The sequence below is a fragment of the Acomys minous genome (assembly GCF_964271855.1).
Source record: "Acomys minous genome assembly, chromosome: 2".
In the NCBI taxonomy this organism is placed as follows: Eukaryota; Metazoa; Chordata; class Mammalia; order Rodentia; family Muridae; genus Acomys; species Acomys minous.
In genome coordinates this window covers 58,642,547-59,653,260 of record NC_140484.1, presented here as the reverse complement: position 1 = coordinate 59,653,260, position 1,010,714 = coordinate 58,642,547, and the positions used below count along the sequence as shown (strand labels likewise).

Sequence of the window (1,010,714 nt, the reverse complement as noted above, 5' to 3'; positions counted from 1 at the left end):
TTTTTGGGTTTTTGTTGTTGTTGTTGTTGTTGTTTTTGTTTGTTTTTTGAGACAGGGTTTCTCTGTGTAGCCTTGGCTGTCCTGGACTCAATTCATAGACCAGGCTGGCCTCAAACTCACAGAAATTCGTGTGCCTCTGCCTCTAAATGTAGATTTTAATATGTAATACACAGGGTTGTTTTGTAATCAGTTGCCAAGATCACTTTATCTATCAACAAGAAAAAAAAAAGTGTAAGCTGTAAATGTTATTCCTAGATGTTTTGGCTTCTGCCTAGAAGGGCAGGTGAACACCGAACTCTGGAAGAGGGCCCTGCCCAATGGACAGCCACATGGGAGTCTGTTCTTCCTTCTACTTAGTTATTTCCATCCTTATTTATTTATTTACTATCTATCTATCTATCTATCTATCTATCTATCTATCTATCTATAGACAGGGTCTTACTCTGTAGCCTTGGCTGGTCTGGAGCTTGTTGTGTAGACCAGGCTGGCCTCAAACCCAGAGCCCCGTCTTCTTCTGCCTCCCAGTGCTGGGATTAAAGGTGTGACACCACACCTGGTTTATTTCCAGCTTTTCCACAAAGAAGTGACATTACTTTTGAAGCAGAAGCCTTGGTATTTTTAAAACTTGGTAGTACACAGAAGGAAGTCCCTCCAAGGCAGAGAGGGGTGTTGTGTCCCATCTGGCTGTCTCTAGCAATGGTGGGTGTCTGGGGCCTGTGTGTAGAGCTGGGTTTAAGCTGGGCAGAAGTTTTTTTGTTTTTTGTTTTGTTTTGTTTTTTCAGAAGGAAAGCCCAGCATCCCAGGGCAAGAAGGCTGGGGAGCCACAGAGAGGTACCTGGCTGTGTTAGGCGGGGACCCTAAGGCCAAATACCTAAGGATGTCTTCCTCCAGCAGCAGCTGGCTGTGGACACAACCTGATGACCCTGCACATCTGATGGAAAAGCTCACAATGATGTTAAGAGTATTTCAAGGAGTAAACAGAGATTAATGAATGACTGCAGGTCCCGGCTGAGGCACCTGCTCACAGTGACTCATTAGTTTCCTTCCAGGCCAGGCCAGAAAGGCAGGGACAGCTGGGCAGCATTGGGGCCTCTAATGAGCTGGTTAGATCTACCATGGGCCAGTTAGGCAGGAGCAGCATTAGTGGCACAGCTTGCCTAGATCTCTCAGGAATCTTAGGTGCACAGATGGCCCTTACCCTCTCCTGGAACTTCTATCAGGTGCCAGCACACCTGAGAGTAGTGGAAAGGGGGTCACTAGCAGGTGCCGGCACAACCGAGGGAGGGGGAGGGGGGCCAGTAGCCCCAGCTACCCTGTGTTCCTGGTTACTTTGGGTTACTTCATATTGGAATCCCTGCCGTGGGAAGGGTCCTATGTAGGGTGCTGGGGCTTAAGAGCATCCCAAGATGCATCTCCAGTGTGTCCTGGCATGGCAGGAGGAAAAATGGGGACTCGGGCTGACAGCAGTTTGCCCTCCTTCCATGCTACTATGGCACCTCAGAAGCAACAGCAACAGGACTCAAGGCTCCCATCGGCAGTTTCATGGGCCCCCAGGGGTCCTGGCAGCATGTTGGTGTGGGACAGGAGCTCACGAACAGTCTACTTCTAGAAGCTAAGATCAAGGGAGCAGTGGTATAGAAGGCTGGCTGGCTGGCTATTTCCATCCTTATATAAAGTATAGCATTGTCTCTGCCTCACCGAGGAGGGAGCTACGTAGACAAGTTGGCATTCTGCACTAGAGATAGGCATTTCCATGGCTCATTTCCGTTCTCACGGACTCCTGGATACAGACACTAGTCTGCTGGACTCTCTTGGAGACTGCTGTTGCCAGACACCTTCAGCAAAGTCTGTGTTCGGCTGCCATGCCACGTAATCTTTGAGTCTAGACAGTGCCATTCTGCATGGAGACCCCCTCCAGCCCCCACTGTGTCACCTCTGCCCACTTTCTAAGGAGCCTTGTAAGATAGGATATAGCATACCAGAGGTAAGATGGTTTATATCATGCGACACTTTGCTCTCTCGCCTGCCACTCATCTTCAGGTCCCTCCTGTAGCCCCGGGCATCCCGGGCTTCATTTCTTCCAGAGTAAGGTGGCCCTCTGGGCGACTGGCCACTGCTTTCACCCTGCAGAGGCCTGGCTGTGCAGGAACAACAACAGGACTCCAGGGGAGGATAACAATAACTCCGGGGGGCGGGGGCAGAAGGGAGCTGGCTCCTGCGGATCAGAGCCTCGCGGCTTTCTCTCCTTGTCACCCAGAAAGGACCTTATCCAGGATCTACACTCAAGCTTGGAAGGCTATCATCTCAGGGGCCTCCCCCGGTACCCAGGTGGGCCTTTCTGGGGGTGGACATCTGTGTCAGCTGTGTTGGTGTCTGCAGAGACCCAGGAGTGGGGCGAGGGGTGCACTGTTCAGAACAGCATGCCCTTTCCTTTAGAAAGCAGTATGTCTTGGCCAGAACTGGGTCCGTCCTACCTTCCAGATAGGCTGGGAACAGCGAGCTCACCACTTCACTCAGCTGTAACCTCAGCGGCCAGGACTCCAGGCCTCAGATCTAATCCTGTCTGTAAAAATCGGAGCTCTCCTTCCATGAAATGGGCTCCTTGCTACGGCCACTGACTCTACTTGACGGGTATAACACTAGGCCCATTAGGGAAGGCTCTGCCTCACAGAGGAGGGGGTACAGTGGAACCCCAAAGTAGCCTCCCTGGGTAGGGTCTCTTGTGATGGGGGAATGTAAAGTTACAGTGGGGTCCCAGGGCTTGGACACAGGAAGGTGATGGGCAGACACTTCCAGCTTTTGCCTCTTCCTTCTCCCATAATCCCCCACCTTGGAAATGAGCATTGTCACATTGGAAAACGTTCACTCTGGACCAACTGTGTGAATGATAGAGCTGAGACGAGGAGTAAGTGTGGACTGTGCTCTCGGTCCCTGTCTTCACTCAATTTGCCTTAAATGTTTTGGTCCCAGAGTAGTTTGTGGGGAGACTTCCCACTTTTCTCTCCAGAAGTGTTTGCTAAAGACTGGAATATTCTGTTCCTTGCAAACTTGGTTTAACACATCTATGCACCCTGTGTGAGACAAATAACCCCTCCTACAGGTTCTCAGCTAGAAGGGACCCTGTTACAGAAGACCGATGAACTGGGGGGAAAAAAAGTGCATGGGAGCCTAGTGACGTGCACACAGACACGCTAGGGAATAAACGGCTTGTGTAGCTTCTTCAGGAAAGAACAGCGAGCTTGGGAGAAGTGACAAGGCAAGAAACACACTCAGGGTCTCTGGAGTTGGTATGGTGGGGTATCATTGCCCAGGAACAGATGAAAATGCGTGCCCGCTTAGCCCCCCTGAAGCTAGTTGGCCTGGCCTCCTCCAGGTCTCCTTCAGGGCTTCAGGGAATATTTTGTTAGCTTTCACCTCCAGGGACATGGATGCTGGTGGGTCCTTTGATCTGTAAACCTGCTTTTTGGTGAGCTGAGGGAGGCAAAGCCCTTGCACCTGATACTTCTTAACCTTTGCATTTGCTGTGTGCTCTATAACTGTCAGCTAGAGTTTCTTATGAGGAGATAATGGCCATAGAATTACAGGTCATCTCTCTCCCCTTGAATCAATATTTAAGTAATAATTTCCCACGAATTGATTTGCTTTACATAATTGAATATCTCATTAATTTTGAAGGAGATTTAATATTGATCGGTTCGTGGTATTTTTACCTTTTAAAACTTCTGTACACAGATGGGCCATGGTGGTGCATGCCTTTCATCCCAGTATTCAGGAGGTGGAGGCAGGCAGATCTCTGAGTTTGAGGCCAGCCTGGTCTGTCTCATGATAGCCAAGGCTACACAGAGAAACTGTCTCAAAAAGAAAAAAAGAAAAAAAAAAAGGAAGAAAGAAAGAAAAGAAAAAGGAAAAAAAGAATAAGAAAGAAAGAAAAAGAAGAAAAAGAAATCAGACCAAACCCAACCAAACAACCAAAATCCATATGCATCAGTCGACTCTCTCATTTCCATCCTAACAGCCACTAGCTTTCCTCTCCTGAGTTCTGTGGACAACACGTTCCAGTCAACTGTCCTGAGTCCTTCAGGTTGAGCCTTACTTGATGGTTGATATCTGTTCATGCCTTTATCATCTTTTCTCCCATCGTCACTGCCCTTAGCCTTCCCTTCTTCTTCCCACTGAGGTTGGATATTTAGCTGATTAGTTTTCATTCTTTGCTTCTCCTAAGGTTACAGTTTTGAGGTACCACTACTTTACTCTGTGAAATTATAACAGAACACCCCAGGCTGGGTAATTTATAAAGGAAAAAAAAATCTTCAGTCTTGATACTGGAAAGTTCAGAAAAGTGCTTGTTGGCATGTGGCAAGAGCCTGCAGGTGTGTCCTGAAATAGCGGAGAGGCAAGAAACACACGAGGGTTGGACCTACCCTCCTATCAGGAGCCCACTACAGGGAAAACAAACCTGGTACCTCATTAATTACTCTTGAAAACAGGCCCCTGCCTCATTCCTGAACACTGAGGTTATTATTATTATTACTTTTTAAAAGATTTACTTATTTTATTTTGTATGTATGAGTGTTTTGCCTACAGATATGTGTGTGCACCAAATGCATATTAGTCTCAAACCAGAGACAAATGGCTAACTGGGGTGCCTACTTAACATATCAAAGCTGACCTGGCTTCCAGGTTCTCCCAGCATCCCTCAGTTCCTACCTGTTGCACAGTATGGTTGTAAGGGACCCTAAGCTTCTCCAGCTGAGCTGCCTTTCTCCAATTAACCCAGCCATTCTGGTTACCTGGCCCCTTTTCATTTTGAGACCTAACACATGCCTGTTGTCTAAGGAAATTAGAAGAGGGTGTCAGGTCCCCTGGAACTGGAGTTACAGATGGTTGTGAGCCACACAGCGTGTGATAAAAAGCAAGTCCAGGACCCCTGCAAGACTGAGCCATTGCTCTAGTGCCCATGATGGCTGTTAAAGGTCTCACCTTTCAGCCCTTGGGATTGCATTGGCAATTGAATTTCAGCTTGGTTGCTTTGCCCTTGTTTGTTTGGTCGGTTGGTTGGTTCTTTGTTTGCTTGCTTGCTTGCTTGCTTACTGGTTGAGACAAGGTCCCACCACATGTCCCAAGATGGCTTCATATGCATAATAATCATCCCTCCTGAGTGCTGGGATAGCAGGTGCCAGCCACAACCCCCGATTTGTAATACATTCTCTAAGTATCCCTAATGTTGATTTCGCATTATTCCTTAATTTGTGTGACATTTAGAACCGTCTGTTTTATTTTCCAAATAAATGGTGACTTACAAAGCCTACTTTCATTAGAATTATCTGTAAAATCTTGTGTTTACTTCAAACTTAATTACATTACTGCTGAAAAGATAGTTCGTGTGGAACTGAGTCATTGAAATGTACTGTGTTGAAATTCATAGTCATCTTAAAATCCCACTTAACTTATTTACTGTGTGTGCTTGTGTGTACGCACGTGTTTGCCAACAATACACGCAGCTCGTGGGAGTTGGTTCTCTCCTTCTACCATGCGGATTCCAGGAATCAAATACAGCTTGCCAGGCTTGCTGCCCTACCAGCAGAGCTATCTCACCATGCCCATTTGTGCGTGTGAGAACAGGAAGGTGCTTCACAGAGCCACAGGCACCAAAACTTAGGAGAAGCATCCATTCTTATTTGTAACCACAAACTCCTACCTAAAGCCCTTTCCACTCCTAACAGCTTGGATACATACCAACTCTGTGCCCCTTCCAAGCCCAGTAAGGAAGGCGGCTCTGGCTTTGGGGAGGTCTAGGTGCACTTACAAGTCTTACCCAAGCTCTCAATTTTTCCCACATCTCAAGTGGGACACATCCTTCTGTGTATAGGGTCTCTCTGTCCCTTGTAGGAGGTGCTTGGCCTCACACCTGCACTTGACAGGGACAGTTGCTTAAGAGTCAATGTCCTGAAGCCTTTGAAAATGGCTCTTTCCAGGAACCTCCCAGATGCGCCAGGTAGGCTTGGCTTCTCTTTCTACAGCTAACGATGGGTGGTACATGTACTGGTCCTTATTTGCTTGTGGGGTGAGGTGGTGTAGGCTGCATGACTGCTTCGTGTTTAGCTACAGATGACTTTCCTCTGAGTACACGAAGGGCATCCACCCTTTCTTTCTAGCCTTTGGCCTCCACCTTGTAGAGAGGGCTGGGTTCTGATTGTCTGGCCTATGGACTTATCATCAGCGCTGGCCAGCAAAGGAATCAGAGGAGAAAGGATCAGTACACATTAAGTTCTAGGGTCAGACAGGTCCAGACTCCAAGGAAGGGAAAAATACTTTCATCCTTAACTTCTGAGAGAGGGATGGGGCCACCAGCAGATCCAATCCAGAGGTGTGGTGGGGATGTTGTGAAGGTAGAGACCTGCCCAGGAATGCTCTAAGAGGTTTGGGAGACATTCAGGGATATTCTCTGCAAGATGGGCTGATGAAAGTTGTATGACAAAGAGCCCTGGCCCTCCGTGGGGCAAGCAGCAGATCTCTTAGTGCATAGCCCTCCAATCTGAACCTAAACTGCATTATCTCAGGCAGAGGATGCAGGCCAGGGCCTCCCACTCCATAGGCCGAAGTTCTGATTTCACCACACAGTGAGTCACCCCCTTCTCTCTGTATGTCCGTGAGCAAATGCACCCACACACATCTGTCTACACATTGGTGACACTTCAGCACGAACCTCCAGAGAGCAGAGCACCTCCCACATGGTGTGTCACTTTCTCTTGGGAATCTGTTTCTATTCACTCCAGAGAAAAGAGCAACAGAAGCCAGACAAATGACAGCCTCACAGTCCATTTTGTGGATCAGTGGGTTAACTGGGGGTTTATTTGCAGGGTAAAAGGTTATTTGCAGAAGCAGGAACAACTTGCTCACAACTACCTCATCAAAGAGTCTCCTTTTCCCAGACATTCTTAACTGCTCATGTGTCCTTGGGGATGGCCTGGTGAGTCTTTCCTTCCTTTCGTGAGGGGATATTACTGAATCCACTCTCGTGAGTGGTCACAATTGTTCTGACTCAAAATGGCTATGATGACATTACATTCAACCTTGAGAAAACAGCTGTGTAACACACTACTTCTTCTACCAGCTCTTAAACTCTTTCGATCTCCTTTTTCACAACGTTCCCTGAGCCTTAGAAGGGATTATAAAATGTGTGACTATTTCATCCTATTTACTGCTGAGCATTGAGCTGCCATGACATGGCAATGAACATTTATCCTTGGTAGTTTCAACGACTCAGAGTCTCCTTAGTAACCCTTGGCCACTGCCAAAAAGAAACTTCCCTGACCAAGGCTGACAGCAATAATCTATGGGTATAAACTCAGTTGTGTAGAAGACAAATTGATAGGTACATCACATCATTTAGTAAGACGACAGCAGTAGCTTCCTCATTAAGCCGCATGACATCCCCAGCTATAGGTTCTTGTCCTCTTTTACAGTATCAAACGCGAGTTTCCTCCTGTGGAGTCACCTTGACATCGAATTGGAAAGCGTTTGGTTACACTCACACCAGTCACGCCACTATTGCACCAGAAGACATATCTTGTCTAGCATCCTGAAAGTATAACTGAGGGTTCAGATGAAGATGGGGTGCCCATAGCCAAGAAGGACCACTGATAGCACTCCTTACTCAGAAGCCTGCGTAGCACCCTCCAGAACTGTGTACAGCAGCAAGAAGAAAAAGGCCTTCAAGATCAGCCTCAGCCTGATTTCTACAACTTCTACGACCAAAGCTTGCAGTATCCTCAGGAAGATGGACTTGTCATCTAGTTCTGATCTGTAACCAACATCAGCGACAATAGCCTATATTATACGAAGAGTCTCAGGGACCTCCATGAGGTAGGTCTCCTCCAGTGCTGGGATTTTTCCACTCAGTAACCTCGTGGTTTCTAAGAGGGTCTTTCCCCCACTAATACAAGGTGCCTTCACTAAAATTCCAGAATAACTATTTCATCAACTCATTATTCCCTTCAATTGACTTAGACCTTTCAAAGTTGAAGAATAGGTGAAGTGCCACTGGACTTGGTTGCATCAAGCCCAGATCTGCTCAGTGTTTATGAACTGTGTACCCCTGCCATTGTTAATTCTTCAAGAACACCCATACATAACACTGACTTGGCTGAGGACCTTAACAGTAGTCTTAAATGCTGCTTGCTTGCATGGGAATGCTTAGTAGAGGCCTGTGCCAGTGGCCACTCAGATGAGAACTTATTTGCATCCATCGTTGACAGGCAGAACTGTCAGTCAACCTGGCAATCACAGCAGGAAAGGCAGATTTATGTGCTTGCCCAGTCAGTCATAGCATCCATCTATCATGAGAGGCCTCACATGTTTGGGTAGCATTCAAAATATCACAATATTTCATGAGACTGTGACACTATAGCTATTTCCAGCCTATCCTGGCTCCTGATGGCTGACCCAACACTGGCCAGTCCTCCTTTCTTATAGGACTATCCATAAAATCAAGCCTCTAATTAGAGTTCAATTGTCAGTACAGACTATCACAGGTCAAATGTTATAAATCTCTGCCAGTATACTGTTTTAATTCATATACTAGCTACTCCTCTCCTTGAACCAAGGGCATAGTATCTGTGTTCATTTGTATTTCTACAGTTACTCATTCCTGTCTGGTTCTGTTACTTGTGTCATCAGGCATTGCATGGGAGAGCCCTAGTATTTGCTTTGTTTTCATCTGTTGTAGAATGTTATTGATTACCTTGTCAGGTGTCACCAAGTCTTACTCAACCATAAGACTTCTCCAAATTTCACAGCTGTGCCTGGCTCTTGCACCTTGTACGAACTCACTTCTATTTTCATTCCTTCAAGTCTATTTGTACATCTTCCAGATGGCTTTCTGATTTGTAAGACACTCAGACATTAGCATTATATCATCTATTCAATGAATAGGTTGTTTGTTTGATTGGTTTTCCTAGACGGGGTTTCTCTTGTAGTCCTGCCTGTCCTGGACTCTCTTTGTAGACCAGGATGGCCTCAAATTCATAGAGATCCACCTGCCTCTGCATCCTGAATGCTGGGATTAAAAGCATGTGCCACCATGCCTAGCTGTTTGTTGTTGTTGTTGTTTTAAATAGAAGGTGAGCAAGATAGCAAAACAAAGTATTGGACTATCATCCCATGACAAATAATGGGACTGTGAAAAGAACCTTGGAAAAGTACTCTAAGGTGAACCATTGCCTATGTCAAGTGAACAGGAATTGATCCCAGAACTCAGCAGCTAAGGGGATAATAAAGAAAGCATTGGTAAGGCACAGTAGGGAAAGAGTCCACTAAATATCAATTGTTACATTAAAAAAAGAGCAATGTCATGGATAGAGACACTACTTTATTTAGCTCTCAAGAATCCAGTCTTCTCTTTCCCCATTTGTGTTTTGATAGCCACACCTATCCATAGAAAGGGCTTTAGCCTGGGAAAATAATCACCACCTTTTCTAATTCCTAGAAGGTTTCTGTAATTTTTTTCATATCCTCCAGGCTGACTAAACTGTTTGGTATTTACTACCCTACAGTGACAAGGCAACTCTATAAGTTCCCATTTCATCCAAACCAAGCATGACTTCTTCATAGTTCACACCCTCCGGTGAAACTCTAACAATGGTTTGCAGGGTGACTCTCAGCAAACATGCACCCCAGGGTAATTTCTGGCAGGGGAGAAATGTACATAGTATTCTCTTGGGAGTTGCCCACCTCTGTGACACATGAAAACACACACACACACACACACAAACAAAAACAAAGCTTGCCCCAGGGGTGAGTAATTATGGCTTTGTTGTGTCCCTGTTTTGCTGCCAAATGTTGCGTGACGATTCCTGAGTGATATATTCCTATTGTTCCCAGAAAGAAAGAGAAACCAGAGGAAGAAAGAGGTGATTCCACCCAAATCCAATTTGTGAACTAATGAGCTTATTGGAGTTACTTAGGAGCATGGGGTGACAAATGAACAGTCTCTTTCCCAAGCACTGTTAACTGCCTAAACATCTGTGAGGATGCAAGGAACCTTACTGGTCTAGTGAGCCCGCCCGTTCTCTGTGAGGGAACGCTAATGCAGTCAATCTTTTGAAGGTCTAACGCAATGCAAGTGACTACAGCTCCTATTTACTCAGAACGGCAATGCTCAATTCCATGCAGGAGGAAAGCACCACAGCAGGCCTGCAGGAAGGTGAGTCACGGCTGCTGTGAGGTGGATCCCCAAAGCAACCCCTCTTCAGCTCCCGATCCCAGCTCTGGGAGACTCACAGTCTAAAGAGGCCAAAGTAAACAAGTGAGGCCAAGAGGAAAGAAATTCATGCTGCTTCAGAGGCAGCAAAACTGGGTAACTCCAGTGAGTGCAAAGGCTATGGGCCAATCAGAGAAGGCCTCCCCAAGGGGCACTGAATGGCAAGGGTATGGCAGAGTTAAAGGTGCTGAGGCTGGGTCGAATTCCAGATTCTGGGTGTCCATGCCGGAGGAGAGGGGGAGGCAAGTGGTCTGAGTGGTCGGTAGTATCTGAAGAATAACTTTATCCTGCACCAGCGACTTCAGCATATAGGTGAGGCTCTTTTGTCCCCAGAGCTGACAGTGACAAACGTCAGCCCTATAACCCACAGGTCCTGGCAGCTGGAGCTTGCTGCCTTCTGACTTCCTGTTGCTCATTCACTGGAAGAGCTGGGAGAGGCTGAGGTAAGGGCTTCCATTTAGGACAAAAGCTGGAGCCGCTGTCAGGAATGCAAAGCATGGTACTGGGAAGGGATCCCGGTTTGCCTTGTGTCTTCTTTTTAAACTTTTACTTTTGGATTATGTTGTTTTATGTGTATGAGTGTTTTGCTCACATATATGTCTGCTTTCGTCATGGTTCCTTAGAGTAACAGAACTTATAAATGACTATATGTATCAAAAAGGGATTTGGGTCGGGAAGTGGTGGTGCACATCTCTAATCCCAGCACTAGGGAGGCAGAGGCAGGCAGATATCTGTGAGTTCGAGGCCAGCCTGGTCTACAAAGTGAGTCCAGGACAGCCAGGGCTACACAGAGAAACCCTGTCTCAAAATAACAAAACAAAAAAAGGGTGGGGTGGGTTTTCTTAGATTGACTTACAGGCTGAGGCACAGATAATCCAACAAAGGCTGGCCATGAACAGAAAGTCTAGGAATCTAGTAGTTTTTCAGTCCATGAGTCTGGATGTCTTAGCTGGTCCTTCAGTAGATGCTGGAATCCCAAAGAAGTAGACTTTAATGTTAGTTAAAGAGTGGCCTTGCCGGCAAGTTGAGAGCAAGTAAGTACCGAATAAAAGCTTCCTTCTTCTATGTCTTTGTATAGTCATCCAGCAGAGGGTATGGCCCAGATTAGAGTGGGGTTTCCCAGATTAAATGCTCTAGATTAAAGTTGTGTCTTCCCAACTCAAGATCTGGATTAAAAGCTGGGCGTGGTGGCTCACACCTTTAATCCCAGCACTCAGAGGCAGAGGCAGGTAGATCTCTGTGAGTTTGAGGCCAGCCTAGTCTACAAAGATAGTCCAGGACAGCCAGGACTACAAGAGAAACTCTGCCTCAAAAACCAGAGGGGGGAGGGGAGAGATCTGGATTAAAGGCATATATCTTCCTAGCTCAGATGATCCATACTAAAGGTGTGCCTTCCTATCTCAAAGATCCAGATTAAAAGTGAAGCTTACTACTTCATATGAAGCAAAAATCCCTCATAGGTGTGCCCTCCATTTTTATGTTTTAATTAATTCCAGATGTAGTCAAGTTCAGAGCCAAGGACGACCATTATAATATCTGTGCACCAAGCACATACCTTGTGCCTGAGAAGGCATCAGATCCCTTGGAACTAGAGTTACGAATTGTTATGAGCTTCAACTGGGGGCTAGGAATTGAACCTGGGTCCTCAGCAAGAACAATGAATGTCTTAACTGCTGAGTCCCCTCTCCTCTCCAGGCCCCCAGCTGGTTTCTTGATGCAGAGGTGGCTAGGAATGAGAGCTTCTGGCCCAGAACAGGGAGCCTGGATGTGCTAAGTGCCCAATGCTAAAAGATTCCTGACAGGCAAGTGGGGCATGAAAAACGTCTGTGCTGTCCCCAGGGTGAATGAGACCAAGGCTGGAGTTTACCACACAGGGACTGTCTATCCTCAGGGACGCCTCTTTCTTGTCAGGACACCACCACACCCTACTCTCTGGCCCCATCAAGCCAGGCACCCTGACATCTGTTCCTGGACCTTGCACCCAGTCATTGAGGCACACCCTCTTGTGTGGGCTATGACTGTAGCAATTCTGTCTCGATGTCCCTGCCCTCCATCCCTGTTTCCTGCCCCGCTCTTCTTTCTCTCCACCTTAGGTTCCTCCCTCTCCTTGAACAGCGCCCTTGCCTCTGACTGGTGCCAGCTATTTTGTTCCTATCTAGTCTAGGGTCAGAGCCAGGACACCATCGCTCTACCTGCTGGTCTCCAGCCTCGCTTGTAGGAGTGGTTTGCAGCTGCAGAGGTGACACTAGTCACAGAGAAGACTAGAGGCATCTTTACTTCTGCCTCTGAAGCCAGGCCAGCCTCATGATGTCCAGTACCTGGACTGACTCCCCTAACCCCCACCAGCCCAACAGTGGCTCAATATCTGCTGGTCTGGCCAACATAACCAGAAAGCTGCCATCTTATAGGATCCTGCGCTGGCTAGTTTTATGTCAACTTGACACAAGCTAGAGTCACTGGAAAGGAGGGAACCTCAACTGAGGAGATACCTCCATAAGATTAGATTGTAGGTCATTTTCTTAATTAGTGATTGATGGGGGAGGGTCCAGACCATTACAGATGGTACCTTGTGGTACCTAGGTTCTGTAAGAAAACAGGCTGGACAAGTTATAAGGAACAAAACTGTAAGCTGCATCCCTCCATAGCCTCTGCATCAGTTCCTGCCTCCAGGTTCCAGCCTTGGTTGACTTTCTGTCCTGACTTCTTTCAGTGATAGACTATGATGTGGAAGTGTGAGCCAAATAAACCTTCTCCTTCCCAGCAATAGCAGCCCTAACTAAGACAGACCTTTCCATGGCCTTTCTCCCAGCAGCCACTCAGACCACAGCAGCAGAGAGGAAGGAGCAGGCTAGGAGGAAGCCGCTGGCTCTGTGGCCCTGTTTGCCCTATGTGCTGTAGGAGAAATTGCTTCTGAATCTGAGAAATTCCCCAGAGCAATCAGGAGCTTCAAGCCTAGAGAAGGCAAAGGAAGCAGCCTGGAGCTCTGTAGCTGACAAGCGGCCCCCCCGGGGATTCCATGCAGGTCTTTCGGGAAGCAGGGAGTGTCAGCTAGACTTGGTCTCCAAAGGGGGCCCGGGGGAGATGATGATGCTCACCATGCCCAGTTCTGGCCCAGTGCCCCCAGCCTTCCTACATCCCAAGTCATCAGACTGGACCCTGTGTCAGCCCTTTCTATTTTCACACTCAGCTGCCTCACCTCCAGAACTAGTGAGGACAGTCTTAGCAAGGCTTTACTATAGTCTACGGCAGACTGTGAGCAAAGACAAAGATACTGCAAACAAATGAGCAAAGCCAAAACAGAGCTAAACTAAACACCGCTCCCCAAAACCTAAAGCAAGCAAACAAATAAACTATAGGCCATGACATTTCATAGGCACAGAAAGTGTTTGGCTAAAGTCTAGGTAAATTGGACTCGGGCTTACGGAAGAATGATACTGCCTCACAAGTAAGTACAATTTTTCTTGGGACTACAAGGTTGAGTCCTTGTTTAAAAATCAATGTGGGGGCTGCAGAGATGGTTTGTTCAGTAAAGAGCTTGCAGGGCAAGGATGAGATGGTGCTTGACTTCCCAGAATCTGTGTAAAAAAAAAAAAAAAAAAAAGACATGTGTGGTGGTATACTGTTGTCGTCCTTATACTGAGGATGGGCAGATCCCTGAGGCTGGCTGGCTGGCCAGCATAGGCAAATCAGTGAATTTCAGGCTAGTGAGAGATTCTACCTTAAAGAAATAAGATGGATGGTACCTGGGGAACTATAGTTGATTTGGGCTTACACACACACAAACACACACACACACACACACACACACACACACACACACACACACCACACCACACACACACACCCCAATGTGATCTACCACATCTGTGATCATCTTGACGAAATGCAACATACATGCATGAAACCCTCAGCAAAAGAAACCTTTCTTCATGGGACAGAAGGCCTAGGCAGAGCTTTATAGCTGTCATCCTTTTCAGCAGCCAGCTCAAATGCTCCCTCTAACTTTGGGAACAAGGCAGGAAAAGCCACTCCCCTCTCCACCTCCCATAGCCCCCCCCCCCCCACTGCCCCTAGCTACATTACAGGAATCCTAGTGCAACAAGGCAAGGAAAAGACTCTGAGATAAGAGAGGAAGCGGAGATAAGAGTAGACCAAACAGACTTTCTTGTGAAGGACACAATCATCTGGAAATTCACAGTCCGCAGAAAATCCCGAGGTGGGCTGGGGTGAAGCTCAGCCACAGGGTGTGTGCCTAGTACACTGGAGGGATCAGCTCTGGTCACAGCATTGCAAATCCCAAGGATCAAATGAGTGACTACTCAAAAACTCCACACATTTGCACAGTGTGTTTTGATCCTATTCACCCATCATTAACTGCTCCCCCCCACCCAGTCTCTATCCCAATGTTATATCCTAGTCAAAATTCTAACACTGAATAGGGGAGGGTTCCCGTGTCTGAGGTCCCGCCCCTGGGGGACTATGGGTGAGTCACTGTCCTTCAGAGACGAGGCTGCTAATGTGTTGTCCACGCTTCAGCGGACAGCCCCACACCCGTGACCACATGGGCGGCCCTTAATGGACTCCGGGTTATCACTAAAAACAAAACGGTGACTTTTATAGAGTCGAGAGGGATGCAGGAAAGCCAAGTGCGTCTCTGCACCCATCCCTCCCTGCCATCAGGTTTTTGCATCAGCAGATTCAACCAACTGCAGACGGAATATGGTTAACATTTATGTCTGTTCCAAATGCGTACAGACCTTTCCTCAAATACTGTGTGTAGGACTGGTGAGATGCCTCAGGGAATGGAAGTCCTTGCTGTGTAAGCCAGTTTGACCCCTGGAACTCATAGTGAAAGGAGAGAACAAATTCTTATGGCCTCCTCATGCACTTTGTAACACATGCCTGCTCTTTTACACACCCATGTGCACATGCTCACGCACACACACACACACACCATGAAATAAAACCTTTTTTTAAACAACAGCAACAACAAAACCCAGAAGATCTCCCTGCACAGCCTTGGCTAACATAGAACTTACTATGTAGATCAGGCTGGCCTAGAAGTCACAGCCAACCTCCTGCCTCTGCCTCTCAATACTGGGATCAAAGCTGTGTGCCATCATTCCTACCCTACTAAAACTCTTTCAAAGGAACACTGGGTGTAAATTAGAATGCCATCAAAAATCTCTCCTTGGCATTTATTGAGATGAGTTTTTTCTTCTTTGATGTTCAGTTTGTGAACTGCTTGGAATTTAACTGCTTATGAACTGTGGCTTCTAACATCCCAGGACATGGTTTTCCTTTCTCGAATCCCCTTGGCTAATAGCCCATCTTAGCATGTCAATACTCCATAAGTTTCTTTTTTGAATCAGTTTTGATCTTTTGTCCAAGGTTATTCTACCTCATAAAATGCATCAGGCAATATCTAGTCTTTTCCTTATCAGCAAAGTTTCTATTGCTCAATAATTGCTGTAACTCTGAAAAGTTTACCCAAGAGGCCCTGATGCAGAGGTGATTCCTAGACATCTCCAAATATTTCCGAGTGATTATCTGCTTAGTTTTTTCTCATTCTTTTTTTTTTTTTTTTTTTTTTTGGTTTTTCAAGGCAGGGTTTCTCTGTGTAGCCTTGGCTGTCCTGGACTCACTTTACAGACCAGGCTGTTCTTGAACTCACAGAGATCCACCTGCCTCTGCCTCCCGAGTGCTGGGATTAAAGGCCTGCGCCACCATGCCCGGCTTTTTTCCTTATTCTTGAAGCTTTTTTAAAAAATAAAATTAAGTGTGTGAGCCGGGCGTGGTGGTGCACACCTGTGATCCCCAGCACTTGGGGAGGCAGAGGCAGGCAGATCTTTGTGAGTTCGAGGCAAGCCTGGTCTACAAAGCAAGTCCAGGACAACCAAGGCTACACAGAGAAACCCTGTCTCAGGGAGAGAGGGAGACAGACAGACAGACAGACAGACAGACAGACAGACAGACAGAGACAGACAGACACGGAGGCGCTGAGGACAGAACCAGGGAGGGCCTAGACAAGGCCTCTATGACTAAGCTACACCCCCAGCACTCTGTGTTTTCTACTTTTTATTTCGCGGCAGATCTCACTAACTTGCCAAGGCTGCCTTTAACTCACTGGGTAGCCCGAGCAAGCCTTGAACTTCTGGTATTTTTGCTTCAGTCCTGTAACCATTTTGTTGATTTCTACTTTTATAAAATGATTTGGGATTTCATGTTTTAGCTGCCTGTGTGTTGTGATTATAATTTCCCTTCATAAAGGGCAGTAGTTTTTGGGAGCTGGAGAGATGGCTCAGTGGTTAATATCAGATATTCTTCTAGAGGACCTGGGTTCGATCCCAGGCTCACAAAGTGTAACTCCAGTTTCAGGGACCCAACATGCTTCCCTGGCCTGCTCAGGCAGCATACATGCAGGTAAAACACTTAGTACATTAGAAAAAAAAAAAGACCAGCAGTGGTATCTATGTTTGGATATATGGTCAGTTATGACTATTTTTTCCATTTTCACTTTTAAGATGATCAGTTCTTTCTTCGTGAGGTTTGGTGCTATGCTTTTTAGCTACTGTGTTTGAATCCTTCACAAATTATCAGTTGCTTCTAGGAAGAGTTCTTCATAGATCCCAGAATACTAGCAAGTAGTATTTTAATTTTTATTATGCCTTGAATGCCTGTGGTTTCTAATTTTTATTTATTCATTCAGTGTGTGTGTGTGTGTGTGTGTGTGTGTGTGTGTGTGTGAGAGAGAGAGAGAGACATGGAGTTACAGGCAGCGTGCCAGACATGGGTGCTGGGAACCAAACTCTGGTTTTCTGGAAAAGCAGAAAATGTTCTTAACCACTGAGCCATCTCTCCAGCCCTCAACTGTGGCTTTTGAGAATTTATTTTTAATTCTTGGTGGTTGGGGAATATCTGTGTGAGCCATGGGAACAGCCCAGAACAGCACTGAGAAGAGACTTCAGCTGCCGCTGGCCTTGCTGTTTCTGACATGACACTATCCTAGGTTGTCACTGGGAAGAGGAGTTGCATGTGTCTGTAGCCCTGGTACCAGCCAAATGTTTAAGGATGGCTGGCAAACTGTTATTCACATCTAGCATATTTATTGCATGGGGGAAAAAAAGGTCTCAACAAAATCATATTTCTTTGTGGGGGGCATTGTAGAGGTCTCATGAGGCCTAGAATCTGGATATTTTAAAATAAACTTTTACTACATGTTTACAAAATAATTTTGTATTTATTTTCTTTATTATTTATATGGCATGTATCATTTTTTAAAAACAACTTGGTTAACCTGTACTTGAAAAATGTATCTCCTTCATCTATCAAAAGCTGGCATGACCAATGTATATCCTGCAGTGAGTTGCTGATTTTTGTCTCAATATGCAGTATTGCTATAGTTATTTCTCTCACAGCTTACTCCCCAGGTTTCTTCTCATCTCACCTTGCCTGGTTCCTTCTCTGTGTCCCCTGCTCAGAATTCAGCACAGATTTCTAGATTGTCTTCAGGAATACTTGCCTGTGAAGAACTGTCCCTCTAATGCAGCCAGCAGAGAGGAGGCATTTTCTGTATCTTATGAAGAATGTTTTATGAGCTTTGCCTGTGGTGGTGAGTGCTGTGGGACATAGGACTTGTATGGTGTGTGTGTGTGTGTGTGTGTGTGTGTGTGTGTGTGCGCACATGTATACATCTATGTAGTATATATGTGCATGGCCCTGTGTGTGCACATATGTGTGCATATGTATGGGAAGTTTGTATACATGTATGTGTGTATATGTGTGTTCTACGTGTGCAAGCACATGCCTATGTGTACATACATGTGGGGTATGTATGTGTGCATATACCTGTGAAGAGTGGGGAATTACTCTCAGGCCCAATTGTGTAGGTTTGAGTGGGACATATCAGGAGGCTTCCTCCTTTTGGGTCCAGACCCAGGCTTGCATGGTTGCCCTGGGGAAGCCCATTCTTAGGCACATGACTATATCGAACACAGCCTCTCTGTCCTCTGAATGCCTTTGTTGTAGTCCTCACTCATGTGAGACCAGGTCAATCTGTGCACATCTCCTAGGGGTTACTCTCCTGGACTGCAGTGCCCTCCTGGGTGGGTGGGGGGGCCTAAGCCCAATGACACATTGTGTTGCTTCCCACCTGTTGCATCTGATGAAATATGCATGTTGGGGGACTCATCCCAGCTGCCCCCAAAGCAGTTGTTATCCCCCAGCCTGCCAGGAGCAGAGGAGTCCCCAGTCACATTTGCCATAGAAATCTGTTGGTCTCCTTATTGGCCCCAATTCCTGACAGATTTGTTTTGTTTTGTTGCTGTTTTTAGAGGCAGGGTTTCTCTATGTAGCCTTGGCTGTCCTGGACTCGCTTTATAGACCAGGCTAGCCTCAAACTCACAGGGATCCGCCTGCCTCTGCCTCTGAGTGCTGGGATTAATGGTGTGCGCCACCACGCCCAGCTGCGCTGCAAGCCCGGGTTTTAACAGGTGTGGCCAGATCAGTATTACTCTGTCTTCAGGGGGCACCTGAGTGGGAAGTTCCAAGGGGAAGCCAGCAGCAGGGACCGGCTAGCCAGGTGTTTCAACTGCTAAGTGACTGAAGTTAATGAAAAACAGCACACCCCCTTCATTCTCTAAAGTGGCTTTTTAAATAAATCTTCCTGTTTTCTTTGCTTCATTAAAGACAGGTTTAGGAGATAGCAAACCGGGTGCAGGATTAACGGGGTAGAACTGGCTTAGGAATTATTTTTCTCCCCTACACGTGAAAGTTCCCCAACGCTGAAGCACAGACACAAAAGGCAGACACAAAAGGCTGAAGCCAAATGACTCCAGCGTGGACACCAGCAAGCTGGATTTCTGTAACCTCCTCTTTTAAGGGCATAAGCACCACAGTGAAGACTTACTCACATATCCACACATGCTTCATAGGAAAGACAGAAAGGCAGCTGGGGGTGCCAGTCTCCCTACAGAGGCGGGGAGGCCGACCAAACTCCACCTTAGCCTATGTCAGTCTCCAGTCTCCAACACTCAAACACCATGTGGGGCTGCCAGGGAGGCACAGAGCCACGGCTTCTAAGACCGCATAAGGACTGGAACTTGGAAGGTTTGAGGCAGGCCTGCCCATGCCCACTCCAGGTCCTGGACAGATGCAGCTCTGTCTATTGCCAAAGCCTTCTCATTCTGTAGGAGCCCCCCCACCCCCCCCCCACTCCTGCTGGGGTGGTACTTCCTACTTAACTTGGAGCATACATGCGTAGTTTATATCATAGGAGGGCCCCCAGTGTCCACTCCTGCTGGGGTGGTACTTCCTACTCAATGTGATGCATACATGTGTACTTTATATCACATGCATAGATGCACACGTATGTAAACAGCACTCGACCTACCCCCAGCTGTCTTCTGATTCTGCTACCTCCCCTACCCTATCCTGGAGGCCCTTTCCAGGACTACATAGATGGGGTTTCTACACTGCCCTGGTTTGGGGAGCCGGGCTAGTATAGGAACCGGCACTGCTCCACACTCACCCCCATGACCCACTTCAGAAGCTGTTTTTCTGAGCAGCTGTAACTAACTGAGTTGCTGGGGTGAGGCCAGCATAGTGACATGCTGCCTGGCACCTTTGGGTGCTCAGCAATAGGGCAAGATGCAGAAACCAGTAGAAGGCCGCCCCGGGCTGGGGCTGGGGGTGGGGGTGGGGCAGGATGTGGTGCGGAGGGTGGGTATTTCTCTTTAAGTGGAGTGGGCCTCAGGTCTCCCAGAGATGCCTGGTGGGGACATGCCCACCCCCTTGAGCCTCAAGCAAGATGGCTCCCTGGGAGGTGAAGGTCAGGCCACATTCCTTGCTGAAGCTGGAATTCTGACATCAGATTTTCCATGCTCGCCTGTGGGGGAGGAGCCGGCTTTGAGCCAGAAGTGCAGGAGTGGTGGATGGGGGAAGGGCAGAGCAGCCGAAGCTGTCTTAGGCTCCGTAGGCCCAGTGTCCAAGGAGGGGAAGGCTCTATGGCCCACCCGCCACCTCCAGAGTCCTCGGTGCCTGCTTCTTTTCCCCTGGAGCATCCCTGGCAGCAGCAAACTTTCTCATCGCGGCCGGACCTTGCTGAGTCACAAGGGGGCTGGGTTAGAGAACGCTAAAAATAGCTGGCGGCTAGCTGGGCCAGCACTGGAAGTTATAATTAGGAGTGGATAGAGCCATCCTCCTGGGCTGGTCTCACTGATCGGAGGAGCTGGATTCAGCCAGGGGCTGTGGGGGCTCCAGTATTCCACCTTGGTTGCTCAGGGTGGTGGCTCCAGTGGGACTTAGACCCTGGTTCCTTGACCTGACCTCCCTTTTTTGCGGTGAGGCTGCTCCTGACTAACCTCTCTGGTCAGAGAGAGCCTTCAGATCTTCCTTGCCTCTGACCCCAGGAATTTACCAACATCTGTGGGGTCTTTTTCTGGACACAAGGAACCACTCATTTCTAGGGTTCTCTCGTTTGGCAGGAGGAAGCTAGGCAAAACAGAATACGGGGTCCTTATTAAAAAATGACTAAGAATTTGAAAGCCAGCCTGGAACCTGAGGGCAGTGCTCATGCCCAGGTCACATGCCAGGAAGTCAGCTTACATCCTTCCCCTGAGGTCATCTGGTACAGTGAAGGAACACCTGAATCTATAACCTGTTTCCATGGGGGGAAACAGCACGGGTGGCACCAATCACTGTACACAACAACTTCAGACAAAGGCTCACCCTGAAGCCTTACACCAGACCAGGCCTTGAACCCTCAGCCAATCCTTAAGTTAGTTTCTGAGGTCCTAGACAGTGTGCTGGCCCCAGACTGACCCATCCCAGGCCACTTTGCTATCCCTAAACAGTGGCACTTTTGTAACCAAAGGCTAGGGAACCAGACAAGCCCAATCTCAGCTGAGCCTTCACAGTCTCCCAGCTCCAGCCAGATACCAGTACCCTCTGAGTCAGACCCCTGCAGGCAAGCCTAGCCCCCAAAAAGGCAGTGTAGGGGTGAGCAGTTCACTTAAAAAACAGCTTTCCGCTATAAAAAGATACTGTTCTCTGTACACAATACAAACCATTTAAAAAAAAAAAAAAGGAAATATCCTCTACCACAGCCCCCCAAAACAAGCTGAGGCCCCATCTGCATGTCATTATAGGAAGAGTATTTCCTGTGCCCTTCTGTTTGAATAAACTTTGCCTGTGTTAATGGCCATATCTGCTACCTGGGCCAATGGACTTGACTCACATCTGTCAGTAGACATTTATGTGGGTCTGCATTTTTGTTTCTGTTTTCTCTTTCTCAGTGTTGGGCCTTAAACCCCGGGGCCTTGCCCATAGTAGGCAAACACTCCTCCTCTGAGTTTTATCTGCAGCCTGGTTCCATCTTAACCAATTTTTGACTTTTTTGTAAAATTTTTTTGGTTTTTTTGAGACAGGGTTTCTCTGTGTGAGCCTTTGCCTGTCCTGGAGTAGCTTTGTAGACCAGGCTGGCCTCCAACTCACAGCAATCTGCCTGCCTCTGCCTCCCGAGTGCTGGGATTAAAGGCATGCGCCGCCATGGCCGGCTCCCCAAATTTTTTATTTGTTCTTAGATAAACTTCCCAAGAATACATAGGTCAGGGAACAGTCTGTGATAAGACGTGTGTGTGTGTGTGTGTGTGTGTGTGTGTGTGTGTGTGTGTGTGTGTGTTTCCAAGATAGGGTTTCTCTATGTTGTTTTGGATGTGTCTGGAACTCACTCTATAGACCAGGCTGGCCTTGAACTCAGAGATCCACCTGCCTCTGCCTCCCAAGTGCTGGCATTAAAGGCGTGTGCCATCTTGCCCAGCCTCCTGCTAAGACTTTTCAAATTTTATTTTATTATTTTATTTTCAAGACAGGGTTTCTCTGTACAGTCCTGGCTGTCCTGCAACTTGTACTGTAGACAAGGCTGGCCTAGAACTCAGGGATTCACCTATCTCTGCCTCCTGAATGCTGGGATTAAAGGCGTACACCACCTGCCCAACCTCCTGCTAAGACTTTGCCACTATTGGGGGTCTAGAGTTGCCTCACTGGTAGGAGACAGTGATGGGCAGAGGCACCACTGACATCGACCAACTCCCCTGGTGCCTGCCTCCTGCTCTATTTAAACCTCTCTTGTAAACTGGGTGTGGTCACCCACACCTTTAATCCCAGCACTGGAGGAGAGAGAGGCAGGTTGATCTCTGTTTGAGGCCAGCCCTCAACAGAGCAAGCCCGGGACAGCCAAGGCTACACAGAAAAGCCCTCTCTTGAAAAAAAAAAAAAAAAACAAAAGAAACCAAAAAAACAAAAACCCAAAGCAAAATCAAAACAAAACAAAACAAAACCCCAAATCTCCTGTAAAATGAAAGAGTTTTGTTTTTGTTTTACTTTTTCTTTCCCTAGGGTTGTGGGGTGTACTTGGAAGGTAAGTGCATCCCATTGACATAGGGCTTTCGGCCAGCTGCCTGGAGAGTAGGTCCTTCTCACTCCGGATAACCATCTCACCTCCGGCCTCTGCACTCTGTGGTTCAGACATAGCCTCCAGGCCGATCCACGAGAGACTATCTTGATGAAGGGCCTTATCGCCGAGCATCTTCCCTCTGTTTAGGGCAGAGGTCAGGCAGAGCGTCTAACCCTCATGCGCGTCTGCAGTCTTCAAATACTCTCCAGGATTTGGGAAGTAGCCCTTCCCTGATGGTTAATGTCAGATCTTCTCTGATGCTAAATATTGGTCACAGGACAGTGTGAAAAAACCCTGAAGCACAGAGCTGGGACTATGAGGACATTCTGGGAAGAGATGGCTACAGATTGAAGAACTTGATGTCTCTGACATCTTAGTGGGATCAGTTTCATAACAGACATCTACTAAGGCCACCTGAATTCCTGTGCCTGGGCCATGGTCACTCAGACTCTTACTCCTTTTGGCACTAGCATGGTAGTTTGCATCAACACTGCCCTGCGTGGCCTCAGCACCCTGGTTCCTCAGGAAGCTCCCAAGGGAAACAGGAACTCCTCCCAGCCTGAGATATGTTCTCAGAATTCCATTGAGTGGGTAGGTGAGCTGGGGGATTGCAGTGCCCTAATGAATACTAACAAGGATATCCCTTGAGAAGGATTGCCAGGAAACTTCTGCCTATGATAAACACTACCCGGAGAGACTCCAGCTTGAGGGATGCAAAAGATATGGTCATCTGTGATTGCCCCTGGAAAGTGCGGCCCTACACACATGGCCCTACACACTAAGACGATGCTGAGAGTCTGGTAGCTGGGGTTGGGAGTCTTTGTGTATCTCTGTGTTTAAGGGGGCACCTTTTATACACCTCCCCCACCCAATGCCCACAGTATGGGCCTGTCCTCCACCTGAGCCAGACATGGGGTCACATGGTTTCTCTGCGTATATTCATTAAAACATACTAGATGCCTTTCTTGAATTCTGTCACTTCTAAAAATGAAGAAACCAGATTTACACGTGTCCACTTCATTATAAACAGCCAGTGTGGGTCAAAGGGGACTGACTGCAAGCTGTCCTGTCCCCTTTGCTATTTGCCTTGGGGATGCTGGGCGCCCCAAATGTCTTCATGTCATCTGTAAACTCGGTATCCACATCATGCAGCCATTTACATGGAGATTGATTGTAAAACTTTCCTGTTAAGTGGAGTCACCTGGAAGAAAAGAGCATCTGCTGGGTGACAGACAGCCTAGAGCGAGAACATCTGTGGTCTACGTGGTGACTGACAGGCTAATCCCTGATGGTAGGGTGAGCTTGCAAGTACACCTTTTGCCAGCATCTGAGCTGCCTATAAATCCTTCAGCCCCAAGAACAGGTCCATCAAGGGCCCAACTGCCACCATGGAGTTTATCACTGAAAGTGATCAGTTTCTTTCAAGATCGAGGGGGGAAACCAGGCCAGCTGTGGGACACAAAGTCATTTGGCAGTGACTCAAGTGTCTCTCACCAGGACAAGCTGGGATTTCCTGAGGCAGACAGCACCTGTAACATGACCTGACACATTCAGGCCCCTAGGCGTGGAGACAGAGAGCTGCCTGAGAAAGCAAGCCATGGAGACACAAGAGGCAGCAAAGTGGCCAGAGCAGAAACACTGCAGGGCTCGGGCACTGTGCTGCTCATCAGGTAGAGGAAGATCTGTGGAGTAAGTGGCCACAGGGGAACAAGAGCTGCCATGGATCCCAAGCCAGGGTGTGTCGGCCTCCCCAGCATCTGCTTACAGAAAGCCCCATCAGACATCTGGTCCATTCACATCTTCATGGGTCCTTGGAAACCGTGAGGTGGGACCCCTCAGAAGCAGCCACATCTCTGGCCATGAGCAAAACCAGTGTGCCATAATATCCACAGGGTCCCCACCAAGTTTTACTGTGGACACTATGGACCTGTGCCCATCTCGGTGTCCAGCAGCATTGGGGCCAGATAAGGAACCACACAGCTAAAGACGGAAGAGGGTAGAGAAGGACAGGAGGTTGACTCCTAGACTGAGACCTCTCAAGTGGATACTTTGCCTTGGTGGCTAGTGAGCCTCCCAGCTTGTGGGGGGTGCAAGCTCAAGAGCAGGCCCATCTTGGAGCAGCTGCAGGCCTGAGTGGTGGGCAGGGCGGGTACCTGTGTGCGGCTGGGTCCTGTAAGGCCTGCCCCTGCTGGAGCCCCAGTGAGCTGCAGTACCCATGCCCAGCTCTGGTAGCTAGGGCAGTCAGGGCCTGGGCTCCACCCAGTCCTTGTCACCAGGATGACACTCTGATCCTCCGCTTATCCTTCAGTGTAGCATCCAGTGTGTCCAGGAGGTAGGGAGGGATCTGGGAGCTTGGGCAGGGGACCCTAGCATAGGAGACAGTCTGCCTTGAAGAGGGCAGCTTTGGAATCTTCCTCTTCTTTTTTTTGCCCCCCTTGGTTTTTCAAAACACGGTTTCTCTGTGTAGTCTTGGCTGCCCTGTACTCACTTTGTAGACCAGGCTGTCTTCAAATTCATAGCGATCTGCCTGCCTCTGCCTCCAGAGTGCTGAGATTACAGGCGAGTGCCAGGGCGCCCAGATTCAGTTTCATAATCTTAAAGTCTGCTGTCTTCCATCTAGTCCAAGGTCCTCAAGTAGGGCTCAGCACAGGAGGCAAAGAAATACTAGAGAGGCACCCATGAGTCCTGGGATTCCGGTAAAACTGTTCTGGGCTACAGGTAGTGAAGGAAAGCCGGCAGGAAGGAGCCTTGCCGCAGCAGCTGGGCCCTGGAGGCTCTGAGCCCCAGCATGCAGCAGGGCAGCCCCTGCCAGACACGCCCCCACCATGGCCTTTGCTGCCTCCCTGCCCAATGAATTATGGAAACTTGGCACTGATGTTGGCCAGGATCTTTGTTCCAAAGCTGGGCCTTGCCCCGTGCCAGGTGGAGCTGGTTGAGGCCTGGAGACCCGACTCCGGCCAAGCGCTGATCCAGCTGCGGGGCCTGTTGGCAAAGCTCTTTGTCCCATCGCTCCAGGAAATGGAAATGTGCCTGCAGCTTTTCATTTTACAGCTGCTTTTACTTTATAAGTCTCTGCTTAAAATAGCATTGAGTGGGGCCTCTGGTTTACCTTTCCTGAGGTTAAAAGCAGTTGGCTCTGTGGCTCTGCACTGTCAGGAGCTCGAGGGAGAGGCGGGGAGGAGGAAAGGCTGGCCGGAAAGTGTTTCTTCTTTTTATATAACTCTGGGCTCTGATGCTTATATTTTGAAAGTTAAGTAAATGCTGTATTCATCCTCGAAACTTATTTTATTCTATGCAGGCTAGAGGGGTCACACATGAGTTAAGTGGGGCATAAAGCCTGACATCTCAGCACCCACATAACGCCATGGGGCCTGGATCCAAAAACTGGCTGAGAGGAGGATGTTTTCCATTCAAGCCTGAATCTTATATTAATCTCAAGGCATGCCATGACTGTGGTCCATCACCATACAAACGAGAAAACTGAGGCTGGGAGATTCAGTGGTTGATCCAAAGCCATGTCCCCATCAAGGGTGAATATCAAGGGGACAATAGCTAAAGGGCCTGCCCAAGTCAGCCTGGCCAGGATAGTCCATTGTGGAGACAGTAGAAGCTCTTGCTTGCTTAGAGGCTACTGCCAACCTTTCAAATATCCCTTCAGGACTGTGGCCTGAATTATTTCCTGGCCATATTCTGGGAGCTCCGGCTTCCTGGTTCACAGAATTCAGGGGATAAGACAGAACATATAGGGGTGGGAGGAGCTCATGAGTGCTGTGGTGCCCCACAGCAGGCTGCATCCTGACCTGTGTTGGGCAGGGGCTGATGGGGGCCCGCCAGACAGATCCTGTGGTCCAAGTTATCAAACCACTGACCTCAACACAAGCCCTGAACGTCACACTCCTGTGCTAATATTTTGGCCACACTGTTTGCCTTCCACATAGAAGAATCTGTAGAGAAATGAGTATGAGCCGATCCTTGGAGCTGCCCATTAGCGATCTTGTGAAGGGCTAATGTGATTCTTCCTTGAGAGAAAGGCCGTCAAGAGAAGCCCTCACTTTGGGTGGCTGCACCTGAGTCACTTGGCTGTGGGAAGGGAGGGCTTCCAGGCACAGAGCCATCTTCGCCACCCTATGGCTCATCCACCCAGTCTTAAGCTGTCTCCAGGTTGAACAACTGCCCCCACTTTGGTGAGAGCCCCTTTGGTAAGCACCCTGCTCTATCGGCTGGCTGATGCACTATATCCATACTCTGTCTCTGACTCAAAATCTATGCTTCTGAAGGTTTTTATTTGGTTGGTTGGTTTTTTGTTTTTTTGAGACAGGGTCTTTCTGTGTTAGCCTTGGCTGTCCTGGACTCACTTTGTAGACCAGGCTGGCCTCGAACTCACAGTGATCTGCCTGCCTCTGCCTCCCGAGTGCTGGGATTAAAGGCATGCGCCTCCATGCTCGGCTTCTTCTGAAGGTGTTTTTCTCCCTGCTCTTATGTATATGTTACATCAGAGTGCAGCAGCAGCAGCAGTAGCAGCCTTTGCTTCTGGCCTCAAAGAATTATGTTCCTCCTCAGATGACAGTTGCTCGTCCCTGGTCCCACCGTCTGTCCATCACAAAGGAAGCATTCCAGGGACATAGCATCACTCTGATGTGGGGTGGAAGCCTGTCTTCTGTCTCCAGCTTGCATGGCTGAAACTCCCGCCCATGCCACTGAGAGCGTTGCCCTGTGGGCTGGCACTATGCAGACTTGGAGAAGCAGGGCATAAGAGCACCTGGCCTGACAGCGAATCTCAGTCTGTGTGCTGATTTTCAGGTAAAACCATTGACTCTGAGGTTACTGAGCTGGGCCCAGTCTGACCAGTCCAGGAAACCATGGCCTTCTAGAGCAAGCCAGCTTTGGAGTGGAGACACCCAGCTCTCCTTGTCTCTGTATCTGAGACCCCTTGCATTAGTTAATTTTCTTTCTTTCCTTTTTAACTTAATTACTTTTTTTTTTTAAACTTTTTTTTTTTCAAGACAGGGTTTTTTCTCTGAGTAGTCCTGGCTGTTTTGAAACTTGCTCTGTAGACCAGGATGGCCTTCAACTCACCGAGATCCACCTGCCTCTGCCTCCCAAGTCCTGGGATTAGTTATTTTTCTTGTTGCTATGGCAAACTACCAGCCAAAATAAACTTAAAGAAGGAAGATTTGCTTTGGCTTCCAGTGTGAGGACATGTCCATCATGGTAGGAAAGGCAGGAGGGCATCACGAGCCTGAGGAGCTGCCCCTTAAGGAGCTTAAGGAGGCAATTGGTCACATTGCATCTGCAGCCAGGAAGAGGGGTGGGAGGTGGGGGGGGGGAAATGCTGGTGTTCAGCTTGCTTTCTCCTTTTTATTTAATATGGGACCCCAGACCACAGCATTGTGCCCCACTGCAGTCAAGGCTGGATTTCCCATTTGAGTAGCTTAATCTAGAGACTCCTTCAGAGACACACCCAGAGGTTCGTTTCCATGGTGATTCTACATCCTGTCAAGTTGAAATCAGCTTTAACCATCAGAGCCCTGCCTGTCGGTGTGTCTCTCTGTGTGTTGTGTCTCCTGGGTCATCCAGGCCTTTCTGCTCTTTCTCTGAGTGTAGGGCTCTTCGCCTCTCTTCAGACAGTGCCCTCCTGGTTGTGAAAAGTGGGCTGCATCATCTATGGAAGACTATCCTCCCTTTGGAGGTAGTCCCCTGCAGGATGTAGAGCCTGCAGTCCATCTCACCCAGGGTGAAACCAGCAAAGGGAGGGAGAAGGCGCCCAGGAGGGAGAGCCCATCAGGCAAGCATTCTGAGTCTGGAAGGGTTTAAAAAGCTTGAGTGTGCTGAGCAAGGGGTGACTAGAATTCCTTCCCTCCCACAAAGAAGTGATAGAAAGCCATGTCCTGCCGCCCTCGTGTGTGTGTGTGTGTGTGTGTGTGTGTGTGTGTGTGTGTGTGTGTGTGTGTGAAAGAGAGGGGTGGGGAGGGGTCTAGGATCAGCAGAACTGAACCCTGTGTGCATTTGCAATGCCCAAATAAGCCTTTCTCCCTGCCAAGGAGGATTTGGATTCCAAAGCTTTAGAGGTCTGGGAATAGGCATCTGGACTTTTCTTTGTGCTCCGTAGCTCAGGTAAGGAACTGGCCCTGGAGAGCGTTGCTAGAGGAACCCTAGCTTAGCACCACACCTGGTTCTCTAAACTCATGTGTGTGTTTAGAAGCAGAGCAGACCCTGCAATCCTGCAGGCTCAGGATCTGAGCTCTGATCAGGCTCTGGGCTGCCTGCGTCCAACGATGACTCTTCTGATCTGCCTACCTTTATCCGGAGCTGTCTACAGTGGCTTCTTTCTGCTGTCCATGACAAGGTGCAGCTGGCATAAGATGTTCAAATGGAGAGAGGTCTAGGATCCCTGGGACTTATAAGACCAGGTGCAGAGAGAGCAAATGGAGAATTTCAAGGCCGAAAGACCCCAGAGAAGCCTCCTATTGTGAAGGGGGACCTCAGAGGAAGGAGGCCTCAAAGAATCCTCTTATTGCCCAGTAAGAAGCCAGTAGAATGGCTCTTTATTTTTTCTTTAAATTTCAGGGTCTGAGGTCTAGATTGTTCTGGGCTTTGTCTAGAAAAGGTGCCCTGGGCTCCCCATGGCTCTTCTAATTAACACAACTACATCAGTTCTACTACTTGATTCTATCCTCATTTGAGTGTTGGAAGGTGAAGGCACCAGCTGCTTGTGGGCACCTGTGCCATCTGTAGTTCTGCTCTTGGGCAGAAGGAAACAGGTTGATGGGGAAAAGGCAAAAGAAAAGGCACAGTGCAGCCAGGATATTGAGACAAGAAGTCTGTATCCTTTTCTCAGTGGGCACAGTGCCACTGGCCAGACTAAGTGAGATCTTTATTTTTATTTTTAAATTTTATTTGTACTTGTTTTATTTTTTTGAGACAGGGTTTCTCTGCATAGCTCTAGCTGTCCTGGGACTCACTTTGTAGACCAGGCTAGCCTTGAACTCAGAGATCTGCCTACCTCTGCCTCCTGAGTGCTGGGATTAAAAGCATGTGCCATTATGCCTGACAAGATTTTCACTTTCATTTATTTATTTATTTTTGGTTTTTTGAGACAGGGTTTCTTTGTGTAGCCTTGGCTGTCCTGGACTTGCATTGTAGACCAGGCTGGCCTCGAACTCACAGCGATCCACCTGCCTCTGCCTCCCAAGTGCTGGGATTAAAGGCATGCACCACCACGCCTAACTAAGATTTTTATTTTTAAAGAAGTACTTTATCAGCTGGGTAGTGGTGGTACATGCTTTTAATCCTAGCACTCGGGAGGTAGAGGCAGGTGGATCTCTGTGAGTTCAAAGCCATCCTGGTCCACAGAGATAGTTTGAGGACAGCCAGGGCTATTACATAGAGAAACTCTGTCTTGAAAAACCAATAAATAAAATAAAGAGGGAAAAATCAGAAGTGATGGTTTTCAAATGTTAAACATTCTTCTACTTATAATCTTCAGCCAATTTGAACATACGGCGGAAGATAATCCTAGGGTCAGTGAAAAACACATAAATGCCCAGGAAGAAATCTAAGATATATGGCATTAAAAAGATTAGACATGAACAAAAAGATGACACCAGTCAACATGCTAACATAGATGGGGAAAGTTCATGAGACCTCAACCCTGCACCATGAACTACTGACAACCAAGGACTGCTCAGAATAGGAGAAATGGTCCTCCCCAGGTAGAAGCACACTGGTTGGTTGTCTAATTCTAACTGATGAGCTCTGAAGATATTTACATGTAAGTAACATTATACAGACTGATACATGTATATATTTATACATACACATACATTCATGTGTGTGTAACAATGTGAAAAAGAGGTCATGATTTTGAAAGAGAGGAAAGAAGGTTATATGGGAGATTTGGAGGGAGGAATAGAAAGGGGGAAACAATTGTGTGTGTGTGTGTGTGTGTGTGTGTGTGAGAGAGAGAGAGAGAGAGAGAGAGAGAGAGAGAGAGAGAGAGAGAGAGAGAGATGATGGTGCATGCCTTTAATATCAGGCAGAAGCAGGCTAATCTCTGACTTTGAAGCCAACCTGGTCAATAGGAGAATTCGAGGATAACAGGGGCAACACAGAGACCCTCCTTATGTCAAACAACATAAAACAAATAAGCCATGTGATACTCCATTAATGTGCATAGCATTTATGTTTAAGTTTCAATCAAAATAAATATAGGTACAAGAATTGCCCTAAAGAGATAAAGGCATGCTCTCTATTAGTTTTAATTTTAGAATTTAAAGAATAAGCAAAATTGTAGTGGTGTAGTGGTGCACGCCTGTTATCTCAGCACTCTGGGAAGCAGAGACAAGTGGATCTCTGTGAGTTCAAGACCAGCCTGGTCTACAAAGTGAGTCCAAAATACCAGAGCTACATGGGGAAACCCTGTTTTGAAAAACCAAACCAAACCAAACCAAAACCAAAACAACAACAACAACAAAAATGTACTGGAGAGATGGCTCAGTGATTAAGAGCACTGGCTGCTCTTCTAAAATACCCAGGTTTGATTCTCAGCACCCACATGGCAGTTCACAACCTTCTGTAACTCCAGTTGCAGGGGGAGGGGGGCTATCCGTCCAATATCTTCTTATGACCTCTATGGGTATACACACACACTAAACAAACAAATAAAAGACTGAGGAAAAGCTTTCTATCAAGGGGGAAATGCTTTGTATCATAGACTACTTCTGGGGCTTTATTGTTCTTTCAAGATTAATTTATTTTATTTTATGTGAATGACTATTTTGCCTGCATATATGTCTGCTAACCACATGTGTGCCTGGTGTCCAAAGAAGAAGAAGAAGAAGAAGAAGAAGAAGAAGAAGAAGAAGAAGAAGAAGAAGAAGAAGAAAGAATTTTGGATCTCCTGGGAATGGAGTTACAGATGGTTCTGAGTCATTGTGTGGGGGCTGAGAATTGAACCCGTGTCCTCTGCAAGAACAGCAAATGCTCTTAATCGCTGAGCTGTTTCTCCAGCCACTGATAATGGTTTTTGAGCTAATGTTTCTCTGTACAGACCAGGCTGGCCTCAAACTTTCTGGGCTCTCACCTTTGCTCTCTGAGTGCTGTGATGACAGGTGTACATCCACTAGAATACTCTTGATTTTCTGATTTCTGCTTCCTTCACAAGATAGAAAAAGCATAAACACAAATAATAATAAAATATTTTATTTTTATCAAGTTTTTTTTTTAACTACTCTAGCTATTCTTAGACTTGAACTAATGGTGAATTAAAGTCGTTAGTCTAAGTCAGAGAGGAAGTGCTGTGACTGTCTTCATTGTAGCTCTTACAAGATGTTCTCATTTTTAGAAGCAAACCTGTTTTCGTAACTCCTACTTGCCTAAGCTAAGTAGGGGATTTGGAAATATTCCCATTGTGAATGACAGGGACCACACTGGAGTTGTGCTCAACCAGAAGCAAATGGACACAAGTTCAAATGATCTCAGAAATGAAAGTGACCAACGTTTTCCTTTTTTTTTTTTTTTTTTAGTTTTTCAAGACAGGGTTTCTCTGTGTAGCCCTGGTTGTCCTGGAACTCACTCTGTAGACCAGGCTGGCTTCTAACTCAGAGATCTGCCTGCCTCTGCCTCCTGAGTGCTTGCATTAAACTTTGCATAAACCACAGTGTGGTGATAGTAGCCTGTACACAGAGCAAGTCTTTCTGGACGTATCTGTGCAGGTCCCCCCTTGCCTCTCTTGAGTCCTGATACAGCCCTTCTGCTTTGACACAGAACTCTGGGTGTGTCTGAGGACACCACACTTCCTCTTCCTCCTACTTGCAGCTCACGTTCCTAGGAAGAGGACCAGGGAGACATCAGAGTGACAGGACAGCCTTTCCTTCTTGCCACTTAGTTGCAGAACTGCTCTCAGCAGAAAGGAAGAATGGTCTACCCTCAAAACCAGGCCTGCACTCCCAACTTCTCTCTGGATGACATTGGACACAGACTGCTAAGAGTACCTATTCGTTCTCCGTTAGAAGGCATTCTATGGCCCATAGTGAGCAACTTACCAAGATCCACCAAAGCAAAAGTAAATCCAGCTAACAAGAAAAATTCAGGATAGAGTTTTAAAATTAAATCAAATAACCTTTTCTTTCTTCCTCTTGGGACAGAGTTTTTCTGTGTAGCCCTGGTGGTCCTAGAACTTGCTCTGGAGACCAGGCTGGTCTTGTACTCACAGAGAGATCTTCCTGTCTCTGCCTCCTGAGTGCTGGGATTAAAGGTGTGTGCCACTACCATCTGGCTAATAATCCAGCAGTAATTAACATTTTAAAAAGACCAGCTGTGTGGAACTCACTATGTAGCTGAACTCCTGCCTTCCAAGGGTTGCCATTACAGACCTGGCCTGTGGAAATTCCTTCAGGGAAGAAGGTTACTTTTTTTGTTTGTTTGTTTTTGTTTTTTGTTTTGTTTTTCAAGATAGGGTTTTTCTGTGTAACTCTGGCTGTCCTGGATTCGCTTTGTACATCAGGCTAGCCTCAAACTCCCAGCAATCTGCCTGCCTCTGTCTCTGGACTTCTGGGATTAAAGGCCTGCCCCACCACGCCATGCAAGAAAGTTACGTTGTTGTTGTTGTTGTTGTTGTTGTTGTTGTTGTTGTTTTGAGACAGTTTCTCTGTGTTAAGTTGGATGTCCTGGACTCCCTTTGTAGATCAGGCTGGCCTCAAACTCACAGTAATCCGTCTGCCTCTGCCTCCCAAGTGCTAGGATTAAAGGCGTGCACCACCATAATGTGTATATTCAGTGAGATTTATTTTTGAATGGATTCCCTCCACACACACTCAAAATAATATAACAAGGTAACCAATAACATCTTCTCACTAGAATAGCCCCTCAGGGAATCTCTGTCTACTAGTTTATCCATCTTCTAGGGCTTAAACCTCCTCGGTTTGTACCACGGGCATTTCACATATACCAACAATTGAAACTGGCACCACCGGACTGTGCAATTTAGAGGATGCGAGAAACAAAGTTTCCACTGTGGTACAACAAGGGCCTGCTCCTGCTCAGTTTGTTTGGTTTTCAGCAAAGTATTACTTTGTAGCCACAGATTGTATCTTGTGACCTGGAACTCTGCTTTGTGGTCCCTGAATTCACAGAGATCTATCTGCCTCTGTTTCCTAAATGCTGGGATTAAAGATATGTGCCACCACACCCAGAGTTTCAGCTTTTAAAAACTTTTTTATTTTTAGTTCTTTCCTTTTATAACAGCTTGAGCATTTTTCTGAAGTCTCTTGTAGGTTCAACAATGGACAACGAGAAACCAATCTATATAGAGATCATTTATTGAAATACACAGTTGCAGAATGGACATTATGGCTGATCAGAGAGTCCTTGGGCATGGATTGTCAATGTTAGCCCTGCTGATTATTATAGTAAGAATGTGGCCAGCACTTGGGGGGCAGAGGCAGGTGGATCACTGTGAGTTTGAGGGCAACCTGGTCTACAAAGAGAGTCTAGGACAGCCAAGGCTATACAAAGAAATCCTGTCTGGAAAACAAAAACAAACAAACAAACAAACAAAAAACAAAAAAAAAAGAAGAAGAAGAAGAATGTGAGATATCTTTAAAACCATTCCTACTTTAAGCCTTAAAAAAAAAATTGGTATCATTATAGAACATTGTCAGCATAGAGGCAAATGTCCTTTATACGCTTTTCCTAGCTTCTGTTTAGTTATTATTTTGGGGGATGGAGTGGGGAAGGAGAGTGTTAGTTGCTTAGGGACCTGTGTGCCTTTTTGGCAACAGAGTTAGCCCCTCCCAGGAAATGCATCTTTCCACGGGGGTCCTGTTTCTGTCAGGTCTGCTGCAAAGAGCTCTGATGACTCTTAGTGTGTCTGACTCACATTTCGGGCCAATGCGTTCTGCCTGCTAATCTCATGTAGATAATTTGGCCCTGGCCACGGTCTGTCTAAGACAAAGGAGAGGGATTGATTTCCTGACTCAGAATAGCAGCCACCGGAACTCACATCCGTCCTTCTGAGAACATCCTGAGGCGGTCAGAAAGGATCAAACTGACCATGTAACTCATTAGTCATTGCCTTGCCGCACTATGAGACAGCTCTGGATCTGAGAGGCTGGGGAGGAGGCCCAGGCTGCAAGGCGTGCCTGAACAGGTTGCCTTCCTCCTATGAGGAGCTCTTATCAGCAACCGTGATTTGTATGGAGCTGGTTAAGTGTGAAGTAGAAAGGCTCGGGTCTGGGGATCGCTGGTGGGGCACTTGGCTTGGGGGGGGGGGGGGGGAGACTGACAGCCATCCAACAGAAGGGGCCCCTGAGGGCAGAGTGGAAACTTTGCAGAACTGAGTGCCTGGTTATCGGTGAGGGCTCTGCCTGTGCTGCAAGCTCCCATGTGGCTAAGGTGGGAAGGTCTGTAAATCTACAGTGAGTGGCTTTACAGCCCAACCCTTCACAGGGCAGAGTCTGTTTCCTTTGGCAGGGCTGGGAGCAAAAGTCTGGCCTATGACTGACCGGCAGCCGTCAGAGCCAGGCCTTTTCGAGAGCCTCTCCTGGAGCACAAACCCTCAAGTGCCTGCTTGCGTCCTCCTCCCAGGTGATGTCAGAGGTGAGCTGCTGAGGGACAGATATTTTCCAAGCCGCTCTTATCCAGACACCCCAGGGTTAGGGTAAAGACAAGCAGCAGTCTCTTGTCTATTTGTTTTCCCATGCTCCACTTGTGGAGTGTTTTTCTGAAGAACAAAATGCGGCCTGGAAGCTGTTCTCTAAGACACTGCTGCAATGGAAGTGCCACAGCACCTTTGCATCTATGTGTTTCATTGTCTGAGAAACAACACTCTATCGTTTCCTTCCTATTCTTTCTTTACTTTAACTCAGGCGAACAAATTAACTTCCAACTTCCGATGGAGAAAAGATTATTATTTGTTTTTGTTTGTTTTGAGACAAGGTTTCTCTGTTTAGCCTTGGCTGTCCTGGACTCACTGTGTAGACCAGGCTGGCCTCGAACTCACAGCAATCCACCTGCCTCTGCCTCCCAAGTGCTGAGATTAAAGGCCCTGTACCACCAAGCCGGACTAAGATTTGTTATTTGTATTATTGCTCATAAAAATTATCAGCATACCTATACACCATTGTGGATTCACTTCCTAAAAGTTTCATGGTGTTAGCTTGGTGTGGTAGCCTTTGATACAGTGTGTGGTAGAGTCCAGAAGTCCAGATTTATTCTGCTCCATGCAGGGAGCCAACTGATCCCAGCAGCACTGGCCGAGTAGACTTTCTTTCCCCATGGTATTGGCACCTTTGGCTTCCCATCCTTATGTCCCCCAAAAGGACTTCACAGTTTTATGACAAGTCATGAAACCAGGCAGTGTGAGTAACAGACTGTTCGTTTTCAAAACTCTCTTGGCTGTTGTAGGTCCTTTGCCTCTGTCTATGTTTTAAGAACAAAGTGTCCATTTCTGTAAAGGAGGAAAAAAAAAAAGAGAAAGAGGAGGAAATGGGTGAGGAAAATGTGGAAGAGGAAGAAAAAGGGAGGAGGAAGAGGAAAAGAGCAAAATAGAATTTGGGATTACACTGCAGGTAAAGGTAGTAGAGAAACAGTCATGTTTTGCCACCCTTGAGTCTTCCATGCATAAACACGGTGCTCTCCTCTATTTGGAGTTAGAGCAAAGAGGCTGCTTTGTGGAGGGGAATTACTCACCTCTTATGTCCTATTTATTACCTTCCTTATGCTGGTAAACTCCTAGAATGTTCTCTACATCTATGGCTGATGGCCAATGAGACCAGAAGTTTTCTTAAACTGCAGAGCTATTTCTTCAGGTCCTAAAAGTTGAAAATGTTTCACATTTATTTTAACACCTGTTTTCTGGGTTTTTTTGTTTTTTGTTTTTTTTTTAAATAAATGTCCTTCCTTTTTCTTTTTGAATTAGGTATATGTAATCTAGATGACCTGGAATTCTTGATCCGCTTGCCTCCATTTCCCAAGTACCGGCGTTATAGACCTGAGCAGCCACACCTAAGTTATAACACCATTTTTCTAATTATGCAGATGGGAGACAATCTAACAACAAGAGGGTGTAACCAGCTCAGTGAATTGTTTGTTTGTTTGTCTGGTTGGTTTTCTTTTTGAGACAGGGTTTCTCTGTGTAGCCTTGGCTCTCCTGGACTCATTTAGTAGACCAGGGTGGCCTCAAACTCATAGAGATGTGCCTGCCTCTGCCTCCCAAGTCCTGGGACTACTGACCTGTGCCACCACACTCAGTTCAGGTGACCTTTATTTATACAACTATTAAGCTTAGTTGTTTAGGGGTTAAGATGTATTTAGGTCTAGATAGATGTGTTAAGTTGATAGAGATGAGATATGATAGATATTGGTTTACATTCAGAATTTTGGACTCACCAAGATAGGAAAATGTTTTCTCCAAGGTTGCCAAATACAAATAGCCAAAACACTATGAATGAAAGCTTTATATAATTCCTAATTGTTTCATGTTTCTTCTTGCTCTATGTAGTTTATTTTATATATGTATAATAATACAAATATATATGTAAAATTTTTTTAAATATTAAGAAAAATAAGGGAGGGAGGGAGGGAAGAGAGAGAGAAAGAGAGAGAGAGAGAGAGAGAGAGAGAGAGAGAGAGAGAGAGAGAGATCCGGAAGGGAGTTTTTGGTTTATCAAAAAGCACCCACAGTACAATATTGCCCTAAAATAAGGAGCCAAAACCAAAACTGTGTGCATGGTATGGTCAGAGTGCTGACTGTAGGCCTAAGTAAAAATAAGAAGTTCTATCAAAATAATGTTACAAGAAGATGCTTTCCTTGTTGTTCTCTGTACATGTTGTAGGTTTTGTTTTGTTTTGTTTTTTCGAGACAGTGTTTCTCTTATAGCTTTGGCTGTCCTGGACTCACTTTGTAGACGAGGCTGGCCTCAAACTCACATCAATCTGTCTGCCTCTGCCTCCTGAGTGCTGGGATTAAAGGTGTTGCCCACCACACCCAGCCAATGTTGTAGATTTTTGATGTTCTTAGATCAGCATTTGGCTGTGTACACAGATGCATGTGTGTATGTTCATATGTGTGTACATGCACATGCATGTGTAGGTACATGTGTGTGGTAGAGTTCAGTCCCAGGTGCCATTCTTCAGGAGCTTTCCACCTTTAAAAATGTGTTTATTTTATGTACGCTGGTGTTTTCTCTACATGTATGTCTACATGAACCACATGTGTGCCTGGTGCCCATGTGCTCTAGAGGAGCATCTTGGGTCTCTTGAGACTAGAGTTACAGAGGGTTGTAAGGCACCAGGTGAGCACTGGGAATCAAAGCCAGGGTCCTTTGGACGGGAAGCCAGAGCTCTTAACTTTTATTATTATTATTATTATTATTATTATTATTATTATTATTATTATTGACAGGCAGAGTCTCTTATTTAGAAGTGGAGCTAGTCAATTAGGCTATGTTGCATGGTCATCAAGCACCAAGAATCCATCTGTCTCATCTCTTCAGCAATGGGAGTACAAACATGCATCCCCATCCCTGGCTTTTTATGTGGGGGCTTGGGATCAAACCTAGGTATTCATGTTTGCAGAGCAAGTATTTTACCACCTGAATCATCTCCCCAGCCCCCAGCATTTGTTTTTTATGTGGAAAAGTTCAGAAAGCTACCATACACATAACATCTGACACACAGCACATGCATTCCTCACCTACGTACACTAGGAATTCCAGCTTCTTGAAGATGAGGACTTTAGTCTTTATCATTTTAAGAATGCACAAGGGCTGGAGAGATGGCTCAAAGGTTAAGAGCACTGTCTGCTCTTCCAAAGGTCCTGAGTTCAATTCCCAGCAACCACATAGTAGCTCACGATCATCTTCAATAAGATCCAGTGCCTTCTTGTGGCAGGCAGGCACACATGTGGGCAGAATACTGCATAAATAATAAATAAATCTTAAAAACAGAATTCACAACAGCATATGACTTTTTAAAAGTTTTTTTCAATTTATTTATTTTTATTTTATGTGCCTTGATGTGAGGGTGTCAGATCACCTGGAACAGGAGTTACAGACAGTTGTGAGCTGCCATGTGGGTGCTGGGAATTGAACCTGGGTCCTTTGGAAGAATAGACAGTGCTCTTAACCACTGAGCCATCTCTCCAGCCTGAGGAGATTATTTGTATTCACTCCAGGTAGAGAAGCCAGTGAGAGACTGAAGAAAACAAATGATTCCATCCAAGTCCAGCTCGATGAATCGGTGAGTTTATTGGGTGACTTGGAGAGTTGCGTTGCTGAAAAGACTACCCCATTATGTGCGATGAGCCACAAAAGCTGCAGGGTTTCCTGCACAATTTGCAACACTGGCACCAACTGCTTACATAATCGCGGGTGAGGCCTCACAAACGTTTTAAAATTTGATGAACCCACGAGTCTTTTAAACTTCTGTGAGTTTCAAAAGCCTCTTGGCCGTGGTGAGTCCCCACCCAGCCCCAAGGGAATATTATCGTCATGATGATATACGTGCAGCTATACAACAGTACCCGATAAATATTTGTCCAGTGAATGATAAGTTACGTGCGGGCATGCTTGCAGGTTAAGGCTGCACAGTGCTGCTTAGAGTAGGCACTGCTCTGGAGTCCTGTTTGAGGCCTGCCCTCGCCTATGCTCCTTAGTTTGGAACTCTCATTTTAAAACTATTTATTTATATTATTTTAACTGGGTATATATATATGTGTGTGTGTGTGTGGGTATATGCACATGAATACAAGTGCCCACAGAAGTCACATTCCCTTGGAGCTAGCCTTATAGGCAGTTGAAAGCTGCCTGATGTGGGTGCTGGGAATAGAACTCAGGTCCTTAGGAAGGCATTGTAACCACTCTTAAGCACTGAGCCATCTCTCCAGCCTTTATTTTCTCAGGTATGGAACAGACACAGTCCTGAGGAGCAGCAGTGCACATTGTGACCCACTCTCATATACCTGGCGCCTGCAGGCGGTAACTGCTACCAGTCCTATCAGTGAGGAGAGGACCCTTGAGACGCAGAGCTTCCCTCCTTTCCTGCAGGGCTCTCAGGTGATGGGACACGTGTCCCATCAGCAAACTCTAGGCTCAACTGGGCATGTTGGCCCACACCCGCGATTTAGAATTTTGAGGCAGGCGGATCACCATGAGTTCAAGGCCAGCCTTGGCAACAAAGTGGGACCTTTCCTCAAAACAAGTAAACAAGTATGTCTAACTAGAAGTTAAAAGTGGGTGAAGATGCATGTTGCCTCGTCTGAAAGGCTCAGTTTAATGCCCAGGATCTACATATTGGAAGGAAAGAACTGACTTTCACAGCTCTCACAGGTTGTATACGGTTGTATACACATACACACACACACACACACACACACACACACACACACACACACACACACACCACACACTCACTCATACACACAAATTAAAAACATATCCCATCTTAAGGGACTCCCTAGTCCTCTTCCCCTACCAAAAGAGGATGGGACCTTGGATTCTCTCCACTCGGTACCCAGATAGGCCCTCTGTGTACACAAAATTATCCATTAAGTCACTTAACCTCAGTGTTCGGGTAGGTAGTAGCAGGGATATTAAAGCCTGGATTTTTTTAAGTATAGTCTTGTTTTTATTTTTGTTGTTTTTGAGACAGGGTTTCTCTGTGTAGCCTTAGCTGTCCTGGACTCACTTTGTAGACTAGGCTGGCCTTGAAATCACCTAGAGATCTGCCTGCCTTTGCCTCCTGAGTGCTGTGTTGTAAGGCTTCAACCTTCGGCTGGCTCTGGATCTGCAGACACTGGTGTTCTCTTAGACTCAGTAATGATGTGGCCAGTGTGTGGCTCTTTCTAGGAAGGGTTACAACATAGAGTTTAGCAAATGGCTCAGGCCTAGTTTCCTTCCTGGGAGCCTCAAGCCCTCTGGTCCAAAAAGAACGGGTGTCACCATATCAGGGAGGAATCACACCATCTCTGTAACCACCTCCAACTTCTGCCCTTCACTGACCAGATGGGCTCACATCTGTCCTGCACAGGACACAGGGCTTTGGAGCCCTTCTCATTTTATCTTGGTCCTGGGAACACAGAGACCCTGGACCGCATCCGGGAGGTGAGGAAAGCACAGGAAAAAGAGCCCCTTTCCTGCTTTTAGAAATGTGGGCTTGAGTTTGGGTGACACGAGCACCATTTCTTCCTGAAGATTGGATGGCTCTGGATCCAGCTTTGTGCTGGGCCTGACGTCTCACTGATTCATATAATAAATATTTGATGAGAACTTTTTTATGTGGCCAGCTCCATAACACTGTGATAGTGTACAGGGGCAAGCGAATGGGAGGTCACATGGAGGAAAAGGCCTGTGTGGGGCCCGAGGTAAGAGGAGACAAGTGAGGCTAATGAGACAGGTGGTTGCCATGCCATGGTCCTGAGGTCAGAGCTAGAGTGTCACTACGGGGATGCTTTAGATACAGATTGGAGAAGGAAAGGGACTTATAGATTTGTGAAAGCTTTCTCTGAGTCACAAACAGTTTGTGAAGGCCCCAAGGCAGGGTGTGGGACCCATGAGGTCAGCCAGGAGGAAGTATGTCCCCCAGGAAGTGCACAATCAGGACCCCAGGACTTGGGTGGGGCACATAAGGAGCCTAGCAAAGGAGATGAAGGGGATGGGTAGGAGAGATGTACTCCACAGTGTAGGAAGGTACTAGCAGGTGTGCCATGACCATTAGCACAAACATCCAGGAGTGAAAAGAGGCATCAGGCACATTGGGAGGGTGGCTGAGATCCAGCCTGGGAACTGGCCACTGACCTAGAAAGCCAGTAGGAATCTTGTATCACGCCTTGGTACAGTATGTGGGCATGAGGAGCTAAGCTGAAGCTCTGGAAGAGACTCCAGGACACATTTAGGACCAGGTTGCAGTAAAGGCAGAAAGTTGCAGTGATACATCAAGGTACAGGATAAAGGAGGGTTTTAGTAAAAGCAGAGGCATAGGCCAGCCTGTGAGCTGATGTTACAACTCAGGGCTGGGGGAATGTTCTGGATGTGAGATTGGTGCCTCATCTCCCTGAAGAGCTGGGGAGTCACAGAGTAGCTACCAGATACCAGCAGCCTGCTGCTGCTGCAGGACGAGCAGACTGCAAGTATTTCCACAGCAAAGTGTAAGAACAACTGCTAGGGTGGCTGGTGGTTCAGGGGGGGGGGGCAGGATTTTTGTTGACATCTTTAGTGATGAGGACACTTGTGAGAATCCAGGAGATCCTGTGGTCTGTGGATGTGTCCCCTGAGTATGAGGGTACCTTGGCGGTGGGAGTACCTGTTCTTGTTTAGTTTAGTTTTGTTTTCTAGTTGAGTTTTTTCTACCTTGGGAGCAGAATCAGAGCTCATGTAATCATCCTTGGGAGTCAGAAAAAAAAAAAAGTAAGGAATAGGGAGAGGTGAGGGAGGGGTGCATGAGAGGGCCTGCACCCTGGAGAAGCAGACGAAGGCTGGAAGCTGAGGCATGTGCATACGTGCCTGTGTGGGTGTCTTTGTGTGTGTGTGTGTGTGTGTGTGTGTTGTGGAAGAGAAGTTGAAGGTCAGAGGGAGGGCAAGGTGCTTGGACTTGGAGGTATTGTAGTCATGGATGATGGGAGGGATGAGGCTATGATAAGGTAGGGGTGTTAGAATGGGGCTAGGATTACCCACCAGGGTACCGGAGGAGTCCACAATGGCTGTGGGATAACAGGTATAAGAGAGGGCTAAGCCTGTGTGGGTGAGCCATACTTGGAAGGGGAAAGGAAGGAGAGAATGCGATGTTTATGAAGAAAGGAGGCTAGGACAACGCTCACCTTGGCCAGGGAGTTGCTGGGATACGAGGGAGAAGATGGCCTGAGGGGAGGCAAGGAAGCGATGTCACCACTTTCAAAACAGAATCCAGGGAACAGCGTGCCCTATATTTGGTTTCTATTAAGGGTATGCTTGGCAGGTACAGTGGTGTACTCTTATTCAGCCTTTCGGAGGTGGACCTGAGAGGATTAGGCGTTTAGGGCCAGCCCTAGCTATGTGAGACCTTGTCCCCACCCTCAGAACAACGAGAAACAAAACCACAACAAAACAAACAAACAACAGACAAGATAATGTTCCGCATGTGTTTGCTTTGTTACAAAAATATGAATAAAGACTGTATTATGCAGCTTGGCTGGGATGGCAAAGTGATACAGATCCTTAGGGGATCTGACTGTAGGAGTTTATTTCTTACGGCTCCAGAGGCTGGAATTTCAAGTTCCAGCTCATATGACCTTTTGTGTGCAGCTAGGGATGGGGGGGCGGGGGGCTGATAGTGGAGTGGTGCTCTCTGGTCCTACTTTTTATAAGGACACTGATCCCAGTAGATCAGAATCCTCCCTTACACCCCATATAACTTTAAAGGCTCCAAGATAGGCCTTATTTCTTAATAACCACATGTAGAGTTAGGGCATAAGTTTATGGATTCAGGATAGGGTACATAATTAAGTTCACAGCAGACACTTGGTACTGAATGGAGTGGCCATCGGCTGATGGATGGATTTTTGTGGAGTAAAAGGGCTGTGAGGTAGACTAGGGAGAGAGAAAAAGAGAGGCAAACTGCATCATAGCAGCTTGAGTCTGATGGTACTGCAGAGCTTCTGCAGCAGTAGCAGGACATCACTTTGCATGACTGTGCAAAGTGTAGACAAAACTACCCAAAACACTGGGAGGAGTACGGCCGCCAGCTAGTCTTCGCTTCTTTATAGCAGCGGTTCCATGTCATCAGCAGTGCAAGTTTGCCTGTTCCCATCATGCATCTGGCACCATGACATACCCAACCCCATGAGGACAGAAAAGAATAAAATAAACCCAATTTTGGGAAAGTGCCAACCCACTCTTGGAATTTCTTTTTCCCACTTTAACTCTTGAATAGTTGTCTCTTTTTCTAAAGCTTGCCTGTGAGACAGTGTATCCAAGATCATGGGCATGGCATGCTGCTTCCTTGAGTGTGCACTTTCCTTCTGTAACACTACATTCTCTTAACTCTTTACTTTGTCCCATCTCTGAATTCTTTTTTGGATGGTGCCAAGAGTTAGAAAACACTTGGCGGAGAGCATGTGCATACTGGGCACTGCGCGGCCAGCATCAGACACTCACTTCAAAGCCTTGCTGTGGAAGCTCAAACATTGCTAAAAGAGCCGGGTGGTGGCGCACGCCTTTAATCCCAGCACTCGGGAGCCAGAGGCAGGTGGATCCCTGTGAGTTTGAGGCCAGCCTGGTCTACACTGAGAGTCTAGGAAAGCCAAGGCTACACAGAGAAACCCTGTCTTGAAAAACAAAACAAAACAACAACAACAACATTGCTAGATGCTCGTTACACATTGGATGGTGTTCACATCTATTGGGTTAAGTAAACGCACAGCTAAAATGAATTCTGGCTGTTACTTGTTACCTTTGAAAAGTCCATCTACGGCAGGCAAGATGGTTCAGTGAGTAAGAGCACTTGCCACCAAGCCTGATGACATGAGTTCAGATCCCAGAATCCATGAGGTAAGGAGCAAACTGGTAACTGGAACTTGTCCTCTGATCTCTGTAGCGCGTGTGCCTGAACCAATACACATCATGCATGCAAACGAAATAAAAATGTAAAGAACGAACCTGCTAGAAGAACTCTCAGTGCAAAAGGGTTCTGGTATGTCTGTGGCACTGGTTTCTTTCCGGCAGCAGTGCCACTGGGCAGGGCTTTCTGGTGGCCTAGACTAGCAAAGGTGGCCCAGCTCACTCTATGTTTGCTACCAGCTCTGTTCCACCTCCAGGAGCAGCTGACTCTACCTTAGAGAAATTTCTTGATACATTCTACATCTAGGACTGACTCTAATTTTCTAACTAGCATTAACCGCTCCCCCCCCATAACCCACCTTCCCCTCCTCACCACCAACCTGCCGCCTGAGCTCTCTAAGGTGGCTAAAATCTACTCCCCCCTCAACTGACCACATCCCCAACTCTGGGAACTGTTCCTGGGTGTGGCACGTGGCCACAGCTGACTGTCCAAGCACCTACTCTGAACTTTTTCTTTTGGGGGTGGGGTCGGGGAGAAGGGGAAATGGTCTCAAGTTGTAGCCCCTGCTGGCCTCGAACTCACAGTAATCACACAGCTTCCGCGAATACTAGGATTACAGGAGTACACCAATACGCTTGTTTCTAAAGGATTTTTTTTTATTTTTCTGCTTCTGGATACCAATAGCTTTCTGACTCGTAAGCAAAGTTCTACAGAAGGAACTGGGTGGACGTGTTAGGAAATTGCAAAATCTCATATACTTGGTAGACCAAGTTTATGAGAGACCCAGAGCCCTGGCGGGAGGAGACTCCTCCCCAATTCTCCGTGACCTCGCTCCCTCCCACGATATGTCAACGTCAGACTCCCGGTACCCGCGAGGGCCGGGACCCCATCTGGAGGCGCGTTCAGCATCGGGGAAGAGGTCCAGGGCTCCCAACAAGAGCAGATAAAAGAGCACCGGCTGCAGCCGTCCGAGGGCGCGTCTCCTTTAAGAGGCGCTTTGGTAGCGGGTCGTGACGTCATAAGAGTGGAGAGTGGAATATGCGCGTAACCGCGGCAGGGCGGGCACAAAACCAGGGGAGGACCCCGGGACCTGACTGACAGGAATGCCCCACGGGCCCCCGCCTCTCCCCGCTCCAGTGTGGGCTCCGCCCCATCTTAGGCCCAGTTCCCGCGAGCGGGCCCCGCCCCTGCACAGACCCCACCCCTCAGCCTAGCTTGTGCTTGAGACCCCGCCCTTCCAGCCCACTGAGCCGAGGAGCCCAAGACCCAGGTCTGTAGGCTGCGCGCAGACCCCGCCCCATAAAGAAGCCCCGCCCCCGGGGTGCCGACAGCCCCGCCTCCTAGCGTCCCACCCCCTGTGGGGCGGGACTTGCCCCAGCCGGAGTCGGCGGCGGCGGCTGCGGGAACTTTCCCGGCGGGTCTAATGGCTGCGCGCGGGCCGCTGTGAGGCGCGGCGGCGAGCGGGCGCGGGGCCGCGGAGCAGCGAAGAGCCAGCGACCGCGAGGCTGGAGCCCTGGTCAGGCCCGGTCCGACCCGCCGAGCCCGCGATGCGCCCCGGTGCTGTCCCTCGGCGCAGCTGACGCCCCGCGGCCCCGCGAGACCCCAGCCCGCCCGGCCCCGCAGGAAGCGGCCGCCGCCACCCAGTCCAGCGCCCGCTCCGCCCGGGTACCATGGCGGGGAAGGCGGCCGCCCCCGGCACCGCGGTCCTGCTGGTCACGGCCAACGTGGGCTCGCTCTTCGACGACGTAAGTGCCGCGCCGTCGGTTAGGGAGGGGCGGCTGCCGGGCAGGAGTCTCCAAGCCCGGGACCCTGACATCCTCATTTCCAGCTGGAGACCCTAAATTCCGGCCCCTACAGCGCCGTCTGTAGCCGAGGACCCTGGGCTAATTGTGTTTTGGACGTGTGACTCTGATGCCCCCTGCCCACAGCTGGGGACCCTGACCAGGAATCCCCCAGGCCCCAGACCCTGACCCCGTAGCCATGGACCCTAGGCCAGGAAACTTCCAGCTACACACACCCCGGATCTTGACACCGCTTTTCTAGTCTAGTCCCTGAGACCAAACTCGGAAGACCCAGCTTTTAAACCCCCGTCCTGACCCAGCCTACGGGGAACCCAACCTAAGTCCGGATCCTTGAATCCTGATGCTAGTACCTTGCTGTGATCCCAAAAGAGCAAATCCCCATCCCTTTCCTGCTCCCGAACTCCAGAGCCACAAGTTCTGTCCTGGAATTTTGACGCAGAATCCTGGTACTTGGATGCCCTGGCTTCTAAACCTAACCGCATGCTGACCCCAGGTCTCCCGACTCAATCCTGGCCCCTCAGTCTCTGACTCTGATTGATTCTCAAAGTCTGAATTCTGACCCCAGAGACACAGCTTTCAGAATTTGGTCCCTTGTCCTTCAACCCAGCGCACACTGACCCAAAACCTCAGATCCTGCACCTACCCTCGCCTCCCGCCTCCCAAGCAGGAACCCTGGTCTCCAATTCTTCTCCTGCACCCTGTCCCTGAGCCTTCTTCACGAAGTCCCAGCAGACCTCAAACCCAAACCTTGAGAGCCATAGCCTGAGACCTGGCCTCTAGACCTCATCCCTCTGTCCTGTCCCCCGGGAGTCCCTCAAGTGTGAGGAGGCACCCCTCATTTTGCCATGTAACTTGTAATCGTGCTAGTTCTCAAATGAGGCAGCCTCTATCCAAGCCCTGGAGGACTTTATATTCCTTGTTTACTAAATGAAAAGGTGCCGAAAAGCTCTTCAAGGCCAAAGAAAAATGATGCCAAAGGCGTTTATCTTGCAGGACCACTTCTCTTGTCCCTAGTCCCACCCCGGGAACCCTGGCCTTTCTCCTCTGGGAGGCAGAAGGGAGCTGAGGCCTGAGGCACTGGGAGCTCCCTGGAGCAGGCTGAGGCTGACCTACTTCAGCATTGCAGCCACGGTGCCACCCCGCTGTTGGTACTTAAACTGCCAACCCAAATAAAGCAGAATGCGGCTCCAAGTGGCATGCTTGGTTAAGAAGAAAGGGTAACGCCACAGATGGGAACTATGGAGCCGCGTACTCCCCTTTCTCCCTTTCTCTCCCCTTGCCTAGGTGAAGAGCTGGGACAATGCCAGGGCTTGGACACAGGCCCGATGTAGATTTCAGGGGAGGGTCCTGTTTCCTTTCTGGCAGCATGCATGAGAGAAGAGTTTCATTGAGCTGAGTTCACAGACAGCGTATGCTTGTTTTGTTTGTTTGTTTTTTATTAGTAGAAGGCAGGCGTTATCGCTGTATTTTGTTATTTTCGCTTTTAGACATGAAGTGCGTTGTAGCTCCCTGCTAGAGAGGCACTGTCTGCCCTCTCAAGTTATGGCCAACTCGAAGTAGTTTCACGTGTGATAGTTTTCCCTGTATGGGTGTGTGGCCATATATTTAGCGTTCTATTCTAGGCCCTTCCAGTAAGATGTCACTGTAGCGTGGTTTTGTTCAGATGATTCAGATCCGTTAGCTGTGGCTTCAAAGCCTCAGAAATGTCAGGAAAATTAGGCATGGTGGGGCACTTTCATCTCCAGGGGAAAAAGAATTTTGCTGTGAAGAACATTCTTTCTAGTAATTCTCAGTTCTAGAGTTTTTTTTTGTTGTTGTTGTTGTGTTTCAATCATATACACACATATTTTCTCTCTCTCTCTGATATTAAAGGGGGTGATTTAATTCACCTTGTTTTGGGAATCAAGGGACTTATTATGCGGCCCTGGCTGGCCTAGAACTCACTGTGTAGACCAGGCAGACGAAGATCCACCTGCCTCTTCTGGGATTAAACACGGTACACCTCCATGCCCGGCTCACCTCATTTTTGTTTAGCAACATGTTCTTTGAGTTTTTACTTTTTTCTTAAGGTTCTCTGGAGTTTTGCACTGCATTTCTATCTAAAAGGAGTATTTATCTTGGTGACTTATACCTAAGTTAATTCTGAACCAGTCCCCAGGGCCAGGCATACCCTCATTGGAATGGCCAGGAAGGGCACACTCGTACTCTGGGGTCTGCTTCCATGGTGGGTGCTGTGGGAAAGAAACTGAGTAGAGAAAGTGGTGAGTTCTCAAGTGAGCTAGAATTTAATTCCTCGGCTGTACCAGACTCAGAAAATGTGCTTGTGATTGACTGTGCATCTTGGTGTGCCATGTGCCCCTGGTGACACTGCCTCTCCAGCGGTTTTCAGGACTATAAAAGAGTTCTTGCTGTGGGAAACAAGCTCTACCCTGCCCAGCGCCTTAGCTGCTGCCTAAAGGAGTCAGTTCCCAGGAGGAAAGTGTCCGATTTGAAATAGTCATGCTGGCTCTGAAGGACATTTTTTCCTTTTATGCACAAGCAGTAGGTGGTTTGTTTCTGCATTTGTAGTTTTGAACGTCTTCCCTCCTCTTCCTAATCCAGATGTGACCCCTCTTAAAACACCATGTAAATTTTTTAAAAATGGGCATTGAACCCCAGCCTTCCCTGCTTAGCTATAGGCCCCAGCCCGTGTATGTAAATTTTAATCATAGCTTTGTCGTCACTACCCGGGGATCTCCAGAACATCTTGTTCAGCCTGCTCTTGTCTCACCAGCAATCCTGGCTGGCATCCTTGCCTGGCAGGGTGGCCCATTACAGTTACTGAGCTGTGCTGCTGAGGGCCTTCAGCTTGCTTCTACCCCTTTGACCTCACAGTGTTGTCCAAATGCATCGCTGTAGGCAGATTTGTTTCATGTTCTTAAAAGAACTGTGGAAGACCTGAGAGAGAGAGAGAGAGAGAGAGAGAGAGAGAGAGAGAGAGAGAGAGAGAGAAAGAGAAGAAGAAGGAGGAGGAGGAGGAGGAGGAGTAGGGGGGAGGGAGGGAGAGGGAGGGAGAGAGGGGGGGGACTCTCAATAGTTATTATGTTAAATGTCAAGACTGAAAATGTTCAGCACAGAACACTCAAGCGGACACTCTGTTTGCTGGCAGGGGCATTGGTCACGTCACCTAGCACCGAGGCAGGGAAGCTCCAGGGTTTCTTGGGTGGGAGTGAGGCAGTTAAAGTCATTTGCACAGTGTTAGGAAAAACCAGTCTTGGCTCAGTCACCCTTTGGAGGAAGAATCTTCAGCCCGTTTGTTCTCTGAGGGCCGTTGCCTCAGCTGGTGACCCCTCAGAAGCCTCTTTCCAGGTAGCCAGGGGCATCTGTGACTTTCTAGTTGATTCCTAGTTTGATTGGTTGTCCCTTGGGGAGAGGGAATGGATGAGCCAGGCCGTGGCGGTGATCGCTCTGCTGATCTGGCTGGTGCTTTGACCAATAGTACATTTGTAGCTCTAGGCTCCTCACTTGGTGACTAGTAGTGAGCTGAGAAGGTGGATGCTTGCAGGCGTGCTTCAGGGTTCTCCCACCCTTACATGGTCAGGCCGTGCTGGCCTTTGGTCCTGCTATGTATTTAGAGTAAGATGTCATTTGGAGCTGGTTTCCTGCTTTGCTTAGTTAACTCCCAAGTGACCCTTTCCAGGCAGATGTGGTCTTGCAGAACTGGCAGTGTTAGTGGGGACCAAATGTCCCTAGTCAGTAGGTGTTCTTGAGCCATGGGGATGGTGAGAGGCAAGTCAGAACTGTGTGGGTGGACTCCCGGCAGACACCTTGACCCACTTCCCTCTCCCTCCTACCTCTTTGGATTTATCGTCTTTGCCAGGGTTTCCTCATCAGTGTGGAAGGGGCTATGGCTGTGGCTCCCACAGGCCTGTTATGTCCTCCGTAGCAGCCTTCATGAGGGCAGCCTCCACCTCACTCCTCTTCCCAGCTTCTGCCCCACACTTCTTCACTCGAGGACTCTGGGTGTCAGGACTAGGGTCATTTCCTTGCAGTCGGCTCTAGAACACTGACGTCATCTCAAAGAGAAGCCCTATACATTGGCTGCCACCTTCCATTGCTACTGCCCACCACTAGTATGTCTGCTGTCTCTGTGCATTTGTCTGTTATGGAGGTTCCTGGATCCTGGATGTAGACCCGTGGAGCATGGGGCTTTTGTGTCTGGCTTTTTTTTTTTTAAACCTAGCAAGCAGCCATCGGAATTCTTTCTGTGGCAGCATACATCAATGCTTCCTTTCTTTCTATGGACGGACAGGTGTCCCTGTGTGTTTGTGTTTGTCCAGTCATGAGTTAGTGGGCATTTGGATTGGTTTTGCATCTTGGTTGTGAAAACCATTGGGAACTCTTGTGTATATGTACTATGGATGGGTGTTTTCAGTTCTCAGGGTGTGTGTGTGTGCCTTGCAGAGAGGACTTAGTGAATCCTGAAGAAACTGCCCTTCTCTGGAGGAGTTATCATGCTATACATGGCAATCTCACTTATTTTCTTTTAAAAAACTACACACACACACACACACACACACACACACACACACACACTCTCATTTATTCTAGGTGTGTGGGTGTTTTGTCTACGTGTATGTCTGTGTAGCACACATGTACCTGGTGCCCATAGAGGTTAGAAGAGGCCTTCACATCTTCTGGAGTGGAGTTATAGACAGTGCTGAAATCAAACTTGGGTCCTCCTCAAGAGCAACAAGTACTCTTAGCCGCTGAGCCACCTCGCCAGTCCCCTGGCCCTCATCCATTTCATGCCTTCCCCAGTGGTTTCTCTCCCTCAACTTGGTGGCTTCTTCTTCTTCTTCTCCTCCTTCTTCTCCTTCTCTTAAGATTTACTTATTTATGTATACAGAACTCTGCCTGCATCTACACCTGCAGGCCAGAAGAGGGCACCAGATCTCATTATAGATGGTTGTGAGCCATCATGTGGTTGCTGGGAATTGAACTCAGGACCTTTGAAAGAGCAGTCAGTGCTCTAAATCTCTGAGCCATCTCTCCAGCCCAAGACTTGGCTTCTTGGAAACGCTGTACTTGCTCTCCTTTCTCACTTCTCAGGGTGGTATACCCAGGTAAAGCCAGACCTTCCCTGGACATGCTCCTTTCTTGGTCCTCACATAGGTGCCATTTCTCTTTGTGATGCTCAAAACTGCAGCAGAGAGGCTGAAGCTGAGGCCAAGATGGCCTTGTAAAGCGCAGCACAGAGGGCCCAGCCAGGCCCACTGCAATTAGCCTTCACAGAAGACCAGCACTGTCGTTTTAAAAAGTTATTTTTATGTGCAGGCACGAGTGTGTGCATGCGTGCGTGTGTGCCTGTCGAGTCCAGAAGAGGGCACCTATTACCTGGAACTGGCTGCTAGGAACTTGGGTCCTAGCAGTGACTTGGGTCCTCTGCAGGAGCAGTACATGCTGTCTCAATGAATAAGCCATCCCTACTAGCACTTTCTTGAAGTGGGATCGGCCGTCTTGTCTCTTTACTCTTTGGCAGAGCATGTGGCTGCCAGTGGCCTGGCTTCTCCTCCTGGAAAAGGCTGCATTCAACGTTTAGAATTTTGAGATAAACCTGGTAGTCATCTGTTTCCGTGCTGTGAATGCTCCCTCCTTAGCTCTTTCCCACTGTGAAGAAACTGGGACCATGTGTCTCTCTGTCTATCCCTAGTTGGTCTCAGGATAGGTAGGTGGCTGAGGAGTCTCAGCGTTCTTTCTTCTGGCACTGTTATTTGTGAACAGAAAGTTCAGCAGGCAGTCTGAATTTCAGATTTCAGTCTGTTTTTTTTTTTTTTTTTTTTGACTCTGTAAGACAAGACTGGCACTTGTCTCCCCGGGTGGTGGGCTCAAGTGAAACACCATCACAACATTTATTGCTACTGTTACCGGTGCTGACCACTGTATGAAACCATTTCTGATTTGTAAACACAGGTGATTTTCCACAGACATCACTTCCTGGCTGCTCTCAGTGTTTAGAATTTTAAGATACAATGTTTAAAATTTTTGAGATACATATGTTGGTCCTCTGCTTTTTCCCACCCTGACTCTGTCCCGGTGTGAAGGAACTAGGACCATGTGACTCTCCATCATTGACGAGCCATTGAGGTGCAGTATCCCTCTGCAGGACTGCCATCCTCTATTGGCCTGCTGTCATTGCTCCAGAGGAGATGAGGGGCATGAGAGCATGGGGCGATTGCAGATATTAAGTACTTTTCCATCTTTGAAGGAGGCACTGAGGGTAGCGCTGTTGGATGTCCCAGCGACATTTGGGGGACATTTGTGCTCATACAGTCTACACAGACACCTGAGCAGTCTCATCACACAGAGGTCCTCCTCAAAGTAGCAGGGCTGGGTTGGGGTGAGGGGACTTTGCTTGGTGCTGGGATTTATGTTGAGTGTTCTCATGGACTTGGTGATCTGATTGGGAAGTCATAGAACCCCAACCCACCTGCCTCTGCTAAGGGCCTCAGGAGTCCCTGTCCCAGGGCTCGTGAGACTGCACTTGAGAGGCTCAGACTTGGGAAGAGAAGCCAGGGATTCCTTAAGTTATAGTTAGGAGAGTGTGGGCTTCCCCTTCAAATGGCCCACAGGCCTTCTGTCCTGTGCTGTTCAAGGACAGCCATGCTCTGACTGGGTGTCTGGCCGGGTGTGAGTTCACTGAATGACCAGTGTGCCTGAGACAGAAGGTAGGCTTGCTTGTTCCTCTCCGGGGGCACTGAGTGAGGTCTTTGGAGTTGGATACCTGGCAATCTCCCACACTGACAGACTCTCCCAAAGGCCTGAGGAGGTGCCTGTGCTGGCCAGGCTCTTGGGTATGCTAGGCAGCCAGGTAAGGCAATGGCTAGCTAGGTCTGCCTTGTAAGCGTCGCCCTTGGAGTTGCAGGGAGGGAATTTGGAAGCTCTTGTGGCCATTTTGGGCTCTCTCTCGCTCTCTCTCTTTTTTTCCTGGAGAGTAGATTAGGGTTTGGCCTTCAGGCGTGGTGAAACCTAGAACCAGAACTAATTCTCAGGGTAGGCAGCCTGATCTTGAGCCCCTCAAAGACTAGGGACCCTGGTGTAAACCTCTGACCTGATATAGCGGCGAGAAAGCTTTCTGAGCTTTCCTTAACGAGAATGGAGCATCCAAAATATAAAACAAATGAGAGGCCATTGCCTGTCTTCATGCAAGGAGAATTTGGATCCAGACGTGGAAATCCTACTCTGATAATAAATATTCTAGTATTGGCAGATTGGGGGTGTGGTCCATCAACTTAAGTTAGCATCGCTGTGGGCTCTGTGGGAGGCTCTTCATCATTGGTCCTTAGCCTGCAGCTTCTTTCAACTGTTCTGTTTTGTGAGCATGTCTTTGGGCTTCATCGTTGAGACATTTGAGTCACTGTTGTGCCTCTGCTTGGCATTAGTGACGAGCACACCCGTGGTGCCTGCATAGCTCCTCCAACATTTACACTGTGAAAGGTTGCTTTGAGAGGTGGTATGCCACCAGAGCAATGATTACTGGATGCCCCTTTGCCATAGGGAGGAGCTGTGCCAGCTGGTCCTCTATAAGATGCCTGGGTCTTGTATGATCTTGTATGATCAACCCTGATGATGCAAAGGGTCCCCGGCTCTGGCAGGGGCTCTGGGTGAGCTGGGCTTGATATTTAATATAAGGGGATTCCTGGTGGGAGATAAGCCCTGAGTGTGGTACCAGGACACAAGTGTTCTGCAAGTCTGGAACACTGCCTCTGGGTTTGTTTGTTTGTTTTCCCTTTTGCAAATGGAATGTTTTCAACTCACTTCTAGGAGAGTCACCATGGTCTAGTTACTGCAGAGCCCTGGCACACTTGTTGACCATTGTGACCTTGGGCTGATTGTCTTCTTGGTTTATCTCTCTGATGAGGGTAGGGGACCTTTCCTTGGAGTTTGCTGAGGCCCTGGGTTATTTTCCCTGCCCTCTGTCCCGGGGTATGCATGTAGAACAGTGCTGCTTCCCCCCACCACCACCTTGGAGCTATTGGACCAGTCTCTGCCCTCTCTCCTCTGGCCAGTCTCTGCCCTCTCTCCTCTGGCCCTACTCCACCTTTGAACTGGCTACACCCCAGAGCACAGTCTCCATGATGAATCTGGCCCTCACCATCTGCATCCTGAACTCCAAGTCTGTTACATCCCATAGTTGGACCTTCCAGCTGATGTCCTTGCCACTTTTCCCACTCAAATTGCTCCCAGGCCTGTCTCTCCCCTTGGAGCCTCAGATAGGCCACACTCTGCGTCAGCATGGACCATGGAACCTGTTACCTTTCTATAAAAAATATATTTATATTTATTTCCATGTACATGTATTTGTAGTATGTATGTGTAGGTGCCCATGGAGGACAGAAGAGGGCATTGGATCTCCCGGAGCTGGAGTTACAGGTGGTTGTGAGCTACGCAGCATGGGTGCTGGGAACCAAACTTCTGGAAGAGCCATACCTTCTTAACTGCTGAGCCATCTCTTCAGAGAGCCCCTTGCCCCTTCTTATCAGACATGTGAGCCTGGTTCATTTTCTGTTCCTGCCTGTTTCTGCTTCAGCAAGCAGGAATCCTACCTGGAGATCTGGTTAAGGATGCTAAAGCAGAGGGTGTGGGACACCTGCCTCTGTCAATGCTGCTGGCAAGCACTGCTCTCCCAGTCCGATGTGGAGAACTTTCTATGGGTCCCTTGGGCCAACAGCCTTGTCTTCACTATATCTCTGGGTGCTAAGCTACTGCCAGATGGCTGGGCAGCCACTCACTGAGCCTGAACACATGTGGCTAACGGTTACAGCCTCCTGTATGACCTGGCACTGCTCCCAGGGGAACCTCATCTGCTGCAGCTTTGCTGTCCTGCTGCCTTGGCCTGCTGGAACACTTGGGACTCCCTGGAAACTTCCTTCTACACCGGTGCGGTCTCCCCTAACATGTTCTCGTACCCTCTTCCCCCCTCATAGTGCTTGTTGCTCAAGTACGACACATTTCTACATCTGTGGCTTCCGAACCACTGGCCTTTCCCAGGGTTTCCTCCAGATCCCTGCAGAGGCTGGTGGCTCTCATGGATCTTTCCGGGACCAGCTTACATTCTGGCTTTGGGTAGTGTGTTTAGAGTTTGCCTTCCCTGCCTCCTCTTCTCCAACCTGAAGTGATTCCAGGTCTTGCTTTGTCTTGCCATTGTCCCCTGTTGACAGCTTTCAAGATACAGGTGTCTGGCCACTTACAGCGACATTGTATGACTTGGGGATCTACACAAATGACTGGAGGGCAGGAGTGGAGAGCTGGCAGGTGTCCTTGAGATGCCTGATACCCATCCCATGTCAGGATGAAGGTGGAGTCTGGGTGGGAGGTGTTTTAGTCAGCTGACACCAAAGGTGGTGTGCTGCCCTGGCACACTGACGTTAGCAGTGGCTCTGCTTGCACCTCATGTGCCACGGGGATAAGTATGGTCCGACGCACTCTTGTGGTTAGTGGAAAAGTCTGGTTCTTGGACTGTAGCTTTTTTCCCTTTTCCCTTTAAACACTTTTATTGAGGAATAATTTGCATGCCACACAATTTACCTAGGAGGCTGTACTGGTCAATGGCTTTTGGAAAATGCCTGAATTTACGCAGCTGTTGCCATGAAGCAGTTTTGCAACACTTCCTCCCCTGGCCCTCTGCAGTAGAAAGCCTCAGCTCTTGGTCCCACCCACCTCAGCTCTGCTGTCCCGTAGGATCCTGTCTGTCTTTTCTTTTCTTTTCTTTCCTTTCCTTTCCTTTTATTTTATTTTATTTTTGGTTTTTCAAGACAGAGTTTCTCTGTGTAGCCTTGGCTGTCCTGGACTCACTTTGTAGACCAGGCTGGCCTTGAACTCACAGCAATCCACCTGCCTCTGCCTCCTGAGTGCTGGGATTAAAGGCATGCATCACCACGTCTGGCTGGATCCTGTCTTTCTTGAAGTTAACATGTCATGAAATTATATGATGTTCAGTCTGATGTCTGGTTTCTCTCACTGAGCACAGTGTGATGATTTTGAGGTTTCTTGGTTTCGTGTGTCAACAGTTGACCTGGTTGGTGGCTGAGTTGTATTGTACTGTGTGGTCACATGGTTCATTCATTCTTAGTAGGCAGGCCTTTGGGGTACAGTGAGTGAGTAAACATTGTTTCTATGGACATAAATGCTTGTCTTCCTGGGGCTTACAGTTCTGTATGGGAGTGAGTGTGGGTGCTTGCTTTCCTGAGACTGGTTGAGCAGTCAAAGTATGTGTGTGTGTTTCTGGGTGTGTGCCATTTCATACTCTTCTGGCACTGTGTGGGGCTCAGCCCTTTGCTGTGCAAGCACCTGATGGTGCCTTCCTGACGATGACAGGGCATGGAGTGCCCTGTGGATTTCATTTGCATTTCCAGCTTTTTCTTTTAAATAGTAAGCACCCTACAAGTTGGTTCCTTTGCCATGTTGGCAACGGCTTTTGGTAATGACTGTTGTGGGCAGCACCATGGCTCCTGTCCTCCTCCTTACCTCTCTAGGTGGGGTATAAGGTGCTGGGACTGCCCCTGGAGGCCCCGTTTACTTGACAGGTGGGAGTCATAATGCTCTCCCTCATTGAGCATAGTTACTTCAGGTGAAGCAGGAGTGTGCCATCCTCCCAGGAGAACTCAGTAGATGAGCCTCTTCTGTTGCCTACAGGTGCAGGGAACATGCCACTGTTCATGGGGAAAGATCCTGCAGTCCAACCTAATCTCCATGGGGGTGTAGTGGGGCTTTTCTAGGGATCCTCAATGGCCTGATGGTTTTGTCCTTTTTCTTGGGGCTCCGGATTTGTGTTCGTACATCCATATGCAAGTCCGAGAGGCACTCTGTGACTGTAGCTTTGTGGACCTATCACTCAGGCTCTGTGTAGGCTTGTGGCCATGCTGGGGATAAGTGATGGCATGCTGGGTGCGGGCATTGCTGCCAGGCTGGGTGTTTCTGTGGCCTTAGCAGTTGCATTCCTTGAGATTGCATGGGAAACATCTGTCTGTAGTGGGATAGTCTGGCCTTCTTGGCAGCAGGTGGCTATCTTGGCTTAGGCCCATCAGCACAGCCACTGTAGGACAGAAGGGGTGTTAATTGCTGCTGGGAGGCATCTGGCTGCCTCAGTGGTAGGAGAACAAGAGGAAGGGAGAATTTGGTCTTGTTTCTGCGTGTGGGAGGACCCTTGACCTTGTCTAAAGGCTGTGGGGTGCTGGGATGTCAGGCTTGCTGGCCCATCTCACCTTCTCTTGTTTCTGTGGGGCTCTTACATTGGAGGGCCATTTCCCCAGGCCTGGTATTTGCCTCTCTGGGAGTTGGCCATTGGGATGGCTTGGGTGTGTGGTCCTGGACCCATCTGGGCTTGAGGTTCCATTATACTGGGCCCTATCTGGGGTCCCAAGAAGGAGCCAGAGAGGCCTGCCCTTCAGCCCTGCACAGCTTCCCTTGTCAACCTTTCAGGTTACATGAGGAGTTAGGGTAAGAAGTGAGAGGAGGGACATCTTTGGGCGCTGGCTCTGACCACCAGGGCGACACACATGTGGAGGCTGAGATTCGGCCATATGGCTTCCTTCTGTGGAGGTTTGGGGTTGTGTACCGGCTCCAGGCTACAGAGCTTTGTCAGGGGCTTCGGTGAACACTTGCTTTGTCCAGTTCGGTAAGTGTCAAGTGTTCTTAGCACCGTGGAGGTGAGGCCCACCCATGCTGTGTATGATCTGGGGTCGTTTAGAGTCACTCTCCTAGGGCTTGTTCGCCTTCGACGGCATCTGTGTGAGGAGCAGGCCAATTTCTGGGGACTTGTTTTGCTGCTTTTCTCCTTCATCACGGTTTGGGTTTTTCAGATCTGTCATAACTTCCTGTTTTCTTGTAACGACCCGGGGGCCCTCACTGTTGCAGTCAGGTGGTGTACTCCGTGCACTGTCCAGGTTGGGAGGAGAGGGCCGGGTCACATGTGGGGAACATGAGGCATGGAGACTGACCAGTGAGGTAGACAAACAGTACCCTGGCGACAAACATGAGGCTGTCTGAGACCCTCACTGGGTCATGTGGAGTCTCACTTCTCCCCATCTGCTCCAATTCGTGCAGGAGCTTTGGGGTCCCCCCAGACCAGCGTGGTGTTACCTTTACAGAGCTCCAGTTTCATATGGTTGTGCTGTGTCTTATAGGAAAGCCAGGGCCTGGGAGGGCATGCTGGGTAGTGGCCTCTGGTAGAGGGCTTTGGTTGACTGGATGTGGCCCAAGGTACTTTGCATGCCAGGCCTGTCACCCTCATAGTTCTGGGGGGTTCTGCCTCCCCTGCAAAGACACTTGGTGACCCACCTTTCGCACTGGGACCTGGGGGCCTGGGACCCCCATTCTCCCAGCCGTGGAGCATAATTCTGAATGAGAAGGTCTTCACGGAGCCAGACTCAAGAGTGGCCTAGAACAGAGATGCTCTGATGTGGAGATCACACAGCCGCTGGCGCATGTGGCAAGAGCTGAGTCCTGAAGACTTTGGTTTGGACGATCTGGTGATCTAAGCTAGCTGGGGAAGCAAGGGAGGAGTGGCTTTGGGGGTACTGTGACACAAGAGCCGAGTCAGGAAATGGGGAGCAAGGCGGCTGATAATGGCTGACAGCAATAGCAACAGGCACTGTGGGCCAAGAGTTGCTGTGTGCTGATGGCCCTCAGGCCTCTGCTTCTTTACAGTGGACAGGGTCATAGGCCTGGGTCTGTGTCTAGTGGGAGGGTGCTGAGTTGTGGAGGGGCATGTCTGCTGGATTGCTACTGTTGTCCCTCTGAGTGGGGGCTTGAGTCCAGTTGAGCCCCTGAGCTGACTGTAAATTGTTTCCTCATCTACTGATAAGCAGCTGCTCACATGGAAGAAGAGAGGTTGCATTGGGGCGGGGCTAGGGGAGTCTAGGAGCTTCAAGTGATTTAGGACTTCTGGGCTGTTGGGGGTGTCCCTATGATTGAACAGCATGACCCTGACATAGGGACATTGTGGTGTACCTAAGAACTGTGGATAACTGACTCAGCGACATTAACACACAGTCTTTCCACCATTAAAAAAAATACTATTGTACTTGGGAGAGATCAGATATACCATAGCGTTGATGGGAAACCAACATCTAGGGTTTGATGATGCCAATGACTGTATTCTCTCTCCTATAGTGGTGTGTAAAATAGATGCGTAGCACTGACCTCCCTGTTCTCATTCTGGAGGGACTAGATGCTCTGATCTATGTGGCCTACACAGATGCGCAGTGGAGGGATCTGACAGTCTTTCAGTGGTGTTTGCATTAGGGTCCGTCTTACTGATAAGATACTGACTTGCAGCATCCTCGTAGGAGAGTGCTCAGCACTCGCCTGCTGGAGTCAGCTTACCTCCAGTGGCTGTCTGCTGTTCATAGAGCAAATCCAGTTACTATAGGTTCAGATCTGAGTCCACAGGCACTTGCCAGAATGTCCCTTGGGTACCTGTTGAAATATCCAGGATCTTGTGTTTGAGGGAAATGAACTGGATCAGGGACACATGGTTAGAAAAAGAAGTAGATAGTTTATTAGGAAGAAGGCGCTCCTGGGAATGGAGTAGGCTAGTGAGCTGCGGGTGAAACCCCAAAGATGGAGGTCACCAGGAGAATGACCCTTTAAAGGACATTAACACAGTAACACCCACACCCACCTCGTCTACTTTAGCTCAGGATTTTTTTTTTTTTTGAGACAGGGTTTCTCTGTGTAGCCTTGGCTATTCTAGAACTCGCTCTGTAGATCAGACTGGTCTTGAACTCAGAGAGATGCACCTGCCTCTGCCTTGTGAGTGCTGCGATCACAGGTGTGCACCACCACATCCGGCTCTGCTCAGGCTTTTCTTGCTCTAACTCTGTTCATTATGTGAAGCCCAGGCAGGGAAGGCTTTCTCTGCCAGTTGGCTGCTTTTATGTTAGCCCTGGGAAAAAAAAAAAAGATTTACTTGCTGACATGCTGGCACATACTTTAATCCCAGCACTTGGGAGACAGAGGCATTTGGATCTTTGTGAGTTCAAGGCCAGCTTGGTCTACATAATGAGTTCCAGGCTAGCCAGAGCTACATAGGAAGACCCTGTCTCCAAAACAAAACAAATAGCTCATGCAGAAGATTTATTTATTTATTTGTGTGTGTATATGTGTCTGATTGTCCATATGTGCCACTACATATCCTGGTGCCCTTGGAGACAATAAGGAAACATCAGATCCCCTGGCACTGGAGTTAGAAGCAGTTGTGAGCTGCCTGCAGGGGTTCTGGGAACTGAACTCTGGTCCTCTGGAAGAGCAGTCAGTTCTCTTAACTGTTGAGTCATCTCTTTGCCCCCTTATGTTGCTCTTAGTGTGGCTTTCTTTCAGTCTCTATTCTGTCACACTGTTCCACTAAGGTTGCAAAGGATCCCAGATGATCTGTGTTTGATGAGGCCTGCCCAGCATTTTGCTGTGGTTCTCTGCTAGTTGCAGGGTTACTGCCCAGAGTGTGCCTTTTTCACTCTGAGTGCTGTGCAAGTGGCTGCTCCATGGCTGCCTTGTGCTTTAGAGAGTGTTAGTCTCTGTCTTCTGACAAGCTGGGAAGCTGACCCAGTGCTATTGTTGTTGCTGAAAGTGTTCAGATTCTCACCATTCGTACCTTATAGAAAAAGCAACATGGCTTCCAGGCTTGGCATTCAGGTAGTGTAGGCAGGAGAATGTGGCGGTACCTGACAAGGAAGGGGTACTCTTTGTCTCTGGGTTGCCTTCCCACAGGACCATATGTGACTGGGGTTGCTAGGAGCCATGGAAGAGCCAGTGCCTTCCTGAGTCTGACCTGAGAATGTTTGGGCACATGCACCTAGCAAACATAGACACACTGACATGAGGCTCTTGTGGAGACTGCTCACGCTGGGGCCAATCATAGCTAATCCTTCTAGGTCCCTTCTCAGACTGTGGTGGCTTGGATGATACCTGCCTCTTGTACAGTGTCCCCATCTGGGCTTTCTGGTGGATGTTTGGTGCTACTTGGTCCTTTGCTGTCAATTCTCTGGATTAGAAGAGGCAGGACATGGTGGCAGGAGTGTTGACTCATGTGTGTGTGTGTGTGTGTGTGTGTGTGTGTGTGTGTTTAATAAAGGGAACCTGGTTGTATTTCTGCAGAGCTGGAGCAAGCTCTGAGCCTGGAAGGAGAGTGATATATGTAACATTATGGAGGTGTGCCTAGAACCTGTGCGTTTCCACAGGACTTTGCTGGCTGGTGCTTCCTGTGCAGCTGCTAACTTCCCAGAGTCCCAAAGATCCATGATCCTGGGGCTTCTGGAAGTTGTAGTCACATCCACATCTGTGCCTGTTGTGTCTGGCCCAGAGTGAATTGAGCAAATTAAGTGTCCTTCCCAAATTTGTTGTGTGTTGCCTCCTCTAGAGCCCTAAGCCCTGGGCCTTGTCATTTATCTTGGCTGGCCAAGAGCTGCAGGCCGGTCGCTCATACTCAGTTTGCAATGTGCATCTTGTGGCCCTTGCCTTTGAGTTGTCTTACCAGGCTGGGAGGAGCCTCCAGGGAAGGGTTCTACTGTTGTGTACATGGAGTGGGTGGGCCTAAGCCAGCTGCTTCCTTAGGAAGAGGGTTTTCCTCATCTCAGCCTCACTGACTGAGCACATGGGTAAGTGAGGCCCTACTTCTGGAGTATTTTTATTTCGTGTGTGTGTGTGTGTGTGTGTGTGTATGAAGCATGTCTCTATCTGTAGAACATTACTCATTTTCATTTTGAAGAGTCTATACTGGTTTCTTTTATTATTATCTATTACTTCTAAAATTCAGATAACATATGAATCCTGTTCTAATGTATACGGCTCAGCATTTCCATGTATTCACCAGCTTGTGCAACCACCGCCACTCTCAGTTCCAGGGTCCCTTAGCATCCTGCAAAGAAACCCAATGCTGATTTGTAGTCATCCCCCATCCCATTTCCCTGAAGCCCAGGCAACCAGGAATCTACTTTTTGTCTCAGGGTCACTGGTTCTGGATGTTTCCTATGAGTGGGATCCAGCAGTCTGAGTCCTGTCACATGCTTTGACTCAGCACAATATTTTCTGAAATTTCCCATGGTGCAGCACTGGAGATACTCCATTCATTTTTGTGACCCAGTGCTATTCCATTGTGTAGATACACGCTGCATTTTGTGTGGTTTTGATGGCCAGTTGGCTGTTACAGATAGGACTGCTGTGAACATCCATGCACGAGCTTTTGTTTGAACATTGGTTTCTGTTTTCTTGGGTGTAAACTCAGCTGTGGAGGTGCTGGCCAAGGGAGCTTAGCTTTTGAGGAACTGCTGCTGGGTGCTTTCCATGGCCAGACCGTTTCACGTCCCACTAGCAGTGAGTGACGGTTCCAATGTTTCCATATCCCCAAACAGCACTTGTTATTGTTCATCTTTGATCACAACTGCCCTGGTAGGTGTAAAGTGACATCTCCCTGTGGTTTGATGTGCAGTTCCCTGATGCCAAGTTTCTTCATGAGCTTATTGGGTATTTCTATGTCAACTTTGAAGATTCAACTGTGCAGCACATTTTAACTTTAAAAACTTGTTGAATTGTTAGAATTCTTTATATATTTGGATACTAGATCCGTAGTAACTGCGTGTTTCACAATTTGTTTTCCCATTTGGTGTTTTCATTTCTTGAATATTATTTGAGGCAGGAATGGTATTAATTTAGGTGGAATACGCCTTCTGTTTTCTTTTGTTGTTTGCATCTAGTCTGAGGTTCCAAAGACATCTGTTTTCTTCTAAGACCTACAGTCATGCAACGTGGGGTTGGCTTCTTTTGGATGTGGCTGTCTGGTCATTCCAGCAGCATTTATTGAAAAGGCTCTCATTCCTCACGGGATGTTGGCACTCATGTTGGAATTTAAATTGGCCATGAACATCCACGTTTATGTCTGGAGTCTCATTTCTAGCTCATTGCTTGACATGTCCACCCTTTCGCCGGCATCACACTCTGTTGATTACTGCAGCTTTGAGTAAGTTTTGAGATCAGAAGCGTGAGTCTGCCATGGTTTTGTTCTGTGTCTTGGCTTGACCATTTCCTTCCATTTATATATGAACTTCAGGCTTAGCTTGTCAGTTTTCCACAAAAAGCCAGCTTGAACTTAAGACAGAGGTTATCACAAGTCTGTAAGGTTTCTCAGGGGAGTGTTACCACTGCAATGGTGTTTTCAATCAGATTGAATTCATCTTAATTTCTTCTTATTTTATTGATTAAAAAAAGTTAATATATAAAATAAAATCCCCCTCTCACACACACTGCATTGTACCTTGCTTATCACCGCTCTCCTCCTATCGTTCCCATCTTTTCAACTAATTTCACTGCTGTTTTAAAAGTTATTTTATGGGTCTTGAACTTAGGTTCAATTTATTCTACTTATGTTTGTGGGTGATCTTTGGAGAGTTTTCCTTTTTCATGAGTCAGCTTTACTGGTCTGTGTCTTGCTAGGTGTTCTTTGGGCACCTGGCTGCCCTCTCACTTTCCTCGTGGTCCTTTCACTTCTGTAAGGCTGGAGATAATGTCTGTCCTTCATCCCTGACTTCAGTAACTGACTCCCTTTTCACCAGTCTACTGCAGGTGGGCCAGTTTTGCTGATCTTTTGGATTCCCAGGTTTCTCCTGTTTCTTGGTGCTGGCTGCATTCAGAGTTAAATCAAATGGAAGCCTTTCTTGAGTGTTCTATCTCATCCCTCTGCCTTCACTAAGCTGATGACCTGAGAACAGCTGAGCAGACTCTCCTGTACAGACGGATGGGGCCCACCTGAGTGTCCTGGGTCATGGCTGTAGTTCTAGGTTTGAAGCTGTGCTTCTGTTTGCATAAGTCTTGGGAGAGCCTCCTCAGGGGGCACCTTTGTTGACTTAATATGTTGGTGGAATAAGCACACACCAGGTGAGGGTCAGCTTCTGACAGAGAGATGAATGCCCCAGTGGCCTCGGAGCCAGCTCTCCTTCAGCACTTAGCTCCAAGCATGTGTGAGAACACAGCACCCCTGCACCTGGAGCCCAGGTACCTGCAGTGCTGCCATGTTCTAGTGAGTTCTCTATTTTAACAAGGCTTCTATTGTGATAACAACATGAACAAAAGCAATGTGGGGAAGGAAGGACTTATATCATCTTAACAGGTTATAGTCTATCATGAAGGAGGAATCATGGGAGGAGCGCAAGGGAAGAACTCAGACCTGAAGCAGGGACCATGGATGGGATGCTGCTTACTGCAGTGATCCCCATGGCTTGCTCAGCTTTCTCTCCAGACAATCCAGGCCCACCTGTCCAGGTGTGGTCCACCCACAGTGGGATGAGCCCTCCCACGTGAACAATTAATCAAGAAGATGCTCCCTAGGCTAGTATAAAGACCAGTCTGATGGGAGGCATTTTCTCAGTTGAGATTCCCTCCTCCCAGATGACCTTAGCTTGTGTCCCGTTGACAAAGAAAACCTCCACACACACTCTCTCTGTTGACCACTGCCACTGCCACTATGAAGAAAGCAGCACTTCAGGACAGCTCTTGAAGAAATGCCCTCTGCAGTGAGCTCCCAGGAATGTCTGTCTTGTGTGTATTCCCTGTGAGCTTAGAGAAGTCGGTGACCAGGCTAACCGGCCTTACGTGGGTTGTGACTCATCTGCTTGTCTTATTCTTTTTTTGGGGGGGGGTGTGTGTTTCAAGACAGGGTTTTTCTGTGTAGCCTTGGCTGTCCTGGCCTCTCTTTGGAGACCAGGCTGGCCTCAAACTCACTGTCATCTGCCTGCCTCTGCCTCCCTGAGTGCTGGGATTAAAGGCGTGCGCCACCACGGCCAGTGCTTGTCTTATACTTAAGATGACCCTGTTGGAAGTCCCATCCTTAGGGAACGTGGACATTTACTGGCCTGGGGCTGCTCACTAAAAGTCTTACTGGGACCAGAGGCAGCTGTTGGCCTGTCTGCTTTCTCCCTGTGTGTGTGACCTGTGCTTGTGCTGCCTCCCGCCTCTTGCAGTGAGACATGTCTTCTTGTACATGATTAATTGACTTTCTTCAAGAAAGATTGGTTTGAGCTGAGTTAAAGTGAAGTTTTCTGTGGGAAACTGATCCAGTGCTGCCTCCAACTTTTTTTTTTACTGCTTCATATTGATGCAGGCCTGCAGGTGTCTCCCCTGTGGCTGTAATTATGTTGCTAAGAGACCCTGAAGGTCAAGACCTAAGCTCCTGAAGTATGGAGTTCCTTTTTGGCGTGGCATAAGACAGCCTTCTCACAGAGTCTTAAGATGTGACCACATTTGAGTCTCTCTGCTTCTGGGTTAGCTCACTAGCCCAAGGGGCAGGTCCCATGAAAGTCTTCACTTACCAGGAAAGTGGGACAGAGGGGAGGACATCCTATTGAGACTCTAGGTGAGAAAAATAGAGGGGATAGGGAAATAGATGGATCCAGAGGGTCCTAGAAACCTGCAAGAGGAACACTATGATGGGCGGATCTGGGCCCAGGGGTTCTGCTTGATCTAAGGCACCAACCAAGGACAAAACGTGCAGTCATTATCAAACCCCTACCCAGATCTAGCCAAGGGACAGAACATTCTCCACAGTTAAGTGGAGACTGGGGACTGACTTTCACACAATCTCTGGTGCCCATATTTGGCCATGTCCCCTTGTTGGGGAGGCTCAGTGGCACTTGGAGGAAGGATAGCAGACTACCAAGAAGAGACTTGATACCCTAGCACCATACTCATGGGGAGGACGTCACAGTCATGGGGAAGGGGGATTGGGGTGAAAGTGGGAGGGAGGAAGGAATGGGAGGATGCATGAGATGAGATAGAAAATGAGATGTAATATGAGTTATTTTATTTTTCAACAAAAATGTGTTTAAAAAAAGATGTGACAACAGTCTGGCCGTGTGTGTGTGTGTGTGTGTGTGTGTGTGTGTGTGTGTGTGTGTGTATGTCTGGTTCAGATGCTCAGACTGTCACCTGAGGCAGTTGGGAGAGCTGATCCTAGGATCATGAGAGTGGGTGAGCTGTCTCTGCCACTCATCTGATATGAGGTGGCATGGATGTACTCTGCAGTGGCCAGGCGAGCTGGCCCTAGGGTCTTGAGAGCCGAAGAGCTAGCCCTGCCCCCTTACTGGGTTGTAGCACTCAGGAGAGTGACCCTGCACCCCATCTGGGCAACACAGTGGAGCTGGCCCTGATGACAAAGGTGTGAGTGAGTCAGCTCCAAGGATGGTAGAGGAGGAGAGCAGGCCTCGCTCCTCACAGGCATGTGGGAGAGTGGGCTTCACACCTTGACTGGGCAGCACAGTGGAGCTGGCTTTGGAGGTGTGGGTGTGAGGCAATGAGAGATAGAGAGCTGACCCTGCCTCAGGCTTATGGTGGCATTGGGTAGCCAGCCAGAGCAGTGCTGGAGAGCTCGCCCTGGTGGTGCAGATAAGGGAGAGCCAGTGGGCTGACCAGCTTAGTTACCACCCAGGCCCATAGCCAGGGCTCTGAACAGACTCACTCCCAAATGTATATCATCTGTGAATCGTTGGGATGTGTGAAAGGGTCCTCCATGACACAGGGCAGCAACAGGATAACCAGGAGTTCCTGATGAGGATCCAGTATTGGTGGTGTCACAGAAGTCAGAGATCTTGAACCAGACCAGTGACTCAGGGCAACGAACATTTGTAAGTGAAGATGTATGGATAGAGGGTATACTGTGGGACACATTGTGATATAGGATAGCTTCTACAAGATGTTTTCTGTGTGTGTGTGTGTGTGTGTGCGCACACGTGCGCATGTGTGCACATGTGTGTGTTTATCTATATGTTTTGTTTTGGAAGGGACTTTGCAAGGGTGAGTATGAAGGTACGGGGTGATGAATGGGACTGGGGTACATGACATGAAACTAACAAAGAATCAATAATGTTAACAAAAATAATAATATGTGACAGCTGTCACAGAGGCCTTGCTTAGAGTCATGATTTTGTTTTCTGTTGGCTGTAACCTTGGTCACTGTGGCTTGAGCCCTTCTAGGTTGTTTGACTGGCCTCACACTTGTCACCTGGAAGAATGTATAGAGAATACGTCTAGCTCTGGCATGTGTTGTGTCTTCCTTTAGGTAGTGAGCATGGTTACTGATGTCACAAGGGCTTCTTGCTCTCTGCAGATGTGAGCCTGTCCGGCTTTAGGTGTGAGCTGCAGGTGCTGCTCCACTTCCTCGTGAGAACAGCTGGCCTTCTTCAGACCCTGGGGTGTATTTGAAAGGATTACATATTACAGCATCCCTTAGCTACCTGTCAGCCCCCGGGGGTAGTCTAGGCAGAAGAGGAGGCTTATAGAAGCAAGCCATTGGATAGCTCCTAAGAAGAGCCTGAGAGCAAGGCTTGTTTCACTAATACCCTATGCCTCTCTTGAGGAAGTGTCTATGTCCATTTTCTCCTGTCCTTTGCTGTGTCTACTGGCCTTTCTGAGAAGTGGCAGGTGCCTCTGCATGCCACTGTGCCCAGAGTTTGGCTCTGTGGGTAGGTAGGCTAGAGACTCAGGTCTCTGGTCAATTCCCTCATATCCGTGGATGGCAGCACCCTGACAGCTCCTCCAAGGAGGATGGCATACATCCTGTATCCAAAAGCTCAGCGCTGGCAGCAGGGAACAGTGGTTGCTTCCTTCTGGGCTCCACTCCTAGTTTCTGTTTCTCTGCTTGTCCCTGGTGCTGCTACAGTGCGTGTGGCCCTTGGCAATACCCTGTCTCTACCCCTGCTCCTGTGTTGTTTTGCCAGGCAGCCGCTAGGGTTCTTCTTGAGTTCATCACTACCAGGCATTGGCCTGTATGCCAAGGGAGCATCTGCTATTGCGTGGGGATCCTGATCTCATTCTAGAACTGACCAGGGAGGATGGCTGACCTGGTGGATATTGTGCCCATCCTCACCTTAACAGGGAAGATCAGGGGCAAAGCCCCAAGGGAAAACGTGGCTCACTTTGGCATCTCAGCCCTTTTACCTTGATGCTATGCCCAAAGGCATCCCTGGACTGACTTCTTCATGATATCCCATGAGGATAGAAAATACTATAAAGATTTACAGTCTGGGTGAGCTCCACAGAGATTCTAAAGGAAGTTCTGCCTAGTGTTTTGAGGTTGAGAGCTTTGCTGACTAGATGTGAAATGTGATGTCAGAAAAACCTTATGCAAAATCTTATGCTCAAACATCCATGGTAAGCTCTTAGGCCCATGGTCAGCTCTCATATCCATGATCAACTCTCCACTTTATAATCAGCATTCAAGTCTGTGGTCAGCTTTCAGGTCCATGGTCAGCTCTCAAGTCTGTGGTCAACCCTTAGATCTATGGCTGGCTTTTATGTCTGTGGTCAGGCCTCAGGTCCATGATCAGCCCTTAAGTCTATAGTCAGTTCTCAGGTCTATGATCAGCTCTTAGATCTATGCCACCTTGCATGTCCATGGGGGTAGCCTTCAGGTGTATAGCCTGGCTTCCTGGTCTGTAGCAGCCGGGTATGTAGAGCTCCAGGATGTGGTGCACCTGGGAATGTAAAGCCCAGGGCGGTCTCTTTTTTAGAACACTAAGCTACAGGGCCACTCAACTGTCAAAATGAAGTGTTGTTCCTGCTCCTCACATCTGTTCTGAAGTTGAGTCGGAAACACTATTGGCAGGTAGAGCAGATTGTGGGAGGCCCTTTTGATAGGGGCTTCCACCAGGACACTGCATCTGGCCAGTGAGTGGAGGTCCCGGTGAGATATGCAGACCCAGCCTCCGGAGTGGCCAGCATGCACGCTTCTGTGCCTGCAGAGACCACTTTGGGATATTGTGGTGACTGGTTCAGCTCCCTGCTGAGAGGTGCCATGGCATGAGCTGAGGACTAGCTAAGCGGGAGTTGGGTCTCAGGTGTCCTCTGAACAGTGGCCAAGGGCTTCCTTAGCCCCAACTCGCTGACCAAAGTGCCTGCAGGGTTGGGAGGCTGGAGAGGAAGAAGCAAGGCCATCTGGGATGGCAGGTTGCTGCTGCTCCTGAGACTGGTTGGAGCCCAGAGAAGTTCTGGGTTACCTTTCCTTCTCTTTCTGGTCTGCCATCTCTGTAACCCTGGGCCCATCGTTCGACTCATCTGGTACCCTACTTGGGTATACTCAGCCCTGAGGACAAGCCAGCATCTAGGCTTGCTGTGTTCTGGCTAGACCATGGCAGAGGAGTAAGACCTTTTACTCCACATCCTTTCCCAGCTCCCTCTGACCGCTCCTGCCTTTCTTTGCTTTCTTGGCTCCTGCTGTCTGCTGCCCCGTGTCTTTTCTGTTCCTCAGTAACTGCACTCATTCTAAAGGCTTGCCAGTCGCTTCTGTGTGTCTTTTTCTGACCTTCCCAAAACCAGCTTCGCTGTGAGCCTCCCTGGGAAGCAGTGTGCCGTCTGTGTAGCGCTGAGCGTTTGCACTTAGCCCTGCAGCCCCGGGCCCTGCTTCCTTTTCCTCCTAACCAGCTGCACTAGAGGTCTCAGGTCACTGCCTGCCTCAGCCGCTTTCCACTTTTCTTTACTCTTCAGCATGCACTGCATTCCTTTGCGACTTTAGATTCAGTTGGTGTCCCTATGAAGACCTTTTCCTACAACCGCCAGGACGTCCCCTCTCCTTCCTCCCCAAGAGTCTCACTCAGCAAGTTCACATTGGGCTTTTGGTTCAGTCATTCCTCTCTAGGAGCCAGAGGCACCATTTGGTGTGCGCAAATTTGTCGTTGTCATGTCGATCCAGGTCCCTTGCACAGGTTTCAGTCTCCTTACTCTTACCTCTCCCCTTTCTTCCTCCCCCTCTTGCTTTCCTCCTCTTCACTTTTCTCCTCCTCTTCCAACTGGGTCGTTCTCTCTCCCCCCCCCCCACCCCCTTCCTCCTGCCTCACCTTGCCTTTTCCTTCTAGGCCTATGACCTCACCGCCCTGGGCTGTAGGCTGTAGGCTGTGGCTGCTCTAGGTTCCTACCATAAAGAATGGGTGGGTGCATGGAATCTCCGCCTTTTGCCTGTTTCGATCATGATCTATCCAGATCCTTTGTCAGATTCCAGCTCTATAGTCAAAGTAGATCAGCAATGATCTACTTTGGGATTTGGCCAGACTGAGGCTGATCCCTTGTTCACAGTCAGAATAGTGGGACCAGCCCAACCAGCAGCTGCATGGGGTGCCTGTCTAGCACCTTGCACCCTCTGCTTTCACCACAGCTTGGGTTTTGGTGCTGTGCAGTCTGAGGGGAGCCTTGTGCGGTAAGGGGCTCTGCCTTCTTCTGTAATGATCCAATGTTTCAGCTAGCATGCTTAAGTGAGGAAACTAAATACCAGCACATCCCCTTTTGGAAAATTTGTTTTACGTGGTGGCAAGCAGACACATGAAAAGTAACAAAATATCTTAATATTTGAAAAGGTCATTATCACTGCTGCTAAATTGCTAAGTTATTCCAAAGTCAAGTGCAGTTCTTTTCTCAGGATAACTGTGGGTGGTGAAGTGTGAACCAGTGTGAAAACTGAAGCCAGAGAGGAAAGGAGGGAAGGGAGGGAGGGAAAATGGCCTTGTGGTTGGATCTCTTGCTTTCACTGTGACCATTGGATGTTCCTTGAGGGACTAGTTAGTAACAAGTGTGCATCTCTTTTCCCTGGGTGTACGTGCTACAGTTCACCCACTTGCCAGGAATGTATTAGCATCCCCAGGATGTCTCCATGTCCACTCTGCACAGCTGCTTTCATTGGGTGGTCAAGGCGAGCCTTGGGTTGTCATTGGCTCAGGAGGCTGGATGGAGGCTAGGTTTGCAATCTCCCTTCTGCTTTGTTAGCCCAGTGAGGAGGCTGGTGCAGCTCTCCTGGCAACACTACCCTTGTCTCCTCCCATCACTGCTTCAGGACTCCCATTTGTTGTCACCCTGTCAGCATGTTTGGGGAGACAAGGTGAGAGGCTCCTGTGTTAGACTGATGGCTATTTTTAGTGTGAGTCTACAGCCAGCTGTTGGGTGGCCCGCCACTGGGGAGATGGTAATTTGCATAGGATCCTTTACTGATCTCTGGGGTCTTGTAGAGTTGATGCTTGCTCCCCTCTGGGTTCAGTATTGTGCATCTTGAGTTTCTTTTGCCAGGTGCTGTGGTCAGCACATGTGGACGTGTGACTTGAGGCTTCCATGGTGGCCAGTGACATTCTCAGTTTCTTGGCACACCCACTCCCTGCTGCATGTGGCTTGGTTCTGAGCTCAGCACTCCCAGTCATGAGTCTCAGCTGGGAAACAGCTCATGGAATCCAGCATTGGTTCCAAGTTTCCCTGTGGTTTGGAAGTGTACATCTAGAGTCATGTTAAGTGGCCAAACACTTGACTAAAACCAAATGGAGAGCCAAGGATAGGAGAGAAAAGAGACCTCAGTGTGAGTCTTGTGTATACCAGGTCCTGCCAGAGGCTGCTGCTCCCAGGCCTGCCTGGAGCCCTGGAAATGGGTGTGTTATGCCACTTTGTATGTCAGGGCGGCGGTTAGAATTCATTGAATATGTGCTGTGGTTCAAAGCCCAGTCTGGCTGTCAGGTGCACCCTTGCCTCTGAGCAGAGCTTAGGGCACATGGGACCTCTTGTTGGCCACCTAGCTGTGCCCTGTGGAAGAGTACTCACACTGGCAAGCCACATTTATAGTACCCTTCACAACTATGCCAATTCCAGGATTTGAAATGGATTTGAGCAGTACATATCTGATTTTTTTTTTTTTAAATTGAAACCTAAAATGCTCAAGGTATAGGCCATAGACAAGGTGAGGTACCTCTCCTGTTACTGCCCAAGCTCTACCATGGCTCTCAGAGACACATTCTCTGCTGTGGATGACACAGAGATGATTTGGAATTTGCAAGTTATTCTGAAGACAATCTATCCTGAAAACTCAGGACTCAAGTGCTTAGTCTGGGCATCAGACCATGCCATCATGGCAGGAGCATGGGCAACTCCCCCCTAAGGTACTCTGATGTCATTGGGTATTCCATTGGCTGTAGCTGGGAGTTGGGGTGTTTAGGGCAGTGGTGCTGCAAGTAGCTTTAAAGTTCATGTGTTTGAGAGACTTGTAAGTTCCGGTGGGCTTGCATTGTTTGTTCTTTGCATGTATCTGGCTCATGCAAAATGGCGTTGATATTGCTTGTTACCCATCTGGCATGCTTGTTTTATCTTCTCTTTGTAGCTTTTCCTAAGACCTAGGACAATATGCAGAGAAGCTTGGGCTGAGCAGAAAGCTACAACTTTCAGCCTGTGGCTTGTGTATGTTGCCTTTCTGTTTGCAGGCAGTTTCCGAGTGTTTCCTCCACTCTGCTGCTGCCTGACACCGTGGGACCGGGTTCTCTCCAGAACGGAGACAAAGTGCTGACATGGAACTCACTGTGTAGCCCATGCTGGCCTTGGCCTCTCTGTCTTTCTGCCTCAACCTCCACAGTGCTGGGATTACAGGCATGTGCCATAACACTTGGCAGAAAGCGCCTCTCTGAAGACTTCCTGGCTGAGTTTATTTCATGTGTGCTTCTTGCCACATGCTGAAATTTTACTGAAATGTGTATGTGTCCTGTGAGCGTCTAGTGGCTGAGTCTTTTTGTATACATGTATACCTCTCACTGGGGCTGGGGTGGAGTGAATGAAAGTCTTAGGGACAGTATTTCCAGTCCTTCCTGAAGGGCATCAGGTGACCAGGAGGCTGGCCGGCCACAGCTGGCTGGCTGGAACCCTTGCACCTCGATGGTGGCTGAGGCTGTGAAGCACCTCTGTACGCGCTGCCTACGGTGGCTCCCTAGTGGTTCAGGTGTCAGGTGCCTTGGCAAACAGGTGGTGCTGACTCTGCAGTGTGACAGCAAAGCATTTCTGGCACATGCACCTGCTGAGATACTGTCTCCTGGAATCTGTAGCACGTTAGGTGGTTTTGAACATTAATTTTCAGGCCAAAACAGTGGTGACTAAAATCATGGCAGAGTTAAGACCCCAAGCTTATTGTCCTGCGTTGGGATCTTGCGCACCATATGAAGGTCTGCTCTCTTTCTCAGCGGCCTGGGGACCTGTATGCACCTGAAAAGTGACCCCAAGAAGAGGCCTGTGCATGTGGGTGACGTGTGTTTTCTGTTTCAGTGGGTTGATTTTTTTTTCCTGATACAAGCCCTATCTAGAAAAAGCTGGCTACCTTTTGTCATCTTGTTTGGGTAGTTAGGTGCCATGGACTTTAGCCAGTTCCCATGAGCCAAAAAGTGGGTTGGAGGGGAGGACAGGTGTGGTGCTGGTAGAGCCCATCCAGCACGCTCAGTCTGGTTAGAAACCATCAAAGTAGTAACCAATCTCATATAGCCAGCGAAGGGGAGAAAAGCCAGTGTACCCATCTCTTCCAGTGGCTGGGGCCAGTCGGGAATGTTTACTCTCAGCCTTTCCTGCAGAAATCTGTTTATTTGAAGTTCTGTGTGTGATGTTTATGTTAGTGAGGAGGAGTCAAGCATGGACTCTGTGTGTGTGTGTGTGTGTGTGTGTGTGTGTGTGTGTGTGTGTGTGTGTGTATGTGTGTGTGTAAAAGAATGCTTCGGGTGGGCTCCAAATGGCCTTTCTGCTGGTGTCACCCTTCCTGTGCTGGCTCTGGTTCCAGTGGCCAGGGGGCCTGCCGAGTGTCCAGAAGTACTGCCCATGCTGGCTTTTTCTTTCTGGTCTAATTGTCTGTCTCTTGTTTTCTGCCAAAGTGTCTGATGTCATTGACATTGTGGCTCGTGTGCACTTTAGAGTCCGTGGCTCCTGTCCATGCCTGGGCTACAAGCGGTGTTTGGGGAAGTGGTTTCACTACACATTTCTCTGCCCACAGATGCCACCAGTCCACCACAGCTTTTTGCGCTACTGTTGTGGGCCTCCTCGTAGCCCACATTTGTCCTTCTCTGCTTAGTGTGTGTGGTTGAACTTTGAAAGCCAGGTCTCAGGCCCCAGCCTTGAAGTGACATAGTCATGGCTCCTGGTAGCCATGGTTGGGCAGGCTTTTCCTGGCTTCTCACCAGAAGTCAAGAGAACCCATTGGGACTGGAGCCCCTAGTCTGCTTCTCCCCAGATCCGAGCATAGCCTGTCTGGTGCGATATGGTTTTGTCTGCACAGAGAAGGGGTTTAGAAGACCCACCAGGTGGTGGGCAGCGTCACATGTTACTTTTCCTGTCAAGTGTGGGGATGTGAAATCTAGAGGGTTCTTTAATTGGTCCTGGGGTGGGGGTGGGGGTCATTTCTGGTCCTGGATGCTGAAAGAGGGAGAAAAGATCACAGTGACCCCCAGGTTATGGCATTTTGGAGGTTTCATGGCTGGAGGTCTTCTACCAACTGCAGCCCTTGCTCTTTCAGCTTTTCCCTTTGCTAACTGAATGAGGCTGGGAATCTCCTGAGTGGTCACAGACATGGCTGGTGTTCGCCAGTATATACCCCTACACATAGTTGGGCATTTGCATTTCCAAATAGGCACCCTCTCACTAACTGAAACCAAAGGATGCCCCTGGGTACCCGTGTCCCTTCCTAGGCCTGGGAGGCCCTAGGCTGTGTCCTGAGACTTGATAAGGGACAAAGAGCTGGCTGTGACACAGTTGCTGGTTCTGCCACACCCTTACCTTGGAACTCTAGTTTCAGAATGAATTACATAGACCTCTGCATTACTCCACGGTGTCACTTGCTTCCTCCCTCTTCCTCAAAAGGCTGGTCACTACCTGCACCCACATCTAGAGGAATCCCTGTCCAGAGCACCTTGGATCTTGAAAAGAAGATGCCATGTTAGGTTCCCAGAAACTGAGTGGAGTAGACCTTAGAAAGGTAGCTGGGTGTGGAAGGCCTTTTGGCAGGGGCCCAATGGAAAAGAGAACAGGGCAGGTGGAAAGTACAGGGACACTCCCTGGCAGGGCCAGTGCACTCGGAGCAAAGCTCAGATGGCAAAGCCAGAGGCACAGACCATGCTGGAGTCACCCTGGCCATGGTCCTTTCCAGGGCCTTACTTTGACATGTCTGTTGTCTTCTGTGTTTCCCGTCAAGATGCTTACCGGATTCTGGTTGGCTCTAGAGGCTATGTTGCTGAGATGGATGTCCAGGAGGTGGTGTGATCCCGAGTCTCCTGCATCCGCTGAGCTGAAGAACAAGCTGTGGCCATGACAGACACACTGGCCTCTGTTCTGCGAGGTCTGGTTTTAGTAGGGGTAGAGTAAGGGGGTGCAGGAGAAGGGCATGCAGCTGTGGGCTGATCTTTTAGGGCAGATGGGAGTTGAAATCTTTAGAAAGCGCCCTTTGCTCTGAGAAAGACAGGGCAGGAGATGCCTGGAGGGGGGCCTGTGGCAGGGAAGAAGAGTGGGTAGTCAGAATAAGGCTACGATGTAGGCTTTACTCACACAGGTACACAGCCCCCTGTCTTCTGTAGGGACAACTGGGTGTGGCTGCTGGTACCCCCTAAGTGAGAGTATGCACCAGTAAGTTTGGTCCTCTGTTTTATGGTTTTAATAAGAAATTAGTTAATTAATTAATTACAGTGCTGGGCCTTGAACCCAAGACTTTTGCATGACGGGCAAGTGCTTTCCTAGGGAGCCATATGCTGACCCTTGTTTTTACTCTTGTATCATCAGAATATTATGGGGGGCCATGGAGGAGAATGGGGAGCCAGGAAGAAGCAGACCAAGGAGCAGGTGAAAGTATGGCCACTGCCTTCAGTTTCTCAGACTCCAGCATGTTCAAGGAGAGCGGTCACTGGGAACCCCAGCTTAAGAGGCGTCTTCCTGCAGTGGGTCATTCAAGCAGGGAGTTTGGGCAGAGCCTGTGAGTGGGCATGGCAGCCTCAGGACGTCTAGGTTAGCTTGCTTCATTGTGATTTTTCTATGAGGTGTGGAGAGTAGTAGGGGCTAGTACTGGCGGCTTTCGTCCTATTTTTAAACCATCTGCCCTCAGTGCTTTCCTTTACTCTTGAGAGGGTTTCCAACAGTGTGTACATTGGTGGGCCAAAGCTCGACATGATCTGTTTGCAGCCTCTAAGGGCTGTGAAACACCTTCCCAGGGCTACCACTGTTGCCTCTCTGGCTTCTTTCTGGAGATTGTCACTTTAAAAAAAAAATGTGAAGGTCAAAGGGACCCCTTTTGGGTGACTAAGAAAGCCATTCTGGTTTGTAGGGAGAAGCTGGAGCCATATTGGGAGAGGCAGGTTGGCACTGAATGGTTCTGGAGAACTTTGGGAACAGGTTGTGACCCAGGCACAGAGAGGACAGATATGGCTGTGATGGACAGTTGTCACTGGAGGCACCATAGTAGAAGTGGAGAGGGAGGCAGGAAGGAGCAGTGACTCATCTGGGCCCATGCTCAAGGAGTGTGTGAAGTGACAAGTTCTAGGAGAGCTGAGGAGAGGGCAGGAGTGGCGGCCTAGCTGTGAGTCAAGTCCCACAGCAGGGGCTTCTAATAGTCCTGGAACGTACAAGGCAGAGATGAAGGGCCCAGCACAACTACTTTCTGCCTGGGTTGCTGCTGCCTGGCTTCCCATTGTGTTCCCACCTGGCCTCACTGCATGCGTAGAGAGAGCTCTCTGCTGGCTCCTCTTCCATAGAAGGACAGCTGCCCATGCACTCTAAGGACCTCTTTGATTAGCTTCCCCTTGGCCTTGTCCCCATATGTAGCCACACTGTGGGCCACAGTGTCAGCATGGATTGTGTAGGCTGTGACTCAGTCCATAGCCAGGGACTTGTATGAAGATGGTGCTGTGGTTTTAGGGAGAAGCTGCTAAAGGGGGAGACTTGCCACTGGCTGAGTCTAAGATGCTTGGGACATGTGGAGCAGACTGGTTTGATTTCCCAGTATCTTAACCATCCAGGGGTGCTCTCGGGCAGCGGGTATGGCTGCAAGATGGTGGTGCAGGGAGGGCACAGTCTCGCAGTGCAGTGTTGGTTGCAGGTGGCACTCTGGACACAGAGGAGGCACAGATGGCTCCTTCTCCTGGTATCTGTCTGGCTTTGGCTCGTAGCCTTTCTTTGGGCTCCCCATATTTGTTATCATCCATATTTATTTTATGGATGACAGTGGCCTGGTTCTTCCGCCTCCCCAATAGCAGGCACCTGCCTCTGGGCTGTACCGAGCCAGACAGACAGGACGGTAGGTGTCTTTCGGGGCTCCTGAAGAGATGGGTGAGTGCAAGGGGGAGGGGGCTTGCTTCTGTACTGGGTTACAAAGATTGCAGTACTGACCTTGATGCCCAGTGGCCTTGGAAATGTGCATGTCTGTGCAGCATTCCTCAAGGCAGGGTGGAAAACTGTCCTCACTTCAAAACAGGATGTCTGTGAATAGCACAAATCGGAGAGTAAAGGATATTTATTGGGAGTGTTTCTGGCCTCTCAGAGGAGCCAAGCTGGAGAACCTTTCCTCCTTTCTTTATGAATTCTGAGGTCTGCTGGCTGCAGGTTCCAGGGTGGGTTCCTGGTTGTATGTGTCATTGGAAGGATGATTTCATCCTGGGTTCATGTGGGATGACTGTGATGGTTAAGACCTTACTAGTACCTTCTCGGGGATATGTATCTGCATGTGTGCATGCCCACCTGCACATGTGCACACACTTACAGAAGCAACATAGGCAGTGGTGGGAGGCCAGTGGGCTGGAGGCCTCTAGTAGCCCGACAGCAGGTGGCACTGGGTTGTTCTCTGTTTACAGATGGTATGGCTCTGCCAGCATGCATAGGTTTTGGTCTGGCAGCTCTCCTTGGCCCTGGGCTTGGTTTCTGTGAGGTGAGACTGGCATAGCTTCAGCTTCATAAAAAGCTTGTGCTAATGGGCTGGTCAGAGACCTGTGGAATTCAGCGTTTCTCTTGGTGATCCTGAGAGATGCTGCTGGCTGTTCTTCCAGCAAGCAGCCTGGTAGCATTTGTTACTGAGTGGTGCAGCCTGCTTGGTGTTGAGCTCTTCAAATGGGCTAGTTCCTCTCTAGGCACATTCCATGAAGCCCTCCACTGCTCCTGACTCACATACAGCCGACTCTATTGGACAGGTGGCCTGTGCCCACCCTGTGATCCACAAGCACCAGTGACACCATGTCCTTCATGTCCCTCAAGCTCCTTAGCCTGTGGGCTCTAGCTGCGTTGTACATCGTACATTGCTCAGGAACTCTGGAGGAGGGAGATGCATAGAGAGGCCATGTCCCTGGTGCTTGCAGGCAGGGACTTCTCATTTGATGGCTTGAACTGGTTTGCACAAACCAGCAGCAGGCTTTGGGGTAGATGCTTTGCCCCATCTTGGTGAGAGAGATGCTGTGGCCCTACTACCGGGTCAGAAGTGCAGCTTGTGCATTGTGAACTTCTCTGCTCTCAGCCCACACTTGGGGGGCAGTTGCAGGCCTTCATGGATATGTATTATAGAGTCAAGGCTGCTCTCCCTTGGGTGCCTGTGGCTCAGCCTGCTTTTATGGCTTTGATACAGACAGGCTCCACACTGTGTCTGTCTATCATACATCTCCTGGTGGAATGGTTGCCTTCTCTGTACCCTGCTGTTCCCAGCTGGGGCCTGGTGGGATCTGATTTTGGATGCAATGTGGGTTAGTAGTCCAGCCATGGGGCTGAAAGCTGGGTCTGGGCCTTGCCCCAGGGTTCTCAACTGAGCCTAGCATTCACTGGCTGTGTGGAACTTCACTAGAAAAGGTAGCCACACTCAGCTCCCCAGTAGGAATACTGCACACAGCTGACTGTTGCTTTGGGATAGGACTCTCAAAAGCTCAGGTTCCCTCTTTTACTTGAGGGTGCACTCACATTCTCCATTTACTTGTGTGTGCATCATTGGTTACAAAAACAAGATCTAGAGCAAAAGAGACAGGACAGTGGGTATTTAGCACCAAGGCAAGGTCAGGCCTCCTGCCACCCTCTGCCTCTTTCAGAGGTTGTTATGTTAGGCTTCTTTTGCCTTGCCTGTTCCTTCTCCTGCCTGGACCTGTGTTATTTCTGGGTAGCTGGCTCTTGGGAAGAAGTACCCAAGTACTCACTACCTGAGCTGGGTGATTTTTTGGACTCTTGTTACAGTTGGGTTGAGTGAGTGCAGGAAGGATGGGCCCTCACATGCCATTTGGTCTTGGGGAGAAGGAGGCTGGCCTTCTGTGGGAAGAGGCTTCCTGTGGGAAGAGGAGGGTTGCCCCTTCTCCCCATTCAGGGTGCACCTGGGGGATCTGTGTTCCTTGGATGGATTTCAGTGTGGGAACAGTCTCTGAGCATCCTGACTTACCAGGGAGGGAGTAGGAGACAGGGTTGCAGTATGCTGGAGACCTGAGGGTTAAAGTTTATTCTCAGAGGTGCTGGCTGTATCTGGCCTTGCCATGTATCTGCGGACATAGCCCCCAGCTGCCCTGCCCCTCCTTTGTATGGTCGGGCCCACACGGCATAGAGATGTGGATGGAGCACTTCACTAGTGGCCAGCAGTGCGGGGAAGAGAACAAGGGAGATTAGGAAGTGTTTATGTTTCAGGGCTATCCTTTCTCTCATCTTTTCTTAGGCAGGACTTGTTATGAAGCCCAGTCTGGCCTCGCGTTCATGATCCACCTGCCTCTTGAATGATGGGCCGAGGAATATATTTTTAGACTTATTTGAACTCGACTTCTTAAATCATTGCGCTCTCTGTCTCATCTTTGCTTCTAGAAGGCATGCCACACACAACCTTGCCTTTAGAAGCTTTTTTGAGCTGGCTAGCTACATGAGCTGAAATGGTGCGCTCTGGGTTTGGAGACCCTGCACTAATATGTAAGATGGAGAGTGATTGAGAAAGCCACCAATGTCAACCTTGGGTCTCCATACATGTGCACATATGGACACATGCACCTGCACATATGTGAACACACAAATACATGTGAGTGAACACCACACACACGTCAGGTTTGCACTCCCCAGTTGAGCTTTGGCCTTCACTGTGGTATGTTTTATATATGCTGTGGGTAGTGGCGGATGTTGCTTCCCCGTCCTGTGCATACAGCCTGGGACCACCTCTGCTGACCAGGCTTTGTTTTCTGTTGATTGCAGTAGCCCCTTTGTTGACCGGCAGAGTGTAGGTGCCGGTCTGTGGTTTCAGGCTTGGCTGTGCACCACTGCTCTGTCGAGTCTTAGACCAGGACTCCATGTGGATGCAGCGGTTTCATAGTAAGTCCAGAGGCTTCACTGTTTTTCCTCTAAGATTGCGTTGCAAGTAGCTGGCATCTTTTCATTTCACAAATATTTTACAGCACTTTGCCAGTTTCTGTTGGAGCCTGCTAGGATTGTGTCTTATGCTGCCCTGAATTTGTGGATCAGCATGGAGCTGTCTTCTGGCTGATATTAGAGGTGGATGGCTTTGTTGAGGCAGCTTTGATTTTCTCCCAATAGTCTGTAGTCTTGTTAAGTACTGTCCTGTGGAATGCACGCTGTCAGCTGCTGTGGTCAGCAGGGTTTTGACTTCATTTCTCACTTGTGTTCAGTTAGTATAAGGAAAAGGAGCTTTAGGGCATTACTTTTGTGTCCCTGCCTTGTGCATTCATAGCTGTTGTGGAGGTCTTGCAGTTTCTTATGTGAGCAGTGTCCACACGTGACATCCCTGCATGTCTTTCTCCAGTCCTCAGTGTGCCCTCAGGACCCTGGACACACATGAAGTGGTTCTGTGGTTAGTAGCTTACCAATAAGGAGGCAGCATCTGTGGGGTTTTCGATGTCCCTTATCAAACAAGGTATTTCTTCGTTTCCCATGTCTCTGAAAGACTTTACTGCGAAGCATTGTTGAATGCTGTCACATGCTTTTCTGTGTTCATCAAGAGGGGCCTGTAGCTTTCCTCCATCCTGACTCAGGGTGGATCACAGTGATAGTGAAGGGTGGATACTCTAGTCTCCCAGGCCTTCGTGGTCACAGTGCCCCTTTCCCTGTAGGACCTGCATGGCTGAGACCTCTGCCTGCGGCTTGCTTCTCTGCACGCCTCAGTAGCAGTGTCATCTGGCTCAGGTGTCTCTCCTACTGCCTCACAGAGCACACTGGGCTTTTCTCTCCTCTCAACTTGGAAAGAGCTGTATGAGACTGGTGGCATTTCTTCCTTCAGTATTTATGGTATTCGGCAGTGAAGCCATCTGTGCCATTTTTTGTGGCATTTTTTTCCCTTTTTTTTTCTCTGAGATCCCCCACCCCTGCAAGACAGGATTTCTCTGTGTAGCCCTGACTGTCCTGGAACTTGCTCTGTAGACCAGGCTGGCCTTGAACTCACAGAGATTCACCTGCCTCTGCCTCCTGAGTGCTGGGATTTAACCAGTAATTTTTTTAAATATGAAAGTTTTCTATCTTATTATATGCTAAGCTTTATGCATTGAAAAATTATGTGTATGTATGTATCAGTGTGTGGGTATATGCACTTGAATGTAGTCCCTGTGGGGCCAGAAGTTTGTGTCAGATCCACTGGAGCTCCAGTTCCAGGCAGTTATGAGTATGAGTGGGCGCTGGAACTGAATCAGGTCCTCCAGAAGAAAGATGTACGGTCTTAAATGCCGAGCCATCCTATCTCTCCAGCCCCTAGATTGTGTGTGTGTGTGTGTGTGTGTGTGTGTGTGTGTGTGTTTGTTTTGTTTTGTTTTTGTTTTCTGAGATAGGTTATCTTTCTTTATAAAGCAAGTTTACTAATTTTTTTCCCCCTTAAAATAGAAAATTTAGCTGGGTAGTGGTGATGCACACCTTTAATTCCAACACTTGGGAGGCAGAGGCAGGCAGATCTCTGTAAGTTCAAGGCCAGCCTGGTCAAGGCCAGAGTAAGTTCCAGGACAGCCAGAGCTATACAGAGGATCCTCCCATTCGTATTTTAGAGGAGCAATTTGTGCATTTCTTCTTAACTGTTTGATGGATGGTACAGTATTTTCATGCGTTGTCCTTTCGGCCATGTCTGTTATATTCTTTGTGTTCCTGAGCTCGTCATTATCTCCTCGTCTGTGTTGTCTTCTCTGAGGCCTCAGCTTCTCTACCCAGGTGCCAGCCTTTGCCACTGCTCACTGCTCTCTTGTCTCTTTCCTTCATGGGTATGGAAAGATGGTCACTCTCTGTCTGGGTTCCTTGCCTGGGGCTGCTTGCCAAGTGAAGGATCTGAAGGAAGCCCACGGTACCTTCTGTGGGTGGCAGAATAGAGGTTCTGTTTGCATTGAACTGTTGTTAGTATCAAACTGATTATTTTTTAATTTAAAAAAAATACATTTATTTGCCAGGTATAGCTGGATTGGGTTGCATTCAGTTGAGCCAAGGGGGTCCCATGGAAATCCCCAAACAACCCAGGCTGACACTAAGACAAAGGGTTGCTCTCCTCAAGCTGACAGCAGCATTGCCAAGGCCAGTACCCACACAACTCACTGAAAACAGAGAAGTCACGCTGGTGCCTACACGGAGCCTTCACCCCTACGTTCCAGTCTCTTTGGTGTGGGAAGGTACTGTGCAGGTCACTGAAAGAGAAATGTGAGCACCAACCCAGCCACAAATCTTTACCTACAATCTGCCCTGGCTGCATAATATGCTAGGGCAGTGGTGGCACGGAACTTGGGGAGTAGCTAACAATGTCTGGTTTGACTTAACGCCCACTCCACAAGAAGGAGTCCAGACTTGGTACTGCTTGAGTTATCAAGAACCAGAGACTAGCTAGCCCAGAGACCTAGGGTAAAACTGAACATGACTGGTATAAACAAACAAACAAACAAACAAAATCAAAAAATGATTCCTAATGATGTTCTGCTATGCTCATAGGTCAGTGCCTTATCCAGTCATCATCAGAGAGGCTTCCTCTGGCAGCAGATTGTATCAGATGCAGAGACCCACAGCCAGACGTTATGCAGAGAGAGAGAGAGTCTAAGCTGGAGGTCTCCATCAAATTCCTCCCCTCTGAGCTCATGGAGTCCTACAGCTGAGGAGGTGGGAAGATTTTTAAGAGTCAAAGGGGGTAGAGGACACCAGTAGAACATGGCCCTCTGAGTCAACTAAGCAAGGCGCATAGGAGCTCACAGCCTGAAACAGCAAGCATAGGACCTGCATGGGTCTATACAGGGTCCTCTGAATATGTATCATAGATGTTAGCTTAATGTTTTTATGGGACTCCTGACTATGAGAACAAGTGGGTCTCTGACTCTTTTGTCTGTTCTTAAGTATGATGTTTTTGCTTCATTGTATTACATTTTATTTTGTCATTTTTGGTCGTTATCTCATAAAAGCCTGTTCTTCTCTAATGAGAGACAGAAAGGGAGTGGATCTGGAGGGGAGGGGAGGGGAGAGGGGGGAGGAACTGGGAGGAGTAGAAGGAAGGGAAACTATAATCAGGAAGTATGAGAAAATAATTTATTTTCAATAAAAAAGCCACTCTATTATACAAAACCCAACCCACAACCACATTTATTTACTATGCATAGTGGCACACGCTTTAATCCCAGCAGCCAGCAGCCGGGAGGCAGAAGCAGGCAGATCTCTCTGAGTTGGAGTTCAGCCTGATCTACATAGTAGTGAGTTCTAGGACAACCAGAGCTACTTAGTGAGACCCTGTTTTGAAGAAAAAACAAATGAACAAAGAAACCCCACAATTTGTTTGTTTGTTTGTTTGTTTGTTTATTGTGTGTGTATTTAACAGTGTGCACCTGCCTCTGACCTTTGTGTTGAGATGGCAGCAAGGTGGCCCCATGCTCACAGGTCCTTACTCAGATGTGGCTGTAACCTGTCCAGGGCTACTTGCCTCCTCTGTTACTTTTGTGACTGCTGCAGTAGACATAATGAACATCCCTGGCTCAGAAACCCTAAATTGAACATCCATTGAGTAAGTGCCAAATGATATCACCAGTGGAAAATTTCACACCCAGTTGGGAAATCATGTGATAGGTCACAGACAAAATGCAGGGACTCTAAATGTTTGGACTATAGCTGGGTGTGATGGTGCTTACTTTAAATCCTAGTACACTCTGGAGGCAGAGGCAGTCAGATCTCTGTGAGTTTGAGGCTAGCCTGGTCTAGATAGTGAGTTCCAGGCCTGCCAGGGCTATATAGGAAGAGCCTGTCTCAAATAGGTTTTACTAGACCACACAGCATGCCTTCTGACCCTGTGAATGAGGTGAATTAGAAGTGTAGGTAAATTCTGTGCCTAGATTTGGATCCTATCCCAAGATAGCTCATGATGTGCGTGCAGGTATCTTCCCACCCTGTGGAGTCAGAACCATTTTTGGGCCAAGCATTTTGTATAAGAGGTATTCAGCCCCACAGTTGGTCTTTCTTGTTGTTGTTTTCCCTTTTTTCTCTCTTTTTGGTTTTTCAAGACAGAGTTTCTCTGTACAGCCCTGGCTGTCTAGAATTCTCTGTAGTCCAGGCTGGCCTCGAACTCACAGAGATCCTCCTGCCTTTGCCTCCTGAGTGCTGGGATTACAGGCGTGCACCACCACGCCCATCTTACCCACACTGGTCTTTAGCCCTAGGAACAAGCTTCACCTTTGCTAATTCTCCACAGACATTGTTTCCTAGCTCATGGGGTAGAAGTGCCTGCCAGCTGAGGTGCCCACCGGTCAGTGTGACCCTGGCTGAGATGCCTACTCACAGCCTGCTATGCCAGGTCTTGTGTTTGGGCCACAGGAGAGCAGGCCCACCTGCAAAGCTTGGGATGACTGCTGGGATTTTCCAGACACATTTAGGGTAGAAGCCAACTTCACCTGGGCAGGAACAGGCAGAGGCTAGTCCTCCATCAGAGGACTCAGGATTTCTTGCTTTCTTCTCAGTCACTATGTGTGACCACAGCTGGCCTGTCACCAGCAGAACAAAGCAGGTGTCTTCCTTAGGTGGAGGTTGGGCTCCAACCTGGCTTCTCATCAGGCAAGTGGGCTTCGAGGGTTGCTGGCAGGGTTGTTGCCCCAGGCACATGGTGTAGGTTTGGCCCCATTGGGTTGGGTTGGAGGCTGCTATGGATGTGGGAGGATTCTGGAAGGCCTGCACATTGCTGTTGGCTAGTTTCCTGATGTGTGGGTTTAGGTGAACCCCAGAGCTTCATGAGAACCCAGAATAGTGGTATCACCATTACCACAGTTGTGACTTTCTTGTGTTCCTTTTTGGTGACTTTTGTTGTAGTTGTTGACATTTTTGAAGTCAGCACAGTTCATGTTAGGAAGCAGTCTATTTTATGTTGGAACTAGAGGTGTCTGTACTCATGTTGTGGCAGAGCATGCACGCTGTGGAGAAGTGGCTCCTCTGGGCCACCCCTCCTCTGGGCCACCTCCTCTGGACCACCTCCTCTGGACCACCCCTTACACGTCCCTAGTTGTTCTGTTTCTCAAATGTATGTTTGTAAATGATGAACTGGCAACTCGAGTTTCTGGCTAATTTCTCACCATTTTTTAACTAATAGACTACCATGCCTTTACTGGTCCCTGCTCCTTGTAGGTGCCCTTTCCCCGTCCTCACTCCATCCTTGGTTACAGCAAGAGGCCTGCGAGCGTATTGTTGGCTACAGAGCCACATGATGTGCTGTCGCTTGTTTGCTATGATTTGTTTTCAATATTTTTTTAAAAAGAGATGAACATATTTAGAAAATAAAGAGCCAGAAATGCCACCTCTTCTGTGCCTGCAGCACTATGCAGAGCTGACAGGAGCTGGAGACAGAGGTGGCATGTGTGAGGGAAGCGCTTGTCTGCAGGACATTGGGCCTGTGACTGGGGCTACACTGATTATCAGAGGAGTGGCTAAAACTTTGATGTTTCTAGGTAAACCTGCTGGGCCGCCTCTATTTATTTGTTTGTGTTTGTTTGTTTATTGCCTCCATTGGATTGGCCTGTAAGCCAGATCTTGGGGCTTTTATTTATTTATTTTTAAGTAATGATTGATGTGAGAGGGCTTAGCCTACTCTGAATGGTGCCACCCCTGGGCAGATGGGCCTGGGGTGTATAAGAAAGCGATGGGGGGGGGGGGCAAGCTATGCAGGGTAAGCCAGTAGGTAGTGTCCTTCCATGACCTCTGGTTCAGTTCCTGATTCCAGGCTCCTGCCTTGAGTTTCTGTCCTGACTTCCCTTTGTGAGCTGTAAGATGAAATAGACCCTTTCCTTTCCAGGTTGGCCCATCCCTGTCACCTGCTCCCCCCAACCTCCACTCTCCCACTCCCTGGTGTTTATTACAGCTCTAGAAAGCAAACTAGGACACCTGCCTTTTATTCCAATCTTTTTTTTTTTTTTTTGGTTTTTCGAGGCAAGGTCTCTCTGTGTTAGCCTTGGCTGTCCTGGACTCACTTTGTAGACCAGGCTGGCCTCGAACTCACAGTGATCCGCCCGCCTCTGCCTCCCGAGTGCTGGGATTAAAGGCGTGCGCCACCACGCCCGGCTTATTCCAATCTTTTACCTTGTCTTCTTTTGTGTTCGGTGCTTGGACTCTAACTAGATAGGGATGGTAAGAAATGGGGCCTAGCCCTTGTTCCCAGCTGCAGCCAGTGGCCTGGATTATGCCTACAAGATGGATTACTTCATTAATTAAAAAAAATTATTTGCTCACGCGTGCATGCGTGCACGTGTGTGTGTGTGTTGGATGTGGTACCTGCAGAGGTCAGAAGAGGGTGCCAGAGACCCTAGAGCTAGGGTTATAGGTAGTTGTGAGCTGCCAGACATGGGTGCTGGGCATGGACCTACACTTTTAACTGCTGGGCCATCTTGCAGCCCTAGAGTACTTAATTTTTATAAGCTGTTATTTCAAAGTTTGACTTTATTTTATAGGATCTGACCTTCTCTAATGAAAAATAATCACTTAAAATTCTGGTCCAGGGCACCTTTTTTCGGGGGGTGGGGGGTGGGGCGGAGGGGTTAAAGTCTTTATTTGGTTTAAAATTTACCCAGTGTATTAAAGCTCTTGGCCTGTGTGTCCTCTGGAGAAGCTCAGCACACTTCACAGGCAGATGGACTGCTTTAATCTCTCATTTAATGAAAGAAGAGAGATTTCCTAGTTGTCCTGCAGAGGATGGTGTCTGCTCCATGCTTTCTTTCCAGTCCTGCTGCCAGGCCTCTATGCTAAGAACCACTGCCTGAGAGGAAGCTGGGTCCAGGAGGGCTCTGGGGCCCAGCACTCTTTCTTCTTCTCTGGTGCTCCTTGTCCTGGCTCCTCCCCAGTCATCAGGAGCTTCTGCCCTCATCCATGGGGACACAGCTTGCACTTGTCATTGGAGTGGGGAGGCCCAATCAGCACTTCCTTTATAAAACTATTTTTAGCTTCAGTGTTTTCATTACTGCATAGACAAGATTGCGTTCCTCATGAGAGGAAATGGTTTTCCGCAGGGATAAGGGTGTCACGGGGCAGGATTTCCTGAAGAATCCAATAGCTCCACCCTGGGTCCCTGCGTTGCCATGGGGCCCACTCCGGTCCTTGGGAAGCCTCAGTGTGTGACATCTACAGGGCTTGGGAGCCCATGGCACTAGTTTATGGCTTGTGTATCGGAGTTCTGAGGAAGTGTTTGAGGAGCCGTGAGTTCATGCTGCAGTCGGTTGTCCTCCGCTGTTAATTGGCCTATGGGATGTGGTCTCACCTGGCTGGCAGTGTGATTGCCCCGTGTGCTGGGTGCCACATGGGTGCAAGGGCTTCTGTAGTTTGCACCCAGGTCTGCCCCAAGCTTGGAGATCAATCTCCAATGTAAGAGGTGGTGTAGAGGTTCCTCTGAAAGATACTGCAAATGTTGAGTGGCCACAAGGGTGGCTGCTGGTGCCTTCCTGAGTGTGCTGGTCCTTGAGATGAAGGCATCATGGAAGTGCAGAAGGTACCAGACGGTAGGGTCCATGTGTGCATGGCCCTCAGTCCTGAGAGTCCCAGGGAAAAAATGAGGCCCCTGGGGATTTTTGTGCCATCTGTTCTGGATGTGGTGCTGGACTTCCCTCAGCGGGACCCATGTGCCCAGCCACCCTTTCTGAGAGTCCTCCCTCTCTTGCAGGCTTTGCCAACCCTGGATGCTTGCTGGGGCTGCACAGGGCTTAAATTGGGGAATCTTTCTCAGGCCTCTTAGAGTCCTAAACCCCACATTTCTGCAAATCTGGATAAAGTCACACTGCTCTGGGCTGTTTGCTTCCTCAGAAGTTATGGGTTGGTGGAACTGCACACTCAGTCAGTCAGGTGTGAACGTATCCCTGTCTTCTGGGTCTTGGCGGTAAGGGTGACTTGGCTCACTGTGTTGACCCAAGCTTTGGGATAGCCAATGCAGCCTGACTCGGGTCTTTGGGGGGCCATCTAATGTGGATGCCTGATGCCAGCACCATGGGGCGTCATAGAACAGGGCTCTGGTACTGGAATGAGCTGGCAGATATAGATATTAGTACCACCTGGTGTGTGCTAAGGAGACTTAGAATGTTCTAGATTCTAAAATGTGTGTGGCTGTCTTTGTTAATTAGTATTTTCAAGAAGGGAAAGAGTCTTAACAGTTGTGAGTTCACAAGGTAGCTGCGAAGGATGACAGGGTCAGAGGACGAGATTGTTGGGTGGTGTTCTGTGTCCCAGGAAGGGGGCACTCATGGGAAGGGGTCTGACAGCAGGCTACAGAAGGCAGCATTGAAACCTTCCTTCATCTCAGATGAGACTCAGGTCTGATGGCCAGCACCTTTCCTAGTACCTGGTGGGGAGAACTTTGATGTTGGTCCAAGCTCGATTACTGGGCAGTTCTCAGGATTTTCCTCTGCCCCAATTCTTGAACATAAACAAGGCCTTGCCTGCGTCTAAGGCCGCAGGGTGATGAGTGCCTGCCTGCAGGAGCAGGGCTCTGTGGGGTTGATGGGCATGCTCACAGCCCCAGTGAGAGGCTTTCAGCAGGTAGTATGTGGAACATGGATGATGCTTGATGCCTGAGGGACCACGGGTAGGAAGTATTCCCGGGCCTAGAGATAAGTGAGTGGATGGAGAGGCTACTGAGGCTCCACTGAGAAGCATGGCTGCTGCCCAGGAATCCCTACCAGGGAGCAGGGTGGGAGATGCTCTGTGTCCTGTCTCAGCAGGAAAGAAGGTCAGCTGCACATGCCACCTTCCAGGGTGCAAAACCTGGCTCGGCTGCTGAGGTCACCAGTGGAAGGTGCACTGAGTGTGTTCCTGCCCTGACTTGGAAGAGCTAGGCCTTGACAGGCTACAGTCTTGAATGATAGCATAAGCCATCCTGTAGACTGTTATTTTTCCTTCCTCTTGCAGGAATAGCTTTTTAAAAGCTTCTTTTCTTTGTCATGCAAAAATTTTACATTAACAAACTTGTTACTCTACAAAAAGGTTTTCTTTCCCAAAGTGTTTTCAGCTGGTTTTTGTTTTTGTTTTGTTTGGTATGTATGGTGGCTGCTGATTTTGTGTGATGCTTTTATAAACTGCTGTCTTCCTTGATTTTTTTTTTTAAACTATAGGATGTCTGGGCTTCCAGCGTGTTGCGCCCTGCCTGTTTGCAGGTGCTGTGTCTGCCACCCCAATCCTCTGCCTCTAGGTTGCCTGACCTCACTGTTGTTCTGCAAGAACAGGCCTCAGCCTCACGCCGACCTGCCCGCTTTGCTGAGGAGGGGCTGACTGTAAGCTACAGACAAACTTATACCGCATGCACCATTTATAATATACATTGCACAATATTCAAAGTTGCTGCTATAAAGTATATGTAATAAACAGCCTCAAGCTAGATTAGAGAGCTATGTGGTAGCTGAAGGAGTGTGCAGAGGGAGACAAATGCAAGTGTTCCTGAGCGAAAAGACAGACGAACCGCAAGTTAAGGAAATGTTTGTTTGAAAACATGGACAGCAAGCGCTTGGCAAGCTGAAGAGAAGGCAGATGGGGGTGCTAGCAGCTGCCCTTTAATAGCCATGCTGGGTAACACTTTAAATTAAATCCTGACCATCGACATTATGCCAAAACCTATCTGGTTGGGACAGGTACTTGAAATATTCCTTGTGTTCTGCCACACACACTTGCATACTTGTGACAGTTTTCTGTGCTTTGTGACAAGTACTAATTTACCTTATTGCATTTCCATGGGTGAGAGTCTGCCTTCACCCAGCTGGGTCCTGTGCCAGAGTCTCTTGTGGCAATTAGCTTGTGGGCAGGGCTTGTTCTCACCAGGGTGGGGTCTGCGCTCCGCTTCGCCCTGCCTGTGGAGTTCTTGGCCTGTGTCTGCTGCGGTGCTTGCTTCCAGGGTCTCATCTTCAGACTTAGAAATGGCCATCTGATGAGGCCTAGACTGCCTGGGAAATCCCCCCATATCTGTCAACTTAAGACCCTCCCAGGCGGGGCTTACTTACATCAGTAGAGCCCTTGGTGCTTACTTACATCAGTAGAGCCCGTTGTGGGAGTGCTTCTTCCCTTGTTCACAGGTCCCATCATGGTTGTAGGTGAGAGTTACCTGGAGTGAACACCCATTATGAAAGGTTGAACAGCTGCTGGCTTCCTGCCAGCCCAGAAAGTGTCTCCAGACTCTGGTTCTCACAGCCTTATCACTCCTGGTTGTTGGCGTAGGTATTTGCCAACATGCATGCAGTGCTCACAGAGGCCAGAAGAGGGCGTCAGGTCCTCTGGGACTGGAGTTACAGATGGTTTTGAGCCACCATGTAGATACTGAGAATTAAGTCCAGGTCCTCTGGAAAAGCAGTCCGTGTTCTTAAGCACCAAGCCACCTCTCCAGCCCTGCTGGCTATTATTGGAGAACTTTGCACTCATTAAAAAAAAAAAAAGATTTATTTATTTATTATGTGCACCATGTTTTGCCTGCAGGCCAGAAGAGGGCACTAAATCTCATTATAGATGGATATGACTCACTATTGTCGTTGCTGGGAATTGAACTCAGGACCTCTAGAAAAGCAGCAACCAGTGCTCTTAACCTCTAAAACCATCTCTCCAGCCCTCTTTTTTAAAATTAAATTTCTTCATACAGTTTGATCATGTTTCCTCTTCCCAACTCCTACAAGATCCTCCCCACCTCCTACCCACTCAACCTCCTGTGTTGTTCTCTCTCTCCCCACAAAAACAAAACAAAAATTAAAACAAACATCAATAAGAGAAAATGGTTTAAAAAAGAGAGAGAGAGAGAGAGAGAGAGAGAGAGAGAGAGAAAGAAAAGAAAAAGAAAAAGAAGAAATGGTAAAATGTAACAAAAAGCCCATCAAAAACAAAACCAACAAAAAACCCATCGGTTTTGTTTTGTGCTGGCCAACTACTCCTAGGCATGGACACTCAATTTTTATTTATTTATTTTTAGATTTATTTATTTATTTCATGTATATAAGTGCTCTGTTTCCATGCACATCAAAAGGGGGAATTAGATTCTATTACAGATGGTTGTTAGCCACAATATGGTTGCTGGGATTTGAACTCAGGACCCGTGAAAGCATAACCAGTGCTCTTAACTGCTGAGCCAAATCTCCAGCCCCAACACCCATTACGCTCAAAATTACCCTCTTTTAGTCCGTCTGGTTGCTACATGGGTCTTGTCTGAGAAGGCTTTTTCTTTCTTTTTTTTTTTTTTCACGTTTGAAGGGCAGTTTCTCTGTACACACAGTTCTAGATGATTTCTTGTCTTTAGGGTTTTGCTGAGATGGTGACTGCAGTGCGTGTCACAGTTCCTCCATAGTTAAGATGGTTTTTCTCTTGCCTCCTTCAAGACTTTCCCGTTAATAGTGTCCTGAGATTTGAACGAGGCACCCTCAAGCTTGGATGTTTTCATATTTATTCTGTATGGTGTTTGCTGGGTTTACTGCCTCTGATGTTTGTTGTGTTTGTCATTAATTCCAGAAAATTCTCAGTCGTGACTGCTTTGTGCTTCTGCCATCCTTTCTTCCTGGTCCTCTTGGCACATTGTGTACTCACAGCCTTTGAAATGGACCCTCGGTCTCAGATAGCCCGTTCTCTTTCTCCCTCTCCACAGAGATCAGTATGAGGTGTTATTCATCATGAGCCAGACATCTTTTATTTTTACTTTATTAGTGTTTAATTTTTTTTGCTCATTAATATTTTGTCTGCATGCATATGTACCTAGTGTCCAGGGAGACCGGAAGAGGGTGTGAGATCTTTGAGAACTGGAGTTGCAGTTGTGAGCAGCCATCTGGGTGCTGGAAACCGAACCTGGTCCTCTGGAAGAACCGCCAGTGCTCTTTACTGCTGAGCCATCTCTCCAACCCCTTACCTTTTCTTCCCCACCAGAGGGTCTCTCACTGCCTGGGGCTCTGGGATTAGGCTGGCTGGCTTGTGAGTCCTAGGGATCTGCTGTCTCAATGACCCCAGCACTAGGATTTACAAATTGGCACACTTAGCTGTTGTGTGAGTTCTGAGTCTTGAACTCAGGTCCTTGTGCTTTCATGGAAGTAACCTACAGCTCAGCTACTATCCCAGCTCCGGCTTATTGCTATTATCTGCTTATCTGAAGGTCTTTGTTTTCTGTGTGGTGCAGTCTGGGATGCTCCTGTTGACCTTTCTCTGTGCTTATTGGTGCTCCTCGCTGTGGCTGCGTCCCAGTGGGCCTGGCAGAGGCCATTATTTTCTCTGCTGTGGTGTCTGCATTTCTGCTTTCATCATTCTGTCCTGCAAACACTAGTCTGTTCTTACTCATTGTCCACTCTCCCTTTAGAGTCCTGTGTGTGTGTGTGTGTATGTGTGTGTGTGTGTATGTGTGTGTGTGTGTGTGTGTGCGCATGCACGTGTGTGTGTCCATTGTTCCACATGTCTGTCAGAGCTGATGTTGGTTCTGATCTGTGTTTTGTGTCTTTGGGCTTTTCTTGCCTTTCACAAACCATGTGAGCTTTGCTGGAATGCAGCAGACACGGTGTGTGAGGGGGAGGGAGCTGAAGTGGGCTGGCCTCTGCAGCTGGTTGTTAGTGATGTTTGTTGGGGCCACAGCAGAGGGTTTGCATCTCTCCAATGCCTTTGGTTTGTCTGAGTCTCTTGGAGTCTCTGAGGCTGTTGCTGTAGCACCTTTCCTTGTCATGGCTTGCTGTGTTGGAGCCCAGGGGTGGGGGTAACACCCTCGTGGCCCAGTGTCCGGGATGCCCTCCACATCTTGCCTTGCTTTTCCCAGGCCAGGCTTTGTGAGGGGCGAGCCCTTGCAGGTGGGCTACATGTTATTAAAATCCTGACCCCTGGGAAAGGCTTTGGCTCTGGGAGTGTATCAGGGTGTGTCTCACCACATTGCTTCTGTCTCCCTCTCAGGGCCTGCAAGGGTCTTTCTCTCAGGATCTTTCCTGAGAACCTGGAGGGTTACCTGAGGTGAAGCTGCAGTGTGTGGAATGCCCTGTTGTGCTTTAAATGTGAAGTGTGTCTCACAGGCTGTGCGCTAAAGCCTATTTCTAGCGGGGTAATACTATTCGGGGAGGTTCTGGAAACTTCTGGTGATAGGATCTAGCTGGAGGAAGTGGTTCACTGGGGCAGGTCTTTGGGGAGTATCCTGCTCCCGGCCCCTTTCTCGATCCCTCCCTCCCTCGGTCCTGGGCTCTGAGCTGAACTGCACACTCCTTCTGCCACGATGTGCTGTCCAAGTGCATGGAGCCAAGCACCTGGGAGCCGAGTGCTGCACAACCACGGGCCAAAACAAACAACTCTCCTTAGGTCGCTTGTCAGATATTTGGTCACAGCAATGGAAAAGTAACCAACACACCCGTAACATGGTGGCGTGGACTTCCCCTTTCTCACACTAGTGTGCACCCAGACTCCAGTGGCTTGTACAGATTACTATCTGTCCCCTTCTGCCACCGCCGTTGCTAGGGCTGTTCAGGCTAGCTGGTTGTAGCTGTGACTCTTGTGTGTGTGCTTGTCTTCAGTCTCTGTGCTGGCTCCGCAGGCACTGGAGGCTTCTGCTGGGCTGTTGATGCTTGTTTGGTTGTCTCCTTCCTCCGAGGACAGGAGCAGGACTTTGAGCTCCTTCTGTGTAGAGCTGTGGTTGGAGGGAACTGTGAAGATGATTGCCTGATTGCCTTTGATCGTGTGGTCAGTTATGTTTCCCCAGTAGGAAACTGCGTGTATTCTTGATTTTCCACTGAGTGTGGCATGTGAAGCTGTAAATGCTGCTGGGTGTGTTGGGCATGTGTGTTACGGCTGTACGCGTGGTTGGTTGGAATTGGCCTTGTTTGAGTGTGCTGTGCTTGTCCTGTTTATACGTCAGTGTCGTATTTATTGCATTGTAGGAACTCAGTTTCCTTTTTCCGTAATCAAGAGCTCTCCTGTCTAATAATATAGCCACCAGCCCCCTATTGCTTAAACAATAAAAATTGCAGAAAATACTCAGCCACACAAGCACATTTCCAGCACAGATCTGGCCACTGAAGATGGCCTCCTGTCCTCACAGGAAGATGAACACTGTGCTGACTTGCAGTGGGAGAGACTCCTGGCCCCAGGCATACTCTGCAGTGTCCTGTATCTGTGTAGCAGGCCTTTAAGTTGCTGTGTGCCCCTGTACCTGTGGCCATGCATCTCATGGGTGTGGGGTAATATGGCTTTGTGCGTAGCCTCTCCCCCCACACCCCCTTCTGTGTGTGTTTGAACTAATGATCTTTTTCTAGCTTATCATAGCAGCTTTTTATATAGCCAGGAAATTGGCCCACCAGCTTTCATAGAAGCTGCAAATATTTTCCCTCACTGGCGCTCGTCTTTTATTGCTACTTTCAGCCACTAGTAGTTATTCATAGGTTGGCTAAAGCATTCTGAATGCTTTGGTTGTTTTCTTCCTGAGACCTTGAAAAGACTTAAAAATATGAAAGCAGTGCATGGTAATTATAAAAATAAAAGAAGGAAAAAGAAGTAACCACTGCCAAAAGGACAATTATTCTAAAATTTGGTGTTTTCTCCTTTTCTTATTTAGAATGCTGTGGAGAGGACCAAGGGACGGGGGAGGGGGAGGGGCTGTGCTGGCTGGGTCTTGCTGCTGGGGACTTGTCTGAAGCCTGGTATATTTTGCCCACCCTCCCCCTCTTCCTCCCTCCTTCCCTTTCTCTGGCTGTGTGGCTCAGGCTGGCCTCAAACTTGTACGTCTCTCGCCTCCAACTCCCAAGTGCTGGGATTACGTTGGCTTCTTTAGGGACTTCCATGTCACAAGCCATCATTTTCTATTCCTGAGGGCCTAAGAGAAGTGCGGGTGAGGGAGGACTCAGGGTGCCTGCCCCACTCCACAGGTGACGGACATGTCTGCGGAAGAGGATTAGAGGCCAGTATTAGGATGTCAAGCTGTAATTTCTGTGGCGACCTTCTAGAGATCATGTTTTCCCACATATCTATAAGAACATGGGAGAAATATTAATAGGGTTGTGGGGCTATCTTTATATGCAGAGTTTTTAAATTTATTTATCGTTAGCTAGAGAAGGAGAGAGTGTGTTGTACATATGCTAGGGTACATAGGTACACAGGTGTGAGAGTTTGTGGAATTGATCTTCTCTGTCCACCTTTACATGGATTCTAGGGATTGAACTTGTGTGGCAAGTGTCTTTACCCAGAGAACCTAGCCCTTTATGCAAGATTGTATTTTATTTTGTATTTTACTTTTCAGAGACAGGGTCTCTCTCACTCCTGGCTGCCTTAGAACTTGCTATGTAGACCAGGCTGGGCTTGAACTCCAGAGATCTGCCTGCCTCTGCCTACCCCGCCACCCCAGCGCTGGGATTAAAGGGTGTATGGTACCACCCCCAGCCCCCTAAGCAGGGTTTAAGACTGCAGTCAGGTCTCTTACTGTGGGATTGTGGTACTCTCCAGTGTTTATTTCCAGCCTGTCCTGCTTTTACTGTGCTGTAAAGTTGCTGTAAATTTGCTGCTGCTCTAGTCCAGGGTGCCCCCCTGCCCCCCGCTTCTCTCCCTGTCTCCCTCTCTGAGGTAGGCTCTTGCTGGGTAGCAATACCTGGCCAGGGACTTAATCCTTTAGCTTCAGCCTCCTGAGTGCCAGGGTTACAGACGCACTAGTGTGTCTGTCTCGGTCTCACAATTCTCTTCACCTTAATTGGGCTGAATTTATGGGACCTCTTTTTATTGCTGGCCCTGAGCATCCTCCCCCTAGTTCTGTAAAACAGTGTAGCTGACCTGGACCTGTACAGTGCAGGGGGAGCTGCTTGGTGACATTGCTGCTTTTAGTGTTCCCCTACCTGCTTTACTGTTTAAAGAATGGGCATGGAGTGACTGACCGCGCTTCCTGATTGCCCGCAGAGTGGCTTTGGTACCCCTGGTCCCCTCACAGGACAGGGTCAGTCAGGACTCATTCCTAGGCTCTCTGGCTTGCCCTGTCAGTTGTGGTCTTCCTTTGTGCCAGTCCATGCTGACTTGTTTTCTGCAGAACTAAAGGTGGTTGACACTACGTAGTGAGACCTTCAACCTCTCTCCATCCTCCACCTTCTTTTCTTTCTCCTCCCGTCTTCCTCTTCCTCTTTCTTCTTCACTTCCTTCTTTCTCCCCATCCTCCCTTTTGATACCCCACCCTTTTCCTCCTCCCTTTCCCCTCTTTTTTCTTTTCCTTCTCTTCTTTCCCTCAGCCTTCCCTCCCTTTTTTCTCCCTCCACTTTTCTTCCTTAGTTCCTCTTCTCTCTTTTCTTTTTTTTTCTTTTTTTTCTTTTTCTTTTTTCTCTCTTTTCTTATCCCTTTCTACCTCCTCATCCTCTGTCTCCTTTCTCCTGCCTCAGACTCCCTAGTGCCGGCATTATAGATTATAGGTGTATGCTTCCATGCCTGGCACAATTATTATTATTATTATTATTATTATTATTATTATTATTATTATTATTATTATTATTATTTCTTCATCTTTTCTTCCTCTTCCTCTTCTTCTTCTTCCTCTCTTCTTTTTCTTCTCCTCCTCTCCCTCATCCCCCTGCCCCTCCCTTTCCCTCTCCCTGTCCATCTCTTCTCCCGCCTCCTCCTCTTTCTTCAAGATTATTTTGGATATCTGAGGATCCCTGAGAGTTCCATGTGGCTGTTATAATGGAGTTTTCTGTTTCTGTGAAAAACATTACAAGGATTTTGCTGTGGCTGTGGATCTCTTTGGGCTACACCAGCTTCTCCACTATTCTCCAAGTCAATGCAGCTATTGCTAGCGTCTTTGCAGCTGTTGATGTTTTATTTGGGTTCTTTTGGTGGCATTTTCCACTGTGGAGTGTACAGTGTTTCGTTTCTTTATTTAATTCCTGTTTGTTCCTTATGATGTTATCCTAAGTGAGATGGCCCTTTTAATTTGGTTTTTGGATTATTTATCATGGGTGTAAGAAATACTACTCTGTGTGTATGTGTGTGTGTGTGTGTGTGTGTGTGTGTGTGTGTGTGTGATAATTCTTTATCTTGCTGTTTTGCTAACTGTACTGGTGGTTCTACGAGTTTTCTCTGTGTATAATTTTTGAGTTTTGTATATCTAAGAATATGTTGTCTCTGAGAAAAGATAATTTCCCTTTTCCCTTTCAGTTTGGCTCCTTTCTTTTTTTCTTGCTTGCTTTTTCTCACTGGGGCATGCATTGCTGTGTCGCACAGAAGGGTGTTCGTTCATGCCTTTGCCTTGTTCTTGCTTGGCCTCAGCGGAAAGGCCTTTTCTGTAGTGGGTGAGCAATGTTGTGGGCCTTCTGGGTGTAGCATGTTAAAATTATGGACATTTCCTCAGGCTCCTCTCTTTACTTTTTATTTTATTTTATTTTTTTAGATTTAATTTTATTTTTTATGTGGATGAATGTTTTGCATGCATGTATGTATATGTACCTGTGTGTACATTGCCCACAGAGGTCAGAAAATGTCATCCAATCCCCTAGAACTGGAGTTAGGATGGTTGTGAGCCACCACGTGGGTGCTGGGAACTGAGCCTGGATCCTCTGCAAGAGCAACAAGTGCTGTTAACTACCGAGCCAACAGTCCACCTCCAGCTTTTTTTTTTTAATTAAAATTTTCTTAGATTTTATTTATCTTTATGTGTATGAGTGTTTTTCCTGACATATATATGTTTGTGCACAATATTGTGTAGTGCCTGTTGAGGACAGAAGAAGATGTCAGATCTCCTGGGATTTCAGCTTTCATATGGGTATTGGGAATTGAACCTGTGTCCTATGGAAAAGCAGCCAGTACTCTTAACTGCTGAGCCATCTCTCTAGTCCTTTCTTTGCTTTTTATAGCCAAAAAGACCTGTCCCTCTATTTTAAAATTTTAAGTTAAATTATTGTTATTATTGTTATTGTAGTCCTTGAAATTGAGCCCAAGATTTGAACACCACTGAGCCTTACCCAAGCACCAGCATGAATATTTTTAGCTCTCAGCTTCTTCCCCTCTTAATTCTTTTGAGGTTTTGAGTTTACTGTTTACCTCTAGAATTCCCTTGGAATTTGTTTGTAGAGTAAAGAAAGGCTGTGTGTGTATATATATATATAATTTCTTGTCTGTTGTCTAACCTCACCAGTGAGAAGTGCCTGGATGCTCCTGCCAGCTTTCCAACTTTGCTTCCTAGATTTTCTGGGGACAGTGTCATTAGGCTGCCTTGGCATCTGTGCTTGTTCTCTGTTAGGGATGTGTGACAAACATGCTAAGAGGCCAGTCTCAACATTTAATTTAATGTTCCCCCATTAAAATGAAATTGCTTTATGAAGGTCTTTTTTTTTTTTTTTTTTTTTTTTAAGCATTATTGAAATCATAGTCAGCTACAGATCCTACCTCTCAGATTCTCCAGCCTTGGGATGGCTGACATCACAGGTGGGCAGCAGCTTACCTGACAGTGTCTGCTGTCCTCAGCTTAAAGGGTTAGGTCCTGTTCTTTGGGATCCTGGGGAGGAGCCCAGAACTAAGGCAGAGGGACTGCTGGGTTGGAGATGAACCGTTATTAGCACAGGAGGGTCACGTACAGTTCTGCTCACGGCCGGAAGCAGAGTTCTGAGCTGCATTTTCATGTTAGGCCATGCTTGTGAGTGCCCGCTCTGCCTTGAGCACTGATGACTCGAAGCCAGCCAGCCTCCCTCCAAGTTTCTCCCCAGTTCGCTTGCTGTCGCTAGTGCTTACACTAGCTCATGCCCTTGTGCCCCTCAGTGGGGCACAAGCCACAGCCACCCTGGTAGTTTTGCCACATCTTGGAACGTCTTTGCTGACGTCTGTGGTCTCTTCCTGCGCCAGTATTTCGGGGTTACTGTCTTCTCTCTGGCCTGGTTGGTTTTCCTTCCCCTCCAGGAAGTCCTGGTCTGGTTTTTGCTCTGCAGTGTTCTGCCTCATGCATTTGTCCTAGTGTCTTCATCCTGCCCTTGGCTGTCCTGATTGTCAAAGACCTTCCCCAGTAGTATCTTCCCCCTATCCCTTGACCAGACTCTCCCAGGTGAGGTGAGAGGTTGCTGCTCTGTTGTTTCAGGTGCAATTATCTCTCACCTAGCTCTCTCTGTCTCAGAACCTGATGACGCTTGAAGTTACTGTCATGCTGAGTCTTACAGTTCACGTGGGGCTAGGAAGAAATGTGCAAGCACTAGGAGGTGATAGTCTCCAAGGGAAGGCAGGGTGGTAATATAGCTTGCTTGTTGGGATGGAAAAATATGAGCTTATTTAACTGTTGGTTGGGGAGCCTCGATGACCCAGGGGTGGCACGCTGGGGAGGAGGTGGCCTGTGGTCATGCAGGGTAGTATAGCAGAGCTTCTGAGAGCGAGGACAAAATGTAGAGGCCCTGGCACCAGAGAGGAAGGGTCCACACTGTATGATGTGGGAAGAGGGTCAGGTGCTGACGCCAGGCCGCTCTGAAGATCTGGAGCTTGCTGTCTTCTGCTGAGGGATGAAGGGCATTGTCTCCAGAGGTCTGGCGGCCGTGTCTTCTGGAGACTGCTCTGGCTGCAGCAGGAACAAGGCCTGAGATGGGAAGAGCAGCAAGGAGATACTTTGCAGCAGCTTGGGGTGGGGGTAGGGTGGCCAGTGTGGTGCTCAGCCTGCTTTATTGGTGAAAGCACAGGACATGGGCTGAGCTAATGATGAACTGAGGAATGGGGACACCACTGCAGTATGAGAGAGCGAGTATTTGAGACAGCGTTGAGTGTGGGAACGGGTGAGTGTGGAGCTGAGAGTGAACATGTGTGTGTGCTTGAGTATGGGTATGAGTGTGTGTGGGTACAAGTAAATGTAGAGCCCATAGGACTGAGCATATAGGCTGGGTGGGGTGGCGCACGCCTTTAACCCCAGCACTCAGGAGGCAGAGGCAGGCAGATCTCTGAGTTCGAGGCCAGCCTGATCTACTGAGTGAGTTTCAGGACAGCTAGGGCTACACAGAGAAACCCTGTCTTGGAAGAAAAAAAAAAAAAAGTGAGCGGGTGTGAGAGTGAATGCTGTCCTATGTCGATGCAAACACTTTTCAACTTCCATGGGAACCAGCTGAGCACCTCCTCAGGCTTAAAAGTGTACCACTGTAGGGCCTAGCTGTGCCTAGTCCATGCCTAGCCAGCTGAGTGGTCATGAGACACAGGCACACACATGTCACAATTCTAAAGTCCCCGGCAGCCCAGGAATGTGGAGGGATCTGATATCATCACAACTTATGTTCCTAGGCAGGTGTCCCTCAGTGCTGTGGCTATAGTACAAAGCTCATGTGTGGAAGTGACAGGAGAGGCCAGTCCTGTATGCCTCAGGCTGGGAAGGTGCCCCCTAGCCAGCGCCTCATTAGCTTCTTCTGTGGTGCAGAAATGACAGTGTGCCCAGGTGCTATTGGAAGAAGAAGCACTGAGTCTGGATCCCGGGCTTCCCTCATCCTTGCTCAGTTCCTGTTGGCCTGTCCGGAAGTATGCCTCTTCCTCTTGTTCTCTCATAGGGTCCCATTCTCTGCTTCTGAGACCTCACGACGTGTGTGTCCATTGGTGTGAGAGGCGGAAGTACTGGAAGATGGGGGCTACGTGGGTTGTGTCCCCCATGGCAGGCAGCTGGGAGAGGATTGTACTGGGTTGCCTTGTGCCAGTGTCCCCTGCTGAGAGACTTTCTGCAAGCACAGCGGAAGCCCAAGTTTAACAGAGCAAGGCACTGCAACATGGAGCCCTTTGCAGAACTTGTTTGGGTGGGGGCTCCTGGACCAGGTGGCAGAAGCTGGGAGATCCTAGTTGGCCTTTGCCTGTGACCAGACTGGGGACTTAGGTAGTGGGCTTGACATTTGTTTCACGAGGTAAGGCCAACTTCTAATTCTGAAGGACACTTGGAGTGTTGATAGGGAGCCTGGGCCCCCTGGATGAGAGTGAGAAGGGGCTGCAGGTGGGGACGCTGGCTGTGTTAGCACGCCACTCGCTGGACACTGGTGGCTCCTCGGGAAAGGAGCAGCAGGGTTGCTGTCCTGGAGACTGGCTGCCATGAAGTCCATGCAATGGGCTCTTGTACTGAGAAGTGCACAGCCCTCGCCTTCTGCAGATCCACTGGGACTGTGCTCAGAGCCCCGGGCAGGACTTATCTTCAGTGACTCAGCTTCTGCTCAGAGGATCAGTGAGGCCTGCAGACCAGACCTGCTGAGGCGTTCCTCTGTGTGCATATGCCCATTTCCTGTGCTCTTTCATTGTGGGCATTCAGCTGTGCCTGCCTTTGGGCTGTTGTCAGCATAAGGTTCCCTGTGAAATGCATTTTCACTTATCTGGAGATTATACGGAGGAGTGGGCGGCCTGGTTAAATTAAATGGTGGTCCAGGCTTAGCATTTCAAGGACCAGCCCGACTGCTGGCTCCATCAGTGGAGCCGGCTCCTGTTTACTACCCTTTCCGCTATTGTTCTAGCATCCTCACCATGGTATGTATAATCTGCCTTGATGGGTTGATTATATATATATATATTAAAGACTGGTTCTACCTATGTAGCCCCGGCAGGCCTAGAAGTCACTTTCTAGACCAGGCTGCTGTCAGACTTGCAGCATCCCCCCCACCTCTGCTTTTCAGTGCTAGGATTACAGGACCTATACCGGGCCTCTGTGGTTCTGGATTGGCATTTTCTCCGTGACACATGATGCTGAGCCTCTCTGCCTGTGCTTGGCTATTCTGTTCATGTCCTTGTCCCAGTCTGGCTTGTATTTGTAGTGCCCTATTGTCACCTTCAGTGAGGACAGGGCAGGGAGGCAGTGTCATGTGTGTGTGTATGTATGTGTGTGTGTGTGTGTGTGTGTGTGTGTGTGTGTGTGTGTGTGTGTGTGTGTGTGTAAACCACGTGAGAGTCCTGCTAAAGGACCATCTGAGATGTGATGGAGTCTCCTTGTAATCCTCTGTGCTCCCGTATACTTTGTGATGCTTCTGTACCTTGTCAGCTTTTCCACATCAGGAATTTTTTTCTGCAGTTCTGTTTTCATGATTTTTAGAACTCTCAGCGGGCAAAGTGCTGGGAGTGGCTTAGGGTCTAGCTATGGCTGGGCAGCCTGGGCTTTGCTCCCCAAGCCTTGCTTGTGGGTGTTCAAGTTCTGTCTATCTGGCATGAGCTGAGCGGGCAGGGAGGTCAGTTTCAGTGGCAGAGGAAGGCCTGTGAAAAACCGATCAACCAACCAACAGACAGACAAACATATATAACGTTATGTTTACAGTCTTTGCAGTTTTTAAAGTGTGTACTTCAGAGTGTAAAGTACATTTGCGTTATTGAATGGTTTTGGCACTCCTAGGGCAGCACTGGTCTGCTCATGGCTTTCTTTCCCCAAGCCAAGTTTTGACCAAGGCCCACTCAGGGCATCTCATGCTTGCTCACACCAGACTCTGCCTGAGCCCCACGCTTGGGCTTGGTTGGGCTACTCTGCCCTGGGCCTAACTGACACAAAGCATAGGGGAGTACTTTCAGGGTTCAGGGCCTTTAAGTGTGGCCACACTCCTTCCCGCTTCCCTGAGCAGGGCTTGTCATGGCCGGCACTTGGCTCATCTGGTCCTGCTTCCTGTTTGAGAACACATGGCATGGGGGTTTCCATCTGCACTCTTCCTGAAAGTTATGAGCGTTGTGACCTATCCCCCATATCCCTCCCCTCACCACCCTCCTCCCACCCCAGCTCACAGAAGGGTCCATGATGTCTGATGGTGGCTGCTCATATAGTACCGTGGAGTGGCGTGTTGACCTTTGGAAGCAGATACATGGTGCTGTTCCTGTCTCCTTCCCTGCAGCCCCAGCTGGGGACAGAACAAGGATGTGGGTCAGTGGGACACAGGTGCTGTGCCCTGCCTCTGGCTAAGTGGGGACTGCTCAGCTTTGCACCACGGGGGCAGCCCACAGAGCCCAGCCTGAGTGTGGACAGGGTCCCCCTGGGAAGTACAGACCCTATGTGGGTAGGGGGTGCATGCACATCCCCACAGTCAGTCCTGAGGCTTCCTCACTGGATCCTCTGCTCCCTGTTTGGAGTTGTGCTCTAATTTTCCCCTTTCCTCTTAATTTACAGCCGGAAAACCTGCAGAAGAACTGGCTTCGGGAATTCTACCAGGTAAGAGCCTCTGAGCAAGCACTTTCCCAGTAGCCACTTGGGTGGTGAGTATCCTTCTTGTTGTGGTGTTTTATGTGAAGGTTACATTGTCCGTGTGGAGCGCAGAAATGGTTGTCACCGGGTCAAGTGCAGGAATGGCTGTCACTGGGTCAGCCCCAGGAAGCATCTGTTACCATTTCCTAATGATTGACATTTTGCTCTCTGCTGTCCTCCTGGGAGGGAGGGAAACAGAACACAGAGGATCTTAGTGGGGCTGCTTCTTTGAGGTTGGGTGTCTATACCAGGATGAATAGTGTTTTTCGGGAAGGTCCTCCAGCTGCAGCATGAAGTTTGGACGACCCATACAGGTGGCGTGACCACACAGGGCCTACTGCAGGCCTGGCTGGAAAGTCAGTGGGAGTGTCACTTTGAACAGATAGGCAGCGGGCTCCTAGTGCATCCCAGGAGGTGGGTGACTTAGCACAGCAAGCAGCCACCTGGTTCTACAGTTGGCTCTGCATGGGTGACAGATCTCTGAGCAGTTGATGTGTAGACCTGGAGAATGAGAAGGGCTGAGCAGCCTAGATGGGTAAACCAAGGTAACCAAGTGAGTGACCACAGCTCAGAGGACAGAAAGGCATGCTGTATATGTACACAAAAGTTCCCACATGAGTCTCACGAGGTTAGGCTAGGACTGTGGTATTTAATTCTCTCAGCTTTGTTTATTTGTTGGGTGGAGGAGGAGAAGGGTAGGGCCCAAGCCATGTGGGAGGTAAAGAGGCAGGGAATTACCGATATCCCTGGGCTCATGGTGCACACCTGCCTGTGGCTCTGCAGCTTGCTGGATGCAGGCTGGGTAGGGTCAGGGTCAGAGGATGCTGCTAGTTATCCTGGGTACAGTGATGTGGATCTTGTGGGGGCAAGTCTTTTCATCCCAAACAATGCTGGGCAGCTCTCCTGTCCTGCTGGTCACCATATATGTGTCTGCTAGATATTTGAAGGTGAGGTCAGTCTCAGAATCTAGCATTTATGAACCTCATACTATCCAGGTTTTTACACTTGATTCTGGTTAGGGATATAAGTCAGATTCTTGGTATGTATTTAAGGCCAAGGAAGCAAAGGCTTTGAACATACTTGGGGCAGGCTCAAATGAGAAGTTGACAGCCAGGGAAGGGGCTGGGCAGTGAGGGACAGCGCAGGGCAGGGCAGGGCAGGGCAGGGCCTTGCCATTGAAGGATCTGAGGTAGTAAGGGGGATGAGCTGTCATGGGATGGCCTGATTTAGTGATGGGCTGGTCAGGACCCTGCTATGGAACAGTCTGAGGTAGTGAGGAGCAGGGTAGAGTCCTGACTAGAAGGCCAGAGGTAGCAAGAGGCAGGGAAGAGACCTGCCACAGAAGAGTCTGTGGCAGCAAGTGAATGTGGAGGCCTCTGTCAGAAGACAGTCTCAGTTATAAACAGAGGAGACCCTTGTCAGAGGATGTTCTGAGATGGTTGGGGGCCAGTTGGGTTCAGGGCCTGGGAGCCATGAACCTTATCTCCTGAGCTGCCAGGCCTGGGTCCTGTGGAGATGGTGTGGTGTGGCCGTGAGGTTGATTTATGAGCTCATGTGATTGTGTGGGTACCCACAAGGTGGTGGGCATGTGTCCCTCTTGTGCTTATAGTCCCTGGATGGTGTGTTGATGCTCTTAGGTAAGCTGCGGGGCTGATGGACCTTGGTGTGGGCCATGGCCACAGTAGAGATGACATCACTCTCTTGGTTGTAAACCAGTTCTAAGAGTGATTGATGCAGGAAGAGTCATATCTGGGATGGCCAGAGGTACAAGGGAACAGAGTTCCCAGCATGCTTTAGTGTCAGCCTGGATGGGTTGATGGAGGGATATAGTTTGGGGTTGGGGAGAGACATGGGGGACAGCATGGAGACAGGGCCCTCTAGGAACTCTGATCCCAGATTTGCTGGCCCCTATGTGGCTGGCATTATGTGTGGTGAAAAAGGATCCTGCCTGAGCCTGCCTCCCTGCCAGAAGGGTCTTGTCCTTGCTATCTGGGAATAGGGATTGGCTTGTGGAAAATAGCTGTCTATGCCGGTCCCCATGCGTTTAGTTGGGTGGGCGATGCAGCCCTTACACTGGGGTTCCAGCTGCCTCACCTGGCACTCTGAGTCCCCTTGGTGACAGACGGAGGCACGAAGTGGTGAAGTGACAGGGTCCTGCCAGGACATTCCTGTGTGAGCACAGAAGCTCTGAGTGAAAGTCCTCAACAGTGACAAGAGCAGGTGGGAGCTAGGCCTGGGTGCATGAGGATAGCACTGTTTGGCAATGTTACAGCGTGCCCATCAAACAAAGCCATAACTTTGAATCTGGAGCCTGAGAGTACAGAGATGGTGCCTGTGGGCCTGGTTTTGGGGGTGCTCAGCAGAGAAAGCTAGTACAGGAGCTGTGTGATTGGAGCTAGGACTGGCTTGCACGTTGCCTATCTGATTAATTTCCTCTGGGTACCTGCCTTCCAAGGCAGTGCTGATCTGAGGGGACGTGCTGGTGTTGCGTACTTTCCCTTACTCTGCACTGGCTGTTCAGCCAGGTCTTTATGTTCAGGCCAGGCCTTGTCCCTCACCCTCAGTGAGAGGAAAGCGTGACTGAGCTTGCTGCTTGTGCTCTGAATGGATGGTGAGAATGCAGGAGCCATGCTGTGAAAACTGGGGAGAATGAGAAGTAAAGCCTCATGTGTAGTTACAGCGCTTCCTGCATTCCCTGCAGTAAATTTTAAGGCTCTTGCTTCAGCCCACTCATTCATTTGTTTGCCTGTTCATTAATCATTCATTCGTATGAACTTCATTCATCCGGGAGGCACCAGCACGGAGAGGACACAGTTCTCGCTCGAGTACCCATGCATCCTAGTGGGGATGAGGAGCCTTTTTCTTGGTGTAGTCGTGGACAGTCTCCAAAAGAGACTGAGACTTGAGGGCTGAGGAGGAGGAGGAGGCCTTGCTGGTCTTGTGTTGCTTTTGATTCTTTTAATCCTGCAGATGGGGTAGCTAGAAAATCAGCTTCAACTTTATTGCACTTCAGTTTTGCACTCTCAGGGACAGGGACCTCGTGCCTTGGGTGTTGGTGTGCCTAAGCATCTGCCTGCCTGGCATGGGGGTGGGTGGTGAGGGGAGGGGCAGTTGTTAGTTGCATATCCTTCTCTGGAAACTGAACAAAGAAAAAAGAAAGCCTAAAAGAATAGTTCCTCTGCTACCTTCTGCTTCTAGCTTGATAGGCCACATACTTTAATATGTGCGTGTCTGTCTGTGTGAGGCTGCAGGGCGATGCATTAGATCTTCCACAAGTGGTTCACAGACATGCACCCCTTTCCATAAATTAATGTTCAGAACTGTTTCCATATTTCCTTATATGCTACTCCTTGAGCTTTTGACGTCACTTTTTTATTAATACGACTCTTAGGTTGTTTGAATTTTGTAGTAGTAAGGATAATTAAAAGCAAAACATGATATAATGTTATTTGTACAAATATCAAACAAGAGGGCTGTCTTAGTTACTTTTCTATTGCTGTGATAAAATGCCACAACCAAGGCAACTTATAAAAGAAAGCATTTAGTTTGGGGCTTACAATTTCAAAGTGGAGCAAAGACACGGAGACTCAGACACACACGCGCGCGCGCACACACACACACACACGGAAAGATGGCGGCGGGAGAGAGAATGGTACAAATCCTATGAACCCTCAAAGCCTGCTCCCAGTGACAAACTTCCTCCAACAAGGCCTCAGGTCTTCCTAAATAGTTTCACCAACTTGGCCCTAAGTATCCAAACATATGAGCTTCTAGTAACTCACTTAGGCAGTTCTGATACATGTGAAAGTGGCCAGTCTCTACAGCAGGGCACTCATCCTGAACATCCATCCTTCCTGCGTACTTAACAGCATCATGAGCATCCATCCTTTCTGCATCCTTAACAGCAGGCCTGTCTGTGACCGTGGGCCATGTGCACTGTTCTGTTACTGAGCTCAGCAAGATGTGGAGCCCTTTGCCCCTTGAAAGTCTTCCATGGTCTTTCCTTACAGGAGTTTAAAGACCCATGTGATGAGTCATATATGTATCCAGCTAACATGAAAGAATAGTTAGTTGGCAGCTTATCTTTCTGCCTCAAGGAAACCAGAAGCAGGCAAGTGTACACACCCGTGTTTCAGGCACTAGACAGCACACAGCAGTCCTTGTGGGAGGGAGCTGGTGAGGGAAGCATTTTGCTCACTCAGCTTGTAGGAGAGAGAATTTCCACAGGAGCATCCAGTCACAAACTACTCAGCAGGTGAAGAGGCAGCAAAGTATGGCCTGAAATCAGAAAAACCAACTGTTAGTGTGGTCCGGGTTGCTGTTTCTGTCAACTCTGAAGAGGTTGCCTACTCATTGCCCATTGCCCACTCCCTTTTTTCATTGATCCTTTTGCCCTTTCTTTTATTACTTGATGTCCAGTTTGCTCTTTTATATTTAGCTTCTGAAGGTGGAAGACAAAACAAACAAACAAAAAATCAGAATGCAGCATGGAATATTATACTCAGCATCCTATAGGAAGTAGGATAATACAGGGAACAGCACTGGCACCTTCATGCCAACAGACTGGAAATTTCATATGAAGTGAGCAAATTCTTGGAAAAATATAATGTCAGTGTTTACTCAAGAGGCAGTAAATAAACATGGCCCTAAAGTAAATGAGCTTGGCCCCGCACTCATTAGATTAAAATTTTGCTCATATATTTCCCCCAAACCCTCCAGGTCCAGATGGCTTTACTGGTGAGTTCTGTCCAACATTTCAGCAAGAGGCAGTAACAGTTTTACAGGAACTTTCCAAGAAAACTGAGTCACAGTTGATGCTTCTTAACTCAGCCTGTGACATGAACACTAATTATCCTGGCACCCAAAGCAGACAGAGACATTACATGATAAGAAAGACACATTCCAGTATCCACCCTGAAGACAAGCACAGCAGTCCTTAGAGGTCCAGTAGACCGAAAGGACGTGTCGTCAAGATGTCTTCTAAACCGCGGTCCCCAGCGGTAGCCCGAGAAGCTTCTCTGCGGTGGTCAGCAGTTGACGCAGAGGGCTGTAACTTCAGAGTGCTGAGACTCTGTGTCTAGTGAATGCTCAGCCCTAAGTGGGGCATCATATCAATTCTCAGCCCCAGTGATCAGTGAACATCACAGAAGGGGGGAGGGGCAGAAAGAATATAAGAGCCAGGGAATAGAGAGGAATGCAATGAAACACTATCTTAAGGACATGACGTGGCCAAATGCCCATGAACTCATTGCAGCTGTGATTGATTGCACAAGATCAGCTCAACGAGATCCCTCAACACTCCAACAGACACTAATTAGACTCTGTGGATTAGTAGCCAAAAAAAAAGAGAGGACATAAAACAGGGAGGGGTACATTTTGGGGATGCCTGGAGTCAGTGTGAGGGAGAGTTGGGTCAAGATGCATTGCTGACATGTATGGAATTGTCATATAATAAGTAGAAGGTATTCTGTTTAAAAAGATAGAGCAAATCAAAGCTATAAACATGAAAATACTCACAAACGCTTAGGGATGATATAGCTTTTCCTCGGTGTCTGCAAGGAATGGGTTCCAGTGCATCCCACAAATACCCAAATCAGTGTATTCTCAGATCCCATCTACAAAATGGCCCAATAACGTATAGAATTTGTCTATGTCTTCCCACACAGTATCTAGCACAATGTAGATACTACATAAATAATTATTACTGTCTTGTTTAGAGAATAACAACAAGAAAAATGTTTGTATATGCTCAGTACAAAGGCAGTTTTTCTCCAGATACTTTCAGTCTGTGGTTGGTTGAATCCATGTGTGCGGAACCATGGATGTGGAAAGTCATTGTATATATAGTGGTTAATGTATAATGACTTAGGAATTCAAGGCTGGCTTAATGTTTGAACATTAATGACTATAGCTTACTATGTTGATTGAGGAAGAAAAACCATATTTGTTTCAACAGATGCATAAAAAGCATTTAAAAAGAATCCTATAGTGTATTCAGTTAAAAATCTTCAGCAAAGGAGAAAATAGCTGGGTGTGGTGGTACATGCCTTTAATCCCAGCACCCAAGAGACAGAGGCAGGCGGATCTCTTGTGAGTTGAGGTTAGCCTGATCTACATAGTGAGTTCAGGCTAGCCAAAGGCTACATAGTGAGACTTTGTCTCAAAACAAATGGCAAATAAATAGGAAGCATAGAAAACAACTTCCTCAGAACCGTGGGAGCATGTGCAGCCCCAGCTCATTTATATCTAGTAGCGGCAAGTATAATGACTTCTTACCCGAGGACTGGAGCAGGGTAGCACTGTCTCATTATGGTGTTGAAGGGCCATGTCTCTGCAGCGCAGCAAGGGATGAAAACAAAAAGAAGACACAAAGCCCTCTACTGGCAGAAGACATTACCGACCACCTAGAGAGTTGTGATGATGCACTCAGACTGGCTGCTGTACTGCTAACTGGATATTCAGTTTTCAACACACAAGGCCAGTGTGAAAGCTGTTTTTTATCAGCTACAAACAACTGTAAACCTAGCATCAGGAAAAGCATTAGCATTCTAAAATGAAGTACCTGGATAAAATCTAATTAATGTCCCTCTATATAGAAAAGCTATGAGATGCTAATGTAAGAGCAAAGAATATGAAGAACAGGAGATGCTGCATTAATGGATTAGAAAATGTGAGTTGTGTCAGTGTTAATTCTTCATCATCTGGTAGACTACTAATCTAATGTGGTTGTGATAAAAATCCCAGCAACAGTACAATGTCCAGCAACTGTATAGCACTAGTAATAAAAACAGTATGGAACTGGCATAGAAATAGGCTGGTTAATCAATGGAGTCGAATTGAAGACCCAGAAGTAAACCCACACAACCTATGGACATTTGATTTTTGACAAAGAAGCCAAAACCATACAATGGAAATAAGACAGCATCTTCAACAAATGGTGCTGGTCTAATTGGTTGTCTACATATACAAAAATGCAAATAGATCCATATTCATCACCATGCACAAAACTAAAGTCCAAGTGAATTAAAGACCTCTACGTAAAACCAGACACACTAAATCTGTTAAAAGAAAAAGTGGGGAAGAGCCTTGAACTCATTGGCACAGGAGACAACTTCCTGAACAGAACACTAACAGCTCAAGGCCTAAGACCAACAATTAATAAAACGGGGCCTCGTGAAACTGAAAAGCTTCTGTAAGGCAAAGGACATTCTCAACAGAACAAAACGACAGCCTAAAGACTGGGAAAAGATCTTCACCAAGCCTACATCTGACAGAGGGCTAATATCCAAAATACATAAAGAACTCAAGAAATCAAACACCACCAAACCAATAAACCAATTATAATCTGGGGTACAGATCTGAACAGAGAATTCTCAACAGAGGAATATCGAATGGCTGAGAAACACCTAAAAGAAATGCTCAAGGTCCTTAGTCATCAGGGAAATGTAAATCAAAATGACCCTGAGATTCCATCTTACACAGGTCAGAATGGCTTAGATCAAAAACTCAAGTGACAGCACATGTTGGCACGGATGTGGAGCAAGGGGAACACTCCTCCATTTCTAGTGGAAGTACAAAGTAGTATAACCACTTTGGAAATCAATCTGGCACTTTCTCAGAAAATTGAGCATAGTACTACCTTAAGACCCAGTTATACAACTCCTGGGCATATACCCAAAGGATGCTCCACCATACAACAAAGACATTTGCTCAACCATGCTCGTAGCAGCTTTATTTATAATAGCCAGGATATGGAAACAACCTAGATGTCCCTAAACTGAAAACTGGATAAAGAAACTGTGGTACATTTACACAATGGAATACTACTCAGCTATTAAAAACAAGGCAATCTTGAAATTTGCAGAAAAATGGATGGAACTAGAAATGACCATCCTGAGTGAGATAACACAGACCTAAAAAGACATACATGTTATATACTCACTTATAAGCAGATAGTATCCAAATAATACACAATAAGCACACTACAATACACAGGCCTAAAGAAGCTAACTAACAAGGAGGACCCTAGGGAGGATGCTTAATTCTCACTCAGAAGGGTAAACAGTATAGACAGCAGAAGTGGTTGTAGAGAGAACAGGATGGGAGCCTGCCATAGATGTCCTCTGAAAGACTCCATCCAGCAGGGCGTTGAAGCAGATGCTTCCAACTCCGGCCTGTAGTGCAGGGAGGGAGTCTTATGAAAGGGTTGGAGGATAGAAGAACATGGAGGGGACAGGAACTCCACAAGGAGACCAGTGGAGCCAACGAATCCGGGCAAGGGTGGGTGGGGGTCAGGGAATAGGGAGGAAGAAGAAGGGAGGGCGGGAATGGGAAGATACAAGTGAGATGATAATAATTGGGATGTAATCTGTATAAATTATAATAAATTAAAATTTTTTAAAAGGCAGGCAAATCTCTGTGAGTTCGAGACCAGCTTGGTCTACAAAGAGAGTTCCAGGATAGCCAAGGCTACCCAGAGAAATTCTGGCTTGAAAACCCAAAAACAAACAAACAAACCAAAACAACAACAACAAAACCTGGTACCAAGAACTAATGAGATTCCTTAAAAAAAAAAAAAAATCCCAGCAGAAGACAGATAGGTGGTATATGACTGTAACATCTGTGCTCGGGCAGCTGAGGCAGGAGGATTATGAATCTGAGAACAGCCTGGGTTGCATAATGAGACCCTGTCTCAAAAAAATTTTCAGCAGAAGTTTGTGCTCCAAATATGCTTCAAAAATGTAATTCCAAAAATATATAGGCAAGGAAAAGAACTAGAAGGGCCAAACAGTTTGAAGCAAAACAGGATTTGAGGATGCAAAGTTTTGGTTTCAGGAAGTGTCATAAAGCTGCAGTAGTCAAAACATGCGTTGACAACAGTGTGGAGGGGTGTGATGGCAGAAATGGAGAAGAGACCCAGGGATATGGCCAAGTGACCAGCAGCAGTGCAGAGTTCAGGTTCTTAGAGGAGTGGCCTGGCCAGTATGCACTGGGACGGCGGCTCAGCCAGGTGCAAATGCACCTGTGAAATCCACACTTTGTACTGTGACTCAACGTGAGTCATAGAGCTAAATGTCAGTCCACTTTCTACTGCACTGTTCAGACACTGACTCAACACAGGCCCGAGAGTAAATGTGAAACTTAAGGAAGTTTTTAAAGAATGTCTTTGCCGAAGGTTTTATGGGTGAGTTGGTGTCCCCCTCCCTCCACCTCCCCCATGGGAAAGAACCAACCCCTGGCACTATTAATGACTCTCTGCTATGCTTATGGACAGGAGCCTAGCATAACTGTCTTCTAAGAGGCTTCATCCAGCAGCTGATGGAAGCAGAGGCTTAGAGCCACAGCCAAACAATAGGCCGAGTTCTGGGAGTTTTGTGGCAGAGTGGAAGGAAGGATTGAGAGAGCCAGAGAGGTCAAGGATTCCACAAGAGTAAACTAACCTGGGCCAATGGAGCTCACAGAGACTAAACCATCAACCAAAGAGCTTGTATGGACAGAACCTAGACTCCTTATAAATATATAACAGATGTGCAGTGCGGTTATCATGTGTACCCCCTAGCAACAGGAGTAAGGGCTGCCTGTCTCTACTGCTGCCTGCATTTGGATCCCTTTCCCCTAGCGGGGCTGCCTTGTCTGGCTTCAATGGGAAAAGAGGTGCTTAGTACTGCTATGACTTTGAGATGTCAAAGTGAATTGGTACTCCTGATGCCCCAGCCCTTTCTCTGAGAAGATGGAGAGAGAAGAATGGGAGGAGGAGGGGGTGTGAGGGCAGGACTGGGAGGATGGAGGATCAGGCTGTAAAGTGATTAAATTAAAAATATATAAATAAATAAAATACAAACCAGGAAAAAAAAGATCTTTGTTATCCTAGGATAGGTAAAGATTTCTTATACACACACACACACACACACACACACACACTAAAAGCCTATCTCAAGAAAGAAAACCCAGGAAGTTAGGCCTCATCATAATTAGAACAGTTCCTTATGAAAATAGTGTTAGAGAAGGAGAAGCAACCCTAGGCGGGGAGGTGTGGGTTAGGGACGGTTTCTCCTCAGACGCTCCTGTGTTGTTGCAGTGTGGTCACCAGCCTATGGGAAGCCACTGAATCCCAAAGGCTAATAATCTGATGGCATTAGTTCTTAGTGCGATGTCATCATTGGGACGTAGGGCCTGCTGCTGTCTGTTTACCTAGCTGACACAAGGGCATGTGTATGCTGAGGCTCGATGCAAATATGTACAGTTGTTTTATTTGTAACCACTGCCTTTGAGAGAAGCCAGGCTCAGAACATGTCACACAACTCATTCGTGTGGCGAGGAGTGACAGGACTGTGGAGCAGAAATGCCACCTTACCTGTGTTCCTTTAGGAGTTGATGGGGGGGTGTGAGTTCCAAATAGACGTCTAGAGTGATGTCAGCTGCATCCTGTGTGCTCCATCCTTCCCCTGGCAGCTCCTCTGTCCCTCAGGTGCAGCTCCTCTGTCCCTCAGGTGTCCTTCCCGTTGCCAGCATGTCACAGTGCCCAGGAGGCAGGCTGCCTTTTTATATTTTGCTGTCCTCACTCCTTTTGAAATTCTCTGCAGATGCTTGGGGCCCCCTGAGTTATTCTCCATTAGCATCTCTCCTTTTCTTCCCGACCCTGCTTCCAGCTTCTGGAGTGACTTGGTGCCCCGTGGGTCTCTTGGCCAGATTTTCCTGCTGTGCCTCACACACCCTTGCTGACTGGCTCTGCAGCCTTGCTGTTCATCCTCACTTTCAGACTTGAGTTGTGTATCTGTCCTTCCCATCCCCAGCCACCCTTGGGGTACTTCCATCATCTGCTTTCTGTTCCACAACCTTGCCATTCCATTCCTGTCCTGGTTGGAGGAAGTGGCCTTCTGTCTTCTGCCTCTGCCTCACTTTCTTTGAGGTCTTCACAGAGCAGCCTGGGAAGAAACTGGCACCTCAGCTCATCTCTGGGTCCCACAGAAGCTCCTTCTCTGTGCTCAGCTCCTTGCTCTGTCTGTGTTCCACCCCTCATGGTGTTTGTGGTACTGGGGATTAAATCTCAAGCTTCACACATGAGAGGTATGGTATGCACTCTACCACTGAGCTATAGAGCCCATTTCCAATCTTCCTTTACTCTTTAAAAAATTGCCGCCGCTGCCATTACCACCACCACACCAAAGTTTGAGATGTGTCTTACTAAGTTACCATGCTGTGTAGCTAGGCAGGCTTTAGCCTACCCAGTGGCTGGGATTGTAGGCCTGTGCCACCAGGCATGGCTTCACCAGTCTTTCAAATATACCAATATAATGTAACCTCATTCCATAGAGGCAAAGATCACCCTCAACTTCTAGGTCAGAGGCTGGCCTAGAGTAGGAGGCAATAAAATTTCACAGTGGAGCGTACCCAGAGGTGAGGAAGCCAGCGTTGTGGCCTTTTACTGGGCAGGGGGAGGGGAGGATATAGAGAGGGAAAGCCCTAGGGACAATCCAGTCACTGGGGTCTGATCTGGCTGCAGCTGGCCCACGGTACCCTGTGCAGGCTGTGGAGCATCCTGAGCCTAAGTGCATGATGCTTCTGATGAAACCAGGCTCCTTTGCTCTTAGGTTGTCCCTTTGCCTGAGGTTAGGGAAATGCCTTGGCGAGAACCATACAGACATGAGGCAAGTTTGGTCCCTGGTTTGGAGCAGGGGTCCTGGAGTTGGTGATACCACTCTTGAAGGTAGTCCAGGAGCCCCTTGGATCCTCCTACTGCCAGTGTGACTCTCTGAGGACCGAGGAGGCCTGCTGTATATTAGACCTTGTTGGGCGCAGGTGCTTTAGCTTGAAGTGCCCATTGCTATGGCTTTGCCCATCTACCTCCTGTCTCTAGATCTAGGGTGTGGCTGTCCTGTCTGCTTTAAGGGGCAGCCTGAGGTTCTGCCAATCTGAGTGGCCTATTCCAGAATGCCCATTGCTGGACTCTTAATCTGTTCTCCTTCTTTTACCTCTCAAGACTTGGAGGCATTGCATACCCCTTTATAGGTACTACTGCATTCTTTTGCAACTGTACATGTGACATGATTTGCCTATTGGTGTCATTTGGGGTCTCTATGGACACCCATTCCTCTCAGTCCACTCCAGGTGCCATGCCATCCCGTCGCAGGAGAATCCACAGGTGGTGGTGTGGCTGGTCCTATGGCTGGTCCTTCTTGCTCCCTGACTCTGGGAAAGCATTGTGGCAGCACCCACTCAGGAGAGTAGCACACAGACCAGCACAGCTGAAGAGCAGCATCTGAGTCTGCCAGGCTCACCAGCCGCTCCTGTTCTGAGGGAGCTTTTGTTGACCTGTTTTAGATCCTTTATATGGTCATACTTGCTGTAGGATTCAGACATTCGTGGTCTTCACTGTGATTCCGCCTCCTTGCAGTCCAACCCTCTGTGATGGTGCTAGTGGTGGGGTCTATGGAGTGCTGGGGTTTAGACAAGGCCTTGGGATTAGTGCCCATGTTAGCAAGAAACAGCAAGGATCGTCTGCTTCTCACACATGAAGACATGGCAATGGTAGAGGCTTGGGCCGAGGCAGCGACCTCACCAACCCCAAATGGGCTGCTGTCTTCACCTCATGCTTCTGTCTTCAGAACCGTGAATGTGTTGAGGTCACCTCTCTTACAGCACTTTGTCCAACTGACTATGCTGACCAAGGCAGGGTGGTGAGGGTGCTGCCTATGCTGCTGGAGGCTCCTGGGGGAGCTGAGACTGGGATTTGGTGATAGCTTTATACCTGTCCTGAGAGGGTCAATCTTGGGCATTGTGGGAGGAGCTGGGGTTAGCATAATTGCGGTGTTGGGTGTCCTCTGTCGGCTGACTTGAGAAGCAATGTGTCCCCTATAGAAGTAGTGGCCTATTATGCTCTTGTTTGCTATGTCCCACTTTGTCTGAAAGATCCTGGTCCTTCTCTTTGCATAAGTGTGGGAGGGAGGGATGGGTGAATGAAAGAATAAATTACTAAGGCTGAAAGAGAAGCATCTTCCAGCATGAATGGTGCTGAAAGCTGACCATGAGGCAGTTTAGAGAGATGGGGAAGAAGGTTGCAGCGGAGGCCCCAGGCACCTTGCAGAGCTTGGCCCTTCCTCTCAGGGCAATCCTGGGCCCAATCCTGATGGCTCACAGTGGAGATGCGGGGGTCAGCTGTGACAGCTGTGGGTTGGGATGGAAATCGTGTTCAAGGAAGTTGGCAGCATGGGAGGTACTCTTAGGGCAAGTGTTGACCTATCCAAGCGTGGAGACAAGTTGGAGGTAATGGATGGGTCTGTCTGATTTGAAGTCTTTATTGATAAGAGATTTAATTCAGTTTCCATTGTTGACAAGTATGCACATAGTATAAGGTTCTGATTAGCAGTCCTTTTTTATTTGGCACCTTGCTACATCGCATAGGTTGGTTTTGAACTTGTGAACTCAAGCAGTTTCTTGCTTCAGCCTCCTGAGTAGCTGGGCCTACAGGTGCCACCATCTTGCTTGGTTCTGATCACCAATTGTAAATATTCTCTTTGTGAAGCCCAAGTTTGGATAAATACTTTTCTGGAAATTTATCTCTAGCAGAAACTCCTGAAAGCAGATCTGCCAATCTTGTCTTCTGTGAAAGGAATGATCCTGCATGCCAAGGCTGTGTTTCTGGCTAAGTGGCCTGCTGGCACAGAGTAGGGCTCAGGCCCTTCCATGCCCACCAGGAAGAGGCTTTGGAGCATGGCTGCAAAGCTCAATGCAGGCCCAGGAATCTGACAGGAAGGGTTCCATTCTCACCACAGCACCCTCCCCCCTTGCTTTGTGACTCCAAGCAAGCTTTGTAACCTATGCGTGCCTCCTGTGCTGGGGTGATGGCACCCACCCTATTCGGGTGAGGATTAATGGAGCCATGGCAAAGAAAGTACCTGTGAGTCCTCCTGGCTCAGGTGCTGCCGGGACACAGACAAGGTGCTTTCTGCAGCACGGGGTGGGGCAGCCCTGACCATTCTTCTCAGTGACTCACTTGCTTCGGGGAATCTGGGGGCTGTGGAGTCAACTGTAGCTTTGTGATCTGTGTGGAGCAGGCTGTCCTCAGCTTCTGGGAGTTGGAGGGCTCACAGAGGCAAGGCTCCCATGGAGGGGTGCTGCTTACTGGCTTGTGGCTCTGCTTTGCTCAGCTTACTTCTGTATAGAACCCAGGACCACCAGCCCGGGGGTGGCACCACCCATAATAGACTGGGCCCTCCTTCATATATCACAAATTAAGAAAATGCCCTAGAGGCTTGCCGATAGCTCAGTCATGGAGGCATTTCCTTAATTGAGGCTCCCTCCTCTCAGACAACTTCCGCTGCTGTCAAGTTAACATAAAACTAGCCAGCCAGTCTCTTTGGGAAGGAACATGATGGGTTTGCAGCAGGGTAATTCCCTGTGTCCTCTATTCAGCAGATCTTCAGATGTTTAGGGACACCTTGCTGATCTGGAGCAGAGGTCCAGCAGCTCAGCCCCAGGCCAACCCAGGTGTCTGCCATCAAGGGCTGCGGCTACCACTCGGTCAGATAATCTTAACCTGTAAAGTTACTTACTTGTCTAGGAGAAGAGCTTCTGAGGAAATATCCTAAACAAACAAACAAACAAAAAACAAAAAACAAAAAAGCCCCCAGCTCCAGTGGTGTCACCTTTTTATGTGTTGTAAAGGCCGGTAGTGTGGTGAGAGGTCTCTGTCTCATAGTCTCTTATGTCTTTGTCCTTCCTTATGTCTTCTATTTCCTGAGTCAGTAATGGTGTCCCTAGGCTGTGGCATGTGGGTGGCCTTGGGCTACAGTGCTCTGCTTGTTCTAGGCACCTCTGGCCTGTAATGCTCTGGATGTCCTGAGCTACGTCATCCTGAGTGCCCCTGGTGTTCAAGGCTGAGCTCAGCTTCCTCAGAAGTCTCGGGATTGACTCACTCTTCAGACCCAGGTTTACAGATAAGAAAACTGAGGCATAAAGAGGCTATGAGATGTGCCTGCAGCCACATGACTAAACATTGTCAGGAGAGGAGCTTTGTCCCCACCATCCCAAAGTCATGCTTGCCGGTGACAGGAACTGGGAGAAGAGGCAGGCAAGCCTTTGTGGAGGGAGGAGCTGCAGGACTGAGGTTCTGTGGTGCTGTGGGAGGCCTGGCGGACATTCTCAGTGCTGGGCCAGGGTATGGGAAGCAGGGCCTGAAGAGGAGTGACACCCTTTAGCAGAGTGCAACAAAGGGAGAAGGGAAACTCAGTAACGCTGCTCACCTTCCTCTCCAGCACAGGCTGCGTGTCATTTGTTGCACCAGAGGAAAATGGGTAGAGTGGGACACTTAAAAAGAAAGTTGGTGGACCCATGAAGACTGTGCTGGCTGGTTTTGTGTCAGGTTGACACTGACTAGAGTTATCTGAAGGGAGTGGACCTCAGTTGAGAAAATGCCTCCATTTGCTACAGCTCAAGCAGCTGACAGGGGCCTTGGGAGTCGTGGCGGCTCCTGGACTTGACAAAGCACCAGTGAGCTAGAAGTGGCCAGAGTGAAGAGGGCCACTGCTTATGAGATCCTGTGTGCTGGGCAGCTTCCTGAGAGAGGTGTCCAGCGGTGCCACGGCTTTTCTGGCTGTTCTCACAAGGCCATGGCTGCCTGCTAGAAAGCCAGGAAAACACACAAAGGCCTTGTGGTACTGTGTGGTCTTCAGCTTGATTTTTCTCTGAGCTGAGTTTGAGCCACATGGATCAGCCCATATAGCTGAGAATTTCTTAGCATAGGGTCCAAGGTTGGTACATCGTTCCACAGCTGCCTTGTCTGTCACTCTTCACAGGCTTAAGGCTTCTCTCGTGTCCCCAGAACTACTAGTGGTTTTTGCCCACAAGGGCAGAACACATAAAGACCCATTGACCTCGCCAAGAAACTCTGGACTGTGCTCTCAGGCGAGCCATAGTGCCTGCCACAAGGTCAGGAAATTCAGTGTCCTGGGCACAGTGAGACCCTAGGCCCACCCCCACCAGCTGGCCCTCTGTGCTAGGCATGGACTTGAGAGAGGCTATTTGATGGGGTCTACCAGGAGCCACATCTAATGGATCCCAAACTAGAGAGCCATAGACCCAAGTATGGGGGTGCTTCTGTTGCCCAGCCCACAGTGATGTAGTAGGGGCGACACCTGAGCCCAAGGGCAGTGGGTGTTTAGAGCCTGGCATGGTCACCGGGCTCGTGAGTGTTTTTGTCCCTCTGCACTTATCCTGGTGGCCAGGCTCTATGATACAGCCTGCAGGATGTAATTCCTTTTTAGGTCACCAATACTCCTCTTTGGAGGAAACCTACCTAACAAGGCCTGGCTGTTGCTATTTTTAAACTCTGTTCTTGGCAGTGTACAGGGTCGGTGACCACAGGCTCACAGTGCCGGCCGGCTTCCTGGGACTGAGTATGGCCCTGTGCTCAGGCATCTGCTCAGCATCCCAGAGAAGGAACTTCTTGCTGGAAGTCTATGTACCGACCTGCACGGGTGTATTTAATTCCCTGTGCTCTTTCTGGCCAGAATGTCTAGTTCACTCTATTCCAAAGTATTTTTAATATTTTAAATAGTATTTAGTATACAATTTTACCTTTCCTTGAGGGATATAGTTCAAGGAAATGGCACTAGAAACCCCTGCACCAGCTGTGCTATCTTTAAGTGGCTCCTTTTGGCCTGGAGAAGACCTGTCAGGCAAGGGCAGTGTTGAATGGAGTTCCACGCAGGCCACAGCCACTCCCTGTGGAGGGCTGGAGTTGGTTTTGCAGTGTGCTTCCCACCAGTGGTACCATGATGTGACTGACATCCTATACCAGCTGACTTTTTACTCCATCCTGCTGCCAGGTCACCCACGAGGTCCACTGGGCTTCACCAAGAAAGCCGACATGAAGAGCCGTGATGGCCTGCCCAGGCTCTTCAAGGGCACAAAGCTCCTTCCAGTGGCCAGATAAGAGCAGCGCAGGAGCCAGTTGGTTGTCTTGTAGCTGCTGTGAGGACTTTACATGAGGTCGCTACCTCTCTGGTCATGAGTGGGACAGCTCTGTGCCCATTGTGGTGATTTCTCCCTAGCCCCCGATGCAGCCTTTGGCATGAATGCTGATGTCAAGCCAATGCCACTTGACTTCCTGGGTGGGTGCTTGGTGCCCACGTTCTCATTACCTTACAACCATTGTCTAAGGAGGGCAGTCACACCACGAATCCTCAGCTGAGGCCCGGGACTTCTGAAGCAGGTGGCGCTGTAGCAAGAACTGTGGTCCTGTGTGGCTCCTGGACAGGCTTTGCTCTTCTTGTGATGACCCCACCCTTTGCTAAATGCACAGGTCCAGCTGGCTGGTTTCCTCACTGGAGCCTACAGAAGTGCTCAGGAACCTGTGGGCCAGACACTTGATACTGCTATTATTAAGAATCAAATTATATGAAGTAAGTGACATAATGAAGTAAGTGGCAGTAAAACTGAAGGTCGTGATTGCCCCGGGCTTATCTCTTCTTAATGACTTTGTGGTGCTGTCTCTGCCAGTGGCCCTGGTTGACCTGTGTGGTGAGTCTGGGGTTGCTGCATGGCAGTGAGCTGCTGGTGTCTCTACCCACAGGGTGTTGGTGTTCCAGGGAAGTGGGTAGGTGCAGTACACAACCCTTTCCCAGGCTGCCATTGTCTGCATAGGGAGGTAAGCAAGCACTTGCATTTGACCACTGAGGAGACTTAAGTCCCCTAGGGCAGTGATTCCTGGGGTGTTTTAGAATCCAGCAGAAGACTGTGAGCCTGCATTGTCACATGACATTGCAGCCAGAGCATTACTTGTTCAAGCTGCCTCAGAACCCCTGGCACTGGCCCTCTCCCCATCTTCCCACAGAGAGTGGCAGTATCCTATTTCTGTGCCCCGGGGACTTTCTGCTTCCTCAGTGTAGTGTTTACATGTACCTTACAAATTACTGCATGGATTCACTCCTTTGTAAAAGAAATACTTTTAAAAAATGTTATTAAAAAATTTCCAACAGCATGTCACTAAAAAGTACCATCTTCTGATGTGCTCCTTTGCATTCCTCGTCATGTACAGTGAATGTGCTCTCATTGGAGTGTGCGGTCTGGCTCTTGTGGCAGCCTTGCAGACAGATGAGTATAGCACAGATTCACATGGTCTGAGGATAGCTCCTCACTGCCATGGGAGCAGGACACAGGTTCCAAGCTGAGCTCAGCAACAGGATACTGGTAAGGAACCTGCCTTCTCCTCAGCAAACCAGGATGAACAGAGACCTTTAAGGGAGGTCAGAATTGCCCACCATCCAGGCATGATCACTGGGATGCTTCAAGATGGGTTTTAATACCATTCCAGGGTTCCAGCGGGGACTGTGGCAGTGGTTCTTAACCTTCCTAATGCTGCAACTCTTTAAGACAGTTCCTCATGTTATGGTGATCCCCCAATTATAAGATATTTTTGCTGCTACTTCATAACTGTACTTTGCTGTGGTAATGAATTGTAAATGTTTGTGTTTTCTGCTATTCCTAGGCGACCCCCGTGAAAGGGTCTTTTGACTTCTGAAGGGGTTGAGACCCACTGCTCTATCGTCCTGGCCAAAAGCTTTGGGTCTCTCTGGCTTTGTTCTTACCCATGAGTGCATTCAACACATTTACCTGGTCAGTTCTGAGCCTGTGGAAGTAAAGCAAAGAGGCCTGAAAAACAGGCCAGTCCCCCACACACCCCCAGCTGCCATGTTTTTCAGACTTACTTTGCAGGCAGGACTGTTTTGCCTACATGCATGTATGTGTACCTCTTGCATGCCCTGTGCCCTCAGAGGTCATAAGAATGTTCTGGATTCCCTAGAACTGGAGCTATGGATAGTTGTGACCCTCCAAAGAGGTGCTGGGAACTAAACTCAGGTCTTCTGGAAGAGCAGCCAGTGCTCTTAACCACAAAGCCATCTCTCTAGCATAGCTGACTTGTAATTTTCTCACCAGCCCCACCAGCTTCTTCCACTTCCATTATCTTCAGGCAAAACCGAACAAGTTATTCACAACTGTTCTTGTGGTTACCTGAAAAGGAACAAGAAGGAAGTGTCCTGCCCTTTTGTCATTGCACTTGAAGGACAGCAGCCATGACAGAGGCTCGGGACATCAGTGCTGCTTACTGGTCATGGCTAGAGTGAATTGCTCTGCTGGTAGAAATGAAATATAGTGTGACTTCCTTGGGACACGCTTGACATATGCTCACTTCACATAGCTGAAATACTTAGCGGGGGTTCTGATACAGGGATACCATGAAACACTCAGCATGACCAAGACCTGATTGGGCCTTGCACGTGAAAGATCTGGGGCCTTTGTCATCCCTTCCCATTCTCTGCTGCCGCTAGGCAGCTGGCTTGCTTTATGATAATGTATGTTCATTTTCTTATGACTCTTGTTTCTGTGATCAGAGGACAACTTTGTGATTTCCATCCTTTAAGATTCACTGAGACTTGACTTACGGGCAGAAGAAAGCTTTTCTTGGAGAACACATCCTGACAAGAGCTTGCATCTTGCAGGCACCACGCCTGTGGTTCTGTGGTGTCATAGGTTTTGGCTCACAGTTATGCTATCCTATGTCCTGATTGGGTTTGTATGCATGAGAGTCTGTACTGTGTGAGTATGTGCATGTGTACATGTGTGTACCATGCCTGTGAGTCTGTGCATGTGTGTATGCGTTGTCACTTGCTGAGGGTGGATGGTAAGCTTCTTCAGTGATTGTGGTTCTGTTTCTCTTTTTCCATCTTTTTCCCCCCAGTGTGCTTTGTGTTATTGCCCCTTCCCCAAAGTCATTTTTCTGTCTTTCTCTGATGACTTTGCAGTGTTTATCTTCTGAGGCCTTTTTTGTCACCATACTGCCCCCACCCCCACTGTGAAGTGGGTCTTTCTCTGTATAACTGCTTCATGCCTGTACCTTCCTGATGTGGCTGGCACACACCCGAGGCCTCCGTGCCCTCCCTGCACTTACTGTTCACTGGCTGTCCTGGCTGGGCACTGCAGTGGGAGGTATGTCTTACTCCAGGGCCATCCGGTACCTTGCCACAGGCCCTGTGAGGCTGGTACCTGCCTCAGTGGGTTTGGTTCTGGGGAGGATCTTGAACTGTTTCCCTTTACACAGCACATCAGACAGAGCAGGTCCAGACTGGCCATTGTGAGCACTGTGGCTGGGTTGGGTCTGCCCTTCATGCTTGCTGTGTGCACGTTCTGCTTTTTGTTCTTTGTTTCCTGTTCCTGCTCTGATTTGGGTTTTGCATTCTGTTCTGATTATTGTTTTAGATGTTTGCCTTTTTACCAGTGTTTTGAGTGGTTGTAATACACAGTCATGTGTTAATTACTAGCAGGGACTCATTCTGAGAAGCATGTCATAAGATGCTCTGGTCAGGCAAGCCTCCAAGAGTGTACTCATACATTTTGGTGGCCAAGGCAGCCATTCATTGTGGCCCTTGGATGTGGTAAAGAGATACAGCGATTAGATGCGGAAGGCTGCTGCTGCACTATAGGCAGACCATTTTAGAGAAGCCTTTCTTAGTACAGAGGAGCAGGACACTGTATCTCTGAAGATACAACACACAAAATAATTACCTAGGAACAGTCATGTGTGGCTAGCTGTTCTGTGTCACTTGTGCAATAGTGGCTGCACAGGATTGGTTGTGTGCCGGCATCACCACAGACTCGAGTACCAAGCATCATGATATGGTGAGGTCTCCATGCCCATTATAATCTTGGAGACCACTGTCATATACATACATGGCTTGTCATTGATGTAAACATCGGTTTGGGTACATGGCAGTAGAGGTAAGAAATGCTCCCCTGTCTGTGAGGTCTTGTGTGCTGTGTGGAAATCTTGAGATTATATAGAGTTACATGTGTTGTATGGCTGCATCTTTGGGTGCTGAAGGAGCCAACAGGCACTATCGTTGCTTCAAACTGGGGGTCTGCACCCCTACTAGCCAGATTTGGTTTTGGAAATGAGGTACAGCCTGTGGCTGGTTTTCTGTTTTCCCTGAAAAGCTCAGCTGTTACCCAGACGACAACCCGTGCCTATATTGCCTAGGTTCCCCAGAGCCCGCTTGGGCACATGTTACATTTTCTCATGAGGACTGGGTTGTTAGCACCCTCAGTCTGCACTTTATCCCCTTGAGATGTTCCTGAAGGTAATTCTGTGGTCACCTTCCTTGGACATTGCTTTTACAGAGTCTAGCCCCTGCCTGGGTCTTTGCTGTTACTGTTTGTAGGTCTTTTGTCCCAGAGGCCTGTGAATCTTCGAGCTGATGCTTCGGAGTTCCTGTTTCCCATGCTCGAGGAGCCTGGATGATGGCGTTCAGTGTTGCTCCGCTGTGGTCTGCTTCAGCTCTGCATCATTCCTCCCATGCTCTCACTCTTTCCCGCCTGCTGTCTGCTGGGTACTTCTCACACATTGCTGATGAGTTGACTTTTTATGTGCTCTTTTCTGGTGCCCTTTGTGGTGCGTTCTTTCTGCCGTTACTTTGTTCCTTGAAGGTACTGAAGGTACTGTGGTCCTCGGCTTCTCATACTCTTTACGTTTGGTTGTTCTGATTGCAGTGGCTCTGGCATTGTGGGCACAGTGGACATAGCTGCCTTTGCCTTGTGGATACTGTGTAGGACTTTTATCCCTCAGATGCATACCAGGGACTCCTAGCCCTTCCTGCTCTCTGCTGCCGCCACTGGTGGCTATGATGGTAGTTTGTGAGATTCTTGGTGTGCTGGCGCCCTCTGCTGTCAGCTGTTGAGTCAGGTACCCTGGCTGGTTGTGGCTTATTTACTGATCGCTACTTTTTGAACATCATGGTTCTTGTCTGGTCAAACTACTTTGGGTGCTTTTCTTTCCTGCATGTACTCGCCAGTTATCTGGGGCGGCTTCTCGCTGTTTTGGTTTTGGTTATTTTTTCTCTTCTCAGGAATCTGTCTCAGATGTTTCTCTTTTGTGCCTATCTGCTTTAAGTTGCATTCCTCTGAGATCTCCCTGGAGCCCATACACTGATGTCCTGGAATCTTCCCCAGAGTCTCAGGGACATCTTCATTTCCTGACCTAACTTTACTTTTCTGGAAGCCCTGATCCAGGGTGAGCTAGGGTTGCTGTTGCATCATCTTCGGTTACCCTGTGGTTGAGGTGTAGGCTATTCTACTTGTGTATAAATACACACATCATAGTTTCTGTGTTGTGTGCATGTGTGCACATGTGTGTGTAGCTCAATATATGTAAATATATGTATCTATGAAATTTGGAGGGACAAATTTTGGGGATTAGATTCAGCCACGCTGGAAGCTATGTATCTAAAGCATCAAGAAGCCATCTTTTTTGCTTGCCTAGACTTTCCCTCCAGGGTCCTCAGAGGCCTCTTGCAAACATCTGCTCCCAGTGCTACTTAGGGCAGAGCCAGTCTATGGCTGAGATTTTTCTGAATTTTCTTCGTTTTTGAAAATATATTTATTTTGTCTTCTTTCCTGATGGATGTGTCCTATATTCCTGTCCACATGTGAGTCTGTTCCATGCAGGACATCAGAGGGACTGGGGTGTCTCCCCTGAGTCTGCGTTTCTTTGCTTTTCTCTAGGTAGACATAGGGCTCCTCCCATCCTTGGTCTTCATAGCTTTGGTGATATTTGCATTTCTCTGGTTCAGCTTGCCAGGAACCCATCAAGTTTCTAGAGTCTGTGGATCTCAGCAAACTAGGAAAACTTTTAGCTGGAGTTGTTTAAAATGGCTTCCTGCTCCATTCTCCACCTCCTCCTTTGTATTCCAGTTACAGTCCTAAGCCACGCAACGTTTCCATCATCTGTGTTTTCACCCAAGAGGGACTCATGCGTCACAGGGTGGGTAGGTGGCCATGCAGCTAAAATGCCCTCCAACCTAAGAGAAGAAGCAATAGAAGAGGGAGGAGGACCCTGAGGACATGTGCCATGGAGGCTGAGCAGAAGTGGATTTCAGCTTACTTCACAGACCTGGAAGGTCCTTCTTTTGTTTTTTTTTTTTAAATTAATTTATTCTTGTTACATCTCAATGGTTATCCCATCCCTTGTATCCTCCCATTCTTCCCTCCCTCCCATTTGCCCCTTATTCCCCTCCCCTATGACTGTTCCTGAGGGGGATTACCTCCCCCTGTATATGTTCATAGGGTATCAAGTCTCTTCTTGGTAACCTGCTGTCCTTCCTCTGAGTGCCACCAGGTCTCCCCCTCCAGGGGACATGGTCAAAGGTGAGGCACCAGAGTACGTGAGAAAGTAATATCCCACTCTCCACTCTACTGTGGAGAATGTTCTCACCATTGGCTAGATCTGGGTAGGGGTTTAAGGTTTACCGCCTGTATTGTCCTTGTCTGGTGCCTTAGTTGGAAGGTCCTTTTTAACAATGAAAAGTTCTTGGTGTGATATTGGCCAGCAGATCAATCTATGATGAGAGTAAGCATACCGCTAAACCTCTCAAAACATGCTCCATGCTCCATGAGGGTGCACACCAGCAAAGCCCCCGGATATCAGTCCACGAGGAGAGGATGCACACCAGCAAAGCACCTGGATATCAGTCCATGAGGAGAGAGTGCACACCAGCCAAGCCCCCGGATGTCAGTCCACGAGGAAAGAGTGCACACCAGCAAAGCCCCCGGATATCAGTCCATGAGGAGAGAGTGCACACCAGCAAAGCCCCTGGATGTCAGTCCATGGAGAGTGCACACCAGCAAAGCCCCTGGATATCAGTCCATGAGGAGAGCGTGCACACCAGTAAAGCCCCCAATATCAGTCAATGAGGAGAGGGTGCACACCAGCAAAGCCCCCAATATCAGGACATGAGGAGAGAGTGCACACCAGCAAAGCCCCCAATATCAGTCCATGAGGAGAGGGTGCACACCAGCAAAGCCCCCGGATATCAGTCCATGAGGAGAGGGTGCACACCAGCAAAGCCCCCAATATCAGTCCATGAGGAGAGGGTGCACACCAGCAAAGCCCCCAATATCAGTCCATGAGGAGAGGGTGCATACCAGCAAAGCCCCCGGATATCAGTCCATGAGGAGAGTGTGCACACCAGCAAAGCCCCCAGATATCAGTCCATGAGGAGAGTGTGCACACCAGCAAAGCCCCCTGGCATAATCCGTGAGGAGAATGGGCGCTCCAGCAGAGCACCTGGATATAAGCCAGTGAGGAGAATGGGTACAGCGGAAGAGCACCTGCGTGTAATTCTGAATGGGATTCCCATTTGAGTGCCAACTAGACAGGTCCTAGGTGTGAGTTCTCCTGAGAGAAGCTTGCACTGTTAGCAGAGTGGCCCAACTCTGCCCAGTGGGTGGAGCCTACAAGGAGTGGCCACCCAGGGCATGCCTCTGGTGCTGCTGCCATGCCAGCTAGGATCCTGGCCTGTGCCTTTGAGGTGACCACCCCTCATCTATACCCCAGTCACACAGGCTGTTGGGATCTCAGGAGACAACAGCATCCATTGCTTCTTTGGCCATGGTGGATGTGTTGTAATTGTCATCGTCATTGCGGACTCCTTATCCCCAAGTATGACCTACATCAAATGTGTCCAGGCATGAATAAAACAAAGGAGCCCTGCCAGGTGGCAGTGACCCATGCCTTTCCTCACACCAGCTCATGGCTTCTTCCTACCACCTGTGGGGCAAGCCTCATCTTTAATTTATAGGAGCAGCTTAGGCAGGTCAAGAACTGGCCCACGGTACACAGTAGTAGCCATGAAGTAATTTCCAGATCACCAGTCCAGGGTGGGGATTAATCTCAGGGATGAAGAATAGAATCCAGGGAAAGATGGAGTCATTGATGTGCAGGGCCTTAGGCTAAGCTCTTGCTGTCCTTGCACATGCCATCACTCATCAGGCTGATGTTCCTGAAGTGGCAGAGCATCCTGGTTTTCAGGAAAAGTCCCAGCTCATGCAACACACACCACTGCTGGCAGAGGCAGGGCTTGTGAGTGTATAGTAAGGTTAGAAAGGATGCTTCCTGCCCAACCTGGCCAGGTCAGAGGCTGTCAGTTCTGGCTCTCCTCTGTCAGTTCCTATACAGATCTTCTCATCACTTTCTCTGTTCCTTTAAAAAGTTTGCACAAAGCCGGGCATGGTGGCTCACGCCTAAGTTTGAGGCCATCCTAGTCTACAAAGTGAGTCCAGGACAATTGCACAGAGAAACCCTGTCTTGAAATAAAAAAAAAAAAAAAAACAAAAAACAAAAAACAAAAACAAACGAAAAACATTTTTAAAAATATAACTGAAAAGGCTAAAGCACCCTTTGATCCCCAGCTGCCAGTCAGCTATGCTTCTAGAACTGTGCTTGTCGTCCGTGTGAGACTTTGAGTTCTGTATCTTGTGCCCCAAAGTCTCAGGACCCCGAGACTTCCAGAGTTCTTTAGGATTTGCTTTTCTGAGGTAGTCAGGGCGATGCTAAGGTCCTTTCTGGGTGAATCTGGTCAGCTCTTTGCTATGCCTGCACTTTCAGATACCCACAGTGCACTCAAGCCCTAAGTGTGTGCACGATGGATGGACGTGGGCTGTGCTCTCTCTGGCCCTGGGCTGGTTGATCCTCAGCTGGGCTCACTACTGCTACCTGTAGCCATGCTGGCACATGCTGTGTGTGATTTTCATCTCCTCTTTGCTGCCTTTCAGTTTGTAGCTATCTGTCAGATACTGCTCCTTTCAACCAAGGACCTTCATTGGAGCAGCCTGGCCTGCTGGGTAGGTGTGGCCCTTCAGAGTACCCACCTACCCATCCTTGTCCTTCTCCTGGACCTTCTCCTCTGAGCCTAGGTGTTGCTGTAGGTCGCATGTCTCTATCACATGGGAAACGAGAGCCAGCCCTCTTCCAGGTGATACCTACTCCTAAAAGGTTACCTTGCGACCATAGCATGTCCTGATTTACCCCCCTCTATATCCTGGTGAGTGGCTGGCAGGGTCTGTGCTCCTTGTGAGTAGTACCCACGGTGTCTGGGGAGGGACCACTTTGCCTGGTACCATGGCAGCCTATTAGGCTGGTGTTTTTGTTTGTTTGCTTGCTTGTTTGTGTTTGCCAGCATGGAGCTTCTTCCTCCACAGCTCACATTTGGGTCCTCATGTAGCTGCTGATCTTAGCTCCTTCTCTTTAGAAGGTGTGTAGGGTCATAGTTGAACCTTGAGTTCCAGTCATTCAAATATCCACCTTTGTGCTACTGAAGGCTGTTTGCTTAAACAACAACAGAAACTCACTTAGAAAGGGATTGCATGAAGACGGCCAGGTTTGAGACCTGCAGAGAGTGGTTATGTAGCTCTGTTCACAAAGTGAAAGTTGGGACTTTTGAGGACTCTCCCCTCCGCTGGGCCTGGGACAGTCAAAGGAAGATGCAGAGAAGCCAGTAGGTGCCTGCACACAAGGGACGCAGGGTGTCCGGGCCTTTGAACAGGAGGCTGTTAAAGTGGCTTCCATCATCTGTCTGGGGACTGAGTTGGAGCCTTTCAGCTTTAGTGTTACTTCCTGTTTAATAGAAAGGTGGTGCTAGCATCCGTGCCTCAGTGCGCCATACTCCTTCACTCCCCACCCCCTTCCAGTTTAGTAGACACAAGCAGGGACATTCTGAGGACTTCCAGGAGTGGACTCAACTGAAGTCACAAGTCTATGAAAACCACTGTACCAGCTCCTCAATGGCTGACGGGGCCTAGCTCCCCATCAGTGACCTGCCTTTTCGGTGCTCCAGGAGGATAAATCCCTCACCACCTTCCTACCCAGGAGATGCCTGGGCTTCCTGTGCTGTACTGCCCATGCCGAACAAGGTTTATTACTAGTGGGATGTAGGCCTTTGCTGCTGTCTCGGCTCACTGAGGGATTTACTGTGTGCTCTTTGGAGTGGGCTTAGGACTCAGTGTGTGTGTGGTGGAGGAGGGAGGTCAGTTGAATCAGAATCCTTGCTGATAGCTTCAGCAGTGTGTTGGAAAACTAGGAATAGTTTTGGATAGTTTTGGATAGAAGTAGGGTTGTGAGCTCTCGACAAGTTTAGGCAGTGCTACTCAAAGGCCCATGTGATCATGGGTGTGTTCCTGCCATACTCCAGAGGACAATAGGGCAACATCTTGTAGGGCTACGGAGATCACAAGCTGTGCCTGTCTGGTGCTGTCTGTGAGCTGGGTGCAGGAGTGGGCTTAGAAGCCGGCTCTGGTGCTTCCTGAATAAGAACGAGCCTGAGCCTGTGTGTACCGAGCACATACATGTGTGCATACCTGCCAGCACACAGGCAGTACTCTCACTCTGACTTCAGCTGACATCCGCTCAGGCATGTCCAGGAGCACATGCTGTCACACACATGGTTGCCTGGATTCAGTCTCTCAACAGGTGTGCACGGCAGGGTTAATGATGTCCTGAGGCTGTGACTTGTGTTGAGAACTTCACAGAGGTTCTTTGGTCCACAAGTACTACTTTTTTTTTGTAATTAGAGAAAAATGCTTCTAGATTATTGAAAAGGGTTCTCAGAAATTCTGAATTTTTGCTACGGAGGCACAGAAGAGGCTGGAAAGAAACAGTTGTAAGCATAAAAGTGGAAATTCAGAGACTCTGTTAAGAACTTGTGGGCACAGCTGTGCAGCCTTTGCCCTGCTGTCGGTGGTAGCGCCCTGGCTGTGGAAGCTGTGGGTGAGGCACATGCCTCATGGCAGGGGTCTATGGTCTAACTCTGTGCTTTCTCCCCAGGTCCTGCATGCACACAAGCCTCACTTCATGGCCTTGCACTGCCAAGAATTCGGAGGGAAAAACTACGAGGCCTCCATGTCTCATGTGGACAAGTTTGTCAAGTAAGTCTCATCTGGAACCTGTGGACTGTGGGGTAGGTCTTTGGAAGGGATGTAGTCTTGAAAACCACCTTTCGAAACACATCTGCCCATCATGTTGAGGGAGTTGCAGTTTTCCCCATTGAGGTGTGGCTTAGTGATCAGGCAGCTTCTTGCCTTCAAAGAGTAAGCATCTGGGCTGCTGGACTGGGGTGGGGCAGACCTTGGGGTCCCCCCCATCAGAGTACCTGAGGTGGATGGATGCTGGCCAACCTGCTGCATCGGACAATGATGATGGGCTGGATGGGGCTCTACAGTGGCTTCTGCTTCAAAACGTGGGAACTAACATTGTGTTTTCCAGGAGAGAGGCAGTGAAAATCGTGCTCTGTGGCTCCTTAGAGGACAGGCGCATCTGCACTCAGCCCAGGAAAAAGGGGGATAGGGTTTCTTGAGACATCTCTGTGAATAGACACAGAGGGGAGCAGAAGCAAGCAGCCCCACCCCTGAGCTCCAGGCCTGGGATTGGGGCCCTTCCTCTTCTGCAGCTTCAGCTTAATGGAACCAGCTCAGAAGCCCCTGTTTGCCCCAGACACCACTGTACCCATCCTGCCTTTTTTGGTCTTCTAGAAACATCCTAACAGTGACCAGAAAGGTGACTAGGGATGAAGAGGAGGAGTCAAAATTTAGGGAATCCTAGATGTAGTTTTCAGTGGAGAAATGGTCTGAAGTTCTGAAAGGATGGCAGGACCACAGCAAGGTTGCATTGGAGTCATATGCTGTTCCTGGAGAATGGCTTTGAAAGAAGCCATCTAGGCCACAGCTTTGATCATGAGGAATGTTGCAGAAGAGCATCCATGGCGTGTTCCTGGGACCTGCCCTCTACTGGAACAGCTTGGCGTTGACACAGCTGAGTCCAGAGGTTGTGGCTTTGCCTCAGTTCTTTGAGAACTCTGAAGGTGCTACCCCACCCCATGGGTCTCCGGTGTTCCCTCCATCCTTAGTTCTGCTACTGCTACTGCCTCCGTGTGTGTGTGTGTGTGTGTGTGTGTGTGTGTGTGTGTGTGTGTGTGTGTGTGTGTGTGAATTTTCTCCATGGATCAAATTCAGCTTGCCAGGCTTGTACAAATGCTGTTACCCACTGAGCCATTTTCTGGCCTTTGTTGCCACTTTTTCTTGTGCCTTTACTCCTGTTTGCATCTGGCTTGACAAGAGAAGGAGGAAGTATTCAAATGCCCCTGCCAGTGACAACCGTGGTCCTCAGTGTCCTGCATATAAAGAGATCCTGCAAAGCAACCTGCTCACAGCTGAGTTTTTCCCAAGCAATGTGGCTGCATTCCCACCACTCAAGGTCTGAGAGCTCGATCAGGTGTCAACCCCTGCACATTTCTCCAAAATAGTCCATAACTTCAAAGCAGTTTTAATGAAAGTGCTAAAAGCATTTTCCCAACACTCTATAAGCAAATACCGGTCACACAGAGAAGCATAGTGTGGAGCACAGCTAAAGCGATCCTGAAGGGAAATTGAGGAGCCAGAGCACCAGCTCCCACTGCAGCATTGGAACAGCAAGGGTAGGCAGAGACGTGCTGGGCGGAATGCCTTCCTCAGTGCATGGCGTTGGTGCTGCAGGCTCAGAGATGCTGCACTCTGCATTGGGAAGATCCTGCGTCACAATGTCCCACGTGGTCACTCTGCTCTGCCTCAGAATGAATTCCAGCTGTATTAAAGAAAAATTTGCAGATGGAGATAAAGAAGAGTGTCTTTGCAGCTTTGAGGTAGGGAGGATTTCTTTTAGAATGTGCAGCATGTGCAGCTCAAAAAGATCAGACTGACATACTTGTCGTGTTAAAGAAAGCCATACTGTCACAGAAAGATACCTGAACAAAGGAAGAGCTAAGCCACCTTAGGAAAAACATCTGCAGCATACGTCACTGACAGAAATTAGTGTTTATGCCAAGAACTGCATGTTGATGTGGGAAAGAGAGGCTTGTGGGCCAGAGCAGTAGAACAGCTGAAGGAAAAACGTGCAGTGGGCACTGGGCCGTGGCACCTGCAGGCCAGTGGCCTCTAGGAAGGAATCCCACCACTACTGTCCCTTCCATGTGCTGTGGTGCGTGCCTTGCTGCCCTGGCTTTGAAGAGCAGCTGTCCTTGAGAAGTCTGGGATTGTCAGACACCTTCCTGGGCATTTCCTGCACAGTGTTCCTTGCTCTTGGCTGGATTCAGCTTCTACCTGGACCATTTTCCTCAGCTAAAGAGCTTTCTGTACTGTTTATTTCAGTACAAGTCAGCTGCTGCTGATTCTCTCAGCCTTTGTTCATCTGAACAAGGGCGCTGTTCTTAGTTTTGAAAGCTGCGTTCATTGGGAATGAATGGGAGCTTGTCAGTTCCCTCACTGCTTCAAGGACGCCGTGTCATTGTCTTCTGTGTTTCATTGTTTCCGACCAGAGCCCAGCCCTTGTGTCCATCTTCATCTTCTTGTGTATAATGTGCTTTCCCGGCTCGCTTTCGTCTACGTGTGGTTTGTTTGGAGCAGCTCGGTTTGCTGGGCTCTGGTTTAATATTGCTTGTTCTGAGCTGGGCACCTACAGGTTTGACCAAGTTTGGAGATCATTAATCCTCCCTGTCTGCAGATGCTGCTCTTCTCCCCGCCCCGCCCCGCTCCCTTGCCCTTAGACTCAGTGTTGCCAGAGGGGCCCTGCCATCCCAAGTGGAGGGGGAGCCCCTGCTGCATTGCCTTGTGGGGGTGCCCGCTCCCAGTCCATTCTGTGAGTCCCCAGTTCTCGTTCGTCATCACCAGAAACCCCTTTCTTCTGGATGTTCCCATTTTCCTATGGGCCTCCGGTCATATTTATATTAGCCATTTTAAGATTCTTTTAACGAATCCTATTACTTTTGTCCTTTCTGGGCCTGGATCTGTTGGCAGCTTGTTTTGAAAATATTATAGCACCAATTTCTTGCTCCTTCCCATGCCAGGTAAATTATAGTCACGTTTGTCTGGGGTCAGGGACACGAGAGTGCCAGTGGCATGTGTGTAGAGGTCAGGCAGCAACTTGCAGGAGCCGGTTATCTCCTTCTGCCTCATGTGTCTTGGGGATCGAAGTCAAGCCATCATCCCATGTCGGGCAGCTTTGATGCGTCTGGTGCCCAGGCATCTCTGTCTCCATTTCCCACACCCTTGAGCACGTTGAGGTCTGTGGCTGCCAGCAGCAATACCCTGAGGGTCCACTGAGGTCTCACCTGCTGCCTCCCTTGGACTGTATGCTGTGCCTGCTTCTCACCTGCAGCAGGGCAGGAACAGCCTTTTGTCCCACATTCTGGGCCAGCCAATCTAGAGCCAGTGATAAATCAACTGTTTTGGGCTTCACTGTAAAATGGGATGGTGGGAGGGCCAGTGAGGTTTTGCTGTATTGACTGGTAAGCACCGGCTGCTGTTTGCTTTAAGGACATGCTAGTCACTATCACTGTCCATAGTGTGGGGCTGCCTGGGCTCTTGGGCGGCTGTAGGTGATGGCTTATCACCTCTGTAGAGTCCATTTCTGCCGGCTTCAAAATGAGCGGCAGTCTCTGGAAGTGACCTATATATAGTGTGTGGCCTAAGTGAGTCCCAAGTATTCCCATTAGTGTCTTCATCCCTGGGAGGCCTCACAGTGTAAGCATCTCACCGGGCTCAGTGGAGACCAGAGACTGCTCTGCGGGCTGCTCTCTGTGTGCCAGGGACACACTGTGACTCTGGTCACTGATTCGCTGCCCCCTCTTCCTTCCCATCCTCCTGCCTTGCCCGTTAGGGGCTGTGTGGGTCTCTGGGTGCTAAGCAAAACAGTTTTAACCATAGCCTTGTGACTGGGAGCACACCTGTGGGAGGCATGGCTTTGGGCCTTTGCTTACTGTGCTCGCTCTTTCACCCCCAGGGAACTACTGTCAAGTGATGCAATGAAGGAGTACAACAGGGCTCGTGTCTACCTGGATGAAAACTACAAGTCACAGGAACACTTCACGGTGAGTCATCTTTAAGCTGAGGCATGAGTCCCCTGCCAAGGGAACCTGAGTCTGGGCTGTCTCCAAAGAGTAGTCGCAGCACAGTGTGACTGTCCTGAATGAAAGGCTTCTCACATTACGCTGACTGTTGAGTGGTCTGAGTCCCCCTGCCCGCACCTGGAAGAGCTGGTGGCCAAGGCCTAAGATTGCATCCTCAGTACTGGTGCAGACAAAAAGCATGGGAGGGAGCTGGCCTTGGGGTGTGTGAGGTAAGAGGAGGAGTCTAGGGTCTCCAGGCTGGCTTAGATGACAGATTGAACTGGAGCCTGGGCTACTCAGTATCCCTGCTCCCGGGCTTGCCAATTACTCTGTGAGCCCTGCGCAGGCCTTTAGGGTTAGACCTGCTTCAGAATGGGTGTACCTTACAGAGGTATGGAATAAAGCCTGCACCAGTCTGACAAGAATTGTCCCTCTAATATAAGGGTCCTGGACCCAGGGCAGGATAGCTGCTTTAGGAGGAGGAGGAGGGGGCGCTGGGAGATGTTTGGGAGCTTTCAGAACTGCTGGTTTGGAGAACAGCATCTCAAGCTTGGTGTGCCCAAGCCTTCAGGGATCGAGTCAACTTTCCATCCTTTCTGCTCCAATGCTTTGTACTTTATCCTTATCACTTTGTCACATTCATAGGCGCTGCTTCTCTTCTCCATGAGGGGAGATCTGACAGACCCTCATCTGTCAGCTTATCTTCTTCCTTGGGCTACGATGAGCAGCTGCCCGGCCTCTTATGGAGCTATATGGAGAGAGAGAACAAAGGGAGAGTGTCATGGTGGGCAGAAGAGGGTCTGACTCCTGCCCTGCATGGTGTGTGTGTGTGGGGGGGGGCTTCGGGGTTGTCACTGGACTAGAGAACCCTGTCAGGGTTTCAGTCTTTAGGTTTGGGGCATCCAGTGCCAGGTGTGTTCTATCTTCTCAAAGACATTTTCTTCACACCCACCTTCCACCCACCCACCCTCAGGGATGTCCTTGCCTCCAGCTCTGTCCCGCTCAGAATATAGACCTTCCCCACGGCCCTCTTCTTCCCTTTGCCATTTCTGCGACTGCTGCTTCTTCCCAGCTGCACTCGTTTCCTTTTGGTGAGGGCCCCTCCCCTTATAGCCTTCTGGGTTTCCTCTGCCAGGACCGAACTTCTTGTCTTCTCAAGTCAGGCTTACACACAACATGTTAAAAAGACAAGACCTCCCAGTGAGGATGGGCACCAGACTAGCACAACAGAAGGAAAGGGGGTAAACTGAAGAAAGCGATGGGAACTGCTAGACACTAAACGGAGAAAACAACCAATAAAGTGTCACTCTGAGCTGATGTCACATGGACTGACATCGTGTCCCTGGGGCCTTTCAGAGGGCAGAGAAGCAGAGATGCTTGGAAAAACAGTGGCTGAGGGTTTCCACAATTTAACAAAACCTACAAGCTCATACATAGATCAGGATTTCCAGCAGAGCCTCCAGACAGAATCTCAATACGGTATGTCACCATCCCACCATGGGGCACCTATCAAGGCCTTACTCCTCTGCAGGCATCCTCTGCAGGAAAGTTCTTTTCCCCATAACCCCCTCTAAATATACAGGCAATGATTTAAATGTACAGGGAAAGGGAGGATAAATCCCACATGCACAGACAGGGCTGGCTTGGCACTGCAAGAGCCTTCAATGGACTGACGGGGGAAGAGCACAGTGTGTGGGATAGATGTGCTTTGTTTAGCCCTCCTTTGCTTGTCAAGCAGTGACCATGCCTTGGCATTCCTGTCCTGGTACCAGTCTCCCTGTCAGCCCCAGTGTGGTGTGACGTGCTTTCATGTCTTATTGAATGGTGATGATCAAGGGCGCTCCTTGTCTGTCTGGAGTCATTGTAGGTAGCACAGAGTAGAGGTCACTTATCCCAGATCATAGCTACAGTGGCCCTGGGTCTTTGAGCACCACCCACTTGACACTCCTCCACTGTGTTCCCTTCCTGTGTTATGTATGGTCTTTAGTGAGTGCCCTAGGATGTCCTGGTAGGAAGGACCTACACCCTTAGGGTTCTGAACATAGCTGGCAGCATCCGGCAGCTAGGTAGCCATCTCCTGTCCAGCCTGGTGCCCTGTAGCTTCAGACAGAGAAATTTAATCTTTGTAAGATTGATGGTATCAGCTGAGTGTTTTTAGCTGAGTCTGGTTCAAATAATAGGCCATTAATTGAAAAAGGAAATTGAGATGAATTTATCTTGTACATAAACGCTGTCATAGGCATTAATAGGAATCAGAAAATAGTGGCCTGTTTCCAGCAAGCTGCTGAACTCAATGGACTGCACCTGCTCTACAAGCTGGATGTGAGGGTGGGGCGGGGGCGGAGTGGGAGCTCCTGGTGGTGGGGTGGCCTCTTAGGATAAGATCTGCTGCTTCTGTGGCTGGGGATGCCAGAGGCTTAGAGTAAGATTTGCAAATGGCCCTTGCTGCCAGGAGGTGGCGCCAGTGCAGCATGTGCAGCCACAGTGCTCCTAGAAGGGATTATTTCTAAGAGGATTTTTTTTAAAAATATTTCTTTTTTTACATATACATTTATATTATTACATATAACTAAACTATACACAACAAGAAGAACCACAAAATAATCATGTATTATATAAATGTTACATTCATAGCCTTTTGGTTATTTGTATTTGGCAATCTTGAAGAAAACATCTTTCTTATCTTGGTGCATCTAAAATTCTGAATGTAAATCAATTTCTATCATATCTCATCTTTGTCAATTTAAAATATCTATCTAGACCTAAAAATATCTTACCCCCTAAACAACTAAGCTTAATTGTAAGATTAAACTATCTGGTCTTCAACCCCATCAGAAACTTGAGAAGGAAGGAATAAAGCTTAATTACCTGAGTAAACCGGAAGTACAGGTTAGCAGCTTCCAAAATGAGAGAATGACAGAGACAGTTAGCTGCCTGAATAGTCACCAAAAACTCTCTATAACATTGGAGCATCATCTTCGGCCTTCTGGCCCAGTGTACCTCACAGGCATATTTGTGAGGCAGGAACTATTGAGGACTTGCTTTCTCTGTCTTGGCAGAGTTTGGCTGTCAATTCTGCCTGCATCCAAGATTGCCCATTTTTTAGGCAGAATTCTGTCTGTGGCCAAAATGAGGACATTTTGCCCAGTGTCTGGTTTGCTCTATTTGAAGCCATCTCCATAAGGAGGTTCTTTGATGCTCATCATCTTCTTTGAGGAAGGCTGGGTGTCGCCAGGATTTAACCTGTCTTGTTGTCAAGGAATCTTTAAAATAATAAAAATGACTTTAAATGCCATATTCTGTAGGTCTCTGAGGCTTTTAAAGGCCTATTTTATCTTACCTGTCTATAGAATCATATATATCTGTTAAACCTAGGATGTATATTCTTGTGATAAAATAGATTAGTAATTGACATGACCTGGATTTGATCAACTAACAATTAGCTTATATTACTTAATTATCCTAAACAGCCTGCAGTAGCACTGGGGACATTAAATTCTGTGTGCTTGCTGTGGCTGACATGTGTCTGCTGATGTGAGGTGGATGTCTGCTGTCTATGGTGTACAGAGATCATGAACATGACCCCTCAATGCTGGACCCCCGGTTTTGTCACTGGCTAGCTCCTTGTTAGGTTTTCATGGGAAGTTGTATGTCAGAAGTCTGCGTCTTCAGAGGTTCTGCCAGACTGACATGTTCCGCTGTTACCACTGGAAAGTCTGGGTCCCCATCCTGTTCCCTGTCTTTGAATACTTCCACCTTGGGCGGACACAATGGTTGATTGTGACTCACAGGAGAGAGACAGGAGTGCCTGGAGCTTACCTCAGTTGCCTTAGCTTGTTTTGATTTGCTGCTTCCTTCTGGTATTGCCCATATAGGTGCCCATCACATGTTTAGTCACTGAAGGAACTGGTCTCCTGGCAGAGCACTGAAGGATTAGGAGTGTGGAGTAAATGTGAATACCCACAACCCTTCTGGGTGGAGTGGGAGAAGGCAGTGGTACCTTGGAGAGAGGGTGACAGTCACTGGCTGTTGAGAATTGGAGAGTGCTGAAGGGTGTGTTTAATATCAGGGGCTGGTAAGGGCCCCTGGCTCTGTTGCAAGGAACTTGGATGCAAAGAAATACATTCAGGGAGGCATGAGGGAACCATAGGGAATGGAGGGCCAGAAGCCAAAGTGCAGCTGAGAAAGAGTTCCCCAGGAGGATTTGCAGGAACACAGAAGCTACAGCACTCTCCACGCTGCTCTTCCAGGCCTGCCCTGAAAACAGTGAGGTACAGCATGCAGGTAGGAGAACCCTGGGGTCTTTGCAGTGTGTGGAAGCTGGCATTGCTCAGACTGCAGCAGACGGGGCTCTGAGGCCTATGCCATGCAGAGAATGATATGTGCACTCCATGTTTGGCTATGTTAGTGACCTGGTCATGGAATTAACCCCAAAGAACAAGGTGCCACCAGTTTAAACATCAGGAAGGTAAGTGAAACACATAACTCTTCTGTTGAAGGGGGTTGTAAGTGGCTCTGTAGCTGCCTGCAGAGGAACTAAAGGAGCGAAAGATGTGCTCCCCAAGTGGGAGAGACCACCACACTGTGCTGCCCTTCCTGCTCTGGGGCCCGGGAGTCCCCTTTAGCATCTCCTGATAACTCCTTTTCCATATCTCCTGGGGTAGGAGTGAGAGATACAGTAACACGAAACTCATCCTCCTGGACACCAAGTGAGTGCTGTTGGGTGCTAGAGTGTCAGATGCCCACGGCATGCTCCAGAAGAGACATCTGCGTCCTTCTGTGGGCTGGGGCTGTCATTGCCACTCTCTGGCCCTCTGTCATCTTAGCTACCTGTGACTTCCTGTTACCTGACCTTTGCACTGGCTTGTCCGCCTGCTTCTACCCACCTTCTTGGATACTTGTGCTCTGTCCTTTTCCCAAGGGACTCCTGGCTTCTAGAGTGCCTGTTTTACTGGCGGTGGGTGCACCTTAGCCAGGGCCACTCCTTACTTCCAGAGACTGGCTCAGTGAAGACAGGGGCTCTGCCTTTTGAGGAGGGGCTCTGCCACTTGGTGTGGAGGTGCAGCATGTGCTGGGAGGGTGTTGGTGTGAACAGCCCCTGTGAGCCATTCACATTGGTGGAAGAGTCACGGGTGAAATCCATGTTAACAGTTTGGCATGTAATAACACGAAGCTGTACCCTCACAAGAAAAGTGATTTGAATAAAATGAAGGAAAAAAACAACCCGACCTTTACAGGGTTGGGTCCACAGTGCACTTTGGGTTTTTCTTGGATGGTGCCAGATAGGAGCTCTGGGATGCGTATTCATAGAGTGGTCCTCTTGCGCCTGCAAGCTGAGATGGGCCCAAGAAGGAGGGTCCTTTAGGAAGGGCCCCAGTGGGAAGCTGAGCTCTGTGCTGTGTGGACAGAGGATAGAAACATCACCTTGAGCTGGTGTGAATGATACCCAGAGTTCAGAGGACCCAGAAGAAAGAGAGGAGGAAGGAGAGAGAGAGGGAGGGGGAGGGGGCAGGAAGGGAGGGTGGGAGGGAGGGAGGGAGGGAGGGAGGGAGGGAGGGAGAAAGCAAGCTCATCTGGTAGTACTTGAACTACCTTCCTGGGTTTATGCCTCTTGCCTCCAATGTTGGGGATGAACTTTGAAGGGCGCTCCCCAGGGCTCCCGGCATGACAACGTGGCACAGTTGCGTTTCACAGTAAGCCCGCCATGCAGATCGGACACTGAGGAACTACCTGGGTGAAGTTTTCCAAGTCCGCGCTAGTGTCTATTGATCAGACACTCCAGCAGCATGGAAATCATGTGTCTGATTTAGCCAGCCACTTGGAGGAGCATAGAAAACACATTGCTTACCTTCCGACAAGCTAGCGCATCAATAAGAGTACGCGAGGCTACGGCTTCCTTGTACTCTGGCTTCAGAATGGCAAAGTGAGGAAGAGGTTGAAAATTTATTTTCATATAATTCCACCGCTGTCTTGTTTTGCTGCTGAAGGAAAGCATTGTGGCATGGAGCTTCATCAATGCTTTGCTGCTTGCTCATCTGGCCTGGGAAACCAGAGGCTGTGTTCACTGTGGTGGACTTCACACCTGGCCTGGGCATAGCCACATCATCCCATCCCATTCTGGTGACATGATATCCAAAGGTCTGGTGCCTAGTAGAGGATCCAAAGCCCAGGTGTGGGCTCTTGTCCTTGGCTGGCTGTAGAGCCAACCGTGAGTGGCCCCTTGAAGCAGCAGCTGATTCAGTAGCATCCCTGTTGGAAACTGGCAAGGTAGTGGCAGTCTCAGCTTTGCTTTTGTCTTCACCCAGAGGAGAGGACTGGGTGGAACCTTGGGGGCTGATGTGACCTGGACAAACCTCTTGTTTCTAAAATTAAAGGGGCAGGGTACAGGAGGGAATACTCCCTTTCTGTGTGGGCATTCTTAACCAGCTGGGGGAGTTGGGAGGAGCCGTACCTTGCTAAGGCTTAACGCTGAACAGAAAGATTTGTCTCTCTTGGTGTGGGTGGCACAGCTCTGAGAGGTCTGAGAAGACTTAGCTTGCTGTCATAGGTCCCCATCAATGGAGTCGTGCCAATGGGGCAGTTGACAAGAAGTAGCATCTGTAGGTTTCTCAGAACTATCTCCTGCCAGGGCCTGGCCTTGCCCACACCCTGCCTCAGGCCAGGCCAGGAGGTGGTATAGCTGGAGGTAGAACATTCCTGGAGGTTGACATGCTTCTTGAGGTGCAGGAGCCTGGAAAAAATCTTGGATGCTGGGCTACTGGTGATGGGCATGATGGTCTGGATGGGTACCACCAGTGCTGTTGGCGGTGTTTGAGGGTCCTCTGGCCTCATTTGTTCCTCTAGGAATCTTACTCATGGGCAGCCTATGTGGGCTGTGGGTGATGGTAGTTGAGTGGAGTCCTGGGTAGGCCAGAGACTGCAGATTCTAGTAACCTGTGTGATTCAGGGACAATAGCAGGCCAAGGATGGCTCCAGTGGACAAGGACTATCTCTTAGGTTCAGGGACAGTTCTGTCAATGCAAAAGCCCTGCTGTCTGCTTACTTGAGGCTCTTGCCTCAGGCCTGATTGCCTGGATATCTGGGTGCTGCTCGCATGGAAGCCGGTAGATCCTTTTCTGCCCTCGAACCAGGTCAAGGTCTCTTTCTTTACTTTCTCCTCTTGTAGCTGCCAGCACTGTTGGAAATCGCTGTTTCCTGAAGGTAGAAGCCGGAGCACTTGGACATAAGACTCCGTGTGACTCTGCTTTGGCCTGGCTGTCCTGGGCTCTGGGATTTATTTGCAGAGTGTGGGGTGGAGTAGGGCGATGGTGGTAGTTAACTTAGGGTGAGGGAGAACATGAGTGCTGAAGGCTGACAGGGGACTGACTGTCACATATTTTCCCTGCCCAGTGTGATGTACACATTCACCCCCACATCCCAAGTGTACTCAGGAGGCTCCTGTCCTATGTGGCCTGACTGCCCCAACAAAAGCCCAGGTGCTGGTGCTCAGGGTGAGACTGAGGAGTGGAAGCTGCCCCTTCCCAGAAGACCCCTTCCCACCACTCTAGGAGTGGCCCTTCCCCCACTCTCCCCTAAGTAAGAGGTTAGGGGAAATTTGTGGGAAATTAATCCAGTTTGCTGATGTTCTTTGATCTGAGGAAGAGGAAGGAAAGGCAAATGCGTTTATGATGAGGGACTAATCTTTGCCAGTGGCGGACCCTCTGCACTGGGCCCTGCCCTCCTCCTCCTCACCTGAGGCCTGATGAAGTGAGAGGAGCAAGATTGGTTTTCTGAGGGCACTGGGCGCCCTGTGCTCAGTTAAATCATGGCTGTCTGCACCCCTGGCGGGTGATGACCTGCCCTCCTGCCTCGGCACCACGGCCCTTCGGGATGCGATGATGTGCGGCCCCAGCAGCCGGGCTGCAGTGAAGGTGAAACTGTCGTATCGATCTTTTTAGCACTAAAATATGAGCCACTTTACGCTGCTCCCCGCTGCTGTGATGTGAAAAATAATAACTCGGATCCAAATTAAAAATATTGATCCCTGGAAGGTGTTGAAAGTAAATAAACACCTTCCGAAGTTTTCGGGTCAGCCGAGGAATGGTATTCAGCAATAAATGTGTCGGCACGTCAGAGTCAGGGTTCTTGATCTGTTTTTCCTCTGAATTGATTTTTCATTATTTACTTCCTAAAAGTGTTGGAATTTGGTCCTCCACCGTTAAATCCCAGTGTTTGGGCAAATGATTTCTTTGGGGCTTATGAGGTGCTCCTAACCCACTCCCTCATTGATTGATTGATTTTTGACTCAATGAGCTTGCAGTCTACGCTTTATTTAGGACTTCCATCATAATTTTTTATACATTTAGGCTTGACTTTTTTATTTCGCTGTAACAGATGAGCTGACATTGGGCTATCAAACCGGGGGAAACAATTGCCACGAGGTTAATTTTGTTGCAGGCTCCATGCATCCTGAAGAGATGTGAGGCTTTTCCTGGCTGTAGCCCAGGTCCTGGAGGGAGTCTGCCTAGCCCAGGACATATGTTTAGAACAGGCTAAGCTTCATGTCTTCAGGAGGGGTGATGCCTGTAGGGACCCCAGAATTTGCAAGTGGCTGACACTGGTTCTCATGAGCTCAAGGACAAGCTGAGACATGACTCTTAGGAAGTTTCCCTTTCAGAAGGCAACTGAGACCCACCGCTAGCCACGTCTCCACCTGGCCTGGCAGAAAGGTTAGAGGGACAGGTGCTAGGCACCACAGGGGAACAATGAGAGCCTATGCTGGACCATCCTCACTGAGTTTTCCTGGGTGGAAGACGTGACCATGTGCCTTCTCTGCTGTCTTCAGGGGTCAGGGATCGGGCTTTCTAATGTTGTGCAGGTTGGATGCTAGAGAGCTGCCTGTAGAGAGAGGGGACCTTGGTCTCCAGCGGTAAAGGCACAGCACGTTCTGCTCTGCCAGCAACCTCTCAGGGTTCTTGGCGCTGGGCAGGCCCAGCTGTGTGCCTGTGGGCACTGGTCAGATCCAGATGTGCCTCTGAAGATATTAGGCACAGTCAGATGTGCCTCCCTGGACACGAGACAGACCCATTTGTGCTCACTGGACATCAGATAGACTTAGATATGCCCAGGTGAGTGTCCACCAGATTCAGATATGGTCTTATGGGCATCTGGTAGATTCAGATGTGCCCAGGTGAGCCTGGGGCAGACCCAGATGTGCTCCTATGGGAACTGGGTAGATGTAGATGTGCCCCTGTGGGTGTTGAAGACCTCCAGATGTGCCTTTGTTGGTGTTGAGGCCCTCCAAATGTGCCTCTGTGGTGTTAAGGACCTCAGAGATACTTTTGTGGATATTGAGGACCCCCAGATGTGGCCTTGTTTGGGTCAGCAGACCTCAGTATGTTCCTATGTATGTTAGGAGAACCTAATGTGCCCTAGGAGTATTAAGCAGGCCAAAATGGGGCCCTATGGGCACTGCGAGACTCAGCTGTGGGCCTGTTCATAGGAAAGGCTCCTTATCAGCCATGAAAAGCAGTTGCCTGTGTTCCTCATATGCTGTCCACTTTCTGATGGAGGAATTTGGGGCAGGGAGCTATAGCATCATGGCAGTCAGGCTACAGCTTTTGTTTGCTTAGCCACAAGTGTCTGATAGTGCCTGTGTGGCCCCTGGCTACCCCACTTCTCCATTGTCACTCATTTGGACCGAAGGGGGTCAGGAACAAGAGGCTGAGATATCTGTTGATTTGCCCCAGGGAGGGAATGCTGTAGCATTTTGGGAAGGCTCAGAGCTAGAAGGAGGGATGGGGCCACCAGCTTGGGACTGGGTCTCCTTGATTGAGCTTATAGCATCTCACAAGGGTGGGGTAGCCGTGACCGGCCGTGTTGCCTGCTTGCTTTAGATGAGTGGTCTTAATGAAAGAACACTTACTTCATCCTGGTTTAGGGAGCATTAATTGAGGTAGCAATGGCTACCTGGTGTGCAAGATATGTGCTCCCAACACCTTCTCTCCCCAATATCATTCAGGAGTTACCCTCCTCCAGGTGTGGTATTGTGGAGATGCCACCAATCCACCAATACTAGGTTTGGAATTGGAGGTGACCAGAGGCCAGGTCATCTTTGCACACATGGTTGGCTCCCTGGGCTGATGTGGTGACTTCTAGGTGGCACTCATCTCCCTAATGCCAGATGCCAGTCGAGATGGGAATGTTGCATTTTCTTATGGAACTGCCCTTTGCTGGGCAGTGGTGCCCAACACACCTCTGGCGGCGGTGGTCAGACAAGAGTCTCAGAGGGAGGCACACATGCCCTGTGCCACCTGGGGGCTCACCAGGTGACCTCCCAGAGGAGTTCTGGGACACTACCACCCCTCTCCTTGTAGGGCATGGGTTTGCTTCTCAGCAATCAAAGTCTGCCAGGCCCAGCCAAGAGCTTGGGCCCACTTTTCTATCCTGAGGGTGAGGTATAGCCTGGTTGTTGGCTCTGGAAAACCAGAGTGTGCTCCAGTGTGTTTAGAGTGCTGCCGGCCTGAGACACAAGGATAGCTACCATGGCCCCTGCCCTCAGGACCTGCGTTCCGGGCTGTTGAATGTAGAGGGTGTGGCTGAGACATTGGCTGAGGCTTTGGGAATGCATTAGGATAGTGCTGAAGACGCATCTTACAACGACGGACAGAGAGAAAGCAGTGTGCAGTGTTCTTTACACAGCTCACCTGGCTAACCAACCCTGCACAAAGGGGTTTTGTGTCAGGCAGCTCAGTACGGCTGTGTGGAGCACAGTAGAAGGGCCAAAGTCTCCACTGAACTTGAAGCCCCAACACTTGGCTGCTGCTAGCTACAGCTGTCAGTCCTACTGGCCAGTCACTCCATCAGAGCTTGCTGGGTTCCTACAGTCATTTTTGTGTGCTTTGCTCGGTACAGTAGCTGACGTCCAAGGTTGATATCACTGTGCAGGCATGGGAGAGCCAGGCCACATTGAAAGATACCAGGCAGGCAGTACTCACACTCTGGCTGTCACCAAGGAGCCCTTAGTGGCCAGCACTGCCTGAGCTAGGTCCTCACAGCCACCAAGCACTAGCCTGTCCTTAGCAGAAGTGGAGCCAAGAGAAGCCTGGTTACACTGAGCATAGCAGCACAGTTGGAAGCCTATGCTTTCATCAACCGGGTTCTATGTAGTCATATGTACCACGTTATACACCGAATATGAGGGAACAAACAGACACTTAAGCCAACACACATGAGAACATACAGGAAGCAACTGGCATGATGGTGTAGGGACCTGGCGCCCGGGGAACAGATGCTGCATCCAGCAGCATAGGGAGGGGCTCCCCTCACTGGCACATAGAACATCTGAACATGATTGGCAGAGAGAAAGGAAATCAGAGTTCTGCCATGCTTACAGCATGAATAGAGGAGTTGGGGTATGGTGAGGTGGTGAGTGGGGACTGCTGCGGGATGCGGGGTGTTGGGGGTCGGGGAGGCAGTCATCTGGAGACAGGTTGGTTCTTACTAATTTAGAGACCTGTCCAACTAAATTCAGAGTAGACCAGAAACAGTGATCCAGCCCTGTTTATTTTTATTTTTTTACTTCAGTCCTCTGCCTTTCAAAAAAAAAGATGCAAGGTCGGACGTAGGTGACTGGAGACCAGGGGGGAACTCCTGTATCCTCATGGGATATGGAAACCAGAGAGAGTGTGGCTCATCCTATAAATGAAGCCGTGTGTTAGTCCCTTTCCACATACCTCTGCTCTTCCATCCAGTGCACTTTGTGCCCCTGTGGACACACTTTCACCTTTTGTGGTGTGGTTTTAGGATTCAACCCAGAGACATAAACTGTTTGAGGTATAGGATCAACTTCGTGAACTGACTGCATTGGAATAAGGAGAGCAAGGTTCCTTCAGTGAGCCACCAGGGTGCAGTGTGGCCAGCACTGGGTTCCTGGACCTGGAAGTACTTTGCTTAGGTTTTGACATCTTGTCCTGTGTCTAGCAGCTTGCAAGCTATCAACTTGTAAAAGCTTCTCTTGGAAGCTGAAACTTAGATAACGCCACCCTTCGTAAAAGCACTGGAGTATGAGCTCTTCAGGACTGTATTAGGTCAGTGCTATCCAAGTCCCATACATATCATGTGAACCAGGCTCGGGGAAGGCGCAATGGTATTGATGTGTCTAGTCGACCAAGGTTGGCTTGAGGCTTCAGTGTGATTCTAATCAAAGTTGGGGCAGAGTTTTTGTAGAAATCAGAAATTTGGATTTATGTTTTATAGGGAAGAGTTGGAGGACTCATCTTACCTGATCAAGACTTGCTGCAAATCTGCAGCAGGCAAGACAGTGACATGCTAGCATAAACCCACAAAAACAGGCTGCGGGATAGAAAGGAAATCAGCTGGCTTAGGCTGGCTTAGGCTGGCTTAGGCTGGCCGCAGCTTCCGATCCTCTCGCCTGCACCTGAGGGCTGGGACCCCAGGGGCAAACCGCCTTTGAGTTTTGACAAAGGTGCCCAGGCTTTTCAGCCTCATAAGGGTAGAATGACCCTTAGATTGCCACGTGCCATGAGAAAACTCCAGCTTTCACCAGAAACAGTGGGAATTAATGACCGTGAGGTTACAAACCCGAGGGAGAAGCGCCGGCAGAAGTGATAGCAAACTTGAAGCGTTAGAAGGCAGTCATCATTTGTTGTGTTGCCAAAGTAGAGGCATTTCACGGCCCATGAGACGGCATTAGCAAAACGTAGCTAAGAATTTTCGCTTGAAGTTCTTCATGTAAATAACTGTTACTAATCAATAAAAGTAGGACAGGGGACCTGATTTTTAACATGGGGTGGGGAGACCTGAACAGACTAATCAGTAAGGCACAGATATGGCAGGAGATGGAAGACACTCACCGCTGGCCACAAGGGCAGTGTTCTTGTCCCTGAGTGTCCCTGGCTTCCAGTACCAAGCACCTTCCCTGCTGCGTGCTGGCAGTGTCCAGGTTACAAGTGAGGAGACCTCCTCACATCTGGACCCTGGACTGCTTCTGGGGCCAGACTCCAATTTCAGGTGAAGCCATCTGTCACACAAGGTGTAAAGCAGAAAGCCTTGGGCTTCACAGTTGCACCTATGCCTGATGGTTCTCCACCTTCCTAATGCTGCGATCCTTTAATACAGTTCTTCACCTTATGGTGACCCCCCCAACCATGGAATTATTTTTGTTGCTACTTCATAACTGTAATTTTACTAGTGTTATGAATTATGATGTAAAATATTTGTGTTTTCTGATGGCCTTAGGCAACTCCTGTGAAAGGGTGGTTTGGCCTCCCAAAGGGGTTTCGATCCACAGCATGAGAACTGCTTAACTAGATGGTCTGTTGTGGGAGAGCACATGGAATGCGGACCAGGGAGAAGCCGCACCTGAGGGCAACCAGCAGCATGGGCCCTGCTGACCTCCAGCCACCGCCATGTCGGAATTGTGACACCTGATCCCATGACCTTGCTTATGCCCCCAGGTGCCCTCCACTTCCAAAACTGTGGATGCTGTGTCTGCAGTAAAGGCAGGTTCTGTGACCATTGAGTCCAAAGCCTGCAGGAGTCTGTGTTTGCAATCATGGCTTCCAATCTTACCTGGCCTTCCCTCCTAATCCCATAGGTCACCTGCTGGTGGCGGCTGTGTCAGTCAGCTGTGAGTCTGGGGCCCTGTTCTGTGGGCAGGAGGGCAGTGGAGAGTGGGGAGCTTGTGGCTGCCATGGTCACAAGGGCAGTACCGGGCAGGGTGATGCAGGTTTGACACTCGCAGCTTGCTGAGCCAGGCCAGTGTGACCACTTTCCACTTAGGGCCTCAGTTACTATATATCTACCTTTGTCCTGTGCTCTCTGGTGAGAAATCCCTTAACAGGTCTTTGGTGAAGCTGAGCCAGGTGGCGGCAGATCCATCAGGCTGCAGACAGGCATGATGGAGGGCCATGTCACATGAGCCTAGGAAACAAATACACTGCAGGAAATGTATTGGTGAACAAACTGAAAGATTGTAAAGCTCTTAAGGACTTTGACGCTTGTTAGCATTTTTTGACAGAAAATCACTGAAGCAGTGGACATAAAAAAAAAATAGTCCTGGTGCTCACAGTGTAGCTGCTCATTCTATTTATTTGGCCTCAAGTGACGTTTCACTTTAGAGTCCCCCGTGAGCCTTGCCCTGCTCACCTATACTCTGTTTTTCCGGGGAGTTGTAGCAAGCCCTGCCTTCTGCCGCCTGTGTGCCCTGGTCATCTTGAGATGTGTTTACACTGCTGATGGAGACCGAGCCATCTCACATAGCAGTGCATCCCCTGACCCGTGAGAAGCTTGACCTCAGGTGCAGGAGCCTGCATCCTGGGTCCTTGCCTCTAGGAGCCCAGTTTGCAGAGCCTGTAGGACTCTAGTGTGTGTGTGTGTGTGGTGGTGGTGGTGGGGGTGCTCTAGTAACCTTTCTCCTGTGACCTCAAGCTGGGTCTCCTGCAGGGGCCCAGGGTCACAGTCTCTGCATGTATGCCAGGTATATGCGGCTTCAGTGGCAAGGTTTATGCACTCATCATCAAGTCCTCAACCACTTTCTTGTCTGTAGCTCAGTGCTCAGAACAAAGGTTTGAGTGCTCTGCGGAAAAGAGCTAGGGTCACTTCACCATCTGGCCTGGCACCAGTCTGTGTAACATGCTTTAGATTCAGCCCTAGCCGGAGAGGGAGATGCATGTGTCTATGAGCCAGGTGGCCACTTTTAAGATGCAGGGGTGGGGACAGCTGATTGACCGGTGTGTACTCCAGCCATATTTGTAGAGTTATACCCTGCTGACCCTTTCTTTAGTCATGAGATTGTGGCCAGGGTCAGGTAAGCTGTGCAGTCTCTGGTTCCTGGTTAACCTCCAGTGCCCAGGTGTGTACACGCTCGGGTGTGGGAGTGTGTGATATCTGTAGGAATGTCGTGGTCAAGAGTGGGTTTTCACTGTACCTCTGCTGGGTGGTTAGGGTTGTGGCCTCATCTGTTTTGGGTCCATGCCCTTTTGACTGGCTACTTGTTGCTTTACTCTGCTTTAAGCAGAGTCCTGTTTCCATGAAGAGGATGACCTAGGACATAAGTCATGGCTTCTGTGCCTGGGTTCTCATTCTCCAGTTGGTGCTGCCAAGGGACCTCCTCATCTTGTCCATTGGGGGAACTTCTCCGTTTCCTTGAAGGGAGGAGCTGCATGGTCAGAGGTTGTCCCTCCTTTTCAGAACTGCGGTGAATGGGCGTCTGGGCAGGTGTTCTAGCCCTTGCTGTGAGCTATAGGCTGTCTCGCACACGCTCCCATTTTGGAACCCCACATGGCCAAGGCCCCACCTCCTCGGGTGCTCCTTGTTCTCACAAAGGCTGAGGAGGAATGCCAGGCCACCATCACCAGAAAGCATTGTCCCAAATGTCTTGGGGTCACTGCAGTGTACCACAAAGCCACTGGGACATGGGGAGCCACTCCTGACAGCCATGAAAAAAACCCTTCCCTAAGGAAAGCCAGCTTCCCCACGTTCTTGTCTGTTGCATTTTGTAAGACGAACTTAGTTTTTCTTTTAAAGAAAATGTGTGTGTGTGTGTGTGTGTGTGTCCGTCCGTCTCTCCGTCCGTCTGTCTGTGTACAGGGGACTGTGTGCATGTGAAGCTTAGAAGACAGCTCTCAGGAGCTGATTCTCTCCTGCCACCTTGTGGGACCCAGACTATCAGTCCTGATACCCATTGAGCCATCTCAATAGCCCAGTTTTTCATTTTACACAAGGCAAAGTGGTGGCAAAACTTGAAGGAGTTTTCTGTGTAGCTTTTTTCCTTAGTTAAAAATAAAGGATGCCCTAACGGTGTCGTTCCTGTATAACAGTTTTCCAAAACCAAATATCTCAAGGTCTCCACAGCATGAGAACATTTCATGGGTGGCAACTTTCATTCCAGCTCATTGCCTGTGAACTCTAGGAAGTTGTTCTGTGCCGTAGAAAAGGAGACCCATCTGAGCACAGTCTGTGTTTGTACACATCTTGTGGCTGTTGGAGCAGGGCACGAGGAGCATGTGGGACCCAGGGTTTTATATGTGGGGACAAGAATTGATGGGCTATGTGAGAGCTCACTGCGCATCCCTCGTTGCAGAATTCTTGAAATTTAGATAGCCTCAGCGTGTATCCTTCCCATCCAACTGCTGTAGCTGATCAGGGCCTGCAATTATCTGAGACGGTCTGAAAGATTGGCCGTTCCCTGTGCAAACATCTCTCAAACGGAAATTGTTACACTTTGCTCTTCATCTTGAAATGAATGTTTGGTTGTCAATTTTTATTGCTGATGTAATGAATAAAGCCCACAGATGGCCACTGTCCCTGGGGCAGCCCCAACACTGGGGCAGAAGTACAGGCGCGGGGAGCAGTGGGCATCCCAGTCCCACTGTGCACTTGGCTCCTGAGAAGCAGAGCAGAATGGTGATCCCCCCTCCCCGCCCTTTAATTTTCTTTGAATTAATGTCCCCACTGCCTACCCAGAGAGAAGACGCCTGGCTGCTGTGCTGGAGCTGGGCAGCAGGACTGCACAGGCGGTTCTGGTCAGCGGCGGGCGAGTTTTATGTATCTCTTTATGAGTCGAGCAATGTAATGATAACATGGAGCTTGTCTCATAAATGCTGCTGTACAGCTTGGGACAGCAAGCACTTGCATGTGACCCAGATTGTCTAAGCCGCAGTCCCTTTGGGTTGGAGCAAGTCCCTTTAATAAATGTTGGCTGTCCTTCCAACCGTCATAATTATTTAAAGGGTTTTCAAAAGAGAGGGGACAAATCAAATCAGGCCATTGCTGCCGCATCCCATTGTGGAGGTAAGTGTATTTGTAAAACGTAGGCCTTGTTAGAGTCTCCTCCCAGTTTTCATCTATTATCACAATAATTGAGTTTGTAGCTGGAATTAAATTCATCAAATTGTGTTATCCTCTTTAGAAATTGGATAGGCACCCTGGCAGGGCGAGGCAGAAGTTAATCCGCTTTGCTAAAGCCTCCAGTGGCACCACGCAGCAGGGTGAGGAGGCTCAAGCGCCTTCCCGTCACCTCAGACACGCTGTGATTTCTCCTCGATCCCCAGTGCAAATAATGACATTTGAATCGAGCATTAACAGGCTTAATTACTTTAAAATTGTCATTTTAATTTACACTGATATAGTATTGATCATACAAGAGAGATTAAGCTGTTCAGCGGAGCGGATGATGGGGAATTAAACATTAAAGGGTCCTCGAGGGGCTGTGCACACTGCCTGGCGTGCGCCGGAAGAGGGATGATAGTTCTTGGTAATGAACTGGCGGCATGCGAGGACATGAATCTTGGGCTCCTGGAAAAGGGGAAATAATGGGGTTTGGGACGCACTTGCAGGTTATTCATTCGCTGCCATGCGCCAGTTCTCCAGTGATTCATCCACCTCACTGGCGTTTATTTATCCAGCAGATTCCGGAGCTCTGACCTTTTGCTAAGTACACTGAGCATAAGTTAGAGTGGAGATTTTTCAGGTGCAACTTTTTTTTTTAATCAGTGTTTGTTATTCTTTCCTTATTTCCAGTCGGCATCCAACAGAGTGGCTCCTGGTTTCCGCGTGTTCTCATGTCCGCAGGCCCTTGCCGAGGGGCCAGACGTGAGAGTGAGGTGGGGGGGAAGGTGGAGGAAACAGTGTCTCATGTGCTACTGTTGACATTTCAATGGCAGCCCCGACTTTAGTCCCACATCCCTGTGTTTGGATGGATAGCATCAGATGTCACACTGTTCTCCAGCATGGTAGCCCTTTGCCCCACGTCCCAGTTTTTAAGTTTTCTTGGACAGACTCATTGCTGTAACTATTTAGATGCTGCTGGGTAGAGCGCATGAGAAGGAAGAAGGCATGTCCATCTCGGAAGCAGGTGCGCCTGATTGGCTCCTTTTGGCTAAAATGAGAACCCATCAAATCTTTTAACCTCAGAAAGGTCTACTTTTCTTAGGTTACATCATAAAAATTTAAGTGATTGATTTTTATGCTCACCAGAGTGATGAAATTCTTGGTCACTATCCATAATGGCTTTATTTTAAACCGTGGGCTGGAGATTTAATTAAAGTATAATCAGGGAACTGAAGGAGTGCTGATGCTCCTCTCAAGGTGGGCATGAGTGTGCATGGGATGTTAGGACTCACTACTGCAAGAGTTCACTGCATGCTCACAGGGCCCATCACTGTGAGTGTGCACAGCTGCTAGGTCACACTGTTGCAAGTGTACAGAAGGTGCCAGAAGGCCTCCTTATTGTCGGTGTACACGGGTCTAGAAGGTCTCATTGTTGCACGTGTGCTGGGGATGCCAGAGGGCTCCTCGTCCCTGTAGACCTTTCCGCTTTAGAAGTGAAGAGCTTGTTGTACAGCTTAGTGGTTGCAGCCCTTTTGACGGCACTTGTGGTTTGTTGAGTTCTGAGGCCTTTCATGCACCTCTGTGATCCCACATGACTCCTGGCAGCCACTGTGTACCAAGCACAGCCCACCTGCTGGGTGTTTTTTCATCCCTTGGCTATTGTCACTGACGGAGGGCAAAGCTGGGATGCTGAGCATAGAGTAATGTGTGGCACTGGCTAGCAGATTTCAGGCAGGTGGTCCATGGATGGTGCCAGCACACTAGACCCTACTGTGTCGTTCTCTGCTGTATAGCTTTGGAATTATTAGCAGTAACAGGGAGCCAGGGAGTTCCAAGTCCCATTTTATAAACCAGAAATAATGGACTCAGAGACCCTGGTGATTGGCAGCTGTGTGTAAATGGGCTAGCCTTTTCTCAGTTTCTCTGCCCCTTCAGTTGATAGGTTGTGACCAGGGTCCCACACTGTAGACCACTGTCCGCCGTTACTGAGAGCAGACTGGGAAGGCTACCTAGGCATGGAGCCATGCAGAGCTCCTCTCCCCTCTTGCTACATGACTGCCTCCATGCTGGAGCCCATCGTGGTTCATATAATGTATAAGTGCTTGCGATCCCAGTCTTAATTTCTGGAAGAGCTGGTTCTCCATGGTCCCTCCCACTCCCTTGTCGTCTTTGTGCTTGTACACTGACTTTGCATTATATTGTAGAGACCCCATGTTGTCATGGGGACAGCTATGCACTTCTGTTCCTACCCTGTCCACTCCACCTGGGAGGGTTCCATTCTTTTCTGTGCTCAGCCACATTCTGGTCTTTATGTGGTGGTTCCAGCTGGATAACTAGAGCTTGTTTCTCCCTCACCTATGGTGCTGTTTCCGCTGGCTCCGTCTATGCTGGCTACTGCAGGGAGCCCCACTCTCAACCCTGCAATCCCTCCAGATTCCGTGGCCCTGCCGTTCCTATGCCTTTCTCCTCTCCAACTTCTTCTTCCTCTTCCACTGGCCACAACTCTCTTCCAGAAAAATCCCTTTGTCTTTGGACCTAGATGCCCAACCTTCTGAAATAAATTCTCCTCTGCAGCCTGAGCACCCTGTGTCATCAGAATCCTGTATGTCACCTGCCATCCTTCCCTTCCCCCAGCCTTGTTATCATGCACCTGTAAGACTGACCAGTATGGGTCTGACTTTCACACTAACTCTAGTGCCCCATATTTGACCTCGTCCCCTGGATGGGGAGACCTAGTGGCACTCAGAGGAAGAATAGCAAGCTACCAAGAAGAGACTTGATACCCTATGAGCATATACAGGGGGAAGAGGTCCCCCTCAGTCACAGTCATAGGGGAGGGGAGTAGGGGGAAAATGGGAGGGAAGGAGGAATGGGAGGATACAAGGGATGGGATAACAATTTAGATGTAATATGAATAAATTAATAAACTATATTTTAAAAAAAGACTGACCAGTATGAAAAGACTCATTGCCTCCCACCCTGAGACAGACTGGCAGCTGCAGCCAGTGCCTGCCTTAGTGGCCTTCCAGGAGGCCCTGCAGCTGAGCATCCCTGGGGTTGCTGGCATACCCTTCTTCCTTGACCTGAATTCCCCTGCATTTGTCCTGATATTCTGGCACTGCTTCTTCCTTTAAATGAGAATGACAGACACGTGTGAGGGCAGGGTAGTGGTGCTGAGTCTGAAAAGTGCAAACAGCAGGTCCGCTTGATGGGTGTCACTTTTCCTTGGTCTTTGTCAGGAAGGTCTAATTTATAACAAGGCCATTAGTGAGAGATAGTTGTTTTGGACATCTTTCCCGTAAGAGTTCTCCGTGATTTGCCTCAGAAAAGAGGTGAAGGTCTCCTTGTGGATGGTTAAAGCACCAAGCCCTGCTGCTGCCTACAATACCAGGCAGGGACACAGTGTTCTGGAGCTACTTTTTTTTCTGGGGGTGACCTTGGTTCTTTCCTTCTGGTTGGGGCAGAGATCATGTTTTAGGCCTGGGGAAGGTTGTCCAGGTGTGGAACTGGAAGGACTGAGATTGCTTCTCTGCTGGAGAGCTGGAGAGCTGCAGAGCCTGCTAGGCTACAGCTTTCCATCTAGGCCTTTGTATTATGTCACCATCCAAGGTCTCACTCTTGCATGTCAAAGGAATAGGCTCAGGAGAGGTGACACCTCTGACAGGAGCGTTGGGTTCTATTGGCTCGTGACACCACAGCCCATAGTGCCTGGTAAGCCCAGGAGTCTGAGGAATCCCGTGTGCTGTGCTGTTCTCATCCTCCCTGTGTTGGAGAAAAGAAACATCCAGCAGGTTTCAGTAGCTTGATGACAATCCCGAGCCCAGAAGAGGCAGGCAGGTGATCACACAAGGAGTCCCTTACTCTGGATCTGTGCTGTATGCTCAGAAACAGGGTAGGATGGAGTGATTCCAGCCATTGAAACTGTTGGCTAGGAGGTGACGTGTCACATGTTTAAGGGCCTTCATCAGAGCTTGAGGACAGGCTCCTGACAGCAACCTTCTTTGGGGTGCGGGAACCAGGAGGGGAGCCTGGTATCCTGACTTCGCTCACCGCATGGCCTGCCATGCTGCTTCTGTTACTGTTATCACTTCCACGGTGGGGAGAGGCAGGCTCACTGCGGGGAGCAGATCCAAATTGATAAAGTAGAACAAGTCTCACTTGTGCTTTGCATCTACTGGGAGCGGCCGAGCTGAAAACATCCTCAGTGAAGTACAAACAGGGCAGAAGGAAATACCATGTGGGGTGTGCCGCATTCAGGGGGAACGCATTGTGGAGTACACATGGCTCAGAGTTGGCAGTGGAAGAAGAGCCTAGGAAACCAGCAGAGAGGGAGAGGGTGCAGGAGGGAGATCATTTCTAAATGATTCGTTTATTTTTATTTTATGTGGATGTGTGTTCTGCCTGTGTGTATGTATGTGTGTACCATGTGTGTGCCTGGTGCCTGAAGAACCAGAACAAGGTGCTGGAACTGGAATTAAAGGTGGTGTGAGCTGCCATGTGGATGCTGGGAACCAAACCGCAGTCCTCTGCAAAAATAGGAGGTGCTCTCAATAGCCAAGGCATCTCTTTAGCCCCAGAAATCATTTTGGAAGGAATGCTAAGTCACAAGTTTCCAGAGTTATGGACGATCTCTATACAGATCTGGTAATCCCAGTAGATTATTATCAGAATTGAGGAAAGGATTAACCATTAACTGATTGCTCATGTTCCAGCACAACTCACAGAACAGGGGATGGGGGGTGTGCCCCCCAATACCATCCCACCCCCACCCCCCCCTCGGTGTGGCAGAAGGAGCCTTCCACGTGGAGCTCTATCTAGTAAGACCAGCTATATGGATGGAGGAGATGCTGGGACAGTAATTGTACTGCTTAGTTTAGGTCAACTTGGCACAAGCTCAAGTCACTTGGGAAGAGGGAACCCCATTGAGAAGATGTTCTTACCAGAATGGCCTGTGGTACCAGAAAGCTTGTGGTACATTTTCTTAATTAGTGGTTGATGTGAAAAGGCCTAGCCCTGTGCCACTTGTGGTTTTGAGTGCTATAAGAAAGCAGGCTGAGCAAGCCATAAGAAGCAAACAGTAAGCAGCGTTCCTTCATGGCCTCTGCATCAGCTCCTGCCTCCAGAGTCACACCCTGCTTCCTATCCTGACTTCCTTCAGTGATGGACTGTGATGTGAAAGTGGAAATGAAATTAAACCCTTTCCTCTCCAAGTTGCTTATGGTCGTGATGTTTTATCACAGCAATAGAAACCCTAACTAAGACTGTAGTGCAGGCTCGTAAGCCAGGCCAGCCTGGGCTACATAGCAAGATTCTGTTCCCCCTAAAAGAAAAATCAAAAGGAAGAGTCAATAAAGGTGAGAAAGACATTTTTACTCACATGAAATCAGAAAGGATTCATGACCAGCCGACCCACAGAAAAGACGATAAACACTAAAGGATGCTCTTCAGACAGCGACCCAAGTGAAGAAGGGAGGAAGGGAAGAAGGATGAGATGGGAAGAATGGGGCTGTGTAAGTGGGTGTCAGGCATGTAAGATAGATCATCTGTGAGAGAGAAGGTCCATCACACAGGACAGGAGCAAGTGGCGTTCTCGCTTCAAGGCCTTACAGCCCGAAAGGAGTGACAGTTAAGAAATGTCATACCTGGAGTGTGGCCATCAGGACTCAGAGCTCACTCACATACAGCCTTAGAAGAATCGCACCACAGTAGCATTTCTTTGAAACTAAGTTAAATGATTTGAAGCAGAAGTAGAAGGCAGCTTTTCAATATAATTGAAATTAAAAAATCAATTAAAGCCTTCCTGCAGTGTTTTCTGTGTTCCGTGCTTCGCTAATGGCAGGAGGTATTTTGTAAACAACTCTCGCTTGATGCTGGCCTCTCTTACTGTGCATTGTGCTTTAATTATCCTATATCCATAATGCACATAACTGGGATTGTAATCGAAAAGCTAATGATTTTTAGAAGCCAGAAGAGAAGTCAGGGCTGTTACAGTGATGTAAATGTGTTACATAATTTAATTGCCATAAAAGTCTATTGATTGACTTCTGAGGCCATTCAGATATGGAAAAAGTATAACTCAATAAATGTAATAATTAAAGCTAGATGTTATTTTAAGTTGATTTTTATATGATCATTATCAAAACTCAGTCTGCAAACTATATGTTAGCAAAAAGCATCTAGGTTGCATAGGTTCTGAGAGGAAGGTACCTCAGGGGTGCCAGTGAAGGTGCCTGTACAGGAAGCCCCATCCTCACCCAGCTCTGCCTTCATTAACTATGCAGAAAGCCTCAGGGTTGGCATCCTTTCTCATCATGGCAGAGGCGTGTAACAAGTACAGCATGCTGTATGAAGGCTACACTGTCCTGTCCACACACTCCTTTCTGCAGTGAGACAAATTGCAGGACTTGCTATTCCCGTCTGTGGTCACCAGCCACCCAGGAAATAGATGAGATTGGGCCAAGCAGGTGACTACATGGCTCTAAGGAGACACCTGCTGGCCTGTGCCATGTCTCTGTTCTGCTGTGGTACTTTGTTCGTTTTTTAGTGCTCACCTGATGTTTTCAGTCAAGCTTGAAATGGTCCATCCTCGGGACCATTGTTCATGTTAAACTGCAGGACATGGTGGAGGACCCATCATCCCTGCCCTCCACCTACTGTTCATTTTTCTGACTTCTGCTGTCCAGCCCCTCTGACCTCCCGAAGGGAATGTGAAGACAGTTAAGCCATACCTGGGTCAAAATGATTCAGAATTCAAGCTGTGTGGCTGCTCACGTCACTACCGACTTCCATACAGTCTGGCCTTAGGCTGTGCCTCCAGTGCTTTTAGAATAGCAGTCACATTGTACACCTGTGGTCATCCTCCTGGCTCACCCCTAGGTCGTTACCTATCCTTCGCTTCTCCTCTGCGGCCACTCCTTGTCTCCACTGATCTTATCCCTTACCCAGCCTTTGTTCCTTTGTCTAGGAGTTCTCCTTCCTGCCTTCCCCTCCCTGGGTCTAGACCTTCATCCCTTTTCTCTTCTCTATCCCTAGTTCCTGTTGGTGGGTTCATAATTTTATGACAGAACAGTTCACATGCTCACACTCAGTTATTAGAGGCCTGTGATTTGGCCACTGTGCTGGATAGTTTTATGTCAACTTGACACAAGCTAGAGTTATCTCAAAGGAAGGAACCTCAATTGAGAAAATGCCTCCTTAAGATATGGCTGTAGGGCATTTTCTTAGTTAGTGATCAGTTGTGGGGAGACCCCCAACTCACTGCGGGTCTTACCATCCTTGGGCTGGTGGGCCTAGGTTATAAGAAAACAGGCCGACCAAACCAGTGAGCTGCACTCCTCCATGGCTTCTGCATCAGCTCCTGCCTCCGGATCGCTGCCCTACTTGAGTTCCTATCCTCACTTTGTTGATGATGAACAGTAATGTAGAAGCGTAAGCCGAATAAAGCCTCTCCTCCCCAAGTTGCTTTGGTCATAGTGTTTCATCACAGCAATAGTGTCCCTAACTAAGATAGCCACCTTGACCACTTTTCCCTGTTCCAGACCTGGTGGTTCCCACTTCTGGCTGCCGGGTTTTCTAACTTGCCTATTCATCTTCCTTTCATATATAGCTTAGGACCACCTATGTGGAGATGCCACTGCCATAGTGGGCTTGGCCCTCCCTCCTGCATCAATTAACAGTCATGACAATGTCTCCACAGACATGCCTACAGGCCAACCTGATTGAGACATTTATTCAATTAAGGTTCCCTCTTCCTAGTTGACTAGTTGTGTCTAGTTGATAATAAAAACAAACCAGTACCCCGACACAGCCCAGGTGTCTCATCCTACTAGGAGCCTAGTCTTACTTACCCCTTCACTATCCACACCCTCAGGGTGTGTACCCCTCCCACACCCTCGTCAAGACTCTCTTGTTCTGTCCCATCTGCTCTACACTATGGTAATGTGAAATGTTAACAGGCGTACTAATCTCGTGGAATTTATTGTAGTCCAGCATAAGATATTAAGTGGCTGTTGTGTGTAGTGTTTACCCTCACTGTCAAGATGACTTGTGCTTTGCCCCCCGACAGACAGGGCCCTGCCCTTCCCAGGCTGCCTAATTGGAGATGCAACAACCAGGAGCTGTGACAGGGTTCAGCACCCCATGTACCACATGCCAGCTTCCATGGTGCACGCTTTATAAAATGCTCCTTAATTCAGGGACAGGATATCATTAACTTTGTAAGTGGATGAATACAGTGGACAACCAATTTAATTAACTTCTAATGCCGGCTGTTGGATGGGAGATGGAATGAGATTATGTGTGCATCTCACGGGCCAATGGCCAGCCTGGATGGGGTTTGGTGCCGAAGGTCAGGGGGTGGGGAGGGAGCAGCTTTCTACTATCGTCTCCTGTCCAGCCCTAGGAGCCAAAATGCGTCAGCTCTCAGTTTGTACTGTTTACAAAGGAGTACACCCTGTGACAGTGACATGCTAAATGCAGCCTTTCCCACGTGTCCCCCACTACACACACACAAGTAATGCTAGGGAGACAGGCAGTAATGCTGCCTCATCCAATTAGATTGGCTGCCCATGAGTTTATTATACAGGGAAGGATCAATAGCGCTCTACATTGATTGAAACGAAAGCTTTGTTTCATTTATTATTGTTTATAATCTAATGAATGTTAAAATAACTTTGCTTTGATTTATTGCTCAATCTGTTAAATTGTTTTAAAGCCAGTACTCTCAGGGCTTGCTTACCTTTGGGGTATGGTCAGAAAAGCTTTTTGTGTGTGTGTGTGTGTGTGTGTGTGTGTGTGTGTGTGTGTGTGTGTGTGTGTGTGTGTGAGCACACCCAGCTTCTGAGAAGCTGTGCTTCAGGTCATTTTTGAGGCATAAGTAGATAGTTGAGTATACCAGGTAGAGCTGCTCGGCCAACTGGACCCTAAGGGCATTGTGCTGAGGGAATTCCTCCAGGAACTAATCTTTCCTGGGGCACTCTTGTCACATTCCTGCCCTCAGTAAGCTTCTCTTGGAAGGAGAAAAGTATGAAGATCAGCCAGGCAGCTGGGGTATGCAGCATTTCCAAGGAATAATAGGGTGCTGGGCTGGGCCTATGCTTCTTGGAGGAGGTGGTGTTTCCACGGAGACTTGGACTAGCAGGGGGTTCCTGTGAGAATCACCTGGAAGAGGAGAAACAAGGCATACCATGACCCCAGTGGCAGAGACCTTGATTTGCCTGAGCACACAGCCCAGAAGTTGTGTATTTGTAGAAAGCTGGTGCACTACTGGGTGGAGAGGAAATTGAGGAGGCAATAGCGGTGGCAGAAGCAACACTCACTTAGAGCTGACGGCTTAGTGTAGTCAGAGGAGAGAATGGGAATTAGAGGCAGACAGTGGGTGTATGGTCTATCCGGTTTGCTGAGGAAGTGGAGGTGGGTGTTGAGGATACATGCGGGGATGGGAAGATGCTGGAGGACTCAGGGAGACCATACTTTCCAGGGAGCAAGAGGAGAGGAGGGGTAGCCTACATCCTGAGCTGAGAGATTCAGCTTCTGAGAGACCTGGCGGGGGGGTGGTGGTGTTTGTGCAGCCACCAGAGGATCTTTGAGGAAGGGCCAGCACAATGTATGTGACCTTATCAACTGCAGATGGGTGGAGGCCACCCTAGAAGGCCGAGAAGAAAGACAGAAAGGCTTCGCCGGGCAGGGGGGAGGGGGCAGAGACTTCAGAGAAGAGAGTGTGATATTCTGGAACGTCACAATGAAAGTACAAACCTATCATTTCATCACTCAGGAGGCTGAGGCAGAAGGCAAGCCTGGACTCTGAAAAGAGGAAGGGAAGGAGGGCGGGGCAGGTGTCCTGTGTTGCTGAGAAGTGCCTGTCTGATTTGCAGCGTGAACACCATTGAAGAGTTGGAATAGAGTAATATTGTGGTGGCGAGAGCAGAAACAAGCTTGGAAGCCAATATTTTTTTAAGCAAAAGTACTAAACACAGTATACAAAGCAGAATTCCATGTGATATAAAAAACATGCTAAGGCCAAGTTGGGTTTGTGCCCAGTATGCAAGGCAGGCATATTCACACAGGTGCTTTAATGTCACCGTGTGGAAATGGTAAGGCCTCAGCCCCATCAGTGGTTAATCCTGAGAGAGTGTCTGCCCATGATGACGGCAACATAGTGGGGCAAGGCTACGTCCTTCACCGTGGGATGAGAGCATCTGGCAGGCATAGGGGACGTCTGGGGGAGGAGTAGGGAAGTGTGAATGGTTCAGCCTCCTCAGGGTTTATTACGCTGTCAATTCTAGTTTGGAACACCTAGGATCTCTGATTTCAGGCCTAAAGATCACTTATTATATCTTACAATGCCCTTTCCTGCTCATAGATTGATCTCACTTAAAAAAGCAAAAAGCTTGGATCTAGAGACACTTTGTCTGTAGAAACAACATGATACGGTCTTATGTGACATATCACTTGCCCGGTTCTATATGATCTTTAATGAACACAGCTGGCCTCTGAAGAGGCCGTTAGTCTTCTTGCGATCGCCTCATTGTCCTGTCATCATCTGTCCCAGCAGTCACAGCAGTGGCACCTGAGAAGCCTCCCAAGAGGCATGCTGGGTGCTTTTAGTGTGGAGCCCTTGGTGTTGTGGAAGCTGCTCAGCATTTTCACAGGGCATCTGGCCACAGATAAAGTAGGCTGTTCCCACCTGAGGGTCAGTCACATGTAGGAGATGCTTATGTGACACCCCCCTCTCATTCATAGAATCTGTGAGGCAGATGGCACTGTTGTGTATCTCTATTGATGAGTTCATTTGGCTTGAGTTTAGCATTAAGCCATTTCCCGGAAGAGTGAGCCAGCCCCACACAGGAGCCTAGGTTAATGGTGTGCTCTTCGCTGCCGACATCGCAGCAGAAATGATAGATTACCCAAACCAATTTGTTTGAGAATACACAGTGATAGAGGTGTTTCTAAGTAATAGCTTCATGTCTCTTCGGTGTGGGCTCCTGCTGTAGACCAGGAAACTCCCAGGCTTGTGGGTGGCTCAATCAGGGGCACACCAAAGCACATTGCTTCTTGACCCTGCATCAAACCTGTAAACAGTAGTTGGCCTCAGTTGTTCTGACGCTCCTGTGGGTGCAAGCTGAGCCTTCCGCTGTTAACTTCAAGCAATGGAGATATGTGATTGGCTGTATTCTCCCTGAGATTGTGTTGTATCATTTCTAGCCAATGCCTCATTTCTAGCCAGTGTGGCTGATGGGGGCTGGCAAGTAGGTCCACCTGACCAGGCCAGATCTCCTCCGCACAATCCCTATCATGTCCCCACTTAGCTGGGAGTCTGGACCCAGAGTGCATTGCACAACCAACCCTGATAGCAGTGGCAGAAACACAGTAGAGGCTGGCTGCTCATTAGCAGAAAATTAATAGTCACTGGTGATAGGTTTATAAATATGTAAAATGTATTTTAATTGTTTATAATGGAAAAGACAGTGAGTCAATACTCCAAAATGTGAAAGATATGCTATCAACATGTTCTGTGTTTGGGAGCCTTCTGGTGGCAACCCCCAGTACCCAACCATACAGACTCTGTGCCCTGTGATGACAGATAGATGGATGATACAGTGGTGAAAACCCTGCAAAGTTGGGTTGAACTTTGACACTGGGTAATCATTAGAGCTAATAGTGGAGTTTCTGATTCTAAGAACGGCAGTTTTGATGTCTTGATTGCAGCTTATTTCCATTTGTTTATCATAAACCTCAGTATTATGTCAGCCTTCTCATGTAGGAGGCAAGGTTTAGTGTCCAAAGTGGCCTTCATTACACTGGAGTCCCCCTTCACCTGAGGCAGGTAGAGAGGTATCCTGCCCAAGGCTGAGTGTCATGTGGGCCTGGAGCAAGTGTTAGGTCCATGCTGCGCTCAGCCCTGCAGTTTTCTCCTCTGGCCCATAGAGGAGGCTCAGTCCCTGCATCTGCATGAACTGTGGTCTCTCTGTTGATGCAGTCTCAAGAAGGCAAGCTAAAAGGTGGCTGCTTCCACGTTCTATGAAAGTGCCTCACTTACACGTGTGACTTAGTGGGTCTAGCTCGACTACCCTGAGAGCAGAGGCACCTTCCTGCCACAGTGTAAACAGGGACAGAGGACATACCCAGCAGAGCCCTGGGATCTTCTAGAGGTAAGATCAATGTGATAAGCACAGAGCACCTTGTGAAGGGATGTCTGGCAGGATGCAGCTGGGCAGGAGGAGAAGTGAGGGAAAAAACCCACAGGATTTCAGGAGGCCCTGGATCCTGGGACTGAAAGCATGGAGGTGAGCTATGTGGGAAGTAGAAGGCTGAAGGATGATCTAGACATTTCTGGGGCCTGATGGGGATATAAAATGGCATAAAGAAGGAGTAGGGTGAGCCCTTTTCCACCCCATTGTGGAGTGGCCAGCACAGTTTAGGGAAACAGATAGAATTCCACATAGTCATGTACCAGATGGGGTCCAGTTTAAGGGAATGTGTGCAAACCCATAGTCCAGGTACCTCAAATGCAAGACTTGGGTGGAGTTTCCTGCATTGGTAATCAGAGTTTTATAGGATGTGATAGCCAGAGATAAATATTAAAACCAAGCAGTATTACAAAAGAATTTGAGCTTTACCTTTGAAAGCCCAAAAAGGTCATCTCTGCTGCCAGCAGGCATGACCTTGGCCTTCCATTTCGCTGTCCTTGGGGTTGATGGCAGGTATAGACCAGGCTATTCCTATGTGGATGCTGAGGAAGAAGGACCAAACCCATCCTTATGTGGACATTGAGCTGGGTAACCCGACCTGTTCCTTTGTAGACACTGAGCTGGGGAACACCTTAGACTTTGTAGGCATTCTGGCTGGGGGAAGAAACTGTTTCTATGTGAACACTGAGTTGCAGGGGGGTCAGACCAACTCTCTGTGGACACTGAGTTGGGGACCAGATTCATCCTTCTGTGGACACTGAGCTGGGGGGCCAATCTTTGCTGTGAGAGCACTCTAGCTGGGGTCCCAGACTCTTCCTGTGTGGACGTTAGAGCTGGGAATTGACTAACTTGTATACTTTTGTCCATATTTATTGAAGTCATTTGTTTTCCAACTCCATGTCTCTTAGTGTAAGTCCCTTCTGGGCCTATGTGTGTTCATGGAGTAGATGGTGGTGGGCATTAAGCCGTGGAAGCAGATGAGTGAAGTCCGGGGAGATGAGCCCATATCTCCCGAGAAACCTCACGAAAATGTCTGCAGTCCAGAATGTGCAACTTGGGACAGCAACCCAGTAGCTGTCTGCTTGCTAGTTTGACGGTGCTGCTCCAAGCTGACTAGTTCACCCCTTTGCTGTGCCGGGTGGTGGGTGGTGGTGGGTGCTGGCCAGCCTGCAGCCACCGTTGCCTCTGTGCTGGGACTGAGTGATGGCTTATCTTCTCTGCTGTCCTTGCAGAAGCTTCTTTTGGGGCTGGGAACCTCACATGGTAGAGAACCACTACTGCCCTGACCTTGTCTTTCTCTTTGCTCCTACAGGCACTAGGAAGCTTTTATTTTCTTCATGAATCCTTAAAAAACATCTACCAGTTTGACTTTAAAGGTAAGACTCCATGGCAGCTCCCACGATCTGTTTTTGCAGCCCGTCCCTTGGTCTGGACTCTCCAGGTCTCTCTAGCTCTATTGCCATGAGAAGGACTGCATGGTCTGTGTTTCATGTCATTTGCACATCTTGAAAATCTGGCCCCTGGCCTCCCTGAGGAGAGATGCTGCTGGCCGGCCCTGCCTGTCCTGGGTCACATGCCAAAGCTCCAGCCCCTCTTCTGCCCATCTCAGTGGACTCTAGCTTTCTCACAGGAACTCGGAGGAGAGAGCTTTCTACCCAGGCTCTGTTGAAATGTGAGAGAATGAAATGGAATAGGAGGATTGCATATTTCAGAAACAGAAGTGGACATATTTGTGGTGGTGACAAATTCTGACTGTCACTTAGTGGCTAGTGTTGGGCTGGCGCTGTCTGCCTGAGTGTCACTACTGATATGGTCCTTTCCACAGTTCACCTAATGGAGTCTTTGGGGGCACCTGATGGGTGGAGCTGGAGGGATTTCCTCAGGGCCCTATCTGCCTGTTCCATGCTATCGCTTCTGCTGTACCTTCTTGAACCTTCTTGAACTCCATGCTAGTCTGGGGTCAGATCACGTCACTTGGAAAGTCACTGAGTTCATGACAATTGTGGAAGTAACTGCTACTACACATTTAAATGCTTGGTTCCCAGCCGGTGGCTCTGTTTGGGATTGGTGTTTGTGGAGGCTCAGGCTGTGGGGCCTAGCTGGAGGGTAATGGGTCCCAGGGGTCTAGCACCGAGCTAGAGCCTGATTCTGCCACCCCTACCTGCGAAGGCTTTCTGCCATGATGGATTGAACTCTTAAACCCTGAGCCAAAATCATGCTCTTCTAAGTTACTTCTTGCTGGGTATTCGTAACCGCTGTCCTCGGCTGGTTCAGGTTAACTGGTGGTGTGTTCACCCAGAGAAAGATTTCCTAGGAGTCGGGGCGGGGCTGTCTTTTCCTCACTGCTCCAGCAGCCTGTCCTGCCCTGTGCTGGGCAGAGTTCTGGGCAGCAGAGTGTTGTCATTGTGCTTCTGCGGCTTCTTCTCAGTACAGCACTTGTCTTTCTCACCAAGGAGGTGGCTGGGGCTGCTTTCCCATGGCTCCGTGGACATGAGATGCCAGTGCATGTCCCTAGCAGTGAGGTTCAGACATGGACTGTTCCCTTCAAAGCTAGGGTAAGACACCGCACTCAGGAGGCAGAAGCAGGTAGATCTTTGAGTTTAAGGCGAGCCTTGCCTTCAGGGTGAGTTTCAGGACAGCCAATACTACACAAAGAAACTCTATCTCGGGGCAGAAAAGAATATCAAACTCAAGAGGTTCTGAATACATAAAAAACCATTTGCATACATATTTTACTACTAAATGAAACCAGTCATACTGTGCCTTGTCAACACACAGTTCACTCTGCAAAACCTTACCCAGGAGCCTCCCATTGCCAGTAGGGACAGAAGCAGAGAAAGTGTGGGCACATGCTCAGCACACTTCTATCAGGGGTAAGACAGGACTGTGCAAACATACTGCCTGACCTGGTGACGGCTGACACTCATGGAGCCTGCAGGGTCATCTCAGTAAGAGAAGTAAGAACCTAGTTAGAAATTTAAGGAGTCTCTGAAAGAACAGCAGGGATAGAGGGGAGGGTTTACTTTCTGATTCGGTATACAATGTTTGGAAGACTTGGTGCCCGTTCTCACAGATGCAAGCACAGCAGTTCTTTTTGGATTCAACAGGAATAAGGTCACAGGGAAAAACCATGCCCCAGCAGACAGGTAGGTGCAGGGGCATGCATGTACATGCAGTGGGAATTGACTGGACCCAGGAGGCTGGTGTGGACGAGCATGGAGAGGAAGGTTCCCGGGATCCATGTGTTTGAGTTTTAATTCTAGGCGTCCCATAAAGATCTCACAGTCAAGATCAGGTACTCCCTTCTGCTTCTCGGGCCTTGCCTTCAAGGAGATCACATCCCCAGCCAACTAGGCTCTCACCAGAACCCATCTGGCCAGGAAAGTGAGGCTCTCAACCCCAGCTTCTAGCCTTCTTGTCTTATGGGGTGTGGGGCTCTTGAGCAATGGGACAATCACAGCCTGGTGCAGACTTAGTGCAAGATAGGTGCTGCTCTGACTCTTCGACGATGCCTCACTGGAAAGCCTCGGGCAGCAGAGATAAACACAAGGGCGGAGAGAGTGAATGCTTCACGCCATAGCTGCAGGGAACATGGCCCCAGCCCAGCCCATCTGTCTGCTTCTTTGACCCAGGGACTCATGTTCTGCCCTCAGCAATGTGCTAACAACTTAAAAATCAGGCTAAGGAGATGAACTGAGTCTCTGACACCGAATCAAATATGACAGAGATCTGGGATGATCGTACTGGAATTAAAAGCAAGCATGGTTAATTCACACAGGAATGGGGTACAGGAAAGTAGGAAACAAACTTCATTATAAATGGGGGGAGAAAAGAAAGACTGGAGGCAAAATGAATGGTATGGAGTACAGAAAATCAGAGAGAATTGGTTCTTAGAAGAGATCTATTAAATTGATAAACTGTTAGCCCTATGAATCAAGAACAAAAAAGAAGAAAGACACAAAGCATTGATAACAGAAATGAGTAGGAGACTACTCAGAAATAGGTAAGGGACCACCACTGACAGCAGGGTAATAACAGAATATTATAGCAAATCTGTGCCTGTAAGTTTAATAATATGATGGAGCAGTTGTAGGGACATCACAGTATATACCTGTACAAAGGCTTTGTGGCTGAAAATACCCACAACTGTGAATGAAGTTGATTGACTCAGTGGTAAACCTGAAAAAAAGTGCCAGGCCCAGGTGGGTTCACTGATGAAGCTACTGAGGAAACTTCAGCGTTCTGGACAAAGCTCCCAGGAACAAGCCAAGGAGCACCCATGACCTTCCCTGCAAGGCCAGCACTGCTTGAACCCCAAAGCCAGACAGAGACACTGGAAAGAGGTGAGACGGCAGACTGCTTCATGAGAGTAAAATGCAAAAGTTCTCAGGAAGATGTTTGCACCGTGTAGGAAGGAGCATATACTGCAAACAGTTGGGATTTACTGTAGACACGCAATGGACTTTACGTTCCAAAGTCAGCCAGTAAAGTTGCTCACACCATCTGTTAAAGAAAGGAAACCTTGTGACCAGGCCATGTGGCAGAATTCAGCAAATATTCCCAACAAACTAGGAATAGAGATGACCATCCTCCACTGGACAAGAAAACCAGCTACAAAACCCTCCAGCATGCATCAGAGTTAATAAGAAAACTAGAGAAATGAACAGTGTGTCATTATAGGCAGATGCCGGTCAGGCACCGAGAGAAGTGATCAGATGAAAGATGCAGGATCCCAGCTGTAACTGTCTGGAAGCGGCAGACCTCTAGAGACACACAGCATGGCTAGGTGGAGTGATGTGTCTGAGCACAGAGGGCCTTTTGAACAGAAAAACAAGTGCATGCAGTTCTGTAGCCCTGGGTACATGACATTCCCAAAACCCAGAGCACTGCAGCATGAAAAGCTAAGTATCAGTGTTGGGGGAGGGAGGTACATGTGCAGTCTCTACTGGATCTGAAAATAACCTCCCCCAAGCAGGGTTTCTCTGTGTAACCTTGACTGTCTTGGACTAGCTTTGTAGACCAGGCTGGCCTTGAACTCACCAAGTTCTTCCTGCTTCCTTGAATGCACAGAATTCCCTTTGCATCTGAGAGTGCTGGGATTATAGGCTTGTGACACCATACCCAGCTGAAAATGACCTTTTTAAGATGTGTCCTCCCACCCCAGTTTCTTCCTCATCCTCAGGCAACAAGATGGCTGCTGGATTCCTTCGAAACCCAGTGGCTTCTCACAGTCGCTGCCTTTCCTCCACCCATGTTTACACATAGACCTGCCTTCCCTAGGCACAGCCCTTTCCGTACTTGTGAGATCTTCCTCCTCGGTGTATGTCTTCAGCTGAGAGACACTGACATGTGGCATTCTCTAACTGACACTGTTCTGAATGATAGAAGTTTAGAAGACAGCAATTAGACCAGCCTTTCCATAGGAATAGACAAGTGACCGAGTGTCTGAGAGTACTGTATGTCTGTTCTTGTCCCTTGCCCAGCCTCTTTCCTGTCTGAGTGGGTCTCTGGGTTTTTTGTTTTGTTTTTTGTTTTTTTGTTTGCTTGTTTTTTTTGTTTTGTTTTGTTTGTTTGTTTGTTTTTTGCTGTTGTGTCATTTTTTCCATCTCAAGACCACAGGGCCCACTGAGGGGATGGGCATGATGACAAGAGGTAAGTATTGGACTCTAGCTTTGTGGGTCTGGTGGAGGGGCATTTTGCATCCCACTGACAACCTGTTGGGAAGGCTACCACCCTGGGTACCCCATGGATATCTATCTGTTCAGGTCGTCAGCCTCTGGTGGAAGCTTCTGCCAGATACTTGGCCACCCTAGCATGAGGGCTATGTATCAGATGCCCTCCTATGGGATTGTTGGGCATCAGCAGCAAGTGTTCCTGGGGCCAAGTGCACTTCTGCCCTAACATAGGCCTCAGTGAGACCTGTCTGACCCTGCTGCCTACCCTCCCCGGGTGCTGGCTTCTGCCTCTGCCGAGGCCTTTTTCCCTCTGAGTGAGAGAGACACAGTTGCCCTTCTGAAGTGAAGGTAGTGGATGTTGGCTTCAAAGCCAAGCGTACTCGTGTCCTCTAGTATGCGGGGAATATAATCAGAGGCCCATGATGCCATCAGCTCACAGCTGACCCAGTTCCAGGACAGGGTCTCATGGGCTTTCAGCACATGGGTCCGTCAGCACAACCCAAACCAAATCATAGGCCTGAGTGGGGGACCCCCTGGCTCTCACTGTCTCCTTAGAATCAAAACTTTGTTTTTTGTCTGGGTTCAACTTCTACTGTATGTATGTATGTATGTATGTATGTATGTATGTATGTATGTATCCTCAGCCAGCTCTTGCTGTCCCACTCTTTTCTGTAGTATGGAAAGCACCCGAGACAATGAAAGTCCTGATGTTCCTAGAATGTAAGATGTCCCTAAACTCCTGGCAGCCGCTGGTCCAAGGCTGGTCTCCAAGAACCTGATTGACAACCCAAGAGCTTCTGTTCTTAGCCTAGAAATCTTAAGATGCTGGGTCTGGTAGCCAGGGAACAAGACCGTCTGGACTATGTACTGGACGTGGGGGTCAAATGTTACCTGAACCTTCTGGCCCCATGCAGAGGTCAGCAGTTCCCTTGTCTCGCCTCTTAGGGCCGTGAGAAATACATTCTCACGTTTCTTGTGTGTCACTGAGACATGGGACACTTTTCTATAGACAGGACCTCTCTCAGCTGCCGGTGGAAAAACTCAGACCAGGACCTGCCACAGTGCTGTCAGCACAGGAGGGGTAGGGTAGCAGGCAGCAGGGCAGGTCTCTGTCTACATCTCACGTAAAAACTGTTCCCTGGAATATGAGTGATGTCGTCCGTGTGTGAAGAGGAAATCAATGTTGTTAAATAAATTCATGTGAAGGTCTGAGTGAATGGAAATTCCACAGCCCTCTTAAATATATTCACGGCTTTCAGAGAGGGTGCCAATTAGCCCCTGTAAATCTGCAGGCTGGGAGCTCTTAGGGGATAATGAAGTAAAGTGTGAGGTTCCAGGTCATGGAACAAGAATTTATGAGCCGCGGGCACCTCTGGAGCAGCGCTTGGCCCCTTGCCTGCTTGGAGGCATCCTTCTGACCCAGGGCCTGCTGCGGTAGGGCCTGCGCCCCCCCCCCCCCCCTGCCAGCCTGTGGCTAGTTGTTAGGGTGGAGCAATGGTGTTAATCTCTGTCATTCTTCCTGTCTTTTCCAGCTAAGAAGTATAAGAAAGTCACTGGCAAGGAGATCTACTCGGACACTTTGGAGAGCACGCCGATGCTGGAGAAGGAGAAGTTCCCACAGGACTACTTTCCTGAGGTGTGTGAGGACTGCTGCCTCCTCATCACCACACTGATTATCAGAATGAGTGAGTCAGAGGCGATGTAGGTTTGGACTGTCCTCCGCTGTCAGCAATCACAGTCAGCTGTAACCCTGTGGGGCTATTTTCCTTGGAGTTTGGGGTGATCTGAGCTGCCCTGGATAAGGGCACAGAGAACCAGGAGCTCAGGTTTTGTTGTCACTAAACTCAAAAGTGTCACTTCTAGTCAGGAGAGCTATTCTCAAAAAAGGAGGAAAATGTCTTCCTTCTCTCTTGGGCTGATACGGTGGCCGGGAGGCACCGTGTGCCCTGGTGTGCTGACTTACGTGCCATGCTGTGCAGGAGCTATGCACATGGTACACCTGCACCTTCCCTGGGGGTTGCTGGAGTGAGAGCTAACACTGAGGAGGAGCCCCCACCCCCACCCCCCGCCCCCGGTTGCCGCAGCCGGTAAAGACATGGCAGCTAACACAGAACTGGTGGCAGTTGCATCTGCTTGATAGAATTTAGAAATTAAAACGCCAAAAGCCACTTTCTGCCTCTGCTCAGCTGTGAGCAGCTTCCTTCAGGCTTCCTTTTGCCACATTGCCCTGAACCATCGCTTGAAGTACAGTAGGTATTGGAGGCCCCGGCTAGAAGTGTCTGAGGTGCTGAGGTGGGAAGAACTGAGAAGCGGCCCCTAATGGCTGCTGGCAGTTCATGTGTCCCACCTTTGCCATGGTGTTGGCTGCACTGTGTAGTAATATACTTCCTCAGAGCTTGTTTGTTTGTTTGTTTGTTTGTTTTTAAAGCAAGATCACAGCTATATTAACTTGCATTATAATTGTGCCTTGAATGAAGGGACTATGGATGCCTCTTGTCAGCTTATGTCTTGGCTTTCCCATCCATTGTCCCCTGGCAGAGGATGTCCCTGCTGCCTCAGGTCTACCCCAGCTCATTTTCTTGGCCCTTCTGCTTCAGGTGTCCTGATGGTGGAGGAGGGTGGCAGGGAAGGTTCTGGCCTTATGTGGTCCAAATTTAATAATAGCCGAGTCTGAATGTTGCTGATTTCCATGGAAGGGCCCCATGAGTGTTGTTTCCATGAAAAAGACATGAACCAACAAGCCAGCTTTAGAGTCTAGTTATGGCTGACTTTGCCTTTCCGCCTGCCCAGGTCAGATCCCAGTTACCTCAGAGGTCTCTGTGCAGTCTCACTGACTATGTCATTTCTCACTCAAAATAGCCTGGACATGAGAGGCCCAGGTAGAAATGACGGATGCTGGGCAGTGTAGGGGAGGCCTGGAAGCCAGGGCTGGCTGAGGTTGTACCGTGCATGCCCTGTGCTCTGGCTTTGAGATGTTCCCTTGCAGGGCAGGTGGAGTGCGCTGAAAGGTAGTTTTGGGCACAGGCATAAGCTGTGGTGCATGTGCCAGTTCCCTTACCCCCATTAAATATTTCTTTAAACTATCTTACACACTGAGAAGTGTGGTAAGTAGACAGCCATGTGGGCCCCATCCTGTTAGAGTCAAGTTGTTACTGTATGTACAGCCTGTGTCTCAGACGTGACTGGACCGATGCCCTCACCCTGTACTCTGCAGTAGGACGCTCCTGAGGACAGTGTCTGCCCTCTCTCTAAAAGCCTTAAGTGTGCCTGGTGCTCTGATGAGCCCTGCACTGTGCTCAGCGTTTTAGTTCCTGTGGGTACAGTTGCACTGTGCCTCTGCCACATCTCTACACATATCCACAGACGTGTGGTGTTCCGTGTAAGAACCCAGTGTGCAGCCTTCATCCCCGCCAGCTATGGGTAGTCTCCCTTTTACCTTATCCTCCCATCGCTCTTTGAATTCCAGAACTTGACTTCCATCAGCTGGTCCACAGGCCTGCAGGGAGCGTGAGTGCTGTCTTGGGCTTTCATGTGCTCAAACTTATGTTGTGGGCTATGCCACGACACCACAGTAGTTAATAGCAACAAAATCTCACTTTAAAGCCACAAACTCCAATCTCTGTCAGTTCTGTGGTGCTTCTTAAGGTATAGAACATCACAGCTCATGCTGTATTCCAACAGGGAAGGACCTGGGGCTCCAGTTCAGAAGTCACCAGCAACAGCTCTGTCCAGTGCCTCAATCTCCCCGCCCAGGCTTGCCCCTTCATGCCAAGCCAGGCCGTCATTGCACCCGGCACATTTAGGGGAGAGAATTAGTTGAAGACTGATCTCTCTTTCTTTTATTGCCATCACTTAAGGATAATCTAAATGTAATTACTGTGATGGAGGCATAATGCAATTCCAAATAATGACGGCCCTCTGCTTCTAAAACTAACAAAACTTTCTCTGCTGATTTATGGGTGCTTCTGGCTCAGTATGAATTTCAAATGGCGCCTCTGGGAGCAACACTCCAGATAACACGAGGCCATTTTTAAAAAGCAGATTTGTGTAGTCGATCGGACGGAGTCATTTTTTTCCTCTTGGCCGTGGTGAGAAATTGGTTGTTACCATAGATCACAGGCCCTGCTGCATGTGCCCATGAAAGATGAATTAATTCCACTAATGCTCCAAGCAGGCCTTCCTCAGTGGGGCTGCTTGGTGATAACCTCCCGCAGCCCCGCTTTTCTCTGCTGCGATTTATGCTCTCTCAGTAGATGAAGCTGCCTGGATTCGCAATCCATCTGCTGGCTCAAGGAACCCTATTAACAGGGGACTGAGCAGAGGCCGCATGAGGTGAGCACTGTGCTGTCCTCGGGGGGCCTGTGCGGGTTCCCTTTCTATGGCCATGGCCCCAGCTAAGAGAGGAGAAGCCATGTGACAGGCTGGGCACCACCACCCCAGGGATATGAAAATCTTGCCTTTCCCATCGGCTCAGAGGAGTTTATAAGTGAAAGTTTCAGAAAGTGGTCAGTGAGAGGAAAGTGCCAGAACATGGGACCCATCAGAGCCGAGCCCCACCTACCCTCTGTGCACTGCCCCCATCCGCAGTGGCCAGGTGACAGCTTTTGTAGCTGAGTGCTTCTAGGGCTTCCAAGACCTTTACTATGGCCTGGGCTCCTGCTTCCATGCCTGTGTGTGGGGGCCTTCCCTGCCCACAGTCATAAGTAGGTATATGTGAGTGTGTTTACATGTACATGTCTCACTTCCTTTGCATGTATTTATGTGTGCTGTACATCGAGGGTAATCAGAGAGGCCCCACTAAGGGATGTCCTTGTCAGAAAGGTACCCAATGGTCTGCTGATGGGTATTGGGGTGTGGTCCTGATGGCTAACCCCATGTAGAAACAAGCATGCAAGTGTTCATGCTTGACTGTAAATGAAAAATGAGTTGTCAGAAAGATGGAACCTTGGTCCAGGAGAAAGAAAGCTCACCCAGGTTCTGTTTCCTTGTTCGGGTTGCTGGCAGTCTGAGGAAGTTGAGGCTCTTTTCCTCCTGATTGAAGGGACAGCATTTAGTCCAGATTTCCTTTTAGGTCACTCAGGGAGTGTGGGGTGCTGAAGGAGGACTGTCTTTTGGAGTAACTCAGTGGCGCTCGCTGGCCCTTGGAAGGACAGAGATACGTCCTAACCCAGACCAGGGACATGGAAAAGCCTGAGGCCATACACTGTGAGAGTGCCCGAGTGCCCCAGGTTGTGGTTACCTCTTGCCAGTCTGTCACAATATTGGAAATGGTGTCTGAGTGGTCATATTTGTAGTGATAAAAGTGTGCCTCAGAGGCAGTATGTTTTCTGTAAATATTTTGCCAAGCCATTGGGTTATACAAATATTAATAACTATTATATCTCTTGAAATTCACCTACGACTCAAAGAAAGTCTCACATCTAGCTAGAATCCTAATTGCAGTTATTACCAACATCTGTTATTTAAAAATGCACGTTTTGTTGTGTATCCAGTTAGTAATTTACATTGAAGCCAGTGCTCTGCTGTGGAAATTTAATTTTTAAAACAATATGTGTATATATATTCAAGATGCACAATGTTTACATAAATTTGAAAACTGAGGAGAAAATCCCTGGTCCTAAATTCGCAAATGCCTTCTGTTTGCAATGGCAGCAGAGCTGTTGCCCACTGTGTAGTTCTAGGCAAAGTGACCGCAAGTGGGCCTGGCTTGCTGTTTCATTGGAAGAGCGTTTAGTTAGAGGGCAGGTAACTGCAGGATGGCTGCTCCTGCTGTAGGCACACTACTCAGTGCTGTAGACAACTCCACATGCTGTGCAAAGGCCTGTGTATACCGAGCCTTAAGACAGTGGGTCTGGTCTTAGCTTGAGCCATGCTTGGCTGAAGAGGGACCCATTCTGTGCTCCTAACATGAACTGTCAAAGTGCTTGGAATGTGGTGAGTACAGGATCACACGGGGTGGTACCTTTGGACCACCAGGACATCCAGTGTAGATTCCATATTAGATGTGATAGAAACTATGTTAGTCAGGGTTCTCTAGAGGAACAGAACTTAATGAATATCTATCTATCTATCTATCTATCTATCTATCTATCTATCTATCTATCATCTATCTATAAAGGGGCTTTATTAGAATGGCTTACAGGCTGTGGTCTATCTAGTCCAACAATGGCTGTCTACCAACAGCCATTGGTCCAAGAATCTATAGCCGTTCAGTCCACAAGTATGGATGTCTCAGCAGGTCTTCAGTATACACCAAAATCCCAGAGAAGTAAGCTTTACTGCCATTAAGGAATGGATTTACCAGAGAGAGTGAGCAAGCTGACAGAGAGCAAGCTTGCTTCTTCCATGTCCTTTATATAAGCTGCCAGCAGAAGGAGTGGCCTGGATTAAAGGTGGGTTTTCTCACCTCAGAAGATACAGATTAGAACACTGGGCTATTTCTGTTATGTAAAGGAATGAGATGCTGATCACAAGACTGCCCTTCTCATTTCAAATGATTTAAGGGGAAGAAAAAACCCTCACAGATGTCCCCAGCTACGTGGGTTTTAGATAATTCCAGATGTAGTCAAGTTGACAACTAAGAATGGCCACCCCAGTTCCGTTGGTAGATCCTGGGGTGCTGAGGGAGAGGAGGTGGGGAGAGCTGCTGCAGGGGGTGAGTGAGTGGAGAGGCACCTGGGGCACTCTGCAAATCGAGGGGCTGTGACTAGGATAACACGGGGATCTGAGCACCAGGGAGAAATGAGCTGCCTTGGAGAGCTCAGGTCCAAGGCAGTGAGGGTATTTATTAGGGCACGTGAAGAAAGGGCCATAGGTAAGAATGTCATGGAGTTAAAGGGAGAACACAGAGCTGTTTCTGTTACATAAAGGAGTAAGATGCTGGTCACAAGACTGCCCTACACTACTTCTCTGGATCCTCCTTTTATTTTCTTTTATATTTATTTTATTTTATGTATATGAATGTCTTACCTGCATGTATATATGTGCAGCCTGAATGTGCCACAGGAAGGTCAGAAGAGAAAGCTGGATTCTCTAGAACTCGAGTTAGAAATGGTTGTGAGCCACCACATGTGTGCTGGGAACCAAACGTGGGTCTTCTGCAAGAGCAAGTGCTCTTAGCCACTGAGCCATCTCGCCAGCTCCCTTTATATCCTTCCTAAGGCAGAGAATGTTTTGTTATAGATTAGCCAAGTTCCCTTGTGGTTACCTCCAGCGCTGCCTTCCTCCCTGCCCCCAGGCACTACAGAGGAGGTGCCCTCTTCCCAGTCCTCTGCCAACCACACAGCGGCTGAGCCTCTCAAGACTTATTTGTTCTCCGCTGCCCAGAGACAGAATACCAGGCACTGGAGAGGATCCCCACCCTGAGGGCTGCTCTCCTTAGGGAAATGAGACTCTTGCTCCTCCCTTGAGAGTGCATGAGGCACTCCTCTTTGCCCACAGGACCCCTGCTCCCATCACTGCAAGGCCATGAGGTGGCTTTCTTGTGTAGAGGTGTGTAAGTTAAAAGTAAAACAGAATTTAAAGTTCATGTCCTTCACTTGTACACACTGAGTGTAAGAAAGACCGTCGTCCACAGGCAGGTCTAATGTCAGCAAACTGCTCCATGTGCCTAGCCTCCTCGTGTGTGCGTGAGCAGTCTTGCTTAGCAGTGCTGCAGCAACATTGGGACCTGGAGCTCAGGAGGCTCAGCTGTCCATGCAGGATATTTGAAGCTGTGGTCAAGAGCAAGGTCTAGCTCCCTACCCACACACTCTTTTCCTCCCCTTCCCATTACTTTTCTCTGCTTTTTAGGGCCAAGTAGGGGCTTCCCAGACTCCGAATAGTGCTTGGTTGACTGTTTGGAGGGAAGGAGGAAGGGAAGGAGAGAATACAGGGTGGAAGTGACCATCCCCTTCAGGTTAGCAGTTCTAGCCTGAGGGCTTCCTGTGTCAATCACAGGAAGTCCTTTCCCACAGTTTTGGCTCCCCAGTCAGTGCAGGATCCAGGAGGTAGCGGAGCAATGAGTATGAGCTGCATCCTCTTCCAAGGTAGGGCATGGCTCCATACCTTCCACAAGCTCAAATACATGCTCCCATGTGACAGAAAGCAGACAAGGGATGAAAAGGCCCAGACTCCTTTCATCAAGTCCCTTTGCAAGGAAGTCCAGCTCTGGTCACAAGATCACCTTTCAGAGACTCCCCCACCTCCCAGCCCCATCACATTGGAGGTCCGATGTCAACATCAGGATTTAGGGGACATTCAGAGCACACGTGCTCTGCCTAGTAGCTTTCCTACATGTAGATAAACACTGCATGCTATGTCACTGCTGGGAATGGCATCTAGAGTTAGGAGGATCATGAGTTTGAGGCCAGCTTGGATTGTGTAGCAAAGCATTGTCCCACAAACAAACAAAAACAAACAAACAAAGGAAGGAATGCCTCTTAGCTGTGCCATGAGCACAGACAAACCCTGTGGCTTCCCGTTTCTCTGTGTTCTGACACTGTAACCTTTACTTTTCAGTGCAAATGGTCAAGAAAAGGCTTCATCAGGACGCGGTGGTGCATTGCTGACTGGTATGTTACACGGTATCTGACTGACTGTCTCCACTTCATAATTTTGAGTGTTGCAAACACAATATCAAAGACTACTCACTTTGAACAGGGACCTGGCTACTCAAGGTACCCCATCACTCCTCTTCTGGTTGATGGCTGATGTCACATGGCACAGTGTTGTTTCCTGTTCTCTGTAAGTTGAAGGTTCAGGCACTCAGCACCAATGAAAGTAGGAAGACCTCTTTTCCATCTTCAAGTGTGACCTATGTGTGCCAGAGCCCACTGCACAATTCTCATTAGGTCCCGGGCCACAAAGTTAAACTCTGCAAAGATACCCTGGCAAGTTGCAAGTTGGGGTTACTAGGCACAGGCAAAGTAAGTCCTAGCTCCATTCACCAGCCTATTCTTCCTTCGGGTGAGCATTCTCCATAGCAATGGCCACCTTGTCCTCCTGAGACCCGCAGGAATATGTGGCTCAGTTTCCAGCTCCTGAGATAGAGTTGACTAAGCCCTAGTCTCTGTAGTTTGTCTAAGGTACAGGCCTAGGCCCCTAGAGCTGCTCAGGACAGTGTCCAGAATGGGAGAGAACAGATGTTTCTTAAGATAGAGCCATGGTCTCTCATGACCTAATTCAGGAGATAGCTAGCCAACCATGCTGCCCTTTGACCTTGGTCTCAGGAACCAACTTCTCCCTATATAGTATGGGAGGGTCACATAGGGCGTGGAGCTAGTGGCTGCGTTATTGGGCTCTCCTTCACATTGCTGCTGAAAAGAAATGGCGAGGAGCAGTTCCAATGACCTGTAGAAGATGTGGCATGACAGCGTGTGCCTTTGGGATGGTATAAAGCCATCACTTGGTAAGGCAGTTGGCACATGCTAATTGGAGATGCCTAGGGACTTCACAGAGCATTGGGAAAGGCTCTGACCTCATCAAGTGCATATGCATGAGGCCCCTCAGGCTGCATACTCAAAGGTAGTGGAAGGACAGATTTTCTGCTTGTTTCCATACCTCTCTCTTCTAGGGTCCCCAACAGTGGTTCATTCCCTGTAGGGTGGGCTCTTGAGAACAGAAACTCAGAGAGAAGCCTCCTTCTCTTGAAGCTGGGCCAACAGCTTACAGGAAGCTCTGTAATACTACCTTTTTTTTTTTTCTTTAAAGAAAGACAGCTCTTAGCTGGGTGTGTGGCACATATTATAATCCTAGTACTCAGGGAGGCAGAGGCAGGCAGATCTCTGTGAATTCGAGGCAAGCCTTGTCTACAAAGTGAGTCCAGGACAGCCAAGGCTACACAGAGAAACCTTGTCTCAAAACACACACACACATACACACACACATACACACACACATACACACACACACACACACACACACACACACACACACACACGCACACACCAAAAAAAGAAAGAAAGAAAAGAAAAGGCCTCTCTTGTTCAGTTGACCAGAGTACCTCTTTGTGATGATTTATTAGTGGTATAACTGAAGGTCTATGCCTTCTGGCTTTGGGGAGGCAATGCTGTGGTTCACTTTGGAGTGACTAAGGATAGGTGCTCAGGACTTTGGTGCTGAACTGAGGAAGAGGGTGGGTTATGGAGAGGCATAGCTCTGTTCAGAGTAGCCTGGGCTTCTAGCTCATGGTCATCAGGTCCCTTTCTTTGTTCATTACAGTGCCTTCGACTTGGTGAACATCCATCTTTTTCATGATGCATCCAACTTAGTGGCCTGGGAGACAAGCCCGTCGGTGTACTCGGGTGTCAGGCACAAGGCCCTGGGCTATGTGCTCGACAGGTAGGTGTTGTGCCCTAGCCACTTCTGAGCATGACTGTGGCTGCTCTGAGAGGCCTCTTCATGGCTTATGGTTTCCTGTTTTGACAGTGGCCCTTGGGAATGTCAACCCATAAAGGATGTAGAATCCCTAACTCCAGCCACTGCATGAGCAGCCCCTGAGCAAATGAGCTTGGGTGCTATGTTTAGTTGTAAGCTAAATGGATACTCTGGTGCTCTGCTAGCCATGAGCAGCATCTTTCCCACAGCTCTGTCCCTGTCCAGAGGGTGTAGGGATGCTGGGCTTGGGTATACTCAAGGAAGCTCTGTTGCCCAGCCCAGCATGGTGTTGTCTCTTTCCTGTCCATCTGGCCTGGGTATGCTCCCTGGGTGCAGGATGATCCCTGCAGAAGGGATGATGACCTTAGTGCCTGTCAGGCCTAGGGACTGCCCGTCTTCTGCTGGACCTCCCACCTGCCCAAGCTACAGGCTTTCTGTATGTGATGTCCTGTGTGATCTTGGACAGGTCAGGACTGTCATCCAGAGAAGATGGTAGCCCTGACTGATAGGAGGAATCTAGACGTGGGTACCAGTATCCATCTGTCTTACAGATAGACATTCACTGAAACCCAATCTGGGAGACACAGCTGGATCTAGACTTTGCTCCTTCCTTATGGTCCTCAAGTTGATCCTCTTGCTAGTTGAAAGGAAAGAATCAAGTCTGCTTGGTTATAGCCTTTCCCATAGACTTAAGCAAATGGTCTTGGTTCCTCATGAGCCTCATGCTGTTTCCTAGAGGCTGACTCTGGCCTCACCCCAGAGCAAGAGTAACATATTGAGCTCAGAGGAGAGACAGTATATGGGGTCTCATCTGGCTTGCTTTTGGTCTCCTTTCCTCAGGCCATCCTGACCTCCACTCAGATCTCAGCCTCCCTCCAACCTGTACCTGGCCTCTCCTTATTCTCTCCCATCCCCCACACCTTCTGAAAGTACTTCCTGTCTGTTCTCCTGAAGAAATGGCCATCTGTGAGTCTAGGTTTGGGGCTGAGCAGAGGATTCTGAAATCCTCACATCACCACCTGTCCCTGGGACATTCATAATGTTGCTGCGTCACTGACAGAGGAGACACTGGTTGGGATGTGCCAAGCCCTAACCCAGTCAGGAAGAAAAGAATGGCTGCTGGGGAGGTGCTTACACAGGCCTTGAGCACAAGGCCTATCTCCTCCTGTGCCTTATGAGAATTGTGTGTGTTGTCTCTCTCTCTCTCTCTCTCTCTCTCTCTCTCTCTCTCTCTCTCTCTCTCTCTCTCGCTCTCTCGCTCTCTCTCTATGTGTGTGTGTGTGTGTTGGGGTGAGTGTGAGCATGTTTGTGTGTGTGAATGCATACATGTGTTGTGGGGCTTGTATGGGGAAATTCTGTACACGTTTGTCTATGCCATCAATCAGTGTGCCCCAAAAGTAAGCGGTAAAGCTGTGTCCTCTGAATCATGCTGTCACTCTATGGTAGGGCTGGAGCCACTGAGTACTCCACCAGCTGTTCCCACACACACAGTTAGTAAGCTTAGGCCATGAGTTCCTCCTTCAGCTTCCCCTGAAGCAGTGCTCTATACAAGGAGTCAGAAGATGAAGGCCCACCTTTGTGCCACAACTAGATAAGCGCCAGGCTGTTGACCTCTGGAGACCATGCCACCACACATGCGAGCTTAGCCTAGGGTCTCGCTGCTGGTTCCTTTTCTTTGTTGATTTCTCCCAGCCTCCAGCGTAAGAGGGGACCCTATTTGTATCATCTGGGTCCCTGCAGAAGATCCATAGATGTGGGAAATGGGTGTGATGCTTCTGCTATTGCTGCCCCTGTCTTTCAAATCTGTGTGTAGCCACCACACTTTCATCTGAGGCTGATGCCCAAGTAGGTGCTGTACCAAGCCTGAAGCCTCAACTCCGCATCCTCTGTGGGATACAGCTCAGGCAATTGGATATGCGTTCAGGTGCTTTGCCCCAACGAAGTATTAATACCCGTCTACACCTGTCTAACCCACAGGGTCTCTGAACCCAGATGCCCTCATCCTTTGGTGTCTTCAATTCATTCTTCCTGGCAATTTATCAGCCCTGCTTTCAAGTACCCTCTGCTATGTGCCTTGCCTAGCCATGTTTGTTTGGAGGCACCATGACAGTGTTGTCCTCTAGCTCCTGGAGTGGAAAGGTGACTGATGCATTCCTCTATGGGACTGCCTTTTTGGGCTAGTGAATCAGCAGCCAGGGGCCTTGTCTGTGTGGTTCTTCCTGCTATTTGCTCCATGGCCCCTTTTCTGGGACCTCCCAGGGAGCTGGGAGCTGAGAGAGAGACCAAATGTCCATCAGTCCTGGTGACCATGGTCAGCTTGTCACTGTGGCAAGACATTAGAATGTGTCATTGCCCTACACCACCATGCTTCCAGCCTCCAGAAAAGCAGCCTTGGGGTCCAGGGGCCACTTTTCTGCATCTTTGCATTCCAATGAATGGCTTCTGTGGCGAGCTCACCCAGCCGCAGATCCGGACCTCCGCAGTGTAGGGCTGGGCTGCTGGGCACAAAGGGGCACTCTGCAGGAGTGGTGAATAATGGCCCGCCCTTTCATGGGGAGGCTAACCTTTTGGCAGCCACCAGCAGACTGCATTCTACTGTGCTGATTGGGGAGGACAATGCTGTACTGGCCTTTGAATGGACACCGCCACCAACAGCGCTGCATTCACAGCAGCACTGGGAACCATGTGAGCATTGTCTGCAGGCCCCACTGAGCTGCAGGAGACGGGAGGAGGCTGGGATAGAGAGGCTGGCTTCTTGGTTTAATCTCCCTGTCCAGCCTGTAGGTCCCTGTCTTCATCTGAGCTGAGGGATAGACCCAGGGATAGACGGTTTTGCCTCCCTCTCCACAAAAGGGAAAGAAAGATGCTATTAAAGCCAAGAGGCACCAGTATGTCACAACTGCCCTCCAAATCTAAGATTACTTTAAAATAAAGGAATGAGTCCAAGAGTCAACTCTGACTCAACCCTCCAGGTGCCTCAGCTGTGAGTAGCCTGCCTTCCTGCACTAGATCATTGCATGCACAGACACCGTGTCCCTGGCACACCTGGGAGCCAGTGAGGGGCTGACCCCACACTCCAGCATGAGCAACTAGGATTGCCTCGCTTTGTAGTCTTTCTTTTTCTTCGCAGGTTTTGTTTTGTTTTTGTCCGTCCTTCCTCTCTCTCTCTCTCTTTCTTTCTTTTTTAGACAGGAACTTAACTCTGTAGCCTCGCTGGCCGGAATGCACAGCAGTTCTCCTGACTGAGGATTGGTAGGATAAGCCATCATGCCTGGCCAGCCAAGACTAATTGTGCCAGATAGTAATGTTTCTACTTTTATGTGATTTGTGAGTTTGGGGCCTTAAATATCTAGTTTCTAAATATTTTTTAAATTAGGTTTATTTACTTTATTATTTTTATGTGTATGAATGCTTTGCCTGCATGAATGTGTGTATACATGAATGTGTGGAATGTGTATACATACATGTGTGCCTGGTACCCAAAAGAGAACATTGGATCTCCTGGAACTGTGAGCCATCATGTGGATTCTGGGAATTAAACTCAGGTTCTCTGTAAGAGCATCATGTATTCTTAACTACTGAACCTGCTTTTTAGCCTAAAGTCGTGTGTGTGTGTGTGTGTGTGTGTGTGTGTGTGTGTGTGTGTGTGTGTATACATGTATGTGTCTTTTGTTCTGAGACAGTATCTTACAGTGTAGCCCTGGCTGCCTCAATTTGCTTTGTAGACCAGGCTGGCCTTGAACATTTGAGTCCTTGGATTAAAGGTATGTACTACCATACCCTGTTATGCAGATTTTAGAAGGAAACCCGGAGTGGTCAAGAGTGCCAGGCTGTAAGAAGTTCAGGCAGGTCCAAAGGCACAGGAAGTTGGAGGCATCTGTGCTAGGGCTTGGGGATGCTAGGAGGCCTGCATCTTCTGTGGTTCCAGGAGGTGCCTGCACTGCTCACTGCTGTGACACTCAGTGTGGTACTCTTCTTGACACAAGGTTAGCCCTTTGAGGGCATCTGGGGTGACTAAACCAGGACCTCGAGGCAGCAACCGTGAGCATGCCCTGAAACCTTCCCGAGTGCTCAGCCCATGAAATGAGATTTTTTTTTTTTCTGCCAAGTGACAGGAGCCTTCAGTGTCCCCTTTGAAATGTGGCCTGGCTAGTTCAACAGAGACATTTTTACATTACAACTGTGAAACCCTGGCATAAAGCACCCCTCTGTCCCCCCATTATTTTCTCACAAACACAGTCCATTGTCACAGTGCTGAAGTTAATTTGATCAACATTGGGACATTTAACTTTTATGTCCAGTGAAAAGAGTTGCTTCATGCTCATTTTGGGCATTGAAAGGAAATGATTGCCAGAAAAATAATGTTCCTTGGGACAATCCGGAGCAATTAGTTTCCCAGGGAGAGGCTGTGTGACGCCGGCTGCCACACAGCCCCTCTTTGTCGCTTTATGGATGGTCATCCGTCAGCTGTCAGGCTGCTCAAAGACCCCTCCAATCTAAATGTTTCTCTTTCGGCCGTTCCCAGAGCTCGCCTCGCTGCTCAGTGAGCAGAAGAAAAGCAGTGCGTCTCTAGGCAAAGGCGAGCTCCCTGCTAAGGATCTAGGTCATTCCCGAGTGCTCTGGTGTGTCCGGCACAGAGCTAAACATTTCTTGCACCTCATTTGCTGCCCACTGCCCTGGAGAAGGAGTGTGGGTGTCTCTGTGGGCTGTGCTTACAGCCTATGTTTTGGAGTCCTCAGGGCTCCCACTATCCAGAGCTCACCCTGCATAGCACAGAATTCCCACAGCGCGCTGAAGGACCTGGAGCCCACAGACTTGCTGTGTGACTCAGCAGACTGAAACCCCAAGGCCTGTGCCAGCATTGCCCTGGATTCCGCTGGGAACATGGAGGCTGGGACATGTCAAGTCCAGTTACAGTTGAGTAAGATGAGTCTGTGAGGCCAGTGTCTCAGGTGATTGATGAAATTTACATAGTATGTCCTTCATTTTACAAAAATGGATTCAGGTGTCCAAAAGCAATGTAGAGAGAAAGCTGTGATGAGGAAAATCAACCACCTCTGCTCCATGGTCGCCATGTGCATTTTGCCCTTCTCTTTTCTGAAGAAATAAAACGAAGTAGGATGCCATTGGTACCCTGTGTCTGTATCCCGAGCCACTGTGGCTGCACAGTGCCACCTGGGTTCAGTGTCTGGGGTTCTTTGCATGCTTCTGTGCTTTGTCTCGTAGAGTGCGTATGTCTTTGTTTTCCATGCCTCAGGTGTAGAGCATCACACGGGTGTAGTTTGGGTTTGTGTTCTGCTCATGTAAATGTCAGCATCAATGCTTAGAGAGTGCTGTGAACGGCCCCCTGCCACTCCATCTCCATCTGCAGCATGTTGCTGTGTCTGCAGCTGTGGCTTCTCCACAATTGCTCATTGGTGGAGCCTCATCATATTCTTGAGACTCTTTTAGAGGGTCTCTGTATTTTACCAAAATGCACCTTCCCCACCTGTCCACTTCTAGCCAGTCTTGGGGAGGCACCATGATTTTTATTTTCCTGCAACTGGTGAAGCGTCTGAAGACATCATGGGCATCTGAGGCTTGAGGGGAGTCAGTTTCTGGAGATCTCAGCTGTGGGTTTTCCTCCAGATGCCTAAGAAATGAAGCATTTACAGGAGGCTAAGGTTCTTCCATGTAGCCTGGTGGCTTCTTTGTAGCTGATGGAGGTGTCGTTTGTGTGTGTGTGGGGGGGGGGGGCAAGTACATTCAATATCCAGATCTTAGGCTTAGAAAACGAATGCAAATGGGATCAGCCTCCTAGCTACAAGGTGCAAAGAGGTATGTAATCCTCATGCTAGGTGTACACGGTGGGCACAGAGTTCTCCCAGCAGCTAAGATACTATCTCAGAGTGAGACATGCATCATCAGGGAACCTGGCTCTTGTAAGGTAGGGGAAGACCAATGTGGCTATGGCCCAGAATGCCCCTAGCACACCGTGAGTGCTCAGCACATTGTCATTGGGAAAGGAAACTAATTTCTGTGGAAGGAAAGAACCCAATCCCTCAAAATTCCATCAGTAATTTCAGTCTTTACTGGAGCACTGGGAAAGCAGGTGAAGTCCAAGCTACAAAGAGCCTTGATCAGTAGCTTACAGAGTCTAGGTGTGTTCCATGCCTTCCCTGCCTGTCCTGTTATCCTTTTGTCCATAGTAAGTGCCCTAGGGATGGACACTGCCCCGGGCAGCAAAAAGATCCATTTCATACGATTCTGGAGGCTGAAGTTCAAGCTTGGGCATAGGCCGGGGTCTAAAGATGGCTTATGCACACTGCGTCCTTGCATAGTAGAGAGCCAACAGGTCTAGGGCTTCTTCCTGTCATGTCAGGTCCCGTCTAACCTTCTTAACCTCCTTAGAGGCCCCTTCTCCAGTACAGTGACCCTGGGCCAGTCCCCAGCAGGAGCTCATGTGCCAACCTTGGACCATAAGCCAGCTAAGGCAGGGGCTGCCATTCAGGAGAGGATCAGCAGTTCCTATAGACCAGGGTGGGGAAAGTAGCCCATTCACCAGAACCACGTGGCCAGGATTGTCAGTGTCCTGCTGTATGAAGCAGTTCTGTATGGTGCTGTGGGGCAGGAGTCTCCGAGTGCCCTGGGCTTGGTGGCAGCTGCTGGGGGAATGGGATAGGGTGGCAAGATGGTAAGGTGTCCATGTTGTGAGGGCACTGCACCTGGGCACTAGTCAGTGAGGAATGTTGCGGTTGCTAGGACTAGACCTGAGGTCCTGCAAGCTACCCCAAGCCATGTTGGATGTTCTGAGGACCTGCTGCTGCTAGGTTTTGCCTCTTTGCCTCTGAAACATTGCTCTCTCATATCTCAGTCAGATCCTCTGAGCTGAAGGCTCCAGGCCTCGTGGAGATAGATCTTGTCTCCAGCAGCCCCTCTCCATGGCCTGGGTGAGGAAGGAGGGCCTGGGTAGTTTCAGGCTGGTCGTGACATTTATTTTGTTGGGTGAATTTACTTTGTTCAGTCGCTGAAGTACATCTGTGTCAAGCTGGTCACTGGATGACTTATAATGAGAAACTTCTAGGAAATTAAACTACCCTCAAATATTTTGGGTAATTTAGCCATTTTATATCATCAGTATTTTAGCTACTTAAAGATTGTTTGATCAACAAACATGGTCTCTCCCATAGTTGAGGACAAAACCAACCTTAATTGACCTCTAAGTTAAATAGACTCCATAGTTAAGAAAAAGTATAATGCCAAATGATTTAATGTCCCAACCATTATCTGAAGAGTAAAAAGATAGGAAAACTGATTTACCACACCAGGGGATGGGGCCGATGAGTCATGGCTAAATCCACCTTCCAGACCTCTGCAGCACCTTGGGATGAAGAAGAAAACCAGCCACATGTGGGGTTTCATCTCTCACACCCTGTAGGATGTCACAGTGGTGCTCTCTGTGGTGTCAGTGACCATAGGGACACTCAGCGGGTCCACAGCACCTCAAGGTTCCTATGGCATGGAAGCCATTGCAGCCGAAAGGGTGGCCTTCACTGTGACTTTCCTCTAGAAGCTTGGAGCCCATTGCGTTGTGGGAGATGATGTCCTCAGATGGGGAACAAGGCCCCTGGCCAGATTAGAGAAAATCACCCTCCCCCCAGTAGAGCTGTCACATCCTGGAATCACCTGTCAAACAAGAGACACCATTTCCAGGCCTAAAAAATTGATTTTTATGGCTCTTCTTGTAATTCTCTTTCTGAATAAGGCACACGATATTGATGTGGACCTACTTTTTAATCATAATAGCTACTGACAAGGTAATTAATTTTAAAACAACTCTTTTTTTTTCTGGTCCAAATGGCACTATGTAGAAATTAAAAGTGAGTGCCGTGCGGGCCGCCGGCCTGGCACTCAGGCGATTGCCTGGGCCGTGACAGCCCCTTTATCTTGCTGCTTCTGTACGACCTTCAGAGATGGGCGTTGTTATTAATTGGCTTGGGCTATTATATCAAAAAGAGCAGGGCAGGAAAGCATGATAAAGTTTAGGTTTTTAATGGTAGTCTTACAGGAATCAAGACATGCCAGTGAAATTGCCTTCCCGGGTCATGACAGGCCCAGCATGGGGTCCAGCCAGGACCCATCAGCACCTCTCACGTGAGGAATGGCCCCAAATGCACCATTTTCTCACTATGCACACATGGGAATCTAAAATTAGTGCACCCACCTTAAGTCCGAAATAGGCTTTTAAGATAATTTACCTCAATGTGGACTAGGCCTTTTGATAGCCAAGCAGATGTCCACTTCTGTGGTTGGTGGTCTCCTTTTCTTTTCTCTTTTATTTTTGTATGTCAGGGACTGTTTTTTTGTTTGTTTTGTTTTGTTTCTGTGTTTTTCTTTTCTTTTTTTTTTTACTTTATTAATTTATTCTTGTTACATCTCAATGGTTATCCCATCCCTTGTATCCTCCCATTCTTCCCTCCCTCCCATTTTCCCCTTATTCCCCTCCCCTATGACTGTTCCTGAGGGAGATTACCTCCCCCTGTAAATGTTCATAGGGTATCAAGTCTCTTCTTGATAACCTGCTGTCCTTCCTCTGAGTGCCACCAGGTCTCCCCCTCCAGGGGACAAGGTCAAAGTTGAGGCACCAGAGTATGTGAGAAAGTAATATCCCACTCTCCACTCTACTGTGGAGAGTGTTCTGTCCATTGTCTAGATCTGGGTAGGGGTTTAAGGTTTACCGCCTGTATTGTCCTTGGCTGGTGCCTTAGTTTGAGCGGGACCCCTGTGCCCAAATCTACCTATCATAATGTTCTACTTGTAGGCTTCTAGGACCCTCTGGATCCTTCTACTTTACCATTCTCCCATGCTTCTCTCATCTAGAGTCCCACTAGAATGTCCTCCCCTCTGTCTCAGTTTCCTAGTAAGTGAAGGCTTTCGTGGGACATGCCCCTTGGGCTAATGTGCAGATATAAGTGAATATATACCATTTGAGTCTTTCTGCTTCTGGCTTAACTCACTCATTATGATCATTTCTAGCTCAATCCATTTGTCCACAAATTTCGGGAATTCCTTGTTTTTAATAGCTGAGTAGTATTCCATAGTGTATATGTACCACAGTTTCTTTATCCATTCTTCTACTGATGGACACTTAGGCTGTTTCCATGTTCTGGCTATTATGAATAAGGCTGCTATGAACATGGTTGAGCAAATTTTCTTGTTGTGTGCTGGAGCATCTTCTGGGTATATTCCAAGGAGTAGAATAGCTGGGTCTTGAGGAAGCCCTATTCCCATTTTTCTGAGATAGCACCAGATAGATTTCCAAAGTGGTTGTACTAGTTTCCTCATGAGGCTGAGAAGTTTCTGTAAGGCAGGAGACACTGTCAAGAGAACAAAGCGACAGCCTACAGACTGGAAAAAGATCTTCACCAACCCTACATCTGACAAAGGTCTAATATCCAAAATATATAAAGAACTCAAGAAATTAAACACCACCAAACCAAATAACCCAATTGAGAAATGGGGCTTGGAACTAAACAGAGAATTCTCAACAGAGAAATATCAAATGGCTGAGAAACACTTAAAGAAATGCTCAACCTCCTTAATCATCAGGGAAATGCAAATCAAAACAACTCTGAGATTCCATCTTACACCCATCAGAATGGCTAAGATCAAAAATTCAAGCGACACCACATGCTGGCAAGGATTTGGGGAGAGAGGAACACTCCTTCATTGCTGGTTTTTGTGTTTTTCAAGACAAAGTTTCTGTGTAGTCCTGGCTGTCCTGGAACTAGCTCTGTAGACCAAGCTGGCCTCGAACTCACAGAGATCCACCTGTTTCTGCCTCTGCCTCCTAAGTGTTGGGATTAAAGGCAAGGTTAAACCTAGCATGGTTGTCTGTTTCCAAGACCAGTCCTCTATGCTACTTTGCAGGCTTTTGTTTCATTGAATCAAAATGTAGCACAACCCATTGTATTTGATGCTTACACCAGTTGATAAGACAGAAAAGGGCCCTGGCTTCTCCTGCCCCACACATGAGCCTGTGGGTCCTCTTGTCCACACAGACATACCTTAGTGTCCCTTGAACTCACTTCCCCCAGTGACACTTTTACACTGGGCTCAGCTTTGTCTTGTTCCACACTCTCTGGTCTGGGGAGTGCCATCAACATAACCTGGGCAGCTTTGAACGCCTGCTCAGTAGTTTTTGACTACAGCAAAAGCCAAAGTGACCTTTTCCAGCTCAGAGCTTGAGGTGGTTCATGCACGCATACTAGAAGAGATGGGACCCTTGAAAATGAAGATGTAGTCCAAGAAACCAGTACTGATGAACACAAGTTAGCGCTCCTCTCTGCTTTGCCCAAGAGTCATTCAGAGCCATCCCTCTCTAAAAAGACGGATGTTGGCTGGGAAGTTAGATGTACGTGTCTGTAACCTGTGCATATAACATACCTGTGATGTGTCTGTGGCATGTATATAGCCATGCCTGAGTGCAACATGGCTTCTGAAGCGTGTGTGTGTGTGTGTGTGTGTGTGTGTGTGTGTGTGTATGTGTGTATGTGTGTGTGTGTTGGGGTGTGTGTGTATGTGTGTGTGTGTGTGTGAGAGAGAGAGAGAGATTCCTATAGACATTCATGAAATGTTAGATCAACTGTAATGTTCACTCCTGATAAGAGAAGTGTAGCTGGGTATGGTGGCACACACCTTTAATTCTAGCACTTGGAAGGCAGAGGCAGGTGGATCTCTGTGAGTTCAAGGCCAGCCTGGTCTACAAAGCAAAGTCCAGAACAGCCAGGGCTATTACACAGAGAAATCCTGTCTTGAAAAACAAAAGACAGAGAAGTGTTAAGTAGCTGGGTGGTGGCAGCTCACACCTTTAATCCTGGAACTCAGGAGGCAGAGGCAGGTGGACCGGTATGAGTTTGAGGCCAGCCTGGTCTATAGAGTGAGTTTCAGGACAGCCAGGGTTACACAGAGAAACCCTGTCTCAAAAACAATGAGGGGGTGGTGTACATAAAGGAAGAATAGTGTGCGTCTGTAATTCCTGCACTCTGGGGGCAGAGGCAGGTGTTCTAGGCCAAGCTGGGCTTTATAGCAAGACTGCTCAAACCAGAATACAAATAGCAACAGAAAGAAAGAAAAAACACACTAATAAACTTTGTTAACCTATGTCTTTATTGTTTTCAATACTGGTTCTCCTAAGGCACATAAGCGTTCTGTGGTGAGCAGCAGGAGGAGGACATGGAGTCAATGCTGTCCTTCCACATTTATGTGGGCCCCGAGTTTCAAGCTCAGGTCTCCACGCCTGCATAGCACATACCGTTGCCCTCTGAGCCATCCCACCAGCTCTGTTCTTGTGCTTTCTCATGGTAGATATTCTGGATTACAAGATAAAATAGGAAATGTTTAGATATATAAGGTGTTACCATCCAGAATGTGGTAGCATTCAGTCTTGTGCCTAGCACAAGCTAGAGATTTGCTTTGTTTTTGTTTTACTAAAATACAGAGTGAGGAAAAAGATGAAGGACTAGAGGGGTGAGAAGGAGCAGGATGAGGTGCTTGTACATGGATGGCACAGTGCTGTGGGCACACCACTGTGGGCACCTGAGCTGCTGGTAACCCTCCCCTCAGCTCAGCACCCCCTCCCGTCCCTTGCATTCTCCCACCCCCATGTCCTTTAGGGTTCTCCATCTCTCACTGCAGAACCAGTCTGTGAACATAGAGGTCTGATTACTATCTGGTCTGTGGAACTCTGCCCTGAGAAACGGAGCTCAGCCTGTCACGGAATCTGGCTACCCACTTACCTGCCCAACTCTGTCCCCATTGGGGGCCTCTATCCAACTGCTCTGGAGGAGAGGAGCCCATGCTAGAGAAGGAGTGGGAGTCTTGGGAGGAGAGGCCCGGGCCCATCCTCAAAGAGCCCACTATGTCCAAGCCATGGGAATCTCACAGCTGTTCCTGTCTCAGGTATCTGCCCCTCCCTCCCATCCCTGAAGAGGAGGGCAGGCTGGCCACACGTCAGGAAGGGTAGTCTAGGGCACCAACAATAGACTCGGATGTTGAGAACAGGTTGAGCTGTATGGAAATAGAGCCAGTTACAAGCTAGCCTATAGCTTCTTGAGTGTAGGAGAGAATGAGGCAAGCAGGCCGAGGGAGAAGGAAGTGGACTCTTTGGGTTCCTGATACATCAGAACGCCCCTCTGCTTTCCCTGGACTCCTGGTGGGATTGGTACTTGTTACACTGTGTTTCTGCTAGAAGCATTGATGTCCTCACCAATTAAGTCCTTTCTCACACCCTAAGTCAGCGTTGTGATATGAATTAGTGGTTTTTGTTTTGTTTTATGCTTTTCAATATTTTTATTTATTTTATACATGTATTTTATGTACCTTGATCATATCTACCCCCTATATTCCCTTCTTCCAACCCTACCACAGCCCTTCCCACCTTCACCTTCATGTCCTTTAAAAAACGTAACCATAACAGCCATGCCACTGTTACACCACCGGGCTCATCTTACCTGGTACGTCAGTATTGCAGCATTCAAGGTGCAGCACTGGGGAAGACCATAGCGTCTTCCCTACCGCCCACTCCCCTACCCCCCAACCTGCATCACCTTCAGGCACTGTAAAACAGGGTGGGTTTTCCTGGTCGTTTGCAGACTGATTGCTCTGTGTCCTACAACCAAAGTGCAACAGTAGAGTCTTACCACGTAGTTATGGTGAGCAACCAAGAGCATATGCAATAGTCTGTATTATTTTGGGGCCTCTGGAGTCTCCATGATCAGTAAATTGTAGAGAGGTCTCCTAGGCTTGGTGCTGAGAGTTTCGTTTCCTAGTTCATGTTTCCTGGGAGCAACGGTGTCCACCCATGTAAGGTACCTCTATTTAAATTTTTTGCTACATTTTAAAATTAACTTACAAAGGAGCAAATTTCTTTTTGGTTTGTTTTGTATTCCAAGACAAGGTTTCTCTATGCAGCCCTGGTTGTCCTGGAACTCACTTTGTAGACCAGGCTGGCTTCAAACTCAGATCCACCTGCCTCTGCCTCCCAAGCGCTGGGATTAAAGGTGTGGGCCACCACCATCTGGCAAGTAGTGAGCTTCAATAAGGATTTTTTATACACCCCTAGTTTTGGTTAGCCCACACCCCACTCCTTCCTCTCCTCACTGCCCACTGCTCCCCATCCTCTGGTAAGCCTTTAACCCCTAGTATTCCCCACCTCGCTTGTAGCATCACACGGGCTTGCTGCCCCTTCTCCTCATCAAGGCCTCCTGCCTTGTTCTTCTCATGGGCTTTTACTGGCTTTCTGACTTCAACTCTAAGTTAAACACACAAATCTTAAAAGTCATGTGCAAGGGAGGATGTGGCACTTATCTTTCTGTGTTCTCTCAGTATGTTTTCCATACTGGATTTTGTTTTGTGGTTGTGTATTCATTGTCCATGGTACTGGGTTTATAAGGAACTTCTGTTTTTTAAAGAACAGTGTGGCATACCTTGACAGTTTCTCTGCTGCATTCTGAGTTGTAGCAGTGCTGCTCGAGCTGCAGTTCTGAAGAACGTTCTTGGAGCTTCATAAAAGCAGAGTTCAGACTGCTTCCTTTCCCAGGGGCTTCAGTGTCAAGCCCCTGGACCTCAAATTCTCAAGTTAGCCAGCCTTGAAGCCTGCGGGCCTGGAGCTCGATGGGCAGCAGCCTTCCAAATGTAACGCAGGTTGTCTGCAATAGTTTCCATTTTCCTTTAAAGATATTACAAAGAAACAGTGTCTTCCAGATACAAGACTCATCCACATAGGAACTCACGGAGCCTATGGAAGCATACACAGGTTCAAGCCAGTCAGGGTCTCAGTGCCGAATGGGGGCACGTGGTCACAATGTCCCATCCCTAATCTAGACACTAGTTCCAATTAAGACCCACCTGAAAAGGAAAAATTCGTTTTCTCCAATGGAGTCTCCCTGGACATATTAACCACATTTAAGAGTAGACCCCATGCCCAGCAGCGGATGACCAACACAAAACAAACTCAATGGTAGTTTTGTAGACTTTTGCCTCATATTATTTTGTTTGTTTTTGTTGTTGTTTTGTTTTTTGTGTTACTGGTCTTTTGCTCAAATGTTATGGTTTCTGATTTTGTGTTTTTATGGGTTTTGTGTATGTGTGTTTTCTTTGTTTGCTTTTTAAATTCTATTTGTTTGTTTGTTTGTTTGCCTGTTTACTTTCTAAAGAGAGAGGAAAGGCCTTGCAGTCATGTGGATGGAGAGGTGGGATCTGAGGGAATATATTGTATGACAAAAAAAGAAAATCCAACCAAACAAAAAACCAGTTATCAGAGTATATTGTATTTTTAAAAAAAGAAAAAAGAAAAGAACAGTTTCTAAAAGTGATTCAGGTATATTCCCGCTGAGACACAGACAGAGTGCTGTCAGGATGGGTCCCGCTCCAGCAGCTCTGGCACCGCTGGATAAGCAGGAGGAAGAAGGGCAAAGCTGAGCACAGCCTGTGGCTCAGCCACACTCAAGCCTCCCTGCTGTGAACGGGCTACACTCCTCATGTGGTCCCTCACAGAAACAGTGAACTTTGTTTTGTTTTGAGACAGGGTTTTTCTGTGTAGCCTTGGCTGTCCTGAACTTGTTTTGTAGACCAGGCTGGCCTCGAACTCACAGAGATCCCTCCTGCCTCTGCCTCCCAGAGTGCTGGGATTATAAGTGTGTGCCACTGTGCCCGGCTAACACTAAACTTTTAAAAAGTAGATGAAGTTGTTGGCCATCTCCATTGTTGTTAAGATATGCACCTTCTCTGTAGATTAATACTTAAAGTAAACACAATTCCAATTAGATGGAAGACAAGACTTTTCCTGGAATTTGGCCAGAGGATACAGCAAATTTTACAGTAAGAGGAATGTAAAAAGACTAGAGGAATCTTGTAAAGAATGTCAATAAAGCTTCTTTATAAAAAGTCCTATGAATCAAAGATATATAGGAATAGATGTTTATTTTAAAATCTATGGAAAACAGTAGGTACTCTCAAAGAAGACCCGTGCTGACCCAAGTGCTGTGATGTGAGGTAGCTGCTGTAGGAAGTTGGTGGGGTGTTTAAGGACAGAGCAGTCAGCTTCGTAGGAAAGTTAGAAGGGAAACGGTACCTTGCAGATTGTCCCACCTTGCACTGGGAAGGACACAGCATCAGAAGGGCAGCTGTTCCAGCTGCAGCAGTGGAATGGAAGGAGCAGCAAGAGCCCACGAGGGAAGCCCACAGCCACAGCCGAACACAGGGACCCACAGATGTAAAAACAAAAGATCAGATTCCAGTTCCCACAGAGAAGACTTCATCCCAGCCTGCGCCAGTGGGCAGAGTTCTCCCGCCTCTCAGCAGCCTTGGCAGCACAGAACTCCCCACCTTCCTCACCAGGGCACCTCGCTTCTTCCCAGTGACTTCATTCTGCCAACCCAGGGTTTGGATACCCTTCATTCACACTTTCACCGCAAACCAGTGTAGCAGCAGCGAGCCATAGAGTTCCACACAGCAAATGGGCCTTCCTGATGAACAAGGGCTTCATTGGCTGCTACTTTCCAGGGTTCCTGGGCCTGTAGCAGCTATTGCAACCTGAGTTCCGCTCTAGGGACCCCCGTCCTCTAAGGCTACACTCCCAGTTGGTACTCATTGCTGCTGACAGCAAAACACCTATAACAGGGTACAATAGCCAGGCCACACACAGTGTGACACACTGGGCTTCCTGGTGGGCACTAGACACAGAGTCTGCTGCCTAATAATCAACTGTCTACCCCCCACCCCATCTTTCTCCTCTTTTTCCCTTTTCCTCTTCTTCCTCCCCTTCTTTCTCCTCTCCATTCCTCCTCCTCCTCTTCTTCTGTTGCACCTGTGTTACGAGTTTCATGTATTTGTGTGGTACATGGATGTGAGTATGAGCACACATGTGGCAGGCAGAGCAAGGTATGGAGTGCGTGGAGTGCCTTCTTCTGATGGTCTGCATTTTTGAGACGAAGTCTCGCTGGCCTAGAGGTTGGCCAGTTAGCTTTGGCTGGCCGGCTATGGAGCCAGCTCTCAGGGTCTGTCCACCTATCTTCACCCTCTCCTTCTCAACCTAGGTGATGGGATTATAAGCACACAGCCACATCTGCCTTTTTAAGAGGATGCTGGGGGATTCAAACTCAGGTCTTGATGCTTGTACAACAAGCCCCTTTACCCAGCGAGCCATTTTTCCAGCCCATCAAGTTTATTTTATTTTACTTTATTTTAGACATGAGCCTATCCCTTTTTCTACCTTGGACTTTATCACAGCAGGTAGCATGGAGAAGGCTGGGGTGGCCAGTGGATTGTGCAGTAAGTACGGGATGTCCTCTGCCTCTGCACAGAAGGCACATTTTGTCCTACTGGTGTCTGGATAGTGAATCCTGTGCTGTAAGTGGCCCTCATTTCACATTCAAATCTGAAATAAGAAGCACTTAGCCTGCCTCGGGAGCAGGAGAGTTGTTGATGAGCTGCTGCCGAGTGTGGCGCTTGGGAGACCCGAGCCCCTCTGTAAGGGAAGCTGCTGTGTGTTGTTCTGCCAGATGTTTCTGTGTTTGTATCTCTCAGTGGGAAAAATTCTTAATAAAGTGATTGTGCTTGGTAGAGAATCCATGAAGAAGTCTATTGGCTAGTCAGTGTATTATTACAGGCATCCCGCACTGTGTGTGACTTGGGAGTGTCCGAGTGGGATGTAACCACATGCAGACAGAAGCTTACCTCTTCCCTAGGACGAGCTCTCCATCACTTTTGCCTGCTTCTTCTGAATGCTGTCCTCATTCAAATGTCTGTCTAGCTCTATTTGCACTTCTGATTTCCACAGCCTCCTGGCCAGCCAAGAACAGTCAAGTGCTGTTTTGTTGCATCGTGCTGATGGGAGCCTTTGTGCTAGATTTTGGAATGAAAGGAACAATCACCATAGTGTCCTTATAGCAGGAAGCATTTGGGGCGCATGGAGGAGTAGCTGTCCCAGGAGGAGTAGCTGTCCCAGGCCCCATTGGGCTGGTCAGCATTGCTGCGTCAGTGACTGCTGTCTCCCTTTTCTCCTCCCAGAATCATTGACCAGCGATTTGAGAAAGTTTCCTACTTTGTCTTCGGTGATTTCAACTTCCGCCTGGATTCCAAGTCTGTTGTAGAGGTACGTGAACATGGGTTTCCTACTCAGCTTGGCCATTGAGTTTCCTTGAGACAAACAAATTAGTGGCAGATAAATGCTGTCTGTTTAGGCTACTTTCATGTCACCATTTTCATAGATTATGTTTTGTTTTTCTTTTCTTCTTCTTTTTCATGAAAAGTCTTCATGGAGAAATATTCTTGCCATGGCAGGGGATTGGGGGTGGGTGGATAGGGGATGTCTGTTTAGCCATCACTGGCCTTAAGACTAGGCATCCCTGTGTCCTGCAGGCTCACTGTCCCTCATAGGAAATAGCCTGGGGAGCCACTGTGTACTGTCACTCTGACACCTGCCGCGCTGGGGCTCCTTGGGCTCTGGGCTGGTTCCCACTGGGGTTTCCTCCACTTAACCCTCATCAAACACCAGGAAACTGGTTGTTGTACTTGATTTAATTAATCAATGCTCCCTTAGTTTGGGGAACTCCAAAGCTGTGCTGACTACAGCGGGAGCACTAGGCTGGATGCCAAGGTCCTGGAGCCTCTACAGTGACTGCCGCTGGCAAACTTTGGCCCCAACACAAGTGATGTGGCCACTGGGGTTGGAAGGAAAGCATGAGGCTAGGGTATCCTGCCAAGGGAAGCAAGTCCTGTGGTGTTGGTGTAAGGGCCAGATTTCTCGGTGCCTGGCTTCTCACATCTTTCCTCTCCTGGTTCATGTGTGAGCAAGATGTACCAGCTTCTGTGGTAGCAGCAAAACCGGAAATGTAGAACAGTGAGGGACCTTTCACCTTTCACACCCTGCCTGGGACTGTCAAAGCACGTGGCAAGAGTAGGAAATTCAGGTGCATGGGCTACAGTAAGAACAGCATGAGGTCATGCAGTACCTCAAATTAATGTCTTCTCATTAGTAGTCTCGGTTCCAAATATTGTCACACATTAATCTTCCGTTCTCGGTAGAAAATTATTTTTTAAAGACATAGCTGAGCAGGTGTCTCCCTTTGGTTGATAGAAATGAGTGATGTGCTATTAAAATCCTTCTGTGTTTAATTAAGCTGAGGGCACCTCATCAGGGCAGGCCCACAGGATACTTTTTGAACCTTGTAGTGCAAAGGGTGTCTCTAGATGCCCAGTGGGTGCAGGCGGCTTTCCTGAACACTCACTGGGTACAGTTGTCATCCCCAGGTGTTCAGTGCGTAGTGGGAAGGGGGATCCTGGGAGCTCGGTGGCTCCTGGCAGCTGTGCATTTTTTTTTCTTCCTTTTATTCCTCTCATATATTACATTGTAACCACAGTTTCCCCTCCCTCTACTCTTTCCAGTCCCTTCCCCCACCTTTCTTCTCCCCCAAATCCATTTCTTCAAAAGAGCAGGCCTCCCAGGGATATCAACCAAACACGGCATAACAATAAAACTAGGCACAAACCCTCAACAACGCAGGCTGAGGCAACTAAGTAGGAGGAAAAGGGTCTCAAGAGCAGGCAGAAGACACACACACACACACACACACACACACACACACACACACACACACACACACACACACACTCTCCCACTGTTAGAAGTCTCACAAGAACACCAAGCTACACAACCATAGCATATATACAGAGGACCTAGCTCAGACCCCTACAGGCTCCCTGCTCCCTGGTTGTCGCCTCAGTTTCTGTGAAGTAGCAGTGCGTCATAACCCAGCTAAGGAGGAGGAAGGAACACCCACCCAGGGCGGAGCCTGTGCAGCTTCCAAGACAACTCCTAACGGGAATATTGGAACCCTGCACCCTCCTGCTGGCCTTTCAGCATCCATGCTCACACTCATGCCAGAAGTCTGAAAAGAGTGGGAGTGAGATCTGCCCGTGGAAACCTCTCTCACTGTGTCTGAAGCTGTTCAGAGTGTCCCAGGAGGGCGGGGCCTTCACTGAAGGTCCCTCTTCCATTCCGGTAGCGACTGGAGGCCTGAAAGACTCATTTCCCAGACCTCCACGCTCTTGCTGCTGGAGGCCAGCAGTTTCGCTGCACACAGTGGTTTCCCTGCTTCGAGGCTCCACTTGGAGCGGAGAGGCTAGTGTGAGAGTGAAGGCCAGAGCTGGTCGACCCAGAGCTGCCTATGGTTGGGGGAAGGTCAAAGAAGCTTCTTCACAGTCAGTTTTTCCTTCTGGGTATAACACAGGCCATAAGAAAAAGCCAGTCTGGACTGACTTAGAATGGCTAATGGGCACTCTCTGAATCTGTCCTTCAGGGTGTGTTTCTGTGGGAGGACACTGTGGCCATGTGGGCGAGTGGACATGCAGTAGGCCTGTGTGCAAAGCCAGGAAGGAGCTTGCCAGGGCCATTACTCCCCTGCCTGACCTTTGCCTCCCTAGGCACCTGGGCAGAGTTGGGCAGCTTCAGTTATCATAGAAATGAAGCATTCTGCATTTGTGTGTCCCCTGCAAAAGCCAGTAAGTGCCCTGAGACCACATAACTTCCAATTAGCTTCTAGCAAGAACCGTGTTGCTACTTTACAGAGCTGGAGGCAGGGCTACTAGGGAGGCCAAGTGATGGTGGGGCTGGAACAGGCACCAAAGCATGGGCAGTGGGTGCGGGGGTGTGTGAGGGGGGACAGCCTATCTTCCAGCTGCCTCTCTTCTGCTGTGGGTCAGAGCATGGTGGGGACTGGAGAAGGGAGTGTGGAGACTCAGAGATCTCACCTTCTCAAGGTATGGACGGTTGTGTGCCTCACGGGTGCCGCTACCTCTGTGAGTAGTCAGGGTCCCAGAACCCATCCAAATCAGTGTTGCCTCCTGGTCTGTCAGAGGGCTGTTGGCCTTTATGACCATATGTTGAGTGTTGGCTGTATCTGGAGCACTGCCTGAGCTGCACTGGCCTCGTGGAGGGCGGGCCCTAGGTCACCTGCTGGCAGCTGGATGCACCTGCAAAACCACCCAGTTCTCTCGCGGCCCTCTAATTCTAGTTTGGAGAAAGGCTTTCCAAGGGGCGTGGCTTCTGAGAGGGCTCTCTAAGTTTCCTAAGTGAAGCGCCTGCTTCACTGGAAGTCTCCCTGACCACCTCCTGCTGGCCCCTTCCCTGGACATTGTCCCCGTTCGGGCCTGAGCAGGCGGCGTTGTTGACTAATGCAGCTACATTACCTGCACCATCCCTTCCAGGGTGCATCGCCTCGAGCTTCCAGGCAGCCAAGGAGCCAGATTTCAAGTTTCGTTTTTCCCAGGCTTTACAGAGCCAAGTGGCTGAGCTAGACTGTGGCCGGCCTGGATGAAATTTTAGCACAAATGCAAGGACTTTGTATTTGAGAAAATGTCCCCACGGGCTTGCTATCACACGCCACTGGGATTCAGCTTCTTCCAGCATGAGTAAAATGTCTTTGCTCATCTTGGAAACACGGTTCTGGGATGTCCACAATGCAGGTTCTCCAGCCAGAAACCCAGCTGTTCTTTGCAGTGCTCTACCTGTGGCACTATGCCACCCAAGGCAGGGCCAGCACTGTGGTCTGCTGTGCAGATTCTCACAGCAGGGACAGACAGTTTCTCCAAGCACGAGGAAAGGACCCAACAGAGGAGAAGCATCTCCAGCCACAAGCAAGGCACCCACAGTGTCAGGTCTCTTTTAGACACCTGCTGTCTTTGTACCACCCACCCCCAGGTATTAGATGACATAGTAACAGAGCTCTATATGCTGTGCTCACTATGGGCTCTGGACCTTGCCTGAGGAGGGCCCATTGCAGCCACTTGTCATCTGTTGTAGGGTGCTTTCCTTTTGTACACTCTTGGCCTGCATTTCCTCACATGAGGGCGACTGGCATTGGTGTGCTCTGGTCATAATGAGCTTTGTTGGGCTTCTGTGAACAGCACTCTGTATAGTTTCCTTCTCAAAACCACTGCGATGGGACACCTAGGTGGCTTGTAACACCCCCAAGGAAGCCTATTCCCCAGTGAGCCCCCACAACAGGGCACTGAGATCATTGGCACTGGACACTTGCTGTCCTGGTGTGCCGCCTGATGACTATGGCTCCTCCTGCAATTGCTGATCCTGGTGTGTGCCCTTTCCACTTTAGAAGCCTAAAGCCCTTGACCCTGCTATTAGCCTGACGCTTGCGAAGGAGTGGGGTTGGGGGAATCAGTAGTTCTTAAATGGATTATTTGCTCAGTAAATAAATGAATATATCTTAGACTTGTGCGTTAATTCCTGGAGGGGTTTAGAACTGCTTTAAAACTTTAAAGCTGCTGTTCATTCAACCAATAAAGCTTACTTTGGCATTTTAAATACATTTTCTTATGTAAGTAAAGCAAACCATCAAAAATGTGGGAAACAACTTATTTTTTTGTTAGTGTAGGGTTTTTTTTTTTTAAGTCCTTAAAGTGACACAAAGGTTGTAACTCCAGGATTAAATACCATGTACTCTTGTGATTTTACCATTCCAGCCTAATATAAAAATTCTGTGGCACATGGTCCCACTTACCCCCTTGAGAGGCCTATCCCCACTGCATCTCCCAGGCCCGCTGTTCTGTTTACTGTCTCACTCTACCACATGGACTCTTCTGCCAAGAAAAGAAGTAAAGCCTTGACCCCACCTAGGACCACCTGAGGACCCACAGGAATTGTGCATCTAGACGGTGCAGCTTCATGTTTACTGGAGCACTGCCCATGATGGCTTCTGTGAGCCTTTGACTGAAACCCAGTTCAGACATGGCAGACACGGCCAGGGTGCCAGTCCTTCCCTCTCCCCATTTCTTTCTGCTTATTCTTCCCGGCAAGGCCTCAGGTGCCTCAGTGCACATACCTGCAGGCCAGCGGTAGCCCAAGTGCTCTTAGGAATTTCTGTAACCTTGTTTCCAGCAGGTCACCTCCCCCCCCCCCCACCGCCCCAAGAGACTTTCATGTTTCTGAAAGGCAGGGTAAAATGTGAGAAGAGTAAAACGTCAGAATAGTCCCAGACAGACAGTCATAAGGAGAAAGGTGTGCTGCTCAGTCCCAGGTCGCCCTGCAGAAAGGTGTCCTCGGGGAGAGCAGTCCCCGCCCGGGGTGTGGGCAGCTGGTGTCTGAGATGCCAGCACACAGGGTTCTCATCTGCAGGTGGCTTCCTCCTAAAACAGAAGTGGAGGTTGATTTTCAGTGTCTGGCACAGCCCAGGCTTTTTGCTTAGTTTTCTTAGGCCTCTGGGTCCCCCCACCCAGAATGTGGCCCCCTCACTTCTCCCATCATCCTGGTCAGGCGAGGCGATCCCAGTCTTTTAGGGACTAGGGCCCATTTGATAGCCCTGCCCCTTGGGGTCTCACGCCATCACACTGGCTGGCAAGATTTATCAGAGGTTAATTAAATCCATCTCCAAAACAATGAAAGGCCAATGAGCTAAGCCCAATCTCAGTAAATTAAACACATTAAATGAAGCCATTGTTCATCCTGCAGGGAGGGTGGGCTCGGGCTCTCGGGTGCCTCCAAGGAAGGGACCAGCCTCTAGGCTCTGGAAGCTCTTGGAGCACACAGTAGAGACCTGCTTGTCACTTGCAGTGAGGGAGGAGTGTGGGGATGAGATGGCAGGCCTGTGAAAGAGGCTCTGTGTGCAGCGCTGTGAGGCACTGCCCCCCCCCCCCAGGATGAGCAGCTTCTTATGTTTCAAATGCAAATTAATGCAAACATGCTTGCAGAGCAGAACTGAAAAGATGATACTGTGATCAAATTTGGCACCGCTTAAGCCATAATTAAAACATACACAAATTAAACACGATTATCCTGCCGTGTAACAGGACCACGCGCCATTACTCTAATTAATAATGCAGCCTCCAGCACAGTCCTGCTGCTGGGACTGCTTGGAGGGTATGTTTTATGCCTTGCACAGTGGCAACTGGCAGCTGGGATGTTCAGCTGGCCATGGTGACGCAGAGTGACAGCAGTGCCAGCCGCGCCTGTCTCTGCATGGTCTGGGCTCACCACACCTGCTGTCCATCACCTCCCATCAGTGGTGATGATAGATGCATTTTTGGAAGCTGGTCGTCGTCTTCAAAATCTTGTTGCCAGTTACTGACAGCTACATGCTCAGGTGCCAGCTGTGCCTGTTTTAGAGCAGGGCCCAGTGAAGGCACCACTAACTCAGCAGATGCCTTCCAAAGGGACTCCTGGGACACAGTGCAGAGTGGCACTGATGTGGTATCACTGTTGCTGTGCCTGCTATGGAGAGCACTTCAAAGGATCCCCAGTATCAAACCCACAGCGTGATAAAGACCATTGCAATAGCAAGCCAGGTCAGCCTGCCTAGTATCCAGATGTTACTGGTATCCAGGAGTCCCTATAATTCAGCCAAGGAGGTAATGTTGCACCTGATCATTACTTCGGATGACTCTACAGGACCCCTTCTGAGAGTCCCAGGCTCTCAGGCCGTAGCCAGTGGGCTATTTTTGTGTGGGGTCCAGCCAAAGTGCTGACTGCCTGTGGTCATTAGGTCCCTGTTAGAACACTTTGCTGTGCCCCTATGTGCACAGCCCACAAGTTGTGTGGGCGTATTCCAGACCATAGCAAGAGAGCACAGGCTTGGGCCCACGTGTCCATCAGGATATCTCCAGGGGCTCGGAGAACAGGGGTATCAGTGGCCACTATTGCACCCTGCTGTGTGTGTACAGCCATGTGACTTGGCCAAAATTAAGTCCTGTTCCTCAGCCTTTTGATGGTTGGCCTTGGCCTTAGCCTGGCAAGCCTTGGCAGCCTGCTGTAATGTGGAGCTTTGCCTGTGTTACAGAAACACAGTGGGCATTTAAGCCTGGGCTTCATGTGAGATGGGCAGTGCTGTGTCAGAGCCTGGTAGAGTTCTCATGGGCCCTTCCGGGCCTGCCTCACCTGGCTAGCAGCCCTCAGAGTTGTATCCTAAGTCAAGAGTGCATGCAGATCTGCACCACAGCTCTCACCAGTTCCTGCAACACTTTGTACACTCAAGTCAGCCCCGCTGCAGTGAGTCCTAGGAGCCTTCTTCCTCTCTAGCCAGGGCTCCCCAAGTCCAAGTGGACATCCATTCCTCCTTTGCCTGTGGGAGACTGAGCACTCAGGTGCCAAGAAGCCTGGGCCTCAAAGAGGGTGCACACAAAGTACCACCCAACTTGAGGGCTTAAAAAAAAAAATGACTTGGCATGGTGGTGCACGCCTTTAATCCCAGCACTCAGGAGGCAGAGACAGGTGGATTGCTGTGAGTTCAAGGCCAGCCTGGTCTACAAAGCAAGCCCAGGACAGCCAGGGCCACACAGAGAAACCCTGTCTCAAAAAACAAAACAACAACAACAACAACAACAACAACAAAAAACCCAAAAAAAAAAAGCATCGGAATTCCTAATTAAAACCCTTAGATGTGTTTTTAATGACTTCAGAAGGAGACCTCTAGTTGGACCATTTCTGCGTAGGGTTGACAACATCAGCTTTATTGTTGTAAATTATATCAACAGTTTGGATTTTATATTCAGAGTATTTTCTTCTGCAAAGATGAATTTGCATACTTTGATTAGCCAGTGTTTCCTCTGTTTTTCTGTCCCAAGACCCTATTAGAGGAGCTAAATCTTTGGACCCACTGATTGAGGAATTGTCTGGCTGCATGTTCATCGCCTGTCCTAGCTCTAAGAGCCCGGAGGGCCCCTGCTCTGCTTTCTTCACATCCTTCTGAGCCTTGTGAGCCTGGAGGCATCTTGAAGGAGTCCCGCTGCAGGTGTACCTCCAGCCAAGGCAGAGCGTGACCCACAGGGCAATACAGTTTTGTGAGACACTTCTGGGCCATGGGTGTGGGTGCCTGCTACATGTGACCCTCGGCTTGTGTCCATACTTTTAGGTTCTGGCCTGCTTGGGTGGGTGAGCAAGTCACTCAGGCATTTTAGTGCCATGTCCATCTTTGTCCAGCTGCTGCAAGGCAAGCCATCTTGGGAGAAGAGATGACAGGGTCTTTACGATGCTCTGTTTTGGATGAACAGCTGACCGTATCCAGCAAGGAGAAGGACAGAGAAGGAGGCCTGTGTGTATGCTGATAGTTCCCCCAAATAGCATCCACTGCTGATGTACTTGTGTGCCCTGAACTTTGCACAGTGGGCCCTTGTGCCCAGCCCCATGACCTAAAGTGATACCAGGCCAGCAGGTGTTTCTTTTGCCATCATTTGTAGCTGCTTCTGGTCTCCAAAATGGAGCGGCTCTTTATTGGAATTTCATTTGTTTGGGAAGTCAAAGGAGATGAGCTGGGGTGATGGATGGGGCCTGCCTGCTTTGCTCCCAGGCCTCCAGTGTCAGGTAGAACCCATTCCAAAAAGCTCAGGAAATCATGTAAAAATCCTGTCCCTCGTTTTGCTGAGTCAGCCTGAACTGCTGGCTTCATTGAGGGTAGACTGGTCAGCCACCCACAGTGCTGCAGCCACTGATCTGCTCCCTGATTAGGTTAGGCCATCTCCTGTGTTGCCTCCCCACCTGGTGGAACACAGTTGAGTTATTTGAGGTGCTCTGAAAGACTCAGGTTTGGGATCAGTGAGGATGTTTTATGTGCTATGCCTTATTGGGCACCCGAGAGGCCATAGATACGGCCTTGTGGGCCTGAACTGTCACAATCACAGTCACAGCAGTGGCTCTGGTATTGATATGTAGATCTGTAGTTTCTACAGCCTGTCCACAAACAACTTACCTATGGGACAAGGCACCCACTGACTCTCACCTCAACTTCAAGGAAAAAGGGGGTGTGCAAGGGCTGTGCATCCAGAAGTGTGCCCCCGCCCCCGTGTTCAAACTTTGAAATTCAGTACTATTGATATGTGCCATTTAGTCATCACACAGTCTAGTGTGGTATTATCCTTGCCTGCTCGGTGATGGCTTTTTGCCTCTATAAGGATGGCAGTGACTTCTCCATGTGGTGTCCTCTGAATTTAGAACTCTGATCTCTGCCACAGAGCACATAGAGCAATGGTCAAGATGAACATGTTGTATGTATTCTGACTTCTGACTGGGGTGCAGTTCATGTCAAGGAATCTGTCAGGATACTATTTTCATGTGATGAATGCAAGTTTTAACATCACTTGTTTCCATCTTGGAACCGTCAGTTGAGTGACTCGCCAATCACCCTTATTTTCTACTCCGTGGTAAGGTTTTGAAATAATGTCCATAGGTGCCTGTTGTCAGGGAATGATTAGACAATGTTTGTTTGTGCTTTCAAATTCAAGTGCCTATCCCTAGGGCTATGACAGACTGTGAGGACCACCACAGTTTAATGTTTAAATCCCTGGTGCCTGTTTCAGAGTGACCTCTATTTAAGCCTAGAACTTCACCATTTTATTGGTGAGGCAAGTGTGTTCTGGATCTGAGATGGCTGGTTTGTGGGGTCCCAGTGTCTAAGCATCCTGCATCTGCAGCAGCAGTATGAGGCCTTTTCAGTTAGTATTGCCAAGGAAATATTCTAAGGAAAAATGTTCTGTTACTTTAACAATATCTTATGTAGTAGAACCCAAATTATATTAACATTCAGTAGCCCAAGAGAACTCTGTCTAGGTTCTCTAGTGGTTGTTCTCTGGGTCAGTTCTGCATCTTGGAGACATCGAAGTATGAGCTTAGTGATAAGGATTGTCCTTTGATATGTTTCAAGTTCTGTGTGGAACTGTCAGCATGTCTGGGAGTACTTGCTGAGAGTGCTCCCCTCCTTTAGGAGAGCCTCAGGCTGGCTGACAGCTGGCTGCCATCAGCCCCTTTCTGTCCTACGGCCATCTCTACTGAGTGAAAGTCACTCATAGAGCTTTACTTCTGTACATTTTCCTGACAGGAACTTAACTAAACACCTTGGGTGGGAAGAAGAAAGATCAAACCAGGATGGGTGTCTTCTACACTGTCTGTGACCACCATTCCAATGAAAGCCTGTCATAGGCTCACATGCTCTTGTCAAGGTGCTGGCTTTACATGCAGGCTGGGCCTCCTTGGCACAAGCAGTTTCTTGCCACACACCAGCTGCTATCTGTCTGGCTACCTAGACCAGTGCAGGTTCATCACATGGGCTTCAGTTATTTAAGCCAGAAAGGAATTTACTTGTCTAGGAAAGTTCAAAGCCCATCAGACCCAGAAGGGATCCACAATGAAAGCACAGCCTTCATTGTTAGTGACCTGTGCCCTGCTGGCTGTGTCTCCTGACCCTGTGGCTGCCTGCACAGAGGCTGTGTGGTCAGAGAGATTGACAGTCACCTGCAGAGCAGGCAGAGACTAGGAAGCCTGGTGATCCCAGGACAGCTCAGCCTAGAAGACTGTTCCCAGGTCGGTTGCACGGAGCACCTGCACATGCCCTCCTGTGAGGGTCCCACAGCATGGTGGCACTGATTGATTAGAGCGTAAATGAGATGAGATACAGCTGCCATAGTTGTGATGTGGATGCTGAGGGTGGCACATGTAGACAGAGTCAGGGGAGCCTCACTCAGCAGTTCTGTGTCCCCATGTCTTCCGGCCCTGCTCTAGCCAGCACCTTGCAAAGGGAGCACTTTGCCCAGGAGCTCAAACTTCCCTCAGAGTTTCTGCCCCATTCACAGTACAGGGAGAGCAGCACAGCTATTCTGACTTCATCCCCAGCCTTGCCCTTCTTGGTCTGAAATGAGGCCCCCTCAGCGCCTCAAACCAGAGTTTCTACATATAGTTTCCCTGTCATTCGTCACCACTGTTGTTAGAAGTCTTGGAGACTGTAGCTCAAATGTCAGTAAACTACAGTGCTGTAAAGCAAAGTTCCTCTAGGCAAGAGACAACAGACTGTGGTGTAGGACACACAGCTCAGATGGATGTGAGGTCCCAGTACAGCCCATCACTAAAACCTGTAATGTTGGTCAGGCCCTGACAAGATCTGATAGCATGCTGCTGGGACCTGCCTTCCTCCTCACTGCTGAAGACATTGTTTCAAGGCTCATTTCTTTTTAAAGCATCGGCTTTCAGACATTCCTAGGAACATCTGTGTGTGGCTGAAATTTGGCCAGCCACAGCCACCCCTCACCCCTTTGTCCCCAGCCCTTTGTTCCTGATTTCACGCTATCAGAGAGTCTGCATGTTTTCTTGCATGAAGTTGTCAGAGGAATAAAGGCTCAGGAGCAGGGTCATGTTTGGAGGATGGGCATGAAAAATTGGTAAGATGTGTCTCTAAGCCCACCCACCAGCTGTTGCCCGTAGCAAGCAGAGAGGCCTATGTGAGGAGCAAGCATCCCGCATGCTACCTAGAGCCCCCACCCCTTCCTCCAACATCCCCACGTTCCTTCCTTCCCTCATCATCCATAGGCACATGCAAAGCCTGTGAGAGTCAGGCGTTCTGCATGCCTATGAGTCAAGCACCATTTTCAAGGGGAGGGGCCGCCAGCTGATTTACGTGTGCAGACTTCTACTGGATACAGTGCACAGTCAGTCTGACACCATCTGACACCTTCACCCATGGAGAAGCCTCTGGTATGGCCATCCCAGAGTACCTTAGATAAGGATTTCAGGGAGCTAGCCTGAGGCTGCCAACAAATGGACGTCCCCACCATTGTGGGAGCCAGAGCTGCCTGGTTTTTAGTGGCACAGACTGCGACTGAGTAGGAGATAAAGTGGGAGTGCCAAGCAAGGCTTCACTTAGGAGAAGCTGTAGGTCTTGGTCACCTGGTGGCCAGCTGGGTAGATGGGTTCCCCAGAGGTGGAGTTGCAGCTGCCCTGCTGCCTGCCCTCTGTCCAAGCTGTCTCAACACAAGGTACTAATGGGGCCAGGTCCTGACCCCCCTCCCCCCTCCCCCACAGGCTGGGGATGCTGCCTCAGCAGAGTACTCACAGGGGTCCTGCGAGGTAAAAGAACAGGGGATGTCACAGCTTCAAGGGCTAGGCTTGCTTTGAGATTTGTTTTAATGTGGTTTTATCCTGAGGAGTTGCTTGTTCCCTATGTGGTCCTCATGTCTAAGAAGCAGCCTGACCAGGTCTTGACTCTGCACTTGGCAGCTTTGCTGGTTTGGCAGAGCAGCCGACATCTGCAATTAGAGAGGCCTGGAATCCTTGGTTCTTTTTGCTCGTGGAGTATGTGTTGGAGCACCTGGTTTCCTGGGTACTGCAGATGGAGTTTGGTTCCGCTCAGGTTCCACTTGGGGTCAGAGAGGTGTCTAATCCCCCTGGGGTGGCTTAACTCCTATCCTGCTCTGAAATAGCTCCCCTTGCTGCTCCTCATGTCTGGTAGGGGGTGGCATTGCTTTGTGATTAACTTTTGACCCCCTATCCCCCAAGCCCCCTTGGGGCAAAGAAAAAAAATAGCAAGGCCAGGAGGCTCTGGGTTTTTTTAACAGCCTGGGGACATCTGGCCTCGGTTTTCATCTGCTGACTAAAGTCAGGATTAAACCTTGCCCCCACCGCTTTGTGCAGTTACTGGTGAGTGACAGGCCACCTTAGACAATGGAAGCATCAACCCCTCCCAGAGCACAGTCCTGGGCTGGACAATGGAGTGCCTGGTGGCTTTGCAAGGTCCAGAGCTGTCCACCAATCCGCCCATGTCTCCCCTGGGACAAATTCTGAGGGATGCAGGCCTGGTGAGGAGGCTGTGCTGGCTATACTCTCCCTCCCAGATATCTGGGGGTGCTGCAGGTGCTGATGCTGACCAGTGTGGTTTGTTGGCTTAAGCCTGAGCTGAGGAGCCTCTTGTCTTTTCAGAGTTCCTCGCCTGCCTGGCAGCATTCCTGAGATGCCTCCTCCCTCTGCACAGATGCCAGGACAACCCTGTATGTCACCAAGGCATAGGCACCCATCCTGAGGGGTTAATCCATCTGACTACCAGCAAATATCCTGGTTTAAGTTACAAACCAACATAATACAGCCATCATGGGGCGTGGTGGCACACACTTTTAATCCCAGCGCTCGGGAGGCAGAGACAGGTGGATCGCTGTGTATTCGAGGCCAGCCTGGTCTACAAAATGAGTCCAGGACAGCCAGGGCTATGCAGAGAGACCCTATCTCAAAATAAACAAGCAAAAGCCTTTAATGGTCAACATGTACAGGACCTGCACAGTTTCAAGCCAGATGGGGTCTCAGCACTGAGAAGGGAAAGCGGACACAAGCTCCCATCTTAACTAAGAAACAATCTCAAACTGGCAACCACTTGCAAAGGAAAACTAGCTCTCTCCAATGGGGACTCACTGACTATGTAAACCACACTAAAGGGAGGCTACATGCCCAGCAGTAGATGACCAACACAAAATAAACCCAGTGGTGCTTTCATAGTTGTTTTTTGTTTTGTCTCATATTGCTTTGTTCGATTATTTATATTTTTTGTATATTAAATAAATTTATTTTGTATATTAAATAAATTTTTGTATATTTTTTGTATATTTATATTTGTTTGTATATTATAGTTTCTAATTTTGTGTTCTAATGGGCTTTGTTTTATGTATGTGTATTTGTGTTTCTTATTCTTTCTCGTTGTTTTTTTAATTCTGATATTTTGTCTTTTAAATTTTCCTGTTTGTTTTCTAAAAAAAAATAGAGAGAGAGGGGGAGAGCGGAAAAAGACATAGAATTGAGTAGATAGGGAGGAAAAAACGATCTGAGAGGAAACAATGATCAGAATATATTGTATAAATTTTCAATTCAAAAATAAATAAATAAATAAAGCAAGCAAGCTATCACCAGGTCAGAATCTGGGGTCAGACGTCACTGGGCCTGGAATCCTGCTCCCAGCACTCTTGTCCGGATGCTTCCTCCACAGCACTGGTTATCACTTCTGCTGGCAGCCTGACACAGAGAGGCATGGCTAGAGTGCAGATGAATACCTCGCGCTCCTGTAGACATCCAGGACCCGGAGCTGGCTTCTCACCATAGGGAGATCTTAGCAGGATCTCACACAATGTGATATTAACTACTCCTGCCTTGGAGGTGCATGCTAAGGCCAGAATCCCAAGTTCTCTCTGCGGCTACTCACCTAGCAACCCAAGAAGGGCACCCACAGAGCGGGGCATGGTCCCAGCTGCAGGTGGAGGCTGAGGTTGAAGAATGTCTCAGCCCTTAGGGATGGGGCAGTGGCAAAAGGCAGGGTGCCCATGCGCCTCTGAGGAGTGACTTTAGCACAAATGAACTGACTGCACCTCCTTAGTGAATGAATTAGGCAAGTTGGAGGGACATTTGGATTTTCTCTGCCTCTGAGGAGCAAAAAAGGCCTCTGGGTCCTAGCTGCTGCGTATACTGGTTTCTGTTCTGGCCTCTCGTGAGTGGTGGGGGATGGGCCCCACATCTGTGGTCTAGCCCATGTTCTACCCATCAGCCCTCTCAGTTCATCCTGATGCATCTGCTTTCTGTGCTGTCTCTCAGCTACCTACCACCCTTCCTACACTACTGTCCAGCAGTTCCCAGAGGCTCCTGCCTGCGGCCCCTCCCTTTGTACTCCTGTCCATCCCTGCCCTGCTTTTGTTTAGGCAGTGAACCCCCATTTGCTTTGCTCTAACCCCCTCTTATTCCTCCAAGAAGCCTCATTAATTACTTGCCTGACATTCAGCCAGTTTCAAGGGTCTAGGGACCACTTTGCTTCCTGAACAACCCCACAATATAGCAGGGAGGCTCATGCGGCATGTGTAGGTGACTGATGGACGCAGTGCCCACTGTAGCCCTGGCACCAGAGACCAATAGAGGATGGTGGTGAAAGCTTGACTGAGGAGTCCCTACCTGCCTAGCCCAGGGCTACAAGATCCTTTGGAAACCCAACCTGGTGGAGCCCACCATATGCCATGCAAGGTACAGAGAGGAATCTGCCCAGTGAAGGCAGTTCCGATGGAGGCTAGACTCTTAGCTGCTGCCAGGCACGCACCAATACGCTTTTTAAAGAATGTCATTGGCTTTGGAGGCAGGTGTGCTTGGGACTGCAGAGAGGATGCAACATGGCTTGTTTTGTGTTCTACAGCTCGGTAGCTGGGGGATGGCTGGAGGACAGTCCAGCTGGATGTCCTCACACTGAGCTTAGTGCTGCCTTACTCGGATTCCATTGCTGATAGAAAGTTAAAAAAAAAAAAAAAACACAACTCTTTATGTGTTTTCAAATAATGTGCCTCAACCACCATTATCAAGAATATCTATAGCCAGGCGTGGTGGTGCATGCCTTTAATCCCAGCACTCGGGAGGCAGAGGCAGGCAGATTGCTGTGAGTTTGAGGCCAGCCTGGTCTACAAAGTGAGTCCAGGATAGCCAAGGCTGAGAAACCTTGTCTAAAAAAAAAATCTTCAGAACTTGTAAACATGCTTAAAATCTCCCTAGGTCACCAAAGCAGACTCTAAAGTGTCCAGAGACCATGTGAAGCTTGTCCTGGACCTGAGAAGCCACCTCCTTGTGGGATAGCTGCACTCTCCCTGCCCCTATAAGGAAAACGTGTGGGAAGGACCTTGTGAGGGCTAGAGTCTGATTATTCTGAGGTTGGAGGCCAGCTGTCACTGTCTAGACTCAGGGATACCTGAGCGAGATGACTCAGTGAGTAAGGGTGCTTGGCCACTGAGGGTGATGACCTGAGTTCCATCCCAGGGACACAAATGGTAGAAAATACAAGTTGTTCTTTGGTCTCCACATGCATGTGGTGACATGTACATACTTGCATGTATACACACACAAGTAAATAAATGTCATTATTATATTTTTTTTCAAGGTATGATCATTTGTTACTTTTATAAGCTTATTTTTGGCTGGACACAGCCTTAGAAGTAGAAGCTCTCAGTGAGGACAGCCACGTCTCTTAGCAATCTATTCCTGGTACTTTTCTTTGACTTCCTTCATTCTCTTGGCCAAGAGTTTAGTGTATTCTGCAGCATCCTCCTTGTTTTTCTTTGTACACTGTTTCTTCAGAGCTATGCATCGATGTTTGTGTTGCAGGACGTGGGGAGTGACAAGATGCTGAATCTTGCGTGCTTTGGTCCTGGGCTTCCTACCTTCTTTGTTTAAGGGCTTTTTGACAACATATTGGCAGACATCATCTTCTTTAGAGAGATTAAAGAGCTTTTGGATTCTGCTAGTTCTTTTAGGTCCTACCCGATGAGGCACAGTAGCATGTCAGTCCAGGAACATCCTTCTCTCCTTTTTTTTTTTTTTTTCAATAACCAAGTTGAAAACACTCACATTGGCACCCACAATACTCCACAAACAGATTTGTGCTTCCTCTCTCCAGTTCTCCTTGGTCTATAACAAGAATGCTCCTTATTCAATAGCAGGCACACTCTGTCATGGGTCAAAATGCCTTGCTTCATGGGAAAACCTTGTTTGTCATTCCCACCACTGATCCAGACCACACAACCCTTCCTTCCATTCTTCACCCAGGGCATCAGCAGCTACTTCTGTGGCCTTGTGCTTCTCATAGAATGCATGAAGCTTGCATTCATCATCCACTTCAGACAGTTGGTGGCAGGAAGGAGATATTCAGCTTCATCTTCAATATTTTTTTTTTTGCAGGGGGAGGCAAAGGCAGGCAGATCTCTGTGTGTTCAAGGCCAGAGCTATGTAATAGAGAGACCCCCTTCTCACTAGGTAGGTAGGTAGGTAGACAGACAGACAGATGGTAAAGTTTACAAAAGGAAGTACAGGTATTTTTTCCCTTTTCTAAGCAGGCTCTTTAACATTACATCTGAAAGGCTTGGTCTGCCATTAGCGCCAACAGACTGTTTGCCCTTAATAGAGTTTTGATCTCTGTGAGGAGTGTTTGTGACAGCTGAGTAGAGTGGAAATGGACAGATTTAGTCCGTGGGATGATTCGCCCAATGCCTGAACTCACATGAGGGCATCTGATTACTGGGTGGCTTTGTGCAAATCTAATGAGCTGTAAAAATTGTGTGGTTTGATAGCACAGAAAACAGCTGTCTGCCGCTGTCATTAGTGTCCTGGGCTTGGGGACGCCAGACTAGGCATCGCGCTTTGGTAGCTGTCTAAGCAAGAAACCAGGAATGGCAGGTGAACTTCCTTGGCACATGGTGAGCCCAGCATACTCCAGGAGACAAAACAGTCCTTTGAGAACACCCACCCCTTCTAGTGCTGTGTGATGCAGCCATTGGTGGTAAAAATGGATCTTAGATGGCTTTTTAAAAATAGCATTTGGGGTATTTCTTCTCCTTTCAAAAGAGTAAAATCCCTTCCTTAGGTTGAGCCGGAAAGGCTGGGCCTGGCAGCTTTCTGCATGAGTGGTCACGACTTCCCGGGTTTGAAAGGCCAAGAGAAGGCAGCTTTGCCTGCTCAGTCCTGATGGAGCCTTTACAACCTGTGAATGGGGAGGTTCCCTGGGAAGGGGTGTGGGAGAGAGGGGCGGGTGGCTGGCCCTTGCACAGCGCTGGGGGACCTTCAGATGTTGATCCTTTAGGAGCTGCCAGCTTGGTGAGATAAAGCGGGGTTTTTAACAGTTGAGGGCAGATGCCTTCCAGGAGACACAACCATGAATTTCCTGAACTGTCCTGCAATGGCCACAATGGCCCTCTGCCTGCCTGCCCCCACCCAGAGCCTTCGCCCATTCACAGAAAGCAGCTTAAGCCACTTAAGCGCATTAGCATCAGGATGGGCCAGGACCTCCATGGGATGCAGGGGGCTGGGTGGCCTTGATGCCCCTGGTTGTTTGGGTACTTGTCCTAATCCTCCACAGTTCCAAGGCAGCCAGACTGATTTGTGACACTGAGTGCAAAAGCCACTTTGGGGGCTTGGCTGGGTGAGCTGATCTGTGCCCTGAATGTCAATGGCCTGGCTTGGAGTGTGTTTGGGGAGTGGCAGGTCTGGGCTGAAATGCCACACATAGGGCTGTCGTTACTCACCCCTTATCCTCATCCATTCTTCAGGATGGGTGCTATGTTGGCACAACTGCCTAGGAGCACCTGGGATTTGTGCCTAATGGGTGTCTGACACCTCAGTGGGTCCCAAGCAGAGAAATGAGTGCAGAGCCCCAAGCTTAAGCAGGAGATCCTGCAATACAGAGACCTTAAAATGTCAAATACTTTCAGTAAACTGATCTCCTTTTAAGTAAACTCATTCTCTTTGTTTAAAATATAAAAATAAAAAAATGTTTCTTTTATATATGGCATAGTTGTGACTGTCGGTAGCCCAAATAGCTCCTCCTATGATCCCAGTCCAGGTAACAAGGGTCTTGCTTTCTGGTTGATTTGGCTGTTTGAACATATTTTGTGTAACTGACCTGTTGGCTGAGAAGGTAGCCACTCCCTTTATCTTCGCCCTCAAGGCAGGAGGTAGTTACTTAGAACCTCCATTTGTCCAAGAGGTGTTTTGTCATTGTCCCCAGGAGTCTTGTGTTACCTTGTCATTTGTGTGTTTGTGTCTTGTTTTCATCCTCCTTGTTAGCTCTGGGCCCCTGCAGTGTGTATATTGTGGCACTGGGGTAGGGGTGGGGCTGTTGCTCCCAGTGGCCCCTGTACCTGGGGGGTGGGAAGTAGGGTAGTCCCTAATTTTGTCCTGTCCTCGGGGAGTGACCTTTTTGACCCCTTCCTACATGTATTGAGATTAAATCAAACAGGCATGAACTTAATTACCAACTAATGCTCTGGCTGGTTGCTTTTTGGTCCAGGGCCACCAAAGACAGCACAGCCAAGCATACAACAGGAAGGTTGGTGGTCATTCCATAACCACCCATCTCTTGGTGAAACAGGCTAGCTGAGTTCCACAGACTACTTGTCCCTCTTATGTCCTTGTCACACCTTGCCCTCTGCTTTCCTGTCCAGAGCCTAGGACTTAAGTTGTTCTCCTGAGATTCTGACCTTTTAAAACTGTCCCTCTTTGGACCTCCAGAGCTTAGTGCCCCATGCCATGACCTATACTACCGCTTGACAGCCTTAACCTGCCCCATAGGGCATGGAGAGGCCCAGGTCAGCCAACAACAAGGAGCCAGCCCCCTTGAAGGGCTCAACTTGCTGCCCGGCATAAGCCAGGCCTCTCTCCTTGTAAAAGCATGACCACGTTCCTACTGGGTTGCACTGTCACCTGCACTCAGCCAGGACTTTATGCAGCCTGGGGGTAAGGGGAGCTTCTGAGGAATAGCCTACAAGGGCTGCCAAGTAGACTATTGGAAACCTTGTGTTGGGCAACACTTAACAATCCCCCTCCTTTCCTATTAGAGACATTGGGAAACCACTGCTTGTGGCCTCTGGGTGGTGCCAGCTGGGGAAATGGGTGGATAGACTGAGACTGAGCACCCTTGTCTTCCTGTAGACCCTCTGCACAAAGGCCACGATGCAGACAGTCCGGGCTGCTGATACCAATGAAGTTGTAAAATTGATATTTCGGGAGTCAGACAATGACCGGAAGGTAAGTGGCTCGTGACTAGGGCAGCCACCAGCCACACCTGGCCTGAGGAGTGGGAGCTGTACAGGGGCACTGAAGCATCTCTGACCCGGCAGGTCGTGCTCCAGTTGGAAAAGAAGCTCTTCGACTACTTCAACCAGGATGTCTTCCGGGACAACAATGGCACTGCGGTGAGTTCTGTTTTAAGGTATATGTGTGGTCACCCTAGGTCTATCCCATGAGCCACTGCTGCCTCTAGAATATCACATATTGAGGCCACCCAGAGTTCAACTGCTTTTTTGGTTTGATTTGGGTTTCTTGTTTTGTTTTGTTTTGTTTTTCGAGACAAGGTATCTCTGTCCTGGACTCTGTCTGTAGACCTGGCTGGCCTCGAACTCGAAGAGATCCACCTCCCTCTGCCTCCCCAAATGCTGAGATTACAGGCATGTGCCACCACATCCAGCTCAGAGTTTGGCTTCTAAGCCCAGCCTCCAGGGTGACTTGGTGGCAGTGGCTTGTAGGGCTGGGGCTAGGTCAGGCTAGGCTAGGCTGCCAGGATTATCAAGGGTCAATGGGCAGCACAGGGTCCCTATGAGCCTTGAACACTGAGTCTGCAGAGTGAGAGGTAACATCCTACCTACTACTGTGGGAACTAGGAGTCTTGGCCTCAGGAATACAGCAGGGCTACACATATATGGTAATGGGAGTGAGGGGGCGTCTCATGTCCTTGTTGTGGGCGTGTGTGTGTGTGTGTGTGTGTGTGTGTGTGTGTGTGTGTGTGTGTGTGTGTACCTGAGTACATATGCACATCTCCACATGCATTGTGTTAGCTAAGTGTATGCACATGTACATAACTGCATTTGTGTAGCTTGTGTATGAACACATTCATACACATCCATGTAAATTGAAGTATACATTGAGAATGTGCCACTCAAATCATCAAAAGTGGGACTGTCAGAAAGGCATCTCTAGTCATGGGCACCTGCGCTGATCTAAGCCACATGCAGTCTGGCACTGAGAGTGGCCCGTATGTAACTGCTGTTAATTAATCAATTAACTTGTTGGGCAGGTGGGCAGGTGCATGCCATGGTGTGCATGTGGAAGCCAGAGAATGACTTTCAGCAATGGGTTTACTCCTTCTCCCAGCACTGAACTCAGCTGGTCAGCCTTGGGCAGCAAGTGCTCTTACTCTCGGAGTCACCTAGCTGGTCCATCTCTCTTTAACACGGTGTGGTTTTGTCCTATTTACTGGCTACCTGTGTAGATCACTGTGTTGTGGTAAGTGTGGCGCTATGCTGGGGTTGGAGCTGTACTTGTGTTGTGATAATCTCTGTGCTATAAAGTCTTTGTGGACAATAGTAAACTTAAACAACACTAGGGACCACAGTATTTAGCAGCCAGCTCCCAAGATTCCTGAAGTTGTCCATAACCAGCTATGGCCCCACTGGAGGAAGTAGGTAGGAGATGATCCGTCTTGTCCTGAGGAAGTTGCCCCCAGTGGAGATCCAAGAGTGCAGGTGCTAGGTGTAGATAGGTACTGTTGCTTGTGTGTGCACGTTCCCTCTCTCTGACTTGCCTTGAACCAGCTGGATGCCTGTTTCCCCCCTCATAAAGTATGCAGGGATAGATGCACAGTGCTTAGAATGGAGCCAGGCACATCAAAGGCAGAACAAAGGGATGAGGTCCTTCTGCATCGCTCAGACACTTCCAAACCACCTGGTGGTAGGTCTGGCAGACTCAGATACAGGAACTCTAGAAATGTTAGCAGCTGGCTGTTAAGTACAGTGGTCACAGTGTAGTTTAGGATTGTTCACAAAGGTAGAATTTGTACCCAGAGATGATCACGACACAAGTTCAGCCTCCACCCGCAGCATAGCTCCACATTTACTAGAACGTAGGGATCGGCATGTCCAGCCAGCCGTGCTTGTTACTTTGTCTCTTGCTGCTCATCCATCCCAGTGTCCAGCAGCTTCCATGACTCCCATGCCCTCCTGCTAGTCATGCCCTGACTCCATCTCCACTGCCATGCTAGGCCTGCCCCTCCTGCCTTAGGGCTGGTTATTGACCTCATCCCTGAAGCATGCCATGTTGACTTTGCAAGTGTCCCTAGCTCTACTACTTGTCCAGAGGAGAGCCTCTCCCCACTGGGCCCTGCTTCTGCCTCTGGTGATTCCTTCTCCTAGCCTCTGTCAGCTTCGGTGCCCTCTGGTCCCTTTCTGCATGCTCATGTTCAAAGACTATGGCTACTGGTGGTTCCTGCTAGAGGGGCTTCCCCAGGGCAGTGGTTGTACTGTCCTACCAGCCATCTGCAGGAGCAGGCTACTTTACACCTCACTTCAAAAGAGTAGAACAAATTGGGTGTGGTGGTACAGGCCTTCAATCCCAGAACTCAGGAGGCAGAGTAGAACTTGTTCAAGGCTAGACAAAACTACGTAATGAGATGCTGTTTCAGGAAAGAAGAGCGTAGAGCAAGAAGCCATATGAGCCTGGGCACCTAAGAAATGTACACTGGCCGCTGCTCCATGGTGTCCAAGCTTAGAGAAGACTGGGGACGGGTACCTTGGAGCCCCCATCAAAGCTGGCTCTTGAGAGCCAGAGGAGTAAGGTCAATTGGGACTTTGCACAAGGTAAGAAGCAAGTGAGGTCCCCTTAAGTGGAGGATGCAAAAGCCACATTTTAGAAGAAGCAGAGACAGATGAGGGGACTCCAGCAGTTAAGGAGAAAACAGTTTGACCTTGGGTAGCACTAGGAAGAGTAAGAGGAAAATGTGGCCTGGAACCATCCCAGGGTATGCCACTGGGGTCTAAGGGCTCTGTATGGCCATCTTAGCATCTAGACAGAATGTGCTGTGACCAGCCTTGTTCTTCTCTGATAGTCTGCATTCAGCACATACCTTCTGGCCTTCCTTTAAGGTGAAATATAAGTGGTTATTCCTGTGATTCCATTACAGCTGAGCTGTAGGCAGGAGAGGAGGGAATTCAAGGTCATCCTCAGCTGCATAGAGTTTGAAGCCAGCCTGGCCTACAGGAGGCTGTACCGCAAAAAAAAAAAGAAAGAAAGAAAGAAAGAAAAGAAAAAAAGAAAAACAAAGGGCAGGGGGAGGTGAGGGGCGCTGGGGAAATTGTTCAATGGTTAAAGTGCTTATCATGCAAACTTCAGGAACTGAATTCAGATACCCAGTGTCCTTGTTTGTTTGTTTGTTTGTTTGTTTTTTAAAGCCAGGTGTGGCAGTGTGAATCTTTTATCTCAGCACTGAGAAGGCGGGGGGGGGGGGGGGGGGGGGGGGGACACGCGTCTAAGGGATTTGTGGGCTAGCAGGTCTAGCTGAATCAGTGGACCCCAGGTTCAGTGACAAATTCTGTCTCAAAAGAAGATGGAGAATGACTGAAGAAGACACTTCATATTGAGCTATGGCCTTCATGCATATGCACACAGATGTGGACATGCACCCTAGCACACACATACATGAACATGTACACACAAAAACATTTTTTAAAGAAGAAAAGAATAAGGAGAAGGAAGAATTGTACTAGGCATGTACAGATAAATAGTCGTGGTACAGTTCTTTAATGGCAGACTTGGGAGGCCAGTACAGGAAGACATGAAACAGAAAGTTTGAAGCCATTTGGGGCTACACTGTAAGAAAAGCCCTATTTTAAAAAAAAAAGTTTGAACATTCCAGAAATGTTTTACATTTGATTCTAATATAAAAGAATACAGCTTTGAAATAGGATACGTTTCCACATGGTGGTTTCTTGGGACTCATGCCCACCTGCCACGTCCAGAATCTTATCCAGGAAGTCAGCAGCTTTGCCAGGTGCCTGGAGCTGCAGCAGCCCATGCTTTCACAGGCGGCCACGCAGAACCTGAGGCATACTTTCCAGAAATGCCCTGGTCTTGCTGCTGTGCCTGGCCTCTGCCCGCGCCGCACATATTCAAATGAAGCAGCTACCATCACTCAAGCCAGAATCTGGGCATTGAGTCCCCTCAACCTAATGAGCATCGGAGATAATCTCATCCTCGTGGCCTGGTTGAACACGCTGTGCCACAAGCACTACAAACAAACTACAGTCTGCAGGATGGATGTGCCCGCGTCCGACTCAGCCCCCAAAATCCATCGCACCCTTCATCAGCCACCGGTCTTGTACTCGTCTGACAGAAATTTAATTCAAGCTGGCTCCTGAAAATAATTATTGTATTTTAAGAGTAGTAATCATTGGCCGGGACATGATTGAATGTGTCCATGCGTATTGACTTTTTCTATGATTTATAGCTTTGTTTAGTCGATATTCCCATCGAAATTGTATAATTAATTATAAGTGTGGCTGTCAGGGCTGCAGGATGGAGTGCCCTGGTGAGGATTTGGAGAGATTAAATTTTCCTTGGCTGTCCCAGGGCAGGGCTTGGGAATTTTCTAGGTGCTTGGCCTGTTGGATAGAGATGTTTTCTGTGTGTTTAGCAAGCGCCCGGGCTCTGGGGGCATTGATTTTCCAAGCCCTTTTTTCTTTATCAGCGCGGTGTCCACGCAGCAACAGTGGAATTTGTGCAGCTGGGACGGCTCCTGACAGATGCATGAGGCCAGCAGCTGCTTTATCATTGTCCACACACATCGGTGCTGCTTTTCACTTTGTAATCAAGAAGAACGTTTAAGATACATGTGAAATTGGTTATCATGTGTGTGAAAAATCTCAAAGAGATACAAATTATCAATTCACCAGCAGTGTGATGCAATTTCCAATCAGAAACCCCTCACATTTGATGTTCTGTGTGGGCGGCGGCTGTAGCTTTTAATTCCCATCATCCCGTTGGTGTGGCAGGCCTGGAGCTTCAGGCTTTCTGCAGGCCAGTCACACAGGATCAGGATTTCACCGGCCTGCTGGTTGAGCAGGGGACCAGTGGGTCCCATCCGTACTCCCACCATCTATACAGCAGAAGCAGAGTGAATGTGTTCTAGTGTGCACAGCTGACCTCCAGAGCGTGCCTACTGATAGGCAGCACCAGCCAGCAGGACGATGGAGGGCAGGTTCCAAGTGTGTCTTCTCCAGCATGAGGCTGGGGACATGCCTTAGGGTATGTGGAAGTAATGGGTGACATATAGGCTGGGGCCCTAAGTAATTACCAAAGACTTGGGAGTTCTTCACATGCCATCCCTGAGGTCCCTTACTATCTAAGCAGCCTTAAAAATCCAAACTAAGCTGGGCGTGGTAGTATACGCTTGTAATCCCAGCACTCAGGAGGCAGAGGCAGGTGGATCTCTGTGAGTTCAAGGCCAGCCTGGTCTATAAAGTGAGTCCAGGACAGCCAAGGCTACACAGAGAAACCCTTCCTCAAAAAAAAAAAAAAAAAAAATCAAAACAAACAAACAAAAAAAGCAGAACAAAGAAACAAAAATCCAAACTAAACATTTTTTTTTCTTGAAACATTACAAAATTGAGCAAGCGTACTTTTAGACTAAAGGCCAGGTGTGACAGTACCCTCAGTACCTTGGTGGTAGGAACTTCAAGTCTAATACCCAAGACAGGACAGATGTGACAGACTCTGTGGGTTGAGTGAGTGACAGTGAAGCCCACTCACACATGTGTGGGTCAGAGACACAGGTACTCAGCATCCTCATACACATATGGACACACATGTGCACGGCAAGCATCATAGTTTCTTCATCTTCGGGGGAGTGTCCAGAACTGGTCATGACCAGCAGCCAGATCAGTATTTAGTTTGATGCAGAGGCAGAGCAAAGATGAACACATACAAGTAGTCTTCCGTGTACTCTCTCAGCCCGGCCCACAGCTTTGAAGCAAAGCATATGTGTGTATATGCATACGTACATATGCATGAGTTTATGTATTTGTATGCGTGTACATATGTGCATATATATAGTGCTGTATATGTACATGTGTACAGCTATGTATATTGTGCACATATAATATGTGTGTGTGTACAGAATGTTTGTCAAAGAGCTTTACTGTTGATAGCATTGCCTGGGTACTGGGGCCATGGCAGAGCTGAAGAACTGGAAAGCTGAATTGTATGACTGGTGGGTGGTCAGGGACCCTTGGCCAGCCCTGTTTATCTGTCCTCTTCATGCCCAGGGGCCTTCTGCCCTGTGGTGAGTTCAGAGGAGTTTACAAGGCAGAGAAAAGTGTAGCCTAAAGATCCAAACGCTCCAAACGTTTCAGCTGCCCCTCCTGTGCTCACAAACTCCTGTGGACCCTGGCAGCCAAAGGCAGTGACTGCCCACCTGTAAGCAACATGTAACCTTGCACAAAAAAGGCACTTCGTTCTCCAAGGCTAAATAAATCGTGTTGGCCCAAATTCCATCTCTGAATGGTCCCTGTCTATATGTGCTCCCGGCATTTGTATCCCTGCTGCTTCTAGAAGTCTAACCCAGAGCCAGGGTGGACGGCAGAGCAGGCCTGGAGCCCACAGAGGCAAGAAGACTTGATCCTGATAGTTTCTGTAGCCCAGGCAGGTGTCATGCTAGGACTGTGGGCCTCAGAGCACCAGGTGGCCACAGGGCAGTGGATGTTTGCTGTTTTCTGTGTCTAGGTTAGAACCTGATGGAAAGAAGGCCACATTCACAGCTAGACATTTTCTCAAACGTTGAACCAGCAAAGACAAGCTCACAGCCCTAACCTGCAGAATATGGGAAAAGTACTCCACTTCTCATCAAGAGTCAAAAAGTAATAGCCAGAGGCACAGAAGACCCATGAAACTGTCAGACAGCTGACGTTCTAAGATCATAGTTGCTGAGGTTAATGGATGAACGCCCAAGCTGAGCAGACATAGCTAAGAAGGGGTTTGTGAATGGGAGAATAAATGGAGGAGTGGCCCAGAAGCAGCACTGAAATTTGGAGGGTGTGGCAGAAGGTAAGAGGCAGAGACCGGGTGAGTGGACAGAGGGCTCCAGCCAGCAGGAGGAGATCACCTGCCTGTTGTCACACCTGTCTACATCACAAATCCTCAGGAAGCAATGAATCCTGAGCTGGAAGAATGGAAAATTTAGATACCAAGTGAAAATAGAAAAGTGGAAAATGTAGACAAACATCAAGTAGGAAGAAGAAATTTCATAGTAACCCGAGGAAGTTGCCAAATAACACAGGGAAAGGCAGTAGACAGTCCAGAACCACAGCAGCCAGAAGCAATGAGGTCGCTCCTGAAGAGTAGAGAGGCCTCTCAGGAGCCAGGTCAGGAGATCCCATGAGGCTGCATGCTCAGTAAACATGGAAAAGAGAAAGGATTTAGGAGGGTGGGATGCTATGCTCCACACACACTTTCCTGAAACCATGTTAGCAGCAGCCTCTGTGTTTTGGTCCAGTGCACCTGTTGCTTGTGGTACTTTCTAACTTTGAGCTGCCTCCGGCTTCCACCCAGACCTTTGGGGAACACTGCCTCCTGACTCACACAGGCCGAAGCTCTAAGCAAACATGTTTCTTCCTCTTTTGTCACAGGGTCAAGACCATAGTGGTGGCAGACAGGAGCCAGTGCTGGAGCCATTCCAGGCAGGGTCTGAGGACCTCTGGCTTGAGTCTGTGAATATCCAGCATGCCACCACATGGCTCTGAGGTTCCGATATTAAATAAGGAGAGTCTGTCTGGGGTGATGGCTCACCCTTTCTCCTCTCCCATAAACAATATTGCCTCAGAGGGGGATTCCAGCTGCCCTTGACTTGACCCTTAGCCAGTTCAAAGTCACTCTGGCCAGTAGGAGTGGCGCCCAGCCTGGTGCTGATCTGATGAAGGCAGCTCTGGGAGGAGACACACAGGCAGGAGACCCATGACGGTGGGCAGGTAGCAGGCTGGCACACAAGTAATTACAGTGTACACATGCTGGTAATTGCACATTCAAGAATGATGGATGAGGTGGAAGGAAGAAGTGAAGACACAGTGTGGTTTTGAGGGGAGCCCCAGCGCGATGCCATGGCTACACACAGCTGTGGGGTAGGACATGATTAATGCATGGTATCCCACCGGGTCTTCATGGTGACTGGACAGAGCCATGGCTGGTGGGGACCTCTCCTTCCAGCAGGCACAGTACTCTGACGGAAGCCTCCTGAGGGAGCCAGTCTGCCTGCCACCTCCTCTGTTTGCAGAAGTGAATGTTTCCACCCTGGTGGCTGCTAGGCTCTCACCAGTGTGCAGACTTGGCTGCAGTTTATCTTCATCTTGCTCGCTCTGAGGGTTACTTTTCAGCATTGGACATTCTCCCTCACTCTGGAGAAAACTGCCAGGCCCCATCCAGGGGATGCTTGCTTTCCGACAAGTCTTCATGTGTCTCGTGTAAGCATGGCCAGGCTGTCTAAGCACTGTCCTTGCACTGTCCAGCAGAGGCAGCTGGATGGCAGAGCCAGGCTGGCACCCCTGAGTCTTGGTGGTGATGGATCTTGGCCTCTGAGTGGGGCAAAGTCACACCAGATGTTAAGGTCATTCCTATTTTTAGGAATTTACACACAACCCAGGGACACATAGGCCACTGTCTTCCGGTGATGAAAAACAAGTGATTCTGTTTGCTTCTTTCTTTTCTTTAGCTCTTGGAATTTGACAAGGAGTTGTCTGTCTTTAAGGACAGACTGTATGAACTGGACATCTCATTCCCCCCCAGGTAAGGAGCCTTGTACGTGCCCAAGCAGGCAACCTTCCCAACCGCCTCCTCAGGTGTGCCTGTGTTGGTGTGTGCATCCACATGCATGTGTGTACACCTGCACCTAAGTAAATGAGTGTGTGAACACTTGTCTGTCTGTCTGTGCCCTGTGTACATAGCACCTATGTATATCATCATGGCATCTTTGCATGTATGTCTTCATGTGTACACCTTTGTTGTGTGCATCTTTCTACATGCATACACCCATGTGTATGAATGATATCTTCTATCATTTCCATGGACTGAAGAAAAGAATTAGCTGTGAGTAGTAAATGATTCTTTTTTTTTTTTAAAGACCCCTTTCCAATGTGAAAAAAGAAATTGTAGCTTTTCAGGCACAGGTTTTATGGGCAGCACGTTGAGGATCGCTGGAAGGCTTGAGACTCACCATTCTGTGGCTTCCCCGGGGGAGTCCTGAAGCAGAGAAGCTTCACTCTGGTGCTCCTGGGATCTTGATAGCTGCAACAACAGCGCTGGGTTCCTTCAGGTGTCCAGGGCTCAGAGTGCTGTGGGGTAAAGGAAAGGGGAGGGCCTGACAGGAGATAGTGTGTGGTATCTAGCAGACCTAAAGTGCAGGATTATCCACCGTCCTCTGCTGTGCTCTGCCTCATGGCCTTTGCATCTTCTTGGAAGCAGTGTGCAGAAGGTGGCTCCTGGAGGCTCCTGAGGACAGGGATTGTTACAGGCACAAGCCTCCAGTAGCGGTGGATGTTTCTCCTCCCGGCCCTTTGGCTGCGTCAGATCCCAAATCTTGAGACCTAATGCGGTGAGGAAACTTTCCAACCAACTGAGTTATGCCATCAACCTGATCATGTGACTGGTGGCTGTCTTACACCTATCCGGTGGGAAATACCAGGGATCTTTTCCTCAGAGTGAGAGTCCTACACCCAATGTGTCAGACAGACAGACAGCTTTTATGCTCTCTACTAGTGTCACCCCATCGCTGTGCCAGCTGTCTATGATCAAACATGACAGCAAGGGAGAGGCACTCCTTCACAAACCTAGACTCCTGTGGTTCTTCCGTTTTCAGCTGCCAACCCATACCCGCCTGACCTGGGAGACTAAGGGCAGAGGCCTGGATAGAGTTCCAGGGATGAAAACACAGGGGCTGCAGGCCCTAGTAACTCCTAGACCTGGGTTAGTACCAGGCCAAGGTACTGGACACTTAGACACTGGCTCCAAGCAGCAGGGCTCAAGGAGGTTGCCTCATGAGACTCTGACCAGAGTACCTGCCCTGCATCCCAGCCCATTGGTAACCAGCAGAACCCTGGATCACACTCATGAGCAACAAGGTAACATTCCAAGTACATCCTGTCAAGCATTGAGAGACCTCCTCTGACCCTCATGTGGCTCTCAGACACTCTGAATATCCCCCCAATGAATCATGGGTGTCTGTGGAAATGTAGCACATGAGTAATGAAATGGGACCCATGTGACCAGAAGCTAAGTGGCTTAGGGTCTAGACTGGGATGGGGACATGCCTGTCCCTCAAGACTTATAGACTAAAGTTAACATTTGTCTTGAGACTTTTCTCTCACTATTGCACACCAAAGGTACAAGGCAGGACCCAACCAGGCTGAAAATCCAGAGGGCCTTGTAGTCTAAGCCTGGGCAACTAAGAAAAAGCCCCTGGCCTACATGGCAGGCAACAAACGTACTTCCCCCACCGGCAGGATCAACCCTGTCATCTCTCACAGGGTTGAAGCCATCTTGACACACCTGCATGTTCTAGTCAATAGAATGTTGTGATAATAAGAAGGGGCCTGCATGATGACATCTGGAACTACAGGCCTCCCAGGACAGTGACTCTGAAGACCTCTGAAGTCCCGTTCCCTCCAGCCTGCTTGTCAAGGATACCTTCCCCTCAGTAGGGAGCAGAGGCAGCAGTGGATTTTTAAGGCAGAGTCTTTTACACAAACAGGAAAGAATGTGAGAACCATCTGTGCATTCACAGATGTCTGGGGAGGGGTGTGTGCAGGACAGTGCCCAGGAGTACCACTTGGGGAAGGTTGGTTAGCCTAGCAGAGAGTGCCAGAGCGCCCCTGAGATGACCATTACCCTTCCTACTTCAGACCCGAGTTTGTTATATGAGATGTCCTGAGGCAACTGAGGAAAGTGCCTTAAAAGAGAGTAGCATCCTGGATGTTGGAGTAGAGCCTGGTAGATAATATGAGCCCTCAAAAGTGGCGATTCTTTGATGAGGGGGATCACATTCAGAGCTGAGAAGAGAATTCAGACATCATACTGGTCTGCCTGGAAGGTGAAGATAGGCTTAAACCGATAGCCATCCAATGGGAGGCCAATAATGAAATGGGACCCATATGCCATCTTCCTAATATGCATACTGAGCACATGGGAGGCATTACCAGGCACTTGTTGGCTCATCTTAAAGATATTTCTCTTTATATAGGGATAGCCTTCAAGTTTCCAAGATGGGTAGGGAGGGGAGATTTTCCAAACTAAATAAACTGTTGCATCCAATGTATGAACAGGTCCACATTCTGGAATGTCTTTGGCCTCTTCTCCAGTTATAGCATGCATCATTGGCATGGGTCTCAACAAAAGGCTTCTGAGGCCTGACCTCACAACTCAGGATGTTCACAGTGTCCTCCACCCCACCCCCCGGGACACTGGTGATATCCTTCACTGCCTAGGAAGCACTAATATTCCTTCTCCAGGTTCTACTGGGTTTTAAAACTGTGACAAACTGAGAATGGTGGCCGATCAAGAGGGGAGGCTACCCTGGGTATACATGGAGACTCTGTCTCAATGCAACTAAAACCACCAAACAGTTCATTGTCCCTGTTGTGCTATCATGTATGGTTTGGAGAGCCATTCCATTGAAAGAAGCAAATGTGTAAGCTGGAAAAGAGCTGGGGATCGGAGGGGCGGTGTGTGATCTGGTAAGTACCAGATACATTGTTAGGCTATAATAGAACAGACAGTCTTGGGCTGGTGTGATGGTGTACAGCTTTAATCCCAGTAGTCGGGATGCAAAGGCAGTTCATCACTGAGGTTTAGCCCAGCTAGGTCTACACAGTGAGCTCCAGGCCAACAAGGGCTACACAGTGACATAGTGAGACCCTGTCTCAAAAAAAGAAAAGGATAAACAAAAGCTAGCCAGCTAGCCTTAGGTGTGCATAAAAATAGGTGTGTGTGTGTGTGTGTGTGTGTGTGTGTGTGTGTGTGTGTGTGTGTAAATGTGCATGAGTGATGATGTGTGCAGAGAAATCACTAGTGTTCATATTTGCCCAGATATGTGCATGTGTACATACTGTGTGGGTTTGAATATGTGGTGTACAGGATGCATGTATATGATGAACATATGATGTATGTGGTATATAGTATATGCATATATAGGGTCTCCACATCTGCATAGACATGCATTTTTGTGCTGGAACATGGATATTCACACATGTGCATCCCTGTGTGTATATGTACACACATCAGCATATATATGTATACTTTCAGGGCTGTGGATAGGTGTGTACATGTGCACATGGGTGTATAAATTGTGGGCATGTATATATAGGTACATGTGCAGGGTTTAGATGTAAGGGAGTGAATCCATGAATGTGTATGTATGTGAGTAGGCACATGTACATGTAAGTATGGTTGTATGTGTGCACAGCTGCTAACAAAGCAGTCTTTCACTGATAGACACACATGGTACTTCAGCTTATACATCCAGAACACACTCCTTTGGAGTGGAGAAGTAGACCACAAGGATGCTGCCTAGGGAACATAAGAACAGGAGCTTTCTTGTAGCCCTGCTCCATAGGCAGGAACCTCACCATGTCTTAAGCACTGTGTAATCTGGGGAGGCTTTCAAATGAGCCAGGAGAAGCCTTCCTGGGAAGCAGCAGTGCCTGAAGCATCTGTTCTCCCTATGAGTTCTTTCCCATCCTGAGATTCTGCCTGCACCTTATCACCAGGTATGACAGGCATGCATATGGGAAGCCATGGTAACTCCACCACCACACACTTTGGTCCTATGAAGGAAGCCCTGGGACGACCTCAGAACTGTACCCTTTTGTTGAAGGAATAGTGTCACCTCTTGGGCTTAAGGTCTGACTGCTGGACATACAACTACCCCGAGGGGCCCCCAGAATCCTTGTATTCCCATTACCAAGATGCCTAGAGAGTAGAGTGAATCTAAAATACCATGCTTGCTCTACTGACCTGAGTGTCACTGTGGGCAAGGGACACTGCTCACCTCTAAAGGCAGCTCCTGAGGTCTAGAGCTCTGGCTAGATGTCCAGGAACCTGTGTGAGGCTTGATGGCCATTTGAGATGTGGCCGTCTTCATGCAGAACAAGATGTTCTTGAGTACCAAGGATGCATGTGCCAGGAACCAGCCAGCTTCCATGCATCCTAGAGGGCACAGGCACACTGGGTAGGCAGGAAACCTCCACATAACATGCAGTCTTGCCCCCATCCAGGGCTCTGCCTTATCCCATGGTTTTCATTTTTACTTCCACTTTCCAGGCTCTTTCTAATCTTGAGCAACTGAACCTCTAAGTAACTGTAATGGAAAAAAAAAAAACTGGCTAATTAACTGTAATGAAAAAGAAAGTATTTTCCAAACAAAAATAATGTTAAAAGAATGGCAGCCTCTCACATTTAAATTTCTACTTGTAAGTTTGACTAGACAAGTGACAGGAATGTGTCAGGCGGGTGCACAGGGAGAACCCTGTCCCCTGGCTATGGTTATTTCGCTTTTCTCTCTGCTGACTTGTAGAAGAAGACAGTGCTGTACTGAAAACCTACTCTGGGCTCGGAGTGGACCTGGCCCATGGTGTTTGATGGCAACGTGTGCTGGATGCTGAGTAGCGCAGGAGTTAGGCATCACTCCAGAGTACATGGTACCCTCATCAGAACACATGGGCCTCAGCAGACATGTCCTCACAGGGGAGGGCTGTCTGGCCTATTGAGCATGTGAATTTTGTGGTTGGCCACAAACACCATCACATCCAATCCAAGAAAGACAGCTCTTTTTGTGCTCTCTTGAGAAGACTCTACTTGTCTGTCAGCCTGCCTCAAGAGTGGCACTGCCCAAACATAGATGTACGTACAGCAGTACAGCTGTACAACACTGGCCTGAGATGCTGCCTGCCTGGCCTGGAGCACAAAGTGCCTAGATGCTCACATCACACACCTTTTATTCCAAGGAACCATGTTTTACGGGACTGGGGCTTGACAGGGTAAGTATTTACTCTGCACAAGTGTCTGTCCCGCTGTGAATGTGGTGCTGAGGGTGATGCCACTGAGCACTGCCTGGTTCTTGCCCAAGAACCTCTGCTCTTTCCATAGTAACCAGTACAGAGTCAGCACCATGGAAACCACTGTCGTCGTGGTGCCATTATAAGTGGTTTTACTCCCTGGATCTTGGAAGGATCTGGGATTCCCTTACCCAGAGGCTTACACATGAGACTCCAGGAAGTAGCCCCAAAAGCAACAATAACCAAAATGCCACTGATTGTAGAATAGACATTTAGATTACAAAAGAACAAACGCTTTCAGGCCCTTAAACAAATCCACAAAGCGTGCGGGAGCCAGCCAGCCTTTGAGATTCTATGTGAGCTTCGCCGACCAGCAGACCTACTGAGGCACCAGGTTGGCATTTTCTATCTTGAGTGGGGTCTGCTGATGAATTTCTGTCCTGTGTGCATTTGGCCCAATACAAAGCTTAACGCAGAAAGGGCAGTTTGGAACCTTTTGGATCACTCACTCAGGAAACATTGAATGCAAAGAGCTCCACTCTCAGCAGTGACAAACGGAATAAGATCAATATTTTTATAACATGGATATTTCACCATAAGTTCAGCATTAGAAGTAGCATTGGTCGCATTTGCCAAAAATACAGAAACATGTACTCTGTACTGGTTACCATGGAAAGAGCAGAAGTTCTTGGGCAGGAACCAGGCAGTGCTCTGTGGCATCACCCTCAGCACCACATTCACAGCAGGACAGACACTTGTACAGAGTAAATACTTACTCTCCCAATATCCATGCCTTGGAACCCAGTCAGGGAGCAAGGAGGCTGTGGGACAGATCCATCACTGGGTCCTGATTGCACAGAGTCCACACACAGCATGGGGACAGTCAGTGAACCAGTGGACAGAATCCATGCCTGCACACTGTGGTCACCTGACAGCCATCATGAGCAAAGCTGCCTCTGAAGCCATAGCAGAGGGAGCCAGGACAGGCTCCAGCCTCCCACCGCAGCTGCCAGGGCACTCTTGGGCGCCTCAGCTGCTTGAGTCTTCTACTTAAACATTTCAGAATTGCCACGATCCTGGTGCTCCAGTCACTTTCTGTGGTTTTAGTCTCACTTTGCCCTCCCTTTTCAGACATTTTAATAGCAACTGGTATCTTTGAATCCTAGTATCTGTTCATTGTGTGTCTAGACCTCAGTGCATGTAGAATTGTCCGCAGTGGAACTCTTTCTGTAATAAGCATGCACCAGGGCTAAGTTGCCCTTGATGCCAGTGCCTTTGATGCGCTGTGTAACCAACATCAAAAGCCGTGCAGGGGCTGAGACAGCAGGCCTTTCACCAGGTGAAAGCAGAAAGGCTCCCTGCCTGGCGTAGTGGGAGTCAGCCTTCTGCTCTCCCTATTCTGAGGACAGCCCCAGTGCCACCTGAAGACCTTCTTTAGCTTGTTTCCCTGTGGTCCGTGAAGGGCCAAGAATCGAAGCAAAGAACGTGAATCACACTGGCTTCCTCTCCCCACCACCCTGCGCCTGCACCCTAGGACTCTCAAACACAACAGGCTTTGTGCTTCCTACAGTGTGGTCATGGGGACCATGGCAACACTATCCAAGCCTAGCCCGCCCAGATCTTGAGCCTAGCCTTGTCACCCGAGCCAGGCTGGCTGCAAGCAAACAGGCAGCAAAGGGCCGCTACCCACATCCTGACAGATTTCAAGGGGTGAAGAGGAAGGGAGGTAGCGTGGAGGCAGCACAGGTGGGCAATTGTTAATTTTATCAGTACTGCAATTAATTATGAGGATTATTTCCGGAGCTGTACAGAGCTGAGATAGGGCTGGTTTGCCCCGCCTCCCACCCCTTTTGGGGTTTGCTTCCAGATAAGTCTTCATGCACAGCCCTGCCAGCATTAATCATCTGCATGCAGCCACATCCAGGCCTTAGACTCTGCTGAGCAGCCCCTGAATAGAAGCTGGACAGGCTACATAGCCCATGTTGGCCTCCCAGGCCTGCCTGGATCAGAACTTCCTGCTTTTGAATTTGGGTATGGGAGAAACCTCAGGCTTGGAGCTGAGGGTACTCCTGGTCACCCCTCAGCAGCAGCCAGAGTTGGCTCTGAGTCCCATAGGATCCAAGGGAACATGGAGCCCCAGAACTGAAGTGTAGGCAGCACTGGGAGATACGCAGTCCCTGTCTCTCCAGTTGTACTCTGCAACTCATGGAGGAGCCTAGTATGTCTAATCAGTGGCTGTTGCCCCTGGTTACAGAACGGTTCTTCCCTGCCTTTTAACTGTTCTGGCTTCACAGGTCTACACAAGCTCTCGTGGTATTCCCTGTGCCTGGGAGACCTAACTTCCACACCTACAGACTCACTGGGAAGTCACCTAGAATACCCAGACGCAGCACCCAGTGCTCCCACTAGACTCTTGTCCTGGGCTAGTGGTAGGGCATCCAACAAGATCTCTAGGACAGCAGGGTCTCCAGGGACAGTGACCTGTGGTCAGAGTTCTTGTCATATATGAGTTGATGACTTCTAAGAACATGTTAAGTATAGGGCATGCTGATGCCCACTTACAGGGAACTAGAGGCAGGAGGGTCAGGAGTTCAAAGTCATCCTTAAACACAGTTTAAGGGCCGCCTGGGATACAGGAGACCCTGCCTCAAAAACAAAACAAATATCAACAACAAAAACTAAGAGTCTGTGAGTTGACAGAGCAGGTAAGAGCACTTGCCACCAAGCCTGGTGACTTGATTGCATCCCTGAGAAAGCACATTGCACTTTGAAAGAGAGTCTTTATGGTCTGGAAACCATGTAGAGTGTGGATATGCAAACACTTGGGCCAGTCAAATTGTGGAAAAGTCTCTCCCCCAGCCAGTTCTACATGGAACTCATTCTGCAGTGCGGTCCAGCAAGTGCGTCCATGTGTTATTGTTTACAAGGACGGTGGGTTGGTAGGTCCCCAGGGATGGCTGGCACAGGAGGCAGGTGGCCTTTCCACAAGCTCAGGCAATGAGTACAGACACAGGCCTCTGTGTGAGTAAGGAACCAGCCAGCATGACCTATACAATATATAGGTACATGCAAAACCAATTTTGATAGGGACTCTTGGGTTTCAAGTTTGGCTTTATATTCTAGAAACCTCTCTGTGTGTGTACTGCAGTCAGAGCTTGAACGATTGCTGTAACCAGAGTGTGCTTTGATGCTTTGTTTCTATGTCTCCACAGCTACCCGTACAGTGAGGACTCCAGCCAGGGAGAGCAGTACATGAACACAAGATGCCCTGCTTGGTGTGATCGCATCCTCATGTCCCTGTCTGCCAAGGAGCTGGTTCTTAAGGTCAGAGGGACCACCCACCCTGGGGACACTTGAGTAGAGCCAGTTGATTGTAAGATGAGTGGAAGAGAAGTGCTTAGTCACCTCTCAGGTAGCACTCAGACATAGCAGGGTGCCCCTGTCATCTTATTAGAAGCCCAAAGACCCTGGTCACAGCAGAGTCTAACAGTCACTTATTGTGTAGTGGTCGATGTTTGTGTGGGGGTTCATAAGTAAAGCAAAACCAGTTGCAGCTGGGCTCAGCAGGGTCAGGATGAAGGAGTAATGTGCTCAAGTGACAGAGAGGGAGGGTTTTCAGATTCCCCATTATTTTCAGTCCTCATATTTTTATATGTAAATTGCACATTTTGAAAAGTACCAATATATGAATTAGCTCTCGGCCCCATCCATCCAGATCTAACAGTGAAAGGGGAAGACTCGTGCAAGGGCAGCCATTGGAGCAGTATATATAGAGCCACGGTCAGACTGAGGCATGGGCCCCGTGGTAGGAGGAAGCAGGACAAGGGCCTACAGTGACTGGGGATGTGTATGCTCTGCTGCTCCATCCCTCCTGCTGGCATCCTATGCTGGGGAGGGAGAACCCCTCTCATGAAGTCTCCATGAGCTGCCACAGGCTGTCCCTGTGTGAAACACCCTCCCACACACCCGCGGTCCTCAAGAACCCCTCCCCCAGCTTGTGAGCTAGTCCCACGGCTCTGCCGGTCTTTGCTGTGTAGCCACTGTCCCCCAGATACTAGGCTTTTCAAGACTCCTGTGCTCCAGGGCATGCTGGTCCCAGCCCAGAGGAGGAATTTCCAGGCAGGAATGCCAGAATAGAGGAAGGGTGTTGATCAGAAGTCCCTTGGGTCTGCAGCAACCTTGGCACACAACCCTACTTTCTAGTGTCATGGGCAAGCCATGTGCCCCAGGGTGATGCCATCTCTGAGGAAAGCCCCTCGGGAACCTGAAGCTATGTTATCTGTGACATGGATCTACTTGTCAGCTTCCTTGAGATAGAAGGGAAGAATCAGACGTATAATAGAGCCACCCAGTTCTACACAGTAGACAGTCTCAGCCCCTCCATGGGACTTGGGTGGACAGAAGACACTGATGTCATCTACCACAGTTAAGATCATAAAAAGTGCACCTGTGGTAAGGTTCTTAAGATAAGTGCACTTGGATTAGTGACCGGAAGGCTGCCAGGAGCCTGTGAGGCCCTGTGGGGTGCTAGGCATGGCTCCTGGAAGGCAACAGGGGAGCCTGTTTGCATGCACTCGACACTTACATCGCTGGGTCTCTAGACCCAAGATTCATACTTGAAAGCCACAGTTGCAGACCAAGCCCTGCCCGTTATCTATGCCACTGAGAATACAGCCTTTAGGAGAGTTTCTGCCTGCGGGGGCTAGAGTCTGTGGGGCCCACAGCAAGCCTCCCCCAGAGTGCCTCCAGCTGCCTCCCTGGTACCATCCATCATGCCATGCGCTAGTGCCCTCATCATGTTCTGTTCTGCTTCCTGAGTCCTAAAACGCCAGGCAGCGGGGTGCCCGGGAGTCTCGGTGACGAATGCTCAGTGAGGTGTGCCTTCGTCCTGTCTGAGCCCCCCTGTAATTTGTTTATCTGTCCAAAGATTATGCAGCTGAAAACCCACGATTTTATGCTGCCTTTGTAAATTACCATGCCGCACTTGATGGATGTTTCCCCACTTCCGAGGAGTCGGCCACATGCTCCTGAAAGATGGGCGAGTGTTCATGCATGCGGTGCTGAAGGTTATGTTTTCATACTTTCTGGCAGGCGACCATGCTGGAAAGTAAATCTGACCTTAAGCTTCCTACTGCATTAAAGATAAGTCAGTTTTAACTTTATCATTGTAGATGTTTCAGTTCCAGGTATAAAACTCCAGCCTGCTCAGAGTTGACTGACTGATCAGCATTGACAAAACCTCAGCCTTCAAACCCAGAGTCAAGGGGTCTGCCAGGAAGTGCGGGGAGCAGTTAATTAATATGCATACGTGGCCTGGGACAGCATGCTTTAGGTTAATAAAGCAGGCTTTCAGAACAAGAGTAAATAGGGGAAATGGGAAACAGATGAGCTACTCAGTTAAGGGGACACCCTTAAAAAGGAAGCTCTGAGTGGCGGTAATTGCAGGGCTAAGGCTCTGCGCTGATTGGCAGACAGACAGAGGAGACCTGGGGAGTCCTGGCCCCTAGGCTGACCTGCCCCCCCTTCTCCTCTAAAAGCAGGGCTCCTCTCAGCAGAAGAGCCAGCCACAAGCTGAAATGTAGCGAGGCCCCCAGGTCTTTCTGTAACCTCTCTGATCCCAAGGATCCCGAAGCCCCTGCCTGTTCCCTCCTGGCAGGACTGCAAATTGCCTCAGCCTTCTTATACCCCACTCTCTCTGTTTGCTTCCAGTCAGAGAGCGAGGAGAAAGTTGCCACCTACGACCACATTGGGCCCAATGTCTGCATGGGAGATCACAAGGTGACGCATGCTGTGTGTTGCTGGGGCCCAAAGGGGAAGCCCTGGGGAGGGGGGCATCATCTGCCTTTACTGACCAAGCAAACTTGATCGGAGTTAACTTCGTTTTAATAAATTATCAAAGGATGGGTGGATTGTAAGCAGGAGAAGAAATGATTGGTCATAACAGAAGATAATCTCACTGTGTGTCGTCAGCTGGTTATGGCTGAAGGCTGCGTCTCAAGTACACATTGGGACTGCGTTCCTGGCCTTTTATGCTGAGCTCATGTCTGTAAGAGTGGTAAGACATGTGTCACAGACCAGGTGTGCACTGACCATCTGTCCCCTGAATCCAGAGTGGCCCAGGGTCCCCAGTGACACTGAGGCCAGGTGACAAATCTCAGCCAAATTAGATAAGCTCACATCTTCCATATCCAAGGGCTCTGAGCTAGGGACACCGCATACCCTAGTCATGGGTACATACATCCTTCTGCGTGGGCCTTACCCCACAGTTCCTTACCCCAATTGCTGTCTAGCCCCCTCCCTTCCTTACAAGCACAAAGAGGGTATGTGGGTCCTTTCATGGCCCGGCTCCCAGCCTACTGTCTCAATCCGTGTTTTGTACACACGACTGGCCTTCACCTCCTCTGGACTCAGATGCTCAGGCGACGCCAGGGCCCAGACCTGTGCATGCTGACCTCCTCCTTTTCTCCCACTGCAGCCGGTGTTCCTGGCCTTCCGAATCGCACCTGGGGCAGGTAAACCTCACGCCCATGTGCACAAGTGTTGTGTCGTGCAGTGACGTGGTGGTAAATATGGCTCCTCCTTGCTCTCCTTTCTGCAGCTTTCTTGGTGTGTTTGATCCTTTAACAAATTACTAATTCCACTCCAGGGAAGAGGTGCCAGCGCCATGAGAGGATCCTCGAGAGACCTCCCTGTAGCAGTGTATCGAACTCACCCTCCTAACAGCTGCATCGGAACCCGCCCAAGCATCACCTGCGAGATGGCCAGCCGGCCCCACACTTTGCTTCAGCCTCCGGACCTCCGGAAAGCCTCACATACCTCACTGTCGTGTCTGTCACGTGACATTGTAGACATATTGGGTTTAATCAAGCCACAGTCCTATTGCCAAAACTCTAACAGACAGCAGAGCGCCTGTATTTTAGACTTCACAGTTTTCCATTTTTAACGATTGTCTGTGGAGGAAGCTTCTCCATTTAGAACCCCAGGTGTCCAGCGTCCCTCTCTGCCAGGAGGAGTGTGCCGGGCACTAGCCCAAGGCAGCAAGGCTGCCCTGTGTGCTCAAGCCCGAGGCCCCGAGGTCTGACTCTACTGCCATGTCACATGGCGTCTGAATCACACTGCAGCTGCTTTCCATTTTTATATATATAAATACATATAAATATATACTTTTTAAAAATAATTTATAAATCTTACCAAAACTTATGCTGAATATACTTTCCAGTATGAGTGCACGAGTGTCCTAAGCAGGCAGAACCACAGTCTAGTTGAATGGCGAGTCCATCAGCAGTCAGCACCAGTTCCTGAGACAAGATCTAGCAAGTGCCCAGGGGTGAGGGGCCCCTTCGGCATGCCTGTACTAGCAGCTTGTCACTCTTCTGCCTTTTTCTGTGTAATATTAAGAACTGAATGTGAAGTTTATAGCTAGCCTGGGTGTACCTTTTAAGAATTTTGTAAACCGTTTTGTCTGTCTTTTGTTACCGTTTTATGGTGCCAAGTATCCTACATTAAAACCATAATCTTGTGGGAGAATTAGAAGTAGCCTCGTCCACTTCCCACAGATTGCTTCTAGCATGGGCTGTGTGTAAACGTGGCAGAGAAGCGTCGGGTGATGCTGGGCACAGCCTGTTGCCCTTACTCACACCCAGCACTGAGTACCACGGAAGGCACCTGCGGAGCCCGCTGAGGAAACACAGCGTGCTTTTATTGACTTACTTCTGAACACTACAGTTCCTGGATGGGGTGGAGGCGAGAGTTAATGTCAGTTTCCCTAGAAATCACTGAAGTCCGGCCTGTGTCCTTGATGGCAGGGTCGGATCTGTGACTGCCATGGTCGCTGCTTGCCAATGTGCCATGTCCGCAGCGGTTGTCTGTGGGTTCCAGCTGTGGGTCCTTCCTCCGAAGGCCTCTGGAAGTGACTGCTCGGTTCCTAAGCAATAAAATTGATCATGGTGAAAACAGATCCTGATGCTTTGTCTCCTTGCTTCACCCTCCCGTGCCTTTGAAATGCTGAGTGCCAGGAGTGGCCTCCTTTGTGCCCTGTTTGCTAGCCTCCATTCTGATTCTGGGAATGTCACAGTCCCATTCTGCTACAGGGCACCAAGCCCTCAGAAAAATCACCTCTTGGACTTCTTTTTTTTTAACTGTAGTGAAAAAAGGCTGGTCTCACTCTTTTAAATGGAATTGTACAAATGCTTTTTTTTTTTTTTGCTTTGTACAAAACCTTTATCAAAATTTCTCTGCTCTGAACTTTGCCTGAGAAACAACACACTGCCCCATTTAAAAGAAAAAGAAAATCTTCCTTCCTTTTAAAGTCAGCCAGTGGCTCAAAAGAAGCATTTGACTTTGGTGAGGGAGCCATAGCACAGAAGGCAAAACAAAACGTTAAGCTTTTCATGGTTCTAATAAATATTTTTAAATGCCCTACAAAGAGAAATCTTGCAATTAGCTCGTTTGGAAATTGCACACTTACATCCATTGCTTTAAGGTGCAGCTGTGGAGTGTGGGATGGTGCGTGGGGTTTTGTGAAGCTGAAGACGGGTTTTTGCTACAGGGAACTGTAGTCCTGAAAGGTCCTACAGTGGAGAGGCACCAGGCTCTTACCTGGCTGGGCATGGGTCAGGGGCCTTACTGTGGGTCTAGCTCATACAGGAGTGACCTGGCTGAGGGCCCTCCAGTCAGCCTTCTAAGAAACCAGTGGTAGGTGTCGGGGCTGCTGACATAGGCTGCAGACTGTAAGCTCTTTAGGCAGGATTCACATTTCTGCAGTCCAGCTTAAAGCCACACTTTCTCCCAATGAAAGCCTGTTAAGACTGATAGCCTGGGGAGCAGAGCCTTATTACCCATAGCTGGAGTGTTTAGTAATTAATTATATTCAAAATATTTGGAATTCAGACTAAACGGGATAATTATTACAAAATACCTGTGACAGAAACAGGGACACTGAAGAACAGGGCACACTCATTGCCCCAAGTTGGAAAAAAAAAGATTAAAAAAAATTAGTATGAAGGCACCAGCTGTTTGGGGACAAGCCTTGCTGAACTTTGGGGAACCCTTCTAAAATGTTTTAGTGTCAGCCCCAACTTCATTCATTTGGGTCAAGGCTACCCAACGTGGTATATCTGCAGTCTCGGTGCAGTGGGTGCATTGGCCACAGGAAATGAAAATCATACTTGCTTCCTGGGGTCTCTTCCACCGAGTTCCCTGCTGATCTGGCTCCTTCAAGCACTGCGCTGCGGTGTCCTTTCCTTCCGGGGCGACGGAAGCTGCCTTGCCTCGGCCTGGGCTTCGGATGCTCAGTCTCATCATCACCTCTGCGCTCCTGCAGGCTGCCATCACCGTGTGCGCTCTGGGACCATCACTACGCGCTCAGCTTCTGAACCGAACGCGCGCACGGGCCCCGGGTTGTCATCAAGCACTGTCGCGCCCCCCTGCGCCAGGCTCTGACGCCCACCGGGAGAACAGGCTAGGTGGGGTCTGGAGGATTCTGCCTCCAGCCCGCCCGCTGGCGCCAGCTCCGTACGTAAGAAACACGATGTGCAGCCTTGGGAGCCAAGGCTCCAACCGGGACGTGTTAAATAATTTATTGATTATACAAAGTGACCGGCCCAAACCCCGCACTCCGCGCCTCACGCCGAGGCCGCGCCAAAGTCCGCTTTATAACTTATTCTGTAAAAATATATATACACACTGCGGCTGGGCGGCTGGCGTCGGGGCATGCCGCGCGCCCCGGTTCCTGGGTTCTCTGGCCTGGCCGCATCCTCACAAGGCGTCCCCTGCGCTGCCGCCGCACGGGCTAACCAGCGCCAAGTTCGAGGGTTTGTGCTTTTTGAGAAGCCGCGTGATCTTTTCGTCGTCGGAGTTGGGGTCCAGGGGCCGGTTGTACTCGTCATCGTCCTCTGCGTCTGAGCCACCCACCTTCAGCTTCTCGGCATCCGAGTCCTGCTTCTTTTTAGCCGACGCCATCTCTGCCGCGTGCCGTTTGCGCCACTTGGTCCGCCGATTCTGGAACCACACCTGGGGGATTGGAGAGGGACCATCAGGCAGGCACCGAGGATTGCTGCACCCGACCAAAGCACTCCCGTCCCGCCTAGCACTAGCGCTTTCCGCGGTTCGGCCGCAGCCGAACTGCCACTAGCAGGCCAAGCCGTTCGCAGGACGCGGGCTCCGGGCCCCGCCTCAATACTGCTGGACCCCAGCCCCTTCGAGCTCACCTTCACCTGGCTCTCGGTCATGCCTAGAGAGTAGGCAAGCCGCGCGCGCTCTGGGCCTGCCAGATACTTGGTCTGCTCGAAAGTCTTCTCCAGCGCGAAGATCTGCTGGCCGGAGAAAGTAGGCCGCGAGTGTTTCTTCTTGCCATCCTTGTCCAGGACCCCGCCGGCTTGGGCTGCGAAGAAGAGCCGGTGAGCGCAGTCCGTGGCCCGCGCCCAGCCCCTTTCCTCACCGCATCCCGCGCGGGCCACTTACCCGAGCCGGCCAGGCGCGGGTCCCTCCAGGGAGAGCCCTGAACCACCCCAGGCCAGAAGATGGGCGGGCGCCCAGGCAATTCCGCCAGCGGCTTAGGGTAGCCCCGTGCCACCGCGGCCGCGGGCCCGAAGTAGACACCTGCAGACGAGGCGAGCCCGTTGAGGCGGGGCAGACCTCCCAGGAGGCCGCCACCCGCTGCGCCCACCGGCCGCCCTAGGATGTCGCTGATGCCATGTGGAGTGCCTAGAGGCAACTGCGCGCCAAGGCTGCCTAGGGCGGGCGCCTTGAAGCCGGCCGGGCCCTGCAGCGCGTAGGGGAACAGCGACGTCTTCATCTCAGCCATGTTGTGCAGCGCGGCTAGCGGCGCGCTGCTCAGAACAAACGCTCCCGGGCGGTTAGCGTCCATGGGCGCCGCCGCCTCCGACCCGGGCGCCCATCCGGGCCCCGCTGCCACCGCCCGCGCCCGCCGGCTCGGGAAGTTTGCGCTCGGCGCCGACGGGCGCCGGCTGCACTGGGACGCGTGGAACGCGTTCACGCGGACGCCGACGGCCCCCGCGGGAAAGCGAGAGGACCGACGGCTGCTGCGCGGAATGGGCGACGGTCAGGAATACTAGGGTAGGTGGCGGCGGCAGCTCCGGGGCCGGTCGGAGCGGCGCCGCGCGGGACGGACGCACTGATAACCGCGGGGCCCTGGGCGCGGCGCGCGCGCTGATTGGCTGTAGGCACTGAGGACCAGGCCATTGGCCAACGTCCGGCCCGTCTGCGCGCGCCCCCGCCGGCCGTGCACTCCATGAAGGGCCCATTAGCACGGCAGGTGCCTCCGGGGCTGTAAATTTGCCCCCTGATTTATCTCCCCAGAGATGAAATAAATCCCGTTGGATGGGAGTTTAGTTAGGCAAAGGTTTTAATGGGAAAATCAGGAAAAAATACGAGAACATATTTTATCGACCGAAAGAATGCAGATTTCAAGATCCACTTCGCAAGCTCAGTATGCCTAGTTTAGGGAAGAGCCTAGTCAGGGGGCAGCCACGGTCAAGAGCTTCATCCTGTACCAGGGACCAAGCCCTGTACTGCGACTCCTTGGCTTCCCCAGCTGTTGGTGTTGCAAGTTGTCGTGAATTTATGGGTATCACTTTTCTGGTGGGTTCTGAACGCAAAAGGGTAGTGTGGAGTGATTAGCTAGATTTGGCTTGCTCAGATCTGTTTTTTTTTTTTTTTTAAATCTGTCAACAGATAGCTCCAGGCAATGTCGGGACAAGGCCAATGGCCCCAGTACACACACACCCTATTACAGCATGCTGTCCTGCCCTCCACGTCCGAAATCCTTGAAGTTGGCTGGGGTATCTGAGAAAGGACAGGTTTTCTGATTACTACGCATTCACCAGGGAGGTTAGCTGAGCCCACAGACTGTGAGATCCAGGACCAGGATTCGCCTGCCCGCGGCTTTTAGGCTCAGGCAATGAGGCCCAGAAAGCAGCGGTCTCAGAATTCAAAGTCCAGGATGAAAAGAGCACCACACTCAGTGGCTTAAGATGGGTGTGCGCTTGCAGTCTAGTGGGCAGAACAAGGGCTATAGACCGACCTGTGGGGCCCACTAGGCCCTAATTCCTTTTCGTGTAGAAAAGAATTCAACTGCTGAGTGGTGAGAGGATGTAATTGAGATTACAGCCCTGGCTAGAGCAGCCGGGCACGGTAGGCTCCGAGGTTTCACATTGGTACTTTTCTTCCGTCTTTTTGGGTGGTGCTTACTGTTAACCTCATTATACCTGGTATTGGTTGTGGTACAACCTGTGGGAAAAAGAACCGACTGTTTCCTGTCCTGGGGAATCTAGGTAGAGGCCCCGTGTCTTTTGGGGCAGTTTGTTAATAATAACGACTTTCCCTTTTTGCCCTGGTCTCCAAGGTTTTTTGTATTATGGACGAAAGTGATCCGAATGGCTCCACGTAGAGGCCTAAAGTCCAGTCCCGCTGGTCCTCTTAGAAGTCCACTTTCGTTTTGTTTTTTGTTTGTTTGTTTGTTTGTTTTTTTTTTTGGTTTTGTGGTGTTTTTTGTTTTTTGGTTTGTTTTTGTTTTTGTTTTTTTACAGTTAGTATCGAGGTCTTTACACCATGGGTCTCCATTAGGTCAAGGCTTGGAAAGCCACTTTATAGCAGGAACTGGAAATAAGTTCTGTGGTCGCCCCTGACTCGTGCATGACCTGGCATCTGAAAGACCTTGCGCGAGTGACCCTCACCCATCCTCCCGTACGCAGTGGCCCCTAGCGCCTAAAGATTTCAGTGTACTGGCTTCCTCGGCTGAGTCTGCACTCTCAAGATCTATTTGGGCGCGGCCAGCTACTATCGGCCCAGGAGCTAGGCTCAGTTCCCTCTGGCGCGGAGCACACCGCCCTCTGGACCTCTTGGCTACCGACTGTTCCTAGGACCTCAGAGCTACTTCCCTCCAGTCCTTAGACCAGCCCCTGTCCTCGCTCTCCCTCCATTTCGATTACGACCGCGTGTGCTCTGAGGATCTGGCCATCGGGAGGACAATCCTGGTATAGTGCGGACTTTTCTGGGTTCGCAGGACCCAGGGAAGGAGGCTAGAGCCTCCACCTATAGAGAAGAGGAACCCAGAGCTGTGAGTGGCAGGGGGTGGGGCGGGAAAATGGGGGGCGGGCCGAGTGGGAGGTGCTGAAACCCTCCCACCTCACCCCAAGCCGACTCTGAACTCGCTAGGAAGAGCGCGGGTCCTCCGAACAAGTGTTCCGAGAGGCGCGTGGCTAAAGAGGGCAGGTATGCTCTGGCCTCTCGCATGCTCGCGGAGCCCCAGGCTGTGGGGTAGGAGGCGTACCGGAGTTCCGTGCTCGAGCCTTGGCTGTTCTCGATGCCTGTCCCGGCCTCGTTAAATCTGGGGAACGGAGAGATCTTGAGTCTGGGTCGCCGTTTTGCTCCGTGGCTCTGGATCTGTGCACACCTATTGACCCACTCCAATTGCGTCCGAAACCCGCAGTGTAGAGAGAAGGGAGCCTTGCTCCCCTGGGGTCAGAGACTCGGGGTATGGTGAGGCCACTGTGCCGCCGGATGAATGAAGGAGTGCGGGCTGAGGGCTGAAGTGAGTCACTTTCTGCAGGCGCTCTCTGCTGCCTAACGCGTCAGGCAAGTTTCCTGTCCTTAATAGGGCTGGGCACTGAACTGCTTTCCCCCAGTGTAGCCGGCCATAATTGAGGGACTAAACTGCCTCTTCCCCACAGAGTTTCCACCTGCAGGAGCTTCTACGTCCCCAGGCTCTGCCCTCTGGGTTGGGCCAAAGGTGATGCCCCCTCAGCGACCCACCCTCGCGTTCCAACTGGTTGGAAGGGTACTAGAGCCTGCAGCCTGCCTTCGGAGAAAGCAATCCCTGGGGGCTCCTTACGTGTGGATGTGGAGAGGTTCGCCACCTCCTGGTCTTGAAGAAAATGTCTGATAAGGAAGATGGCTGGAAGACCATTTGTTCGCCACCTGGCACTTTACTTAGTCTATGTGTACTTGTTGTGAACCGTTGTGTGCCTAGTGGTCCTGTCCTGGGTGAGTGCCCTGGAGCTAGCTAACTGACTTACAGGACCCCTCACCGTTTGCTGGAGGGGCGAATGGAATTTAGTTAGGGGCGGGTAGAATTGGTGACCCACCTGGAGTGAAAGGGTGTCTCCCGGAAGCCGCCCTGTCAGTGGGTTCGTGGGAGGAGACTGGTTTTGCGACTTGCAAGCTGGAGAGACACCTAGACACTAAGGAAACAGTTGGCTAGGAATGCTCTAGGCAGCAGCTGCTTGCTGCCCAAGGCTCGCTCGCTCGTCTTGGCAGCCCTTAAGTAGCTTTATCCTTTGCACAGGTGTGAACACTTCCCAAAATGTTTGTGAGTGACTTAATAAACAGGGTTCTAGACTTGGGGCTCGCCAGCGCGAGGGAAGGGGGGGGTGCTTTCACCAGCCTGGTGTGTGTGTGTGTGTGTGTGTGTGTGTGTGTGTGTGTGTGTGTGGTGGGGGAGAGAGGGAGGGAGGGAGAGCACACAGTGCAGCTGTCAAACATCTGTGCAACGCTCATCTCGTTCGACTTAAAAGGGAAGAGGCGAGATACAAAGGATTTGACAAAGGATTTGGCGTGAAGAAGATCTTCTAAGATGGCACCCCGCCCTTCAGAATTTCTGTGACTTTTGAGGAGTGCTCTGGGGTTGCTGAAAGCCAACAAAATGAGAAAATGGTTGCCCCTTTCCCCAGCGCCCTCTAGTGTCGTACCCCCACCACAGCCGACTAAGGGTGCAGGTCCTGGGGTAGGGGTCTTTTCCTTTCTTCTCCCACCTGCTCAATTCCTGCCATCTGCCTTGACTCCCTTTCCAGTAGAGACCAATGTGGACCCAGCTGAGGCCCATGCTGGCACTCCAGGTCTCTTGTGGATGTGGCGCCCATGTCTCTGGGACTGGATAAGTGCTAATTAAATAAGCAAAACCTATGCCAGAGCAGTGGGTTCCAAAGGGCTCCAAGGGCTGGGTGGTAGCCCACACATTAACCACAGCAACGAGGAGGCAGAGGCAGGTGGATCTTTGTTGAGTTTAAGGCCAGCCTGGTCTATATATCAAATACCAGGCCAGCCAGGGCTAGGGATTCCAACAAGGCAGTGTCTCAAAACAAAAACAAAACAGTATGTGGAGGCTTCATCTGAGATCCTTCTGCTGCCAACAGTTGTTAAAAGGGAAGTGTGGAAAGAGATGGGGGACAGGGAGGCAGCACTCCCCAGCAAGGGGTCCCAATATACAACTGAGCCTGCAAGGAAGGCTCCTCCAAGGGGGGACCTCTGCTGAAACAGCACACATCTGGGCCTGGGACTCAAGAACAGTTGGAAGCTAAAGGTGAGCTAGGAAGCAGGCTTAAGGCAGGATGGAAGTTAGCCCTCCTCTTCTTGACAAGAAGCCACTTGAGCAGCAGGAAGAGCTGGAGAGATCCCAGAGTTAGGGGAGGGGAAGCCCCCTGAGTTTGGCCATGGAGGTCAGGGTTCCCTGTCCTTTCCCCAGGCCTTCCGGCTTTGCTCAACTCGGCCAGGCATCTTCTGCCCTGTGAGCCCACCCTGCGCTCCATCCCACCTCCTCACGCCAGTTCTCTTCTTCACAAGCCTTTTGTGTGTTTTTGATATGTGCAGCAGCTTCCGAGGAAATGTAGTGAACTAGGGATTTTTTTTTTTTTTTTTTTTTTTTTTTTTTTTGGTCATCCAGTTTCTCCCATGACTCTGCTGAACTGACTCCACCTTCTCCACCTTGCAAGTCGCAAAACCTGCCAACAGCATCCAGGAGCCTGTGTTCAGCAGCACCTGTGGCCTCTGGCACACTCTTCCAGCAACCTGAACTGTGAGCGATGCTGGTCTCTGTCAAGCCTGTTTTCCTATAGCTCTCTGGGTTTGAAGGTCAATCCAGGCTGTCGGGAGCAGCAGAGCAGCAGCGTTTCCAGAAGGAAGGGTGAGGAGGGGACCTCGGTCTGAGAAGCTCTTCTTTCCCATGTTTTCACAGAGGTCCTGGGCGAAGAAACTGCCCTCGCACTGGGGCAAGGATGGGTTAAGAGCCTGTGGGAATTGGTATTCTATTGCAGGGCAGGAGATTATCTTCCCTGCTTCATGGAGGATGCATTCACAGGTCCCTGCTTGCCCGTGCATGGGGGTGACCCCAAAAGGGCAGCTGATTGCTAGGGAGTTAGCTTTGCCTTGTCAGACACTGGATGGGGAAGAGACTGTGGTAACCTCAGGACTACTCCCCACTGGATGCCTGGGATGCTACAGTGGTGTCAGATCATGTCCTGGACAATGACTGAGGGAGGCAGGTGGTCAGAAAGTCACAGATAGTGTGAAGGTCCTCACAAGGATGTGTGGCACCTCTCTCCAGCACACCCAGGTGCCATCCAGGAACCAGGAGCTCCCGTCTGTGTGCAAAGAAGAGGCTAGAACTCCTTGGTTTAGGTAGTCAGGGTAGGTGTGAAGGTGCAAGCGGCCTCTTAGGAGCCTAAGCTCTGGCATGGAAGTGTCGAAAGGCCTCCTCCTGTTCAGCCTCAGCCCTGCTAGGAGACATTCATTTCTGTAGTCTCCAAGAATGATGCAGTGTATACATCATCTATATGGTGTGGCTGCAGCTGACTTACACACAGCCCTGGGGACCCTAGTCCTCAGGTGCCTGTGGCTGCTACAAGGTGCCCAGAAAAAGGCTTCACTCTCATGTATTGGATGCCTTTCTCTGGGAGGATAAAAAATCTTTGGTGCTTCCAACCCTCCTGGGATGCTTACTATGTTTGGGCTTTGTCCCCAGTCAGTTGATTCGTTGGTCCCAACCTAGCACTGGCACCACCGGGTACCAAGCTTCAAGGACCTAATGACCCTGCAAAGGTGGCAGATGGATGCTTGTGGGTGTGGTGTTTGATGAGGGTCTGTTTCAAACAAAACTGAGCCCTGACCTCATCTCCTGTTTCCTCTGGCTTTGGGTATCCAGACCCTTTGACTACTGTGACTTTGTTGAAAAGTACCTGGCTCTCATTTGGAGAACTGTGTATCTACCTCCTCTACTGCTGTATCCAAGCAAGATGGGCAGCAGCCCCCCCCCCAACCCTCTCCTCTGTGGTGGAAAACCAGAAATGAGAAGCAAGGGGGGGGGGGAATCCAGGGAGCAGAATTGCCTAAGTCACAGGAGGGCCTGCCCTGGAAGCAAATGGATTTGCTGTGGGACTGCGAAAGCCTGGAGGTGGAGAGGGCTACTAAGGCATCCTAGGAGACAATCACATGCCACCCAAGGTGCACTCTCCTGTGGGGGTCCAAGAATCTTGTCTCCTTCAGGGAAGGACAAAGAGAAGAGGCTGTAAATCACAGCGCAAAGCTAATTCCCCAGGGCCTCTCAGGCACAGATGTGCAATCGAGTGTAATGAGCTCTCTCTTGGGGCCTCCAGGGGGGTGGGGGTGGTGGTCTGACCACGTGCCACAGCAGCTAATTGAGTGCCGAGCTTGGTAAAAGATTTGTGTTAAGGCTAATGTTCTGGCCATCACTGCTGTGATGCAGGCATGGAACTGAACCAGCTTGGGGGAATGGCAAATTGTATGTGTGTGTGCACACGTGCGTGCGTGTGTGTGTGTGTGTGTGTGTGTGTGTGTGTGTGTGTGTGTGTGTGTGTGTGTGTGTAGGATTCCAGAGAAGCACTTGGCATGCTTTCAGTCAGGGGCAGAGCCATCTTGGGGTGGAGGTGCCTTCTGAGGCACACAAACTCTAAGTGTCTTAGGGTGGTCTTTCCTGGGCATCCTCATGCAAAGCCCTGAGCCAGGGCTCCCTGCAGCCCCAGTTGCCCATGTTTGCATTGGGAATGACCAGTGGCAATCACCCCTGATGTACATAGTCTAAGTATTCTAGCTTGTAATTGCTCTTTCCCCAGTCCCCAGGCTTTTGTCCACCTTCCTATTTTACTAGATGGGGGATGGGCACCGTGCAGGGTGCGTTCTTGTAATGGGAGTTGGACAGTAGGCAAATTAGTAAGTTGGAGGCTGACTACCATGTACCTTGGAATTACACCAAGGGGATAGTGTTCTGTGACTGAGGTCACCGATGGGGAGGGGGGAAGGGGCGGGTGGGCGGTGCTGTTTGTTCTGAAGACAAGTGTGACAGCATATTATTAAGGGTGGAAAGTGATAAGAAAGTGAACAGAAACCCTCTGGTCATAAACAGTCAATGCCCTGCTTTTCCCCAAGTGTTCCCATCAGCTGGTAAAGATGGTGGATTCTCTGCCCTGAGAAGTGTGGACACCGTGACAATTACTAGGGCAGACCACACCCTATCCTCGAGACAGATACCCCAGTTAACCCAATGTGGACACACTTGTTCAGATTCAGTGACTACCATCAAGTGACCACCATCACAGGAGAGGTCCAAGTGTGAACAGGAAGTGCCCACAAACATGCCAAGCTGGAGAGAGCAGCATTGCCTGTCTGATGAGCCATTTCTAAAAACATGCCCAGTGTTTCCTTAAGTAGGCTTACGGTTTTCCATTGTGAGATAAACTGCATTTACTCCGATAAGGTCTGGAAGCCCCTGAGGCCACCACACACTTCCAGGCAGCTGCCCTGCAGGACTGGTAGGCAGACATCCTGAGCTTCCATTGCTACTCAGCACAGGGCTTTCTTCCTGGGAGCACGTATCACTCCTATTAATAAAAAACAATAAGCGTCCAGGTCTTCAGAAATGAGCGCAAGACAAGTGGCTCGTTCTCCGTGACGGATCAGGCCCTGTCTGAGTGTTCCTGGAAACGTTGCATTTGTTTAAGCTCAAAGATGGATATGAGTGAGGTTAAGTTCAGACAGACCCAATTGCTGTAGCCATAGATTTCTCCATGTGCGCATGCGCATATTTGCATGTGTGGGTGCACATGCCTGCGTGCATGTGTGTGTGTGTGTGTGTGTGTGTGTGTGTGTGTGTGTGTGTGTAGGCAAGAGGGAAATACACTCTTGAAATGAAGACCACACAGAATATTCCTGCCCTGTGAGTAACAACATAATCAGAAGAAGGAAGACTGAGTTATGAGGGATGGAGGAGGACAGTGGCCAGATTCAGGCCTAAGAAGCTGGGTGTCGGGTGAGGTCAGCCTGGGGAACCCCTTCCACCTCTAACCCTAGCTCGTCCCTGGTACATCGCCATACTCCTGGTGAACCTGCCCAGGACTGCGGAGGTCTGGTTTCACCCTGCTGAGTCAGCTGTGCCCTTTGCATTGTCTTTGACCACTGTTTGTTTTTTGTTTGTTTGATTGGTTTTTCGAATAGGGTTTCTCTGTGTAGCCTTGGCTGTCCTGGACTCACTTTGTAGACCACGCTCGCCTCGAACTCACAGCGATCCGCCTGCCTCTGCCTCCCAAGTGCCGGGATTAAAGGCGTGCGCCACCACGCACGGCTCGTTTTTGTTTTTTTTACTTCTCTGAGTCACAGGGGAGGAAGTGAATAAACGTGTTCCCTGACACCTGCATCTTCCCCTAATAGCCTGGATCTGTCTTTATTGGGGGACTTCACCCAGATTGTGCCTAGAGTGAAGTGTGGTGAAGCACTCTTGGTGCCTGGGTCTGCTGTGAGTCGGGATTTTGGGTGTGAGTGAGCTTCTCGGGTGGAGTTAAACTCTTGATCCCTGCCCCCATCCTGCCCCCCATCCCCCACCCACCACCACCACCACCAGGAGCATCATGGGATTTACCCTGGGAGTCCAGTAGTGAGACCCTGCTGAAAGGCCTCTAGCAATCTGTTCTAGTCTCTTGGCTCATTCTGTCTTCACCTGTGTCTAGTTTTGTAATCTCTTCAACTCTACCGGTAAAAATTGCTTCTGAATTCTACTGAACTGCCTCTCAACTCACTGACTCAACCAAACCAGCCTGGCTAGAGCTCAGGGATCTGTATGCCTCTGTCTCCTGAGTGCTGGGAATAAAGGCGTGTACCACCGTGCCTGGACCTAAATTTTGATTTACCTGAAACTTGCTCTATACCAAGCTGACCTTGAACTCAGAGATCCGCTTGTCTCTGTCTCCTGGGATTAAAGGCGTGTCTGTATTCCAGCCGGATCACACAGACCTAGAAGGTCTTTGGATGGGATCACTTGTCAGAGCAGCCATGTTCTGAATTAAAATTTGTTCCTCTACAACTATCTGCACTCAGTAACCACTGACCTTGGAGGAAGGTGGTAGCCAGGCCCAGAGCAGAGATGCTGGAAGGAGGCAGTCTGAACTCGGGAACCCAGTGTTGAGCCTAATGTACTGACATGTTGGCTGTCATCACACTGCCTCTCTGGCCAGGCCACTGCAGACTTCCCACATGCTTTGAGCCTGTCATTCTCACCAGGTTTCAGGGCACAGCTTCAGCATGGTCCACAGTAATGAGGTGGTGGCCAGAACCCATTCCAAATGTGGCCTCCAGGTGGCAGTGAAAAGCCATCCTGACAACATGACCAGCCCTTCACTAGTCACACCTGTAACAAATGGAACAGAAAGAAATTGCGTCCCAGAGCAGCCGGACCCCAGAGTCACCCTAACACAATAGCTTCTTAAGTTAGGAAAATTTGGCTTTTTATATTATTATTGTTGTTGTTGTTGTTGTTGTTGTTGTTATAATTATTATTAATTTTAGGAAACCATGTGCTAAGGTAGCAGTTGTCTTCCTGTGTGCTGCCATGAAGTAGCAATGATATAATTTTATCACTGGGGGGTCACCACAACATGAGGAACCAGATTAAAGGGTTCCCAGCATTAGGAAAGTTGAGGACCATAATATGCTTGCCTGCTCTGGGGGCCCCTTTCTTCTGCTGGGTTAAAAAAAAAAATACCATGAGATTTTCCTCAAGACAAATGCATTTTCTTACTTACTGACTGATGTGGGAGGGCCCCAGCCCATGGTTGGTGGTGCCCTCCCCTGGGCTGTTTGTCCCGGATGCTATAAGAAAACAGGATGAGCAGGCCAGTTAGCAGCATCCTTCCACGGCCTCTGCGTACAGTTCCTACATCCAGGTTCTTGCCTTTAGTTCCTGCCTGACTTCCCTAAGTTACAGACTTGGAAGCTGTAAGGGGAAATAAACCCTTTCCTCTTCAAGTTAGTTTTGGTCATAGAGTTTTATCACAGTGAAGGGAACCCTAACTTGGGTATAGGGGCACCCCATCCATTCACCCAGGTATCTCCGGCAAAGTAGAGAATGGGAGGAAGTTAGGCCCAAGGTTTGTAGCACAGAAGAGGTGGCACAAGACACTAGAAGGAGCAGACGGGTGTCAATTACTCTAGGCTCTCAAGAGGAGTGCCCACGAAGGCTGGCGGAGGCACTGTGGGCACTGCCTGCGGTCATCGTGCTGTGAACTGGAGGGGAGCTTCGGGTAGGTCTTGATGAGCGCCCCAGATACCGTTTCACCTTCCCCTGGAGTTCTCATTGGTGGATTTATAGTAGACCTAAGCTCCGTGGGTCCTGCAGGACTAAGTGTTCTAGCAGGGCACCTGTACACAGTTTATTCAGGCTTAAGGCCCTTGGTGACCACACAGCAGGCTATTCCTATGGAGCCCAGGAGAGGAGGTACGCAGCAACGGATGGTATCAGGGTCAGCCGTCGGAGAGATTGAGACTATGTGGTTACTGGACCTTCTCGTGGGTGATAGAGGCTTGTTCTGGTTTTTTGTTTGTTTGCTTGCTTGCTTGGTTTTTTTTTGTTTTGTTTTGTTTTATTGTTTTTCAAGGCAGGGTTTCTCTGTGTAGCCTTGGCTGTCCTAGACTCACTTTGTAGACCAGGCTGGCCTTGAACTCACAGTGATCTGCCTGCCTCTGCCTCCCGAGTGCTGGGAGTAAAGGTGTGCGCCATCACACCTGGCGTCTTGCTCTAATGTAAGAGTGAAAGCCAGATTCAGAACACATGCAGAGACAACGTGAAATTATAGGCATGTTTCTGTCCGCATTTTCCAATTTAATTTTGTAGCTCAATCAGATCGTACAGGGGAGCTGCTGCATTTTCTAGAGAAGTTGTAGAGAAGTCTGGTCATTATAATTGATCCCATTTTTTTTTTATGCTCTACTCCTGCTTTGAAGGGTTCACAGGGAGGGGAGTGGTGTCCTCCGGGGCACTGTAGAGTTTTCACAGGCATACAAGCAAACATCTGTGTGCCCTAAAGACAACTATGTTTCACATAGAGGGTAGTGTGCTATGTGCCTCTGGGCCCCTGTCAAATTTCAGTCTTTATTTAAGCACTGTCCTCCGGAGGGATTCATGAACTGACTCCATCCTTTGCTAGCTAGAGGTAAAGTGATAAGGAAAGGGAAGAAGAGAAGAGATGAATGGGTGGGGGGAGGAAGAAGAGGAGAGGAGAGGGGAGGGGAGGAGAAGAGGGGAAGGGAGGGGAGGGGGAGGAGGGAGGGGAAGAAGAGAATCAGAAGCCAGAGGTTTGGTCTGCTCAGTCAGCTCTGTGCAGAGTGAGCTGGTGGGGAGCAAGAGTATTATAAAGTCAGGAAACCAAATGGTAAGGTGGTTTGATAGTTACAAAACAGTACTCTATTTAATGAATTGGCTTCATTAGTGGACTAAAAGAAAGAAACACCTACACAATTATTTTTAAAATACTTCACAAGAGGCATTTGGTGACGGAGACTTAAGACTTTTAAATTCTTTTAAAAAGTAGGAACAGAAAGGACCCTCCTTAAATTGAGAGAGTATATTTTAACCCCACACCAAGGTAAGCCAAGGAAGGTGGCACATATACCCTCAGCACTCAGGAGGTAGAGGCAGGAGGATTATGAATTGGAAGTTGGCCGGGCTAACATCGAGAGACCCCTATCTCAACCTTCTCTGCCCCCCAAACTCTCCATGGAAACTACACTTTTAATAAGGGAATTTTAGGCCATGGGGTGAGTGCCTGCCGATGCTGCTGCCATCTTATGTGGTCACGGGCATCCTGGTCATTGCAATAAGAAAATGAGAGGCATGGGGCCCAAAGGGAAGATATATGCCGTTACCACTTGCCAGTGATATCAGTTAGCTTCTAGTTGGAATTGACACGACATCCCATCAAGTTTCTGAGTAAATGAGCTGGTGGAAAGAAGCCATCAACATTTCTTTATAACAATAACGGCACTGAGAGATGTGATAGAAAACATTTACTTATAGTAATTGTAAGAACTATTAAGCCTCTAGGCAATAGCAAAGGGCGTGTGCAAGCTTCATGGGGAAGTGTTGTAATCAAAGGCCAGAAGAGCCAAGAGACTGGGTTGAACCTGATAGTGCAACATAATGTATTCCTCCTGGATATGAAGAGATTTAAAGATAGCTCACAGCCAGGGAAATTGCAATCAAAGGCCCAGTAACACATGGGAATCTGACAGACTGGTTGTAAATTTTACATGGAAGAGCTGAAGTCCCTCATAGCTGAGGTAAAACACTAACAACAATGATGGTGACTAGTAACCAGATCTTAAGGCAAATTACAAGGCCACAGTGATTAACACCAAAACTGTATGGAGACAAGCACAGTGGCACATGTAATTATGCGGTCAAGCATGGTAGCTTGCAATCGCTGCACCTATGAGGTGGAGGCAGGAGAATTGAAAATTTCAGACTAGCTTGAGCTACGTAGCAAGAACCTATGTCAAGAAATTAAGGGCTGGGTATGTAGTTCAATGATAGAGCTCTTGCCTAGCAAGTACAAAGACCTGGGTTCGATCTCTGGGATGACAAAACCAAACCACACCAAACCGTCACAAAGGGAAGCAAAATACAAACCACAAGTGTGGCTCTAGCCCTGGATCCAATGCTGACAAAAGGACTCTGGGGAAGGGGAAAAGCAAAATGCAGGAGGCATCATCAGCAAAAGGGAAGGGCAGGCAGTTTGGTCAGCAGGGCTATCCACACTGGCCTGGAAGGTGAGGTGGGTCAGCATCTCTGGTTATCACCATTGGTATCCCATGGGCCATCTCATAGATGCCCAGTGGAGTGGTTTGAATGGGCATTTGAAACACCTAGTCCCCAATTGATGCTGCTGTTTGAAAAGTTTGGGAGGTGTGGCCTCACTGGAGGAAGTAGCTCGGTCACTGGGCGTGGGCCTTGAGGTTTCAAAGCATCTCTGCTTTCTTTCTGCTTATGGTTCAAGATGAGCACTCTCAGCTTTTGCTGTTTCCTGCTTCCTTCCATGCTTTCCCACGATGACAACTTCTTATTCTTCTAGTACATAAGTCAAATAAACCATTCCTTGGTTTTTTTGTTGTTGTTTTTTGGTTTGGTTTGGTTTGGTTTGGTTTTTCGAGACAGGGTTTCTCTGTGTAGCCTTGGCTGTCCTGGACTCACTTTTTAGACCAGGCTGGCCTTGAACTCACAGAGATCCACCTGCCTCTGCCTCCAGAGTGCTGGGATTAAAGGTGTGCGCCACCACACCCGGCTTTAAACCATTCCTTCTATAAGTTGTCTTTATCATAGTGTTCTATCACAGCAATAAAACAGTGACGAATACACTCGGCCCACAAACTCCTGTGGTCCCCAGCCCTGGCCTTGCATTGTTTTCATTCATCAAATACCTCTCCTTCTCTCCCCCCCCCAGCCCCTCCCCCCTCCAGGCTGGGATGCGTACCTGCTACTGCCCATGATGAACAATCTCTCACTTCCCCTCTGGGTCTGGCAAGATTCTTCCCTGTGCTCCACAGGATAGAGAGAAACAGCTGCAATGAGGCTGGACTTGTGGACTTGCCAGCACTGGGTGGCTTTGGCCTTAGGGGCTGAGTATGGTTCTGCTTTGGGGGCAAATTTGTGGCGTCTTCAAGGAGCTAGAGGTTGAGCACTGAAAGCCAGCACATCGACCTACTATTGCCTCCGAGTGCAAACTACGCTCGGTGCTCAAGTGTCTTAGTGCACACACACACAGAGTTGACAGAGAAAGAAATAAATGCCCACAGGGTATTTTGTTTCATTTCTGCCTTGCCCACCTTCACCATTTCAAAGCTTTATGTGCTTATTAGCTTTAATTTCTCTTTTGTTTCAAGACAGGGTTTTTCTGCATAGGCCTGTCCAGGAACTTGGTAGAGATCTACCTGCCTCTTGCCTCCTAAGTGCTGAGAGGCTATGCTGGTTACATTTTGTTTATTTATTTTTTGTTTTTTGTTTGTTTTGTTTTGTTTTTGTGGCTTTGGCACAAGCTAGGGAAGAGTGAACCTCAACTGAAAAAAATCCCTCTGTCAGATTGGCCTACGGGCATGTCTCCGGAGCATTTTCTTGATTGATGACTGATGTGGAAAGGCCCAGCCCTCTGTGGGTAGTGCCAGCCTGGGCAGGTGGTCCTGCTTTAACTAACAAAGCAGGCTGAGCAAGCCATGAGGGCCAAGCCAGTAAACTGCATTTCTCCATGGCTTCAGTTCAGATCCTACCTTCAGGTTCTCTCCTTGAGTGCCTGCCCTGATTTCTCTCAGGGATGGAATGTGACTTGAGAGACGTAAGATGGGATCAACTCATTTCCTCTGGTTGCTTTTAGTCACGTTCATAGCAGCAACAGATAACAAGGACACCTTTCAAAACTGAATGTTTGGGAAGGTCAGCCTAGCCCTCCACCCTGGCCACCCCAGCAGGACACGGGCTCCTACGGTCCACTCAGGCCATGTTCTGTGCGTCCAATGAGTGCTCCCCGTGTTGTGGGAGGCCTGTAGCTGCCCAGACTCAGCCCTTCTTCTTGGTGATGCAGGGATTGTCGGGCAGGATCTCCTTGACTCATTCAGATGCCAAGAAGCATCCCTGGGGACAGGAAAGGACAGCTGACCACCCCCACAATCCCACACTCACAGCTGACCCCTGAAGACAAAGGGTCTAGATTGGGGGCAGGGGCTGCTCTGGGGTTCCTGGTGGCTTGGATCTGGGCTCCTCAGAACTTGAGGGCATGTCTTCCTGGCTGCTGCAGTGCTCAGCATTTCTTCTGGATTTCCACTCTGGGGAGGGGGAGGCAGCGGGTTGAATGGATGCTAAAGTAGACCATCAGAACAATAGAGCTGAGAGCCAAACTTCTCTAGCCTTGGGCCTTCTCCACAGCCCAGCCAGCTCTCTCTCTCTCTCTCTCTCTCTCTCTCTCTCTCTCTCTCTCTCTCTCTCTCTCTCTCTCTCTCTCTCTCTCTCTCTCTCTCACACACACACACACACCCTATCTACTCCTTGTTCTCACCTTGACTGACGCCAAGTGACTTTGGATCTGGACGCACACAGAAAGGAAGGCAAGGCCCAACTCTCGGACCTGGACTGCCTTCAGGGTGCTAAACAGTGATGCAATGAGGTAGAACACTGTTACCTGTCACCCTCAGTGAGATGCTGAGGATGAGCTGGCAATCCTAATGGCCTCAGATACCTGGGCTCCTCCCTGTGACTTCATCTTCCCCAGCGTGTTAGTTCTGTCTCATTGCATGAAGTAGCTGCCAAGCTCCAGCCATTAGGTTCTATGCCCGCCTGTAGAGAGGGGCATACCCCTGCAGGGGACTTGAGAGAATGGCCATGCTTGTCAGGCAGAGGAAGTGTGGCTCTGCACTCTCTAAGCATCCAGGGAGTCCCATCCATTCCCACAATCCGTAGGGCCAGATCGCATCCCAGGGACCCTGAGACGCTGTCCCTGCCACAGCAAGCACACCGAGTACCCGGCTTCTCAGAAACACTGGAAAGATGGCAGAAGATGGGCACCCAGGTGCTGGGGCTGAGCGGCCTCTTCGCATGCCGCCCATTGTTAAGGTTTAGGGTCTGCAAATCTCCGAGGCCACCAAAATGGGCAGGACACTCAGGAGTTTGACTGATAAGGAAAAAGCTCTACACTAAAGTGACTAAGAATCCCCACATAAGCTGGGTGTGGTGGGGCACGCCTTTAATCCCAGCACTCGGGAGGCAGAGGCAGGTGGATCGCTGTGAGTTCGAGTCCAGCCTGGTCTACAAAGCAAGTCCAGGACAGCCAAGACAACACAGAGAAACACTGTCTAGAAAAAACAAAAACAAAAAGAATCATCAAAAATAAAGCTGTACACAGTGGCGCATCCCTGTAATCCCAGCACTCAGGAGGCAGAGGCAGGTGGATCTCCCTGAGTTCCGAGTCCAGGACAGGAAAAAAAAAAATCCCACATAAGCCCATCTGCAGGGTGCAACCTTCTGCTGGGTCAGACTTGCCCGCAGCCCTAGCAGGCTCCACTCTGGGCTCAGGCTGTAGAACTCAGGCAGGCTTGGCCATGCCTGGTCTCTCTGCCTGGCTGCTTAGGTTAGCAGTCTTTCCGTCCCCCTCACCAGGCCTGGTTCACAGCAAAGGCAGTGAGGGGGGTGGGATATCAGGCAGAGGGTGATTGCTTCCTTCTTGTCACGGCAACACTGTTCTCACCTCTTGTCACAAAGATTAAAATCTATAATAAGGACATTTAAGAACTCCCTGTAATTTGGTCATGAGCTCTCTCTCGGCCATTAGCCGATGGCACTGGGGTATTAATCTAGTCACTGCTCAGGCCTCTGTGATTTGTGATAAAAGTGTCAGATGATTAGACTTCACTGGCCACAGCACTGGAGTTGACTGGAGTGAGGCAGGGGGCATCCTTTGATCACCCTGACCAAGGGAGCCAGGCTCTGTGTGTCAGTAAACCCCTTCCACAGGACCTTGGAAGGGATCTGAGGAGCAAGGGTGGCTGTCCATCCCAGTGAGTGAATGAGCGAGGATGGCCTTTAGAAGCTCATGACCCTACTCTGGAGGCTGCCGGGTTCTGGGGTTGTACAGGGGGGAGAGAGCCAGGGAACTTGAGGAGAGCAGGCAATGGAGAGGCTGCCGACCTTGACCACAGACAAGGGTGTTTCTCTCAGGTCACAGAGGAAGGTAGCCTTAGCCTCCTGGGGTGGGGTCAGCTCCCTGTGTCCGTGGCCCTCAAGCTTGCAGCAGCCGCCAGCACACACCCACCTACCTTTGCCCTTCCCAGGGACTAGGCAGCCTCTTTCGTAAGAGGTGAAGAGGAACTGAAATTGATTTCTCTGTTGGAAATGGGATAATTAAACCGGTTGTTTCTCTCTTCATCATCGTCATAATAAAACGAGAGGACAGTGGGGTTATGTGCGGCATGAAGTAATATTGTGCTGGCTTAATGCGAGGGAGCATTAATTGAATACGAATGGCCTTTCTGGGAGTTGCTGAGTTATATTTCAGACGTATGGGATAATGATGCCATTTAATCATTTTTACAAGATATAAAATTACTGGCTGCTCTAGGAAGATCATTAAGGAAAACAATTGTTCACAGCAATTGAAAATAGGGTTTTAATTATTTAATACAGAAATTAAAACTATTACAGACCAATGCTGGACAAGGCAACTTAATAGAAATTTATATACAAGCTTCTATGGACATTTTAGTTTTATTAACCTGCCTAATTCCTTAATCCAGGCCAGCTGAAGGCTACCTTAGTTGCAGCTGCAACTTCTCTGCTTGGATTGCCTGGGCAGGAGGTGGCAGGGAAGGGCAGGCAGGCTTCTGAGAAACGGCCAATGGATGGGCAGTCTGGCCAGTGGGGAGATTTGGGAATTCAAAGGACTATTCAGGGCATTTCAAAGTTTTGGGCAGTGGGTCTGTGTGTTATCTGCAATGGCCCGAGGAGGGGTGGCGTGGGTGGTAGACTTGGGCAGAAGAGGCTATGGTTTCCCGTGTGGCAGACGGGTGCCTTAAGACTGGGCAGGCAACAGGAAAACAGAGGGCTGGGGCCCCCATCTGAGTGCTGTCCTAAGCAGAGTGGCCTCCCAGGAATGATGCTCTGGAGCACTTCTGAGAAATGGATGGGAAATGTTGGTGCAGTGTGTGGACCTCAGCTTTGGTGAGTGCAATGCAGAAACCAGGTGTAGCCCCTGAATGGGGAGGGGCACAGCAGGGCCTGATCTTCAAAGGCCTTGTCCCCAAGCTGGGTCAAAACATCCCAGAGGAAGGTGCCCAGTTTTGCCTTTCAAAATTCCTTGGGTGGAGGCAACAGATAAGGAATGTAAGCAAGGGGCACCAGGCCCAAGGGAGGTGGCTGCTGAGACAGGACTTAGTGTCAGGGATACAGGCTGTGCCTATCTGTGTTTCCACCTGGGGGCTCCAGCCCAGGGGACTGTAGTCTCCGCTCTCCCTCTTTTCGTCTTGCCCCTGCCATAGGTGGTCCACCAGACAGCTCCGGGCTCTGTGTCTAGAGAGTCCCTAGGTAGTGGCATCTAGTCCCTAGGACTGTGGGCTCAGCAGAGGGGCTCTGCCAGGGATCCTGGCCTGTTCCCAGCTTTGGCTGCCACCAATTGGAAGAAAAGGTTTCGGCTAAAAACTGTGGGATACAATATACTTCACCTCCTAGAGTGAAGGCTTCTGGGGGGAGTGAGACAAGGCCAAGGAAAAACACGCTCACCGAGCCTGATGCACCTTCAATATGGACTGCGACAGAGGGCTTATTCCTGCTCCCCTCGCGCTTTTTTTCCCCTCCAAATTTTCTTTTATAAATGGTTAACAAAATTATTTTAAAAATTGGAAAAATTTCCCCCACATAAAGGGGATAGAGGGACACTGCAAAGCTATGGTGGAGACGGCTGGATGTAGACACTTCTAGAGCATCCACAGTGGGTCGTGGGCATCCTTTCCTGTTGTGAAGGGGCTGGATGGCGGGAGCGGTCACACCTTTGGCGCCCTAGTCCTCCTAATGTTACACAGGTTGCCCTGCCTCTTGCTCTCCCTGGGTGTTTCCCAGAGGAGAAGGTGGGGCTGTTAGGTGAAGACCATCCAGCATGGCTTCTCTTCCACTGTGCTGGCTTAGAGGTGACAGCAACCTGCAGGTGGCCCCATCCCTACCTTACCCACCTGTACAGGGTCACCTGACATCGGGGAAGTCCAAGCTGGATGAGGGACAGCAGCCATCCTCTTGCGCCTGATGATGCACCCTGCCTACCCTTCTCATCTGCTGCCTCCAGGAAAGGCATCTTAAGGGGCAGGGTGGGTGCCTCACTCGGAGGCCATCCTCCGCCGGAATTACATCCTGTCTCCCATTATGACCAATAAATCCCAAGCAATCTTTTTTTTCTCCTCATAGTTTTTAGGGTTACATAAATTTCACCTATGCAATTTTTTTTTCATGCTTGAATATATTACAGAATGCCACTTCTGCCGCGGGAGCTAATTGATAATGTGATTTGTTATGTTGCCGGGACATAATTCAGAAAGTTATTTTAACGCCTTTGATACATGGAATAGCACTCACTGTTGAATATTTCTCACATAAGCAGACACGGCGTGAGGTGAAGAATGTGATGCTGCAGATGAAATATTTCCAGAAGCTTTTATTCTTGTTGTTTGGATGAGTGCCAGCGTCTTCGTAGAAGAAAGCTCATATTTCCAGCGCTGCTCTGATTTGAATTTATCCCCTGATCATTAGTTAGCTGTGTGTGTGTGTGTGTGTGTGTGTGTGTGTGTGTGTGTGTGTGTGTAATTCTATAACAAGTATGCACATATGTTTTAAAAGGGAAAAATCAAACAAAATAAAGAAGAGTCACACATCACTCTTCCAACACCATCAAAGATGTTCACTTGACGTATTTGTGTGTTAGGTTCAGTTTAGATCCTCTGAAGTCAGAAAAATAGTGTGCCACCCACCCCCTGACCCACATCTCCGCGGTTGGTGGTTTCAGACACCTGACTTCAACAGAGGTTGGACAAAAAGAAAAATTCCACAATTCAACAGCTTGTGACAAACGACACACCGTTCTGTGCAGCTTGTCTGTCAGGATGTGTGAGATCACATCGTCCCACCAAGGTGAATTGTGCTTCACGCCTTCCCACCCACCCGCCTGCCTGCCAAGCTTGGGCTACCATCTCAGGTGACAGATTCAGTGTCCTGGAATCTCAAGACTGTGTTCACAGGACACCTTGTTCTACCAGCTAGTGGAACAAAGCGCAGGTCTGCAGCACAGGAGAGGTGACAGGACATAGAAGAGAACCAACCTCCAGCAGAGACCTACTTTGGTATTCTCGGGCAAAGCCTCTTGTGGTTTTCTTTAAATTCCAACCTCCAGGATAAGTGGCCTTCAGTCAGAGTGGTGACATGACATTTTGCACAACGGCTGTGAACAGCAGAACAGAGACAGTGATATGGGCCTTAGTTGTTGGTGAGGCGGACACGCTTCTGCCTGCCTGTAGCTCTGCAATACCATCTCCTGTGCCTCACTGTCACAGTCAAGATGCAGAATGGGACTGTCACCAGTCTCCCCGCTGATGTTCCCAGACCTGTTCCTATGTCCTGGCAATGCTGATTTACTTGTTTCTATACTTTGCCATAATGAAATCATAACGTTGGGACAGTGGCTTCTATTTCTCAGCAGGAACCGTCCAGGACCATCTAGAAGGCTCTAAGAATGGCTTGGGGTTTTTTTTTTGTTGTTGTTTTTGTATTTTTTGTTTTGTTTTTTAAATACAAGAATGAGTGTTATGGCTCCATTCTGAAGTATTCCCCAAGGCCGATAAGTCAAAAGCTTGGTCCCCAGGGGTGGTTGGCTCACTGGGCCCAGTTGGGGAAAGGCCCTTTGGGTGTGGGACCTTGCAAAGGTCTGTGGAACACTCGCCTCACTGTTTTGCCTCCTCGCTATAAAGTGGGCAGCTATGCTTGCCACAGTCCTGCCGCACTGTACTGCCTCTTCACTGTCTCACAGCAGGGACACTGGGCCACGCTGGGCTGTGACGTGGAATGTTGTCTTCCGCTCACTGAAGGGCAGTTGTGCTGTTTCTGGTGTTTGGCTATCATGAGCAAGGCTGGGCTCAATCCTCAGGTGTATGTATGTGGGTGAGGCAGGAAGCTTCACTTCTCTGGGATAAAGAAATATCCAAGACTGCACACTCAGGGCTGAGGAGGGGTTCGCAGGTTCTGTTTTCTCTGTTTTGTTTTTGTTTTTTCTGAGACAGGGTCTCTCTGTAGCCTTGGCTATCCTAGACTCGCTTTGTAGACCAGGCTGGCCTTGAACTCACAGAGATTCTCCTGCCTCTGCCTCCCAAGTTCTGGGACTAAACGCATGTGTCACCTAGCCAAGCTTGCAGGTTCTGGTTTGTATAGATAGATCTCTGCTGGCGTGGCGGCAGTATTATGTGACACTGTCTGCATCAGTTTCTCTTCAGCTGTTTTAGTAGGTATTAATTTGTGTTTTTAAAAAAATTTTTGGTCACATGGCCCGATCCAGGAAGCCTTGGCACCAATCCTTCAGTGCCCACAGGCAGAGAGGCAGGGAAAGGTGAGTGCACAGTGGCACAGGGGCACTGAGCCTATCTGGGCTACCCACCTGACACTACTTCTGCAGGGACAGCTCTGGGTCCCTGTCCCATCCCCCTCCCCACAAGGCTTAGGACAAGGAACAACTGTCACACAATGGTGACTCTGCATTCCTTGCTTTCACAGTTCTAGCTCAGAACAAAGAGAAGGCCCCACTGCTGAGATGATTTGAGTGTCCCCCAAGAGGTGTGAAAAAGTGGGTGTTTGGGGGGCCCATAATTTATCAAGGCCATGGTGTGTAGATCCTATGACTGGATCCTAGTGGCTTTGTAAGAGCAAGGACAGAGACCAGGGGAGGTATACTCCCTGCCACTCACCATCAGATGCCTGCAGCACCTTGGGACACAGAACTCTATCAGCAAGAAGGCCACCGCCAGACAAAAATCTTCTGGGCTACCAGAACCGTGAGGTGAAATGACCCTTTGCTCTTCCTGCTGTGTTGTCCCAGGAGCAGAGAGAACGGGAAATAGCTCCACCCTGACCCCTTAAGCAGAGGTGGCAAGCAGTCGGGGAAGCTAAGGGAGGCCACTGGGACTTCACACTCCTGCCCTGTGGACTGTTTTCGGTCTCCTTTCCTGGCCAGAGAGCCAGAACCGGCAAAGGGGATCCAACATCTGGACTTTGTGGCTGGAAGGGGCCTCTGGGACTTCATGAATCACTCTCGACTGTCATAGCAGGAAAAGCCTGTTTGGTGCTGCAGAAGGATCACTTATAAGATGGGTCTTTTCCTAAGAGCCCTGGCACAGAAGGCAGGAGATGGGGACCAGGAGGACCACATGAATCCAGAACTATGGAGCAGATGCTGTTTCCGCAAGGATAGCACGCTCTCCTAAGCTTTGGTGGCGCTGGAATGGGCCAGTGATCATAGCCGGATGTCCCCGCTCCTGTCCTGGACTTCCAGAAACACACCACACACTTTGTTTTGTCATTTACTAAAACACTGAAACCAAAAACAAGCTTGCAGGCTAACAGGGATGAACAGGAGCCTGGGTGGGATACCAGGCAACAGCTGTCTTCTCAGGACTGTGGACTGTGGACAGGGCAAGCATCCGGCTGTAACAAGGATTGGGTCAGCCCCAAAAAGTGGGGAAAGACCCCTGAATGGGGAGGAGCCACAGAGGGGTAGAGCTAGGGATGGTGGCCTCACAAAGAACTCCAGGGGTTAGCTCATACGATGGCTTGGTGAGGCACTCCGTACAGAATTAAGCCGAGGGCAGTGGGGTGTGACTCCGGGTGCTGAGTCTGCAACTCAGAGAACACCTCATCCTTGGAGGTATGGGGAACCTCATCTGTGGAGCATAAGACACACGTTGTGAACTCCAGAGCTCCCCAGCAGCAGCTTGGGTCCTGCCAGGATGTCCAGCCTCACCCAGGCCATGGCATGAGGGAGAGTGGAGCATCGGGGAGCAGCTTGGCGCTTCTGGCTGCAGCGGGCCATGAGTTCTCCCCTACAGCCTGACTGCAGCAGCTGTGTCACCTCACGCTCCTCAGTGCTGTCAAGGTGTGGAAACTATGGAGGTCTGGCTACATGGTTGTCAATGACAACACCAGGATGGGACCGGGCCTGACCCCAAGCTCACTGAATATCTTCCCCCCAGACTCCCTGGAACATCTTAAAGCTGGAGAATTGCCTCATGGCTTCCTCTGGGAGGTCTAGAGGCACCCCTAACTGGGCAGGACAAGGTATAATTGGTTCCTTCCTTCCAAACACATGCTACTTGCTTCAGCTTGGGTTCCTGTGGGATGACAGGAACTGGGGGACCAACACTGACAGCAGTGGTCATGAGGCCCTTTCTCTCTCCATTTGTAGCAAAACAACACGCTGGTCACTCTGTATAGCAGAAGGAGCCGGGTGGAGCCAGGCCCAGTCCTGTTTCTGGTTTGTTAGGAAGAAGCCAGACATCACCACCTTTGTCCACCTCTCTGGTCCCTCTTCCTTTTCTTGGCTGCTCAGTCACTTGCTCTCGTGTATTCTCACAAATTTATCCATTCACTCACTAACTCAGCTTCATTCATTCACCGACTCACTCACCGGCTCACTCACTCACTCGCCCACTTAATGCACCCCCCAACTTGCTAACTTGCTCACTAATACGCTCACTCATTCACTCCTCACTTATTTGTTCATCCACTCACTCGTACTTACACAATTTAATTACCTTTTTATCCCTGGCAACTACATCCCAGGCACTGGGGAGCACATGGGGTTTCGAAAGTTAATCTCCTGCTGACTTGTATTGCATGTATTTCAGAGTTCTCAATTTTAAATCCTCTCGGGATAAATCTTTCCGAGTTTGATGCATTTTTCACTTTAGTGTATTGCTAAATGCAATTAGCTGGAGTTTTACCTGATTTTTTTTTTTTTACCCTAGTATCCACATGTGAAATTTATCTGCAGATAGATTCTTTCGCTGCGGCTGGCACATCTTGGCACAGGGTTTACTTGAAGGATGAGTCGGTGGCGTTTGCCTCATCCAGAACAGGCAGCATGCTGCGGCCCTGCCTGCTGCTTAACCCTGAAGCTGGGAGGCTGTCTAAGACGTTACAGGGACAGGAGATGCTGAAAGCTGCTCCTCCTGGTCCTAGCAGCGCACACCCTCAACACGAGTTCCTCCTTCTGAAGGTGTTCTTGCCTTGGCTGAGGAAGACCAGGTGACCCCCCCTCCCCATGGACTGGGTAGCCTAGGTGGCCAACTCCCCAAAGTCCTTCCTCTGGGCAGAGGATCACCCAGCTCTTTTTATTGAGGGTAAGGCTCTTTCGCTTGCTCTCCCCCCTCCCCCCTTCCCTCCTTCTCCTCTTATTGATCCCTCTCTTCCCTCCTCTCCCCTCCCCTCTTTCTCTGTGCATGTGGTGGGCTAGAGGCTGAGCAGACCACATTTGGCTTCTCCACAAGGACAGTGTATGTTGGCTCCTCATGCACTCCCCCTCCCTCACTCCCTCCCTCCCTCCTTCCCTCCCTCCTTCCCTCCCTCCTTCCCTCCCTCCCTCCCTCCTTCCCTGCTTCCTGTCTCTCTCCTTCCTCCTTCACCCTCTTTCTCCTTCTTCCCTCACTCTCCCACCTCCTTCTCTCTCCTAAAAGAGGAATACTTTGCCCCTGAGGGCCACGGACTGAGATGATGTAAACCATAGGTGTCACATACAGACAAATGGGTGGGCAGTCTCTGCCTTACCTTGGTTAACTGTTTCACTGCCTATCCTCTGAATGAGACGAACTGTTTTCCCAAGCGCCTTGCCAAATGCTAGCAGGTCTGGGGAGAGGGGCGTGGAGAAAAGTCCCTTCAGGTGGGCTATGGACACCCTTGACAGGTGTCCAGTAGAAGCCCAAGAAGACTTTGGCATAGCAAGGGTGCCCACTCACTGTCCCACAGCATGGTGGCCCTCAGCGCGTTGTCCTGCAGCAGCGTGGGCCACTGGTTGGCTACAATGCTCTCCGCCCCTACCAGACTCAGAAGGATGGCAGTCTCAATGGGCTTCTCCAAGGACCTCTGTGACACACTGTAGAGATACATGGACTGGTGCCAGGGGACTGATGGCCCTCTTCCTGTCCTTCCCTGTGTCAGCTGCTAGAATGCAGCTGTGTGTGTGGGGGGGGGGTGGGGGGGACCAGGGCTTTTATAGTTCTGAATCTCACCCACAAAAAGTAAGAGCAATTTTACAGGGAATAGCTTTTTTTTTTTTTTTTTTTTTTTGGTGAGGATTGTCAAATCCATCTGGTGTCAGCTCCCGGTCCTGGCATGGAGCCCACAGTGGACATTGGCACTATGAGGTGGAAGGTGTTGGCCAGCCAGCCCTGGTAGTCCACCAACCCCCCCGGGGTGAGCTCTATTGGCACTTGCTCATAGCACCCCGTCTTCCTCATCTGTAGGCTCCTGATGACACAACAAGGACCCTAGGTACCTCATGTTCTCTGAGTTCTCCATCTTCCGCCTTTGGCTCTTGGTGGATGTTGTCAAGTCCAACACGACTATCATCTGGCATTCTGGAGGACACAGCAAGGCTTCTCAGTGGTTACCCACACCGTCACCAGATTCCCACGGGACCTGCACTCTGACCACTCAACCTGATGCTTGGGCTTTCAACAGGTTCTTTTCGGGTACCTACTGACCACACACAGAAAGTGAGGAGCAAGTCTACACAGGGCCACCTCTGATTCTTCCTAGCATTGGCAGCTCTACTCCTTCATCACTTATGGATGCTTCTGGCATTCCATCTTGGTGCCAAGAGAGAAGAGGGAACCTCAGTGCATAGACGGGCTGGTGGTGGTGGTGGGGGTATGAGAAGCCGGCCCCAAAGAAGGCCTGGCTAAAGGAACTACGGACTCTATTAGAGGGCTCTGGGACCTGACCAGCTTATCACCTTCAGTTTGCTGGCCAAGTGAGGGTTTCTGAGATGGGGAAAGGTCATGAGGACTTGGCAGTGAGTGGGCCACCCTAGACAGACCTGCTCACTGAAACAAGTGGCGAAGTGTGATCCTAGTGTGACTATCTACAGGGCCCACATGGACACTGAGGTGACAAGGTTGCTCTTGTCCCTGACCCCTGAGATGGGCTTTTGTCACTGTAAATGTCCATCTGTGAAGGGACATGGCCTCCTGGTATCGGTGAACACCAGGAGGGATTGCCATGCTTTCACATGCCTTAAGTCTCCCTACTTTATGTGCCATATCACTGAGAATTAGCCCTTCTAAGATGATTTCTCCATCCCTGGGACAAGGAATGCTTAATCCATGATGTACGCCTACAGGGCTACAAGTGGTTGGAAATAAACCAGGTCAAGATGGAAATAGACCTTGGACATGGTGGACATGGGTGCCCTGGAATGGAAAGAGCATCCAGGCAGCTCTACAGAGGGCCATGTGCCTCATGAGGGAGAAAGGGACATCTCTGGGATCCTGAAAGGCTTACCCACCCACTGACTGTGTATGGTGGCTAGCTCTGTGCAGCCCAGAAAAAGCAGCATCCTATGAATAGGAAAAGGACCTTGGAGAACCCTGGGGCAGGAGACACAGTCACACCAGAGGGTCTTTGGCCATGTGTCCGAGATGGCTGTGAACCACAAAGACCAGCACATTGTAATACACCCTCCAAATGTCTGAACGTCGAGCCACTGTCCTGCAGTGCTGGGTGTTATCAGTGCCGTGCCAGCACAGCACACCTGGCAAGGGGCCTGGAAGCACACTGTACTCAGCACACCACATGGTACCAGTTCTTTTTTATCTCTGACCTTATCTCAGGTCACTTCCCACCTGTGGCACCCTCTATCTGGCCTCTGAACTCCTTCACTCCCTGGGATTGTCTAGGCACACACTTCCGGGGCTCACTGGTCCCCTGAGCCTGGTGTTAGTGGACACACAGCGATAACAAGGCCCCCCCCCCAAGCACCCATGTTCAGAATGGAAAGGCTCCACGCTTAGTGTAGCCCTGTGAGGTGACACTCCATACCCAATTCTCGTCTGTGGGAGTCTGGAGAGATCTGAACAGGAGTCTTCTGAATCTAAGAACATGCTGGGGGCAACCAGAAGGGGTTAGTGGCTCTGTGGCTGCTGTTCCATTGTTGGAAATGGAGTACAGGGACAGTTTTCAGATAGAGGACAGGGTAGGGCAGGGTAATACGCCTTCCTGAAGCATAGCAAGCCTTGGACTCAGATCAAGTGGCAGTGGCCCCTGCTTTCCTCTTTCCTCCCCTAGGATTTCACTTGTGCCTCTAGGCTCTGGTTGAGGCTGTTGACGGGTGGGATGGGGTGGCGGGGGAGGGGAGAGGGCTGGGGGGGGGGGGGACGGACAGCGACCTCACCTAGCAGATCCATGGCTACAAGTCTTTCCACTTCCAGGTGGGACAGGAAGGCCTCCATCCCATAGAAGAAAAAGGCTCGGCAGCTGTCCAGTACATGCTCCCACTCAGCCTGGCTGTGTGGGTTGAGAACAGCGGGAGGGGAAGAGGAGGGAAGGAGGGGAAGGGAATCACACATCTGGGGAGGTGCGCACATCTGCAACCCCTCCTTCCAGATCTGTTTGTCCCCTTCCACTCGCACTAAACCTTTGTTCTTCTGTGGCGCTCAAATCATTTGTTTTCCCAGTGCACTGCTGGCCTCTGATGGACTGACTTCCCACCTTGCAGAGCATGAGCTGTGGCCCAGGAACAAATATGCATGCTGGCTCTGGGAAGTACTACAGCACCTCCAATATGGGAGACAGGGACTAGGTATGGTCTTTATTATGCTCTATGTCCTGCCTCCACCAACTCTGCCCTCTGTGCTCCACCCCAGCCCTGCACAGGCTCACCCCTGTCCCCCTGTGCCCCGGTACCAACTGTCTTGGCTCTTCCTGTCCCAGGCCCATACACACTAAGGGACAGGGGTGACAGAATGGATGCCCATGGGGGCCAGTGACATGGGACTACCTGACCCTATGCTAGCAGTGTACCTTCTTCGGATGCTTTAGCCTGAGGGGACCCGAGGTCACCTGCGGGGGGTGGGGATGATGTGTGCATGAGTGACCCTGAGACCACACAGTGGTATCCCTTGCCTAGTCCTGTGCCAGGGACTCTACAGAACAGATCCAGCCAATAGGAAAGGTATCACATGAGGGCACCAGCCTCTCTAGTCTGCTTTTTGGAAACCCAGGTTCCAACCTTGGAAAGTGGGCGCTTCCCAGATGCCCCATCCAACGTGCCGTGTATGAGTCTCGGAACTTTTCCAAGATATCCTGGGTTATAGTGATGGGATTCAGTGACTCTGCAGGAAGAATTGGGAGAGGCTGTGGCTTCCTCCACAGGGTATGAGGGATGGGGCCCTGTGCCACTGGCTGGGAAGGAGCGTGTTTTCAGCACAGGTGGGAATGACAGTGCCTCTCCTTCTTCAGATGGAGGAATTGGTAGGGGAGGATAAGGAGAAAGAGGAGGAAGAGGAGGAAGAGAAAGAGTTGGGGAGGAAGGAGGAGGTCTCAATGAATCAAAGCATTTAGAGTGGCAAGGTGGGTCAGCTTAGATTCGGACCCAAGGTTCCAAGGCCACTTGGGATGATTTCCATATAGCCACCAGAGCAGCTGGCACAAGGCCTGGGTGGCTTTGGCCTATATGCAAGAGCCTCTGTGATGTCCTCACCTTTGCCCTGGGCCTCCTCATAAGGGTCCACAACAACTGAGCCTGCGTCAAGGACAAACAAATAGGAACCAAAGCAGGGTCCTGGGAGGTCATGAGAACCCATCAAAGGATACACTTGATGGTGTCCGAGTCAATTAACATGCATTCTGGTGGGGTGACCCGGATCACGCCCTGCAACATAGAGGAGGCATCAAGACCTGGGGTCACCAGTTGGGCCTCGGCAGATATGGCGGGCCTGACTAAACACAAGCTGGCAGGAGCACGGGGGCCCCTGGGCTCTCATCCACCTACCTTCAAGCCCTTCTTCCCTGGACTTTTCTTCTTGAACTCCTTGCTTTTGATCTCTTTCTTCACTGTGCCTTCTGTGGAGGACAATGACAAGTATGACAAGTCGGCTGGGAGACAGCGCTGTGAAGGCACTAGCTGCTGCTCAGTTGCTCAGTTTTGAATTTTCTGAACGTGAAGGTGAGTACAATTGATTGTAATTTTTATCGTGTCAAAACACAAAGCTTCAAGGCCCCAAGAAAAGCTCTTGATGAAAGACCAGTGCCCAAAGCTTCTAGGCACGCATTCCTGAGCACTGGCATTCCACACAGGGAACTCACCAGGGAGCCTGTAGTATTTGGGTCCCTGCTAGTTCCTGGGTCTCTGCACAGAGACTTACAGCCTGTGTCTTCTATGCCAAGCTGTCCCTAGTGGGCAGGTCTTTCTGGGGGCTTCATGTAGATACCACCATGCCCCACTGTGACCATCCTCTTCCCTGCCCACCCTGTGCCTTTCACTCCTTTTATGCCTTTCAGGGTGGGATTTCCACAGGAAATGAGGCTGAGGCACAGGCATGGCTCTCTGCCGTCCCCACATTGCCAAGGACACTTCTCGGGGACACGTTAAGAGGGTACCTGGTTCTGATGGGTCTTCCATCAGAGTCAGATCTGACCTTTACACAGGCCCTCAGCTACATCTCAGCCTAGCATTTCCTGAGGCCTTCATCCTTGCCAAGTACCTATTTACTTGCTTTCTAATTGGAAATCAATTTGTGTTTTCTGGATTTTACAAAAATGAAGGCATGTGCTGTGTGCCCTCTTTTGAGTCCTTCCCAGGGCAGATCTCCTCGCTGCTGATATGTTCCCCTGTACCATCCATCCATCCCAGCGGTGGTTCAAATGACCATCAAGTAGCTGCATGTGGGGTACGTGAACCATGTGACTCGGGGTGAGGGTTAGAGGTGGGTGGGGGGATGGGGTGGGAAAACTGGCCTGAAGCAAGAGTGAGGTTGAAACATGTCCGAACCCAAAAAAATCTTAATCATGAGATCGGCAGGAGTAAGGATCGCACCCTCCCTGTTTTGTGCCTTCATGTCCTGGTGCACATGATCCTGTGACCCTTCCACCTCCACCATTCTCAGAGGTAGTTCACATAGCCTGGTGACGAGGACATGGCCAGCTAGCACCTCCTGGAATTCCTCTCCATTATTCCCAGCACCTCAGCCCCAGCCAATGGTGTCCACTCCTACTCACTTCTCCAAGGCACATATAGCCCTTATTCCCCCCACTGGAATTGCTGTGTCACTGAAAGAGCTGTACTGGAGATAGTGATACCCACCAGCCCCAAACTCACTGCCCAATCAGGATCCTGCTAACCCACTTGCCTGGGTGGGTCCAGCACCTGTACGTATAGGTGGCTGGATGCTCTGAAGGGAAGTGGACCCTGGGCCCCAGGATGACAGCTGCTCACTTGTGGAGAGCAGAAGAAGACCTAATGAATATGTGCTGTTGACATGGGTGTGGCCGGGTAGTCAAGTATCATAGCCTCAGACCCATGGGAAATGGAGAAGTCAAAGGGAACCAGCCAAGCCTTCCCCTGGCCCATGTGTGGATGGTGGTGGTCAGTGAAGAGACTGTCCGCCATGGCTTTCTCCATCCCGTCATTTGTGGTCTGGAGACTGCTCTGAAACAGAAACTACTTTTATCAGGATTAGCTAATTTGTTTACCTTTATATGGTAATTTTGACTCTGTGTTTGCCTATACTTAATAACCCTGCCTCTCTGCTCAACAGTGTGAGCATCCAGGGTCCTGTGGGTTCTCCATCACAGAGCCGAGGCCACCCAATCCCAGCTTCTCCATCCCCCCCACCCCTCTCTCTCTTTCCTCTCTCCTGTCTCTGTCTCTGTCTCTGTCCTCTTTCTCTCTCTCTCCTCTCTCTGTCTCTCCTCTCTCTGTCTCTCCTCTCTCTCTCTCTCCCTCTTTCTCTTTCTGTCTCTCTGTCTCTGCCTCCCCCCCACTTTCCTCTCTCTCACCCTGTCTCTGTGTATACATGCATATAGTTGTTTCACCATTCCTGTCAGATCAAGCCCCTAGAACTGTGCAAGAAAACATGGAACCAGGTGTTTCAGTTCAGTGGCCTCCAGGTTTGGGCTGTTGCAGGGAGTTGTGCAATCTAAGAGTTTGTATGGATGGATGCACCTTCTCATCTCCTATATAAAGACCTAGGGGAGGGTGCATGGGTCACCTGTGGGCCAGTGTGTAGCTTTTATGACCTCTCCCCAACGGTTTCCCAGGTGGTTCTCCTGTGCCATTGCCATATCGGCAGCAGCGTTCCTATCAGCAGTAGGCAAACGTGTGCTTCTGCATTAATTATTGATTTAAAATTTTAATTTAATCATTCATCTTTTACTTGGATTAAGCAAACACAATGGGTGCACGGTCGGCTACTCTGAAGCAGGCACGGTGGGCTGGTGGGGCTAAGGCTGCCAGACAGTCGTGTCACACAGTCCCATCCCTGCTGCTTGGCAAAGTCACCTAGACTCTCTCCTCAGCTACTTCCAAAAGCAGATGGCATTGAACTGGCCACAGTGACTATGTCACTCAAATGAGCTCTCAAAAATTTTTTTTTCCTGGAATTTTGTGTCCTTGGCCAGTGACTCCCTGCTGCCAGCCCCGCCTACCATTTTCTCTCTGCTTTGGAGTTGAACCTTATAAGATTCCCAGTGTAGGTGAGTTAGTGTGTGTCTGTTGTCTGTGCCTGGTACAATGTCCTCCAGGCTCATCCATGTTTTTCTTTTTCTTTTCTTTTCTTTCTTTCTTTCTTTCTTTTTTTTTTTTTTTTTTTTTTTTTTTTTTTAGGTTTTTCGAGACAGGGTTTCTCTGTGTACCAGCCTTGGCAGTCTTGGACTCACTTTGTAGACCAGGCTGGCCTCAAACTCACAAAGATCCACCTGCCTCTGCCTCCTGAGTGCTGAGATTAAAGGCATGTGCCACTGTGCCTGGCTTCATCCACGTTGTCTTAAAGCAAGACTTCCTTCTTTTCTCTGGCTGAACAGTGCTGGCCTGTGTATATGTGGCCTGGCTTCTGTAACCATTTCCCAGGTGATGGGCCCTCCAGTTGCTGTGAATGGAGATGCCGCAAACACGGGAGAACAGGTGTTCCTTCAACTGGCTGGTCCCATTTCCTCTGATGGACACCCGCTGCGTATACCCATCATTCCAAAATGGCTCACCCATTGATCCTCCCGGGACGTGGAGCCCTCTGGTCCTCACCCTCCACACCAACCTGCTCGCCTGCAGCCAGGCTAGCAGCCGCAGGAGATGTGTGTGTGGGATTTCAGTGTGTGCCTCCCACTGTCAGCATCAATCCCTCCCTGCAGATCTAGGGTAAACTCTGAGGCTCGGGCTGTTCTTAGTGCTTGCGTGAGGGTTATATTTGCATTCTGCCCCAATCTCCCTTTAAGTGACACAGCCCTGCATCACATATGGTGTGGGACCCTTGCGGCACAGTCAGCTGTGTCATCCCTTCCCTTACTTCTTGCTCTGATTTGTCATGCGTGTTATGAAAATCTCACCGTGTTGCTATCATTTTCTTTCACTCAAGTTTTTTGCTTAAAATAGATTTTTTTTTAAATGGAAAAAAAATCTTTTTTTTTTTTTTTAAATTATCACCCTCTTGCTTCATGGCTGCTTGTTTCTTTCTGTTGTCTTTGGAGTCACCGTCGCTGGCCTTGCCTCCGCTGGCTACCATGGGGTTCTCTCTGGGCCTTTATATGCAGTCGACACTTCTTGCCATGTTGTCCCCAAACTTCTCAGCTTTCCCTCCAGGCTTCTAGCTCCACGTCTTTAGCCCAGGAGCCACATGGGCTATTCCTGCTGTTCCTGCCCATGTTTGAGCCACAAAAACTCTAAGAAGCACCCTGGGCCAGGTTGTTGGGGTTTCGTTATGTTTCTCCCGTCTCTTGGCAGGTGTCACTGTCCTGGGTTGGCTGGTGCCTTGTTTCCTCTTGACTGCCTGGTTTCTTGTCATTGTGGTTGGAAGGAAGAATGTGACTCTTATTATTTTATCTGGAGTGGCAGCAGCAGCTCAGGCTATTTGCCTTAATTTGGTATTTATTGATCGCTGAATGCTTTTCCCTTTTTGCAGTCCTGGTTTTTGAAGCCAGGGCCCTGTGCATGCTGGGAGAATGATCGACCACTGAGCTATCTTTTCGGCAATAATTTGGTATTTATTGATGTACAACATGTATTCCAAAGTGAAGTATGCCACAGGAACAGTTTGGAGGTCTTTCACAGACTGGAGTATCTTGCAGCTTCACAGATGATGGTCTTCAAATCCCTGCATTCTACCTTGCCTAGGCCTGACACAGGGCCTTGCCTTCCCTCACTTCCTCTCAGCATCTAGCCAAATGATTCTGGATGTCAGACTTTTCCACCAGTGGGATTCTCTTTTGCTGTGGTATCAGCGCTCATGAAACATGGAACACAGCAGGCTTTCCGTTCACATCACTAAGTGTCTATTGCAGAAATGATTTTGAATGAGAAAGGGCCACGGAAGATGTTAAAACACTTGGAAATCGTTTTTCAATACTGGGTATGGAGCCTAGGGCCTTGCACATGCTGGTCAAGCCCCAGTGCCTTGGCTAATTACTTTTTGACAGGCGTTAATAATGTTTTGCCTGAAAAATAATGTCAATATTTCCATTTTAAAATTAAGCATTACTACAGCTAAAGCATTACTCACCTATCCCCTCCTTATGGAGACGGTTCCATAGCATTTGAAGAGAAAAGTCTCGTGACAGAGAGGTGACGTTGTTGAACGCGGAGAGCCCCTCCAGGGGCAACTCAAGTAGGAGCTTGTCTACGATCAGGATCATGTACTCAGGGTCAGGCTGCCCTGTGGAAGAGAAAATGACAGGAGCTCAGACAAGAGGAGGGACTGGCTCTGAGGACAGGGCAGACCCTGGATCTTGGAAGTCATCACCCCAAGCTCTGATTTTGTGTTGAGGTGACCGGCGTGAAGATACGAGAGAAGAGTATGGCCCTAGCCCGGCTTGCAGAGGCATGACTGCACTGATGACACGCTAGGGCCCCTGAGGCAGCCACTGGTTTTGATGGTGAGATCAAGTTTATGATATGGACCTGGACAGAGTCCATATGTAGTGGTAAACTTTACAGGACGCCATATCCCAAGACACCGGCCGCCCAAGGCAGGCCATAGAACCTCCAGGCTCATGAAAACTCCTCTCAGAGGACTTTCCAGAGAGTGAGCCCTTCAGAGGGCCCTGGAACAGGGCTTGCTCTCTTGATACCACTTGCAGCCTCTCTGTGACCGTAGATGGGAGCCACTGACTGATGAGGAATTGTCACTCTGCCTGCCGTTTATGCTGGTACCCAGAGGTGAGGCCATGGAAGCTTCAGCTGAGCTTTCTTAATTTTCAAAGCCAAAACAGGCTTGCTTGAAACATAGCAGTGACTCTTCTTTCCTATTTTAATGCTGAGAGTTTAACCTAGACCACAGACTGGCCTGCTCACCAAGTTTGAAGCCTGCACTCACTTTCCCGGTCACTGCAGTAATTCTGAACAACCTCCCCTCACTCCAATTTATGGCTGACTCACTGGCAGTCTGTGGGTCTTGGGGTGCTGTGTCTGGGTCATGGCAACATGACTAGCTCAGTTTGGGAGAGAGCCTGTGGCTTTTATTGGGGGAAAGCAAGCAGCCAGCCATCCCCTTTGCCATCTGTTAGCTCTTCGTGGGGATAGAAAATCAGACAAATTTATCGTAGGAAATTGCCTTTTAAAGGAGATGTTAGCAAAATCAAAGAAATAGCCAAGAAACAGAAAGGCACACACTTGACCTTCCTGTCAGGAGTCATGCAGCGAGAGCATCTCCCTTCTCTGGTCGAGTTGTGCTAAAAGTACCCACAGACAATGCCACCAGAAGAGACCACATCTGGGTGACAGGTGGATGGGACAGAGTCCCTTCCCATGGCTACCTCTTGCTCATAGGCACCATGTGTCAGGAAGGGCAAGGTGGATCTGCTGTTTGATAATCTCTCTCGGTGAGCTGCCACTCTCAGAGCCCAGAACCTTCTCAACCTGTGAGTTACAACCCCTTTGGGGGAGTGTCGCAAGACCCTTTCACAGTGGTCACCTAAGACAATTGGAAAACACAGATACTTACATTACCATTCATAACTGTAGAAAAATTACAGTTATGGAGTAGCAATGAAAATAATTTGATGATTGGGACCCGCCATCACAACATGAGGTCACAGCGTTAGAAAGGTTGAGAACCACTCTTCTGGGGCCCTCCACCTAGCCAGGGGTAACCATGTACTGGGCCACCTCAAGGGGAGAAGCCCTGGGTTCTGGGGAGCATCATTCCCATGTGGACATGGAACTCCTGATCCCTGACCCACCCGGGCTTTCCCTGCTGGGATGGTGAGTGCCTGTGCAGAGTCCCTGGGTAACAGCAGTGGCCTGTGGTCTGCTCCTGCCACTCACCTGTAGGGAGAGATGATTTCCTTTCCTTCTCTTTGCCTTTGTATTTCCCTGCATCGGGCGCAGAAGTTTGTACCTGTGTTCTGAAATTCAGAGTGACTGTGGTCAGGCTTTAGGGAGCATAGGAAGACACTCCAAGGCTGTGAGAATCACCACTCAGCCTGTTACTCAGCCAATGACAGCTGCTTTGCTTTTTGCTTTAGGCATAGTCTCACTTATATAACGCTTGCTGTCCTACAACTCTACGTGGGCCAGGCTAGCCTTAAACTCACAGAGAACTTCCTGTCTCTGCCTCCTGAGTGAGTGGGATTAAGGGCATGGGCTAACCATACCCAGCAGTCACTGAGGGCCATCTCTATATCTGACACACAGTGTCAACAGATGGGGACATCACGATGGCCTTATGCTACTGCAGAAGAATGCCACCTTCACTTTCCATCAGCCTTTTCCCCCCAAAAGTGAATGCCAGAGGCGAATCCCTGGGACTTGTTAGTTCTCTCACACCATACTCAGATCAATGGGGTCAGTAGGTCAGAGCCAGCATCATCATCATCATCAGCAGCAGCAGCAGCAGCAGCAAAAACAACAACAGTGGGATTCCTGCCCACAAAACACACAGAACAGCTAGGCTCTTCTGTCTCTTCTTAGTATGGGCCAGGACACTCAGGCATCAGTTTCCACATGGAGGGAGGTCTCAGAAACCAGCCCTGGATTTCTGCCCATCGCAACTGGCTACTCGGCTCCCATCAGCACGTTGCTGTTTAGATCTGGGTTTGGAGCTGGCCTTTAGCTGCGTCCAGCTGCCCTCTGTTCTGTACAAAGATTTTGGTTGCTGTGGGTCTCGTAGCCCATGTACAACAGCCTCTAGCTCCTTTTACGTCACCTGGTGTCAGGAAGCTGGCCACCCAGGGGAGCCTTCAGAGGAGGAAATAGCATGCTGATACCTGGTATCTGGGAAGGTGAACACGGGGGCGATGGGCTTCATGTATTCCTCCATGTGCGCCAGGATGCTGTTGAGCCTCTGCATGCACAAGTCTCGCTCCTCATCATGCAAGGTGTCCGATTTCTGCCCCAGCCCAAACCACAGCCTGTTTTCCAGGGGTGTCTAGATATGACTTTCACCCAATCAGAGCATTGCAAAGACACCAAGGAAAGAACCAAGCCCCAGCCCTTCCAGATAGAACATGGGCGTGGCCCTTCCCAACACAGTGCCCCCAACAGTTCCAGGGAGGTCATTCTGGCATCTCAGCCCGATCCACGTCCTCTGCGGACACCGTGTGCTCTGCTGGTAGGGATAGGCCCAGGACAGGCACCCTTATGCTCTGCGGAGAAGTAGCTAGACCCCTTCTTTGGAGTCACATTCAAGTCAAGGACTCAGGAGCTCCCCACCTTTCACAGGTTTCCCCTTCATCCTCTTGGGATCTGGGCCCAGGACCCCAGCCTGACCCAATCTTAGAGTCTTGGCTTTCCCTAGGATGGACTGCAGTCTTCAATATGACTTAGAGCTTCAGGCCTCAAACACTGGGGTTCAGGGTCACATCTTGACTGTGTACCTGGGCCTGTGTCTGCCTCTGGAACCACTGGACACTGGTCAACAGGTCTGAGATGGCAGCTGGACTCATAGGCACCCGCATTACCTTGCAGTGACCTGTAGAGACAAACCCGTGGCCTTTACAGGGCTCAGAGCAGAGCTACTGGGGGAGTGGACAGACAGAGATGTAGAAGTCCTTGTGTGGGGATTTAACCTTAATGCCTCAGAGGTGGGGCCTGCGATGGGAAACTCTTCTGGGTACATGGAGTCCCCTATTCCTCTCTGGGTGGTACAAGGGCTGGTACCCAGAAAAGAGGCAAAACAGTGGTGACTGACATGGGGGGCTCTACGGAGACATGGATGCTCCAGATCCCTTAGAAACTTGTGGCATCTCTATTTTCTCTTCTATCCTGGGCTCAGCCTTCCCTCATGCCCTTATCTGGAAGTGGGAAGTCCTTCTGTGTGGTAGGGATTTCTCACACCCACTGCAACCCATCTGGAGTGAGTGGGAGGAGCCCTGCTCACACCCACGCTTACCACCCACTGGTATCATTTTCCCCTTGGGCGCAGGCATGGACTTTGGTCTCTCAAACGCAGCACCATACAGACAGGACCTGCAGGGAGAGTGAGGGTCACAGGCCCATTCCCAGAGGTAAATATCAAGGCACATATGCCTCAATAGCCTTGCAAGCCAGTCTGCTGCTGGCATCCAACGTGTGCCTTTCCATGTTTATTTTGGCAGGCAGGGACCCAGAAATCACTCTGTACAACCCAAGTAAGAGTGAAATTACAAAAGGCTCAGAAGTGCAAGCCAACACAGAACTACCAGGAAGATCCTGTGTGGGCACATATCACAGAGTGCCTCCATCACAATATGCCCCCCCATCATGGAAATTCACCCTGGCCTTTTCCGGGAGGGCGGAAGAGGACTTTCTATGTGTTTGGATTGAACAGGTGCCCATGCTTGTCAAGTGGACTATCCGAGTCTGCCCAGCAGGCTTCCCAGATGGCCCAGTCTGCCTCAGGATAGGGGCTGAGGTATGCTAAGCTTGCTGTGCCCATGCCTCCTTGCCGGGCTTTTCCACAGGGCGGAGGTTTACAATGATGGGAGGGGAAAAGCCTCACCTGTCTTGTGAGTGCTGCAGAAAGATGATCCGGAACATAGGCGGAATCTCATTCAGGTAGTTGAAATGCTGATCTGTGACACAGAGGCTCTGCCATGCCTGTGTGTGACAGGGGAAAGTCACCGCTCTCCCCCTAGGTGGTGTGGGCCGTGGGATGCATTATTACCACAAGAGGGCAGCAGAGGCACGAGAAACTCCTCTAAATTGCCCAGCTCCCGCCTACTTGCTGATGAGCCTCCCAGAAGCCCTAAAGGGCATTCCTCCTTGAGCCTAATGAGAGCTTCCACTTAGCTCTGTGTCTTCAGGCTGTTGAACTTGGGGTTGGTTTAGGCCAGAAACCCACCCCCACCCCCCCAGTTTTCCTGCTTCCTGTAAACCTTGTACACGGATAATCCGAGTAATCCTAGACACTCCGCACTTCAGGCTCTCCACTGCCCAGGCCAGCCAGCATGAGCCCTGGGGACCCCAAGATATTCCTGGGTGAGCTGTTTTTGCTCATGGCTTCAAGCCAGAGCTTTGGGTTTGCAAAACTGAGATCATTTCTTAGGAACCTTTAGTCAGGGAATAAGCAACCCTACGTGAAGCCCCCAGGGGGCTGTGTTCACAATGGCTGTACCCACACGGCGGGTGAAGAGATCAGCTGTGTGGTTATCCTGGCTCCTCCATGTAGGGGATGTGAACAGGCTTCTATTGGTGGAGGCTTGCTTTTCTGCCTGTCCACTGGCCACCTTGGGAATGTGGGTTGCCTCACCGTGCGGGGTCATGTCGTGACAAGCTCTCCTTGCTTGTAGTAATGTGCCGCTGTGTGAATACACTACTGTGCTTTGCAGGCATCTTCTCTTGCGGATCTAGCTAGCCTGCTTTCACAGGCGTGATCTCTGTCTTTGGGGAGTTGTTGAAGCTTATGGTAGCTTCAGTGAGGATGGACTGCCCCATAGGCTCATACATTTGAATGCTTAGTCCCCACTTGGAAGGATTAGGAAGTATGGCCCTGTTACGTGAGGTGTGTCACTGCTGGGGTGCGCTTTGAGGTTTCAAAAGCTTACAGCATTCTGAGCCACTGCTCTAGTGTCATGGCTGCCTGCTGCCAGATGCGACTGGCTATTTATTCACCAAGACCTAGACTCCTCTGTGGCAACTGAGGGGAAGGAACTACAGTTCTTTCAACTTTCTTGTATCTGTACCTACACCAATAAGATTTGGAGAGGTTGAGTGGTCCTCCAGAACCACACGGCTAGAAGAGGCAGAGCATGCACCACTTAGAAGCTGTCCTCTTAGCACTCAGTAAGTGAGCCCAGAGGCCTACAGGCCACTGGAGTACGTGCGTGGGCTCCCTTGCCCATTACCCTAAAAGTGCTGGCCAGCCTCTGCTCTACACTGGCAAACAGGCTTGTGGAAGTCTTGTCCAGCTGCCTCAGTCGTTGGTGGAGCTGCAGCAGGGCCGCCAGCTGTGAGCTGCTAGTATTGTGCGTGGCCGTGAGCAAAACGTTGCGCATCATCTCCGAGGTTGAACAGCTCTGAAACAGAGCAGGGAAGAGTGGTGTGCGCAGTGTGAAAGGGCAGAGGAGTGACCGAGCCATGACTAGGCATCTAGGAGTCTATGTGGATCACCCTCTGCTGGACCCCTGTCCACCATGAAGCAGGACTATGCCAGCCCTTATGTCCCACCATGGAGACTCAGGGTTGAAGGGTAAACACAGCATGTGTTCACTGACATCAGGTTCCTGTCTGGCTTCTATTACTTGAGGGCTAGCATGACCTGAGGCTCAGAGAATAGTGGGGGGGGGGGCTCTTCACTCAGCCACAGGACTACCCCTGTCTTGTCTAATGGGAAGCAGCATTGCCGACTGGAACTGAGGCATTCCCACTCCCGGGGTGACAGACATGGGCCCTTTTGGAGATGGGCAGAGGAGGTCTATACCTGGAACAGTGCCAGGAACTGGCAGGTGGTTACGGGATCCAGGGTACCAATGCACTCCACCATCTCTATGCTGGCAGCGGCTGCGATGTCCATGAGGTTGCTGCTCAGGGAAGCCTGTATACACTGCAGCAGTACCTCTGATGTCTGAGCCAGGAACCTCTGGGCCAGCACCACCCTCTTCTGTGGGCAGTGCAAAGCTCAAGGTAAGGTGGGCTCTTGGGGCAGAGGCCACTAGGAGACAGACAGGGAGTGTTGCATACCCTCAGACCCTCAGCCTTCTGGCTTTGCTCCTTGGAGACTTCCTTGAGGATTGTTGAGTCCTTGGAGGAGGTCTTTGCACTCTTGTCCTCTGCGTCCATGTCCAGCTCCAGTGATTTCAGGCTGTTCTGCTTAGCACCTACCTACGGTGTACACCATGTGATAAGAGGTTATCTGTGGATCCCTGCTTGGCTGGCAGAGAAAACACAGACACCAGGCAAGGGAAAGATGGTAGAGATCAGCAAGTCATGGAAATTGTAAGCAATCACGCAAGTGATCAGGAGCCACGAGTTTGTGGATTCAAAGGTGTTACCAATGTGGTAGGAAGGGGGAGGCGATCTCTAAATGGCTCACACACAAAGTGGGAGAAATGCCAGCTCCACATAGGAGGCCTGGGCGACCCTTGCCCAGCTGACATCCGGGGAAGCCACCTCTCATACTTTGCCCATGTGTGTGTCAAGGCTACTCAAGCTAGACCCTGGCCACCAGCAGCCTTAGCAGATTGTCACAGACAGAGGCCATCTGTGAGAACAGGCTAGCAATCAGGAACAGGAGGTGCCCATGACAGTAATGACAGCCTCACAATTCGACAAGATCCTCAGAGTCATCAAGCCGACCAAAGGAAGAAATGACAGCGACACTTGGGAAACCCATAAAAGAACTCAGAGAATGAAAGTTTCTACACATCAAACTCTGGGAGCTTCATGGAAATGGGCTTAGAGGAAAGATCCCGTCTGGAAATCAAGACGAAAGCTCGGAGGAAGGAAGGTTGAACATGGCGTCAGGAGAATGGACAACAGCAATAGCCAGACCTGAGGAAAAGGAACAGGGGCCTCCTGACTCCACACAGGAGTCAGGGCATGCTTGGAGATGGCCGTTCCTCACTGTCCTCCAGAGGACGGACAGGTGAGGGGTTTGTGTTTATGGATCCGAGCTCCCTGACTTTGCTACCTGGGCAGTGGCTACAAACACCTGCTCACCAAGGGCCCCAGCTCTGCCTGCTCACCCAGCATGGGTCTTACTGGTCCTCTGCTGTCTACAGTCTGAGAACTCAAGACAAACAACCCTGGGTACTAATCTTCTCAGAGATTCCCCAGGCTGTGTGGTGTGAGGGCATCGCAGCAGGGAGGTCAATCCCCCAGGGCATAGGTGTACTCCAGGCAGTGCCTGAGCTTTCTGAAGCTCCCAGGGACCTGTGCACAACCAGACTCAAGCCACCAAGACAGACAGATATGGGCAGGCCCTTCCTAGTTGAGTTAGTGAAATACCTCTTACATGTCAACTCTATAGGCGAGGTGGAGCAACAGGGACCAGACTTCAGTGGGGAGAGGGGACACCTACCAAGAGGTCCTCCTCCCAGCAGAAGGAAGGGTACACGGGGTCTGTCTGTATGGACAGCAGATGAAGGGCCTTCCCAGCCAGGATCAGAAGCTGGGCACGGATGTCCACACAGCCCACGGACAGCGGCTGCAGACTCTCCAGCTGTGCTAGCACCAAGTGAGGCAGAGTCCGCTTTAAGATGAACCATTGCTTTGGGAAGACAAGGGATTGCGTTACCACCAATGGCTGTCATGCGACCTCTGCCCAGTCAGGCTTTCTCTGTGTAGTCCTGTGTGGTAATATGAGGGGGTGTGTCTAGGACTTAAGATATTGAAAGAATCATAAAGGGCAACTTCTATTACTAGATGCCAGAACTCAGTGATAAATAGAGGTTAACTGTAGGATTCGCTTCTGTTCACCCTGACGTTTCATGGCATTTAAGGGAATGGGAAAGTTCTGGAGCTACAGCTGAGCTGGTGGAGCACTTGCCTAGCATGCACAGGCCCTGTGGAAGAAGGGTTTTTTCCAGATATTCAGTTACTCAACTTACTTTGTTTTCATTGTAGGAGGGAACGGGGTACGGTGGGCTAGGGTGGGCGAGGGCGGGGAGAGGGGGAGGGGTATACTAGGCAGCTGCTCTGAGCTACATGCCCAGCTTATGGTTGTTTTTTTTTTTCTAAGATAATGCAATTCGCCTTTATCAGCCCTTTGTCATGAGTTGAGCAGTAACCCCAAGGCCTGTGGCTGGGAGCTGCAAGCCTACATGTGCCCCTTCCAATAAGCTCTTCGTTATTAGTTAAGTCCTCTTGGTGATCAGACAGTGCCTATCTGTACCAAGGTATGAGAGCGGTCAAGAGCTGCCATGGCATGGGGTGGGGAGGGTGGGAACTGGGGGGGGGGGTGCCCTAGATTGCCACCCTGCTTCCAGAGTGACTGGCAGGCCCCAGGATAGAAAGGTGGGCTAAGGCTGCCCGCAGTTACCAAGCCGATGGGCGAGTAGTCACTGGTGTTCTGAAGGAAGTCTGAAAGCAGCTTCTCAAAGGAGCCCTGCTCCAGCTGCTCCAGGGCTTCTTTGCACACCAGCTTCAGCATGTCCAGGCACGTTTCTGCCAGGCAGAGCTTGAGGTGGGCCAGCCTCCTCATCAGCGGGGAGTTGATGTTCTGGACCTGAGGTAGTGGGGAGGTGAGTAAAACAAGGCACTGTTCCTGAGGAGACCAACCACAGGGCAAGTACTCCGACAAGGCGGAGCTGCTATGTCACAGACAGCACATGTTTGAAGTCTAAAGTTGATATATTTTTGACGTGGCGATAGACAGATGACAAATCATCATCGATGCAAGTGAAGGAACGTGGGCTTCACACTCTCACTTGGAATTTTCCTGTGTCCACTCGTGAGCCTGTGTTGATGCCAGGCTGCGCCCCTGCTCTACCTTACTCCACAGTGTATAAATTGAGGTTTTTCCGGCTAGGCCTTTGCCCTGAGAGACTCCATTTCACAAGTGGCTTTTAGAGTAGAGGATACTTGAGTTCCTGGCTGGACCCACAGGCACCACCATCTGTTTGGCAGGCATCACATATGCAGCATAGACCCATAAATGAATTATCCCTAGGAGAAGGGAGCTACTCTATACAATTACTGGGCTGAACTGAAATCATAGAGGCACTTGGGGGTATTAAAATCATATTAGGGAAACCTAGCCCATGAGTCAGGACACCAGGCTCCCTCACCTGGCCCCCATAAAGTGATGGACACTTAACACTGGGTGGCACAGCCGCACTGCGCCCCCCTTTATCATCTGATACCTGGTAAGTGTGCATCAAGGACTCACAGGCAGAGAATCTCCAACTGTCCTTGGGGCTTCTGCTTTGCTTGTTCTCCCACTGTTGACACAGCCAATGCAACAGCTGGGTCGGCTTGCCCATTCAGACCTGAACCTGCCGTCCCTGCTCTGACCTGATTCTGCCTTTTCATCTCTACAGGGACTACAGTTTTGCTCTCAAATCTGACTCTTCCTCAGCCCCGTCTCCACAGCAACAGCATCTTCTTTTCTTTATCAATACAGACTCTACTTGAATTTCACTCAGCCTCAAGAACCTAGCTGGAGCCTGTTCAACCTGTGTTCATAGTGTAACCCACATATATGCATATTTAGTAGACACATGTACACATATGTATTTACTGTGTGCAGTGCAATATGAGAGTTAATATTAGTAATTAAGGTTGGAAAGCAAGGGCCTGCAGCTGCCTTGGACAGATTACTAAAATAGGCAGGGTAATCTGGAAAAATTGCGGCCGTTAAAACTCTTGTGGATTTATTTTTGTTCAATAAGTCCACACACTGTAAAAAGACACAACTGTGTTTGTCTCCGTTGCTGGTACAGTGTGCTCAAGACAGCTTTCCTCTCTCCCAAGTGACAACTGCCTGATTTGTGGTACAATAATTAGTTTGTATAAATGGCATCATATAGTATGTGCTTATCTTGTCTGCTTTTCCTCAGGATGATTACAACCCATCCATATGATGTTTGTCTTTCTGTGTGCTTGTTTTCTACAGAGAAAATGTCTCTTCGAATTATTTGCTCATTTTAAGTATTTCACCCTTAAGTTTTGAGAGTTGTTTATGTTACTGCTATCAAGGAATAAAATTTGCAAATGTTTTCTCCCTCCCTTTGGTTTTCCACCTTTCTCTTGATAGTGTGTTTTAAAGAGAAGGCCGGTTTATCAATGTATCCTTTTATTGGATCATGTATTGGGCACATTTCTTTGCCAAACATGTCATCACCAAGGGACTTTCCTATGTGCCGTAATATGGTCTTCCAACTCTGGTTTAGGTTTCTGATCCATTTGGGGTTATTTTCTACCTTGGTCTGAGGTCTGAGCTGAAGTTCAGGGGTTTAAACATGCATTTCCTGTTGTTCTATCACCATCTAAGGTCTGGTCCATGGAGCTGTGCCTCTGTTGAGGGCTTTGTATGTGTTTCTATTTCTGGATTCTTGGGTTTGTCCATGTTCCCACTAAACACACTGTCTTGATTGCTGTGGCTCTTTCATAGGATTTAAAGTCATATACCATTGGGCTTCTAATTCTTTTTTAAAATTGTCTTGGCTGTTTTTGACCTTCCGTATTTTAAAATCATATTGTAAATATCTATTAAAAAGCCAGTAGTGATATAGTTTAGGAAAAACTGACATCTTAACGGTATTTAGTGCTTTTGTTTTTATTTATTTAAGCCATCATTAACTATTCTTGGCAATGTTTTATTGTTCTGGGACTATAAGCATTCACACTTTGGAGGTCAATTTTTATTTTTAAGTAGTCATAAATGATACCATTTTAATTTTAATATACAATTAATTGTTCTTTGTATAGAAATGTAATGTATATACTATATAACTCTACAACTCAACTAAATTTGCTCATTACCTTGTAGTTCTTATTTTGGTATATTAAATTATTTTCTATATGATCATGTTATCCATGAAAAAGTATTTTACTTATTTACTCCTTCTATTCATCTAAATTTTTAAAAAGATATATTTATATATTTATTACATAAACAGTGCTCTTCCTGCATGTATACCTTGTAGGCCGGAAGAGAGCATCAGAACACATTATAGATGGTTGTGAGCTACCATGTGGTTTCTGGGAATTGAACTCAGGACCTTTGGAAGAAATGTCAGTGCTCTTAACCTCTAAGCCATCTCTCCAGCCCCCAGCTGAATGCTTTTAATTTATTTTCTTGCTTATTGTATTAGCGAGAATCTCCAATACAATTCTGGATAAAAGTGGTAAGACATTTACCATCCTTAGCAAAGGGAGAATCAGTCTTTTACCAGTAAGCACAGTGTTATGGTAGCTGTGTTCATGGGCAACACTAGTCTGTGGACTTTTGTTTGTTTGTAATGTTTGTTTTGGTTTGTTTTGGTTTTTTCTTTTTCTTTCTTTTTCTTTTCTTTTTTTCTTTTTCTTTTTGAGACAGGATCTTTCTGTGTTAGTCTTGGCTGTCCTGGAGTAGCTTCGTAGACCAGCTGGCCTCGAATTCACAGCGATCCACCTGCCTCTGCCTCCTGAGTGCTGGGATTAAAGGTGTGCGCCACCACGCCCTGCTATTTGTAATGTTTTTAAACTTTTTTTTCCTCTTTCTTTTTTAAGACAGGGACTATGTAGCTCTGGATGTCTTGGAGCTCACTATTCAGGCCTGGCTGGGTTTGAACTCATGGAGACCCTTTTGTCTCTGTGTCCTGAATTCTGACATTAAAGGTATGTGTGACCACACCCTGCCTTATCTTATTTTGGAGTTATACTAGTTTCATTTCCATAGTTCCTATTTCCTCACTTTCAACCTTCTAAAATAATCTGCTTAGAAGTGATATTTTAAAAAATTATTTGATATAAGTCAGCAGTAGATCTGCCTGGGCTTGGTGATAAGGTTTTTCAATTAAAAACTCAATTTCCCTAGTTCATAAAGTGCTACAGAGATATTTCTTTGTGAATGGGCATTGCAAGTGTGGTCCTATTTCACCGAACTTGTAAAACTCATCTGTCCCATATCTATCCTTTGAACATAGGTAGAATCCATCGCAGGGCCAAGCAAGTGTTTAGCACTTACTTTCTTTATAGATTGTTGGATCAGTCTGACTAAGTTTACCAACTCATCTAGCACAAAGAACCAGCTTTGAGGAGTGTGGTGAGCTTGAACCTCAGATCAGAGATTAAGGTCTGATGTGCCAGGTCTTGAAAATTCTTCTTCCGTGGACTTTATTTGCTTTGAGGTTGCTTTTGATGAGAGGGTGGATCTATTTCATTGATTTTTTACAAACTCCATTTTTAATTCCTATTCTACTACCAAGTTTGGATTCAGTTTGCTCTTTGTTTTTCAGGTAAAGGCTGGGATTATGGATTTCTGGCCCATTATCATTATCATTATCATTATCATTATTATTCAGGTATGTAGTGCTCCAGGGTTCCTCCTAAGTACCACGCTGGTGACATCCTAAACTTCCTGATGTCCTTTCCTTCCTTTATTGCAAAACATTTTATCTTTGGCTTCTTCTCTGGCCTAGAGTTGTTAGCTGTACTTTAATTAAATTCCAAATATTTGGGGTTTTCCATGCACACCGTGGTTTTTTTTTTTTTTTAATTTGAGGTTAAAAAAAAAAAATAACATAATTAACAAATTTGAAGTACAAAGGCTGGAGAGATGGCTCAGTGGTTTAAATCACTTGCTGCCCTTTCAGAGGACCCAGGTTTGATTCCCAGCACCCATATGGTGGCTCACAACTATCTGCCACTCCAGTTCCAAGGGATCTGATACCGTCTTCTGACCTACATAGACACCAGGCACGTACGTAGTGCACACATATACTCACAGGCAAAATGCTCATGTGCATAAAATAATCTAAAAAATTAAAACATGCAATCCAGTAGCACATGATAAATCTTCAGTGTCATGAAATCACTGCTGGTTCAGTTCCCAAGCATTGTCATCATCCTTCAGGGAAACCCAAATGCTAGCAGCTCTTCCTATTCCTCACCTCGTCCCCACAAGCCACTTGTCCGTTTTCTGTGTCTATGGAGTTTTCTACTCTACTTCTTTGTGTTGATGCCCCCATTTAATTCCATTTTGACACTAATACATCTTCTGTATGATTCAAATTTATTGAGACCCCTTTTGTGGTTCAGAGTATAGCCTGTGTCAGAAGACATTCCACAGTTGTGTGAGACTGTTAATCCCATTTTTGCTGAGTAAAACGGTAAAAAAAAAAATGTCTATTTGGTCATGTTGGTTGACAGTGTTTCCATCTTCTAGTTCTTTGCTGATTTCATGCTTACTTGTTCTACTCATAATTAAAGAGTAGGATGCTAAGGCTGGGTGGTGTGGCGCACGCCTTTAATCCCAGCGCTGGGGAGGCAGAGGCCGGTGGATCTCTGTAAATCGAGTCCAGGATAGCCAAGGCTACAAAGAGAGACCCTGTCTCGAAAAACAAACAAACAAGCAAACAAACAAAAACCAAAAACCAAAACAAGAGTAAAATTGTTGACTCTAATAGATTTAGCACATTTTTAAGACCAATGTTTGCTTCTTATATACTTTTGAATTCTCTTATTATGGTTATTACATTTGGAGTGCCTTTCTTCTTGGTTAGATTACATTATGAGATAAATATTATCATCCTTGAAAATGTTTGACATGAAGCCTGCTTGTTTCTAGTTGTCTTTTGATCAGTACTAGTACGGGATAGCCCTTGCAGCATTTTGCTTTCCTTCCATTTATCTTTATGTTCATAATGACTTTCTTGTAGGCAACACATAGTTGGGCTCACTTTCCTACTCACTGCCAAACTCTGAGGTCAGGTCCTCTGTGCACTCTGCTCACCCCTGTGAGCCTCAGTGGGCACCAGTGCACTTCCTGTAATCCTTCTAGGTGGTTCTTTCCCAGCCTTGGCCAGCTTCCTCCTTTCCTGAACAGGTGAGCGATCTTTAGATGGCTACTCTGGGACAGCCTCTAGACATCTGTGAGCAGTGCTCTTCTTCCTTGGGTTCCACTTTGCCTCCTTCTCCCCTAAACTCTCAGGATTCTGTATCCTTGACTCAGACCTTCATCTAGGCTCTACCTGGTTCCATCTCTATAGCTGAGGCCAGTGGGTACTTAAGCTCAAGGATCACTAACTGGCATGGCTGATGTATGGAAGTTGAGAAATCCTTGTTAGTGTATTTTTAAAAATACTTTGTATAGGTGCGTGAGTCTAGTTACTGTTACTCTAAGCCGACATGTAAATTAGGTGCTCTCTCTTCTCTATCTCCTTCTCTCTCTCCTCTCTCTCTTTTTCTTTCTCTCCTCTCTCTCTCTTTCTCTCTCTCTCCTCTCTCTCTCTCTCTCCCCCCCCCCTCTGTGTAGGTATGTATGTTCTTATATGTGTGTGCATGCTTAGTGCAAATGTATGGGCATGTGTGTGCCCATTCCTGTGGAGGCCAGTGGACAGCCTCAGGTGTTGTTCTTTAGGAACCATCTACTTTGGTTTTTGAGGCACTGTCTCTTGCTGGTTTAGACCTTACCAAGTATGCTAAGATGCCTAGCCGGTGAGCCCAGGGTCACACCCTCTCATCCTCAGTGCTGGAATTATAAGCACAAGCCACTATGTCTACTTTTTGTTATCTGGATCCCAAGGTTCTAGGAGTAGAAGGTGAGCCTCTCTTCTGTACAAGAATATTTCCACCTTCTGGGCAGATCTGACAGGAGGCTGCTGAGGTCCAAGGTGAAAAAGGCAGAGAACATACATAACTCTCTTGACTAAACTATGTCCTCAGTCTCTCTCTCTCTGTGTGTGTGTTTGTGTGTGTGTGTGTGTGTGTGTGTGTGTGTGTGTGTGTGTGTGTGTGAGCTCATGCACGTTTTATAGAACTGGGTCTCAGTTGGTAGCCTAGGCTGGCTTAGTACTCCACATACTCCTGCCTCAGCTTCCCAAGTGCTAGGCTTCAGTTGTGCCACACTATGCCTGGCTGGTTGTGTTTTAAAATCAGATCTCCCAGTCAGTGCTGTCCTGTGCACAACAATGACGGGGGTATGTGGGCTCGTACTTACATCTTGAAGGGACAGCATCCCCTGGATTCTGTGAAACAGTTCTTCTTCCTCAGCTATAGCTTCCTGGGACAAGTTGTACACTTCCACGCAATAGGCAGTTTTTTGTTCTTCATCTTTTTCCTTTTGGGCACATATCCTTTATATAATATAAGAGTGGAACTTAGAACAAAGATTCAAACTAGTACATAGTATACTAATATGTCACACACAATTTCCACATAATTATGCTGTGCGTTTTATCAGTGCTTAACATTTTTGCAGTTAAGTGTTTTGCACACAAAGGTATTTTCAAGACATTTTCTTTTCACTACGTGTGTAGAGTTGTTCATTTATGTGTACAGGTACATGTATGTACATGTGGAGGTCAAAGATCAGCCCTGGCACTGTTCCTCAGGCGTTGTCCACTTTTCTTTAGAGACGGGATCTCTCACTGGCCTAAACCCCACCAAGGAGGCTAGAGCACAGACACAGGGATTCCTGCCTTGTCTCTGTGAGCAATCCCCAAGGATGGACTTGTCTCCGTCTCCTCAAAGCTGGCATTACACATGTGCACCACCGTACCTGGCTTCTTTACATGGGTTCTGGGGATTGAACTCAAGTCCTTGTGTTTGCAAGGTTAGTGGCTTGCCAACGGAGCCATCTCCTCTAAGTATGTTTTAAAACAAGATACTGAGCAGCTAGAATGACAAAAGTATGTATAGTGGGAGATTTCATTTGCAAATAATCTTGGCCTGAAAGGCATCTGATAAGGCAATGCCCCACATTTCCACCTTTTGGCTCAGTCACCTACTTTGCTGCCTCTCTGGTGGCCCACAATGGTTGTTGTGGCACACCTGTGGTAAATGGATGTGACTAGGGTGTTGGGCTGGTCATCACTCCTAAAGGCAGGGTCACACCTACCCAAGGATTTGCTCAAGTGTGAAAGGCTTGTGGGTATCAGGGCAGGCAGAGGGAGGCACTGTGAGGAGCACTGTGAGGAGCACTGTGAGGAGTGAGAGGACAGCTGCATGTTCATTGGGATGCGTAGCTGTGGCAGCAGCAGCAGGAACAGCTGCTGGACACCCTGCAGGATTGCAGAGGTGGGTTAGCAGGGAGGGAGTTGGGAAGGGAGCTGGGTCTCCCTATGTCGGAGGTTGAGGAAAAGCTGAGGCTGTCTGGGAGAGCTCAAGGGTAGACCCTGCTCAGAGTGCAGCTCCAGTGGCATGGGTGGAGTGTGTGATAACACCCTTACCTCTTTATCTTTGCATGCTCTAGTTTTAAGTCAACACACTTTCTCTTGTAGCCATTGAGTCTTAAGTTTTCTTCAAGTTTCAACAGGTGATCTTCTAGATCCGACAGCAAGCATGGGCACTCAAGAATTTCCCGGTTAACCAGGTTGCCCGCAACCTGGATTTGAAGTTTCACACACCTGATGGACAGGTGTTTTTTCAGGATTATGGGGACTGACGCTTTCCCCACTAGATTCAAAAGCCCAAGACCACCGTGTCCCTCCTGCCCAATATCCACCCAGAGACACTGAAAGAAACACCAATGCCCTGCCCCCAAGATGGTCACCATGCAGCTATGGGCCCAGATCAATGAAGTTAGGCTCTAACAGGCCTCCCTGATGGCCCACAATGGTTGCTGTGGCACACCTGTGGTAATGGATGTGATTTGGGTGTTGGCTGGTCATCACTCCTAAAGGCAGGGTCACACCTACCCAAGGATTTGCTCAAGTGTGAAAGGCTTGTGGGTATCAGGGCAGGCAGAGGCACTGTGAAGAGCACTGTGTGTGGGGGTCCCTACCCCCCCAGGGACCAGATTCGCCCATGGAAACCATGCTGAAATGAGACTGCTTACAGACTCAAATCAGGACCAGCTGGTGGGACAAAGTACCCATAGCGGTTTCCAGAGAGGAAGCAGAAGCAGAAACAAGGCAAGGACCCCTGCATCTATAGTCAGTGAGCTCAGAGGACGCCTGGAAAAGGTCCTGTGATGTGATGCGAAGTCTGTGAGTAACGTGTGTGGAAGAAGACAGGTTTCCCTGACAACCCTCTACAAGGGGCCGAAGCCTAGAGGCTCCAAGATCCACAGGGAAGATACTGTAGAAATGTGGGCTGGCTGGAAGGAAGCCCAAGGTTTGGAGGCACACGGTGGAAGGAAGGTCTGATCCTCAGAAGGAGCCTGAGGACACGTGAGGCACACAGAGCAGGGGAAGAGCCCACGGTTCTGCTGGGACTGAGCTTTCCTGGGTTTAGCACCAGAGGGAACATGTGGTAGAGATAGCCACAGCTTTAGTATACCACGCGTTATTCGTTACCTGGCCTCCAGCTCCATGATGAGGAACTCCAGCAGGGATGCTCGGTTCGGCCTTTCTTTCTGGAGGACCCTGAAAGTATCTATGAGTTTCTGAAACAGGTTGCAAACCTGCATGAGATGATTACGTGTCACCATGTGACTCATCAGGGCCTGAGGAGAGACCTCAGCACGTGGCCCCCGATTCCCCAACCCTGTCCCATCACCATGTGCTCCTGTGTTGTCCACAGGCCACTCCAACTCACCGCTATCTCTTTTTCCTTTTCTTCAGAGGATAAGATGGCCTCAGCCAGAGTCAGGGTTGAATTGTACCAGAACTCCTCAGCTCCGCCGAGCTGCTGGGCCCTCTCAGTCAAGAGCATGGCTTGTCCGTGGTTCTTTTCCTTGTTGGCCAACTGTGCTAGAAGCAACAGGCACTGTGCTTCTGCACAGGTCTCACCTAGATCCTAAGGACAGGGATAGATGATACACAGTGGACAGATGGGCAGCTCCGTTCTGGTGAGTATGACTACTTGTCTGGGAGTGGGTATCCTCAGGAGTGGAGAGTGTGCCTTGTAAGCCACAGGAGCCAGCCTGTGCAGCTTGTCATACTGGCAGCTCTTTCCTGCCCTGCTGCATGAGGTCAGGAGTCCCTTCCCCTGCTGTTAGAGTCAGCTTTGCCATGTGTGCTGGATAGTTTTATGTCAACTTGGCAGAAGCTAAAGTCATCTGAGATGAGGGAGCCTCAATTAAGAAAATGCCTCCATAGATCAAGCTGTACACAAGCCTGTAGGACGTTCTCTTACTTAGTGATTCATGGGGGGAGGGCCCAGCCCATTGTGGGTGGTGTCATGCCTGGGCTGGTGGTCCTAGGGTTCTTTTGGGGAGGCCTGGCGGCACTCAGAGGAAGGATAGCAAGTTACCAAGAAGAGACTCGATATTCTAAGAGCATATATAGGGGGAGGAGGTCTCCCTCAATCACAGACATAGGGGAGGGGAGAAGGGGGGAAGTGGGAGGGAGGGAAGAATGGGAGGAAACAGGGGAAGGGCTAACAATTGAGATGTAATATGAATAAATTAATTAAAAAAAAAAAAAGAAAGCAGGCTGAGCAAGCCATGAGGAGCAAGCCAGCAAGCAGCACCCCCTCCGTGGCCTCTGCATCAGCTCCCTCCTCCAGGTTCCTGCCCTGCTTGAGTTCCTGTCCTGACTTCCTTCGATAACGAACAGTGATATGGAAGTGACAAATAAACTCTTTCTTCCCCTTGCTTCTTGGTCATGCTGTTTTCTAGCAGCAGTAGAAACCCTAACTAAGACATGCCCTTCTCTTGTGCCTGAACATCTGTCTGCTCACTACACTTGAATGCTTGTCCCCTCTCTATTCCTCTACATATTTCCATTCTCCGATACCTCCCTCCCTGTTGCCTCTTTGATACCCACGCATCTCTTTCCTTTCCAGTACCTTCACACTTGTCCCTTTGCCTGTTCCTGCCCATCTATCACATCTCTGGCACCTGCACATCTGTCTCATCCCTGACATCTACACAGCTATACCCCGGCACCTGCACATCTGTCTCAACCCTGCTACTTACACGCCTGTCTCCTCTCTGGTACCTGCACCCCTGCTCTCACTGTATGGGCCAGAGCGTGGGCTCACAGTTTTCTGGTGCCACTTAAGTTTTCTATCATTGCTGGGTCTTCATATTTTCCTTGAATTCTTCTGAACAAGCCACAGGCTGGTGGTGCCAGGGTCTTGGCTTCGTCTACCCCCTGAAGTCAATTCTAAGTCTGTCTGCAGGGGTTTGGTGGGGCTATGGGGATTGTAACTCCGGAGAATGGCATCAATAGAGCAGACAACGCAAACAGCTTCTTCCGTCCAGACTATCCAAGGTCGGTTGTCCATTGGGGACAGAGCCCAGGATAGAAAAGCCCTGCCAGGCCGGGCTGTGGTGGCACACACCTTTAATCCCAGCACTCGGGAGGCAGAGGCAGGCGGATCACTGTGAATTTGAGGCCAGCCTGGTCTACAAAGTGAGTCCAGGACAGCCAAGGCTACACAAAGAAACCCTGTCTTGAAAAACCAAACCAAACAAAAACAAAACAAACAAAAAACAAAAACAAAAAACAAAACAAGAAAAGCCCTGCCAAGTGTAGTTTGGAACTTCTGGAGTTGAGACCCAAAAGGTCAAACTAGGGACTGAGTGGGCACTGTGGCCCCAGGTCTGGGTGCAAGGCCTTCTAGCGAGCAGGAGCTCCTTGGGAGGAAGAGCAGCTAATGCTCCCAAGCCTATTGAGAGCTGGGCTCTGGGCAGTGCTCTGGTGTGTGTGTGAGTGTGTGCTAATGCAAGCCTGTTTGGGAGTACTCAGTGGAGACTGAGAAGCCACGTATGCCCCCTAAAGTCCTCAGATGAGGAGCAGGAATGCATCTGAAGAGTTCAGGCCCGGGGCAAGATGGCTTCCGTGGAGATGGGTGAGGCACCTTACCTGGAAGCCCTGTTGGGCCTCTGACAGGAGCAGCCGTGCTGGTTGGTGCAGCTCCAACTCCAGCAGGACCTCCCCTTTGAGCATCCACAGCTGGGGGTAAGATGTCCCATCCAGGCCCTTGCCAGTCTCTCCATTTATCTTCAATATCTATGAGACACCATGACCCTAAGATGCTCTGTCCTCAGTCTGTGTCCTGTGACACTCTCTGGCTTAGAAGCAGAGGTATCCTCTGAGGCCAGTGTGCCACATGCTGCACTGCCACAGGGATGTCCCCAGCATGCTGTATTCAAAACCTCAGGCTTCCGCCACTGTTTGTTGGCTTCTGACACACCCCAGCCCTTTGGGACCCTTGTCTCTCCTTTTTTTTTTTTTTTTTTAATCCTTTCTACTCTCCCACTGCTGATTCTAGCAGCTGCTGAGCTGCCTGGCTTGGCGGGCCTGCCTCCCCTCTGTGAGTGAAGCCAGGAAGCCTGTCGTGAGGCCCGCGGGCCTGCCTTGTGTACAGCAGCGGGTGTTTTTCTCTTCTTTTCCTGCGTACCCGTCAGCATCCCCCACTCCCATTGTGGGTGGGTCACTGAGTCCCTGAAGCTGAACAAAGTGTAGGATTGACCATTGGCTGTTCTGAGCTTAGGTCCCATAACAAACCCTGTGTCAGGCATGCTCCAGCACACCCCAAGTGCTGGCTTTAAAGGGCGCACAAGCAGCTGGCACTGCTCTGAGGAACTAAGGCTCTCTGCGATGACTGCTGTCTCTGCTGCTCATGGTGACAACAGAGCCTTCAAGAGCCTACAGACCCCCTTAGACATACTCTGCTCTATAGAAAACCTCACTCTTTTCACTCCCCCTTGCCCAAGCTCAGAGACTTAAGCATTTTAGGTGAGAATTCACCAAGCACACTCTACCTCTAGCTTGCTGACTCTTTAAGTTGCCTCTCAGGCCTCAGGTGATCTGTCTGACATGTAGTTTTTTTGCCTTCCCTGAGGAAATCCAGGGTCCCGGGGTGGAATGAACTTGGTCAGATCTCTGAGTTTCCCATGAAGCCATGCCTAAGAGTGTATGCAGCAAGCGCTTCACACACAAATCAACTGTGGCTCGTTGGCTCTTGGGGCAGTCCTACACCACAGCCAAGCCAATGTCATCGCTGGGTTTCAGACCCTGCTGCGGCAGAGGCCGGCTAAGTCAGCGTCACTCCTGCACTGCGGGTCCCACGGCGGCGCTGACCAGCCTACCTTGTCTTGCGCTATCAATGGCTTCACTTCTTCAGAGCGGGTTGGAGCCAGCTGCTCGTGCAGGGCTGGCAGGCTGTCTTCTATCACAGGCTCCCTGTCCTTCTCCTTTTTAAATGTAATCTCTTTCCTGCAGCTAATTGAAGTGAAATAGCATCATGTAACAGAAGAACTGTAAATGGCTGGTGACAGCGGTCAGTGTCATGTATAGTCAAAGCCAGAAGGCTGAAGATGATGCTCCAGTGTTATAGAGAGTTTAGGGAGACTGTTAAGGCATCAAACTGTCCTTGTCCTTTTCTCATTTTGGAAGCTGCTTAGCCGTACTTCCTGTCTACTCAGATAATTAATTTAATTTCGTCTCAAGTCTCTGATGGGGTCAAAGACCAGATAGTTCAGTTTTACAATTAAGCTTAGTTGTTTAGGGATTAAGATGTTTTTAGGTCTAGATAGATGTTTTAAGTTGATAAAGATGAGATATGATAGATATTGATTTACATTCAGAATTTTAGATGCACCAAGATAGGAAAGATGTTCTCTTCAAAGTTGCCACATACAAATAGCCAAAACACTAAGAATGTAACATTTATCTACTTCCTGAAGGTTTCCTGGTTCTTCTTGCTGTAGGTGGTTTATTGTATATATGTGTAATAATGTAAATGTATATGTAAAAAATAAATAATAATAATAAGTGAAAATAAAAAGAAATACAAGTTAACCCAGCCAGGAGAAGCCACGGTTCACACATGTCTACAAAAACCAAGAGTGGGCGGCAATCTGGTTCTGGGAAGGACACCTGCAGCCTGTTCTCTCCAGAACTGTCTAGCAAGCTGATGTGTAGTTTAACGAGCTTCGAGAGCTTAATGTATGGACAGCAGAGCTGCCTCTGGCAGCCCCTCCAGAAAGGCAAAACTGCTTGGCTCTCAGGGTTTCCTATAGAACAGCGGGTGGCTCCTTCACCCATGGCTGCTCCTTCTCCCTCACCACCTACCCCAGCCCACAGTCACCCACCACACCACAGCCAAAGCAGTCCCTAGGGAGGTAGGCCAGTGCAGACTTCAGCTCTGTCTGGCCATGTTCTCAGACATGCACAGGCTCTTCTCATCAGGGCATCCGGCATTTCCACCCCAATGCTGTCACTTCACAGATCCCCAAATCTTGTTCACCCCAAATGCCAGGGACTCCCTGACTATGTGCACTTGGAACCGAGGCCTCTCTGTACCCTGAGCCCTGGTGTCACCATTGGCACAAACCCTTCCTGTCACTCTGGGTTGCCCTTCTGCCTCGGCTGCCCACCTGCAGTGCCTCCTACACGACATAGCAGGAGCTCCGAATAAACCCAAGAACGGAAGAGGCAAGAGCTTCTCTTAGCATCAGCAACTGTATTTCTGGAACCCATCTGAAGGCAGAGAGGACTCAGCAAACACTCTCATAGTCAGTCCAGGGAGACACAGATATATGATGCTGCTAACAGCATGAAGATGATTTTGTAGACAGATATTTGTTGCCAAAGGCGACAGGGTGACAAAGTGCATGGAGCAGAACTACATTTTCATAACAGCCAGGTGAACAATGGCAAAACCCCAGAAAGGATAACTGCCAAGGGGCGGGGCCTGCAGTGACATTTATTCTCTTCTTTACCTGTTTTCTAAAATTTGTTCAATGAACATATAATTTATATATGGGGGAAATCATGTTGCCAAAATTAACAATAATAGTACTATGTATGCATTCTTATGTGTTCTTAGGTGGTCTCTAAGTCTAAAAAGGATTGCTACAGGAACTGTAATTGGCTAATTTAACTGTTGGATAGCCTACTGTCAGCCAACCACAAGGCCTTCAGAGTAACCCAAGAACCCAGAACCCAATATGTGCCTCACTCAGCACTGTCACTCCTGACACTCCTGGGAGGAGTCTGGGACTGGGGAAAGACAGCTTTTCCCCATCTTGTCCCACAGACTTCCTTTTCTCTGGTGAGACCCCACCAGCTCAGCAGTCCCCAAACCTGTCATTAAAACTATGGAGGGAACTCAGAGGCCTCTCTATGCACTGCCCTCCCAGATATTGCTGCCTAGAAACTGTCCCCAGGACCTCCAGGCACCAGACTGAGGATTTGGGAGCCATAATGGGCCTGGTACTGAGAAGAAACACAGCCAAGGGCTAGGGTTTCCCCAGAGCTGTCCTTAACAGCCTGGATTGTACTTTGCTGGAAAGAGGGGGTCCCACACCCAGGAGCAAACACTGCACGCACCTGGCCTGCTCCATGTCCCCAAAGTATGACTGTCCGATTGCCTCTTCATGATGACTTGCTGCGGAATGCAACCTCAGATCGGAACACACCTGTAAAAGTCTGAGGGCAAAGGTGGGGAGGGAGGAGGCACTGCCTCAGAGGATGCTGTCATCTCAGAGGAAGGGGTGCAGGCTTCGGTGTGCTTTATCAGAGCTGCTAAACTAAAACATGCACTTCAGCCTTTCAGCATAGTAAAACATGCTAGGTGGTTCTATAAAACTTCGGGCGGCGGTTTTCTCCATCATCCACTCACTCACATGTTTTATTTACTATGAGTTTATTTTGGGGCATCTTCATAGGCGATAGTCAGCTGGGTTCTGCCAAATCCTGCCATAGCTCCCAACAAGAAACTCAGACTGAGGTTTTGTTTAAAGCACTTCATTTGGATATGATCAGGCAAACATGCTCAAACGTTATCTGTGTATTCCTCCTCCCCAGAGTGAACCCAGTCACCATGCTTTCTATCACTCTCTCCCCTGTTTCTTCTTCTCCAGGGCCCTTGCCAGGAAGTGCAGTATCCCTTGATCCTTAAACACCTCAGTGTGCGGCTCCTTAAAACAAGGTGTTCCCTAAGGAGCAGGGTAAGCTTTTACAATAGATGTCATTCTTTTGTGTGGCCGTCTTAGGGATTTACTATATACACAATCGGCTACAAAATTAATATCTAAGGTGGTGTTTGTTTTTATATTATTTTGGACAGACTGTCATGTTCACCGCTGCAGGTAAAAGAAGTGTACCAACCGCAGGTGGTAGAGGTCTGCAAGACTCTTGCTCTCCACCACAGCATCTGCAATGAGGACACCCAGCTGCAGGATCGGGATGCTGAGCTCATGAAGGGACATCTTCTGCAGGGCTTTGGCCAAATGGTCTATGTAGTACAAACTGTACGTCTGCATAAAGACACAGCAAACAGGCGTGGTCACAGGCAGGGGTAGCAATCTAGCCCCCTAGAGGGATGACTAAGATTGGTTGTCAACTTGGCATGATCTAGAATCACCTAGGAGATGAGTCTCTGGGCATAACTTTGAGAGATTAGATTATCTAGATTAGCTTAGCTGAGGTGAGAAGACCCACATTAATGTGAACTAGGGTCTTGGACTGTATAGTGAGGAGAAGGCTGGCTTGGCATGACTGTCATTGCTCCTTGCTTCCTGAGTGCTGGTGGGTCGTGAAAAGCCGTCCAAAGTTCCTGATGCCACGATTCCCCCACTAGGATAGACTGCACCCTCAAACTGTGAGCCAAAATAGACACTTTCTCCTGGAAGTTGCTTTTGTCAGGTGTTGTGGTCACAGCGGCAAGAAACATTGACTAATACACCTAGCTTTGCCTGGCACAGTGCCCAGCACTCAGCAGGTGTTTAACGAGCTTGTGGGATGCGTTCTTTCTCGTTAGCTTTGTCATATACAATCTGTGGTTATCAGCAGATCTGCACAAGGGACACACCTATTAAGTCATTGATTTCATGTTCCATTTAATTTTTTTCTAATTAAAACTGGTGATCCACCAAATGCAGAGTTTCTTTGTGGATATATACAACTGCGAGTCTGGAGAAAAGGAGCTAATGTTTCCTGTGGTTTTGGGCTTGGTTTATGGGATGTTGGAGACATTAGACGAGTGGTTTTAAGCATGAGTTTCTGGTAAGTGGGTAGTGAGCAAGGTACAGAAAAGCACAGGGCTAAGACTGAGGGAAGATGATGGCCTGGCCAGTGGGCATATGCCCAGGATTAGTGTCAAGGCCGCATGGCTCCTGACCCTTCTACATTTGGATCATGTTAAGTAGACTAGGTCTAAATCTGACACTAGGCTATACAGGGGGAGAATATTGTTTCTTTGTGTGAGAATACTGTAGGATACTAATCCATGACCTCAGAAAAGGAAGCAATTTTTTAAAAAGGACACAAGAAAGCAACAGTCACAGAAGAAATGATTCCTAATTTCTATAACACTAAAGTTAACACTTTTATACAGGAGACCCCATCATAGGAGGAAAGGTCAATCACAAAGTGACCAGTTGTGTATAGGACTGGCAGAGTGTCCCTCTCAGAACAAGCCTGTCCTTTTCTTTGATTCCACAAGAAAAACAGAACATTTGCTAAATTATGGTAGTGTGCTGGATAGAGGAAGGACAAGGGTGTGCTGACAGGACACCCAGCATTGCTGTACCCATTGGAGATGCCTTCACATACACATTAGCACCGGCTGGCAAGGGTGTAGGCAACAGGAGCTTTCCCACCAGGGGCAGGGGTGAGAGTTAGCCCAGCATCCCTGGGATGCAATTTGCCAACTGGCAATATTCACCATTGTTGCCAAGTTCCCCACACCGTGGTCCAGAAATGTGGGCAGCAGCATTCACAGATGCTTTATTTGCAAAACCCATAAAAACAGGAGTTTCATAGTGAGTGTTAAAAAGGAGCAGCTTTCCACCTTCAGCACCCCTAGCTACAGAGGCCCCTCTCATCCACACCCTCTTTCTTCCAATCAGCTGCCAGCATCTGTGAGAAGCCCCCTCCCACCACATCCATACCCAGGTACCCATGCTTAGACTTGGCATTGCTCCTATCTTCTTCCATAGGCCCTGGTGAACAAGTCTCCACAAAGCAGGCATCCATGACCACAAGAATGAGAGGATCATCAGGGACTGTGGTCCCTCTGGATGCCTCACCTTCCCCCATCTCCACCACCAAGGTCACACGGTCCCTCCTCCATAGCAAATCCTTGTAGAGCCCTCCAAGAGCATATACTCAGGGCTATACCTTGGGCAAAGCCTTACCTGGTCACAGGGCACAATCCCTTTTGACACAAAGTCACATGGAATTATTTGGCATATTCCTCCTAGTCAGTAGGTTGGTGGGGTTCACTCACGCTGTTTGGGGACAACTATTTTAGTTCTTTTCATTGCTCCAGTGTCTGCTCCAGTGAACAGGCCTTAGTGTGCTTGTCCACTCACCGGCTTCTGGAAACTTGATGAGTTAATCGTAGAGTCACTTCTGTCTTGCTTGAACTCCAAGAGCAGCTCCTCAGGGCAGGAGTAGGAAGCCCACTCTTCTATGCTGGTGGGGATATCGTCAGGTGGCTTGCTAAGAACTGGGGTTGAAATCTGTGAATAAGCAAGGTTTGCTGGCATGGATGCCTCTGCAGGCCAACGTGGAGATGGAGAGGGCAGGCTCCTGGCCTCCAGCACAGGCCTTGGAGGCTCTGGCCCTGGGGGTGGGGATAGCATGTGTTACACAAGTGGGCACCGAGGCATGGGAAGATCATGAGGCCTCACCACAAGGTGAATGTGGTGGAGTTGGGGTTCAGGCTCCACCTCCTGCCTCAGGCAAGGGACATACCATGTAGACCACTCACCTGCTTCATGTCTTTGCCTTTTTCCTTCTCCTTCTCTTTCCCCTTCTCCTTCGTCTTCTCCTTCTCCTCCTTTGTCTTCTCCTTCTCCTCCTTCGTCTTCTCCTTCTCCTTCGTCTTCTCCTTCTCCTCCTTTGTCTTCTCCTTCTCTTTCTCCTTCTCTTTCCCCTTCTCCTTCTCCTTCTCTTTCCCTTTTTCCTTCTCCTTTTTTGGCAATAGCAACTGTGAACTAACTGTTTGTAGATTTTTTTCTAGAATTAGTTCTCCTCCCGCTGTCAAGGAAATCTGTCCGTGGTGAGAGAAATACAAGTTGAGAGGATTAAAGACGTAACCCGCATCCCACCTTTCTGCAAATAGTTGGAGATAGCTCTCAGACCCCAGAGTGTTGCTTGGCCGGAGATGCAGACCTACAGGTTTTTGTGCTAGGTGGATGGCAGAGCTAGGGTGGGTTTGGGGAGCATCCTCTTCAAGGAGCCTCAAGGAGCCTCAAGAGTGTGTGGGCTGGAGAGATGGCTCAGAGGTTAAGAACACTGTCTGCTCTTCCAGAGGTCCTGAGTTCAATTCCCAGCAACCACATGATGGCTCATAGTCATATATAATGAGATTTGGTGCCCTCTCCTGGCCTGCACACACACATGCAGGTAGAACATTGTATACATAGTAAATCTTAAAACAACAGCAACAACACCCCCCAAGGCCTCCCCCAAAAGAACACGAGTGTGGCAGGGCCCAGGGAGATGCTGACAGGCCTTTCACCAGAGAGAAGTGGGTGGATGATGCCGAAAGAGATGTCTGCGTGCCTCTCAAAGGCCTTTACAGTGTACCTAGGAAGTTTCTGAGTTCTTTGGGGGAAAAAAAATGCTATTGTAATGTCCAAAAGGAGAAAGCAGTAAGAAGCCCTTCAGAGTCAGCTCCCAGGGGGTTGGAGGCTAGGGATCTTCACTGTTTAGCACCATATCTCCAGCCTTCTCTCACCTGCCAGATGTGCCTGAGGAAGCTGTAGGCCATCAAGCAGTCATCTTCATAGGAAGAGGAACCCGGGGACACCATCAAGGCCCGCAGGATGTGCACACGGGCCAGGGCCTCCAGCTGTCTCACACTTCGAAACTGGTCCAGGGAAACTGTCTCCAGATTCAAGGACACTCTAGTCCCTGTGACAGACTGGTCAGGGGAGGCCTGCCCTGCACAACAATGGTGGGAGTGAGTCTGTGGCTGTGAATAGGCTTAAGATCCTAGAGCCTGGGGGATATCACTCCTTCTGACCTATAACGCTGACCCAACCTCCTGTCCATCACCAGACACCTAGTGTGTGTTGCCACCTGCCCCAGACCGGAGTTTCTCCAGCCAGGACTACCTTCCATGTAGCCTTCCTGTGTCCCAGACGTCTCTCTTTCTGTCTGGGAGTCAAGGTAAGAGTCACTTTCTGCAACGCAAGTGGCTGCTGGCCTTGGACTTAGTACCCATGCAGGTGCCCAAGTGGTGACCTGAAACCTTCACACCAGTTAGAATGGTAGGCCACAGGTTGACCTGCTCTGCTTTCTTCCTAGCTGGTTTGGCCTGCTGTGTTCGGCTGTATGGGTTAAATGCTGAATGGACAGGGTCGCAGCTATTCCTACACACAGGTGCTGCCATTTCCCACCCTGTCCCTTTCCCGACTCCTAACTGCTGTAAGCCCAAAATGAAAGCATGTCTGCATCCAAGGGCACCGGTGGGCCAGCAACAGTCCCACTACGTCCTGCTCTCTTGGACCCATATAGGGACGACAGTAGTAGGCCAGGAGAAGCCAACATGGCCACCCTCACCTTCCTTCTTGGGCTGTGGCTCATGGGGGTCTTCAGTGGGTTTCATGGCTAGCAGAAGCCTTATGGCCCACTCAAGGTGGGTGACCACTTCTTCTAGAGGGAACTGTTTATAATACATCCATTCACTGAACTCCACGATGTAGTCTATCTTCTGCCAGTTGCTCTCTGGCTTCTTTGGGACAAGACAGGAAAATGTTATCAGGATATAACACAAATCGGGTCAGTGGGACATGAGTTCGCATGGGGAAAGCCACCTATAGCAGACTTGATGGTTCATGTTGCAACCAAGACTCCCTGAGGGCACCAGCTGTGGGCAGAGGTGTGGCAAGAAAACAAGAGCTTGGTAAAGATCCTGATCGGGGCTCCCTGCAAGGCAGTTTGGCCCATCTGACGTCTTGAATGGGTGGTCCTGGGGATAATCTCTCTATTGAGGACCCCATATGTCCCTCTTTATGCATGCACAGCTTTTGTCTGAACTATCAACTGCTTCCGTGGCTCATCTTGGACCCGTAGGAGGGGTGTCAGGGAAACTACAGCCGAAGATGTGGCACAGCACACACTTGGCCTATGATCATTGAAAAATGCAGGCCAGCCTCCAAGATGAGAGAGAGGCTCAGGCAAGCCCAGAGCTTTAGTATGCTGACCTGCTGTCCACTCCTTTCCTTTCCAGGCCTCTTCCTTGACCCATCCTCAAGGCATCACTTCCACACTTTTAAGGACCTAGAGTCGTGGCCCCCCTCACCTCTACTGCTGACTCTGCAGCTTTTCAGAGTGCATGCCTGCACCCTCTCATTCACTGGGAAATGAGCACCTGTGGAGGCGAGTCCATGCTCACCCCTGCATGGGTGACTCAAAGCAAGAAAATCAAACACAAACACATGCTGTAGGCAGGTGGGGGTGGTTAGCAATCTGGACAGGGTGCTGTTGGCAGTGGGAACAGGCCTCAGGAGGGAGGAGGAGGAGGAGGAAAACCTCTGGGAGGAGGAAGTGTCACAGGGTATAGGGTGGTAGTGGTCGGTATCCCAGTAGGGTGTGAACCCTAGGCAGGATGCAGGACCTAAGGTTGCCCAGTGGAAACTGAATCCCAGTGGAGAAGGGAGGAGGCATCCCATGGAGGTAAGAGGGAGCCCAGAATAAGGCACGCACACAGTGATTGAGACAAAAGCTGTGCAAGCATGGGAAAGCACGGATGCCTCAAGAAGGGCTAAGGAGGAAGAGGAAAAACCTCTCATTAAAAAGTGCAAGGGATGGGAGGGTCTATGGCTAGACCTGCCTCCTGTACACGCACTAACTCAAAACGGACAGGCCACCTGGATAGAAGGTCAGCAGCCAGTCTTCTCAGAAGAGAACGAAGGATCTATCTGCCCAACTTTGGCTCAAAATGCTCTCTCTGCCATAATATAAACACAAATGACAAAATAGGAAATAGAAATTGACCTCCTTGGCGCTGGAGAGATGGCTCAGAGGTTAAGAGCACTGGCTGCTCTTCCAAAGATCCTGAGTTCAATACCCAGCAACCACATGGTGGCTCATAACCATCTATAATAAGATCTGATGCCCTCTTCTGGCGTGCAAGCATATAGGCAGACAAAAAACATTGTACACATAATAAATAAAGAAAAAAAAAACCTCTTAAAAAAACAAATTGACCTCCTCACAACTAAAAATGTTGTGCTACAAGCAATACTAAGAAAAGGTGCCATCCACAAGCGTGTGACCTGGCAGCTCTTCTGTAGCTAAACACAGAGTCACTATGTGACCCATCAATTCCACTCCTAGGCACATTCTCAAGAGAATCAACACCATAGGTCCACAGAAAAGACAAACAACAACAACAACAACAAAAACCTGTGTACTCAAGTTTACAAAAACTCTACACACCCGAGCCAAATGATATGAGAAACAACGTAAGAGCTTGACAAACAACTAACAAGCCAGGTGTGTGTGTGTGTGTGTGTGTGTGTGCGCGCGCGCGCGCGCGCGCGCGCGCCCGTGGAATGTTGCTTAGTTACAAGAAAAAAAAATCTAGGACAGTCACACAACACAATGTGACTGCAACATAGCATGTTTATTGAAAGAAGCCAGACATGACTGCCACGTGGTGGGTCTGATTTCATTCTATGAAAGGTCCAGGGCAGCACAGTGGGTCAATGACCTCTGGTGCAGGAGGGGTTGGGAAGGAGAGTGAGTGTTGACAGGCACAATTTGGGAGCGGGAAGGGGGAGGAAATATTCTTAAAACAGATGGTTGATAGCCTTGAGAGCTAACTAGAGACTGCATTGTGCGGAAGGAAGGAAGGAAGGAAAAACTAGAGAGATGGCTCAGTGGGTAAACTGCTAGGTGAGCAAATGTGAAGACCAGAGTTTGAGTCCCCAGAACCCACATGAAATGTGGATGTGACAGGGGGCGCCTATCCAGCCACGCCTACAGCTAGGTGGGAGCCCCAGACAGGAGCTTGAGGGTCAGCTACCCTGGTACACACAGTGGGCCTGCTTCAAGCAAGGTACAAGGTGAGGACTGACACATGAAGTTGTCCTCTGACCCCCACAGGCATGCTATGGCACGTGCATAGTCATATTTGCACACATGAACACACATACACATATTGACACACCACACACGTATCATATACAAAAGTACATATAAGTAGTAAGTAAATTAAAACAAAATTCAAGGATGAGACTCAAAGTCACTGAAGAGAAACATACTTCCTGTGTCTAGCTGCAAGTGCTGAGCTCTCTGCCCCTTCCTCTAGCACAGCCTGGTGGCTTCCCCTTCTCAGGGGCTACCCTTCCAGCTTTCTCAGTGAGATGCCCACTTAATGCCTGACCCTAAACCCAGCAATAAAACTTGAGAACGACCAGTTATTTGGTCTAGAAGAGCAAAACGCAGGGGCTCCCTTTTACTACGTGTTACTATGTCATGTCCGTGAAGCCACAGCCTGCAGCCTGAGATGGGTCTTGCTCCCTTGCCAAGAGCTGTCCTGGTCCTTGCAGCAGCCAGGACTTCACAGCAGGGATGTGCTTGGGGCCTGTGAAACAGACAAGCCTTCTCAATTTAGAGATCCAGGACACCATTGGTCCCATACTCAGGACCTCAGGTAGCCCCGTGTGGGCTTCACTTACAGGAGAACCAATTGTCATCAAGTCTGAAATCAGAGCCCCTGCCCCTCCAACCACCCACTCAAGGGCAACAGATGGGATGTCTTTCGGCCTTTTGGTAGTGTGAACAGCAAGCCCTACCTGTCCCGGTCTGTGCATCACAGAGCCCTGCTTGCTCAGCAGCCCCATGCTCCAGAGAGCTGGGGCTCTCCTTTCCAAGATGGCCACTAAAGGAAGAATCAGCAGAAGGGAGTCTCTGCCCTCAACCAGGCCTTAACTACACGGCGGCTCCCTCTGAGCTGACCCAAGACTCTAGTTCTTAGGCTTCCCACACAGTCATCTCTGTAATTAAGACCCACCCACCAGCAGCAGCACGGACACCACACAGACCTGCAGTGCCTGGATAGCGTTTTGATAGCAGGTGAGCTCTCCACAGATGTTTCTCGAGTTCTGAGCCAGGCGGTACCACATGTTTGCTAAGTAGTCTTCACTCTCATCCTTGAACTTCTGGATTTCCATGCTAAAGTTCTGGCCGAGTTTGGCCTTCACAATGACCATGTGTTTGAAAATCAAGCTAGAGAATGGGAAAGGGCTGGTCAACACTGGGATGGAACAGCGCTACGCGCACACATGGCATTGCAGAACTACCGCTGCCTACGACCCTGTTGGCAGGGATGGGACCAGATAGGGACCTAGCTGGGGTTTTGTGCTATCTATACGGCTCTTATTGAGGAGGTGAAGTCCTTCAGTGGAAAGGGATGATGAGGAAGCCCAGCTGAGGCAGGGCAAAGAGCATCCTGGGATGTTCGGAGGGAGGGCACTCACAGGCGGTGGGCTGTCCTTGGCAGCACTTGCACAGCCTCATCCAGCACCTTAAGGCCCATCTCCCAGTCATCCTGGTCAGCATGGCTGTGGAAAAGCAGGCTGTAGAGTGCCGCTCGGAGTGTGAGGTCGTCCTCAGACCCTGGGGCAAAGAAGAGATGGGATCTCAAGGGTCTCAAGTCAGTCAGCTCCTTGCCAACTGACTTGGTGCGCCCCCCTGACCTCTTACCCCACACCCCCTTACTTTCTCACAGCCCGTGTCACAGTCTTCCATTCATACATAGCCATCAGAAGGCTGGAAGCTGCCCTGTAGGCTGGCAGTAGACCAGTGTGGCCTCTGTCTGTGGCCCACCACCACTTAGGCACCCCCTCTGTCTGAGGGAACCAGCTCCAGGTGCCCCTTCCGGTTTCCACCACGCAGTGTGCGCTGGCTTTGAGGACCTCCCTCTAACTCTCAGAGAGTCTCTTGGTTGTCCAGCCCATCACCCAAGAGCCAGGATGCCAAGGTTTCTGAGTCCACAAGCCCCCATGAACCTCCCTCTTCTCAGAAAGCCTGTTACTTTCCTTTTAATCTAAAAATTAACGACGTGATCATGAGGGCCTAATGTTCAGGGAAGGCTGTGGGCCTTGCCTCCAAACTTGTCCCACGCCTCCAGGGCCGACCCTGAAGGTGAGTCTTGCTGGCAGTGGTCGGCAAGGGCGCTTCTTTACCCTTCAGCACGGTTCTTGTGTTGAATGTTCTAGCATAGAGTTGCTGGATCAAGGTCTGACCATGCCTATGGTTCTTGCCACATGCTGGCTGATCGATGACACCATGAGGCACTGCTCAGATTGGAGGCTTTGCCAGCTTTCTCCTCATCCAAGATGGGCTTAAAAAAAACTGGCTAACCTAGGTTACTCGGGGACCCCATAGTTCCTTCATTATTTGAGTTTGATCTCTGAACCTGCCAGCTGTACCTCATCCTCAGTTCTGCCTCTGCTTTCTGTTCTTGGTTCCTTGTTTGGTGCATTGAGGTGTTCCAGGCACATGCCTTTGTCTATCTGATATTTCACCAATCAATGGTTAAGAGACTTAGGGCAGAGACCCTGCTGTCAAATCTCCCTGGCATCCATCAGCAGGGACAGTAGACTTCCTTTCAGGACTGTCCTTACATATAGAGGCTCAGATCCAGGCCTGAGAGTGCATGCTGGGGAAAGAAAGCAAGGCTTGGGAGAGCTGAGCCCTGAGCCAGAGGGTCCTCGTCTGACTGACTACACTAGCTGATGGCATTTGATGTGAGGGATTCCCCCAGCTGCCAGGATTTCCTATGTTGCTATTCCTTAATTGTATGCCCTTCAGTTACTTTTTTTTTTTTTTGTCTGTTTGAAAGTGTGCCTTGGGCTGGAGAGATGGCTCAGAGGTTAAGAGCACCATCGGCTCTTCTAAAGTTCCTGAGTTCAATTCCCATCAACCACATGGTGACTCACTACTATCTATAGTGAGATCTGGTGCCCTCTTCTGGCGTGCAGGTATACATACAGACAGAACATTGTATAAATAATAAATAAATCTTGAAGAAGAAGAAGAAGAAGAAGAAGAAGAAGAAGAAGAAGAAGAAGAAGAAGAAGAAGAAGAAGAAAGTGTGCCTCTTTCTACAGAATTTCTGCTTGCCTGATTTTTACCTTCTGATGCTTTTCACCTGAAATGGAAGGTGTTTTTGTTGTTGTTATTGTTGTTTGTGTGTTTGAGAGAAAGATTCACTGTGTGGTCCTGGCTGTCCTGGAACTTACTATGTAGACCAGGCTGACCTCTCACTCACAGCGACCTGCTTGCTTCTACCTCCTGAGTGCTGAGATTAAAGGTGTGTGATACCGCATCTGGTCCAGAATGGGAGGTATGTTTTCTTTTGTTTTATGTGTATGAGTTTTCTGCTTGAGTGTATGTCTGTGTACTACATGTGCGACTACGCCCATGGAGGCCACAAGAGGCCATCAGATCCCCTGGAAGTGGAGTTACAGATGGTTGTGAACCACTGTGTTGATGCTGGGGATGGAACCTGGCTCCTCTGGAAGAATAGCAAATGTTCCTGACAGCTGAGCTCCCTCCTTCCCCAGCACCAAGAACAGGACTTTATAAAGCCATGGAATTCCTGACCCATCTAATGAAAGCTTCCAAGGGTGATGGCAGTTTGACTTGCAGTTTGTTTGGCACCATACTCAACACACTGACTCAATTAGTCACCACACCCTCTTGGAGTCTGAGCCAGTCCTGCCTCTCAGACCATGTTATCTGTGTTGCTTTTCTTGCAATGTTTGCCAAACTCTGGGGGCTCAGTACACTGTTTACTTACATACGGCCACACTTTTGTTCTTGACTTTAAATCAATTTTACCTATGGATAGACTAATATGCTCAAGGCTGGTCCACTATTCTGCTCCCTGGTGCTAAGGAGCTGCCAAATACACATGGGGCTCTTGATTAACAGCAAATCTTATCATGGGAACAAAATGCATTCTTTTGGAAAAATTGAAACAGTACTGGGTGTAGTGTTGTTATGAGGTCAGAGTGGTTTTCCCTTTCCTTGTTTTGCCGAGGAGTGTATCTCCAAAATATTTAACGGTATAAAACATGATGATTTAGAGGAATACGAGGCTCATCTGTGTGCATAGCTGAGGTCATGTGTGAAGGCTCTCCACGTTGGTAGGATGAAGGACTGTGCTGGGCAGACTTCCATAGGGTCTGAAGGGAAAACATCACATGAGAAGCATTGGACTCACAGACATGGTCACAACTGAGGTGCCTTGTGTCAGGATACAGGATGTCAAACATAGAATGCTCACACTTCCAGAGCTCTGCCTTTCCCATGGCCCCTCAGCTACCAACCTGGGAGGAACTGGCCTTCAGGGGATGCCCCTCCGCCCTGGAAGTCAGATGTTGGCCACTGGTGCAGAAGCAGTGTTTTCTCTTTCTCCTTAAGAGAAACAAACAAATGGTGCATGTTGGAGGGAACTCGTTAGTGTCAGTAAAAAGCAAAACCAAGCAGTCAGGCGTGGTAATGCATGCCTATAATTCCAGCACTCGGGGAGATAGAGTCAAGCAGATCTCTGTGAGTTCAAGGCCAGCCTGGTCTACAAAGTGAGTCCAGGACAGCCAATGCTACACAGAAAAACCTTGTCTTAAAAATAAACACCCTCAAATCAGAATTAACTAAAAAACAGAAATTGCAGTAAAATTTCAGAGCCATCAAGTCATAAAAACTTAAGCACACAGACCATACACACCACATGCACACAATACTACACATGCATCCCATGCCATGTACCGTATCATACACATACCATACCACACATAAACCTTAACATGCATATACTACACACAGCAGAACATCCTGTACCATAGACATACGATGCCTTAGCACACCACATGGCACCACACAGTCTTCATACTATATACAACACACAACATTGTGCCCACAACACCATAGTAAACACAACATTCCATACACAACATGGTATCATAACCATATACATGCCATATCACACATGCACCAGACCATACATACTAAATGGTAACTAACACACCACACCATACCACAATATGACACCATGCCAGACATTAACCACATAACACACACACACACACACACACACACACACACACACACACACACTACTGTACTCAACACGTACCACATCATATGTATACATCAAACACTATACCCCACATTCTCTCCCCCTACACCCATACTCCGTATAACACACACCGAGTATTGTACAACAAATACTACCCACATATCACATCAAAGCACAACACACACACACATCCCATACCACACACACATATAACACACAGACCCCTCTAACATAATTGAGTTGTTTTCAATGATGCAAAACCTGTTTTTCAATGGAATAAAATTACAAAAAAAATTTTAAAAAACTTATAGAACACAGTGAAAGCAATGCTCAGAGGCAAGCAAACAGCTGTGAATGCTGTTTGTCAAGACAATAATCAATCCCAAATCAGTAATCTACCTTCAATTCTCCTGATATAAAAAAAAAAATTACACTAAACTAAACCAGCAGAGGGAAAGAGATAAGCTAAACTGAGAATAGGGGAAAGCCGCTGCTTCAAAGCTGTTTAAAAACAAGAGGGAATGGGAAGGAATTCTGGAGAACGCTGTGTTATCCAGCCGGAGAAGCTGTGTGCGACGTGCCTGGTAGGGGTCATGCTCAATGAGGAGTGTTGTTTCCTATGGGAGCCATGTCTCGTGGAGGCTGTGTTCAGTGAGGGTGGTGTCCCAGAGGGACCATATCCCAAGGCAGCCATACTCTGTGGAAGCCATGCTATGAGGCTGTCTTTCCCTGGGAGCCTGGCCTGGCCTGAGGGTAAGGCCTCCTGGGACCCTAGCCTGTGCCCCTACCACTTGTTTCTTGTTCTCTGTCTTGTTGATGATGCTGATGATTCGCCGGAGCGATGCCTTGGCCTTTTTCCTGTTGCCCGGTGAGGACAGAAGCGGAAGCCATGTGTTCCAGTAGTTCCGGGCGGCCATCATTACCAGGGAACTGCTGCCTGCCAGGCCCCCAAACCTGCAATGACAAACCTTATTCACAGTGAAGTAGGCTGCTGTGCACTCAGCCACAGCCACACCTCCCATCGGCACATCCAATCACACAAGTTTCTGTGCTTTGTAGGGAAGTAGTGGTATCAGGGCGGCACAGCTTTGGCACTGTATGGCAGGCACTGTGCAAGCCTGGCATACTTCTTCCTTAAGCAAATTATTTGGGAGGAGTGCTGCCCACATCACAGGGCAGTGACGGTCTCTGCTGGCCTGGTTCTTTCTGTATCCACCTGCCCCCTGCTACTTAGGCCTCTGGATGCTTAGAACCCTCCAGATCACAGCTCTATTGAGCTTCTCCCAGTATTCCCCATGGGTGTTGTAGTGTCTGTGAGCTCATCTGCATGACAGGATGCAGGCTGAGGCTTACTAGTACCACCTGGTTCCTTTCTTGGGACTCAGTGATGTCCTACAGCATCACTGTGGCACTATACAGGTTTCCTCTTACACTGGGCCAGGCCAGCCTACCCCCCCCCCACCCCCTCCAGTTGCATACCTGGCACTCTCTAAAAAGGCCTTGGCGGCTGCTAGCCGTAGCTGCTTCCTGCCTTTCAAGTTTTCCATGATGGTACGGCCCTGGATGCAGGAGACGGTACACAGCATTTCTGCTGCAAGCTTGGCATCAGTCCTGGAGAAGACACAAGAGAGATTTAGGGGCGAGGCTGGAAGTGATTCATGCTGTGCTCCACTCACTGCAAGTGCCCTCTCACCCACGGCCCTGCAAATGCATGTAAAGATGAAGATGCAATTTCTATCCCATGCTGTGTCTTAGGGACTCATCCACCCGACTGATGATGGAGGACAAGTGACTGTGGCCCTTCTGAGGCCTTCCTTGGCAGTAACCCGAGATGCCCACCCACAGAGGGCTGCTGTGGATGTGGGAATTGGCACTGTGGGTGCCTGGCTGATGGGTTCTAAGTTACCCTTATGAGAGACCACACATCAGAACTGGCTGGCAGAGTGCAGTGAACCCACAGAACCACGAGATAGGCATCTTAACTGGCTTTTAGCGGCTAGTTTCTGGTGGCGCCCTACCCATCAGTGGTCCAGCGGAACCATCTGTGGGTCTCTGCCCTCAGCCAGGCTCTGTTTCCTGGCCTCAAAAGAAAGTCTTGCTCCAGGAAGTCTGCACTCTGCACTCAGAGGGGTACACAGGCCTGCAATACCATCTCAGAGAAGCACCGCAGCTCCTCCGACACTCCCCTGATTCCTAAATCCACTGTAGCTGTGGTCTGGACACAGGCAGCGTGGGGGTGGGGCGGGGCGGGGGCAGGAGGGGCAGCGCATGTTCCTGCTGCTCAGCTCAGCAGCACAGATTTTATTCTGAGTGATATACTTGTTCTGGGAACACTTCCTTTGTGTCGTGGGGGCTCTAGAAGACAGGTATCTGGTTGCTGGAGCAAACGACCACATAAGCTGTGAGGAAACAGTAGAGGAAAGGGCCCTACTTTGCCTGCAAGGACCTCCTGCACAGTGGGAGTTTTTGGTCTTAAGGTTAAGCTGAGGCTGTGTGGTAATTAAAAGCTCCTTTATAGATGGTAGGCTGGTGTAAAAAAAAAGGTTAAGACCCTAGCCTGGGGAGTAACAATGGAAAAGTTTGATCTTTGTTAAACAGGGCTACACAACCCAAAAGAGAACGTGCTTTGCAGCTAGTAGGGTGCAATGACAACGGCTACCAGGAGGGGGCAACAGCGGCCTATAAAAGATTTTCAGAAGTCCTAGCAAGGAATTAATTCCGCGTTGCCCACTCCAGGTTTCCTGTTACTGTTTGTATGCATGGGCGCATTTGCTTTATTTATTTATTTATTTATTTATTTATTTATTTATTTATTTATTTTTATAAATTAGATTCTATTTAGGGTCACTGACAAAAGCGTGTGCTAGCCTGGCCTGGTGCTGTACCCAACTCTCCTCCTGTGCCCAAGCAGGCTATGGCTATGTGCAGTGGCACAAACAGCACACAGCATCCCTTTCTGCAGAGATGTCCCCCTTTTTTGGTTTTGTTTGTTTTGCTTTTTCTCCTAAGGATAACTTTGAATGATAGAAGTGCATCTTGTACAGAGTTGGACATGACCAGCTTCTGCTAGCTCTGGCCTGACCCTTACAGGACATGACTTCTAAGTCTGCAGATACCTTGCCCATCTTCCCTGCAGAGTCTCTTTGTTTGAGACAGGGTTTCTCTGTGTAGCCCTGGCTGTCCTGGAATTTGCTCTGTAGGCCAGGCTGGCCTCGACCTTACAGAGACCTGCCTGCCTCTGCCTCCTGAGTGCTGGGATTAAAGGTGTGCGTGTGCCACCACGCCCAGCCTAGCTGCTTCTTAATACAACCAAGCTGGCAGTTGAAATAAATTAACAATCATAAGCCTAGCTATTGTAAACTTGACACCAAAACACATCATTTTGCCTGTCTACAAAACCAGTGTCATGTGGACACTGCCAAGTTCCCATGTTAGCCCGAGATGTAGCTAGGTCCCTTTTGCCATATCTGTGGTGGCCTATGTATTGGCTGAATCTGGCTTCCCTAGACAGTTGTTTTTGAGCAGAGAGCACTTTCTGTGTCTTTTTCATTCTCCCTTTAAATGAATTTGCATTTCCCAAGACATCTTTCCTGTGACCTCAGTGTAGATTTCTCTCCAATGGCACCAATCTCATTAAGAACACAGCTGCTTTGCTTGGACCACTCTTACCTGCTGCCTGGAACCTGGTGCCTCTCCTTTCCTCACCAAACCATATGCTTTTTCTTTTCTTTTCTTTTTTTACCTTACCACTACTTCTCAGTGTGGATCTGACTAGGAACAGTGACCAGCAATTATGCCACAGCTTGGCTGTTGTGTACCATGGATTTTTCATTACTTTTGAATTCACCCTTACTAAAATAATCAAGACACAGTGAAAAAAGCATCCAGATTCCCTGATGAAATATAATAGGAGTGTAGCCTACTCCCCAACAGAGCTCTGGTTCCTCCCTAAAACCTCACGAACTGGTTCTACTCAGCATTCTGTTCTTTCACACTCTCACCGGAACAGTCCATTAAGTTCTGAGTATAGTATTTATGGAACTTTTCAATCCTCCATCCACAAACTCTTCCACATTCCTCCTACAAACCAGTTCTAAAGGCCCATGAACCACATGATCAGTTTGTCACAGGAACTGTGCTCCACTCCTTTAGTCCCAATGCCATGTCCCTGTCCCTGCGTGTGCAGGAGGGTCTGGACATGTGAGTCTGGAATTACAGACACTGCGGGTCACAGGGCTCTGCTGACTCTCTGGCTCTCAGCAGTTGTATGAACACAGCCTTGGAGCTGCTACTGTGAGCAAGACACAAGCTTGGTCTTGTCCTCATAGGGGTCTGGCCAACCAAATGGCAGCTTTCACATACCCCCTACATCATGCCAATACAAGCTGGCATTGGCACCACACCAGGAGTGCATCAAAGGGCTCAGAAGGCAAGGCTGGTAGACATGGCCCACAACAGGGGACACGGGCATGGGGAAGAATTCTGTGGATTTGAGGACCACTGACCTAACTGGTCAACGGGCAAAGGAAGCACTTTCAAACATCTAAGTCATGGCACTATCTTTCAGGATAATTGGACTCAGGAAAGAAGCCAAAAAGAAGAGCCCACGGAAGACATTCTTGATTGTGTGCCCATTTGTCTCAACACCACTGTTCACAATAGCCTCATATTCAGGAAGAAGAAAAGACTAAGGTTTTCTGATCTCAGGGCAACATGGTGGAACATTGTAGAAGCTATGGAGGAGGACGGAAGTGTTCTGATGCTTTACTGGTGTTGTGGGACGACTAAAAAAATGTCCCTCACGTGCTCGGACACTGGTTGCTAGCTGGTGGCACTGCTTTTGGAGGTTGGCCTTTAGGATATGGCACCTTGCTAAAGGAAGCCAGTGACTGAGGTCAGGCAGTGAGGTTTTGTGCCCTGGCCATACTTCCTTCCTGCTCCTTGTTTCCTGTCCTGATGAACAAAATACGCGGCGAGGAACCCTGGCCGCACACTTCACCTGCCTCCTAGCAGCCTTCTGTCATGCCTTTCTTCCCTCCACAATGGACTGCACCCTGAAACCATGAGACAAATTAAACCTTGTCTCCCTGAGATTGCTTCCAGCAAGTCTATAGCAATGAGAAAAGCAACGGAGACACCTGGTGACAGGGAACCTCCAGCAGTTGCCATGCGAGACCTGACAAGAGAGACGATGGCCTGTCCAGGGCCCTGTCCTCCAGTGACATTATACATCAGTGTCACGTGTCTTGTTTTCTCCAAAATCACTTTGGCAAAGCTGTCTGCACCAGGATTGGAACATGGTTAATCTGAGAACCACATATGTCCCCTAAAGTCATATGCTGAAATCCAGTTCCCTCGTGGTGTGTGCACGTGTGCGTACGTGGGTGCGTGCGTGTGCGTGTGTGTGTGTAATGGCATTAGTAGAAGGGCTGTTGGAAGATGAAGGCAGAACAGTGTAGGGTTGGAGCCTCAGGATGGAATTCTGCCCCATAAAGGAATCTAAAGGAGCATCTTGCCTCTTCTGCCATGTGAAGTGGCCATCTGTGAACTAGGCAGAGACATTCACTAGACACCAGCTGAACCTGCACACCCAGTTTCTATACCATGGACAATGCGTACCATTTCATAGGCCTCCCCAGTTGCAGTATTTTATCTCAGTGACCTCAACTAAGAGGATCGTCAGCTCTTAGCTATACCACACACAGACAGCCGTTACATAGACTTCCTAATTGGGGCCTAGGTGGCTTCTGAGTCATCACTGACACAGAGCCTCATGGGCCCTGGTCACTGTGCGATTCTAGAGCACTCAGCTAGCAGCAGATGGAGGGACTATGGCAGTCAGATTCCTGACAACTGTCCCTTGCTCAGTGCGGCTGTGCCTTTGGCCCCTGAGTGAGCATGGGGGCACACTCCTCGCTCTGCTTATCTGGGGATGTTACGGTAGGCCTCTGGGACACCATTGTGAAGGTCACTTACGGTTCAAATGACTTCAGGTGCTTGAGGCCCATCTGTGTGGCATTCTGAGAGCACATCATCGTGGCCTCGTGGTCGTGAGCCACGTAGATGAAGTGGGTGAGACGTGTCAGGGTCTGCAGCTCCATCAGAGGTTCTGACCAGTTGCACTCAGAAGCCATTTTTATCACCTTCCCAGGATGTGGGACAGGAAAAAGGACATCGTATTAGTGGCAATGACTGTCGAGTAGTCTGTGACCCTCAACAATGACCATGCTGCCAGCCAGGTGAGTTCCATCAACCCTGTGATAGCTGCACATGGCTTAGCATGCACATGGCTTAGCATGCACATGGCTTAGCATGCACATGGACATGGCTTACTAAGCATATGGAGCTCTATGCAGACCACCAACCAGTGAAGCCTAGCTGCAGTGTAAAATTTGCCACTGGTCTCAGTCTCTCCAGCCTCATGACTTTCCCGTCACCGAAGGCCACCTTTCTAGACCAAGGACAAGGCATGTCTGTCCTCCCATATACCTCTGCTTGTGCTGAGGTCTTGGGATGAAGCAGGGTACAGAAGAATCAGAGAATCTTCCTCCTCACACTGGTATAACGGACCATTTCATACAAAAACCAGATGTGTGTGTGTTGTGAGAGAAGGCAGCTGTCGGTCAGGAGAGGCAGAGGGGGCTGTAGTGTGGTTGTAGATGTGGGTTTGAGTTCTAACTACCTCAGACAGGATCCTAGGCCGCAGCTTCCTCATCTGACCTGCATAAGGGCTGTTGACTTACCTCCTGGGATCCCTGGGGTAACCCACCTGGCCTAGGGGGGGCACAGTGAACTCCATGAGGCCCAACCCATTGCATGAGTACATCTCAAGAGCAACGAGGACTCTGGTCACGGAACTGATGTCCTCATTGGTACTCTGGAGAAATAGAAGGGCTAGAGTGTCCAGCTGCCCAGGAAACAGGGAAAGAAAGCTGTGGAGACTCAGACCATTTCGGAGATAATAACCCTGCGCAGCATTAGTCTTCAAGGAATGACCAGACCACGGTGTTTGGAATGTTGACTTCTTAGGCTGCTTCGTGGTAAAATTAACTTCCACACTGTTCTCTTAAGGAACAAGGTCTGAAGTATGTACACCCCTGAACCTTGAAGCCAATGTTGTCTGGGTGCTAGGGAGAGATTTCTAGAAGGAGACGGCTGCTGAGCTCTGGCAATGTCTCATCAATACCCTCTGCCTTACTCAGCATCAATGTCCCTCTGAACCCTCCCCTCTCCTCCCCCTCCCCCATGCTCCTCATCATGATTTACTTGCTGCAGGGTCAGGGACATGGTGGGAATTCTTGTGTTCATACTGTCCCCTCCTTTTCCCCAGACCTTGATCCCATAGTCCTTTGCGGGGATTTGGGGAAAGGGGAGGCTGATGTAGAAGAGTTGACTCAGCTGGGTGCCGTAGCACACACCTTTAATCCCAGCACTCAGGAGGCAGAGGCAGGTGGCTCTCTATGAGTTCAAGGCCAGCCTGGTCTACAAAGAGAGAGTTCCAGGACAGCCAGGGCTACTACATAGGGGAAACCCTGTCTTAAAAAACCAAAACCAACCAACCAAACAAATAACAAAAAGAAAAAGAGCCGGTTCTGTCAGTGAGAGGCAGTGAGAGTGGGCGGCAACCCCCGTAGGCCCAGGGACTGTTTGCCTTGGCTCTCAAGAGTAGCAATTTTTGGTGATGGTAGACAGCGGCCTCAGACCTTCCTAGCCATGTCTCAGAGCATAGTGAGAATGCTGGGGGAAGGCAGTCTGTGGGTCCCACTGTCCTCAGCACCTACCTGTTCATCAGTGCCCAGCCGCTGCCCAATCTGCTGCTGCAGTAGCTGCTTGGCCTTCACCCAGGTGGAGATGAGGTACTGCCGTACGCTGGTGGGGACGGTGTCTTCTGGCACGTTGCCATTCGTGAGGTTCAGGGCAAACTCACAGACCTAAGACAAGTTCATCTTCACCCAAAGGCAAACCTGAGAGAGGACCTTGAGCCATCCTCCCTCTGGCCTTCCCGTTCCCGCCCCTGGCTCTCTGTGCCAAGGCATCAAGTTATCACATGGCCACACCCCTGGACTGCAGGGTGGGGTACCTCCACAGCCGCTCTGATCTCAGACAAAGCAGATGAGTCCAGTGGACCATGAACCAAGTTGGGGCGCACATTCTTTTTTGACTTTTCAGTTGTATGGGTGGGAATCCAGCTGATGATCAGGCCTCGAGCGAGGGCGTTACAGAGCATGACCAGCATCACCAAGTCCCTGGAAGGTAACACAAGAGCTGTGACAGCCCCGGGGCAAGACAGGGCTTAGCCCCATGCCGAACCTTACAGCACCACAGCAGCTCCCTCTGCCTCCCAGTCAGGGTGAGGTGACTGATGGCTGTGTTTTAGAACACAGACTATAGGTGAGTGCTGCTGAGTGATAGTTCGCTTTCATTTCCCCTCCCTCCCTCCCTTTCTCCCTCCCTCCCTTTCTCCCTCCCTCCCTCCTTCCCTTCCTCTCTTTCTTTCCTTCTAGGCAGCTTTGTCACCATGTTGCCCTGGCTGGCCTGGAACTCGCTTTGTAGACCAGGCTGCCCTCAAACCTGACCCAACATGAGGCTTTTAGATTTCTAATTTCCGCTAGGGACACACTAGTCTAAGTTCGAGGTCAGCAACATACAGTCATGCAATCCCACCCTCTCCCCACCCCCAAGCCCAAGGTGGGAAGACCACAGAGCTACTTCACACAGTACCTGGGTCTCAGCTGACCTCTCTGCAATGGCTTGGAGCAGTGCCAGCGGAGGGCAGTGAAGCAGGTGTGAGTGCCCTGGGCTGTGGAGGCCATGTCTTCGGGAGTGCAGGCTGAGAGCCTCCTCCATGCCCAGGCCTCACCTATGCCTACTAGTCTCGAAACCCATTGCCCTCACGGTGGCCCTGCCTGACTGCCCCCCCCCCAGCTACAACTCCCAAGCGTAAACTCGAGTGGGTGCTCACACCTACCCTTTGTAACCCGTGGCCTTGAGGGTGTTCAAGAGGTGACTGAAGGCATCCACCAGCTCTTTCTGCCTTCCGGCCAGGATGAGATGGCGGTTGTGGTTCAAAACATAGACCACGGCATTCTGCACGATCCAGGCCTCCCCTAGCTCCTGCCCGATTTCTGCAGCGCGCAGCCAGTTGTTCATGGCATATTGTGACAAGCTTTCTATCCAGGTTCTGAAACAACACAGCGTGTGACAATCAGCTCGACGCCCAGCCCCCACCTCCCCCACCCACGCACAGCTGCAGACGTGAATGTAGGCTCTCCTGGTCGCCCCCACTCCAGTTTGCGGGGCATCTCAATCTACCTGGATAGGCCATGGATTCAGGCTTCAGGGGGACTATCTTTGTGCTGCTTCCTCCATACGGCTGCCCCCAAATGTCCCCAATCACATCTGGGCCTAGCTGGCCATCACCATACCCTGTCTTTCCTTCTTATCCAGAGACTGGCAGCTACCTCCCACTGCTCCTCCCACTGCTCCTCCCACTGCTCCTCCCGCTGCTCCTCCCACTGCTCCTCCCACTGCTCCTCCCACTGCTCCTCCCGCTGCTCCTCCCACTGCTCCTCCCACTGCTCCTCCCATGCTGTGAGCCTTCCAGGCTAATAGCTCCCGGGTTTGAGGAAGAGTGCTAGCTCCAGGCCTTTCCCAGGATGCCTTCTGTCACCCCATATCTGCCTTCACCTCCTGGCTCCTAGGCACTCTGTAGTTGTGACTGACCACCCCCACCCCCTGGGCCCCAGTGCACATGGATGGCTGGGTGGTACCTAGAGCAGGGCGATGTAGCCACTCATCACAGTGCTCACAGTAGAAGCAACTCTCTCCCTGTAGCCCATTAAGGACTAAGTGGACATTTTAGCGGGTTGCCAAAGTCTCTGTAGCACGCTTCTTCTGTTTTGTTTTTACAATTGTTTGATTGGTCCAAGCCACTCTTAGCTGTGGCTGCCTCCAAATATCCTGGGTGATAAATGTATATTTTGCTACAACTGGCCCTGGGCAAATGAGGCAGAGTCTTCAACGCTTTGTCTACAGCAGTTGTTCTCAACCTTCCTAAAGCTCTGGCCCTTTAATTAACACAGTCCCTATTTTGTGGTGGCCTCCAACCATAAAATTATTTTGCTGTTACTTCTTCATAACCAATTGTGCTACCATTATGAACTATAATGTAAATGTCTGATATGTGACCCTAAAGGAGCCATGAGCCACAGGCCGAGAACCACTGGTCTACAGAGCGGCCGGGACTCCCACTCACTTGTACGTGATCCACTCTGGATTGCTTTCTGGTGGTTCAGGCACATAGCCAGCTGGGTGTTGGCTCAGGTCCTCAGGAGCGATGACGCATTCGTTCAGCTCCACACCTTCCAAGCGCAGGAAGTGGACAGTAGCCTGGGAGGAAGTATACAGTTCTGGCAACTTCCTCCCCGAGTACACAGGGGTTGTCTTTGGTCATGCTGTGTCTCTAGACCCTAATGGAGCAAACCAGTGTGTGCCTCAGCCTCTGCCTTGTGCCCACTGAGTAAAACCAAAGGAAACGCTGTATGTGGTCATTGTGAGGGTGAAACAGATTGCTGAGGGGGCCTCTGGCAGGTCTGGGGATGGAGAACTCACAGCCCAGGGTGTTGGCTGCAGCTGAGCCTCAGTATCCCTGTCTGTAAAGGAGCAGGCCGATTGGAGCCAGAGCCCAAGAACCAGGCCAAGCCTCTGCTGGGTCCACAGAGTCATACAGCAGAGATCACATCCCCAGCTTCCTAAGTCAACTCCAAGTTCAACCCCCAAATATGACCTCACATCTAGAACTCAGAAATTTTTTCCCACAAAACATTTACACCAACCCATGCCACGAGGCATCTTAATTCACACGTTTCTTATACAGTCCACAAGAACTGATTTAATTTTCTCTCCCTAATGAGCACTTTTCTTTAGGGCGTGGGTATGTATCGGGGGGACCCTTATGACAAACCTCTCTGGCATGTTAACGGCCATGTCAACATTGGGAGCTACAATGGCCAAGGCCTTCATGACACACCTCAGCACTGATGAACGCCACCTCCGCGATCTTCCTCAGCAGGTCAGGGGACATCTGCTTATGCAGGACCACTTCGGGGGGACCCCACTCATGCTGGGAGCCCTCAGTGCCTCTTTTCTTCTTCACTGAGGAAATAGCAGCAGAAAAAGAGAAGCTCTTTTTGGGCAATCAAAAGCACAGCAGTCCCTGTGTGTGTGTGTGTGTGTGTGTGTGTGTGTGTGTGTATCCTTCTGATCATTGACACTTTTGGTCAGCTGTAAGCACAGCTGTCACTCAATGTTGCTGGGACTCCCAGGGGGTACTGAGGCCCTATCCCTTTTATAAAATGGCGCCATGTACACATGGAACTTGTACGGCCCTCCCTTGAGCTATAAATTACCTTTAGTTGACTGTGACACTGACTGCAATGCATGCGTGGTGTGGGCCACTGTTAAAGGACAAGGTGTAGAGGATAACAGCCAGGAAGCAAACTGTATGCTCAGCATGGACGCTTGTTTTTCATACAAATTATTTTCAAACCTTGGTGGTTAACCCTATGGGTATGAAGCCCACAGATACTGAGGCCAGACCAAATATGTACTCAGAAATGTTGCTATCTGTGGAAAGGCTCTTCTAAAACCAAACACATGATGAGGAAGGACCCTTTTGAGAGGGGTCACACTGGCTCTGTGTTGCACCCTTGACTTGGGGTCCCTTGGGTGGGACCTACTGGTTCAGAGGTGCTGTGGCTGCCACAGCCACCAGAGGCTCATGGGGTCCTGAAGCTCAGCGTATGGACACACCAGCAGGACACTTGATGGGGATGCACACCTCGTTTTAGCTTTGCTATCTTCTTTGCCTTGACATTGTCATACAGGAGGCAGAAGCGGGTTGCTGCGCGACAGACGTCCCACACGTCTTGCTCCCAGGCAACCTTGGCCAACTTGGCCCAAATCACAATTCTGCGCATCAAAAATCCAGGTGGTGAAAAGGAAGCACAGGTGAAATTAGGAACGCCTGGGGGGACCGGGCTAGGGGAAAAGCCACCCTACAGCATCCAGGTCAAGCAGTGACTTGAGACATAGAAGTACAACACGCTCAGGGTGTGAACGGGAAGATAGTCCTAGACAGCTGGGTGATGTGGGGGGGTCATAAGCCAGGGGTCAGAGATGGAACAATTGATCAAGGCCCAGAGGCCAGAGCTAAGTCTGTCCCCAAGGTCATGAGCAGCTCTCTAGCTGTCCTCATTCCAGTGTCAATGGCACTTTTGGCCATTTAACAATGAGAAACGCCCCCACATAATCCATCTCTCTGCATTGAGGACTCCTGCTGTGACCTTGGCCAGCATGCCCTAATAAGTGGTCAGCGGTTCTACGGGAGAAAGCCAAAGCCTCAGCACCAGGGGCTGGCTGCACGTGGGACATCGGTGGCTTATCATCACTCACGGGGTCGCAGGCAGCCATGAACTTGGTGCCTAGAGGTGGACAGAGCCTCCTCGCTGGCATTTGCTTTTTGCCTGCCTTTGCCCCTCCTTCCTGGCTCACCTCTCTTTGTCGTGCTCGTTTCCCAGACGCCGCAGGTGTCCAGCAGCTTTTTCCACACTGAGCATGTGGTGTCGAGCTTTCGCACAGAGGTAGGTGAAGCGGCCTCTGATTTTCCCAGTGGAAACTGAAAGCAGAAAGCTGCCAAGCTGTAAAGGTGTGCCAGAGTTGGGCATACATAAACACTGCTCACCTAGGCAAACGGGCCCATAGTCTGCAGATGAGGTTTGGCAGCTGAGCTCCTTCTAGGGGTATGAAGAGGCCCCATCACCGGTGCATCTTTAGTGCTTTTGGCCCAGTGACAACACTGAGTTACTGTGGAGTGTGTGGAGCCTACAGTTGTCAGTGGTAGTCTATGTCAGCTCAGAGTATCCAGGCCTCTCATCTGTCCCCACATTCTATCCCTTCGGACAGTCCGCACTATCCACTTCCAAGTCCAGCGGTCCTGTTGCTCTGTCAAGGTTCTAAATCACTGCTCCTTTTCCAGATCTCAGATGAATACCTACCTAGAGCTTGGCTTCACAGTGTTAGCCATCTGCTCAGGGCAGAGGCAGGGACAGGAGACACCAGATAAGAAACTGGGGTTGGAGGAGGGGTGCAGTGCCTTTCAGGTGGCCTCCTGCCTCTTCTGCACTTCCCTAAATAACACAGGTGTTCACTTGCTAAGGTAGCCTCCCAACTTTACCTTAGTAAGTCTCAGCATCTCCTACAGATGCCAGCTTAGCACCATGTCATCTGGAGAAAACGTAAGCTCCTGGTCAGTTGTCTATGTTCATCTAATGAAATGAGTCAACCAAGTAGGACAGACCTACTCAATGTGATGTCAACAGACCTATGGCTGCGCAGATGCATGAGGGTCAAAACAAAACCAGAGTAACACAAAGGCCAAAGCACATGGTGGAGTAATAAAGACACCCCCTGGGTCTGACGGACTGCTCCAGGGGTCTCAGTCATCCTAGCACAGGGCCCTGACTCCATTGCCCCCTTCTTGTCCCTTGCCTTGGACCTACAACATGGGCTACAGCCAACTCAACTTTAGTCTGTCATCTCCAAGGTTCAAATCACTATAATTTTTTGGTGGGGGTCAGAGCTGTGCTGGAGAGAGCTCCAGAAGAGTGCCACCACCAGCCAAGACCTGCCTGCTTGCTACTCCAGCCACAGTGGCACTGCCCATCTAGCCAGAGTTGTTGGCTTGTCCCCAAGAGCTGGGCTCGCTTAGCATCTACAACTAGGGTATAGTACAACCCCTTTTCTACACTGGAAACAAAGTAAGTGTCCCAGGTAAGTGAAATAGACTTAGCTTTGATCTAAAGAGCACCCCAGAACCACCATCTTGGTTCCTCGGGTGGTACTATAGGTTGAACTGTGTCCCCAGACAGGCTACTTCCAATTCCTGTCCCCAGGTCTCCAGAATAAAGCCTTTTTTTTTTCAACCGATAGGGTCTTAGTAAGTGATAAGGCTGAAGAGATCATTGTGGGGGATCCTGTTCAGTCTGACTGAATCCTTGTATAAAGAGGACATTGAGGTAGACATAAAGGACAGCCGGTGAGGACATGAGGCAAGGATATAAGCCAAGGAAGGTGGCATCAAGAGAGACCAGCCCATCACATCACCATCACATGTCCAAGGCCTGGCTGTGGCGTTCTCCTACTAATAGCCACTTGTAGATGTGGCCCATCCCTCGTACTCCCATTGACTACTAAGGCCTGTCACAACAAGGCAGTGAGTTCAAGAGCAGCACTTACCTTTGGCCTCATTCTCACTGTCCAGCACAATCTGGAAGGTGTCAGGGGCAAGGGCTAGGCCTGCGTTCACCAGGAGCGCACGCTTCTTCCTGGCACTGTCTTTTTGGGTGGCTTTCTTTGCCTACAGACAATAAGATATGTACAACATCTGGGGTATCCCCTCCCCTGTGACAGCTGAGACTCTGAAGGCATCCTATGGTTCCACCCTTAGAGAACACAGATCCCATAGGCCTTCTAGGTGCCAGATTGACCTTGGATAGCTGAGCCTGGCTCTGGATGGTCCCTTAGACTCTCTCTGCCCCAAGATTCCCTTCTCACTTTTTTTTTTATTTGAAGGATGGCCCCACAATGGGTTAGGTCTGCACCTGTTCAATGGCCATAGTAGCCTTGTCCTCAGGATGGTCGGGGGACTGGTACAGCATGGTGCACAACTGCAGCCGTCTGTAAGTTCTCTTATTCTTGTCCTGGTACAGACCCAGGCTGTCCAGGCGCATGGCCTTCTGCATATGCTCAATGGCAGGCTCCAGCCGGTCCTCATCCTGCTCAATATATGCCATCTCCATGTGGACTTGGCAGCGCATCGTGGTCATGAGGCTGGAGATAACAGCATGACGCATGAGGAGGCTATGGTGGACTGCTAGTGAGCCCGTGGGACCTGTGTCTACTCACCAGCAAGAGGCATGAAATGATATGGCTGTCCAGAGCCCTGCTTTCTAGCCTCCTTTCTATTTTGCCTTGACATCTCACAAAGGGAGAGAAAGATTGTAATGGTTACAGTGGAGACAAGCTTTGGCCCAGGCTGAGAAGAAGCAGAGAGAGAGAGAGAGAGAGAGAGAGAGAGAGAGAGAGAGAGGGAGGGAGGGAGGGAGGAGAGAGAGAGAGAGAGAGAGAGAGAGAGAGAGAGAGAGAGAGAGAGAGAGAGAGAAGCTCATGTAGTGCTTGTCCACTGTGATGCACCTCTTTCTCCTGGAATATATGTGATGTCACTGTCTTTGCCTGTAGATACATTGGCCATTTGCTCGGGAGGCTTAGCTACATTATGGCTAGAGCTCAGGCAGGGTTTGGAGAAGCCCCTGCATCTGAGCAAAAGCTTTGTACAGTAGTGATGGAGGGACCACCTCAAGCACTGCCACAGGATACAGGGCTGACAAGCTACAGATGACTGGGTGGAGATGCTCCGGTGACCCATGGCTCACTGACTTTCTGCCAAGATAGAGAACTAAAAGTGACAGTAACATTGTCACAAGCCCAGGCAGAGCAGGAACCTGGTGCCCCATGGTGCATCCTGTAGATTGAGTAAGAGGGGCCCGGGTGAAATTTGCCGGGAGCAGATAGCAGGTGTTGTTCCCACAGGATGCAGAAATGATAACCACAACCGTCAGATGTAAAACCAGGGTCCCCGGTCTGAAACAAGCCAGATAAATGGCCCAAGGCTACAGTTACTTCTGCTTCCAACTATGAGAAAAGCCACACCGTCGTCCACAGCATCTGAAAAGCGAGGTAGTGAGGGCAGCTGTTTTTAGGTACTGGTGCCGGACAGCATGAAATCTGGGTCCCCTGGAAAGAAACTCACAAACGAAGTAGCCATGGGCTCCTGAGAGGCACAGTGTCCCCTGAGCTAAGCAGGCGGCAGGCAGAGCATGGGCTTGCTGAACGGCAGGGACCCCTGTGCCTCTGCTCCAGCAAAACCTAAAGCTCAGTCTGAAGAGAAGCCTGGTTCATGGCAGATTCTCTCTGGGATGGGTGTGGGAAACACTTGCATCTCCAGAGATACACGAGAGCAGAGGTGGATCAGCCCATGTGACCTTAAGGCCGCCAGCCAACATTGAACTGGCCACTAAAGCAAAAACAATGCTTCTTTTAAAACGGCAATCACAATGTATGCCTGTAATGATAGTACTTGGGAAGCAGAGGCAGGAGGATCACAGCAAGTTTGAAACCAACGTGATTTCTATAACAAGTTCAAAGCTAGTCAGGGCTGTGTGGGAAAGACTAAGCTTTGTCACAGGTGGAAGCAATTTTGGCGGGCTTTATCCTTGGGCACCCCATGAATACCTTGTGACAGACTGAGTGGAGCCATCCTGGGCCTGGAATTTAGGAAGCAGACCTGGGGACTCCACCTGGACTATTGTTTTTTAATTGACCCTCAATGGGAGAAGGAGACCGCCCTTCCCACGTGACTCAGGCAGGCGGGGAGGAGAGAACAACAGGTTGGGACCGGGCTTGAGCGCACGTGGAGCAGCTAACAGGCTGGACCAGCACACAGGCCAGAGACACCTAAGGACCCGTCCTGTGGAACAGATACCGGAAGGTTCACTCTTTTTTCCCTTTAACCTTTTTTCCTTCTTGTGTAAGCTAGTTGGGTTGTATAATAAAGTTTAATTGTTAAGAAACAGAGCCAACAGGGCTGCTTTGTCTATAAGCTATGTAGGACCCCCTGTTAAACCAAAATGCAAAGACTCCATAGGACACCTCCTGGAATGCTTAATACAGAGTCCTCAGTCACATTCCTGCCAGGGGACGGAAGAATATGACACAGGGTCAGGACACAGAGAGGCTGGCTGTTGGATTTTGCAGATAAATCTTTCAATGTAGGTATTACAAAGTATATGTCATGAGCTTGCTCACAATAAAGGAAAACAGCGGTAAGAAACACTAGACCTAAAAGCTGCGGCAAGAGAAAGGAAGAACATTCTAGCCGGGTATGGTGGCAGCCAGGAAGACTGTGAGTCTGGAAACAAAAAAAAAAAAGGCCTGATCAGAAGAACCAAGATAGAAAGGATTAAAAGACTTAGACACCTCACAAGTCACGGTATAAAGCCAGCATGACCTTTGTATCAAACTGGCAGAGGTACAAGAGCCGAGCAGGCAGGTCACCAAAACAGAGAGGCGTACGTCAACAGCGCAGCAAAGATGCTTGCTCACAACGGGGAAACAAAGAACATCTACTGTTGAATACGAGTTCAAACATGAAGGACAACACGGCTAAAGTTAAGGCATTGATAGCTAAGTGTTTGTGGGGATAGGGAATGACGGAGACCCTGCAGTATGGTGTGAGCAAACGGAAGTGCACTTGGGAGAAGGTGTCCCTGGCTTATGACAATAGTCTACCATATGTCCATAGCGACTACTGAGGATACATTTGTAACTCTCCAGCCAGGTAATCCCACCACCGTGCACTGACAGGTGGGTAGAGTGACAGCTGTTTATGCTATGAGGATTCTTGATCTGGGTTTCCTGGGTGACCGGAAGGCATCAGTTGTACAAGCAGGGTGTACCTGTGTATCCCACAGGTGGTGCACACCGTGGGCCCTGTCTCTGTTGATTGTCCTAAAAATCTCTATCCTGACTCCGAACCCGCCCCTCCCCACCACCCGCCCCGGAGCACCCTGAGGATGACAGAGGATATACATGCTGCCTACCTATCAACCTTTTCCAGAATATCAGCGATGTTGGTCAGCGGCTTCCGGAGGTAGTGCCTCAGGTTGCGCTGCAGCAGGGGCAGACAGATGTTCCACTGTGCAGTACACAGCACGTGGATGGTGTTGGGGTCACCTAGACGGATGGCCCGCTGCAGTATGAGGTCCATTCTCTTTATGATGCTCAGCTGCTCCTGTAGGGGGCACGTTGAATGACTGCATGAGGGTCGTGAAGAGGGAGTGGGAAGCTCCTCGTGGCCACCACCTGGAAGAGCCAGTGATCCCTTCTATCTTGTAGTAGGGGTCCTTACGGGACGGTCAGATGAAAGGCTTAGACACGGCTGCCGTTCACTGTGTTTCTTGCACAAGTGGGGTAGAGTCAGTCTATTCCTTATTGGAGTTTACTGAACAGGGCTTGGCACCGTTCATTCACTACCTGACAAGAGCCACCTCTGGTTTGTGTTATGGCTCCCTTTCCAGCAGAAAGGCTGGAGGCTGGAACTTCAGAACCTGTGCAACACACTCACCATGCCGCTGAGCCTTCCCCCAACCCCACACCTCCCCTCTTCTCATCCGTGGGCCCCATGGCCTCTGGCTTCCTGCACCCAGGGCCCTCAGTGTCATGCTGCACCTACAGTCTGCAGCCTAGTGATCCTCGGGTCCAGGGGAACTCTGACTCGGGCTTAAGGCTTTTTTTTTTTTTTACCTCAACGGCTCCTCGAAGGTACATTTTAATTTTACTTTCCAGTCTCAAAGCTTCCAATTCACACTCCAGACCTTCAATTTCTAGCAGCATGCCAGGATCCTGGAGATGCAGATGGAGTTTTGAACACAAAGACATTAATGACAGCCGTCATACACATTTGTCAGCCTTAAAGACCCTTAAAATGCTTTGAATTCCCATAAACAGAAACAGAAACCAGAAAATGGACAATCAGGGAACTGCACAAGTAGAAGAAAAATGTAACAAGTCTCGAAAGAAACAAAGGGAGAAAGACTTCTTGAAACCTTTTAATAGGAGAGTGGAAAAGCCTCAATGATTTTAAAGGACCTTGAATTTTTCTTTCTCTCTCTTTTTTTTTTCTCTGTCTTTTTTAAAATGTAGGCAGCCATAGCTACAACTCCCCCTGGAACTCACTCTTTAGCCCAGGAGGGCCTTGAACTCATGTCTCCTGTCTCAGTTTCCTGAATGTTGGGATTACAGACATGAGCTACCACACTTGGCCTAAGTAAAAAAACAAAAACAACAACAACAACAACAACAAAACCAATATTGTGTGCATGCCTGTGTGTGAATATGGAAATCAGTGGGCAGCTTGCAAGAGTTGGTTCTCTCCTTTCACAGTGTGGATTCTAGGGCTCACACTCAGATCATTAAGCTTGGTGGCAAGCACCTTTGCACACCGAGTCTTCTCACTGGCCTCTGGTTTACATTCCTGGTTTTTTTTTTTTTTTTGAGAAATTCACATATGCGTATAATGTATTTTAACCACACCCACCCTCTCTGACTCCTCTCCTATTCTCCCCCACTTCCATTCCCTTCAAATTTCATGTGTTGCCTTTTTAAAAATTCTTCTCTCATGTGCTACATCCCAACTGCAGTTTTCCCCTCCCGCCCTCCCTCCATTTTCTTTCAGAAGAGGGCAGGCCTCCTACTCCTAGGGCTATCAACCAAACACGGCATATCAAGTTGCAGCTAAGACTAGGCACCTCCCCTCATACTAAAGCTGGACGAGGCGATCCACTGTGAGGTAAAGGGTCTCAAAAGCAGTCCAAAGCCATAAGAAGGCCAAGCTACACAGCCATAAGTTTATACACAGAGGGCCTAGGTCAGGCCCCTGCAGTCTCTCTGATTGTTGGCTCAGTCTCTGTGAACCCCTGTGAGCCCAGGTTAGTTGAGTCTGTGGGTTTTCTTACGGTGTCCTTGGCCCCTCTGGTGCCTGCAATCCTTCCTCCCACTCTTCCCAAGCTCCGCCTAATGCTGGGCTGTGGGTCTCTGCATCTGCTCCCATCAGCGGCTGGATGAAGCCTCTCTGATGACAATTAGGCTAGGCTCTAGTCTACGGGCACAGCCGACTATCATTAGGGATCATTTCATTGGCTTTCCCCCCCCCTCAGTCATGTTTAGTTCTCTCCGATGTCTCTCTGGGCTATCCAGCCTCTGATTCCTGGCTCCCTCATGGCATGGGTTTCAAGCTGGACCAGTCATCGATTGGCCACTCCCACAATTTCTGCACCGCCATTAACCCAGCACATCTTGCAGATAAGACATCTTGTAGGCCGAAGTGCTTTGTGGTTGGGTTGGTATCCCAGTCTTTTACCTGAAAGCCGGTTCAGGATCTTTATCCCCATTGCTAGAAATCTTAGCTAGTAGTCACCCTTACAAATTCCTGGGAGTTTCCATTGCCCCCGGAAATGCCCCCAATTCCACTTGTCTTCCAGTACTTTCTTCCTCCAGCCTGCCCCAACCTGATACCTCCTGTTCCCACTCCCTCCCACCCACCCCCAGTTCAGCTGAGATATCTATTCTCTTCCCCCTTCCCACTTGGTCCCTCCTTGTTACTTAGCCTCTCTGGGTCCCCAGTTGTTAAAGGATTGGTTTAGGCACAGGATTTCTATGGTAGTTCTTTGTGAACTAAGAAAATTCAAGTATGATTTAAATGTCCGGGCTCAGGGAAATCATGGGTCATATCACTGCTGCTATGAGTTTTACACAGCTCTTCCCTGAACTGGAGGAGCAGTGGTGGCACCACAGATCTAGTGACAAAGGTGAAAGGAAAGACGTGGTGCGGATCAGCCGAAACTGCCAACACACTTTTGCAGGAGGCACAGGCTGAGGATGGAAGGCCTTTCCCACCAATACTTTTTTTTTTTTTTTCGGTCCCTGGAGCCATAGTCCTGTGAGTTAATGCCCTGTATTACCACCCAGAGCTAACCTTAAGTCACTTACTTTAGTTTCAATTTTCTTCAGGTCTGACAGGCAGTCAGAGACTATTACATCATTTTTCAGTGTCACAGACAGGCGGGCCAATTCAAACAGCAAAAGCATTCTGGAAGCAAAGAAACAAATGGGCCCTGGCTCAGCACGGGGCAGCAGCTCACATGTTTGGTGGAGGCAATGCTGGTCTTGCTCCACTGTGACAGTGCCAGGAGCTAAGGGTAAAGTACGGCACATCAAGCTACAGACCTACTGTGCTGACCCTGCCCGCTAGCTATTTCAGGACCCAGAGCTCTCCACAGTGCTGCCTCTCTCTGTCGCTACCGGACACACTGTCCAGTCCCCATCCAGGTCTCCAGGTCACGGGCCCAGATGCCACGAAGGCATGGCAACACTGGGCCATCACAAACTCCCTGCACAGTTGCCCAGTGAGGCTCTGTGAACACAGTTTTGAAAAAGACCATGAGGACAGCGACACAGCACAGGTTCTTCCTCTCTGTGAGAGGTGTATGGGATGTCATCGGTACATTCACCATCTAGGTCTCAGTGGGTGATGCTAAATGTGTATTAAAGTTCAGGGACCTGAGATAGACATACAAATTTGAAAGAGAATAAATTGATAGAGGAAAACGCCCAATTTTAAGATGTCTGCTTAGGCTATGGCCCTTCTAGAGGCCTGCCAGAGCTTCCTGGCCTCAATCCTGTGCCTTCGGCATCTCATCACCCTCTCGTCCTTCTGCATCCCTGCTCTCCTCCCACTGGACTCCAGCAGCATCCCCAGCAGTGACCATAAGTGTCTCCAGATCCTGGCAGCCATTCTGGGGAGACAGGTGCAGCCTCTCTCTTCTGCTGTAATGTTAGAGACACATCTGGACAGAGTCACGGGGACTTTGTGTGGTGGCACCATCTTATCTCCCCTTTCTTTGCCCCTGGGCTGCTCCAGGTGGGAGGCAGCTTTAAGAAGAGAGGATCTTTTTGTTGCCCACCCTTCTCTCCTCAGGCTCTGCGTGGCCTCAGGACTTCTACCCTCCCTGCTTCACCTGAGCTCTAGGGGCTGCCAGTCAAGGAGAAAAAACTTGGGAAAGAGTAAATAGCTGGTTCGGTTCCTGCAACCATTTTGGTTTTAAACAAATGTTAACCCCACCCCCTGCCTCCACCCTCCACTAGTCAGAATCCCAGACACAGAAGACCAAACAAAGATACTGTAATACGATCCTGTCAGGCTAGGAAGCACTAAGACTCTCTAGGGAAAGGCTTCTCTTGTGGGGAGAGGTCCTATATCCATTAGAAGGCGTTCGGGCTGATTATGCTGTGCAGTAGTAGAGTGTGGACTGTGCGAAGGGCTGAAACAGGTCTGCGGTCCTTCTGTACACAATGGGTTCTTGTGTGTGTGTGTGTGTGTGTGTGTGTGTGTGTGTGTATGTGTGTGTGTGGATGTGTGTGTGTGGGTGGGTGTGGGTATGTGTGTGTGGGTGTGTGCATGTGTGTGTGTGGGGTGTGGGGGGGTGGGGGGGTGGGTGGGTATGTGTGTGGGAGTGTGTGTGTGGGTGTGTGTGTGGGTGTGTGTGGGTGTGTGGGGGGTGTGGGGGGTGTGGGGTGTGTGGGGGGGTGGGGGGGTGTGGGGGTGTGGGGGTGTGTGTGGGGGGTGTGGGGTGTGGGGGTGGGGGTGTGGGGGTGTGTGGGGGGTGGGGGGTGTGGGGTGTGGGGTGTGGGGGTGGGGGTGGTGGGGGTGTGAGGGGGTCCCTGTATACTTCAACTAGAAGTTCACACAGAAGTGGAACTTGGGAGATGAGCTCCTCATCCTCACTGTGGGGGATTCTGTCTGAGGTCTGAAGATAGAGGACACATCAGCCAGGAGGGCGAGTTCCCCTGCGCAGCCACACATCCACTTCCGGGTTCCACTGAATAGCTGAGTTCACACGTGTAAACACCTGGCCCAGGGTTGGCGGGGATGAGTGTTAGGGCTCAGATCTCAATACAGGAAAGCTCTTGTTGGTCAACTGCACAATGGGTACGCATATCCTATTTTTAAAAGTCAAGTCCAAGAAAGGAACGGGGAACCAACAAAGAAAACAGTACTCACGCATGTGTGAGTAAATGCTTGGCTTTGTTATGATCAAGCAATGAAACTGTCACCTTACAGGCTAAGAGAAGTCACCAAGAGGGTAGGAAACAAGCTCCCTGTGTGCGTGCCCCATGCAGCACCCCAGAACACTAGGAATCTCACCTCAGAGAGGAACGAGCATGTCCTCATAAGAGAGTCTCAGCATCCCCAAGCTCTTGGTAGAAAAGCCTGCCATGGACAGGACTGCTGGGGTCTGACTTCAGTTAAAGTAGCTTGGAGAATCTAATGACAGATGCAGCCTTCTCTCCAGGAACAAGCACACATGCACACTCAAACGCGCACGAGTGCTCATTCCTCTTTTTAAAAAAGATTTACTTTTCTTCATTATGTATACAGTGTTCTGCCTGCATATACACCTACAGACCAGAAGAGCCAACCAGATCTCATTGTAGATGGTTGTGAGTCACCATGTGGTTGCTGGGAATTGAACTCAGGACCCCTGGAAGAGTAGCCAGTGCTCTTAACCTCTGAGCCATCTCTCCAACCCTCTTCTTAGCTCTTATCAACCTAACAGAAGATCTGGAAACTAGTGTGGGGGTGAGCCTACTGCACACGGAGACTTGATCCCTCTCCTCTGGCTCTTACTCAGGCTTTAGGGTCCTTGGGGGCCCAAGCGTGGCCCCCTGCAAGCTCCTTTCCCTGAGTATGTGTCGAGCATTACTCATCCACCTTGTGTAAGCAGAGTCTACCCCAGCCCGGGACTCCACAAAGTCCTGCCAATAAACACCTGATTCTTTCCCTGGCCGTACCTGATAAGGCAGGCTCTCCCATGGAGACGCCCCATGGTCCATAGGCTGTAAGGAACTAACTGTACTCCCAGCCGTGTGATCTGGGAAGCTCTCTCCCCAGCTTAGCCGACAGAGAGACCTGAGGAAGGCAGCTAGCATCTTACTAGTGGATGACTGAGAGTCCCACCTGCAGACACGACCGCGTAGATGCAACTGTGGCATGTTTAAACCTTCAGTTTGTTGCCATTGGTCACACAGTCACAGACAACTGACACATGCCCTCCATCAGTTTTCTGGGTGCTCACAACCAAGTACTATAGACTAAGCAGCATAAAACAACAGCCATGGTTGTTTCACAGCTCTTATGCCAGACCTCGAATCGAGGCGTTTTCCTCCAAGCTACATCCATTTGAAGACAGCAGAGGATTCTTTCCCCGCTCCGCCAGGTTGTGGCCAGTGATTGTTGGTCCCTTCTGTTTCCATTGCTACAGGGCTGTGTGTGTCTCTGTGCCTGTTCTGGGGGTTGGAGTCCACCTTTCTTCAGTACGACAAATCAGAACTTATCACTGCAAAATCCCTACGTCCAATTCTCGTTTGCAGACTGATGCAGACACCACTCGCATCAGTGGTACAACCTCTTGTATACAAATTTCTACATACTACAGCCCATGTCAATAGACAGATGACCACTGAGGACAGCATACGCTCTTTCTGGCGGTCTCTGGTAGTGATGGCTATCATATCGAGGGACCCTGTGGCTAAAACAATTATCATGGGCAAGGGATCCACAGGTTTCATGTATTGGAAGTGAACAGAAGTTCATGAGAAAATTACCAAGAACTCCGAGGATAAATGCTCAGAAGAGGTAGTTCAAAAGCCCCAAACATAGGTGAGTCTTGAACCTCGCTGGTGGCCACAGACTCAAAGCTGACACATGGAGGCAATTAAATCATTGTTGAAAATAAATACAAAGTTCTCACAGGGGTGTGCTAGACACCCACTGGGGTGAGAAACAAACCCCTGCCTCATCGGTGAGAGAACATTCCAGAACCACACCTCTGTTTCAGCACCACCTGCCCTTCACTCAGAAGCCAGCCCAGAATGCCTCCCAACTCCCCCAGCATTCAGATAACACCAGAAATCTCAGAGTTAGCGTGACCTCCTGGGAAGGACTCACATCAATGCTTTCTTCCATGTGGCCACTAGGAAGTGAGGCACAGCGGCCAACGGAAAATGGTTGTGCTTAGAAGTTAAATTTGATTTTCTAAGGTAGGATATGAAGGTTCACATCCATAGACAGAATAAATCCCAGGATAGAATTACCAGGGAGGCTGTAACGAGTTCTGCCCTGGCATGGGGCTGGTGCTTTCTGGGTCCTGGTTGCTTGATTTCCGTATCTTTTCTCATTGTCTGACCCTTTCCGAACATTGTGGGGTGGCCATGCAGGTACCCACGTGCATACAGAGAAAGGGCACTCACACTTACTTTTCTTCTTTGATGGAAGGGAAGCGGATGTGATTGTAATGGCTTAAATGTTTATAGGCTTTCTTCAGAATTTGGTCGATGTCTTCTGGCAAATTTCCTTTATCTAGTTTCCTAGAATTGATTTAAACGCTAAATTACCAAGTCATCCTGTCATATTTGTTAAGGATTATTCTTGAGGAAACTCTTAAATCAATGAACTCATACTTCTTACGGTAGGGAGGTCTTAGAACATTTCCTCTCTTCTCTTTATGCCTAATTTCCCAAGCAAATACTCATACCTCTTTATACCTTCTCTTCACAGGCAATATCACTTCTCTTATATTACTGCAGGGAAACTCTGGGAAAGTGTGCAGGGGCATGTGTGGAGCCGGGGCTGTACCTAGGATCCCCTGCCTGGCACACTTTGGCCCTTATCCCGATAACCCTCTAGACCCTGAGACCAGAAGTCTCTCAGTGTCTCCGCATTATTGCCAGGAGGTCAAAACAAACAAACAAACAAACAAACAAACAAAAAACCCCTCTGAAACAAGCAGCCTCCCTCAGCCTCAACCTTGCTTACCTCAGGATCAAACACACTGTAATTGTCACCTTGGCCTTGAATACTCTATGGTCTCCTCATGGTCTACCTCAAGGCTCATCAGGCATGACTTCCTTTACTTGCTGGGACTCTTGACTATTCTGTTGGTGGCTTAACTGCACCCTGCTTCTCAGGAGTGGGGTGTGCCAAGTGGGGGTTACTTCAGATCCTCCCCACAAAACCCTAGTACGACCTTCTCTGGGGAAGCTCCCGCAGCCATTAGCCCTAGAACTTCCCTCCCTGACTGAGGGCATCCCAGGGGAGGGGCCAGCATCTTGATTCCAGCCTGAGAAGTCAGCCTTCCCAAACCACTTACGCTTTCAGCGAATTGATGTGGTAAGTGATGGAGAGAGTGGTGGAATGTTTCTTTTCTTCCCTCAGCTGGTGATCATCCATTAGTTCATTACGAACCTGACAGGAAACGCAATAGAATATTACTTTGCATTCAAACAAGAACGTAGAGACTCATTCAGATTTTGTATCTAGATATTATTTTATTGCGCCTGTAAAACTAATATTTGTAACGAAGACAAATTCTCACTAATTAAGTTTTATACATTTTTGTATATAACAAGCTGATTCTTATACATCAAAATCAACAGGTTGTAGACACTTGGGACACAATGCTATAATAGTTACTTGTAGCTTTACAAAGTTTCTGCTAATCTTTTAAAAGTTGATGCTTCTACAAGAAATATTTAAGCAGTAGTAATGAAAGGACTTTGCTTTTTCACATAGGATGAACTGCTCGTTTTTTTCATTATTTGTTTGTTTTGTTCACATATGTGTATGTTTCTATATTCCTCAATTAGTGGGCTTATTGAGGTTTTGTGCCCAGTTTTTTTTTGTTTTGTTTTGTTTTGTTTTTGAGACAGCGTTTCTCTGTGGATCCTTGGCTGTTCTGGATTCACTTTGTAGACCAGGCTGGCCTCAAACTCACAGTGATCCGCCTCTCCAGTGCTAGGATTAAAGGCATGTGCCACCACGCCCAGCTGGGCAATGACTTTTAATGCTAGCTATTGCCTCTCCTTTTAAAAGGTCCACTTACCATGACAGAGAATATTTGCCGGTACTTGTGTGGCACGTGGGTTTTGATGAACGGTGCTGCTGTCAAGCAGAACTTGGTAGCCTCCTCCTTTTTTCCTGCTTGCAGGTAACATTCAAGAAGTTCCCTGCACAACAGAAAATGGCAGACATTAGCCTTCTTACAGCTGACTTCTGTTGCAAGTCTCTAGTAAATGGATCCTCAGGCTTTTGCACAGAGGTGTTTTTACAGACTTTCAAATGCTTCCTGGGGAAGATCTTGACCCTCCCCAGGACCAAAGGCTCAATGCAAAGCCAGCGGGCGTGAAAGCGACTCCTGCTGATAGCACGTAAGCAACTGGATTTTTAATTATCAAGAACATTTTCAGATGAAACTTTGAAGTGAACATCTCATTTGCATCCACTTTCTCTTAGTGGTTCCCCAAATGGCCACAGGCCAGTACCCCAGGCTTGCAGACTGTGGTCTGGACTTGAGCTGACTGACATCTTTGGTGCTAGGATCCACGTTGTCAAAATCCACCTGGTTCCTTGCTTGTAGCAAGATCTTCACAAAACCTGTAGAAGACCATTTCTTGGTCTAGCTGGTACAGCGATGAGGCACTTGCCTGTGGCTTTAGAGGAATAACCTCAGAGCTCCCATACACAGGCACCTGGGAACCTAGATGTGATGCTCACAGCTATTCACCAAAGCGCCTGCTAAAACCAAAACCAAAACCAAAACCAAAACCAAAACCAAAACCAAAACCAAAACGGCAACAACAAAACCCACTGCACTAAGGTTTTAAAAGCATGGGCCTGGGCTAAGGACTAGTGATTGTGTGTGTATATGTGTGTGTATGTATTTGCTTTGAGTCTTGATGTGTCTCTAAGGCCTGTTGCAATGTCCATAGATTTCTAGACAGAACTTTCTAAGAAGTCAGAAACCCATCTCCTACCTTCAGAGAGAAAGAGAAGTCTGTGTGGCCTGAGTCATAATAAGGGACTCACCCAGGGATGTCAGGGCCACCACCCCGACTCACAGCATCAGCTCTGCCTGCCACTCCTTGTCCTCCTCTTCTGTCTGGTTTAACACACTGACAATTTGGGAGAGGCTGGGGATCACGAGGTGATGATAGCCAGGCTTGAGGAATGGCCGCACCATGTTCCAGTAGAGGACAGAAGCATTGAACACCAAGAAGTAGTACCTGGGCATGGAGTGGAAGACAGAATGCTAGAGGCTCAGGGCTGGGGGAATCCTGATTCCTAGGCCCATTCAGGGGGGAAGTGGATGTGTGTCCCATCACCGTCAGATGCAGGCACCTCACTTGAAGTACTTCCCTTCGGCCTGCATCAGCACCAAGAATGCAGAGCCACCCCCCGATGGCCCTTTTCCACATGAGCAGCGCTATCTTGCTCACAGTGGTGGTGGCAGGGTACCTGTCTGGACTAGATTTAGTCACTCCACAAAGTAACCACCCCCTATGAAAATACAGTCCTAAGAAAGGAAGGCAAGAACACGGAAGGCTTACTGGAAGAGGCAGCATCCTACTGTGACCTGGAAGAAGTCCAAGAATCAGCCAGGAGCTGAGTGGACAAAAGATGGTCTGTCAGGTGAGTGTGTTGCAGGTGGAAGTGGGGGAGGCTGGTAGGACCAACTCCATGTCTGATCACAAACTCCTCAGGAGGGTGCTGAAAGTATAGGAAGAGGTACCTCCCAGGCATCTCCCTCTGAGTGGCAGGGCATCACCTGAGGGAATCATATAGGGGACTTTCTTACTGTAAAGCCACTTTCTGGAGTGGGAAGGCCTAGCATCCTATCACTGGTTGGTTGGCCATTGGCTGGCCCATTGCTACTCATTATCTAGGAAGGGGGAAGGGAAACCAAGTGGCTAACAGCCACACCACCTAGTCTGAGTCGCTTGCTTGTCTTGTCTTTAATTATCTCCCAGAACCTTGCTGTGGAGCCTGGCCAGGAACTATTTGGAAACATTCACAGTGCTAAGATCTCTGGTGCAGTATTGACTCCTGACCCCTGGAAGTAAGGTCTATGGAGCTGGACCCTGGACTCTTGTACCTGTGCATTGTGTGAACTGAAAAGGCCATCAACCGATGAGCAGTGGACAGGACAAACCAACGCCTCCTCTAATGTTGTGTCTCACTGAATGTGTGCCAATGCCAGTGTATGCCAATTTAACTGTTCCAGTAATGGAATTTAGGTTTGGGTAAGGGAGGAAAAAAAAGACAGCCACCAACTAGAAAGCTGTGCTAGAGTTTCACTGAGTCACAGCTGCAGACAGGAAGCCTTGGTATAGGGGCAGAGGAGGACGACAGCGGAATCAGAGAGTATACCCTTCACTCTTTGGAGATACCCCAAAATCCAGGAGCAAGGAGTTCTGGGGGACAGGTTGGGACGGAGGCCACAGAGAAAGCACTTCAATAGCCATCTACAAATCGCAACGGCCCCTGAGCATCAGAGAGGATGCTGCTCCTGGGAAGTCTGCATGTGCATGGCTGATTCTCCCAGGAAGTAAGACAAGCCTATGTTGTAACTCCACAAAACAGAAAGGAGAAGGGGTGGGTGACAGAAGGGGTGGGTGACAGAAGGGGTGGGTGACAGCATAAACGAACAGCATCACTTGGTGTTTTGAGCTCCTGAGACTTATGCAATCAAGTAGGAGCGGACAGTTCAGCATGCCCACCTCGGCTCTCCTTTTGCGAAGTTTATAGCCTTCATGTACTGAGTCACACAATTTTCAAATTCCTCCTAAAACAGCACACAGAACGCGCAGGTAAGCCAAATATTTGCCACCCGAACACCCATCACCACCCCTGTTACCCAATGCAAATTGGTTGGTACCCCAACTTATACACAGTCGGGGTACAGCAGAGACTTGAGAAACCACAGCTGGCTGTGTCCATGGGTTCCAGACTCTCCCAGCCCCCCAGGGCTCTGCTCAGGTCAGGGAAGGCTGAGGGTGTGGGGTGGGGTGGCAGAGACGGGAGAAAGGCCACTGCAGTGCTGCAGAGGCGGAAAGTCAGAGGGACTCAAGTCAGGCACCTGACAAGACCTGAGTGGATAGAGAAGTGAAATCAATCACTGTAACTGTTTTTGCCTCTCTGTGAACGAGAGTCTGACTCCTTCACTCCGTTTTGCTTAAAAGCTCCTCTGAGAACTGCCTCGAGGTGGTTTCTGGGGGTGGGGTGATAGGGAAGAGGGGTGTTCTCACCAGGTTTTCATGTGAACGCGGGGCACAAAGCTGGGCCCTGCACAAGTGTGCTCGGCCCAGAAACTGAGTGATTGGCCCCTTCACTTTGAAGTACATCTGGATGCAGTCCTCACTCATCTCAGGTTCTCCTATCTGTAGGAAATTGAAGGCAGGAAAAAAAATAAGGAATATGGCCAGGACGAAGGAGCTTCAGGTCACTGATGAGGCCAGCTCGGTCATTTCCATACCCACGAGACTCATCAGTGTTCCACCCACCCTCCATTTTGCCGTTTACACCCAAAGATGTGAAGGTGCCAGTAAACAGCCAGGCCAGGCCCTCCACCTTGAGTGCTTCCTCTGCACACAGCACGAACAGGTCCGGGCTGAAGCTCTCTGTGGGGTCGAACTCCGACTTTCCAAGGTTTGCTGACTTGATCAGTTCATAAGCTCGTCGCAGGGCAGCGCCATCTATCGGGCAGAAGATAAGCAGAGGGGCCCAGCATGGGTGTGTTAGAGACAGAGTCCCGGGGAGAGTCTCCCTCGGGCTCTAGCTCAGGAACAAGGGTCTGAATTCCTGGCCTGGGCTGCCTACACTCTGCACTCAACAATTAGCTAGGGTCAACAACTGTAAACACCGTGTCACATCACGGGAGGCCCTCTGTACCACTCTACTGGGGTCAAGGAATTCCCATCAGCAGAGCTAGGGTGAGACACCCACCTTGTTGGTTCTGGGCACGGGCCAGTTCCTGCGTGATGACCAGGTCCATGGCGCTGAGGCCGATAGCCTGATAGCCGCTCCGCTGCTGGACCAGTAGCGGTTGCCTAGAGACGGACCCAGACCAAGGACGCGGGAGCTCGGGGCAGGCACACTTGAGGAGTCCGTGACGCCAGGAGGAGGGAGGGGAAGGGGGCAGGGAAGTAGGCAAGAAGGGGGCGGGGCGGGAATGGCAGGCACCGCGTGAGCCAGGTCAAGGGTGTTGAATTGGCATCCACACCGAACTTTCCGAACTTTCCTTGCCAGGCTACGCTCACCTCCCATTCATCCACCCATCCTCCAGTGTCTTGCTCTGCTGCGTCAGAGAAAAGACCAGAGAGCTCCACAAAAACACCCTGCTCCTGGTGAACGCGGGTTGGACGGATACCCGCAAAGATCTAACAGGGGATGTCCAGAGGAGCAGGAAGGAGGGCTGCTGGGTACCAGCTGGATAGGGAAGTTACCAGCCTGGGAAAGAGTTCCCTTACTATCTTCAGGTGCCACCTGTCGCAGGTCTACATGTGACATTATCTAAAGGATCTGAGAAGTGAAGACTGGGCAGATCCGCCTGTGGCCGCTGTCTGGACCGGAAGTGTTGGATTGGAGCAATCTTGGGGTCAGGAGGATGGGGCGGGGGCGGGGGAGATGCCTTCCATGCTGTAGGGCCCTTGGGCGAGGACCACTCTCGCAGAGGACTCCCACTAAGACACAGTAGTCTTGGAGGTCCGAGCTGAGGCAGAGCTCCGGGCTGCAGATGCGAGGCAGAAGCCGGGAAACAATGGTGGGTGGGCTGCAATGGAGACTCCTGGAGCAGCAGGTGACCAGGCGCATAGACAAAGACAAGGCTGGCTCTAGAAACCTGAACGGGCGTTTAGAGAGGAGATAAAAAACAGCTGTACACAAGAGCGAAGGAAAAAAAGAAGCCGCAGTCCCCAAGGCCACGCCCCCAGCGACCTACTTCTAGTCAGGCACCACCTCCTAAAGAATACAGAACGGCTCAAAATAGTGCCACCTGCTGGGGCGATGAGTCAGCACCCGAGCGTTTGAGACCTTAGCAGGCACAAACAGAAAAACCACAAAAGGAGAAACAGAAAAAAAAAATCTTTCCTCAGAAATAAAGCCTTCTGATCTTTGAAAGAGGCTATTAGGAACATGAAAAGTTAGGCAGAAAGCTTCCCAGTAAAATCTCTGATACGAGACCTGTGTCCAGATTATATAAGAGTTCAACAGATAAATCACAGACAAGTTTAGAAGACGCCAAAGACTTGGATGGACAGTTAACAACTTAAGACACTTGACTACCCAGGGAGCACAGACTGAGTGCTGACGTTGTCAGCAATCAGAGAAATAACGCCAAGAAATGCCTCCCACATTCACACCCACAGTGCAGCTGAAGTCAAGAAGCCTGCTGATAGCGAAGCCTGCTGAGGACAAACAGCTGCACATGACGACACACAGCTGGTGGGGATGTAAACTGACAATCACTGGAAAGCCGGAAGCTCTAAGTAAACTGAGGCATGTAATTGCCCCATGCCCCAGAAATTCTCCTCCTACCTAGGTGCTTACTCCAAGGATTGAATGCGCTACCCTTTGAAGTCCTGCAGAGAGTGTTCATGGCTGCTTTGTTCATCATGGCCCAAGGCTAGAAATGACCCAGATAGCCAACAAAGACCTTGATAAAGATGGTCAGTCATACAATGGGCTGCTGGTGAGCAATGGAGAATGAAGCTTGGCAGACAACAGCCCATAATGAATTCTGGCAATGTGGAACAGTGAGGCCTGACAGCATCTGGGGCTTGCGCCTCTCTTCTGTGTGTGTGTGTGTGTGTGTGTGTGTGTGTGTGTGTGTGTGGTGTGTCTGTCTGTCTGTCTGTCTGTCTGTCTGTCTCTCTCTCTCTCTCTCTCTGTGTGTGTGTGTGTGTGTGTGTGTGTGTGTGTGTGTGTGTGTGTGTTTAGGTGAGCCATGAAGGTTTCCCACTGAGAGGCTGGGTGTTACATTCAGACCTACTGTCAGCTCTGTCTTTGGCTTGGGTAGTGGACACAGGTAGAACATCTCACCAGGCCTTTTAGCTGGGGGCATCGAGATTTATATCCATTTTTCTTCCACGATGAAAAAAACCCACAAATTCCCAGAGCTCCAGTAAGGAACCCCCATCTGGAAGGAGGTGCAGTGGGGCTGGGGCTCACCCTGGGCCCTGGGCAGGTCAAGGGCTGAGATTCTACCACAGGGGTTTGCACTGGGCAGCTGAGGCATCTTTGAGGTACTTCCTTTTTTTCCAGAACATAGGGGTGCTGAGGGTGAGAACTGTTGGGGGTGGCCACGGAAGAGTGGGGGACACACACATGGGGCTTACCAGGGTTCACGGGTCCAGCTACTGCCTCGTATCATGGGATTTTGTCTTTCGTTTGGCCATCCAGAGAAGAGATCGGAATTCGATACCGCGGTGTGGGTTCTATTGATGACTGGGTCTCCTTCGCAACTTCCTGAGATTGGAAAATCCCATGGACCATCTGTGTGTGGGTATATAATAAAGTTGGGCATACCTGATCTAATTTTGGAACCTAAATGTCATATTTTTTCCAAAGGTCCCAGAGCCGTATTCCACCCTGGAAGTAGAAGCCTTAAATCTCTCCAAGTTATGCCGCTCTCCGTTCTGAAAACCACGCTGATGTGGGTCTTTGTTTATTCATAAAGATTCTCTGTAGTGTATATACATCAGTAAATATAAGATATTTACTTCCACCAAGGAAGCATCACTCAAACATTATGTAGTAAGACCTCAGTTTCCAAATACAAACACATTAAATATTAAAACTTTTTTTTTTCTGGTTACATAGTAGCTATAAATATGAAGAACGTGACACAAAATATTTTTTTCTTGCTAGATGCGTTTCATTTCACCAGGACCACTCCCATCAGCCCCTGACTCCAAGAGTGTGAGATTATGTGGTTCTTTATGTCATCCTTGAAGCTCACTTCCCATTCTTGACGATGCTGCCCATTGTCCTTTCTCTGCAGAAGTGCTGGAGACAGCACAGGGGCTCCCGGCTGACACTAATGGCAGAGATCCTGGTACTCAGCGCTTGTGAGGTGGAGCCACCTGAGACTGGAGCTTGCTGGCTTTTGTTCAAGCTGTTCCTCATACTCCTCTCTGGCTCTCAGATGCCCAGATGCTACGGGTACCTACCCACAGCAGGAAGTCCTTAGCGTCCTTCCAGCCAGCACTGGGCTCAGTATCTAACAGGAAGATAGTCACCAGCCTTTCTGATGTGAAATGTGAATTTTCCTCTACCAAGAAGACATCCCCACTCTCTCTGGACACCGCTGGGGGTCCCATAAACTAACTCACTTTGGGCAGTATTGTGTCAGCAGGGGTCTCGCAGACCATGGCAGTCCCCCAAGGTGCTGCACTTTAAGCACCAGTTACAAGATGTGGGACCCAAGAGTCTCTGTACATCCATCCAATGTGGTTACTGCTCCCTGACTCCTTAGTGGCTCAGTATTTTGCCAGAGCTCAATAAGTTCAAGGAAACAGACACAAAGACTCCCCTTCACATGCCAGCCGGTGGGCACAACTCTAAAAGGTGGACACCCAAAATGCACCTGGAGTCCTGCCTATAGAAGAAAGGGCAGAAGAGACACTGGCCACTCTCAGAAGAATGTGGTGCCACTATCACCTAAGGGGTTTCCAAAGTTGGAGAGGATGGATCTACATTAACAAGTGGCTCCCCTAGGGGGACACAAAGATGGCACCCTGATCTAAAGCATTGACTCTTTTCTTCTTCACACAGCCCATCCACTGCCTAACCCAGCTCACATCACTGTTGGTGAGCTGGAGTGTATCTCTGGCTGGCTGTCCCTGGGAGAAATCAGTTGGCTGTTGGTCTGTCTCCTCTTACACCAGGAAGGAACAGCTGCAAAGTGGGGAGTGTGCCTTCTATTCACACCACAGTCAGCAGCCTGCTCTAGTAGCTTTTCATGGCTATGGCTTCACTTTGAGAACCATTGAGTCTGCTTTGATGATGGTGTGAGAATTCAACTATGGAGTGTGGGCAGCACATTGGGCTGGATGACCACAAGTGGGGTCAGTCTGATCAGATTCATCAGGAGGTGTGGAGGCAGGACCCATGGCCTGCATCAGAGGAGGTCCTATGGAGGTCATAATGGACGTGGAGGGGATGCTCAGGCAGTCAGTGGGACCTTCAAATCTTCTCCTGAGTGTGTACACATGTTTATATGCATGTGTGAATTGAAGGTGTGTGTGAGAGTGTGGGAACATGACTGAGTTATACATGATTATGTTGATGTGTGTGACTATAGATGTGTGAATTGTATAAGCATATGAATGTTGAGCAAGTGATGTATGTGAGCATAAATATGTGAATGTATACAGTGTGCAATATAGGTGTTCATGAGTGTGATTATGAGATGCCAGCTGGTGGGCACATATGCATATAACTTTCTGCTGGCCTAGGAAGCATGGGTACTTACTATCTCTTTATCCTCAGATGTCACCAGTGCATCTGTGTAGGACTAGGCTCTGGATGGTGGGCAAAGAACAGGCGCAGAAAACTCTGTTCTCCTAAATCAAACCTATGCTGCCTGGTCCCTCATCAAGAGGAGGAGCCTCATCCCTTTAGGAGGTGCAAGGGGAGCATGGAGCAGGAAGAAATGCTCACTTATCTTTCATTTTCACCTTTCTCAAGGAGCAACCCCAGAAGAGAGAGGACATTGCCTCCCTGGGCAGATGGATTTCTGCACTTCCCTGTGGGCTATGGGAGGGCTCTGTACTCCGATCTGCAAACAGAGTGAGGCATCACAATATCCTAGCAACTCAACACCCCAGTTACTCAAAATCCCTAACACCCAAACTTATTCAAATGCCAATGTCCCCAGAATTCCAGTACTCAGGCTCTCAGCATCCTTTTCTAATGTTCAACAACCCCAGCATCCCAATGTCTCCAGCATCCCTAGCACCCACTATCCCAGCACACAGCATCCCTGACATCCAGTATACCCACTACCTGAACACCTGGCATCACAGCATCTTTAGTACCTGAGGTGCCTCTACCACTTCTCTGAATCTCCAGAAAATGGTCCTATAGAGTCTGTCACCTCCTGCATTTCAACCTGAATCTGTCTCCATTGATTAAAGTTGTCCCTTTCATCCCTGATTTGTTAGCACCCCTTCACAAAGGAATATGCTCAAACAGGCCACAGAAACCTTCTAGTGCTCTTCCATTTCAGTGGGGCCCACCACCCTCCTGGGTCAGCCAGTTGATACATAAGACAACAGTCACACATGGTATCACATAATGAATAATTTTTAGTACTGTGAAAGCATATGTAAAGATTTTATGGAAATGCTAAAAAGCTTATTCATTATTTAGCTGACATTTAGATTTTACTTGGCTTCCTGTGTTTTCATTTGATAGCGTGCCACTGTTATTCAGTGCTTCTCGCCTCATCTCTCCTTCCTACAGTTGCAATATGGCTCAGGTAACATGTGCACATCTATTCGGCTCTTGTTCACAGAAGTGGCAGTGCATCACAACCGGTTTCCCCCTTTCTTCTATCTAAGTGCCATCTATTCATCTATCTAAGTGCCAGCTATGACCCCTGCAGCTATGGCCACTGCAGCTATGGCCACTGCAGCTATGGCCACTGCAGCTATGGCCCCTGCAGCTATGGCCACTGCAGCTATGGCCCCTGCAGCTATGGCCCCTGCAGCTGTGACCCCTGCAGCTATGGCCCCTGCAGCTATGGCCCCTGCAGCTATGACCCCTGCAGCTATGGCCCCTGCAGCTATGGCCCCTGCAGCTATGGCCACTGCAGCTATGGCCCCTGCAGATATGGCCATTGCAGCTATGGCCCCTGCAGCTATGGCCACTGCAGCTATGGTTACTGTAGCTATGGTCACTGCAGCTATGGCCACTGCAGCTATGACCCCTGCAGCTATGGCCACTGCAGCTATGGCCACTACAGCTATGGCCACTGCAGCTATGACCCCTGCAGCTATGGCCACTGCAGCTATGGCCACTGCAGCTATGGTCACTGCAGCTATGGTCACTGCAGCTATGGCCACTGCAGCTATGGCCCCTGCAGCTATGGTCACTGCAGCTATGGCCACTGCAGCTATGGCCCCTGCAGCTATGGCCACTGCAGCTATGAGCACTGCAGCTATGAGCACTGCAGCTATGGCCCCTGCAGCTATGGCCACTGCAGCTATGGCCCCTGCAGCTATGACCCCTGCAGCTATGGCCACTGCAGCTATGGTCACTGCAGCTATGGCCCCTGCAGCTATGACCCCTGCAGCTATGGCCCCTGCAGCTATGGCCCCTGCAGCTATGGCCATTGCAGCTATGGCCCCTGCAGCTATGGCCACTGCAGCTATGGTTACTGTAGCTATGGTCACTGCAGGTATGGTCACTGCAGCTATGACCCCTGTAGCTATGACCCCTGCAGCTATGGCCACTGTAGCTATGGCCCCTGCAGCTATGGCCCCTGCAGCTATGGCCCCTGCAGCTATGGTCACTGCAGCTATGGCCACTGCAGCTATGGCCCCTGCAGCTATGGCCACTGCAGCTATGAGCACTGCAGCTATGAGCACTGCAGCTATGGCCCCTGCAGCTATGAGCACTGCAGCTATGGCCCCTGCAGCTATGGCCCCTGCAGCTATGGCCACTGCAGCTATGGGCACTGCAGCTATGGTCACTGCAGCTATGGCCCCTGCAGCTATGACCCCTGCAGCTATGGCCACTGCAGCTATGGTCACTGCAGCTATGGCCCCTGCAGCTATGAGCACTGCAGCTATGGCCCCTGCAGCTATAGCCCCTGCAGCTATGGCCACTGCAGCTATGGCCACTGCAGCTATGGCCACTACAGCTATGGTCACTGCAGCTAAGACCCCTGCAGCTATGACCCCTGCAGCTATGGCCACTGCAGCTATGGTCACTGCAGCTATGGCGCCTGCAGCTATGGCCACTGCAGCTATGGCCACTGCAGCTATGGCCACTGCAGCTATGGCCCCTGCAACTATGGTCACTGCAGCTATGGCCCCTGCAGCTATGGCCCCTGCAGCTATGGTCACTGCAGCTATGGCCACTGCAGCTATGGCCACTGCAGCTATGACCCCTGCAGCTATGGCCACTGCAGCTATGGTCACTGCAGCTATGGCCCCTGCAGCTATGGCCCCTGCAGCTATGGCCACTGCAGCTATGGCCACTGCAGCTATGGCCACTGCAGCTATGACCCCTGCAGCTATGGCCACTGCAGCTATGGTCACTGCAGCTAAGACCCCTGCAGCTATGGCCAGCCACTGCAGCTATGAGCGCTGCAGCTATGGTCACTGCAGCTATGGTCACTGTGGCTACTGTAGCTATGGCCACTATAGCTATGGCCACTATAGCTATGGCCACTGCAGCTATGGCCACTGCAGCTATGGCCACTGTAGCTATGGCTACTGCAGCTATAGTCACTGCAGCTATGGCCACTGCAGCTATGGCCACTGCAGCTATGGTCACTGCAGCTATGGCCACTATAGCTATGGCCACTGCAGATCAGGCCTCCTAAGCCTGAGTATAGAGACACTCAGGGCCATGTAGCTCTTGGGAGGAACTACCATGGGTGTAACAGGATGTTGAATGAGATTAGCTGTCAGGAGCACTGCCTTTCCCACCTGGGTTATAGAAACCCCAAATGTTTGCAAACATGCATCTCCTGGGGCAGAATTACAATAGAGACCCTCATATCTCTTGCCTTCATAGCTCTCATCTATTTTTGTCTGTTTGTTTGAAACCATTTTTAACTTCTTTTATTTTTAAAACTTATAACATAATTACATCATTTTCTCCTTCCCTTCCTTCTCTTCAAAACTTGCCATTTACCCTTTCTTGCTCTCCTTTCAGATTCTTTTTTTTTATTAACTGTTGTTTCATGTATATATGTATATACAAATACACTCATAAATAAAGAAACACAACCTGCTCAGTTTATATAATGTTAGTTGTACATTTTCCGGGCTGGCCATTTGATATTGGATAATCAATTGATGTGTTCTTCCCTGGGGAAGACCATTTCTTTCTTACTAGGTATTCCTCGATTGCATGTAGCTCTTTGTGTAGAGTTGAGGCCTTCTGAGCTACCCCACTCCACCCTCTTCCGTCTTACCTTGTCTATTGAATCTGTCCTTGTTTAGCTCTTGGTAAGGCAGTCACATCAATGAGACTATGGGTATAGCTTCTGACATTATGAGGAGACACAGCCTCACAGAAAACTCCCTGATCTGGCCCCTCTTCCACAATGTCCCCCAAGCCTTATGTGTGGGAGTTAATCTCTAACTATATCAGTCGCGACTGGGCTCCACAACTCTGCATTTTAACTGGCTGTGTTTTTCTGTAGTGGTCTCTGTTGCAAAGAGAAATCTCCTTCATGAGGGCTAAGAACCACTTGCCTGTGGTATAACAACACACATTTAGAATGTAGTTAGGGATTATGCAGACTTAGTAAAGTGGTGGTCACAGGTTCTTGTCTAAGATCCGTGACTCTACCACCTCTGGGTAGTTAGCTAGGTTTCCAGTGCTAGGCACGATTTCCCTCCTGTTCAGCAGGTCTTAAGTCCAATTAAAGAGCTGCTGGCAACCACTGAGGTATGTGTGCCACTACTGTGCCCTTAGGGTTATCGTGACATGCTGGTCATTGTGAGTCACGGACATCATAGCTGAGTAGGACATGTGATTCATGGACATCATAGCTGGGTAGGGCTATTGTCACTTCCCTCTTTTGGAAGCTTGCACAGTGTGTGTTGTGGTGGTTTGAATAGAAACGGCCCCCATAGACTCATGCGTTTGAATGCTTGGCTCACAGTGAGTGGCGCCATCCAGAGGGTGTGGCCTTGTTGGAGAAAGAGTGTCATGGTGGAGGTGGGCTTTGAGCTCTCATGCTCAAGCTAGGCCTAGTGTGGCACACAGTCTCCTTCTGCTGTTTGTGGGTCAAGACGTAGGACTCTCAGCTCCTTCTCCAGCACCATGTCTGCCTGCGTGCTGCCGTGCTTCTCACCACGACAATAACAAATATTGTCATGGCAAAATAAAACCAGTCCTAATTAAATATCCTTTATAAGAGTTGCCGTGGTCATGGTGTCTCTTCTCAGCAACAGAATCCCTAACTAAGCCATGGCACTTCTGGTGCCACGAGAGCCGGTCCTCAGGGAGGAGGCATTGAGTTCAGTTCTAGCTCAGGGGCCTCCAGGCCCTGTGTTAGACATGCGCAGTGTCTTCGGCAACAGGGACCTACTGTCCACCTCTGGTCTCCCATCTATTTTAAGAGAGTAAAACGTTTCCTCTTCCCTCATATGATTAGTGTCCATGGCCCTAGAAATGAAACCAGCAAGCAACACAGTAACAGGATACAAATTCTATTTGATGTTAATATTTTAATTTTTGTGTGTATGTAAGGGCCTCCAGAGTAGGAAAGGAAACACAAGACGGCAGCTGGGGAGGGCCTAGTGCCTGCAGGTCTCTCAGCAGAGGTGTAAAGTGTAGAAACAGAAGACTAAGGAAAGTGGTCCTGGGAATTAAGTACGTGGGGTGGGGTGGGGTTGGGTTGGGGGGAGGGAGGAGGAGGAGGAGGAGGAGGTTATTTCAGATAAATTCTTGTCTCCAATCAGCTGTGCATTGGAATGAGACAGGAATGGGTGGGCTTTCCCTGTATCCATCCCTCAGTTTACTTTTGTGTACCTTAATCCTCTAGTCAAAGTGGCACACTTTGGTCTTGTCTGTCTGCCGGTCTATCTGTCTGTCAAGGAATTTGCACTAGAGTCGTAGCATCACAGACCCCTGTGCACCTAAAACTTTGTCAACATCGCTTACCTGCTCTCCTCCCCCTTGATGTATTTATTTCTGTTTCCTCTGACAAGGAACAACATGGCCGCTTCCTTATCCCCAGTTTACATGGTTGCTGTCAAGTTAGCTGAGCATCAGCAGTGTAATGGGGAATGTGTTTTCTCCCGGAGTTTTAACATTTGTTTAAAGTAATCACAACGTCTTTCCGTGTCATCGTCGGCTGTCAGCTGGTCCCTGTAGTCTGTGGGTTATTTCCATTAGGCTCCTGGCAAGTTCAGACAAGTGTCAGGAGCATTAGATGCTAAGGAAATCGCCACCTTGTGATATTAACTCAAAGCATGTCTCATGCTTTGCTGCTGTTTTCTTTGAGTCTGCTTACTTTGATTTTTGTCAGCCAGAAATTTCAAAATTAAATGGAGCTGAGTTAATCTGGCTGTTTCTATCTCCCCAGAAAGACCTGCCTGATTTCAGTCCTCCAAGCAAACTCTTGCTGCCCTTCCATAGCCCAGGGATTGTTAGGTCTCTGACAAGCCAGCTAATTCAGAGGTGCAGAGGAAGCCAAGAGCCCCTCTTAACACACATGCTGTCCTTACAGAGTTCTGCTCTATAAGGCTTAGGCACCCTACCATGTTGTAGAGTGCTCTGGTTTCTTCTCAGGCCTCTGTGCAGGGCTCACACATGCTGTCCTGTGTGTTCTCTTTGGGTTTCTTCCTGAATCTCTGTGTGGGGCTCACACACACTGTTTTGTTGTTCCCATCTCCAATATGTTTCTGCATCTGCTGCGCCAGGCTGAGCCTGTCCTGTCTCTGTTCTTAGCATCGTTCAAGCCTGTATTTGCATGTTTATGTAAATGCTGAGTCATCTGGTCTACTTAAAATATATCTATAGAAAACAAAAAAACTGAAAACACTCGGTGACATTTCTTTTAGGATGACTCCAGCACAGGCTGACTGACACCCTTAGCTGGGGAACTCCTGATCCAGGACCCAGTGTGGGGTTCCACTCGCCCTTCTTCCATGCAGTTGGTTGAGACTGCACGTGGAATCCGAGGCTTGACTGGATACATAAAATCATTCCATTGTTTCTCATCCTCTGAAGTTGCACCACTATTGGAATGTGCTGTTTCTCTCTGTGCTGTAGCGCTGGGTTCAGAGGTCATGACTGTGTTCCGAGAAGTTTCCTGGATTCTCATAGACGGAACTGGGGCTTTTTAGGCTCACGTGGCAAAGGTGTGTGTATGCGCCTGTGCTCGAGTTTGTGCATATACGGAAGAATGCACATCTATATGTGTAAGGACAAGTGTGCATGTCTGTAGTTGTAGAGGCTGCATTCAAAGTAATCATTTCACCCTGGGGGAAGCAGCCAGGCAAGACAGCGAGTCGGTGTCTGTGCAGGTCACTTGAGGCAGCACCCAACTCTCCTCATGGGGAATAAGGGTGGTGCCAGTGGAATGCTGTTCTGCCTTCCCTGTGCTTCCCTTTGGCTACTGGCCCCTTGCTGTAGCCTGTTTCCTGTAGGGAACATATATAAATGTACTCATCATAGCCTGCCAGTTTGGTTCCACTATCAAAAGTTACCATGTGAAAGCTACAGGGACAAAGTTGGACCGGGTTGGAGCCAAAAGGTAATAGCAAGGGTCGGGGGCAGGGTTACTTTCATTAGTGTGGAGAGTTGGGTCATCCCTTCAGGGTCTCCTTACCCTGGGAAACACTGTCATTGGGTATATAAGGAACATGCAGGCTCTGAACAAGTGGGAGATGGGGATTGATGTCTAATGGATACTCAGGAAATGGACCCCAGTGACTTAGGATATTTTGGGAGGCTATCTGACCTTTTGACCACAAAGACTCCATTGGCTTACCTCCATGCTCATGGTGTTCTTGGTGACCAACCTTCAGGAGGAAAGAACTCTGGACCACCACCAATCCACCTCTGCCGGTCATTCAGCGAGGCATGGGCTTTATGTTGTTCTTGGGCACCCAGCTTAGGACCGCTCCATGCCACTCACAGCCTGGAAACTGAGGGCATTTCCTAGTCTCTTAGTGTCCGCAACATCAGGTAGCTGGTTAAAAGCAGACTCAGTTGGCTGTGACTGGATGCGCTAATCTGAGAGGACGATGCCACAATTCGATTCCCCAAGATGGAGGAGACTAAAGTGGAGTGTGGGTGATAACCTCACTGTCTGGCCATGCTCAGCTTTTGTGCTTGAGGGAGGGACTCTTGGACACTTAGCTGCCATTAGCCTCAGCAGGGCCACTTGGAGAGTGATGGAGAGGACCCTGTGGAGCTCACAACCCCTGACACTCAGGGAATATGGAGGAAGATTTTAGGGGCTTCTTTTGTGTACCTTCTGGGAGATAACTTGAACTGGGTACAGGGGGAGGAGGGCAAGGTGCCAAGCTGTCCCTGTAGAACCAGCCCTGGGTGCTACTGGAATACACAGTGGAGAAGGGGACAGGCTGACACTGGAGCTTATGTGCTCTAGGCTAGGGGCTGCCCTGGCTGTGACTCTGACACCATGGAACTAGGACTGGAAATAGAGAACTGTTCCAACAGCAGTGGGCAGTTGGAACAGTTAAGCCCTTCAAGGAAGAACTCTGCAACTTGGACTTATCTGCTCCCCTTTGCTCGCTTGTTTCTTTAGAGGACAGGCACTTCCTTGTGTGCCCTGGATCCTCAACCCCCAGTGACATCTTAAGCCTCCGTATCTTCTAATTATCTGGCCAAGTATGTTAGCACCGCCCACCCCTCCATGCACAGGTATCTGGCTGTCATATTATCTCCAAGGTCTACCCAAGCTTAGGTGGTGAGATCAGAAGTCACCTGCCTTGTGGAGAGGGAGATTTCTGTGAAGTTAAGGATATTCCTCCAAGGAATCCTGGTCAAGTGTGCGGTGGCAACTATGACTACTTGCAACACCCTGTGGGGACAGACCATGCCTCCCTGGGGACCCTGGGGTGTGGAGGGTGCACCTGGGTGTGGCAGGGTGGATATGTGACTCCTGAGATGGCCTCAGAGCTGCGGCTGGATCCCCTGCACGGTGGTACTGGAAAGAGCTGTGCAGCCTTAGAAGCAGTCACACCAGGATGGGCATCGAGGGGTCAAGAGGCGAGGACCGCAGCACTGATCTCCAGGAGGCCTCAGGAGGTGGTGGCAAGGACATCTTTGTGAACACTGTGTCTCCTGATTAAGCCAACCTAGTCTCTGAGGGCCTTGGTGCTGCCTTCCCAACCCAACTCCTTTGAGCCTCTTTCACCCAAATCCCCTGAAGATGCCCTGATGTGTGGATACTGGTTCTCCTTGACAACATGCCCACAGTGGTCATGCGGTATGCTTTTGTTGCCCAGCCAGCTCTCTGTGAGACTTGCTTTCTCAGTAGACTGGAGACACAGGTTCCCATGCCAGCTGATGATCCATCCCATCAGTGCCCCCAGCCTCTCATCTCAGCAAGGCCCTGATCAGTCAGATTCTAGGAAGAAATACAAATCAAGGAGGTCTGTTTCTTGAATGGCAGGAGAATTTGTCCCTCTGGTGGAGGCGCTGTCCCTCCATCTAGAGAATCACCATTGTGTCTCCTCAAGGCCAGGCCAAGTGAAGTCACAGTGTCTCAGTCAGAACCTCCCTGCTCAGTGATCACTTGGTCAGGTAAAGCCATGTCCTGACCCAAACCCAGGAGGGACCAGGTAATGTACAGTCCGACTATAGTCTTTGTGCTCACTGTGTGCCTTGAGGGTTTAGTCACATAGCATCTGTGTCCTCCACAGGGCTGCTGAATGGGCTGAGGAGGGCACGGGAAGAATATGCCTGGAGGTTGAATATGGGCGTCAGGTCAGGGGATGGAGACAGAGCTCCTGGCACAGAGTTCCCACACAGTCACATGGATGCCCAATACCTTGGTAGGAGTTCCCATCCAATCTTCCAGCCTGGGTCTCCAGCGTTTTCTCATAGGCAGCAAAGCCTCCAAGAGCTCACTGTGGTTCTGCTTCCTGCGTCTCTCACATAACTAGTGTTAGCATTGCTGGTCCCTGCTGTAGGGAAGAGTCAGGTGTGAGCCACTGATGCTTCCTTGTACAGAGCTGCAGGCCCTGGACCTGAGCCACACTCCTTGAGACACCACAAGTTCCCCTTAAAGTAACGTCCTCATGAGTTCAGACTTGGGTCTACCGGTGGCATCGTCAGTGCCTACAAAATCAGCCGGAACCCTGTGCTGCCCAGAAGATGGGGAGGAAGTGTCAGCGCCAGCCCACAGCTTGCATCTAGGACTTTTATGTTTAAGCCTTTAAAAGAGTAGGAAAGATGAACTTGTTAGTTAGTGATATCAGCAAGTGTCTTGGAAAAATTGGAAATGTTTTGACTGAGGTTGGCTTTAGTTACATTTCTAAGGGCTCGAACAAGGATGAAAGGCTGAAATGACAGGATGCCAGAAAAGTCATGCTTTCTGCAGAATCAAAACAGAGGCCTTAGTGCTGGCTCCAGGCAAAGTTCCTTAACCCTTGGCCTTGGTTTGAGAGTCCTTCTTCTGAGTATGATGGGACGTATGTGAGAGAGTATGTGCAAGCACGCCTACCCAACTGTAGGTACGTGATTGAGTTTTGATGTGGTGTATGTGTACATGTGTGATCATGTGTGCATGACTGTGACTATGCAAGCTTGTGGATGTGTGGGTGTTGGGCCTGTGTGAGTGTATGTGATTGTATGTGTCAATGTGACAGTCACTTTCAGTTTTCATCGTAATACAATCTAGAATCCTAGGGAAATGAATCTCAGTGAGGGACAGTCTAAGTTAAGTTGGCTTAAAGGCATGTCTGCCACTTGAGTTGGTCCTGTCACAGACAATCGCCTGGCACATCACCTCAAAGACGGGTGAGAACAGAGTGTGTTGTCAAGGGCCTACTGACAAGCTGGTGCTGGTCCTCAGGAAAGTACCCTGGGCGGTACTGGGAGGAAAATGCCGTGAATATGAATCTCTCTCCAGTGAACTGGAAAATGGAAGTGGCTCCCGTATTAATTTTAAACAATGATATCAAGAGGGTCTTGGGGAAAAGGTGTCTTCCTAGAAGCCTTATTATCACAATCTGGGAGAACCTTTCACTATTTGCTGAAATATTCATGGAAGTATTAAAATTTAAACATTAGTAATTTGTTCTGTATTCATTATTTATTAAGCTTATTTTTTCTTTTGGCAAGTCGCTCCTGATCTTTTCCAAGGAAACAATGGGCAAGAAAAACAGCCCTGGGATCTCCAGCCACTGAAATTAAAACTTAAATTGATCTTCCTGTCCAAAGTGAAAACGAAATAATAAAGATGTTTACAAATGCAGACGGCTTGGAAGCGGAAAGTGGCAGAGCTCCTGGTTCCTCATTTCACGAATGTAAATTTCACTCCCACAACTCATGGGGTTGAGCCTGGGGCTGATTTGCACCTGGGATTCTATCCTCCTTCCCAGGGGGACACCCAAAGCCTGCTAATTGCTCATCCCTTCCTGCTGGTCTGGTGGGTTGCCTGCAGGGAGAGACAGCTCTGCCACCCTCAGAGGACCCAAGGCAGCCTCTCAAAGATGGGTGGACATGGCCCCAAGGCTGCTGACCAAAGAGCTCACTGCACCAACTGAACCAGCAGCTCTGGAGAGCTCCCATGAGGACAGGACTCCTTATATAGAGGAAAAGCATGGGAACCTATGGGCTCTGGTTCCCTGGGCTGCAGCAGCAACGGCAGAGTCAGGGGGCTGAAAGTAGCACACAGTTAAGCACCTAGTCCAGGTACCTAAAGCCTAACATGATAGGTCAGCAGAGCTGCAGAATGCTCCAGGAAAGGCATCTCCTCCCTGGAGGCCTCAGTCTTTGCTGCATCCTCCAGTGTGGTTGTCTGGATTTCACATGCCCCTCACCAGCCATTCCACCTAGGGCTAATCCTAAATGTAAGATGCTCTTGCCTGAGTCCTTTCTGAATAGGTCACAGCACAGGGCAGAAACCAGAACTTCAAATCCACCTCCTGCAGCACAGTACACTCTGCCGTCGCCATGATCAGACTCTTGGAAAAAGTGGGCTTTGAATTGCCAAGGGCTTAATCTGGGTTTCATTTGAAGATTTTGATAAAAAGGAGACCTGACTGCAAGAGGACAGAAACATAAACATAAGATGCTGCTGTGAGCAGGTCCCCAGTGGTGATAAACATTTAGACCCTCAGCCACAGGTAAGAGAAGGCAAGGGAGCCACCTGTCCACCTGTCCCTGCCTTTAAAGGGCTGTCAGGAACCAACCCCCCATGACCGCTCTGCTTTCTGAGTCCATACGGAAGATACTCCTCGCAACAGAGTCAGAAAGAGTCCTAGCTTCAAATTCTGCCAGCAAAACCTCTACACCGGATTTATAATACTCTTTCTGCCCTCTCCTCTTCTCCCACTCTGACCTATAACCCGACTCCACAAACATGGCACCAGGACTAGACCAGTTAGTCACAGTTTCTACGATTGTAGAGAGACCATTTGTCAAGAAGTAGGAAAGGGGCACAAAACAATAAAAGCAGTTGCTAATTGCGATTGGATTGTGAGACTACCCCTAAAGAGCCTGAGGCTGCCCGTGCATGGGACCCAGTGTGTAGCCAAAGGCTCAGATGTTGTAGTCTACCTGCCCTGTTCTGCAGTGACTGGGGATAAGGCAGTTGCTGCTCACACAGTGCAGGGACTGGGACCCCAGATCCACAAAGCCCCTCACAAAGGATTTCAAAGACCACCCAAGGCTCCTGCTCAGGGAGAGCTCCTGAGATGGCTTCTTGTAATTTGCTGGTTTGCCTTCCCTGCACCGTGTGTGTGTGTGTGTGTGTGTGTGTGTGTGTGTGTGTGTGTGTGTGTGAGAGAGAGAGAGAGAGAGAGAGAGAGAGACAGAGAGAGACAGAGAGAGAGAGAGAGAGACAGAGAGAGAGAGAGAGACAGAGAGAGAGAGAGAGACAGAGAGAGAGAGAGAGACAGAGAGAGAGAGAGAGAGAGAGAGACAGAGACAGAGAGAGACAGAGACAGAGAGAGAGAGAACGCAGGCTGGTAACAGAATACACTGTGCTTATTTGCTGCTAAGTGTTTTATTGCTGCATTCCCTAACAAGGACATAATTTTTCATAACCAAACCACAGTTATCAAAATCAGGGAAATTAAAACCAGAGAAAACAACTAATACAAAGGCATTCAGATGCCACCAGCTGTCAGAACGTCCTTCGCATCTTCTCTGCATTCTGGGTCTAACCTAGGATCATGTGACCTATTTTATTTTCATATCCTTAATGTAAGCTGACACTCAGACTTTCCATTTCATTTCATCATAGTTTGGGATAAGTTGTGCTTTTTAAAAAAATCTTTCAATTTCATTTTATGGCATAAAAATTTAAGAATTTGCTATAAAATGATTTATCATATTCTATTATTTCCTTGGTTATACTCATATTTTTAAATAATTGAACTTGGGGACTGGAGAGATGGCTCAGCACTTAAGATAACTGGCTGTTTTTTTTTCCCCAGAGGACCTGAGTTCGATTCCTAAAACCCACAAGGCGCTCTCTACTAATGATCTAATGATTTTTTTTCTGGCCTCCACAGACATCAGGCACGCACATGGTGCACAGGCATACATGCAGACAAAATACCCGTACACATAAAAATAATAAGCAAACAAGCAACTAAATCTGGGGGCCCTGAGGATAGCTCAGTCGGTAAGAGCACTTGTCAAGCCTGGCCATCTAAGTTTATTTCTGGAAACCACATGTGGAAAGAGAAAGCCAACTCCCAGGTGGTCCCTGAACTCTATGCATGTGTATGCACACATGTGAAAACAAAATAAAAATTAAAAGGTAACATAAACTTGAATGGATCTACCTTTCCTTTCTTCTCTCTTTCCTACATTGTTGAGTCTTATTCTTATTTTCAGTGATTCCTTAATTCTACTCATTTGTCTAAATGTATTCCTAGGACATTATAACCTTGGCTGTGGAGTTTTGGTTACCGATGCAACAGTTAGGGCTACAGGCTGCGCAGACAGCTAGAGAAAACAGGATCCTTGGGTGTCTGTGAGTGTGCTTGGGGGAGAGACCAGCCGATGACTGAGTGAGCTGAGCGCTGATGCACTCTCACCAGTGTGTGTGAGCATCACCCAAGCCATAGGACACCTGAATAGCACAAAAAGTGGAAGAGCATACATCCTTCTTTGAGCTGGAGAACCCATTTGCTCAGACATTGACCTTTGTGCTTCTCAGCCCCTTGGACTTGAACTGAGTTGCCATCTTCTTTAATTATTATTATTATTATTATTATTATTATTATTATTATTATTATTATTATTATTATTATTATTGTCTATCACTTATACCTACCATCTACCTGTTGGTCTATCTCATCTTTATCATCTATCTGTCTATCTATCCATCTGTCATCTATGATCTCTATCATCTATCTATCTGCCTATCTATCTATCATCTGTGATCTCTATCATCTATCTGTCTATCTATCCGACTATCATCTATGATCTCTATCATCTATCTGTCTGCCTATCTATCTATCATCTGTGATCTTTATCATCTATCTGTCTATCTATCCATCTGTCATCTATGATCTCTATCATCTATCTATCTGCCTATCTATCTATCATCTGTGATCTCTATCATCTATCTGTCTATCTATCCGACTATCATCTATGATCTCTATCATCTATCTGTCTATCTATCCATCTATCATCTATGATCTCTATCATCTATCTATCTGCCTATCTATCTATCATCTGTGATCTTTATCATCTATCTGTCTATCTATCCATCTGTCATCTGTGATCTCTATCATCTGTCTATCTGCCTATCTATCTATCATCTGTGATCTCTATCATCTATCTGTCTATCTATCCGTCTATCATCTGTGATCTCTATCATCTATCTGTCTGCCTATCTATCTATCATCTGTGATCTCTATCATCTATTATCTATCAGTTTTCTATGCACCTGTGTATCTATCTTCCATCAGCCTACCTACCTATCCATCTATATCTGTGCAGTGGTCAGGTTTCTCTGGAGCAACTTGCCTAAAATAATTGGTTTTGACTTTTTACTCTTTAAAACCATCCAAGTAAGATGAAACACACAGGGATTTTGAATGTTCACTATCAATTTGAAATATTTATAACTTTTACTTTTATCATATTTGACCCACAGGCTATTCAGAAGTGTGTCATCTAATTGCCAAAATGTCTGGCAGGCTGAAGGTTTTCCTAGATAGCTTCCTGGCACCAAATTTTAATTTAATTTTACTATTATGAGAACATTCAATATAATTTAAATGTCTTGAAGTTTATGAAAATTTATTTTGGCTGCACATACCAACTAAGTGGGCAAATGTTCAATGTGCACCTAAGTCTGAAGTAATCATGAGAGTCCTGTGGGAGCCATGAAGCCGACATGGATGGGAGTGTTAATTCACTGCTCCGGTTTCAGCTGTTTGTTCCATCAATCAGTAAAAAGTCTTGTTAGAGTATCCCACTATGATTGCAAATTCCGATATTTCTGTTTCACTCTCTTGTTGCTTTAATTTTAAAATTATGTTATATGGAGTTTATTAAATGAGCATGGGGGAGAAGAAAAGAGGGGAGGGGTACCCCCAGAGAGACAGAGAAAGGAAGAAGAGTTAGAGAGAGAGTAAAAGAGCGGAGAGAACGCTTTAATAGTTAAGAAATGGTTTTAAAAATTTGTATGTCTTATTGATAAACTAACTCTTTTTTCTGTAATATTGTCTTAAGTCTATTTTGCCTGATATTGAGTAATTAATATTAATTGACTATAGGTTACTTTTTGCTCATTATTGACATTTTTGTCTTTTTTTTTTTTTTTTTGTCACTTTTTCCCAAACTGTATCTATCTAAAATATAGCCCAAGGGCTGAAAAGATAGCTCAGCTGTAAAAAACCTGGACCACTCTTATAGAGGACCTGAGTTTGTTCCCAGCACCCACACTGGGAGGCTAACAAGGAGTTCCAATTCCAGAAGAGGGGAATCTAATGCCCTCTTCTGGTCCTTGAGGACACCTACAGACACTGCACCGTGACACAGCATGGGCCCCCACATAAATAAAGATAATAAAAAGAAATCTTTAGCCAGGCCTGGTGGTGCACACCTTTAATCCCAGCACTCGGGAGGCAGAGGCAGGCAGATCGCTGCAAGTTTGAGGCCAGCCTGGTCTACAAAGTGAGTCCAGGATAGCCAAGGCTACACAGAGAAACCCTGTATTGAAAACAAAAACAAAAAAAGAAAGGAAGAAATCTTTAAAATATAGCCTCCTGTACTATAAAGCAGCATTTGCCTTTTAACTTTTTCCTGCTTGTTTATTGTTTCGGCAATCTGGGGATTGATTCCTGACCCTCGTGCATGCCAGGCAAGCCCCGTGCCCTCAGCCAAATGAGCCCCATGGCCTGGCAAGCCCAGCCTTTTAGTACAGGAGTCAGACCCTCTCCAGCTACCGTAACCGCTGCCCTGGTTACGCTGTTGTTCCTGCCGCTTGGCTTCTTTGTCTTTGCTTCTTTTGCTTTTCTGCTCCTTTTTCTCTGTCTCTTTAAAGGTCGGTTAATATATTTTAACTCTCCTGGTGACACTGTTCCTCTGCCTCTTTGCACAGTTGTTATAATGCCTCCTCTTAGAGCTAAGAAAAATATCTTCGACATTTCCTACTCTTCATAGTATAAACACCGATCCACTTTCCCCTAACACAGTGCAGGCCCATGCACCGCCTTCTCCTCACACACACTGTCTCACATTTTAAATCTGTATGAAGACCATCCTCTTTGTATTAAATAGTTTGCATAATTTTTAAATAACCAGACAATAAAGGACTATAGTCCTTCACATTAGCTTACATATATATGTGTTGCCTTTAGAAAGCTTCTGGTTGCCTTTGTAGATCCACTTCTTATTTTTAAAAATATTTTCTTATTCAGAGATGCATTTATTTTGCCATATCACATATATGGTAGACACAGAGTTCTGGACTATAAGTGTTCTTTCTGCTGTCAGTTTCCCATAAGTCAGCCAGCTTGTTGGACTTCTTGAGTCTGGAAGCGTGTTTCATCTTGGCCATATTTCCTGAAGTTTTCTTCCCTATCGTCCTTCTGGGACTCCATATACATCGAGTCAGGTCACTTACTCCTCCCCACTACTTTCAGAACACTTTCTCTCTTCCTCAGAGTGGACGGTTTCTAGCAGTGCAGAGACTTGGGCCTGCTGATGAGTCACTGGGGCTGCTGGTGTGGGTCGGGCTGAGCTGGCGTGGGTTCTGTGCTTATGGGGGTGTCAGAGCCCCATTCTAGACAGGCACACTCATGGGGACTATGGGAAAGCTATTTACCCTTCTTCTCCTTGAGGCCAGTTCTCTCAGCTGCAGAAGCAAAGACTGTGGCCTGTCAGCCCTCCCAGAATCCCAAGGGGCAGGGGCAGGAGCCTTGGACCATTCCACATGCTGTGTGGGACTTCAAGGGCACACACTGTCTCTGGCTTCAGCCCAAGGTGTTGGACACCCCGATCAGCAGCCTATGAGACAGGGTCTAGGAATCCTCAGATCAGGACCCTGGTTAACAACTGAGAGCATGCTCTGTGACCTCCTTAGGACAAGATGGTACCACGGTGCTCACTACTTCCTGACGGCTTCCCCATCCTCAGATGGAGAGGCTCTGTTCGATCATATACACTTAAAGCTTTGTGGTCACCACCACTAGGTATGCTGACCTCTGGGACCTGCAGGCTCAAATCTCAGGCCAGGTTGGCCAGGCCTCTCCCCGGAGCCCCCCTTAACTCAGCCGGACTTGTCCCAGGTGACTCCTGGGTTCTGGTGTTGTGGGTGACCACCCCCCCGCCCCGTACCTATAATGGATACTGATGACCACCAGGTGGCAGCAAAGGAAAGCAGCAGCTGGTCCTGGGCCGAGCTGACCTGGCTGGCGTCTGCAGATCTCCTCCCTTCCTCTTCTTTCTTTCTTTTCTCGATGTTTCTTTTCTTCCCTATGTCCACCCTCCCTTCACCTCTGTTTATCTGTTTCTGTCTCTATTCCCTTCCTCCCTCCTCCTTCCCTCCCTCCCTCCCTTCCTCCCTCCCTCTCTCCATCCCTTATTCCCTCCTTTCTTCCCTCCCTTCCTCTCTCCCTCCTTTTCTCCCTTCCTATTTTTGAGGGTTTACTTAGACTTAGCAAATATCCTGCTTTTAGTTACATAACCCCCCCTGCCCCCAGCAGCTGGACAGATCTGTGTAAAAATAACACTTGTCAGGCGTGATTACCTTCCTGTCCTCTGAGCTGAGTTGCCTCACCTCCCTGAAGAGCTATTTAAAGCCAGGCAAGAGGCAGCCTTTCACCCACAGGCTTTGAGCCTACAGAAGGTTTTGGGCAGGGGGTCACAGGGACACCATCACCTGGCCACCTGGCTATGGCTGTCATGCAGGAGGAAGGCCCTGGGAAGAAAGGGAGGGTTTAGACTCAGTCAGGACAAGACACAACGAGGCTTGGATGCTCTCGATGTCAATGAGTCTGGGAGGCAAGGAGAGCCAGGCCTGTGGATGTGCTGGGGGGGTGGGGATGGGCACTGGGTACAAGTATATGTCTGCCAAGTGTTAGAGGCACAAGACCATGGCAAAGGCACCTCTGTGCTATTGTAAAGATCTGGACGCTCAAGCAGAAATGAGCAGACCTAAAGGCAGACCAGCACAGGGGCACATCCCTGGCCTGTCCCCTGCAGCCTGAGGCCTGCTTACTGTCATGGGAAGAGCACAAACGCCCTAGGCAGGACCCTAGAGCAAACTGCAGAGCCGGGTGAGACTCTGCAGTGCCTGAGGGGGATCGCAGAATGCTTGTCCACAAGCCCCTTGCTCACATTGAGACATTCCAGGGTAGCAGCCCACGAGCTAAGAGGAGTCCAGAGGGCGCCCCCTGCTTCCTGTAGTCCCTGACCTATGACCTCAGAATCTGCCTTTCAAAGGAAGGGAGGAGTTAGCTGGCACTCCAGCTAGGGGCAAGACTTGGCTCAGGAAGAAAGAGATTGTGGCACAGAAGCTGTGATCTACCTGGGAGTGACCCCTTTCACGTCCAGCCTGGTGGGACGTCTGAGTCGTGGCTTGTAGATAAGCCCAAGTGAGATCATTTCATATTTTACTGGCCCACTTCTTCTCAGGTTCTTACAGAGCAGTGGCCCGCAACACCCTTCTCACCCACAGCATCAGGACTTTTCCCAGACCCCAGGCTCTGCTTCCTGGCTCTCCTCCTCCTTGAAGACCCACAACTTGCCCCCCTCCCCTCAAAGACCTCCTGTGTTGAGATCAGAGGCCATGGGAAAGCTGCCCTTTTAGGCTGCTTCCACACATAGGCAAGGCCAAGGCTATCTGTCTGTTCACCTCGGCTGTTTGCTCTCTGGTGGGGGAGACTGTGCCTGCATCAGCATCCTTGGAGTCAGTTATTGGGCCTCCTGACACTTATCTCGTGTTCTCAGACAGCAGACTTGTGCATCCTGGAACCATAAAAAGTTGCTTTCCAAACTGTCCCCAGATGAGGACAGAATTCTTGGACTACCAGGACTCTGGGACCATCTCAGGGTAGGCATTCCCTCTGTGGAGAAGCAGGAGAACTCCGAAGAGGAATTCTAAGGAGAATAGGCCATCTAAGCTCTTCAACACAGACTGTCCAGGGGCTCTCGCCACTAAAATCACCTGGGCTGGGAGAGAAAGTGACCAGGTGACCAGGATGACCAAGCAAAGGGATGTGTATACATGCTAGTACACACACACACACACACACACACACACACACACACACAGAGGTACGCACACATATACACACATAAGCATAGCATACGTACACACCAATGTGCATATACGTGCATGCACAAGCATACTTGTATGTATACATAGGTAATGCAGCCTCATATATACCTCCATGCACATGTCTGTATGCACACACAGCAGGCATGCATATACACACTGCAAACAACTCTGATGATGGTGGTGAAAACACAAGGTGAATACGGGATGTCTTCTTGTCTGCTTGTGAGAATGTGCTACAGTAAGGGAGGGTTGCTTTCAAAAGGCAGATGGAACCTCTACGCAGTGATGGTGCTGCCCAGAGCACTACGGACACCTGGCAGAGGCATGGCTGCCGGACTGTTCAAGTGTTCTGCCTTACAAAAATAATAATAATAATAAAGCCTCTGCTGAGCATGGCCCAGGCAATTGCCACAAGCAGCATGTCAGCAGCCATTAATTTAGGCAGGAGCCCTCCAAGGATGCCAGCTTGGCAGGCAGATTTCTGATGTACAGGAAACTAAACTGGTCTCCAAGCATCTCCCCAGAAAATAAGAATTAATTGCTTTTTAATTAATGTGTGCCACATGTATTCATTTTCAGTGGCTGCAAAGACGAACAAAAAAAAATTAACACAAACTTGGTGGCTTTCGACAACCTAAACATACTTTTCCAATGTTCAGAGGTCATTGGCCCATCCAGGCCTTCTGGTGACCCACATTGTTAGATGTCTGGGTGATGGCATCCCTGGATCAAGGACCATGTCCACCTTCAAAGCTGATGTGTTTTCAGCTTTCTCTCTATAGTCTCTGTCTCCTCTGGACTCTGTCTGTGGAACCCACAGGAGGCGCCCGGAGTGACTCCTGCCCCCAGGACAGCTATCTGCCAGCTGTTCTTTATCTGTAGTCTTGGACCCTGTTGGTCTATAGATTCCACATTCTGGGTTTCAGGACGTGGACATTGCTGGAGACTGCTGCCTGCCAGCCACATCATGCTTGCTAAGTTGCTGTAATGGCAGAGAAACCCAGCGGATATCGTGTTATCCAGGTGATCAGCAGGGGACAAATGAGTGGCACCGATATGCTTCTCTGAAAACAACCAAGGATAGCATCTGTGTTCTGGAAAAATAAGCCATTCTGTTGTACAAAACAGAAGGACATAGCTCAAGACAGCTGGTCGACAGGAGCTCTAAATTCGAGGGCACTCAAGGAATTGCCTCAGCCCTGGACCCTGGTGACTCAAGTTCTAACTCAGCCCCGGACTTTGAAAGGAGTTCTTGGCTGAATGGGGTCTTTGGGGGTCGGGGCAGAGTCGCGCTGAGGCAGGGCTGCAGCACTGTGACATTGCCTGCTCTTTGAGAACACACTGGGATGCCTAGCATAGTGGGAACTAAGTGTTTTCAGCGAGTGATGACGGTCTCCAGGGAATAGATGGGGTCTATTATTTCTGTAGCTTTCACATACATTTTATTAATTTAAATAAAAAGCTGAAGATGCTATACATGGGGGAATCAGAGGCCGAGGGAAAGGTGTATGATGCCTGCCTTGGGGCAGAGCTCTGCAAACACATCCATCCATTCATCTACCCACCCACCCATCTATCTACCTACCCACTTTCCCATCCATCCATCCACCCATCCATCCATCCATCCATCCATCCATCCTCCCACCCATCCATCCATCCATTCATCCATCCATCCATCCACCCATCCATCCATCCATCCATCCACCCACCCATCAATCCATCCATTCATTCATCAATCCATCCATCCATCAATCCATCCTTCCATCTTCCCATCCATTCACCCATCCTTTCATCCCTCTGTCCACCCACTTTTCCATCCAAGCAGATGTCACCTATGTCCTCATGAAGATTGCTCTGACCAAAACCAAAGAACCTGTCTGTGCTTATGCCTCACTCCTACTGTCTCAGTAGTGAGCTACTCAGAAAGGCAGAGTGTGAGGTGCAGCTCAGGGAATGAGCATTAAGAAAAGGCAGTGATGGAGAACCCGAGGAGCAGAAGGGACCTAACAGTGTGATAGTGACAGATTCCTACTGGGCATGTGATGGTGTGGAAGGCTGGCTGCCACTCATTTTAAGTGTGAAATGGTGTTGAAGTTATTGATCTAATAAGAGTCTATGCCCCGTGTGAAATACATTGAAATATTAATACATGAAACTCTACTATTGAGATTTGCTAAAGAATGAGCAGTTGGGGTAACACCGGATGGCCTCCACAGGTGATGAGGAATTCTTGGGGCTCGATAGTTTATCACACAGGCCGATTTGCTCTATGTCTGGGATTCCCTTGAACACCTGAGAGAGAAAGCAGAGGTATACCCAAGACAGTGCGATCACCCAGGGGACCTCAACCCATGGGGCTTGGGGGATTTATTTTAGCACTATATTTACCCACAAGTGGAACCATCCATGTCTCCTTGCCTCTGGCAGACACTCTGGTACCACAGGATACATTTTCAGAACTGCCTCCACCAAGACGATGCTGCATGGTGAAGTCTGTGTGTGCAGAAGGGGCCCACACATGCTCAAGGTGGAAGAGGGGCCTTACCTTCCCTGTCTGCAAGCTAGCATATGCACGGCAGCCTATTCAAACCTTTAGAGTTTGTAGCTCATAGTCACTGCCTGATGACCTGATGCTGATAAAAGAAGGCAAGCTCCAGTACAGCTTCGAGCATCCTTTTTTTTTCTTCCACTCAGTACATTCTGATCACCCTCCCCCAACTCCTCCCAGATCCTTTACACCCAATTCCACACACTTTCTTTCTCTCTCTCCTTCAAAAACTAACAGGTAAATAAGCACCCAAAAACCCATAATTCTTAAAAAGAAAAAAAAAAGACACAAGAAAATGCGTGCATGCACGCACACACACAAGAACCATGAAAACAGAAAATGGAAAACTATAATATACAAGCAAGAGATCAGTAAGACAAAAAGAAAAAAGAAAAAAGAAAAAAAAAAAGAATAGACCTATAAGACCAAAAGTCTACAAAAATACCCTTGAGTTTGTTTTGTGTTGGCCATGTACTGTTGGCTATGGGGCCTACCCTTAAGTGTGGTTTATATTCCCGATGAGTATACGCCATCAGAGAAAACTAAACTTGCAAGCAGGTGTCTGTCACAGATAGCTTCTCATCTAGAGGTGAGAGCCTGGGTCCATTTTCCCATTTCAGCACTGAGACCCTGTCTGGTTTAAGCTGGTGCAGGTTCAAGACATGCTGCCACAGTCTCTGTGAGTTCATATGTGCGTCGGTCTCGCAGTGTTTGGAAGACACTGTTTCCTTGGTGTCATCCATCCCCTCTGGCTCTTACAGTCTCTCCATCTCCCCTTCTGCATGGCTCACCGAGGCCTCAAAAGAGGGGGTTTGAGGAAGACATTCCATTTAGGACTGAGTGTTCCAAAACTCTTTGGTGGTATTAATGAGAATACCCCCACCCCCATAGCTCGTGTGCTTGAATAATTAGTCTCCAGTGAGTGGAACTGTAGGGGAAAGATTAAGAAGTGTGGCCTTATTGGAGGTGTGTCACTAGGGAGTGGGCTTTGAGGTTTCAAAAGTCCATGCTAGGTCTAGTCTCCATCTCTGTGCCTCTGTGTCTCTGACTCTTCCTCCTCCCTCCCTCTCTCTCCTGCTCCCTCCCTCCTTCTCTCTCTCTCTCTCTCTCTCTCTCTCTCTCTCTCTCTCTCTCCCTCCCTCCCTCCCTCCCTCCTTCCCTCCCTCCCTCCTTCCCTTCCTCCCTCTCTCCCTGTCCCTCTTCCTCCCCCCCCCACCTGTTGAAGATCAGGAACTCTCACCTACTACTCCTGACCATGAACCAACCTTCTGAGACTGTGAGCAAGCCTCCAATTAAACGCTTTCTTTTATAAGAGCTGCCCTGGTCATAGGGCCTATTCACAGCAACAGAACAGTGACTAAGACAACGGCTTTGCTCCTAACTTCCATTGTAGCAGGGACTGTAGCAGAAATATTAACTGCAGTAGGATGATGTATTACTCCTCCTGTAAAGGTGCTAACTAAAAAACTCATTGAAAGGGTAATCAAGCCAATGTGGCTGCAGGCATCTATGGCTGTGGCTTGATGGGTCAGTTTTCCATATTCTCAGTGTTGAGTGTCTCAAGTGTGCCAGGGGCATCTCACAGTTGTCCTGCTCTGACACCTTTTAATGTCAAGCAAGACAGGGGGTTTGTTTTGTTTTAATAAGATCCCAAGAAAGCTGTTGGGTTTTTTTTTTTCATGTTACTTTTGCCAAGGCGGGTGTGTGACCTCTTTTTGCCTATTAATTTCTTGTTCTGATTCGTTTACTATGTATAGGTTAACAGCAATTGAATTTAATATTTTGACATTTAACCTGATGGGAAATTGGCAAGGTTTTCCTCTACATCTAATTCTAAAGGTTGGAACAATTTTAGAGAATATGCTCAGCTAATCTTCATCAACTGAACAGAGTACTGATTCTTTAAACTAGAGACTTCAGGCTTGGGGGAGCTGGGGCGGCTGGGAGCCCTGGTCCTCCATGACCTCCCATGTAGGTGGAGGTTCTGATCCTTGCATCTGTGGTAGGCTCTCCCAACAAGTGATCTGTAGTACCCCAGATTTTTCACAAAGCCCCAATTCCTTGCCCTGTGATCTATAGCCCTGCTTATTCTGTCTTGATTTTCCTCAGACAAAGGTGTCCTCATGGGGTCATCAACTCTTTTGTACCTGCACTTCCTACTGTTTGCCCATCTCCACTGGGGTCACAGGAGTAGGGCGAGTCAACAGCCTCAGGATCCCCAGTCTCCCAGTGGCAGATACAAAGGATCAGAGGAGGCCATGGTCCAGGTCAGGGGGTCATGCTGGCCTGGAGAGGCGAGACAAGGCCAGGGAAGGGTGTACAGTGTCTCAGCAGCAGCTCCAGAGTGTGATTCTGGGGAACATCAGTGCTATACCTCCCTAATGTGGGGTTCCTGGCATCAGGCCTAACTGCTGCCCTTTCCTATGATCCTTTCACATATTCCTGACACTACACCAGGACCTGCAGTGAGAAATGAACACAGCTGGCAGGAGATTGTTGTAGAAAGAAATCCAACAGTTTTGCTTCTGGTGTGGAGGAGATTGGCCTAACACAAGGAACTCTCACAGCCCAGTCAGTATAAGCCCAGGTGATTCACAGAGGCAGCACTCAGGGGCCCCAGAGCATGTGGTAGACTTCAAAGGGAAGCTAAGCTGGGCTAGCAATGGCTGCCTGTGAGTGTTGGGCCATCCTTACAGCCACAGTGCATGGGTGAGGACATCTCTGCCTTGGCAGAGGTGACAGGCAAAGGACCTTGGACACCCAGGCGGCCTAAGTGTGCATAAAAGAGAGGAGGCAGAGGAGGGAGAGGGATCTTTGAAGAAGGAGATCCAGAGGAGGCGGAGAGAGTGTTTAGTTTGGTGCAGCCTTTGAGTTGATCTCAACTTTCCAGGAACAGAAGGACCAACAGGGTTGAACTGACCCAAGCCACTGCCTTGGGGAGGCAGAATCCACAGTGTAAGCATGCACCAAGAACTTGCAGCAGATGAAAGCATTAACACCCTTTGGGGAATGTGATTGGATCCAGAGCCTGCATGATTTAAAACCTAATGTTGCTAATACAGTTCAGATTACTCAGTATGCAGCCGTGAAATTTTTCCAAGACACCAGAGAGACACTAAAAGACCCCAAAGCAGAACCTGAAAAGGGTGTTTGATATAGCTCAAAGGGAGTAGGCGTGCCCACAGTGAACGCAACAGCGGGGACTATCAGCCAGGAAACCGATGAGACTGACAGACAGAAGCTCCAAAACTAACCATATCATATTTGTACTAAGACTACCATGACCTGACAAAGAAAAAGAAAAATCTAATCCAAAGAAAAGATGAGAAAAACTGACAGAGAAAAGGAGAAAAGAGCAGTGTTCCAGGGAACTGTGTGACAACAATGACAGCCTAACGTGGATAACTGGATTCCCAAAAGGTGGGATATAATCTAGAGAGAAAAAAATATTGAGTCCCGAATTCTGTGTGTGACAAGAATCTCCATCAGCAGTGAAGACACAATGAAGGCCTCTACAGATAAAGGTGAAGTAGAAGTTCACTGAAATGTGCCTCAAAATAAAGCATTGGAGGCTCAGATGCTTCAGAACGGAGTGCTTGGGAAATAGAAGGTATTTTCACAATCTACTGTGTAATTCCTTAAAAAAAATAAACAAATGTGGCACCAGCAAGATGGCTCAGAGAGAATAAGTTCTTGTACCCAACCTGATGCCCTGTGTTTGAGTCCCTGAACCTACATGAAATAAAGAACTGACTCCTGCAGGTTGTCCTTTGACCTCCAAATGCCCAACCTGACACCCAGAAACACACACACACACACACACACACACGCGCGCGCGCGCAAGCATGGGTGTGGGCAAGCACATACAAATAATGTAATTTAAAATTGTAAAAACATATAATTATATAAACAAAAAATTGCAATGTTAAAAAAAGTTACAGGACATGAAAACAAAGACAATAAGGGTGAAAACATCTGGCATATACAGCTATAGAATCTCCTACATTTTATGTAAAGTGTTGCAAGACATCTTTTAGGTTGACCGGGTAGTGAACAGTAAATATTGACATCCCTAAAACAAGAGCTAAAATAACAGAAGAGGTAAAGAGATTTTGTAAAAAAAAAAAAAAAAAAAATTCAATAGAAATTAAATAAATTCTTAAATAATACAAAACAGATATGATGAAGAATGAATACAACCATATAAATAGCTGTAATAAATATTAATGGAATAACTGGTAATCAAAAAGGCAGAGATTATAACAATAAATAAAAGAATAAGCAAACAAAACCAATTCAGGTATATGTTATCTCTGAGAGATTGCTGTGTGGCTTTTCCCTGTTTTTCAGAGAGATAGGGAGACTACAAACCGAAGGAATTACCCCACCAAAGTCCAACTTGTTGAACCAGAGAGCTCACTGAGGTGATTTACAAAAGTATGGGTGACTGGGCCAGTGTCACTGAAAAGTCCCACCCCAGAATGGATGACAGCTCATGAAAAGTATACAGATAGATTCCTTAGTCATTTTATCTTACGCCTTCTCCATTCTGGCACCTCTGGGGAATATAAGCTAGGAGAGAATAACACACAGGTGGGGAAGACATGGTTGTGAGTGAGTGGCTGCAGTCTCTGGTGCGTTTCTGGCCACCCCCACCACCTCACCAGGCACTCTTCATAGGCTCCTTCTCGTGAGGTCTCCTGCTGGTAACCAGAGTTGCTTTGATTTCAAGACAGCAACAGCCATGTATGGAGGAGGGCAGAGCTCCATTATAGAGGAAAACTTCAAGTAGAATTGGAGAGAAGCGATGGATACCCAGATGGCAGTGAATGTGGGGAGGACCATATTTTGTATCATCACAAAAGTAAATTATGTCTCATTGCAAAGCATGTTACTGAGGTAAGAAAGGACGTTCCAAATGATCAGTTTTGGTTAATTCGTCTAAAAGACACACAGTTACAAATATTTATAGTCATAAAAATAGAGTTTCAAAATGCATGAAGCAAAAATTGACAGGATCAAAGAGAAAAGCATTATTCTACAGCATTGTAAGATTTGAAACCTTCTCTTTCAGCACTTGACAGAACTAGACAAAAAGCAACCAGTATGGTTTGCCCTTCATAGCCAACTGCCTTGGACCAGCTGGCACTTAGAAACTTCCTAGCCAGCACTGGCAGACCTGAGGCCCTGCAGACACACGTGGTCTCTTCACTGTCCTTGGACACTCAACATTTTCAATAAAGTTTAACTGGACTGACTCATTACTCAGGAAGTGAATACCAGCCTGGACTATGTAGCAAGACCCTGTTAAAAACCAAACAACAACAACAAAATTAAAAGGATTAAAATCATATAGAAGATGCCCTCTGAACACAGTAAAATCAACTTAGAGATCAACAAGGAAAACCACAAATATTTGCAATAAACAGCACACTCACATTACCCAATAATTAAATATAAAATCAAAAAGAAAAGTAGGAAATATTCAGTAGTAAATAATACTGAGAACAACACACTAACATGAATAAAGCATAGCTAAAACGACACTGAGAAGACACTGTATAATGAAAGTTTATATTAGAAAATATTCAGAATGTATTATATCAGTGACTGCATCAAGAAAAAAATAAAAATAAGCCTAAACCTAAAGTAAACAGTTAAAAAAGACACAAAACTCAACAAAATACAGGACTGTACACAGTTGCAAAAACTTTCAAAAAAACCAAACGCCAATTCCTTAAACAAGTAAATTGACTGGAGACAGGAAGGGATACAGTAGAAAATGCCGGACCGCCACCTCTACTCCACTAACATGGTGTTCCAGTTTGATTTCTGTTGCTATGATAAGCATTATCACTGAAAGCAGCTCAAGGAGAAAAGGATTTATTTCAGCATCCTGGTCACGGTTCACCATTAAAGAAAGCCAGGCCAGAAGCTCAAGGTAGGAATTGAAGCAGAGACTGGGGAAACGCTGCTTACCAGCTTGCTTTTCTGGATTTCTCAGCTACCTTGATTACACATCCGAGGCCTACCTGCCTATGGATGGTGCCACCCACTGTGGACTGGGCAATCAAGAAATTACCCATAGATGTGCCCAGAGGATAATGGAGGAAATTCTTCAGCTGAGAGTCCCTCCTCCAGGTAGGTCTAGGTTTGTATCAAGTTGACTAAAACTAACAATGACATGTGGTTGGTAATTGACCATCACTGCTAAAGATGCCGGTTGGGTGTAGTTGCTCGGACTCGGGATCCAAGCAGTTGGGAAGAGAGGCAGAGATGGGAGGATCTCTTTGGGTTTAGACCAGCTATGGCTGCAGAGTGAGGCCTCGTCACAAGAAAAGGCTACAGCAGAAATGGTACAAGGACAAGTACTTTGGAAAAGTTCATGTGAGCGTGGGGTGGGGACCACTGCAAAGACACAGATGGCAGATAGAAGCTGGGCACTAGGCCACTGCCTGTTAAAAGTAACGTGCGTTTTCTTCTCCCTCTGTCCCTGTGCCTCCTCAGTTGCTTTATCATGAAGCCCCAGATCCCCACATCAGGGTGTAAAGTGAGAAGGTCTACAGAGTAGGAGACTAGGAGACCCTTGTGACTAACAAAATAATAGGTGTCACGATGGGGTCACAAATGGCAAATATAAGAGAGGATTTTTACAGAAGATGACAGCAGCAACAAATAAGTCTTCATGCTTTTGTTCTCTTTTGTTAACCTAAAAATCACAAATTGTAGAAGGCACGCAGGTGAACAATACGTAATTAGCTTCCAACAAAATTGGCTGGTAGGATGCCCACTCTGATGTGTGGGTTGTGAGACCTGTTGCCCAGGTGGCTGTAGAAATTTTAAGTGTGCTTTTACTAAAACCGCTGACTCTTTATCAGTGTCTCTAGGCCCTGATGGGTAACCGAACAGAGCAAGAAGCTCCTTGTCTCAATCTACAGGCTGAGCTCGCCCCTTTCCGCTGCCTTGACCCTTGAGCCTGACTCTCCTGAGCTCTGCACTGAACAGATCAATCACGCGAGTGATGTTTTATCTTAGACCATCCCACAGAGTGAATTTGGTCTGTTGACTGTTGGAGCAATGTGTGAATCCTCTCAGCATTACCTATGTGCCTTGTTCATCTCAAACGTTGAGAGTCCTATAGCCCTCTCCAAGGCCAAGGGGCCTTCTGAATGTGAAGCTAGTACGTTTTCACACAGTTAGGAAGGCACTGTTTGAAACTGTACCCACAGTCAATTACCAAACTTGAGCCCGCTCCATAAAACCACTCAAAGCTTGCTGCTCCCTGGGTAGACTATGAGCCTGGTCACCTCTAGTCAGTGCTCACCTCTTAGGACTCAATTCAACCAGCACAAGCTGATGTACCAATAGGGAAAAACCCTTGGCTTGTTTGTAGTATATGGACTGTTCTCATTTCTGCTGTTTCCAGATCCGTCTGTCCAGCACTAGAATGGACAAACTCTTTGAATGTTCAAATGACTCACAGCATTGACCCAAAATGAAATAGAAAGCATGAATAGCTCCATCCCTTCAAAGATGTTTCTCATCAAAGCCTTCATCCAAATGTTCATCCCTAAATGACTTGACTGGTGAGTTTTATTAAGCAATAGCACTCTAGGGCAAACGCTTCCAGATAGTTATGCATTCACCACAGCCTAAAACCCAAAAGGCCACAAAGGCATTATTATAAAGGAGGAGGAAGCTGGAGAGATCGCTCAGTAGTTAACAGCACTAGTTGCCTTTCCAGAATACCCAGCTGGTCTCTAACTCCAGTTCTGTTGCCTCTTCTGGCCTCCAAAGGCACCAGATATACATGCAGGCAAAATATTCCCAACATGCGAGAGGAAAATAAAAATAAATATTTTTAAAGTAGAAAGAGAAAAATAAAAAGAAAGTTCTATCATCATTTTTTCATGAATATAGATGCAAAAATTCCTGACAAAATATCAGCCAAACTTCCCACCAAGACTGGTGGTGTTTTGAGTTTAATCTCCAGCACCCGTGTGGTAGAAGAGACAGCCATTTCCACCAACCTCCATTCTGGCCTCCAGAAGCACTCCATGACATCTTTGCACCCACACACAACACATACTCAGGATGAATAAACAAAATGAAATATATTTTTAAATAGTCAATAACACAATGAGGTTCCGTGGGCATGACCCTAGGAATGTAGACTTTGTTTAACATTTTTTAAAAAGTTGGTAAATTTAGTCACATAAAAAGATAAAAGAAAAACCTTAATAGATGAAAAGCATTTGATAAAACTCAATAACCAGTAATAATGACTCATAGCAAAAGCAAACAAGCAAAAACTCTCAGCAAAGTAGACTAGTTTACTAGAAGTAAAACGGATTTCTTATATCTTAAAGGTCCTCAGCCTTCCTGCTGATGTTGAGAACAAAATAGGGATGCTTGTTTTCAGTGATTCTGTTCAGCTTTATCATGGAGGTTTAGTCATTGCAATAAGTCAAGAAAAGAAATAAATGTATAAAGTTTAGATAGAGGATGTATCAGATATTAAACTGATAAGAACAGATACTACAGTTGATCTTAGCCCAAAAGACAAGAAGTGATACATATAAAGTTTGGAAGAAAGAAATAAGATTGGCCCTTTTTACATGCAACATGGTATATTATTATTTATGAAAAATAGTCATGAATATTAATAAGTAAGTTTGGCAGAAGTGCAGGATATGTATTTTAAGATGGTGTATTTTAATATAATAACAACAAACATTTGGAAATTGAAATCTCAAAAGAAAGTTCATGATAAATACATAAGATAAGTGTATTATAAACAGACAAACACAAAAACAGAAAATACAAGATAAAGACATGGAAAATGTAGAAATAAATTTAAACATGTGGTTACAAAACCTCTTTTCTGAAACTTCAAAACATTTCGTGAACATGAGAGCAATTAACATTGACCTCAGTCATTTTCAAGCTACATCAAGTTTTCAGATGAAAATAATGTAAATCTAGTAGACTCTTAGATTTCTCGTCGTGGTCTACAGATACAAAATCACATCTAAAGAAAATTCTCAGTGTAATTTTTTTGGAGGAAATTGACAGAATGGCTTGAAATGCATATGGAAGCATAAAATGCAAACAAACCAGAATATCCAAGTGATTTTTGTTTGATTTGGTTTGGTTTTGGATTCTCAAGACACGTTTTCTCTGTGTAGCCTTGGCTGTCCTGGACTCACTTGGTAGACCAGGTTGGCCGCAAACTCACAATGATCCACCTGCTTCTGTCTCCTGAGTGCTGAGATTAAAGGCGTGAGCCACCATGCCCGGTCGGTGGTTCTTAAAAACAAGAATAAAAGACTGCTGTCTCGATTTCAAAGCTGGCTGCGACACTTCGGTGACCCATGTTCACAGTGAAAAGTCAGACATATTCATCAGTGCAGTGGAACACAGCAGGGTGGTCCAGCTCCCACATACCTGATGAGAGAACCGCTTGACAAAGATGCTGGAATTATTCCCCAGAGAAAGAATCTTCTCAAAAAAGCATACTAGAAGAAAAAAGCATCTACCCTTATTTACCCACACAGAGCTAACGCACAGTGGGCCACGGGCCATCATGTAAATACTAAATCAATAAAATCTCCAGAGAGATACACAGGAGAAAAATCTTTGCAATCCTGGGCTATACAAAGAAGTCTTATCTGGAGTACAGCATTCACACAAAAGAAAGCTGTGACAAAATGCAATTTTATCAAGACTTTAAAACTTTTCATTAAGAGCTACCACTGAGAAAATAAAAAGGGAATTTATGAAAAGGAACAAGAGCCTCGGATGTGCCCTGAGTGTGCATTCTTCCTCCATAGTAGGGAAGAGCAGCACACCATGGAAAGGAAGATGCACACGCAGCCCAGAGGTACACAGAGGCGTGCCCCACATCAAGGTTACCAGGAGTGATGACACCTGCCCTCTACACATGTATCCTCACTAGAGCCAATTGGCTGGCTGTGCCAGGAGCTGAATGGAAGAGAAAAGAGATGTGAACATGGCTGGAGGGCCACATAGAGTGGCCACTTTTGGAAGCTCTTTGCCTTCTACAGAGCTAGGCATGCACACAGGGTTACAATTTCACCCCTTCAGCCCCATCTGCCACAAAAGGCGGGACTCAGGGAGCTGTCGAGCCTCACCTCTACTCTCCCAAACTGAGAATGTCCCACCACACCTGGCTCGCAGCACTCCAGGGCCCACCCTTTCTCCAATAGGTCCATCAAGAAGCCAGAAAGCATGGGGTCTTGAACGCCTGAAGCATTTCAGAGAGTTGGGTTTCCGGCATGTGTGAGATGTTGAAGTCAAATTGCATATTGATGCAACTCAAGATTGATGATGACAGGAAGGGCTGTGGCTCCTGGAAAATGTCCAGGATCCAGAAGCCCAGAAAGAAAAGACAGATATCCCCAGGAACAGGACACTCCCAGTCTGTAGGGATGCCAGTCATAGGTCACAGAACCCACACAGGACTTCAGGGTCCACTGGGATGAGCTGTAGTTGTCCTGTAGTCTGGAATGCTGGTTCCAAACAAGGAGGATGCCCTGTACCAAAGCCCTTTAATGGAGCCCTGCTCTCACCCAAGTCCAGATATCTACTAGAGGCAGCTGTATAAGAGTTCAGTGGAGATATTTGTGGGATGACCTAGAAAATTTTTAATGAAAGTTTTGTGTTCCAGTGACCCAACTCACAGTTGAGACAAATGACCACTCTCAAGGTTCTGGGTGTGGCTATGATGTTCAACCCAGCCATTCCCTGGAAGGGTCGTGAGATTGCTGCCTTCAAAGCCCTGTACTGTGGGGACACATGGTAGTCTTGGCAGCAATGGAAACCGCTGTCCAGCTGGTGCCCACAGACCTTAGTTGCTGGCTCTTCCACCACTGTTTTCAACAGAGTGCGTTTCTGAGACCCCATGTTCTGAGACACGTGTCTCATGCTGCCTGCCCTTAGGCATATTTTTATTCTTCAATTCACTGGTTCATGACCTAGTAAAAATCTTCACATGAATATTTTATTCTGATCAGACTTTAAGAAGGAAAATTAGGAAAAGGCAAACTCGATCTATGAATGTCACCCTGAAGGTTGGTGGAGAGGTCACGGGTCTCTCATGCCCTTGTATAGATGGAATCCAGGTACTGCAGATCGGAAATTAACAGGATGAACGTGGAGACCCGTTGGATTTTACTAAGTCTTTTTAACTTCCAAATATGATGTGATGCTTGATGTGGCAGACGTATGTGGCTGTATCCCTGGACCATTTTACCTCTGCCTCCCTCTCCACATCTGTGTCCAGTACTGTGTGAGTTTTCCTGGCACGGTATGAGCAATTGTCTACTCATTCGAGATAGGTCACTGATGACAGAGCAATGGAACAGTTCAACCCAAGTCTATCTTGATGAGCCAATGAGTTAATGAGGTGACTTACAGGGGCATGGATGGCTCAAAGACACCATTGCATCACTGAAAATCCCACTCAGCATGGATGATGATGACTCACGAAAGCCGCATCCCTAGGCTACTCTGAAGGACCTATTTGCCAGCCAGAGAATCTCTCACCAGCCATTGCTATACATACATAGCCTTGGGGAGGAGCCTTGTAAACCTTGTAAGTTTTTTTTATTCTTTAAGAATTTTATACATATATATTTTGATCAAATCCAGCCCCTCGAATCCTTCCTTTTCACGGTATCTGAGGCTTGTAAGTAAGGCTTGGCTTTGACAGTCAGAGCTGAGTGGGCCAGGGGCACAGCCTCACCGCCACTGTGTCCTGTGACTGAGTCAGCAAGATAGAGGCTCAGAGGAGCCCGATCATTACCAAGGATGGAATGCTGTACCTGCTTCCACAAAGGCACAGGCCAGATCCCCATGTTCTGGGGAGACCCATGAGAGGGGCCATGAGGTAAATGGTGATCTTCAGTCGCCACACTGAGCATCACCAGAGAATGCAGGTATGTGCAAAGTCTCTGTAAACAGGGTTTGAGCAAAGAAGGTGGAGAAAGGGAGGGAAAGAGGGAGAGAAATAGAAATGAACCTTTTTCCCTTTAGACTCAGCTACACCTAACAGCTTTGAGCCCCGCCCTCTCATCCCAGGCAGGTCAAGGGAGATGAGATTAAGTAACCAGGGAGATGTGTCTTAGATCCTAAATTGCAGCGACTCCCTCAGGTGCAGAGATCCATACTCTGGCACCTACACACACACACACACACACACACACACACACACACACACACACACAGGCAGATCCCTCAGCCAGCCCTTCCTTGCACTTATCTCCCGATGCCTGGGGCTCTCTGCTCTGTGCTGGCCAGGGATACAAGCTTCATCTCCATCTCACCCTGTGATAAAGATGTCTCGACAAAAGCTTCTCTACAGACCAGGAAAAGAAGCCAGCCTGTCTACCGCTGACGAGCATCAGGCTCAGAAAGGTATAAATATTAATTTAGCACAGTTTATGGCCGTTTTTTTTATTGAGCCTTTCTCTAGATTTTTGAAGACAGATTTTGCCGTTAGCGGCAGCAGCTGTCTGACAGGAAGTAAAGAACCAGCCTGTCCCTCCTATAAAAGTACCAGTGATTTAGGTAAGAATAGACAGGCACACCTTCTGGTGATCTGGAATTTTCAGTCGGCCTTTCCTGTTAGGATGGCTCCTACCCTGTGGCTGCCACTTCCTCTCACCTCTGCCAGCACAGCTCTGAGGTAGGGGTTTGACATGAAGAGGGCCCACAGTGCAGGGTCAGAGGAATGCCCTCGGAGCACTGGTGAGATCTCAGCTCTTTACACCCTGGTGGGTGCCAAATATACCCTTGGTAGGTGCAAGTGGACACAAGGCTGGCAAGAGGCTAGCATGGCCTCTTTTCTGTCCAATTCGGAAGTCCCCACCATGGAGGCAGATGTGAGGTGTGTCCTTCTTGTAGGAGGCCCCTTGGAGACACAGTGCACCATAAAGAGAACAGGGTTTGTTTTCAGTACTATCTCCTGCACTCCTACTGTAACGTATGCCCTGCACTACACCAAGGAAGACCAATACCATAAGCCCTTAAAGCTCAAAGCAGCTGTCATGGAGGGTGCCTGTGTCCAGCCTGACTTCTCTTTGTGCTGTATTTGAGCCTACCTCTCCATAACAGCTCACGGGGCCTGCCAAGTCCCCAAGTTGTGACAGCCCAGCTTTGCATGCATCAACCACTCCTTGCACGATGGCTTAAGTGCCTCTACTGCTGGAGCCAAAAGTTTCTCTCTTTTTTTCCCTTATTAAGACTGAACTTTTCTACACTGATTACAAGAAGTCTTTTGAGTGCTGCCTCCCGAGTGCTGGGATTAAAGACATGCACCACCATTGCCCGGCAAGTGCTTTTTGCTAATTATGGACAAACCCTAGGGTGACCTGCTGGAGGAGGGATGGACACATACCTCTGCTCCCTAGGGAGCACCCACCTTCATCCTGAAAGGGAGAGAAAGGTGTGGTAGATCTATATGTCTGATTGTAGGTGGCTCATGGTGTGGAAGGCACTGACAGGCCAGAGTTCTGCGGATAGCTTTGGTCGCAGGCTGATAGGGTACTGGCTGGCTGGGACCAGGCTGGGTGGCCAGTGACCATGAGCTGGCTTATTTGCTCCACAAAGAGGCAGCACCCATGGGCTCAGAGGCCTCATGGTAGAAGCCAGTCTCTTTGCTGCCTCCAGAAGGTGCTGGCTACTTCCGGGCCACCTGCAGACTGGGAAACCTGTTTTCCCTCTGGCTGAGTCTCGGGGCTCACTGCTTAGGACTTGGAGGTCTGTGGAGTTCTCCCACAGTCGGGGAGAACTGAAAATCGCTTCAAGCCGGTTGGGTGTTGCGACACAGAATGGCACGTGTCCAACAGCTCCTGGTCTTAGGACCAATGTTTTCTTCTAGAGAAGAGACACAAAGGTCATGTGGCCTCTGGTTGCAACCTCAGCTGTCTCTTAGCTTCCATGGGGTTCACAGAGGATTCCTCACCTCTTATATGGAGCCGAGATCTAGGAAGCCATAAACAACCCATGGGGCTGATGGGAATCCTGCCCCTTCCCTGCGGACACACACTGCTTGTGGCCAGGGCTCTTTGCACTCTGTCTCCATAATGCTGAAAGAATGGAAGTGTTTCCTAAGAATAGCATGCCAATTTAATGCTGAAAACATACGGGAAATAAAAAGAAAGGTTCACATTTTTACTGTTAAAAAAAAAAAAGAAGCACTTCATTTTTGCGAGAATTTGAGACCCACAGACCCATGAAATTGCATATCCTCTGGCCCCAAGCACCCTTTTAAATCCTGTCCACTCTTTTGTCACATGTAGGCGTCTTGCTGTGCTGGCCTCAGAGCAGCCCTCGTCCTCAAGGCCTCTAACTGGTCCTGGGCCCCAGGTGCTCACTCTCAAGTCATGAAGACATAAAGGCAGCGTAGACGCTGATGGGCCCTTTGCTGTTACCTCGGGACAGAGTGTCTGATTATAATGAAGGGTTTGGGAGGATGGATTCAGGATAGACTCAGCCTTGAGCTCTCTCTTCAGTGTTCCCTTTGAAGGACTTAACAAAGGTTAGCAGACGTTTTCCTTTCTAGAGGCCCAGTGCTTCATTTTGGTGATGACATTGTTCTAGAATTAACATGCCTTCCCAGTGAGAAATCACTCATCACACTTAGAGATTAATGAAGGAAAAGCTCTTTAACAGTGCCTATCTGGCTCTGGCTAATGTCCAAAGAGGATCCAGCCTTAATAGAGGATTTTACTAACTTATATGCACCTTTAGGTATATGCATTCCTGTTAAGCTATCATCCTTAAATCTCTCTTAAGCCCAGGCTCGCGGTCACACTGTGACCAGTTTAAACAGAGACAGGATACTTCAAGTCTGGACACTTGGGAAGCTAGGACATTTGTATAGCAAAGATACTGCAAGACTTATTGTTATTGTTATTGTTATTATTATTAATTTGCTGACTAAATTTTGTATTTATTGTCTTCACATTTTAAAAAACTTTTTATTGATTCTTTGTGAATTTCACATCATGCACCCCAATCCCCACGCCACTGGCCTTCCATATCCACCCTCTACCCTTGCAACCTCCCCTCAAAAAGAAAACAAAAAACTAAGAAATTTTTTAAAAAAGGAAAAAAATCTCACCATGGAAATCATGGTGTGTCATGGTGTGTCACACAGTATAGCCTTTGCCCCAACAGCTTGACTTGCAATGCTCATTGCAATGAGTCAGTGGTCTGGTTCGAGGCCTCTGGCTTCTGCTATACCATCAATGCTGGATCCTCATTAGGACTCCTCTTGGATAGCCTGTCAGGGAGATTCCGCAGCTTTGGTTCTATAGGACTGGCCTCTTCTCAAGCTCCAGCAATTTATAAATGGAATATATATTGGGGTGAACCAACTCAAAGTCCTGACTCTGGACCTGGTGGTAACTGAGTTGGTTAGCTTTCCAGTTCTCCTCTGCCTGCGCCACCACAACCTGCTCTCCTTAGTGCTGCAGCAAGGGGTGGAAGAGGTGGGCTGGCTCTCCCACACCCATGCTAATAGGGCCAGCTCGACTGTGCTGCCCAGGCAAGGGGCGAGGCCAGCTCTTTCGCAAGTGCGACAGCTGGTGAGGAGAAGGACCAGCTTTGCAAAGCCCTTGGTCATCAACACTGGCCCGAGGCAGCAGCCCAGTCAGGGACATCTGCATGGCCTTTGGTAGTGATATGAGCCACAGACATTGAGCCAGGCCTCTGCTGCTGCATGGTCACAGGCACAGACATGGCCCTCACTGACAGCACGGGCTGCGACTACAACCATGGCCTCGGTGGCAGGGCAGGCTACTCACATCAAGCTATTCTTCTCTAACCTTGAGTCTCCAGTTCTGCCTGCCTTCATTGTACACAAACAGTTTCCCCTTTGCTCTCTCTTCCATCTCTCCAGCACATACTTGGTCATTGTAGTGTCTTTGGCCCGCCCACACCATACCAGAGGCAGGCAGCCCTCTGGGTGTCTTCTACCCCATCTGCCATCATGGCAGGGGGCCTCAGACTTCTTTCTTTAAAGATTTACTTATTTGTTCATTTATTTATTTACTTACTTCATTACTTATTATGTATACAGTGTTCTGACTGCATGGTAACACCTGCACATTAGAAGAGGGTACCAGATCTCATTACAGATGGTTGTGAGCTACCATGTGGTTGCTGGGAATTGAACTCAGGACCTTTGGAAGAACAGCCACTGTTCTTAATCTCTGAGCCATCTCTCCAGCACCCAGAATTATTCTTAAGTACACCTTTAGTGTTCTTTTCCAGTAGGTGTTACCCAGGTCCATCCTGCCCACCTGGCAAGATTATGATTTCCTGATAAGAGCTCTGGAGACTTAATGACAGACCAGGACTTAATGGTGGCTGTGACCCTAGGCTGCCCCTTAGAGGCATGTTCTCAGATAAGACGATGGCCTAATGGCTGCCTGTGAGTCAGGGCTGTCTCCTTTCCATGGGTCTGGAGCCTAATTGGAGGTCAGTCTTGGTGAACAAACATTAGCAGAAACTTTCTCAGCAACCCTAAACTTCAACTATGGCACAGAATGTTCTTTCCTACGGTTTCTAAGAAGCCTGGTCAGTACACTACTATCTCCCAGTCATACTGGAGGCAGCGCTCCTTTCGCTAAATTCTATTTTGTGTGACCTCATATTCCTAAGTGAACTTAGTAGTAAATCCTCTATAGCATCAACGTTATTGCTTCAAGTTTCTCTTGCATTAACATAACTGAGGTGCTCAGGGACTTGTCTCTTGGTGGACAGAGAGAGGGGGGGCTGGCCCCTACCTAGGCAGAGCAGAGAGAAGCTTTGGAGTCTTCACCTCAGGCCTTGCAGAGTCAGGGGGCTCAATTGTGACACTGTGCATCCTGGGATCTAAGCGCTCAGGAGTACAGAGGCGTATCTGCTTCAAAGATCTGGAGCCCATCGGCTCAAAGTGCACTCTCCTCTTTAGTTGTCAGAAAGATCCACATAGAAGGGACTTTGTGGGGGGCCCCCTCTGTGGCCTCATGTGTGGATTCTCCTATCTAAACACGCTAATAGACAAGGGAGGAAAGGTTTGGAAAAGTCATATGTTTGAAGCCACAAACCAAGTCTTAGAGAATATCTTTCTATTCTTCCTTCACAAAATAAGCCCCGTGTTTCTGACCCACCTCTTACTGACCACGGCGTTTCTCAGTTCACAGTTATTCATTTAGCAATAGTGATGATGATGGTGATGGCGGCATGGTGATGTTTACGATGGCGGTAATGATGATAATGATGGTGGCGATAGTGATGTTGATGGTGGTGACGATGCTGGTAGTGGTGACTGTTGTAATGATGACAGTAATTGTGGCATTGGTGGTGGTGGTAAAAGTGACATATAGTAGTGGTTATGGTGATGTGGGGAAAATGTCTTTTCTGTCAAATGAATGCAGGTATGCCCCTGTTTTCTCCTATGCTGACTAATTTTATATTGACTTCACACAATCTAGAGTCATTTGAAAAGAGAGAATGAAAAAAGTGCCTCCATTAGGTTTGTCTGTCGGCAAGTCTGTAGAGCATTTTAAAATTAGTGATTGATGGGGGGCGGGCACATATTGTGTACGGTGCCACCCCTAGGCTGCTGGTCCTGGGTCCTATAACAAAGCAGACTGAGCAAGCCAAGAAGGAAAAAGCCAGTAAACAGCACTCCTGCATGGCCTCTGCATCAGCTCCTGCCTCCAGGTTCCTGCCCTGTTTGAGTTTCTGTCATGACTTTCTTCAATGATGAGCTATGACCTGAACATTGTAATCTGTAACAAACCCTGTCCTCTCCATGCTTTTGAGCATGGTGTTTTATCACAGAAATAGAAATCCTAACTATAACATCTCCCCAGTACCCTGACATTCTTTCTTTCTCCACAATTCCCTGGTATACATGCCAAGCTGTCTCACACCCTAGTTACCAAACATGCTTTCTCAAGGCCACTTCTTCCCCATAGAAGCTATCTAATTGAATATGCATAAGACTATCAACCAATGAGGATCAGCTAAGCACCCTTCTGTGCTTTGTTGAGATTTCTTAAGTGGTGGCCTCTTGATTTGCAACCTTTATCCTATTTCCAACAGTGACAATGGTGGTGGTAGTGTTGATGGTGATGATGGTGGCGGTGGTAATAATGGTGATGGTGTTGATAACGGTGATGGTGGTGTTGATAACGGTGGCGATGGTGTTGATAACGGTGGTGATGGTGTTGAAAATGGTGATGGTGTGGATAATGGTGATGGGTGGTGATGATTATAGTAATCATAATCATTCCTATTCATCAGGACAGTGGCAGTGACAATAGTGGCAGTAGAGACCACAGCGCTCAGTGCTTATTCAAAAATTTCTGCATGTCAGATTGTGCTAACAAGCCCTAGTAGCTGTCAATGCCTAGATGTGGCCTTCATTCTCCTCCATTCAGTTCCTAGACATTGTAGATGTACCTCTATAACTCCATAGCTAAGACCAGCATGGTTATGGCCAAGCTAGTCCAGGGCCACTTGTGACTGTATTCTACATGATATGAAAATAAACGTGTTTTCTGCCCTGACAATAACCCTGGCCAGAGGAACACACTGCCCAAGGGCTACAATGTTCTCAGAGCTGGAAGAAGCAGATTCTCAGAAAGCATGTGTTCTTCAAGCCACAGGGATTTTCTATATGAAATCTCCAGAGAAGTATCACAGCAGAGGGGGCAGCTCCTGGAGACCAGTACTTAAAGTAAAGGCAGCCTCCAGCCTTGAAGCTACACAGGGAGAAACAAAGTCAAAAATGGGCGAGAGTGAGAGCTGGGTGGACTGGAAGAGTGGGGTGAGAAGAGCTGTTCTGCCTACATTGCCTGTATGAAGGCCAGCTGAGCTAGACAGACATGTCTCCAGATGCAATCAAGGGGCTCAACCAGATAAGCACATCCTTGGATGCAGCCAGGAGCTTCAGATAGACAGGTATGTCTCCAGATGCTACCAGGGGGCTCAGCTAGACAAGCATGTCTTTGGATGCAGCCAGGGGGATCAACCAGACCAGCATGTCTTTGGAAGCAGCCAGGAGGGTTGCGTGCAAGACCTTACATCTCAGCTCAGGGTGGCTTGGGGTGGAGGAGGCTGGGCAGGCAGTCGGAGCACCAGAATTCCCTAGGGTCTCTCATCACTTTTGCATGCTGCCAGCTACTCGTTCCATCTGATGATGATGCTAAAGTTGGAGTATGCAAAATTTGAAGTGTTCACCAATATCTCAAAGCTACTGTCTAGTGTTAACCTATGGAATGCTGGGTTCAGCAGGACATGGAAAGGACACTGGCAGGAGCAGTTGAAAATCCATTAGCATATCCCTTGGGCAATGCAAACCTCAGGTATGACCTAGAATGTGCATAGGCATATATGTATTCCTGGACCTCGGCCTTCCACACAGGCCTCACTCACTCAGTGTTTCTGGCCAGTCTGGGCTCAGGAACAGCTTTGCCTGGCACCTGTCTTTACAGCTAGAAGCACACCACGTTGTGCTAGTATTCATGCACTGAGAAACACAGCCCACAGGTTTGCTCACGACCATGTTTGTAGCTCTGAAATCTCTTGGGTCTAACGTAATGCGTAGGTACTGGACAACACAAGGCACATTGTAGTCACTGGCCAATTGAGTTGCAGAGAAAGATGGACTTACGTAGCTAGTGGCCAGAGTTGTATGTCTGCTTTGCTACCGGCTTCTGCCTGGCTGTCCTGTGTTAGGATGAGTTCTTTAGGATTAACTGCACCTTATATAGATGGCTTTAAGTTATTACAGGCTTATCAATTTTCATTGCAAATTCTGAAATCATTTCATTACACTATGACTGTGCACTGATAAAATATGTTCTCTCCTAACCTTCAAGAAACTGTTACTTCCTGGCATATTTTATTGCAATTGGTGCCAAGAGGCAGGAGGGAGCTGGTGTCTTCACTGTTGGGCAGGGAGGGTATGGTGAGCCTACAGGGTGTGGCCTCTCCTGTGGACCAGCATCCTGGAGACTGAGCCCCCAGGGGAACACGTCACAAGTGTGTTCCCATGAGTGGAAGATGAGCCATTTCACAGAGTGAGCACACCGAATTGAAAGAGTGCGTTTACATGATTACCATAGCAATGAATGAGGATACAGGACGCCAGTATGTACAGTGTCACTTACAACTCTGCCTCCTTAACAAAGGTTGGCATATATTCTCCTCCAAGGGCTCAATGGTGAGAACATCAGGATTCCTGGGCCACATAAGATCTGCCCCATCTACCCAGCTTTGTATAATTGTTGCATACCAGCTAGGAGTGGCTGCATGCCAACATATGTGCCCTTGGAGAGGCACTGTCCACTGCTACCTTGTACTCAGGTGTGCATAGTGTGTGACTACTGCCAGGTCCCTGATGCCCATCTGTATCCTCCCCACAGAGGTCACTTCTCTTGGTCAGCCCACCTTCCACCCAAAAATGGAGAATGCTGTGATCCCCAACTTTCCCTGCTGCCCACTGGATCCTGAACAGTGGTACCCTCTGTCCCCAGATGGTCCTGAATCCCTGCTGTTATGGTATTTTCTCAGAAGCAGCTTCATTCTGACAACAGTGCCTATGGTTCTGGGCCTATTCTACCTGAGCCTATGGCCTGGGTTGGTCACTGTCCTGCCCAGATCCCCCACACTGTCCTCATCTCTGCCATAATTCAGCCATCAAAAAAAGTTCCATCAGAGATGTTGAGTCCATCTAACTTTGTGTGGCCTTGAAGGGACATGTCCTGGAGAGGAGATACACCTGTGGAAGGTCTACTTGATTCAGAGTGCCAGGGATGAGTTTCCCCACAGAAGCTGACACAGTGATGTCAGAGGCTACTGTTGCAGGGTGGACTGAGGGCAGCATCCTCCATTCTGCAGCCACTTGCTTTGAGGATGTTACCATTCAACCCATGCCCCTGTTGCAGCTCCAGCTGAGTGACCCAGAGCATCAGTGACCATCCCCAAAAGGGACCACTGGTTAACATGAGCTTCTACAAACAAGTGGCTCTCCAACAGGCCCAAAACAGCCTTTGTGCTGAGGCCACTCTGAGTCACACTGTGACTAGAGACATCTCACCCATGCCTTTTCCATGAGCAGCTTAGTAATTGGCCACAGCATCAGAAGACCACTGGAGCCACTGGGAGACCAGAGCCTGAGGGCACACCTTCTTTGGCCAAAGAGGCCAAGGTTGTCAAGACTCCAATATCAGGGCCTCCAGCACCAGGGCTGGACAAGCAGACAGTTTTAAGTGCCCTGCTGTGCTTCAGGATGAGGTCAAAGCTCATGTTAAGGTGTCCTTGGGGTCTCAGAGGAGCCCACATCCATGGCACCAACAGACCAGTGCTCTCACCTGTATTGGCTCACTCTGCCCTTCAGTTTCCTTTCCTGCCCTTGAGGAAAGGAAAAGGCTTTGGTCATCTGAAGGCAGGGTTACAGCCATGGCAAGACTGCTAACCACATGTGCATCCTAGTGAGTTGGTCCACATCTTGTCCTTCCAGACATGGCCACTTGGAATGGAATCCCAGAATCCTCTCTGACCCAAGGTTTGGCCCTTTTTCCATGCAATGCTGTTCAGGTTGGGGGTCTCTTCCCCATTGTCTCCTAACTGTGCCCTTTGGTTATTTGGTTAGCAGGAACCAACATCTCCAGGGGCCATTGAACCTTTGCTTCTACAACAGTTGTAGGGCCTTTGTGGCCTGGAGTCTTTAAAAAACTTTATGTGTCTTTTTATTATCATTCGGCAAAACTGACTGCTGTCTTCTTTGGCTCTGTGGATTTTAGCACATGTGTGGATTCTTACACTGCGAGATCACCAGGGCACACAGAAGCTATCAGCAGCATCTGACCTGGACAGTCACCCTTGCACATCTCTCCTGAGTCTGGCATTGTCTTTCGCCCTCTACTGCAGCTCCCGTGGGGGAATGGGGGACCTGCAGGCTCTGATCTTCCTCAGGTTGGCAGTTTCCATTTGGTAGGATCTGTTGTTGTTGTTGTTGTTGCTGCTGCTGCTGCTGCTGCTGCTGCTGCTGTTGTTGTTGTTGTTGTTGTTCTTCTTCTTCTTCTTCTTCTTCTCCTTCTTGTTTTCATTCACAATACCCAAAGAAGAAATAGGTGTTCCTGAGTTCTCCTGTCTCCCTAGTTGATCTATCCCATGGACATGCTAACATCCTTCACCATGCAGCGTCTCCAGGCTGAGCAGGGACATAGGAGCAGACAGACAAGCAGGGAAGCCTTGGGTGGAATGAATGTCACTTGGGGCTATAGACCAGCAGGAAAGAAAAGGGACACCATGTTAGTGCATCTTCCCACTGGGAACATGGCTGTCCCTCTTATGGTCTGAGTCTTCCTGGGTCTCACATCTCGGCACGGGCCATGCTCAGCATAATGGCAGCTCTCAGTTCTGTACGCTTGCCTCAGATCCTGGTCTGAACCATTGGCTAGGTGAATCAATCTGTCTAGGCTGGGTATAAGTTAGGTGAGTGGCAGAGAGGAGGGAGGGGGCTGGGTTCTATTGGCCTGCCTGCTTTTATGGCCTAGAAGGAACAGACATACTGAAATGAGCCAGATGGGGGAGGAGAGGAGGATTGTGGAACGTACCCTGGCCATGGGGTGCTGAGAGGCAATGTGCTTAGCTCTTCAGATGGAAGCCAAAGAGTAGTCAAGCAGAAATAAGACAAGAAGGGGCCTCCCTCATTCTGTCTTGTTTATGTAAACAGGGATGAGACTTGGGGATATGCTTTCTCCCTCAGGGACTGCTTCTCCTGGTGCAAGGCTGCTGTGTCTGGTGTCTGAGGCAAGCTAGTGGGGTGGGGGAGCTGTGTCAGTCATCTGCTGCTGGTGACAATCCGCCCCCACCCCCACCCCAGGGAGCTTCCTGAAGTGTGGACCCAGCTGCAGCCTCCTGGCCCAGTTTCACTCATCTCATCAATGGGTTTCTACTTTGGCATCCATCTGACACTGGCAAACACTGAGTGACCTAATGTGGCCTTGTCTACTTAGTTTTGGAGGTGGACTGCTAGGGCCAATGTGAAGGCCTTTACCTCCTACAATGGTGTGAGGGGATTTCCAATGTGAAAACTGGCAGAGGGTGCCAGTGGTAGTTCACAGGTCCCCAGCCCATGAAGCAAAGCCAGCCAGGCCAGCCCAGGGAAGGGCTGTATATGGAATCATCACATCCCATATGGACAGGGAGGGACAAGGCCATCTTCTGCTGGTATGGAGAGGCCACAGCTGGCTAACCAGGTTGAAGCCAGGTCCCCTCACTCTTAGCATAGTTACCATGCTCTCTTTTCTCCCTCTGAAAAGCACTGGCCACATTTCCCAGTCCTTTGTCTCCATCCTGCCTGAAGTCTTCCTTATACAGAGGGCAAGAGCTCCCTTGCCTCGTATGGATTTCACAACTGTGTTCAGCATAGCTCTGTGCCCTGATGAGACCCTGATCATAGACGCAAGTCTGTGTGTGCATGTACACACCCCAGGCCTCTTCCAGTGAGCCTTGAAGGTGGGTTAGCCTCAAGGTCCCCATTTCTAACCATGTAGCTGGCGAGCCTGCTCTCTCTGCATCCCACCTCTCTTCCTATTGAGTTTCAGACATCTCTACGCCAGCCTCAGAGAATCCCACATCCAACACCCCAAAAGGAAAAAGACACTGTGTAAGATCCTGGTAGTGACCTGTATCCACCGTGGTCAAGCCTTTTTGTCACTTTTGTTTTTCTTCTCTTTCCTGCTTTGCAGTTTCTTATGCCAGTTCCACCCCAGGTCTGTGTGCCACCATCCCATAAGCTTTGCTCCAACCACATTTCCTCTCAGCTCAGACAAAAATCTATGCCTCGCAGCCAGCAATGGGATTTTAAAATCACTCTCGCCAAATAGAGTGTAGATAGAAGCTCTCTCCAGAGTGGGGAACAGCACTGAAGAGGACAGCATCTGCCTGGACCCGTCAGTGCAGCCCGAGGCCTTTCCTCACTCGGGGTGACAGGGTCCTTGGGCCCAGCTTGTGCTGAAGTATGCTTGTAACCTTACAGTGACTCCCTTTCTGGCCCCATCTGATCCGAGTCTCTTGCATAGAAGATGAGCTAGCTGCCTCTGGGTCAGATCACAGGCAGATGCTGCATTGTTCAGAAGGTGAGAGCCCAGGGTGCAGGTGGAGAGGGGACAGCTGGGGCTGTGAAGTGACTCTGACACCCTCCCCCCCCCTTCCAGCGTCACGCTGATCTCATTTCTTACATCTGGCCTTTTGCATCTTGGAGATTCGGATGCTGAATTCGTTTAGAACACACCCCCTGGCATTACATGTTTGGGCTTTGCAATTACAGGGAGATGATTTGGGAGAGCTCATAACCAAAGAACTGGCAAGTCTGTAGTTTGTCTGATCTGAGTGAGGTTTAGATGTGACATGTTAATCACACCCTTCCATATGGCCTAATGGAAGACCGGCATTTTCTTTGTGCCAATGACTGATTAGAACATTCCTCATGCAGGCCTTCCCCACCAGGGGGCTCCGAGCCACTGCCTCTTCCTCACATGGTTCTGCTCCAGAGGCTGCTGGTGAGACGGTCTGGTCCACCGTTGGCAGCCTCTTCTCCGCCAGGAGTCATATCAGCACATGCACAGGCTGCGAGTCGTCTCATGTCTCACCCACAGCCATCCCAGCACTTGCATCCAAAGCTTCCTGGTGGAGGCATTTAGCTGATGCCTTCCTTAGTCACCTCTGCCAAGGCCTTCTTATCAACTTTAAGGTAGTTTCTGAAACCTCTCCTCTTTCATTCATTCTCTCCCTCTCTCCCTCCTCCCCCTACCCCTCTCTCTCATTTCACTTGTGTATGTGTGATGTGTGCGTATATATTTGCATATGCGTATACAGATCTGAAAACATTAATGTCTTCCTTGATCGCTTTATTTACTGAGGCAGGGTCTCTTGCTGAACCCAGGGTGCAGCTGCCCTGCCTGCTGAGTTTTTCCATGAGTTCTGGGAACCTGAGCTCAGATCCTCACTTGCAGAGTGAGCTCTGTGTTCACCCAGCCCTCTCCCCAGTTGACCACACCCTTTGAGTCATCCTTAGCCCTGGGTCTCTGTGCAGGCAGGAGCTTTTCCTCAGTGTTCCTTACACAAGGAGCCGGTGTCTCTTTTAGATTGGTCTATGTGACACTTGCCCCTTCCTCACAGGTCCTCAAAGTCCCTCACAAACTATCCTCTGTGGCCACTCTGAAGAGGACAAGGGGACGGTGGGTGACCATCAGTCTTGTCCTCATAGCTATAGAGGTCACTCTTAATTTCTTCAGGCTATATTCTTAACTTCACTGGACACAAGAGTGATGGCAGGCCTCAGCTCAGTGCCCCGTAGCCCTGTTTGTACATCAAAGATTAGACCTCCATGACGGTCCTCTTTGCCCTGGGAAGTTTTTGTTCTTGTTATTTTTTTCATTAAAAGCTGATTTTTATTTCTGGTTTGCTGCATTCAGCCTTTCAAAGTGATGCATTTCTCTGAATTAGCCCTGTGAGTCCTCAGCTTTTCAGTAAGGTCATTCTGTAAACAAAAGGATGCCAATGGGTAGAGGGTGGAAATTTCCAGAATCCCATAGGAAGGAGAGGTTCTGAGAGTCTACTATAGCAAACCCTTGTCTTTCCTTACTCTTGAGTTGTGTTTTGTTCCCAGAGGGCCAGAGAGAAGCTCTCGAGGCCAGCACTTCCCTCCTTCAGAGCTTTTCAGAAGGAGTCTCTGAGCAAACCAGAAAGCTGCGGCGGGAGGGGTGGGCCTTCGCGCCCTGCACTCTTCTGGTGTTTTCATTCTTCCTTCACTGTCTTGTGGTGCCCTGGAGAATGCAGCATGCAGCTGGACTGAGGCAGGAAGCTGAGCTGAAGGGCTTGAGATCCATGATGTACAGAAAACTGCCATTTTGTTGTCTAGTGGAGTAACCCTGATTCTCATCAGCAAAGAGGCTACATCCAAGCATATGGCTGGCTTCCAGACTGCTGTGTCCCATCACGGACTTACTAAGGGTGTGATCTACCCCAGCCTCCCACCTCGTCTTCCAGCCTGTGTCTTCTGAGCACTGAGGCTTGCCAACACTCCTGTGGACCCTATGCAGATCTGGCCTTGATGTTCCAGCCATTCTTTAACTGGCTGTACACACAACGGGCATCTTGTCTAATAGTAAATTGAGTTGTTTTTGGGGTAAGCTGATAGCATTTTTATTCAGGTAAAGTTTGTTATGGGCATCTAAAGTGTCCTGGGAGTTTGGCACAGGTATGATCCTGTGCACTGTCACTACTGTCTACATCCAAAACAATCTACATGCGCGCGCGCGCACACACATACACACACACACACACACACACACACACACACACACACACACACACGCACGCATGCACGCGCACGCATGCACGCGCACACACACACACACACACGCACGCACGCATTAGCAGTAACTTTCTGTCCTTGCTCCTAGCACCTCAAGGCCCCTCTCCACTCACTGCCATCTGGCCCTTCCCATTCTGAACACTGGACATACCTGGAATCAGATGTCATGTGACTCTGTGACAAGTACTCTCCAATAGGGACAATTTCAAGACCTTCCGGTTTCAAGGTCCTCCATGCATGATCCCTGTTTATGGCTATTCCCTTTGTAGACCAGCACCCCCAGCCTGGACTCATTCTTCCTGATTGATAGACATAGGGGTGGCCCTTTCCCTTTCTGTCTTGAACATCTGACTGCAGGGTACAGGCTTTTCTTAGAGCCTAAGCACAGCTCTTTGGTGTGTGGCCTGAAGCGGAGCTGCCAGGCACACAGCAGCTCGCTCACCTTGTGGGCAGTCTCTCCTCCGATCCAGCGGCTACAGTGATGGCCTGTTCTCAGGTGTATGTGGGTCCTCCTTGTTTGAAGAGCCCTGGATTCTGACATGCTGCTTTCCAGCACTGTTTATAGTTAATGCCCAGCCCTGCAGCAGCCGGTGGCATCTGTTCCTTAACTGTCCTTTCATGTGCGAATTCACACCATCTGAGAAAGTTCTTGGCTGTGCTGCTTGTGCGGCTGATCAAGGAGGCTGCTTCTTTTTTAATGAAATACTTCCTGAGCTTGAGTGGTTTTGTATTTATAAAGTCAATGACTTGCATTTTTTTTAAAAAAAGCAAAACCTTAGCAAATGTTATCCCTGAGACAAACAGGTGGGAATCTTCAAAAATAAAACGCCTGCCTCGGGCACTTGCAGGCATGGTGTTCGAGTGTGTGCCACGGAATGCAGACAGTCCCAGAGGATACTGGCAGGTCCAGTAGAAAGCAGTGAGTCTGGTCCCCTCTGAGCTTGGTTTAGGCTCTGATTCCACACGATAAATGCAGTGTTTAGGCTCAAGCCTGTCTGCTCAACCCATCCTCAGTCTCTTGGGCTGGGCAGGCCTTTTCTGTCCTAACTCCAAGGAACAAAGAAATAAAGCCCCAGGCCTCTGGTGGGGGTGCTTTGCCTGGATTATGGTTGTAGACTTCCTTACAGCATAGCACTTATCTGTAATTCAGGGCTAATCTCATAAATCCCTGCACAGAATCATATCACCTTCTTCACTTGCTCTCTGTCTCTGTCTCTGTCTCTTCCTCATACACGTGCGCACATGCTCGCACACACATGCGCGCGCGCTCGCACACACACACACACACACACACAGGTCTGGGAGAATTTGGGGTGCTGATGATCCCAGGAGGATTTCTTCCCTCCAACCTTGATACCGAATGGAACTCAGATAACAGAAGGGCCTGTCACTTTGCATGATGGCGATTCACATGACAAGGGGACCTGGTGGGACCTGTGGAAGCCATGGACTGGTGGTCATGGCTGCAGGTTGGTGATCACGTTGGTCCTGGCCAGATACGAGTTAAATCTACACTAAGACTGGCTCAGAACTCAGACAGTGAACTCAGTACTAGGCAGGAATCTGGCCTTTGCCTACCTGTTACTTCCCATGAGCTCCTTAGGCCTCTGATTTGTGAGTTTGGTCAATTTTGGAAAACGCACTTCAGATAGTGGCCAGCTGTGCTGAGCGGGACAAAGGGAGGCTATGGTCATCCTGACCAGCTGTTAGAAAAAGAAATCAAAGAAACAGAACAAAAACCACCCAATAACTTGAGGAGCCCTTTGTCCAAGAAAGAAGGCTGTTTGGAAGTTACTCTGCTGGCACCACTTGTTGGTCTCAGGGTGAGGAAAGCAATTCCTCCTTTATTCTGATCCTATTTGCTCAAGGCGGGCAATGGACGTGTAGAGGCTTGGCATTGTAAAGGCATATCACATTGACGAGACCTAAAGAGAAGCCATCTCTAGGTTGAGATGACCCTGTGGCCTTGCTTTGAGCAATCAGCCATGTGGGATGGCTCTTGCCCAGAGAGAGACTGATGGCTGAGATGATAGACACTATTTAGTAGGATTTGGGGTGTGGGGGGGGTGGAAAGGAGAAAGTACTGGGGATGCAGACCCGCACCTGTCTATCACCTGCTTGGCAATAGCTCCTCCCTATGTGGCTGGCCATAGGGTCCCTAGAAAAACACTGACTCATCTGAGGCTGAGTTACGTGGGTGGGCTCAGAGGTCCTTAATCCTTGGTTCTCCATTTGTCCTGGGGTCTTCTGATGCAGAATAGGGGCGGGGTTAGCTGCTGGAAAAGCTGGACGTTCACAATGAGACATCTAGGCCACAGGCATGCTAGGAGCTACTGAGGACCTGGCCGTGAAGCTCACTGTAATGCCTCTGTTCTCAGGGTGTGATAAAGCCACCTGTGGGTAGGGACAGAGTTCTCATCTGTCATGGGCACCTCAGAACCCTGATAGTGTCGAGATCCACTGGGTCCTACCTCCCACTTGTGAACTCTCCAAGCAAGATGTAGACTCCCTGGACCCCTGTGGGTAACACTGAGGCATTACTGCCCCAGGGTACCTCAGCAACAGATCCAATCCCAAGCCTCATTACCATATGATATTGGGGATATAGGCTATGGACTCCCAGGGTCCAAGTGTAGCCTGAAGGACAGGTCACTAGCCCAGTGTGACCAGGAAAGTTGAGTGCAACATAGACAGTATTGCAATTAAAGGAAGAAAGGTGATGAGGTGATGCTACAGCAGGTGTAATGACAGAAGAAAACATCTCAAGCAGTCCTCTTCTTAAGTGGAGAATGGTCTGGCCTGGGTACCCTAGGTGGTAAAGGGCAGGGTACAGCGTGAAGAGGTTCATCTGCAGGAGGATCCTGGACCACAGACACCATAGTCCCTGAAGTCCTTCAACACTCCAGAGTCTTATTCTCAGAGGCATTAGCACCTGTTAGGTTGGACTGCTGGGGCTGGGCTGCCCTTACTGAAGTCTTTACCTGAGATGCCCTCCCTGGTCTGGTTTCCTCAAGGGTGCTGAAGCTGCATCTCCGGAACTGATCCAAGAAAATGACCCACATGTCGGATGTGAGCTGGTACCGAGGGCCATGGCTGGGATTCCATGATCTTCGTGTACCCATGTTAACAGCTGATGCCGTGGCAAATTACTCAGATTGTTGCAGACCCTTCACTGCCAATCCTGCAAAGATAAGTCTACATATTGGTAGGCCTCTCCTTTATCTTCTAAGGGCTTTAAGGCGACACTTCCTCCAACATCTCAGGGTCACAGAAGGCAGCGTAGGGACCCCTAAGCTCCAGTGTGTACATGAATCTCAGCACACAAAGACATATGTCCCAGGAACACAGCTCATGTCATCTGAAGAGGGAAGAGTAAAGGTTGACCTCAGTGGTAAGAGGAAGTACAGCCCCCCTGCAAAGTTTCTGGGGGACAATTATCTTGAAGTTCAAGTCCGAGACTGAGTGTTGCACTCAAGATCTGAATGTATGTGTCATTCATCTTCATGGGCCACTGAGTCATCTGCAGGAAGCCTGGGCTGAATTCCTCTTCCCAGCATCCTACTCGAATAACAATTCAGAAAAGAGTTTTCAAAAATATGGATAGATGCTGCTGTGCCTGTCATTCAGTAATTCAAACCCAACTGTAGAGGTTATTTTTCATCAAGATATATTTTAACGATTTAGTCAAATTATATGCAGTAAACAAAACGCACATTTAACTAGAACCAGATGAAACTGAACACAAGAACAGATTTGGAAACAGACCGATGCTGGCATTATTGTGCAATGCAAAAAGAAACAAGTGGAGTAATTACCGTTCATTGAGGGAGATGAGAGCGCCTGGGCGTCATCACAGGATGCTGCGGAGACACCATCAGCAGGAGGCCAAGCAACCAGAGCTCCAGCCTCATCTCCCCGCATCCCTGGCCATGGGCACAATTTTGTGTGTGTGTGTGTGTGTGTGTGTGTGTGTGTGTGTGTGTGAGTGTGTGTAAGGGAGGTCTGCTGATTCTGTGGGCTGTAAATAAGGGATACAGGGCATCCTATGGTGGTGGTGCTGATGGTGTGTGGGTGTGTGTGTAGGGCAGGTCTGCTGATTCTGTGGGCTGTGCATAAGGGATACAGGGCATCCTACGGTGGTGGCGGTGGTGGCGGAAGTGGTGTGTGTGTGTGTGTGTGTGTGTGTGTGTGTGTGTGTGTGTATGTGTGTGTAGGGGAGGTCTGCTGATTCTGTGGGCTATGAATAAGTGATACAGAGCATCCTATGGTGGCGGTGGTGGTGGTGGTGTGTGTGTGTGTGTTGAGGGAGGGACTCTCTTCAGCACCATGTGCCACCTCACAGTGAGGTCTCTAGAGTCAAGGTGCAGCTATTTTCAATGTTGTGCTAAGAAGGAATATGGAGCCATAGAATGAGGTTCTCAGCCTGGGCAGAAAGGCAGGGTGTGGGGGGGAAGCAGCGTGCGATGATGGGGTTGCTTTGAAGACTGCAAACATTCATGTAGTCACTGACTTTACTGAGATACAATATAAATAGGAAACTGTACACATTCTGAGCATTGGTTGGTTGGTTTTAGCAGCTTATTACCACAACAGACATAGAATGCTGTTTTCACTTTACAAAGCTTCATGGAAGTTGCCCTTCACGGAAAATCTTCTCTCTCAGCCCCAAGAGACCCTGGTCTACTCTGGCATAGACTAGGTAAAGTACTTTCTCCATCTGGTTCTTAGAGCTGTGGTCTCTTGGTCTTACTTCTTCTACTTAGCTCTCAAGATTCATCACTTGGCTCTGTGTCAGCAGTTGGTCGCTTTTGTAGCTGTGTCATCTTCCTTGATACCCAAGTCTTACAACTAGCATACCCATGCGCCTGCTAACAGGATTATGCCAAGCTTTACCTGTGTTCTAAAACTCTCATAAGCATTCTTGTATGGATCTGTAGAAATGTGTTCTTGTTTGTCTTGGGCAAACATCATGTGTATATTTGACTTTTTAAACAAATTAGTACATTACTTTCCCAAGTAGCTACCATTCTGGGTGTGTGCCAGTGAGAAGAAATACTCCAGTTTCTCTGCATCCTCAGCTCTGGTGGGGACCATGTTTTGTTCTTAATTTAGTCATTTTGTTAGGTTCAAAGTGGCTTAATGTGCTGTTCTCCTATGGGTAAATGCCACCAAGTATGTTCATGTACCTACTGACCTCATGTTCACACGCTCCGTGAAGGGGCTGACTCTTGACTTTTGTGCCTCGTGAGTTGCACGTCTTCTAACTTTTGAGTGACATGTTCTTTCATGTTCTAGAGACCAGTCTTTTGCCAGGCATGTGCACTGGAGACCTTGCCACCTGCTCAGATGTCTATATACTTGTTTGTTGTTGTTGTCATTGTTTTTCCATTCTCTTAACAGCATCTTTCAAACCAAAAACATTTACTTGTAGAAAAGTCTAGATGACCAATATTTTCTTTAAAAAAATAATTTTCCTCATTCTTGTGTTCTCTTTTTCTCTCACCTTATTCTAGCTGGAAGCCTGTCGGTGTTACTGACATTCTCCAGGCTTTGCTTCCTCGCTCCTCTCTCCCCTTTCCCTGGGTTTGACTTTGCTTGTCCTTTCTCTGGTTGCTCTCGTCTGCTTATGCTGGATTTAGTTTGCCCCTTCTGCTTTCTAATAGGGAAAGCAGAGCTTGCTGTGGCGAGAGTCTCCTTTTCTAACGTGAGTCCCTCCTACCACCCCTGTCCTGCTTTCTTCCTGCTCCCTTCTCCCAGGACTCCTGGGAAGACTGTATGCTTGCTCAGTGCTCCCTCCACAGCTCTCTGATAATCAAGATTTTGGATTCTTTATTCTGCCAGTTTAAAAACAACAACAACAACAACAACAACAACTCCACAACCCTTACATTAGTTACTCTAATGCTCGCTTCCATAATTCCTACCTCATCTTTTCTTTTGACTTCTGTGTTTTTACTGGAATGCCCTCACTGAGAGGACATTGCTGGGCTTTCTTAGTTCTTTATTTTATGGCTGACTGAAGCTGGCTGCTTTTGATGATATTTAGCAATCCCAACATCTAGGCCTCTTCAGGGCCTTCCTTGCCCATGTGTAGGCCAACTTTTTTCTCCTTTGCATAGTTCATAACTTTTGCTGAAAATATGACATTTCGAGTAGCATAAGGTTGCATCAAGTCGTATAAATGGGAATCAAATTCTTTGCCTCGTCTGCCTGTGACCACTGCTTCTCGTTTGTTTAGGGGCTTCCTTGACTCAGCACTGAGAAGTCTACACTCTTTGCGCATTGTGTGTATCATATGTGCCCACTGAAGGCTCTGCTTGCTGACGCCTCTGTTCAGATGATCACTGGACAGCCATTTCCCCTAAGTCTTGGAATGGAGAAGTTTCCTGGTCTCTGGTAAGGAGCTGTTGACATGTGCTAGGCATGCTTTCAACACTCAGCCAGGAGTTTAAATCTCGCCTTAGTTTTCACTTGCTGCTTCCAAATGTCGGAAGCACAAATGTCGGAGGAGGGTGGGACTTCGAGACCTTCTCAGTTTCCTGCCTGTCCTGGGTGTCACCCTGCACACATGGCCAGCCTTGCTGTTTCCCAGGAGTATGTTGGAAGTTTTCAAAGTCCCCTGTGGATGTTTTATTCCCTTGCTCTCTTTCTAAGTGCCTTGATCAGCTCTGTGTTTGCTTCCTCTGTCGTTGTCATCCTGGGCAGCTGGTGTGTTAAACAACTGCCTCTGATAACAATTGCCAACCCAGGAAATGGTGCTGGTTCTGGGTGAATTGTAATTTAAAAAAAAAAAAAGCAAGCATCTTCAGGCAACTCCCAATTGATGGGTCAGGCGAACTCGCCAGCACCAGTTCGGCCCTATCTCATCCAGTGGCTCCTGGTCTCCACCAGAGAGAGGAACTGTTGGTTTTCAAGATGACTGGAGAAGCTGGGGAGACAGAGAATAAGAAAGGGACACATTAAAACCCTTAAATTACTCATTATTCTTCCGAGATGCAGCTGCTTTTCTTGCATAAACACTCCCTTGTTAGCAGCAATCTTTGGGTAGTCTCGGAGTTCTGAAAAGGCTATTTTGACAGCCTTTCCTGTTCCTTTTATGATAAAGAGCATCTTCAAAGCGTCACACTGCCATCTCTGTGAATATCGCCCCCATCAACTTTGATGGGCTCTTTTATATCACGGGTCCCATTCTCCTGCCCCTTTGTGGACCTGGTCACCTTTGATTAGGTGGTAAACACTTAGTAGCTGGTGGCTGCATGGTTCTGTGGCCCCATCATGATGAGCGGAGTACTGTTTCTGTCTGTTTGTCCTCTTGATGTAGGCAAGACCTTGGGCGCATTCCCCAACAACTTCAAATCGCTTTCTTGCTTCCAGCTAGTGGGGTGGTCCCTAGAACCAGCAGGTATTTACTGTGGTCCATGGTTTTCTCCTATGCCTGTGCTGACAAGCTTCAGAGGCACTTTGGAGGACCTCTGCTTGTTCTCATGACTCTCCTGCTTTCCTCCTTGGCAGCTTGTGCCTTGTCAGCCCTGCATGTGGCTATAGGTTTGGGTGGTCATCGGGCCACACTCATCCTGCCTATCTCTCAGGAACCCTGCTCTCCTCAGCTGACATTAAGAACCGTAAACTTTGTGTGTTTGTCTGGCTTTCTGGCTGCCTCCATCGGGAAGTCAGTCTTTCTATGGCTGCACCATGACCAAAGCGTAGATGATTGTTGCCTCGCCTGGCTTGTGAAGGACAGGGACCAGCTTTGGGGTGCTTCTAAATAGGCCAGCACAGCGCTGAGGTTGTGTTGTCTTATGGATGTGGACTTGAGGGAGGTCTTTATGGAAATGAATGTCATATCCACTTCTGCTCTGGGGAACTGCTGGTTGGTTGAGTCTTGGGAGATATCCATGACCCTCTGCCCTCTAATCGCCTGGTACACAGATGGCTTGGTGCTATGCTCAGTGAGCCTTGGCCTCCTCCGTCATGGCATGTGGAACCACCGCTGGACCTCCTCTCTGCACCCTGCTTAACCACCGTGCTCTCTCACTTCCTGACTCTGAATTCCCAATTCCAGCCACTTACATGTGAAGCCCCACACATGCTGCTGTTGGGAATGGGCTTGATGCAGAACGGGCATTTCCAGGCAGGCTAGGAGGACAAGGGTCGGTAGCTGGGAAGCTGAGTAGAGTTTCGACAGGAGCCAGAGCCTAGAGTCTCCATGGAGATGCTGTTTTCTTCACCTGATAACAAGGATGTGGAGAGAAGCCCACTACCATGACCGGAACAGTCTCTTCCAGGGGGTGGCCAATGCTACCCTGTTCTAGGAAAGTGGCCTTATTTGGAAGTCTGGTCTTAGGAGACATGGCTGTTAGGGGTTCAGAGACGAGATCATCCTGGGTCGAAGGTTTCTCTGAGAGCAGCAGTGCGTGTACTCCCAAGGGGCAGGAGAGGTAAGCTACGAGACACATGAAGATGGAGGCTGAGCCTAGAGGACTGCAGCGAAAAGCCAAGGATGACTGTAGAACCCCAGGATCTGAAGCAGCAGAAAGGATACCCCCCAAAAAACCCAACCTCAAGAAGCTCTGGCCCTGCCTAGATTTTGGTTTAAGGCAATGGGACTCCTGACAGGTGAGCTGATAGCTACGTCTTGTTTAAAGCCCGCTGGTCTTTGGTAATTTGCTGTAACAGACTGAGCCACGCACACTTGTTTTGCAGGCAGATGGTACACTCTGGCGTGGTTCCCAATGTTTTGTAGGTCAAATAAACACACCTGCAAGTGCATCTCTCCCCATTTGTATCCGGTTCTCTGAGATCTCTGTGAAAACTTTGGTTTTTTTGTTTTTGTTTTTGTTTTTGGCAGTGTGTCTTAGTTCTGCTGAGGCCAGTTACACTCAGATGGAAGTCGGGAGATGGGGGTGCACTCCTGGGCATACTTGGCCACGCCTCCAGCCAGGCTCCTCCTGGTGGGTGTTTCGTGTTGCTGTGCAACTGCAGAATGCACTGTGCATATTTTCATCTGTACTCTGGGATGCAGCAGGGCTTAGATGGCATTTGCAGTGCCTCTCTCACAGGTGGGCCTGGCTGATGTCATCGTCAATCTTTGATGAATAAAGGAAGCTGAGGTCTGGGTCCCAGGACGTCATTCCTTCCAGGCCTTGAACTTACAGGGCCCAGGCGCATTCCTACACAGGGCTTTTCTATCCCAATCTGGATCCAGAATGGTTTTTGGTGGTGGGGGGAGGGGAACTGAACAGAAAGGATATACAGAAAGCAAGGAAAGAGGCTGCATGTTTTGCCTAGAAACTGAGTGAATCATTAAAAAAACATAGGCGCAGATGGAGCCTGCATCCCAGGAGCCTTGGGCAGACCCTGATAGGCCCATCACCAAGCAGAGGCTGCTTTTCTCTTTAAACATTTAGCGCTGCAGGGTTTACACCTGTACCTCAGTACAGACAGGCTGAGTACAGCTGAGACTCCAGTGAGGAGTTAGTCAGCAGAACAAAACCCAGAAGCAACCTGCATCTCTCCAACATCTCCACTCCCAACAGTGGTTTCTGGGAAGCAAGGCATTGTTCATAGCGGATTCCGCAGGCTGTGGTACCCACTGGGTGCTCTCTTCCCTCCCTTCCCACCCTTAATTCTTCCCGAGACTTACCTTCATGACTTGGGACTTGCTTAACCACAGATGATGCCAACGCCCTACTGGCTCCTGAGTCTAGTGCCATTGCTAGACTCCCAGGATGCTCTGTGGCTAGGAAGAAGCTTAGCCTGGGGCCCCACACATAGATACCTGTGTGACAAATATTTGCTTGCTCACTTGCTTGGAACAACCTGGCCAGGCTTAGAGACGGGGAAAGGAAAGCACACCCACTTTCCAGGCACAGCTCTGGAGGGCAGGGAATCCCATGGGGATGCCAAGCTCATCATCCTGGATGAGTTGTCTTGATTTCTGTGCATTCGCCTCTTTACATCCAAGATCATACATTAGTGACATCAGTCTTAGAAGATGCTTCTAGAACTTGCAAGATGGTTCAGCAAATAAAGGTACATGCTACTGAGCCTGACAATCTGAGTTCACTTCCTGGACCCCATGTGGTAGGAGCAAATCAACTCCCCAAAGTCCTCTGGTCTCCACACATCTGTGTAATGGCATATGCGTGTGTGCGCGTGCATGCTCGTGCTCACTCCCACACATGTTAATTATTTAATTAAGAAGATGCTTCTAACCATTCTTATTTGCTGACATTTCCCCCATGCCCACATCTCTGAACTCAGAGAAGTCACCAGTTGTCTGTGCCCTGAAGAAACACCATGAGCACAGCAACTTTTATAAAGAAAACCATTTCATCAGGGCTGGCTTACATCAGAGGTTTAGTCTATTACCATCATGGCGGGAAGCCTGGGGGCATGCAGGCAGACATGGTGCTGGGGAGGTAGCTGAGAGTTCTGCATCAGCACCATCAGGGAGCAGGAAGAGACCGACCACTGGGCCTGGCTTGAGCATCTGAAACCCCAAAGCCTACCTCCCACAATGCCACACCTACCCCAACAAGTGCCACTTCCTGGTGACCAGGCATTCAAATCTATGAGCCTATGGGAGCCGTTCTTATCCAAAACACAACACCGGCCTTAAGGTTTCAGTGGACCTTGCCCTACACTCCAGGGCAAGGAAGATAGTATTATAATCAGACTCACTTTGCAGGAGATAAGTCCAGGGTTTGGGTGGCACAGTGATTCCTGAGGGGCATTCTGACCATCGAAGGCAGCAAACAGTGCTTTATTTCTTCGGGAAGTCAATAGACTCCTTCAGCTTTCTAGAATTTTCCTTTAAAACTGCAAGGCTGTGTGCTGACACTCTATCAGGCCACACACTGCAATTGTTCCTGCTACTTAGTGCAGCTCCTTCATTTTAGCACTGGCCTCTGGCTGCCCACACCTTCCAGATTTACAGAGGAGGGCGCATCGATGCCTTCAGTGATGTCTGGCTAGGCTTAGTCACTGCTCCCCGCACCCCCCCCCCCCCCGCTGCCCTTGCCACAGCTCACCTCTATTAGAGAGGGCTCCAGCACAGGTTAACCAGGCACACACACAACTGAGGGGTCCATGGCCTGTGGTGGGCAGGAAAGCTTTATGGTGCCTTCTCAGCACCCTCTCCCTACAGCCCTGACATTGCCTTGGACACGGCAGCTCCCAGCTTGCTTGTGTCACCCATGCTTACTGAGAGTGGATTCAGGGCTTGCTCCCAATTGCCAAGAGTTCACCTGGGTAGGCAGTGAGACACACTGCTTCTCTAAGTCACTTGGTGAAGTGTGTGCTTCCTGACACATGGGCCGACTTCCCACAGAGCCTGGGCAGGGTGGAACTCTTACCATAGGAAAGGTACACGCCATCACCTTGTTCAAGAGTCTGAGGTGATGGTACAGGTTATGGAGTGTTCCTGGGGTGGGGCGGGGCTTCAGAAAGCTGCAGGAGTGTGTATGTGGCCTGCACAGAGCAAGGGCACTGAGCTGGGTGGGTTCAGGGCAGCCAGTGGCAGCTTTTGGGACACTATGGTGCACTCTGCGTTTTAAACTCATAGAGACTCCCACTGATCCTTCTACTGGCTCTAGGCCCATGACCTGCCGGTCTTTTTGAAACTGCTTCCTTCTCCCAGATGCATCTCAACTGCCTCTCCTATAGGAATCCCCCTGTATTCGCTTCTTCTCTCGTCACATTGATGGAAGCAATGTGAGAGAAGAGAATTTGCTTTGGCCGCTAGTTTTAGATGGTTTTTAACCCATCATGACAGGACAGGTGGTGGGAACGGCTTGGTCCACGTGAGTACAGGCAGGAAGCAACTGCCTGCGCTCATCACAGAACACAAGAAGGCAAGGACTGGAGACCAGAATCTCCCAAAACCATGCCACCTGCTGGGGACCAGATGTTCAAACACGGAAGCCTGTTGGGGAAGTTTCAGACCTAAATCACACACCCCTTTTTGACCTCTGCCAATAGGCACCTTCCTCACGGCCCTCCCAGGACCCATGAGGGCAGCCACATAGTGATTTAACACAGCCGAAAGGGAGAACAGAAGTGCTGCGCTATGCTGGACCCACCCTGGCTACCCACGTTCTGTCCTGCCCTCCCTGCTCCTCTTCCCTTGGCTACCAGACATGCAGCACCCACCACACATTCTGCATCTGATTTGTAAACAAAAAGGAAACAAAGACGCTTCCTTGGGAAGGCTGAGAGCCCGATGTTTGTTCTTCTTATTGGAATCCTGGTGAGCCACGGGGCACTTGCTGTTCGTGCGCTTATTAAAAAGGAATGCACGGAAGGAATAATTGCCTGTTCTGCGGTGAGAAATTACCATCTCTATTTTATTTATTTCTGTATAGGAAACAAGAAACATAGCACATAATTTAGTGATTAGAACTTTGCAGCTTTCATTTCATATAATTGCATGCTTTTATTCAGTAAAGCTAGTTGATTTTTTTAAAAAAAGAAATCCTTTCTGACCCCTTTCAGAGTCCTGAGAAGCAGAAGAGTCCCATGTGGATACCATGTTTTCCAGCAAGGCTGAGAGTGATGCCCCTGTCTTCCCCCACCCAAAGGAATTGTGAGTGGGAGCTGGCAAGAAACTGATGGGGGAGGAATGCCGGATTCGGTCAGCAATGGTTAACAAGGGAGGATGTTGAGACAGCTTCTGTTTGTCATCCAAATCCTTAAGGGACAGACGATAATAAAGTGCTGGCATGTTCACGAAGGGGCTGGTGAACAGAGGTTTATCCTAAGCTGGCCCTGAACCGTCAGTTGCCCTTGGCCTGGGATGTGGACGGTAGCCAGCGTACATCTTTTATGGTGCCATCCTGGGCTGTCCTATTTGTGAACCATAGCTCCTATTGCTGCACCTCACCCGCATGCAGCCCTTCCCACCCTCCCCAAACAGGGTACCACTCTGGGGGTGAGGGAATCACTTCACAGAAGCATAGCCTTACTTCTCATGGTCCCTCATTTCCAAAGCTGGGGCAGGCTATTTTTTCCTCTGCAGAGGAGGTACAGTGCAAACAGGGAAAGGTGCTGGCCTTGGTGATTACCGAAATCAGCCATAAGGTATAGGAAGACAGGGACAGCTAGCCTCTGGGTGTTCATCTTCTGTTTTATGAATTTGTGTATACAAAATCAATCCAACTTCCCAAATTTTCCCTAATATGAAATTGGTACCACAAGACTGAAAATAACTGGAGTCCAGTGAACTTTGTCCCCCCTATGTTCTGTGGGGTCCTCTTCCTCCGACACCTGTCACTGGAGGGCATGGGAGCATGTAGCTAAAGATGTCTCCACATCCTTCTGATGACCCAGCCTTTCTGTCCTGTCTAGATGACAACCTGCCTCCAATGAAGCCATTACAGCTGAAGACTGAAAACATGCTTCAGGTCCTACATTGAGACATGACTGCTCTGCATGCCTGCCCGACTGGCCTTACCTGGCCCCAAGAAACACCCTGTGAGTGAGGAGACAGACTGAAGAGCCACCATCAGGCCATCAGTTCACTAGTCACAGTCCCATCCAGGACACAGGGGACCTAGAAAGCTACGGTTCCTTTTGCTGTTGCCAAAAGGTTGCGTGGAGGCTGGATGGTTGCTGAGCCACCCAGTAACACTTTCTCCTCTCTGCAGACCCAGCACCCATCTGGGCTGAATGGAGACGATTAATAATCCTGGCAGGGCTCAAAAGCTGATGAGTTGCTGGGTTCTGTCCTTAACAGCAATGGAGCAAGTATGACCCAGGCCTGTGGCTTTCTAGGCCGCTGTCTCTGATCTAAGACCCCGATCTGAAACCTGGGAGAAGCTTCTATTGACACTCTGGCTTCTGCATCCTACAAGTGGCACTGCAGCCTGACTCTGCTTGTTTTCACTTGCCCTTTGTTCCTCTCAACTCTGAGATTCCCAAGCCAGGTTCAGTTGGCTTGCATTCCATCTGATGGAGTTGTGTTCTAAATATATTCTAAGGAAGAGCCACATGTAGAGGAACTCACTGTCCCTTCATGCAATAGAAGACATTTCTTGGGTAGGGTTAAAATTGAGGCAGGATTCCAATGTGTTTACACATGGCTGAGTTCTCTTGGGTTGGGGTGAGGCTGCCATGTACTTCTGGCAGCGCTGGCTTTATTCCTCGTGTTGGCTCAGGCCCAGCAGTTGTGTAAAGTGAATATTTCCCTACAGGGTTCTACTTTCCCACTGCCAGTGTCACTTCAGACACTTCCTTTTCTAGAAAACACTTTGGTCCCAAGACTTCATGGCATCACATGTTTTGGGCCAGGCAAGAATTACAAAGCAGGCAGCCAATGGAGCTTGACATGACTTTGGTGACAGTCTCCTGCTTTCCCCTGCAGGGAGAGGGGAGACACCTCAACTTTCAGATGAGGCTGAAGGGGAGACTAGAGCATCATGGGATTCCTGCGTGTGTTTCTCAGAACAGTTTTGGGTAGCTGTGGGGTTAGGAGGAGGGGGACAGGCACCCCACATTGTCTAAGCACTGAGCACTCAGTGTTCAGCCTGTCTGTACTAGCCACAGGGAGGCATGAACACATCTAGAGGAGAACACGATGGGCATTCGTGCTTCTGGTGCCTGCGTCTTCTAGAGTAACCAGAGAAGTGCTGTTTTGCTACATGTATGTCAAGTTCCATTGGCCCCTGGAGTGAAGAGGAAAACCTGCCCCAGCAGCACAAATAGGCCCCTAGACCTAGCATTATGCAAGTGTGTGTGTTGGCAGGGTTAATTCCTCTTATCCTCTGCCTAACCAAGACAACACAGAGGTTAAAAGAAAAGTATACTATGGACACTAGATGAATATAGGGCACAGTGGACCGAAGTGGGGAGAACGAACCATCTACCTTGCCCCTTTGGCCCAAGCAGCAGTCCTGGGATCACACATTTGGAAGGGACCACTTGTGGATCACTGCTTTTGTGCTGTTGGTTCCCAAAGCTATAAAAAAGGAAGCAGGGGCAGTGCCCCAAGCATGGCTCCCTGCAACGCCTATTTATTTCTTTATTTTGCTGATACTGGGCAGACCCTCACCTGTATGCTTTGGGCACTCAGAAAAGCAAGGGACTGGGGAGGGTTGGAGCAGGTTTCAGAGGCACAAGCAGTGTGGCTTTTGGCTGTGTATATAGGGTGTTCTATTCTCCACAGAGCGATCCTTGCTAAGGTGGGTTGGTCTTGGGCCCATGTCCTCATATGTACAGAACTGAATAAAGTGGGTCTCTGGGAAAACAAACAAACAAAAGAGAGAGCTAGGCACACCTCTGAACACAGGTATATGTACACACTCTGTCCTGCTTAGTTTTATGTCAACTTGATACAAATTAGAGCCATTTTGGAAGAGAGATTCTCAATTGAGAATATGCCTCCATAAGACTGGCCTGTAGGCAAGTATGTGGAGCATTTTCTTAATTATTGATGAGGAAGATCCAGCCCACTCTGGGCGGTGCCACCTCTAAGAAGGTGGCCCTGGGTTGCACAAAGAAACAGGATGAACAAGATATGAGGAGCAAGCCAAGAAGCAGCGCTCCTCCACGGCCTCTGCTTCAGTTCCTGCCTCCAGTTTCCTGCATATTCCATTCCTTGTATTTTACATTATTTTTCTTGAGGCTTCTTCTTTAACTCGCGGCTACTTAGAAGTATATTATTTGGGTTTTCTATTTATATTGTTTATACTTGCACCCGTTGCCTCTTGATTATTAAGTTTTTATTTGATTCCATTGCAGTTGAATAATAAGTAGAATACATATAAAGAAAACACACATATACATCTATAGTTTGGGCTTTGTCCCTGTAGCTGCCTGCCCTGCTCTCTCCACTGCTTAGACTCCTGTTTGCTCTAGTGCCTTATTGAGGAGCGTGTGCTGTGGTGGGGAGCAGAAGGATGTAAGCATCCTCCTTCATTCCAGGAGCAGAGTTCTCTTTAGCCCTTTTTTTTTTTTTAATGTATTTGTAGCCTGATGCAAATCCTTGTAAATGGCACCTTGATTCCCCACCCCTCTCTCTCTCTCTCTCTCTCTCTCTCTCTCTCTCTCTCTCTCTCTCTCTCTCTTTTTCTGGCTCTCCAACAAAACTCTACGATTTTTGCTCTTGCTGATGGAGGTATGTGAACTTAAGATTTCATTCGGGGTGAAAGGAAGGGAGTCTTTGTCACTTATCCTGAGTAATAGTCAGGGACACCATGAGTGGTCCTTCGGAGGTCTTCAGTGGAGATGTTGGGTTCTTGAAAGATCCTAAAGCATACTGGGGTATGGTCCATCTTTGGGATGGGCTACTCACAAACACTTATCAGACAGGGCCTCCCGGAGACCCACCCAAGGGTACTTTAACCATCTCTACTTTCTTCACCTTGTCTAGACCTGTCCCTGAGTGAGCAGCAAAGGTTAGGGCTACTTCTGAGAAGACCGAGGGCAAAGGCAGCCCATGTGGGCAGGGACGGCTCAGTCTCTCCACTGCAGTGATCCTGAGCCTCACTCGGTCTAGCTCAGTCTTGCCACAGACATCTGCTCGCTGCTGTGCTGGATTCCTGCCAAACTTCTTGTGTCTTCCCTCTGTTGACCTTCATCTGGAAAGCTGATGTGTTTTCCTTCCAAATCCCCACTACTTGGCTCCATGAGACGTTTGTCTCCGAAGCGTGTTCTGCCTACTGGTTTGGCTGGGGTGAGTAGGAGCTGCATTTTGTGTTTAAAAACCCCACTCTGACTCTTAGCTGCGATGCTCTTGGCATTTCCTGAGTGACTACGTGCAAGCACAGTTCTCTCGAAGGCAGAAATTGTGAGTTTGTCTCATTGTGGGGGCATCTTCAGGCTGGCCCAGTTAGAAGTGGGCCTAGGGTGAATGTATTATGCCCAGTGAGCATCAGGGCAGCTTGAATTCTCTTACTGTTTAGATGCCAGCGACATGATGTTCTTTGTTTTCCAGAAATAACTGGCACTCGGGTCCTCTGAAGACAAAGTCAGCCACGGCAAACTCGTCAGACTTGACTGCATCAGCTTTTGCTTTCTGATATGTTAAATCTGTTTCTTTGAAATCGCAGAGAGAATCTTAATTCTGAGGGAAATCATTCAGATGTAAAGTGAAATTTCATCTATTAGAGGATAACGCTTTGGCTAGGCATGGGCTCCAGGTCCCTGGACCTGCTCTCTGGGTATCCAATCGTGAGACAGAGCGTCGGTGCCTCTACTTGTTATTGAAGAATTCCATTTCTTCCTTCAGTTTTGAGGAGAGTGTACAGACATGCAGCTGAGGTATGTGTACATGTTTGTATGTGTGCACAAGTGTATGTGTGTGTGTAGGCCAGAGGTTGACATTGGATGTCCTCCTCAATCTCTCTCTACACTGTGTGCATGTGTGTGTGTGTGTGTGTGTGTGTTTGTGTGTGTGTGTGTGTGTGTGTGTGTGTGTGTGTGTGAGAGAGAGAGAGAGAGAGAGAGAGAGAGAGAGAGAGAGAGAGAGAGAGAGAGACAGGGTCTCTCTTTGAACCTGGAATTCAATGATTCAGCAAGGCTAGCTAGCCACATAGGAATGGGGATCCTCCTGTCTCTGCCTCCTTGACACTGGGAACAGATGTGCTGCTACACTTAGTCTTTTGTGTGTATGCTGGAGATCAAAACTCATGGCCTCCTGCTGTGTGGCAAGTGCTTTACCCATTGAGCCATCTCCCCAGCCTTTGCTCCTTTATTTCTATTCCCTGATGGTCTATTAATAGGTATGAATACATTTATGACTGTTTTCTGTTTGCTAAATAAAGCTTTTATTTAATATAAAGCATCTTTTTGTCCCGTAAAGCCTGTCTTTGACCTCAAGCGAGTTTCTTATAGAAGTGTATAATGAACTCATTTATTTTTATCTATTTCACCAAGCTCTCCTCTTTGGTTCTATGGTGAGGTCCATCTGTGTTAAAGCAATCACTGATAAGCAGGGTCTTATTCTCTCACTGTGACAGTTGTTGTCTGTGTGTCTGGTCGCCTTTTCTGTGCTCCATTTCCTGCATGCTCTTTTCCAGAATGGACTTTCCATTTAGCTGATGTTTTTATTGTAAAATGTTTAAACTCTTCTCACTTTTGTGTGTGTGTGTGTGTGTGTGTGTGTGTGTGTGTGTGTGTGTGTGCTATTCCTTACCTGTTTTCTTTCACTTTCACCACTCTAACTTGAAGTAAATACCATCTCAATAGCAAGCAAGGCTCCCCTCCTTTACCATTGTCCCCATCCCTCTCAGCACTGATAATCACAAAATCGCATCTTTATATGGTGTCCTCACAAAAATAAAGTTGCTGGGAGGTGGTGGCGCACGCCTTTAATCCCAGCACTCGGGAGGCAGAGGCAGGCAGATCGCTGTGAGTTCAAGGCCAGCCTGGTCTACAACGCAAGTTCAGGATAGCCAAGGCTACACAGAGAAACTCTGTCTCAAAAACAAACAAACAAACATAAAGTTACAGTTCTTTTAAATAGCCAGGACCTTAACTCATACCAAAAGCAAAATGGGGAATTATAAAGCCAGGTTCCAACAATGCTCACTTGATGCTGCCGGTGTCTACATGGCAGAGCTCAGTTTCCTGATTTGGTTGCAGATTCCTTCCCAGCATCCTTTCCTGGCTTCATATGGATACCCCAAAGGCTTTCCTCCCTCTGGGTCCTGAGTGACTGACTACCTGGCCTAGCTCCTGCTTATCTGCAAATATTGTCATTGATCCTTAAGTTTAAGGGAAAGTCTTATTATCAGAGGATTTGTTACGCTGATTAGAATTCTGAATAACTTCTGGCAGCATCACCAAGACTCCAGTGTGAGAGTCACATTTCTCCTGCTCCTTGCAAGATCCCCTCTCTCTTTTGAATGTCTCCTATTAACACCGGTGGGTAGGAGTCTCTTAGAGTCCATTTCTCTTCAAATTTGTTGAGTTCCTTGTGTGTTTACACTCTTGTCTTTTATCAAAGTTGGAAGGCTTGAGGATGCCTTTTTTTCCTTACATACTCTCTTTATCCCTTTCTTTCTCTAGATCTCCCACAGTTTGTACACAGCGGTTGATGGAGCCCCACAGGGCCCCTAGGCTCAATTATCCCCTAACCTTTTTCTTTCTCCCTGTTCTTCAGACTCAGTATTCTGTTATCCTGCCCTTTAGTTTACTTTTTTCCTTCCTGTGCTCAGATCTGTCTTTGGTTCTCTACAGTGGGTTTTCATTCCTCACTAGTTGTTTGCAGCTTTGATTTTTTTTTAAGTTTATCTGCTTTTTATGGATAGTTCCTGCGCTGTATAGCTTCCCCCCCCCCCACTTTGAAAATACCTGGGACGTTAACTTGAAAGAGGAAAGCTCTATCTTGGCTCACATGGTCACCGTGTTTTAGTATTTCTGAGCCTGGGTGGGTGGGGTTTCATCATGGCAGAGAACAGTGATGATCTCACCTCATGGCATCCAGGAAGCAGAAAGACAGACAGAACCACAAAAGGGGGCGTGTACCAGAATATCCCCTGAGTGCACACCACCATACCTATTGCCTCGGGTAAGCCTGCCTCCTAAACTTCTCTCAACTTCCCAATGCCCCGTGAAAGCCATGAGTCCACCATTAGTGGTCATGATTGTTATTTTGTTTGTGCTTTTGAGGCACTCCGTGTAGCCCAGCTGGCCTCAAATTCCCTATGTCGCTAATAATGACACTGAAGTACTGTTTCTCCTGCCGGGGTGACAGGTATGGACCGCCATACCCAACCACATGAGGGAAACATACCCAGGGCTTCCTGTGTGCTAGGCAAGCACCCTGTGAGCTGAGGTGCATGCCCAGCCTTGTGATCTCGTTGCTGGGTTAATCCACTGAGATGGGCAGAACCCCCTGTGGCCCCATCACCTCGCAAAGCTCCTGCCTCTGAACAGTGCTATGCTGGGGAGCAGAGTCTCAGCACACAGCTTCCGGGAGGCATTTAAAATCCAGACCACAACAGGTCTCGCATTCTCCCATCATTTGCTTGACTTTCTCCGTGTTTTCCTTTGGGTCTCTGGCATCTTCAAGACTTGTTTTCAAGGCCTTTGCCCAGTTTATCCGCCATCAGTCTTTTACAGGGGCGGCTTCTGTTGACATTTTTCTTTAAATAGTCACACCACACATCATACTTGCTTGGATTTTTATGTTGGAAATGACATTTAAATAGCACCTCGGAGTCTGAGAGGCTCCTTTCTACCCAGGCTTTGCAAGAGTTTTTGGTTTTGTTTCTAAATGCTATAGGTTGCCTCTGCCAAGGACCAGCCTGATGTCAACCTAATATCTTCTGGGTCTTTTTTTTTCTTTTCATTTTTCCTTTAGCATGCTCATCTTTTTCTAATTTTCCCTATATATGTCTTGAGTGTTCAGATGCCACCAACAGTACACCAAGGTGCTGCAGAACAACTTTCTCTGGCTGGGCTGGGGCCAAGGAAGAGTACTGGCTTCAAGATGGGCTGGTTCAAAGGTAACAAATGGGGAATCGGAAAGACAGGTTTTCTAGGAAATGGACTTCTTTCCATGGTTTCCAAGGCCTTGGTGATCTGAGTACCCTTCCATGCTGCCTACAGACTGAGAGGAAGAGGACAGGCAAACTGGACCCCCGCTGTGCAGAAAACTGCTCCACTGTGTGCTGGCCTGAGGCTCCTGGGCCCATGCAGGTACGAAGCCTGTCACCTGTGCTTCCTGATCACTGTCCTCCTAGTACCAAGAGCCTCCCGGACCCCAGATCCTCCAGTAAGAAAGGAATAAGGTCATCTGAAGACTGACTGAGAAAAAGAAACTACATTATGGTCTTAGTGCAGTGAGGAGGCCCAGGAGCTGGTCCCCAAGCCACATGCTGTGTGCCTTTGTGTCCTTATCTTAGGTCTGGCTTGTGGTGCAGAATAAATGTTTGCAGAGTAGATGACAGGAGGAGGGGGGAGGGGAGCAGAAGCAGAGATACCATGGTGGTGTTGGGATAGCGGCGCATCAGCCGCCGGATTCTGGTCAGATTAAATATGACAGTAAGAGGCCAGCCCCATGCATTCTGAGCGAAGAGGTTGCCAGAGCTGAGGTGGGCATTGTACTCACCTCGGCGACATCCTCCTACTCTGGCTGACTCCATTGCTACCATCTCACTGACACGGTTGTTCAGAGAGTAACTGTACACTAAGAGGATGCCTCTCAGTGCCAAGCACCATTTTTTTTTCATGTCAGAAAATTACATTTGGGGAATAATTGATCAAAGTTAATGGAACAAGTGAATACAGGTTCCCAAAGGACTCCTGGAAATGGGCGATCTTTGCAGCCGCCTACACAAACACGCTGAGGACAAAAGGGCAGAGGTCATAGGAACTGGGGGGGGGTGGGGAGTCAGTCCACGAAGTACAGAGTCAGCAGGGACTGGCACCAGGGGAAGAAAGACAGTGTTTTCATCATCGTATGACATTGTGATCAGCCAGAATGTATCTGCTGAGTTTATATTAGAGAACAGTACGTTGTAGCTAATTCCTTTTCAAGAAAATTGATGTAAGTTTGTAACAGGAAGGACTGGGGGGGGGGAAACTCCTGGTTATATGTGGGATTCCTGCAGCCGCCAGCTGGCATGGGCACACCTCTGCACAAAGTCTCGTGGGCAGAGAAAAGTACCTGTGCGGAATGGAAGCCTAGAACTAACTGGAGTCCCTGAGAACTACATCAATCCCTTCCTAGGACAGTTTCCTTGTGACCCAGTCACTACTACCAGACCACAGTGAGGCACGACATGCCCATCGCCTCAGTACATGAGGCCCTTTCCACCAGCTCAGGACCCCTGGGGACACACCCATGCTATGTCCAAGCTACAGCACTCTGCTTCCAAGGGAGCAACTTTAGCTACATGAGCCTGATGAAGGAGTCCCTGGAGCTAGGATGCTATGTAGAGTCTTAGGTCCAGGATGGGGTATCCAGCATTAGTGAGGTGTTCAGAGGAGGAGGCTAATAGACAGGCTTGAGCTCATGGTCAGCATCAGGACAGTGTTTCTCCCTTTCTTTCTTTTTCCCTTTCTTTCTTTCTTTCTCTCTCTCTCTCTCTCTCTCTCTCTCTCTCTCTCTCTTTCTCTTTCTTTCTTTCTTCACTTTATATCCTGGTCATAGCCCCCTCTCTCCTTTCTTCCCAGTTCTATCTTCCCTCCCTCTTTCCCCCTCCCCTTCCCCTATTTCTCAGAAAGGGGACCCTCCCTACCCACCCACCCCAGCTCATCAAACTGCGTCAGGACTGAGCAACTTCCTCTTCCTCTGTGGTCTGGCGAGGCAGCCCTACCAGGGGAGCAGTGATCAAAAAGCAAGCAACCGAGTCCATGTCAGAGGCAGCCCCCACTCCCCTTACTAGGGGACCTACATGAAGCCTGAACTGCCCATTGGCTACATCTGTGTAGAGGATCTAGGCCCAGTCTATTCGTGGTCCTTGGTGTTTCAGTTTCTTCAAACCCCTCTGGGCCCTGGTTAGTTGGCTCTTCTTGTAGAGCTCCTCTCATTTCCAGGTCCTTCTATCCATCCCTCGCCCCCCACTTTTCCACAAGACTCCCCACGCTTTGCCCAATGTTTGACTATGAGTCTCCACATCTGTTTGGATCCTCTGCTGGGTGGAGCTTCTCAGAGGATAGCTATGCTGGGCTAGTGTCTGCAAGCAGAGTAGAATATCGTTAACAGTGTCAGGAGTTGGTCTCTCCCTCTCTTTGCTCTGTGGGAAGAGACTGGTCTTGGGGCTTCCTTCCATGAAGAAATTCTGTGGCTCTGCATGTTAACATGTGAACTGTGTCCGTGGTGTGATCAAGCCTCCCACTGTGGGCACAGAGTCTGCTCCTGCCTCACAGCCAGGAGCTGAGTTCAGATTTCCCAGAGGGCTGCATTTAGGAGCCTTTTCTAGACACATGCCCTGTTGCAGCTTTAGCCAGCATCTGTGATAGCCTTCCACTTGTCACTGGGGGGCGGCGGAAGATACAGTGGCTGGGAGATGAAAGCATCAGGAATCCAGAGCACATGAATGCTACATAAATACCAGCCAAGCCAAGATATTAAATGGTGCCATGACACAGAGCCACTCACCTGGGACAGAACCAGAATCTAGGCTGCCAAGGACCCCTCAGAAAGTGGCATGTGCCTCACACGCAAGTGTTTGGGGACCAGACGGTACTCAAAGTGAGCCTGGCAGAGTCATGGTCCTTCATACTTAGTCTGTGACTCAGTTGGCATGGGTATTTGGGGGCTCTCTTGGGTTCTCTGGCTTCCAGGGGTTGCTGAGGTGTGGGTGATGTAGGCTGGCTGATCTTGACATGACCACCTGGGAGCCTTGGCTAAGGCCCATCGTTCCCTGATTTCCAGTTTGTCTTCTTCCAGGCTTCCTGCTCCTGCCCCTGTCCCAGGATGTGACTCAGGCCCTCCCTCCACACCAATCCCACATAGAGATGAGCCTCTGAGGGGAGGGAAGACTGGGAGGGGGGGTTGGCGGTTGTTCCTGTGAAGCATCCATAGCTTTCCCTGGAGACGGCAGCACAGCAGTGGGAGGAAGCCATTCTTTAGGGGTAGCAGAGTGCCCAACACACAGGGGCTAAAGCCCTGGGAGAGCACAGCTCTGTATGTGAGCCTTGAAGGCCCAGGACTTCATGCAAACTGACCCAGGGCTGAGTGGGCTGGAACAATAGCCTTGTAGACAAAGGTTTGGAAGCCCTGGCATGGGGCTTGGGAAGGGAGCTGACCCACTCACTCCGCTCAGCTGTCAAGCATGTGGTGGATGCCTGATGAGCTGGTGGGAAACAAAGAGGCGAGTTGCAATTAGGTCAAAGAGCTGCTCATAATCACAGGGTGATGGTAGCTAAGTTTCCCAAAATAGGGGCTGTAGGAAGATGGGCAGCTGGATGCTTGTCATCTGCAGGGAAAAACCAGCATGAATTTAGTGGTCTCAGATGAAGAAAGGCTTTGACACAGAGGATAGTGCTGTGTGTTGAGCCTTTCTGAAAACCTGCTCTAGACTTAGAAGTGGCTTCTACACAGAGCCATTTCCACAGTGTGACAGGGTTGAGCTGCCTGCCTCTGCTGCCTGACAGCAGTTGAGGTGACAGGGTGCACATACAGCCTTCTGCTTTTTACAATGCAAGGACCCTCTAGTGTGAAGGAGACATCGCAAGCTCAGACCTGCCTGGAGTGACTGTGCTCTCTGGGGCTTTTTCTGCTTTCCACCATAGTTTGAAGGGAAGGCAGACCAGGTCCCCAGTCCCACAGCAAGGGTGATAGAGGGGCCTATCCTGCTCCAAAATCACCCTACACAGAGCAGCCAGATTGGCACAGTCCAGGATGCACACTCTAAGATCCAGGCAAAAAATAAAGCTTCCTTTTTTTCCAAAAGTCCCTTTTGTCCAAAAAGCATCTCCCTGTCCATATATAGCCTGAGCCCCAGAAGATAGCATGACACCACCTGCGCCTGCACCTGCACACCCGCCATACTGCTGCACCTGCACACCTGCCATACTGCTGCACCTGCACACCCACCATACTGCTGCACCTGCACACCCACCATACTGCTGCACCTGCACACCTGCCATACTGCTGCACCTGCACACCCGCCATACTGCTGCACCTGCACACCTGCCATACTGCTGCACCTGCACACCTGCCATACTGCTGCACCTGCACACCCACCATACTGCTGCACCTGCACACCCGACATGCTGCTGCACCTGCACACCCACCATACTGCTGCACCTGCACACCCAACATGCTGCTGCACCTGCACACCCGACATGCTGCTGCACCTGCACATCTGCCATACTGCTGCACCTGTACACCTGCCATACTGCTGCACCTGTACACCTGCCATACTGCTGCCTCTGTGCATTTGACATACTGCTATGCTTTCACACCTGCCATACTGCTACATCTGTGCATTTGTCATACTGCTGCACCTGAGCACCTGTACTACCACACTGCATCCGTGCATCTGACATAATGACGTGCCTGCTAACTGCTGTGCTGCTGTATCTGTGCACCTGACATACTGCTGCACCTGAATACCTGTTATACATATTTGAGCATGTGTATCTGTCACAGTTTTGTACATGTATACCTGTCAGTTTTACACACAAGTACCTGACCTACTTTTGCACACGTGTACCTGACATACTTTTACTCATATGCACCTGTCATTCTTTTCCACATGTGCACCTGCCATAAATACTCTGCCTGTGCACCTGCTACAAATATTTGCCTATATCTTCACACCTGTTGTACCTGCTACAATGCATATATCTGCCAAAGCTGCTCCCTGGGCTCTCTAGCTGCTTAACTGACCCACTGTGTGATACAGAGGCCCCTAACTTGCCCTCGTTGTGGTCTTGGGTGTTTCCTGACCTTCAGGGCACACAGCTGATTGTGAACATTCAGACTGAGGTTCTTCCCAGACAGAAGTTCTAGAAGACACTGCCAGGGACTGTGACAGCTGTGCGTACTTCAAAGCTCTTGGTCTGGGTGTCTGAAGCCTCTCACAGGACATGAGAAGACAAGAAACTGAGTTCTGCGGACTTCAAAACTCATGGCAGACCCACCTCCATGACACACAGGCTTGGGTATCCCGCAAGGACAGACATCCATGTAGGAGCTGCACAGCCCCGGCTCCACTGGCCCCCTGCAAACAGGCTGGAAGCTGCAGTATGAACACTCTTTGAAAGGAATCAAGCAGTGTTCAAGAGTACGTTTGACTGTAATTACTAGGAGCAGAGAGACTTGGAGGAGGAAAGGTCTTGCTGTAGCCATGGAGATCGGCAAGCATCCACCTATCTCAGATTTGCCCTGAGGAATGGTCCAGGAGAGGGAGCGGTTCAACTTTGCTGCCGCAGGGGCTATCCCCGAAGCCTGGGAGCTCATATTATCTACACAGGGTGGGACTGGCTTTTTCTCCATAAAAGCTGCAATGGGGTAAAGCTATACAACACCCCCACTTACTCAGGGTCCCACCAGCCTTTGAGTAGCCCAAACACAAAGGCACGATCCTCCCTCCACACATGAACGGCCTCAGAACAGACCCAGGACCGGAAGGAGAAATCCTCAAAGAGAGAAGAAAATGGTTTGCTCATGAAACAAGAACTGTGCAGTTCTCGTCCAGATCCAAAACCCAGCGACTGCCTTGGGAAGGGACTAGGGGAGCAACAAAATGAAAGACCGCTTTAAGGACTGAGAAAATCTCCCTAACATAAAAATAAAAAGTCAGAGATGGGTAGAAAGCAAGACCAGAGAGATAAGGAAACCAATGGGTGCTTCTGGAAGTTTCAAAACAAGATGGCTGAAGTGCTTCAGGAAGGAGAGAGACAGGGAAGCTGGGGGCCACTGTTTAACATCAGGCCTCCAGCCTCACTGCCAGCCAGTCGCCTGCAGACCCTCTGAAGTGAGGCAAATGGGGACACGGCTCCTGGACATGAGCTTTAGACCTCTTGGGATGAGGAGAGGCTACTGGGCAGGGAAAGGGGTTTGAATTTAGAGTCGCACTGGGAACTGGGATGGGGAGCCAAGCCCTTGGGATAGAGAAAGGACAACACGCCCAGTGACCCTGCCTACCAGTATGGAGGCTTGCTGAGCTCATGCTAAGATATGCAAATTAGCAAATACCAATGGGGACCCCCCCACACACACTCTCTACCAAGGCTCCACATCACTCAGAGGGGGCTGTGATGGTTAATCCTGCCAACTGTATTTAGAATCACTGTCCGTGATGGTGCTTTTTAGAAATATTTGACTTCGATAAGAAGACAATGACTAAAACATGGGTGAGCTCCCCCGAGGCATCCAGAGGAGAGATGAAGGCCAAGCCACCTCGGGCCTTGCAGCAGATATAGGCCCCAAGACAGATGGACCCTCAGGAACTCAGGGAAAAAGAAACAATTTCATATAGGTTTGATGTGAATTAAAGTAAAAGTCTTATAACACAGAATTAACCAATTTAAAGAACTCAAATCAGCATTTAGTACATTCATAACATGTTGCTGTCTTGCTCTGAAATACTTTTACCCCAGAGAGAAACACCCACCCATGGGAAGTCACTCCCATCCCCCAGCAGCACCCCTGCCCAGGTCCTGGCAACCACTAAGCCACTTCCTGTCTCTGGTTTCATCATCCTGTGCACCTTGTATCAGTGGGCCCTGAAGGAGAGATAAACATGTTTTTTGTTTAGATCACAAGTGGGGCATGAGAAAAAGACTTGTGAGAGAGTAGGTGATGTTTATCCCCTTAGAAGTTGAACTATCATGTGGGGGAGATTGGTTATTAACCAGCTGAAAAACATCCTTGAACAAATTCTGAGAGAAGGTATAAAAATGAGCCAAAACAAGAGGTGGGGTCTTTGGAGACTTGGGATAGTTTTGGCTGTTCATCGCTCCACTTTGAGATGCTCCTAGAGAGAACTGCTTGAGGGAAGGCTTCAGGGATCTGGGCTCTGGCTGAGGTTCTGGGTTCTGGTTGCTCCAGGTTCCAGCAGAAGAAATCCTGCTGACTACGCCAGGAGAATTGTTCCTTGGAACTGATATCCTTATGATTTCATTATTGTATTCTTTAATCTCCTTTTCCTATTGTTTAGGTTAGTTGGGTTATAAGTGAGGTACTCTCGGTTAATAAGTTCGTAATAAAATATATTTGTTAAGAAAGTTGAGCCTACAGGCCCCTAACACATGGCCTCTGTTTCTTCTTGCTCTTTAGGGCAAGCTCAAGTCTCAGAGAGCAAAGAGCTCCTGGGACAATGGGAAGGGGGCTTAGTACCTCCCACCACCCGTATGGAACCTCCCTGGGTGGTTGGGATGTCCCTGAAATAGAGTAAAGGGCACAGGAGCTCTTCTAATGTGAACCCCATCCTTACCACCCCAGGCTGTGTTTAATGGGACCTGGTTCCTAAAGAATGTGACTATTGTGGGCCCCACTACAGAGTGGGAAGGGTACATTGGTCAGATGTCAATGAGCAGCTTGTCAGATGGTCTTCTTGTCTGTCTCTCTGTTATCTCTGTCTCTGTCTCTGTCTCCTATTTCTGTCTTTCTCTGTCTCTGAGTGTTTCTCTATTCTCTCCTCCCCACCCCCACCCCACCCCCCCCACACACACACATACACACACACACTTTGAAATCAAACTTTCCAATGAAGAGCAGTGAGCTGAAGATCCTCTTCTGTCGCTGCATGCAGGGCAGGTCCCCAGGTGTCCACACTCATGTCCTTGGACGTGAGGCAAGCTATGGTAGGAGGGAAAGACAGACCCTCCCCCTCAGGCTGAGGCCCAGGTGGCAGAGCCACCTTCCCTCTGTGGTTTTGGACATGCTGGGATCAGATGTTTCTTATTCAGTCACTCAGCAAATGCCTGGCCCCAACCATGCCAGAGATCCTTGCTCCTGCCTCAGAGAAGCTGCCATCTGGGCATCTAGAGATTTCTGAGGAGGAAAAGGAACATAGACAGGAAATCACCACCCACTCTGGGAACCAGTTCAAGTTGGGTACAAGCATTTACCCTTGGGTGTTCAACACAGAAGCAGCCAGCCCCACCCCCCCCACCCCCAAGTCTGGCCTTCACAGCACTGAGACTATTCCAATAGCTTGTGAGGTGTGACTTACATTCCATAAATTCATCCTTTTGTAATGTTCAATTCAATGGCTCTAGTGTCACCTTCACCCCAGAAAGATTCCCCCTTTGTCACCAGTCAACCCATGGCCTCCGTGCCACCCCTGCCAGCTAACACTTGTCTGCTCCATCTGTGGAGCCTTTCTATGATTGTGATTTCTTAGTTGTGAAACCACGCATGTGCACACATGGCCCTTGCCCACTCACTCACATCTTCGGAGCTCCCCACTATGTAACTATCTTGTTTTCCAGTGGTCTTAGGTGACCCCTGGGAAAGGGCAATTCTGCTCCCAAAGGGTTCAAGACCCACAGGTTGAGAAACACGATACTAAATCATTTCCTGACACATGACCATAAAGTGTAACTCCTAGTTTTTTTGTTGTTTTATAGTTTAGCTGTGCCAAGCCTTTGACCCATCCTGATGAATTGTCTTTTGCACAAGCTCTCATCCCACATACATTTGTAGAGGGCAGATAAGCACTGGAGAAACCAGGCATGTTAATTATGCATGGTTGTCTCTTCAATGGCGACAAAAATACACCTGTTCTCCACGCAGAATGGGGAGTGGACATTGATAATAACCTGGTAGCCCTTGCTATCTGTAGAGTCAGACCTCACCCAAAGCCCCCAGAATGTTTATCCCAGACTCTCCCTCCCTAAACCTTTGTCTTTAGCTTTGTTTCTCAGCCAATAGAACCCATCCTTAGAGGATGTACTGGCTGATTTTGTGTGCCAACTTGACACAAGCTAAAGTCATCAGAGAGAAAGGAGCCTCAGCTGAGGAAAGGCCTCCATAAGATCCATTTTCTCGATTACTGATCATGGGGAGGGAGCCCTGCCCACTGTGGGTGGTGCTATCCCTGGGCTTCTATAAGAAAGCAGGCTGAGCAAGGCATGAGGAGCAAGCCAGTAAGCAGCACCCCTCCATGGCTTCTGCATCAGTTCCTGCCTTCAGGGTCCTGCCCTGTTTAAGTTCCTGTCCTGATGTGTTCTTCAATAATAAGCAGCAATATGAAAGTGCAAGCCAAATTAGTCCTCTTCTCCCCAACTTGCTTTTTGGTCATGATGTTTTGCTGCAGCAATAGAAACTCTAAGACACAGCTGATGTCCCATGCATTTTACTGCCTTCAGGGCTCTATGCTATCTCAGTCAGAGACCACATCATCTCAGATCATAGGCTCTTAAGCTATAGAATCCAACTTCATGTTAGAGGTCACGTCTACTTTACATGTAGTCATGCCTTAAGCTTTATTGTGCACCTGGAATTATTGTTACCAACTTCTTTCCCAAAATTGTACTAGAGTTAAATATGTCTAAAATAAACTAGCCTGGTGTCAGACCCCAGATGTTTGATCCGGCCTGGCTAACTAAGTCATGCTGAACTGAGTTTCCTTCATACCTCATGCAGATTGTTCCCCTGCCTACAGTGGAGCTTGCAGAAACCCTAATGATATGTGACCTGCAGCCAGCACCATGTGCTGGAAGCCCATCTTTTCCTTATCGAATCCCTTGAGAGCCAACTGGTGTCACTCAAGTGTCTGCAGTAGGCTGAACTGGCCTACCGACTCATATCTTAAACTTTACACAAACCTAATAGTTCAGGTACTGAAATACAGAGGCTGGTTGCTCTGATTTGGCTCTTTTTCATGACTGTCTGGCTCTTCCAGCTCCATGTCCCCACTTCACCGGTCTTGCTCCTATAGAGCCTCTCCTTTTTGTAGGCGTGGCGGCAGATCTTCCTACTAATCCAGTACCCTCTCTGGTCTAGTTCACAGCTTGGATGTGGAATTTAAGCCTGCATAGCTTGAGTGGCCACTGGAACAGAGCTTTTCTGCTAGACTCCTGACAGGGTCTTGCCTTTCTAGTGCCATGCCCTGGAGCCAGAAGCTCTAGGTCACCCAGGTGAGGCAAGTGTCACCATCCCCGGAATAACTATGGGAGCTGTTCACCCCATAGCTGAACAAACTCAATGTGTACAGCACGCCGACCCTATCTTTCTCCTCCAGCTGCCTCAAGACAGAACATGGAAGCAAGCCTTTTGAGTCCCTCCATTTTGCTTCCCCATCTAAACCAGATGAAACCGGCTGGAAGGCATACTTTGTTGTCTGATTGAGTATCCTTGCTTCAAGCCTCCAACATGGACAGGGGTTTGTCCCAGGCAGATGGATGGTCCCTCTTTTTAACTATGTGGACTGAAACGGGGCCATCAACTCCAGTGTCAGGGACACACACAAAAAATAAGGCAAGTCTTACAGGTTTCCAATCAGTGTGGCTACAGCTCACTGGACATGACACATGGCAACCAACCAAAGAGAGCCCGTATGCATCCATCAGCCTTTGAACTCTGTGCAGCCAGGCCAACTGTTATGCCTAGCCTGGCACACACATCCAGGTAGATAGATTACCTAGAAAGCTTATTTTCCCTATAAAACACACACACACGCACACACACACACACGAGGGGGGGAGAGAGGGGGAGGGAGGGAGGGAGGGAGAGAGAGAGTATTATTCCCCCATTCTCTCTGTAGCTTTGTGATCTTGAGCCTAGCCATTCCAGATTACTGCTTAATACCTCCTGTGAGAAGGTTGCTCACTGCTTCTCTCCCTTCTAAAGAATAACATAAGCAGCACAGTTGACCTGAGCTTCCTTGAACTTTCAGAATCAACATGTCTGTGAATATTAATTCTACCTGAATGACCACAGATGTGGTGTTTCTATTGCTATCTTCCCTGCAGGACCTTGAAGATGCACCACACACCAGTCACAGGAGCGCTCAGGAAGCGAGCACAGTGCTGCTCCATTTTACACTTTTTATTTCTGCTTTGTAGATTTATCTAGATGTGCATTTTGCATTCTGTTTCCAAAATACCTTTAAGGGAAATTTTTAAAAGATCATTTTTGCCTTGGGGCAAAAACAAGGAAAATTGCTGTGAAAAACATGCCCACAAAATAGGTGTATTGAGGCTTGCTCAGAATTTTCCATGGTTAATGGATTTTAACGGCCTGAATGTAAGAATCATTTCTGACAATTACGTCTAAACCACTTCCATGTGAAACGCAAAAGTGAAAATCTGGGATTGTTTCTGAAGCTCACCAAGTCACCAAAGTAAAGTCTTTATGGCCTCTGAGTGTGGGCAGGGGACTGAAGGCACAGCTGGAGAAGAGGTGACACCAATGTGACGTCATCATATCCCAGGGCCCCTGTGTCTGGTCTCTAACAGCAGGACAAGAAACCTCCCCAACTAATATGAATAAATTAATAAAACATATTTTTTTTTAAAAAACCTCCCCAACAAATATAGAGGAATCTTAACCCAGCAACATGTCTGCTCTGGCAAGGGATCATATCCAAAGACCTTCTGGGTCTATGTGATCTGTCTGGAATGTAGACATGCTCTGGATTACAGTACAATCTGACTGGAGTACAGACATGTCCTTAGTACACACCTTTAATCCCAAACAATGAAGGTAAGGTTAGTTTACAGAAGGAAGCAGCCATGTTTGAAAGTGACATCTAACTGAGGGACAGACAAAGTAACGAATCAGAGAAAGACTTGATAGAATGAATCAGAGGCAGGATATTCCCAACTCTCATGAGAACAGGAGAGGAAAGACGGGCTACTTAAGAACAGGACAGAGAGAGAGAGAAAAGAGTTGGGCTTTTTGTTGGTGGTGTTGTTGTTTACCAAGAATTTCTTACCATGATAGTTTTACAGAGACAGGTGGCAAAGAGAGCAAGCTAGGCATAGGTGAAGACAGAACAAGCCAGAGAATGAGAAGGAGCCAGAAGATTAAAAGATATTGCCAGGATTAGTTTGAGGCCAGGCAGAGCAATTCAGTCAGAATCCATGGGAAACCAGTTTGAATCAATCAGTTTGGGGAGGAGTCTAGGCCAGAGTGGCTAGGATGAACCAGCCAGAGAGAGTTCAGAAAGAGCTAGAAAGGCTTGGGAATGGCTCTTGTCGCATCCCCTCATCTGAGGGAATAAAAACAATATTTACACCCAAGTGTCACAGACAACCATAGCATCCACTGTTCCCTGTCACCCAGCCTCTGCCTTCCCTGTGGTGACTGTCTTGGAACTGTCCCTGAGAACACACAACCTGAGATGCAGGCCCGGCATGGCAGCGGTTCTTTCTGCTGAAGATAGAGGCAGGTATTGCTGGCTGCTCTTGGGAAGACCGGAATTTCCCTGGTCCCTTGTATGGTATCTCCCAAGGGTAGGGTGGAAGGGATTTGTGCTTCTTTCCTACAGGGACCATCCTGGAACAGTAAGGGACTACCTGAACTCCAAACGTGGCTAGACTGAACAACCTCCCCCAAGACTCCTATTTCAGCCTGTCCTTTACATCCACACTGAGGCTAGCCTGGGGATGTGAGGACCCTCCTCTGTAGAGGGCAGCTGTGAAAGATGAGGTAGCTCAGAGTCTGGTGTTGCCTGTGAACTGTAATATTGGGATTCAAGGAAGCATAGAACAAGAAACAGGAGAGAAAGCAAGAGCCACAAGGCAGGTGGGATAAATGTGTATAAGATGAGTCCCCGAGTAAAAACTACAGTCAGTGTTTCTATTAGGAGTGTCAGTCCTGCCAGACTACTGGCTTATTTAGACAAAAACACCCTAAGCCTTGAACATGCATAATGTTTAAAGATGGAGTTACATAAAGTCAAAATGAAGTACCATCAAGCAATCCATTTCAGTCACTGATAACCAGGACAATACTTCCTGTGTCAAATTACTGTGTCTAATTTCACACAGGGCTTTAGCTCCCCACGTGTACCAGGTGCCAGTGGTGACATCTGTGTGTGTGGCTACCGCTTTACTCTGACTGAGCTTTTGAACAGACGCCTGCACCTCCCATTGTGGTGGGGTTAATGTGGGTCCTGCACACTCCACTTCGATGCCTTAATTTAGCAGTGGTTTCAGCTCCTTGTGCGCTCATGCTAATTACACTGGGAGCGCTGAGCCTGGAGATATTATGCATGCTAAGCGAGCTGCCATGGAGCCTCCTCTATAATTATATTTTCTTAGGTGAACATGTGTGTGGCTCAAAATATGAATGTTTGACAGCTCTGGGCATCCAGCCTCTTGTTTACACAATGTGCGATGCCCTACAAGGGAAGGCCTGAGTGAAGGGATGCTGCCTGGCGTGGCCCTCCCTCCCTTAGCCTGAAATCAGTCTAATGTTGATTGTTCCTGCATAACTTAAAACAACTGTGCGGCTCTCTCTTAGGGTCTGCTGGTGCCACCAGCTGGACAGGGCTCCGTGGTCAGTGGGAGTTAGGAGGGCTCAAAGACTGTTCCTGACCTTGGGTCTGCTTACCACAGAGCCACAGGCTTCCTGTAGTGGTTCCCATAAGAATGGCCCCCATAGGCTCATATATTTGAATGCCTTAATAACCAGCAAGAGACACTGTTTGGAAGAATTGGTAGGATTAGAGGCTATGGCCTTGTGGAAGGAAGTACGCCACTGGGGCCAGGCGCTGAGATTTCAAAAGCCTACTCCGCGCCCAAAGTCTCTCTCTAGACCTATGGATGAGAATGGAGCCCTTAGCTACTTGTTCAGCACCACTGTGCTTGCTGCTATCATGAAAATGGGCTAACCCTGTGAAACTGTAAGCAAACTACCAATTAAATGCCTTGGTCGTGGTGTCTCCTCACAGCAGTAGGACAGTGACTAAGACACTTCCCATCTCAAGTGGTTCATAGAACAACTGCAGGAAGACCACCTCAGACATCTGGAGACACGCATGCCCACTCTCCTCCATGGCACCTAGAAGGAGCCATGACCCAGCCATCTCCATAGAACTAACCAAATGAAAAGTTCTTTTTGGGGTTTTGAAACCACCATACTCAGGAAAAGGACTCAGGGCAGCTGGGGAAAGAAGAGGAAGACAAAACATCAAGTTTCCAACAAGAAGGAAAACAAATAAGAGAACGGGCAGGGTGTGGAGTCTCTAGGATGCCATCCTCACGTGTGATGTCACAGAGTGAGGAAAGGTGTCTTGCGCACACTAAAGCACACACAGACAGCTCCTTGGCTCCATCTATGGCCTCTGTGGTAACATTGGGCTCAAGCCTCAGTCCTGACCTACAGACCCAGAAGAGGTACCTTGGACTGGGTGCAGCCTGGCTAGTCCAGTCCTCACCACTCACCCTAGAAACCTGAATGTGAACTGTCTTCCACAGCCCCCGCCCCTGGGACCACAATAGGCTTTAGAGTTGCAGTGGCTTAAATACAAATGCCTCCCGTAGGCTCATAGGGAGTGTGGTTATTTGAAAAGATTAGGACCTGTAGCCTTGTTGGAGAAGGTGTGGCCTTGTGGAAGGAAGTGCGTCACTGGGGATGGCCTTTGGGATTTCAGATGTTCAAGGTGGGCCCAGTGGCTCACTCTTTCTTCCTGTTGCCTGCTGACTCAGATGTAGGCCTGTGCTATCTTGCTTCCTGCCTTGATGACAGGGGCCTAAACCACTGAACCTGTAAGCCAGCCTCAATTAAATGTTTTCCTTTATAAAAGTTGCCATGAAACAAACTGAAAAGAAAAAAAAAAAGAGTTGTGTTGACCCTAACAGTGACAAAAGTGCTGAGCCACCTAATGGCAGTACACATCTCTCTGCGACAGGCCAGCAAACCCATGTTACTGCTATGTGGGAGCTCCAACCACAGGGTACCTGCCCCAACACCCCTTCACGACCGTGCTCTCCATGTGTTCAAGAGCTATGACCCACAAATTGAGCCACAGCCATGGCCCTCGTGTAAAACTATAGGGCCGTGCTTGGTCAACTTGGTTACTTACCCTACACCGTGACCTGAACTTGTCAGAACCTGTGAGCTATGCATGCAGGTGATGTGGATGTCAGTGACCTAGATCTTAGAGTGGAGTTTGCCAGGGGTGACGTTGGCCCATCCAGGTAGCAGGACGCCCAGCATTATAGCCCCAGAGCACTGTGCAGGCAGCAGGCTCTTCTTCAGATACATACAGCACTGGTGACTTCTTGCTCCAGTGGGCAGGGGTGGACCCCATAGTTGGTTGCCTTTCAGCCATCTTTGAGCACAGGAGAGACATGAGAGCAGCTCCTGGCCACCTACACCCTGAACCCTGATGTCCTACATCATGAACTGAGGAGTCCACAGGAATGTTTTCATTCAAGACAGCGTGTTAGCCTTCTCATCAAGTCTTACTCATCAAGACATATTTCAGCCTTCAAGGCATGAACATGACTCAGCTTTCTGGGGAGATCTGTCTCCCACAGCTCCAGCTTTGGGCTTCAAGCGTAAGGGCACTGTAGGCTGTGGGCCTCCAGCAGGAGGACACCTCAGATGGTTCCAACCCTAACACAGTGCTGTACAGCTAGTTGGGGTTTTGAGGCCCATCAAAAGTGAGACTCCATCCAGAAACTCAGGGACTCCTTGGGCTATGAGTCTTGAGAGCACAGTGGGCCTGTGAGCTGGGAGCTCACCATGGTGTCTTGTATGCCCGATGCCATCAGATGGGCCCAGAGAGGAATCAGGCTGAGAATTCTCCAAGAATTGCTCTACAGATTCCTCTCAGAGAAATTCAGATTTAAACATTCTGAAACAAGCTTCCAAGCACTTTGGAGTGAAATCTTGGTCTCCACGCAGCATCCCTGAGATTCACACATGCACAGGGGAACACGGGCAGTGTGTGAGCGGGGCCACCTGATGGCCAGGGATGATGGTAGATCAGCAGAGTGGAATACCCCATGGGCGTGGCTAAGGGCTTCATGGATTCCCAGACAATAGCTTCTATCACAGGCTTCCCATAGCCTCTCCCTACAGGCCTGTCTGTCTAGTCTGCCTGACACCAGGCATGTGGGCACTTGGTCTAAACAAGACCTCATCTGTTTCCTCTCTTTCTGCTTGTCTCTGTCTCTGTATCTCTGTCTCAGTGTCTCTGTCTCTCTGTCTCTCCTCTCTCTGTGTCTCTCCTGTCTATGTCTGTGTCTGCCTCTCTCTCTCTCTCTCTCTCTCTCTCTCTCTCTCTCTCTCTCTCTCTCTCAGACACAGAACCACAGTGCCCTGTGGTTTGGGTCCTTACATCTCAAAGGTTCAGAGGTATGGTTAAGTTATCAGTCCCATATGGTAAAGTGCAGCAGACATTTCCAGATGCCACTGACATCTACTGTGGCCTATGAGACACTTGAATAATTCCTCCTGATGAGAATCCAACACACACACACACACACACACACACACACACACACACACACACACACAAAAGAATCCAACACACAGTCCAAAAGAGCACCACGCTTCCCTCCATTGCTGAGATTGCTCCAGCACTGACAGGGCCGTTTGTGGCTTTGGTGCCATGCTGTGGATACCTTCTCACAACTCAGGCCTTCACAGACCCACACTCCACCAGATTCCTCCCTGGCAAGGATACACAGAAGAGCAGGACTCAGTACCTTCTTGTAGGTCTTCTTAGAAAGTGCCAGGGCTAGATGGAACGTTCTGCTGAGACCTCTGAGTGTTCTCCACGGTAGAGGACAATGGTTTCTTCAGCTCCAACAGAAAGAATCATGCCCCCCCCACCAAAACCATAATATTCCCCCAGGAAAACACAAGAACTAGGCATCTTTCTCACCCTAGTTTAGACAAACTGGAAATGAATCCATTTTCCTTTCCCAAGGTCTATCTCTGCTCTCTTTTGAACCACAGGGAAATGGGAAGTGGACCTGCGGGCCTGAGTGTCCACTAAGAAGACCAAAGCTCAGACAGCCTAGTTCTTAGAAAGGTGGGGAGCTCTGTCCATGGAGGGTGCTTGTTAGTTTGGAGTATGAACTTAAAAACTGACAGGCGTCTTCAACAAAGACAGTGAAGAGTGCTCCAGAACTTGTGCTTTCTTTAAGTGATGCTTAGGGCCTGGCAGAGATGTCACCCAAGGAGTGGCCACACACTTGTAAGGCACGGTCAAGAAAACAACTGAGCCCTGTGAAATCTGGATTTTTGGATGAACACAGATCATTTTGGTCTAATAGAATACTTAGGAACATACTGACACCCCACACATTTTCATCTGAAATGACAACATAACTGGGCAGCGACGATTCTTATCGTGCAGCTGTTATGTTTCTGTGGTGTAGGGCGCAGGGAATACTTGAGGCAGCTGCCTCATTCCTGCTGGGAATACCTTTCTACATAATCAAACTTGGATCAAGAGGGAGGTCACTGGCCTGGGGTCCCACAGAGACAGAGGAGCGCCTCTCCCTGAGGTACTGGACAGGTGTTAGGCACTTAGTTCTTACTGTAAGCACCCACCCTATGTTCATTTTTCTACAAATAAAGACTACAGGGAAATGGGATAATTTGAAGCCTGATCAGCATCTGGCAGATGCTCCCTCACTGCCTTTAGTTGCCTTGAGCCAAAGACTGTGGTCCAACCATGATAGAATGAGCCTCATGGCAGAACTGCTCTATGGGTGCCTTGAGGAAAAAAAATATACACTTAAAAAATCTGGATGGAGGAGGGGGTTGCTGCAGAAACTGATGTACCAAGGACCATGCATGGTGAGGACTTAGACACTCAGCTCAGTTGTAGTACATAGGCAGGCAGCACAGTCTCCTCGTGGGCCCCACAATATGGGGTGTAGGGACTACTTCTGACATGGACTCTGGCCCTCCTAATGTGGATCACTTCCCTGTGGCTGGGTGGACTTTCCAGACCACAGAGGAAGAGGATACAGGTAGTACAGATGAGACTTGGTGAGCTGAAGTCAGATATTAGGGGAGGAAGCCCCCCGCCTTTCTGAGGGCTAGAGGAGGGAGAGAGAGGGGATGAGGGAATAAGGAAGAGGATATGAGGGAGGGAGGGTGAGATCGGGAGGTGAGGAGGGAGGGGACTACAATTGGGATATTAAAAAAAATTAAAATTTCAAAGCAAGCAGGTAATTTATATTCCTAATCCCACTACATTGGGAATAGCTCTGAGGCAGGCTGAGACATGAATGTCTGCATAGTCGATGCTTTTTATTGGTCACAGGATACATGTGACTTAGGACTGGATGCTATTCTTCATATGGCATGAATGGTTTACAGATATGTTTCTTCTGCTCATGAAAAGAGCAGAGAACTACCCTTAAAGGTTTTTATTTTTATTGAATGTCTATGATTTACACATCATGCACCAAAATCCCTCTTCTTCCCGCAGTAAAATTAAACAGACAAACAAAAAATCTTGTCACAGAAGCTGTAACGTATCATGCAGTATAGTCTTCTGTCCACATATGTTTCATTGTTCATTCATTTCAAATGTTCATTGCTACGAGTCATGGGTCTGGTTGGAGGCCTACACTATAGTTACCAGATCCTCACTGGGACTGCTGTCTGATATCCCATTGTTACCGTGAGTCAAGGAGATTCTTAATCTTTGAATCTGCAGGTCCAGCCACTTCATGTGTTCCAGCAGGTCATACATAGGGTAGATGTTGGAGTGAGGTTGATTCAGAGCCCTGGAACAGGGCCTGCTTCCTTGTCCTCAGGGCAGGGCCCACTCTCCCACTCCTGTGTCATCATGGCAGGGTCAGCTTTCCTGCTCCCTTGTCCTCAGGGCAGGGCCAGCTCTCCAGCTCCCGTGTCCTCAGGGCAGGGCCAGCTCTCCAGCTGCCTTAAGGGTTAGTTGCACCTTGCACACCTTATCCACTTATAATTTTAGGACGGTATAATGCTGTGAGAAATTATATGTTTTCAGAACAAAGGAACTGGACTTTGAAGCTGGATCAGACCTGACAGGATTCATTCCTCTCAGCATGCTGAACGCTGACATCCTACATCCATGTTTCAGAACCAAATGCTTCAGGACAGCTCCCAAGAAAGCACTGAAGAAAGCTTCTGTTCCCAATTGGTGCAGCATTTCAGACAGTCACGCACAGGACTTTTATTAAGCCTGAAAGTTTTCAACATTTAGAAACTGGTCCACAAATGATATTCCTACCTTGTTTAACCATTTTCCCCAGTTTTATCTGGGCCCCTACAAAAGTATTATTTGTCCTAAATCAGCCAGAAGAAACCCTAAGAGAACAACACCCTGTTTCCCTTAAGGGGGGTTGGGTACATTGTTGGTTACTTTCTCAGGCTTTAGATGTTTATTTTCATTGGGAGTTGGCTACAAGTTAATATTGGTCTTATCCAGAGAGAAAACAAGATTGGACTCTGGGATGTCTCCTTTTTCCTTTATCTTTCTTAGGTTTGGAGATAGGGGCTGAAAAGAAAGAAGGGGGGAATATAGAAATATATAGGGATGATAGGGCAAAAAGTACATTATTGAATCGTCTCCTCAACTTAAGGCCTTAACTGTGCTCACAAGGTTATTTTTTAATTCATTAGTATAGAAATTTGTATATTGATGCAAATAAGTTTAATTTTGATACATTGGTATAGAATTCAAATTTAAGATTATTCTTCACACACATTATATAAATTTCTACTCTAATATGAGGTATTGTACCCATACCACTCAAGTAGAATACAAGGTTTACCTCCAATATTTTTAAAATCCTACTGCAGGCTGTTTAGGATAAGTAAGTTAGACAAGTTAATTGTCAATTGATCAAATTGTGGTCATTTCAATTACTAGTCTATTTATATCACAAAAAAAATACATCCTAGATGTAACAGATAGCTATGATTCTATAGACAGATAAAGTAAAATACTTAGAGAAGGTCTTCAAAAACCTCAGAGTCCTAAAAAATATGACGTTTAAAGATGTTCATATTGTTTTAATGATTCTTTGACAAGACAGGTTAACTCTTGGCAACACTTGGTCTACTTCAAAGATGATGATGAGCATCAGTGAACCTACTTTTGGAGATGGCTTCAAATATGCAAACCAGCCACTGGGGAAAATGTCCTCATTTCAACCACTGACAGAATTCTGCCTCAAACTTGGCAAGATTGGATGCAAGCAGAGTTAACGGCCAAACTCTGCCAAAACAGGGTAAGCAAGTCCTCAATAGTTCCTGCCTCATGAATATGTCTGTCAGATATACTGGGCCAGAAGGCTGAAGATGATGCTTCAAAGTTTTAGAGAGCTATGGGTGACTGTTCAGGCAGCAAACTGTCTCTGTCATTTTTTTTTTTTTTAATTTGGAAGCTGCTAACCTGCACTTTCTGTTTACTCAGGTAATTGTACTCCTTCTCAAGTCTCTGATGGCACTGAAGATCGAATAATTTAGTTATGCAATTAAGCTTAGTTGTTTAGGGGTTAAGATGTTTTTAGGTCTAGATAGATGTTTTAAGTTGATAGAGATGAGATATGATAGATATTGATTTACATTCAGAAATTTAGACTCACCAAGAGAGGGAAATGTTTTCTTCAAGGTTGCCAAATACAACCAAAGCACTATGAATGTAACATGAATTCCTGATTGTTCTGTGGTTCTTCTTGCTGTATGTAGTTTATTATATATATATGTAATAACATAAATTTATATGTAAAAAATAATTTTTTAAAACTGTAGATTAAAAAAAAACTACATAATCACAGCAGATTGTCTCCAGCTCCTGACGGTACAGCCCCAGCTAAAGGTGTTGCAGTTTATGCTGGACTTTTTGTGCTCGTAAGCCTGGTGGATTCTAGGTGATTCTGTAACTGCTCTACCTGAGTAAGAAGCAGGGTGGAGGAGGCGCGTAGCCAAGAACTGCTGTGACTGGTGCTAGAGAGTCAAGGCTATGCTGACTGCACACAGAAACTTCTATTTGTGTGTGGAGTGTGCTGATTGGTGCAAACACAAACCTTCATTTGCATTCAAAGGTGTGCTGTGATTGGTCCCAACACCCCTTCTTTGGCTATAGAAGCATGCTGCTGGGAATCACCTGCTGAGCTGGCAGGAGATGCCCTCCTGTGCTGCCTCCCTTAGTGTTGCAATCTGAAGCCCTATAAAAGACTTCTCTCTAATGATGGACTGATGGCCTGTGGGGAGGAGTGCATCTCGAGCCTGCCTTTGCTTGGACACCCTTTGTATCCAGAAGGCTTTCTAGAGATACTTTCTACTTTCTTCTGCTTGCTGCCAGCACTCCTCGGATCTCTTGGCTCCAGTGGCTTACCCAGGGAAGTTCTTGGCTAGTTCCCTCCTTCTCTTGGCACGGGTTATGTCCACTGCCGTCTGCTTTGGGCTATGAACGCCACAAATGGCTGTGAACAAGCCCTTCCCAGTGTCTGGGGAGGGTGTTCTCCAGGCTGGCAGGACAGCATTCTTTCCTCTGTAGCTTTCCCATCCCTGCCTGCTGCAGCATGGGACTCCCCATACATGAAGAGGACCAAGTCATCCAGGGTCCAAGCCACTGGACAGTCTCTCCTAGACACTCACAGAGTGTGGCCTCTGAGCCTCGCCCCAGGATCTCTTTGTAGACCTTCATAGAATGGACTAGTTTTACCATGATGTCTCTGAGGGAACCTGTGGGCTACAAACCCTTAGCTCTCTACCACCTTTCTAGACCCCAGGTACTGGCTACATCTGACCAGCCCCGTCAAAATGCCATAAAATATGTTGTCAGCCTCTTTGGTATTTCTCCTCAGATACTACCTTGCTCCTTCTCAGGCATTCAGGTCACTCACTACTGAGCCACCGGCTGCCTCTGAGCATACCAGTCTCCCCTCTACGGGCATTCTTCTCTCCTGCAGAAACCCGAAGCCACACTGCCTTGATTTCTAGCCTCCCAAACCTAGATGCCTTTGAAACCCCACTTCCAGCTCTGACCACCTAAAGCCTCCAAGGAGTCAGGTGCTCTGCCTTGTGGTCCCCATATGAATGAACCCTGGTTCCCATGAGCCCCCTGCTCTTAGGGACCAGGTCATTTACCCTCTCTGCTTTCAGACGTACTGAAGTGTCCAAGGTCAGAAGTGGCCACATAACCTCCTCTGCTGGCTGCCAATGAAGCAAGCTCAGCCTGTTCCACTAGCTCCAGCACCTGACAGTTCTGCCTGCTCCTGGTCATTTCCCGTGCCTGGAACACAGGCCCTCAGCTTCAGGAGGCCATGAGACACCAAAATTGGGGGCCTTGCAGTGTCTCTGCAGCTCCTACCTGGGGACAAGTAGATTAGGCTAGACCTCTGTCACACACCCTCCAGCCCTAGAGAGGGCAAAAAGAAAGTAGGAGAACACTGCGCCTCCTGTCCTGCGCACAGTCTGCATCAAGCAAGCGTCCTGACTTGGTCCTCTCATTCAGTCTGAAACACTCCCCCAAAACTACAGACACATAGGTCTGGGCCGATCACCTCAGACCCCATTCCCACTCCCTCTGTGCATCTGGCTAATAGAAGGTTCCTACAGAGTTTGTGTGAAGCCCCGAGGCTGACCAGGGACCTGAGTCTAGGCATTGAGAGTGACCCTGAGCCTGGCTGCGAGCTGTGGACAGGCCCTCCAGTGGGTTTATCTCCCTTTAGACTTTTCTGCAAAGTGTGACATTTACCTCATAACAATCAGCCACCACTATCAAGACCAACAAGCCACTTGCCCATCTCCGGGCTGGCTGTGCAATTGGGTCCTACAGATGCCACACAAAACAAGCAAGCAGAAATGCTAAGCCTATGTAGGGCCTTAATCCTCCATACTAAAGTCGCAGTGAGATAGAAGCTCAGACTTCCTGCTCAGTCTAAGGAAGGTGACACCCACAGCCAAGCAGGCACATTTTGCTGAATCAGCAAACAGAGGGGAATTTTTTTTTCCCCCTCTCTTAATTCCATTTCAGCAACAACATGAATAGCCCTAGGTTCCCAACAGAATCTGGAGTCTGGGCAGTGTCCATGACCAGGTCTGGGGATCCAGGAGAGTTAGGCAAGAGGGAATGACACAGAGTACCAGACTAACAGCACTCTTTGCTTGTGCTCGGCTGTCACACAGCCATATCCCATAGAAAGCCCAGCCAAGCCTGATCCCAACCGCTTTCCGCTGAGCAAGTCACCCTCGCTCCCCATTGGCTGAGCTTCTGTAATTATCTAATCAATGAAGAGGGTCCCAAAGTATGCGCTGATGATGGCTCTCCTTTGTACGGGATTATTTGCAATCAAAGCACTCCATCAAGATAACAGGAAGAGAGCTAAGAATAGACTGCGGCTCCTGCTGAGTGACTTGCCCCCAGCCTAGCTCCTGCACCCAGCATGAGCCTCCCATGAGCCTCAGATCCCCCAGAAAGCTTGTAGTCACAGATGTGCGACCATCTAAGGATGCTTCCCTCCTGTCACTATGGTCCCCAGAAAACAGCCAATGGTGAATGTTCGTTTTCTTTTGAAGAAAGAAAATAGAAAGCTTCCTGCTTTGGTTCTCAGAGATCTCCCAGAGGCACCACTGACAAGGGGTAGGGCCCTTTTTCCCTTGGAAAAAAGGTCTCAGCTGAGGAGACCATTCACAGGGGCCTCACTATTGTGAGAGCTGCCAGGCAATTTCCAGGGCCTCAGACAGCGAATGTGCCCATTTGTCCCTACTCTGTTACTTCTGGTGAGACATTACCAATCATTGTTCACCATACAGGATGCCAAAGACAAGCCAGATGAATTGTTCCAGTGTGAGTTTGGTTTGGAAAACCTGTTTTCCTAATTGGGATTACATAGAGCAGTGTGGGAAGGGTTATGTGCAGGGACACAGGCACATGTAGTGTTAGGAAGTTGTTAACTACTTACCTATCTTTGCAGATGGGTGGAGCTTCCACAAGGGGGCGTTAGGGGGTCCAGTTTTGTGAGGGTCGCCTGGATAACCATAGTTGTTATGATTTCAAAACAGCAACAGCCAGGCAATACCCACTGGATGGGGCCACACAGTATGCTAACTGGTTACACAGACCTCTTACCCTGTTAAGATACACTCTTTGGGCTAAGCACATCCCTAGAGGATCCTTGAGCTGACCCATCCTGGCTCCAGATGCTGACCCATAGTGATATCCACACTCTAGCATAAATGAGGTCCATGGTTGCCAGCATGCAGACTCTGATAGCACAAGAGACACAATGAAGGCAGTGGGACCCCACCTTTCACAATTGCTCTCTTGTCACCTGGCTTAGCAGAAATGCAGGAGGAGAACACAGACTGAGTGAAACTCCTAAGGGTCTCAGACACTCATCATTTGATGTAGTCTTCAAAAAAGGAATGTGGCCACCTCGGGCTCCTCACCACTGTGGACTCAACAGGCCCAGGGATCTGGCTGTGTGGCCTTAGGAAAACATATTGCTTCCCACGTTCCCTCTTCCTCTGTCAGCCTGGCCGCTGTGTGCCACGTGACCCACCAGACTCCTCAGACTCTCCAGACTCACAGGCACGGGATAGGCTGAGCGCTGCTAATGAGCACACTTCCTCACGTCCACACCCACTTTGAGAATCTAGCTTCTGGTTTCTCTCCATGGGATTTTAATTTTTAAGAAGGAAGGAAGGAATTTTCCCTCCTTGAGAGGAAAAAAAAAAACCCAACAACATTTTGCTATTGTGGAATCTCTCTGTGAACGATTGATTGGTGGCTTCTTTTTCATTCTGTAAAGAAAGATGAGGCCACAGCTCCCTGTGGCTGAATGAGCCAGGCTGCGCAGGAGACTTCTGAACATACAGGCTAAGGCAAAGTTTGTTTTGAATAAAACCTATTCCTTTCCATGAGATATGGGTGGGCCTCACACACACCCTACCCTTTCTGGTACCTTCTGAGGCTGTTTCAGTACATGAGCACCCCTGTACATGGTCACCATTCTATTAGGCCTAGACAGTGGAAAGAGAGCTGGTGGTGGAACCAGGGAAGCGGCTGGTGACCCAGCCGGGGACACTGAGTGTTACATAAATGTCACTGGCTCTAGCAAAGCAACAAAGGGTAGACCAGCCACTGTGCAGCCAAGGCCCTGGAAAGTGTGTCACAGCCATCCAGCCAGCTCAGCAGAGTGTCTACAGTTCCTTAGACCACAGACAGTGGGGGAACAGTCTGGAAGACTCCAGGCTGGCATCAAGAACATTGTCCCAGAGCACCACATTGTCTCCAAATGCAGAGTCCTTTTGGGGAAAAAAAAAAAAACAGCACAGAAGCCAGAACCAGAGACTGTCCCTCAAGCAGAAGAAACTTGAAGTAACAAAATTGATGCTACAGAGGATTTACTACTAAACTTGATTAGGAAATACTAAGTCACACAAAGTAGAATTTAGCTAAGGAGCGCTGCCTGCAGTATGACTGGGAGATAGTAGCGTACTGACCAGGCTTCCTAGAAACCATAGGACAGAACACTCTGTGTTTAGGGTTGCTGGGAAGGTTTCTGCTAATGTTTGTTCACCAAGACCGACCTCCAATTAGGCTCCAGACCCATGGAAAGATGTTAGCGTACTTTCAAACAACTATTTTTATTTCGGGTTCCTTAAATTTCTTTCTCTGTACTACACCCCAATCCCTTCAACGCCCCAACGCCAGGTAGGGGAGAGAGAAGGTTAGTGGGGAGAGGGGGCATAGTTTTCCTTAGCTGTTTCCTTCTGTTTAGGGTCCTTGGGTTCCGTGGGGCAAGTCCAGTCCTCGCTTCAGGATATCTTCAACTTCTTGTCAAACTGCACCAACAGCAGCCAGGAGCCGCAGGGGAATGCCGGTAGCCTTCTTTTTTCTGGGAGCCCCCAGTCTCTCTTTACAGCTTCCTTTACTCCCCACTGACAAAGACCACATCCCACACGAGGTAGTTCACAGCTGACAAACATCACATGCTCTCTCCTTAGGCAAGTATCAGCTGTGGACAAACTGGAGCAGCCCCCATATACCACACCTGGGATTAAAACAAAACCATATTTACATATAAACCAAAACTTCCACAACAGAAAGGAGACAGCCCTGACTCACAGCCAGCCATTAGCCCATCCCTTTATCTAAGAACGTGCCTCTAAGGAGCAGCTCACTGGAGGGGGGGGGCACAGGGGTTGGGGGCAGCCTAGGGTCACAGCCACCATTAAGTCCTGGTCTGCCATTTAATCCCCAGAGCTCTTATCAGGAAATCATAATCCTGCCAGGTGGGCAAGATGGACCTGGGTAACAACTACTGGAAAAGAACATCACAGCTGTACACCAAGATGAGACCTGATAGCCTATGACCATATAGTGGGGAAGGAGGTACCCTTCAGTCACAGAGGGGGGAGGGGAATAGGGTGAAAACGGGAGAGAGGGAGGAATGGGAGGAGACAAGGGATGGGATAAAAATTTAGATGTAATCTGAATAAATTAATTAGAGTTTTAAAAAAAAGAAAATTTTAAAAAAGGAGAAGAAGAAGAAGAAAATAAATAATCCTGAGGGCCAGGCGTGGTGGCTCACACCTGTAATCCCAGCACTCGGGAGGCAGAAGCTGGCGGATCACTGTGAGTTTGAGGCCAGCCTGGTCTACAAAGTGAGTCCAGGACAGCCAAGGCTACACAGAGAAACTCTGTCTCAAAAAAACAAAAACAAAAACAAAAACAAAAAACAAACAAACAAACCCAAAAAAAGAAAGAAAGAAAGAGAAAAGAAAAAGAAACAATCCTGACAATACCTTTGCTGTGTAAATCTCTCATCTGCCCAAGTCAAGTGTCCAGACTTGTAGTCCCCGTCTCTGTTTAAATTGTTCAAAATGTGACCTGGAGCCGGGACCTAAAAGAGATTTCAGGGTGACAGCTGACATGAAATGGATAAGCCCAAGGCCTACAACTGTTGGTAAACTTTTCTAGCCAAGGCTAGCCACCTCTTTGTGCATCAGCCATGACCAACCACACACTATTAAAGAGTCCTTTCTTCATTAATCTCTAAGTCTTGGCCGTTACTAAGCATGGGTGGACCCTCAGGAGGCAGTGGTACCCAGGCTGCCATGAAGTGGAGAGTGAAGCGGGGAGCCCTCATCACTTGCAGACTTACAGCCCAGAGCAGAGCATCTCTTCACTCAGCTCTAGGGATGCAGAGCTCAGAGCTGTAATAAAAATGAGACATCCCTAAAGATGCTGAGGCTCCCCTTGCCTCATGAAAGGACCATCTCTTCAGCTGTGCTGAGGCTCAATTCTTCCTGCTTCAAACCAGGCCCAGGCCATTGCCAAGAGGCGGAATGACAGCTGAACTGCAAGGCCTCCTCTCTTCTCACTTGAAACTTATTTCCCTCCATAAAGAGATGAGTGAAATTCCTCGCAGGTGAGGCTTTCCTGGAATCTAGATCAGTGTCGGTGAGGTTTTAAGGTTCTGTGGTCCTTGAGCCTTGGGGAAGGCGACGATTGATTTGGGTTGCCATAACTACAGGCATCATTTCCGCTAGAGGCTGAGACAAGACTATATACATCTCTGGCTGGCTGTCATCATTGTTCATGGGTGTTCCTGAGAGGTATGTCACTCCCCAGTAGTCAGGCGGGTAGCTGGGAGGTGACCTCACATTGTTTGACTGTCTTTGATTTTTTTTTTCCCCTTGAGAAATGAACTTGAATTTTCTCTGTTGTCTACAGAGAGCACAAGTCAGCTTGAAACTTCGCTTTAAAATAATCTCACTGTAGCTGGCTCACCACATCAACCAGAGGTCCACACTTCTGTGTTTCCTAGTAGCCAAATTTTCTGTTGAATGTGGGGCCTGCTGATGCCCTCCACCAGGCCACAGGTGACAAAGCTGGCCAAGAGCAATCTTCAGAGGGGACCCAGCTAGATGCAGCAGTGACAACATATATGTCACATTTCCCCATCTGCACAGCCTTCACCATTGGCAATGCCTTAAGCCATCTGCCTCTGGCCCCCTCAATCTCAATAACCCTCCTGGGTCTCAGCTCTGTCAGAGGCTCACCACACTCTGAGGCTGTGCCCTCTGGGAGCAGTAAGTAGTAGGCGTAGGGAATGAGGGAAACGGGCCCAGGAGTCTTTTGGTCACATTCTGATTTGTTGTTTAAAAAGTAAGTCACAGGTGTTTTCTATTTCCTTTTATCGACTGGCCAATGGTCAGACCAAGCATAGACCACAGGTCTACCCTGTCAAGTGTTGTCTAGATAAGAGACCCATCTCAGATGAGACCTCCTCAGGCTCCCCTTTCTCTTCTTGCCTAGATAAACAGGGCTTCTTAGAGCATCCATAGACCCTTGTCCAACCTGATTCCTCTGCCCTCTTCCTGCTGTCTCTCTGGAGTGTTGTGGGAGTGATTTCAGAGCTCAGTGGTGATCCATGAATGTATTGCTTCCCTGGGCAGGAGAGGCCAAAGGGTAGCTGGAGATTCAGTGTGGGTGGGATGATCCAATCCTTATAAGGGTCGGTTGTGGGGCTCACCCCCCAAAAAATGAGGCCCAGATCACCAAAGGGATCTCACAGGTACTGGCCAAGGCACAGGCAGTTTTGGGCTGTGTTGGAAACATCTCCTAGAAGTCAGGAGTCTGGAGGCCTCATGAGTCTAAGAGTGCCGGGCAAGCTGTCCCTATAGGACATGAGGAAATCCTGATAACTCCTACAAAGGAAGTCAATGTATTAGTCACTGAACTTATTAGTAACACAACTTATAGATTGAATCTCTGTGTGTGTGCATATGCATGTATAAGTATGTGTGGATATATATAAATATATGTATATATGCATATGTATGTATGTATAGATATAGAGAGAAATAGATATAGATATGTTATTGACATAGGCATAGATAAAGAGGATTTTTAAGAATCATTTACGGGCTGAGATACAGTTAAGGCAACAATGGCTGGCTATGAACGGAAAGTCCAAGGATCCAGCCGGTGCTCAGTCCATGAGGCTGGATGTCTCAGCTGGTCTCCAATAGGTGCTAGACTCATGAAGAAGTCGGCTCTAACGCCGGTGAAGGAATGGACACGTCAGCAAGGTGAGAGCAAGCAGGCAAAAAGCAAAAGCGTCTTTCTTCCACATGTTCATATGGGCTTCCAGCAGAAGGCGTGGCCCGGGTTGGAGGTGGGTTTTCCCAGTTCAAAAGATCTGTATTAGCCAGCATGATGGCGCATGCCTATAATCCCAGCATTCAGGGAGGCAGAGGCAGGTGGGTCACTGTCTACAAAGCGAGTCCAGGACAGCCAAGGCTACACAGAGAGACCCTGTCTCAAAAAAAAAAAAAAAAAAACCCCAAAAAGTTAAAGGTGTGTATTCTTAAATCATAGATATGGATTAGAAGTAGATCTTCCTACTTCAAATTAAGCCAAAATCTCTCACATTTGGGGGTTTTAGTCAATTCCAGGTGAAGTTAAATAGCTAACCAAGAACAGCCATGTCAGTCAGCAACCGAGGAGACCTGATCACCTACAGTATAGGCTGTAAGTCAGCAATCTTCATAGCACCTCACTGGTGAGTGTAAGTGGCCCCAGAAAGGCCCCACAGGCATGCAGGTCCCTGAATGGATGGTGCAATTAGAACCCTGAAGTTCCATGTTAGGATCAAGTTCTTAGGTCACTGCGCCTGACCAACCTTGAAAAGTAAGCCCGTGAAGAAGAAGACGGATATTCTGCCAGCTGTACAAAAGCAATTTCTGAGTAAGACACCAAGAGCTGTCTGGCTCCTCCTTTCTTTGCTTCAGGGCACTCAGAACCCTTAGATTCTGGCCAGGGACAGAGGCCACACTGCCTCCTGCCCCAGGTTAGAGGCTCCTGCACCCGTGCGCCACCCCCACAAATAAAAAGGGCCATGCACACAGGGCCACCCAACTGCACAGGCCATTTAAGGGTCTCTGGAAGCTCAGGACTTCGTGAATAATTGAGCCTCCTAAATAAAATATTAGCCAGTCCAGAATTGCCATTTTTCTCCTGCAGTGAAGATTGCATGATGGTGCTGAACCAGCCTGTGGTCACTGTGTGGCCTGAGCTGCCTCCCGGGTGGCAGAAGCTGCTTGGTCCTTAGACTGCAGCAAGTAAGGACAAAGGAATCCCTTGCATATGACTCAAAGGACCATTAAATAGGCAGAGGACTGGCCATAGGTTAACTTTTAGCTGTTGGTAGTTCCAAACACAGAGACGGTGGTAGAGTGAGACTTCTGGAAGAAAGGCAGAATCGGGTCCTGTACGTTGGAGCATTGATGACATCCCTAGGTCACGTGCTTTGTGGAGCCCGAGAGCTACCCGTGGCCTGAGTGTCCATCCATTTCCAACACCAGGAGTCTCAGCATGGGGACACGAACCAGAAGAAGATGGAACCGCTGGGTGGCAAGGCACTCTGTGCATGGACGTGCCCCACCCCACTCAGTAGGGCTACACTTGAGGGGCTACAGGAAGGTGGACTCAGGCCCGGCTTTGCTCCCTGAATGCAGAGATGTCTTCTTGTGAACCCCTCCTGCCCCTGGTTCTGGCCCCAACCACTGGGGCTTGGACGCACCAGTTAAAAATAAGACCTTAAAAGCACATGGTTTGAGCTGGCACTAAGCTCAGCATAACACCCCCGCTCAGAGCCCCAGGGCCACTTGAAGCCCGAGCCTGCAAATGTTCCTCCAATTCTTTAACAACAAAAGGCTTGTTAAAAATTCCCACACTTTCCAGCGAAAGCCAAGGGTGCCTGTCATTGTGCTGCCATCAAAGGAAGGACACATCCTGAGTTGTGGAGCGTCCCACACAAAGTCTACTGGATTTTATTTTTGAAACACATATCAAAGGCCACCCGTTCTTTTGGTATTAAGAAAGATGCATCAAACCTGCAGAGGCCGGCTCCAAGCACACTTCAGCGCTGGCCCAGGATGCCGCTCCAGGGGCCTTTGAGGCTGATCTCTGGCCAGTTGACTTTGAGGACTGAGCTCATGGCAATGAGGTAAGGAGAGAGCCGCTTTGCCAGCGGCTGCCTCGGTGCAAGGCTGTGGGAGGACGTGCCGCCGCGCATTGCTAGAAGAACCAGGAGGCATTTATAATTGACACTTGAATGAGACCAAGCTGTGTCAGCAAGCCAGATGCCTGTGCCATGCGTCACTCTTTCTGCATGCAAAACTTCCCTGATGATGGCCAAGCCTTGGGTGAGAGGACTATGCCACGTCATCCCGTGGAGTCGGCTTGTTAAGAAACATAGTGGACCGGGGCAGAGATTCTTCTCACTGGATACACAGGCCAGAGTTCTCTCTCCTTGAATTTCTATCTTCCTTGTGTGCGTCCATGTGCGCAGGTGAATGTGTGAGTGCGCACATGAGTGTCACGTATGTAGAGGTCGGAGGACAACCTTGGGTCATTCCTGAAGAGCTACCCACCCCCTTCTGATTCTGAGTCTCCCGTTGACATGGAACTCACAAAATTGTCTAGGTTGGATGGCCAGTGAGCCAAGAACTTACTAGGTTATCTTCCCAGCTCCTAACTTTCATCCGTCCTTCATCTATCTGTCTCTGTGTCATCTCCCAGGGCAGCAGTCAATGGAGGGAACAGGGTAAGCCTGGGATCCCTGTGACTAACGGACTTCTCTTGGAGGTTGCAGGTCCCAGAAGGATCCTGCTCGAGACTGCTACTTGAGAGAATTTCTCCTGCCAGCGCAGGCTCTAGAAGCTGGTCTGGGTAGAGAAATGTGTCAATCTCCTGAGTCACCTGGGTGGGTTAGGTGACCTGGGTGACCCCACCTCTCTGGTGACTCAGCCCCTCCTGCCAGTGGGGACCTCGAGGCCTCAAGCAGTATGGCTACACACCTGTCCTGCCTCAGGTTCAGCCTGGTGTCATTCCTTTCCGGCCCCATCATTGTTAGAAATGACACAGGCGGCATAATATGGCTGGCTGTGTGCAGTGCCTCCCCACCACTGAAGAATGGTACCCAATTCCCTCAGGCTTTCTCCTGCTCAGTTAGCCACTACCCCACCGCCCTGGGGTCAGAACTGGACTCCAGTTAGGGAGTCTCTTTGAGAGCCCACCCTGCCCTCAGTGTATACTCTTCGGGGCCTCCAGTAGCCTGTTCATCAGCTTTCCGTCAGTGCAACAAGGTAGCTAAAGCAAACAACTAAAAGAGAAATGGTTTGTCTTGCCTCATGGTTCAGCTCTGTCGTTTCTTGGCCTGTTAGGTAACGTTTCAACATGGCAGGAGCACGCAGTGCAGCAAAGCTGCTCATATAAAGGGGGAGAAGGAGAGGGGAGAGAGTGAGAATAAAATAAAGCCACCAAGGGTCTAGCCCCCCAAAACTCCCTCCCTCCAACCAGCTCCACCTCTTACGCAGTCCACCGCCAATGTTTCCTTCAGCTCCGAATCCCTCAACATACAGATCCACTGCTGAGGGCAGAACCTTGATGACTCAATCACCTCTGTCTGAACAGAGCTGAGACCAGGCCCTTCAGCACATGAGCTCTTGAGTAACGTTTTACATCTAAATTGTAACATAAACCCCAGTGACAAGAAACCCTCCCAGCACCCAAGCCCAGCCAGCCTGCCAGGAGGAAGCGCCTACTAATGTGGGTCATCAATTGCTTGACTGGCTCTGAAACTGATCGGGAGCACTTGTGCCCAGGCCCTTGTAAATAGCAGAAAGGCTCCGTCCTGGAACTTGGGATGTACCCAGGGATGCAGGTGACAGAACAATGAGAGGGAAAATTGAAGTTGTTGACTGACCAGATAGAAAAATAACTCAGGGAGTAGCTAGGTCTGGTGTAGAGCAAGACAGGGGTGAGACACAGGACAACTGGGACTCACCTGGCAGGTGGCTGGGTAGAAGGTGGCTCTAGAGAATAGTTTAGAACCCTCGAAGCTCACGTTAGCCAAGACCAGAGTCTTGTATAGCAGAAGAGGACCAGATGAGGAACTTTCTAGAGAATGGAACTTTCAGTGGCATTCCTGAGGCCTTGCCTTAGGTCCAGCCCAGGACATCCTTTCTATCAGTTGCCTTCAGTTCTCTATTCACAGGAAGGTTGTGGAGGAAGGGGGAGCCAAATGTGACTCCTTAGCCACTCTTGGAAGAGAGGAAGGGCAGTGAAGGTGCTGTCCTGGGTCCACTCATGGATCAGAAGAGAAAGGTGAACCTGCTTTCCTAGGATCTCAAGACAAACACCTGTGAGATGTGCGCAAGGCAGAATGTGGCCACTGTTGCTCAGCCAGATGGAGCCAGCAAGAGGCCCCTGTCATCACCATTTGGAGCCCATGTATGAGCCTTGCACAGTCTAGAGGCTCAGCCGCAGGCCCTATGCCACTGCCTATGCTGCAGCTGGAGGCTGCAGAGCTGCAGGCTCAGGCCAGGTGTGCCCTGTGGAGAGCAGGGGGCTGGCCCAGGGCCACAGCCTGCAAAGAGAGTCAGGTATAAGGCCTGTAGCAGGTGTCTGGGTATGGTCAGCTGCCCTATCACACACCTGTTTCATGTCCCAGGTGCCCACTCGAGGGCAGCAGCTTCTCATCTATTGGGGGCGAGAATAAAAACAGCCTGCTCCAAAATTTAAAATGAAGCCCTTTCCACGGGGAATTGTCAAGCAAGATGCGGAAGCAACAGGAAGCTCAGAGTTCTGCCCAGATTCTTGTGGGAAGAAACGCTGCTGCAGCCAAGATGAAGCTTGAAGAAAATGCCAAGCCACGTGCACCTGTGCCCACACGCCCACAACTCACGCACTCTGTGCCTTGTGGTCCCTCTATCACATGGATTTGTGAGCAGCAGCTTCCAGGATCTCCAGGCTGCAGGGAGAAGACATTTTGCCTCCCATGGCGTCTGCACTTCCAACCCAAAACCAAAGGTCATCCCTCACCTTTAAGAGGTTGCTACTGTAAGCCCAGATCCTCACAGTCACCTGTCCAACAAACACCAAGAGTGCAAACATTAACATTTACATTAAGTCTCTTCTGTAGGATTGACTCTACAAACACCATTTCAGAGTCCTGAGATGGCTCAGCAGGGAAACATGCTGGCAGCCAAGACTAATAACCTGATCTTGAAACCATATGGTAGGAGGAAAGAGTTGACTTCCCCAAGCTTCACATACACACACACACACACACACACACACACACACACACACACACACACACACTATAAATAAATGTTTTTTTAAAACTATTAGGAGATTAGATGCCTTTTAACCTTCCCTTGACAAGGGCATGGTCGTTGGAATTGTGCATACCCTCTAACTCTAGTTAGAGAGATGTCCCAAGTGGGAAATTTCACGACTCAGCCTTGGACTTGGACACCCACTGTGTGCCAGGTGACTGGTTATGCAGAATATTTGCAGCAGGAGACAAGTTGCAATCCTACTCCCCATGTAGACAACCTGGCAGGAAGACCGATAGAGAGAAAAACTCTTTCCCTAAGTCTAAAACAGTTGGAGCAAACACTCTAGAGCAGGGTGGTGAGCAGACTCAAGGGAGCCCAGCTCTGCCCACCCACCTGGCCTGAGACTTTCTGAGACTCAAAGTTGTGACATAATCTTCCTCCACTCTCCCAGGAATGAGCTGTCCACAGGCTTGGCCTGACTAACCCTTACCCTAACCCTAGCCCTAACCCCTAACTCTAACCCCTGCAGTACCAGCTGCTTCCTAGGCTGGATTCAGAGCATGAGTTTTTGATGAATAATTATATATATGTGTGTGTGTATGTGTGTGTACATATATGTATGTGTATGTGTGTGTACATGTGTATGTATATGTGTATATATATATATATAGATAGATAGATAGAGAGAGAGAGAGAGAGAGAGGGGGGGGGGGCCTGGAACTTTCTATGTAGGCCAGGCTGGCCTTGAACTCAGAGAATCATTATTCTTGCCTTCTGAGTACTGAGATTAAAAGCGTGTGTCACCACATCTGGCAGAATCATAAATTTTGCTTGTTTGTAGCACTCTTGCTACCTGTAGTGTGATTTTTAACCTTAAAGTAGTAATATTCACAGCAAAATACAGGAGAAACAGCACCTTCACTACAGCTCTACTCTTGCAAATGTGGCCTCCTGGCAAGGCAACCTGCAAGTTGCCTGCCCACAGCGTCCTGGACCAACCACCCACAGCCCACACGGTTTCCAGAGAGAAATAAATCTGCTCTCATCTGCTACCATACTTCTGGAATCCTGAGCTTCCGGAATGACAGTCTTGGGGCAGGACCATTGAGCAAGGCCAACAGTATGCTGTGTGCTCCTGCTGAAACCTTGTTACAACTCATGTGCTATGTTGGCTTCAACCTGCACACGGGTGTGTGGGTAATGAGTACTGTGTGTCCCCAGGCCTGCGGACTGTTGTGGATTAAATGATGGTCTCAGGAAGATTTACCTCTACCTTATCCCCAAACCTGGCGCTATGAGCATATTTGGGGGAAATGTTTGTCTAGGCAAGATCTTGGTAGGAGGACACCCTGTGTTGTCCACAGGTCCTAAGTTCAGTGAAAACCATCTTCCTGGAAGAAAGGAGCTAAAGACCTGAGCACCTGAAGAAGAAGCCACATCACTACAGAGGTGAAAACCAGAGGAATGCAGGCTAGGAACTTCAAAGGACTTGTCTGACCAATGCACTTGACTGATGCCTTGTGGCTTCTGCATCCTGCTCAGTCCTCCCAGGGCACCTGCTGATAACTTCGCGTGCTCCCCTACGAAGCCAAATCTCAGATACACTGAGCTGAGCCACCCTTCATACATGGCAGATTGTCCACTTAGGCCAGTGACACTAACAGGCTGTGGAGCTAGGATCCGTGCAGCCAGACCTCGAGGTGTCCACCTGGGTGGATCTTCCACCTTGGATTCCTGAGCTGGGAGGGGCAAACATGCCCCTTGAAGGAAAGCAGAAGGGGCTCGTCATGCTGTGGAGCTGCCAGACTAACATTGAAGAGCATCCAACCACGGCACATCACGGAGAGAAGTGACCTCCGTGCCACTAGGGCTCCATCTGCACATTAGGAAACAGCCTCGGCTTTGTCCTTTGTTTCTCTGGATGACACCTCTCCTTTTCCTGCAGCCATCTGAGTCCCTGCAAGAACAGGACAGGCCTGCACCCAGGGCACCCAGATGTAGGGATCACCTGTGCTGTCAGAGCCAAGGAGACGGTGGAGCGGCTGAGGAGGCCAATCTCCAGGAAGCAGAGAGGGTTGTACAAAGGACCTGGTGAGGACTCCATCCCTGTACAGCCCTCACAGAGGGAGAACTCACTGGTCACAGCTGGATCATGCATAAATGTAACTATGAGAAGGGAACAAAACAAAAACAAAAAAACAAAAATGGAGCAAACGACAGGTGTGCCTCAGGAGAGGCAGGGAAGCCTACGCCACGGGGAAGTCCCAGGTAGTTTCCTCTGTGGAGAAGGTAAAGGAAGTGTCACCAAAGACAGAGTAGGTAGCCCTCACCCTGGACAGAAAAGAAATCCATGTATCTGTCTGTGTGTGTGTGTGTGTGTGTGTGTGTGTGTACGTCATGAATATACATGCACGTGAGTGTGATCACATGTGAGTATACAGATGAACACACATGCTCAGGTGCACATATATACACACATGTGAAGTCTAAAGAGCAATCTCAAGTGTCACTCTGTCACGTACTTCTCACCTTGTTTTTTGAGACAGTTTTCCTGCTAGCCTGGAAATTGCCAATTAAAGAGAGCTTGCTTGTCAGTGAGCTGTCTCGACCTCCCCGGTGCTGGAATTACAAATATAAGTTACCTGGTCCATTTTTTGTTTTTCTTTCTGGTTTTGTTGTTGTTGTTGTTGTTTTGTTTTGTTTTGTTTTTGGGTTCTGGTATTGAACTCATGTCCTTGCACTTACAAAGCAAGCACTTTACTGCCTGAGGCATCTCCTCAGCCCAAGCATTCGTTCTGATAGGGTGGAACTAGGCATGTCTTGCTCTGCCTACACACTGTCTTTTAAGGCTCATCTTAACAGGCTAGCCACCCAAGTTGAAGAAAAAAAAAATCTGGCCTCCCTGATTCCCTGGAGTCCAGCAAAGCCTGTGTCCTGCTGAGACAGGACAAGAAACCTCAACAACCTACGTGTGCGGGAAGGGCCATAAAATGCCGAGGGACAGTGGTCCTGGGTCATTTATCTCTACTTTGACAGCTTGTTAGGAATTCTGTGCACACCACTCAAGTGCTGAATAATGAATCAGATCGTCCTGGTGTGATTAATTTTTTAAATGAGCTATTTGCATCTGGTGATTAATCACGGCTGCCCCATTTGGACCCCTCTGGGACTAGGAAAACTGTCTTCTCAATCTGCAGGCCAGGCTTCACTCCAAGGGCTCAAGGACACAGATACCCATCGTTCACCAGTCCCTGTTCGGAGTGGCCACTGGTTTGGTTCTTGGGAGAGAGTAGCAAACGAGGGAACCCAGGGCCCCAGGATCAGAAAGAGCACACCGCTTTCCTTCCTCTTCACCAAGGAAACAGCAGCATCCTGTAGATGCCTCAGCTTTGTCCCAGGGTCAGTTTGTTCCTGGGGTCATCTTGACCCTGTGGTAGCCATCCGTGTTTGTGGGAAATGACCATAGGCTGAGCCTTCTTTGCCTAGAACCCTAGACAGTGCATGCACCTTTACTGGGGAACAAAGTTCTAACAAGGGCTCAGGATATCTGAGGTCAACAATGGACCAGCAGAGGCATCACAGATGTGCTGCAGCCTATGTCTCATGGCCCCAAAGCCTAGGCTCCTCAACTCCAGATGTCAGATAACTGAGGACAGTGGTATGAAAATAACGCACCACTTCCTACAATAAAGGGCTAATTCTGCAACCATATAGAGGACAGCACTGGAGGGCTAGGGTCACCCCAAAATTTGTTTCCTCTTCCTCAAATGCAAGTGTCTAAGGGAGGAGTATGCTGATTAATGACCAGCCCCTGGCTGGTCTCAAGGAGCATTGTCCCAGAGGCCTTCACTCTGCCATCCCATTTCCAGGGGGATGATGTGCCCTCCTTTCAGAAGGCTCCCAGATGCGCCACACCTTGGGATAGCATCTGGACTTTAGCTGCCACAATAGCACACAGAAACTGGGGTATGGGGGTTGTCAAGGTTTGCCTAAGGACTCTGTTGGGGCAGCAGAAGGCACAGAAGTTCCGAGTTCAGAAACCTAGTGAGATGTGGCTCATCTCTTGTCATTCACTCACAGACATGAACAGGTGCTCCGGACAGGGATTGCTTCACAGAGGGAGGCCTCACGCAGAACTGCTTCTTGTCTCTGGGCCTCAATGAGCCTGTGCTTCTTTGAGGCTCCCACGGTACCTGAGTGCAGTGCCTGTGAGCAGAGCCAATCATCTCAGGGGCCTCTCTGGTCCTCCTCTGGAGTTTGTTCCAGAAAAAAGATGTATCTATTTGTTGCAGCTTGCACTCAGCCAGACCTGGCTGACTGCTCTGGGGCCTGGGCAGGGTAGGGCCTCCAACGTCAATCAAAAAAAGATCCCAGTGCCTAGAGCCAAGGATGAAAGAGAATTTTTGGGGCTGAAGGGAATGAGTTATCCAAATTTTATCCCAAAGCAAACTCCTTTTATCTCAACGCAAACTTGTCGTGGATAGAGTAAGGCTCTCAATAGTGACTTTCATAATGAGAGAAGGCTATTTTCTCGCCTTGGAATAGTCTATCTTTGCTCATGAGATGATCTCAGAGGCTAATAGAGACTGGTCTACCACCTGTGCAACATCCAAGTGTGGCCTACTGGCAAGTCCCATGCCGAAGCAGTGTGATCTCTGAGCTTGCAGAGGCGGTTGCTGTGGGAGAGGAAGAGAAGTCAAGAAAGCCAGTACAGGGAGCCTGGAAGGCAGCTCAGCAGTTCAGAGCACATACTGCTTTCCCAGAGGATCTAAGTTTGGTTCCTGGCACCCATATTGGGTGGATCACCCAACTGTCTATAACTCCATCTCCAGGGGATACCTGTACTCCCATGTACATATCCTCACACAGACACACATGCACACATGTAATTCAAGAAAAAAAAAAAAACAAAATAAAAGCTTGGATAGAGGCTTGATGGCGAAGCAGGAGCAGCCTGGAGCCCATATGCATCAAAGGAAGCCTGCCAGACTGCTCCCATGAGGTCCTAAGTGATGCTGTCACACCACTCAGCTGTTAGGGCCTCACCCAGAACTGCATATGTGAACCGTCTGCTTTCCATAAGCAGTTCACAGAGAGCTGTCTCTAGAGAGACCTTCCGCTGCACATCAGTCCTGATGCTCCAGGCCGGAGCGTCCTGTTCTGATGCAGCACACCTGGCCCTGCCCCAGCATCCATTGCTTGGTATCTTCGGTCTCAGAGCTCCTGCCTGCTCCTGGATTCTGAAGTCATAGCAGTGACTTGGGTCATAGTAAAACCTCATCTCCCATGCACTTTGCTTGCTGAGTGACTAGTCTGGAGTCTACAAACATGGCTAAACTTTCAAAGTTGCTGGTAAAAAACAACAACAACAACAACAACAACAAGAAAAACACAATAGTAGTTGTGAGTACAGGTAAAGCTGGGAAGCCTGGGGCTTATCTGTGTCCAGTCCAGCTACATAGAATCCCCATCAGGGCCTCAGAAAACCCCTCAGGCATTTCTGGGAGACTCTTTGCTGTTGGAGGTAGCCATTAGCTCATGCTATGTGGACTTGGTTTTCCAGACTCTGAAGAGTGTCTGCTTTATCCAGTCTAGTCAAAGAATAAAATTTAAATTGATGGTACCATACTGTTTTGCAACCCAGGGCAGATCAGTCATAGAAGCATCTCATGAGCCTCCCGCTTTTGGGGAGGGTACCATCCTTTGAGCTGAGATCCTTTGTTCTACCCTTCCCAGAAACAGGGGACAACCTCTGGTCTTCGGTGTGGCCCTCTGTGCCTGACAGCCGTGGGCCTAAAGGGTTAGGGCTCTTTCCTTGCTCTAACTCAGCTTCAAACTGGCTAGACCAGTTAAGTGATTCTGTTCATAAACTTCTGATTAGCGCGCACTAATTAAATGTACCATTCATGCCCGGATAGGATTGTGCTTAGCAGTTCTGAGTGTATGAGCCTCGGTTGCCCAAATGGGCACCAATTCTGCTTCCTGCCCACCTCTGCCTGCGCGCCTCGGTTAGCTGCATTCTCGTGGGCAGTTCTGCTCTGTATTCTGGTCACACAGGTAAATTTAGCTTTTTGGTTTTCATGGGTTTGCTTTTTTCAATGAGAAGAGCATCTTCAAGTGGAAACTACTTTAGCAGACTAAGTGCAAGCTGGAAGAAAACTTGAAATTAATTTTTTAACAGTCTTCTGTGCATTGTTGTTCAACGCCCAGACTAATGGGATTTGCAGCCGGGCGCAGCACGAATACTGATTCTGTGCCATTGTGCAAATAAGTTAACATAGTGGGTAGCTCCAGGCAAATCCATCCTGGAGGTGGTATTGGCTGCCTGGGGGAAGGGTCAAGCAGACCAGCATTCAGAAGTACCCTCCAGATGTTTCCTCCAGAAGTCTCCTCCAGATGTTTCCTCCAGAAGTCCCCTCCAGATGTTTCCTCCAGGTATCTAGGCACCTGAGGGCTATGATCCCCTCCCAGACTTGTCAGCAGCTTCCACAGCAAAGCCAGTCCTGAGACATAGAGGGGTTCAGCGAGATAGCAACAGGGACCCCTGAGTTTCCTATGAGACTTTTACTTATGTTCATGTTTTGATGTACAACCAGCAAATGGCCAGAAAATGCCTAAAGGCGTTCCCTCCACAAGAAAAGACCATTTGTACAATTAAGTTTCTGCAAGCTCAGTGTGACCTTCAAGAAAAGCTGTGTCCATGACGTCACCTCACTCGATTCCCAGAGCAGTGGCTCAGTCATTTGTGGTCCTGTCAGTTTGGATCTTCCATGCTTCTCTGGGTATGATCTGTGCAGTGCTCTCTCTCTCTCTCTCTCTCTCTCTCTCTCTCTCTCTCTCTCTCTCTCTCTCTCTCACACACACACACACACACACACACACACACACACACACACACAGTGTGTATTGGCATAGTGTGAACACTATCAGAGTACTGATATCTGTCGCTAGAGTCTCCTCAGTGAGATTCGTGACTTAGGAGCAGTAGATTTGTTTTAGGCTCTTGGGCAGTGTCCATGGATTCTGTGGCACTGAACATGGGTTGTCATGCTAACACAAGGGTAGCTGGCATCCGAGTGCTGAGGATGAGTCAATACGGCCAATGTAGTAGGTGCTTCAGCTCCAGGCTTCAAGGTGATGTGACACTAGAAACACACACACACACACACACACACACACACACACACACACACACACACACACACACACGCTTCATGCCTGTTCTATAGAGACATCAGCAGGATTTGTCCCAGGCTTGTCTCCCCTTGGAGAATGATCCAGCGACCATTATGTGTGCACTGAGAGGAGAAGCCAGTCACTCTGGAATCTTATCATCAAAAGTCCAAAGTAGCTGAGCGGAGTCCAGGTGCTGACGCTTCCTGTGCCAGCAGTAAGGCCCCTCTGTCCCCTGTCCTGTGACTTTAGGCTTGAGAACAGAGCACCTCCTTATTCACTATACTCTGAACCTAAGATGCTCCCTATGCAGAGGGAACCCTGATGTGTCCTACATCCCACATGTGTTAGCTGTCCCCAGCAGTGCTGCTGACATGGATGAGAAGTACTGGCTCACTGGGCACCTTTGCTCTGAGTAGTGTCAGCTGTAGGTCCCACTATGTCACCCATAAACAGGCCTGACGCTGGCCTGGCTGTCCCCCACTAAATACACTGCGGTCATATTAGTATCCTACTGACTTGTCACTGACAGTATGGAAGCACCTGACATGTGTACAGAGCTCTGATGTCCCCACCTGTTGTCACACCAGCTGTGTGAGTTGTGCTTGTATCACTGTGACCAAAACACCCGAGAGAGACCAACTTAAGAAACCAAGGCTTCAGCTTAGCTCACAGTTTCATGGAGTTCAGTGTGTGGTGGTGCTTAGTGCGGGAGGAGCATCGCCATGATAGGAACCTGTGGAGAAAGCCGATCACCTCAGAGCAGACAGGAAGTTAAACGAGGGGCACACAGGAAGGAGCCAGGACAAGACAAATCTCCAAAGCCATGCCCTCTGAGACCTCCTTCCTCCAACTAGGCCACAAGTCCCAACATGTTATCATGCTATGAACCACCAAAGGGCTAACCTGTTGGCTAGGGCAGAGCTGGTCTTCTGAGGAGAAACTTTCACAGGCACACTCAGCTGTACTTCATTAAACTCGTAGGTGGTTCCACATCCACATTAATTGAAAGTCAAGATTCATTAGAAAATTGGCTTACATACACTGAAAAATACATGTGTGTGTGTGTGTGTGTGTGTGTGTGTGTGTATAAAACCAAAAAGAGACTTGATACCCTATGAGCATATACAGGGGGAGGATTACCCCTTCAGTCACAGTCATAGGGGAGAGGAGTAAGGGGAAAATGGGAGGGAAGGAGGAATGGGAGGATACAAGGGATGGGATAACAATTGAGATGTAATATGAATAAATCAATTTTTAAAAAAAATATATATATATATTTGGCCTTTTCTACCTTCGCCAGTGTGGGTCTTTTTTTTAGTTCCAAAAGCCAACAACAACAACAACGACAACCAGCACTCTCCCCATTTGTGCTGTGGGCATAGGTGCCAGGGGGTACCATTCCCTTGTGGCCCCAGGTTCTCTCGGCCTGCAGTTTCCTTCTCAGCCTGGGCTGAAGAGAAGCCTGGCTAGTGTATGCATGGTCCCTGTGGGTCCTGGCTTTTCCATAGCACAGAACAGCAGCCTGAGTTCAGGCTTCCCCAGAAAAACTCTGCAGCCTCCCCTTGGCTACCGGCCACATCAGAGCCTTCTGCAGGCCAAGTCCTATTGCCAAACAACAGGAAAGAAACTGTTCCACTTCTCCCTGGTTTTCCTGAACCATGGAATCTGTACCTTCATCCCCTAGTAAGAACTAGAGTCTTTTAGTTTCTGCTGACCTAGAAATCCGAGGCCCAGACTCAACTGGGCCCGGTTCAAACACCATTTAAGGTGGTTCTGATACTTAAGGTGGATTTCAGCCCTATCAGCTGTTTTCACAGACATTTAAATGGAGAGATGGAGCTCAAGGTCAACACACAGCACTGACCCACACAGCAGTCACAGTGACCAGCCTGTGAAAGGTTGAATGTGACCCCTAAAGCTGCATGGTTGATAGAAGGCAGCTACCTGTCTCCACAGGACACTACCTGGGGTGAAGGAGGAACAGTGGATGACTGAGGATCACTCGAGGCCAGAAATAGCCTCTGAGGGGCTTGTTTGACTTGTTCTGGGTATGTATCCCAGGCTTTTTATGATTTTCAAGAAGCCATGTGAGGGAGAAATAAAGTGTGGCTTAGGGGCCTGTGGGCAAGTCACTCTGCATCCTGAAAAATCAGTTAGTTTCTATTTTATAAATGTTATATCTACTCTGCTGGCTCGATGGGTTTTGAGCTGCTTAGCATTGCTTATATGTATAGAACTGGACAGTTAAAATAGATCTAAAAATCTGGAGGCTGAGGAGATGGTTCAGTTGGTACAGTGTTTGTTGTACAAAGATGAGGGCTTGAGTTTGATCTCCAGAACCCACGTAAAAATGTGTGGTGTGGTGGCGCATACTTGTAATCCCAGGCTCTGAGGAGGTGGAAGAAGAGGATCCCAAGCCAGCTAGACCCTGTCTCAAAAAAGGAGACAAATGACTCCTGAGCTGTAACACGTGAGATTGTCATCTGACCTACACACAGACACAGACACACACATTTGCACACACATGCATATACACCCAAACACAAGCACACACACACACACACACACACACACACACAAGAATCTGGATCCACAAGCAAATAAGTAAATTCACAAAGTGACTGAGCCTTAATCCAGCCTTGATCTCCCTGGGAGCCAAGAGGAAGAAAGAAGTTGGTATGATCCCTTCTGTTCTGCAAAGGACACTGAGTTCATATCTCTTGCTCCCTCAGTAGGCAACCCAGTTCCGCCAACAGTGACGAGGCAGGAGAATCTAAGGCACCCCTGGCTCTATTGCCACCCTCTACAGTCAGCACCCTTGCACTATAGTGTATATCCCCTGAATCTACGGCTGTGTGACCTTCTGTGGCCCATGGTATCGTATCAAAATCCACCTTCATCAGAGAGGTATAAGCCGGATGAGAAGCCTGGTGTCTACCTGGAAGCATCCTACCTGTCCTGGGGTATACCACTGCTCTCGGAGTTGAGTTCAGCTCTTTTCCTTTACTAGGGTTCCCAGGAGGCAATATGACATATGCCTTGTTTGTCAAGAGGGTACCTGGGCAGGGAGAAGAGATGGGAACCACCTTATGGGGAAACCAGCCCATAATACAGAGGTGAACCCAAGGTGCCTGAACTGGCAGCTCTCCTTCCCTCATTGGACTGGAGCAGACCCTCTCTCATCCTAGCTTCCTGGGCTTGGAGATCCAGGGGCAACCACAGACATGACGTGCCTGTCACAATGACAAACAAGCCCTCTGCTCCTGGGCATCTTCAGCCTCTGGCACTTTATGTCCACTGTCTTAATGGCCAACACACATCACCAATTGGTACCACCTTCTTAAATTAGGCACGAGACTCTGCTAATTGCCTCAGAACTCAGCAGCTGGCAGCTGTGAGCTACGGATAGGAAGACAAGGCAAATGGTGCTTGTGGCTAAATTTGGTCTAAGTCCTCACGGAAGAAAAATAGGAAGAAGTGGAATCTACAAGGACAAGCCATCCTTGGGTAAGGGTGCTCCTGGTGCTGTTACGCTGGCATAGGAAGAGAGACAGGGATAAGCAGGCCTGGTGTCTTAAGGACCCTGCCATGGAGGGCATGGGATGAGATTTGGCTCCTGCAGGATTCAGCATCTGATTAAGGTTGTCTCCAGATGGAGCTGATATTCAAGGTAGGCAGGAGCTTGCCTGCAGGCCCCTCGCCACATACATTGGACTATGATGGTTCCTCACCCCCACCACTGGTCTTAGGCACTCGAACAAAAGTCATTTCCCACTTTTATGTGGATGGGGGCACTGTCTCTCAGCCTATACCTACAGGAAGAGCCCCAGCTGTCACCCACAGGCTTCTCACTGTCACTTATTGCCACCACTGACTTGCTGGCCAAGAGTATTTCACAGCCAAAGGGCAGCCCACTGGTAAAGCCATCATGGGGCTCAGGGTCATGGGTAAGAGAACCACCTCGACCTCATTATAGTGTCTGGGGTCCTGGCGGGGTGGGTTCCTCAGGAAAGCCTGGCTAGTGAGCTACTATGCTCTTGGCCAGGATGGGGTGTTGCAGGATGTTTGATCACACTATGAACCCCAAGATTATGCACTAGGAAAAAAAAACCTGTTTCTAGTTGTAGTGTGGCTCAGCTCTAGCACACACCTTTAATCAAAAAGCTTTCTATAAACAGGATTAAATAAAGTCAGCCATAGGTCAAAAGGCAGAGCAAGCAACCAGTTGACAGGGAAAAAAACACAGAGTAGGAGGAAGTCCGGAGGACAGATAGAGGCACACAGGAAGTAGAAGGAGGGCCATTCGGTTTGAACGTTTTGTAAGACAGCATGGAGAAGGGGCTTTTTCCTCCTGGGACATTGGCTGCGTGGGGAGGTCAGCTGGGTGTTTTCTCTGCCTCTCTGAGCTAGGAGGCTTTCACCCCAGCATCTGGCTCCTGAATCTTCATTGGTAAAATAGAAAAAAGTAGAAAAAAATGTTTAGAGTTTTACTTGGGAGGCAGAGGCAGGTGGATCGCTGTGAGTTTGAGGCCAGCCTGGTCTACAAAGTGAGTCCAGGACAACCAGGGCTACACAAAGAAACCCAGTCTTTTAAAAAAGAAAGAAAGAAAGAAAATAAGAAGAGAAAAAGCCAACAGCAATGGGGTATGGCCTCTAAGTGGAAAATGCTCCCTAGTGGGGTAGCTTTCAGGGAAATCTCTTTCTGTGGAGGTGGTCTCTTTGAGGGGATGAGCGGCAAGTGGGAGATGATCTCTCATTATGTATGTTTACTCTTGCAGGGTCTCTCAGTGTGGCGGTTTCATTTACCTCAGGGCCCATGTGGTCAAGCACCCTTCTGGAAAGCTCTTTTGAACATCCACATTCTCCGTAGATTCCACCTGCTTCCTCCTGGAACACCAGTGGTTTTAAGGCTAGGTATGGGGCTGTATAGGGCACGGCCTGGCCTGAGGTAGAGAGCCACTCTCCGATGTTCACACCAGGCAGGCCTGTGAGCAAACAAGTCTTTAGGAGAACACTAACACATAAACTTAGGAGACTGGGCAAGAACTTTGTCCTGTTGGGACACTGTTACGTCATCCTCCTCCCTTCCAGGCTTGGGTGAAAGTCAGGGTGAAGTCTCAGAGGGGATTAAACCATTTCAACTCCCTTCTGAGCCCCATGGACCAGCCAAGACCATATTAGCTCAGTAGCCAGACTTTCCTGAGGTCCCCTCCCAGGAGCCCATATATTATGAGACAGATGTGGCTCTCCTACCTGTGCCCTGAGGCCCATGATGGCTTTGCCACTGGTCTGCCATTTGGCTTTGGAACACTCTTCTCTTGGTCAGTCAGTGGATGGTGGCCGTTAATGACAGTGGGAAGGCAGCTGGGGCTCTTCCTGTAGGCACAGGTGGCTACTACACTAGTGGAACTCAGGAGCGGAGAAGCAGCCCCGACTAAGTTACTATCCCTTCTGAAGGACCGCCCTCCAAATGACCACACCCACTGAGAGACCACATCCTCTGGGAAACCTCCCCACTGACAAATCCTATCTGAGATACCACCTCACTGACAGACCATCCCCTACTGGCAGAGCACACCCACCAAGAGACCACACCTCAGGCAAGCTGTCAAGCCAGGTAACTACGCACGGTGGAAGGATATGGGGCCCAGGATGCTCTGTGGGTCATGGTAGACAAGAGAGGGGAGACCAGTAGACCAGGCTGTTAGCCCCTCCCCTGAGTTCCTGAGTCTGAGTCTCTGGTACAGATATGCCCCTCACCACAGTCAGAAAACACTGGCCAGGAAAGGCCAGGCCAAGGTTGCTGATCGGTCTAACACAGCCAGAAACAGTGGGATAAAGAGATGCCTTGAGCAGGACCCAGAAGCTCTACAGTCTGGAGTCATTCTACCCAGACACAGAGCTCCGTGGCTCCCTGGCAGCATGGAGAACACTGATCTACAGCGGGAACTTTCTAGCCAGGCTGGATGCATAGACACAGACCCGTTCTACTGTAACGTACCTGCAGCACATGGTACTGAATGTGCACGGGTATAGCAAGGCCCTAAGCAGGAGCCGCACCATGGACATATATGGGTCCACAGCAGGCTGGGGGCTGATTCAGCAGCTGTCTTTGTCATAGCCTCAGTGGCTGCCTGGTGCGCGGAGTGCCAGGATGAATGAGTTATCTCTTCATTTAAATGCAGATTTGGAACCAAATCATTCTCCTCTTAAGAACTTGTCAGCATAAGTATGCATACTGAATTAGAGCAAGGTTATTTCAAGTCACTCTCGCCGTCGGTTTCCCCACAGAAGCACACAGAGCCCTCCGTGCTCAGGCCTGAAGGAAAGTGCTGCTGCGTGGAGGATGTGCGACTAACTGACACGCAGCCTAGGCTCGCAGCCAGTGGGCAAGCCTGCGTCCCACATGGGTTACGAACAGCAACAGCTTCCCATGCAAGTGGGAAACAAGCTCAGTCAAAGCGGTTGCAAAAACATTGCTGCAGCCTCAGAGGCCACTGGTTCTGGGCTGTAGGGCTGAGGACCAACGCCACATGGAACAGGACTGTAATGGCCTACAGGGCTCAGGAAACCCAGCTGTGGTGGGGCACGGGTCCAGCTGGGGCCAACAGCGGCTGCATTCCTTCACGCTGCCTCTTACACACCTTCTGTGTCCTCCGAGGGCCAAGCCAGCAGGCACCAGGTGTCCCAGAGTCAGAGGACAGCCAACCATGCTGTTCCTGTTACTCATGAACAAGGGAGAGTCTGAGGGCCAGAGAGTAGATCTTGTGGTTCTGCGTTAAGGCCTCTGCAGTCTACAAGGTAACACAGGCCTGGCTGAGGGCTCCTCTACCGGAGAGAGAGCTCAGGTAGGCTTATCAGAACTGAGGGGACGGCAGGACAGGCAGCTGTTGTAGCTGACAGCAGGGCCTTCACTCATGAATCCCCTAAAATACAAATGGACCATAACAGCACCCACACCACCAGAGCGGGGGGGGGGGGGGGGGGGGAATGTCTCCTCAGAGATAGTCACAGTGGGATTTTTTTTTTCTCTTGAGTACACCCAATACCAGGTGGCACAGCATCTGGGCTGCACCAAATCGGGCCACTGTGGACCCCTGGCTAGTGGCGCTGTCCTGAGGTCTTGTTCAGCAGATGCTTCCTATAGCTGAAAATGGATTCACCAGAGAGCTCTTAAACGCTGACTGTGCAGTCTACTGGTCATTGCCATGTAGTATGCTCCTAGTGGGACCAGGATAGGAAGAGAAAGCAGGGAATGGGAGCAGAACCTGCTCTTGGTGCTCTGCCCTGGCTGTCTTGTGACCTTGACTGGCAGCCTCGGTGTCCCTGAGCTCCCACGCACTTGCCACAAGGCTAGTTTCATGGAGTAGGGGGCTTCATCCCACAGCCTCACAGACTCTTACCTGCCCAGTCTACCAGGCCAGCCCATAACTGCAGACAGTTGCTAGCACGCAACTGAAGCAAGGAAGACTCTCAAGAGGTGACCAAGTCCTACCCTGAAGTCCCTGGAGCTTCAGGCATTGGGACCATGCCAACTCGCCCAGACATATGGAGGAAGAGTACCCCACCAACAGCTCCCTAAGCCTGCCTACTTGAGCAGGGTCAGTGATATGGGACACAGGCTCTGCCCTATACGCTATGTGTGAGCCCCCAGAGGATCTAATCTGTGACCATTATAGAATGGGGTGGGCAAGCCCTTTCCAGCAGCCTGGGCTGTGCCCATCTAGTTAGGCTCCACATAGTGTGATGTGGGACTCAAGGGTCCCAAGGCAGAATGGTACTGCCAGCCTGAAGCACTTATATTACCCTGAGTTTGAAGGCCTTTGCTGGGCCTGCAGTTGTGACTGCCTTGGAGACCGTGCCACTGACTGGTCCCCTTCCTCCTACATGAGACAGTGCAGATCACAGGGTGCTGCTTCTTTCGCTGAGATGTGAGTCTGAGCTAGATGCTTGGACAACCTGGCTGACATTGATCCACAGGCTAAGGAGACTCAGAGAAGCCCCAAGGTAGCATCTACCCAGGTGGGAAGTTCAGATCTTTTTAAAAAATATCTATTTTAGGCCAGGCATGGTGGCGCACGCCTTTAATCCCAGCACTCGGGAGGAGAGGCAGGCGGATCGCTGTGAATTCGAGGCCAGCCTGGTCTACAAAGTGAGTCCAGGACAGCCAAGGCTACACAGAGAGACCCTGCCTCGAAAAACCAATATATATATATTATATCTCAATTGTTATCCCATCCCTTGTATCCTCCCATTCCTCCCTCCCTCCTATTTTCCCCTTACTCCCCTCCCCTGTGACTGTGACTGAGGGGGACCTCCTCCCCCTGTATATGCTCATAGGGTATCAAGTCTCCTCTTGGTAACCTGCTGTCCTTCCTCTGAGTGCCGCCAGGCCTTCCCATCCAGGGGACGTGGTCAAATATGGGGCACCAGGTTAGTGTGAAAGTCAGACCCCACTCTCCACTCAACTGTGAAGAATGTCCTGTCCATTGGCTAGATCTGGGTAGACGTTTGATGTTTACTGCACGTATTGCCCTTGTCTGAGGTGCCATAGTTTGAGGAGTAGACGTCTGGAAATAATCAAACTCAAGGAAGTTCAGATCTTAAGGGCCTGCAGACACTAAGACTAGCTGAGCACAAGCTGACTTCATCCCGCTTCTGGAGGAGCTGGGACTCTGAGAGGTTAGTCAGATGGCACCAGAGGGGGAGAGAGAACCCTAAGAACCCCTGGGATCCACCCCAGGGCTTGGTTCACAGTGAATGAAATAAAGAAGCACAAAGGAAAGGAAAGGGCATGGCTGCCCTTAGGTATGGTGAAGGAGAAAGCTTATTGTAGAAAAAAGGGAGAGCATAGCTAGAGGTAGACATATCTAAGAGATCCAGAGTGGCCGTGACCCAGAGCCATATGAGGAGAGAGGGGAGGGGAAGGAAGAGGAAAAAGAGGGGAGCTAGGTATAGTAGTCAGGAGGCCCAAAATGTAAAAGGGAGTAGGTAACCAAAATATTTTGACTATATAAGGAAGAGTCTCTGGGGGATAGGGCAGCCCAGCCTCTGAGCTGGGGAGTTCAGGGTAGAGGGCAGGGTATGCCAGCCATGTCCTGTAACAGGTAGGGACCAAGGGATGCTGGGAGAACATGGAGGCCAGGTTCGCTTTGATATGTTAAATAGGCACCTCAGCCATCCCAGCTTTGAAACTTAACACACATGTGGGTATACCACTATGCGGCTGAGTATCCAGCTAGAAGGCAGACCGATGGGGTAATGGCACCAGATGTTTCACAGCAGCCTTTATGTTTCAACAACAGGTGCTTCCAAGAACCTCAGTGAGAAGTTAGGGGCGTGGCTGGTGACCCTGCCCAATGGAGGACAGAATCCAAATCTTCCCAGAGCTCAAGAACCCAGAGACCAAGCACAAAAGGCAAGAGGACCCCACCCAACAGGCTACTTCTGATGATAACATACAGAGCTGGTAAGAGATGTTTTCTTTGGGGGAGATCTAGCTAAGGATGCTAAGATCCATTGCCTCCTGCTGACTACAGCACAGGGATGGGGGCTGTTAGAGCTCCCCATGAGCAGGCAGGACCATCCTTACAGGGAGGAGCATAGAGAAGGGACAGTGAGTAGATAGTGTCAGCTCAACCAGTGAACTGGCCACACAGGTGTCACAAATGAGTGTACCCCGCATAGAGGTCCAGAGAGACTGTAGCTTCCATGACAAACTGTAAGAAGGTGCAGTCCAAGGTCTATCCCCCGTACAGTCACACATGTGCATACAATGTGTGCACAGTCACACGTTGAGGACAAGTATCTGAAGACTTCTCTGAAGCAGAACGTCTCCTACATCTGTAGAACACTGACATTTTTTTTATCCCTTCATCTTCCTCAGCATCTAAGAGGCCATGCCAATCTATCCAAGCCCAACACCAGGGCTTGTTTTAGAAAGAATGGTCTTGAAGCCACAGGTCCAGGAGCTTAAGCTCCCCAGAAAAGACCTCCACAGGCCCCAGTGTCCACACACAGGCTGTCTATAGAGGCTCTAACGTCTTCTGTCAGAGCCCATAGCAGAAGAGAGAAAGAGCCTGAGGTATTCACATCCATCCTTGAGTCTGTCAGAATGTCCTTGCAGAGGCTCGCTCTAAGTCAGTCGACTAAGAAGGAATGAAATAAATGAAACTGACCTTGATGAAAACCTTGTCCAAAATCATCCCCTGCCTCATGCATGACATATGATGAAGGAGAAGCAGCTCTGGGCTCCCAAAACTCTTGAGGCAGCAGCTTTCCAGACCTCACCACCACACAGCCCCAGACAGTCTGGATCTGGTAGGGCTCCATGGGGGTGCCCACTTATCACAGGCCTTCATGGCTGTTTGAAGGCGGCATTTAGAGGCTCAGAAGGACAAGAGCTGTGTTCTGAGTGTGCCAAGGGTTACCTGGGGGGGGGGGCTCTATGGCCATCAGATGCCCACATGCTTGCCCAGAGCCTCAGAATTGGAAGGCAGCCATCTACAAGCCATGCTTGTCCTCCTGCAAGTTTGAAGCTGGAGATGATGGGCTGTTTGGACAGCTGAGGAAGGAAGAAGAAAAGGAAGGTCAAGAAAGAGGAAAGGGGGAAAGGGAAGAAGGATGCTGTGCGCACACATACCCCTGCATGCAGGCTGACTCGGGCAATTCTAAGGACAGTCAGCCTTGCTAGGTAGAAAGCAGGTGACTGTCACCACCCAGCCTCCTGTTAGCTCATCCTAAGTGGAGCATCCAGAAGGGAGGAACAGCCGCTTTTCCCAGTTGCAAACAGTTACAACATGAACAGCGGAAAGGAGACTGTGCCAACCCGTGGGGCTCTGATGATGCCTCCCAGCATGGACAGCAGACTCTCATGACCTGTGTCAGACAGTTTCATGGCTCCCCTTGCAGGTCTGAGGTGACATGGATATCAAGACCTGTGTGTAGATAGAGCCTGATACTCCCCTGTGTCCAGCATCATGCAAGAGGCTGAGGTGGACACATGGAAGCTTCTGGGAAAGTGTCCCAGAAGGGAGGCAGCTGGCAGGTATGTCCTTGTGGAAACAAAGACAAAGCAGCACTGAGAAAACACCATCTTTTGCCCTTTTTTGGTAGGTGCAGTGGACTTTATTGATGGTATTCAAGAGAGTAGGGCTCCCTGGGCCCCTCCTGTTATTCTGGGGTCTAGGATGGATACTGTGAGGGGAGATGCTCAGTGTCAGGGGCTCAATTAGAACAGGGACTCCTCAAAAAAAAAAAAAAAAGAACAGGGACTCCTCAGCAGCTGAGGGCCTCTCTTTTACTCTCATGTCCTTGCTGTTGTGAGTGGTCCAGGGCTTCTTACTCCTTGGAGGCCATGTAGGCCATGAGGTCCACCACGCTGTTGCTGTAGCCATATCCATTGTCATACCCAGGAAATGAGGTTTACAAAGTTGTCATTGAGGGCAATGCCAGCCCCAGCATCAAAGGTGGAAGAGTGGGAGTCGCTGTTAAAAGTTGCAAGAGACAACCTGGTCCTCAGGGTAGCCCACGATGCCCTTTAGTGGGCCCTCAGATGCCTGCTTCACCATCTTTTTTATGTCATCATACTTGGAGGGTTTCTCCAGTCTGCATGTCAGATCCACGACAGACACATTAGTGGTAGGAACACGAAAGGCCATGCCAGTGAGCTTCCCATTCAGCTCTGGGATGACCTTGCTCACAGCCTTGGCAGCACCAGGGGATGCGGGGATGATGTTCTGGGCAGCCCCACGGCTGTCACACCACAGCTTTCCAGAGGGGCCATCCACAGTGTTCTGGGTGGCAGTGATGGCATGGGCTGTGGTCATGAGTCCTTCCACGATGCCAAAGTTGTCATGGATGACCTTGGCCAGGGTGGCTAAGCAGTAGGTGGTACAGGAAGCATTGATGACAATTTTGAGTAAGTTGTCATACCATTAGAACATGGTTCACACCCATCACAAACATGGGTACATCAGCAGAAGGAGCGGAGATGATGACCCTTTTGGCCCCAGTTGACTCCACGACATACTCGGCACCAGCATCACCCCATTTGATACTGATGGGATCTTGCTCCTGGGAGATGGAGATGACCTTCCCATTGATGACAAGCTTCCCGTTCTCAGCCTTGACTGTGCCATTGAATTTGCCATGGGGAGAGTCACACTGGAACATATAGATCATGTAGTGGAGGTCAGTGAGGGGGTCATTGATGGCAACAACTTCCACTTTGCCAGATAAGAATCCAGCCCTTGTAGCCAGGCCCCCAATATAGCCAAATCCGTTTACTCCGACCTTCACCATGGCACTGCATGAGAAGATACAGCTTTCTCTGGAACAGGGAGGAGCCTAGAGCCAAGCAAACACCATCTTGGCTTTCCCTTTCTACTTTGCCCTGTATCCTGTGCTTTTCCCCCCTTTTCCAATGGTGCGTGAAGAGCCGCAATCAGCTTACATTGTCAGTGAAGAGATTCCCAAAGACTGCAACATGCACCAACAGCCTCCACCTCCTCCATCCTACCTGCCTCTTCCTCCTCCTCCCTCTTCTTCCTCCTCCTCCTCCACACCCTCTGCCCCCTGCGCAGGCAAGCCTGCAGACTGCTAGGCCCCTTCTGGCAACCAGCTTGCTCCCTTCCAACCTCACATGGGTATTGCTCACTTGTGTACTTTTACTTTTGATTGAGGAAGCTGGCTTTCCCTGGGTCTCCACCTCCTAGCACTTTGTTTTGGTGAACGGTTGTAATGGCTTTCTCCCGAAAGGTCTGTCTATGAGCAAGCTCTCTCTTGCCCCTCCAATGGGCCTTCATGTCTGAGTCAGTCCCCTGACTGAGGATGACATGGCCCAGGGTGGCTCTTCCTGGGCAGTTGTCGTCCTTAGCTAGAGTTTAGGATTAGCAGGGACAGCCCTAGCACCTTTCTAGAGGATGTCCTCACCTCCTTATCTTTATTTCACTTCCATTTCTTTTCTTTCTATCCCTCCCAAATGCTTAGTAGGACGTAGAATATCTTATCCTTTCACTGATAAATCGAGTTCTCTGCCCCCTAATATCAGCAACAATGTAAAACAAAACCAAAAACAAAACAAGAAGGAAACTGCTCTTACTGAGTAAAGGAGCATGAAGCCCCAATTGACCCGAAGGCAACTTCCTCCTGTTCATCTCATCTGGGACTCCACAGGGGTCAGACAGGCTCCTCAAGGTGTGGAACCATCTCTAAGCCAGCATGGGGGGCTCGGCCCTCTGTTGGAAACAGTGCTGTTGTACTCAGCCCCAGGCACTTCAGGAGACAGCTGGACACAGGCCTGCTGATGTCTGTATTCAAGTCACACTGACTGCTGTGCTGTCCTCACACGGAGTCCCTCAGCTTGGTCCTGGGGACATTGCATAAGAGAGCATGGGCCTCTCCACATCATCTCTCCTGTCATGAATGGGACAGGAAGGACAACTCTGTCCAATGTAGTCTGCATGTTTTGTTAAAGGACACCCAAGGGCTTCACAGTGAAAATTTACAGGAGAAACAGAGGACAGTAGGTGACATGGGAAAGCAGACACCAAGGCAGACATTCAGCTACAAGTTGGTGGCTGAACTTAGCAACTGGGACTCTCCTCACAAGAAGCACGTCCTCCTGTGACCTTCACAGGACAGTGGGGACAACACCTGTTATACCTGCACACATGTGACATCTGCAGGGCCATCTCACTGTGGTGAGTGGCAAGGGGCTGGCTACCTGCTGAGTGGAATACCCCTGGCCAATGTGTGCCAAGGGACACTGGCAGAGAACACGGGCCAGCATCCTCCCTGGGCCCAGTTTCCCACTGAGGGAGAAGCAGCTGGTCTTCAAACATTGCCTAACCACTGTGCAAATACTTTTTTCAGGAAAGTTAAATTAACACATCACATTCACTTTCCATCTTTTACTGTTATGTAATAGAGTCAAAACTTCTCCCATTCTAAGTGAGCCAGCCAGGAAGGAACTGCATCTCCCAAGAGGGGGCTTCAAGGTCACTCCTCATTAAAGTAGACAATGAGGCCTAATGTCACTGAATCCCATGCAAGGACAACACTCCGCCACCCGACCCCTAATTAAGAGGCCACTCGTCCATCAGGCAGTGGAAAAGTGCAGACTCAGAGACTAGATAACTGCCCTGGCAAGTCTTGGTTCTAATCAACAGACTCACCCTACCCTGAGTCAGGTAGTGTTCAGAGCAGCCCACCCCTGGGTCCTGTAGGAGGAGGACACACCTCACAGGATGCATTGGCTTGGTCGGGGGGTTCTAGCTAAGGGTCCCACATTGCAGACATACCTGATGTAATGTGTTGGCACAGCTCAAATGGGTTCTAGCTGAGGGTCCCACGTGACACGCGCACCTGACAAAACATGCCAGCACAGCCAATAAAGGGTTCTAGCTGACGGTCTTATAGGATTCACTGGCTCAATGCATTCTGGCACTGTGTGGTTCCAGTGACGGCTACACAAGTAAAAAATCCACTCATTACCTCTCAGGCCATCTGTCTACATCTTAGCATGCCTGTACACAGGTTTCCATAGCCACCTGAGATGTCGTCACCTCTAGAAAACCCTTCCTGGCTCAGGAGCTCCAGAAATGGTCAAGAAACCCGTGAAGGTCAGGTACTCTTTTCCAGGTCAAGGCAACAGGAGTGAGGACAGAGACCTTATTGTGAGCCTCTCAGGGAGCTTGGACTGACTTTATACCCCAGAGCACATCCATGGTCTGCGCCTATCAGGCCTGGCTTCACCACAGTCTCTCAGGCCATGAGCAGCTATGGTCCACGGTGATGGAGTGGGGCCTGACTTCCTCTGAGTCATATCTAAATAACTGTTTTCATCCCTGAGGGCCTAAGCCCAAATGTCACAAGCTGTTTTCCCTCAGTGAACTTCCTTGGCCCCGAGCATCAGTCAGGTAACTCCACCCTTCCTGACCAACTCGGGCCTCTGCATTCATAATTGGGATGAAGTCCTGCTCCAGAATCTTGCCACACCTTCCCTGCTGGTCCAGAGTCACAAAGGCCATCCCAACTGAGCCTCAACCCCTCCCATCCCACCCTCACATCTTCCTGCCTCTCAGCCAACATCCTGTCCTACCCTCAGCAGGCACGCGGTGGACATCGGGTGATTTATATGGCCTGCATTTAGTTTTTCTGTGCTCAGAGCACAGAGGGGAAGAAAAGTGCTCTAAGAAATGAGGTCTTGTCATATTCCAGCTGCACAGTCAAATGCAGACACCCCATTAGGAGGCCAATCATTTCTAAAGGTTAAATACGATGGTGCTTGAAAAAATACTTCTAGCTGTGTAAATGTAGGGCACTGAAAAAAGTTCAGTCCAAGAATGCACTCTGGCTCGAGGCAGGCAGCATTTCCCTTAATGTTGAATAGGATGCTGTTGGCTCCCACCTCCTCCCTTGGGATGTGGGACACAGAGGTCTGGACGAGACTGAAAGTCACGTGGCTGGGCCTCGCCTCCTTGTGCCGCTGACAGCTAAATATCTCTCCAGCCAGCACAGCCTAAATGGATGGGAGGATGAATAAGAACGTAGATGGGCGGATGGGTGGTGAGTGGATGGATGGATGTGAGTGTCCTGATTAGCTTTTTCTTTTTTCAACTTTCCTTTGGAAAGAGAGAGCCTCAATTGAAAAAATAATGTCTTCATCAGATTGGCTGTGGACAAGCCTGCAGTGTGTTTTCTTGAGATGATGTGGGAGGAACCAGCTCACTGTGGGTGGTGCCACCTCTGGGCTAGTGGTCCTGAGGGCTGTATTTTTAAAAAGGTAAGCCGAGGAATCTGGCAAGCAGCACTCTTCCGTGGCTTCTGCTTCTGTTCCTGTCTCAAGGCCCTGCTCTGCTTGGGCTCCTGCCCTGGCTTCCCTCAGAAACAGACTGAATAAATATACCTTTCCTCCTCAAGCTGCGTCTGGTCATGGTGTTTCATCACAGCAATGGAAACCCTAGGGCAATGAGTGGATGGATGGATGGATGGATGGATGGATGGATGCATGGATGGATGGGGAGGGGAATAGATGAGTGGATGGATGATGGCACGAATGCAGAAGAGGGAGAAAGAACAAATAGATCACTGCTGAGGTGACAAGGTAGCAGGTGGGTGAGAATGTAACAAGAAAGGACCACGCTCTCTAAAGAAGACCAGCGGAGCCTTAACAGTTAATTTTTGCCCCCAATTCATCACACCTTTGTGAATTCAGACACCCAGGCGTGTGCCTTACTATTGTTGTTATTGCTATGTTTCCCAAGAAATATTTCTTAGCTACCGTTACCGCCATATCCTTCCAGGAGCCTACCCTGTTGTAGGCCTTCAGCTTGTCTCAGAGATGCCTCTGCCCTCAGCTTCTCTTCTCTCTCCACCAACAAAAATTTTGACCCAAAACTTACCCTACCTAGAAGATGTGCAAGAATAAAGATAGAGCAAAGATTGTGGGACTATCCACCCAATGCCTGGCCCAGCCTGAGACAGACCCCACGGTAGAGCGCCAACCCCTGACACTATTAACAGCACTCTGCTATGCTTGCAGATGGGAGCCTAGCACAGTTGTCCTCTGAGAGGCTCCACCCAGCAGAAGATCGAAACAGCTGCTGAGACTCACAGCCAAAATTAAGCGGAGCGTGGGAGCCTTGTGGAAAGGGGGGGGGTGGATAGAAAGACTCAGAGGGGACAAGAACTCCACAAGAAGACCAACAGAGTCCTAATCTGGGTCCAGGAGTGCTTATGGAGACTGAAGCACCAACCAAGGACCATGTGTGGACTGGACCTAGGCCCCCCTACACATATGTAGGCAACAGGCAGCTTAGTCACCATGTGGGTCCCCTAGTAAGGGGAGCAGGAACTGTCTTGGACATGGACTCTTCTGCCCATTTTTCTACCACCTCCCCCTGCAGAGCAGCCTTGCCCAGCCTCAGTGGTAGAGGATGCACTCAGTCCTGAAGGGACTTGATGTGCTGGGGTGGGTCGGTAGCAGAGATGGGCTTCCCTTTTCTCAGAAGCAGGGGCAGGAGGAGGGGGGAGGAAGAAGAGGGAGGAAGGGTGAGACTGAGAGGAGTGGAAGGAGGAGGCTATGATCGGGATGAAATGTGAAAAAATGAAAAAATAAAATAAAATAAAGAACTGTTTCTTTAAATTCAAATATTAGGTGAAATATAATGAAGCTCAGAAAATAGACCTGACAGAGATGGAAAATCTCTACACAGCAGTGGGGGCTTGTGAGCCAGCACGGCACGGAAGACCAATGGGACTGCAGAACATCCATGAATGCTCACTTCATGGAAGTGCTAAAAAAAAAAAAAAAAAAAAAAAAAAGGCTGTGACAAATGCAGGAACAAATGATGTTTATTCTGTAAATGTTTCTTAAACAAGGTCAAGTAATATAAATATACAAATTAGTTTAACATAAACAAACATGTTTGGGACTTCCTCAGCTACTGTGTGAAAATTATTCTGTCTTGTGCAAAGAAATTATAGGTTTAGTGTTTCCAAAAATAGTCATTACTAAGTGTGCATGTAAAGGTGATGGCTGAGCAATTGGTTAGTTATTGTGGCTCACACAGCCCATGGGTGGGTGTAAGGGACATAAATATGGACACATGGATACAAGGATACGAGGCAAGCTCTGTACAGTTGGAGCCCCGACCTTCATGGGAGCACAGAAACAGTGGAAACAGTGTGGCTTCTCATGCCCCCGTTGCTCAGATTCATGGACACTTGGAGGGTGCTGGACATGCCTGCCTGAAGGTCATCTGCCCTGGGTCATCTGCATAATGGGCTTTCCCCGCCTAAGACTAAACTTCACTAAACCCATCGAGGTGACAGATTGCCCAGTGCTTACCTTGACCCCAGTGTGAGCCTAGCTTCGGGACAGACCACTGGATGGACAAAGAGATACTGATCCATGGATGGCTAGAGGCCCGCGGAACACACTGTGAGTCTTCTGTGCTCACCTGGAAGGCAGACTCTGACCTTAAAGGCTCAGCCACCCTCTGCCCAGCACTGAGACATGCTCACAGGGTACACACTCGTGTACGCAGTTCTGGTGTCAGCGTGGATTAGCGGTCATGCTGGTCATGGAACTATCCAGCTCCCTTGCCTACTCCTGGGATCCGCTTACACCTCCAGAATTCTCTTCACTCTGGGGTGAGCATTTGCATGTGAATGAACATCCACTGCAAGACACAGGACCACAGCTGGGCTAGGGAACCTCAACAAGCAAGCCTGAAACGGTCAAGCCTAGAGACAGACCCACCCACTGACAGAGTGGCCCCACCTGTTTCTGCTGGTTCTTCTCCGCATCCCATTCACCTCATTTTTTACCCAGCTTGTTGGCACATCCCTACTTTTGAGATGCGCCAAGGCGTCCTCTTTTTCTAGGGTCACAGTCTCACTCTGAAACCATGACTCTGCCCTTTGGCTGGACTCAAGCTACATGGTATTGAGCAGGGTACTACAAGGTTACCTGAGGCCAATGAGTGATAGGCAAGACACAGAAGCCTCTGCACCCAACTCCTGCATGGAAACACCCTACACACCTCACCCTTGACCTTCAGCACAGGGCTGCTGAGACGAATGGCCACCCCTAGCTCCCGCCCAGACTTAAATGGGAAGGCTGAGAAGTCTGAGGTCTCTGCAGGGGTCCCAAGAAAAGGTCCTGAACCCTAGCAGCTTGAGCTTGAAGAAAAGAGCAGCAGCCATTTGGGGGTGTGGCTAATGTATTCATCAGGCATTTCAGAAGAAGGACACCGGGGTTTGCATATACCTGGGAAATCCTCTGCTTGGCGTGGAACATTCTAGCCGGTGCTACACTCCAGGTGAAGCCCTGAAGGTGCTACAGAGAGGAGCACAAAACCAAAACCCTTCTGGGTGGCACATTCTCCCCAGGTGTCATACTCTTCCCATGTGGCAAACAGCAATTAGAAGTGACAAGGAACAAACATGTGACAGAAGCCTCAGCTGAAAACTGATCTCTGGCAGGAAGACATATGCTCTGTAGACCACATACCGCTGTAAGCCTGCGGGAGCTCACTGGATGCACAGTGTGTGGAAGAGAGTAAGGGCTGAAGTGTGGCTCTGAGCCTCCCTGGTCTTTTTCTGAGCCTGTACATTGGCCTTTACCTGGAAACAATTGCAGGGTCAGCCTCTAACACTCAATGATAATAGCTCACTCCCCAGAGTCCCAGAGATGAGACGTTCCCTGGAACAGCAGGGACTTTAGCTCCTGAAGGGAACCTTAAGCCATTGCCACTGCCCAGCCCGGGGGACTGTGTACACCACTGCCTGGCATCTCAATGACATACTGGGTGGCACTGTAAACTGAAGGGCCATTAAGTTTGGAAGTGCCAAGGCCAAACCTGACACTGAGAGATGGTTGCGAGGAGCTAGGTCATGTGGCGGTGGGGCTGACTGGTGGTCTGGAGGTCATGGCAGCTCTGTTCATGGTGTCAAAGGACAAACTTTCTTTTCTGGCCTAGTCCTCCCCTGGGCTCTTGAGATGTTGTCTAGGGCGAGGACCACTCAGGCGTGACCTATCTGGAAGTCCTGGCTCCCACTGCACTGCGTAGCCAATGACAATCCATTCTCCATCCCAGGCAGCTCCTTCCAATCAGAACTCAGCGGAGCCTTGTGCAGTCCAAGCCTGGGCCTGAATTTCACACCTGCCACTTGCCCGAGTTTTCTGAGGCTCCTGGGAATTCTGGCACTTTATCCTTTTAATTAACACATGGCTACTATGACCTTCTGTCACTTAGTGAAGCTGAACGGGTGTTCCCTCAGGAGGCACTGGAGAGTAGCTCACAGCTGGATCACCACTCCACAGCACTGCAGCCGGATGGCTGATTTTCATTATCATAAAACCGTTCAGTGACTTTTCATCTGTTTCAGACCAAAACCAATAAACAAGTTTACACACATCTAAGAGGCCCAGCCCAGGGTGCAGTCAGTCTCTCTCTCTCTCTCTCTCTCTCTCTCTCTCTCTCTCTCTCTCTCTCTCTCTCTCTCTCTCTCTCACACACACACACACACACACACACACACACACACACACACAGACATAGTAACATAGTGACCTGTGGTTTGCCCTGAGCAGACCAAGCAGGGCTCACACTACCCATGCCTGGCCTAGGCAGATGAATGGTGTGTTTGTAACTTTTCTCATTGGTTTGACAAGATACAAAATAGAAATAATTTAATAGTCTCAATTTGGCCTCACAGTTGCAGGGATGAGTGGTCCTCACAGTGTGCAAAGCATGCTGGTAGAAATGGCTCACTGCTGTGGTTGCAGGAGCAGGAGGCTGCCTTCTCACAACTTGAAGAATTCGGAGGCAGAGAGAGGGACTGCTGGTGCTCAGCTTGCTTTTTCTGTTTCCATTTCTTATTGAGTCTAGAACACCAACCCACCCACATTCAAGTATTCCCCTCCTTCTCACTTAATCCAGACTCGCCCAGAGGTGTGTCTTCTAGGTAATTCTAAGTCTAACCAAGTTGACAACAAGATTAAGCCATCATAGATGGCTCAAACCGTAAGCAAGCAAAGAAAGGAAACACACCAAGTTTTTCTCAAGTCACTGAGAGATTACTAATGCTTCTGGCTGCACTGGCCAAGGATATTTCTATTTCCCACTAGAGCATAGAAAAGCACACTGACTCTACAAGTGGAGACCCGGGTGTTGAAAGGGAAGGCAACTGCCAGTGCAGAGGCCTGGAGGTAAAATGGAGTCGGCCTTTCTGGGCCCTTTCTATGCACTAGCTGTATAGTGTGAGCAAATAGATTCAGCTCCCTTCCTAGTGAGGCCGGGAAGGGGGAAAAAGGAAGAGGGTGGAAGGAGGAGAGAAGGAAGAGGAGGTAGCCGGATGGAGCAGGGAGGAGAAGATGAGAGTGAGAATGGATGAGAAGAAAAGAGGATGGAAGGAGAAGGAGAAGAAAGACAACAAAGAAAAGGAAACGGAGAGCGAAGGGAGGAAAAAAACAGGAGTAGATAGGGAGAACCGGAAAAGTGGGAAGAAGAGAGAGATAGAAAAAGTATAACAGAGAAGAGGCAAGAAGCAGGTAGAAGAAGAAGGAATGGACGAAGCATGGAGGAAGATGACCAGGACAAGCCGGAGGGGATGTAGAAGAAGGGGAGGAGAAACCAGGTCCTCCATTCATTCCGCACTCTGGATCTAGGTGGAGGGCCCAGGTAAAGTGGCCTCTGCCTACTGCAGAAGGGAACACTTGTCACAAATGCATCACCACGGACACAGGTTAGGACAGAAATCCAGGTGTGTTACTTTGCTCATATCTCTCACTGCACACCAAGTGTGCATCACCAAGAGATCACCTGGCCAGCACACACAGCAGGGACACTTGAGAACAGATTTAAGTGCTACTGGAGGGCTATAACCACATTTTTTTCTCTTCTGGTAGATATACTATGAGATTTCTGCTGTGTATATACTTTTCGGGGCCTTCAGAACTTTCAAGTCTGGTCAGCTCCTGCCACAGGCCTCTGAGCGTACAAGAACATCATTGAACTATATTGTCCAGGTCAGAAGCATAAATCAGCTTAGGGAAGACCTTAGCTGACAGGCAAGTTTCCTCTAAGAAGGTGTTTTAGTTGCTGTGATAAACACCACGACCCAAAGCAACTCGGGGCTGGAAAGGGTTGTTCACCTCCCTGGCTGTAGTCCCTCACTGAGAGAAGTGAAAGCAGGAACTCAAGACAGGAACCTGGGGGCAGGAACCGAAGCAGAGACCATGAAGGAACACGGCTTACCAGCTTGTTCCCAGTGACTCATGGGCCTTTCTTATATAGCCCCTGAATGATTTCCTTTCTTTTATCTGCCCAGGGTGGCACCACCAACAGTGGGCTCGGTCCTCCCTTATCCATCAATCAAGAAAATGTCTCACAGGCTTGCCTAGCATCCAATCTAATAGGGACATTTTTCTCAACTGAGGGTCCCTTTTTTTCATGGCCAGTTGGCAAAATAGTAACTAGGACAGAAGGCCATGGCCACAGCAGAGCATGTGTGGTCTAGGTACTGGTGAGAACCACGTAATGTCCAACCAAACACCAAGCATAACAGGTCCTGGCAGCCAAGGACACTTCTCAGCCTTCTCCTGGGAGTTAGATAGAGTAGTCACCAGATCAGAAAGCTACCAGGTGGAGGAGCAGGAGGAGAAGGAGGAAGAAGCAGAGGACAGGGGGCTGACTCTTAGAAGGCAACTGGTTCCATCCCTGGCGAGGCAGTGAGGCAGTGTGGGAACCATATAGCACAGATTGGCAAGAGCTGAGACAGAGAGAGGCTGAAGCACAGCCAAGGGGCCTCAGAATTGCCCACAAGAGGCAGCAGACTGTCCCACTGTGGCTGCTGCCTCTCCAACCTCATTGTCGTCTTCAACACCAAGTGCCAGATCCACGTGCATTTGTTACACCTGGTTGAGAATTTAAGAACCATAATATCCCATTTACGGAGTCGCGCGTCGTGCTTTTCAATCTTGTTTCCGACCGAATAGTGTCTACCCGAAAGCATTCTCTCTCGCAGCCTGACATTAAGCGGCAGTGATGGAGAGCTCCTTTTGGCCTCCTTCTCACTTGCACCCATCCTGTCTGTGCTCCCCAGCCATGAGTGCTCAAGGTTCCCTCCGAGACTAGGGCTGAGGCTGCAGAGCTGGGCCTGTGGCCAGTGGGCACGACTGCCACCTCAGCAGGTGGTCAGGCTACCTCAGAGATAAGAGTGCAACAGCCTGTCACACATGCTCAGTTTTATCCCTTTCGGGGACGCTGCTCATTGGCAGAGAACGTGGCACAGGAAGCATAGGCACAGGAAGCATAGGCACAGGAAGCATAGGCACAGGAAGCATAGGCACGTCCTCCACAGCCACCGCCCATATCTCCGTCAAGCCTCCTCCTCTTCCCAGACTATTTTGAAACAAACCCCAGACATTTCATCACTGCCTATAAATACTCAGCATGATGGCAGAAAGGTAATGGCTACTTTGTAAACACAGCCATGATGCCACTGTCCGGGCACTCTAACAGCCAGAAAGATCCTTTGTAATCAAGCATGAAGCTCGCTTCAGGCTGTCTGGACTGTTGTAACCTTTGCCCCTGCATCTGGAGGTGGGCAGGCCTCCCAGCATCCTCTGGCCAAGCCTCTACAGCTTTCGCTTTCTGCTAGAGAACCAGGCTAATTGGTCTTCCCAGCACCTTACCGTGGCTTTGTAGTGACCTCTCTTGGTCCTGCCCTCCAATCCAGGCTTCGCAGTGGTCTTGCAGTACACTAGTCACTGTTTCTTGGATTGTTTTTTTTTTCCTGGACATATTGAGAAACAGGAAACTTCTGGATGGAGGAAGGATGGAATGTGAGGACCAGCACATCCGGGGATGCTGGATGTCTCCTGGGAACACAGCTCACTGCCGGCCACAGAGTAAGCAGTGGTGAGGTAAATGTATCCCGGTATGGGCCTGTTGGAGAAAGGCACAGAAAGCCCACGAATGCAGGGCTGAGCCGCCAGCCTGGAGTTCAGAAGTCACACAGGGAACCCCACCCAATGTTGAGAGCTCCAGGCTGTCAAGGACAGCTTTCCATTCACACAAAGTCCTCATACTTCAAGGTTGTCTGAGGCATTCTTCCAGTACAGAACACTCCTAATGCATTGCCCGTGGTAGACGGGGGCTCCAGGGTGGGGTTGGCTTGTGGGGAGCGGATCATCAGAGATGTGTTTCCTACACAGTCAGATCAGATCAGCCTACACATGTGGGTCAAATGTCACCACAGTTCCAGGTGAGCTCTGCTACCCTCTCACCTACAGGAGTGTGGAGTCACAGCAAGCCTGCACTAACAGCAGGGAGCTGCGACCCCCAAGACCCCAGCAGAGGCTTCTAGCAGCTTCCCTTTATGACCAAAGCTTTGCCAAAAGCACTGTGCCGACCCTGCCCGGGCCCAGCCAGCCAGCTTCATTTGCCCGCCTCAGATAAAGACTGGCAGGAGCTATCTACCACAGCATGGCCCTTTGGGGTGGTGATACCTCAGGTGGTAGAGGAGGGGAAGAAGGAGGAGTGAGAAGTGTAGCCCTTTGGTCCTCCCCTCCCACCAATAGCTGGGAGGATGAGGATGAGGGTGAGGGACACAGGAGTGCCTCTCACTGTTCTGCCTCTGACTTCTCACCTTCCCCCCACCCACCCACCCACTTCCCCGCTCCAGCTCAGCAATTGTCTCTGGGGTCAGGGTTCCTGGGGACTCTGCTGCTGGGGCACCAGCTCACCAAGCCCGGGATGGGGTGGGGACAGGAGGGAGGAGTGCAGCAAACAGCAGTTGTGACTTCTCTCCCCACGCCCCATCCCCGTAGCTGTGCCACTGACCAAGGCTTTCTTGGTGCTCGATGGAAAAACTGTTGAACATACGGCCTGACCAGTCAAATGTCTGGCGTTTGTAAAAATGTATTTTAAAATTAATGAGGATGTTTAACTTTTATAGACTTCGAAAATTCAAAACACACCAACTTAGGAAGAAAGAGTTCACAGTCATGCGAAGCCAGCTTATGCTGACCTGTTTTCTGCCCTGCAGTCCTTGGAATTCGCTGTGCTGCCTTTCATCTGTGTGGCAAAACACTGTAAGAAATCAACATAAAGGAGGAAAAGTCTACGGGGCGCTTGGTCTCAGGTGCATGGCCACTGACTTCATTGCTTCAGGACCCGTGGTGAAACAGACAGTGGCAAGAAGAGCCTCGTGGAACAGAGCCACCTGGCACAGAAGCAGGGAGGCAGTGAGGAGAGAGTAGAGGGGAAGGGGGAAGAGAGGAAAGGAGGGAGGGAGACATGGGAAGGGGAGAGAGAGAAAGGGACTAGGAACAATTCACACCCATGGATACCTTCCCTTTCCTCCAGTATCCACCCCCAAGTTTCCACCACTTCCCAAAACACCATCCAAAGATGAATCTACGGTATGCTTATGATCCAGTCCCCTCCCAGGTGTTCCCCCCCCCATCAACATGGCTGCACACTGCCATGGGGCACATTTCAGATCCCAAGCCCTGCACACAGTACCCGGGTTTGGTTCCATTGGCGCATGCTAGCAAGGCCTGTCTCTAGTGCTGGTGTCTGTTCTGACAGCTTGGTCAACAGCATGGCTCCTAAGAAGGCTGGATCTCTTAGGGAGAATTTGATGTTGCTCCACGTGCCACAGCAGCCTACAGGGTATCCCTACCCAGTGGTACATTCCTCCTCAGTCCTATCCTGCCATCTTTGTGGTTTCCAGGTGCCATCGATAGACACCGAGGGTGTCTGTGCTAGTGGGTCCCATCATCCCATCCCCAGGGTCCACTTCTGACCACCCCTACTTTCAGAAGCATTAGGGAGTAAGATTCTGACTCCATGTGCTGCCAGACCCTATTACACAAGTCAGGGCTGCCACTTTCGTTTCCATTAATTGTGTTTGGTTTTCCTTTGCTTCTTGACTTTTTATTTGAAATTCATTTAATTATTTCTTCTGTTCCACTTAGTAGTATGGGCAAATACTGGACTGTGCCATAAACCACAATAAGAAACTAACGGAAAAAAACCCTAGATATCTCCACTGTAAATTTTTTATTTTTAATGATTAAATTAATTTTATTCGGTTTTTAAGATGACACTATATAGGAAGAAAATAGTGTGTGAAAACGGCAGCAAAGCACATGGTGAGCAATTACCACCATCCATCAGCTGACTAGCCATGGTGGCACAGACATGGTAAGTGGCAAAGGAATCCTGTGCTGGCACATGCATACACACAGACACACACACACACTCAAACTCATAAGCTCATTTGTATTCACACTCACATACATTCACACCTGTAGGCTCACACACATTAATGTCCACATTTATGCACACTTACACACATTCACAGATGCACATTCACTCATGTTAACACCAACCACACACATTCACACCCAATGGCACATACCTATGGGCATACTCTAACATGCTTGCATGCTAACATGTATTCACACACTCACATTAACAGCCAACTGCACATAATCTGACCTTATGCATGTTCACACTTTCACAATGGTGTGCACTCACACTCAGATGCCCACACGACCCACATATACACACATTCTTATTGTACTCTTAAGCCTGTACACACATGCATATGAGTTATTCATGTCCTCACAATCATCTACACACACTCACTCACTGTGATGACTAGTTCTATGCCAGTTTGATACAGCCTAGAGTCGTTTTGAAAAAGGAAACCTCAAGAGAGAAAATGTCCCCACCAGATTGGTCTGTGGTCAAGCCTGTGGTGCATTTTCTTAGCTAACGATTGATGTGGAAGACCTGTGTGGGTGATGCCACCTCTGTGCTGGTGGTTGTAGGTGCCATAAGAAAGCAGATGAGCGGCCAGGCATGGTGTGGTACGCCGTTAATACCATCAATCAGGAGGCAGAGGCATACAGATCTCTGTGAGTTCGAGGCCAGCCTGGTCTACAAAGCAAGTCCAGGACAGCCAGAGCTACAGAGAGACAGGGAGAGAGAGAGAGAGAGAGAGAGAGAGAGAGAGAGAGAGAGAGAGAGAGACAGAGACAGAGACAGAGACAGAGACAGAGAGACAGAGAGACAGAGAGCAGGTGTACAAGCCATGAAGAGAAAGCCAATAAGGTCGCCTCCAAGTTACTGCCTTGAGTTTTTGCCCTGTCATCCTTCAGTGATGGACCCATGGCTATAAGCTGAAATAAACCCTTTTCTCCCCAAGTTGCTTTTTGCCTTTTTTGTTGTTTTATTACAGCGATAGAAACCCTAAGCAAGACACTCGCATTCACAATGTCCATTTAAATTTCCACTCACACATCACACACTTGCTCATGCGCACTCACATCCATACACTCACACATACACTTGTACATTTCCACACTCATATAATTCACTCACACATTTATTCACATTTGTATGATCACATATATCTACACCCACATTCTCGTGCACATTTGAACACACACACACACACACACACACACACACGCACATGTTCATACTCCTACAACCACACAACTCACCCTAATGTGTTTGCCAAATCCACATTTTGCATGTTTACTCACATTCACACTTGCTTACTCATCCACATTCACACTCGTGCATTCACATGCATCCACATTTGCACACATGGCCATACACATCCTCACTTATACTCACCTACTCACAACCACACACTTACACACATCCACCTGAGCTTGCATGCTTGCACACTGACACACTCACGTTGTTTTTGTGCACAGTAGCATATTGACACACCCACATACTGGCTGAGTTCTTAGGAACTCACTTGCGTTCAGGTACACTTGCACACACTTGGACTCTGAGACACATTTGCACATGCTTTCACACTCAATCATTGGAGCACACATTGTCTTCAACACATTTACACAGTCTGCCTATAGATGCTGGCTTGCACATTCTCTCACACACTAACACACAGTTGCACACTCACAGCTCACCATGGTGTCTCTGTTAAGGACTCACAGAGTGGCAGGACTGCTCTACACAGTGTGACTTGCTGGCCGCTTCCCAGAGTGGGTAGTCAAGTGCCTCCAACCCACCCCTGTGTTGGATATTTACGATCTTTCAAGCTTCTGCTCTTACGAACAGCTCAAAGCACGAATGGCTGGTTGAAAATTTATTAGAAATTTAAAAATACAATGATATTTTTAGGCTTAAAGATATTTTTGAAACAGGGATGGAATTATTTCACAATGTAAAGAAGCAGAAAGCTGCCCTGGGTTGTGCCAAAATTGCTAATACTGGAAAAACCGGTGACTCAGAAACATTAATTTTTAAATAAATAATTACTTTAACAAAATTGCCAGGTGGAGCAACTTGCTTTCCACCACATCTAATTTGGTTAAATTGCTCTGGCCCAACTGCCAGAGGACACAGCAGGAGCCAGGCTCCCTGGGAGGGGCAGACAGCTAGTAAATACACACCACACTGATGAACAATCCAGGTTTGGTTTGTTTAGCAGCACCCAGAATGCTTAGGGGGTGGAGGCTCCAGGCTCCAGCTAGAATGTAGCAGCTACGTGGAAGCAGTTCCAACAGGAAGAGGAACCTGGGCGTCTGACCAAGTCAAGGCAGCACCATGGACAGTTCCCGAGCCCCGTGGTACAGCTGTCCTTCAGGCCAGGTGCTTTGTGAACTGGATCAGGGCCTGACCTTCATATCCTCTCCACGGCTGACAGCAGCCAGGGAGGAGGATGGGTGAACTGGAGAGTCAGGAGGGAGCACGGGGATGAACTGGGCAGGAGAAAGAGGAAGACTGGGAGGAGAGTGCGCACGAAGTTTATCCACTGAGGTGGTTGGGGAAGCATAACAATTCCTGCAGCCACCTCCACTCCTGACAGAGGAACTGCGAAGGTGACTTCTGCCCACAGCACACTACCCCTCCCCCAGCACCCTCATTCTAGAAGGCAGCATCTTCTCATGAAAGCCAGGCTGCTGGCTCACTACTGGGGTCTGGAGACTAGGGAAGTCCTTAAAACTTAAAGCCATCTGGGTAACTGGATGTTTCTGTTCCATCTTTAGCTCACAGTTGAGATCAAGATAGCAGTAGGGAGTGTGGTTCTGTTGCAGAAAGTTCCAGCAGGTCTGGCTAGAAATGCTGTGTAGAAAATGTTCCTGAGGAACCAGGTTAACTCCTGAAAATTGAAGGCATTGAGGTTCTCCACAGTGCTACAGGCCAGCACCTGGTGCCTGTCTGTCTTGCTGGCTGCCATAGTAGTCACTGCTACCAGTCTAGCCAGTGAGGACAGGCTCTGCGTATTGCTTATCTCTCCCTGTGATTAGCTCTTATTAAAATTCTGTGCAGTTCCAGGGGATTCAGCAGCTCAAGGGAAGTGTCCTTGCCCTATCTGTGGCCATATGTCCAGGCCATACCTCAGCCCTGGGAGATGAGAGATGCTTATGTTAACATGTTTTGGAGACTGGTGAGATAAGTATTCTCCAACAGGTGCCAGTGGGTCTCCCTTTACCTTTGGAGACCCACGTCCACGTACAGGGATCGGGCTTTACCTAAGCCATCCATGCATATGTCCAGAACTATCAGAGTTCGAGGCAAGCAGGTGGAGGTCAAATGTCTGTTTGTGTCTCAAGATGGGGGTGGCAGGTGTGCCTTAGCATCAACAGAGGCAGCTGGATAGGTCAGGAGGGGGAGGGGGGATACATGGACCCTGAAAAGGGCTGTGGACTCCCTTCACAGTGTGGTCACTTTTGCTCCCTTGCTGTGTCCTCCTCCAATTCTGCAGACATGGTTCAGAAGTGTGCTAGGTCATGGTAGATGTGTCCCATCAGTGAGGATTTCGGAAGGCTATGTCTGAAGCTTATGAGGCCTCAAGGGATAAAGTGAGGGAGCTGAGAGAGACACAAACTTGTATCATATTGCCCATCACCATGACAACTAAGAACAAACCTGCCTCTTACTCTCCTGCCCAGATACATCATTCCATGGCTCCAGAGTGCTTACAGGATGAACACATTTTCCACTCATGCCCAGGCTCTGCTCCTGGGCCAGGTGTCCCAGGATCCCTGTCTGAAGTATGGGCCAGCTTGATGGGCACAGAGGTCATGTAGCTGTGCAGGGTTCTACCAGAGTTAGCAGAAGCAAAGAGAAGCTGTGCGTGTCCCAGGATATCCTGGTGCCTCTATGATCTTGGTGGTATGAGGCAGGTTCTCTACTGGGCAGCTTTATCGGTGCCTCCCTTTTCTTGCCAGCAGCTCCCCAAACCTCCCCCCACCCCAAGAGTTCTGGGAAGGATAGTGGCTTTTGGAAGAAAAAGGAAGGGTCTGAGGTTCAGGAATAGGAGCTCAGTGAGACACCTGGCACTTGGGGTCAGGGGTCAAGGTGATAACTCCATAACCTGTGGTCTTCACAGCCTGCAGACCAACAAGGCCTGAGCTCTCATCACTGAAGTCTGGACAAGACAGGGCCCTGTGTCTGCCCTGGAGGCCTCCTAGGCTCGTGTGAAATGCCAAAATGTCTATTTGTTACCAAGCAGAGGCTGCACCTTAGGTCCTTGTCCTCCACAAGGCTGTAATGGGGGCTGGACGGGCCCTGGGCCTTTCAGGGTCCAGTGGTGCTTTGTTAAAGACCTGTCAGCATCAGATTACTCTACATTTAATAATTTTATTATCTGCTTCTCAAACTCAGCTTCCCTTGAGGTAAGGATGGGTTGGTTTGAATCTGTTAGGAATGGCCTGCACAGATTCAAACGGATGCTGTGGGGGGCAGGAGGCGGGGAGATGGCTGGTTTCCACAGCAACTCATGAGCCTTTTTTAATTCCACTCTGCAGCCCGCCCAGATGCTGCACACAGAGAGGCCAGGGCCACCATCCCACCATCTCCAGGGCCAGGTGACATCCCCAGAGGCCACCATTTCTACATCTTCAGCTCTCTTCTTTTGGTTTCTTGGTCTCCACGAAATGGCTGGGAAGCCCACAACTAACAGAGGCTCAAGTACTCAGAAGAGGTGCATCTAGCCAGGGCACTAGCAGCCATCCAAGGCCATCCTTATTCTCAGACGAAGGGTTCCTCACAAGTACCTGCTGTGTCTGTGGTAGCCTCAGCCCCTCCAGGAAAGAGAAGATAGTCACCAGTCAATCCGGATTCCACTAACCAGGTGCACGACTCAATCTCAGCCTCCTCACTAAACTGTCTCCTGTTCTCTCACAACCAGCTTGCAGATTCCTGAAGCCAAGCAATCCAGAAAGAAGCCTGGCCTCCTGTGCTCCTGGGTTTTGGATGTTTGAGACCTTTCCCTTTAGCTGTGCAGGGCAGCCAACCTTGCTCCTTCCGAGCATGGGATAGCCTGCCACCCATCTAGACTCTGTCCCTAAGCAGACAGTATTCACAAGCCCGCTCAAGTTTGTCAAGCCCTCCCAGCTGCCTGCAGTCAGCACCCACATTCAAAGGCTACTGGGAAGGCCCAGCTTTGAATGAGATCTTAAAACTTCAGCTGAGGCCAGAGCCACCAGCTCAGTCCATGAGACTGGCTGCCTGATCTCCTTACAGTACAAAATGCTGCCCTCTCTATAGGAGAGGCAGAAGTAGCCAGGTAGCTAGGGCTGTCCACCTGCTGCAGAGACCTAGGCCTATGCTTTAAACAGGTGGTGCTTCCTCAGAGCTCTCGGTACCTTTCTGTCCACTGATTTTCCTTTTGGAGAGAGTGTCCATGGGAGGATTTGCAGCAGGAGGCAGCTGAGCAGCTATGCACTGCTCCATGCTAGCAATGGTGGAAATCTAGCAGATCTGACTGAGTCCTGAGGATGTGTTGCCTGGGATAATGGCCCCCCAGAGCCAATATAGCAACAGCCTGTCACATACAACCTACCAGCAAGACATTCTTCCTGGCACTTTTAAAAGGTTGGAAAAAATAAGAATAACATCTCATGGCACGTGAGAGCTATGTGATTTTTTTCCCAGTGTTGGCACCCAGCCAGCCATTTGCTGAGACTTGGCACCACCATCAGGGTGGGGTTGCTGTGAGGAGGACCTGGCCCACTGAGCCTGAGAGAGGTGCTGTCTGGCCTGTTATGAAAATGGCTATGATGGGATGGTTCATGCTGTGTGTCCACAGGGGCTGTCCCGTCTCAGCCAAACACACATGGAGGTTTATTACAGAGAGGAAACCGTGCAGATGTGAATGCTAGCAATCACTTGCTGTTTACTCCCCGTGAGGAAGATGGCCCTGGATGTCTAGGGGGGATTACCTGCCTGGTAGTAGACAGGCCTGAAGACCATAGCTGAAGGCTTCCTGAGATGAAACCCTCAAGGGCAAAGGTATCAGCATGTGCTGGAGGCTTCCAGGCAGTCATCTCTACCCTGTTGCCCTGCTATCCCATGAGCCAGGTGCTTGCAAGACACCGTCCATGTGACTGTCATAGATGCAGAAACCCTCATCCTCTGCTGGCATCTCTGCAAGGACTGGACTTGGGGGACGTTTGTAAGCAGAATGCACCCTGAGCAAAGAGCCATACCTGTGGGGCAGAAATTGGCATTTTCCTTACGTGGAGGGATTTTTACCTGTCCTTGGTAAGGGCCCTTGTTGTTTGCATCCTAGTGGCCTTGGGTTAGGGTTTATTCATTGCCTTGTCTCAGCCTTGTTCTTTTCCTGGGCTCTCCTCTTTGACCAGTTTGGAGAGTCAGCAGGTATTCCGAGATGACTGCCTCCACTCCACGATGTCCAGAGATTGGGCTGTGTCCTGTAGCAACACTGAATCCAGCCAGCTGGGGATGCCAAGAGGAGCAGCCTAGAAAGGGATTCAGTCTTCACGGCACCATGAGCAGGGGCAGGTTGCTAACTGCTTCAGGGTCTCCCAGTGTTGAGAGACAGGAGACCTGAGGCTTGAGCCACACTGTCAGATTTTCTTGAGTAGCAAAAGCAGCCCCACGCCAGCTATGTTTCCAGTAAGAAGCAAGTGTGCTCTATCTAGCAAATAGGGCAGGAGAACTAACTCACAAAGCAGCAGCAAAAGCTAGGCCATAGCCAGCAATATACCCAACCATGCCATGCCTCAGTTTCCCCATCCCATAGAAGAACTAGTGTGTTGATACTAGTGAATTCTCAACCTTTTGGGTCGAACAACCTTTTCACAGGGATCCCCTGAGAACCATCAGAAAACACACATATTTACATTACGATTCATAACAGTAACAAAATTACAGCTGTGAAGTAGCAACCAAAATAATCTTACAGTTGGGAGTCACCGTAACTCTTGAGGAACTGTTATTAAGCGGCTGAAGCTTTAGGAAGGTTGAGCACCGCTGATACAGAACACAGATCACTGTGTGTGTAAATCATCATGGCACCTCTGTCTCCATTGCTACCTCCAGAGGCTGGGTCTGAGGTGGTGCCCTCCTTGGGCAGCTTCAAACCTAGGCCTGTGTGTAGGCAAGCATACAGAAGGGCATGTGTGACAGCTATGAGTGGTTGGACAGCACTAGTCCAGTGCCCCTGTATTCATGGAGCCAGGTCCTGGGCTTTGATTCTGGAGACTTCAGTTACTCGGTACATGGAGGCCATGACCCACTCTTGGTTCCGGCCACTCCAGAAGAGGGTGAGAGACATCACTTAAGCAATATGTAAAGACCAGTAGCCAAGACTCTTTTGCCTCTCCTGTGATGGACCTGGAACCCTAAGAGAGAGACAGGTGTCAGAGCCTACTCTGGTCCAGAGCCACCTCCCCCCACCCCATGCCTGCCACAAACACACTTCCTGCTCTCCTTTCTGCTTCCTTCTCTACCTACCTAAGACCATCATCCAGGACCCGTCAGGGACCTTGGCTGGCCTCTAGTCCCTGGAGAAGAGACTCTGAGCGTTTAGAACACACAGAGGTCTCCATGGCTCATAGGGAGCAGAGCTGGCAGAATCCCTCTGGGTTGAGTCTCTTATCTAAAGTTTGTGGCTCATCTCAATGTTCCCACTGAGCGCAGGGACAGGGGACAGTTGTCCACACCCCACCCAGAGGTTACACAGCACAGGACTTACAAAACAAAAATTACAAGGTCCTTGGGTCTAAGTCTGCCTTTAGGATTGCTACTGTCTCTCCCCAGGAACTCTAACTTCCAACCCTTTAAACTGCAGAGTAGCAAGGCCCTGGGGCCCCCCTAGAGTAGGCGCTAGCTTTTAGAGCATCTAAAAGGGCAGCTTGGTGGGGGGAGGGGGCTGAGAGCTACAAGAAATGAAGTCAGGTGGAGGGGGAAGGGAATGCCCCACCCCCAAAACAGGTGCCTCCCAATCGCAATGCCACACCAACATCTGCCCTGGGGGGGGGGGGGGGGGAATCTTGACCTGATCCTGGTGCTCCCGTCAGGCAGCCAGCCTGGGCCAGGCCGTCCTGCAACAGCTGAGACCCAGTGCTCTGGCTTCTGACACAAGCCTTTGTACACTTTCCTTCTTGGGCCTCAGTCTTTTGACTCAGGCTGGGAGAAGGGGCACAACACTGGGCTTAGGGAAGACACTTTCTGCCCAGCCAGGCCCAATCCACAGGCAAGACCAGCCCTGCTGACTCATGATCAGCCAGTCTGCACCTCAGGTTCAGCATACTTGGATTTGAGAAATATTTTAATACAGGGATTGTGAAGATTCTTCCAAAATCAATTTCCGTTTTCACCTTCCTGTTCCTGGAGCCCTCGACAGACAGGGCTCTCTTTTTTTAAAAAAATGAAATAACATCATCCTGTCCTCCTTTTGGGGGAAACGCTTTAATGTGAGTTGTCTGAATCTGTTGGAAGCAAGCAGCAAACCCTGGTCGGTTGTCTCTTTAAATCGACTCTGCAGTGTGACGGGCAGCGGGCCGCCCGGGCTGGGAAGAACCATTCCTGCTCTGCCGCAGGGAGCCAGGGCACGGCGCCGCCGCGGTCCGCGCCTCCCCGAGTCCCCATGGTTACAGCTCCTGCTTCCCGGCCGGTCCTTCATTCCCCTGGCTGTTGCTGCAGAAATCAGGCGCGCGCAGGCGGCTGGCGTCCCCCAACCCAGAGCTGGAAACTGCCTGCAGAGTGCGCATTGGATGCCTGCTCTTCTCTGCTCTTCTCGGCTCTGACTCACTCCCTCCGGGTGCAGAGCTCCCGTCCCCAGCGCAGTGCTCTGGCCACTGCCAGTCGCCAGGCTGCAGCCCTGCAATCTGTTGATAACTCCACTCACAAGCTCCAGTCTAATGCCTTTCGTCATAGAAAGCTGTTCCCTAGCACGAGGGACATGCCACATCTCGCCTATGAGAAGCAAGCGTGAGACCTGTGCCTCTCCAGCTGCCTTTACCAAAATAGGTGAGAAGTTGGGTGCCTTCCTCCCGGTGTCTGAGAGGGGAAGGGGAGGGGTAGTGCTTGTGGTCAAGCCACTGGCCTGCCACAGTGTCCACTCAATGGGGCTGTTTCTAAAGCAGAAATGCTATAAGGGGTTCAAAGGACTCTTGTCGTTGGGAAGGTGGATTCTGAACAACTTTGGGTAAGTCTAGGGCTTGAAGCCCTAAGCAGGACCACGTAGTTCCAGCACAGGCAAGATTGTCCAAGTGGGCGAGAGACGTGAGCCCTCAAGGTCTGGCTTCTGCCAGGTCTGCCCAGGGAACTAAGAGATTTATTCAGGTTTATCTGATTCTCTTGATTTAAATAGATAATGTTGGTCTGGCGTGTGCAGCCTGAAATAACCAAGTTGTATTCTTATGTCGGGATGGTGAGCAGAGACTACTTAGGGGGAGGTTTCTGCCTACCAGGAGCCAGATTTCTTCCCGAATCCAAAAGCTCAGATTGCCACCACCTCTCTGGAGATGGTGGCTCAGATGGAGGCTGAGCCAGGGACTCCAACAGGCTCTCCAGGTTGATAGGAGCCAGAAAGGGGGCGAACCCGGTAAGGGAGTAAGCGCTTCCTGAGTACTGACCTGTGACAGGCTGGGAGAACCCCCCCCCCAGCCCCCTTGCACTCTGACCATGCACTGTCTTTGCAGGTGGGTCAGCCTGCAGATCCTCACTCATCCTGTCACAGTCACTCTGAGGTAGCTTTCCCAGGAGCTTCACTGTGACTGCTGTTTGGGACTTGACCTTCCAGATGGCCATGGAGGCCAGAGGGGAGAAGGGCGCAACATAGTGGTGGTCGCTGCCAGCCACCCCACCGGTACTCTTGCCTCCCTAACTCTGCAGGGCTCGTGGTGAGTACACAAACCAAGGGTCCAAAAGCTCAGGCCAAAACCTTGCCATTCACATCAGATAAAGGGCTACCACCTCTGTGAAGTGGAGGAAGCCTAGGCAGGAAAGTAAGTTATGGGTGGTTAGGCAGTTAGCAATTGTCCAACGTGTGCTTGGTCCTGGGGTGGGAGAGCGTTATGGGGGTGGTGCTGAGGGCAGCAGGGTCTGGCTGCCCTGGGTCTCTGGCTGCCAGCCAGGGTCTGTCTGCTCACTGGCTCACTTGGTGCTGTTCATACTAATTAGCTGCAGGCACACGGCAATGTCGAATCATTTAATCAACAGAGTGGCATCCATCCACGGGGCTCTTGTCTATGCCTGGGAAACCTTGTCTGGTCCCAGATTAGGTTCCCTCCCGTTCATGGGGGGGCCTCAGTCAGGTCACCAGGTCCTTCCCGCTGTCTCTGCTCCTCAGGGAGTCCGGTGGCCTCAGCACCTCCAGCTACAACAAGAGGGGGAAGGATAATTCTCTCACTAGGAAGAGATAAGGACAGTGTGGTCATTGGTTTGGAACAGTATTCAAGACACAGTGGGGCCCTTCCTGAAGGCTCCTACGAGCTTTTGTTGTCGTTGCTGCCTAGTAGTCTCCAGAAAAGCTGACAGCCGAGTAAATAATGCATTGTGTATGCTCTTAAGGGACAGCTGACACGGGCAGCTCGGGCTAGGGTGCGTGCTGAGAATGCCAATCACCACCAAGATAACATGTCTGTAGCCAAGACATGGGCACAGGTGCCTCGGTGCATGCCGGTATGCCTGCCTAGTGAGGGTTGTTCGTTCTGAGCCAGCGCTCTCACTTCCTGCCTGCTCCATTCAAAATGCCCAAGAAGAGAGATCCCGATACCCAAATCCACATCACTTCAGCATTGTTGGCTGAGGCAAAGGTTGTGCCCATGCTCCCTCCTGACCCCAGCAAGGTTACCTGTTCCAGGCACTGGCAGCTCTCAAAGGAGAGCAGTCTGAGCTCAAGGATCCTTTGGCCTCTGCCTCTGTCTTCTACTGCCCCGAGGTGCCACACCCAACATGGCTACCAGCCCTTCGTTGGAATGCTTTGTGGCTTTCATTCTCATGATGTTTGCAAAATGGAAACCTGCCCTCGGCAGGTGATAGACAAACTGATTGGAGATTCTCGAGGCATGGGTAGGCTGCAGTGCCCACCCTGTGGTACCCACTGGGCAGAATCTAGCTGCCTAGCTCAGCCTTGTTTCCTCCAACTCCTCCATGGCCCTGGCTCTTGCCTGCACTCATGTCTCTATGCCAGAAGTGCCTGCCCTCTGTTCCCTTTTGCCTCCATGTGCAGGACTCACAGCAGTTGCCAACAGCCTTGTGGACATTTCTGTTCCACATAGGCCCATGCCAGACTTCAGGAGCCCGGGGCTGCCCATCATGAATGAACCTATGCTGTACATGCCTCCCTTGCAACCTGGCCTGGAGCCTTTGGATACTTAGAGGTTTTAGTACAATCACGTGAGAATTTGCAAGTACCTGAGAAACACAGAAAGTATGGGGTGGGCCACTTGAGATACCCTACCTTCTGTCTGTCTACAGGCTGTGGTACAGGTGCTGGACAGGTCACCTGGGGCCCAGGGACACAATGCTCGGTGGTTCTGAGACTGCTTGACCATGGCTGAAACACCATGGCTACCTGCACTGTGCCTACTGGAACTTCTCCAACACATGTGCCAAAGAGAGCCACCTTCCTGCTCCAGGGCTTAGGACACAGCTAGCGGTCTTCTGACCCATGCCCCAGGGCTTAAAAGAGCCCTGGGCTGGAGCCTCCTTCATTTAGGCCATGCTATGCTCCTCTTCCTAAACATTATCCCCGTCTGATTCTCCCTATGAGAAGCCGAGGGCACCTCTGTCCCTCTCAGGGCATCTGTGTCACAGCAGATAACCAACTCAGAAGCAAACTAGCTTGTTTCTACCATAGACACTACTGCTTAGTAATTCCAGCGGACACCCAGACATGAACGGTCTTGCCCTCTGTCACCTGTGATTCTCACAGTTAGCACCAAGAAAGCATGCTCTCAGAGAGAACAAAGTGACACCTGTGACTGACAGGGAGAGTTGTTCAGCATCTGCCTGCTTCTCTCTGCTGGTCCCTGAGAGCATCCACATTTGGTTAGGCTAACTGAGGCACTCTCCACCAGCATAGCTTTCGTGGGATGTATGGCATATGCCATGTAGTGTGTAATGTGTGATGTATGGTGTTGGGTGTGTGTTGTAGACACGTAGTATTGAACAGTGTGGCGTGGGATATGTGGTAAAGATGTATAGTGTGGGATGTGGGTGTAAAATACGTAGTGTGGGTGTGTGCTGCGGGGTGGTGTGGAGTGGCATGTGTGGTACAGAAAGGTATGACAAAAAATGTATGGTATGAGATGTGTGTGACTCAGACTAGTCTGGTATGGAATGTACGGTGTAGGATGTGGGATGTGTGCTGTAGGATTTATGGTACACGTGTGTAGTGTGGGGTGTGGGATGTAGAATGCGCGGTGGGGACGTGTGGCATTGAATAGTCTAATATGGGACGTATGGTTTGGAATTGTGGTGTTTGGTGATGTGTATGGTGGACGTTGGTATAGCATGAAATATACGGCCTGTGTAGGAGAAGACTGTGGTATAGACTAGTGTGGTATGGGGTACACGGTGTGCAATGTGTGGGGTTGAATATGTGGTGCGTGATATGTGGTACAGATACATGGGAGCTGTGTGGTGGGGATGAGTGGTGGGGGGGTGTGATGTGATGTGTGGTGCAGATGTGGGGTGCAGATGTGGGGTGCAGATGTGTGGTGCAGATGTGGGGTGCAGATGTGTGGTGCAGATGTGTGGTGGGATGTGTGGTGCAGATGTGGGGTGGGATGTGTGGTGCAGATGTGTGGTGCAGATGTGTGGTGCAGATGTGTGGTGCAGATGTGGGGTGCAGATGTGGGGTGCAGATGTGGGGTGCAGATGTGGGGTGGGATGTGGGGTGGGGATGAGTGGTGGGGATGCGTGATGTGATACATGGTGCCGATGTGTGGTGGGATGTGTGATATGGGATGTGTGGTATAAAATGTGTGGTACGGAGTGGAGTGATATAGTGTGGGATTCGTTGCATGTAACAATGCAGTATTAAATGTGTGGTGGGGATGTATGGTATGGAATGTGTGGTGTGGGATGTGTAGTAGCAATGTATGCTGTTGAGTACGTTGAGTTGAGTAGTGTGACACGGGAAGTGTGGTGTAGAGTGTGTGGTGGTGGCGGGTGTTATTGAGTGGTATGGCGTGGGGCATAAGGTATAGAATGGTGTCACCCAAAATGTATGGGGCGGAATGTGTGGGGTAGAGTGTGTGCAATGGTGTAAAGTGTGTGTGCGGGACGTGTGGTATATAATGGTGCAGTGGTGTAAACCGGGAGTGTCGGGTCATGCCTGTCATCTCAAAATGCAGGAGGCTAAGGCAAGAAATTTGACCCGTGTCTGAGGCCAGCCTGGGCTACGTAGCGAGACCTTGTCTCAAAAGCAAAAGAATGGTGTGGTGTCGAGTGTTAGTGACAGAAGCAGTGGTCATTTGGACGATGTGTAGAATCATGTGGCATAGACAGCAAGGAGTGGGGTGGCAGCGGATGTATGATCTCGTGTGACGGGGCACTGTGGAGTTACATTGTGTGGCATAGCCTAGGAGAGAACACTGCAGTGTGGGGTGGGGTAGTACGGACTGGCGTGGTGAGGAATGGTGTGCTGTGAGTTGTGTAATGTGGACTTGCATGGTACGGGATGACACAATGTGATTTATGATGTCATTCCTTGAAACACTGTGATAGAGGATGGTCTGGAATAAAGTAGCATAGAGTAGGGCGGGAAGGGTTAAGATGGCATTGGGTGATGGATTACTCTGGGATGGCATAGAGACACAACCAGTGGGATGTGATGGTTAGGGGGCTGGGAACGGGTGGGACTGGGCCGTGTGTTGTGAGGTGACAGCGTAGATGGTGTGGTGTGGGAACATGTGATACAGGATAGCGCCATGTGGGATGGCATGGTGTGGGGTGACATAGTTGGAAGGCTGTGATGTGGTGTTGGCTCCTGGCTCCCTGTAATTGTAATATTTGAGTCTAGCTGATCAGGTGCTACACCTGTGTGTTGGTTGTGACAATGCCATGGCTTGGCTTGGCTCTAAGCACTATTAACAGCAGTAGCACCCATGGCGGTTGGTGCTTTCACAGAGAACTCTGCTGGTCCTCACTTGCCCAGGGCTCACCACGCTGCCACTGGATTGTCCTTAGCCACATTTGACAGGGACACAAGGCCTTGGCTAGCCCCTGCTTGGGGTCAAAGATCCTGATACGTGATATATTTGCAACACTCTTTGTGTCTGCTATGTCCACATTCAAAAAAGACAGGGAGGGGACTAAAAATCCACAAGTGCCTAAAGCATGAGTTCAATCCGCAGAACTGACATAAAAATGAAACTTGTTCTCTGACCTCCTCACAGGACCCACGGCATACACATACCCCACCCACACACACACCATGGTAATAATTGATTAAATCAAGAGCTCTAACTTAAAATGCCAAAGGCACTGGAAAGGTGCATAAAGGGTAAGACGTCAACCCCTGGCTCTGCAGCTCTGCAGAACTCAGACAACCCCCAACCCCAAGGCAGGGCCTTCCTCCCCACAGTGTCCAAGGGTCACAAAAACTGGCAGTGGGGCACTTTCAGATGTATAGGAAAAGCTTTACCTGTGTGCAGTCAGCTCTGGGACAATGGGTGAGGGCACATCTGGAGCCCCAAGCTATGAAAAGTTTATGAACCCAAATGTGATGATGGGTTCATTTGAACCTAGGCGGGCTGTGGTGCTCGGGAGCGAGCAAATGGCCTGGTGGATGTGATAACCATGATGAGCAGCTCAGAACTTCTGCTCTCACAGGTTTTTTTGTTTTTTTGTTTTTTTGCAGGGGGGTTGTTATTGTTGGTTTTTGCTTTTGTTTTTGTTTTTGTTTTTTTGCTTTATTTGGTTTGTTTCCCTTTTTATTTTTGTTCCTTCCAAGGTCTGAACGCCTGGAAATGCCTCCTCAAAGCTACCTCTCTGTCACACAGAGCTCTTCCCATCTCAGCATCCCCCTGAACTATCCACATTAAGAAAAGAAGGAAAGCTCCATGATGCTCTTCAAAAGGCCTCTCTTCAAGTCTCTTCAAGATTTCACCACCCCATGTGTCTCTCTAAAAAGAAAACCCCGGCAAACTATATTCATGTAACATCCAGCTGGTGTTTTGAGTGAATGAGTGACTTCCCTTCTGCTTTTCCCATGGAAGGCTGATCAATCGATAAGATCCAGTGATCACCGAAAAGACAGGCAAGGAAATGCATCCTGCTCTATCAAAACCAATCTGGGTTGGCACAGGACCAGAGAAGCAAACAGAACCGAGAAGAGCAAGAGCAACTGCGCCGAGCACAGCCACTTGCATTGGTGATCCCAGCACTTGAAAAGCTGAGGCAGCTACAGAGTGAGACCCCATCCCAAAACACAAATCACAGATGGAGACCGGGAAGACTACCCAGGAAAACTGAGTGGAAAGAGAACCTAAGGCTGAGGAAATGACTCAGTGGGTAAGACAACTTGCTGTGCAAACACTAGAGCCTGAGTTCAAAGCTATCACTCATGTAAAAATCCAGGCATGGCCGCATGCATGCTCCTGAAACCCCAGCAAAGGCAGGAGGAACTGGCCATGAGGCTAGCTCCAGTTTCAGTGGGAGGCTGTCTCAACGAAATAAGGCAGACAGTGGTAAAGCAGGGCACTTGACAGTCTCCTCAGGCTTCTGCACACACATGTATGCGTGCGTCACACACACATACACCATAATACACACTCGCATACAGAGCCACAAAAAAATAAATACATAAGTAAGAGGAAGGGAAGGGAGGGCAAGAGGGAGGAAGGAGGGAGAGAGAGAGAAGACACCAGAAAGACCCAGTTGCCCCATTCTACTTAAAGTTCCCAGGTCAGAGAGCAATGTGCCTTCAGAACCTGCAACCCCAGGTTCAAAAGATTCCTTTTCCACTTGTCACTGTCACCAAGAGTGTTTATATTACTTAATTGAACTGTCTTCCCCCTTCTGTCCTTTCTTCTTGTCCTGTGCAACTTCCTAACTCCTTCTTTTGGCAGAACAAGCCTATATATCAACTAAAATAAAATGAACGTGTGAAGGGAAGCCATGCTAAGAAAGGGTATCTGTTACTGTATGTTAGGGCAGGTGTCTTGGTCACTATTCTATTGTTAGGAATACACCATGACCAAGGCAACCCTTGTAAAAAAGAAGACATTTAATTGGGGTGCTTGCTTACAGTTTCAGAGTTTTAGCCTATTACCATCATGGCAGGGAATGTGACGGCAGACAAGCTTGGCTAAGAGCTACATCCAGGTTCTCAGGAGACACTTGGGCTTGGCATGGGATTTTTGAAACCTCAAAGCCCCAGCCCATGACACACTTCCTCCAATAAGGCCATACCTCCTAATCCTTCTAATCCTTTCAAATCTGCTGCTTGCTGGTATTCATGAGCCTGTGGGGGGGGGGCATTCTTATTGAAGCCACCCCAGTGGGGATATGCATGGGACTGTTGACCCAGCAGCCAGATTAAGGGGAAAAGTCAATAGAGACTAGTCCAAAGTGGCTTCTAAAGCAATCAGCCCATCCTGCAGCCAATGCAAGCAGTATGTCGCCTGGATCTACATGGCTAGGAGCAGCCTTTATCCCTCACTGAAATTTACCCTGATTCTATGGGCTCTCTGGGATGGTCTTCCTCCCCCTCTGACTGGATCTACACGTTCTTTTCCTGTTTACTGCCGATAGCATCACCCAACAGTTCTGGGGAAGTAAGCAGAAAGTGTGACCCAGTGGTCAGTGAACAGAAAATGGAAACCATTCTGGAGGCTCCCAGGCTACTCTCTGGTGTGGTTTTTCACTAGGCCGGTCTGCATCCTGATAGTTCAGTATTCGTGCTGTCGTCAGAGAAGGGAGGAGACTTCCAGGAATCAGAGTGCCACCTCTTTTTCTCCCCTGACTTGGTTATATTCAGATCTATGACAGCGTGGTGGGTGTATCTGTATCACTGTAATGAGATGATAATGAGCTCAGCATCCTCTGGAGTGTCAACATGACCTCTACATCAGACCTCACTGATGCGGAGCTCCTGTGGAACGTGTGTGTGGGAACTGGGTAGCCGGCAGCCAGGAGCATGTGGTCACCAGCATGTTAGCTGTAATTTGTGGGGGCAAGTGACAGCTGGCTGGACAACAGGCTTTGGTCATTTGAGAGTGACCTAGGAGCCAAGCTCTGCTCACCATCACTGCTCCAAAGAGTGCTCTGGCTCCAGAGCTGCAAAGGGACTGTCCTCAAGCCAGGCAGCTTTTGCCTGACCCCATGTCAGATCACTGGAATCTTGCCCAAAGAACATTTGCACAGTAGACTCCTTGAGAGGAACTTGCCCATGTGTGAACTTTAAAATATGAAATGCATCTCCATTTTGCATTGCCTACTTTGAATTTTAAATGTCACCTCTAAAAATGCAGAAAGGCACTGCTCATCATTCTGATACAAATAAGCAGAAAGCCAGACCAAACCCCATTTCTTACCAAGCTTGTTGGTCATTCCCTGGGTCATCCTGTCCCTAGACTCTGAAGTCTGTCTTCACATAAGTGATGACTCCAACCCCCTCCAAGCCTAATCTCCCAAACTTACAGAGCCATCAAAGGGTTAGAAGCCTCCCCTGTGAATATCCACCTGAAAATGAGCCCCTCAGGCCAAGGCCATGTGACCCCATCCAGACAGCATCCTTTAAAAAAATCACTTCACAGCAATCAAAGTCTCTGAGCATTCTGCCTGCTACATGAAAACAGTTCTACTTTCATTCCCACCCTCACCCACCCCCAAGACAAGGTTTCTCTGTGTAACAAAGCCCTGAGTGTCCTGGACACACTTTGTAGACCAGGCTGGTCTTGAACTCACAGAGATCCACCTGCCTCTGCCTCTGCCTCTGCCTCTGCCTCCCAAGTGCTGATATTAAAGGCATACACTGGCTGACAGTTCTACTTTCTTATTCGGCCTCCGATAGGGCTTTGTTATATGAATTCAAGCCACAGATTGGAGTATCCAAATTTGGGTGTTCCTATAGGGCCTGAGGATGAGAATGTGCAATACTGCCTCCAACTTAGAACATTGGGGACATGGCAGGTATTGCTCTGGTTATAGCTGAGCCCCCTTTGCCCTCCAGGCTGTCCCCAGGTCCTTCCCATCATACAAGTCTGATACCATCAGGAATGCAAGCCCCTGTGACACCGTCACACCCCATACACAAAGGGACAGTGACCATATGGAAGGCCATGGAAGACTTGTAAGCCACAGGCTTTCATTGTAGAGTTGTAGAGTTGTAGAGTTTTACTTCCAAAGAAGGGACTAGGTGCAAGAAAATGGAAACTCTCTTGAACTTTTGCTCTTATTCTCTCTCTCTCTCTCTCTCTCTCTCTCTCTCTCTCTCTCTCTCTCTCTCTCTCATATTCTCTCATTTGCTAACAACAATGGTTAAAATGCTAAGACTCCCATGAAAAGACTCATGTGCATAGGAACATGGAGATGTCACTTGGGACCAGTTGAACCCCGAGTTATTAAAGCCCCATGGGGCACTCCATCTCCCTGTAGCACAGGCTCCTCAGGTGCATGAGCATCCTGATCTCACCAGCAAGCATACTCTACATGACTCAGGAGTTGGCTTCTGTCTGACAGGAAGCAGCTGACAGGAAGCAGCTGAGCCGAGACAAACAGAATAATGGCCTTGATGCTGACAGGGGTCACAGAGTGTCCTCTGTCGCCCCATGGCAAATTCCCTGCAGACAGATGCCAAGGAAGTAAACCCATGTGGCCCAAGCAAGCATCCTGTAGGGGGCAGCACTATGCTGGGTCTGGGACTTTCCACTTAGCACGCTACAGAAAGCATCTGAGGCTTTGAAATCAGGGGCACTCAGGAGATTTGCTTTTGTTTTTCGAGACAGGGTTTCTCTGTGTAGCTTTGTCTGCCCTGGACTCTCTTTGTAGACCAGGGTGGCCTCGAACTCACAGAGATTAACCTGCCTCAGCCTCCCCAAGTGCTGGAATTACAGATGTGTACCACTGCTCTGGCTTCACTCAAGAGATCTTTCTTTTTTTAAGATTTATCTATTTATCATATATATATATATATATATATATATATATATATATATATATATATATATATACAGTGTTCTGCCTACATGTAACTCCTGCAGGTCAGAAGAGGGCACCAGATCTCATTATGGATGTTGTGAGCCATCATGTGGTTGCCGAGAACTGAACTCAGGACCTTTGGAAGAGCAGCCAGTGCTCTTAACCTCTGAGCCATCTCTCCAGCCCCACTCAGGAAATCTTAATGGAGGCTCTTATTACTTGGAGAGTGAAGTGGTCTCTGGCCATGTTCCTAAAAAATACCCATAAGTAAATGTCCAAAGTATCCCACATAACTGAGCTGAGCCACCAGACTAGGTGCTAGATGTCCAGAAAAGGCTGGTTGAAGGCACACTCCTGGAAACACTCACCCCCTTCCGAAACTGCCAACTTTTTGCAGGTGCCTTCTCCTCACTCGGGCACAGGCTCCTCCTGCAATTGTTGCCTGGCCAGCTCTTTTGGGGGCTTCCTGAGGTGGAAATATGATGGCACTATAGGGCATTCTTCCTTAGCTGGGCCAGCCCGTAATATCCAGAATGCCTATTTCCCATCCCAGGGCCTTGGGCTGAGTATGGGGGCATTTCCTGGTCAGGAGGATAGGATGTGGGCGTCTCCAATGGAGGACAGTAAAATGTACCTGCACTAGGGTTAGCTTTGCCGTGTCTTATTAGGAAATCGTGACGTAGGATGGACACAAGGTACCTGGCATCCCCCCCCTTGAGCTCTCCCCCGCCATGTCTTCCAGAGAGTTGTTCAATGTGCCTTCCGTGTCCACACCTACCCCTCAGACTTCTGCCCTGCACCATCTACGGCCAGAAGTGTAATGAGTATGCGGACACTGTGGAGACTAACCCTGGCTATCCACCAATTAGGTGTCTCTTCAAGGTCAAGCAGAGACTGACTCTCTTGCCCTAAACACAGTGGCAAGGACACATCCACACCAGGGCCCCAAGGATTTCCACCGTGTCGTTCCTCTGTGTTGCCCTACCGCAGGAAAACCATGCTTTCATTTGACCTGTGACCTTGATCCCTTGACTTCAGTTCTGATACACAATAAATTGCACGAAGCCAGAAAGGGTCCCGAGGTCATATCTATTGGTCATAACAACTGCTCAGGTTAATGCCACTAAGACCTGCTAAAACATGATGGAGATTCCCCCAGGGAGCCATTTAAAAGCAAAATGTCAATAAATGTGGGGTGCAGAAGCAGGCAGGGAGGCTAGTGTTCCGTGACTTCTCTGAAGGCAGCAGACACACATGCAGGGAAAGCGGGCATGTGCCTGCCCTCTGTCAGTGACATGGATAGAAAGAAGGCTAGAGGCCACTATGGGCACTGTGGAAATGCTATCTTTGGGAGTTGCTGTCAGGAAGATGCTGTCAGCTGAGCACCCCTGGGAAGACACCAACCGCAGGTGGGCTCCTAGGATACTACGCCTCATACCCTGCATGCGTAGCCACTAAACAAAGTCCTCTCGGCTACTGGGTGACCCCTCCTCAGATACCTGGCAAATGACATAAAGAATCCTAGCCATGTCAGTCACTCAAGTCTCTGCTTCCTTTACAGGATTTGAAGACTGTCCTCTCCCTGCCCCAGTACCCAGGGGAGTTCCTGCACCCCGTGGTGTATGCCTGCACTGCGGTCATGCTCCTGTGCCTCCTTGCCTCTGTCATCACCTACATCCTCCATCAGAGGTAAGGAAGCCCACCCCACCCTACCCAGCACAGTGGCTGAAAGAGCACAGTAATAGAAAAAGCCCAATCTTTCCGTATGTGGGCTCTGGCCGTCTTTTATTATTAATTATTTATATTTTACGTGTATGAGTATTTTGCCTACATGTATGTATATGTTCTGTGTATGTGACTGGTACCCAAGGAGGCCAGTAGAGGGCATCTAATCCCCTAGACTGGGGTTAAGGATGATCATAAGCCACCATGTGGATCCTGAAAACAGCTTTTAATGGCTAAGCCATTCTCTAGCCCTCACTCGGCCTTCTTAACAACAATCTTTGTGTTCTTGTAAAACCGTGTGAAATAAATCTGTCCTGAAATGAAAACATGTTGGCTCCAACATCCTAGGAGGCCACAGTCAGGCTTTCAGAGTCCTTGAAGTTGCTGTCTACTGTGACTTTTTATATAAAAGATAAAAAGTCTTTTAGAAAGGTGTCTACTTCTGAGTTTGTTTCTGGCTGCCTGGGTCTGGAAACGGGGATGTGTGTGTGTGTGTGTGTGTGTGTGTGTGTGTGTGTGTGCTGTATGCCTGAGTACCTAGAAGATGCACCAGAAAATAGGAGGAGGGGTCCACAGCCAAACCCACAACCAAAATTACTAGTAATACAAGCAGAGGCTTGGTATGTCAAGACCACTGTAAGGGGAGAGGATTGGCCCAAAACTGTTCGCAGTCTATTTTGGCAGGTCAAGCAAATTACCACAGAGGGGTTAGTTGACAACAATGGCTAGAGTAGAAATTGTTTCTTCTTAGTTCTAGAAATTGGAAGTCAGGAGTGAAGAGGCTGAGCAGGCTTGGTGTCTGATGAGAACTCATGTCTTTGTTCATGGATGTATCTCTCTCTCTCTCTCTCTCTCTCTCTCTCTCTCTGTCTCTGTCTCTGTCTCTGTCTCTGTCTCTCTCTCTCTCTCTCTCTCTCTCTCTCTCTCTCTCTCTCTCTCTGTCTCTGTCTCTGTCTCTGTCTCTCTCTCTGTCTCTCTCTCTTTCTGTCTCTCTCTGTGTCTCTGTCTCTGTCTGTCTGTCTGTCTGTCTGTCTGTCTGTCTGTCTGTCTCTCTCTCTCTCTCTCTCTCTCTCTCTCTCTCTCTCTCTTTCCCCCCCCCCCAGTCTTCTAATGGTATAAAGAGAAAGGCATACCTTAGGGGTCTCTTTGCTAAGGGCGCTAAACCTATTCATGAGAACTCTGCCCCCAACAACCATTTCCTAATGCCAGCATGCTGCCCATTAAGTGTCAACAGAGACTTTGGGAAGCACACCCAGACCACAGAAGCTGGAGGAAGAGACTTAGACAGGTACGCAACCGCGATGGAGTCAAAGCCATAGGCTGAGCCATGCTGGCTCTGCCCTAGCTGGTAACCATGGAGATTATCATAACCAAAGGTACCGTAGTCTGGCCCTCTCTGTGAATCGAACATCTACTTGGAGAGAGAAGAAGCTATGCCAGCATTAAGAGCATGATGTCTCCCTCTGAGACCCTAGACAACTCAGTCTCTGTCACATGGCCACAGGGATAGAAACTCTACAAAAGCCTTTTCAAGCACTGCACCAGTGGGAAGCTGCCGAGGTGGACAAGGCCAGGTGGTCTATCTTTCTCATGGCCTGGTCCTCTGGATGGGTTGCTCCCAGCCCTACTGAAGGCCTACGGTTCCCACCATCAGCAAGGGTGGTAGTCCCAGGCTCTTCTCTGAACCAGTGGTTTTTAACGTGAAGTCTCTGCTTCCCACAGTGCCATCCGGATAAGCCGGAAAGGCCGGCACGCGCTCCTCAACTTCTGCCTCCACGCGGCTCTGACCTTCACGGTGTTTGCTGGCGGCATCAATCGTACCAAACACCCCATCCTGTGCCAAGCGGTGAGTGCTGCCTTCTGGGTGCTAAAACACAAAAGAATGCATGCCAGCTTCCTCATCACAGGGGAAATGTATATTCATTTGCTTATAAAACGATGCCTTGGTGTTTGTTCAGCTGCTGCTCCTAAAGGAAAGAGTGAGGTTCTACAGTGCACCCATATTATAATCCCATTCCATCCGAAGCAAGGCCTTTTGCCCAACATTTGTCCATTAAGGACTAGTGGGCCACATACCCAGACATATACTGCCCAGCAAATGGTGAACTTCATCAGAATGGGGACATGATGCCTCTCCCAAAGGCCAGTGAGACAGGCCCCTGGAGTGGTGTGAGTGAGACCTTCACCTTGCTAGCACATCTGCCAGCCAATAGGTACCAATAGCAGCAAAGGCTCGATCTCCACATGGAGCAAGCAGAGCATCCCAGGCATCTCTGCTCTCTCTTAGGAGAAGGAGAACCTTGAAACACCCAGCATGGAAAAGAATAGCAACACCACAAGGCAGACCATCTTCACACATGTGGCCTGGTTTATACTGGCTTAAACTGGGAAAGAGAAATGGCCTGTGGCCTGAGGCTAAGATGATGCTAGAGAGATTCCTTCCAAAGCCAAGCCCAGGACCATCCTGTTGGGTTGAGGCTTTGGGTGGAGGAGTCTGTCTGCCCTGCTCCATACGTAGGCTTTATAAGTGAGGCCAGTCATGGACTCAAGGACCTAGAGCAAGTTACCAAAACCTTTGGTGGTTTCTGTCATTTTGATGCCAACATCTTCCCTGCTCCACAGGTCCTCAGGTAGCCCAAACTGTTGCAAATTGAGCAAATAGTTATTGGCAGCTGCAGAAATGACTCCAGCCAACCTTAGGGCTGTATGGCTCATATCAATGAAAAGAGCCACTCTGACGCTTCCCCAGCCTCTCTCATGACCTGTCCTCCTGCATGGGGAGCTAGCTACAGGGGATGTTCCCAGAGCAGCCTGGCTAAAAGAACACACCGTCCTACCTCCCTGGTTGCCAGCCAGACCCGCCTAGCTCAGGCAGGCTTAAACTGACCCAGCCACTCCTACTGTTTCCCTGCACTGGCCGCATTTGAGGCACAGAGCATTCTTTCTGTGAGACTGATGGCCACACCTGAAAGACACAACTCATGCTCTTGTCCCCTGGGCACCAAATATATGTGACTGTGTGACACATCCAACCCCAGGAAGCTGGGCCATTACCCAGGCCTGGGCCGGACAAGCAGAAGAGGCAATACCGCGTGCCTGAATAGAAGGGAGGGAAGTCAGTTCCCTCTGTCGCTGCCTCTCTTAAAAGCTGGAAACAGCCACAGTGAGGGCTAGGAAATCCCACTCACTCCTGCTATAAAAGCCTGCCCAGAAGCCATCGAAAAGGCAATTGAGTAGGTCGTTATCTTTATGTCTTCACTCTGCCATCAAGTGCTACACAGCTGGGGCTCGCTGGCCACACAGTCATTGGATCATCTTAGCCCCTCCATGAAATCCAGCACTGGCCCCAGGCTCAGGACAGCCCCCAAGGAGCCCCAGGGATCCAGGTACCCATGACATTCCAGAATTCCACTGGGGCAGGACCTGGAAGAGAGGTTTGGTAGGCGGGGACAAATGGGCTGGAAACAGCCACTGAGCTAAGACCTTATAAGGGCCACACTTGGGTGGGAAGTCCTTATTAACAAGTCTGGGACTCCCAATGATGGACTGGTTCCTGTGTGCTGGAGTCAGGTGGACTGCAGCAAACAGACACCTCCTGGTCTCCTGTGGCTTTTCCTGAAATGGCCAGCCTCCATTCATCCCTCGCTTGGCAACACACCTGCCAGGCACAGGCAGAGTTAGGGGCCTGTTAGTGAGGCCAACATCTGCCAGGCTATGTCAGGGGAAGTTGTGGACAGCCGACTAAGGACCAAAAAAGCCACAAGGCAGGTGACCTTTTGGAGACACTGAACTGCTGCAGGGGCAAGAGAGTGGGGGAGAACTCAGGACAAACAAGAGCTAAAGGGTAGGGAGTGCAGTGCCCACAAAGCACTCCAGGTGACAACCTCCACCACACCGTGTCTCCATGCCTATAAGCAGAAGTGAAGGTGTCTGCTGCTTCTGAGGCTTCTGTGAACCTGAAGCCAGGCTGGTTTTAATCAGAAGCCTGGCAGGTCAGAAAGCTAGGCCAGCTTACCCAGCTGCGTACATCTGCTCCCCCTTCCTGCCTGCTAAGAGGGAGATGCCTGAGAGGAGCATGCTAAACACTAGATCACTGAAAGCTAGATGTGTCCCCACTTTGATGAGCAGCCAGGTGACTGAGTACAGGAGTCCCGGCCCCTCCCCATCCAAGCTCAGCATCATCACAGAACAACCAGGAGAAGTGGTCCAGAGCTCTGGGTGGCTGGCGAGAACAGACAGTTGTCATGGCAACAGAGAGATGACCGTGAGTCTCATTAAAGTACTAAGTGACATCATAAACAAAGCAGACGGCTGCTGTTAGTCCCACATAATGAATGTGCGTCAGCGCTGGCCCAGGGTCCGGAAGCAAGGGAGGGTGCCCTGCCTGCTTCTTGCTTTCAATAGCACATGCTGTCTAGAAGCCAAACAGCGTCCCTTGACCTCCCTATGTCTTCTGCCTCAACTTGGTGTTTAAGAGACAAAGCCCGCCTTTGTATACCTTCTCCTGCTCCCTGATCATACAGCCTGAAAGAGACTCAGCTTAAGAGAGGAAACAGCCAGACCTCCTCCCTCTCTCTCTCTCCTCCCAGTCATGCTCCCACCCACCTCAAGGCCCTGGACCAATGTCTCAAGACCAAAAGTCAGGAGCCCTTCTGAGGATGAGCTTGACATTTCTGTTTGTATGTGACAATGACAGCCATACTGCAGACCTTGCTTCAAGCCGTGGCCGTCCTCCCATTTTCTGGTTGCCTTGATTTGAACTCTCAGATGGCAGACAGCTCTTGCCATCCAGGCCCAGGGCTTCCTACTATCATCCGGGAGAGGTGAGCCCAGTGTGGCTGGGATGTCCATGTGGCCCAGCTCACCTGAGCAGCAGCCAGGCCAGAGGAAGGCCGAACCCACAGGACCTGCTCTGCTGTATCCACTAAGCCATATGAAACCACAAACATGTCTTCGATCTCTCTAACCCCCACCCCGCCCTCCAAATCCTCATCAATTATCATAGCATTTGCTCATAAGTAAAAATTGAACTCTGGATTTGATAAATCATTATAATGGTGCGATGTTAGCTTTATTCAGGAAATCTCGGTATTCCTTAAACATTTATGTCCTTTCCGATTATAGCAATATTTTACTTGTCATTTCAAAATGTCAGGTTAGTACCTCAAAGGTAGCCTTATTTTATGGAATCAGATGGAGATGAAGCAGTGCTGAATGCGTAATTAGCTAGCGTAAAAGTGCTGGCTGGGACTAGCTCCAGCGGCTGTTTCCATAGCAATGAGTCACTGTGACGTGCGTGCGAGAGAGAGTTATAAGAGCCTCATCCCTGAGGTGCCTTTCCTTAAGTTCAGTGCCACAATGAATGCATGTTGGGAGCCCTGCTGTGTGGTTCTGCCTGCCTTCCATTTAGGGTGCCCAGGGTGGGGCCAGGGTTCACAGGTAGGTTGTGCACCAGAGCCCACACCTGAGGATGGCACAGACGCCCTGCAGAAAGGGAACCAGTATGCAAACCCACAGCCTCCCACAGGTTCACATACACGGCGGCGGCTAGTCTTGGCCACCCCTGACACATTCCCTACCTGTCCTCCTGCTGGTCTCACTTTCTTTATTGTCCCTAAAGAGTTGCAGAGTAGCTGCCAGGGTTCAGTACTCTCACAGCCCAGAAAAGTATGGGCTGTACACAAGGCGTCGGCTGTGCTGGGGCAGGTGGCTGGAGGAGGTGGCTGGCTGACCTTCTCCCCTCCCAGGTGGGCATTGCTCTGCACTATTCTACACTTTCTACCATGCTGTGGATCGGAGTGACTGCCAGGAACATCTACAAACAGGTGACCAAGAAGGCCCTGCCATGCCCAGGTGCGGACCAGCCACCGTACGCCAAGCAGCCCTTGCTCAGGTATCCAAGAATGGTCACGGGTCCCTCTGCCACCTGAGCCCAAGAAACCCATGAGCCCGGGCATACCTCCCATGTGTCCTGTAAGCCTTCCTCACCAAGCTCCAGGCTCGAGACCATCTGGCCTGCTAAGTGCCCTGAGGGTGGTACCGAGCTAGGAGGTGGCCCAGAAAGTCGGGAGGGTAAGAGTCCGGGGTCGGGAATGAGGCGGCACTGTGCTGAATATGGGGACCAGAAGTAGCATGGCCTCATAGAGCAAGGTCCTGAGGTAAATGGGTGCAGCCATGGGGGTGAGGCTAATATAGGGAAAAGAGACCCAAGGTAGGCCGGGGCAACTTGAAGGGCAGAGCACTGCCTGTGGTATCTCTGGCTGGAGCGTGGCTAATCTGTGGACTTGTGTCCCTGTACTGCATGGGCACACTCAGCTGCCAAGTTACTGGCAGAAGGCCCTCCATGGACCCTGGGGTGACCACACTTGGCAACTGGGCAATTGTGGCTTTGTTTTACTTTCTGGTCTTGGTGATGTTAAGACGCCTGCTTTAGCTAACTGGAAACCGCTGCACATTGTGGCACTAACTTCATAGCCACTGTGCACTGGCCTGTGGGGCCCCTGTGGATTAAGAAGGAGGCTCTGTTCAAGTTATGTCCACTGCTCCCTCTCCTTGGCTAGAATTCTCAGCCGACTTGGAATCATGGATGTGCTGAGGCCATTGAAACTGCCCTTGAGGGCAAAGGCAGCAGGATGGTGGCTTCCCTCTTTTCAGGGTCAGAGAGACAGAGAAACTGCAGGACCAGCCCATCTAGGGAATGGCAGGAGTCCTCTCACTTTCCTTAAAGAACAGCTGTGCTGCAAAGCAATTGAACCCTACTTTACGCTAGAACATGCCCACAACCATAGTAGACCCTGGTCGGCAATAGGAGCCCCATGGCTTTGTCACTTGCTCAAGAGCAAACCCTCAACAACGCAGTCAACAAAAGCCAGACTCAGAGTAGCCTACCTAGGAGGCCCTGGGCATAGATGCCACCCTACATGAAGCAGGCCTTGCCCATCCTTGTGGGTTCCACAAGTACCCTTCCTGACCTATCAGCACCTGATGTGCTAGCGTGGTCCATGGTGCTAGGACCTCAGGCCACGAGCATGTCTTACCCTTCCTCCTGTCTTCCCCAGCCCCTTCCCCCATTGGCTAGCTGTGGGCTTGGTATACATACCTCCCTGTAAGTGTACACCCTGTATATTCATATGTAGGTTCATGCCCTCTTCATACAAATGGGAACACCCATCCACAGGTGCATAGCCTGTGGATACATGCTGTCCACACACACATGCATTTGCGTGTCCTCTACAGGTTTGCACTATCTGCAGGTTAATGTCATTTGAAGGTGCAGGCTCGGGGATTATAAGAGGTGTCAGCTTCATTCTCCCCCTAAGGGCCTGCTTTCCTCTGCTGATTTCTTACTCAGCCTGGGGATGGTAAGGGAATTGCTGCTCCTGACCCTTCTCAGACAGACAAGGGACTATTGAGAAGCAAGGAGGGAGCCTCTCATCTCAGACCCTACGATGCACCCTCTGGCACTTGATCTTGACCATTAACTTGACTGGACTGAGAGAGTCCTGAGACCAGAAAAATCTATCTGGATATGTCTGTGAGGACAGTTCCAGAGATGGTCAGATAGATGATGCAGTAAGTGAAAAAGGAAAGGCCGGCCCACCTTGAAAGTGGGCAGCAGCATCCAATTAGGCTGGGGCCCAAATGGAATGCAATGAGAAAAGGAGGTCACCAGCCAGCATGTACAAACCTCATATTTCCTGAGAGGGTACATCTATATTTGGCTGCATTGGCCAATGGATACCAGACTCCATCTTCTGTAGCCTTTGAGGCATCCTGGTCTGTCTTGTTCTTAGGCTTCCAGCTTCTTGAGCTAAGCCTCTACGAGATCCTCTGCCTCTCCAGCATGCAGCCACCCTCAGTCATGTGAGCCGGCCTAACAAATCTCTTTTTCTACCGCTACCACATACAGTAACCTTAAATATATACATATACGCATACATCCTATTCCAGCCCTTGTTGGACTACCCATCCCTCAGTCATGTGAGCCGGCCTAATAAATCTCTTTTTTTTTTCCTATCAAATACAATAATCTTAAATATACATATATATGCATACATCCTATTGGTTCTGTCATCTAGAGAATACTAAGTGGTGCACCCTCTATCTCTGCCTCAACAGCCTCTAACATGCCCTCCTGGATCCAGCACATCCCTCTGGTGTCACTTCCTGGGACACCACAATGGACAAGCTCCCTGGGTTTGCATCCTGTCCTGGTCCCCAAACACATATAAGTGCATGTAAACACCCTCTGAAATTAGTTCCAGATTGCAGGGACTGCACAGTCCCAGGAAAGAAGAACCCCCAAAGTGCCCACCAGGTGCATGCCCTGCTTAAGTGCTCTGCTCTTAACATAATTCCTGCACCCTTCCTCACTGGACCCTGGGCCACCACGGGCAGAACAGCCAAATTCCACGTGTGCAGCTGGTGGGCTGTTTCCTGTGTGCAAAGGCCATGTGGCCAGCCTAGCCCGTAGGTTTCCAAGAAGAGGTTCTAAGAGAACTGTCTGCGTGGGGTTCTGGGGGAGCCCACGACACGCTGTTGGAGCTTTCCACATTTCCAGCAACCTTCCCTTGCTTGAGGCAACACTGCAGTCTCAGTATTCTAAATACACTCCCTGCTCTGCTTGTGGGGAGACACACCCACCTAGGGGAAATTTAAAAAACAAACGAACAAATACAGCCACAGAAGATTGACAGGACTTAGGCAACGAGTATTGCACAAGTCTGAGACCCTCTGTGTGAGTGCTGGGTATGAGGCAAGCTGTGTCACTGGGTGACAACATGAGGACAGAGGATTCTGACTCCCTAGAGTCTCCACATGCATTTTAGAGCTATCTCGAGGAGAAAGGGGTCCATAGAAGCCCAGAGCAGCTGATTGGGCCTTATTGCCAAGGTTGAAACCAAGTACTTACTCCTCAACCATGATGGAGGTTAAGAGTTTCCATGACAACCACAAAATAGAGAGTGATTCACGGGGTCTTATCTCCCCTCCCTCTCAAGATGCACATTTGAACATGCATTTGCATGCACATGCACACACACACACTCACATGAGAACACACACAGAGAAGACTAAGGGACACCTGAGCAACCCATGGCCAGCCACACCCTCAGAGAACGGCCCTGGGGACGTGGAGAAGCAGCAACGCAGACCTGTTTCTCAGCAGTGAGGTGTCTTGAAAGGTAGCATGACCACCCTTCCTGCCAACAGGATCCTGGCTGGTGCCAGGCAAGTGGCTGCTCAGGCGTGGAGGCTATATCCCAGAGGCAAGTCACCAGAGGCCAAAACCCAATGCAGGGACAGCATTGGGCATTCACACAAGCTCAGAGCTCTGGGCCACACAGGAAGAGCGCTGGCCTTGGGCAGTCAGTCAGGTCCTCTCAGTTCAGCCTGCAGACCCTGTAAGGAGGCGTTTCCATTTTCACAGGAGGGATGGTTCAAGTCTACAGACACAGCCTCCTTTCCATGTATGGAAAGCTTCAATTTCCCCAGAATCTTGTTTACATTTTTTAAAAGTATCTTTCCTTTTAAATATTGCTGTAGTCAGGTGTGACAGCTCATGCCTATACTACAAGCACTCAGGAAGCTAAGACAGAGGGATTATACTAAGTTCAGGACCAACTTGAGGTACATAATGAGTTCCAGGCCAGTAGACATGACAGTGAGACCTTGTCTCAAAAATAAAAATTAAAGGTTACTATAAATTGATATTTTCTTAATTTTCATTCCTAACTACCCCCATGCTTGCCTATAGAAATACATCAAGTCTTGAGTTCCAAAGGTTTTTGTTAATTCCCAGGAGTTGTGTGCATGTAATGACCATGTCATTGTTGCCTGGGACAGAATCACTTCTCCCATGCCAGTCTGAATGCCTGGCTTTCCTTTCCTTCCTTCCTTCCTTCCTTCCTCTGGCCCAGCCTCCAAGTCAGGACTGGCCTTCTCTCTCCTCTTAGTGCCAAGTTTATTGAGCATTCTAAGAATTATTGAGCATTCTAAGATTTATTTGTTTATTATTATGTATACAATGTTCTGCCTACATGTACACATACAGGCCAGAAAGGTGCATTGGATCACATTACAGATGGCTAGGAGCCATTATGTGGTTGCTGGGAATTGAACTCAGGACCTTTGGAAGAGCAGTCAGTGCTCTTAACCTCTGAGCCGTCTCTCCAGGCCCTTATTGAGCAGTCTAAAAAACTAGCCGTTCATGTTCCTTTCTCTATAGATATCTGTCTCTGTCTCTCTGTCTCTGCCTCTGTCTCTGTCCCTAACCATGTGAAATCAGAGGATTAATCTTTAATTAAAACAGCTGTGTCATAGCTGTAAGTTTTCCTGTGTGTGGCGTTGCCAGGTCCCAAAGGCATTTTTTTTTCATTCATCTTAAATAAGTGTCTAGTTTTCCTTGTGATTCCTTTCTTGATCTTTGGTTACTTAAGAGTGTATGGTTTAATTTTCACAGATCATTCAATATTAGAAGACAGGAGAGAAAAAACTGTCTAGAAACATGTGGAGAGCTTTTTCTTGTTTTTGTTTTTGTTTTTTGAGACAAGGTTTCTCTTTATAAACTTAGTTGTCCTGGACCCCCTTTGTAGACCAGACTGGCCTCGAACTCATAGAGATCTACCTGCCTCTGCCTCCTGAGTGCTGGGATTACAGGCATGTGCCACCACACTGGCCTGGAGATCTTTCTTTTAGTGATGATTGGAACAAAGAAATTCCCAGCTTGGTCATAGGAGGTGGTGAGGTTTCAGCTGCTCAGACTCTGTAGAGAGAGGATCTTTGCTTCAACCAAGAGACAAGTCTCATTTCTTTATCATGTTTAGAACTTTCTGTGTGTGTCCAGGTGCTCTGTGGCTGGGCAAGGGGCAGAAAATGGGCTGAGAGTAGATGATTGTACACCTTACCTCCCAGGTAAGTCTAGGCTGTGCATAGACTCGCCACTGCCTGCTTTCTTGGAGTAGGAAGAGGAGAGTGGGGTGTGGAACTATGTTTTGTGTGCTCAGTGGGCACGGCAGCCTCTAGAGAGTACCAGGGGTTGAGAGCCCTGAACAGAAGTCACCAGACATCATGCAATAGGCCAAGAGCCTTGATAGGGGTCTCTAACGCAGACACAACTGTGGAGTTAGTGGAGTTAGTGGGGATCACCTCCCTTCCTTAGAATTGAGGGTCTCTGACAAAGACAGTCTGGCTTTCCCATTGATGGGTGGGTGACCTTGAACAGGCCTAGCCCATAGACAGCATGGGAAGCACACTGCAGAGATGTTCTGCTGGAGGAAGAAAGGTGAGAGGGATAGTGGGAAGCCTAGGAAAAGCTGAGCTGCCTGGCTGAGAGGGATAAGAGGATTGGGCACAGCCCACCCAACCCATGGGAGATGCTGTACCAGCACCCACCGTAGCCATATATGCAGGGCCTCTGCTGGTGTGGAAACACCAGCTTAGCCAAACATATCCAGAGCTCACAACTGATATCCTGAGCTCTAGCTCACAGGACTGTGACCAGATCCCCAGCCAAGCACACTGAAGGTATGGCTGGCTCACGTCAGTACAACTCCTCCCCAACACACACACACACACACACACACACACACACACACACACACATGCACACACACTATCCACATGGGATCAGGACTTCTTCCCCGTGTTCACATTTTTCACCCTCCACGTGAACTAGGACCCCCTCCCCACAGTGTTCACACAGGGCCAATGTATACACCCTGCTGTGCCCATATGGAACCAAGACCTATACCCCTCAGTTCCAGATAGGACCAAGATCTTTCCCCACCCAGTGTACAAAGGAAAAGGAACTAGGACTTTTCCCTGGCATCCACATTGAGCCAGGATTCCCTCCCCTCCCCCCCCCCCCGCCAGCACTCTCAAGGACCGGTACCTCTGTTTAGTGCCCACGTAATGCTAGGATCTCTCTCACTCTCACTCTTGCACAACACACACACACACACACACACACACACACACACACACACCTCACATGGGACCAGTTCCTCACCCAAAACCCCTAGAAACACCACCAACCCCTCCATTCTACACGGTAGCAGAACACCTCCCCCTTTCCATGGGGTCACCCGCATGGGACCAGCATGGACTGCCTCTGTTCATTTATCAGAGTACGGCATCAAGTCCTACTGACAAACATTGGCACTGCGTGGTCACTTGTCAGAGCCTACTGTATATTTGTTGACTTGGCCTTTCGTGAACCTCCTTCAGCCTGAGCTAGACACTTTGAAGGAATGCCACGTGTAAATTACCCTTGTGAGGTATAAAAGTGAAGAGCAGGGTCACATGAGTGTTCAGAGGTCCCACAGTCACATGTCATCAAGAGCAAGTCAAGAGACTCAGGACTCCAAAGCAGCCTCCATTGTGAAATGGTACCTCTTCAGAAGGACACAGGACAGAGCCTACAAGTGCGAAAGACCCATTAAGTAGGGCCAATGAGAATCGGAAGCAGGCGTTCATTGTGCAACTTTTCCTGGGAGGATATTAACAAAGGTCCCATCATTGCAGGTAGGACACCAACAGACCAGTGAAACAATTCCACTGTGGCTTAGCCTAATGAATCGGCAAGCTTATTGGGGTCACTCAAATAATAGGTGACTCAAAGGCAAGTATGTCAACAAAGCCCATCCAGGCATAAGTGAGGGCTCAGAAGAGAAAGCTGTTATCTCTAGAGCTCCCTGAGCAATTGAAGGTTAGCTCAGCCCATTTGGAGTCTCCTCAACAACTGTTACTGCTTATATAGCCTGTGAAAGTTGTAAGTTACAGGAACTTCCTGGGTCTTGCAAAAGATGGATTGGTGAACCATATTGTGGATAGTTATATCATGGGCCATTTTTTTAAAAAGGTGTGCAGGAGAAAGACATGATAAAAACATAATGAAGTGACCCCAGGATTCCCAGTCATTTTGGAAGAGGGGACCTCAGTTGAGAGAGTACCCCCACTAGACTGGCCTATGGAGAAACCTGCAGTGCATTTTCTTGACTGGTGATTCATGAGGTAGGGGTGGCTCACTATGGGCAATGCCACACCTGGACTTGCAGTCCAGAATGCTATAAGAAGGGAAGCTGTAGCCAGGTGTGGTGGCGCATGCCTTTAATCCCAGCACTCAGAGAGGCAGAGGCAAGTGCATCTCTGTGAGTTCGAGGCCAGCCTGGTCTACAAAGCAAGTCCAGGACTGCCAAGGGTACACAGAGAAATCTTGTTTTGAAAAACCAAAAAAGAGGAGGAGGAGGAGGAGGAGGCAGAGGAGGAAGAGGAAGAGGAAAGGAAAAAAAGAAAAGAAAAGAAAAGAAAAAGGCAAGCTGAAGAAGACATGAGGAAAAGGCCAGTAATAAGCATTCTTCCACTACCTCTGCCTCAACTCCTGCCTTTAGGTTCCCTCTTCCAAAATAACTCCAGATAGTGTCAAGTCAATGTAAAAGTACCGCATGAGCCCACAAAAAACAGAGAACTAATAGGAAGAAAACGCCTCCTTTGGGAACTCCACCACATCACCGGTTAGGCTCTTCTTCTTCTTCTTCTTCTTCTTCTTCTTCTTCTTCTTCTTCTTCTTCTTCTTCTTCTTCTTCTTCTTCTTCTTTTTAAGATTTATTTATTTATTATGTATACAAATCTCACTATAGATGGTTGTGAGCCAACATGTGGTTGCTGGGAATTGAACTCATGACCTTTGGAAGAACAGTCAGTGCTCTTAACCTCTGAGCCATCTCTCCAGCCCCCTTCTTCTTCTCCTTCTCCTTCTCCTTCTTCTTCTTCTTCTTCTTCTTCTTCTTCTTCTTCTTCTTTTCTGCTTCTGCTTCTTCTTCTTCTTCTTCTTTTCTGCTTCTGCTTCTTCTTCTTCTTCTCCTCCTCCTCCTCCCAAGCTTATGGAATGAACGCGGCATGAATGCGTGGGGATGTGTGGCCTGCAGCCGACAGACGCTTCCATGCCCGTCTGGCCCCTAGTCCCACTGGCCTGATTTTAGAATGCCCCTTGTCTGTGGTTTGTCACCCAAGTTTACAACCCTTGCACCGGTGTGCCTGAACCTGAGCTGGGAATCCTGGGATCACTTCATTGTGCTATTTTTATCACGTCTTTCTCCTGCACACCATTCTTTATGTCCATTACATAAATACCCACAATAGAGCTTACCATCCCATCTCACTGCACAAGATGGACTTACATGGTGCTGTGGTTGGTCCAGCCCTATTACCACACCACACTCATGCTTCCTGGTCCTACCTCCCTCTCCATAAGGCTCTATCTGTGTGAGCCTGAGCTTCTGTGTGTAGGGTTAGCTCTTTGAGGCCTCTTCTTCCTCTTCCTTTGACATACTAGGACCTGACTAAGGCTTCACTGAAACTCGCTTCCTCCTTCTATTCCAGAAGACGTCACTAAGAAAGGAGAGGGCCCGACCCCAAGTGAGACAATGCAAGCTGCATCTGCCCTGTGTTGGGTGAGCTGATGATTCATAAGAGGCCCAGAATCATTAGGTGCCCTGTTGGCCAGGGATGGACACTCAGAAGACAGAAGCATCCCTGCAGAGGGAAGCTCTGTGTTATCAAAAAAAAAAAGTGTTACTAGAGTGACATGACACATGAGCAAGCTCAGAAGGAAAATGTATGTAGAGCCTACTTGGGACAAGGCAGGAACCAGACCCCAGTGATGAGATTGTGACCACCACCTGCCACTCATGAGAGCTACTGGCAGCCAGGAAGGTGGTTGCCCTAGAAGAGGACAGGACAGGCACAGGTCCATGGCCCAGACAACTGTCATTGAGTGAGGGAAGGGTCTACAATAAATAGCTCAACATCCTGGTGACGGATGCAAACACAAGCAAGCAAAGCCTGGAGAACAGGCCTCTGACACCCTCTGCTGACAGAACCTGACACTGCAGGCAAAACAGGAAGGAGGGAAAGACAGGAGCTGCAGCTGGGACGCGTGAGAGCTTGGAGCTGGAACTCTGCAGGGGAAGAGTAGCCTTCCCAGGCACCAACTCTGACTAATGTCTCCCCTCCCAGGAGATGACACTGGCAGTGGAAGGACCAGTTTCCCAGGACAAGATCTGCAGGCACTGCAAAGGCAGTTGTGGACAGTACTGAGTGACCCTGGTGGGACCCACAAAAGTCTCCAATCTCCAAGTAAAAATTGAGAGGCACCCTGGGGCACCAATTCTCTCTGACTCCCTTGGGTCCTGGGGCTTGCCAAGAAGACCATGGGTTTGTCTCTGATAGAGCAAATCTATCATTCTTGTGGCGTTGCTGCCAGGAGTCTGCAACATCAAGGGATGCCTTGCGGCTGGGACCTCTAGATTTCATGGGGAATGTGACTACCTTCCCATTCAAAATGAGGTCTCAGGCCTCCCTATGTTCTAAACCAGGGCCTTCTGTGCCCCCACCACTCATAGGAAGAGCAGAGAGTCCCCTGTGCATGATGTCAGCTCAGCTGGCTCCAGAGAATCAGGCACTGGCTGGCCTCCAGTGGCCAGCAGCAAGCTCTAGACAGAACCTGTCTTGGTTGGACCTCCAAGCACACCTCAGTTTTCCTACTGCTGTTATGAGCAAGGATGCTCTTTCACATCAAGTTGCCCACTAGAGTGCGCCACTACACAGCATGATGCCTCCCACACGCTAAAAACCCTACATGCTCCAGTTATCTTCCCCTTGGCTTTCTGAGATTGCAATATGGACATTTTTGTGTATTTCCCACACACCCAGCCGGAACAACTCCCCAGTGTCTGACCTTGGCTCGGCCCTTCATTCAGCTGGTGGCCAGACTTACTCTGTGACAGCGTCATACAAATTGGGCTGTTTCCAGGCAAACTATATTCCCTAACCTTAATGTGCCAGCTTGACGTAGGCTCACATTTAGCCATAGAGAAAGCACTCAGAGCCACACACCCTGCAGAGTCCCGGTAGCAGGTCTCCACCAATGCCACCAATTTCACCAGGAAATGTAAGAATCCTGTGGCAACAGACCCAACGCCCACCCGTTAGCAGGCACTGTGTGGCCGTACTGTCTAGCTATATGGAGTCAGTGAGGTCAGTCTCCATCTTCATGGAAAGACCAGCATGTTTCCAGGACAGTAATGAGGCAGAACAGATTCTCTAGGAGGGATACGGAAGACTGTAGAGACAGAAGCTTGGCATGGATGAGGCAAAGCAGCTGGGGAGAGGCCTGGACACGTGCTGCCAGAAGATCTCGCAAGGGTAAGGGGATGACCAGTGAGGGGCTGCAGGCTTCTTATGCATACTGATCAGTGGCCTCTGGGGGGTCTTTGTCATTTGGCTGAAAACACTACCTTACAGTTTGGGGTTCTCTGCTGACATTTTCTCATCACGTGAGCCTCCACCTCTGCTTATCCCCAAGAAGGGTAGAGCCTTTGTGAGAAGTGAGTGGCTGCTCTATCTATAGGAGGTGGGGATAAGTCCATGCAGGCCAGGGGCTAAGGGGAGAGCCACCCAAAATAGGTTCTGTCTAGAGCTTGCTGCTGGGCACTGGAGGCCAGCCAGTGGTTCTCTGGAGCCAGCTGATTTGACATCAGGCACATGGACTCTCTGCTCTTGCTAAGGTTTGTGGGGTCACGGAAAGCCCTGGTTCTGAGCACAGGGAAGCCTAAGACCCCATTCTGAATGGGAAGGCAATCATATTCCCCCATGGTGTCTATGGGTTCCAACCACAGACTAGCAGACTCCTGGCATCAGTGTGACAAGAAAGATAAGTTTGCTCTAACCGAGGCAAACCTAGGGCCTCCTTTGCAAGCCCCAGGACCCGGGGGATTCAGAATTAGCGCCCCAGAGAGCTTCTCAGTTACCCCTTAGAGATTGAAAACTGTTGTGGGTCCCACCAGGGCCACTCAGTACTGTCCACTTACTGCCTTTGCAGTGCCTGCAGAGCAGACCTTACCCTGAGAAACTAGTTCATCCAGTTTTAGTGTCATCTGCTCAGATGGGATGCAATCTCCTTGTTCACAGTCAGCAGCCTGTAGACAAGCTGCTCTTCCCCTGCGCTGGAGGCCAGTGAGGTGAGTGGGGCTAAACCTCAGCACGCCTACTGCAGCCCCACACCAGGATTCATGAGGAGCTCAGTGAGCCCCACCCCTAACCACATTTCCACCTAGCCCCACTCAGCTCTCTCCCATGGTCCCGGCACTGGGGCCCTATGAGAGTAAGGCGCCTGCTGTCTGGTGGTGCCCTGGTTTGCTTTTCATGCCTGTGATAAAACACTCACCAAAAGCAGCTTGAGGAGGAAAAGGGTTTATTTGGGTTCCAGGTTACAGTCTGTCACCAAGAGAAGCCAAGGCAGGGACCCAGGGGCAGGAAATGAAGCAGAGACCACAGAGGAAGAATGCTGTTTACTGGCTCGCTCACTCTGCCTTGCTCAGCTATGTCTCTTATGCAGCCCAGGCCCACCTGCCTAGACATGACATCGCACACAGTGGGCTGAGCCCTCCCACTCCTGTTGCCGATAAGAGGATGCCTCAAAGACGTGTCTACAGGCCAATCTGATCGCAGCAATCCTGCCGTTGAGGTTTCCTCTTCCTCTTCCTCTTCCCTCTTCCCCAGCGGCTCTAGATTTGTCTTAGATTGATAGCTGAGGCCGACAGGTGTGTTCCACATCCTCTAGGGAATTCCGCTGCAGAGGCGTTTCCTGCTAAGACAGTGGCTCTCTTCCGCCTCTTCCACCTCCTCCCCACAGTTCATGATGAGAGCCTTCACGGATGTACCAAGCTGAAAGTCAATTGTTCCCACCCTGTCCTCCCACCAGTCCTCTGCTGTACCACCCTGTACTGTCTCGTCACCCTCCAAGGCTATTGCCCTCCACCTGTGCATCCACTCCCTACAGCCCATCATCCTCCATCTGTCCGTCCTCCTTCCGCTGTCTAGCTATACCCACCTGGCTATCCACCGCACACATCCACACACCTGTCCATCCACCATCTGCCTTACCTTTGTGCTTTCCCAAGTGTGCTGCAGGCCTCCCCTACGCACCAAGACTGCTCAACAGTGTCTGATTGCAGGGCTTCCCCACTGTGTGGGACTCACTTATGCTGACATGAGCGAGCCAGTAAACATGCACACTGAGCTGCAGCAGATGCAGACAGGGAACTTGGCTACCCACCTAGGTAGCCATCAGATCCCATTGTAGGAAGACTACGTTTATGGGAAACCATGAGTGTACTCAAGGAGGAGGAAAGCAAGGCGATGGTAGCCATGGGATATTAATAAACAACCTTCAGCCACCAAGCCACAAGGTGGTGCTGCCTGAGGCTCAGGAGCCGAGGGAGTGTGTCCTGCTGCAGATGGCACGGCCTCATGTGTGAACTATGTTTCCAGCTGTGGTGGCTTTTCATGTCAGGCACATGGGTGAGCTCTTCTTCATCACCTGTCACTTTGTTATTTATCTACTCACTTGTTTTTATTCATTTTGCTTTAAATTTGACAACTTTGGCAACCAAGTCCCAAAAGTGTCCTTATGTCTGGCCCTAGGAAACTCTATGAGTGATATATTTCCTTCCCATAGTGTCTCTGCCTGGCTTAGTGCCTAGGGTGAATAAGACCAGTCAGGGCTGGTGGCTCTGTGGGAGAGCGGGTGCCTAGCTTGTTACTCTACAATCACAGCACCACAGACCAGGAAACCCACTGTAGTGTGCAGCCTTTTGTCTCAGACATGTTGGCTCCGAATGTTTGTAGACCCAAGTCCTGTAGGGACAGACACACAAATCCTAGTCATATGAGGAATCTGGATTCTTCTGGGACCCTTCAAGATGGGTCTAAATAATCTAATCATTAACACCCCTAGATAAACTCTAGAATCAATTTTTTTCACCTTTTACAAGAAGAAACTCTTCTGGGGCTGTGATTGCAATGAGTTTGTGCCATTTAATGACAGCTTCATTTTATTCCTCGGTGGTCTTCTGTTATCACTCACACAGAAAAGTGTGTGTCTTCTGTGTGTGAACTCTGCACATCCTTAAATTTACACACGGATCCTGCAGCCCTTCCCATGCAGTGCGTCTCATCATCTACAAACAGAAACGTCTTCCTCCTCATCTTCCTCCTCATCTGGTGCACGTTTTTCCCAGGTGACTTCTAAACAGGAGAAACTGCCTTCTTTTGCTGGTTGGCTGAGTTGGGAGTGGATGCTCACTATTTCCTCTAGATACTTCTCCTGAATCCAGTTAATGAGCTCACTGTGTTCTCCACACTACTGATATGTTTAACTACGTTGTTTATATGCGTGAATAACAAGGCAGCCGAGGGTCTTATTTCCATAAAGTATGAAGACTCCAATAATTACTAGAGAGATAACTGCAAAGGACCACAGGTGCAAATAGCTGACCTCTTTAGCTCCTTGTCTCTGGTTTTGACACCAGGGCCCACTGGCCTCACGTCTGCTCAAAATTTTCCTGTCCACCTCCCTGCTTTGTCATATGAGCAAGCTTATATGATACTCTGCCAATAAGCCCACTTAGTGTATAGATGTTAAAAATCCATCTTTATTAGACATAGCACAGTTAAGTTTGTTTGGGTTTGGTTTGCTGTTGATTGGTCAGTTAATTGGTTAATTGGTTGGTTATGTGATTTATTGGTTTGTTAGTTGATAGTTGGTTTGTTAGTGGGTTGGTTGGTTGGTTGGTTGGTGGGTTGGTTGGTTGTTGGTGGGTTGGTTGGTTAGTCGAGAGGGGTTATATTTTGTTTCTTTTTTTCCTTTTTATTAATTCATTCATATTACATCTCAATTGTTATCCCATCCTTGTATCCTCCCATTCTTCCCTCCCTCCCGCTTTCCCCCTATTCCCTTCCCCTATGACTGTGACTGAGGGGGACCTCCTCCCCCTGTATATACTCATTGGGTATCAAGTCTCTTCTTGATTGCCTACTTTCCTTTCTCTGAGTGCCACCGGGTCTCCCTATCAAGGGGACGTGGTCAAATATGGGGCACCAGAGTTCGTGTGAAAGTCAGTCCCCAGTCTCCACTCAATTGTAGAGAATGTCCTGTCCATTGGCTAGATCTGGGTTGGGGTCAATGTTTACTGCATGTATAGTCCTTGTCTGGTGCCATAGTTTGAGCAGGACCCCTGGGCCCAAATCTGCCTGTCATAATGTTCTTCTGGTAGGTTTCTAGGACCCTCTGGATCCTTCTATTTCCCCATTCTCCCAGGCTTCTCTCACCTAAAGTCTAGCACATAACAGGAACATATGCTTAACCATATTCATAGCAGCCTTATTCATAATAGCCAGAACATGAAAACAGCCTAAGTGTTCCTGAGTAGAAGAATGGATAAAGAAACTGTGGTACATTTACACAATGGAATACTACTCAGCTATTTAAAAAAAGGAATTTCTGAAATTTGTGGACAAATGGATTGAACTAGAAATGATCATAATGAGTGAGTTAACCCAGAAGTATATTTTCGTTTCTTGAAACAGAGTCTTGCTATGTAGTCCAAGATAGCTTTGAACTTTCAAAGATCCTCTTGTCTCTGCCTTCCAGAGGTATGTCCCATCAGGCCCAGAAAGATTTTCTTTTTTCTTTTATTTGCTTTATTTACACTATATTTTGATTATATTTTCCCATCCCCAACTTCTATCAGACTCTCTATTTTCCTATAAACCTAACTTTGTGTTGTCTCTCTCAGGAAAAAAAAAAAAGACACAAAATGAAAATCAAAACAAACAATGAGAAAAACAATAAAACCCAAAAAACGCCAAAACAAAAGGTTCGCCAAAGCAAGCAAACAAACAAACAAAAACCCACCAAAGACATTTGTGGCCATCTAGGCCTGGACAAGCGGCCTGCCTGGACTGTGGTTTATATACCTAGTGACACTCTACTGGAGAGAATTGATTTCCCTTTGCCTTCAGGTATCAATTCCAGCACATTTTTTCTAATATTTTGAGGTTTTCCCCCCAGGGAACACATCCATTTCATCAAAGTTACTGAATCTGTTGGCATACAGTTATTCGCTATATACCCCTCTGGTTTTTACATGTATCTGTACAGTGCATAACAATAACTCTTTCTTAAGACTGGAAATTAATCTTGTCAAACAATAGTTTATTATCACTATTGTTGTACACGGTGGGTGGAGGTAGAGAATATACACACCATGGTATGTGTGCGGAGGTTAGAAGACAACTCTGTGAAATTGGTTCTCGCTGTCCACCAGGTTATTTGGTTATTATTTGGGTTCTAGAGCTCAAACTTGGGCTTGCAAGGCAAGGTCCTTTGCCCTGAGCCACCTCATCTGCCCTTCTCTCTTAGGCGAAGAGTTTATAGCATCACTGGCTTTTGCTGTAGAAGAGCCAGTTTTCAACATTTTCCTCTGATCTTTATCATCTTCATCAGGTGGCTACCTTGGGCCTACCTTGGACTTTTGTTTTTTTCTATCTTATTAAAGTAGAATTTTAGATCTTTCTCTTTTTCTAATGGAAGACTGGGAACCATAAACTTCCCTTTCATCCCTACTATATCTGCAGGCAAGAAGTTTGGGTAATGTTATGCTTTCTCTGGTATTGTTTTAAGGTGCCTCCCAATCCTTTATGGTTTCTTCCTCATTCCGTTAATGATTTATAAGTGTGCTGCGAAGACCATGGTATTTGTGGTCTCTTGATCATAATATTGTTACCAGCTTCTCACCTAATTTATTTGTGGTTAAAGAATATGCTCTGCATGGCTTCAAATCCTCTGAATGTTTGAGCCTCTCATGGCATATACCTATCAAAGGGCTCATAACACACTGGAGCATATCATTGTCGCCATGGTGAATATGCCACATGCAATGAGGAAGTGCATAGAGGGCACCAAGGTTGTCATGGTGAACAAGCCACACACAGTGGAGAAGGATGTGTAGATACCACCGTTGTCCTGGTGATCAGAACATGCACAGTGTTGCCATGGTGAACAGGCCACCACATATATAGTGAAGGAGGGTATTTGAATACCATCGTTAATACGGTAAACAGGCCACATAGAGTGGAACAGGATGCCACTGTTGTCCTGATGATTAATACACACAGCTTATGTCCTAGCAAATGAGCCACAGTTACTGGAGGGGTATTGCGTACCTTGGTGACACTGTTGAGTCAGCTCTGTCACAAGGATCCTTGAGGTGGACTTCTTCAAACACTATGTTCATGGCCTCTGTTTCCTCACTGATTTTTGTTATTTTTGTTCTATCTCTTACTGAGAAAGGGAACTTTAATACCAACTACAGTTTGGGAAGTGCTGTTTCTCCTCTATGTTGATCAATGTTTGTTCTAGTGTTTTGAACCCACTATCGGTCACGGCTTGGTGGCTACGCTGCCTCCCTGGCAAATGCAAATGTCCTGTCTTACTGGGCCTGTGTTCCTTCTGTCTTCCCCAGGCTTGTTTTCCCTTCTGCCTCTGGCCTGAAAAACCTTCCCTGGCTTAGAGCAGAGGTTCTCAAGCTTCCTAATACTTCAGCCCTGTGATACAGTTCGTGTTGTAGTGATCCCGGTCATAAAATTATTTTTGTTGCTGCTTCATAATTATAATTTTGCTTCTGCTATGAATTGTAATGTAAATATCTGACATGCAGGATATCTGATATGAGACCCCTCTGAGAGGGTTGTTTGACCCTAAAGGGGCCACGGCCCATAGGTTTAGACCCACTGGCTTACAGGACAAGGATGAAGAATGACTCCTCCCGTAGGTCGGCTTCCAGCCCCCACTGCCATCTTTTCTACTCTATACTATCAGAAGCTGGGTCTTTCTTTTTTTCTCTCTCTCTATTCTAACAATCTCTGCCTTGAAGTAGGATATTTAGACTGTTTTGTTTTGTTTTGTTTTTAAGATTTACTTATTTATTATGTACACAATGTTCTGCATGTGTGTGTGTGCCTGCCTGCCAGAAGAGGGCACCAGATCTCATTATTGATGGTTGTGAGCCACCATGTGGTTGCTGGGAATTGAACTCAGGACCTTTGGAAGAGCAGCCTGTGCTCTTAACCTCTGAGCCATCTCTGCAGCCCCTGGATATTTAGACTGTTAAAAATGTAGCTGATTTTTCACATGGTTAGAGTGTCTTCATTTGTTCTCTTTTCTTTTTCTGCCTCTTTTGTAATATTGTTCTGGTGTGGTTTTCTGTTCTTTCATTCCTCCTCTTCTTCCTGTCTGTGTGTTGTTATAATACTTTTATTTCAAATTTAATACATTAACTAGCTTTTTTCTCTTAGTGTCTTGCAGCCACATCAGAGATTAAAAGTCCCAATCTGATCACAATCCAAGGAAAATGAAGTGGTACTAATTCACATAAAAATCCAAAGATGACTTGTAACTCAAGACCACCTCCACCTCATCTTATATGTCACAAATGTCACGTGTATCACCCCCGTGTCATTCATGAGCTCACAAGATGTCAAACTTTCCTTTTTAACAGTCTTCTCTCTCTCTCTCTCTCTCTCTCTCTCTCTCTCTCTCTCTCTCTCTCTCTCTCTGTGTGTGTGTGTGTGTGTGTGTGTGTATGTGTGAGTGTGTGTGTGTGTGTATGTGTGTGTGTGTGTGTGTGTGTGTGTGTGTGTGTGTGTGTATACATGCCTTGAACTCAGAGATCTATCTTCCTCTGCCTCCCAAGTGCTGGGTTTAAACGTATGCGCCACCACCACTCTGCTTATATTTTGAAGGTGTTAAAGAGAAAAAATATTTTCTAGTTACCCTAAGCTTAAGTCCTTCCTGGTGACCCAGCTTCCTTCAGTGTGGCATCCCACTACCCTCAGGAGCATCACGTGACCTTCCTTCAAGTGTAGCTCACCTAAGCACAAACTGTTAGCTACTCTTTTATGAGAGAGCATCATCACTGCATCTGTTTTATTTTATTTATTTTCAGGTAAGGTATCAATCACCATATGACACTAGCCTTTCTGGAGCTTGTCTGCTAGGCAGCCCAGGCTGTCCTCAGACTTCACAGTTGTCCTTCCCCTGCCTCCAAGCACTGGAATTACGGGCATGCACCGCCATGCTTCGCGGTGCCTTCATTCTTGTTGGGTTTGGGAGGTTGTTGTTTTCAAGACAGAGTTTCTCCGTGTAGCCATGGCTGTCCTGGACTCACTTTGTAGACCAGGCTGGCCTCCAACTCACAGAGATCTACTTGCCTCTACTTCCCTGAGTGCTGGGATTATAAGCATACATCACTGCACCCAGCTTGCTTCACACAGAGTCCCTAGAAGGCCCTCCTACCAGCCTTTGAGTCTAGGTTCTAATTATGGTGCTTGTGAGGACACTGCGCCACACTGTCCAGTGAGGGTGCCTATAACAGCAGCCTCTGTCTCAGGGGAATCCTCTCTGAGCTGGTCTTCAGGTGGCCCTACCATGGCTCAGCACAGTGGGAAGCTAGCGGTCATGCTCAGTGTATCAGAGCCAGTGTGTGCACAGGCTAAGCCTATGACATGACATACATTCTCAGTGGGGTTGGACTCAAACAGGAGGTATCCTGGAAGCTAGACACTGAATTGCCATTAGTAAAGCTATCATTGGAGGCCTGTAGAGAAGAGGTCCGTTCCACACCACATCCTACTGTTGACAGGATAATCAGCTGCCCCTCCAGGGATAGCTTAAAGGTGGGCAACTCTCCTAACTGCCACAGAGGGTTAGGGAGCCAGGCTCCACACTTTATTTTGTTTGTTTGTTTGTTTCTTTGTTTTTGTTTCTTTGTTTGTTTTTTGGTTTTTTGAGACAGGGTTTCTCTGTGTAGCCTTGGCTGTCCTGGACTCGCACTGTAGACCAGGCTGGCCTTGAACTCACAGGGATCCACTTGCCTCTGTATCCCGAGTGCTGAGATTAAAGATGTGCACCACCACTGCCCAGCAGCTCCACACTCAAAGCTAGGTCTAACTACTCACTGGCCCGCTGATCACTGGGAACTGCTGACAGCAAAGGGAAGGGGTATGAGCTGGGTTCTGGCTGAAGACAGGTCCAAAGGAAATCCAACTGGGCCACCACTCACAGCATTGCTTCAGGATAAGGATGCCTCATTCAACACCCTCCATGGCTGCCCTTGCCCTATGGATGCACTGGCTGTAATTCTTCAAATCTGTCCTGCTCCCAGCCCAGGCTCCACGAGGTCCCACAGAGCCTTCATATTCACTGTGAGTCCCTGCAAGCCAGAACCAGGTTGGGGGTGGGGGGAGAGCTGAGACTCCCCCACTGGAGGTGTGCTTGTCTGTCCTAAGAGGTGGCATGGCCCTGGACTCCAGCTACCTCCCCCTTTGCATCAGGGAAGCGGGGAGATGGCCTCATTTCTCTAGGAGGATTTGGGGCATTCTTGGGAAGTCAGCCTTCTGATCTCTGGCAGGTTCTACCTCATCAGCGGAGGGGTGCCTTTCATCATCTGTGGGGTCACAGCTGCCACAAACATCAGAAATTATGGGACGGAGGATGAGGACATGGCATAGTGAGTACTTCCTGCCTGCGAGCTGGTGAAAAGTCGGGGGCACTGGCCTGCTCCTCTTGGGTCTTCCCAGACACTTGCAGAATGTGCTGACTTTGTGCCTAAGCCTGGGGAAGGGAGGGGAGGTGGCCACAGACACCTGTCACAATTGATCTCTGTTAGTGACTGGCCCCCAAGGTGCCTGTGATAAGGCAATTCCTTGAGATGACAGCAAGCCGTGGTTCTCAGGCCCCAGAAGACCACCCAGTGTTGTGTCTCCCCAGCCTTCTTCTCCCACCACACTCAGCTCCCTACTGACTCTATTTCCTTGGGCACCAAAGGCATGCCTTTCTTTATACTCTGGGATCAAATAACAGGAGGTTGGCTGAGCATGGCGAGCCCCTGGAGCAGAGACAGACCCAGCCCCTGCCCCACAGGTGCCCAAAGCTCAGTGGGACCTTCATCATTCTCAGCATCCTCTTAGGACTCCAGGATCTCCAGCCTCCACTGGGGCCATAGTGGGCTCCATATCCTCCTCATCAAAGCCTGCTTCTGCCCATTTCCCCCTTACCGGGGACAGTTTCCAGCCTCCCCTCCATGGACCTCTTTACCCATCCACCCCAGGCCTACCTCAGTCCTACCCTATCCACCTCCTGAGGACTATCACACAGGGCTAACCAACCAGCTGCCTCCAGCTGCCTCCAAATACCCATCCAGACTGCAGTTCTGTCCCTACCAATCCAAACCTCATGGCTGACCAGTCTTGGGTGCCACCTGTTTCCTTATCGTAGAGTTAAAACTCTCCCACTCTGTCCTGATAAGCAGGGGAGGCAAGCACTCTGGCCACATACCCACACTTACCTGCTTCTTCCTACAGCTGCTGGATGGCCTGGGAACCCAGCCTGGGCGCATTTTACGGACCGGCTGCATTCATTGCCCTGGTCACCTGTGTGTACTTCCTCTGCACCTATGTGCAGCTGCGGCGTCACCCGGAGCGCAGGTACGAGCTCAGAGAACGTACCGAGGAACAGCAGCGGCTGGCGGTACCAGAGGGTGGCCACCGCCATGGGGTGCGTCCTGGCACGCCGCCACCTGCCTGTGAAGCCCTGACTGCCTCACAGCTGCAGAATGAGCACTCCTTCAAGGCCCAGCTTCGTGCTGCTGCCTTCACCCTGTTCCTGTTCGCAGCCACATGGACCTTTGGGGCCCTGGCCGTATCTCAGGGCCACTTCCTGGACATGATCTTTAGCTGTCTGTATGGCGCCTTCTGCGTGACGCTGGGACTCTTTGTGCTTATCCACCATTGCGCCAAGCGGGAGGATGTGTGGCAGTGTTGGTGGTCGTGCTGTCCCTCTCGGGGAGAGACCTCTGCCACCAAGCCCAGTGCCCACCCTACGCTCGATGCCAATGGTGATGCACTGGTGCATACAGCCTGCCTGCAGGACTCACCGTGCCCTGGAAAACTCAGAGGCTTTGGCCATCCACCAGCCAGCCACTGCAAGATGACCAACTTGCAGGCTGCCCAGGGTCATGTCAGCTGTCTGTCACCTGCCGCCCCGTGCTGTGCCAAGGTGCACTGTGAGCAGCTCATGGAGGAGGAGGCCCATGTGCACATGGCTGAGGAGGATGCCTTCCCACACGACCCCCACCTGCACGACCCTCACCTGCACAGGTGCCTCCAGGGCAGAACTAAGCCCCACTACTTCAGCCGGCACCAGGCTGCCGCAGCCGAGAGGGAGTATGCCTACCACATCCCCTCCAGCCTGGATGGCAGCCCCCACAGCTCGCGCACGGACAGCCCCCCTAGCTCTCTTGAGGGCCCAATGGGGGTGCACACGTTGGCCTGTTGTGCCCAGGCCGACCCCTTCCCCATGGTCAGCCAGCCTGAGGGTGGAGACACAAGCCCTGGGCTCTACGGCTGTCCCCCACGGCTGTCTCCAGGCCCTGCCCACTTGGAGATGCTCCGGAGGACACAGTCCCTGCCTTTTGGGGGCTCCAGCCAGAATGGGCTGCTCCAGGGTGATGTTCGTGAAGACCTGCCATTTGGCACTGATGGGACAGGGAACATCCGAACAGGACCCTGGAAAAACGAAACGACAGTGTAGCCAGGCTGGGAACACAACTGCTTCACCAGTGCCACCATTTGTCCCTGGAGGCGCATCAGTTCAGAGGTGGCCCTCTGCTCGAGGTTAATGGGCTGGGAGGGTCATCAGATGGCCAAGTGGTTCAGAAATGGCTCACATCCCTCAGCCCATCATCTCTTTTATTGTGAAAGAACCCATGGGGAGAACACTGGGCCACAGATACCTCCACTGGTCCCAAGGCAGGAGGTAGATCTCTCTGTAAGCTTGCCACCTGCTTTCTGTTTATAGCGCCTTCTCTTGCTGCTGGGAAGGAAGCTGGGAGACCTCATCAGAGACTCCAGTGGTGTTCATGCCTTTGGTAAATGTATGTTAGGTTTTACTCTCGGGAGCACAGCAGTGGCCCACTGGAGCACGCTCACGCTGGGAAGCTTCCTGTCTCCGTCATCCTTCTGTTACCTCACACTTGCATCTCCACAGGGGGACCCACCTGGCGCCTCTGCCCGCTCACCACCTGCACCCATGTGGGACATGACCTGGCCTAATAGCCTGAGGTCATCTTGGGTGCTAAGGATGGGCCTGTCATGGAGCCCTGAGGAGAGGAAGCAGCCAATGGCATGGCCTTCGGGAAGCTGGACACAGTCTTTCTGAGCTTACGCTTCTGAGAGAGGCTCAGTTGTCAGGGCTTTGAAAGGCAGCCACTGTGAGACTGGATTCTGTTCCAGTGTGAGCACATGGTAGCCAAGCTCTCTGTCCCACAAGGAGGGGCTAGCTGGGGTGTGATGGTCATCACAGATGAAGTTTCTTTTCCTTTTCTGCCATTTTCATAAACTTTTTGGGTACAAAGCCCCACCTCAAAGGATAGATGCGAACAATGAGCCTTTTGTAGAAACAAGTGTTTTGTCCCAGGGGAGACCCTCACAGAGGTGAGAGCCCAGGTGTCCAGAGATGCCAACCTGTGAAACTGTCCACCTTTCCTCTCTAGCTTTCTCTTCCCAGTTTGTGGTCCATATGCATACATATGTATACACACACACATTACACACATATATGAACACACTATGCACACATATATCTGTACACACACATGTGTTAGCACACGTGCTTATACACATTTACAGTTACACCATGCACACCACACACATGTGCATCCACATACTTGCTCACCACATACATGCATGTGCACTTGCCTGCACAACACCACACATATGCACACATACTACAGTGTCCACATACAGACACACTGGTGTTCCTATGCACCCACAAACAATTAGTGTGCTTCGTGGCCCTGAGCACTGAGTTTCCTTGCAGATGTGGGTGAGTCTCTGTGATTTGCTTCACAGAGCACAGCCTTGGCTGATAACCTCCTCAGAGGACAGGGCACGAGTAAGTTCCTAGAGAGGCGGAGGCAACACATCCTTCGGCCTGTAGCGGGCCACGCCATCTAGAGGCAGACACTCAGTATCTGAGTAAGCAGCCTGGCAAGCAGAGCTGACATTTACAAGCTCCTCTGTGATGTTGTCCCTTAAAGCAGCATTCTGTGCCCATCCTTCAAGTGGGGAGCCAGGGACCACTGGGATGTTTCCGCTCCTTTCACTCTCAGACTTCTTTACCTGCTTGCATAGCTGACGTGTGCAGAACCCACCATGCTATGTACGCTATGTACGTACTGTAGATACAGACCATCCAGAGGAAAATACAGTGTTTTACATTGTTTGTCCTTGGTCAGGCTGGTCAATAGCGTGTGTGTGTGTGTGTGTGTTTGTGTGTGTGTGTGTGTGTGTGTGTGTTTCTCAGTCTTGACAATAATAGTGTGAGAGAGGCTTGGACTCCATCCAGGCTGCTCCACTGAACCTGCCCCCACATCTTTTCTATCGCGGTGCCTCTGGGAGAACAGAGACACCTCTCCATTCAACCAAAGAAATGCAGCATTAAATATTGAACCTCGCTATGTTTTAACATTGATTTAGATTCATGAGTCCGCTTGGACCGATGCTGCAACAGACTCCGGCTATGTCCTACTGGGGAGGTGTAATGATTTGCAGCACACCTGCTTTGTGAAGTTCTCAGCTCAGAACCAGCCTCCCTTAGACTGGGAAGCTTGGCTACACCAGCTTCATGGGCCTTCCTTTGACATGTCCGTTCCTTTTTCCATGAGAATACAGAGGACCAATGTGCAGGTGGCTGTGCTGGGTGTTGCGGGGGGGGGGGGGCGGAGGGGGAGGTACACGTTAGTGTGTGAATGTACATGTGATGTGTGTGTTGTGTGAGCTGTGAGTGGGTGTTTGTCAGAGTTGTGTTGTATGTCCAGCTGTATGGAGCGTGTGTGTGTGTGTGTGTGTGTGTGTGTGTGTGTGTGTGTGTGTGTGTGTGTATCTGTGTTTGTTCGTCACAAAGATAGCATAAGACACCCCGTTAAACCCACGCCAGCCACCCTGAACAGGTATATCATGAAGTTATGTCACGAAGCACATATCACACACGAAGATGTTATGACAACTTTAATCGCCTCTGCAGTGATTCTAACTATGAAGGCTCTGCATGCCTGGAGACCAGCAGTGTCTGCTGTGTCTCCCATGGGGGCACTCCACAGCCAGACAATCTCACATCTGCCTGCTGAGGTATAGGCAGATCAAGAACACCTCTCAGATCTACAATGAGTCATCTCTGCAGGGGCTTTGAGCAGCAGAGAGGCCCCTGGAGCTACTAAAAAGGAGCTGTGATGGGAGCCACATTCTACCTGCCTGAAGCAGGCAGGCAAGACTAAAACAGGGGAAGACAGGGCAGACTCTGGGCCCCACCTTTAGTGGAAAGTCAGCTCAGAGGATGCAGTGAGGCCATCAGGGATGTGGGTCAAGGAGCAGCCTTGGCTGGGGACCTGAGGATGTATTCTCCTGCAGGAGATTTCTTATAGTGCCTGGCAGAGATGTCCCTAATGGTGGCGATGTTACAGGCAGTCTGCCAAAACCCACCACCTGTCCCCTGACTCTCAGTGTTTCTGGGTAGATGCTGCAGGCTTCCGCCTACAATAGACTCTGAAATCAGCAAATCCCCCTGCAAGGACTACAACCCCCATCACACTTACTCCTCCACGGTGTTGTTAGAATTTACGTCTGAAGCCAGTGGTTTATTTGCTATCACAAATATATTTATTTACTATCATAAATATGAGAGGATGATTAACTATCCTCCAAAATGTCGTCTGTTATTATTACAACTGGGACCAATGAGTGCAGCCTATAAAGCAGAGTGTTTGGGGTCCTTTGACTGCAACAGAGCCCAGCTCTGCATCTGCAGCACACGGTGTGCCCAGGAAGGTAGGGACAGAGGCTAGAGAGAAAAAAAGACAGGAGGAACACTGGACACATGGCTTAGGCAGAGGCTGGTCTCTGGGACAAATGAGTAGTCATCTGAGCGCTTCAGTTAGCCAGGAGGATGGATAGAGCAAGAAAGTCCTAAGGTTCCGACACGAGAGAGAAGTAAGTCCCTGGGGCCAGCACTAGTGAGTGATGCTTTCACAGCGAGCCAGTCGGGCTGCAGCGAGGATGAGCCAGAGGACCATTCCTCATCCCTCTCCTCATAGGGATGGCTTCTGTGATCCCAAACAGCGGTGTTCAAACAGCTAGTTCCCAGATACCAATTCCCACTGCTCTGGAATTACCATCCAGGCCTCCTGTGGCTACACATCACATTTTTTCCATTTGCAGAGACCCAGACAAGCAGTGGCTGCCTCGGTCCAGGGATGTCCCAGTGGACCCCTGGCTGACTCCTCACCCACTACTGATGTGTGTGCTTAGAGCACTGATGTTAAGTCCCCTTTAAACTGAGTCTACATGATTTAATTCCACACAAATATATCAACACAATTGTGATGCCACATTCCTGTCTCCGCAATTCAAGCCTCAGGCATAACCAGCCATGGCCCCTCCAAGGGAGGCACAGCGGTCAGCCATGAATCAGCTCCCACGGGTATTCCAACAACACAATGACTTCTAAGACAACTGAATCAGAGGGGGAAAGCTTGGTTTGACTTGAGGTTTGGAGGATCTAGTCCAGGACCAGGAGACCATGGCTTTGGGTCCATGGTGGGGATACCAGATGGTGGCAACAGGCACGTTGGAAGAGCAAGCCACATAGATCACACCAGGAAAAAAGGACATGCGACCCACAGTCCCTCTCAAAAGCCTGTCCAATAGCTTAAAGGCTTCTCATCCCTCAAAGACCCCTCCTAAATGTGCATAGCGCCTTGGGAAACAAGTCTTTGGCATATGACTTTTAAGCATACCCACCAAAGCCACAGCAATGACACAACAGCAAGACACCCAGAAGGCGGCAGGCCCTTCCCTGGCAGTAGATGTCCTTGGCCTGTCCTCAGACCAGATCTACCTGCCTGGGAAGGGAGGGTGGAAAGAGCTGACTCACCAGGGAGAGCTGGAGGAGTCCTCATGCCTGCGTCTTGGTTTAAAGAGGACTCCTGGCCGTGTCCCAGGAACATATCCCTTATGTACCAAGACTCCCAGAAAGAGAGGCATTTTAGCCAGTTGCTATGGAGAATGTTCATGGAAGATGCTGGCAAGGCAAGGCACACTGCAGGATAATAAGAGTCACCATCAGAATGGACCTTTCCAGTCACCATCACCCAGGGATGGTGAGTATTCTCCACTAGTGTATTCAAGGAAACTCCTAAGCTCTGTGGGATAGGTTAAGTGCTGTGTAACCTGTGTATTATGGCACACAGCGAGTACAGCCAGGGCTTTGGGGAGCTGAGCCCTGGGGTCTCTGAATTGTCATCATCTGCATCACTGTGAGGGACATCTCTTGATTTATGCTGAATTCCACAATCTGTGTCTACAGAGGGAACCTGAGACAAAAAGCTATTTCAGGGAGGTGGCCCAGGGTGGGAGGCAGATGAGGGAGAAGCCTTCTAAACCAGAACATGATATACCGTTACAGTTTGGATGACTGAGTTAGGCCAGGCCAGTGGCCTGCGTCCGACGGTCTTGTTAGAGATCTACCCAATGTCACTTGTCACAGGCTGGGAGGGAAGATGACAGTCAGGACCAACATAGTGATGGAAAGAAACAGTTCAACTCAGAACGCTCAGGGTGAGGAGAGAGTGAGGCCTCAGAGCAGGTGCCTGGAGTCACCAGGATTAAAAGTAAAGAGGCTCAACTCTGACCAGGTCAAATTTTCCTCCAGCATGGTCGATCGAAATCAGGTTCTTTGGCAGGCGTGGCCTAGTGACCTGAGTCATCTGGTGGCCCAAGACCACAGGTGCCCTCAGTAGTTCCCCTGTCCTGGGAGGAGATGTGGGCTGCAGAAGATGAGGCTAACAAGAGAATCCCTCTTGAGGGCGGGCGAAGCCAGCAAAGACAGGTGGCCGAACTCACTCTTGTCTTCTGCTACCATTGCTGCCTACCACCCCACATCCATCCCACTCGCCCTCCATACCTCATCCTCTAGGAGCATCAGCTCCAACTCCACCCACTGCTCCACACAGAAACCCATCCCTCCAGAAAACTGGGGGGAGGGGCTTACAGAGAGGGCTAGTCTTGGCTGCAAAGGACACTGGGAATCTGGAAGTGAACCTCTCCCTCCTTATGGTGGTGCAGCCTACCTATCACACTGCACAATTTACCCACATTCAGTGTCAGGTGTGTCACTTATCTCTATAACTATAAAAACTATCATGGCACCAGGAAGCAAGGGATGGAGAGGAGCGAGCAGAAGACCACACCTTGGCTCAAACATTCAGCCTCAGCCTTCAAAGCCTCCTTGAGATTCTGGTAGTAACCCCAGGATTATGGTCATTTCTTTGCAGAATGATCACCATGGAAACAGAATCAAGACCAAGAGTAAAATTTTTGAGACCTGGTCCTTGGGCCTGCTCAGGTTTCCCTGGTCTTATAGTGACACTTAGGCTTAGCAGCCTACTGAATCCACTCTTTTCCACTGCTGCACTAGATACCAGGCCACCCACCCAGTATGTCCTCAGATATAGCATCTCCCGCCCACATGGCAGGGACATACACATGCGCACAGACATGTGGGGTGAGAGATAGAGCAGCCAGACTGCACAGAAATTCCTAGGATCCAACATGAAGATGGCCACTTGAATACGAATCGTTATACACCTCTCTTGGCAGAGTCTGGAAAACCGTGTGGACACCACATGAAGACCCCAGTTCTGGAAAGAAAAGAGTTGGAGGTGAGTGTTGTAGGTAAAGGTCCAAGCTTCACCTAGGATACCATGGAGGAAACAGCCAACTCAGGAGTCAGCCCAGCTTTTCTTGGCACAAAGGATGATGTATCAAAACTCACACATACACATCACCCAGAAGAAGCCCACAGCTACCTAACCATGAACTTCTTCCCAGAAGGCCAAGAAGACACCAAAAAAAAAAAAAAAGCCACAGAGTCAGAGTGTGACTCCAACCCCAATGGGCAGGCACCATGGGCTAGCTGCCAGGAAATGTCTTTGTGGCAAAAAAAAAATAATCAGCTGAGACATAGGCCTCTGGGGGAGATGGTACATCCCTGTGCCTCTGGTCAGCCGGAACAAGGACACATTGTCCTTCTGGTCTTCTTCAAGCCTGGTCCGGGAGCTACTCACAGTGACATCTGGGGACATCTACAGAGGACAATGTCGACTTGAGTGGGGAAAATGGACTACGTGATCCATGATTTTCCAGGGTATGTTCTGGCCTCTCCAGTGCTCAGTGGAAGCGCTGGGCTTGAGTCAAAGGTAGCACCAAGACCAGTAACTATCAGTAGTCCAGGGCAAATATATTCACAATTAGAATATGTATTTAATTTAAATGAAGATAATGCTGCAACTGAAGCACAGAAACGGTCACGCCAAGTTGTGCTTATTCCTTTACCAACACCTACATACCGTCTTGTCTTACTCAGTGTTCCATTGCCGTGAAGAGACGCCATGAACAAACAAATTCTTATAAAGGAAAGCACTTCATTGGGGCTGGCTTATAGTTTCAGAGATTTAGTCCATTGTCATCATGGCGGGATGCCCAGTGAGATGCAGGCCGACATGGCGCTGGAGAAGTAGCTAAGAATTCCTTATCTGAATCCATAGGCAGCAAGAAGAGAGAAGCACTGGGCCTGGCTTGGGCTTTTGGAACCTCAAAGTGACACAGTCCTTCCAATAAGATCACACCTACTCCAACATGGCCACACCTACTCATTCCCCTCAAGTTCTGCCATTGCCTGAAGACCAAGCATTCAGCTATATGAGCCTTTGGGGGGTTGTTCTTAATCAAATCACCATAACTGTTAATAAAAGATATAAGTAGAAGAATGTAGGAGGATTAATAATTAAAGAATGATGCTGCTGGGGAAACGGCTCAGATGGTTAAGAGCACTTGTTGCTGTTGCAGGAGGAGCTAGGCTCAACTCCCGGCATCCATACGGCAGTTCACAGCTGCGTAACTCCAGTTCCAGGGGGCCTGACACCCTCTTCTGACCTCCATGGGTACCAGACACACAGGTCGTACACATACATAGCATACATGCAGACAAAATACTCATACACATAAAATAAATAATTTCTTTCTTTTTTTTTTTTTTTTTTTTTTTTTTTTTGGTTTTTTGAAACAGGGTTTCTCTGTGTAGCCTTGGCTGTCCTGGACTCGCTTTGTAGACCAGGATGGCCTGAATCTCATAGAGATCTGCCTGCCTCTGCCTCCCGAGTGCTAGGATTAAAAGAGTGTGCCACCACCGCCCGGCTGACACTCTCTCTTCTGCCTTCCTTGGCACTAGGCACACAAGTAGAATACAGACATACACGCAGGCAAACAAACACTCATACATATAAAAAAATTTTAACTAAGTATTTTTTTAAAGATTGACTTATTATGCATATGGGGTCTTGCCTGCATGTAACTCCTACACACCAGAAGAGGGCACCAGATCTCATTATAGATGGATGTGAGCCACCATGTGGTTGCTGGGAGTCAAACTTAAGATGTCTGGAAGAGCAGGCAGTGCTCTTAACCTCTGAACCATCTCTTCAGCCCATAAATAGGTTTTTTTTTTAAAAGAAAGAAAGAAGGGAAGGGGGAGGAAGAAGATAGGAGAGAAGAGGAGAAAGGAGAAGAGAGAAAAGAGAAGAGAAGAGAGGAGAAGAGAAGAGAAGAGGAGAGGAGAGGAGAGGAGAGGAGGGGAGGGGAGGGAAGGGGAGGGGAGGGAAGGGAAGGGAAGGGAAGGGAGAGAAGAGAAGAGAAGAGAAGAGAAGAGAAGAGAAGAGAAGAGAAGAGAAGAGAAGAGAGGAGAAGAGAAGAGAGGAGAAGAGATGGGAAGGACTAAAGTCAGCTGTGATCAGTTAAGACTGAACTACTGACATACAAAAAACATTCAGTTGTTTGCCAGGTTTTTGTGGCAGGGCTAGGGTCAGCACCTCTGGTTTCACCTGACCTGAGACCCGAAGTTAAAGGGCCTGGGGCTGTGGACCTATTGAGCTTGGTTTGGTATTGACAGGGTCATCCAGGAGGGTCAGGAGTGGCCGAGAACAAGGCAAGTGTGTCTCCAGCCAGTGCTGAGGGCTAGCTAATCCCCTCCTGGTAGTTCCCGTGGCTAGGACTTCACATTGCTGTCTTTCCTGGTCCCTAAGATCTGGTAGACTGGATGTCCTGGCATTGCTGTGTTCATGACTTAGTGTGTTTCCAGGGCCAGTCGCGCTGGCACCATTATTCATGCTGGGCAGATGCTGAACAGCACAGCCCTGGGGACCTTTTGCCACTACTTACTACTCCACTCAACTTTGTCTACAGAGTTAATTATTTTTTTCTCATGTTCTGGTATCCACATAATTCTTGTTTTCTCTGTCTTTTTGCTAAAGAAATTGTTGTGGTTTCTCTGCTTATGGTTTTGAGTTACTCTTTGTTCAGTAATGCACTTTATTTTATTGTCCAAAGAGAGTCAAGCTAATGCTACCAGCTTGGGATGAGCCCTAAAGCAGGTTCAGGCCTGGGCAGCTCAGCTACCTCCTACATGGAGGTGGCCCTGGTCCCACCTATAGTCCCTCCTGCCATCAGGCACTACAGCCCAGAACGGGGTTCCTGTGGGCACACCAAGTGAGCCCCATGGCTGCCATTGTCCTCTTCAGGCTCAGAGATGGGGTCTAACGCCAGCCTTGCTCTGGCCAGCCTGCTCCCGGAACGTGGATGCTCCCGCTTCGGCTCTGCTTTGGGCTCATAGGTGTGCACTGGCTAGTGTGGACTAGTATCTCTTTGACCCCAGCCCTGCAGTGGAACTTAATAAAAGCACGTGAAGCGACAAAAAACCCAAAAACAACAACAACAACAACAAAAACCACTCAGATCACGTACCAAACTGTAGCGAATTTCGAGCTGTAACCAAAGTTTCAGATATTCTCTGATTCTCACTTTCTCTCTTATATACCTGCATATACAGGGATCACATACAGTCAGACACACATACACACACATAAGTAAAAATAAATTATTTTTAATTTTTTAGAACATTACTTTAAAATAGAGTCTTTTATGTCTCAGATTGTCTTTAAACTCATTATGCAGCCAAGACTAGCCTTGAACTCCTGATCTTCCTGCCTTTAAGTCTCAGAGATTCTGAGATTATAGGCATGCCCACCTTCAAGTAATCCCCCAATACAATGCATTTAAGTTAGATGTCACTAACACTGAAATAAGCAGAAAACACATGTTTGGAAAATGTAGAACATATTTCAGTAAAATATCAATGACAAGGTAATACATCAAGACTGATCATGGTAGAACTGTGCTCCAGGCAGTTTTACCATGGTAAGTTTTGCAGCCATGAAGAAAAGAAAGGAGGGAGGAAGGAAGAGAGGGACATGAGAGGAAGACAGGAGAGGGAGAGAGCCTATAATGTGTAATTTATGTACCCACCTCAAGAATTTATAAAAATAAGGGCTAGAGTCAGAGGACCTGGATTTGGATGCCACTGTAGGCAGCTCACAACACTGCCTATAACTCTGGTCCTGGGGGTTCCGACATGCTTTCCTGGCTTCTACAGGCACCTGTATATACATGGTTCACATACAGTCAGGCATACACATTCACATAAACAAAAATGAAATTATAATTTCATTTTTAAAGAATTTCTAAGATGACAACTATTCAAAATAGGAGAAATTAAATAATAAAGAAGAGTAAGAAATAGAAAACTAAATATATGTTATGTAGGGTTTTTTAAATTACTAATAAAGCTGGGTGTGTTGGCACATGCCTTTAATCCCAGCACTCAGAAAAAAGAAGCAGGCAGAACTCTTTGAGTTTGAGGCTAGCCTGGTCTACATAGTGAGTTCCAGGACATCTGGGGCTACTTAGTAAGACTCAGACTTGGAAAAATTAATTAACTGGTTAATTAAAATAACTCTGGCAAATCTGATCGAGAAAGAAGCAAGCTGGGCGTGATGGTGCATGTTGTTAATCCCAGCATTCAGACAGCAGAGGCAGGCAGATGTCTGTGAGTTCAAGGCCAACCTGGGCTACAAAGCAAGTCCAAGACAGCCAAGGCTACAAAGAGAAACCCTGTCTTGAAAAAAAAAATATATATATATATAATAAAAACAAAAAGGAAAAAATTTTAAATCACAAGCTATAGATGCCAAGGTTCACAGGTGCTATCACTACAGACCCTACATATGAAAGAGAAGGGGACGGAGACCCAGAGAACGCATAGTACATATAACCGTATACCAGCAAGTTTATACAGTTGAATTAAACAGAAGAATTCCTAGGGAAGACTCTAACAAAATTGTCTTAAGAAAATACAAAAACCAGTTTAACCATTTATAACTTATCAAGAAATGACTCCATAATTTGAAACTTTCTCATTAAGGAAAATAGTGTCTTAGTCCAAGTGTCCAGATGGCTTCATCAAAGAATTCTACCAACTATTAAAGATGGAAATAATATGAGTTTACAAGAACTTTTCCAAAGAACAGGGAAAAAGAAGGAATCCATCCAACCACTCATGAGTAAGCATAATCTTCTAATTAAATCTGACAAGGACATTATAAAAATATAAAAAATATAGGCCAACAAAAACAAGTACAAAAAGCCTACACAAAATATTATTCAACCAAGGCCAGCAGTATTGGGAAAGGTAACGTATCCTAATCATATGGATTTATTCCAAACATATATAATTAGCTTAACAGCAAGCATTTGTCAGTATAACCCAAAACATTAACAGAACAAAGGGAGAAAACATAATCATCTCAATAGGCACAAAGCGCACACTGATGAAATTCAGTGTCTTTGATTTTTAAATGCATTAGTGAGTGCTGGAGAGATGGCTCAGGAATTCAGAGCGCTGGCTGCTCTTCCAGAGGACGCAGGTTCAGTTCCCAGCACCCACAGAGCAGCTCACAACTGTGTCTAACTCCAGTTCCAGGGGATCTGACAGCCTCTTCTGGCCTCTGTAAGCTCCAGGCATATGTGTGGTACACTAAAAACACGTGCAGATAAAATACTCATACACAGAAAATGAAAATAAATAAGCCCTTTTTGTTTAATGCATTAAGCAAATCAGTAGTAGACAGGAACTTAAACAGCTGAATGGAGTTTCTGTAACTCTACAATAAAATCATACTTGCTGGAAAAATAGAAATCATGTCTACTTTCACTCTGGGAACTCAACGGAGACTATTATTACCCCTCCTCTTCGATTATTGCACAGGAGGTCTTGGCAGGAACTGCAGAGAAAGAGACACATGATGAGGAATACGAGCGAAGAACCGAAAACTTCCTGTTCTCTGATAATACAGTTGCCTGCATAGGAAGTCGGGGCAATCTACAGATCAAAGCTAATAAACAGGCTTGGCGGCCAGGGATGGCAGTACACATCTTTAGTCCCAGCACTGGGGGTCAGGGGCAGATGTAACTCTGAGTTTGAGGCCAGCCTGGCCTACAGAACAAGTTCCAGGATAGCTGAGGCCACACAGAAAAACCACGTCCAAAAAAAAAAGTAAGCTTCCCAAAGTTGCTAGCCACAAGGTCAAAACATATTTTGCTTCTTTTTCTAGTACTGTGGATCAATCCCAGGCCTTGCTTTTGTTAGGCATCCACTTAAAGTTTTTGTTTTGTTCTGTTTTGTTTTGTAACAAGGATCCCATTTACAATAATATCACAAAATAACAAATAAAAGTAGTGAGCAATAAAAATAGTCAAAGACACACAAATCCCTTTACAGGAATCTACAAAACGCACTCAAAAGGATATAAAGAGACTCTGAACACACAGGCAGACATGCATGTTCCTAAGGCAGAAGACTAATAAAAATGTACAGCCCATTGAGGCATCACGTGCCTTTAACCCCAGAACTAAAAAGGAAGAGGCAGCTGGATTTCCATGAGATCAAGGGTAGCTTGACCTACATGAGTTCCAGGACAGCCAAGACTGTATGGTGAGAGCCTGTTAAAAAAAAAAAAAAAAAAGAGTGAGGGCTGCTGAGATGGTTCAGTGAGTAAAACCACCTGCTGCCCTGGACTGCCAATCTGTGTGTGATCTCTGAAACCCATATAAAGGCGGAAGGAGCAGACCAAGTCTACAAAGTCGCTCTGACTTCCACACTGCCATAGCATGCAAGCTACAGACACCATCATGAGCACACAGCACAACAATGATGATTTGTTGTTGTTGTTGTTGTTGTTGTTTTAAGGAAGATTTGTAGGTAATCAGATCTACTGCAATCCAATAACGTCCCATGTTTCTAAAATATGTAGCTAATTCTGAATCTATAAGTGTGGCCAAAGAATATTTGTTTTGTTTTGTGTACTGTGTCTATTTAAGTGTTCCTCACCTGTGCTGTGTCTGTAAGAGCCAGGAGAGGGCAGTAAATCCCCGCGGAACTGAAGTTGCATGTGATCGTACTGGCCAGTGTGAATGCTGGGAACCAAACCCAGGTTCTCTGCAAAGGTTCTCTTACTGGCTGAACCATCTACCCGGCCCCTGGCCAAGACATTCTTTTAAGACACGTAAGGAGGAAGAGTGGGTTTTGTGTATGGACAGGACGTTGCTGTTTGACAGACAAAAATGCCCATGGAAATTAGCAAAATGTAGCAATAGACACACAGCACACACATGACTCAACAAAATCAGAATGGGAGGGCTGACAGCAAAGGACTACTCCAAATTATGCCCAATCCATCGGACATTCTTGGGAGGGAGGGATTATGAAACATAATACATGTGTCATGGTGAGCTGTCAGCTCATAAATGTAGACTCGGGCAAAGCAAGTGCACATGTGCAATGAGAAGCAAACAAAAAGATAGCTCTCAAATGTTGGCTCACACACCCTGAAATCTAGAGGCCATCCAGTGCCCTCAACTGATGTGTCCGTGCCTCTGAATCCAATTCAGAGACTATAGTGAGCGAATCATCAATACACTGATAACATAACTTGAGAAAGGCCCCTCACTGATGCGTCCACAGTAAGATCCCAATATGCACAGAGGAAAACTAAAGTGGGCAGATGAAAATGCAATGAATGCTGACTTTAGCTTATGATGGATACAGCACAGAGAAGCAGAAACACGGAGGGTAGGTGTGTGCACCTGAGCATGCCTGGGTGGGACCGCTCAGCTTCCTGTCCACCCAGCCCTCGCTTTCCTGTGAGTGGCTTCTTACCACAGGTCCTCATAGGGACGAAGACTCCGAGCCTGCTGTTGTGAGAAATCACACCAGGTTCTTCATAACGTCCTCCTTCAGGCTTGCTTCAGGGCGAGCGCTAGCGCGAGTGGCTGAGCAGGAAACTTCTGTCCTTGTGTGTGTCCTTTCCATCAGGGGCCATAGAGGAATAGATGCAGGTTGTGCACAGAAGCCAGATAGCAATCTATGGCTAATAGATCGTAAATATGGATCACTGAAAACCAAAATGAAAATGCAAAGGGAGTCAGCAAATTATGATAAGGTATCAATAAAAAAAAATTAGGAGTAGAAACATGACAGTAAGATCACATTCTGGGAAAAACGGAATGCCTGAAATGAGCCCGGAGAAAAGATGTCAGGAGAGTTCTGACTGGAGAAGAGTGTGATTATAGGGTAGGGTTTTTTTTTTTTTTTTGCATAATTGATGGAGGATATCAAAGCTTCTTTGGAATTTAGATTCTTGCATATGTTTATAAGAATGACTAACAGTTTTGTTACAGAATATCAATATTTACCTCACACCAGAGATTATATTCTTTGCATTTTTATTTTTTTAAAAAAATAAATATTGGCTTCAAAATGTACATGTGATTTGGCAACTTGTCAAAATCCCTACCGGAAAAACGGTGAGCCAAGCTTTGAAACTCCCGTTCCTCCTGCCACCACGCGTCACTCCTCAAGCTGAACGCCGGCCACGAAGCAAAGGCAGTATTTGTCCTGTGAAGAGATGGAGTCGGGGGAAACAAAACAAATCCTGATCATGTCTAAATATGACCAATATGGAGTAAGATCTCTGAAGAAGAGGCCAAGGTCCCAGGTACCTGGTGGAGTGTTAGATCAGGAGGAGGCAACCCTAAGGCCAGAACAGCCATGGGCAGAGCCCTCCATGAGGCAGGACAGGCTAGCAGGAAAGGGTGGAAGGATACATAAAGAATAAGCTGGCCAGGCAAAAGAGGAAGCAAGCGGCTGCCAGAAAGCCAGAGTGCATCAAGCCGTGGCTTGGACCAAGGGCCTGATGGTACAGTCATCCCTTTTACAGAGTTCTGACTGCCTGGGGTGAGCCCAAGGAGGAAAACGCCAAGCATATGTTAGGCACACTGCATGAGCAGGGAGCCACAAGGGGAAGCCACCCCTGTGCTCTGTTCCTGGGGTGAAGCTCTAGGGGCCTCCCGGACAGCCGAGCACCATCTGTGCTGCTCAGCAGCTGAGAATGTGACGTGCCCATCCTAAGCTTGCTCTGCCCTCCAGCATTCATGCCCTCACACAACCTTAGTAAGGGACCTACCATGTGCAAAGTCCCAAGAATCAGGGCCCAACACCATCTCCTTCCCTTGCAGTAAAGCTCACTGTGAATGCACATATGTGGGCAGATGTTCAGTGGGACTAATGAAACCAGCTGACAGGGGCCGGACATCACACACTTTCAGGAAAGTAGCGGGTAGGTTAAAGGGAAAACATCCAAAGGCCCAAGCCATCCAAAGTCACCTCCTCATCCCTCATAGCAATCACACCCCAGACTTATGAAGGCGCCACGGTGTTACCCAACTTAAAAAGAAAGGGCCTGGTAAACAGATTTCCCCTGCTGTAGCAAAAACTGAGCCCGCCTCTATATTCAAACATCACCCAAGCTGGATACACTTTTTTTTTCCTGAAGTTGATGGTGTGTCGTAAAGAGCCAGGAGTTGTGTAGTGTGGTCACCCCCTAAGTCTTGGTTTCCAGTTAATGTTGGATCTTTTCCTTAAACCTAGGGCTCAAGAACAGCTGTGAAGCCACCTGACAAAGTCTTGGCCAACACCAGGCCCTGGAGTCTTCTCTTTGTGGTCATATCTACGTAGGTTCCTCAAGAGAGCAAGGATTCATGGGAAATGGAGAGCACAAGCTGGGGAGCACCTGTCGTGAGGGGCACAGGCTTAGGAAGTACAGGTGGGAAGAGTGTGAACTGGAGGGAAGCACTAAGCTGCAGGGAGCACCAATGACGACGTGGCAAGAACACAGACTGGGAAGCCTAAGCTTGGGCAGCACAGATTTGGGGAGCACAGGCTCGGGCAGAGCAGACTGAAAGCAGCATAAGCTATAGAGGAGCCCAGCTTGGGAGCACATGTTGTGGGGAGCACGGGCTGGAGGGAGCACCTTTAAGAACAGGCTGGGGAGTGTACAGGCTGGATGGAGCACAGGCTAGGAGAGCACCGGCTAGGGCCGCACAGGCTGGAGGAAAGGGTGGGTGAGAAGCTCCAAAGCTTGACCAAAGGAAAGAGGCAGCTTCCCAGCCCAAAGCAGAAGGCTGAGGCACATTTATTTAGACTTCCGGGACAGGCTGCTGCAGCTAGCTCCCAGGGGTTGGAACAGGGTCCGATGGCTACATTTGCCCTCCTTCTGACCCCAAACGGTGTCGGAGGAGTGAGCTGGCCAGGGCAGCACACCTGTGAGATGTCTTTTCTCCAACTCAAGTTTCCAGGACCCTCCATCTCCTGCTCTGGCTACAAGCTCATGAATGGCCAGCAATTGGAAGCCTTAAGGCCAAGCTGTTGAGAATTAGTATCCCTACCTGCGCTGTAGCCTTGGACTTGTCATGGAGCACGTAATAACGTGTCTGCTATTGTGCCTGGCCGGACTAGGCTCGGAGGATAGGGCCACCAGGGATCAATCTGACGTGTAGTGTTCTTCGGGAGCTGTGGTCCATAGTTCTGCTTACTAAGGTTGTGGAGACTGTCAGAAACCAAAGCACTCGCCTGTGGAAGGGAATCCATGCTTGCCCTTTGCCAAGTTTGAGAGAGCTATCTAGTCCTTTGCTGTGCTTGGTATGAACACCTGACTCCCCCGCCCATTACCGGGTCCAGCCAAGAGGAACCTAGTACCTACACTGGAGGTGACTGCAGCAACCCCGCCCCTGGGCTTAGTAGGGCGGGAACTGCCAGAGTCTAGGGCCAAGTCTGGTCTAGGTGGCCTCAGCTCTACTACCCTCTGGGCGCTCAGGTGGGTGCAGACCCCCCGGGCGGCCGCTGCGCGGAGTGGCTCCGCCCCGAACTGTCACGGACAGCGCAGACAGGCGCAGGGTGCACCCCGGAGGCTGACGTAGTTGGAGACATCTGCGGAGCCCAAAGTCTCCCTGGCCCGCCAGTGACCACGGCCCTCAGGGCGCCACCCCCGGCCCCGCCCCAGGCGTCCCCGCGCCACCGTTTGGCGACACTGCGGCAGGCAGCGGGCGCGTTGCCATGGCGGCCGGGCGCGCGTAGCTGGCGGTGCCCAGCTCAGCCCGGCAGGCTCACAGGCGGCGGCCAGCTTAGAGGGGATCTGCCCGGGAAAGGACCCGCCAGACAGGGGATCTGACCCAGAAGAAAGCTGCTGGAGAAGGGATCCCAGACCGGAGCGTTGTCCAGGGCCGGAGTTCCAACCTGCGCGCAGGCCCTTCTGAGCGCCAAGATGCAGGCCATGGACCCAACCTCTCGGGGCTTCTATGAGGAAGATGGCAAGGACTTGGACTTCTACGACTTCGAGCCGCTCCCCACTCTGCCGGAGGATGAGGTGAGCCCGTCCCAGAAGCCCACCTGCCCCTGAGAAGGGGTGGGGAAAAGGAGTGGAGAGAGCACAGCTCTCCTGCTGCATAGATTCTGGTCCCCCTAGGGTATCGACAGCTAAGGGTTCCTGTCCTCGGCCCCACCCGCCACAGAACAGCTGGAATGCTATATGGGACAGCAATGAGACTGTCCCTGCAAAGTTGGCTGCTGGAGGAGTGAATGGGCTCTTGGTTTTAATCCTTGAACAGACTGGGGGGCGGGGAGGGGGCGGGAGGTGATCCTGGCAGGTAGGGACAATAGGGACAACCCTGACCTCCACATCTGGCTAGGTGCTGAAGCAGATGAGCTTGGGGATGAGGAGACCCCTTCCCAGCACTGAGGGTGCTTTCTGCTCTGGGAAACCTCCCTCTCCCCAAGTCCCCTGAGAGCTTCTAGTCCAAAACTGGCTTGGGCTCTACAGAGCCCCTTCTGGTTGGAGAAGCTAGGTGCCCCGCCCCCAGGCCCCCAGACAATGGTCATACACAAACCCCACGCTCTGGAAAAGCATGACAAGCAACCAAATATATATATATATATTCCCTCGAGATTACCAAATCTTTGGGGAAATCCTCTCAAGCCGTGCTCTGGAGTCCCTGGGACCGGCCTGTCATCCTTTAGCCCCTTAGATACCCTGGTGCTAAAGACTAGCCTTTGCAGCTGCTCTAGCAAGCTGGTAAGAGTAGTTGACCAGAACCATCCTGAAGCATAAGCCTATTTAGCCCTGGCAGCTCTTACATTCCCCTTCCCTGGAGGAGTGGGCTCTGAAAGGATTAAAAAAATTTAAAAAAAAATAAAAATAAAAAAGGCCATTGCTTCGGTCTGCCCCACCTCCAGGGCCCTCTGAGTAGTGCTGGGGTTGGTGCTCCCCCACCCCCATCCCAAGTGGCCTGGATTTGGTGCAATTTAAGGCTGCAGAGAGGAAAGGCTAGAGAATAAATAAACCTTTGGACATCTCCTGGCTTTGATGAAAAAGAAAGGGTGCCCTGGGCACAAGGCTTTCAGAAGTGCTAGAGGACAGGACATGTCCTAGTGTGTCCGTGGGGGCCTCAGCTCCTGGTCACCACTAGAAGCAGATCTGAGAATCTCTGTGCCCTTTTGTATCAGCCACTGAGCTTGGAGGGCTCACCCCGAACCTGGCATTTGAGGCAGTGGGTACCACTCCATCAACAGCACCCAAGTCCACAGGTTGAAGCTGAGTCTTGCACCCAGAATGCGCTCTGTCTGCCATGTCCTGACACCGTCTGCGTTAGCAATGTCCTTGGTCCCTCTTGGTTAGGGAGTTTTCCTATACACAATGCCTGAGACGTCCATCCTCACACCGTGATGCTTCCTTTGTGTGAACTGGAATTCCCCCCTTTGACTGGCATTCAGTGGGAAGCTCAGGAGAGTCCCTTTACCTGAGCAAGAGTGCTACTTTAATTCCTATAAATGAGAGGGGGCTGGTAATAGAGGGCAAGTGTAGGATGCCTGCCTAACACACACAAGGCTTTGGATTCAACACCCGATGGCTCAAGGAAACTGAACAACAACTTAGTCTCTAAAATAGGAGAAGAGTCTGCCCGGCCTGGCCTCAAGCCAGTGTGTTGAGTCTCATGTCTAAGAATACATCTGAAATTAGATTTTAGGCTTCCTGCAGTCAACACAGTCCCCATGAAGGTTTTTAAATTCGCGTTCATCAGGGGTACAGGTCACATGACTCTGTCCCTGGCACAGCCTTCGGTATCTGGCTGCATTTGAAAGCTGTCCAGAGTAAGGTGGCAAAGAGTTAGGTCGCCACCTGTCCTGCAGCTCTATCCTGGAGAATCCCTTGTGGTCAGTGTGACACATGCCATGGGAGTGCTTGGGCAGGTGAGGTGAGGCCAAATCCAGGATACGTAGAGCATATAGGACATCAGAATTCTCTGCACTACAACCAAGAAACAGAGTCCTGCAGAGCCCCAAGGGCCCATGAATATTTCTACCCTCTCATGGCCCCAAGAAAATCCAAATGGCTTGGAAACATGATGTCTAACCCCATGCTAACTGGTAGAGAGCTAAACATGCTTGTTGAAGGCCTTACGGTGACTGCCATAGATGACACTGGACCTGGTATGTGTGAGCAGGTCCTTCCCCTGTGGTGGGAGTGGAAAATGCCTGTCAGAAAACATCTTGGCATTTTTCTTGTGATGAAGAGACCAGCACCTGCATCCCAGTAATTTCTCCAGGGAAACAGCACATGAGCAGGCCATGTACCTCTGAGAAAGCCCACTGGACACTTGGAACTCACCATGAATGGACCAGCACGTCCCCACTAGGTGGTGGAGCCTGAAGCCACACTGTGTCCCCTGATCTCTTAGACTGAAACAACAAGAAGACCCTGGATGCACAGTAGAGATGCTCTGACCAAAAATTATGTAAGGTGGACTTCTTGGAGGAGATGGCCTTTCCTGGATTCAACATGGAACATCAGTCTTTCTGGACATGGAAAATGGAGTCAGAGACAAAATAGTAAGGTGGTATCTAGGTGGAGCCATAGCTGCTGGAAAGGCTGGCATGCACCAAGTGGCTGTGGTTGAGGGTCCAGCAGTGCTGGGCAAGAGGTGGGTGATGAAACTGGCCTTCAGGAATACAGAGCAGTACTGGTTTGTTGATGAAGATGGCACCATTGAGTATCAGCAGAGAGTTCTTAACTGTTCCCAAGCCAAGGAAAGCCTCTCAGAACCTCTGCGTGTTGGGCTGCCTTGAGGACAGAAGATAAACAGGGACGCCACAGCAGAAATTCTCTCATTAGAAAGAGGTTTTTCTCACTGTGCCCTTAAGGTCCATATAATACGTTTCAAAACAGACTCTGAGCAGAAGGCAGCCTAAAACCAGCCAGGAACCCTGAGCCAGCAGGGTGGGTACTTGGGGGCAGACACAGCCCACAGAGCACCTTGCAAGCTCCTGCCTCCCTGCTGGGGTTTGGCTGCTCATAAACTGAGACTGCCAACAAACGCTGCCAGCATCAGTTTGTTGGCAGGTCCTGTTATGATAAGCTGAAAAGTTAATTGGCTATAAATGTACTTGAAATGTGCATGCTGACCCCTAGAGTCCCTATAACCCAGCTCCAAGTCTGTCTAGAGGAAGGAAAGCTCTTAAATGCACATAAGCCCTTAAGCAGAGCACCCTGCAGTAACCAGATAAGGGCTTGCCCTCTGAAGCTCAGGCATCAGCTGAAGTGTCTTCTCCCCAGAGCATAGCCCCCAATCCCCCCAGGGTCTCACTCTTTCCAGCCAGGATCAGGTTGACGTTGTACCAGCACACAGCAAACAGAAGACTGATCTTCCTGCCAGCAGGGAAATCACATAGGTGATGCCCACTCCCACACCCTTAAGCACCACCCTGACAAGGCTGGTGAGGGCCAGGCTGGATTGTGAAGGGACTTACCACCCACCAAGGACCTGAGCCTATATAGGGCAAACGGAGCCACAGACTTGGCTGGAGATCAGGCCATGCTGGCACGAGCTATAGGAGACTACAAGCCTGGCACTCACAATGCCTGGGCCTGCGTGAGACCCATGCAGGGTCTTGGCGTGGGAACGCCATACAGACCCACAGCTATAGGAGTGAGCTGTTTACTACTTGTGGGCTCACAGCAGATCTGTAATAGCTCCTAGACATGATTCCTTGTGGAGCCAAAGTCAGAGCCCCGTGGCAGGCTGAACGCACTGCACTGGGAACTGAGCTCTGTGCCAGATAAACTGGGCTACCTATCTTCAGCCTGTTGAGGAAGCCAGTGAAGACACACACAGGGTGAGCTCCTATCTCCAGGGGTGACCAAGACGATCTACTGGAATGGAGGGGGCATAGACTGAGTTTGGGTGGCTGGCGAGTGACATCTGAGTCTCTCCTGGTCTGTCATCCTTGTCCCCAGCCCTTTAGCCAAAGCCTTTCCCTGCACCCCCTCTCCGGTGGTATTGATTTGGACAAAAGACAGTCCTTTCTCCTACCTGGCAAAACTGGAGCAGACGTAGATCCAAGAGGCAGATGGCCCCAGAGCCCAGAATTCAGGCCTGGGGTTCCTTAGCACTCAGTGTGCAACACCGGCAAGATCTGCAGCTATGCAAGCTGACTCTGACTTGAGATTGTCACGTGTGGAAGGGCTAATAATCCTGTTGTTGGAGAAGACTTTGGCCACGGCCAGAAGCAATGACTCAGGGCCCACGGGGTTCATCCTAGAATCATACAAATAACCCTGGGCTCCTGCTTCCCCAAGTCATGTCCCCCTACCACAAATTGACACTGGGGACTATAGGTCTTCAGCGGTTCTGAGGTCTGACCAGTATCCCCACTGTCAGGAGCATCTTCCTACCAGACCTAAGTAGGAGGCAGTGATGTAGGCTGCAGGATGGCCAAGCAGCATGTCTGGCAGGGTTGTCTTCTGCTGGCGGCACATCCTGTGATGGCTGTGAGCAGGCAGGGCCTGCTGGCCAGCGTGAGCAGCAGCAGTGGGGAGCCGGCAGGCCCTGCCGTGGGACTGGGGCTGACTCAGACTCACATCGTGAGCTGGCTTCATTTCTCCTACATGGCACAGCCCCACAGGGCCCCACAAGGTTGCATACTACCTCACTTTTATGTGTCTGCATAGGATTGCATAAATGTGTATGTACAAAGCATGTTGTGTGGGATTGCATGAACATGTATGTACAAGCATGTTGTACACTGTGCAGGTATATTCCTGTGTGAAGGGGTGGTGGGGTAGTTGTGTGTGTGTGTGTGTGTGTGTGTGTGTGTGTGTGTGTGTGTGTGTGTGCGCGCGCGCGCGCGCGCACGTGTGCGTGCGCACACAGCTCTTCAGCCAGGGCCAGTGGGCATCAGTAGGGGCTTCGGTTCTCCTGAATTCTAAGGAGTCCTTGGTACTACAAAGAAACCACAGGCTAAAGCCCCGGGTAGAAAAAGTGCTTAACAATCAGGAAGCTTCTGTCACAGGAATAGTTCAGGGAATGTGACCTCACCAAGCCCCACTTTGGACTCCAAGAATGAAATGCTTGTGCATATGTGGGCTCTAACACCCACACAGAACCTAAAGGCTCAGGCCAGTCTCTTGAGAATCCTGCTCTTGACTTCGTCCATTTGGTTGGTTGCTTGCTTGGTTGGCTTAAGCACTCTGTCTTCTCTTCTGCAATCGCTGCTCATGAAGGTGCCTTACAGTGTCAGCTAGAAGCAGAGGCATTAAGGACTGCCGTTCGGCTGTAACTTGAGCAGCCCATGTCCTGGGGCCACAGCCACAGCTGGAGAAGCCAAGGCTATGGCCCTTCTTCGTCACCCCACTATCCCCAACAAAGGGTATCCATATCCTTTACCAACACCATCCCCCAGCCAAGTTCCCAAAGAAACTCCCAGGCACACATGTCAGTGGGTGGTACACAAACACATGAACGCAGAGATGACAGGGAGCTGGTAGCAGCCAAGCAAGAACCTTGCAGTCTAAGAGATCTAATACGAATGAGTCCAAGGGTGTGTGAACATGCGTGGGCAACTGTGGCTGTGCTTGTGAGTCCAGATGTGCATAGCGGTATGTATCATGGTATGGAAGTGTTTGTACTAAGTGTGAGTGTGTATATGTGGAGACAGGTATGTATGGAGGTATGGGCTTCTTCTGAGCAGCTCACTGGTAGTTTCATCAAAGGTTCCACGGTTATGACATTCAAGGAACAACAGGATGGCTCTGTCTAAAAATGGGCCTGGCCTAAGACCCGTTTCCTGAGTGAAGCGCCACCACGAGTCATCTGTTTCCCTGAAGCATTGTTTTCATCACAGAGTACTAGGTCCTTCCTGGGGCGGCCCTCTGTGGGCTCACACCAAGCCTGTCTTGGCAGGAAAATGTGTCTCTGGCTGACATTCTCTCCCTGAGGGACAGAGGCCTCAGTGAGCAGGAGGCCTGGGCCGTTTGCCTAGAATGCAGCCTGTCCATGCGGAGTGTCGCCCATGCAGCCATCTTCCAGACCCTGTGCATCACACCTGACACCCTCGCCTTCAACACCAGTGGAAACGTGTGCTTCATGGAGCAGCTCAGTGGTGAGGAAGAGTGGGGAACATGGGAGGGGTGGGGGATACCCAATGCAACACTTGAGGTTGGGTGTGAGCACCAAGCGGCTGAGGACACAAGCCCTGGGTTACCTTGGGAATCTGATGGGATCCACTGTTCAAGGCAGCACAGAGAGAGAAAGGAAGATGCGTGTTGAGTTTGGGTGGCCCCTGTAAGCCCAAGACTGCCATACTTTCCCTCAGAGAGCCAGAGAAGTGCTCAGCCATGATTCCAAACTCTATTTGGGCATCATAAGAGGATGCCTGGGTCACTGTCTTCCCTAGGCTGGCACTCCTGGCCTGCAGGAAGTAGATGCAGGGGACCTCAAGGTCACACTTAACTGGCCAGGTAAGCTGACTATCCATTCGAGCTTTTGCCAGGAAAGTTTGGGTCTCTCAAGTTAGGAGGCCAGCTTCAAGAATCCAAACAAAAGCCAGGCATGGTGGAACACACCTATGATCCCAGCACTCAGGAGGCAGAGGCAAGAGGGTCTCTGTGAGTTCGAGGCCAGCCTGGTCTACAAAGTGAGTCCAGGACAGCCAAGGCTACACAGAGAAACCCTGTCTTGAAAAACTTTTTTTTTAATCCAAACATATTTCTTTTCTTCTTCCACTAACTTTTATGGTCCAAGTGTGGTGTGTTGTTGCCTTGGACGCTTGCAACCTTCCACAGGGCAATCAGCCTGAGCAACGGGACAGAGGTTCCATGGGATGTGCTCTCTGCCTGGCTGTCCCAGGAGGCTCCTAGGGTCTGAGCTCTGGGAGGTGGGGTACTTTCTTCACCAAAGGGCAAGATCACAATGCCTTCTGTTTTCTTCTCCAAGATGACCCCGAGGGTGCCTTTGTACCCCCAGAATTTGACCTGACAGGAAACACCTTTGAGGTAAGTACTAGCAAGCAGTGATTCAACAAGCCTTGCCCTCTTCATCTTTGGGGTTACCTTTGTTACCATAATCCTGTGGCCTTGATGTAATAAGCTGTCCCCAGTAGAGTCTCCCTTCAGGGGCCCCACCTTCGTCCTGGTGGCTACTAGAAGACATGTGGGTGTTCGGGGGTGGTCTTGGACATCTCTGTCAGAGTTGGTATTAAGTTTACTTATTGTAAGGTCAAATCAGACAGCCTCTCAGACTCACCAGTGACTTGTGGAAGGAACCAGAAAAAGCTATGGGTATTCACCACCCTTAAGAAATGCCTGAGGGGGGAAAAAAGAAATGCCTGAGGAGGGTGGGACTGGGAGGAGAGATGGGAGAGGGATTGTGATTGGGATGTAAAAGGAACAAATAAATTAATGAGAAGGTAGAGAGATGGCTCAGTGATTAAAAGGGTATTCTTGCAGAGGACCCAAGGTCAGTTCCTAGCCCCCAGACAGTGGCTCAGACTGTGCTTAACTCCAATTCCAGGAGATCTGATGCCTGCGGTGTCCACTGAGAGAGAGTTTCTTTGGTTTTTTTGTTTGTTTGTTTGTTTGTTTGTTTGTTTTTTTCTTTTTGTCTGAAGTGGGGTCTTAACACATTGCTCTGGTGTCTTAGTTAGGGTTACTATTGCTCTGACAAAATGCCATGACTCAAGCAACTTAGGAAAAGATTTTTCTGGCTTACACTTCCACGTCATAGTCTGTCACTGAAGGGAGTCAAGACAGGAACTCAAACAGGGCAGGAACCTAGAGGCAGGAGTTGATGCATTGGCTGTGGAGGGGTACTTCTTACTGGCTTGTGCGTTATGGCTTTCTCAGCCTGCCTCCTTGCAGAACCACCAGGGGTGGCACCACCCATGATGGGCTGGGTCCTCCCCCTTCAGTCATTGCTTAGGAAACTGCCCTACAGCCAGAGCTCATGGAGGCATTTTCTCCATTGAGGTCCCCTCCCTTTCAGAGGCTCCAGCTTGTGTCAAGTTCACTGCTGTTCTCCACCAAGAGTTTCAAAGTTCTAGTCTTCACATCGAGCCCATCAGAAGCTGGTTTCCTTAGCTTCACTAAACTGTGGTTGGCAAACCAAAGTTGAGTGTTTTCAGTGTATAAGGTGATGTTCCAATCCATATAATGTCCCCAGTATACAATGATACCATAGTATGAGTTACAACTTCATCTTTTTCTGTGGATGGCTGGCCATTTTCCCAGCTCTGTGTATTAGCTAGCTGTGGTTTATATGAAACTACCATTCGTTAGGATCCAGGCAAAGGCACTCAGCTTCCAGATGTCCATGCCACTCTGCTGCGTGGTCATACATGGTCATTCACTCTTGTGTGAGCTCCAATCCTATTCTCTCTCTCTCTCTCTCTCTCTCTCTCTCTCTCTCTCTCTCTCTCTTCTCTTCTCTTCTCTTCTCTTCTCTCTCTTGTGTTGTTGTTGTTGTTGTTGTTGTTGTTGTTGTTGTTGTTGTTGTTCTTTTTCGAGACAGGGTTTCTCTGTGTAGCCTTGGCTGTCCTGGACTGGATTTGTAGACCAGGCTGGCTTTGAATTCACTTTGGCTTTTCTTCCCCCTCTCCCTCCTCCTTCTCCTCCTTTCCCCCTTCTCCATCTCCTCTTAAGTCTTAAGACAGGATCTCAGGGGGCTGGAGAGATGGCTCAGCGGTTAAGAGCACTGACAGTTCTTCCAGAGGTCATGAGTTCAATTCCCAACAACCACATTGTGGCTCACAACCATCTATAATGTGATCTGATACCCTCCTCTGGCCTGCAGACGTACATGCAGGCAGAGCTCTGTATACATAATAATAAATAATAAATAAATCTTAAAAAAAAAAAAAAGACAGGATCTCAGGTAATCCAGATTGGCCTCAAACTCAAAAACTCAATATGTATCCAAAGATGACCTTGAACTTATGATCCTCCTGCCTCCACCTCCCCAGTGTCAGGATTACAAGCATGCACCACAGTGTACGCTAGGCAAGCACCACCATGGTCTATGCTATATTCTCAGCCCGTTGTGGTCTCTCTTGTCATCTCCTAGGAATAGTTTAAAGCTGTTACACTTGGGGTCTTGGATATCTTGTATTACATTTACTGGTAATAACTTATCAGGTCAGGCATGGTGGCACATGCCGACCTGGTCTATGTAGTGAGTTCCAGGAGAGCCATAGCTACAGTGTGAGACCTTGTCTCCAGAGAAAAGAAAAGAAATCAGGTTCTGAATCCATCCTGAGAAACAATGGTTTAGTTCTGGTTTTACTTTCAGTTTCCTGTTGTTCCTTTGTTAACTGTATCCACTTTAATATCAAACCATCCCTGCAGAATCTTGCTACTGTCGCTAACAACTCAGAGGTTCTTTTCATTTTCTCCTCTTTAAGCTGATCAGATCACCAGCAGTGTTTCCTATTGTCTCCTCCTCCAGGGACAAAGCTTGTTTCCCTTCCAAGCCTCAGTGAGTGCAGCATCCAGTCTACAGTGGGAGTCCAGAGATCATCCCTCCTGCCTGGGGAACTGGTTACCGTGACCTAACCATCTGGATGGCACTGGCCTTGGCCACATGAGTCCCTATCTGTTCTGATTATGAAATATCTCTTGTTCCCTCAAAATGATCACATAATTTCCCTCACTGAGATATTAATGTGGACAATTTTTTTAAAGAAATCTGATTATCAGCCATTTATTTATTCTTGAATTTTGGGGGGAGGGTGTTAAAGATTTATTTATTTATTTTATGAATATGAGTGTTCTGTTTTCATGCATGTCAGAAGAAGGAATCAGATCTCATTATAGATGGTTGTGAGCCACTGTGTGGTTACTGGGAATTGAACTCAAGACGTCTGGGAGAGCAGCCAGTGCTCTTAACAGCTGAGCCATCTCTCCAGCCCCAATGTGGACATTTTTTATGTCCTAGAATTATCACCCTTTCCCACCTAGGAAAACCCAAGCTAGCCAAGTATCAGATCTCTCCTAGGCACTGTTGAGTTTGACAGATGCATACTTACTAGGGCTCTTCCAGAGTTTTATAGACAGCTGGTACTTTTCTACCCTACAAATGTTTTTGACCATCACTGGTTTCAGGATTGCTGTGAGCTTGCCTCTTTGCTCTGTTTGTACAAGAATAGAATGCTATATGCCTTGCAAGTCTGGGAGGATTTGTTGAAAAGGACATTGGCTTCCTTTGTGAATGATTTCTAAGTACCATCAATTTTTAATAGTTACAACACTGACCTTGTTTGTGCTATGAAAGGTTTGGTTTCCCCCACCTCCCCACCCCTCGCTTTCTTTTTTTTAACTACAGTAGAAGAAACATGTACCTAACATGCTGAGGTGATGCCTTTTGCCTCTCTATGATGTCTGCAGATTTCCTGTTTGCATGCACTGGGCCACTCTTCCTTGCTTTCTCTCTTTCTCCTGCCAGTCTACCCAGGGGCTGTTTATCTTGTTAGTTCTCTCAGAACGCTCTCTGTATCTTCTGGTCCTTTGGGGGGGGGGGTTCTCTGTGTGTTCTTTGCTATGGGTTCCTGTTTCTTATTCTCTCTTTTCTTTTGTTTGCTTTGAGTTCAATGCTGTTCTTTTTTTTCTTAGAGTCAGTATTTCCAGCTGTGAATCTCCCACAGCATGTGAGCTTTGCCATGCCGTGCTTCCTTCTGGGTCTTCTTCTTCTTCTTCTTCTTCTTCTTCTTCTTCTTCTTCTTCTTCTTCTGTACACGAGTTATTCAGTTATGTAAATAGGTTGGGTTCGCCCTTTATGAAGGCACGTACACGAAGACACGTACACAGAAGGCATGCACGTAACAAGTACTCGGCCCCATAACTTTTCAAAAGCTGAGCTCTCTGCAGTCAGTGTCCCAGTGGAGCCCTCACAATGAGAAACTGGCACCACCACCCCCAGGGTGGCTGTCCAACCACACAGAAGAGGGATGCTGATATCATCCTGTTCAGCTTCCTGTGGCTGGTCTCAGCAGGGCTGGTGGAGGCTGGCTCCTCTGCCCCGAATTGTGAGAACTGTCGTGAGTGCGTAGTCACTGGGAAGCACTCATTCCCTATAATTGTTTCTTATTTCTAAACACGCTGGGACTTTTTAAACACATCTTTGTCTTTTTTTTCCCTTTGGCTTTCTTAGCTGATATGCTGAGGTGCCAGAAGTGCGCCCTTCCCCCCCATACGTGCTGGGTACAGCATGCTCAGGTTTCCTTTGTTCTTTGAATCCTTGTGTTCCTTGATCAGGACCTAGCCTTTTCCATGCAGCTCTGGCTCATTCATCCATTTGTCCGGATATTCTGTGGCAGTGATTCTGTTTGACTTATTTACTTACCCTAGTACCCATCAAAATGCATTGAAATCGGCCTCTAGGAAAAGGCGAATGGGGCTCTTCCTGTAGAGGGCAGTGTGTTCCCACAGTTGCAGAGCATGTGGCCACGGAGCCAGAGAGGGCCCTCTGCTCTGTAGAGAGGATATTTCTGGTGGGTTGATTGCAGTACACCAGGGTGGTTAGCCAGGGTAGAAACGAGGGGTGGGGGATGTACCTCAGAGAGGGGCTCCCGGTCTCTGAGCTTCTTCAGTTCCCTGGATGATCAGTAACTTTCCTATCTTCTACACATAGCACACTCCGTCCTTCCTACCTTAACCTTATTATGGAGAGACTGTGTACACCAGAAGTGTTCCCATGTCCACTCCAGGACGTATGGCCCTAGCATGAGCCATGGGCCACAGGGTCTTGGCTCTGCCCCAGGTTGGTTTGACTCTGGGGGCCTTTGTGGGGCTTGCCAGAAGCCCTCAACAGTTTAGATGATAGAAACAAGGACAGGAGCGCAGGATCCAAGCGTGGCCTAGACAGTGTCTCTCTGGCTCAGGTACACCCTTTCTGGAACCTTCTAACACCAGCTCATCTACCCCAGACCACCTTCTGTGTTCCAAACAACATCTAGACACACACACACACACACACACACACACCCCTTCCTCTTTTGCTACCGAGACCAACTCCCCAACACTGGCTCTAGATTCTGCTGGGCTTGTTGTAGACAGTCTTCTCAGAACTGAGTATGATGAGCCCCCTTGTCCAAAACCCCCACAGGCTGACTAGCTTCTGGAAGTTAGCAATGGCCCCCCTCCTCCCCCACACCCCACCCCGCCTCTGCAATGTTCCCTCCCCCACATACACAGGTTGTTCTTGCCCTTGTTACTCTGGTGGGCTCCTGTGGTACCTGCCAGGATGGCGTCAGCTCTGTTACCTATCATTTGCTTGAGACTACAGTTCACACAGATGGCCATGATGATGGAAGGCTATGATGAGTCAGGGACCTGTGAGCAAGGCTGACATGAAATAAGGCTCCATCGAGCATATGCAGGGGGAGGAGGTCCCCCTCAGTTACAGTCATAGGGGAGGGGAGTAAGGGGAAATTGGGAGGGAGGGTGAAATGGGGGGGATACAAGAGATAGGATAACAATTGAGATGTAATATGAATAAATCAATAAAATATATTTTAAAATAAAGAAAAGAAATAAGGCTCCATCAAGGGGCTGGCTGGAGGCCTCTGCCAGCAGGTAGACCTCAGGCTCCAGACTGAAAGATGAATTCAAGGGATCCAAGGATCTGGGAAGGTGTCAGCGTGGCGAGTGAGTACCAAATTAAAGGACAAGTAGACTGATACTGGACAGGAAAGGGCAGGCCCCTCTCCTCACCCATGTTCCTCTTATAGAATATAAGGGGATGATTAGGGCTGGAAAGGCACTGTTTGTCTGTGACAAGGGTCAGTCAGGTTCCCAGCACTGGCTGAGAGTGCAGCAGACAGTGGCTGTATGCAGAGTGGACATAGCATGGGGTGAATCCAGGACAGCTGCAGGCAAGACCTGGGTCAACGAGAACAAAAGACTCCCAAGGTATTCGAGGCCAGCCTGGTCTACTGAGTGAGTCCAGAACAGTCAAGGCTACACAAAGAAACCCTGTCTCGAAAAACAACAACAAAACACACACACACACACACACACACACACACACACACAAGACTTTCAGTGTATGAAAACAACACACAGACCCAAATGAACGGCTTCCTTTCTATCAATAGTTTCAAGCTAGAAATTTAAGTGTGCCATTTTTAAGAGCAACAAAAACCCACAGGAATTCCCACGATTAAGACAGCAGGGTTTTTCAGAAATAGGAAAATCAAGTAGCTTAACACAATGAACAGGCATTGAGACATCTCACTATGCTCCTTAAATATAGATGGCTATTGGTGAATTAAAAGTAAAAATAAGAAAAGATTCTGACTACACATAGCTATTTCATTTTGCAAACAGATTGAAAGCAAAGGGAGGGAGCCCTTCTCGAGTCACATCGGCTTCCCCTCCCCCACCCCATGGAGGCCTTTCACCTGCCTAGTGCCTAGTATCCCAGCCCTGTGTGGAGCCTGCCCTGGCTCTCCCATGCACAGGACCCTGTGCACTTTCAAAACAAAAGACAACTCATCTTTCCTCCTGCTCACATCCTGTTTGTGAATTACGCCTAAGGCAAAATAGGCTGCTGAGGAGGATAGGATTCCATGCCTTGGGCAGCAGATCCAAGGGGCAGCACACTGAATCAACATGGTGGACAAAAATGCTGGTCTGGGTGCTGGAGAGATGGCTCAGCGGTTAAGAGCACTGTCTGCTCTTCAGGAGGTCCTGAGTTCAATTCCCAGCAACCACGTGGTGGCTCACAACCATCTGTGATGAGATCTGGTGCCCTCTTCTGGTATGCAGGCAGAACACTGTATATGTAATAAATAAATCTTTAAAAAAAAAAAGAAAGAAAGAAAGAAAGAAAGAAATGCTGATCTGCTCGGTCCTGAGTCTTGGCAGGGGGATGCAGCCCCTTGCAGAGCAAGCACTAACACTCCTTGGCACCACAGGCTCACATCTACTCCCTGGGGGCCACACTGAAGGCTGCCCTGGAGTACGTGGCAGAGCTGGAGCTGGAGCCCAGGATGAGCCCAGACCTGGAGGGACTGCTGAGCCAGATGCAGGCAGAAGATCCCAGGGACCGGCCGGACCTGGAGGTAAGCTGGGCATGCATGTTGCAGGAACATACTGGTTCTTACAGGCAGCAAGGACCCTGACACCTCGCTGGGGTTCCTTGGCTAGAACCCAGAGGCATTGCATTCTGTTGAAACAGAGGACTTTTTTTTTTTTTTTTTTTTTTTTTTTTTGCTATACATTTCGTAATGAAAGTTATCAGGATCAAAACAGGGTCTTCTTTTTTTACCGGGATGTACCCCTTGCTTTTTTTTTTTTTTTAATACCAGAAAGTGCATGTGGAAGCAGGTGGCCTGATCTGGGGGTGATGGGTGCCATGCTAGAGCTGTGCAGTTGGGTGGGTCTCAGGAGGATAGGCCTCCATCTTGGTGAGCTGCACACCTGAGAGGTACCCTGGCGCCTGCAGAGCATCATAGCACTGTGCGAGGAGAAGGTGCAGCCTGTGTCCTCATGTCGCCTGTGCCGCAGTCTCTCAGCCATTGGAAGGCGGGTGCTCTCTATTGAGTCCTTCGGAGCGTTCCAGGGTAAGTGTCATCACCTACACGTGCATGCCTACGCGCGTACACATGCATACATACATACGCATTCATATGTGTACACTGAGACACTCTGCTCAACCACCCACAGAAGTATGCACATCATATGCACATATAGAAACATGCACCCTTACTCATGTTCATATGTCCTCATACACCATATAGATACTACACTCAGTCACACCCTTTGGTCAAAGCCGGCACGTGTGTATCCCATGCAAACACACTCACATGTTTAACCATTGCATATACAAATACACAAATGCCTGTTTATACTACACACTCCAGTGTAAGTAGGCACACTGGTCTACACATCCACATTCAAGTGCATACCACATATACCCACACATGTGCATGCTGGGCACACACTGGAATTTTCAAACTCAGGCTCAATGACTCCAGCTAGCCTTGTCTGGTGTACTCGCCTCTGCATGCAAAGCTGTTGCTGTGCATCTGGAAGTTATCACAGCCTCAGGACCACGTTGGCCTCTCCACAACCACCCAGAGCCTCAGTGTGGCTGGAGGGTCCTCCCTGACTAGCAAGCAGCACTATTTGTGACACTGCAGCCCTGGTGACAGCCAGCATCACCCCAGCAACAGTGGAGGCTGACTTCTGAGTGCAAAGCCATAGACAAAATACTGAGTAAAGCAGGCAGCCGAGTTGCTGTGGCATGTGTGCAAAAGTGCGCGCCACGGTGTGCATGCAAGGCTGTGTGCCGTAGCGTGTGTGCAAGGCCGTGCTGCATGCCAGTGTGTGTAAAAGACTGTGTGCCCTATGACTGCCACCAGATTCCATTTCTCCCCCTGGGGAGTGGCTTGTGTGTAATCATAATGGAAAAATGAGGAGCTTTGGGATAAAAGTAATTAGATGGGCGGGGCTGATCCCCTGGGAAGCTCAGCTGAGAGGGAGACCCAGAAGCTTCCATTCAGAGACTTTAATTGGCTGAGTTATGTGACTCTAGATCCTAAGGGACATCTGGGGCCTATGCTAAGGGAACAGTGGGAATCTGGGGGTGCAGGACGGGGAAGCCTGCCTTGTGAGACACTGGGGAGGGAGTCTGCAGGGATGAGTGTGACAAGGCTAGAGGTGGCTCTCCTGTCCCAAGCTTCCCTGTAATAACCATACTGTACGTTCTGCCCAGACCTCAGTGAGAACACATGGAGGGGAAGACCTGCTCCAAGAAATGTGGGCCCCAAGAAGATGCCGGGAGACCTCAGCACTGATCCAGAGGCACTGTCCTCCCCAAGGGGCCTACTCCAGCCTCCTGCCTCCACAGATGCAGAGCAGGAGGCCAGTCACCGGCCCAGAGCCTCCTCCCCCAAACCCCTGCTGTCAGCCCCTATGAGAAACGGTGAGAGCCCTGGACAGGAAGGGCTGGCCAACCTTGTCCTGGATGCCAGGTGCCCCCTGGGGGAGCTGGACAGAGACATCCTCAGGAGAAGCCGGCTAAAAAAGGCCCAGACGTTTCCCAGGCTACTGCAGGAGAGCCCAGAGGCTGGCACTCTCTGCCTATCACTGACCAGCTCAAGAAACCAGCTGACCATATCTGAGTTCTTCCCCCCAGACCCCAGGAAGCTCTTCCTGGAAGGGAAAAATGGCCTTTCTGGCTTCAAGGCACAGTCAAAAAGCAGACTTTGGCCAGAGCAGGAGCCTGGAGTCGAGCTGGACATGGCACCAGGTGCGGGCCGCAATCCACATAGGAGTCCGGGAGCCTCGGGACAGCTGGAGGCTTCGTCTCCTAGCCAGGGACCTGTGGAACACAAAGCTTTGCCCTGCCCTGTAGACCCCAGGGATTCAGACCGTGAAGGCCAAATACCTAGGAGTGAAGAGGGATTTCCAGAAGGATCCAGACAGCTGGGAAGTGCAGCCACAGAACAGGTATGTGATGAAGGAGCAGCTGAAAGTCTGTCTCTTTAGCCTTCATGCATAGCTCACACAGGGCCTGCCCTGCCCTTTCCTGCCTTCACTCTTCGCCAATAGTTAGCAGTTCTTTTGGGGGAGGGGCTCCCTTCTTTTGAAGGGCATTTCAAATTCAAATTGGGGGAGATACTGGATGTCAGCCCGAGACATGGGTTCCCTGTGGCCTTTCTAGATGTGCAAGTTCAACTCTGGAGAGCCTAGAAACACCAGTCTCCTCAACCCTCACTCATCCCTGTCAAATAGATAGCTCCTAGTAGTGCTAATTTAGGGGCCCAATCACTGTCCAAGCCTCACCTCAGAATAGGTTCCAAAAATTTCATACTTGACACTGGGATGAAATTCTAGTGCATGGGTCTACAGACAAGATACAGTGCACACTAAATGTGTTTCCCCTTGGCTGGTCAATGGGTTCCTCAAAGCTCTGTGTCCCTGTGTTTCTCAGAGTAAGGACACCTGAACCAGTGGCCTAGTATACATCCATCTACCTAGGTATCAACCTGCTGCTGTCTACCATCAGCCCCATTTCCCGCCACCGTCTGTTGCTCCCAAGGAGAGGGCATGAGGCATGTGGTTCTGTGGTGCATATTGTCATCCACACATTGGTGAGAGCTTGAAGAGTTCCCATGCAACGTGTGGTGATTTAAAAAGACATCTGATGTGTGTAGGGTCAGTGATGCAGATGGTCTACATTGTCAGCCTGGGATACACACAGGTTCTCAGCCACCGCCTCAGGATTTCCTCACAGGGCACAGCCGCCTCACAACACCGCTTTCTAGATGGATAAGGAGAGGCATGAGTGGCTGGGTAGCCTCTGGGTGGGGGAATGCACAGCTGAAGACAAGAGTTGAGGCCTTTAGCTTGGAACAGAGCAGAGCAGACCAGTGAGTCTGGCTTTCACCTTAGCCATCTGGTCAACCTGCCTCAGATAGAGAATGCCCAGGACTCTCCAAACCTCAGACTCCTACATAAGGATGGCCCAGAGCTGGGAGCCCTCAACTCAGATCCAAGGCTCTTTTCTCTCACCTGTACCACCAAAAGCAGTACAGATAAGCTCGTGAACAAAGAGCCGCAGAACTGACTTGTCTACCATGTCAACCCTTCCTGTGCACAGGCCCAGCAGATAGCATCTCAAGTGAAGGGATAGCCTCAGAAAGTTTCCATGAACATGTGCACCTCTGTGGTGACCTTGTTCTCAGAGCTTCAGGTGGCCTCCACAGGCAGGAACTCTCTCCTAGGCCCATTAGTTCTTTTCATTTGAAGATGGGTTAAAATACACATAAACATAACCATTTGCCATCTTAACCACATCTAAATGTCCTTAGCCTAGTGTCTTAAGGACACTCACATCCTGCTGTCTCCAGAGGTTTTACATTTTCTGCACCTGAGTTCTGCCTCCAGCAAACACTGATGTGCCCCGCCCCCCCCCCCATCCCTCTCCACAGCCTCACCATCTGCTATACTTTTTTTTTCTGCCTTTACAGATACAACCTCGTGTGTGAAATCAAAAAGCTTCTGTTCTATTGTCTAGCTTGTCTCACTCAGCGTAATATCCTCAAGACTCATCAATAGTCAACATTGTAGTGTCCCCTCCTCTTCTTTTTACCTCTTGTCTCATGGTACCCAGTCTTGGAACTCACTATGGAGCCAAGAACGAGTCTGAGTTCTTGGTCTTCCTGTCACCACCTCTCTCTCAAATGCTGGGATTACAGGTGTGTGCCACCATACCCAGCTCCTAAATGTTCTTATTCTCCTGCTCCATATCCTTAGAAATAGTTAAAACATTAAGTTGCACACTACATATTTTAACACATGAGCACATGGAAGTAAAAGCACTTTTCCTTTTATTTTATTTTATTTATTTATTTATTTATTTATTTATTTTTGGCTTTTTGAGACAGGGTCTCTCTGTGTAGCCTTGGCTGTCCTGGACTTGCTTTGTAGACCAGGCTGGCCTCGAACTCACAGCGATCCACCTGCCTCTGCTTCCCGAGTGCTGGGATTAAAGGCGTGCGCCACCACACCCAGCCCCACTCTTCCTTCTAAAGCTTGAACAAAACTGTAATACTCTGTCCCATGGATAGACCACATTTCTTCTGTTTTTTTTAACCTTTATTTTAATTTATGTGTATGGATATTTTGCCTGCATGTGTGACCACGCACCATGTGCATGCCTGGTGCCCACAGAAGTCAGGAAAAGGGCACTGAATTCCCTGGAACTGGAGTTACAGGTGGCTGTGAGCTGCTGTTTCGGGGCTGGGAACTGAACTCAGGTCCTTTACAAGAGCATCAAGTGATCTTAACCACTCAACCATTTCTCCAGCCTCTGAACCACATCACTTTATTCGCCCTGTCTATCCATGGACGTTTGAGCTGGTTCCCCTTTTTGGATCTGGTGAATGATGAAAGGCCTTGAGCCTGGATGGACAACTGTCCACTCCCGTTTCCTCTCAAGTCTTAAGGGACACCCAAAAATGAAACTGTTGGATCTTTTTAAAGATTTATTTATTTATTATTCATATAGTATTCTGCCTGCCTGTACACCTGCAAGCCAGAAGAGGGCACCAGATCTCACCATAGATGGCTGTGAGCCACCCTGTGGTTGCTGGGAACTGAACTCAGGATCTCTGGAAAAACAGCCAGTGCTCTTAACCTCTGAGCCATCTCTCTCGAGCCCTGTTGGATCTTATATAATGTTCTGTACCTTCTCTGAGGAACCACCATTTTTTCCTGTGGCAGCCCTACCATTTCATGGGTGAGGGCTCCAGTTTCTCCACGCACTCACCCACACTCATCGTTAATTTGAAGAACTTCTCCAGTCCCTTGCATAGGGGGGCACTGCATGTGGAAACTGAGGCACTAGTCACCTGTCACTCTCTGTGTTTCCTTGGCACCAAGTAGACAGAGCATTCTTATATGACTCTTCTCTCCCACAGAGCCTGTCCTTGCAGGACCTTCTGTCTAAGCTAGGCCGGCCCTTCAAGGAGTATGAGCTGTGGGCCTTGTGCCTCTCCTGCCTCAGCACTCTACAGACACACACGGAGCACCCAGGTGATGGGGCACCCTGCTCTGCCTGAGCCCTGGGACCAAAAGCTGGGGAGGGAGAAACGGGAGTGGCAAAGCCAGTGCTGTGAGCAAGAGGCAATGAGCCACGTTTACCCCAGGGGAAGCAGCACCTGGGTCTTGGCACAGAGAGGGACAGTGGAGATAATTGCCTACAATATGGTCCCAGCACCAATGACATCTCCTGCCCTTAAAGGAGTGAGTGGTACTGCCACCAGGAAGTGAAACCTTGGCTTGGGAGGTAGGGGAAGGGCCCAGGATGTTACACTAGTTTGTGGCCCCATATGTTTAAGCCTGATGGATAGCCAGATAAATGAGCAAGTTCATCTCTGTTCTCAATGTACCATGGGGAAGTAACAAAGGCAGCAGCATCAGAGGAGACCAGGCTGCCATCCTCAGAGAAATATTGCCCAAGGACTATCTGCTATTAAGCTGCCTCTCGGCCATGAGTCTGAAGAATTCCAACAGCCCAACCTCCCTCACGCAGCCATTCCCAGTGGCTGAGCAGTGTTGTCCCCATCCTCCTGTTTATTCTTAACTTAATGAGGGTGATACACCCCAACAGTGTTCCCAGGCAACTGCTGGATGGAAGAGCCAGCCCTCCATGCCTTTTTTTTTTGTTTTTTTGTTTTTTTTGGTTTTTCGAACAAGGTTTCTCTGTGTAGCCCTGCCTGTCCTAGACTCACTTTGTAGACCAGGCTGGCCTCGAACTTACAGAGATCCTACTGCCTCTGCCTCCCAGAGTGCTGGGATTGCAGGCGTGCACCACCATGCCCAGCACCTGGCCAGTCTTGACAGGTCTCTCTGGTGTCTCTGTGTGGCCTGGAGTCCCCTGATGCTGGTGAGGGAGCTGTCAACACACAGCTGCATCCTTGCTTCTGCTCTGTTGCAGCCCGCCTGTGCCTGGACAACGTTCTGGTAGCTGAGGATGGGACTGTGTTCTTTGGACCACCCCCTGCCAACGGTACACATGGGTAACCCTGGGGAGGCGGTGGGTGGGGGGAGCGGCAGAGAACCAGAGCTGCCTAAGGTTGGAAGGAAAAACAAACTGTGTTTGCTCTTCTAGGCTCCTACAACTCGCTCTTCCTGGCTCCTGAGGTGTCGGAAGAGAAGCCGGTAACAGAGAAGGTAACCATCTCACCTCTCTCGCTGTCTGCACCCTCTGCCAGTCACGGTCCAGATGATCCTAATGAGAGCATCCATGTCTCGCATGGGGCTGTGGTAGCGTTCACTGCTATCCTCCATGAGTCAGGAGTGTGCCTTGGTACCCCGGGAGGGACACACTCCAGTTCGAGGGCCTAGACCCCTCCGCCACTAACAGGCTAATAGGCTTTTATAAACGTTGAATCAAATTAACAATTACACTCAGAATATTGGGCAACTGCCAGCCTAGGAACTAGTTTAGCTGATCCTCCTGATTCAGCTGGTAAGGCAGGGGCCAGGTCATATAGGCTGGGGCCGTGGGGGCGGAGCCATGGGGGTGGAGCCGGAGCCATGGGGGCGGGGCCATGGGGGTGGGGCTGAGGAAATGAAGGAGTAGGGTGACACTGGACAGTGCAGAGCAAACAGAGGTTTTTCAATCTCATACGCTGGACCCTCAGGCGCAAGCAAAGAGAGCCTCCCACAGGTCAGGCTTTGTAGCCAGAGGACCAGGAAAGAGCAAGGTGACTCCAGATGGCCTGGCCACTCCTTGGCTCCTTGTGCTTGCACAATGCACATGGGGCCCTTTGGCAGGTAGAGAACTGAAACCCTGAGAGCCACAGAGGTGCACTGGCCTTGCCTGCTCATGCTGGCTGAGGAGCCTCCCAGGACTGGCTGAGTAAACCTAACTGTCTGAATTCAAGCCCTAGAACACAGAGATTCTGTTGAAAAACTGATACCTCAGAGATGTCCTCTGGATGTCCTCTGAGAACTGATGTCCCTCTGTCCACTGCGGCATGCACTCATCCGCACACAATAGTAATAAGGTTTTGGGGATTTTTGGTTTTTGCTTTTTATTTGTGTTCACTTATGGTTTTTCGAGACAGGGTTTCTCTGTGTTAGCCTTAGCTGTCCTGGACTTGCTTTTTAGACCAGGCTGTCCTTGAACCCACAGATTCCCCTGCCTCTGTTGGGATTAAAGGTGTGCGCCACCACGCCCGGCCTTTTTTTTTTTTTTTAATATAAAAACTAGTCTGGAAGCCCAGGTGCAGTGGCACATGCCTGTAATCCCAGCACTTCCAACATTCGGGGAGACAGGCGGGTCTCTGTGGGTTCAATGCCAACCTGTTCTACAAAGTGACTCCTGGAGAGCCAAGGTTACACAGAGAATCCCTGTCTCAGAAGGAAAGAAAACAAAAGCAAACAAAGAAAGAAACAGAACGGGAGCTGCTCTTGAGGGAGTGTCGGAGGTTTTTTCCCCCCTCCCCCCTCCCAGCAGCCACAGCAGGTGGCTCCTCCTGTAACAACAGTTCCAGAGTATTGGATAACAGCTTCATTTGGTTATAAATGTCTGTGGAGGAAATACAGCAGTGGGTGAGGCTAACAGGATGCAGACTCCTAGGATGTTGACACTGGTCCACTGTGAAAGCAGCCCCAGTAAACAGCCCAGTAAAGATGCTGTGGAAACAGGACCAGGTGAGGCAGAAGGGAACTGGGGGCGAGAGAAGTGAGAAGATAGCACTAAAACCAAAAATGGCACAGGGGCATTTGCAGTCACCAGGGTAGCCAGACACACCCCAAGCAGCTTCTCTGCGTGTTCAGAGGCTTGGATGAGATGGACACAAACGCCACAGCTCACCCAACATGAAACAGGTCTTTGTAATGGCCCATGCCTATCAAGTGACTTAACAATTTCAAGATTCTCTAGCACAGTGGTTCTCAGCACAGTTCCTCATGTTGTGTTGACCCCCAACCACAAAATTATTTTCATTGCTACTTCCTAACTATAATTTGGCTATTCTTAATGTAAATGTTTTTGGAGCTAGGGGTTTGGAGTTCAAGGCCAACCTAAGTCTATAGAGTGAGTCTGGGACAGCCAAGGCTACACAGAGAAACCCTGTCTCGAAAAAAAAATTTCATTTCACCCTGATACTCAAATTGGACAGAGTACAAACGTTTCTCTGTCATAAATATGAAAACAGAACTCTTGGAATATACACAAAATTCAGCAATACATGAAAACAATCTTACACTGAAAAAGCAGGATTTCTTCCAGGGATATTGAAACCAGTCTTTTTCAATACTTGAAACTCAGTACAGGTCAGGTGTGGTGGCACACGCCTGTAATCCCAGCACTCTGGACGGCAGAGCCAGGCAGATCTCTGTGGGTTTGAGGCCAGTTCGGTCTACAAATCGAGTCCAGGACAGCCAAGGCTACCTAGGGAAACCTCGTCTTGAAAAAAAAGGAAAGAAAGAAAGAAAATTTTGTGTAATATAATGTATTAACTGAACAAAGGAGAAAAATCAAATTATATTAATGCCGAAAACAAAATTCAACAATCATTTATAATGTTCTTTTTAAAATAAAAAAAACTCAGGAAAAGTAGAAATACAGGAAACTTCCTCAGTGCGTGCAGTTGAGCTGACACCTTGAGTTCTGTACCGGGGACCTACATGAGAAAAGGGGACAGATCCCCACAGGGTGTCCTCTGACCTGTACACACGCCCCATCCACTTAAAGGGCCAGAGATTGTGGCACACACGTTTGATCCTAGCGCTCTGTGAGTTCAGGGACTACACAGAGAAACCCTCTCTGATGCAGGCTGGAGAGATGCCTCAGGTTAAGAGCAACTGACTGCTCTTCTAGCGGACCCGGGTTCCATCCCAGCACCCTCATGGCAGCTCACAAGTATTTGTAACTCTAGTCCAAGGAGATCTGACATCCTCTTCTGGTCTCCCAGGGCACTGCACTCTCACGATGCACAGGCAAAAACAACAAAACCCATACACATAAAATTTAAGAAATAAACAACAAAAGCCACTCTGGTGCCCGAGATGTGGGGTGAGTGCTCTGAATGCCTGGGAAAGTGAACAAGGCATACTAGAGACGTCTAGAAAGCTACAAGCAGAGATCAAAGGGCAATTCTGGTGAAAGTTCATTTCAAACAGCTAGCCTGGCAGTAGTGGCACTGGCTTTTAATCTCAGAGACAGGCAGAGACAGTGAGATCTGTGAGCCCAAGGCCAGCCTGGTCTACAGAGTGAATTTCAGAAAAAAAAGAAAGTTCAAAATGCTAATAGAAATGCGTGCAACCATTTACTGTTTCCTTTTTCCCACTACCCCCTCCTCCCGTCCCCACCCTCCACCCCCACCCCCGCCCCCGCCGCTCCAATACACCAGAAGAGGACATCAGATCACTTTATAGATGATTGTGAGCCACCATGTGGTTGCTGGGAATTGAACTCAGGACCATCTCTCCAACCCCCAAACCTGCGTTTTTATAAAAAGAAAGAAAGAAAGAAAGAAAGAAAGGAAAGAAATTCAACTAGAAAAGACTGGGGGCATATGGGTTCAAGTGGAAAGAGGACCTTATTGGGAATTGGATTGGAAGCCACTTGTACTCCATTCTGGCAGATAATTTATGGCGTATATTCTAATAACTTTGATAAGACTGAATTTAGAAGTTGTCTTAGGGTTTTATTGCTGCAAAGAGACATGACCAAGGCAACTCTTTTGGTTTTTCGAAACAGAGTTTCTCTGTGTAGCCTTGGCTGTCCTGGATTCACTTTGTAGACCGGGCTGCCTCCCAGAGTGCTGGGATTAAAGGCGTGCACCACTAGGCCCGGCAAGGCAACTCTTATAAAGGAAAACATTTCATGTGGCTGGCTTACAGTTTTCATCAGAGTCTTATTATCACGGCGGGGAAACATCACGCAGGCAGATGTGGTGCTGGAGAAGCTGAGAGTTTGATCGAAAGGCAGCCAGGAGACTAGACGCCACACTGGGCGGAGCCAGAGCATAGAAGCCTGCCTGCACAGTGAAGCACTTCCTCCAATGCCACACCTACTTCAATAAGACCACACCTCCTCAAAGTGCCACTCCCTATGACCAAGCAGTCAAACACATGAATCTATGTGGGGCAAACCTGTGCAAACCACCACAGAAGTAATGGACGAATTACTTTTGTGGAGAAATTTTGGAGACACCCTATTGTTTAGGTTGCAGCATGATTATTGCTGAGTGCTGGTAGCTAGAATCTACAGAGATCAAAAGTAGAGTGGAAAGGTTTGAGACACTTGCCCTTAGTAGAAGCATCTGAAAAGCTGGGGCCAAGGAAAGAGATTGCTGAAGAGATTACACCATTCAAAAGGAGCCATACAGGGCTGGGCGTGGTGGCACACGCCTATAATCCCAGCACTCGGAGGCAGAGGCAGGCGGATCTCTGTGAGCCTGGTCTACAAAGGGAATCCAGAACAGCCAGGGCTACACAGAGAAACCCTGTCTCGAAAACACAGAAAAGGAGCCAGGTGTGGTGGTACACGCCTTTAATCCTGGCACTCCGGAGGCAGAGGCAGGTGGATCGCTGTGAGTTCGAGGCCAGCCTGGTCTGCAGAAGGAGTCCAGGACAGCCAAGGCTACACAGAGAGACCCTGTCTTGAAAAACCAAAAAAGAAAGAAAAACCAGAAAATGGGGAGGAGGAGGAGGAAGAGGAGGAGGAAGAGGAAGAAGAAGAAGAAGAAGAAGAAGAAGAAGAAGAAGAAGAAGAAGAAGAAGAAGAAGAAGAAGAAGAAGAAGAAGCCGCCAAACACTTTGAGCTGACTTGCCTGGAGGGAATCTCTGGAATCAGAGAGAGTCCACCCACACAAATCAACTGTAAAGGCTTTTATAAGACTTTTCCTGTAAATAGTGGTCCAGGGTGGCCTGCTTGCAATGATGAGCCTTGAAAACTTTTTTTCTGGGATTCATTTTGCTACACTCAACCTTCTGAACACTCAGAGATCACTCACTACAGCCATGGTCCAAGTGAGTTGGGTTCCAGCTGAAGGCATCCCTGGCATCATCTGCATGCTGTTTTTACTGAGAGCGCAAGAGTTACAAGGGCCCTGAAGACTCAAAGGAGAGCAAGTCAGAATCAGGCTGTTCTCTGATAATGTGTAACTCTGTGAGAATAGAGCCTAAGCTGCAGAGGCAACCCCGGGATGTGAGTGAGGTCAGATGCGTATAACGTGCCTCTGCCTTGTTTTTCTCAGGTGTTGGTTACAGTGATGGTAAAACTGACCAATAATCAGTTAAATCCAGGTGCAGTGGCACATGCCTGTAATCCCAGCACTCAGCGAGGCAGATGCAAGCAGATGTCTGTGAGTTCGAGGCCAGCCTGGTCTGCCAAGGCTGCACAGAGAAACCCTGCCTCAAAAAACAAAAACAAAGTGGGGGGAGAAAACAGTTAGCAAAACATACGCCACACTGTGTGGCCCAGGACCTTGAAAAAGTAATCTTCCTCCACCCAGAGTTTTGTTTTTGTCTGATTGTTTTGAAATAAGGTAGCCCAGGCTGGCCTTGACTCTCTGAGGTCTACCTGCCTCCGCCTCCAAAATGCTTGGATTAAAGGTGCAGGCCATGATCAATTATTGTGCTTTGCTTTGATCTTACTCACTAAGATCAAAGAAAATGCCAGCCATAGTGGCATATGCCTTTAATCTCAGCACTCAGGAGGCAGAGGCAGGCGGATCGATGTGAGTTCGAGGCCAGCCTGGTCTACAAAGTGAGTCTAGAACCCTGTCTCGAAAAACAAAAAAACAAACAAACAAACAAAAATCAAAGAAAGTATCCCAGGTGCAAGTGAGGAACATGAACAAGACTGCTACAGATGATGCAGTTGAGCAAAAACTAAGGAGAGCATTTAGTGTGGGCCATGGGCTTGACAGAGAGCACCTTAAACCCTATCCTATGCACCCATCCACCAGAGGTGCAAGTTGTCTGTTCTGTGAACACACAGGGTTATCTACTCAGTCAGCCAGCTGGTAACCATCTGGTAGCACACTGTTAGTTGGGAGGGAATCCCAGCTGGGCAGGTTCTGGGTGGTACATGAGCAACTGGTTCTCAAACTCTTTTCTTCTTTTCTTTTCTTTCTTTCTTTTCTTTTTTTTAAAGATTTACTTATTTTTACATATACAGTGCTCTGCCTGCATGTACACCTGCACACCAGAGGAGGGCATTAGATTATATTATAGATGGTTTTGAGCCACCCTATGGTTGCTGGGAATTGAACTCAGGACCTCTGGAGGGGCAGTCCGTGCTCAAAACCTCTGAGCCATCTCTCCAGCCCGGTTCTCAAACTCTTTGAGTTTTTGTCCTCATGAGGAAGGAGACAGCAAGTCCTGCTAGGATCTTTTGCAGTGTCTAAAACCCAAACAGGATGGGGGAGGGGCCTGGCTCTGTTAAACCTGTACACCTCCCAGACTCTGATTCTGGTCTCTACAAATCTAGCCAAGGTGGGGCCCCCGGCACTGGGCAGGCTACTGACCTGAGGGACTGTGCCTTGGGGTGATCTCCCCTGCCCCACTGTTACTACTGCCTTCTCCTCTGTCTCCCCACTATCCAGGCCTCTGTGTACTGTGTGGCTGCAGTTCTGTGGACAGCAGCCAAGTTCAGCGTACCCCGAGACCACAAACTGGCCCTACCACGCAGGCTCAAGACACTCCTTCTGGACATGGCCAGACGCCATGCCTCGGAGCGGCCATCTGCAGCCGAGGCCATCAAGGTAACTGCGCCATGGTCTGGCCTAGTCACAGTCTCAAGGGTTGGGGGCGGGGACAGTCAAGAGTTCATCACCATGGCCCTTGATGCTGAAATTAATGTTAAGCACAGTTTACTAGAGAATTCCTCTGTGTTGGAGCATGTTAAAGAAATGGCTGACATACCTGCCTCTACCCTGAGCCTTCAGGATAGAGCTTTCCCTTCCCCTTTACTATATAATCCGGACATTTTGATGCTATTGCCCCCCCTGCCCCTCCCCCCTCCCCCCCTCTTCCCCTTACATGGCAGCCAAAGGCTACTTCCAATGAACCTACATTTATGTATTTCAACTTGCCTTACATAAAAACAATCCAAGTAGCCAGGCATTGGTGGCACATGCCTTTAATCCCAGCACTTGGGAGACACTTGGGAGTTTGAGGCCAGCCTGGTCTACAAAGTGAGTCCAGGACAGCCAAGGCTACACAAAGAAACCCTGTCTCAAAAACACCAACCCCCCCCCCAAAAAAAACCAATCCAAGGTCCTCATTTTTTAATTATAGGAAAAGGGAGGAATGTTAGGATTCCACTTCAGTCTGCCTACTTGTGATGTCATTGCCTGCCTGCCATAGGGGCGTGGCCCTATCCAAGATTATAAAAGGCCAAATCTTCCTCCTGGCTCTCTCTCCGACCTCTCTCTTTATTCATCTCTCTCCCTATCTCTCTGTCTCTGTCTCTCTCTCTCTTTCTCTCTGGGGTACCCTCCTCCCCATTTCCTTCTCTCTCCATGCTCATTTAATAAACTCCTCATCTAATTTAAAAAAAAAAAAGAAGAGAAAATAAAAGGATTGCCACATCTTTTTTGTTTTGTTTTGTTTTTTGTGTTTTTGAGACAGGGTTTCTCTGTGTAGCCTTGCTATCCTGGACTCGCTTTGTAGACCAGGCTGGCCTCGAACTCACATCGATCCACCTGCCTCTGCCTCCCGAGTGCTGGGATTAAAGGTGTGCGCCATCACGCCCGGCTGGATTGCCATATTTTATACACAATCCTGATCCAGCCTTGCTGTGACTCTGTACGCGCATTCTCCTTCCCAGTACCCCATCTCTCAACTCCCCAATACTAGGCAGCCCCACCCAAACCCTGCTATCTGAGACTTCAGCTCGTCTCTTCAGTTTTACTCACAGCTCTGACAGGAAATCCAGACACCAGGCTGCCCAGGACCAGGATTATGCAGAAAAGCACAAGTGTCTCAGTCACAAACCATGCCTGAACTATCAGGAGAAATGGGGCAGGCTCAGCAGAGCCGATGGCTGCTCTGCTCTGCGGGACTGGCCTGGAGGGATGTCTCCTTCATTTCAGGTGTGCAGCAGCTACCTCCTTCAGCGAGGCATGGACAGCAGCAAGATTCTAGCCCACCTTCGGGCATCCACCTGCAAGGCAAGGCGATGCTCCCCAAAATTCACAAGGACTCCTTCACGATGCCACTTGCACCCATGGCACCCTGCTTGTCTCCTGCTGCGTGGTAGACTTACTGGGAATTTAGGAAAGAGGCAGTGGCCAGCCGCCTTCCCAGCAGCCCTTGCTTAGGGGTGCTGCCAGCCACTGACAGTGCAGGCACTTTATCCTGGAAGACTGCCCTTTTTGTGCCCCCAACACACACACACACACACACACACACACACACACACACACACACACTGCAACCTTTACATGGGAACCTGCTAGCCTCTAGCTTGGTGAGGGATCCAGAAGATGGGGGGTCCCACCCTGAGGATTATGGGTAATAGTGGGCAGGGACACTGGGGTATCTGGCAGGCTTTGGGGATTGGTTCTCTACAATCTTCACGTCCCCTAGAAACCCATCACGGCTTCACAGAAAGGGCCTCCATGGCTCTGAGTCTCGGTGTGCCAGCTCCCCCAAACCACAGAAAGATCTGGAAGCTGTGTCTGGTGGCTGTAGAACGCATAGCCATACTATACCTCCTCAGCCCCAGTTGGCCCAACTGACCACTTATGACCTTCCACCCCAGGTTCACCCAGAGGAAGAGACCATCGGTCTCCAAAATGCTTTCTCAGTGGTTGAACTGAAACCTCCCGTGGCACCTGCTCCTGAGAGCAGTCCAGGTGGGTCTACCCAAGCCTGCCTTCTCATCAGCCCCAGGACGCCTTAACCACAGCTGACCCCATCCTTCATCCTAAATCTGCCCTCAGTGGACACTTGCAGCACATTTTACCCATATGGCAGGATGATTAGATCAAAGCATGTGATCTGCCCTTGGCCTGAGCCTTGTCTTTTCCTTACTGAGGACGCTGCCACCTGCAGGTGTGCTCTGTGCAGCCAGTCCTAACCTTCCCTTGCCAGTCCACATCCTCGTCTGTAAGCCAGTCTTCCTACTGTCTGGCTTCTCTCTCCAGGGAGAACACACACACACACACACACACACACACACACACACACACCTTAGCAGCATCTCAGCCTCCTGGCTAATGGCCCTGTCTCCTCACAATAGCACTTCCCAAGGCACTGCCACACACACAACTTTAGGCACCTGGGCTAAGATCGGCATAAAACAGTCTGGAGCATCTATGGTGCCCACCTGTGGGACCTTAAGTGTGGGGGTCATCCAAAGGTATCTGCTGACCGCCCCTCCCACTGCTCCTTCTCCTGTCCCCCAACTACCTGCTGTCCCTAGGCTTCCTGCAGGTCAGCAATGATACCAAGCTTGTCCCTGTCCCAGGGCCTGTGCCTGGTCTACCCACCTGCTGCAAAGAAGCCTGTGAACTGCCAGCAGCCTTCACTTCTGAGGCCACGCACTTTAAGCCCATCGTCCTGGCTCAGGACACAAGTGTTGTCAGGTAAGTGTCCCGCTCCCTGCTAGCAGCGGCCCCAGGCACAGGGGGCCACCCTCCTGAGTTTTCATCTCTCTCAACAGAGACCAGCTCATCTTGTCCTCAGAGTCAAATGAGAAGCCGGAGGAGGGAAGTGCTCAGTTGGACAGGGAGGGAACAAGAAAACAGGCAGTCCAGGAGCTTGTTGAGGACACTGACCTGATGACATCTGACCAGCTGCCACCTGCTCCAGAGCTACAGGGAGCAACTTCAGACGCTGCCAGTGACTCAGTGCCCCAGAGCTCAGCCAAAGAGTGTTCCTGCCTGCATGACCCTGCTCTGACCACCCAGCAGAAAGGAGCATCAGGGACACCCAGCTCTCTCACCTCTTCCCTGCCCCCTGAGCACAGGCCAGAAGGTCAGGGACCACTAGGCACTGCCCTGCCCCCAGGGTCCACCTCAGCCAGCCAAGGCCCTCATCACCCATGTAAGCCACCCAGGGGCAAGGCTGCTACAAGTATAGGCAGCCCTAGGGGCCCAGATGGTCATCCGGAGAAGCCTCGGCCAGCAGACCGCAAGCTCTGTCCATCCAGTGTGGATGCCTCATCCCCACCTAAGACGACAGCCTGCCCCTCACTGCAGGAAGCCATGCGCCTCATCCAGGAGGAATTTGCCTTCGATGGCTACATGGACAACGGGCTAGAGGCACTGATCATGGGTATGAAAGCCACGGGGGCCACCCTGGAAGCAAGGGAGAGGTGGAGGGAGGCAGACCCAGTCCAGAGAGCAGTCATATGAAGGGAACGCAAGGGTCCACACATCTGTCCTGCTGAGGTCAGTCAGGACAAACAAGGGCAGCTTCCAGCTTACTTCATGCAGGTAGAGAGCCTTGGAGTCCGTACCCCTCCACCCCTGAAGCCCTGAGACCACCTCCCAGTGACCCAGTGCAAGGGGACCAGAAGGCCTCCCACGGGTAACCTGACTCCCCCATCCTTTGTAAACCAGGGGAGTATATTTACGCCTTGAAAGACCTCACCTTTGCCACCTTCTGTGGTGCCATATCTGAGAAGTTCTGTGACCTGTACTGGGATGAGCAGTTGCTAAAGAGCCTCTTCAAGGTGGTCAATGGGCCAGCCTCACCATCCGAAAGGTAAGCACCTGGGCCCAGCCTTCGCCTCGCAGAGCGCTGGATAGACCGAGCCGCTTTCATTCCCTCTGGCAGCCCCAGCACAGGCTGGGGCAGCTCCTTAGTGCTGCTGGTGATTGTTGCTGGTTGGGGGACAGGAGCAGGAAGGGGAGGAGCCACTGGTGACTGGCAGTTCTACTGCTCCTACCCTACCCCCAGACAGGGTCTCTTTGTGTTAGCCTTGGCTGTCCTGGACTCACTTTGTAGACCAGGCTAGCCTTAAACTCACAGTGATCCGCCTGCCTTTGCTTCTCAAGTGCTGAGATTAAAGGTGTGTGCCACCATGCCTGCCTGCAGATCTACCTTTTTTTTTTTTTTGGTTTGGTTTTTTGTTTGTTTGTTTGTTTTGTTTTGGTTTTTGGTTTTTTGGTTTTTCGAGACAGGGTCTCTCTGTGTTAGCCTTGGCTGTCCTGGACTCGCTTTGTAGACCTGGATGGCTTCAAACTCACAGTGATTCACGTGCCTCTGCCTCCTGAGTGCTGGGATTAAAGATGGGCACCACCACACCCGGCTGCACTCTACCTTTTAACAGTAAAAATTACAATAGGCAGCAGGCGTGGTGGCGCACACCTTTAATCCCAGCACTCGGGAGGCAGAGGCAGGCAGATCGCTGTGAGTTCGAGGCCAGCCTGGTCTACAAAAGTGAGGCCAGGACAGCCAGGACTGTTACACAAAGAAACCCTGTCTCAAAGCACCGCTCCCCCCCAAAAAAATGGCAATAGGCAGACAGGCATGGTGGCATATATTTATAATTATAGTACTTGGAAGACAGAGACAGGAGTATTAGCATCTTTTGAGGCCAGTATAGTTTACATATTGAGTTCCAGCCAAAATCAAATAACTACAGACAAGTACACTTTGCCTATCCTGCACCCAACCCAACAGCATTTCCACAGCTCTGAGCAGGATCTCTTTACTACACCCAACCTCTTTCAAGTGGGGCACTATAAAGCCACTACCTGGGGGTGTTCTGACACTGGCGAGATGGCAGAGTCCCATCCTACCCAAAGTGCTCAAGTGATGCTCCATGCTGGGACCTCTCTGCACAAGTCCCAGGCCTCGTCCTAATGTGTGTGGGGGAGGGTAGGGGGGTGTTGATTGATGTTCTCATTGCCAGTACTTCCGAGGAGCCTGGATGCCAGCCAGAACACTCCCCCAGCAGATGCTCAGTGTCCGGCAAAAGGCCCTCACTGCATGGACTCGGTAAGAGACATGGCCTGCATCATGAGGTCAGGCAAGAACTATCCTCAGTGGGGTCCCCTGGACAGCTGCAGGAAGGCTCCTGTTGTCAAGGACAGCCCTGTGCCAGGAGACATCTAAGACGCAGAGACCTTAGGGCACGGGCTGCCAGGGGACAGTTTCCCATCCTGTCATTAGCCAAATGATGTTGGTTCTTCGTGTCTCCTCTGAAAGTAGAAGCCACTTAAATGCCAGAGCTGGCCTTCCAGATTGTGAGCCTGAAGCCCAGATCAATTTAAAACTCAAAGAGCTGAGCCTAGTGGTACACCACGCCTTTAATCCCAGCACTCGGAAGGCAGAGGCAAGATGATCTCTGTGAGTTCGAGGCCAGCCTGGTCTACATAATAAGCTCTAGGACAGCTAGGACTAAATAGAGAGACCTTGTGTCCAAAAACAAAAATACAAAAACCTCAGCATGCACTTTAAGGAACAGAGGCCAGCCAGCCATGTGGGGGTCTCTAGGGATGAGTGTAGGGCTGTGATCACCTGGGTCTGTCTATTGACTATGATAAGACCATGGTAGGAGCTTCATCCGTACTTAAGTAAATCAAAGAGCAGGTGATCATGTCTTGGGCACGAAGTCTGGCTCCTGATGGCCAAGGAGCCACAAGGCTGCTGGCACAGAGAGAAGCTTCTGGTGTTGAATGAATTCCAAGTACCGTTACAGGTGTGTACGTGTATGACTGAGCCAGGTTTGATTGTCAAGTGCTCCAGAAGAGCAGATGGGGCCAGAGAGAACAGGTCCTGGCTGGGATCAGTTCTGAGAGAGGAAAGAAGAGTCCAGGTCCCAGAGAAGTTTAAAGTAGGGTGATTGCCTGGGGGAGCTGGTCCTGGCTAAGCCTGTCTCTTCACAAGCACCTCAGTGTACCCCCAAGTCCCCTTTCAGTTCCACCTAGCGCAACAGCCGTGGCTAGCTAGGATCCTTCATGAGGGTGTTTGGGTTTCCTCCACAGCTGAAGGTAGAGGCGGAAGTGCCACCCACTGACCATTATCTTTCCTTCAAGGCAAGGAGAAGCAAGCCACGACCTGGGGCAGTGGGGGGCCCTGCTCGCCCACAGCGCTATCAGATATAGACTCCGACACGCTCTCTCAGGGAAACTTCGAGGTTGGATTTCGATCTCAGAAGTCAATAAAAGCCACAAGAGAGCAGCAACCGGAGGCTGAAGCGGATGGACAGCCAGGCCCAAGCCAGGAGGCAACCAGCACTGCCTCAGACACAGTGGCCCAGCTGGCTAGGTCTGAGGACGGTGGTCCAGCTGTGTCCCCAGGTGCGACTGATTTCCAGAACTGCAGCCCCGGCTGGTCCAGTGCCTTCTATGAAGCTGACTGCTTTGGAGCTGATGTCTACAACTACGTGAAGGATCTGGAGAGGCAGAAGGCCAATGGGCACACAGAACTGGAAGGCCAGAGTCCAGTGAGTCCAGGGAATCCACCCACTGGCAGGTGGGGAGGGCATCGGTGGCCTTAGCAGCACCATAGGCAATGATGCTTTTGCTCAGGCAAGGCATCCAGGCCACCTAGGCCTGATGACAGGACTCTGAGAACACCCTCTCCAGGCTGTGTCCGTTCTCAGTATGCTACCATTCTGGTGGCTCAACTTCCTTTATCCTATATTAGAGGTTCTTCTACACTGTGGGGACATGTTCCCACAGCTGGGAAGTTGGGAGTGGCTTCTCTTTCCCATTAGCTGTGTCTGTGGCTCCCAAATGACAGTGCTCAGGGATCACTCTGTGAGCTCGGTACGGGTTGAGTTAAGTCAGCTGCAGATGGCTGCAGGTGCAGCAATCTCTTCCCAACGGCGTCTTAGTGCTAGGGGAAAGAAAACACCACAAGTATCATGCCTGCAGCAAGTTCAGGCTGGACTTGGGGTCAGTGTGGACTAGCAAGGGTTTCTCTGGCAGGTAGCACCAGGCAAAACCCAAAGCTCAATAGGAAGAAAGGAGTCCTAACTTTAGCAGCCAAGGCTGGCCAGCGTGGTGTACAAAAGAACTCCAACAGCTTTGGAGGTGCTACTGGAGGCAGGCCCATTGCTGGGAGGAGGAAGCAGAGGTCAGAGGCCTGCGCATGGCTGTGTATGACATACGTGCGTCTCTGAAGGCATCTCCACACTTGAAACAGGCAGTCCTGCCATCCCAGCACTCTGGCCTCATCCTAGGCCTTGCTTCTCCTGCTCAGCAAATAGGCCTTGCTTTTGGTGCTATGGTTCAGTTCATCTTTGTCTTCTTTTTGTCTGTAGTTTCTAGTGACTCTGTTTCCTTCTGCATATGTGTGTGTGTGTGTGTGTGTGTGTGTGTGTGTGTGTGTGTATGTATGTATGTATGTATATATGTATGTATATATTTCCGATCCATATCCATCAGCCTTTATCCAACTAAACCTAGTAGCCCTACTGATTAAATTACTCCTCAAATCATTTTTTTTTCCTCCAAGGAACCAATATTTCTAAATTTTATAACAAATTCAGGATCAGATCTGGTCACAGGCAGAAGCTGAACCTAAGCCCCCCCCCCCCACACACACACTACTTAACTTAGATCTTGTAACCGAGTCAGCCTGGGCATCTCCCAGGGTATGAGTGTCATGAGAAGAGCAACTCTTGCCTTTTCTTCTCCACCACCCTATATGTAGCATGAATTTTAGGTCATGTATACTTCTCTGAAGTCACTTAAGGCAGTCCTCAAATAATCTGATTGCCGTTCAGTATCAAACAAAGTGGTGCTGACAAATGCCAAAACTAAATACAACCCAAGGTTATTGACACCAACTCTAGTGAGTTCATAGGAGCCTCCTCATGTTCCCTAATGCCTCAGTGCTTGCAAACCATCCCCAGCAGGGTACCAGGATAACAAGAGCGGACAGTGGACAGTGGACAGTAGACAGCTGTGGAGAGCCTCAGACCTCAGGCTCCACTCAGACCAACAGAGAGCTGGTCACAGCCTGGACCACAGCTCACCTGCCTGCTCTGAATCTTCATAGCCCCTCATTGACCTGATATCCTAGATATGTGCTGTCCACAGGAGGGACACCAGCCCCTGTAGCTGTTGACCGCTCCAACAATGGCCCATGTGACTGAGGAATTGATATTTTTATTTTAGTTAGCTTTACCTATCTGGACATCCCCAGATGTCCAGTGCTTCTGTATGGGGAGCTCAGTGCATAGCCTAGGCAGGTAGTTCATGGTGCCTCCCAAGCCTGGCTCTGATTCCCTTCCCATAAGGAGAAACTGGCTGGCTGCCCATCTGGTGGAAACCAGATTTGAAGCCAAGATGAATGGTGCCAGAGCCTAGACTCTCCTCTGGGACTTGACATGGGAAAGCACTGTCCCAGCAGTTTGGAACAGCTGAAGAAGCATCTAGCTGGCTTTTTTTTTTTTAAATCACATACTGGCTATGAATGGAGACCTTGAATAGTTCAAGTCAGCTTCCCCCTCTGTGGATTCGCACCATTCACCAGGTGAGGGTGAGCCCTGGCTGAGTGGCTGAGTGGCCTCACACTCTATTTGCAGTGAGCTGGGGCAGGACCCAAGGGCCTAAGAGTCCTGTCCTCACAGTGAGACCACAGAGCAGTTTCGTTTTGCTGAAGCTGCAGGCTTCCCACAGCTGCTCAGAGACTGGGCAGCACAGTCGCCAGGAAGAGCTGAGGTAAACCCTGTCATACTGCCCAGTCAACCTCCACAGTCCAGCTAGTGGGTTTCCAAAGCAAGATTTGGGGGTTCACCTGCACATGGAAGAAACTCACATTGCTAGGCTCCTTTAAGCGTAACTTACGGAGAAGGACGCCGTGCTTATCCCTGTCGGCTTCCTGTCTGTGGACATGATGTGACCAGCTACATCCTACCCTTGCCACCAAACCTTCCCTGGCATGGTAGACGTACTGCTGGAAAAGTAAATCAAAATAAAATGTAAAAAGGAAGGAACAGAGGGAGAGAGGGGGAAAAAAAAGGAGGGAGAGAGGGAGGGAGGGAGGGAGGGAGGGAGGGAAGGAGGGAAGGGAGGGAAGGGAAGGGAAGGGGGCAGGCAGACAGTGGCCCAGCCAAGCATGTGGTGCACACCTGTGATCCCAGCACAGGGAGGCCAAGACAGGAAGACTGTAAGTTCAAGCAGATGATAGACTAGAGAGTAAGTTGCACACCACCCTAAGGGACATAATGAGGCCCTGTCTGGAAAAGGAGAGAAAAGAAAGCTGCTAACAAACAGAAGGGAACCATTTTGGGAAGGTACCCAGCCCTGGAGTAGATTTCCCCATCTCTCCCCACAGCACAGCCAGATGCACTGGCTTTAGAAATAATCAGCCTGTGTTCAAACAGGCAGCAGACATCAGAGCTACCACTTGTTCCCATGAAGTGCAGGGCCGTGGCAACCTCATATCCAAGTCCTCTGTCCATACTGTCACCTGCGTGTCCCCCTGACAAGGTGAGGGCCCTAGAGAGGGGGCTCCCTATGGCCAGAGAAGGAAGGCAGCCTACCCTGAGCCCAGTACTGGCCAGGGAGGCTAGAGAGGGTAGAGGAGCCTTTGGGGCTGCACATATGGGGCCTGCCTCTCCTGACCGAATGAGCTTCTGTCTCTGTAGACCCTGACTCTTCAGATGATCCCCAAGAGCAGACAAGCCACAAAGAGGCTTGGCCCTGGCCCTTCTGGGTTGGAGTTTAGAGAACTCTCCCGAAGCAGCCAGGTAGGACCAAGCTGGTGGGTGAGCGGATGGATACCTCTGGAGACAGACATACTCTAAGACTTGGTCAAGTCTCGGGAATCCAGCTAGGCCCTAGGGCACCGCCTCTCAATCTCCCTTAATACAGTTCTTCATGCTGTGGTGCCCCCCGCAACCCATAAAATTATGTCATTGCTACTTCATAACTGTAACTTCAGTTATGCAGTACTGTAGTATGTAGTACAGTTATGTAGTAACTGTAACTACTGCTATGCATGGTAACTTAAATATTTGATATGCAGGATGCCCGATGTGCAACCCCTGTGAAAGGGGTCATGACCCCAAATGGAGTCATGACCCACAGGTTGAGAACTGCTGCCCTACGGAGATGGGACATAAGGATCTTCACCGTGTCTTCCCTCTCTGCAGGCAGCCACGAGCACTGGTGGGGTCTGGCATCCTTGAGGGATCAGGTGCTGGTTTCAAGGTCAACCCTGGGAGCCCACTCCTGAAGTGCTCCCTCATTCTTTTTTTTTTCAGATTTATTCATTTATGTATTATGTATATAGTATATAGTGTTCTGTCTGCATGTACACCTGTACACCAGAAAAGGGCATTAGATCACATTATAGATGGTTGTGAACCACCATGTGGTTGCTGGGAATTGAACTCAGGACCTTTGGAACCACTGAGCCATCTCTCCAGCCCCACTCCCTCATTCTTTTCCTTTGTCCTTCTTACGCCAACCAAATGGCTCCAGCCCTGGCACACACTTGTGCCTTCCGTGCCTGCATCTCAAACAGAAGACAAATGGTACCTGAGGCCACGGTTGCTCTGGCTTCACATGCTGTGCTTCTCCTTAGGAGCTGGAGCAGCAGCTCATGATAGAGAAAAGAAACTACAGGAAGACCCTCAAGTTTTACCAGAAACTCTTACAGAAGGAAAAACGCAACAAAGGTAACAGCACGGCTAAGCTACCCGCCACAGATGAGCTGTTTTGTGGCTCCTGGCAACCATAGGCTGCCTCTGCTCTGCCCACAGGCTCTGAGGTAAGGACCATGCTGTCTAAACTGCGAGGACAGCTAGAAGAAATGAAGTCCAAGGTGCATTTCCTGGGTCTGGTCAAGAAGTACCTCCAGGCAAGTAGCCTTCCGTCCCGCCCACCCTGCTTCCTGAATGAGTGCCAGGCCTCAGATGGGGTTCCTTCAGTCGCTCTATGGATCAAGACACATTAGGTCATGCGCACGGGGTTCAAAGTACTGAGAAACCCTGCCGTTCCTGGCTGGGTCAGTAGCAAAGTGACCCATAGGCACGCACGCACGCACCTGGTGGTCAGCTGTAATTCACTTCCTTTGCCACACAGGTCATGTATGCAGAGCGCTGGGGGCTGGAGCCCTGTGCTCTGCCAGTGATTGTGAACATCGCAGCAGCCCCCTGCGACACACTGGATTTCAGCCCCCTGGATGAGTCCTCTTCCCTCATCTTCTACAATGTCAACAAGCACCCATGCAGCGGCCGGCAGAAGAAAGCTCGCATCCTACAGGCTGGCACACCACTGGGACTCATGGCCTACCTCTACTCCAGGTGTGTCAGGGGGGCCCCAGAAGGACTCTCTGACCCTAGGGCACGGATTTGAAAACAAAGGGGGAGAAAAACAAGGAAAGCTCTGTCTGACATGGGTTGTGCAGTTAGAGACTTGTTAGAACTTAGTCTGACATATGCCACCTTCCACCTCCTGCATGGCCACACTGCTAGCCAGAGCAGTCTGTCACAGTCCCCATGAGACACCCACACACACACACCTCTGGCCCTGGGACTGGGTCGCAGGATGTGGCCAAGTTGCACTGCGGGGGGCTCCTGGGGCAGGCTGCCGGGTTAACATACTGTCTACAGGAGGCACCAAGGTACCATCTGGAGCCAAATCACCAAGGAAAGCATGTCCTAAGGGGCACAGAGCACTGTGTGTAGTATTTCTATGCCCTCCGTCTCTCTGAGTGTGAACGCTGCTCCGGTGACAGCCTAACAACCAAGTGCTGCAGTGCTTTCCCCTAGGTCAGGAAGAGTCCTCAAACTCACCCCGGCCCTACCCCATGCTACTGACCTGCACTCACGGGGCTCTTCATGGGACATGGGACCGGAATCTCATCACCCCCCCCCCCCCCCCCGCTTCCCTTCTCCCTCCGGCACTGTTCGCCATGCCTCCCTCTGCCCCATAGAGCTCCATCCTTGCCTTGCCTTTAGAGAATTCAAGCTCGATGGCCGGTCCTATGCCTAGGTCTGCAGCCAGAAAGGCCGCTGTCATTGTCGCCTTTGAGCAGGAGGCTAACAACTTCAGCTCTGATGAGCAAGTGGCTTTGGGAAAACAATTAGGAAACAAACTTCCCTCTATAGAAGCCCAGGCTCCTGGGATACACTTGATGGGTGCATGTGTAGTGGACATGCATCTGAGTGGTGTTTTGGTGTAATATGTGGTATGCTATGTACTGCATAGGTGATGTGCATAGGTGTAGGATGCTGTGGAAATACATGGTGTGTGTAGTTGTGCGTGTGTGCAGGGTGTGTATTAGTGGTGTGAGTATCATGTGTATTGTATGCATGTCGTGTGCTCATGTACACATATATGAAGTGTGTTGTCAGTATTGTGTGGTGCATGTAATATGTGAGTATGCATGGGGGTACTGTGTGATATGATCTATCTGAGGCATGTGTTGGTGGTGTGGGACACTACACCTGGGAAGACACGAATAAACATCTACTCGCCCCCAGATAGGGAACCAATGATAGACCAAAGTGACAATATCACCCAAATCCATCTTGGTAAACCAATGAGCTTATTGGGATTACATACAGGAATGAGGGTAAGGGGGTTACAGAAGCACGGATGACATCAGGGCAGATGTATCACTGAAAGCCACCCAAGTATGGGTGACTAATCATGAAAGCTGGAGCCTCTGAGCTCACTGCACGACTTGGAGGTCGGTCTCCTTTTTCAAGCATCACAGTTGCCCAGGGAGTGTCTCTTCCATAAAGGTGGCCGTAGTCTCTTCCAGGCAGCTCAGCAAGTCTGAGTCTCCTTAGCAGTGCTTGCTACTTATATAACGTAGGGAAGGAGAGGCTTTTGTCTAGCTGGTAAATTTCAGGGACTTCCTGAGACTTCTGAGTTGTTTACTTGCTCATAATAAGCTTTCTTTGGAGCATCCTCAGTTTAAAGAGTCTCCCTTTAGAGTAGGTGGAGGTATTGTCTGGTGGATGTGAGAATGTGTGGGATAACTCAGGGCATGGCAATACTATGTGGTTTGGTGCATGTATGTTTATGGTCTGTGGTACATGTTTAAGCAGACAGCAGTGGAGGTCAGCATCTCCTTGTTGAAATAAGCATCCACAAAGGTTTGGGTTTTTTTTTCCAACTCTGAGTAGTCCACAGGCACGGCCTCTACAAGATAGGCTGGACAGGGGATTGTTTAGTCGCTGGGTTGAGATATGGCTATCAGTGTCTACGTGAGACTCACAGACCAAGCTTCCTTGATCGTCAATATGATGTCTTTCACCGTGGAACCCATCTGTGCAAGAGCTCTCTTGCTAGGAGCCCTTACCTCTGTAGTTATTAGCCGTCATGCTCCCCATATTGTCAAAAAGTCACACATTTAGGGCTCCTGTTAGTGTCCCTTGCATGAGGCTTTCTGGGGAGCTCCTGCTCTGGGTAGGTATGTTCAATGAGGTGTGACAATCCCCCAACACACACACACACATGCACACACACACACACACACTGAGAAGCTGCCCTTCGAACACACAGGAGGCACGGCCACTCACTCACTCGAGGACACTCGCTCGCTGCAGGGCCAGGTTGCAGGGAGGGTCCCAGCTGGCCTAGGCTCAAGGCCCAATTCCCATATTCTACCCTCAGTGATGCTTTCCTCGAGGGCTACGTCCAGCAGTTTCTCTACACTTTCCGGTACTTCTGCACACCGCACGACTTTCTGCACTTCCTCCTCGACCGCATCAGCAGCACCCTATCCAGGTACCACCAATGCATGGGCTCCTAACCAATAGGGGAGGGATCCTAGGGCACTTTATTTAGCCTGTAAAGGGCTCTGACAGGGGTGAGGGTATAGAAGAAGTGTCCTTGGGAAAGGTCAGGGCAAGATGGAGGAACTGAAGAATCATGGGTAAAAGAATGCAGCGGGGGAGGGCAGCTAGAGTCTTTGTGCTAGGCTAGGGAAGAACACTGCTTCCACAAAAAAAACAGGGCGTAGTTGAGGCCCAAGCAAGAAGACAAGAGAAAGCCAAGCTCACCAGCTTGGCAAGGATAGTCTAAGTAGAAAGAGGCCTGTGAGCTGTAGCTTCTTTCCATGGGGCACCCAAGCCATCCGATTGGTTAGGAGGAACACCAGATTGGGGACCAAAGAGGCAGGTGGTGAACCTGAGAGGTGTGCTCTGTCCACCCTCCCCTGGCCTGTCATCACTTGGACTCCCCCTTGAACTCCTCACCATGCACATGCCCAGTTGGAGCCTATGCTGAGGCTTGCCATCTGCCTCCAGGGCTCACCAGGATCCTACCTCGACCTTTACCAAGATCTACAGGCGAAGCCTCTGCGTCCTGCAGGCCTGGGTGGAAGACTGCTACACCGTGGACTTCATAAGGAATGCGGGGCTTCTGGGACAGCTTGAGGACTTCATCTCTTCCAAGGTGACTGCTGCACTAGCCAACCTGGTCAGCCTTCTGGGCTCTGGCAGAGAAAAACACTGCCTTGTCCCAGAAGCAACAGTGACACCCCGTACTTCTGCCTAGATCCTGCCCCTAGATGGCACTGCTGAGCACCTGCTGGGCCTCTTGGAGGTGGGCACTGAGCGGAGGGCAGACAGCTCCTCTCGAGGTGCAGACCTAGAGGATCCCAAGGAGACAGAGGAGGACACCAGACCCTTTAACGCTCTCTGCAAGAGGTTCTCAGAGGATGGCATCTCCCGGAAGGTGGGGACCTGTCCTGTGGAGGGTTTCTCTAGACCGGAATGCATCCTGGAAGACACAGCATGGGCACATATACACATGCATGCATGTACACATATATACACATGCAGAAACAAGAGATGCCTGCACATGCCCATGCAGACATGCACTTGCACAGACAAATGCACATATAGATGTGTGTACACACACACACTCATGTGCACATAAGTGCTGCTTATTCATGACCCAGGCCCTTCCCTGCTCGGCTGGCATTTCCTGCTCTGTGGAAGGAAAGCCATGGACTGGCAGGGTTAATTCTCTCCTAGCCAGGGTCCTCCTGTGACTCCATGAACTCATGTTCCTGATCCCCAGGGCAGAGGGCTAAGTGGAAGAATCCACTGGGGCCAATGAATGGTCTTTCCACCAGTACATGGACATAGCCCTAAATCTGAGCAGTGCGCATGGGTGATCCGCTCACATGAGCAGGACAGGTATCCTGTCAGCAGGCCTGGAGGGAAGGCATTTGCTCTCTGGCTCTACCTGAGCCCATCTGAAGAGTCCTAGGTTGGACCAGCCTATCCTCACTCTGCCCCATCCTGGCCTAGCCTGGCCCACTCAACCTGGAGGGGGCACCTGTGTTTTTTTTTTTCAGAGCTTCTCCTGGAGGCTGCCCCGGGGCAATGGGCTAGTGCTGCCACACCATAAGGAGCGCCAGTACACCATTGCGTCAGCCCTGCCTAAGCCCTGCTTCTTCGAAGATTTCTACGGCCCCTATGCCAAAGCCAGTGAGAAGGGCCCTTACTTCTTGACAGAGTACAGCACCAACCAGCTCTTCACTCAGCTGACTCTCCTACAACAGGTGTGTGGGAGCTAGGGGACTCAGACTGCTGCTGTATTTGAGTCAGCTGCTAATGTCATAGAGCGTGTCCAGGGATGCTCTGATGCTTAGGAAGCCTCAGCAGACACTTTATAAGAGGGACAGAAGATGGACGGTGAGCAGTGGGGCCTGGTTGCTGGGTGCACAAGTTCTGTCTTTAAAGCGGGGAGCCCCAGCCCAGCAGGGCTCTGCTCTCCAGCTGCACAGGGCACCCAGAGCACCATGCACTGAGCATCCCCTGCCAATATAGTTTCTTTTTTTTTTAATTTTATTTATTATGTATACAGTATGATCAGATCAGATTATAGATGGTTGTGAGCCACCATGTGGTTGCTGGGAATTGAACTCAGGACCTCTCGAAGAGCAGTCAGTGCTCTTAACCACTGAGCCATCTCTCCAGCCCCCGATATGGTTTCTTATGTCCTTACCAAGCCCTGAGCACTGATCAACAGCTCCCTCTGTTCCTGCTCCTAGCCCAGAGACCAGGCAGGTCCTAGCCAGGTTTTCCCCATACTGTAACCCAGTGTCATGAACCGGGTGACAGCACAGGACGATCCTTGTCTCTAGCATTACACCTACCCAACAAGCCCTGAGGTGACCTGAACATAGAAAGCTCTAGCAGTCTATCCATGACACGCTTGGCAGGTTGATCTATGGTTGCACAAATGGCTTCAAAATACAGAAGCACTCTTTGGGACACTGCCTTGGCCATCAGGCCCTTGGGAACAGTGGGCTGACCGTCTGCTTCTGTGTATCCTACAGGAATTGTTTCAAAAGTGCCACCCTGTCCACTTCCTGAATTCACGTGCCCTAGGTGTCATGGACAAAAGTGCAGCCATTCCCAAGTGAGTGTCTACTCCTGACAGTGGGCCTGGGAATCCTTAGTTTGGAACGTTGGTGGGAGGGTCTCGGGCGGGGGAAGGATTACCTATTGGTTCTGTGAGTGGGTGAAAGAGACACTTGGTTCTTATCCTGAGGGAAGGATGCCTTGACCTCCTCCCACTCGGCAGAGAGGTCCCACAATCCCAGGGCTTGTCAGGACACATTCTCATACCCTCAGGTGACATGCATCATATTTTTTTATTTTATTTTATTTATTTATTTTTATTTTTATTTTTTTGCAGAGCCAGCTCTTCTGAGTCTCTTTCTGCCAAAACCTGCAGTCTATTCCTACCCAATTATGTCCAGGACAAGTATCTGCTTCAGCTCTTAAGAAACGCAGATGACGTCAGCACCTGGGTAGCTGCTGAAATTGTGACCAGTCATACCTCCAAGGTAGACACCTCCATGGCTCTGAGGTCAAAATGACCTATGGGATTCTGCACGGCACTGCCCCTGTGAGATGATGGTCAATGCTCTCTCTGTGTGCAGGGAATCCATGCTTTGTGTCTCAGTGCCATAGTCAACACAAGGCAAATGCCAACAGTGAAGTGGGTACTAATGTCAACAGACACATCCCACGCTGAGTGCATGATTGTCACAGCCCAGCTTGTGCCCTCTTCCTACCAGGCATGGTCCAGATCTATGGACCACTTGGAAAGCAGGATGTGTAAAACCACCAAAGCCAGGCATGGTGGCGCACGCCTTTAATCCCAGCACTCAGGAGGCAGAGGCAGGCAGATCTCCTAGAGTTCGAGGCCAGCCTGGTCTACAAAGTGAGTCTAGGACAGCCAGGGCTACATGGAGAAACATTGTCTCAAAAAACAAAACAAAACAAAAAACATTTAAAAAAGAAAGAAAGAAAGAAAGAAAGAAAGAAAGAAAGAAAGAAAGAAAGGAAAAAAGAAACCTCCATCAGGACACTGGACACCATCTCTTATATACACAGCCACTCAGTTCTTCATACGCATGGTCCTTCATACACAGGACCTCACATGTACAGGCCCCCCCCCCAAGATACAGTCACACTCCAGGCAGTGGTGGCACACGCCTTTATTCCCAGCACTTGGGAGGCAGAGGCAGGCAGATCTCCATGAGTTCGAGGCCAGCCTGGACTATAGGGCCAAGGCTACACAGAGAAACCCTGTCTCCAAAAACAAAAAGCAACAACAACAACAACAAAAATACAGTCACACATGGGGAGAAAGAAAAAGAAACCAACTCGTGGACACAGCCCCTCTCACACGCAGTCCATATACCTAGCCCTCTGCAACTAATCACACAGAACATGCACCACCCCACACGGACACAGTCCGTCACACACTCACAGTCTCTTATGCACTGCCCTTTACACAGCCACCCGCTTTCTTTTTTTTTTTTTTTTTTTTTGGTTTTTTGAGGCAGGGTTTCTCTGCGTAGCCGTGGCTGTCCTGGACTCACTTTGTAGACCAGGCCGGCCTCGAACTCACAGCGATCCGCCTGCCTCTGCCTCCCGAGTGCTGGGATTAAAGGCATGCGCCACCACGCCCGGGCCCGGCTGCACCACCAGCTTTCTTGTAGCTACAAGAGAATGCCCGGCTTATGTAAATCGGGAGGAGGAGCGATTTGTTTTGTCTATCGCTCCAGAGATTGCAGTCTATCGTGGTAAGGACCGCATGATGGAGAAGACATAAGGCAGGTGAACAGGGGCCAGAGCAAGATACGCGCCCGTTCAGACCCACCTCTTCAATCGCACCCATCCTTCCCCAGTTCCCTCCATTGATGGAATAAGCCATTCATTAGACTAGCGCCCTCATAATCTAACGGTGGAAACCAAAACATAGAACTGCACTTCTCTACACGGGGTGTTTCCCAGTCCAATCAGATCGACAGTCGGATTCACCATCGACTTCATCGTCTCACACACACACGCACACACACACACACACACACACACACACACACACACACACACGTCATCCTCATGTGTACTCCTTCGCACACGCTGCACAGCCTCTCACACCAAAAGTCCTCTCACTCCCACACGTTTTCTCACTTAGTTCCTCACACACCTCACAGTCCACTGCGATCCCTTTCCCTCAAGCATTCCTTCAAGATAGCCCTTCACACCCACAGACTCCCAAACACAAAATTCCTCTCATATTTTTGCTTGTGAGCTTCGCCTTTAATGGCTGAGCCACCTCTCCAGCCCCACAATTCTTCTCACACACAGCGCCCCACGTGCAAAATTCCTCACACACAGCTATTCCCCACCTGTGTCCATGCTCCTGTCGGTTTCTCTCACACACATTCCCTCATCCCCTGTCCAGTCACAATCCGTACCCATCACCATGTCGTCTTGTCTCATCTTTGCCTGAGTCTATTCAGGGCATGGCTTTTGCCACCCTGAGCTGCCCTGCTTACACTAAGGCAGTGATCTTCCTGAATAAACTGAGGGCCACAATTCCTCCCTCGCAGACCCACACTGCAGGCTCTCAGTAGGCTTGAGGACTTCTAAGACTGCTCAGTATCCGGGCAAGGGAAAGGTCCAGCTTTTGTGGGCCCAATCCAGGTTCTCCCTTAAGTCCTGTGGGCCTTGAGCTAGACTGAGGATGACGCAGCCTGCTCACGCACATGACCTGGAGCTGAAAAGGGACTGTGTTAGTTAGTGTTTCTATTGCTGCTGGGATAAAATATCATGACCAAAAAGCAAGTTGGGGAGAAAGAGGTTTGCTTAGCTTATACTTCCTTTCACTCCTCATAACTGAAGGAGCTATGACAAGAACGCAAACAGGGCAGGAAGCTGGAGGCGGAGCCCATGAAGGTGCTGCTTACTGGTTTGCTCAGCCTGCTTTCTTACAGAACCCAGGACCACCAGTGCATGCGTGACACCGCCCATAGTAGGCTGGGCCCTTCCTACCCCTCAATCATTAATTGAGGAAATGCTCTGCAGGCTGGCCCATGGCCCAATATTGTGGAGCCTTATTCTGAATCGAGATTTCCTCCTCAGATGACTATAGTTTGTGTCGAGTTGACAAAAAACCTAACCAGCACAGGGACAATCCCCTGCCTCGGGTCAGTACCTCCTTCCAGGTTCCTACCCAGGAAGATACAGTATCCACAGCTTCTCAAGACAGAGTCCTCTCCATCCTGAAGGTGCAGACACTGTTACACTGTTACACAGGGCTCTAATTTTTTCCCCTAGGTCAGTACAAGGTGGGATTAAGTGGGTTCCTTCCCACACAGACAAACTGAAGGATTGATTAAACATTGGGATGTGAAGGCTCTGTCTATGCAATGCAGCGTGTTCTTCTTCTGCAGGAAAGGTGGAGGCCTCAGACCTTGGTGGGCAACCATCACCACCAGGATTACAGTTCCCATAAAGATAGCTCCAACCCAGAGATCAGGGCTCCCTCAGCCTAAGACCCACACTAGCTATACAAATTCACCACCCACACTTCTGCCAGGACACGGGAACAGAAGACTTACTTGCCATAATCTAAGATGCTATGAGTATCATGTGTGATGTTAAAATGTATCAAGTGCTGGGTATGGTGGAATAGGCTTTTAATCCTAGCACTTGGGAGGAAGAAGTAAGAAGATCTCTGTGAGTTCAAGGCCAGCCTGATCTATATAGCAAGTTGTACTACAACCAGGGCTACACAGAGAGACCCTATCTCAAAAAAAAAAAAAAAAAGGTCAGATCTCCAACAAGGTCCATGTGACTGTGATGTACAAGAAGGAAGATGACAGAAGTCACTTCACAGACTTCAGTGTCCCTGGACATGTCCCAATCCCAGGTACCCAGAGCCCCTCCCAGCCAAAGGCAGAAGCCAGAGTAATACATCCTAGCGCACAAGTAGTCCTTCTGGATGTGCAGGGTGGGACATGAGGTCATACACATACCCCAATCCCCACCCCCAGTCCTGAGCATCCATCCAGCTTAGAAAGATGAGAAAAGCACAAAGCAGCCCAGCTACAGAGCTTTTGTCACTGCTGTACCTCACGTCATTTAGAAGGAGTGGCATTCAGCTATGGATCAGGAAATCTCACTGGGAGACATGATCCTAAAATCCTCAAGACTTGCATATACCAATCCCAGCACTCGGGAGGCAGAGGCAAGTGGATCGCTGTGAGTTCGAGGCCAGTCTGATCTACAAAGTGAGTCCAGGACAGCCAAGGCTACACAGAGAAACCCTGTCTCGAAAAACTGAAAAAAAAAAAAAAAGACTTGCACATACCCTTTCAACCAGTGTGCTTGTTGCATTTGAAAATACATGTTGTATGAATGCTTTGCTTTTTACTTACCGTAGTGCCAAAACCTTCCAAAGTCTGAGTCTTATACTGTAAACAGATGGTCCCAGAACATTGTTGAAATGTGGAGTTGGACCCAGACAGTACAGTGGAGTCAACCAGAGGCACTGGGGAAAAACAGTCCGACCCATTCAAATAATGTCTTGGGAGCCCATGGGGCTGTCTCAAAGCTTTCACACATAGCCAAGTGTGGTGGTGCATGCCTTTAATCCCAGCACTTGGGAGGCAGAGGCAGGCGGATTGCTGTGAATTTGAGGCCAGCCTGGTCTACAAAGCAAGTCTAGGACAGCCACGGCTACGCAGAGAAACCCTGTCTAAAAAAAAAAAAAAAAAAAAAAGCTTTCCCACATGACACCCCAAGCTACTCACAGGCAAGCCCTGCCACTTTCTTTTTGAACAAATAACTCAGTCGTGGGGCTCTGTGCCTTGAGGATGGGTTGTTTCAACAGGCCTCAGTTGTTCTGTTTCTTCCTCTTTTCTGTCTACTCTTGCTGTGTCGGTGCTGTGGTCCAAGCTTCCTGCCTTATGCATGCTTGCACAGCACTCTACCCCTGAGCTGCACCCTTCCTGTTTGTCTTTAAAGACACTGAGCATCCTTTTCTCCTTTCAGTTGCAGGTGAACTTGCTGTCCAAATTCCTGCTGATTGCAAAATCTTGCTATGAACAGAGGAACTTTGCAACAGCCATGCAGATCCTGGGAGGTCTGGAGCACCTGGCCGTGAGGCAGTCCCCTGTGCGTCACGCCACGTGGAACTCAGGGGGCTAAGGGTAAGGGCAAGCACACAGGGCCACAAGGATCTCACCTGTGCTTCCATCTCAGGCCTGGAGAATCCTGCCCGCGAAGATTGCTGAGGTCATGGAAGAGCTGAAAGCTGTGGAGGTTTGTACCAGTTCCTTGCAGAGGTTCCCCTGAATAACTTGTTCCATACAGCCTTGGCGGGGAGGGGGGCTCATAACAGGTTCATATCAGAGAATCCCAAACACACAGGCAGGGCGCTGTGGCACACATCTATAATCCCAGAATTCAAGAAGCAGAAGCAAACAGATTTTTGTGAATTCAAAGCCAGCCTGGTCTACATAGCAAGTTCTAGGCCAGCCAGAGCTACCTAGTCAGATCCTGCAGACCTGCAGAGCAAAGAATCTGCTTGCTTTTACCTGGTCTGACTGGTCTGACTTCCCCAGCCTAAGCTACAGGTGCTCTTGAGAAGAGATTCAGGTCTACAGACCGATCCTGGCCCAGGGCAAGTGGGAGGCCTGTTCTAATGGCACAGAGGTGGCCTCGTGAGTTGACAGGCAAGAAACACAGATGACTGTGCATTTCCTGGTGAAGCAGCAGGGGCCTCACAGACATTAGCCCAAGGCAGGCACCCCAGAGTAGACAGCCTATGCTGTCCCTGAGCTCAAAGCCCAGCCTCACCTTCCAAGGATCAGAAGGAGAAAACTGATGTATATTCACTGTATACATATGCTCAGGTCCCGCAGTAGCTCACGCAGGCGCCATCTGGGAAGGGTAAGGAAGTAAGGAGTAAGGAGTTGGCTGTTTGAGCAGCAAAAGCTTTCTGTGGCTGTCGGTATTCTGTGGCAGAAAGCTTACCACATTTGGGCTTTGGACCCGCAATCCAGAAACCTAGGGTTCATTTCGGATTGGACGTTCAGCGATTTATTAGGCAACCCCCATGCCCCAGGAGGACACTTCCCTCCCCTGACTGATCCCCCCCACCCCCACCCCCACCCCCACCCCAGGTATTCCTGAAGAGCGACAGCCTGTGTCTGATGGAAGGACGGCGCTTCCGGGCCCAGCCTACCCTCCCCTCTGCCCACCTGCTGGCTATGCACATCCAGCAGCTAGAGACGGGAGGCTTCACCATGACTAACGGAGCCCATAGGTGGAGTAAGCTGAGGTAAGGGGACTCCAGCCTGCCTAGCAGAGCCCACAAGTGAAGCAAGCTAAGGGGAGGGGCCTTCACTACGGCCAAAGGAGCCCACAGATAAAGCCAACAGAGGTAAGGGGGCCCGCACCCAGTCCAGGTGGCCCTACAGGTGAGCACACTCAAGGACACGTCCCCTCTGGTCTCTACTCCTTACATCTTCTTTGGCCTCCTCTGCCCGGGGCCATCACACGGCCCCAGCCTGTGGACAGGTTGCGTATCTTCTCACCTCCCACCCTCCTGTCTCCTCCCATTGTCCAACCGTGACAGAAGAGAATGGTCTTGCTAGGTAGGTGAGGCCCAGGGGAGCTTGTGAACAGCAGTGACAACCTGCCCAGTGAAAGACCACCGCCCCCCAGCACCATGCCGCGTGTGTGTGTGTGTGTGTGTGTGTGTGTGTGTGTATGTTTCTCTGTGTGTGTGTATCTATGTGCATATATGAATGTGGGGCCCAAGGCCAACCTTAGGTGTGATTCCTCGGGAGCTGTTCACCTTGTTTTCACTGGGACCTGAGGCTCTCTGTAGACTAGGCTGGCTGGCTACTGGATAGCTCCGTCTCCCCCATACTAAGATTACAAGTGCTTGCCATGGCATCTGGCAGGTTTGTTTTGTTTTGTTTGTTTGTTTTGTTTTGTTTTTAGAGACAGGGTTTCTCTGTGTAGCCCTGGCTGTCCTCGACTCACTTTGTAGACCAGGCTGGCCTCAAACTCATCTCCCGAGTGCTGGGATTACCTACGTGTGTACCATGCCCTGGGCATCTGGCATTTTTATTTTCATAAATGCTAGGCATCAACTCAGGTTGCCATGCTTTCACAGCAAGCACTTTACCAGCCCTAAAATCCCCTTTTAGATAGCCACCAAGTTAAAAAACATAATAATAATAATAATAATAATAATAATAATAATAATAATAATAATAATAACAAAAAAATTCACTAGAAGTACATGCTTATTGCAGCAGAAATGAAAGCTATGTCGTCAAAAAGGAAATTAAACCATGGAGGTAATGCCACAAAAGTGGGTGAAGAACCCTTGTCCACGCGTCACAGCTTAGTGTATACACAGACATGACTGTCCTTTAAAGAACAAAAGCAATGAATGCACTGTTCCCGAGCTCAGGTGGACAGGCCGGCCTGCAGGTCTAGTATTCCCCAAGTAGGAGTAAAGGCTTCTGCGTTCCCCAGTGCCCAGTGCCCACCAGAGGTGAGTCTGCCTGTGTGTTAACAGAGTTCCCCCAGTACACAGAGCCAGAAGCCCCAAGCAGAATTAAAGCAATCAGCATGGGTTTGGGAGGCTTTGTTCATTTTTCCATATTGAAAACCTTAACTGGCTGGGCGTGGTGGTACATTCTTTAATCCCAGACAGAGGCAGGAGGATCTCTGTGAGTAGGAGGCCATCCTGTTCTACAAGAGTCCAGGATAGCCAAAGCTACACAGAGAAACCCTATCTTGAAAAACCAAAAGAAAAAGAAAAAAAAAAGAAGAAGAAAAGAAAACTTCAACTGAAGAAACCTGACACTGGTTTTCAATGAATATTTATGAAGGGGGTGGGGGGCCTCAGCCATAAAGCACGCTCTTGTGAATGAGTACAGAACACCCATCCCTTTGGTGCTGCACTTTGGGAAAGGTTTGAGCCATTCAGAGAAGACATTAGGATTAGCTGGCCAAGGGGTGTGGCTTCCCTGTGACTGGCGCAAACTAACGAACCTTTTCTTCCCCCTCCAACAAAAGAAACATCGCCAAGGTGGCCAGCCAGGTGCACGCATTCCAGGAGAACCCGTATACATTCAGCCCTGACCCCAAGCTACAGGCGCACCTCAAGCAAAGAATTGCCCGTTTCAGCGGGGCCGATATTTCCATCCTAGCAGCAGATAACAGGGCCAACTTCCACCAGATCCCAGGCGAAAAGCACTCCAGAAAGATCCAAGACAAACTGAGGAGAATGAAAGCCACGTTCCAGTAGCCAGGGGCTTCACCAGGCTGTAGACTCCAAATGGGAACAGATCAAGGACTATGGGTCTTCTGGAAGGAACCCCTGGGCCTGCTGGCCAATGCTCAGACCCACCGAGTGCCCTGGAGAAGACGAGTTTTGATTTCCCTGAACAGAAATGGAAGCTGCAAGGGACTAACTAGCCTGAGGCCATGCACAGGAGGGCTAAGCCAACCTAGCCCTATCCCCAAGGCTGGGTGCGCACAGCATTCAATGGGGCCCGTTTAGGCTAGAATTTAAAAATGAAAAGGGACTAGATTCAGCTATCCCCCCAGGGCCTTCAGATCTTCCTGTAGACCTGGGGTTCCCACCTATTTTTCATTGACCTCTCTAAAACCACACCCACACCCACACCTGACTCCAAAAGAGCCCAAACTTAGCTGCTTGCTGACCCGGTATTTTTGTTTCTACTCAGCAAGAAGGACCAAAATTGTCTTTTGCACTCAGTAGCTCCAAAAGGTCTGGAACCTTCCACTGGAGCCCAAGGTTTCTAGCAACCTGTCTTGGCCAGGTTTATACTCCCACCCCATTCTCAGCCTATCCTGCCAAGCCCCTCCCACACACTCCACCCGCCCCAGCTCCCAGAGAGGGGGAGAAACAGCCTTTGTCCGAGCTGGGCCTTCTGCCTCAGCAGTTGACCCTCCCCCACTGCTCCTGCCCCCAGCTTAGAACAGCTGCAGTTGACAGTGATGCTGGGCAAAGTCTCTGCCCCATGGAAAAAGAGATAGAACACTGCACACTAAAGCAGCACCAATGCAGGTTCGCCTTCCTGGGGCCTCTGGGAGCAAAATCCCTTTACTGCCATGTGGCTCGCCGCTCCCCACCCCCTCCGCCCCTCCCCAAGAGCGGCTGCCTATCAGCCTTCAGCAGCTGCGCATGCGCACACCTATCCACTGTGTTCCCTCGGCTCTGCACACCACCAGCGCTTTGTTAAGACAAAGATGTGAGTGAAGCTTGCTGTCTCAGTGGCATCAGACGCTTTGGTTTTTGGATCCTCAACAGCTGGTGCTGGGCTTTGGCTCAGTGGGATGGGATCGTCTGACCAGGAGGGTTAGGAATATGATGAGAGAAACTCTTGGTCAGATACCTTTGGTAACTGGCAGCCACCCAAGCCCAGCCTGCCACAAGACCAAGACTGTTCTGTATTTTAGAAGTAGGGATTTTGTAGTGAAGCAGCTAGTGGTGTTTCTAGGAAGCTGTGACTTGTGACCAAATGCTGGATTTTTAATGCTGAGATGTGTTTCCTCACATGAATTTGCTGGAGACACCAGACCCTGCTTACACTGGATGTAAGTGGGACTGGGGGGTCCTGGCATACACATGCAACTAACTCACTGTTCGGAGACTTTTCTATAAGGCTTATGTTCCGTTGATCAACGCCTACATTTTCAGATTTTGTATCTATCTAGTGCAGGAGGTGTCCAGCGCAAACCAGCATTCCAATGGTGCTGACTTATTGCGTGGGGAAGTGAACAGGCTTTTGGCTTCAGCACTGTTTGCATGGCGCCCTGATGTCACAAGGTACAGATTTCTAAATAAAGTCATTTCTACCAAGCTACTGCCATAATGGACCATTTTGTAGGTTTCAAAAGCATCACCTACTCTGAAGCTAAAGTAAGTCCTTCTTGACTGGGCGAGGGCACCTTGCACCCGTGATCTCCAAGGGCTGCAAAAGCAAGGAAGCCCAGCCTAGGACTAAAAGCTAAACTTGCAGATCACACCACATTCTGCATGACCGGCACATCCTCATTGTCACGGGGACCGGGTCTGGCAGACTTACCTCTAATTTCAGCTGTCCTTTCCAAAACCAAGACTTCCCATGACCACAGCTCATTCTTTTATAGCAGCAATAGGACAGGGGAAGGGGAGGGGTACCGTGCTGTGACCTGTCCACCCCAACCAGGTTCTGTTGATCAGCCTGTGGACAGGACAGAGCTGGTTCCCTTGGCCAGCCACTGAGACCTCTCCTGAACTTCTGGTGTCTGAGACATGAAGGAGGTGGGCAGTGGACTGCATCTCAATGTACTCATTCAGGGCAGAGTGAAGAGACCAGGCTTAAGGCCAGGGGCTCTTAAAAGTGTTTACTGGAGCCGGCCAGTGGTGGTGCATGCCTTTCATCCCAGCACTTGGGAGGCAGAGGCAGGTGGATTGCTGTGAGTTCAAGGCCACCCTGGCTTACAAACGAGTCTAGGACAGCCAAGGCTACACAGAGAAACCTTGTCTCGAAAACAACAACAACAAAGAGTGTTTACTGGATTGTTGTTGTTAATGAAAGCTCACAGGTCCTTAGGTGTGTTTCCAGGATAATAGAGCTATCTGTCTGGTGGTGATACAGAGAAAAAAAAGGAGACAGCCAGTTGCCCTCAAGACTCACTGAACCTCACCTCTCAGGTCCAGGCCCTGTGCTGAGCCAGGAGCCTAGGCCTGAACACCCTGTCATGCAAGAAGATGGAGTTTAACCACCCTAAGACCATCATGCTTAGAGTAAGCTCAAGATGGCCTCATAGTGTGTTGATTGGAACAAGCTGCCACTGCCACCAGCTGCCTAGCCCTAGAGCCACTACATACCCTCACATGGGGCTTGAACCAAGTGATGAAGACTGAAAACACAGGCTGTAACTCAGAATATTGTCCCAAGCAGCTAGGCTTGGTATGGCTTGCCCCAGTCATGAGGGACACAACCAGTAGTCCTTGGTCTTTTTTTAAGCCCCGAGTCACATGTCAGTGATGAAACAGTAGCTAATGCACAAACAAACAACTAGCTGACCCCTCCTACCTGTCCTTTTCACCCTGTCTTGGGGAGTGGGGGGGGGGGGGCTTAGTTGTCCCGGGCTGGCCTTGATGAACTCAAAGCGATCCGCCTGCCTCTGCCTCCCTAGTGCTGGGATTAAAGGAGTGTGCCACTACGCCCGGCCTAATTATATGTTTTTTAATTAAAAAAAATTTTTTTTGTACACGTTCTGCTTTGTGTAGCAGGACAAAACTGTGTTCTCAGAGCCTGGGTCCCTAAGGAAAGGGCTAGAAAAGGCAAAGTACAGGGCAAAAGGAACAAGAGAGGGGCGGGGCGAGGAGGTGCCGGGAGGCTATACGATGGGAGGGTCATATCGACCCGGTTCAGACGCAGAGGGCGGCTCGGGGTCCTTAGAGCGTGTGTGGGCGTCTCTGGAGTATCGCTCCTCTCTGGTGAGGCCACGCCTTGGAATACAAGCACCTCCATCTGGCTCCGGGATGCTGCTTCGTCCCCGGAGGCCGACCCTGTTTTCTCCGCCGTCGCCAGCTAGCCCCGACGCCGAGCTACGGCCGGCCGGGGACACCCAGGTGACTACATCTGATGCCTTCGCCACTCCGAGCGCGATGGCGGAACCCGGCTCGCCCAAGGCTCCGGTGTCCCCGGGCTCGGCGCAGCGCACGCCCTGGAGTGCCCGAGAGACAGAGCTACTTCTTGGCACGCTGCTACAGCCGGCCATGTGGCGCTCATTACTGCTAGACCGCCGGCAGGCTCTGCCCACCTACCGTCGCGTGTCGGCCGCACTGGCCCGTCAGCAAGTTCGGCGCACTCCCGCCCAATGCCGCCGCCGCTACAAGTTCCTCAAGGACAAACTCCGAGACTCCCAGGGTCAGCCGTCCGGGCCCTACGACGACCAGATCCGCGAGCTCATGGGGCTACTGGGCGACGATGGGCAGCCACGGGTCCGCCGCCGCTCTACTGGACCCGGACGTCCCCAGCGTCGCGGCCGCTCGACCCTAGCGGCTTTAGCATCGGTACCTACACCGGTCGAGCCAGGTAAGCGCAGCCATGCGGGCAGGAATGGCCTGGGTCACCTGGGGAGGGGCGGACCCCAGAGGTGGGACTTCTCACGGACTACGAGCTGGACCACGCGCTTCTCTCCTAGGGGCTGCGGTTCATCAGGCTGCGGGGGACGCCGACCCTGCTTCCGCGCTCAGATTCAGCTCCTCCACTGCGAAATCTGCGGGTGCCCGCCGCATTACCAGCTCTCCAGCCCCCACAGCCTTCGACACTCTGGCTCCTGAGCAGAGCCGTGCCCTCGGATCCTCCCCGCGGCCAACCGTCGACCACGACTCGGAGGACCCGACTGAGCCTCCTGGCCTTTCCCAAGACCGTGCGACCCCGCAGGTTGCTCCCCAGTCGCTGAACACCGCATTGCTGCAGACCTTGACGCACTTGGGCGACATCTCCTCAGTTCTGGGCCCTCTGCGCGACCAGCTGTCGACCCTGAACCAGCACGTGGAGCACCTGCGAGGTTCTTTCGACCAAACCGTTTCCCTGGCTGTGGGGTTCATTCTGGGCAGTGCGGCCTCCGAGAGGGGCATCCTTGGGGACCTGCGTCAATAAAGCTTTGTTAGTTACCAGTCTTCCCTTCCAGAGCCGACTTCCAGCCCTGCCTTGACCCCAGTTACTGTCCCCATCCCCACCCCCAAACCTAGGTTTTTATTAAAATAAAGATTGTGTTTTCTACTTAATCTTGTGAGTAAGTTCCGGAGTACACGTCTAGGTAGGAATGGACCCCTGTGAGGTAGAGGCTAAAAGACTCTCGAGATGCAAACCCACACCCTGCAGTTTAGGTGAAGGCTTGGGCGGGATGGCACTGATTTTGGGGGCGGGACCCCGCCCACTAGGAGCATTTAGACAGCAGTTGAGAGAAGCTGGCTGGACAGGGACATGGATGACGAGATAGGGGCAAGAAGTTGAAGGCTCGCTCTCCAAGCTTCATACTGTAGAAGCTTGTAGGGAGTAGGGCATCCCTAAAGTTCAAATCTATCTTGTGTGAGACTCAGTTTGAATAGACGGTACTCCGGTCCTCCCTTGTGTGCGGGAATAGTCGAGAGCACAGCTCCCAGGAAGATTGCCCTGGCGGTGTCCGGTCTGTAGAGAGAGGCTTGGCTGGGACCTGGGTACCAACTCCAAAGGACATAAAGCTTGGCTTCCCTGCTAGAATTTTCAAAGTTGAAATTCCAAGGCCGTCGGGGACTAGAGTTGGTTGGGGGAGGGCCTCGGGAGGATACGGCTGCCTGCACTTAACTAGCATAACAATGCACTCTCTGGCTGTGGCTCCGGTTTACAAATTCTGGGCCCATCCGGCCACACCGCTAACCCAAAGACTGGTGTACTTTTGTTTAAGGGGAGTCCTGAGGAATTTGCCCAGGTGGCTACAACTCCGCCCCCTCCTAAAGACTTGAGGTAGACCTTTGTGCTGGAGAGGGTCTCCAGCGAGATACTGGGGCCCCTCGTGTGAGACACAAACTTGGGGAGGACCCCATTCTACAGTGAGAATCCCTTTACTCCCTAAAAATCCTGGTTGAGCTCATACCGAAAATGCCTCATCAGCAGACACCTGGGAGTTCAGAACCACAGGATGGGGGCACTGGAGGTGGGGGCGGGGACTCAGTTACAGTCCAGGTGCCTCTTCAACTCTCATTTCTCTTAGCCGGTAGGTGGTGGTGGTGGTGGTGATGCACGCTTTTAATCCCTGCACGCAGGAGGCAGACGCAGCTGGATCTTTTGAGTCTGAGGCCCCTGTACAGAGTGAGATCCAGGACAGACAGCTAAGGCTTACACAGAGAAACCCAGACTCAAAAGAAAAGAAAAGAGAAAAAAGATGGGTGTGTGGTGACCATTTAATCCCAGCACTCGGGAGGCAGAGGCAGGCGGATTGCTGTGAGTTCGAGGCCAGCCTGGTTTACAAACCAAGTCCAGGACAGCCAAGGCTATACAGAATATTTTAGTTAACCTGGCCTGGTTTCTGGGTTTTTGTTTTGAAACAGGATCTCACTATGCAGTTCTGGCCTTGAATTCCTGTGTATACCAGGCTGACCTGTCAGAGATCTGCCTCTTGAGCATTGGTAGCAAGGGTGTGACCCACCCACTCCACCCAATGATTTCTTTATGGTTTTTGAGACGGGTTTCTCTGTGTAGCCTTGACTGTTCTAGAACTCACCTGCCTCTGCCTCTGTGATGGGATTAAAGGCATGTGCTATCATACCCTGGCCTCCAATGGTTTCTTAAATCTTCTTTTTTTTTCCTCTTCTCTCTCTCTCTCTCTCTCTCTCTCTCTCTCTCTCTCTCTCTCTCTCTCTTTTATTTTATTTTACTTTTGGTTTTTTGAGACAGAGTTTCTCTGTGTAGCCTTGGCTGTCCTGAACTCCCTTGAACTCACTTCAAGGCAGGCTGGTCTTGAACTCACAGAGATCCGCCTGCCTCTGCCTCCCGAGTGCTGGGATTAAAGGCGTGCGCCACCACACCCGCCTTCTTCTTCTTTTTTTTTTAAAAGACAGGCGTGTAAGTTTGGGCTTCTTTCTCCCACGAGTAAGTGCCTCTATGGATTTTTATTGTGGTTTTTGGTTTGGTTGGGGTTTTGGGTGGTGGTGGAGGTTTGTTTGTTGTTTTTGTCTTGTTTCTGTAATGACAAGAAGATGTAAGGCCTTGCCCATGCTGGACAAGGTTCAATGGTGGAACTGTGTCTCTATCTCTATTCTTCCTAAAAATTTAGCAAATGTAAACAATACAAAGCTATTGTATGCACAGAGCCCTCAGCTGAAGCCCTAACACCACCAATACATACATAAATCCTTTACAATTTCAAGGTCCTAATTTCCTCCCATTTCCTCATTCTCATCTGTCTGAATTAATGCTTGGTCTACTCATGTTTTTCTGAATTATGTTCCAGTAGTGACTGTTTTTATCCTGTGAATCTGCAAGTCTCTTCACAGCCCTGGGACTATTGGCTTTCCTAACCGAGACACTGAATTTTAACCTAACACATCGGCAAAAGAACTAGCACATCCTGTGTTTTTGGAAAGCCTGTGTTTCCTCTCTATATGACTTAGAGGGTATGGGAACTCCCTCTTCCCCACAGCTCTCATCCCAACATCCTGAAGCTGTCCTGTCAGTCCCTGGCTGGTCTTGCTGACCTCCATGCCCACTGTGGGGCTGTTTTATTCTTGGTTACCTCCTGGCATTTCTCAGCATCATCTCTGTGCCTAAGTAATTCAGCTTTATCTTTTGTTTTGTTTTGTTGTTGTTGCTGTGGTGGTGGTTTTTTTGGTTATTTTGTTTTTTTTTTTGTTTTTCAAGACAGGGTTTCTCTGTGTATCCTCGGCTGTCCTGGACTCGCTTTGTAGACTAGGCTGTCCTCGAACTCACAAAGATCCGCCCGCCTCTGCCTCCCGAGTGCTGGGATTAAAGGCGTGCACCACCACACACACAGTTTCATCTTCTATTTGTAACATAGAATAATAGCCATGCCAGCTCTCGGCTTTCCCCAGGCCTTGGACACCACAATCTTTTCCTCGGCTGGCAGCCTGATTTCAGGCGGCCACACACATGTGAGCAGTTGCTCCTCCTTGGGAGTTTTCTGTTGAATGAAAAAGAGTCTCCTTAGTTCCTTCCTGCTCAAGCAGAACTGCATGCACTGTGCCTTTACTACGATGCCCATGCCAACCTAACAGAGAGTTTTACCCTGCTTAGTACCTCTGTGCCTGATTGACCCCTATTTATTGGTTGTAGTATTTCTCCCCAGTGTTCAGTTATCTACATGGTTGTTCATGCAAGGCCTGCAGGGTTGGCCAGGCATCTGATGAGGCCCAAATTCTATCTCCCTCTCTGACCTCATGCTTTGGCTTCTCTGTGGTACTTCCTGTGTCCCAGCTCATAGCTGGTCACTCTGGTTTCCTGACCACACAGGTCCCTCTACCCCAAGGGCACCATGTCCCTTTGTGTGACTCTCTCCTGGCATATGTTGCCTAGACTTAAAGCGAATTCACTTTTCTCATGGTGGCCTGTACCCATTGGCTGCTCATCATCTATGTCATTTGTTGTCAAGATGAGATCTTGAACCTTATTATGTTTGAGAATGTTCCATCTCAAGCTGGACGTGGTGGTGCATGCCTTTAATCCTAGTACTCAGCAGGCAGAGATGTGTGGATTTCTGTTAGTCTGAGACCAGCCTGGTCTACAGAAGCTACACAGAGAAACCCTGTCTTGAAAAACAAATAAGCTGGGCACAGTGGTGCACTGCCTTTAATCCCAGCACTTGGGAGGCAGAGACAGGTAGATCTCTGTGAGTTCGAGGCCAGCCTGGTCTACAAAGTGAGTCCAGGACAGCCAAGGCTACATGCACAGAGAAACCCTGTCTCGAAAAACCAAACCAAACCAAACCAGCAAAAAACAAAACAACAACAAACAACAAACCAAAAATCATGTTGTCTCTCCCATCCCCACCCCCTGCCTCCGAGACAGGGTTTCTCTGTGTAGCCTTGGCTGTCTTGTGCTTGCTTTGTAGACCAGGCTGGCCTTGAACTCACAGCAATCTAACTGCCTGTGCCTCCCGAGTGCTGGGATTAAAGGTGTGCACCAGCCAGGCGTGGTGGCACAAGCTTTTAATCCCAGCACTCAGGAGGCAGAGGCGGGCGGATCGCTGTGAGTTCAAGGCCAGCCTGGTCTACAAAGTGAGTCTAGGACAGCCAAGGCTAACACAGAGAAACCCTGTCTTGAAAAACAAAAAAAAAAAAAAAAAAAAAAAAAAAAGAAAGAAAGAAAGAAAAAGAAAAAGAAGGTATGCACCATCATGCCCGGCCCATACTGTCTCTTAATCTTTGGTGTGTCTGGCTTTCTCGGAGCAATGGTAAATCCAGTACCCTTCACCATGCAGTGCTGAGCAGCATTCTGGAGACGTCAGAATGTTCTAGAACTTGGAATGTGGCCAATATAACCACAGAACTAAATTTTATTTGAGATGGGATCAAATATCTACACAAAAAGGTGTAGTCCAGGTTGTACTTGAACTCACTATATAGACCAGACTGGCCTTGAACTCAAAGAAATCTGCCTGCCTCTGCCTCTAGGATGATGACTACAGGTATGTACCACCAAATCAAACCAGAACAGAATTTTTTATTTTCTTTAATTCAAGGCACTACCCACAGGTGCCTCGGGGGTGATAGTTCTATTCCTAGCTGTTCCTCCTGCACCTTTAGATTTAAATTTGTTCCAGTAGGTTCTAGTCCCTCTACCACAGAAGGAGGAGGAGGAAGAAGAGGAGGAGGAGAAGGAAAAGGGGAAGAAAGAGAAGGAGCATTAGGAAGCAGAGATTGAGGAGGAGGAGGAAGAGGAGAAGCAGCAGAAAGAGTACCAGACCTCCTTCCCAGCCTTTAAGGACCAAATTCACCTGTGGCATTCACTCCTGTTACTTGTATCTCTTGGGAGCATCTGAAGAGCCAAGAGGCTATGAGTCCATTCTAAACGACTTGTGCCCATTGACTGTCTCTGTACTATGAGAGACGAGCACGCCATCCTGGAAGTCACACTCTCTAAGGTCATACGACAAGGGACATGAGGGTGCCCTGGAGGGGCGGCAACCAGGGCCCCACAAAGCACTAGCATTAAGAGGGGTTGGCAAGGTGCTTGGATGTCTGAGGCCAGCCAGGACAGAGCTAACAACCCCAAGGCTTTCTTAGCATTGTCACAGCTGGTGACTGAGGCCAAGCTTTATACAAGGCGGAAACAGGCCCCCTCCCGGGAGGTGGCGCTCTAATCTTAAGAGTTCCAGCAGGGGGCTAAGTGCCCACTGTGCGCATTACGCAGCTCAAAATGCACAACTATAGGCTTCCTCCCCCAGGCTTCGGAGTTACTCCCCTGCTGAGAACCTGCCTCTTTTCACTCCCCGCAGCTTCCCAGTGTGGATGGAGGACGATTTTTCAAACTTGGCCCTAAATTTAGATATTCCCTTCCCCACCGAGTCCTCCTGACAGCTCTGGTGAACCGTAGGCGGTGGGCTTCTGCAGGCCCCTTCCTAACCCTACAGGGAAAAAGAGTACTCTGCCCGGGGTGCAGCCCCACCCCTACCCCCACCCCGGAAGGATTCAGAGGCTCGGACGGAGGGCAGCCTCTCTTTAGATGAACACTAACTAGGTCTCAACTTTTGGAAAACTCCGTTTACGGGTGCTCTCTCCCGAGGCTGGCCCAGTTAGAAGGTGGTGACGTCCACACGACCCCCACACTCACCCCTTCTGCTCTCCACTAGGAGCGCAAACAGCCTGCGGGGTTAGGGTAAGGGAGACTTGGAGAGCGCACAGGGACGGTAGGATGTAGAGGGTCAGAAGGAAAAGGGTGGAGGAAGAGAGTTGAGAAGTCTTGGGGGGAGGCGGGTAGAGTGTAGGAAGGTGGAGCTGGTCACGTGAGTAAAGGGTTAAGCTGGCTGGGCCTAGGGCCCCTGATGTGAGAGAGGCAGGAAGGTCTTTTTGGTCCGGGACAGCACTTGAACAGCCGGCTCGCTCGTTCCCCTTTAGCAGCTAGGCTCCCCCGAGCCAGTGCGTCTTTCTTAGAGGAGGGCTGGGGCTGCTTCTTCACGGGCCTGGTGATGGTGCCTACGGGAGTTCACAAGTTTCCTTACAGGGCGCATTCCCTAGAAGGGCGTTGGAAGCAAGAAGATGCACGGGGGAGACGTCCGGGACTACCTCTGAGTGCGGGAAAGGGTGTAGCAGCAGGAGAGAGCGAGGGGCGGGACGCCGGGGCGACTTTGCTTAAGCCCCGAGACCACCCCCACCCCTCGGTAAAGACTTCTGAGGGAGAAAGTGTGTGGCTCTGCAGATGGGAGGTTAGCCGGGCAAAACCTTGAGAAAGGGGCTGTGCAAGGCCTGGAGACCACCGACAATTAAAAATGAAGAAACGCAACAGGTATGTTTCAGTGTCGGTGACTTTAAATTTCATTTGTTAAAGCCTCTGCTTACTTAAGGAATAGACTAGTCTTTTCTGAACAGCCAAGAGGCTGGAGTTGAGGGGAGGAGCAGCTCCACCCTCTTAAGGGACAACAGCACGGTCTCCTCCATTTCCAATCTCGTATTCCTTGATGTGGGCCTTCGGTGATGCCTGGTTTTTGTGGCGCTGGCGATCAAATCCAAGGCCTTAAGCGTGCTAGGTAAACAAGCATTCTACCATCCGAGTTACATCCTCAGCCCAAAACAATCAAACCACTATTTATCGAGTTATGAGTCTGTGCAAGAAGGCATGCCATGCACAGCACCGTGTGGAGGTGAGAGCATGGTTTTGTGGAGAGGGTTCTCTCCTTCTCTTGGGTTTAAGGATGGAGGTCAGGTCTCCCAAGTTCGTGTGGCAAACCAGTTCACCCTTTGGTCCACCCTGCCAGCTCAGTTTTGTTTTATTTTGTTTTGTGTTTCTGAGACAAAGTCTTCCTAGATAACCCAGCCTGGCTTGGAACTTGAAGTAGGTCCCTCATCTTCAGCGTACTGCCTTCTGAGATTGCCAGTGTGGGGCCATGGGTGGCTTTGTATCTTTGTATCTGTGCTTTGTTTACTTCTTCTTTTTTTTTTTCTTTTCTTTTCTTTTCTTTTCGTCTTCTTCGAGACAGGGTTTCTCTGTGTAGCCTTGGCTGTCCTGGACTTGCTTTGTAGACTAGGCTGGCCTCAACTCACAACGATCCAACTGCCTCTGCCTCCTAAGTGCTAGGATTAAAGGCATGGGCCACCACTCCCGGCTTGTATCTGTGCTTTCTTATGGGAGTTTTCTCCCCACTTTCTTCCTATTTTCAGTTGTTAGTTCCCTGAGAGCACAGCTTTCCCCTCTCTTTCTGTCTGCTAACTCTGAGCCTGGACCTTCTAGGTAACTACAGGGAACTAGATGAAGGTGCTGTCGGTTGCCGGGGTTACCAAAACAAAACCTCCACAAACTGGCCACAGTGGCTCACGCCTGTAATCCCCAGCACTCAGGAGGCAGAGGCAGGTGGATCTCTGTGAGTTCGAGGCCAGCGTGGGCTACAAAGTCTAGGACAGCCAAGGCCACACAGAGAAACCCTGTCTTGAAAAAAACCTAAACAAAGCAGGGCGTGGTGGTGCACGCCTCAGGAGGTACAGTGCTTGCCTCCAATCCTGACAACTTGACTTTGATCCCTGGGTCCTAAGAACCAGCTCCCTCACATTGTCCTCTGACCTCTACATGAATGTGCCTCCTCCTCCTCCAAAATAAATAAATAAATTGTTTACAAATTTATTTATTTTTGGTCTTTCTTTCTTTCTTTCTTTCTTTCTTTCTTTCTTTCTTTCTTTCTTTCTTTCTTTCTTTTTTCCAAGACAGGATTTCTCTGTGTAGCCTTGGCTGTTCTGGACTCACTCTGTAGACCAGGCTGGCCTCGAACTCACAGCAATCCACCTGCCTCTGCCTCCCAAGTGCTGGGATTGCAGGCGTGTGCCCCCATGCCCAGCCCGTAATTTATTATTGTTTTTTTTTTTTTTTTTTTTTTTTTAAAGATTTTATTTATTTATTATTATGTATACAGTGCTCTGCCTGCATGTACATCTGCAGGCCAGAAGAGGGCACCAGATCTCATTATAGATGGTTGTGCGCCACCATGTGGTTGCTGGGAATTGAACTCAGGACCTCTGGAAGAACAGTCAGTGCTCTTAACCTCTGAGCCGTCTCTCCAGCCCTTATTATTGTTTTTAATTGGAAAAAGAGCTTGGCATAGTAGAGCACACCTTTAACCCCAGCACTAGGGAGGCCGAGGCTGGTGGAACTGAGTTCAAGGTTAGCCTACTCTACAAAGAGAGTAGCAGGACAGCCAGGGCTATTACACAGAGAAATCCTGCCTCAAAAACAAAAAACAAAAACAAGGCTGGAGAGATGGCTCAGAGGTTAAAAGCACTGGCTGCTCTTTTTTTTTTTTTTTTTTTTTTTTTTTAGTTTTTCAAGACAAGGTCTCTCTGTGTAGCCTTGGCTGTCCTGGACTCACTTTGTAGACCAGGTTGGCCTCGAACTCACAGCGATCCACCTGCCTCTGCCTCCCGAGTGCTGGGATTACAGGCGTGTGGCACCACCATCCGGCCTGGCTGCTCTTCCAAAGATCCTGAGTTCAATTCCCAGCAACCACATGGTGGCTCACAACCATCTATAATGTGATCCGGCGTTGCAGGCACACATGCAAGCAGAATACTATATACATAATATATAAATATTAACAAACAAAAACAAAACATAAAAAACACTAAATAAATAAATAAAATTGGAAAAATAAGCTGAGCAATGGTGACATACACCTTTAATCTCAGCATTTGGAAGGCAGAGACAAGAAGTTCAAGGCCAACATGATCTACAGAGTAAATTCCAGGACAGTCAAAGCTACTTAGAGAAATCATGTTTGAAACACACACAAGGAAGAAAGAAAGAAAGTGAGAGAGGGGCTGGAGAGATGGTGGTTCAGCAGTTAAGAGCACTTGCTCTTCTTGTGGATGACCTGGGTTCGGTTCGTAGCACCCACATGTTGGCTCATGACCACCTACCTGTAGGTACTCATGTGGTGCATACACATGTAAGCAAAATACTCAAGCACACAAAATAATCCAAATAGCTGGACAGTGGTGCCACATGCCTTTAATCCTAGCACTTAGGAGGCAGGGCAGGCAGGTGGATCTCTGAGTTTGAGGCCAGCCTGGCTTAAAGTGAGTTCTAGGACAGCCAGGGCTACACAGAGAAACCCTGCCTCAAACAAACCGAAACCAGGCTGGAGAGATGGCTCAGAGGTTCAGTGCACTGACTGCTCCTCCAGAGGTCCTGAGTTCAATTCCCAGCAACCACATGGTGGCTCACAGCCATCTATAATGTGATCTGATGCCCTCTTCTGGCCTGCAGGTGTACATGCAGGCAGAATACCGCATAGATAATAATAAATAAAAATAAATCTTTTTTTAAAAAAAGATAAGAAAACTAAAACCCAAACAAACCACACACACACACACACACAACACACACACAAAGAAATGAAATGACTTACAAATGTTAGAGTCCTGTGATAAAATGTGCAGTCTGAACCACCTGTGGAGATGAACACCTAGAACCCCAACATTCAAGAGACTGGCAGGAGGATTGCCTCGAGTTCACAGCCAGTGTGGGCTACATAGTGAGACCTTGTCTCAAGCATTATACCTAAAGTGCACCTGCTTCAGAACATTATAGTACCAGCACAGAGCTTCTCTCCCTCTTAAGATGTATTTATTATGTATACAGTGTCGTGCTTGCACACCAGAAGAGGGCACCAGATCTTATTTCAGATGGTCGTGAGCCACCATGTGGTTGCTGAGAATTGAATTCAGGACCTCTGGACGAGCAGCCAGTGAGCCAGCCCCAGCACTAGGTTTCTACCAGCCGTAGAATAAAAACTGGGAAAACAACCAATTACCAGCTTTCCCTAGCAGCCTTCCAGACCAACCTGAGTCACACGGAACCTGACAGGGAACTGTGGTGACATGATGGAAGCAGATACCGTGGAGCCCGGAGCCATTAGCAGCAGCAAACGTCACGAAGGGTGGCTTTATTTTCTCAGTGCCACCTACTGAACTCACTGTATTGTGTGTTGCCTTGGTGGTTTCAAGTCCTTAACAACCTGTATAGAATTGCAGCATTCTGAGCCGGGCGTGGTGGTGCACGCCTGTAAATCCCAGCAAGAGAAGAGGCGGCAGGATCACTGTGAGTTCCAGGACAGCCAAGGCTACACAGAGAAACTCTGTCTCCACAAAAAAAAAAAAAAAAAAAAAAAAAAAAAAAGCAGCATTAAAAAAAAAAAACAGTTGCCCTGATTTGCTCTTGTATTGAACAAGCAGGTGATGGTAACAGCACAGTCATTCCTGAATCAGCAGTGGGTACATTGACAGGTTCCCCAATGGGTACCTGAACTGTAGATGCTTCTGAGCCCTGTCTGTGTACCTAGGAAGAGCACTGTAGACACATTAAACAAAACTCCTTGAGGATGCTTCTGAATCTTCTGTTCCTTGGTCATCTGAGCCAAGGATTTCTGGACTCTGCTTCAAGCGAGAACTGGGAAGCCAGGGGAGGAGGTTTCCTACTTGCTGACTGGTTGCCGGCACTGCATGCGATGCTGAACTAGGGACGATGGGCAGCTGATGAGAACTTGGCATTTTGGTCACTCCATCCCTCTTCACCGGCCTGCAGGCCCCAAACCATTGTAGCCCTTCTGAGTTGGGAAATATGCCTTGTGTGTGCAGCATTTAAGCCACGTGGGTCCAGTGTTCCCTCCTCCTCCTCCTTAGAATTGAACCAGGAGCCTTACACTATTGCCGCTCACCCCCCCCACCCCCCAACCTCGGCAGGCATAGTACTTTGGAGGGTGTATTTCAGCACCATCCATTCCTGGCTTTCCTAGAGTAGATGAAGCTGACCAGTGACACATAATTGTCAGAAGTGCAAGTGAGCAGACCAGCATCAGGCTGAGCTGGGGTGGGCTCTCACTCCTGCTTTGATTTTGTTTATTTCAGCAGGTAAACATCATAAAGTGAAACACAGGTCAAACTCAGGACTCCCTGCTGAATGCATCTTCTGGGGCCTTTAACATATACCCATAGTTTTCTCCCTGTCTCCCACTGGGGACCGTGATTCACAGCCACTACGCCTTCTGACTCAAGTGTGTCAAGTCCTCTGGCCTCTGCATGTGCTTCCAGGATAATCTCTGACATACTATTTCCCAGGCCCTGGCAGCCAGGTTCACAGACTGTCATCAGCTTTGTCTGTGGATCCCTGGAATTTGTGTGCTATGCCAGTTACAACTGAGGAAGTGCTTCGTTCTGCAGCCTCTCACTGGCAGAGTTCACAAGTACATGTTCCTTCCCACCCCCCCTCTGGTTTTTTGAGACAGGGCTTCTCTGTAACAAGAGCCCTGGCTGTCCTGGACTCACTTTGTAGGCCAAGCTGGCCTTGAACTCATAGAGATCTGCCTGCCTCTGCTGAGATTAAAGGCGTGTACACCATGCTCAGCTTGATTTTATTTATTTATTTATTTATTTGTGCAATGATGTTGTGTCTGTATGAGGGTGTCAGATCCCCAGTTATGAACTGCCATGTGGGTGCTGGGAATTGAACTCGGGTCCTCTGGAAGAGCAGCCAGTGCCCTTAACCACTAAGCCATCTCTCCATCCTCAAGACAGGGGTTTCTGTGTATCCCTAACTATGCTGAAACTTCCATCTGTAGACCAGACTGATCTCAGTACTGATTTCTCTGTGTAGCTCTGGCTGTTCTCTGTAGAACAGAGATCTCAGAGATCTGCCTGCCTCTGCTTCCTCAATCCTGTAATTAAGCTATTCTCTAACTTAAAGGCACTGAAAGGGTGAATTTGGAAAGTAATAGGTAAGTATATTTATTCAAAAGCCAGGTGTGGGCTTGTTGTGTGTAAAGCTCTCTTGTTGTGGTGGGGTTTTTTGTTGTTGTTGTTGTTTTTTGTTTTTTGTTTTTTTTTTTTTTTTTGAGAATTTATTTCTCTATGTAGTCTGGCTGTCCTGGAACTTACTATATAGAAGACCAGGCTGGCCTAGAACTCACAGAGATCTTTCTTCTGAGTTCTGGAATTAAAGGTATATATCACCACACCAGGCTTATGTATGAAGCCTTTTACCATATTCTGTAAGGAAAATTTATTTCATTAAAAAGTGTTGGCAAAGCCACCCATAATGGCACAAACCTTTAATCCCAGCACTCCCAGAGGCAGAGGCAGGTGAGTCTGTGTGAGTTCGAGGCTAGCCTGGTCTACAAAGAGAGTTGCAGGACAGCCAGGGCTATTACACAGAGAAATTCTGTCTCAAAGACAAAACAAAACAAAACAAACAAAAAACCAAAAACAAAAAGAACCCAAAACAATAAATAATTTTAAAAAAATTAAAGTGTTGCAAAACTGGGTTTCCTACTACAAATAAAAAGTATCAGCCTTGCAGGTAAGAAAGGGCCATGGAAGGAAAGGGAGGTGTTACGTTTATCAACTTGGACTTGAGTTTCTGCCTCACTGACAGAAGGTCCAATGGCCATGATAGTACCCGCTGCAGAGAACAGCCCTCAGCAGCTTTTCCAGAGTAGAGGATAAACAGAGGACCTGAGGCTGCCTTGACCAAGTCTTTCGTATGAGTCTTCCTGACCCAAGTCTTCATCTGCAGGAGAAGCTGACAGGACCTTCCAGCAGCTTCCCTTGAGCACAGTGGCCAAGGACCAGCAGCTTCCTACAGGGAGGAATGTGGTACCAACCTGCACTGGTCTGAGGCAAACTTCCTTTGCCAGTCCTCCACTGAGGGTTTCACGTGAGCAAGTGGCATGTGAGTTACTGGAACATGCAGCAAGGGACACCCATTCCCAGGACCCTGTTCGGTCTTCAGGAAGGTGAGGTTAACCTCTGTGAGCCCCGCCCACACATACCCCAAGTTACACTGGAAAAGGAAATACAAGCCTGTTCTAAGCAGTTCTCAGTAAGCCAACCTTGGAGCGCGGGGCACCTAGTCGTCCCTACACCCACCCCACCCCACCCCCACCCCCCACACAGGGTTTCTCTGTGTAGCCTTGGCTGTCCTAGACTCACTTTGTAGACCAGGCTGGCCTCGAACTCACAACGATCCGCCTGCCTCTGCCTCCCTAGTGCTGGGATTAAAGGCTTGCGCCACCACGCCTGGACTAGTCTTTCCTTTTATGGCTTTATTTCAAACCTACACTGAAATGTACAGTGACTACGGGAGCCTAGAGATAGCTGACTATAGGCAATGGGGGCGCTGTCCGTGTTTTACAGTTTGCTTATTGGACCAGCCAAGGACTCAGCCCTGTGTGCCTCCATAGCTCCCACACCCTTCCCTCAGTGGGTGAGGACTTGCAAGTCGGGCACCTCATGGCCCAACAGCTTAAGCTATCTGTTCTTCCCGTCAGACCACCCTAGAGACTACAGCTGAGCCTAGAGGGCCCAGCAGGCTCCAAGGGTGCAGAGAGGTGCAGACGTTGAGTTCTTGGGGAGGCTGTGGCTATCAGTTCAAAGGCTCCACAAAGAAGTAGTCACTGACCAGGGGATCACTGCTGGGACACAGTGGCTCCTACAGGCTTCTGGCCTATTTTTGTGTCTCATGGTTCTTCCCTTGCTAATTCTCTCTAGCCGATTGCTTGGCTTTGGTAGACCTAGGGTTTGACCCACATTCTCTTTGTGCTATGGAGCCCTCGGCCTCCCCAGATCTGCAGTGTTCCCATAGGCAGGCAGGATCCTGACACTGCTCTATACCCAGAGCTTTCCTAGCAGGCCCCGCCCCGACTCCACCCCGCAACCTCTCCATCCTATTGGGTGGGAAGAGAAGGAATTTTCCTGTCGGGAAGCCCTTCAACGTGTCCTCTCTTATTTCCCCTCCCCATATTCAGTCAGTAGACCATGAAGCCCACTGGTGACAATTCAGGAGGTTAAGGAACAGGTGAGGTGCATCATGGGGTAGTTGTGGGGGGGGGCACTAACAGGATGAAGGTTTCCCACCCTCTAAGGCCAGGGGCTCAAACTTTAATGGCCCTTGGCAGCTCAGCTCCCAAAGGCCTATGTTCCTCCTTCATCAAGATCCTGCCTTGAGACCACTGACATTAACAATACTCTGCTACGCTTGCAGACTGGAGCCTAGCAAAGCTGTCCTCTGAGAGGCTCTACCCAGCAGCGGATCGAAACAGATGCTGAGACAGACAAACCTTGGGTGAAGCGTGGGAAGTCTTGTAGAAAAGTGGGGGTACGGGGATAGAAGGACCTGGAGGGGACAGGAGCTACACAAAAAGACCAACAGTGCCAGCTAACCAGGGCCCAGAGGGGCTTACGAAGGCTGATGTCCCAAGGACCATTCATTGACCGGATGTAGGCCCGCTACACAGATGTAGCCGATGGGCAGCTCTGCCTTCATGTGGGTCCTCTAGTAAGGGGAGCGGGAGCTGTCTCTGACATGGACTCTGTTGCCTGCTTTTTCATCACTTCCCCCTGGTGGGGCTTCCTTGCCAGGCCACAGGGGAAGAGGATACATTCAGTCCTGATGTGACTTGACATGCTGGGGTGGGTTGGTGGGGGGGGGTCCCCTTTTCTGAGGATTAGGGGAGGGGGGAAGAGGGAGAGGTGAGAGAAGAGAAGAAGAGAGGGTACAATCAGGGTATAAAGTGAATAAACAAATACTTAAAAAAAAAAAAGACCCTGCCCTTTAAGTTTCTCAATCCTGGGTTCTACTGTCCCAAGAGTCAGGCCCTCTAAAAGGTAAACAAACCTATGTAGGCACCCAAGCCCTACCAAGGAACCTGAGCGTCCTCATTGCCTCATGTTTGTACATTTAAAAAAAAGATTTATTTATTGTATATGAGTGCTTTATCTGCAGAAGAGGGCATCAGATCACATTATAGATGGGTTTGAGGCACCATGTGGTTGCTGGGAATTGAACTCAGGACCTCTGGAAGAGCAGACGGCGCTCTTAACCAATGAGCCACATCTCCAGCCCCCATGTTTGTACATTTTGATCAGCCCTCCCAGTCTGATCTCTTGATGCCCCATCCCTTGATGTGGCACCCACCCCCTCCCCAGTATCCCTTACACCAATGTGACATCATCCAGTGTGACTCCCTCAATGTGACACTACCAGTGTCTATCCCCCCAGTGTGATGTGCCTCCCCTAGTGTGACACTCCCACGTGACAAGTCCCAGTGTGATACTTGTGATGTCCTTCCCTTGTGGTGAGGTCTCCAATTGTAATACCCCAGTGTGATACCTTCGATACCCCTCCCTTGACGCGATGCTTTCAATGTGGCACCAGGTGATATTGATTCCTCCCCTTCCACACACACACCCTTCTACACACCCCACCCCGCACACACACACTAGACCACAGTCATGGGGACAAAGCACAATACAGCGGAACAGCTTGGTCTGAACACTTTATTTTTGTCAGCTTTCCTGACTTGCATTTTCCCTCAGTTCTGAAAACCAAACCCAAGACCTCACTCACCAATGTCAAGCATTCTGCCACTGAGTGTTCAGCTTCTCTACAAAACCCACACCCATCATTATAAAAATGTAACAACGGTGACAAACTACACGGACTCGACCCAGAGCCCCCTGAGCCCCCAGCTGGCCCTTGTATCCCCTGACTCAAGGCCACTCACCAGCGTGAGAATGTGTTCACACACTGATTTCACACCTGTAAAGAAAATTTCAAAAATCCTGAGCCCATCCACCACCTCTAAGGTCCCCAGAATCCAGGATTGCTCAAGGACAAACACAGATACATCTGCCTCAGTTCTGGCACCTTCTGGATTAATTGGATCAGCCCCAGAGCGCCCCCACCCCAGCACGAGTCCTCCCTCCTAACATCTGTCCCAGCTGGTCCCTACGATCTGCTCGCGTACGCCCCGCACTGTCCTCTGGAAGACATGGGAAAGGCAGTGCGGCTCTTCTTCTCTTACAGGACCCAGGAGTGGACAGGGAAGAGCCCCAGCCCCGGGTCCAGTGGGAGGGAAGCAGAAGTCGCCTGGTCAAGAAGCAGGTGCTAAAGGTGCTGTTCTGGTGGGGAAGATCTCACTGCTCCATTTTCCCATGCGCTATACCTCTTTAGACTAGATCCACAAAGAAGTATATGCATAGGAAAAAGGAACAGCCAGCAAGTCTGGGCCAGCCATTCTGCGACACTTGCCAGCAGCAGCAGCAGCAGCAGCAGCCACCAGAAGGGTCAGTCCCCTGCAAAAGACAACCAGGAAAAGCTGAAGACTTAGCCAGGGACGGCAGGTGCTGCCTTCCTGTGGGTGTGATAAAAGAGAGTACAGCTAAGCCCAGAAAGCGTCCTCGGAGGTAAACCGACCTTACCTGGGTCCAGACTGCCAGGGCACTGGGTCCTTAGTGGCCTGAGAGCCATGCAGAGTTTGGGAATCTGGTGGAGGACTTGGCTGCCGCTCAGTGGAGTCCTGCCGCTTGCAACCTGGGGCCACCCCATTTATGCATGGCTGAGACCTTGGCCAGTGCAGTCTCATGTGGTCAGAGAGCTGCTCTGTGCCAAGGACCCCGTCCCACCCCCGCACTCACGAGGCCGGGGCACAAAGACCTGCTGTGAACAAGCAGGTCTTTTGGCAGTGGGGGCTCCCAGGGCAGGGGGCTGCTGGCCCAGGAACTGGGATAGGGCCAGTCCTGGCCAGTTGCCCCTCAGCACCTTTATCTCTTGCTTGCGTCAGGGGCCCAGGAAATGCAGACAGAGGAGAACTGCTTGTCCAGGGAGATGGGCACTCCTTCCTCCTCCAGGACCTGCCCAGCTCAGTGAGAGCTGTGTCTCCCCGGGTGCTTCTGTAGCCCCAAGGCTGGACTTTGCCAAGTGCCAGGCTTGAGGTCTATAAAGACAGTGTCTCGTAACTGCCCTCTACTTAGCTGAGAGCTGTAATCCACACTCCTGCCCCTGGGAAGCCCCCAGAAAGCCCCCACCTGGACCTCTGGTGGCTTCTATACAGTGGGTCAGGTGGCTGTTGGCCAGGAACCCAAACCCCAGGAAGTGTTCTCTGTGATACAGAGCTGACACGGGGGTGTGTGGGGGGGGGGAAGCTGGGGGAATCGTTTCTTTCCCTAAACCCCCAGTAGGATGTGGAGGACATGGTTACAAGTTTTCAGGAGTAAGAGATCGTAGCCAGCATAGGAAGGGCTCTTTAGAGACATCCAAGACCCAAGGATAACCACATGGAGACCTCACAGAAAGCCCATGCCCTAGGGCCTCATGGACTAGCCCTGAGCAGGCATCTCCCCAGAATGTGAGCAGTCAGAGGCTGCTAGGAAGCAAGGCTGAGGTCTCCATGTTTCCATTCATGGGCCCCTGTGTGTGCCAGCCTCAAGCTCTCTCCTCTCTGCTCCAATCTGCAGAGCCAGAGCCCAAGTGTAGCAGACACACCATTTCTCACCCAGGTTGGGCAGCTCAGTTCACAGTGTGTGAGTATAATTAACTGGTAGGTGTTAGCCAGGCCTCGGGGCTATCAAGACCACATGCCAAGTGACCATAATATTCAGTGGGAGGCCAAACTAACTTGCCTGAGGTTGGCCAGGACTAAGGCTGAGTCTGTAACCGTGGGTCAAAGGTGCCTCACAAACAGCCCTTGGGTAGTCCTCACTCGTCTGGGAAGAGAGCAGGCGCTGACCTAGAACCTGAGGGCAGTGGGCAAGGACAGGACTCCCTGGTAACAGGCACATACAAGAAAATTCAGGGAGGACCAATAGCCCAGGGCCTTCCTGACAATGCCTAGGACGCATCTCAGACCCCTGCCTGGTAGCATAGGGCATGAGCACATGAGACCTGCCGGACCTGGACATAGGAGCCGGGGCTTAAGAGGCTCTCAGGATTCTGCAGGTGACAGGATCTGCAGACTGTACCTCTCTGAGAGCCGTCTCCTGCCTCCTGGCCATGGAGCTGAGCTTTTGGTCGTAAGAATGGCGAGTATCAGCTGCTAGGCAATATAAAGAAAAAAGTCTGGAACATGGAGGTGGCATGCTGCTACCGGCCTGCTATGCCTGGCAGGCTGGACCCCATGAGGCCTAGGCTGAGAACATCAGGATCCTGTCCTGGTGGAGAGCTGTTCCACAGAGAAGAGGGTACAGCCCCAAGAGTTCACATTCACACACACACACACACACACACACACACACACACACACACACACCCCACAGATAGATCCATTTGGAACTCACTATATAGCCCAGGCTATCCTCAAACTCATGGAGATCCATCTACCTCTGTCTTCCACCCTGAGCGCTTTCATTAAAGGCATATGCCACCGTGCCCAGACTCAGACACATTTCTGGGTCCCCTGGGTTAGAGGGAGTGTTCTCAGAGACGCTAGGCAGGAAGAACCCCACTTTCAAATGTTTATGGGCCTAAAAAAGAGAGCCAACCTTCGGGGCCTGAGGCCGACAGAGGTCCCCATCCCCTTATGCCTCCCCACCTGGCACAACATTCTGAAAGCTGCCTCCCTCTGGCAGCTGCAGCTACAGTGTTGTCCCCAACCTTGGGCTGTGGCCTCGGCCTCACATTTGCAAGAGAAATGGAAGAAAGTGGGAGATTAGAGGACGAGAGGCTGAAACTGAGTGGACAGAGACTGAGGGAGGATGAGGAACAGATGAGGTACCGGGTGAGGCCAGTCCTGGACCACCCTCTAACTCTGCTCTGTGCCTTGATTTTCTGCTCCGTCTCCCCTCTTCCAGATTATAAAAAGAGTACTTGGTAATAATAAGGCAATATTAAAAACCCAGAAGGGGCCAGGCCCAAAGGCGTATGCCTATAATCCCAACACTCTGTGAGTTCAAGGCCAGCCTGGTCTACAAAGTAAATCTAGGACAGCCAAGGCTACACAGAGAAAACCTGTCTTGAAAAAACAAAAACCAAACTGGGCTTGATGGTGCACACCTTTAATCCCAGGACTTGAGGGGAGGCAGAGGCAGGCAGATTGCTATGAGTTCAAGGCCAGCCTGGCCTACAAAGCGAGTCCAGGACCACCAAGATAACATAGAGAAACCCTGTCTCAAAAAACAAAACAAAACAAAACAAAAAAAAAAAAAAAAGAAAGAAAGAAAGAAAGAAGGAAGGAAAGAAAAACTAAAAACCAAAAAACCCAAACAAACAAAAACCCAGGAGGGCCTCACAGCAGGAGAGGTAGACTGAGGCTTGGTGTGGGAACTCTCCCTCTAAAAGTATATGAGGCACTGTCCTCCTCTTGGCCTCACCCTTCAGCTGACCCTGGGGAGGATAGGGGTTAGCTACTTAGTGGACCTAGTATGTTTCCCATGGGCTTTAGGGAGTCACAGACATTAGGGGGGCTACATGTAGTGCTCATTTCACTGAGGAGCCAGGGGGTTAAAAGGGAAATTTTTAGTTTGAGCCTAGCTTTCCTGGCCATGACTTACAAAAGGTCCTGTGACCTCTGGAGTTTCAGTCCCTTTGAAGGACTGGCTGTCCAATGGTAAAGCCACACCACAACTATCTCTTTGCCAAGTTCTTCCATGGCACTCCAGGACTTTGAGTGAGCCCTAAACAGGGTGTCAGGACTGAGATCTGCAGTGGCATGGAGAAAAGCCCTGAAGGCAAAAGGGATGTTCTAGACACAACCATCTTCCCATCCCTCACGGCAAGCCTTCCATCTGCAGCCAGACCTGAGCCCCAGGGAGCCCTCACTGCTCACATCAGCAGATCCTGCCACCAAGGGCACTGAGAATCCCCCAGCAGTGGCCCCTGTGCTAGCACGCATGAGGTTGCCTCCCTCTGCTCGGGAGACAGAAAGTATCCTTGTGGATCAGGAGGACGTGCTTGGCACGGAACTCCGACGATAAGCAGTGGCCTTCAGGCAGGCTCACTTACTTGCTCCTTCCATTCTGTGCCCTTCGGAGCTTGGGGGGTGGGGCGGAGGGGAGCTGCAGCTGTATTCACACAGAACCAGTCTTCAGTCTCCAAGGCAATCCTTCCGTAGCCTTGTTGGACCCCCTAGCCACAGTTCCCAAAGGAAAGAAAGGGCTTACCACCCTACCTCTGTGGAGACCTCCATCCCTGCACTGGCCACGGTGGAAGGTTGAACTCCTCCTCCTGTCTGTCCTGTACTCCGACATGCCTTTCACAGTAGCATGTCTGGTAAACTAACACGACCCCCCAAGCCAGTATGCCCTATGACTCAACAGGCCCCATACCCCAGCATACTGCACAGCCAAAAGATTTCCAAATTCAAGTGTGCCTCATGGACCAACATGCCACAAAGCCCTAAATGTCCCACAGGCCAACATCCCCACGCCCCAGTATGCCCCCACAAACCAACATGTCCCCCACACCAGTATGCCTCACACGCAAGTATGCCTCACACTACAGCATGTTCTATGGGGTCCCAGTCCCCTCTCCACACAGCACATACCAGCATGCCCTGCACCCCAACATGCCTGCCCTCCCTCCTGGAGAGTAACATCCTGGGAGCGACAGCATTTCACTCCCAGGACAGGCTAGGCTGGCTGTCAGCTGTACCACACAACAGTAGCTCCCCACAGCAGTGTTGTTCAGCCATCTCTTCTGGCCTCAGTGTCCACACCCACCAAAATAAGTGCTGGAGATGACACAGCCACCCCCCACCTCCCGGGAGTCTTGTAAACTTGCTGCATCTAGTAGCCTGGCAATTTTACCCAAGGTGTGTGGCCCAGGAGCATTTGAAGTCACTGGTCTCCCAAAACCTGAGCAAGAATGATGCCAAACAGGACCCCACTCCCCAGCCCACGGGGAGGATAGAAGCCATGAAAAGAGGGACATGCATCACCTGGGATCATCAGCTGCCCGGGAAGCTGTGTCCCAAGAGGTGTTGTTACTCACAGCCACATGCATTTGTCAAATCCCGGCATAGTGAACTTGAGAGAGGTTTGTTTGCTTGGGCATTACAGGGGTTGAACCTAGGGCCACCACACATGCGAGGCCAAGATCCTACCTCCGAACCCCAGCCCTGGAAGGTTTGTGGGTCACACCATCTGCAAACATCTCAAAACAAAGTAAAAATATAATGGAAGCTTCCCGGCAAAGTGGGGATGGTGTCCCCATTTTGAGACAGTTTAACAGCTGGTCCTGTGAGGCCTTACCAAATAAACATGGGGCAGATTAGGGAGAGGGCCCAGTGAGTAAAAACAGCTGCTGCGGATGCAAGAGGACACAAGTTCAAATCCTCAGTACCTATCAAAACAAACAAACAAACAAACAACAAAAACAAAAACAAAACAAAACAAAACAAAAAACCAGGCATAGGTTGCATGCTCCTGCAATCCCAGAATTGGCAGAGAGAAGCAGATCTTGTGAACTCTCTGGCCAGCCAGCCTAGCGGAAACACATCTAACTTCAGGTTTTATGAGAAATCGTCTCAAGGGAGCAAGGCCAAGGGAGATACAGGAAGAACACACACACACACACACACACACACACACACACACACACAAACACACACACACTCAAGCATGGGGCACCTTTGGGTTGTTTTGTTTTGATTTATTTTATTTTGGTTTAGGTTGGGTTTTTCCAGACAGGGTTTCTCTGTGTAGCACTGGCTGTCCTGGACTCGCTTTGTAGAGCAGGCTGGCTTCCCGAGCGCTGGGATTACCACCGCCACGTGGCTACATGGGGGCACATTTGGGAGCCATGGTCAGATGTGAATCTTGGAAAACGTGGGCAAGTGTTTTCTCTTTCCTTTCTATTATATAAATTGGCCCATTTACTGCGGGCTACGGATGTGTCAAATGGTAACGCTTCTCCAGGGCTTTCAATTCCTCCTGTCTTCTGACTGGAGACCTGACTGTGACAACAGAAGTGGCGTTGTAAATCCAGGCCGCACCCGCACCATAAACTGTTTTCGTACAGGAACCACACTGCCGGGTGCCAATGGCCCATCTTTTCACCTTGGTTTTGCCACAGAAGAAGCACGTGTACTCGTTGTGCTGCCTGATTTCTGTCCTCCATTTCCTGGAGGAAGACACCATAACTGGTCCCACTTAAAAAGAACCTTATGAGTGTTTCCCCTGCATCTACATATGTGTACCATGTGTGTTCCTGGTGTCCACCGGGGGTCAGAAGAGGGTATTGGACCTCCTGGAACTGGAGTTACAGATGGTTGTGAACCACCATGTGGGTGCCAGAAATCAATCCTGTGTCCTCTGCAAGAGCAGCAAGTGCTTTTATTTTTTTATTTTTTATTTTTTTGGGTTTTCGAGACAGGGTTTGTGTAGCCCCTGGACTCACTTTGTAGACCAGGCTGGCCTCAAACTCACAGTAATCTGCCTGCCTCTCCCTCCCAAGTGCTGGGATTAAAGGTGTGCACCACCACCACCCGGCCTTGCAGCAAGTGCTTTTAACTGAGCCCTCTCAGGCCCAGCTGTTCCTGTATTTACTGATAACCCCCAACCTTCTTGGTGCATTTAGCCATGTCATTATGGCCTAGGCCTGATCCTGGAAAGCAATGTGGACAATTTCTTAGGATAAGTACTTCTCACTCCAGGATCCTAAAATGAAAATCCATTCATCTGAATTTTGAATTCAAGTGGGTATTCTGAATTTTCACCAGCTAAATTTAGTGGCCGTAGCCCAGTTGAGAGGACCGTGGACTTGAGGCCACAAGTCAGATTTGCATAGCTACTCAGCTGGGAAAGGTAAGAGCACTATAGGGAACCCTCAGGGCCTGTGATGCTCAGGCTGCTCCTGGCCCTGGAGGTTGGGGTGGGGGTGGGGGTAACACAGATGGCCCTGGGCTTTGGGTGGAGTTGGTCCCTGCCCCAGGGCTACATTTCAAGGCTGAGCCTGCCACTCCCTCCACGGAAATAATCTCAGCTTCTTCTTGTTTCTTTCCCTCTCCCCTGCCCACGCCAACAAATCAGGAACACTCGGTCTGGCCCGTGGGAACTCCCGCTGGGCCCTCCAAGGCCACCAAGCAAATAGTTTTCCAAGTTCCATTCTAAAAGAACTGTGATTGTCTTGTCCAGAGTGCTTGTTCACTTGCCTGCCCACCGCAGGGGACCCTGGTGCACCTGGCCAGAAGCCAGAAGCACCTGAGGCACCTGAGGACACAAGTGCACATGCATACCATCCACAAAGACACGCATTATACATGTACCCAGGGATATATCACACACCCACATTTGCATGCCACTCACATGTACACACATAGACACTTATGTAAACACATGCCAGTCGCATACTGCTGTTGTTATTGTTGTTTTTGGTTTTTCAAGACAGGCTTTCTCTGTGTAGCCTTGGCTGTCCTGGACTTTGCAGACCAGGCTGGACTTGAGATCCGCCTGCCTCTGCCTCCCTGAGTACTGCCCCGTGCCTGGCTTGGTTGACTTCTTCTCTATCCACACGGATCTGGACACCAAACTCAAAACATATCCAGACCCAGGACTCCATTCAGCGTTGGTCGCTTCCACTGATTCCTGGAACCTGGGAGGCTCTTGAAAACTAAGCTCCCCCCAGGGTCAGGAGGGGTCACCACTTTAGGCCCTACCAAGCCGTTGTTTCCTTGAGCAGCTAGACAGAGAGGAAATCTAGGTTGGCTTTGGCAGGCGCGTTCTTCCTTGGGCTCTGGCTCATGCCTGGCTCCCTCAGTATTGTCTGGGCCTGTGGACCCTAGTCCTGGCCCCTTCACCATTTGCTAGGAGGAAACTGAGCAACAGTTAAGTACCAGTGTCAGGGTGCCCATAGCTCCTGGCTCCAGCTTCCGGAGTGTTCCAGGAGTCCTTGGTCAAGGGAGAAGCCACCTGGCTTGACTCGGCTGGGCTGAGGGTGTCATCTCATCAGGGAGCTCCCAGGTCATGGCACTAATGGGGCTCCTACCCTGGGCCTTGGTATGGCTGGAAAGGCTGAGTGTCTCCGGAATCTGGAACAATCTAGGAATGGTCTGGGTCCCCTGTTGTTAGATTCAAGGACGCTGTCCTTGAACAACGAAGGGCAGGCATAGACCTCAGTAGACAGGTTGACCGCAGCTCTAAGATCACATGCTGTTCAGTGTGTCAGAGACCAGTGGACATGTAAGGTGGTGCTGCATGCATGCACACGTATGAATTTGTCCGGTGGGAGGCCATGCATGCCAATGAGTGAATGGGGACTCAGGCTTAAATTTGGGGTAAGAGAAATGACGAGAAGACTTGGGCAGCTTCAGGCAGGGTAAGGGTGAAAGGTGTTCCAGGGTCCCATTGCCCCTCAGCCCTCCACAGCTAAGTCTGGGAGGCATGGCAGAACTGTATAGAAAGACCAAGCCCATGAAGCAGTACACCTGGCTGAGGTAAGGGGTGGCTGGAGCAGGTGCCCAAGGTTTGGGGTAGGGGATGGGGGGCCACCAGGACACAGGGGTGATGGAATGAGAGAGAGTCATTAGGTTTCAGGCAGAGTTCAGGGAGGGTCTGGCTGTCCCTGGCAAGCTACAGCACACAAGGCAGGCACAGGTGGCACCTGCTGCCTTCTGGCCTGTGGCCTATTCTCATACACTGCTCTGGGATCCCAGGTTAGCCAAAGGCGTTGCATTGCTGCCCAGGCTGTACTCCGGGGCTGCTGTCCTGGGTGGTATCTGCAGAATAAGGGGGCACCGTGGAGACCCGCACCCACAGACCACCCTGCTGTCTTTATCCCACCTATCCTTCTTTCATTTAGCCAGTTCAAGGGACAAAGTGATGTCATTAGTAGGGGTGGTCAGCAAAGATCCCCATTTTTCCTGGTGGAGGTGTGATGACACAGTAAGGCAGCAACCAACCATCATCCACACTTGGTCACACCCACAGCTCCTCCAGGGCTCTTTTATCTTTTTTAATTTGAATTTTAACTTTTGGTTCGGTGTTTTGGTTTTTCGAGACAGGGTCTCTCTTTGTATGCCTGGCTGTCTTGGACTTGCTTTGTAGACCAGGCTGGCCTTGAACTCACAGAGATCCACCTGCCTTTGCCCCGGGTGCTGGGATTACAGGTGTGCTCTCGGCCTCTTTTATCTTTTATAAATGCGTATGTCCTTTTCAGTCTGTGAAAATGTATTTCGGAAACACACATGAACAAGCAACAGCAGGGCGGCGCTCTCTCGCAGGCCTGTAAGGAGCCATTATTTTCACCTTTCCTATTATCTATAAAACAGAGCAGTATTTTGGAAAGTCTGAATCGGACAGAAAAGAGGTGATTAGTTTCAACTGTGTTGAGTTTTTGTTTGTTTGTTGGTTGGTTTTTGTCCAGCCTGTGTTTAGGACACCTTTTTCCCTATACTGCTCCCACACCCCTTGGGTGTGTATGTGTGTGTGTGTGTTTGTTTGTTTGTTTGTTTGTGTGTTTGTGTGTGTGTTTACTGTCTACCTCAATTGTTTTCCATCTTAGTTTTTGAAAAGGGATTCCTTTTTTTTTGGTTGTTTTTGTTTTTCAAGAAAGGGCTTCTCTGTATAGCCTTGGCTGCCCCCAACTTGCTTTGTAGACCAGGCTGGCCTCAAACTCATAGGGACCCACCTGCCTCTGTCTCCTGAGTGCTGGGATTACAGGCATGTGTCACCATGCCTGGCAGGAAGGGGTTCTTACTAGCCTGGAACTTGCCAATTAGACTAGACTAGCTGTCTACCAGCTATAGCTACCCTTTGTCATTCCCCCTGCCCCCCACCCCCTACCCCACAAAGAGCTGAGATTACAGGCATGGGATGAGCTTTTATGTAGGTTCTGGGGATGCACATTCATATTTCTGAGCATGTGTGGCAAGCACTTTACTGATTAAGCCATGTCTTCAGCACCTTGTCTCCACATACTTTCTACACGTGACCTGCCTTTCATGCATGCTCGTGGGGAAGTCCTGATAGGTCCTGCTGACAATTGCTCTGAGTTTACCATGGAGAGATGCAGCCCAGAGGGAGGGGCCCCCGGAACAGCCTCAGACACTACGAGCATCAGAACTCCTCAGGGGCAACTCTGGGGCATGGTCCCTCACAGGGCAAGGCACGCTCATAGACACCTCTCACTTCAAACAAGCTGCCCACAAGCTCCCCTGTTTGTCCCTAGCCTCTGCTCTGATGACATTGTACGTATTAGGTCTGCTGGCACAATCTCCAGCTTAACCTAAAGTGGTGGCGCTCACCTTTGATCTCAGTACTCTGGAGGCAGAGGCAGGTAGATTGCTGTGAGTTCAAGGCCAGCCTGGTCTACAAAGCAAGTCTAAAACAGCCAAGGCTACACAGAGAAACCGTCTAGTAAAGCAAAGCAAAGCAAAACCAACAACCAAACAAACAAAACAAACAAACAAACAAAAAAACAGAAAAAAACCTAGAGCAATTTAAATGAACATTTCAGGTTCTAAGTGATGTTTTTTGTTTTAATGTGATGCCACACCCAGATCTAAGTGAATTTCTAAAAGTATTTGTTTTTAATTATGAACTTGAAGAGTGCAGAAGAGCATGTCAGATCTCCTGGAGCTGGAGTTCCAGGCAGTTATGGGTTGTCGAAATCGAAGTCTGGTCCTCTGCAAGCACTTAACTGCTCAGCCATTTCTCCAGCTCCTTAAGTGGGCTTTAAAGGAAAGCTCGTGATAACAGGTTGTTTCAGCAATAGCTATCACTTTGCATTTCACAACTTTCGCCCAGCTATTTTTCTCTAAAACCTGTTTAGATTGCTGCAGGATAGTTAACCCATGCGGAGCCAGACACTCAGTGATTAAAGAGCACGGCCATGCCATACCTACCTCTCCTAGCACCCAGTACCTGTGGACCACATCACCCAGTGAGCCCCACCCTTTTAAGGTTCCCGTTTTCAGGCAGGCAGGTTTCTCATCCTATTTCTTGCTCATTACTCTCCCTTGGGGCCTGGGAGGGCTGCAGGCCACACAAGGGCATGAGCACTCCGGGGTGCTTAGAGGGCTTTTCACATTTGTCTAGGGTTGAGGAGAGCACTGGTTTCCTGGCTTTCTCTACTGGAAACGGCATCTTTGTTGTTATTGAAGCACCAGGCGCACCTCACGAGCACGCCCAGCAGAGACTGACCCAGCATTGTTTGTGTCTTTGTCCACATTGGAGGGGCTCCACATCCCTGGTGCCCTCTCTAGAAGACTTTGCAAATGGTTGTTGTGAACATCAACACAAGCCCTCAAGTCCTTTCTAGAGAGGAAGGGGAGGACATTAAAGGGAAATGAGAAAAACCAAACTTCTTGGAAGGAAGAGAGATGCCCAGACTGGCCTCTTGGGGTCATCCTGAGCCGGAGGGTGGCTGATCTTTGCTGAACAGTCAGCAGCAAATGTGCTAACCACCTTCAATCCATCAGTCTGAAGCAAACCCCGCTGGTGTCACCCTGGTAGACCTAGGGAGCAATTGTTTCCTCATTTGCAAATGAGGAAGCTGCTCAGCTGGGCCCCAAGGTCTCTGCAGACACTGCGAGCGCACAGAAGCGTTTATCAGCAGTTCATTTACATCCTTGTGTGTCCTTGAGGGCTAGTGGAGGTTTAGGGCCAAAGCAGCCTGGAACCGGCTCAGCCACTTTCCCAATATGCCAATCAAAGAGACCGGGAGTGGTGAAGGGTGGAGAAAGGGGTTTCATCAGAGCGGATACATTGGGAATAAGAGAAAACTTGGGGTTTAGTGACCCAAATCCATCTTCAAGGAGCAAGTGGGTGCTTTAAGATGCTACAGAAAAGGGAAACAAGAGAGGGGCTAGGCTGGTGGAGCAATGTGACTCTGGCCCGGCCAGGGGTCTGTCTGATTGGTCAAGATCCCAGTTCTGCAGCTGTCATCATCGTCATCACTTCAGGAAGTGTGCTCACTGCTGTTCTGGGTGCCGCCCCCCCTCACCCCCTCACCCCCCCCCCCGCCGCTGTCATGAAAGTCGTCCTTTTTGGGGGAGTGTGATAAGTCCTGCAAGTGTCATTCCCGTTTTGTCCCTTCTTGTAAGGGTGTTCAGTGAGTGCTGACACCCCTAGAATGCACTGACTGTAACTGCAGGGGTGACGCAGGAAGGGGAAGCTAAGGAGGCAGACAACAGCCAAGAATGGATAATGGAGTGAGTTGGTGACTCGGTGGTGTGTTTTCCCTAAAGCGCCCAGAAATGTCTCTAAGACAGACAATGGTGACTCATGACTATGATCTCAACACCCCAGTGGCGGAAGCAGGACACATGTCAGGAGTTTGGGGCCATCTGAATAGGATTGCTTCAAGTCTGGGGCCGGTCAGAGTTATAGAACAAGACCCTATCTCAGAAAACGAACAGCTTGGTGTTGTCACCCAGGCCATTAATTCTAGCACTCAGAGACAGAGGTGGATGGATCTCTATAAGTTCAAGACCAACTTCATTTATATGAGACTGTATTTAAATGTTTTTGGCTTTGGTTTTTGGTTTTTGGTTTTTCGAGACAGGGTTTCTCTGTGTAACAGTCCTGGTTGTCCTGGACTTGCTTTTGTAGACTAGGTTGGCCTTGAACTCACAGCGATCCACCTGCCTCTGCCTCTGAGTGCTGGGACTAAAGGTGTGCGCCACCACACCTGGCTGAGAGCATATTTAAGAAAACAGGGGAATAAAGGTACTAGGATTCCAAGTGTGTACCACCACATCGAGAGTGAATCCTATGGGCACTTAATTTGTTTTGGTCTTTTTCCTATTACTTTTATTGCATAGCAGGAACAACTATAAAATAAAATTTAAAAAGCAAACACCCAGGGCTACACACTGGGTCCTGTGGCTCCATTTAGCCTTTCTCCTTCTACACAGCCAGCTTTTCATGGACTTAGCTTCTGCCCTAAGTTCATGGAGATATTTCCACTAAATGAGAAGGGACATTAGCTGGTTCTTCGTACCTCACCAGAAAGTCTAGTTTCTCTGAACTGGGGCTGAAACTGGGTGTTTCCATATGCAGCCACTAAGTGAGGCCTGGCCTCACTTCCAGGGGTTTTGGAGACAGTATTGCAGGCTGACCTCCAGCAACCACTTCTATTTAGTTTTGAGGAAATCAGGTGTCTCTGCCCCAGGTTGGGGAGGTGTAGGTCTCAGCTGCCCTTCAAGGACTGTTTTTTTATTTTGGTTTGGTTTTTGTTTGTTTGGTTGGTTTGGTTTTTTGAGACAGGGTTTCTCTGTGTAGCCGTGGCTGTCCTAGACTCACTTGCTTTGTAGACCAGGCTGGCCTCGAACTCACAGCGATCCACCTGCCTCTGCCTCCCAAGTGCTGGAATTAAAGACATGCACCACCACCGCCTGGCTCAAGGACTTCTTTATGTGGGTGCAGAAGGACATTTTTTTAAAAATATTTTTTATTTATTTAATTTTAATTTATGTGTGTTGGTGTGAGGGTGTCAGATCTTGGAGTTACAGACAGTTGTGAGCTGCCACGTGGGTGCTGGGAATTGAACCCGGGTCCTTGGGAAGAGCAGACAGTGCTCTTAACCACTGAGCCATCTCTCCAGCCCCAGAAGGACATTTTTAATGACCATTAAATTCTAAAGAGCTCAGGGGCAGGCTGCATGCCCTTACTCCAAGCACTCAGGAGGCAGAGGCAAATGGATCTCCGTGAATTTGAGGCCAGCTTGGTCTACATGAGAGTTCCAGAACAGCCAGGGCTACAAAGAGACTCTGTCTCAAAACAAATATTTTCAGGGTCAAGATGTCTTGACATAATATGTCAGATCCCTGAAGCAAGAAACCCTGAGACCAAGGTAAGAAAGTCAGTTGGATCATGAAAGCTAGAGAAAACCCAGAGACCGCCCCAGGAGCCTTCCTGGAGTCACGCCAGCAGCGTGCTTTCTCTCCAACGATCCTCGTAAATCTGAGGTGGCTGGACTTCCATTCTTCATTTGTCCTCAACTCTTTTTTTTTTTTTTTTTTTTTGGTCTATTTATTATCGGGAACTTGCTCTATAGATAAGGCTGACCTCGAATTTACAGAAATCTGCTTGCCTCTGCCTCTCAAGTGCTGGGATTAAAGGCTTGTGTCACCACCACCAGGTTTGTCCTTGGTTAGGATAAAGGCCTCAGGGGACTCCCAGCTCTGTAATCTGGGTTACTCCTGTATTTGCAGTCCCACAATTCTCCTCCAGGTGGCACCCTAAGCCCTCAGCTCGTCGTTTCCCGCCTCCCCCCCACCTCAGCTTTTAGAAACCAGGTGCCCCTAGCGAAGATAAGTACATAAACATTGTCCCTGAGGCAAGCAGCCTGCTGAATTAGAGCAGCTCCAACCTCCTCACCTCCAGAACTGTAGTTTGTAACTGTTAGTTTTGTCAGCTTCAGTCTAGAATCACTTGGGAAGAGAGTAGCAATGAAGGGTTGCCTAAGGCACGTCTGTGAGACTATCTTGGTTACATTAATTGTGGTGGGAAGATCTGCCCACTGTGGGTGGGACCATTCCCTGGGCTTGGGTCCTGCACTGTATAATAAAGCAAGCAAGCTGAGCATAAGCATGCATGCATTCTTTTCTCTGTGTCTGACTATGGGTGCAATAGGACCAGCTCCCTTACACTTTTTTTTTCTCCCTTACACTTCTACTGCTGTGACTTCTCCACTGTGACAGACTAGAACCTGGACTCTCAGTTGAAATAAACTCTTTTCTCTTTTAGGTTGCTTTTTGTCAGGGTATGTTGTCACAGTAACTGGAAAATGAAGCTGAGACACAGCCCTGTGTGGAGACTCTATATGGACAGATGGCATGGGTGGTGCTCCTGAGAAGACACTGGCTCACAAGAGGTGGTCAAATGATATCATGGTCATGGATGAAAAAGAGGAACCCTAGAATTCTCTGTGTAGCCTTGGCTGTCCTAGACTCACTTTGTAGACCAGGCTGGCCTCGAACTTACAGCGATCCATCAGCCTGCCTCTGCCTCCCAAGTGCTGGGATTAATGGCATGTGCCTTCACCGCCCAACCCTAGAATTCTCAATCCTGGTCTTTGCTGCTCCAAGGCAAAGCCAGCAGGAGCCAGACAATCCTCAGGACGGCCCCCAGCCCCCAGGCGCAGTAGCCCAGGGTTCAGCATCTTGTGGGGGTGGCACCACTAAGCCACCACTGTGGTCCTGCCTCCTGCTCTTGAATGACTAGGTGGCTTCTTTCAGCTCACCTTGGAGCGGGTATCTTAGTTCCTCGTGCCAGGGGAAATTCCAGCTCGAGTCAGGTCTCTGCCCCACCTGTTCTACTCTGGGTGCTTCCTGGAGCGGGGCTTTGGGTGGGCAAGCCAGGGCTTGCCTATGAAACACCTGAGGCACCGGTTACCTAAGCCCCACTTGTTTATCTCTGTTTCTCCTTGGCAGAACGCGGGCTCCAGTATTGATTGAGTGGGTCCCGCCCTGAGGGAGTGACATGATTACCCTGAAGTCTTGTTTTCTGTTTTTCCAGTTACACTCTTTCGGCCCCAGAGCCTATCAGTTGGCTCCGGCGGCAGTGCTGGATGAGGGAGGAGCAGACAGCGCAGGGCACACTGCTTGTCCTACCAACATGGAAGCCACAGCTTCTCAGCCCCCTGGACTGTAACCCTGCCATCCATCTTGAGGCTACCATCACCATGGCAACCTCTACTGGCCATCACATTGTACAAACATAGGGTCACATACACAATCACACAGTGTCACCGTCACAAAGTACCACACAGTCAGATACACAGCCACGCGCTGCCGCATACACTCAAAATGACACGTGGTTATATGTAATCACACATTGTCACAGCATCAGGCACATTGTCACACAGTGTTACCTATAGTTAGACACAGTATCACACTGTCACATATACAGTCACACACATTGTCCCGGAAAACTTAACACAAAAGTCCACAACACTGGCCTCCCTTCCTGCAAGGCATAATGCTAACAGGGCTAGTCTTCCTAATCATCAAAGAAGGAGCCTCCACGTGCATGTAACAGTGTTTGTGTGTGATACAATGTCTACTCATGCAAACATGTGCGTGTAGCTGGCCCAGAGAAACTGCCCTGAATTATCACTGCATGAGTGGGTGTGGAGGGCTGGCCAGGCCTAGAGCTGTCTGAGCCTGTGATGACTGAGCACCTTGGCCCTTCCCTGTTCTTCCTGCCTCCCTGAGATAGAAGCAAGGCTTTAGATCTAGTACTGTGGAAACACCATCTGGGAGGTTCTCCAGCACTTTAAGGAAGATTTTCCTCTTGGACACTAGGAGTCTATACATGTCACATGCAACAGAGGTGTCCCCCTCCGTCCGCAGTGTACTTTGGCTAATGGAAGAACGTTGGGGCTACTCTCCTGGAGGTCCCCTGCCTCAGCTTGGAACAAAGCATCAAGTTTTCCCAATCAGCCGACCAGAGATGAGCAAGGCTGACAGAGCCAGCTAGCGGACACTGCCTCCCTGACTAGTGCTCTGAAAGGTGACTCAGTAGAACGGGTGGTAGGCCCTTTGGCTAATGACGTGCCTCTGACTCAGGAAGGAAACTGTGCCTGGAACTCTGGCAGTTGTAAAACTGTGACCTCAGTCTGAGGTTTCTGAGACTACTTCCTGAGATCCTTAGAGGCCAGCCATGGCCTAAAGGCACAGAGAAAGTTGGTTCCAAGGAGAGTGGTAGCTATGGAGGAGTGGAGGAGGCCCCATGTAAGTCCCACTGTGAATAGATGAGCAGGGCAGCTAAGCAGTATCCAGGCATGCCCACCCCACTGCGATGGAGTTGCTGTCCAGAAATGTGATGTCGCAGAGGCTAAAGGCAGCAGACACGTCTTGGAACCAAAGAGCAGTACAGCTTGCTGTGGCCATCCAGGCCCAGAATTCTGGTCCACCTGGCTCCCCAAATCTTCAGGGCAAAGTATGTACCCAGACTGCCTTAGAAGGGGTACGGACGGCATCCTCTCCTACAGCCTTTCCTCTTGCCACGTCCTGAAACCTTCCCCTTTGTGTCCCCCTGCAGTGGAAAAGTCCAGCAGGCTCAGGCCTGCCAAATCTTCCAGGGGTCCCATCGGTGGAATCTCTAGAAAACTTCAGGGCGGCTGTCACAGGGGGCCGCATGGTTTACAGTCTCCACCTACCGTGGAAGGCGACCCGGAGACACTACACGTACCAGGACCTCACAAATGCAGCAATCAGTAATGATGACAAAATACTGGGGGACGGGGAGAACCAAATGCAAATCTGTCCAAACTTGTCTGCAGTCCCAGGGTGCTCTGGCCTCTACACCTGTTCCTACACTCACACAGAGACTGTGCGATTAGGGAGAGGCTCCAGCTGGGCTCAGGGTCCAGGTCTTAATGATTCTGGATGGGGGCCCCTCCAGAGCTGATGCTCCTCAGGTCCAGATCTCATCAGCTCCCAGATCCGTTGGTCCTTCAGCTGTACCAGGTGCTCCAACCTCATCACCTTCATCTGCAAAATCTTCAGAAAGCACACAAGTCTGAAAGTTTCCTGAGAAGTCCCCTTACCTGCCAGTTAGACCATGGGCAGCTCCATCCTCTAGGAATGAATGTCCAACCTCAGGTCTCATGGCAGAGGGGACAGCACCAGAGGCCCTTTGTGGGGCCACTGGGAAAGACAAACAGTAGGATTCTTGAGCAAGATTCTACAGCCAATGAGCCCGAGGAGTTTGGGGGGGGAGAGGGGAGGGAGAGATGGGGGGAGGGGAGAGACACTGTCAGGCCATGGATGGCTGGTTTTCCTTCTCCTGCTCCTTGCTGGGATCCCCCTGGCCTCCCAGCCTGGAAGGACCAGATGTAGGGTAGGTAGGGGCAGGGGCAAGGGCAGGGGTGGGGGGCGGCAGGGGCAGGGACTGAGCCTTTTTTGCTGTGAGCCCAGCACCTAGTTGGGCAGGTACGCAGGGCACACTTGCGGAGCCAGCAGCCGGCTGACAGGTATGTGGCTGTTGTACTGTCTGTTCACCACGTACCTCCAAAAGTTGATGACTCAAGAATAAGCGAAGTGGGGCTGGAGATATCTCCATGGTTAAGGTCAAGAGTGCATACTCGCCGGGCGTGGTGGCGCACGCCTGTAATCCCAGCACTCAGGAGGCAGAGGCAGGTGGATCGCTGTGAGTTCCAGGCCAGCCCTGGTCTACAAAGTGAGTCCAGGACAGCCAGGGCTACACAGAGAAACCCTGTCTCTAAGCCAGATGGTGGTAGCACACGCCTTGAACCAGAGCACTCAGGAGATAGAGGAAGGCAGATATCTGAGTTTGAGGCCAGCCTGGTCTACAAAGAGTTCCAGGACAGCCAGGGTGACACAGAGAAACCCTGTGTTGAAAAATTAAAGAGTGCATACTCTTTTTTAAATTTTTTTTTTTAAGAAGGCAGTATCTCTCTCTCTCTTTTTTTTTTTTTAAGGTTTTATTTATTTATTAATACACACGCCAGAAGAGGGCACCAGATCTCATTATAGATGGTTTTGAGCCACCATGCGGTTGCTGGGAGTTGAACTCATGACCTCTAGAAGAACAGACAGTGCTCTTAACCTCTAAGCCATGTCTTCAGCCCCAAGCGTGCATACTCTTGCTGGGTTTGGTGGTGTATACTTTTAATCTCAGTATTTGGGGGGACAGAGGCAGGTGGATCTCTGAATTTGAGGCCAGCTTGATCTACATAGTGAGTTTAAGGACAGCCAGAGCTATGTAGAGAGACCCTGTCTAAAAAAAAGGATATATATGTGTGTGTGTGTGTGTGTGTGTGTGTGTGTGTGAGTGTGTGTGTATGTATGTATGTGTGTGTGAGTGTGTGTGTGTATGTATGTATGTGTGTGTGAGTGTGTGTCTGTGTGTGTGAGTGTGTGTGTGTGAGTATATGTCTGTGTGTGTATATGTATGTGTGTGTGTGTGTCTGTGTATGTATGTGTGTGAGTGTGTGTCTGTGTGTGTGTATGTGCGTGTGTGTGTATGTATGTGTGTGTGAGTATGTGTCTGTGTGTATGTATGTGTGTGTGTATCTGTGTATGTATGTGTGTGAGTGTGTGTCTGTGTGTGTGTGTATGTGCGTGTGTGTCTCTGTGTGTGTGTATGTGCGTGTGTGTCTCTCTGTGTGTGTGTGAGTGTGTGTGTGTACTGGTAACCTCTTAGAGAAGTTCAGAGTTGGGTGTCTACCACCCACATCAGGTAGCTCAGAAGCTCCCATAACTCCAGCTCCTGGACAATCGGATGCATCCAGTCTCCATAGGTATCTGCACTTAAGTGCACAAATCCACATATACACAAAATTTTAAATTTCTTTTTGGGGGGGACTGTGCTTCTCTATGTAGCCCTGGCTGTCCAGGAGCTTTCTATGTAGACCAAGCTGGCCTTGAAGTCATAGAGATCCTCCTGCCTCAGCCTCTAGAGTGCTGGAATTAAAGGCGTGTGTCACCTGCCCAGCTACCTATAGTTGTTTTTAAAAAAATTAAATAAGAAAGAATAAGTGAAGGAAGCTAGGGATGGTGGCATACACCTGTAATCCTACTTGTGGGGAGGCAGAGACTCGGGGTGCGGGTGGGGAGGGGGTATCACTGAAAATCCAAGGCCACTCTGGCTATTTAGCAAGACTCAGCCTCAAGAAACTGAACAGACAAAAGTGAACGTTCAGAAAGATCAGCCTGACCCTCCCTGCCCTGGGCACAGTGGCATGACAGACCTATCAGCTGGGGCATCCGTTGTCCCTCTGTGCCTGTTTGAAGGATGACCTTGTCTCACACCAGACCCCCAGACCCCACCATGCACCTTGGGCAGAAAAACTGGATCTGTCTCATTCCCGTGGAGTGTGAAGGAAGGCATGTGTGGAGCAGGGTGAGGAGCCAGCCTCATAGCAGACAATGAGAGACAAGGCCCTTCCCTGGACCCGAGGAGTGTGACACTGTTCACAGCCAGTGCATAAAGCCTGTATTCTGCACACCTTCCCACTACTCTTCGTTCAGAGACAAACTGAAAAGCCGGGACACTGTGCCTAGGTCCAGCAATGGAGTCCAACGCACACGGCTCAGCCATGGGCTTGTTATGCCCTGTCTATCACCAGACAGTTCTCCTATGACTATGAAGAGACTCCAACTCTTCAACTCCAAAGCTGTGTATCTCACTTAGGGACGATTTGCAAGTGGTAGTCAATCCGTAAGTGGCAAGTTGAGTGTCAGCCCTTAAATGGCATGTTGGTCTGTTCATCTCTGAGTCTTCAATTAAGAATTACGGTTCCCTTGGTCAGCATTTGAGCCAGGGCGACAGTGGGAGGGCTGTGCTGTGGGCAAGCGGGGCGCACAGAGGCGGCAACAGCTTCAGTTCTCTTTACTGCTTCCTTTCTACTACTTCTCTGTAAGTCCAAAGCCACAGTAATATAACATCACCTTCCTGTTTTCACAAGAGGATAACTCATCAAGATTTGGGTACATACTCAGGAACTGAGATGGCATGCAATTTCCGGCAGCCCCTGGGACTCTGAGGCCTCTTGGCCCAGAATGTCCATCCTCCCCATTGTCTTAGCTCTCTGTGCTCCCAGGATACAGGGAGGGGAAAGAAATAGTAAGGGGTGTTGGAAGTTCCTGGTGAAAGAGCAGGTGTGTGCCTGCAGAACCAAACGTACATCAGAGAGCAAGGCACGTACCACACAACCGGACATATACGACACAACTGTGTACTCACAGGGCCAGGGGTACATCCACAGAACCAGACATGCATCTGCAGTACCAGACGTTAGCACACAAAGCCAGGTGTGCACTGCAGGACCATATATGCATTACAGAATAAGCTGTGTATCACAGAGCCAAATGTGCACTTCAGAGCTAAGTGTGTTCTATAGAGCCAGATGGGCACCAAAGCTAGGCATGCACCGCACATCTAAATGTTCACAAAGATCCTCAGGGGGCTTGTTTCCAAGGCCCTGGCCTTTGGAGATGGAGGGAAACACAAGACCCAGTTCAGGCTAGTGGTCCAGGCAGCATCTTACTCTATGTACTTTCCAGGTGTTCCCCACAGTATCTGCTCCCTGAGATGGCCCTCAGTCCACAGTATAATTCTGTACTCCTGTGCTGCCCTTGGGTCTGGTGTGGACAGGACCAAGGAAGCAGGTGATGAGTACATTAGGGGTCCACCATATCTTTTCTGCCTCTGAGAAGGACTGAAATACTTCCCAGACTAGACTCAAATTGGAGGCAGGCTGGCCTTGAACTCACGGTGATCCTCCTGTCTCTGCATCTCTGAGTGCTGGGATTAAAGGCATGTGACACTACAGCAAGCATTTTTTTTTTTTTTGGTTTTTGGATACAGGGTTTCTCTGTGTAGCCTTGGCTGGCCTGGACCCGCTTTGTAGACCAGGCTGGCCTCGAACTCACAGCAATCCATCTGCCTCTGCCTCTCGAGTGCTGGGATTAAAGGCGTGTGCCACCACGCCCGGCTCAGCAGGCATTTTTCAAAACAGGGTTTCTCTGTGTACCCTTGTCCTTCCGTCCCGGAAGTTGCTCTGTAGGCCAGGCTAGACTTGAACTCACAAAGATCCCACTTGCCTCTGCTGGGATTAAAGGCATTTGCTACCACTGCCTGGGCACTAAATAATCGAAAGGATGTTGATTCTCTCTGGTCAGGTACCTGCGCCGCCACCAGTCCCCGTCCCTCCCCTTCCCCCTTCCCCTTCCCTGCCCCCCCCCCTTACACCCTTCACTGGGTCAGTGCCAGCTCTGCAGAAACTCAGCCAAGGAGTGTGAAACTGGGGCAGTGGGTCCCTCTGCATCTTTGTCTTGCAGCTCAGAATGGCTAGGCAGCAAGGGATGCCCAGCAGGACCGTACCTTGACTGTCTCCTGCAGAAGGGCTAGCGCTTGCTCCTTATCCTCCAACTGCTGCTGGGTGCTGGCCAGGTCACCCCAGAGCCCTTCAATTAGGTCCCTGAAAGGTAAACACTGACCTTTAATCCGGGATAGGGATCATAAGGAGGTGGGCAGGGATAATTTGAGAATAAGTGTCCACCCTCTGCGAGCACAGCAGCCCCATTTTCTCCAAGTCCCTTTGATTCTGAAGGGTCTTCGGGCTGAAGGGGGTTGGAGGGCTCTGTAGGCCTGAATGACAAATAGACACCATCAGCTCAGGATCTTGCTTCTGACGGGTACCCACTAGTGACAGTGCATATGGATGATGGCAGGGGACATGGTCCATAGCAGGTAAAGCAGACTCAGGAGTTACCATGGAAGGACTTGGTCCTATCCTGGTATCAGGGCCTATTGCATAGCCCTGGAAACCTCAGAAATGGCGCTTCTGTTTGAATAATGGCTTCCCTGTAGGGCTCACAGGCTCCCTCTTGCATAGTTGCTCTCTGGGTATTAATGTAGCCAGGACTCTAAGTAGTATGCCTCAGAAGCCCACCAGCCCCTCTGGGCCCAGGATGCACCTGGGCATACCTGTTCTCTTTGGTGAGCTCACGATCGTCATAGGCCCAGCTTTCAGGAACGTAGTGTTCTTCTCTACCAGAGCCCCAGAGGGGCTCTGACAGGCTGCAATTATCTACACTAGGATCTTGAATCCTGGTGGGATGTGGGTGGGAGGTAGGCCCTACCCAAGGTTGGATAGCATCCACACCAGAGTGTCCTGGATCCTACAAAATACAGAAGTTGGGAAGTGAGGTGTAGCAGGGCTGAACACGTCTGGTTTCCATTCTGGGTGTGGTCAGTGGGTAAACTGGAGAAGAGGAGAGGGGGAGGGCTTGGGCTAGTTGTAGTAGGGGCAACTACTAATGTATTCTTTTGGACCATGGGATGCACTTTCCCCCCAAAAGTGTATGGGGGGATTAGGGTGCGCCTTATGGTCCAATTGCTGATTTTACTGTTTTTCTTGTTTTACTGCTCTAAGAACTGGGTTCATCTTATGGTCAGGTGTGTCTTATAGTCCAAAAAATAAAAAAAGTGTTTTCACTGCCCAGGGGAGGTGGCTCAGGCTGGGAAGGAACTGTGAGGAGGCAGGAAGATGTGATGGGTCTAAGTGGCGACTGTGGCCTCACACACAGACTTCATTTCACTCTGGACCAGAGGCACACTCATTTCTCTTTGATTTTCACATAGATTATCTGTGTGCAAAGGGCAACAGACACAGCGGACTTACAGGCTGAATTGACGTGCAGACACTTCCAGCCGCACTGCCGGAGCCTACACGAACAGCTCTGGTCTCTACCTTCTCCCTCAGTGTGCACAGGATAGACTCGATAACTCCAGGCCTGTTGGAGACCACCTTTTGGATGTCAGTTTCTGAGACACACAAGTGCAGCTTGGGAAAGACTTTCCTGAAAAGAGAGAGTAGTGGGGAGGGCGGGTGCTGCCTCAAAGCAGTACCACCAGGGGCTGGGCATTAAGCCCTCCCTACAGTCCCGTTCTCCATGCCTTCGAGCCACCGGACAAACGTCGAGCTTTCTTAGAGAGGACAGGACACCAAGAGCTCCTCTGTGCTCTGTGTGCCCTAGGGGCCCATGGCTATCTCACCCCTGGCCTAGTGAGCCCAGGTCTCAGGAGATCACAGAACGCTTGCTATACCAGGCCATGTTCTCTGCACTTGTTCTTATCTTCCTGAGTGCTTGCCCTGTGCCCTGAAAGTCCCGTTGATACAGCTTACCATGCCTGAAATCTGTGGCTGGACCCTCTCAGGCAACATCACCTCCCTTTGAGGTTTCTTTCTTTCCTTCTTCTTCTTTTTTTTTTTTTTTTTTTTTTTTTTTGGCTTTTTGGCTTTTTGGCTTTTTGAGACAGGCTTTCTCTGTGTAGCCTTGGCTGTCCTGGACTCACTTTGTAGACCAGGCTGGCCTCCAACTCACAGCTATCCACCTGCCTCTGCTAAGATTAAAGGTGTGGGCCACCACCGCCCGGTCCCCTTTGAGGTTTCTTTCTATCTCGATCCTCTCAAATATAAGCCCAAGCCTCAGGCCTGCAATGCCCCTAACCCAATCTAAGCCAATCTTGAGGGTTCTGACACCCCCCCCATACAGCATCCTGGGTGCCGACCCATGGTCCCCACCTTGCTCTGCTCAGTCACTTCCTCGAGCCCTCACTGATTTGACTACACAGAACATGTCTGCCCTACTCTGCCTGGTTGTACTTGGTATCACTTATCACACCAAACATAGAGACAGGGACTTGTTTGAGGACAGTTTGGGAGGTGGAGTGAAACGTGCCTCCACTGACTTGTAAGGGAACAGGCTCCTAGCTGGTAGGCTCTCCTACCAGGGCGCCTCAGGAGCCCTGGTTGTGATAGGGTTCTGGAGGCAAGGACACAGTTAAAGCAGTAAGAGATCCACAGCTGGAGAGAACATCCCTGGGGTCAACCTAGGTGGGCTGAGCTCCCAGGCCTTGCCTGTTGAGAAGGCTCCAATTGCTCAGCTTCTGGTCTGTACTGCAGGCTGGGACGTAGCTGTGCAAATCCACCAGCCGAGGGCGGAAGTGCTTCACAATCTCGGCCACCATCACTGTGGGAATGCGATTGGGTTTGGCTGGCTAAGACCCCGGTTGCAGTTGGTACCCCTGACCACACGATAGGCGCGTGTGGCAAGGGCATGAGCTTGTGCTGGGGAGACCATGATTGTTCCCCAAGAGCCCTCGGTACCGCTGCTAGACTCCAAGACAGACCATGTGGTAGGATGGTCTGAGGAGCTAACACAGCGTGAGAGCCACGGGAGGTCATGTCTGCTACTACCCTTCCTAAGCAGAACAAGTCTGGACTCAAGAACTGCCTCATTCCCCCCACCCCCACCCGTACTAGGGGGCTGGACGCAAGGGTGGCCCTCAGCTCTGAGCTGTCTTCATCATCCGTCCCAAAGCGCCTCTCCCTCCCTCGCACCACCATCACTGAAGTCCCGAGCCAGGTGGCGCTTGGGGCGGCTGAGCGGGAGCTGGTCCAGCCAAGCGCAGAGGTTGTGAATATCCCCAGGCGTTGGCGAGAGCGCAGAAGAGCTCCGCTTGGAAGCACTGAGCATGGTAAAAGAGTGGATCTGTAGCAGCGAAACTCAGCGGAAGAAATCTAGTGAGTTTGGATGGTTGCTGGGAGACGAGACACATCCGGAAGGGGCGGGGCCCGTACCTGACCCGGCCCGCCCTCGATCCCAGGTAGGATTGGTCTTCCTGCATGTCAGGAGACGGGGCTTAACTAAGGCTGCCGGCTAAAATTAAGGGAGAAGGTTGGTGAAATAACTTGGTCTAGGGTAATAAATAACCAAACAAACTGCCCTTTAGAATGTGGTCTATAGTCTACTGATAAATTAGAATCTTTATTAATGAACAGTGTTAGAAGTTTCAGCAACTATTCTGTCCCAACACGGAAATGACGACGACTCCTGTCCGAACATCCCCAAGAACGTCCGCTTTTCCTTCCTAAATCTCAAACGTGGGCTGTAGATAGTTACTGTGCAGAGCAGCCCTGGCCTTGCGGAGGGATCACTGCGTGTGGGGCGGGTGCAGAGGTTGCCGGGAGGAGGCTCAGCATCTTGCCCACACCAGAAGACCGGTACGCCCACGTACACTGTAGGAGACACTGCCCTAGCATAGCGATTGTAGACGTATTGCCCAAGCTGGCCAAGGCCAGTGAGAGGCCACTGGTTCAGCAAGAGCCGCAGAGATTATTCCTGAGGTAGAAACCGTGTGCAGGTCCAGTCTGAGTGGGGGGCTGTTGCTGAAGGAGCATGTCCATAGGGGCACTGGTATCTCCAAACTTCCACAAGTTTACGATGGCCCTGAGGTGCCCTAGCTGGTCACCTCTTCTGAATGGGGACCTTCAGAGCAACCTTTGGCCCACCAGCTTCCTGCCAAGAGGAAAAGGCAATTGATGTTAAAGAGCGTCTGATTTGCTGTAAGAGGTACAGCTGCGCTGTGGCCCACGACTGTAATCCCAGCATTTAGGAAGGCAGGCGGACTCCATGAGTTCGAGGGCAACCTGGTCTACAAAGCAAGTCCAGGACAGTGAAGCCTACACAGAGAAACCCTGTCTTGAAAAACAACAAAACAACAACAAAAGAAGTACAGTTAGTTATTCCAATGTACGTTCTTTACATTTAAATTTTCACTTCCTCTAATAGAATTAATGGCCCTGCCCACACAATGACTGTACTAACATTTCATATATGGTGTAGACTTGCCATATGAGGAAAACCTGATAGCCCCAAAACCAGCAAGTGCCAAAAAGTTCCGGCAGATTATAAAACAGACATCAAACCTGTTTACTGAACATTTGCCCATTCCCTTTTCAGATGTCATCAAAACTTAGCCGTTAACAAGACACACCCACCCACCCTCCAGAGCAGTGCTGCACAGTCAGCAGGAAGATTCCTGAAAGATGGACTCCTGTGGGGCTCACCTGAGTCACTCCAGGCATGGTGGTCTCTCCAGTGCCAGGCTTGACTGGTGGTGTCGGGGGTGCAAAGGTTGGCTTGACCTGGGAGGAACCAGATACAGCTGATGGAGGGTATCCCCTGTGTAGGCCAAGCACTGCATCAGCTCTGTCCTCCTAAGGCTGCTCTCAGCTCCAGACTAGGCCCAAAGGTTTCTGTCTTCACACAGCTCTGTAGGAAACCCCTCCATGGCTGCACCACTCAACTGCTAAAGCCTGAACCCGGCTTCTTCACTAGCTGTTCCAGCCCATCTTGCAGCCTCGCCAGTAGCCCACATTACCCTGAGGGCTCCTAATTTTTCAAAACATGGGTCTTCAGCACCTCAGAAGAAAAGGATAACTACTGAAACACACATCTACACATTTCTGTGCACTTCCATATTCCTAGAGAGGATGGAGACCGGGCATTTGGTGGGTTTCAGCATATCTGCTAAGCTTTCCTCCTAGGTGAGGCACATTTTGGCCTTCCTCCTCCTCCAGCTTCTTTTAATCCTTGCCCAAAATCCCTGGGCCCTGCCTCATCCCTGGGCCCTGCCCCACCCCTGGGCCCTGCCCCACCCCTGGGCCCTGCCCCACCCCTGGGTCCTGCCCCATTCCGCAGTCAGAGCTGCTCCTTAGATGAATTTGTCTTTTCTTTCCTCCTTCCTTTTTCTTTTCCTTCCTTCCTTTTCTTTCTTCCATTCCTTTTTATTTATTTATTTTTTATTTTGTGTTCATTGGTGTTTTGCCTGCATACATATCTGGAACTGGAGTTACAGACAGTTGTGAGCTGCCATGTAGGTGCTGGGAATTGAACCCGGATACTCTGGAAGAGCAAAGGGTGCTCTTAACCACTGGGCCATCTCTTCAGTCCCCCTTTTATATTGTTGTTTTGTTTTGTTTTGCTTTTGTTTTTCAAGACAGAGTTTCTCTGTGTAGCCTTGGTTGTCCTGGACTCACTCTGTAGCCCAGGCTGGCCTCGAACTCAGAGATCTACCTGCTTCTGCCTCCCAAGTGCAAGCATGGTGACTTGAGTTCAATCTCTGCCACATATGTAAAGGTGGAAGAGGGGCTGGAGGGATGGCTCAGAGGTTAAGAGCACTGCCTGTTCTTCCAAAGGTCCTGAGTTCAATCCCCAGCAACCACATGGTGGCTCACAGCCATCTTTAATGAGATCTGGTGCCCTCTTCTGGCCTGCAGGCACACATGGGGGCAGAGTACTGTATAAATAATAAATAAATAAATAAAATCTTAAAAAGAAAAAGTGGAAGGAATGAGCCAATGCGATAAAGTTCTCTGATATCCTCTTGCATGCTGTGGCATGCTGCACACCACACACACACACACACACACACACACACACACACTCCACCCTAGTAATAATAAAATCATAATCAGCAAAGGCCACTGAGATTGATCATCCAGGAAAGATGCTTGCAGCACAAACCGGATGACCTGAGCCTTATCCCTAGAGCCCAAGTAAAAGTCAACTTCACAAAGTGGTCCTCTGACCTCCACACATGCACCATGGCATACATCGCCGCTTCCCCCCACCCCCCACATCATACACACAGTAATAAATAAAGAAAACAAAAAGGAAGAAAGTAACATCGTGATAGCCAAACACAGTGACAACTGTTAGAGGTCAAGTGTCAAAGTTTCTGGAGATGTAGGGTTTCAGGAGTTTCCAGATCATCTCCCAGGCATTTGTCCATTTCTTTCCCTAGGCATCAGTTCATTCAGTACAAAGATAGCTCACAGTAGGGAAATCATAGCTATTCAGACCCCCATCCCATCTTCAGTACTCTCCATGCTGGTCCTTCTAAAAGTACCACCCACATCCACTTACAACCAAAAGATAAGAAGTAGACAAACCAACTTGAACTAATTCTCATGTTGAAACTAGCACTGAGAACTGTGGGCTGAAAACCGCGGAAAGTGACAAGTACCCAGAGGAGCAGATAAGAGCCTAACAGAACAAGGAACAAGAACTCACGCTCCAGGTCACACACAAGCTACCCTTGGGGATTTCCCTAAAGCCCACCACTCTGTGACCTTCTCACACTTCACTTGCTCACCAAAAACTCCCTTAGCCCTGCCTCAGAGGAGCAGAGAGGCCTGCCCAGGAGGATGGTCAACAGCACTAAGTGGGCAGCTGACCTGTTCAGTTAAGGACTGTGTCAGAGCTCAGGGGCCAGACCGAGCCTGTCCTGCTGCTCGCTGGGACAGGCAACCCCATGTGCACATACCCAGGGTCTCTACCAGTCCAGCTACGACTCCAGAGTAGCCACTTCGGGCTCTCACAAGTAGGAGCCCGCTTTAAGGGCTAAGAAAGGGGGTGTCCATCACCTAGAGATGAGGAGCCCTGCTGAAAAGGACTCCAACACCTTGGGGAAGAAAGAACTGGAATGATTCTCTGCCTTCAAAGCTTTTGTCGGTGGCATTTTGAGACCTTCCAGATCCCTGTAGCCTCCCCCAAGGGAAAGGGTGGGACGGCTGCTCTCTGGAGCCAAGGGCCTCAGCTTGCAGGAGGAGAGGGTCTCCTCAGAGTTCAGGCTGTCCCCTTACCTGCTTAGGCTTCAGCTTTGGGAGGGGCTTGGTGGGTGGAACAGGGCTAAGCTGTTGGGGGAAAAAGTGAGTCAGGATCCACAGACCAGACCAGTTCAGGTTAGGGAAGCACCTGCCCCCTCACAGGCTCCCTGAAAACAAACCCTTAGGTTCCATTGACTATGCTAGCTAGGCAGGGCTAAGTTACTTTCCTTGTACAGCAGGATTTCCTAGGGCTCCAGGCCCAGAGTCAGCCACCACATACCACCTCTTAGGAGCTTTCCGTGTCCCCAGAACACACATGGCTATTTCCCAAGACTTACCAGATCTGGTACCTTCTGGGCATAAACAGGAACTGGGAGTGGTGTGCTGGACACGGCACCTGGGGGCTTCCGGGGACAGAGATGTGAGCCTGGGCCCAAGAAGCAGTGCTAAGCCCCCGTTGCATGCCCATCATGTAAACCATGATGGCTCTTACACTTCCCAAAGGGTATCCTCCATATTTCCTGCTGACCCTAGGCTAGCCGCATGGCCCAACCCTTTCCCCAGCTATGGTGTTGCAAGGGGCATTTTCTTCTCACAGCTCAGGTCTCAGAGCACTCAAACCCATAAGTTCAAGTCCAAACTCCAAATATAGAGACTTAGGAGACAGGTCTTCACTTAGCCCTCCCCCTCCCTTGGAGTGACTGTAATACTTCTCTGAGACTCCAGGCTACTGCAGGGCTCAATTTGTATAAAAAGGCTTTCTTGTTCCTAATGAGTCCCTCCACTGTCCCTAATGGGTCTTTTCACTGTCCCTAATGGGTCCCTTGACTGTCCCTAATGGGTCCCTCCACTGTCCCTAATGGGTCCCTCCACTGTCCCTATTGGGTCCCTCTACTGTCCCTAATGGGTCCCTCCACTGTCCCTAATGGGTCCCTCCACTGTCCCTAATGGGTCCCTCCACTGTCCCTATTGGGTCCCTTCACTGTCCCTATTGGGTCCCTTCACTGTCCCTAATGGGTCCCTCCACTGTCCCTAATGGGTCCCTCCACTGTCCCTAATGGGTCCCTTCACTGTCCCTATTGGGTCCCTTCACTGTCCCTATTGGGTCCCTCCACTGTCCCTAATGGGTCCCTTCACTGTCCCTAATGGGTCCCTTCATTGTCCCTAATGGGTCCCTTCACTGTCCCTATTGGGTCCCTCCACTGTCCCTAATGGGTCCCTTCACTGTCCCTATTGGGTCCCTCCACTGTCCCTAATGGGTCCCTCCACTGTCCCTAATGGGTCCCTTCACTGTCCCTATTGGGTCCCTCCACTGTCCCTAATGGGTCCCTCCACTGTCCCTAATGGGTCCCTCCACTGTCCCTAATGGGTCCCTCCACTGTCCCTAATGGGTCCCTCCACTGTCCCTAATGGGTCCCTTCACTGTCCCTAATGGGTCCCTCCACTGTCCCTAATGGGTCCCTCCACTGTCCCTATTGGGTCCCTCCACTGTCCCTAATGGGTCCCTTCACTGTCCCTAATGGGTCCCTTCACTGTCCCTAATGGGTCCCTCCACTGTCCCTAATGGGTCCCTCCACTGTCCCTATTGGGTCCCTCCACTGTCCCTAATGGGTCCCTCCACTGTCCCTATTGGGTCCCTCCACTGTCCCTAATGGGTCCCTCCACTGTCCCTATTGGGTCCCTCCACTGTCCCTAATGGGTCCCTCCACTGTCCCTATTGGGTCCCTCCACTGTCCCTAATGGGTCCCTCCACTGTCCCTAATGGGTCCCTCCACTGTCCCTATTGGGTCCCTCCACTGTCCCTAATGGGTCCCTCCACTGTCCCTATTGGGTCCCTCCACTGTCCCTAATGGGTCCCTCCACTGTCCCTAATGGGTCACACCCTGGCGTTGAGGGATGGAGAACCTGAGGTTCCCTCACTTCGGCCCCATGAACCTGACAGAGGACAGTACGTACTGCGGGAGGAGGCCTCTTTGGTGTCATTGTGGGTCTTTGGGGCTGGCTGGTAGAAACTATCTCTGGAGGGCCTGGAGGCCCATTCTTATCTGGCAGGCTGCTGTCCCCAGTGTAGAATAGAGGGTTCGAAAGCCCTGTGGTAGGCTTGGGTGCCACACTCCTGGGGAGAAAGAGACAAGCAATGGTGTAGTCGCTTCCAGCCAGAGAATGCAGGACTCCTGGGTATGTTCCCCAATTCAAGCTGGTGCAACCCACATAGGATACAAGCTGTAGTCACAGGCACATGTGTGAGCACAGGAGGACAAGTAGCAAGTCCCCTAACAGCTGTGCTGGGGAGGTGCTTGGAGGACCTGAGAAAAGCTGTACTTTGGCAATCAGCTTGCGGGGTCAAGGCCTTGGTGCAGGGCACAATGGAACCTAGTGAGGCCTATGTGGCCATGGCTGGGGGTGGGGAGGCTATCTCAACTCTGGATTTATCATACCCCTATTTTTTGCCACACTGTCCCAATACAGCCTCGAAGGAGGAGGAGGGAGAGGAGGAAGAAGAGAAGCAGCAGAGATCCTGGGGATTTCCTGTGCTTCCTACACCCAGGCCTGTCCAACACCCAGAGAACCCCAAGTCCCCCCTGAGTGCTTTTCTGCATGGTCCTGCTGACAGAAGCAATGATTTTTGTTTCTTAAGTAACAGCAAAGCCATTTCTCAAGTGCTGAGTACAAGAAGTGTCTCACATGGAGATATGTTGCAACCACCATATCCTCACCTCTTTTGGACTTGTCTCTGGGGCCTTCGGTAGATGATGACAATTGCCAGGGTGACCATCACAGCCGCCAGGATCACCAAGACCACCGTCACACTGACTGGGAGGCTCCTAGATGCTATGGAACACATGGCCACATGATCATCCAGTTTGGGTACCAGCGCGATCAAGAGCTAGGGAGGGCCCCTGGGAGATGCAGCCTTCTCAGTCCCCCTTGACCACAACCTGGGTCCCACACCCCACATATAGTTGAGTGCCTGAGGACTCCAGCAGGGGGTCCAGTACATTACAGCAGCTCTTCTGGCTTTCCAGCAATGGGGTAGGAGACATGGTAATGCTGAGTCCCAGCCCCACAGTGTCACCGTTGAGGCCTAGCCAGTTCCCTGAGGCTGTGGTGCTGTGGACAGCTGCAGGCTCAGTGGCCACTGGGAAGGAAGGCACTGTGGGGGTTGTGGGGAGTGGCCCTGGATGCCTGCGCCAAAGCTATCTAGCCTTGTTTTGGACAGGACACCACCCTGCGTCACCTTTGGGAAGTAGAGATATGTGATCCTAACCACCCTCAGGGTTGGCACCCCACAAATACCAGCTCTTGTGATCTTCAGGACCTTACTCATTTGTTTTTCTGGTACATTTGCCAGCATCTGTGCACAGTAGGGTGGGGCCCAGCCTGAGTGACAGTGGCATTCCCTCTTGTGGTTGCATACCTGCGGGGGGAGGGGGGAAACCTGGGCCTCAAGGACAGGTACCCCACAGGGCAGCAGGGCACATTGCAGCACACACAGGGTCCCCTTCCATGCACCCACATACGTCAGTCTTGGGCTTATAAAGGGTTCTCCCCAGTGGCCATAAGATCAATGAAGGGCACTTGCCCTACCTCAGCCTCAGAAAGGGCTTGTTGATACCTCCATTAGAAGGATATAGGCTTGTTAGAGCCCACATTGCTATACCCACAGGGGTCTCTGTCACAAGTTCTATCAGACAGGTAAGTGGTGGCAGCCACCTAGCTCAAGGGCACCAGACAGTGGGCATGCCATGACCTGCGGCCCGGGGCTACACATACCCCATGGTTGTTGCACTTTGCAGAGCAGTTCTCAGATCTGTATACATGGAGGCTCTGGCAGTGTCCATTCATGCAAACCTGGAAGGTAGAAAGGGCTCTTGGGTAGCTGGCCTAGACCCAATCCCAACCCTACTATCCTCAAATCCAAAGATAAGCTCAGGTTACAGAACAGCTATGCCCTCGTGTGTGTGTGTGTGTGTGTTTGTGTATGTGTGTGCACGTGTGCGTGCATGCGCCTCAACCATGAGAGTGGTACTGGACTGGCTGACGCTGCGGACAATTTGGGTATGGTGGTCTCCAGAAAGGTGTCTCCACTTGCCTCCCCAGCCAACACTGTCTGTATAGGCCCTTATCAGAGAGTAATATGGGCACAGCCCCGGATGGCTTTCAAGTGCTCCTGAGCTTACCTTCCCATCCTCACACTTGGTGCCTGGGAGTACCAGCTCATAGCTGCCGGTGTTGCTGTCCGTTTGGAGAGCTTGGCACGTTCCATAGTGGGAGGAGAAAGTGCAGGAGGAACGTTCAAGGGGTTTCTGGCCTCCCTCACAGTACAGCACCCCACATCGGTTGATCCTGCAGACAGGGGGTAGTCTGTGGTCATGGGTGTCCTGGGCATGTGCTCAGGGACCTGGGTGCTACACGTGATGGTCCCAGGACCTTTCCTTCCTCAAGGATGACAGTCTCAGTCTGATGACTTGATGCAGGCCAGACTCCAGAAAAGCCACCTGCCTCACAGACCAGGCCTCCTTTGTGGGGAAGTCTCTGTGGACTAGCCTTGCCATTGAACACATACCACATCCAACACCCAATAGTTTGGCCTTGATGCTTACCTGCCAGGGAGCATCCTGCCATTGCAGCCTTGAGGGATGGTAAAAGTAGAGCAGGTGTCTGATGCAGCCCGGGAGCCTGTGGGGCCAGGAGAAGTTAGCATGGCTTAGGTAACAAGACGCTCTACAAGCTGGCCCCCATCCTCTATGCTCCTGTCTGCCTCACCTGGCCCCCACAGATGCTGGCACTGCTGTGTCAGTGTGGGGCAGCTCCCATTAAAGCAGTAGCCCCCTGGGCAAGGGGTGCCATTCTCTTGGAAGGCATCTTCAGGGCATGCTGGCTTCTGGCCATCACAGAACTCCTCCAGGTCACATTTGTCCTTCATGGGGCGACATAGCTTACCAGCTGGCTTCACCTAGTCCCATAGAGAAGCTTACTGTGCGGCAGGCCCACATAATGCCTTTACAGGTATCCTATTGCCCTGGGTTTGACTGGGGAAGATCTTGGGGGAAGTCCAACTTACTTTGCACTCATGACAGCAGGCACCGGAAGCACACTCTGCCCCCTTGGCCAGCTTGCAAGTGGTGGCATTGCAGCAGGGGTTCTGACAGTCCTGGGAGGACAATGGTTTGAGCAGCTATACCCTAGCCAGACCTGGCTCCAGGGCAGATTGGGTTTTGGTGCTCTCTGGGCAAGAGGCAGCAGCCAATTTATCTCCAACTCCCTTATAGGTTATTAGGGGCTCAAAAGGAAATGTAGCGGCTTGTGATCCCAAGGGCCACATGTGGTATAGGCGTACAAACAATGCCAGGCCTGAGAGGCCAGCCTAACCAAAAGGACCCTGGCTTGAGGCCCCTACACTAATGGTGAGTCTGACCAGCAAGAGGCAGGGTTAGGGTGAGACAGACCTGAGGTGTGCCACAGTCACACTCCTCTCCACGCTCCACAAATAGGTTTCCACACACAGGGCCACCCACGAACCGGTTGACGTCTGGGACATTGTTCAGGCATCTTGTCTGGGGCTTCGCCACGAATGACTCTAGGTCAACCTGGCTACACCTGCTGAATTTCCTGGGGAACTTGGAGCTAAGGGCAAGAGATGTCACCATTAGGAGGAAGAGCCTCATGCCAATCTGTCCTTTCCCACCCAGCGTGCCCCGCGGGAGCTCTCACCCAAAGCGTCCAGTCATGATGCAGCCACCACTCTCAAGTGGCACAGAACAGTAGCAGCCCGGAACGTTCTCATCATGGCTCATGCCCAGGTTGTGGCCCAGCTCGTGGGCCATGGTAGATGCTACACCGATAGAGTGTTTGGTGTGGTCCTACGAGGATGAGCTCATTAGTTCCAGCCTACTGCCATCTACCCACATGCGCTCTGCCATCTCTAGGTGCCCATAGGCACGATGCTACTTCCTGCCAACAACCTAACATAAAACCAGATTTCAAATCCATCCCCCAGGGGAGGTGGCTGCTTCTTGGTGTTTTAGGGACCTAGATTGACATTTTCTACCCCACACTCAGGCTCTACTTTTGGCCGTACTATATATACAGTTTGGCAAACTTGGGTGAGAGTTCCTTTTACCTGGTTCACAGCTCCTGAGTGCCGGGAACACAGGGCAGACACCTTAGCCAGTCCAACAGTGGTCCCAATGAAATCAATGCCCCTAGAAATAGATATGACATGTATGCCCACGGCATGGTTGTAGTCCTGCTTCATCCCTGCATAGCTCTGCTTGGGTGTCGTGCTCTGGAGGCCAGGCTGTATAGAGGCTAAATCTCTAGGGCTTGGCTCTGTCACACTGTGGTGGATGGGTGTGCCCACCCACTCACGTGATAAGTTGTACATTGTCATGGGAGTGCTGCCCTAGCAAATTCTGTTCCCTCCAGGTTAAGAAGTTCTCCAGTGTAACATTGGCATAGCGGCTGATGTAGAACTTGTCCGTGGTCCAGATCTCCAGGCCCACCAGGACCACACGGAAATTGAGTTCCTGATAAAGCTGCAGAATATGAGAGGCCCCTTGGAGTCAGTCCAGGGGTGGGGATGGACAGGGGCATGGTGTGCATCTCGCCACTGGAAGGTCCTGAGCTCAGTATAGAACCCCCGACCAAACCAACCCCCATCTTGATTGGCTATCTTGCCCTTTCCACCTTAAAGCAGCTGTACCTTCCCTTCAGGTGTCAGCACCCCTGGGGCAACCCACCTTGTCCACGTGGTTTACAACCTCCAGCACTCGCTGGCGCACGGCCTCTCTGCTCCCCACCATCTGGAACTGGAAATAGAGGACCTTTTGGCTGGGGCCTGGCAACCTCATCCTAGGTCATCCCGCCCACTCAACCCCTGCATCCCATACCTCTTGGCTGTCTGTGACCACATACAATTCCACATAGCGGGGTTCTCTGGGTATTAGCCAGTTCTAGGAAAGAAGCCAGTCAGCATTTTTGCCCTTGACCCCAACTTACCCCAGAGCCCACCTCTATGTTGGGAGACATCTCCAGTGCAGTGGGCTTTCTCTGTAACTGCAGGGCTGAGCCAGGCCCACCCACCCAGCATGGGGCCTGCTTCAGGGTTACAGATAGCCATGCTTAGGCCTAAGCATGGGGTCTGTGACTGGCCTGACCAGCAGGGGATGATGATGCTCACCCTGGGCTGAGACCTGTAGATTTCTAAGGCCCTCGGCCCTCCGTCACCCAGACTGGTCTCGTCGACCCCACAGGTCCCAGCCTTCTGTTGTAGGTGGTTTGCCTGGTACACTGCATGCTGCCCCTCTTCCTCACCATCCAGGGGCTCAATCAAGTGGACAGTGGACCCAACTTGGAAAAAGCCCCTGACGGGAAGAAGCAGGTGAGCAGAGGATATGGTCAGCTTGTTCTTAACTGACATCTGGGAGGACAAGTGCTCCATGCTTACTGCCCCAGAACAGTCACCTTCCACCCTTGTGGGAGATGAGCAGGTTTGCAGGTACAGAAGGCAAGAAGGCACATGGGTGTGGTATGGCCTGTACTTGCTAATTAAGCCTAAACAAGAGCTCCAATCGCTTCAAACACAGAGCAGGAAAGACTTTTTTCCCAACACAGGGTTTCTCTGTGTAGCCTTGGCTGTCCTAGACTCATTTTGTAGACCAGGCTGGCCTCGAACTCACAGTGATCTGCCTACCTCTGCCTTCTGAATGCTGGGATTAAAGGAGTGTGCCACCACACCCAGTGACACTTTTTTTTTCAAAGTCTCATGCCAAGGGCCTTTTTCACTGCCTCAGTTTATCTTTCTGTAGAAGGAGACTTCCTGCTGCCTGCTGTACATACCTGAGGCCAGCACAGGTGCTAAGGCTGGCAGCTGAGCCCTGATACCCTTCCACATGGCCTTGGTAGAGGCAGTGGTCCTGAAAAAAAAGGGAGGGAGGGTCATAGGTCTTGCTGCCATGGTCTCACAGGCCCAGGAAAGGCCGTCCTAGTACCATACCTGCCCATGCAGCTGTTCTGTCACCTCAGAGCCATTGGCTGCTGAGTAGGTCTCTATGTAGCTTGAGGCCAGCAGGTCCCTGGAAGAGAACCACTGAAGTTGCCTGGTCCCACCCCACACTGAGCAGCCACCACAGGGCACCTGGGCCAGGATCCTGACACACAGAAGCCTGTACTTCCTCCTGGACCCAAGAACTGCTTACCTGTTCTTCCGAAGGTGCAAGGTGAAAGTGTGCCCACTGGTCTCAAGAGTGTAGTTCAGAGTCTCTGGGTACTGGCCCTGGGTGAGAATTCAAGGGTGAGTGGCCTCAGCTTAAGGCCAGGGATTTGCAGAGCAGAGAGCTCCCGGAAGAACCTTCCTAGGAGACCTTGGGGTTTCCTTAGTTTCAGGCAAGGAAGTAGATGGCTGGGGCCAGGCTGAACTGTTTGGGAGGAACAGGGAAAGCATTCTCCTAGATAAAGCAGAAAACAATAGCGCTCCATGGTCCCCAGAACCATTTCCTCATCTGTTCACAAGGATGATGGTGATGATGATGGTGGTGAAGATTGATGATGATGACACTCCTTTCCAGAGAAAGCAGGGTAGGAGTGGCAGCCATGGTAAGGTCGACACTAAATCCAGGGCAACATGGGGGTGGGCAAGGTGCACAGACCCCTCCCTCAGTACCACTCTTCCACAGCAGGCTATGGTGTCCATCTCAAGGTGCAGGGCAGGTGTGTGCTGTACGCTCTATGACCCTTCACTCATTCGCCACGTGTACAACCAGCTAGCCCTAGGGACAGCATACAGCAGGAAAGAGGAAAACGCAGGCGGAGATGTTTCCTGAAGATCCAAACAAGGACAGGGCCAGGAATCTTCCTGGAGGTCCACAGGCTACTCTCTGTTCCCAGCCCCCAGGAAATCCCAGGCTGAGAGAAGCTCAGTGCATTCACATAGCTTTAGGGTGAGCAGCTGTTAGGTAATCTAATAAACCACTGCCAACTGAAACTAGGGAGTGGCCCGGGGCAGCACAAGCTGCTGAGTGAGAGGCCTCTCCAGGCTGGGCCAGTGGTCTCGAAAGGAGCGAGGCAGTGAGTAGGGTTCCTAGAGCCTAGCCTGGAGACCCTAGGCTCTGGTTCAGGGTGGCAGCAGGAGGCAGGAAGTGGTGAGCTCAATAAGGAGGAACTACAGTCTGCATGCCCGAAAACACCGACAGATTTAAGTCCCTGAGCTGTGCAGGGCAGCCCCTAGAGTCTACTGGGCCTTTTACAGAAACAGGTCATGTGGCCAGGCTAATGGGGAGACTCACCAAGTGGGAGGGCAGGGCTCTGCGGGAGCGGGATGCCGCCAGGCGCCGAGGCCATACTATCTCATACTGTTCTACGTGGGGCAAAGGAGGTCCAGAGGCTACTGCTACAGGAAAGAGAAAGGGGATCAGAGGCACAGCGGGGACCGCTCTACCTGATGCGGTGTCTAGCCAGTGTTATCTCTCTTCTCTGGGGAATCACTACATAGCTCAGTGCTAGCAATGGGATCTAGTCCTGTGGTCCCAGTAAGAAGACCTTTGTGCCTAAAACACCACCAGGTACAGTACCCAGAGGAACCCCCTCCCATCCTCTTGCCCTTCCTCAGTGCCTATCTGGGGAAGACCTAGCCATGGAGAATACATAGGGGCCCTTTGGTCTGCTTGCCAGACATCTAGAGTTGACCTGATCTCATCTTTAGTTACATGCTCATATGTAATTGATGGAGAAAGCACCCTCTCCCTCAGGCTTTTCTCTCCCAACAGAAAACTTCCTGTCCAACAACAGACCCTCTGTAGGCAGGTCCAATTTTAGAGACCAACTGCCCCCAAAGAACTGTCCTTTTTGGCATAGGCAAGAGGTGCAGCTTCCTAACCCCAGAGTTCCAGGACTGAGAGGTAAGAGGAGAGACCCCTCCAGCCAGGGGCGTCCCAAGACAGAGGAAAATCAAGCCTTCCAGTAGGAGGTAAGGCCCCATGTTGCTAGGGAGCTGGACCCACTGCACCTCTGGGCTTCTGTTCCTGCCTAGCAAGAGGGTTTTGCATCCCCCATGAACTCACAGATGAACCTTGCTATGTGGGCCTCCTACAGCAGCCAGGAAAGCTGCCCTGTGGGTGCCACACCTAGTGGTGTCACGGTTCCTGTAACTACCTCAAGGGAAAAGTCCCAGGAGCCAACTTCTCTTACACTTCACTTTTGAAAAATCTCAACGCTGACCTTTTCTGTATCTACCTATTTTCTCCATGCCCAGGGTAAGTGGCCACTAGGCAGACACCAAACTCTGAATGGGTTCCTTGAAATCAAATAATCATCACTTACCTGGTGTCCATAGGATGCTGAGTAGCCAGAGGCCAAGCATGACAGGATCTTGGGCACACTGACTCTAGAGGTTCCTCAAAATACTCCGACTTGAGCACTGGTCTGGTACTTCTGAGAGTCCTTCCTAAATATCAGGACTGGCCAATCACTGGGCTGTGGGGCGGGGCAGGGTGGGGCAAGGCGGGGCAAAACATGTACAACTCTGTACCAGCACCTTGCTGGCAGCAACCCCCTCCAGAACAGTCTGGAGTTACCGAGGCCCCTCTCAAGCAGCCTTTGGGTGCTTTGCATCTCCTACGGTCTCTTCTATGATTTTTAAACTAAATTAATGGGAGCTGGAAATGATAAATAGACCAACTTAAGCTGTGGCCTCGCCTCCCAGCCCTGCCTGAGCTTGGGAGTGCTAATTGGGTGGAGTCAAGCTGGAAGGTGACTTTTAGAGGGGAAATGACTTGTGAGCCTGAAACTTCAGAAGGTGTGGGGGGCGGGGCGGGGCGGGGCTTTGTCTTCCTGGGCAACCGAAAGAGGAAAGGAGGGGCACTGCGGCCTCAGGATCAGCCTGTGGGAGCTGATACTTTCAAAGCTCTTGCCCAGTTCCACCAGGCTTCTGAGGAAGAGAAATGCAGGGAGGAACACAGAAAGATGGGTGTCTAGGCCCCGGTGACCAAGTTACAGTCACCTAGTGATAGGGCCTGACTGATCCTTTGAGGTCTTATCCTAACCTCACAGAAGGGGTCCGGATGTACCAGGCTTCTTCTATGGTCCTGGATTCTTTTCTTCATGTCCCAGGGGTAGGGCTGTCCCAGAGCCAGAGCTTTCAGCACCCCTACCATGGCCTGGTTCCTAGCTTCTTCAGGTAGGACTGTTACTGTGGGAACCCAGGAACATGGTCAAGCCTGTTTGTCATTTGTGGTAATGTTCCCCTCTACGACACATCCTTGTGGGCACAGATGCGGTTAGACCCACCCCACCATGAGGAAGAAGTGACACCTAGACTACCAGAATGACAGCTCAGTCAGAAAGGGAAACTAGGCAGGTTGGAGTCTTGGATTCTATCTTGAGGACTGTACCTATTAAGCTGGGGGCACAAATGATACTGTCACACACTGCCCTTGTGATTGAGATAAGGTCATACCATGTAGCAATGGCATGGGAGTCTCACCACCAAACTTCTGCCTAAGGTGTCAGCCCACAGTGCTTAGGGCTAGAGCAGACACCAGGCTGACATAGGCAACAGGCTCATTTTCCCGTGCATAGGATCTTAAATACTCCTGGATTGCAAGTTAGGTGACTGTGAAGGTTCAAGGCAATGTGTTCTTAATCGACTCAAGGGCAAAAATCAACAGCTGCTGCCAGCACACACCATTGTCTTCTAAGCCCAACCATGCCTAGTGAAGCCAAGGAAACAGAGTAAAATCAAAAGCCAAGACCAAGTGGGGCCAATTTAGTCCTACACTGGTAGAAATGCATTAGAAATGATGGCTACTCAATTCATCATGCAAGACAGACTCAACTTATTCCCAGCCTCAGCCAGCAGGTGCTCTGGAGGGTTTGGAGTTGGGCTCCACGCAAACCTCGGAGCTGCAAGGCAAAGGCTAGAGGCATGGGTTTCTGCGCTCCTGGAGACAGGCCAGTGAGTTCCACTACTCTGTCTGGCATGTGTTCTAACAACACTGGGTTGGCAGAAGGACGTTTACTTAGGCAAGCTGGCACATGTTACAAACCAGGAAAAACAAAACAAAACAAAAAAAACCCTCAACAAAACGTGGCTGAAGAAGCAAGCACCCCAGGGGGGCTCTGCTTAGCTAGTCAGTCTTGACTGGGCCATCCAGTCTTATCATCTACTCAAGGACAATGACCAAGAGATCTGCCTCTGGTTCTCAAACCTCCCAACACTTCCTCACTCCCCAAGCCCACCTGGGGCTGAAAAGGACACATCTATTTCCAGGAAGGGCAGCTTAGCTCCAGCAGGCCTCCCTGGAGCAGGGGAGTGTCCTATCAAGGATAGACATATTGTCTACTCCAGGCCTAAAGCAGAAAGCCACTGAGACAAGGCAGCTACAACCAAACCTGTTAGCCACTTGGCTGAGTAATTTCAAAAGCCAAGACTTGCATCTAACAGACAAAGGGCGTCCCAGCCTCTGGGTCAGGCAAGAGTAGCTTCCAGTTTGAAGCTTAGCCTGTCTCCAAGGATGGTCCTCAGAGGATACCCCTTAAGGGTTCTTGGTGAAGGGCTGGGTACACCCTGGCCACATGAGGGTGTCTGCAGTTTGGAATAATGCTGCCCCCTAGTGCTGGATACAAAGGCAGCCCCCAAATATGTAGAGAACAGTCCCAACCCCAGGCCACACCTCCTTTGGCATCTTCTAATTATATTGCTCCTTGTACAGACTGGATTTTAAAGGCAGTTAAGTCTGGGGAGACCTTCCTCTGGTACAGGCAGCTTCCATTTTTATTCTTTTTTTGTTTTGTTTTTCAAGACAGGGTTTCTCTGTGTAGCCTTGACTGTCCTGGACTCTTTGTAGACCAGGCTGGCCTCGAACTCACAGTGATCCGCCTGCCTCTGCCTCCGGAGTACTGGAATTAAAGGCGTGCGCCACCACCGCCTGGCCATTTTTATTCTTTTTCTGAGTACATGTACATATTTGTGTGTGTGCATGTGCATGTGCATGTGCATGTGGAGGTGAGAGACTGACACCAGATAATTTCTTCTATTACACTCCACCTTATTTTAAATTTTTATTTATTTGTAAATAAATAGATGGGTCTTTCACTGAAACTGGAGCTCATCTAGACTAAGGCAGTAAGTCCCAGGAATCCACCTACTTCCACCCCCAGCATTGGAATACAGAAGTGTTCCAATACACTCAGCATTTATGTAGGTGAGGTGCTGGTTAGACTTATGTCAGTTTCACACATGATAGCATCACTTTAGAAAAGGGAACCTCAACTGAGAAAATGCCTCACAAGATTGTCTGTGGTGCATTTCCTTGATTGATGCTTGCTGTGGGAGGGAGGGACCAGCTCACTGTGGACAGGTGGACGGTGGTGCCTCTAAGCTGGTCCTGGTCCTGGGTGTGATGAGAAAACACTTAGTAAGCCATGGGAAAAGCCAGTGAGCAGCACTGCTCCATGGCCTCTGTTCCAGTTCCTGTCTCGAGGCCCTGACATTCCTGGACGATGTACTAGACTACAGGCTGTACAATGAGCAAACCCTAGCCGCCCCAAGTTGCTTTTGGTTATGATGCTTGTTTCATCACAGTAATAGAAGCCCAAACTAAGACAGGTGATGAGGATCTGGATTTAGGTCTTCATATTAAAAAGCCTTTTACTGACTGAGCTCTCTCTCTAGCCCTCTGGAAAGCATCTAAAAGGAAATCTAGCACCTTGAAAAAGGAGCTCATTGAGCCAAGATGGCAACTCAAGTCGTATTTCAACAGTAATGACACACAGCACCCACGCTCCAGGGACACATTGTTTTAAGAAGTGAGCTCATTGTGCAGGGATGGCCACCCTGGGTGCTGGTGCTGGGGGCCCCCTTGCGACAGGCACTTGGGGGGAAGCCTTCTGACTCCTCTCTGCAGACAGACGTTCCAGGCGTTCTGCATAGAAACCATTGAAATCCAGCCTGTAGAAGAGGGAACGGGAGTTAGGGAAACTCCAGGACACAGCAGAGTCCAGCCCAAGCTGAGCAGGTGCACAGGGTCTACCATGGGCTGTCCATGTGGCAACCCCTCTTCTCCCAATCACATAAAGGTCAGTGACGGACACAACCCGGGCCTCTTCCAGGCAGAGGGAGGGGCATGCTCTACCTGTCAGTGCGGGGTACACTAGCAGGTCTCAACACTGGTGGGCCTTATTGCACGCTATGGTAATGAAATTCTGAGGGTGCTCCAGCCTTGGGAAGCCTGGCTGTGAATTTTCAGTGCTAATGACCACAGAACCTAGGGGGCCCAGGATACTAGATGGTCCCAATACACAAACTAGTATTTTTCCAAGGGCAGTTCAGGGACGGTATCCAATTCCTAGACAAAGCCAGAGCCCTTTCCCACCCCAGAGGTAAGCAAACACCCCCTCCTCAGAGTATTCACAGCTGGCCTCTCTCTTTCACGGCCTAGGCCAGACTAGGGCACCTGCTGGGGCTATGGGGAGCAGGGGTACAGTGGAAGTAGACGGCGGGGCTGGGCTTCACAGTCAGGCGACCCTTACCTGGAGATGACGCTGGCCATGCCATGTTCACAGTCACTGGTGCTGTAGACACTTAGTCGAGCCAGCAAATCAAGAAGATGGGCAGAAAAGTTTTTGTCAAAGTTATTGATGGTGGCCTCGAAACCAGAGGCCAGCTGAGGAGTATCCACATGCTCCGACAGGTGCTGAAAATAAACCCTAGGGAGCTCAGCATTGGTTATTAGGTACACAGCTAGCCCCTCTGGGGCCACAAGCATGCACTTCTCTTTCTTCTTGATGTTTTGGTTTTATTAGTTTTGAGACAGACCACTGCCACTACAGTTCAGGCTGGCTTATGATTCTTTTTTGGAGACAGTCTCGTGTTGCCCAGGCTGGCCTTGAACTCACTTTGAATATCTGATCCTCCTGCCTCTACCTTAATGTAGGTACATGCAACCATACCCAGCCTCTTTAGTTTTTCAATGAAAGAAATTAGTTCTGAGCCAGGCAGTGGTGGTGCACACCTTTAATCCCAGCACTCAGGAGGCAGAGGCAGGTGGATTGCTGTGAGTTCGAGGCCAGCCTGGTCTACAGAGTGAGTCCAGGACAGCCAAGGCTACACAGAGAAACCCTGTCTTGAAAAACAAACAAAACAAAAACAAAAAAGAAAGAAAGACTAGTTCTGCCATATCATAAAAGATGGGAAGTTGGGGCATCAGAACCCAGCAAATAGAGAAAGATTTGGGCAGCGGGGCCCAGCACACTGGGGCTTCTCCAGGCTGCAAGTCTGATTTCAGGACTACTGCTGCTTCCTTCCTGGCCACCAATAAGCAAGGAGGATAGACCTCGTCTTCTACTGCCTTGGCTTATGGTCCTCATATGCTCTCCGACTATCCCCTATTTGCTACCTTCTGACTATGAATCCTAAGGGCTTCATAGGGGTTGTCTGTACCAACTGACTGTTCTAATCAGGGAAAAGCACTTTAGCCAGGCAAAGCTCTGTGCTCTAGGGCAGCCCAGGCCTAACCTACACAATACTGCACCATGCGTCACAACAATCTGGAGCCCAGATATGTGGAGGCTCAGTGTGAAAGAGAAGGAGGAAGACCCCAGTGGCTGTGCTGGAAACCTAAGTTCAGACCGTGTTTTCCCTGTCATAGGGGTGGCAGCCAGCAAGGGGTGACAGGAGGTCTCTGTTTTTGAGAAAGGTCTAGTCTCAAACTTGTTACGAAGCTGAACCTTGTTCTGAACAACCAATCCTCCTGCCTCCACTTCTCAGGTGCTGGGGTTCCAGGCATAAGCCAGCACACCTAGCTTTATGTTTGTCTTGTTTAAGGTTTTCTTCTCTTAAGTTTGCAATGCTAACACTGTGGCAGTGACTAGGAAGAGAGTCTCTCTGGACGAGCTGCATGGCCACTTACCTTCCTGGTAGGTTCCTTCCGGAGGCGGTCCTCAGTCCGCGCAGTCTCTGGGGGTGGCCCCTGCACACCGCCCTGCTCCAGTGTCAGCCGGCCAAGCTCACTGTCCAGTTTCATGCTCTGTGTAAATTTCTAAGGGTGGGTCATGAGGCAAGGTACGGTTAGTTCCAGACAGTGCTCCACAGAAGACAAGGACCAACAGGTGCACAGTACCCAGAGACACAGGGAACCAGAGCTGCAGACAGGGTGTAGTTCTTGGCATTCCCTGCGACTGTCAACTGAGACAGGGTGTAGTTCTCGGCATTCCCTGTGACTGTCAACTTTGACAGGGTATAGTTCTCGGCATTCCCAGGGACTGTCAACTGAGACAGGGTGTAGTTCTAGGCATTTCCTGTGACTGTCAACTGAGACAGGGTGTAGTTCTAGGCATTTCCTGTGACTGTCAACTGATTTTTCTAAGATCATGGTTATTTCCTGTTTCCCTACGTGGGAATTAACACGGCCCATAAACACCTAAGGGATGAACGTCACTGTCCCCTCTCTAACTTATCACCACCTATATCTCCTACTCCTGACTGCTCCAAGGTGCTGCTTCAAGAGCACCTGACTCCCAGCATTCTCCAGCCAGGAGGCCCCAGGCTACCCACCTGTCACCTGATACTTTCTGCAGTATTTTGGACAACTGCTTGTAATAAGTTTAACCAAACTCAGTTTTGACAAATGAATGCAAAGGCATTCAGAAGAAGCCTAAGACAGAGACCAGCACAAGAGTACTATGAGAAATAAGGGAGGCCCTGGAAAGCTTCTCAGCCAGCCTGGGATGGACTGGCCACAAAGACCAGGAGCTCTGTAAGGGCATAAGTTGTGGGACAGAGCAGCAAGCGGCAACAGCTGAGGCACTGTGCACGCCCACGGTGCCTCCTTGTCCTCACCTGCATACAATTGGTGAACATGACGCACACAGACATGAGCTTGGAGAAAACCTTCAGCAGCTCAGGGTTGGTCAGCATGCAGTCCTTCAGGCAGTTGTCAAGGAAACTTGTGTGGTGGCCAAGAACATCGTCGATGTTGGAGGCCTGCAAACAAAGGCCTGAGACTTCCGGTTCTGGCTTGGTGCTCTACTTCCTGCACAGATCCACTGCCTCAGTGGGCCTGTGGTCTCTTGGAGACTACTTGTCCTCCTCCCTCTTTCTGTCTCCTCTCTCATCTCTCTCGTGAACATGGGCAGCAAGCAGGCAGATGAGACTGTGGACATTTTTGTGGCCGCTGCGACACCTGTCTAGCATATGATGGTGCTCTGAAATGAACTACAATCTGGCTGGGAAGGAGCCTTGCAGATGTTACACTCTGTACAGCAGATACTCACGGATTTCAGGTTTTTCTCAAGGATGTGCCAGGTCGGTTCCATCACTTCAAACATCATGTAGTACTGAATATTCTGGACAAAGTTGAGCATTCGCTGCCGCAGAGTGAAAGCACCAGCAAACCTGAGTGCATAAACAACGGTTTTCCTGAGGAGGGGATGCAGACTCGGCACAAAGCACGTACACTCATACATGGTGACAGCTCCCGCCCAGAACCACACGGCAGAGTAGACTCTCGTGACCCTAGCTCCCGTGTGCAGAGTTCAGACACAAGGACAAACGACATCATCAAGGAAGATTGCCTCAGTGCTTAGGCCGGAGGACACTCACTCCCACCTCTGGCTTCATCAGGGTGTCACGTAAATGTCCTACCCAACACAACTCCCATTCCCCTGCATCCTGAAAAGACAGTGCCAACTAGCCTTGCCTCGGAGACACAGAGCAGGACTGTAGCTAACTAAGCCACCAGAGCAGGTGTAAAGGTTTGAATGATGTGTCCCCAGTTGGTGGCTATCTGGGGAGCCTTGGGGTATGCAGTCTGGGAGTGGACTTTGAGGTTTCAACGACTGGCAGCATTTGAGACCTCTGTCTCATGCTTTTGCTTCAAGAGCTGTGAGCTCTCAGCTGTTGTTCCAGCAGTCATTTCCGCCTGCTTGCTACCACGCCCCCGGGGAGGGCCTCTTACCCCTCTGGAACTATAAGCTCAAGATAAAACCTTCATTTTGAATTTGTCTTGGTTATGGTGTTTGATCACAGCAGTAGAAAAGTAGCTAGGCCATCAGGTAGGTGGTAGCACCAACAACTACCACCCTGGCTGGCTCCACACACTTGTTTTACTGGGACAACTTTTTCAACCCAGGTCTATATTCTTCTTAATTATATGTATGTATGGTGTGTGTATGTGGTATCCTCACATGAGAGCAAATGCCCCAAGAGGCCAGAAGAGGAGCCCTTGGAGCTAGAGTTACAGGCACCAGTGAGTTGTCATGTGGTGTTGGGAGCAGAATTCTGTTCTCTGTCAGAGAATCACATGCTCTTAGCCCCTGAGCCACCTCTCCAGTTCCATGAAACAAATTCTTTTTTTAATTTGTTTTTTGGTTTTTCAAGATAGGGTTTCTCTTGTAGCCTTGGCTGTCCAGGACTTGCTTTGTAGACCAGGCTGGTCTGAAACTCACAGCAATTCACCTGCCTCTGCCTCACAAGTGCTGGGATTACAGACATGTGCCACCATGCCCAGCCTCAAACAAATTCTTGAGAAATTTTACCGTTGGGGTTGGAGAGATGGCTCAGAGGTTAAGAGCACTGACTGTTCTTCCAGGGTCCTGAGTTCAATTCCCAGCAACCACATGGTGGCTCACAGCCATCTATAATGTGATATAATGACCTCTTCTGGTATGCAGGCATATATGCAGGCAGAGCACTGTATACATAATAAATAAATAAATCTTAAAAAACAAAAACAAAAACTTTTACCTTCAACCTTTCCTTTAAACACCAGCCAGCTCTACACACTAGTGTACAAAAGGTCACCAGAGCACTTCTTAGCACTTACTGCTCTATGTACTAGGGTGGGGGGTGGAGGGGGGTGAAAGGGGGAGGGAGAAATGTAAGGAGGGGCTCAGGTGCTGCAGACAGAGCCTGGCAGTCAGCTCTGTGAGGATATAGATAGTGAGTATGCAGCTAGCGGGAAAGTCATGAAAACAGGTAAGCTAAAGTGACTTTCAATTAATGTTTTCAAAGACCCCAAACAGGAGCTAATTTTCTTAGAATGAGAGTGGTGCAAAAGAGGACTCACCACTTGGCGGAGTGCAGGGCATGCTGCTTGGCGGTCTTGTTGCTGATCCAGACACTGCAGAGCTGCCGCTCCACATGCTTGCAGTAGAACATGTGCCGGAAGAGCATCTGGTAGCGGGTGAGCGCCTTCCTGCAAAGAGGGGCACGTCAGGAACCTGGGTAAGGCAGCCTGGGCTTTCGACTGTCTGCAGGGTGGCACCAACAGACAGTAAGAAGAACCCTGCGTCCTACAGCGTGAGGCTGCCCACGCAGGCAGGTCTGACTCCCACCCACACCTGCACTGAGCTGGAAAAGTAACTAAGTTTCTTAAATACTAGTAGAGGTTATACACCAACTGAAAAGCCTTAACTAAACAGTTAGGTCAGGATATATATAGGTCAGTGGTGAGCACTTGCCTGACCATAAATGGCCTGTGTCACACAGGCCTCACCTGTTGATAATCAGTGATAGTGGCCATTTAACCATATAGTCAAAGGAGAAGGCCTCCAGACCACTCAGTGTGAGCTCCGTTGGGTCAGCATGTGTCATTGCCTTCTCCTGCTTGGTCTCGATGGCCAGAACCCGCAAAAGCTGCGTGATGAGGTCGTGAGGCATCAGGTCAATCTTGGGGGTTAAAGAAAAGAAATGATACACACAAAATTGTCTTAACCCTTACCTACCCATGAATGGAGTGGGAAAGCAAGTTTCTTGAATACTATTAGAGGCTAACCACCACTGATAACCCTTAACTAAAAAGTTAGGTCTGAGGCAGGAACAGGGGTCCATGCCTTTAATCCCAGCACTTGGGAGGCAAAGGCAAGCAGATCTACATGAGTTCAAGCTTGGCCTGGTTTACACAGTGAGTTCCAGGACAGCCAGGGCTATGTAGAGATCCTGTTCCCAAGAAGCAGTTAGGTTGTGATGTCTGTAGTGCGCTGGTAAGCGCATGTCTGGCATGTGTGAGGTCCTAGGTTCTACACCACACAGGAAAAAATTAAATCAAAGCACCTTCCATTAAAATGGAAGAGAAAATATAGGAAGCTTACTTTTTAAAGACTCACTTTTGTATTGTGTGTATCTGTGAGTAACTACATGTGTGTACGTAAACGTGTGCACATCTTATGCCTGTGGAAGTGAGTGAGAAGAGGGCATCAGACACACTGGGACTAAAGATGCAGCTACCCATGTGGGACCTGGGAACTAAACCAAGGTCCTCTGCAACAGCAGCAAACACCCTGGTGCTGGCTAGTTTTATGTCAAATTGATACAAGCTAGAGTCATTTGGAAAAAGGAAATCTCAAAAAAATGCCTCTAATTTGCCTATAGGCAGATCTGCAGTACATTTTTAAAATTAGTGTTTGATATGGGGTTGCCCAGGCCATTGTGGGTGATAGTACCTTTGGGCTACCAGTCCTGTGTTTTGTAAGAAAGCAGGCCGAGCAAGCCATGAGGTGCAAGGCAGTAAGTAGCACCTCTCTATGGCCTGCTCACCAACTCCTGCCCCCAGGGTCCTGCCCTGTCCTCCCTCCCTCAGTGATGGAGTGTGATGCAGAACTGTAAGCTGAAATAAACTCATCCCCCAAGCGGCTTTTGGTTATGGTGTTTATTATGGCAATAGAAACCTAGAACAACCCTGACCCACTGACCCATCTCTCCAGGTCTACAGTAACATTTTACATGTTTTTGCTGTTGTTATTATACGTGAGAAACCATGGGGGAAACTGAATAAATCCTAAGAGTGAAGACTTTTTAAGTTCCCTGCGAAGATGAAGCATACTTGGTGAGATATTGGGCAGTAATTATTATGGACAAACAGCACTGTCTACAACATTAATTACTTATTAGAGCCAATCAATGTCAGTGTGATAATGGCTCCTATAAGACATAAATGACACAACATAGAAAAGACAAGAAAAAAAACAAACCAAAACAGAAAGAATAAAGGAAGAAAAGCACCAACAGCCCACAAACAAATCCAATGCTCATCATGTAACAGTCATGACAACGCACCCACTCTAACCCTGCTTGTCAAAGGCCCACAGATGGAATGTCAGATGAGCAGACATGACGAACACTGTCCTCACCTTCAGGTCATCTTTGAAGGGGTCAGTGTTGGCAGTGCTCATTCGCAGGGCCAGCTCCAGCAGAGCCTCCAGGCGCGTGGGTGTGATGTCCTCTACTGGCTTCCTGAGCTCCTCTTCAGTAAGGTCCATGAAGTGCACGAAGAAGTCCCCCTGGTCCATCAGGAAGTAGCGCTTGATGGACCTGTGCCAGGGAGGGTTTGTTGAACACACTGCCTGACTCCGGCCCTCAACATATAAGGTAGAGGGTTGGTTGCCCTCAGTGGGACATGGAGCTACTCTGCTCAGGCATGGCAGGGGAGGGGCTGACAGCAAGGAGCTGAGAGACATATTGACCCTGTCACCTCACACTGGGGCTGCAGAGAGCTTGTACACAGACAAAATAGTTGCTGGGAGGACCATTCTCCTCTCAGCCCCGTGGATGCGAAGTGAAATCCAACCTCAGGTGTGCCACCAGCTCCTTCTCCTCCATGAGGAAGTCCAGCAGCACCTTGCTAGCGTAGTTAAACGCCTTCTCAATCTGTTCCACGTATGCCCGCTCTTTGAGGGTGTAGATGATCTCTTTGGCTACGGGACAGGTGACATCATGACCACATTCTCTAACCACATTCAGGTATTTTCCTGCGGGGGGGGGGGGGGGAAGAGAAGGAAGGAAGGTAGATCCAACACCTTTGTACAAGTTGAGTCTCAGGCCTTTATGAAACCAATCAAACAGGAGGTGGTGGCCCAGACATGAGGTACATTTTATTGCCTGTCCTTGAAAAGATTGCGCAATAGTAACCTGCAATGGCACTTCAGGTCTGCATTTCATAGGAAGGATTCTGAAAGAGCCTTGAGAGCTAGACCACTAAATAATCTCCTAATTAATCTTCTAATTCTGTTTATCTCTTGGAGCAGAGCACATATGTCAAGGCCCCAAGAATTTGCCTAATATCTACATCAGGTCCTAACCTGTACAATGCAACTGGAAGATGCAGCCGGCCTGGGAGGTGTGGCTTTCTCATAGCTTTTCTTGCTATATGATGAAGTTCTAGATAATAAAACCCAATCCAGAAAGCTATGTCTGAGGCAGACAGCTTCCTGATCGGGGTAGAGGAAGGGGGGGCGGGTTGGGCAGAATAAAGTCACGGAGAGCTAGGAACTGCCAGTGGACAGCAGCTCAGGGTAGCAGGCCATTCCCAGCTAAGTCACCTCCAGGGGCAGAGGGGCTGGAAGGCCGTGATAAGCCACAGGTCCCATGGTACAGTGTGAAGAGGCCGCTGACCTCCGTGGAGGGCCGTGCAAACAATAGTCACCTGTGCTGAGGATCTTGCCTGCCACCTTCTGCAGGAAGGCCGGGATCTGCTGCGGCAGCACGGTGTAGCGCTGGTCCCAGTACTTGTCGTTGTAGTCCTCCTGGATCTTCTCCTTCTGCAGCTCGTGCTCCTCCACCATGAACTCACTGAAAGTCAGCCACACAGGGTTTCAGGCCACGACAGGGCAAGGCTGGCCGACTCAGGGCAGCCACATACTTCCAGAAACATCTTGCACAACTCTTCAACTGAGAGCCGAGTAACGCTAGCCTTACTTGGGTGTCTGAGGCAGAGCTAGGTGGCTTCTTTCCTACTCTCCCATTATGGCCACAGAATGACTTGTCCTGAGGATGTGGGTCTATCAACAACAGAATCAGACCTTCCCACAGAGTTTCAAGAACCATTTACTTGTGGCCAGATAGAAACTACACTCCTTCCTAGGCTCAGCACACCAGATTCCTTTGTTTGGCCCCTCCATAAAGAAACACAGGCCCACTCTGGGAGAGCACATGCAAGGCCCGGGTTTCATCCCCAGGACAACAGGACAGAGTTCTCTGCGAACCGGTCACTTGCTTTACATGGCCAAAGGCATCATGCTGACGTGGCACTCAACCACATGGAAGTAGTGACACGGGCTCTAGAATTGACACAATGTTCAGCAGGATGAAGCCACTGAAAGGCAGCCAGTGAGTGACACACACACTCTTCAGCTTACAGTTGACTGTTGTGTTGAGGACCCATTAGTCTCTTCTCAGACTAATGCACAGTGCAGAGTCCAGGTGAAAGGTATCTGGCACCCATAAGCCCTACCTGTATGGGTCATGAATGATGCCCCTATAGATCCACTTCTCCAGGATCTCAAAGTAGGGTGCGCTGGCTGCCTTGGTCAGATAGAGGCACAGCTCCTGGGCCTGGCTGTCCCCCGTGTAGTTGAAGCTCCTATCATGGAGAAGGCTCAGCGTCGACCCGCCCATACACTCGCCTTTATCCACTGAGGTGGCTGTGGGCAGAAGTGAGTGGCTCACTACCCAGACGTCTATGCACCCCTGGCAGGCAGGACCCCTGCCAAGACAGGTGCCAGATGCTAATGCTACAGTTGCTAAGAAGCCTATCAAGAAAAGCTTCCAGGCCTACCGTGGTGGCACACAGGCAAATCCCAGCACCTGAGAGACTGAAGCAAGGTGACTGCAAGCTAGAGGCCACTGTGGACTACACAGTTAGCTTGCTACTAGCCTAGAATACATAATGAGACCCTATCTCAAAAAACAAGAAAAAGGAAAGAAGGGCTCCGGAGCCTTCCTTTCATAGGTCACTAAAACAAGATGTGACCGGAACTTTGCCTCATCGGCCTGCTACCAGAGAGTAAAATATGAATGGCCAGCCACAGCCAGAACGGCCCTGCCACACGCTGCTCTAGGGAGCCCTCCACCTGCAGCCCCTCCACCAGCAGGTCCGCACCAAGGGAGGCAAGGATGTCGACGGTACGCATGGCTGGCTGGATGTAGAACCAGAGCTTCTGCAGTGAGAGGAGGCCCTGCCTGTGCAGCTGTTCCAGTTGTGTGACCAGGATCAGGTATTCCTTTACCAGGGTCCTCATGGCAGCAGCTAAGGCATGGTTCACCTGCCCATATTCGAATGAAGACTTCTCCTCAATGAACCTACAGCAAAGATACATGGGACATCCTGGGGGAAGAGCTAAATCTCCAAACAGAAGTTGAGCTAATCCAAGTCCCCTTCTCACTCAAGAAGCAAATTAATCTCTCCAGTACTTACAGCCAGTGGGAACCTGTGGCAATAAGAGTTGAGTCAGGATGGGGATTGGTGACTCACAGGCTCTTCAAAATTTATTGAGGAAGAAGGGAGAATCACAAGCCAGGGAAGGACCTGTTTCATGAGGGACTCACCTGGTCACAGTAGAGTAGCTGGCAGCCACTGGGAGGATTCTGTTTACCAGCTCCCGGATGGACAGGTCCAGGTTGGGGTCCACAAGGAAGGTACGGTTCTGCCTCCCAGCCAAGGGCTGAGCAGTGATGTACCTGCCATCAACACCCACAAGCACATAGAGCAGATCTTCCACCACTGCTGACTCCTGGGAGGCCAAGGGCAGTGTACCTGCAAGGCACAGGCAACGCTAGACTCAGGCGCCCCCAGCCGCCAGCTCCATAACTTTATCAACCTCGTGCACACAGAGGGGCGGAAAGAGAAAGTGATTCCCTGGTATAGTCTCAATATGAAACATACTCCACAGACTGTGCTCAATGTTTGACCCTTGGCTGGGGCACTATTTGGTAGGTTCTGGAAACCCCAGGACATAGGACATGGTTATAGGAATTAGGACACTGGGGGGTATACCTTTGAAGGGTACATTGGATTCCCAGCTCTTTCCTTGATCTGCTTCCTGTCCATAGGTCTAGCCTTCCACATCTAGGGTTGTTGATGTTCTGTCTCACCATGGGCTCAGAACCAATGGGGCAGGAGACAGAAGCCACCCGCCCCGCCCCTCCCCACCTTAAGCTGTCCTCTGAGTTCTCACAGCTATGCAAAAGTAACAAATAAAGTTGGCTCCAACAAGTTATACTGTTGCTGTAACTAAACCCAGCCAAGTGGTTCTTAGGAACTGGTTTTGGGGGGAAAGTGGAAATGTTTGGAAATGCAGGCTGAAGAAGCCTAGAATTTAAGCAAACTCTGTGGGCAATTCTTATGAGCTCAGATGATCAGAACACCATAGAATTCATAGGAATAGAGAGTGAAAGGCAGGCTTATCAGGTTTCAGATAGGAGCAAAGACTTGAGGCCATTTGTACATTTAGCAAAGAATTTATGCTCATACTATTTGTGCCCTGATAATTTGTGTGAGGGGCTGGAGAGATGGCTCAGAGGTTAAGAGCACTGCTATCTTCCAGTGGTCACGAGTTCAATCCCCAGCAACCACATGGTAGCTCACAAACATCTCTAATGATGAGATGTGGTGCCCTCTTCTGGCCTGCAGGTATACATGATAAATAAATAAATCTAAAAAGAAAGAAAGAAAACATTTATGTGAGTCTGAGTCTAAATACACTACTTAAGTCTAGTGAAGTAACTTTAAAGGGAGTCATTCCCTCAGGCTACAACACGGTTATCCCAGGCCCCTTTACATGGGTTTCACAGTGAGTATGGGGGGAAAAAAAAGTAGAGCATGAAGACTTGAGAAGTTACAGTTCAATCAGAAAAGACCATGAAAAAGTGGGGCTAAAATAGGCATGGTTCCTGAAGAGATCAGCATCATTAGAAAAAAAGCCAATTAGGGGCTGGAGAGATGGCTCAGTGCTTAAGAGTACTGTCTGCTCTTCCAAAGGACCCAGGTTCAATTCCTAGCACATGGCAGCTCACAACTGTCTGTAACTTCAGTTCCAGGTAATCTGACACCTTCATACCAATGCACATAAAATAAAAATAAATTATTTAAAAAAGAAAGAGAGAAAGAAGCCAATTAAACAGTGTCTCCAAGACACAGCAGGACTCAAGCAGCTATGAACTCAGAGACTGTGGTGGCACGCAGAAGACCTGCACAGGTTCAAACCAGACAGGGTCTCAGCACTGAGAGGAAAGTGGGCACAAAGCTCCTCTCTTAATCAAGAAGCAACGTGCAACTGATATTTGCTGGGAGCAGGAAAGTCAGTTTTCTCCAATAGTGTCACTGGGTTTATCAGTCATAGGGCACTCCCATGCCTAGGACTAGTTGGCTAACTAACATACAACCAACTTCACGAATTTTTTTGTGGGTTTTTTTTGTTTTTGTTTTTGTTTTTGTTTTTGTTCTTATTGGTATTTTCCTCCTTTGTTTTGTATTTTGTTTTAAACATGAGAGAAAGAACATAAAGCTGGGTGAGTAGGGAGGTGAGAGGATCTGGAAGGAGTTTGAGAAGAACAAACATCATCAAAATATATTGTGTGAAAAAAATTGTTTTAACTAAGAAAAGAAGAAAGAAGAAAAGAAGCAGTAGCCAATTGTTGGAGATGCAGTTCATTGGGAGTGTTTGCCTGGGACCCATGAGATCCTGGGCTCAATCCTTGGTACTAGAAGTATAAAGCCAATCATTTTGCATCTTAACAACAGGAAAGATTCCTTGTAGGTATCTTAAGAACCAGCCAGACTCCAAGTCTACAGGCTCCTTCCTAGTCATTCTTCTAACAGTCCCTCTTGGAAGGGGAATGTTTACTTTGTGTCACTGCATCTTGGAATTGTGTAACTTAAATTTCAGAGACACTCTGGACTTTGAAAAATCGTGGAAATGTTAAGACTTTGGGTCCTCTGGAGAGGAACTAGAAGTGTTTCATATCATGAGACACCATGAACCTCTGGAAGCTCGGGAGAACCGTAATGACTTGAATATGAAATGGTTTCCCACACTTGGTCCCCACCTGGTGGCACCATTTTGGGAAATCCTGGAAACTTTAAGAGAGGATATAGAGGAAGTGGGTTAGTAGGGGTGTGCCTTTGAAGTTTATGCTTGGTCCTTAGCCCCATGCTTGCTCTCTGCTTCCTGACCACCATATGGTAAACAGACTCCTTCCACAGGTTCTTGTTGAGGATTTTTTAAAAAAAGATTTATTTATTCATTATTTATACAGTGTTCTGCCTGTAGTCCAGAGGAGGACACCAGATCTCATTACAGATGGTTGTGAGCCACAGTGTGGTTGCTGGGAATTGAACTCAGGACCTTTGGAAGAGCAGACAGTGCTCTTAACCTCTGAGCCATCTCTCCAGCCCCCTTATTGAAGAATTTTAATCCAGCAATATGGCTACTTCGGCTGGAATACAGACATGGCTTTAATCCCAGGAGACAGAGGCAAGCCGATCTCTAAATTCAAGGCTAGCCTGGTATAGAGCCAGTTTAGAAAAGCTTAGGTCTAAGCGTGGTGGTACACACTTTTAATCCCAGCACTCAGGAGAGAGAGGCATGCAGATCTCTGAGTTCAGTTCAGGCATTTTGGTTGAGTTGAGTTGAGAGGCTGTAGAGCTGAGTTCATGGCAGTTCAGTTCATGGAATTGAGAGGCAGTTTTTACCAGAAGAGTTTTACAGAGAGAGGTTGAAGAGAGAGCAAGCTAGACACAGGTGAAGACAGAAGGCAAGGGAATGAGAAAGAGCCAGAAGATTAGAACAGATTGCCAAAATTAATATGAAAAGCAGAACAACTCAAAGACCAAGAGAGAAGTCAGATTGAATCAATCAGCTTGGAGAAAGGAGTTTGGGCCAGAAAAGTTGAGTTGAACCAGCCAGCCAGAGTTCAGAAAGTGGTAGAAAGGGTGAGTTTACTCAGCAGTAGGTCTCAGAGGCTGAAGACAGTCTAGGCCTAGGTTAGATTGTACAGAGGCTAGAAGCTTCCAGGACTAGGCCTACACTAGCAGACAGAGGCAGTGAGCCTCCGAGACGACAATACATCAGAAGAATAAAAGTTCCTTTTACATGTTCTATCTACCATGATTCTCTGTCTCACCAGAACCAACAGAGCCAATGACTGTGAACTTACACCTCTGAAACCATGGACACAAATAAATCTTTCCTCCCGTAAGTCATTTATGCCAGGCATTTGGTTATAGCAGTGAGAAAGCTAATGTGCTATCCTTGGCTGCTGTAACAGTCTGCTTGAGGACCACAGACTCCGAATACCAGGGGGAAGGTGGAAGCTGGGTAATGGCAAGGCCTTCCACACGTGGATCTTCTCAAGTCAGGAGTTCAGAAACACTCAGAACAGGCCAAGGATGCAGCATGTATCATCCAACAGCAAGTCTGTGTGTTCTCCAGTGAGGAAGAGTGTCTTTAAAAAGGCATCACTGGCCAGGCATGGTGGCATACAACTTCAATCCCAGCACTCAGTAGGAAGAGGCAGGTAGATCTCTGAGAGTTTGGGGGCAGCCTGCTCTACACAGTGAGTTTCAAGACAGCCAAGGCTATATTCTGAAACCCTATCTAAAACAAACAAGCCAGGCGTGGTGGCGCACGCCTTTAATCCCAGTACTCAGGAGGCAGAGGCAGGCGGATCACTGTGAGTTTGAGGCCAGCCTGGTCTACAAAGCAAGTCCAGGACAGCCAAGGCTACACAGAGAGGACCTGTCTTGAAAAACTAAATAAAATAAAATAAAATAAAATAAATAAAAGCTGGGTGCAGTGGCTGCATGCCTGCAATCCCAGCACTTGGGGAGGCAGTAGCAGGTGGATCTCTGTGAGTTCGAGGCCAGCCTGGTCTACAAAGCAAATCGAGGACAGCCAAAGTTATGCAGAGAATCCTGTCTTGAAAAACTAAAACCAAACCAAACCAAACCAACAAACAAACCCCAAAACAAACGAAAAGAACACCACATATCAAATGTAAAAAAAAAAAAAAAAAGCCTACTTCTGTATCAACAGGACAAGTCCACCTACTGAGGTAGCCCTGTCCCAGTCATCCTATGTCAGCATGGCTTTCCCTCCTGTCTCCACAAGCCTGACACGTGCTGGTGCCATTCAGGAAACAACCTGCACCTGACAGAACGGGAAAGTGCCACAAAATACACTTTGCATTATAAAACCTCTTTGTTGGCCTTGCATAGCTTCTACCAGAGACTATGTAGCTGCCACATGCAAGGCTCTCTGTGCAGTGCCTTCCAGCCCCAAGGTGGGACGTCCAGCTTAAATCCACGCCTTTGAACTCCAAGTGCCATTCCTCACTTTACTCCACTGGCTTTCTCTTTCTAATCTTCGCGGTTCATGACAGTTTGACTGTGTGTTTCTTGAATGGCAGGCTCTTCTAAGAGCAGCTCTGACCCTCTGTAGGTTATTTCTCATCATACCACTCTTGGTTCACCTGCAGCGTCAAGTCCTCCATGGTGAGGGTGGGTAGGAGGTGCAGAGGGGGAGGGGCCCTCCCACACCTCAGTACTGTATCATTACTGAAATGCTGTGAATCACACTGCTTACTCAAATGACTACCGGTAGCCACTCACTGCCAAGCACGAGTCTGGCAGACACTCTCCTGCTGCTTCTAATCAATACATGTGCATAGCAGATGCCAGCCCTGCCTTTCTAGCAACATGCCCATATAGGGAAAAAAGTACCAAACAAAACTGAACCATCATACACTGTATTAGGTATGACAAGGAAGGACAAAGAACAATGGGCAGTATCTTCAATTGAGCTCTGAAGGGGCTGGAGAAGACAATGTGCAAATACCCTGAGGTAGCAAACCTGGCTCATCAGAGTAGAAAATGGAGCTCAAGGGCCAGAAGGGGCCAGCCTGGCCACACTGTCAGCGTTTCTTTCTTTCTTTCTTCTTCTTTTCCTTCTCCTTCGTTTGTTTTTTGATTTTTTCGAGACAGAGTTTCTCTGTGTAGCCTTGGCTGTCCTGGACTTGCTTTGTAGACCAGGCTAGCCTCGAACTCACAGCGATCCACCTGCCTCTGCCTCCCGAGTGCTGGGATTAAAGGTGTGCACCACCATGCCTGGCCTGTCAGAGTTTCTTAAGGAAGGACGTGGGGGTTGTAGGGATGGACTAGACAGGCTTGTCTAAGACTCAGGCACTGTACTGAAAGTGGGCTCTAGTCATGCCTATAGTGAGTACGGAAACTACTGGAAGAGGGGGAAGATGAGGTTGTCAGATCCATGCCCCTGCATTAAGCCATGGCCACTGGAATTAGAGAAATAAAACAGAAAACTGGTTGCTTGGCCACATTCATTGCATTTCCATGTTCAACAGCTGGAGGTGTGAGTAAGCCACTGGGGAAGTGGCAGGTATAGCAGCAGAGTAGCCTTAAGACACAAAGTTTACCTGGACACTTGGAAGGGGCGATGGAAGAGGTAGATCTGGGAGTAAACCCCAAGGAGCAGGGGCAATGGGAGAAGAGAGGGGAGCTTACGGCAAAGAGTGGTTGGAAGGGACAGAGTTGGGGCAACTGGGGGAACGATGACTCATGATGCTAAGTGATGCTGAAGATGGTGAAACCCAGCAGGCACGAGCACTGAAGGACACACTATGCAGAGCAGCAGCTCCACCCACAGATTGCAGAAAGGTTAGGTCTAAGGTTGAGGCTCTCCCAAGGATGATGACTCTGCTGACCACAGGGGTCTGTGTGTAGACAGGGAGAGCAGACAGGGAAGGCGAAGATAACCTCTACCAGGAGATGGGATAGGTGACAACCAGGCAAATATCAATGCTGCAAACAAGAAGTCCATGACATAAAGCCAGCTGTCTCTACCTTCCCACGTACTTGCAGCAAAATCATGTCTACTTGGGGACAGGAGACAATAATTGGCCTAACAGCCCTATAAGGAATTTCTAAAGGTGACAGCAGACCTGTACACCAACACCACACAGAACTCATGAGGTATGGCAAGGCACATCACTCCACATTTCTCTTGAACTGGGGCTGCCATCAAAGGAGCAGGAAACCACATGCATGCTATGCCAATGCACAGCATTTCCTATTGCAATCTGGAAGGGCTCTATGGGGTTGCATGCAGCCCATGGTACACCACCACACAGCTCAGAGTCCTGAGAACCTGCTCTGAACCAGCAGTGCTGTTACACAGACATAACTTTTACGGTCTTTGTGAGCACAGTTCTAGTACTTGGGGTAGTTTGTGGTAATCACAAACCACTTTTCAGGTAAATGTGTCCTCCTGGTCCCTGTGTCTGCACATCTGTGCACAGCCTGGGAGGCCAGCTTCTGCGCTAAGGCTCTGGCAGGAGGAATGCAACAACCACCACTTCAAGTCCTCTGGGCTTCCGTGTGTCACTCGTGGTTTCCCGCCTGCTGAGGCACATGCAAGCAAACAGGAATTCCGAGGTCTCAGAAAGAAATTCACCACATACCTATAGGCAAAGTTGTGTCTGAGCTCAAGCCCGAACCAATCAGGAAATCTCCAGCCAGTGTTGGCCTCTCATATACCCATGCAGGGAAGACCGGGAGGGGCTGGCCTGAATTTTTTTTATTCTGTTTGTCTCGAAGCATCTTTCTTGTAAGTTCCAGAGACTAGTAAGGACATTAAAAAACAAAAACAAAAACAAAAACAGAAATAAAAATATACTATAGTGCAGACAAAACTAAGCTATCTATGGAAATTAACACTTCTTTGATAGAGAAGTCCATAGCACATAGGACATTCAATCTTATTTTAAAAGGAGACATATTTCTATCTGCCCATCACAACATCTGGGCCTAGGAACAAGAGATCCAGACTCTCTCAAGGTCTCTGTCCAGCAAGGAACCCACAGGTGTCAGGCACTAGCTACGGGAGCCACAGGAGAGTGTTTGCATTTTACCTCAGAGCTGTTTCAGATCAGGACACAGAGCAGGAAAAGCCTGAATTGATTTTCTTAGCAGTGACTATGTCTAACAGCACTTGCTGAGTTAAGACAGGGGCTAGCAACTGACAGACATCCTTGCCCTGTGGAGAAGGCCAACCACAGTGGCAAGATGCTAGGCCATGCACAGAGCACTGGCCTTCCTGGGAGACTGCCAAAGCTGGGCGACTTTGGAAGCACCTGTAGGTCACACAGAGAGAGTGGTATGAGGGCAGTGTGACATGGAGTCTAAGGGGCGCAAAGGCAGGCATGTGCTGGCTGTAAGATGACACTCAAAACTCACAAAAAGACCCGGGTGAGGTGGACTAGATCCAAGCAGCAGCAAATACAGTGGAAGAAAATAATAAACTGCTAATTTAAAAAGCAGTATCTTGTTGGAAACTGTCACAAGCTCCATCAGGAAATCATGACTTGTGCTGCTCAGATGCACTGCTGGTGGTGCTGCTGGATAGCACCTCACTGCACCGTTTGTTCTTATGGGCAGAATTATGACTATAGAACACCTCGCTTCAGATTTCTTTTTGGGGAGGGGAGGAGGTTTCCAGACAGGGTTTCTCTGTGTAGCCTTGGCTATCCTAGTCTCACTTTGTAGACCAGGCTGGCCTTGAACTCACAGCTTCTGCCTCCTGAGTGCTGGGATTAAAGGTGTGTGCTACGACGCCTGACTCAGATTAATTTTGACTAAGAGCAGACACATCTCCTTACTTAGCACCCAGGGTTGCTGCACACAGTGTCTATGGACCATGATAGATCTGGTACCTGCTGCAGTGTGGAGCCTGTGCCCATACTGCCAAGCTGCTTCCTCAGCTCCTCAAGCTCCTGTGTGGACAGCTTCGAGGCTGCGACAGGGATGCTGAAGCTGGTGGTACTGCTGCCTGCAGCGTTAGCTGCAAGCTCAGCTTTTTCTTTTGCATTCTGTTGCAAATACTGCAGTGTCTGAAAACATACAAAACTATGCATTTACCCTAGGCCACAGCAGCTCACTGTGTTCTACCACCTGTCACGCCACCAGAACAGCAGGGGAAGGAAAGCCTATAGCCTTCTCTGATAGTCAACCCGATTTCACCCCCAGTGGACAAATGTTCCTCTCTATTTTACCTACAGCACCCAGGCTGCAGTACCACTCCCCTTTTCTGCTCTAGTGCCTGGCGTACACCTCTGCACTGATGGAGAGGAGGGATCAATACTCTACTCACTGGCTCCACATTACATAGCATCAGAGAAAAGCAAATGCGCTCACCTCATGCTACTACATCCATGTTCCCTGCCTATGCTCACTCTGAGTCACAGCTTATTACAATTCACTGCTATGATTTGGATAAGAAGTGTCTACTAAAAGGTTCATGTGTTAAAGGCTCAGTCCCCGTCTGGTAATGCTATTGAGGGACTGGATGATGAAGACTCTAACCTTATCAATGGAAGAACTCATTGATAACACAAACTGAGCTCCTCATGCTGTTAGTCCATCCCTTCTGCTTTCCAGTTGTCATGATGTCAACAGCTCTGTCACCTCTCTACCAGGCTACTCCCTGATGTCAACAGCTCTGTCACCTCTCTACCAGGCTACTTCCTAATGTTCTGTCTAAACATGGGCCAAAAAGCAATGGGGACTGAAACTACAAACCCATACAACTATTTCCCTTTAAGTTTTCTGGTATTGCTAACATTTCAGCAAACACATACCTTCCAGGTGTTGCCCTCACAAGAAATCAGGGCAGGATATACAGAAGTAAGTGCCCGTGGGGTGGTACCTGCACCCAGGCTCCTTGAGGAAGACAAGCCAGCACCCTGTGGAGGGTGTTTTCAATGTCTCCAAAGCAGGCGTGGTGATGCAGGTGAGGCAGGAGGCTTACCTCTTTGTCTTCCGTGAGCTTTGATAACAGGTACACCAGCGGATCAAGGTTCCTTGTGTTTTTAGATTTCAGTTCATCGTATTTCTTTAAGAAGTCCTCAGGAGTACGAGAAAATTCTGCAATTTTGACCTCAAATCACAAGCATAAATGGTAACAATCAAATAATTATTTAAAAAAAAAATCTTCAAGAAAATCACACACACACACACGCACATGCACATACGCTCCAGGGTTGAATCAGGTGAGCTAAATAATCACATCTCTGAAATTAGCAAGAAATTAATGTCAATGGCCCACCAAACCGGCCACTGACTTCTCAAATTCATGCCTCACAGGTCGAGGAACACTCACAACTCTCCTATGAGTTCATGCATTCTTCTATACCTTGAAGTCACTGCCCTCGAACTTCTGCCTGTACCAGTTCAAGGATGTTTCATTCAGCAATTGTTAATGATTTGACAAAGTAAATGAGTGCTTTCTGAACCTCATTCACTCAGTTTAAATATGTGAAGCTTCACAATGTTTTATTTTAACTTTAAAAGATATATTTTATGTGTCTTGAGTGTTTTTCTTACATGTATGTCTATGCAACATGTGCATGCAGTGCCTATGGAGACCAGAAAGGGACGTAAGATCCCCTGGAACTGGAGTTACAGATGGTTATAAGCCCTCACATAGGGAGCTGGAAACGGAATCAAGTCTTCTGCAAGAGCTACCAAGTATTCTTAAGCACTGAGCCATCTTTCTAACATGTTATGTTTTTAGGTCTAAAATCACATATTTTTAGAAGTAGCTTTCAAATTCAAAGACATCTTTTATTAAAGGTGTATAATTTTGAATTATGGAGCCTTTACTAAAGAAATGATACTTGAGCCAGGTATGGTGTGGCACTCATCTTTAATCCCAGCACTCAGGAGATAGATCTCTGAGTTCAAGCCTGGCCTGCTCTAAATATCTACATAGTGAGTTTCAGACCAGTCAAGGCTACGCAGTGAGAAAAAGAAAAACACTGAAAGAATTTCAGTGTGATTAATACCAGCAGCTTCCCTTTTCCCACCTAGTAATTTTTACATATATTCGGTCTCCTCCTGAGGGAACAGAGGAGGACTGTGAGAGCGGAGCTCAAGGGGTTAGTTCTCTGTCTCTCTCTCTGGACAGCCACTGATTCATCCATATAGTGGGGAAAATAACAGGAGCGAGTGCTAGGAACCAGAAGACTAGCAGAGCATGGAGAATGCCAGGGTCAAAAGAAGGCACCCACCAGGTACTGCTGGCCCAGCACCGGCCTTGCTGTGGCTATCAGGGACAGGCCCCAGTGCCCACAGCCCTAGGATAAGTGCCCACACCCATGGCCCTACACCTATAGGCCCCTATGCTCCTGCATCAGGAACAGGTGTTCACCTTGGCACTGTGGGCGGAGACTGTGGTTGTAACATATGGTGTCCGGTTCTTCTGCAGCAGGTCAATGTAGACCTCAGCCCCGTCCCCGCCGTGGATCCGTAGCAGGCTGAGCAGCTCATTGACATCATGGTGAATCCGAAATTCACTCATGATTCAGCTCAGAGACACCAGCATAGCAATGCTCTCCTGAAGACAGAAAGAAAGCTTTTTATAAAATTAAAACCTAAAGTGGCTTTCTGACTGATTCAAGCCTTTGACATAAAAACCATTGCCAAGGTTATGTTAGCCGCCGGCCTCTCCCCATCCCTGGCAGGCAGACTGGTCACAACACTGCCGAGCTCTTGCCAGCCGCCATCACGGCGTTTACCTGTGCCAAGCCCTTGGCGACACAGCTTCTAGTTGTTTCCAGCCCACGCCACCACATAAGGAGCCAGCGGCACCAGGCAAATCACTGAAACGGGCCCCACAGGCCTGGTTCCCACTTCCTGGGCCAGCCCATCATGGGCCTGCAGAGGGCAGATCTGCTATGCTGTCCCAGCTTTTCTGGCCCTGGTTGAGTAGACGCAATGATGCTGCCCTTTGAGGGAGCTTGCACAGGCCGAGGCTGCTGTCTCTGCCCCAACATATGAAAGCCTCCCACTGGTGAGGCATACCCAGATCTTAAGCCCTAAACTGCTGGGTGGTGTCTCCGTCCAGACACCTGTCCTTTTTTGTACTCTTCAGTGTTTCCTTTTCTGGTCCAGGCCTGGCTACATACAAAGATATTTTAGGTAGGGTAAGATTTCCGCATATTCCACCTTTACTGATGCTCTGTACCAGGACCAGCTGTACCAGGGTCTAGACACTGGCCACAAATAACAGAAATCAAAACAGCTTCTAACCCTGGAAGCCCACAGCTTGAGAGGGAATCAGATCACATAATAGATGGTTGTGAGCCACCATGTGGTTGCTGGGAGTTGAACTCAGGACCTCTGGAAGAACAGACAGTGCTCTTAACCTCTGAGCTATCTCTCCAGCTCTATATTAAAATTTTTAATAACTTATTTATATATTTATTTTGGTTTTTCAAGATGGCCTTGGCTGTCCTGGGCTAGCTTTATAGACCAGGCTAGCCTCGAACTCACAGAGATCTTCCTGCCTCTACCTCCCTGAGTGCTGGGAATTCAGGTGTGAGCCATCACACTGGCTTATTTATTTTTAGATTTTTATGCACATTGATGTTCTGCCTGCATGTAAGTCTATGAGGGTGTCAGATCCCCAGAACTAGAATTACAGACAGTTGTGAGGTGCCATGTGGATGCTGGGAATTGAACCTGGGTTCTCTGAAAGAATAGCTAGTGCTCTTAACCACTGAGCCATCTCTCCAGTCCCTATATTAGAATTCTTAATTTGGGATCCACAAACATCAGTGAGGTTATGCCTGGAGATGAGACTTTACTAGTCATCTCTGTAACTTTCTGAGCATTCTTATACATTCCCAAAAGCTTTATAACTCAGAAGTTAAGAACTGCTGTGCTAACATCTGCAACTGAGATAAGCCTTGAGTTAAATAGTGCCAAGAGTAGGAGACTCAGCACACACTCCCATGGTATGCTAATGTACAAAGTAGTCCCATCTTGTAACATAATGGAAAAGAAGTTTCTTAGTGTGCCCACCTCCACCAACGGTCAAAACAGGTGCTTTCAAGAGTTAAAACCAAATGGAAAGCCTGAGCTGACGTCAACCCCCCAGCACAAAGACTTTCAAGTCAAGAGGCTTTTGGTGCAGCCGCAGTAAGGAGCACAAAACACTGGAGTGTGAGCTATGGAGTCCACACAGTAGGATCATGATTCTGTCACCTGTGAGCTGTGCACACCAGGCAGTGTTAGCTAGGCTCCTATATGCTTCTCATAGAAGACAGAGGAGCAGAGCTACCCACGTTGTCATGGAGATTGAATAAAACAAACGCTACCTCCGCAGGCTTGCTCTGTTTTCTGGAAACTGGTTATGCTTACTAAGTAAGGTGGACATTGTTGTTTTAGAAACTAAGACACCAACAGTATCTTAAGTGGCAGTTACCGTGGGGCTGGATTCATGGCTCAGCAGGTAAGAGTGTCTGGCTGTTCTTGCAGAGGGCCTGGATTCACTTCCCAGCTCCCACATGATAGCTTGGAACCACCTGTAAGTCCAACCCCAGGGGGCCTGACACCCTTTCCTTGCCTCCAGGGGCACTGCATGAACATAGCATACAGACAAAACACCCATACATACAAAAAATAATAAATAAAATGTTCAAGAAATATTTTTTGAAGATATATTGTTAGGTCCCAAAAGAGGCAATTTAAGCTACCCAGTAAGCAAAATGCTAAACCCCTAACTTCCCCCATATATGGTCCTTCAAATTCATCAGTAACCACAAGACTTTCAAAGGCCCGGCAACATGCCAGATGGCAAAGAAGGTGTCAACTACCAACACCAAACCCTGCCCACCAGACAGAGAGCAGAGCTGCTCCCACGGAAAGACCATCCACACAGACACTGTTTAAAAAATCGTATCCAAGAAAACATGTAAATCTTAGATATCATTACTTCCCATGTGTTAACCCAAGGAGCCTGCCATGCCTCATGATTTGTAGAGAACTGCAGAAAAAGAGGCCAGCCTCATCCACAGAGCAAGTTCCAGGACAGCCAGGGCCACAGAGTAAAACCCCGTCTCAAAAAACAAAACAAACAAAAAACAAAACAAGCAAACATACAAAACCCCCCAAACAAAACAAGAAACCTAACCAAGACATGGTCTGCCAAAAACATTTTATAACTTAAAATGTCAAGAAGCAAATGTTTTTGCAGAGACAAGAGTGAAAGAGATGACATCACCCCTACCCCCTAGCTAGGTACATGGTCATAAACCTTCATTTCCAGGGCATAACGACAAAAAGGTTTTCTTTCTTTCCTCCTCTGTCCTCCCCTCAACCCCTTTCTATGGTTAAGGGGAAGGTTTTATTGCAAATAAGAGAGAATATATCCAGAGACATATGGAAGAGTCCAGAACAGAGAGAAAGAGAAGCAGACTGGACAAGGCCAGGGCTTCAGCAAGACAAGGAAGAATAGCCTCAAAGGTTTTCATTTGTATCTGTTAAAACAATAGTAACCTTTCTTCCTTGACAGTGTATTCATACAGGGAAGCCTTGCTCTGTTGTGACCTATTTTGGGAGAAGAGGATAGTTAACGCCCCCAACATGCCAGCTGCACATCTCAATCGCCTTTTAAAATTTACGTTAAGATTTCCCCCCCATATCTGTCTCTATTGCTGCGGGCCCTGATCCCTTCACTCCACACTTGCAGCAGGTGCAGAAGAGCGGCAGGCCAGCTCCGCCATCACAGCGGGGCTGTCAGGAGAGAAAGGTCGTACTAACCACGCACTTCCCAAGGCCACTGCCTCCAGGCTGGAAGCTGGAGGGGACAGAAACAGCCAGAGGCTGTGTCGCACCGGGGAGCTGCGGGACAAGCCCCGGCTGGCAGAGGCCCAAGAGAATCAAGACTCTTCACCGCCGCAGGCCAGCCTGGTTCCCGTAGCCGATCCCGTGCCAGGCTCCAGCTTCGCCCTTCCCCGACCGGTTCCCGCCACAACCTAGAAGCCGCCGGGACTCACCCCTGCGCGTCCAGTTCCGCCCCGCAGGGCCGCCACAGGAAGTTCACAGACGTCACGTCCGTCCCCGCCCTGCCGACGGTGGCCGAAGGGCTGCGGTGGCCGTCGTGATGTTGCTTTCCCCTGCACTATATTCCCGCCTGGCCGGGGAGCCCGGGGCAGCCGAACCGCTGCCCGTGGAACGGAGCCCTGCGGCTGGGGCGGCGCCCTTCCGATTCGCGCCTCGCCCGGTGCGCTTCCCGCGGGATCACGAATTCTTCGAGGTGCGTGAAAACCCGGCAGGAAGGTCTCCTGAGCCACCCCCGGGGGCGGGGCCTGGGGGCGGGGCTAGGACTGTTGCTGTGGGCGGGGCTTGTCTGTGTTGGGGGGCGGGATCTGTGACAGGACCTAGGGGCTGGGCACGTCTCTGCTGATTGGGGTGAGACTCAAAGCTGTAGGGCGGGGTTTCGAAGCCCGGGTCCACCCAGGGCTCTTGGCGCGTGTCTTCTGTAGGATGGGGACGTGCAGCGGCACCTGTACTTGCAAGACATGCTCACACAAGTGTCCGAGACGCCGGAGAAATCCATGTGAGCAGCTTGGATTTGAGGCCTTTTCTCTGCTAGCGCTACCCTGGCTCCTCTCCTTGGACCCCCTTCCCAGACGGCACCCTGAGTAGCATCCACCTTGCCTTCGCTCGTGCGTGGCTTGGCAGGTCTTCCCTCCCTTAGTCTATTGGTAAGGTTTGGGGTGGCACAGGAAGCGCTGGATTTATTTCAAGCTCACCAACAGGAATCTGGATAGGAAGTCCCATTGGAATTCCATGGGTAGTGGGGTGGGGGGACGGGACATCCTTCCAAGAGTCTCGCCTCCTTTCCCAGGGTGCCTGAGTTCACCTGTCAGGTGGCTGGTTGTTGCCAAGTGTTCGCCGCCCTAGAGGACTACCAGCACCATTACCACATGTTGCATGGAAACACCTGCTCCCTCTGCAGCCGTGCCTTCCCCTCTGGGCATCTGCTGGATGCCCACATCCTGGAATGGCATGACTCTCTGTTTCAGATCCTGGCCCAGAGGCAAAACATGGTGGGTGTTGGCTACACTGGACACATCTGGAGTGGTGACTGGGATTAATTAGACCTTAGCGCAGAATGAGAACGGAGGTGACATTTTATCTTCTCTAGTACCAGTGCTTGGTGGAAGGCTGCCCAGAGAAGTTCAAGACCAGTCAAGACCGGAAGGATCACATGGTGAGGCTGCACCTGTACCCTGCGGATTTCCGATTTGATAAGCCCAAGACAAGCAGAGGGTATGTGAGGGACCCAGTCTTAAGCCTGGGAACACTGTAGTCAAGTTTGTTTGTTTGTTTGTTTGTTTGTTTGTTTTTAGAGACAGGGTTTCTCCAGTCCATGGCTGTTCTGGACTGGCTTTTGTAGACAGCCAAGACTGGCCTCCAACTGCCTCTGCCTCCCCAAGTGCTGGGATTACAAGCATGTGCCGCTGCCCCCGGCTCTGACTTAGTTTTTATACACGGATAGCTGAAACCCTGAGGACAGTGAGGTAGTATGCTTGGGTTATATGTTGGTAGAGTCAGGAGGGCAACTTCCTGGCTGGGGGTGGGGGGTGGGGGGTGGGGGGGTGCTAGTAGATGCTTATGCTGACCTCTGCCCTGCAAACCTATCTGAAGCTCCCAGCAGGGGAACTGGGGACTGTCCCACTGTGTGGGCTCTTCACACTTCTCCCATGGGACCCACTGGTTTTTTTCCCTTTGTTTTGTTTTTTTTCTCTGCTTTTACAAATTTGTCAATAATGCTGTCTGTTAACATGATTGTTTAGACTTCCCTGGGGAAAATAACTCCTGGAATAACTCTTAGAGTAATTCTCCTTTGTTTCCTTAAAAAAAAAAATACTTCTTTTAGTGAACTCTCATAACCACTAGACCTTGCGTTGATTGGGGTCAGGGAGACTGCTCATTCTGTGAAGTGCATAAGCTTGAGGTTTGATCCCTGACACCTACCCCAAAAGAGCCAAGTATGGTGGTGTGCACGTATAATGCTGGCACTGGGGTGGGTGTGGAGACAGAGGTCTCTGGGGTTAGGCCAGTCAGCCTAATCTATGAGCTGCAGGTTCCAGTGAGAGGTCCTGTCTCAAAAAAAAAAAAGGTAGATGACTCCTGGAGACTAACACCTGAGGTTGGCCTCTGTCTAACACATACATGCATACACTGCACACATGGGTATACACACATAAGCACGCACACAAAAAAAGAAATAAAATAGAAATTGTGGCCGGGAGTGATGGCGCAAGCCTTTAATCCCAGCACTTGAGAGACAGAGGCAGGCAGATTGCTGGGAGTTCGAGGCCAGCCTGGTCGGCGAATCTAGGACAGCCAAGGCTACACAGAGAAACCCTGCCTTGAAAAAAGACAAAAACAAACAAAAAAAAGCATGGATTGGGCTCTGTTTTCTTCACAACACACTTTGCTGTGTAAAATTAGAGAGCTCTGCATTGCCGAATGCTTCAGGAGAGTCTTCTCCATTTCTACAGTGCTGGTAGCTCACTGGTAGCAGTGGCAAGAATCCATGTTACCTCGTTAATTTTGGGAAATCTCACCCTCATGGAAAGACATTCGGGGGCTGGGAATACAACTGAGCTGTAGAGTTTGGTTCACAATATCCACCTCAGATGGCTCACAACTGCTTGTATCTTGAGCTCCAAGGGATCCAATGCCCTTTTCTGGCCTCTAAGCATCACACTTCTGTGGCACTGAGAAGCACACACGCATACACAGAAATACAAAAATAAAAATCTTAAAGAAAAATACGGGTGGGGGCTGAGTGTGGTGGCACATGCCTCTAATCTCAGTACTTGGAAAGCAGAGGCAGGCAAATCTCAGAGTTTGAGGCCAGCCTGGTCTACATACCAAGTTCCTCACCCGCTGTCTTTTGTAGGGCAGGTAGGGGAGGTGTCTCACTATACTGTGTAACCCTTGTAGACCAGGCTATCCTCTCACACTCACAGAGATCACCTGTCTCTCCCTCCCTAGTCCTGGGGATAAAGGATGCGCAACTGCACTTGGCCCCAGCTGTCTTTAAAATGGGGAGGGATGGCCGGGCGTGGTGGTACACGTCTTTAATCCCAGCACTCGGGAGGCAGAGGCAGGTAGATCTCTGAAGTTGAGGCCAGCCTGGTCTACAAAGAGAGTTCCAGGACAGCCAAGGCTCCACAGAGAAACCCTGTCTCAAAAAACCAAAAAAAAAAAAGGGGGGGGGGATGAAGAATCATTATATTAAATTTATAAATTATCAGGCTTAGCTATATAAATGCATGACCATGCCATAAAGCATTTTTCTCTTTCCAATAGCCCGAAATTTTCATCATAACATTAAATAGTGCCAAAATAGTTTTTGTTTTTTAATTGCAAAGGAAAAAAAAATAGTATCTTCCTTGAAAGTTTCTAGGGAACCAGGTAGAAGTGTTGCTCGGTGCTTTGTCCTCTATAGCCCAGCTGTGCCAGCTGCAGCAGACCCATCAGCCAGAGCCCGGATAGATGACAGTGATGCCATGGAAATCTGCTCTGAACCTGCTGCCCCTCCTCCCTGCAGACGGACCTACAGTCACAGGTCAGTGTGTACATCATCTTGTATGTGCTGTGACCCTAGGCTTAAAAGTGGGTGACACTGGGCAAGAAGATGTGCTTTATTGCAGGTGACACCCTGAATGTTCTAATGTCTCTCTTTTCCTATTCCTTGGACCCCAGAGCCCAGCATGCACGCATGCGCACACCAGTTGCTGTCATCTCTGCTGGGTGGAAAGGATCTCCTCCCGCACTAGCCTAGCAGATTATCTTTCTCAGATTGAGCTAACATTAACTTCAGATACTATTTTGGAAAACATTTTGAATAGTGGGGGTAGCAGGGTAGCCCAAAAATCCAAACTGGCAAGAAGATGGACACATATGTCCCTCAGTTGCCTTCCAGCAGCCATCTTCCCGCAGTTCTTCGGGCCTTAGCCTGTGAGTACCCTGCCTGACCGGTGGTTGGGTTTCAGCAATATAGAAACAGGAAACCAATGCCACAGGAACCTCAGCAGGAGCTGGCCTTGCAGGCCAAGGTCTTCTGCACAAATACATGCTGGTAGCAGGAAGATATCCCGCAGGAAGCAGGTCTGAGACCAGGAGCTGATCCTAAGGCCCAAGAGGGTTCACTCCATTTCCTGAGTGTTGCAGAGAGCAAAAGGGGAACATTCCAGAATACAAATGTGAAGGAAGTACAGACAAGCCACTGTTATAAGTTGGGCTGTGTGTTGTCAAAAATAATGCCATTGTTTGATATGACCACTTTTCTGTTCCAGAATACCTTCTACTGTCTGTTTTGGCCAGGGTGCAGCCAGAGGGTTTAAAAGCACCAAGAAAAAAAACAAACACCACTGATGGATCCTGGCTAGGAAAGCCAGACAGACTTTTGGGGAGTAGTGTGCCAGGGCCTTTCTCTTGCTTCTGGATAGCTGCCCTGAGCTGGACCCTTGCTACCTCCTTCTGTCCGTCTGGTCACGTGGAGCAGCCGGTGGTTAGAAGCTCAGAATCTGAAGATTCCACAAGTAAGCAGGATACACTGAAGGCATGAGATGGAGAGACTGCCTACCTGCTCCTCAGTGGCCACTCGAAGAATGTCACTATTCAATGTATGAAATAAAAAACTTCACAGATGGCCTCTGTTCTCCTTCATCTGTTCTTGAACCAGACAGAAAACGGAATGATTGTGAACCGTAAGCATTTTGCTTTCAACACCAAGTTTTAGGGAGATCTGTATAGTCTGTATCCCACAGAAGCTGTGAGGGAGGGGGTCCAACACAGCCACAGGTGAGTCCAGGATCCTCATGCTGTAAGAGATATCCTTGTTGTACCTGAGCCCTGCCCAGCCAGTTAAACCCCAATGGGACATGGTATCTAGAAAGTTGCAGGAGGAAATCCTGGAAGGGATTTTGGATACACAGCGCAGGAATGATGGGGCAGCTGTGAAGAGAGCTCACAGGGGTGCAGGGGCTACAGTAAGCCTAACCATCCCAGGTCTGTCATTCCTGAGATACTGGGAGCTTGGAAAAGTCAGGCACAGCAGAGCCATCTTCACCAAAACATGACCCATCTACCCAGAAATAACACCAATAACAAGCCCCAGAGTTGTTATAATATTAATTAGTTGTTACTAATGTCAAACTTAAACAATACCAACGAGAGGCCTGAAAAGAAGCAATGCACAGCCTACCTCCTGAGAGTAAGGGCAGCAGTCACTGCCTGTAGGTGACAGAATGCTAGGACTGCCAGGGAAGACTCCCATTGCTGTCACACATATTCACAGATAAGGAAAGCAGGGGCAGCATCTCACAGAGACCATCAGCACAGAATTGTTTGCATTACTGTTTGGCTTGAGATTTATTTTCACTATGTGCGGGAACACATGAGGGTAGGTGCCTGCAGAGCCTCTGGCCTGGAGCTAGAGTTACGGCCATCTGATGGGGCTGATGGGACTCCAACTGGGATCCTCTAGAGGAGTAGTGTGTGTGCTCAACTGCTGAGCCATCTCTCCAGCTCGAGAGAGATAGCTTTCAAAAGAGCCAGATGGGAATTCTGGAGTGGGAAGTACCTGAGACTTTAGAAACTCACTAATGGAGCTCCAGGGAGAGCTGAGTTGGCAGAGGAAAGGATGAGCGACCTGGACAGATCAATTGGAGAGTGCAGGTCAAGGGCCTGGGAAAAGGGAAAACACTAGGTTATATGGCTCTCATCTGTAATCCCAGCACTGGGAAGGCTGAGAGTTCAAGGCCAGCCTGGGCCACAGAGTAAATCCCAGGCTGGAAGAGTGACAAAGAATAGAATAAAATTTTTCATGTATGGTGCTGGGAAAGAGGCAGCGGATGGGGGGAGGGAGGGCGGTGTTGCACAAGCAGAATAGTGAAACCAGGTCCTCGGCTCTTATCTGCACAAAACTCAACCTGGATCGAAAGGCTTAATGTACCACCTGGATTCTGAAACTGTTAGGAAAGACCAGAGAAAACATATGCGGAGAAAGGCGTGGGTAAGGGCTTTCTGTTAAGACCCTAAGAATGTCAGAATATCCAGGAGCTGACAAATGAGATTTACAAGAAATAGAGACTGTAGCATGAAGAAAACAGGCAGCCTACAGAATGGGAGATGCTTCTTGCTGGCTGTCTAATGAGGTATGACTAGCTAGAGCAGGGGTTCTCAACCTGTGGGTCACGAGCTTATGGGGAGGGGGTGTCATGCAGTAGATATTTACACTGTGATTCGAAACAGCAAAATTACATTTTACAAAGTAGGCTTAGTTTGTTATTATCTGGAGCTTGGCAGCTCCTCCTTCGATGAGACCACAGATAATTTCTTCTACTCTCGTAAGGTTCTTGGTATGTACTGAGCTTTCCTGAGATCCCGGCCTCATCTCGGTGATCTTGGGCTGGCGTCCTGTCTTTCCCTTCAAAGTGAATATGTATTGGAGCTTGACACTGTGCCCTTCTGCGCCACGACCTCCCAGTCCAAGGAGAGGCTGGCTTGCTCCTGGCAAGCCCCAGTGGGTATGAGCCCAGGGGCTAAACCTCAAGCCTGACACTTTTGCTGCTACTGCTGCTGCTGTTGTTGTTTCTGTTGTTTTGTTTTCCCAAAACAGTTTCTCTGTGTAACAGCCCCAGCTATGCTAGAACCCTGCCAGCTCCTCTCTCCTGGCTGCTGGCATTAAAGGCATCTTTTTTCATTTTTTAAAATTTCATTTTATTTAATGTGTATGGGTGGGTGTTTTTCCTGCATGTCGGCCTGTGTACCACGTGCATGCCTGGTGCCTGAGGAGGCCAGAAAAGGGTGTTGGATCCCCTGGGACTGAGTTGCAGATGTTAATGAGCCACCACATAGGGGACAGGAATGAAACCTAGAGCCTCTTGGAGAATAGCCAGTGCCGTCAACCACAGAGCCATAGTCCCAGCCCTCTTTTAATTTTTAAACATTATTGTTTTATGTGTAACGGTTTGTTGCCTGAATGTATATCTGTGTATCACGAGTGTGCCGGTGCCGGAGGAAACCAAAAGAGGGTGTCAGATCCCCTAAGACTGGAGTTATAGAGAACTATAAGCCAAATGGGAACTGAACCCTGGTCCTCTAGAAGAGCAAACAGTGCTTTTAACCACTAATCCATCTCTCCAGTCTCAAGTCTTGCTTTAAAGAAAAAAAATTGTTTATAATTATATCTGCATTGGAGTATGTGCACATGAGTGCAAGCACCCTATATGTAGAAGCCAAAGGCGTTGACTTGGTCCCCAGGTGCTAACGTTACAGACAGTTGTGAGATGCCTGATGTGGGATCTGGGAACCAAGCTCAGTTCTTCTGGAAGAGCAGGAAGTACTCTTAACCACTGAGCCATCTCTCCAGCCCCCGAGGTCCTGTTTTTTACTTTCTTTTCTTTTCTTTCTTTCTTTCTTTCTTTATTTATTTTTGGGACAGGGTTTCCCTGTGTAGCCTTGGCTGTCTTGGACTCTCTTTGTAGACCAGGCTGGCCCCAAACTCAAAGCTATCTACCTGCCTCTGCCTCCCCCAGTGCTGGGATTACAGGCATGTGCCACCACACCTGGCAAGGTTCTACGTTTTAAAAGCTGCCTATCGGTAACTCATTCTGAAGCACCTGTGCAGGAAATCATACGGGCCTCTAGAATATGTGCCAAAGTTAGCTGATGGTGGGGACCCTTCTGGGATTTGAGGGCTGTGGAAGTCTGAATAGACTCATGTGTTTGAACGTTTGGCCCATAGGGAGTGGCACTATAAGGCGGTATGACCTTGTTGAAATAAGTGTGACCTTGTTGGAGGAAACGTGTCACTAGGGGTGGGCTTCGAGGTGTCATATGCTCAAGCTAAGCCCAGGGTGACACACAGTCTCCTTCTGCTGCCTGTGGATCAAGATGTAGAACTCTCAGCTCCTTCTCTGGGGCCATGTCTGCCTGTAAGTTGCCATGGTTCCTGCCAGGATGATAATGGACTGGACCTCTGAAGCTGTAAGCCAGCCCCAATGAAATGTTTTCCTTCATAAGAGTTGCCGCGGTCATGGTGTCGCCTCACAGCACCACAGCCCTAACTAAGACAAGGGCTTTGCACTGCTAACTGCTGAAACTGGGAAGTGGGGCTGTGGAAGTTCATAACCCGTCCTCCCCCTCTCTCTCCTTCTCTCCTTCCATACCCAATCACACATGAAATGTGTGTGGGTGCGTGTGTGCCCATGAGATTCTCTCCGTATGAGCTTGTGTTTTCCACAGTAGAAGAAAAAGCTATTTGGATGTCATTGTGGTGGCTGGGCCAAGCAACAGGAGCCAGACTCCTCTGGGCCAAGTGAAGACATGTTCTCAGGCTTTCTTTGGGCACAGGAATGGATGGTCAGATCGGAAGCTCATCTTTAACCAAACGTTGTCCCCAGATCGTTGAAAAGGGTCAGGTGACACACACCACTCTACCTTCACAGTACTTCCTGTGACTCAAGCCATCACCGCCCCCCCTCTCCTTGAAGTGGCCCCCAGGAGACCTAATGCCACCAGATGTTTTCTGTAGCGTCTGGAAACAGGCCAATGCGTCCTGATCTCTGAGCAAACCTAAGCACCCCCTTCACTGTGGTACTTCCTGCAAACTTGAAGCTTACCACCAAGCGCATGGGACTTCCTGATGCAGGTCTTTCCAGGACTCTACCTGCCGCACAGCCTCTGAGCAGCTCCTGACCGGTTCTCCTCTTCAACCAACAGAAGTTACGCTCCCCCCAATTGCTGCTGGCCTTTCCTGCCTGTGTTTCGTTGCTCATCTGTTTGATATCCCCTGCCCCCTTTCCTGAAGTTAGGTTTATTCTAGAAATTCACAATTGATTTAACGAGGGGAAACCTCGTTCTTGTTTAGTTTTTGTTTGTTCTGAGACAGGGTCTCATTACGTAGACCTAGAACTCTCTTTGTAGATCAGGTTGGCCTTGAACTTGCAGAGATCCACCTGCCTCTGCCTCTAGAGTGCTGAGATTAAAAGCATGCACAAATGTGCTCAACAAATGAGGATCTAGAGGCTGAAGAGATGACTCAGCAGTTAGGAGCACTCTCTGCTCTTCCAGAGGTCTTGAGTTCAATTCCCGGCAACCACATGGTGACTCACAACCATCCACAACATGATCTTATGCCCTCTTCTGGCCTGCAAATGTACATGAAGACAAAGCACTCATATACATAATAAATAAATAAATAAATCTTTAAAAAACAAAAACAAATGAAGATCTTATGATTTTCTACACCACAGGTTAAAGGAGGAAGTCATTTGATTGTCTTTATATATGCAGAGAAAAAGCATATGATAAGTCATAATATTCATTCATAAAACTTCTTGGTAATCACCTCCCGAAAGGACCCATAATAATCTGGAAGAGGTGGCTGAACACTTACTGCCAATACCTCTTAGGTTGGAAGCATCTCCTTCAAAAGCCAAAAATGGGTCAATGACACCTTGGTGTTCATAAGTAAGTCTCCAGCAGCCCAGCAAGCTAAGAGTTGGAGGAGCACCGCTACACACTTCCTGCCAGAGCAGGTGTCCTGGTCATTGTACATAAATGGGTCTGTTCAGAATAGAGATGAGCCCAAGCCTCTTCTCATAAAGTTTGAAAGATAACACCCCATGAATACTTAGGGGAATGGTGAGGTTATGCAGTTTAGCTTGCTAAAAGCGCACACACTATAAATATGGTCATTTGACCATCTCTGAAACTTCTTTCTATTATCAACCATCTCTGTTTAATGCACATTTTTTTCCCTTAGTAACACAATCAAAAACACTGTAGAATGCAACTACACTGTAGAATCCAACCAGAGTGCAATGTGACAGCAAAGCTTGTATGTATTTAGACAGTACTTCCTCAAAGTAAAAATCAGATTATCAGACCCTAGAATCAGCTGCATGGCATTATTCACAGTGTCTCGGGAAAACAGTGGCCCACGTAATCATCCGAGACGTCCCAAGAATACTGCCAGACTGAGCGCTGGAGGAGATGGGAGGCAGAGACAGGCCAGGAGGAGGAAGTTGCACTTCTCCAGCACCTGGCTTATAATGCTCAGCTCAAGTATGTTCACCATTCCTCCAATAAGGAAGAGGTGGCCATGTCCTTAAATGCCCTCCTCATAATCTTTAGTGTCTATTATGTATCAGCTGTATAGAAATCCCTAGGAGGAGTGGCTGCCCTCCAGACCTCTTACATTATCCAGGACCTTAGTCCAATCTGAAGTGTCCCTACTAGAAACACCAACAGGACTGACCAGGATCCACCTTCTGAGTAACCCACAGCATAGTACCCCTGCCCTCGGGTCACTGCGTTGGAGGCCTCAGACCAGCACTCCAGACCCAGATCCAGAGGAGATAAAGTTTATATGAGTGGCCAGGCCCAGTCTTTTGGAAGCTAGTGGGTATGTGAGCCCTGGCTCCCTCCCTGAGGGTGATCATGACCATAAGGACCCCAGGGCTGTTTCCTAGAGCTCAGGCAGTACTCTGGCCACTTATACCCACTCAACTTATCCATCAGGTCCCTCTAATGGGACAGATGAGACACTTATGCTCGATGGGTAATCCACAGTCCAATCGTCTGTACTTAGGCTCTGCCAAAGGTCACCTGCATGTCACGCCCTTTCATTACTTGCTTATTTCTTGTCCTGCCTGTTTCATGCTCAGAAAGGCATGCTCCACCCTACATAGCTTTTAAGCTATTTAGTCCAGTGGCTTCCTTGATACAAGTTCCCAAAGGCAAAGCAGAGACTGGGACTCTGGGATTCAGAAGTTCATCCATAAGATGCTAAAGGGATACAGTGTCAGGGATCTGCATCATCACAGTAAGGATACCTTTTCGCAATGGACTCTGGACCACTACTGGCCTTTGAAGACCCTCGACTCAAAGACATACTGTCTGAACTCAGGATTTGCTCAGTCGGTATGCACAGCTTCAAGTCCTGGCTGGCACCAGCAGGGATCTGAGTCCTGTAATAAAACTGATAGGCTGCCGGGCGTGGTGACGCACGCCTTTAATCCCAGCACTCCGGAGGCAGAGGCAGGTGGATCACTGTGAGTTCGAGATCAGCCTGGTCTACAAAGTGAGTCCAGGACAGCCAAGGCTACACAGAGAAACCCTGTCTCAAAAAAAACAAAGCAAAACAAACAAACAAACAAAACCCTAAATAACAACAACAACAAACCCACACCTGACAGGCAGCTGTCTCCAGAAAAGTGTCAGTCTTGACAGGTGTGTCTCGGCCTTGTCCCAAATGCGAACACTGTTGAGTACCAGGAAGAGCAACTGCTGGTGTGATGTGAAAGTATGGATACATTTTACCGGTTAGACCACCAGAGCCATGCCCACCCTGAGTGGAGGACTCTGGGAAACAGAGCTGGACTGGCTCGGTGGGAGGATGTGAGAAGACTATTGCTTCTGGCTGGATATTTTTTTGGGTCAGAGAGACAAACTAGCAAGCTGGCCACTCAGCTGACCAGCAGTTTCTGCTCAGCCTTTGGTGGCCCCTGCCATCACATGCTCTTGACCGACAGATACAGATCTGCTACACAGATACAGATCCACTCTGAGGTGGTAAGGTGGCACACACACCCTGCTTTCCTGAAATGTACACTCGACTTTCATTTTCCTGTGGTTTCAGGATTGTCAACACACTGCCATGGCTGTGCATGCCTGTGGTCTGTCCAAAGCCACTCAGATACCTCAGATTTGGAAGCAGAGATGGGGCTTAAGAGACAGCAGCTTAGCTGGGTGTGATGGCTTATGTCTGTGATGCCAGGACTAGGTAGGAGAATGGCTTTGAGTATGAAGCTAACCTGGGCTACACAAGTAGTCCCAGATCAGCCAGGACCTGCAAGAAGCAGACTTGATGGGGAGATCTCAGGACTCTTCCACCAGATCCTCTGCCCTTTGGTAGTTGCACATCAAGAGATGATCTGACCTCTTGAGAGTGGCAGTAAGGACTGGACTTAAGTTTAAACAGCCTAGGCTGAAGGATTCTGTACAAGCACCTGTGAGAGACAGCCGCCATCCCTTGTAGCTACCCTTCACACTTGGCATTAACTTAAAAAAAAATCATCACATTGCTGGGCATGATGGTGTATGCCTTTAATCCCAGTACTTGGGAGGGAGAAGAAAGTGGATTTGGAGAATAGCAAGTCCTAGGCCAGTTAGAGCTACCTAGTGGAGATTTTGTCTGAAAACAAAACAAAATATATCTGGTTTCCATTTTCCAAGAGACACAGAGAAATGTCAGTGGGCATCAGTAGGCAATTCCATGTGATATTGTCTCTTCTGTTTTGTTTGGAGCCGATGAACCAGTGGAAGTCACAGGACAGCAGTTTTCCTGGAGCGGTTACTTGTCCTGGCTTGGCCTGCTGCTGCCCATAGCTCAGTCTTCCCCTTCCTCCCAACCAGAACATTCTAACCCATCCCTCTGCAGCCAGTTCGTTCTCTCCAGCTCCAAGGCAGCTGCTAGAAGAAGGGGTTTGTCCATGGTGCTGGTCTGTGACTCCTGGGGACCTTTGTGAGCCCTCAGCATACTCCAGTCTTAAGTCTCTCGAGATTGTGCCAAAAATCTTACTGTGGAAACAACCACAGGTTTTATCAGTGCCATCAACGGCGACAGGGTTGAGAATCTTAAAGGGGAAACAGGACGGAACAGCTCAGAGATCTGTTTTCTTTCCTCAAATAAAGGTAGAGTAAAGGTAGTGGTCTGGATTCCTAAAACAAGTCCACCGTTTTTTCTAAGGAGCATCAGGAATACAGCGGTCTCTGGCACTCGGGGCAAGGCCTTTGGGACCTTGGGCAGGCCCTGACTCCTACTGCGCCCACCTCGAGGCGACCAGCACTGCTTAACAATCAGTTTCTTCTCTTTACTGGTTGGGCACCTGCTGGCAAGAGGCATGGGGTTGGTCCCTACGCCCCCGCTGCCGGCCGCCTTTAGCTTGACAGCTACAGTCCGAGAGTCTCCCGCAGCAGGCTCTTTGCGAAGCCCAGCAGGCCACCCCTACTTAGGCTCTTGGGGGCCAGCAGCACATCACCTCCCCCACTCTTCCACCCTTGCTGCCTTTTGCCTCCAGCTTCTTGAACGTGGCATACTCTAAAAGATAATAACGAAGCAGAACCTAAAACATAGTGCAAAGTTTCCGTTTGATTACAATGTAGCACATTTAGTTAGAGTGAGAGTAATTGCGAAGCTTCTTCCTAGTGGTCCCGTTTCTTTCTTGGTGGGGGGGGTGTGTTTGTTTTATGCCAGTCCAAAAGAGCCTCTCTAAAGTCCTCGGTGTCGGGGCAGAGTGAGATACAAGGAGCACACCCAGAAGCACTTTGTCGGCTGCTTTGTATGAAGTAGGAAGAGCTATTTTTGTCCATTTCAAGGACTGTATGAAGCTGTGTTTTCTTTCAGAAAACAGATTGGTGTGAACACGATTTCAGGAAGACTTAAAATATTTGCAAGCTGCCTACAAACAGGCTCCAGTCATCAAATATAACATTGAACAGGAATAGAAGAAAAGAAAAGAAAAAAAAAAAAACAGGAAAAACTAAAATGAAAGGGATACTGAAAGGTCAGAAGTTACCAGGATCATCAGCGGCAGGAGGAATCGTGGTGCAGGCCTGAGCTCAAGAGGTTAGGACTTGGTTCCACGGTCTAAGACAGGTAGTACATGCCATAAGCCGCGACCGGCCCGGCGAGGATCCCAGGAACTGCGCTGCCGCCGAAAGAGGCCGCGGAGCTGTGCAGCTGGGTGCCCAGCGGGAAGGGCAAGGCGAACGCCGGCAGTAGTGGCTTGGCTGCCAGCTTTAGCTTTTCCAACTCAGCCTCCTGCAGCCGCTTGGCCTTAGCTCGTCGGTTCTGAAACCAGATCTTGACCTGAGTCTCGGTGAGACTTAAGGTGCTGGAGAACTCCGCGCGCTCCGCGATGGATAAGTACTGCTTCTGGTGAAATTTGCGCTCAAGCGCCAGGAGCTGCGCGGTGGTGAAGGGCGTCCGTGGCTTGCGGTTGGTTTTGTGTTTGCGGAGGGTGCAGGGTGGAGGGCTGGGGCCACCTGAAAGGAAAGAAAAGCACCCGGCGAGCGCTCAAACTCTGACTGCACACCCTTACCCCGACACCATCCCCACTTCTACAAAGGAGGATTGGTGCACCGCGCCTCCGTGACCGCTCGGCTCAAAGTAACGAGGTCCCCAAAGCCACGTGGATAAGCAAAGCAAGGGGGCAGGGAAGTGAAGGGGGCGCTCTGGACTTAGGTCTGCACTCCGAACCCGTGACCTCGCACCCCAAGGAAACTGGGAACGGGCCAGTTGGAAAAAGAGCGAAGCTGGGCATAGAGGCGGCTGCAATAACTGAGGATAAGTAGAGGCCAGGGCTCCAATCAATCAGGCATATGCAAAGCGGGCAAGGGATGCAGGAGAGTGAGCGAACCGGAGTAGAAAAGCATTAGGAATGTCTGTTCTGGGCTGTGAACCTCGCTCAGGAAAAGACGTGGACGTGGCTGTTGGGCCTATGCACAACGTCGGGCTCCCGTCGCCAGTTACCTTTGCTCTCGGACTGAGCCTGTTACTGACTAGTAATTAAGTTCAGAGCCACAGTGCGTTTCCCCCCCTGGACTTCCAAGCCTTGACAGCGCGCGCGCTTTTCAGGGCCTGGGACCTGGAGATTGAGCACTTACGTGGGGGGCACGTGTGCGCGACCGGTAGGGGCCAGGCTCCGGGCTTCGAAACTCCTGGCGCTCCTTCCTCCCCCAGTTCCCCAGACTCGGAAACCCGTACGTGCTCAGCCTCCAGCAGTGACTCAACGCTGAAGGGGAGTGGTCCGTGCCCTACGTGGCCCCCGCCGCGCGCTCCGAGCCCCGCCGAGTCCATATCCTGTGCTGCCTGGGCCATGCATGGGATGGCGGATGCTGGGCTAGCTGCCCAATTGGGACCCGTGGGACACAGCAGCGGCTTTTCCCTCCCCCCAGAGTCTTGGGCTAGGTGCTTCTCGGGCCCCTCCGCACCCTATAAAAAGGTAGCACCGCTTTCATGCGCCGCTACCCAATGATCGTTTCTGCCGATGTGCGGTCCTTAGTGCGGGTTGGATTCACTGCTTTCGGGGGGCGGGACCGACAGAGAGGGGCGGGGCGCAGCCTGGGAACAGAGTGCCCAGAGACTTGGGGTAGCATTGTCCACGCCCGCGTCAGACTTTCAGGACCTACTGCGGTCTGTGGGAGTGCTTATTGAGCCCCTCCTTCAGGAAAAGCTGAGGGAGTCCCCAGGCACGGGAGAAAAGATGGCCTCAGTCTCCTGGAGAGGATGAATGGAATTGCTTGCGAGCGCGTATGGTGTAGCCACGTCTAGGCATCAGTTGATCTTGCTGGGATGGTGATCTTCAGCTCTTCCGCAGAGCGCGCAGCTACGGGCTCTTGCCTCTCACAGTGATGTTTAATGAGGCTGATCTATTCTTGCTGCGTCCCAGGCTTGAGCCTGTTTTAGTCATAGCTTCTCTCTGCCCCCTGGTGTTCGAATGAGACCAACACGACCCTGCTTCTGATCCCTTGAGATCAAGTTGTGGTGTCTTGTTCTCGGAACTCTCTCTCTCTCTTCGGGCTCCTGGAGCCTCCAAACATTTTCTGGGCCATTAGCAACTTCAAAGGCTAAGCCTGCGTCCGGGTTTGGGCCAGGAACCAGCTAGAAAGACACGTCGTGGATCCGGAAGGGAAGGTGGTAGAGGCCGACCTCTTACTAGTCTTAGAGGAAGCTAAGACCCTAGCCCAGGCTGCAGGCGCCTCAGGCTGCTCAAAGCCGGGAGTCAACAACTCGATACTGGGTGCATTTGTCTTCTGGTGCCCTGTGTTTGTCCGGGTGAATCGCTGATACACATTCACAAAAGGCCCCCAGAGAGGGAAGGGTCTTTGCCCCCACCCGACCCCGGGACCTGGACAAGCAGAATGCGAACCTCCGGATCGCTCTTGAAGGCTCGTGAAAACCCCAGCTGAGGATTCTCTCGGTTTAGGAACGGTGCGGCTGAGGCCAAATGGAGTCCCTCGCTCCTTGGCTATGCTTTTCCCTGAACCCTATGGCTCTTTTGGGTTAAAAAACAAAAAACAAAAACAAAAACAAAACAAAACAAAAAACCAAAAAAAAAGTTGTTTTATACTGCAAAGCAAATTGTGGTGCTGCAGTCTCTTTCCATAGGAAGAAACCCGGACTCGGGTTTTAGAATACATCGGAGATTGATTTAGGAAATCAAGTCAGATTAATATCCTAGAGCACACAATCAGGAGTCTAAATCTCACTATAATAATTTGTTTTAGACATTCAAAGCTACTTTAATGGAGCACCGTTTGGGGGCTCAGTCTAATTGCTGAGCTCAACCAGAGAAACTAATTCGAAAGTTTTTCTTCATGTAAATTTTAAAGCTGCTCAAAGTGGCTAGCAGAAGGTTCCTGGCTGGCTCGGCCCGGCGTCTGATCAATTCTTCCTATATCCCCAGCCTGACCAGACTGTTGCTTTCATAGAAGGCAGCTCTGCTCACCACTATGCTACCAACACTTGTATGCTGCTCTCTAATGTAACAAAAATGTTCTGAACTGATTGGCGATAATTGCATCATTAAAACACTGGCATGTTCAAAGAAGCCAAACAAACAAACCAAGGGAATGAAGGACAACTTGCCTGGGCCTGCCCAACTGGAGGATGCAGGAGTCTGTGCTTTGGTCTGGCCAGGAAAAGGGACAGGGTTATGGGCCAGGAGCAGGTCTATCGGGCAGGGTCCTTCCTGCCAACCAGTACACAGCCTGACCTGAAGCTCTCACCATCCCCAGCTTCCTAGAGGGATGCTGATGTCAGTTCTGAGCAGCTCTAACCAGTGCAAGCCAGACTGGCTCCTGAATGGTAAAAACACCAGCTAAGAGACAAGGGGGGGGGGGATGGAGGCAGGAAGAAAGAAGGAACCAGAGGAGAGGCAGGAAGGAGGGAAGAGGAGAGAGGAAATCTCTTCTAATAGACAGGAAGACCTAGACCTCAGTATAGCACAAATAAGTCCCCCACAGGATATCTGCAGTTTCCTCTCTCCCGTTCCATAAACAAATGACCTGGCTAGCAGGGTCCAAGTGGAGGTATATGAAGGGACCCTTTCTGCCAACATAGTGAATTTTCTTGTTGAAACTGAAATCCCACGTGCATAGGAAGGTATAACTGTCTCTAGCCAGTGGAAGGGATGGAGATGCCTATAGGCACCAGACCTTCCAGCAAGTGTGTTTTGTATGCACACACATATAATAGGACGCCTAGGCACAGCCATATCCCATCTGTGCCTAGAAGTGATGGCAAGCCCCTTAGGCTCCCCTCGCCTCTCCTTGGCAAACACTTCCACCATTTTAGGGGTGCAGTTTTCTTCCAGCGTTGGGGTTCCTCTGGCTGCTGACTTTGGAGAGAAAGAACGCATGAGTGCAGAGAGCAGGGCTCAGAAGGACTTTCCAGTGAGGTGAGGTTCCTGAGGAAGAGCTTGCTGTGGGGCTTGTGCAGCCACCTTTATAGCACTTGACAGAATTAAGGAAGAAGTGTTCCTTCCATTTGCCTCAGGCAGAGATGACAGCTTGATGACGCATCCCAGCATGCATATTAGGCCCTCATCAGATGATTCTATCTGCACGAGGAAAGTGTCACCACACCACTAAAGATTCAGCCCCCTTAGGACCTCAGTGATTTGTGCCCAGCCCTTGATGGAATCAACCCTGCAAGGTTTTTTTCCTCCCTGCTACCTAACAGGCAGCCTTATGTAGTCATCACTTTGTGGGAAATGGGACCGTGACATGGCATGTGCAGGCTGTTGACTCTCATGCCTCATTCCAGGTGGAGGCACTTGCCTCAGCTTGGTTACGAGACACTGCACCTTAAGGAAAAGTCAAGTGGGAAGCCAGCAATCTGTGGCTTCTAAGTCATTGCCGTTGGTTGTGGCCCTAGACAGCATCGCTTCATAGCAAGGGCTATTATTGCATTCCCTGAGAACATATTGGGGATTTCCTTCATGGCTTGTTGAAAAAATGCTTCAAACACAAAGGGGGTGTTTTACTCAGGACTCTGTAAAGACAGAAATCAGTTCAGAGGAGCTCTGGCAGCTAGCAGGTATGAGTAGGAACACACTGGAAAACGAGGCACCTTGCTGGGCACGGTGGCGCACACCTTTAATCTCAGCACTCGGGAAGCAGAGACAGGAGGGTTGTTGTGAGTTCGAGGCCAGCCTGGTCTACAGAGTGAGTCCAGAACAGCCAAGGCTACACAGGGAAACCTTGTCTTGAAAAACCAAAAAGAAAAAAAAAGTGAGGCACCTTAGGATATGAAACGCAGAGATGAGACATAAGATAATAATGGAGTTGGGTTTGCAAGGTCATCATCGTATGAAAAACACATGTCTAAGAGGTAAGTGGTGAGGGAGGGAAGGTTTTATTGAAGATGTCAACAACCTGGAAAGAGCAGACTGATGACTCGAGTCACCACTTTAGATTGTGAGAAAGTGAAGATGTTTATGAATCGGGAGCGGCAAATGTACGTAAAGCTTTCCCCAGACCTTAAGTAAGTCTGGTGTTATCTTAAGATAGCAAACTCCGTGCAGGGTGTACTTGCATTCTCTTGAGGTCAAAATGGCCCAGCTGTGAGTCAGTTCTGTGGTTGGGAATTGATTTCTGTAATCAGATCAGAAAAAACGAGCAAGACCACAGGGATGTAGAGAAAGGCTAACTCCTGGGCGCGAGAAAGGGAAGCAGGAGCAAAGTAAGATGGAGCCACTGGTGGCCACATCTCCCTCCCTGGTCCTTTCCATAGAACCTGGCCCAAAGATTAGGCCAATGAAAGAGCCAGGTACAGCATGAAAACAGAGGTGTCTGGACTTCTCAGTCCATCCCAGTAAGTCATACTGAGGCTAAGGGTGAGAAATAGCTGTGAGTCTTCAGGGTGAGGCCTGTTTGACGTACCCTGAAGGGTAAGAAGTGGGCTTTGGGGATACTCTTTTAGTTGTGGGTCAGTTTTGTTCAAATTTAACTTTATTTGGTTTCTCAAGACAGGGTTTCTCTGTGTAACAGTGCCCTGGCTGTCCTGGACTAGCTTTGTAGACCAGGCTGGTCTCAGTCTCACAGAGATCCACCTGCCTCTGCCTCCCAAGTGCTGGGATTAAAGGCGTGGACCACCACATGTGGCTTAAAGGAAAGCATTTATTTGGGGACTTACTTACAGTTTCAGGGGCTTATCCTATTATCATCACGGCAGGGAGCATGGCAGCAGGCAGGCAGGCTGGCAGGGTGCTGGAGAAGCAGCTGAGAGCTACATCCTGAACTGGGGGGAAGGAGGGAGAGGAGTGGGGGTGGCTGTGAGGGTGTGTGTGGGGGATGGGACTCTGCTGGATAAGGTAGAAGTCTGACTTCTCCAGATAGCCGGTTTGTGCTCGGGTCTAGGAAGGTGGACTCCCTTTTCTCAGTGGGGTTCTCACTCCATCTGCTCTGGTAACCCCAGATTTTGTAAGGAGTATCACATAGCCCTTAAGGAAGATTACAGGACTTTCCTGACAAGAGGATTCCTTGAAGTACCCCACCCTATGCTGAGGAGATTCCAGCCTCCAGCAAATGACCTCTAATCCTACCAAGAAATTATCCCTTCATCCACAGGATAATTAAGTACTATTTTCTCCTTCTTGTGATAGGACCCCGTGTTACTGCATGCAAACGAGTTATTGTACCACTGTGTGTAGGTTAAGTATCCTGGCACCCTTAGCCCTATCAAACCATGCACATTCACCCTCAAACCACTCCCCTCTGCCCAAGGCTTATAAATAAAGGCTGGCCAGCTTGCTCTGGGGCTCTCTTGCTCGCCATTCCTTCACCATGATCATTTGGGACTCCATTTATTCTGGAGGGAAGGAACCGCTGCTGGACACCTGGTGGTCAGGCAGCAATGGTGGAACTGCCTTTGCAGCTGCTGGGGCCTGGTCCATTACCACTGCTAGCTCCCCATGAAGCATCACTAGGTCTGCATCTCACTGGAGCTGCCTTGCCAGGAGGTTTCCAACATCTGCCTGCTTCCTCTCCTGTGCTGTGCTTAACACAGCTTGCTCAAACAAGGAGCTGTGACTCTTCGGTATCATCACGGGGTTGTGGGGCTCCCACGTCTCCACTGCCTTCTGGTACCACCACTCTCCTTTTGAAAGAGCTAAACTGTAACACTCTGTGGAAAACTCCTTTTCCACCTCCCCCAGGGAGACCAGGAACCTGGCTGCGTAGTGCCTGCACTGACCCACAGGTGTAGAGACCCAAGCTGCCCTGCCGGGACACTGATTGACAGAGAGGCTGGGTCTGCCGTGGGCTTTTTGGAACCTCAAAACCCATCCCCAGTGACACGCTTCCCCCAACAAGCCCTCACTTCTTGGTCCTTCTCAAATAGCCTGTCCCATTCCCTGATGACTAAGCATTCACATATATGAGCCTATGGAGAGGGCACACTCTTATCCAAAGCACTTCTGCCGGCCTGGAGCTTGCTGTGTATGAACTGCCAGAGATCCCCCTCTGTGCCCCCCTGCCCCCCCCGCACCCCCCCCCCAACTTCTACCTGTGCTGCAATGAAATGCACGTGCTGCCACAGCCAGCTCTGTATTCCTGCGTTCTGTTCTGGGGCAGTCACAGCGTTTGGAAGCACGCTGGTCCTTGCAGGTCTTTCTTTTAAGATTTCTTAGACGGGCTGCCACAGTGCTGGCCCACCAGGGCCAGTTGTCCTGTGTGCATTCTGCCCACAGCCCTTAGATCCCAGCTAGACTTGGAGGCCATTGTAAGAAGACCTCTTTCCCACAGCTTTCTGTCACTACAACAAAATCCCTAAGCTAGGGCTTCCAAAGTTTCAGGCCGTAGTCATTTGACCCTGTTGTTTCTGACAGAACAGTATGATAGGCACATGTGGTGGAGCAAAAAAAACCTGCTCACTTTGGGGGCAAGGAGTAAGAGGGATGACATGGTCAGAGTCAGGACGCTTCCTTCAAGGGCACACCTCCACCCAGACCCATCTCCTACAAAGAGCGTACAACCTCTCAGTAGTGCCACAGGTTTGGTAAATGAGCCTTCAGTGTTATAGAATTTTTAAGGTCAAAACCTAGGCTCTGGAAGTCCCAACAAACTAGACTTGACCACTCATCTCTAATATGCTAAGACAAGTTGTTATTATTATTCTTCATCATCATCATCATCATCATCATCATCATCATCATCATCATTATTACTACGACCACGACCACTACTACGCTGATGATGAAAAGCAGAGGAAGGGGATTCATTCACTGTGGCCACATTCCTCACGGTCATATTAACTGTAATAATTGTTGAGGAGAAGAAACTATGGGTCAGAGCTGCCTGCAAGTTGCGCAGGCAGCTCTAGAAATGCAGCTTTTGTGAGCTCTGATTTATACTGGGGTGGGCTTTTCCAGAACACAGCTCCCTTTGAGTCACCCAGACTCCTGTAAATAACCCCCAACCCATACTCTTGGAAGCCACTCTATCTTGGAATAGTTCCTTTGGTCTGCCTGTGCCCCTCCCTCCCCTCCTTTTAGTGTAAATACACCTTTGTTCTCATCTCCCTAGTGCTGGGATGGGGGTGGAGTGGGGTGGTGGATCACACAATACCACTCAGAAGGTGTGATGTGTCCCCAAAAACTTTAGATGGGAGGGCTAATCTCCTCAGATACCCAGTGCCTTGAGCCAGCTAATGGCTGAGGCTTGGGCAGCCTTCCGTGTGTCCTGTGGCTCTACTTTCTGTGCAGCCAGGTCCATGAGTCCATCTGCCTTCCCTTCCTTCCATTCTACCATGAGCCAATTGGGCTCCAGAATCTATTCCAGGTATCTTCAGATTGTTTAACTCTTGCTGGTTAGCCCCTGACACACAGGTGATGAAAAAAAAAATCAGGATTATTCTTGGGTCTGTAAGCCAAAAGAGTTGTTATTTGAGGCATTGCAAAATAAAGTAAGAACATATTTGTGGTCATCATGGGTGACAGTCCTGCCCCTAATCTCTGATGAGGAGGCCCTGGGGCCGGGGGTGGGGGGTCGGAGGTTAGAGTAACAGGCTAGAACGTCCCTGGAGAGTGGTCCCAAGAGGAGATCTCTCACCTGGAGAGAAGCAGAAGCAGTGTTGCTTTTCAGAGTGATGGGAAGAAGCATGCATCTCCTCATGTGACAGACAGCACAGATCCTCCCATTCCTGGACCCCGCCCCCACACCCCGGAAGTTCCCATAGCTACTAGTCCCGAGGATGGTCTTAACTCTACCCTATAATCTCCTATAATCTCAGGAGCAGGAACGTAGGGACCACAAAGGACTACTTCAAACCCTCCTCTGGTGCACAGAGACAGTACTGAGCATCCAGGTGTGCTGAACATGAAAACCTGTAACCAGACGTGTATGAAAGCTCTCAGGTTGCAGGCCAGGGGGCGGGGTGCAGTTATTCACAGAAATGTCTGTAGCATCCTGGTGGAGGTTGGTTGCTTCTGTGGGTTAAGGGCAAGGGTGCTTGTGGTCAGCGAGAATCCTGAGAAGTGAGGGTGGAGGCAGAGCTTTTTGATTTGAAGATATCCTAGAGTCCTGATTCCCTAGCCTCGCCAACGTGTTGGGGAGGGACGCCCTCAGGTAAGCACAGAGCCGGGTGAGGAGAGAGGTCAGAGAATGCCCTTTGGATTCTGCCTTCTCACTGTCAAGGGAACTCCCCAGCCTATCCCGTCCCGGTGAGCCTGTTCCCCACCCATTCCATGCCCTGCTAGGTCCCTTTCACAGGCAGCTCCACCAAGCCAGCACGCCCTAAGATCCCGGCTCTACTTCCAGCCTTGTAGAGAGTCCCTGTGGCCACTGCACCATGCCACCTCACTGGCGTCGGTAACCGAATTTTTGTCCCAACGTGCTGACGGCCGCGCCCCCAGCGGCTGCCAGATGTTGTGAGCGTCCGGCTCCTTTAATCACTGCCCGGCGGCTGCGGGCGCTTTGTTCCGGGTTCGGCAGGATTCTCCCAGGCGGCCCCGCGGCGCTGGGCACTGTTCAAAGGACCTGGATAAACAGGCTGTACACTACTCGGACAAAGCAAGGCCGTCTCCGGCGGGGCGGGACCTGGGGAATCCGCGCCGCCGGCCGCCAGGCGCTTTGTGCGCAGCTTAATGAGCTGGAAAATACAATTGGCTTCCCTGGCTGTGAAAATCGTTTCAAGAACCGCGGCGTCACTTGGCTGCTGGGAGACCCCGGAATTGATCTCTTTTGTCCCCAGAGCCCCAGCATATCCTTGCAGGGGAGGCGACCAGGCTTTGCCTCTAGCAGAAAGACCCCAAGCGGACTCTTAAGTAGGAAGGGACCCAGGATTCCAAGCTTGAAACTCAAATCAGACCTCAGCTCAGTTCTCCCGGCCTGCTCTATTCCGTCCTGGCAGAGGCGGCGTCTACTTGGTCAATCCAGCCCAAAAGCCCAGAAGGACACTGACCACCCTAACTTTACTTGGACAAATACAACACGCCCCTTACACCTTTCAGACCCAGAAGCAAGTGCTGCCACCCCTCCCCCACCACTGCATGTATTTTTAAACCTCAGCCAGGTTACAGGATCTAGTAGGTTAACAGCTGAATTGGAGGGGGAAGTGTCCAGCGTTTTGTGTGTCCATTTTTTCTCACATTTTCCAGGCTGACCCATTAGGCTGTAGAGCAGTTGCATCAAGCCCAAATAGTCATTGAGGAAGTGAACAGAGGGCAATGTGTGCATGCGACTTCCGTCATTTACCCCCACACCCTATGCCTGCCCAGGTCCGAAGCTTGGTGACCTGTGCTCAGTAGCTCCTGATGCCTTTGGTACAGAAGAGCTACCAAATGTGTGGTGGTATCTTCACGAAGAACAAAGTGTCTAGGTTGTTCTCTCCCAGGACCCCAGTTCAGAGTTAAAACACTAGAATCTCATTCCTGGAGCTTTCCAAACCCCAAAGAAGCCAGAATCAGTTGAGGAAGAGGCCTACAAACCCAGAGAAGGGCCGCGGGACAGAGGGGCTGGACAGTATGGCCTCAGGAAAACTGGACTGAGTGTGGTGGGTGTGCCAAACCTTTCCTCTGGCCCTTGTTTGTGGACCCCACGGGTCCCACACACTCCCTTGGGACCAGAGCAGGGCCTCTTCAAAGGTGGGAGGAAAAGGACGGACGTCATCCAAGTGCAGAGGCATTCCTTCTACCTGGGTCTCACGCTGGTACATTGATGCTTCAGACCTGTAGTTTAAGCAAAACCAGCCTTCCCTCTGGTCAGTTTCATTCCCCACAGAGCAGCTCTGTTTTCTTCTCCATCCTGTGGGAAGAGCGCTTTCTTCTCTAATCAACAGCCTCAAGTGGGTATTATATGCCAAGAAACCTGAATGAAGTCAAAGTTGTCTGGGAGCCCTGCACAGGATGGCCTGTCCACCTAAGCATAAGCCTTGAGCAGGAAACAAGCCCCCTGCCTCAGGGCGGTTGCAGATTCAACCCAGCCTCTGTTTGCAATTGGAGTTGAAAGAAGTGTCTATGTTTCGACCTCTGCCACCCTGGCCTTCTCTTGTGCCCCAAGCCCTGTACTCGCTTGGTCACAAGGCAATCCCAGGCTGAGGTCCAAACCAATTGTCTGTTATAGCAGGATTTGAGAAGGAGACTGAGCATCATGGGTGATGCATAGTCTCCCCTGTGGAGGTACTGGGCTGTGTAACAGAGAGGAGCACATCTTGGGTTGTTGTCTGTTTGCTGTTTTGAGAGAGTCTTGCTGTATAGCCCTGGCTGGTCTGATTATTGCTACATAGCCCACGCTGGCCTTGACCTTGCCTCAGCCTCCTACGTGCTAGCATTTTGGGTGTGCACTGCCATGTTTAGCTGTGGAATGCACTCTATAAGGAGAAAGCAAGCTTACAAAGAAGACTGAAGGTGTGTCAATGATCTCAGCACTCAGGGGGATCGTGACTTGTAGGCCAGCCTAAGATACATAGTGTGAGACCCTAAGTGGAAAGCGATAAAGAAAACACACAAGAAGTTCCCTGTGATGTAGCATTAAAGCCCTGCTCACCTCTCCTTTTCTTGGACCTGGGCAGGGAGTTATGATGTGCGGAAAAGCAATGGCCACTGGGTTACTGCAGTCGCCTTCTTCCTACACTCCAGATTTTAGCATTCTGGGTCAGCCAATACAGAGAGGTCTCAGCCCACTGGGGACGTGTAATCCGGCTTAATCCTGTCAGCAGCCCAGCCCATCTCTGCAGGCACTAGAAGGCCACACACAGCGGATTTAGCTGATCAGAATCTGACTTTTGATCCCTGCAGAAGCTAGGCTCCATGGGACCCTGGGGTTCCAGCACACAGATTTGATGCACAGTGTGCCTGCAGACAGGCAGGTGTACGGCTTTGCCTACTTCATCTGGAGTAAGGTTGGATACGTAAGGCATCATGAGGATTGGCTGAGGCCGAGACCAAATAACAAAGCAGCGGCTTCTCTAGTTATCCTTAGCTGAGCAGGCAGCATCAACAGGATGACCAAAGTGAACACAAGTCTTGCCTTGAAAACAAGAACATCGCTGGGCACGGGGACATACTCCTTTAATCCCAGCATTGGGAGGCAGAGGCAGGTGGGTCTCTGAGTTTGAGGTCAGCCTGGTCTACCGAGTGAGTCCCAGGACAGCCAGGGCTACATGGAGAAACCCTGTCTTGAACAATCAAGGAGGAGCAGGGGGAGGAGGGGGAGCAGGGGGAGGAGGAGGAGGAGGAGGAGCAGGGGGAGGAGGAGGAGGAGGAGGAAGAGGAGGAGGAGGAGACACGGACATGGCGACTAGGGTCGCCCTAGCCTGTCCGGCTAGAAAGGGCCAACCAAGTTGAAGTGATTTGAATATGGGCTGAATGAAAGGCAGATACCTTGCCTGTACCACTGTGGTCAGCCTATGAAGCCAGGTCAAAGGGAAAGGGGACTGTGTGGCCAAGTGTGGTCAGTCTGCTCTCTACAGAGGCCTCAGGGCACGTTCCTTGACTTCAACAACAGTACAGAGCAAGGACACTTACACAAGGAAGAAACAGATGGGAGACCTCTCTCAAAAGCTGTTTGGCAGCAATAATAAGACCAGGCAAGATGTTTGGTGTGGTCGAAGATTATACTGAGAAGGAGAGATTCTAGCAGACTCACAGGCTACAAGTGCCTGGGCATAGATGAGGCCAGCGAGCAAGCGGGGGAGCAACGGACAGCGAAGGAAGCAGGAGACTGTTTAGGGTGAAAGCAAAGTTTCACTTTGTCCTGAAACGGAAGATGGTGAGGTGAAGCTTTGCATGGCCATAGCAGATGCCTTGCGGAGTTGGGCTATAGTAGCTATACAGCCCCTGGCCTGGACCGAAAGACTACCCCAGACCGTTGCAACTGAAAACACTGGTTCTTTAGATCTCGCCAGCTTGGAGAGCCAAGGCTGGCCAGCAAGATGGAACAGGTTCTTCCCTGTTTTCCTACTAGGATAAGGAGGCCCAGGGTGAAGGGGAGGGAGCGCCTGGGATACAGGACGCCTGCGGTAGAGCCCCGCGGGCTCGCAATTGCCGGGCTCTCGCGCCGGCGCTTTTGTCATGCACATGAGGGCTCGGCGGCTGAGAAAGGGTCCTCTTCACTGCTGAGACACACGGAGGGCACTTTTCTTCCCTAGTCTTCGGCTTGGCACATGCCTGCTGCTTCCAAGTGGCCTCTCATTCAAAGGGCCCGGCCCCCATTCTTTGTCCCCCTAGGTGCCCGGCCCGCGGCCCCTGGCAGCTGCTGCGCGTTCAGAAGCTCTATAGAGCCAGCTCTGCAGGTGAGCTGCCGGTCAAAGGAGCTTTCAGGCGTCACCAGGGAGCGGACTTCGAGCGTGTCGCCACTTGCAGCGCTGGCACAATGGCAGCGCCACTCAATGGCCACCGCCCCGCCCCTCACGCGCGTGCTTGAGGGCTGAGCCGCAGAGCGGGAGGAACGCGCCAGCCGGCTGGGTCTCCCCGCCTCTCCTACTTATTCCCCAACCCCGTCTCCCTTCCCTTCTCCTCCCCTTTACCCTTTCATTTCCCTTGCCGGCCTTTCATTCGCTCTTCCTCCTCCGCCGCTTCTCTTTTCTCCCTCCCACCTCTATCTCCTAATTGCCCCCTTGGAGGAGGCACCCTCCACGCCCCGCCCCTCTCAGCGCTGCGGTTGTTTCACTTGTTTTTCTCCTAATTCTTTTAAACTTGCTTAAATTCAACCCTTTACGTTCAGCTGGGTTAGTTGTGCAGGGGTGGGGCAGACAGCTGGAGGGGGTGGGGGTGGGGCTCAAGTCTAGGGAAAGACTCCCTGCACACTTCTCTAGCCCAGCAGTGACCCCAGAATATGCTGCCCTCCTCTTTTGACGGTCTTTAGGATGTAATGTTTGTTGTACTAATAAGAAGAGAACGGTCCTAACAGGGTCTAAAACATTGAGGGCTGCGCTGGGAGTCTTGGGGAGGGGGGGGGGCATGGGTCCTGCCCTAAGAGTGGAGGTGGTGGCTCAGGAAGGGCCCCTTGGTATCAGGGCCTCTTCCCTAGCTGGTCTTGGGGCAGCCAGGCTAGAGGATAATCCACTTCCTTTGTACCTTCCGCTTTACCCAAGTGCCTCTCCAGAGGGCACAAACAGAATTTATGTACACTATATACCAGGAGGTCCCAGGTGTGGAGCAGAGTGTGGCTGGTAGACAATGTGCAGCAAAATGTTTGTCACGGTTGCTGTGGTGGACAGTGCAGGCTCAGTGCGTGTTAGCCTGGGCCACCTGCTTCTTGTCCAGGTTTCTAGGGAAAAAAGATGGACAGAGGGGGCCAGAATGGCACACCACCAATTGTTAGTAACGTCCAGATCCCTGTGTGTACGCGGGGCTGCGCCAAAGCCAGGAGGCACTGTCAGTGGGGCCCCTGGGGCGTCAGGTAGAGCCTCCTGGGAAGGTGCGTTGTGGTTTGCAGAACTCTTGAGACTAGCTGCTGTGCTTGGATGGACACTGTGGATAAGCCTCAGGACTGAAAGCCCTCTTGGGAGTTGTAGGACTTGCCAACCCTCCTGTCTCCTTCAGATGCAGTGGCCACTAATCCTGCCAATCCCCTTCTTCCTGTTCTAGGGTGTGCTATACCCGACAGTTCCCTTGTTACCCCAGGATCCTTCTCAGGACACCCCCAAGTTCTGACCGTTGGACTTGTCTGTGGGTCCACGAGGTACAGTTCCTCTGTAACCCTTCCTCCTGTCTTGTCCCCTTTCCAGCTCCCACCTAGAGGCAACAGTGGGTAGGTGCTGGGAGCACAGCCAGAGGACTGTGATGTGCTCAGCAATTTGGATGTCCACAGGAGATTTGCCTTTTGAATATGCTTGGTTTCCTCACACAAACATTCCTTACAATGTCATGCTATTAGAACGATTACAGTAATACGTAAACACACATCTCACTGAAGTGGGACAAGTGGGCACCACTCAACTTGTAGCTCTAAGTCGGTGTGCCACACCCTCCAAAGAGTGCAGGGTACATAAAGAGCTACATAATAGTGCAAGTGGGAGTGGGGGACAGTGGTGGTCTCCCTCCCAAGCATGTGGAGGAAGTCAGGAGACCAGGATGCCCCACTATGCCTATTCTATCGTCATTTTGCAAGCTGGGTAATAATCTGTCACCTTGAGCCCTGCTCTTGCTCCTGAGCTGAGCATCTGGCTTAGTTAGGAACCCTGAGTTTCCCAGGCCAGTACTGAGTTAAGGTTAGGCATCTTCTCAGCCCCAGGCTCATGTCCACCCACAGTGCCCAGACTGTCTGAACAGGGCATCTTGGCCGCAGGTCTGATAAAATAGAGAGAGCCATGCTGGTCCATGAGCTGGGGAGAGAGGGGAGCCTGTTGACCACTGACTGTGTGGGCTAAACCATAAAAGAAAAGCTTAAAAGATACAACCTACATACATCCCAGGTTTTGAGAGCCAAGGCTCTCAAAGATGCCTCATGGTGGGGGTGGGGGGTGGGGTGTTTGCCTAGGAAGCCACAGGGGTTCAGAGGAAAATACAAGCACTATAAGTTAAGGTATTTGGTCTGGGAGGCAGGACTAGGAAGCCAGAGTCTATGGGGGCATACTTCCTTAAGTGTGGAGCACAGAGACTGGGTAAGTGGGGGAAACAGGCATGGAGTTAGTGTGAGGTGAGAGATGTGTCCAAACCCTGAAAATCTCAAACAGAAGACCAAAAATCTCATCTTGAAACTGGCAGGAATAGGACTGCTCAGATCCCTCCCTGCCTCTGAGCCTACATGCCCCAGGGCACGTAGCCTGGTGACAACCCTTCCCTCCACCCTCACCCATCCCCTACCCCCTCCAACCCCACAATTCTCAATGTGTCATAAGTCCTCACATAGCCTAGCACCTGGAATGCCTCTCCATGTAAATGAGGTACCCCCCAATACCTCAAGCACCAACCAATGAGGTTAACCCACCTCGGAAATTCCTTCCTACTCCCCAAGGCTTACAGTCTTTGTCTACCTCGAATAAAATGGAATAAACTGCCGTAGGCCAATTCACTAAATATCATCTAAGAGCTGCTGTTCCCTTGGGATAGCTGAGCTATGAGAGCTGTAGTGCTAAAATCTTCAGGGAAGGCCTTCTCTCTCTGGCACTTCCACCTAGATGGGAGTCCTGCAGACCCCTCTGTTTTGGTCTCTGCTTCATCCTCCCCAGTCCAGTCTGCCATTGCACCTGGACACCCCAAGGGAGGGAGCAGAGCTTGGAACCACACTTAGGTTGGTCTCAAGTTGAAAGTGAGGATTGAGGGGCTGGAGAGATGGCACAGAGGTTAAGAGCACTGTCTGTTCTTCCAAACGTCCTGAGTTCAATTCCCAGCAACCACATGGTGGCTCACACCCATCTACAATGAGATCTGGTGCTCTCGTCTGGGGGGCAGGAGTACATGCAGGCAAAATACTGTATATGAAATAAATAAATCTTTTTTTAAAAAAAAGAAGAAGAAAGAAAGTGAGGATTGAAATTGGGAAAGCTGGCACTTTTTGGTGAAGTCCTAATTGTCCCTGGGAGGGTGACTGTGCCCAGGGTTCTCTTCCTCCAGGACCTTGCCACCGTGCTTGCTTTGGGAGACAAGAAGCAGACTAAAGGCGGTTCCCACAACCAAGCAGGTGGACCGTCCACCATGAATGAGGACGTGGAAAGTCCCGTTCATGAATTGCAACCATGTAGACCCCAAGTGGACCTGACAGCTCACCAGAGCTGGATGCTGACCAAGGGGAGCTGAGACTGGCTCTGTGAGTAGGACCTGCTCCTTCAGTGATGTCCTGCCGTCCTAGTCTCTGCAGCTCCTGAGACTGACAGGACAGGAAGTCCACCACTCTGGTCCAGCTAATGCCTGCAATTCGCCTATACATTAGCCCTTGAGGGTGGTCCACCTTGCTTCCCTGTAAGGTGGTACCGGTCCTCAACAGCCCAAACACCCCTTGCTTCTGTTCTTCATTGGCAGGGACATCTGGCCCTGTAGAAGATGGCATATATAGCAAGCACCCTGGGTGCCAAGGCTTCTGGGAGGATGTCTTAGCACCCTGGTGATGGGGAGTACCACGTACTCTGAGTGAGTCCCTGCCTCCAAGCTTGGGCACAGGCTTATTGTTTCTCCTTGATGTTCCTTCCCTCAGTTGGGGAGCTTTGGGAACACCCAGCTTGACAGATCTCTACGGTACCTGCCAAGTGGAACCCTTACCTAGCATGTACAGGGTCCTGGGTTATATTTTTAGGGCTTCCAAAATATGTGAGAAAAAGAAAAAAGAAGAAAGGAAGAAAGAAAGAAAGAAAGAAAGAAAGAAAGAAAGAAAGAGTGAGAATGTGGAAGAGTTTTCTTCCAAACAGACTCAACTTGTTCTGTTTTCATTGTAGGAGGGAACGGGGTAGGGCAGGCTAGGGTGGGGAGAGGCAACTCCTCTGAGTTACATGCCCAGCTCATGGTTTATTTATTTTTTTTCTAAGATAATGCAATTCACCTTTATCAGCCCTTTGTCATGAGTTGAGCGGTAACCCCAAGGCCTGCGGCTGGGAGCTGCAAGCCTACATATACCCATGTGCCCCTTCCAATAAGCTCTTCGTTATTAGTTAAGTCCTCCTGGTGATCAGACAGTGCCTATCTGCACCAAGGTATGAGAGCAGTCAAGAGCTGCCATGGCATGGGGTGGGGTGGGTAGGGACTAGGGGGGTCCCATAGGTTGGCACCGTGCTTTTAGAGTGACTGGCAGGCCCCAGGAGAGAAGGTGGGTTAAGGCTGCCCGCAGTTACCAAGCTGATATGGATGAGTAGTCACTGGTGTTCACCAACCTTTCTATTCTGCTTAAGCCTATGTTCCTGTAAGGTGACTCCTTGATTCGGACATAGGCTCTAGCCTTGTGCGTTGAAACCCCTATATATTGATAGTTTATATAGAGTTGGCCACAGCCGTCCATCATTTGAGGAAATGGGACTTGAGAGAGGACTGAGTTTGTTCCCACCTGAGAACCCCCACTGGGTCAGAGAGCTAAGGTTTCCTCACACAGAAGCCAAGCCTGTGTTCTTTCCAGTGTTGCTATTCGCTGCCCATGATCCCTTTGCTTCTCAAGTCTCATAGTCCTGCAATTGAGACCTTAGCTAAGTGTCATCAGTTCCTGGGAGCCTGGCTGCAGTGCCACCTCCTGGAGATGGATAAAATCGCACTTCCTCAGCGGGGATGCTTCTGACTGTGCTGTCAGTGGGATACCGAACACTGGTGTGTGTGGTGTGTGTGTGTGTGTGTGTGTGTGTGTGTGTGTGTGTGTGTGTGTGTTGGAGTCTAATACAAGAAAGCACTCTACCTCTGAGCTACACCGACAGCTTGGATTATGTGTTTTGAGGTGTGGATGTCATAGGATCCACCTGTCCAAGCGAAGCTTACTTTTCTGGTACCCGCAGGGGAGATGGGGGGCAAGATGAGGAAAAAGGATGGATAAGTACCCTTCTAGCTCCTGCTGGAGCCAGGAGGGAGATGCACTTGACTGCCTCGCAACCTCTACCAAGGCAGGACTTAATTTTTTTTTTAACCTATTCATTTTATGTGCGTGGATGTTTTGCCTGCATCTGTGCCTGCGCAGCATGTGCACACCTGATGGTCACAGGGGCCGGATGAGGGCATGAGGTCCCATGCGACTGGAGCCACAGATGGTTGTGAACTGCCATTTGGGTGCTGGAAATTGAACTCCGTTCGTCAGGAAGCGTAGCAGCCAGAGCTTGTAACCACTGAACTCTCTTTTCAGCCCCTTCAAGGAGGAGACTTTGATGTACGTGGTAGACCTGGAGGCCTCCTCCTTGGGCCTCCGTTTTACGCACATCTTCAAGAGCAGTTGAGGGGCGGTTTCCAAAGAAAGGCAAATGCTGTTGTTTATGAGACTGAGCATGGAGCCCAAAGCTAGAGAAGCCCTCTACCATGGGATGGACCCCTAGCCCAAATATCAGCCACATCTGAAGCCCCACACTGGACAGATGTTCTCATTACGCTTCAGACTACGGCAGAATGCTATGTATGACCCTGCCAGGAGCTGGTAAGGAGTCTCAGTGTCATCAACATCTTGGGGCTAAGACTACAAGAGGAGGTTCTCCCTTAAGAGAACATCATCAGGCAAGCGTGTGAGGAGCAGAAAAAGAAGGAGACTTTGCATTAGGCAAATGCTGCGGCCTGTCATGGTCTTGTGGGTGATAAACTGAGATCCTGCAACTTAAGGGCTGAGGCTGGGGGCTGACTGAGATCTTTAAGGCTAGGAGGTGATGATGGGCACTGATGCTCCCTGTAGGCCATGTTGAGCCTTTCCAGGGGCTCCAGTCCTTGGTTTCTGAGATGTCCAAAGCAAGTCCTCTATCCAAATACCCATGTAAAGGGACTTCCAAGGAGTTGTGATGTGTCTAACAACCTCTCAGACCTCTGGGGCATACTAAACTCCATTGGGCTCCGCCTGTACTGAGCCCTGCATCTCTCTTCACCAATCATAGTCTGTGGTAAGGATCAGAGAGGCCACATACTTGAGTGATGGTCTCTCCAGAGAGCTGGCTTTGCATCCACACCAGGGCCAGACCTACGGACAGCAGACCAGGCACCCAGAACATTGAGGATTGGATCCCATGCTATCTGGGCCGAACCTGCCCTGGCCACAGTTCTACTCCAGAGTGCAGGTAGGCCAGACTACAGGAGTTCCATGGCCTTCTGGATCTCTGATTACAGGCTCACACCAGGATATGTGGGGCCTGAGGAAAGAGGCATGGCTGCTCCTGTGCAGCGTACACAAGCACTGTTACACTCTAAAACAGGTACACACCTAGGGAGGTGCATACCTGCAAGCACATACATACATGTACACACATGCAAGCATGCACACGCATGTTTCTGAACCTCCTCTGGGAAGTCAGGAACTACAATGACATTCCTGTCCCTGCAGCTAAAGCCTCGTAGCCAGGAGACAGAGCCGACAGACAAAAAGGACACAACAAAGGTCTGTCACTTCAAAGGACCAAGATTTTCTAAAGTCATGAAATAACACATTTGTACACACAATAAAGGGGAAACATGTAAAATGAGCCATTTTACGCTGCCATTGATCTTTCATTTGGACTGTGAGAAGCTCCAGGGGGCACCGCCTCTTTCTGTTGGTGACAAGGACAGTAATGTCCTCTGTCTCTATAGCCAGAAGTCTTGCCTGGCTCTCCCTCCACTCTAACTGACACCTTTTTCCAGGGCTGTGTGCTGCAGGTCTGCATCCCCCGAACCTTGGATTCATGGACCCACTGCACAGCCCTGGACTACTCCACGTGACTCTTGATGCACCATACTGGAGCATGTAGGAAGGATGCTGAGGAGAGGCCATGGGCTTCTCAGACCCCACCCCCAGCCTTGGGAGCCCCATCACCCCGAGTCTCTGGGAAGGATCCCTTGTGGCTAGGCCTGTGGCTTCTGGGCTGCTGGCCACCAGGTTCTCCTGCATGGTCAAGGCCAGGTAGCCAGTCCTGATATACCATTCCACTGTTCTGGTAAGTTAGGTGCCAAGGTCTCCTCAGTGGCTCCTTATTATCTGTGGAGTGGGAGTTTTCATGAGAGAGACAGGAAGGTACTCTAGGTTCAGACTACTGGGTCATGAGAACACTCTCATTATTAGACTACAGGCCTGACTCTGGTAGAGTGATCTCAGCCCAATAGACAGGCTCCAGGGCCTTATTGGATGTCCCAGCATCCCTCAGCCACCGGCCCTCCAAGCTTCCTCTATCTGGCAGGGCCTTGCTCAGCCTCATCCTTGGGAAGGCTAGACCAGGGCCTTCCTTTCTCTGAGGCCAGCTGGGCACCATCTTAAACTCGTCCAGGCAATGGGTCTAAGTTGCAGAACTGGTGGGGCCCTTTACTGGGTCAGAAAGACCCCTGGAACTCTGTAAAAAACTCTCCAAAGCCCTAGAAGGAAGGCAGTTCCATTTTCTTTTTTCTTTTTCTTTTTCTTTTTTTTTTCTTTTTTGAAATAGGGTCTCTCTGTGTAGCCCTGGCTGTCCTGACCTCACTTTGTAGACTAGGCTAGCCTCAAACTCACAGCAATCCGCCTGCCCCTGTCTCCCAGAGTGCTGGGATTAAAGGTGTGCGCCACCACGCCCGGCCTCAGTTCCATCCTCTTATCCATCAGGTGACACAGGGGCTGCAAAATGCAAAGAGCACTGAGTGCTCTTCTACAGGATCCAGGTTCAATTCTCAGCACTCAAAGGACATCAGGGGCTCAAGAGAATTGTTCTGTAGCGAGTGATCTCTTACTCACAAGAAGGTCCCAGGTCTGATGCCCGCTGATGCAGCTTATAAAGAAATAAGGCTTCGCTGGGTGGTGGTGGTGGTGGCAACGGTGGCGCACAGCTTTAATCCCAGCAGTTGGGGGGCAGAGGCAGGCAACACTCTGTGAGTTTGAGGACAGCCTGAACTACAAAGCAAGTCCAGGACAGCCAAGGCTACACAGAGAAACCCTGTTTTGAAAAAACAATAAATAAGAAAGAAAGAAAGAAAGAAAGAAAGAAAGAAAGAAAGAAAGAAAGAAAGAAAGGTTTCTAGGTCAGGTCCTGATGGTCTATACAGTTCCTATATATAGCCCAGCTGGCCAAATCTGCCTGTATTTGATCCCCAACTGATCCCACGTCGTGAGGCCCATATTGCTGGCTCAGGAGATCCTCCTGGGCCCAACCTCATGGTTCTATGGCGTGTTTTGAATAAAGCCCAGATTACGGCGTCAGACCAGCTCCCACCATTCAGGAAGTCCCATGTATATACCAGGACAGCTGTCACTCTCTGCTCCTTTCCGAAGGGTCACTATCTCAGGTGAGCATGGACTCATGGAGACTGGAGGAGGAAGAGGTGGGGCACCGCAGAATCCCTGGGAGAAGATTATGTCCCAGCTTTAGGTTAAAAAAAAAAGTGCAGTACTTGTGTGTATAGCTGTTCTGCCTACATGTTGGTCTCTGCACTACATATGGTCCTGGAGCCTGTGGCACCCAGGAGAAGGCATTGCATCCTTTGGGACTGAAGTTACAAATGGTTGTGAGCCAACATGTGGGTGCTGGGAATCGAACCTGAATCCCATAGAAGAGCACAGGCTATCCTAGAATCATACATGTTGGGAGCATGAAGGTCCTTGTGTCCATAGATCCCCAGGAAAACCAGGAGTGTTAAGCAGGTAGAATTGTCTTTTCTTTTTTTTTTTTTCTTTTTTCTTTCTTTTTTTTTTTTTTTTCGAGACAGGGTTCCTCTGTGTACAAGCTCTGGCTGTTCTGGAGCTTGCTCTGTAGTCCAGGCTGGTCTCGAACTCACAGAGATCCACCTGCCTCTGCCTCCCAAGTGCTGGGATTAAAAGCATGTGCCACCACCGCCTGGCAGAATTGTCTTTTCAATGGGGGGTGGGGGGGGGGAGTAAAACCTCTTCTATCCTGAAGGCTAGGAATTGAAGGTGATTAACAGTGTGGTGATCTGTGTTATCTCTTGGGCCAGCCATATCAAGCTTCCACAACCAGGCCCAGAGGTGGCTAATAGCCCAAGTGGCCTCTTTACTATCTGTATGACCAGAGCAGTACAGACCCTTCCTTGGGCTCTTAAGCTAAGCCAATCTCTACAACTCATCTTCTTGCAAGAAATGACATGTACCCTGAGTTGAATTTTGATGAAATGATGCTTTCTTAGGCACCAGGAATTGTATTACACCAGGAAACAACCCCTCACCCCAGAAATATACTGTGTTTAAATTTGTTGGCAATAAACTGCCTGGCATCAGTCTCCTTGAGGTTTGACACAGGTTGACAAAGTCAATCTGAATGAAGTTTTCCTTCTCTGTCTTCGCAGATCACTGCTTGCCTTGACATCTGCAGGGACCCCCACCCCCCACCCCCTCAAACAAGGGATCCCATCCAAATGCCGTGGGCAATTGAAAGTTCACAGGGTAGCTGCTAAAATCACTGAGGCCTTGTGTTGTGACCTGGAAGGGTCACTCTCACATCACATTCTTCCTAAAATATCCCATCTGGAGGAAGCTGCAGTGCTTCCACTATAATAGGGTAATCCAAACTGTGAGGGTACTGAGCTTCCAGGTGCTACCTATATGTGAGACACCTTGGACTGTGTATGCCTAGAGGCCAGTGTTTGGGGTGTCCTGACTCACACGAAGGGGTGGCCAGCTGCAGAGGTTGCTTACAGGCTGATGTTCTGCCTGCCCTGGACGGTTTGCTTATGTAGGTACTGCCTGTGCCAAGGTTAAACACGAAGGCCTCATGGTGGGTACTGCTAAACCAGGAGCCCCTCCCAGGGGAGCAGGGCAATTCTACTGCATGGAGAAGGATCCAGAACCAGGTAGGTGATAGCTAGATACAGCAGAGTATAGACCTGGGGCAGCTAGGGGCCACCCCCATTCACCTGAGTGCCTTATTCCATCGTGGCCAGTGGTCCCTAGGCTGGGCTGAAGTGGGAAGGGACGGGACCTATTCCTCTTCGGTAGAAGCAGGCATCTTCGGGGCGTCCTAGGTTCACCGGCTAATGATAGTGCTCACAAAAGAGAACTCAAGACCCAGGTAGGCGTGAATCTTTACTTAAAGAAAAGCAACAGAGTCAGAGGCCCACCAGGGTTGGGGGGGCTTCAGCGGGGTGTTTTGGGGCAGGAGCACAATCACTGGGTGGAGAAGCATCAGGCAATCTGCAGGTCAAAGTAGTTGCTGGGGGGATGCTGCGAAGACAGAAGGGTCACGGTGAAAGGAATGGTGCGCTGGGGAGGAAGACAAGCCCTGAGCAAGGACCCGAAGGTAGCCTCGAGAGAGGGGGCACATCGGGTAGGTTTCTGGGCCTGGCCGGAAGTGAGGGAGGTGGGGAAAGGAGGGAAGTCGTGGGGGGTGGGGCGTGGGGGCGGGGAAGGGCGGAAAAGGGCAGGAGAAAAAGGCGGGGCGGGGCGGGGCGGGGCAGGGCGGGGCAGGGCGGGGCAGGGCGGGGCAGGGCGGGGCAGGGCGGGGCAGGGCAGGGCAGGGCAGGGCAGGGCAGGGCAGGGCAGGGCAGGGCAGGGCAGGGCAGGGCAGGGCAGGGCAGGGCAGGGCAGGGCAGGCCTGTGAGCCTGAGAGCCAGCCATCCTCTGTTTGGGCGGGACACACTTACCCCAGTCACTGGTGGAGCGGGGGTGGGGTGGGGCACGACAGTCACTGGGGGGCCTGGGATGGCATGCCTTCTGCCTTCTGAGGGTCTTCTTTCTCTCTCATGGCCAAAGGCTTCCCTGACGGATCTGTGGCCGCTGCGGTTGCCGCTGCAGTAGACACAGCCACCGCCGCCGCCGGGGTGGGGCCCTTATGCTCCTCCTTGGAGGCCCGGTAGCTGTTCCCCCAAACGGCGGGCAGCTCAGTGCCATGCTTGCGGCTCAGAGGATAGGCCCCAATGGCTGCCAGGATGCTGCGGTGGCGCTCGGGGTCCATCTCGGTGTAGTACATCTCCAGGGTCAGCGGGGTGCAGATCTTGTGCTGCCTCAGAGGCATATTCGGGACCAGCCGGGGCACCAGGGATCCCAGTGAAAGAAGAGGGGAAGGAAGGGTCCCAATTAAAGGCAGCTTTGGCTTCGGGTCAGAGGGTCAGAGCCCGAGGCTTCTTGGAGAAGGGGACTGAGGGGAAAGGCCTGCCAGTGAGGAGTTTCTTAGAACCATGCTGTGTGGGAAAGGCAGAAAGCACAGGGACTGGTGTGGTGGAGCATGGAGGCTAGTATGGGCTGCATAGTGAACTCCAGAACAGACGAAGCTAAAGATGTCTCCTCTCCCCGGGGGTGGGGGTGGGGAAGGCACTCAAACTTAAGTGACTCTGTGAACTCCATCCCAGAGACCAGAGAATTAAGGGAAAAGAAGACATTACTTCTAAAATATGAAGCACTTTAAAAGGTATTAACTATTATAACCATAGCTGGGCATGGCGGCATACGCCCTTAATCTCAGCATTTGGGAGGCAGAGGCAGGCAGATCCCTGAGTTCGAGGCCAGCCTGATCTACATAGCGAGTTCCAGGACAGCCAGGGCTGTACAGAGAAACTTCGTCTCGCAAAACAACAGCAGCAACAAAACAAAAAGCCTCTCACATGGGCCACTGGTGGTGATACGCCTTTAATCCCAGCACTTGGAAGGCAAAAGAACTCTCTCTGTGACCCTGTGTCAAGGAACAAACAAACAAACAAATCTCTCAAAGTCTAAGGAAAATACAAGAAAGTTCAGTGAAGAAGCTGGAAGGCACCACGGGTCTTTCAATTCTACTAGCACCTCCTACCTTCAGTTTGGATAAAACACCTCTCCTCCTCCTCCTCCTCCTCCTCCTCCTCCTCCTCCTCCTCCTCCTCCTCCTCCTCTTTTCTCTCTCTCAATGTTTTGCCTGCATATACACCTTCACACCAGAAGAGGGCACCAGATCTCATTATAGATGGTTGTGAGCTGCCGTGTGGTTGCTGGGAATTGAACTCAGGACCTTTGGAAGAGCAGCTAGTGCTGTCAATCTCTGAGTCATCTCTCCAGCCCTCTTTTTCAGGTGTTACTTTGTGTGTCTGTAACTGTGCTTGAGTTGGCCAGAGGAGGTCTTCTTGAGACAGGGTTTCTCGCTGATCCTGGAGTGAGCTTCAACAACTGTTCTGTCCCTGTCCTCCCACAGTGCTGGGGTTACAAGCAGTGACATCTGACTTCTTCTTCTCCTCCTCCTCCTCTTCTTCCTTCTCCTTCTCCTTCTTCTCCTCCTCCTCCTCCACCTCCTCCTCCTCTTCCTCCTCCTCCTCCTCCTCCTCCTTCTTCGGCAGGGTTTCTCTGTGTAGCCTCAGCTGTCCTGGAACTCACTCTGTAGACCAGGCTGGCCTCAAACTCACAGAGATCTGCCTAGTACTGTGATTAAAGGGGGTGTGCCGCCAGTACCTGGCTACATAAGGCTTTTTAACCTGTGCTTTTCCCCACTGAGTCATTTCTCTAGCTCTAAAGCAATATTTTCTGAGAAATTTTCAAAAGACGGGGATCTTGCTATGTTCTGGGAAGTCAGGGCATGGATCACACATAACAGCCTTGTCCTTTAGAAGGAAACCCAGAGGTGGGAGATGGGAAGCACCCTGGCTTGATGCTGTCACACAGAGAGCCCTTCACATCCTGGCATTGCCTGGAGCTCGTAGAAGGACCATGGTGATCTCTACCGTCCCTGCCCAGGTCCTTGGCCCCTCGAGCTTACCCGAAGCAGGAAGCCATCTGGGCAGGTGAACTGGTCATACCAAATGGCCTTGTACATGATCAGCACACAGCCCAGGAGTGCCATGACAAAGGCGATCATCCTTGCAGTGGGCAGCTAGCAGAGGAAAAGGAACAAAACAGTGAAGATGAGTAGGCTGGGGTCAGCCTCCCTGAGAGGGTGGTCAGCCCCTCCACACTGGCTCTAAGCGTATTACCACGACCCCTACATCTTGTCTCGTTCCTTGAGGTCAGCTCCAGGGTCAAAGGTCTTAGGAACCCTTCCTTGCAGGCCCAGCTTTGCTGTGTTTCTGGAAACATCCATGACCAGGTAAACTGCATTTGGCCAGTTAAGTTGTGTGCAGCCAATGGACCCACAAGGTGCTATGGGAACTGGTTTGACCTGCCCATGTGTTCCCTACAGATGTTTGTGGGCATCACAGCAGGAGTACTGGGTTCAGGAAACATTATATGTGTAGTGTGTATGTGTGTGTGTGTGTGCATGTGTATGTGGGGTGTGTGTGTGCGCGTGTGTATGTGCATATGTGTGTATGTGTGCATGTGTATGTGTGTGTGTGCATGTGTTGTGTGTGTGTGTGTGTGTGTGTGTGTGTGTGTGTGGTCTTCTAATGAGGTAGGTGAATTAGCACCACCCTGGGTGGAACCAAACAAAGACTAGTAAGGCCTCCGCACCTTTAATGGCCACACCCACTGAAGAAACTATGGGAAAAGGGCAGGGGTTGCTTCTCAAAATGGAAAGGCATTAGAAATAGTCAGCTACAAATGATTAGTGAAGCCATTACTGACATGGTTAAGGGAGACAAAGAGGGGACATTTGCTGGACAGAAGGTAAAGCTCATCTCCGTTTCACAGAAAGCCTGCAAGGAGATCGACAAGGAAGAACTGGGATACAGATGCTTCCCATGGGAAGTGTCTCTCAGCTCAGGCTGGGTAAGGACGGATGGCTAGGGGGTCAGCCAGCACTACAGGTGACATATGAAGAGAATCGGTCCCTCTCGTCCCTAGGAGATCTAAGTGGGAGCTGGTCAGGCAAACAAGGCCCAAATTGCTGGTCTATTCTTTCTACTGCCCCAACTTTCTATAGTGAGACTTACCCTACGTCCTTCCTCAGCGTGGCTGCAGGCCAGCCTCTGACCCTCCAAGTCTGCAAACTTCTTTGGCTGGTCTGAGGAGGTAAGTTGATATTCTGTCTGTGTTTTGATGACCACCTAAAGGGAGAGATGGCCGGTGACGGTGACATTACCGGACAGCTGGCAGGGACCAGGAGAGCCTTGAGCTCCTCTTTGCTTCTCACTGACCTCTTCTGCGGGCCCCATCTCCCCTGGCTACTTGCCCAAGAAGCCCTGTTTTGCGCCCTAGCCTAGAGCCCTGCTTAGAAAAGAAAGGGTGGTGTGTTATTGCTGTAATGAAAGGCCATAATCAAAAGCAAGATGGGGTGGAAAGAGCTTCTTCAGTTTACACTTCCACATTGATGTCTCTCACAGAAGGAAGTCAGGATGGGAGCTCAAGCAGAGCTGGAAGCCGGATGCAGAAGCTGATGCAGACACCATGGAGGGATGCTGCTTACCTGCTTTCTCCGCATGGCTTGTTCAGCCTGCTTTCTTCTAGAACCCAGGACCACCATCTACATAAACTTCACCCACACCTCTTTGTCCCTAGGCAAGCCAGAGAAAGCCTCTCCCCCCCCCCCCCCATGGCTACTTACCTGCTCAGGGAATGATGGCTGAAGCTGGCTGACATCCAGTGGGCTGATCAGAGGGACACTGTCCATGGTGGCTCCATTCTGGTCTCCTGTCTCCTTGCCTGGCTTCCCTGAGAAGCTACAGCCTAGCTTCACCATGGTGGATGTTGGGCCTCGTCCCAGCCTGGTAACAGAGATAGTGTCGCCACTTACAAGCAAGTCATCCTGTGCACAGCCATAAAAGTTGTTCTGGAGTAAAGACCAAAAATGGTCCCAACACTCCTCATGTAAGATTCAGGGATGGACTGTGGGAGGTCAGCTCAAGGCTTCTCATCCCTATCTGACCTCTCAGAAGTGTAGTGTGGTGCCTGTGGCCAGAGAATATTTCACAATAGAACTGAGACATCTTCCTCTGGCCAGCCTGCTCTGCCGTGTGCTTTATAGGTACATATTCCACCAGGAGGAAAAGATGCAGGGAGCAGGTGGGGGCGTTGGCCTGCCGGACTCAGCAAGGGAAAAAACCAGAGGGCCCAGATCAAAGTGAAGTTGTAAACTGTTGATACTTTAAGAAACAAAGCAAGTAGCCAGGCCTGGTAGTGCACACCTTTAACCCCAGCACTTGGGAGGCAGAGGCAGGCAGATCTCTGAGTTCAAGGCCAGCCTGGTCTACATAGTGAGTCCAGGACAGCCAGCCAAAGCTACACAGAGAAACCCTGTCTTGAAAAACAAAACAAAACAAACAAACAAGCAAAAAGAGAGAGAGAGAGAGAGAGAGAGAGAGAGAGAGAGAGAGAGAGAAACAAAGCAAAACCAAACCAAACCAAAAAACAAACAAAAAGCCCACATAAAATAAATATAAACAAAATAAGAAGGGATGGGAGAGAGAGCTCAGCAGTTAAAAGCACTTGCTGATTTTACAGCAGACCTGGGTTTAGTTCCTAGTACCCACACAGTGACTCACAACAATCTCTAATTCCAATTGGATGGGCTCTGATGACTTCTTCTGACTTTCACAAGCATTGGGCATGCATGTGGTATTCAGCCATACATTCAGGCAAAATATCTACACTAATGCAATAAAAAATAAAAGTTTAAAAAACTAAAAGCTAGCCAGTGCATGACTATAATCCCAGCACTCAGCAGAAGCAGAGGCAGGCAGATCTCTCTGAGTTTAAGGTCAGCTTGGCCTACAAAGTGAGTTCCAGGACAGCCAGGACTACACAGAGAAACCCTGTCTTGAAAAAAAAAAAAACTAACTAAAAATAAAAAATAAGCTAAAAAAAAAAAAGAAAAAAAGAAAAAAGAAAAAGAAAAGAAAAGAAAAAGAAAGAAAGAAAGAAAAGCTATCTCTAGGCTTGGTGTGGTGGTGCATGACTTTAATCCCAGCACTCGGGAGGCAGAAGCAGGTGGATCTCTGTGAGTTTGAAGCCAGTCTGGTCTACAAAGTGAGTCCAGGACAGCTAAGGCTACACAGAGAAACATTGTCTCGAAAAACAGAACAAAAACGAGAAAGAAAGAAAGATATCTGTGGGCAATTTTAGCTAGTGTTAAAAAGATGTTTGATAAGACTTTATTTGAAACAGTCCTTACAGTAGAAATGGAGTTAGGATGACGTCACACTAGAACAGGGAGGGGCGATTACTCCACCGTGGACATTCTTAAAAGAGACTTTTGGAATAAGAAGGATGCAGACAGTGGCAGGCAGGAGCGATGCAGCCATTATCCAAAGACTGCTCAGCACAGCGGAGACTGGAAGGCACAAAGGAAGACCCTCTCCTTGCAGTTTTAACAGAAACATGGCTCTGTTGAAATCTGGTTTTGAACTTCTTGTCTCCAGGATGGTAAAAGTCGTGGTTACTTTGAACAGCCACCATCAGAAGGCCAGCGGCCCTCCAGACCTGCAAGTGACCACTGCTTCTCCCTCTCTACTGGCCAGCCACATGGATGTAACAGGCCCTAGGACCGCAGAGGAGATGGTTTTTCTTTTGTTTGTTTGTTTGTTTTTCTTTCTTTTTCTTTTCTTTCTTTCTTTCTTTCTTTCTTTCTTTCTTTCTTTCTTTCTTTTTTTTTTTTTTTTGAGACAAGGGCTCTCTGTGTTAGCCTTGGCTGTCCTGGAATCACTTTGTAGACCAGGCTGGCCTCGAACTCACAGCGATCCGCCTGCCTCTGCCTCCCGAGTGCTGGGATTACAGGCATGTGCCACCATGTTTTTTCAAAGCTGTCCAGTGTTTAGGGACAGCTGGGTGCAGAGCTTCCCAGGACAAGAAAGTAGAGGAGAGGCTGGGCGTGGTGGCCTTTAATCCCAGCACTCGGAGGCAGAGATCACTGTGAGTTGGAGGCCAGCCTGGTCTACAAAGCAAGTACAGGACAGCCAAGGCTACACAGAGAAACCCTGTCTCGAAACTGCCCCCCTCCACCCCCCCCTCCCCAAAAGAAAGAAAGTAGAGGAGGAAGGCTGGGGAGGGGATGAGGGAGGGATGGCTACTAGGAAGAGGGAAGGAAGATCATTTATACACACTTTCTGCCCCATCTCAGGCAGGCCCTCTCAGACCAGGGATCCTTGGCCCCTTGTGCAGGTGACCTTGTGCCCGGCCCAGCCTTTAGGCAGATCAAGTAGTGTCAACAAAGGGCTTCTTTACGGGTGGATTCTGTCCTAGGGAGGTAGGTGGCTCTAGGTTGAGACTGAGCACGTGGGCCATCAAATGATCTGGAGGCAACCTGCTGGGCATTGTGATAGACATGAACCGGAAATTGTAAAGAATATAAACAGCTGGCCAGGTAATACAGGGAGGCAAAAGAGCCAGGGAAGAAAGCGGAACCGACAGAAGATGGCGTCCTTCTCAAGCATTCAAGCCTTTAACCACCGCTCCGCAAGAGGCCCCTGCCTCCCCACGAGCTCCGCCTCCGGTTGCCTCGGTGACGCAGCTGCGAGGGCTAGTTTACGTCACCTCGGGTTCCCATGGCAACAGAGGCAGGCCTCTAGTTCCCTGTCAAGTTTCTGCTCTTCTGTAGCCAGGCAGAACATCGCAAACCAAGGGCTCCGTATGGACAACTCTCCCCTCCTTTCAGCACACCAGAAGATTACATCCTGGATTTTGGGGCTCCCGTTGGGAAGATGTCAAGGGTCCTGAAGCTTTAGAATTGGGAAGGCGTCCCAACACCACCCACGGGTCCTTTCCTCTATCCTACTCTATCGTTATGCCTCCCGAGTATTTGTTCCTCCTTCGCAATGCTCTCCGGGACGGGGGGGGGGGGTGGGGGAGGCGGGGGGGAGGGCGGGGGTTAATCTCTGGTCACCATCTGGGGATTGTGCACCGACAAGATGTTGACGGACAAATGATGCAGACTCTTTTTTTGAAAGGCCATAAAAGCTAGGCTAGAGGGCCAGACTCGCTTTCACAGGCACCCTTTCATGCTGCGTCACACAGAAGTGCACACTGGTGCCGACTCGTGATTCCTCCCCCGGCCCTGCCGCAGTGCCCACCCTGGCTTGCTTGTACCCGTGCCCTTTAAGTAGTGGTTTGCTTCCAGTTTTGAGGGCTGTTGTGCTGTGGGGCCCAAGCGAAGGGGAACGGAGAGGAGGGGTACTGGCTGCTCGTGGTTCCCCACACTCACCAGCCACCTGTGGCCAGCACCCGGAGCCAAGCCGCGGCAGGTGGTTTGAGACAAGTGGCTGTCCTACCTCCTACCCTCTTTGAACCTTCACTCAGCGACCCCACATCATGTCCTCCCATGTGCAAACCGCTAAAGACTCAATGCTCTGGCCAATAGCCCTTCTGCCGACCCCTCTCTCTCCGTCCAGCTGTTTCCTCCTTTTATCCCCCCACCCCCACAGCAGACAGACCCAAACAGGAGATGTCATTTTTTTTGCCCCCCCACCCCGGGCCACCTTGGGGACGCACAGCTCCCACTGGCTCTCCAAAGACCCGCAAAGGTGGATCCAGCCCACAGGGAGGGGGTCTTCAGTCACCATGGACTGGGCAGACTGAAGTCCAGTTGTCCAGCTGCCCCTGCTACTCTACTACGCCCAAAACAAGGCATTCCAGCTTCATATGGGGGTTTGTGTAGGCTGAGCAGCCATACTTCTTCCTAATGTCCAGGCTGAAACTGGCCTGCACCGGTTTCTCCACATATCTCCAGGTCTAGGGACCACTCCACCTCAGGTCAGTAGAGCTGCCTCTAAGTGTCCTGAGAGGACTAATGACCACCCTCCACTGGAGCCAGCAGGGCCAGCCTGTAGAGACCACAGGAAAGAGACGGCTGTGCTCCACCGCTCTGGCAGCCATCGGCTCAGCCAAATTTCTCCCACATAGACTCTCTCAACCCCTACACCCATATCCTTGCACATACAGCCCACACGCGCACACACACACTCTTGCACCCGCCGCCCCCCTTCCTCGCACATCTTGCATCCCTGCACCCTTACACACCCACGCACACATTCTGGCCCCCTCGTCCCCATTCCAAAAGGAGAAACGTGGAAATGGCTCACAGGCAGTTGCTGCAGGAGGCAGTCGCGGGAGGACAGGGATGCGGTGTGGATGCGGAGGATGCAGTTCCAGACGCTTCACCAGCAGGCGGGGCGGGCGAGGGCCTGGAGCCTGAGAGCAAGGCTGTGGTTGCCATGGAGATGCAGGCTGGAGGAGGGACCACTGTGGCTCAGGTGGCCTCACACCCCCTCCCATGCAGACCTCTGCACTGCCTCTAATCACAGTCACACGCCTGGCGCACACACGCGCGCGCGAGCACACACACACACACACACACACACACACACACACACACACACACACACTTCACACACTTTACACACCCTGGGCATGCATTTCACATACCTGATACACCCTTCGCCCCTCCCCATCTCACACACTGCTAAGACACACTTCACACACATTTTGCACCCCTGACACACACAGCGTGCAAAGCTGTGCAGTACACCACTTCTCATATTTCACACAACACTTCACTGCAGGGGGGGGGGGGTCACAAGACCAGAGGAGCCCTGGCTGTTCCTCCAGCCGCACCCTTCCCCTGAGGTCTCACAGTAGAAGCCAGGGTCAAGACAGCTGAGACTGGCCTCTCACCTAGAGGGTATCCCACTAGATGTCAGTTTCTGCATTTCTGGGCTGGAAAGCTCTCCTAGGACCAGCCTTGTGTTTCTGGGTTACTGCTGTCTGTGTCATGGCAATGCAGAAGGTACTGGCCAGATGTTTGGTGGAGATTTTTTGCCATGCTTCATGCAAGCCATCCCTAGTGGGTGCGCTTCTCTGGGTCTTACACTCACCGAACTCACCAGTGGTGGTGAACTGTGGCAGCGCTCTGTGCCCAACAGCTCTGTCTGTCTTGCTGTTAACCGGAACCTTGCCGCAGTCATGAATCACGGTTTGTCCACAGACAGGTGTCTGGATTGTTCTTCCTTTGAGTCCGTTGCTTGAAATGCAACAACATTCCTGACTGAGTCTTTGTTAGACACCGGCTTTTATCACTCTTGGGAGATGCTGGAAAGTGTAACTGTTGGTGAGCCACCGATATGGGTGCTGGAAACTGAACTCTGGCCCTCTCCAAGAGCATAAAATGCTCCTAATAACTGTGCCATCGCTCCAGGCCTAGCATTTAACTTTTAAAAAACATGTTAAGCTGTTTTACCCAAAGTGGCTGCACTTGTTTACATCCCCATCAGCTACATGAGGGGGGGGGGCAGGGTGCTAGTTCTCCGTGTCCAGCAGCATTTGCTTTTATCTTATAGGGCTGTCATTAGCCTGCCAGACTGCCAGACAGTTTGCCACAGACAGTCTTACTATTCTGGAAGCCAAAGCTCTGAGATCAAGGTGCTGGTCCCGCTGATGTCCTGCTCCTTCATTTCTGTAGACAGTGTCTGTCAGTGTCTTAATTTCTCTCCCCCCACCCCCAACCAGGGTTTCTTTGTGTAGCCTTGGCTGTCCTAGACTTGCTTTGTAGACCAAGCTGGCCTCGAACTCACAGCGATCTGTCTGCCTCCTGAGTGCTGGGATCACAGGCGTGCATCACCAGGCCCTGCTCCTAATTTATTCTTTTTTTTAAAAAATTTATTGGGTCTACAGTGTTTTGCCTGCATGTACACCTGCATGCCAGAAGAGGATACCAGATCTTATTATAGATGGTTGTGAGCCACCATGTGGTTGCTGGGTATTGAACTCAGGACCTTTGGAAGAGCAAGCAGTGCTCTTAACCTCTGAGCCATCTCTCCACCCCTCCTAATTTATTCTTAAAGGACACTGATCATACTAGATGAAGGCCTACCCCAATGATCCCATCTTAACTACTCCTTTTCTTCTCCTCCTCCTCCCTCCTCGTTCTCCTCTTCCTCCTCATTCTTGTTTCTCTTCCCCTTCTCTTTCTTCTCTTCCTGCTTGAGACAGCACTGGCCTCGAATTCTCTGTGTAGCCTAAAATATCAATGAATTCCTGGTCCTCTTGACTCCACCTCCTGAGTGCTGGGATTACAGGTGTGTACCGCCATACCCACTTATGTTGTCCTCAGAATGGGACTGGAGGCTCTGTGCATGTTTGGCAAGTTTTCTACCAGGAACAGAACTGATATGTGCACATATGGGATTTATTAAACTGGCTTAGAGGATGTGATCTGGTTAGTCCAGCAACGAGTGTTGGAGGCTGCGAATCCAGCAATCTTTCTGTCCTCGAGGCTAGATGGCTCAGCAATCCCAGGCTGGTTCTGAAGGCCTGAAGGATTCCTGGAGAGCTGCGGATAGCCAGTTATGCTGGAATCCAGACCACAGGTTGATTCTGATGCCAAAGCCACAGGATAGATGAACTTGCCAGCGAGAGTGAGGCCAAACAAGCAAAAGGCAGTTTGATTCCTCCATGTCCTTTCTTCTGGACTGCCACCAAGATTTAGGGTTTTTCTTCTTCTCAGCAGCTTGGGTTTTAATTGATCCTGGATGAAGTCAAATGGACAACCAAGATTACCTATCACTGGGCTGGAGAGATGGCTCTGTGGTTAAGAGCACTGTCTGCTCTTCCAGAGGTCCTGAGTTCAATTCCCAGCAATCACAGGGTGGCCCTCAACTGTCTGTAATGTGATCTGATTCCCTCTTCTGGCCTGCAGGTGTACGTGCAGGCAAAGCACTCTTTTTTTTTTTCAGAGCACTCATATATATATATATATATATATATATATATATATATATATATATATATATATATATATGTTTTAAAAAGGATATTTAAGCTGGATGTGGTGGCACATGCCTGTAATCCCAGCACTCGAGAGGCAGAGGCAGGCGGATCACTGTGAGTTCGAGGCCAGCCTGGTCTACAGAGTGAGTCTAGGACAGCCAAGGCTACAGAGAGAAACCCTGTCTCAAAAACAAAAACAAAAAAAGTTTTTTTAAAAAAAGATTATTCATCATAATCCTTAACATTTACCAGCCTCTTAAAAAGACCCTGTCTACAAATATAGTCACCTTCTAAATGATCAGAACCTCAATGTAGGACTTTAGGGGAGACATTCAGCCAGTAGCAACATCCCAGCAGCCATACACGCTGCGATGTTCAGTTTGCATCCACGTTACTGTAGCGACCAAAGCCCAGCATCTTTTCACAGGACCATAGTCCTTTGCATGTCTTCTTTAGTGAAAGATCAGCTCTGATGTTCTAAATATGTTTCAATCAGGCTTTTTTTTTTTATCAGCTTTGCTTGTTTGTTTGTTTTTATAAAACAGTTTTATTGACCACTGTTGGGCTCTGCAAAAATCTAGAAATAATAAATTTTGTACACACACACACACACACACACACACACACACACACACACACAAATCCCTCCAAGTAAGTAGCAAGTGGGACCATGACAGCAATATTTAAATTTGTTACTTTTTCCATGTTATGAGGTCAGGACCATTTCAAAGGTCCTATCTATTGTCAGGGTAGGTTTTGCTGGCTGCCAAAAATCTTCTGAGCCTTCAGAGTGCCTGGCAGCCTCATAGACACTGGCCACTTTCCAGGTTGTCAAGGACGGTGTTCTGGCACTCCAGGACTGTGGTCAGCCGCATCCACTCAGCTGTGAAAGCACTGCCCAGCTCTTGGTCCAAGACTAGGAGTTAGACGGACAACCTGGTAGACAGAGAGACAGACAGGGAAAGGGGCATGGCTGGCTCCTTCATTCTTCTGACCTGACACAAAAGCCTGTCAGCTTTCTCTTCCTCCACCAGGCTCCCTGCTGATGGACCAGCTCAACAAGTTCAAGCCCCCAGGGCGTGTTAGGTAATAGGTGTGGGCCAGCTCACCACCCTTTCTTTCTTCAAACTGACCAATCCAAAGTTAGGGGAGGGAGATTCTTCAGAGACTCTACAGTTAAAAAATCCCAGCCCTGGACTGGGCGGTGGTGACACATGCCTTTAATCCCAGTATTTGGGAGGCAGAGGCAGGCAGATCGCTGTGAGTTTGAGGCCAGCCTGGTCTACAGAGTGAGTTCCAGGACACCCAGAGCTGTTACACAGAGAAACTCTGTCTAAAAAAAAAAAAAAAAGAAAGAAAGAAAAAGAAAGAAAGAAAGAAAGAAAGAAAGAAGGAAAAAGCAGGGGGAGGGGGAGCGCTGGTTAAGAGCACTGTCTGTTCTTTCAAAGATCCTGAGTTCAATTCCCAGCAACCACATAGTGGCTCGCAACCATCCATAATGAGATCTGGGGCCTTCTTCAGGCCTGCAGGCACACATGTGGGTAGAAATAATATAATACAAATAATTATAAATACAAATAAGTAAATAAATCTTTAAAAAAGAAAAAAACAAAAACAAAAACAAAAATCCCAGCCCTAGAGAAGACACTGGATGTTGTGGCTTCCAGAATCCCCTTGAGTTTGCAGAGGACCTTGTTTTCTGTGTGTCTGCTGCATGCGTGTATGTGTCTCCTTGCCCCCAGTAAAATCTTTCTTCAACTGCAGGTTCTGTCTGCTGGCATCTGGGATATTTGAGATTTCCCAGCTGCTACCTGTTGTGCTCTAAATCTTTCCTGCCTTTTAATTCTTTAATTGTCAGATAGTGAACCCAGTAGTCAAAACCCGCAGACTTATCAGTGGTCACAGTCCAGTACAAGGGTCTTCCTGCTTTACTACCACAGCCATGAAATTAGGAGGTGACTTTTTTTTTCCTGAAACACTGACTGTCTTGTAGACCAGGCTGGCTTCGAACTCATAGAGATCCACCTGCCTCTGCCTCCTCGAAAGCCTTTCTCTCTCTTCTATTGGCAGATAGATATGTTTTGCTTGCAGCAATTTTGACCCCTCCCAAGACTACATTATTATGAAACTAAAGATAAAGATATATTGGGGTGTAATTTTTTAAAAAGATTTATTTATTATGTATACAGTGTTTTGCCTGCATGTCCACCTGTACACCAGAAGAGGGCTCCAGATCTCATCATAGATGGTTGTGAGCCACCATGTGGTTACTGGGAATTGAACTCAGGACCTTTGGAAGAGCAGGCAGTGCTCTTAACCTCTAAGCCACTTCCCCAGTCCCTGGAATGTAATCTTATCTCCCTCTGCCTATGTAGCCCAGGCTAGCCTTGAACCTGTTATTCTCCTTGGCCTAATCTCTTGAGTGCTGGGATTACAAGTATTCTTCACCATGTTCAGCTCTTTTCTTTCTTTTTCTTTTTTCTTTTTTTCTAGACAGGCTTTCTCTAGGTCACCCTGGCTGTCCCCGGCTCACTCTGTAGACCAGGCAATCTGCTTGCTTCTGCCTCCTGAGTGCTGGTCTTTTTTCTTTCCTTTCCTTTCCCTTCCTTCCTCCCTTCTTTCTTCCCTTCCTCCTTCCCTTCTTTCCTCCCTCCTTCCCTCCTGTCCTCCCTTTCTTCCTTTTTTTCCTCTTCTTCCTCCTTTGCTTTCTTTCTTTTTTTTTCTGTACACAGCTGTTCTAGAACTTGCTATGCAGACCAGGCTGGTCTCAAACTCAGATCCACCTGACTCTTCCCAGTGCTGGGATTAAAGGGCATGTCCCACCACAGTTGGCTTTTTTTCTTTATTTTAAAATAACTGGTTGAAAGAGGTGAAAATGTAGCTCAGAGGTAGAAAGCTTCTCTAGAAAGCCTCTAACACAATAATAAACAGCTAGCTGATGACGATTGTATATATTCAAGATATATGACATTTCATGTCACATATGCACACTGTACATTGACCCCCGCAGTCGTGCTAGCTGATGTATGCATCACTGTCCACACTGTTCCTTGACTTCCCCCACTGTAAATTGTTCATCTTTCCACTTGTAGTTAGTGCCCGGTGATAACACCTTCTACTTCCTGAGTTCAACCTTCTCCATTCCAGATCAAGCTGAGCTCATGCAGTGTGTGTCCTCCTGAGTCTCTGTTGTCTGAGGTGGCACAGCGTCCCTGAGCTTCATTGCTGAAGCTCCTGCACACACAGAACGAAGAAGAGAAGGCAGGCGCTCTCCGCTCACTCCCAGTCTAAGAAGAGACCTGTCCGCCTTTCACCGCTAAATCTGAGGCTTTCAGCACAGGATATACACACCTGTAAGGCTGGTACCCAGGAAGTTAATCAAGGAAGGTCACGAGTCTAAGGCCTGCCTGGGTTACATAACAAGACACTGTCTCAACAAGACAAAGCAAAAACAAGTAGACAATAAAGATGCCTACTGTGTGTTTCATGGGGAAGCCTTTTTTTAAAATCAGGTTTTGAATGTACTCTTCCTAGTCTCCTCACCTTCAGTCCTAAGAAGAATGGAACCTATAGCCTAGCCCTAGTTATTTTTTTTATTTAAAAAATATTTTACACACATACATATACACATATACATATACATGTGTGTGTGCATGCATGTTCTCACACACATGTGTAGGTGGCCATGGAGGATAAAAGAGTATGTTAGGTCCCCTAAAGCTGCAGTTACTAGGAGTTACAGGGAAGTGTTTGTTGCCCAGAATGGATGAAGGAAACTGAATTCTGGTCCTCTGTAACAGCTGTATACCCTCTTAACCACTGAGTCATGAGACAGCCAGATAGCCTCTTTTTTTTTTTTTTTAACAAAACCATCACTTTATTCAGGCAGTCTCAAACCAAGAAACAGAACGTTTAAGTTTTCAGTCTCATTAAACATCAAGGACAGGAGGTCACTCGGGTGCACATGACCCAACACCAGCACACAGAGTTTTCATGCTCAGCCAGCGGGCAGCTAATTCACCTGTCATCGTCGATGTCATGGTCTGACTGAAGAGTTTTGCAGATGAAATAAATACCAATGGCCAGCTTCAGGTGAGTCTGAGGACAGCGAATTATTACAAAAATAACGACAGAGAAGGACTCCTTCAATTAACTGATAGCATGTGCCAGATATCCTCTTACCCACTGAGTCATGCGACAGCCAGATACCCTCTTACCCACTGAGTCATGCGACAGCCAGATACCCTCTTAACTGCTGAGTCATAGTTCCACCTCCACCCCTGTTTTAAGCATAAATAGGTGCTTTTTTTTTTTTTTTGGTCTATTAAAATATGCATGTGCTCTTTATCCTTCGTCTATTGTGGTGGGGAGCATGGCAGCAGGCAGGTATGTTGTGGAGCAGTTGCTGAGAGCTTCACACGCATACACACACACACACACACACACACACACACACACACACACACACACACACACACACACACACACCCAGGGGTGTGGATGAGGAGATGTAGCTAACTGGGAATGGCACGGGCACTGGAAACATTAGAGCCTGCCTGCCCCCAATGACACAGATCCTCTAACAAAGCCATATCTCCTAATCCTTCCCAAACAGTTCTACCACCCAGGACCAAAGTGTTAAACTATATCAGCCTATGCAGGGGGCAGTCTTATTCAAAGGACCACACAAGGCAACCTTGGACTCAGAGAGCAGGTTGGACCATGGTGGGATGGCTTATGCCTTCCTCCAATGCTGCTGCCTGTCCCTATCACTCTGAGGAGGACTGTTACACTTGTATTTTTGGTACTATGTATTTAACTACCTTCTCGGTGTTGTCTCATGTTGTCTTTTTGAATTTCAACAGTCTGGGGCACAGCCAGGCCAGGTGGCTTCCTTATTCTTGCGTTTCCCTGAAGCTCTGGCTATCTGCAGTTACGGCCTATCTCCACCAGGGGGACATCCAGTCCCTGAGCCTTGACCATAGTTGCCTCTGTCAGGATGATGTGCCCATTTATCTCGGCTTGGTGGGAGCAGTTCAAGCTGGAGCTATTTCTTGGAATGACAACTGCTCTATCCTAAAGTTCCAAAAAGAAAGGGGTGGGGCTAAGAAGCATTGCAGAGTCTTGTGGGCTTTGTTTGTTTGTTTGTTTTGGTTTCTCGAAACAGGGTTTCTTTCTGTAGCCTTGGCTGTCCTGGATTTGCTTTGTAGATCAGGCTGGCCTGGAACTCACAGAGATCCACTTGCCGCTGCCTCCCCGAGTGCTGGGATTGCAGGTGTGCAGCCACCGCACCCAGCTTTTATTTGTTTGTTTGTTTGTTTGTTTGTTTTTTCAAGACAGGTCCTCTCTGTGTAGCGTTGGCTGTCCTGGGCTTATTTTGTAGACCAGGCTGGCCTCTAACTCAGAGACCCACCTGCCTCTGCCTCCCAAGTGCTGGGATTAAATGCATGCGCCACCACCGCCCAGCTAATCTTCATGTTTTTATGATCTTCACTCTATCTTAGAGAACCTCATCCTGGGCCAGCTCTGGGGACATTCAGCTACGGGGGTACTGTGGCTGGCACTCTGAAGCTTAGCCCCCTAGGAGGCTGAGGGGCAACATGTGAAGGCACAGAGCTAAGTGCCTACCTATGAGGAGACTTCAGCTATGGTGGCCAGAAGGAACACAGGAGCTAGTGGTACCTTGGTGGGAGGTCTGGTGCCAAAGTGGGCAGGTTAGATCAACAGTTTCCTGGGGGCTCAGTTCATGCTCACTGCTCAAGTTCAATGGTGGGGCAGGGTGGCTTTTGGCCCAGTGATTGCTGGCCCCTGACCTCTGGTCAGACACACCCACATAGGGGAGATAAAGCCCTAAGCAGCCAGCATTGGGAGGAAGAGGACCAGGCACCTTGACACTGAGATCTGCAGCTTCTCCACTCTCCTAGAGCTCCTCAGCACCGAGAGGGAGCCCCAGTCATGAAGAGGTGACACCATGGCCTCTGGGCCCTAATTTTTCTATCCATAAAAGCTAGTAGCGGGGCATTGATCAGGGTGGGCCTGGCTGTGGGGTTAGGGACACAGGCTTAGAGGGAGGCCCTGGGAGTTGCTCCATCCCCACTGGAAGCAGAATTCCAGGGGAGGGTCTTAGGTCAGGAGAAGGAGGGAGGGAAAGAAAGACCCCTTTTCTGCAAAACACCCACCCTTGGTGACCTGGGGTTCAGGGTTTACCCCCACGAGCAGCCTCAGTGGCCTCCAGATACACATGGGGGGGGGTGAGTTGTCCCATAGGGTCTCTGAGCCAGTGAAGCTTTAGCTCCTAAGTATACCCTGGGAAGAGGCCACATTCCAGGCTGTGATGGCCCCAAAAGCAAAGGGCCAGTGGCAGGGAAGGGGAGGCAGGGGACTATGTAGCAGGCCTTTGAAGCTGGCAGGGTAGAGGTAGGGCAGGAATCAGGCAACCTGAGAGTTGGTCACCGAGGAGCTAGGGTTTGATTCTCAAAGAGAGCTGGGGTCCCTGCAGGACCTGAATCATCATGGAGGTAGAGGTGAGAGAGAGAGAGAGAGAGAGAGAGAGAGAGAGAGAGAGAGAGAGAGAGAGAGAGAGAGAGCGCCAAGGCTAGGATGAGGGTCTCCACGTTCATTTCTCCGCCCAGCATAAGAATATGCCTTTAGTCAGGTGTGGTGGCGCATGCCTTTAATCCCAGCACTCGGGGAGGCAGAGGCAGGCAGATCTCTATGAGTTTAAGGCCAGCCTGGTTCAGGGCAGCCAAGCAAGGCTACACAAAGAAACCCTGTCTTGAACCCCCCTCCCCCAGAAAAAGAATAGGCCTCTGTTTAGTGGTCCTGAGGTGAGTCAGGGTTATGCAACTCTATATGGTCAGGTCCCCACCTGCTGTCCTTTGACCCTATTACAAAGTGCTGAATCACACAGAGGAGAAGTTTCTTTGAGGCTTCAGCATGAACATGCGTGCGTGCGCGCGCACACACACACACCCCATGCAAACACATGTACATACATGCATACCATATACCACAAGCACATGCATACCTCACTCACATGCACACCTCTTTACAACCACATGTTCAAAACCACCTGGAATTCCTTCCATTGGCATGTTGAGGCTGGGACTACTGGCTCTGAAAGCCTGCCAGAACTTAACTCCCTATACCATGGGTCATGGCCTCAGGGATACTGTGGCAGGGCATCGGGCGAGGGCCTCCATGTGTATCTTTGTGTAGTCTCTGCAGCCCTCAGCACTCAATGCCAGTGTCTTGTTTTAGTAGAGCCTGCCTAGCGCATGAGGATGGAGCTCTCCACAGATAGAGAACTTGGCATCAGACACAGACACAGAGCAGGAGTGTTGTGAGCATCTTACTTACCTATCCTGCCTGTGGGCCCTTTCCTGTGAGATCAGAGTCACGTTGTGCCAATAGATCAGCAGGGACCTACCTTGGTCTCTCTGTCTAAGACTCATGCCACTGGCCCCAGTAGGTCTTGACTGGAGCATCATCAGGAGCTGGGGTGACCCCTCACCACCTCACATTCCCTCTCTGGTTCCCTAGGTTTCTTCTGGCTACCTGTCTGCTGGCTGTGCTGCTGTGGGAGGCATGCGCAATTCCAGCACACCAGGTATGCAGGGGCCCCACTAGCTGGCCCCACCGCTGGCTGCCAACCTCTGTCCCGGTTAGCAGGGAATATTGGATAGGACTTCTTTCTCTCTGCCCCAAGGAGAGGGGAGGCAAGGCAGAGGCTGTGTGGTGAATGTGGTAAGCCCCGAGGAGGGACCTTAGGAAGAGAAGGGTCTGAGTCCATCTGAGATCTAGTGGGCAAATCTCCATGGCACTTAGGTTACCAGGTAAGGAAGGATATGGACTTCCATAACACCCAGGTAACCTAAAGGACATGAGTCGCCATCCTATCCACATTACCACATGGGGAGTGTGAGCCTCCATGACACCCAGGTGACCCCAGGATGGAGGAACATGGTCTTCCATGACAATCAGGTAACCCAGGATGGGAGGATATGGGTTTCCTGACACAGGTAATTATAGGTGGGGACATGGGTGTCCAAAACACCCAGGAAGTCCCTGTGTGAGATGGGTCCTCTCCATCCTTACCTGGGCACGCTTACTTAGGGCATGGTCTATAGACTGATAACAGTAGCCCTGGCTGGAAATGTACTGAGCTTGCCCCTGGGCCAAGTCCACTCAGTCTGCACATGTGGCAGCAAAAGAGGATGAGGGAGGCCCACCCTCCACAGCCACCCACAGTTCTCCTCAGAGCAGGGCACTCCCTCCAGGGCCATCGTGTGCCTCACTTCCTTCTTAGTACACCATCTCATTAAGATATTGAGTTCAGAGGAGCTGATTACCCTCTGGGCCACTAGCCAGGATGGGGCAGGGCAAACACACCCTTAATTAGTGGAATTAAAAAAAAACCAAACTGGGGTATAGTGAAGGTGCAGAGTTCAAAGTGAGCTTCAGGTAGCTGCGGAAGAGCTCTGCTTTCTCCTGAGCTGGCCACCATGTGTTCAGGAAGGCTGCCATTTGGAGACAGGCTGGTGTCCTAAATGCCTTAGCTGTATTTCTGCTACCAACGGGGCCCTTTATCCCCTAGCGTGAAACACAGGTTGAGCTCAAGTTCTGGCTGTAGGTGGGCCTGAGAGAGGCCTCTCCCTGGGTGTCCTCCAACCTTGGCCCATTAACTAGCAAAAATCCCCACCTGTGACTCACTTTCCCAGGGCCCTGTCAAGACCAAAGGCAAACATGTGATCCCTGAACAAGAAACAGAGAAGTAAGTGCCCCCAGAAGGCAAGTGTGGGCTGGTGCATTCGGGGGATGGAGAACACGGATATTAAGAAGCTTCTAGAAGGTGATATTCAAACCCCACAGGGATCCCTCCTTGGAAGTTCTGTCCCAGGAGCAGGCACACCAGAGATCCCTGGCCATCCCCCCCTCCCCACTTGGTTCTCCCTGCAGCCTCCAATGGACTAGTTTTAGAACAGCATATTACTTCCCTTGCTCTTAAGGACCCTGCTCAGGGAAGGCTCTGATCTTCCTGGACCACATGCCTGCACCTACTGCTTTAGGGATGCTAGGTGCACAAAGCCATGGGTGGGTGGGTGTGGAGCAGCTTCCCAGGGCCAGCAGCTGCCTGGAGCAGGGAATGCCTTCTCAAGTGGGGTTGGCCATGTCTAACTCTCTCTACCTTGTGTGTGACCCTCACTCCTATTCATGCTGGTAGGGCCTTGGGTACCAGAGCCATTGAGCCCCTGGAGAAGGACAACCAGCTGGGGGCACTGTTCCCAGTACCCAAGCAGAAGCTTGCAGCCGCTGAGGAAAAGCACCCAGGTCAGAGTGGGGCCAAGGCCTCCTCACGGGTTTTTCATTTGGACAGAAGACTAGATAGGAGGCTCTTGTGAGGGAGATGAGCCACATCTACTTCTGCCTCTCCGCAGATGCCATGACCTGGGTGGAGACTGATGACATCCTGAGCCGTTTTCGGATCCCCCTTGAGGGTCCAGAACCGGATCTTGACAGCTTGGACCATCCCACGTTTGAGGAGGTCCAGGATGAGGAAGTACTTCAGATGAGGGCCGTGCTGCATCGTCAGGTGCTCCAGGGACCAGAGGAGGACCTTGACCACCTCGCCCACTCTCTGGAGGACTCTGAAGAGGCCTAACCGCTCTCCCACTCCTGCCCTGAGGTCCAGGTTGTTGTGACCCCTGACTCTCCCCAGCTAGAAAAAATAAACACCTGCAAACTGATGGAAGCCATGAGTGTCTGTAAGAGCAACAGCCATGGGGCACAGCAGCTGTGTCCAGGAGGGAGAAGGCTCATCAAAACTTTCCCATGGGGCATAAGAGCTAGCTGACCCTCAGCTCATAAACAGTTCCCCTTGGGCCCATCTCTCTAATATCAGGTAGTGTTCGGTGTGTCGGTGTGTCAGTCAGTGTGGGGACCACTTCGCAGCCTCAGCCTCAGCAGGCAAATGAAACCTATCCTGGACTTCCCACGGAAGAGTCTGAGCAAGGAAATGCTTGATGAAGGTGTAGGAGGTGGCGTGGGAGTCAGGTTGACGGGTGTGTAGGTACACAGGTACACAGTTTCACATGTACACAGGCACACATGTGCACAGATGCATAGCTAAATGTGCAGACACCCATGAACAGGTACAGTTACATGTTGGCTCAGTTTATTAACAATTAAACTTTATTATACAACCCAACTAGCATATACAAGAAGGAAAAAAAGGTTAAAGGGACAGAAGATTAAAACCTCCTGGAATCCGTTCGGCAGGACGGGTCCTTAGGTGTCTCAGTCCCACGAGCTGGTCCGGTCCTTTCCTCTCTCTCCGCGCTTTTCTTCCTCTCTCCTTCTACCTCTTTCCAGTCATATGCAAAGGGCGGTCCCTTCTCCCTTCGAGGGTCAATTAGGAAAACAATAGCCACGGTGGGGTTCCTAGGTAGGCTTCCTGAATTCCAAGCCCAGGAAGGCTCCAAACAGTCTCTCACAAGGTATTCATGGTGTGCCTCAAGGGTAAAGCCCGCCAAGACTGCTTCCACCTGAGACAAAGCTTAATCTTTCCTATAGTTACAGTGATATACATAGGTGGTGCACACATGTATATTTACAAGGTACCTGGGTACAGTGGTGGGCAGGAACACAGCTTCACATGAACACAGGGATAGAGGTGTGTGGCTGTACATATGCATGTGCACGGGGACACAGGCAGATAGACACCTAGTTGGGCAGGTGCTCAGCAGAGTGAGTCAGGACACACACTTTCTGTCCTAGTTTTCTGGGCAGCATCTGGATCTTTCTGGGGTGTCTGTCCTTCCACATGGCCTGTCTCAGAGGGCCTAAGCACAACTCATGTGAATTACCTCATACGTGAAATAGGTACTGGGGTGACTACCAATCTCACCCTTGCAGTGGGAGGCACTAGGTGTCACAGAGCCACATACTGTTCAGCTCCCGTAGCTCAGGTAGAACAGACAGCTTGAGAGAGGCCACCAGCTCTCCATGCCAACGCAACCAGACCCCATGTAGCTGTGTGGGGCATCTGTTGGCCTCAAGCACCTAGAACTCTGTGTATGTATGGCTCTTGTCCCCGCTCCTCCAACGACATGAGTGGGAAGAGGGCTCACGTGCACCCTAGTCTCTCAGGCCCGCAAAGCAGGAGCCAGTGTTCCATCTTATAGATGAATCTGGGGTCTTCCTGTTACTTGAGTCCACAGCCCCTACACTGCAGATGAGTCCACATTATAGATTAAATCTAGCACCCCCACATTACAGCCCAGTGTTCCATCTTACAGGTAAGTCCAGGGTCCTGAAGATGAGCTGCAAGGCTCTGACAGTGACGTTAAGATATAGCTCTCATCTCAGGGTACCCGGCCTGCCATCCTGCTAAGACTCGGAATCTAAATGAATCTATTCATGGCCCACATTCAGCAGAGTAGCCTCTGCAGAGGTGCCGAAATCCTGCCCAGGTCTCAAGTGGCACAAATCCCACATAAGGGCACTACAGTCGCTCTCCTTTTCCACTTTATCACTTCTGGCTCCTAGTCTAGTCCTGGACACATCCGGGGCAGGCCTTCCCCTGCATAGGTAATTCTTTGAGTACCTCCAGACCTAGCCTGAGGTGCGTTATTACTATTCCAGGATGTCTCCCATCCAAGTACTAACCAGGTCCAACCCTGCTTAGCTTCCGAGATTAGATGAGAGGGCACGTTCAGGTGAAGAGCACTGGCTGCTCTTCCAAAGGCCCTCTGTTCAATTCCCAGCAACCATCTATAATGACATCTGGTGCCCTCTTCTGGCGTGCAGGTGTACATGCAGCCAGAATACTGTACATAATAAATACATTAGTCTTAAAAAGATATTCCAGGTACTTCTCAATCCAACTGAGTTGACAGTACAGATTATTATCAAACCTCTCAACGTCATTCCTCCATCAGGTTAGATGGCTAGAGACCTCTGGAGTGGTCCAGGAACAGGTGGTCGGGAAGCATTGCCCAGGGAACACTCTGTCCAGGGCCAGAGAGGTCAGATCCGTGATCGAGATTTGAGATGTCTCTCCTTTACATTCCCTGAATCTAAGCAGAGGACCTGCAGATGCTGGTACTCCAGGTGCCTGGTGTTTTATTGAGGCCAAAGCATCTACTGAGCCAGGGTAGTATCTGTGTTCAGGTTTCTTTCCACTTTTGCCTGAGCCAGGAACCTCTGTGAGCATTTCCTCCTACAGGCCACCCTGGGGCTGGAGCGGTGGCTCAGCAGCTAAGAACGCTTGCTGCACCATAGGGACTGTCTACTCAACTACCGGACTCCCCGCTGTTTGCAGCTTTTGGCTAGTACAAAGCTGCTGTGAACATTGGCCAAGAGTCTGCAGACAAGTGCAGGAGACCCAGTCTAAGTATTCCGTAGGGAAACTGTTTCTGGCCCTCCTTATGTTCCTCTCCAATCTTGCTCGTTAAGTCTGCACTGAGCCCCCATTGATCCCTTTACCTCCTGGGACAACTGAGGATTCAAAGCTGGAAGCAGGCAGGCTGCATCGGAATTCCTGGGCTTAACACAGCTGCTCATGCCAGGTAATGGGGTGCTCAACCTACTAACCACAGGCTTGGGATCCAGCCCACATCCAGGCCTCTCTGACCTTGAACCAGGGAAGTCAGCACTACCTTCCCTAGCAGCTGAGTAATCATTTCTGAGTGTCAGCATCCTTTCTTCCAAAGTATGCAGCCCAGCTCTGCCCCCTGCCCTCTGGCTTGGAGCTCAGAGACTGGCCCTAGTTAAGGCACTGTGTGTTGCAACCCAAGTGGGTAATGCAGATGCTCTCATTCCACACAAGTATCCAGGGCAACCTGTTGTGCATCCTACCCAACATCAACTACCCAACTGTTTGCCCAGGCTCAGGCTGGAGCCACAGACCCAGTTCAGTTCCCAGGTTCCTACCTGGGCCTAGCTTCTGCACAGCTCCCAGCTCTCAAAGCAGCCCCAATGCTTTGTTTTCCCATGTGGCTTTTCCACCTGAGGATTTATCAAGAATGGGTAGGGGCTGCTTATCTGCGAGCTGATGGCCTTCCCGGAAATCACCACAAGACAAGCTTACAAGTATAAAACCTTTAAAGATTGACAGTGACTACCACCCCGGACCCCCACCCCAATTTTTATATCAGAGAAGGAGGAATCCTTGTCAGGATCAGCTGAGTCTCTCAAGATCTGCCAACTTCTTGAACCCCAGGATGGTGTCCAGGTCTGGGTGCTGCCAAGGGTCTACTGACTGGGTTCAGGCATAGCCGATTCTCGGCCTGGAGTGGTCTCTATGAGGGTCCGAGATCAAGAGTCCCCTTCTTGAGGATGATGTTCCCATAGAGCGCCGTCTCCCTGTAGGACGGTCAGGGTGCTGAGACTCCAACTTTGCCCCTAGTGGAAGCGGCTGCCTTTCTGCCTCTATCTCTCCTGCTCAACACTGTTCGGAGGCTCAGCTGCCCAAATCCCTCCTCTGTTTCTGGGCAAAGCAAAGGTAGAGGCAGCTCCCGGGGACCTGGGTAAGTCATCTGGATGTGGCAGAAACTCACCCGGTTGCAACAACAGCAAATGCCTTTTTTGCACGTTCATAAAATTCAAATCTCTCTATCTTCATCAGGGCTCTCTGGAAGACAAAAGTGGCATGGTTGGAGGGAGCTCGGGTGGACTCCTGAGTTGAGTCCCCACCCTCACCCCCCCAATCAGAAGGTAGCCAGGAGGCAGCAGCAATGGAACCTGCTCTGGTTCTCCTGATGCTGGGGTCTCGGGAACCAGAGGCGTGGGGCATCTGTCATATCCCAGTCCGAGCCTGTGATGGACAAGGTGCCAGCTGGGCACGGACTCTGCTCAGCAAGCCTCAAGACTAGTAACTCTCAACCTTCCTGATGCTGTGGCAACACTTTTAATAGAGTTCCTCATGCCGAGGTGACCTCCAACCATAATATTATTTTCATTATTATTTCATAGCTGCAATTTTGCTACTGTTATGAATTGTAATGTAAATATCTATGATTTTTTGGGGGTGGTGGTGGTGGTGTTATGATCCATGATCCACAGGTTGAGAACCACTGCTGTAGGCCCTGGAAGTCCCCTGCCCAGGACAAGAGTTTTCAAGTAGGTCCTGCTCAGGAGAATGGGTGCGTCCTCTGCCAGGCAGGGCTGTGGGCTGTGTGACATGCAGACCTTAGCAAGGGCAAAGCGGCAAAGAGCAAGACCTAGGGTGAAGGCGTACGCCCACGGAAGGTCAGAGGGGACCCCCATCACGAAGCCCACAGTCCTCTGGCTCAAATGGGCTCGACTCCCAAGGCGGACAGGTCAGGATCTGGGTGTGGGGGGGCGAGGGGCGCGGAGGAGGAGGAGGAGGAAGGAAGGAAGCCTGGGCAGAGAGGGAGGTGACCACAGGGCTCAGATATACCGGTCCCTTTCCGCTCCCATGATTCACTCTTCCTAAGCGGTCAGGAGGCGGAGGGTCCTGGGCTTGGGGCTACACTCACCTCGCAGCCAGCTTGGAGCAGAAGGGATTCATAGTAGCCCCACACTGGGGTCTGCAGGCCCCTCTTCTTGTCACTGGGCACCAGGTCCATGACAGCAGCCTGGGAAGACAGACAGGGGTCAGCTCTGTGGGCCTAGGCCCCTCCCAGGCTCCTGTGAGGGAGGGGACCCTTTGGGGACCTGTGACCCTCTGAAGTCTGGCAAAGGGGAAACCGAAGCCCAGATCAGCAGCACAGCCTTTGGTCCTCACCGGGCTTTCCACATAGGTGTCCAGGGGCAGCAGCTTCAGCACAGCCTCCAGGAGCTGGGGGATGTCCAGGCCTAGGAGGGTAGGGCTGGGCTCAGACTTGTGCTCTCACCAGGACCTGTAACCCCCACCTTGTCTAAAACTTCCATTTTAGGGCCACAGTAAGCAACCAGCCAACAACAATGCGGGGCCACAGAACCAGGACCGTTACCGCCCCAGCCCTATGGTGCTCACCATCGGCTCGGATCTCTACGGGCCCGCACTGGCAGATGGAAGAGGTAGGGAAGTTCGCATCTGCAAGAACTGAAAGACCGGGCTCTAATCAGTGCCGTTCTCCCTCCCGGATGGTCACCTCACATAGCCACACATATCTCAAAAGCCACACATCCCTGTGCATCAGCACAGCCCACCATCTGGGATGTCCACATGCCAGGCCAGTATCCCTCCCGCTCCAGTTAGCGCGTCACCCTAACATCCCCTTTAGAGGAGTAGGACAAAAGAAACTATGAATGAGGCAATGAAACCAGGGTCTGGGAGGAGGAAGCAATAGCTTCGCCCCAGCCCTCTGGCTGCCCCACCTTGCCCGAGGGCACCAGGCCAGAGATCCAGAAGCCAGCAGACCTCGGAGCAGCCTGGGAGGCCATGTGGGAGGTCGGGGAATTATCCTGCTGCTGAACTTGGAACCCGGTTTGCCCTCTTCGGAGTTCTGGGGCCTGGGCCAATCGGAGGCCTCAGCTCAGCTCTTTCTTGAAGCAGCTGGGTGGTTTCCTGCTCCGAAGGGCAGGGTGACTGCAGCAGTGGCCCCAACCTTTCCTGGACCCTGTCGGTCAAGGGCTCCAATATGTATCGCACCCCTGCCAGAGGTCCGCGTTGCCGGCTCCCTGCAAGCTCACCAATCTCGTCTCCGTGCCCCATCCGCGCAAGCGCGAACAGCAGCTCAGGAGACAGCACCTTCGGGACGCCCTTGAGCGCAACCATGGCCGCAGGACTGGTGGAGGGCGGGAGTTGTCGGCAGGGAGGTGCCGCGTAGGTTGGTTGGGGAGGGGCCAGAGGAGAGGCGGGACCAACGGCTGGGTGGCTAGCTGTGTTAGGCCCTTGGCTCTGGGGTGACATGCAAGCTCTGAGGCCTGGCAGATTGTGGGAGAGTTCAGAAAATTAAGTCCGTGTGGGAAGGACTAAAAAACGCCAGAGAAGCACCGGCGAAAATAAGCCAGGCACGGCCTTGGCCCTAGAACTCTGGTGTCCCAGACCAGATCCCACCCCCACCCCCCAATATGGCCACTGCTGCCCAACTTGGTGGCAGTGATAGGTGAAAGGTGAAGGGGAGCGCTTTCTGTGTCAGTTTGTGAGTGGCTTCATGGGATCAGGGCTGGTCCAGGAGGCAAGCCAGTGTAGAAGCAGAAACAAATCAAAGCCTCCAAATTGTACTGGGGCCAGAGACCAATTAATTAGCTTAAAGTAGCTGGGAACTTTACTAAAGCGTGGGGGAGTCCTTCTTGGGGGCATTCCACATACACCCCATTGTTTTGAAACTCTCTAAAGCCAGGGGCCAGCTAGATGCTGGTGGCTGTGTGTGGCTTCCTATCCTGCTAGGGTAGACCTAGCACACACTGGTCTGAGTGTGCTATGCTAGGCCCAGGGTTGAGCTAGAATCTCCCACGGCATTTTAAACACTGTTCCACTTTTCAGAATCAAACGGCTGAGGTTTTTTGCTCAGTGAACACAAGAAAATTAAACCAATGAGGCGCTGGAAAGATGGCTCAGTGGGTAAGAGCCACTGTTCTTCTACATCTGGGCCTCTAGTTCCAATGGATTATGGTCTTTTTTTTTTTTTTTTTTTTAGTGTCTGAGTCACCAAGAACACATGTGGTACACAGACAAAAACGCAGGGACAACATACACACGGGATTTTAAAAGTTAAAGAATAAAACAAGGCTGGGCATGATGGCACACGCATCTAATCCCAGTACTTGGGAGGCAGAGGCAGGCGGATCTCTGTGAGTTCGAGGCCAGCCTGGTCTACAAAGTGAGTCTAGGACAGCCAAGGCTACACAGAGAAACCCTGTCTCAAGAAACAACAACAACAACAACAGAATAAAACAAACAACTAATGAATCAATTACCTCAGTTCCAAGTTTTCCCCCATTGTGTGGCCACCTCCTTTGCTTGTTCACATGGCTCTGTGGGTCGATCAATGACTGGAAGCTTTCGTAAGTGAACATGGGGGCTGGAGAGGTGGTTCGGTGGCTAAGAGCACCAGCTGCTCTTCCAGAAGACCCAGGTTTGATGCCCAGCACCCACACGGTGCCTCACAACTGTAACTCCAGTGCCAGGGGAGCCAGTGCCCTCTGCTGGGGGAGAGTGGGCTCTTCCAGGAGAAAGGTCCTGAGGCTTGGCTCCCAGGACAGGGAGTTGTTGTTGTTGTTGTTGTTTTTAATGACAGGACATAGTGACCATACCAGTTACCACGGTCTGGCTGTGTAGTAACTTCATAACAAACTTTAAATATTTGGTTATGACATGTATTTTTTTATAATTTAAAATAATTTTTAAAAAAAGATTTACTTTGATGTGAATTGGTGTTTTGCCCGCATAGATGTCTGGGTAAGGGTGTCGGATCTCCTGGAACTGGTGCGGTCATCCCACATTGGCGCCTTCATGTGGATGTAGGAAGTGAACCTGGGTCCTCTGGAAGAGCAGCCAGTTCTTTTCTTTATTCTTTTTCTGAGACAGGGTTTTTCTGTGTAGCCCTGGCTGTCTTGGACTCACTCTGTAGACCAATTCTGGCCTAGAACTCACAGAAATCCACTGCACCATCACGACCAGCTTTGAGCAGCCAGTTCTTAACTGCTGAACCATCTCTCCAGCTCCTGTGATATGTCTTTTGTTTGTTTGTTTGTTTGTTTGAGACAGGGTTTCTCTGTATAGCCTTGGCTGTCCTGGACTTGCTTTGTAGACTAAGCTGGCCTCGAACTAAGAGACGCTGATGCCTCTGCCTCCCAAGTGCCGTGCCTGGCTATGATGTGTACCTTAATCGGGAGTTTAGGTAGGCCTCAAGCCTCATCCTCCCCAAACCCCTAACCCCCTTGTTTATTTGAGTCTTGGGTCTTACTATATAGCCTCAGTTGGCATGAAACTTGCTAATTAGACCAGACTGGCCTTGAACTCAGAGATCTACTGGCTTCTGCCTCCTGGGAGCTGGGATTAAAGACCTTCTCCAGCACTTGAGAGGCAGAGGCAGGCAGATCTCTGTACATTCGAGGCCAGCCTGGTCTACAAAAGTGAGTCCAGGACAGCCAAGGCTAATGCAGAGAGACCCTGTCTTGAAAAACCAAAACCCAAACCAACCAAACAAAATACCTTTCTCCACTAAATGCATTTTGTGCATATGGAAACTGGCTAGTACTGAGGGTGCTGCAGAATGGCCCTGATGTCCTCCTGCCACAGCAAATGGGCTGTCACTTCCCCACACTGAAGCTCTGGGCATACCACATCTTGGGATCCTAGTCACATTCCAGGAAAAATGCTAGGGCTACTATAGAAGGTCACTGTCCTCCTACCCATTGTAGCCTAGGCAGTGAGACCCTGGGCACTGTTGATATGTGTTACTTGGCTGGATGGTGGCACACAACTGCAGTCACAGTCATCTGCAAGGCTCAAGCAGGACTGCTTGCCCTTAGGAGCCCATGACAAATACATATTGAGCGATGGCTTCAAAGGTAAGTATCTATCACAGGACTGTGAGAACGAATGGCATGTTCTCAGCATAAAACATCAGGTTTTAAACAAATGTACTGTAGCATGAACAAACCCAGAGGATATTTGTCTTAGCTTAGGCTTCTGACGTGCTACAAGTCAACGCTTTACTTCTCACAGCTCCGGGGGCTGGAAGCCAAAGCAAGGTAGATTTGCTGTCCTGGGAAGACAGACTTCTTGGCTCATCCCCTTTTCATCCTCATAGGAAAAGGGACTGCAAGAGCTCCCTTAGGGCCTTACAAATTCCCTCATGAGCCCCACCCAACTTTTAGAATTTAAAGATCATCATGTAAGGGGTAAGATTTCAACAGAGGAGCTCGGTGAGGGATGTTGTTCACTGCATTGTGCAAGTGAAACAAGAAACAGGAAAGGACAAGTGCTCTTATTGCCACTCAGGAGGTACCCGAGTCACCCCACTCTTACAGAAAGTAAGAATGAGCCAGTGTCTAACGGAAGATGAAGTTCTAGAGACGAGAGACCCGGAGACAGATGGTGGGGATGGCTGCACACTGATGTGACAGTGCCTGATGGTGTACACTGTAGAGGAATTTTAATTCAGAACGTGGCTGCTCTGGCAAGAGATCACATCCAAAGACCTTCTAGGTCTGTGTGATCCGGCTGGAATGCAGGCATGCTGGGTGGTGGCGGCACACGCCTTTAATCCCAGGAGACAGAGGCAAGCAGATCCCTGAGCTCAAGGCCAGCTGGTATACAGCAAGTTTCAGGTAAAGAAAAGCTTAGGTCGTGGTGGTGCACGCCTTTAATCCCAGCACTTGGGAGGCAGAGACAGGTGGATCCCTGTAAGTTTCAGGCCAGCCTGGTCTACAAAGTGAGTCAAGGACAGCCAGGAATACACACAGAGAAACCCTGTCTTGAAAAACAAAAACAAACAAACAAACAAACAAACAAAAAACAACAACAAAAAAGCTTAGGTCCAGGTGTGGTGGTACACATCTTTAATTCTAAACAGTGAAGGTAGGTTTGTAGAAGGAAGCGCCCATGTCTAATTGATTGGCAGAAAAAGTGATGAACCAGAGAGAGATTTGACAGAATATTATGCCCAACTCTCAAGGGAAGAAAGGAAGAGGAAGCTATAGTTAAGGGAGCAACACAGACACTGAGAAAAGGGGCAGTTTTACTGGGAGAGTTTTACAGAGAGAGGCTGAAGAAAGAGGCAGAGAACGAGGAGCCAGAAGATTAGAACAAATTGCTAGATTTAGTTTGAAGCCAGGCAGAGGGATTCAGAGAAGCCATTTTGAATCAGTCGACTTGGAGAGGAGTTTGAGCCAGGACAGCTGAGTTGAACCAGCCAGCCCAGAGCTCAGTAAGAACAAGAAAGGGTGAGCTTATTTACTCAGCAGTTAAGTTTCAGGGGCTGGAAACATTCTAGGCCTAGATTAGACTGTATGGAGGCTAGAAGCTTCCAGGATTAGGCGTGTAGGCCAGCGGGCAAATAAAAGCTACTTTTACAGTATGTGGTAAAGATGAAGTTAAAAACACAAATAGACCTGGTGTGGTAGCATACACCTTTAATCCCAACACTTGGGAGTCAGAGGCAGGCTGATCTCTGTGAGTTCAAGGCCAACCCAGTCTATATAGCAAGTTCCAGGGCAGCCAGGGCTACACAGTGAAACCGTAAGAAAATAATAGAAACAATTAAAAAACACACTTATTCTCTAGAGACAACTGCAGGTGAGTGGAAATCAAACGGAAGCAGTCACTTTCATTGAATTATCGTGCTTAGAATTAGCAGCTGGTGGCAGCACACTGATTGAGAGTGCTTGATGGTATACATTGTAGAGGAATTTTAATTCCTCTTGAAGCCACATCCTGAGCTGCCAATAGTGCAAAGGGGAGTGGCTGGACCAAATGTGCACCTGCCCTAAAAGAGGAAAAAAAAAAAAAACCAAGACACCTTGAAAGCTTCCCAGATTGCTGATTTAGAAGACTGTGCCAGACTGACTTCCAACAACTGGTGACGGTTGCAGGCCACATCACAAGTACCTGAGCTGTAACCACAGCCCAAAACCTTCAGTAGGAACTGTGGCCTACGCTACTACCCTTTTGGATGATTTATTTGCCTCTCAATCGACAGGCTGAGCTTTCCTCTCCAGGGCGGCGCAAGGCCTAGCTGCCAGCTCTCAGTGGTCTTTGAAGTCGGCCTTCCTTTTCTCCACAAACGCAGCCATGCCTTCTCTCCGGTCATTCTGGCAGGAAAAGGAAGAGGAGAGGTGAAGTGTGCATCTTCCTGTTGAGCCCCTCAGCTGACTGCCTGCATCTCTGAGGTGTTCTTATGTCCTTCCCCTTGCCTGTTCTTCGAGCTCATCATCAGGACAGTGGCGATTCTGCAGTGGGCCCACCTGCAGCCCAGGAAAGATGAGATTCCCTACAAACAGTGTTAAGCTTGGGGACAGGGGACTCTCTACCACCTAGGACACAATTGACCAGGAGCTATGACATAAGCACGGCTGAACTCCTCCAGCTCATAGCCCCTCCAGATCTGGCAGGGTCAGATTGGGAATCTCTCACCGAACTGTGGGGTAGCAACAGGATTCTGCTTCACACTCGCCCCTTCCTTAGCTAGTGGGCACACTATGTGCAAAAATCTTCACTTCTTCCTTAGGAACCCAAACCACTTAGAATAATTTTTATTTTTAAGTGTGTGTGTTTGTGTGTACGTGAGCATGTATGAGTATGCATGTGTATATATGTAAGTGTGTGTGCATACATATGTGTGTACATGAGCACGTATGAGTGTATGTGTGTGCATGTGTGTATGTGTATGCATATGTGTGTGTGCATGTGTTGTGTGTACAGGAGCATGTATGAGTGTGTGCATGTATGTATATATAAGTGTGTGTGTGCATGCGTGCATGTGTGTGTGTGTGTGTAAAGATAGGTGCAGCTTCAGCACAGAGATCAGAGGTGTGATATTGTTCTGGATGTGGAGTTGCAGGTGATTGTGAGCCATGTGATGTGGGTGCTGGGATGTGAACTCAGGTCCTCTGGAATAGCAGTAGATGCTGAGGCATCTCCCCAGATCCCTAAATGTTCCTTTTATATAAAACACTCAGCGCTGGGCCAGTGGTGCAATGGATAATGCATCTGACAATCAGAAGATTCTTTGAAACACCTGGACATGATAAGCGGAGAACTGCAGCCAAGCATGGTGGCATACTCCTTGCATTCAGGAAGCTGTAGCAGGCAGATCTCTGTAAGTTTAAGGCCAGCCTGGTCTACATAGTGAGTTCCAGGCCAGCCAGGGCTATGTAATAGAGACCCTGTCTCAGACGGATAGAGAGATAGGGTAAAAATTTTAAATTAGGTGGTGGTGGTTAGAGATGACTCAGCATTTGGTTTCTAACACTTAAATGGTGGTTTACAACAGTCTGTAACTTCATTTCCAAGGTATGCAGTGCCCCTTCCCAGTCTCTGTGGCACAAGACACACCTACAGTGCATTTACACACATGCAAACAAAACATTTATGCATAGAGGATAAATAATACTTAGAGACCGGTTTTCTGTGTTGCACAAGCTGATCTCAAACTCCTGAGCTCAAGCAATTCTCCTTGGCCCCAGGCTCCTAAGTTCTGGGACTACTGTGCCCAGGTACAAATTCCACTTTAAATATAGGGGCTGCTGCTTGGGGGTGAAATTCACGGGGCCTTTTGTGGTAGGAAATCCCCAGAAGCTGCAGTAGAAGCCGACTTGAACCCCAAGCGGAATGCTTTGTACTCACAGTGGCAAAGGTGGAATAGAAGAGCTTCTTTTCCAGCTTATTTCCTTCTGCTAAGGTCATTTCAAAGGCTGAAAGAGAAACCCTGGGGGTCACAAGCTGACGTGTCGAATGTGGGGTACCCACGTCGAACTGACTTGTGACCCACAGAAAGGGCTGCAGGCTGTGTGTGTGGCCTCCATGCTGGCTCAGCTCTCCTTACAAGGGCACAGGAACACACTGCCTTCCTAGGCCTCCCAAACACCTTGGTGGTGGTCCAGGGCCATCAGAAGGGAAAATCGAACGGAGGGCAAACAGCAGAATCTGTCCAGCCAAGAGGACCTGGGGTGGCCGCTAAAACTGAATGCAGAAACACAGCAAAGGATGAGAAGCAGGAGAGAAGGGCGAGGCAGCAGGATCAGCACCTGCTAGGGTCTTCCTTTCCGGTGGAGAACACTGTCCAACAGAGCACTGCCAGGGAAGACCTGCGCTTGACTCCCTGCTGCTGTGACCTCGACAGAACCCTGTGTGCTTCCACACACAGCTGGCTCTTCAGACATCAATACATCTGATCACGGCTGGCAAGCAACCCTGAAGGACTGGTGTCCCCTCTGGAGGTGGCAACAGCCTTTCTGGGTCATGTCTTTTGCCCCCAAGCTGACTCTGCATGTGACACTGAGCAGAAACACAGTGCCATTCCAAACACTGAGATAAACTATTGCATTAAGACTCCATTCCTGGCACAGGAGAAACGATTCAGTGGTTAAGAAACGATTCACTTATGTTCTTGCAGAGAGCCTGGGTTCCCTTCCCAGGACCCACAGGTAGGCTCACAACTGTCAGTAACTCCAGTTCTGAGGGGTCCAGTGTCCTCCACTGCACCATGCACACACGTGATATACATACACACAGGCTGCCAAACACCTATACACACAAAAATAAAAAATGTAAAACAACCACTATAATCTCCATTCAGGTCTTAACACTCACTTAACAAGCTAAGTGTCTCACAAATCCTTGTGACTTCAGCTCTGAGAGATCTGATGGCCACTGATGGCCTCCACATATAAAAAGGCACAAATACCACTACACACACACACACACACACACACACACACACATATAAATTCACATACATGGTGATAAGTAACATACATAGATTAAGAAAAGAGAAACCCACGCTGGATGTGGTGGCACACGCCTACAATCCTAGCAACTGAGGCAGGTGGGTCCAGAGTTTGAGGGCAGATTCAGCTATAGAGTGAGACCTTGTCTCAAAATTCAAACAACAGGGCCATCCAGATGGCTCAGTGGATAAAGGCCCATGCCATCCAGCCTAACCACAACTGGAATCCAGTCTCTCTGGAACCCATACAGGGAAAGAGACAACTGACCCCCCAAATTATTCTCTGACCTCCACATGTGCACCATGAAAACCAACTCAATAAATTAAAATGTGACCTAAAGAAATGAGTAGATTTAAAGAGATGAAGGAAGAAAAGGCTGGGGCAGCTCTGAGGAAGGCAAGTCAGAGCAGCTGCATGAGCTGAGGGAGCTGGTGGAGAAAACTCAGATGAGCTGTGTCTCTGTAGGCCCCGTGCTATAGCCCGTTTGCATTCCCAGAGCACGGGCTGAGGAGGGAACCGTTCACTCCAGGTCCCCAGAGACAGCTTTCCCGTGAGAGACAGCTTTCCCACGAACCACAGACCTCTGTCTTCAGGGGCTGTGGCCCTATTCTTGGACTTCCCTCTGTGCCTGACATTGCATTGTCATCATGTTCCAGGCCTGCCCAGTCTAGGCTCCTGGTATAATGAGACCCTCAGAATAGCTTATCAGACCTTTGAGTTGACCAAAAACTGGAACCCTATGGCAAACTCCAATGCCGAGAACTGTCCCGTTGCTGCCTGGGAACCTCACAAGGTCACCTATACAGTCCTGTGGCCTCTCCCCAGCGGAGCCCTACCTGCATTCACAGATTCTTTCGCCATGGCAACTATAATTTTGGAATTGCTGGCAATTTTTTCTGCACATCGGATGGCCTCTTCCACCAGTGTTTCAACAGGAAAAATCTTGCTTACGAGACCTAAAATAGAAAAAGTATGAAGAGCATGCAGAAAGAGCATTGCCAGCTTCCTCGGGAACCCAGTGACACCGAGAGGCCAGCTCTCTGGGTCCTAAACAAGGGATGGCTGTCCTCGGCAGTGGGTGACTCTGTGCTCTCCACTGCCAGGCTCCAGTCACTCCACTCCTAAGTTGCCCAGACCATACTGTCTACAGGATCAAACGGGACAGAGGACCCGAGGACTATGGTCACTGCCAAAGGCAGGGAAAGGGCTGGCCTTTAAGGGTTTTCAAAGGGCAATGGGAAGAGATGTTGTTATTGTTTCTAACCTGAACATATGTTGCCACTCTCTTGTGCATAACATATTTCAAGATATATATATATATATAACCCAAAGCCAGACCCTTAGGGCTCCAATACTGGTTACCTCCTGGGAGACCTGACGTAGCCCGAGCCTCCCTCCAGCTCACACATCAGACACCCTACCTGCTTGCTTTGCATCCTGGGCTGAAATGCGGTCACCTGTGAGGACCATCTCCATTGCTAGGGACTTGCCGACTGCACGAGTGAGTCGCTGCGTACCCCCTGAACCTACATGGGAGAGATTTGTGGTCTCAGCTGGCCCTTCGTCAGGTGACACTGCGAAGAAACCCTGGGCCGGGATGCAGCGCAGTGCAAGAAGAAGGCTTAGCAGGCAAGAGGCCCTGGGTTCCTTCTCAGCATTAAAAAGAGAGCAGTGGAGGCCTCCTCTGAGCGTGGCCTCTTCCCTGAGGGCTCAAGTCCTTTCTCTCTGAGTGTTCACCTCCTCCTGACAGGTCTAACAGGTGGCCCCCAGAGGGCAATGGTATTGCCTTCTAACATCTCAGGGCTTTTCAGGCAGTAGGGAGTGAGAATGCCACAGTCTGATGTGCTGAACTCAGGGAGGCCACCTGACTCGCTATGCCAGTGGCACAGGAGTGGGCAGAGCCAGACTCACAAGTGACAGTTTTGGTGCAAACCCTAGGTCATGAGTCTTTCTCCCAAGCTTCTGGTGTACAAAGAAGCTTTTTTTTTTTTTTTTTAAATCAAGACAGGGTTTCTGAATCTGATGCTCTTTTCTGGTGTGCATGAAGTGTACTCACATACATAAAATAAATAAATCTTTTTATTTTGATTTTTTTCAAGACAGGATTTCTCTATGCTATCTTGGCTGTCCTGGACTCGTTTTGTAGACCAGGCAGACCTTGAATTCACAGCGATCCACCTGCCTTTGCCTCCCAAGTGCTGGGATTAAAGGCGTGTGCTACCACACCCAGCTCAAAATAAATAAATCTTAAAAGAAGAAGAAGAAGAAGAAGAAGAAAAAAAAGATATATGGATCACGAGCAAGAAACAACCGCTGTGGCTAAAAGCCAGTGTCAACTCTATGACATTGTTGGATTTAAGATCTGCACATTGATAAGAGTAGGGCGTGGCCTGGGGCTCCCAGACTGTGCTGAGCTTCATCTGCTCTGTCTTTCAGGTGAGGGCTGGCAGAGAGAAAGCTGAACAGACAAGAGCTGTCCATTGTGGCCAGTGGTTAGATGCAAGCCATGGGGCTGACACCCAGGCGTTACAGCGTACACATTCTTACCTGGGATGGTCCCCAGTAGGATTTCTGGCTGTCCAAACTGGGCTTTCTCACCAGCATAGATGATATCACACATCATAGCAAGTTCGCAACCCCCACCGAGCTAGGGGGGGAAAAAAAAACCTATAAGCAGGTGGATCTTTACCAGAGAAGCCCAGGCAGAAAACAACTTTATTTGCTTAGAGAACTTTTCTGAAACCATGAGACAGCAAATGTTAACTTAGCAGAACAAAACTAGATTTACGTGGCGGGGTAAATATAAAGGTAATGTTGCTTACTAGGGGCTTGTAGACTTTTATGCAAAGGGCCAGGCAATAAATATTTTTGGTTGAATAACTCAGCCTGGCATAGCTGCTCAAATCCAGCTACAGAGGACAAGGGCAGGAAGGGGTGTGGCTGGCCGTCCCACTTGGGATGGATTATATTAAATCCATGTGCCACCCTCCCCCCCATGGGCTAAACTAGCCCTACATTTTTCAACAGCCTAGTGAGGCAGGGACATGCAGACAGTGTCCTCATAGCCTTCACACATGTAGCAGAGCCAGTAATAAAACAGAAGCAGAAAAGCTTATTTAATGCATCTTGGAACAGGCTGAGGAGCCTCCATTGAAGAAGTTATCAAAGCTGAGTGTGGTGGCGCACACCTTTGATCCCAGCACTCGAGAGGCAGAGGCAGGCAGATTACTGTGAGTTCGAGGCCAGCCTTGTCTACAAAGTGAGTCCAGGACATCCAGGGCTACACAGAGAAACTCTGTCTTGGGGGAAAAAAAAAACAAACCAAACCAAAACCCCAGAAGTTATCAAAAGACACCATCGGCCGTTTAAACACACATAGATCCTTGCTCTACTTAATTTGCACATGCACAGTTCCTTCCTCTGGCCCAGGAGAGCTCTGGGGCTGATACTTACAGCATAGCCATTGACAGCCGCAATAATTGGCTTCTTGATCTGGGTGATCTGGTCCCAGTGGCTCAGGAACTTGTCAGCGTAACAGTCCTGGAATGTCCGGTTCTGCATCTCCTTGATGTCGGCTCCAGCTGGAGGGTCGAAGTGAGGTTTCAATGACCAGACATCAGAGACCTTCTCAGTCCTGTGTCCCCGTGCTTGGGACCTGGGGGCACTTCCCACAACAGTTGGACCAGCTGATGCACGGACCAACAACTCACCAAGCTGTCTGTCATAAGAAGGTAATGTTGCGGGTTGTGGCCGGCAAGGATGACAAATACACTCAGAGTAGGGTCAGGCTTATACCAGTTATTTCACCTGACCAGTAAGGAACTGAGCATTCCTGAATGGTCAAATCACAAAATCACACCCTGATCTTCCACACAACTTCTCTCTCCCTCTCTCTCTCTCTCTCTCTCTCTCTCTCTCTCTCTCTCTCTCTCTCTCTCTCTCTCTTTTCAAGACAGAGTTTCTCTGTGTAGCCTTGGCTGTCCTGGACTCACTTTGTAGACCAGGCTGGCCTCGAACTCACAGCGATCCTCCTGCCTCTGGCTCCCGAGTGCTGGGACTAAAGATACGTGCCACCACAGCCAGCTCACACAACTTCCCTTACATGTTAATTTTATCCTAAGCCACCCCTCCCATCGCGGGGAAGCTGGTTCATTTGCTGCTTCCCACTGGCCATAGCACCCCCTACCGTCTGTTGCTATGGCTGCCCAGCACACCTGCAAATGCCTTCTCCCCACCAGTGAGCACAATGGCCCCCACAGCAGGATCTTGCTGAAAGGTCTCCAGTGCTTGGTTGAGCTCCTCGATCAGGCCATTGCAGAGAGCGTTGAGGGCTTTGGGGCGGTTCAACTGGATCAGCCCCACACTGTTGTTCTTTCCTTTCTTTTCTGTGACGATGTACTGAAAGTTAGCACCTGGGGCAAGAGGACAAAAGGGGATTGTCACCGTGAGGATATTAAAGGCTCTGTGGTGCTGATCTTGGTGGTCAACTGCTTCCACATCTGGGATCAACTAAAGCCCAAGCAGCTGGCGTCACCTGTAGGGGATTTTCTTATAATGGATCTTTGGAGGTGAGATGACCTAGCCCTAAGTCTGGGCCCCATGTCTTCTCGTGGCAGTCCACTTAGAAGAACACGGAAGGAGGAAGCTTCTGCTTTTTTGCCTTCTTGCCCTCACTTCAGATGGCAAGTTCATCTCATCTATTCTCCCTGCCCACCCCCTGCCCTCCACGACAAGGCGAGGTTTCTCTGGCTGTCCTGGATCTCACGCTGTAGACCAGGCTGGCCTCAAACTCAGAGATCCACCTGCCTCTGCCTCCCCAGTGCTGGGATTAAAGGTGCACACTGCCACTACCAGGCATCTACTCTATCCTTAAGGCATTTTTCTGGTGTTTGAATCAATTTCTTCAGGATTGTAATACACATGGAAGGCCCTCATCGCTTTAGCACTTCTCTGGGCTCCAAAACCAAATGGAGACGGCTAAGACATTCAGTCTCTTGGCTGAACCACCGAGTTCTTGGCCTTTCTATCAGGAGACATCCTTTGCTGGACTACTCAGACCATAGCCTGTAAGCCACTCTAGTAACCTTCCTTTAATATATATGCATGTTATATATTATCAAATATAATATACACAAATATATATATCCTTTCTATCAGTTCTGCATGGAAACAGGCACAGAAAGAGAACTCTGTACCATCCTTACCATTTTAGGTTGCAGCTGTGGCTGCAATCTACCCAGGCATGGTCTTTAATCTTAGCACTCAAGAGAGAGACAGATGCAGGTGTATTATTGTTCTGAGTTCCAGGCTAGCCTAGTGTAGTTCCAGGTCAGCCAGAGCTATATAGTAAGATGCTGTCTCAAAAGACAAATAAAAGCAACATAAAAGAAGACTCTAGCGCAGAACACAGTCACCCTCCTCTCATATGCCAGCACTTTCCAGACCATGACACCAGGTGAGAGCAGGACAGAGCCCAGGCCCTGCTGGAGCAGTTAGCTGGAGGGACACAGGCAGCTGTAATGCACTAGTTTGTTCTAGGTGACCTGGAGGACTGGCCAACTCAGACCTGTGGGGAGGAACATAAGCCTGAAAGTGAGGGTCTGTGTTCTGGTGTTTTGGTCCTTAGCACAGTGCTTGTCTTGTGGATTCAGAGTGACTAACTTTAAGTGGGAGGTGCACTACTGAACAAAAGGATGCCTGCCATCGTGGACAGCCAATCCAGAGCGGGATTCAGGAGAAGCCCTCACCCTGGGGCAGGGTCAAAATTCTTGATAACACTGGATGGTTGCAGGGGAGTCCAGCCAAGGAGTGGGAAGGGAGGGACGATCCAGCAGTCTAGGGAGGAAAGTGGGTGTGTCAGTATGGGCTGCGCTGATTGGACAGGCTGAAGGACAAGGTTCAGAGGAGGCAGTGGACACAGGAGAGGCACTATAGACAAGCCTTTCCCAGTATTCAGGCTGTCTTGCTTAACCTACCTTCACAATCTCCTACACAACCAACGTGTACGCTCCCAGCCGGTCAGAGGTCCTGGCATTTACTAAAGTTCTAGAGTTGAAACGCTGCCAATACACCCTGGGCCCTCGCATCGGACAGGGCTTCTAGGTGCTAGGATCTGGCTGGTCTTGTAAAGTGAGACTGAGGTCAGATTGAAGGGGCGGGTGGGTGGGTGGGGGGAGCGGGGCGGTAAGGAATTGGTTAGGGGTCAGGCGAGCGGGGGAGGGTGGGGGCTCTGAAGATGGACTAGTGTAGGAGAACTTCAAGCGAGAATCGGTAGTCACTTGTAGGAAATCTGAGTTTAGGTGTGGGCATGAGTACTTCAGAGTCAAGCTTTGGGCGTGCAGGATGGTGGAAGAGGGAGTCAAGAAAGTCCAGGACCAAGTGAGGATGCGTGCAGGCCGGGGTTTAGGGACCAGCCGGAGGTTGTGAGTAGAGAGTGCACCCAACGTGGGGTGACGGACACCGCCGGTGTCCGCACTCACCCGAGGCGAAGCGCCGGAGTTCTGGGCAGCGGACAGAGGACAACAGCGAGCTGCGGGCTCGGGGCAGCAGAGCACGCAAGGCAGCCATGGCGGAGAGACGACTTGCTCCGCCCACAGACTCGCCCCGCCTGCAGAATCGCTCCGCCCAGGCTAGGCGACGACGGAAGCAGGAGGGGACGGTCTAGTCTAGGCCGGGAGGTGTAGTGGGCAGGGTAGGGCAGGATAGGGAGGAGGATAGGCTGTGCTGGGCTTGAGCAATCGCCAATTGCACCACGTAAGTGGCGTGCCCTTGGCGGGTGCCCAGCACCCTGGGCCAGGGTGGGAGACTCGGCTCTGCCTTTTCCCCGGTGCTGGCCGTGTGCTGTTGGTCTTGACCACCGCAAAGAGCAATTGCAGATGTAGCCATCGAGGGCAAAGCGGTGAAATGCAAGGTGTGTTTTGTGTCAGGGTCTCACTACACAGCCATGGCTGGCCTGGAACCCTCCAGGTGGGCTAGGCTGTTTCCTAGTCTCAAAAACATCCATCTGCCTCTGCCTTCCAAGGGTTGGGATTAAAGGCATGTGCCACCATACCCTGCGTGAGAGGCATTCCTTATGTGGCAGATGACTAGCTTCATAACACCAGGCTAGGAATAGGTGTTTTTACAAGATGAGAAGATTCACATTACATTTAATAAAGAAAGCTGATGTTTTGTTCATGTAAATTACCTTGAATTATAACTTTAAAGTGTTTAGCAAGTATTAGAAGACCTTTATTTGTATTCTGGCCCTGGTCCTGCAAAAGTTAGGATAATGGATAGACCCTACAGACAAAAAAGCAAAATTGATAATTAAAAGAAAGCAATTCAAATCAGACTTGAACAGCCAGCAAACTTTATTTCAAGCTAAGATAGAATATAAACAGAAAAAGATCACCAACAAACTTTTGCTGAGGGTCTCTGTATTAGCATAGGCTAAGCTACCATGGCAGTAGGTCCAAAATGAGACGTCTCGAACACAGTTTATAGCAACCCAGGGCTGGAGTTGCGGTCAGGGGGCTACTGTTCTCTGAGCTTGGGGCAAAGGAAGAAACAACTAAAGAGTGGGGGTATTGCATCTGTCAGGGTTCTCTAAAGGAAGAGCACTGATAGAATGAGAGGGGGAGGGGCTGGAGAGATGGCTCAGAGGTTAAGAGCACTGACTGCTCTTCCAGAGGTCCTGAGTTCAATTCCCAGCAACCACATGGTGGCTCACAACCATCTATAATGTGATCTGGTGCCCTCTTCTGGTGTGCAAGAAGACAGTGTACTCATATACAGAAAATAAATAAGTAAAAAAAGAAATGAGAGAGAGAGAGAGAGAGAGAGAGAGAGAGAGAGAGAGAAACACAATTAGAGTGGTCCAGTTGGTCTGATAGCGGCTACATCCTAACAGAAAGTTCAAGAATCCAGTAGTTGTTCAATCCACAAGGCTGAAGGGCTCGGCTGGTCTTCAGCACAGTCAGAATCTGGAAGTGGGCTCTAATACCAACGAGAGAGTCCTCAGGAGCACGATGTCTGAACTGGCCTGAGAAGGGGGGTGAGCTGACAAAAAGCCAAAGCTTCTGTTTATATCCTTTATACAGGCTTCATGAGAGGGCGTGGCTCAGATTTAGGGTGATTTTCCTCACCTCAAATGAGCCAATCAAGAACAATCCCCTACAGATGTGCCCTGTGATTGGCAACCAATAGCCATCATGCCAAGTGGTGGTGGGGCATGCTTTTGGCCCCAGCACTCAGGAGGCAGGGGCAGGCTGATACCTGTGAGTTCAAGGCTGTAGGCCCAATTTTCTGATCATATTTTAGTGTGAACTTATTAAACGAGCCTACCTCCCTAACAATCCGACTAACCCAAACAAAGGATATTAAAGAACACTACAATGAAACCTTAAGGGTATCAGTCCCCGGTGTAGTCAGCAGGGCTTTCAGCAGACCAGCAATTCCAGCAAAGTTAGTTGTTGCTAGAACCGGGAGCAGCAGCTGGAACCTCAAGCCTCAGGTGGAGTCTAAAGCCTTGAAGCTTTCCCTGGAGCAGTTCTCTCTAGGAGCCTCTTGAAGAGCAGAGATGAACAGCCAAAACCCAAGTCCCAACCAAAGGCCTCCTCACCTGTTTTTTGGGCTCATATATATATCCTCTCAGTCTGTTAAAGGGTGTTTTTCACCAAGCTCCCCCACAAAGTAGTTCGACTTCTATGCGAAAAAACATCCTGCTTTCTCACATCTAAGTGGTAAACATCTTGCCCTCTTCTCCAGCGCACACGTGAGATCAAAACAAAAACATGTTTATCTCCCCTTCACAAGGCCAGCCTGGTCTACAGAGCAAGTTCCAGGAGAGCCTAGGCTACATAGAGAAACCCTGTCTTGGAAAACAAAAAAAGAAAAAAAAAAAAGTCAAAAGTGAGTGTGGGGAAATATATAGGAAGCTGGAGCCTTCGGCCTGGGTGGAGTTTGGAAACATTTCTGGAATAAGCACTCTGACACTAATGAGAGTGGAAGAGGGGAGATGTCACCGGTGAGGCGGAGCAGCTCCCGAAAGGCGTGGATGCTGCGTAGAGTTTGTACTTTCAGCTTTTTAAAAAAATGACTTATTTGTTTATATATCTATACAGTGCTCTGTCTGGGCATCAGATAACATTACAGATGGTTGTGAGCCACCATGTGGTTGCTGGGAATTGAACTCAGGACCGTTGGAAGAGCAGTCAGTGCTCTTAACCTCTAAGCCATCTCTCCAGCCCTGTACTTTCATTTTATATTCCAAAACCACAGGGTGGGGTGGGGCGAGCAAGATTTTACAGAATTAGATTGTTAAGGCAGTGACCCATTGTTTCTGCTATTTTTCCAGGTCATTCTGTTTCAGATAGCAATTGAAGTTGTGCCCGGCAAACAGGCAGTACAAGCAATGCTTTAAGTAAATCACCAAATACATCAATACAATAGTATCTAACAGTTGGTCTTTCCTACCTGATTCTACTTTAGTGGTGAGAGTACAAAATAGTGTGGTCACTTTGCCATTGTGAGGTGCATGTACATATTCCTGGAGATTGAACTCTGGCCTTACACTTATGTAGTCACCACCCCTAGCCCTAAGATTGGCCACTTTGGAGAATAGCCTGCCACTGTCTCAAAAGTGAAAAGAGCAAACCCCCTTCCTAGGTGCATACCCAAGAGAAATGAAAACATGGCCCCATGTAGCTTGTAGGTACGTCGCAGCATTAATCACAAAGACCAAAAAGTGAAAATAGGGAGCTGGAGAGAAGATGGCTCAGTGGTTAAGAGTGCCGCCTGCTCTTCCAGAGGTCCTGAGTTCAATTCCCAGCAACCACATGGTGGCTGACAACCATCTATAATGTAATCTGATACCCTCTTCTGCAGATAAAGCACTCATATGCAATAAATAAAATTAATAAAAACTTTTTAAAAACTGTTTTCTAAAAAGTGAAAATAGCCTAAATGTCCATCAAATATTCTCTATTTGTATAATGAACACCTTAGTTTTTTTCTTCTAAACGGGGTCTTCTATACCATCCATACTGGACTGGAATCTACCTATCTTTGCCTCATAAATGCTGGTATTAAATTAGGCAAGGGGCACCACATTGGAATTGATACCTTTGAATATGTTACAATGTACTGTGGAGACTGGAGCTGTAGCTCAGTGTAACACTGTTGCCCAGCATGCACAAAGCCTTGAATTCCACCCCTAATATGACATATATATGATGAAAAGCAGTGAGTACTGATACACAGTGTATGTGGAAAAGCCTTGAGAGCATGCCTTACCCTAACTCTTTACATGAACCATCCAGAATAGGGTGATGAAAAAAACATTTTGAACTTGGTTGTGATGGTTGTACAACTCTGTTACTTTACCGAAAGCCACTGGCTTGTGCAGGTCAAGTGGGCGAAGTGCATGCAAATTCTATGTTGATATGGCTGGGTTTTTTTGTTTTTTGTTTTTTGTTTTTTTAATGAACAAGCCTGATTTGGTTAAGTCACATGGGAGGTATCATCTGTGGTGTCTGACAGGGCTCTCCTACCTTTGGACAATCGTGTCACAGCATCTGTATAGTCTCCAGTGGTCTGTTGATGAGCACGTGACTACCCCAGCTGCAGAGCAGCCTTTTCATTCAGACTGGTGCACTACATCCAGGGGACAAGAAACACTGCTGTCTGCCAGGGGCCAAGCCTGGCCTGCTGACAGGGTTGCCTGAGAGGAGATAGGAGTTGGTGAGGGAAGAGCTGAGTCAGCTGCAGTGGTCAGGGGAATCTTGCAGCTTTGACTGACAGCAATCAGTTTGCTTCTTATTTATACAGTTTTACAGAACAAAGACTAATGATTGTCCAAGAAGTATAGATTATATCATTTTGTCTTTAGACATGTGTTTGATTTTTATATTGCATGTCTGGGGATACAAGTTCGGTTACAATTAGAAAGTACAAATAGAACAGATTTTATTTTTATTATTAGCCCTATAACTCCAATTCAAAGAATCTCCGCTAAAGCAGACACATTAGTTATATGACAGCCTACTTTTAGGCTGGCAGTATCTGCAGTTTTTAAAGCACTCTAGACAAGCCATGCATGGTGGCACACGTCTGTAATTCCAGCACTCTGGGAGGCAGAGGCAAGGGGATCTCTGTGAGTTTGAGGCTAGCCTGGTCTACAAAGTGAGTCCAGGACAGCCTAAGCTACACAGAAAAACCCTGTCTTGTGGCAGGAGGGGGGGCAGAGGCACTCTTGACAAACAGAAAAATATCTGAACTGGCCTTTTTATGAACGGCAAATACTAACACCTAACTCCATTTACTGTATGGTTTCATCATCTATGCTATAAAGTAGGGAAAGCTCATTTTAGTCAATCTATCTGATTTATTGGGTTCTATTCTTCCAGGGGTGTAGCTTGTATGACTCCTATCTTTAAACTACATTTTCAGAGAGCATATTGTAAAAAGCGGCTTACAATCTGTTACTACCTCTGCTGGCCAGCCAGGGTTTGCCCGTTATTTCTGTTTACCTAAGCACCGACTATATTGTTTGAGTTTGCTTGGTGGCCGATATCCCAAGAAGATTCCTGGAGTCATTTAGAAATTCCTAGCTTTTGCTTAACTGAACTTATCACAATCCCCAGGGCACAAGGAAGACTTCTGAATAGTGGCCAGCTAAGGTTATTTTCCCTAAAAGAGGAAGGAAGTTTAAGACTTTCCTAAAAAAAAAAAAAAAAAAAAAAAAAGACTCAGACATAACTTCCCTGGGAAAAACACATACAATGAACCATACTGCAGAAAGTCTACAAGACTGCAACACGCAGAGACCAAAACCTAAAAGTGAGAGACACAATGACGGCAGTTGCAGCATTCCCCTTAGCTTTGCTGGAACTGTGTCAATGACTTTTGCCATTTCCTGTGGCTATTGCTGTCCCAACTGTCCCTGCCCTGTACTTCTGGAGGCCCAAGGTGTTCCAGGCACTTCAAAGTGTGCACCTCAAATTTCCCATATCCCGCAAAAGTTAAAACAGAAATTGATATAATTGAAAGTGGATATACTTAATGCATGGCTGCAAACTCTGCTTTTCCTATGGCAGTGTCACAACTGTACAGGACAGGACAGCCCCACTTTTTATTACCCCTCCCAAACATAAAACCAATTTCATAGCAAGGATGAAAGAGAAGCCAGTAAAGATACACATTAACTGAGACAGGGTAATGTCCAGTAACTGATCCAGTCTTTTTTTTTTTTTTTAAGGGAAAGGTACTTGGGTTCTAGGTTGCTCCCTGCTAACAGAGTTTTTAAAGATTTTTTTTTTTTTTTTGGTTTTTTTTTGAGACAGGGTCTCTCTGGGTTAGCCGTGGCTGTCCTGGACTCACTTTGTAGACCAGGCTGGCCTCGAACTCATAGCGATCCGCCTGCCTCTGCCTCCCGAGTGCTGGGATTAAAGGCGTGCGCCACCATGCCCGGCCCGGTTTTAAAGATTTTTAAAAAATTTATTTTGTAGCAGTTTCACAGATGTAAATGGTGTAGTTTGATGACATGGATCCCTGACTCCCTTTCCCGCTCCCGCAAGCACCTTCAGCACTTCCCCTCCCCCTTCACGGTCCCCCTCCTTTTTGTAAGCCACTGAGCCCAGCTAGCACTGCCTGTTAGAACATTGATCTTTTGTAGGTCATCACTGCTGCAGCACTGTTCATGAGCACAGGGGTGGGGTGGGGGGGAGGGGGGTTACGCTCTGTCCAGAAGACGGCATCTCATAGCACTCTTCTCAATCCTCTGGTTGTTACATTTTCTTTTTTAATTAAAAAGATTATTAGTTTTTAGTTGGTATGTGTCTACCATGTATGTACGCATGGGTGCCCCTGGAGGCTAGAAGGGAAGTTGGATTCCAGGTGCTTGTGAACCACTTGATGTGGGTGCTGCGCTGGGAACTGAACTCCAGTCCTCTGGGATAGAGCAACATGCGGTCTCTCCCACCCCATGCCTCTTACATGCTTTTCCTTCCCTGTCCTTGATGGTCCCTGAGCCTTGGGGGTGGGGGTGGGGAGGCTGATACAGATCCTCCATTTAATGCTGTGCACTGGATTAGTTGTCTCTGTGTAACTGCTGCCCACTGCAGAAGCAGCATCTTTGGCCCAGGCTGATTGAGAGCAGTGTTAACCTGTGGGTAAAAATATAAACATTTAGAAAGCAACATGATTAATTAGCAAAACATCAGTAGGTACACTGCAACCCAACTCTATGGCCTAGATCTAAACCTAGATCTGGTTTACTGTAACAAGCATGAATTCCCTCATTTGGAGCAGGTCTCAAGTCTAATGCAAAAGCAGCTTGTTATCACCATAAACTTATTATTATTATTATTATTTTTTTTTTTTGAGGCAGGGTTTCTCTGTGTAGTCCTGGCTGACCTGGACTCGCTTTGTAGGCCAGGCTGGCCTCGAACTTATAGCAATCCGCCTGCCTCTGCCTCCATAAATGCTGGGATTAAAGGCATGTGCCACCACTGCCTGGCAATTGTCATAACCTTTATGCTATGATCTTCCCTGGCAGGTCACTATTGTAGCTGGTGGGAATCCACAGTGGGCAATCCCGACAATGACTGTTCTCCTACAGCACCCTCTGCATAGCAACTTTGGACACTGATGAAAACTAGCCAGCAGGAGCGAAGTTTTCATGTCAGCTTCAACTTGATTTTCTATGTCCGGTGAAACCAAGTTGTTTGCGTAAGTTCTAAGACTGGGTAGAGAAAAATGGTGGGTATTAAAGGCTGGCATTTTGACTGAAGCAGGCCTGGCAGTGTTCTTTGTGTCTAGGTCTTTTTTTTTTTTTTAATAGATGTAGGGTGGAATGTCTTTGGTATCTTTTCTTTTTTTGGGGAGCGGGGGGAGTCCAGACAGGGTTTCTCTGTTGTAGCCTTGGCTGTCCCAGTCTCACTTTGTAGACCAGGCTGGCCTCGAACTCACAGCGATCCGTCTGCCTGTCTCCAGAGTGCTGGGACTAAAGGCGTGCGCCACTACTGCCCGGCTGGTATCTTTTCTTTGGAGGTGAAGCTTTAACTCCCAACTCCCAGGTCCCTGTTAAATACACTAACTTTGCAAGCGAACAAGAGTGATGTTTAAATAGCTGAGGGGAGGGCACATGCCTCCTGCTCTTCAGTAGACACACTCTCCAGACTGGGATTTATGCCGAGCATCATGTTTCCCATCCTTGCCAAAGCCAGGGCCCCCTCCCCATAGCACACACCCAGCGCATTTTATATCACTTCCACTAGCTCTGAGGGAGGGGTGGGGATCGAGTGTGTGCGGCAAGGACATTTTTGCCCCTCAGTCTGCGAGGGCTGCTCTAACAGCCCTTGGCCAAGCAGTGTTCTCAGCTTCCAGGGTCCTTGTCTTCATTCTTTGGGTCCGCACAGGGGTCCAGGACTGAACTTATCCCCTAAGCAGGTTCGACTGTGAGTCGATACTCCAGTAGAAGGAGAGTAAAGCTTTGGCCTACTCTCTGCTTATAGGAGCCAGCAAGGGTGTCTCCCAAGAAGGATGCCTCCGGAAGACCACTTACCTAGGTGGGAATCCTAGCTCACAGGGCCAAGTAGCAGCCAAAGCCACACCCCGCTTAAGGCGACTGTGTGGGCAGGCCCAAACAGGAAGGGCAGGGCTCAGAGGGCCTGGAGCTTGAGAGCATCCGGGAACCGCGAGCCTACTTGGAGGACACAGTGCAGGCCAGGGACATACACCTCCCACTTCTACGGCCCAGTTCGGAATGTTCTTCAAGGCAGCCCCGACTTGACTGCTTTCCGCATCGCTCCTTGGACTCCCCCTAGGCCCCGCCCCTCGTCCCATTCCCAGTCCCCACGCACACTCACTTGCTGCTTTTCCACGTAGCACCACCTTCTTCCCCGCCTCTGGCCCCGCCCCGTCCACTTACGCCGGGGCCGCCCAGGGCCACCGGTCGCTGGAGGACCCTGAACAAGCCATGGCGTCCGGCGGGCCGAAGGTGCTGGTAGTGGGCGGCGGGATCGCGGGGCTGGGCGCTGCGCAGAGGCTCTGCCGCCACCCGGCTGCTCCACACCTGCGGGTCCTGGAGGCCACCGCCGGCGCCGGGGGCCGTATCCGCTCGGAACGCTGCTTCGGTAACCGCCCCTTGGTCGACCCCAGACCCTATCGGGCTCTAGCTGAGCCAGGAATACTTTATGGGCTCCCCGAGTAAAGGAGCATACACCCACGTTCACTGGGCCCGGAAAGTCAACTGCCCAAAGTTAGGAGAGGACACTTCAGGGGAAGGCAACCTAGGGTCCAGCCCTTGCCTTCTTCAGCTCTGGGGGTTCCTCTCGGTTTATCTTGTGTCCCCCAGAAGCCTGTACAGGCCTAATTGCCGCTCCTCAGGAGTTCCCTCAGCCTGGTCTGACCAAGTCTTGCCTTTGGGAACCACTTGACCCTGAGGGACAGGTCCTGGTATTCAAGAGGACCATGTGACTCTCAAGATGTTCTTAAGAGTATGCTTGGGAAAGGGTGGGGCTGATTTTTCTGGGGGAGGGGGCTTCCAGGTGGCATTTCCTGTACCCTCCTAGGTGGTGTAGTGGAGCTGGGTGCACACTGGATCCATGGGCCCTCCCAGGGCAATCCTGTCTTCCAGCTGGCTGCGGAGATCGGGCTCCTGGGGGAGAAAGAGTTATCAGAGGAGAACCAGCTGGTGGAGACAGGAGGGCACGTGGTCCTGCCCTCCATGAGCTGTACCAGCTCTGGAAAAAGTGTGAGCCTGGAGCTGGTGATGGAGATGGCCAACCTGTTTTATGGACTCATAGACCGGACCCGAGAGTTCCTGAATGCACCTGAGACCCCAGTGGCCAGCGTTGGAGAGTTCCTCAAGACGGAGCTAAGTCAGCAGGTGGCTGACTGGACTGAGGACGAGGGCACCAAGAAGCTCAAGCTGGCTCTCCTGAACACCTACTTCAACATAGAGTGTTGTGTGAGCGGCACCCACAGCATGGACCTGGTGGCTCTTGCACCGTTCGGGGAGTATACAGTGTTGCCGGGGCTGGATTGCACCTTGGCTGGGTATGGGCCACAGCCCTGCCAGCTCCTGTTTAAGCGACAATGTTTCTGGGAAATTGACAAGGAAATGTCTTGAATGCGCATTTCTTCTGATGTTCTGGGGCTTCTCCTGTGCCAGGTGTTACGCAAGGGGCGTCAGGTGCAGAGGAGCCAGGCAGGTTCTTCCCCTGTGCCAGGCAGGGTTGTGCATGCTGCCAGGGACAAAGACATTAGGTAGGACTATCCTGTCCCTGTGTCCTCCTTCCTCCCCAATTCCCCCAAAGCCCCCTCCCCCAGCCCCCAGGAGATAGACATCTGTGACTCAGGCAGGTGCACAGACCCGGGCTGGTGTAGTGGGGAGCTCTAGTTCTCAGGTGACCTCGTCAGCTTTGTGCTGATTGACTCGCTTGACCCTCATTAGCCAGGAGGTAGATGTTTTTTTTTTTTTTTAAAGATTTATTTATTTTATTTATTGCATATGAGTGCTTTATCTGCAGAAGAGGGTATCAGATTACATTATAGATGGTTGTGAGCCACCATGTGGTTGCTGGGAATTGAACTCAGGACCTTTGGAAGAGCGGGCGGTGCTCTTAACCACTGAGCCATCTCTCCAGCCCCGCCAGGAGGTAGATGTTAATGAATGGGTTTGCTACTCTTTCTGGCTCTGAGTGATGCTTCCCTCAAGGCTTGGTGGCATCTTCGATGGAGGGCCAGGCTCACTACACATCAACTTCTGTCTCTCCTAGTGGCTACCAAGGACTTACCAACCACATACTGGCGTCCTTGCCCAAGGATTCGATGGTTTTTGACAAGCCGGTGAAGACCATTCATTGGAATGGGTCCTTCCAGGAAGCTGCTTTCCCAGGGGAGACCTTCCCCGTGTTGGTGGAGTGTGAAGATGGTACCCGCCTGCCTGCCCATCATGTCATCGTCACAGTGCCCTTAGGTAGATCTCTCCTTTTTTCTGATCAGGTTTCCCGCCTATGTCCCTATCTCAGGTGTCACAGGCCTCTGGTTTTTCCTGTCCTTTGGCTCTGGGTGTTTGCTGAGCTGTAATGTTCATGTTTTCATTCTAAGGATTTTTCAGGTGGGTGAAAAGCACTCTGTGTCTGTGTTTTTTTTTTTTTAATTAATTACTTAATTTATTCACTTTACATCATAACTCTGTCATATTTTATAGCAGTTGTTGCCTTCCTGCCTTGGCCTCCTGTGTGCTGGAAGTCACCATGCTGCCATGCCCGGCTAATATTTTCTTATATAGAGATGTCGTTATAAATAAATACTGGTGGAAGTTTGGTAGTCCTCACTTCCTGTTTCACATGGTGTGGACCTGCAAATTTCGAAGTGCTTATGCGGCTGCATCTTCGTAGACGGCAGGAGTGGTTTGTTCCTGAAGGTCTAATGGACTCTGCCTCTCCACCCTTGCCCCCGGTGTATGGGGAAATTGTCCCTGTCATGTGCCTGGTTATGGCCTTGCAGACTTCCTCTTGTGCTGATTTTTTTTTCCCTTCCTCTTTTAAGCTTTAATTTTTATTTTTGAGACAGGGTCTCACCCTGTAGCCCTGGATGGCTTGGAACTGTGTAAGCCCAGCTGGTGTCGAACTCAGAGATGCGGCTGCTTATGCCTCCCAAGTGCTGGGACTGAGGGCCTGCCTTGTCCTTCCTTTCTTATAGGCTTCAGGAAAATGTTCTCTTCTCTGGTTTGACTTTGTTGTTTGTCTGACCATGGGCTATTCCCCCCCGGCCCCCACCCCTAATTTAGACTCATCTAAGTGTATTCGGTGGCAGAGTGTTGACATGTGTGAGACCCTGGGTTCAATTTCTAGCACAGTAAAGGGCAAAACAAGCCTTCTGGTAAATTCTGTGTGATGACGACCACGGACTGGTCCTGAGGAATGTGACTGGCAGTTAGAGATAGGAGGTCAGGAGTGAGCTGTCCCTACAGAGTCCCACTTAACTGTCCCTCTGTGACCAGGGAGGCTGTAGTATTCCTCCAGTATGGTAGCAGGACCCGGAGTCCTGATGGCCAGGCCCAGCCTCTGGAATTTGTTCTCAGGTACCTGAATGAGTGTGTGGATGTATGAGCTGATAGAAGCCCTCTGTATAATCAGGACGGATTCCTGTTGATGTAGATTCTAGTTAAAACCTAACTTATTTATTTATTTATTTATTTTGTTTATAAGCAGGGCCCCACCCATGTGGCTCTTGCTGTCCTGGACTCACTATGTAGACCAGGCTGGCTTTGAACTCACAGAGATCCATGCCTGTCTCTGCCTCCTGACTGCTAGGATTAAAGACATGCACCACAACGTCATACAATTCTGAATTGCAGGTTTTCTCAAAGAACATCAAGAGACCTTCTTTGAGCCACCATTGCCTGCCAAAAAGGCAGAAGCCATCAGAAAACTCGGCTTTGGTACCAACAACAAAATCTTCTTGGAGTTCGAGGAGCCCTTCTGGGAGCCCGGCTGCCAGTTCATCCAGGTGGTGTGGGAGGACTCATCACCGCTGCAGGACACAGCCCTCTCGCTGCAGGACACCTGGTTCAAGAAGCTCATTGGCTTTTTGGTCCTGCCTCCTTTTGAGTATGTATGAATTCAGGGGCTCCGGGGACACAGTTCGCCTGCTCGCCACTCTTAGTCTGTTGGAGGACCCCGCTGTGTGTGGTTCACTGTCAGGTGTTTCTGAGCGTTTAATTGGAGGAGAGGCATCAGTCCTGATGTGTTGGTTACAGAATCCCCTGTCTGGCTCCCTGAGAGACAAATGGAGGCCAGGGATGTACTCTTGGACTCCAGGAATGTCATATATATATACACACACACATATACATATATACACACATATACATATATACACACACATATACATATACACACACATATACATATATACACACACATATACATATATACACACACATATACATATATACACACACATATACATATACACACACATATACATATATACACACATATACATATATACACACATATACATATATACACACATATACATATATACACACACATATACATATACACACATATACATATATACACACACACATATACATATATACACACATATACATATATACACACACATATACATATATACACACATATACATATATACACACATATACATATATATGTTCCATATTTGAAGTATGAATCTGTTTGTACCTGGAGAAATAGTACTCTAAGTTGGAGCAAAATAGCCTTCTACATAATGGATGCAGAGACTCACAGTTGGCCAGGCCTGATGATACACTCCTGGAATCCTAACACTAGGGAAGCTGAGGCAGGAAGAACGTCAGTGTGAATATAGTGAGACTCTATCTAGAAAAGACAGACAGACAGACAGGCAAGACCCACAGATGAAGGGCTCAACTTATGGCTCAGCCATCCCATGTAGCAGTGTACTTTTTCTAGGTACTAACTCAGGAAGTAGCACCATGCATAGTCTAGGATGGGGTCTCCGTTTAGAGACCCGGCAGGAGAGGGCCCTGTTCTTAGCCTAAAACACTAGGATGAGTGCTGGCCAGCTGCACAGCTCACAGCTGCAGAGCCCCCGTACACCCGGGAGCGAGGGAGTTATTTTTACCCAGGTGCAACTGACTTTCAAGGAGTATGGAAACAGACCATGGCTGCCGCTGTCTGTTCCTCAATAGGGACTTAGGCTCTGTGTCCCACTAGCATTGGAAAACTACACTTTCTGAAAAATTGCACGAATATTATCCCCCCTTTCCCCTTTGTGTGTGTGTGTATGTGTGTGTGTGTGTGTGTGTAAGATTGTTACCTTGTGTGGATGTTTTCTCTGCACCACATGCATGCAGAGCTTGAGGCCAACAGAGGGTGTCAGATCCTCTGGAATTGGAGTCAGAGATGGTTGTTAGCCACCATTGCCCGTTCTGGGAATTGAAGCCTGGTCATCTGGAAAAGAAGCCAGTGCTCCTTTACCACAGAGTTTTCTCCTCTGCTTCATTACTTGCTTTTTCTAACTCATATCTGTATAAAGATCAATATAAATGAATACAGACGAAGCTGGGACTCTTGTGTCTTCTATTAGGCCAGATATCAATGAGAATTGTAGATGAGCAAAATTCTGCCGTGTGTGTGTGTGTGTGTGTGTGTGTGTGTGTGTGTGTGTGTGTGTGTTGGAGACAGGGTCTCTCTGTGTAGCCTTTGGCTGTCCTGGAATCGCTTTGTAGACTAGGTTGGCCTCAAATAGAGATCTACCCGCCTTTGCTTCCCAAGTACTGGGATCACAGGCATGCACCACCATTGAGAAAATATGCTTGTCCCCTTCCATCCCTGTGTATGTGTGTGTATGTGTGTGTATGTGTGTGTTTACTGACTGTGTGGAGGCCAGAGGTTGACATCACAGGTCTTCCTCTACCACGCTCCACCCTGTTTTTTGAGACAAGGTCTCTCACTGAACCTGTAGCTCATTCATTTACTCCACAATTTGAGTCATTCAGAAAATGTTGGTTCATGCAGTTATGTCAAAAGTTAAATATATTGGGGCTGGAGAGATGGCTCAGTGGTTAAGAGCAGTGCCTGCTCTTCCAAAGGTCCTGAGTTCAATTCCCAGCAACAACATGGTGGCTCACAACCATCTAAAATGTGATCTGATGCCCTCTTCTGGCCTGCATGTGTACATGCAGGCAGAGCACTGTACACATAATAATAAATAAATCTTTAAATTTGTCAGTATTACCACGGATGTAGGAAAGCTTCAGTAGCGTGAAGCTGCTACACTGTTGGTAACATATACAATTTTGCTGAAATTCTAGTTTTGGCTTGAGAGCTTAAATTTCATTGCTATCAATACATACTGTGTACTTTTTTCCCTGAGGGAAGAAAACCTTCTTGCTATCATGGTTGGATGGGTCAGAACGGGGAATTTGCAGGAGGCGCTGGTTCCGTTGGCCCCCAACTCACAGACAGCACACCAAAAATCTTTTTCGATTGTTTTTGTTTTTGTTTTTTTGAGACAGAGTTTCTCTGCGTAACCTTGGCTGTCCTGGGCTCACAGAGATCCACCTGCCTCTGCATCCTTGAGTGCTGGGATTACAGTCGCGTGCCATCACACCTGGCTTTTTCAAAAGATCATTTAAAAAAATATGTATGAGTGCTCTACCTGCATGCACACCTGCAGGCCAGAAGAGGGCAGCAGATCCCAGTACAGATGGCTGTGAGCCACCATGTGGTTCCTGGGAATTGAACTCAGGACCCTCTGGAAGAGAAGACAGTGCTCTTAACCGCTGAGCCATCTCTCCAGGCCCCCCCCCCCCAAATCTTTTATACTTCTTCCCATTCACACAGACATAGACGGCCAAAATTGAATAAAATCAATAGCTTTGACTGTTTCATTAAGGGTGAAATCCACACCCTTCCCCCAGCCCAGTGGTGGTGAAGAACATGAACCCTATGGTTTTGTTTACCTCTTCTGCTCCTGCACACTTGGCACAACTGATGCAGCATGTGTTGCCTTCAGGTTATGAAAATACCCAGACACTTTGAAAGCTGAAAGCCTGGGAGAGCTCCAGGAGACTGTTCTGGGTGGGGGTCGCGCTGGCCTCACGTGGGTCAGGGCTAGCAGACCCATCTCCCATCTTTTTCTGTATGCAGGTCTTCACATGTGCTGTGTGGGTTCATTGCTGGGCTCGAGTCAGAGTTTATGGAGACTTTGTCGGATGAGGAAGTGCTTCTGTCGCTAACCCAAGTGCTCCGGAGAGTGACAGGTACCCTCCCAGTCATATGTTCTTACTGGCCAATCACTAAAGAGGAAGTAACCTTGGAGCAGAGAAGAGTGTGTTGTGCTCTGCACATCTCCTGACAGCCTTCCTCCCGGGCAGTGGGCTCCTCACGCTTTGCAAATACTTCCTAGTCTTATTTTAGAAAGCCTTCCACCCAAAGTAAATGTCGGTGTCCCTAGTCAGGTGCTTTCAGGTAAGGAAACTGAGGCTCACAAGGGTGTGGTGTGTCATTACAGGAGGCATCTCACGGTGCTGCTCAGTGGCTCCTGCTCTCCCTGTGTCCTGCTGGCAGAGCAGCTGAGCCAGGGTCCCTCTTAGGAGAACAGGCACTGGCTTGGTTTTCTTTCAGGTTAGTGAGAATTCTGAGCTAACATTCCTTTGTGCTTCAGGAAATCCACAACTGCCAGTGGCCAAGAGTGTGCTGAGGTCTCGTTGGCACAATGCTCCATACACCCGAGGTTCCTACAGCTATGTGGCCGTGGGCAGCACGGGCGAAGACTTAGATGTGATGGCTCAGCCCCTCCCTGCTGATGGAACTGGCGCCCAGGTATCATGGCCTGTCTTGTGGTGGGGGCACTGGGGATCCTGCTTCGAAACAAGGCCTAAAGGTGACTTGGTGTGAGTGTGGGTGGGCAGGGATCTCAAAGGCACAGAGCCACTTTCTTTTTGAAAGTAAGAGTAACTTAAAGTCAAATGTGCTGACATATAATCTCAGCACTCAGGAGGCAGAGAAGAGAGGAATGTTTCCAGTCCATAGTCAGCCTGGTCTATAGAACAAGTTACCAGCTAGCCACGGCTGGTAAGACTATGTCTCAACAAACTCAAACCCACCTAAACACTTAAAAGGTGTTATTTGTGTCAGAATTACACATACCCATGGCTTAAGGAGTTTACAGTGCTGGCTACAGCAATAAAATGAAACAAAAGTAGCTGGTAGGAACATCTGTCTTTTCCCTCACACTATGCTTCCAGCTGTTTTATTTTTTTTTCTTTTGTATTGAGGATGAAGCCCTGAGCACACCAGACAAGCGCTCTACCATTTCTTGACACCACCCCCCCCGCCGACCCCCAGCTCTCTTCATCCAATTCTAATATTAAAAGCACATTTAAGTGTGCGTAGCTATCTGCAATCCCAGCTAGAAAGTTCACTACAGAGTCTAGGCCAGCCTGGTACACAAAGCGAGATTCGGGCCAGCCAGAGGCACAGAGTGAGACTGTTTGAAAACATTTACGTTATAGAAACCATCAAAGCAGGTAGAGCAGTGGGCACCCCACCCCCCACCCCCGCCAACCCCACCCCCAATCAGGCTCTACCCACTGTTCTCACTGAGTATGTCTACACGCAGATATTTTAGTGCCTATCTCTAAGACACTCAGTATCACCTGGTGTACTCACCGGTCACTCCCTGTCAGCTTGCCTATAGTTGTAGGCAGTGTTCTCACCATTGCATGGCATGTTAGGTTTAGCCACCCTCTCCCATGGTAGTTCAGCAACTCTTCTGAGCATCATCTGAGCGTCTCTTAGTGTTCACACCTGCATGGGATGGGCAGTGATAGCTTCCGCCCATTCGTAGATGCAAGTGCACGGGAAGGGGCTCTGTGTTCCGTGCGTCTCTCCACAGCTGTCCCACTTGCATCCTTGTTGTAATTTGGCATCTTTCTGCAGCTCCAGGTACTCTTTGCTGGGGAAGCCACACATCGGACGTTTTATTCCACCACGCACGGGGCTCTCCTGTCTGGCCGGAGGGAAGCTGATCGCCTCATTGGGCTGTGGGCCTCACAGGTGTAGCGGTCCCGGCCCAGGCTGTGAGTGCCTGCTGCTCTGCTCTACCATGCGGGATGACCAAGCCCCTCTGTCTGTGTCTGTTCCATACGTGATTTTCAGTTTGGCTTGAAGCTTTGGGATCTTGCTGGCAGCTTTAATTTTGGGAACGTGGTCTCGTTTCCCCTGTTGTTGGAATGTGACTCGGTCTGATCATGGATGCCCCGAGTGTTGTTGTACACATAAAGCCGCTAACAGTGTCTGTGTCTGGAGCCCTCCTCATGATGCATCCAGTGTTCATCCTGCTACTACCCAGGTTCAAGTCCCTTCTCTTCCCCGTCTATCCCTAGTTCATGGCTTTCCCCTCTGGGTTCTTTGGGCGAGTGGTTGCCCATTGTCCTGTTTTTGAAGGGGTTCTTGGGGTTCCCGATGCTATTGTCCAGGGCCACAGCATGGCTAATGAATCCTCCATTGATCACTGAAGGATTTATGTCAGGTACCCTAGACTGGCGTGATGGATGATCACGTAGAACTGAGGAGACTGGGGGGGGTGGAGGGGCAAGGAGACCTGGCTTGGGGTTTTTGGCAGGTGAAGAAAAAAAAAAGGCTTAAAGATTACTGGGGAGCAGGTTGCCCAAATCCAGGGGGAGGATTGGGGAATGAGAGAATATGGAGGAAGGGCGCTGGGGAGCCAGGTGTGTCGGGGAATGAGGCAATGTCGGGTAGGTCCCTTGGATATTTAGCAGTCTGGTCTCACTGCATCCTCACAGCGGCTCCAGAGGACAGGTCTGTTCTGCTTACAGAGGAGCCAGAACATGTAGCCTTATTAACGTCCCTGGGTTGCAGCTGTCACAAGAGTCTACACATCCCTGCATGGCTGAGGCTGGAGCAGTTGGTGCAGCCACGGGATGGTGCTCAGAGGAAGCTGGAGGAACTTGCACAGACCTCTGTCTCACTATTGCACAACATGGTACTGTCGCTAGCCCCAGGCTCTGGGAGGGCTTAGGCAACCACTCCTGCTTGTATCAATTAGGCGTACACTTCCAAAACAGCTCTAGGCTTGCCTGGTCACACACAGTCCAGTCCAGTCCTCTGCTCAGCTCCTTGTCCTTCAGGTCTTAAAGGTTTGCTCTCCGTGCATCCCTCCAGTCTGTCATGAAGCATGTGATGTCATCAAGAACACTTACTGCTTTATGTCACCAGGCTCCCCTGTGCCACCATGGGAGAAAGCAAACCCCAGCAGGTTTTTATTGTAGTCTGTAGCCTGAGGACTACGAAAGAATACAGATCTCGCTGGGTGTGGTGGCACACACCTTTAATCCCAGCACTCAGGAGGCAGAGGCAGGGGGATTGCTGTGAGTTCGAGGCCAGCCTGATCTACAACGTGAGTCTAGGACAGCCAAGGCTACAGAGAAACCTTGTCTCAAAAAACCAAAAAAAAAAAAAAAAAAAAAAAAAAAAAAAAAAAAAGGAATACAGATCTCTCAAGGGCAAACATCTTTGTTGTTGACACTCAGGGGGGCATTTCAGTTTTCAGAGATGGACCCACGTGACTTCAGGGAGGGAAGGCAGGAGATCTGAGTTGTTACAGATGGGGATGGGGCTCCTCCATGGTGCAGAATTGGCCTGACACACCTAGGACTTTAAACTTACAATATGGGCACATACTGCAAAGCCCCCTCTCGCACCCCACCCCACCCCCCATTTCCCTTTTGAGACATCATCTCATTCTGTAGCCTAGGCTGCTTTGAACTTTCTCTTCTGCCTCAATGTCACAAGTGCTGGAGTTAAAGTGTGTGTGTGTGTGTGTGTGTGTGTGTGTGTGTGTGTGTGTGTGTGTGTATAACTGTCGATCAAACCCAGGCTCCCTTCATTTGAGGTGACGGTTATAACATTGAATTACATGTCAGCTCTTTTAGTTTTGAGATGGGGTCTCTTACAGTGGCTTGTCCCAGCTTCTTCCACCCTTAGCTGGTGTCACAGGCCTCTTCCACCAGGAGCAGCTGCATTTACATTTAGTCTTACAGCTATGAAGAACACTTTAGTTTCATTGTATTAATGGGATTGTACTTAGAACAGTTACATTGAACTATGTCACATTTGAAAAGAAAGGCCCAAGAACTGATAGAGGAACAACTAAATTTCATTACATTGATTCCATGCCCCCTCCCCCCCCCCAAGACAGGGTTTCTCTTATAGTCCTGGCTGTTCTGGACTCACTCTGTAGGCCAGGCTGTCCTCAAACTCACAGAGATTCCCCCTGCCTTTGCCTCCCAAGTGCTGGGATTAAAGGCATGTGCCACCAAGCCCGGTTTCATTATATTGACTTTATGAGGGAAAAATAGGACTTTTTTCAGACAGTGTCTCCTGTAGCCCAGGCTGACCTTGAACTTCTGACCCTCTTTCCTCCATCTCTCACCTGCTAGGATCACTGCTGTATGCTATCACACCTGGCTGAGGCTTTCTGTTTGTTTGAGACAAGGTTTCTCTGTGCAGCCTTGGCTGTTCTGGAACCCACTCTGTGTAGCCAGGCTGTCCTGGCACTCAGAGATCCACGGCCTCTGCCTCCCAGAGTGCTGGAATTAAAGATGTGCACTACCACAGCCCAGCCAGACTTCTAATTTAAGATTTTTCTTTTCAGTTTTCCTAGAGCAGGCTACAAAACATATTGTCTCAAAAGGGAAAGAATGTGCCTAGATTTGAAGTTTAAATTCCTAGGCTTCTCAAGCCAATTCTGTACCACAGAGGAGCCATATCCCCACCAGCAGCATTGGAGATGGCCTCTGGCCTCTTCACAAAAACCTAGAATTTTTGGGCATGCTGGGCAAGCTGCTACCCTCCATGCTGTATCCTCAAACCTGAAATATTTGGGATGTAGTGAGGAGTCCCCAGACAGGGCCTGGAGATGGCTTGGAGGTTCAGGATGGAAGTTTGGTTCCCAACACCCAGTCAGGGGACTCACAAGCACCTGTAATTCAAGTCCCGAGGATCTACTGTCACCTGGCCTCTGGCAGTATCCATATACACGGGCCATGCCCAGATATTTCAAGTAAAAATATAAATAAATAAAGTAATGTCTTTTTTTAAAAAGATTTATTTATTTATTATGTATACAGTGCTCTGCCTTCATGTATATACACCTGCATGCCAGAAGAAGGCATCAGATCACATTATAGATGGTTTTTTGAGCCACCATGTGGTTGCTGGGAATTGAACTCAGGACCTTTGGAAGAGCAGCAAGTGCTCTTAACCTCTGAGCCATCTCTCCAGTCCCTAAAATTATGTCTTAAATTATGTCTTCTTGCTTAGGCATAGTGGAGCATGCCTTTAATCTCAGCACTCAGGAGGCAGAGGCTGGCAGACCGCTGTGAGTTCGAGGCCAGACTGGTCTACAAAGTGAGTCCACGACAGCCACAATCCACATAAAAAGAAATATAAAAAAAAAATCCACTAAGTTCTCTCTGTCTCTCTTTCTAAGATTAAAGGCCTGTACCACCACTGCCCAGGTCAATAAGGTTTCTGGACTCACTTTGTAGACCAGGCTCAAGCTGGCCTCAAACTCACAGAGATCTGCCTGCCTCCTAAGTGTTGGGATTAAAGGCGTGGGCCACTACGTTCGGTTATTAGATGTTTTTGTTGTTTGTTTTTGTTTTTGAAACAGGATTTCTCTGTCCTGGACTCGCTTTGTAGACCAGGCTGGCCTTGAACTCAGTTATCCATCTGCCTTTGCCTCCCGAGTGCTGAGATTAAAGGCATGAGGTACCATACCTGGCTTCTTTTTATTTTTATTTTAATTAATTACTTTATTTTTTTATTTTTTTATTTTTTTTTTGAGACAGGGTTTCTCTGTGTAGCCTTGGCTGTCCTGGTCTCACTTTGTAGACCAAGCTGGCCTCGAACTCACAGCGATCCACTTGCCTCTGCATCCCGAATGCTGGGATTAAAAGTGTGCGCCACCACGCCCGGCTACATGGCTTCTTTTTAAAATAATAAAAATTCTAAAAATTAAAAGAAGCTCACATAACCTCAAGAATCCTGAGAACTGTACGGAGTCCGCTTGTAGACATTCCGGTACCGCCCACGCTGAGAGCCTCCTAGTCAAGCGCATGCGCAGTAGCGCCCGGGACTCTGGCGACCCGGAACCCTGTGAACAGATCCAGATCCTCGCGGAAGCAGTCCGGCAGCGCGCGCTACCGACAGCGGCACCATGAGGCTATGGCCGCAGGCATGGGGTGCCGTGGGGGCCGCTTGGCGCGAGCGTTTCCCTCTGCAAGGTCACGACGTAGCACGCTGGTTCCCCGGCCACATGGCCAAGGGTGAGGCTCAGCCGGGCACGGGCGCCGGCTCTGGCGGCCCCTTTTGCCTTCCAGGCCTCGGGATGGAGAGCTGTTCCGTCCTTGATACTTTTGAGTCGCCCGAGTGGTCTCTTGAAGGCACCTGCAAGCCATTAGACCTGCGTAAAGTCTGAGTTTATAGGTCACAACTTGGTTCCAGGCAGCCATCTGGCACGGTGCGGCCCTGAGCTGCTGGTTGCTGTGTTTTGCTGCCGCTCCATGAGAGGTGGTAGTGTGTCAGGAAGGCGCCTGGAGTGTGAGCGGGGCGCGTGCCAGTTGCGGGGGTGGAGCCTCCATGGCTTTGTGTGTTGAGGTCACTAAGTCAGCACTGTATCAAGAACTTACAGATCAAGACTCTCGTATGTCAAGTCTTCCGCCCAGAGTCATCCAGGGCACCCCGGAACTTGGCTCAGCATGCTGCCCTCCTTTATTCCTGTGTGCCCTGATATGTTCTCAGGTGTATTCCCTCAGGACGATTTAAATCTGGCCCCTTGGGTTGTTCCCTTAGTGCCCTTCTACCTTTCAGGTCTAAAGAAGATGCAGAGCAGCCTGAAGCTGGTGGATTGTGTCATCGAGGTTCATGACGCCCGGATATCCTTTCATGCTGTAGGAGAGCAGCTCTGCTAGGCTGTCGATGAACCAGCAGGGTGCTTTCCTGCTCTCCTTCCGTCTTCTAGTCTGTTCTGCCCCTGGTACAGTCATGTGTGTACAGCTGCCGACAGTTTCTTTTGTAATTACCGGGACATAAAGCAGTGCTTTCCATCTCAAGAGTTGCTGGGAGGACTTTACACCAATACCTAGCCCTGTTTTAGATCAGAATCTCTGGGGTGGGGTCCATACTGGGTATTTTTATTTATTTATTTATTTATTTATTTATTTATTTATTTATTTATTCGAGACAAGATTTCTCTGTGTAGCTTGGCTGGCCTTGGACTCGCTGTGTAGACTAGGTTGGCCTCGAACTCACAGCGATCCGCCTGCTTCTGCTTCCCAATTGCTGGGATTAAAGGTGTGTGCCACCACACCCAGCAGGTATTTTTTTATTTTTAAGTGCCCATCTGATACGCTATTTGTCTCATCCTTTGTCTGGTTTCCTTTGATATTTTTAGGGGTAAATGATCACCTGAGGTTAAATGGTCCTGACAGAAAAACCTGGGTTTTCCTCTTGTCCTTAAGTGAAGTATTGACAAGTCACAATCATGTCCACTGACTCGCTCTTCTCAGGCCACGTTTTTGGTTTTGGTTTTGTTTGCATTTAAGCTGTGTTTGGTTTCTGTTGGCATGTGAGTTCTTCCTCATCCTGCCTACTTAGCCCTCGAAGAGCATAGGGATGTGTGCCAGACCAAGAGGCCCAGGCCCTTGGAACAGCTTGTGGTGGCTGTGGGGACTTGCTGCCACTTGTGGGAGTCTCTGGAAATAGTCATGGAGAATGAGGAACTATTTCAGCTTTCAGAATTAGAACTTTAGCAATAATACACCTGGTGTATTTATTGGTTTTAGGCTATAAATGTCTGTTAGTCTAATATCACATACTGTCAGATGTGATGACATCGTTGTCATCATCATCATCGAGACAGGATCTTGCAGTGTAGCCTTGACTGGCCTAGAGCTCACTGTGTAGACCAGGATGGCCTGGAACTCACATTGATATGCCTTCTGGAATTAAAGGCATGCACTACCATCCATTCCTTTATTTGATTAGCATAGTGGCGCACACCTGCAATCCCAGCACTCGTGAGGCAGAGGCAGGCGGGTCGTCGTGAGTTCAAGGCCAGCCTAGTCTACAACCGGTCCCCTTTAGTCTCTGGAACACTCAGCTGCAGTTAGGATGTGGCAGCAGGTCTGTGCTGGATAGTGGTTTCCCTAGCATTGTAAGAGAGGAGGCTGGAGACTTGGCTTTGTGAGTGGGTTGGGCCAGCTGTAAAAGAAGGGCCACCTGGAGATAGCAGCTTAGCCGGTGCCGCATGGGCAGGCAGAGGCCTTCGCACTTTTGTACTAGATCCTACTGGGAGGGCGGAAGGGGCAGAATGTAGAGATGAGAACCTGCCTCTGTTAGTGTCACATGAAGGAGCCGCACAGCAGCCTGGGTAGTTGAGGACAGCTGTAAGGAAGTAGCATCTCCAGTAAGGATGGGTGATGCTTGAGGTAATTTGGTTAAGATTTCATAAGAGTCACTTTTTCTTCCTCCTCCTCCTCCTCCTCCTCCTTCTTCTTTTCATTTTTTCAAGACAGAGTTTCTCTGTGTAGCCTTGGCTGTCCTGGACTCACTTTGTACACCAGGCTGGCCTCGAACTCAGAGTGATCTGCCTGCCTCTGCCTCCCGAGTGCTGGGATCAAAGCTGTGCGCCACCACGCCTGGCCTGAGTCACTTTTTCTTTTTAAACTTTAATTCCTTGGCATTCAAACAGTGGCTTCCCATTGTACTTTGGTTTTATGCCTTCTGCCATCTGTTTGGGAACTTAAGTGACAAAGCCTTGCCTGACTCCAACTCTTCACCAGCTTCAACATTATGGTTGGCCCCACAAGTCTGGGCGGAGGAACATGGGTTGCGTAGTCTCACTTGTCTGGAGCTGGGCCTCTTCTGTTGGCTTTAGCTCCTGGCTGAAGAACTGGTAAAGCTCTGTAGAGATTTCGCCTTAACATCATCAGCACATCCCACTTTCAGGTCGAAACCCTCTGTTCCAAGAGCTGCTTGGTCTGAAGCCTCACTTGCTTGTCCTTAACAAGATGGACTTGGCGGATCTCACAGAGCAGCAGGTGAGCGCCTGTTCACAGACGCCAGCAGCGGCGTGACAGAGCCATACACGGGAGTTCTCTTATGTCCCTGGGCAGGGTATACTTTAAAACAAATCCTGGCCTCGCAACAACAGCTCTTCCCCTCAATGTGAACTTATGGCCCAAATGATCAAGATGGGTACACCTCCTGTAGGAAGTGGGCTGGTGTGCTATGGGAGGCCTGACGATCATCGTAGCCACTTTGCGCCCTGGGCCTTTCTGATTTCTGATGGATGCTCTGTCCACTATGTGGTACTTTGGGCACATGTGACCACTGAAGCAAAGGGACGGATTACGTTTTACTTAGCTTTAAGTAACTGGGAGATTCACAAGGCTAATGCTTGTAGCCCCAGTCCTCTTTGGTGCAGCCCAGAGTTCACTTGTGGTGGCTGCAGTGCCCCCAGCTGATTATGTACCTAGCCTGATCCCAGATTTTCTGCTGCTAGTTGCTTTCTGTACACCCCAGGATCCAGAGACTGGAAGGGCTGGGTGTGGCACTGGGATATGAGAGCCCCAAGCACCTAACAGTCTCCAGAGCAGTGGCCTCAACCTTCCCAGTTCTGTGATCCTTTAATACAGTTCGTGCTGTGGTGACCCACACCATAAAATTGTTTTTGCTGCAACTTCGTAACTGATTCTGCTATTGTTATGAATTGGAATGTAAATATTTGTCTTCCAATAATCTTAGGTGACACTTGTGAAATAGTCGTTTGACCTTCAAAGGGATTGTGACCCAGAGGATGGAAACTGTTGCTCTAAATCCAGGCAAAATTAGGTCCCAGGGCAGTGTATTTTCTACATGGCCTAGAGTAATAAGTGCTGGCAGGAAATGGTATTTGAAGTCTTGACTCTACTTTTTTTCTCCCTTTGTTTTTTGAGACAGGGTTTCTCTGTATAACAGTCTTAGACTCAATTTGTAGACCAGGCTGGCCTTGAACTCACAGCTATCCACTTGCTTCTGCCTCTCAAGTGCTGGGATTAAAGGTGTGTGCCACGACGCCTGGCTGTTTGACTTACTTTTTATGGTGGTGTTGTGAAATTCTTTGGAAAGAGGGATGTCAAGGTCTTCAATTGAAGCCAGTTTTTAAGAAGTTGTTAATGATTCAGAGATTTACTTTTTAACTAAGAGCAGTAGAGGTTGGGAGGGTATCCAGGGCCGGTCCCAGTGGCAGCACCTGCTGCGAGGCCTAGGGAACTTACCATGGGCTCCACTTGTGTAAGCTTCTGGGTTTCCGCCTGGTTCGGTTGTTTATCTTCAAGTGCCTTCCTCTGTTTTTATTGAGACTTGAGCGGCTAGCAGTTGGTTAAGCACCTCAAATGCTATCTTTACAAACTGGTGGACACTGCCCTCTACTGGCCAGACATAGGAGGTGAGCAGACTACCAGGCTTCTGAAGGACCTAGGCTCCACTCTCATGGTCTATATAGAGGGACATCGGAGTAAATGGAGTAAACTGAGACCAGAGATCAGTAGTCTCTGTCATGGATAGTACCTTTATTTTCCCCTCAAACATTTATTTTATGTTTATGAGTGTTTTGCCTGTATGTATGTATGTATGTATGTATGTATGTATGTACTATGCATGTATGTATGTGCAATACGTGTGTGCCTGGTGTTCACAGGGCCCAGAAGAGGGTAGAGGGTATTGGTTTCCTTGGGACTGGAATTGTGAGTTGTGTGGGTGCTGGGAACCGAACTTGGAAGAGCAGCAAGTGCGCGTTACCTTTCAGCAATATTTCAGGCCTCCAAGGCAAGTGTCTTACTTATAGCATATGCAACAAATAACTGCAAGAGCTAAAAGTGACTGCACTAGTGAATTACTTTTTGTTTATTTAAACATTGACTATATTTTATGGCTAGTAACAACCAAACACATTGATTTTCAACATGTGTTAATAGATATGAACATACGGCAAATACGTATATTGAGTATAGTGAATATTAAGTGTGATGACTTTATTGTCAACTTTACTTTACTTTGGGGCTTATAGTACTACTTATTCTCCATCACCAAGGCGGGTTCAATGCCATTTCGGTTTAAAATGAAGTTGCATGCTGGGCGTGGTGGCACACTCCTTTTATGCAAAAACATGGGAGGCAGAGGCGGGCAGAGCTTTATGAGTTTGGTGACAGCTTGGTCTACATAGTGAATTCCAGGCCAGCCAAGGCTACATAGTGAAAGCTTGTCTCAATTTTGCCTCCTCTCGCCAAGGGAGTCTTAGAGAGCACATGAAAGTGATGGGGTTCCTCAGAGAAGCCAGCACCTGTGCACCATGATGAAGAGGCTTTAGAGCGACTTGGCTTAGCTCTATTTTATCCCCAGAAGCACTGAAGTCCCTGTGGTCAGGCTGTGTCCCCTGGTCCTCAGCGTGGCAGAGCCTGAGGTGCACAGCACAGCTGTGTGTGCCCTAGGGCTCTTCCCCCCTGTTCTCTGGGGGCCTCTTCTTCAGAGCGCCTTGTCCTCAGAGCCGAGGCTCTTCATTGTGTTTGTCGGCATTGCCTAGCTCCTAGAGTTTTAGTTGACTCTGAGCAGACTGCAAGCTTAGGTTCCTACTTAATTTCTTACTTACTTATTTTTGAGACAGGATCTCACTCTGTAGTCCTTGCTGGCCTGGAACTTGTTGTGCTGGGACAAGTTCAAACTTAAAGAGATCCACATATCCCAAGCTCAGAGATCCCACTGGTCCCAAGCTCAGATTGAGTTTTATAGTATCACACCATGTATATATATATATATTTGGGTATGTATATATATATGTATGTATGTATGTATGTAGTATGTTTAGTTATTGTTTTGTTAACCTTTTATTTTTTGTAAGTGGGTGTTTAGCCTGCATTTGTGTCTGTCCACCACAGTGCCTGTGGGAGCCAGAAGAGGGCACTGAATCCCCTGGGACTGGAGTTATAGACTACTGTTAGCTGCCAAGAGGGTTCTAGGAGTCAAACTTGGTCCTCTGTAAGAGTAGCCAGTCCTCTTAACTGCTGAACCATCTCTTCTGGCTTGATACACACACACACACACACACACACACACACACACACACACACACACACACGTATATACATACACACACTTGTATATCTTAAATTTTTATTTTAGACAGGATCTTTCTGTGTAGTACTGGGATTAAAGGCATGTACCACCATGCTTGGCATACCATTCATATTTTAATTTAGTGTTTAAAAGAGAAATGTGTCTTTCAGAAAATTGTCCAGCACTTAGAAGAAGAGGGCCTGAAGCATGTCATTTTTACCAACTGTGTAAAGGATGAAAACATCAAGCAGGTAAGCCTCTCTGCATGTTGGTTGCTAAACAGTTGGGATAAGATCGTGGAATTGGCCGGGCGTGGTGGCACACGCCTTTAATCCTAGCACTCGGGAGGCAGAGGCAGGTGGATCGCTGTGAGTTCGAAGCCAGCCTGGTCTACAATGTGAATCAAGGACAGCCAAGGCTACCCAGAGAAACCCTGTCTGGAAAAACAAAACAAAACAAAACAAAACAAAACAAAACAAAAAAAGATCCTGGAATTGGCTTTAGCTGTCCAGAGCTGCAGAGTCTCCTGAGCTGCCTATGGGCATCCTATGGGGATGATCACAGCTGGAGTGAGTTCCGAGGATGTATTCTGGGGTTCTGAGTACTACAAGCCTCTTGCAAGATATAGTAACTATTTCTCCCATGAGTTTATGTGTGGAAGAGCCCTCCTGAGGCAGCCACACTATGTGTCATGGTGTGTGTGGTGTGTTGGTAGTGGGTGGGTGGATCCCAGTTATCTGTACCTGTTGGACAATTGGATACCTGTGATATGGATGCCTAGTGATGTGTGTGTGTGAGGTCTCTGCCCTACTAATCAAGAGGTCAGTATAAAGACCGGGTCCATGCCAGGCCTGGTGGCTCATGCCTGTAATCCCAGCACTTGGGAGGCAGAGAAGGTGGAGCAATGTGAGTTTAAGGTCAGCCTGGGCTACACAGAAAAACACTGTCTCAAAAAACAAAAACAGAAAACAAACAACAAAACAACAACAACGAAAAACCCAACAAAGCAAAACAACAACAACAATAAAACCCAAAACAAAAGAAAAACAAACAAACAAAAAAAGTGGGTCTGTGAGGGGTGTCTGACCAGAAGATGTGGCACATTTGTTGCAGATCGTCCCAAAAGTCTCAGAACTAATCAGCTGCAGCTACCGCTACCACCGAGCTGAGGTGAGTTGGGTGCAGAGCTGGGGTGGGGGTGTGGAGTTACTTATCCCTGCCTGCCTGGCCATGCTGAGCCTTCTTTAATACAGAGGGCTGGGCTGTGTCCCGGAAGGATCCAGCCTTTGCTTTCACTGTCCTTTAGTGGGAAAAGCTAGGCCAGCCCTGTTGGTCAGCACAGGGCCTTTGTGAAGATGTCCCCTTCCCCTGGGCTGTGGTTTCACATCCTTGAAACTGGAAACTTTTCCGCCTCCACAGAACCTGGAGTACTGCATCATGGTGGTCGGTGTCCCCAATGTAGGCAAATCCTCTCTCATCAACTCCCTGAGGCGGCAGCACCTCAAGACAGGTAGGCTGTCACTGGTGTGCTGACTTCTGCTCCTGGAGGGCACTGTGGAAGAGTGTGGCCAACCCTGTGCTGCTCTGAGGCACTCCTTCCATAGTTGGTGGCCTGTTCTATTTCTTAAAAGGTCTGACGGAGGTCTATGTGGCCAACAGCCATCGGCTACACAGTATGTATTTACCACACTGTCACATGCTCTTGACTTTCTGTATATTTAGATTTGGGGATAAATTTGGCTTCTTCTTCTTCTTCTTTTTTTTTTTTTTTGGTTTTTTGAGGCAGGGTTTCTCTGTGTAGCCCTGGCTGTCCTGGACTCGCTTTGTAGACCAGGCTGGCCCTGAACTCATAGTGATCCACCTGCCTCTGCTTCCCTAGTGCTGGGATTAAAGGCGTGTACCACCACCCAGCAGCTTTATTTTTTACACTGACAGTATAGTGTTCATTACATTTTTTTTTTTACAAAGCTAGATGTGATGGCATATGCCTTTAATCCCAGCACTTGTGAGGCAGAGGCTGAGAAACCAAAGGAGAGGCAGAGAGGCAGAGGCCCTGTCTCCAAGAGACAAAAAAACCTACAAAACTAAACAACAACTCGTTTATAGTGTAAAGGCTGAGAGTTTTAAATCATGTTGTATCATGATTTTACAAGGGGGTATTTTGGGCATTATTTGGAAAGCTGTCACAGTCATGTAATGTGTTAAGTTTTTTCCCCTTTAAGTGTGTATCTCCTTTGTTTAGGGGTAGGCATCTCCACTATCCAAACTTTAAATTAGCCGAAACTGAAGCTTCAAGCCTATCATCTCGTTCTTTGCCACAGTGCCTGGTGGCCCTGTTCTGTTTCCGTCAAGTGTGTCAATAAACAGTTCTGGGGGGACTGGAGAGATGGCTCGTGATCAAGAGCACTGACTGCTCTTCCCGAGGTCCTGTACTCAATTCCCAGCAACCACATGGTGGCTCACAGCCATCTAATGATGTGATCTCATGCCCTCTCTGGCCTGTAGGTGTACATGCAGGCAGAGTACTGTATACATAATATAAATAAATAATTAAGGGAAAAAAAAAGAGTTCTGGGACTGGCTTGTCTCACTTTATATGATGTTCTAGGTTTGTTCATGTCAGAACTTCGGAGTTCCTCCCTCCTTAGGTCCAATTGTTCCGCTGTCTACACTATTCTCGTTCCTCTGGTTATCTGTGATGGACACTTTTACTCCTGTGGTGATTTGGCAGTGAATACGGAGCTTCCTGGGGTGCCCTGGGCTGGATCCCATGCCAGGCAGTCGCAGTGTTGGGATCAAGTGTGGTGCTGGCTGGCCTGCTGTGGGTATTGCTGTGAAGTAGGCAAGTCGGGGAGAGGCTTTGAGGTGGAGGAGCAGCTCTAGTATGACCTTTGCAGCAGGGGGCGCCTTTCTCCCCCAGGTAGTGAGCTCTGGGCATTTAGGTAGTTAGTCCTTGGCCATTATGCCTAGCTTTTGAAAACCCTCACCGTGTCTTCTTTGGGCCTGAGTAAGGAACTATTTATAATTTGACAAATGTATCGACCTCTGGGTTTCCCATCTGCTTGCCAGCTATGTTGGTGAAACACCCTTCATTAGCTGTGGGTAATAGTAGATAGTATGTTTGTGTCTTTTCAGGGAAAGCTGCCAGAGTGGGTGGTGAGCCGGGAATCACCAGAGCTGTGACATCCAAAATCCAGGTAGGGTCCTTGGTAGCTGAGCCCAGAGCTCTGCCCAGAGCTTTGCTGTAGAGCCTGGCACCACCGAGTGCGGCATCGGCCCTGCCTCTGACCTCCTTCCTTTCCCTCCTCTCATGTTATTGCCAGTGCTGCTATATCCATATGGAAATCTGTCAGGAAGGCAGACTTCTTACCCAAAACCACACTCGTGTATTCCCTTTCATTTTCATGGACCTTGGGCTTTTATTTGTTCTTCAAATTAAGCAGAAATTATATACTATGGGGGACTCTAAACCTTGGTGCAAAAGACAACCTATGCAGTTGGTTTATCCAGTGATTTAGCTGTTGCCTGGCTTGATCCTCTTCTGCTACACAGGTATGTGAGCGTCCCCTGATGTTCTTGCTGGATACTCCTGGAGTCCTGGCTCCTCGGATTGAAAGCGTGGAGACAGGCCTGAAGCTGGCCCTGTGTGGTAAGCCTCTGCCCCACTGCTGACCTTGACTGTCCCCTAGGCAGGTCCCCTTCCTGCTACCAGATGCTCCTCACAGTTTTGAGAGGGAGACTAGCTTACAGCATGCATGTGCTGGTTACCGTTCTGCCCCATAACAGGGGTGGACAGAGAAGTCATGCTTGGCAACCAAGTCACATGCCATATAGGAAGAAGACCAACAGCTGTGGTCCATCCTTCAGGGAGGTTCCTTAGTAGCATGATGTTTTCTGCTTTCAACTGGGAGGCATTCAGGCTTGGTGGGGCATAGATGCCCACTGTTCCATGGGCTTGCATTAGCTGCTTGTCTTACAGGGACTGTGTTGGACCACCTTGTTGGGGAAGAGACCATGGCTGATTACCTCCTTTACACCCTCAACAGGCATGGGCTATTTGGGTGAGTGCAGTGGGTGTGGGGCTGCAGCCCCATGCTTGCTTATCCTATCTAGGTATGGTTCTAGAAATATGTCATTAAGGTATTACATAATCTGTATATTATTACTAGTGTGTGATTTAATAGGTTTTGATATATGACCACATCATATTGTCACACAAGGTAGTGGACATTCTGCTGGGTGTGGTGGTACATGTTCCAAATCCCAGTACCTTTGAGGCTAAAATAGGAGGATTGTAAGTTTGAGACCAGCTGGTCTACATAGTAAGACCCTTGTTGACTTTGTCTCTTCCTTAGCCCCCTGTGAGTGGGGGAAGAAAATGAGCATTCTGTCCATGAAATTGTACAGGATACACACTGTCTCCGAGCTTCCCTTATGGGGCAGCATGAGTGTTCGGAGTCATCCGTGTTCTTTGTTCCTTTGGTGCCTGGGCTTGTTGTATGTCACCCAGACATCCTACATTTGGTTTATCTGTTCTCCCTGGTGGACATGGGTGTGGGTACTTTGTGGCTGCCACAAAGCTGCTGGAAACACTCATGTGAGATCTCTTTGTGATGTGAGTTTCTACTTCTCACCGGAGAGTGTCTGAGCCACTCGGCCATGGTGAGCAAACACAGGAGAGTGGCTGAGCCACTTGGTGGTGGTGACTTTAGCTTCCTACAGAACCACTGAGCTGTTTTCCAGAGCAGTTGTACTGTGCCAACTCCACCTAGCAGAGAATGGGGGTTCGGGCCTTTCCGAATCCTCTTTACACTTGTGGTTAGTCTCTTATTATTTTCCCATTCAATTATTTTATATAGTGTTTATGAATTTTAGCTGCATGCGTGTCTGAGCACCACATAGGCGCAGTGCCTGTGGAGGAGGGCTTCCTAGACTTCCTAGAACTGGCGTATGGACAGGTGTGATCAGTGATGTGGGTGCTGGATCTAACCCAGGTCCTCCAGCCTCTGCGCCATGTCTCAGCCCTCACCAGTCTTGATTTCAGCCTCACAGCTTGCAGTGCTTGGTGTATATTCCTACTAGTGCGATGCTGAACATCTTTTCCTGTGTCCATTGGCCACCGATGTGTCTTCTCTGGGAAAACGTCTGTTCAAATCTTTTTCTCATTTAAATGTTTTATTTTATGTGTTTGGGTATTTTGCCTATGTACCATGGCATGCCTGATGTCCATGGAGGCAACCAACCCTGAAACTGGTGTTACTGCTGGTTGTGAGCGATCATGTGGGCACTGGGAATTGAACCCAGGCCCTCTGGAAGAGCAGTAAGTTCTGTTAACCATTGAGCCATCACTCCAGTCCACCATCCCCTTTTGTTTTTGTTTTTGTTTTGTTTTTTTTTTTGAGACAGGGTATCCCAGGCTACCCTCACACTCAAAAAGATCTGTCTGCCTCTGCCTCCTTTGTGCTGAGATTTAAGGCACACACCACCGTATTTGGCTTTCCTTTCCTTTTTTGGTTTTTTGAGACAGAGTTTCTCTGTGCAACAGCCCTGGGTATCCTGGACTCATTTTGTAGACTAGGCTGTCTTTGAACTCACAGATATCTGCCTGCCTCTGCTGTCCAAGTGCTGGGTGCTGGGTGCTGGGATTACAGGTGTGCACTACCTCACCCAGCTTTTTTTTTTGTTTGTTTGTTGTTGTTGTTTTCTTTTGATGCTGGGGCTTGAACCTGGGGTTGATTACAGTGAGCATGTGCTCTCCTGCTGACCTACTTCCAGACCTATTTTCTTTTTTTTAAAAGATTTATTTATTTATTACATATTACACAGTGTTCTGCCTGCATGTAATGACTGCACACCAGAAGAGGGCACTAGATCTCATTATAGATGGCTATGAGTCACCATGTGGTTGCTGGGAATTGAACTCAGGACCTCTGGAAGAACAGCCAGTGCTCTTAACCTCTGAGCCATCTCTCCAGCACCCTATTTTCTTATTTTTTAAGTGGTACCACTTTACCTACTCTACAGGATAAGGTCTGCACAAGTTCTTCAGGAGTCTAGGCCTTGCCTTTTCTTCCTGTTAACACTATTTTTGGGGGAGTAGATGGTCTTAGTTTTGGAAGTCTGATTTAGTAACCAGATACTCCCTAATGGCGAGATGCCTAGCCTGAGGCCATAGAACTTTGTTTTCCTCTTGGAGAGTGACAGCTTAGGTTTCACATTTAGGTATATGACCCTCTTCTGCTACGTATTAATATATGTTTTGTACATGGCATAACTAAGAGGTTCTTATTTTGTACATGGATGAACTAGTTGTCCAGAAAAATTTGTTGTAGACTTTTCCCCACTAATTGTCCTTCTGCCTTTGCTGGGAATTCATGTTGTATGTTAGTCTGTCTGTGGACTCTTCCGTCCTGTCCTGTCTTGGTGAATGAATGGTTACTTTTGATTGGGCGCCAGGCATTTGAATTTTACCTTGCTAGGTGATAAGTCTTTTCTCTAAGAATTTCTGAGCCTTGTTCTGGAGCACTAAGTTGCCTTGAAGCAGTCTGGTCCCCCCAGGAGGTCAGGAGCTGCTCATCTGAGATGTGGGTGAACGGGACTCTTCTTCAGGCTTGGAGCCTCAGAAGTCTGACCTGAGCTGTGGGCTTGTAGGTACGTGCAGCACTATGGCCTGGCCAGTGCCTGTGACCACATAGAGTCGGTGTTGAAGAACGTGGCTGTGAAGTTGGGGAAGACACGGAAAGTAAAGGTGCTCACAGGTACAGGTGAGTGAGCTGCACCGTATGGCACAAGGCCGCTACTGTGTCTTCTGTTGGGACTTCTGGCCCTTTCTGGAAGGCAGGAGTGAGGCACAGCAGGAAGCCTGTGGACATCTGTCCTGGGGTGAGAGCGTGAGAAGGGGACTGTGGAAATGCCTAGGGAGGAAGGACTTTGTGGTACAGGTTTCAGAGGGTGTCCTAACTCCAGACAGTGCTGGGTGGATATGATGCCTGTGTTCTTTCTGGACACTCCCTGTTCCCCAGATTTCATGGATGGTGCCCCCAGTTGTGTCTTAGGGCAGGGCTGTCCTTAGATGCCCCTCTCTCATCAGATCCTCTGTCCTCAGGTAATGTCAATGTTATCCAGCCTGATTACGCCATGGCGGCCCGTGACTTCCTCCGGAAATTTCGCAGTGGGCTATTGGGCCAAGTGATGCTGGACCGTGACATTCTGCCTGCTTGCTGATGACACTGATCCCTGAACTGGCTGGCTAGAGCATGGTCTCCTGCGTACTCCATGGAACTGCAGCTGGAGTGTTTAATGCTTAGAACGATTCTCCCGACCAGCTCTCAGTGCTACTACCCGAGACTCAGGCCCCACCTCCAAAGGGCACTAGAGCCTGGTCAGCCCTGGTTACTACCATGGGGTCCCAGGAATCCTGTGTATGTGGTTTGGTCAGGAGGTTTTCTCCATCTCAAGGAGAGATTAACGTTATCTCAGAGGAGTCAAAGCTATAATCTGTAGTTTTAAAAAAATTGGGTTAAAAAGCCCACTTTTAAATATCTCCCTCTGACTGTCTCATTGTTTTACTTTATTTACTTATTTATTTATTTATTGTCATTTTAAGACAAAGTTTTATTGTGTGGCTTGGGATGGTCTCAAACACACATTCTTCCTGCCCCAGCCTCTTGAGCTGGGATTATATAGGTGTGTGCCATGACACCAGGTTAAAAGGCCCATTTTCTGATGGTTTTTTGCATTGTGCGCTTAGTCCTCTGAGCCCATAAGTTAAATCGCCTTCCACCAATGAATGCTGGGGTTGGTAGACTAGGGACTGGGGTTCCTAAGTCAGAGTCTCAAGTATCTCGAAGCCCTGCAATGAGGGAGACACTTATCACCAGCCGAGGGCTTTATTTCACAAGGAACTCTTCACTCATACAAGCGCACACAGACATGGACAGGAGGTTTGGAATAGTGAAGTCTAGGACTGTCCTCTTCCCTAGCACTTCAGAGCCTGCACCTCAGGAGCCATCAGATGCCCCTCAGGAGCCATCAGATGCAGGCTCAACTTTGCCCAGGCCAGAGGGTCACTGGAAGAGGATCACCATCTAGCCATTGGCACTGTGGTGGCTGCAGGAGGCGGTGCAGAGGGAGTGTCCCAGCGTAGTTGACCTCCATGTACTGATGGCATCTAGAAGATGTTGCTGCCAGCAGCTTGCTGTCTATAAAGAAAAACGGAAGGGGCTGATTGATACAGATAGGAGGTGCTGTTGGGCCAGCTGGGCTATACCTGCTCAGAAGTTCTAGTCTCTTCTGTCCAGTATTGACCTGGCCATTCCATAGTTGCCTGAACCAGTGCTTGAATGCTCAGCGGTCTCTCAGCTTCTTGTGGATGGCTGATAACAGGGCTAGCCCTCCACTGTTGTCTCTTGCTGTGGCCACAGTAATGATAAGCCTCCTCTGAGACTCTCCCTCAGCACCTCTGGTTCCTGTTAGCGGAGAAGGTATTCAAAGCTGTGTGGCTGTGTCAAATGCTAAATACTCTGGAGAAGTCAGGTTGGTGTGTGAAATAATCATTAAAAGGTGGTGTTTCCAATATGTCCAGAACTAACACATGGTACTCTGTGGTACACGAAGGGCTGGCCTACATAGCCCATCATCAGGGGGCTCTGACAAGCTGAAGGGGGCTCTGGTGGGTCTCCCTATACCAGACTGGATGTATCAGCACCTGCCCTGAGGCCCCGAGTGGGCTTGGCCCTTGGCTTGCTGGTCTTGGTGGTTTTGAACTTGGTCTGTTAGGGACAGAGGGACATCTGAGCTGGCTGTGCCTAAGAGCACCGGCAGTGTGGATAGAAGCTGCAGGGAGCTGCATCCTGCAACTTGTTGGTCAAGAAAATGCTTGCCTAGGGTGCTGCTAATAGCCTTGAAACCCATACCCTAACCAGAGCTATGCCAGGCTAGCATTGTACATATTGCCCGAGCCCAGCCCATCACTCCACGGGGACAAGGATATGCTGGTGAGCCCTGGAGCAGCAAAGAGCCAGTCTGCCCAAAGGGAGATCTACGTGAGGACGGACTGTAGTGCAGGTCTTTGAGGCCTCTCTGGACATCAGCTCTGTCTCCATTTGGATATGGATGGTCGGAAAGCTTTTAATAGTGTCAGCCCACACTTACAACCTGCTGAGGCTGGTTATTCTGTGTTGTTAGCTTTCTCCGGGTGGCAATGGACCTGAAGAACTGCTGCCTCCTCCAGTGTGCAGGCTGCCAGCTGTCAGTCATGCCATACTCCATCTCTCCTCCCCGGTCCATCTGTTTGCAAGGGCGGGGGCTGCCAACATGAAATGCTGCTATCCACTGGGGTTGTGGGGCTCCTGCAGTTTGGGTTATATACAAAGAAGCCCCCTGCAGCAGGATTGGTGTTGTGCCCAAGTGATCCTCACTTGTGAAACTGAAGGTCAAAGGGAATGGAATGTTTTTGAATGTGGGCCCTCTAGCATCAGTTCATTTCAGGAACAATTAAATGGTCCTTATGGCCAAGTGGCTCCAAGTGGAGAACCTTTCTCACAGAAGGTCTCTTGGGCAGTCTGCTAGGAAGAAATATACTACCTTGGCCTTGGTAGCATGTTCTAGGAGGGCCGCAGTGGGTGTCCCAGGATGGATTTTTTTTTTCCTGCTCTGGATGTTCCTGAGCTGTGACGTCATTAGGACCTGCCATGGGCAAGTGGTTAGCACCTGACAATTTCTCACATTGGAGTCCAAGTGAATGAATGCTCTCTTCATCCAATTGTGAAGTCCTCCGCTTCCATGGGAGGCCCAAGGGCTTTTGGGCTATAGTGGCAGAGTCAGGCCCACCTGAGGATGGGCTGTTCCTGGTGGGCAGCAGTGTTCCTGTTGTCGTGTCAGGGTGGGCAAGCGGACAGGCAGGGTCTAGTACTTTCTCTTGGGCAGCTCTGGAGAGTCGAGGGCAGTCTTCCTCTCTGGCAGTAGAGCTGTTAGTTCCTGTCACGTTGGAAGATTGGGAGACTGGGATGGGCTAGAGAGGACATAGTGTCCACAAACTGCAAGAGGTCTTTTGGGTCCAGAACGTCCCTGGCCTGGGTAATCATAGCAAAAGGAAGTGATCCTCTGAGGTGGAGACCTTTGAGGTGGGCCCTGAAGGCCCGAAGACGCAGGCTAGGAGCTAGACCTGGGATGGAGCGTAGCCTGGTCTAGGACCGAAACAGTTGCAGGGCTCCAAGGGTGCCGCCCAGAAGCAGGCAAACATGTGGACTGGGCGTGGATCCCGAACCGGAAGTCCAGGCCCAGTAGCTGTAGACTCCTCGGTCGGTCCCATTGCCTCCGGTTGCCCCGTTCTCATCGTCCTCTAGGCCTAGCTCCCCAGGTCCTGAGGTCCTCCTCCAGCCAGAGCCGGTGGCAAGGCCGGCAGCCACACCCGCTGCAGCCCCTGCTGCTGCCCCTGCAGCCGCCACACGCAGAGAGGAGCCGTAGCGGGGCGCCGGCCTTACGCGCACTCTTGATGCCCCGCGCGCTCCTCCACGAACCCCACGGGCGCTGCCTCGGGCGCCTCCCCGGCCGCCCTTAGCCAAACAGCTGTCACAGAGGAAGGCGGCAGCCAGCAGCAGAGCCCAGCATGTGGCAGCAGTCCAGTTCATCCTACTGGGCAGAATCTGCGAGAAGAGGGTGGAAGGAGCTTCAGCTTCTGGGCAAGGGTGGGGCTTGGCTTAGGGCCCGGGTACGGGGGTATCAGGGCCTGAGCTCATCAGGACCCGGGGACCTGAAGGCAGAACAGGGCTCTGGTTTTGTGGTAATCTGACAGAAGGCTCTAGCATCTTGGAGGACAGTGGGCTCGGGGCTGGGAAAGGGGTTCTTTAATCTCCAGAACCAGGACTTTGGTTGGGAGTTCCTGCTATATAACCGGGTGGAGACGGGGTGGGTGGTGGGGAAAGGGTTCAACAAAAGAGTGGCCGGTTTACGGCTGTGGTAGGGTGGAGATGGGTCCCAGAATGGGGTTTGCTGAGCTCCCGCAGTGGGGCTCAGGCCCTGGGCTGGGGGTTGGGGTTGGGGCACAGGCACAAATCCCCCTGCTCTGCACACGGGTCCCTGGAAGGACTGGGGATGGATTAGTGTGTGGAGAACAGTAATTTGGAATCGAGAGCCCTCAATCCATCCAGATTATGGTTAGAATGGGCGGCCTTGTGATTTGCCCTGGCACCTGGATCTCCTGATGCCTCGCTAGAGCCTTTCAGCCAGAGGCTGCGGCTGCATGCACTGGGTGGAGGGGTTCAGAATCCAGATCCGCGATTCCTTGCAGCGCCAACGATCAGCGCTGGGTAAAACGCCCCGCAGGCCCATAGCCCAGGTTAGTTTTTCTCTTCCCTGCCCTAGATCCCCCCTTCCTAGGTTTCCGTAGGCCTGCAGCCTGGGCAGGTAGCTAATCAGGGTGGGTTCTGCTGGCTGTGGACCTGCGCGGTCTGCGTGGAAGCTCCAACCTCCTCTGGTCCTCTTTCCCCACTCCCTCCCCCTCCTCCCAGCATCACTGGGTTCATCCACCTCCCGACTTACTGGTCGCAAAGCCTAGGTCGGTAGAGCGATTTAGACCCGCGGAGCGGAAAGGTGCGGCGTTGAGGACCCTTCTCCTTAGGCAGAGCTCACGGCTGGGTTTTGCTGAAGCCTCCGCCTGAAGATTAGGGGCGGGCAGCCGCGGAGGTTCAGCCCCTGGAGACGTGAAGGGAGGAGATATTGCAAGGTAGGAAAAGCACAGCCTCAGCCCTTCTCGTTGCCCGGCCCCCATCCTCGCTGCGCTGCATACTGCTTCCTCCCACTCCATCCCCCCTCCAGCCCTGCCCAATTTCTCATTTCCCCACGTCCACTAGCTCCACCAGCCAGGGCATCCAGTGTGTTCTTGTTCCTGTCGGTCCAGCATCTTCGTTCATGGTCTCTTCCTCTCCTGTTCTCCCTACCTGCCCACAGCGTCGATTCTTTTTTTTTTTAAATTAATTTATTCATATTGCATTTCAATTGTTATCCCATCCCTTGTATCCTCCTGTTCCTCCCTCCCTCCTGCTTTTACCCTATTCCCCTCCCCTATGTCTGTCACTGAGGGGGACCTCCTCCCCCTCTATATGATCATAGCGTATCAAGTCTCTTCTTGGTGGCCTGCTATTATGATCTGGGCCCAGGGATCCTGCTCAAACTACGGCACCAACCAAGGACAATACGTGCAGTAAACATCGAAGCCCTACCCAGATCTAGCCAACGGACAGGACATTATCCACCACTGAGTGGAGAGCGGGGACTGACTTTCACACGGACTCTGGTGCCCCATATTTGACCACGCCCCCTGGATGGGGACGCCTGGCGGCAGCGCATCGATTCTTATGATTCTCATAAATTTCCTACCTCCTTTCCCGTTCCTTGGATGTAAGCCCATCTCCACCTGCTCCTCTTCCCCAGCCACAAGATCACTGGACGGTCTTTCTAGGTGTGTGGGGCTCCCAGTAAGCACTGGGCTGTGCCCAACATCCTGCTAGATGCCCCTCCCCCCGCATGTTGATCTACAGCCATGCATATCCCAAGAGCACTAGAGACCCTGTTGATCTGAGCTTTCCTGAACCTTCTGAAAATCGGCTCCTGGAGAGCCAGCTTCCTCTTTATTTTCAAGTGGACCCCCTCCCCCTGTCCTTGTAGGGTAAGTGTAACCTCAGCTCCAGACATCCATGGGGTTTTTCATCTGCACCAGACTTGTTTTCCAAAGCCCAAGGTTATAATCAGAGCTGCCAGGAGCAGCCCTGTCCAGGCTGAGGCTGGTAGGGAGCCTCCTGGGAGCCTGAGATGGACCCGATGGGCAGAGTCAGGAGAAGAAATGGGTGGTCAGTGTGTGGAGCACTTCTCATGGAGGCCACTGTGGTTCTGGGCTTCGTGTGCAGCTGACAGCGCAACCCCATGCCTCTATTTTGTTTAGACAGGGAGAGCTCCCAGCTGCTCTTTTAATACTTCATATTAAAACGTGAGGGACGAACACAGCGTGTTAGACATTCAAGGCTCACTGCAACACACAAGAACAAGGCCAAGGAGTAGAGACATAACACAAGACGTTTGAGGACCAGAGGAGAACTGAAACAGTAACACACACACACACACACACACACACACACTCAATGACCAGAGCAGAGCAGACACTGTGTTGGTGACTTAAGAAGAGGATGCTGTCAAAAAAGAAACACAAGCAACTAGAAAGGAAATTTCAGGTCAAAACACTTTGTTCCTCCCCTAAGAGAAGAGATGGGTCTAGTTACAAAGCCAAGGCCGTATCCTGCAAAGGACAAAGACTGTGAGAGGAAAGGTCATCAACCCAGGGGTCCAGTTTTGTGTTCAAAGGTGAGAACAGAGAAGAAAGAGGATCAGAGACACAGTAGGAAACACAAGGGGCGGTGGCTTTCCAACAGGCTGGGCTGCAAGGTGTGCCTGGAGGTAAGAATAGCATTTAGGACGTGATATTTGAATAGTTATGGAAGCTCTTAAAATATTAGCTAAAAAAAAAAAAATCCTGCTGGGCATTAGAAAGAGTTTATCACAGAACCAAAATCTGACAACACATGATCCTGCTTGTTGGACTAAGAAGGAAAAATGCCCTTAATTGTCTCAGAAGAGGATGACAAAGCATTTGATTTCTCCCCACATTTATAGGATGGGGAGAGGGAGACTAGAAAACTAGTCATGGAAGTGAATCATTTAAGCCCTGCAGCAAATGTGCCTCATGTAGAGCCTTTAGGCATGAACCACCATGCGTGGTTACGTGCTGCTGGGGATAGAGTCCAGAGCTTCATGTACCTGAGGCAAGGATGTTACAAAGCTGCATCCCTTACCCTAAACTGTTGTGCTGACAGAGAAGGTATAAGAAAGCTAAACAACCAATAAAAAAAACAGTACACCGGGGGTGGGGCGGGACGGGGGCTGGAGAGATGGCTCAGAGGTTAAGAGCACTGTTTGCTCATCCAGAGGTGCTGAGTTCAATTCCCAGAAACCACATGGTGGCTTACAACCATCTATAATGAGATCTGGTGCCCTCTTCTGGCCTGCAGGCAGAATACTGTGTATACAATAGAGAAATAAATAAATCTTAGAGAAAAACCCAACAAACAAACAAAACAAACAGTACACCAGGGGCCGGAGAGATGGCTCAGTGGTTAGGAACATTCGCTGCTCAATCATGAGGACCAGAGTGTAGAGTGTAGACCCCCAGACCCCACATCAAGCAGCTCACAATCTCCTGTGACTCCAGCTCTGTGGGATCTCCAGGTCTCCATGGGCATTTATGCACATATGTACACATACACACATGCATGCACACATACCACAAATAAATCATCATGAAGAAAGGGGGGAATGTACTGATTAAAGTTCTTTCAGTACTAATACCCCGGGCTGTGTGCCGTAGTCTTCACTGTGTTACCTTGGTGGTGTTTGCTTAGGACTAGAGCTTCTCTCGGCTGCCCTACATCTCAAGATAGGACAGACTGCAAACTTCCTGCCAGCTGGTCCTAGTTTTCTGCATCGTCAGATGCCTGGCTGTGGGGTGGAGAAGCCTACTGGGGATACAGCCTTCTGAACATGTCCCACTCCCCAAGGCCTACGACATCTCAGCTATATGAGGGCATGTGATGCCCTTTCCTCCTCCTGGAGCTCTGTTAGCAGCTTCCCTGATCGAAGGCTCCAACCTAGAAGCAACTGCCACTTCTCCCTTTAACTTACAGCTGCTCCCTACCATGTGGAACTCGGCTTGTAATTCGGCCTTTTCTCTGTAGTTAAACCAGCTCTCCAGATTGGCACTCCATGGCCAGGGCAACATTTCTTGGAGTTTTTGGAGACTGGATGATGCCAAGGGCTTTTGGCTCCTAAACTGGCAGACTCAGCCCCACCCCAGATGGCTTCCCACCACTGCATTAAGCTGCATCACGTAGCTCAGACTCTTTGGTCCCTAATCTGAGTTGGACCGCAGTCCTGCTCAGCGCTGGCTGGCGTTAATTGTTCTTGGACTCTTTTTTTTTTCTCCACTCCCGTCCTAATCCTGCTTCCAGGAGTACTCCCCATGTGGAGGTGGACTTTCTCCATCCTCAGTGCCTAAATTATTATTCTTAGACGACTCCTTTACACTGAAACTCCAGTGCATGCCTGCCAGCTTCTCCCAAGGGTGGCTGATTTTCAGCTGTCCTGTCCTGTGCTTAGAAGTGCCAGCTATGGGAGTGCTGCGAGTCCATCTTCTTTGGACACTGCTAAGAAGTTCACGTATCTTTGACTCAAGTGTTCCTGACCATCCCATTTTTTTGGCATGGAACTCATTATATAGACCAGGCTAGCCTCAAATTCATAGAAATCTGCTTGCTTCTGCCTCCCAAGTGCTGGGATTAAGGGTGTGTGTCACCAGGCCCAGTTTAGACTATGAATTTTAATGCCACCCCAAGAGAAAGATCTGTATTCTTCAACTCTTCCCAAGATGTCTCTTGGGAGTATTTGTTGGAACTGAGTTGCCCCATTTGTACGTTTTCTAATCACAAGAACCTCAGAATGTGGCTGTACTTCATAATAGCATCTTTAAGGCGGCAACAAGGTCATAAGAACCACAGTCCAAGGAGATTATGTCACAGACTGTACAGAGACCAAGGAACTCTCATGTAAGGACATGGGAGGATATCCTTAAGTCAAGAAGGGGCCCTGGGGGACCCGATCTACCAAGTTAAAGTGAAAATTAATTTCTCTTGTTTAAATGACTTTTTTCTGGTCTTCTTTTCTTTTCTTTTGTTTTTTTGAGACAGGATTTCTCTGTTTAGCCTTGGCTGTTTTGGACTCCCTGTGTAGACCAGGCTGGCCTCGAACTCACATTGATCTGCCTGCCTCTGCCTCCTGAGTGCTGGGATTAAAGGCGTGTGCCAACACGCCCAGCTTTAAGTGACCTTGCTTATGGCATTTTAAGTGGTACTATCAAGCTAATGAAGAATCCAAGAGATTCCAAAGATGACAAGGAAAAGCCTAGAACTCTCAAGAGAACTTTTAGAAGACCAAGAAAGAGGGGCTCACGAAAGATCCTAGGGCTTGGGCTGGAGAGGCGGCTCAGCAGCTAAGAGCATTTGCTGTGCTTGCGAAAGGACCCTGCTTCAGTTCCCAGCCCCCACGTGGCGGCTCACAGCCATCTATAGCTCTAGTTCTGGGGAGATCTATTGCCCTCTTCTCACTTCTGTGGGCACCAAACACTCATGTGGATATACACACATGCAGACAAAACACTCATACACATAAAATAAAAAGGAAAGAAATATTAAAGACATTAGGGCTCTGTACATGGTGATAGAAAGGATGCAGCCCTGCGTGGGTAAGGGACAGATAGACCCGTTTGGGGGCCTAGGACACCACTCACAGACTCTTGCCCACTGTGTCTCTTCATGCTTTATGTGCGTGTGCTCATGAGTGTGCAGGTGCACACATGTATGCAGGTTCATGTGTGTACGTGGGTGCATGTGGAGGTCAGACAAAAACCTCAGGTGTTCTTTAGAAGTCATTGTTTTGTGATTCTTTTTTTTTGAGACAGGGTCTCTTACTGTCCTGGAGCTTGCCAAGTAGGCTGGGCTGGCCCACTAGTGAGTCCCAGGCATGTACCTGTCTCTACCTCCTTAGCGCTAAGATTACAAGCGTGTATGTCCATGCCAGGCTTTGGGGGATTAAATTTACTTGTTTGTGTTTGCAAGGCAAGCACCTTCCTGGCTAAGCAGCCTCATTAGTCCCGTTGTGGGTCTATTAATTAAGCCGGTACATGTAAACAAATGTTCCCCAGAGTTTAGTGACCTCCTATAGCAAATTAATAGAACCCAAATAAGGGATTATGCCAAGCCTCATTTGTATCTGTTTTATGAGGATTACAGGTAAACTCCTAGGGCTTGGAGCTGGCCTCTGAATTGGGTGGGGCTGTTGGGGTGTTCAGCTAAGACCCATGGGAACGGAGCTAACTCCAAGTGGTCAGTGTCAGAGTTGAACTGAATTAGAAGACCCTTCCTGTATTAGCTTCAGAGTTGCTTTATTGGCAAATGGGGACAGCGCCCTACACATTTGGTCACAGGTGTACTCTGTGATGATTGATGGTTGTGAGAAAACAAGGGGTTTTTCCCCTAGAAAAAGAACAAAATGAAAATTTTAGGATGAACAGAAACAAATACCCAGAATATTAGATATAGGTGGAGAGAGACTGGGGAACCCGGAAGACTGGAAGAAAATGTCCAGAAAAAGGAGTATATAGTTCAGAACATGAGGAGACAGAGGGGCTCTAGCAAGAAGATCTGACACACGTGTAATTTTGGAGCAAAATAAAGAGGAGATAAGGCAGGTGCAAGTGTTTAAGAAAGTCACAGCTGATATGTTTCAAAAGCTGATGACAAGGCAGTCCATGAGTTCTGGAAACGTTACAAACGTCAAAGGCAGCAAATACCAAGAGACACACAAACACACTGAAGACCGTTGCAATCCAAGCAAGGGAAGGAAGCTCAAAGCTTACAGCAGTGGAGGACACACAAGTTACCTGCAAAGTGTGAGAATGGTGGACAGCTGAGATCTCATCAGAGCAGTTGGAGTGGCAGAAGCATGGCGTGTGCAGTGCCCGGCTGGGCCACAGAGCCGCCAGAGAAGGGTGGACGGGAGAAGAGACACAGCAGATTAAAAATCAGCACAGAGCTGGGGGTGGTTGGTTATCTCTCTGGATGACTGGGGATGCACACCACTTCACCCCACCCTATGCATTTGGTTACTGCTTGCCGAGTGAGGCTCAATTAAAAAAAAATCAGCACAGAAACAAAATACCACGCAGATGCCGAAAGGAAGACGGTATTAAATGGAAGCAGAATTCAAGCTTTCAGTGTTGAGGCCGACATCAGTGCCAGGCACGGAGGGGTTGGGGGGCGTCCTAACGATGAATGGCTACATTTATGTCCTAACTATGCATGCACCTTGATGTAACCCCACAAGTACAAGGTAAAGCATCAGGATTCAGGTGGTGAAAGGCACACGAAACATTTGCATAGATTTAAAGTATCTGCCAAATTCTTCCAAAGGCATGTGTGAAACCCACCACTCTAGGTGTCTTCATGAAGGAAAAGGACAACCACAGAGTCAAGAAAGAACTTGCCGGGGCTGGAGAGGTGGCTCAGAGGTTAAGAGCACCGCCTGCTCTTCCAAAGGTCCTGAGTTCAATTCCCAGCAACCACATGGTGGCTCCCAACCATCTATAATGTGATCTGATACCCTCTTCTGCAGATAAAGTACTCATATACAATAAGTAAATAAATTAAAAAAAGAAAGAAAGAACTTGGCACTTGGCCTGGCTAACAATGCCAACCCCCAGGAAGGGAAATGTGTGCCCTCATACACTACAAAAGAGAGAAAAGGCAGGCACATGCGTGCTGTCTACTCATCAGCCCCACCAAGGATCGCACAAGAAGATGTAATAAGCCAACCCTGTTTTGGTGAAAAGGGCACCTCTATATGCACAGTGGCGCTGGCAGGGCTCACTGGAATCCCTCCACGTGGCCTGAGAGTCGTTGAGCTCTCCTCTAAGCTGATGGTCTTAGGGTCTAAGTTCAGGAGCTGGGACCCCATGGGAAGAAGAAGGCCAATCCTAGGTGCTCAGAAGTGGGGCATGTGAGGCTGGTCCGGGAAAGGACATAAAAGCCAGAGCCTAGGTGATTAGGGAAGTGACAGGAGATAGATAGGGAGCTTCCTTTGGGTTCTGCCCTGCGATTGCCAGGACAAAGGGCCTGCCCGGTCTGCTGATAAGACCTTCTTCAGCCAGGGCCAAGTTTTCTGGTAGAGCCTGGAGTCTCTAGGTCTTGGTCATCTCTTCTTCTTGTTTGATGCTGGCTAATAGTCACATTGTGCCCTTGGATCTTTTGACTTGTGAGGAATGGAAGGACTTGTCTGCACCAGTGAGGAAGAACACAGCCTCCACTGGCTGGTGAGTCTTGTGTATAAGTGGAGGAGAGGGGAGCCATAGTTCCAGCAGGACCCAGCCACTGGCATTCAGGGGAACCTGAGAGACTGGAGGAGCTTGGTAAGCGCCTCCCTGATGTCATGGTTTCTCAGGCAGTAGATTATAGGGTTCAGCAGGGGAGTCACTACTGAGTAAATCACAGACACCAGCTTGTTGAGGTCGAAGGAGCTTATGGCATGAGGCCGGGCATACATGAAGGTGGTCGTGGTGTAGAAGATTAAGACCACCACCAGATGGGAGGCACAGGTGGAGAAGGCCTTCCTGCGGCCGGCCCCTCCTGGGATCCTCAAGACGGTAGCAAGGATGTGGGCGTAGGAGACTGTGGTCACGAGCAGAGAGCTGGCAAGCACCGCCAGAGCGGCCACAAAGTCCAGCGTTTCAATGGCGGAGGTGTCTGAGCAGGCAAGTCGCAAGAGGGGTGACACATCACAAAAGAAGTGGTTGAGGGTGTTGGAGCCACAGAACCTGAGGCGGGAGATGAGAGCTGTGGACACGAAGGAGGCTAAGAAGCCCCCAAGCCAGGCACTGAGAGCCAGATGCAGGCACAGCTTTGAATCCATGATGGCTGGGTAGTGCAGGGGGCGGCAGATGGCCAGGTACCGGTCACAGGCCATGGACGTCAGTAAGAAGCACTCAGAGGAGCCCAGGGAAAGGAAGAGGAACAGCTGAGTGAGGCACCCTGAGAAGGAGATGGTTTTGGCCCCCGCGAGGAGGCCAGCAAGCAGCTTGGGCACCGTGACTGTGGTGTAGAGGGTCTCCAGCACAGACAGATTGACCAGAAAGAAGTACATGGGAGTATGTAGCTGCCGGCTAGTGCCGATGGTACCCACGATGACCAAATTCTCTAGCACGGTCGCCACATAGATGATTAGGAACAACCCAAATAGCAGCCCTTGTAAGTGGCACAGCTCTGGGAAACCCAGAAGGATGAACTCTGTCACCACAGTGTTGTTGTAGTTGCTCATGGCCCCGTTCTGGCTGGTGAGGCCACTTCTGAGCACACTGAAACAAAGTGGCCTCAAGTGACCTGTGTGATGGGCCCAGGCCGCTGTTCCATTGGTCAGAGCTGTTGGAGGCTCTGCAAACCCGGCTGGGGTCTCAGGCAAGGGCTACCTCACTATCCCTGGACCCTGGGCTCCCAGGGCTGATCAGCCTTCTTTGCAGGGAGAGGTCAGACAAGCAAAGAGGATTCTCACTGTGCGCTCTCAGGATCTGTTGCACTACTTATGTATGTGTCATTTCCACTTTGACGCTCACTTCCACACTGACCAAGAGCTAACACCCGAGCAGTGGCCCTGGGGTCTGTGAACACCAGCATGAGCAGGAATGCCCCTCTTACATATTTGTGAATGTGTGTAAGCCTCCTTGACCCAATACATGGGTACACGCTTTCCAGGTGCACACACAAGGTAAGTGCAGAAAAACACCACACATGCACGCACTTGCTCATACTATGTAACATGCACACATACAATTCCAGAAAACCTTGCTTTGTGCTGCTCAGAGGCCATAGGACCTGGCTTTTGTTTGCTACCCTGTCTGAAGACGCAGGTACCTTGGTGGGGTTGTGATTTTTTTTTCTGTGGCTGGGGGAATCCCTCATGCCTCAAGAAGGTCAGACCGAAAGGCTACACTTCCACTAGTCACAAGGCCATCAAATGGGGTGGGGGCAGGGATAAAGCAGAGGGTTGGAAATGGGAGATGGCTCACCCTACTTTGTAATGACATCTCCTTTCCTTTCTTCCTTCCCCCCACCCCCTGCTCTCTCTGAGACAGTCTCTGTAGCCCAGGCAGACAGCAAACTCAGTACCTTTCTGCATCAGCCTCCTGAGTTCTGGGGTTACAGGTGAGTGATTCCATCTGACGTCACCTCCACATTTCACATCCCAACATGGCCCAGACTCCGGTTAACCAGAATTCATTCTTTCCCCCCCGTGTTTCACAAGGAGCACATTTATTGTTGGAGAGTGAGTGGAAGGTGTTGTCACCAATTCTCAAGTGAACTATGCACTTAGGGAATTCACTGTGGGGACATCTTTGTAGCTAGGTGTCTGAGGACGGATGGGTTGGCCTGGAACAAAGGCCAGGCAGGGGTCCCTATGTAGGAGTACTTCCTGGTTTCCTTGGCCCATCTTGGAAGGCGGGTGGCCCCTGATCCCTTTATCACACCTAGCACCAGGCTGTCTGGTCCTGGACAGGCTGAGGTGACTGGTGGATGAGCGTGGGTTTTGCTACATGCAGCAGCTTTTGCCACACAGTTGGTCCTTATTTCCCGGGTTGGGCAGTTGGCTCTTGGGTGGCAAAGCCACTGACAACAGCCAGTGGCCCTCTGGTGAGTGCAGAAGCTGTTAGTCTGTACTGCAGCCTGGAGTCATGCTGAGGGAGGATCTACAGCTCAGGGTCTGTGAAAATCCTGACTGGTCCAATGAGCTGAGATGGAGAGGCACCCAAGGGCTGTCTCAGTCTCCTTTTAGCACCCCAGAAAAGGAGTAGGTCAACAAAACAAGAAGGGGTGCCACGTGTAACCTGAGGGTGAAAGCCTGTCAGCTTGATCCCGCACTTGCTGGAGATGAGGTGCCTGAGCACTAGCAAAGCCAGGCAGCCTGGCACAGGGTGGATGCCACCCCTGCCTCCGGGCTGGGGGACTTCTAGTTCCTAGGTCTGGTGTCATGGACTGGGCAAGCTTGTGGCAGCAGTTGAGGGCTCTGGAAGGTGTTGCTTTTCTCTCTGTATCAAAGTCCCAGCAAGCCAGGCAGGGTCTCCGCAGCGTCTCTGTGTGTCTCTAAGTGCAGATCTGGGGGAAGTGTTCCTCCTCATCTCATAGGCCTGTTGCTTTGGGCCTCTGCGGTCTTTATGGGCTCCTTAGTGACTTAGCTCTCCCTAGCCCTGAGGGCTGTAATTGTTCTCAGGACAATTTGTGGAGTTCTATGGAGGTTCCTGCAGGCCCAAGGGGAGTTGCGCTCAGCTGGAAAGCCTCCTTTCTTCTCCTCAGCACCACACTTCACACAGGGCTGTCTATCCGAGAGAGAAGTGAGAATCAAGGCCTTTTCCCGTCAGATTTCAGAGTGCCCCTTTCCTTTTGCTCCAGGCAGGACATCTGTGCATTTGTCCATTTCATGAGGTGGTGGGAAAAACAGCCAACCCAAGAGGAGAAAGGTGCAAAGGAGCCCATTGACCCCAGCTCCACCCCAGTTCCCTTCCTCTCAGAGGGGAGCTCACAGCTCCGCACGACTGAGTCGCCCACAGCACATGGCTCTGCTTTGCTTGCACTTGAATGTTATGGCAGAGGGTGTTAACTCGGAGTTGTCTTTCGGTTCTTGTCTTTTGCTACTAAGATATTTATTCTTCTGGGCCACTCACTCCGCTTGACCTGGTGTGCTGTCTGTGGTGTGACCGTAACCCACTTGGGTTGTTTCCAACCTTTAACTGTCTGGGACAGCACTGGGTGACATTTCAGCACATAGATCCCGTTCGTTGTCTGAACGTTGCTCTTGGATCTAGACCTAAGAAAAGGGATGACAGAGTTGACCTTTGTCGAAAAATTTGCAACAAAATGTCAGAGTCCTCTCTCAAAGTGACCACATGGATAGTGACACACAGTCTGCTACTGGTCCTTGCCCAGATGGCGTGGCCAAATTCTGAATTTCTGCCAAGGTAGTGGGTATCAAGCATGTCATTGTTTTGGGACTGGAGAGCTGGCTCAATGGTTAAGAACACTTGCAAACTTACTCTTGCAAAGGACCTGAGTTTAGGTCCCAGGACCCACATAGAGGCTCACAGCTATAACTCAGTTCCAGAGGCCACAACTGACCCCTCCCCAGGCACCAGGCACACATGTGGTGCATGTCCATATGTGCAGAAAACAGACTCTTATAGTAAAATAAAGCAAATAAATCTAAAAAATAATGTTTTTAAAAATGTGTCTCAGTGTGGTGATTTGTAAATCCCCACTTCATGTTTTTGGCTTCAGTGAGATGCCCCATCTGATCTTTTGCTTATAGCTTCCAATGCTGTGTGTCATCCTTCACTTATGCATTTGTAAGTGTTCTTTTCATGTGTTTGAGGTCCCTCCTTGAAGTTGTATTCGTTTACTTCTCTTGTCTCTTTTACCAAATGTCTGACAAAAGAAAACTTATGGAGGGGAGGGTCTATTCTGGCTCAGTTCGGAGGAATGAGGTCTGTCATGGAGGGAAGTCATGTTGGCAAGAACATGGCATGCCCAAGGAAGCTCACCTGGCTTTCTCCCATTTCCCCTTCGGTCTAATATGTAGCCAGAGCCCATGGGATGCTGCCGCCTACCTTGGGGTGGATCGTCCCTTCTCAGTTAAACCTCCTTGGAATGGCTTACAAAAACACACTTGGAGGGACGGCTTCTAGGTGACTCTAAGTTGACGACTTAGTCAAGGTTCTCTAGAGAGACAGAACCGAGGCGTGAATGCATATACATATGTATATATACACACATTGTTGGAAGAACCCTGCTGTTTGAGGTTGCAGTCCTCCTGCTCTGGATAGCCAATCTGAGCTGGGCACTAGGTGCAGGACTCCCTCTCCCCAGCAGGAACTCCGGCTCTCTGCCTGACTCCATCTGGAGAGTGTCTTTAGACATAGATGCCTCTAGCCACATTTGATATATGGCCCTTGACACAGCTCCCTGCTAGCTCTCCCCTCCCTGCTCCTATAGGATAATTAGGTTCTGTGTTCCTGCTCATATGATAGGAGCGTGCTGCCAAAAGCCAAACAAGTATCTTTAAAGTGCCTGGTTTCAACCAATTATGAACACCTAACCTGGAAGCCACCCACCCACTCCCCAAGGGCTATATAGCCTTTGTTCTCACTGAGTAAAGTTGAACTAGCTCCTGGAGTGGTTCCCAGAGTGTGTGATCTCCATCGTGCTTACGGCCTTCTAAGCCCTGCGTCTCATCTTCTGCTCCTTTTGCCTCGGTGGCCTGGTGGCCATTGTCCCCCATGGAAGAGGAGAACCACACACACACACACACGCATATATGTATGTATTTATACCTCAGAATTTAATAAGTCAACTTTCAAATACTAACAATAACTGAATCACACTTGAAAGCCGAGAAACCAATAATTTTTCAGTTCTTGAGGCTGGCAATCTTCAACAGTCAGAGTCATCCTGCAATAGTTTTCTCTCTCTCTCTCTCTCTCTCTCTCTCTCTCTCTCTCTCTCTCGTGTGTGTGTGTGTGTGTGTGTGTGTGTGTGTGTGTGTGTGTGTGTGTACCAGCAGTTAGTTTACAGTAGTTCCATTTTGGTGCTAGAAGCTCAAAAGGTTCCTGGGGAGCCGCTGGTCCCTACTCTGTGATGACAGTGTGGACATACCAGCTCTGCTGTCAGTGAAGGAATCGGCAAGAGCAGTAAAAGGGCAAATCAGCTGGTGGCAAGAGAGAAGAGGCAAGTGAAAGGTGAGGTGATCTTTTTTGCCCCCCACTTTTTAATCAGGACAGCTCTTGAGGTGTTCAGGTGATTCTAATTTGTGGCAATCGGACATTTAAAAACATGTGGTGCATATCTGTAACCTCAGTACTTGGGGAGGGATATATATATTGAAGACACTCATACATAATTGGTTGAATTTAAGAGATTGGAGTGCTTAACTATAAATGGGACATCTATATCATACCCTCAAAATCTCAGGAATCACATAGGAAGAGGAAACAGAAAACATTGTAAAAGCTAGAGATAGTTGACATCTGTAGAGAAACAGTATTTGCTGGACGTGACAGTGAAGGTGTATGCATGAATTCAGTGTCTGCAACTGTATGTGCAAGGCCTGCACAAGGTCACGCCAGTCAAAATTCATAGCATGGTCGACAAAGGGAAACATTCCACCTTGAAATCAAGCTCATTAAGACAGGAAGTGAACAACTCAAGTAGCTTCAGGAAGTCCCTGAAATTGACCAGATTTTCTAGGCCCTACTTCCCTAAGAGTATACATAAACAAAAAAGACTGCTGCAAGACCCAGACAAACCAAACTGAAGAGAAGACGTTTATAGATAAACCAGGCAGCCTAGAAATAAGAGACCAACAGAGCAACCTGAAAGCAGCAGAGACCAGTTGAAGAAAGAAACACCAGCCAATCTAATTGGAAGAGGTTCAGACCAACTGGGTGGGTCACATAGAAAGGACACTCTCCAACCTGTTGAGCTGCTTGTAGGCTGTACAGTGTGCTCTAGCTTTCCAGCTTTTGTGAGACCATGCGGGGTGGGCTTTGGTGATGAAGCTGTATTTGAGTAATTTCTGTTTCTGTAAGTGACCCCTTCTCCATACTCCCGTAAGTAACCCCAATAAAACCCATTGGCTCATCAAGGGCTCTTTAATGCCTATACCTCCCTTCCAACCCACCTGCCCTACATAGGAGAGAAAAGAGGTTAATGAGGACAGGAGGAGAGGTAGACTTTTTTAGACATAGTTCCTTTGAGCAATTCCACTCTTCATTGTTAGGACTCCAGCAGACCCATTAAACATCAAAGCAGTAATTCAGCAAAAGTGACTGCACCCGCAGAGCTGGAACCCAGAGCAGCAGCCAGAACCCAGAACATTCTCTGGAGCGGTTCTCTCTAGGGCCGTCTGAAAGCAGAGTGATGAACAGCCAAATGATGCAAAGACCAAAAAGCCAAGCTTCTGGTTTTGGGCCTATCTATCTATCTATCTATCTATCTATCTATCTATCTATCTACCTATCTCCTCTCAGAGTTTGTACTATGAAGGAGAGATAAACCTGTTTTTTTAGGATCCCAAGTACGGGATCAGAACGGTCTTGTGAGAGAACAGGTGATGTTAATCCACTAGAAGACCAACCACCTCGTGTGGGAGCTTGATTGTTGCCAGCTGGGAAGGTCCTGTGAACAGACTCTGGGAGGAGATATAAAATGAGCCCAGAACTGGAGGTGTGGCTTTTGGAGACTTCGCATAGTTTTGGCTGTTCATCGCTCCACTTCGAGACACTCCTAGAGAGAACCACTTGAGGGAAGGCTTTGGGGCTCTGGCTCCTGCTGAGGTTCCAGGTTCTGGTTACTCCAGGTTCCAGCAGAAGAAATCCTGCTGATTACGCCAGGAGAATCACTCCTTAGAACTGATACCCTTACAGTTTTGTTGTTGTGTTCGTTAATCCTCTTTTCCTATTGTTTTGGTTAGTCGGGTTATAAGTGACATATGCTCGGTTAATAAGTAGTAATAAAAAATATTGAATAAGAAAATTAAGCCTACAGTACTAGGATGTTTATCAGCTGGCAAAGACCATGCTTCTGCGAGAGGCAGTTTCTCCTCTAGTGGACAAATACCATGTGCCCTCTCACAAGTCTGTTTCCAGTGGACAAACACACACAAAACTCACACAAATCTGTTTCACATCCCACACTTGGGAGCAAAACAAAAACATGTTTACATCCACTACAGGGCTTTGGTGTATTATGGGTTTCCTTTCTCAAGTGAGTAGACATAGGTGTTGCACATCCCCAGGAAAAGTCTGGAATACAAGATCTGCACAGAATCCCAGCATCGATAGGGGAGGAAGGGCCTCATGCTCATCCCCATCTCAGGAGCTACTGGCAGATGATGCTGCTGAGGGAAGGAGAGCCAGTCTTCTTCACTGATGCAGGCTCTGAGGGACTACCTATGCACAAGTGACTGTCCTACTCCCATGTGCACACAGATAGCATTACACGGATACAATGGGTATTAAAAAAGCACATAAGGTTGGGAAGGCAAAGCGGTGGGGGGACAGGAGAGGAAGCACAGGGCAGAGGATGTGGGATGGCTTTCATTCTCACTGGCAAAGATCACACAGACCAAATGTGAAAGGATGGAAAATTATATGCAAAGCAAACCAGAGCCCAGAATAAGCAGAAGCAGCTGTACTCAAGTCTGTAAAAATAGAATCTAGGGAAAACTCAGCCAGAAGAAAGAACACTACTACATATTAATAAATGGAGAAATCAATCAAGAACATAAAATAAGTATTGTTCCCTGAATGTTGGAACACCCAGTGTGTTGCTAGAAATAAACAAAGCCCCAGTAGTTTGATATTACTAATCATGATCAGGGAACCAGAGGCTTGGGTGAAAACCTGCTAGCTCAGAGAGGCAGAGAAAGCACCCAGCTGACCTTCCTATAGCTCACATCTCAAACTAGGAAGCCCAAAGCCCAAAGCCAAAAACTTGCTAGCTCAGCTGACAGCCCAGGAGGAAAAGCCAAAAAACTAAAACCCAAAGAGCTTGCTACCTAAAAGCTAAAAAACCTCTTCTTATCCACACTGTCTTAAATACCCTTCAACTCACGGCCCCTCCTACTCTTTACTCCCTGTCAGCTGGTTTCTTTCTTTGCCTCTTGACCTTTGCACAGAAAGCTCTTGGATTAAAGATGTGATGCTAGGGCTGGCTGAACCACACCATAATCACCTGTTTACAATAAACAGAAAGTTCTTGTATTAAACCAAACAAGAAACAGGGTTTTACAGTTCACAATCTCAGGGCTCACAATGGGATCAAATATCCTGCAACACCAGTGTTCAAAAAGTTTCACAAAAATGAATATTATTGGACCTAAAGGGACAAATAATCCACATTACAATAATAGTAGGTGGCTTCAATACACTACTGTCATCAGTTGATAGATCTTTTGGGAAAAATAATAAGTAACCCACATCACTAAACTGTACCACAGATCAAAAGGATATAACAGGCATCTAGAGAATACTTCACTCATCAGATATGAATATTCATCTTTCTTAGCCCACTCGTCACGAATTGTTTCAGTTGTGCTTTTATTAGAAAGTCTTTACTTCTGCATTCATTAAAAAAGGTAACTTTGCTGGGCAGTGGTGGAGTACACCTTTAATTCCAGCATTTAGGAGGCAGAGGCAGAGGCAGGTGGATCTTCATGAGTTTGAGGCCAGCCTTGTCTACAGAGAGAGTTCTAGGACAGCCAAGGCTACATAGAGAAACCCTGTCTTGGAAAAAAAAAAAAAAGAATAGTTTTGCTGCATAGTGTGATTTGTATTAGCAGGCACTCACATGCAGGGCTTGAGCTATAGCCACCCACTCTTTCCTAATTTTTAGAATTTCTGCTGAAGTTCTGCTATCTTCTTATGGGCTTGCTTTTGTGAGCTTGTTTTTCTTTTTCTTTTTTCTTTCTTTTTTTTTTTTTTTTTGAGACAGGGTTTCTCTGTGTAGCCTTGGCTGTCCTGGACTTCCTTTGCAGACCAGGCTGGCCTTGAACTGAGCTTGCATTTTCTTGAAGCTTTTCATGCTGTTTCTTTGTTTTGTAGTCTTAGCATTTTAAGTTTGATACAGGGAGTACTTTTTGGTCATATACACTCAGGGTTCAAAATGTCTCTTGTACTTGAATTCTGTATCTTACCCTAAATTTTGGATAATTTCTTCTATAACCTCACTGAATAAATTTCTATGCCAAGGACTTCCTCCACCACAACCACCACCACCACCACCACCACCACTACCACCACTACTACTACTAATTATTATTATTATTAAGTTTTTTTCCAAGACAGGGCTTTTCTTTGTAGCCTTGACTATCCTGGAACTCACTTTGTAGACTAGGTTGGGCTTGAACTCATAAAGATCTGCCTGCCTCTGCCTTCTGTGTGCTGGGATTAAAGGTATGTCCTTCTTCTTCTTCTTCTTCTTCTTCTTCTTCTTCTTCTTCTTCTTCTTCTTCTTCTTCTTCATTATTATTATTATTATTATTATTATTATTATTATTATTATTATTAACATGGTCTCATGTATCCCACACTGACCTTGAACTACCAACTGTGTAGGTAGAATGACCTTGAAATTTTCCTCCTGCCTCCATCCCCCAAGCCTGAGTTATATGCAAAGGTCACTGTGTAGTCTATGTGGGGCTGGAGACTGAACCCAGGCCATATACATGATAGGAAAGCACTTTTCTCATTGAGTTATTTCTCAGTTTAAATTTAGTTTGTATTTTACTTCCTCAGCAGCCCATGGATATTTAGGTTTGACCTCTCTCTCTCTCTCTCTCTCTCTCTCTCAGATTTTTAAATTATGTTTACAGTGTTCTGCCTGCATGTGCAGCTGCACTCCAGAAGTCACCAGATCACATTATAGATGGTTGAAAGCCACCACGTGGTTGCTGGGAATTGAGCTTTGGAAGAGCAGCCAGTGCTCTTAACCTCTGAGCCATCTCTCCAGCCCTAGAACATGCCTTAGGGTTCCTGAAAGTTATGGCTATGCTTATTTATTACTTTAAAAAATTTAAATTACATTAAAAAGTTTGTGTGTGTATGTGTGTGTGTGTGTGTGTGTGTGTGTGTGTGTGTGTGTGAGAGAGAGAGAGAGAGAGAGAGAGAGAGAGAGAGAGAGAGAGAGAGAGAGAGCACTTGTGGAGGTCAGAGGACAATTTGTGGGAGTCAGTTCTCTCTTTCCACCCCTGGAATTGAACATCAGGCTTTGCAGCAGGTGCATCTTCATCTTCTAAGCAGTTTCTTTCTTTTTTTCTTGTTGTTTTTTTGTTTTTTGAGACAAGGTTTCACCATGTAGCCTTTGCTGTCTTAGACTTGCTTTGTAGACCAGGCTGTCCTTGAACTCACGGTGATCTGTCTGTGCTGGAATTAAAGGCGTGCTCCACCATGCCCAGCTTCTTCTAAGCAGTTTCATGGATGCTAATTTTTCTTTGTCATTGTCTCTTTTCCCCCTACTGTCATCCATCTGAGTATAATATTTCCTTGGATTTAACCTCAGTCACAAGTGCTCTTTCTTTTGCTTGATGTAGTCTATTGGTGATGCTTTCCTCTCTGACTTACTGGGCTTTTCATTATTCTTACATTTCTGTTAGATTTTAAATGAATTCATTTTAAAATCAATTAATTAATTTTTATGATTAGAAAAATATTGGGTCTCTCTACAGAGCCCTGTATGTCCCAGAACTTGTTCTGTAGACCAGGCTGGCCTGAACTCACAGAGAACCACCTACCGCTGCCTCCCAACTGCAGGGATTAGAAGCATTCAACACCATGCCCGGCTAAATTTTTTGGTTTTGTTCAGTCTTACTTTCCTTGCTGTAGTTCTCATTCACACTGGTGACTTTCTCATTCAGGTCCCCTAGCAACTTCCTTTCTTGCCAGGGGCCCATGAAGCATGAGATCCAACTTGCATTTTAGCTCCCTAAATAGTAGTTTTGGGGATACCAACCAGACACAGAGGCCAGTAATAAGTACCTGTCAAAAAGCACAAAGGATGACCCAGGGCCACCTTGTTGTTGTTGTTGTTTTTTTTAACCTCAACATCCCATTTGTTTACAAGGTCAGTGGAATTCAAATTATGTGGATGCTTTGTATACAAACACTCTGATTTGGAAAACCAGCTCACAAGGTGTAGGAGCTTTATTTGTCACCTTGACAACCTAGAGAGAACCTCAACTGAAGAATTGCCTAGGTTAGGTGGCCTGTGGGCACGTCTGTGGGAGCATTTTCTTGACTGATGATTGATGTAGGATGATTGATGTGGGATGACCCAGCTCACTGTGGGTCTGGGCTGTATCAGGGCCAAGAACCTTTGGCTAGACATGTTGTAGGCCCTGGGGAGAGCCTACTGCTGTGGTTCTGATAGACATCCATGGCGCTAATAGGACTCCTGATGCTTTATCTTTATACTCATACATTAATGCATCTTTCGAATTCATGAGGTAAGCTTCTTTTTGAAATAGATGACAACACAAAGGCCTACAGCTTGTTAAGGTTCAGAGAATGATGACACTGGAATTCTCAGCCCTACATGGGACATCTGCATCATACCCTGTCTGCATTTTCTATTGCTGTGAAAAGACATTATGACCAAGGCAACTTAGAGAAGAAAGAATGTATTGGGGGCTTGAAATTCAGAGGGTGAGTTTGTTACCATCATGGAGGGGAGCATGGCAGCAGGCAGGCAGGCATAGTGCTGGGGCAGTAGTTGAGAGTTTATATCTTATCTGCAAGTACGAGGCAGAGGCAGGACGAGTTAACTGGGAATGGTGTGGGCTTTTGAAACGTCAAAGTCCACCTCCTTCCCAAACAGTTCCACTAAATGGAAGACCAAGTACTCAAACATATAAGCCTATGAGGCCGTTCTCACTCAAACCCCGAGACAGCTTTCCTCCCGAGGTTCAGGGATCATTTCAGAAGAGAAGACATAAATATTGTAAGACTCAGAGGTGGTGGTAATTACCAGGAAACAGAGATTTCCAGACATATCAGGGAAGTCACACATATGAATTCATAACAGTTCAGACAGGATGTGTAAGGCCTGAGCAAATTCATACCAGATAAGATCTCAGCATGGAGAAAGGAAGTGGACATGAAGTCCCACCCCTAGCTAAGAAGCTTTTGGCACTTGACGTCTGCTGGGAGAGGAAGAATCAGCTTTCTTTAAGGGTGTGGCCTCCAGTGGGAGGTTGATCACATTCCAGTGGAAGCCACATAACAGAAGAATTTATGGGTGGCACCAATTATACTTGATGGGTTAAAAAAACAAAAGCAGGCACAAAAGTGGGTGAATAGGGAAGGGGGGGGGAATGAATCTTGGAAAAATGGAGGCTGAGAGTGAAAATGGTTAAAAAACGATGTTAGAGATTTTTCTTTTTTTTTTAATTTAATTTTATTTTATTTTATTAATTTATTCATATTACATCTTGATTGTTAGCCCTTCCCCTGTTTCCTCCCATTCCTCCCTCCCTCCCACTTCCCCCCTTCTCCCCTCCCCTATGTCTGTGATTGAGGGAGACTTCTTCCCCCTATGTATGCTCTAAGATTATCGAGTCTCTTCTTGGTAACTTGCTATCCTTCTTCTGAGTGCCACCAGGCCTCCCCATCCAGGGGACATGGTCAAAAAAGGGGCACCAGAGTTCACGCAAAGGACTAGGAAAAATGAGAAATGAAAGAATAGGGCACAATAGGAGCATATGTTGGGTAAGTGACTTGGGGATGGATATGATCAGAAAACATTATGTGTATGAAGTTGTCAAAGGACACATTAAAATATAAACAGGGAACATAGGTGAAGGAGAACCTCGGAGAGAAGCAATAAGCAGCATTCCTTCTGAAGAATCCAACTTAGCTTAAGTTCGCTATAGCTCAGCCATGTTACTTATATGTTTGCTGTTGAAGGTAGCCAGATAGGCCAAGTTAAGAAAAATTTCCACCATTACACCCTACAGCCCCTACCCCACCTCACCCAGAATCTGTTAGCCTGAGATAGTGTAAGAATCCAGGTGGCCTGAGCTCAGCCACCTTAACAATAGCATCGTAGGCTGATAGCAAGAGCAAACAAAACATTGTTAGCCGAGCAAGAGCCCTCCCTCCACCTCACCCCGATGGCTTGGAATTTACTTCCTCTACCTCATCCTGCGCAGAATTTACCGGCCTCCGAGAAAGGGCCACGATCATATATCGTACCTCAAACATGTGCCAGAATCAACTGCCCCCAACCCTCAAAAGGTCACCTTTGCTAGCCAATCAGTTGATACCTAACCACTGTTGCTGAGTTTTGCTTCTGTAAAGGGTATTTAAACTCTCAGATTTTGCAAGATGGAGTCCCCAACTCTTCTGAGCTTGGTGGACCCTGGTGTGTCGGCTCAATAAAATTCCTTTGCTTTTACATCGACTCTGGACTCTGACTCTTAACTGGGCTTCCAGGAATAGACTCTGATGATCTGAGTCTAACACTTCATGGCTCCTGCTTTAGTTCCTGCCTTGGCTTCCCTGGATTATGTACTGTAACCTCTAAGCAGAATCAACCCTTTCTTCCTCAAGTTGTTGATGGTCATGGTGTATCTCATTAGGAAGCAAAGTAGAACACAAGATGCTTGAACGGTGTGAGGCTGGCCATGGCCCCTCCCCTCTTCCTCTGTGCCCTCTTTCTCTCAGGCGGTGTCATTGTTGTTGGGTGCCTCTTTTGTTCCCATCTTTTGGCTGTTACAAGTGGTACTATGTGGATATTCAAGTTGGGGGGTTTCTTTGAGTCCCTGTTTCCATCTCTTGAACACACCCTTATGAATGGAATGCTAGGTCGCATGGTTGTTTTGCTTAATCCTTTAAGGAACTGACACCTGGTTTTCACAGAGGTGTCACCATTTCCTTGATTAGCAATGTACAAGGACTCCAGTTTCTGTGCATGCTCACCAATGCTTATTTTCCTCTTAAAAAAAAATTACCGCTGTCCTGGAAATTCCAAAGAATTCTCTCACTTAGGTTTTGATCTGCATTTTTCTAAGTATTAGGGACACTGATGTCATCTTCTTTTCCTGTGCCTGTTGGTCCTTTGTGTGTCTTTTCAGGAGAAATGCCTATTTAAGTCTTTGGCTCATTTTCAGGTTGGGCTGTTTCTTTTTGTTTTGCTGGGTTTCATACAGTCTGGACGTTAGATCTGAGGAGGGGCTCTTCCTCCAGGGCAGTGCTTCTCCACCTTCCTGTGCTGTAACCCTTTAATACAGTTCCTCGTGTTGTGGTGACTGTTAAATATGAAATATGTGCCACACATCACACATGGTGTAAGATTTATTGTAGAAGCATGGGGAGAGAAGGAAGAGGAGGTGCCCAGGTGGACGGAGAGAAAGAGAGAGACAGACAGAGGAAGAGAGAGCAAGAGAGATGGGAAAAGAGTGGAAGAGGAGCAAGAGAGTGAGAGAGGTAAGAGAGTGAGAGAGAGGAGGTGGATTTTTATAATCCTGGGCAGGGGCATACCTAGTGGCAGGTGAGTAATGACATCATAGTTCACTAGGCAGACTGGAGGCAGTATGCTAACAGTGACCCCCCACCACCACCACAAAATTAAGCAAGCAAGCTGACTCCTCCCCCAAGGCTCACTACCAACTATGAGCCATTTGGAGCTGGGTGAGCCATGTGTTACAGGCATAGTCCTTAACTCTGAAACCTATTCATTTCTGCTATCTTATTGTAGAAGCTGGAATGGGTTCAGGACAAGCCTCGCTCCAATGCCTTGTGGAAGTTTTGTTTATTTAATAACTTCCTCCCAACCCTTGCTCTCTCTCCCACACACCTGCTTTATAGAGCATTTATCTGTACTGTTGGGTACTGTTCTTTGCAAAAACACAGCCAGTACATCGTAGATCCCTTGGTGTCCTGTTACTTATACCTGGAGATGAGATTTGGGGAGGTCTTCCACCCCATTTTATGGAGACTGGAATTCCAAGAAGAGGGTGTCCTGCGAGTGCCAGCTCATCACCCCAGCTTCTCCCTATGTGAGGATGGTTATGATTGTCAAGAGCTATGGATTTAATTCTAAATTAAATGGTTCGACTGCCATAAGGGAATGTGTAAGAGCACATTAGAGTTTCCCACTGCCGAAGTGTCCCTAAGCCACTGGGGTGACCACAGGATGGCACCTGTGGCTTCATGTGAAGGCTGGGTGCCTCATGCTAAATGAGAAAAGAGCTTAGGGTATGCATGTGCCAAGAGTCCTGAAAGTTGACATGGGAAAAATAAACCTAGGCCATATGGAAGTGGCATCCAAATTTCTGAATTATCTGTGCTGAGAAACCTCCCTTCTACTTCATCCTTGAGGACCCAGCGATGTCATCGTGGTGGGAGGTAGCATGTGCAGCCTGGCAGAAGGCAGCTCTGTATTTCTCCAGACCAGGCAGCTGATGTAGTGGGTGCCAACTGATGAGGCCTTGGAGAGATTTTTGCAACATTTTTAATGAGCTACCAATTAGGGCATCTGGGGGTCCTGTGTAGAGGTTTCATCCCCAGGGCAGTATGACTCTTGACTGTGGCCCAATGAGGTCCTGAGCAGCTGCCAAGAAGTCCCTGTCCTGGGACGCCAAAATTGTAGGGAAGAAATGGACCGAGGGTCTCAGGGACATTCACGCTGCCTCCAGGGCTCAATCCAGGGAGCTCAGTCTCTGCCACTGAGGCCCAGACCCCATGTGATCAGCTCCATACAACTCTGTGGTTGTAAGCTCATGCTGGCTCCAGGTACTCTAGGGGAGCTCCAGAGGTGTAGTCCTTGCTGATGCTCATAGGACTGAGTTGGGCCATGTCCCAAGCCACGTGGTCCTCAGTGGCAGCTCTTTGCCTGGATCACAACTCTTTCCTGTCCCCTGGAGCAGAGGTTTCCGCCCCTCAGTGGAGGGGCCCCAGTATGGACCAGGCAACACCAGTTTGGAATGCCATGTGTTACAGCAACTCTTTCTAGAAGGCTGTCGGGGTGCTAGGATAGGAACAACTCATAGGTTCCCCCCCCCCCAATCTGCCTGGGTGTGCAGGATTTAACTGCCCTACTTATATAGAGGGAAACTGAGGCACAGAGAATCTTCCAGTAGCACCTAGCATCTGGTGGGCAGGTAAACGGCACCCTATGTCGTGGTGCAGAGGCCAGGCCACACTGCTCCATAGGTGTGTGGGCACCTGGCCTGGATTTCAGTGCCAGGAGGCAGCCAATGTGGGTGAGAAATGTGGTGTAGCCCAAGGGCAGGAGGTCCACCCTAGGGGCTCCTCTAAGTCCCCAGGGCCTAGCTGTTGCCAGCAACATAATTGGCAAAAGTGTCCTCACAGACCTGGATCGGGGAAAGGCATAAATAACCAAGTGCAGGAAACTCTGCCTGCTGGGCCAGGCTGGCCTGGCTCTCACCTCATCAGATGCTTTTGTTGACTGGGCTAGAGAGAGGGACACTGCAGCCTCAGGGTGGGTTCTGTGACTTGGCTGACTCTGCTGGAAGAGCTTGGTGGCGACACTATCTGCTCCAGGCTTTTGCCCTGGAGGAGCCATGTGGCTGCTGTTTGAAGTGAGGCTAGAGCCAAAGGAACAGAGCAACAACTCCTTTTCATGATTCTTTGGGAACCGGGTCTGACCTGGATGGGGCTAGTAGGGGCCATCCCCCAGTGACCACAGCCAGGGCAGCTCCTGCAGGGTAGTCTTGTGGACCTGGAGCTAGACAGTCTGCTGAAGGGATATGCTCAAATCCCAAGTAGAGAGCACATCCCGGTGTCTTCACTGGTAGTCCAAATCTGCTATTGGCCACAGGCATGGAAGGCCAAAGCAGCAGGAGGAATTTCCAGACTGACTTGCGGCTGACTATAGGAGGTGAGCACCAGTATTTAGCCCACAGGAATCCCTAGTGCAAGTCAGAGGTTAGCCAGGCTTGGAGCTGCTGTGTGTGTACTTGGCCTGGGTGGATCACTGTCCAGAGAGAGTATGGCATTGCTAAGGCTGACCTTTCTGGACTCCAGGCTGCCTAGGAGGCCCTGTTGAAGACCTGGGTGGATGGTCATGCACCCCTCACCTCCATGGGCATTGCCGCTGTCCCCAAGATAACTTGGACAAGGGAATTCTCACCCTTGCAGACCTACCTCTGACCCCTCAGAAGCCAGTCCACCTTAGGGCATATGCCTTCGCACCTACTTGACTCTCATATGCACTAGGGTGATGGCCCCCCTCAATCTGGCTTGGGACCAAGATCTCCAACTTCAAGCTTGTCTTCTGAGACTCGGGGGATGCCTGGCAGCTGCAGTTGTGTGGGGTGATGACTGGGGTGATGCTCATGTCTGGGTGTCCTTCCTGCAAAGGTAAGCAATCCTCCCTCATCCACATGTGGCTCTCTGTGGTGGGAAGGAAGTGGGAAGACCTGAGACCTATCATTGCGTGCGGAGTATAGGAGGAAGCAGGAGGCTGTAGTACAAATGTCACACTAGAGAGTGTCACCTTCCAGGTAGAGCAGGGCTTGTCAGCAACTTCCTTCTCTTTGTGGCCCTTGCATTATGGTTGACAACAGTGGAAACATTTTTAAAAACTGAGTTTCTGAGTTTGAGCTGAGGGTGAGTGACACTGCCACATAGGTCAAGACTGCCTCCATGAGCAGGTCAGACGCCACTGGTATGACGGAGGTAGCCATGAGTTTGCAGGGGTGATGACCAGGCAGGCTGCTGGGGACCTCTCTCCAGCCAAGCATCTGACACAGGCCTTAGGAAGTGCATTGTGTTTCGGTTGCAGACTTGTGCTGATTACAAACAGCTATGTAGGGCTGCTGTGAGTCTGGGGAAGGGACCGCAGCCAAGGCACCCAAAGGATCTTCAGGTCTTCTGGGTGAGGGACTGTTGGCTGTTTTGTGGTCAGTAAGAGGGTAATTACCAGGAGATGGGGCTCTGTGGTTGGGAGGGGCAGCTTAGACTCATGCATGTGAGTGTTCATGTCTGTGTAGTGTGTGCACTTGTGCATGGCTAGGAAGAGGGAGAAATGGCAGGGAGGTGCCTCTGGGCTCTGTGCTTGAGGGTCACCTAATTTCTACCTGGTCAGCCCAGGACCAGGAGCAGCTGGCTCTGAGAAGGGGTGGCGGGGGCGGGGTTGTGTGTGGGGGGAATGTGCTGATAGCCGGAGCTTCTTGGGTTGCAGGACCCACGAAACACCCCTCTCACCCACCAACACATCCATGCACACTGAGAAGAGTGATAGCTCAAACATTATTCATTTAAGTGTGTGTGTGTGTGTGTGTGTGTGTGTGTGTGTGTGTGTGTGTGTGTGAGTTTTCTCTCTTCACCATGTGGGTCTTGGTGGTTGAACTCAGGGTGTGTGGTTTTACTCACAGCGGGAGTGCTTTTACTCACACAGGTGCCTTTACTCACAGAGCCATTTCACAAGCTCAGAGTGACAGTTTTTTAAATACAAACTTTAGGAAACCCAGCTCATTCCTTTCTAAACTAACAGTTTAAGGTTAGAGCCTGGGGCAAAGAGGAGCTGGAGGAGAAGGGGCACAGGAAAAGGAGGAGGTGCCCTACGCGGTCTACTACTGAAGGTTTTGCCCTGTGGGGGGCGTTTCCATGGAGCAATAGGAGTGCTCTTCCGGGGCCTCATCTGTCTGTTGGACGAAAATGCTGAAGGTCAAGGCATTCGTAACTTCACTTGTGGAAACCAAATTGTTCATGTCTCTTTCTAGGCTTCAGGACTCTTGAATAAGGACCCCTCTCTCTCTGCCAGGTGACAAACATGGCAGAATAAGGACACTGTGTCCTCTTCTCCGCTAGGTGACAGACAATGGCTAGAAGGGACACACGCCTGGCTGAACACCTTCCTACCAGCACGAACATGGTTTATGCTGCCTGCCCAGTAACTCCTAAGGGGAGCTGGGTTTGCCTGGCTCCTGGGACTGTAGGGCAAGGTGAGCGGATTCTATAGAGAACAGAAAAGGGCCAGAGCCCTCACTTGAGCCTTCTTCTTGGCAGCTTGGTAGTCCATGTCCCGAAAATACTTAATGGCTTCAGGTACCGGCCAGAACCTGTCCACACCTGGGCAATTCATCTTGCTGGGTTTCCCTGGGCCAAGGAGCATGCGTATTGGGCTCTTCCTGCTGTTCCTGGTCATGTATTTGCTCACAGTAGCTGGAAACCTAGCCATCATCTCCCTGGTCAGGGCCCACAGATGCCTGCAGACACCCATGTATTTCTTCCTCTGCAACCTCTCCTTCCTGGAGATCTGGTTCACCACAGCCTGTGTCCCTAAGACCCTGGCCACTTTTTCTCCCCTGGGTGGCGCTATCTCCTTGGCTGGTTGTGCCACACAGATGTACTTTGTCTTTTCTCTGGGCTGTACCGAGTATTTTCTGCTGGCTGTGATGGCTTATGACCGCTACCTGGCCATCTGCTTGCCACTGCGCTATGGCGGCATTATGACACCTGGGCTGGCGACGCGATTGGCCCTGGGATCCTGGCTGTGTGGCTTCTCTGCAATCACAGTGCCCGCTGCCCTCATTGCCCGCCTCTCCTTCTGTGGCTCACGTGTCATTAACCACTTCTTCTGTGACATTGCACCCTGGATAGTACTGTCCTGCACCGACACACAGGTGGTGGAGCTGGTGTCCTTTGGAATTGCCTTCTGTGTCATCCTGGGCTCGTGCGGTATCACATTAGTCTCCTATGCCTACATCATCACTACCATTGTCAAGATTCCTTCCGCCCAGGGCCGGCACCGCGCCTTCTCGACCTGCTCATCCCATCTCACAGTGGTGCTTATTTGGTACGGCTCCACCATATTCTTGCATGTGAGGACCTCGGTAGAGAGCTCTCTGGACCTCACCAAAGCTATCACAGTGCTCAACACCATTGTAACCCCAGTGTTGAATCCTTTCATATATACCCTGAGGAACAAGGATGTGAAGGAGGCTCTGCGCAGGACAGTGAAGGGGAAGTGAGCCACTGCCCACATGCATCCCCCTGCGCCCCCAGAGGCTGCTCCACAGGACTTCCATTGGTTGTCCTGTGGGCCAGTGTCAGTGGTCAGCACCCTCTACGGGGCTTAGAACAACACCTGTCCTAGTTTATACCCTCACGGGTTTGTCCAGGAGCACTGCTGTCTCATGTTTCAGTTTCAGGATCCAGAGGACATGATGAACCCCAGGCTTGCACACTCACCTGAACTTGTACGCTCAGTCATCTCTGCTGTTGGAACTTGCATGTTCTGTTTTTGTGGTTATTTTCCAAACGATGCATTAAAGAGCACTGAGTTCAACCATTCATGGAGGAGTCAGTTACACACTACACCAGTGTGGTTCCATGACCTCTAGCTACTTCTGGGGGATATGGGTAGTGCAAGGGATCGGGGTGTGTGTGTGTGCTATATTCGGTGTCTACTCTGCTGTGCAGCTCTCTGCTGCTGGCTAGCCAGACACTATGTGACCCCAGTGATGCTTCTGGGGCCACATAGTAGGGACAGCACTCAGGGACTCCTTAGTTCCCTCATCTGTCATTCTGAAATGGCATGGCTTTCATAGCCTTCTTTATTAATCCCTCTCCTTTGAAACGAAAGCTATTAGCAGATGGCACTGAGAAAAAGAGGCAGTAGATGATTTCTGGGTCTGGCGTGGTGACCAATGCCTCCTTGGCTGCCCTTATTTTGGGTCAAGGTACTTACTTTGGATGGAGCCTTGGGTGGAGGCTCTCACCCTTGGGCTAAAGCTGATAGAGGTCAGCCAGTACCGGTCATCTCTGCTAATGTCCCAGAATTTCATGGGCTGTCACAAAAAGCTATGCAGTGTAGTGTTTTTTAAAATTTGTGTTTCTTCCTCCTCCCCCATTTAATTATTAATTTAATCTCTTTATAGCCTGACCCCAGCCCCCTTCCTCCTCCGCCATTTAATTATTAATTTAATCTCTTTATAGCCTGACCCCAGCCCCCTTCCTCCTCCGCCATTTAATTATTAATTTAATCTCTTTATAGCCTGACCCCAGCCCCCTCCCTCCTCTTTTCCCCGTCCCACCCTCATGTCCCCCTTCACTCCCTCTTCTTTTCTTTTCTCGGAGAAGGGGAGACCCAGCTTGGAGGAAGGGATACAGCGGCAGGCAACAGAGTCAGAGGCAGCCCCCCGACCCATTGTTAGGGGACCCACAAGTTGACCATGCTGCACATCTGCTACATATATGTAGGGGAGTCTAGGGTTTTGAATGGGCCCTGCAATGTCATCAAAATGGTAAGTTCTTGGGAGTCCAGAGCCCCCTGGGATCTGCAGGTCTGTGCTTCCTGGGCCTCACCTTTCCCAGGAAATTTAGCTTCTCCTGGAAACTCAACATTCTGGAGAAGAATATATTTCTTTTTCTTTTTGGTTTTTCGAGACAGGGTTTCTCTGTGTAGCCTTGGCCATCCTGGACTCACTTTGTAGACCAGGCTGGCCTCGAACTCACAGCAATCTGCCTGCCTCTGCCTCCCGAGTGCTGGGATTAAAGGCGTGTGCCACCACACCCGGCCTGAGAAGAATATATTTCTTAAGTTTAGAAATTTGACAATTTTTGAATGCTGAAAGGGAAAGACTTCTAATATTTTCTAGTGACTGATTTCCCCATATGATGAGTGTATTAGTTAGAGTTCTCTAAGGGAGCAGAACTGAAAGAATAAACACACACACACACACACACACACACACACACACACACACACAGATTTATTGGAGTAGCTTAACGTTACACATCACTGTCAATCATCAAAGGAGTCTAGGGCAGGACCTCGATGCAGGAAGCTGGAGGCAGGAATGAAGAAATAAAGAAGAGGCCATTGAGGAGTGTTGCTTACTAGATCACTCTTCCTTGCTTGCTCCATTTGCTTCCTTATTCACACCACGACCACTTGCCTAGTGGTGACATCACACATAGTGGCTCGGGCTCTCCCACATCAATCATTAATTAAGAAAATCAATCCGTGCAGTCTTGCTTATAGGCAATCTGGATGAAGGAATTGTCTCAGTGTGAGTTCCTCTTCCTATATGACTCTATCTTATGCCAAGTTGAAAACAAGCAACAACAACAAAAAAACCAAACCAAGACAAAGAAGATATCTGATAGCCGTGTTTTTACCGGCCGGTAGGAATCATATTTCTATGGCAACAGAGAGGTTGCATAGTGATTGATGGTCTGCATTTACTGATTTCCCTTGATTGTCCATTAATTCATTATTAATTAACCAATTCATTCACTCATATACACTTAGGTATATGTTTAGGTTTTAATTTTTTGAGAGAGGGTCTCATTATGCAGTCCTGGCTAGCCCCAAACTAACAGAGACCCACCAGCCTCTGACTCCCGAGTACTGGGATCAAAAGGCTATAGCAGCACTGCTAACTCCACCATATAAAAATTTTAACCACTTGCTTATTTACTAATATGTATCATATACTTTTATTTTTGATTAATAATAACTGTGTACTGTTGAAGCCAGATGTAATACTTCTAGGACATGTTTACATTTGGAAATGAGCAAGATATGTCAATATTCTGTTGGGAATTTTTGTGTCTGTGCCCATGAGAGATGCTCACTTCAGTACCCTCTCACAAAGCCCTTGTCAGGGTTGAGTGATCTGTTCTTGGCAGTGTGAGTCAGGAAATACCTCCCTGCTGGCCTTAGAGCGATTGCTGAGAACCTCAAAACTTCAGCATTCATGATAGAATTCACGAAGGAAGCTGGCTGAGTCTGGAGCTTTCTTTTTGAAAGATTGGTGATAGATTCAGTTTCTTCAGTGGACATGAGAAGCTTTTAAAGGATTTGAGAAATTCTATTGGTTTGCCTTATTATTAAAGCACACATGCCCGTGCATGTTGGTGGTTTGGTTTATATTTAGATGGTTTCTAAGCATTTCCTTATTCACGCTTATAAAAATGCAATCCCAGAATGCCAGAATGTTGTACCTTCTTGTAAAATATTCATGCTTATTTTCCATTATCAATACGTCCTAGGCAAGAGGGTCCTGATTCTTTCTTATCCATGTCAGCCATCAACATAGTCATCCAACTATCCTCTAGCTCAATAAATCATCTACCCATTCAGCCATTTACCTATTTGTCTGTAAACCTACACAGCCATCTATCCACTCACAAGCACATCCACCTATCCACCCATCCATCCACCTATCCATCCACCCACCCATCCATCCATCCATCCATCCATCCATCCATTCACCCATCCATCCATCTATTCACCCATTTATCTATTTATTTGTCCACCCATCCATCATCCATCCATTGACCCATCTATTCATCTTTTCACCTATGCAACAATCTATAAAATCACCATCTTTTAAAAATATTAAAATTTTCATTTCAGTGTACCAAACATGTTCTACTCTAAAATTTCTCATGTTTCTGGATGTTTCAGGCTTCCCACATGAGCCCAAACTGATGAAGATATCACATTGCTTTCCTGATCCGAATCCCATGTCCTAGGCAAACCCCATAAACTGTTTTCTCCTTTCACTCTTTGAATCTCCCATTGTTTCTTTTTTAAATTGATTAATTTACTTTTACATATATATTTATATTACTATACTTATAAACAATAAACAACATACAGCAAGAAGAGCCATGAGGGAGGAATGGGAGGACACAAGTGATGGGATAACAATTGAGTTGTAATCTGAATAAATTAATAAAATTTAAAAAATTAAAAAAGAAGAAGAACCATGAAACAATCAGGGATTATATAAACATTACATTCATAGTGTTATGGTTATTTGTATTTGCCAACCTTGAAAAAAACATCTTTTCATTTTTGTGAGTCTAAAATTCAGAATATAAAGCAATATCTATCATACCTAATCTTTGTCAACTTAAAATATCTATCAGACCTAAGAATGTCTTAATCCGTACACAACTAAACTTAATTGTACAACTAAACTATCTGGTCTTCAACTCCATCAGAGACTTGAGAAGGAATAAAATTAATTACTTGAGTAAACAGGAGTGCAGGTTGGCAGCTTCCAAAGTGAAAATAGTTTGTTGCCTGAACAGTTAGGCCAAAGTCTCTATAATGTTGGAACACCACCTTCAGCCATCTGGCCCAGTGTGTCTGACAGAGATATCTGTGTGGCAGGAACTATTGAGGACTTGCTTACCTTGGCTTGCCAGGGTTTGGCTGTCAACTCTGCCTGCATCAAAGCTTGGCCACTTTTAGGCAGAATTCTGTCTGTGGCTGAAACGTAGACTCACCATATTATCAATTGACACATCCATCCATCCATGCTCCCTTATCTGTTATTCATCTATTCCTCTATCTGTCTTCCCACCCTTTCACACATCTATGCATATCTATCATCTATCAATCTATCAATCAATCAATCTATCTATCTATCAATCTATCTATCTATCAGCTATCTATCTGCCTACTTATCCATCTATCTATTCTCCATCCATCCACCCACTTATGAAGGGTTAAATTTTTGGGATTCTAAGAATACATTAGGATTTTCCCAAGGGTTGGTGTAAAGAAGGCTTCTTCTTTCTGGAACCACAGCCTCAGGATGCTGTTCACCTGTGTCTATTATTCCAGCATCATTTCCTTCAGTGTGCCTTAGTCTTCATTTTGAACTCATATATATTGCTTGTCAGTCCTTAGTATATGAGGGTATTGCTGGTAGGCTGCCTTCCTTCCTAAGCACTGTGTGAACAAGCACTAGTGTTGAGATCCAAGGAAGCTGTTCACTGGAGCCCAGTTTTGCTTATGATTTGGGGCTCTGTCCTTGCTTTAATTATTGTTTATGGAGGTAACCAGCCAATCAGTCAGTCAATAAGCACTTCAATAAGTGTGTGTGTGTGTGTGTGTGTGTGTGTGTGTGTGTGTGTGTGAGCCAGGACCCAGATTAAGGGACTAGGCGACTGTTGCTCCAGTTCAGTAGTTCTGGCTCTGGATTCCTGTCTGGCCTCAGCCTGTTCTTGGTGTGTGTTGTCATGGGTGTGTGGGATGAAAGCTCATGAGTCAGTTTGAGAATGTAGTTTTGCTTCCATTGAGATACAGAAAACACTTATATTTAAGATAAGAGTTCATAGAGTCCAGTGTATTGACACGTATCTGTAATTCCAGCCCTTGGAGGGGCTGAGACAAGAGGATTGTCATGAGTTCCAGGCGAACCTGGGCTACTATGGAGACCTTGTCTCAAAACAAAACAAACAGTGAAACATATCAGAATTCATATTAAATGTTAACATTTTTCACCTTTGTACATGTGTTTTCTTTATTTCTAGATATGAATGGTCCATTAGGTTAGTGCCTGCCTTGCTTTGGGACACTGTTCCTTCCTCCCTGGGATAATAAGGTGGCCAGTGGGTTGCTCAGGACTGTGGTTCCTGCTGTCTAGATGATCTGCCAGGCTGTGGGCATGACCTGGAGCTCAGCCCAAGAGAGGGCCGTGTTTCTTCCTTTGTCTGCAAATACAGATTCGCAGGTAGAACACAGAATTCACAGGCGGCTTAAGTCAAGCTCTCCACAGGAGATCAGAGGCGTAGCTCACCTCCAGTGGTGTTTGGTGGACACACAATGTAGGAGATTCCCAAGCTGTTCTGTGGATGTAGTTTTCAGGTGGCCCCTGGCTCTGGTGAGCAGATGGGAGATTGACATTAGTTTGGCCTTTTCTCAGAGGTGTAATTTTTAAAAAAAAAACATAGTTTTTAATTTTGGTGTAATCCCAAGTTGTATAGTCCAATTTGTCTATTTTTCCTCTTTGTTATCAGAGTTCTACTATCTTTTTTAATAATAATAATAATAATAATAATAATAATAATAATAATAATAATAATAATTATTGCTTTTGCTATTGTTATTTTTTAAAAAAATTATTCTTTCATACAGTACATCCTCTCTTCCCTCCTCCCAGAAACACCCCCACCATAATCCAGTCCTCTTCCATTTCCCTTTAGAAAAGAGCAAGCTTTATCAACCAAACATGGCATAACAAGATTCAACAAGACTATGCATAAACCCTCATATCAAGGCTGAATGAGGCAACCAAATAGGAGGAAGAGGTTCCATGAGCAGGCAAAAGAGTCAGAGACAGTCCCACCCCAACTCCCGTTGCTAAGAGTCCAACAAGAACCTCACACTAAACAACCATAGATGTGTGCAGAGGACATAACGCAGACCCATGCAGGTCTGTGGTTACTGCTTCAGCTTCTGGGAGCCCTCATGAGCCCAGTGATCTTTCTGTCTTAAGATGTTTCATTGTTCCAGCTCCTTAAGTTTATTTATTTATTTACAATTTTATTTTACCTTATTTATATGTCTGTGAGTATGCTCTCCTCTGTGTGTGTGTGTGTGTGTGTGTGCTGAGTGTGTGTGCCAGATGTCCACTGTGGGTGCTGGGAACTAAATTTCATCCCTTTGGAAGAGCAGTGAGCATTTGCCAGTGTCTCCAGCCTTCTAAACTTATTTAAATTATTACTTCATGGGAAGGAGCTTTTGCTAAGTTGCCCATTCTAGCTTTGGACTTTCTCTGTAAAGGAGACAGGTGTTACATTTACAGCCTTGCTGCCTCAGCCTCTGGAGAGGCCAGGATCCCAGGTCTGCACTAGTGTATCTATCCAGAACACTAACATTGAGGGATTTGAAGGAACAAAAAATAGGGCCAAGCGCTACTTGGAAAATAAGCCAGTGCAACAGAGGATGGCGTAAGACCTGCTGACTCCTGGATGCGGGGACTAGATCTTACTGATGTGGGGTTTGCAAAATTTACCCTTCTGGATGTCATCAGTCACAGCAGAGAGAATTCCGTCCCAGACCCTTTGAACCACATGCTTCAGTAAATTGTGAATAGTAGATGTGAACACTCCTCCTCTGTCTTAGCAACATTGATATATGATAAAGCTTGTCTACACAGGGAGCTCTGAGTAAAGGGCATGATTTGAAAAAGGCAATTTTTATTACTCCTAAAGTTGCAGTGGTTCCTAATCTTACAGCTCAGCATTATTCATATTTCTTCAGCACTGAGTCTGTTCTTCAGAGCGGAACCTTCCGTATCAGAGTCAAAGCATAGTTCATCCATTAAGAACTATCATGGCCCTGAGCATCCAGGGTGTGTGGTGTGCCAGTTAGAACATGGACAGATGCTGGGGGACCCAGCTGGAGGGCTGTGGCTGTTTCACACTTTGCAGACGGCAAGGACCCCTGGAGACTTCAGGGGCCTGTTGGTCATCTCCAGAGCTTCCCTGTACAGCTGCAAATAGGAGCTGCTGGAGCCCTGGGGAGATGACTGGGCAGTGGGGGCACATTTGGCAATGTGCTGGTTGCTCCTGGTGCCTGGCTTCTTGTATATACTTTAGTCCTTCACCAGGTTCCCCGCCAGCCAGGGAAACTGCTCCTTAGCCCACAAGGCCAGTGATGGGTTACATTTCCTCCACAAGCAGTTCATGAGACAAAAGGCACATCAGAAGAGCTTCTCATTGACGGCCACCTGCTAAGGGCCACCCCCACCCAGGGAACACTTGTGGAGGGTTCCCTCCCAAAAGACATTTGGTGGGCACACACCCACTGTGGGGACACTTGCTCAGGGTCGTGTGTCTTACTTAGAGCAGACATTGGCTGAGAAACACTTGCTGATTAGGCATTTGTTGAGGGGACATTTTTCTCATGAGACAGCTTCTAAGTCCCCTTAGCGGCTGGCTGAAAAGGTACAAAGAGGCTCATATGCTATAAGTGCTTGTTGAGGGTCTTCTGCTGGGGGGGGTTTCTTGTTGAGAGACATCTATCCCTGGCTGCTAGAGGGCCCTAGCCACACTTAAATCTCCCTGACTTGTGCCAGGAAACCTCAGCATTCCTGCTGCTGCAGCTAACAGGCCTGTGTAGGCAGCAGGTGGCAGTAGTTCACCTCTAGGGAGCTGGTGAGGGTGGCTCCGTTTCCTGTGTACAAGCGCCCGCTGTCACCACTCATACAGCCCACAGGGGAACCCAACTCTTGCCTCTTTCTTTTCTTTTCTTTTTTTTTCTTGCCTCTTTCTTAACCTGCTCTACCCAAGGGACTGGCAGCACTGAGTGAGGAATGCTGTTGTTGTTGTTGTTATTATTATTATTATTATTATTATAATATTATTATTATTATTATATTTTGAGCTTTGTTTCTGATAAAAAAAGTTCATGGCCTTTAGGCAACTGGGGAATAGCATACAAACCTCTTGGTACCCAATAAGACTTACAGTGTGCAAAGATTTCTGCCAACTTCTGTGAGAAGTTTTAAGAGCCAGGGGACTACCTGTTGCTTTCCCCAGGGCTCCATTAAAAAGAAGGTAGGAGGGGCTGTGGGAGGCTGAGCAGCCATGGGGCCACCTTGCCTGACTCTGGGTCCATCAGGAAATTGGTGGCTCTGGCTTGTTAGGCAAAAAGAGTCCAGGGTATCATCATGGACGATGAAAACTATTCCAATTAATAATGCTTCAAATTCACTGAGGAATTAATTATTTCAGAGCATTTAATTAATTTTAGACAAGAAATTACGTATTAGGCAACAGTCTGTCCTGAAGGGAAATGGCGGCTTGAGATGAGCTCATTTATGTAAAGCTTCCTTCTCTCAAAATGCCGCCCAGGGGAGGGGCTGTGGGAAGATAGTGAGCCAAGGGTGTCCTGGTTTGGCAGCCACCTTGTCTCCTGGTCTTCATGGAATTTGCCTCTGCCTGTTGCACCATAGCTCGCCTGGAGTCTCCCGTCCATCTCAGAATAAAGCATGCTCTCATGTGCCCAGAAGGTGGCCTTTCCTGGACATAACCAAGGCATAGGAAAGGCTACTCTTTGGCATGTTGGGGGTTTTCAGCTATCTCTGCATTCTTTCACAACCTGTATTTCAAAGGAATCACGTGCTCATTGTAGGTGTGTAGACTTTTTATTGACGTGCACCACACACTCAGAAGAGTGCCTGACCTGTGAAGGTAGGATCGAATACGTTTTCATAAATGGTGCCCGTGGGCAGCATCCCTCTGAGAACTGGTGTTGGCCAGCTGCTGGCCCCAGCCTCCTTGCCTCCATCTGTACGGTCTGCAGGTTCTTCACGGTGGCCTGTGGGATGGTTCACCACCTCTCATTGCCGAGTGTATCTGTTGCACAGGCAGCCCACACCAATCCCCTTGTCTAGGAGAGGTTGCACTAATCCCATTACTTGGCCATTATAAATAAGACTTTGGTCATTACTGTATGATGTACATGTTGGCTGTGTCTGAGAGCCATTGGGATGTGTGCATTCACCTACCGCCGATAGTGTTTAACTATTTATCCAAAGCGCTACTCTTTTGTCTAGGACTTTGGGTTTCCTGTCTCCTCACTGACCTGGGACTTGCAAGTGGTAGGCCACGCAGTTATCACTTCCTCATCTTGCCTCCATCTTGTTCTCCATTTGAAATGCATGTGACTAGCTAACAAGCCTTCTCCCCCGCCCCGCACCCCCCCTTCATGCTTCAAGCATGCTTTGCGGGGCTGGAGGCAGCCATGGGTGTCATGAGCCTTACTGTGTCTGCTCAGAGGCAGCAACTGTGAACACCTCTCTCACGAATGGATGGCCTGGATACCGTCTAGCTTCCGTCGAGCAAGCTGGCAGGCTTTAGTGTCTCGTCTGAACTCCAGTGTGGTTACCATACCTGCCTTTGCACTGACCTGCTGAGTCAGAGGTGGAATCCCCCTGCAGCGGAACCTCAGGGCTTAGGGTCCAAGCATCTTTCCACCCATCCCTTTCCACCTACATGGAGCATTTCTTTCATAGCTGGCTCTGGCCAAGGGGAGGAAGGATGGAGACCCGGTGCTGTGTGGTCCCGATTTGGTGATGGAAGAGTCATGGTGAGTCCTCTGCATTCTGGGGGAGACTCATGGCCCTGGCAGCTTGGTGGTTTGAGTGCTTGCTCTGGGGACAGTCAGCATCTGGCTTGTTTCTGGGCTCCTCTGTACATGTTTTTTTTAAAATATAAAAACATTCTTTTCGGCACAAGCCTCCCTTTAATTGAATTGTGCTCATTCATTAGCTGTTGTGATCACGGTTGCTATGATTCACACCTACGCTAACTTTTTTTTTTTTACGTTGCTGTGCATGTAAGCTTTTGTGGGGAGCAGGCTGGTGAGCCCAGCTCTGGGCTGAGGCTTTTGATATGAAGGGACCCTGGGTCACTGAGTCAGACAAGAACCAGAGTTTCTAACAGGCAATGGGAGAAACCGCTGTCTATCTCTGTTGTGCAGATATCAGCGTATATACCACACTTTGTGGTGGATAGATGAGTTCTCCAGGCCTTAAGTGAGCTGGGTGCAAACCATCTCTACCCACAGTGGCTTACTTCGGAAATGCAGCAAGGAAATGCCTCACATACAAATTTAAACACAAACTTAACGTGACCCAGAAACTCCACAGTCAGGTATTTATTCAGGAAAAATAAAGCTTTATATCCTTCTGTGCCACGGCATAATGAGCATGTGTGAAAAATTCCATTTTAACTAACAATAATAACACGTGTTTACGGAATACAATGGGTATATCTTAGAATAACAGATTGGGGTGATTAACACGTGCATCGCCACAGCTGCCAGGCAAATGTAGCCTGCAGCCCTCAGCCGGTGGAGCTGGTCACTCACAACGCAGAAATGCAAAGAGCCTGATAAGTGAAAAACATGAAGGACGCTGTGCCAGTCTCTTTGTGTGTGAAGAGGAAGACGGAGTGGGAGTGGCAGGACAGAGCCTGTGGGCAGAGGAAACTGGGTACCCAGCTTCGACTACAGTGCCCACACTGTTTGACACAGCGGCCAGAGTTCATTACACCATGCAGCTCGCAGAGTGAATCTTATCACTTGTCGGTAATACATTAAGACCTGGCGATGGCTTAAAGATGTCATTGCAATTGCATCAGGCGACCTCCTCCAGTCTCCCTCACAGGCCACGGGCTGCCTCAGGGTACCTTGGCCACATCCTAGTAGCTCTGGCCTCACTGGGTGCCTGTAGGGCAGGGTTGGCTGATATCCAGTGTGGCCTTTCTCTTTCCTGGTTTTCAGGTTATTTGTGATCCTGGATCTATCCAGCCTGCCTAAGTCTTCTCATGGTGAGGTTGGAGTCTAAGCAAAAGGCAAAAGAGCAGCTTTGCAAGCGGCAAGTGGAAACATTCGGGCTCTGAACCTCTCCTCTAGGCACACCTGTGGATTTCCTGCTGGCCAGAAACATGCTGTGCCTGCACACAGAATCTGGTGGGGGAGGACTCAAAGTTTAGAGGCCCAGGGAAGCCGAGCTTGGGGCATGTCATGGATCACGGTCCGAGGCTGACAAGAACACTTGGAGATGGAGATGGAATTGTGACACCTCACCTCTACTGCCACTTCAAAGGCTGAGGAGCTGGAATCAGTTGCTTATAAAAGTACAGTGGCCCTCTTTTAAAAAAAAATGCTCCGTTTTTGGGCTGGACAGATGGCTCAGTGGTAAAGAGCACTGTCTACTCCCCCAGAGGTCCTGACCTCATTTCCCAGCAACCACATGGTGGCTCACAACCATCAGTACTGGGATCTCATGCCCTCTTCTGGTCTGCAGGTGTACATACAGATAGAGTACTCACACACAAGAAATCAATCAATCAATCCTTTACAAAAATTCCCCGTCTTCATCTACTCATATTGAGTGGTGCCAGACCCCACAGATAAAAGGTACCTTAGGTACCTTTTAGACAGTCCCCCTTTAGACAAGCAGAAGATCCAAACACCTTGTGTTGACCTTCTCACCCCTGGGCCATTCATTTTCTTGTAAGAAACACATGTTCTCTCAAAACCTAGCATGCTTTCAAATGAGAGAAAAAGGCAAGTTGGACACCAGCACATCAACCCATCTGCAGACTGATTTCACATAGAACATCCTTGGAAGGTTGGGGAGAGGGTTGGAGTGGCGGCTGCCATGTTGGGCTTTCGGGTGGCCTTATCTGTGGTCTCTGCCTATTCTATTCCCATGGTTCCTCTGAACTGATGCTATTATCACCCTTGATTTACAAGCGGTAAGTGGAAGCCCAACATAGTAAGTGCTGTCTGAGCAATGTGCGACAAAGATTAAGTTGTCACAGCTGAGTGTCTAGAGGCTGTCTTTGATGTTGGCCTCACACTATGATAGAAACACCATGAATGCTCAGTACTCTGTAGTAATTTTCACCTTAAGGCCACAGAGGCCACTGTTATTCTCTCGTAGATCAGGAAAAAGAGGCTCCATGGAGTTACGGAGGGATGGGTAGACTAATAACAAGAAGTGCAAATGGCTTTTGCCAAGCGTCTCTTGAGCATCAGTTATCCCAAATGCACAGTATTATTTAACCCTTACAGTGGCCACATCTGTCCTTAGCCCTGGCATCAACACAGTGGGTGGGAGTTGCTGCTATTGCTGGTGTCAAGACAGTAGAAGCTTCTCCCATGTGAAACTCAGGATGGATAGTAAGTTATTGCTGTTCCCAGGGCAGGGATGGATTGTTTCTGACGCTGGCTCGGTGCCCTCTCTGTCCAATTGAGCATAGTGCTGTACCTCAGAATATCTCTTCAGTGGTTGAAAGTGGATTTGAAAGCAAAGTGTTTTAAGTCCATCACTAGGCATGTTGGGGGTCCTTCTTTAGATAATCGTATGACTGATTCTCATCTGTGGAGAAATCTGGAAGATCCGATAGCAGCCACAAAACCCCATCTTTGTGAAGGCCTCAGAAACTTCCAGTTAGTGCATTTTACAGGTCAAGGGTACAAGAGAGGGAAGCCCTAACAGGGAACCCTAAAACCCTGGGGCTATTTTTTCCCCTGGGAGGTGACTAATGACTTCCAGAGATGAGTGGGAAGGTGGAAAACTGAGACTCAGAGGCCATGGTTATCCAGGTCTTGGCAATGAATGTATGCATCTAGAGGAAGGGCAGGCTTACATCAGCCCTTTGAGATAGGGCTAGCTTTGGGTCACCTCACCTGCTTGAACTCCTTGGGGATTTGGACCTGTCAGAGGTCCATCACAGTAGACCTTTGGAACCAGGAGAGACCTTAGTAGAGGTTGACAATCCATTCAGAGCCTCAAATTAAAAATGCATCCTGTCTGTAATATTAGTGAGAGCGTGCAAACTGGAGAGAGTAATTTGTATGACTCCCTCAGTGTTGAATTACGTGTCTACCTTTAGGCAAGCCAGCCATTGGGTTGCTGATTACAAGGGGTTTATCAGAGACCAAGGAACATTTTCTGATTTTTGTTAAGATTGGTAAACACTATGGAAATAGCTAAAGTGATGAGGAAAGAAGACACTTCAAACACTAAGAAGACAGCAGGTGTCAGGAATAGGTTCCCACAGTGGAGCTAATCAGAGGGGATTTGATATAATTGTTTATAACGCATGTAATACTTGGCAGAGCATTGGAAACAAAACCAAAACTTAGACAAAACACTTCACACAGTTGGAAATCATAGAGCTGAAAGCCACAGAAGTTGAAGAGCTGATGGTCATAACTGAGCAGTGAGTTAGAGAAGAGGACCGTGGACGAACAGGGAACATCCTGATGGGAGCACAGAGAGACACAGTGACAAGAGCCATGAGGAGGGTCCTTGAGAGCTGCCTGCTGCCAAGGCTGATGGCCTGAGTTGGATCCCTGGAACATCATCATAGAAGGGGAGGTCTATTTCTGCAGGCTGTCTTCTTACCTCAGTGTGTACACTGTGACACATGTGTCTCCCTGCAAATAAATAAATGTGATAAATAGAAGATAAACCGGGAAAGAAAAAGTCCAGGAGGTACACCCATCACTCCATTGGGTCCAGAGTGCACATTCTTTTCCTCTTCCACATTTATACATCCATCTGGCTTCTACAGTAATCTCCGCCTGGTTTTATGTGTTGCACATCTGTGTTCTCCCCCTGTTGCATAGCAACCTCTCTCCAAGTGTATAAACTCGCAGGAAGAGCATCTGGTGATTTTTCTGGATTCTGTTGACTAATAGGTGTTTCCTAGGTTACCCTCTCCTGGCTTCCTCTCTAATGTGGCCTCTGGGCACAGGCTGGGGTGGAGGCAGCTGAAATTCTGGGCACAGGCTTGGGTGGAGGACACTTTTGTGTCCTCAAGGTCTTCCTGGAGTGACAACTCCTGACAGGATGCCACCCAGTGCCATGTCATAGCACGTCCAAGGCCAGCCCAGAATCCAATGTGAAGAACCAGATTTCACCCCTGGGAGTATGAGCATCCATGTTACCCCACAGAGGAGCGATGTGTGGGGTTCAGGACTATATCTGTAACTGCACAGCCCCTCCATTTAGGCAGCTGCAGTGACCTGCTTGCTTCAAAGGTTCTTGTGAGTCAAAGCACACTTTGTAGCTTCTTCTCCTCAGGGATAGGGCTGAGGCGTTCATCTCTCAGGTGTCACTGACCTTGACTCAGTGTCCTGGCTCTTCACCGACACAATGTATATTTACTGACACTTGGACTGTTTCAGGTTTGCCTGTTGAGATAACTGCAGCTGAGTGCTGCCTGAGGCTGATGGATGGCCTCTTGCCTGGGAGCCCTGGCAGGCAAGCGCCTTGCATGTCCATGTTTACCATACCTGACCACCTCCTGAAGAGCAGTACCCACACCCCTGTGGCAGAGACGGAGCATCCTTGTCACTCTGTAGATTTGCCTTTGCTTGGCATTTGTTTTTTTTTTTAAACCTTTGTTGATCACAATATTTTTCCAGCTTCATTCCTAGTTCCTCTCTTCTCAATGAGGCTGAGGACCTTGTGAGTTGTTGACTTCTGGCCATCATCTTCTGTGAGTTGCTGTTTTCTAACAGACCACCTCTGCTGACCTGCAGGGATAATTAACTGTGTCTTCCTACCTCCTAGATCTCTGTCAGCTGCGCATATAATTTCTTCCCCAGCTTTGTGCCTTGTTTTTAGACTTTAATCACGTTTCTTGAAGCAGAGATGTTTGTAATTCTATTTTTGCTAATCTGATTTCCTTTAAGGTTTAGTGCAGTTTCTTTTTCTTCTTCTTCAAGATCTCACATATTGTTTAAGCACAAGCCTCACTGTGACCATGGTTCAGCTAGCGTGGGACTAGGCTCAACTCTGGCATTTGGAAATGAGCTGGTTTTCCTTCTGCTCGGGAACCCAGTTCCTCTGAGCAACGTCAGGTTTCTGCACCCTGGCAGCGCTACCTCCCTGACCTCTGACCCCAGGGTGCTTTCCCTTCTGCCTCCGGAGCTTCTGCATTCCAAATGGGACTCTGTCCATTCTGCAAGGAACAAATGCCTCTAGGAGTTTACGAATTTGTCTTGTATCAGCTCTGAAATATTTCCAGTCACCATCAAACATTTCCACATTTCACGGCAAAATTTTCCTGGGGAAGATCATCAGATAATATCTCGTTTTTTTTTTTTTAACTGTGGGCATCTCTCCCAGGCATTCCTCTCTGGCATAGCATAGATATTAAAATGTTTTAATCTTCTATTTCCCCATCTGGCTGCTTCTGTGTGGTTATTTAAGCCTTTAAATAAAAGAAATTGAACTATAAATGATAGTGTAAACTGAATATTCTTGAAGGAATTAAGTCCAATCAGTGAAAATGTCATCAAAATCAAGATGGTGGGAAGATAGGTCCTCAACCTTCCTGTCACCTTTCCCCAAACCACCATAGGCAGCTACTGATCTGTCACCATCTCTACTGACTGTTTTGTGCCTTCTATATTGACGGTATCATAGCCTATGTGTTTTTTCAGCTATCTCTTCCTTCAGCACAGTTATCCTGATTTAATCTCTGTGGTATGAATTAATTGATGGTCCATTCTTTCATGGTTGAGTGCTCCACAAATGGCTCAGGGTACGGACACATCAAGCTTTGCTTATCCAGCCCCCTTCTGATAGACATCTGAGTTTTATCCACTCTTTGGTCCCTCTATACGCAAGTTGCTATGGAAAAGGCACTCACACCTTTACAGAGGCATCTGTTTTCATGTTTCTTATGAGAAAAGTGGCTGTACTATAGCATAGCTGTATGGTAAAGATTTAGAAAATTCCCACTCATGTTTTCAAGGGGTTATTCAGTTTGTATTCTTATAGATGGCCTGCGAGATCCCAGGTCTTTCAGACCCTCACGCATGCTTGGGTGGCCAGCCGGTGAGCTAAGCCATTGTACCAAGTATGTGGCAGTTTCTCATTGTGGCTTTAACTCGTGGTTCCCTAGCGACTAGGGATGCTCATCAATCATCTTGTGATTATCCCTCATGTCTCTACGTTTCTGTGTAAAATGCTCCAATGGTCCATTTAAAAATGCTTAGGTTGTTTGTGTATTATTGAATTTTGGTTAACTTGAGATATAATCTTTTCCATACATATTTTCTATTGGATGTTTAGATTTTACATTTAGGTCTGTGATTATATTTTTAGACATTTAAAAAAATGTGTGCACACGCATGGATCATTGTTTGTGCATATGAGCACAGTGTCCCTGGGGGCCAGAAGGTAGAGTTATAGGTGACTGTGAGGCACCTGACTTGGGTGCTGGGAACTGAGCCATTTCTTCTATTTCTTTGTCCCACTTTTTTTTTTGAGACAGAGTCTTATGATGTAACCCAAACTGGCTTGAGATTCACTACATGGCCCAAACTGGCCTTTAACTAACAGCGCTCCTCCTGCCTCAGCCACCCAAAGTGCTGGGGTTAAAGGCACGAGGCACCATGAATTATCATGCCTTTAACTCCTGCTGACGTTTGGGGGTGCTTTATGACAGAGCCTCAGCCCCAACCCTGTGATCTATGTTGAATTTACTTCTGTAGATAATGTGAGATAGGAAAGCCCATTTTTTGAAATCTGGTATTTGCTGATTTTCCCATCATAATTTGTTGGAAAAAGAAGCTCCTTTCCATACTGAATGCCTTTGAATCTCCATTCAAGCTAGTTGGCTTTGTGGCTGTGGTCTGTTTGCTCTGCCTCTGCATGGCTGTCTTTCATTCGTCTTCCATTAGCCAGCATCACTGCCTTGGCCATCAACTTCTGATAAGTCTTAGAATGGTCATAGTCATTGGGCTGTGTTGCTGCTTTTCAGGTTGTTTCCAGTATCCCAGGTCCTCTATTTTCCATAGGCTGTTAGGGGGTCTCTGAGAGAAGTCTAATGGGATTTTGGTTGACATTGTGATTATGCCAGAAGCTAATATGGCATTGTGACAATGTGAGACTTCTGACCATGAACACAGCTTATGACTCCATTCTTGCAGCTCTTCTTTAACCTTCTCAGCAAAGCTAAAGAGTCACATGAAATGTTCCCTGGATGGGAGGCCTAGTGGCACTCAGAGGAAGGATAGCAGGCTACCAAGAAGAGACTTGATACCCTATGAGCATATACAGGGGGAGGAGGTCCCCCTCAGTCACAGTCATAGGGGAGCGGAGTAAGGGGAAAGTGGGAGGGAGGGAGGAATGGGAGGATACAAAGGATGGAATAACAATTGAGATGTAATATGAATAAATTAATAAAATATGTATGTTAATAAAAAAGAGAAAAAAGAATCATGTGAAATTAAATTTAATAAAGCAATTAAAATTATAAACAAATTAATATGTGAAATAGGTTTTTAATGTCTTTTATAAGATTTATACTCAGCTATTTTATGATTTTAATTCTACTTACAATATTTAAAAGTTTCCTAGTGCTTGCTGGTAATATGTAAACACATTTGAGTTTTGAGTAGCTGCCTCGTATCCTGCAAACTCCTGAGCAGTCTGTTACTTCTTCTAGCTTATTTTAGATTCTGTTAGAGTGCTTGCAAGGCCCATCACATCAGCAATGGGCAAGGATTGTGCCCTTTCTTGCTTTAGTCGACTGTCAGGAGCCTTCAGTGTAGTGCTGGACCAGTCGGGTACACAACACTGCTTTGCTCATGACATTGTGTGAAAGTGTCCCTGGTAAGGTAGCTTTAATTTGCCTGATTTTATTGTCATCTCAGAGGCTTACTGCCCCCATCTGCTAACCTAGAACTAGTCCTTGAAGTTTCTAGCCTCCGTACAACCTAATCTAGGCCTAGAATGTTTTCATTCTCTGAGACTTCCTGAGCACCCTTTCTAGTTTTTTTTTTCCTGAACTCTGGTTGGCTGACTCAACTCAGCTGTTTGGCTCAAAACTCCTCTCCAAGCTGACCGATTCAAACTGGCGTCTCTCATTTCTGACTGAATTGCTCTGCCTGGCCTCATACTAACTTTCACAGCATGTTCTAGTCTTCTGGCTCCTTCTCATTCTCTGGCTCATTCTGTCTTCGTCTGTGTCTAGCGTTCTCTCTTTTCAACCTGTCTCTGTAAAACTCTCCTGGTAAAACTGCTTCTGAATTCCACAAACTGAACTGCCACAAACTCAACTCCACTGCACTGTCTCTCAACTCCCTGACTCAACTCTGTCTGAACAGAACTCAGAGATCTGCATGCCTCTGTCTCCTGAGTTCTGGGATTAAAGGAGTGTGCCACCATGCCTAGACCTCAGCTTTTCTTTACCTGAAGCTTACTCTATACTAAGCTGGCCTTGGACTCAGAGATCTGCTTGCCTCTGTCTCCTGGATAACAGGCGTGTCTGTATTCCAGCTAGATCATACAGACCTAGAAAGTCTTTAGATGTGATCGCTTGTCAGAGCAGGCATGTTCTGAATTAAAATTTCTCTATATGTCCTGACTTGACTCTCAAGTGTGGAGTCAGCCAGACTTCCTGCAGGAAGAGCATATTGCACGATTGCTTAATATTCTCTGTTTTTATGCATGAGACAATCAAAGCGTTTGTCTTTTACACTTTGCTACTTTGGTAAATTGCACTGACTATTTCTGATATTTAAACAATTTTGCACTATGTGTGTGTGTTTGGCCCTGGAAGCGAATGCTCACTGTAGAATCCCCAGAGCTGGAGCTACAGGTGATTTGTGAGCACCCACTGTGGGTGTGGGGACTGAACTGTGGTCCTTGGCAAGAGCAGTGAGTGAGTGCACCTAACCACTACTATCTCTTACTTCATGACTAGCCCCAAGCCCTGATAGCTTTTGTTTTTGAGAAAGGAAGCTACTATTTAGTCCTGGCTGGCCTGGGTCTCACTAGGAAGAACTTGAACTCACAGAGATCTGCCTGCCTCTTTCTCCCATGTGCTGGCATTAAAGGTACACAGCACTGTGTGTAGCCACTGATTGATTTTTAAATGTTAATCTTGACCTTGCATGCCTCATGCAATCTTTACTTGGTCAGTGTGCATTTTGCTTCGTTTCTACCTGTGGATTTTACAGACTAAAATTTTTACCTAGAAATCCTGCATCTACAATCATGAGACATATGGCTTGTGGCTCACTTTGCAATGCTTTTGAATCAAAGTGATCCTTCCTCAGGAAGATGGGAGAAACATTTCCTTCAAGTCTCTTAAAACGGGTGCTTTTGCTTGCGTGCATGTCTGTACCTCATGCATGCAGTTCCCGTGGAGGCCAGAAGAGGGTGTCAGCGGTTAAGCTGATCCATCTCTCCAGACCCCAAGATTTACATTTTATATATGTGTCTTTGAGCATTTGTCTACTTAATGTAAGTTGTCAGTTTATTGGCATAAAAACCGTTTACAGTATTTCCTTAGTATCTCTCTAAAGTTCATGGAGTCACTGTTGACATCACTATGTCAACCTCATCCCTAGTCATTCATGTGTGGTCTCGTTTTTTTGATCAACCTGACTAGAGATTTATTCATGTCACTGACATTATCCATGAATGTGTTGCTGGTCATACCTAATTTGCTATATTGCCATTTCTGTTTTACGTTTGACTGATTTCTGCTCTGTTATACTTAATTTTTCTCACCTTTTGCTTGTTATATCTTTTACAGTGGAGGCTGAATGCACTGATTTAAAGCCTCTCTGCTGTGTGATGTTATGAAGTTTCCTTTAGATACTGCTTAGGTAGCACCTTATTAATTAAACATATTCAAAGATTTATTGTTTGTTACTTTATGTGTATGGGTAGGCTTTGCCTGCCTATCTGCACCACCTGCATGCATTACCAGTGGAAGCCAGTAGAGGGTGTCAGATCCCCTGGAATTGGAGTTAGAGATGGTTGTAAGCTGCCCTGTGAACACTAGAATTGAACTGGGGTCCTCTGGTCTGGCAAGCCTTCTCTTCAGCCTCACATCTCATAAATTTTATGTTTTTAAAATTATAACCTTAAACCATGTTCTAATTTCTTTTTTAAGATTTATTCATTGCTTAAAGGAGTATTGCTTCTGAATATTTAGAACATTTCTAGAAAGACTTCTCTTTCATTGTTTTTTTTTTTTTTTATTCTGTGGTGGACAGAAAACACATCATGAATTACTTGTAGTTATTTTAGATTTGAGCTTTATTTTACATCCCAGAATATTGTTTTATTTTGGTAAATGCACCATGCACACCACAAAAGAATATGTAATCGTCATTGGGCTGCAAGATGAACGACACAGGTCCCAACACGTGTAGACCCAGGACAATTTGGAATCCATAGTTAGAACATTAAGGCACACAATTAGAACATGAAGTCACATGACTAGAATTTTGCTACACGCAGGACAGATTTCCAGGGTCTCTCAGCTGGCGTGGTGTGGTGGCTGCAGGGTCACCTCTCCCTCCAGTCTCTCCTGTTCTGCAGCCTGGCTGTTCTTCCTGGCTTTCTCTCATTTGCTGCATTGAAGAGGATCATAAGATGAGTGGTTGTCCTCTAGAAAAGGGTTAACCTGTGCTGTTCCCTCTGTGTCTCCTTTGAACATTCTGGATGTGTCCTCCCTTCCTGGTTTGATACTGGCTCTCCTGGGCTAAGTTTTTGCTTTGAAAATGCATTGGTGCTTGTTTTCCACACAACTTTTTGGAGTGACTGCCTTTGTTATCTCTAAAAATACTTACAGGTGCTGTCTAATTGTTTCAGTTTTCAAGGGCTCGCTGTCTGTCTCTGAATTGGTCTTCCTCCTTCCATGCTCCCTCACTATTTTCTTTGATGTCTTATTGAATACAGATGCTGTAAAGGGCATGATCTGTATTTTCTTTGGAGATTTTCATGAGGTTCTCTCCCACTGTCTACTTCTGTTTTATTCACCTTTCCTCTGGCACACTCCATTCTTCCAGGATGATCTCTTGTCTCACCCACACTGAAGACACTTGAGATGTGACCCCAGGGCTTCCCAGCCATCAGCACCTTTAGCGTTTTGACTGTGGGATTGCCAGATTCCTGAGAGAAGCATCTTCTAGGCTTCTGCTGGAAGCTGCTGCCACCCATGTCTGGGGACCTGGAACTAGATAGAGATCGCTCCCTCTCTGCCTCTTGAGCGCTGGGATTAAAGGCTTGCGTCACCATGCCTGGCTCAGAGGTTTTAGTTCTCACTCCCTCTCAACAGTCAACCAGTGTTGGATGGTGCTGCCTCGGCGTCCTTCTCTCTGAATGTCTCCACTTTTGTCTTCCTTCAGCCTTCTCTCTCTAGCTTTAAAAATTTTTTTTCTGGAGACAGAGTTTCCTGGAACTCCCTCTGTAGACTAGGCTAGCCTCCAACTCACCTGCATCTGCCTCCCTGTGTGCTGGGAATAAAGGCATGCACCACCAATGCCTGGCTGCTCTCTCCCTGTCCTATCTCTTCCTCTCCTCTCCCCTCCCCTCCTTTCCTTTCCTCTCATCGCTTCTCGTCTCCTTTCCCCTCCTCTCCCCCCTTCCTCTCCTTTCCTCCTCACAGGAGTTTTTCTAGAATGAAAGCTTAACCATGTCCTTGCTTTTATCAGAATGATTTGGTGACTGTATCCAGGGAGAGGTTAGATTAGACCTGGGGAACCCAAAGACTTTGATCAGCCTGTGCTCCAGGATTATCTGTGTCCCCTCCATGGGGACAAACACTTGTTGATCCCCAAGGACACATGTTCCAACCACCTTCTGGCACCTGGCACCTGTGGCACGTGGCAGATCCTGCTGAAGGCAGGTACCAGGCCCTGGCTTTCAGTGTTGGAGTCAGGCTGAGGGCTGCCTGGTCCTCTGGTCCCCATGGGGTTTAGCAGCATCCAGGCAGAGCTGACTCGTATTCTTTTCTAGTTGAATGATGAATCAGCAATCCGGTTCCTAGTCTGCATGTTTAGAAGTCTAGTTCACAGGTATTTGGAAGGCGTGTGCTTGTGAATTTTGATCTAGAGACAACTATCCTAGCATGCCTGCTCTTTTATCAGTTAGGAGGGCAAGCTGCCTGTGCCTGGCTGTGTAGGGGCAGGACTGTGGTCTCTTTATTGCAAATACAGAGATGGTCTTTCACCAGCCACTTCGTGATCGGCAGAGAACTTTGGGCCAGGCATGTGCATAGAGCTCTTAGTTTGCCTGACTTTGCTCCTCCCACCTTCTTCTCCTGTTCAAATATCCCTTGTAGAAGAGACTTGATACCCTATGAGCATATACAGGGGGAGGTAATCCCCCTCAGGAACAGTCATAGGGGAGGGGAATAAGGGGAAAAGAGGAGGGAGGGAAGAATGGGAGGATACAAGGGGTGGGAATAACCATTGAGATGTAACAAGAATAAATTAATAAAGAAAAAAAACCAACAAATATCCCTTGTAGACAAACAACACCCCAGACCCTCAGACCAGGTACCACCTCCAAGGCCAGTTAAGACCACCTTCCTGGACTTGGAAGACTCTGTCCTCATATGCCCACACTCCATGTATTTATGACTCTGCGAGTTCCCTGCTCCCGGATGAGGGACATGGCTTGCAAGCTTTGAGTTGGTAGTCATTAAGCATAATACCTGTTCTACCCAGCTGAACACAGTACCTAGGCGTCAGCTGAGGCTCTGATATGTCTGTGTGCTTTATAATAGACTTGAGAGTGACACACAGGGCTTTTAAGTGTCTGTAGTTCTAGGATTCTGTCGCTTTGCCACCACTGCTGAGAATCAGCACCAGAAAAAAAAAAAACCACACAGGATTTCATACAACTTCTGACCCACATACAGCTGGGTTGAGGGCCGGAGTGAGTGTGGCTGAAGTTCCCTGTAGAAATATGATGCATTCAAAGGAACACATTGCCTCGAGCCCTTGCACATTTGCTGGGAATCTGGAGATGTAGGCAAGATATGGTCTGGAGTATTCACTGTCATTAGCCCTTAAGAAGAGCAGACCAAGGGCTCCCCCAACAAAGATTGAGGTGTTGGGATTGCTGATCAGCCCTTTGATCCAAGTCTATAATCGGCATAGACACTAATGGCTGGACCCTGGCTGGGGTTAGGGTCTTCTGAAGATGCTTTCCCTGTAGCAGGCAGCCCATCTCTTTCAGGGCAGTAGGTGCTATGTTGGGCTGTGGGCTCCAGGGACTGGTCAGAAGATCCCTGGAGTTTGAACCTCTGTGAGAAGGCCATACTCCAACTCTAGCCTTTTGTCAATGTCCAGAGGTGCATGTGCCACGTCCTCTTCCTGCCTTGGCCTCATTTTTCATTTTTACTCCTGGCAGAGCTGGTGTTCATCAGGTGGCTGAGAGGAAGCTCTGCTTAGCAGCATCCTCCGTCTCTCCAGTTCTATCTCCTTTAATCTTTGTTTCCCAAGCCTTTTGTCCCTCTCTCCCACTACCCCCTGCACCTGTGAGGCCCCTTCTGCTGGAAGACAAACCTCCCAGCAGATGCCGCTGGAACTGGGTTAACAAGTGTGTGTCGGGGTATGCCAAGGCTGTTGCTCGTGGTTGTAGCCCTGCATGGTATGCAGAGCTAGGAGATCCACATGCGTTGACATCTCAGTGTGCTACGGTCCGCTCTGCTGCTCTCAGGTGAGAAGAGGCGGCAGCTATAGGTTGACCGTGGTTTGTTGGGAAGAACTCTCACGTGAGGATAGTCATGCAAGCGTTCAGGCAAAGGGTTCCTGAGAGGCCTGGGACCTAAGAGCCATGTTCTGGCAGCTGGCTGGGGTAGTCATAAGCAGGATTCAGGGGCTTACAGGAAGGTGTGCTAATCGGTCTGCTCATTCAACTGAGGCCTGGTGAACTGGTAATCAGGTTCAGGCTTGGAGAAGCATGATTCTTCTTAGGAGGAGGCACCCAATACCTGGGCGGCCCGCTGCAGCACCTTGTGCAGCGCCTGCTTGACTTCCTGGTTCCGAAGGCAGTAGATGATGGGATTGATCAGGGGTGTGAGCACTGTGTAGACAACTGACACGAGCTTGTTGTAGTCGAAGGAGTAGATGGCCCGTGGCCGGGCATAGATGAAGAGAGAGGCGGAGTAGAAGATGACCACCACGGCCAGGTGCGAGGCGCAGGTGGAGAAGGCCTTCTGCCTGCCGCCTGCGGATGGCATGCGGAGCACCGTGCTGAGGATGGCTGTGTAGGAGAAGACAGTTAACACCAGCGGTCCCAGGAGGATGAGCAGGGCCAGGAGGAAGTCGACGAGCTCTGCCACCGACATGTCAGAACAGGCGAGGTTCAGTAGCGGGGACACATCACAGAAGAAGTGGTTCATGACGTTGGGGCCACAGTAGCCCAGGCGGGAAATGAAGAAGACCTTCCCCAGGGAAATGGTGAAGCCAGAGAGCCAGGAGCCACCAGCCAGTAGGCTGCAGAGGCCAGGGCTCATGATGACCGGGTAGCGAAGGGGGTTGCAGACGGCCACGTAGCGGTCGTAGGCCATGACCCCCAAGAGAGCGCACTCGGTGCAGGCCAGTGCCAGGAAGAAGTACAGTTGCGCCATGCAGCCTGTGAAGGAGATGCGCTGGAACTTGGGTGAGACCAGGCTGAGCAGCATCTTGGGCACTGTGACGGAGATGTACCATACCTCTAGGAAGGACAGGTTGCTGAGGAAGAGGTACATAGGCTTGTGCAGTGAGGGGCTGGCGCGAATCACTGTGATGATGATCAAGTTCTCTGTGACAGTCAGCATGTAAGCCAGCAGGAAGAGGCCAAGAAGGCTTAGGTGGAGCCCCAGGGAGCCCGGGAACCCCACCAAGATGAACTCAGTCACATCTGAGCTGTTGCTCCTGGCCGACATGGTGCCTGTGACTCCACCTGAGGGAGCAAAGGAGAAGAATTAGGTATGGGAGAGGCCAGCAGCCCCTGAGATGGGTCCTTTTGGGTACAGAAGAGACATAACCCTCATGTGCCACAGCCCCCTAACCCCACTGCATACAGCTTGCCTCACATTGGCTGTGGCATCCAGGCTTGCTTCTTGGGGCTGACAATCCAGCTCAGCACATATCAGACAAATGCTGTCCATCCTGAAGTGCATATCCTGCCACTGTGAGGCCACCTCTGAGGCCTGACTGTATAGCAAATAGCAGCTGGGATGGCAGCCTGGGACACTCTCCAATGCCAGGCTGGCTTTTTCTGGCCTTAGGCCACATCCCCTGAGTTAGGGACAGGCCATGGCTGGGGTCACCTTAGGCTCAGGAATGAGAGAGCCAGGCCATCAGTATCAGGAGAAGGGGCTCAGGCTGTCTTAGAGCAAGTGGCCAGGCTTGAGGAGAGGTAGCAAGGAAGGAATCCTGGGGTATTGAGAGGGATATGTGGTCAGAGGGAAGGGCCAGCCTAGCTGGAGTGATGGTCACTCATGGAGATTCACCCCATGGGATTCAGCTCCACTGTGCAGCATTGCTGGCACCCAGGGACCCTGCAGAGGGTAGAACTGCTGGAAAGACACTCACGCTGAAGGTAGAAGTCAGCTTCTCTTCTTACTTTGCAGAGGAGCTAAGCTCTCCCAGCTCCCCTTGCCTGGCTCAGGTGCTTCCCACACTAGGCCTCCTGAAACACGGCTGCATTTAGTCAGGGCCACTGCACTTATGTGAAAATAAATGTATCTGGTGCTGGTGAGACGGTTCAGGGGGTAAAGTGCTTGTGGCACAAGCATGAGAGTCTGAGGTTGGATCCCCTGGGACTCGTGCAAAGCTAGACACAGTAGCATGTACCGGCAACCCAGCATTGCTGCCGAGGGATGGGAGGCAGATACGGGAGAATCCCCGGAAGTTCATGGATCTACCTGCCTGGTACATGTAGTAGTGAACAGAAAACCTTCTCTTAAGCAATGTAGATGGAGAAGACTGACGTTTGAGGCTGTCTTCTGATGTTTACATATGTGCCACAGCGTATGTGTGCCTGCACACACACACACACACACACACACACACACACACATTAAAATACAAATACATAAATAAAGCTTTTCAGGTTGAGTGGCAGCAAAGATTTCTGCTTGTTTCCATGGTTAGTGTCTTGGCTGTCCTTGATGCATCCTCGCAGGACCACAAAGTAAAGCTCACTAGTTTGCTGGACCAGGGGTAGCTGAGGACCTGTCTCCACTTTCATTCTGTCTCTAGAGTGCTGTTAGTAAACAGTTAGTGACCAGCACAGAACCCAGCCTCTGCCTGTTCTGTAGTCCCCAGTCTGTGTCCTGGGAAGGTATTCCCCGACTAGGGCCCAAGCTAAGCCTCAGGGCTGAGCCTGGAGTAGAAAGGATGGTGCTGTGGGGGCCTCTGATACTAACCAACAAATAGACCCTCCCAGGGCAGCTCCTCTGTCCTCCGTCCCATGAAGTGGCCCTTGGAGTAAGAGTGCAAGATGGATTCCTGGAAGGATGGCTTTTTAGCCATTCCTAGGGCTTCCCAGGTACCACCTCTACTCCCCCAAGAATTTTGTGGCCCTAAGGCTATCCCAGCATGCTGCTCAGGGCCTGAGTAAGGGGGGGGCATTGATGTGCAGCTTTCCCCCAAGAGACCACAGATGTAACACCTGGACTCACACGCACCATTTTCTTGGGCTACGACTGTGAAGGACACCTTCTACCCACCAGCCCCAGACTCTTCTGTCAATCAGGATTGGGGTAGGACTCCCACTGGCTACCTGGACAAGCCAGAGCAGACACCACCCCTGCCCCATCTGCTCACAGCATGGGTGGGAGGCGTGCTCTAAGAATAGGGAACACCACAGATTACCTGCCCTGCTGGCTCCATGGAGCAGGGAAGGTCTACAGCTCTGTAGGTGCCAGTCCTGAGTTGGTTGAAAAGGACAAGTTCACCCCCAACGTGGTGACGAAGGGGACTGTGCAACAGAGGGTCTGGGTAGGGCTAAACAGGGTTAGGCTTGGTCGTCTGGGAATCTCTTGGAAGGTCAGGTGCAATGGTCTTGGCAGGTATTATTAGACAAGGCCTAAGGGATAGAAACCCTTCTTTTCTCATAGCTGCATCATGGGTACTGCTGTCTCTGAGTGACCCATCCGGGAACTGGGCTAGGAAAAGCCAGCATCTGGGAACTGAGCTAGGAAAAGCCAGCATCTGGGAACTGAGCTAGGAAAAGCCGGGCCTTTCCCTGATGCAGCCCTGCTTCCTCCAACCGCTTTCTGCTGAGATCTGCTGCTCATCTCTTCCAGCTGTTTCTTTCTCTGAAAGGAGAAGCTGCTGCTTTACGTGATGGGAATCACAGCCTAAGGGTCTGACACAGACAGGTGGAGACAAAACAGAGGGTGCCAGGGACCCAGAGGTGCTGAGCCTGGAGCCTGAGCTGCCTGTCTTGGACTTAGAGACACTGCGGACAGGCGCCCAGGAAGCTCACATATAGCACACGGGTTCCTTCAAACCTAACACCTAATCACAGACCCTGTACTTAAACTTAGGTTTGCTTACAGGGCAACTAGGCTTGCCTTTGTGCCACATGTACACATATTGTGCACAGGGCCTCACGAGGATGGCAGATTCCTGCCACATAGACAGATAGGCCCTCAGCCATATCCACCTCTGGCAACACACAGATAGCCCACAAGACAAACACCAACCTCCCAGCTTCAATACCCCCCCCTTCCCCATGCCCACAGACATCAGTGGATGAACACAGCTCGGAAACAGCGATGATCTTCAAAACCGGATATGTTGCCCCTTCACATGGACACCTGCCTAGGAGGAGCATGGTCACCAGAAATCAGCTCCAGCTTACTGTTCAGCTAGGCAGCAGCTCAGGTCTATACAGACATGTGGAGGTACACCCAGACACACCCAGACACACACATGAATGTTTGCATGTATAAGTGCACAACCAGAGTGAGGCGTATGCAAATACATGGGGTGTTTGTACAGGCTCATAAAGATGCACACATAGATACATGCAGATGCACACGCAGGTGTAACAGACAGATGCACACAGACACATGCAGGCACACATACAGGGGCACACCCAGGCATATATATAAGCACACACAGATACATAACACACGGCAATATGCTGTCATACATAGCCTCACAGACACACTCATGTCCACACACAGGGATGCACAGAGACAGACACATTCACGAACACATGTACTTACAACAACCTCCCCCCCCCACCTCTCACCTGAGTGGGAGCTAATGAGGTTTTTAGGTGGTTAATCTGGGGTGTGAGGCTGTTCTGACCTTCAGCCCACTAAGAAGGCACCAGGGGCTTCATGGCTTTGTTCGTAATTTCGTGGAGTCAGTGTTGCTTCTGGGACCTTACCCTTGAAGATGCAGAGAAGCTCACTGTGAGAAACGGTGGCCCATGGTTCTGGAGGGAGATGAGGAACAGGACCGGGGCTGAGAAGACTGAGCACCTGACTGCAGGCTCCCAGGACCCCCCTGACTCTCAGCCAAAACCAGCCCAGGAACTTCCCTTCAGGAGAGGGAGATGGGTTTTGCCCTTGGATGGCATCCAGGTTGTTGGTGACCGCTGCAACAAGATCACAACACGGAGGACACAAACCCAGAGTTTGGCTGCATGAGTGGCCCCACTCAAGTGAAAGAGAGCCCTCAGAGCAGAGACAAGTTATCAAAGGTCAGAGATGGAGCAGGAGCTCCTCCGGCATCCTGTCACACTGCACACGGGTGGGAATTGGGAACCTGTGTTCTCAGGTCCCACCTCACCCCTGTGCCTCAGCATAGGGAAGTCAGCCGAGAGCTGGGAAGCCGCCGGCTTTGCCCCATCTTGCCTCAGCCCGGCGTGCTTCTGCAGAATAGACTGGGCATGTGTGTGGGAAGATCTTCTGAGTTCTGGCTGAGCAACTAAGAGGAGAGATCTTGCCTAGATGGAGCTTTGCAGAGGGCTGGGGCTTAGGAGGACGGAGGAGAGGCCACTCCCTATGCCTGTCCCTGGGTGGTTCTGGTAGGTTGCTCTTACCTTATCCTCATGTGGTCCCTTGAGACTGTGCTTGTCAGGCAGCCTGGCTGTACCGGGAGAAGACGGGCGTTTGCCCCAGCCAAAGACCTCAGGGGCAAGGCCGGTGTAGGAGGCATGACATGGGAAAACAGACCTCTTAACATCTAGTAGGGGCTCAAGGAACAAGTCACCCTGGGGTGCTGGGCCCCTTGTCCCTCTGCTCCACTTCAGGTTCAGGGCCGTGGACACCTTCCTATCTGCCTGCTCAGAGCTAGTCTGTCTCACCATCACGTTCCTGGTCCATAGACAGTCTGTGTTGAGGATAGCAGTGTAGGATGAGCTATTAAAGAGGACACAGGACCCTCTGTTTCGGCACCATGACCTAGGAAGACCACATTCATGGCTCTGCCCTTGCTGGGGGCTGTGGCGCACTATCTTTGTTCCTTGGCCAGGGCAGATATGGCAAGTATCTTTCCAAGTGTGCCCTATGGGTAGGTTTGACCTGAAGGTCCATGGTGATATTGTATATAAGCTAAGGGATAGTGAGGGGAAGGTATCTGGGTTTGACAAGGAGGCTACAGGCCCAGCATGCACAGGTAAAGAGAGGCCGTTACAATCGTAGAGGACAGTGGGTCAGCTTTCTGTGGCTAGGGGACCTGCACTTGTCACATGGTCTTGGGTCTGAGTGCTGATGCAGTCCAAGCCATGGCGACTGTCTGGGACCAACATCTTTGGCTCCATGGTGGCCCCTCAAAAAACCATTTACAAATGTTAGTTACTCATTTGCTCCTCAGCCACATGGATGGGGTTCCAGATCCCAGATTCAGTGAAGTCTTGGTTTCTGCAGGTGTCCCAGGTGTGAGGATGAGACGTCGGAGGTTTTGATAAGGGTGTGGTGGTAAGGGGTGGGTATTGTGGTAAGTGGTACAAGTGGGGGCTGCTGGGAACGAGGCCTGAATGTGGAGAGAGCTAGGGTCCTTCCCCATCCTTGATCACTCTTCCACAATGGAGCCCCTTTCCACGGAGAGCCCAAGAGTCGGGGCACAACTTCCCGTGCCATGCTGCCCCTTTCCCACCATTGCTCCAACCTCTAGGCCTACACCAACGGGCTCTCTTACTCTTAGTCAACCTCATTTCTCAGAAAGAAGCCACAAGGTGGGGAGCAACTTCCTGCTTTGAGCGACCTTATCTGTGCCCACAGGCATCCTAAGGCCCTCTGCGGCTTGGCATGATGGCCTGGTCCTTTCCAGATCTCTCTAGTGCCCTAACCCTCCCTCTGCACTCCTTGCCCACCGTTCTCTCTTGGCTTCCTGTTATCAGCACAGAAGCAGCGCTACCCTTCTATGCGAGGAGAGCGCAGAAGCCCCAGCTCTGAGATGTGCCTTCTCTCTGTCCTTGTCCCTTTCTAAAATCTGCAGGTCCTTCAGGTTACAGGGACTCTCACGAGGGCAAGCAGGGGCCCACCCCAACAGGCTCTCCACTCTCTCCACATCTGGGAAGACCTCAGTGAACATACTAAGTCTCAAACATGCTTCCACACGCCTCGCTCTTCAGGCAAAGAGGGATTCCCAACGCACGTAAAACTTCCAGTTTATTGTAGGTCAATCTGTGGAGTCTTGTGCTCCCATAATTGCACATTTTTGTAAGACTGGGGCTTCCAGCCCATCAACTTAATGCACTTCCTCATTTATTTACATCCCCTTTTGTGTCCCTCAGGTTTCTGAATAAAGGTGTCTTGCATATTTCATGGGGCCAATTCCCACCTCTTGGCTATTTTTGCTGCTTCTATGAGTGGACCTGTGATTAGAACTCATTCTCTGTGTGGTGGTGGTGGTAAGACACACAGCTGGCTCCTGTTGTGTGGCCTTCAGTAGGTTGAGCTTTGCTTTGACATCTAGCTTTCACGCCTGTTCTCCTGACATTTCTGCTTCAGTGATGTTATCTGTCTGTGGCTCACGGTCTAACCCTCTGGTATGTGTTTTGCTCATCTTCCTGTGCAGATTTCCAGCTCTTGGTGCAGGCTTGGTCAGATCTGTAAGAGTAAGAAGAGAGGTTCAGTGTGGGTGGGTATGATGCTGCTACCTGCCAGAGCAAGGAGCTCCCCTCTTGCCTCCTGTTTGTGAACACCTGCCTGCCTGTGTTTATTTGTCATCATAAATGGCCATTGGATTTTTATCTATTTTTGCATCTCTTAATAGGGTAACATGTGTTGGTTTTTCCAATGTGACAAATTAACAGTGACTGGTTACTAGCATCAGTGTTCCCTAAATGCTAGTCAGAGTAAACAGCTGGGATATTTCGGCTTTGTGGCTCTGGGTCCGGAGTTTCCTTTGGGTGGAATCTTTTATTTCTTTAAAACTGCTTTAAGAGGGTTTGGTTGACGTTTGATAACCACAAACAGTTAGAGTCACAGTTTACTGAGTTTGACCCAAGAACACAGCCACGACACTCTCACCGCCATCTAGATAGTGAACATCCCAGGGCCGCACACTTCCCTTCTTTCGGCTCCAGGAGACCACTGCTGCTTCCTGCTACTAAAGCCTAGTTTGTGTTTCCTAGAACTGCAAAAAGTGCAGTATGGGTAAAACCACCCCATCTGGAGCTTTGATTACCCCTGTGGCACATACCTGCAGCGCATTGGAAAAAATCCCTGACCACTTTCCATCAGCTCCCATGCCAGTGAGAAGGCAATGGAGATGTTTCAGTTTTTGGCAGTTATGAGCAATTCTGTCATGAACACTCATGTATACTCTTTTTATACCTTTTAAATTTCACACACCAATGTTTTACTTTGTGTAAATACCTCACAGTAGAAAACTGTGGCGGGTCATAGGTGTATGCTTAGCTCACGAAAGTCCCAGGCTATCTTCCCTGAAGGCACTCAGGGTGAAGGAGGACGAAGATGAAATTTACTAGTCCGGAGATGTAGCTAATGCATTGCCTAGAGGGAAAGTCATAGCTTTGGGGTGTTACTTTGAATGGAAGGGAAACTTAAAATCCAGAGATTCTGTCTTAAGAAACTAGAAAGAGGGGGCTGGAGAGTTGGCTCACTGGTTAAGAGCACCGTCTGCTCTTCCAGAGGACCCAGGTTCGATTCCTAGCACCCACATGGCAGCTCACAACTGTCTGTAACTCCAAGATCTGACACCTTCACACCAATGCACATAAATTTAAAATTAAATAAAAATATATTTAAAAAAAAAGAAACTAGAAAGAGAAGAACAGATAAAATATATCCCACAGGAAGAGAGAAATGTAAGCAAAAATATAGATTGTCACAAGCCTGGAGGTCAACTGGATAAAACGTTAATAAAGCAAATTCTATTCTATTGAGATTCACTGAGATAAAAGAGAAACCCCACAAATCATCAGCAGGAGCTGCAGGACTGCAGAGGGGGTATCTTGTGTATTTCACTAACGATTAAAAGTAATATGAGAAATTTACAAACAGTTTTATTACAATAAATTCATTAATGAGGATTACATTTGCACATTTGGAAGCACTGATATAATGACAGATAGATTATTAGAGTATTTGTGTGTTTGTCAAAGAAGTTACATTTATAATAAAACCTTCCCACTATATAGAGGCTCCTCAAAAAACCAAAAAGAGAGCCTCTGTATGACCCAGCTACACCACTCCTGGGCATTCATTCACACCAAGGTCTCCCAGTTAACATTTCACAGAAATATTTGTGCATCAGTTTTCTGCAGCAGTGATCACAGTGGCCAAGCTATGGACTCAGCCTAAGGATAAAGACATGAAACATAGCCTGGCATGGTGGTGCATGCCTGTATTCCCAGCACTCAGGGAAGCAGGTGGATGTCTGTGAGTTTGAGGACAGCCTGGTCTACAGAGCAAAGGTCAGCCAAAGAGAAACTCTGTAGACTTTGAACTTTCACCAAGCTGCTTTATTCGGGGTTCTTTAATGTCTACACCTCCTTTCCAAGCCACCTACCCTAGATAGGAGAGAAAAGAGGTTAAGGGAACAGAAGTAGACCTTTTGAGACTTAGTTCCTTGGAGTGACTCCACTCTTCACAGTCAGGATTCCAACAGACCCAATATCAGCAAAATTCAGCAAATGTGGCTGCAATTGCAGCAGCCGGAATCCGGAGCAGCAGCCAGAACCTGGAACTTTAAAGTGTTCTTTGCAGCATTTCTCTCTACGAGAAGTGGAGTGATGAACAGCCAAATGATGGGATGTAATACCAACCCCGAAAAGCCTGTCTGTCTGTCTGTCTGTCTGTCTGTCTGTCTGTCTATCTATCTATCTATCTATCTATCTATCTATCTATCTTTCTCCTCTCAGAGTCTGTACTAGGATGTTTATCAGCTGACAAAGACCATGCCCCCACAAGAGGCAGTTCCTCTTCTAGTGGACAAACACCACGTGTTCTTTCACAAGTCTGTTTCACAACCCACACTTGGGATCACAACAAAAACACGATTACATCCACTATAAAATCCTGTCTCAAAAAACCAGAAAAAAGAAACATATCCAAAATAAAGTTTTATTCAGCTATAAAGAGGAACAAAATTAAGATGCAGCTGAAGATCATCATATTACACAAACTAAATCAGAGTTCACTCGTGGATTCTAGAGTGTATATAGACAAGTTATTAATGAACATATGACATGAAGGCAGATGTGATACTGGGAGATGAGGGTGACTAGCAAGCAGGGGTTGGAGAAAATGAGGAAAGTTAGGTTGAATATGGCTAAAAAACATGGTTTACTTATATGGAAGTATCTTCATTAAACCAAGTACTGTGTGCAATGGTTATGGAAATAAAATATTTGAAAACTTTTCTTCATGTATCTCACATTAAGAAAATGAAAACATCAAACATGAAAGTGGAGGGAGGTTACTGGAGATAGACGGGTCTAAGCATGGAGGAGGTGAGATGGTAGAGAGGAGCATAGAGGAGGTGAGATGGTAGAGAGGAGCATAGAGGAGGTGAGAGGCTAGAGAGGAGCATGGAGGAGGTGAGATGGTAGAGAGGAGCATAGAGGAGGTGAGAGGCTAGAGAGGAGCATGGAGGAGGTGAGATGGTAGAGAGGAGCATGAAGGAAGTGAGATGGCAGAGAGGAGCATAGAGGAGGTGAGAGGATAGAGAGGACCATGAAGGAGGTGAGATGGTAGAGAGGAGCATAGAGGAGGTGAGAGGATAGAGAGGAGCATGGAGGAGGTGAGATGGTAGAGAGGAGCATGAAGGAAGTGAGATGGTAGAGAGGAGCATAGAGGAGGTGAGAGGATAGAGAGGACCATGAAGGAGGTGAGATGGTAGAGAGGAGCATAGAGGAGGTGAAAGGCTAGAGAGGAGCATAGAGGAGGTGAGAGGATAGAGAGGAGCAGAGGGAGGAGGAATGGGTAATCAGAACTAAGAATGCTGGGATGGAGATATGGCTCAACATTTAAGAGCTGCTGCTTTTGTCAGAGGACCTGAGTTTGGTTTCCAGCACCCATGTTGGAAGGTCCATAAGCACTTGGAACTAGTTCCATCCAGAGGATCTGATACCCTCCTCTGGCCTTTGCAGGTACCTGCACACATTTGCATATACCCCTATATGCATAACACCCTCCCCCATGTGTAATTAAAATCAAAATAAATATTAAAAACACTAAGGGCTTGAGAGAGGTTATGAACTCTTGCTGTTTGTTCTTGCAGAGGACCAGAGTTTGGTTCTCAGCACCCATGCCAGGTGGTTCAACTGCCTATTACTGCAGCTCCCTTCTTGTCTCCACGGGCAGAACCGTCCCTCTACCCACATGGCACAAATACGCATGTGTGTGTGCACACACACACAAATAAAAATGAATCTTGAAAAACTAAGGATGTATGAAATGTCACACGGGAACCCATGAATTTATAAGCTAGTTACAAACTATAATCTTCAAATAAGTTGTTTGAATGGAGACAGTCTCTATGGCTAGGTAATTCTCTACCCAGAAGCTATGGGTTATTAAGTGAGAATCCCAGGACCACCTAGGAGGTCTAAGAGAGCTCCCCAAACAATGCAGGCTATTGTCATTGTTCTTGGTTGTCCACTAGAGCTTAATGACACGGTCCTATAACTGAAGATACCAATGCTCATAAAACATAGACAGATCAGGCTGTAGCAGTTCTGGAAGCATCCTTGCCAGTGGCTGGCCTTTGCGTTGCCGGAAGGTGATATGCAGGCCCCTGGGGACTAAGAGCCATCAGTAGTTTTACCTAGTTGAGACCCGTGTGAGCTGTAACAATGACCTGTCAGACAAAGTACGCCCTCTTGTGGTATGACTGTCACCAGGGTAACCAACCATTTTCTGGTTGGATCCGAGGCCTACTCCAGAGATGAAAACACATGCCTGGTTCTATACACATGGTCAAGAGTCTGTGGCTGGGAAGGCCGCAGACCCTGGAAGACCTGCTACCATTATTTGCTATATGGTCACATTGTCAAAATGGCTTCTAAATACTTTGTTTATGCTCACAGGTTAGTGCTGCATGTAGTCTTCATCAGAGAAGCTTCTGACTGTGGAAGCTGGTGGTTAATGCACAGACCCATAACTGGCCAAAGTGCTAAAAGTAAGCAATGGTGGAGGAAGGGAGGGAGGGAGGGACAGCTGTATTGTCCTCTCTAATACTCAAGGGATGTCAAGGAAGAGGGGGCAGGAAGAATATAAGACCAAGAGGATGGGAGGATGCAGCAGAGAGATGTCTTCTGGACACCACATAACCATTGCGTCCAGGAACTCACTGCAGATGTAGCTCTCTACAAAGTCCTGTACAAGATTGAATCCCTCAGCCTTTCATCAAGATGGAGAAGGGACTCATGAGGCCCCTCCCTTCCTGAGAGCCTACTGACAATTAGTGGTTGTTGTTGCTGTTGTTGTTGTTGTTGTTGTTGTTGTTGTTGTTGTGTGTGTGATTTTCTTCTATGTGGTCACTGGTGATTCACCTTGCTTCAGCACATAACCTCTCACCCATGAAACTCTGCTTAAACTCTGGCCACACACAAAAGGAAGATGTGGAAGAGGAAGAGAGATTTGCCAAGGAGTGCGCCAGAGGGAGAGGAGGAGGGCGGGACATAAGAATGTGTGTGTGGGAAAAGGACTAGAATTCATTACATAAATGTTTAAAACTGTCAAACAATAAAAATTTAAAAAAATCTTTGCACAAAAAGTCCAAGTCCAAAGACACACCATGTGAAACTGGGGGGGTAGGTAAAGACGTGTTCCAGGTCCCTCATGACTAGCATGATCCTGATATAAAAAATCTGTTGAGAACAACAGATTTACAGAACAATATTCCTTGTGAACAGAGAATTTCTAACAAAATCTTAACAGCCTATAAGAGGATAACACATTAGAGATACTATTCCACCCAAGAATGAGATAAGCTTAACATTAAAAAATTATCTCAGCTGGTTAAAAAAAAAACACCACTGAGCCTGATATCCTGATGAAAAAAATTCCTGGAGCCCATGATGTAAGGAGAAAATAGATTCCTGAAGTTTGTCCTCTGACTTCTATGCACGTGTGTGTGTGTGTGTGTGTGTGTGTGTGTGTGTGTGTACATGCACACATGTGTGTGCACACACTAGCGTGTGTGTACATGTGTGTATGTGTGTGTACATGTGTATGTGTGTATGTACTATTTTAAGTAAGTTGAACAAAATTAAAAGCATATCAACACAATTCATCGTGGCACATGACGGACACACGCTTCTGTGACTGGTGTAGAAGGCGGGGGATAGGAAGGTGATTCAGGGCCATTGTCACAACCTGGGTTCCAGGCACTGACAGTTTTCAGAGCCATTAACCTTCTCTGCCTGGACTATCTGTATTCTTCATCCGTGGCCTCTTTCAAGTGCTACAGTGTGTTACTCTGGGTCTTTGCATCTGTGTTCATCAGCTGCTAGGTGAAGTCACTCAGATAACAGTTACTCTAGCCCTCTGCCTGCAAGGGTAGCAGAATATTATTAATAGCATCAGGGGTGAATTCTCTCTTATGGCAAGAGACTCAAGTTGGGCCAGTCATTGTTGGCCATTTCCTCACTCACTTTCTGAGCCCTCTTTATCCCTGAGCATCTTGTAGGCAAGAAAAATGTGGGTCGAAGGTTTTGTGGCGAGGTTGGTACCCCCATCCCTTCACTGGAAGTCTTGACTGATTACAGGAGGTGACTGCTTCATGTCCCATATCCCCCATTGCTAGGAGTCTTAGCTAAGGTCACCCTCATAGATTACTGGGTGTTTCCATTGTCCTAGACTTCTAGCTTGTCCCAGAGATAATGTCCCCCAACGGATTCCAGCTCCCTCTCTCACCATCCTCCCCGTACTTGATCTCTCCTGTTGCCTTCCCACCTTTCCCCCCCCCCCCCAGTTTCCTCCCTCCACCCATCTCAGATGTCTATTTTATTTCCCTTTTTTAGTGAAATTCAAGCATGTTTCCTTGGGCCTTCCTTTTTACTTAGCTTTTTTGGGCTTGTAGATTGCAGCATGATTAACCTGTACTTTATGGCTAATATCCACTTATAAGTGAGTACATACAATGTTTGTCCTTCTGGGTCTGGGTTACCTCACTTAGGATGATCTTTTCTAGTTCCGTTCATGTGCCTGCAAATTTCATGATGTCATTGTTTTTAATAGCTGAATAATATTCCATTGTGTAAATGCACCACATTTTCTTTATTCCCTTCACAGCCAAATATTAGGTGGAGCTTGGGGAATCTTGTGGTATATGGGGAAGAAAGATGAAAGAGCCAGAGAGGTAAAAAACACCACAAGAAAACCTACGGAATCAACTAACACGGACCCATAGGGGTTCACACAGAGAGAGCATGCACGGGCTGGACCTATGCCCTGTACACATGTGTAAGAGTTGTACAGCCTGGTCATCATGATGGACCTCTAACAGCAGGAGAAAGGGCTGTCTCTGACTCTGTTACCTGCCTAGGGATCCTTTTCCCCCTCACTGGATGGCCTTGTATAGCCTCAACAGAAGAATTCTTGTGACAGCTTTATATGCCAAGGTGGATGGATATCCACGGGAGGTCTCTCCTTCTCTGAGGAAAAAGGAAGAGGGGCAAAGGGGGAGGGAAGGTGAGAGGGAGGGGCCTGGAGGAGAGGATGGAGGGGAAGCTCTGATCAGGATATAAAGTAAATCATTAACCGACGAAAAAAAGCAACACTAAACAAAAATCAGCTTAGTGCAAGATGATGTTGGAGATGTGTCTTACATAATAAAAGTGTGTATTCACTCACAAAAAAGTGCAGCTCTGCTCACTCTGAGGCATCAGCTTGTGTTTGGGGGAAGTCCAGGTAGAGGATGTGGCTGTAAGGGACCTGCTGGCTGAATTTTGGGGACCCAGGCAAGCCCAGTCCCGGTTCTCAATTCAATGAACAATGAGGGAGGGGAGGCAAACAGAATTCAGCAGAGATATTGTAGGATAGAATACATACATCCAGATACAAACTATAGTAGTTATTTTGCATTTTTCCAGTACTGGGCTTAAACCTAGGCCCTCACACACGGTAGACAACTGCTGTACCACTGAGCCACAGAGCGAGCAGTCCAGCACTTAATTATGTAGAATGTCTATGATTTTTGCAGACATGAAATGGACCTTGAACAGCCACAGAAGAATGCTGGAAAAAAGAACAAAATGCAAATATATGGACTGTTCTTTCTTTCTTTTTTTTTTTTTTTGAGGCAGGGGTTCTCTGTGTACCCTGTTTCTCTTGGTACTCACTCTGTAGACCAGGCTGGCCTTGAACCCACAGAGAATTGCCCGCTTCTGCCTCTGGAGTGCTGGCATTGCAGGCGTGCACCACCACCGCCTGGCTATTTTATCTTATACTTAGAGCTGCACTAAGAATAGCAGTGAGGCGTTGGTATAAAGATAGAAAAGCAGATGAACGGAACACAAGGGGACTCCAGAAACACACCTACATTCTCAGCTGAAGGAGCCACGGGACAAAAATATCCTGAGCAGGAACAGGAAGGACAGCAACGTTAATGTCCACGTGGGAAAACCAAGAGCCTCACTCTTCTACCTCATACTGTACGCAGAATGAGTTTGAGATGGGACCTCAACAGATAGGTAGATGCTACAGAGCATCCTGGGGAAAAATCCCTGGAGACATTTCACAGCCTGAGCAGGGGATGTTCTGGAAGAAACAAGGAAGCAAGGTCGGTGTGAGCCCTGCTGTGCGTTTGGACGCATGCCCCTGTTCTGTACAGTCTGATGTCATGCGTTCCTGGGCAGGAACACTTGTAATCTTCCTGTTCTTCACGTCTCCCTGGATCTCACTGAAGTGAGAGGTTCTTTCCTGTCTGGTTGTAAGGCTCAAGATCGGCTGGTCTGAGGCTTTGGGCCTGGAGGACTCTGATGTGGCGAGTGTACGGAGGTCTGCAAGGTTGTAGGCAGATGTGCTCGCAGTTGCCAGATGCACTGACCACAACGTCTCTCTGCGATGTTGCTAGTCTTGTTGTTCAAATGTTTTGATCTCTTCACTGATTTGTTTCTGTGATTGCGGTATAACTTGCTGATGGATATGTTAAAATCTCCTACCAGCTGCATTTCCGTCAGCTGTGAGCACCCACAAAGTTTTTTTTAGGTCATTTCCTTGTGTGCTTGCTAAATTGAATTTCTTGAAGAGTTAGACATTTTTATGATGATGAAATAATTCATTTAGCCTCTGGTAATTCCTTTTGAATGATTTTGTATGAAACTAACATTTGTACAAACTAACAACTACTCAAGCTGTATCAGCCAGAGCATCTACGTACAATTTCACCATGGCCCATGGCAGACTGGCTGGCGTCTCTGCCTGCTCTGTGTTTCTCTTGTTCTCCACGACAGTCCGCTCATGACCCGTTCCTGATGCATGCGTAGTTCCTGCATTTTAAAATAATTTACTTTAATTCTCTGCCTATTTTAAGCCCCATAATATACAAAGGTAAATCTCTCTTGTCATTCTTCACTATGATTTCCTTACTTGTCTACAGAAATCTACAGAAAAAAGGAAAACCGAATATACAAAGCAACGGACTCAAGCAGGACATCGTTGAGTCGTGAGAACAAGTGCCTACAGCAAGGTGGCTTGAGTGGCTTTGGTCTTCCTGTGGCCTTGCTATGGCTCCTGCTCCTGTGTCTGCTCCCAAGGCCTGGGGGGCTCTGCTCCTAGGCTACCAGCCTGGGACTCTACGTCTGTGATGTATCATTATTTATAGAAGTGTGTTCTTTATAGAGCTAAAGTTTTAAAATAAAAAAATGTAAGGAGTGTTATTAATCTTTTTACTTGAAGAAATACTTTTGTGAATGAACATGGTTAAGCAAGTGTCCTTGTGGTAATATGGAGCATCCTTTAGGTATATACCCAACAGTCATATAACTGGATCTTGAGGTAGATTGATTTCCAACATTCTGAGGAACCGCCATATTGACTTCCATGATAGCTGTACGAGTTTTCACTCCCACTAGCAATGGAAGAGTGTTCCCCTTATCCCACATCCTCCACAGCAGGAGGATCAGCCATTTGAGATTCCTCTATTGAGAATCTGTATCCCATTTAAAAGTTGGGTTATTTGGTTTTTTGGTATCTAGTTTCTTGAGTCCTTTATATATTTTCGATGGGGGAGTGAGGTGGGTGAGAACTGAGAGGTGTGGAAGGGGGAGAAACTATAATCAGGATATATTGTATGAGAAAAGAATCTATTTTTAATAAAAGGAAAATGCGCTGACATTATTAATGTATAGAAAAAAATTTTTAAAGTTTGAATTACTGAGGAAATAGCACATGTTTTAGAAAAAAATTCCAAATACTCCTCTAAACAGAATTATTATTTGCCTACGTAAAGTGACATTAAATACATTGCTATCAACAAGAAAATTAAATTGTCTAATATTTTTGACTTGTCCTAGACTCTAACTTTATATTAAAACATTTAATCTTCCAAACACCATCGTAGCTCAAAAATTTACATACTTATGAAAGACTCAGCAATTAATATTTAATCCCTAGTGTATCTATATCAGACACAGACTTAGGGGAGGGGAGGGGAGTAGGGGGGAAGTGGGAGGAAGGGAGGAATGGGAGGATACATGGGATGGGCTAACAACTGAGATGTAATATGTATAAATTAATAAAAATGTATTAAAAAAACAATAAATAAACTTACAATAAAAAACATACCCAATAAAGGATTAAATGAATGGAAAAAAAAATAAAATTATATGCATGAACTTACTGTTTTTCCTTAGTTTTCATTCATTCATTTATTTAAACTTTTAAAATTGATTCTTTGTGAATTTTACATCATGCGTCCAAATCCCACTCATCTCCCGGTCCCTTTTTATCTGCCCCCCACCCCTGCAACCTCTCTCCCAAAGTAAAAATGAAAAAATTCTCTGTAGAAGCTGCAGTGTGCCCTTTTGTTCAGACATCTTTACTTGCAAATGTGTCTTACACTGAATTATTGGTTTCCTAAAATTTTCTTAATAGTTATTTCTTTATTTATTTTTGTTTTTTGTTTTTTCGAGCCAGGGTTTCTCTATGTTATCTTAGCCATCCTGGACTCACTTTGTGGCCTCGAACTCACTTGATTCTCCTGCCTCTGCCTCCCGAGTGCTGGGATTAAAGGCGTGCACCACCATGGTAGGCTTTAATAGTTGTTAATATATATTCATTACAGAAATGATAGATTTCATTGTGATCATTTTGTGCATATGAATAATATACTTTGGTCTTATTTCCCCTCCATCAGCTGCTCATGTGCCTTCCCCCTCTCAGTGATCTCCTCTCCTTCCAACTGGTCCTTTTTTACTTTCATGTCACAGATGTATATTTGCATGTATGTGCATATTCAAATATGTGAATGCATATTCAAATATGTGAGTACATATGTGTGTATGTGTGTGTGTGTGTGTGTGTGTGTGTGTGTGTGTGTGTGTGTGTATAAACCCAAGGTCAATGTGAGGCATCTTTCTTGATCAAGCTCCACTTTATGTATTGAGAGAACTTCCCAGTTGAATCCATAGCTCCTTGACATGGCCACTCTAGCTGGCCAGCTTGCTTCGGGTCCCTTTGTCTCCATCTTCTGAAGGCTGGGATTGCAGGTAGGCCTCCAGTTCCACCCAACATATATGTGGGTTCTGGAGATTTGAACTCTGATCCTTACGCTTGTGAAGGGAGCACTTTATCCACTGAATCATAGTCCCAGCTCCTTAAACATGCATATTTTAAAATATAGATGCCGCACATGAATGAAGATGTGACGCTTATCTTCCCAAGTTTGCCTGGGTTTGCTTACATGTTGTCTCAATTTCCATCCATACTTTTGAAGATGACATGGCTTTTTCTTCTTTATAGATTAATACTCCACTGTCTTTGTATACATCTCATTTATGCATTCATCAATTGATAGCTATCTAGACTGGTTCCTTATCTTGATTATTATGAACAGTAGAGCAATAAGCAAGGATGTACAAGTCTCTCTGTGATACCTGACTCAGAATCATTCAGATGTATTCCCAGGTGTGATAAAGCTAGGTCATGTGGTAGTTCTGCTTTTTAATTCTTTGAGAAACCTCTATCCTGCTCATAGTCCTATCATCAGTATATACTCATCCTTGTAACACAGTTACTTTTTGGTGACAGCCATTCTGACTGGTGTCAGATGGGAATCTCAGTGTAACTTTGATGTGTGTTTCTCTGAAGGCTAAGAGAACATTGAACATTTTTTCCATAAATAACATTGTGACAAGCAGAACTCACAGCCTTCTTATCTACTGTGTTTTCTTTCTCGTTAAGAGAGTGTTCTCTGGCAAGGCAGGGCTGCTGATCATTTCATTTGAGACTCTTTACTTCCCTTCACCCAGGAGGACACTTTTTTTTTTTTTACTAAGTTCAGGATTTGAGTTGGCTGACGGCTGTTCCCTTTTCCATTGGCGTCTGTGTCATTCAATGGTTCTTTACAGCAGCAGTTCTCAACCTGTGGGCCACGACATCTTTGTAGACTGATTGACCCTTTCACAAGGGTCACTATCAGATATCCTGAATACCAGACATTGACGCTATGATTCATAACTGTAGCAAAGTTATAGTTATGAGGGAACAATGAAACACTTTTATGATTATGATTGGGGGTCACCACAACATGGGGGACTATGTTAAAGAGTCACAGCATTCGGAAGGTTGAGAACCAGTGCTTTACAGCCAACATAGCCTTTTTGTATAGCTGTTTTAAATGAGGTTTCCCCAGAGTTTTAAAAACTACAATGTGTCTTGTTTTCTTTCTTTCGATGTATTCCATTTAGGATTTATTTACTGAATCTGTAGGCTTGTGCCTTTGACCACATCTGGGAAGTTTTCAGCCATTGTCTCTTTACGTGCTTCTTCAGACCCACGGTCTATCCTTTCCTTTCTGAACAAACGTTCAAAGATCAGCAGGAGACCTGCGCCATTGATGCTGTAGATTCAGTTTTCTCTGGTGTTTAAACTGAGTGAATTTTGGGGCTCTTCAGCTCCATCAGTACCATCCTCTTGGTCTACCACTGAGGTCTTCTGCTTTGTTTCTGGCTACTTTATTTTTGCTTCTATAATATTTATTTGTTGTTGTGTTACATAACAGCTTTACTCATATAGCAAATGTTATCTTCCAAGTGCACGGTGTGGTAGACTTCACCGTACTCAGACTCAGGCGGCTACACCAGCAGCTAATTTTAGCACACCGTTACCAGCCCAGAAGGAGACTGTGTGCTTCTTGTGGTCATTTTCCATTTCATCCTCCTGTCGTTCATTGGCAATCACCTTGCTGTGTTGGTGAATTTGCCCATTCTGGATATTTCAGACAAAGGAGTCACACATGGTATGTGGCCATTTGTGTCTGTCAAGGTCCACACACATCGCTTTGTGTTGTGTCTTACTGTTTACGGAGGATGGTATTTCATGCCTGACATGTTGCTGCTTGTCACCTGCCCACTGGCGCACACATGGGTTGTATTAGCTTTGTTTGTTGTGGACAACTACTGTGAGCATTTAAGTGTGGGTCCTTGGGTGGACAAAGACTTTCACGTCTCTTAGACAAACATAAGAAAGTAGAATTCCTGAGCACCTTTTCGTATAACTTTTTGAAGAACTGATTTTATAGGATGAGGGGTTCCAAGAAACCTTTACAGTACTTGCACTATTTTCCACACTCATAAAGGACGAGAGTCCAGATTTTGTCACGTGCCTCACGTTGGCACTATGGTTATAATTTTTTTCCACTGAGACTTTTTGCTTGTCTCCATTTGTTTGGAGAGAATTGGCAGTTGGAGAAGCATTTTCAAGGCATCCGTCTGTTCTCATATCTTTGCAGATAATCCTGACATTTATCACAGAGCTGCAAGTTTCTTGGTTTTTTTCATAGGCAAGGTGGTCCTCTGTGGATCTCAGAGAATTTGGTTTGGTGTCATGAGACTCTTGGATCCCCTACAGCTTCTGAGTAGGCCAGCACCTGGTGGGCTTGGTCACGGTGCTGCCCCTTCTGTGGACTTTATTTACCAATGACAGCTTCCTTTACCGAGCTGGTCTGTCTCATTGTTGTGTTCTAGTTGGGACTCTATGAATCCCCAAGGATGCCAAGTGCATGACAGGAAATACTTCCCTTGTGTACCCGTTCTGTGCTGGTGAAGGGTTCTGGGTGGGGTACACAGACATAGGCCTTCACTCCGATATGGTGAAGTCAGACGGGCCACCTGTCTGGTGCTAGGGTCTGGGCAAGGCTCTCCCTCAGCAGTTATCAGTATGGGAGGAAACCACCCCGGCCCCTTGCTCATGTCTGGCGGCGCTCAGGGCCAGCCAGGCCATTGGCTGCTCTGCTACAGACGGAGATGCAGAGCTGCTGATGTGCTGTGGAGAGGCCCTTGCTGCACCCACTGGACACAGGCTGGTGGTTCCCTTACATCTACATAATTGACTCTGGGACAAGGTATCCTTTACTGTCACAGGTGAAACTCTGAACTCTGTGGAGCCATGAGGACAACTCTCCGGACCCTGAGTTTGGGGTCTCTTCTCATGCTCAGGGCAGCTCTTATTGGTAAGTTTTTTTTGCATATTTATATACGTAACACTGAGGGGGCAGTAGATCTTGCGTGTTCAGGCCTTGTGGCATGAGACTTTTTAGCTATGAGCCACTTTCCCACTCATCTTGAGGAAGGTAGGATTTCCCCGGGAGCAGAGAGCTGTGAGATGCAAAGGTCTTGACCACCGAGAATATTTCCTCTCATGTCGAAAGTACAAGTCTACCCCAAGCCTGAGTTCAGAACCCAGGCACAGGGCTAAGCCGAAGTCTGGTCATCAGAAATACAACACAGTTTCTGGTCCCTGTGATCTGACTGGACACTGAATGCCGTGAGTCCATGGGTCCCGCAGAGGTTGTTTTGCCCAGTGCCTGCTGAGATGTGCTGGTGCCACAGGATGGTGAGAGTCTGGCGGCTGAGCAGTATCGAGTCTTAGGGAGCTGGAATTCTAGGGTAGGGAATATGCAGGGGCTGACAGAAGGGAAAACATGGGAGGTAGTAGTGAGCTCAGGCTGTGTGAGTGTGTGTGTGTGTGTGTGTGTGTGTGTGTGTGTGTGTGTGTGTGTGTGAAAGAGAGAGGAGGGAGGGAGGGAGAGAGAGAACATTGGCTTGTGGCAGGAGAGGATAGCCCTTGTAGTTCAGTGAGAAAAACCTTTCCCTGCTTGGTTGCCCAGGGGCCAAGAAAAGAGGTGACCATGGTGCTGAACTGATGTCACCCAGTGGTAAAGGGGCAGCTGCAGACAGTGAGACATGCTGAGGGCCCGAAGAAGACAGCTGTGTGTGGGGTTGCGGGTTCTAATGATTTTACCTTTATGCTAACGAGGCAGGCTAGAGCATACTACTTCCAAGTCAGATGAGGAGGCTTGGGGAGGTGGGGCTGTAGTGATGGACACCCCAGAGGGAGGCCCACGCTTCCCTCCAGTGGGAGAGAATGTAAGGGGTCCCTTCTTTCTTCTCTCTCTGCTTTATAAGGCCTCTTATCAATGGCTCTGGAGTTGCCCAGGGTGGGCATGTAGTCACATTTCCTCCTGGGGATGTATCTTTCTGCACTAGCAGGGGTTAGGGTGGGTATCAAGAATGGGGCTAGGCAGAGGTCTGGAGGCAGTGTTGGGATGGGAGCGCTGGAGGATAATGGCGTGCTGGCTGACCCACGCAGTCAGAGGCTGCGTAGTGGACAGAGGCGTCTACAGAAGCGGTGGTGTGCAGGGATTAACTGAGTGGACACTGGACAATGCTGCAGGGGGTGAGCATGAGGGTGGCATGGGCAGGGGAGGCTGGGAGGACACGTCTCCAGTGGAAGTGGGGCTTTGACATTTGGGGGGTAGTGTTGGGTAGAAGGAGTGATTCTAGCAGGACAAAGGGATTTTATTTCTTTCGGGGCATCATGGCAACGTTTGGGATTCAGAGCTGGAGGCAATAATAAGTATGTGAGGGAAGTGTGGGAGATTGGCCTGGTCTCTGTGTAGCCCCTGCCTGTCACCTTTCCAGGAAGAGCTGCTTTGCAGTCGAGGACTTAAAGCGAGCCTTTAGAAGTAAGCTAGGATGAATGCACTTTGTGACTTCTGTCTTCCAGACCCCTGGTTGGTTCTGTTTTTTTTCACCAGGCATGTCCTCTGAAGGTGGCCAAGGTGACCTGAGGCTGGCAAACAGACAGAGCCCGTGTGATGGAGTGGTGCTGGTCCGACACCAAGGGGAGTGGGGCCACCTGTGCAACCAAGAATGGACGCTGGCAGAGGCCTCTGTGGTGTGTAGGCAGCTGGGCTGTGGCCCTGCCGTGGGTGCCCCCAAGTATGTACCCCTGCCTGGAGAGATGGTCCAGCCCTGGCTGCACAATGTATCCTGTTGGGGCAATGAGACATCTCTCTGGGAGTGTAGCCTTGGGGCATGGAGTCGGAGCGCTTGCCCCCACGAGTGGGTGGTGGTGGCTCTCTGTGCAAGTAAGTGGAGCTGGGGGGCTGGAGAATCTGGTGAGAGGAAGGGTCGGAGGAATCCCTCAGCCTGGGCCCCTCTGGCAGAGGTTCCAGATGGGAACATTTTGTTAGAGGTCACCATCTCTTGTCTCTGGAGTCCTCTGATTCTTTCAACAAATGCTTAGATGACAGGCAATGTTCCAGGGGCTGGTGACTTAGCTGTCAACAAAATTGGCCAGACCTGGTTGGTGGAGCATATGCTTCCAGGGAGAGGCAGAGGAAACACGTGAAGTAGGACAAAGCCCGTGGGAGGGTCCTACTGATCTCTCAGATTGCTCCAGGAGCCGCAGTACGCATGTACTGAAAGTTTCCAATTAAATGACTGAGAGGCCAATCTTAGCCTTGATGAAGTCAGCTGGCTTCTAGAGCCATCCGCTGCCTCTGGGAGCTCATTTGCACCCCATAAGGTGTCCTGTGGCTGCAGTAGGACCCATGGTATCTTGGGGCTTAGTGCCAAGCAAGGTTTCAGGCTTCGTTTAAAAAATGCTTTAGCACACACCTTTAATCCTAGCGCTTGGGAAGCAGAGATGGGTGGATCTCAGTTTGAGACCAGCGGGGTCTAGAGAGTGAATTCCAGGATGGCCAGGGAAACACAGAGAAACCCTGTATTGAAAAACAAAACAATTGAAAACCAAAACCAACCAACAAAACTCAAATAAGCCAGGAAAAAAAAGAAAGAAAGAAAGAAAGAAAGAAAGAAAGAAAGAAAGAAAGAAAAGAAAAACAAAACAAGACAAAACGCTTTGGGGATGGAGAGATGACTCAGCACTTAAGACTGAGTACTGTCCTTGGAAAGGACCTGAATTTGAACCCCAGCATGCATGTAGAACAGCTAACATCCGATGGCTCTGATGTTCACAGGCACTTGCATTCGCTCACTCATGCCTACACACACACACACACACACACACACACACACACACACACACACACACACACAGAACAAGTATTTAAAATATGATTTAGACTTTAAAGGGGATGACCACAGACCATTGGCCTGAATGAAGCCTGGTTGATACCAGGTAATTGTTCCCTGAAGCTGGCCAAGTCAGGACCCGGTCTGAGTTCTTGGGGAAGAGTAGACTGGTTTGAGCTGTCGTTCCTTGCAGGCTTCCAGGCCTAGAGTATGTGGCTGGGAAAGATGGGTATTCCCACGTAGAAAGACCTATCGCCCAGCCAAGTGCAGACTCCACATGGCTGTGTGAGTGGCAGGGTCGTTACCTTCTCTATCTTGGGCTTGTGCGTCATAGATGGCACCTTCCGGGAGATCAGGCTGGTGAAGGGCCGCAGTCCCTGTGCAGGACTCCCCGAGATCAGAAATTCAAATGGAGTGGACCGCTTCTGCGGCCTGCACGTGGAGGAGGCCACAGTGTTCTGCCGTGAGCTGGGGTGTGGCCATGTACTCCAGGCGCCCCGTCACGATGTGGGTGTCAGTAAGTACATGACCTGCAAGGGCACCGAGAGCACCATCCGCAACTGCAGACTCAACAACAAACTACGTGGTGGCTGCGACCTCCGGCTGGATGCAGAGGTGGTGTGCTCAGGTAAGGCTACTGATCCTATGCTGCCAGGGGGACCCCAGAATAATGCCTGGGTACCGGAAAGCCCAGGAGTGGGCCTTAACTCTCATGGCTGCTTTTCACAGCAGCTTGCTGCCTAGAAACACAGTAGGTGGGGAAGTTGAAGGAAAATTATAGCCTTGAACTCCGCCTTGAAACCTCCAGCACCATCTGTATTTTATAGTTCTCTCTGACAGGGATCTAGAGATGAAGAGCTCAGAAAGTGCCCCAAAGTGGGCTAGCAGATGGCAGTGTGACCAGGTCTGATGTATCATTTCAACAGGGTGGAGTTGGGCCAGTGTGACACCCTAGGCTAAGATAGTTGGGAAAGAGGCACTGACAGTGCAGGTCTAAGGTGTCTCTTCTGTGATTTCTTTGTGGCCAATCCATGTCGGAGTGGGCTGTACATCAGTCTTTCCTAGTCCTAAAGTACACATGTGTGTCCCTGGATGTCACGGGTGCTGACTGTGTTCTGAGTGCCTACAAAAGGGTATTCATATGGTCTGGGGGTCCTTGCTAGTGCCTCTGAGGGTGTGGCTGCCGCTGTCTTGGACTGGCAGAGGTTGGGACAAATGTGAGCATGGAACAGGTGAGCCTGAACTCTGACCTCTCTGAGTGACAGTTTCTGCCAGTGTCAAAATAGTGCTTGAGCAGAGGAATTTGCCTGGCTGCAGACTCTTGTGGTGTAAGGAGACAGATGGCTCAGGGCTGCTGACCTGAGAGCACCGGCCTCCTGTCTGACGGCATGTCTGCCTTCACAGGACACGTGGAGGCCCGGCTAGTGGGTGGAGAGCATTCCTGTGCTGGACGCCTGGAGGTTCTTCGGGGACTCACCTGGGGTACCGTCTGCCACGCTGATCTGGATTTGCCCACAGCCCATGTGGTGTGTCGGGAGCTAGGGTGTGGCATGGCTGTGTCTACACTTGGGGGTGCTCAGTTTGGCCAGGGCTCAGGGCCTGTTTGGCTAGAAGCCTTCCGCTGTGTGGGGAATGAATCACTGCTGTTTCACTGCCCTCGGGAGCCTGGTCACCACTGTGGCCACAACCAGGACGCTGTACTCACCTGCTCAGGTGAGTGGCTGTGCGGGCTCTGCATGCAAAGTCCCTGCCCCTCCCTCACCGTCCTCCTCCCTCCGTGACCCACACTACATGGCTTTAAGCAGAGCCCATACAGGCTTCTGGCTTGGAGGATGACCATATTCCTGATAAGCTTTGACTGTGCTGGTTCAGGTAGGAGAGAAGGTGTGGGAAGGGCACTGATTGCACACGGATGTGCAACCTGCAACCCTTGGCTTCTCTGCAGCTGGGCGGAAGCCAGCTATTGATAGTCGAGTGGGTGAGGGCCTGCAGAGAGAAGGGCTTTATCAAGTGCAGTGGAAAGAACCCAGAGAAACAAGGTCATGAGCTGGGTGCCTGGGATGGAGCAGTTCTGATTTGGCCTCTTCTGCAGAGTTCCGGCTGGTCAATGGGAGCAGTGCCTGTGAGGGCCGCGTGGAACTCCAAGTGCAAGGGGCCTGGGCACCCCTCTGTGCTGCCAACTGGGACCTGGCAGATGCCATGGTTCTCTGTCACCAACTCAACTGTGGCAATTCAGTATCCATACCTCCAGGAGGACATTTTGGGGGTGGGGAAGCCCCCATCTGGCCAGATGTATTTCATTGTGTGGGGACAGAGCCTCATTTGCTGCACTGTCCAGCAAGCACTCTGGGGGCCCACCCTTGTGTCTCAGGAAATTCAGCTTCAACCATCTGTTCAGGTGATTGCAGGGAGCAGTAGGATTGTGTGGTGGGGGGGAGGTCAGTAGGGGTGGCGGACAGCGGGTGAGAGACAGTGGGGGCTGTCTGGGTGTGGTAGTCTTCTTCCCTTTGAACGTGTTCCTGGCAGGTCTCCAAGATATCCTGCGGCTGAGAGATGGACAGAGCCATTGTGATGGACGTTTGGAGATTTCCCTGGAGGGTTCGTGGGGCCGCGTATTGGATGACGCCTGGGACCTGCGTGACGCCAGCGTGGTGTGCAGGCAGCTAGGGTGCGGAGAGCCACAGCGAGCCTACAATGCTCCAGCCCCTGTTCATTGGATGGTCCCTGTGGGGCTGAGCCAGGTGCGCTGTTTGGGTTCTGAGACTCGCCTGACGCAGTGCAATGTGTCTACATCCTTGCTGGTGCCTGCTGGGACCTTGCGGGACGCAGGCGTGGTGTGCTCTGGTGAGTATGTAGCTTCCACTCCCACAGCCTCCCTCGTGGTATCCAGTATATGAGATTTGGTCTCTCTTCAGGGAGCCTGCGCATGAGGCTGGCTGCGGGCCCAGGCCGCTGTGCTGGGCGTGTGGAGGTGTACTATCAGGGCTCGTGGGGCACTGTGTGTGATGATGCATGGGATCTTCTGGACGCACAAGTGGTCTGCAGGCATCTGGACTGTGGCCATGCCCTCAGTGCTCCAGGGAATGCCCACTTTGGGGCAGGGACCGGGCGCATCTGGATGGATGAGCTAGACTGCCTGGGAAATGAGACTTCATTATGGGAGTGCCAGTCAGAAAGCTGGGGCCAACACGACTGCAGGCACAAGGAGGACGCGGGAGTGTTCTGCTCAGGTGAGTGCTGTGTCTGGACACTTCCTGCAGCAGCTTATTATCAAATGCATGGCTTGGTTACCTTTTGATCTCAAGAGAGAACTCTTTCTGCAGATAGACTCTACTCCATTTAAACACACACACACACACACACACACACACACACACACACACACACACACACACCCTTAGTGTTATTTTTCTCTCCTTCCTCTCTCTCCCTGTGTATTACCCTCCCTTCCCTCTCCTTCATTAAGCTCCTCTGCCCCCCTCCTCTCTGCCCCCACAGTTCCTTTCTGCTCTCCTGGCTTTTGATTTCTTCAGGTTACTTCAGGTTATGTATTCCAACCTGGAGATTTGGAGCTGAGATCCATATAGAAGAGAAGCCTTTGTGGCCTTTGTCTTTCTGGTTTGGGATTCACTCAGGAAAGTATTTTTCCAGTCCCAGCCACTTACCTGCTCATTTCATGATTTCATTTTTCTTTATAGCTGATGCAGCCCATTATGTCTATGTGACACATTTTCTTTATCCATTCAACAGCTGAAGGGCATCTAATCAGTGTGGAGACTTCTCAAAAAGCTAGAAATGAATTTTTACCATATGAATTTGCAATTCTATTTCTTGGGTGTATACCCAAAGGACCCAATAGCCTACTACAGAGATACTTGCTTGGCAAAGTTTGCAGCCACTCTATTTACAATAGCTAGAAAATGGAAGCAGCCAAGACAACAATTTTTTTTAAAAGGTTGGGTCTTTCGATATAATGGGAGAGGAGGTCCCCCTCAGTTACAGACATAAGGGAGGGGAATAGGGTAAAAGCAGGAGGGAGGGAGGAATGGGAGGATACAAAGGATGGGATAACAATTGAGATGTAATTTGAATAAATTAATAAAAAAAATACTGGGCCTTTTTTGGTCACTCTAGGTGTGTTGGAACTCTATGTAGACCAGGTTGGTCTTGAACTCACAAGAATCCTTATGGTTGTTTGTCTATTTCTTCCCCTGCCTTCTCTTGTTCATCTCTGTGCTCTGTTAGCTCTGTTTGAGCTATTAGGCTAACACTGGTGAGCAGATACACATTTGCACAAAGCTTGCTGCTTGTCTGCCTCTGCCTCCTGAGTGCTGGGATTAAAGACATGTGCTACCATACCCAACTGATATCTCCAGTTCGTAATTTTGATTTTTGTCTTACTGTGTCCTAGAGAACAAAATTTCTTCAGACCACCTCTGAGGCTATTAGTGGTGATCAGATCATGTCCGGGGTCATATTCTTGACTTTACTATTTTGTTACTGTTCTCAGGAGAGGCAGCAGGAATTCCTGGCCGCCTTAGCAGGTTTTCCTGCTGCTCTAGACAGTGGGATCTCCATGTTTGTGCAAATGTGTAACTGCTCACCTGTTAGCCTGTTAGCTCAAACTGCTAGAGCACAGAGATGAATAAGAGAAAGCAGGAAAAAGGAATAGACAAACAATTATAAGATATTAAAGAGACAGTAGGAGCGTGCATATGTTTATTTATTAAAAACACCTTACATGTAATGGTGGTGACTTTCCCAGGATATGGTGTTGCACGCCAGTAATCCCAGCTACCGAGACATATATGGGCATCAACTCAGACTGCAGCCAAGAAAACAGAAACTAAACTTCAGTAAAGTATCTACCTGGAACTAAATCCGGGATAAAATACTCAACTGAGACATATTGTCAAGAGGAAGTTGTTTTACGATGATACCCATCTATACATTTGTAGGAGCAAGGCATGCATCTCCATCCTGACCATTATGTTATTTTGTTTCTATGTACTTGACTTAAAAAAAATCACACATGTAAGAACGAATGTGCAGTATTTTGGAGCCTCACTTATTTTTATTAATATCATGTCCTTCAGGTTCATCTGTGATGCCATGAATCACAGGGTTTCCTTTTTATTTTTATTTTATGTATCTGTCTGAGTGTCTGTATGAACGTGTGTACACCATGTATGTACCTTGGTGCCTGGGGAGGCCAGAACTGGAGCTATGGGCAGTTGAGAGCCACTCTATGAGTCCTGGGAACTGAACCTTGGTCCTTTAGGAGAGCAGCATCCCTGAATCTACACTAAACATCTGTATTCATCTGTCTCTTGACACATCTGTCATTTCCATGATCTGGTTACTGTCTTTCATGCTACAATCAAGAGCAGAGACCTTTCCTTGACTGTCATAGACTTAATTTTCATTGGTGCTGTATAAGTCATAATTTTCATCACTGTGACAAAATACTTAGAATATCTTAAAAGGAGGAAAGGGTGATGTGGGTTCACGGTTTCAGAGCTTTCAGTAAATGATTGGTTTCTGGGCGATGTGTAGGCAGAGAGAAAGCAAAGTTGCTCACCTTACGGTGGACAGGAAGCAGAGAGACATGGATAAGGCACCACCCTAGCTTTCTGCTTCCTTTACTTAGGCTCTACCTCTTAAAGTTTCTAGAATCCCTTCAAATACTGCCATCACCTGGGAGCAAAGCCTTTAACAATCCTGTTGGGGGTATTTAGTATTCAAACTGTAAGAGAAGCCCTGAGTGGGACTGCTGGGTTTTATGGTCTTAATTCCTTCCAAGGAACCTGTGTTCTGCTTTCCATCATTGCTTGGAGCTAGAAAAAGCCATGTGCAGGCGACCCCAAAGCCTGCCTGGGTCAGAGGCTATTATGTGCCTATGAGCTCCTTGCATTGGCCCTTTCCTTCTGAAAATGCCAGTGGAGTCTGAAGCAGGGTCTTCTGTGCTTCTTCTACAGAATCCGTGGCTCTGAGGCTTCGAGGTGGCACCAGCGGCTGTGTTGGATGGTTGGATGTGTTCTACAATGGGTCATGGGGTGCTGTGTGCAGCAACACACTCAGAGACGTCTCTCTGAACATCATCTGCAGACAGATGGGCTGTGGGGACCAGGGCTGGCTAGAGAACAGGCCATCTCCCGCAGCTGGCTTGGGAATCTCCTGGGTGGACAATATCAAGTGTCGAAAGCTACACAATGCCACCCTGTGGCAGTGCCCTTCTGCCCCATGGAACCCACACTCCTGCACCCAGGAGGAGGAGGTCTGGATTAACTGTGAAGGTAGGTTCTGATAGCTCAAGAGTGGGCCCCAGTAAATAAAGGCTTCTATGTTCTGACAAGCCACCAAAAGGAGCCGAGATTGAGCTTCAAGGCTGGAGGCCGAGTTTGTCAACATTTCCGTTTCAAGCATCACAGGACATTTAACACCAAGGGCTCCGTTTCTTTTGTAGGACCATCACAGGTAGGCCCACAGGACCATGCACAGACCCCTAACTGTTCTTCTCCACTTGGCTGCTTAGGTATGCATCTGCAAGCCTCCTGCCCACCCGCCCAAATCAGATGGGCAACACAGTGATCTCTGCCTCCTTTCCAGAGGGCAGTGTGCTGCGTGTGCTTGGGGGTGAGGATGGCTGTTCTGGGCGTGTGGAGCTCTGGCACGCGGGCTCGTGGGGCACGGTGTGTGACGACTCCTGGGATCTGGCGGATGCCGAGGTTGTTTGCCGGCAGCTGGGCTGTGGCAAGGCCCTGGCTGCTCTGGGAGAGGCTGCCTTTGGCCGTGGCTTGGGGCCCGTGTGGCTAGATGAAGTGGAGTGCCTTGGCAGTGAAGTGACCCTGGAGGCCTGCCAGTCTGAGCTGTGGGGACATGGAGACTGCACACACAAGGAAGATGCAGGTGTTCGTTGTGCAGGTGAGTTGGCAGCAGGTGGGAGCAGTAGGGATGGGGTTGCTAGACTGATTTCTTTAGGTGCTCTTTATGCTCAAGACTCATCAGTAGGTACTGGTCCCTGGGATGGAGGGTTCTACTGGGAGCTTCCCATAATCCTATGTGACTCATGCTAAGCTGGCAGCTGGTTGAGGCTACCTGCTAGGTGTGGGCACATCTGTTCTGCTGAGCCTTCCCCATCTCATATTTTCTCTTGCAGGTGTCCCCACCACCACCGCGTTGTGTAAGCATCTCTTTCTCAATACAGCCCTTTCTCCTCCCATCACCCAGAGGGCTTGCAGTGGAGCTCAATTTTGACTGGCCCACTTTGGAAAGCCATGCTGCTACGGCCACGGCACCAGACTCAGCTCTGGGCTGTGTCATCATCACTCTGGGATGGAAGTTCTGGCCTCCCCTGTGTCTGCTGCATGGAAAACTGGAGGAGCAGAAGTGACAAGTCCTCACTTTTCAGGAACTTTAATTTGGGAACTAGGTTGGGTAGCCTTGGTGTGCTGTGTTCTCATGGACAGTTTTTGTCCAGTGCAGAGTGGAGGGTAGGGGAGTGAGGATCCCCAAGCCCTGCCCTGTGCTCACATCTATGTCTTTTATCCTTGTCCCCAGGTCTGGCTCCCCACTCTTGATCATTTCTATTGTATCTCCCTATGGCATCCCCACAGCCACCCACATGGGCTTTCTTCCTTCCTCTAATCTCAGGCTGGGCATCCGGGATCTCCTTCTTGGGTAGTTTTTCCTATAAATTTTTAGACCATTTCCCATGAGCAGCAGCCTGTTCTCAGATATTCTGGAGATCTAGTTTCCCTGGGTGTCCTACCCCTATTCTGCAAGGCTGAGGTCATTTAAGCCTAGGGCCATCTTATTCCATACAACTAAAGCACGCCTGTTTCTATGCCTCACAGCTCCTTACCTGTCCTCTCCACCTGTTGCTGAGGTCTGGACCCTGCCTGAGATTGCCTGCCTGGTGCTTGGCTGCCTCTTGGGCATTGTCTTCCTGGTTATGGCAGCTCAGTGGTGCCACATCAGAGATGCTTGCCTGGGTATGACATGTGTCGGTATGGTTTTCAGGGGGAAATGTGTCAGGGAACTGGGGGAAGCTGTACGAGATCCTGACCCTGTGAGGCACATCTTGCTCTTGTCACTGCCCTGCATTTTTGCAGGTCTCTGGTAGCCACTGGCTAGATAGATTCTGGGTAACCCTAAGGTGTGGTCTGGAGGATGCTGGGATCTTTCTCTCTATGCTTCCAAGTTGGCTAGCTAGGGACATTCTGCACACCCAGGGCATGCTCACATCTTCCTCCATGCTTTGTGCTGTCTCACAGTGGGATCTTTCAGGGATGAGATCAGGCCTTGATACGTACCAGCCCCATGTCAGAACTTTGAGCCCACGTGTTTGTGGAAGTCAGTGGTTGATCTCAATGAGCAGTTTCATCCCACAGGAGGTTGCAGATCCCGGGAGGGCAGGCTGAAACTAGAGCAATGCTTATTCTGGTAGGCTCTGTGATGGTCTGTCTCCACAGGCTGTGGAATGTTGGGGCATCAACAGTCAGATGGTGTCTATGAGGATATTGAAGTTGTCCCTGTGCAGAAGAAAGAGAAGACCACAGTATCCATGCTAGTGATGCAGGAAGAGGGTTATGATGATGCTGAAGAGCCTGAGGACCCGTCCACAGAGAACACGGAGGAGTGGAATGGGCAGTGCTGAGCTTGCTAGGTATGTCCCTTTGTACCTGGAGATCCATCATGTTCCTGCATCATTGCTTCCTTATGGTGTTTCTGCTACAGTGGGTACTTGCATTTAAAGAACCAAACCGCCACTTCTCAGTGTCTTTGATCCCTGTTCCCACATCAGTCCTGGACACTGGTCTATGCCTCTATCCTTTCAAGACTGGGTCCTTAGAGTCCTTTACTGAACAGGCATAAGGTCCTAGCAGTCCTTGGTGTTCCTTTGGCTCTTTTATGAGCTGTATATAATGTCCTTTTATAGTTTTGTCCATAGTGGCTGTAGGAGGGACTCAGAGTCGACAGTGAGCTAGGCGGGGGTGGACGGTGTGAATAGCAAGAGCTGTCACCTGAGTCACTGCTCATTACCCAGTCCCCATGGTCTGACCCTTTGTGGCTTTAATCTTCAGTGGAAAACCTAGAGTGGGTGAGGGCCATGACATGCTTTGAGTATTACAGTGTTTGCTTTGTTTCCTAAACAGGCAGCTCGATGCTGAGGCTGGCAAGGAAGACTATGGTCATTCCTTATTCCAACACCTGACGTCCTCGCCTGGCCTTAGGGGGTCACAAGACTGGCCTTTTCCTGGGAGGCTAAGGTCTTCCTAGTCCCCTTTTATTATGCAGATGTTATTAAATTTTGGATTCACAGATTAATTGTTAGTTCTTCCAGAAACCGTTGTCAGATTCTGCTATGGCTGTCACTCAATTTTTGGCCTCACTTTTTTCCCCCTGACTTTGTATCTCTGTTGTTTGTGATGTGGGCTCAGCAGGACCCTCGTGCATCATTCTCAGAGTTCTCTCGAGAGGTAGCTGGCTTCCCAGTGAAGCATGGTGCTGCCTCTCCTGAAGTCTTGCCTGTCTTGCCTCTGTGAGCTCTCAAGCTTGTCCAGTCTTGATCCCAGAAGACACTGGAAGCCTGGTGGTTGTTATACAACAAACCCTTTACTGGGGAGATCCTATACACGTCAACTCACCTCAGATAAGGAGCCCACGATAGAACAAATTACAGATATCACCAAAGACCATCTTGGTGAGCTGATGAGTTTTATTGAGGCTACTTGCAGGAATATGGATGAGGGGTTACTAACAGGAACAGAAATGATTGAAAGATCGCTGTATCACCAAAGCTCACTTCAGCATGGATGATTCCTCACAAAGCTGGGAACCTGGAACACACTGCACAGCCTGCAGGCAGACCAACAGGGTGGAGAATGTCCTTTCCAGGTGCTCAGTTGATCTAAACATCTTCCAGGAAGCTGCTGGTTTCTGCTTTTTCCAGGTCTTTATCCAGGACCATAGCCTCCAAATCCAGACCATCCTGGGGCCCCTTTTCTCACCGAAGCCGACCATGACCACACTCTCATGTCCACCTGTGTCCATAGCCTATCTACTAGCGAGTGACCGCTGTTGTCTGACCTTCTCTACAGGAACATATACTTCCATACACTGTCCATGATCACAGTCTCCCTGGGATGTCACAAGGTATTCATGGGGTGCCCAAGGGTAAAGCCAGCCAAGACTACACTGGGACCCTGTTTTTCTGGTGTCGTCTTCCCTGTTTCATGCTCACACGTTAGGATCTATTTATCACCTGATAAGAACAGACCCTCATGAAGTTCTTACGAACAATGTTATCCTATTGTACCATTGGCCATTATGGTGCCACGGTAGAAAGTAGAGCCTCCTAGGATGCCTTGGAGGATGTGCTTTCTTACCTACCTTGATGTCATGGTGGACTCACCCTCTGGAATCCTGGTGGATTTGGGGTCTACATGGTGGGAACATATTGAAAATGTTAGTTTTGGACCCCCAGGAAACTCTGGATGATTTAGAGTCAGCTAACATTCCAATAGTTCACAGGATTGTTCTTGTCACACCTGCTTCTATGGACCACTAGGCTCTTCACAATGTGACGGGAGGACAATGACAGACTGAGTAGGAGCTAGGAGCTGGAATAAGGCAGCTCAGCTAAAAGCCTCGGAGTGGAGACACCTAGCTGCCACCATACCATGCTTAGCAGGTGGGGAAAGAGGCACAGAGACCTGCCTGCTGTCACACGGCACAGGGGAGCTGTAGACATGTAGAGGCCCACCTACTGCCATGCCCCATGGTGTGGGCAGAGGTCACCCAGAGGCCACCAGCCATGTGGGCCGAACTGCAGCAGGAACCACTATAGTGTGCAAGTGTGTCATGGACAGATGGGAGAGAAAGAGAAGTGGAACAGTTTGAGCATTATGAAGAGAGATGAAACTAGAGATGTGAGGATGGAGAGAAATGGCCTGTTATGAGTAGCCAGCCTTGCCACCTGAGGTCGTGGTGAAGTCCCAGCCCATGCTGCCACTGAGGGCCATGTCAGGGTTCGTGGCTAGGCAGCAGGGGCCAGTGTTGATGTTATTGCTCCTATTACCACTAGAGACCATGCAGACGTCCCTGATCTGGGCAGCTGCCTGGGACCAAGGGCTGTGCAGAACTGGCCCCATCCCTCACTGGCTACAGCATGTTGAGGAGCTGGCTCCACCTTCCCCCACTGCAGCACTCAGGGGATCAGGGCATCACCCCACCCAGGGAGCACTGTGGAGCTAGCTCTGGTGGTGGCAGGCCACATGAGCCATCCCTGAGGGTGTGGGCATCAGAGAGCTGACCCTGCCACTGCTCTGCTCTGAGATGGCACTGGTGTGGAGGTGATACCCTCTCTGTCCCTTGTCCCTCACTCACCTGCAGCGCTTGGGAGGGTAGGCCCCACAACTTGACAGGGCAGCAAAGTGGAGATGGCCCTGGTGGCATGGGTGTGGGCGAGGCAGCTCTGAGGGCATGAGAGCTGACCCTACTTCCTGCCAGCAGCAGCATTGGATGGGCTAGCCAGGGCAGTGCTGAAGAGCTTTCCCTGGTGGTGTAGACATGGGAGAGCTGGTGACTACTGAGTTACTACTGAGGCCCAGATCCTGGGGTTTGAGTTGGCCCACCCCAAAACCATGCGCTCCATCTTTGAACTGTTGGAGTTCATGAAAGGGTTGGTCCTGCTGATCCAAGACTGCGGGATCTCCATGACGCAGGGAAAAAATAAGATAACTGAGGGGGGGGGTACTCCCTGTGAGGGTCAAATATTAATGGTATGGCAGAGCAATTGGCCTCAAACTAGACCAATGACTCATTGCAATGAACATTTGCAAGCGAAGATGTGTGGGCAGAGGGATATTTTGTAGGACATCCTGTGACACACTACAGCTTCCATGACGAGATGTTTTCTGTGCTTTGCTTTTTCTTGTTGTTTTGTTTATTTTTTATTTTTTTTGGGGGGGGAAGAGGTTGCAAGTGGGGAGGGCAGATACGAGGGGATGGGGAGATGAGTGGGACTGGGGTGCATGATGGGAAATTCACAAAAAAATCAATAAAAAAGTTTAAAAAAGTTTCAGAGTCCTTCGGGAGAAATTCAGGCTCTTCCCTGCCTTGTGCTCCCTTTAGCTGGTCTCTTCCTGGTCTCCTCCTGGCTGTGGGCTTACTTTCCCTCGTCCTCTTCCCGTTCCCACCCTGACTTGCTGTCCTGTCTGGAAGCTCTAGAATCTTTCTGAGTACCATCAGGAGGAGTGTCTTCAAATTCTGCCGGGTGATGTGAAAATGCCTTTCAGTTGTTTCTTCCATGTGTGAGAAATTCTGTGTGTATCTATCCTGTGGAGTCACCTGGCAAAAGTCTCTGTAGGGGGAGACTTATTTTCTGGGGGTCTAGATTTAGCACCGATGGTCTGGGCAAAAGGTGAGGTGAGCAGAACTGAGGGCTGCTGTGGTCCTGGGTATAATGAGGTGCCCCCTCTATTATCAGAAGCTGTGCCTGTTCAGGGATACTGACACCTCTCTGTTGTTAAATTTCTGCGCTGGCATCTTCATGGTGGCTGACATCCAGGCAAATCCACGCTGGTGTCAGGGTACATTCACAAGTGTCCCAGTATAGTTTTACACTTTGTACCACTACTGTCCCTTTGTTTTTGCTTTGCTTCTTGTTTTTGTTTTAGAGACAATTGAAACTCTTTATTTCAGCTGGCTGGGACTATACTCAGGCATTTGGGAACCAAGTGTAGTACTGAGCATTTAGAGTAAGGGTTCATAAAAGCAAAACCACATCCTGGTATCTCACTCAGCAGCTACAAGGATGATTTTACACATAGCAAGCAGTTTAACAAAAGCTAAGATAAGCAGTTATCTGGAGGGGGAGGTTTGTATAAGCAAGCCTTTTAACCGAAGCCAAGATAACTTAGCTAGGGCACCTTGACCTCAAGTCCATAGAATAGAGTTGGGTAATTTTCCATGGTGCTTCTCAGTAGGAAGATCAAATTCTAGCTAAACCTAAAATGGCCTCAGTAAGAATACAAGACGGAGGAACCTCTGTACTGCCTTGCCCTGCCACAATGGTGCTATTTCTATCCAGCCAAGTTGAGCAAGATTGAGGGGTCAGCATATCACTTGGGGTTAGGGATGTAGGTTAGCATTTCAGCACTTGCATAGCATACAAGAGATCCCCAGGTTAACTTCATCAGGACAAAATTAATAAAAATAAAATCCAAACAGCAAAAAGACACTGTTACTTGTTTAAAGTCTTAAATTGGAAGGTCCTTCACAGAATATTTGATCCTTCTCTCTCTCTTTTTAAAATTTTATTTATCTTTGTGTGTATCTGTACACATGACATAAGGCACACATGGAAAGATCAGGAGTGCCAAGTCATCCTCAGCTGCATAGCAAATTTGAGATCAGCCTAGGCCAGGAGACTCTATTTCAACACATAAAAAGAAAAAAGAATTATTGCTTCTATTAGTAATCACAAAGGTGATATGCGCTATAACAATATAAAAACTTGGGATATTTTATCTTTGAACACACACATATCCACATCTTTTTTTAAATTTTTAAAATTAATTTATTCATATTACATCTCAGTTGTTAGCCCATCCCTTGTATCCTCCCATTCCTCCCTTCCTCCCACTTCCCCCTTACTCCCCTCCCTTATGTCTGTGTCTGAGGGGGATTACCTCCTCCCCCTGTATATGCTCATTGGGTATCAAGTCTCTCCTTGGTGACCTATTGTCTTTCCTCTGAGTGCCACCAGGCATCTCCATCCAAGGGACATGTTCAAATATGGGGCACCAGAGTTCGTGTGAAAGTCAGATCTCCTTCTCCACTCAACAGTGGAGAATGTCCTGTCCATCGGCTAGTCTGGGTAGGAGTTCGAGGTTTACTGCCTATATTTTCCTTGGCTGTTGCCATAGTTTGCAGAGGACCCCAGGGCTCAGACTAGCCTGTAGTTTTCCAGGACCCACTGGATCCTTCTATTTCCTCATTCTCCAAGGCTTCTCACACCTAAAGTCTCAATAGGATGTCCTCCCCTCTGACCCACTATCCTGGTAGGTACAGTTTTTCATGGGGACGTACAACTTGGACTAGTGTCTCGATATAAGTGAGTATATGCCATTTAGCTCTTTTTGCTTCTGATATCCACATCTTTTTATATGCATCCATGTATAGCATACACAACACAGTATCAAATTTGAAGATTTTAGAACACAGAAATAGCCAACCATTAATTGGTCTATATGCAACAGTCCTGAAATATGTGGATATATGTGCATCTTTTTAGCTCATACTATGCACATATGGGTATTCCACTGTTTTTCATTCAACAATATCATGTGGACATTGTGAAATTTGTGTTTCGAATACATGGTATTTAACTTCTGCACATTGACATTCTTTAAAAAAAAAAAACCAAATTACGTACTCTTTAAGAAATTCACATATGTATACAATACATTTTCACCATATCCACTCCCTGCCCCTCCAACAACCCCCAGACTCTCCAAATGCCTCTCTTTCAACTTCAAGCTCTCTTTCTATTTTGTTTTAACCCCTTGAGTCTAGTTAGGGCTTCCACTATGTCCATGGATCCGAGGCCATCCCTCGGAGAATGAGCAGCCTATCAGTGGCCACATCTACCAAGAGGGAAATTACCTCCTCTCCCAGCAGCCGTCAACCACCAACAGTTCCTCAGGTGAGGGTGTGGCCTGGCGAGCCCCTCCTCCACCTTGTCATTCTTCATAATTTTACACTAGAGGTGTTGGAATTTTCATTTTCTTCTTGTTGTGGGTATTCATTTTTGTTTATTGAGACTATTTTGTTTGCACAACTGATGGTAATTTTAGAATCTGGCCTGCTTTTTTTTTTTTCCTGAAAGGAAACTAAAGAGGAGCCCATCTGGGGAAGATGGAGGTCGGGGGACTGGGGGGAGTGGAGGGAAGGGAAGTTATGGCTGGGATGTAATATATGAGAGAAGAATGGAAAAGGAAAAGGATCTCTGTAGGTAGACCAAGCAAAAACCAAACTGAAAATGATTCCACATTCTACCTTTTATAGAGGAGCTTCTGAAGTTGTGTAGTGTAGATTCACTGACTACTTTCTTTGTAGTAACGCAGACGGAAGCCTGGTGAGCAAAGTTTATCGGTATGCGTTGCATGGTTTTTCCTTTGACAATCAGCTACTCACAGAGGCTTATCAATAAGGAGACGTATGAACCATGATGACATCATGCCCTCTTGTCTACACAGTCTTCAGTTTGCCTACCACCATGGTAATGTAGACTTGCTGGTGTGGCCACTAGGAAGGCATGTCCCATCAGAGAAACATAATTCTTCTTATGGCTGAGCCCAGGGCAAACATGTTGAAAGCATTTTGATTAAATTGTCGAGTCTATTGACAACAAATTGATCTTGGAAGAATTCTGGCCTTTAGGCAGATCTTCTGTTTGAGGCAGAAGGCCTTTGATGTTTTTTTTCTGACACTGGCCTTGGCAGATACAGTCATACAGGCCTTTCTTGGAGAAGATGCTTTGCTCTCTACACACCTGGGACTGCTTTGGGCACCAGCTACAGGAAGCTCTGCAGAGCTGGCACTGTCTGGGCTCTGGCAGTGTGGGTGAGTGCTTGCTCTGGGTGAGAGACGACAGCTCTACCATGGGGGAGGAGCCTATGGTACTGAAGGGCTCTGGCTCCAGAATATTGTCACCTTCAGTTGGAGTTCATCTTCTTCCTGAAGGCAGAGCCAAGTATCTGTTCTAAGGCCATCAGCCTGGGGAACTGTACCTACAAGGAGACCTGGCATGGCACTGTCCTCTCTTGGGCTGTGGCCTCTGCTGCTGCTGGCCTACTGGACTCTCCCTCCTGGTGAGTGTGTGGAGGTCTTGAGTGTCAGGGACACGGGTGTATAGAACATAGGCTACCGTGTTCAGGGATGGCACAGGACTAATGATGTCTTATGCCTCATGTGTGCGTTTTTTTCTGCTAACTTTGATTTCGCCAAAGTAACCAACTGGATTCCATAGCAATGCAGAATAGGTATTATGATTGGGAACTATGAAAAAAAGATGGGTAGTGAAAATGAACTCTCGTCCTTCTCCTCTTTCTTGACGGTGTTTCTCTGTATAGCCCTGGTTGTCCTGGAACTCCCTTTGTAGTCCAGGCTTGCCTTGAACTCAGAGATCCACCTTGCCTCTCTGCCTTCTAGTGCTGGAATTAAAGGCATGCCTGGCTGAAGATGAAGCAGTCTAATCGTTTCATTCTAAATGGAATACAGAATGTTATCCTTGTGTTTTTTTTTTGTTGTTGTTTCTATTCCTGAAGATCTGGCTGGCGAGAACTTCGTGAATTTACAGAGTGGTGATAATAAATGTGAAGGCCTACTGCATTTGCAGTATGATGGGCAGTCGGGCTATCTGTGTGGGGACAGCTTGGGGACGCAGGAGGCCTTAGTGATCTGCAGACAGCTTGGCTGCGGCTCTGTGCGTGCTTTTTCCAAGTACATTTTGACCCCCGAAGAGATGAAGCCACCTTGGATGTACAGTGCCCAGTGCCATGGCAAGGAAGCCACCCTGTGGGAGTGCGTCCTGGGATCCTGGGGACCCATCAGTGGCTGCAAATGCCAGTGTGTGCTTGCTATTATATGCTCAGGTAGGTTAGAATGAAATCATGAGCTCTTTAGTCCCTGGGGATTTTTCCCTCAATATTGGTCATGGACGCATTGAGGCAAAAGCCCAGGGAGGGGTCTAGGCAGGTATAAACATATCTTATCCTTGGAGTCTTAACGGTGATGGGTTCTCACCTTCTGTAGACATTTCTCCAATAGCTTTAAATACGATTTCCAAGCTTTTAAAGTTAGCTACTTCCTTTGTTAATATTGACCACTAGAGAGAACGTTCCCATTCTCTGGCTAAGGAGTTAGTCACATGGTATAGGAGGCAGGAGTACTGGCCAACTTCCCCTGGAAAGATGGGATGTATTACCTCAGGGAATTACCTTGGAACACCTCCAGGGGCACCATGGACAACGACTCAATGTGGGCCCCATGGATAGCATACCGAGATTTGGTTTCTCTTCCCTGTCACCAGGTGGGACCACGCGACAAATCGGGCTAGCTGGTGGTAGCAGTCCTTGTGCTGGGGTTCTAGAGGCCATTGGAGTTTCCGGTTTAGCCCTGAGATGTGACTTGCACAAGGAGGAGGCTGGTGTTCTGTGCAGACAGCTGGGATGCGGCGCTGCTTTGCAGTGGTCCAGAGCCCATCATGGAAGGATCGGGAAACAGAAAGAGAAGTACATGATATGCCAGGGAACAGAGCCTGACATCTTACACTGCCAAGCCAATGTGAACTTTCTAGACCAATGCAACCTTCCAATGTACACACAGGTTGTATGCACAGGTACGAGCGTACTTGCTGGATATTTTAGTCTTCATATTGTTATATAGAAACCCAGATATCTAGAATCCTTACCCTAGATTCACACTTGAAAATAATCCACTTTGCCACCAAGAGGCAGTTACAGGAGACCCCGAGGAGTCCCCTGAAAGCAGTGCTTACTACCCTTTCCGTGACACAGATGGCCTTGATCCTTTAGGAGCCAAATGACCAGAAAAGGTGTTTGTGCTCTGAATCCATGTGTCTTCCACAGCTCAAGGGAGACCAGAACAGGGGATCAGGTTCTTTGGTCTGTAGATGCCCCCAGCACGCACTTTGCAGCCCTCTGTGTCAGGGTTAATGAAGGTGGCCCTGTATTCTCCCACACCATTCCTTTCTAGGGACCAGATTGCCAATATCTGCTCATGTCACCCAGCACCTGCAAGGGCCTGCACTGACTTCAGTTGCATTACTCCAGAATTTGTCCCAAGGACACACGGAGGTCTGGCTGGTGGGTCGTGAGCACCGCTGTGAGGGTTCCCTTGGAGTTCTGTGAGAACTGACTTGGGGCACCATCTGTAGGCTAACCCGGACTTGCTCACAGCTCACATGGCTTGCCAGGAGCTGGTGCATGGTGTGGCTGTATCTACATCTGGCTAGGGCTCAGTGCCTGTGTAGAAGCAGGCCTTCCACTGTGTGGCGACAAGTCACTGATGTTCCACTGTTCATTAGATCCTGGACACTGCTGTGGCCATGAGCAATATGCACCACTAAGCTTTTCAGGGGGGAAGTGAGGCAGGTTATGGATTGGCAGGATGTGATGTAATGGAGTCAGGGTGTGGAGGTCTGGTGTTGGTGCTGTGATGACTGTAGTCAGCTAGACGTGTAGCTCAGGACCCATGTCTTCTGACTCGTAGCTTCCGTGGCCTCTGTCTTACCTTCTTTAGCCTTTGTTCATCTTCGCATGTGTCTGCTCAGCCCTGTTACGGAAATCAGAAATAGGTGGCCCGTGATATTGAGTGGCGTTGGTGGTTTTTCATGTTTTGTACGGCAGACCCTTGATAACATGTGCCTCATAACCCCATCCTGTGTGTTGCGTCCCCTGTGATGACGTTTCTTCACCCTAACCTTTGCTTTCTGCTTTCTGCTTTGCGTTGGCATCGTCTCCTGCTTTCTGCTGTCCTTTAGCACTATGCCCAGGGCTTTGGTCTTGAGCTGCTTTGTGTCTGGTGTGGGAGGACCTGATCCACACATTCTACATGGCTATTCAGTTTCCCCAGAACTTTGTTTGAGACATTGTTCTTCCAACATAAATGGCCATCACCCCTTTAAGAAATTTGGTGACTCTAAGTGTGTGATGATTTCTGTACTATTATTTCTCTTCCGCCAGTCTCTGTGTCTAGCCTCATGCCACAGGGCAGCTATCCTGTGAAGTTTTGAAATAAGGAAGCAAGGGTCTAGCTGTTTGTACAGTTGAGAGTTCTTGGGAATTCTCATCTCTACAAGAATACTAGGATTAACGTTCTAACTTTCCAAGCACTTGCTCAGCTTTTGAGAGGGATATCATTGCATCTGCAGACTGATTTGGGTGAGGTCATCATCTTCTTAGACCATGCCCTCAACCCTTGATATGAGGCCTGCTCCCTTCTATGTAGATCTTGTGCAATTTCTTTTTTTTCCTTAATAAACTTATTAGAAATGAAACAGATGGCATCATCTGTCTAGCTGTAGGTCCTTTGCCTGATAATGGTGCCAAGTATCTGTTTCTTCTTGTACAGTAGGCCTTTTGTCCAACCAGAAAGTAGTTTGTTACTTCCATAAAAATCCATGTCATTATTGTGCCAGTGGTCACTTTTTATAGCTCTCAAAGCTCATGGCTGGGTAAGACTGACGATTACTTCTCTTCTCTAGCACCTTTCAGCATTATGAAAGCTGGGCGATAGGGATGGAGTTTCCACGTCAGCACCTACTTGATTTCTTCACCTTCTATGACTCAAGTATGTGGTGTTTTCAGAACATAGGGTCTTACTGTCAGGTTCTGGAGGGTCACCAAGGGCAATGGCGGTAAGATACACTGTTTGAACATCTCTGTAACCTCAGCGGCCAACAACTCTGAAAGAAGCAGCCTACTCCTGACTCTGGACTTTTTATTTGCTAGCTTGTGGTATCTATACAGTGTCCTGGTTAGTATTTTTCATCAACTTGACACAGCTAGAGTCATTAGGGAAAAAGAATCTCAATGGAGAAAATACCTACATCAGACTCCCTGAAGGCAAGTTTGTGGGGAGGGTATTTCTTGATTAATGATTAATATGAGGGGGGCTGAGCAAGCCTTGGAGATCAAACCAGTAAGCAGTGTTCCTTCATAGCCTGTGCTTCAGTTCCTGCCTCCAGGTTTCCTGTTTGAGTTCCTGCCCTGACTTCCTTTCATGATAGACTGTGTAAGCTATAAGAACACCACTGCCATCACTTCCCAGTTTCTTCTGGTCATGGTATTCTATCACAGCAATAGAAACCAAATTAGAAGGAAGAACTGGTACCAGAGAGTGGGACAGACCTGGTGTGATAGAACAGGCTATGTTGTTTCTGGGATGTTCACAGAAGGAGTTTGAGATTTGGGACTGGAAAAGTAAGTGAGTACTTAGAGCCTAGTAGGCTGTGATGGGAGCTTGAAAGCCTTTCTTCAGCAGAAAGAAACACAGAAAATTGAGGCCTGGTTTGGAAGGTTTCAGAGAGAAACCTTCTAAGGGTTTCTATTGGGGGCTAATTGTGTAGTATTTTGAGTTAGGAATGCGTTGTCAGCTGGGGTTGATGAATCAGCTGTGATTAACAAGAGATCAGAAACACTGAAGCAAAATGTTGCTTCGAAAATTTTCTCCGTTAATTAATTTATTCGCTTCACATCCTGATTGCAGTTTCCCCACCCTTCTCCTCCCAGAAATGTTGCTTTGCTGGGACAACTGATTCTGATTCGCTGGGGCTGAGAGATCAGCTGCAGTAAAGAGACCAGCATATTCTTGAGGCAAACTTTTCTGGGGAGCATTTCTTTAGGGTCAGCGCACAGAAGCTGTGATGCGTGACTAGGGTAGGGGTAAAACTGCATCTCATGCTGACTTCCAGACTTGGTAGTGTGTAAAAGCCTCCCCAGGTGGCGACGGTTTTTGTAGCATGAGAACCGTAGGACTTAAGGGATCATAGAAGTTGAGGCTTGACACCACGGTGCAGTGTCCGAGTCTCTAAAGAGAGGCCAGTACAGGCTACTGGGGGAAGATTTAGTCCAGTTGCAATGTGACCCCAGAATTATGGAGATTCCAGTACCAAGGACCGAAGCAGCTGCAGTATGGAGCTGGCTTGAGCCTCTGAGGCAAGCTCTACGTGCTGCAGAGGGCAGACCCTGGCATGTGGCCCTTCCCAGGGCCATTGGAGCCAGAAGAGCATGAGATGTCTCACCCTAGTTGGGATGGCTAAGGCCCCAGAATAAATGACAGAAAATTCTGGTGAGATTGTGGGGAAAGAGGAACCCTCAGTCACTGTTGGTGTGAATGCAAATTGGTGTGGCCACTATGGATATCAGTATGGGGAATACTCAAAAAGCTAAAAAGAAATCCATAATATGACCCAGCTATAGGTAAACCACACCTTGACATATGCCCAAAGGACTTGATATTGTACTATACAGATAGATACCTATTGCCACCCTATCCACAACAGCTAGGAAGTGGAAACAACCTAAATGTCCTTCAGTAGATGAACGGATGATGCAAATGTGTGGAATGTGTACACAATGAGCTACTATTCAGATGTAAAGAAAAATAAAATTATGATACTTGCAGGTAAATGGATAGACTTAGAAAAAGGTACCGTAGCCCACATCCAGAAACACAACACCATATGTTCCCTTTCACCTGAAGTTCCTAGCTCCAGAACCTCAGGTGTGAGTATACAACACCGAGTAACCACAGAAACCAGGAAGGTATAAGGGACATGGGTGGTGGCAAGGGAGTGGGGCTACTGAGAGGGATAACAGGATACGGGCAATGTGAATCTGGAAATAGAAAAACTGGAAGGAGGTTCCAACTGGACAGGAGGGAAGGGGGTCAATACAGGGGCATTGAGGGACAAGGGACAAGTTGTTTAAAAAAAGACTGAGAGAGCCATATTAGCCTATATTTCGTCAAAGGCTTTTTCAGCACCTAATGACATGATCATGTGTTTTTTTTTTCTTTCTGTTTGTTTATATGGTGGATGTTGAACCATCCCTGCACCCCTGGAATGAAGCCTACTTGATCATGGTGGATGATGTTTTTGATGTGTTCTTGAATTTGGTTTGCGAGTATTTTATTGAGTATTTTTGCATCAATTTTCATAAGGGAGATTGGTCTGAAATTTTCTTTCTTTGTTGGGTTTTTATGTAGCTTAGGTATCAAGGTGGCTTTGGCCTTATAGAATGAGTTTGGCAATGTTCCCTCTCTATTTTGTGGAATAGTTTGAAGAGTATTGGTTATTATCTCTTCTTTGTAAGTCTGGTAGAATTTTGTGCTAAAGCCTCTTTCCTGGACCTTTTTTTTCCTTTTTGATAAACTCTTGATGACTGTTTCTAATGCCTAAAATGATACTATATCTTAAAGGGAATTATACCACTTGAGTTGACAATACTTTGTACAAGGATCATAGATTAATAAAGACCCAGTACTAGGCCCCAGAAATCTCCTTTAGAATGGTTGACGAGGATACTTCAATTGACTCCCCAGACAATATAAGCCGTTGCTGTTGTCTTTGATTGTCTCTCGGAGGGGGAAGGTAAGCTCATATTGCTGAAGACACAGACATTTAGAACACAGGACTAGATTACTTGAGTTGTATCCTCTTATAAGTGAGTACACTCCATGCATAAAAACATGTTGATCAATGGAATGGAATCCAGAAATAAACCCACACCTATGGACACTTGACTTTTGACTAAGAAGCCAAAACCATACAATGGAACAAAGAAAGCATATTCAACAAATGGTGCTAGTCTAACTGGATGTCTCCATGTAGGAAAATGCAAATATGTTCATACTTATCACCCTGCACAAAACCTAAATCCAAGTGGATCAAAGACCTCACCATAAAATCAGATACACTAAATCTAATAGAAGAGCAAGAGGGGGAATAGCCTTGAACTAATTGGTACAGGAGACAACTGTCTAAACAGAACACCAGCATCTCAGGCTTTAAGAGAAACAATTAATAAATGAGACCCTTGAAACTGAAAAGCCTCTGTGAGGAAAAGGACACTGTCAATAGGACAAAACTGCAGCCTACAGAATGGGATAAAATTTCTAATTAGTTATCCAATACAAGCTGGTCGGCACTGAAACCACGTGTACACCACTAACAAAACTTGTGTGTGTGTGTGTGTGTGTGTGTGTGTACACATACATATATGTATGTAACAATAATAAAGAAAAAGAGGCTATCAGTTTTAAAGTGGGGGACATGGGAAGAATGAAAGGAGGAAAGGGAAAGGAGTAAGTAATGCAATTCTATTTTAATTAAAACATATAAAAAAGATTAACCATCATAGTAGATATTTACTTTCAAGAATTTCCTTATGTTTAGAATTTCTGTTTAGAGACCTGGTATTAGCAGGTATGTTTGCCTTGTACTTGAGTTGGCATTTCCCCTTATATTAAAAATTTTTTTCTTTCTTTGTTTTCTGTCTTTGGAAGCATGATTCAATTGTGGTCTGGAAAGGCTCTTCTTCTGTTCATATCTACTGAGCTTATGAATACCTCTCATGTTTGGAAGCCCACTTCTTTTCCTAAATGAGAGAAATTTTCTGCTATAAGTTAACTGCTATTCTGTGTCTTTATTTAGTTTAATTTATCTTGAGACTCAATTTCTTCCATCTCAGGAATTCTTAGGCTTGGCTTCTTGAGCATGTTCATTCATGCCTCCTTTACTTATGTGTCCTTGAACATGGAGCTGTCAGTGGTCTCTCTTCTGCTTAAGGTCTAATATTTTGGTGATGCTTTTCACTGTTTATATATTTGCTTCACTAAGCTTTTCATTTCCAATATTTCTATTTATTTTTTTCAAAGTTGTAAAAGGAACTTTTATTCTCCTGTTTCAATCGTTGTCTCAGAGGAAGATTGTTCCCTCTGTCTGCTAACCTAGTCCTAGTCCTGGAAGCTTCTAGCCTCCATACAATCTATCCTAGAATGTTTTCAGCCTCTGAGACTTGCTGCCTAATAAGGTCACTCTGTCTTGTTCTTACCGAGCTCTGGGCTGGCTAGTTCAACTCAGCTGTTCTGGATCAAACTCCTCTCCCATCTGACTTATTCAATCTGGCTTCCCTTTCAGGCCCTGAATTGCTCTGCTTGGCCTCAAACTAACTCCAGAAATCCTGGCTCCTTCTGGTTCTTTGGCTCATTCAGTCTTCACCTGAGTATAGCGTGTTGTCTCTCTGCAACCTGTCTCTCCATTACTTTCCTGTTAAAACTGCCTCCCCTTCTCTCTGCATTGCCCCTTAAGTGCTTCCCTTTCCTCTCTCTTCTCGTAGGAGTTGCGGATACCCTATTCTATCAAGTCTTTTTCTGATTTGTCATGTTCTTCTTCTGCCAATTAATTAGACATCATTTTCAGATATGGGTGTTTCCTTCTTTTTTTTTTTCAATTTTTAAAGTATTTTATTTTTTTTAATACATTTTTATTAATTTATACATATTACATCTCAGTTGTTAGCCCATCCCATGTATCCTCCCATCCCTCCCTTCCTCCCACTTCCCCCCCCTACTCCCCTCCCCTATGTCTGTGTCTGAGGGGGATCTCCTCCCCCTGAATATGCTCATACGGTATCAAGTCTTTCCTTGGTGACCTATTATCTTTCCTCTGAGTGCCACCAGGCATCTCCATCCAAGGGACATGATCAAATATGGGGCACCAGAGTTTGTGTGAGAGTTAGATCTTCTTCTCCACTCAACAGTGGAGAATGTCCATCGGCTAGTCCGGGTAGGGGTTCAAGGTTTTTACTGCCTATTTTTTCCTTGGCTGTTGCCACAGTTTGCGGAGGACCCCAGGGCCCAGACTCTCCTGTAGTTTTCCAGGACCCACTGGATCCTTCCATTTCCTCTTTCTCCCAGGCTTCTCACACCTAAAGTTTCAATAGGATGTCCTCCCCTCTTACCCATTATTCTGGTAGGTACAGTTTTTCATGGGGACGTGGGTGTTTCCTTCTATAAACTAATTTTACCTTCATTATTTAGCATTAAAGGCATGTACAACCATGCCTGGACCTAAGCTTTTTTCTACTTGATACTTGCTCTATACCAGCCTGGGCTAGAACACAGATCTGTTTGCCTCTGTCTCCTGGATTAAAGGTGTGTGGCATATGCCTGTAATCCCAGAACTCAGGGAGGGAGAGGCAGGTGATCCCTGTGAGTTCAAGGCCAGCCTGCTTTATAAGTAACAAGTGAGTCCAGGAGTCAACTTGGTCTACAAAGCAAATCCAGGACAGCCAAGGCTTCACAGAGAAACCCTGTCTCAGAAAAATAAGTGTGTTTGTATTCCAGCCAGATCACACAGACCTAGAAGGTCTTTGGATGAGATCTCTTGCCAGAGCAGCCATGTTCTGAATTAAAATTCCCCTACACAAAACATTGGTTTTCTTTCCGAGTTTGAGTTTCTCATTGGTGTGACTTTCTGCTTGCTACTGAATTGCTCACCGGCTGTGGTGACTTTCCCGTCTGTTTCTATCTTTCTTCTCCAGCTCCTCCTCCTCCTCTTCCTCCTCCTCCTCCTCCTCCTCCTCCTTCTTCTTCTAAAAAACCTCATTACTCTGTTTGTTTGTATTTTACCCATTTCAATAACTTTCAACTCATCAGTACAATAATTATAGGTTTTTGGTTATTTTGCCTTTCCTTTACATTGTTCTGTGTTTCTGTGTTACAATTTGTGCATCTACTGGCTTGGATTTCCCCTCCAGTTTTACCGGGACTCTTCTTAGTGAGCAGACTACTGCTGAGGACTCAAGCCATACTACTCCCCAAGGGGAAGAATATACGCGATGTAATAGAAACCACATCGGACTGAACAAGATAGAGAAATACATTGAAACAAACCATGACACACAAACTTACCCACAATAACCAAGAACCAGAACATGGCAAATGCTATAAAATTGAAATGAAGTTATTTAGGGAAGAGGTTGAAATGTGAATGGATGAAATAAAAGAAGGAAACATGGAAGGGCTAAGCAGAGGCTAGGTAAAAACAAGCTTGAACAAAGTGAACACACAAAAAGAAACAATGTTTGAGAACAATGTTAGGGAGAGAAGGACGAAGAGGAAGAGCTTTATTATTATTTTTTTCAGACAGCCATACACAGTTTTGGTTGGTCTAAAGCTCAATATGTAGATCAGACTGCCTCTCCCTCAAGTTATAGAAATCTACCTTCCTCTGCCTTCTGAGTGCTTTTTTTTTTTATCACAGCAATAGAGTCCCTAAGCAAGACATCCTTCCAGCACTGGGGTATAAACGTGTATCACCACATCCAGCTGTTTTCAGCCAGACTCTGGGGGAATTCAGAGTCTGGTACTCATGGTACTGCTGCAGGCCTTTATAGACTAAGTCATCTCCTTAGTCTAGAATTACTGTTGTCAATATTTTCTTATGATAATTCGAATGTTTTCCCATTTCTGTCTTTCCATGAGAAACTGACAGCTCATCTTATTTTAATTCCCAACGGTGTCAATATCCACTTACTTGTTGCTGCTTCTAAGACTGATCGTAATGCAGTCTTTTTAAAAAAATTAAAATATAAACATAATCATACCACCATTTCTCCTTTTCTTCTTTAAACCCCTCCCATGAACTCACTTTATGGTCCCTTGATACATCAACAATGTGGCTCCCTAGACAAGACCTGAACAACAACAGTATCGGCAGATATGTACTCCTCTTTTCAAGTTCTCATTATGTTAACATTTTCAATTTAGTAGTACATTTTGTTACTATTGTTCCAGTTGACCAATAAAAAAAATACATATTTAAAGTATACAATATGCTTTGATATGTACACATTGTGTAGCATCCAATCAAGGTAATTGATATATTTATTAGGCCTCATAATTATCATTTACTTATAGTGAGAACAGTTAAAATCTGTCTCTAGTGCAACAATAGTGACTACATTGCACAATGGAGCCCTTAAGATTACCTTGTAACTAAATTACAGTGACCTTTGACCACGCCTCTTGCATCCATGCCAATGATCTTCCCAACCTCAAAGCCTCTGGTAGCCAAAATGCTACTCAGCTTCTTTGAGTACATGTATGGTCATGTGGTGGCAATTACCCTTATGTCTCTGGCCTTTTAACATAACACCGTGTCCTTCAGATTCATCCATGTTCAAGATAAAGGAGTTCTTTCTTGTTAAAGGGTAGATAGAACACCACAGTGTGCACATGGACCTCTATCTATCTATCTTTCTTTCTTTCTCTCTTCTTGAAACAGACAGACTGTCTATTACAAACAACACAGGGGTGGATGTTGGAGTACAGATGTTTCTAAACACATCGATTATCTTTCCTTAGGGTATCCACACGGTTATACTACATTTCCTATACAGCTCTCTGCTCTTGGTCTTTTCTCTTCCTTTCTTCTATTTATTATTATTTTTTAATTTTTAATTTTATTTTTATTAATTTATTCTTCTCCCATCCCTTCCTCTATCTTTTTTTTTTCCATTTTTTTATTATTAATTTATTCTTGTTACATCTCAATGGTTATCCCATCCCTTGTATCCTCCCATTCTTCCCTCCCTCCCATTTTCCCCTTATTCCCCTCCCCTATGACAGTTCCTGAGGGGGATTACCTCCCCCTCTATATGATCATAGGGTATCAAGTCTCTTCTTGGTAACCTGCTGTCCTTCCTCTGAGTGCCATCAGGTCTCCCCATCCAGGGGACATGGTCAGAGGTGTGGCACCAGAGTGTGTGAGAACGTAATATCCCACTCTCCACTTTACTGTGGAGAGTGTTCTGTCCATTGTCTAGATCTGGGTAGGGGTTTAAGGTTTACCGCCTGTATTGTCCTTGTCTGGTGCTTAGTTTGAGTGGGACCCCTGTGCCCAAATCTGCCTATCATAATGTTCTACTTGTAGGCTCCTAGGACCCTCTGGGTCCTTCTACTTTGCCTTTCTCTCATGAATCTCACATCTAGAGTCCCACTAGAATGTCCTCTCCTCTGTCTCTGTTTCCTGGTAAGTGAAGGCTTTCGTGGGACATGCCCGTTGGGCTAATATGCAGATATAAGTGAATATATACCATTTGAGTCTTTCTGCTTCTGAGTTAACTCACTCATTATGATCATTTCTAGCTCAATCCATTTATCCACAAATTTTGGGAATTCCTTGTTTTTAATAGCTGAATAGTATTCCATAGTGTATATGTACCACAGTTTCTTTATCCATTCTTCTACTGAGGGACACTTAGGCTGTTTCCATGTTCTGGCTATTATGAATAGGGCTGCTATGAACATGGTTGAGCAAATTTTCTTGCTGTGTGCTGGAGCATCTTCTGGGTATATTCCAAGGAGTGGAATAGCTGGGTCCTGAGGAAGCCTATTCCCATTTTTCTGAGATAGCACCAGATAGATTTCCAAAGTGGTTGTACTAGTTTGCATTCCCACCAGCAATGAAGGAGTGTTCCTCTCTCCCCACATCCTCGCCAGCATGTGGTGTCGCTTGAATTTTTGATCTTAGCCATTCTGATGGGTGTAAGATGGAATCTCAGCGTTGTTTTGTAATTAAACATGTTCATACAACATATTTGGATCATATGTCTCCTCCCCCAACTCCTCTCAGATCCTCCTCGCCTCCCTTCCTACCCAACTTTATGTTCTTTCTGTCATTAAAAAAACCCAAAACCCAAAACTAAAAAACAAGACAAGATGCCGCCCCCTAAACAAAACGGGACAAAAAGATTGCTCCCCCACAAGTTTACAGAGCTTCCTTTGTGTTGGCCAGCTACTCCTGAGCATAGGCCCTGCCTGGAGTGACTCTCCATTGGGGGAAAAAACCCTATTTTCCCTTTTCCAGCACTAAATTTCTTTATGGTTAGGGGTGGGACTCTGTAAGCACTTCCCCTTCACCTGGATCCCCTCAGGCTTGACCCTCTGCAGGGCTTGTGCACGATGCCGCAGTCTCGTGCATTAATGTATGTGTCAGTCCTGCTGTGCCTGGAAGACGTTATTTCCTTGCAGTCATTCATCACCTCTGGTTCTTACACAGATGCCTGAGGCTAAAGGTGAGGGATTTGAGGAAGGCATCACATGACCACTGAATGCTTTGCTTTGTCCAGTTTTGGGTCTGTGTTAATTGCCATTTACTACAAAAGCAAGCTTCTCTGATAAGGGTTGAGCAGTACACTGATTTATGGGTATAACAAATGTCACCAAGAGTCACTTTATAGCTACATTTCTTTAGCATAAAAATAGAAGTAAGTCTTTCCCCTAGGCTCATGACCTATGTAGTCTCAGGTTCTTGGTATATAATATTAGGTCTAGCTTGGTGTAGAATATTAGGTATAGCTTGCATTTCATCCATCTGCTGCAGGAGGGTCCCTTGTCCTCAGCATGTTAGTGTTTAGGAACCTTGCAAAGGACCCGATTACCAGGAGAGGGCAGCTTAGCAGAAAGGCGCAGAATCCAGTGGGAATTCCCAGGCAGTGCTGAGCTCTTCTTGGTTAAGAGCTCCAGGCCTCACTTTCCACCATCCTTCTCTGTCTACATTTTGACTAGTTCTTCTCCTCTCTGGAAGCGGTCAGGGAACTGCCCCAAGTTCTTCGTATAGGGAAGCTAGGTGAAGGCTCTAACCCTGACTAACAAAGTTGGAGAGCAGGAGAATGCCTTTCATTTGTTTTATTTGTGAGAAATCCTGTGGACACTTTGTGCTGACCTCATGAGAGGGGACTTTTGTGTCCTAGGCACTGGCCTTAGCGAGTTAGGGCAGAGCCATGATTGAAGTGGAAAAGGCTGAGGAGAGGGGTGGCTGTGGGTGTGGGAGAAAGCCTCCCTCTGTGACTAGAGCTCTTTTAGTGTTCAGCCTCTGAAACACGTTTTCACAATGGCTGACCCTGAGGTGCTCTGATACTGGTATCAGAGTCAACAAAGTCTACTGAGCACAGGAGGGTTCCTGTGGTCATACACTGTGCCACCATTTTGTCATTCTTAATAATTTTTAATTAAAGAACACTGAGGTTTTTTTCCTTTTGCAGAGCTTACTTTCTTTTTCTAAAAAATAATTTAATTAATTTATTCAGATGACAGCTCAGTTGAGAACACTGGATTTTTAATTTGACTCTAGATATTGAAAATTATGTCACGCCAATATATAAAAATTAAGCTTATTTTGCATCAATATCCAGAATTCTATATCAATGAATTAAAAGTAACCTTGTGAGTAACAATTAAGGCCTTAAGTTGAGAAGTAGATTCAATCCTATCATCTCTATATATTTTTATATTTCCCCTTCTATCTTTTCAACCCCTAACTCGAAACCTAAGAAAGAAAAAGAATAGAAAAGAGAGACATCCCTGAGTCCAATTTAGTTTTATTTCTGAATAGTAACTTACAGCCAACTCCCAATGAAAATAAACCTCTATAGCCCAAGAAAGTAACCAAAAACCTACCTATCTCCCCTTAAGGGAAATGGAACATTGCTCTTTTAAGGTTTCTTCCAGCTGAAATGGGATGAATAATACCTTTGTAGGGGTCCAAATACAATTGGTGAAAATGGTTAAATAAGCTAACAATAGCATTTGTGGTCCAGTTTCTAAATGTTGAGAAATTCCAGGCTTAATAGAAGTTCTGTGTGGGACAGTCTGAAATGCTGGACCAATTGGGATTGGAAGCTTTCTTCAAAGCTGTTCTGTTCTGATGAGGAACAGCAACTGAAGCACTTGGTGCTGGAACATGAAGGATGCAGGATGTCAGCGTCCAGCATGCTGGGAGGAATTATCCTGTCAGGTCCGATCTAGCGTCAATGTCCAATTCTGAAAACATAATTTCTCACAAGCATTATACAGTCATAGAACTATAAATGTATGAGGTGTGCAGGATGCACAGAACAATTAAGACTAGTTCAAATTTAAAATTATTCTTCTCACATTTATATATATTTCTATTGTATGTGAGGTACTGTACCCATACAATTCAAGTAGAATGCAAGGTTTACCTCCAATACTTTGAAAGTGCTATTCTAGGCTGTTTAGAATAAGTAAGTTATACAAGTTGTTAGTTGATCAAATCATGGTTATGTCAATTACCACTCTATTTATATGATAAGAAAATACATATACATATAACAGATAGATATGATTCTATAAATAGATAAGGTAAAATAGTTAGATAAAGTTTTTGAAAACCTTGGAGACCTACAGAATATGACATTTAAAGATTAAAAAAACATTTTAAAGATTCATTGACAATAAGACAGGTTAACTGCTGGCGACATCCAGCCTGACTCAAAGAAGATGATGAGCATCAAAGAACCTCCTTAGGTAGGTGGCTTCAAATGTGGCATACAAGCCACTGGGCAAAATGCCCTTGTTTCGGCCACTGACAGAATTTTGCCTAAAAATGGGCAAGTTTGGATTCAGGCAGAGTCAATGGCCAAACTCTGCCAAGACAGGGTAAGTAAGTCCTCAATAGCTCTTGCCACACAAATATGTGTTTCAGATGTGCTTGGCCAGAAGGCTGAAGATGATGCTCCAACATTATAGAGAGTTTTGGGTGACTGTTCAGGCAGCAAACTATCTCTGTAATTTTTTTCCACTTTGGAAGCTGCTAACATGCACTTCCTGTTTATTCAGGTAATTAATTTTATTCCTTCCCAAGTCTCTGATGGAGTTGAAGACCAGATAATTTAGTTTTACAATTAAGCTTAGTTGTTTAGGGATTTAGATGTTTTTAGGCCTAGATAGATGTGTTAAGTTGATAGAGATTAGATATGATGGATATTGATTTACATTCAGAATTTTGGACTCACCAAGATAAGAAAGATGTTTTCTTCAAGGTAGTCAAATACAAATAGCCAAAACACTATGAATGCAACATTAATATAATTCCTGATTTTTTTGTGGTTCTTGTTGTATGTAGTTTATTTTATATATGTGTGATAATATAAATGTATATATAAAAATAAAAAAAGAACAAGTACAAAAAAAGAAGTACAAAATTGAATAAAGCCAAAAAGAAAAAGAAAAAAAGAAAATTGTGTCATGGGTTCTCATATGTCTTTTGATTGGCTGAGCTAATTCTATCAGCATAACTGATGTTTGTTATGAAGTTTTAAAGGATATAAGTACAGAAAATTTAACCTGCTAAAAATGGTTGTTTGAAACCATGTGCTATAGATTCATCAAGAACTTTCCTTTCCTGTTCTCTCTCACTTTCTCTCTTTTTCTTTCTTTTCTTCCGTTCTTTCTTTCTTTCCTCCTTCATTCCTTTCTTTTTTTCTTTCTATTTTTTTGCAGACATAAAGATACTGGACCAAGGGGCAAAATCCATCTCAGTATAAATTCCGTATGTCCACCTTGACAAAGAATACTTCATAATGGCTCAGCAAGTTGACAGATGAAAAGTGATCTTAATGGTGTTGTGTTCTCTTGTCTACACATTTGTTAGTGTATCTTCCAACCTCATGATGTGGACTTGCTTATGTGGCCATTTCTTTTTTTTTTTTCTTTTTTTTTTATTTATTTTTATTAATTTATTCTTGTTACATCTCATTGGTTATCCCATCCCTTGTATCCTCCCATTCTTCCCTCCCTCCCATTTTCCCCTTATTCCCCTCCCCTATGACAGTTCCTGAGGGGGATTACCTCCCCCTCTATATGATCATAGGGTATCAAGTCTCTTCTTGGTAACCTGCTGTCCTTCCTCTGAGTGCCATCAGGTCTCCCCGTCCAGGGGATATGGTCAGAGGTGAGGCACCAGAGTGTGTGAGAAAGTAATATCCCACTCTCCACTCTACTGTGGAGAGTGTTCTGTCCATTGTCTAGATCTGGGTAGGGGTTTAAGGTTTACCGTATGTGGCCATTTCTTATGTAGGCATGCTACCACAGGGAAGCATGCACTTCTTTGGCATCTGGGATCAGGGAAAATATATTTTTCAGTGCTGTGATCAAATTGCCAAGCCTGTCTGCTGACAATATACTGATCTTGGAAGGACCCAGCTCCTCATTCAGATCTTCTGTGCGAGGCCCTTGGTGTCCTTTCTGACACTGGCCTTGGCAACTATAGCCATCTGACCTTGCTGGGAAGAGACTCCTTGTCCTCCTCATACCTGGGACTGTGATGGATACCAGCTGCGGGAAGCCCCACAGTGCTGGCACTAGCTGGGCTCTGGCTCGGTGGGTGAGTGTTTGTTCTGGGTGACAGATGACAGCTCTGATGTGGGGGAGGATCTCAGGTTGCTTAAGGGCTCTGGCCTCAGAACAGTGTCACCCAGAGTTAGAATCCACCTTCTGTCTGAAGGCAGAGATAGGTACCATCAGCCTGGGGAACTGTACTTACAGGGAGACCTGGCATGGACCTGTCCTCTCATGGGCTATGGCCTCTGATGCTAGCTTGTTGGAGCCTCTTTCCTGGTGAGTGTATGCTTGCCCTGGGTGTCAGGGACACAGGCATATGGAACATAGGTGACTGTGTTCAAGAATGGCACGGGCTGATGATGCCTGATGTTTCATGTGTGCGTGCACGTGTGTGTATTCCTTTCTACTAACTTTCATTTTTTTTGTTTTGTTTTTTTCTTTTTTTTTCATTTTTTCTCCTTTATTAATTTATTCTTGTTACATCTCAATGGTTATCCCATCCCTTGTATCCTCTCATTCTTCCCTCCCTCCCATTTTCCCCTTATTCCCCTCCCCTATGACTGTTCCTGAGGGGGATTACCTCCCCCTAACTTTCATTTTTTTACCGAAGTGACTGTTTTGATGCTAGCACAGTGCAGTGTTAGTGCTGGGGAATTTGTGGACAAGGAAGAATTGTGATGGATGGCAAAGATGAGCTTTCCAATTACAGAGAGTTCTCAACGAAAACCTCAGAATGGTCTTCCTGTGTTGTCTCCTTGTCTCTGAAGGTGCGTCTCCAGAGGACTCTGTGAGTATCATTGGGGGTACAGATTACTGTAGTGGCAACTTGCATGTGCAGTACGACGGACATCAAGGCCTGGTGTGTGGGGACCCAAGTTGGAGTCTGAAGGAGGCTTCAGTGACCTGCAAACAGCTTGGCTGTGGCAGGGCGCAGTATACCTACCAGCATATTTTGAGACCTGAAGAGATGGAGATGCCTTTGCTTTATGGCGTCCAGTGCCATGGTGAGGAAGCCACAATCTGGGAGTGCTCCTCGGGGTTCTGGGGGCCCACTGATGGATGTGAGTGCCAGTGTATAGTGTCACTTTCCTGTTCAGGTGAGTCAGCTTGGGTCCCCAGCTCCTCCTTCCCTGCCTTGGAACCAAACCAAGGGAACCGAGACAAATGTCAAAGGGGAGGAGAGAGGCTCTGGCTGGATGTGGGTTCTGTTCCCTATAGATTCTTCTGGTGATAGACTTGGTGAGAGCTTTCCTTCCATGACTTTGGGGAGCTCAGCTTTCATTCTCTCTGGACCCTTTCTCGGTAACTTTTTTCCCCTGGGGTCCACTGCTTCCTAATGTCAGCCACCAAGATCTTTTTTGTTGTTGTTGTTGTTTGCCTTGGAGCACTTCAGGAAACACCTTGGGGCTTGTCATACCCTCTTGGTGTTCAGATTTCAACTCCAGCTAGGGAGAGTTACTCACTGCTTGAGACAGCTGCCCTGACCAGGCTCCCTTGGCACCCACTCTATCGATTGTGTGTCCTCAAATCACGACACTGTAACCCTAGGAGGATGGTGATGTTGTCCCTGTCCTATCAGGGGACAGCAAAGGGTGATGGCAACACCAGGAGTCCTTTGCCTGCTACTTCAGGTTGAGGAAGAAAATCTGTATATCTTGACCACTTACCATGTGAACAAGCTTCCAGGACCAGTGGTTTTTTTTTTCCCTTCTGTGCTACTAGGGGGTTTAGTACCAGAAGCCAGGCTGAGCAGTGGTGGCAGTCCCTGTGCTGGAATTCCAGAGGTGCTGAGTAAAAACATCCTGCTCCGGAGGTGTGATTTGCTGGAGGAGGAAGCTGGTGTTCTGTGCAGGCAGCTGGAGTGTGGCACTGCTCTGCAGTGGTCCCGAGCCTACCATGGAGTGGACACTGGGAGTCAGAAAAAGAAATTCGTGGCATGCCGGGGAATGGAGGCTGACATCTTTCACTGCAAGTTCAATACAAATTTCCTAGAGCAGTGTGACCCTCCAGCCTACACCCAAGTCGTATGCACAGGTAGGGACCATCCTCTGTTGATAACAATTTGTAGCCAGGCATTGGATGTCTGTATATGAAGAACAGAGTCACCATCTGCCCCACAGCAAGAGCCAATGGAATCTTCTCCTACTGATCATGGATGACATTGGTTCATGCTAACACTGAGAAGTGGTTGTGTGAAGCCCTGGGGTATCCCAGTGGGCATTGCTGTAGCTTGGTCTTCTGTGCTCATGGTTCCTGTCTAGTCTGTGGCTTGAGCAAGGGGACTGAAGGCAGTGTCTATTATTCTCTTTATTTAGGGACACAGGAGTTCTCATAGCCCCAGAGGCCAAGTGACCAGAAGTGTTTGTGCTCAGAATCTGTGCGGAGTCAAAGGCTCAGGGGAGGACAGGACATGGGACCAGGGTCTTTGGTCTGTAGACCCTAGCACGTTTCCTGTGGTCCCCTGTGTCAGGTCTAATGAGAGTGGTCCCATATTCTTCCACACCATTCCTTTCTGGGGACCAGATCACAGCCATCAAGTCATGTCATCCTGTCCCTGCGTAGAGCCTGCCATGACCTCAGTTGCATTACTCTGGCATTTGTCCCAAGGACATATGGAGGTCTGGCTGTTGGGTTGTGAGCATCCCTGTAAGGGTTCCCTGGAGGTTCTGTGAAGACTGACCTGGGGCACCATCTGTTGGCTAACCTGGGCTTGCTCACTTGCTCACAGCTCATGTGGTTTGCCAGGAGCTGGTGTGCTAGGGTTCCGTGCCTGTGTATAAGCAGGACTTCCATAGTGTGGCAACGAGTCACTGATATTCCATCATTCATTAGGTCCTGGACAGTGCTGTGACCCATGACTGTGATGGGTCACTAAGCTTTTCCAGGGAGGAGTGAATCAGGTTATGGACTGGCAAAGTGTAATGTGATATGATCAGGGTTTGGGATCTGTGCTGTGATGACCGTAGAAAAGCTGGGTGGGGACTCAGGCTCTGTGCCTTCTCTCTTACTTTCCTCTCTAGCCTTTTATGTATTTGTTTACTTTAGTCTTTCGGATAACTGTCTGCTGAGCGCTCATCAAGTTCAGAAACAAGTGCGTGTCTTTGGGGGTAGTATTGGTTGTTTTGTGTATCCTATGTGACACTCCTTTTTTATTTTTTATTTTTATTTATTTTTTAAATATTTATTTATTTATATAAGCACCCTATTGAATATATGCCTGCATGACAGAAGAGAACATCAGATAGAAGAGGGAATCAGATCACATTATAGATGGTTGTGAGGCACCATGTGGTTGCTGGGAATTGAACTCAGGACCTTTGGATGAGCAGTAACTGCTCTTAACCACTGAGCCATCTCTCCAGCCCCGACACTCCTTTTTTAAAACCCATGCCTTACAGCCCCGTCTCAGAGATTGTTGTTGTTCTTTCCATTTGTAAAAGGACAGTTTTAGCTTCCTTGACTCTGGTGTTTCTCTCTGTTTTCTGCCTTGTGCTTTGCCTTGGCGTCACACCTAAAGCTTGACTGCGCATGTCCAAAGCCCTGCAGCATCACTTCCTGCTTTCTGTCAGGACTGCGGTCCTTCAGCACCGCGTCCAGGGCTAGAACCGGTGTTGAGTTAATATTTGTTCCCGGTGTCTAGAGGACTGGCCCCACACATCCCATGTGCATGTTCGGCTTCCCCAGCACCTGGCTCAGGTCACTGTTCTTCCTGAACAATGGCCACGGCGCTTTCAGAAACTTCCTGACTGTGTGTGAGAAAATTATTGCACTGCAGTTTTGGTACACCGATTGCCGTGTCTAGCCTCAATCTGTACCACACTGATTAGTTTACTGTAGCTTTACAGTAAGTTTGGAAATAAGGGAGTGCATGTTTAGTTGTTCATCTGGCTTGGGTTTTTGGGAATCATTCATATCCATATAAATACTATGATTAAGTGCTTCTTGGATCTTTCATTGTTTTAAAATTGTGTGTGTGTGTGTTATAAGTTACTAATGTGTCCCAGGGGCCAGAGCATACTTTTCAGTAGTTGGTTCTCTCCTTTAACTTTGTTTTGAGGCGATGTCTCTCTTACTGTGTCTGCACTTGTGCTGTGTGCTCCATGTTCATTGCTGTTCTACCCACAGAAGCCAGGAAATAGAAACTATCTAGATGTTCTTCTGTGGATGAATGGATAATGAAAATGTGGTTCATGTGCACAATGAAACATACAATTACAAAGAAAAAATCAAATTTGCAGATGAATGGATGGAACTGGAAGCAGTCATTTTGTTTATTAAAATTCATTTTTCAGATTACATCCTCATTGTTATCCCCTCACTTGGGTCTTCCCATTCCCCTTTCCCTCCCTCTTTCACGATATTCCCCTCTCCTAGATCTGTGACAGAAGGGGACCTCCTCCCTCACCATATGATCACAGCCTGTCAAGTCTCATCCTAGGAGCAGTCATTTTAAAAGACTTAACTCAGGACTGAAGATGGCAAACACCACATGCTCTCTCTCACTTACAGATAACTAGTCTTGAGTCTTCAGATATGTTTAAATTGGAATACTCATAGAAAATAGGAAACGAGTCTAAGGGGCCATGGGGTGAGTTTTCAAATAAAAGGGTATAGAACGCAGATGCTAATCAGGAGAGGGGAGTAATGGAACAGGAAGTGATGACAGGTTGATGGATGGGTGGACATGGTAAAAGAGGAATATATACATGGTATGATACAGCATTATATAAGAAAAATATTTTTAACCCCATACACACACATTGTGTGTGTATATATATATATGGTTAAAATGAAGTTATTCTACCACAGGGGATGACGCCTCATCCAGACACCATTGCCTATCACTGAAAAAGCCTTGTTCCAGGTATAGAATACTTGTTTTCTAGTTATTGACCATTGAGGTCCCATAGCTGCTTCCAAACATTGTAGCCTATTGGTATTGCTCTTGGTTACCCTTCAGAACTTGAGGATAAGATACCATTGCTGAAGACAACACACTTGGGTCATAGAACATGGAGAAGCCAAGCTGGTATCAACCAGACGCTTCATTTCTCATGGCCAACTTTCATAGTCCTTATTTGTTTTTTAACTCTTAAAAAATGCTAGTTTCGCACAATGATTAAAGAGTACAGCATTCATTCAATTTACTTATGTTTTGCTCTTTATTATTTATTTTTTGTACTAATTGTGGCTATGGCTTATTCTTTTTTTTTCTCCTTTATTAATTTATTCTTGTTACATCTCAATGGTTATCCCATCCCTTGTATCCTCCCATTCTTCCCTCCCTCCCAATTTCCCCTTATTCCCCTCCCCTATGACTGTTCCTGAGTGGGATTACCTCCCCCTCTATATGATCATAGGGTATCAAGTCTCTTCTTGGTAACTTGCTGTCCTTCCTCTGATTGCCACCAGGTCTCCCCGTCCAGGGGACATGGTCAAAGGTGAGGCACCAGAGTATGTGAGAAAGTTGGCTATGGCTTATTCTTGCTTTTATAGATCCTTAAGTTACATCCTTAGGTTGGGATGTCTTGCTGTAAGGCTCTCTTTTTTTTATTTTTATTTATTTTTTATTTTTTATTTTTTTGGTTTTTTGAGACAGGGTTTCTCTGTGTAGCCTTGGCTGTCCTGGACTCTCTTTGTAGACCAGGCTGGCCTCAAACTCACAGTGATCCGCCTGCCTCTGCCTCCCGAGTGCTGGGATTAAAGGCGTGCGCCACCACGCCCGGCTTAAGGCTCTCTTATTAGACTCCTTTCATGGTATCCACTGGTGTTGGTATTTCCTTTCCTGACTTAAAGAGGCATTTACCTTACTTTATGCGTATGAGTGTTTTGCCCGTATGAATGTATGTACACCACATGCATGTCTGGTGCCCATGAGGTCAGAAATGTGTGCTGAGTCCCCTGGAGAGGATGTGTGTGAACCACCATGTTGGGGCTGGGAACACAATCTGTGTTCTCTGCAAGAGCAACCAGTCACCTTTACCGCTAAGCTGTTTTTTTTTCTCTGACTCACTACTTACTTTCTGTTTTGCTTGTTTCTATTTTGAAGAGGAGTTAAAATCCAGGACCTTAGGCTAAAAACACATCCTACACCTGAGTTATATCCCAGTCTACCACAGACTGTTTGTAAAGTTTTTCATGTATTTTTAGGATTTTAAGGTGAGTTATGCTGTTGATTCCTAGTTTTCCTCTATTTAGTCCCCTGAAGAAATTAGTCAGAGTTCTCACCACTAGAATTAGAGCTCTCATCCCTGGTGGCCTTTCCTGTGGTCCACCCTGGGCTACATCCTGTGTAAGACAGAAGAAATGCTTTGTGAAGCTGTTGAGTAAGTCTGTCTGTAAATTCACGACAAGACCATTGATCTCTCTTTTATATTTATCTGCAGGCTTCTTGTGATGTCTGGACCATCTGTTTTCTGATAAAAGTAGAATATTGCCATCTACCTTATGGTTGCATTGAACTCAGTTTCAGCCATTAGAACTGGTAATGGTCCGTTTATAGGGTTAGATCATCTGGTAGTGGATGTATACATATTTGCATTTGATACAACTTATTGTTGGATATTTAATTAATCAGTTTTTGTTTCACTTTCATGCTTTTGGCCAAAAGCCTACTTTATCCAGTATAATTCTAGTGATGAGTTCACTTTTGTTAAGTTCTTAGTTTAAGTCTTTAAAATCATTCCTTTGAATTCTTTGTTTTCTGCGTCGGGTGGGTTATTCATCCCTGCCCACTTTATTGGGTGCTTTCACAGTAGTAAGTGAGATGCCGTTCTGGGAGTTTCCTGTTTCACTTGGCTAAAGGTGTACTGGCTACAAGGGCTGATTTCACTCAGCGTTCATGTCCAGCATTGGGAATTTAAAAAAAAAATGTCTGATTGGTGTGAAATGGCAGCGTTTGGGAATAACATCACTCCCAGGATGTCCCTGTCCCCAGGAGGGGCTGGTTCTGAGGAAACCCTGGATGAACTGCGTCTGCTGTGGCTATTGGAAGTCCTTGGAGGGCATGGACATTTCTGTGAGGTATTGCGTTCTGGCGTAACACATCCAGGAGAGGAGGGAGGAGGTCCCTGTCAGTGTCTGATGGTCTGGGTTTTAGGCTTCACCGATTGGTTCGAAGTGAGTACCTGCTGGAGTCCAGGGCCTGCACTTGCCTATTGCTGCTGCCCGAGTGTGTTTGAATACTTAGTTTCTGACTGATGACATTATTGTGGATTACTTAGGAGACGGAGCCTGGCTGGATAAAATGGATTACTAGGGGAAGGTGGAGATGGAGGTTGTGTAATCCCAGCCCTACCCCTGTCTCTTCTGTTTCCTTCCTTCTACATTAGGAGGCCATAAGATTACCTGTACCATGTTCCTGCTGCCAAACCTTTCCCTCTATGGGAGACTGTATCTCTGTGAACTTGTGCCCCAATCAATCATTTTCCCTTTCCCTTCATTCAGGTACTTAGTCAGAGCAAGAAGGAAAACGATGAGTAGTCATGGAAACGCCGAAATGGTTCCCAGTGCCGAAGGTTGGATCGCTATGTCTGAGGTTTGCTTCTCAGGCTGTGTGAGGGGATTCTGATAACAGGGCCTCAGCTGTTTCTTATCGCATGTTTCCTCTCAGGAACCTGTGGGGCAAGGCACCTAGAGAGCCTGTTGTGCGTCTCCCAGTGTCACAGGTGTCTCGTGGTTTGCCCCTTTCTCTCTCCTTTGAGTCAGTCTGTTGGGCAGAGCTTAGTAGGCTTAGTTTCCTGACTGGGCTCAAGGTTTATTTAATTTTGTAAAGCCAAGTTTGATTTTATTGTTACTACTCCTCCATATTTGGGGCTAAATGTATTGCTAGACTTTTTAAAAAAATATGTAATAGAATTTTAAATCTTACTTATGACTGCTCGGTGCTAGCATACAAGGTAATTGTTATCTAAATAATTTACATGTCTGCCTTGACAGTATCCCACAACTTCATGAGGTAGTGTGTTATCTCTGTTCCTTTCTTTGTGAAGACCTCAGGATTTTCTATATATGAGATCTACTCATCTCTGAAGAGAGCTTTGTTCTGTCTAGCTTGAGCAACCTTCTTCTTTTTCTTGCTGTTTTCCCCTTCTTGGTTTCTTTTGTGTCTCTGCCTGTGTTCAGTGGGTGTGATGGACGTAAGCACCCTTCTCATGTCCCTGATCTTAGGACAAAGGCTTTCAGAGTTGTACTCTTGAGCACAGGCTAGGTTCACGTAAATACTCTTTTTGTGATACATTACAAATTCTCTTTTGTTCCTATTTTTTAAAAAATCATTTAGGGATATCAGACTACATCAAGTACATCTTTTGAGGTGATCATTGTTTTTTCCTTTGGTGTATTAACACTTTGTATTATTGTGGTTGGTTTTTATGTATGGAATCTACCTTGCCTTTCTGAGATAAATCTTAATTGTCCATGGTGTGCCATCTCCTTTGCTGTTGATTTCTGTCTTTCTTTTTTTTTTTTAAAGTGTTGGGGTTTTTGTTGACACCAGTATCTTTAGGATGCTAGTCTGTAGTTTCTTATTATTGTGATGTCTTTGTCTCAATTTTCTATCAGGATAATGCTGACGTATATAGGGAGCTAGAGAACCATTTCTCAAATTTTTTTTTTAAGTTTGAAAAAGGTTGACATTAATTTTCCTTTAAATGCTTAGCAAAATTCATTCATGAAATCATCTTACCTTTGCTTTTCTTTGTTGGGAGAGTTTAGAGTCAATTTCTCTGCCAATGATAAGTCTTTTTACATTTTGATTCCCCATGGGGTCAGTTTTCATCATTTGTGTCTTGGAACTTTGTATTTAATTTATATGATCTCTTAGCGAAATGATCTTCAAAACAGCATCATATACTATTGTTTTTAAACAGTAGCAGCTGTGAATTCACTGCTATTTAGTGGGCCTCAAGTTCAGTTAGACATCTGTTGGTTATCCCCAAGATAGGTCCACGGTTGCACCATTCGGCTACCTTGCGGGGCTGTTCACTGTGTGGTTCACAAGCATTATAGCTTGGTAGGACTAGTGATTGCTTTTTCTCTCTTGGCAGCTGGAATAGCACTGACAGTGTGAGAGCCAGTCCTCAAGGAAGGGCCTCCTGGGTCAGCTCCATCTCACTTCCTCTGCATCCTGTGTCTGAGTGCGTGCTGTTTTAAGCAACAGGGTCTTATTTTCAGTTTCTTGGAGGCAACCAAGGGGGACAGCAATGACTTATATCGTTAGAGGAGCTGCTCGGACTTTCCTGACCAACATGCCGTCGGGGTTTTTGTTAGATAGTCTACGGCTCTTGGGGAGAACAGTTGCCACACCAGTTCTTTTATAATCTATAAAAATAGGTTATATGTAGTTTGTGTGTGTATGTATGCATGCATGTTTATGGGTGTGTGTTTGTATGTATATGCTCACTTTTGATTTTGGTAATGTGGCTTTTTGCCTACTATTTTTTATTAGTCTCTCCAAAGTATCACACAAATGCTTTTGATGTGAAAATTTTTGGTTGGTTTCACTAGTTCTGTGGATTCTCTTGTCTCTATATAATTTTTTTCATCCATCATTAGTGTAGGGTCTTGCTCCTAGTAACTTTGATTTAGTTTGTTGTTCTTTATTCTAGTTTCTTTATAAAAACACTAGTCAAAATTTTGCTATTAATTTGAACACATTCTTGTTTTAAAATATAGATGTTTATGGCCCAAAAAATCCTTCTATGTACTGCATATTTGCTCTTTTGTAATTTGGTATATTGTGTTTTTACTTTCCAGTATGTTTCCATGTTTGACTTGTTTCTTCCATTTTATTAATTTATTTACTTTACCTCCTGATCACAGCTTCCCCTCCTTTTCCTCCTGCTAGTTCCCCGCCTCCCTCTGCCCTCCCGCACAGTGGATATCAACCTGATCTGGCACATCAAGTTGTGGTAGGACAGCAACATCTTCTATTGTGGCTAGGCAAGGTGGTCCAGTTAGGGGAAAGGGATCCAAAGGCAGGCAACAGAGTCAGAGACAGCCCCGGCTCCTGCTGTTAGATGTCCCACACGAGGACCGAGCTGCACAACTGTTACACATGTGCCCACAGCCCACACACATCCCATCCATACTCTCTGGTTGTCAGTTCAGTCTCTGTGGGCCCCGATGGGACCAGGTTAGTTGTTTATGTATGTTTTCTTGTGGTGTCCTTGAGCCCTCTGGTTCCCTTGATCCTTCCTCCGACTCTTCCACAAGACTCCCTGAGCTCTGCATATTGTTTGACTATGGGCCTCTACCTCTGTTTTCATCAGCTGCTGGGTAAAGCCTCTCAGAAGACAGTTATGCTAAGCACCTGTCTATAAATATAACAGAATATCATTAATAGTGTCAGGGGTGGGCTTTCTCTCATGGCATGGGTGTCAAGATGGGCCAGTCACTGGTTGGTCTTTCCCTCAGTTTTCTGTTCCATCTTTATCTTGTAGGCAGGAAAAACTGTGGGTTGAAGATTTCGTGGCTGGGTTGGTGTCCCAGTCCCTTCCTTGTTTGTTTCTTAAATATCTGTTTTACCTTAAAATTGTGTGTGTGCATGCGTGCGTGCGTGTGTGTGTGTGTGTGCGTGTGCGTGTGCGTGTGCGTGTGCGTGTGCGTGTGCGTGTGTGTGTGTGTGTGTGTGTGTGTGTGTGTGTGTGTCTAGTCCAGAAGAGGGGCTCAGGTTCCCTGGAAGTGGAGTCACAGGTGGTTATAAGCTGTGAGATGTGGGGACTGGGAACTGAACTCAGGTCTCCACAAGGACTGCTTTTAGCCACTGAGTTCTCTCTACAGTCCCATGACTTGATCTTTTTGTCTCACTAGTTGTCTGAGTTATTTTGAAAATTCTGTATATTTCTTCTCATGTGTCTTTCTGTTATCAATCCCATTTTCTACCATGCTTAAGATTGGTATTTTTCTTTTGTTAAAATTATTTTATTTTTGTACATATACATTTATATTATTACACATATATACAATACATTACCTATGGCAAGAAGAACTGTGACACAATCAGGAATTATATAAATGTCACATTCTTAGTGTTTTGGCTATTTGTATTTGACAGCCTTGAAGAAGACATCTTTCCTATCTTGGTGCATCTAAATTTCTGAATGTAAATCAATCTCCATCACATCTTGTCATTGTCAACTTAGAACACCTATCTAGACCTAAAAACATCTTAACCCCTGAACAACTAAACTTCATTGTAAAACTAAACTGTCTTGTCTTCAACTCCCTCAGAGACTTGAGAAGGAGTAAACTTGACTATCTGAGTATGCTGGGAATGCAGGTTAGTAGCTTTCCAAATGAAAAGATGACAGATAGTTTTTTACCTGAATAGTCACCCAAAACTCTCTACAATGTTGGAGCATCTTCTTCAGCCTTCTGGCCCAATATATCTGACAGACATATTTGTGAGGCAGGAACTATTGAGGACTTGCTTACCCTGTCTTATCAGAGTTTGGCCATCAACTCTGCCTGCATCCAAGCTTTCCCTTTTTTTAGGCAGAATTCTGTCTGTGGTAGAAATGAGGATCCAGTGGCTAGTTTGCTGCATTTAAAGCCCTCTCCACAAGGAGGTTCTTTGAAGCTCATCATCTTCTTTGAGGTAGGCTGGGTGTTGCCAGGAGTTAACCTGTCTCATTGTCAATGAATCTTTAAAGTGATAAAAAACTTTTTTAAATGCCATATTCTGCATGTCTCTGGGGTGTTTTGAAGACCTTGTCTTTCTATTGAGTCATATCTGTCTGCTGCACCTAAGATGTATATTCTTGTGATAAAAGTAGACTAGCAATTGGCATGACCATGATTTAATCTACTAACATTTAATTTGTATAACTTGTTTCTCCTAAACAGCTTGATAGCACCTTCAAAGCATTGAAAGTAAACCTTGTATTATAATTGAGTTATATGGGTACAATAACTCATATATATATGGGATAGAATTCAAATGTAAGATTATTCTTCACACACCATATATGTATCTAGAACTTACTTTGCATCTATATACAATATTATGTATAGGTGAATTAAATATATCTTGCGAGTGACAATTGAGGCATTAAATTGAGGAGCAGATTCGCTAATATACTTTTTGTTCTATCTTCCCTGTACATTCCTGTATTCCCCCTTCTTTCTTTTCAACCACTTTCTCCAAACAGGATGTCAATGTCCAGTATACTGTGAGGAATGCATCCTGTCAGGTCTGATCCAATGTCAGTGTCTGGTTCTTTTATACTGAAAGCATATAATTTCTCACAAGCATAATACAATCTTAAAATTATAAGTGTATAAAAGGTGTGCGTGATGCCTAAAACAATCAAGGCTGGATTTCTCCTCTTTGTATGAGCAGGAAAAGAAGACATCTGTAAATCTTCATTCATGCCATATGAAGAATGGCATCTAATAGTAATTCATAGGGGTTCTGTAGCCAACAAGAAGCATTGTCTATGCCTAGACTTTCACGTTTCAGCCAGTCTCAGAGCTAATCCCAAATGGTGGGATTAGGAATATAAATTACCTGCTTGTTCTGCAGTTTAAATTCTTCATATCCTGATTGTAGGCCCCTCCCTTATTCCCTCCTGATCCTCCCTCCCTCATCCCCTCTCCCTCCCTCCCTTAGTGCTCAGACAGGGGGGCCCTCTTCCCCTAATATCTGGCCTCAGCCTATCAAGTCTCATCTGTATAGCTGTAACCTCTTCCTATGTATATATACATATATCAAATACACATTCTGTTTTTTACCTTCCTGGTCTGATGAGATATTGGCTGTTGGTTTTACTGTGAAGCTCAAGTTCATGAACAGTGACGTCTCTGTTGCTGTTTCAGGGCTTTCTGTTTTGTGATAGTTTGGTTAAATTTTATTGCCTTTGTGTTTTAAAAACTTCTTTTATATGTTAATTTTTTCAGGTTAGCAGCATTAAATTTTGCTTTTTATTTCTCCAATCAGCCAAGAAAATTATATACAGTGAAGGTTTGTAATAAGACTTTTTTTCTTGTTCTTTTGAGATGAGGTCTCATGTAACCCAGGTTGGCCTTGAACTTGATAGCTGGGGATAACTTAATCTATTGAATCTCCTGCTTCTGCTTTCCAAGTGCTTAAAGGCATGTACCAACATGCCTATCAAAACCTCAATGTTCTAATATGTGTGTACATTGTGGGATGATTAAATGGACACACAACATGCATTACCTCAAAAGCCTATCATTTGTTTGTGGTAAGAATATTTTAAATCTATTCTCTTGCCAATGTGCACGGATAGAATATATTGGTGTAGACTAAAGCCACCACATGTAAAGCAGCTCTTGACTTTTTCACCCATAATCCCATCTTAGTGACCAACACCTCTTTAGTCTCTTGCAGTCTCACAGGCAAGACCAAAGTTCTTGGTCACCACAGTCTAATCAATCTCTGTGAGCTTGATGCGGTAGATGCTGCATGTAAGTGTGCTCACGTGACAAATATAAATCTACTCTTGATGTTTGATCCATACATGATGGGTCTCAGCATGTATGGGAAGCTGCAGACCCTAGACAGAGTGACTGAGTTTACAGCAGTGTTTGTCCTGGGAAGTCTTGATACGGGCTCAGCAGATGGTAGAATGTCAGGGCAACATCCCTCAGAGGGATGAGCACACTGAAGCTGTCTTCATGGAAGATAGAGTAAGTCCCTCCGGAATCCCAAGAGCATGGTGCATGAAGTGGACTCTGGAAATTTGGACGAGCCTGAAGACAACCTGAAAAGGATCTGAACGAGGCTGAGCATTCCTGATTCTGGAGAGGGTGTCTGTCTCCTGGATCCATTCCACTCTTTCTGCTGTATTGATCCCCAAAGGGCCTTCATGGTGACCAGCAACTACATTTCACAGACCCAATTGCTACTTCCCTGTATCCCTAACTAGTACTTACAGCTCTAGGCTGTGGCACTGGTTGTTTATAACCCATTTCAAGGCTGGTTCAAGACCAGAGTCCACTCCTAAGCAGGCAAAGTATCAGGGTGAGGGGTCCTTGCTCTTCCTTTGGGTCCTTTTGAGATGTGCACACAATCTTTTTAGCGCCTCATTCCTCCTTATGGCTATGACTGTTAGTCACTTTCAGAAACTGTTGATTCCACAATGGCCCTTGTTCTGGGCCTCTCTCTTTCTCTTCCTGACTGGCACATTTGCTCTCACTTGTGAGCCAGGGTTTTGGGTTTCTCACACATCCTTTTTCACAGTCCTTTTTAAGTAGAGGCTGACTTCTGACGAGGCGTGATGTTGATTTTCTTGTCACCTCCTGGCATGGCCTTTTCCTAGCTCAGAGGCATGTTGGTGCATTTGGGGTGTTAGCATTTATGCCTGCCTTGTCTTTTGTCCAGCACACACTGGAAGATTAGTGATGAGCAATGTGATCAAACATCTTCAGATCGATTGTGACCATATATACTCAGGATCACATCCTCCTTGTCCAGGATAGTTTTGGACCACAATTTTTATGAAGCCAACCAATGGTCACACCCTACCTTATCTGTCCATAGTCTTTCTAATGATGACCATTGTGTGTGGTTTTCTTATTGAATGAGAGCTCTATGAGAAATACATCTACCTTCCTCCCCAACACAACCATCGCCTCTCTGGGAAGTATGTTTCCTGGTGTCCTCTCCCTGTGCCATGTGGGCCAGGTTGCACATTTGTGTTAGTATCTGTTGTCTTATAAGTATGGGCTCACATGATGTTCTGGCAAACATTGGACTCTGCCAGCATTCGGTTGTGACATTGATCTCGGAGTATCACGGTAGAGAACAGAACCTTTTAGTGTTTGGTGTGAATAAACTGTCATGGGTCTGGTTTGTTCAGCTTCTCCCAATTTTCCTGAACTATCAGGCCCTGTTAAATGCAATGTTAGGGCAATGGCAGCATAGTGTGGGAGTTGGTGACCAGGATATGGCAGCTTGGTCAAAAGCCTGAGGTTTTCTGGAGGATTCTCATTAGCAGAGCGTCTGCCTCTCGTCTGTCTTCACTATGGCTGGGTCCTTCCTCCTTCCTGGGAGTAGATACCAGATTTCACTTCTTTTACTTATCTTCTTCATACTTCTCATTCTTTTCCTTCTAGAAGTCACATACCACCCCTCCCCGCGCCCCTGAGCGCCTTGCTTGGAGGGGCTCTAGCATCGAAGTCCAGCTTTGTCATCAATGGGAAAACTGAGGTGGGACGTGAATCCTGTGGCTGGCTGCCCGGTGATCCTGGAGACTTTCTCTGAGGGCAATCTTCCAGGATGGAACTGGTTGTTACGGGAAATAGCTTCCTCTGATGGTGGCAAATGGGGACTAAGATGATGCCTCCTAGCGGGGGCTTCTACTGATGGTGGCAAGCGTCTAAAAAAATAAGGGAAAGAAGGAGAGAAAAGAACCATGCACACACACCTCCCCCCCCACTTACACTAGATGATAAAGTAAGACTCCAGAGGTAGCTTTCAACAAGCTGCTTCTTCTTCTTCTTCTTCTTCTTCTTCTTCTTCTTCTTCTTCTTCTTCTTCTTCTTCTTCCTATCTTCTTATTTTTATCCTTATCCATTTTCTTTTTTAAAAATATATTTTATTAATGTATTCATATTACATCTCAATTGTTATCCCATCCCTTGTATCTTCCCATTCCTCCCTCCTTCCTGCTTTCCCCCTACTCTCCTCCCTTATGACTGTGACTGAGGGAGACCTCCTCCCCCTGTATATGCTCATAGAGTATCAAGTCTCTTCTTGGTAGCCTGCTATCCTTCCTCTGAGTGCCACCAGGTCTCCCCATCCTTATCCTTATTCTCACAGCTTATATACCCCAACAAAATCATTCAAGCAGTACAAAAAATCACAATGAGTTTATATTCTATCTCTCTATAAGTAAATGATTACAATGGATATACGTAAGAAAATCATGTTCCCCCATACCTTCGCATGATCAAATGCTTTACATATTAGGGGTGAGGAACAAACATGAATAACAAGTTATTTCTGAGAACCCACATACATTTGTACCTAAGCAACTTGTTACATATTAACAGAATATAAGCAAGCAAGGCAATTTCTCAGTCAGCTTTTCTTCACTGGCAGGCTGCAGTTTGCGGTTACAAAGAAGGAATCAATTATCTTAAGCAATTTATAAAGATCTTAAAAGAGTCATAAATCCAAATTCCTATACCAAAATAATCAGCCATTTCTACCTTAAGTCCTAAAGGTGCTTATCTGCTCATTAATATGTTTTATTAAATCATATCAGGAAGCTGAGGGCAGAAAATTAGAATAAGGAAATCAATCATCATCTCAGTCACCAGCTCAGCTTGAAAGAGTCACGTCAGCCAGTGCTGCTGTGCGCCATTGCTCTTGCTTTGCCAACCTCAAAAAGTCCCTAGCTTTACTAATAAGAATGTGCTTTCTCCTAACTTCAATTGTCCCCTAAGATTTCCTGCATCAGGGCCAATAGCAAAAACATCTTTTTTTTTTTTTTAGAAAAAGATTTATTTATTATTTATACAGTATTCTGCCTACTTGCGTGTCTGCCCACCACAAGAAGGCACCAGATCTCATTACAGGTGGTTGGAAGTCACAATGTGGTTGCTGGGAATTGAACTCGAGACCTTCAGAAGAGGAGTTGGTGCTCTTAACCTCTGAGCCATCTCTCCAGCCCCCAAAAACATCTTTACCTTACTTTGCTAAACAATCTATTTTTTCCCTAAGACTTTCTACGTCAGAGCCACTAGCAAAAACATCTTTACCTAACCTTGTTGAACAACGTGTTTTTCCAAATCCCTTCTAAGGGTAGTGATCATTGTTAACAATCTACATCTGCAGGTTGTTTTCAGAGATGGAGGTTGAATCATTAATCTGCTCCAGCAGCAATGCCTGAAAGAGATCAAGCATTGTTACTGAGTATGCCAATGACACTGCCCAGTGAGGGGCTGGGAGCCCCCTTTATAGTACTCACACAATTCACATATATAGAGGATTCTAAGGATCACAAGAGTAACAAGCAGAGCTACGCTCCATAACAGCATGAAGTCCTCAGGACACCTGGTTCTAGGGTTATGCCTCGCCAAGACACACCCATGGTGGGTTTGCTAACTGGTGGGCCACATTCTGTGAGTTCTAGAGCTGTTTTGCTGTTCCTTCTACACGGACCCCAACATTGTAGCTTCTTTCACACAGTTGGAAAGCTTACGAATATCTTTCATTCGTTAGCTGTATTTGTGGGGATTTCTGTGGACCTTTGATGGAATGAACTGGTAGAGCCTTATGAGAAGCTCCCAGAGAGGGAGAAAACTGTGAAATGCTAAAATTTTAAAGTCTGTTTACTAATGATTAACAATTCTTAAAAAAGACCCTGGTCCTTAGCCAGGTCTTCTATTTGAGGGAGAGAAAGAGGTTTGCTGTCCTGCTTGACCCTGGTTTCACGAGGCACAGCCACTGAGGCCTTGCTGGGTGGCTTCTTGCCCTCCTTACACTTGGGGCTGCATTGGGTACCAGCTGCAGGAAGCGCCATACCGCTGATGCTTTCTGGGCTCAGGCACAGAGAGTGAGAGCCTTCTTTGCGTTACAGATGACAGCTCAGATGTAGGGGAGGCACCCAGGTGCTAACTGGCTCTTGCCCTAGAACAGCATCACTCTAAATTAGAGCCCACTTTTTTTCCTGGAGGCAGAACAAGTACCTAAACTGAGACTATAAGTTTGGGGAGCTGACGCTACAGTGGGATCCAGAATGACACCATCGTCCCTGGCACTGTGGCCTCTACTGGTGGCCTGCTCGACCCTTCCGTCTGGTGAGTGTACACTGCTGTTTACAGGTCCTGTATGTGAGGGACACAGGTGTGCAAAATACTGGAAGCCAAGGTCAGCGATAGCACAGTGATGTCGATGCCTCATTTTTTTGGTGCTCATTTCTGTTAACTTACGCTTTACTAAAGCAACCGTTTTGAATCTGTGATAATTCAGAATATTCATAGTGAGGGAATCGGAGCAAAAGGAGTGAGCGTGATGGACTTTCTAATCAAAGAGCATTTTGAATAAAATTTCTGGTATCTTCTCCATCTAACTCATATCTCATCCCAGAAGGACTGATTGAGGAGGATTCTCTGAATCTCGTAGACGGTACGAACCTATGTGATGGCCGCCTGCAGGTAGAGCACAGTGGGCAGCAAGGCCTTGTGTGTGGTGACCACTGGGGCATGCAGGAAGCGTCAGTGATCTGCAGACAGCTTGGCTGTGGCCAAGCGCGTTCAACTTTCCAGTATGTCTTGAGGGCTGAGGAGATGAAGGCACCTTGGCTGTATGGTACCAAGTGCAGCGGCGAGGAGGCCACCATCTGGGAGTGTTCTCTAGGGAACTGGGGGCCTCTCACTGACTGCAAGTGCCAGTGTGTGGTGTCGATTATCTGCTCAGGTGAGTCAGATGAGGGACGCTCAAATCCCTAGTGCCCACGGCCACCCCCCAATTCTTTTTTGCCTTGGAACTAGAGGCATTGAGACAAGTGTCCTGGGGAGGGGGGGTATGGTCAGATGTGAGCACCTTGGCCCCAAAGAGTCCCATGGTGAGAGACCTTGAAGGATGCTTACCTTCTCCGTTCTTAAAAAAAATAATTTCTCGCCATCCTTGTTTGTCTCAATAACTTTTCCGGTATTTATTTTAAAGTTAGTCATCAGCTCTGTATATCATTGCTGTACTTAGATCACCTCAGGGAGCAACTTGAGGTCCCTACACGCTGTCACTGTGTACCAGGCTCAAGTTAAGGAGACTTGACACTGGTTTGTGAGGACAGAGCTCTGTCACACCCAGTCCATGATAGCGTTCTGGGAGGGTGGGCTCTGTTTGCTTGTTATTCTAGGGTAGTAGCAAAGGTGGGCGACAGCACCAGGGATCCTGTGCACACTGCCTCAGACTAAAAAAAGTTAGTCTGCAGACCCTGACCAGGACTCTTGGCAGAGGCTTCTAGGAATGGGTTTTTCTCTCCCCCTCCTGTGCCACCAGGTGGTAACTTTCAGCAGGTCAGGCTGGCCAGAGGGGCCAGTCCATGTGCTGGGTTCTCTGAGCTGTTGAGCGGGTCTTCGCCGGTCCTGAAGTGTGAGCTGCAGAAAGAAGAGACCAACGTCCTGTGCAGACAGCTGGAGTGTGGCACAGCTCTGCAGTGGTCCAAAACCCACCATGGAGCAGGCCAAGATCAGAAATTCGTGTCCTGCCGGGGAACAGAGGCTGACCTATTCTTCTGCAGGATCAATGTGAACTTTGCAGAGCAGTGTGACCGTCTGTCCTACACTGAGCTGGTGTGCACAGGTAGGAAGGCCGTATGGTGAGCCCGTTGGTGTGGATAATTGGGTATCTGTGTATGAAGAAAGGGGATCAGGCATCTGCTCCACCGTACAAGGTCAGTAGAGTCATCTCCATTACATCATGGCTGACACCATTCCATGTTGCTGCCTGGAGGCTTTGGGAAATCCCTGGTGGGCAAATCTGTACCTTCCGCTGCTCTGCCCAGGCTTTCATTCCAGTCTGGACCTTGGAGTTGAGGGGCTGTTAGGTCAGTGCCCAGCTACCCTGGCTACTGAAACACAGGTTCACCATTTTTTCCCTTGAAGTAAAGAAAGAACATCTGTGGTCAGAACCTGTGTAGGGTCCATCCATGACTTGAAGGACAGAAAGAAGATGGATTCTTGGTCTGTAGACCCCAGTACTTTTCCTGTTGGTCTTTGTGCCAGGCCTAGCCAGATTGTCCCGTGTCCTATATCACACACCCCTTTGGAACCTGGATATCATCCAGCAGTTCACTTCACCTTAGTGACCTGCATGGAGCCTGCCTGACCTCAGTTACTTCTGTTCAGTGTCTATGCCAAGGATACATGGAAGCCAACTAGTGAGATGTGAGCAGCTCATTTATCATGCTGAATGGAAGCTGGGTTATGGGGTGGTCACATTCACACCCAGGATTTCCTACTTTGGCTTGTGTGGCGAGGCCTTCCACTATCTTTGAGTTGCTGTTATTCTGCTGTCTGAGGGAGTGTGGAACTATTGTGGCCATGACCAGAGTGCCGCACTCACCTTCTCCAAGGAAAGTGAGTCAGATTACAGCCCAGTGGAGCAGGGTATAGTGGCAGTTAGGTCCGGGGTCTGCAGGATGGACTGTGATCATCATGGACAACTGAACAGTTAGCCATGGAGAACATTCTCTGTTCTAGAAGTTTTGGGACCTCCCACTCACCTTCTTCTCCAGCCTTTCATGTTTAAAAAAATCTTTGGACACATTTGGGAAACCATCTGCTCAGCTTTGTCACAGATTTCAGAATAGGGGCTAGGTTTTTTTGGGGGGTGGTGGTGATATCGATGGTTTGGGATATTCTGTGTGGCAGACCTTGTTGGCACACGCCCCACAGCCTCACCATGTCCACTGTTTCCCTTTGTGAGGAGGTTATTTAGTTTGCATAGTTCGACTTCACTTCATTCCAACCGGGTTTCTGCCTTGTGCTTTGCATTGGCGTCACATTTAAAGCCTGACTGCGCATGTCCAAAGCCCTGCAGCATCACCTCCGCTTTCTGTCAGGACTGCTGTCCTTCAGCACTGTGTCCAGGCCTAGGATGGCAAGAGGTAAAAGTGGACAACTTTGACTTATTCCTGCTGGTGGGAATGATTTTATCCTTTTCTTCAGGATGCTGTAGGCTGTAAGACTGCCATATAGATTCCTTAGTGTGCTGTGCTCTTGTTTAGTAAAATTTAGTACAAAAAAGAGTTCTTGTTTAGTAAAATTAGCCTGTCATTCTTTGTCTAGGGCTGAGACCCTGTGAAAATTTGCTTCTTTAGAGTTAGCACGTCAGCTGATGTTGTCATTGTTCAGATCTTGTTCATGCAGACCTTTCCAAGAGAGAGGTAAGTCACACAGCAGACGCCCAGCTGTTCTGGCTCATACAGTTGTCTGTCCCCGCTTCCTCAGTGATCCCTGAGCTACAGATGTAGGATCTGTGCTGCACATGTATCCACTGGGGCCGGACTCTCCACAACCCATTAGTCTTTGCATTGTGTCCAGTTGTGGTTTTGTATAATGGCATTTATTTTCTGTAGTGTAGCTTTTTTTTGACGATTGGGTGATAGTTACACTTATCTGTGGGCAAAAGAGTAGGATTTAGAATGTACTTTAGGAATGATGGTTTAGCAAAATGGCAGCAATAGATTCTCTTCTAAGATTTGTATCACTATCTAGGAGTAGTTAGCAAGGTTTCTAGTACTATGTATGATTTCTTTCTTGTTGAGTGGGTCATAAGCCCAATTAGTCAACTGCTATTTACTACCAATATGTGAGTGCCACCTCTTACACCTTTACAGATACCTTGCCATGTTGGTCACTGTTGTGGTCATATGTGTCACATACGGGTAGGACTATTAATTGCTTCCTTCCCTTGTCAGCTTTTATAGTACTTTTTGGTACTATGGATTCAAGATTTCAGGAAGGAGGCTTTCAGTTTAGAACCAGCTCAAATAATCTGAGTCCTGGGTCTTAATATGTGATGTCTTTAGCAATAGAGCCTTATCTTCAACTTCTGAGAGGCAATCTAGGACAATAACAATAAATAGTCTATATTGTTTTGGGAGTAACTGGAACTACCCTGACTACTTGAAAGTTTTTTTTTTGTTGTTCCTTGTACTGGGGTTCTTGTTACTCTATGGTTCTTGTGGGGAGCATTGTCAGCCCTAGTGGCATAACTTTGTTTAAGATATCTCTCTCTCTCTCTCCCTCCCTCCCTATTTTCTATCTATAATCTTTCTCATTTCTCCTTCTTCTGTATTGACCTGTCTCCCTCCTTACAAGTCAGGAACCTCTTTCCTTTTCTATATTCTTCCCTTTCTGTAGTGTGTGTGTGTTTGCCTGAGTTGGGTATTACAGCAATATTGATTTCATAGAACAAGTTTGAGAGTGATCCATCTATTCCTATTTTTAATAATTTAAGGAGTATTGTTTGTATTTCTTTGAATATCTGGAGAATCCTACTGTGAATTCATCTGGACCTGAGCCTTTTGTTTTGTTTTTATTTTTGTTTTCAAGACAAGGATTATCTATGTAGCCCTGGCTGTCCTAAAACTCACTCTGTAGACCATGCTGGCCTGGAAGAATTCAGAGAACTGCCTGCCTCTGTCTCCTGAGTTCTGGGATAAAGGTGCATGCCACCACTGCCTGGCCTTTGCGCTTTCTTTTTTTCAGAAGGCATTTTATTCGTGTTCCAATCTCCTCTCTTGTTATACTTCTGTTTAGACTATGCTCTCTTCTTGGTTTAACTTTGGTAGTTTGAGTGAATCAAGAAGTTAATGCATTTATTAAGATTTTCCACTTTATTGAAGCAGATTTAAAGAAATACTTGTAACATTCTGAATTGCTATTGTGTCTGTTGTGATGCTTTCTTGTTTTTTTTAAATACATTTTTATTAATTTATACATATTACATCTCAGTTGTTAGCCCATCCCATGTATCCTCCCATTCCTCCCTTCCTCCCACTTCCCCCCTACTCCCCTCCCCTCCCTTAAGTCTGTGTCTGAGGGGGACCTCCTCCCCCTGAATAAGCTCATACGGTATCAAGTCTCTCCTTGGTGACCTCTTATCTTTCCTCTGAGTGCCACCAGGCATCTCCGTCCAAGGGACTTGTTCAAATATGGGGCACCAGAGTTTGTGTGAAAGTTAGATCTCCTTCTCCACTCAACAGTGGAGAATGTCCATCGGCTAGTCCGGGTAGGGGTTCAAGGTTTTTACTGCCTATTTTTTCCTTGGCTGTTGCCACAGTTTGCGGAGGGCCCCAGGGCCCAGACTCGCCTGTAGTTTTCCAGGACCCACTGGATCCTTCCATTTCCTCTTTCTCCCAGGCTTCTCACACCTAAAGTTTCAATAGGATGTCCTCCCCTCTTACCCACTATTCTGATAGGTACAGTTTTTCATGGGGACGTACACCTTGGACTAGTGTCTCGATATAAGTGAGTATATACCATTTAGCTCTTTTTGCTTCTGTGTGAACTCACTCATTATGACAATTTCTAGTTCAATCCATTTGTCCACAAATTTTGGAAATTCCTTGTTTTTAATAGCTGAGTAGTATTCCATAGTGTAAATGTACCACAGTTTCTTTATCCATTCTTCTATAGAGGGACACGTAGGTTGTTTCCAAGTTCTGGCTATTATGAATAAGGCAGCTATGAACATGGTTGAGCATATGTCCCTGTTGTGTAGTAGTACATCCTCTGGGTATATTCCAAGGAGTGGAATAGCTGGGTCTTGAGGAAGCCCTATTCCCATTTTTCTGAGAAAGCACCAGATAGCTTTCCAAAGTGGTTGTACTAGTTTGCATTCCCACCAGCAATGCAGGAGTGTTCCTCTTTCTCCACACCCTCGCCAGCATGAGGTGTCAGTTGAGTTATTGATCTTAGCCATTCTGATGGGTGTAAGATGGAATCTCAGTGTCGTTTTGATTTGCATTTCTCTGATGACTAAGGAGGTCGAGCATTTCTTTAAGTGTTTCTCAGCCATTTGATATTCCTCTGTTGAGAATTCTCTGTTTAGCTCTGCGCCCCATTTCTCTATTGGGTTATTTGGTTTGGTGGTGTTTAATTTCTTAAGTTCTTTATATATTTTGGATATTAGACCTTTGTCAGATGAAGAGTCGGTGAAGATCTTTTCCCAGTCTGTAGGCTGTCGCTTTGTTCTCTTGACAGTGTCACCTGCCTTACAGAAGCTTCTCAGCCTCATGAGGTCCCATTTATTAATTGTTGATGTTAAGGCCTGGCACAGGAGACAACTTCCTGAACAGATGCTTTCTTGTTAATTCCTGATTTTGTTAATTTGGGTCCTCTCTTGCTTTCTCTTAGTTATTTGGACCAAGGTCTGTCAACTTTGTTTATCTTCTCAATGAACTATCTCTTATATTCATTTTTGTATCATTTCGTTATTTTTATTTTATTGATTTCTGCTTTGATTTTTTTCTTAGTATTTCTTGTCACTTACTAATTTGAGTTTAGTCTGTTCTTGTTTTGACAGATTCATGAGTTACATCATTAAGTTATTTATTTATGCTCTTCCTGACATTTTTTTGAGACAGGGTCTTTCTACATACACCTGTTTGTCCTGAAACTAATTATGTAGACCAGGCTTGTCTTGAATTCTCAAAGATCTGTCTGTCTCTGTCTCCCAAGTGCTGGGATCAAAGGTGTACATTCACATGTCCTTCCTTTTATTTCATTTAAAAAATTTTTTTACTGTAGGTATTTATAGCTATAAACTTCCCTCTTGAAGGACTGCTGAAGAGATCTTTTTCTCTTCATTTGTACTTAGTTCCAAGAATATTTTCATTCTCTTTTGGGCCCATTCATTGTCAAATGATGGGTTATTTAATCTATATGAGTTTATGCATCCACTAGCATTTTGTTTTGTGTCAATTTATGTTTTGTTACATAATTGTCAGATGCCATACCTCAAACCATTTCAGGCTTTCTTATTTTTAATATTTGTTTGTGTCCCAGCATGTGGTCTATTTTAGAGAAGCTTCCATGTATTGTCGAGTAAAATTTATTTTCTTTGGTGTTTAGATGGAATATTTCGTTGATTTCTTCTACTCCCACTTGAAGTAGAATGTCATTTAATTCTGGTGTTTCTCTATTTTTTGTTCAGGTGACCTATCTACTGTAAAATGTGAAATGTAGAAATCAGATATTATTCTGTGTCTTTAATTCCATTAATGTGCTTTGTGTGAAATTGAGTGCCTCAGATTTTGGAATAAGTGTGCTTAGTATTGCAATATCTTCTTGATTGGTTGATCCCTTGATTAGAATGAAGTAACATCTTTTGTCCCTTTTGATTAGTTTTGATTTAAAGTCTATTTTGTTAAATATCTGGATGGGAACAAGAAGAGAACAAATGTGGAACACCTCTTTCTCCTTGATCTCACTTGTTTTGAAAAATTTCTTATCCTTTCACTTTAAATGTGCTGTTTATCTTCAAAGCTAAAATGGGTTGCTTGTAGACACTAAAAAAATGGATTTTTTCTTAATCATTTAGCTAATCTGTGTCTTTTGATTGGAGAGTTGAGGCTATTAATATTCAAAGTTATTATTGAAAGCTATGTGTCGATTACAGTCATTCTGTTGTTGTTTTGCTGTTTGTATTCTTCATATGCTTTGTATTTCATTAATTAGACTTCATTTGTCTTCTTTCTAGAGTCTCTTGGTTATGCCTATAACTCTTTTTAGTTAGAAGAATTAATTCCAGTATTTTGTTTAGCTTTTTGTTGTTGTTGTTGCTGAATGTGAATTTTTAAGGAATTTTGTATCGTGGATGTTTCTCTTTTTCCTTCAATTCTAGCAGATATTTTTCTGGGTACAGTTGTCTAGGTTGCCAGTCATGGCCTTTTATAATTTGATGGTGCCTTGCTCCGTAGTATTCTGGCTTTCTGAGAGCCCATTTGTGTTTTCCTTTATATTTGAATTTTTTTGATGGTAGCTCTTAATATTTTTCTTGATTCTGTATATTTAGTGTTTTGATTATTATGTACCTTGGGGAGTTTCTTTTTGGTTTTGTCTAGTTGAGGTTATCAGTGTTTCTTATATTTGTATGTATACAACTTTCTTTAGTTTGGGGAAGTTTTCTTCTATGATACTGCTAAGGATCTGGTCTATGTCGTTGTTCTGGAATTCTTCTTTCTCATTAATGCTTATAATTAAAAAAAATCTTTTGATGGTATCCTGCATTTCCTGAATTTTATTCTGTGTTTTAATTTTTCCTATGCTTTGTTTATTTGGTCTAGATGCTCTGCTTCATCTTTGGTACCTGATATTCTATCTCCTGCTTTATTTGTTATATTTAATAAGACATTCCCATGAGTTTCAATATTTGTTTTATTTTTGAAAAGTAGACAGTATTTATTCTGGACTTGGTACTGCAAGAGTCGCCATCATCATGAGCAGTTTGGCAGATATTCAAAGACAGGAAATGGTGGGAAGCCTTGTAGAAGGCCAGTTCCTAGCGGGAAGCTGTTTGTGTGTGGACCAGCAGCTGCGACACCTAGAAATGGGGTATTCTATGTGGCTGGTTAGAGACGCATACTTATTTTTCTCTTGTTAGTCCCAAATTGAAAGCAGAAACAAATATAGAGGCTGCCAATTATTGATCACACCCTGGCCATCCGAGGCCAGTTGCAGAAGTTACTGTTTATCTTCTTGGATTGCCACAAGAGAGCAATCTAGCTTTCTGAACTATGTCCAGCTGGGTTTCATAACTGTTTGTTCTTTTTCTTTCTTTGCTTGTTTGTTTCCCTCTTTGTTTCATTGCTGTTATTAAAAATAGATTCTTTTCTCATACAATATATCCTGATTATAGTTTCCTTCTACCAACTCCCCCAAGTTCCTCTCTACCTCTCCTTCCCTCCAGATCCGCTCCCTTTCTGTCTCTCATTAGAAAAGAACAGGCTTCAAGGGCCTGGTGTGGTGGCGCCTGCCTTTAATCCCGGCACTCGGGAGGCAGAGGTAGGTGGACTGCTGTGAGTTCGAGGCCAGCCTGGTCTACAGAGTGAGTCTAGGACAGCCAAGGCTACACAGAGAAACCCTGTCTTGGGAAAAAAAAAAGAGAAAAGAACAGGCTTCTAAGAGTTTTTTTTTTTAGTGGCACACCTTTAAATATTTTATATATTTATTTATTTAGTATAGAATGTTCTGGCCTGCACACCAGAAGAGGGCACCAGATCTCATTATAGATGGTTGTAAGCCATCATATGGTTGCTGAGAATTGAACTCACGACCTTTGGAAGAGCAGGCAATGCTCTTAACCTCTGAGCCACCTCTCTAGTTTCCTTAGAGATAGTTTTAAAGTTCCACTTTCATTTAAGATTTTGTTCTTTTTACTATTTCTGTCTCTCTATTTAATTTGTTTTCAGACACTGAAATGTCTGCATTATCTCATTCAGTTGTATATTTGTATTTTCTTGGACATTATTCAGCCACTCATCATGTTCTTGCAGTTCAATAAAGCGTTTCTTTAAACTCCTTACATTATTTGATAAACTTTGTGATTTTTTTCTTTTAATTAATTAATTAATTAATTAATCACTTTACAGGCTGATCATAGATGCCTCCCTTGTCTCCTCCCAGTCTCCTCCTCACACCCTTCCCCCTGTTCCCATCTCCTTTTACCCGGAGGAGAGGATCACTGTCTTCCCCCCTCCCCCCCCCCCATGGATACCAACCCATCCTGGCACATCAAGTCACAGCAGGACTAGGCACATCCTTCCCCCCCCCCCCCCCCCCCGAGGTCAGACAAGACAGCCCAGCTACATGAAAATGACCCAAAGGCAGGCAACAGAGTCAGAGACAGACCCCACTCTAATGATAGTTACTTCCTGTTATTTTGATGTTGGTGGCTATGGTGTGTGTGTGTGTGTGTGTGTGTGTGTATGCGCGTGCGCGCGCTCCCTTATTTTGTTTTGTTTTTGTTGGTATGGGGTTATTTATTTCCTGCGTTTTCTTGGTTGTAGTGAGACTCCTTGGTTTGGAGTTTTCCTTTTAGTATTTTCTGTAGGGCTGGATTTGTGCATAGATATTATTTATGTTTGGGTTTGCTATATGGAATACTTTGTTTTCTCCATCTATGGTGATAGAAAGTTTTGTTAGGTTCAATAGTCTGGGCTGCCATCTGTGGTCTCTTAGGGTCTGTAAGACATCTTCCCAGGTCCTTTTGGCCCTTAGGGTTTCTTCTGGGTGCAATTCTGTTAGGTCTGCCTTTATATGTTTATTGGCCTTTTTTTCCTTGTGACTTTTAATATTCTTTCTTTGTTCTCTGCATTTAGCATTTTGATTATTATGTAACAGGGGGGTTTCTTTTTTTGGTCTAATCTCTTTGGTGTTCTGTAAGCTTCTTGTATGTTCATGGGCATATCTTCCTTTAGGTTGGAGAAATTTTCTTCTATGATGTTGAAAATATTTTCTGGCACTAGAAAATATTTTCTCCTTCTATTCCTATTATTCTTTGCATAATGTCCCAGATTTCTTGGATGTTTTGTGTCAGGAAATTTTAGATTTAATATTTTTTATTCATTTCTTAAGCTGTATCTTATACATCTGAGATTCTGTCTTTCATCTCTAGATTCTGTTGGTGATGCTTGCGTCTGTAGTACCTGTTTTCTTCCCTAGGTTTTCCATCTCCTGGATTACCTCAGTGTGTATGTGTGTGTCTGTCTGTGTGTCTGTGTGTGTGTGTGTGTCTGTGTGTCTGTGTGTCTGTGTTTTAATGGCTTCTATTTCCATTTCAGGTCTTGAAGAGTTTTATTCGTTTCCCTCACCCTTTTTTAAATTGTATTTTCCTATATTTCTTTAAGAGATTTATTTATTTTCCCTCGAAAGATTTCTATTATCTTTATAAGGTTGTATTTAAGGCCATCTTCTTGTGCTTCAGCTGTGTTACCATACCGAGGGCTTGCTATGGTAGAATAGCTGGCCTCTAGTGGTGGCATAGTACCCTGGCACTACGTGTTTTTACACTGGCCTTCAGCCATCTGGTTGTCCCTGCTACTGACTGACCACCTGGATGTTCCTGGGGCTGGCAGGACTCCTCGGGAAGGCAAGTAGATTTGTTGCCTGGATGATGGAGCTCAGGAGACAGTACAGCTCAGCACTTCTTGCTGTACCCCAGGGAGACCTGGATGTTCCTGGGGCCAGCAGGCCTCCTCTGGAAGGCAGGTAGAACAGTGGCCTGGACAAAGGAGCTCAGGGGACAGAGCACAACTCACCAAGGCTGGCTGTGCCCCAGCCAAGAAACCTGAAATTTCAATTTGACTTTAGAATGCTGTGGCTTATGCAGAAAGTTCTGGGTATATCTCTTTGTTGACTGAGACGTCTGTCAGCACAACTGAAGTCCGCTATCTATTCTTTGCAGATGAAACAAACAATTTAAAAAAGACAATGAAAGTTATTGCACATCCCACTTCAAAACAAATGCATAAAACCATATCATGTAGATTTATTGAGAACTTTCTTTGCAGAAAAGCAGACACAAGCTCACAGGGCAACATTCAAAAGTGTCTATTGTGTTTCCCCCAGACATTCAATTGCTTATACTGGTGCATCAGTAAGCAAACCTATTTATCATGTTTGAAATAATGGCATCATATCTACTTATTCCGTTGTTCCTTAGTCTTTATACCAACATCATAGTATGGACTTTCTTGTGTGGCTACCTTGTGGGCAGGCATGTTTCAATATGGAGTCATGCATCGCTCATGGCTGTGCACAGGACAAGTGTGGGAATAAAATTGCTAAGTCTGTCTATTCATGATATACTGGTCTTGGAAGAACTTGTGTGCTCAGACAGAATTTCTATTTAAGGCACAGAAAGGTTCTTGCTGTCCTGCCTGCTTCTGGGCTTACTAGCCACAGCCACTATGACCTTGTTAGGTGGTAGATCCTTGATCTCCTCACATCCAAAGATGCTTTGGCTGCTGGAAGCCCCAGGCTGCTGGTGCTGTTTGGTCCCTGGAACAGTGGGAGTAACAAATGACAGTTCTGATGTGGGGAGGCACTCAAGGTGCTTTTAGTCTCTGGGCTCAGAACAGCGTCAGTCTGAATTAGAGTACAACTTCTGCCAGGGAGCAGAAACATCTTTCTGCTCTAAGACTATAATCCAGGGAGAGATAGACACAGTGGGACTTAGTATAGCACTATTATATCTCAGGCTGTGTTTCTTGTTGCTGTCCCATTGGACCTTCTATGTGGTTAGTACATACAACTGTCTGTAGGTTTTGAGTATTGTAGACACAGATGCATAGAACCTTGGGACTGTGTTCAGGGATGGCACAGTAGCACATGATGCCTCATATCTGCTAAATTTTGTTTCATCAACACAACTGTAGCTTTTCCCATGTGTATGAGTGCACAGTACACATTCATGACTATACACATGCTTGTATGTGCATGAATGATGCTTTCTCTCTCTCTCTCTCTCTCTCTCTCTGTGTGTGTGTGTGTGTGTGTGTGTGTGTGTGTGTGTGTAGGTTAGAAGTCAAATTGGGTGTCTTCCTCAATAGTTCTTTAGCTTATTTTGGTGACAAGGTTTCTCATTGAGCTTGGAACTAAGTGATTGGGTAACCAGCAGGCTTGGGGAAATATTTCTACCATCACTGTGACTGACATTTTATGTAGGTGCTAGGGATCTGAACTTGGGTCCTTGTATTTGTACAATGAACATTTTATTAACTAAGCTATCTTCCTTTCCAACACAACCATTTTAATAACACTATGATGCACAATACTAATGGTAGAGAAATTTGTGAAAATGGAGATTTTGGATTTTCTTTTTTTTTCTTTTTTAAAATTAATTTATTCTTGTTACATCTCAATGGTTATCCCATCTCTTGTATCCTCCCATACTTCCCTCCCTCCCATTTTCCCCTTATTCCCCTCCCCTATGACTGTTCCTGAGGGGGATTACCTCCCCCTGTATATGCTCATAGGGTATCAAGTCTCTTCTTGGTAACCTGCTGTCCTTCCTCTGAGTGCCACCAGGTCTCCCCCTGCATTTTCTATGAGAACAAGGTTTCTAACCATTTAGCATTTTAAATGAAATTCTCAGACTCCCCCTCCCCCCATGCCCATCCTGTGCCTTGACCCCAAAGGACCAGATGGAAATGATTCCCTGAGTCACATGCATGTTACAAACTAGTATGAGGGCCACCTTCAGGTAATGAATGGTGGGCAGCACAGCCTTGTATATGGAGAACACTGGAGCTTGCAGGAGCTGTCAGTGACTTGAAGACTATGCCTTCCAGAATAGTCAGAACCCTGATAAAATGAAGACATCTTGACTGTATGGTGCCCAGTGCCATAGTCAAGAGCCCCCTCTCTGGGAGCCCTCCCTGGGGGCCTGACCACAGCTGTGAGTACCAGTGTATGCTGTTGCTGCTGGTGGTGATCTGTTCCGATGGATCGAATGGAGACCATGAGCTCCTTATTCGCTGGAACTCCCTTCATGTTGGCACCAAGGCCACTGAGGCAAAGGCTCATGTTTTGGGGGGAAGGGCTGGCCAAGAGTGAACATCTCATCCCCCCCAAAAGCCCTTGGTGTGAGACCAGGTGGGGGATTTTCTTCTCTGTCTAAAAGGAGCTGCACTCTCACTCTCATCCTCAGTGAACCCATGCCCAGTGACTTTTCACAGGGTCGATTAGCTTCTAAAGCCTGCCACCAAGCTCTACAAGTATCTTGCTGTTATCAGATAACTCCAGGGGCCACCCTGGGGTTTCCATGTTGTACTCTTCGCAGTGCTTCCAGTGGTCATGGAGAATTAACCAAGCGGGTGTTTGAGCCAGCATCCTGGCCCGGACTCCCCTGTCCATTGCTCTTCCTGCTCAGATCAAGACATGTCCGGTATGAACAAGGTGACTGTATTGTCTCTCATGCTCTAAGGATACAGGAAAAACAGAGTTGACATCAAGAGCTCTATGCGTGTTTCATCCAGCTGGAGAAGTTAGCAGCCTACTTTGGGCGTGTGTCTGAGTCAGAAGCTGTCAGGATTTGTTTTGCATCATGTGCCATCAGATGATGACACCTGTCTTTGTGGTTGGAGTGGGGGGGTCAGTCCACAACTACAAGAGCTCCACACAGCTCAGCTCTGAAGGGTGATTTGCATAAGGAGGAAGCAAATGTTCTGTGCAAACATCTGGAATGGGGAACTGCTCTGTGTCATTTCATTTGGGGCTCACCATGGCATAGGCACTGGAAGGCAGGGACAGAAATTCGTGTGCTGCTGGGGAACAAAATGTGACACTCTGTGGCACAAGTTCAGTGTGAACCTCCAGAAGCCGTGTTACCTTCCTCCCAGTGCCCAGACAGTATGCATAGGCAGGGATGCCGCACCCTGAGCATTTCAGTCTAGATGCGGGATATCTTGAGATGCAGAAAAGAGATCTATCTATCTGTCTCCCAATATAGAGTCAATAGAACTCTCTCCCTTGCAATGTGGTTGACACAATTGCTACTGGGAATGGTCCAGGGTGGTCCTGGGGGTATGTTTGGATAGTGTCATTGCACTGTCTAGTCTGTACGCTGGAGTTGAGTAGCTGTTGGGACAGTGCCCATATGCCTTGCCTATGATGACGTGGGAGCTCAAGTCCCTCTACAAGCAAAACTATTAGGAGAATATTTATGGTCAGAAACTGGGTAGGTTTCAAGACTCAAGTGAGGTGTGAAGGGAAGATTCAGAGTCCTTGGTCTCAGAACTTGCCTTGCAGATCCAGATGAAGGCAGGTTGCCCTGTCCCCCCTGTGCCATTCCTCATAGGGGACTGGGTGGCAGCTATCAGGTCATTTCACTCCAATGACCTGCATGAAGCCTGGCCTGACCTCAGTTGCTTCACCCAATGTCTGTCCTCAGGTCACGTGGAGGCCCAGCTGCTAGGTGGCACACACCCCTGTGAAGGACGCCTGGAAGTTCTTCGAGGACTCACCTGGGGCACCGTTTGCTATGATGACCTGGACCTGCCCACGGCTCACGTGGTTTGCCGGGAGCTGGGGTGTGGCACCGCTGTATCCATACTCGAGAGTTCCCACTTTGGCCATGGATCAGGACCTGTGTGGACAGAGGCCTTTCGCTGTGTGGGCAATGAATCACTGCTGTTCCATTGTCTGAGGGAGCCTGGACACCAGTGTGGCCATGATCAGGATGCTGCATTAATCTGCTCAGGGCAAAGTGAGTCAGGTCATAGTCTAGAAGGATGTGGGTTGGTGTTAGCAGGACAAACAGTCCCAGTGATGAGCTGTGATGACCATGGATGGACAGCTCTGGGGGGTGGTACTCAGGACCTGTGTCCCCTGTCCCAGAAGTTCCAAGACTTTATTTTGATGGTGCTCACCTCTCACATGTTTGCTTTCCTTTTCTACCTTTGGGGAAATGACTACTCAGCTTTACCAAAGGTTTTAGAATAGGGGTCTGACTTTTGGGTGGTGGTGATATCGATGGTTTGGGATATTCTGTGTGGCAGGCCTTGTTGGCACACGCCACACAGCCTCACCATGTCCACTGTTTCCCTTTGTGAGGAGGTTCTTTCGTTTGTGTAGTTCGACTTCACTTCATTCCAATCAGGTTTTCCGCCTTGTGCTTTGCGTTGGCGTCATGTCTAAAGCCTGACTGCGCATGTCCAAAGCTCTGCAGCATCACCTCCTGCTTTCTGTCAGGATTGCTGTCCTTCAGCACCGTGTTCATGCCTAGGATGGGTCTCAGGTTCACATCTGCTTCTGATGAGTGGAGTACTGACTCCATGTGAGCCCTGTGGATGTGCTGTTTCCTCAGCACTTTGCTTGAGACGTTATTCTTCCTACATGAGCAGCCACCGCCCCCTTCTCAGAAACTTAGAGACCATGAGCGTGTGAGATGATCTCTGCACCTTCCTTTCTATTCCATTAATCTCAGTGTCTAGCCTCATGCCGCAGCACAGAGCTCTGGTTCATGTAGCTTTGCTGTAAGTTTTGAAAGAGAAAAACTTATATGGTTGCTTATATGGTTGTGAGTCTTTGGGAATCTTCATTTCTATAAGAATACTAGGATTTACTTTCTAACTTTCCAAGCAACTACTCGGGTTCTGATAGGGATGGCATTGTGTCTGCATACTTCTTGGGCCAAGTCCTCAGCCCTTGATATGAGGCCTGTTCCCCTCTATGTAGGTTTTGCGTGATTTCTTTTTAAAAGAGGCATATTACATAAAACATCTTCTGTGTCTAGTTAACATGTACTGAGTGTCTGTGTTTAAGGAGTACAGTCTGACATGGCAATACATGTTATAGCATGCACTGGCCAGGTCAGGGTAACTGGAGTATCTGTCTCCTCAGACATAACTTCTTTGTTGAAGCAGTCGGCACCGTATCCGCTAGCTAGTTTGAAATCTTCCACAAGTTCTGGTCAACCACGTTAGAGGACATTCTATGTCCAGTGGTTCCTTTATCCATTGTCTCTCATCTTCCCAACCCTCCCTTCTTGCCTCTGGTAGGCAGCATGCGGTTCTGTCCATGCTGGTCTCTCAGCTACTCACATCTTCCTCATGTGGATGAGAACTTGTGTTTTGTGTCCCTGGTGGTTGATGTATTTTGCTTAATGTCTTCTTCAAATGGCAGAATTCAGCTTTTCCTTGGCTGAATTACCTATCATTTTGCACACACCCACACACACCCACACCCACACACACACACACACACACACACACACACACACACACCATGCTTTCTTTATCAAGAAATTCTTTAAGAGATACCTCGGCTGACTCCACATCCCACTATGAATATTGCTGAAATAAACACATAAGAGTCTTTGTCTTTTCCACACGCCCTCAAGTGCCTTTGGCTAGGTGCCCGGCAGCGGGTTGCTGACCTGTGTTGCCATTCTATTCCAGAGTTTCTCAGGTAGCCCCACATTGCTTCCTTACTAATTCTTACTTACTAGTGCTCCTCCACACAAACACGTCAAAGTTCTATTCTTTCCTCGCCCCAAGCCTTATTCACTATTTTTCATGTTCTTAGTAATAACCACTCTAATTTGGGTGGATATCACTATCGTGTTAACTTTCCCTGAGGAAATAGCATCAAATGCCTACTTATCCCAGACAGGACACCAGCAAGTCTAAGTATGGAAAAAAAATCAAAGGAATATGAACGGATTGGAACCAAACAAAAGCTGAATCTTAGAGTCCCACTCTCAGGCAGCGTTCTACTGCTTATGCACCGTAGTATCCCCCAAGGCCATCTGCAGGTGGGAGCAGGGCGGCAGGTAGGAGGAAACAGTGGTCTCCTTGGTTAGACTCTTACGAGTCTTTCTTTGACCAGGAAGAATGAATAAACCCATTTCTGTTACCATGGACCTGGTCACCACTGTTTTGCTTCTGCTCATTAGCAGCTATGGCTACTGGGACATATTAATTTCCACTCCAAGATGGCATCATGTTTTACTAGAGGAAAAAAACTTCATATAAAATGACTTAGGCTTTTGAACTCTTTCTCCATTCTTCCCTCCCTCCCTTTCCCCCCTCCTATTCTCCCTCCCTCTCTTTCTCTGTCTTCCTCTCTTTCCTAATATTTTCTGAACCTTAGAAGGGGACTATGTCCATAATTCTTATCACATAATTTGATATGCCGTGATTTTATTTTCCTTTATTTTACAATTCTTTCTAAATATTAAAAAGATTTGTAGTCAGGTGTATCCATGTGCATTTTACATTTTCATCATTATTTTATATTAAATGATTTGTTTTTTTTTTACTATATTTTATATTTGTTTCACTTACCCATAAAAGTTGTGCTTTAGCAAGTGATGTTTCACTATTTCACAGCTTTTTGAGACAAGGTTTCTCAAGTTCTGGCTATTCTGGACCTAACTCTGTAGACCAGGTTGCCCTTAAACTCACAGAAATCCACCTGCCTCTGCCTCCCAAGTGCTGGGATTAAAGGCGTGCACCACCACACCCAACTAATACATTTCTTTCTCTTTAGAATCTCTGTGTTTTATTTAAAGGTTTCAATTTTGCAATATTTGGTCTTTATTATTTTTACTTTATTATTTATTGATAATAGATTCTTCTCTCATATAATACATCCTGACCACAGTTTCCCCTTCCTTTACTCCTCCCAGCTTCCTCTTCTTCTCCCCTCTCCCCAGATCCACTCCCCATTTGTTTCTTCTTCAGAAAATTGCAGGCCTCCAAGAGATGACAGCTAAATTGTATCTTTGTTATTTAGTATGAAGACTTGACATCTGTATTATGCTAAAGGATGGCTAAATCAAGCTGATTAACTCCTACATCACCTCACATAACTAACATTTATGTGTGGTGAGAATAGTTACAATCTACTTTCATTAATTTTATTGGAATGAATACAATGTTACTAACTGTAGTCAGATGTTGTACAATAGACGTGAACTTGAGAGATTTGTGGCCTTTTGACCAACACCTCTCTAATCATTCCTAGGACTCTTCCAGAACCAGAGCCCTTGATAATCATAATTCTACTTAGAATCTGTGAGCTTGATGTTTCTTATGCCAATGTAAGTGAGGTCCTGTGTTAACTGCCGTTCTATCCCCAGCCTGTCAACTACCATGATGTGTTCACATTCATCCATGCTGTTGAACATGACAGACTTTCCTGCACTGAAGGATAAGTGACAAGTCACTGGGTATACAGACCACAGTTTCTCTATTTATCTTTGAGAGGTGTCTTTGACTCTATGAGCAGTGACCAATGTAGTTGTTTGAAAAACACACTCACCATCTTACCATGCAGTGTTCACCAGTGGCTTCGGTACACTTCAGTGTGCAGCTTTTTAAATATCATCTACTGGGTGCATGTGTAGTTTTCATTCAGGAATTTTTAGTGAGATTTACTTAAGTATTGGTTCTACCCTTTCCTTTGCCAAGATGTTATTCATAGACCCATCGGTCTGTTTAGAGGTATCGCAGAGCTCTCCAGAGCACTGATCATTTGGAATAACACCAATGGGTTTATCTTCATGGTGCTTGGCTCTTCTGTTCCGCCTACATCTACTCTTGAACCCCTGCAGCCATTGCTCTAGAATCAGGTGCTATCTACTCAGGCTCTACTGTTTCTCTTTGGTTCATTTCATCCTCTTTGCCCGTTTGTTGAGCTTCCATTTACAGAGATATTGTCCGTCGCCCTCACACTTCTTGATTCTTCTCGTGTTCGCTTTGAACAGACTGAAGACACCAAGTCTAGGATTGTAGAGACCCTTTTTGTGTGATATGCGGCTTCTGGAATTTCTTTTCTTAGGCAAACGGTTATTGAGATAATATGGAGAGATTTCCTTTAGTGACCAGGAGGGAAAAAAAAAAACCCCTATTCTTTTGTAGATTAATTCTATGTTGTATCCCACTGACTAGAATCCAGGCCACTGAGTTGCCTATTGCTCATGCCTGCTTATGTGTAGCCAACACTGAGGGCATGTGGCTTACTAGAGATGCCTCATACCCAGTTCTGAGAAGTTTGGTGTTTCCAGTTTTCCTAGCATCATCCCTGAGTTAGGGAGAGTAGAGGTGAGGGTGGTAAGAGGATTTGGGAAGAAAGAAAGGCCAGGAGACCTGAGTTGCCTAGCTTTCAATACTTACATACAGTAAAAATATTCTCCTGCCCAGTCTCCGTGTGCCCAGTTTGTCTATGCCCTACGCATAAGGAACTCACATTGTGTGTGGGTGTCTGCAGCTCTGAGTTTGGGAGGTGGCACTGATTCCAACTCTCCCTTAGAGTTCCGACTGGTCAACGGCAGCAGTAGCTGTGAGGGCCGTGTGGAGCTTTGGGTACAGGAGTCCTGGCAGCCCCTCTGTGCTGCCCACTGGGACTTAGCAGATGCCACGGTGCTCTGCCACCAGCTCAACTGTGGTTATGCAGTGGCCACACCCCAAGGAGGCCATTTTGGAAATGTGGAAGCTCCCATCTGGACAGATGTGTTTCACTGTGTGGGGACAGAGCCCCACTTGCTGAGCTGCCCAGCAAGCACCTTAGGGGCCCAGACATGTGCCCTGGGAAATTCAGCCTCAGCTATCTGCTCAGGTGAGTACAGGCAACCTTGAGACTGGGAAGAAGGTAAGCAGGTCTGGTGGACAGAAATGTGAGGGGTTTGGCAGGGGCGCGGGGTGGTCCCTGTGATGGTCCTCTGCCCTTCAGAGTTTCTTCCTGTCAGGTGCCCAAAATGCACTGCGACTGAGGGATGGACAGAGCCACTGCGATGGCAGAGTGGAGGTTTTCCTTGATGGCGTGTGGGGGCGTGTGCTGGACAATGCCTGGGACCTGCGTGATGCTGCTGTGGTGTGCAGGCAGCTCGGGTGCGGAAAGGCACAGCAAGCCTATGACGCTCCGGCTCCAGTCCTCAAGACGATCCCTGTGGGGCTGAGCATGGTGCACTGCTTGGGCTCTGAGACCCACCTGACCCAATGCAACGTGTCAATGTCTACGCTGGTGCCCGCGGGAACACTGCGGGACGCAGGTGTCATGTGCTCTGGTGAGTGTGGGGCATCCACTTCCTCAGCCTTCTTCATGTAGTCCAGAGTGCCCTGACTGGATCTCTTCGCAGGGAGCTTGCACGTGCGGTTGGCAGCGGGCAAGAGCCGCTGTGCTGGGCGTGTCGAAGTGTTCTATCAGGGCACATGGGGCACCGTATGTGATGATGCCTGGGACCTGCAGGACGCCCATGTGGTCTGCAGGCAGCTGGGCTGTGGCCACGCCCTCAGTGCTCCTGGGGCGGCTCATTTTGGAGTAGGAACTGGGCGCATCTGGCTGGATGAACTGGGCTGCCTGGGCGAGGAGGCTGCTCTGTGGGAGTGCCAGTCAGGAGGCTGGGGCCAACAAGACTGCGGGCACAAGGAGGACGCAGGCGTGGTCTGTTCAGGTGGGTGCCACAGGTCCCGTTTGATATGTCCAGGCCTCCCTAATTCTTCCTGGCTGACTGGCCCCTCCATCTGCAGAATTCACTGAGGTGAGGTTGCAAGAACACAGCCAGCCATGCACAGGACGCCTGGAAGTTTTCTACAATGGGACCTGGGGTGGTGTCTGCCAGTCCCTGAGTGCTGCCTCCCTGAGAGTTCTGTGTGGACACCTGGGTTGTGGATCCCAGGGGCAGCTGTTGGCGAGGCCAAGGAACTCATCTAAGCTGGAGACTATCTGGTTGAAGTCCATTCAGTGCAGGGACAAGCATGACAGGTCCTTGTGGCAATGCCCCTCAGCACCCTGGGACAGACATTCTTGCACCAGTGGAGAGGAAGCGTGGTTGGTGTGTACAGGTGAGCTGTGCTATGGGTTTTGAAGGGGTGCCACCGACACTCTAGGCTGGGTGTGGCTCATTTGGAACCATCCCAGGTTCCAGTTGCTTCCTGCTTCTCCTCAAGGTGGCTCACAGGGGGAACAGTGTGTAGAATTCTCAGGCTTTGTGGATATTCTTTGAAACCTAGAGATTCTCTTTCTCCAGTTATGGGGAGACAGAAAGCACACAGAAAAAGAAAGTATTTCTTAGATTTTAGGTTCCTGAGCTGGTGGCCTTGGAATAATTCTTAATTTTCCATACAGGAAAGACAGAAGTTTCTCAGGATATAGAGCAGATGTCCAACTGCTCAGCTCTTAGCTGCCCAGGTAACTCTCCCACCATAAGGCTCCCAAGAACCCTTGACCCAGAAAGCATCATGCATTGATTGTCGACCCCTTTCCAGAGGAAGGTGCAGTTCGTGTGTTTGGGGGTGAGGATGGCTGCTCTGGACGAGTGGAGCTCTGGCACGGAGGTTCATGGGGCACGGTGTGTGACGACTCCTGGGACCTGGCAGATGCGGAAGTTGTGTGCCGGCAGCTGGGCTGCGGCCCCGCCATAGCTGCCCTGCAGAATGCTGCCTTTGGTCCTGGTTCAGGGCCTATATGGCTGGATGAAGTGGGATGCCGAGGCAGTGAGAGGACTCTGGGAGCCTGCCAGACCGAACCATGGGGATACGGAGACTGTTCCCACAAGGAGGATGCTGGTGTGCGCTGCCTGGGTGAGTGAGGCAGAAAACAGTGGTGGGAACATTACCAGATTGATTTTTTGGGGGGAGGTGGGCTATTTTTACCCTCATTCTGCTCAGACAAATTCTTGAGCACAGAACTTCAACATTTAGAGTCCCATTGGTGACCCAGGGACAGGCTGCTACCCTCAGTCCTGTATAGCTCCTGCTGACCTAGTGGCTGCCACCCTCGAAGCATGGGCCCATCTGTGCTGTTGAGGGTGGTTGACACTTTTCCAACCTCCGTTTCTTTTTCAGCTATCCCTGGGACCATGGCACCAGGTAAGTGGCTCTCTGTTAATCCTTTTCTCTTCTTATCCATCGTTACCTGGACAGCTGGCAGTGGTACTCTTTTCTGACCTTTCTTGAGAACCTCTGAGACCACATGCCATGGGCACACCTTCTGTATCAGGTAAGAACCCGGGGGGACTGGACTTCTAGTCTGCGGTGGAAACTGCTTATCTCTACTGTGCCTGCTGGATGGGAAGACACAGGGGACCAAACTGCCAGGTCACAAGCAGTCACTTCTAGGAGCCTTTAACTTGAGCATTACATGATTTTGCCTGACTATGCTGTATCCCATTGGATAGCATCTCTAGAGCAGAGGTGAGGGAAGCTAGTGATGACACTCACATGGACTTTCCCCCTCTGTTAATCTGGGCCTAAGCACTGAGGTTCTCTTTGCTAGGGCATCTTGCCCTGAAAACACAGAGCATCTCATGTGAGCAGCTACCTGTCAATGTAACATTGACGCCAAGCTGTCCCAAGCTGCCCATGGGGAGGCTGACATCATGCATGTTCATCTTCAGTAAGTCCCAGGCAGTGCGGGTACATGGTAGGTACATTCTTTACCTGTTTCTGTGCTCCGCAGGCAGTTCTCGGGCTCCTCCACCTGTTCCTGAGGCCTGGACCCTGCCTGTAATTGCCTCCATAGTCCTTGGCTGCCTCCTGGGCATAGTTCTTCTGGCCCTGGCTGTTCAGTGGTGTCACAGCAGAGCCATCAGCATTGGTAAGGAACAAAGATGTTGAAACAGGAGCCTGGTGACATTCCAGCCACCACAGGCTCCCTCTGCTCTAATTACTATCTCTAATGCTCGAAGTCCTCCGTGATAGCCAATCCTGAGTTAGTATCTGGAGATCCCTGCATTATTATGGTCTGGATTAGCCTGGGTTTGTCTACTGTGTCTCTCACCATCGCTTGTGCTGTCCTGAAGTGAGGTCCTTCAGAGTTGAGATGTGGAGCCAGGACCAACAAGCCCTGCACAAGACCTTTGAACACTGTGTGTCCTGAGAAGTTGGTGTCCCAGGGATGGCACCTGTGGTCAGGGGCTTTTCCCTGTGTGTGGGTTCTCAGCATGCACAAGGGCCGCAGGAACCAGAGACAGTGGATGAGCCTTTAGCTGTGCTTGTTTTGGAAAGTTCTGGTGTGATCTCTGCAGGGTTTGGAGCAACGGGGCAACCCTCAGATGCTGTCTATGAATACATTGAGACAGTCCCTATGGATGAAACAGCAGAGGAGCCAGCAGCATCCCAGAGTCCGGTGCAGGATGAGGATTATGATGATGCAGAAGAGCTCAAGGATGGCCCTGGGGAAGATGTGGAGGCTAGGCAGCTGCTGAACCTGACTGGTGTGTACCTCTGTTCCCCGAGTCTGGAGCATCCTTTTGGCTGTTCTGCTCTCATAAAGGGATTCTGTTGTGACCACTGCTAGCATCTAAAGGATCTGAGATATGCTTCTCTGAGTCCCAGGCCCTCACTTCTGTTTCTGGTTTAGATTGCTGCCCTTTTAAGGATGGTCTTCAGAGCTTTCTGCTGAGTGGACATGTAATCAGCTTGGGCTTGGCTCTTACTTTGGGCCCTGTCTGAGTTGTGCATAAAATCCTATTAGCACCCAATTCCTGATGTCTGCCAGAGAGATTTGGATGGCCTGGGGAGTATAGGTTTAATGTAGTAATCAATTTCACTGTCACACAATCCATTTTCTCCAGTCATAGTCCACCCTGCAGTGGCTGTGCTGTGTAGCAGAGAATTAGAAGCTGAAGGTGCCTGGTACTTAGGATTCAAGAGGGCACAAATCTCTCTCTCTCTCTCTCTCTCTCTCTCTCTCTCTCTCTCTCTCTCTCTGTCTGTCTGTCTCTCTCTCTCTCTCTCAATGTAGATGGGACTGCCTGCTGCCTGAATGCTGATGTTGATGCTGAAGCTGAAATGGAAGACTGCTGACCCCTACCTCAGCACCAGATGACCTTGCACTGGCCTTGAGGTCATATATCTGTCCAGAGTGTGGTAGAATCCCCCAGAGACTACAGTCTCTCCTGTCCCCATTTAACCAAACTGATATCATTAAACTCCTGTAAATTTATAATTAATTGTCAGTCCTCCTTAGAGCTGTCATCACATTCAACCATAAAACTGTTCTTTTCCGAGCCTTAGTCACTGCCTGACCTTGGACTTCACTCATGTGAGCAGATTTTGTGTGTTTCCTACCTCTCCTTTCTTATTACACTCCTTGTGAGAGACAACTGTCCTCCTGATAGCATAGATGGTAATCTTCCTGTCACTGCACTCATGACGTTCTCCCAGCATATGACGGATGGGATACTGATGCTGTGACAAATGCCTAATGGCCATGTTTTCAGAGACAATGTCTTAGTCAGTGTTCTATTGCTATGAAGAGACACCATGACCGTAACAGCTCTTATAAAAGAAGGCATTTAATTGGGACTTTCCTACAGTCTCAGCGGTTTAGTCCATTATTCTCATGGTGGGAAGCAGGTGGGCAGACATGGTGTTGGGGAAGTAGCTGAGAGTTCTATATCCAGAAGGCAACAGGAAGAGAGAGAGAGAGAGAGAGAGAGAGAGAGAGAGAGAGAGAGAGAGAGAGAGAGAGAGATACTCTGGGATTGGAATGGGCTTTTTGAAACCCCAAAGTCCATCCTCAGTGACACAATTTCTCCTGCAAGACCACACCTCCTAACCCTTTCAAATAGCACCACTCCCTGGTGGCCAGGTACTCATGGGGCTGTTCTCACTCAGACCACCACAGACTAACACAACCATTTGTCTTCATCCAGGCACCATCTACAGCCCAGGCCAACCTAGAGCCATCTTCCCCACCAAACCTAACACAACCTGCCAGTGACCATTGCTAAGGGACTGAAGTTGAGTTTGAGATCTCTCAGAAGCTGGGAACTTTAGACATCGCAGCTTCAGAACTCCTCCACTGGCACTCTGTGCAGCTTTTATTCCAGAAAGCTTCAGAGTGAGTCCAAAGCAGGGACAGAGTGATGAAGAACAGGAAACTCAAAGTAGCAAAACTACTGCTGTGGAGGATTTTTACTACTAAGCTCACTTAGGAATGTGAGGTCACACAAAGTAGAATTTAGCGAAAGGAGCGCTGCCTCCAGTATGACTGGGAGATAGTAGTTTACTGACCAGGCTTCTTAGAAACCATAGGAAAGAACACTCTGTGCCATAGTTGGAGTTTAGGGTTGCTAGGAAGGTTTCTGCTAATGTTTGTTCACCAAGACTGACCTCCAATTAGGCTCCAGACCCATAGAAAGGAGACAGCCCTGACTCACAGGCAGCCATTAGCCCATCCTTTTATCTGAGAACATGCCTCTAAGGGGCAGCCTAGGGTCACAACCACCACTAAGTCCTGGTTTGTCATTAAATACCCTGAGATTATATCATAAAGAGCATAATTCTGCCATGTGGGTAACAATTGGAAAAGAACAACACAGTGCACTTAAGAAGTAGTTCTGGCAATATTTTTGCTGTGTACATCTCCCATTTGCCCAAGTGTCCAGACTTGCAGTTTCCTGTCTATTTACCAGGAATCACCCTTAATCCTCCAGGAATGTCTCTTAACCCTCCACCAAAGGTCACCCACCTCAGGCAAGGGCATCTAGTTTCTAGTCAACCCAGATAGCCACTATCAGCTCAGACCCCCACCCTGCTGACTGTCATATAAAATCTGCTTGGTGCTCTTCTCCCTGCCTTGCCCCCTTCCCCCAGATAACCTCGGCAGTTCGGTCTCCAATAAACCTTTCTTTCCACTCATGAAGCAGTCTAGTTTGGTAGTTTGTCTGCACCATCACTTATAATCTCTAAGTGTGCGTAGTAATTTCTCTTTGGGAGGGCATGCTTATTCTATATCAACAGAAACAGTGAAAACATACAGAGTACATCTCATCACTTTATCAGATGTGTTCAGACACAGGAGGTCTCACAGGCAAATGAGGGCTGTTTTCACAATGCCCGTGAGCATGGATTGCTGGGCATGGGATAACATCTTGCCCAACTGTGTGTTACTACACAGCTCCCACTGTACACTTCACTATTGGCAGGTCCAAATTCTGGCAGTTAGACAAAACCTAGCATTCTTAAAGAACTTATGAAGCCAGCTCCCCTCTACCAAAGCCAATTTCCCTTATCACTGGCATAAGGGAAACATCTTGCTGAACACATTGCTTGGGCAGGTGGAGACATTCCTTCTCACAGTTCTATAAGAATAAAGTTTACACAGCAGGATAGTATAGGGAAGTCTATTATACACAGATTATGCAAATGACCCCACAATTGCATTTTCATATCCTCTTCCATCTATAGCTTACGCCTCTGATCACCACAATGCCAAATCTATGAAATATTCTGTGAGTACCTACATTCAGATCCCTTTCATGGCCACGTCTTTCCAGGGACATGTGTTTCCTAGTATCTAATCTAGGCTACATGGGACAGGGTACAGATGTGTGTCAGCATCCATAGTCTAATACATGTAGGACCTTTTGAAATTATGGTGAGCCATGGATTCTTTTGTTGTCCTGTTGTAGTTGACTCATGTAGTATCATGTTAGAGAGTCAAACCTCCTGGTGTTTCCTGGAAAATGGGCCTTCTTGGTCCTGGTTGAAGGTGACTCTGATGGAGTTTTGAAGGATGATGCACTCTTCTGAGTGTCTTTAAAGATGAAGGCCAGTAATCTTTTCTATGCATCTGAGATTGAGTTCCCAGACAGCTTCTGAGTGGCTTGACCATACAAGTGTTTGCTGTGATGGTTCTGAGGAGCCTGAGTAGAACTGAGTTTTGGAGCTCCAGCTGTGAGATAAAATAGGTGGTTACTAAGCCCCTATAAGCCCCTTTTCTTGATGTTTGATCTAATAAGTGAGCTGAATTGATATTTATTTTCAAGAATGTGAAATTATGTGTGAGTTGTGACAGTGTATGAACTATATGTATTTGAGTGTGATCAAGTGTGTGTGTGTGTGTGTGTGTGTGTGTGTGTGTGTATGTGTGTGTGTATGAGAGAGAAAGAGAGAGAGAGAGAGAGAGAGACAGACAGACAGACAGACAGACAGACAGACAGACAGACTTGATATTTCAAACAAAAACTAATAGAAGAGAAACTCAATGCTCATCTAAGGGAAAATCCACCAAGAGGACATTGCAATTCTAAACATTTATGCGCCAAACACAAGGTCAACCCAGTCTTTAGAAAAAACCCACTAACATAGCTAAACACTACATGCTGAGCCTTATATAGTAATAGTGGATTACGTCAATATCCTACTCTTATCAGTAGACAGGTGAAAGTAGACAAAACTAAACCAGACAAAAACTAAACAGAGAAATGCTGGAGTTAAATAATGCCATAATCAAATGGACTTAATAGGCATCTACAGAACGTTTCACCCAAACATAAAAGAATGTTCACCCAAACATGAAAGAAAAAAGCAGCACATGGGGCTTTTTTCAAAGTGGAGCATACACATGGTCACAAAGCAAATCTCAACAGATATTAGAAAATTAAAATAATACCCTGTGTCTTTTCTGACCACTATATATTAAAGCTGGATCAACAGCAACAGAAACAACAGAACTGGTGGTGCAAGCCTTTAATCCTAGTACTCAGGAGGAAGAGGCAGGTGGATCTTTGTGAGTCTGAGGCTAACCTGGTCTACAAAGTGAGTCCAGGACAGCCAGGAATCTATTACACAGAGAAACCCTGTCTTTAAAAAACCAAGGAGGAAATTCTGGTGCCCCATATTTGACTACGTCCCCTTGATAGGGAGGCCTGGTCACACTCAGAGGAAGGATAGCAGGCTACCAAGAAGAGACTTGATACCCTAGGATCATATACAGAGGGAGGAGGTCCCCTTCAGTCGCAGTCATAGGGGAGGGGAATAGAGTGAAAGTGGGAAGGAGGGAGGAATGGGAGGATAGAAGGGATGGGATAACAATTGAGATGTAATATGAACGAGTTAATAAATAAATTTAAAAAACCAAGGGGGAGGTGGGGAATGAGGAAAAAGAAGCAACTGAAAGTATACAAACTCATGGAACTAAATAACTTCATTACTGAGTAAAAATTGAGTCAAGATGGAAATCAAGAAAGAAATTAAAAACCTTTTAGAACTGGATGAAAATAAAAGCACAATACCAAACCCGTGGGACACAATTAGGGCCGTTCTCTGAGAGGCAAGTTCACAGCACTGAGTGTCAGCATTCAAAAAAAAATTGGGGGTTTCTCTTACTAGTGTCTTAGTGGCACACCCGAATGCTCTGGAACTAGAAGACATAACACCCGCAAGAGCAGACGGCAGGAAATAATCAAACTCAAGGCTGAAATAAACGAAAGACAAGCAAACAAAAATAGAAGGATCAAAGAAACAAGCAGTTGGTTTTTTGAGAAAATAAGTTTGACAAACCTTTTGCCAAATTAGCCAGAAGACACAAAGTGAAAAAGGAGAACATCACAATAGATACCAAGGAAATCTAGCAGTCCATCAAACTGGATGGACTTTTTTGATATATAAAACCCACCAAAGTTAAATTAAGTTTGAATAAGCAATTTAAACAGACCCACAAACACTAGTGAATTAAAAGCAATAACGTAAAGACTCCCAAACAGAAAAGGTCAGGGCCAGATGGATTCAGGGCAGAGTTATAGCAAGCCTTTAAAGAAAAATTAATGGCAACACACCTCAAATTATTCTGCAAAATAGAAACTGAAAGAATAGTTCCTAATTCTTTTTTTCAAAGTTATATTGTGGTGGCACTCAGAGGAAGGACAGCAGGTTACCAAGAAGAGACTTGATACCCTATGAACATATACAGGGGGAGGTAATCCCCCTCAGGAACAGTCATAGGGGAGGGGAATAAGGGGAAAATGGGAGGGAGGGAAGAATGGGAGGATACAAGGGATGGTATAACCATTGAGATGTAACAAGAATAAATTAATAAAAGAGAAGAAAAAAACAATAACTACATATAACAATAAATAAATTAATTAATTAATAAAGGAGAAGAAAAAAAAAAACACAGAACGTTAGTGACTATGACACAGTACCTTTCACAACTGCCAAAAGAAAGAAAGGAAGGAAAGAAGGAAGAAGGAAGGAAGGAAGGAAGGAAAGGAGAAAGGAAAAAATTATAAGAAATAGTTCTCTAGTCAAGCAAGTAAAAGACATGTATAATAAAACCTTTAAGAAACCGAGGAAAGAAATTGAAGATTGCTCATGCTTATGTATCAGCAGGATTACTGTTGTGAAAATGACCAACCTATCAAAAATTATAGATTGAATGCAATCACCATCAAAATTCCAATGCAGTTCTTCATAGAGACTTAAAGAACCCGAGACTAGATAGGCCAGGAGACCATGGAAGACCAAATACTATTGTTCTGCTAAAGAGACCTGACAATAAATGACTCCTAAGGACATTCTGCTATACTCATATGTAAAAGGAATTTTTATTGGCCCATTTCAATTGTTGTCTTGGAGGCTTATTGCCTCTGTCAGCTAACCTAGGCCTAGTCCTGGAAGCTTCTAGTCTTTGTGAGACTTACTGTTTAATAAGCTCACCCTGTCTATTTCTTACTGACTTCTGTGGTGGCTGGTTCAACTCAGCTGTTCCGGCTCAAACTCCTCACCCAGCCGACTTATTCAATCTGGCTTCTCTCTTGGCCCTGAATTGCTCTGCTCCAGCAATCTGCTGCACGCTCCTGGCTCCTTCTCATTCTCTGGCTTGTTCTGTCTTTACCTATGCTTATCTTGTTCTTTCTTCATCCTCTCTCTCTATTACTGTCCCAGTAATACTGCTTCCTTTTCCTCTCCCATTCTGTGTTCCTTCCCCTTCCTCTCTATTCTTGTGAGAGTTGGGCACATCCCATCTTGTCAAATCTTTCTCTGATTCATCACTTTTCCCACTACTCAATTAGACATCACTTTCAAACATGGGTGCTTCCTTCTACAAACTAACTCTACCTTCACTGCTTGGGATTAAAGGCGTGTACCGCTTAAGTTTTTCTTTACCTGAAACTTGCTCTGTGCCAGGCTGGCCTTGAACCCAGCACTGCTTGCCTCTGTCTCCTGTGTTAAAGGCATGTTTGTATTCCAGATGGAATCACACAGACCTAGAAGGTTTTTGGATGTGATCTCTTGCCAGAGCAGCCATGTTCTAAATTAAAATTCCTCTCCACTAATAGTTAACTGTCTTGCTCAACCATCATCAGAGAGGCGTCCTCTTGCTGTAGATGGGAACACAGAGACCCACCACTGAGCAATGTGCAGAGTGAGAGACCTTGGAACAGTCAGTCCTAAATGGGATATATTCATTGAACCCCTCCCCTCAGGGCTCAGGGAACTGTGCTGAAGAGGAAGTGGGGATTTTTGTTCTGAGGCTCCCAACAGAGAAGACCACTCAGACCTAGTCTAAGACCTGATTGAAACTGAGTCAGATGGTGGCTACAGCTCGGTATTTGGTATTCGGTATTTGGGGTCCAAGTGTAGTCAAGAACCTTTTTTAGGGTCCATGTTCAAACAAGAAAACCACATCCTGGCTGGAGAGCCCCAGGGTTCCTTTCCCACTACTGTAAGCTAAGCAGATAGTTACAAAAGCCATACGCAGCTAGCAAAAATAGGTCAGACCAGTCGTTACCAAGAGGCCCATATCCTTGAGATGTTTTTAAGCCCCACTGACAGTTACTGACACTTTTCTCAGCAAGACAAAATTCATCCAAGGTACCAAATGGAGTCACCATAGTCCACTTACAAGCCCTTGTCAAAATATGGGCCAGAGGTGAGGGACGAGTCCAAGAAGACATTGCTTCTCAGACACAGAAGGACTGAAGCACAAATAAACGGACAGACTGTGATACACAGTGAGGTTGTGCATGGATTCAAACCAGATGGAGTCCTGTGCTGAGACAGGAAAGTGGACAAGTGCTCCCACTTCTAACCTAGAAACTACTTGCAATTAATATTTGCTGTAGTTTTCTACAGCGGAGTCTCATTGGGTGTTAACTACACTTCATGGTAGGCCCCATGCCCAAAACCAACACAAAGTTATTTTTTCTTTTTTTAAAAATAAGTTTTATTTACTTATTGTTATGTATACAGTGCTCTGCCTGCATGTACACCTGCAGGCCAGAAGAGGGCACCAGATCACATTATAGATGTCTGTAAGCTGCCATGTGGTTGCTGGGAATTGAACTTAGGACCTCCTGGAGAGCAGCCAGTGCTCTTAACCTCTGGGCCATCTCTCCAGCCCTCAAAGTTATTTTTATAGACTTTTTGTTGGTCTTATATTGCTTTGTTTGGGAATCTTTTTTTTCTTATTGGTCTCTGATTGTATTTTTTAAATTTAAATTTTATTAATTTAATCAGATTACAATTCAATTGTTATCCCATCACTTGTATCCTCCTTTTCCTCCCTCCCTCCTGCTTTTACCATACTCCCCTCCCCTAGGTCTAAGACCGAGGGGGACCTCCTCCCCCACTATATGGTCATAGGCTATCAAGTCTCATCTTGGTAGCCTGCTTATTTTTTCTTTGAGTGCCATCAGGCCTCCCCACCAAGGGAAGGTGGTCAAATATGGAGCACCAGAATTCATGTCAAAGTCAGTCCCCGCTCTCCACATAACTGTGGAGAACATTCTGACCATTGCCAAGATCAAAATAGGGGTTAAATGTTTACTACCTATATTGACTTTGGTTAGTGCAATAGTTTGAGCAGACCCCCTAGGCTCTGATCCACCTGTCACGATGTTCTTCTTGTAGGTTTCTAGGACCCTCTGGGTCCTTCTATTTCTTCATCTCCTATATTTCTCTTACCTGTAGTCTCAGTAGGATGTCCTCACATCTATCCCAATCTCCTGGTAAGTGAAGACTTTTGTGGGACACGCCTTTTGGACTAGTGCCCAATTATAAGTGAGTATGTACCACATGAGTCTTTCTGCTTCTGGGTTAGGTTACTCAGTATGATCACTTCTAATCCCATCCATTTGTCCACAAATTTCGGGATTTCCTTGTTTTTAATAGCTGAGTAGTATTCCATAGTGTAAATGTACCACAGTTTCTTTATCCGTTTTTCTACTGAGGGACATTTAGGCTGTTTCCAGGTTCTGGCTATTATGAATAAGGCTGCTATGAACATGCTTGAGCATATGTCTTTGTTATGTGCTGGGGCATCTTCTGGGTATATTCCAAGGAGTGGAATAGCTGGGTCTTGAGGAAGCCCTATTCCCAGTTTTCTGAGATAGCACCAGATAGACTTCCAAAGTGGTTGTACTAGTTTGCATTCCCACCAGCAATGAAGGAGTATTCCTCTCTCCCCACATCCTCGCCAGCATGTGGTGTCACTTAAATTTTTTATCTTAGTCATTTTGATGGGTGTAAGATGGAATCTCAGAGTCGTTTTGATTTGCATTTCTCTGATGACTAAAGACGTTGAGCATTCTTTAACTGTTTCTTAGCCATTTGATATTCCTCTGTTGAGAATTTTCTGTTTGGTTCTGAGCCCCATTTCTCAATTGGGTTATTTAGTTTGGTGGTGTTTAATTTCTTGAGTTCTTTATATAGTTTGGATATTAGACCTTTGTCAGATGTACGGTTGGTGAAGATCATTTCCCAGTCTGTAGGCTGTTACTTTGTTCTGTTGACAGTGTCTCCTGCCTTACAGAAGCTTCTCAGCCTCATGAGGTCCCATTTATTAATTGTTGACCTTAAGGTCTGCGCTGTTGGTGTTTCTGATTGTATTTTTGGTTGCTATTTTTGTGGAGGATATTGTTTGTTTGCTTGTGTTTTCAGGTTCTTGCTCAATTGTTTTTTAAAGAGAGAGAAAATGTGTGGAGTTGGGCCAGAGGGGAGAGGAGAAAGTGTGATCAGAATATATCATACACAAAGGTTTTCTAAAAATAAAAATATAACCATCACACAAGATATTTTTTAAAGAACTACCATCTGTAAAGTAGTGTGGGGCTGCTGCTAATTTTGAAGTCAAAATTGAGACAAAGTTTTAGTTTCCTTGGTGAGTGCAAGACCATTCAGACTTATATTTATGTAGAAGTTTAGTCATTCAACCTAAGCTTGAAGTGACTCATAGCACTCTGTTCTTTGTCACTTTTGAATTTTCCCTTATTATACTCTATGCTATTTGTATTTTTCTCTTGACCAATCTTGCTCAGGAATTGTTTTCTGACTTTTCAAAACCAAAAGTTTATACTTTTATATTTTCTTCTTTATTAAATTCTTCTCTTTCTCATCACTTACCTTCTACATGATTTATTGTAGCATGTAATTAAGTGAATTTTCAATTCAAATTAAATTAAATTTCACTTAAAACTTCACTTCACTCACTTATTTTTAGCAGTTACTTTTCATAATAGTATTTAAGCAGTGAGTTGCACTCTGAACTATTTTTATGGAATCCTGCATGTTCTGATACGCAGAATTATGTTAGCATTCAGTTCTAAGTGTTTCTTTTTAACATCCTGCTAAAGTAACTTTCCAATTACTCTTGTGTTGTTGATCTGTACTTTAAACTCTTTAAACATATTAGACTTTTTGTTGACTGCCCCCTCCAATTTGATTGTGGTAATTCAAGCACATAATAGTGTCGAAGCATTCTGCAGTGTTCACCCTCATGTGCACTGCCCACATTTCACCTTTAGCATCTATGTGCTGGCTTTAGTATATACATTCACTTATCTATCAATAGTTTTAACCCTGCATTTATTTATGGTTTTAAAAAAATGTTTTTAATTAAAATAAGTAGCCCACTTCAGCCTTGCATCCAGACATGCCCAGCTACCCTCACTCAAACCCCTCACATACCCTCCATTGTCAAGTCAATAGCCACTTTGCTTTTGATTATATTTTTACATATACACAAATACACCTGCTGCATCTGTTTTTGTTGTTTGTGTGTATATGGTTATGGTTTCAGCTGTGCATCAGAAAGCCAATAAGGGGGACACATCTCCTCTAATTCTCCTCCCAGCAGCCCACAGTGGCTTGCAGTTCTTTGTGGAGGGATGGAATCCTCAAACGTTTCCCTTTCCATATTAACATATCCATTGATGCTGCCGTCGTCCTGGTCTTGTTTATACAGCCCTTTCTATGAGAGATTGTTTGCAGAAGACTTCTTGGTGTTTTGGCTCTAACCGTCTTCTTGCTCCCTCCGTCCCAGTGTTTCCTGAGCCGTAGATTCAGGAGCTGGGATATGTATGTATCCACTGGAGCTGAACTACTCACAGTCATTGATACCTGTATCGTGTCCAGTTGTGGTTTTCTGTCATGGTCTCCATTTGCTGTAAAAAGAAAAGTTCCTTTGATGAAGGTTGCCACATCCTTGAGTTGCTTTTCTTCCTGTTGGCATAAGGATAAGAACTGAATGTAGTTGGGAATTATCCGGCCGAGAAAGTGGCTGTGGTAGATTCTTTCCTAAGATGCATAATCTCACGAGTCCCAAGAAGTTGGCTAGGATTCTAGTACCAGATGACTAGGTTAGGGTGTCTATTGCTGTGACTATACACCATGGCCAAGGCAACTTTTATGAAAGAAAACATTTAATTAGGGGCTTGCTTACCGTTTCAGATGCTTAGACCCTTATCATCATGGCGTGGTGGGATCATGACAGCACACATGGCACTGAAGAAGAAGCTGAGAGAGACGGGGCACTTTTGACATCCTTTCCCTGGTGACACACTTCCTTCAACAAGCCCACACCTTCTAATCCTTCCCAAATAGTGCCACTCCCTGGTGACTAAGCATTCAAATATATGAGCCTATTGGGCTGTTCTTCTTCAAACCAGCACAGCAGGCATGAGTGAATGGATGCTTATCTAGGGCCTTAATGCCTATGGACACTTTACAGTACCAAAGCAGAAAGGGAAACCTCAACCCAGCTACAAACCCTTTGATCTCCAAGAGTGATCTGCCTGCAAGAGCAGTACTGGCACAAAGCTATGGGAGTAACCAGTCAATATCTGATTTGAGTTCAGGCCTACTCCATGAGATGAAAGTCTTACCCAATGCTGCTTGGGTGGCCAAGAACCCGACGCTAGATAGGCAGGGACCTAGGAGAAAATAAAATAATACTGTTTTACTAAAGGAACGTGGCTATCAAATGCCTCCTAACAACATTTGACTACACTCATATATCAGTGCCTTGTTCAACCATCATCAAAGAACTTTCCTCCTGTAGCAGATGGGACAAATACAGAGACTCACAGACAGATAATACACAGAGCTTGAGAGGTCTTGGAACACTTAGCTCTAAAAAGAATATCTCCATCAAACCCCTCTCCTCAGGGCTCAGGAGGAAGAGGAGGTAACAAGGTGTAAGAGCCAGTGGGGTTGGAGAACATGAAGGAATCAAGGCCCTCTAGATAAAACAGGACTGTCACACATATGAACTCACAGAGACTGAGGCAGCATGCATAGGGCTGGCATGGGTCTGCACCAGGAGAAATCCTAACACTGAAAAGAGAAATGGACACACACCCTCATTCCTAACACAGGAGCTCTCTCCAACTGATAGCCACTTTCAAATAAAAATTTAGTTTTCTCCAAGTGTGTTTCCCTCCAGAAACAAACCACATGGATAGGTCTCATGCTCAGCAGCAGACAGCCAACAGAAAACAAACTCAGTGGCATCTTTGGAGGGTCCTTGTTTCATATTGTTAAGCCAGGACATTTTTGTTTGGTTGTTTCTTCTTCTTCTTGTTGTTTAACCTTATAGGTCCTTGATGTATGTATTATGGCTTCCAGTTTTATTTTTTAATGGGATTCTTGTGTGTTTGAAGTGTCTCTGTGTCTATATGAGTTTTTTGAGCTTTTTCTGGGGCTCTTCCTCTTGTTTGGTTGTTTTGTCACAGTCTCATTTGTTTGGTTTTGATTATTTGTATAGTATTGTATCTTATTATTCTTTAGATGCCTGTTTGTTTTTTAATGAAATACAGAAGGGTGTGGCTACCAATGGGAGGAGCTGGGAAGGAATTGGAAGGAATAGGGGGAGGGGAACCATAATCAGAATATAGTGTCTGAAAAAAATCTATTTTTAAAAAAGGGGGGAAAGGAAACAAAACTGGGGAGGAACTTATGCAGGTCAGGAACCTGGGGGGGGGATCTAATGCAGAGGCCACAGAGGAATGCTGCTCACTGGCTTTTTCTTCCTGGCTTGCTCAGCCTCTTTTCTTATAAAATCCAGAACCACCTGCTCAGGGATGGCAGTACCCACAATGCAGTTGGTTTCCCCCACCTCCAAGAATCACTAAGTAAGAAAATGCCTTAGGCAGGTGTGATGGTGCATGTCTTTAATCCCAGCACTCAGGCAGGCAGAGGAAGGCAGATTGATATGAGTTTGGGGCCAGCCTGGTGTACAAAGTGAGTCCAGGACAGGCAAGGCTACACAGAGAAACTATGTCTCAAAATAAAAGAAAAGAAAAGAAAGAGAGAAAGAAAGAAAAAGAAAAGAAAAGAAATTCAAATAGTTTAAGTGTGTGACTATAGAAGATCACAGATCCGGAAATTGTTTGCCCAAGGTGAGACAGATTATTTTAGGAGATGGGCTGTCACAACAGACACTCCTTTCTGGGATGACTGATAAGGGTCTATCAAGGGCAGTTGTAATCTCATAGAAATTCTGTTTTTACAATCAAGGCACTCATCAGGAGGCCTGTGGCAGACCAAAGGACAGACATCACCAAAGTCCACCTTAGTAAACCAGTTGGTTTTACTGGGGTTGCTTAACAGACTATGGATGAGGGGTTACTTACAGAAGCAGAAATTATTCAAAGGCTGCATTAACAAAGCCCACCCCAGCTTGGAGGACAGCTCACAAAATTTCAGAACCCAGAGCACACTGCACAGACTACAGGCAGCTCAGCAGGTTGGAGTGAGTCCTTTCCCAGGATTTCAGTTGATCTAAACATCTGCCAGTTGGTTTCTTCTTCTTCTGGGCAGTTGGCTTGCTCTGAGTCTTCTCTGAAGCCTGGAGTATCTGAGAGTGACTTTCTGCAACCTTTATTGTTTATTCTTGGATGGGAAGGGCCTAGTGAATCTGATTAGTTTTAAGGAACCTAACCTTTTTTTTTTTTAACCTTCTGGCCTAAGCAGTTTCCTGCAAAATGGAATGTTTCAATCTAGGGGGAAACTGCTATGTGACATCAGCTCGCTATGGCTCTGAGAAAGAATTACCCATGTTAATGTAAGGAGTGGTAACTATGAACACATTCCTTCATGGTCAGTGGTCAGTGATGCTCCTGCACTAACAGGATGAGTGTCCTGCATTGTGTGTGTGGGGAAATGTTTGCTGATATGATAGATGGGAAAAGCCACAGTGAGCAAGGTACCATGGGTAGGACTGAGTCAGTACGAGCATTGTTGGGCTCCATGGAGGCAAGGCGAGCCACTCAGTGTTGGCCTCAGTGAGGCAGATGAAGAAGGAAGGATTAGCTGGATGCTCTTGCTGGATGCTCAGTCCAGTGAGGACACGGTACCAAGGCTAGCACAGTTCACGAATAGGAAGCCATAACAGGAGTGAAATACATAGGAGCAGAAGATTATTTATGAGTCAGACAAACACTTGCACTGCAGCTTGTGATTTTGTAACACACTTACTCTCCTGATTGATGTCTTTGTTAATGTTTTCCTTAGCTTCCAGCAAATACAAATTTGTGGATGAGTCAGGTACGGTGGACACACCTATAATCCCAGCACCACAGGGGCTGAGAGGACCTGGAGTTAAAGGCCAACCTAAACTGCACACGAAGGTTCTATCTACAGAAGAACACAACACAAAAAACAAGATAAACACAAAAAACAAATCCACAACCAGAACCACAGAGAGCGTCTGGGGAGGCAGCCTAGACCCAGAGGGAGAAACAAGGGCTTTTTCTGGAGAGCAATCTCCTGAGAGGGAGCCCAGGATTTTGGCAATATGGACAGGCCAGCCTCCCAGCCCAATGCAATTGAGACAGGCAGAAGAGGCACACAGTGGGTATCCCTGCATAGGATGGCAAGCTTTGGATATTCCAGTGATGCTGTAAAATAAGTAGGGCTCTGGAGCCTTCCATTCATGATGTGAGCTTGTCTTTTTACTTTTCATGAGGGATTGTGGTCCAGATCTGATGCCTACCACCTCGGAGCTGTGGACTGAGCCTAGCGATGTAACTTTGGGTTGATGTAGGTGTGTTAAGCTATCAATACATTTGTCTTCAGAGATCATAACTAAATGGAGTCCCAGGAGTTCTTCATGTCCAAACTGCTGCATGAGGTAGGATCAAATACAAAGGTAACAAATTGGTCCCCAGTGACTGACACCTGGCATTGAATAGTCCCATGTGCACCAGCCCCTAAGCAGCTCAGGGACTTTAACCAGTGGGACTCTAGTATACCACAATCAAAGGGTAAAACCTGACTATCCCATCCTCCTAAACAAGGAAGGCCCAAGGACATCTTCAGATCAATTCCCTTTAGTTCACACGAGAAGGCAGCCACCAAAGTATTCTAAGTGCTGTTCTCCTAAGATGTAGCCCAGACAGGCCTGCTTGACTCCGTGATGAATCTTCATACTCCCCTGATCTAGAGTGATGACCAGCAGGAGCTCCTACATTAGTACATGCATTGTCAGTCCTTTAAAGCACTGGTGTGTTATAGAAAAGGCGATGTTGCTGTGTGTTCTGCAGGAGCCCATCGAATGTCCTCAGAACTTGCTTGCACAGAGGCTCTATGACCAGCTCCTCCTAGTTTTTACTCTTCCTTGTTTGGGGTTGAGTAGGACACAACTCTACTGTTGCCTCGGAAACAAAAACCAAAAAATGTAGTCCACCGTGCCTTCTGATCGACAGGAGTCAAAGCCCCCTGTATTCCATGCTGTCATTCCTGAGATGGAGTGGGTCAGCCTGCTTCAATGGGCAGAGGACAGGCCAGATGCAGGGCTGCCCAGCTCACTCAAGTTCTTGGTCCCGTAGCCCCTTCCAGCTGTTAATGACCTTCACTGAGTGTGGCCAGGACACCAGCCCTAGAAGCACATGTTTTCCCACAGGTAGAATACAGAGTCCACATGAGGTGCATGGGCAGTTGTTGGGTCCTTGGCCACACTGCCATGTCTCACTGCTGGGCTGTCTAGCTGTCCTGCTCTGTGGATGACCTCTGTTCCAAGTCATAGAACAGATGAGCATCCTTTTCTCATTAACCGATTAGCCCCAAGTTTGAGGCTTAAATGCTAGAAACATGGTGACTTATTTTTAGACCATGAGATATCCTAAACCAGTATTATAGAAGCCATTGATTACCTATTTTATAGCTTGGTATATTGCCTTTATGGAAAAATGACTAGAAAGAGCAGATGTAGTTGAAGCTCGTACCACATGTTAATGTACTCTAGGAATTGCTCAAATCTTGAGTCCTGCTGAAATTGCTGCGTTTGTTGTTCTGTTAAGTTGATGATCATTTGGTTTCTGAGTGAAATTTGGATTAATATTAGCCCCTTTGTTTTTGTTTTTTGTTTGTTTGTTTTGTAACGACTGATTTAGAACAGTTACTTTCTGTACTGTTCTGTGACTGCAAGAGATGACTTATGAGCTCACTGTGGGGTCTCCTGGCTTATTCAAGGATGCCAAGCTGCTGCTCAGAGCTCATGTGCCTTGCCATCCATACCCAAGGCCACAGAACATGGTGGAGCCGAAGTCTGGTTTGCTGTTGCTAACCTCCACCTCCACAGATTTTAAACACTCTGTCCTCATGTGGGACTTTGGAAACTCTACTGAAAAAAGATTCATCCTCCCAGGGTCAACCTCAAAGGTGATATACTACATTGACTGGTACCACAGCGCAATGAGAGTGGCCCATGATTTCTCTCCATGCAATGATGATCCAGCCAGTGTTGGTTTATTGATAGGACCATGCCAGACCAAGGTGATGTAGTAGGGTAAGGTAAACCCATAGACTATGCTGAGGAATAGTTTGCTAACACAAAATACATCTTCCCACAGGCATCAAGTGTACATGGCTCTCAGCCAAGCTGTCTTGAGGGCATCCTTAGGGTAAAAATCACCATAGAGGTCATTGTCCCAGAGCTGTGAGTATGACCTCAGGCACCTGTGTTCTCCATGCCTTAGGGTCCTGGTGCCTCAGCTTAGGGATTATGGCCCACAGGGACTCCTGTTTACTTCAGTGTGGGTAATTGCTCTCTGAGAACCACTCCCTCTCTGTCTCAGTGTCCACCCCAAGGGGCAGACCCCACTTTAAGGTCAACAGCAAACAATAGAGACACAGAGCTCTAAATTTGTGGCCACACTGCATGTTCTCCATGACATGCAGACATCTTGGGCTTAGACAGGCAGTGAGGGACAACTTCTTCCATGTGAGTTACTTCTTCTCTACACTCGTCCTGCTTTTGGTCATCTACCTTCTCCTCTCACTCCTCTCTCTCTCCCTCCCTCCCTCCCTCCATCCCTCTCTGTCTCTCTCCCTCCCTCCCTCTCTCTCTCCTCTCTCTCTGTCTCTTCTCTCCCCTCTCTCTCTTCTCTCTCCCTCTCTCTCCTCTCTCTTTCTCTCCTCTTTCTCCCTCTCTCTCTCCTCTCTCTCTCTCTCCATTTCTCTCTCTCTCTCTCTCTCTCTCTCTCTCTGTCTCTCTCTCTCTCTCTCTCTCTCTCTCTCTCTCTCTCTCTCTCTCTCTCCTTTCTCTCTGTCTGTCTGTCTCTATCTCTTTTTCTTTTTGCAGGTGGGGTGATTCTCAAAACAGATTTCATTTTTGCCCTGACCTACTTTAGTATATAAAAGCAGGGGGAAAACCCAACTGCTTGCAGAATCCCCTTGCTACGTTAGTTTCAGTGGCTTCTGCAGGTCTGCTTTGTGACCTATCTTGGCTGTTGATCAGTATGAACAGATATCCTGCCCTGTGGCTTGGCTGAGGCTGACCTGGTTCTCTGAGAGAGGGGCATGCTGGTTTTCATTGACTCTGGTGCAGAGCTCAGGACTCCGAGCCACCTTGGCCCAAAGATCTATAGCCAGACAGGTAGTGGGGCTGAGGTTCAGATAGAGGGGACTTGGAGGTTCAATATAGAAGTCTTACATGCAGTTTGAAGTCTATCTGCAAGGAATGCTGACAGGCCAGCTTTTGCCTTTGTGGGGACAAGTATGGATCCAGCTTGGCTCTCCAGTGGGTGGTGGGAGCAGCATAGCAAAAGCTCTGTCCCTACTCTCAAGCTCACCTGTAGGAGAAAGGCTTTGATGTGCTCATTCACAGGGGGCACAGTTAGGCTTCCTTGTTCAGCAAATGCCCTGGAATGAGTTCTTTGGCTTCATGTATGCAACATCCCACTCATAGAATCTCTAGGATGGGCCTAGGAATGCTCACTCCCGTGGAGACACTTAGACAGAGTAGAGCTTTTTCACTGCACGCTTCTTAGCCTGAGAGACCCATATGCTAAGAGTACTGCGTGATTAGAGACAGGTCAGTGTACAAGGTGTAGGAAGGCAGGCTTGAAGCTGGGAAGGAGTGACAGCCTAGACGTTTGGGGCTTGGCTTTAAGCTAAGTCCACACCTTTCATGCTGTGTTTCCAGTGCTGGCACAGCCTGACACCTTCTCTGGTGGGCACAAGCCTCCACCAGGCCTGGGGGAGTGGGTGATACTTGTCTACCTCACTGTGTTTATCATCCACAAGGGAGTGACTTAGGGTGGTAGTGGAGAAATAGACAGATGTAGTGTTCACAGAAGAGCTAAGACCAGTTCATCCCCCAAGAGTCATGTCGATCTCTACCAACCACGTGCCATGCTGTAACTGCTCCATGCTTTAACTCCCTCCAGACCGCCTAGCATGCTCCTCAGAGCTGTTTTACATCCTGCCTCTGAGAAGCCTGGCCCACCCCTTGATAAGGCTGGTCCTTTCTAGGTTCAAAAGATCTGTGCTGGGGAACAGATTGTCCATTGGTATGCCTTAGCAGGCTGGCATGCATCATTATAGGAGCTCCAGGTCACATGGTATCACAGGCCACGATCAATATCAAAGCGAACAGAAGCTACTGAGGGATACAGCTCACCCCAAGCAAGTGAGTTCTGGGTCTACTGTGTGTAGAGTAGAGAGTTTATGCTCAGACTATCAGAGTGTTGAGAGATGATGTCATCATTTCTACAGCAATGGCACCCATGACAAGCGCTCCTAGTTACAGCTGGCTGAACCCCTGTGAGATGATGGCTGCCCTACACCCTGTGTCTCCCTGACGATACCCATCTGTGTCACAATAACTCCCAGTGACCCACTCTCAAATGGCAACGAACAACTACACAGCTGTGGTAGAGTTTGTCCTGCAGGGATTCTCTGGGGATCCTGGGCTCCAGACTCTCTTCTTGGTCTTTTTCTTCCTTCTTTACATCCTGGCTCTTGCAGGAAACACCCTCATCATCATGGCCATCAGCCTCAACCCAAGTCTTCACAACCCCATGTACTTCTTCCTTGCAAACCTGGCCCTGTTGGACATCGTCTGCACATCCACTGTCCTTCCCAAGCTGCTTGAGGGTCTGCTGGGTAAGGGCAGCCACATCTCTTACAAGGGTTGCATGACTCAGCTCTTCTTTCTGACCTGGTTTCTGGGAGCTGAACTTCTGTTGCTCACTGCCATGGCCTATGACCGCTATGTGGCCATCTGCCGCCCACTGCACTACAGCATGCTGATGAGCTGGCCTGTCTGTGTCCTGCTTGCCGGCAGTGTGTGGGTGATCAGTGCAGCCAGCACATCTGTACACACTGGCCTGATGGCAAGGCTCACTTTCTGTGGGCCCAACCAAATCAGTCACTTTTTATGTGAAGTCCCAACACTGCTACTTCTGTCTTGCAGCCCAACCACCCTCAATAACATCATGATCGTCATCGCAGATGTTTATTTTGGTGTAATCAACTTCCTGTTCACCATGGTATCGTACAGCTTCATCATTGCCAGCATCCTGCGCATCCGCTCAGCGGAGGGCAAGAGGCGTGCCTTCTCCACCTGCTCTGCCCACCTTGTGGTGGTCACCTTGTATTACTCCACTGTCATCTATACCTATGTGCAGCCTGGCTCTGGATCCTCCTTGGAGAATGGCAAGGTTGTTGCCTTATTGTATACAGCAGTCAGCCCTACCCTGAACCCTCTCATTTACTCTCTGAGGAACAAGGATGTCAAAGTGGCCCTCAGGAAGATGTTTCCCTGTGCCTGTTGAAGAGACAGAAGGCACCAGTGTGACTTGATCCAGCTGTTGGTGAAGTAGTTGGACGAATGACTGAGAATCTGACATCGTCGCAAAATCCAGGGAGGTAATTTATGTCACAAGTGTACATATTGTGTGCCTTCCTTGGAGGAGCCACTGGCCATTTCCCTTTGTCAGTGTGGGTAACCGGGTTTGGGGCAGGCTGTGTGTCTATAGCCTGGTGTAAATGTTTCTGATATAAGGATTTTTGGTTTCCTGTGTTGGAGAAAATAACCCAGCCCATGATATTGTTTAACTCTTTTTAGTATGTACCTGAGAATTGTCTGATGGCGGCACCGTGTTCTCCACACCACTGAGAATAGGGAACATGCAATCTGCCTCCCAGACCCTGATGCCCAGGAAAGTGTGAGTTGACTCATCTAGTCCTCTTCAGCCAGGAAGCTTTACCATCATGGCAGAGGATGCCAGCCTTTTCTTGGTTTGGGCAGAAGCATCTGCTGTGTAACTAGGAGTTCATTCTAGCTCTGGCTTCTTCTTTTCTTCACACAATTTCCTCTAGGCTATGGTAAATTATATTATTTGGTACAGTTCATAGCAACATCCAAATACACAGTTGCCTCTGTGCCTCTTCTCTTCTGGATCTATTGGTGTAGCAGGTTTTTGAAGTCCTTGATTTCTTTGTTAACCTCTTGTTCTAAAGCTCTTGTTAGGGTCTATTGATTTGACCAAATGTTTGTTTGCCATTACATTTTTTTTTTAATCACCTCAAGGTCTGCTCATAATCCTGGGCAGCCTCCATGAATGACCAAATACCTCCCCTCAGTTTTTCCTACACTATTTATTTTGTGCTTGTGTGTATGTGCACATGCATGCATGTCCTCACACCTGTGAATGTGTTTGTGTTTATGTAGAGATCAGAGATCAGCTTACAGGAACCAGCTCGTTCCTTCTACCAAGTGGGTTCTTAGAATCAAACTCTGGATATCAGGCTTGGCAGCAAGTGCTCTTAACTGCTGAGCCATCTCACTGGGTTTGAGATTTGTCTTATACCCCATTTCCAAGATTTTGATAGCACAGTGCCTTACAGAAAGAACTCAAGCATAGTGAATTGGACAGGATTTAGCAGACAACTGTGTACTTGTCACCAGTGCTGTGCTGTTGAATTCTTGCTCTGTATGCATTTCCTATTTTTTTATCCATGTGTCTATATATTTTACTCATTTAAAAACAAGTTGCACACATCAATTCACTCTTCTTCAATTCCTTTCATGTGCATATTAGAGGCAATGATCTGTTTGTACGGTTTGCTGGCATACGGCTCTCAAGGCAAAATTTTCAGACAGTGAAATGAGTGGGTTCGAGCATCATTTACTGAGTTTTGGCAAACACACACAGCTATGTAACATGAGCCTTGGTGGAGAGTGGAAAGTGCAGCCTTCAAGCTAGGGTTTTTCACCCAGGGATGCTCACCTGTCAGGCCTGAGGTCATCACTGTCCTTCCTGGCAGTCATCACTGTTTTGGTCTGTCAGCTATGGGTCAGTTTTGTGTGTTACACAACTTTGTACAAGTAGAATTCCACAGCATGCATTCGTTTGCATGTGTCCTCTTTCATAGCACAGTGGATTTTTAATTTTTTCAGTTTTGTCCTGAAATAGTAATTCCATCATCTTTCTTTTATAGAGTAAAACACAGAATGTAGTTTCAGAGTAGACAGAAAGATTTACTCTGAAATGCACAGTTGATGGAGTGCTAACCTTTATATAATTTCTGATTGTTTTCTTCTTGTTGTATGCAGTGTATTGTATTTATGTGTGAAAATAAAAAAACTGTTTAATTTTGATTTATTAATTTTATGTGCATGAACGTTTGGCCTGCGTGTATGAATATGAACTCATGTCTGGTGGTCGGGAGGTCAGAAGAGGATGTTGGATTCTCCAGAATGGGGTTATAGATGGTTGTAAGCCACCATGTGTGGGTGTGGGAATAGAATTCAGGTCATCTGAAAAAGCAGTAAGTGCTCTTAAAAGCTGAGCCATCTCTCCAGCCTCACAGCAGTATTTAACAGAGTCATTCCTGTTCTCATGTGTAACCTGTACGTCTCTCTTTTCTACTTCTGGTAAACATGGATTCTATGACTATAACACAGTCATTATGCTGCTTCCATAAATAACTGTCTTCTTCCACAGTTTTCTTTCTTCTGGTAAGTGACTTTAAACAGCATTGCAAGGGCTTCAGGGTGATTTACATGCTGAGTTTTGTAACCAAGTTTTCACCCTGGTTTTACCATCCCAGAAAGAGTGGATGGGATTTCTAATTGCTTTTTTTTTTATCACCACCTATATCCACTGATAGAAAAGAGACTCAGAATTTGAAGCCTAATCATTTCTAACTCTGCATAGCTCCCAAGAGTCTCCCTGCCGCTCTTGGAGTGATGCTGGCTTTGAGGATGGTCTGCATTGTGTTTCTTGACTGAAGAGGCACTGCCCTGCAAACCGCCCCCTGACTACAACTTTAGACATCTGCTCTGCTTCATGTTCATTAACACACTTTTGCTTTCTTATTTGATGTGTTACATAGGAAGACATAACTTAATTTATAAATATTTGGGTATTTCCCAGCTGGCTCTGCTGTAGACTGCAGGGAATCATGGAGTTGGCTGGTCTGGGTGCCTTAGTGGTTGTGTTGTAAGCTTTTCAGGTTAGAGTCTGTGGTTCCTGTGCCACAATATGCCTTTTGGTTCCCAAGAAACCAAGGCACTCCCTTGACCAGTGAAACATTCAGGCCACCTACCATGTCTCTGTGTTCTTTGGGAGCCAGTGAAGCATCTAGAAACTCGAGAAGACAATTAGTCTTAGATGTTAGTCTTGTATACCCTGTGTAGCTTGCAAACATCATTGTATCCTGGCAAACACAATAGAATTCTTCCTGGCCACTGTCATTATACTGTCTTTCATATGAGGATATAAAGAGTCTGATTGCTTGTAAACTTGCCTCAGCCTCAGTCTTGCTGAGACCCCTCTATCCTGGCCAGGTTTCATGTCTCACAGACTATATCAGGAGACTCTAGCTCAATAAGCATGGACACTTACAGTTGACTGAAATTCTGCAGCATACTTTATTTCACTTATACCTTTAAAAAACTTGTTGAGACTTGTTTTATGGCCTAAGTGGGGTAAAAGTCCAGAAGGATCTCAAAAATCCCGTGTACCCTGCTGTGATTGGGTGATTGGGGCTTCTGCACCACGAGGTCCCACTGATCTGGAGGTCATTAGGGCCTGTGATGTCTGTCTTCTTGTTTTCTTACCGAGAGGACTGAAATATCCCACCGTAACAAGCTAGTTCACTTTGTCTTGTAGTTATATGAGGTTTTCTTCATGTGATTAAAAGTGTTGTTGCTTAGGTGTTTTAGTTAGTTAGTTTGTTTTGTCACACTGACTGTTTCTAACTCTATTTTACACTCCCCCCTTTCTTCTTTATTCATGCTACTAATTTCTGGTCTGAGATCGACAGTATCTGATTTTAAAAGTTACTTGTTCCAGCTTTCATTTGACTATTTGGTGTGGTATAATTTTTTGGCCTAATTTATCCAGATATCTTAAGTATATATTTTTGTAGGCAACATGTAATCTAGTTATGTTTTATTCTGCAACCTGAAGAAATATGCAGTGGTTAATTTAGATATTCTGACTGTTTGTAAATATTTCCCCTTCATTTTTGAAAGGTAATTTTCCTGTGTATAGAAATCTGAGTGACATTTTTTTCTTTCAGTGCTCAGTGCTCAAAAGTTGTTGCTCTTTTTCTAGTTAGCAATTGTCAAAATAAAAAATCTTACTTTTTATTTGTTCTTCTGCATATGACATGTAATGTAATGTTCTCTCTCTTTTTAAATTTTTTATTGATTCGTTGTGAATTTTACATCATGTATCCCAATCCAATTCATCTCGACATCCCAGAACCCTGACAACCTCCAAAATAAAATAAAATAAAATAAAAATAAACAAGACGAAACAACTCTCCATGGAAGCAGCAACCTGTCATAGTGTGTCATACAGTATACCCCTTTGTCCAAACATCTTTACTTGCAAATGTTCCTGTCAGTGAGTCAGTGGTCTGGTTCAAGGCCTCTGGCTTCTGTTACACCATCAATACTCTGTCCTCACTGTGACTCGTCTGGGATATCCCATTGTTGCCCTGTGCCATGGATCTGTAGGACCAGTCCCTTCACATGCTCCAGAAGTTTATGTATGGGGTAGATGCTGGGGTGGACCAACTCAGAGGCCTGGATCTGGATGGAACTGTGTTGGTCACCCCACCAGATCTCTGGCACTCACACCACCAGGTCAGCTCTCCAGGATCCCACTGCCTAACCAAATGTTGGCCACCAAAGTGTGGTGCCATGTCTCCTGCTCTCATGACCATCTGGACGGCTTTCTTGGCTGCCAGAGGTGGCGAGAGGCCAGGGGTTAGGAGTGCATCTCTCCCTCGCCCATACCACTGCACAGCAGATGAGAGGCAGGGTAAGCTTTCCCACATTCATGGCCTCCAGGCCTGCTCACCTGCAGCCCTGTCACCAGAGCCAGATCTACTGTACTTCTCAGGGGAGGGGTGTGTGTGTGTGTGTGTGTGTGTGTGTGTGTGTGTGTGTGTGTGTGTGTGTGTGTCCTGATGGTTGCAGCCAGTGGTAGGTGTGGCCAGCTCTGCACAGCCCTTGGACATCATAATGGTCCCAGGCAGCAGCCCAGATCAAGGACATCTGCATGGCCTTTGGTGGTGACATGGGTCATGGACATTGATGCAGAGCCCTGCTGCTGAGTGGCCATGGGCCCAGACATGGAATTCACCATGGTCTCTGGTGGAAGGGCAGGCTGCTCACACTGGGCTCCCTCTCTTCCTGGTGCTCAAGCTGTTCTGCTCTTCTTTCTCTCCCAGCTCCACACCACACACTTGTAAACTGGAGTGGCTCCTGCTGTGGGCAGGCGATGTAATAATCTTATGTCAAGCAGCTATTTGACTGTGGCGTTGTTCAGTATAGTAGGTTCTCCCACACTGAGTAGTAAGCAGGGCTGACCCTCTTTAGCTTCTGAGCCCAGACGAGTGTGAATGCACTGAGGGCCGTGTGGCGATAGACAGAACCACCAAGAAAGTGGCTGGAGTTGGTTTCCGATCCACAGTCCAAGCAAAGCCTGCTGTAGTAAAAATGAAATCTACCTCTGGGTGGAGCCATGCCCTTGTTGCTACAGGAGGTGTGTTTTACCAGGACAGTCTGCTAAAGCATATCTCCTTATTCTAAATACTCGAGGGGCTGACAGACCAAAGAAAGATTCTGTCAAGTCAAGCTTGGGGAATAAGCTTTTTATGGGCAACTGCATTAATCCCACCCTTGGCCTTCACATTTATAAGATTTTATATAAATAATCAGGGAAGACTAGTGATTGGATTCTCAGGAGAGCAGCACCTTGTGACCTTTCTTCTCCACCAACCCCATCACCATTACCAAAGATCTAGCTATATGCTGTATTGCTCTGTTTATTTCATTGCTGTGACTGTAAACCAACCTCTCCTATTGGCCATCCAAGACACTGTGCTTCAGGATGGCAGTGGGTGTGTCAAGCTATAGGACAGGAGGCCATCTCATTGGATTAGGTGAGCGCTTTATTCAAGAGGCAAAGTATATTCTGGATAAATAATATGTTCCCACAGAGGCTATTGTGAGTGTTGGGTGCTATTATTCTTCAAGTCCTAAAGTGTATGAAAGGCTTGATGCCTCTGGAGGCACAGCAATGTGCTCATTTTATACACTGGCTAAATGATTAAAGGGCAAGAGAGAAGTGATAATGGAAATTGTGGGGAGTCTGGGTGGAACCAACATATAATATTGGGAAAGTTGGGGCCCCTTATGTTAACTTAAGAAATAACCCACTTGAAAGTGCAAATTATTACAGCTAATAGGAAAAGTCTCAGGTTGAGGCGAGCTGTAAATGTGTAGCTTTCAGAGCGAGAGAACAGAGAGGGGAAGGTGGGATGGGGACAATTCTCTCTGAAATAAAACAAGCAAGGAAGCACGCAAGCAAGCAAGCAAGCAAACAGCCATGGAGGTCAGCCACATGGCTAGGGGGCTTGCTTTGGAAAAAAAGTAAGAAGGCCTAAAGTGTTAGGGAATTAAAAAATAAATCTAGGGCAAGCAAGCAGTGCCTCTTGCAACTGCCTTGGAGGAAAAGAATGAAAATAAAAGGCAGGGGTGAAAAATGTGCATATGAAAATCAGCCCGAAGTTCTGTCACATGGCAGCAGATAGTCACAAGGTGAGAGGCATAGCGAGAGGAGAGAGAGAGAGAGAGAGAGAGAGAGAGAGAGAGAGAGAGAGAGAGGGAGGGAGGGAGGGAGGGAGAGAGAGAGAGAGAGAGAGAGAGAGAGAGAGAGAGAGAGAGAGAGAGAGAGAGAGATTAAGGAAGCCTAAACTTGTTAGGGAGTCTAAAGGCATACTTATGCTCTGTCCAGCTCTGGAATGAAAAAAAAAAAAAGACAGAAGAAAAGAAAAAGGAATAGTTCTAGCCTTCTGAGTCAGGACACAGAAAGGTTGGCAGAACCAGACAAGCCTTATGGTAGCTCCTATGGACTGCACTAAGGGGAGAAGAATCCTAGGAAGGAAAAGCATATTATTTTAAGATGACCCCTCCATTCTAAGGGTGACATCCCACACCCCACAGCCCAGCCAGGCCCCACACTTCTTGCCCAACTGGATCAACACTCAAGGGAGGCAACAAGGGCATGGCTCCACCCAGAGGTAGATTTCATTTTCACTGCAGCAGGCTATGTTTGGACTGTGGATTTGAAGCCAATTCCAGTCACCTTCTAGGTGGTGATGGTGCATCCTGGGCACAGAGGGCGGAGGAGAAGAAAGCAGGCTGAGTTTTGATTCCTCTCCTCAGACTGATTAGAGCTAACTCTGAACATTTCACCTCCTGTCTTCTCTCTCCTTAATATTGCCATGCCATGAAAGGCCAGCGCCTAACTCATTTCCCTTAAATAGAATGGACAGAGAAAGAAAAGGCTGTGACTTGAATACCAAAACTTCCCCATGGGCTTATTCACTGGGGCCTTGTTACCAGCTTGTGTGAAGTGATCAGGTCCTCATACTGCGTCTCTGTCTCAGCATATAGTGACATGGCACTGGCAGTTGAAGTCCTAGCCTTGACTGCAGATATAGGAGGAAGCCAAGTATTTAGAAGGCCTGACTAAAAGCTCTTGCACCACTAATGCAGCCAGACTCTCCCATACTGTGCTGGCCATGCCTCATGTTGTTTTGAAGAGTAGAGAGGGCCCTAGTGAGGCAAACTTATCACTCACTGTTCCTTGAGGTTGGTTTGGGACCTAGTTCACAACTGTGCCCACCAAAATGTGACCGTACGGTTGGTTGGAACCACAGGCAGGAATCGCGTGCACTAGGGCACAGGAGTCAATGTGTGCACGTCAGTAATTGTTGGTAGTGTGGGAAATGTGGAGCAGGCAGAAGCAGGGAAGGGGTAGAGGAAGACAGTGAACTAATACACCAGCCCTTACTTGTTTAGCAACTCAGTGAGATGTGATTGTGCCTCTGAGTACAAGAAGACAATTATGGTATGAATCTGATTACTGCGGCAAGGTGAGTTTGTGTCAATGTCCAGCTCTGACCTGGAGAGGTGCCATGGCCAGAGCTCAGGTGTCAGACAAGGCCTGGAGTTTGCCATGACCATAGAAGAACCAGCTAGCCATGTTGCATCATCAAATGGTTTGGGTCCCTGGGGAGCCACAGCGGTCATGTGACCTGTGGATAGGACAGCCTGCTGGAGCCAGGGCAGCACTAGTCCAGCACCATTTGCCGAGGGCAATGACTTCAGGTCTGGTGAGAGATGTTATTGTGTTTAGTGAGGTTTGTTATTGTTCACAGGGTGAGGAAAGTGGACATGAGAGCTGAATTCTGACAGCCACACCAGCCTGCAGACATTATCCACTTGGAGGAGAAGACACTGTGTGCTGACCAGTGACAGTCTGTGCCAGAGGGCAGCAATCAGGGTTGGGAAAAGTGCCCCGGCCTTGGCCTCCCCAGTGCTTATATCTGGAATGAGGGACTCTTGGAGGTTGGAAGAAATTGTGGTCTGGGGAGCTAATTGGCTCAAGGCACAAACGTCACCCCGATCTGCCTCAGTGGTCCCTGTGCCCTCTGTGGTCACTGGTGATGTTGGTAAACAGCAAGTCCCTGGGTAGTAGGGCAGAGAACCAGCCCTTGGGTCACCAGCCTGAGAGGCTTGGTCACCTCCCCAGCCAGTCCTGCTCAAGAAGCCAGTGTGGTTCTGCCTAATTGGTCCCTCTGGGCCTGGTTTCTCCCTGTCTGGTTTCTCCCTGGTTTCACTTGTCTCTTCTATAATAGAGGATGTAGAGCCCCTGGTCCTCACACAGATCCCAATGGCCCTTCTGTACTTAGAGGGGTCTTACACACTCTTTAAAATGTTTTTTAATTTAATCTGGTTCCAATGAAGTGTGTGTGTGTGTGTGTGTGTGTGTGTGTGTGTGTGTGTGTGTGTGTGTGATGCCGAGAAGGACATTTATGGAGAGAACATCTGGGAAGATTCTTCCATAGACTCATCATGTGAGTTTTGTGTTGCTCGTGCATGCACATATGTTTGAATATTAATGACAATGTTTTGGTAATAGGTTTGGGTTATTGCATTTTACTATGTGACCCACATTGATGGGGCAACTTAAGCTGTCATTTTCAAGAAAGTTCTGAAAGCATCAGTCAAAAAATGGACTACTTGGGCAAATCATAGCACAATGACTCTCTCTTTCACCTCTGTCTGACACCCCCATCTCCTCTTTGTGTGTTTCTCTGACTCTATCTTCCTTTTCTGTTTTTCTTGCCTATTGGTATTTCTATATCTTTTCCCATCTCTGCCTTTTATATCTGTCTTTATATTTGCCCCCTCTCCTTTCTCTCTCTCTGTGCACATGTGCACGAGTGTGTGTGTGTGGGGACAGAGACAGAGACACAGAGAGAACTATTATATTTACCTCTGTCTCTCCTTATCTTTGCCACATTGGCTTTCTGTCTCCTTGCTTATCTCTCTTTCTACCTCTCTGTCTTTCTATCCTCACTTCTTTCTTTTCTTGTACCCTTTCTCAGATCTCACGTTGAAGCGTATTGTATCTCCTGTGCCGGGAAGCACACTCCACTGGTGATGGAGCCTGCTACCTTATGGCCATCTATACAGGGACACAGCCTTGCAATATTCAGATAAGTTCATCCACCTTCCAGACATTGTCTGAGGTAGATATGAGAGTTGAGGGCTAAGCCCAAACCAGGACATTGCTTGTTAATAAGGGTGTCTGTATACAAGTGCACAAAGCTAGCAATCGTCTCTAAAAAGTGAATATTATCTAGTGAACTACTTGCAAATGTAAACTTTGAGTGTCAGTACTCTAATTTAAGCAATAGTTTATCAGAGCTTGCACTGTCTGATCTTACCTCACCCCTTGGAAGTTGACACTTATGCAACCGAGTACATTCTGCTGAAGGTTTTCTGAATTCAGCTGCAGAGTTTTAACCCGGGGCAGGTATGTGACTATAAGGGAACAGGGGCGAGACAGGGCTCTGTCATGCCTGGTGCCCTACTTGAGTGTCCTACTTTAAAACCTTTGATCCCCAGCAGGTGAGTGCACCTGTCACCTGTGGGGAGCTTGCCTGATGCTATTTTATATGCCCAGGCGAGAGACATTTTACCGTCCTCTTTATTGCTTGCCTGTTCTTATGTAAGGATCTGAGCTCTTGAATAGGAAGTAACTATATCTTTCTCATACTGCCCGGACAGACTGATTTCCACCTCAAGGAGTAGCCCTGCTTCTGATCCATGACGTCTGGAGAAAGGTCTCTCCCAATGGAGACAGACATGGCTCTCTAAGGTTTCTGAGTGACCACGTTGCTATCCCAGAAGCCCTACATCTAGAACAATACCTGCAGCACTGGGCGGCACAGAGTTCTGTTCTGACCCCACAAAGCCCTAAGAGGTGGCTCTAAGGTGGGCCTCACCACATCCGGGTTGGGTCCATAGCAGAAGCTGGAACTGGAGCATGTCTTTCCTCTTCAGACGCTTTCTGCCTCTGGACCCTGAGGCCTCCCAAGCTCTGTGATGAACGGGACACTGGTCACTGAGTTCCTCATCCTGGGATTTTCAGAAATGCCTCACCTGAGGTTACCGCTTCTCCTCAGCTTCCTCTGCCTCTACACAGCTGCAATCTCAGGAAACCTGCTCATTATGGTGACAATCAGTGCCAGCCCCGCCCTACATACCCCCATGTACTTCTTCCTGGTCAACTTAGCCATGGTGGACATCCTCTGCACCTCCACCATCCTACCCAAGCTACTGGACAGCATGGTGGCAGGGAGGGCCATCTCTTATGGGGGCTGCATGGCCCAGCTCTTCTTCTTCACGTGGTCACTGGGGGCAGAACTTCTGCTCTTCTCAGCTATGGCCTATGACCGCTTTGTGGCCATCTGCTGCCCCCTGCACTACAGTGCCTGGATGGGCCCCAGGGTGTGTGCATTCCTGGCTGGCCTTGTCTGGGCCATCAGCCTCACTAACACCAGTGTGCACACAGGCTTGATGCTACGTCTACCATTCTGCGGCTCCAATGTGATAGAGCATTTCTTCTGTGAGATTCCTCCACTGTTGAAGCTCTCCTGTGCTCCAACGCAATTGAACGAAGCCATGGCCTTTGCGGCAGATGTGTTCCTGGCTGTAGGGAACTTCTCTGTGACCATCCTCTCGTATGGCTTTATTGTGGCCAGCATCCTGAGGATCCGCTCTGCTGAGGGCAAGCGACGTGCCTTTTCCACCTGCTCCGCACACCTCATCGTGGTTTCCATGTACTACTCCACTGTCATCTACACCTACATCCGCCCTGCATCCAGCTACTCACTGAACAGGGACAAGGTGGTGTCCATCATCTACACCTCCGTGGCACCCACCCTCAACCCCCTCATCTACACTCTGAGGAACAAGGACGTCAAAGCTGCGCTTAGGAAACTACTGTCCTGCTGCTGAGCCTCTGCCAGCACAAGGGCCTTCACCTTTGCTGTCCTGGTGGGATCACAGGTTTGGTAGAAGTCTTGGCTTCTTTTTCTGATGACACTTTGCTGATCCACAAGGGACAACTTTTTGACTGCTTCACTTCAGGAAGGAGAAGCCCTGAGGCTTGCACTTAATACTGTGCAGGGTCATGGGTAATCTTCAAGGCTGAGAACCTCAGTGGTTAAATGAATCCCCCAAAATGTCAACTGTGGATGGGGCCCATTCCCAGCCCTCTCTGTTTGCATCAGTCACACAAGCCAGGGGCTCTGGGTAGACATTGCTTTGTGCCTGCGCTCACTTTTTACTCCCAAAGGCTACTCAGCATCGCTTGTGGCTGGTATGTAGTTAGGTGATCTGGGGGTATAAAGAGGTCTGGGGGCTTAAGGCAATTGGTCTTTCTTGGAGGTGAACTATCTGAAAAACGTGATTTCCTCCCACTTTTTAGTATGCTCCTGAAAGAAAATTTTTGGGAAGTCTCCTGCCATGCTGTAGCATCCTGTGTCAGTGTGTGATAAGGCCTGCCATTGCCTTCCATCCTGTCCAATGTGAGCCACCAAAGCTTGTCAGCAGCTTCCATGTAAAAACTGGCTCTCACCCAGGAGGCTGTTGGCAGCAGTTTGCTAGGGGCATGAGGTTTCTTGGAGCCAGGGCCTTATAAGTGCCACCGTGAAGTACTGTAGCAGAGCTGCTGTGTGCTTGGGAGCCTATTGGCTTGGAGGATGTGGCTGGGAATGGAGCTGTGAGAGAGGACATCGCTGTTTGGAATATTCAGAAACCTTTAATGCCTTATTCAGACTCCTGACTTCCTGTCTGGGTTGTCTCAAGTTCATAAGCTGAACTCTGGGGTCTCATTGACCTCTTCCTCCTCCTGATTGACTTGTGTTCCACTTAATATTGGTTTTTTTTTGTCTCCTTTCAATACTTGTTGAATTAAATAATTATTTTATTTTTGAAAATTTATTGTAAATTTTATATATGTGTGTAGTATCTTTATAATTTCCCCTTCCTCCTTTCAACCTTTTCTCTGCTCCCTTCCTCGCAACCTCATGGACTCTTTTTCTCTATTAGTGTCGTTTTCACATATATATGAATAAATATGCAAATAAATCCCACTAAGTTCATTTATAGTTACTCATATTTATATGCGTTTAGAGCTAACCACTTGGCATTGGATAACCAACTAAGGGCCTAGTCTATAGGAGAGACCGATTCCCCCTCTCGACAGTCACTAACTGCCTTTGGTTCCTCAGATCTCCACCATCCACATTAGCATGCCACCTGCTGTCGCCGTTCAGGTCTTGTTGAAGTCGTCATGTTATTCAGTTTCATGGATAAAGCTGCCCTGTCATATGTAGAAGACACAATATTGCAGCAGCCATCTTGGTCCTCTGGGTCCTAATTTTGCCTGCCACTCCTTGTTCCCTGATGGTCCCTGGGAGTTGGATGTGAAGGTAGTGTGGTAGGCAACTCATATCAGTTTTTCTCTGCACTTTGGCCAGTTGTGGTGACTTTCTGTACTGGTCTCTTTGTCTGCTTCAACAAGGAGCTTCTTTGATGTGGGACAAGAGCTACACCTATCTGTGGGCGTGAGGCTAAGCATGAGGGCCACACTTAGAGATTTATATTGGTTTGGAGAAGTAGCAGTGGTAGGATCTCCTCCATGCCTGTGACCTGTCTAGCTAGAGGTGGTCAGTCGGGTTGACAGCATGGCATGAGCTCTGTCCTATTGAGCAGGTCTTACGTCCCGTCAGACAGCTGTTGGTCATAGCTGAGACACACGTGCTACTGTTGTGCCCTTAGCGATAGCTCGTGCTGTTCATTGTGGTCCACAGGGATCACAGTGGCAAGGACACTGTTTGCTTTTCTTCTTTGGCAGCTCCTACATCACCTTCTGCTACGATGAAAGTTAGTCCTCATGAGGGAAGCTTCTGGGTCAGCTACAGTTGGAGCCCTCCAAATCCTGTGTCTGAAGTGTCTGAAGTCTTCAGTAATGAAGGCTTACCCTTAAATTCTGGGAGGCAACCCAGGGCAACAGGAACAGCCTATGTTGTTTTGGGGGGATGCTTGGACTCCTTTTGCCAACAATTCAAAAGGAGGCTTCTCTTGCATGTCACTGTAGTCATTGTTAGATAGTCACGGGCTCTTGGGGAGACCTTACCATCTCAAGCGGTATAATTTCATTTAGACTACCTATCAAGGATGTAGTTTTAAATATCTAAAGTGTGCTTTACCCCTCCTCCCTGACTCTTCCTCTGTAACACCCTTCCTCTGCCCTGTCCACTTAAAGACCATCATTTTCTTCTCTCCATGAAGATTATACGCTTTTTAAAAAGCCAGACAATGTCTTGTTCTTCCTGTTTTTACTCTAGGCACAGGGAAGGCACCATCAAATGTCAATGGGCTGCCACGACAGAAAAGGACATCGTGATTATTTCCACAAATTAGGTCATTACATGTAAATTTGGAAAAGCCAGCTGGATAATTAAATGAACAATTCATTCTTTTTTTTTTTCTGAATGCAGTGCCATGGTCCAGTGGAAAGGGCAAACGTATTTTTGAATGGTACCAGGTGGGCAATTCAAACTTGGGGCCTCTGAACTTTGTGCAACACATGCATGGGTATTTTGTCAGTGGAGACTTAATGAGACTAGCCTGGTGGCACTCAAGAGTTTAGACTTCTAAGGGAGTTTACTGTGCCTTCCTTGCTGCTCTGATCTCCATGGGAAAGAAGTCACGAGAAGTGCTTTCAGAGATAGTTCTGAATTCATAAGTCTGTATGAGTGTGGTCCCTACAATGTCGGGAATATAGGGGGCACTCCATGCCAAGCATGGGGACGCAGCTCAGGGATCCCCAAGGAGCATATACATTGCAACTCCTGGTTTTATCGCTTTTCATTTTGCCATTCCCTGAAGAACATAGGAACATTTCATTACAAGTATGTTATAATCTAGCGAAATTGGAAAACATAGAAAGGGAGAAATTAGAAAGTGATTGCGTGTGGATGCAGCCCTTGCTGATATTCTCACCTCAATCCTTGTTGTATTATGTTTATTTGTTGTTTTTTTTTTAAATCTGTGTGCTGGGGTTCTTCTGGGCAATCTGTATTGGGTAATACTTCCGTAGGACTGGTAGGTTTTGGAGATAAGGTTCTGGCTTGATCTTTCCATTCATACTGTTGGTGTTTTTGTGATGATTGGTTTTGGTTTGAAGTCTGGCCTGCTTCTTGGGTTCATTTGCTTGAAATATCTTTTCTCATCCTTTTGCTCTGAAATGTTATCTATTCTTAATGATTAGGGGGACATTTCTTTGATAAAGAAAGTGGGTAGGTACAGTTTTTAAATCTAATATGTAACTTTGTGTGCTTTAGCGAGGGGTGAGACCATTGATGTTAAGAATTATTAGTGACCAGTGCTTATAGTTTCCTGTTTCTCATTGGTATGGTGTGTCAGCTATTCCCCAACCCCCACCTTGGTTTTCTGGCCTGGGATCATTTGTTCCTTGCATTTTCTTTGGTGTAACCTTCATGGCAACCATCCTACCCATAGCCCTGAAGAGACATAGCCAGGATCTGCCTCACCCAAATGATTATCTTTACCTGAGTTCTGATCACTGAGCTATTGCTCTTCTCTGCATGGCCTACAACCAATGCCATCTCATCTGACAGCCATTTCACTATGGCACCCTCATGAATGGCAGGGCCTATGCGGCCCTGGAAACTTTTGTGTAGTTCATAGGTGCTCTAAACAACTTAGTGTTCACCTGCCTTGTGTTGCTGCTGTCCTTCCTTCTGTAGCTCCAATCTGGTTTCACATTTCTTCTACAAGTTCTCATCAACATTTGCTATACTGTAGTCCTACCTTCATCAACAATGCCATAAGAGTCATTGCAGACATTTTCCTGAGTGACCTAAACTTATTGACCATGTTTTCGGGTTATTTGTTGTTGTTTTGTTTTTTGTTTTGTTTTTTTTTTAATCATTGCCAGCATCTAGCTCATCTGATCTGTTGAGGGCAAGAAGTGTGCCTGTGACCACCTGGTGATGGTCATCCTGAATTACTCCACTGTGACCTACACCTATATCCAGCCCACTGTGGGATCTGCTGGGCTCCTAGACAAGGCCATAACCTTTTTGTATAACTCAGTGACCCCCATCTCTCAACCCCCTCACTTATACCCTAAGAACAATGAATTCAAAGCATCCCTCAAACATATTTTCCCCTTGAAGACCCTTAGATTAGAGAGAGAGCAAGCAGAAAGAAGACTTTGTCTATGAATCCCCTGAGTATTGAGAGAATAGGCTAAGATCTCCCCTCAGACCACCTAGCCAAGTAAGTCTATGGATAGGAAACATATTGCTGACCTTTGCAATTTTTTTTAGTACCTCTTATACATTTTCACCTACCTAACACATTCAAATGTGTTTGATTGTAAGTACAGTGCTCTTAAAGATTAAGCTACTTCTGTGACTCACAGCACCAACCTAACTGCTAATTAATTCTGGAAGTGTAAGTTCTTCAGTGAAATATAATTCCTTTAACTTGTGTCCCAACAGCCACTACGATACTGTTACAGCTATGAGGAATCTTAGCTCATGTCTCCGGTGGGCTCTCACAGCGCTGGTTTGATTCTTCACATCTTTCCTATTATCATTTCATAACATTCCTTACAGCAGAGTTTGTATCCCAGGATAAGGGAAAGACATCCATTGAAGAAAAGTAGATAAGATTAGAATGTTGATCTTGACAACATCTGATGTCTACTGAACTTCCCCTGATTTCATCACATGGAGAAGTCAGACCAGAGCCAGACACTAGCACACTTGCCTTTTCCTAGACAAAGGGCCAGACCAGAGATTTGCTTAGTCACAGTTTTGACATACACCCCAGTGTCTGGTATGTTTCGTGTGACCAGACTTTTCCTGGAGGGCCATTGTTAAACTGTATTCCATGTGGGTAATGGTAACGTGATATATAGCATGTCCCATCATTATAAGAATTTCCAAATAATGTGCTTATGATATGTGTGCATGTATATGTGTGTGACCAATTCTGTACTTAGTGATTGGGTGATTATCAGTTCTATAGCTTAAATATCAGCCATGAGAATAAAAGAAGAAATGGCACAAAACATGACTTAAAGGTGAAGTGAACAGTGTGAAGGAAACTAACAGGCTAAACAGGTCCAGGGAAATGATTCACAGATGTCACTCTCTATTGTCATCAACACTGAGCCCAGAATCACCTAGGAGATTAGAGAGGAACACCTGTCCACGCAGGTTAGAGTGTTTCCAGAAAAGATTCACTGAGGCAGGGCATCCACTCTCCATGTAGGCAGCACCATCCCAGGGACCAGGGACTAGAAAGCATGGGCTAGAGGGGAAGGGAGAAAGCCAGTTGAGCACAGATGCTCCTCTTCTATGTGTCCTGGGCAGCCATGATGGGAGGAAACTTCACCATCACATATGGCCACTGCCAGGAGGTCCTGCCTCACCGTAGACCAAAGCAATGGTCAAGTGGCAATGGACTGAAGCTTCTGGAACCATGAGACAAAATAAACATTTTGGGAAAGGATTGTGGTCACGAGGATGAAAACCTAATTAATATAACACATCTGGTTCGCATCACAAGTCCTAGTATGGTACACATATAAGAAGGTTCAAGGAAGTAAATTGCTGAAGACTGTTAATGAAGAATATGTTTAGTCTGAAAATGACACAGACTGGTTTCAGCAGCATCTGCTGCAGACGGTGCCCTTTCTCCACCGAGCTGTATTTTGACCAGCATCTTAGCAGTGGCCACAGATGCACGTCCTCTTCTTCCTCTTCCTCTTCCTGACCTGCTCACCCTCCTTTTCAGCTCTCACTGAGTTTTCAGAGATTTATCCAGGAGTAGATGGTCAGCAAAACTCTCTCTCTCTCTCTCTCTCTCTCTCTCTCTCTCTCTCTCTCTCTGTGTGTGTGTGTGTGTGTGTGTGTGTGTGTTGTCTTACTGGTTTTTGTTTGTTTTGAGCTTTATTTTTGTTTGAGAGAAAAAAGGGGGCAGGAGAGAGAATGACATTGGATGGTTAGGGAGGGCCAGGGAGGAGCTGGGGGAGGGGAACAGACATGACCAACATGTATAAAAAGAGTTTAGCCTTTGCATCTTTATGATCTGTGTCTGTTTTTATTTATGACATGCAGGAAGCATTCCAGGTCATGTTTTGTGTGCAGTCACTTGTCTACTTCTCCTAAAACTGCTGAAAATAATGAAGGTTTCCTACCAGTTCAATTGTCTCATCATTGTAAAATTTAAGCAGGACTAATATATATGAGTTCATTTTTGAAAGTTACACTTCATCTCTGGTTTCTCAGTTTCCTCTTTCTCCATGCTAATGCTGCTAGCTTAGACTACAGCAGGTGAGAAAGAAGCTGTAGAATGGAAATTCCATGTCTCTCAACAATGGTCTTACCAAGACACTGGCCATGCTGGCCCCTCAAGATTCATTATAAAATTTAGATACACTAGTCAAAGTTCTCAAACAAGGCCCTATGATGTTTACAGGGTGGCTTTGTTTTGTGAGTATCACTACCATCACCCACTGAAAATCTTCCAGTCCAGGAATGTTGGATCTCCATTTAAATAAGCTTTAATTACTTTTGAAATAGTTTGTATTTATCAGGAAAGAAAGCTTGAATGTTTTGTTTACATTGCCTCTAAGACTTTTGTTGTTTCTTAGGTTACAGAAAGTGAAATTGTCCAGTTTTTGCACACTTAGGAACATCCCAGGCTGAAGAACAGCCTGCACATCACCACTTAATGTGATAAAGAGGGCAAGAGCCTGCCCAGGGCCAGCTTGACATCCTTGTTCCTCAGTGTGTAGATGAGGGGGTTCAGGGTTGGGCTGAGGACCGAGTAGAGCACCGAAGTCACTTTGCTTCTTTCTGGGCTGTAGCTGGAAGCAGGACTGATATAGGCACAGAACACAGACGAGTAGTACACAGAGACCACGATGAGGTGGGATGAGCAGGTGGAAAAGGCCTTCCTCTTGCCCTCAGCGGAGCGCATGCGCAGGATGCTGGCGATGATACAGCCATAGGATAGCAAGGTGAGCGCGAAGTTGATGCCTCCATAAAAGGCATCTGCCACAAGAGTCATAATGCTATTCACATATGTGGGGCTGCAGGAGAGCAGGAGGAGAGGGGGGATCTCACAGAAGAAGTGGGTGATGACCTTGGGACCACAGAACGACAGCCGTGTCATCAGGCTAGTGTTGATAGATGAATTCAGTGCACAGATGGACCACACACCCATGGCCAGGGCCCCACACAGCTGTGGGCTCATCCTAGAACTGTAGTGCAGGGGACAGCAGATGGCCACATAGCGGTCATAAGCCATGACTGTGAGCAGCAGCAGCTCAGAAGACAAGGACCAGACAAGGAAGAAGAGCTGGGCCATGCACCCCTTGAAAGAGATGGTGTTTTCCTCAGAGACTAGGCCAACCAGGGCCTTGGGCAGCACAGAGGAGGTGCAGATAATGTCCATGGTGGCCAGATTGCAGAGGAAAAAGTACATGGGACTGTGGAGCCCAGGGCTGGCGGTGACCAAAGCAATGATCACAATGTTGCCTGTTAGAGCCATTGTGTAGAGGGACAGGAAGCAGCCTATCAGGAGAAATCTTAGACTGCTGTGCTCTGAGAAGCCTTCCAGCACGAACTCTGTCACTACTGTCTGGTTGGGCCTTGACAGCATGTTGGAGAGTGTTAGGCCCACTGTTGTGTCTTTCATCTTCTGAGATGATATCTCAGTTTACCACTTCATCATGTGATTTTCAAACCTGATCATCTCAAATATCTGTGCCATCAGAAAGAAAAGGAGTGATAGTTTTTCCTTCATCGAAATTTCTTGTCCTTTATTTGTCTGTATCATGCCTTTTGGAAACCACACATATTTTATTTACGTTTAATTTTCTACCTACAAAGCCTCCCCCTACTGATTTGGATCAAGAGGGACATCTTTTCCTCTCTTGGCTTCTTGACCACGTGGACTCAGTGGAGCATCCCTCATTCAGGACAATGCTTCTGCTTTGCTTCTCCATCACCACCTGTAACCACCACCATCTACTCACAGTAACTGAAAATATAAATGTACTCCCTCACCATAGCTGCACCCCTCGCCGCCATAGGCGGTATTTTTCACATGATGATATCTTTTGGATGTATACACACTGAGTCAGTTCTTATACTTTGTTTCATCAGCTGTCCTTCTGACTTCTCCATCACTTTGTCTTCTTTGTTATTTGGGGCTTTACTATCCAACTCAACATTAAAACTCCATTCTCCATAGCCAAGTAGCTATGTATTTTCTGAATTTAATTTACTGTGATCTATGATTTACCTTGTTGATATTGCCATGACTCTAACCTACTTCAAATCTATTGCCCCAGAGATAGTTTCTCACAACCAAAGCCTGTAAATCCAGAGTACTTCTGTGGCTTTAAGGTCGCCATGAAGCACAGACACAGCAAAGCCATCATTCCAATAGCTGAATTCATTGCCATTCTCCACAGCTTTTTCTTTCTTTTTAAAAATGTATTTATTTATTAATTCATTCACATTACATCTCAATTGTTATCCCATCCCTTCTATCCTCCAATTCCTCCCTCCCTCCCACTTTCACCCTATTCCCCTCTCCCATGACTGTGACTGAGGGGGACCTCCTCCCCCTCAATATGATCATAGGGTATCAAGTCTCTTCTTGGTAGCCTGCTATCCTTCCTCTGAGTGCCATCAGGCCTCCCCACCAAGGGGACATGGTCAAATATGGGGCACCAGAGTTCATGTGAAAGTCAGTCCCCATTTTCCACTCAACTGTATAGAATGACCTGTCCCTTGGCTAGATCTGGGTAGAGGTTCAATGTTTACTGTACATACTGTCCTTGGTTGGTGCCATAGTTTTCCACAGCTTTTTTCTGCATTGTGTTAACGGCCTTGTGTGGACACTCACTCTCAGTTACCTAGTGTTTCAGGATGCTTCTTCTATGGAACACAGCTACATCTTCCTGATTCATTGTCTCACCTTAAGCCTACACATTTGACAGATAATCAGAGGATTCCTGTTCTACAAGACAAGAATGGTGTTTTGAATCCTATTATCTGTTTCACCCAACTGGTCCTCAAAGCCTGCAACTATAGATTTCAAAAAATTACAACTCAAGTTACCAATGTCTTCAGTTGTTTCACAGTTTGTGACTTCTTGTCATTTCCAACATTTTCATCTTCTCTATCCATCATCCAAGGAGCACAGAGTGTGCACCTTAAGGTAACTGTCCATCTTCCCCAAGTCCAAACTCACTATGACTCTCCTAAGTCCTTCAGCTTGTTAAGCTGTATAGCTTGATATAGAAGACCCATCAGACACCACCCATTTGCATTTTCTATAGGTTCCTTCATAAGCTCATGTGTAAACACTCTCTACTCCTATAGATTAGCGTGTGTGTGGCAATCTTACTCAGTGTGAAAATATTTTTTCTTGGCACCGCTCCTTTGGTGTGCAAGTTAAAAGTATTTTATGACTGAGCACAGGCATAATGTAGCAGTCAGTGAAGTTTTCCAAGGGTTACTGAATACAGTGGTGCTTACTACTTACCCACTTTTTCCTACATCAGTATTGTAACACTTTATTTTCTTTGATTACTTTTTATCTCACATATCTTTTCCACAATCTGGCCCACAACCTATTTTGTCACCAGCTTCATAGTAAGTGCTGAGTTTTAAACATAGCTGCCTTCATTTCAGATCAGAGATTCTTCAATATTATATTTATACTCTGCAACCATGTGACAGGGTTATGTCTGACCATGTGTCTCCCCCTTCTGCATACCTCTTCTCCCTTCCTCTTCCACTAGAGAACCTAATGAGTACTTGGCAAAGCATGTGGTTCTACAGAAACATAATTACAAAATTGAATTCCTCTAATGGCCTTGGAAGTTTCTTAATCTGGCTCATTTCTCTATACTTGAATTTGAAAGACACTCCTGGTAGTATTAATAACCCATAGGCAATGATAACTCCCATCCTCAGGGTTCACCTGTTTCTCAGTACAGGAAGTGTTGATCAAGATTAACCATAGGCTGAGCTAGAAAAACTGAAATTTGTAAAAAAAAAAAAAAGCTTGCTATTTGATAGAATTATCCCCATATCAATAGCACATCTATTAAAATCTAATAACATGGGAAATAAGTTATACATTCCTAAACAACACATCTCAAAAGACCTGAGAGAGAAATACAGTAAATACTGTGATTTAAGGACCCAGAAATAAGTCCACATATTTACATATACATTGTATATTATGAAGAAGCAAAAAAAAATTATACATACCAGAGAAGAGACAGCATCTATGCTGGCTAGTCTTCTGTCAGTTTGGCACAAGCTAGAGTCATCTGAAAGGAGGAATCTCAATAGAAAAAAAATGCCTTCATAAGATCCAGATGAAAGACATTTTCTCAATTAGTGATTGATGGGGGGAGGGCCAATCTCATGAGTCTTGGTACTATCCTTGGGCTGAAGGTTCTGGAATCTAGAAGAAATCAGGCTAAGAAAAGCAACAGGGAGCAGGCCAGTAAGTAGCACTTTTCCATGGCCTCTGCGTCAACTCCCCTTCCAGGTTCCTTCCCTGCTTTTGTTCCTGTCCTGATTTCCTTCAATAATGAACAGTGATATGGCAGTGTAAGCCAAAGAAACCCTTTCCTCCCCAAGTTGCTTCGGTCATGATGTTTCACTGCAGCAATAAAAATGCTAAGACCACATCTTCAACAAATGGTCCTGGTCAAACTAAACAGTAACATGTAGAAGGATGAAACTAGATTCTTATCTCTCACCATTCACACAACTCAACTCCAAGTGGATCAAGGAGCCTGACCTATGTATGACCCAACACCCTGAAAATGATAGGGAAGAAAATATAGAGTATGCTTGAACTCACTGACACAGGAAAGGACTTTCTAAAAAGGACCATGCCTCAAGATCAATAGTTGACAAATGGATTCACATTCGAGTCTAATGGCAAAAAGTCTTTATTAACTATACATCTGACAAAGGGTTAATGTCTAGAATATATAAATAAAAAATTAAACAGCAAGAAAACAAGAAACTCTACAAAAAACAAGGAATGGAACTAAACAGAGTTTTCAAAAGGTCAAACACAATAGCTAAAACAAAACAAAACAAAAAGATTAGAAAGATATTCAATATCTTTAGCCAGCAGGGAAATTGAAACTAAAACTCATTTGAGATTTTATCTTACTCTAGTCAGAACGGCCAGGATAAAAAAATAAATAAACAAATGAAAGCAGATGCTAGCAAGGGTTCAGGGAAAAGGGACACATATTCATTGATAATGGGAGTACAAACTGGTACAAGCACTTTGCAACTTAGTGTGGAGATTCATTGAAAATATGGAATAGACCTACCATATGGCCCAGCTATACCACTCAGGCATTGACTCAGAGAACTAGATATCTTAATAAAAAAGATTCTTGTTCTTTCATGTACATGATTGATCTACTCACAAGACAGGAAATAGAAACAACATAAATGTCTGCAAAATGATGAATGGATAGTGAAACCATGGCACCTACATAATGGAACCTACTCAGTTTTTAAGAAAAAAAGTGAAATCATAAAGTCTGTAGAAATATAGGCTGGAAGCAATTATGCCGAGTGAAGTACTCAAGGCCTAGAAAGACAAACACATGACTTCTGTAATGTGTGGATGCTATGTTTTTTAAGTATTAGTTATGTGTGTTTCCTTTAGAACACTCAAAGAAATTGGAGCCTAGTAAGGTACCACGGGAAGAAAGGCTCTTTTAAGCAAAAGGAGATGTAATATAGTGTTATAAGAAAGAGAAGGAGAAAATTAAATAAGAATTATGAGAGAGGGTGGGGGGTGGGAGGAAAGGTAGAGGAGGCAATGTGGTGAGGGATAAGTAGCACCAAAACCCTTTTGAAAAATCCACACGGAAGCCTGCTGCATTAGAAGCTTCCTAAAATATACATTGTAGTATAAAAGCAATTTAAAAGGAGTTACCATATAATGGGGGACATTACCCCAACTAGACAGTACATGCTACCAAATAAATCTCCAGGATATAGTATGTATTTCTGAGATGTTTAATCACTGGGTCCTAAAGACCCTCAGACATTACATATCATTGACACTGCTCTTGATTATCCTCTTGAATGTGATAGTAAAGTTCTATTGCTGGAGACATCACCTACTTGAACCACAAACATGTAGAGATCAAGCGGGTACTGGCCTGAAGATACTTTGCCCAAAACTTGATGATTTAAAAAAAATCATCAATATCACTCATATCTGGATCTGCCAGTAAAAATATGCCCACTGATGCAACAGTGGCACACATGTTATGGAGCTAACCAATCACCTTATGACTAAATTTAAAGCCCACTCCTCAAGATGGGACCCTACTTGCCACTGTTAACAAGTCCAAGAATTTGTTGATAGATATGTTACATGATCTAGGGAGAAATCTACTACTGTTATATTACTAAATAGACACAGTATTAAAGTGACTTCTAATAATTTATTGCTATACCTGTAGATCAGTGCATCACACAACACTCATCAAATAAGCTGCTGATGCTGCTTCTCCTCTTCCTTCCTCTGGATCTTCTAATTTCCCCCTACATTTTATTGTTTTAATTGAAGATAAACTTTCACACATTATATTCTAATTATGATTCCCTCATTTCCTCCCAGATAGTCCCCAACTCCCCACTCATCCACCTCCTTGCCCCCTCTCTCTCACAAATAGGCAAATAAAAACAAGTAAACCAGAATATTAAAAAAAAGAGAAAAGTACAAGAAACATATATCCATACACATCCACACATTCAAAATCAGAACCCATGAAAACATAAAACTGGAAACCATAATTTACAAGCAAAAGACCATTAAGATACAAAATGCCCAAACAAAGAGACATAAGACAAAAAATCCTGTAGGAATATCACATTGGAATTGGACAAGACAAACAAACATCAGGAAAAGAGCCCAAGAGAAGACATAAGAATCAGAGACACACCTACTCATTTGCACACTTGGGAATGCCATAAAAACTAAATTGGAAGCCATAATATATATGCAGAGAACATAGTGGCAATATGGTCAGGCTCTTTGCAAGCTACCTCAGTCCCTATGAGTTCACATGAGTTTTGGTCATGTTGATATAGAGGGCATTTGTTAGCTTTGTGTTTTTCATCATCTCCATCTCTTATACTTTTCCTCTCTCCTCTTCTACGGGGTTTCCTGAGCCCCGAGGGGAGGCATTTATTTAACAGAGACATTCCATTAAGGTTGAATGTTCTAAGTTCTTTCACTCTCTGCATAGCATCTGGTTATGGGTCTTGGCATTCATTTTCATATGCTGCCGGGGGAAACTTCTCTGAAGATGGCCGAGCAAGACACAGATCTGAATATATCAGAGTGTCATTATCAGCCTGCTTTCTTATAGCACATAGGACTACCCACCCTGGTGAGGCACTGCCCACAGTGAACTGAGTTCTTCCATACTAATCCTTATTTAGGAAAACACACTCCAGACTTCCTATAGGAAATCTTAGAGACGCATTTTCTCAGTTTAGAGTTCTTCTTCCAAAATAACTCCAGCTTGTATCAAGTTGTCATAAAACTAGTCAACACTCCTTGGAACTGAATGCCATGTCTTCAGAGTTGATGTCCAATGTCAGGCTTCGTGCCCAAACCTACACAACTGCCTTCACATAGTAGGACAGGCTAATGTTTTACCCTGCTTTTTTCAAATGGTAAAGCTGTAAAACAAAGGCCAAGTCATGGAAAACCTACTAAATGAAATAATACCTCTAAAGCCTTGGTGTTGGAAGTGACAGACATTTAGGTATAGTAGGACACAATGAGGAAGTAGCCTCATTAGGCACCACATGAGTAAGCTGTGAAAATCCCAAAACAGTAAGGGAATTCTAAAATCACCATGAAAAAAAAAAGCCAAATTAGATTTAAGGGAGTCCAACTAGACTAGAAGTAAAACTCACAATGAAGAATATGTCCAGAATAATGTCACTAAGAAATAGACATAGACACTTACCAATGCAAAGAAGCTTGAAAGGGCTCATTCACAACCACCAGAAAAGTCTACAAAATATCTTTAAGGTAGCTCCACATCTTGAGATAAAAAAGAATATCTATGCAAAAATATTTCTAAAGTGCAAAAATACAATAAAAGACAGATATACAAGAGAAAAAAAGAGAAAAAACCTTGCCAATCAATACACTAAACCATCAAGCCACAGAGGTGGATGACAGAGAGGAAGAAAATAGAAGGGAAACTCAAAACCAATAGAGAAAAATGAAGCAGTGCAGAAGACTCTGATAATGACAATCCTGAATGTAAACAGAGTAAAGGGCATAGATGAAAAAGAAAGAAAGAAAGAAAGAAAGAACGAAAGAAAGAAAAGAAACACACCACAAAATTACTACAAAAAGTATAAAGTACGCTAAGGACACAAGATCAGCAGGAGAAATCAGTCACATTTTCATACACCAATAAATGTTATTGCTAGTAACAAAATTTGAAGAAATCTTGCTTAAAATAGGTAGGAAAAACCCTAACACATTAGGAATTGTTTAGCTAAGGATATGAGTAAACACTTTAATGAAAATTACGAAACCAGCTGGGCAGTGGTGGCACTTGGGAGGCAGAGACAGCTGCTGACAGGTTCCTGTGTTCATGCCTTGGATAGATGATCTTTCCCATGCTCTACTCTCTCTTTCAGGGTAGGATCAAGTTGTGTGGATGGATTTCTCTGAGTCTGATGCCAACCTGGTCTACAAAGTGAGTTTCAGGACAGATAGGGCTATGTGGAGAGACCCTGTCTCAGAAAAAAAAAAAGCAATGAAGGAAGGAAAATAATGAGTAAAACAATGAATAGCTGGACCTCTGAACCCCATACACACTAGCATGACCTCTATGACCTTGAGGTGGAAGAATTAATATTGTCAAAATGCATGTATTATCCAAAATTATTTTAGCATCAATGCAATAATATTATTTATGGCACTAAAAAAAAGCAATTCCAAGATTCATATCGAAACACAAATGACTTGAAGGCAGGACTTAATGTAGCAGTCTTGAACAAAAAAATAAAAAATAAAAAATGTGTGAGCATTTCTATGCATGGCTTTAAGACATCCACCATAATGCTCTGATCAAGACAATTTGATCTCATCATAGAAGAGAGAGTAGACCATGGGAAAGGTCAGATATCTAAGAATGAACACAGAAACCTACCACCAGCTTGTTTTCACACAGGCCACAAGAATATAGAGTAGAGAAAACACAACCTTAAAATATGTGTGCTGGTGAAACTGGATGTTCACATGTGAAAGAATGAAACAAGATAATTTCTTTGTTTTATACAAAAATCAGTCCCAAATGAATCAAAGATTGAATCTAATTTCCTGAAAGAAAAGGAGAAACATTTCAAATTATCTAAATAAGCAATATTTTTTCAGATAAGATTCCAAAAACAGAACAAGTACAAAACTAGACAAATAAGATTATATCAGACTAAGCAATGTCAACATAGCAAACAATAATTAAAAACTATTTTCAAAGTAATCATCTGACAGGAAATTAATACCTAAATTTAAAACTTCAATGTTAAAAAATGACAAACAATCCAATTTAATAAGTGAACAATCTGTTTTTATATTTCTAAAAATTTCAAACTGTTGCAGAATATATGAAAATAGTCAAGTTCATCAGCCATCAGGGGAATGCTAACCCAACAGCAATGAGCTGTCATCTCACCTAGCACAATAGCCATTAAGAAAACAGGAAGACAGCAAATGTTACTTTTAAAAAATCAAAGAAAAGGGGACTTTACACTGATGTGAATTAGTATAGCCATTAGGGAAACTGTTGGAAGGTTTCTCAGTAGAATAGAATTAAAGATTCCACACAGACCAAAACTTCGCTACTGGATGCATATCTAAAAGAAATTAAACAGGACATCAGAGGGACACCAACCTTCCCTTGTAGAGAAGTGATCACAATAGCAAATAAACAGAATACTCATATGTATCCACCAGGGGATGAGGGGATAGAGAAAAGGTAATGTGCTCAGGCAATGGAACATTACTCAGCCACAAGAACATGACCCCTGTGCATGCACAGCAAGATAGATACAAGGTCGGAAGTAACACAGTGAGATAAATAAGCCAGACATAGAAAGATAAATGCCACATTTGTCTCTCATAGGTGAAAACTAGAAAACTCTATCTTAGTAGGATAGTGATTAATAGACATGGTGATGGCAAAGATGAGGAGGTGCTAAGGAAGCTAGGGCAATGGGAACTAAGCACATTTGAACACACAAAAATATATTCTAGGGCTCTGCATGGTGGGATGGCTACACTCCACAATAATCTCTTATGTATTTGAAAGTAACAAGAAGAGAGGAGCTCAAAGCTTGAAAAGACAGAGATGACAAAATCTGAAGGATGTAAACATTTACTTAGAATATGCACAAACATATTGAAATATCAACCTATGTTCCATCAATCTGTGCAGTGACCTTCTGTTACAAATAACAGCATTGACTGATACCATTCATGGTAGCTTCATTCATACACCAATTCAGAAAAATACATCACAGAAAAAACGTGAACAGACAGTGTAAGATGTGCAAAATAGAAAAGAAAAAAAAAACCCACAGCAAGTCCAGTGTGTGTGGCCCATGTACTCATTGGAGCATAGTCAAATTCCCAGTGGCCAGCCCCTTCAAGAAAACCAAGTCTTTCCCCATCCCCCAAGCCAGAAGCCATCAAATTTGAAGAGCTACACTTTGGGGGGGTGATAAAGGGAAGGAGAGTGGACCTTGGAGGAATGGGAAGCTAGTGTGAATGGGAGCGTTGTATAAAATTTCCAACTAATTAATAAAAAATTATATTATGGGGAAAAGATGTGCAAAAACACTGTTCCCGTTGAAGTTGTGTGCTTTTATATGGAAGAAAATCTACTCAAAACCAGATCTGTAGCAGAAAATACCCATATGTGTTACCTCTTAATTATTGAGACATGAACAAGACAGTGAGAGAGGACTTTTGGGATCATGAAAATGTCCCGCACCTTCATGGAACTGGACTACATGAAAGAAAGCACTCTGTAAAACACAAAATGGTTTTTAAAATGCAACCCTCTTCTTTAAGTGTACCTTGAAAACTATAAAGATTACTTGTTAGGTTTACTTTAATCCAAGTCTTCAAAATGTTGAATGTGTGTTAGAGCAAATGGAAACTCTGCAAAAGGTAATCGGAGCCTCATGTCTTAAAGTGGAGAGAAGAGATACCGATGAGAAAGAGGAGTGTGACCTCTGTGGAGCAGGAGTATCACTGGACAGGTCCAATGGGGACATGTCTCTGAAACTGGAGTTATCCAAGGCAATACGCACACGTCATGCATTCACATTATAACAGAGAGATAGAGTGAGTCAGAGTGTGCACAGCCACACACTCCACCAAACACACACACACACACACACACACACACACACACACAGACACACACACACACACACACACACACACACACACACACACCATTCCATTGCACATGTGCTGAAGTTTCTGATCAAAGTTAAAGAACCACATAGAAAACTAACAGGTTCCACCAGCATCCACTGACAACACTTAGAAGTGAACACAGAACAATGGCAAGAAACAGCTAAACCTAATGAACACAGCCTTTCAGTAAAGGGAATAAGGCTTGGTTAGGGCCAAGGCACAGACAGGGTGGTGAAAACCTGAAAGATCCTGTAGTGCTATGATGAAAGGAGTAACTGAATGAGAAGCACGAAGAGCTCCTGTTTGTGAACCTTGAAGTACCTAGAGCAGGGACAGCTAATGTCACCAGACAGGTGCCTGGTTCTGGGATTCCCCACTCCACCCTGAGACTGCCTAGTGAACTGGGGGAGGCTTTGTTCTTGATGAATAAACAGTGGACAGGAAATGAGGTCAAGACCACGAATCTGTGGATAGGCAAAGGCTAAACTAGACACAGGGCTTTCAGAGCGTCTCGGCTGCCCACAGAGTATGTGCTGTCTTCATAGGAAAAGTACTGACTTCACCTTGTCCTCCTCGCCAAGTGGTGTGAGTTGCTGCCTCTCATGAGGATCAGACAAGGAACCCTCAGCATTTGTACTGTCATAGAAGACAAACCACGGAAAGACGAGGTCTAGGAGACCTTGACACTGACCGCCATCTTTTCCTGGACTGGCCACCTAAGGCATGCCGTACACTGCTGCATTGAATAGCCAGATGAAGAAATTTTCTGTGAGATATTTTGCATGCATGACAGAGAGAAGACTGGCACTTCTGAAAAACCAAAAATAGTCTTTCTATACACACTATGTTTAGAAAGCCATATTTTTGAAACCTGTCATTTCTATAAGCATAACAGACAACAATATCTTACTCAGATGCGATAGTGCTGCTTAGATACAGAGAGAAAAGATCATTTTCACAGGTGCCCACCCATATGCTTTGTGAAGCAGAGAGGAGTTGCATCCACCCACACCCTTTTTCTGTAATTCCATCTGGTTCTTTTGCAAGTTTGCTAGTGTTCCCATTTGTGTCTAAGAGGACACGGGATAATCTGGTATCCAGGTGGGGAGTTTGTGGAGGAGCAAATTCTCAACAACCCATTTGGCTCTATGTAAGCCAGATCCCAGCAAGGGATCTTCAGAAGCTGCTCCTGATCCAGGAGCAAAGCAGCTGAGCGTTCTCGTCATGAACACAAACTGGAGTGGCTGCAGATCCCATGGTTTGTTCAGAAAATTTGGTAGAGAAAGCATTTACACCTCCGGACTTGTTATCACAGCCCTTTCCCCCTTAATTTGGCCATTTTCCTGATACTTAAATCCAGACGGCAGACATTGTTTCTTTAGGTGATTCCCAGTCATCCCAGCCCTTATCTGCAGCAGACAGGGCATGGCTAAAACCAGGGCTGGGCTGATGTTGTTTATTTGTTGCACCACAGTTTCCCTGTCCTTCACTCCTCCCAGTCTCCTGCCCCCAACTTCTCTTTTCCCCCGGACCCCAGTTCCTCAGTTTCTCTTTAGAAAAAAAAAAACAAGCCTCCCAGGGATATCAACCAAACATTACATAACATGATACAATAAGACTAGGCACAAACTGTCATATCAAGGTTGGGCAAGGCAACCCAGTAGAGGAAAAGGGTCCCAAGAGCAGGCAAAAGAGTAAATACCCCCCACTCCCATTGTTAAGAGTCCGATAAGAACACCAAGCTACACAGCCATAACTCAAATGCCTAGGACATAATAATGTAGACCCACGCAGGCTTCATAAAGAGCCGCTATGAGCCCTGCTCACTTGATTCTGTGGTCTGTGTTCTCCTGGTGTCCTCTAATTCTCTGCACTGAAGGTGAAATTCATTTTCCACCCACAGCAGTGGATTGTGGACATCAGGGGAGGGCAATCTCTTTTGTAGCCTTCTCTCACCGTACTCTGTAGATGCCGCAGACCAACAAGACAACGTTCACGTCCCATCTAGTCATAAATGTACATCTTAGATTAACCTAAATCTATTGTTTTCATTTCAAAATTAATATGAGTACTGTGGGTGATGAATGAAGAAGTCAGGTTTTCAACACAGGGGAAAAAAAACCAGACATAAATGAGTAATTTGTAAACAGGAGGTAGACATTCTTCTGTTTATACAATATGGCATGAAACCAAATCTTTCTATCATAATGTGTTCTCTGACTCATTGCTCTCCCTAAAACTCAGGCCTCACGGAGAGCATAGCTATGCTGTTTCTGTCTCTCTGTGCCAAGATCCACACACTGGGACAAATGTCACTTTTATAGTGAGACTTTTGTTTTGGAGTTTCACTGTTAGCCAGAAGAGTCACATAATGGAATTTAAGGTTTCACTCACCTTTCCCTGTCATAGTGAATTCAGGCTCAGATGGCTCCCACAAAGTTCCCACTGTGCTGAGCATAGACTCCTTTTTCCTGCAAGCACCAAGTTGTTAGTGTCCCTCTGAATCTCTGTTTCCCTTTCTGCAGAGGTCATCGACCTTCTGAAATATTTGCAGATTCTGAGACCAGGGGCAGGTGCTTGTCCTGGTGCCTCCTGGGATAGGAACAGAAGGAGAAAGCTCTTAGGATCAATTAAAAGGGACTCTTGGCTTCATGACCTAAGCTCCCTTCAGAGTAATGTGGAGGACAGTGGCCAGGGAAGTCATGTACTGTGACAGAAGTGGTTCCCCCTCCAACCCTCCCTTCACCCATCCTCTGTGTGTGTCTCCTGAGTTGTCTTCAGACTCTCAGGTCCCACCTGGAAGGTCTCACCATGGCGTAAACTGACTCCTCTGTACTCTGCTGAGAGTCCTTCATCTGAAGCCTTTGTTGTTAAAGGCTGGTCTAGATGGGAGACTGGACAAAGGCCCTGATGGGCGCATGGGCATTTTGCCCTTCACCTAGCCAGGGTCATGTCAGGCAAGGCCAGCTATGGACTGGTGACAGGGCCTCTGAGAACTGGCACTAGAATTCTCTCCTTATGTGTATGTGGTCAAATATTCCTGGCACTGAGATATGAAATGCTTTGCTTGCCATCCCATAATACCTTGCTAAGAGGGACCATGAGATACCTTGAGCTTCCTGTAATTCTGCTGTTTGATGCTTCTCACTGACTTGTTTTCTGCTCCCCACCCATCAGAGCTATAATGAGATGTGCTGCTAATGATCTTGATGGCCTGGGCCATTAGCCACTGTAGCCCTCCTGACCCTAGCCTTTGACTCTCCTTTTGTTATCTCTTTATTTAACTTTCATTTCCCCTTTTCCTCCCTCCTGGGACCCTGTCAGGAACCCCAATATGGCTGATATAGGTCATTTTGGTTTTTAAATTTTTTTATATATTCTGGACATTAGTCTTCTTCACCTGGTTGATTGTTTCATTAGCTGTGCAGAGGATTTAGCTTAACGAAGTTCCAATTGTCATTTGCTGGCCTCAATTCTTGGACAAAAGCAGTCCTATTCAGAAACTCCTTTCCTACGTCTATATTGTGTAGGGGTAATGCCTATGTTTTCTTTTAGCAGTTTAAGGTCCCAGGTTTAGGTTTTGGATCCATTTGGAGCTAATTTTTGTGCAGAGCAAGAGAGACAGGGTAATTCCCATCTTCTGCGGGTGGACATGGTTTTCCCAGCATCATTTGTTGAAAATGGTCTCTATTCCACAGCTTACATTTTTGGTATTTTTGTCAAATATCAGATGGCTGAAGATACACATGCTCATGTTTGGACCTTGAATCTTGTTCAATTGGTCTACTGGCCTGTGTGTGTGTGTGTGTGTGTGTGTGTGTGTGTGTGTGTGTGTGTGTGTCCAAACCATCTTCTTCTATATTATGTATCTGAATATATTTTAATATATAGAATGGTAATCCTTCCAGTTTTTTTCTTGTTCTTGTTCTTCCTTCTCCTTCTCCTTCTTGTTCTTGTTCTCGTTGTTGTTGTTGTTCTCCTCCTCCTCCTCCTTTTTGGGTCAGGAAATTTTTGCCTATCTGAGGTCTTTTATTGTTTTATATGAATTTTAGTGCAGGTTTTTTCTATTTATGTGAATATTTAGATGGGGATTTTGATTGGAATTGCATCAAATCTGAAAATAGCTTTTGGTGACATGGTCCTTTGCACAATGTTAATTCTACCAATCCATGAGCATGGGAGGCCTTTTCATTTTCTTTTTTTCATTCATTCTTTTATTTACATTCCAATTGGAGCCTCCCTTCACTCCTCTACTCTAAGACCCTCCTTCTCACCTTTCTTTCCCTATGCCTCCACCCTTCTCCTCAGAGAAGGGAAGACCTCCCAAAGGCATCAGCCTGACTTAGCAATCAAGTTGTAGTAGGACCGAGATCTTCATCTTCTATTGAGGCTAGATAAGGCTGCCCAGTTAGGGCAAAGGGATCCAAAGGTAGGCAGCAGAGTCAGAGACAGCTCCTGCTCCTGATGTTAGAGGTCCCCCATGAGCACCAAGCTGTACATCTGTTACATGTGTATAGGGAGTTATTTTTGTACAATGCTCAAACACCTATTATGGCGGTGGGTTTTAGGAAGGAGTAGGGGATGGGAAGGAACTACTTACCCATGGAAGGTGGCTCATGAGCAGAGAGGGTTCTCAGGCTATGAGTCTGGAACTAGGTCTGTCTCAAATGCTTTTCTTTGGGTTCACTGATTCTTCTTGATGAGGTCTACTTTGAAGTTGTCTGTGTAATGATTTAGTTCAGTCATTGTATTCGTTAGCTACACAGCTCTTTGAAAACTTATTTTATCCATGTATTGGTTTATGAATTTGCTTAGTCTTTGTGTATCATCTTTTAGTTCACGGAGCATAATTAAGATGATACTTGTAATTGTTTGTTGGGCAGTTTCTAAACCATTTCTGTGAATTCACTTACTTCCCTTTGCAGTGTCTCTCTGCAATCATCTCATCTGGTATGCAATTACAGGGTAGGCTCAGGCCTTGCTTCTGGAGCCCTTATGCAGGGTAGACTTCTTCCTCTTCCAATATTAGCAGGTATAGAGTGTGGATCTTGGGTCCATGGGCCTGGGCCTGGTGGTTGAAATCTGGTATATCTGGCAGTCTGATCCCTGAATCATGGATATTGACCAATTTATTGAAAATATATAATGGTGAATGGATAGATACTATGTCCACTGGGAAATACAAGGTCTAAAGACTATGTAAGTTAATATTGAGGGGGTTGCAATGAAGTCTGGGACTTGTTGGATGCTGGGGTAGACATACAGCCCTCATTCATGGGGTCTTCTCCAGAAGCAGCCTGAGAATATTTTCCTGATCTACTTTATAGTAAGTTCCTTCATACAGGCTTGTAATTACAATAGTGGTAAGTCTGAGACAGGAAGATCATAAATGTTAGGTAAGCCTAGGCTACATATTGAGACCTTGTTCCAAACAAACATGAAATGTGCAGAGAGCAGGTAAAGTTTCAGAATGATGAAGTATTAAAACCAAACTTTGAAATCAGAATCTGTGATCTCTTCTTAGATTCCTGAAGGTATTGCAGTGTGTTGGATACAGTTCATAAATGATGTTGTACGCCATCCAGAGACTGATGATTGACTTCACGCTTCAGGGTTTCTCACAGTAGCCTAGTCTATAACTGTTCCTGATTAGCTACCTCTTACTCTGTATAACATGCTGCTCCTAGGAAATCTTAATTATTCCTTTAGTCAGTCCCTACACAGGACTTCAAAGCCTCATGTGATTTTTACTGTGTAGTCCTGTCATCTTGGTCATTATCTGCATGTCCTTTGTGTTGTCTAAGGTTCTAGTTGGCCTGAAACACCATGTCTTTCAACGGGAGCGTGGCCAAGCTCTTTTTCTTTCTGTAGGCCTTATTTAATGAGCCCCTGATACACAGAGTCATGGCCTATGATCATTATAAAGCCATTTGTTTTCCTCAGCACTATACTTGCAGGATGAATCCACATACATGTAGGGACTTGGCTACAGGCATGTGATCCATTTGCACCCTAATTTGGCCATCACTGCTGGTGTGATGTCTTGTTGGCTGCCATTATGTGAGTACAATGTCGTTGCCCACTGCTTATGTAAGATTGAGATCCACATGTTTATGCTGCTCTCCTGAAATGCCTCAAGTGTAAACAGCATCATGACTGTCATGGTGGATGACTTTTTCAGAGACATCCTATTTCCCTGCTGTCCTATGTGTGATCATCAGCATCCAACACACATGCTCAGCTGAGGGAAAGCAGTAGGCTTCACTTGCTCCTCCCACCTTATTGTCCACTCTATTGTTCATTCAAGTCCTGTGCCTCATTCCAACTACTGTCCAGAGAGAAGTTAATTGCTTTCAGTGATGTACTGGGTTCTGAGACACACCTTGAAACCTCTCATTATACACCGAGGAACAAGAATATCAAGTGTGCTCTGAAGATACTCTTGTACTCTTCTCAACGTTAGGCAAAAATATGCAGGCTGTTCCGACAGTGTAAGCCTGTGCTCACCTATCTTGCATAAAGCATCGTTGTGCCTTGGCTAAGGCCATTATGGAGAACGGCCTTCACACTCAGAACCTGCACATGTGCTTCTGGTTCCATGGTCATTGTTTTGATTAGACCATGCTTATCTACGTGTACCAAATGAAAGCTTAAGCCACATCACCACCACACCAAGCCCTGACAGGTGGTCTTCTTTCCTATAGAAAGTCATGTTGCTTTCCCAAAGGGACACAAGAGAGCCTTGCTTCTCTGAGATAGGGTCTTGTTAGTCAGGCACTACTCATTCTATTAAGCAGTTCTCCATAGAAAAGGCCATTGTCTCTATGTGTATTTCACTACCTCAGTATGAATATTAGTATAAACACACGGTCTGTTCTCAGTGTCTTACTATTACTTTACATGTGGTCAAGCACTGTTCTTCAGCTGTCCACATGCATCCTTACCCTTCCTTTACTAGTCAAAAATGGCATGTCACTATGGAACCGTTGAGTGCAGAGCCCCGTAGCAGTAGAATGTGTGGTGGAGGTGCTTCTTTACCTTGTAGCATCTGGGAAACAAGTAATTTAGGATACTTTCTCCTTTCCCCCTATCCCATGTTTGCCTCTCTCTGAGCATGTGGAGGTGCTACCCACACTAAAGATTCAGTACAGCTGCTCATTGAATCCTCTTTGGAAACTAAACAGATAATCATGGAGGTGTCTCTCAGCCATTTCCTGGGAGATCTTAACCCAGGTAAGTAACCATGAAAATTTATCATCACAACCATGAGTCATTGATATGGTCCTCTCTTACCTCTTGTTTTTTTCCTCCATATTGTTTACCTACTCTGTTATGTTCTTTGCTATCTCTTCTGTACAAGTCACATGACTCTATGTAAGCTTAGAACTGATAATCACCCAAACACCACAGTGCGTGAAATGCTCAAGTTTACATGCTAACACCAGCATCAGTGTATCTTAGAAGCTCTTTATTTCTGAGTTTCTGCCACAGAGTCATGTCAGGTTAACATTACATAGAACATGAATTTTTTGGATAATAGTAACGCTTCATGGTGGTCAGGTCACACAAAACTCATCCAGGCAGGAAAAATGCTGAGGTACAATTTGGAGTTATGATTTAGCAAACCTCTGCAATGACATGTGGTCTGTCAGGATGCCAGTGTCTGGCTTTGGCCTTACATTTTTGGATCTTGGGATAAGGGAAGGTTCCAGATGCTCCATAGGGATCCGATGATGCCCTTAGACTCAGCTCTAACTCAGGTCCTCTATGAGAATTTCCTTCCCTGAAACTAGAGGATGAAGCAAGCACCAGGGAAAACAGTGAGATAAGAATAAGAAAAGTGAAAACAGTCAAATCAGGCTGGGGAATGTCTAGAGCAAGTGTGGGCATGGTTCATTATTCTCCATCTCTGTAACCACTCACTGTTGGCCTTTGCTGAAGAGAGGATCAAGAAATTTTAAACAGAGTTCACTGAAAGGATGACACTGAAGACTTAACTGGATTTGATTCCAGGAATCATAGAAATATCTTAACATTTAACAGCATTGAACTAACAAGCGTACATTTCCACCTATGAAGTAGAAATGGTTAAAGCTATCTAAAACATACAAAAGAGTAGAAGACTAGTAGTGTAAGGTAGACAGTCTGATTTTCATCATACACATTGGACAGCTACCTGAGCCTACAACTTAGCCTGTGTCTTCCAGAGTCAGAAGTTAAAAAACAAAATAAAGGGCTTGAGTGACCATTTTTACCTCCTCACCCACTGCTTCAAATTCTTCTCCAAGCTCAAAGTTATCAATGAGGAAATAAAAGTTTCTTAAAGGATGTTTTGAATTCCTTGTTTCTCAGGGTATAAATGAGAGGGTTCATAGAAGGGGTCACAGTGGTGTATAGAACAGCAATGACCTTGTCCAGGAGCCCAGCAGTTCCTAGAGCTGGACGGATATAAGTATATAAAACTGTGGAATAATAAAGGATGACCACAACCAGGTGGGCAGAGCAGGTGGAGAAGGCACGCTTCTTCCCCTCAGCTGATCTGATGCGCAGGATGCTGGCGATGATGAAGACATAGGATGTCATGGTCAATAGAAAGTTCAAGCCAGTCAGGAACATGTCTGTAAT

The 1,010,714-nt window shown here is 48.5% G+C and overlaps 27 protein-coding genes, 3 long non-coding RNA genes and 2 pseudogenes across 57 annotated transcripts in view; 13 read left to right on the top strand and 19 right to left on the bottom strand.

Annotated features, from left to right (window-relative positions):
* Window positions 1-45,322: 45,322 nt before the first annotated feature.
* Window positions 45,323-238,224, top strand: INPP5A (inositol polyphosphate-5-phosphatase A). Of its 2 annotated transcripts, XM_084766895.1 has the most exons (16): window positions 45,328-45,991; window positions 103,236-103,277; window positions 130,960-131,060; window positions 134,944-135,031; window positions 165,383-165,446; window positions 171,278-171,381; window positions 178,245-178,297; window positions 179,946-180,065; window positions 197,151-197,235; window positions 216,337-216,432; window positions 216,525-216,599; window positions 224,933-225,006; window positions 233,480-233,591; window positions 235,977-236,045; window positions 236,743-236,830; window positions 236,914-238,224. In XM_084766895.1, the coding sequence occupies exons 1-15, from the start codon at window positions 45,917-45,919 to the stop codon at window positions 236,821-236,823; spliced, it is 1,239 nt and encodes a 412-aa protein (XP_084623021.1). In that variant the 5' UTR covers window positions 45,328-45,916; the 3' UTR covers window positions 236,824-236,830; window positions 236,914-238,224. The 2 variants fall into 2 exon arrangements, with proteins under 2 accessions (XP_084623022.1, XP_084623021.1); XM_084766896.1 differs by lacking the exons at window positions 233,480-233,591; window positions 235,977-236,045; window positions 236,743-236,830; window positions 236,914-238,224 and adding an exon at window positions 226,719-227,498 and having other exon boundaries at window positions 45,323-45,991.
* Window positions 202,090-215,418, bottom strand: LOC311588866 (small ribosomal subunit protein eS6-like; annotated as a pseudogene). The gene has a single exon. The product of its transcript is annotated as a small ribosomal subunit protein eS6-like (transcript).
* On the top strand, window positions 212,612-531,636 carry ADGRA1 (adhesion G protein-coupled receptor A1). 8 transcript variants are annotated; one of them, XM_084766818.1, is made up of 8 exons: window positions 490,245-490,601; window positions 491,276-491,476; window positions 496,589-497,099; window positions 502,291-502,418; window positions 504,177-504,300; window positions 508,202-508,347; window positions 527,765-527,863; window positions 528,717-531,636. In XM_084766818.1, exons 3-8 carry the CDS (start codon window positions 497,088-497,090, stop codon window positions 529,942-529,944), a joined length of 1,737 nt encoding a protein of 578 aa, XP_084622944.1. In that variant the 5' UTR covers window positions 490,245-490,601; window positions 491,276-491,476; window positions 496,589-497,087; the 3' UTR covers window positions 529,945-531,636. The 8 variants fall into 8 exon arrangements, with proteins under 8 accessions (XP_084622947.1, XP_084622944.1, XP_084622940.1 ...); XM_084766814.1 differs by having other exon boundaries at window positions 496,540-497,099; XM_084766816.1 differs by having other exon boundaries at window positions 496,447-497,099.
* Window positions 239,831-241,385, bottom strand: NKX6-2 (NK6 homeobox 2). The gene is made up of 3 exons (XM_084766921.1): window positions 240,729-241,385; window positions 240,476-240,648; window positions 239,831-240,278 (listed from the first exon to the last, which is right to left on the bottom strand). The coding sequence occupies exons 1-3, from the start codon at window positions 241,132-241,134 to the stop codon at window positions 240,024-240,026; spliced, it is 834 nt and encodes a 277-aa protein (XP_084623047.1). The 5' UTR covers window positions 241,135-241,385; the 3' UTR covers window positions 239,831-240,023.
* Window positions 263,420-342,210, bottom strand: CFAP46 (cilia and flagella associated protein 46). Of its 3 annotated transcripts, XM_084755786.1 has the most exons (60): window positions 341,882-342,210; window positions 341,568-341,718; window positions 341,193-341,317; window positions 340,871-341,002; window positions 340,343-340,407; window positions 338,684-338,848; window positions 337,669-337,792; window positions 336,937-337,031; window positions 336,044-336,154; window positions 331,718-331,817; window positions 329,474-329,572; window positions 328,771-328,961; window positions 325,714-325,942; window positions 325,349-325,469; window positions 323,606-323,729; window positions 322,893-323,023; window positions 322,083-322,207; window positions 321,309-321,442; window positions 320,022-320,234; window positions 319,134-319,299; window positions 318,835-318,984; window positions 317,823-317,930; window positions 317,030-317,196; window positions 312,533-312,664; window positions 311,842-312,007; window positions 310,305-310,392; window positions 307,446-307,584; window positions 307,011-307,194; window positions 303,520-303,691; window positions 302,693-302,898; window positions 301,721-302,002; window positions 301,320-301,469; window positions 299,113-299,261; window positions 298,333-298,431; window positions 296,088-296,220; window positions 294,859-295,005; window positions 292,643-292,843; window positions 292,402-292,508; window positions 291,334-291,510; window positions 290,103-290,238; window positions 283,500-283,685; window positions 282,540-282,728; window positions 281,201-281,341; window positions 280,941-281,120; window positions 280,366-280,536; window positions 279,021-279,118; window positions 278,433-278,509; window positions 277,918-278,012; window positions 277,309-277,430; window positions 276,368-276,447; window positions 274,605-274,757; window positions 269,888-269,958; window positions 269,710-269,767; window positions 269,597-269,632; window positions 269,126-269,228; window positions 268,289-268,401; window positions 266,393-266,474; window positions 265,854-265,990; window positions 265,666-265,743; window positions 263,420-263,783 (listed from the first exon to the last, which is right to left on the bottom strand). In XM_084755786.1, exons 2-60 carry the CDS (start codon window positions 341,614-341,616, stop codon window positions 263,662-263,664), a joined length of 7,884 nt encoding a protein of 2,627 aa, XP_084611912.1. In that variant the 5' UTR covers window positions 341,617-341,718; window positions 341,882-342,210; the 3' UTR covers window positions 263,420-263,661. The 3 variants fall into 3 exon arrangements, with proteins under 3 accessions (XP_084611912.1, XP_084611913.1, XP_084611914.1); XM_084755787.1 differs by lacking the exons at window positions 336,937-337,031; window positions 337,669-337,792; window positions 338,684-338,848; ... (3 more) ...; window positions 341,568-341,718; window positions 341,882-342,210 and having other exon boundaries at window positions 336,038-336,154; XM_084755788.1 differs by lacking the exons at window positions 328,771-328,961; window positions 329,474-329,572; window positions 331,718-331,817; ... (7 more) ...; window positions 341,568-341,718; window positions 341,882-342,210 and adding an exon at window positions 326,018-326,127.
* Window positions 440,164-445,637, bottom strand: LOC311588470. Its single transcript, XR_014776211.1, has 3 exons — window positions 445,399-445,637; window positions 441,301-441,398; window positions 440,164-440,546 (listed from the first exon to the last, which is right to left on the bottom strand). It is a non-coding gene; the product is annotated as an uncharacterized lncRNA (long non-coding RNA).
* On the bottom strand, window positions 467,145-468,111 carry LOC311590440 (glyceraldehyde-3-phosphate dehydrogenase-like; annotated as a pseudogene). Its single transcript has one exon. The product of its transcript is annotated as a glyceraldehyde-3-phosphate dehydrogenase-like (transcript).
* Window positions 531,637-546,544: 14,908 nt separating the features above from the next.
* Window positions 546,545-600,661, top strand: KNDC1 (kinase non-catalytic C-lobe domain containing 1). Of its 2 annotated transcripts, none has more exons than XM_084766780.1 (30): window positions 546,545-547,117; window positions 552,987-553,185; window positions 554,019-554,077; window positions 560,992-561,138; window positions 561,522-561,639; window positions 562,794-563,530; window positions 566,506-566,620; window positions 567,525-567,596; window positions 567,699-567,760; window positions 574,156-574,314; window positions 575,647-575,724; window positions 576,318-576,411; window positions 576,981-577,143; window positions 577,221-577,834; window positions 578,122-578,266; window positions 579,420-579,505; window positions 580,546-580,955; window positions 585,053-585,146; window positions 585,231-585,328; window positions 585,553-585,773; window positions 588,097-588,210; window positions 588,732-588,879; window positions 588,982-589,161; window positions 589,790-589,996; window positions 590,777-590,859; window positions 591,139-591,289; window positions 595,797-595,919; window positions 596,007-596,066; window positions 596,930-597,087; window positions 598,845-600,661. In XM_084766780.1, exons 1-30 carry the CDS (start codon window positions 547,016-547,018, stop codon window positions 599,074-599,076), a joined length of 5,229 nt encoding a protein of 1,742 aa, XP_084622906.1. In that variant the 5' UTR covers window positions 546,545-547,015; the 3' UTR covers window positions 599,077-600,661. The 2 variants fall into 2 exon arrangements, with proteins under 2 accessions (XP_084622906.1, XP_084622907.1); XM_084766781.1 differs by having other exon boundaries at window positions 546,546-547,117; window positions 577,026-577,143.
* Window positions 600,662-602,117: 1,456 nt separating this feature from the next.
* UTF1 (undifferentiated embryonic cell transcription factor 1) lies at window positions 602,118-603,585 on the top strand. Its single transcript, XM_084766799.1, has 2 exons — window positions 602,118-602,887; window positions 602,997-603,585. Exons 1-2 carry the CDS (start codon window positions 602,194-602,196, stop codon window positions 603,455-603,457), a joined length of 1,155 nt encoding a protein of 384 aa, XP_084622925.1. The 5' UTR covers window positions 602,118-602,193; the 3' UTR covers window positions 603,458-603,585.
* A 29,660-nt stretch (window positions 603,586-633,245) lies between these two features.
* Window positions 633,246-644,290, bottom strand: LOC311582522 (sperm flagellar protein 1-like). 3 transcript variants are annotated; one of them, XM_084755665.1, is made up of 7 exons: window positions 644,084-644,284; window positions 643,601-643,712; window positions 642,362-642,539; window positions 641,665-641,858; window positions 641,059-641,155; window positions 633,524-636,710; window positions 633,246-633,470 (listed from the first exon to the last, which is right to left on the bottom strand). In XM_084755665.1, exons 1-6 carry the CDS (start codon window positions 644,217-644,219, stop codon window positions 636,570-636,572), a joined length of 858 nt encoding a protein of 285 aa, XP_084611791.1. In that variant the 5' UTR covers window positions 644,220-644,284; the 3' UTR covers window positions 633,246-633,470; window positions 633,524-636,569. The 3 variants fall into 3 exon arrangements, with proteins under 3 accessions (XP_084611791.1, XP_084611793.1, XP_084611792.1); XM_084755667.1 differs by having other exon boundaries at window positions 642,362-642,473; window positions 644,084-644,282; XM_084755666.1 differs by lacking the exons at window positions 633,246-633,470; window positions 633,524-636,710 and adding an exon at window positions 638,244-639,589 and having other exon boundaries at window positions 644,084-644,290.
* A 187-nt stretch (window positions 644,291-644,477) lies between these two features.
* On the bottom strand, window positions 644,478-658,609 carry ADAM8 (ADAM metallopeptidase domain 8). 2 transcript variants are annotated; one of them, XM_084755645.1, is made up of 24 exons: window positions 658,457-658,609; window positions 657,424-657,527; window positions 656,338-656,414; window positions 656,136-656,214; window positions 655,979-656,055; window positions 655,320-655,503; window positions 655,030-655,092; window positions 654,880-654,948; window positions 654,509-654,675; window positions 654,261-654,342; window positions 653,852-654,000; window positions 653,587-653,764; window positions 653,202-653,291; window positions 652,904-653,093; window positions 652,741-652,816; window positions 652,318-652,483; window positions 651,911-651,988; window positions 651,461-651,554; window positions 650,854-650,968; window positions 650,093-650,252; window positions 648,475-648,540; window positions 648,173-648,223; window positions 645,593-645,670; window positions 644,478-645,041 (listed from the first exon to the last, which is right to left on the bottom strand). In XM_084755645.1, exons 1-24 carry the CDS (start codon window positions 658,494-658,496, stop codon window positions 644,991-644,993), a joined length of 2,484 nt encoding a protein of 827 aa, XP_084611771.1. In that variant the 5' UTR covers window positions 658,497-658,609; the 3' UTR covers window positions 644,478-644,990. The 2 variants fall into 2 exon arrangements, with proteins under 2 accessions (XP_084611771.1, XP_084611772.1); XM_084755646.1 differs by having other exon boundaries at window positions 657,424-657,524; window positions 658,457-658,572.
* Window positions 658,610-661,182: 2,573 nt separating this feature from the next.
* On the bottom strand, window positions 661,183-686,897 carry TUBGCP2 (tubulin gamma complex component 2). 3 transcript variants are annotated; one of them, XM_084755635.1, is made up of 18 exons: window positions 686,760-686,897; window positions 683,129-683,314; window positions 681,728-681,856; window positions 680,634-680,810; window positions 679,383-679,542; window positions 672,456-672,663; window positions 672,010-672,209; window positions 671,362-671,551; window positions 670,555-670,700; window positions 669,700-669,880; window positions 669,263-669,443; window positions 667,630-667,802; window positions 667,201-667,329; window positions 665,408-665,528; window positions 664,974-665,117; window positions 664,045-664,173; window positions 662,666-662,829; window positions 661,183-662,084 (listed from the first exon to the last, which is right to left on the bottom strand). In XM_084755635.1, exons 2-18 carry the CDS (start codon window positions 683,276-683,278, stop codon window positions 661,949-661,951), a joined length of 2,718 nt encoding a protein of 905 aa, XP_084611761.1. In that variant the 5' UTR covers window positions 683,279-683,314; window positions 686,760-686,897; the 3' UTR covers window positions 661,183-661,948. The 3 variants fall into 3 exon arrangements, with proteins under 3 accessions (XP_084611761.1, XP_084611763.1, XP_084611762.1); XM_084755637.1 differs by having other exon boundaries at window positions 669,700-669,826; XM_084755636.1 differs by lacking the exon at window positions 686,760-686,897 and adding an exon at window positions 686,524-686,753.
* On the top strand, window positions 686,867-691,439 carry ZNF511 (zinc finger protein 511; the record flags this gene model as incomplete). Its single annotated transcript, XM_084755719.1, has 6 exons — window positions 686,867-687,019; window positions 687,249-687,322; window positions 687,614-687,815; window positions 687,914-688,038; window positions 690,233-690,352; window positions 691,083-691,439. 6 exons carry the CDS (start codon window positions 686,867-686,869, stop codon window positions 691,159-691,161), a joined length of 753 nt encoding a protein of 250 aa, XP_084611845.1. The 3' UTR covers window positions 691,162-691,439.
* Window positions 691,440-698,889: 7,450 nt separating this feature from the next.
* Window positions 698,890-701,718, bottom strand: LOC311582553 (homeobox protein MSX-3). The gene is made up of 2 exons (XM_084755726.1): window positions 701,467-701,718; window positions 698,890-700,845 (listed from the first exon to the last, which is right to left on the bottom strand). Exons 1-2 carry the CDS (start codon window positions 701,678-701,680, stop codon window positions 700,448-700,450), a joined length of 612 nt encoding a protein of 203 aa, XP_084611852.1. The 5' UTR covers window positions 701,681-701,718; the 3' UTR covers window positions 698,890-700,447.
* Window positions 701,719-723,866: 22,148 nt separating this feature from the next.
* Window positions 723,867-732,897, bottom strand: CALY (calcyon neuron specific vesicular protein). 2 transcript variants are annotated; one of them, XM_084755688.1, is made up of 6 exons: window positions 732,702-732,897; window positions 728,234-728,393; window positions 727,623-727,736; window positions 726,512-726,625; window positions 724,437-724,792; window positions 723,867-724,017 (listed from the first exon to the last, which is right to left on the bottom strand). In XM_084755688.1, exons 1-5 carry the CDS (start codon window positions 732,833-732,835, stop codon window positions 724,478-724,480), a joined length of 837 nt encoding a protein of 278 aa, XP_084611814.1. In that variant the 5' UTR covers window positions 732,836-732,897; the 3' UTR covers window positions 723,867-724,017; window positions 724,437-724,477. The 2 variants fall into 2 exon arrangements, with proteins under 2 accessions (XP_084611814.1, XP_084611815.1); XM_084755689.1 differs by lacking the exon at window positions 732,702-732,897 and adding an exon at window positions 730,728-731,114.
* A 1,893-nt stretch (window positions 732,898-734,790) lies between these two features.
* Window positions 734,791-751,268, bottom strand: FUOM (fucose mutarotase). 5 transcript variants are annotated; one of them, XM_084755735.1, is made up of 6 exons: window positions 751,024-751,254; window positions 750,365-750,433; window positions 750,134-750,204; window positions 749,886-749,984; window positions 748,944-749,017; window positions 734,791-735,142 (listed from the first exon to the last, which is right to left on the bottom strand). In XM_084755735.1, exons 1-6 carry the CDS (start codon window positions 751,241-751,243, stop codon window positions 735,133-735,135), a joined length of 543 nt encoding a protein of 180 aa, XP_084611861.1. In that variant the 5' UTR covers window positions 751,244-751,254; the 3' UTR covers window positions 734,791-735,132. The 5 variants fall into 5 exon arrangements, with proteins under 5 accessions (XP_084611861.1, XP_084611860.1, XP_084611863.1 ...); XM_084755734.1 differs by lacking the exon at window positions 734,791-735,142 and adding an exon at window positions 735,955-736,320; XM_084755737.1 differs by lacking the exon at window positions 734,791-735,142 and adding an exon at window positions 748,452-748,627 and having other exon boundaries at window positions 751,024-751,268.
* PRAP1 (proline rich acidic protein 1) lies at window positions 737,524-748,318 on the top strand. Its single transcript, XM_084755782.1, has 6 exons — window positions 737,524-739,476; window positions 742,927-742,993; window positions 744,105-744,157; window positions 744,608-744,714; window positions 744,822-745,547; window positions 745,963-748,318. The coding sequence occupies exons 1-5, from the start codon at window positions 739,463-739,465 to the stop codon at window positions 745,043-745,045; spliced, it is 465 nt and encodes a 154-aa protein (XP_084611908.1). The 5' UTR covers window positions 737,524-739,462; the 3' UTR covers window positions 745,046-745,547; window positions 745,963-748,318.
* Window positions 751,269-755,398: 4,130 nt separating the features above from the next.
* On the bottom strand, window positions 755,399-765,363 carry ECHS1 (enoyl-CoA hydratase, short chain 1). Its single transcript, XM_084755652.1, has 8 exons — window positions 765,210-765,363; window positions 762,945-763,142; window positions 762,184-762,311; window positions 761,278-761,377; window positions 760,152-760,256; window positions 759,567-759,686; window positions 757,628-757,695; window positions 755,399-756,093 (listed from the first exon to the last, which is right to left on the bottom strand). Exons 1-8 carry the CDS (start codon window positions 765,295-765,297, stop codon window positions 756,028-756,030), a joined length of 873 nt encoding a protein of 290 aa, XP_084611778.1. The 5' UTR covers window positions 765,298-765,363; the 3' UTR covers window positions 755,399-756,027.
* Window positions 765,364-771,489: 6,126 nt separating this feature from the next.
* Window positions 771,490-773,573, bottom strand: LOC311592358. The gene is made up of 2 exons (XR_014777387.1): window positions 773,276-773,573; window positions 771,490-771,875 (listed from the first exon to the last, which is right to left on the bottom strand). It is a non-coding gene; the product is annotated as an uncharacterized lncRNA (long non-coding RNA).
* A 7-nt stretch (window positions 773,574-773,580) lies between these two features.
* On the top strand, window positions 773,581-782,536 carry PAOX (polyamine oxidase). 2 transcript variants are annotated; one of them, XM_084772640.1, is made up of 7 exons: window positions 773,581-773,846; window positions 774,285-774,771; window positions 775,494-775,693; window positions 777,080-777,332; window positions 780,387-780,499; window positions 780,904-781,061; window positions 782,181-782,536. In XM_084772640.1, exons 1-7 carry the CDS (start codon window positions 773,690-773,692, stop codon window positions 782,301-782,303), a joined length of 1,491 nt encoding a protein of 496 aa, XP_084628766.1. In that variant the 5' UTR covers window positions 773,581-773,689; the 3' UTR covers window positions 782,304-782,536. The 2 variants fall into 2 exon arrangements, with proteins under 2 accessions (XP_084628766.1, XP_084628767.1); XM_084772641.1 differs by lacking the exon at window positions 773,581-773,846 and adding an exon at window positions 773,862-774,209 and having other exon boundaries at window positions 774,332-774,771.
* A 2,103-nt stretch (window positions 782,537-784,639) lies between these two features.
* Window positions 784,640-786,303, bottom strand: LOC311592359. The gene is made up of 2 exons (XR_014777388.1): window positions 786,045-786,303; window positions 784,640-785,601 (listed from the first exon to the last, which is right to left on the bottom strand). It is a non-coding gene; the product is annotated as an uncharacterized lncRNA (long non-coding RNA).
* An 85-nt stretch (window positions 786,304-786,388) lies between these two features.
* MTG1 (mitochondrial ribosome associated GTPase 1) lies at window positions 786,389-799,962 on the top strand. Of its 2 annotated transcripts, none has more exons than XM_084772643.1 (11): window positions 786,389-786,592; window positions 787,137-787,200; window positions 789,262-789,367; window positions 792,590-792,670; window positions 793,533-793,589; window positions 793,839-793,929; window positions 795,555-795,616; window positions 795,972-796,068; window positions 796,399-796,480; window positions 799,071-799,183; window positions 799,525-799,962. In XM_084772643.1, the coding sequence occupies exons 1-11, from the start codon at window positions 786,484-786,486 to the stop codon at window positions 799,641-799,643; spliced, it is 981 nt and encodes a 326-aa protein (XP_084628769.1). In that variant the 5' UTR covers window positions 786,389-786,483; the 3' UTR covers window positions 799,644-799,962. The 2 variants fall into 2 exon arrangements, with proteins under 2 accessions (XP_084628769.1, XP_084628768.1); XM_084772642.1 differs by having other exon boundaries at window positions 787,137-787,203; window positions 789,265-789,367.
* A 327-nt stretch (window positions 799,963-800,289) lies between these two features.
* Window positions 800,290-804,178, bottom strand: SPRN (shadow of prion protein). The gene is made up of 2 exons (XM_084772644.1): window positions 803,961-804,178; window positions 800,290-803,065 (listed from the first exon to the last, which is right to left on the bottom strand). The coding sequence occupies exon 2, from the start codon at window positions 803,048-803,050 to the stop codon at window positions 802,607-802,609; it is 444 nt and encodes a 147-aa protein (XP_084628770.1). The 5' UTR covers window positions 803,051-803,065; window positions 803,961-804,178; the 3' UTR covers window positions 800,290-802,606.
* A 7,276-nt stretch (window positions 804,179-811,454) lies between these two features.
* LOC311592879 (olfactory receptor 6B9-like) lies at window positions 811,455-812,390 on the bottom strand (the record flags this gene model as incomplete). Its single annotated transcript, XM_084773737.1, has 1 exon — window positions 811,455-812,390. The coding sequence occupies one exon, from the start codon at window positions 812,388-812,390 to the stop codon at window positions 811,455-811,457; it is 936 nt and encodes a 311-aa protein (XP_084629863.1).
* Window positions 812,391-830,654: 18,264 nt separating this feature from the next.
* LOC311592878 (olfactory receptor 287) lies at window positions 830,655-831,608 on the top strand (the record flags this gene model as incomplete). The annotated part of the gene is made up of 1 exon (XM_084773736.1): window positions 830,655-831,608. One exon carries the CDS (start codon window positions 830,655-830,657, stop codon window positions 831,606-831,608), a length of 954 nt encoding a protein of 317 aa, XP_084629862.1.
* A 24,040-nt stretch (window positions 831,609-855,648) lies between these two features.
* On the bottom strand, window positions 855,649-856,605 carry LOC311590432 (olfactory receptor 226-like; the record flags this gene model as incomplete). Its single annotated transcript, XM_084769408.1, has 1 exon — window positions 855,649-856,605. One exon carries the CDS (start codon window positions 856,603-856,605, stop codon window positions 855,649-855,651), a length of 957 nt encoding a protein of 318 aa, XP_084625534.1.
* Window positions 856,606-876,655: 20,050 nt separating this feature from the next.
* Window positions 876,656-888,996, top strand: SCART1 (scavenger receptor family member expressed on T cells 1). The gene is made up of 14 exons (XM_084772925.1): window positions 876,656-876,778; window positions 878,366-878,698; window positions 879,982-880,275; window positions 881,052-881,360; window positions 881,740-882,045; window positions 882,174-882,491; window positions 882,563-882,877; window positions 885,626-885,943; window positions 886,114-886,182; window positions 886,257-886,571; window positions 886,807-886,830; window positions 887,504-887,641; window positions 888,122-888,315; window positions 888,806-888,996. The coding sequence occupies exons 1-13, from the start codon at window positions 876,715-876,717 to the stop codon at window positions 888,304-888,306; spliced, it is 2,988 nt and encodes a 995-aa protein (XP_084629051.1). The 5' UTR covers window positions 876,656-876,714; the 3' UTR covers window positions 888,307-888,315; window positions 888,806-888,996.
* A 6,422-nt stretch (window positions 888,997-895,418) lies between these two features.
* Window positions 895,419-954,326, top strand: LOC311586538 (scavenger receptor cysteine-rich domain-containing protein SCART1-like). Its single transcript, XM_084762618.1, has 14 exons — window positions 895,419-895,528; window positions 895,985-896,311; window positions 896,749-897,057; window positions 944,773-945,087; window positions 949,638-949,943; window positions 950,074-950,391; window positions 950,464-950,778; window positions 950,855-951,169; window positions 951,453-951,515; window positions 951,593-951,907; window positions 952,172-952,199; window positions 952,789-952,922; window positions 953,353-953,541; window positions 954,072-954,326. Exons 1-14 carry the CDS (start codon window positions 895,465-895,467, stop codon window positions 954,131-954,133), a joined length of 3,060 nt encoding a protein of 1,019 aa, XP_084618744.1. The 5' UTR covers window positions 895,419-895,464; the 3' UTR covers window positions 954,134-954,326.
* Window positions 954,327-972,465: 18,139 nt separating this feature from the next.
* On the top strand, window positions 972,466-983,449 carry LOC311592576 (olfactory receptor 13A1-like; the record flags this gene model as incomplete). Its single annotated transcript, XM_084773163.1, has 2 exons — window positions 972,466-973,489; window positions 983,229-983,449. The coding sequence occupies one exon, from the start codon at window positions 972,466-972,468 to the stop codon at window positions 973,393-973,395; it is 930 nt and encodes a 309-aa protein (XP_084629289.1). The 3' UTR covers window positions 973,396-973,489; window positions 983,229-983,449.
* On the top strand, window positions 983,447-985,426 carry LOC311592579 (olfactory receptor 13G1-like). Its single transcript, XM_084773169.1, has one exon. The coding sequence runs from the start codon at window positions 983,547-983,549 to the stop codon at window positions 984,459-984,461; it is 915 nt and encodes a 304-aa protein (XP_084629295.1). The 5' UTR covers window positions 983,447-983,546; the 3' UTR covers window positions 984,462-985,426.
* Window positions 985,427-991,280: 5,854 nt separating this feature from the next.
* Window positions 991,281-992,216, bottom strand: LOC311592575 (olfactory receptor 13A1-like; the record flags this gene model as incomplete). The annotated part of the gene is made up of 1 exon (XM_084773162.1): window positions 991,281-992,216. One exon carries the CDS (start codon window positions 992,214-992,216, stop codon window positions 991,281-991,283), a length of 936 nt encoding a protein of 311 aa, XP_084629288.1.
* An 18,171-nt stretch (window positions 992,217-1,010,387) lies between these two features.
* LOC311592577 (olfactory receptor 13G1-like) overlaps window positions 1,010,388-1,010,714 on the bottom strand; it is a gene marked incomplete at its 3' end in the record, with an annotated part of 12,033 nt that continues 11,706 nt past the window's right edge. For all 3 annotated transcript variants that reach the window (XM_084773166.1, XM_084773165.1, XM_084773164.1), the window contains one exon: window positions 1,010,388-1,010,714. This exon is cut by the window's right edge and continues 642 nt beyond it. In XM_084773166.1, coding sequence (XP_084629292.1) covers window positions 1,010,388-1,010,714 — 327 coding nt within the window.

Excerpts from the sequence above, each read along its gene's own strand:
- LOC311582522 (XM_084755665.1), bottom strand. The coding sequence starts at position 644,219 with ATGCTCAGTGCTTCCAAGCGGAGCTCTTCTGCGCTCTCGCCAACGCCT. Across the intron at positions 643,713-644,083 it reads TCGGGACTTCAGTGATGGTG|TGATGGTGGCCGAGATTGTG; the intron begins GTGCGAGGGAGG and ends GCATTCCCACAG. Across the intron at positions 636,711-641,058 it reads TTCTGCAGGAGACAGTCAAG|ATTTTGCAGATGAAGGTGAT; the intron begins GTACGGTCCTGC and ends TGCTTTCTGAAG.
- ADAM8 (XM_084755645.1), bottom strand. The coding sequence starts at position 658,496 with ATGCTTGGCCTCTGGCTACTCAGCATCCTATGGACACCAG. Across the intron at positions 653,292-653,586 it reads GTGACTGTGGCACACCTCAG|GACTGTCAGAACCCCTGCTG; the intron begins GTCTGTCTCACC and ends TTGTCCTCCCAG. Across the intron at positions 648,541-650,092 it reads CAAAGAGGCCTCCTCCCGCA|CCCCCAGGTGCCGTGTCCAG; the intron begins GTACGTACTGTC and ends TGTCCCCGGAAG.
- INPP5A (XM_084766895.1), top strand. The coding sequence starts at position 45,917 with ATGGCGGGGAAGGCGGCCGCCCCCGGCACCGCGGTCCTGCTGGTCACG. Across the intron at positions 165,447-171,277 it reads CTACCAGTTTGACTTTAAAG|CTAAGAAGTATAAGAAAGTC; the intron begins GTAAGACTCCAT and ends TGTCTTTTCCAG. Across the intron at positions 216,600-224,932 it reads GGGACAACAATGGCACTGCG|CTCTTGGAATTTGACAAGGA; the intron begins GTGAGTTCTGTT and ends TCTTTTCTTTAG.
- ADGRA1 (XM_084766820.1), top strand. Across the intron at positions 502,419-504,176 it reads ACCTACATCCTCCATCAGAG|TGCCATCCGGATAAGCCGGA; the intron begins GTAAGGAAGCCC and ends TGCTTCCCACAG. Across the intron at positions 527,864-528,716 it reads GAGGATGAGGACATGGCATA|CTGCTGGATGGCCTGGGAAC; the intron begins GTGAGTACTTCC and ends TTCTTCCTACAG.
- SPRN (XM_084772644.1), bottom strand. The coding sequence starts at position 803,050 with ATGAACTGGACTGCTGCCACATGCTGGGCTCTGCTGCTGGCTGCCGCC.
- LOC311586538 (XM_084762618.1), top strand. The coding sequence starts at position 895,465 with ATGGCACTGTCCTCTCTTGGGCTGTGGCCTCTGCTGCTGCTGGCCTAC. Across the intron at positions 945,088-949,637 it reads ATTAATCTGCTCAGGGCAAA|AGTTCCGACTGGTCAACGGC; the intron begins GTGAGTCAGGTC and ends ACTCTCCCTTAG. Across the intron at positions 951,170-951,452 it reads AGCGTGGTTGGTGTGTACAG|GAAAGACAGAAGTTTCTCAG; the intron begins GTGAGCTGTGCT and ends TTTTCCATACAG.
- PAOX (XM_084772640.1), top strand. The coding sequence starts at position 773,690 with ATGGCGTCCGGCGGGCCGAAGGTGCTGGTAGTGGGCGGCGGGATCGCG. Across the intron at positions 773,847-774,284 it reads CCGCTCGGAACGCTGCTTCG|GTGGTGTAGTGGAGCTGGGT; the intron begins GTAACCGCCCCT and ends GTACCCTCCTAG. Across the intron at positions 774,772-775,493 it reads CTGGATTGCACCTTGGCTGG|TGGCTACCAAGGACTTACCA; the intron begins GTATGGGCCACA and ends TGTCTCTCCTAG.
- PRAP1 (XM_084755782.1), top strand. Across the intron at positions 744,158-744,607 it reads CCTGAACAAGAAACAGAGAA|GGCCTTGGGTACCAGAGCCA; the intron begins GTAAGTGCCCCC and ends TCATGCTGGTAG. Across the intron at positions 744,715-744,821 it reads CGCTGAGGAAAAGCACCCAG|ATGCCATGACCTGGGTGGAG; the intron begins GTCAGAGTGGGG and ends GCCTCTCCGCAG.
- KNDC1 (XM_084766780.1), top strand. The coding sequence starts at position 547,016 with ATGCAGGCCATGGACCCAACCTCTCGGGGCTTCTATGAGGAAGATGGC. Across the intron at positions 580,956-585,052 it reads AACTGGAAGGCCAGAGTCCA|GAGCTGGAGCAGCAGCTCAT; the intron begins GTGAGTCCAGGG and ends GCTTCTCCTTAG. Across the intron at positions 585,147-585,230 it reads GAAGGAAAAACGCAACAAAG|GCTCTGAGGTAAGGACCATG; the intron begins GTAACAGCACGG and ends CTCTGCCCACAG.
- TUBGCP2 (XM_084755635.1), bottom strand. The coding sequence starts at position 683,278 with ATGAGTGAATTTCGGATTCACCATGATGTCAATGAGCTGCTCAGCCTG. Across the intron at positions 662,830-664,044 it reads GGAAGGAACCTACCAGGAAG|CACCTGTCGGAGCATGTGGA; the intron begins GTAAGTGGCCAT and ends GTTTATTTTCAG. Across the intron at positions 662,085-662,665 it reads ATGGCCAGCGTCATCTCCAG|GCTGGATTTCAATGGTTTCT; the intron begins GTAAGGGTCGCC and ends CCTCTTCTACAG.
- NKX6-2 (XM_084766921.1), bottom strand. The coding sequence starts at position 241,134 with ATGGACGCTAACCGCCCGGGAGCGTTTGTTCTGAGCAGCGCGCCGCTA. Across the intron at positions 240,649-240,728 it reads CCCGCGCCTGGCCGGCTCGG|CCCAAGCCGGCGGGGTCCTG; the intron begins GTAAGTGGCCCG and ends TCTTCTTCGCAG. Across the intron at positions 240,279-240,475 it reads TGACCGAGAGCCAGGTGAAG|GTGTGGTTCCAGAATCGGCG; the intron begins GTGAGCTCGAAG and ends CCAATCCCCCAG.
- CALY (XM_084755688.1), bottom strand. The coding sequence starts at position 732,835 with ATGGCAACCACAGCCTTGCTCTCAGGCTCCAGGCCCTCGCCCGCCCCG. Across the intron at positions 727,737-728,233 it reads AGCCATCATTCCCTGAGCAG|GTGGTCATCAAAACACAGAC; the intron begins GTAAGTAGCCAT and ends CTCTCCCTTTAG. Across the intron at positions 726,626-727,622 it reads ACGCTGAGGAAGGACGTAGG|CTGCCCACTGCAAGGATGAT; the intron begins GTAAGTCTCACT and ends TTCCTCTGCTAG.
- FUOM (XM_084755737.1), bottom strand. The coding sequence starts at position 751,243 with ATGTCACCCCAGAGCCAAGGGCCTAACACAGCTAGCCACCCAGCCGTT. Across the intron at positions 749,985-750,133 it reads ACACCTATGTGGAAAGCCCG|GCTGCTGTCATGGACCTGGT; the intron begins GTGAGGACCAAA and ends CTGTCTTCCCAG. Across the intron at positions 748,628-748,943 it reads TTTGCTGTTGTTGCAACCGG|CACCCAGACCTGGACACCAT; the intron begins GTGAGTTTCTGC and ends GACCCTTGGCAG.
- SCART1 (XM_084772925.1), top strand. The coding sequence starts at position 876,715 with ATGAGGACAACTCTCCGGACCCTGAGTTTGGGGTCTCTTCTCATGCTC. Across the intron at positions 886,183-886,256 it reads TTCTCCACTTGGCTGCTTAG|AGGGCAGTGTGCTGCGTGTG; the intron begins GTATGCATCTGC and ends CCTCCTTTCCAG. Across the intron at positions 886,572-886,806 it reads TGCAGGTGTTCGTTGTGCAG|GTGTCCCCACCACCACCGCG; the intron begins GTGAGTTGGCAG and ends TTTCTCTTGCAG.
- UTF1 (XM_084766799.1), top strand. The coding sequence starts at position 602,194 with ATGGGAGGGTCATATCGACCCGGTTCAGACGCAGAGGGCGGCTCGGGG. Across the intron at positions 602,888-602,996 it reads ACCTACACCGGTCGAGCCAG|GGGCTGCGGTTCATCAGGCT; the intron begins GTAAGCGCAGCC and ends CTTCTCTCCTAG.
- LOC311592579 (XM_084773169.1), top strand. The coding sequence starts at position 983,547 with ATGAACGGGACACTGGTCACTGAGTTCCTCATCCTGGGATTTTCAGAA.
- LOC311582553 (XM_084755726.1), bottom strand. The coding sequence starts at position 701,680 with ATGGCCCAGGCAGCACAGGATATGGACTCGGCGGGGCTCGGAGCGCGC. Across the intron at positions 700,846-701,466 it reads CGCGCACACGTGCCCCCCAC|GTGGCCCCAGCCCTCCACCC; the intron begins GTAAGTGCTCAA and ends CTTTCCTTTCAG.
- CFAP46 (XM_084755786.1), bottom strand. The coding sequence starts at position 341,616 with ATGGACCTGGTCATCACGCAGGAACTGGCCCGTGCCCAGAACCAACAA. Across the intron at positions 292,509-292,642 it reads AAAAGGAAAAAGAGATAGCG|GTTTGCAACCTGTTTCAGAA; the intron begins GTGAGTTGGAGT and ends CATCTCATGCAG. Across the intron at positions 278,510-279,020 it reads CTGCAGCACTCACAAGACAG|GTCCTGTCTGTATGGTGCTG; the intron begins GTGAGGCTTTTC and ends CTCTCCCTGCAG.
- MTG1 (XM_084772643.1), top strand. The coding sequence starts at position 786,484 with ATGAGGCTATGGCCGCAGGCATGGGGTGCCGTGGGGGCCGCTTGGCGC. Across the intron at positions 786,593-787,136 it reads CCCCGGCCACATGGCCAAGG|GTCTAAAGAAGATGCAGAGC; the intron begins GTGAGGCTCAGC and ends TCTACCTTTCAG. Across the intron at positions 792,671-793,532 it reads AGGATGAAAACATCAAGCAG|ATCGTCCCAAAAGTCTCAGA; the intron begins GTAAGCCTCTCT and ends CATTTGTTGCAG.
- ECHS1 (XM_084755652.1), bottom strand. The coding sequence starts at position 765,297 with ATGGCTGCCTTGCGTGCTCTGCTGCCCCGAGCCCGCAGCTCGCTGTTG. Across the intron at positions 763,143-765,209 it reads ACTCCGGCGCTTCGCCTCGG|GTGCTAACTTTCAGTACATC; the intron begins GTGAGTGCGGAC and ends CTCTTGCCCCAG. Across the intron at positions 759,687-760,151 it reads CCAGGATGCAAAGCAAGCAG|GTCTCGTAAGCAAGATTTTT; the intron begins GTAGGGTGTCTG and ends TTTCTATTTTAG.